The 1,153,433-nt window shown below is 43.1% G+C and overlaps 1 protein-coding gene, 4 non-coding genes and 1 pseudogene across 5 annotated transcripts; 3 read left to right on the top strand and 3 right to left on the bottom strand.

The window, feature by feature from the left end:
• Nucleotides 1–64,440: 64,440 nt before the first annotated feature.
• On the bottom strand, nucleotides 64,441–64,512 carry TRNAW-CCA (transfer RNA tryptophan (anticodon CCA)). Its single transcript has one exon. It is a non-coding gene; the product is annotated as a tRNA-Trp (tRNA).
• A 220,501-nt stretch (nucleotides 64,513–285,013) lies between these two features.
• Nucleotides 285,014–963,538, top strand: DSCAM (DS cell adhesion molecule). Its single transcript, XM_052645681.1, has 33 exons — nucleotides 285,014–285,026; nucleotides 285,964–286,281; nucleotides 306,671–306,817; nucleotides 626,056–626,202; nucleotides 637,762–638,040; nucleotides 643,426–643,701; nucleotides 654,279–654,575; nucleotides 655,312–655,587; nucleotides 684,818–685,096; nucleotides 704,732–704,851; nucleotides 733,461–733,634; nucleotides 804,644–804,840; nucleotides 806,614–806,710; nucleotides 807,500–807,628; nucleotides 816,540–816,707; nucleotides 826,799–826,869; nucleotides 846,127–846,367; nucleotides 848,006–848,152; nucleotides 856,268–856,423; nucleotides 866,295–866,428; nucleotides 891,604–891,757; nucleotides 895,231–895,348; nucleotides 897,532–897,695; nucleotides 899,370–899,468; nucleotides 903,567–903,755; nucleotides 905,380–905,670; nucleotides 909,007–909,183; nucleotides 922,034–922,064; nucleotides 928,747–928,862; nucleotides 933,683–933,832; nucleotides 944,668–944,865; nucleotides 946,374–946,676; nucleotides 963,186–963,538. Exons 1-33 carry the CDS (start codon nucleotides 285,014–285,016, stop codon nucleotides 963,536–963,538), a joined length of 6,009 nt encoding a protein of 2,002 aa, XP_052501641.1.
• Nucleotides 373,507–374,295, bottom strand: LOC128044080 (40S ribosomal protein S3a-like; annotated as a pseudogene).
• TRNAC-ACA (transfer RNA cysteine (anticodon ACA)) lies at nucleotides 419,515–419,587 on the top strand. The gene has a single exon. It is a non-coding gene; the product is annotated as a tRNA-Cys (tRNA).
• LOC128057981 (U6 spliceosomal RNA) lies at nucleotides 436,770–436,872 on the top strand. Its single transcript, XR_008200381.1, has one exon. It is a non-coding gene; the product is annotated as a U6 spliceosomal RNA (small nuclear RNA).
• Nucleotides 804,206–804,278, bottom strand: TRNAC-ACA (transfer RNA cysteine (anticodon ACA)). The gene has a single exon. It is a non-coding gene; the product is annotated as a tRNA-Cys (tRNA).
• Nucleotides 963,539–1,153,433: the final 189,895 nt, after the last annotated feature.

Raw genomic sequence — 1,153,433 nt, 5'->3', positions numbered from 1 at the left:
CATGCGTGCTAAGTCGCTTCAGTCATGTCTGACTCAGTTAGACCCTATGGACCATAGCCCACCAGGCTCCTCTGTACCTGGGATTCTCTGGGCAAGAACACTGGAGTGAGTTGCCATACCCTCCTTCAGGATACCTTATCAACCCAGGGATCAAACCCAGGTCTACTATGTCTCCTGCACTGGCAGGCAGGTTATCACCAAGGCCACCTGGGAAGCCCAAATATATGTAAACATAAAACTAATTCACTTTGCTGTACAGCAGAAACTGTCACAACAGCGTAAATCAACTGTTCTGTTCAGTTCAGTTCAGTTGCTCGGTCGTGTCTGACTCTTTGTGACCCCATGAATCACAGCACGCCAGGCCTCCCTGTCCATCCCCATCTCCCAGAGTTCACTCAGACTCGTGTCCATCGAGTCAGTGATGCCATCCAGCCATCTCATCCTCGGTCATCCCCTTCTCCTCCTGTCCCCAATCCCTCCAAGCATCAGGGTCTTTTCCAATGAGTCAGCTCTTCGCATGAGGTGGCCAAAGTATTGGACTTTCAGCCTCAGCATCAGTCCTTCCAATGAACACCCAGGACTGACTTCCTTTAGAACGGACTGGTTGGATCTCCTTGCAGTCCAAGGGACTCTCAAGAGTCTTCTCCAACACCACAGTTCAAAAGCATCAATTCTTCAGTGCTCAGCTTTCTTCACAGTCCAACTCTCACATCCATACATGACCACAGGAAAAACCATAGCCTTGACTAGACAGACCTTTGTTGGCAAAGTAATGTCTCTGCTTTTGAATACACTATCTAGGTTGGTCATAACTTTCCTTCCAAGGAGCAAGCGTCTTTTAATTTCATGGCTGCAGTCACCATCTGCAGTGATTTTGGAGCCCTAAAAAATAAAGTCTGACACTGTTTCCACTGTTTCCCCATCTATTTGCCATGAAGTGATTGGACTAGCATGCCATGATCGAATGTTGAGCTTTAAGCCAACTTTCTCACTCTCCTCTTTCACTTTCATCAAGAGGCTTTTTAGCTCCTCTTCACTTTCTGCCATAAGGGTGGTGTCATCTGCATATCTGAGGTTATTGATATTTCTCCCGGCGATCTTGATTCCAGCTTGTGCTTCTTCCAGCCCAGCGTTTCTCATAATGTTCTCTGCATAGACGTTAAATAAGCAGGGTGACAATGTACAGCCTTGATGTACTCCTTTTTCTATTTGGAACCAGTCTGTTGTTCCATGTCCAGTTCTAACTGTTGCTTCCTGACCTGCAACTGTACTCCAATAAAAATTAATTCAAACAAACAGAAAACAACCTTAACTCTTACCTCCTATAACAACCTAGTATGAAAATTATTCTGAAATACAACTAAATGAAAAAAAGAAACTTATTAAATTTGTATAAAATAAGACCAGAGGATATCTTCTTGACCTTTGCATAATATCTTCTTGACCTTTAAATGTGACTGAAAATACTAACCATAAAGAGATTTTGATCCATTGGATTAATTAAGTTGTGCCAATCAAAAGATACCATAAAAAAGAGTGAAAGGACAAATGGATTAGAAGAAAATATTTTCAGTACTTACATTTGACTAATGCCTCATATTCCAAATATTTAAAGCAATTCTAAAACTATAAGACAAGAAAAGGACAACCCATTTCTTCATGGGCAAAAGAACAGAGTAGCCACTTGTCAAAAGAGTATATTCAAAAGTCTATTAGACATATTGAAACATGCCTAATGTCATTGTTTATCAAGCAAATACAAAGTAAGAACACAATGAGACACCATTACATGCCCACCAGAATGGAATAAATTTGTGGAAGTTTTTTTAACGAATCTTGGTCCTTAGTTCAATTTCTTGTAGCATCCCAGAAAACCCTAAGTAAGATGTATATGCATGTGTGTTGGCAGGCGTGGGAGTGGAGGTGCAATTAATCTCCACAACTGCAAAATTAATTTTGGCATTTGGAAATTAATCATACAAACTGAAAAATATAAATACAAGAAATTTCTTTGAACTTAAAATTTCATTTCCCTAAAGGAATATAGGAGCAACATTTCTTACCTTTTAAAGCAGCAAATTTGAGTTTTCTACTAAGGTTCACATTGGGTAAGAATGTGTTTCCAGAACTCAAATTTTAGCCCTGAAGTTCTCAATAATATTTGGCTGGTCTTCCTGAGATTTTTTTATTCCCCAGTCTTTCTTACTGTAATTATTTCCAAATGGAGTTTATTACTGCCACGTTAGATACTGGTCTTGTGGAACTTAAGCAAACTTCAAAGCTCAACATTCAGAAAACGAAGATCATGGCATCTGGTCCCATCATTTCATGGGAAATGGATGGGGAAACAGTGGAAACAGTGTCAGACTTTATTTTTTGGGCTCCAAAATCACTGCAGATGATGATTTCAGCCATGAAATTAAAAGACGCTTACTCCTTGGAAGCAAAGTTATGAGCAGCCTACATAGCATATTCAAAAGCAGACATTACTCTGCTGACTAAGGTCCATCTAGTCAAGGCTATGGTTTTTCCTGTGGTCATGTATGGATGTGAGAGTTGGATTGTGAAGAAGGCTGAGCACCGAAGAATTGATGCTTTTGAACTGTGGTGTTGGAGAAGACTCTTGAGAGTCCCTTGGACTGCAAGGAGAGCCAACCAGTCCATTCTGAAGGAGATCAACCCTGGGATTTCTTTGGAAGGACTGATGCTAACGCTGAAACTCCAGTACTTTGGCCACCTCATGCAAAGAGCTGACTCATTGGAAAAAACCCTGATGCTGGGAGGGATTGGGGGCAGGAGGATAAGGGGATGACAGAGGATGATGGCATCACCGGCTTGATGAACGTGAGTCTGAGTGAACTCCGGGAGTTGGTGATGGACAGGGAGGCCTGGTGTGCTGCGATTCATGGGGTCTCAGAGAGTTGGACACGACTGAGTGACTGAACAGAACTGAACTGAATATAAATTTCCATTTTGGTCTCTCCATACATCTCACCCTCTCCTCCCCTCTCCCCATGTCCATAAGTCTATTCTCTGTGTCTGTTTCTCCACTGCTGCTCTGTAAATAAATTCTTCAGTACCATTTTTCTAGATTCCATGTATATGCATTAGAATACGATACTTATCTTTCTCTTTCTGACTCACTTCACTCTGTATAATAGGTTCTAGGTTCATCCACCTCATTAGAACTGACTCAAACATGTTCCTGTTAACAGCTGAGTAATATTCCATTGTGTGTATGTACCACAACTTCTTTATCCATTCATCTAGGTTGCTTCCATGCTCTAGCTATTGTAAATAGTGCTTCAATTAACAATGGACACGTGTCTTTTTCAGTTTTGGTTTCCTCAGGGTATATGCCTAGGAGTGGGATTGCTGGGTCATATGGTGGTTTTATTCCTAGTTTTTAAAGGAATCTCCATACCATCTTCCACAGTGGCAGTATCAATTTACATTTCCATCAACAGTGAAAGAGCATTCCCTTTTTCCACACCCTCTCCAGTATTTGTTGTTTGTAGATTTTTTCATGATTGCCATTCTGACCGGTATGATGTGATATCTCATGGTAGTTTTGATCTGCATTTCTCTAATAATGAGTGATGTTGAGCATCTTTTCAGTGTGTTTGTTAGCCATCTGTATGTCTTCTTTGGAGAAATGTCTGTTTAGGTCTTTTCCCCACTTTTTGATTGGATTGCTTGTTTTTCTTGCATTGAGTTGTATGTGCTTCTTGATATTTTGGAAATTAAACCTTTGTCAATTGTATCATTTACTATTACTTTCTCCCATTCTGAGGGTTGTCTTTTCACCTTGCTTATAGTTTCCTTTGTTGTGTGAAAGCTTTTAAATTTAATCAGGTCCAACTTGTTTACTTTTGTTATTATTTCTGTTACTCTAGGAGGTTGGTCATAAGAGGATCTTGCTTTGATTTATGCCATCGAGTGTTCTGCCTATGTTTTCCTCTAAGAGTTTTATGGTTTCTGGCTTTACATTTAGGTCTTTAATCCATTTTGAGTTTATCTTTGTATATGGTGTTAGGAAGTGTTATAATTTCATTCTTTTATGTGGAGCTGTCCAGTTTTCCCAGCACCATTTATTGAAGAGGCTGTCTTTGCCCCATTGTATATTCTTGCCTCCTTTCTCAAAAATAAGGTACTCATAGGTGAATGGGTTTATTTCTGGGCTTTCTATCTTGTTCCAATTGTCTATAGTTCTGTTTTTGTGGCAGTACCATACTGTCTTGAAGACTGTAGCTTTGTAGTATAATCTGAAGTTAGGAAGGTTGATTTCTCCAGGTCCATTCTTCCTTCTCAAGACTATTTTGGCTATTCAGGGTCTATTGTGTTTCCGTATGAATTGTGAAATTTTTCGTTTTGTTCTGTGAAAAGTGCCATTGGTAATTTGACAGGGATCACATTGAATCTGTAGATAGTGTTTCATAGTATAGTCATTTTCATAATATTGATTCTTTCTAACCAAGAACATGAAATATCGCTCCATCTGTTTATGTTATCTTTGATTTCTTTCACTAGTGGCATAATTTTCTGTGTATAGCTCTTTTGTCTCCTTAGGTATGTTTATCTTAGACATTTAATTCTTTTTGTTGAGATGGTTAATGGGATTGATTCCTTAATTTCTCTTTCTGATTTTTCATTGTTGGTATATAGAAGTGCAAGTGATTTCTGTGTATTGATTTTGTATCCTGCAACTTTGCTAAATTCACAGATTAGCTCTAGTAATTTTCTGATGCAATCTTTAGGGTTTTCTATGTACAGTGTCATGTTATTTGCAAGCAGTGATGCACATTTCTTGTTTTCTTTTTCTGGTGTATCAACTGAACATATGCTACACCTTTCAAATTGTCTCACCATTTGGGAATGTTCTGCTTCTTCCTCCCACCCCCCCACCCCGAATATTTTTTTCTCTGTATTTCAGTTTAAGAAGCTTTTATTTACCTGTCTTCAAGTTCACTAGTACCTTTGCTATGTAGCACCAATGGATGAACCCATCAAAATGGCCTTAATATCTCTTATGGTATTCTGAATTTCTAACATTCTTCTTTTGATTCTTTCTTAGGGTTTCCAACTCTGCTCACATTACTAATCCTTTCTTACTTGCCTGCCGTTTCTCTCAGAGACATTAACATAGGAGTCATAGTTATTTTAAATTTGTGGTCTGACAATTCCAACATTTATATCATATATAGTTATTCTTTGGTACCCATTGTGTACCAAAGTTGTTCTTTGGTATCCAAAAGGCTCCACAGATACCAAAATCTCTGGGTGCTCAGTTCCTTATATGTTGGGCTGGCCAAAAAGTTCATTTGGGTTGTTAGTAAGATGTTACGGAAAAAATCCAAACGGAATTTTTGGCCAACCCTAGAAAGTGGCATAATACAGTAAATACAGTTGGTCCTTTGTATTCATGGGTTTGACATCCATAGACACAGAGGGCCAACTATACACCTCTGGTTCTGATGCTTGCTTTGTCTTTTCAGGGTTTGCTTTTTCATGTTTTTTTGCATGTTTTGCAGTTTTTTGTTGAAGGCTGGTTGTCCCCAGTTAACAGGAACTATAGTAAATAGGACTATGATGGTGGGTTTTGTGTTCATCTGGCCAGAAGTTATATGATATTTGCTCTTGCTGTCAGGGCCAGAGGCTTCCTATTCCTTCTGCATCATTTGTTTTCTTTTCCCCTGTTGACTTCAGATACCTGTACCCCCACCACACACATAAAATCTGCATTCTGCACCTCTGTTAGCTGTAATCCAGTGTTTTTCATACTAGATCACTGATGGTAATGAGGGGGAAAACTGTAAGTCATTCAGTCATGTCCAACTCTTTGCAACTGCTTAGACTGTAGCCTGCCAGGCTCCTCTGTCCATGGATTTCTCCAGGCAAGAATCAACTGGACTGGCTTACCATTCCCTTCTCCAGGGGATCTTCCCAACCCAGGGATCAAACCTGGGTCTCCTGTACTGCAGGTGGATTCTTACCATCTGAGCCAGCAGGAAAGGCCAGTGAAGAGGAAGGGGAAGCATTTTATAACATTGTGATTAAATCTCAGTGTTTTAGTGAGTCATGTCTCTGGGCTGTGACTTTCACAAAAGCTTTTGCATTCGCTTAGCTTTTTTTGTTGTTAGCTTAGTTGTTGTTCTTGCTTCCCACTCTCTTCCTTGGATGAAGCATTTCTAACCTACTTCTTTGAAGCTTTGACCCCTGATGAGAGCATCGTTTTCCCCATAGATGAGATTGGAAGTCTCATCTAAGTCTCATACGCATGAGACTTGATTGGATGGATTGGACTTTCTGCTGCTGGGATAAGGTTCTGGGAAGTTCTTCTGTACTGGAGAGTAGCCCTCTGCTGTGGAGAAGTAACTTACTGTATTTCACAATGACTGATGCTGACGCTGAAGCTCCGGTACTTTGGCCACCTGCTGTGAAGAACTGACTCCTTAGAGAAGACCCTGATGCTGGGAAAAATTGAAGGCAGGAAGAGAAGGGGATATCAGAAGACAAGATGACTGGATGGCATCACCAACTCAATGGACATGAATTTGAGCAAACTCCAAGAGATGGTGAAGGACCGGGAGCCTGGTGTGCTGCAGTCCATGGGGTCACAAAGAGTCAGGCATGACTGAATGACTGAACAACAGCAACCTTTCCCCTGCCAGAGCTGGGAACACTTTCCGCAAATCCTCACCACAAAAACGACTTGTGATTTCTAGAAGCAAAGCCTATGAGTATTTGGGGCCTCCTTCTGGAGTTTCTCATTCTTGTGCTGGCTTACACTGAAGCCTCTAGCAGTTTATTAAAATTCACATTTAAACTTCTTACCAGTTTAGGGCTCTGGTGGCTTCTGCCCCAGATAAGCAGATATTAACAATGATTCACTGTATTTGGCTGTGTCTCTAAAAATCTGTGGTGATGTTTTATCCTGTGACCTCAATTTTCTGAGGCATTCAAGTAAAGTTATTAATTTTTACTATGTTCAGATTTTTCTCAGACTTCCAAGCTCTTTACATGTGAGAGCTGAAATCAAACACCTCTAATTTTTAAATAACCTCTTTTTGGCTATTGGTCAAAATAGATGTTTAATGGTATTTTTATATATCCCGGGCTTTGCATATAAATAAATCAAAAGGTCTAGATAAAATTTTTCATCAGTGAGGTCTCCTCTCTCTTGTGGTCATATAGGATGAGGGGCTGATCACCTCCATCCAACCAAGATTATCTTGGTCTGAATGGGTGCTCAGTTATGTCTGACTCTTTGTGACCCCAGGGGCTGTTGCCCACCGGGCTTTTCTGTCCATGGTGTTTCTGAGGAAAGAATCCTGGAGAGGGCTGCTGTTTCCTCCTCAGGAGAGCTTCCCAGCCCAGGAATCAACCTGAGTCTCTTTTGTCTCCTGCACTGGGAGGTGGGTTCTTTCCCACTAGCCACCAAGGAAGCCTATTTTGGTCTCTGAATTTCAATTTTAGCAAGATTTGCTTTGCATCTGGTAAGTCCCTGTTTTTTAGTGTGAATCTCCTAGATTTTTGCTTTGTCTCCTCATGCTGGACTGTTCTGTTCTTCAGAGAGTGAGTTTACCTCTTGAGTATTTTACTTTAAAGTTGTGTCCGACTCTTTGCAACCCCATGGACTGTAGCCCACCAGGCTCCTCTGTCCATGGGATTTTCTAGGCAAGAGTACTGGAGTGGGTTGCCATTTCCTTCTCCAGGGGATCTTCTGGACCCAGGGATCGAACCCAGGTCTCCCACACTGCAGGCAAACGCTTTACCATCTGAGCCACCAGGGAAGCCCTATTTCACTTTATACAAGGTCAAAACTCTACCTATTGTTTTGACCTATCATTGGGGCCTAACAGGTGGTGCTGGCAGCAAAGAACCCAACTGCCAATGCAAGAGGTTTAAGAGATGTCTGTTCAACCCCTGGGTTGGGAATATCCCCTAGAGGAGGGCATGGCAACCCACTCCAGTATTCTTGCCTGGAGAATTTCATGAACAGAGGAGCCTGTCAGGCTGCATTCATGGAGCCACAGAGAGTCAGACACGACTGAAGCAACTTAGCATGCACACACATCTTTCTTCAGGCCTCCTCCTTCTCATGGGATGTTGTCTCCTAAGGGAGCCTCAGGGAGAATTCACTCTGCTTCAATGCCAAGCTCCCTCAGCAGGTATGCCTTTCCTAGGTGTGTAACTGGAAACTCTCTGTTTTCTCAGCTCTGGATGCTTTGCCCTCCAGAGTTTTTGAGCATAACCCTCCCCTTGCCCAGGTTGAAACATGGTTAATGCTTTGAGAGAGCTACTAGATTTGTGTTAGTTTCAAAGCTTCCCTTCCTTGGACTGCTCTGGGGATTCATTGGTTAAGAATCTGCCTGCCAATGAAGAGAATGGATTTGATCCCTGATCCAGGAAGATCCCACAGGAGCAACTAAGCTTGTGTGGCACAACTACTGAGCCTGAGCTTTAGAGCCTGGGAGCTACAACTACTGAAGCCTGTGTGCCTAGAGTCCATATCCTGCAACAAGAGAAGCCACTGCCAAGAGAAGCCTGATCACAGCAACTAGAGAATAGCCCCTGCTTGCTGCAACTAGAGAAAGCCCGAGGGCAACAACCAAGACCCAGCACAGCCAGAAATAGATAAATACAAGAATTTTTTTTTTTAAGCTTCTCCTTCTGATGGGACTTGGGTCTCTTGAGCATATACACAACTTATATGAAGTTGAAGTCTGTCTTTGCGTCTAGGTTCCCCAGTTTCCAGCAGAGTTCGGCAAATATCTTATGGGGAAGATGTTCTTGTTTGAAATTTCTGCTATATTCGAATGCATCATTCATCCCAGAGTGACTGCTTAAAGTCTACCAGTAACATCCATCAATTTGGGCCAAGCCTGATCCTCAACTCATGTCTAGAACTGGCAAATATGCCAAGAGATGCTAGAGTCAGTAATAACCATCTTATCAAGGAAGAACTATGCCTCTGGTGGGAATTTACTTCTTCTAGTCTTCAGTACTTCCTTAGCTCCGTTCAGTTCACTTCAGTTTCTCAGTCATGTCCAACTCTTTGCAACCCCATGGACTGCAGCACACCAGGCCTCCCTGTCCATCACCAACTCCGAGTCTACCCAAACTCATGTTCATTGAGTCAGTGATGCCATCCGATCATCTCATCCTCTGTTGTCCCCTTCTCCTCCCGCCCTCAATCTTTCCCAGCATCAGGGTCTTTTCAAATGAGTCATCTCTTCAAATCAGGTGGCCAAAGTATTGGGGTTTCAGCTTCAGCATCAGTCCTTCCAATGAATAGTCAGGACTGATCTCATTTAGGATGGACTGGTTGGATCTCCTTGCAGTCCAAGGGACTCTCAAGAGTCTTCTCCAACATCACAGTTCAAAAGCATCAGTTCTTCGGTGCTCAGCTTTCTTTATGGTTCAACTGTCACATCCATACATGACTACTGGAAAAACCATAGCCTTGACTAGATGGATCTTTGTTGGCAAAGTAATGTCTCTGCTTTTTAATATGCTGTCTAGGTTGGTCATAACTTTACTTCCAAAGAGCAAGTATCTTTTAATTTCATGGCTGCAGTCACCATCTGCAGTGATTTTGGAGCCCCCAAAAATAAAGTCTGACACTGTTTCCACTGTTTCTCCATCTATTTGCCATGAAGTGACAGGATAAGATGCCATGATCTTAGTTTCCTGAATGTTGAGCTTTAAGCCAACTTTCTCACTCTCCTCTTTCACTTTCATCAAGAGGCTCTTTAGTTCTTCTTCACTTTCTGCCTTAAGGGTGGTGTCATCTGCATATCTGAGGTTATTGATATTTCTCCCAGCAATCTTGATTCCATCTTGTGCTTCATCCAGTGCAGTATTTCTCATGATGTACTCTGCATAGAAGTTAAATAAGCAGGGTGACAATATACAGCCTTGACGTGCTCCTTTCCCAATTTGGTCCCAAGTTGGAACCATGTCTGGTTCTAACTGTTGTTTCTTGACTTGCATACAGATTTCTCAGGAGCCAGGTCAGATTGTTTGGTATTCCCATCTCTTGAAGAATTTTCCACCGTTTCTTGTGATCCACACAGTCAAAGACATTGGCATAGTCAATAAAGCAGAAATAGATGTTTTTTTCTGGAACTCTCTTACTTTTTTGATGATCCAGTGAATGTTGGCAATTTGATCTCTGGTTCCTCTGCCTTCTCTAAAACCAGCTTGAACATCTGGAAGTTCATGGTTCATGTATTGTTGAAGCCTGGCTTGGAGAATTTTGAGCATTACTTTTCTAGCGTGTGAGATGAGTGCAATTGTGCAGTAGCGTGAGCATTCTTTGGCATTGCCTTTCTTTGGGATTGGAATGAAAACTGACCTTTTCCAGTCCTGCGGCCACTGCTGAGTTTTGAAAATTTGCTGGCATATTGAGTGCAGCACTTTCACAGCATCATCTTTCAGAATTTGAAATAGCTCAACTGGAATTCCATCACCTCCACTAGCTTTGTTCATAGTGATGCTTCCTAAGGCCCACTTGACTTCACATTCCAAGATGTCTGGCTCTAGGTGAGTGACCACACCTTTGTGATTATCTGGGTTGTGAAGATCGTTTTTGTACAGTTCTGTGTATTCTTGCCATCTCTGCTTAATATCTTCTGCTTTTGTTAGGTCCATACCATCTCTGTCCTTTATTGCTTAGCTCACTGACCCCTTAAAAATATGAGCTGAATAACTTATCTAGCTTTAAAAAATTGTTGTATTGTTAGTATAGTTCCATCGTGTCTTACTATATTTACCTAGAATCAGAAGCCATAGAATGTCACTTTTAACAAGAATAATTAGAGTTATTTTATTTTGCCTTTGCCTGCAATGTATCATCTCTAGTAGCAGATCTCAGAAAAGCTAACGAATCCTCAGCTATTGGCTCATCAAGTTAGCAGGGGATATGCAATCATCCCACATTTTGGTGTTGGATTGTAAAGAAAAGAGGAATGCAACATTTGTGTTTCAAACTTTGAAAAGTTTAATAAACATCCACATGGCTATGGTTCTTATGGGCATTAAAGGAGACACAGTAGAGGGGAATTTAGCATCCATAAAGAAGAGAAGGAAACACGACAGAAAAAAATTGCACAATATAACATGGAGCAGAAGAAAACTGGGGTATCCTGTGGGGTGCTTTAATTAGAGCCCAGAAAATTGCAATTTCTTTAGAAACAACACAGAGAACAGAAAGCATCCAGGGTAGATTCATGAAGGACCACTTAGAGGTATGCCAAAAATATTATACTGGAAATGGTAAACTCGGGAGAGAAACTCAAAAAATAAAAGGAAAAAGAAAAATTCACTTCAACGAAAAAATCCTCAAAATAGTTCAACATTCTATAATGCCAATTAGGTCATCATGCTGCAGAAGACCCAAAAGACCATCACATTAATTTCTCAACATCTTTGGCAAGGATGTGAATTGTTAGGTACTTGTAAAAGCAGAAACAATCTGTGTGGATTCAGCTTGGTTGGATGACAAGATAGATAGTGAGAGAGGGGATGGGGAAGGATGGTAGGAGTCTTTGACTGCAAATAGATCATTGTGCATTTTGGGTTGAAATGACTGCCTCTTCAAAATATGGAGGTGTGTTATACACATGCATTTGTGGTGTGTGTGTGTGTGTGTGTGTGTGTGCACTAAGGCAAAGGCTAAAGAATTGTATGCCATGGAGAAGGCAATGGCACCCCACTCCAGTACTCTTGCCTGGAAAATCCCATGGATGGAGGAGCCTGGTAGGCTGCAGTCCATGGGGTTGCTAAAAGTTGGACACAACTGACTTCACTTTCACTTTCCACTTTCATGCATTGGAGAAGGAAATGGCAACCCACTCCAGTGTTCTTGCCTGGAGAATCTCAGGGATGGGGCAGCCTGGTGGGCTGCCATCTATGGGGTCGCACAGAGTCGGACACGACTGAAGCGACTTAGCAGCAGCAGCAGCAGCAGCAAGTGTTACTTGTAGATACAGAAACTGTCTTTCCAAACACAAATGAGAACAGATCATCTGACATACGTGTTTGTATATTAAGGGGTCCCAAGGGACAGAGCATCTGAAGTCTGTAACAATGTCCTGGAAAAGTCAAAGCATGGGGGCTGCCATGTTGAAACAGTACAGAGAAAGTGGATTCTGATATCAGAAGTGAAAGTGTTAGTCGCTCAGTTGTGTCTGACTCTTTGCAACCTCATGGACTGTAGCCTGCCCCCGCCCCCACCCCCCCCCCCCACATGACACCCTCACCCAGGGTCCTCTATCCATGGGATTCTCCAGGCAAGAATGCTGGAGTGGGTAAACATTCCCTTCTTCAGGGGATCTTCTTGACCCAGAGATTGAACCTGGGTCTCCTGCATTGACAGGTAGATTCTTTACCATCTGAGCCACCAGAGAAGGCCTTGGGGGTTTATATTCAGACACCTCACTTAACAGACGGGTAAACATGAGGAAGTACTTAACCTTTCTGAGATGCAGCATCCTTGTGCGTAGAGTGAAGATAACATCCACCTCATTTGTCTGAAAAACAGAAATAGGCTCATAGGCATAGAGAATAGACCTGTGGCCAACAGGGAGTGCATCGGGGAGGAAAGGATGGGAGAAAGGAATTAGCTGATGTAAACCATTTTATATAGGATGGATAAACAGCAAGCTCCTACTGCATAGCCCAAGGAAATGTATTCAATATCCTGTGATAAACTGTAATGGAAAATAATATAAAAAAGAATGTATATATGTGTATAACTGAGTTACTTTGCTGTACAGCAGAGATTGGCACAACCTTGTAAATCAACTATACTTCAGTGAAAAAAATTATATAAAAAAAAGAATTTATGATGTCTTGGTGCAGTGGCAAATAATCTACCTGCAGGAGATACAGAAGCTGCAGGTTCAAATTCCTAGGACAGGAAGATCCCCTGGAATAGAAAAGGACAACTCACTCCAGTACTCTGGCCTGGAACATTCCATGGACAGAGGAGCCTGGCGAGCTACAGTCCATCGGGTCATAAAGAGTCGGACATGACTGAGTAACTGAACACACACACACACACACACACACACACACACACACACACACACACACACATAAGTTAAAGAAATACCTAATAATTTTTTTAATTAAAAATGTAAGGGGAAAAGTGTAAAAATGTAACATGCAAAGAGGAGGCAAAACAAATAACAAATGACTCCAGTGAGAATAAGAAGAAAACAAAGGAAAGAAAGAAAACAAAGAAAGCAAAGGTCATAGTGGGCCACCAGCTAGACACGCATCATCATTCAAGGGCTTGCTAAGGAACAGACAGTAATGGGGGATGGGGGATGGGGAGATGCAGCAATTTCAATTTGTGCAATAAGGTTAAATAACTCTCTTGGCAGAGTGGAATGGGGGTGGGCAGTGAAAGTCAGGAGGAAGAGACATTATTAGCTCAGAACCCAGTGCTTCCAGGAAGTGAGAAAGGTGGCTACTTCCTCCTTGACAAGGGTCACTGTGCAGAGAAGTTTAGAATGTAACTCACATTTGCTTCTATGGTTGGAAGGCTTCTTCCTCGTTCATTGTTTAGCCTTTGGCCCTGGCATGATTTGGCTTGCTGAGTATCTAACCTCTTAATTCAATTTACCTGATGAAGGAGACCTTTTGTGGTTAGTCAAACAGTGGATGAGGACAGAATTGGGAAGCACATAGGTGAGATGGAACAAACCTACTTTTCCTGAGAAGAATTCTAAGGAGAATCCAAAAGAAATTAGTGTGGGTGAAGGAAGGGCTGATCTTCAGACTGTCTGGAACAGAAGGTTCTGGGTGTGATGTGCACAAATACTAAGTTAAGGCTTTAGGTTCTGCCCAGGGATGGAAAAATGAGGAGTCAGTGTGATCCTGGGTTTCCTGCCACCGAAATTTATTGTGCAACAAAAGGTTATAATGCAGCATTTTAATTTATGGTTTCTGCAGTGGTTGGACTCTATTCCCCTCATCCCAGTATCATGCTGTAAGTCAAAGTGATGGTTTTGTTGTTGTTTAGTCACTCAGTCTTGTCTGACTGTTTTGCAACCCCATGGACGGTAGCCAGCCAGGTTCCTCTGTTCATAGAATTTCCTAGGCAAGAGTACTGGAGTGGGCTGTAATTTCCCTCTCCAGAGGATCTTCCTGACATGCGTCTCCTGAACTGACAGACAGATTCTTTACCACTGAGTCTCCAGAAAAGCCCTATAGGTCTGTATGGTCAAAGTCATGGTTTTTCCAGTAATCATGTATAGATGTGAGAGTTGGTCCATAAAGAAGGCTGAGCACCAAAGAACTCATGCTTTTGAACTGCGGTGCTAGAGAAGACTCTTAAGAGTCCCTTTGACTTCAAGGAGATCAAACTAGTTAATCCTAAAGGAAATCAACCCTAAATATTCATTTGTAGGACTGATGCTGAAGCTAAAGCTCTGATATTTTGGCGACCTGATGCAAAGAGTCGACTCATTGGAAAAGACTCTAACACTGGGAAATACTGAAGGCAGGAGGAGAAGGGGGTGACAAGGGATGAGATGATTAGAAAGCATCACCAAGTAACTCACTGGACAAGAATTTGAGCAACCTCAGGGAAACAGTGGACGACAGAGGAGCCTGGCATGGCTACAGTCCATGGTTTCTCAAAGAGCTGGACATGAGTTAGCAACTCAGCAACGATGAGATGCTATTCCCTCCCATGAGAGCACTAATGCAGGGTAACCTGCTACATAGAAAAGCAGAGGGCTATCCTGCAGTTCACTTTTTTCTCCTTAGCATTTCCTTCAATGGTGGATAATCAGAATTGCTACAAGGTGATGGTAACAGCCTCTCCTTTGAACAGTTGCAGGGGAGCCATGCAGGGGAGAAACACTGAGTCTTCTCTATCTTATTCTCTCCTGCAGTGGACAGATCCTAAGGTGATTCCCTGTGATCCCTGTCTCATGCCTTTGTGAAATTCGCTTCTGTTGAGTTTGGTCAGGATCTTGCTCTTCACCAGAAGTACATGGTTTCTATGGCTGATTCATGTTAAGGTTTGACAGAAAACAGCAAAATTCTATAAAGCAATTCTCCTTCAATAAAAAAATTAATTTTTTAAAAAAACTACATGAAATGCTAAAAAAAAAAAAAAGTACACGGTAAAGGTGTTAAGATATCTCTCATGTGATTACATTGTATCAGACTTTATTTTTCTAGTGACTGACCCTCATTCTTCTGCAGGTCATATTGGAGAAACAATATGCCATGTTGTGCACAGGTTAGGAGAAGGGCTCCTTGGTGGGAATCTGTGATCACCTGTAGGAGCTGTGGACAGCATTTAGCCTATAGCCATCAGGAATTCTGTGGAAGCTTCAAAGTGAATTCCTCCTCAGTCTAGCTTCCAGATGAGAACATAGCCCAGCTGACAGCTTGATGTCAGCTTTGTGGGATCCCTGAGCAAGGAACTCAGGTAAGTTGTGCTTGGAAATCCTGAACAACAGAAACTGAGATAATGAATGGGTATTGTTTTAAGCCACTAAGTTGTTAACTTGTTTTGCAACCTAGAAAACCATCGCACCTCCCCAGGCCATATTCTGCTTGGGGATTTTGACAGCTTTGTGGTGAGAACCCTTGAAACCTTGGATGATGGTATCCAGCTCAGCATCTTTCAGGCTGTCTACAGTGGCAGGGATGAGCCACTACCCGTGATGGTATGACCTTCTGAAACACATCTTTAATCTTGAAACACAGCTACAATCAGTGCATATACAGTAGGCAAAGCTTAGTGAACAGAGGATGAGATAGTGGATGGTATCACTGACTCAGTGGACATGAGTTTGAGCAAACTCTTGGAGATACTGAATAACAGGGAAGCCTGGGATGCTGCAGTCTTTGGGGTCACAAAGAGTCGGACATGACTGAGTGACTGAACAATGAACACAATGCTTCCTTTCTGCATGGATTCACCTGTTTTCTGATCCTCCTGTTCTTTTCAGATCCTGGTTTAGGAAACTCAGCAAAAATATTAATGGTGAAGACAAGAAACTGCCCAAACTCTGGAATCCAGTGGAGGAGAGGAGTGTTTAGATAAATAACCTCAATTTAAGGCACATCTGTGGGGTAAGAATGAAACAAATTGAAGAAAATATAAGATGCTTTTGTATTCATTCCTCTCTCAGCATCTTCTCGATGGTTTTAACCTCACTTTCTAAGGGACTAGGCTTCTGGCCCTTCTATACTCAGTTGCCCTCTCTTGAGCTGACTTCTCTAACCATTCCCCGATGTTCTAAAACAGGAGTCATAAATGGACCTCATTTCCGATGCCAAAGCTGGCTGGCTTTTATGGCATTCTCAAATGCTATGCATTCTGCTTTCTAAATGTTTTGATACCCAGGGGTGCTCATTCTGCAAAATTTTGTGTTCAACTAATCTAGGTGTCTGTGGCATCTGTATCCTTTTCCTGTCACAGTGGTCTTCCTTTTCCATCCAGGAATCTGATGTCTTCTTCTCTGTCAAATGCCAAACTCAAGGAAAGCATCTGCATGCCAGCCATTTGTCTCATGTGCTATTTCAGGTCGACCTACATGTCTGTGATAATCTTCCCAGGGGTATTGGTAGATGAAGTTTCATCACTGTAGGTTGAAAGACTTGGTTACCATTTACATGCATAACATATGGGAATGTCTAGGAAGACCTCTTCAGACTAGAAAGAAATACTCCAATTTGCTGATTGCCTAGTCACTCAGTCGACTTTTTGCAACCCCATGGACTGTAGCCCATGAGGCTCCTCAGTCCATGGGATTCTCCAGGCAAGAACAATGGATTGCCATTTCCTTCTCCATCAATTTGCTGATTGCGTAAGAACAACTCCTCCAGTTTCACCCATGACTACCATGTGAAAACACACTTACCCTGTCACTTGTGCATGAGTGGTTCTCAACCAGAGCAATTTTGCCCCCTCCTGGGAATTTGACAAAGTTTTTTGTTGTCACAACTTAGGAGTGGGATTCTTTCTATTGGCATCTGTCCTACAATAAACAAAACACCCCCCACACAAAGAATTATCCAGCCCCAATTGTTAGCCATGGAATTAAAAGACATTTGCTCCTTGGAAGGAAAATTGACAAATCTAGACAGCATATTAAAAAGCAGAGACCTCACTTTGCTAACAAAAGCCTGCATAGTCAAAGCAATGGTTTTTCCGGTAGTCATGTAGGGATGTGAGAGCTGAAATATAAAGTTGGCTGGGCACTGAAGAATTGGTGCTTTTGAATTGTTGTGTTGAAGAAGACTCTTGAGAGTACCTGGGACAGCAAAGAGATCAAGCCAGTCAGTCCTAAAGGAAAACAGTTCCGAAGATTCATTGAAAAGACTGATGCTGGAGCTGAAGCTCCAATGCTTCGTCCACCTGATTCAAAGAGTCAATTCAATGGAAAAGACCCTGATGCTGGGAAAGATTGAAGGCAAAAGTAGAAAGGGGCAGCAGAGGATGAGATGGTTAGATAGCATCACCTACTCAATGGACATGAATTTGAGCAAACTACGGGACACATGGAGGACAGGGCCTGGGCTGGTGCGCTATAGTCCATAGGGTTGCAAAGAGTTAGATATGACTGAGTGACTGAACAACAACAGCAGCAACAACAATTATTAGCTGTGCTGAGGTTGAGAATCTCTTATCTAACAGACTCACATTCGACTCCATATATTTGGCAAAGAAAACAACAATGATAACAAAAATTGATAAAGTGAGAATTCCCTCCATATATCCCATTCTTTTCCTTCAAGCCAGTGAAGCTCAAAGAGAAAGAAAGTATGCTGTTTTTCCTTTTGAGTTGCTGTTAGGTTTTAATATTCATTTTTATTAACTTTATCCTGAATATCCACACGAGGTTCTCTGGATAAGTGACAGATGATCATTATTTCTGAAAGCAAAAAAATGACCTCACCTCAATTCTTATCCCTGGGGTGTTGTGATGACAACCAGGCCAAATGTCCTCCACACACACATTTCTAAGTCTCTATCTAAGTGAAGAGTGAATTTTCTCTCCTCCTGTACAGGAGAAAGAGGCAGTTGCCTCCCCTTCTCTCCTAAAGGAGGAAGGGGAAAATCTTTGCTGCTTGAAGATGGGAGAGAAAGGGCCTTTGGTTCTCATTCTAACCTTTTGGAGTGTAAATGCATCCCTTCCAGGGTCAGGTGAGCCCTGGTGTCCAGCTTTTATGACCTGGAGATGTTTCCAAGTTCCAAGGCTTCATTTCTTCCTTGAAAGGTTCTCCCAAGTCTCTCTTGAGCTGTGAATTAACTTCCCAAGGCTTACTCTAAACCCAGGGCCCCCAACTTGCAGACAAATTTATCCAAAAAAGCCCCAAAACCGCATGTGCATGCTCAGTTATGTCTGACTCTATGTGCAAACCCATGCACTGTAGCTCACCAGAGTCCTCTGTCTGGAATCTTCCAGGCAAGAATACTAGAGTGGTTGCCATTTCCACCTTCAAGGCATCTTCCTGATTCAGGGATGGGACCCGCATTTCCTGCATTGCAGGCAGATTCTTTACCACTGAGCCACCTTGGAAGCGCTCCTACCATCATACAGATGGTATATTTACAGTCTAGAAGGAGGCTGGTAGAGTTCAATATCTACACCCAAAAGATTATGTCGGGGTAGAAATCTGTTCCTACAGGTAGCTAGTGGTAGGTACACTTGTAAGTGCCCCTGGAATCAGTCTCAAGGGAGCTACCACTTGCACCCGAGAGACTAGCATCTGTGTGTTCCCATCAAGACAGCCCCGACCAGGGAGGATATCTCCTTTTCCTGGATGCGCTGTGCCTTTGCTGTACACACAGCCAGCTGCTCTGTTCTTCCTGGCAGTCAAGGACAGTTGTAGTATGCTCTTTGCATTCAGAGATTACAAACGCAGTGTTAAAATTAAGGCAAGGTTTTTCTATGATTCCTTCCAACTGCACAATACGGGGGGTCAATGTGTTCTAAATTATTTCCCAGGGGTGGGGGAAATAGAGCTGTAAGTCACTAGTAAATCCATAGAATAGAAGAGACTGAATAGCAGATACCAAGAAGCAGGTGTTTATTAAATAAAGCTTGAAGGTGAAACATACTAAATGTATGACTCACACCCTGTTTCAGGCGTTTAAGTATTCACTGGCGAGAACTGATGATAAGAAATCAGAAGCTGAGCTTGGATTCTCATCCACACTGAGCCTCCCCAGTGAGAAGGGCCATTCAGTCTGAGACCATTTTTCAGGAGGTTGGTGACAAGCAGGTTGTCAGAGTCTAACCTTAATGCCAAGTCCCCTAATGGCAGTAAATTGTAAAGATTAGCTACCAACCACTCTATCCTGTGATTTTATCATGCAACAAGAAACACATTCTGGATGTTTTAAAGCAATTGTTGCTGTTGTTCAGTTGCTAAGTCATGTCTGACTCTTTGCAGCCCCATGGACTTCACAGCACACCAGGCTCCTCTGTCCTCCACTTTCTCCCAAAGTTTGCTTAAATTAATGTCCATTGAGTAGGCTATAGTATCTAATCATCTCATCCTCTGCTACCTCCTTCTTCTCCTGTCTTCAATCTTTCCCAGCATCAGAGTGTTTTCCAATGAGTTGGCTCTTTGCATCATGTGGCCAAAGTATTGGAGCTTCAGCTTCAGCATCAGTCCTTCCAATGAAAATTCAGGGTTGATTTCCTTTAGGATTGACTGTTTTGATCTCTTTCCCATCCAAAGGACTCTCAAGTCTTCTCCAACACCACAGTTTGAAAGCATCAATTTTTCTGCACTCAACCTTCTTTATGGTCCAACTCTCACTTCTGTACATGACTACTAGAAAAACCATGGTTTGACTATGTGGACTTTTGTTGACAAAGTAATGTCTCTGCTTTATAATATAGTGTCTATTTTTGTCATAGCTTTCCTTCCAAGGAGCAATTTAATTTAAAGCAATAAGTAGATATTTTCTGAGTGGGTTCCATTTACCCTGAAGCACAGCTGTCATCCAAAGGTGCCCATTGAGTGTGTAATTGTCCTCTGACTACATGAGTTAATACAACCCTGTCCTGCCTCCTGGGAGCTTCCAATCTGTAACAGGCAGGAAAACTACTGAAAAAAAAAAAAAGATGCATCTGCCCTGGGATTTATTTTCAACCAGAAAACTTTGTTTTAGGATGGAGGGTGAGATGTATCTCTGAAAACATGTAGTAGACTAATGTTTCTCTTTCTCTAAGAGCAGCTCAGACATGGCCTAATCTGACATCACTATTGGGTGAGACGCCCTCAAGATTCTTAGATTTCACCCAAGATAAACTAACTGCACTTGGGACTCAGGCTGAGAAGATTGTCAAGGCAGCCAAGGAAGCTCCTCTGTGGTATGGTCACTGGTCTTCTCTCAAAGTCCCCAGGGTAAAACCAAGCCATGTTTGCAACAGTTGAGTATATGGTAAACTTGGGAAAAGTCTACAAAAGGGTACACTATCCTCTTTGATCTCAGGAGAGATCAACCACCTGCATGTAAATAAGCATAAATGTCTTCAGTGACATCCTCTGAGCTCATTGATTGAGTAATTGTCAGGGAGGGTTGACCAGATGGCTCCGGGAATGAGCCTATGTATAAGACAGATACAGTGTCTCTCTCACAGAGTTTATAATTCAACGGAGAAAAAAGAACCTGAAAGATGATGGCAGCCACAGTGAGTCATGTGCATGTAAGGGAAGGGCTCAGCTAGCTTCAGGGTTCATGGACAGTCTTCCCAAGCAAGCACTGTCAGGATGGAAATAGCAGAGTGGAGCAAGCTGGTCAAGCAGACAGCCTTCAGGGCAGCTGCTGCTCAGGGACCCGTTCGGCACAGTGAGGGACACAGAGCGATGAGGGGCTTTTCAGGTAAAATAGCTGAGGATTTATTCTTTTGTTCCCTACAGTCAGGGAAATCATGATACCCCTCCCACTGCAACCATGGAGACCGGTTTATGGGAGGCAGTGTTTGTTGTTGTTTTTTAATTTCTCCTCCTTCCCTCCCTTCCTCCTCTCCTTCCCGCCTTCTTTCTTCTCTCCCTTCTTCTCTTACTTCCTTCCTCCCTCTCCATCTTTCTCTTCCTCCCTCCCTCCTTCTTTCTTCCTTCCTCCTTTTCTTCCTTCCTTCCCTCCCTCCCTTCTTTCATCTTTTTTTTTTGTAGAAAACATCAGCGTAACCCACTCCCACCTGTCAGAAATCATCCCTCTGGCCTTTCAGTTCCTGCCCAGAACTGTTTGGCAACTGGACATCCTGCAGGAGAATCAGAGGTGGGAAAGCAAAGAGACTGAACATTTGTTACCTAAGGAAGAAGCCAGCACTCAGGTGAGAGATTGATAGCTCCCACCAGAAACACCCTCCAGTTGTATATGTATTTTTTATCTGCTCTCAGAAAACTATATTTATTATTGATCCTTGAGGTTTATTTGGCCCTGGTCTACTAATTCTTGTGCACTCTGTAAAGCCTGATGACTCAGCCCTTTATGGCTCATAAAGGATGAAATCTGGGACTGCTGAGCTGGTGTGGGAGCCACTGAGCTGGTGTCTAGGGAGGCAAAGCTGTCCTTGATACAAAATGGTACCTGGATGGGAGAGTACAGTCTGGTTCTTCTTCCATTGCATGCCACCAACGCAGGTTTACTGGGAAGAGAACATGAGGTGAGATGGCTTCGCTCCTCCTCTTTCTCTGAGATGTTTTGGTTTGTGAACATGGAGCCTGGCCAGGCTCGGTGCCCACCTGCAGATAAGGGAGGAAGACCTGCAGCCCTGGTAAGGAGAGCAGGACATCTCTGGAGGCACTCAGTGCAGAGGGTCAGGTGAAACTACCTACCACCCCACTTCACAATGACTCATTAATTAAGGGGTGAAAAATAGGTCAGTTTCCATTTTTGAGCGTCGTGCAGAAATTCAATACTATGCAAATCAGAATTTTGTACGACAAAACAGTATTTTTCCATGTAAGTTTGGTTGGACAGTCGTGGTAATATAAATGCTATTAGCGAGTACACGCTCTTAGCCCTGGGGTATGACTTAATGGTCCCAGGTACACAAAATTTCAATCATTTAGTGAGCTTTTTTTTTTTTTTTTTTTTTAAGAAAAGCGAATGTGGGCCATTACTGCTATGGCCCTACATTCATGCTGGCATGCTTTGCAAGAAATCTCATTGCATTATTTATTTCAGAGTCAAAGTGCTTACTTTATAGAGAAGGTAAAATTTCACCTGTAGGAAAATTGGCACAATTTCTTATTTTAACATCCTCAGTGCCAAGCATTAAAAAAGGCCCTTTCTGTTTGGGTAATTTTCCACAACAGGAGCTTTAAATTATTTACAGCTTCTCTTATCTGAAACCAGAGGAAACACGCCGTTTTCCATGCCACGATTTATACTGTGAACTGTTTGTAGGAAAAAAAAAGGTGGGGGGGGGATGGGCAGTAAATTACAGATGTGAGCAAGAATCAGAGAAAGAACAAAGGATTTTCACAAAACCATGGTATCTTTCTCTTGTGGAAGCCGAGGTGGGTCTAAGGGACCCTGGGAGGGCAGGGAACAGCAAGATAGATAGAAATTGCCTTGTTTTCGGGAGCTTCTGCAGTGGTTCCCAAATAAGCAGCAGTGAATGACCAAAAGCTGGAATGAAATGAGCAAAACCTGGGTGGGTAATTGGAGGGAGTGCTAGACAGTGACCTTGATCCCTGGGTCAGGAAGATCCCCTGGAGTAGGAAATGTCAACAGTTCCATGAGCAGAGAAGCCTAGTGGGCTACAGTCATTCACAAAGTCTCACATGACCAGGCACGAGTTCTAGCTAGCTAGACCAGGGCTCAGGTTGTAGCAATAAGGCTTGGCTGTGACTTATGGGAAATGCCAGAAAAGTATACTGGTGGACAGAGCATCTGTGTTTCTGCAGAGGCCAGAGGCATTTTCCCTTCCTCCCTTCTCAGCCTTCAGCCTTCCTCAGCCTTCTTACCACACTCCCTTCCTACTGAATTGCGCTGTCCTGAAGGCATCCTCTGAATAGTGTTGCCAGATGTTCCGGGTCTTGGTCCCCTCCTCTGATTAAGTCACATCTTGGTTTTGAACTGATCTCCTGTAAGTTTAATTAGTGAGGGTGAGTCCATTGAGCCTGATTTTCTGGACCTGTATGTTCAGAATCACACCTTACAACTGAGAGAGGAGACTCTCTGCAGTTCTCCTGTGCCCTCCTTCTGCTTCTATTAATTGACCCAGTTCAACTAAACACAACAGTAACAACAGGGGTTTATACCGATTAAGCTGCATTATGATGAGTATCAAAAGGGTTGTCTCCCTTGATTCTTAGCCCAATGAAATACATAGACTAATACACATTTTGCAGCTAGAGAAATTGAAGTTCCCACAGGTAGGGAGAGGTGTTAGCAGGATTCACATGAGACACCTGCCTGCAGAAAACAACTTCCCCACCTCAGAAACCACCTGTGATGCCGAGGAGCAAGTGAGCCTTCCTCACTGGACATCATCATGTGTTTGATGTCATTCAGGAGGCTTTGCTCACCCTCCATTTAACCCATTATTACCAACTGTGATACTATTGTTAATAACAGAACATGTATTGCTGTGCTGTGCTACGTCACGTCTGACTCTGTGATCCCATGGACTGAAGCCTGCCAGGCTCCTCTGTCCATGGAATTTCCCAGGAAAGAATACTGGAGTAGGTGTCCATTTCCCCCTCCAGGGGATTTCTTGATTAGGGATCAAATCCACGTCTCCTGCATCTCCTGCTTTGGCAGGTGGATTCTTTACCACTGAGCCACTTGGGAAACCTGAACATTTATTGAGTATGTTATAATTTTCAGAATGTTTCCTTATCATGCTCTCTTTTGAACCTCACAACAGGAGCAGGACAAATGTTTTCACCTTCTTTTATGGGAGAATAGCATAACTCATGGAGAAGGCAATGGCAACCCACTCCAGTACTCTTGTCTGGAAAATCCCGTGGATGGAGGAGCCTGGTAGGCTGCAGTCCATGGGGTTGCGAAGAGCCGGACACGACTGAGCGACTTCACTTTCACTTTTCACTTTCATGCATTGGAGAAGGAAATGGCAACGCACTCCAGTGTTCTTACTTGGAGAATCCCAGGGATGGGGGAGCCTGGTGGGCTGCTGTCTATGGGGTCACACAGAGTCGGACACGACTGAAGCAACTTAGCAGCAGCAGCAGCAGCAGAATAACTCAGGAGTGTATGCCTAATGTTACCTGCCAAATGAGCAAAGGATGAAACAGAGCCCTCTGATCATGAGGCCTAAGCATTTTGCCCTCTCTCATAAGCCCACTATACCTCTCCTGTTCCAAGACTTCTGTTTCCAATCACAACAGTCATTCATTAAATTTTGGCAACAATGAGTGTCAGGGTGTCAGGGCTTCAGGTGAGGGGACCACAGTGATGGGCAGCCAGGGAGCGGAAGGGCTCATATTATCTTTTCATTTCTGTGACAGTCTACACCCCAACCAGGAGACATGCTAGGGCTCAGGGCAAGGAAGACTTGAGTCTTGAAAAAAAGTTGCCCCTAAGAAGGCTGGGCACAATCTCCTAGTGACTGTGCTTGGGGGAGAGCAGAGCAATTCTTTAATCAGAGAAGGACTGATACAGAAGACCCATCCCATTAAGTCAAAGGCAGTGTACAGACTGGCAAATGGTGAGGAGATGCAAAAAGCAAAGGGGAGATAAGTGCCACGTGCTTGAGCAACAGGAGCTTCATTGTGATTGCTGTTGTGATAAGAGAATCTTTGTCTAAATAACAGCTGTTTAGACATAGGGTGGAATGAAGAAACAGCTTGGGAGGCCTTGGAGGTCCTGCCAATAGTGAACTTTGGAGTCATCAGAATTCTACTGCATTACATTCTGGATCTGCAATCTGGACCAAGGAGCTTATTCCTCTTTGCTCCAAGTTGTCCAACTGAAAAACAGGAATAATACTTCATTCATGACAATGTTCTGAGAATTAAATGTGATGCCATACACAGACAGCCTCACAGAGGATCTGGCACACGCTGGAGCATCAGTCCATGCGATTGCCTGTCTTTCTTGTCTCTTCTTCCACACCGTGAATGAGGACCATGGCTCCATCTCATGGGATAAATGACTTAGTCCAAACCAAACAGTTGGCATGTCCAGAAATCTGCCTAGTAGTGTTCCAGTCCAGGCAAGGAGAAATATATCTTTCCTTTGAGAAGCTTCTGATCTTCATTGGATGGGGAGAAGCATATGCTAAAATAACTAAACCACATTCAGTCCACAGGGTCACAAAGAGTCAGACACGACTGAGCGATTCACACGTTCGTATATAAACTGAATCACTTTGTTGTACACCTGAAACTAACACAATTTATAAATTAACTATACTTCAATAAACAAATGGTTTTAAAAAAGAACTCACCTTGTTCTAGATAACTAATCAATAATAAACTACCATAAAAGCATTTTAAGAGAAAAGCAAGAAAAAACGTCAGGTCAAGAGCACTCAGCAGAAGAAAGCTGTCATAGAACAAATCAAAATTGAGGCTGAGCCCATTTTCAGCAAGTTGAAGATACTGATAATATTAATTTAGTTATGAAATGTTGATATTAATTTAGTTATCAGTATCTAGCAATGTAGGGCTTCCCAGGTGGTGCTAGTGGTAAAGAACCCAACTGCCAATGCAGGTAGTTCTAAGAGACATGGGTTTGATCCCTGAGTTGGGAAGATCCTCTAGAGGAGGGCACAGCAACCCACTCTAGTATTCTTGCCTGGAGAATCCCATGGACAGAAGAGCCTGATGGGCTACAGTCCATGGGGTCACAAAGAGTCAGACATGAATGAAGCAACTTAGCAGGCACACATGCACATTAAGCCGTGTAAAGTAAAATAAACAAACAAACAGAAAAATGAGAGATATAAGAGCTCAGGGAAAGATAGCAAGGGAGAGAAGGTGAGACATGAAAGTGAAACAGTGCAGAGTGTAAACCGAACTTATGCCATTTCCAGGGTTTACAGGTGTTACCAGCGGGAGGACTGGCTTGCTGGGGGAATGCATCACCACAATGGAGGCAGAACTGCCTCCAACTGATATTTAAATTACACCGGAGCATAGATAGACAAGAAAATCTTACTTTTTAAAACACTGAAACAAACATAACTTTGTCATCAAAGGTAAAAAAAAAAAAAGAAATAGTATGCAAAACAGAAACCATAGGCAAATCTCACTGAGTGACATTAAACAACACATTGGAAAAAAGAATACCATGAGAGTTCTATTTGCATAATGTAAAATTCCTTCAATATTAGGAAATCTTTCAGTAATAATTTACCACATTAATAGAGCAAAAGAGAAAAGGTTTATAACCCTCTTCTTGGATGCTGAAAAAACAGTAAATTCAACATCTAAATTATTAACAAGAAAAAATACACCTCCTCATCAGTCTGAAGTATATCCAACTTAAGACATAGCAGCCAAATGCAATTTGTGATCTCTGATTATTTCTTGCCACAAAAGCAATTTGGGGATCAACTGGACATATTTGAAAATGAACTAGCTATTATAATGATTACTTTTATTTTGGATAATGATTTGTGTCTATGTAGAGAAATCTTAATTTTTTGACAATCCATGATTTCTGTAATTTATTTTTTTAATAAAAAAATTGAAAATATATCTTTATTTTTCTGGTCACACCACACGGCATGTGGGATCTTGGTTCCCAGACCAGAGATCAAACCCATATCCCCAACAGTGGAAGCATGGAGTCTTAACCACTGGACTGCCAGGAAAGTTCCTATAATTTACTTTAAATCATTCAGATACAGATAGATATAGATAATGTGTGTGTATGTGTGTGAGGCAATTCAGATAGAATTCTAACAACTGTTGAATCTAGGTTCTTGCATTTATGTTTATTGTACCATACTTTCTAAATTTCTGTATGTTTTAAAATTTTTTATGGTAAAATATTTTTAAAATATTCATCTCAATCCAAAAGATATTCAGTGCTTTACAGGAAAATGTTGACAGTATTCCCATATAATCAGGAATAAGACAAAAGAATATTAAATATTACCACTCATTTATTTTAATCTGGAGCTAATGGTCAATGAAATTAGAGGGGAAAAAGAAATAAGGATGGATCAAGTAACACTTTTTACTATGGAAAAAATTGGAAAGCCAAAGGGAAACAGTTGAAAAGCAATAAGTAAAATAAGAGAACCCAGAAAATGTCAGAATAGAGCTGTTAATATTCAAGTATCAATTGCCATCTTATAAACAGCATAGAGAGGTTACAGTGGAAGAGAAAGACCATTTATGACATTAACATGACATAATTGGGGATAAGCTTACCAAGAAATGGTTATCATCATGATGAAGAAAATGTTAAAACACTCTGAAAGAACAAGAGAGACAACAGAAAAATATACTCCATGATGAAACAGAACTCAGCTTTATAGAGTTGTCTATTTTCCCTTAGTTAATCTATACATTTATTATCACCAGAAAAAAAAAAACTTAGTAGCAATTTTTAGAAGGGAGGAATAAACAATCTTTCTTAAAAAAACTTTCAAATAAAATTGCAATATTAAATCAATGTGATGCTCATATTAAAAAAGATAGATAATTGGAAAAGAACCTCATGCATGCTTACATGCTCAGTCCTGTCCAACTGTCTGCAACCCTCTGAACTGTAGCCCACCAGGCTCCTCTATCCATGGGATTTCCCAGGCAAGAATACTGGACTGGGTTGCCATTTCCTCTTCCATGGGATCGTTCTGACCCAGGGATTGAACCTGTCTCCTGCCGTCTCCTGCACTGGCAGGCAGATTCTTCACCACTGAGCCACCTGGGAAGCACAAAGAACCTCATGTTCAGTGGCTCAGTCACTTCCGACTCTTTGCAACCCCATGCACTGCAGTACGCCGGGCCTCCCTGTCTTTCACCATCTCCCAGTGTTTGCTCAAACTCATGTCCATTGAGTTGGTGATATCATCCAACCATCTCGTCCTCTGCCATCCGCTTCTCCTGCCTTCAATCTTTCCCATCATCAGAGTCTTTTCCAATAAGTCCACCCTACACATCAGGTGGCTGAAATATTAGACATTAAGCTTCAGCATCAGCCTTTCCAATTAATATTCAGGATTGATTTCTTTTAGGATTGACCTGCTTGATCTCCTTTCAGTTCAAGGGACACTCAAGAGTCTTCTCCAACACCACAGCTCAAAGGCATCAGTTCTGCAGAGCTCAGCCTTCTTTATGGTCCAACTCTCATATCCATACATGGCTACTGGAAAAACCATTTCTTTGACTATATGCACCTTTGTCAGTAAAGTAATGTCTCTGCTTTTAAACATGCTGTCTAGGTTTGTCATCGCTTTCCTTCCAAAGAGCAAGTGTCTTTTTATTTCATGGCTGCAGTCATCATTTGCAGTGATTTTGGAGCCCAAGAAAATAAAATCTGCTACTGTTTCCATTGTTTCCCCATCTACTTGCTATGAAGTGATGGGACTGGATGCTATGATCTTCGTTTTCTGAATGTTGAGTTCTATGCCAGCTTTTTCACTCTTTCACTTTCATAAAGGAACTCTTCAGTTCCTCTTGGCTTTCTGCCATAAGGGTGGTGTCATCTGTGTACCTGAGGTTATTGATATTTCTCCCGGCAATCTTGATTCCAGCTTGTGCTTCATCCAACCTGGCATTTTGCATGATGTACTCTGCATATAAGTTAAATAAGCAGGTTGGCAATATACAGCCTTGATGTACTCCTTCCCCAATTTGGAACCAGTCTTTTGTTCCATGTCCAGTTCTCACTATTGCTTCTTGAGCTGCATACAGGTTTCTCAGGAGGTAGGTCAGGTGGTGTGGTACTCCCATCTCTTGAAGAATTTTCTACAGTTTGTTCTGATCCACACAGTCGAAGCATAGTCAATGAAGTCGAAGCAGATGTTTTTCTGGGATTCTCTTGCTTTTTCTATGATCCAACAGATGTTGGCAGTTTGATCTCTGGTTCCTCTGCCTTTTCTAAATCCAGCTTGAACTTCTGGAAGTTCTTGGTTCATACTCACACCAAACTAGATATAAGAATTTAAAGATGATGTTTTAAGTTAGAGAGAAAAATGTTAATTAATAAGTAAGGACTATGGAAATAACTATACAGTTTTCAGAAAAATAATTTGTAGAAAGAAAATGTTAAATAGCTTAACTATAAACATACAAAATAGAAACAATGAAAACACTGAAAGAAAATGAAAATGAGGACCTTCTCTATAAGTATTACACATGAGTTCGGTAAATTTGACTACATAAAGCCCTGAATTGGGAAGCATTTAACAAACAAATTCAAAAATCAAATGGCAATCTTGAAAAATTTTTGCAATTTTTATCATGATCAAAGTGTTACTTATTCTAACAAACCAATGAAAAAATGCCTACCACAAAATAGACACTGCATAAGGGATATATACAGAGTTTCCACCCTTCCTCCCAACACAAATAGAAACTTCTGGACATGTGGAAATGTATTCCTTCTCACTTAATTTAAGAATGTTGCAAAGTGAAACTATATCACAATTCTGTTGTTCATCAACCAAACTGACATGGATCTTCCAACTGTGGTTCTAGAGAAGACTCTTGAGAGTCCCTTGGACAGCACAGAGATCAAACCAGTCAATGATACGGGAAGTCAACCCTGAATACTCAGTTTTTCTAATGAACTGAGGCTGAAGCTGAAGTTCCAATACTTTGGTCACCTGATGTGAAGAGCCGACTCACTGGAAAAGACCCTGATGCAGGGTAAGGTTGAGGGCAAGAGGAGAAGGAGGGCAAAAGAGGATGAGATAGTTGGAGGTCATCACAGACTCGATGGACATGAGTTTGAGCAAACTCTGGGAGAGGGTGACAGATGTGGAAGCTTGGTGTGCTGCAATCCATGGGGTCGCAAAGAGCTGGACATGACTTAGCAATTGAAAAAGAACAATAAAAGCAATACCACTTGTTGGGGGAAAATAGGAGGAAAGACACAGGCTCTCTTTTCTCTGGGAATTATCACTTGGCACATCTTCTGAAGCAAATTTGGTAATATTGATGACAAATTTTAACTGTGTTTAATTATGTTTACTATATATCAATAATATTACTAATAATATATTATTGTTACATATTTATAATATTTACTTATAAAATAGAAGTACAGCTTTCCTTTGACTTGGAAATTTCCTCTTCTAGTCATTCATCACATACATAAATTCCTTGTAAGGCCTAGTAAGATTTTTTTATAGAAAGCTGGTAAGAAAAATAAGAAACAAACAAACCCTAAATATCTTATTCAGGAAACAGGTAAATTAGGTGACACATTCATTTAGTGCCAGCAGTTAAAAAGGATGAGGTAAGTCTTTGATACTGACATTGAAACATCTCCAAAATAAATATAACGTGGAAAAAAATCAAGAATGCCGTGTTCAGGAGGCTCTTCTGTGTAGAATTTTCTTTCCCACGATTTTTTTTTTTTTTTTTTTGCATAAAAGCACAGATAAATTCCATTTCTGTGAGGATGAGCCTATAGCTGGTAATGATGCTTGCCTCTGGAGTAATGCTGTGAAAAGGTGATTGGGGAGAAACTTACATCCTCCTGTATAATGTTTTTATATGAAGTTGTTTTTAATCATTTGCATATATTTTTTTTATCCCTGGTGGCTCAGTGGGTAAAGAATCGGCCTGCAATGCAGGACACCTGGGTTTGATCCGTAGGTCAGGAAGATCCCCTGGAGAAGGCAATGACAACCCATTCCAGTATTCCTACCTGGAGAATTGCATGGATAGAGGAGCCTGGTGGGCTACAGTTCATGGGGTCGCAAAGAGTCAGACATGACTGAACGACTAACACTGTCACTTTCGTTTTTTATCCAAATTGTGAACGTCATGTTGAAAATAGTAACTAAGAGAGCAGACACAAGCGTTTACTGTGTGCTGGGCGTGGCTCTAATTGCTTCAGAGACGTCAGCTCATGCCATCCTCACCAGAGCCTCAGGAGATAGGAACGTTATAGATGCTGAAACACACTGCAAGGAGCACAGCTTGGTAAGTGAGCAGCCGCACTGGATACCTTCCAGCCATTTGCCTCCGAGTTTCCATCCTATCGATGTTTCTGGAGGAAACCCTTGCAGAATAGGAGTTCTTCTATGGTTGCTGATACAGATAAGAAAGAGGGTACAGATTATGGAATGGAAGTGTCCAAGAGGTGTGAGGAGATGGGGTCCAGGACCAAGACAGAGATCGATCTGATTCAGGAGGAAGGACCCCTCTCTTTGGAGAAGGATCTGGTAGAGACTGGGGCTGTCAGCGCAGGATTTAATGCTGACGTCAGATGTTTTAATGTCAGTACCAGAGACTTACCTCATCCTTTACACTGCTCCCACCAGATGAATGTGTCCTAATGGATTTACAGGTTTCTTAATGTAAGTATTTAGGGTTTGCTTATTTTTCTATTTTGTTATATTTTTACTACATTTTATGTATTATACATCACAATCCTAAAGGAAATCAGTCCTGAATATTAATTGGAAGGACTGATGTTGAAACTGAAGCTCCAATACTTTAGCCACCTGATGTGAAGATTCAATTCATTGGAAAAGACCCTCATGCTGCGAAAGATTGAGGGCAGAGGAAGAAGGGGGTGACAGAGGATGAGATGGTTGGTTGGCATCACCAACTCAATGGATATGAATTTGAGCAAACTCCAGGAGATAGTGAAGGACAGGGGAGCGTGGCATGCTGTAATCCATGGGGTCACAAAGAGTTGGACATGACTTAGCAACTGAACAACAACAACAAATATTTTTATTTATATTTTGCATAATATATAATCACATAATTCATATTGATGTGATTGCATGGAATCAGTAGTGAAAAAGGGGGTTCAAAACTTGAAGACTTGCCCTGCAAATCAAAATCACATGAGATAATCAATCAGGATGGCTAGAATCCAAAAGACAGACAGTAACAGGTATTGGTTAGGATGTAGAAAAATTGTAGCCCTCTTTCACTGCAGGTGGGAATGTAACTGCAGGCACTTTGAAAACAATCTGTCAACGCTTTAAGTGCCTAAATGAAGTTACCATGTGCATGCTTGGTGACTAAGTGCTAAGTGACTTCAGTGGTATCCACTCTTTGCAATCTTATGGACTATAGCCTTTCAGGCTCCTCTGTCCATGAGACTCTCTAGGCAAGAATACTGGAGTGGGTGGCCATGCCTTCCTCCAGGAGATCTTCCCAACCCAGGGATCAAACCCGAGTCTTTGACATCTCCTGTGCTGACAGGTGGGTTCTTTACCACTAGCACCACCTGGGAAGCCCCACAGTTATCATGTGACCCAGCAATTCCATTCCTAGGTGTATATCCAAGACAAATAAAAATATATGTCCACATGAAACTTTGTGCAAGAATATTTATAGCACCTTCCCCTCCCCCCATAATAGCCAAAAAAGTAAAAACAAGGCAAATATCCATCATTAATACATGGATGAATAAAGTGTGGTTTATTCATACCATGGAATATTATTCTGTCTTTAAAAGGAAAGACACTGACACATGGTACAAAACGGATGAATCTTGAAAGCATTCTGCCGAGTGAAGAGAGTCACAAATGCTGCATATTATATGATCTCACTATTATGAAGTGTCCAGAATAGGCAAATATTTAAATACATACTATAGATTCTTGGTGGCCTAGGCTGTGGATGGGATAAGGGGTAAATGGGGAGTGGGTGCTTAATGGGTTCAAGGTTTCTTTTCAGGGAGATGAAAATGTTCTATGATGGACTGAGGTGATGATTGCCCATGCCCAACTCTGTGAATATACTAAAACCATTGAACTGTATACTTCCAAGGACAAATTGTATGGCATGTGAACTGCATTTCCGTAAGTAACTCTGGTTTCTTTGTGAAACGGACAAAAGAGGTTGTCTCCTAGAACCCAGGGTAGGCAGTGGGGAGCTGTTTCAAGTGAAAAGTGAAAGTGAATTTGCTTCAGTCATGTTTGACTCTTTGCGACACCATGAACTGTAGCCCACCAGGCTCCTCTGTTTATGAGATTTTCCAGGTAAGAATACTGGAGTGGGTTGCCATTTCCTTCTCCAAGGGATCTTCCCGACCCAGAGATAGAACCTGGTTCTCCCGCATTGCAGCCAGAATCTTGACGATCTGAGCCATCAGGAGCAGCCTTAAGGAGACAGGCAAAGGTGTGAAACAGCTGCTATGGGGCTAAGCAATGCCTGAGAAGGACCCCAGGGCTGCTGGCTCAGATGACATTAGCATCCCAGAGCTCGTGGCCACAGCAATCATTGCAGGTATGCTGTTTCTCCAGCATTCAAGGTACAGGTGCGCCCTCCTAGATGAAACTCCAACAATGCAGATTTCCTCTTCACTTGCTGAACATTGGGTGTCCCCTCAACTGGGTGGAGCCTGGCCTGGGGTACCACACCCTGAGGACACAGTCATCGCCATTCCCAGTGTCCCCTAGGGTGGCACACCCCCGAATCTGCCCATCAGCTCAGTCTTTCCCAGTGGAAATCACCATAGTTTAAAAAAATACGCTGTGCCCTGATTTTGCTCCTGGAACTGTGCAGCCAGTGTGCATAGATCTCTTTAAATTTCCACAGCGTGGAAAGAGGCGTGTTGTTACCGTCACTATGTGGATGATGGACCAAGACTCAGGCATGGGTGACCTGCTCAGACCCCTGCACCTGCAGTCTGGGGTGGAGGGTGAGTTTGGTCTTGCTCCTGGTTGGTAGGGTTTCCATGGTTCCGTGCCCCCGCTTCATGATTTCAGTGGGTACTTACTGATCACCCCCCCACCATGTGCCACACTCCTGGCTGGGAGGTGAGTATGTAGAGATGACTTCAAGGAGTTTGCAAAGCAGACAGGAGACCTGGTCCTCCCACGTGGCACCCATCATGACAGACTGTCTGCACAGGAAGCAAGACAATTTCCTGTGGCTGTTTGACTTGGAGAATGTTTTGACACATGCGTTTTGATGTCATGGTTTGACATGAGTTGGGTCACAATGCCCCTGTCAACGTGTAAAAACTGCTTGCAACAGGTGTTCCTGGACCTGACCATATCCCTGACTCATGTCCTTGCCAAAAGGTTTTTCCACTTTCTATAGCAGCATTTCTATAGCCTGCCATTCTTTTTTCCCTGGAAGGTATTGCTTTTATGATCAAAAGAGTAATAAGGATTTTTAAAAACTTTATTAGAACTAGACTCACTTCCAAGGAATGTCAGCCTAGTCGCCCCAAATCATCCTTTTTAAAGGAATTTATGATATTAAATTCATTACCAAGAGTATAGAAAGGACATTTGATTGTTTTTGAGGATTTCTTGCCACATCTAGACTCAGTAAAGAATAATTTTGTGGCACAAATTTTCTTTCCTTCTTATTCTCCAGGCTCAGTGGCTAATGTGTCAGCATTTAGTCAGTTTAAAAAAAAAAAAAGTGAGCACAGTTGTGAAGCCAAGGCAAAGCAACGTTTACAGTTCTGCTTTTAATAACGTTTGTTTTTAGATGCTACATTTTTACAGGTTTTAGATGATTCATTTTACAATGTCTGTAAAATTCAGAAGAGAATGCGAGATTTCCTCCAAATCTGTCCTCCAGCTCACTTCCCTTGAGGCAGCTGTGCTGTGCTCAGCCGTTCAGTCGTGTCTGACTCCTTATGACCCCATGGACTGTAGCCTGCCAGTCTCTTCTGTCCATGGGATTCTCTGGGCAAGAATACTGGAGTGGGTTGCCATTTCTTCCACCAGGGGTTAGGCAGCTGAGGTTACCAGAATCCTGCCAGAGCTGTTATACACATGTACAAACAAGAGATTAGATGTGAATACATATACATATACACATATATATATACACACATACATATACATATATTATGTATATACATATATATTGCAAAGTTTCATGCTTTGCTTTCATTTTTTATCCTGACTCCTGTTATAATAAATGATCTTCCTACAAACTGACATAAACTAATCTAACATGCTTTGATAATAAGACACCCTATTATTTTATGTGCCATTTTATGTGTTTTTAACAAAGAAAAGATACAGAAGCATTGATTATAAAACTCATTTCAATTTCCAAGATGCATCTTCAAAAATTGATAAAATACATCATATTGTCACTCAAGGCTGTAGGGTAAACTCCCAGGAGTAGGACTGCAAGTTTAAAGTGTAGACTTATTTGTAACTTTTAAAAACCTAATTGTGTCCACCAAGGCACTCCCTGTCCATTTACAACTGAACAACCCAGTAAATGAAAATGCACCATTTCCTCAAATTCAGTGTTGTAAACAAAGGCAAAAAATCATTTTTCAGCTTAATAGAGCAAAAAATGGTATATAAGTACAGTTTCATTTTGTCCTTTTTTTTTTTTTTAGTAAGTGGTGACGTATTTCACTGAAAAGCTAACGCTGGAGATTTTGTTTTATTTTGTTTTCTGAGAACTTTTTTATAATCTTTGCTCATTTTCTCATTGATTTGTGGCTTTTCATTTGGCTTTATAGTGCTTTTTCTATTTTCAGGAATTTGGTCCTTTGTGATATGAGCTGCAAACTTTAAGAATTTTCCATTTTGATTATGGTGTTTTGTTCACAGATAAAAAAATCTTTATCTTCTCTCATGACTTCTAGATTTATTATCTTACAGACGCCTTTGAACTTTAAGATAATTCAATTCATCCATACTTATGATACTTTTATCATTTCTATTTTTTTAAATATAGAATTTGTTTTGATTTATGGTTTTAACTATAGATTCATATTTTTTTTTCCCTGAATGGCTGTAAGTTTTCCCCTGTGATATGAAATGTCCACTCTAAACATATAATAAAGTCCCACATGTGTCTGGATCTATTCTTGGAATCCTCTCAGGTTCTTACTTGCATTCTCCCTGAAATCTTATATCTTTCTACTGGATTCTATCCACTGGATTTTGGAATTGAACAGTGGTTTTGTTTTGTTTTTGTTTTTGTTTTTGTTTTTCCTGGAAAATAATACCCTTCCTCAACCCTACACTGAGCCACATCTGAGACTACCCTTTTTCACCTTTGTATTACCAAACTTCTAGAAAGAAGAAAATTACACTTTCTGTTTCTTTTTCCTGACTTTTGGTTGGCTCTTCAGTTCTCTGCAACCTGGATCCCACCCAACATTGCAATGAAATAGTTATTAAAGCCAGCAATGGGGTTTCCAGGTGGCTCTAGTGGTAAAGAACCCGCAGGAGACATAAGAACCATGGGTTTGATCCCTGGTTCATGAAGATCCCCTGGAGGAGGGCATGGCAACCCACTCCAGTATTCTTGCCTGGAGAATCCCATGGACAGAGGAGCCTGGGGGCTACAATCCATAGCGTCAGGCAGAGTCAGACTCGACTGAAGCAGCACACACACACAAAGCCATCAAAAACCTCAGGTTCTCATCTTCTATCTCTTGGGAGCTTTCAATGCTGCTGACTTTCTGCCGCAGCATCTGTTCTCAGCCTCTTTAGCACCATATCTGGGTTTCCTCTCATCCCTTGGGAGAACCACCTTCCATTTAATTTGTAGGCGTGTCCTTATCTGGCCATTGAAGGTAGCATTTCAAGGTTGGGACCTAGCTTTTCTTTTTTCACTGTATACTCTCTCCCTAGGGAAGCTCTCCTACATCCACAGCTGCTTTTCATCTAGAAGCCGATGACTCATACCTTTATTTCTCCATCCCTGCCTTTCCTCTGTGCGCCAGATGCATGTATCCAATTATTGACTGGGCATCTCCACTTGGATGTTTGTTGACATGTCTGATACTAATTTCATGAGCCCAACCCTTACCTCCCTGTCCAAGCTGGAGTGATTCTCTGCTGTGCTTCTTTTCTCAGTCGCAGACCATCTACCTATGCAACCCAAGCTTCTAGCATCATTGCTGTAAGCATTCTTTCTATGCTATTTGTGTGACAGTGTTGACTCGTATTGACTTGTGACAGCTGATGGCTAAATTTTCGAGAATCTTGTGAGCTGATTTTTAAGTATCAAATTATAAAAACTTAATGATTAAAAATTAAATGATATTAATGTACAAGTAAATAAATAAAACTAAGCAAAGGTAATAAATAGTCAAAACCATCATTTCCGATTTTCTTATACTTTACTATTACCTGTGTCCTTGAGATTATTGCGGTTCACCTATTGTGCCTGCATGGAAAGCCTATCCAACCTGTATCCCTTCCCCACACTGCCTACAGTGATGTCACATTGGATCTTGAAATCCGCCATGGTGAGGATAGCTTAGCCATGGAAATTGGCAAATGTTACCAAATGGAGCTTGATTAAGCTTGACTCCTCCTCCTCTCCATGCTGGAGTGATTCTCTAAGATTAAGAGAGAACTGGGGGAAATGTATTAACATTTAAACTTGATAGTATGTCGTGTCTTTAGCCATGATGGTGAGAATAACTTCAAATTTTGAAAAAGTAGCCTCTGTTCAAAATTATTAACCCATTCAGCAAAGAAATAGGTCAGGTCATTGACCAATGAGTGAATTCTTACACACATCTTCATTATCTCACTTTGTTTCTCTTATAAACCAATATTCAGGTCAGAAATTTCATCAGTTAGAACACAGTGTCTCTCTATATATAAGAGTTCTACCAAAATAGATAAAAACATATTGTAAGAATCAACTTGCTATGTGGAATGTAGAACCCATTTGCTATGTGGAATTAACAATAAAGAATATTATATATGTTATAATTATTTGTAAATTGTGTTCTTTTGTCCTTTATGAGAGGAAAATTCACTACTTTAATCATTACCATTCTCAAACAGTTTACTGTGTTAAGCCAATCTCCACTCTTACTACCCCCCCACCCAATCTTTCTAAAGTCCAAATGTGATCACCAATTAATACTTCATACAGGAATTCATGGGCTTTCCTGGTGGCTCAGACAGTAAAGAATCTGCCTGCAATGCAAGAGACCCAGGTTTGATCCCTGGGTCAGGAAGATCCCCTGGAGGAGGAAATGGAAACTCACTCCAGTATTCTTGCCTGGGAAATCCTGTGGACAGAGGAGCCTGGTGGGCTCCAGTCCATGGGGTCGGAAAGAGTTGTACACAACTTAGCAACAAGGCATGCATACACACACGTGTATAGTTACATACCATTTCTCCAGGAACCTGCTCTAGCTCTGTCCTGCTGTCACCTCTGAAGCCAGCTGCTCCATCCAACTTGACCTTGGCCACAGGTCTCCCCAACTCCAGCTTTCCCCGTTCTCTCTTCGCAGTTCCCACTGAGACATTGAGAACCCAGCCCGGGTGAAAGCTTCGGGCTTATTGTTGGCTTGGGAAAAGAATTTTAATAAAATGCTGGCGCCTTATTCTTGTTTCAAATAAAATGTGTTACCCAACAGTGATTGCTAGAGGGGAAATGTCTTGCGTGAACAAAAATGTCCTTGAAAGTGCACGTATTTTAAACTAAGGAGGTGGCATTATCTTGTGCTGTATGATGACTGTGTCATAAGTTGTGTCTTATGCAAGTGAGCTTCTCTTTCAGGCTGTTCCTCTTGCTGCTGGAGGAGGAACCAAGGCCGGCAAACTGGGGATTGTCTTGCCTGGTGTGAGGTGGGGCCTTCTCTCCACAGTGGCTGAGAAGGTATCTTCTTTTTCTATGGCTGCTGTAACAAATTACCATACACTCAGCAGCTTATGACACAAATCTATTTTACAGTAAGTCCCCTACATATGAGTGAGTTCCATGGCAAGAGCATATTGGTAAGTCCAGTTTGTTCATAAGTCCAACAAACTTCGCCTAGTTACCCAACTAACACATCAGCTATATAGTACTGTACTGTAATAGGTTTATAAAACTTTTCATACAAATAAAAACAAACACAAAAAATAAAGAAAACTTTTTTTAATCTTACAATACAGTACCTTGAAAAGTCCAGTCTAGTACAACAGCTGGCATACAGGGGTTGGCATCGAATGAACAAGCAAGAAGAGGTACTGATTGGAGGAGGGAGAAGTGGGAGATGGTAGAGCTGAAGGGTCATCAGCAATAGGAGATGGAGGGCAAGATGCAGTTTTACTCATGCTTGACATTGATGGAACGCAAGTTCAAATTTTTGAAAGTTCGCAACTTGAAGGCTTGTGTATAGGGGACTTACTGTAATTCACATTTCTATGGATCAGAAGTCCATAGCATGGCTGGATTCTCTTTTTCAGGCTCCACAAAGCCAAAATCAGGATGTTGGCCAGACTGTGTTTATATCTGGAGTCTGTGTGGAAGAGGGAAAGGAGTGCTACAAGGCTGTATATTGTCATCCTGCTTATTTAACTTTTATGCCGAGCACATCATATGAAATGCCAAGCTGGATGAATCGCAAGCTGGAATCAAGATTGCTGGGAGAAATATCAATAACCTCAGATATGCAGATAATACCACTGTAATGTAGCAAGTGAAGAAAAACTAAAGAACTTCTTGATCAGGGTGAAAGACAAGAGTGATAAAGCCGGCTTAAAACTCAGCATTAAAAAAACTAAGATCATGGCATCTGGTCCCATCACTTCATGGCAAATAGAAGGGGGAAAAGTGAAAGCAGTTACAGATTTTATTTTCTTGGGCTCCTAAATCACTGAGGATGGTGAATGCATTCATGAAATTAAAAGGCACTTGCTCCTTGGAAGAAAAGCTATGACAAACCCAGACAGTGTGTTAAAATGCAGAGACATCACTTTGCCAACAAAGGTCTGTATAGTCAAAACAATGGTTTTTCCAGTAGTCATATGAATGTGAGGCTGAGTGAGTGTGAAGAACTGATGCTTTCAAATGTAGTGCTGGAGAAGACTCTTGAGAGTCCCTTGACTGCAAGGAGATCAAACTAGTCAGTCCTAAAGGAAATTAACCCTGAATATTCATTGGAAGGACTGATGCTGAACCTGAAGCTCCAATATTTTGGCCACCTGATGTGAAGAGTTGATTCAATGGAAGAGATCCTGATGTTGGGAAAGATTGAAGACAAAAGGAGAAAGGAGTGGCAGGGAATGAGATGCTTGGATAATATCACTGACTCAATGGACATTAATTTGAGCAAACTCCAGGAGAAAGTGAAAACAGAGGAATGTGGTGTGCTGAAGTCCATGGGGTTGCAAAGAGTTGGACATGACTGAGTGACTGAACAACAACAACTGTGAGAGAATCCTCTTCCAGGTTTACTCAAATAGGAGAATTCTATTTCATGCATTTCTAGGCCAGAAGTCCCCATTTCCTCACTGGCTGGTGGTCAGTCTTAATTTCTAGAGGCTTTTCTAGAGGCTCATGTCTCCTACCTGCTCAAAGCCAGCAGTGGCCTATTGAATACTTCTCATGTTTCAAGTCTCTCCACCTTCCCCTTCTGCCTTTTTAAAGAGCTCATGTATTACCCAGATAGCCCAGCATAATCTTTCTATCTTAAGGGCACTTTATTAGTAGCCTTAATTCCATCTGAGAAGTATGTAACATATTCAGTCATAACACCAGGGGTCAAAGTCATGGGGACCAAAATTCTGCCTATCACCGTCTGCCCTCTGGTTTCCAAGATCCATGCCCATCCCTCATGCTTCCAAAAGACCCCAAGGCTCATCTGGTCACAGCATCAACTCAAAGTCCCCAAATCTCATCTAAATCTCATCCTTTCTAAAGTACCAGAGCTCACCGTCTGAAGCAAGTGCAGATGAGTAACCCATTAAGGGCACAATTCCTCCCAACTTACAGATATGTGTGTCTTGCCCCCAAGATACAGCCAAGGGACAGGTGTAGGTTACCAGTTGTTCTAAGACATCTAAGACATCAGTTGTTCTAAGTGGTGGGAAATGGAGGGTTAGAAGAAGACATCAATCCAAAGCAGTTCTAAAATTCAGCCAGGCAAACTCAATTAGATTTCAAGGACTTGGAATAATTTTCCATGACTTTCAGTTCTGCCTCTGGACTCTCAGTTTTATTCTGAGCCATCTCTCTTTTCTCAAGAAAGGTAGCATCACTTTCAGCTGAATTGTTTTATTAACCTGCTTCCTGCCAGTAAGATTGGGGGTGGAGGGTGGGGATGAGGATGAGAGTGGGCAGAACAGGAAGGCTGCCCAATAGCCTCCTTTTATTTCATCCTCTATCCCTTTTGTTCCAAACTGGTAGTGCTTCCACTCATGATATTATTCAGAACATTGTGGGCCTCCTGGGAATGTCACGGGGGTTCACGCCACTGGACAAAAGACCAGTTCACGAATCCCTCATCCTAAAAATGCTATTATCATCATAAAATTATTACCATTGAATTTGCTATTTAGGGTGTTTTCCTTTCTTTAGAAAAATTTTAGTCCTTAAGTCACGAAGTGAGATGAGAGCACAGGTGTTCATTTGTCATAAGCAAACTTGATCTCCGGAAATCTGATTTAAGGAGAATAATAGAAGAGAAGTAATGTGATTCCCTTTACTCTTGTGGCTTACAGAATCTGGATACTATTGAAGCCTCAGCCTCTGCAGAAGATTTGCTGTTTGTTTTCTACAACCAGGAGTCATTTCATGTTATGAAAAACAATTTTATAAAATATCACTCACAATTCTATTTTGAGAGCCACTGGTTGAAGATAAATAATAAAATATTACATATGTAAATGAGATAGACAGGAAGTATACGCATTCCTGGTTGGCTCTTGAATGGATATTCTGGAATTTAAATTGAGTAACCACTGAGACATTCGTTCAAACACAGAAGATCATAAATGACAGACAGCAAACTGAAAGTGACTTAATGTCAAAGAAATACACAGCTTTTATTAAACATGCAGTGTCGTTGGAAAAGCCCCTGATGCTGGGAAAGATTGAGGGCAGAAGGAGAAGGGGGCAACAGAGGATGAGATGGTTGGTTGGATGGCATCACTGACTCAGTGGACATGAGTTTGAGCAAGCTCTGGGAGACAGTGAAGGACAGAGAAGCCTGGCGTGCTGCTCTTCATGGGGTCACAAAGAGTCAGACACGACTTAGTGACTGAACAACAACAGCAAAAATTTAACAGAGGAATTAATAGAAAATCAAGACGTTTAAGAGGAAAACAGAAAAAGATTATAGAAACATTTTGTTTGGGGGTACCAAACATAGGGGCCACTGTTAAAAGCAATGTTTTAGAGAGAGTCTAACTTTCTGTCTGTGATCTTTAATCAGAATTTTTGAGGGTGAAGAAGATTTGAGAAGAAAATGATTGGAAGATTAATAAAATATAAGCCAAAAATAGGAAAACTACAGGAATAAGCAGAGAAGGCAATGGCACCCCACTCCAATACTCTTGCCTGGAAAATCCCATGGGCGGAGGAGCCTGGTGGGCTGCAGTCCATGGGGTCGCTAAGAGTCAGACACGACTGAGCGACTTCACTTTCACCTTTCACTTTCATGCATTAGACAAGGAAATGGCAACCCACTCCAGTGTTCTTGCCTGGAGAATTCCAGGGATAGTGGGGCCTGGTGGGCTGCCGTCTATGGGGTCGCACAGAGTCGGACACAACTGAAGCGACTTAGCAGCAGCAGCAAGAATAAGTTTTAGGATAACAAACTAGTAACTGTATATATGTGTGTGCAAGCACATGTGTGCATAGAAATATACATGTGCGAAATGAAATGTTTTCTGTTTTATGCTCTACCAGTATACAAGCCTTTTCCAAATGCAAATTTCTCAGCTGAGGTGAAACAAAGTCAGCTATTTAGAAGCTGTCAGCTATTTCTTCCCCTGTAAGCTCCAAGGAGGGCTTCTCTGGTGGCTCAAGTGGTAAAGAATCCACCTGCAATATGGCTTGGGAGACTTGGGTTTGATCCCTGGCTTGGGAAGATCCCCTGGACAAGGGCATGGCAACCCATTCCAGTATTTTCACCTGGACAATACCCATGGACAGGGGAGCCTGGCGGGCTACAGTCCATGGGGTTGCAAAGACTTGGACATAACTGAGCAACTAAGCACAGCACACATGCACACACACATATGTAGGCACACATACATGCAACCTCCACACGTTTGATTCTGCCATTGTTCTCATGTACTTGAACTGAAATCTGAGTGCAGCCACAAAATAATAGGAAAAGTCCATCATTTATCAAGTTGGATATTTATCATTACATTTCAAGAATCAGGGAAGGCTTTGAATTAAAGCCCAAGGACCAAAGGGTGAGATGAATGGGGAGAGTACCATGGAAGCGTATACACTGACATAAGTAACTAGATAGCCAATGGGAATTTGCTGTATGACTCAGGAAACTCAAAGGGGCGCTCTGTAATAACCCAGAGGGGTGGGGATGGGTAGGAGGTGGGAGGGAGGTTCAAGAAGGAGGGGCCATATGTACACCTATGGTTAATTCACATTGGTGTATGACAGAAATCAAACCACTATTGTAAAACCATCATCAATCTCCTAAAAATAAATAAATATTTTTTAAAAAGAAAATAAGGATGATACACTTGAGGATCTCACTCACATCATTTAACCCTAAAATCCATAGCTATTTTCATAAAGAACTAACGACCCAATTTTCAGAGTGCAATGCCAAATTAAAATGCAAGGCTTCTTATTCAAATTGTTAAGAATTTCAAAATGGCATTAATCTAATTTCAGGGTCCTTCTAACCTTGGAACCCTTTGTAGCCTCACAGATCACACACACTATTTGTATAATAATAGAACTTTATGGAGTGTGTATTTTACAACCCTCAATTCACAAATAGGAAGTATAAATCCAGAAAGCTTAAGTGGTTCACCAATGATCACAGAAGGTTTGGAGATGGGACATCCTAGGTTTCAAACTTCAAAATAAAATTTGTGTTGCTTTTTAAAAGATTTGTGATGACATCCTATAACTAAATAAAATTTGTAACTAAAAACAGAAATGGAAACATAACTGAAAGGTTTTCAAAAATTGTTGATAATATCTAAAATATGGAACAGAGTTATTAATTATCCAATGAATAGTGTAATGTTTACATAACCTTGCGAATGTACTTAATGCCACTCAGTTGTACACTTAAAATGTAGATTTTATGCTATGTATGTTTTAACATAATAAATTTCTCTCAGTGTATGTAACTGAATGAACATTTTGCCCAACGCTCTGTGTGTGTGTGTGTGTGTGTGTGTGTGTGTGTGTGTGTGTGTGTGTGTGTGTGTAATCTACACATAGCCTAGTTATGTTTCTCTGGAGAACTTCAACTATAACACCCCAGGATCTCTATATTTAAAATAACAATAATAAAATCAACTTTCAAGACCCCCCCCCAAAAAAAAATAAAGCCCCCAGGACCATCCCAAAGGTGAGAATTCCTGAGATCCTGATATTCACAGAGGTTCCCAGCCTTGGTGACAGATGACCTTGGAAAGTCCTGTGTCAATTGGACTGGGGCATGAATATTTCTTGTCAGCATAAGAAAAGATAACTTTTCTGAATTACTTATGTATCAGTTTATGTGGGGAAAAAAAATGCTGTTGACAGAGTGAAATGGGTCTCCAGCACCTTTCCTTCCCCCAGCCCACTGGGGAGATTTCTTTTTAAGTGTACTGGGAGGAGGGCCAGTCGTCAGGGGTCCAGATGCTCCGCGTCACTTCACACAGGACAGAGAAAGGAATTAGCTGGCACAGAGGGCAAGGAGAAAGAGAAAAGGGGCAAGTGGGCAGTGCTAAGAGGATTGAGGGGAGGTGGTGGAGACAAATCAGAGACGTTGTACTGCTGAACATCTGAGAGATACCGTGCATGGGGGGCACATGGTGACCCCCAAAAGATAGGTCGAACAGAAACCTGGAGATGCGAACTTTTTGGAAAAAAGTATCTTTGAGCATGTAATTAAGAGTCTCAGATGAGATCATGCTGGTTTGGAGTGGACCTAAATGAATGGCAAGGGTCATTACCAGAGAAGAGAAGGGAAGAAAAGAGATGAGGAGATGACGATGATGAACATGGTATGAAGAAGGGGTGGAAATCAGGGTGATTTGACTATAAATAAAAGAACACCAAGGATTAGCACAGCCACGAGAAACTAGGAGATGGGTAAGGAATGACTTCTCCCTCAGAACCCAGAAGGAACCAACTCTGGGATACCCTGATTTCAGACCTCTGGCCTGGAGACTTGTGAGAAAATATGTTCCTCTTATTGTAAGCCACCAGGTTTGTGGGAAATTATCACTGTGGCTGCAGGAACCTCATAAATCATGAAGCATGGGGTCAGGGGGAGGGGAGAGTGAGAGAGAAAGACAAAGGAGGGAGGGAGAAGAAACAAAGAATTGAAAAAGACGTTTCCCCCTTTAAAGGGTTTTAGTAAATACATTTCCCTTCAATATTTTTAATTCATTTAATACAAATTTCTTAAGTTCCTACTCTGCGCTTGGGATCACTCCAGACTCTTAGGATTCCAGAATCGATCAAAGAGTTACCAAAACCCTTGGTCCCATTGAAGTTACACTTTATTTGAATATCACATTGTCCTAAAGTGAGGACCAAAACATACATCTCTGTAGGGGTTAGACATGTTCCTGCCCCGCTGTCCTCTGACTCGCCATCAGCCTCGATTCTGGCAGTGTTCAAAGTCTTCCTTAGAGATGTCAACTGCATATGGTAACTGTTTTTAGTGTCTTAAGGAGCCTCCATCTTATTCTCTTTAAAAAGTTAAAAGTAGAGTCACCATATTATCCACCAATCCTACTCCTTGGTATATATTTTAAAAAGATGAAATACAGGCACCTCAGTGTTCATAGCAGCACTGTTTGCAATAGCCAAGTGGAAGCAATCTAAGTTTCCATCAACAGATGAATGGATAAAGATGTTGTAATATATACAATGGAATGCTACTCAGGCATACATAAGAATGACATTTTGCCATTTTCAGAATCATGGATGGAACTAGAGATTATACTGAGTAAAATAAGTCAATAAACATTGTGTGATATTACTTATATGTGGGTCTAAAAATGATACAAATGAACATATTTACAAAACAGAAATAGACTCACAGACATAGAATACAAACTTATGGTTACTAAAGGTGAAAAGTGGGGAGGGATGAATTGGGAGTTTGGGATTAGTAAATACAAACTACTATATATAAAATAGATAAACAACAGGGACTCACTGTATAGCACAGGGAACTATATTCAATATCTTGTAATAACCAGAAAAGAATCTGAAAAAGTATATATATATATACCTGAATCACTTTGTTGTACACCTGAAACATTGTAAATCAAGTATACTTCAATTAGAATTTTTTCAAAGATGTAAATTGCCTTCCAATAATTTTCTGGATGGTAGGGTGGCATCACTGACTCAATGAACATGAGTTTGAACAAACTCTGGGAGATAGTGAAGGACAAGGAAGCCTGGCATGCTGCAGTCCATGAGGTCGCAAAGAATTTCACACAACTTAGCAACCAAACAACAATTTTTCTGGTAACAAGCCTGGGGAGTCTTTGATGTTGTCACCATGTACAGATGGTCCTTCAGGCAAAAACAAGAGGGTCTGGTTTTATATGCTATATATCCAGCTACTTTTGGAGCAGACTTGCAACAACTTGCCCTCCACAAAGGCTACTATTCAATAAACCCTGTATTGTTTTGTATGTATACCCCATAAGGCAGAAAGGGTTCAAAGGAACCAATAGGCATTGCCCCATCACCTGGGGAATCTGAATCATAACAACTGAGATAATACAATAAGATTCTGATGCTGAGTCATGTATCTCTCTACATCTCATGCTACAACTACTAGTCTCTCTTCATCTGTAGAAACAGATTTTCTGTAAGAATCAAGCTTACAGTCCTCTACTTTCCCCTGGTGGACATCCATGTTTAGAGGATTCTGATTCTCTTTTAGAAATGCTCTTCAGTAAATCTGATTCACCCTAGAGCAGAGAGCACCTGCCTGCCCTAGGAAGCCTTACCTCTCCTGGCAAAGAGGAAAGCACATCTTAGAGAGTTTCAGCTACAGCACAGATGATACACTCAGGGTAAGGCCATCAAAGCATCATCACATGTGGTATGAAACTGGAGTATTACATAATTTATTGGGCAGTCTTATTTTATATTTTTTCTCTGTAACAGCAGATACTGCATGCAAGAATATTAATTAAAATTTTATCCCATGGATAAATGATTCTTGATATCTTCCAGTTTTAACTGAATTTATTTTCATTCATCCAGCAATTATTTCTTAAATTCCTACTCTGCACCAAACTTGTCTGAGCTGGTGGATCAGATCTTCCCTGTAGTTCATATGGTAAAGAAACTGCCTACAATGCAAGAGACCTAGGTTCGACCCCTGGGTCAGGAAGAACCTCTGGAGAAGGGAATGGCAATCCACTCCAGTATTTTCGCCTGGAGAATCCCGTGGACAGAGGAGGTTCGTGGGGTGGCAAAGAGTAGGACATGACAGCGACTAGCACTACAATTACTGCTTTTCCTGGCTTGATTTGTATGTCAGAACTCATTGTTTCTCTTTTTCTGTTTTGGTAGATGGCCTCATTTGGTTTTCTGTTTATTGAGAAGTGTATTGTTAACATCTGAATTCACCTCTTCCACTTTGCTAGAGCAACATCAGTAATGATTGTGATTCTAAGAGGTCAAGCTGATTCAATCTATTAAAATGTTAACCTGCTTGCCAATTTCAGTGCCAACAGATTTTAAATCACTCATATAAAAAGGGTTAAATGTGACAAGAAAAATAGAAAACCCAGGTACACTGTGCCCATCAGTGACCTTGGGAACCTGTTATGAAATCTTTTCAATTTTGAAAAGATAAAATAAATGGCTGGAAAGAGACATTTAAAAATCATATGCAGTTCTAACAATACAGTCAGCCAACTAATTGGGGCCTGTTTGCAGTAATGATCTAAACTGACATCCATCTCCAAGGCACCCATCAGCATTAACAATGGTGACATTGTGTGCTCACGGGACCCACAAGGTTGCGATGTGAAAATTGTCCTTCATTTGGCTCCTTCAGCCCTGATTCCAAAATGAACCCTTCAAGAAATATTTCCTTAAGACTGAGCTTTCAAAATAAAGCAAATGTGCTTTAAAAAAAATCAAAAGAAGTTAGAGATGATGGTTTTACCAGAGCAAATGAGTTAGGTAGGGTTAAGTATAATTTTAGACAAAACAAGGTTAGTTTCAGGAGAGTCACCAACAGGAGTTTTAAAAAGTTAAACAAAGCACACTAATGCCTTGGAATTCCACACTGGCTGCCCGGGGATGAAATGAAGGTACAGGCTCAGAGAGGACCAGCTCAGAACAGTAATAAATGACTTATTAAGACCAAGGGAAATGAAAAGATTCAGAATACACTTACAGTTTTTAAAGGAATTCCATGGGTTTTGACCAAAATTGCTTAATATCACTAGAAAAAGCTAAATTCTCATAAGATCTTCTAAAGGAAGATGAAATCAAGAACTGGACAATACAGGTCAAGGGGAGCAACTCTCTGAAGTAAAAACAAAAGTTGTACCTGTGGAGAAATGTCTATTTGGATCTTCTGCCCATTTTTTGATCCCTGGTGGCTCAGATGGTAAATAATCTGCCTGCAATACAAGAGACCAGGTTCAATCCCTGGGTGGGGAATATCCTCTGGAGAAGGGAATGGCAACCCACTCCAGTATTCTGGCCTGGAGAATTCCATGGACAGAGGAGCCTGGTGGGCTATAGTTTGTGGGGACACAAAGAGTTGGAGTCCACTGAGTGACTAACACTTTCACTTTAATATTGAGTCTTATAAATTATTTGTATATTTTGGAGATTAATCCATTGTTGGTCCTGTCATTTGCAAGTATTTTCTCCCATTCCATAGGTTAACTTCTCATTTTGATTATAGTTTCCTTTCCTGTGCAAAAACTTTAAGATGAATTAAGTCCTATTTGTTTATTTTTGTTTTTATTTCTCTTACTCCAAAAGATGGATCTAAAAAGTTTGCTGTAATTTATGTCAAAGAGTGTTCTGCCTGTGTGTTCCCCTAGAAATTTTAGAGTGTTTGGTCTTACATTTAGGTCTTTAATCCATTTTGAGTTTATTTTTGTGTATGATGTTAGAGTGTTCTAATTTCATTCTTTTACACACAGCTATCCAGTTTTCCCAGCACCAATTATTGAAGAGACTGTCTTTTCTCCATTGTATGTTCTTACCTCTTTTGTCATAGATTTATTGACCATAGGTTTATTTCTGGGCTTTCCAACCTGTTCCATTGATCTATATTTTTGTTTTTGTGCCAGTATTATTTTGATTTCTGTAACTTTGATATCAAAGCAAAAACAGAAATCGGTTTGCCCAAGGTATCGGGATTAACCAGTATCACTGGGTGATGGCCTCATCACACACAACAGCTGGCTGGATCTTCGTGGCAGTACTATTATTGCAAGTTCAGTCTGAGCATGTAGTATTTTCTTAATAGCCACACAAAAGCCATGCTCTTCAACCAGGAATTCAAAGACTCCTCAGTCTAGCCTCGTGTCACCTGTGATCTTGGATTCTTCTAGCATGTACACTACTGATTGATGAGTCCTTTCCTCTTTCCTTTCCTTGCTTTTTGCTGTCCTGTCTTTTCTCACCACTCCCCACGCCCCCAAAAGTTATTAAGACCATGAGCCCTTGGCTTATATTAAGCCTGGAATCCCCTCTAGCTTCCCTTTTGTTAAAGGCCTCTACTGGTTTCCCCATGGCTTAAATTCATGGCTTAAAACAGCAAAAATTAGGAACATATATACAATGGAATATTACTAAGTCATTAATAAGAATGAAATAATGCCATCTGCAGGAACATGGATGGATCTAGAGATTGTCATAATGAGTGAAGTAAGTCAGACAGAAAAGGAGAAATATCATATGACACTCCTTATATCTAAAAGGGAATCTAAAAAGAAATTATGCAAATGAACTTATTTAGAGAACATAAACAGACTCACAGACTTAGAGAAAAACTTATGGTTGCCAGGTTGGGGGGCTGAGAAGAAATAGGGAGTTTGGGATGGACATGTACACACCGCTACATTTAAGCAACATAACCAACAAGGACCTCCTGTATAGCACAGGCAAGTCTGCTCAATGTTATGTGGCAGTCTGAAAGAAAGGCTGGAGAAGGCAATGGCACCCCACTCCAGTACTCTTGCCTGGAAAATCCCATGGATGGAGGAACCTGGTAGGCTACAGTCCATGGGGTCGCTAAGAGTCGGACATGACTGAGTGACTTCCCTTTCACTTTTCACTTTCATGCATTGGAGAAGGAAATGGCAACACACTCCAGTGTTCTTGCCTGGAGAATCCCAGGGATGGGGGAGCCTGGTGGGCCACTATCTATGGGGTCGCACAGAGAAAGAAAGGCTAGTTTGAGGGAGAATGGATACATGTATATGTTTGGCTGAGTCCCTTTACTGTTCACCTGAAACCATCACAACATTGCTAATCGTTTATCCCCCATTGCAAAATAAAAAGCTAAAAATAAATTTCAAAAATATAAAATATATCCAGATCTTAAAAAAAAAAAAAAGCACAAAATACATTCTCCTGTGACTCTGGAGGTCAGAAGTCCAAAGTGGGTCTCACAGAGCTAAAATCAAGGGCTGATTCATTTTGGAGATGCCTGGGAAGAATCTGTTCATTTGCTATTATGGATTGAATGTTTGTGTCCCCCCAAAATTCATATGCTGAAATCAGTCCCCACTGTGACAGTTGTTTGGAGGTAGGGCTTTGGAGGTAATTAGTTTATGAAGATGGAGCCCTCATGACTGGGATCAATGGCCTTACAAAAGGGACCACAGAAAGCTCTCTAGTTCTTTCTGCCAGGTGACAACTCCTAGAAGTCCACCATCTGCAGCTTGAAACTGACCAAACTGGCAGACTGGTTTCAAACTTCCTGCCTCCGGGACTGTGAGAAATAAATGCCTGTTGTTTAAGCCACTGGGTCTGTGGTATCTTGTTATAGAAGCTCAGACTAAGTCACTTGCCTTTCTCAGCATCTAGAAGTTGCCCACAGTCTTTGGCTTGTGGTCCCTTCTTGGAACACCCTGACCTCTGCTTGTCATCACGCCTTCAACTGTCCCCCTGGTGTCCTTCCTCTAACTTTCCTAGAGACCCTCATGTTTACACTGGACTCATCCAGATAATCCAGGTGGTCTCCCCATTACAAGATCTTGAACTTATCCAACCTGTGCATTCTTTCACCATGAAAGGAAACATATGGACCAGCTCTGGGGATAGGGTGTTCCATTCAGCCCATGGCAGGGCTCACTAAATTCTCCATCAAGAGGTCTGTCCTATCTCCTGCAACCCAGCAGTATCCCCCTCACTGCTCGGCTCCTCCAGCTGTCGTGATCAGATGGTTTTAGTCATTGACTTGTTTGAGGTTTGCAGCACTCACGATGTGCTGGAGGCCCCCCAACCCCCCACACCACTCTGCTGTCAGGTTCCCTCCTTTGACTTTCTGATCTCTGCTCCCTAACATAATGATGCTGACCTCATCACCAGGCTTCCAGGACTGTCAGCTGGCTTCAGGATAAGTTCCTGCAGTGGAAGGAAAGGGGAAGCCAGGGCGATTCCCACCTCCTCTCTGGGTTGGAGTAACTCCAGGCATCATCTGCTCAACCTCCGTGGTTTCCCTCCTGCTACTGGCCCCACTTCCTCTTCTCTTTCCCCTCCTAGTCCCTCCAGGCCCTCTGGTGACTGGGGTTTCCTTGTATTGCTCATTCCTGAGTTGCCTTAATTCTCTTCCCTTCTTTCAATTTTTCCAAACATCTCTGTGTTTAATTCAATGAATTATATCCCCTCTATTTAATCAGCTGATAGGGATATTGCTTTCCCAGTGAGTCCCTAACAGATAAGCCATTTTAGCAGGATGAGAGAGGTGGAGATGAGACATCACTGCATCTGTGCTCTCAGAGGTTGATGACACAGCTGATGATGCATGGGAACAAGCGGCGTCCTGTGATACTGGATGATGCATTCACAAGATCCTGGGGACACAGAGATGGGTTCCTCTAGAGACATTAAGCTTAATGTCAAATTGGTGTGGAAGGATGGGGAGAATGCAGAACAATAAGGAGGGGAAAGGACATTTCAGGAGGGGCAGAGGAATTTGCAGAAGAGACTTTAAAAGTACAGAGCCTAAAAGATGAGAGTTATGTGCTATTCACAGGAATGTTTAGGACTTTAAGCCTGGCAGACAGCATCTCAAATGACCCTGAGAGAACTGCTCCAAGGAGGCAAGGGGAGGAGCCAGGTCATATAGATGTTTTGCAACAAAGGGCAAGCAATCTGAACATCAAAAATTATTGTTAATGAAAGAAAACCAGATAAGCCAAGTTAAGGGATTTAGTGCTTTTCCATGTACGGGAAGATGCGAGAGTCTGGGCTCACTGAAATCGTTCCTTTGATATGTATCTCAGCTATCTTGGAGAAGGAAATGGCAGCCCATTCCGGTATCCTTGCCTGGAAATTCTCATGGACAGAGGATCCTGGTGGACTGCAGTCCATGGAGTCACAAAGAGTTGGTCACAACTGAGCGACTAACACACTTCAGCTATCTGGGGCCAATATTCTGTGTTTTCACTTTCTGAGCTTTTTCAGGGCTCACCATAGGGAGTGGCTGCAGTCTTATGACTGCTAGATTATAGCTCCTTTCCTTCCTGAGTTCCCTTAGGACACACAGGCTCGCCTTAGGGGCTGTGGTTGCTGATGACTATGACATGCTTGTTTACTGGTATGACAGGAAATATTCCATTTCCCGTGGGGTAAGGGGCAGCTGGAGGTGGAGAGTAGCCCAGTGTGGCTTGGGGTTGAGGGGCGGAGGGTACACACAAACTCCCTAGTGAGGGAGAGAAATGGAAAGGACAGAGAAAGGTGGGTGGGACTGGGTACCAGTTTCCACTAACCAGATTGTTTAAGACAACAGAAGTGTATTGTGTCTCATCCCTGAATGCTGGAGGAACCCTATCAAGGTGTCAGCAGTGCTGTGCGGCCTGAAAGCTCTTTCATCTTCTGATGTTTTCCCCAACCATCCTTACTTCATTGCCTGTACATGCATCACTCCAGTCTCTGCCTCTATTGGCTCATAGCATCCCCCAGTGTGTATCTCTGTCTTTGCCCAAATTTTCCTCTTTTTATAAGGATTTTTTGTTGTTGTTCAGTTGCTAAGTCATGTCTGGCTCTTTGTGATCCCATGGATGGCATCATACCAGTCTTCCCTGTCCTTCACCGTCTCCCAAAGTTTGCTCAAACTCATGTCCATTGAGTCAGTGATGCTATCCAAATATCTCAACCTCTGTCATCCCCTTCTTCATTCCCTTCTCCTGCCTTCAGTACTTTCCAGCATCAGGGTCTTTTCCAGTGAGTCAGCTCTTTGTATCAGGTGGCCAAAGCACTGGATCTTCAGCTTCAACATCAGTCATTCCAATGAATATTGAGGGTTTATTTCTTTTAGGATTGACTGGTTTGATCTCCCTGCTGTCCATGGGACTCTCTAGAGTCTTCTCCAGCACCACAGTTCAAAGACATCAATTCCTGGTGCTCAGCATTTTTTATTGTCCAGCTCTCACATCTACACATGACTAGTGGGAAAACCACAGCTATGACTATGCAGACCTTTGTTGGCAAAGTAACGTCTCTGCTTTTTAATATTCTGTCTAGATTTGTCATAGCTTTTCTTCCAAGGATTAAGAGTCTTTTAATTTCATGGCTGCAGGCACCACCTGCAGTGATTTTGGAGCCCAAGATAAGGATTTAGGGTCCACCCTAATCCAGTCTGATGTGAATAGATGACTTATCAGAAAAGTCCCTGAAGCTGGAAAAGATTGAGGGCAGAAGGAAGAGAGGGAATCAGAGGATGAGGTGGCTGGACAGCATCACTGATGCAATGAACATGAACTTGGGCAAATTCTGGGAGATGGTGAGGGACAGGGAGGCCTGGTGTGCTGCAGTCCATGGGGTCACAAAGAGCTGGGTACTACTGGAAAGCTGAAAAACAACGAAAACTAATCCAGTCCAACCTCATCTTAATTTGATGACGTCTTCAAAGACCCTATTTCCAATAACACTTTCAAGTATGAGGGTTAGGGCTTTATGTATTTGGGAGGAGCTTGACAGCCCATCACAGGCTGGTTAATGGAGAGCCCTCAGTGCCATGATGAGGTGTGTATGTTTGATGACCTGCTGAGATTTCAGCTGGAGAGTGATACAAGGGGACTCCTGTAACTAGTACATTTTCATGAGCATTTACAGCAAACCCATGCTCCTCTTTATTAACAAAAGCAGAAGAAAAACAGCAATGTGCCCAAACCCACATTTCCATGTGTTTCTTTTCCCCTTAGGAGAGAAGTGACCCACACCTGCTATCCTCCTTTCCCCACCCCATCCTCTCTCCAACCTGCTGAAATATAGATTCTGTTCCCACCTCTCCCACTAGCTCTCTGTGCCACCCTCATCATTTTCGCGTCTCTTTACTGATGGCACTGGGTGCTGAGGGCTTCCCAGGTGGCACTAGTGGTAAAGAACCTGCCTGTCAATGCAGGAGAAATAAGATGTGAGTTTAATCCCATGGGTTGGGAAGATCCCATGGAGAAGGGCCTGGCAACCCATGCCTGTGTTGTATCCTGAGAATCCCATGGATAGAGGAGCCTGGCAGGCTATGGTCCATAGGGTCATAAGGAATCAGACACACTGAAGTGACTTAACATGTCCTGGGAAATGGCACTGCTCACCTGTCCTGCAACTCAATGTCTCCAAAACAGACTATTTGCCTCTCCAGCCTGTTGCTCATCTCCAGTCCCCTTGGGCAATGACCCCTCAAGGCCTCCAGCTTTCACACCAGCTTGAGAGTTACCTTTTTGCCTTCTTCTCACTCATGCAACATCGCCACCATTCCAAAATACCCTCTGGATTGTAGCAATTGTTCCTAAATGATTCCCAGACCCTAAAATGCTCATAGCAGCCACAGCAGTCATCGGAATGTGAATCTGTCATGTGATTCTTCTATTTGAACCTCTGCTTGCCTCCAGTTGCCTACAAGATACACACTGACTCCTAGTGCTGTGAGCAGAGCCCATGGGCCTGGACCTGGCTGTTTTTATTTCTCACCAGGTAGGAAGTATGTCTCCAAGTGTCGGCTCACATAAATACTATGCTATGCACACTGTTGTTGTTGTTATTATTCTTTAGTTGCCTCAGTCACATCTGACTCTTTGTAACTCTATGAACTGTAACCCCGCCAGGCTCCTCTGTCCATGGAATTTTCCAGGCAAGAATACTGGACTGGGTTGCCATTTCCTTCTTCAGGAGGAAAATTGAACCCATGTCTCCTGAATTGGCGGGTGGATTCTTTACCACTGAGCAATCTGGGAAGCCCCACCATACTCACATTTCTGTCCCATAAAATATGTTGCTTTCTTCTCTTCCTACAAGATCGTTGTGCAACAGAGAAATTCTTCTTCCCTGTTCGCCTAGCCAGTGCCTGCACATTCCATTTTAATAAGGCCTTAAGCAGAGAGAGCGTGTGAACAGCAGAATACTATAATTATCTTTCCATAACTGCCTACTCTCCCTCCCTCCAATTCTCTTCACTTAGGACAAAACCCAGGTGGCTCCTCTCCCAACATCACAGGACCAAGCAGACATGAATGCAGAACCAGCAGTTAGTTTACGTCCATCATGCACCCTGAGAGGCCTTTTCCTCAGTGACGGGAGCATTTCAGACACTTGTCAGACCCCAAATGTAGGGGGCAGAATTGGCAGTTCAAATAACTCTTTGATTTCCAAGCCAAGAAGATATAATTTACATAAATGACAGAAAACACAGATTCCTTTACATCAAAGTCCTGTGCCATTCAGCATGGATCTGACCATCTATGGAGGGTTTGTTTAAACAGAATCCACTCCTAAGAGCACATCCCACTGAAATTCATTAATTTATATTGGGGGAGACCAATAGTATCAGTGGGCTTCCCAGGTGGTGCAGTGGTAAAGAATATGCTTGCTGATGCAGGAGATCCAGGAGACACTGGTTTGATCCTTGGGTTGGGAAGATCCTCTGGAGGAGGAAATGGCAACCCACTCCAGTATTCTTGCCTGGGAAATCCCATGGACACAGGAACTTGGTGTGATACATTCCATGGGATCACAAAGAGTCAAATATGACTGAACATGCATGCACATAAATGCATAACAGCATCAATGCTGAGAAGGGCCATCACCTGATGCAACCACTTCACTCTCTGCAGACAAGAACAGATGGGAGCAGAGAAAGGAGATGCCTCACCCAAGGTGGTCTGGCTCCACAAAGGACTGGAGACACAGCCCTGCTGGTCTCAAGCCCCATCCTGGCATTTCTTCCACAGGCACCTCGTCTCTCTGATGACACTCCCCACTCTCAGCATAGTCTAGGGAAGAAAAAGTCAAAGGAGATTGAGATGTGGACCTGATGAGCTGCTCACCAGCTCTGAGATCCTGGGGAAGATACTTGTCTAAGACGCAAGGTTTCCCTTCTGTATCATGTATAGGTGTCTCTTTCCCAACCATCTCAAGTGGTCTGTGCATTCGTCTGTCCTGATATTTATGCATCATCTTGCCAAGCCTTGGGCTTTGTGCTGTGTGCAGTAATACTGGGCCAAAAAAGAGTGTGATCTCAACCTGAGCCCCAAGCATAGCGTTTCTCTAGCTTTGCCCCTCACGGCTTCATGATAACTCAGAATCTCTTGACACCCACAGAAGTGCTGTGGGCAAGGGTTCCTGTCACTGCTGCTGGTAGGGAGAGGCCAGGCTGGGCTCTGACGTCAGGTCCTGCTGCATGGGCTTCCGGGTGCCTCTGGCCCCTGCTGCTGTGATACTAGGTATCTTGGTCTGTTGCTGTTCAGTGTCCCAGTTGTGTTCGACTCTTTGTGAACCCACGGTCTACTGGGGCTTAAAAAGCAGACATTCATTTTATCAGAGGGCTGAAGGCTGGAAATCCAAGATCAAAATGCATGCAGACTAGGCTTCTGGTGAGGCCTCTCTTCCTGCTTTACTGACAGCTACCCTCTCCCCGTGTCCTCATCTGGCCTTTCCTCCATTCATGTGAGCACCTGGCGTCTCTTCTTATATGGACATATGTCCTATTTGTATGGGCTTTCCCGGTGGTTCAGCGGTAAAGAACCTGACTGCAATATAGGAGATGTGCAGACATGGGCTCCCTGGTTAGGAAGATCTGCTGGAGAAGGGAATGGCTACCCAGTCCAGTATTCTTGCCTGGAGAATTCCATGGGCAGAGGAGTCTGGCAGGCTACAGTCATGGAGTTGAAAAGAGTCAGACACGACTGAAGACACGACTCAGTAACTAAACAACAACTACTTAGGAACTAAACAACAACAACAAATCTTAGATCATCAAAGTCACTCCGTGACCTTGTTTATATTTAATTACTTTCTCTGAGGCCCCACCTGAAAATACAGCCACACTGGGGGTTAGGACTTCAATGTATGAATTTTGGAAGCACTTCACAAACCAAAGGTCAGTGGTGGACTCTATTTGATGTTGTTAATGTTCCTCTGCTGACCAGTTTGCTCGGTAATGCACATCCTGTATTTTTGACATTCTCAGAAAAATAAACGGCTCTTTTAGGCTTTATTTTTTATTTGTTCAGATGAGTGGGAAATCAATCTTTGACACATTGAGCTTTTCTTTTTGAAATGAATGTTACTGCCAGAATACAAGAGTGAGGAGCCTTTCCCTTCTCCAGGGGATCTTCCCAACACAGGATTCGAACTGGGGTTTCCTGCATTGAAGGTGATTCTTTACCAACTGAGCTATCAGGGAAAGCCATTCAGTTCAGTTCAGTTCAGTCACTCAGTGGTGCCCAACTCTTTGAGACCCCATGAATTGCAGCACGCCAGGCCTCCCTGTCCATCACCAACTCCCAGAGTTCACTCATACTCACGTCTGTTGATTCAGTGATGCCATTCAGCCATCTCATCTTCTGTTGTCCCCTTCTCCTCCTGCCCCCAATCCCTCCCAGCTACAGAGTCTTTTCCAATGACTCAACTCTTCGCATGAGGTGTCCAGAGTATTGGAATTTCAGCTTTAGCATCAGTCCTTCCAATGAACACCCAGGACCGATCTCCTTCAGAATGGACTGGTTGGATCTCCTTGCAGTCCAAGGGACTCTCAAGAGTCTCCTCCAACACCACAGTTCAAAAGCATCAATTCTTTGGTGCTCAGCTTTCTTCACAGTCCAACTCTCACATCCATACATAACTACTGGAAAAACCATAGCCTTGACTAGATGGACCTTTGTTGGCAAAGTAATGTCTCTGCTTTTGAATATGCTATCTAGGTTGCTCATAACTTTCCTTCCAAGGAGTAAGCGTCTTTTAATTTCATGGCTGCAATCACCATCTGCAGTGATTTTGAAGCCCCCAGAAATAAAGTCTGACACTGTTTCCACTGTTTCTCCATCTATTTCCCATGAAGTGATGAGACCAGATGCCATGATCTTCGTTTTCTGAATGTTGAGCTTTAATCCAACTTTTTCACTCTCTTCTTTCACCTTCATCAAGAGACTTTTTAGTTCCTCTTCACTTTCTGCTATAAGGGTGGTGACATCTGCATATCTGAGATGATTGATATTTCTCCCAGCATTCTTGATTCCAGTTTGTGCTTCTTCCAGTCCAGTGTTTCTCATGATGTACTCTGCATATAAATTAAATAAGCAGGGTGACAATATAGCCTTGACCCCAACCAGTAATGCTGAAGAAGCTGAAGTTGAACAGTTCTATGAAGACCTACAAGACCTTTTAGAACTAACACCCCAAAAAGATGTCCTTTTCATTTTAGGGGACTGGAATGCAAAAGTAGGAAGGCAAGAAACACTAGTGAGAAATAGGTTTAAGGGTCTAGATCTGATAGATAGAGTGCCTGATGAAATATGGATGGAGGTTCGTGACATTGTACAGGAGACAGAGATCAAGACCATCCCCATGGAAAAGAAATGCAAAAGAGCAAAATGGCTGTCTGGGGAGGCCTTACAAATAGCTGTGAAAAGGGAAGCCCATTACTACCCTTCAGTTCACTAAATCAACATGGGTCAGGGTTGTGACAACATGGCTGGTTACCTACTGACATCCTCCTTTTCTTCTGAGCTGTAGGAACTTCAGGTTAGTTGGGCCCATCCTGTCCTGATGAAAGTCTCCATTTTTCAGTTTGCCTTGCAGAATGGAAGTGCTGACTCCCACTGCAGATCCTGGCTGAAAGTTCAACTACAAAACATACTTTGGCAAGTCAAAAGTGGACCAGGAGGGAGAGAATGAAAAATAATGGTGATCACAGATAGGGATAAAACACGCTTATAAAGTGAAATTCACAATGAACTATAACTAGTTTTTAATGTCCATTCATGTGGATTTAAAACTAGACAACAATGGTAAGCCAAAATCACTGTGAATGGTGACTGCAGGGTACCAGAGAAGACTCTTAAGGGTCCTTTGGACTGCAAGGAGCTCAAACCAGTCAATCCTAAGGAAAATCAACTCAGAATATTCACTGAAGGGACTGTTGCTGAAGCTGAACCTCCAATCCCTTGGCCACCTGATGGGAAGAGCTGACTCACTGGAAAAGACCCAGATGCTGGGAAAAAATTGAGGTCAGGAGGAGAAGGGAGTGACAGAGGATGAGATGGTTGGATGGCATCATTGACTCAATGGACATGAGTTTGAGCAAACTCTAGGAGATGGTGAAGGAGAGGGAGGCCTGGCCTGCTGCTGTTCATGGGGTCGCAAAGAGTCGAACACGACTTAGAGACTGAACAGCAACAACAATGGTCAGAAAAAAGGATCTTCATCTCATTGAGGGATTTGCTAGATCTACTGAGAAAGGAAAAGCTTTATATTCTGCTAGAGTTATAATCAAGTTTGTACATTAACAATTTAGGATTAAAAACCAAAGCACAGAAAATAATATATAATTTCCTAACCAACGGAACTAAGTGCTGGTGAAAAAAAATAAAGAAATAAATTCAACTGAAAGCAGGAATGGAGAAAAAGTAAAGCAAAGGAAAAGTGCAAGATCACAGAAAATAAGATGGAAGTAATAAATCAAAATATGTCACAGTAAATGTTAGGTTGAAAGTGATGGGATTGCTAGTGTTTAGGTAAGAATATTTGCATATTGGTAATTACATGTGGTTTAAAGACTAACAGAGTTTTGCCAAGAAGATGCACTGGTAATAGAAGTTCTTCCAACAACACAAGAGAAGACTCAACACATGGACAGCACCAGATGGTCAACACCGAAAGCAGATTGATTATATTCTTTGCAGCCAAAGATGGAGAAGCTCTATACAGTCAACAAAAACAAGACCAGGAGCTGACTGTGGCTCAGATCATGAACTCCTTATTGCCAAATTCAGACTGAAATTGAAGAAAGTAGGGAAAACTGCTAGACCATTCAGGTATGACCTAAATCAAATCCCTTATGATTATACAGTGGAAGTGAGAAACAGATTTAAGGGCCTAGATCTGATAGATAGAGTGCCTGATGAACTATGGAATGAGGTTCGTGACATTGTACAGGAGACAGGGATCAAGACCATCCCCATGGAAAAGAAAGGCAAAAAAGCAAAATGGCTGCCTGGGGAGGCCTTGCATATAGCTGTGAAAAGAAGAGAGGCAAAAAGCAAAGGAGAAAAGGAAAGATATAAGCATCTGAATGCAGAGATCCAAAAAATAGCAAGAAGAGATAAGAAAGCCTTCTTCAGCCATCAATGCAAAGAAATAGAGGAAAACAACAGAATGGGAAAGACTAGAGATCTCTTCAAGAAAATTAGAGATACCAAGGGAACATTTCATGCAAAGATGGGCTCAATAAAGGACAGAAATGGTATGGACCTAACAGAAGCAGAAGATATTAAGAAGAGGTGGCAAGAATACACAGAAGAACTGTACAAAAAAGATCTCCACGACCCAGATAATCATGATGATGTGATCACTCATCTAGAGCCAGACATCTTGGAATGTGAAGTCAAGTGGGCCTTAGAAAGCATCACTATGAACAAAGCTAGTGGAAGTGATGGAATTCCAGCTGAGCTGTTTCAAATCCTGAAAGATGATGCTGGGAAAGTGCTGCACTCAATATGCCAGCAAATTTGGAAAACTCAGCAGTGGCCACAGGAGTGGAAAAGGTCAGTTTTCATTCCAATCCCAAAGAAAGGCAATGCCAAAGAATGCTCAAACTACTGCACAATTGCACTCATCTCACATGCTAGTAAAGTAATGCTCAAAATTCTCCAAGCCAGACTTCAGCAATACATGAACCATGAACTCCCTGATGTTCAAGCTGGTTTTAGTAAAGGCAGAGGAACCAGAGATCAAATTGCCAACATCCTCTGGATCATGGGAAAAGCAAGAGACTTCCAGAAAAACATCTATTTCTGCTTTATTGACTATGCCAAAGCCTTTGACTGTGTGGATCACAAGAAACTGTGGAATATTCTGAAAGAGATGGGAATACCAGACCACCTAACCTGCCTCTTGAGAAATCTGTATGCAGGTCAGGAAGCAACAGTTAGAACTGGACATGGAACAACGGACTGGTTCCAAATAGGAAAAGGAGTATGTCAAGGCTGTATATTGTCACCCTGCTTACTTAACTTCTATGCAGAGTACATCATGAGAAACGCTGGACTGGAAGAAACACAAGCTGAAATCAAGATTGCCAGGAGAAATATCAATAACCTCCGATATGCAGATGACAATACCCTTATGGCAGAAAGTGAAGAGGAGCTAAAAAGCCTCTTGATGAAAGTGAAAGGGGAGAGTGAAAAAGTTGGCTTAAAGCTCAACATTCAGAAAATGGAGATCATGGCACCCGGTCCCACCACTTCATGGGAAATAGATGGGGAAACAGGGGAAACAGTGTCAGACTTTATATTTAGGGGCTCCAAAATCACTGCAGATGGTGACTACAGCCATGAAATTAAAAGACACTTAGTCCTTGGAAGGAAAGTTATGACCAACCTAGATAGCATATTCAAAAGCAGAGACATTACTTTGCTGACTAAGGTCCGTCTAGTCAAGGCTATTGTTTTTCCTGTGGTCATGTATGGATGTGAGAGTTGGACTGTGAAGAAGGCTGAGCACCGAAGAATTGATGCTTTTGAACTGTGGTGTTGGAGAAGACTCTTGAGTCCCTTGGACTGCAAGGAGATCCAACCAGTCTATTCTGAAGGATATCAACCCTGGGATTTCTTTGGAAGGAATGATGCTAAAGCTGAAGCTCCAGTACTTTGGCTACCTCATGCAAAGAGTTGACTCATTGGAAAAGACTCTGATGCTGAGAGGGATTGGGCGCAGGAGGAGAAGGGGATGACAGAGTATGAGATGGCTGGATGGCATCACGGATTCGATGGACGTGAGTCTGAGTGAACTCTGGGAAATGGTGATGGACATGGAGTCCTGGTGTGCTGCGATTCATGGGGTCGCAAAGAGTCAGACACAACTGAGCAACTGAACTGAACTAACTTTTTATAAGCAGGATTGTATTTCCTTATTAAATGACAACAAATAAGGGGATGGACTTTTGAAAAATCAACTACATGAACGGTGAAAAGGGGCAGACTTAGAATGTGGGAGAAAGACCGAAAGAAATGCTGAATAAAATATACAACAGTAAAGAGGATTCTTTACTGACTGAGCCACCAGGGTAGCCATGATAGAATAGTTAATATGAACCAAAAGAAGCTGATGCAGCTGGAGTTACATCCCCAAAATAGAATTTAAGGTGAAAAGCACCAGTAGGGGTGAAGAGAGATGCACTAAGGCTAAACCAAACATTTTCCTCCAGAGAACATGCAATGATTACAAACCTGTACATGTCTGACAAAGATCTGGCTTCCAATGTATGAAAAGGACAAACTATAAAACTGATTCACTCAATCATCTGTCTCAAAAATTACAAAAGCAAGTTGACATATGAGCAATCTTAGGAAATTTAACGCAACTCTATCAGAAACCAGTAGAATAAACAGAAACAATTGCAATATTATTAAATATAAAAATATCATTTACACAGTGGCTGAATATTTGCTAAAGCTGAAGCTCCAATACTTTGGCCACCCTGGTGGGAAGAGCTGACTCTTTGGAAAAGAATCTGATCTGGGAAAATTTGAAGGCAAAAGGGGAAGGGGTTGGCAGAGGATGAGATGGTTAGGTAGTATCACTGACTCGATGGACATGAATTTGAGCAAACTTTGGGAGATAGTGAAGGACAGAGGAGATGAGCGTGCTGCAGTCCATGGGGTCATAGAGTCAGACATGACTTAGCAACTGAACAGCGACAGCGACAAATAATCCTGCACTTAAAAACTGGAGAATATACATTCTTTTCAAGTTCATGTTGAACATTGACAAAAATAGTGATGTGTTAGATCATAAAGAAAAGTCTTCAACAAATAACAAATAATTAATTGCATTTAGGTTATGATGGAATAAAATTAAATTAGTGGAATAGAAACTTTTTACAAAACTGTATAGATACTTGATGCAACAATAGCTCCCAAGTACACTAACTGGCAGTGCATTAGGAGGGAACATAGACCATTTTAAGATGCTTGAACCTCACAGTTCATTAAATCAACCTGAATCACACAGAGGCACCAGGTGGAAAAAGGGTTAGCTAACACAGTTCTCAGCAGATATGAGCAGTGAGCTTCCTGACCCCTGGACTCCTCAGTGTCCTGAGTCCTGTCTCTCTTCTGCTACATCGGCCTTCCCCAAGGGCATGACCATGAGAGCTAAAATTGAGGTCTGAGCATGAGGCTCACTCAGTAGAAGGTTGCCTTTGTCACTGTCCCATCCCTGCTCCATTGGCAGGAGTAAGGAGGCCTGGCTTAGCTGTGGCTCACTAGTAGTCTGCTGAGAAGCTGTGATTTTCATGTGTTTCTTTGGCAGAGCAGAGGAACCATGAAGAGGCCATAATGGGTGTCTCTGATGACTGGCTAGGTCTGGGGGAGACACAGTCACCAGTCCAGAGGTTAATGCCCATGACCTGTTTTCCATCCCTCTCCTTCTGTTAACTATGATCTTCTTTATTACTGTATATTTTAAGAATTTGTCCTACCTAACCATGACATGTCTTATACACTACTAATGTACTTTATATATTTAAGGTATCTTATCAACTTTCCCTATTTCACAAGCTTCTTCATTATCTACATGTAATCCACTCTGGTTTCACTCTATCTCATAAATAGCTTACTTGAGATCTACGCTTAAGGGTAAGGTAAGGTAAGGTGAAGCTCAGTCGTGTCCGACTCTTTGCGACCCCGTGGACTGTAACCTACTAGGCTTCTCCATCCATGGGATTCTCCAGGCAAGAATACTGGAGTGGATTTCCATTTCCTTCTCCAGGGGATCTTCCCGACCCAGGGATCGAACCTGGGTCTCCCGCATTGGAGGCAGACGCTTTAACCTCTGAGCCACCAGGGAAGTATATCTCATAAAAAGTTCTGTATGATCTCCAGGGCACCTGAATTACCTTCTTTGCATGAAATGTTCCCTTTGTAGCTCTAATTTTCTTGAAGAGATCTCTAGTCTTCCCCATTCTATTGTTTTCCTCTATTTCTTTACATTGATCACTGAGGAGGGCTTTCTTATCTCTCCTTGCTATTCTTTGGAACTCTGTATTCAAATGGGCATATCTTTCCTTTTCTCCTTTGCTTAACTTCTCTTCTATTCACAGCTATTTGTAAAGCCTCCTCAGACAACCATTTTGTCTTTTTGCATTTCATTTTCTTGGGGATGGTTTTGATCCCTGCCTCCTGTACAGTGTCACAAACCTCCGTCCATAGTTCTTCAGGCACTGTGTCTATCATATCTAATCCCTTGAATATATTTCTCACTTCCACTGTATAATCGTAAGGGATGTGATTTAGGTGAGACCTGAATGGTCTAGTGGTTTTCCCTACTTTCTTCAATTTCAGTCTGAATTTGTCAGTAAGGAGTTCACGATCTGAGCCACATTCAGCTCCTGGTCTTGTTTTTGCTGACTGTATAGAGTTTCTCCATCTTTGGCTGCAAAGAATATAATGAATCTGATTTCGGTACTGACCATCTGGTGATGTCCATGTGTAGAGTTGTCTTCTCTTGTGTTGTTGGAAGAGGTGTTTGCTATGACCAGTGTGTTCACTTGGCAAAACTCTGTTAGCCTTTGACCTGCTTCGTTTTGTACTCCAAGGCCAAATTTGCCTGTTACTCCAGGTATTTCTTGACATTCTACTTTGCATTCCAGTCCCCCATAATGAAAAAGACATCTTTTTTGAGTTTTAGTTCTAGAAGGTCATGTAGGTCTTGATAGAACCGTTCAGCTTCTTCAGCGTTAATGGTCAGGGCATAGACTTGGATTACTGTGATATTGAATGATTTGCCTTGGAAACGAACAGAGATCATTCTGTCATTTTTGAGATTGCATCCAAGTACTGCATTTTGGACTCTTTTGTTGACTACGATGGCCACTCCATTTCTTCTAAGGGATTCTTGCCCACACTAGTAAATATAATGGTCATCTGAGTTAAATTCACCATCACCAGTCACATCCACAACTGGGTGCTGTTTTTGCTTTGGCTCCATCTCTTCATTCTTTCTGGAGTTATTTCTCCACAGATCTCCAGGAGCATATTGGGCACCTACCGACCTGAAGAGTTCATCTTTCACTGTCATATCTCACCTTTTCATACTGTTCATGGGGTTCTCAAGGCAAGAATACTTATGGTTTACCATTCCCTTCTCCAGTGGACCACATTTTGTCAGAACACTCCACCTATCTTCTATTCCTAAGTAGGCATAATTAATTATTACTCATCATTCAATCTCGAAGTGCTCTTTTCATTTTGTTCTTCGAGCCAAGCTAGGAAATTGGCTAAGAGTGCCTTTTTTATTTGGAGGGCAGAGGTCCAGTGTGGGGAGGGGATGTTGGGCAAAAAACATAGCTACTACTGCCAACTTCAGGAGGTAATTTTTAACTGGTTAGAAGAACAAAATCTGTTTAAATCAAGAACTCAGACCATGCACTGGAGAGAGATTGCATTTTCATAAGCCTTGTCCCCCGAAGCGTATGTTAATCTTTTCGTATGTGGAGCATTTAGGATTTTCAGTAATTAAAAGAAAGCTCAGAGCCAGACATCTACTTGAGGAGCCCCGAGAGATTTTGGCTCCAGGTTCCATGTAAGCCCTGTGGCACTTGGTAAAACTTCCAATATACTGGTTTAAACTGGGCATTTTGGATGCATTTGGTGGTAAGCACTGGTAGCTTCATGCTGGGAGCCAGCGTGAGGCATTCCACCCGTGACAAGGTCATGTGGCAGAGCTCTGACGGGAAGGCTAATCAGACCTCAGGTTTTCCCCCTGGAATTTCCTAAGCATCCACCCTCCAAAAATAAGAATCTGCCTGCTTTGCCACTCTTCTGACATTCTCTGGAAAAAAGTCAATTCAGGGCTTTAGTCTTCTGCATTTGAAAGAGTGTTTCAATTCAAAAACCCCTTTGATGGCTTTCTAGCCTGCCTGCAGGACTCGAACAGCTGCGTATGTGATTGTTTGAGGCCTCCTGACCGCCGGAGGCACAGGAAGCTTAAAACATCCTAGGAATGTAGGGGCTTCCGAGGAGTCAAAATCATTAGAATAGGACTGATTAAAAGTTTCATTTGTTGAGTCCATACTTGCTGCCAAATTTTCATATCCTTTATTTTTAGATATAGTTGGTATATAGAAGAACAAGTAGTAGACCTGGTATTAGCAACATTAGATCTTTGAGTTAAGTACCTTCTTTGTTATAACCCACTGCACCTTTGTTCTATAGAGATGTAACTTTAGTGCTTTAAGGAGATGCAGATTAAAGAAAAACACTTCAGGGGAAACGAAATTAACATCCATTAAGGAAGAGAGCCAAAAAGTGTTAACAAGCCTTCTGGCCAGAAGATAATGTAAATCACCTGAGACCTTTTGTATACTAAAACGATATACAGAAAGGGTCAGGACTGCTGCCCCCACGTGACTCTGTATCTTCCATTATGTAAAATTTAGGGTATATAAACACCATTTAAATAATAAATTTGGAAGGGGTTTTTGCACAAGCCTGGCCTCCCCCCTGTCGATTTTTTCTCTTGCTTCCTCCCTCTCCTTTTCAAGCTGATCCCTTGGAACGTGGAGGCTCACTGTGTCTACTTACTTGTCCCGGCTTCTAAGATCCGTAAGAGAGAGAGCCCAAGGCGGGGCACTCTCCGATATTCAAACGGGCGCCGGCGGCCTAACGTAGACGGTGCAAGCTGCTTGTCTGGAGCTTTATTGGTTTTCCACGTAACCCAAGTTAATCAGCCTCTTCTCTCCACTTAATCTTCCTACTACACTATTTCTTCCTAATCCAATCTTATATTAATAAATAAATAAGTCCTCGCCGACTCCGTCCACCCTTCGAATTCCCTGGATCCACCAGGGCTGGACCCCGGCAGCTTCAGTGCAGTTGGAATGAATAAATAAAGACCAATGACAGGTGGGAAGAAAGAGGGATGGGCTGGCCTCAGGTACACCCCCTCAGAGGAACATGTTTCTCTAGGTTGTTTACTTGAGCAGCCGGTGGTCCTGGCAGGTCAAAGTCCAGCAGCATCTCTGCTCTGGTCTGTCAGCCCGCTGCTGCTGCCCCATTTCTCCACTCCAGCCTGTGTCATTCCCAGTGAGATCTGGAAGGCACTCCCTGGTCCCACACAGGATGCCAGCACTCAGTGCCTTCTGCCTCTCCTCCCAGCGTTTGTGGCCAAACAGCCTCTGTATCTTGCCGCCTGTCTGTATTTCTCCTCCCGGGTTTGCTTTTTCCGAATGTTTCTAATCAGTGAAAGTTATGGGGTCACAATTCTCCAGGCTAAGTGGGAATTTCCTCCCCCAAACCCAACACCACATTTGAAAGGGGGACATTTCCCCCAACTGCAGTTCACAGAACGTTTGCATTTGGCCTTGACTTTCCTGGCTCATCTGTCTTTCAAAGCCTTCTAGTGTGAAAGTGTGAAAGAGCATACACGGTTGGTTGTCAGCTTTAAAAATGCACAACATGAGAGTTGCAAGTTAAATTTTGTTGTTATTTCAGTCTTTCAGTCACTAAGTCATGTCTGACTCTTTGCAACCCCATGAAGTGCAGCATTCCAGGCTTCCCTGTCCTTTACCATCTCCCAGAGCTTCCTCAAACTCATGTCATCAAGTTGGTGATGCCATCCAGTCATCTCATCCTCTTTTGGGGCAAAATGATGACTATAGCATGTCAGATAGTGCCAAGAAACCACTCCAAATTGGAAGTGGGGAGTACATGCAATCAAGCATATATTTTTTCAGAGTTTCTGCTGGTCTCCTGAAGCTTTCTGCTAGTCACGAGGAACAGCCATCATCAAGAATTTTGGTGCTTTTCTAGGTTGGAGGAGATACAAGAACTGTGCTCATAAAATCGGCTTATGAAAATATCTGTCTAAAGACCTGTTCTGACAATTTCCCCCAGAGAACAGAGGGCCTTTTTTTTGGTCTCCATCCTGAACTCCTTTCAGGGGATATTGAAGGTCAGCAGCTGCAGCAGCTCATGAATTAATCTTTGTAGAGTTAGATGGCAAGCACCCATGGCAAGTGCCAATTTGCAGCTGTCTGGTAGTCACCCAGATACTCTCTGAAGCTAAAGGACTGAGTATGAATTGAAGTGCACTATGCATCACTGCAAATAGGCGCCTCTCGTGGGCAGGGCAGTCCCAAGGTGACTGTACCACTGGTAATGAACCAAGCTCCCCACTAGCAGCTGCACCTTGAGTTCATGCTCACCCCTGGAGTCTCCTTGGATTCATAACAGGCTGCGTATTTATGCAGAAAGGATTGGGTGACAAGCAAGTGTGCTCCCTTCAAAGCTAACACTGTGCATGTCAATTATACCTCTTCTCTCAGGAAATCGACAAGGTGAGCCATCATCAGTCGCTGGTAAGAACTCACAGACTGAGTGTCAGGCCATGGCAGCCACAGATCTCCTCCTTGGGTCCTCCTGACTGTGTAAACCTTTTCTTCCCAATGAACATAAGTGAGTCGCCCTCCTTACAGCAAAATGAAGCAATTGGTCTCTTTACCTGATACCAAAGGAAAATTGAGGCAAAGAGGGAAAAATTTAGAATGGCAAACACTCTTCAGAGCCCCAGAGCAAGAAACATATATACTTTTTGCATTTTCTAGAGACATGCAAAACCATTTCTGAACTTTAAAAATTGTGCATCCATTTGGAATAATTGAAACTGAAATGTGAGGGTCATTACATTCACTGATACAGTTACAATGGGATGAACTGCTTCTCAGAGGAACTGCCAATCTAACTGCTGTATTTAATAACTTGAATACTGAAGTTTCCCCAGGCGAGGAGACAGTTTTGCCACCAACTAGGGGATTTTTTCCCCTCCTCTTACTCCTTTCTCCTATGGTGGCCTGGCTGTGGTCCAAGCCCTCTGGAGATCTCAGCCAACAGGAGGAACCCCTGCTCAGCTGTTTCCCAGGAGAGCCAGTCACTGAGTGTGGAGGAGACAAAAAGGATAGGAAGCCCTAGTCCCATTTTGTTCCCAAGCAGTGACGGCTCAATTTCTCATAATCCATGGGAATGAAATGTGCATGGCTGCCACACATGGAGAGCAGGATGAGGAATCGTTAGGTCTTGGTCTACAAATAAAATCATCAGGAAAAGCTCTGAACCCAGTTTCCCTGGGGGTCATAGAAAGGTCACCATGATGACATATTTGGACCCACTTGGTTAACATGAAAAATTTCATTGAAGAGGGGAGGCGGATGAGAATGAGTCTGGAAATTAGGGCAAAACTGCTAATTCCAGGCTTCTCTGGTGGCTCAGTGGTAAAGAATCCACCTGCCAATGCAGAAAACACGGGTTCAATTCCTGATCCAAGAAGATCCCACATGCCAAGAGCAACTAAGCCCTTGCACCTCAACTATGAAGCCTGCTCGCTAGAGCCTGGGAGCTGCAGCAAGAGAAGCTGCTGCAGTGAGAAGCCTGTACGCTGCAACTAGAGCGTAGCCCCCACTCTCTGCAACTAGAGAAAAGCCACCTGACAACAAAGACCCAGTACAGTCAAAAATAAATAAAATTATTCTTAAAAACTACTAATTCCAACATGAGCAATGGGGTCTCCTCCTTGCTGTAGTCTGCTGGCTTTAGTAAGGATGATGGCCAGCCTACCCAAAGCCCAGGACCCATTAGCACCCCTGCCATAGTTTTATTTACGGATTTGCAATCCAACATGCCTGCTGATCCATTAATCGGGGGTGACAGTGACCCAGGGCTTCAGCCACACATGAGGGGTGGTGCCTAATGGGAAAAGACATGCCTCTAGGGCAGTGTGAGTAGGACCCTCAGGGTCTGAAATGCTGAGCAAATGGCTGAGCTTGAGCTTCCATTTCATAAAAATCTTCTTAAAGTCTGTGTCTTAACCCCTTTGGGCAGCTGTAATAAAATACCATAGACTGGGTATACACAGTGCTTATACACACAGACATTTAATGTTCATGGTTCCAGAGACTTGAAGCCAGAGAACAAGGTGACAACAGGGTTGAGGGGGCCTCATCTGGGTCCCAGACATCTCACTGTGTCCTCACATAGTGGAATGGATGAGGGTGCCCTCGGGTCTCTTTTACAAGAGATCTGAGCCCATTTGTGAGGGCTCCACCCTCACAACCTCCTACCTGTATGCGTGGTCAGTTGTTCAGTCGTGTCCAACTCATTTTGATGCTATGGAACGATTCTACGGACGTGCCAGGCTCCTCTGTCCATGGGATTCGCCAGGCAAGAATACTGGAGTGTATTGCCATTTCCTTCTCCATGGGATCTTCCCAATTCAGGGACTGAACTCAAGTCTCTTATGTCTCCTGCATTGGCAGGTGGGTTCTTTACCACTAGCACCACCTGAGTATCACCTCCCAAAGGCCCCACCTCCTAAGACCATCACATTGGGTGTACAGTTCAGTCGCTCAGTCATGTCCGACTCTTTGCGACCCCATGATTTGCAGCACACCAGGCCTCCCTGTCCATCACCATCTCCTAGAGTTCACTCAAACACATCCATCGAGTCAGTGATGCCATCCAGCCATCTAATCCTCTGTCGTCCCCTTCTCCCCCTTCCCCCAATCCCTCCCAGCATCAGAGTCTTTTCCAATGAGTCAACTCTTTGCATGAAGTGGCCAAAGTACTGGAGTTTCAGCTTTAGCATCAGTCCTTCCAAAGAACACCCAGGACCGATTTCCCTTAGAATAGACAGGTTGGATCTCCTTGGAGTCCAAGGGACTCTCAAGAGTCTTCTCCAACACCACAGTTCAAAACCATCAATTCTTCGGTGCTTAGCATTCTTCACAGTCCAACTCTCACATCCATACATGACCACAGGAAAAACCATAGCCTTGACTAGACGGATCTTTGTTGGCAAAGTAATGTCTCTGTTTTTCAATATGCTATCTAGGTTGGTCATAACTTTTCTTCCAAGGAGTAAGTGTCTTTTAATTTCATGGCTGCAATCACCATCTGCAGTGATTTTGAAGCCCCCAGAAATAAAGTCTGACACTGTTTCCACTGTTTCTCCATCTATTTCCCATGAAGTGATGAGACCAGAAGCCATGATCTTCGTTTTCTGAATGTTGAGCTTTAAGCCAACTTTTTCACTCTCTTCTTTCACCTTCATCAAGAGACTTTTTAGTTCCTCTTCACTTTCTGCTATAAGGGTGGTGACATCTGCATATCTGAGATTATTGATATTTCTCCCGGCAATCTTGATTCCAGCTTGTGCTTCATCCAGCCCAGCGTTTCTCATGATGTACTCTGCGTATAAGTTAAATAAGCAGGTGACAGTATACAGCCTTGATGTACTCCTTTTCCTATTTGGAACCAGTCTGTTGTTCCATGCCCAGTTCTAACTGTTGCTTCCTGACCTGCATATAGGTTTCTCAAGAGGCAGGTCAGATGGTCTGGTATTCTCATCTCTCAGAATTTTCCACAGTTTATTGTGAACATTGGGTGTTAGGAGTTCAACAGATGGATTGTGCTGGGACACATTCCGGCTATCTCAGTCTGAGTTTACTATTATGACCAAAAACTCATGTTATTTTCCTACCAAATGTTAAAACTATTTCCTTTTCTTAATCCTACATCCACTTTCTCTTATTTTCATCTTTGACCACATCAGAGTGAAAACTGATGGCTGGAAAAACCATTTCATTTGGTAAGACAGTTTAATAGTTTTATTTCTGCAGTACCTTACTTCGTAACAAGTCAATGAAGAAATAAGAATAACTTATTGCTATAAGAATAACTTGTTAGTATAACTTGTTAGAAGCTCAGGTGTGGAGTTTGCTAGTATAAACAATCTTGCTGGTGAGAATAGGAAAGACACAGGTGTCTTCTGAGCTGGTTGCTCTTGGCCTATCTATCCATCCCATGGGGGCATTCTCTGCTAAACGTGTCTGACCTCAGTGGCTGAATACACCCAGTTCCCTTACCCTCTGGCTTCTGATGGGGTCAGCAAGGGGAAGCCGGGGCAGAAGACCTGCCGGTGCAAGGGGAGAGAGATTTGGATATCGTTTCCCATGTTAGTCTCTGGGCACGTGGTATCCTTCTCATCTGCTGCATCTCAGGAAATGGTCCTCTCATTGCACTTTCTCCCCAGAGACCTCTGGGAAGTAGCTGAAGCCATTTCAACCTCTCACCTTTTTTAAGAATTAATTTTATTGGAGCATAGTTGATTTACAATGTTGTGTCAGTTTCAGGTGTACGGCATAGTAAATCACATATATCCACTCTTTTTTTAGATTTTATTTTCATATACATCATTATAAATTATTGAGTAGAATCCCTTGTTCATGCAGTAGGTTCTTATTAGGTTTCTATTGATATTTTCTATATAATAGTTTGTATAGGTCTTGATGGGAGAAGGACGTCCAGTTGTTGTTGTAGAGTCTCTCAGTCATGTCTCCTTGTGACACCATGGATGGCAGCACGCCAGGCTTCCTGGTCCATCACCATCTCCCAGAGTTTGCTCAAACTCATGTTCATTGAGCTGGTGATGTCATCCAACCTTCTCATCCTCTGTCACCCCTTTCTCTTCCTGCCCTCAACCTTTCCCAGCCTCAGGGTCTTTTCCAATGAGTTGGTGCTTCACATCACACGGCCAAAGTATTGTTTGTAGCTTCTGCTTCAGCATCAGTCCTTCCAATGAGTATTCAGGACTGATTTCCTTTAGGATTGACTGGTTTGATCTTCTTGCTGTCCAAGGGACTCTCAAGACTCTTCTCTGGCATCACAGCTCAAAAGCATCAGTTCTTTGGCGCTCAGCTTTCTTTATGGTCTAGCTCTCCCATCTGTACATGGCTACTGGAAAAACCATAGCTTGACTATGTGGGCCTCTGTCAGCAAAGTGATGTCTCTTTTTTTAATATGCTGTTGAGATTTGTCATAGCTTTCTTTCCAAGGAGCAAGTGTCTTAATTTCATGGCTGTGGTCACCACCTGCAATGAATTTGGGGCCCAAGAAAATAAAGTCTGTCACCGTTTCCATTTTCCCCAATCTATTTGCCATGAAGTGATGGGACTGGATGTCCATCCCTATAATAGTGTGTACAGGTCTTGGTGGTGGAGGGATTTTCAGTAAAAGAGCTAATCCCTTCTGCAAAGTCTGCATCAGGTGCTAAGCAGAGAGTGCATTAGTATTGCATGCCTCCATTTGTTTCTTACTCACAACAATCCTTTTTGGATCCAGGCCGTTTAACAGAGGGGAAAGTTGAGGCACAAACCCAAGGTCTCCAAATCCACAGCCCACATCTAACTATATCTAAATTTCCCCTATTTAGAGTTTTATCACTTCCTGATTTTTTTCAGTAAAAATTTTCCTTTTTTTTTGGTATCCGTTAATAGCTAAATGAGCACCATTTGAAATATTGAGTACGGTAAATTACTTAACTCATATCATTAAAATAAAAATACTAGTCATTTACTTAATTTCACAATTGTATTAATATTTAGTCACTTAATTTGGTCATTTACTTAATTTCACAATATTAATATTTTTTGAATTAAATTTGCCAAATGACTCCACTTCATTTTTGACAGCACAACTAGTAAATACTGAATATTATAAACAAATAATATGGTACCATTTCTACATTTCATGGAGATGGGTGATTAGAAAGTAGTTATACAAAGTTCAAATGAAGCAGATTCAAAATATTACATGAAAACTCTTTTGGATATGCCATGTATATGTCAAACTTTCTCATATGTTTTGTTAGTATAATTTGTTACAATTATTTTTTACATGTAAATTGATCAATCACAATTGTTTTCAATTCTGGATTCTTATTTGAATTTGTTAGTTATATTAAAATGATGGCTTTAAGTTGCTTTTACATAAGTAGTCTTCACTGAACCTCGAACATCGTGTATCCAAAACCAACACAAACAGGAAGTGAAAACTCCCCAATCCTGTCTATAAATATGTTCTTGCTTTTAAACTCATCTGAACTGAGAACTTATCACCAAAATATGCCACAGCAGAGCCAGAAATGAGACATGTGTACTTGAGCTTTTAGACCTTCCATTAAACAGAATTTATATAATAGGTTTATTTCTCTCAACTGTAACATTTTGTAACTTTTTTATTATAGTAAAACATATGTGATAAAAACACCATTTAAACCACTTTTAGGTGATAAGTTCATTGACATTAAGTGCATGCACCATCCATCCCAGAACGTTTTCATTTCTCCCACTGAAATTACGTACCCCGTGTAGCAGTCTTTGTGACGCTGATTCTGCCCTCAGTGTGGTGCCTCCTATAAGAGCCAGTGTCGTGAAAGAAGCTCCACCAACTACTCAACCACCTTGTTGACAACACATCAACACCAGCAGCCAAGATCATGGCTCTTTAATGAGCCGATAGAGAACCCATGATGCTGGGAAAAGACCCTGATGCAGGGAAGGATTGAAGGCAAAAGGAGAAGAGGGATGCAGAGGATGAGATTGTTAGATAGCATCATAGACTCAATGGACACGAACTTGAGCAAACTCTGGGAGATGGTGGAGAATAGGGAAGCCTGGCATGCTTCAGTCCATGGGGTTGCAGAGTCAGACATGACTTCGTAGCTGAACAACAACAACAAAAGAACCCATGATCTCCATAATGCCCTGTCAATCAGCACTCTGGATGCAGTTGTCCAACCAGCTACAAGCCCTCTAATTATCTCCAGCTTCTCCTCACAGCTCTCTGCTATAGTCATAAGAACAGCACATCTTTGTCAAAAGGATCTGCTGGAGATCCCCCTAACATCCAACCTAACGTCCCCCTGTGATCTTGGTCCCTGAGACCTGACAGAAGTTACCCTGATCTAACAGTCTTGCTTTTTTTTTTTTTTTAAAGGATGCTTTTGGCAGGACTTTCTCTTCATTATCCTCTGCTGGCTCTTAATGACCATCTTTTGCTGGTAAACACACCTGAAATACTTGTGTGTGTGTCCAGCATGTTCCTTTGGTTCGTCAAGGGAATCAGTCTAAGTCCATATAGTAAAACAGCAGGTGTGGTTCAGCCTCATCTATCGAGTCAAGTTCCCAGCACCTGCCACCTCCTCCAGCACTGGCTGCCCACTGCCTGGCATGGCCTGCCCATCAATACCCTTCATCACCTGATACCCTCTGTGAGGGCTGCCCATCAGACCCTTAGAGACCTCCAGATCCTCCCAGGTGCCACCTCCTCTACAATTATTCTGTGACAGCATTCCTTTATTTTTTAGATTTTTTTTTATGCATCATATGGCATGTGGGATCTTAGTTTCCAGACCAGGGATCAGACCCATGCCCCTGCAATGGAAGCATTGAGCCTTAACCATTGGGCAACCAGGGAACTCCCTGTGACAGTATTCGTCCTGAATTTTCCTATCAACTCCGATTCATCTTTTCTAAACCAAATACATCTGACTTATCTTCATAAAACCCACAGCTTGCCAGACATTGTTCTAGGCTCTTTAAACCCTCGTACCAATCTTTTGAGCGAACTACTATTTATTTCCTACATTTTCAGATGTGGAATTGATGAAGAAAAGGGGAAGTAACTTGCCCAGGAACTGGGAGGCTGTCACGCTCTTAGCCCAGTGCTCTGCTGAGGCTCCTGAACAAACCCGTTCTTTCTTGGCATCTGTATGAAAAGCCCCTCTTCTTTTCTTACAGCTTCTGAGACATAATTGTTAGCATCACTGATAAGCCAGTGATGTATTGGATGTTCTTGTTTAGATGAGTGGGACTTCCATCAAATGCTCACACATCGGAAACCCCCAAGACCATCGCTATACAAAGATACAGATGGTGTTTCCCAGAGACCGGTTACAGGAGAGTCCCTTTTCATTCTCATTCACATGATATTCAGGGAAGTTCCTGCCATTATAATTTTAGATCAAAGACATGAGTACTCTTTTTTTGAAAGATGTGAATACTTTCTTTTAAAGTCTGCAAATCAAAAGTACAATGAAGTATCACCTCACACAAGTCAGAATGGTTTCATCAAATATTCCATAAACAATAAATATTGGAGAGGATGAGGAGAGAATGGAATCCTCCTACATTGTTGATGAGAATATAAATTGGTGCAGCCACTTTGGAGAACAGTATGGAGGTTCCTTGAAAAACTAAAACCAGAGCTAACATATGACTCTACCAGAAGGCAGAATGCCAAAGAACTGAAGCCTTCCAACTGTGGTGCTGGAGAAGACTCCTGAAAGTCCCCTGGATTGCAAGGAGATCAAACCAGTCAATCTTAAGGGAGATCAACCCTGAATATCCACTGGAAGGACTGAAGCTGAAGCTGAAGCTCCAGTATTTTGGTCATCTGATACAAACAGATGACTCATTGGAAAAGTTCCTGATGCTGGGAAAGATTGAGAGCAGAAGGAGAAGAAGGCATCAGAGGACGAGATGGCTGGACAGCATCACTGATGCAATGAACATGAACTTGGGAAAACTCTGAGAGATGGTGATGGACAGGGAGGCCTCGAATGCTGCAGTCCATGGAGTTGCAAAGAGTTGGACATGACTGGGTGACTGAACAACAATGACCCTACAATCCCACTTCCGGGCATATACCCGGAGAAAAACACGGTCCGAAAGGATACATGCACCCCAATATTCATTGCAGTGCTGTTTACAATAGCCAAGAAATGGGAGCAACCTAAATGTCCATCAACAGAGGAATGGATAAAGAAAATGTGTGCATATATACAACGGAATATTAGGCATCAAATGGAATGAAATTGTGCCATTTACGGAGACACAGATGGACCTAGAGACTGTCAGACAGAGTGAAGTGAGTCAGAAAGAGGAAAATGAATATTGTGCATTAACACATATAGGTGGAATCTAGAAAAATGGTATAGACCATCTTATTTGCAAAGCAGAGGTAGACACACAGACATGGAGAACAAATACCAAGGGGGAAGGGTGGGAGGAGCTGAGAGATTGGATTAACATATATACACTACTGATACTATGTCTAAAATAGATAACTAATGAGAACCTACTGTACAGCTCAGGGCACTCAGTGCTCTGTGGTGACTTAAATGAGAAGGAAATCCACAAAAGAGGGAATCCATGTATATAAATGGGCTCCCCGGGTAGCTCAGCTGGTAAAGAATCTGCCTTCAATGCAGGAGACCCCAATTTGATTCCTGGGTCTGTAAGATATGCTGGAGAAGGGATAGGCTACCCACTCCTGGCTGATTCACTTTGCTATACAGCAGAAACTAACACAACCTTAAAAGATAAATGCAGAATATTGATTCCAGGGATAATAGGTCACATAAAAATAAAAGCGTTTATTTTGCTTTTAGAGGTGGGGAAGGAATACTACCTCAACAAGATATAGAAATCATTAGAGAGATTAGGCATGAATGACACATGCTTTAGGGCTCAAAAACAAAGCTATGATATGTCATTGGGATAAAAATTTTGAGGATGTATCTTAGATGAGCTTTACTGAAAAAAGCACCTTCTCTGCAAACAAAAATCAAGAAGTCACAAAAAGCTTGGCTTTCTTGTTTGTTCTCCCTTATATTCTATGCCTTTGCGTGGGTTTGTCCGCTTAGAGGTACAAATACATGATCACCGCAATACTCAAATACTCAAAACTCTCCTTCAATGAGTCCCTGGGGAGCAGAACTAAGTGCAACTGGCTCATCAGCACCCTCGAAGCAGGTCCTGGCTACAGAGCATTGCTCACCTCGAAGTTGTTGATTATAGTATCTCTCCACCTTGGTTCTGCTCGGCTTGGTGGCAACTCACTGATCTACTTTCCAGGTCCCTGATTCCTTTTGGCTAATATAAGGTGGTGTTGTTGCTGTTGTTCCGTCATTAAGTCCTGTCTGACTCTTTGTGACCCCATGAACTGCAGCACGCCAGGCCTCCCTGTCCGGCCCTACCTCCCAAAGTTTGCCCAAGTTCATGTCCATTGCGTTGGTGGTGCCATCCAATCATCTCATCCTCTGTCACCCTCTTCTCCTTTGTCTTCAGTCTTTCCCAGCATCAAGATCTTTTCCAATGAGTCCATTGCTGGCTTCAAGTTAAATCTAATGAAAGGTTCAACAGCAAAGTTAATGTGTGAGATTGCCCTCCATGTGTATGGCCCATATGGGTACCAAATAGGGAGAGGTTAGCATGGATATTGAACTGCTCTCTGGGGCAGCTGAAGAGACAGTTGGACAGGTCAGATCTCAGCTGACTTTTCTATGATGTCATCTGTCAATAGCAGGTATATTCCCAACATATTCTGAACACACTCTCTTTCTCTATTCATTCTGTTCCCTCTGCCCAGGCCTTTGGGACAGAACCAAGCTGCCCTCCACTTCCTTCCTCCTATAGGCATGAAGTTTCACATGGATTGATCAGTATTATTGAGAATCATAGAGAATACATTATAGCTTCTGATGTTCACCAAGCACTCACCACGCCCCAAGCTGTTCTGAACACTCTCAGGGAACAGACTCACTTCATGCTCTCAGCAAGTCTGTGAGGCCAGGCATCAATCAGGCTTGCTTGGGATGGCGGTGATGGCGAGGTTGGTGTTCTCATGCGCCCACAGCAACCGAGCACTTGATTCTTCAGAGGCAGCTTGGAAGCCCTGGCCCATTTCCAGACCTGTCCTGAGCTAATGCCCACACAGCTAGCTGCCTTCGCTGATGCCTAGCCTGATGCTGAACAGCTCGTGGCCCCATCAGGGACAGAATCTAACTGGATCCCTCAGGCAGAAAGGTGGACAGTGGATCTTGGGGCTCTGCCCCTATGGAGTAGGGGAGAACTTAGGGGGCAATGAGCTGCTGAATGTCAACACACGGGGTCCAGAATTCTGAGGTCCTGCTGTCATCTCCACTGTACAGTGAGGAAACTGAGGCACCAGAGGTCAACTCACTTGTGTTTTGTGCAGCATTGTTCGGCTCATGAGGGTCATTCAAGATGCTCCCAACCACCACAGGTATGCAACCTATCTGCCAATTGGCACCTGAGCCAGCTGTGCGGCAAGGGCATCAGCGGGCCACCTTGATTGATCCTCAGGGCAGCTGACGAGGGAGACAGCAGAGACCAGAGGCTGTGGTTGTCCCCCTGGGAAGGGCCAGGAGTGGTGCTTGGAGTGACACAGAGGGAGGAGCTGGACCACATCCTTCTTCACTCGGGGCTGACTCTACAGAAGGAGGCTGGACCAAGATCATCAAGAAGGTGCATCTGGGTCAGAAGGGTGCTTGGCATGAGCCCCAGCAGCAGCTGAGGTGAGTCACAAGGCGTGTCCAGCAGAGATCTCCTGGCTGTGGGCGGCGGGGGGGGGTAGGTGGCAGATGTGTGGTGAAGTTTCCAGAGAAAACTATGAAAGCGGCCAAAAGAAAGCTGGTCTTTGAGCATCTGCCGCGATGAAGGCCCATGGACAGCACCGGCTGACTCAGGAGACAGCCTCGGGTCTCCAGCTAACCGTCTTCCTTCCTTCTCAGTCCTGGGGGTCTCAGCGAGGAGGCAATGAGAGGGTGGTCAAAACATGAAGAGACACCTTATGTTTCCCTTGTGGATTTTCAAACCTAAGTCATAGCTGAACTGTGGGAAAATCAAGGAGATACTGAAATTTAGAATTAGACTAGATTGAGTTTTTAATATCCAAGATGGAGGCCTCACAAATACCTGACATTGATGAGAAAAGCTGTGGGTCTGTCTGAGACATTATCCAACTCTGGTACAGAGACTTAAAAGTAGGAGATCACAGTGGGTTAAAAATAAGACTATTTCCTGACTATGTCTTTTCCACATTCAGCCCCTTCCAGAAACTGGCATCATCACACAGACATCATCAACCTTGATCCTCATTTTACAGGCAAGAAAACTGAGGATTAAAAGCATCAGCTGATTTACTTGAAATGGGGTCATGAACCTCAAAGAAAAACCTAGGCAAGCAAACACATGTCACTGGGTTAACACAGTTAGGTTTGATGGAGAAAGGCCACCTGAGATTGTATGTACTGTTGATTTCTCCTGAGAGAGTCTGTTCCTGTCTACATGTTAGACACGTGGCTATGATATTGCCATAAAATTCTAAGGAAGCAATTATATCAGCATGTAATAAAAAACTGGTGTGTAACAGATGAATCATTAATATTCTAGCAAGGCAGCCACTAAGAGGGATATTTGGTAAAGAATCCAAGTTTAAGGTATGATTAATGCTTGAATCTGACACTGATCTATTCAGAAAGGCATGAAAAGTAGTATTTTATTACTTGGCATGAGAAGGGACTCGACTGAAATGACAGAACTGGGAGATCAATAGTCCCTTGGGGATCAATGAGCAGTTAGGGAATAAAAAGAAAAATGGTGAAAATGACAAGAATGGGAAGACCATTGTCCCAGACTCCGTTCCACCCAGGATGATGGCTCAAGTCAACAGCCAGTGCACCTGGCATTTTGATGCTTAGAATCCAGAAAACAATGTTATAGTAAGTAAAGTTCTTTCATTCGCTGAGAATAAAAACATATCCTTAGATTGATAGCATCTGAAGGTTAACTAACTTTTACTTTTATACAACCTTTTTATTCAAAGAATAATAAGCATTTATTTTTATTTTAGAGGTGGGAAAGGAATGCCACCTTAACAATACATAGAAATTATTAGAGAGATTAGGCATAAATAACACATAATTTAGGGTTCAAAAATAAAGCTATGACATGTCGTTGGGATAAAAAGTTTTGAGGATGTATCTTAGATGAACTTTATTGAAAAAAGTAGATTTTTTTATCTACAAGTAAAAAAATCAAGGAATCACAAAAAGCTTGTTTGTTTTCCCTTACTTTCTAGGCCCTTATATAGGTTTGTCCATCTTAGAGCCAGACCCAGCTGCAGCAATAATTCGGTTCTGATTCAATTGAAATGTTTGCCTCCAGCTCCTGGGTGTTTATGCCTGCAGGGCCCTTGTATCTGCATATGTATTTGGCTTTAAAGTTCATATACGCACAATTACTATTATTGTCTTGATTGTTGCCACCATGACCACCATCATCTTCACTACACCGTAACTTACCCCTTTCTCCCAGAATATTTACAGTTCTTTCATAATCAAATTAAGTTAATTCTGGAAGTCCTATAATTTTACCCCATGGAACATCCTGAATCATTGGGAAAAAACACTGATGGTGGGAAAGATTGAGAGCAAGAGGAGAAGGGGGCAACAGAGGATGAGATGGTTGGATGGCATCACTGACTCAATGGGCATGAATTGTTTGAGCAAACTCAGGAAGATAGTGAAGGACAGGGAAGCCTGGCATGCTGCAGTTCATGGGTCATAAAGAGTCAGACATGACTTAGTAACTGAACAATGAACAATAACATGCTTACAATCTCTAAGCAGAGCCACCCCAAAAAGTTCTATAATGCCCACAGATTAAATTTACAAGAAAATACAATGTGGTATAATAAAATTGCATGGATTGGGACTCTTTTATAAATGAAATATAGGAAGGATAGTGTGGAATAGTCGAGTGAAAAACTGCATATTAGCTTCAAGATACCATTATGTTCCTTTTTAAAATCTAGCTTTGTATATTTGAATCCATCTGCCTACTAAAAAGATAAAAGATAAATTTTGCCCATGTCTTTGGGCAAAAATTTCTAAATTGGAGTAAAATTTAACTAATTACTATTAAATAAATGTGTACCAATGATTCACAGTTCTGCACCTCAGGCCATTAAGAAAGATTTAAGGCAGGTCAAAATGGCACTTTCCTTGCCTCTAACCCACAGCATTACACAGTGATTGTAAAACATTGGTTGTACCGTCAGCGGGGATATGGCCCCTTCTGGCCTGAGACCCCAGAGAGCTCTGGCAAGTGATGCTAGTGAAAGATCGAGGCTGATTCAATTTTCTTTACCCTTTGACATAAGATCCCAAGCAAAAATGGCGGCACAGAAGTTATTTTCCAAGGTAAAACATAAAGATTTGTTAGAATATCCAAAGTGCCTATGACTTGCTCCAGTACAGTAATGACATAGATGTAAAAAACACAAGGGAAGGAACAGAATAGAACAGGGTGAACTTGTCATTCAATGTTTACTATTTGATAGAACAGTTATTTTGTGGCTTATGGGTTTTAGTGCATTTTGCTTACAAATCAAATAGAAGCTGTTTTCAATTCTTCACACAATCCTTTTCTCCTTTACGGAGACAGACCTCTTAAAGATAGAGTGGGTGGCTGACCTGAAATGAATGGGGTCACAAGTAAGGTATATGGTGATGATTCTGGAGTCATTATCTGGCCAATAAAATGCTAATGCACATTACTTTCAAGACATATTTAAGGATGTAATTACTTGGCAGTGGTGAATTATAAGATAATCGTTGTGATCAGTTTAGATAGGAACAGGGTAAAAATCTTTGATGTTAATATTACATCATTCAGGAGCCTAAAATATCTTCTTGAATTATTTAAAATAAAACTAAATAACCTTAATTACATGTCCACATATTAATACTTTGAACTAAATATTTTTAAGTGTGAGAATCATTAATAATGAATACATCTCTTCAAATAAATTTTATTTGTATTATTTTAAAATATTTAATTAATAAATTTGGCTTCACCGGGTCTTCATTGTGGCATGTAGGATCTTTAGTTGCTGCATGTGGGATCTAGTTCCCTTGAAGGAGGAAACAGACAGAACAGGCTCCATCTTGAAAGTGGACTCCATCTTGGGCTGGACTGTGGACTTTGAGCTATATGCCCAGTATCTATGGAAACAACCTACCAACTGGAAAACCAGGCACTGGAAGGAAGAGCCCCAGGGCTTGTACCTAGACACTCTGGGGCCTAAAAGAATACCCTAATTATCTGTGTAACCAAATATAATCATACATTCTATTATGCTTATTGGGGAACTTATATGCAGAGTACATCATGAGAAACGTTCGGCTGGAAGAAGCACAAGCTGGAATCAAGATTGCTGGGAGAAATAGAAATAACCTCACATATGCAGATGTCACCACCCTTATGGCAGAAAGTGAAGAGGAGCTAAAAAGCTTCTTGATGAAAGTGAAAGGGGAGAGTGAAAAAGTTGGCTTAAAGCTCAACATTCAGAAAACAAAGATCATGGCATCCGGTCCCATCACTTCATGGGAAATAGATAGGGAAACGGTGGAAACAGTCTCAGACTTTATTTTTTGGGCTCCAGAATCACTGCAGATGGTGACTGCAGCCATGAAATTAAAAGGTGCTTACTTCTTGGAAGAAAAGTTATGACCAACCTAGATAGTATATTCAAAAGCAGAGACATTACTTTGCCAACAAAGGTCCATCTAGTCAAGGCTGTGGTTTTTCCTGTGGTCATGTATGGATGTGAGAGTTGGACTGGGAAGAAAGCTGATTGCTGAAGAATTAATGCTTTTGAACTGTGGTGTTGGAGAAGACTCTTGAGAGTCTCTTGGACTACAAGGAGATCCAACCAGTCCATTCTGAAGGAGATCAGCCTTGGGATAATTCTTTGGAGGGAATGATGCTGAAGCTGAAACTCCAGTACTTTGGCCACCTCATGTGAAGAGTTGACTCATTGGAAAAGACTCTGATGCTGGAAGGGATTGGGGGCAGAAGGAGAAGGGGACAACAGAGGATGAGATGGCTGGATGGCATCACTGACTCGATGGACATGAGTCTGAGTGAACTCCAGGAGTTGGTGATGGACAGGGAGGCCTGGAGTGCTGCGATTCATGGGGTTGCAAAGAGTCGGACACGACTGACTGACTGAACTGAACTGAACTTGTTGTAGCCACGCGTTCTGGGAAACAAACTCACTCCAAAGGACAATGCAGATAGTGGAGTGCAGTTTATTACACCGGCGGGCCCAAGGCAGAGTCTGCTCTTAGCCAAGGACCCCAACCAGCATTTGTGAAAATCTTTTATACCCCATGTGTACGTGTCTGAACCCACCCTCCAAATTCCTTGAGACTTACTTACATAAACCAAGGAAAATACAATCCCCAAAACCCCATCATTCACATGCTATGTGCTCATGTGCTCAAACAGTCAAACAATTAGCCAATAATCAATAAACCCGAGGTTACACTCCGACTGATACAGAAACATTTATGGCCTGTCTGGAGGAAGGGGTGATTAGTGTATGTTTTCTCTTAGGCAATGAGTAACCTAGATACGATCTTCAAGGTTCCCCTGTCTGGAGAGGGTCTTTTCCTTCTGTTGTTTTCACAGGCACTAAACACAGAGTTCAGAGTCCATTGCGAAGGTGCCCGAGCATGACTAGCATGAACAGGCCTAAGATGGAATCCAGGCCCTATGAATTCCTTCTTCAAACTGACAGGCCTATTGATAATTGTCCATTGTTAATGACCTAGGCTTAAGGCATATGAATCACGGGTTAACTTTGATTGTATCTTTCTTTTCCTTTGTTTAGACTAGTTTCAGGGAATTTGGGTTTGGGCACAGACACTTAGGGTATATAAGGTCTTCACAAAAACTGCTCGGGGTCCTCTGCCTTGAGCCCGCCAGTCTAATAAACTACACTCCACTATCTGCATTATCCTTCTGAATAAGTTTGTTTTCCAGAACGTGTGGCTAGAACACCCTGACCAGTGATCGAACCCCAGGTCTCATGCATTAGGAGCATGGAGTCTAAGCCACTAGACCATCAGGGAAGGCCCACAGGTAGGAATTTAAACTTCCATTATGACACATCAAAATCTTCAACCTTGAAGAGCACCAATATTTTAAACATAACAAGCATACTATCCAACTTCCTTTAAACATGAACTCTCTGTCTGTTGGCCATTAAAAAAAAAAAAAAAATCTCTTCACTATGAAAACTGATGTCCAGAGTAATGACCATGAAGCTGAATAACCAGAGAAAACTGGTTCAGTTTGACTTTGAGGGCTTTGACCTGATTTCTGGATTCTTCTCCCAGGATGGTTAGTGTCTGTGAGTGTGTGTGTGTCTGTGTGTCTGTGTGTTTCCTTCACTCAGAGCTTAAGTGCCTTTTCCTTTCCCCCCAAAGTTCTGCTTTTAAACCAATAAGTGCATATGCTTAAGGAGGTATGCAGGTGTAGCTGAGATCTATTAATACTTGCAGGCAGAAGTTCAAATCCCAGAAATGAAATACCACTGAAGAAATTCTAGGCACCACTGAATTATTGGGAAAACATTTGTTCTTGCATCTCTAAAGCCATGTTACAGAAACTGCTGTCCCAAGTTGGAAGTGTCCTTGGAATCATACAGACCAAACTGTATTCAAATGGTTCAGACTTAAGGTGTTTTGGTGCAGTTTCTTGCATTTAAAGGGCTTCCTGCATAGCTCAGTCAGTAAAGCATCTTGCATGTAAAAGGCAGTGATCTTCTCCTATAGGATAATATTTTTTAAAAAATCTGCAGCGGGGAATCACCAAGCATCATGATAAATCTTGTTGCATCTGTTCTGTCACTTAAGCAAACTCTTGAATACATCTGGATACTGTTGCCCCCTCCTGCCCCCGAACCCCCTACTCTTTTTGGATCCACTCAAGTCCTTAACCTTCAGTAGCTCTTTTTTTTTTTTTTTTTACCCTGCCATGTAGCATACAAGGTCTTAGTTCCCTGACCAGGGATTGAATTCACACCCCTGCAGTGGAAGCACAGAGTCTGAACCTCTGGACCATCAGGGAAGTACCTCCAATGACATTTCAGAACCTTTCCTGCCGCAGTGATACTTAACTCTTTATCTCCATGATGTTGTGGTCCATGCTAGAGTTGGAAAAGAATTTCCAGATGTAAGGCAGAATGAGAGGAGAATACTTTTAGAGTGAAAGACTTACACCAGCTAGTAGCTAATTTTTACAGCCTCAAGACAGAGAAAATTCTTACTGGAAGGGTGGCATTAGGTGATTGGTTAGGATGCTATAGGGTGAGTATTCTACATAATACAGAGGTCAGGGAACTGGCTGGTTTACATCTGGAGGTTCATGGCAACAGTTGCAAAGGAGTTTGGGTCAGTTCAAAGATTTTAGCCCTGTGACCTTGGAAAGGGCTCCACACCAGTGACCTTTGTAGGGCTCCACATTTGAGAGCATTAATTTTTTGGTTAATACAATAGTTCAGGGGTCTGCAAACTACAACCCAGCCACAAATTGGTTTAAACATTAAGTGGTTGGGAAAATACAGAAGAGGGATATTTGTGACATGAGAAAGTTATGTGAAATTTAGATTGGAACACAGTTATGCCTGTTCCTTTCCATGTTACCTTTGGTTGCCTTTGTGTTACTTATGCAGAGCTGAGTAGTTGAGACTGTGGTCACAAGATCTAAAATAGTTACCATGTGGTCCTTTCAGACAAAGTTTGCCAACCTTGTCCTCTGTCATCACTCGCAGCCCACGGCTTCACCATCTCAGTTCATGCCTCGAACTGTAACTGAGCTTCTCCCATACTGAAAAGCATCAACAGAGTATCGGCTTTAGTCTAGGTTGATATGAAGCCTAAGAAGGGATTCCCAAGAGAAAATAGGGGATGATTCATTAGCGGATAACATAGATTCGAGTAAATATTGGAAATTTTAGTTAAAGCAGTAAATAATACCAGACTGCAACTGTCGGTAAGGAATCTGCCTGCAATGCAGGAGACCCGGGTTCAATCTCTGGGTTGGGGAGATCCCCTGGAGAGGGAAACAGCAACCCACTCCAGTATTCTTGCCTGGAGATCCTTGGACAGAAGAGCCTGGCAGGCTACAGTCCATGGGGTCGCAAGAGTCAGAAACGACTTAGCAACTAAACCACCACATGATATAAACTCTACAAGTATCTCATTTAATCATCACTGTGTTATAGGAAAAAATGAATTCTTGTTCCATCTTAGATCTGTTTCTTTTACCTTAACCTTTGCTTCCCATTGTTTTGTTCACTAAAAGAATGCTGTCCATACATAATGGTCTGCCTCAGGGAACCCTGCCCCTCTGCCTGAATGTTAAACCAAATTGCCTTTGTTCAGGACTATGTCCATCTGTGGATGGCTAAAGGAAGGAAGAAATTAACATATCCCCACCCTGAGGCTTACTGATTCTAGGAGATATTTGTAAGATTAATAGCCTTTTTTTACTTTATTTCTTCACACCCTCCCTTCTATAAAAGAACCTGGAATCCAGACCCAAATAAAGTGGTTATTTTGAGACATTGGCACTCCCTGGTGGTTCAGACAGTAAAGAATCTGCCTGCAATACAGAAGATCCAGGTACAGTCCCTAAGTCAAAAAGATCCCCTGGAGAAGGGAATGGCAACTCACTGGAATATTCTTACCCGGAGAATTCCATGGACAGAGGATCTTGGTGGGCTACAGTCCATGGGGTCGCAAGAGTCTGACACAACTAAGCAGCTAACACTTTCACTTTCTCTCAAGACATGAGTCAGCCATTTTCAGGGTCAGCCAGCTTTCCATATTCCTTGCCTCAACACCTTGCCTCTCAGCCTGTGGCATGGAGAGCAGAGTGAGCTTGGACTCAGTAACAACTTCAGTCCAATTGATGGGACATATTTTAATACCCATTTTACAGTTAAGAAAACTCAGACACGTATTGGTTAAGGGATTTCTAAGGGTCAGCTAGTTAAGGAAACAGCCTTTGAAAGAAATCCATCAGACACTATAGACCATGGTCTTAGCCATGTTGCAGTGAAAAGGAAAAAAGAGGAATGAGTTTTCTCTTTCCCTTTCCTGAGAACAAAGATAAGAGAACAGAGCAGTCGTGAACATTCCTGGATTTTTTCCTTTGACTGCTCTTAACTCGGAATATTTATAACTAGGTTTGCTTTCCTGCCCCCCTAACTCTGCAGGAGCTACACTTCACACCTATTTTCCTTTGACACTATGCTAGATACATCCTGTATCTGGTATTTACTCTTACAACACCCTTCCCCTTGTAGTTACATATCAGAAAGAAGGCTGCCGAACCGCTGAACTGCCAGACTCAATCAGTGGGTTACTGACTCCAGTTTATGACTGTCTTTGAAAAATTGCAAGACGAAGAAATCAAAATCTTACCACCTTTGTTCCTCATTGCTGACTCCTGACTGCAAGCCCTTGCCTTATTAAGCCCTAGACTGCTCATGGCCCCCCACTCCAGTACTCTTGCCAGGAAAATCCCATGGACGGAGGAGCCTGGTGGGCTGCAGTCCATGGGGTCGCTGAGTCGGACACGACTGAGCGACTTCGCTTTCACTTTTCACTTTCATGCATTGTAGAAGGAAATGGCAACCCACTCCAGTGTTCTTGCCTGGAGAATCCCAGGGACGGGGGAGCCTGGTAGGCTACCGTCTATGGGGTCACACAGAGTCAGACAAGACTGAAGCGACTTAGCAGCAGCAGCAGCAGACTGCTCATGGAGGGAGGAGTCTTCAGGCATGAGCCTACCAAGTTCCCCTCTCTGATGGCTGAGAATATAAAAATATAAATTTTTTAAGCTGTTACATATCAAATGCTTTACATATTAAATAAGATCTTAAATGGAAGAAGTGTTACAGATCTATCTGAAAAAAAAAAAATAGGAAAATTCTAAGTTCAGAATGCTTATTTTTACCGACAATGAAACAAAACACTCTACGGTTATTGCATCTGTCCATACACAATAATCTGATTGGATTAAGAAAAAGGTTAAATTTGGTGACATTGCCTGACACCCAGTTCTGATCTTTTGTCCTTTGATGATATTGATATTGGAGATGCAACATGTGGGAGGTCAAGCATGAGAGAACGGTGTCCAGGAGGGTTCTGACCACTGTTTCTACCTGAGCTTGCAAAGAGGCTGATTTCTGCTCATGGTTGGGGAGGGGGGTGGCGTGCTCCAGCTGCTATGAGTCATGCCATCCTTTTCAATGGTAGGGAAGTATTTGAGGGGACAAAAGAATATGATCTTGTACCTCTAAAGCTGTGTTACAGAACTTGCTGACCCATGCTGAAAATGTCCTTGAAATCATAAAGACTGAATTGGATTCGAATGATTTAGATGTCAGGTGTCTTAGCGTAGTCTCTTGTATTTAGAAAACAGCAATTTCCTCATACAGGAAGATAATGCTTTATTGACGGATGTTTATGGAAATGCTTCCCAGGCCAACCTGAGATTTGCAGCCCAAAAGAACAAGGGAGAACTTGGAGAGAAGTCAACCAAATATCTAAAATCTGAGAGGAAAGACAAGTGAAGGGCCACTCAGGAGGCGACCTTAAGATTGTCCCCAAGGTTACCAAGGTCCTCTTATGGACAATAATGCCTGTTCCAGAATTTCACTGAATATATGGGTGCAAATTGTTACAATGAGCTGGGGGAGGAATGAAAGGCTTGAACATTTATTTTTTTTTCTATAAGAAAAGGTTTGTTAAAGACTGAACGGATCACACACAAAAGGTCATGTAATTTGCCTTGAGCAACCCACTCCAGTACTCTTGCCTGGAAAATCCCATGGACGGAGGAGCCTGGTAGGCTGCAGTCCATGGGGTCGCTAAGGGTCGGACACGACTGAGCGAATTCACTTTCACTTTTCACTTGCACGCTTTGGAGAAGGAAATGGCAACCCACTCCAGTGTTCTCGCCTAGAGAATCCCAAGGATAGGGGAGCCTGGTGGGCTGCTGTCTATGGGGTCACACAGAGTCGGACACGACTGAAGTGACTTAGCAGCAGCAGTTAAAGAAATATATTGTCATCTTTTTAAGAACTGAGACAATATATTTAAAATCTGCTAAAAAGTGTGAAAAGGAACAAGCAGAGGATTCATGAAATGGAAATGTAACACCTTTGAAGTCTTCTGTTTATTCTACCCTTGCACGTGAGTTTGATGGTTGGGACTGGTTAGTTAGACTGGTGGTTCTTTTTCTTCAAATATTTGATCATTTTTCCTGGCTTATGACACTTTTGTCCCTTAAATATTTTATTATTTTTATTATTTAAAAAAGTAATATAGGTACTTGGAGTAGGTTAAAGTTAAAAACAATAATCAACAATATGTGTTAGCAATAACAAATAATTTTTAAAAAATTCGGATGTAACACAAATGGTCTTCAGCCCAGATTCTCTCCCAGGGGAGGAAAGACTTAGAAAAATGGTTAAAACCAAGAGGGGAAATGGCAGGAGACCCCAGTTTGATAAATGGGAAGACAAAGAATAAATTTCCATGTCCCCAGTACCTCCCAGTTCACCCTCCTTAGATCACAAGAAACACCATCAAACTGGTGCCCAATCCCCAGGAGAATTCAGGAACTACAGACACTTTCCTGGGTATCCAGGTAACCATACAACCCAGTCCATCCCAGGTCAACAGGTCATGTCTGTGGCATCTGGGCCACCAGGTGGTGCTCGACTGCACAAAGGACCCACGTGGATTGGGCCAAGTACCCTCACCTCCAGTAAGGGCAGGCTCACCCTGGCCATTCATATATATATACATATATATATATATGTATATATGCAATTTTCTCAGTCGTGTCCAACTCTCTGCAACCCCATGGACTGTAGCCCTCCAGGCTCCTCTGTTCATGGGCTTCTCCATGCAAGAACACTGGAGTGGGTTGCCATTTCCTTCTCCAGGGGATCTTCCGGACCCAGGGATAGAACCCAGGTCTCCCACATTGCAGGTGGATTTTTTACCAGCTGAGCTACCAGGGGAATCTGTCACCCTGCATGACATGACTTATTTTAAATAGCACTTTTTTTTTCAGTGCCATTTTACTCTAGCATTTCTAGCTTTAATAAATAAATAAATAAATAACATATCTTTACCCCTTCCTGTCCCCAACTTGCACTACTGAGAAACTATTTTCAATTTTTAAAAGGTTTTTTTTCCCTTTTCTGGTGTTTATCTCCATTTTTTGAACTCAGTAAACTTGATTTCATTGTGATTTCTTCATTTCATTCTTGAAGAAGTTATCTACTGGCTTCACACTATGGATGATGGAGTTACAGAATGATGAAACTCATCCATTACACTTCTTTCTTCTACCAAGTAAGAAGGCACTTCTCCTCCCTGCCCTTCTAATATACTAGTGTGCTGACTTTACTCCAGTACTCTTGCCTGGAAAATCCCATGGACGGAGGAGCCTGGTATGCTGCGGTCCATGGGGTCACAAAGAGTAGGACAGGACTGAGCAACTTCCCTTTCACTTTTCACTTTCATGCATTGGAGAAGGAAATGGCAACCTACTCCACTTCTTGCCTGGAGAATCCCAGGGATGGGGGAGCCTGGTGGGCTGCTGTCTATGGGGTCACACAGAGTGGGACATGACTGAAATGACTTAGCAGCAGCAGCTGACTTTAGGTCAATTCATTTTCAGCATTTTCGCGATCACTGAGCACAGTTGGCCAGTAGAGTCCTGCAATTTTATTTCCTTTCTTGTACAAATTTTGCTATTCCTGAGGGTATCAAGTGCTTCCTTTCTTCCTCTGGCTTTGTATTCTACGTAACTATCATTTTTGGTCCTACACATGCAAAGAGAGCTATCAGTCTTTCCATTCATTCAGACACATCACGTAGTCTGTTATCATCTACAAATTTTTTTCTTAGAATCCTCATTCTTGCTCTCTGTGCCCTGCCCCAATGTGGACTGGTTGCACTTGATAATGATCGACACCTCTCCTTCTGGGACCCTGCTTCTCAGTCCTCCTGCCTCTGCTTGTCTCTCTTAGGGATCCCTGCCTTCTTAGGGAGCATGTGGGGGAATGTCTTTCTCTTCCATGCTTCATGACTTAGTTTTGGTGAAGTAAGTCTTCAAGTAGTTTTATGAGAAAGGATTCATGGAAGGTGACATTTTAGAGATGTTTATCTTTTTTCTACCCTACACGTAGAAGGTTGATGGATAGGCCAGGGTAAACTAGCCATTCCTCTTCTTCAGGGTTTTTAGACTTTGCTTCTCTGTGTCCTAGCATTATTATTGAGAAATATGATGTCCTTCTCAACCATGATCTTTAATGGGAAAGATTTTAGGAAACTTTTAGGATATTTTCCTTCTTCCTAGGGGTCAGAAATTTCATAATGAAGTGTTTTGGCATCCTTTATTTATTTTGATTTAAAGGTCTACTCCAGGTTTATCTTTTTTTTTTTATACATATACATCTATCTGTTTTTTTTTTCAAATTCTTTTCCCATTTAGGTTATTTCAGAGCATTGAGCAGAGCTTCCTGTGCTATATAGTAGGTCTTTGTTGGTTATCTGTTTTAAATATAGCAGTATGTACATTTTTGTTATGGGTATTCAAAGTACCTTTGTGTTCCCAAAGCACATGTCCTTCAGTTCTCGGAAATTTTCTTGAATAATTTTATTGCTAATATTTTTTCTCTCCACAGACTTGATTCTCTTTTTCAGAAGCTCTTATAATTCAGCCATTGGCTCCCTTTGATTCATGTTCTAGCTTTTTTTTTTTTCTGCATTCCATCCTTTTTCTTTGGGGGAAACTACCTGACAACTTTATTTTCCAATAATTTTATTGATTTTTTTTTAAAATTTCTGCTCTCATATTTTCACTTTTCCAGAGCTCATTTTTATGTAAGTAATTATTTTCATATCATGACATGTCTGTTTCATGGTTGAAAATGGTTTGGTTATTTCTCAAGGGCCATTAATTATAAGACTATCCTTATACTTAGTCTGGGCTTTTCTTAAAATGTATGTCACTCCTTGAATGTACATTTATATTTCAGAAAGTGAACCAAAGTTGTTAATAGGAAACCTACATATCATGTGCATAAGTTGGGAGGAAGAGCTTGTTAATTAGCAGGCTTCTCTCTAGGCTTTTCCACTGGGGAGCCCTGCCCCCACCCCCCACCAAATGCCAGCATCTGTGGGTCTTTTCTCCTATGAAAATCATTTCCCCAAAGAGCAATCTGTGGTTTCATGGAGGGAGTGGAGGTTGCAGGCACAGGTGGCGGAAGCTTGGCTGCCTGCATTCTGTAGTCTGAGCAAGGAGAAGGGAGGCACTCCACGCTCAACTGAATTCCTTTTTGTTCCCTGACAACCTAACCCCATCCAGTTTTCCAGGGTTTCTAATACTGCTTCCAGATGCTCTCTGGAGGTCTGTCCAAGTCTCCTGCCAGGATCTTCTGGGAGAGGACTGTGGAGGGAGTCACCTGGGTTACCACCTCTCCTTGAAGACTCCCCTTCAGAGCACCTGGTACCTCCAGGTCCCTCAGTCTTTCCAGGTTCCTAAAGCCCAACCTGGAAAAAACCCTGATGCTGGGAAAGATTGAGGGCAAGAGGAAAAGAGGGCGACAGACGATGAGATGGTTGGACGGCATCACTGACTCAATGGATATGAGTTTGAGCAACCTCCGGGAGATGGTGAAAAATAGGAAAGCCTGGTGTGCTGCAAAGGTTCAGACGAGCAACTGAAAAACGAAACCCAACCTCTTTGCCACTCCTGGATCCCTCCCCACAGACAAAGCTTTCAGCCTCTTCTCCAGTCAAGTTAACACACAAACTCCCCTCTCAAGGCTTTTCAAGCTAAATTGGCATTTTCTACCCATGGTCATCTCCCCTCCCATCCTCTCTGTCTTTTGGGGCTCAATGAAGATCCCCTGGAGGAGGGCATGGCAACCCACTCCAGTATTCTTGCCTGGTGAATCCCATGGACAGAGGAGCCTGGCAGGCTACAGTCCACGGGGTTGCACAGAGTCAGACACGACGGAGCGCCAACATGTAGACAGTTCTGTCACTGGAGTCGGCTTCCTAGGGGAAGCTTGTGTCTGGCTCTCCATGGCTAACTGGAAACCCTCTAGCTTCTAGGAAGCATTGTCTATTATTAGACCATTAGGGGATGACCCACAAAGGATTTAGAAAGTGTTTCCTACACATTTTAGGGAATGTGAGGACAATAAGGGCAGCCACCGAGGGTAACAGCGGCCTTATCTATACCTACCTGCAGCTGGAAAGACATGAGCGAGCCTCGTTCCTCAAGCGCTTGCTTATTAGCCTACAAATCAGTTCTCCAAGCCTGTTTCCTCTGAGGGAGAATGAGCCCAGTCTACTAATATAACACCTCCCTCACACAGCTATCCCAGGAGGAGGAGCAGCTCTCTGAAAAGCAGGAAGTGTCACAGGTAATTTGGTCACCTGTTGGCACGTTTATGAGTGCAATATAATATCTCTTTAGTTTTATTAAAAAAAAAAAAAAAACAGACGCCATCAACAATGACGTAAGACTAGATTTCCACGAAGGACGGGGAATATAGGGAGGCAGGCCAGTGCACTGTTTCGTTTTCCGGGTTGAACGGACTCCATCCCCGGGGTTCCTGCCTCCCTCCCTCTCCGGAGGCTGGGCTGAGCCTTAAGGCTGTAGAGCGCCCCAGCGGCCAGAGGCAGGGGAGCGGGGTGGGCGGGGGGGCGGGAGGGGGGTCCCCGCTCGCCTCCGCTCCGCTCGCTCCTCGCCCGCCCGCCCGCCTCCCAGCCAGGGAAGGTTAGCAAGGGATCAGTGTGATTCGGGCCGCAGGAGAGGAAAAGATGAGCCTGCCCGCCCGCCTGCTGCCTGGATGCGGAGGCCGAGGGCCGGCGCACGGGAGGCCGCTTGCAGCGCAGTCGGGGCGCCGGGCGCCCGGGATGAGCTCACGCCCGCGTGTGCGGCTCGGTCCACCTGCCGACCTGCCGGCGGCCCCCTGAGCTGACGGCGCACCTGGGCTGCAGCCCCGCCGGCCGCTTTGGCCGCATCGTTGGGCGCGGCGCCCGGGAGCAGGTGTGCAGGAGCGCGGCGCGCGGCGAGCGCAGCCCTCGCCCCGGAGCCCGGCCGCGCCGCGTGCCCGGGCGGCTCGCCAGCAGCGGTGGCGACGGGCGGGCGGCGGCCCCCGGGCGGGTGGCGAGCGAGCGGAGCCGGGCGGAGCGCGGGGGGCGAGGCCGGCGCGGCCCTAGCGGGCGGAGCTTCACCCAGGTGAGCGGCTGGTGCCCTGCGGCTGTTGCTCCTTTTCGGTCTCTGCTAATTAAAAGGATCCACAAACAGACCCCCGAGCATCTAAGCAGGATTTCAGCGATGAACCCCTCTTTTGTGTTGGCAGGTGATAAACTGCAAACAGCTATGCCATTTTCAAGCTGGTTGCACCAGTAAAGCCGCAGCTTCGTCGGACTTTCACTAAGTGGGCCTTTATGTCCTCAACACTCTGGTCCTCCACTGTCCTCTCTCAGAACGTTTCAGCAGAGTCTCCACCTGCTGCCAAGTTCCTTCTCCCTGCGGTTCCTAGTGATGGATGGATTCCGGGGCTGTGCTAAGAAGTTGCTCAGTCCTGTCCGACTCTGCGACCTCATGGACTGTAGCCCACCAGGCTCCTCTCTCTGTCCATGGAATTCTCCTGGCCATAATACTGGAGTGGGTTGCCATGCCCTCCTCCAGGGGATCTCCCCGAACCAGGGATCGAACCACCGTCTCCTGCATTGCAGGCAGATTCTTTACCACTGAGCCATCAGGGAAGCCCCCGAAATGTAATTGCCGTGCTCAACTGTGTTTTGTCGAAAAAGCTTAGGGTAGTCTGTCAGGGGCCATATAGCGAGGTCTGTGCCCCACCCAGCTTAAATTAGGGCTGACCACCACCCATTGCTGTTTTAACCACCTTCTGGTTTTACCTTTGCAGTTGATTTGGGAGTTTCCTGGATGAGTTTTCTCCTGACAGAACAGGAAGTGAAATGGACTCTTACTCATCGTTCTCACCTAACGTTGATCTTTCATGGAACCCAGGATGCTGTAGGCTTGAGTTCTTCTGCATCTGTTCTTCTGTTGGGGAAAGGGATCCAGGTGAACCTGTTGTATAAAGGGTTGGGCAGGACACGACCACTTCGCTCTGCTGGCTGGCTTGGGTCTTCTCCTTGCACAGTCCCCATGCTCTTTCCCTACTAATATCTGGGCACAATCCTGCTGTTTCCTGCCTGTGCCCGGGTCAGAGAAGAGGTAGGGGTTCATCCTCATTCAAAAGCTGGCTCCTGTACCTGAGACCTGTCTGCCCTAAATTACTTGTCCTCTCTCCTGGAGATGCATAATGATGTTGCTCTTCAGCTGCTCTGTTGTGTCTGACTCTTTGCGACCCCGTGGACTGCCACACACGAGGCTTCCCTGTCCATCACCATCTCCTAGAGTTTGCTCAAACTCATGTCCATTGTGTCAGTGATGCTATCTCATCCTCTGACTCCCCTTCTCCACTTGACTTCGATCTTTCCCAGCATCAGGTTCTTCTTCCCATCAGGAGGCCAGAATATTGGAGCTTCAGCTTTAGCATCAGTCCTTCCAATGCATATTTCAGGGCTGATTTCCTTTAGGTTTGACTGGTTTCATCTCCTTACAGTCCAAGGGACTCTCAAGAGGATAGTGATAATCGTTCTGTAACTCATATGTCTTTATTACCTATGTTTTTCCTACTAAGGACCAGCAATGGCAGACCTCCAACCCTGCCTGAAGATCTACCCTGGGCTGCTGCCCTGTGACTGATTTGATCCACACACAGGCCTTCAGAGACAGATAATATTCTCACAAGATACAGGTCCACTAGCGTTTTTGGTACCCAACACACTCAAGGTCACACAGCAGTGGATCTGAGCACATGTCATGTAAGAAAGGAGCTTACAGATTAAGCTTCCAAAATCATCCCTGACCCTCATCCATTGCTCATGTGTATGTAAAATTGTGCAACCACCTTGGACAGTGTTAAAATGCCTCAAAAATTTTAAAATGGAATTACCGTATGACCTAGCCGTTCCGTGCCTAGGTATTAAAGTGAAATGCAAAGAATCTCCACTCAAACAAACGTGTACATGAATATTCATAGCAGCATTATTCATAATGTCCATCAACTGATGATTGGATAAGTAAAATATGGAACATTAACACAATGAAATATTATTCAGCCATAGAAAGGAATGACTTATAACACACACTACAACTTGAACAGACCTTGAAAATGCTGTGCTAAGTGAAAGAAACCAATCATAAATAACACTATACTGTAAGATTTTATTTATATGAAATGTCCAGAATTGGCATATCCATAGAGAAGGTGGGTAGAAAGGTACTTGTCCAGGGCTGGGGGGTCAGGGGCAGTGGTAGTGGATGAATGGGCATGAGGTTTCTTTCTGGGGTGACCAACATCTTATAAAATTAGATTTGGTGGTGGTTGCACAACTCTGTGAATAATAACAAGCTACTGAAATGCATGATTTAAACGGGTTGAATGTGGGATATGTGAATTCTCTCTATTGTATTGGATCTGTGGGTGATCTGGCTGCGACATCTGTCATCCCATGATCGCCAGGGTTGATTGAACTGATCTTCCTCCCTCACCACTCCTGAAGCTGTGTGCTCCATCCAAGAGGACGACCTTCCCAGATAGAGGAGGACAATTCCCTGGTCAAGGTTATACACGTGGCTGCACTTCCCTGGTAGAACCTCCAAACAAGCTTTTGGGATTCATTTGTAGGAGGACATTGGATGGTCAAGCTTCCAAGACTCCAGCTTACATCCAAATAAGGTGTTGCATGTGGCACTCTGCCTTTCTTTAAATCTTTTAAAAATTAATTTATTTATTTTAATTGGAAGCTAATTACTTTACAATATTGTGGTGGTTTTTGCCATACATTGACATGAATCAGCCACAGGTGTACATGTGTCCCCCATCCCAAACCCCCTCCCACCTCTCTCCCCATCCAACCCCTCTGGGTTGTCCTAGTCCACTGGCTTTGAGTGCCCTGTTTCATGCATTGAACTTGGACTGGGGATCTATTTCATATATGGTAATATACATGTTTCAATGTTTTTCTCTCAAATCATCTCACCCTCACCTTCTCCCACAGAGTCCAAAGTCTGTTCTTTATATCTGTGTTCTCTTTTGCTGTCTTGCAAATAGGGTCATTATTACCATCTTTCTAAATTCCATGAAAAGTGAAAAGTGAAAGTGAAGTCACTCAGTTGTAACCGACACTTTTCCACCCCATGGACTATAGACTGCTAGGCTCCTCCATCTGTCGAATTTTCCAGGCAAGAATACTGGAGTGGGTTGCCATTGCCTTCTCCAGGGGATCTTCCCAACACAGGATCTTACTGGGTCTTCCCGAACCAGAAATCAAACCAGGGTCTCCCTTAATGCAGGCAGACTCTTTACCGTCTGAGCCACTAGGGGCTCCATGTGTTAATATACTGTATTGGTGTTTTTCTTTCTTTCTTTTTCTTAATTTTTACTTTTTAAAATTTATTTAATAGGAGGCTAATTACTTTACAATATTGTAGTGGTTTTGCCATACATTGACATGAATCAGCCATGGGTGTACATGCGTTCCCCATTCTGAACCCGCCTCCCACCTCCCTCCTCATCCCATCCCTCTGGGTCATCCCAGTGCACCAGCCCTGAGCACCCTGCCTCATGCATTGAACCTGGACTGGTGACTTGTTTCATATATGGTAATATACACGTTTCAATACTTTTCTCTCAAATCATCCCACCCTCGCCTTCTCCCACAGAGTTCAAAAGACTGTTCTATACATATGTGTCTCTTATGCTGCCTCGCATATAGGGTTATTGTTACCATTTTTCTAAATTCTATATATATGCATTAGTATATTGTATTGGTGTTTTTCTTTCTGGTTTATTTCACTCTGTATAATAGGCTCCAGTTTCATCCACCTCATTAGAACTGATTCAAATGTATTCTTTTAATGGCTGAGTAATACTCCATTGTGTATATGTAAAAGGAGTATGTCAAGGCTGTATATTGTCACCCTGCTTATTTAACTTATATGCTGAGTACATCATGAGAAACCCTGGACTGGAAGAAACACAAGCTGGAATCAAGATTGCCAGGAGAAATATCAATAACCTCAGATATGCAGATGACACCACCCTTATGGCAGAAAGTGAAGAGGAACTAAAAAGCCGCTTGATGAAAGTGAAAGAGGAGAGTGAAAAAGTTGTCTTAAAGCTCAACATTCAGAAAACGAAGATCATGGCATCCAGTCCCATCACTTCATGGGAAATAGATGGGGAAACAGTGGAAACAGTGTCAGACTTTACTTTTTTGGGCTCCAAAATCACTGCAGATGGTGACTGTAGCCATGAAATTAAAAGACGCTTACTCCTTGGAAGAAAATTTATGACCAACCTAGATAGCATATTCAAGAGCAGAGACATTACTCTGCCGACTAAGGTCCGTCTAGTCAAGGCTATGGTTTTTCCAGTGGTCATGTATGGATGTGAGAGTTGGACTGTGAAGAAGGCTGAGCGCCGAAGAATTGATGCTTTTGGACTGTGGTGTTGGAGAAAACTCTTGAGAGTCCCTTGGACTGCAAGGAGATCCAACCAGTCCATTCTGAAGGAGATCAGCCCTGGGATTTTTTTGAAAAGAATGATGCTAAAGCTGAAACTCCAGTACTTTGGCCACATCATTCGAAGAGTTGACTCATTGGAAAAGACTCTGATGCTGGGAGGGATTGGGGTCAGGAGGAGAAGGGGACGACAGAGGATGAGATGGCTGGATGGCATCACCGACTTGATGGATGTGAGTGTGAGTGAACTCTGGGAGCTGGTGATGGACAGGGAGGCCTGGCGTGCTGCGATTCATGGGGTTGCAAAGAGTCAGACATGACTGAGCAAGTAAACTGAACTGAACTGAACCACAGCTTTTTTATCCATTGTCTGCCAATGGACATCTAGCTTGCTTCCATGTCCTAGCTATTGCAAACAGTGCTGTGATGAACATTGGGGTCCACGTGTTTCTTTCAATTCTGGTTTCCTCAGTGTGTATGCCCAGCAGTGGGATTGCTGGGTCATATGGCAGATTTATTTCCAGTTTTTCAAGGAATCTCCACGCTGTTCTCCATAATGGCTGTACTAGTTTGCATTCCCACCAACAGTGTCAGAGGGTTCCCTTTTCTCTGCACCTTCTCCAGCATTTATTGTTTGTAGATTTTTTGATAACAGCCATTCTGACTGGCATGAGATGGTACCTCATTGTGGTTTTGATTTGCTGGATGGCTCAGATGGTAAGTGACTAACACTTTCTGTTGATAACAAAAGCTATATCTATAATTTCATAAGGGATTAGGTGGGGCCCTGCCCAGAAGTAATACAGTCTTAATAGTGAGAAGTTAAAAGGAATCAAATCTTAACTTTATTTGTTCAAGGATCAGTTATTAAATATTCATCAAGTGCAGGCCTTCCAGCTCCTATGGGGAGATGAAGATAAGAGGCTTATACTGGTATCCTTGCTAGGAGCTAGTGGTTCAAGCTCACACCCCCAGGTTGAGTTTGGGTGTCCAAACCTGGTCAGTGGGGTTACGGGCTGGGCATCTTGTCTACACACCAGTGTCGGTAGCTGTGCGACTTTGGGCAAGTTCTGTAACTTTTCCAGATTTGGGATTCCTAACTGATAAAAATGGGGACAGACTCCTCACCGCCTCCTAGGCATTAGGGAGGACCCTTGTAAAGAGCTTCATGTGGGAGGGGCAAGAGGTGCTCAGGAAAGACTTGCTATTCTTGAGTGTGATTCAGGCATGTAAACCCTCCATGGATCCCAGAACATGAGGTGGGTCAAAGGAAAGCAGGTGGGATGTGTGGGCACACTGAGAAGGCTCCAGGTCTCAGCCTGGGTATGGGGAGGTGACATCTGAATTGGCTCCAGTGTGTGGAAGGTGAGCTCTCCCCAGGTAAGGGGTCCAGCATGATGTGCTCAGTTTTAAATAAATGTAACAAGATGTAATTCATATATCATGCAATTCACGCATCTAAAGTGTATAATTCAAAGGTTTTTAGCTTATTCACAGAAATAGACAGATATCAGCACATCTAATTTTAGGACATTTTTGTCACACACCCTCCCCCCCCCCCCCCCCCCGCCCCCCGCCCCCTGCAAAAGAAACTTAAATTCCCTTTATTGCACCTCCCCCAGCCATAGGCAACCACTAATATATCCTTTATCTCTATGAGGGGCTTCACTGGTGGCTCAGATGGTAAAGAATCTGCCTGTAACATAGGAGACGTGGGTTTGATCCCTGGATCTGGAAGATCCCCTGGAGAAGGGCATGGCAATCCACTCTAGTATTCTTGCCTGGAGAATTGCATGGAAAGAGAAGCCTGGAGGGCTATGGTCCCTGGAGTCACAGAGGGTCAGAGACTTGCCTAGTCTGGTTATTTCAAATAAATGGAGTTGCGCGATATGTGGTTCTTTATAACCAGCTTCTTTCACTTAACATAGTATTTTTAAGATTCATTTATATTGATCATCAATACTTCCTTCCTTTTTATTTCAGAATAACATTTCATTGTATCAACATACCATATTTTCTTTACTCATCAGTTGATATACATTAGAATTGTTTCATTTTTTGGCTATTATGACTAATACTTCTGAAATATTCATATACAAATTTTTTATGTGGAAGTAAGTTTTAATTTCTCTTGAGTAGGTTCCTAGGAGTGAAATCGCTAGATCATATGGTTAACATCTTAATTCTATGCTTAACATCTTAAAAAAAATGACAAGTTGTTTTACAAAATGACTGTACTGTTTCACATTTCTAGCAACAGTGAATGAGAGTTTCAGTTTCTTCAAATCCTTTCAGGCATTTGTTATCTGATACTTTGTGAAGCAGCTTCTCGTTGAGGTTTTGATTTCTGTTTCCCCGATGACTAATGACACTGAGTGGTTTTCATGTGTTATTGGCCAACTGCATATCTTCTTTGGAGGAATGTGTAATTAGATCCCATTATTTTAATTGAAATATTTGTTTTTTAGTCTTTGTGCTATAAGAGTTTTCATCTGTCCCGGATATAAGTGGTTTATCCAATATATGATTTGGAAATGGGTTGCGTTTTCACTTTCTTGATGTATCATTTGCAGCCAAAAAAAAAAAAAGTGCTTTTAATTTTGATACATTTTTCTTTTGTCACTTGTGCTTTTGATTTTGTGTATAATAAGACTTGCAAATTTACAAAGATTTACTCCCATCTTTTTTTCTAGGAGTTTTATAGATGTGCTTTCACATTTACGTCTGTGGTTCATTTGAGTTAGTTTTCATGCGTGGTGTGAGGAAGGAGCCCAATTTCAATCTTTTGCATGTGGGCATCCAGTTATCTCAACACTGTTTGTTGAAAAGATGGGGGTATTCTTTCCTCCTTGAATTGTCTTAGCACTCTTGTTGAAATTAACTCACTCAAAATTAAAAGGTTTACTTCTGGACTCTCATTTCTGTTCCGTTTATTTCCAGACTACACTATCTTGATAACTGTAGCTTTCTAGTAAGTTTTCCCCTCCTGGTTTTATTGAGATATAATTGGCATATAACATTATGCCCAGTATTCTTGCTTGAAAAATTCCATGGACAGAGGAACCTGGCAGGCTACAGTCCATGGGGTTGCACAGAGTCAGATACAAGTGAGCACACGTGAACGCATTGTACAAGTTTAAGTGTACAACATGATGACTTGATATATGTATGTGCTGTGAAATGATTACCATAGTAAGTTTAGTTAAGATCTATCAACCACACATAGTCGTATATATATTTTTTCCTTTCAGTGAGGACTTTTAAAATCTATCCTTATCATAGTCAGTTATGGAATTAGAAAGTGTGAGTCCTCCAACTTTATTCTTCCTTTTCAATATTGTTTTGACCATTTTCCTTTCTATTTGTTTTGAATTTTAGGACTAACTTAGTAATTTCTATAGAAAACCATCTAGTATTTGCAAAGGGATTACACTGAATCTGTAGATCAATCTAGGAAGTATTGTCATCTTAATAATATACTTTGGGGAACAGGCAGCATCTTCAATAAATGGTGTTAGGAAAAGTGATAGTCACATGAAAAATAATTAAACTGGATTACTTTCTCACACCTTATACAAAAATAAACTCATAAGGGAGTTATGGAATTATGACTTTAACTCATATAAAGACAAATGTAAGACCCAAAACAATGAAACTTCCAGAAGAAACTAGTGGCAGTATGCACTTTGACATTGGTCTCAGCAATATTTTTTTAATGTCTCCTCAGGCAAAGGAAACAAAAGTAAAAATAAACAAATGAGACAACATCAAACTAAAAAGCATTTTTACAGCAAAGGAAGCTATCAATGAGGAAAAAATTTTGCCTACTGAATAGGAAAGGACATTTGCAAATGACATAGCCAATAAGGGATTTACATCCAAAATATACAAAGGACTTACAAAATATACAAAGGACTTACAAAATATACAAAGAACTCAACATAAAAAAATTTAAAAACAGGAAGAGAAACTGAATAGTTTTCTAAATACATCTCAACAGGCACATGAAAAGATGCTCAATCATCTGGGAAATGCAAATTAAATCAATAAAGAGATATCACTTCACACATGTCAGAATTGCTGTTATCAAAAAGATGGCAAACAACTAATGTTGGTGAGAATATGGAAAAAAGGGAACCCTTGTATACTGTTCGTGTAAAAATAAACAGATGAGGCTATTATGGAAACTGTAGGAAAATTCTTCAAAATATTCAAAATAGAACTACCGTACAATCCAGCAATTCCTCTTTTGGGTATTTATCTGAAGCAAACAAAAACACTAATTGGGGAAGATATATATATACCCCTAAGTTCATTACAGTATTATTTACAGTTGCCAAGATATGGACACCATTTAAGTACCCAACAATAGTTGAATGAATAATAAAATGTGGCGGAGTGTGTGTGTTTGTGTATAGCATATTAACCATAAAAAAGAATGAAATTTTGCCATTTGCAACAATATGGATGGACCTAGAGGATATTATGCTAAGTGGGAAAAGTCAGAAAAAGACAAATACTGTATGATTTCACTTATATGTGGAATCTAAAAAATACAACAAATAAACAAACATAATAAGATGAAATAATTATAGATACAGAGATCAAGATACAAGATCCCTTCCTTACGGGGAAGGTAAGGAGGGGAGTTAAGAGAAACAGGTGAAGTTAAGAGGTACCAACGTCTACTTACAAAATAATTGAGTCAATGGTATCAAATGTACAGCATGCAGAATATAGTTAATAAGATGTTTATATGATGACAGATGGTAACTAGAGCTATCATCACGTGTGTGCTGAGTCACTCAGTTGCGGCCGACACTTTGCAACCTCATGGACTGTAGCCCAGTGTCCTCTGTCCATGGGATTTTCCAGGCAAGGATACTAGAGTGGGTTGTCATGCCCTCCTCCAGGGGATCCTCTCAACCCACCAGTTGAACCCAGGTCTCCCGCATTGCAGGCAGATTCTTTACTGTCTGAGCTACAGGAAGTCCATAAAAACTGTATTCCATGCTGTGCTAAAAGGTTTCAGCCATATCCGACTCTGCAACCCAGTGGACTGTTGCCTGCCAGGCTCCTCTGTCCATGGGATTCTCCAGGCAAGAATACTGGAGTGGTTTGCCACGCCCTCCTCTTGGGGATCTTCCTGACCCAGGGATGGAACCCCTGTGTCTCTTACTTTTCCTGCATAGGCAGGAGGGCTCTTAACCACTAGCACCACCTGGGAAGCCCAGAAACTAACATGCTATGCACCAGGAACTAATGTCAATTATACTTCAAAAACAAACATACTCATAGAAAAACGGATCAGATATGCTGTGAGCGGGGTACAGGGAGGGAGAATTGCCTGAAGGTGTTCAAAAGGTACAAAATTTCATACCGATGAATAAACACCGATAAGAAGAATCAGTGTTAGAAATGTAATGTACATGATAAATATAAGTAACACTAGTAACACTGCTGTATGTTATATATGAAAGTTGTTAAGAAGTATATCCTTGGAGTTTTCACCACAAGGAAAATGGTTTTCTTTTCTTTTATTTTGTTTAATATGTGACATGATGGATATTCACTTGACTTATTGTGTAAGCAAGTCATGATGTAGGTAAATCAAATCATTTTGCTTAAAATTCTACAAAGCTTTATGTCAATCATATCTCAATAAAACTAAACCTGGAAGGGAAACAATAAAACTATTGAATACAGTGTTTAAAAATGTCTTCATCTTGTGTCATTCATAAAAATATGTCATCAAAGAAATATCCCATAGTTTTTCTCCAAAAAAAATCAATATTGTCTTCTAATCTATAAACTTGAGATTTCATTTAATTTTCTCAACTTTTTTTAGCAATGTTTCATAGTTTCTAGAATGCATATTTTTAATTTCTTTCATTAAATATATTTCCAAATATTGTTATTCATGCTTCTTGATGCTATTATACATAGAATTCCTTTCTTAAGTTTGTGTTCAAGTTGTTTACTGAAATTGTATAGAGCGACAATTGAGTTTTATATATTTACCTTTATCTTGCATCCTTCCTCAAATTGTTTACTTGTTCTAATAATTTTATGGTGACTGTCTCAGGATTTTCTATATACAAGATTGTCTCATTTGCAAAGAGAGATAGTTTTGTGTCTTCCTTTCCGGTCTGGATGTGTTTTATTTCCTTTCCTGCCCAATTTCCTGGATAAGAGCTTCCATTCAACATTGAATAGAAGTGGTGAGAACAAACTTCCTTTCCACTTTCTTGATCTTGGGGAGGAAGCTATTCAGTCTTCCACCATTAAGTCTGGTGTCAGCTGTGGGTTTTCTGTAGATGCCCTTTATCTTACTGAGAAAGTTTCCTTCTGTTCCTAGTTTGGTGAGTGCTTTTATTACAAAAGAGTTCTGAATTCTGTGAAGTACTGTCTCTGCATGTTTTAAGATGATCCTGTGGTTTTTTGGTCCTTTATTCTATTGACATGTGTTACATTAATTGATTTTCAGATGTTAAACCATCTCGCCTCTTAGTCCAAACGCTGTTTGTTCATGATGTACACTTTCTTGTTGTCTTTAGCTTGCCAGATTCATTTTTCAGCATGTGGGTGAAGATTTTTGCATCTGTATTCATAAGCGATATTGGTCTATAGTTTTCTCATGATACCTTTGGCTGATTTTAGTACATTGGCCTAACGTAATGAAATGTAAGATGTTCTCTTTACTTCCAAGCTTTGGAAGTTTATGCAAAACTGGTATTAGTTATTTTCTAAATGTTTGGTAGAATTCACTAGGGAAGTCATCTGGGCCTAAATATTTTTTGTGGGTTTTAATTGCTAATTCAGATTTTCTGTTTCTTTTTGAGTCAGTTTCAGGAGTTTGTGTTCTAGGAATTTACCCTTTTCAGGTAAGTTATATATACAATTTACCAGCACATATTTTTTTCATAGTGTGTCTGTGGTGTCACTCCTAGCTATTAGCCTCCAGTAATTGCAAGCTGATTGCTCTATTGTTTTAACAACACTCTAGGGCATAACTTACTCCATGGGCATGCTAATTTGCTTCAGTCCTGTCTGACTCTGTGACGCTATGTACTGTACCCAACCAGGCTCCTCTGTCCATGGGATTCACCAGGCAAGAATACTGGAGTGGGTCACCATTTCCTCCTCCAGGAGATCTTCTTGACGCACAGATCGAACCACCTTTATCTTAAGTCTGCATTGGCAGGCAGGTCCTTTACTACCAACACCACCTGGAAACCCCAAATTACTCCACAGTCTGAGCCAATTAAAGTCAGACCCCTTTGCAGGGGTGTTATTTGAAGCCGGTCTTTGAGGCTCCTTCTGACCGTAGAATGACTCATGCTAGACTGTTCCATATTTTCTCTCTGTTAAACTTCCAGTTTGTCTTCTGTTTCAATCGCTGCTATCTTGAAGCTGTTAGTTCCATGCTCTTCTTAATTGTTTGCTAACACAATCTCTCTTGTTTTAGACACTTTACCCTGTGGGTTGAAGTTTCCTATACCCCATTCCAAATGAAGCAAGTGCCCTTAGGGATACCTGTGGAGCTCTCTGTTTTTACAACCTGTCTCTACCCCTGGGAAGAGCTTCTGTGATACTGCTCTGGAGCTGGGAGTGGGAATGGTGGCCTGCTCATCCTGGAGTCACTCCAAGGTTTCAAACTCCTTAATTATGAGAGTTCCTTGGACTGCAAGCGATCAAAGGAGTCAATCCTAAAGGAAATCAGTCCTGAATATTCTTTGGAAGGACTGATGCTGTAGCTGAAACTCCAGTACTTTGGCCATCTGATGCAAAGAACTGACTCCTTGGGAAAGACCCTGGTGCTGGGAAAGACTGAAGGCGGGAGGAGAAGGGGATGACAGAAGATGAGATGGTTGGATGGCATCACTGACTCAATGGACATGAGTTTGAGGAAGCTCCAGGAGTTGGTGATGGACAGGGAAGCCTGGCGTGCTGCAGTCCATGGGGTCCTTACTGAGAGACTGAACTGAATTATGAGTAGGGTGTGGGGCAGGAGTATTAGCTTCTGGTATTCTTGTTACTGAGTCCAAGCTCACTCTGCCTGCCACACGATAGGCCAATAAATCTGAGAGATGAGGGCATGAGACAAGGAAGGGGGTTTATTCAGAGAGTTGGCTGACCAAGAAGATGGCAACCTCAAAATAGTGCCTCAAAATAACCATCTGGTCAGGGCCTGGTTGCCAAGTTCTTCTATGGATCAGAGATGGGGGAGGAGAGGAAACAGAGTAAAAATACTATTCAGTCCTTGCAAATATACCCTAGAGTCTCGGGCAGGAATGTGTTACTTTCACTTCCTTACAGTCCTTCACAGGTGGGCTCAGGTTATCTTCCTGAGGCAGCCCATCATATGCGCTTACAGGAACAAGAAGAGAAGGGGGAGACAAAGGATGAGATGGTTGGATGGCACTACTGACTCAATGGACTGGAGTTTGAGCAAACTCAGGGCGACAGGGAAGGACAGAAGCCTGGCGTGCTGCAGTCCATGGATTTGCAAAGAGTCGGACAAAACTTAGCGAATGAACAGCAACAATAACGAAAGTGGTAAGATGAGAGAGTTACAGAAGCAGATCAGCATGAATTCAGAGTTAACCCTTCCAGGTCACATTCTCAGCTTGCTTCTCCTAGTGTGGAATCTTCCTCCAACAAGAGAGGTGGGTGAAGGTAGTCAGGACCCAGTATTCTCAGCCTGCTGTGCCAGCAAGGGGTAGTAGCACTTCCAGCCTATGAGTTGGGGCTCAGTGGAGGAGGGAGCCCCAGACAACTTGGCAACACTTGTCTGGAAGAGAACTGTGGAGCCCTACACCAAGGTCACAGACGTGGGCCCTGTACAGAATAAAAGTCTCTGGAACTGACTGACCCTCATAGCAACTGCTGCCATGAGCCTCTGGATCTAAACATGCCAGTTCCCTGACCCAATATTAGGTAAAAGGCCTACTCTATTATACACCCTATAGCATCCTAAGTGAAAGTAAAGTTGAAAGTGAAGTCACTCAGTCGTGTCGGACTCTTTGCGACCCCGTGGACTGTAGCTCTCCAGGCTCCTTCATCCATGGGATTCTCCAGGCAAGAATACTGGAGTGGGTTGCATCCTAACCAATCACTTAATGCCACCATTCCAGTAGGAATTTTCTCTGTCTTGAGCCTATAAAAGTTGACCACTAGCCTATGAAAGGGTTTAGTTCTCCCACGAGCCAGCCTGCTGTTCTAATAGCAGTTTGCACACTAATGAATTCTCTTCTCTTCTCATTCTGCCTCATTTCTGGAAATTCTTTCCCAACCTACATGTGGACCACAACAAGAACTTCTGCTACATAGACCTGGGGGGAAGGGAATGAGAAATGTCTGTGATTTCCTTGTCCTGGGGAGGAATTGTAGCTTTGGGATGAGAATTGAGGGAAGTGGGAGCCTTGTGTCTTTATTTATTTATTTTTTTTGCTTTAATTGATTTAGTTTTTAAGTGCTTGAAGGATAACTGCTTTACAGAATTTTGTTGTTTTCTGTCAGATCTCAACACGAATCAGCCATAGGTATGATTATATAGGTATACATATATCCCCTCCCTTTTGAACCTCCCTGCCATCTCCCTCCCATCCCACCCCTCTAGGTTGATACAGAGCCCCTGTTTGAGTTTCCTGAGCCACACAGCAAATTCCCGTTGGCTGCCTATTTTACTCAAGGTAATGTAAGTTTCCATGTTACTCTTTCCATACATCTCACCCTCTCCTCCCCTCTCCCCATGTCCATAAGTCTATTTTCTGTGTCTGTTTCTCCACTGCTGCCCTGTAACTAAATTCTTCAGTACCATTTTTCTAGATTCTGTCTATATGCGTTAAAATATGATATTTATCTTTCTCTTTCTGACTTACTTCACTCTGTATAATAGATTCCAGGTTCATCCATCTCATTAGAACTGACTCAAATGCATTCCTTTTTATGGCTGAGTAATACTCCATTGTGTATATGTACCAGAATTTCTTTATCCATTCATCTGTCGATGGACATCTAGGTTGCTTCCATGTTCTAGCTATTATAAATAGTGCTGCAATGAACAATGGGATACATGTATCTTTTCCAATTTTGGTTTTCTCAGAGCCTTGTGTTTTTGGTTGTATTTGCCTGGAGTAGAGCTTCTGTCACACTGAGGTGGGAGTTGGGTGGAGAGGGAGCAAGTTATGGCTCAGATGTTTCAAAAACACTCACTGTTCTTACTGAGATTTAGTACGTTTTCTGAAATAAATGTTGCTCTCTTTGCTGTATGCCTTTAGAATGATTTCTAGAGAGTCAATTTCTTAAAATATAACTTTCATTAATTATGATTATCTCTTTGGGGAGAAGGTCCATGTAGCTCAACATGCCACCCTTCCAGAAATGTTTCTTTATATGCTACTATTCATGTTTCATTATATTTTAGACATCTCTGTTTAAAAATTTTTTCTCAGAGTCCTACATGTACTTAATTTGAAGTTACATAGTTTACTTGGGGCTTCCCAGCTGGCTCAGTGATGAAGAACCTGCCTGACAACGCAACAGACATGAGCTGCAAGAGACATGGGTTTGATCCCTGAGGAAGGAAATGGCAACCCACTCCTGTATTCTTCCCTGGGAAATCCCATGGACAGAGGAGGCTGGCGGGCTACAGTCTGCAGGGTCTCAGAGTCACACTCGACTGAGCACATACAGTTTGTTAGGTTTGCTACAGAATCAGCATCCCATTGTCTCTTTCCTAAGCACTGGAAAAAACAATCACTTTCAATTCTTTAATTGACTTAAAAATGATCTCTTTGTTTAGGAATAACAGGTTTGCATAATAACATTTTTTTTCCATTCCGGTTTGGGCCATGATTTATTAACTTCCCATGATTGGGGCTTCCCTGGTGGCTCAGATGGTAAAGAATCTGCCTGCAGGAGACCTGGGTTCGATCTCTGGGTTGGGAAGATCTGCTGGAGAAGGGAAAGGCAGTGCACTCCAGTATTCTTGCCTAGAGAATCCCATGGACAGAGGAGCCTGGTGGGCTATAGTCCATGAAGTTTCAAAGATGCGAACACCACTGAGCAACTAACACGTTCACTTTACTTTCATGATAGATGATGCTTGGTCTCCATTTAATTCTAACACTCCTGCATACACGTGCTTCTGTCTGGCCCCTTTCAAGACAGTTGTCTTGTTGATTAGACCGATATCCCATGTTTTATTTACTGTACCCTGGCCTTCTTCTCACCTCTCTGTGCAGGCAGTGGCTTGGGGCCATGTCTGTCTGATTCACCAACACATTCCATGTGTCTAGCATCAGGCCCAGAATGCAGCAACCTCAGTTTACACTGATTGAAGGAATGAGTTTTCCTTGATGCCTCTTCACTGCCTTCCCTGGAGGGCTGGAGTTGTCTTTGGGTTTGTAAAGCATCCTGTGACCTTAGGTCTACGTGGACAGGATGTCCTGAACCTCCCCTTCCACCACACTTGCTGCAACTTGGTTCTCACTCTGCCTCCTGGACCACCAACAGTGGATGAGGGAACTGCCCTTGACTGCAGTTGTTACCACCCACCTGCCTATTGGAATCATCTGGAGAACTTAGGAAATGCCAGAGCCTTGACCCACTCCAGTCCAATCTCCCAAGGGAATTCTAATGTGAAAATCACTGACTTTAACCTACTTATACTTGTCTTAAGTAGAAAAGTAACTTATCTGGATTCCTGACTCCTGCAGGTAGATATACATGAATATGGTGGGGAGTGGATGTGGCAGCAGCTGGTCCCAGACACCAAACAGTAGAGTTCTCCCAAATGCAGCTAAGTACAGGGACAAGTGTACAAGTGCACTAAGTACACTGTGGTGTTCATAATGATGGGCTTTGATCCTTAGGAAGATTCGTTTATGCTCCATATGGGTTCCTTAAGGACATAGGGACTTCCCTGGTGGTCCAGTGGCTAACATTCCATGCTCCCAATGCAGGGGGCCCGGGTTCCATCCCTGGTCAGGGAACTAGCCCCCACGTTTTGCAATTAAGAGTTCACATGCCACAAGGAAGCTCAAAGATCCCACATGCTACAACTAAGACCCAGTGCAGCCAAAGAAATTAGTTTAAATAAAACTTTAATAAATAAATAATTTAAATTATTAGCACCAAGCATTTCTGACGTACCAGATGCAGTTCTGAGCAGAGATGGTGCTTTATTTAATCCTCACAAGAACCTTACCAGTGATAATCTGTTGATATTCCCATTTTGCAGATGAGGAAACTGAGGCCTTGAGAGAAAGAGTGAGTTGCTAAAGATCCCAATACTAGTAAGTGGAGGGATGAGTTGTGGCCCTGATTGTCCAACTCTAAAGTGAAAATGTCCATCTTTATCTGAGCAAGTTCCTTTTGTTCACAAAAAAAGACAACTTTGTTGGAAAAATGAAGAACATTATTGTATATTAGTGTTACCATGTTCAGTTCAGTTCAGTCGCTCAGTGGTGCCCGACTCTTTGCGACCTCATGAATCACAGCACACCAGGCCTCCCTGGCCAGGCCTCCCTGTCCATCACCAACTCCCAGAGTTAATCCAAACTCACATCCATTGAGTCCATGATGCCATCCAGCATCTCATCCTCTGTTGTCCCCTTCTCCTCCTGCCCCCAATCCCTCTCAGCATCAGGGTCTTTTCCAGTGAGTCAACTCTTCGCATCGGGTGGCCAAAGTATTGGAGTTTCAGCTTTAACATCAGTCTTTCCAATGAACACCCAGGACTGATCTCCTTTAGGATGGACTGGTTGGATCTCCTTGCAGTCCAAAGGACTCTCAGGAGTCTTCTTCAAGACCACAGTTCAAAAGCATCAATTCTTCAGTGCTCAGCTTTCTTCACAGTTCAACTCTCACATCCATACATGACCACTGGAAAAACCATAGCCTTAACTAGACAGACCTTTGTTGGCAAAGAAATGTCTTTGCTTTTCAATATGCTATCTAGATTGGTCATAACTTTCCTTCCAAGGAGTAAACATCTTTTAATTTCATGGCTGCAATCACCATCTGAAGTGATTTTTGAGTCCCCCAAAATAAAGTCTGACACTGTTTCCACTGTTTCCCCATCTATTTCCCATGAAGTGATGGGATCAGATGCCATTATCTTCATTTTCTGAATGTTGAGCTTTAAGCCAACTTTTTGACTCTCCTCTTTCACTTTCATCAAGAAGCTTTTGAGTTCCTCTTCACTTTCTGCCGTAACGGTGGTGTCATCTGCATACCTGAAGTTATTGATGTTTCTCCCAGCAATCTTGATTCCAGCTTGTGCTCCTTCCAGTCCAGCATTTCTCATGATGTACTCTGCATAGAAGTTAAATAAGCAGGGTGACAATATGCAGCCTTGACATACTCCTTTTCCTATTTGGAACCAGTCTGTTGTTCCATGCCCAGTTCTAACTGTTGCTTCCTGACCTGCATATAGGTTTCTCAAGAGGCAGGTCAGGTGGTCTGGTATTCCCATCTCTTTCAGAATTTTCCACAGTTGATTGTGATCCACACAGTCAAAGGCTTTGGCATAGTCAATAAAGCAGAAATAGATGTTTTTTTGGAACTCTCTTGCTTTTTCCATGATCCAGCGGATGTTGGCAATTTGATCTCTGGTTATCATGTTAATGAACCTTAAATGTTTCCTTAAATATTGCCCATAGAGGGACTTCCCTGGTGGTCCAGTGGTTGAGACTCTGTGCTTCAACTGCAGGGACCAAGGGTTTGATACCTGGATGGGGAATGAAAACCTCACATGCTGTGGCCAAAAAAATAAATAAAATTAAATTAAAATACTATACAAGTTTCCCACAGGAATGAACTGGATTGTGGTTGACAAGTATAACATTTTCAATACTTTTAAAAATTGCATTCAAAGCACTTGAGTGGATAAAGAAAAATAAACTGATTCTAATGTGTCTTACTGTTTTGCACCTTGTAAACTGAGGTAGATCCATACAAGGACTGTATTTGCTGGATTTTTGCAGCCTGATTAACAGTGAACAACAGGAATGTGCTGTTTTACCCATCTCCCCGCTGTGCCTATTCTGAAGCTGCCCCGCTGAGTGCCTGTCCTGAGACAAGATATTCTTTGCGAGCTGGGCTGGTCCCCATTTTGGCCTCCCTTTCCTCCATGGTGAGTTCAGATCAATCACTTTTATAAGCCAATTCTCATAAAAGTCTGTGAATAAGAAAAGGGAGAACCTGTAGTGTTAGATTAATATTTCTCTTGTGGTACCAAGAAGGTCATTCTGAATAACTGCTTGCAGGTAAATACAAAGCTTTGCACATTCTCTGCAGGCTCTGTTTTCTCCTCTAAGATGGGTCATTGCAGTGTCTTCTGGGAAGCCGAAAGATAGAAAAGAAAAATTGAGTAGAAGAGCATTTTATATTCATCCACACTTCTTCAAGTAGTTGATTAGGGAAACCCCAGCTAAGGGCTGACTGGGTGTGGGGCTTAGTGTGGAAAGATACTGTATTCAACAAAGTGTCCTCCACAGGGGGTTCTCAGGAGGTCAGATCTTCAGCCAGATGATGCTCTGAGGTCCTATTAGTTGGGAGTATGGTGGCTCCCTGCATGGAGCAAAGAATTTTACAATCAGCCATCTTCACTCTAAAAGGCAAGGATAAGAACTAATTTTGCATTTTATCTTTCACTGATTGAAAGAAGACTTACTGAGTCTTAAAGTTGACTTCCTTGGCATTTGATTGACCAAGATTACAGTTCGAGTGCAATTTGGGTGCTGGAGAAGGTTTAAATTGATACTGGGCTGATTAAGACACACAAATGAAAATTTGAGAGTACAAATTGATGAGGAATCACTAACTGATTCACTGGTTCATTGTTTATTGAATCAAATATACTGCTCACAACCCTTGTATGCTATGCTATGCTAAGTCGCTTCAGTTTTGTCCGACATTGCAACCCCATGAGCTGCAGTCCACCAGGCTCCCCTGTCCATTGGATTCTCCAGGCAAGAATACTGGAGTGTGTTGCCATGTTACTCAAGCTTCACTCTCAGTCAGGGCTCCTTGGAGTGGAGAGGGACCTCAGAAACCTGAACAAATTAGAGGATGAGGGATCTGAAAAGGTGAGGAGGTACCAGTATTTTCACAGTAATAAAAAGATCAGATGATTTTTGACTTGTTAGTTATGTTTTATTATATGCTTTCAAATAGCATCCATAAACATTAATTTAGATTTCCATGGTGCAAAAGTACACAGACATTCAAATAATACTTAAAATTTATGCAAAATAACAAAGAGTCTTAAGACACTGTAGATGGTTGAAGGAATGAGTTTTTCACTTTTCTGCTGATTAATGAATGGGGAGAGAGGAAGAAATGTATGTTGCACTTAAGAAAAACGCCTGTCCTGTTCAGTAATGCAAAATCTGTGTCAGTTTGTTGTTTGTTTGTTTTGCATTGAGTCTACTATGAAGAATGAAAGCTTAGATGTTTCAAGAAAAGCTCTCCAGCTCTAGGTTCATCAAGCACTGTCCAGTGTAACTTCTGCAATAATGGAAACCCTTTCAACTCACCTCTAAATATAAACAGCCATGCATGGCCAGTGGTAGAGGTACTGGTTGTGACATACTGGACAGAAATATAGATAATGATTTCTTAAAGCTCATTGATATCTTTTTATGATAATAACTTTAAATCGAAAAAGTGCATGTATGCATAATAAAATGAAATAAAAGTATCAAAACCCATCTATTTGAGGGAAAATACTATTTCATGGGGGCTTCCCTGGTGGCTCAGACAGTAAAGTGTCTGCCTGCAATGCGGGAGAGCTGGGTTCGATCCCTGGATCGGGAAGATCCCTTGGAGAAGGAAATGGCAACCCACTCCAGTATTCTTGCCTGGAAAATCTCATGGATGGAGCCTGGTAGGCTACAATCCATGGGGTCGCAAAGAGTTGGACATGACTGAACGACTTCACTTCACTTCACTATTTCATGAAATTATGCACCCATCCCATGTTTTGGTAGCTCAAATGGTAAAGAATCTGCCTGCAATGTGGGAGTCCTGGATTCAATCCCTGGGTCAGGAAGATTCCATGGAAAAAGAAATTTCAACCCACTCTAGTATTTTTTCATGCAGAATTCCAAGGACACAGGAGCCTGGCAGGCTATAGTCCATGGGGTTACAAAGAGTTGGACATAACTGAGGGACTCACACTTTCTTCTTTTTTTTTTTTTTTTTACTTTATTTTACTTTACAATACTGTATTGGTTTTGCCATACATTGACATGAATCCACCACGGGTGTACATGCATTCCCAAACATGAACCCCCCTCCCACCTGCCTCCCCATAACATTTCTCTGGGTCATCCCCGTGCACCAGCCCCAAGCATGCTGTATCCTGCATCAGACATAGACTGGCGATTCGATTCTTACATGATAGTATACATGTTTCAATGCCATTCTCCCAAATCATCCCACCTTCTCCCTCTCCCTCTGAGTCCAAAAGTCCGCTATACACATCTGTGTCTTTTTTGCTGTCTTGCAACAGGGTCATCATTACCATCTTTCTAAATTCCATATATATGTGTTAGCATCCTGTATTGGTGTTTTTCTTTCTGGCTTACTTCACTCTGTATAATCGGCTCCAGTTTCATCCATCTCATCAGAACTGATTCAAATGTATTCTTTTTAATGGCTGAGTAATACTCCATTGTGTATATGTACCACAGTTTTCTTATATGATCCACCTCCCAGAATTCTGGAAATAAAAGCAAAAACAAACAAATGGGATCTAATTAAAATTAAAAGCTTCTGCACAACAAAGGAAAATATAAGCAAGGTGAAAAGACAGCCTTCTGAATGGGAGAAAATAATAGCAAATGAAGCAACTGACAAACAACTAATCTCAAAAATATACAAGCAACTGATGCAGCTCAATTCCAGAAAAATAAAGGACCCAATCAAAAAATGGGCCAAAGAACTAAATAGACATTTCTCCAAAGAAGACATACGGATGGCTAACAAACACATGAAAAGATGCTCAACATCACTCATTATTAGAGAAATGCAAATCAAAACCACAATGAGGTACCACTTCACACCAGTCAGAATGGCTGCGATCCAAAAATCTGCAAGCAATAAGTGCTGGAGAGGGTGTGAAGAAAAGGGAACCCTCCTACACTGTTGGTGGGAATGCAGACTAGTACGGCCACTATGGAGAACAGTGTGGAGATTCCTTAAAAAATTGCAAATAGAACTGCCTTATGACCCAGCAATCCCACTGCTGGGCATACACACTGAGGAAACCAGAATAGAAAGGGACACATGTACCCCAATGTTCATCGCAGCACTGTTTATAATAGCCAGGACATGGAAACAACCTAGATGTCCATCAGCAGATGAATGGATAAGAAAGCTGTGGTACATATACACAAGGGACTAACACTTTCATTTTTTCACTTTTCATGTCCTACTCCACTCCCCCTTCTGAGATACAACATTGGTTAATAGCTTCTCTCCTCTCCCCATGAGTTGTCTAGCCATGTATAATTGAGTAAACATATATGCATTTCACTATGTAAGTGGGCACATCAAATACCCACCACTTCCCCTACCCTACTTTTTTCATTTCAAAACATCCAGGAATCTTGAACTCTAAAGCCTCTTCATATTTTTAAATGACTACATAATACTCCATTATCTCGATGCACCATTACTTATTTGACCAGTCCCCAATAATGGATAATTTGGTTTTTTACTTCCACTTCTATATAGCAAACATAACTTGAATGATCATCCATTCACCTACATCTTTGCATACTATGTTCTTGTGGCTGGTATTTTTCCAGGAGAGCATAATAAATTGCATGAGAAGATGACTCTCAAAGACAAGACCAGGATACAGATCAGTTAGGACTGAATGTTCTCCTCCTTGATTTGCTCTCAGAAACAAACCAGTGAGCAGTTTGCCTCTGAAGGGTGGGATGCTGGCTGTCAGCACCACAAGAGAAGTTGTTCCATTTTGTTCACTAATGTATCCCATGTGCCCTTATTCCTAGCCAGTATCAGGGATTTAATAAATATTTGTGAAATGAATGGGTAAATGTCCTAGCTTTAGATCGCATTTTGAGGTTTCTCACCTACTTTGGAAAGGATCTGATGAAGATTGAATGGGTAACCTTCCTCATAGATAGCAAAAACTATTGTAACTCATTGTTGTTCAATCACTCAGTTATGTCTGACTCTTTGCCACCCCAAAGGCTTCCCTGTCCTTCACTATCTTCTGAAGATTGGTCAAACTCATGTCCACAGAGTCAGTGATGCCATCCAACCATCTCATCCTCTGCCATCCCCTTCTCCTCCTGCCTTCATTCTTTCCCAACATCCCAGTCTTTTCCAGTGAGTCGGCTCTTCAAATCAGGTTGCCAAAGTATTAGAGCTTCGCTTCAGCATCAGTCCTGAATATTCAGGACTGATTTCCTTCAGGATTAGCTGATTTGATCTCCTTGCTATCCAAAGGACTCTCAAGAGTCTTCTCCAGCATCAGTTTGAAAGCATTAACATCAAATATTATTTATTTTTAATTGATTCATATTCAACCCTGGAATAACGTCCAACACTGTGCTTAGAGTAGTGGCACTGAAGAAGTTAAAATGTTGTGACCTGTTCTTCAGAACTTTCCTTCAAATTTGATAGAACTACAAAGAAATTGGTATAGATATAGGTGTCACTGCCCATTTGTGAGCTGAGTTTTTGCAGGTTGCTCCTTTGGGCTCTTGGCACAGAGGACTAGTCTTCGGCCACCCGTGATGCTTCTGCAAGCTGAAGCACTGCACTGTGGCATAGAAGGGGAGGCCGAGGTTGTGTGGCTGGTCTTGGGCAAGGTCTCCAGGTGGATTTGAACTTGGCCTTCTCTTTCTCTCATTCCAATGTCTTCACCCACTGCAGATCTTCACAAACACTCTCTGCCCTTTCTTCTATGGACATGCAATCTCTCTCCCACTCCCCTAAACCAAAACTTGCACCTTGAAGCCCTGGACACAGCACCCTCCCCTCTTTTTTCTGTCACCTCTTCTGGGTTTGCCTTCTGATCCCTCTCTACCCCATGGCTCAGCCTTCTTCAGGAGAGTGGGGGGAGTGAACAGGATAAGACTTGCTACTTTTTAGGGGCCTTTATGATATGAAAAGGTCAAAATGGAGTCTGATTCAATACGTTTTCTGAGCAATGGGAGCATTGCCCATAGACAAAGTTTAAGTCTCAGGTCCAGAAGGGTTTCCAGAGAAAGTGGACAAGCAGGAGAAGTAACCAACAGTGTGGGAGAACAGGCCCTTGAGCCCACAGGTGTGGAGGAAACTGGGCTCCCATCTGATCTCCATGAGGTAGGTCCTTCAGAAACCATCACAACAGTGTAAAGATATTACCCTCCAATTTGAAAAACAAACAAACAAACAAACAATTTTTTTAAAGTCAGGAGAGAAAGAGATGAGAAAATACTATCCCCCAATTAAAATATATATATATATATATATATATATATATATATATTTTTTTTTTTTTTAATCAGGAGAAAAGGAGATGAGAAAACACTGCCCTCTAGGCCAGCATATGCCCTCTATGGTATCATGGTATGGTACATCCCCCACATACAAAAGATTCTGTTTTGAGAGCACGTTCATGAGTTCAACTTTGTTCATAAGTTGAAGAAAGTTAGTTAGCCTAGACACCCAACTAACACAACTGGCTATGTAGTACTGTAATAGGTAGAGTACTTTTCACACAAATAATATGCTATAAAACACAAAATAAAACATCTTTTATCTTATAGTATAGTACCTTGAAGAGTACGGTAGCCCAGGACACCAGCTGGCATGCAGGGGCTGGCAAGGGGTGAAGAGTCAAGAAGAGTTACCGACTGGAGCAGGGAGAGGATGAGGGAGATGCTAGAGCTGCAGGGTCATCAGCTGCATCTGACAGAGGGCAAGAGATGGAGGAGATGGACGAGGGCCAGCTGTAATGCCACTCACACCTGATACTGATGTCACAGGTTCTGGTTCCTTCCTGGAACTAGATGCATGTTTGCATCTTCGAAAGTTCTCAACTTGAAGGTTTGTGTAGCAGACTTGTATGTACGTGGACTTCCTAGCTGGTTCAGTGGTAAAGAATCTGCCTGTCCATGCAGGAGACCCAGTTTCCATCACTGAGTTGGGGAGAACCCCTGCAGGAGGAAATGGCACCCTACAACAGTACTTTTGCTGGAAAATTCCTCTGGTAAAGCAGCCTGCTGGGCTCCAGTCCATGGGGTCACAAAGAGTTGGACACAATGGAGTGACTGAGCAGAGCAGCATGAATGTAGGAGGCTAACTGTACTCAGACCTTGTCAGGCTTCCAAATGTCCTTCATTTTATGGTGAGTGAGTGAGTGAGTGAAGTCGCTCAGCGTATCCAACTCTTTGCGACCCCATGGACTATAGCCTACCAGGCTCTTCCATCCATAGGATTCTCCACGCAAGAATACTGGAGTGGGTTGCAATTTCCTTCTCCAGGGGAACTTCCCGACCCAGGGATCAAACCCGGATCTCCGGCATTGGAGGCAGATGCTTTAACTCTGAGCCACCAGTTTCATCTTCAGTTCAGTTCAGTTCAATTCAGTCGCTCAGTTGTGTCCAACTCTTTGCGACCCCATGAATTGCAGCACGCCAGGCCTCCCTGTCCATCACCATCTCCCGGAGTTCACTCAGACTCACGTTCATCGAGTCCGTGATGCCATCCAGCCATCTCATCCTCGGTCGTCCCCTTCTCCTCCTGCCCCCAATCCTTCCCAGCATCAGAGTCTTTTCCAATGACTCAACTCTTCACATGAGGTGGCCAAAGTACTGGAGTTTCAGCTTTAGCATCATTCTTTCCAACGAAATCCCAGGGCTGATCTCCTTCAGAATGGACTGGCTGGATCTCCTTGCAGTCCAAGGTACTCAAGAGTCTTCTCCAACACCACAGTTCAAAAGCATCAATTCTTCAGTGCTCAGCCTTCTTCACAGTCCAACTCTCACATCCACACATGACCGCTGTAAAAACCATAGCCCTGACTAGATGGACCTTAGTCGGCAGAGTAATGTCTCTGCTTTTGAATATGCTATCTATGTTGGTCATAACTTTTCTTCCAAGGAGTAAGCGTCTTTTAATTTCATGGCTGTAGTCACCATCTGCAGTGATTTTGGAGCCCCCCAAAATAAAGTCTGACACTGTTTCCACTGTTTCCCCATCTATTTCCCATGAAGTGATGGGACCAGATGCCATTATCTTCGTTTTCTGAATGTTGAGCTTTAAGCCAACTTTTTCACTCTCCTCTTTAACTTTCATCAAGAGGCTTTTGAGTTCCTCTTCACTTTCTGCCATAAGGGTGGTGTCATCTGCATATCGGAGGTTATTGGTATTTCTCCCAGCAATCTTGATTTCAGCTTGTGTTTCTTCCAGTCCAGCGTTTCTCATGATGTACTCTGCATAGAAGTTAAATAAGCAGGGTGACAATATACAGCCTTGACGCACTCCTTTTCCAATTTGGAACCAGTCTGTTGTTCCATGCCCAGTTCTAGCTGTTGCTTCATGACCTGCATACAGATTTCTCAAGAGGCAGGTTAGGTGGTCTGGTATTCCCATCTCTTTCAGAATTTTCCACAGTTGATTGTGATCCACACAATCAAAGGCTTTGGCATAGTCAATAAAGCAGAAATAGATGTTTTTCTGAAAGTCTCTTGCTTTTTCCATGATCCAGCGGATGTGGCAATTTGATCTCTGGTTCCTCTGCCTTTTCTAAAACCAGCTTGAACATCAAGGAGTTCACGGTTAATGTATTGCTGAAGCCTGGCTTGGAGAATTTTGAGCATTACTTTACTAGCGTGTGAAATGAGTGCAGTTGTGTAGTAGTTTGAGCATTCTTTGGCATTGCTTTTCTTTGGATTTGGAATGAAAACTGACCTTTTCCAGTCCTGTGGCCACTGCTGAGTTTTCCAAATTTGCTGGCATATTGAGTGCAGCACTTTCCCAGCATCATCTTTCAGGATTTGAAACAGCTCAACTGGAATTCCATCACCTCCACTAGCTTTGTTCATAGTGATGCTTTCTAAGGCCCACTTGACTTCACATTCCAGGATGTCTGGCTCTAGATGAGTGATCACACCATCGTGATTATCTTGGTTGTGAAGATTTTTTCTGTACAGTTCTTCCGTGCATTCTTGCCACCTCTTCTTAATATCTTCTGCTTCTGTTAGGTCCAGACCATTTCTGTCCTGTATCAAGCCCATCTTTGCATGAAATGTTCCCTTGGTATCTCTAATTTTCTTGAAGAGATCTCTAGTCTTTCCCATTCTCTTGTTTTCCTCTATTTCTTTGCACTGATCACTGAAGAAGGCTTTCTTATCTCTTCTTGCTATTCTTTGGAACTCTGCATTCAGATGCTTATATCTTTCCTTTTCTCCTTTGCTTTTTGCCTCTCTTCTTTTCACAGCTATTTGTAAGGCCTCCTCAGACAGCCATTTTACTTTTTTGCATTTCTTTTCCATGGGGATGGTCTTGATCCCTGTCTCCTGTACAATGTCACGAACCTCATTCCATAGTTCATCAGGCACTCTATCTATCAGATCTAGGCTCTTAAATCTGTTTCTCACTTCCACTGTATAATCATAAGGGATTTGATTTAGGTCATACCTGAATGGTCTAGCGGTTTTCCCTACTTTCTTCAATTTCAGTCTGAATTTGGCAATAAGGGGTTCATGATCTGAGCCACAGTCAGCTCCTGGTCTTGTTTTTGTTGACTGTATAGAGCTTTTCCATCTTTGGCTGCAAAGAATATAATCAATCTGATTTCGGTGTTGACTATCTGGTGATGTCCATGTGTAGAGTCTTCTCTTGTGTTGTTGGAAGAGGGTGTTTGCTATGACCAGTGCATTTTGTTGGCAAAACTCTATTAGTCTTTGCCCTGCTTCATTCTGCATTCCAAGGCCAAATTTTCCTGTTACTCCAGGTGTTTCTTGGTTTCCTACTTTAGCTTTCCAGTCCCCTATAATGAAAAGGACATCTTTTTTTGGTGTTAGTTCTAAAAGGTCTTTTAGTCTTCATAAAACCGTTCAACTTCAGCTTCTTCAGCGTTACTGGTTGGGGCATAGAGTTGGATAACTGTGATATTGAGTGGTTTGCCTTGGAGACGAACAGAGATCCTTCTGTCGTTTTTGAGATTTCCTCCAAGTACTGCTTTTCGGACTCTTTTGTTGACCATGATGGCTACTCCATTTCTTCTGAGGGATTCCTGCCTGCAGTAGTAGATACAATGGTCATCTGAGTTAAATTCACCCATTCCAGTCCATTTCAGTTCGCTGATTCCTAGAATGTCGACGTTCACCCTTGCCATCTCTTGTTTGACCACTTTCAATTTGCCTTGATTTATGGACCTGACATTCCAGGGTCCTATGCAATATTGCTCTTTACAGCATCGGATTTTGCTTCTATCACCAGTCACATCCACAACTGGGTATTGCTTTTGCTTTGGCTCCATCCCTTCATTCTTTCTGGAGTTATTTCTCCACTGATCTCCAGTAGCATATTGGGCACCTAATGACCTGGGGAATTCCTCTTTTGGTATCCTATCATTTTGCCTTTTCCTACTGTTCATGGGGTTCTCAAGGCAAGAATACTGAAGTGGCTTGCCATTCCCTTCTCCAGTGGACCACATTCTGTCAGACCTCTTCACCATGACCCGCCTGTCTTGGGTTGCCCCGCAGGCATGGCTTGGTTTCATTGAGTTAGACAAGGGTGTGGTCCTAGTGTGATTAGATTGACTAGTTTTCTGTGAGTATGGTTTCAGTGTGTCTGCCCTCTGATGCCCTATTGCAACACCTACCATCTTACTTGGGTTTCTCTTACTTTGGGCGTGGGGTATCTCTTCACGGCTATCTTACATAGTTTTATTTAAAAAAAAAAAAAGGATTAAAAGAATACAGAAAAGGATATAAACAAACAAGTAAAAGCAAATGTTCTACTACATCAGTTCAGTTCAGTTCAGTTCAGTTCAGTCGCTCAGTCGTGTCCAACTCTTTGCGACCCCATGAATCACAGCACGCCAGGCCTCCCTGTCCATCACCGTCTCCCGGAGTTCACTCAGACTCACGTCCATTGAGTCAGTGATGCCATCCAGCCATCTCATCCTCGGTCATCCCCTTCTCCTCCTGCCCCCAATCCCTCCTAGCATCAGAGTCTTTTCCAATGAGTCAACTCTTCGCATGAGGTGGCCAAAGTACTGGAGTTTCAGCTTTAGCATCATTCCTTCCAAAGAAATCCCAGGGCTGATCTCCTTCAGAATGGACTGGTTGGATCTCCTTGTAGTCCAAGGGACTCTCAAGAGTCTTCTCCAACACCAAAAGCATCAATTCTTCAGTGCTCAGCCTTCTTCACAGTCCAACTCTCACATCCATACATGACCACAGGAAAAGCCATAGCCTTGACTAGATGGACCTTCGTTGGCAAAGTCACGTCTTTGCTTTTGAATATGCTATCTAGGTTGGTCATAACTTTCCTTCCAAGGAGTAAGCGTCTTTTAATTTCATGGCTGCAGTCACCATCTGTAGTGATTCTGTTGCAATATTTTTGCATTCTAAATTTCATTCAATATCCCTCATTGATGGGCAATTAAGTACTGGTTCTTTCTACCTCAGTAGGAGAGATTCCCAAGAGCAGAATTGGTAAGTGGAAGGAGAAGTATATTTTTTTCATTTTTTAAAAATACATAGTGTCAGAATCTATTAAAAATAAAGAAAGCTACAGAAGCATCACAAAAGTGCCCCTTTTCCCTGCATCCTGCCAACGTTAGAATCTCCATTTCCTTTTATCCTTTTGATCTGATGGTGATAAGCACTCTCTTGTTGGTATTTAAACTTACATTCTGTTGCCTACTAATGGTGGTTAAGCAACCACTCAGGTTAACTGGCGATGTTCTTGTCTTCTGTGAAGTGTCAAATTGAAATCCTGAGCCCATTGTCCTATTGGATTGATTGACTTTTTGTTATCCATTGTAAATGTTCAGACATTAGGCCTTTACCTGTCCTGCCTGTGTGCCCAGACCAACCCCCATTTGTCCTCCACCCTTTTCTTGATATTTTGCAGTTCAAAGCATGCACTTTTCTAGGTGCTTTACAAGATCGCCTCATCTAATCATCTCTGTGGCTCTGTGGCATGTGCTGTGTGTCCTCTCACTTCAGTTGTGTCCAACTCTTTGCAACCCTATAGACTGTAGTCCTCCAGGGTCCTCTGTACATGGGATTCTCCAGGCAAGAATACTGTGTCCTCCTCCAGGGGATCTTCCCAACCAGGGGACTGAACTCACAAATCATTGTGTCTTGTGCATTGGCAGGCTGGTTCTTTACCACTAGTGCCCCCTGGGAAGACTGACCCTGTGGCACTGGCAGAATTAATAGAGCATTCTTTGAGGCCAGAAGCTAAGCCACCCCCAGGACCATGAAGCTCATTGCTGGTGCCAGGGCCTGAGTCCACAGTCCCCATCTGTATCACATCCACCTGGGCACTCAAGGGGTCCCCTCAGCCTTTCCCACTGGTGTTTGGTCCCTTGTCCTCCCTGTCCACTATTCCCCCAGTAATGATGGGACCCTCTTGGCCATTCCATCTCTCTCCAGTGGTGTCTGGTGTGCAGCCCATGGGGCCCCAGGGCTGAGCTGTGGCTGGAGACTCAGGGCTCACTCGTGACCCGAGCTTCTTTCCCTATGGCTGCTCTCAAGGCTGAATTGGTTAAAGGTTCCATGACATCAAAGATTTATGCTAGACCCAGAAGGGTTCCTTCCCCTCAGTCAGAGCTGAAGCACCTTCTACAATGAGGTGTAAATCACAGCAGCCTGTACTTCTCACCTAGTCAGGAATTCTGTGTGAACACTAGTCTTTCAAAAGGGGGCTGTTTGTCTCCCCTGGTTTCAGGCCCCCGGGCAGACCTACAAGGGATGTTCCTGGATCCCAGAGGATCCACAGTTCTGCTCACGCATCTCCCCTCTCCTGCCAGTCCCTCCCTGGCCTCCCTCTTCCCTCGGCTTGAATCCCAGTGGGCTGCCGTGATCAGCACTCTCCACACAGGCCTATGTTTCCCTTTGAAGTGTTCTCTGCTTCTAAAATGTATTTGATGTGAACCCCGCCTTGCCCTTCTCTTACAATCCAAATCCCCAGACTCAGTAACTGTCTTCATTTGAAAATAATGGTTAGTGTGCTATTAGCAAGCCGCCTACCCAGTGGGGAGTCAGAGAATATTTATTTTGATGAATTGTTTATGCACATTGAGACTTTTTGACAGGTAGGAAGTTCGTTTTTCCCTGATCGGCTGGGTGTCCTTTGGCTATTCTGGTGTTTTAGTCTCCCGGAAAGTGAAACAGAGGAGCTGGAGATGAGGGTCCATGAAGTTTTGCCTTCTCTGAAGTTTCTCTTGAACATCTAGTCTTTCTTTTTCATCACTCAGCAGCTGGTCATTGAGCACTTACTATGTGCTATTAAGCATTGCTGTGGGTGTGGTGGGCATCATAGTCACAGCTTTCACAGAGCTAGGGGGCCTGTGAATAACAAATGTATTTATGTGGAGAAATAAAGCTCAGGGGACAAATAGTGACCGGGGAGAAATGTTATGTGTGTGGAAAGTTGTTAGGAAAAGCCTCTCTGAGGAGAAGACTTTGAAGTTGGGAGTGATGGCAGTAGGAGGGAGCCGTGGGGGCATCCAAGGGAAATGTGTTTTATGTGCAGGATGGCAATGCGCTGGTTGTGTTTAAGGAAAATCAAGGATGCCAGTGCTGTGTGTGCAACTGAGAAAGAAGCAGGAACCCAATGGACAGAGTGGTGGTGAGGGTGATGGCGGTGGTGGGGGTGGGGTGGTGATGAGCCTTCAGACCAAGGGCCATGGTGGGAGGGCAGTGGGAGGACTTTAGATTCTATGCTGTGAAAGATCAGAAGGCAGTGGAGAATTTTGAATGGGGCTTCCTATAATCTGTGTGCATCTGTGTCTATGTGTGTGTGTGTGTGTGTGTGTGTGTGTGTGTGTGTGTGTGTGTGTATTAAAAGATCATGCTGGCTGCATATTGAGAACAGACTATGGATATGAGAGTAGAAATGGAAGCAACACGAAAGCCTCGGAGAGATGATGGTTAGTGGTGTCTTTGTAAACACAGGCATCCCGATGGACCCCTAGGAGTGGTCTTGGAGTTCTCAGTACCTCTCACTACCTCCTTCCTACCTGTCACCGCTTCCTTCCTATTTCTCATCACTTCCTTCCTACTTCTCCCCACTTCCTGCCTGTCTCTCGCCATTTTCTGCATTTCTCTCACCACCTCCTGCCTCTCACCACTTCCAACCTGTCTCTCATCATTTCCTGCCTGTCTTTAACCACTTCCTGTCTGTCTCTCACTATTTCCTGCTTGTCTCTCACAACTTCCTGCCTGTCTCTCACCACCACCCCCCCGCCCCCGTTTCCTGTCTCTTACCTGTCTCTTCCTGTCTCTTACCTGTCTCTTCCTGTCTCTTACCTGTCTCTTCCTGTCTCTTACCGCTTCCCATCTGTCTCTCATCACTTCCTGCTTATCTCTCACCACCTCCTGCCTCTGACCGCTTCCTGCCTCTCTCACCCTTTCCTGCCTGTCTTTAACCACTTCCTACCACTGTCTCTCATTGTTTTCTGCTTACCTCTTCCTGATTATCTCTCCGTACCTCCTGCCTGTCTCTCACCAACCCCCTCCCTATCTCACCCCATGATGTTTAGAGGAGACCCACCTATATAGGCCTGGGAGAGCTGTGCTTGGACTCAGGCTAAGCTCTCTGACTGGTTAGGCTATAGTGCAAGCTTCTGGGCCTCTCTGATCTGAGGCTTCCCTGTTTGAAGAATGGGAAAGACAGTAACAGCCCTTGTCTCACAGACAAGAATTTTAACTGAATATAGAACTGGATGCACCAGTGCTGAGGAGATAAAGAACCACTAAGCTGATAGCGACAGCAACTATCATCACCATTAGTAGGATTTCTGACTGATCATCTCACCTTTTAAATATCTCCTTATATTGTACCATACAAATGTCTTCATCCCAAGGCCATGGCCTTCACCAGGTCTTACTCATTTCCCCTCTGTATTCAGGGTAGTTCCCTAAGTGTCTTCCTGTGTCCTTCTTGAGACCCTCAGACCATTTTCCAATGTACCTCTAAAGGAATGTTTGCAAAACAAATCTAATTTGTCTTACTTCCTGCTTAGTACCATCAAAGCTTCCTCTTGCCTTCAGTATGAAGTCCAAAACCTCATCTTACCAATTCTTCCATTCCTGTCCCATTTCCTATTACACCTAATCCACCCACCCCCAATCTCCCTCTCTCTCTCTCTCTCTCTCACGCACACACAAACACACACACACATATCAGCTGGCTGAGTTAGATGTGCTGATTATAAAGTCCCCATTACAGTTTTTCTGATCAATTGGTTTTAACTTATCTGAATCCTCCACTAAATTGTGAGATCAGTAGGAACTGTGTTACAGTCTCTATGCAGTCCAGTGTATAAAGGGCACTAATCTTAAGTGTACAACTTGATGAATGTTTATATATGTATGTATTCTTGTAACTTCCAACCAGACATTGCCAGACACAGAACATTTCAAGCAGCCCAGAGGCTCCCTACTGCCCTTCCCCAACCAGACTTATTCATTGTTAAGCTCCCAGGAATTGTTAGAACAGCTTGGAGGTGGCAGGCATCTCCAGACATTTGTTGAGGGTCTCCATCAGTTTACTGGAGGAAGAAATGGATTGGCCATTGCTGACAGTCTGATCATCTCTGCCCTTTGTAGTTCTGAGGCCAAAGGTGTAATAGTACCTGATTTCAACTTAATCAAAGCACTAGCAGCCAAAATGAAGCTTTATCAAGTAGTAAGTTTACTCAAAATGCTTCTGCAGGTCCACTTGTACACAGTAATGATTCTGTGTAGCTGTTCTCTGTGTAATATTTATCTCAGCAAATTCTCATATCTTAATCATCTCAATAATCAAGATAAGAAGAACAGACATAATTATCTCAGTTTCCAAGGGGGGAAACTGAGACTTCAGGGTGAAGTTTGAACTTCTGCTTTGGTCACATGCTCCACAAATGGACCTCAGGTCCACAAGGTGAAACTGAGAGGTGGGGTGTAAGAGAGGTCCCCATCCAACTCCTGTTCTTTTCTCTGGGAAACCCTTCTCATGCCTTTTGCCTTTTGATTTTGGGACCTGCTACAGCTTGAAATGTGTCTTTTCCAAAGGTATTGAAAGCCTAAGCCCCAGTATCTTGATGTGACCTTGTTTGGAAATAGGCTCACTGCAGGATGGTGAGGGACAGGGAGGCCTGGGATGCTGAAGTCCATGGGGTCACAAAGAGCTACTACTTGGCAACTGAACAACAACTCACACATGTAATCAGTTAAGATGAGGTCACACCAGAGTTCAGTGAGTCCCTCTTGAATATTACTGCTGTCCCTCTAAGAAGAAGGGAAGAGACACAGATGTGCAGAGGGAGTTTAAGCAAAGGCAGAGCCTGGAGCGAGGCATGTACAAGCCGGGGAATGCTAAGGACTTCTGGCCACCATCAGAATCTAGGAGAGGCCTGGAAGGATTCAGCCTTGCAGGTTTCAGAAGTGTAGCCCTGCCCACCCCTTGATTTTGGACTTCTGTCCTCCAGAACTAACAGTGCACATCTGTTCTGTCACGTCATCTAGTATGTGGGGCTCATTTCAGTAGCTCGAGGACACTATCACAGCTTCCATTTGGGCAACTGTGTATCCTTTTGGTCAGAATGACCTCCATGCACCAGAAAGGGGGGGAACCACCTCTCTTTGACTGCTCTCTTTACTCATCCCCGTCTCCTCCTTTAGAACTCAGCTCAATGCTACTATTTCCGAAAGGCTCTTCTTGATCCAACAGAAAACAGAGGAGCCTCAGACCATGTAATTAGAATGATTATGCTCCCCAAATGAGTATTATTTCTTATTTAATATCATTCAAGTGGACACAAAAGCACCTTCTTTGACTTTCTCTCTTTTCTGCTGAGAAGGCTGACCCAGAGCAGTAGGAGGACAGAGTGTGTATGTGTAGGGGCTTGTATGTTAAGTCATTTTAGTTCTGACTCTTTGTGACTCCATGGACTGTAGTCCGCCAAGCTCCTCTGTCCATGAGATTCTTCAGGCAAGAATACTGGAGTAGGTTGCCATGCCCTCCTCCAAAGTATCTTCCCCGACCCAAGGATTGAACCCATATACCTTATGTCTCTTGCACTGGCAGGCAAGAGACATTTACCACCTGACCTGAGAAGTCCATGTGTAGGGTCAAGGTTAAGTCCATGGGGTATGGTTTCAGGCCAAAAGTTGGTCTTCAGGAGGCCAGAAATTACATTAATTGGGAATACTGAGAAGAATCACATTGTTGGAAAAGGGCATCCAGAGGACCCCACAGTTCGTTTACCTCTAAGCTGGACCCAGGCAATCAGATGCTCCTTCTCTCCAGACCCTCATCTCATCCCCTTTTTGTGCTAAGAGATGCTTCAAGGATGTAACCTTGAGAAAGAAAGGTGTTGAGACCATCAGGATAGGATATGTGATTGAACCCCATCAAAGCCTCTGTTGTTATAAACTCAAGATTCTGGGGGTGGGTGCAAAGATGTATCCAAGACAAGCCTCCTATGTAAGTTCCTTTGCTTATTACACCTGCCACCTACATTCTGATGTGGCTGACTTTGCCTTCTGTTTCTCTTGTCCTCCATTTACTGGCATGCATGCTCAGTTGCTTCAGTGGTGTCCAACTCTTTGTGACCCCATGGACTGTAGCCCACCAGGATCCTCTGTCCATCGGATTTCCCAGGCAAGAATACTGGAGTGGGTTGCTCTTTCCTTTCTCCAGGGGATCTTTCCTGCCCAGGGATTGAACTGGTATCTCCTGTGTCTCCTGCATTGGCAGGCAGATTCTTTACCGCTGAGCCACTGGAGAAGCATGTTTGGAGTCAGTGTCAAATCTCACCCAGGGAACTCCTAAGGAGATTCCAGCCAACACACATTAAGTGTATTTGATGAAATTGGCTTCTCCTGATGGCTGTTTTATCAGGGTAGAATGCCTCCTTCCCTTGACTCAGTTTTACCTGTTGACATCTTAACATGCTCAGCTATATTGCCCTTTCCTCCAAAAGACTTCCCCAAGGGTGAGCATGAGGCATTTATGCGTATGTATCGGAGAGCAGGCTCCACCTTCTACCTGCATCAGAGCTCTGCCTTCCATTCCATGTGTACTCACTGAGTGTGTGCATGTGACAGGCACTGTGCTGGCCTAGGGGACAGCTTCTGGAACAGAAGAAATGTAGTGTCTAAGCCTATGGAGCTCACAGTTTTGTGGGATGTAAGCTTTTTTTTTTTTATTTTTTTATTTTTTTTTTTTTTGGCTGTGCTGGGTCTTGCCACATGGGCTTTTCTGCAGTTGTGGCGAGTGGGGGCTATTTATTTTAGTTGTGGTGCACCGGCTTCTCATTGCAGTGGCTTCTCCCTAGAGCTCAAGGCTCTAGGGTGCTTAAGCTTCGGAAGTCCTAGCTTGTGGTCTCGGTAGCTGTGGCTTCTGGGCTCTAAAGCACTGACTTCATAGTTGTGGTGCATGGGCTTAGTTGCTGTGCAGCATGTGGGATGGAAACCTGTGTCTCCTGCACTGGGAGGCAGATTCTTTACCACTGAGTCATCAGGGAATCCCTGAAGTGTGTTATGGAAACACTTGTGGAAAGGGAGCTTGGTGCTCTGTCAGGCTCATTCTGCACTGTTAACTCACTCAGTCTGCTGCAGATGCATTAGCTGGACAACCACAGAGGGTTGACTTCATGGAGTTTAGACCAATGTGTTATAAACCCTTTTGAGTTGGCGTCTTCTGTGTGGTGTCACTTATCAATAAAAGGAGACCAAGTTGTGTTCCAAAGCAAAGGATAGTAATATTCTTTGGTCAAAGAATGGAGAGACGGAAGCAAGCTCTAGAACACGCACTTTCCCAGACAGGCTGGGGATGGGGCGTCTTTGCGGAGTTCCGGTCTGTGGAGGGAGGGGCGGAGGCATCTCTGGTCCTGCACATGCCTGTTGCCCACAGCCCGATGCGGGTGCAGCATCTCTGCACACGGCCGTTTCTGCCATTTTGAATCGAGGTGCCATGTGCAGTGCTCCTCCACAGGGCGCCTGGCCAACCCAGCGGATGGCGGCAGTTCCCTGCTGGGAACTCTAACCTGATGTGTTATTCACAAGGCCTCTGCACTGGGCACTCTGTCGGCCAGTTAAAACTAGACTGAACACAGAGGAAGTTTGGACTTATCTCCTACATGCCATCTTATTTTCCTCACAGGACTCCAATGGGATTTGCTGGTGACAGATACTCTTGCCCTGGGATCCCCCTTCCCAGAGAGGTCTGTTCTTGGGGTTAAATGCTCTGTGGTTGCCATCTTAAACATCTTTATCAATTTTAAAAAGCAATTTTATTCCTGAGCTTATAGCTCTCCCACCGTTCTGTGTCCTGTCATTTCCTGGAAAGGTTCTAGGCTGCGCATCAACCCCCCACCCCCCACCCCGTGATGCTCCTGGCCTTGATCAACCTCCACCTCCCCATCTGGCAATCATTCCTACTTTCTGATCAGGAGACACTGGGTCATGTTGGAAGAGCAGGCTTGGGTCATGCATGCTGACGCCCTTAGTCTACTGGTGGGGACTGGGTACCACACAGGGGGTGCTGAGGTTGGGCATTTGAATCAGCATAGTGTTTTAGGGTGCTCCTCCCATAGACTACCCTTGCTATGGCATATTCCACATCGAACTTGACCAGGCCCACCCCCCCCCCCCCACCCCCGGCATGTAGATCTGTCATCAGACCTGCACAACAATAGGAGGTTTGAGTGCTGCCCAGCATGGAGATTGCAGTCCCTTGGGGATCTCCTGTCTACCCCACACTGGGGCAACAACCTGCAGGAAAGGGAGGTGGACTTCCCCCTCTCTGCTCTGATGGGAGCACAGCCATGTGTCCAGTGAAGGGTGGCAGATATGGGCCACTGGAACTTCTCTGAGTCACATGCACTCAGCGGGGACTATTCCTGTGCCCAAGGGGATGTGGCATTAAATAGCAAATAAAAAGCTTTATATTTATCTCTTTAAATAGCACCTTTTTCCTTTTGGTAAAAGAAGCCCTCTCCCCCCACTAATGCCACCATTTTTATTTGGCACTAAACCTTGCAAATTATGTAGCCCGTCTTGCTCCCAAACTCAGTAATAACCATGGTTATCATTTATCACAGTGACCATGTGCTAGGAATATGTCATCAGATCTGCACAACTGTAGGAGCCAGGAACCTTGATAATTTCCATTCTGTATGAGGATGAGGCCCAAGTAATGTGCACAAGCCCCACCCAAGTCAGGCAAGTGGCCAAGCTGGGCTCTGACCCCCAGTGTGTCTAACCCCAGTGCTGGAGTGCCTGACTGCTAAGGCTGAGTGGAGCCTCACAGATGGCTGGGATGCAGTTGAGAATCTGTGAACTGAATGAATGGATAGAGGAGGTGGATGCAGGAATAGAAATCACCCCAGTACCTGCCTTCTTGGGCTGTGTTTAGGAGAGCCCAGAGTCTGAGCACCCTTTGAAGCCGGAGGACATTGGGGAGCATGGCAGGGCGCAGGGCTGGGCTGGCAGTCCTGAGTGGGCAGCAGCATGTGACCACCTGCAGCTGCAGAGCGATGGCGAGTGAGCAGCATCACTGGCTCTGCTGGCCCTTCCTCATACACAGGGCCTGGCCATCTTGTGCCCAACTCTGGTAAAACACCATTTTGTTTCTGCCTCACCATCTGCTTCTCCTGTTATTTTGTGAGCTCTTCTAGGTGTGCTGAATTCCTGTTTGTGTTTGGAGGGAGGAGAGCATGGAGCTTAGGCAAAAGGTACACAGTGTCCAGGAAACCCAATTCATTTGCCACGGGACTGCCCTCCCCACCTCAAAGGCTCCTCCTCAGTCTTTCTTGCCTAGCCCCTGAAACTCTACCTTGGATCCTAAATTGAGTGCGTTCAAACCCTGTTGGTTGTTATTTTCCCAAGTGATGGAATATGGAAGCATGTCCTTTCTCAAGGTTTTATTTAAATATTATTATGACTTCAACCACCATACAGAACATTCAGGAAATGTTGCCCTATTGGCTATTCACACTAAAGTAGAAGGGATTATATGTTTGGAATTACTCAGATTATCAGCAATTTTAATCAGATTTTTTTTTTTTTGGCACCATTCGGAGAGCAAAATTAGAATTGCCTGTGTTTGTAGTCTACTATGTATTTGAGATAATTAAAAATTAGCCCGTGAAACCATAGAGATCTTTATAGTAGCAGCAGGATTGGAAAGCTGCATTCCCCTTTAGGCAAATGAACTGGACTTTCATGACAGTAAATACGAAAGCGAAATCCAGCTGCACATTTTATTAAAATTGCCACCGTTTCCTGGTCACCTCTGCTTATCTGGCAACCTTCTGGAAGAGTCACCTCTGGTCATATCTTATTAGCAACCGGCAAGAAAATAACTAAAAATAATCGGCTGTTGAAACGAGTATTTAAGCCTCGAAGACATGCATCCTGATGACTGTGCGTGACTGTGCGGTGGCTGCGCTCTCGCCGGTCCTGCCTCCAGTTCGGTTCCACTTCTCCGCTGCTGCTTTAAGACTGCAGAGCGCCCCAGCGGCCAGAGGCAGGGGAGGGGGGTCCCCGCTCGCCTCCGCTCCGCTCGCTCCTCGCCCGCCCGCCCGCCTCCCAGCCAGGGAAGGTTAGCGAGGGATCAATGTGATTCGGGCCGCAGGAGAGGAAAAGATGAGCCTGCCCGCCCGCCTGCTGCCTGGATGCGGAGGCTGAGGGCCGGCGCACGGGAGGCCGCTTGCTGCGCAGTCGGGGCGCCGGGCGCCCGGGATGAGCTCACGCCCGCGTGTGCGGCTCGGTCCACCTGCCGACCTGCCGGCGGCCCCCTGAGCTGACGGCGCACCTGGGCTGCAGCCCCGCCGGCCCGCTCTGGCCGCAGCGTTGGGCGCGGCGCCCGGGAGCAGGTGTGCAGGAGCGCTGCGCGCGGCGAGCGCAGCCCTCGCCCCGGAGCCCGGCCGCGCCGCGTGCCCGGGCGGCTAGGCAGCAGCGGCGGCGGCGGCGGGCGGGCGGCGGCCCCCGGGCGGGTGGCGAGCGAGCGGAGCCGGGCGGAGCGCGGGGGGCGAGGCCGGCGCGGCGCTCGCGGGAGGCCGGGGAGCAGCAGGGGCATGTGGATACTGGCCCTCTCCTTGTTCCAGAGCTTCGCGAATGGTGAGCCTTTCGGTTTGTGATGAATTTCATTTCTTGGATGGACCGGGACGTGGGGGGAGTGGATGCATGGAACAAGTCTCTCCTTTTTCCTCCCCCACCAGGGTTGACATTTTCAGGCTCTTATTTTTAAGAAATATTATTTATATTTCTTGAGGGGAGGAGAGGAAGCAATGAAGAGAGACCGGGGGAAAAATTGCTCTGTAATCATTTAAAGGAGCTTACCTAGCAAAGTGACAGCTCGAGCTAACTCCTGTACTAGCTAGCTGCTTCATTCAGAATAAACCAGGTTTGGTAATAAGAGAGACAGCAGGATGGCCACTTGGACACCTCACAGCCTCCAAGGGACATGGCATTCCAAGTGCAGGCAGGTGGAAGGGTCATTTCAGAGCGTCTGCCTTGAGAGTCTAAGCTTTTTGAGCTTTTAAAACATGTGCTTTAATTCTGCTGCAATTCATCTCCAGCAGCAAGAGAAGCCTTTAAGAAAGATCTGTCCTTCTACCCGCCCCCGCGCCCTCCCCCCACCCCCCAACCTTCTTGGTACTACAGAGTCCCCACCATCATTTATGTAAAAATATGCACTGATAAGCATTACATCATCTGAAATGTTGACAAATTCTGCAAAACACCTGTATAGTTGTAAAAATGAAATCCGTGAATATTGCAAACAGCATTCCTTTTCTTATACCGACCTGATATTTTATCTTGAAATGCTTTCTTCCTGGATATTTGAAAAGCTATTGCTCTTGACTGAGTCAGATCCAATTAGCAAGTGTGACTGCACCTTCAGTTGCCTGTCACCGCGTAAATATGAACTCGCATGTATGAATGGCTTCCTCTCATTTGGGAACGAGAGGAAATTGTCATCATTTGGCATTGCCTGGGAGTAGCTACAGCTGAAATTCCCATTTCAAATTTCAGAACACAAATCTGCATAAAATGTATGACTTGCTGACAGTTAAAATTAAACCATTAAGCAGAATCCCCTACCCAGAAGGGAGGAAGTGGGAGGGAGGAGATAGAAGGAAAGAAAATCTCGCCCTTGTGAGAAAATACCAGAAGCCAAAGGGAGGCTGGAAGATTCTCCTGAAAGATGCACAGGGCAGCTCTGAGTGTCAGCTGCATTGAGGTGCATTTTCTTTGCCTACCAAGATAGTACTTAAAAAATCAACACACTGACAGGCCAGGGGAAATGCATAAACTTTGTAAAATTAAGGGGGAAAAAAGATGACTAAGAAAAGGTAAGACTGTGAGAAGGGAAGCCTGAAATTAACGTTAAGATGACACTTCACTCTCTAATATCACCTAAAGCAACGTGTTCAAAACTTTCATGTTGAGATTTCCTAGCAGGAAAGAATTGCAACAAGTTCTGACATGACACCCATCTTTCCCAGAGGGCACTGTGCCTCCTCTGCAGCCTCGCGGGAATTTACCTAGGGGGATAGATCTGCCGGAGCTAATGTGTGGTGATGCATGAGGAAAGGCGGCCCTTTCTGCTGCTCTGCCAACATGAACTCAGGGAACACAGAGAAATGCTCACATACATGTTTCAGAGCCACAGAGCCCTGATGGCCTGTCTCACCTATCAGGGCGTACACCCCTGGGGTTCCCTAGAAAGGCCTGGGCTCTGGGATGAAACATCATTTCTACCCTATTGGGAAGAATGTATTCCAGGAGGAGCAAAGAGGTTGTGCTTCTGATTGTCAGTCAATTGGTATCTGTTCTACAGTTTCATACTTATATATGACAGAAATAGGTCTGGTACTGTTTCTGAGACAGAGATGCTGAGATGTGTGACTTTTTTTTGGAACCAGTTTTACTAAAATAATGAGCAAATTGTATAAAATCTCAAATAATCTACTTGGTGGACAATATGTACAAAGGCTATGTAAGTGCATTTATATTGAGTCTTATGAGCCTTGTCTTACACTTTTTTCAGGACCCTTAAAATTGATTAATAATCACCATTATTGATACTATAATGAATACATGTAGATTTCACAATATAAGACATGGACTGCACGTGCAAATGAAAATTTTACTTTGCTGTATTACATGTTGTGATCCAGAAGGATATGGAATCTTCTATATAAAAATGGCCCTCTTTATAAGATGAGGCATTAAAAAAAAAAAAAGGCCTGACTGTAGAGCTTTAGACTCTTTCATTTGTGGGGGGAACTAACTTTAAGGAGTTTCAAGGAATGATGTTCAATGCATACTGTAGAAAGGATCATAAAAATATATAGGCATGTCAAAATGAAATAAGAGTCCAGTTTGGAATGATGTTTGTTCATAGGACCATATTTCAAAATGTGAAATTAAATGGTTCTTACCTAACTGAATGAGACTTGAAAAACATTGATTTTTTTTTTTAATGACTGTCATTTTTTGGCCTACCTTAATTTAAAAAAATTCCTAAATGTATGTGGTAAAAGATCTATGAATTCTAATAACCAGGACCGATTACTACTAGGCCTCAGACATCAAAATGTCTGACATGATAAAAAAAAAAAACCTAGTTGTGAAAGATTATGCAGTTTGATATTTTGGGGTACTCATAAAATAAGCCCACAGTGTGTCTGCATGTTAACTATAGACAACAACATTTTTCCTACAGATGTAATGGAATGTACTTTTTTTTTTTCTTAATGAAAGCATCATTGCTGAACAGGCTGCAGACAGTATTGGGGGTAAAACAGAGAACAGTCCCTTCATGGGTTAAACCCTTGAATGAATTACCTCACCTGATCAGGTGCAGTCATCATGCTTTAAAGCAGACAACTTGTCCCGAAATGTTCTGGAAATACTCGGAGGGAGCTTCAGCTACAGAGCTGCGGAAGGGGGAGTCCCTATATGTACAGATCCATCTCTCAACCTTTCCTTGGAATGGGATCACACTGCATTGTTTTATCACAGTTTCTCTGGGCTTTAACCCTGGTGAGAACATTCTAGTTTACGGTTCTTGTTAAAAGCATAGGTGGGCCTGCAGACAAGCAGAATAATGACTAATAAGCAGATTTATTAGTATAATACATTTTTGTGAGTACCCTTGTGCCTCTGTTGTTAGGGACACATATGTCCCTGACAGTATCTTTTTTCCTGAGCCATGCGGTACTGGCCTTTGCCATTTTCAGGGAGCTCGTGGAGCTTAGAGAGGGTGGGTGCTGGGGAGAGAAGAGTGTTTGTCAAAGGGCAAGTGGGCTATGCAGAGCCTTTCAGCAGCCTCTGTCATCTCCACAGGGAATTATGGACCCAAAACTTGTATTTTATTTAAATTTAGGAGCAGGCATTTATGAGTGCAAATTCACCTTCAGGGTTTTAAGGTGATTTTTATTTATGTAAATATGTGGAAGAAAAAAAAAATGTTATCAGGTGAATAATTCCAGGGCTTCCTCCTCATTTCTCCCTCTTCTATTTTTATTAAGCAGATTTAAATTCTACCCCAGAATTATACAGTCCATAAAAAATTTCTAGGTCTCTTAAGCTTGTGTGCCCCTACAAGATGCCCTATGCAGGAAAACAAAATCCCATGCAGACCTTTATTAAATGCCAGCCAATCCTTCTCCACTTCTTACTCTCTCCTGGATGTCACTTTGGTGTGACTGCAGTTTGGTGCTTTCTCGGAGACTCAGTGACTTACTGGGCAGAATTGGTAGGCTGATCCAGGAAATAATGGTGACCGAGGGGGGAGGGGAAACCTATCTAAATCCCTAATTCCTGGACCTCCAGGTAACTGTCAGAGTGCTTTATCATTGATGTGTCTGAATGAGATGCGAGGAATATTTCCTAAGGAGACTCAGTGCAATGGGCCTTGAACCTTCATGTAAAGCAGAGAGGTTGTGCACGCGCGAGAAAAATAAATAGGGAAGGTCATTTTATAGAGAGAAACCTAAGACTACAGCAGGAAACTGGAAATTGATGTTGGAAAAAGAAAACGGTGGATCGTCCCAGTGGATGCATTTATAAAATCAACGGCATCCAGATTTCACAAAATGAGCTGAATTCTACGGCTGAGATTATGAATGTGCCTCATAAATAATGAATAGCCAGTGGAAATAATACAGTTAGCATTAGGTAGGGCAGAGCAGTCGGCACGCCCCCGTGCCGGGTCTCAGGGGGTGTCTCGGCGGGGCAGCGGGGAGGCCCCCGGCGCTCGCTGGTGGACGCGGCGTCTGGGCATCTTCGCGGCGCCGCGCTGCGCTCCTGCGGGCTCCGGGGACTGGCTGCACCGGCGGCCGGGGAAATGGGGAGATGGCGAGGTGGTGCTACCTGCATGTCAACTGTGTCCCTGCCACAGGACACTAGTGGGCGGCAAACCTCACAAGACTGGTGCGGCCGCCTTCAGCCGAGCAGACGCAGGCTCCTCGCCGCCCCCGAGGCGCAGGGCTGAGCGCCGGGGCCCGAGCCTCTCCTCCCTGCGGCATCTTAAGTTCGCCTGGTCCAGCCTCAGCGGTCCGGAGTTCAGCCCAACGGGGATCAACCCATGCGCGGGCTACGTCCGCGGCCGGCGAGGCAGGGTCCGCAGTCTTTGTTCCCAACGTTCCCCAGGAGGCCCGTAGCAATCTACTGAAACCCAGGAGGTGCAGAGAAGCGGGGAGGCGGTGTCCGGGGCTGGGAGGGGGCCCCGCGGAGGGCGCGCTCACTTCCCCCTCCCCTCCAGCTTGGCGGGGGAGCCCGGCCCGCGAGCGCCTCCTGTCGGCGGTGGTGGCCGCTCGGGCGCAGCCGCGCGCCTGATTGGCTGACCTTGCAATGTCATTCCGGAGGCGTCTCCACCGCCTCTTCCCCCCTCCCCCCACACCCCCCACCTCCACCCCAGCTCGGGGTGCTGGGGACAGGGGTGAGCCCGGCCCGCCGCTCCTCTGCAGTCCGGCCATCCCTGCTGACCAGGGCTCCGAGCCCAGCGGCCGCCCCCTACCCCCCACCCCTTGCTCCACCAGGCACACTGGGCATCACCTGTTCGCCTGGAACTGGGCATCACCTGTTAACTCTTCACAGTCCAGGGTACCCAGCACAGAAATTCTCATCTTAAATTCTCATCTCTCCTACCCCTCCCACATACTTATGTTCTGTTCCTTAATGTTTGCAAAATATGAAAACATTCAGATTTGCACCCCCTTGCTGAATTTACGGGTTAAGTAAGATAAGACATGGATGGAAGGTTCTAGCAACCCGACTTGTACCCACTGTGCAGTTCTGAGTTCCTTCCGTCGGTGGCTCACGGTCCACCCTCGCGGTGCGAAGGCAGCGCCACAGGGCTGGTGCTGATAACCGGTTTTGGGTTCAGAGGTTAGATAGCATCTGGTCAGGAGGTTCAGAAAGACTGAATTCAGAGACCTGCTCCCCCTCCCCCTCAAAATTAGATTCCTGCATTATCCTGTTTCCTGAAACCTTGGGCATTTCTTTGATAGTGTCTAGGGTAATCTGTAACTCTTGTCTATTAGGTGCTTGGTTGGCTAGTGTCTGCCTCCCTCACTGGAATGCGAGATCCACAAACGAGGCTCCTACCATGTCAGCGTGTGTCCTTAGCACAGAGCAAAGTGCTTGCAGGGTGGCTGCAAACAGATGTCCACCGACCAACAGAAAGAAGGGAGAGAGTGGTGGGCAGAGCTTCTCCCCTCCTCCAATCTCTCTTCCCTCCCGTCTGCCTCCCTCTAATGCCTCTGTCTGTCCTTCCTTGCTGTCCTTGTTTGCTTCGTCTCTCTCCGCCTCTCTAATTCTACTGTATAAGCCACGATGAGAAATGCGCTAAAGCAACAGTGTGGATTCCTTGGCTTCTGCCATCTTGTCTTATGTACTGACTCCCTGGCTTTAGAAATGTTTATTTTCTAAAACTGCTTCTGGGGCATTTTCTTCTCTTTTCCAAACTGGATTCACATTCGGAATATGGGATAGGGCCTCATCACAGTTACATACCAACGATGTAATTACGTTAGGTGCTCTTTGTGACCTGGATTGGGTCAAGTGTCACAGAAAATAAGTCAATAAATGCATCGGACCCCTTGTTCTCAAGTGTACACGGCTAAGTGGCACGATTCAAACATCCTATTCGAGGTTTAAAGCCCTGTCGCATTCTGAAAGCCAGTCAGAAACATCAAACCGACACATAAGTTTCCCTAGGGGTTCCTGGGAATTCATTTCTCCATCAAAGAGCCACCCAGGACATCAAAACGAAGCTCAGCTTCTTAGGCCATAATCGTCTTTAAAAAAAAATCACATTACTGTTTTCTTAAGCATTCTATTGATGTATGGGTGTCTGTCTCATCACACTCTTTTTTTCTTATTTTGGAGCAGAACCAAATGTAAAAGTTGGTTCCTTTGTCAAAGTAACATGAAAGGAATATGATTTAACATTAAAATTGTAATTTGTATTCCAATACAAGAATCAAATTAGCTGTCCTGGAGATTACAGTATTTATCATTGTTTGACTTCTTTGGAGATCTGTCTTTATCCTATATTGATCAATACTTACAATTTAAAAAATCATTCATTTGGATTAATTTTTGGTCTTTAAGCCCCCTGTGTTATATAAATACATATCTTGATGTAATGGAGAGGGATAAATGGGGCTGACAAGAAAGATGATGAGATAAGAAGAGAGAAGAGGCTACTACATAGAGAGAAAGGATGACAGGGATTAATGAATCTTGCCTGCATCCCTATTTAAGTTATTTTTACGCAGAAGACAGTGAGTAAGATTTAAGAGTGAGCAAGCAGTCCTATTTATAGAAAGCTGTTTTAAAATGCAGCAGCTGGAAAAGCGAAAGAATTGAAAACGTGAGATCACCTCCATAGGAAATGTGGGCTTCCCTTACCTTGCCAGCACCTTAGAGACTTTTTTTTTCTTTTGGAGGGGAAAATGAAGCACACCAACCCTTGCAGAAATATTGAGAAATTGCTTTGAACTCTGCAGAGTTCAAAGCATTTCTTGAAATGCTCTGAGGGCTTAAGTCCATGTCGGACTTGGGAGGTGGGGGTGGGGAGCCAGTATCTGTATTATTTGGAAACTGAGCTTGGGTAGGTCTGAACAGAGGAATGAAGAGAAGGGAGCATGCTGAACTTGCAAGGCTGCTACAGGTGCTTACTTCACAGTGAGCATCGCCTTTCTTGAAGATGCTCAGCAGCAGAGGATAGGAGAGTAAATCCGCATGCATGTTTAAAGGAGAGCGATTAAGAGAAGAGTTCACGTTTAGGATCTTGTGATTATTGCAGGCTCCTCTGTTAATCAGATATTACATTTTGGAGATTTAAAAAATTGCGGTATACACTCTTCTAATTGGCCAGTCCAGATGGGGTCGGCAGTGTCACACAGGCTGACTTGATTGACATTAACGTTCCCAGACAAAGACAAATGAACACACTTGCTCTTAGGAATGAGATAGTCTTCCTTACTCAGACTGCATTTATTCCAGATAATATTTTGGTTTTACTAGCCCCAAGTATACATTGTTTTCTATTAATGATAGAATCCTTGAATTTGTGTTGAAATACTGCTGGTTTATAGATAGGTTGAACATCTGAACAAAAGCCACCCCAGATTATGATACGTGAAAGGCATTATTTTTTTTTTTTTTAATTTTGTGAAGAAATGTCTATGCAGTGGGTTGTTTTGTAGCCCATCTTCCCAGACTGTGGAACCTTCCCAGGCAGGTTTGATGAGGTGATAGAAAGAGGCTTGAATGAATTCATTGCAGATTTTGGTTCATATGAGCCTTGCCTCTTTTAATATTAAAATAGTGAACCAGGGAACAGTTTTAAGCTTGGCTTTACAGAAAACTTAAGGAAGTCTTTTTGTTGTCCACTGTGCATTAATATTAATACTAAACACAGTGAAGTTAGTTTATAGTTTTTTTCCTAGATACCTGAATCTCAAATTATTGGATGCTTCTGGAAAACAACACTAGTGGTAAATAACACTCTTAGTGAAGAACCCGATGACCTCAGGGTCCCCAGGTGTCTTCTGCATCCTCATAGACTAAGTGATGAAGCAGCCTCTGTGTGTGGCTGCTGGTTCATTGGATGCTGACCGAGATGGCCTATGTCAAATGCTGCGGAGCTATGTCACTTGAAATGGCTGAAGGCAGTGGAGATTCTTGCCATTGATTCCTTTTCCTAATATTGAAGAAAGCATTGATTTTTCTCATGAGACCTGTTTTATCACTCATCACAGGGACTTCAGGGCGATGGGAAATTTTTTACAATTATGTTGTAAGAGAAAGGCAAAGCATGAAGATAATTAGAAGCACAGCAATTTGCTGTGTTTTTAAATTTTACTTTTTTTTTTTTTTTTTTAATGTAGACCTGAGCTCTATTGTGGAAGCCTTTGAGTAAACACAATTCTCATTAGGGAAACTTGAGACTCATTTCTTCTCTCCACTCTAGCCCCACTGTGGCATGATTTGATCTTGAGTTCCCATAAGACACCCTAAACCCCAAGTCCCAGTCTGCCTAATTACCATGTTTATTTCTTAATATCAGCTGTAGAGCATTTTTAATAACTGATTTGTAGCTGCCAGGATAGAAATAACAATGCCTTGTAATATTACATGGGAGACTTCAGGGATGAACTGAAGACCCCAACAATAACAACCACAACTGACATTACTAGTGAAATGAGCAACTTGACTCCATAGACAGGGCACAGTAGTGTTTTTATCACCCTTCCTGGACCTTGTCACAGCTGGTTCCTGCAAAGGGTAGCCGTTTGTCTAGTTCTTTGGCCAGTGAAAGGAAATGTGTAAAACATATGAAATGCTCTCTCATGTACAGAATTATTCTTTCATAAATGATTTAAGTTGGTAAATCCAAAGGTAGCAGGTGCCTCTCTGGTACCTTGACATGGGGGCAGAAGGTGAGGAGGGTGGTGAATTACCAGTCATGTACATGCATATGTTATGACTCACCAAGATCAATAGCTATCAAATCTTTGGTGGCTACTGTTTTACAGTAGGTTTGGTGGATACTTTTATGTAGAAACGAGGGTAGAAAATTTTGACCTAGAAGTGATCTTGGTATTTGTTTGGGGTAATTACTTTGATCAGTAGGTGGTGGTTCATCTATGTCCGATGAGATCTCATATCACCGACCACCACCCGCTCTAACTTGGAATCACAAGAGACCCTTTCTCCTTCTCCCACCCACACTGCCACATCACTCTGCCACCCCATCACTGGCGATGGGAAGGTGAGAATATGCTGTAGACCTCTGTCTGGGATATCAGGTGCCTGGAGGCCATGCAAGTTAAGGTTTATGGGAAGACCGAGCATATGGAGGAAGGGACTCCCATATCCAGACAGCAGTTTTGTGAGTGGGGAGGAGAGAGCCACGCTGACCGGAAGCCAGTCTGTGGATGCCTTGAACCATGTTCCAGTTTATGGTGCCTCCAGGCCAGGATCAGGGCTGCTGGTTCTCAAAGTGCAAGTGGGCTGGGTCAGGGAGGAAGTTTGGGCATTTCCTAGATGGTTTTTCTCCCATGAGCCTCTCAGAGGAGACTGGTTTGTTGTTATCACGGCTGTTCACACAGTCAGTCGCGTCCGACTCTTTGTGACCCCAGGCACTGCAGCACTCCAGGCTTCCCTGTCCTTCACTGTCTTCCAGAGTTTGCTCAGATTCATGTCCTTTGAGTCGGTGATGCTATCCAACCATCTCATCCTCTGCCACCCCCTTCTCATCCTGCCCTCAGTCTTTCCCAGCATCAGGGTCTTTTACAATGAGATGGCTTTTCAAATCATGTGGCCAACATATTGGAGCTTCAACTTCAGCATCAGCCCTTCCAGTACTCAAGGTTGATTTCCTTTAGGGTTGACTGATTTGATCTCCTTGCAGTCTGCAGTTTGAAAAGCTCCTGAGGTCTAACTCTGATATGTGTTTTTGCCATTTTTCCCCCTCCCCCAGGGGACCTTCAACTTAACTATGTGTAGGGCTCATGTGATGATCTTTTGTGTAGCTGGTTGTATAGTTTCCAGCTCTGATCACTGGAGGGTCTGGTTCAATAGTTCTGGGGTGTGCAGGGTGAAGTCTCTGTGCTATTATTATCCGGGTGGTGAAACCCAGTTCCAGAAAAGCATGCTTGGGAAGAGACTGCCCAACCCCTGATGGAGCTAGAAGGTCAGTCAGACAATAGCTAGAATGTTGACCTGATAAAGCTTCATGGCCCCCAGTGCACTGTTGGGGAGCTTTGTTTGTGAAGTGATTTACTGAGAGGGCATGAGTATGTGGGGCTGGGCTTCATTGACTCCTACAAAGATTTGGACAGCTTTGGGAAGAGTTACTCATGGGGGCTGGCAACAGGGAAGACCCTGAGTAGGGGGACTTGTAATCCCAACCAGGGACTTCTAATTTAGATGCTAGTAGCTTGAGAATGCAGGTGGCAGTAGTGGTAAAGAACCCACCTGGCAGTGCAGGAGATGTAAGAGACGTAGGTTTGATCCCAGGGTCAGGAAAATCCCCTGGAGGAGGAAATGGCAACCCACTCCAGTATTTTTACCTGGAGAATCCCATGGACAGAGGCACCTTGCAGGCTACAGTCCATGGGGGTTACAGAGTCAAACACAGCTTAGCATACAGGCAGCTTGAGAATCATCTGTATATATATCTACTGTCTGTGCTTATTTGTATCCAAATGTGTATATGTGTGCATACGCATGTACATAATTTTTTCCTTATGGTTTTAGCATAGTTGATATCCAGGTTTATTGCTAGCATGTGCTATGCTGATGGACTTGGTTCTGTTTGTGTTTTCTCATACTGACCCTTCTTTGCTAGCAGCTGGAGTCCTGGCAGCTGGATTCCCACCTTTTGAGCCTAAATGTAACCGCATTCAATGATCTCCCAGCAAGAGATCAATGGTGGGAAACCATTTGGGTTATCATATTGAGAAAGCTTAAGAGATGCACCAGGGCCAGACAGATTTGGGTCTGTTTGCAGCTTGAGGTTCTGCCTGCACCAACCTGGGAATATCACACAGGCCTTCCCATATCAGGGCACAGAAACTCCTTCCAAAGCCAGGAATAAGGGACTTGGGGATCATTTGCTCATTGGGGTTTTCTTGACCTCTGCTCCCTTCTTTTAGGTAAATGACCCCACGTGGACTGTGTTTGTCATATGAAGTATTGTCGATAATGCTGGGTTGTCATAAAAAGAGAAAATGGCACATGAGGACATATATTCATTTTAGACCTTGTCATGTGCATGATAAAATTGAGGACAGTTATTAGTGGCAGAATAATCTTTTCAAAACTCCATGTCCTTGATTTTTTAACTAAAATAGACATGAACGTGTGCTGGAGAGAGGCCTCAATTCAGAACCTTTAAAAATAAATTTTTGTGTCCTGAGATCTTATTTTAGATAATATTAAAAATAACTTTCCCTCCTAGGCATCTGAAACAAGTTGGATGTTATAAACCTTGGGCGATTTTATTGTGATTCATGATAGAAATTATTCTTTCAGAGCGGCTGTTTTGATTTTTAGCTTTAGAAGAAAAGCAGTATGAAAGACATTGTGGGCTGGAGAAAGTGTAATTTCTGCTTACTCATAAGTCCCTGAATTAGGGTAGACACTGCTTCTGTGCAACAAAGGGCTCCCGCACCTCTGTTCCTCTAAAAAGGAGGGAGGGCTTTAGGTTCAGAAGTCACAAGCTCTGCCAAGGGAGTTCATAGAAGAAGATATCTGTTTAAAATAGCTCACAATTCCTCTCTGATTTGGAGTTTTCGCAGCCTCCACAGCTTGGACAGACTGCTCTCTTTTAAATTTTGTGCAGATGAGGTCAACCTTTTTCCATGTCTCCTTCATGGGAAAGGTCATAAATAAGTCTATCAGCAACTTTAATAACTTTCAAGAGATTTCTCGAGTAATTGTAAATGGTTAAATCCTTTCTTTAGAAAAATTTAAATGACAGATGGTGTGACTCAGATTTATTATTAGAACAAATCACCTTAACCCATAGGAAGTATTTATTACAGGCTTTAATAAGCGTTGGGTGTTTCTCCCTTAGGCTTCCAACATCTCTCCATAAGAATAAACATGATTAGGTACCATCCGACTAATGGCCAAGGAAGTGCAATGAATCTATAGTAAGTGGAGATGCATTTGCAAGAACTGGAGGGGCCTTTTGTATTTATTCACTCATAATCATTTTCACCTCTCTCTCGCCCTCCTTAGATACTGGGAGCAAATAATCAGGGCTTTCATGCATACAGTGAGAGTGTAGGAAGAAAGTGATATTTCCCTGGGGTCTAGGGGCCTTCCCTGCCTCTGCTTATTAACTAAGTCACAGGTGGTTTGCCCTGACATTGATGAGTGGGGTACACTGCTCTGGTCCCCCAGCTGCTCAGGACACACTGAAGTCCGAAAGCAAGGAATGGTGTTCTTTCAGCCTGGGAGGGTCCCCCACCAGGGTTGCCTGTAGAAGCCTGCTGTGTCTTTCTAGAGATCCCTGGATGGGGAGAGGCTGGTATTTATAATTATTTTTTCCAAATTGCACAAGCATAGGTGTTATGAGTTATTATAAAACTCTAACCAGAGACAGCAGATATCAACTGCATGGAATTCTGTGGAATTTTTATTTTAGGCTCATTATTTTGGGCAGATGGGAATAAAAGACTCCTTCCCTCCTTTTATGATTTGATCATTTTTAATGCTCCTGACAAATTGTGTTCTTGAGTTAAATCAGCATTTTAACCAGCGCAGTGTCACTCCCTCAGGGATATTGGGCAAAATCTGGAAACACTTTGAGTTGTCACAGCTCTGGGGAGAAGGGGATGCCCCTGGCATCTGGAGGGTAGGCAGTGTCCTACAGTGGACAGGACCGCTTGCCCCCACCCCCATGACAAATAATTTTCCGGCCCAAGATGTCAACATGCAGAGGTTGAGGGATACTAAGTTAAATAGTCTGGAGCCTCGCCTACAATGTAATATTGGTTTTGTGCTTTTCTATGGATGCTATGGCTTCCTGGGTGGCTCAGTGGTTATGAACCCCCCTGTTGATGCAGGAGGCCCTGGTGTGATCCCTGGGTTGGGAAAATCCCCTGGAGGAGGGCATTCTAACCCAGTCCAGTATTCTTCCCTGGGGAATCCCATGGTCAGAAGAGCCTGGCAGGCTACAGTGCATAGGGTCAGAGAGTCATACGTGACTAGTGACTAACCAACAGCATGAGTGCTAGCACCATGCTGCAGAGAAAGAAAGATACTTCTTCTGCATCTCAGTTGTAATTCCTTTGGCTGCAAAAACCATAGCTGGTAATGCTTGCCATTGATTAAGCTTTATTTACTATTTTTTTAATGAGCAAAAGAGAAAAAAACCCCAAATCTCTGTGTCCCCTTCTTTTGTCAGTCACTAAGAATATGGGATGCCAAGGTGTTCCTGGCTTCCTCCAGCCATTTTCCTTTCACATGATTATGCTAATTAGTATTTGATCAGATGATTATATTATAATTCGATTAATCCTGTGTGCTAACCGCTCCAAATGCATTTTCTCTCTCGCCTGATTACTTCATGTCCGGAGAGCCCTAAGCCGCAGGCCGTGGAGCTCTGCTCTTCCTGGAGATGTGATCCTCTTTGTTGCCTGATGAAGGGAGCGGGGAAATTTTGTCACCTGCTCTCCCAGGCGGAGGCTGGACTGCAGAAGCATCTGAGAAGTAGAAGCCCTGGTTAGAAAGCGCCTGTTATGTGAGGACATTAGATGCAGAGAAACACGGAGGAGGAGGAGGAAGCTGTGTGGCTTCAAAGGCCGCCAGCCATTTTTTGGGGGGAGAGGGACTTCCCTGTTTGCATCTCTCTCTTTTTCACGTGTCCTGTGCACACAAGCTTTTGCTGTCTGTGGTGGTCCAGGAGGGGTGTCTCTGTGTTTATTTCAAGTGTGTATTTGCTTAAAGAAGGAGCCCACCATTTTGTTTTTCTCTGCTTTGTGTTTTAACAACATGGCTCAGGGTGTTGGTGAACTCATGAAGCCTGAGCTCACTTAGTTTGCTTTTCCAAGTGGGGTATTTTAGGTTGGGTGACTTTGAGGTCTGTTGAGTTAAATGCCTATGAAATGCTTTTTGACATAAGGAAGTTTCAAATGTATGGGAAAGAATGTGAGTGAAAAGTATGGATGATGGTGTTGTTACTAGTGGATTTCTACTCTATGGTGAGAGGTTAGCAGGGCTCATTTTTGCAGTTCAGTGGGCTTAGTAAGTTTCCCAGGTGGTACTAGTGATAAAGAACCTGCCTGGCAATGAATTCAGGAGATGTAAGAGGTGTGGGTTCAATCCCTCGGTTGGGACGATCCCCTGGAAAAGGAAATGGCAAACCTTCTCCAATATTCTTGCCTGGAAAATCCTATGGACAGAGGAACTAGGTGGGCTACAGTCCATGGGGCTAGAAAGAGTCAGACACAAATAAGCACTGAGCTTAGTAATAATTGGATTTTTTCTTTATACTCTGTCACTTTTTTGCCCTTTCAGATCATTTCAGTTGCTCCGTCGTGTCTGACTCTGTGATCCCATGGACTGTAGCACACCAGGCTTCCCTGTCCATCACCGACCCCTGAAGCATGCTCAAACTCATGTCCATAGAGTCGGTGATGCCATCTAACCATCTCATCCTCTGTCATCCCCTTCTCCTCCTGCCTTCAATCTTTCCCAGCATCAGTCTTTTCCAGTGAGTCAGTTATTCACATCAGGTGGCCAAAGTATTGGAGTTTCAGCTTCAGCATCAGTCCTTCCACTGAATATTCAGGACTGATTTCCTTTAGGATAGACTGGTTGGATCTCCTTACAGTCCAAGGGACTTTCAAGAGTCTTCTCCAACACCACAGTTCAAAAGCATCAATTCTTCAGCACTCAGCTTTCTTTATAGTCCAAATCTCACGTCCATACATGACTACTGGAAAAACCATAGCTTTGGCTAGCTGGATCTTTGTTGGCAAAGTAATGTCTCTGCTTTTTAATAGCTGTCTAGGTTTGTCTTCCAAGGATCAAGAGTCTTTTAATTTCATGGCTGCTGTTACCATCTGCAGGGATTTTGGAGCCCCCCAAAATAAAGTGTCACTGTTTCCATTGTTTCCCCATCTATTTGCCATGAAGTGATGGGACCAGATGCCATGATCTTCATTTTTTGAATGTTGAGTTTCAAGCCAACTTTTTCACTCTCCTCTTTCGTGTTCATCAAGAGGCTCATAGTTCTTCACTTTCTGCCATAAGGGTGGTGTCAACTGTGTATCTGAGGTTATTGATATTTCTCCCAGCAATCTTGGTTCCAACTTGTGCTTCATCCAGCCTGGCATTTTGCATGGTATACTCAACATATAAGTTAAATAAGCAAGATGACAATATACAGCCTTGACCTACTGATTTCCCGATTTGGAACCAGTCTGTTGTTCCATGTCCAGTTCTAACTGTTGCTTCTTTACCTGCATACAGATTTCTCAAGAGGCAGGTCAGCTGGTCTGGTATTCCCATATCTTTAAGAATTTTCCACAGTTTGTTGTGATCTACACAGTCAAAGGCTTTGGTGTAGTCAATAAAGCAGAAATAGGTGGTTTGTCCTTTGCATTAACATAATGGGATAGTCTGGTTACAAGAAAGGTGACTAGACTATGTATAGTTGTTTTTCCTATCAAATGTGTATGTGTTTTGGTCTCGCTGGAACTTATGACATCTTTAAGAAGGGGCCACTTGGTGATACTATACATCATTGGTTCCCTATACCTCCTCCTAAGAATTCTGGGCCATAAGAATTAATGACAATATAGGTAGCCAATACCTGCTTAAATTTTTACATCCTGCTACTCCAAAAATTGTGCCCATGTCATTTGAGAAATTAAAATCTCATGGTTTTCTTTGAAGAGAGAAATTCTGCTTGTGACTTCTGAACCCAAAGCCCTCCCTCCTTTTTAAAGGAACAGAAGTGCGGGAGGAAATTCACATTTATTGTTAAAAGGCAGAACAAAGACTAAGCCTGTGTCTGTTTACGAACTCACTCTGCCAAATGACCATCATTCATTCCAAACAGTCTAATGACTAAGTACTTTGAATCTCAGTTTTACAGAATTGGAGGCGAGAGTTTGGAGATACTGATCATTGGCCCGGGGTCAATGGGATCTGGTGTTTAAGGGCAGAATTTTGAGCTCCTGTCATCTGAAGTCATAGATTTGTTTACTCCACATCATAAGCATTCCCAAATCTTCCAAATAAATCCATACTACTCGACTGTTTTTATTTTATTATTATTATTTTTTACTTTACAATATTATATTGATTTTGCCATACGTCAACATGAATCAGCCACGAGTGTACACGTGTTCTGCATCCTGAACCCCCCTCCCACCTCCCTCCCCATACCATCCCTCTGGGTCATCCCAGTGCACCAGCCCCAAGCATCCTGTATCATGCATCAAACCTAGACTGGCGATTCGTTTCACATATGATATTATACATGTTTCAATGCCATGCTCCCAAATCATCCCACCCTCTCCCTCTCCCATAGAGTCCAAAAGACTGTTCTATACATCTGTGTCTCTTTTGCTGTCTCACATACAGGATTATCATTACCATATTTCTAAATTCCATATATATGCGTTAGTATACTGTATTGGTGTTTTTCTTTCTGGCTTACTTCACTCTGTATGATAGGCTCCAGTTTCAGCCTCCTCATTAGAACTGATTCAAATGTGTTCTTTTTAATGGCTGAGTATCGACTGTTTTTCAACTTTGAAGATGATGATGTTACATTTGCTTTAAAGTTGAATGATAGTTGTTTTGAGAATGTGCATTTCAACCTTTAAGAATCAGTGTGTAAATGAGGAAAACTCATTTAATTTTCCCTGTCAATCCCCATTCACTTATTTAAGTTAAGTAAGTAAGAGACAGGTTAATTAACATTTATCCACTTTGGTGGTAGAATTATGTCCTGGTATTATGTTCTATTGTTGGTGTGCTTAAGAGTGAAATTGGAGGAAGGTGACATTTATATTACATTCATTATATGGAGGGTCCTCCCCCGCCCTCTAAGTTAAATCAGGTGTCTGTCTTTAAGTATATTATATTTCATTTGTCCTCAACTGACCACAGTTTTCTCAATGTCAAAATTTTAGAATAAAAAGGATCTTGAAATTAGTAATTGGAGACTGAAATTGGTTGCGAGTTTTGTATCAGTTGAGGCTCTTATGAGGACACAAATCAATTTTGTGCCTACATGTCTGAGTCTTATTGTTTGTGGCTGAATTATTTCACTGAAGTATCCATGGGGCACATATCTTGAAGAATTCAGAAAGCACTACTTAGTCTTACTTCTTGAGCTTAAATGGAAGTTCTTCTAATAAGAGTAATACCTATGTGTGCCTGTGTGTATGTGTGTGTGTGCGCACACGCACATGTGCTGTGTGGTGGAGACAGTCTTCTTGTTCTCTGACATTTAGATAATGTACAGACTAATTATGCGTACATGACGTGTTTACCCTCTATGGAGTGCACATGTGATGAAAATTGTCCAGCTCTCTGAGTTCTCAGAGCTTGGACGGCCCAAACTTTCCTTAGTTGGTGGCTTTAAGGCCATGAAGCTCTGCTTATTGTCTGGATGACCTCCTCACATGACAAACACTGCCTGGGGTTCATTAGTATGAGGTTCTAGCAGAGTCATGGCCTGGATCCCCAATTAGACCTCTGTTTTGGAGTTGGCCTTCAATCCTGTCTGCTAGCCATATCTTAAACCTTGGGTCATGGTCCCAAGGAGGACCTGACTGAAAAGAGATGAAAAGATATTTGGTTATTGACTAAGTAACCTAAAGTTTATAATTTATGATGAAGTCTACAGAGTCACTTTTTTATCGAGTGCTGGATGAACCTATCTATAATATCTAGTTATACTTACCAAGCTCTTACTATATGCCACGAACTGGGCTAAATGCTTTATTGTATAGTGCAGTTCAGTTCTGTCGCTCGGTTGTGTCCGACTCTTTGTGACCCCATAGACCACAGCACACCAGGACTCCCTGTCCATTACCAACTCCCAGAGCTTGCTCAAACTCATGTCCATCGAGTCGGTGATGCCATCCCACCATCTCATCCTCTGTCATCCCATTCTCCTGTCTTCAGTCTTTCTCAGCCTCAAAGTCTTCTCCAATGAGTCAATTCTTTGCATCAGGTGGCTAAAGTATTGGTTCAGCATCAGTCCTTCCAATGAATATTCAGGTCTGATCTTTAGGATTGCCTGGTTGGATCTTCTTGCAGTCCAAGGAACTCTAAAGTGTCTTCTCCAACACCACAGTTCAAAAGCATCAATTTTTCAGCACTCAGCTTTCTCTATGGTCCAGTTCTAACATCCATACATGACTACTGTGAAAACCATAGCTTTGACTAGACAGATCTTTGTAGGCAAAGTAATGTCTCTGCTTTTTAATATGCTGTCTAGGTTTGTCATAGCTTTTCTTCCAAGGAGCAAGCATCTTTCAGTTTCAGGGCTGCAGTCACCATCTGCAGTGATTTTGGAGCCCAAGAAGTCTCTCACTGTTTCCGTTGTTTCCATCTATTTGCCATGAAGTGATGGGGCTGGATGCCATGATCTTAGTTTTTTGAATGTTGAGTTTTAAGCCAGCTTTTTCACTCTCCTCTTTCATATTCACCAAGAGGCTCTTCAGTTCCTCTTGACTTTCTGCCATAAGGGTGGCGTCTTCTGCATATCTGAGGTTATTGATATTTCTCCCAGCAATCTCGATTCCAGCTTGTGTTTCTTCCAGCTTTATTGTATAATCTCATTTAATCTTCAGGTGAGTCTTTGAAATAATTATTTACATTATCCTCATTTTATCCTTGGGGGAAATCAAGTCTTACAAAGGTAAAGTGACTCCTCTAAAGCCATCATCATCGTCATCCCAGTCGCTCAGTTGTGTCCCACCCTTTGCGACCTCATGGACTGTAGACAGCAGGCTCCTCTGTTCATGGAATTTTCTAGGCAAGCATACTGGAGCAGGTTGCCATTTCCTTCTCTAGGGGGTCTTCTTGACTCAGGGGTCAACCCTACATCTCTTTTGTCTCCTGCATTGGCAGTTGGGTTCTTTACCACTGCAGCACCTCCAAAGCCCTCTAAAGTCAGAGATTCAGCTAGTGGTAAAGGCAGGATTTGAACCTGTGCAGTTCCAGAACTTGGATGCTATACTGTCCTCATCAACTAATGAGCTCCTGATACCTGGGCTGGCTCCTGAGCCCACACACTCCTTAAAGAAGCTTTCTGGAGAGCTGGAAATACGAGTTATCCCAGAGAGTGGGGATGGGCCAGAGAGCAAACAATGCTTTCTTCAGTTTTGTTTTTGTTTTTTTTTTCTGAAGAAACACAGAAGAATGTGGCAATGCAAGCACCGTTTTGGAAGTTTCAGGGCTGGTTTGTTCTAATCACAGCGTTTCTAGAATCTCAACTCATTCTGAGAAAGGACGCTCAGTCAGCAAAATGTGACCAAGCACCTACTACCCCCACTTTGTTGCGAAGCACAGATTACCCCACTTCCCAAGGTGCAGCCTGTGTCCCATGTCATGTGTCTATTTCTATGGTGCCTGGATTAGACGTGAAGCACTCCAGATTTCCGTGGACAGAACAAGGTGGCTATGCCCTGTAGTGACCTCAGAACCTGTCCATGCATCACCTGACTGCTGCTATTGCTGTGTGTCTTCTCTCCAAAGTGTCCCCTCTACCCATTTCATATAAGTGCCCATGTCGGCCCCATCTCTCCTTGTGTTGGAGGTGTTAAACTTCAGGAAGCCCCTGATGAAACCCAAGCCAGCCTATACGCTGCCACGTCAGAGCAGCAGAGATCTCTGCTCAGCAGAAGCTCTGCACACTGCCTTTCTGATTGATCTCATTGTACGTTGTGACCACAAACCTCCAGTGAGCCCTTGGCTCTGCTCTCAGTCCCACTTGACCACCCTGTTGCTTCCTGTTCCTGTGGGAAGAAGATTTCACACCTTCTCCCTCATCTGGAAGCCTCAGACCCCCCTTCCCTTTCCAGACTCTCAGTCGATGACCTCTTGTCTCTTACCAAGATATCAGGAGACCCGAGTCAGTTCCTTAGCATATGTCTTTCTTACCCCACACACTCAGGTGTCTGCACCTATACTGATAGCTCACCATCATTTTCACCCCATTGGAGAGGGAGAGATTCAGTTATGGGGATGACCCAACATTGACTCCTGGCCTGGACAGGTGAGATCAACAGCATTACTTTAGTCAGGGATAATCCGTACAGGGCCACATAGGGGTTGGACTTGGAAACAGAATGAACAGCAGCAGCTGTGGGAGAAGCTGTGTAGTATCACGAGGGTGGGGTGCCCTTGGTTCCTGTAGGGGGATGTGATTGGCTTGTTTGAATAGTTCTTGCAGGCTGGCAGGAAACTAAGCCTGATAGGAAAACGCAGACGCTGTGCCCGATCCCTTGACAAGGAAGGTCATTTAGAGAGGAGTTTGTGAGAGCAGAGGGAAAGGGGGAGCTCGTGGGTGAGTCATTTGAGGCCCTCCCCATTTTGCCAGATGGCAGCACTGGGCTGTCTCAATATAAGGCTGAGACCTCTCCCCATGCCCAGAATCCCACCATCTCTCATCCATAGAAGGACTTTGCCTTCATGTTTGTGATCTCATTCTCAAGTATCTCCCCATTTTCCTCTCTTCCAGGTAACATACCACTGCCAGATGACCTCTCCTGTAAACATACTAGCATGTAAAATATACTAACATACAAACCCCCTACTCTTGTCACAGTTTCTTCACCTTCCTCACTCTCTTACACTCTTTGTAGCAAAATCACTGGCGAGAGCTGCACGAGTTAACTGAGATCTGGGATTCTGTTTTCCACTTCCAGTCTGTGGCGGATGGATGTGAAGTCCTAGAGGACACGCTGGGGACACAGGCTGCTCCCCATGCTGCTCCCCGTGGGGGTTCAGCAGTCAGTGGAGTTGTCTGCACCCCAAGCACCGAGAACAGAGGGTACAGATCACACGCTTGGAAGCTGCGGCGGCATGTCAGTTTCTATACTTGTCTGATTGCAGACAGGAGACGAGCAGCTGGCCTGTGCACAACTGGACTAGGGCTGTCTGAGTCCACTTTGTGTCTTCATCTCTCAGTGTCTCTTAAATACACCTGATCAGTGTCCTCTCTATGACTTGTTGAATCTGCCTTTGACAAGGTCACCTATGACCTCTGTATTTCTAGTCTTCATCTTGTTCAACTACTGAGCAGCTTGCGACACCGCAGACTCTTTCCTTGAATCCTGGATATCGCGCTCTTTAGCTTTCCCTTCTGCCTCGCTAGTTTCTCCTCCTTGTTGTCTTTTCTAAATTCTCCTCTCTAGCTGAATGGTAAATGATTCAATACCCCAGGTCTCTGTCCTCAGCCCTCTCCTCTCCCCATCTCTCCCATCCACATTGCTTTCCTATCTACACTTCCTCTCCATATGATTCAATTTAGGCTAAGACATTAAATATGACGTATATGCTGATGACATCCATATTCATATCTTTATCAAAGACTTCCCTTCTGAGCTCTTCGAGGGCTTCAGCACTTCAAATCCAACTGCATACTCATCATTTCCTCTTACAGATTTTTGGGGTCTTTCAGACCCTAACCTGTCAAAACAGAACTCCTTGATCCTTCTGCCCATACCTGCTCCTGTCTCAGTATTTGTCATCCAAGTTGAGCATCACTAGAGAACCACTGTTCAGGATGAAAACCTTGGAGCCATCCTTGATTACTTTGCTTCCTTTATATCTCACATCCAATCCCTCAGTATGTCCTAGTGACTCGACACTCAGAATAGGACCATTTCGTCCACCTCCATTTCAATTCAAGCTAGTCTTCTTCTTGCTTGCCTGGTCTGGCCTCTGCAACAACCTGCCAACTGTTCTCTCTGCTTCTACCCCTGCTTTCAACAGTTGGGGGTCCATGAACTAGCCAGAGGGACCTCTTTGAATTTTAAATCAGGTCTTGTCACTCCTCTGCTCAAAGCCTGTAGGGATGCCCCATCACCCCTAAAATAAACTCAGCGTCCAGTTGTATCTGACTCTTTCCAACCCCATGGACTGCAGCACTCCAGGCTTCCCCTGTCCTTCACCATCTCCTGGAGCTTGCTCCAACTCCTGTCAATTGAGTCAGTGATGCCATCCAACCGTCTCATCCTCTGTCAACCCCTTTTCCTCTTGCTTTCAGTCTTTCCCAGCAGCAGTGTCTTTTATAATGAGTTGGCTCTTTGCATCAGATGGCTAAAGTATTGGAGCTTCAGCTTCAGCTTCAGTCCTTCAGTGAATAGTCAGGATTCATCCTTACTATCCTCTAAAAGGCCCTGTGTAGTTTGACTCTGGCTGGCCACACCACAACCCACCCCATTTCAGACACACTGGCCTTCTGGGTGTTTCTCCAGTATTATGAGCTTATCCTATATAAACAAGTTTCACTACTGCCTTTTTTTTTTTGGTTTTTAATTGGGGTATAGGTGTTTTACAGTGTTGTAGAGCAAAGTGAATCAGCTATATGTATACATATATCCTTTCCCTCCTGGATCTCTCTCACCCCTTCCCCGTCACACCCATCCAGGTCATCACATAACACCAAACTATGCAGCAGCTTCCTTCTAGCTATCTGTCTTATACACAGTAGTGTATACATATCAATCCGAATTGCCTAATTTATCCTACCTTCCCCTTGCCCCTCTGTGTCTACATATCCATTCTCTGTATCTGTGTCACTATTCCTACACTGCAGACAGGTTAATCTGTACCATTTTTCTAGAGTCCACATACATGAATTAATATACTATATCTGTTTTTCTCTTTCTGACTTGCTTCACTCTGTATGATAGACTCTAGGTCCATCCACATCTCTGCAAATGACCCAGTTCTGTTCCTTTTTATGGCTAAGTAATATTCCATTGCATGTGTGCACCACATCTTTATCCACTCCTCTGTCGATGGACGTTTAGGTTGCTTCCATGTCCTGGCTGTTATAAATTCACTCACTGCTCTTTCTTCCTGGAAGGTTCTACCCTAGGCCTTTTATGCTCTGTTTTCTTATTTCACTCAGGTTTCTGCCCAAATATCACCTGCTAAGAGAGGCCTCCCATTTAGTCTAAAATAAGGTGGCCTCCTTGTTAATTCTATTTCTCCTTGTTGTGCTTTGTATTTCTTCATAGTGGCTATAAGTATTGGAATAACATGGTGATTTGTTTATCATCTTATGGGTTGTGGTCACTTGGAAGAGTTACTAAAAAATTCAGGTGCCCAGTGTGTATTTACTGAATAAATAATTAAGTATTGAAATGCTGTCTGGAGGGGTGTGACTCTTATGGGCCTGAAGTCATTGCTCTTTCCGTAATTCTGCTTTTATTTTTCTCCTGATGGACTCACAGTTCATCTTGGTATGCCAGGTTTTCTTCATGTGGAAGATCTGGACCTGTGTATTGACTGAAGGGTCAACCAGCCTATGGCCTAGAATTTTCAACTCTGACCCATTCCTAGAGGTATATCAAAAAGAATACCTTGATTTAAAAAAATCTAAAAAATCTTCATCAAATAGCTATGTAATTGTAGAAATATGTGTATTTTGAGAACTATGAAATATCTGGTTCAGCAATTTTCTAGGTATTTATTGAACACCTATTATGTGCACTAAATTCTAAGCTCCATAAAATCAGAGATTCTGTGTCATTCATCACAGTATCTCCAGATTCTCGAATAGGGCTTGGCATGTAAGTTACTCCATAAACATTTGCTGAATGAATACATGATGAAACAGCATTAAACTGAGGACCATGCAAGAAATGGGCCATTTCCTGTTTCATAGGCCATGGCAAAGTCCCAAGGAAGATAGGACAAACTCACAACTATAAGTCACAGCTGGATTTGACAGTGATTGCCATGCAGGACACACAGATAAATTTCTAGAGCATGTATGGAAGCAGATACAACTTCTGATTTTTTGTAAAAGGCCTCAAAGAGAAGGTTTTGAAACTGTACTTTTAAGGATGTGTATGTATTTGATTGGACAAGTGGACAGCAAAGAGACTAGCCAGAGTCAAAGTGAGGAGCAGGGAGATTCCTGAATGTGGTTTGGTGGGGCAGGGGAGGGGGTCGCTCTTCTAGAATTGTTATCTTATAGTGGCAGATACATCTAAGAATGGGGTAGGGAGCAGAATATGAATGCATTTGAATTCAAGTTAATTTAATATACTTTTTTTAAAATGTTATTGGGAGATAGTTATTTTACAATATTGTGTCAGTTTCAGCTATTACAGCAAAGTGAATCATCAATACACACACACACACACACACACACACATATATATTTGGATTTCTTTCCCATTCAGGTCACCTCATGTAAGGTTTCAGAGAAGGCAATGGCACCCCAGTCCAGTACTCTTGCCTGGAAAATCCCATGGACGGAGGAGCCTGGTAGGCTGCAGTCCATGGGGTCGCTAAGAGTTGGACGCGACCGAGCGACTTCACTTTCACGTTTCACTTTCATGCATTGGAGAAGGCAATGGCAACCCACTCCAGTGTTCTTGCCTGGAGAATCCCAGGGACGGGGGAGCCTGGTGGGCTGCCATCTCCGGGGTCGCACAGAGTCGGACACGACTGAAGCGCTCAGCAGCAGCAGCAGCAGCAGCACATAAGGTTTATGTGTTGAATCCATGATCCCCTTATTGATCTCCATATCATGTGAGCAACTGATGCTGAATTTCAGTTGTAGCACCTGGGGAGGTTTGTGGAGTAGACAGACGGGGTGGACATGTGACCAAACATAGCCTATTTCAGTGCTGCAGGAAGGAGTCTCTCTGCCAGGACAGTGGTGGATGACCGGGTGCCAGTAGAGGGGGGAGGTAAGAGGGAGATGGATGGGGAGAAACTAGCCTCAACTACAAGTAAAGTCAGGGCTAGATCATCCCCACGGGAGCATCTCACTACATGAACTTACTAAACTAAAGGCATGAATAGCTTCATAGCCATGAGGACCCTGGTGGGGCTACAGTCCATGGGATCACAAAGAGTTGGATATAACTGAGCAACTGAGCACAATACAGCCTTAATTACCTTCTATACTACTCCCTTTCAGTCCTTTTCTTCTTGAGACCCTGTGAAATCTGCCTGTCTGCAAACTGTGTGTCAGAATGGAATCATTGACAGGGAATTTTATTGTCATTGATAAGAGCCATTCTGTAGCTTAGATATCACAGTATAACCTCAGAGATGCTGAAAACTGGATCACAATCAGAGGGCATACCCCCAAGAGATTAACTAATCAGCTTAAATCAACAAATAACTATTAATAAAAAACCTTAATTTCTTCTAATTTTTATATATCTTTGCAAAGTAAGCATACAAAAATTTAAAATTGATGGTAAATTTGGGTTAAGTTTCCATTGTAGCAATCACAATCTATTATTTTATAGATAACTGAGCTAAATTTGGTTCCCTTTAGTGAGAACCTGTTTGGGTTCTAAAATCACCAGAAAAGGCAGAATGAAGATTTTTAATTTCTGTTGACAATATAATTAAATTAACCTTAGCATGCAACAGTTGAAAATGTCATTGCATGAAGATCCATTTTCTCTTATTTATACACCATGCTCCATAGAACTATAGGGTGGGGTGAAAAAACGTAAATTAAAAACTATTCCATGCTGTGAGTTTCTAAAATCTCACCCTTCTTAAACTAGTCAAATTTAGATTTAGCAGAATCTAAATTAGTAGCCCAGGTAGCGTTAGTGGTATAAAACCTGCCTGCCAGTGCAGGAGATGTAAGAGACACAGGTTCGATCCCTTGGTTGGGAAGACGCTCCTCCAGGCAAGATGCTCTAGTGGCAACCCACTCCAGTATTGTTGCCTGGAGAATCCCATGGACAGAACAGCCAGGCTGGCTATAGTCCATAGGGTCGCAAAGACTCAGATAGAACTGAAGTGGCTTAGAACAGCGCGAGTTAGTATAACTTCAACCTCAAAATATCCTATGACTCAGTTCTTATTAATATTCTCGGTCTCACTTTAAAGTGTGTGTGCAACTTATAGGGTTTCTTTTATGATTTACTTCTTATTCTCATCTCCTTTTATTTCTTCCTTTCTGTCCTCACCCTCCACACTGGCTCATATACATACTCAATCTATGTGTCTTTACATAAGCATTATTTTTTATGTTTATTAAAATATCCTTGCTCTTGTATTTTCTGATGAAGAGTTGTGTTTCAAAACTGAAGACTGAGATGAGGAGTAAGAAGTAAAGGGTTGTGATCATGACTGGTTGGTATTATCTACAGTGGCTGATCATTAGTGACTGTTAGCAGCATCACTAAGGACTGATTATAAAACCAGCGGAAACTCACCAAGGAGCTTTCTGAGAAGGAGAATGTTTCTTAATTAACCTGAAAATATTTACTGTGCTTATTTTATGCCCTTTGGGGAATATGGAATAAGAATAAAGATTTATGTCCTTAAAGTATTGGCTATTTAATTGGGAAATAATGACATATACAAGTACAAGGAAATAAGATCTTTTAAAATTTAAGGTATTATGAACTAACAAAATAAAGAGATAAACTAGGTAATCTAATTTAGTTAAATTAAAAGGTGGGTTACTCATGGTTCACAAAAGGCATTTAATTTAAAAAGAGAAGGAGCAAGCTTTGTTAGCTGACACCAAGGAAGACTTCCTGGAAGAGGAGCAGCTTCAGCAGACTCCTAGAGGTCATAAATCACTGTTGGACAGCAATTTGAGGAATAGAGGTAGGTGCTGTGTGTGTGTGTGTGTGTGTGTGTGTGTGTGTGTGTGTGTGTGAATGTGTTTGTGTGTACACATGTGTGCAACTTGCGAGTTTGGAAACAGAGGTCAGTACTATAAATTTGGAGACTGATCCATGGGTCTATAGGAGGCTGAGGAGCTAATTTCAGGCTGTAGAAAGAAGCTTTCAGACTCTCAGAGCAAGGCTTAGTGGGAAAAATTCACTTTCTAACTTTATGGTGAGGTGTTTAGAAATAGTGTTTAGAAATAGTCCGAGGCACTTCTACAGAAGTCATGCTTGTGGCAAACAGCTGTGGTCTGGAGGCTGCAGTGACTGTTGCTATTTTAAGCCCCAGAATTGGCACTAAATTTCAAAAACATGGGCTTCCCTGATAGTTCAGTTGGTAAAGAATCTGCCTGCCATTCAGGAGAGCCCAGTTGATTCCTAGATTGGGAAGATCCACTGGAGAAGGGATAGGCTACCCACTCCAGTATTCTTGGGCTTCCCTGGTGGCTCAGCTGGTAAAGAATCTGCCTGCAATGTGGGAGACCTGGTTCAGTCCCTGGGTTTGGAAGATCCCCTGGAGAAGGGAAAGGCTATCTACTCCAGTATTCTGGCCTAGAGAATTCCGTGGACTATATAGTCCATGGGGTCACAAAGAGTCGGACACAGCTGAGTGACTTTCACTTTCAAAAACATGTAAAGAGTTTTAGTTCAGGCAGGAAAAGATGACAGTGAGTTCCTCGTCAGTTACAAATGAATGAAATGAAGACATTTACAAGAGGTAACTTTTATGACCTCTTAGTATTCTAACACTAGCCATGTTTTATGATTTCCATAATTATCTTAAATATGTCTCATAGACCTTGATGTCTATGTACACATAGAGTTCACGATGCAGATACAGTAAGTAAAGGCAAAATCTGTGCTAAGATCATTTAACCAGAAGAGGACCCTATCCACCTATGTGAGGAGTGTCAGGGAAAAAATGATCTTTATTAAGCTAAATTAAAACTTAGTCAGGTGGCTCAGGCAGTAAAGAATCTGTCTGCAATGTAGAAGACCCAGGTTTGATCCCTGGGTCAGGAAGATCCCCTTGAGAAGTGACTGGCTACCCACTCTAGTATTCTTGACAGTAAAGTTCCATGGACAGAGGAGCCTGGCTGGCTACAATCCATGGGGTCGCAGAAGAGTCAGACATGACTTAGCGACTAACACTCACCACTTTCATAACCTAGTCAAGTTTAGTGTTACCTGAGATCTTCACAGCAATTCTTTTAGTGAGCAAATAGGATTTACAGTTTAGGCCTCTGTCTTCTAAAGACTCAACATCTTTTAGCTTTCCTAGCCACACATCTGCATGTCTGGGAGATTTGCTGCTGTTTCCCTTCAATTAAACTAGACTCGTTTCCTAAACAGCAACCTCCATTTCTTACTCCATATTTTCACTTTTTAAAAAGAATGATTCTCCTACAGAGTGAAGTCAGTCAGAAAGAGAAAGATAAATATTGTGTATTGACACATATATGTGGAGTCTAGACATGGTACAGATGATCTTATTTACAAAGCAGAAATAGAGACACAAATGTACACACACCAGGAGGGAAGAGGGGATGGAATGAATTGGGAGATTGGGATTGGCATATATGTACTACTATGTGTTAATTAGGTAACTAATGAGAATCTACTGTATAGCCCAGGAAACGCTACTTATTGCTCTGTGGTGACCTACATGGGGGAGGAAATGCAAGAAAGAGGGATATATATGTAAACATATAAATGATTCACTTTGCTGTATGGCAGAAACTAACACAACATTATAAAGCAACTGTATTCCAGTAAAAAATTAATTTAAAAAAGAATGATTCTACTTTTTAAATTTCTGCTGTATGACTCACTGAATGGTGTTTTAGAAAGATACTCTGAAAGTGAAATAAAAGAATGATTGCGAAGTGGGGAGGTGAATATTTAGAGGGGCTATTGATGTAGTAACCACTGCCATGAGAAGATGAACACTTCGACTGAGTAGGGCTCATTTAAGGGAGAAACAAGGATAAAAGTGAAAATGTCCCAATTGATAGGGCATAAAAATAAGAAATGGTGACTTGACAAATCCACAGAGTAAAGACGATTTAAGAAATTGGAGTATGCTATTATGCCACATTGGGCTAAAGATATTTGCTAATGAAATTATTGATAGATTTGAAGCAATTTACTAAGTTAAAGGCATAATGAAACGTACGTAATCTGCAGAGAAGTTAGATCCCTTGGAGAAGGGAATGGCCTCCCCTGGAGAAGGAAACACTCCAATATTCTTGCATGGAGAATTCCATGGACAGAGGAGCCTGGCGGGCTACAGTCCATGGGGTTGTAAAGAGTCATATGTGGCTTAGCGACTAAACAACAAGAACAGCAACAACAACGGAAAAGTCACTGTTTAATCAAGAGATTAACTCAGACCTCTGAGGTCACTGATATTTACAATGGGAAGAACATGGGCTCCAGCCATATTGTGCCGCTTACTCTGGTTTTTTCCTTTCTTTATCTTTGCTCATGGTTCTGTGGCTTAACTTTAAGGTGATGTTTTGCTTTTTCTTGATACGCCTTATGACTCTCATATTTTATCCAAGTTCCCTTATATTTCTAGTCACATGCAGGGAGCTTCATTTATCCGTCCTAATGCACGTTATCTTCCTTCACAAATTTCACCTTCCACAAATATGCACCTCAGCACATTTCTGACAATGACACCCTATTTTGGGGGGATTAAGGCTTCAGAGCCTTTGAACCATGGACTGTTAGTAACAGAAAGGACTTTGACAACCACCTGTCAAACTATAGTGTGAGAGATGAGAGGGGAGAGAGATGTAAACTGACCGCTTTCAAAAAAAATGCAATAGGATTCGGCCAGAGCTAGGCTTCAAACCAAGCTGATCTGCCTCCAAACTCTAGGTAGTTTCCATTGTGCCAGATGCATGAACAGGGAGGAGAGGAGAAGACACTGGGAAGAAACAGTTAGGTCATAGCACCTCCGTCTACACATGCGATCTTGTGTGATCTTTCCTGACAGAGTGGCTCGCTAGGATCTCCTTGGTCAACTGCAATGGATTTGGTATAATAGAAGATTGTGAGACTTAGCAATTATGTAGCATTGGCTCCGTGTTTTATTTATTTATTTTTAGAGAATTTTGCTACCTTTTGTTTTGTTGATGTTAGTTTCTTAACTGATTTTCATACTTAATGCATTGCTTGAGTTTTCACAAGTAAAATATTTTTTTAATTCATGTTTTGTTGGAGTAAGAGTCAGACATGCCTGAGCGACTGAACAACATCAAAATAGTTGCTTTACAAAGTTATGTTCACTTCTGCTGTAAAGTGAAAGCAAAGTGAAGCAGTTATATGCATACAAATATCCCCTCTTTTTTTGGATTTCCTTTCCTTTTAGGTCACCAGAGCATCAAGTAGAGTTCCCTTTGTTATAATGTAGGTTCCCACTAGCTATCTATTTTATAGTAACAATGGTAATAGTCATGTCTGACTCTGCAACCCCACAGACTGTAGCCCACCAGGCTCCTCTGTCCATGGAATTTCCCAGGCAAGAATATTGGAGTGGGTTGCCATTTTTTCTCCAGGGGAATCTTCCTGATCCAGGGATCGAACTTGCGTCTATTGGGCCTCCTGCATTGGCAGGCAGATTCTTTACCACTAGTGCCACCTGGGAAGCTCCAGTAGGTTATCATTAGCTATCTATTTTATACATAGTATCAATAGCATATATAAATTCTTGGCTTAATGAATGCTAAATAAGACTGCTAACTGGATACACGTACACAGTTATTACCTTGTTTGGTCCTCGCATTTTTCTCCTGGGTTTTGTGAAGGTCCAAGAAGATGTCCCGGTGACCAGATTTTACTTCCCTGTTTGGGAGGGATTAGCACAGAGCTGGAAATTGCTCGTCCCTGGGTGCAGCCAACACACAGTCCTGGCTCCAGGCGATCTGTGTTCAATTATGATAAAATGTTAAATTAGCTGAAAGACAATTTTTCTGGTTACTTGAGCCTGCCTTTTGGACTCCATTAATTGTTCACTCATTAAATTGTTTACATTGGCCCTTTTCAACTAGTCCTAATCATCAGCTTTCAGACACCTATCTGCTATTCCTCATTTAGGTTTTCTTGGATAGGTAGCCCTGGTTGCTGGTAAAGAATCCACACACAGAAGGTGCTCAGTGTTAAATGAAGTGGGGATGGAAGGAGAAGGATGGTGCATATTCAATTGCAAGCCCCTGATTTCCTTTCCTGCTTCAATGGGAAAAGTTGCATTTGTACTTCAGTTCTAAATTTTATTCTACATCCAGAAAAAAAGCATTTTCTTTTAAAATAATTGGTCATTTAAAAATAACAATGTCTCATTCCAAAGAAGGTCTATTTTCATTTTTGGTTCAGCTGTGGGGTTTTTTTTGTTGTTGTTGTTACATAAATTTAGTGCTATCTGAGACTTTATCATTTCTTCTAAAAGTGATGTTTTAGAATGAAGAATGTTTCCAATGCTTTGCCACAGTTAACTCACTGCAGTCCTGGTGAATTGGAGAAGCATGTATGAAGCTGGAAATTTGTTTCTAGATCTTCAGTTAACCTGGGCTATTCTCAGAGTAAATCATTCTGCTCCTTTTGGAGCATGGAACGGACATGTTACTTGGCTTTCTATCTTGCTTTCTTTCTTTTAAAGGAAAATCAGTGCTTGGCTTGGGGAGGGTTTGCATGCATGCAGCTGCCCCCCACCCCTACCCGCACCCCCACCGCCACCCCGCTTGCAGGGACTGACTGCTGCTTTATTGCAGTGTAGGCCTGGGAGCATTCGTCACCAGGAGGTTTGTGAAGTGATGAACTGTGCGGCATTATACTCCTTTTACCTTCTCTCTCATATAAATGATGACAAATTGCCTGGCTGTAAATTTGAAAGTCCCTAAATGGCATTTTTGTCAAAGCCTTTAGAACAAAATGCTTACTCGCAGAGATTTTTAAGTCTTGGGAGACAGGGTGGCAGGGAGCAGGCCTAATTATTATGCATCATGACACAATGCATTATGCATCATGCTTGCTTTTCTGCTCTTTAAACACTTGTTATGGATGATGAAACTAATTTAAATGGACAAACAGGGCGCGCTCCTGCACATTTTCCCTGTGATGTCATATTTTTCTTCCAGGGGGTTTTCATCTCCAACTCCCATAGAAACCCCTCAAACATGCACATTTTAATAAGACACTTTAATAATTAGCTTCGAGATAATTGTCAGTCGAGGGAAAATAACCTTTTATCAAAGGTGCCTTGAAAGTGGCGTGTTCACAGACGAAACAAGTGATCTCATTTGCATCTATGCTCGCTTCCCTTTCCTCCTGGCATTTATATGGAATAAGATACTGCAAGTGGGGAAGAGAGTAAAGGAGGAAAAGTGTGGGTGTGGAAGGGGAAGCCAGAGCTGTCAAATTGTTAAGACAAATGGGGCTTAGAGAATCCTAATTAAACCTGAAATTGCTGAGAAATAGGAAGTATGTATTCCTAATTGTTGGCACCAAGAAAAAAAAATTAATTTACTGCATATCTTTAAATAAAGATAACCCATTATTTGGCTTATGAGATTTCAATCCTTAACTCTTGCAGAAGTGAGTGTAGTGACTTTCAGTGCTGTGAAATTCACCTTCAGTGTTCAGCGTGAGATATAATAGAGAACCTCAGAAAGCAGTCGTGCCGGAAAATATTTATAGATTTTGGGGTTTGTATTTCCTTCTCCTGGATGTATTCTCATTATATCTTGGGAAAGTTTTGGTATGTTTGAGCCCTTGAAAGTATAGCATTGGAAAAGTAAAATGAATGCAAGTGTATATTCTCAAGACTCAAGGTATCTATTCTTAAGAAAGAAGTTTGCTCTGCAGGCAACCCTGTCATGCTGCTTTCAGAGAAACGCAGTGCTATCTGCTGGCTTAGCACTTTCGTATCCAGGATGGTGCTGAGGGTCTCTGATGTAGATGATTCTGTCACCTCTGCCTGGTTCTCCTGTCATGATGATCGACACCCCCTCTTTACAAAAAAATTTTTTTTTTAATTTCAGAGCCAGTAAAAACTTCCAACATCTTGATATCCTGAATTCATCATCACACAATTTGGGTGCAGAGTTAAGGGCAAACCATAGTCATTTTTTTTTTTTTTTTTTTTCACTTCAAGCCACACTACCACTCTCTCTGTAGGCTTTTGGCTTCCATTTATTTATTTATTTATTATTATTATTATTTTTATTTATTTAAAAATACACATTTATAACTAATGAGAACCTACTGTATAACCCAGGGAACTCTACTCAATGCTTGACCTAAATGGGGAGGAAATCTAAAAAAGAGAGGATAGCAGTTCAGTTCAGTCTCTCAGTTGTGTCTGACTCTTTGTGGCCCCATGGACTATAGCGCACCAGGCTCTCATCTTCTCAGGTAAAGAACCCACCTGCCAATGTAGGAAATGCAGAAGATGTGGTTTTGATCCCTGGGTTGGGAAGATCCCCTGCAGAAGAACATGGCAACTCTAGTATTCTTGCCTGGAGAATGCCATGGACAGGGGAGCCCGGCGGGCTACAGTCCAGGGTCACAAAGAGTTGGACACGACTGAAGCAACTTAGCATGCATGCAGGCAAAAGTGTTCAGTGCATTTGTAAACCCTGACAACTCTGTTTCTATAAATCAGCAAACACTGTGGAAATGGGGAAAATCCTTCTGTGGCATTAAGTTTGCTGTGCAGCTCTTGGGTCAATTTTAATGTAGTCACTCAACAAATAGTTCTTGAGCTCCTGTAGTGAATCAGGCTCTGTTCCAGGTATAGGGAGTAAATGGGGAAAAAAGGCCTGGCATGTGTCTGTGTGGACATAATCCTAATGAAGGAATCAGACAATAGACAAATAAATAAATTTGAGTCAGAGTTTACAATGAAAGTGGGCCTCTGTTCCAGGCACTATGAAATTTGCTGAGTACCTGTAAAAAACTGAGGAGAGAAAAAATATCAGCCAAGAATCGGTGAAAACCTTTTCATCAGTTCAGTGTGATACTGATGGCTGCTTTGAGATGTCAGAGCATCCTTTTAAGATTTTGGAGTGCCTATGAATCACCGCAGATGGTGATTGCAGCCATGAAATTAAAAGATGCTTACTCCTTGGAAGAAAAGTTATGATCAACCTAGATAGCATATTGAAAAGCAGAGACATTACTTTGCCAACAAAGGTCCGTCTAGTCAAGGCTATGATTTTTCCAGTGGTCATGTATGGATGTGAGAGTTGGACTGTGAAGAAAGCTGAGCACCAAAGAATTGATGCTTTTGAACTGTGGTATTGGAGAAGACTCTTGAGAGTCCCTTGGACTGCAAGGAGATCCAACCAATCCATTCTGAAGGAGATCAGCCCTGGGTGTTCTTTGGAAGGGCTGATGCTAAAGCTGAAACTCCAGTATTTTGGCCACCTCATGCGAAGAGCTGCCTCATTGGAAAAGACCCTGATGCTGGGAGGGATTGAGGGCAGGAGGAGAAGGGGACAACTGAGGATGAGATGGCTGGATGGCATCATGGCCTCAATGGACGTGAGTTTGAGTGAACTCCAGGAGTTGGTGATGGACAGCGAGGCCTGGCGTGCTGCAGTTCATGGGGTGGCAAAGAGTCGGACACGACTGAACGACTGAACTGAACTGAACTGAAAGATTTGATGAATCAGGCCTGCCCCGCCACCCTGTCTTCATGTGCCATTTATTTAGATTGATGCCCATATGTTCAATCTACTGGACTTCCGTTCTCTTGACCAACCATAGTCTTTAGGTCAAAGAGATTTGGCTTCAGATTCGATTATTTCATTGTCTAGTGTTCTATGGAACGAAATAGTATTTCATTTCTGCTGGTTTGACCATCATCTTTATTATACTTTTTAGTGTATATTTGGCTACATTTTCATACAGATTTGCTCTTTGTTTATTACTTCACTTTCTGTTATCCTCTTTTCTCTATTTTTGTACTTCAAAGTCGGATTCCTCTAAAAATATGTCAACATTAATTGGCCCCATATTCTTACCTTGTATTCACTCAACACCCAATCCGACTACACCAATCAGCCCTTTCCCTTCAGTCAATTGCAAAGTCACCAGTGGCTTCCTGCTACATGTAGTGGGCCGTTCTCCATCCTCACAGTCATGTTCAACACCAGTGGCCTCTCTTTCCTCATTGCAACAGTCTCTTCCTTTGGCTTCCAGCTTCTCTTACTCTTCTGCTTTCTCATGTTTTTTTCTGGTCTCTATCTCATTCCTCTTTGCCAGCTGATGTACAGCCTTTCAGTGTTAGAATTTCTTAATGGTCAGGCCCAGCCTCTCACCTGTGTTTATTCTCTGCTCTTTTCGTGGATAGTAACATGCATGCCCATTGCTTACTGCATCTAGCTCTGAGTTTCAGTTGACTAGATGTATCCACTTGGAACTCTCAAAGTCACTTCTCAAGCTAATTATTGTTCAGTCACTCAAGTAGTGTCCAACTGTTTGCAACCCCATGGACTGCAGCACACTAGGCCTCCCTGTCCTTCACTATCTCCTCGAGTTTGCTCAAATTCATGTCCATTGAGTCAGTGATGCTGCAGTTAAATAAAATAAATAAATAAATAAAGCTTCACTCCCTATTTAGTCAATGACATTTTCCATAGACACCGTAAAGCCTTTTCTTGATCTATGGTTCTTCTCCCTGTAAGCCGTCTCTTCTATTCTCCAGTACTAGGAAAGTGGGGGACAGAGAAGGAATGCTCTGTTTTCACTGGAGTGCTGATGCTTCAAGTGGAGAACATAGTGAGTCATATCCAAGACCAAGTGGACTTGTAGGGACCCAGAGGCCTCTCCTGTGTGAGACACTATATGAGTGATCAGGAAGCCTACTCTGTGTGGCTCAGCATGAAGAGCTAGGTGGCAGACACAGATTTCTCAAGATGAGAAAGTAAGGCAGGCTTGAGAGTGACCCACAGCTGAGCTGGTTGCCCTCTGGTCCGCAGGCTCTCTGTCTCTCTCAGGTGCACTGACTTTATCCTCCCTGTCTACTCTTGACCTCCCTTCTTCTCTTCTCTTTCCTGGACCCTCCTCCCTCTTCTTGACCCACCAGCTCTGCTGCAATTTCAAGCCCCCTTCCCAGTTCCTATAGAAAAGATTCTGTCCTTGTTAAGGCTCATTTTGCGGTGAAATTGAAGTTTTGTTATGTTTTTTTCTTCATGATTCATGTTGGTGAATTTGTGGCAACAACTAAGTGAATTAAAACTCAACAAGCATTATTAAGCTCTTGGTAGGTATCAGATACTTTAGTGCATGAAGCCAGGATTTATTTATGAAGAGTAAAAGTTTTAAAAAGAAATGCTCACTTAAAGTGATGGCTCTCTAAAATGCAGAGCTGCTGATTTTGGGGTTCTGGCTGATATATAATGTTATGGAACCGACCTTGAGTCCACTTGTGCAAATTACAATAAAATCAGTCTACTAACATGGTGTTTATTACAGGGTCAAGCAAGAAGAATGGGCAGTTTATGCTCAGAAGAACTCAGCTCCCTGCTGGCTTTCAGGGAAGAGTTTTTTTTAAGTCAATATAGGGGTGAGCATTGTACGGGGCCTGGTCAGCTCTTGGACATTCTTCTGATGGATTGCTGGTGAGGTAATAGGGTGGTACTTAGGAGTCAAGATGATCAACCTTGGGCTTCCCTGTGGCTCAGCTTACAGCATCTGCCTGCAATACAGGAGACCATCCAGAATGCAAGAGACACAGGTTCAGTAAAGTCCCCTGGAGAAGGAAATGGCAGCCCACTCCAGTATTCTCTAGAATCCATGGACAGAGGGACCTGGTAGGCTACAATCCATGGGGTCGCAAATAGTCAGACATGACTTAGTGACTGAACAACAGCAAGCCCTCCTGAGTGCAGTCCAGAGGGTGTGCGATCCCAGAGGGTGTGCGATCCCACTCAGGGACTTGTGATGGGTCCATTCCCAGCTTCATCAGGACCCATCACAAATTCGTGAGTGGGATTCTCTGTTCTTCCGTGTCCCACGAGCAGAAGCATGGTAACACTTAGACTAAACTTAAAAGCAGCTTCAGCTGTCTTCTTTGTCCACATGCTCAGCCATGTGGGGTGTAATCTGACAGTTTTAGCAGAGGAGCCAGCAGCCTCTGGCGTTGTGGAGTGGGGACGGATGGCTGCCCCTTCTGGAGCGCCACCATCATCTGGCTCGAAATTAGGAAGTGGCACACATTCACTGCTGCTGTATTTTTTCCCCCAAAGACAGACTTGCTGGGTCTTTTAGCTAAATGTCATATCTGCTTCTCACACCCACGTCATCACACTTTCCTGCATCACCTACATGGGGGTGCTGAGGGGAAGCATTTTGTGAAAACTTTTTTTTTTTAAAGCATTCTTTTGATGTCCAGAAAAATGCCTTTTTAAACTTTCACTGGAGTTCAATTCAACAAATAATTATTGCGTGCTCACTGTAGTCAAGAGACTCTGCTCTGGATATAACAAAAATGAAAATGCCAGATGGCAAGAAGAACTAGTCTCAATGGGGACACAGACACGCATCAGTTGACTATAGTCCAAGGCAAGGTGGGGTCTGTACTGGGTAATCACAAGGCTCATTTTATTGGCCGTTTATCTACTTTTTAATTGTATTTTAATTTAATTATATTGTTAGCATCTTTTTCTGAGGCATAATTTACATAGCACATGACTCTCTTGTTTTAAGTACAATTCACTGATTTTTAGTAAGTTTATAGAGTTGAACCTACCCTGGTGGCTCAGAGGTTAAAGCGTCTGCCTGCAATGTGGGAGACCTGGGTTCCATCCTTGGGTTGGGAAGATCCCCTGGAGAAGGAAATGGCAACCCACTCCAGTATTCTTGCCTGGAGAATCCCATGGACGGAGGAGCCTGGAGGGCTAGAGTCCATGGGGTCGCAAAGAGTCGGACACGACTTCACTTTCACTTTCACAAATACCACCACAGTCCAACTTTAGGAATATTTTAGTAAAACATTTCTCCACCACCCAAAAGTATTTCTCATGTTTATTTGCATTCACTCCACATCCCCACCCTCAGCCCCCAGGCTTGGGCAACAGCCTCTACTTAACTTTTTTTTTTTTTTAATTGAAAACATTCTTTATTGAAGTATAGTTGATTTACAATGTTGTGTTAGTTTCAGGTGTTGTGTTTCAAAGTGTTTCACTTATTTATATGTGTATCACACGTATATAATAAATATATATATTCTTTTCATTATAGGTTGTTGTTGTTCAGTTGCTAAATCATATCTGACTCTGCCACCCCCATGAACTTCAGCAGCCCAGGCTTCCATGTCCTTCACTATCTCCTGCAACTTGCTCAAACTCAGATCCACTCAGTTGGTGATGCCATCCAACCGTCTCATCCTCTGTTGCCTCTTTCATTACAGGTTGTTACAGGATATTGAATACAGTTCCCTGGGCTATACAGTGGGTCCTTGTTGTTAATCTGTTTTATATATCATCGTGTGTATATGTTAATCCTCAACTCCTAGTTTATCCCTCTCCTCCTTCCCTTTGGTAACCATAAGTTTGTTTTCTATGTTTGTGAATTCTACTCTACTGCTTTTATAGAGAGGTCTTTTCTGTGTATTTCACACAATGTATGGTCTACTGACTGGTTTCTCTCACAAACGATAGTGTTTCTAAAGTTCCTCCATGCTGTAGCACACATCAACCCTTCATTCCTTTCTATTGCCAAATATATTTTATCATACGGACGAACCACACGTTGTTTACTCACTCTCCAGTTGATGGACATTTGGATGGTTTCCGCTTTTGGCTATGAATAATACTGCTATGAAAATCTGTGTACAAGTTTTTGTATGGAGATGTATTTTCATTTCTCTTGGGTCTGTACCCAGGAGCAGACATGCTGTGTCATGTGGTAAGCTTATGTGCACCTTTTTAAGAAGCCATCAAACTGTTTCCAAAATAGATGCACCACGTTACATTCCCACCAGCTGTGTTGTAAGGGTTTTAGTGTCTCCACATCCTTGTCAACACTGATACTGTTTATCTTATCTATTACAGCTATTCTGCTAACTGATACTGCTAAGTCACTTCAGTCCTGTCCGACTCTGTGCAACCCCATAGATGGCAGCCCACCTGGCTCCGCCATCCTTGGGATTCTCCAGGCAAGAACACTGGAGTGGGTTGCCATTTCCTTCTCCAGTGCATGAAAGTGAAACGTGAAAGTCAAGTCACTCAGTTGTGTCTGAATCTTAGCGACCCCATGGACTGTAGCCCACCAGGCTCCTCCATCCATGGGATTTTCTAGGCAAGAGTACTGGAGTGGGGTGCCATTCTACTGGGTGTGAAATGGTATCTCAGGATGGTTTTAATTTGCATTTCCCTAAAGACATACTGTTGAATATCTTTTCATGTGCTTACTAGCTATTTTTATATATATTTTAGGTAGATGTCCCTTCAAATCTTTTGCTTATTTTTTTCTATTTTTAAAAATCAGGATAGAGTTGCTTTACAATGTTGTGTTCCTTTCTGCTGTACAATGAAGTGAATAGCTATATGTATACATATCTCCCTCCTTCTTGAGTTCTCCCTCCCAACTCCTCCATCCCACTCCTCTGGTCTAGGGAGAGGACTGAAACTTTCCAAGGGGTGTTCACAGGAGAACTGTCCCCCAGAGAGTGTAAGGGTGGGAGGACCAAGAACCTGTGATTAGGTTGACAGTAGTTAAGGGTAATCAAAAAACCAAGGACATAGCACAGCACTGTAAGTAAACTATATCCCAATAAAAATGAAAAAAAAAATTGGAAAAAGAAAAAAGATCAAGGACAAGAACCAGTTCCCTAGTAGCCATCAAAAGGCTCAGGAGGCCGACCTGGAAGGAGGCAGGTATGAGAACCTGTGTTTGGACTACAGGCTTGTAGGACATAGACATTTTCATATATAAAGGAATTTGGACTCCATAGGGTTATGTGGTCAACAGAGTTCAATAATAATAAACCACTAATAAAATATTTATAATGCTTTTCATTATATATTACTTTGGGTCTGCTATGCAAGACTAATTTCTTATGAAGATGAAACTAATTGGAATCTAGCCCTCAAATCTATTTATACATATCCTAGCACTCATGAATTTTTTGGACTTTATGACTGTCAAAATGAAGGATGAGTTTTGACTACCTCTGGAATTTGGAAATGAATGATGTCACTTTTTACGCAAGGTCATCCAAAGCTATTTGTGTAGCAATTCTACATGTGTAATATGTAAGCTAGAATGCAACCTTCAATATCAATCAGGTTATCCACCAGGTAAACCTGGAGAAATGAGTATGTTGTTGTTTAGTTGCTAAGTTGTGTCCAGCTCTTTGCAACCCATGGACTGAAGCACACCAGGCTTCCCTGTCCTCCACCATCTCCCAAGTTTGCTCAAACTCTTGTCCATTGAGTTGGTGGTGCCAACCAACCATCTCATCCTTTGTTACCCCCTTGTCCTCCTGCCCTCAATCTTTCACAGTATCCAGCATCAGGGTCTTTTCCAATGAGTCAGCTGTTCATATCAGGTGGCCAAAGTATTGGAGCTTTAGCTATAGCATCAGTCCTTCCAATGAATATTCAGGATTGATTTTCTTTGGGATTGACTGAGTTTGATCTCAAACTTGGAGAAATGAGTGTGTGTTGGTTAATGCGTACTGATTGAGCATCTGCTGGGTGCCAGGCACTGGAGGAATCGGGTGCCACCGACATGGTCCCTGTCTTTGTGGAGCTAATTAAAGAGATACATCAGTAATGCCAGCGATGTGGAGTGTGTCATTGGCAGAGGAGATTGCATACTGGGAGTGCACAGTGGAGCATTTAGTCAAGCCTGTGGGTCAGGTGGAGCACAAGGACCAGCCTCAGTTGTGGCGAGGCTGAATGTTTGGAGAAAAGGTCAGAGGGCAGGAGTACTGAGGATGAAGATACACCAGGCAGAATCCTTACAGGAAGTAGATGGTGTTCATGGATGAGAAAATTCCAGGAGTGTGTAATAAAGGCACTGCTTTTGAAGGTGTGGGCTGGATGTCAGGAGAGCACAAAGGCTGGGCAGTGCCCCGAGTCCTGTGATGATTGCCTTGTCACTGTCCATAAGCCTGGTGGGCTCAGGCGAGGATGTAGTGGGTCCCAGCACCTGGAAGGAGAGGCCCACTTCCCAGGAGGAGTGATCTTTGGTTGGAAAATGCAGCAAGCTAAGGAAACCCATCAGGAAGTGAGCCGGGGGTTAGTGACTGCCTCGACTCTCCTACCTTCCTCTGATCTTCTGCGGGGGCTCCCACTGCCCTGAGCCTGCAGAAGTCAGAGGGTGTGGGCAGCTTGGTGATGTCCTCAGGACTGGTCAGCCTCACGGGCCAGGAAACAGGGTGAACAGGGGAGGTGGACGAGCAAACAGAAGGGATCATCCCAGAGAAAGAAGAATGACACAGACTGGACTGGAGAAGTAGATGGGGGCCTGTTAGAAAGAGATGGCTGGCTCAAATTAAGGTTAAGTTTTGTTCAAAAGCCTTTGGGCAGTTATTAAAGTATTTAAGCAAAGGAGTTATGTGATCATGTTATTTTCAGAAGATAAGGAGGTATCAGAGTAGAAGATGGATTTGAGGGGAGCAAGATGGGGTTCTCGGAGGCCATTAGGAGGTCGTTACCACTCCCAGGAGAAAGGATGGGAGCTTGGACTGCCAAGCAGTGCAGCTGGGGAAAAGGAGCCAATTCGAGGTGTGTTTGAGGGAGTCTAGTGTGGAAGGCTGGGTGGATGTGCTTTTCCCTGATGCAGGGGCCACTGGAGTTGGAGCAGTTTAGGGGTGAGCGAGGAGAAAGCATAGGCTCAGGTGTGGCCCTGGTCAGTGTGAGATGCTGTGAATGCATCTGAGTGGGAGAGTAGATGTGGAGCTCAGAGCACAGGCTTGGGTCAAGCTGGTGGAGAGCTGGTTGATATACCTGATATACCGTCATCTGGGCCAGGGTGTGGCCAGCACCTCTAAGAGCAAGTGTACAGTAAGATGGGAGAAGAGCCTGAGTGAGAATCCTGGGGAACACCAACATTTTGGGATCCAGCCCAGAAATATGACTCAGAAAAGGAAAATGAGAAGCAGTGGCCATCAATGGCAAAATGTCAAGAGGATGCGGGCAGGAAGTACCTTGGGGTGAGAGGTGGAGCGACTGGGGAAGAAGAGACCAGCCTGGATGCTGGCATCTCCTCAGTGCAGGTTTACTGGGAATGGGGAGAAATGGGTCAGTAGCGGGAGGTGATGGGATCCAGGGGGAACCCTGCTCAGTGAGGGGCCAGAGCTTATGGAAATGGTGAGAATTGGTGACCACTGAGTAGATGGGGACCCAGGAGGGATCAGGTAGCAGGAGAAAGGCTGGACTGGAAGAAGCCTCACTCCCCTGCAGAAAGCCTCCTCCCCAGGCTTTCTCACCCTCGGGAAGAAGAGCCTCTGTGCTTCCGTTTCAAGGAGGTTGGCAGACTTTGGGTTTTTCGGACTCTGAACCAGACTCAGCATCAGCAAGGCCACCTCCGCACTCTGATCTTCTCACCCCGTCTCGCTGTGGACAGAACCGGAGGAGGGCCTAGTGTAACACATCATTGTCTCCATCCCGACCCAAGTGAGGGAAGGAGGGGCCTGATCCTGGGGTGTTTGGAGACTTGGTGATGGTGGTGAGATGAGTAAAGGCATTTTTTCACTCTTTTCTCCTCCTTTTTCTGAAGAGGGAGGGCAGATCGGCTCCTGAGAGTGAGGGGCCTGAGGCTTGGGATGTTAGAAAAGGTGAAAAGACCATGACCTTTACTGGGATGGAGCCTGGTAGGTAAGTGCCTGTGTGTTTGTGGTGGTGGTTTAGTCACTAAGTTGTGTCTGACTCTTGTGATCCCATGGACTGTAGCCCACCAGGCTTCTCTGTCCCTGGCATTTCCCAGGCATGAATATTGGAGTGGGGTGCCATTTCCTTCTCCAGGGAATTTTCCCAACCCAGGGATTGAACCTGGGTCTCCTGCATTTCAGGCAGCTTCTTTACCACTGAGTCACAGGGAAGCCCGGACCCCGTGTTTACTGTGACACAGATCCTCCCAGCTGTGTGATTTTCTCCAGTGAAACTGAAGGGTCCAGATACGGGCTTCCATTCTCCCCTTCCTCTCTCCCTTCCTTCCCAATCTCTCCAAGTCGGAGTTCAGTGCTTTTGTCTTATTTTTCATTTCAGTAAGTGGTTACACTAGTAATTACCAACTCCCCAAACAACTCAGTGGTTTCATGATCGCAGACACACAAATGTGTCACCTTTCCAGATGATGAGGAGAAAGAGAAGGGGCAGCCTGGAGGCCCGCCATGGGTCACTTGTGAGTGTGGCAGTGGTAGGACATTTCCATCTTGGGGGTGATCAGCCTTGTTGCATGACCCTGCTGCATTAAGGAACCTGAAGGCCCCATGTTTGCCTTTACAGATTTTCAGTCACCTCCACTGACGGCTGTAGTCAGCCTCTGTTGTTTTCTCGGGCCTTGTGTGGGCGATCGGAGTGGCACGCTTGACAGAGGGGCGTTCTCTTCCTTTCACTGCCTTCTTGGCAGACACAGGCCACACGGAGGCAAAGGCATCATTTGCATTTTTTAAGCAGGAGCCACTGATCACATCTGTATCTGCCAGATGGCAGTTGTGCTGTAATTGTTCTTAAAAACATACGTGTTTTCAGCTGTGCATCCCTTCTTGGAGACTTGGGGAAACAACAGGAAGTTCAAGAATGAATATTTCTTTTCCTCTCGGAAGCCCACTTATCTGACTTACTTTCAATTTAGTGCTTCTGAAGATAATCATAGTGTGTCAGGACTTTGAAACATCAATAAAAATGTACTGAGTTGCTGCTCTAAGAAGAGGAATTCTGTGGGCTGGGACTTCTTCACGCCCAGAACCTCTGAATATTTTCTTCTGTGGCCAAAGAGATTTTACAAATGTATATATTTATTTTTTATTCATTTTTAATTGGGGGATGATTGCTTTACAATATTGTGATGGTTTCTGCCATACATCAACATGAATCAACCATAGGCATACATATGTCCCCTCCCTCCTGAACCTTCTTCCCATGCCCCACCCCATCCTATCCCTCTAGGATGTCACAGAGCACCAGGTTTGAGCTCTCTGCATCATACAGCAAATTCCCACTGGTTACCTATTTTACATATGATGATATATTTATTTCCATGTCACTCTCTCAATTCATCCCAACCTCTCCTTCCTCCACTATGTCCACTAGTCTGTATCTCTATTCAGTTCAGTTCAGTTCAGTTCAGTCGCTCAGTCGTATCCGACTCTGCGACCCCATGCATCGCAGCACGCCAGGCCTCCCTGTCCATCACCAACTCCCGGAGTTCACCCAAACTCATGTCCATTGAGTCCGTGATGCCATCCAGCCATCTCATCCCCTGTCGTCCCCTTCTCCTCCTGCCCCCAATCCCTCCCAGCATCAGGGTCTTTTCCCATGAGTCAACTCTTCGCATGAGGTGGCCAAAGTACTGGAGTTTCAGCTTCAGCATCAGTCCTTCCAATGAACACCCAGGACTGATCTCCTTTAGGATGGACTGGTTGGATCTCCTTGCAGTCCAAGGGACTCTCAGGAGTCTTCTCCAACACCACAGTTCAAAAGCATCAATTCTTCAGCTCTCAGCTTTCTTCACAGTCCAACTCTCACATCCATACTACCCTGCAAATACTTTCATCCATCCTTCTAGATTCCACACATATATATATATATGCATTAATATACACTATTTGTTTTTCTCTTTCTGACTTACTTCACTCTTTACAATAGGTGCTAGGTTCATCCAGCTAATTAGAATTTACTCAAATCTGCTCTCTTTTATGGCTAATATTCCATTATGTGTACATACCACACCTTTATCAGTTCATCTCTCGATGGATACTTAGGTTGCTTCCATGTTCTAGATGTTATAAATAGTGCTGTAATGAACATTGGGGTGCATGTGTCTTTTTCAATTATGGTTTCCTCAAGGTACAGATGGCTAATAAACACATGAAAAGATGCTCAACATGGCTCATTATTAGAGAAATGCAAATCTAAACTGCAATGAGGAGTCACCTTACACCGGTCAGAATGGCCATCATGAAAAAGTCTATGAACAATAAATGCTGGAGAGGATGTGCAGAAAAGGGAACCTTTTGCACTGTTGATGGGAATGTAAATTGATACAGCTGCTATGAAGAACAGTATGCTGCTGCTGCTGCTAAGTCGCTTCAGTTGTGTCCGACTCTGTGCGACCCCATAGACGGCAGCCCACCAGGCTCCCCCATCCCTGGGATTCTCCAGGCAAGAACACTGGAGTGGGTTGCCATTTCCTTCTCCAATGCATGAAAGTGAAAAGTAAAAGTGAAGTCGCTCAGTCGTGTCTGACTCTTAGCGACCCCATGGACTGCAGCCTACCAGGCTCCTCTGTCCATGGGATTTTCAGTATAGAGATTCCTTTAAAAACTAGGAATAGAACTGCTAAGTCACTTGAGTCATGTCTGACTCTTTGCGACACTATGGACTGTAGTCCGCCAGGCTTCTGTGTCCATGGGATTCTCCAGGCAAGAATACTGGAGTGGGTTGCCATGCCCTCCTCCAGGGGATTTGTCTAACCTAGGGAATCTAAGCTGAGTCTCCTGTGGCTCCTGCAGGCAGATTCTTTACTGCTGAGCCATGGAGGAAGCCCAGGAGTAGAACTATCCTTTGATACAACAAACCTAATAGATCCTTCTGAGAGGAAGTGGGGAGACCAGTGGGGCAGTAGGAGATGTGAAGACAAAGCAAAAGATTAGAGTGATGCAAGGAAGGGATCACAAGCCAAGGAATGTTAGCAGCCCCAAGAAGCTGAAAAGTTCAAGGAGATAGATTGCCGCCTGCCCCCCACCCCAACGCCGTGCAGCCTCCAGAGAAAGCTCGGGTCTGCTGACACCTTGACCTTAGTCCTGTGAAACATTAGTCTTAGACTTCTGGTCTCTACAACTATAAGAGAATACATTTGAGTTGTTTTAAGTCACCAAATTTGTGTTAGGTCATGACAGTAATAAGACACTGATATTGTAGGGTAGTTTATTTTGAGACTGTTTTCCTTGTGTTTTACTGATCAGTTACCCTGATGGCGTCCCTGGTGGCTCAGAGGTGAAAGTGTCTGCCTGCAATGCAGGAGACATGGGTTCGATCCCTGGGTCGGGAAGATCCCTTGGAGAAGGAAATGGCAACCCACTCCAGTATTCTTGCCTGGAGAATCCCGTGGACTGGGGTCTGGTGGGCTACAGTCCGTGGGGTCGCAAAGAGTCGGACACGACTGAGCGACTTCACTTCTTCACCCTGATGGTTGGCTTTCATGTGAGAGGATCGGGGGATGATGCGTGCAGTAAACTTGAGTTGATGTGTTAGCTCTCATCTCAACCTACTGACAGTGTGGAATCAGTTGGTGAGGAGGTACCACCCAATGTAAAACCCAGCAGTCTGGTCCTGTCAAGCAGCTCAGTCCAGAACAGAGCAGGTGTTCTGGCAAGACTGTCACTGATGTGGTAAACACAGACTCTGAATGAAGCACAAGGAACCTCCTACTGGTCCAGCTTTCTCCTTATATTTATGAATCAACATTGTCCTCTGCCTACAAACACAGCTCCTGACGAATGTCAGCCTAGGGTAAAGACACTCTTCTAAGATACTATCTCACTTTACTCTTGAAAGCAACATACCTCAATGGCTTAGGCTATAACTTTATAAGATTGAGAAGAGTATCTCTCACACTTAGCTAAAATCTTTTCTCTAAATGGTTCTAGTTTTAAACCCTTTAAAATTTTTCACAATGTTTGTTACCATTTTTCAAATTGAAAAACAACATAAAATGAATGTAAATTTTGTTAAATATTTGTGCACAAGTCAAAAAGACAAGAAAACACTTCTAGTTCTACAATGTAGAGATATATACTGTTAATATTTTGGGATATCTCTTTTAAATATTCATCTTATCTGATTTTTTTTTTTTTTTTACTGTTTTCTGAACATTTTCCGACATCAATATGTATTCTTCTAAAATTTTTTAATGGTTCAGTTCAGTTCAGTCGCTCAGTTGTGTCTGACTCTTTGCGACTCCATGGACTGCAGCACGCCAGGCCTCCCGGGCCATCACCACCTCCCAGAGTGTGCTCAAATTCATGTCCACTGAGTCGGTGATGCCATCCAACCATCTTATCCTCTGTCATTCCCTTCTCCTCCCACCTTCAATCTTTCTCAGCATCAGAGTCTTTTCAAATGAGTCAATTCTTCACATCAGGTGGCCCAAGTATTGGAGTTTCAGCTTCAGCATCAGTCCTTCCAATGAATATTCAGAACTGATTTCCTTTAGGATGGACTGGTTGGATCTCCTTGCAGTCCAAGGGACTCTCAAGAGCCTTCTCCAACACCACAGTTCAAAAGCATCAATTCTTTGGTGCTCAGCTTTCTTTATAGTCCAACACTCACATAGCATTCTGTTCTATTATATGTAAATATATGTCCACAATTTATTAGCCAACTCCCCTGTTGTGCATTTAGGTTGTTTTTGGAATTTTATTGCTGCCTATTCATGTGCTTTGCCCATTTCTTTTTTTTTTTTGCTGTTTTATTTGAAAAATAAGTTTACTATCTTTCTGTTGTTGTGTATTAGGATTATTAATTTTTTAACAGGATGTAAATTTTTGAAACTCATTGCATTCTAATTTTGTTTATGGGACACCTCTTTGGAATGTAAATATTACTAAATTTTATGTACTCTAAAGTATTTGCCTTTCCTTTTTGGGTGCATCTATGGTGATTTCTATTCTCTATTATTTACGAATTGATTTTCTTCAATTCTGACGTTATACTAGTTTTTTTGAAAAATATAAATTTATTTAGATTTTAATCAGCTTCTCCTTTTAGATCAAATACAGCATTTCTTCTTTGTGGTGCAGCCATAGTATTTCTAATCCTTAACCAGCCACTCAGTTCATTCCTATGTTAAGAATAGTTTCTTTTCCCCCTTAGCATATTTTTGACCTAAAACTCCTCAGTTGGCTAATTTGATTGTTTGACCATATAATCTCATCCTTTAGCAGCTCCAGGCTGATAAATATAATAAGGATCAGTATAATGTGAGTTTGTGAATGTGCACATATTTATAAGTGAATTAGATACCTATGAAGAGTCATTTGCATATAATAAAGGGTCTTTTTTTTCCCCTGCACGATAATGAGAGAGAAAATCTCAGTGTATGACTCTCATTTCCCACATTAAAGTGATGTTCTGTACTCTCAAGAACATAAACTGATAAATTAGAAAAAAATCAGATTCTTCCAATTGCACTAAAATTTGAAGAAAGAGAAATGATTTCTTTCTAACAAGGCAGGAAAGAAAAACAAGTTGAACAAGCTCTGGGCTTCCGGAATTTCCCATTCAGCTCTTTCTCTGCTTATGTTCCAAACAATTGCATAAAAGCAATCCTAAACAAATGTTTATAGAGGCTGCACTCTGAAATACTGTTAATGAATTCTACATAACAAGCACACTCTTTCCCCCGGCTGTTTGAATTTAAAGTATACATTTTGCAGTAATTTTGATGACTTCATTTTGAAACGGTTCTTAACAGACATTTTGGAAATGTCTCATGTCATGAATTTATTCATAAACCAGCCTGTCAAAAACCTTAGCTTTCACAGGGGACCAACTGTCTCAGATGTGTGGGTAGTTGTTCCACCTGAATTATCCACCATCTTGAAAGGTCACTACTCATTTCCATGTCTACTTGGTTACTCTTGCTCACCGTGACTGGTTTTAGGGCCATGTGGAGAGGAGACCGTGATACTGAGTTCTGCAGCACTGGATATGGGCTATGCTGTTGCTGCTGCTAAGTTGCTTCAGTCGTGTCCGACTCTGTGCGACCCCATAGACGGCAGCCCACCAGGCTCCGCTGTCCCTGGGATTCTCCAGGCAAGAACACTGGAGTGGGTTGCCATTTCCTTCTTCAATGCATGAAAGTGAAAAGTGAAAGTGAAGTCACTCAGTCGTGTTGGACTCTTAGCGACCCCATGGACTGCAGCCTACCAGGCTCCTCCGTCCATGGGATTTCCCAGGCAAGAGTACTGAAGTGGGGTGCCATTGCCTTCTCTGGGGTATGGGCTATATTCCTCTACTAATTATGATGATAGCTTTGTGTTTGGGAAGCTATGGTGTTTACTGTTGTGGTAATGATCACTGTCATTCATCAAAAGGGTGATAAACCAATTATGGGATCTTGGAATGGGAGAGAAAAGAAAAGTGTGATATGTCATTTTTTCACATGCTGACAGCCACTAATGAGGACTGATAGGATCTAATGTTTATTTGTTCAATAAACAAGCCACTGGGTTGTGAACAACAGGTCAGTATAGCCAGCAGTGAGTGTGAGCTGCTCCATCAAAGGGCATTGTTTAGTGTCTAGAGCAAGTCCTAGAAAGTCTTACAATAATGATAGTACAGAACATAGGTCCTCCCCCTCTAATTCCTAGAAAAACAAGTAGATGCTTGTGCATTTCCAGTTCATGGCCCTGGACCTTGTCCTGTCCTGAAGCTAGATAGTCATGCGGATGGGTTAAACCAGCACATCTCATATGTAGTGATTCTGTTAAAATACAGATCCTGGAGTGGTGGGCTGAGATTCTGCACATCTAACCAACTTCCAGAACTTGCAGGACCGAACTTGCAGGAAGGAGGGGACAAAGCCCAACAGAAGTAGACTTGGGGTATCTTCTAATAATAGGGCATGAACTTAAGAGGACAGAAGATTGTGATGGATGAACATGTAGGCTCTGGCTGTGAATCTTGGCTCGGCCATTGCTAAGTTCTGAGTAGTAACCATGAACCCCAAAGTCTTGCATGGTGTGTCGGGTTGAATGTTGGCTACAGCTCTGCTCCCCTAGGGCCCACCTAGAGGCAGTGTTACTTGGGGCAGGCCATTTCCCCCAGACCTTTTGGGAACCTTCTGAAACTTCTGCTTGGATTTGCATACTTCATGCCTGCTCACTTGCCATTATCGGCCATAGCGTGTCACCTCTCCAAGCCTGATGTCAGTAGACAGGGCAGCTGACTCCTCCCGCAGGGTGGCAGACGGGGAAGTATCATCCCCTACAGGAGAGGAGCTGAAGTGTTAGGATAAGAACAGTCTCTTAGAAGCTGCTCAGCTGCTGTGTACTCTTGTTACCTTCAGAGGGTTGTTTTTACGATTGAATAAGCTGAGGTGGATAGGACATGGCACCTCTCATAAGAGAAGCTCAGTAAATGTTTGTAATTGTACTTGATATTGCTTTTGTTCTTATACCCGACCCTGATCCTCATGGTCAAGTTACTGTTATCTTCCAGGCCAAGGAAAGTCCCTATCCTTTCCTGCTGGGACACCTGGAACTTGTGGAGGCCCACTGTGGACCAAGCAATCAGATCACTTGAAGTGTTGTCAGTTAGGCACTTGCTTGTATGCAGTTCTAGGTTATTGACACAGTCAGTTATTTCTGAATCATTCTAGGCAGTGGCTGAATCTTCCTGTCCGTCATACTGTCTGTGTTTTTGGCTTGAGTTTCACATTACTTGATTATTCTATTCTCTGTATTTTGTTTTTGACCCATTCTTTGATCGTGTATTCTACAGATATTTGTTGAGTATCCAAGTATATCAGACATTGTGTGAGCAGCAAAGACATACTTGTTGTATATCAAGGGGCCTACTGTTGAATAAGGTCTTACATGTAAGCCCTGGTTTGTCACTATCCAGTTGCCAAGTACTAGTGGATGAAGCTTGGAGAAGGCAATGGCAACCCACTCCAGTACTCTTGCCTGGAAAATCCCATGGGTGGAGGAGCCTGGTAGGCTGCAGTCCATGGGGTTGCTAAGAGTTGGACACGACTGAGCGACTTCACTTTTACTTTTCACTTTCATGCATTGAAGAAGGAAATGGCAACCCACTCCAGTGTTCTTGCCTGGAGAATCCCAGAGACGGTGGAGCCTGGTGGGCTGCCATTTATGGGGTCGCACAGAGTCAGACACGACTGAAGCGACTTAGCAGCAGCAGCAGCAGTGGATGAAGCTGCAGAGATAGGACTCAGTCTGAATAAATGGGAATCTGGGAAGCTTGAGCATATCCATTGAGTCAAATGGTAACTTTATAGGTTTGTGAGCAGAGCAGGTGCATTACTTGGGCATTAGGGGGAAAGAGTGGGTAGTATGTACATGTATTGGCTGTAGGGTTTTCCAGTGGCTGGGAACTTGGTGGAGGAAGAGATTATCAGGGTGTTATATGGAGCAATGGTGGAATGAACAAGGCTGGGACAGTATGTGTATCCAGGAGCAGATGCCATAATCAGAAAGAGGAAACATGAGCAGGCAGATGGTTAGGTGGGAGGAAATGATGCATTCAGTTTGGTCCTGAGTTTGTGCTGCAAGAGAGATATCCAGATAGAGATGCTGGAAAAAAAGTTTTAGATAATATTTAGACCGGTTAACCAGATCAATTAGTTACATGTTCAGTCACTTCAGTCATGTCCTACTCTGTGTGACCCTATGGACTGTAGCCCACCAGGCTCCTTTGTCCATGGGATCTCTCAGGCAAGAAGAGTAGAGTGGGTTGCCATTTACTTTTCCAGGGGATCTTCCCAACACAGGGACTGAACCCGCGTCTCTTAGGTCTCCTGCGTTGGCAGGCGGGCTCTTTACCACTAGTGCCACCTGCTAGTGGTGTCAGCTAGTTGAGGATCTACTCTGTAATACATGTGAAAGGTATGTTAATCTTATCAGTCTTAACTCAAGTAAGAATGCAGACCAAAGCATACACAGTCCTTAAATGATGAAGAATGAGATCTTTGTTAATACAATAATTCATCTTACCAGGTGGGTAATTTTTTTTTTAATTTGACTAAAAATAGGCATGATCTATTTATGAATCTCTTTTTGGAGCACTGTGTTATAAAACAAAGTAAATGTGTTAAATTTAACTGTGATTTAAATTCATGTAGCCTCAGTCCCCTGGGACCAATGAAACACAAGAAGGGCAGAAAAAAAAACAGCCATTTCTGTTGTTGCCTAATGATAGGAAAGATTTGAAAATCAAACACATTGAGTTAGCCTCACTGTGCAGCAAGGAACAAAACCGAATTAATTATAAATAAGATGAATAAATAATTTAAATCTATCACTTATTGCCTTTTTATTGCTCAACACTTGAAAAATTATTTCAATTAGAAACTTAAATTCAGTTTGATAGACGATGAAGAGTATGCAGTCCAAGATAAATGTAAATCCCTTTGTGATATAAAAATTTGATTTTGCAGTATGAGGTCTATTAAAAAGAAATTAATAATCTCCAGAAGAAAGAGGTAGTGCCAAGAAAGGTTGGCCTTTTCCCACAGAATATTGCTTATTTTAAGAGGAGGAAATCAGTAAGATTATTACAGAGATTTTCTTTTTAAATCAAAACCATAAAACTAACAACCAACTTCCTGAACAAACCAAAAAAAAAAAACAAACAACACTCGATACACATTTGTTTCTTTGGATTTCATATTAAAATCATAGAGTATGTATGCTACTTTTATTTCACATGATCTTGATTTGTCTTCCAATCCCAAAGAAATAATTTGGATTTTTTTTTCTGTGTCTCTGTGTGCTTATTGGCCCCATAAAGCACCGCAGAGCACTCACCCCTTTGTTGCACCTAAAAAGTGAGGGATTTGTTTGTCTGGCTGGTGCCACGCTGGATCTTATCCAAGACAAGAGTGTCCTAGACAAGCTGCTAATTCTCTAGGCTTTCATATTCTGGTTCCTCAAAGCCCTCCTTCTCTCTGTCATCCCTGATAGATGCAGTTGATTGATGAGAGCACTGTATTTATTAGTTTGATCTGAAACTTCAGAGTCCTTCTCAGCACAGGACCCCAGGCAGTCATGGCTAGTGGACCAGAACAGGCATGTGGCATGAAACCTACTTGTCATCTGACTGGGGATCTGAAGCATTAAGAATTTGGTAACATCTATCTGGCATATTGGGGCTTCCCAGGTGGCTCATTGGTAAAGAATCCACCTGCAAATGCAGGAGACAAGGGTTCGATCCCTGGGTCAGGAGGAAATGGCAACCCACTTCAGTATTCTTCCTGGGAAATCCCATGGACAGAGGACCCTGGTGGGCTACAATCCATGGGGTCACAAAGAGTCGAGCACAACTTAGCTACTAAACAGCAACAACAACAAATCTGGCATATTAGCCGTGTGTCTGATTTCTTATAGATGCAAACATCTATTAACTGAGCTTTCAGTTCAGGCTGTAGAAATGAGTTCTTTCTACTCTTTATGTGGAAATTAAAGGCCAGAAGTAAATGTTGAAGGAAATTGACACACATACCTTACCTTTTGAAACTCTGTGTCCATCTGAAGGAACTAAAGGTGTGCAGCTCTCTCTCTGCCCCTCATCCCAAAGCTAACAGAATTCTCATCACCCAACAGAAAGCAAAGGCAGAACAAGTGAACACTAGCTGGGCCACTGATGCTTGCCCAAGCAGTTTTCAATTAATGTCGAAAGTTTCCAGAAATTCTATAGCAGAGATTGAAAACAGTTGTGTTATGTTTGGCCGGTGGGGGGTTTATTTCTTTAATTTGCCCATTTGTGGGGCCTCTACTCCAGATGTCACAGGCTCCACCACTGCCCTGCCTTGATCCTGGAAATGTCTGAAGACAACTGACTCTGACACACTTACTCCTTCATCCTTCCCACTTTGGACTGGAAGTCCCAAAATTCATAAGGTGAAGCTCTAAGCCCACAATGTGACTATATTCAAGAGAAGGGCTTTAGGTGGGTGTGCCAGACTAAGCCGCTCGTTCACATGTGACTCTTTGCAACCCCGTGGACTGTAGCCCACCAGGCTCCTCTGTCCACGGGATTCTCCAGGCAAGAATACTGGAGTGGGTTAGGGAGGTTATTAAGGTCAAGTGAAGTCGTAAGGGTGGGGCCCTAATCCTAAAGAACTGGTGTCCTTATAAGAAGAGGGAGAGACACCAGGAATGCTCATGCTCAGTGAAGAGGCCCTGTGAGGACGGTGAGAAGGTGGCCACCCACGAGCCATGGGGAGAGGTCTCCAGAGAAACCAGACCTGATGGTGCTTTGATCTTGAACTTCCTGCCTCCAGAACTGTGAGAAGTAAATATCTGTGTTCAAGCCTCCCTTGACTGCTTCGTCACTCAGTCATGTCTCTTTGCGACCTCATGGACTGTAGCCCACCAAGCTCCTCTGCCCATCGAATTTTCCAGGCAAGAGTACTGGATTGGGTTGCCATTTTCTTCTCCAGGGGGTCTTCCTGGCCCAGGGGTCAAACCCATGTCTTTTACATAAGCCACTCAGTCTATGGTGTTTATTCAGACACCTCCCCTACTCCTAAAAATGTGGATGAAACAGCAGAAATCTCTGATCAGAGCTGTGGGGTGGAGTCGGGGGAGACCCACACCAGGGTGCTCTGCCTCTGAGGGACTCCTTAGACTTCTTGTTTCTCTTCTTTTCTGAGAGTCCAATGAACCAGCTTGATACCCGAGCAGGCAGAGTCATACCTGAAAGTCTGAAGGACCTGGGGCTTCTTGCAAGACATTTGATTTTATTTTTTTGAAAGGGTGACAGCAGTTTTTACTTTGAACATTTGGCAAGGGAAATGGAAAAGATAAAGCATTAAAAGTAATTGCTGCCCACTTCCCCTTGCCTCCCCCTGCTGAGGAGTCTCCTGTGTTGGACAGGAATTTACTGACTTGAGGCTTCCTGGGGAGGCATAGGCCAAAATGAACTCAAAGTTAGGGAACCCAGAAAAGAAAGCTGAGAGCTGCTGAGAGCTCTGGTAGAGGGGAGCTGCTGATAGAGAAGATGGATCCTTCTTGAAAAGGAGATAGTAGAACTCAGGTGGCTACTGGAGATGGAGTGTCTAGAGGACTTGGAATATGATGGAAGAGTGTTTGTCTGGTCAGCAGCTATGTGTGTGTGTGTTGGGGGTTGTAATGGAGAATGAGGACTCTACATTTTTTGGACTTTATAAAACAGGCCTAATTGTCTTCTGGCATACTCCCAGAGACATCCATAAAGCCTCAATCTTATCCTTTCATGCTATTTAAAAAATGTACTGTGCTCTGCCTAATATCATGGATGAGACCATATTAGAGGCTTTGCACAATACACATGTGTATGTATATATTTGTATTAATGTAAACATAACACACATACAAACATATGTGGATATATATATGTATATATCAGCCATTTCATTCATTCAGTCAGGTCCCACGGGGTCTATTTGTGGCCCCATGGACTCCAGCACTGCAGGCTTCCCTGTCCATCACCAACTCTGTGGACTTGCTCAAACTCATATCCATCAAGTCAGTGATGCTATGCAACCATTTCATCCTCTGTCATCCCCTTCTCCTCCTGCCTTCAGTCTTTCCCAGCACCAGGGTCTTTTCCAATGAGTCAGTTCTTTGCATCAGGTGGCCAAAGCAAAGCCGAGGGGTCCCGAAGAGAGGTGAGCCTGCTGTCTGCCAACCCAGCCCCTCAGCGAGCGAGAGACAATCAGACACGACAGGAGTTCCGTCTAAGCAGTTCTGCTTTATTGCCACAAACTCTTGGTTTATATAGGCAAGCAGGTGGGTTTTGCGAAGGACTTTCTACAGTTGCACCAATCACGTTAAAGGTCAAATCGTAATATGCCATAGTTGTACCAATCACGTTAAAAGTCAAATCATAATATGCCATAGTTGCACCAATCATGTTAAAGGTCAAATCATAATACGCCATAGTTGCACCAATCATGTTAAAGGTCAAATCTTCATGCGCCTTCATTGTAACAGGAGTCTATGGTGATCAGGTGCTGTCCACGTGCACGGAAATCAAGAGAGCCAATCAAAAGTTTTGACAAACAACTTAGGCCACGCCCTCATCTCCTCGGCCAGGCGCCATCTTAGCTCTAAACTGCAAAGCTAGCCCTTCTATTTTAAGGTTTCCCATTTAGGGCCCCACAGAGCTTCAGCTTCAGCATCAGTCATTCCAATCAATATTCAGGACTGATTTCCTTTAGGATTGACTGTTTGGATCTCCTTGCAGTCCAAGGGACTCTCAAGCATCTTCTCCAACACCAGAGTTCAAAAGCATCAAATCTTTGGTGCTCAGCTTTCTCTATAGTCCAACTCTCACATCCATACATGACTACTGGAAAAGCCATAGCTTTGACTAGATGGATTTTTGTCGGCAAAGTCATGTCTCTGCTTTTTAATATGCTGTCTAAGTTTGTCATAGCCTTTCTTCCAAGGAGCAAGCGTCTTTTAATTTCATGGCTTCAGTCACCATCTGCAGTGATTTTGGAGCCCAATAAAAGTCTCTCACTGTTTCCATTATTTCCCCATCTATTTTCCATGAAGTGATGGGACCAGATGCCATGATCTTAGTTGTTTGAATGTTGAGTTTTAAGTCAGCTTTTTCACTCTCTTCTTTCACTTATATCAGGAAGCTCATTAGTGCCTCTTCACTTTCTGCCATAAGGGTGGTGTCATCTGCATGTCTGAGGTTATTGATATTTCTCCTGGCAATCATACTCCTTTCCCAATTTGGAACCAGTCCATTGTTCCATGTGCAGTTCTAATTGTTGCTTCTTGACTTTCATACAGCTTTCTCAGGAGGCAGGTAAGGTGGTCTGGTATTTCCAAGTCGCTAAGAATTTTCCACAGTTTGTTGTGATTCACACAGTCAAAGGCTTTGACATAGTCAATAAAGCAAAAGTAGATGTTTTTCTGGAATTCTCTTGCTTTTTCTATGATCCAACAGGTGTTGGCCATTTGATCTCTGGTTCCCCTGCCTTTTCTAAATCCAGCTTGAACATCTGAAAGTTATCTGTTCACATACTGTTGAAGCCTCACTTGAAGAATTTTGAGCATTACTTTGCTAGCATGTGAGATGAGTGCAACTGTGCGGTAGTTTGAATATTCTTTAGCATTGCCTTTCTTTGGGATTGAAATGAAAATTGATCTTTCCCAGTCCTGTGGCCACAGCTGACTTCCAAATTTGCTGGCATATATATATATTGGCTTTCCAGGTAGCACTAGTTTTAAAGAACTGGCCTACCAATGCAGGAGACATAAGAGACGTGGATTTGATCCCTGGGTTGTGAATATTCCCTGGAAAAGGGCATGGCAACCCATTCCTGTATGCTTGCCTGGAGAATCCCATGGACAGAGGAGCCTGGCAGGCTACATACAACTTAGGAACTAAACAACAATTGTATAAAATGCTTTTGGTTTAGAACAGGCTTAATAATGAATAAGATTTGACCAATATTCTTTTAGGCAAGACCTAAAGAAGTGACTTCCACATTTTTAATTGCAGACAACTTCTTCCTTCATTCACAGTTTTTGTCATCAAGTAACTTTGACTCCATGCAAACACTGGTCTTTTGTTAGCAGATTGTCATCACTTTTCAGGAGGAAATACTTGTCTTTGCCAGGTCAATGTATTTCACTAACTTCGTTTATGTGAAGAACCTATTTTTATCCACAGAGATACTGTTGCTCTGAAACTTATAAGGAAGGAGAGAGGACAAAGCCATAAGGGGTCAGCCTAATAAAGACAATTATTATATTACAGGGCTTCCCAGGTGGCTCAGTGGTAAAGAATCCGCCTGCCATTGCAGGAGACATAAGAGACATGGGTTCAATCCCTGAATCGGGGAGATCCCCTGAAAGAGGGCATGGCAACCCACTCCAATATTCTTGCCTGGGGAATCCCATGGACAGAGGGTCCTGGTGGGCTACAGTCCATGGAGTTTCAAAGAGTCGGATAGGACTGAGCATGCACGTGATATTACAATCAAATCAACTGAGAGCACATATGCTGTGTACGTGTCCTAGGGCGGCCACAGCAAAGCACCAGAGACTGGGAGCTGAGAACACAAAACTCACTCACTCACTGTCTGGAGGCCAGAACTCTGAGGTCAAGGTGTGGGCAGGGCTGACTCCTTCTGAGGCTTCGAGGAAGACTGTCCCCGCTCTGCCTCAGCCTCTGGGCTCTGCTGATGACTTTAGTGACCCGCACCCCCACAGCCTAATATAGATTCTGCCTTCATCATTACAATGAGCACTTCCTGTGTGCATGTTTCTGTGTCCACATGTCCAGTTCGTATAAGGACACCAGTCATGTTGGAATAGGGGCCCCCTAATGCAGACCCCACTTTAGTCTGACCTTGTCTTAACTAATTACTTCTGCCACAATTCTGCTTCCAAACAAGGTCACGTTCTGAGTTTCTGAGGGTTAGGACTACAGCACAGGATTTTGGGGGGACGCAGTCCAGCCCACAGCACAGGCTGATCTACATGCTTTTGTTTATTCACCCAGTTGTGTCTGGCTCTTTGTGAGCCCTTGGACTGTAGCCCACCAGACTCCTCTGTCCAAGGGATTTCCCAATTAAGAATACTGGAGTGGGTTTCCATTTCCTTCTCCAGGAGATCTTTCCAGCTCAGGGACTGAACCTGCATCTCTTGCATTGGCAGGTGGAGTCTTTACCACTGAGCCACCTGGGAAACTCGATCCAGGTACCTCAGTTCAGTTCAGTTGCTCAGTTGTGTCCGACTTTTTGCGACCCCGTGAATCACAGCATGCCAGGCCTCCCTGTCAATCACCAACTCCCAGAATTCACTCAAACTCATGTCCATCGAGTCGGAGATGCCATCCAGCCATCTCATCCTCTGTCATCCCCTTCTCCTCCTGCCCCCAATCCCTCCCAGCATCAGGGTCTTTTCCAATGAGTCAACTCTTCGCATGAGGTGGCCAACGTATTGGAGTTTCAGCTTCAGCATCAGTCCTTCCAATGAACACCTAGGACTGATCTCCTTTAGGATGGATTGGTTGAATCTCCTTGCAGTCCAAGGGACTCTTAAGAGTCTTATCTAACACCACAGTTTAAAAGCATCAATTATTCAGCACTCAGCTTTCTTCACAGTCCAACTTTCACATCCATACACGACCACTGGAAAAACCATAGCTTTGACTAGATGGATCTTTGTTGGCAAAGTAATATCACTGCTTTTCAATATGTTGTCTAGGTTGGTCATAATTGTACTCATCTCACACACTAGTAAAGTAATGTTCAAAATTCTCCAAGCCAGGCTTCAGCAATATGTGAACCGTGAACTTCCAGATGTTCAAGATGGATTTAGAAAAGGCAGAGGAACCAGAGATCAAATTGCCAACATTCGCTGTATCATCCAAAAAGCAAGAGAGTTCCAGAAAAACATCTATTTCTGCTTTACTGACTATGCCAAAGCCTTGTGTGGGTCACAATAAACTGTGGAAAATTCTGAAAGAGATGGGAATACCAGACGACCTGACCTGCCTCTTGAGAAACCTATATGCAGGTCAGGATGCAACAGTTAGAACTGGACATGGAGCAACAGACTGGTTCCAAATAGGAAAAGCAGGATGTCAAGGCTGTATATTGTCACCCTGCTTATTTAACTTCTCTGCAGAGTACATCATGAGAAATGCTGGGCTGGAAGAAACACAAGCTGGAATCAAGATTGCCGGGAGAAATATCAATAACCTCAGATATGCAGATGACACCACCCTTATGGCAGAAAGTGAAGAGGAACTCAAAAGCCTCTTGAGGAAAGTGAAAGAGGAGAGTGAAAAAGTTGGCTTAAAGCTCAACATTCAGAAAACGAAGATCATGGCATCTGGTCCCATCACTTCATGGGAAATAGATGGGGAAACAGTCGAAACTGTCAGACTATGTTTTTGGGCTCCAAAATCACTGCAGATGGTGATTGCAGCCATGAAATTAAAAGACACTTACTCCTTGGAAGGAAAGTTATGACCAAACTAGATAGCATATTCAAAAGCAGAGATATTACTTTGCCTAACAGCTAGTAAATAAGAATCTAAATATCTAACAGCTATTAAATAAGAATCCTCTAGAAATCTAAGGAAAATCCAGTGGGCCTCAAATGAAATGAGCACCTATGTTCCCTTTTTGAGTGGTGGTGTTGAAGGAGGTGCTTTTCAGTCCCCTCAACTTGAGCGCTGTGAAGATGGAGGGGCAGAATGGGCTTGGGAAGCATGATCGAGGGTCAAGTCAGTCCATGCCTACAGTTCTGTGCTTCACATCCCTGGTGCCTGGGGTTGGGAGTAAGACAGTGTGAAGGGAAGCACATTCATTCATAGCCTCTTAGGAGTAGGACAAGAACCATTTCACCGTATCCTGACTGTAAGAACAAAAATGATATATTTTGATGTTTCATTATCCTATTTATTATGCAAATAACTCTTGACAATGTGAAATGTGACTACTTAAGAGGATGTTGTCACAGGATTGCAGGTTATCTATTTTCCTCTTCAATTTATTAGAACCTCTTGGGAGATAGATACAAACCAGCCTGCCCTCCATGCATCTGAGTGAGTGCTCGTAAAGGCCTTTGCTTCCATCATCAGGGAGTCACTGCGGAGTGTATTTCCATAGAGATATTTTCCTCATTACATGAAGCGTGAAGTGCGTGTTCTGAGCAAATAACAAATATGAATAGAATAGTCACTAGAAATTTTTATAAATTCTTAAGTTTTTTGTTATAGTATATCCTATAGCATCACAGACATCTTCAGTGCTTTATTGCACAAGAGACCACATACTCACGTGCGTACATGTAAACATACATATACCCATGCATGATTATTCTCTTCAAAAGTCAACCAACCCCAATTTCCTATTCCAGTGATCAAAATAACAGGGTGATACATATATAAGCATCAGAAAGCCTCAGTGGAAATCATTTAAGCAAATTTATTCCATAGCATTTTGTTTAAATGTCAAGCACATAGAAGGATGATGAATTCTGAAGGTAATTCTCTTGTAGAGAGCAAGTAAGTCATCAAGGCTAGTATTGGTTCCATTGTGTAAGAAAAACTGGAGTTCTCATTCGAGTCTATGAGAAAAGTCACCTATGATAAGCTCACTAAAGGTAAACATGTACATACTGGGCCGGGGGGGTGGGGGAGGTTTAAATAAGAAGTTTGAGGTTTCTCTGAGTTCTGGGTGCTCAGTCATGTCTGACTCTTTCTGGCACCGTGGCCCGCCAGCCTCCAATGCCTATGGAATTTTCCAGGCAAGAATACTGGAGTGGGGTGCCATTTCCTACTCCAGTGAGTTCAGGATAGTGGTTTATGAATCTTTTAAATTAGGAGCTTGGGATTAACATATACATATGACTACTGTATATAAAATAGATAACCAACAAGACCTACTGCTTAGCACAGGGAGTTGTCGTCAACATTGTGTAATAACGTAATAACTTATAATAGAAAATAACCTGGAAAAGAAAAAAATATGTAATATGTGTGGGTGTGCATGCTCAGCACTCAGACATGTCCGATTCTTTGTGACCCCATGGACTGCAGCCTGTTAGGCTCCTTTGTCCATGGGATTCTCCAGGTAAGAATAATGGAGTGGGTTGTCATTTCCTCCTCCAGGGGATCTTCCCAACCTAGGGAACGACCCATGTCTCTTGCATCTCCTGTGTTAGCAGGCAGATTCTTTACCACTGCGCCACCTGGGAAGCATATATGATATATATATATGTATGCTGAATATGTATATATTATATATAAACTGAATCACTTTGCTGTACTCACCTGTAACTAACACAGCATTGTAAATCAACTATACTCGAATAAAAATAAATCAAATAAAAAAAAAGACATTGGGAAGTAATAAGGATTGTCCATTCCTGTACTGAACTTTAAAAGCAAAGGCTCAGCCTTCCTTGGTATGTACACACAAGACCTACTCATGCTGAACTGGCAGAGGCACCAATTGGAACCATGCAAACTGTGTGCTGGGTCAGGCTCCCAGCACCAAGGCTGAGAATGAACATCTGACTTTAAGAAATGGAGCAGAAACATTAATCTACTCTTCTGCATCATGTGTGACATTGTAATTACCTAGGCAGCTTATCAGGACATAATGAAGCAGCTGCTATGATTATGGAATTTTGTCCCACTTATTTACAAAGCTGCACAGATACTTAAATACTATCTTTGTTGCATCTAGCATGCTTAGATTCTAGAGCAGGTGTTAACCTTGATTTATTGTCCAACTCAGACAATCACTCCATCAATGTCAGTTTTTGTTTGGAGCCAAAGAAAACTTTGAGTTTTCCTCTAAAGTGTGATTCATTTTTCTCTCAGTCTGTCTTTTGTCTTTAGCTGTTAGTTATCTTTCCTCATCTTCCTGATCATTTTAATGATTCTCTGGTTTCATTTTATCTTCTCAATATATCATCAAAATATCTCTTCTGCCAGCAGCCTTCCAACAGATGAGTGTATAGTATTCTCTAATTATCCCAAAGGATAGGATGAAGTATTTATAGCAAAATACATTTCCCAAGTCCTTAGCAATATTTTATCATTATTTCAACTTTCATGAGTGCCAACTATGTATGAAGCAATGACATTAAAATATTAATATTTTTCTAGTAGAAATTCTTGACTTGGACTATGATTGCTAAGTAGGAAACCATTCATTTAGTGTTAAATATAAAACTATGGCACTATTTAATTGTTGTTGTTTAGTCAATAAGTCATGTCTGATTCTTTTGCAATCCCATGGACTGTAGTCCCCCAGCCTCCTCTGACTGTGGGATTTCCCAGGAAAGAATACTGGAGTAGGTTCCAGGAAGGAAATGGAAACCTTCCTTCGATTCCCACCCCAGGGATCGAATTCATATCTCCTGCCTTGGAGGGCAGATTCTTTACTAATAAGCCACCAGGGAAGCCCTCTTAATTATTACATTATACCATAAATAGTGTAAAATAGGTAAATTGCTAAATTAATTTTTGATTGAATACATGTACTTCTATTAATCTGGGTTAAATTAAAAGTTGGATTGTGGCTGTAGATTTATATCAGCATAAACACCTCTATACGTTTTTACAGTAGAAGAGTTATTATATTAAAGCACAGCCCACACATGGTATTCTCTGAAAAGTTAAGATATTGTGGATCCAAACCACTCAAAATTGGTAGAACACTGAAGTTTGGAGAAAGGGGTTAAAATAGCTATTGTCAGAAATTTACTTAATGTTCCTAGCTCTAGGGCAAGTTGAGACAGTAACCAGTGATTCAAGCTCAAAATGAATTAGAAGAGATGGAGCAATCTGGTAAAAGGTGTCTTAGGTTCTGGGGGCCTGTAATTGTGCTTCCATTTTTCCTGGGATTAGGGAGATTCAGTACCTCCTGTAGTGAAGCTGTAAGTTCTTTGTGTCAAAAATCAAAGTTACACTTTTATCTAAATAAAGAACCAAATTTATTTACAAACAAAGTAAATTAGGATAAGCAGGGTCATGTCCCTAATTGAATTCTCCTAATGTCCTTCTAGAAGAAAAAGTAATCCGTGTAGATTGGACATTTATTTATTTATTATTTAAAAACGTTAATTGGAGGATAATTACTTTACAATATTGCGTTAGTTTCTGCTGTGCAACGACATGAGTCAGCTGTCTGTGCACACGTATTCCCTCCCTCTCAAGCTTCCCCCGCCACTCCCGCATCCCACCCCTCCAGGCCATCACCGAGCACTGAGCTGAGCTCCCTGCGCCCTACAGCGGCTTCCCCGCTGGCTGGCTATTTCACACGTGGTAGTGTGTATATTTCAATGTTACTCTCTCATTTGTCCCATCCTCTCCTTCTCCCGCTGTATCCCCAAGACCATGCTGTATGTTTACAGTTCTCTTCCTGCCCTGGGAATCTGTTCATCAGTACCATTTCTCTAGATTCTCTATATATGCATCAATATATACTTATTTTTCTCTTTCTGACTTACTTCACTCAGAACACAGAAATACGGATCTGGAAAAATTTGAGAGGCGTTTGTGTACCAATGTTTTCTCAGTGAAGAGCATGTACTCATTTCAGAACTAAACACATTTCGGTAATTGTGAACATTTAAGGAATTCTTGGAAGGGAGGTGAAGAAAGTGAAAGGCATTTTTGATTCTGGTGTTAATTTGCTTGGGTGTTATACACAGAGATAGAGTTTCCTGGAGGGCAAGACAAATCCTTACCTCGGGGTCACCTTTGTCAGTCAGCAGAGGGCTCTTCTCGCCTGCTTCCATGCCATAATGTCTATTTTTCTGTGATTTCTTCTCCTACTTCAGGTTTGCTGTCAAAGATCATTTTAAACACATCCCTTCAGCATAAACTTGTGGAGGGAGTGGAGAAAATGAATATTATAGAGTTATTTTCCCTCACATATTCTGGACTTGACCTTGAATTCTGATCTTTCCATTCTTCCAAGTCTCTCCGTGGATATCGTATCCTATCATACTATGCTTGAAAGGCATCATTGAGTGTTAAGTGATTTTAGGTTATCTGGGCTTCCTTGGTGGCTTAGCTGGTAAAGAATCCACCTGCAATATGGGAGAGCCCAGTTCAATTCCTGGGTCAGGGAGATCCACTGGAGAAGGGATAGGCTACCTACTCCAATATTCTTGGGCTTCCCTGGTGGCTCAGCTGGTGAAGAATCTGCCTGCAATATGGAAGGCCTGGGTTGAGTAGATCACAATTTTAGGTTGAGTAGATCATAACTGTAAATGTGAAGTGCCTCATGTTACATTGAACTGCTTCTTGGCAGATAGTAGGAACTCAAACAGGTGTGGAGGGGTGAATAAGATGAATGCATGTGCATAAACCATGAATGGATGAATCCTGTGAGGGGGCCACCATATAATTTTAAATAATACAAGCATTTTGACACTATAAGGTGCTTGACTCTTCACTTGAGAAATGGTATAAAGTATAAGTTGCAAGCCTGATATGAGCAAAAAGTTCAGAAGTCCACTGTGTGTTTGGACGAGGCCACATGTGATTATTATGTTATATATGGTAGTGGCATGTCAGTATAGAGAAAGATACTTTGAACGGGTATAACTGATGTTCTGGGCTGCCCAGGTGGTTCAGTGGCTCAGAATCTGCCAGTGCAGGAGACCCTGGTTCAGTCCTTGGGTTGGGAAGATCCCCTGGAGGAGGAAATGGCAACCAACTCCAGTATTCTTGCCTGAGAACTCCTATGGAGAGAGGAGCCTGGCTGGCTACAGTCCATGGGGTCATAAAAGAGTTGGATACGACTTAGATACTAAACAACCACCACCACTGATGTCCCAGGTCTGAAGGAAACACTTAAACTGTTTTGTGACCCCCTGAGTTGCTGAAATGCAAGGCACCCATTTACAGTGTGTTTTTCTTTCTTTGGCTGCATTGGGTAGCCTGTGGGATCTTTCTTTAACGAGGAATCCAAACCTGTCCCCCCTGCATTGGGAGCGTGGGGTCTTAAACACTGGACTGCTGGGAAAGTCCCACCCATTTAAAATAGGACATCACATTTGATGGTACACTGACCTCACCCCACTGGGGGCTTCTTTGCCTGGAGTAGGGGTAACCAGTCAATCTGAAAGGAAGTCAACCCTGAGTACACATTGGAAGGACTGATGCTGAAGCTGGAGCTCTAATATTTTGGTCACTTGATGCAAAGAACTGACTCATTAGAAAACACCCTGATGCTGGGAAAGATTGAAGGCAAAATGAGAAGAGAGTGACCAGAGATTGAGAAGGTTGGATGGCATCACTGATGCAATGGACACGAACTTGGGCAAACTCTGGGAGATGGTGAGGGACAGGGAAGCCTGGCATGCTGCAGTCATGGGGTACACAGCAGCATGTACCCTATGGGGTTGGGAAGAGTCAGACACAACTGGAAACTGAACAACAACAAGGGGGTTGACACACTTTGGGAAGTATTGGGTTTTTATCAAAGACTTTCCCAATCATTTAATGGACTAGTCCTATATGACCTTTACAAAATAGAAAGATGCTTTGCCTATGTTGGGGGAAGGTCAGTGATCACATATGTTTAAAAAACTGGTGCAAGTTTCTAACTGAGTCAGTGGGCTGTGGAATCAAAACTGGCAGCATCGGAGTCACTTGGGAACTTTCTAGAAACACAGAGTCTGCTTGATTAGAACTCCAGGTTCTAATCCCAGTTGGTAAGTTTTTTGGTGTGACATCTTGGAAAAATCACATAGCTTCAGATTCTAGGACTTCCCTGGTGGCTCAGTGGTAAAGTATTTGCCTGCAGTGCAGGAGATCCGGGTTCAATCCCTGAGTCAGGAAGATTCCCTAGAGAAGGGAATGGCAACCCACTCCGGTATTCTTGCCTGGAGAATCCGAGGACAGAGGAGCCTGGTGGGCTGCAGTTCATGGGGTGGCAGAGTCAGACATGATGAGTGACTTTTACTTCATTTCAGATTCCCAGTTTGAAAACTGAGAAGAATAATTTCTAATTTTTCATTTTTTCTGAGGGTTAAATATGCACTGTTGTCTGGAAGCACTTTAGGAAAAGCATCTTAGAGTAGTTCTTCCCTAAATTTGATGTGCATACAGATCGCCTGGGGCTTATGTTGAAGTGCAGGTCCTGAATTCATTTGGTTCAGGGTTGACTCAAGACCCTATGTTTCTAGGGAGCTCCCAAGTGACTCTGATGCCACCAGCTCATGGACCTCCTTATAGGGAGTAAGGACTCAGAGCATGTAGATATTGTAACTTTACATGTGAAATTTTTATCTAAGTGATTTTCTTAGATGAAATAATCCTATATCAGCCATAAGGACAGAATGTCAGCTCCATGGAAGACCTATGGGGAATGGGGGAGAGAAGAGACACACTGGGAGCAGTGTTTTGTGTGAGGCTTTGGTGAGATGACTGTCTCCGCCTTTCTAGGTGATGCCCTCTGAGAAGAGAGACATGTTACTTTTCTCACCGTTGTGTCCCTGATACTCAGAGCTGCTCCTGGCGTCACATAGGCATGTCAATGCATAGCTAATGACTGAATAAGTGAGTGAATGAATGAATGTAAGGACTCCAAGTCTGTTGTTCTTTTTCTGGGTGTCTCAGATGCCATGCCCCAGAGGTTGGGGAAAACTAGATGATGTTGTTCAGTTACTCAGTCGTGTCTGACTCTTTGCAACACCATGGATTGCAACATGCCAGGCTTCCTTCTCTTTCACCATCTCCTGGAACTTGCTCAAACTCATGTCCATTGAGACGGTGATGCCATCCAGCCATCTTATATCCTGCCATCCCCTTCTCCTGCCTTCAATCTTTCCCAGCATCAGGGTCTTTTCCAATGAGTCAGCTCTTCACATCAGGTGGCCAAATACTGGAGCTTCAGTTTCAGCATCAGTCCTTCCAAAGACTATTCAGGGTTGATCTCCTTTAGGATGGACTAGTTTGACCTCCTTGCAGTCCAAGGGACTCTCAAGAGTCTTCTCCAGCACCACAGTTCAAAAGCATAAATTCTTCAGCATAATTCTTCAGCTTTCTTTATGGTCCAACTCTTACATCCACACGTGACTATAGTCAAACCATAGATTTGACTGTAGGTACCTTTGTTGGCAAGGTAATGTCTCTGCTTTTTAATACACTGTCTAGGTTTGTCATAGCTTTTCTTCCAAGGGGCAAGCGTCTTTCAATTTCGTGGCTGCAGTCACCTCTGCAGTGATTTTGGAGCCCAAGAAAATAAAGTCTGTCATTGTTTCCATTGTTTCCCCATCTATTTGCTGTGAAGTGACGGGATTGGATGCTGTGATCATAGTTTTTTGAATGTTGAGTTTTAAGCCAACTTAGCCTCTTTAGCTCTTTGCTTTCTGCCCTAAATGTGGTATCAAACGTACAAAAACATTACTTCTCTATATCATTTCCCCAGTGACTCAGCAGTTCGAAGAGTCATACACAACGGAGCACGCACGCTCCACCGTAAATCATTTACTTACAGTATTTTTTGTTTTCTGTCAGTAAAGTCTTTTCTATTAGTAATATTCTTCTAATTAGAGTGCTGCCCTGCAGAAGTCATACCTGCATCTTCTTTCAGACATCTTTATGAACCCCAGAAACAGGTTGGACAAGGAAAGCAGTTTTCTATGAGAGAGATTCCAGTGAGCTCAGGGGAGGCTCAGGGGTGGGTCCAGCTATTTCTTCACTCACAGCCCCTCAAGATTTCTGCACGAGAGCATTCTCTTATTGGCAGGTGATCTCAGCTTCTGGGGGACAGGACACAATCAGCTGGGCAGGTCCTCAAATGCAGATTTCCTGCAGACTTCTCCAAAGTGTGAGGTGGGCTCCTATTTACAGCTTTGCACTTCTCCAAAAATAGTTGATGTTTGTGGCTCAAAGCAAATTGCGTTGCCCTGATGTAGCACAAAGGCTTCCCTAGTGGCTCAGATGGTAAAGAATCTGCCTGCGGTGTAGGAGACCCAGGTGTGATCACTGGTTGGGAAGATTCCCTGGTGTAGGAAATGGCAACCCACTTCAGTAGTCTTGCCTGGGAAATCCCATGGACAGAGGAGCCTGGTGAGTTATAGTCCATGGGGTTGCAAAGAGTTGCACACAACTGAGTGACTAACACAATGTAGCCCACACACAATGTAACTGTATTTCTGCTGTAATTGTATCACCCTCTACTCCCCTTAAAATTTTTAGTGCAGAATCATTCCATTTGGTTGGAAACTATCTTTCTGTGTATTGAGACTTCATGAACCAGAGGACTAAATGGTGTACTTTTAGTAACCAAATCATTGAATTAATAAAATATGCCATGACATGCACTCGTCTAGAAGGACTGGTGGTTAGGTCACTAAGTCATCTCCGCCTCTTGCGACCCCATGGACTGTAACTCACCAGGCTCCTCTGTCCGTGGGATTTCTTAGACAAGAATACTGGAGTGGTTGCCATTTCCTTCTCCAGGAAATCTTCCTGACCCAGGGATCAAACCTGCTTCTCCTGCTTTGGCAGGTCAATTCTTTACCACGCAGCCATCAGGGAAGCCTTAGATTGCTGCATGCATTATTACAATTGCATATGCTGTTCCTGGTCAGAATTGGAGAAGGCAGTGACCTTCTCTTATGTGGTGAGTTAACCCCAGACTTCGGGTAGATTAGCTCCCTGACTGAGATGGGGAGCAGTGTAGGAGTCTCAGCAGTCTCTGATCCCTTCACTACTGTTACTGATTTGGGCTTTCTCTGAGGCCCATTTTCATTCCTTCTTTTTTCTTACCCTAATTTGGTTGCACTGTTTTTCTGGAGGATGGGGAACAATCCCAATAAAACCACCAACTGGCTACCTCCCTTAGGGGTTTAGATCATGAGCTCTGTGGTCTGAACTTTGTCTGTGCATTCCATGAAGGAAGATGGCTGCAGTGGTCGGGCTTGGGGTCATAACCTTAATGCATGACCTACCTGGATTATCAACCAGAATGTACTGTACAAAATATGTGAAAAGTGCCTCTACTGAGTTATTTTTAAACCCTGATAATAACTCAAGGCATAAGTGTTTAACAACCTATTTTGTTTTTTGCAGAATTTAACTAAATGGATCATTTAAATGTGACCTTAGAAATATACCAATATTGTATAGCACCTTTAGTATATATTGTTGTTGTTGCTCAATATTGTATATTGTTTAGTATATGTTGCTGTTACTCAGTCACTAAGTCATGTCTAGCTCTGTAACCTCATGGACTGCAGCACGCCAGGCTTCCCTGTACTTCACTATCTCCTGGAGTTGCTCAGATCCAGGTCCATTGAGTTGGTGATGTTATCTAACCATCTCATCCTCTGCCACCCCCTTGTCCTTTTGCCTTAAGTCTTTCCCAGCATCAGGGTCTTTTCCAATGAGTCAGCTCTTCACATCAGGTGGCCAAAGTATTGGAGTTTCAACTTCTGCATCAGTCCTTCCAACGAATAGACAGGGTTGATTTCCTTTAGGCTTGACTGGTTTGATCTCCTTGTATTCCAGGGGACTCTCAAGATTCTTCTCCAGCACCACAGTTCAATTTGATTCATATAAATTCCATGTATTAGTTTGCTAGGGCTGCCATAACAGAGTGCCACAGACTCGGTGACATAAATGACAGAAACCTATTAATTCACATTTCTGGAGGCTGGGAGACTGAGATCAAAACATTGGCAAAGGTGGTTTCTCCTGAGGCCCCCATCTTGGTCTTACAGGTGGCCGTCTTCCCCGTGTCCTCACCTGGTCGTCTCTCTTGTGTGTTTGGGTCCTAATCTCTTTTTGTAAGGACACCAGTCATATTGGATTAGGGCCCAGCCAGTGAGCTCATTTTAATTGCCTCTTTAAAGGCTGTGTCTTCAAAAAGTTACATTCTAAGGCAGTAGGTGGGGGGTAGGAGGGGGCAAGGGCAGGGGTCAGGACTTCAACACATAAATTTGAAGGAAGGACACAAATCAGCGGATCATTTCCCACATATTTGGCTTTTTAGTGCCTGAAATGTTAAGACAGAAAAATGAATTGTTGCTACAAAGAAGCAGTTAGATTAGTGGACCTAAACAATGTTCCTTTGGACTGTTCCTATTTGTCAAATTCAACACAATCGTTTTGGGGAAAAGTCTTCACTGTGTAGGTCAGAACCTGAATACAGGCTCCTGGAACTCACTCCTTACGGTAGGAGATTTTCTCCTTCTTTGGGATCATGAAAGTAATCCCTTCACCAGTTGATTGTTATTGCGTCCTCTGGGTGAAACTACTAAAGGGCCACAAGGTGCTGGAAACAGGTTACCTGGCTTGCTGTTCCAATTAGCATTCCCAGCCCTTAGTCATCTCCAAATTTCTTTCAACATAGCAGTTGAAAGATGACTGATAGTCTCCTCCTGGTTACCTTGGGAAGGTGGTTCCATACTGAAGGGCTTCTTGTGAATACACAGGAAAACCAAGTTGTTATAAACTCAAGTCATGCGCTTGGGTTTTTCTTTGTTCTCCTTTTCTTCGCTGCCCTCGGCTCTTTAATCTCCCTTCAAAGAGAAAAAGAAATCTACTGTGTGTCTCTTGTTTCAGCCAGTGACATTAACGTTTGAAGATGGAAGCCAGTGTTTCATTTTTGCAAATCTAAAGAACATTTTCTAAGCTCAGTCTTTCCAAGTAAGACAGGCAATCCATCCAAAAGATGATAAAACAGAGCCCTCTGTTCTTCAGTGCCCTTTTCCTCCAAGCAGCCCAAATGGTGGCAGGGGAAAGATAAATCCTTCCCATACCACACTCACACAGGTAGGTGGTAGCGAATTTGTAGTTTGATCTTCTATTTTGCCATTTTTCCAACTCTGTTGGATTAATGCAGGTATTTGGTATAAATGGTACATGATGCAGATTTAAGCTGAGACCTCTGGTTTCTTACCTAAGAAATGCAGATGGATGGCAGAAGTCACTTGGAAGTCTTCCTAGGCTGATTTTTTTGGTGTGTTGGACAGAGTTCCATAATTATCCACTGAATGGGCCCAAGTCCCACTTGAGGTGGATGAGTGGCAGCTGTGATCAGAGACACTTAGGTCATTTTGTGTACAGATGTAAGACCCCAAATTACTCAGGAGACATCCTGAGTTAGGGAGCTGGGATCCTGGAGTCCCTGCCGTGCTTGACTTCAAATCCTGGTACATTACTAAGGAACAATTTAATGGAAGTTACTGAATCTCTGTCTCAAGCCTCCCATCTGTAAAAGAAGGTTAATAATAATGTTACTTTGTAGGACTGTTATGATGATTAAAAGAATAAATGTAGGGCTTTCCTGGTGGCTCAGTAGTAAAGAATCTGCCTGCCAATGCAGGGGACATGGGTTCGATCTCTGATCCGGGAAGATCCCACACGCTACTGAGCAGCTACGCCCGTGCACCATAGCTACTAAGCCTGTGCTCTGGAGCCCGGGAGCCACAACTGCTGAGCCCACATTCTACAGCTACTAAAGCCTGTGGGCCCTAGATCCCATGTTCCACAACTAGGGAAGCCACAGCAATGAGAAGTCTGTGTACTGCAACTAGAGAGAAGCCCTGCTCACTGCAACTTGAGAAAGCCCACGTGCAGCAATGAAGACCCAGCACAGCAAAGAATAAGTAAATTATAAAAAAAAGAAAGTAAATGTATAAGACACTTAGCATAGTACTTGGCACATGGAAGGGCTACATAAGTGTTGGCCTCTGCTACCCTTTCCTGTTGGCATAGTGCCTCACCTTGAAGCTCCAGACTGTCCAGAGCATTCTGGTGCTCATATAAGGGGTGTGTGGCAAGTCCTGTAAGAAAGGATGGTTCTTATCAATGTTTCTTGACATGTGATGATCCCCATCCGCTACCTGGATAAACATGGCTGGTGGCATTAAAAAAAAACACACACACACATTAAAATAATGAAACCAGAGCTCAGCTCTAACTTTGCCTGAGTACACAGATGCTTCTTAAATTTTACTAACACTGCAGTGAAATTAGGGCTTCCCTGGTGGCCCAGATGGTAAAGAATCTACCTGCAACTCAGGAGACTCGGGTTCGATTCCTGGGTCAGGAAGGTCCCCGGGGCGAATGTAATGACTACCCACTCTAGTATTCTTGCCTGGAGAATTCCATGGACAGAGTTACAGTCCATGGGATCACAAAGAGTCAGACATGACTGAGCGACTAACACTATCAGTACAGAGAAGAGCTGGGGTTAGATGGCTCAGTGGGGCTGGGTCCAAAACCTCTTTCCTCCAAGCATTAATGCACTAAGTGAAGCTCAGCGATGTTACAGGGCCAGAAACTAACAATGAGGCAGGAGGGGATGGATGCCTTCATCAACCTGGGTCCTCTTCAGGTGAGGGGAGAAAATCAGTATCAGGGAGTATCCTGACCCCAGCTTTCACTCCTGCCCCAAGCAGAAGGGTCAGGGGTGTTGAGTGGGCAGAGTTTTGAAAAATCTCCAGGATATCGACATCGCCATCACCATTCCTACTATATCTGGGGAGAAGGAGATCAGTTTTGGGTTGAGAGGCCACATGAAGCTGATACAAATGCAGGCTGCATTTGTTAAAGATGCCTGTTAAATGTGAATTACAGATAAACAATGGATTCTCTTTCAATCTAAGTATTTCCCCAGTGATCCCCAGTGATGCATGGGATATCACATTGGTTTCCAAGGCTGCCCTAACAAAGCATCCTAGTCTGTGTTGTCTAAGCAACAGAGATTTATCCTCTGACTCCAGAGTTCCAGGAGTCAGAGGTCAAAGTGTCATCTGTCTGGGTTCCTTAAGAGGGTTTTGTGCTTCTTCCCTGGCTTTTAAGAGCCCCAGTTCAGTTCAGTTCAGTTCAATCGCTCAGTCGTGTCCGACTCTTTGCGACCCCATGAATTGCGACACTCCAGGCCTCCCTGTCCATCACCAACTCCCGGAGTTCACTTAGACTCACGTCCATTGAGTCCGTGATGCCATCCAGCCATCTCATCCTCTGTTGTCCCATTCTCCTCCTGCCCCCAATCCCTTGCAGCATTAGAGTCTTTTCCAATGAGTCAGCTCTTCGAATGAGGTGGCCAAAGTACTGGAGTTTCAGCTTTAGCATCATTCCTTCCAAAGAAATCCCAGGGCTGATCTCCTTCAGAATGGACTGGTTGGATCTCCTTGCAGTCCAAGGGACTCTCAAGAGTCTTCTCCAACACCACAGTTCAAAAGCATCAATTCTTCGGCGCTCAGCCTTCTTCACAGTCCAACTGTCACATCCATACATGACCATTGGGAAAACCATAGCCTTGACTAGACGGACCTTAGTCGGCAAAGCCCCAGATGTTCCTTATCTTGTCGCTGCATCCCCCCAGACTTCCATGCTGTTCTCCCCCTGTGTGTGGCTGTATCCACATTCCCTCTTGCATCAGGACCCCAGTCATAAAGGATTGGGGCTTCCCAGGTGGCGCAGTGGTAAAGATTACACCTACCAATGGAGGAGACACAAGAGATGCAGGTTCGATCCCTGTGTCAGAAAGATCCCCTGGAGAGGGAAATGGCAACCCACTCCAGTATTCTTGCCTGGAGAATCCCATGGACAGAGCAGCCTGGCAGGTTGCAGTCCATGGGATCACAAATAACTGGACATGACTGAGTGACTGAACACCATCCTATAGGATTAGGGGCTACCCTCCTTCAGTCTGGCCTCATCTTAACCAATTGCATCTGCAGTGACCCTGTTTCCAAACAAGGTCCCATTCTGAGGTGAGGACTCAACATGGTAGCTCTGACGGTAAAGCATCTGCCTGCAGTGTGGGAACCCCAGGTTCTATCCCTGGTTTGGGAAGATCCCCTGGAGGAGAGAATGGCTACCCATTCCAGTATTCTTGCTTGGAGAATTCCACGGACAGAGGAGCCTGGTGGGCTACAGTCCGTGGGGTCGCAGAGTCGCACATGACTGAGCAAATAACACTTTCCCTTTCTGTGAATTTAGGGTGATGCAATTCAGTCTGTAACAAGCATTCTTATATTTGAAACATATTTATTATTTACCCAAAATTCAAATTTAACTGGGTCACGTATTTTTATTTGCTAAATCTGGGAACCCTTGGGGGAGATTTGATTACTAACTGACGCTTGGAGAATCTGAAACCTTTTTACCACCTCAAAGCCCTGAGGGAAAAACCACTACAGACTTTTTTTTTTAAAATAGGCTTGTGGGAAAGAGAAGAAGGGATGTGGATCACTGTAATTGACCATTATTAATTGCATCCAGTGATAAAGAAGCACTCAGCAGAAGGTGTTGGCAGGAGGCCTGTGGCTCAGGGGCAAAGGGCCACAAAACATCTTCCTGAAACCCTTTCTCTTCACTGCAAGATAACTGGGCCTAAGTGAAAAGTGTGCTCAGTTGTTCAGTCTTTGTGACCCCATGGACTATAGCCCTCCAGGCTCCTCTGTCCAAGGAATTCTCCAGGCAAAAGTACTGGAGTGGGTAGCCATTCCCTTCTGCAGGGCATCTTCCCAATCCAGGGATTCTTTACTGTCTGAGTCACCAGGGTAGTCCAACTGTACCCAAACCTGTGACTTTCTCTTTCCTTTTTCCACTCAGAGAAGTAAAGATGAGGAGGCATTGGGGATCAATAAGGGGCTTGTCATTTTTGGCACAAAGTTTCCAGTCACATGTTGGGGAAAATTATATGAATTTGGTACTCACCCCTCTCCCACACAAGAGGGCTATGCCCTTGAGTAGGTGGAGTGAACCTGGGGCCAGGTTACAAGAGAAAAGCAGAAACTGGGACTTTGGGTCCTAGGTTCTTATGACCACTTCTGGAGACCAGCACACAAAACAACCTCCCTCCTACAGGTAGAAAATGACCTCAGCTACAGACAAATATATGGAAGGCAAACCACTTGAATTCAAATCAGGTTTTCTGAAAGGAAGATGGATATGTTTCAGTTAAAGCTGGAGAAGACTCAGGAGAAATTTATCTACATCACACAAAGAGTGAACAGAAAGTTGTACTTGAGATGCCCTAGTTAAATGTGATGCGTATAAAAAGCAATTGCATAGGAGGTATGCACAAACAATTACAGAAAGAAAAGCAAAGAAACATAACATGCATATGAAAAATAGATATATGAGAAATCCATTTTGGAATAAAAATTTTCTGAAAGAGAAGAAAAGACAATATTTTGTTTGTAATAGAAGTTTTAGTCATATGAAGTCAAATGAAAGAAAAATTAAAAAATTTTTTATTTGATAAAAGAAGAAATTAATTTAAAAAATGTAATTGTGATGGTTGTGGTTTAGTCGCTAAGTCGTGTCCTACTTTTGCGACTCCATGGACTGTAGCTTACAAGGCTCCTCTGTCCATGGGATTCTCCAGGCAAGAGTACTGGAGTGGTTTGCCATTTCCTTCTCCAGGGGATCTTCCTGACCCAGGAATCGAACCTGGGTCTCCTGCATTGCAGGCAGATTCTTTACCGACGGAGCTATGAGGGAAGCAAAAAACTAATTATGACTATTAAAAACAGGATAAAAACTAAACTAACCGTCTTTCCAAACTAATAATTAAGACTTAGGAAGAAAAACAGATACTTATGAAAACTAAGTCATTTGGATGACACATGATAGGTATAGTATTTGTTGTGTGAATAGAACAAATACCTAAGATAATCACACAAATAAATCAACTACAGATAAGTATAAGCACAGAGGGGACAGGAAGGCCTGGCGTGCTTCTGTCCACGGGGTCACAAAGAGTCAGGCATGACTGGGCAAATGAACAACAACAATAACTAAAGACATAGGGGCTTTCCTATTGGCTCAGATGGCGAAGACTCTGCCTGCACTGAGAGACCTGGGTTTAATTCCTGGGTCGGGAAGATCCCCTGGAGAAGGGAGTGGCTACCCACTCCATTATTCTTGCCTGGAGAATCCCACAGACAGAGGAGCCTGACAGGCTACTGTCCATTTGGTAACAAAGAGTCGGACAGGACTGAACTACTAACACGCACCCACACACGTAAAGACAGAGGGCATACAACAACCGTAGGAAGTTGATACCACTGGGAAAATAGCAAATGGTCAAAGCTAGATAAAGTATGCACACAAAGGAAAAAGAAATCCTAAAAAGAAGGAAGATTTGGATGTAGCCTAGACCAGCACTCACTCATCGTCGCTACTCAATAAACATATGACCAGTTAAGAGAGAACTAATGGATACTGCTTGAAATCACTAATGAAGTAATAAAATGTTAACATTAACACAATTATAAATGTAACCAGTAGAACTAAAACTAAATATAAAGCTTCAAAATTAATACAAAATGCACACAACCAAACAGCATCAATCACAGGCAAAAGAATAATGATGACAATGGTGGACACACTGGCTGCTTATTTAACCTGCTGTATTCTAGCTGCTTATAGCGCAGTGTATTCTATTCATACCAATATTTTCTATAAAAGAATACCCAGGTAGAGAGGCATGTAGCTTATGCTTAAGTGGAAGCTTCCCAGGTGGTGCTAGTGGTAAAAAACTCACCTGCCAATGCAGGAGACTCAAGGGACATGGGTTCCAACCCTGGGCCTGGAAGATGCCCTAGAGAAGGAAATGGTATTCCTCAGTATTGGTATGATATTCAGTATGATATTCAATATTCTGGCCTGAAAAATCACATGGGCAGAGGACCCTGGAGGGCTACAGTCCATGGGGTCACAAAGAGTCGGACACAACTGAGCACACACTGAGCTTGGAATCACACCCAGTAAACGGAAGCAGTATGATTTGATCAGAGTCTAGTCTTTTTAGGAGAAAACAGAAACGTTTCTAAAAGAGGAACTATGAAGTGGGAATTGAATGATTTGTATCTGTTATTCAGCTTGTCGTAGATGTGGACCAGTTAAATGGAATAGAAGTATGTTTAGAAATAGGTCCAAACACATGTGGGGATTTCTTATACAGGCTGCTCAAATTGGCAAGGGAAGGAAGAATCTTCAGTGAATGAAGTTGGTTCAACAATGTGATTACGATTTAGGAAAAAATATATATATAGCTGAGTCTGTACCTTGCTTCTCAAACAAAAATGAATTGTAAATGAAATAAATATTTCTATCTAAAATGTGAACCAAAAAAGTGCTAGAAAAATGTTTGTGTTAAAAAATATATTGTAGTGGGGAAAAACTCACTAGTCAGAGCAAAACACTACAAGACTACCTACAATTTAATAAGTATTATGAAATCCTACGTGGCACTAGTGGTAACGCATCTGCCTGTCAATTCAGGAGATGTAGGAGAAGGCAACGGCACCCCACTCCAGTACTCTTGCCTGGAAAATCCCATGGAAGGGGGAGCCTGGAAGGCTGCAGTCCATGGGGTCACTGAGGGTCAGACACAACTGAGCAACTTCACTTTCACTTTTCACCTTCATTCGTTGGAGAAGGAAATGGCAACCCACTCCAGTGTTCTTGCCTGGAGAATCTCAGGGACGGGGGAGCCTGGTGGGTTACTGTTGATGGGGTCGCACAGTCGGACACGACTGAAGCGACTTAGCAGCAGCAGCAGCAAGAGATGTGAGTTTGATCCCTGGTTACAAAGATCCCTTGGAGGAGGGCATGGCAACCACTCCAGTATTCTTTCCTGGAGAATCCTATGGACAGAGGAGGCTGGCAGGCCACAGTTTATAGGGATGCGCAGAGTCGGACACAACCGAAGTGACTTAGCACACACACATGCATAAGATCACTGTGCACATGGAATTCTGGGAAAATATTCCTAATAATAACATGGAAGACATATAACAAAGGGATAATTGTATTCTTTTATAAGGAATGCTTAGAATGAATAAGACCAAGATGAATAACCCCCTAGAAAAATGAGCAAAGCACATGGACATGCAGATACCCAAGACACAATCTGAATGTCCAGTAAGGACATGAAAAGTGGACTCAGCTCCTCTTGCAGTTAAAGCATCTGAAATCAAAACAATAATATCATACCCTGTTTTATCTTCCAAATGGGCAAATATGGAAATGTACCACTGCAGTAATCTAGGTATGGGAACCAGTGTTCCACGCTGCCCACTTCTGGTGGGAGTTTTGTCGGCGCAACCTTGCAGGAGGCAGTATCTCTCAAAATTCAAAATGGAAACACACAATAAATTGTCTACTTGGAATTTACTCTATGATATTCTCATACAAGAAACATAAATAACAATATTCATGCAGCAAATATTGGTAATACAAAATAGGATACAACCATATCATATTCATGTAGCAAATATTGGTAATACAAAATAGGAAACAATCATATCATATCATATCATAAAATAAAATGTCATATTTGCCACTAAAAAGATCTGTGCACATTTTCCATTCTCCCCCAAACTCCCCTCCCATCCAGGCTGCCACATATCATTGAGCAGAATTCCATGTGCTATACAGTAGGCCCTTGTTGTTTATCCATTTTAAATATAGCAATGTGTGCATGTCCATCCCAAACTCTCTAACTATCCCTTCCCCCACTTTATCCCCCTGGCGAACATAAGTTCATTCTCTAAGTCTGTGAGCCTCTTTCTGTTTTGTACAGAAGTTCATTTGTATCGTTTCCTTTTAGATTCCACATAGAAGGGATGCCATATGATATTTCTCCTCCTCTGTCTGACTGACTTCACTCAATACGATAATCTCTAGGTCCACCAATGTTGCTGCAAATGGTGTCATTGCTTATTTTTAATGGCTGAGTAATATTCCATTGTATATATGTACCATATCTTCTTTATCCATTCCTCTGTGGATGGACATCTGGGTGGCTTCCATGTCTTGGCTGTTGTAAACAGGGCTGCAGTGAACACTGGGATGCGTGTATCCTTTTGGATCATGTTTTTCTCTGGATATATACTCAGGACTGTGATTGTAGGTTGGGTGTGTAAAGGCACATTTTTGCTCTTAATTTATACCTTTCTGAACTTTAAAAAAGTTTTGCTATAACATTAGAAAAAAATAAGCTATGAATTAAAAAAAATTGAATGAATGGGTTTTACTGGAGAAGCCGGGGGAGGGTTACAGTCCATAGGGTTGCAAAGAGTTGGACACAAATGAAGTGACTTAGCATGAGTTAAGAGGTTTGGGGTTCATCTGTGCTTGCTGAAGATGATATTGTCTCTAGTGGTGACCAAGAAAGGTAGTTTGTGCCCCATCAAGGCTCTGCCTCTCTGTTCAGTCCTGAGTCCTCTCCAGCAGTGTGATTCGATGATCATGCTGTAGAGCCTAAAAATCAAATCCATCTCCTCCAGCCACAGACAAGGATTCAGGAGATTTCTTTTCACTAGCATCTGCTACATCTGCTCCTGGATGATGGGTCCAGATCTTTGTTGAACTCTTTCCTCTGTTTAATTATGCAAGCATCCTTTCTTTAGTGTGATCTCACAGTGTAGTCAGCCCTGTGTTCAAAATAGAAACCCTGGAGTTTCCTGATACCACACACTCATAAATTAGATGGGTTTTCCTCTCAAATGTTTTCTCAGGTTTTCTTTACTAGTCATTGTGGTGCCTGTCTTGGGGGATGCTATCACTGACTCGATGGACGTGAGTCTGAGTGAACTCCGGGAGTTGGTGATGGACAGGGAGGCCTGGCGTGCTGCAGTTCATGGGGTGGCAAAGAGCCGGACACGACTGAGCGACTGAACTGAACTGAACTGATATATAAAGTGGATAACTAAGAAGGACATACTGTATAGCACAAAGAACTCTATTCATTACTCTGCAGTGACTTATATGAGAAAATAATCTAAAAGAGTGGATATATGTGTATGTATAACTGATTCACTTTGTTGTACACTTGAAACTAGTACATTGTAAATCAACTATACTCCAATACAAATTGTTTTTAAAAGATGAGTTAGTAATGAATACAACCAGTATTTATTATTATATGAAGTAACAAGACTATCAGACACAGCAATTTTTAGCTGGAGCCTAAATGTAGCAATGACTAACTGGAGATAAATTTAATTCCTACTTGTAATGCCGATTCACCCTAGGAGGTGTGCATGCTCAGTCGTCCAGTCATGTCCAGTTGTTTTCAACCCCATAGACTGCAGCGCCCCCCACCCCCCAGGCTCCTCTGTCTATGGAGTTTTCCAGGCAAGAATACTGGAGTGGGTTGCCATTTCCTACTCCAGGGGATCTTCCCGACCCAGGGATCGGATCTGTGTCTCTTGCACTGGCAGGTAAATTCTTTACCACTGAGCCACCAGGGAAGTCCACCCCAGGATGATGCCATACTTATTCTGTCTGCTCTCTATTTCCCCTAATAATTATCTTTAGGTTATCTGTAGGATATATATTAAATACTATATACAATAGTTGGTATGTATAACTTGGAAATAGGTGGTTCCTAAAATTATAAATGGCAAATAAAATCATGAAAACCACCTTACCTTTACAAGTTTTTGTGGTCAAGATGTTGCATGGCAGTTTCTAAAGCTCATCACAAGGTCAGAGTCCACGTGGGTCATCCCTCTGCTGATGATGGGAAAACCCTACAGACTCTGGAGTCAGAACAACTTGGGTGTAAAGCCAGATTCCACTACTTACAAGCTGTGTGAAATGTCCCCCTCTGACTGTTTCCTCAACATTAAAATGGAGGTAATGGTGTCTGTCTGCGATTCTGTTATAATTGAAGAAAAGTGAAAGTGAAAGTGTTAGTTGCTCAGTCCGGTGCAACTCTCTGTGACTCCATGGACTGTAGCCTGCTGGGCTCCTCTGTCCATGGAATTCTCCTGGAGAGAATACTGGAGTGGTTGCCATGACCTTCCCCAGGGGATCTTCCTGACCCAGGGATTGAACCCGGGTCTCCTGCATTGCAGGCAGATTCTTTACTGTCTGAGCCACCAGGGAAGCCTGTAATTGAAGAGATGGTGTATATAAAGTCCCAAGCACATAAGAATGCTCACTAAAGGTGAGATCCCAATGTTGTGTGAATGAAGGCACACTTACAGGTTTGATCTGACCATCAGTTATCTTTGTCTTCTGCCTCCCTTTCTTATGGACATGGGTGTATATGTAAATCTTAGTCATCTATTTGAAAGAAAAGCCAAGCCCCCTCTCCTTCACTGCACACTGGCCACAGGGGCATTTTTCTCTTCCTGGCCATGTCCATTGAGTTCCACTGGACAGCCTTCACTGCTGTCTCTCTGGTGCTCCTCCTCCAGGTCAATCAATTCCTGGCTCAAAGAGACCTTCACTGACTACACACTGTGAAGTCACTGCCATTAACTCATCTACCTTACTTTCCTCAGGATATTTTATCTGAAATTATGATTTCTTGATTTACTTTTTAGTCCCCTCCACACATGGAATAGTAGATGCATGAGGGGATTTTTCTGTTTCGTTCCCTCTAGAGAAAGGACTGATGGTGAAGCTCCAATACTTTGGCCACCTGATGCAAAGACTCAACTCATTGGAAAAGACCCTACTGCTGGGAAAGATAGAGGGCAAAAGGAGAAGGGGACAGCAGAAGAAGAGATGATTGGATGGCATCACTGACTCAATGGACATGAGTTTAAGCAAACTCCAGGAGACAGTGGAGGACAGGGAAGCCTGGTGTGCTGCAGTTCATGGGGTCACAGAGTCAGACACTACTTAACGACTGAACCAACAACCCTCTATGAATGAGAGCAGTGCCTGTCCTTGGTAAATTGCAACAGGAACTTTAACAAAATATTGATAAATATGTAGCAGTATTCAAGTATGCAAACTTCCTGCAGGGAAACTTGACAATGCATATTAAATATTACTAATATTGGCATCTGTTGGACCTCAAAATTTTTCTTCCTTAGAATTTATTCCATGGACATAATTTAAGATATCCTCGAAAAGTTAAATTTAATATGCTTATCATCACTCACTCAGGTTACTGCGATAACAGCCTGGCATGTAGTCTTTCATCTCTCCGTTCTCTTTTTGCATATTTCAACCAAGAATATCTTTTCCTCCTTTAAAAAAAAAATCTTATGAAAACGATCACGCTCAGAAGTTAGTCTTCATACCTGAAAATAATAGTTTGGTCTCTTAAACTAGGGCTGTGATTATTCAGTTGCTAAGTCGTGTCCAGTTGGTTTTGACCCCATGGATTACAGCACACCAGGCTGCCTGTCCTTCATCGTCTCCTGGAATTTGCTCAAACTCATGTCCATCGAGTTGGTGTTGCATCATCCAACCATCTCATCTTCTGCTGTCCCTTCTCCTTTTGCCCTCTATCTTTCCCAGCATTGGAGTCTTTTCCAGTGAATCAAGCTCTTCGCATCAGGTGGTCGAAGTACTGGAGCTTCGCTTTCCAGCATCAGTCCTTTCAATGAATATTCGGGGTTGATTAAGCTAGGTCAGGATTATCCAAACTCAGGTTTAGTCTGCTTGCATTCATTGTGATGACTGATTATTGGATTTCTTTCTCTTGTCTGGCATTTTGACTTTATTGTATTTATACTTTCACCTTTATTTCTTTGTTGAATGAATTTTTCTTTTTTTGTCCTACGTATTTAGGACTTGTGTTTTCTATTTTTACCATGTGCGTTTAAATTAGCAAAAATTTACAGTCAAGTAATAACCTAGCCACCTTCCCCCATGGGAAAAACAAAAAACAGAACAAAACACGTGTGAACTGTTGGTGAACTGTTTCCATCCACCCAGTATTCCTCTCTTGAAGCCTGATGCCTGATGTGATGGTGTAAGGAGGCAGGGCCTTTGGGAGGTGATGCGGTCATGAGGGTGGAGCCCTCACAAATGGGATTAATGCCCTTATAAAGGAATGCCAGAGAGCTCCCTCACCTCTTCCACCAAGTGAGGGTACAGGGAGAAGGTGCCTTCCATAAACCAGAAGGAGAGCCCTCACCAGACACTGAGTGCTGGTTTCTTGCCCTTCCAACCTCCAGGACTATGGGAAACAAAGTTTCTGTGGTTCGTAAGCCACCTGGTCTGTGGTCTGCTGGAGCCAGGTTTGGAGCCACATTGATTCTGATTACCCATCTCAAGATGTGCGTGCCGTTGTTTTGTTTTTTAATCCAGAAATTAGGCATTATCTTATTAGGACCTGACTCAGATGATATTTATTTGGACTTGCCTATAGTTTTGTTTCATTTGTTCATTCCTGCTTGGATCTCAGACCATCCTTGTGGGATCATTGTTCCTTTTTCTTGAAGTATGTTCTTCAGAGTTTCCTTTATATCTGGTCTCTTTGGAGTATACTCTCTAAGTTTCTCTTATCTTTAACTGTTCTTATTTCATCCTTTTCATGAAAGAGTCTTTTGCCGGCTACATATTTCTACATGGACTGTTATTTCCTTTGAAGGTAATACATCCCTGTCTCTGGATTTGATGGGAATAGTTGGGATGTCAGCTCTCATTTAAATTGTTTCCTTTTTATAGATCATTTGCCCTTTTTTTCTCTAGCTGCAGTTAATATCTTCTCCTTGTATTTGAGTTCTGCAATTTTTTTATCCAAGTGTGCTTAAACATGATTTTTAAAATCTAACCTTTGCCTTTTATGTAACTTAGTATATTCAGCTTTGTGGGGGCGGGGGAAGGTTGGTCCATGTTTACGTCAGTCCAAAAATTTTTACTGTTACTTTATTTCTTCTCTTTCATTTTTTACATTCCTGAGGTTCCAGTTAGATGTACATCTGATCTTTTCATTCAGTTCTTCATTTCTGTTACTATCTCTCATAGTTTCCATTGTTTTCCTATTTCTTACAAATAAATTTTCTTCTAGAATTCCCTGCTGAGTATTTATTAAAGATGATGATGGCGATAATTTGCTTTCTTCCATTTTCTGAATTATGTCTCATTCAGGGTTTGCATTTTCGTGTGTATTTCCCTCGGTCTTTCTCTTTTACCATGAGAGCATGCCTTGACTATCTGGTGGACATTGACTGTCTATTCATATTGAAGGTTGAGCACGTGCAAAGGGGAAGTGGGAGCTGTGAGTAAGTGGTCAGGGCTCATGGAACAAGCATCTCTGCTCTCTGCTCAGAGGGATCTGCTCTTCTGAATCTGTTGACATCTCCTGATTGTTAATCACTCCATTTTGTTTGCCATAATGGTCTATTTTTCCTTTTTCTTAGCCTATTTGCTCTTATTTGAAGGAAGCTTTGGCAGAGAAGAGGGAATGTGAATTGACTTATTCTGACATCTTGAATTAAAACCCCAGTGTGATTTTTTTTTAAAAAAAGAATACTCGTCTCATCATATTAACCTCTTGCTTAAAGCATGCGGATTGCCCGTAGAACAAAGACCAGGATCCTTACCTCAGTTCCATAAGCCTCCGGATAGCTTTCTCCCCAGATGGACTTTCAGCCTGGTTTTAAATTAAGCTCCACCCTGATTCCAGTACACTTTCTGCTTCCTTTAGTGTTTCAGGAATTTGCATGCATCTTATTCTCTCTGTCCAAAAGACCTTTTTCTCCTTATGGTCCTCTCAACCCCTGAGTCCAGAATAGATAAAATTACCCTCATAAATGGCCTCATAACATCATATATCCTTTATAGCATATTATCAGAGATGTACTTTTACTTTTGTTTCCATGATCATGTGATTAAATCTACCTCATCCATAAATATAAGCACCATAATAATTATATATGACTTTGCTCACTGCTTTACTCCCTGGTCTCCACTAAGTGAGCAAATGCATAAAGAATATAGGTGGATAGTAGTAACAAAGGACCTTGGGAGGGCTACCTCAGCCTGATTTTTTTGAGGCCATTTAGAAGATGTGAGCTTACTGAGTGATCATGGCAAAATGTTCTACTAAACTGAGTCTCAGACTTCATCTGAGACAGGGCTTCCCAGGTGGCACAATGGTAAAGGGCACCTGCCCATGCAGGAGATGCCAGACACACAGATTAGATCCCTGGGTCAGGAAGATCCCCTGGAGGAGGTATTCTTGCCTGGGAAAATTCCATGGACAGAGGAGCCCGGCGGGCTCATAGAGTCCTACATGACTGAATACACACATACATGTTAAAAGACACAAAAATATTAAGTAATGGTTAATGTGGCTTGCAGCGTAAAGATGCTTTATGTGTAAGGTTTTGGGACTTATTTGGACTCATTTTATCGCCCTAACTTGATGGGATATTCTGTTGGCTCATTTCAGTGCACTGGAATAAGACTGACTCACGTCACTGCAAAGGACGAGAGTTTATTGTAGAATACCCATTGGAAGTGAACATGTGAAGATCCTCAGCTACACGACCATGTATCAGGGAAGAAAAGGAATTGTTGCGCAAGTGGACCATCCGTGAGCTAGAAGGCTGCTGAGGCTCCTGGCGGTCCTAGAGCCCACGTCGTCTCCCTGGCCCCTTGTGCGCATGCGCAGGGCTGCACTCGGTGCTCTGTGCAGGCTGTGCTCTGGTTCCCACTGTTCACTCAGAGGTTATGGGCATGGCTGCTTTTACCTGCACGCCTCCGACTTCACTGCCCATTGTGAAGTATGCCTGTTCTTTCTCTTTATCACTTTGATGCTCTTTGACTCTCTATTTTTTATTAGAGTCTCAGAGAGAAAGAATAGAACATGACAGGGCTCTCGCCATCAGCAAGTCCCGGGCTGACGTCTTCGTAGGGTGTGTTGTAAAAGCACAGTTGCCTGAAGGGGCTCTGGGAGTCTCTCCTGCCTGCCGGACAGAGTCTCAGTTGGCACTTCTCCCAGTGTGTGTATGGGGGGCCGGGCCATGCTAAAACCAATTTTAGCCTGCTATGGGACCAATGGCTTCCTTCCTATTGGGGGTGCACCTGATCCCAGCTTCCAGTGCATCCCCAAGGCTCCGAGGTGCTGGCATCCAGCCTCCCCAAACAACTGCTGCAAACAGCTGGCAGCCAACAGGCCCACCCTTGGGCCCCTCTTACCTGCTTCTCCCCTTGCATGCATGATTGCTCTTATACTTGCGTTAATAGAAGAACAGCAGCATGGAGGGGACCTCCCTGGAATTCACAGCCTCACTGCATGTCCATCAGAGCATGCTAGCTCAACATACCTTTCTGTGGAGTCAGAGTAAAGGTGGGGGACCCATGCCTTCTCTTGCTAACCCTGGGTTGGAGGTACTTTGCTCCATTGTCTTAGTTTTGGTGTAGTGGGTTGAAGTGCCCCCAGAATTTGTGTTTGCCTAGAACCACAGGACATGGGACCTTGTTTGAAAATAGGATCTCTAGACCTAGGAAAAATCTAGAGATGCAGCCATCATGGACTTAGGGTGGAGTCTAAATCTGATAGCTTATGTAGAGGGAAAGCAGAGGGAGTTTTGGACCCAGAGACACAGAGAGAGGAAGCTGTGTGAAAAGGGTGGTAGATATTGGGAGAATGCAGCCGCATGCCAGGGGCTTCCAAGGATGGCTGGGAAACACCAGGAGCCAGGAAAGGCATGGAAATTCCTTCCTCAAGCCTCCAGAAAATACCCACCCTGCCTGCACCCTAATTCCAGACTTCTACTCTCCAGGCTGTGAGAGAGTTACTTCCTATTGTTTTAACCTTCTCTCCCACCTCCTAGTTTGTGGTCACTTGTCACAGCAGCCTGGGGAACCTACTGCAGTTGGTTCTAGCAGCAGAATGGGAGAAGGGGATTCTTGGGCAAAGGCTTGCAAGGCTATGAGAGGGGCCAGGTGAGTCAGGGATGGTTTCAGCTGGAGACTGGACTCAACTTGACCTCACAGGAGAGCTCTGGAGCACAGTGTCCTCCTGCAGGACTCGTGTCCCCTGTAGCAGGGGCAGCACTCTTTGAAGCCTAGGTTCACCAGTTACTGACTGGGCTGCCGGGAGGAGTGGGGTGAGCTGGTTCTCCTTTGCAAAGGATTTCCTGGGGCAGGGGGAGGAGTGAGGTGCCTGTGAGAGGCATGAGGTGCTGACACTTGGAGCCGCTAGGAGACAGGTGAACCAGCTTGGGAAAGGGGCCCGGGTGCTGGGTAGCACAGCTTCTTGTATGCCAGTTGTTGTTCAGTCCCCAAGTCATGTCTGACTCCTTACTGCACCATGGACTGCAGCACACCAGGCTTCCCTGTCCTCCACCATTCCTGGAGCTTGCTCAAACTCATGTCCATTAAGTCAGTGATGCCATCCAGCCATCTCATCCTCTGTCACCCGCTTCTCCTTCTTCCCTCAATCTTCCCCAGCATCGGGGTCATTTCTGATGAGTCAGCTCTTCTCTTCAGATGGCCAAAGTATTGGCGTTTCAGCTTCAGCATCCGTCTTTCCAATGAATAGTCAGGGTTGATTTTTCTTTAGGATTGACTGGTTTGGTCTCCGTTGATCTCCCACAGACTCTCAGGAGTCTTCTCCAGCATCACAATTAGAAAGCATCAATTCTTTGGCACTTAGCCTTCTTTATGATCCAACTCCCACATCCTTACACGACTCCTGGAAAAACCATAGCTTTGAGTAGATGGACCTTTGTTGACGAAGTGATGTGTCTGCTTTTTAATATGCTGTCTAGGCTTGTCATGGTTTTCCTTCCATGGATGAAGCATGTTTTAATTTTCTGGCTGCAGTCACCGTCCATCCAAGAAAATAAAACTTTGGAGCCCAAGAAAATAAAATCTGACACTGTTTTCCACTTTTTCCCCATCTATTTGCCAAGAAGAGATGAGACTATGCCAGTGCTTCTTGATCCCAATCAGGTGAGTCTGTGGAACTCCTTGTTGGTCCTGTTGCGTGATGAGTGGTGACCACTTGGCATGACAGGAGACACCCACATGAGAACTATGTTGTGCAGCTCCTCAGATGCCCACCACTCCTCCAGTTCTCTGCAACTGGGATGAGGGAGGGGAGTCACATGATGCAGAGAAGTGCAGGGGACTTGGCTGGAGATGCCGTGGGGGAGGGGCAGAGCTGTGGCAAGGGAGCACTGAGGCAGTCTCAGGAACTGGGGGAGCTCCATACGTAAGCAGGACCAGCTGATGGTGTGGGATGTGGATCGGAAGCACATTTACCTTAGAAGAAGGAGACAGGCGATAAGCACTGCGTATTTTCTCATCCATCACTCACAAAACATTTCATAACAAAAAATGAGGAATGGAGTTTGTGTTGACACAACAGGACATAGTATCTTCCATCTTATTTTGCGGTTACCAGCTCGGGTGGCAAGAATGAATACTTTTTTCATGGCCTCTTTCCCATTAACATGGTCACATTTTATTAAATAATAAGGAACATGCACGTAAAGATGACAACATAAGCTCCAGTCTCTGATATTTCTTCCTCTTCATTGGGTGCAACATATGCGTTTTCTGTGGAAATAAAATGGGCATGTAAAATGAAGTCACCTGGCCATCTTAGGCTGTGTTTTCCCTGTACCTCCTTGGAAATGCCTTTCCAAATCAAAACTAGTTTTTGACGCAGTAATGATGGCATCAGAAATCAAATTGGCATTAGAATTTTACCCAAGTAACTGATAACAAAAATGTATTGTTCTGGCTTCCCCATCATATCTTCATGCTTTCTTTAGCTTGTGCTTGATTCACTTAGAGGCGCCGTTTGGATAGAAAAGAACCAGGCACTGAGGGACAGCGGTGGCAGGCATAGCAAGTGCTGGTGTAGCTTCCATCAGCCGTAGGGGGAGGGGATCTGGCAGAACAAGGGTTAAGGAGGCTCCCCGTCTCAGCCAGTATTGGTGTGGAGAGGTAACTTATTCATGGTCCCAGGGAGCAGCACGGCACACATCTTCAAGGAGCTCTGCTTTCAGAACTCCAGCTTTCAGAAAAATTGCAAAAGGCACGCTGTTCTTTGAGATGCCCTTCAGTCCTTCCAGTTCCCGGTACTGCCTGCACCCCCATCTAGTCGTCTCTGTCTCAGTTCATAACGGCATCATGACAGCAGCTGAGCGGGCATGGAGGTCCTTGAAGGACACACAGCCCAGCATGTGCTCAAAGAGCTCCTGGAAAATGAGCCACGTGGTTCTCCTACTGATGAAAGCTCCTTTCTCGTCACAGCCCCTCTGTCCCTGCTGTACTCCGTACACCTCGCCAGCCAGTTTCCTCTTGCATCAGGCCTAAAGTCTCCATCCACCCACCTGCCCACCCTGTTTCCCTGGCGACTCTGCAGCCACACAGCCAAGAAGAGATGTCGCCCTCACCCCATCCCAGGCAGCCTTGTGTGTATTCCATTCCCCTCCCTTCAGAGGCTGCTTTTCCCTGCTAAATCTTCCTGAGAGTTTCCAGAAGAAAAGGCTTCCCAGGTCCTCGTGTGCACCTCAGTTTGGCTGCTTTTTCCTCTTCTTTTATTTTTTACACTGAAACTATGCCTCCAACATGTTTATTGAGCTTTATCAGCTTTTAGTAACTCTGAAAAAGGTTTCCTAATTTGATGTTCAATCACTAAGTCATGTCCGACTCTTTGCAACCCCATGGACTGCAGCACTCCAGGCTTCCCTGTCCTTCACTGTCTCCTGGGCTTTGCTCAAACTCTTGTCCATTGAGTCAGTGATGCTATCTAACCATCTCATCCTCTGTTACTCCCTTCTTCTTTTGCCTTCAGTCTTTCCCAGCATCAGGATCTTTCCAGTGAGGTGGCTCTTTGCATCTGGTGGCCAAAGTATTGGGGCTTCAGCTTCAGTGTCAGTCCTTCCAATGAATATTCAGGACTGATTTCCTTTAGGATTGACTGTTTTGATCTCCTTGCAGTTCAAGGGACTCTCAAGAGTCTTCTTCAACACCACAGCTCAGAAGCATCAATTCTTTGGTGCTCAGGCTTACATATTTCAGGGGTTGAAGCTGTGTTCCATTTCTTATCAGCTCTATGGCCTGGGCAGCTTACCTAACAGTTCTGTGCCTCAGTTTTCCCATCCAGAGAATGGGGAAAAGGATAAATACACCACCTCCTATAGGGCTGTTGTGAGAATTTGTGAGTTTGTGAGTACAAAAGGTTCAGAGCAGCATCTGGCCAGTTGCAGGTATTGAGTGTTAGCTATTATTTCTTCTCCTGAATACCCAACCATGCTACCCAACCCAGAAGATGCATAGGGCTTCATGGCCTAATTGGCCAGACCAGTGACTGACAACACCATATGCTGATTTCATGCATGGAGAAAACGCAAATAATGAGTTTTTTTTTTAAATATTTATTTATTTGGCTGTATCAGGTGTTAGTTGCAGCATGCAGGATCTCTGACCTTTGTTGTGGCTTGTGGAATTTAGCTCCCTGACCAGGGGTCAAGCCTGGGCCCCCTGCATTGGGAATGAGGAGTCTTAGCCACTGGACTACTAGAGAAATCCCAGTAACAAATTCTTATGGGCAAATTCTGAAGTTGGTGCAGGGTCATTCCAGGAAGAGGTACTTACATGTAAATTAACAGTCTCATCGGACTGGAGCTGTGAGCCTCAATGCAATGCCTTACACTGTGACCCTAATCTGCCAGCAGAGAAAAGAGATGGTGAAAAGGTGTGGAAAGCCAATGCAAACTTTGGTTCTCACCTTTCAGCAAATATGAGGAAAAACTGAAAAATTGGAAGGAATAGAGTGTTTTTGTTTTGTGATAAAGAGACCAGTAAGTAACCATTCACTATTATATTAGGAAGGTGATGGGTATAATTTAGATGGAGTTTCTTGGTTTGACTTGGGGAAGAGCTCTGGGTTCCACTCAGCTAAACACAAGGCTGTGAGACCATGTTTCTAGGGGTGAGTGAAGGGGGCTCACCTAGGACTTGGGGGTCTTTGCAGGGGTGTTATTCAGTCTCTCAGTTGTGTTCCACTTTTTTTGACCCCATGGACTGCAGCACGCCAGGCTTCCCTGTCCTTCACCATCTCCCAGAGATTGCTCAGATGCATGTCTATTGAGTTGGTGATGCCATCCAACCATATCATCCTCTGTTGTCCCCTTCTCCTCCTTCTTTCAATCCTTCTCAGCATCAAGGTCTTTTCTAAGGAGTTGGCTCTTTGCATCAGGTAGCCAAAGTTGGAGCTTCAGCTTCAGCATCAGTCCTTCCAATGAATAGTCAGGACTGATTTCCTTTAGGATTGGCTAGTTTGATCTTCTCGCAGTCCAAGGGACTCTCAAGAGTCTTCTCCAACACCACAGTTCAAAAGCATCAATTCTTCAGTGCTCAGCATTCTTTATAGTCCACCTGTCACATCCATACATGACCACTGGAAAAACCATAGCTTTGACTAGATGGACCTTGGTTGGCAAAGTAACGTCTCTGCTTTTTAACATGCTATCTAGGTTGGTCATAGCTTTTCTTCCAAGGAGCAAGTGTCTTTTAATTTCATGGCTGCAGTCACCATCTGGAGTGATTTTGGAGCTGAAGAAAATAGAGTCTGTCATTATTTCCATTGTTTCCAATCTATTTGCCATAAAGTGATGGGACAGGATCCCATGATCTTCAATTTTTGAATGTTGAGTTTTAAGCCAGTTCTTTCACCTTCATCGAAAGATTCTTTAGTTCCTCTTTGATTCCTCCCATAAGGGTGGTGCCATCGACATATCCGAGGTTATTGATAGTTCTCCTAGCAATCTTGATTCCATTGAAGAGAAAGACAAAGGAGAAAAGGAACAGTATACCCATATGAATGCAGAATTCCAAAGAATAGCAAGAAGAGATAAGAAAGCCTTCCTCAGTGATCAATGCGAAGAAAGAGGAAAACAACAGAATGGGAAAGTCTAGATATCCCTTCAAGAAAATTAGAGACACCAAGGGAGCATTTCATGCAAAGATGGGCTCAATAAAGGAGAGAAATGTTATGGACCTAACAGAAGCAGAAGATATTAAGAAGAGGTGGCAAGAATACACAGAAGAACTATACAAAACAGATCTTCATGAGCTAGATACCCACCATGGTGTGATCACTCACCTGGAGCCAGACATCCTGGAAAGTGAAGTCAAGTGGGCCTTAGGAAGCATCACTACAAACAAAGCTAGTGGAGGTGATGGAATTCCAGATGAGCTCTTTCAAATCCTAAAAGATGATGCTTTGAAAGTGCTGCGCTCAATATAGCAGCAAATTTGGAAAACTCGGCAGTGGCCACAGGACTGGAAAAGGTCAGTTTTCATTCTCAAAGAAAGACAATGCCAAAGAATGCTCAAACTACCACACAGTTGCACTCATCTCACACGCTAGCAAAGTAATGCTCAAAATTCTCCAAGCCAGGCTTCAGCAATACGTGAACCGTGAACTTCCGTATGTTCAAGCTGGATTTAGAAAAGGCAGAGGAACCAGAGATCAAATTGCCAACATCCCTGGGATCATTAAAAAAGCAAGAGAGTTCCAGAAAAATGTCTACTTCTGCTTCATGACTACACCAAAGCCTTTGCCTGTGTGGATCACAACAAACTGTGGAAAATTCTTCAAGAGATGGGAATACTAGACCACCTGACCTGCCTCCTGAGAAATCTGTATGCAGGTCAGGAAGCAACAGTTAGAACTGGACATGGAACAACAGACTGGTTCCAAATAGGAAAAGGAGTACGTCAAGGCTGTATATTGTCACCCTGATTATTTAACTTCTCTGCAGGGTACATCATGAGAAATGCTAGGCTGGATGAAGCACAAGCTAGAATCAAGATTGTCTGGAGAAATATCAGTAACCTCAGATATGCAGATGGCACCACCCTTATGGCAGAAAGTGAAGAGGAACTAAAGAGACTCTTGATGAAAGTGAAAGAGGAGAGTGAAAAAGTTGGCTTAAAGCTCAGCATTCAGAAAACTGAGATCATGGGATCTGGTCCCATCACTTCATGGCAATTAGATGGGGAAACAATGGAAACAGTGACAGACTATTTTGGGGGGCTCCAAAATCACTGCAGATGGTGACTGTAGCCTTGAAATTAAAAGACGCTTGCTCCTTGGAAGAAAAGCTATGACCTAGGCAGCATATTAAAAAGCAGAGATGCTGCTTTGCCAACCAAGGTCCATCTAGTCAAAGATATGGTCTTTCCAGTGGTCATGAATGGATGTGAGAGTTGGACTATAAAGAAAGCTGCATGCTGAAGAATTGATGCTTTTGAACTGTGGTGTTGGAGAAGACTCTTGAGAGTCCCTTGGACTGCAAGGAGATCCAGCCAGTCCATCCTAAAGGAAATCAGTCCTGACTATTCATTGGAAGGACTGATGCTGAAGCTGAAACTCCAATATTTTGGCCACCTGATACGAAGAACTGACTCATTTGAAAAGACCCTGATGCTGGGAGAGATTGCAGTATAAGAAGGGGACGGCAGAGGCTGAGATGGTTGGATGGCATTACTATTCAATGTACATGAGTTTGAGTAAGCTCCAGGATTTGGTTCTGTACAGGGAAGCCTGGCGTGCTGTGGTTCATGGAGTCGCAAAGAGTTGGACACAACTGAGCGACTGAACTGAACTGAATCTTGACTTCAGCTTATTCTTCATCCAACCCTTTCTTTCCCACATCTGTAGCATTTTCACTGCCTGACATGTGCTGCTTACACTCATCTTCTGTACTCTGGGGATACAGGACTCACCCTCTTCTGCTCCATTGAGGCAGCACAATTGGCCAGTTTTCATAACTGATGTCCCTGATCCTGTCGCCAGAGTGTTCACATTCCCTAAGAAAAGAATGGAGTTGGAGTACTTAAGATGCTACACCACCTTCTCTAGAATATTCTGCTCTGAAAGTTCAAATCATGAAGAATATTTATAGAGAAGCAAGCAGTTTATCACAGAGATGTAAATGTCACTCTGTTCTGGAATGTTGTGGGTTTGGGGGAGGTTGCATCTGACACTCACTTTCACTCAAAGCCTTAGATGAGGCTACAGAGGGCAGGGGCAGGATCCCTGAGTGTCTAACATGGACATTCAGGTGAGTTAACATGACCAAGTATCCCCAACTACCCTGGAGAGATGGGTCTAATTTTATAGCCCCCAAACACTTCACCTTGACATTGAAGGAGGTCTTTAACTGCTATGTTTAATGCCAGTCTCTCTGATAATGTCTCCCTAAAGATAACTTCAGCTGTATCACTCATAGACTTCCACTTCCTTTTCCAAAGAAAAAAAAGCAGTTTTCTTCACTGTCCATGCGTGTGTGTGTTCTCAGTCACTCGGTTATGTCCAACTCTTTGCAACCCTATGTATGCTAGCACACCAGGCTTCTCTGTCTATGGGATTTTCCAGGCAAGAACAATGATGTGGGTTGCCATTTCCTCCTCCAGGGGATCTTTCTGACCCATGTCTCCTGCATCTCTTACATTGGCAGGCAGATTCTTTACCACTGAGCTACCTGGGAAGCCCCTATTCACCATAAGCTCCTCCATACTCCCAGGTCATGCTCAGCGTTCAGTGCTCTCAACTTCTGTCCCTGGTGAGCTGTGGCTTCATTGATTATAAGCAACAAGTTCCTTGGGAAGCCTGCTTTTATTGTGAAACACTTAGAATCTGGTGATCAAAGTGTATCAGGGCTTCTAGCAGCAGATGAGTTTCTAAATTTACCAGGGAAAGACCTTCGTGTGATGTTTGATGAAACTTCTAAACATCTGGATGTGGGAATTGTGTTCGATGAGAATAAATTCAGGTCAAGTTCATTCATTAAGCCTAGATGCTGGCTGGTCACTAGTTTTGTCCTTACTGGTTATGCCCTGTGAGAACTGTTAGTAGAGATGGAGAACAATCATTTCTGTTGGTGGAAGAAAAGATGATGTAATTGTGGCAAGCATTAGATTAGATGATGCCCATGAAATTTGGATGTTTGCATAAACATACAGGACAAATGTAAGTTATGATATGCTCAGAAAGATCACACTGCAGCCCCCTAGGGAGTGTCACCATAAAACAATGGGGCAGGTGAGTGGGCCCCCCTTAGTGGCCCCGATCTGTAATCTGGTTGCAGAGTGGCTTGGGGTGACCTGTTTTCTTTAGTGAAGTCAAAGCCTATGTGTTAAAAGCCTGGATGAATCTGTAGAATAACTTTTACATTGTTTACTGTTATTAGTCAACATTGGAATATATTATGAATACCTTTCCACTTAATCATGCTTTATTTTTCTTGATTTTTTTTCTTTTTGCCCATGTTACCAAGCCTCTGCATGTGTAGAAAAAATAAATATGTGATCAATTTTTTTTGTAAAACCACACACACATACACACAAGGAGAGAGAGAAGGAGAGAGGGAGGGGGAAAGAAGAGGGGGATGGGGAGGGAGGGGGAGGCAAGTGAGGTACCAAGGATCTTAATTGGCATACTGGCACCATCCAGTGACTGTGGGTTCTGGCACTCAGACAACCCCAAATGTCAGTCGGGGCCGCCGTCAGCAGAACTGGCAGTTCATCCCGCCAATTAGCCGTGATGGACCAAACATGAGCAAGGCTGAAATTAATACCAAGTGGTCATTTGCATCTGAAATTTGCCAGGAGCCCTTGTCAGATTTCCAGTCCTGAGGTCGCTGTTCTGAATGTCAGCTAGCCGATACTTTAAGGACTGTTTATTTTGCCTTGTGCACATTCCTTGCATTTTCCCTCCCATCCTAGCTGCAGAAGCTTCTTTATATATGTCATCCTAAAGGTCACCCTTCTCTGGCTGAGAAAGAAAACAGGCATCAGGTGAAACAGGCCTGTGCCAGGGGCGTCAGGCGTGCAGTGGGTGGGGGCAGAGAGCACGGATCATCCCCGCACAGCAGCCGCTCCTTGTCCAGGACCTGCGTTGTGCTTGGCCGTGCGCTTGGCTCAAAGGGATCTGCACCCCGAGTTACTGGCAGGCTTCTCAGTGCCCTAGTTTTTGCCCTATTCTATCCGCATATAGAACTCCATCCCCTGTATCTCATACTGAAGAGTTATTATGGAAGTACACCTACAGTCTGAAGGCAGTTGCAGTTACTCACGTATGATAATAGAAATAGGAATGCATACTGCTTTTCTCAGAGTAGAATTCTTTAAAATTTTATGTTTTATTTTTCTGGACTCACCCCTCCCACCAAGCACCTAACATATTTTTTAGTTGATAATGAAATATCTTTGAGAATTATTTTCCTTTCCCTCTACAGTGCCCCCCCCCCCCCATCAGTTTTGCATATCCCTCAGTTGAGTATCTTAAAATAGAGAGTGAAAGAATTGAGGGTTTTATTACTGTTTTTGTTTTAAAAAATTCGCAATGGTGATCAAAACTTGGAAACTGTTGTTTCAGGAGGGTTTTCAAGGCTGTTTTTCTATTTGATGCCTCACCTGTGATAACTTTTCTGGCAATAAAAATCATACGGAAAAAGAATTTGCAGTGACCCACTTTATAAACGATATCAAGCCTTAATGTTCATATCGAAGTATTGTTACACAGTCTCTCACTGGTCACTTTATCATGTGTTACCTTCCATTAGGTTTAGGAATGCCATGGATCAGATATGCTGTTCTGATATGTGTTTAATTCTTTGATATATATGAAAATGTATCTACATCGAGTATACAGCCACATATACTCAATGCATATACTATTAGAGGGATATATTGTGTTATTTTTATGTATGGGGGAAATTGGGAGAATTTCACATGACTTTGCAAACTCATCCTAACAGTTCATTATTTTTAACAAGTAGCAATCTTACCAGTAGCGTTTTCTCACTGTAGATTTAATTAGTCTTTTTCCCCCTCCCTTTCGCTCCTTGACAGAGCCGAGCGGAGGGAAACGGCGGCAATTTGAAACCTTGTTAGAAATTTATGAAGTGCTAAAATGTTTCATTCCCAGAGGCTGCCTTGCAGCTGTCACTGGATCGCGCTCACTGCCTGCCTCCCCGCGGTCTGGGGAAGGCGGGCTGGAGATGGGCTGCGCATGCGTGCACGCAGTTGCCTAAATGATGCGCTGGGTAATGAGCTCTGTGGGGAGGGAAGGTAATTATATTATTTCCCCCATAATTGACCAGTAAGTAATTCCCCATAATTGGTATGTAAGATGAGAAATGAGAGGCCATTTGAAGTTTAAGACCCTTCACTGGCTTTAAAAAACACACTGGCGGCACAGTGAGAGGGGTCAGCTTTGGGCGTGGGCATCAAAATTTTCAACACCCATAGTATTGGTGGCCTCCAGCAGATACTTAGCCTATTTCTAGTAAAATGACCCTGAACTAATTTCTTCTGAAGCAAATCCTTTCCAGAACATCCCACGTGCATGCTCAGTTGCTTCAATTGTGTCTGACTCTTTGTGACCCCATGGACTGTAGCCCACCAGGCTCCTTTGTCCTGGGAATTCTCCAGTCAAGGATACTGGAGTGGGTTGCAATTTTTAGTGTGAAATATTTCTGGTGGCACAGAACTTTCTGGAAGATTTTTTTTTCCTTTCTTTTAAATCTTACTTTCAGCATACTAGTTCAGTTCAGTTCAGTTGCTCAATCATGTCAGACTCTTTGTGACCCCATGGACTGCAGCACACCAGGCTTCCCTGGACAGCAGCAAATCCCAAAGCTTACCAAGACTCATGTCCAATGAGTCAGTGATGCCAACCAATCATCTCATCCTCTGTCATCCCCTTCTCCTCCTGCCTTCAATCTTTCCTAGCATCAGGGTTTTTTTTCAAATGAGTCAGTTCTTCAAATCAGGTGGCCAGCTTGGGGCTTCAGCCAGCGTCAGTCCTTTCAATGAATATTCAGGACTGATTTCCTTTAGGATGGACTGGTTGTATCTTCTTGCAGTCCAAGGGACTCTCAAGAGTCTTCTCCAACACCACAGTTCAAAAGCATCAATTCTTCAGTGCTCAGCTTTCTTTATAGTCCAACTCTCACATCCATACATGACCACTGGAAAAACCATAGCTTTGTCTAGATCGACTTTGGTTGACAAAGTAATGTCTCTGCTTTTTAATATGCTGTCTAGGTTTGTCATAGCTTTTCTTCCAAGGAGCAAGCGTCTTTTAATTTCAAGGCTACAGTCACCATCTGCAGTGGTTTTGGAGCCCAAGGAAGTAAAGTCTGTCACTGTTTCCACTGTTTCCCCATCTATTTCACATGAAGTCATGGGACCAGATGCCATGATCTCAGTTTTCTGAATGTTGAAGTTTAAGCCAACTTTTTCACTCTCCTCTTTCACTTTCATCAAGAGGCTCTTTATTCTTCTTCACTTTCTACCATAAGGGAGGTGTCATCTGCATATCTGAGGTTATTGATATTTATCCCGGCAGTCGTGATTCCAGCTTGTGCTTCATCTAGCCTGGCATTTCACATGACATACTCTGCATATAAATTAGATAATCAGGGTGACAATATACACCCCTGACACACTCCTTTCCTGATTCAGAAGCAGTCTGTTATTCCATGTCCAGTTCTAACTGTTGCTTCTTGACCTGCATACAGATTTCTCAGGAGGCAGGTCAGCTGGTCTGGTATTATCATATCTTTAAGAATTTTCCACAGTTTGTTGTGCTCCACATAAAGACTTTGGCATAGTCAATGAAGCAGAAGTAGATGTTTTTCTAATGTTGGCAATTTGATCTCTTGTTCCTCTGCCTTTTCTAAATCCAGCTTGAACATACGGAAGTTCATGGTTCACATACTGTTTAAGCCTGGCTTGGAGAATTTTGAGCGTTACTTTGCTAGCGTGTGAGATGAGTGCAACTGTATGGTAGTTTGAGCATTCTTTGGCATTGTCTTTCTTTGAGGTTGGGATGAAAACTGACCTTTTCCAGTCCTGTGGCCACTGCCGAGTTTTCCAAATTTGCTGGCATATTGAGTGCAACAGTTTCACAGCATCATCTTTTAGGATTTGAAATAGCTCAACTGGAATTCCATCACCTCCTCTAGCTTTGTAATGATGCTTCCTAAGGCCCAGTTGGTTTCACTTTCCAGGATGTCTGGCTCTAGGTGAGTGATCACACCATCGTGATTATCTGGGTCATGAAGCTATTTTTTGTACAATTCTTCTGTGTATTCTTGCCACCTCTTCTTAATATCTTCTGCTTCTGTTAGGTCCATACTATTTCTTTCCTTTATTGTGCCCATCTTTGTATGAAATGTTCCCTTGGTATCTCTAATTTTCTTGAAGTGATCTCTAGCCTTTCCCAATCTATTGTTTTCTATTTCTTCACATTGATCACTGAGGAAGGCTTTCTTATCTCTCCTTGCTATTCTTTGGAACTCTGCATTCAAATGGGTATATCTTTTCCTTTTCTCCTTTGCCTGTAGCTTCTCTTCCTTTCTCAGCTATTTGTAAGGCCTCCCCAGACAGCCATTTTGCCTTTTTGCATTTTTTTTTCTTGGGGATAGTCTTGATCTCTGCCTCTTTACAATGTCACGAACCTTCATCCATAGTTCTTCAGGCACTGTATCTATCAGATCTAATCCCTTGAATCTATTTCTCACTTCCACTGTATAATTGTAAGGGATTTGATTTAGGTCATACCTGAATGGTCTAGTGGTTTTCCCTACTTTCTTCAATTTCAGTCTGAATTTGGCAATAAGGAGCTCATGATCTGAGCCACAGTCAGCTCCTGGTCTTGTTTTTGCTGACTGTATAGAGCTTCTTCATCTTTGGCTGCAAAGAATATAATCAGTCTGATATCGGTGTTGACCATCTGGTGATGTCCATGTGTAGAGTCCTCTCTTGTGTTGTTGGAAGAGGGCATTTGCTACGACCAGTGTGTTCTCTTGGCAGAACTATATTAGCCTTTCTCCTGCTTCATTTTGTACTCCATGGCCAAATGTGCCTGTTACTCCAAGTATCTCTTGACTTCCTACTTTTGCTTTCCCATCCCCTATAATGAAAAGGATATCTTTTTGGGGGGTGTTAGTTCTAGAAGATATTGTAGGACTTCATAGAACTGTTCAACTTCAGCTTCTTCAGCATTACGGGTTGGGGCATAGACTTGGATTACCGTGAGATTGAAATGTTTGCCTTGGAAGTGAACAGAGATCATTCTGTTGTTTTTGAGGTTGCTTCCAAGTATTGCATTTCAGACTCTTCTGTTGACTATGATGGCCACTCCATTTCCTTTGAGGGATTCTTGCCCACAGTGGTAAATATAATGGTCATCTGAGTTAACTCACCCATTCCAGTTCACTGATTTCTAAAATGTTGATATTTACTCTGGTCATTTTTTGTTTGATCACTTCCAGTTTTCCTTGTTCATAGACCTAAGATTCCAGGTTCTTTGGACTGCAAGGAGATCCAACCAGTCCATTCTGAAGGAGATCAACCCTGGGATTTCTTTGGAAGGAATGATGCTAAAGCTGAAGCTCCAATACTTTGGCCACCTCATGCGAAGAGTTGACTCATTGGAAAAGACTCTGATTCTGGGAGGGATTGAGGGCAGGAGGAGAAGGGGACGACCAAGGATGAGATGGCTGGATGGCATCACGGACTCAATGGATGTGAGTCTGAGTGAACTCCGGGAGATGGTGATGGACAGGGAGGCCTGGTGTGCTATGATTCATGGGGTCGCAAAAAGTCGGACACAACTGAGCGACTGAACTGAACTGAACTGAACTGAAGCAATATTGTTCTTTACAGCATTGGACTTTACTTGCATCACCAGTCCCATCCACAGCTGGGGGTTGTTTTTGCTTTGGCTCCGTCTCTTCATTCTTTCTGGAGTTATTTCTCCACTGATCTCCAGTAGCATGTTGGGAACCTACCCACCTGGGGAGTTCATCTTTCAGTGTCTTATCTTTTTGCCTTTTCATACTGTTCATGGGGTTTTCAAGGCAAGAATACTAAGTGGTTTGCCATTCCCTTCTCCAGTGGACCACATTCTGTCAGACCTCTCCACCATGACCCATCCATCTTGGGTGGCCCTACACGGCATGGCTCATAGTTTCACTGAGTTAGACAAGGCTGTGGTCCATGTGACCAGTTTGGTTAGCTTTCTATGATTGTGCTTTTCATTCTGTCTGCCCTCTGATGGTTAAGGATAAGAAGCTTCCTGATGGAAGAGACTGACTGAGGAGGAAATTGGGTCTTGTTCTGATGGAAGGAGCCATGCTCAGTAAAGCTTTAATCCAATTTTCTGTTGATGGGTGTGGCTGTGTTCCCTCCCTGTTGTTTGACTTGAGGCCAAACTGTGGCGGGGGTAAGGAGCATAATGGGGACCTCCTTCAAAAGGTCCTGTGCGTGCACTGTTGCACTCAGTACCCCCGACCCTGAAGCAGGACGCTAGGCAGCAGTGTACCAGGACACTAGCAAATTAGTTTTACCATCTGCATTCATGTGCTGCTGCTGCTGCTAAGTCACTTCAGTCGTGTCCGACTCTGTGCGACCCCATAGACGGCAGCCCACCAGGCTCCCCTGTCCCTGGGATTCTCCAGGCAAGAACACTGGAGTGGGTTGCCATTTCCTTCTCCAATGCATGAAAGTGAAAAGTGAAAGTGAAGTCGCTCAGTCGTGTCCGACTCTTAGTGACCCCATAGACGGCAGCCCACCAGGCTCCTCCGTCCAAGGGATTTGCTAGGGCTGTAGTAACAAGCACTGCAAGCTGGGTGACTTTAGCAGTAGACATTCCAGGTGTTGGATTTTTATGAGGACTGAGGAAGCAGAATATGTTTCATGCCTCCTTGACTTGTAGATATAGAGGAGACCTGTGTGTGTCTATGTCCTTTTTTATAAGATAAAATCTTATTGGATTAGAGTCCACCCGATGAGCTCATTTTACCTTGATAACTTCTGAAAAAATCCTGTGTTTAAGTAAGGTCACTTTCTGACCTTATAGGGGTTATGAAAGTGAAGCCTCTCAGTCATGTCAGACTCTTTGGGACCCCGTGGACTGTAGTCTACCAAGCTCCTTGGTCCATGGGATTTTCCAGGCAAGAGTACTGAAGTGGGTTGCCATTTCCTTATCTACGGGATCTTCCTGACCCAGGGATCGAACCCACGTCTCCTGCATTGCAGGCCGATGCTTTGCTGTCTGAGCCACCAGGGAAGCTAGGGGATATGAAAGGACACAGTTTAGTTCACACACTATCCATTGGTTTATCCAATAACTACATGTCAAATAACCATCAAGGACAAAGTCCTGTGAGATACACAACTTTAGAAGATACAGTTCCTGCCCTGTGGGTCCACAGGGCCTTCTGTGGGCCATGGCACTTAGGCTATTGTATGTGTGTGTGTACATGCTAAGTTGCTTCAGCTGTGTCCTACTGTTTTCAACCCTATGGAATATAGCCCACCACATTTCTCCACCTTGGGATTCTCCAGGCAAGAATACTGGAGTGGATTGCCATGCTCTCCTCCAGTGGATATTCCCAAGCCAGAGATCAAACCTGTATCTCATGTCTCCTACATGACAGGAAGATTCTGTACCACTAAGTCACTAGGGAAGCCCCCCTGTGGGTATTGTGCTGGACCCCAAATGCCCATGTTTTAATCCTGGAACCTGTGAATATGTTACCTTACAAGACAATGAGGCCTTTGCACGTGGAGGTCAGTTAAGAAACTTGCATGAGGAGATTATCTAGGTGAGCCCAATGTAACCACACAGGAAAGTAGGAGGGAGGAAGAGAATGAGAGAAGAAGAGAGAGGGAAGAGATTGAAGAGGGGGCCACAAGCCAAGGACAGTGGAAGCAATTCTCCTTCAAATCTTAGGAAGGAGCATAGCTCTGCCCACTCATGTGATCTTCTAACCTCTAGAACTGTAAGATAATAAGTCTGTGTAATTTAAAGCCATTAAATATGTGATGGGCTTCCCTGGTGACACCAGTGGTAAAGAACCCATTTCCCAGTACAGGAGACGTAAGAGACACAGGTTTGATCCTGGGTCAGGAAGATCCCCTGGAGAAGGGCATGGCAACCCATTCCAGGAATTCCAGAGAATTCCTGTGGGCAGAAGAGCCTGATAGGCTACAGTCCGTAAGGTCGCAAAGAGCTGAACACGACTGAGTGACTTAGCATGCATACAAATAGGTGGTGAATTGTTACAACAGCAAATAGGAAACTAATGCAGGTACCAAGCTGATAGGCTTGGAGCCAGAGCTGTACTTGGGTTTAACAAAGTTGCACGGAGTAACGAATGATAAAGCCCACTACCTGGAAGAAGGATGGAAAAAGCCTAATGCTTGACTTAGAGTTGCTCACTAACAATTTTCAAGTCCACACCCCCACCTAGGTTCTACTCAATTCAGATCCTATACCAGCTTGTTCCATAGGGAGTTGGCAGGTTACAGATAGAATGAAGTGAAGTGAAGTGAAGTCACCCAGTCGTGTCCAGTTCTTTGAGACCCCATGGACTGTAGCCCACCAGGCTTCTCTGTCGGTCCATGGGATATTCCAGGCAAGGGTACTGGGGTGGGTTGCCATTTCCTTCTCCATAGAATCTCCACAGATAGAATGGAGACATTGAAACCAGGAAGGTAGACATTCACGAGAGGGAAAGAAGTACCAAGTGCCAAGTACCTGAGTACCAAGCTGTGATCTAGGAATCTCGAGATTTAAAATTAGTCCTTCCATCTGTTTTGAAGCCCAGCCCAGAGCCCCCTAGTTGGTCTGTCTGTCTGTCTGTCTATCTTTCTCTTTCTCTGTCTCCACACACACTCACTGGGGAGGTGGTGATGATTGACTTGACTGTGTCTTGGGGAACCCTGTTGTAACTAAGCTGTGGCTCCAGTGGGAGGATGAAGGGGTGGACGGGATAGGCAGTTGGGGGGTCAGGCACAGCAGGTGGAGGTGCAGGAGGGCTGGGGTACCAGCATAGGCAGTTGGTGCAGGTCCCCTGAGACCCTGTGTGGAAGTCACATGCAGCTGCAGGAAGTGGAGCCAGGCAAGGCACCAGGCAAGGCAGCCAGGCCAAGCACTGGCCAGTGGGGATGGAGTGGGTCACAGGGAACCTCTGCAGCCAAATGTCAGCTGTGGTAACTTCCCAGGCGCTGGCCTGTGGCAAAGCAGTGATCCTGCTGATGGCTTTGAGTGTCTGTAAGTGACAATTTTTAACTCCACGAATGGCCTGCAGCTGAGGCCTCCATGGTCTGGTGGAAAGAGCCTTGTCTCTGGGCAGGACTGACTAGGAAGCAAATCTCAATTCCGCTCCATATGATCCATGGATTTCTGTGTAGGTTACAGGCCTCTTCAGCCTCAGTTTCCTTATCTTTAAAATGTGGATGGCCTTGTAATATTTGGAGCAGTACTGAGGCAAGGATCAGTGGAATAGATGAATGTGGAAGGATCAGACGTGGTGCCTGATTCTCAGTGGGGTTCAGAAAAGTGAGTGCTGCCTCTCACTTCCTCCTTTCTATGGGCTGTGGAGGGGGATGGCTGGATTCCTTTCTCGGACAGTGATGCTGAGATGCAGCGAGGGCAGGAGAAGGTGGTGCTAAAAGCAAATACCCCACGCTGTGCTGTGTATTGGCCGCCCCCAGCGAGCATCTCAGAGATGGGAGAGGGGGATTGTGGGCACACTTTGACCACTTGCATTTGAATCTGAATTAACTGGCTCGCATGCTCTTATGGGCTTCCCAGGTGGTGCGAGAGGTAAAGAACCCAGCTGCCAGTGCAGGAGGCATAAGAGACGTGGGTTCGATCCCTGGGTCAGAAAGATCCGCTGGAGGAGGGCATGGCAATCCACTCCAGTATTCTTGCCTGGGAAATCCCATGGACAGAGGAGCCTGGTGGGCTACAGTCCATAGGGTCGCAAAGAATCGGACACGACTGAAGGGACTCGGCACGCGTGCACACATGCTCTCACAGCAAAAGCTCTGGGATCCACTGACAACCAACCCCGCAGTCTGAGAACAGGACCAGATCTGTGTCGAAGAAGGCATAGAAGTGTCTTCTCAGCTCAACTCCCCATTGACAGGAGTGTTAACCTACAGCGCATTCCCATGGTGGCCTCACTTATAAGAGAAAGAGCCTGAGACAGATGGGTCAGCATGTACTATCATTATCATGGTTATTTATCAGTGATTGAAAGGGCATGGAGGAGACACATACTTTAAATGTTGTTCAGCTGATTCTTTTCTTCAGGTGTCAAAAAGACATAAACCAATCCATAGAGACTCCTAAGTACCACGAGAAACCCAGAGTAGTGTTGGCCACAAGGCTGCCATGATGTTGGAAGAATCAGGGGATGCTGAGGGGTCTTGACTGATGGGGTTTTGAGGAGTGGTGGGAGGTGAGATGGGACACACAGGATCAAATTAGAATAAGAGACAATTTGAAAGGCTCTGAGGAGTGTGGAATTGAGCCTGGGCAATTAATTCTCCTTCCAGGGAAGACTCAGCACCCAGGAGATGGGACGGGTCAAAGGCAGAGAGCTGGGCTTGGAGGAGCTGCGGTGATTTCTCCTGCCTCCCCTACTCTCCTCACCTTTCTCTGCCCCTTCTCTCTTGCACGTGATTCTGTCCCCCATCCCACACCTCATACCCCACACGCTTTCAGGCAAGGGAACACCACAAGTGCATCAGAGTTCTTGGTTTAGGGGTAAGTTAGTAACTAGGACAAGTGTTTGGTGGGTGCAGGCCAGATGAAGAGCTGCAGATCAGATGCCTGCCTTCACATCACTCACTAGGGTAGGACAGAGTCTTAACCTCTAAAGAAGCCCATTTCTCCTGAATTTCTGCCAGGTGTGTCTTGGTTGGAAGAGAGACAAGACCACTTGAGATATAAAGGTTCTTTTAGGAGCTGAGATAGCACTTCTTTCCCAAGGTAACCAAGGTGGCTTTCCTAGTTCTCAACCAGGCAAGCAGCTGACTGCAAAGCCAGTTGTTATTGTTCAGTTGCTCATTCCTGTCCCATGGACTGCAGCACTCCAGGCTTCCCTGTCCTTCATCAGCTCCTGGAGTTTGCTCAAACTCATGTCCATTGAGTCAGTGATGCCATCCAATCATCTCATCCTCTGTTGTTTCTTCTCCTTCTGGGACCTTTGACCAACGTTTCTGTGCCTTAGTTTTCTTGTGTATAAAATGGGGATAAAAATACCCTCTTTTAAGGGATATGGGTGGTAAGCAATGAGTTAAAATAGGAAAGTGTGTCTTGAGTGCAGTACTTAGCACATTTCAGCTGCTAAAATAAATGGCATCTGTTTTAATTAACATCTTGGTTTGTTCTTGAACTCACCTGTCTGCTAATGTCTATATGGTCTGTGTGAGTGTGTGTGTGGGATGGGGGTGGTCACCTCCACACCATATCTAGGACACAGGGGACCCTGTGGGACCCCAGCCCTCCTCTGCCACATCCTCTCATCCCACCATGTCCATCCTCTCCTCCGTGGTCTCTCAGGGGAGTCTTTCCAGTAACCTGTACAGTGGTGGTTTAGTCACTCAGTCATGTCCAACTCTTGTGACCCCATGGACTGTGACCTGCCAGGCGCCTCTGTCCAAGGGATTGTCCAGGCAAGAATATTGGAGTGGGTTGCCACTTCTTTCTCCTGGGGATCTTCCCGACCCAGGAATCGAACCCGGGTCTCCTGCATGGCAGGGGTACTTTTTACTGACTCAGCTCTGTCATTTCCAATCAGCGCCCCACACCACACCTCAGGAACCTGGGCAGCAGCTCCCCTCAGTCTTATCCCCAGCAAGTCTCCCTGTGGGGTCCTGCCTGCTGTGTCATCCTGGCCTCTCTTCCACGTGGCAGGAACTCTGAGGTCATGTTCTTACTGCCCCCAAAACCATGTCCTATGACTACACTCCATTCTCACATCTCCAAACTCCTTTGTCCTTCGTACTGGACAAGGATTTGGGGAATTTAGAAAATCCTTTTCCCTCTCAATCACTCCCTCATAAAGCCACAGACTCAAGAAACCAAGCCAGAAACTCAAAGCTGAGCCATGACCCCTCATTCTCGAAGAATCTGGGTTCACTGATGCATCTGAGTGCACAGATGTCATCTGCTCAGTGTGAAAAGAAGCCACAGGATCATTAGGAAATGGAGATGCCTGCTTTTGTAGCAGGCACTGTGGGGACCAGCCCAGGCCCCCTCAGTCCCGAGCATCCCCGTGGCCAGCAGGGGCCAGACTTTGCCTGAGATTCTCCTTGATCAACTGTAGAGCCTGGGGACTGACTCCTGGCAGCAGCCCCCTGCCGATGACTGCCAGGGGTTGGGGATGAGTACCTGGACCTCTCAAGTGGACTGATGTGCTGTGGTTCTATGCTGACTCTCAGGATGCCCGAAAGATTAAACTGTGGTTGCTTGTAGTGGTGACTGGCTTGATAACTCAGCCTTTCCTGGCCATCTTCCCCCTCCTGTCTCATTTGCTCCATTTCCTGCCTTTATTTCCTGAAAGCACTTCCCAAATAAACTGCTTTCCTTGCATCCCTGTCTCGGGGTCTTCTAGGGCAATCCAGAGGGAGGACTGCCTCCATTGCAAGTGTTTGGGGAAGTGCTTGTTGACACAGTGGAGGGTGGCTTGGAGAAGTGACAGAGAGGAGGCTCCTGCGGTCCTGGAGGAGGGCCCTGCTTGGTCAGTGGGTGGTGATGCAGTCAGGAGAATGGGTAGTGGCAAGGCCAGAGGAAGGACAGAGCCTCAGTCCAAGGTGTCTGAGAAGACACTGGTGCTTCCACCTGGGCAGAGCACAGGAGGAGCTGGTCTGATGGGGAGGAAGATTTGGCCACTCTCCCTTCCAATCTCTGTTGCTGCCACGGCTGCAGACTCACTGCCCGCAGGAACAGGAAGAAATGTCAAACACTCACTCAGATGGCCTCTTTCACTTTGCAGATGGAAATTTGAAGTGCAGGGAGTCTCAGTAGCAAACTCAAGGTCACAAAGCTCACAGGTGTAGAACCATGAGTGTGAAGGTTGACCAGCCCGACTCGGCTGCAAGGACAGTGTAGATTGTTGGCTGTCTTAATTCACTCTACAAAGACTCATTAAAATTTTTGTTTTTCTTTTTACTTCTTGGCTCTTCAGTTGTCTTCCGTTAGGTATGTTAGGTATGTGTCACCATTAGGCTGATCTATAGCCTTATTTCTGTAGTAGAAAAGGGATTTAAATAGGGCATTTGAGATGACTGTACTCATCTTAAGGTTATTTAAAAACAGTTATTACCCTTAGTTGGAAGTGTTACCTCAGGCTGTGGATAGTAATGTGCACCTCGCAATCCAATTAGTTTATAAATGGATTAATATATTTCTTGACCAATTTCTTTGCTTTAAATTCAGTGTAACAGGACAGAGGGACCTGACAGGCTATAGTCCATGGGGTCACAAGAGTTGTGTCCATGGACACGGCCTAAGGACTCAACAACAACATACGACAGGTCTAAAGAGTGTCAGTTGTATCTGTTTGTACTTTGTATAAATGTGTTGCCCCATCTTTAAGTAGATTTATTCATCTTCTTCCCTCATTGGGCTTCCTGGAGGGTGCTAGTGGTAAAGATCCCATCTGCCAACGCAGGAGACATCAGGGACACAATCCCTGGGTTGGGGAGATCCTCTGGAGTAGGGCATGGCTGTCCACTCCAGTATTCTTGCCTGGAGAATCCCATGAACAGAGGAGCCTGGTGGGCTACAGTCCCTAGGGGTTGCACAGAGTCAGACTCGACTGAAGCAATTTATAATGCCCGCACTTCCCTCACTAAATGTCACTTCATTTATTTTTGCTTCCTAAACTTCGCTTCTTCATTTACTTAATTACTTACCATCTACCTATCTATCATATCTATCATCTATCAATCATCTATCACTTATGTACCAAACTATCATTTCTATCTGTCATCTAATTTATTTCCTTGAACTTATTCACAGGGCTTCATATGAACATTTGTGTCCTTATCTAGTGTTATAGGGCTTCTGGGTAGCTCAAACGGTAAAGAAACTGCCTGCAGTGCGCAAGACCTGGGTTCCATCCCTGGGTCAGAAAGATCCCCTGGAGAAGGTCATGACAACCCACTCCAGTATTCTTGCCTGGAGAATCAGATGGACAGAAGAGCCTGGTGGGCTACAGTCCATGGGCTTGCAATGCATCAGACACGACTGAACGACTAACACTTTCACTTTCTTCCAGTGTGGCAACAATATTTTTAAAATAACCACATGCTTTCTCACAGTTCAGTGCAGTTGCTCAGTTGTGGCTGACTCTTTGTGACCCCATGGACTGCAGCACGCCCGGCTTCCAACTCCCAGAACTTGCTCAAACTCATGTCCATCGAGTCAGTGATGCCAACCAACCATCTCATCCTATGTCCTCCCCTTCTCCTTCCCCCTTGAATCTTTGCCAGCACCAGGGTCTTTTCAAATTAATCAGTTCCTCACATCAGGTGACCAAAGTATTGGAGTTTAAGCTTCAGCATCAGTCCTTCCAATGAGAATTCAGGACTGACTTCCTTTAGAATGGACTGGATGGATCTCCTTGCAGTCCAAGGGACACTCAAGAGTCTTCCCCAACACTACAGTTCAAAAGCATCAATACTTCCACTCTCAGCTTTCTCTGTAGTCCAAATCTCACATCCATACATGACTACTGGAAAAACCATAGCTTTGACTAGATGAAGCTTTGTCAGCAAAGTAATGTCTCTACTTTTTAATATGCTATCTAGGTTTGTCATAGCTTTCCTTCCAAGGAGCAAGCATCTTTTAATTTCATGGCTGCAATCACCATCTGCAGTGATTTTGGAGCCCCCCCAAATAAAGTCTGTCACTGTTTCCATTGTTTCTCCATCTGTTTGCCATGAAATGATGGGACTGGATGCCATGATCTTAGTTTTCTGAATGTTGAGTTTTAAGCCAACTTTTTCACTCTCCTCTTTCACGTTCATCAAGAGTCTCTTTAGTTCTTCACTTTCTGCCATAAGGGTGGTGTCATCTGAGGTTATTAATATTTCTCCCGACCATCTTGATTCCAGCTTGTGCTTCATCCAGCCTGGCATTTCACATGATGTACCCTGCATGGAAGTTAAATAAGCAGGGTGACACTATGCAGCCTTGATGTACTCCTTTCCCAATTTGGAACCAGGCTGTTGTTCTGTATCCAGTTCTAACTGTTGCTTCTTGATGTGCATACAGAGTTCTCAGGAGGCAGATCAGGTGGTCTGGTATTCCCATATCTTAAAGTATTTTCCACAGTTTGTTGTATCCACATAAAGATTTTGGCATAGTCACCGAAATAGAAGTAGATGTTGTTCTGGAACTCTCTTGCTTTTTTGATGATCCAACAGATGTTGACAACTTGATCTCTGGTTCCTCTGCCTTTTCTAAATACAGCTTGAACATCTGGAAGTTCACGATTCATGTATTGTTTAAGCCTGGCTTGGAGAATTTTGAGCATTACTTTGCTAGCATGTGAGATGAGTGCAACTGTGCAGTATAGTGAGCATTCTTTGGCATTGTCTTTCTTTGGGATTGGAATGAAAACTGACCTTTTCCAGTCCTGTGGCCACTGCTGAGTTTTCCAAATTTGCTGGCATACTGAGTGCAGCCCTTTAACAGCATCATCTTTTAGGATTTGAAATAACTCAACTGGAATTCCATCACCTCCACTAGCTTTGTTTGTAGTAATGTTTCCTAAGGCCCACTTGACTTCACATTCCAGGATGTCTGGCTCTAGGTGAGTGATCACACCATCGTGATTATCTGGGTCATGAAGATCTTTTTTGTATAGTTCTTCTGTGTATTTCTGCCACCTCTTCTTAATATCTTCTGCTTCTGTTAGGTCCATACCATTTCTTTCCTTTATTGTGACCATCTTTGCATGAAATGTTCCCTTGGTACCTCTAATTTTCTTAATGAGATCTCTAGTCTTTCCCAATCTGTTGTTTTCTTCTATTTCTTCGCATTGATCACTGAGGAAGGCTTTAGTATATCTCCTCGCTCTGCCTTGGAACTCTGATTTCAAACTCTGCTTTCTCACCTAGTGTTGCAAATGTTTTTGGTTTTCATGCCAAGTTGTTAGATGTCAGTGGAGCCACAGGTAATTTTCCCGAGGAAGAACACTTGGTAGAATCTTTGCCTCACATGCAGTTTTCAGCTGTGAAAGGCTGTGAGAACCCTTGTGTGTGTGTGTGTGTGTGTGTGTGTGTGTGTGTGTAGGGGGGTGCTGGTGGTTGGGGGTGGCTGCTCTCAGGCAGGAGGGAGAGCTGAGCTGGCAGTTGAGAGCAGGAGTGGGTGCAGCAGGGAGGAAGCATCCTCTCTTGAGAAAGTCTTGGGGAATCCAGTCTCCTTTATTGATATAAATCCTCATGTAAAGTCAAAGGGAAAGTGTTAGTTGCTTAATCATGTTCAATTCTTTGAGCTCTTATGGGAATACTGTTGAATACTGTTGTGGGTTGGCAGTCCCTTCTCCAGGGGGTCTTCCCCCACCCAGGGATTGAACCTGGTGTCCTGCATTGCAGGCAGATTCTTTACCATCTAAGCCACCAGCGAAGCTCTGAAATGATGTATGCACATGCATTTGCTAAGTTGCTTCAGTTGTGTCCAACTATTTGTGACCCTATGGACTGCAGCCTGCCAGGCTCCTCTGTCCATTGGATTCTCCAGGCAAAAATACTGGAGTAGACTGCCATTTCCTTCTCCAGATAAACCTTCATACCACTAAGTAAAACTCTGTGGTTTGCGTAATATGTCAGTAGTTTGTTTTATTTTTTCCCCCATTACCATGTACACAGTGCTGTCAGGGGATACAAAATCAGAAATAACCTTTACCTTCTTTTTGCCTTGATTTTTCCTAGAAGTCAGTCTCTTGGGGTAAGTTTTGCCATCCAGCTGGGCTGTGGAACAAGAATAAGTAGATTGATTTTGCTGCACAGTGAGTTTGTAATATGGCAGCAGAAGAGAGCATTGTATCCACGACGGGACCATATTTGTAATCCCATATTATGAATATTGGCTCCCCAAAAGGCAATGTGGTCTGGTGTGCTCTAAATGGTTTTTCTTGCTTTTTTTTTTTTCTTTTTAGACATTTGGTACATTAACAAAATAAAAGCACATAGGGAACCCTTGCCAAAGTTAAGAAGCTGAAGAGCGTCCTTGAAAATTCCCCCATGTGCTCCTTCCCAGTCACATGCCCTCCCCCAGAGGGAACCTCACTCTTGAATTTGATGTTAGTTAATCCTTGATTTTCTTTGTAGTTGTGCCAACCTATGTTTGTAGCCCTAAGTAATATTGTGCTAAGATGTGCATGCTCTTGAACTTTGTGTAATTAGAATCACAGAGGAGGTGTTCTTCTGGGACTGGCTTTGTTCTCAACATTATTGCTTTGAGATTTATCCACGATGATGAGTGTACTTTGTTCATCCAGTCAACAAATAATTGCTTGTGCAGTTGCTGTGCACATTGATTCTAGGTCTGGAGATAGGCGGCAAGCAAAACAGGCAAGTCCACGTCCCAAGGTAGCTTCTTTCTGGTGCCTGAAGGGATGAGGGCAGTAAAAATGGAATATGTAGCCTATTAGATTATAGTTAGTATAAGGGGAAAACTAAACAAGTGAAGAATAATTTTATAGGGGACATGAGTTTCAGATGAGGGGACATTTGCGTGGAAACCCTTACCCCAGGGATGGTAAGGAAGAAGGTCAAGGTGTTGCTGATGAACATGAGGTTCTTTTTTTGTGGGAAAGAATTTGGAGATGAAGCAGAGATGTTAAGAAAGTAAAGTGACACATTTGAGTCTGTTCTAAGGAGGTGGATGAACAGAGTGAAGTAAGTCAGAAAGAGAAAAACAAATTTTGTGTATTAAATATATATATATATGGAATCTAGAAAGATGTTACTGATAAACCTATTTGCAAGGCAGCAGTGGAGACACAGACATAGAGAGCAGACTTGTGGACCTGGGGGGCTGGGTAGGGGAGGGAAGGAGAGAGGAGCATGAAAACTACACACTACCAAATGTAAAATAGATAGCCACTGGGAATTTGCTGTTTGACTCAGGGAGCTCAGGTCTTTCCAGGTGGCACTAGTGATAAAGAAACTGCCTGACAATGCAGGAGACAAAGAGATTCAGGTTTGATTCCTGGGTGGGAAAGATCCCCTAGAGGAGGACACGCAACCCACTCCAGTATTCTTGCCTGGAGAATCCCATGGATAGAGGAGCCTGGTGGGCTACAGTCTGTAGGGTCACAGAGTCAGACATGACTGAAGCAACTTAGCACTCAGACTTGTAGGGAGCTCAACCTGGTGCTCTGTGACAACTTGAGGGGTGGGATGGAGTTGGGGGTGGAAGGAAAGAAGGAGGTTCAGCGGGGACATAGTATACCTATGGCTGATTCATATTGATGTATGGCAGAAACCAACTCAACATTGTAAACCAATTATCCTTCATTAAAAATAAAGAATGAAAAATACATTTATGCACATTAAAATAAAGTGAGAGTTTACTTAAGTAGAGATACACTCTCAGAAGGACAGCAGGCAGACAGGTTGCTTTAAAGAAGTGTCATGGGTCAGCACTTGATGAATGCTTCTTATCTATTCAGTTCAGTTCAGTTCAGTTCAGTCGCTCAGTCGAGTCCGACTCTTTGCAACCCCATGAATCGCACCACGCCAGGCCTCCCTGTCCATCACCATCTCCCGGAGTTCACCCAGACCCACGTCCATCGAGTCCGTGATGCCATCCAGCCATCTCATTCTTGGTTGTCCCCTTCTCCTCCTGCCCCCAATCTCTCCTAGCATCAGAGTCTTTTCCAATGAGTCAACTCTTCTCATGAGGTGGCCAAAGTACTGGAGTTTCAGCTTTAGCATCGTTCCCTCCAAAGAAATTCCAGGGTTGATCTCCTTCAGAATGGACTATTTGGATCTCCTTGCAGTCCAAGGGACTCTCAAGAGTCTTCTCCAACACCACAGTTCAAAAGCATCAATTCTTTGGTGCTCCGCCTTCTTCACAGTCCAACTCTCGCATCCATACATGACCACAGGAAAAACCATAGCCTTGACTAGACGGACCTTAGTCGGCAAAATAATGTCTCTGCTTTTGAATATGCTATCTAGGTTGATCATAACTTTTCTTCCAAGGAGTAAGCGTCTTTTAATTTCATGGCTGTAATCACCATCTGCAGTGATTCTGGAGCCCAAGAAAATAAAGTCTGACACTGTTTCCACTGTTTCCCCATCTATTTCCCATTAAGTGGTGGGACTGGATGCCATGATCTTCGTTTTCTGAATGCTGAGCTTTAGGCCAACTTTTTCGCTCTCCTCTTTCAATTTCATCAAGAGGCTTTTTAGCTCCTCTTCACTTTCTGCCAAAAGGGTGGTGTCATCTGCATATCTGAGGTTATTGGTATTTCTCCTGGCAATCTTGATTCCAGCTTGTGTTTCTTCCAGTCCAGCGTTTCTCATGATGTACTCTCACAGAAGTTAAATAAGCAGGGTGACAATATACAGCCTTGACGGACTCCTTTTCCTATTTGGAACCAGTCTGTTGTTCCGTTTCCAGTTCTAACTGTTGCTTCCTGTCCTGCCTTAGGCTAATCTTATTACAGTGAGGGAACAGTGCTGAGAAGGTTACATTTGGACTTAGGAGATTCCTGCCTCGCCCCACCTTTCTTTGTCTGTTACTTGGACTCTTATCACCCAAAATGTGTAGTTTCTGGTCAGTCTGGAGGTCCCTGCCTTCCTCTCTCTGTCTGTGGACCCCCCGTGTCTACAAGATGCATGATTTCCTTTCACCTGGCCCCTGCCCCCATTTCTCTGCGTAGACCTAGCTGCCTGGCTGCTGTAACAATACGGACATCCGTGCAACTGACTTCATGCTGGATCTGGTTCTTTAACCTTTGCTTCCCACTGCTTTGGTTCACTAAAAGCCTACTGTCTTTAGTAATGGCTCGCCTTGGGGAACCCTGCCCCTCTATCTGAATATTAAACCAAAGTGCCTTTGTTCAGGGACCTGCCCTGTCCACCTGTGGAGGACGGGAAGGAAGAAATGAAAAATCCCCTCTGAGGCTTGCCATTCTAGGAGATATTTGCAAGATTAATGGCCTTTTTACTGTATTTCCTTTCCCCCACCCCCACCTCATGCTCAGTCACATCTGACTGTGACCCTATCGACTGTAGCCCACCAGGCTTCTCTGTCCCTGAAATTTTCCAGGCAGGAATACTGGAGTGAGTTGCCATTTCCTGCTCCAGGGGATCTTCTGGATCCAGGGAGTCTCTTGCATATCCTGCATTGACAGGCAGGTTCTTTACCATTGTGTCACCTGGGAAGTCCCACCACTCCCCATCTCTGTTCTGTAAAACAAACTGGTGTCCAGATCCCCTTAAGATGGTTATTTTGAGACATTAGTCTGCCATCTTCTCCATCAGCTGGCATTCTGAATATAGTCAGATTCCTTGTCTCAACCCCTGTTCTCGGATTTAACGACCTGTCCTGCAGTAAAGAAGAGTGAGCTTGGACTTGGTAATAGAACTTCCTAGGTACAGAAAACAGGAAGCACCAAAGCCCTGCAGCAGTGTTGCCTCTGACGTGTTTCAAGTACCGCCTACGGAGGCCACTGTGGAGACAGCAAGTGAGCAAAGCAGGTGCAGGAGGAGAGGAGGATGGAAAGAGACTGGGAGGTGTTGGAGGAGAGTGGCATTCATTCTGTGACCAGAGCTGTGACCAGATTCCTCCGTCCGTTGCCTGGCACCCACGGGCCAAGCAGGAGTCACTGCAGTGATGCTCAGGAGGGATGATGCAGCTGTGGTTTTGGTTGAGCGTTAAGGTTGAGCGTTAAGGTTTTCTGATGAATTGGATTTGCAGCTTCTGATCAGAGGGAAACCAGGCATAATCGATAATGTCAAACATTCCTGCCGGGGTGACATGCAGGCCACAGTGATGTCTACAAGAGCAGTGGGGACAGAAACTAGCTTAGGACGTGAGAACAGGAAGCTGCAGGGGAAAGTAAAACCAAGGAAGAATTTGAGATGTGAAGGTAAGAGGGGAGCGGGAACCTCACAGGGCTTAATATGCCATCAGGAATGATCTAGTAGAGAAAGGGAATTTGATGATTTGGAAAAGAAAAGGAAAGTTTTGTTTCTGTGAGATGCCTACTAATGCCTTTATCCCATTCATTATTGGGTCATTTACCTTCTTCCCCTCTCCTTGTAGTTTATTATAGATTCTTTATTCAAATTCTTTGTTAGGAACATGGTTATGGATGCTGTAAATATCTTCCTGTTTGTGCTTTATATTTCACCTTTTTGTTGTTTTTCTTGATGAATAGGTGATCATAGATTTAAAAGTTTTAATTAGTGTTTTATGTTTTAAAAAAAATGTGTTCCTACTACACATTTTCTATTTTTTTTTCTAGAATAGTTTGTATTGACTTGCATTTTATTAAGTCCTTAATTCATCTGGAACTGATTTCTGTAGGGTGAGAGATAAGGATTGAGTTTCATTTGCTTCCATATGGTACCATATAGTCCTGCCATCATTTACTGAATGTTTCCTCTTTTCCTTTCTTCTCTCCTGCACAGAGCAGGTCTCTTCTGCTCCCTCATTATTCTAGAGACCCACTGGCCCATTCCCACCCCAGCACCACACTGGTTTAATGACCATGGTTTATCTTTAAGTCTTGCTATCAGTTAGAGTGAGTCCTTGCTGTTCTTAGCTCTTCAGACTTTTGTGTAAATTTCGGAGTAAGATCAAGTTTCTCAGACACAGATGAGGATAAGCATGTGTAAAGTGTCAAATTATTGTTAATTTCTTATTTTATATTGGACTTTCTTTTAAACTATCGATTAGACTTAGGGAATGTTGCCCTCTCTAAGGGACTTCCCCAGTGGCTCAGTGATAAAGAATCCACTTGCAATGCCAGAGACGCAGGAGACCAGGTTTGATCCCTGGATCAGGAAGATCTCCTGGGGAAGGAAATGGCAACCCACTCCAGTATTCCTGCTTGGAAAATCCATGGACAGAGAAGGCCAGCAGGCTACAGTCTGTGGGGCCGCAAGGAGTCAAACACGACTGAAGCGACTTAGCACCTAGCACATAGCCCTCTTTATATTGCAAAGACAAAGTTTGAGGGATTTTTAGTGAAAGTTCCTCAGAGTCAGGACTTCTGAGAGATGCTGAAACATTCTAACCACATAGAAACATGGTATCTGAGAAAGTCTCTGTGCCATGAAAAAAATGTTACCTATATAATTATAAATTATAAATTTTATAAAATTTTAGTTATAACAAGTGAAATTTATTTATTTGTTATTTTTAGAATAAGTTTTCTGTATCTCAGATTTTACTTTTGATATAAATTGGATTTTTCCCTTATATGAGCAGTCCTCACTGCATTTTTATGGGGGTTGCTCATATTTTTGGGGAATGGGAATGCAACCTTCCCAGCAGGTTAACCCCTCATATTATGTCAGGGTAGGGAATAAGTAAAAAATAATATAGTTTGTGGAGAAAATTCTCTCATTTTCTGGGACTTGTAAAGACCTTATTTGTTCCAGGTGACAGGTTTCAAGTGGGATAAAAGGCCATTATTTGTGAGAAATGGCAGTTTAAATACAGCAAAGTTGCTGCCAGGAGTTGATGATGCAGAAACAATTTCTTTGGGTCATGACGGTACTGAATGGGGAATTATTAATGGCATTTAACCCTGTTCATTGCTGTATGAACAGTGGCTGTGGGACCACCCACCACATTCATCTCTGGGGTGGGCTGCCCTTTGCAGGTTGCTGTAAAAGCAGTCTGCTCTATGGCTCTTCAGAAGTGGTTGCTTTTGACACTCTTCTTTCAGGCCATGAAGACCATTAGTTGGTCACTTGCAATGCTCCAATCAGAGCAGAATTTTAAATTTCAAACAAAAACCTTCCTGCAGGGTTGATGATGGTTTAGTCATTGTGTCTGACTCTATGCAATCCCATGACTGTAGCCTGGCAGGCTCCTCTGTCCATGGGGTTCTCCAGGCAAGAATACTGGAGTGGGTTGTCATTTCCTCCTTCAGGGGGTCTTCTGACCCAGAGATCAAACCCATAGCTCCTGAGTAGCAGGTAGATACTTTACCACTGAGCCACCAGGGAAACCTTTGGTGATATTAAGTGTTAATTTTTCAGTGGAAGGTGCCTTTTGGAAATGTAGTTATGAGTCAAACAGGAGTGGGTTCAAACTCTGACCATGGGTGATTTAGAGGACATTACTTAACCTTTTGTATATTTGATTTTCTTCATATTGAAAACTGAAATTTGGTGGTCCAGTGGTTAGGACTTGGGGCTCTCACTGCCGAGGGCCTGCGTTCAATCCCTGGTCGGGGAACTGTGTGGAATTGCCGAAAATAAATAGATAGATAAATGAATAAGAAAAGAAAAAGAAAAGAGGTGATGGTGATGGTAAGTGATTTTGATGATGAAGACAGTGATAACGATGGTGATGGTGATGGTGATGATGAGAGCCCCTTTCTTCTGTGACTGCAGTGGGGTTGAGACCCAGTCCATGTAAAGTAACAAGCAGAGAGCCTGGACTGTTTTGGGGGGTGCCTTTAACTTCTCTCCCAAACCTTCCGCTCTATTCTCCCGGGTTTTGTTTATTTGGGTATATTAGCAGCTCTATGGGCTTCCTTGGAGGCTCAGTGGTAAAGGATCCACCTGCCAATTCAGGGGACACAGGAGATGCATGTTCGATCCCTGGGTCAGGAAGACACCCTGGAGGAGGACATGGCAACCCACCCCAGTATTCTTGCTGAGAAAATCCCATGGGTAGAGGAGGCTGGTGGACTATGGTCCATGCATCTCTAAGAGTCACATATGACAAGTGACTGAGCATGCACGCATACTAGTTTTATATTGCCACTGCATCAAATATTAATAACTATAGTCTTTGTGGTTGAAAACACCTTTATTCTCATATAGTGTCTGAAATCAGGTTCACGGAGTGAAAAGCATGTCAGAAGGACTGCGTTCCCTCTAGAAGCTACAGGAGAATATTCATCCTCTTGTCTTTACTTTCCCTAGAGCTGCATTCCTTGGCTCCTAGCTCCTTCCCCAGCCTTTAAAGGCCCCAGGATAGCCTCATTTTTCACTGGTCTCCTTGTTTTCTGTATTGTATCTCTGCACCTCTCTGTGAAGACACCTGTGATTACGTCTATGCCCACCTGGATTATTTAGGATAATCTCACCATCTCAGTGTAATCACATCTGCAAAGTTCTTGTTGCTACATAAGAAAAGGTTTGCTTAAGACCTTTATATCTTTTGGGAACATTATTCAGCCTACCACAGTAAGAATGGCTTCCCAGGTGGCGCTAGTGTGAAAGAACCTGCCTGCTGTGCAGGAGACGGAAGAGACGCGGGTTTGATCCCTGGGTCAGGAAGATTCCCTGGAGGAGAGCATGGCAACCCATTTCAGTATTCTTGCCTGGGAAATCCCATGGAGAGAAGCGCTTGGTGAGCTAGAGTCTGTGGGGTCTCACAGAGTTGGACATGACTGAAGTGACTTAGCACACGTGCACAGTTCTTACTGTAAGTACTTACTAAAGTAAGTTCAAAATGCAAACACTCTATAATGGCCCCAGTTCATTATAAAACCATGCTTAGCAAAGTCGTATTTGACATCATGTCCCTTGTCAATTAAAAAATGTGGTGATTATTCCTAACAGAGTGCTAAGAAATCAATTTGCCGGCCCGGATCCTGCTGGGACTTTCTGGGAAGCTGGTCACAGTGCCAAGAGTAGAGGCTAAAGCTGCTTGGAAATTATTATCTGGTCTACATCTTTTGGTGCCAAGATTACCTTGGGCTGTGACCTCAGATGCTGTGTGTGTTTACCGGTTGTATATAAAGGTATGAGGCATATTCTCAGACAGTAAAGAATCTGCCTGTAATTCAGGAGACGTGGGTTCAATCCCTGGGTTGGGAAGATCCCCTGGAGAAGGGAATGGCTACCCACTCCAGTATTCTTACCTGAAGAATTCCATGGACAGAGGAGCCTGGTGGACTACAGTCCATAGAATTGCAAAGAGTTGGACATGACTGAGTGACTAACTTTCATGAAGTTATGCAGTGCACAAATTGTGTGGCTGCAAATGGTGGACCCTTTGATGTCAGCTAGACTGTAAACTCTAGAAATGCATGGCCCAGAACTTGGTACAGAACACTTTTTCAGGGAAACAAAAACATGAAAGGTGGATATATTCAACCCAAGAACCACCAAATAAATCCATATCTGTTGCCCAAAAGGGTCATTTCTCAGCATTGGCCACACATCAGAATCACCTGAGAAAGATCTTTAAGAAGAAGGTTCTAAGGGGATTCCCTGGTGGCTCAGTGGATAAGTATCTGTTTGATAATGCAGGGGACATGGGCTTGATCCCTGATCTGGGAAGATCCCACATACCATGGAACAACTAAGCCTGTGTACCACAATTACTGAGCCCCTATTCTAGAGCTCGTGCCCCACAAAGAGAAGCCACTGCAAAGAGAAGTCTGCCTGCTGCAATGAAGAGTAGCCCCTGCTTGCCACAACTAGAGAAAGCCCAGGTAAGGAACAAAGACCCAGCATAGCCAAAAATAAAAGTTGGCTTAAACCTCAACATTCAGAAAACAAAGATAATGGCATCCGGTCCCATCACTTCATGGGAAGTAGATGGGGAAACAGTAGAAACAGTGTCAGACTTTATTTTTTGGGGCTCCAAAATCACTACAGATGGTGATTGCAGCCATGAAATTAAAAGACGCTTACTCCTTGGAAGAAAAGTTATGACCAACCTAGAGAGCATATTCAAAAGCAGAGACATTACTTTGCCAAAAAAGGTCCATCTAGTCAAGGCTATGGTTTCTCCAGTGGTCATGTATGGATGTGAGAGTTGGACTGTGAAGAAAGCTGAGCGCCGAAGAATTGATGCTTTTGAACTGTGGTGTTGGAGAAGACTCTTGAGAGTCCCTTGGACTGCAAGGAGATCCAAATAGTCCATTCTGAAGGAGATCAGCCCTGGGATTTCTTTGGAAGGACTGATGCTAAAGCTGAAACTCCAGTACTTTAGCCACCTCATGCGAAGAGTTGACTCATTGGAAAAGACTCTGATGCTGGGAGGGATTGGGGGCAGGAGGAGAAGGGGACGACAGAGGATGAGATGGCTGGATGGCATCACTGACTCGATGGACGTGAGTCTGAGTGAACTCTGGGAGATGGTGATGGACAGGGAGGCCTGGAGTGCTGCGATTCATGGGGTTGCAAAGAGTCGGACACGACTGAGCGACTGAACTGAACTGATATTTAAAAGAAGGCTCTGGGGCTGGAATCTGGCTTTCCTCCACTGGCATTTTCCACCATGATCTCCTTCCTTATACCCTCTAAAGCTGCCTCTCCGCAGTCATCAGCAGCCCTTGCCCTGTGATTGCTCCACAATCCCTAAGCTCCAGCTCCCAGCCACTGCGCCTTCTAGGGGAACCGCGTTCCTGTCCGGGGTATGTATGGCTGCGGCAGGGAGTGTCTGATTCTCATTCCATTTAGGCTGCCACAGATCAGCTGTTTCGCTCTTAACCTTGAATGTTTCTTCTCTGACTCAGACAGGTGCCCCAAAGTGAGGATCAGACCCCTGCTTCAGTTCCCTCTGCGGGTCCAGTCCGACTAACACTCCTGTTTCTCCCCCTAGTTCCTTTGTCCTACCGAGTTGTGCGTGGTTCTCTATATTCTTTTCGTCTGGTCAGGTACTCCTGTCGACTCTCATCTGGTGTTCCGCATGCACTTCTGTGTCTGAAGGTGTATTCCTGATGTATCTGTGGAGGGAGATGTACTCCATGCCCACCTACTCCTCTGCCAGCTTGTTCTCTCTGGGGCTGGACTCTGTTCACAGTGCTTTAGACTTATTTGGTCTGCGTGGAGCCATGGTGTTACTGTTTTAAAGAAGTATCCCAGGTGACTTCTCTGCAGGTAGGCAGCTAATCATTGGTCTAGCGTAGTGGTTTTCAAACATCAGTATCTATTAAAATCACCTGGAGGGCCCATGGAACCAGGTTTTCTGATTCCACTGGGCTGGGATTGAGGACTGAGACACACATTCTAAGAAGCTCCCAGGTCAGACTGATGCTATTAGTGCGGGGAGAACCACTTTGAGAACCACTGCTCTGGAGGATAGTAGGTAAGTCTGTTTGATGTGCATTAGGGCAAATAGCTCAGGCACCATTCTGGAAGTGTGTGTGTGTGTGTGTGTGTGTGTGTGTGTGTGTGTGCGTGCACGTGCGCACGTGTGCATGCATGCCGATACAAAAGATATTATGCACCCATTTTAAATATCTAATTTTATTCTTTCTATCCAACATCCTTTCAAGGTAGGCATGTTTAACCTTCAGTTTTTAGCTGACAAACTAGAAAAGCAGGGAGGTGAGTTTTGTTTGAGTCATGCTTTTCAGTATGTCACAAGGTCACAGCCTCCAGGAGATGAGCGACATTTTCAGTATTTTGCACTCGTCTTCATTCCCCATTTCTGATCATGGTGCATGCCCTGACCTTGGTGACCACTCAGAGAGTCCTGAGAGCTTATCCTAGGCCCCCTCCCTGTAGGGCACAGGTAGCTGCTTAGTCAAACTGTGTTGAATCCACTTGGATAGAGACACTGCACACTGACTAACCTAGATTTGGGAACTGACACCAATTTGAGATTTGATGAGCTTAGCGTAGTTCTCAGCTTCTGATAACTTTGACTTGGACCTTGTAAAACAAAAGAGACTTTTTTTCTTCAGGACCATATGGCTGTCTCAAGGCCTCTGGGCAAAATTACAAAGGGGTCATTCCTTGCTGGCCATGCTTGCTGTTCTTGTGAGCCACCCACCCATTTCCAGTGTTCCTACCACCCCCAAAATCTGTGGTGTCCAGTCTCCCTTGCTTGGGTCAAAAACCAGGACTCCATCCAGGTGGATCCCGATATACCTTTCTTCCAACCACTTTATCCAAACTATCTACTCTTGAAACACACATCATGTGTGCATGCTGAATCGTGTCCGACTCTTTGTGACCCCATGGACTGTAGCCCACCAGGCTCCTCTGTCCATGGGATTTTCTAGGCAAGAATACTGGAGTGGGTTGCCATTTCATACTCCAGCAGCAGCTCTCAGAAACACAGAGCAGCACTCAGTTAATGCAGAGGATTCTATGATTAAAGTGATTTACACTCAGATGCAAATAACGGAAGTATTTCTGTGCATTCCATGGATTCTCCATGGAGGTCTTGAATTTTAAAGAGGAGCTTGTAATGACTCTCACATATAGGACTGTATTGCTTTAGGGAACACCCATGGACAGCAAAACTCTGTGGACAGTTTCCTGACCTCCTCACCTGAACTGCCCTTAGTTTGGTGAGGATTAAATACAGTATTTTGTCTTTCTGACTGCCTATCCTCTCCACTCCTTTGAAAGGCAGTTGCATTGAGGCATATCATACTTTGGTTGGTGAGGCTTAAAGCCAACTGTGAATATTTGAAACCTTACATCTCAAATCTGGTAGAAGGTAGAAACTCCTTCTGCATCAGTTTTTTTTCCCTCCTTACAAGGACTTGACAGAGCACCAATTTAGGTCTTCCAAGTAGTTGCTTTGAAGGGTTGTTGACTATGGGGGTTTCCTCTGCTCACAGGCCAGTGTTCCCACAGTTCTTGGGCAAGAGACTAGTCAGTGCTTGCTCTTGGTTGAAACGTTGGCAGGAGGAAGCCTCACTCGCATCTTTCTTGAGGAACATTTCCACCTGTGACATCAGGCTTGTTGAAAATCACATCTGAAAACTGTAGGGTAAAGTGTAAAAAAAGCAACCAAGACTAAACTGCCTGCCAGAGTTAGGTTTGCTTTGCTGGAGAAAGCTGTAATTTACAGATTTTAAGTGACGCGGTGACTGTGGGAAATAAAAGCTACATTTTGTCCTCCACGTTTCAGACTGAGTCATGTCCGTCACCCCAAATTCTTACATAGAAGCTCTAACTCCCAGAATCTCAGAGTGTGACTGGACTTGGAGATGGGGCCTTTAAAGAGATGATTAAGCTGCAATGAGGTCCTTAGTGCGTGCATGTATGCGGGCTAATTCACTTCAGCTGTGCCCGACTCTTTGCGACCTTATGGGCTTGTAGCCCACCAGGCTCTGATTCAATATCATGGTGTCCTTATACAATGAAGAGTTTAGGGTGCAGGCACTCACAAAAGGAAGACCCTCTGTGGACACAGGCAGGAGGCAGCCAACTACAGTCCCAGGAGAGAGGCTTCAGAAGAAATGAGCCCTGGTGACCCCTAAACGTGTAGGTTATTACAAGATATTAAATAGAGTTTCCTGTGCTGTATATCCTTGTTGTTTATTTTATACACAGTAGTGTGTCTCTCTTAATCTTAACCTCCTAATTTATCTACCCCCCGACCCCACTATCTCCTTTGCTAACTGTAAGTTTGTTTTCTATGTCTGGTGGTGCTATCTCTGTTTTGTAAATAAGTTCATTTGTATCTTTTCTTTTTTCTTTTTAGATTCCACATACGAGTGATATCATATGATATTTGTCTTTCTCTGTTTGACTTACTTCACTGAGTATGATACTCTCCAGGTCTATAGATGTTGCTGCCAATGGCATTATTTCATTCTTTCTATGGCTGAGTAGTATTGCTTTGGATACATGTACCGCATCTTCTTTAGCCATCCATCTGTGGATTAGGCTGTTTTCATGTCTTGGCTGTTGTGAATAGCGCTGCTGTGAACAGAGGGGTGTGTGCATCTTTGACGATCCACATCCTGATGAAGATACAAAACTGTGGTGACTGACCACGTGCTACTTGCCCACGCCGTTCTGAGTGCTCCTCCGTGCTGGCCACTTAGTGATCATAATAACCCCGTGAAATCAGTTCTGTAATCTTAAAGTTGTAGAAAGAGAGACACCCAGAAGGCCATTACCTTTCCCATAATCATATTGTTAGAGTGTGGTGGGGCCAAGATGGAAACCTGGGTAGTCTAGTCTAGTTCTAGAGTGTTCTTCACCATCACTGTTTGAGGTCTTGTAGGAGGAATCAGGGTGTGTGTGTGTGTGTTTGGGTGGCAGAAGATATGAGAAGATGGGTAGAAAGATTGCCAGTTCTTCAAACATGGGGAGGGAAGGAAAGAGGGAGAGAGAAAGATATAGAAATAAACACCTGCTGGTAAAAGCCATTCATCAATACTATTGGATTCATTAAAACATAGCAATTTTTAGTCAGGTGGCTATATTAGTATAAGAATTGATGGCTCAGACAGTAAAGAATCCACCTGCAATGCAGGAGTTGCAAGAAATGTGAGTTCAATCCCTGGGTTGGGAAGATCCCCTGGAGGAGGAAATGACAGCCCACTCCAGTATTCTTGCTTGGGAAATTCCATGGACAGAGGAGCCTGCCAGGCTATAGTCCATAGGATTGCAGAGATTGGACATGACTGAGCACATTTTCTCTATTATTGCTACTGTTTTTATACTAATAGTAGTATTTATCCTTAATAAAACATTTTATTGGCCAGAAAAAAAAACACTAAAATGCATATTTATTTATATAATTGTGTCAGTTATATTCAGTCCCATTTTAATTATAACTTAATTGAGGCTTGGCTAAGTTCTTTTCTCCTGAGTCCCATTGCTGTTAGGCTACACAGAGACCCAGCAGAGCAGAACAGCAATAGAATTGTCCCAGAAAATGTCAGCAAGAGGTTGGTGAGTCCAGTACTGTCAGGGGAAGCAAACAGACAATCACACAGTCACACAGTTGGGAGAAGGCTGCTGCAGGCTCTCTGGTCCCGATGAGTCCAGACTTTCAGGTCATTGGAAGGGGACCTAGACTCACTCCTCCTCATGACTTAGCACCACCAGACCTCTTAATAGCTGTTGACCCAAGATGTGGAGCTTGCTGAGCTTTCAAATGCAAACTTCTCCTGTGGCTGGGTAAAGTGTTGATTTAATAAGCATGTGATCCTATGATATATTAACACATCATTTCTGCTTTAAAGTGAAATAAAAACCTGTCTTTATAAATAATAGATAGAATTCAAGAAATCTTTTAATGAAATCCTCTGTTGGTAAGATGAAACTTTAGAATAACAGAAAATATCTTTTATAGTCTTAACTCTAATAGTGCTAAACTATTTGTTATAGCTTTCTTTTTCTACATTTAAGCTTGTTTTTCTACTTGAAACCACAGTGAAATCACAGTTGTGCTTTCTGCTTAATACTATATCTTAAATCTATAGTATTTCATATCTAATTTTAAGTATGTTTTATAAACTATATATATGTATATATATTTACATATAAACTTTGTTGCTAAGCTGCATCTGACTCTTTGTGACCCTATGGATTGTGGTCCCCCAAGACTCCTCTGTCCTTGGGATTTCCCAGGCAAGAATACTGGAGTGGGTTGCCATTTTTTTCTCCAGTGGACCTTCCCCATCCAGGGACAGAACCCATGTCTCCTGCATTAGCAAGTGGATTCTTTACCATCTGAGCCACCAGGGAAGAAGGAGGGTAGAGGGTGCATCTATTCATTACCTGTACAGTTTACATTTTCATATGGCATTCTTGAAGAAATAAGATATTAAATGAAAAGATGGCCCTGGAAAATCAAATGGGAACCAACTGTATTCCAAAAGTGGAAGGAACGGCTTAATTGAATTCTTAGAGAAACTTCTGGTGGTACTTTGTGTGCAGATTTTGCAAACTCTTCTATTTACATTCAAAGAGACAGAGCTGGCTCACACTGAAATAAGGTGAAAAGAAAGTGCAATGATTTACATATTGCTCAGACCTTGGAAGGAAGGAAGGACATTTGTTCTCAGGAGTCTGGTCTCTGGCACTGTGTATTAAAAAGACCTTTTGCCATAGTGGTTATTGAACATTTAAAAAACATCATTTTTTGAAATTTAAGTTTTTATTAAGATTAGTTTCAGATTCATTACTTAATGATTTTATGTATATATATGAAATGATATATTTGAAATGATCACCGCAATAAATCTAGTTAACATCCATTACCATATAGAGTTACACCTTTTTTTTTAATTGAAAAATACTTTAAAGGTTCTTCTAGAGTATGCCTACAGTCTGGTCTCCTCAGAAGCTATCGAAACCAAGAGCCTCTAATGAGGGTTGCCTTGGATTGCAGATCCTCGGTTTCATCTTCAGATCACTTTCAGAATCACTTGGGGCTACACGGGTCTCCATGACCTCAAGTCAATGCACATCTAATTCAATTCTCCCCAAGTTTAATCTCCTCATCACTTATTAAGTGCTCACATTTGGAGAATTTAAGGCCTGTCATATATTTCAGGTTCGAGGGTAATGGATGTTGGTATTCAAAGGAAGCCAATGAAACATCAGAGTTGGTTGGTGGTGCCAATGCCAAAGAATGCTCAAACTACCGCAAAATTGCACTCCTCTCACACGCTAGCAAAGTAATGCTCAAAATTCTCCAAGCCAGGCTTCAAGAATACATGAACTATGAACTTCCAGATGTTCAAGCTGGATTTAGAAAAGGCAGAGGAACCAGAGATCAAATTGCCAACATCCGCTGGATCCTCAAAAAAGCAAGAGAGTTCCAGAAAAACATCTATTTCTGCTTTATTGACTATGCCACAGCCTTTGACTGTGTGGATCACAGTAAACTGTGGAAAATTCTTAAAGAGGTGGGAATACCAGGTTACCTGACCTGCCACTTGAGAAACCTGTATGCAGGTCAGGAAGCAACAGTTAGAACTGGACATGGAACAGCAGACAGGTTCCAAATAGGAAAAGGAGTACGTCAAGGCTGTATATTGTCACCCTGCTTATTTAACTTATATGCAGAGTACATCATGAGAAACACTGGGCTGGATGAAGCACAAGATGGAATCAAGATTGCTGGGAGAGAGATATCAGTAACCTCAGATATGCAGATGACATCACCCTTATGGCAGAAAGTGAAGAAGAACTAAAGAACCTCTTGACGAAAGTGAAAGAAGAGAGTGGAAAACAAAGATCATGGCATCCAGTCCCATCACTGCATGGCAAATAGATGGGGAAACAATGGAAACAGTGAAAGACTATTTTGGGGGGCTCCAAAATCACCGCAGATGGTGACTGCAGCCATGAAATTAAAAGATGGTTACTCCTTGGAAGAAAAGTTATGACCAACCTAGATAGCATATTCCAAAGCAGAGACATTACTTTGCCGACTAAGGTCCGTCTAGTCAAGGCTATGGTTTTCCAGTGGTCATGTATGGATGTGAGAGTTGGACTGTGAAGAAGGCGGAGCGCCGAAGAATTGATGCTTTTGAACTGTGGTGTTGGAGAAGACTCTTGAGAGTCCCTTGGACTGCAAGGAGATCCAACCAGTCCATTCTGAAGGAGATCAACCCTGGGATTTCTTTGGAGGGAATGATGCTGAAGCTGAAACTCCAGTACTTTGGCCACCTCATGGAAAGAGTTGACTCACTGGAAAAGACTCTGATGCTGGGAGGGATTGGGGGCAGTAGGAGAAGGGGACGACCAGGGATGGGATGGCTGGATGGCATCACGGACTCGATGGACATGAGTCTGAGTGAACTCCGGGAGATGGTGATGGACAGGGAGGCCTGGCGTGCTGCGATTCATGGGGTCGCAAAGAGTCAGACATGACTGAGCGACTGAACTGAACTAAACTGAAAATCACTGCAGATGGTGATGGCAGCCATGAAATTAAAAGACGCTTACTCCTTGGGAGAAAAGTTATGGCCAACCTAGATAGCATATTCAAAAGCAGAGACATTACTTTGCCAACTAAGGTCCATCTAGTCAAGTCTATGGTTTTTCCTGTGGTCATGTATGGATGTGAGAGTTGGACTATAAATAAAGCTGCATGCTGAAGAATTGATGCTTTTGAACTGTGGTGTTGGAGAAGACTCTTGAGGATCCCTTGCACTGCAAGGAAATTCAGCCAGTCCATCCTAAAGGAAATCAGTCCTGGGTGTTCCTTGGAGGGGCTGATGTTGAAGCTGAAACTCCAAATCTTTGGCCACCTGATGTGAAGAGCTGACTCATTTGAAAAGACCCTGATGCTGGGAAAGATTGAAGGCAGGAGAAGAAGGGGATGACAGAGGATGAGATGGTTGGATGGCATCACTGACTCAATGGACATGAGTTTGAGTGAACTCCAGGAGTTGGTGATGGACAGGGAGGCCTGGCATGATGCAGTCCATGGGGTCGCAAAGAGTCCAACATGACTGAGTGACTAAACTGAATGAAACATCCTGGTTTTCTTTCCACACTTGGAACCAGTTAGGAGAGAGAACCAAATAGAGAGATGGCAGGTCAAAATACCATCTTTTTATGACGGAGTCTCAGCTTGAACTCCAGAAACAGGCCAAGCTGCCCCCTGCTCCATTCACCACACAGAGGGCAGCAGACCTAAAGGACGTGTTCCCTGCAGGCAGGCAGACAGACGCCAGAAGGAGGAAGGAAAAAAAGAAGGTATGCTACTTTCTTCTCCCAGACTCACCTCTTGTCTGTGGTGAAGGAGGGAAGGACAGATAGTCTGTGGGTCTTATACTCCAGAGCACAGTTTCTCAACTGTGGGACTACTGATATTTGGGGCAGAGGGTTGTTCCTTACAGGGGCTTCTGCTGGGCACCCTAGGATGTTCAGCAGTACCTCTGGCCTCTACTCGCTGGATACCATCCCACCGCCTCCTAGTTGGCATAATCAGCAGTCTCTTGTTTTTGTTTAGTCACTCAGTCCTGTCTGACTCTTTGCGACCCCATGGACTGCAACAGGCCAGACTCCTCTGTCCTCTGCTGTCTCCAGGAATTTGCTCAAACTCATGTCCATCAAGTGGTTGATACCATCCAACCGTTTCATCCTCTGTCACCCTCTTCTCCTGCCTTCAATCTTTCCCAGCACCGAGGTCTTTTCTAGTGAATCGGCTTTTTGCAGGAGGTGGCCAAGTATTGGAGCTTCAGCATCAGTCCTTCCAAAGAATATTCAGGGTTGATTTCTTTTAGGATTGACTGGTTTGATCTCCTTGCTGTCCAAGGGAATCTCAAGAGTCTTTCTCTTGCACCACAATTTGAAATCAGCAATTCTTCAGCTCTCAGACTTCTTTATGGTCCAACTCTCATAAACATACATGACTACTGGAGAAACTATAGCTTTGACTCTGTGGACCCTTGTTGGCAAAGTGATATCTCTGCTTTTTAATATGTTGTCTAGATTTATTATAGCAACAGTCTCTAAGCATTGCCAAATGTTCCATGAAGAGCAAAATTGCCTCCAGTAGAGAACAATTTCTTCAATACAAGAACCCTGCAGATGAAAGAAGAGCCCTTGAGTGGGGAGCAAACCTGCCAGATATACTCCCAGCAGCATCTTCCCCAGTCCTCCTCCTGATCCCAGCAGGCAGGACCCACTGCCGCCCTCTGCTCCATCCCATGTTCTCCAGCTTCCCTTCTTACAATTACTGTGACCTGAGGATGGTTGCGAATACAGCAGCTACCTGTCTTTGTACTTCCTGAGCACCTACCTGTGTCCTTTACTCCTCCCAATGTCTGCATGGCCCTTGGCGTAGAAGAGTCTTGTGTGCGTGTGGTGGTACTGGTTTTAGAGAATTTTTTTCTGATATTGGAAGAAAAATGGATGTGACCATTTTCCAAGAGATACATTTAGCTATCAGTGTATTTCCCCCAAATTGTTTTATGCATTAATCCAAGCCACCAAATGCATAGATCTTACCCAGCACAAGAAAGCAGGGACTCTTTAAAAGGTGGAAGGAGTAGCAAGTGGTTGTCATGGCTTAGGTCCTAGCTCCAATCACAATCCTAGTACAAAGTATAATTAAATAATGATAATTGCCATACAGATTGCCTTCTTAATTTTTGCATGCATCCTAAGTCATTTCAGTCGTGTCCAACTCTTGATGATTCTATGGACTATAGCCCACCAGGCTCCTCTGTCCAAGGGCTTCTCCAGGCAAGAATACTGGAGTGGGTTGTCATGCTGTCCTCCAGGGGATCTTCCCAACCCAGAGACCAAACCTGCATCTCTTGTGTCTCCTGCACTGGCAGGTGGATCCCTGGTAGCTTATGTGGTAAAGAATCCGCCTACAATGCAGGAGACCCTGGTTCAATTCCTGGGTTAGGAAGATCTGCTGGAGAAGGCATAGGCTACCCACCCCAGTATTCCTGGGCTTCCATGGTGTCTTAGCTGGTAAAGAATCTGCCTGCAATGCGGGAGACCTGGGTTTGATCTCTGGTTTGGGAAGATCCCCTGGAGATGGAAATGGCTACTTATTCTAGTATTCTGGCCTGGAGAATTCCATGAACTGTATAGTGATGGGGTTGCAAAGAATTGGACACGACTGAGCAACATTCACTATTCACTTTTCTTTATAATTAGCGCCACATGGAAGCCTCTCAAAAAGTGTTTTTAATATATCATTCATATGCCTTTTCTTGGATTCAGGCTATGAACTTCCAGTTATATGAAACACGTAGGTAATTAGTACCAGTTTATGGGTAAATGCTAACTTATTTTGTACAGCATGCTCACTTGAAATTCTATCAATAGTTGTGTAAATTTTTTCAGAAATCATGGCTAATGTTTAATTAATTCAGTTCAATTCAGTTCAGTCGCTCAGTTGTGACCGACTCTTTGCGACCCCATGAATCACAGCATGCCAGGCCTCCCTATCCAGCACCAACTCCTGGAGTTCACCCAAACTCATGTCCATCGAGTCGGTGATGCCATCCAGCTATCTCATCCTCTGTCATCCCCTTCTCCTCCTCCCCCCAATCCCTCCCAGCATCAGGGTCTTTTCCAGTGAGTCACCTCTTCTCATGAGGTGGCCAAAGTACTGGAGTTTCAGTTTTAGCATCAGTCCTTCAAAAGAACACCCAGGACTGATCTCCTTTAGAATGGACTGGTTGGCTCTCCTTGCAGTCCAAGGGACTCTCAAGAGTCTTCTTCAACACCACAGTTCAAAAGCATCAATTCTTCAGTGCTCAGCTTTCTTCACAGTCCAACTTTCACATCCATACATGACCATAGGAAAAACCATAGCCGTGACTAGACAGACCTTTGTTGGCAAAGTAATGTCTCTGCTTTTTAATACGCTATCTAGGTTGGTCATAACTTTCCTTCCAAGGAGTAAGCGTCTTTTAATTTCATGGCTGCAATCACCATCTGCAGTGATTTTGGAGCCCCCAAAAATAAAGTCTGACACTGTTTCCACTGTTTCCCCATCTATTTCCCATGAAGTGATGGGACCAGATGCCATGATCTTAGTTTTCTGAATGTTGAGGTTTAAGCCAACTTTTTCACTCTCTACTTTCATTTTCATCAAGAGGCTTTTTAGTTCCTCTGCACTTTCTGCCATAAGGCTGGTGTCATCTGCATATCTGACATTGTTGATATTTCTCCTGGCAATCTTGATTCCAGCTTGTGCTTCTTCCAGCCTAGCGTTTCTCATGATGTACTCTGCATATAAGTTAAATAAGCAGGGTGACAATATACAGCCTTGCCATACTCTTTTCCTATTTGGAACCAGTCTGTTGTTCCATGTCCAGTTCTAACTGTTGCTTCCTGACCTGCATATAGGTTTCTCCAGAGGCAGGTCAGGTGGTCTGGTATTCCTATCTCTTACAGAATTTTGCACAGTTGATTGTGATCCACACAGTCAAAGTCTTTGGCATAGTCAGTAAAGCAGAAATAGATGTTTTTCTGGAACTCTCTTGCTTTTTTGAGGACCCAGCGGATGTTGGCAATTTGATCTCTGGTTCCTCTGCCTTTTCTAAAACCAGGTTGAACATCTGGAAGTTCACGGTACATGTATTGCTGACAAGACCTTTATTCACATTACTCAGAAAAGGAGCTTCCAAGGGAATCAGGTTATAAAATCAGTGTGTCTATTTCCAAGGCTGAGAAATATGCATGACTTTTGTTATTTCATGCTTCTTAGTAAGAAGGTGTTTTGTCATCCAGACATCATCCAATCAACCCTCATGGCCCTCAGCTGCATCAATGTAACATTCCCCTCTGAAACATTGCGGCCTCAAAGTTAGGCAGTTCTATTTGTCAGAATATTCTACCACTTATGGAGGCAAACATCTGCCTGCTTTTAACTTTGCTCTTGAGGGTTTGGACTCCTAGAGTACATTTCATCTTTTCACTCATAGCAGTCATTGCAGAATCCTCAGCATCCTTTTATCACAGTGGTTTCAAGTTTTCATTTTCTCATGCCTCCATCATCTTTGTTTCCTTCTGATATTGGCCAAAGTGTGTCTTCGCCAAAACCCCATGTTGAAGCCTTAACCTTCAGATTTTCAGCATTTGACTGTATTGGAGATGGATCCTTTAAAGGGCCAGTTAAGTTAAAATGAGGTCTTAGTTTGAGGCTCTAATCTAATGTGACTGGTGTCCTTTTAAGAAGAGGAAATTTGGACACAGAGAGCGCAGGGGTGCACACGCACAGTGGGATGGCCACATGAGGACACAGTGAGAAGACCGTCATCCACAAACCAAAGAGGGAGACCTCGGGAGAAAACAACCCTGCCGTCAACTTAATTTTGGACTTCAACCTCCAGAAATGTCGGAAAATAAAATTCTGTTGCTTAAGCTATCCGGTCTGTGATATTTTGTTATAGCAGCCTGAGCAGACTGATACATCCTGTCCCCACCAGCCCCCTGCATCCCCCATGAGTGTAGCTTGTCATGTCCTGGCTCATGTTCTCTCTGTGTAATAAGGGCACCTGCCACATGAGCTGATGGGGTTGCAGGAAACAATGGACGGGCTAGGCATGGTACTAAATGAATGCTCCTCTTATTAATATGATTCTCTTGATCATTCCTATCCTTATATGATCTTTGGTTAAGTAAGTAAGGAATTGTCATGTAAGACAAGTTTTGTGCCGGTCTAATTCCACTTCAACATTTCTGTAAAATTGACTTTGACCTTTTCCCAAATACCTCTTATAAGATTCTTGCTTGGAGCTCCATCAGTGTGTTCTTACAGTCTTTACTGAAATTTAGTTTGTTGCCTTTGGCATTCTTCTAATTTACTGGCCTCTTATATTGCAAAGAAATGATTCAAAAACAGTTAAATTATTTTAAGTGCATAGACATTCTTGTGATGATCACTTGGGATCATGGTGTTACTTTCTATTGGCTAAAACTTGCCTAATAGTAATAGAATTTGCTTTATACCATTTCCTCATGGTGTCTGTGTTGGGGTTCAGTAATCATGTGTGAGTTTCATGCACTGTGTTTTCAGTATGATACTGTAGTCATCCCACAAAGTGCAAATGAAGGCATCACTGATTTAGAAGCTGGTGTTGAGTCTGATCTTAGCCTCCAGTCTCCTCTCCTGAACCTTCTTTCCAGTAGCTCACACCAGGTTATTCTGTCTGTAGAGACAGTCGTAATGTGATGAAGAGTATGCCAGGCTTGTGGTCCTGGGACATCCTGGATAAGTTGTGTGATCATTATTTCCTCCTTATGAACCATTTGTTGTGGTTTAGTCACTAAGCCGTGTCTGATTCTTTGCAACCCCATGGACTATATAGCTCACCAGTCTCCTCTGTCCATGAAGACTTTCCCAGGCAAATTTTTCTAGGGTTGCCATTTCCTTCTCCAGGTAGTGTCCTGACTCAGGGATTGAACCCACATCTCTTGCATTGGCAGGCAGATTCTTTATCACTGAACCACCTGGGAAGCACTGTGATCCATTTAGGTTAGAGCTATTTTGTCTTTACAAATATGATTTGGATTTTTTTTTTTTTTTTTTTTTTTTTTGGCAAACACTGGAAAATGCTATGACTGGCACTGTGTCATACTCCCTCTTGGGAATGAGTGGTGCCATGCCACACTGGTTTAATTTAAAACGTTCCAGTAATCACTTTCAGACATTACAACTCAATTTGACTTTCAGAAGTTATCATGAAGGGAATATTTTAAAAGTCTTACTCCTTTCCATTTAAAAGTGCTCTGCAGAGTTAATTTGGCAACCGTCTGCCACCCATTCCAACCCCAGCCTCCTAGAAAGGATATGCCTCTAGGACATTTCTGCAAATGAAGTGTCAAATCCAAATCTAGTCAAATTTCCAATGTGGAATAATGGACTCTATTTTGTGACCTTCTTCTGTGCCCCAGGGGGTATGTGGGCCCATTACACAGCTGGCGGGTGTATATTAGCTTTATTAGGAAAGGGACTTTGAGTGCAGTGAAGCCCAAGCTGAGTTTCATAGGTTCTGGGGTTATTAATGGTGCAGTCTGGTTGCCTTGAGAATGTCCAAACCCCACCATGTTATGAATATTTACAAGTAAGGAGAATGTGATTCTCCTCTTTTTAGAAAAGTTTCTGTGACTCAGTGAATCCATTCTACTGTGATAGGCAAACTGTCAAAATAAATGGGTTCCAACTGAAATTCGGTCCCTTAAGGGCAAAATTTCTTGCAATTGTACATGAGCATTAATGCTACCATGTATTTTGAACAGGCTACATTTTTACCATGGATTTGGACCTAAAGGATGTCTTTAGAAAAAAAACAAACAAACCACTCTGAAAATTGTGTTTTCTGGTTTGGTTGTTCCAATCCTTAATCATAGTTTTAATTTTCAGAAGAAGGACTCTATGGTCAATTATCAGGATTTTCTAGGAAAAAACAAAAGAAAAGAAAAAGAAAAAAGAAATAAGAGCTGTAATCAAAGACATTTCAGTCACAGAGTTTTCTTTTTTTCATGTTTTGTTCAGTTCTGGTCTAAGGATACCATTCCTGATCCTCTATTTAAAGGTAAAAGATTAGAAAGATGAAAGATGACAAAGACTTTGAAATGAAGCCCAAGAAATGCAGTGTACCTAGCCAAGCACAGCTTATTATGAGCATCATCAACCGTTATTTTGCAGGGATGTCTAGACCAAGGTGGCTAACTTGGGAATCTTGACCCTTAAGGAATTGAACTCAGAATTGTAGACACCCTTACCTCCCTTCAGAGGAGAAAGCCCAGACAAGCCTCTTGTTCTCAGAGGGGTCTGAGCTCAAACACAATCCTTGTTTCAGTGACTCCTGAATCATACCCTGTGTCTCTCCCTGACTACACGGTTCAAAGTTCACGTGGTTTCTCATCCCTAATGTGAACATAGCAATAACAGCCACCTATGAGCTTTGTTTTGAGGATTTGTGAAATTTTGTATTAAACAACTTAGCATAGTCTCAGCACATAATACATATTCAGTAAGTGTTAGTTCTTCAATTATATCCCAAATGAAAGCAAGAATAATAGCACTTGGTGACGCGGTTTTGCTTGAAATGAGACTAGCCAGCTGCTGGAGAGATTACGGTAGTGTCATGCATAGATGCAGTGGGCACGCAGTCATCTTTGTATGCACAACGTGAGATCCTGGGTAACCAGCCTCCTTCCCCTCTCTGTGCCTCTGTCTTCTCAAAGCAACAAACACTCTGGTGACTTACTGAAACAGTGGTGGGAGAGAATGCTTTGGACTTAAATCCATCCACTGTCTACCCTTCAGGAACTAAAATGTTAAAGGGAAGGAGAGAGAGACAGACAATAAAAAGTATTGTAAATAAGTACATGATGCAGGATACCAGGTGACATGCTGCAGAGAAAAAGAGCAAATAAGGACCGCCGGAGTGCTCACTCTGGTGGCGGCAGGGCCACTTAAATAAGACAGTGGGCGCAAACCTCGTGGCCTGGGAGACGGCTCAGCAAAGCCTTGCAAAGGGAGTGGGTGAGCCAGGTGGAGTTTGTGGGAAGAGCCATCCTGGGAAGAGGGAGAGGGATGCTTAAAGGCCCAGAGGTCAGAGCTTATGGAGATGCTGTTGATGACACAAAGGTCGTGTGGCTAGAGTGGAGTGAGCAAGGGAGAGGAGCAGGGATTCACATCAGGGGAAGTGTGCTCATGGGTCATAGAGCAAGATTGGCTTTCATGTGAGAGACTGGGGGCCCTGGATGATTCTCCGCAAAGGAGAGAGAGGACCTGATGTGTTTCCCTGGATCACTCTGGCTGATGGATAGAGCGTATGGGGAGGGGCGATGGTGGAGGTGGAGAGCTCCTTGGGGAAGCATCACGGTAATCCAGGGGAGAGAGGATGGTGACTCGGACCAGGGAGGTGGCAGAAGAGATGACAAATAGGTGACTCTGAGTCTGTTTTGAAGGTGCATCTAAAGGACTTTCTGATACAGTGAATAAAAAACACAAGAGAAAAGGGGGTATTGGGGAGGAGGCTGAGTATTTGCTCTGAGCAACTAAGAATGGATCGCCATTAGCTCCTTTATTTAAAAACTATTATTTTATGGATACATATTTTTGTATGTACCTTGGGTAGTTCTGATATCTCTTTCTGAAATCTTCAGGCTTAGATAGCTATTTAACTTATTGTTTGGACTATGAATACCATCCCTTCCTACCTTCTACTATTTTTTCCATATAATGGTATTACTCTTTGGGGTTAAATCAATACTTGGGGTTTGCACTATTGTAACTTTGTAAATATTTATGCATAGCTCAGCTATGGCTGAGCCACACAGCATATTATGAACGCTTTCTGTTGTAGCTTTGAGTGTTTCCTGGGATTAATAATTGCTTACTTTTTTGTTTACTTAGTTTTCACAGTTTGTATAACTAGTTTATCCCCCTAAATTCTCCAACAGGACAGAGTACTGCTTTAAATACATTCAGATACATCAGGGTCTTTTTTTTTCTTTAATTGATTTTTATTGGAGTACAGTTGCTTTACAACGTAGTGTTAGTTTATACTGCACAGCAAAATGAATCAGCACACATATACCCACCCCCTTTTGGTCTTCCTTCCCCTCAAGTCTCCACAGTTAGATGATTTTTTTTTTCTTCAAAGCATATTTCTGGGAGCCTCCTTTCTTCATTAATCTGATCTACTTTCCGCTATACAGTTGCTATCTTGGTATCTTTCAGAGTTACTCTGGAAATTCCTTTTTGTTTCTCATCACCTGTGTTTGAGCCCCCATTTCCTCTATGTCATATGTTCCTCTTTCCTGGTTTGCTGCCTTTTTTATTCATCTCCCAGAAGCTTTTTGAATAGGGTACACGAGAGGTAGAAGTTTTGACTTTGCATTGTCTAAAAAGGTCTTCATTCACTTGCTTAATACTCTGGTGTAGTATTCTAGGTCAGTCCCCCTTCTTTTGCTATAAATGGTCACACTGAGGAGAAGGGCTGGCCCTTGGCCTCCATACTGATCAGTCTTAGAGCATGACAGCAGGTTCCAACTGTGGAGAAGCCCCAGGAGGAAGGCACTTTTTGTCCCAAAGAAATGCCCTTTTTACCTCAAGGGAGACTGACCTGAGTTGTATTTAAGTGTCCATTGCATTGTCTATGTACTCAGTGCTGTGTAAGCCGATGGAGTACAGGGATGACAGTGTCCCTCTGCTGCATTTGAGGAACTAGTATTTAGCAATGAGCAAAGTCACACTGGTGAGCAATATCTTGATGAAGTGAAGGCAGAAAGTGCAAGAATGGATTAGCTGGTATGAAAGAAGAACAGGAACTATGAAGTCAGGGGGACTCTATGTAATGTTCCGCAAAATTCTATGGGAAGACAGAGGAGTGTATGCTACCTGAAACCCAGACGCAGGTTTGTTTTTTTTTTTTTTTCCCATCGCTTCTCTGGAGAGAGCAGGCATTGATGGCAGGACAAAATAACTGACTGTCTATGCTCTATCACTGTTCACCCACCCTGCCTCTGAAGCTCCATCAGAATGATAGTGAGCGAATATTAACATAATCCTCAGGATAAAGAGGAAGAGAGCTAAAGTGATGGCAGTCACAAGATGCCGATGGTGGTAGATGACTGGTCCTTAATACCCTAGAGAGAACTCAAGGAATCACCTCGTCAAGGGAGAAAATGACTCAGGCTGATGAGTTGGAGGGATGAGACTAGACTAGAATCAATCCTCTAACAGCCTTTCTAATTCCAAAGATTGTTGCCACTTACAACTTAGGGTACATTTGCCATTGTGAGACTATGCATTTTAGTACTGAAACACAGAGTAAAACCCATACACTATCTGAAAAAAAAAATTACCTTAAAAATTAGACTTATACAAGTCCTTAGACCAGAGCAAGATGGAAAGTTGAGTGCCCCTGAGCATGGTGAAATTCTAGCAAAAGAAAATGATTCTGAATATGGCCATAGCCAAGAGATTAACTAGGAAGAACATGTATATTTTTATCATTTCACTTCATTGCTTTCACTCAACACTGAGGCTTGAAGTTTCTTGCAGGACTTAGACTTCACATTTTTCTGTTGAGGTACCATTGCTGTCTCTGATTTTAATTCACTTTGCTCTTTGAAAGTTCTTTTAAAATTTTTCCTATTTTTATTTTTTAATTTTTCTTTTACATTGAGGTATAGCTGATTAACAATGTTGTGTTAGTTTTAGGTGTATAGCAAAGTGACTCAGTTATACCCATTTAGGTTGGTACAGAATATTGAGCAGTGTTCCTGTGCTATACAATAGGTCCTTGTTGGTTGTCTATTTTAAATATAGTAGTGTGTGTTAATTCCATATTCCCAATTTATTTTGTTCTTTATTCATAGCAAAGGTGACTCATTAGGCTTCAGTGAATTTCAGTCTTTCCTTCCCATAAATAGTCTGATCTTATTATTGCTTTGCTGTTTTGTTTCTAGTTCATATTACTATATTTTTGGACATTCTCCTTTTGTAATTTTTCCCCTCTCTCCAAGCCTTTTAATCTGCAGGAAGCAAGTCTGTTATTATTATGATATCAGCTCCATTTCCCACTCTCTTTTTCTGATGGTTTTCTTAATTTATAATTCCCTATGGGACTCTGCACTTAACGTTCACTTTTCGTTAATTGGCTCTATTTTTGTTCCCATTTTTTTTTTGTGTACCCTGATCCTAAGGAATTATTTACATCATTTTGGTTTATCCATGTGCTGCTTCTGATCATGAATCCAAGAAAGCATTCTGCTTCTTTCAAATAATTCACCTCGTTCATGCCTCTTGAAAGCTTTGAGCTTAAAATGTAAATGTTGGAGAATAGCAAACTACATACATATTATTCATTACAGAGTCTGTATTCTTCTCTGAAACTGTGCACTTAACTGCCAGCAATGTTACTCAGGATGACTTTCATCCATCTGAAGGGACAGAGAGACTTCATCTCTGAAATGAATTCCCTAGACACACATGGAAATAATTCTCTAGAAGGATATTGCAAACAATACATAGACATTTTATTGGTAAAATGCTAACATTTTTTCTTATTTCTTTTCTCTAGAGATTTGTAAAACATATAGCAAAATTGAGCTTGTTTTCTTCCTTACTGCAAAATCAGCACACATATTGGATAAAAAGAACATTCTTAGAGTGGCTAACATCTCATAAATGTGTTCTTTTTATAATATCTGAGAGATTCTTTTTTATCAGTCACTAATTCTTATTGTCTCTAGGCATCTTTATAATGGAATTTAGATTATAATAGATGATGCATATGAAATAAAAATGTTTTTTCTAAAAGGAATCTTTTAGCTATATGTGATATCAAAACCATAATATTTTAGCATTTATTTATTTAGTCAGTAAAAATATGAGGGCTTCTATTATGTACTAGTCAGCACATTAAGTACTAAGGAACAAGGCTGCATACGCGGTATGCAGTGCCTGTCTTGTAGATTTCGATAGAGTTGGGGACATACATCGAACACTGAAATGAGACTGTGAAATGAAGCAGGAAGCTGAGAGGTAGAGCATGGGGTCTAGTACAGGAGGCAGAAGACCAGGAGTAAATCCTGAGGGACTGATGTTTAAGCTGAGAGTCAAAGAAGAGGTGGTAGTGAATTGGGTGAAGGATGGTGAAGTATTCCAGCAAGGCATTCAATATTCGTGTTGGTCCTGAGGTGGGAATGGACTTGGGGACTCAAGACACTGAGGAGACTGGCATGGCAGGACCCTAGGAAGCCATCAGCGTTACTAAGTTTGGATTTTTTCTATGCACCATTTGTTAATACCAAAATATACAAGAAGGCAGATACAATCTCAACTGAAAAGCATAAATACATCAACCCAGTGGCCATCAGCACTAAAAAGAAAGAAACCTAGTCCTTAGTTCTCCTTTTAGATTTGATATTCCTCTCCCTGATTCTAGTGAAATTGCTCTATGTACCATGAAGTTTTTATAGATACATAAACATTTCAGATTGTTAATGTATTCTTGATCAGCTGATCGCTTTACCATTAGAAAATAGCTATCCTAATAATATCTCTTTTCCTACAATCTATTTTGATACTACTGTAGTTACTCAGCTTTCTTTTGAGTGGTATTATTATGGTATATTTTTTTATCCTTTTACTTGTAATCCACTTGTTTCCTTGTATTTAAAAAGGGTTTCTCTTGGATTAAATATAGTTAAGTCTTAAATTTTTCGTCCAATCTGACAATTTCTGCCTTTTAATTGGAGTGTTTAGGTCATTTATATTTAATGCAAACAGCAATTTGGTTACATTTAAGTATACCACCTTGATAATTACTTCCTATTTATTTCATCTATTCTCTCTTCTTTTTTTTCCTTTTTTTCTTGTTTCCTTTAGGATTAATAAAACTATTTTGATGATCAATTTATCTACATTAATGGTTTAATATCTAATTTTTTTTAGTTTTGAAGTATTTGCTTTAGGGTTTACAAGATAAATCTTTACACTGACATGGTCTATTTTCAAATAATAATACAAAGCAATGTGTAGTAGAAGAAACTGAAACAGTAGATTTTCATTTTCCTCCTCCCACCTGCTTTGAGCCAATATTGTCATTCATTTTATTTCTCCATATAAGTTGTAATCCCAAAATGCATTATCATCAGTTTTGCTTTAAACAGTAAATTGTCTTTTGATCATTTTTTTAAGTGAAGATTTTTTAAAAAATATTTACCCATATGTTTATCATTTTTGGCACTCTTCATTTTTTTGAGAAGTCAAAAATGTCTGTTTGGTATTGTTTTACTTTTGTCTGAAAGACTTCCTTTAACTTTCCTTGTACTGCTGACCTACTGTATGCTGTCCCTTAATATTTGGATGTTTGAAAAACTCTATTATTTTGTCTTCATTTATGATTTTTTTATTGGGAATATAATTTTAGATTGTAAGGTATTTTCCATTTTAAATAATACTTTTTTTCTCTATTTCCTCTGGCTTGCATTGTTTCTGAAAAGTCTGACATATTCTTCCCTTTGTTTCTCCACATTATATATATTTTTCAAAATGCCTGCCTTTAATATTTTTCTCTTTATTAATAGCTTTCAGCAATATAATTTTTATGTGTTGTGGTATGATTTTCTTTGTGTTTCTTCTGTTTGATATTCATTGAGCTTTTGGGATATTTGGCGTTCTGGAATTATTAAATTTTGAAATAATAATTATTAAATTTTTTGGTGATTTCCTCCTTCTGGAACTCCAATTATGCATATATTAGGTCACAAGATATTGTCCCATATCTCACTAATTTTATGTTTATTGTTTTAAACGTTTTTTTCTCTGTTTTTCCATTTGTATAGTTTCTATTAGTTTGCCTTCTGATTTGTTGACATTTTCTTCTGCAAGGTCTAATCTGCTATTAATTACGTTTGCTCGTATTTCATTTTATGTACTATATTTATCATCTCAAGAGGTTTCATTTTGGCTAGTTTTATGTTGTCCATTTCTCTCATCAGTATGCTTTCCTTTATTATCTTGATGATGCTGGGGGAACAGCCATTTGAGCCATTTCAATGCCCATACATGCTGATACCATCACCTGCCATCTCTGTGTCTGCTTCTAGTGAATAATTTTACTTCTGATAATAGGTCATATTCTCCTGCTTGTTTCCAATTTTTACCAGATGTCAGATATTGTAAATATTGCATTTACACATTAGACGTTAAACGTTACAGATATTGTAAACATTACATCAAAACAGTTGGGTTTGGTTTCTTTTCATTAACCAGTGTTGAAATTTGTTCATTGTGAAGTTAAGTTCCTTGGGTTCAACTTAATTCCTTCTGGAATCCATCCCTTTTAAACATTTTTTGTGATTAATTTGGCTCCTAGTAGTGATGAAATATACTTTTGAGTGCTCTGTCTGATACCTCGTATACTAGTTCTTTCCTCTCTGGCTGGAACATGAACTAACCCCTCCTCTATGCTGGAATTCCCTTTCCATGTAACTTTCTTCTCTTTGCTTTCTTTTAAAAAATTTATTTTCTGATTAGAGTATAATTGCTTTACAATGTTGTGCAGTTTCTGCTCTACAATAATGTGACTCAGCTATGTTGCTGTTGTTCAGTCTCTGAGTAATGTCCGACTCTTTGTGGCCTCATGGACTGCAGCATATCAGGCTCCTCTGTCCTCCACTGTCTCCTGGATTTGTCAAATTCTTGTCCATTGAGTCAGCAATGCTATCTAACCGTCTCACCTTCTGCTGCCCCCTTCTCCTTTTACCTTCAATCTTTCCCAGCATCAGTGTCTCTTCCAATGAGTTGGCTCTTTGAATCAGGTGGCAAAGTACTGGAGCTTCAGCTTCAGCATCAGTCCTTCTAATGAATATTCAGAGTTGATTTCTTTTAGGATTGACTGGTTAGATCTCTTAGCATCAATTCTTTGACGCTCAGGCTTCTTTATGGTCCAGCTGTCACATCTGTACATGACTACTGGAAAAACCATAGCTTTGACTATATTGACTATATCGGCAAAGTGGTATCTCTGCTTTTTAATAAGCTGTCTATTAGATGAATTAGCCCCTCCCCTATGTGAGGTTCAGGGGTTTTCCACCTGCTCCTTTCTAGTGTTTCTTAACCAGCATCAGTAGTTTAATCATACACATGTAAGTGTCAATCCAAACGTAAGACTCATCAGAGGGAACTTTCTCCAGTTCTCTGGGATTCCCTCTCGATGCAACTTCCCTCTCTTTGCTTTTCAAATCCAGTGTGTTTGTCCTCCTCAGGCCCAGCTCAGAAATTCTACCAAGTTCTATTTAGATTTCCTTCCTTTTGGGATGACTTGGGAACTTTCTCCAGGCTTTACCCTGGAGAAGGAAATGGCAACCCACTCCAGTATAATTGCCTGGAGAATTCCATGGACAGAGGAGCCCAGTGGGCTCCAGTCCATGGGGTCACACAGAGTCAGACATGACTGAGTGACTAACACTTTGATTTCCAGGCTTTAAGCTGACTGCTAGTGGGACATAGCTCATTTCTTTCCTTCTTTTAGAACTTACTGTTTTGTATTGCCTGAATGTTTACTTACAAGAGGGTAAATCTAGTTCCTGTTTTGCTTTGTTTTTTCATGGACAGAGACAGAATTTTATATTTTTAAGTTCTATGTCACTGTGAAGTTTTATCCAGTTCTTATTCATGAGGGCAGTGACATTGTATCTTCAGTGATGGGGAACAGATAGAATGATTGAAATCTATTAGAGTTAAATGAAGAATTGCTCTGACATATGAGTGTATTTTATAACCTAACTTGGAGTTATTTCGTAGACCTTTGGAATGCTTTCCCAGTCACTCTGAGACCATCTATTTATCTGCTTTCAGGTTGTCTGATCAAGATGACACTAAATTTCAAAGCACTTGTGCTATTGTGAAAACAGTCTAGAGTCCAGGAATCAGCTAAGGGTGATGCTTTCTATGTAATATTTACTGAAGGCTTAGGTAGCTTCCTTTTCATTTTGGAAGACCTTTATCAAAGCAGTTCATTCTACTAAGCACATCCAATCACATCTTCCTGTGAAAACAATAGAAGCATTTTGGTCCTAAATGGCATTTCTATTCAAAATAAATATACCCAGTTTGCTAATCTAATGGTCTGTTTTGGTTTTCATGTTTTCCGATCTCTGTGAAGCAGTTGACACTGTTGAAAACTGCTGGTTGACTTTTCAAAATGTTGTCTTTTGTTTGTAGGGCATCATTCTCACTAGGATTTGGGCCACTAAGCTCGTACTTTATTCTTTATCTTCATGATGGTTCTTTCTTTCCCCATTTGTTTGAAATATTGTTTTAATTGAAGTACAGAGTACATACGGAGAAGTGTGCATATTCACAGAGTACAGCTTAATGAAATTTTCATGAGCTAAATTCATCAGTGTTCCCAGCAGCCAGGTCAAGAAAATGAAGAGAGCCAGCAGTCTGGATAGACCCTCATCTCATTTCTATTCTCTATGTCCACCCTACCCCATGAATCATCACTATCTTGAGTCTTAACATCATGGATTATTTTTTTTTCTATTTTATGCTTGATATGAATAGAATAATAAGTTATGCACTCTCATTGTATCTGCTTTCCTTCAACATTATGGTTGTGAGATTCACAACCATTTTGTTTGTAATGGTTCATTCTTATTTTTATTTAGTTATTTGATGTCCAAATGTGGAACAATACACTCATCCAGTTTTTATTATTGATTAGGCTTTCCAGATTGTGCTAGTGGTAAAGATCTGCCTGCCGATGCAGGAGATGCAAGAGATGGCAGGTTCCATTCCTGGGTCAGAAGAAACCTGGAGTAAGAAGTGGCAACCCACTCCAGTATTCTTGCCTGGAAAATTCCAGAGACAGAGAAGCCTGGTGGGTTACAGTCCTCGGGGCCACAAAGAGTTGGACATGACTGAGTGTCCAACTGCAGGTGGATCGTATCTGAGTGGTTTCCAGTTTGGGACTCACAAATAGTACTGCTGTGAATGCAATGCTTATTTTTTATGAGTGTATGTGTAGGTTTCTGTTGGATAATTACCTATGAACTGAATTGTTGAGTCATGGGGTATGCATAGGTTTAGCTATAGCAGTTACTGATGAATAGTTTCCACAGTAATTTTATCAGTTTACATTTCCACCTGCAGTGCCTGTGTTTCATGTTGCCTCATACCTTTGAGACACTCGTTATAGTCTGTCTTTTCTGTTTTAGTCATTCAGTTATATGTGTATTGGTAAGCCCTATGCTTTTAATTTTCATTTCCATGATGACTATTGCCATTGAGTATTTTTTCATGTGTTTATTGGCCGTTTATATATTGGCCTTTGTGAAGTGAGCATCCAAGTCTTTTGCCCATTTTTTATTTAGATTGTTTTTTTATTGTTGACTTGCAGGAGTTCATTATGTATTTTGGTGCAAGTCCATGGTCAGATATCCATTGCTCACTTTTTATATATTAACTATCCCTGAGAATCCATCTCTGGTTTTTGTCTCTTCTTGTTCTTCACCTTGGTATACAGTGGTAGCTGGCATCTTCTCACTTCCCTCCTGCCTTTGATAACTCAGTGTCCTGCTGTGTCTATGCCTTCTGCCTAGAATCTTCTTTCCCTTCCCCTTGAAGAAACTACCTTCATCTTTCCCACATTGGGTTAGTTTCTCTATCATTTATGAGTCTGTAGCACATTGTTGATAATCCCTGATGGTTCAGTGACAAAGAACTTGCCTGCTAACGCGGGAGACTCAGGTTCAATCCCTAGGTCAAGGAGATGCCTTGGAGAAGGAAATGGCAACCCACTCTAGTATTCTTGCCTGGGAAATCCTGTGGACGGAGGAACCTGGTGGGCTACACTGTCTATGGGGTCACAAAAGAGTTGGACAAGACTTAGCAACTAAACAACAAGAAAAATAATTATCACTGATCTTGTTTAATGACCTTGCAGCCCTCTAGACCAGAAATGCCTAGAGAACAGTGGCATGACTCCTGCAAATGTGTGTGACTGTGACCTTGCATGAGGCCTGGCAAGAGCAGATGCTCAGTAAATACTGTTGCATGCGTGGATGGTTGTGTCATTGCACCCTGTAAAGTTTCTTCCATGTTACTTCTTTCACTTTGCCATATTTGAATTTTAAAGAGAGCAATATTGACTTAATTTTCTTTTAAGTGTAACATTCTCCTTTATGTTTGTCATTGGAGTCTTGATTATACCATCTGTTATAACGGTATAAAATATGGGAAATCTGCAAATGAAAAAACAGTTCTCCAAAGCTCCTTCCTTTACTACCCTTAGAGTTTACACCCCACGATTTTATACCTTGAATCTCACAACAAGATTCTGCCAAGTGTTTTGCTGAGTGCTAATAAACTGCAATTATTTTCAAAGAACTTTTTTTCTTTCTCTCTCTCTCTCACACACACGCACACACACAGACACACACACAGACACCACATTAAGATTGCCTGTGTCCTTATTGGAGGGAGCAAACATTACTGTGTATAAAGTGCATACTGCTGCTGCTAAGTCGCTTCAGTCATGTCCGACTCTGTGCGACCCCATAGATGGCAGCCCACCAGGCTCCCCCGTCCCTGGGATTCTCCAGGCAAGAACACTGGAGTGGGTTGCCATTTCCTTCTCCAATGCATGAAAGTGAAAAGTGAAGGTGAAGTTGCTCAGTTGTGTCCAGCTCTTAGCGACCTCATGTACTACAGCCCTCCAGGCTCCTCCATCCATGGGATTTTCCAGGCAAGAGTACTGGAGTAGGTTGCTATTGCCTTCTCCATAAAGCAGCACTCCATAAATAAAGTACAACTATTTAAGCAGATGGATGGGCCCTTGGATGAAAGAAATAAAAGCTGTTGGAATGTAGTTTGGATTTTCTTTTGCCTGTGGCCATACGATGTGTATCTTAGAAAGCAAGTTTGTGTTACATTATTAAACCCAGTGGTGTGAAATAGAAAGACTCAAGTGGAATATCTAAAAAATGTAAGGAGAAGTGACAGTAATCCCCCAGAGGTCACTTATCTCTTTAACTGTGAGGATTAAACATTTAATTTGCATTTTCTCAAAGCCATTTAAATAATTTCATAAGCTGCCTCTTGGAATGTGGCTTATAGTGGAAAATATACTTTAATTATGAAATATTTCTTACATGCACTCACATTTTCAAAGACTGCTATTCTTTACAAGGCAACTTTTATGACACAAAAGAGTAAATTCAAATATGACTAAATTTTACTTGGTTTGAATCACCTACAATTCAGTTGACAGAAGAGTAATGTGGGTAGTGAAAGAAAGAATTGGGGTGGAATTAATTAGCCTCAAGAGTGACAGTTACCTCGTTCCTAACAATATGTTTGGGGTGATGTCAGTTTCCTAAAAAGCTCAAACTCACAGTGCTACTATCAGCATTTTCATTTGAGTTGGAAGCTGCAATGTTTAGCTACTAACTGTGCTTCTGGTCTGAGCCAATTTCTTAGTTAGCAATAGCTTCCATATTCTGCTTTACCGAGTATTGTTAAGACTTTAGGTATGGGTGGGAGAGAAAACCATCAAATGGTTACTACTTGCTGAACACCTCTTCCTTCCTCTCTTTGGGTAAATCTGTCCCTTTATACTGTATTTTTCTCTGCCATCTCTTGATGAATGGTGTTCACGCTGCTGCCTGCTCAGAGACAGCCAGCACTGACTATGGTGAGACTTCTGGTTACTGCTGGTGACAGTGACCTAGAGAAAGCAGGTGGGTCTCAAGGAACACATGTGGAGGATGGCAAATCTCAGGAACAGAGCTTTCCCAAGATTTGCCTTTGAACAATAAGGGCAGCTGAGTAATGAAATAAAATCTTCATCACGGAGCCTGAGTTCTGGTTCTGCAATCTCCTACCCTGAGTCCTTGCTCCAGGGACAACCTCTCTGAGTCTCCACCTCATCTTCTGTGGAGCAGAGCCTGGTCTAACCTGGCAGGGTTATTGTACACAGGAGTAAATGAAATAACACCTCAGTCTCATAATATTGCCTGATATGGCAGGGGCACTCAGCAAATATTATTCTCATCTCTGCCCAGTGAGGTTAATTCTCAGTATATAACCTCATGCGAAGAGTTGACTCATTGGAAAAGACTCTGATGCTGGGAGGGATTGGAGGCACGAGGAGAAGGGGACAACAGAGGATGAGATGGCTGGATGGTATCACTGACTCGATGGACGTGAGTCTGAGTGAACTCCAGGAGTTGGTGATGGACAGGGAGGCCTGGCGTGCTGCAATTCATGGGGTCACAAAGAGTTGGATACGACTGAATGACTGAACTGAACTGAACTGAGGGCTTCTTTGGGCTTCCCTGGTAGCTCAGCTAGCAAAGAATCTGCCTACAATGCAGGAAACCCTGGTTTGATTCCTGTGTCAGAAAGATCCCCTGGAGAAAGGATAGGCTACCCACTCTAATATTCTTGGGCTTCCCTGGCGGCTCAAATGTTAAAGGCTCTGCCTGCAATGTGGGAGACCTAGGTTCAATCCCTGGATTGGGAAGATCCCCTGGAGAAGGGCATGGCAACCCACTTCAATAGTCTTGCCTGGAGAATCCCTAGGGACAGAGGAGCTTGGCAGGCTGTAGTCCCTGGGGTCACAAAGAGTCGGACATGACTGAGTGACTAAGCATAGCACAGGGCTCCTTTACTCTCTTGTGAACTGGTGACAGAGTATGCATTTGTTTTTAGAAAGCCACACAGAAACATAAATGTCTGAGAAGTGGGTCTTCATTGCACTTGTACATCTTTTGTTTAATTTTTGGATTCTAGAAGCTGGATTTTTTTGCTTCATGGAGAGAACACTCCACAGCTGTCAATGAGTACAATGTAGTCTCTCAATAAATTCCTGGAAACCTTTGCAGACATTTTATTTGCAGTAATTAAAACAGAAACAACTGAAGCAGCCCGAGTCAGGGAACTAGTTTAGAAAATCATCTTATATTAAATGTGCATACACCTATAACTTACAGTCTGCTCTCTCTGTCCACAGTTCATCTATATCCAAAGATCCAACCAACCAAGGATGGTATAACACTGTAGTATTTCCTATTGAAAAGTGCCTGTGTATAAGCGGACTCACCCAGTTCATATTAGTGTTGTTCAGAGTCATCTGTACTTATGAAGCCTGAAACATGACATTATGTGTATGAAACAGTGTTAAGAGTATGAAGCAGAGTCTGTAACAACTGCCTGTTTCATGTGTGCATATTATGACATAGTTTAACCCTATAGGCTGTAGGTGGATGGACCAGAAGAGTAAGTGAAACAGAATCTGCCATAGGCTGGTGGAATTGAATGATGCTTTTGTCAAAGTTCTCTTTACTACTGCACCATATTTTCAACAAAAACAAAAAATCACATTGTTGATTGGGTTGGATTTTCAGAAAACAAACTGGCCTTTCCAAAATGCTTTACATCCAGATCTTCAATTTTAATTTTAAAAATTTGTGACTAATTTCCTTCAAAATTAGTTCTCAATGTACACTTTCAACCAGAGCAATTTGATTCTAGCAACCGGATCTAGTGATTCACTCACGTAGCTTCTCCTTATAAAACCCCCATGGCTTGTTTTGTTCTGTGCCCTAGGCAATAGTGTGAGCAAATTATGGCTTTCTTTCATGAGCTTTACATTCTAGACAGGTCAACAAACAACAAATGAATACAAAACCCAAAATAAATTCCAATAGTGGTTAGTACCATGGAGACAGAATAGGGCTCTGGACGCGGGGCTGAAAAGTCACCTATATCAGAGTTTAAGTTCCAGGTTAACTTGTGTTGTGCTTCCCACGTGGCAAAGTGGTAAAGAACCCACCTGCCAATGCAGGAGATGCAGGAGACACGGGTTGGATCCCTGGGTCTGGAGTCAGAAATGGCAACCCACTCCAGTATTCTTGGCTGAAAAATTCCATGGACAGAGGAAACTGGTGGGCTATAGTCCGTGGGGTTGCAGAGTTGGACACCACTGAGCACATCCACAACTTAATTTGTGAACAAACTGTGAAATGAAGCTGGTACCTCTCTGTCTGTGGTAGGTTGAGCAATTTTGAACGATTAAGTTTCGAGTCTTGTGACTATATTTCTCCAAATAACCTCTTGCGGCCAGGTTGACACGTCAATATGTTGATGTTCTATGTTGAAAGATATGTGCACAAGGTGTACTTTTCTGACACACTCTTGTGTTGTCTCCTTGCAGTTTTCAGTGAGGACCTTCACTCCAGCCTCTACTTTGTCAATGCATCTCTGCAAGAGGTAGTGTTTGCGAGCGCCACGGGGACCCTGGTGCCCTGCCCCGCAGCAGGGATCCCTCCTGTGTCTCTCAGATGGTACCTAGCGACGGGCGAGGAGATCTATGATGTCCCCGGGATCCGCCACGTCCACCCCAACGGCACTCTCCAGATTTTCCCCTTCCCTCCTTCAAGCTTTAGTACCTTAATCCATGATAATACTTACTATTGCACAGCTGAAAATCCTTCAGGGAAAATTAGAAGTCAGGATGTCCACATCAAGGCTGGTGAGTACAGCTCCTCCAACTTTATCTCTTCTCTGCCTGCTGGGGGTCTGGGTGGGCAATGATAAGTACTAGGATGCCATCAGCTGGGAACTGGTGAAAATCCTGTCATTAGTTCATTATTTTGATGGATGCTTTGAGATGTCAAAGTGCCTTAAATGAAAACGCTGGAATTAATCGTTTTAGTTTTAATTAATTGCTAGAAAAATTAATGGTTCTTTCTCCCAGTGAAACAAACACATGAATACTGTAAATATCACCTTTAGCTTCTTGTTTTTATGAGATAGTTTTCTTATGATTCAACATTTTGCTGTTTGAATAACATGTATATCAAAAGTGTTTGGGATTCTCAGGTAAAGAACCCACCTGCCAATGTAGGAAATGCAGAAGATGTGGTTTTGATCCCTGGGTTGGGAAGATTCCCTGGAGAAGAACATGGCAACTGTAGTATTCTTGCCTGGAGAATTCCATGGACAGGGGAGCCCAGCGGGCTACAGTCCAGAGTCACAAAGAGTTGGACACAACTGAAGCAACTTAGCATGCATGCAGGCAAAAGTGTTCAATGCATTTGTAAACCGTGACAATTCTGTTTCTATAAATCAGCAAACACTGTGGAAGTGGGAAAATCCTTCTGTGGCATTATGTTTGCTGTGCAGCTCTTGGGTCAATTTTAATGTAGTCACTCAACAAATAGTCCTTGAGCTCCTGTAGTGAATCAGGCTCTGTTTCAGGTACAGGGAGTAGATGGGGAAAAAAGGCCTGGCGTGTGTTTGTGTGGACATAATCCTAATGAAAGAGTCAGACAATGGACAAATAAATAAATTTGAGTCAGAATTTACAACGAAAGTTGGCCTCTGTTCCAGGCACTATGAAATTTGCTGAGTACGTGTAAAAAACTAAGGAGAGAAAAAATGCCAGCCAAGAATCGATGAAAACCTTTTCATCAGTTCAATGTGATACTGATGGCTGCTTTGAGATGTCAGAGCATCTTTTTCAGAGTTTGGAGTGCCTATGTTGCTGGAACTAAAACTTGAATTAGTGATATCAAGTTGCAAAAGTCAAAATGATAACCTAGACTTGTATTTTGACCAACTGATACAGTAACTGAAACTTGAGTGTCTCCAAGTCATAGTTCCCCATTCCCCTTTCTGCTCCTTCCCCCACACTCTCTCTCAGAGTGAAAGGTTGTTGTTGAATCACAACGCCAGGATTCTTGGCCCCCGAAGGAGAAGAATTCAATCCGGGGCCAGAGACGAGGCTTGATCGCTCAGAGCTTTTGTGTAATAAAGTTTTATTAAAGTATAAAGGAGATAGAGAAAGCTTCTGACAGGCATCAGAAGGGGGTAGAAAGAGTACCCGCTTGTTAGTGTTAGCAATGAAGTTATATACTCTCCAGTAAATCCAAAGAATGTCTGGATGTTGTAAAGACCTCACCAGACCTACTCCCATAATTTACATTTTAAGATAACGGCATTAGCCAGAAGGTTTAATCCAGAGACTGTCCTCAGACAGAATACATTGTTGTTATATAATCCTTGTAAAGAGCAGGTCTCCTCCCATAATTTACAGAATTAGCCAGAAGGTTTAATCCAGAGACTGTCCTTAGGCAGAATACATTATTGCCATATAACCCTAAGGAATGCAGAGAAGGAAAAAGTTTGTCCTTTCTCCCCCCTTGAGAATTCCAGACCCCTCTCTCCTTGGGGACCCCTAGCCATCTTATCAACCTGCCTAGGAAATGACTCTCTCAAGAGGCAGAGGGTGGAGGTGGAGGATAGCAAGACAAGAGGACAAGGAACTTAACTGGAATGAAGCCATAGCATCAATGTTTATTGTCAGTGAAACAGCATTAGTCTAATATTCTTATATTCCGTGTGAAATACAAAAGGCTCTTTAAACAGTTGTGACTGCATCATATGTTGCTGGAATGTTGTCAGTAAATAAACCCTGAATTGATAATGTTCCTTTCAACATCATACTATATATATTTTTTAATTGTCATAGCTACCAGCCAAACCAGGAATATAGCCTGAGGTTCACAGACATCAGAAGTTGTACAGACAGGACATATTGTGTCATTCTATAGGTATAATCAAGCCCGGAAAAACACACGCACAGCTAGACTCCCGTTACCAAGCAGTGTTTTCTTTTTGTTTTTGAAGCCTAGCCTTTCAAATACTATGGCATCCTGGCACAGCATAATGACGAATAGATGAGAGTGTGACTTTGATGATTGTCTTATACACCAGATAGCTGGGAGAACTTTGTAATAATTTCTGCAGCAAGTGTGAAGGTGAGATTTGAAGACATCATAACATGAGCACAATGTGAAATGTTTCTGAATTTCTGCGTATGATCTCTTTGATGTGAGCACTCAGACATTAGACTGTGACTCATCCTGCTAGCTACTCATTTCCCAGCTATATTTTGATCTCCATGACACGCTTGTGAATTCCAAGATGTGCACAAAAATGCACTTCAGAAAAGGAAGAAAAATTGGCTTTCATCAAAAGATATGAAAAATTGATATCCCAAATAATGAAAATGAAGCAAATGAAATTTGTATAGCAACTTCTAAACCTGACAAACAGGGAGACATAGCGAAGGCCTTTTACCTGGCAGGCTAACAAGTTTAATGATGTGTCATAAAAATGTATTTATAAACTACAAAGTACCACTTAGAGTAAAATCTGGAACTTCAAACAGCTATACTTGTCTGTGTTAATCTAATTCTGTCTTGGGTTTCCTGTCAGATAAAAGAATTAAATGCTTACTTCTGTTTTAACTGCTATTCTCTACATTTGTCATAGGACTGATTGTTTTTGCACTACCATGTAGGTTTTACAGGGATGGAAATTCCATCATCTTATCCGGCATCTAAGCTATGTTCCCACTTCCAGGGAGTTACATGATGGCTGTTTGTACACTGGTATTCTTGACATCTAAAGCCACAGAAGCACATGATGTCTGTGTCAGTTGGAACTTACAAGATGGGCGTTTTGTTGTCCAAATGAGATTTCCTTTCTCACTTATTACGAACACATTATGGTACAGAAGGTGATACAGTGGTGAAGGATGCACTTGCTAATTCAGGAGATGCAGGAGACATGGGTTTGATTACTGAGTTAGCAGTATCCCCTGGAGGAGGAAGTGGAAACCCACTAAAATGTTCTTGCCTGGGAAATCCCAAGGACAGAGGAGTCTGGCAGGCTATAGTCCATGGGGTTGCAAAGAGGCGGACATGACTGAATGACTGACCGTGGATGCACAATGGTTGCAATAGTCTGTTAGGTTGTTTACTGGCTGTTGGACAGTCTGGTGTCACCATTTTTATGTCGATGCTGTTCAGAAGGGCAGGGGAGGGATACATACGTTCCACAGAGATGCCTGTGTAGCAGATCTGAGCAGGATGAGCTCTGATTCAGGGGGACCTGCCTGCGAATCAGTTCAGTTCAGTTCAGTTGCTCAGTCATGTCCGACTCTTTGGGACCCTGTGGACCCCAGCACACCGGGCTTCCCTGTCCATCACCAACTCCCGGAGCTTGCTCAAATTCATGTCCATCGAGTCAGTGATGCCTCCAACCATCTCATCCTCTGTCGTCCCCTTTTCCTCCTGCCTTTAATCTTTCCCAGCATCGGGCTCTCTTCTAATGAATCAGTTCTTCACATCAGGTGGCCAAAATATTGGAGTTTCAGCTTCAGCATCAGTCCTTCCAATGAATATTCAGGACTGATTTCCTGTGTATCAGGTCATCCTAAATGTCTGAGTGTCCCTCTAGATTGACACTGGGATTTTTCTGGAATAATCCATTAGGTAAATGGTCTCATAATCTCTCCTTTGTAAGTACAAGGAATTCTTATTCTTAACAGTTTTCACTGACTTTGACTTAGGTTTGACTGTCAGCAAAACAAGGAAGTTTCATCCATCATGTCTTCTTAATCAGCTGTCCTAGTTCTCCTTCACATAAAACACTTTCTTGTCCCTTTGTCCTAGGGACTGAAATGCAGATGGGTTATGTGAAGCACTGCTTCTCTGCCCATGCTGTATTTCTACTTAGCAAATAGTTATCAGCTATATGACCTTGGGCAAGTCAAAAAATTTCTAGTGACTATTTTCTCCTTAGTAGACTGTGGTTAATAACATTTGACTGGGGCTTCTGCTTATAGCTGAAATGGAATAGCAGAGACCAAATTTACACTTTTATCTGAAACAACAACAGCACACAGACAAAAATCAAATCATCAAACATATCAATCTAATTAAAAGAAAATATCAAAAGAAAGCTGGAGTAACTATGTTAATATCAAAGTATATTTCAGAGCAAAGAATATTACCAAGGCTAAAGAGGGTCATTATGTAAAAAAGGTCAGTTAGTTGAGTATGACTATTATGAATTTTATTTACCTATAAGAGAACTTCAAAATACATGAAGTAAAAATTGTTAGACCTGCCAGAGGAAATAGGCAAATCAATATTTATAGCTGGAGATTTTAATAACCCTCTGTTAATAACTGGCAGAAAAAGACAGAAAATGAGCAAGAACAAAGAATACTTATATGACACTGCTAATCAACTTGACCCAATTGACATTTAAATATAGAACATTCCATCTAAGGATAGCACAATACACATTCTCTTTAAGAACACACAGATATTTACTAAAATCATATTATGAATGAAACAAATTTCAGATGAATTTCTAAAAATATTAGTCATATGAAGTATGTTCTTTGACTACAATGGAAGTAAATTAGAATCACTAAGATCTCTGGGAAGTCTCCAAATATTTGGATACTAAAATAACACACTTCTAAATGGTGTCAAATAAAAAAACAAATGGTAAATGAGAAAGTATTTTGAACTGAATAAAAATGAAAGTACAGTATCTAATAATTTGAGGAATGCCACTAAAACAATGTTTAGGGGGAAAAATAAGTTCTAAAAACTTACATTAGCAATGAAAAATGATCTCAAATAGCAATCACTAAAAAATGATCTTAACTTCAGAAAAATGAATACATTAAAACCAATATAAACAAAAAAAATAATAAAGATCAGAGTGGAAAATAATGTATTATAAAATGGGGGAAATCTATGAAGCAAAAAGTTGTTTCTTTGAGAAAGATCAATAAAATCAATACATTGATAAGCTGACTAGACTGAAGAGCAAATGAGAGCAAAGACAAATTATCAGGAATGAGAGAGATTACTTTTATATATATATATATATATGTATGTATATATATATTCGTCTAGCCAAGGCTATGGTTTTTCCAGTGGTCATGTATGGATGTGAGAGTTGGACTGTGAAGAAAGCTGAGTGCCCAAGAATTGAAGTTTTTGAACTGTGGTGTTGGATAAGACTCTTGAGAGTCCCTTGGACTGCAAGGAGATCCAACCAGTCCATCCTAAAGTAGATCAGTCCTGGGTGTTCTTTGGAAAGACTGATGCTGAAGCTGAAACTCCAATACTTTGGCCACTTTATGTGAAGAGTTGACTCATTGGAAAAGATCTTGATGCTGGGAGGGATTGGGGGGCAGGAGGAGAAGGGGACGACAGAGGATGAGATGGCTGGATGGCATCACTGACTCGATGGACGTAAGTTTGGGTAAACTTCGGGAGTTGGTGATGGACAGGGAGGCCTGGCGTGCTGCAATTCATGGGATCTCAAAGAGTCAGACACGACCGAGAGACTGAACTGAACTGAACTGAATCAGTATTCTCTAATAGTTATCATTCTATACATTTAAATTATAATAAGCAAATATTAAGATATGGGGATGTCAATAAATCAAACAACTTCAATAAAAAAAGAAACAATTTGAAAGAAACAAAATGCCAAAACTCATTCAGGAAGAAATAAACTGAACAGTCCTATTCCTATTAAAGAATTTGAATTCATTATAGAAAGATACCCTGCAATGAAAATGGATTCACTCTTTATTCCACCAAATATTTGAGGAAGAAATAATGAAAATTATACGCAAATGCTTCCAGAAATTTGAAGAGGAAAGAATACTTCCCAAATTATTTTCTGAGATCACCATTACCCTGATACTAAAACAAGACAAAGATATTATAAGAGAAACAAAGGTAAATATTTGTCATGAATATGTGTGTAAAAATGCTAAACAAAATTTCAGCAAATTGAATCCAACCACATTTAAAAAGGGCTCATCTCCAGAATGCAAGGTTTTCACATTTGAATATTAAGCAAGGCGATTCACCATACTGACATATTAAAAATAAAGCTATGTGAACATTTCAATAGGTACAGAAAATCATTGACAAAATACAGCATCCTCTTATGATAAAAACTCCCAAAAATCTAGCAGTAGAAGGGAAATTTGAATTAAAAAAGGTAAAAAGTTCCTGCCACAGCCAATATCATACTTAGTGGTGAATGATAAAGTGCTTTCCTTGAAGGATGAGGATGTGTGCTTTCACCAATTCTATTCAACAGTGTACTGAAGTTTGCAGCCAGTGCAAAAAGGCAAGAAAAATAAGTTAAAGGCAATCCAGTTGTAAAGAAAAAAGTTCATCTGTTTTTATTTATAGATGCTAACAATCAATTTTAAAAATTAGATGACCTTTACCAAAAAAGGCTCAGTTCAGTTCAGTCACTCAGTCGTGCCCAACTCTTTGGTACCCTCACTGCAGCACACCAAGCTTCTTTGTCCATCACCAATTCCTGGAGCTTGCTCAAGCTCATGTCCATCAAGTTGGTGATACCATCCAACCATCTCATCCTCTGCAGTCCCCTTCTCCTCTTGCCTTCAATCTTTCAAGCATCAGGGACTTTTCTAATTAGTCAGTTATTTGCATCTGGTGGCCAAAGTATTGGAGATTTAGATTTAGCATCAGTCCTTCCAATTAATATTCAGGGTTGATTTCCTTTAGGATTGACAGGTTTGATCTCCTTGTAGTTCAAGGGACTCTCAAGAGTCTTCTCCAACACCACAGTTCAAAAGCATCAATTCTTTGGCACTCAGCATTCTTTATGGTTCAGTTCTCATATCCATACATGACTAATGGAAAAACTGTAGCTTTAACTAGATGGACATATGCTGGCAAAGTAATGTCTCTGCTTTTTAATATGCTATCTAGGTTGGTCATAGCTTTTCTTCCAAGGAGCAAGCGTCTTTTAATTTCATGACTGCAGTCACCATTTGCAATGATTTTGGAGCCCAATAAAATAGTCTCTCACTGTTTCCATTATGTCCCTATCTATTTGCCATGAAGTGACGGGACCAGACTGGTTCCAAATAGGAAAAGGAGTATGTCAAGGCTGTATATTGTCACCCTGCTTATTTAACTTATATGCAGAGTACATCATGAGAAACACTGGGCTGGAAGAAACACAAGCTGGAATCAAGATTGCTGGGAGAAACATCAATAACCTCAGATATGCAGATGACACCACCCTTATGGCAGAAAGTGAAGAGGAACTAAAGAGCCTCTTGATGAAAGTGAAAGAGGAGAGTGAAAAAGTTGGCTTAAAGCTCAACATTCAGAAAACGAAGATCATGGCATCTGGTCCCACCACTTCATGGCAAATAGATGGGGAAACAGTGGAAACAGTGTCAGACTTTTTTTGGGGGGGGGCTCCAAAATCACTGCAGATGGTGATTGCAGCCATGAAATTAAAAGACGCTTACTCCTTGGAAGGAAAGTTATGACCAACCTAGATAGCATATTCAAAAGCAGAGACATTACTTTGCCAACAAAGGTCCGTCTAGTCAAGGCTATCATTTTTCCAGTGGTCTTGTATGGATGTGAGAGTTGGAGTGTGAAGAAAGCTGAGCGCCGGATAATTGATGCTTTTGAACTGTGGTGTTGGAGAAGACTCTTGAGAGTCCCTTGGACTGCAAGGAGATCCAACCAGTTCATTCTAAAGGAGATCAGTCCTGGGTGTTCTTTGGAAGGACTGATGCTAAAGCTGAAACTCCAGGACTTTGGCCACTTCATGCCAAGAGTTGACTCATTGGAAAAGACTCTGATGCTGGGAGGGATTGGGGGCAGGAGGAGAAGGGGACGACAGAGGATGATATGGCTGCATGGCATCACTGACTCGATGGACGTGAGTTTGAGTGAACTCCAGGAGTTGGTGATGGACAGGGAGGCCTGGCTTGCTGCAATTCATGGGGTCACAAAAACTTGGACATGACTGAGCGATTGAACTAAACTGATGGGACCAGATGCCATAATCTTTGTTTTTGAATGTTGAGTTTTAAGCCAGCTTTTTCGCTCTCTTCTTTCACTTTACTCAAGAGGCTCTCTAGTTCCTATTTGTTCTCTTCCATTAGGGTGGTGTCATCTGCATATCTGAGGTTATTGATATTTCTCATGAGTATCTTGATTCCAGCTTGAACCTTATCCAGCCCGGCATTTCACATGGTGTACTCTGCCGCCGCTGCTGCTGCTAAGTCGCTTCAGTCATGTCCAACTCTGTGTGACCACATGGACAGCAGCCCACCAAGCTCCCCTGTCCCTGGGATTCTCCAGCCAAGAACACTGGAGTGGGTTGCCATTTCCTTCTCCAATGCATGAAAGTGAAAAGGGAAAGTGAAGTCACTCAGTCGTGTCCGACTCTTAGCGACCTCATGGACTGCAGCCTACCAGACTCCTCCATCCATGGGATTTTCCAGGCAAGAGTACTGGAGTGGGGTGCCATTGCCTTCTCCAATGTACTCTGCGTAGAAGTTAAATAAGCAGCATGACAATATACAGCTTTGACGTACTCCCTTCCTAATTTAGAACCAGTCCGTTTTTCCATGTCCACTTTTCACTGTTGCTTCTTGACCTGCATACAGATGTCTCAGGAGGCAGGTAAAGTGGTCTGGTATTCCCATCTCTTTAAGAATTTTCCTGCTTGTTGTGATCCACACAGTCAAAGGCTTTAGCATTGTCAATGAAGCAGAAGTATATATTTTTCTGGAACTCTCTTGCTTTTTCCATGATCCAACAGATGTTGGAAATTGGATCTCTGGTTCCTCTGCCTTTTCTAAATCCAGCTTGAACATCTGGAAGCTCATGGTTCACATTCTGTTGAAGCTTGGCTCGGAGAATTTTGAGCATTACTTTACTAGCATGTGAGATGAGTGCAATTTTGCTGTAGTTTGAACATTCCTTGGCATTGCTTTTCTTTGGGATTGGAATGAAAACTGACTTTTTCTAGTCCTGTGGCCTCTGCTGAGTTTTCCAAATTTGCTGGCATGTTTAGTACAACATCTTATTGGAACCAGTAAGTGAGTTAGTTTATCAATATGGTGGTATATAAGACCAACACACAAACAAACACACAAAACACACACAGTCAGATTGCAAATAGAAAAAAATATGCTCTGTATAATAGCATCCAAAACCTAGGAATACTTAGGAATAAGCATAATGTTAAGTGCGAAAGACACACTAAAAATTACAAAATAGTTCTGAGAAAAGTGAAAGGAGAGAAAAAGCTGTTTTTTTCTTTCTTGAGTTAGAGAATGTGGTATTGTTCAATGTCCTTTCTCTCCAAAATGATCTATAGAGTCAATACAACCCAATTGAAAACCCAGTGGCCTTTCTTTATAACAAATATAAACTAATGAGTTGATTCTAAAATTTTTGTTGAAATTTCAAAGGACCTAGGAGAGGTAGTTGAGATGACTCAAGCACATTACATTTATTGTGCACTTTATGTCTAATCTAATGACATGGCTCACCTGATAGGAGGCAGTGGTCTGTGTTCCAGATGTTGGGGACCCCCCATATAGATACCTCTGTATATTTAAAATTAAAAACAATGACCAGACCAAGTGTTAGTGAGAATACACAGCACCTAGCTCTATCAGAAATTCATGGTGGGAGTATAAATAATACAGGCTCTTTGGAATAACAATTTGATAGTTTCTTCAAAGCTGTTATATATATCCCATCCATTTGATACTTAGGTGTTTACACAAAGCATATGTTCACACAAAGAGTTTTAAAAGAATGTTCACAGCAGCCTTATTTGATAAATGAGTAACCAAATTGTTATTTATCCACACAAGGGAATGCAAAATAATGAATTATTCATAAGACAATAGCAGGGAGGAATCTCAAAATAGTTATACTGAATAGAAGAAGCCAGGTGAGAATATATGTCCCATATGATTCCACTTACATAAAATTCTGAAAACATGCAGACTAATCTTTAATAATGGTTGCCTGTAAAGAGGATGGGAAGGAGGGATTACATGGGAAAATAAGTCAACTTTTGAGTAACGGATTTGTTTTTATCTTGGTTATGGTGGTGACTTTGTAGGTGTATACATATGGTAAAACATCAACAAACATGTGCAGCCTGTGTGTGTGCTCAGCTGCTTCAGTCCTGTCTGACTCTTTGCCACCCTATGGACTGAAGCCCACCAGGCTTCTCAGTCTGTGGGATTCTCCAGACAAGAGTACTACAGTGGGATGCCATGTCCTCCTCCCGGGGATCTTCCCAACCCAGGGGTTGAACCTGAGTCTCCTACATTACAGGCAGATTCTTTACCACTGAGCCACCAGGGAAGCCCCATGCAGCTTGCAGAAAGTCAATTATCTCATACAAAGTTGTTTTAAGAAAAAGCCAGTGATAGCACATTTCCGACGTATTAGAGTTGTCTTGATGTTCACATAACAGTAGCTAGTAATAACTGCTCTTATGGTGGGCATCTCTATACCTCTCTTCCCAGCCCACTATAACCCCCTTAATTGTTTCTTGCATCATCATTATAGAAAATGGTCCTGAATCCCTGGTAACAGATGATTGTACTAAGCGAGGGCGGTTAACCAAGTTAGTCTATTAGTTCCTGTGTCCTCTGAAATTGAAACTGAAATCTTGAGAGAGAGATTTCGAGAATGTGGGGTAGATAACGTTTCATCATGCATGTGACCCAGAAAAGGAGAGGAAGACTATTTGTGGGAATAGAGAAGGATGAAGTCTGGATCAAAGCAATACAGGCTGTGGTACTCTTCCTAAGGCCCACTTGCAGGTACCAGAGCTCTTACTCTCTTCAGAAAATGTTTTCTGTTTCAACTCAAGGCAGCTCAAACAGGCTTCTCCCACCAGCAGTCAGAGAGACCCAATAAATGGATTGTGTGCTAGACATTGTGCCGAGTCCTCTAAGCTGCACAACCATGTGGAGTAGATGCTTTTTCCATCTTCAGATGAAGGAAATAGAAGCCTCTGTGAATCTGTTGTTGGCTGTTCGCAGGGGTTGTGGTTGGGAGGGCAGTTTAGCTTAACAGCGCTGGGCTGGTATCTCACAGTCTCCAGAACATTTTGTGCTGATTCTCACCATTTCTTTGCTCCCTGTTTCCTCTCTGCCTCCTAAGTCCCTCTGGTCCTTCAGGGCCAACTCAAGGCTCAGGTTCCCTGATTCCCTAGACTCCTGTTACCGTTAGTCATTTTCAGACCCATGCACAGTCTGACTGTTTTCTTCTAGTTGTTCTGTCATGTGAATTTTCTTCTTTTCTTCAGCTAATTATTCTATACAGTGTGGGGATTTCCTTACTCCCTGAGCACTGCTTGACATGAGGGTGTGTACTATATGTAACTGATAATTTGAGGCATCTCCCAATTTAGGTAATCAGCTACAAAATAGAAGAAAAAAACCCAATTTTCATAAAAGTGGTACAGTGCCTTAGGGTTACATTGTTCCTCTGATAACCATTTCCCCAACAGGAAAGACATCAGGCACAACCCCTTCTACCTCCCAAAGTCCTCTGGTGTTCCCAAGAAATCCAACACAGGGGCATTTGTTTATGTTTTGCCTCTTCAGACCCAGGGATCAAAGGGGTTAGGAATAGTCTGAATCCAGCCTTCAGGAAAGGACCTGCCTTCCTTGGCAACGTCCAGTTCTCCAAACTTTCTCCTTAATCCCCTCTATCCCATCTTCCACCATCCTCTGATTCTTTCATAGACATACTGGGATCAGGGCTGACTTCATGGGATGGGGCCAGCCACACAGGGCCCAGTTCTGAGGGCCTTGTCCTCAAGCTTAAAGCTCTGCTGTTGCTGTCTTGAAATATAAATGTTTTTCTCTTTCCATTTCTGGGGGAAGTGTTTTGGGGCCATGGGACATGCTCCTGAGGCATGTAGGGAGTTTAAGCTATGTTTCAGCTTTCGTAGGGTCCCACCCCTTGCCACCCTCTGGGATGGGTTCTCAGCCACCTCTCCTGAAGTTCTTGGTGCCCCAATCCCCATTTTGCCTCCACCTCCCTAGCCACATCCAATGACCCCTGCTGCCCCTGTGATCCCTGGTACGCTGAGCCTTTCCCAGCCTCTTCCTCATTGCCCTGTCGAGCAAACACTGGAATCCTGCCTCCTTGTGGAGGCCTGGACAAGTGTGGGTGGAGTGAGTGTATGATCTGAAGTGTGATGGAGCCTGTCTCTGCCCCAGCAGCAGCACCACAGTGCATTAGCAAGTAACTCGCTGACGGTGAGCCTCTTGTCGACCTCCCATCCAGAAACCAAGAGTGTCCAGACACTGAGATTGCAGTCCCTTAGGCATCATTTTTCCACTACGGGTTGGGGCACCATGGGTATGGGAAGGGGAGATTAACTTTCTCATCCCTGGCTGTGACATGGTGCCTCAACCCAACAACTGGCAGGAAGCGGCCCTGCAGCTGGTGGGCTGTGTGTGCTGAGTCATGGAGTGGGTTCTGGGAGCCTATAAGCATCTTAACTTGACCATCAATGATCCCTGCATCCCAGGGAGTGCAAAGAAAGTAGAAAAAAAGTTGACAGCAAGACCATAGAAGAAAGAAAGCATTTTATATTTTATTAATGTTGTTCAGTCACTAAGTCATATCCAGCTCCTTGTGAACCCATTGACTATAGCCTGCCGGGCTCCTCTGTCCATGGAATTTTCCAGGCAAGAATACTGGAATAGGTTGCCATTTCCTTCTCCAGAGAATCTTCCTGATCCAGGGATTGAACCTACATCTGCTGCATTGGCAGGTGGATTATTTACTACAAAGCCACCTGGGAAGCTCTTATTTTATTCATATGTTTAACTTTTCCCTTCTTTCTAAATAAGGGCCTTGGATTTTCATCTTGCTCTAGGCCCCACAAATTATGTAGTTGGCCCCCTGTGGTTAAATTAATCTTCATAGATTAATGAAGGGTATGGGGTTCTTCCTTATTTACTAATCATTTGCATTTAAAGGGTTTTTCCACTTTAAAGAATGAAGTCTAACATTGAGGGTTGGATTAATGCACATTAGCTGTGTGGTCCCTTGCTCCGTGTATGTGCCTGGTTTTGCCCCAAAGTCATATCACTATAGATCCTCTCTCTCTGACCCTGCTATGATATTACATCTTAGGGAAGGATTTTACAGCTTGTAGAGTGATCAAGGGACACTGAACTGACTGTAGTGGATGCTGTTGAGAGTCAGATCCCCCAGGTCTGCAGGCTTGTGGCTGAGAACTTGGATTTATAGTTTTCAGAGGATTGCATATGCCCTGGCAATCCTGAACACAGAGAGTGGAAAGGGCCTGGTAATGCAATGCTCTTGGGCCCTTGGAACCAGCCCCAAGCTGTCAGAATACAAAGTCCTAGCTCCTGGCATGAGGTGCAGTGGCTCTGAGGTATAAGTTATGTTCAGAGTTTCCCTCTTCTCAGGGTCTGCTCCTGGGAAGATCCCAACCTAGGACACAAAGCACAATACTTGAGTAACACCACCTTGTAAAGGACACACCAATCATGTTTAAAGCAATAGTTACTTTTTGCCAGTTTTGGGTTTCTTGCCTAGTTTCTGTTATACAGTCAACCCTCAGTATACTTGGGTCCCAGATCTTCAGATGGGGAGGGCTGAGTGTACTATGTCATAGTATCAATATATAAGAGATTTGAGCATCCATGGCATGTGGTATCTGCAGAGGTTGGGGTCCAAGAACCAATCTGGTGCAGATATTTAAGAATGACCATGGTTAGTGGTAGTTGGATGTAGATTGAAGACTGCTGCTGATGCTGCTAAGTTGCGACAGTCGTGTCCGACTCTGTGCGACCCCAGAGACGGCAGCCCACCAGGCTCCCCCGTCCCTGGGATTCTCCGGGCAAGAACACTGGAGTGGGTTGCCATTTCCTTCTCCAACGCATGAAAGTGAAAAGTGAAAGTGAAGTCGCTCAGTCGTGTCCGACTCTACACAATTCTCTTGGGAGGGTTATGATGTCCTCAGAAGAATTTTATTTTACCATAAGAGGTATGTCCCAATAGATAAGCATGACCTTGTAAATTATGGTCTCCCCAGAAACAAACATATTTCCATTAATATGACAGAGCTCTCTAATGAAAACCCAAGACACTTTTTTTAAAACAATAGATAATGGCTATACATTCAAATGTTGATGCATGTATTATCTACAGTAAGGTTAGAAAGACTTTCAAAAGGGAAGCTCTGTTTTTTTCTATATCAATTTATCAAGTAGTTAGTAGAAATGCCTTAGTGTATGCCAAGCATTGTTAAATGTTCTAAGATAGTTTTGTAAAATACTGGATGCATGGTCTGTGCTTGTGGAGTGACTAATCTAGTGAGGGGAGTGGAGAATTTCCTTCCATGTCCCATTCTCTCTGAGCTGGATGGGGTTCAATGCACCATAGTTATATCCCTGCTTTGAAAAGATACATCCCTGGGTCTGGCCTGGGATATGGGGAGGAGGCAGCATCACAGAAATTGTAAACTCTGAAGGCTGCAGTGGTCCTGATGCTAGTGAGGCCTCTGGGGAGCTCAGAGAAGAGGGTGCTCCATGGTACTATGTGGGTTCCATGAACGAGGGGATCCAGGAGATGACTGTGGGTAATAACAGAGAAGGTGCCCAGCTGGTCACTCTAAGTTGTGGTTCCAGGAATGCAGCTTCATGCATAAGTGCATGCCTGGAGGGAAGACCCTTCCATCTCTCCCTGGGCATGTTCCTTGTCCCTGCCCTTTCCTGTCTGAGACTCCTTTCCTTGATTCCCATTAGAAATTCCCCCACCATTTGTTCACCACTTGTTGCCATTTGTTTATTGAAGCTTTGGGGAGATGGAGTGATTTTGCAGCTTAGAAATAGACATCAGCAGACACCCAAACTTAAATTTGACTCTTACACATTCTTAGGTGACCCCATCCTTGGGATAATGGGTTCTTTCTGTGGGCTTTTTGCCACCCTGTCCAGTCCCCCGTTCTCTTCTGTTCTCTGCTCATTTTCCTATTTTCTGTCTTGTACTCTCCCACTGAGACCAGATTCTCATTCATTGATGAGTTTGATGAATTCATCTGTTGTCTCTTTCCAATTTATGATTTTAGACTTCCTCTCTTCCAAGAGGGCTATTTATCAAGGCGTTTTTCTGTACAAAGTCAGTTTCCTACCCTGTGTATAGCAGTGACATTTCTGAGGTCAGGCCCTCGGGTACTCTGAATGATTGCCCAGTGAACCCCCTGCAGGTGTGGCACTACCACCTGGACCATCACATCACACCACACAAAGAGTGCAGAAGATGCCTAAGCTTCTGACAATCTCTCTGGTTTGGGATAGGAATGAAAAAATTCTCAAGTTAGGAAAATATTAAATGTTAATACTAAAAAGCAAGACTGGGAGCTATCCTCTTCTGAATTCTCTTAATAATGACTTTTATTGTTGTTGTCACTAAGCCACGTCTGACTCTTGGGACCCCATGGACTAGAGCCCTCCAGGCTCCTCTGTCCATGAGATTTCCCAGGCAAGAATACTGGAGTGGGTTGCCATTTCCTTCTGCAGGACATCTTCCCGACCCAGGGATCAAACCCTCATCTCTGGCTTGGAGGTGGATTCTCTACCACTGAGCCACCAGAGAAGCCCTGATAATGACACTCTAATACTAAAATCCTTTGCATATCGCAGAGCTAGCACTAATCTTAAAAGCGCTTTTTCTAGAGCATTGCTTACAACTGCCTATTAGGAGATTTCCTTTCACACTCATTCTTAAAGCAGTCAGTATATTTATTTCTTTTGAAGTTAATTTCCTGGCCAGTTTTCTTGACTCAGACTTGTCCAATAAATGACTAAAACTTTAAGAGAGCTCATTGAAGGGTAAGATAAGTTGTCTCCATGGATATCTTAGAAAAATCATAGACTTCACAGAATTCAGAATTTGAATCTTGCTATCCCAACCCCCTCATTTTAAATGTGAGGAAATAAAACTCTGGAGAAGTAAGGCTTTCACCCAGGTTTACAGACGTGGAAGGAGGCATAACCTGGATTAGACACACTGAAGTCTCCTTATCCTGGAGGCAGGGGTCTTCTGGACAGATGGGAGATGGTGTGGATCCAAGTAGCTTTATCCAAACTCTTCACAGCAGGCATGGTTCTGGGAGCTTTATCAACATTAACTGTTTGAGTCATCACCATTGACTTACTTGGTAGTTATTTTTTTTTAATCAAAATTGTCATTAAATAGATATGAAGAAAACTTGCTCACTGTAAAGTGGTAGGGCCTGGATTTGAACCTGGGCGGTTGGGCTTGCGGGGTGGGCACTGGCCCCCAGCACCCCTTCTTCTGGCCTAGACAGCTAGCTTGTGGAAGTCCCCTGAGCTTTCGCTGGGCCATGTCTGTTGTTGGGAGTGCCTGGTCAGGCTCCATTATCAGCATCATTGCCTAAGTGACAGGAAGCAGAACCATCATTTCCCAAACTGCTTCGCCACTGTCAGAAATTCACTTGCAAAGAGTTATTATAATTATCACATAGTTTTAAGGATTCCCAGGAGAGGCTGCCTTTTTTGATTTTTTAAAAAATCCTTTCTGTTCATAGTCTGAAATTTTTTTCCTTGTTCCTCACAGGACATGGAAGTTTCCTATCATTATAACTCCAGTTTAAGAAACTACTTCCCTTTTTTTAAAAAAAATGTAGTGGTGTGGCTGCATTCCAGGTGGCTTAGTAAGAATCTGCCTACCAATGCAGGAGAAGTGAGTTCCATCCCTGTGTGAGGAAGATCCCCTAGGGAAGGGAATGGCAACCCACTCTAGTATTCTTGCCTGGAGAATTCCATGGATAGAGGAGACTGCGAGGCTACAGTCCATGGAGTTGCAAAGAGTCAGACATGAAACTGAGCAACTAACATTTTCACTTTCACTTGTATCATTTTCTTAGTTAGATTCCACTATAAGCATCATCATATGATATTTCCCTTTCTCTCTGACTTACTCAGTATGACAGTCTTTAGGTCTATCCATGGATAACCAACAAGGACCTACTGTATAGCAAAAGGAACTCTCCTCAATATTCTATAACAGCATAACTGGGAAAAGAATTTGAAAAAAATAGATCCATGCATATTTTTGGCTGAGCCTCTTTGTTGTACACTTGAAAGTAATAAAAGATTGTTAATCAACTATACTCCAATGTTAAGAAAACAAAGCAAAATGAACAAAAACTACTCACATCTGGGTACATTTAGAGGTTAGATAAACTGGTTTTTTTTTCATGTACAGTAATGAGAAAATTTATTAAATGCTTTATAGATTATAACATTTAAAAGTTCAGCAAAGCTCTAAACATTTAGAGTTTTTAAGACTTATAACCTTTTAGTTTTGAAGCTTTAAAAAAAATCATTTGAAGAATCAGCAAGTAAACACTCTGAAAAAGGAAGAAAACAGTATCAAGATTCAATTACAGATATTCACAGATTTTGTTCTTTTGCCTTCAAGAGCCAGCAAATAATAATTTCTCATAAATAAGGTTATGCCTTTAAATGTCTTTGGTCCTATTCATTTCTTCACACCATATATATATATATATATACCTACCCACACATATCACTTAAACCTTCTTCTAATCTGCCTTAACTAGAAGATAACTGAATGAACAGACTGCTTGAAATAAAGACACACGGGAAGTGCTACAACTAAGTTAACACAATAAGAAGGAATCCAGGAAACTAAATGAACAGCATCTCCTCCTGGCACTACCATTATCCAGTGAAAGATCGTGAACACTTGAACTAGGGGAGCAGCAGGAGTGTGGGAGACAATCCACAGGCCATGCAACTGATTGCATTTGAGGGAACAAGGAGAAGGACAGAGCACAAGAAAAGATCCAGGTGTTGTTTGTTTGTTGAAGAAAAATTGCCGTGGAAAGGAGAAAATGCTAGCTTAATTGGCTCAACATCACTTATAATTAACAACAAATGAGCAATGCCATAATTAATAATTGATAAATACACATCTAAACAAGATACTTTTTCTTAACAAACTAACAAGTTGGTTAACACCCATTATTGGTGAGCATGTGCTGAACCCCTGCTCACACTGTTGAAAGGAAGGTAAATGACAGAACCTTTTAAGAGGAAAATTTTCAAAATTAAAAATACACTCTTTGGCCCAGCAATTCTAATTCTAGGAATTGTTGATAATAATATGCTCCAAAACCAACCAACCAAGATGAATGCATACTAATGTTCATGATCAGTTATTCATAACAGTAAATAACTAAAAACAACTTTACATATTCATTCAGGAGGCATTATTTAAAGCCATTATGATATACCTTGTCAATGGACTCTTAGGCAGATGTTTAACAGAACGTAGGAAGATTGGATTAAGGGGGAAAAAAGCAAGGCTCCTATTTTTATATATTACCATTTGTGTGAATTTTTGAAAGTCCACATGTACACACATGTGTGTACACACAGATATTATTCTGGCATTGTCATAAATATTTTTCTGGTAGACAACGTGAGAAACTTAACAATGGCTATCTCGGAGGAAGACAATATGGCGGAGGAGCAGGTGGAGGGGGCGTACTCCTCTCTCCACGCATGCGTCAGGAATACCTCTTCAGATGCAGGGGATCTCACAGAGCACCCGCTGAGAGTGGGCAGGAGTCCCTGACCGCCCAAAAGGAATATACAGATCCACACAGAACTCGGTCTTCCCTGTGGATGTGGAAGCATGAGATGACGTGGGACTTGCTCAGTAACACATGTGTACAGCCTGGAAGTTTAGGGGAATTTCCCCTATGTTGGGTAACCCTTTGACCCTTGAGAGAAGCGGCAGGTAAATGCTCTTAAGATCCTTCTGTCTTGAAGGCCAATCCCGAGATATAAATGTGTCTGTAACCTCTTGGTGGGTCAAGTGTACGAAAAAGTCAAGCGATCAGTGACGCTTGATACCAAGCAAAAGTCAGCTTGATAATTGACGCTTCCTCCGTTGCTGCCTCGGAGAAGGCAATGGCACCCCACTCCAGTACTCTTGCCTGGAAAATCCCATGGACGGAGGAGCCTGGTAGGCTGCAGTCCATGGGGTCGCTGAGTCAGACATGACTGAGCGACTTCCCTTTCCCTTTTCACTTTCATGCATTGGAGAAGGAAATGGCAACCCACTCCAGTGTTCTTGCCCGGAGAATCCCAGGGACGGGGGAGCCTGGTGGGCTGCCCTCTATGGGGTCGCACAGAGTCGGACACGACTGACGCAACTTAGCAGCAGCAGCCGTTGCTGCCTCACTCTCATTTTCCCTCACTCCTGCTTCTCCTCGGTTATGTTTTCTGATATAATGGTAGCACACAGCCTTTGCTTTCTGGGGGTTAAAGATAAGAGGGTTTGCAGCTATGAAACCTTGACCTACTATATTCATCTTCCCAACACCAGAGGAATTTGTTGACAGATGAAGCCAACATAGGTGGGTGAGGATATACTAATCACAAAGAAAAGGAGCTGGGCTCACTGGATTATGTCAATGCTTGGCAATTCCAGACTCCAGTTTCATGAAACAATACAATTTCTTACTGTCTCAGTCAAGTAAGTAATTGTATATGCTGTTAATTTCAACTGAAAGGATACTACCTATATCTTGTTTAATATTTCAATCATTATTTGTGATTTCTTCCGTTACTTTTAATTCCATTTAATTCCACAATGGGAAATAATTGTGAGATTAAACAAATATCTACCTTTTTTTCTTGGCTTCAAAAAAAAAAAAAAAAAAAAGGCAACATCTTTCCATAAGAGGCCAGGGAAGGATACTTTCAATAATGGTTTTATTTTGTGTGTGACAGTAATATATATTTAAGAATATAATTCTTACAGAGCATTTATTTAAGAAGTCTTTACACTATGGGTGTATCTTTAATAATTTCTAGGGATCAACCACCCTTCTTGAAAAGACTCCCTTGACGTGTTTAACAATCGGTGTGGCAAACAACTCAATTAAGATAAACTGTTCTTAGATATACACATGCCCTTTAGTTCTTAATGTAGTTTATTATTAAGAGACTGAAAGTCTTTTAAGACATGAGATACAGGTTTCTTAATTTTTTTCCAGTAAATATTATACTTGATGCAGTTGATATGTGAAAGATACAGTGTGTATAGATCGTCTGAGAATGAGCCTGTGTGTGTGACCAGGGTCCTCTTCTTACCTTCCAGTTTTACGGGAGCCCTATACAGTCCGTGTGGAGGACCAGAAAACCATGAGAGGCAATGTCGCGGTCTTCAAGTGCATTATCCCCTCCTCGGTGGAGGCCTACATCGCCGTGGTCTCATGGGAGAAAGACACCGTGTCACTCATCTCAGGTAGGGTGTGGGCTTCCTCGGGCCAGGCGGGGCGCCAGGCTGTCCTGCGCACAGCTCCTTCTGGATAACGAATCGGGTCTCCATGTATTCGCGCACTGTAATGAAGAATGTGTGTGCTTCAAGTTGACGCTGTTTTCGATTAAACGTGGTATCAGTGTTTTCTTTCGGTTTGTATGGCTGGATTCATAGGCTCCAGTGAATTGACTGATGGATAGAAACTTGTTCCTTGCATTATGTGTATAGTCATTGAGTTACTTTTGGTTTCCAAGTTACCAAGGAAACATTTTGGTTTTATTTCTGCTGCTGGGAATAGAAATAGAGGATTGTTGTTATCTGTGAGAAACCTCAGAACTGATATCCTTATATTCTCTGTAATCTGGAAAATGGAAATCCTGATTTTACGCTATGCTCAGCCTTTCAAGTGTCTTCAGAGTCATGTGATATCTCTGGCCTCTTTAAGATTTTATTTGGGATATGTAGTCAGTGGCTGAAATACATACAGATAGATAGGTAGATAGATAGATATGTACATAAATAGCTTACTGGTTTACTTTTGGTATTTAGAAAAGATACCGCTGAAGTCTAACCTCGAAGACATTGTGGTTCTACTTTTCTCATGGTTTTTAAGCTGAGTTCTTGCTCCTTGCAACTTAATTGAAAAGCCATGCAGAACTTGGCTCAGTTTTCCTGTGTTGCACATCTTTGGATAATGCCTATTAGATGCTTTTGGAAAATTGTCGTGATGAGCACTGAATGTGACATAATGGGTTATAAATGATTGGTTTTCTTTACATGTCCTTGTGCACACGTGTGTGAGTGAGTGTATGCCCGTGCACACATTCTAATGTCACTATTGAATGCCACCAACTTTGTGTCAGTTTATAGAGATAGGAAACTGGAGCTAAACCCCCATGGTGAAAGAGCGTTTGTGTTACTTGTCAATAATATTGATTTGCTAGGTAGCATAGGTCACTATTACCACTAGGACCGTTAACAAATCATTAAACTAGTACAAACTCCAAATCAAAAATTTAATTTTTCATTTTTATCGTGCATTACAGTGAACTCTAGGGGATAATTGATGTTTTTGGCTTTCTTTAATATTATCTTATAGTGAATTTAAAGTCCCTCACACTTCACTGAACAATAAATTCCTTGCTAGTATGTTTATTAATCATAGTAATTTGTTAACTTACAGTATTGAAAAAAAATACTGAGCTTAAGACTTAAATGTGATTGCAATAATCAGAATAGAGACTCACCTGTACTGTTTTATTTGCTAATTTTGATTGTTTAATGATCTTAACTGCTTTACTTTAGAGGTCATTTTAGTTTCTTGACCACAGATGGAGAAGCTTGATGACAAGTTAGTCTGGCTGAGCCCCAAATTGGAGTCAGGAACATTCAGATGTGCATGGCAAGGGTTTGTGGGTTCAGGGAAGGGGAGAAATTGGTGTGATGTGTGAAACCTCCCACACTCGAGGGCCTAAGCTCAGGGATCCCCTACCACCTTATAGCCACCATCAAATGTGCAACCTCAGCGTCTGCCCTAGAAGAGGAAGAGAGCCAGGGAGAGTGACAAGCTGCCTCTAAGCACTTCTCCTTGGAGGTGACAGATGTCGCTTCTGTTACATTTATTTGATGAAGCAAGTCACATGGCCATGTCTGAATTTAATGGGGCATGTGGCTGAAAGGAGAGAACTGGAAATCTGGGTGAGAAATAGAAATACCTACCATGAGGTTATATATCTACATCTATGCTCAGTCACTAAGTTATGTCCAACTCTTTGTGACCCCATGGACTATAGCCCGCCAGGCTCCTCTGTCCATTGAATTTTCCAAGCAAGCATGCTACAATGGGTTGCCATTTCCTCCTCAAATCTGTATCTATATCTGTGTCTATATAAACATGTATATCTATTCTTGTGTTTCCCAGATACCTTTAATTAATGGTATGCTTTCATTCATGTTTCACCTTTTTGTAATCTATGTGAAGAGACTTTTTTCTTCTGCCAACATGTGCCTAATGAAACTAAAATGAGAGGAGTTTTATATCTGGTGAGTGGAGGGGATGCTGGCACGCATATAACTCCTAGTGCAGTGAGGTCAGGGGTGGGTCAGAGGGGGCTGGTGGGGCTGCCTTCAGAGCTGAGAGCAATCAGGAGAGAGTGAAGCAGCTGTGCAGGTGAGCCCTGTCCATCCACCATGGTGATGTTTGGGAGCCACTGCTCAGCCCCATGGGGCCAGAGTACCCCTAGGGGAAGCAGAGTAGCAAAGGTCTGCTGTTAACAGGTGAGTCTTGGGGCTCAAGGCTGGGTCTCTTGGGAAATCTTGGCTAATTTAAATGGGTATCTATTGTCCAGGCATTTCTTTGAAATGAAAAAGAAATTTAAGATGGGTATATTCCTATAAAAATAAACAAAATGGCTTCTATTGGCACAACATACTAATCTTGCCCTTCATCTTGGGTAAATAAGGCTGAAAGAATAAGGCTGGGTTACATCCTTTTAGGGGTGAGTATACCACCCAAGGTCTATCAGCATTTCCACAGGAGCGGCATGGTGTCATTGGCCATTTCTACCATGGTGTCACTCCTGGAGTGGGGCTTAGGAACCCACTCCAGTATTCTTGCCTGAAGAATCCCATAGACCGAGGAGCCTGGTGTGCTATGGTCCATGGGGTTGCAAAGAGTTGAACATGATGGAAGCAACTTAGCACGTGCACATGTACCATGGTGTCACTAGCTTCATGCACGTGAGGTCATACACCAATTTCTTCCCAGGGGAGGTCAGAGTTGGCCCAAATGTGGACTCAGGGATCAAGTTGCACCTTTTTGTTGTGTGAGTTCATTATGTCACTGATGTTAAGAATGTAAATGAGTTCATTAATATTTTGATCAGTCTTTGAAAGGAATTCAGTTATAAGCTGAATGTTTGCATCCTGCCCCCCACTCCAAATCCACGTTGAAGTCCTCACCTGCTGAGATGGTGTTGGGAGGGGAGGCCTTTGGAAGGTGATTAGGGTTAGGTGAGGTCCTGAGGGATTGGGTCCCCCCCATGGTGGGATTAATGACCTTGTAAGAGGAGAATGGAACTCTTTTGCAACACGTGAACACAGGGTGTGAAGGTGGCTGTCTGCATCCCAGAAACCAAGAGGGCCCTCACCACCCCCCAACCATGCCAGCACTCTAACCTCCAACTTCCCGTGTCCAGAACTGTCAAGAGTAAATGTCTGTTTTTGACATTTTGTGTACTTTGTTATAGCAGCAGAGCTGAAACAGGTGGCAAGAAGGAATCTCAGTCTCCCTGGGGAGGAAGGGCGCCTTGTGTCCGATGTTGCTTTATCCTCTGCTCTGTGGTCTACCTGGGCTCCTCACCTGAGCCACAGGACACCCCATGGTTGACCTTGACCCTCAGACTCTGGCACAGTGAAAGATGAAAGTGAAAGCGTTAGTCACTCATTTGTGTCCGATCCTGTGGACTGTAACCCACCAGGTTCCTCTGTCCATAGGATTCTCCAGGCAAGAATACTGACTGCAGCCCGTTGCATTGCCCTTCTCCAGGGGATCTTCCTGACCCAGGGTTGGAACCTGGGTCTCCCGCATTGCAGGTAGATTCTTTACCATCTGAGCTACCAGAGAAGACCCCAAAAGCATGCACCCAACATGGGGCTTGAACCCAGGACCCTGATGAGAGGCTAGCAATTGTGTGGAGAGAAAAAAATCTCAGCCACATACCTGGCATGTAGTGTCCTCTTTTAATATGATGGTTCTTGTCTTACTGCCTTTCTGAAATAAGCCAGGAAAAGCAAGCGTGATGAGGTCTGAAGGCATTTTTAAAGCACCCTTATCACTTCTCATCCTCTAAGCAAAAATGAGAACCTTTGACTATCAGATATGAATGTAGCCCAATAAAAATGTACTCTGAGGAGGGATGGGCTTCAGGGGGTATTGTTGATATGAAGATGGATATGTAGGACCCCGCTGGAGAAGGACAATATCCGCAACTCTGTGTCCAGGTTTCACTCAATAGTCTGTTGTGAATTTCTTCCTGACTAGGGAGGCTGGCAGTCAGAGAGCCCAGCACTCTACGTCTGTTTCCTCTGATAAAATTTTGAAAATCTCACTGGGGGTTTAGCCACATTAACATCAAAGACACAGCCCAAGGGTAACCGGATTTGGAAAATTGAAAGAGCAAACATGTTACTGTTCCCCCATTCCTGGAGAATCTGCCTCCCTCTTTCGCATTGGCCCGATATTTCCCATCTGAACACCTCTGTTAGTGATGGCTCAAGGAGAATTTCATCTCTGAGGATCAATGAGTTTAAGTCCAAGGATGATTATCTTCTTCCTGTATTTAGAGTAAAAGTGAACAATTTTCTGCCCACATTAAATATCAAAGGATGTCAGCCTAGCACTTCGCATGAAAAACGTGTGTTGTGAGTTTTGGCTGCTGTCTTTGGGTCTGGTCGTCACAGATAAGGCAGGGCTGTGCTTTAAGGAGCATCGCCCGCCCGAGTTTCCCCCCAACCCCCCCGCAGAGATGGCTTCGTCTTGTGGGAAGCTCAGGGGAGAGATTACTGTTCCGTGTGGCAGGTGAGAGCTGTGGCCCCTATATGGGCAACCATTACATGAACAGACACTTTTGAATCATTTTGCCTGGGGAGACATGGAAGGTTTCACAAAAGAAGTGATCGTTTAAGACAGTCTTTGCATTTTAGTATGCGGAAAATAATTATATTGTATATATGAGGCCTGAAGGTTGTCTTAAGAACACTTCAGCAAGCTTAAAACTAGAAGCAGATTTGATGTGATATGTTTTCATTTAGACTTTCTTTTAGGCTTCCCTCCTGGCTCAGCTGGTAAAGAATCTGCTTGCAATGCAGGAGACCTGGGTTTGATCTCTGGGTTGGGAAGATCCCCTGGAGAAGGGAAAGGCTACCCACTCCAGTATTCTAGCCTGGAGAATTCCATGGACTGTTTAGTCCAAGGAGTCACAAAGAGTTGGACACGACTGAGCAACTTTCACTTTCTTTTAGATGGAGAGAGGCACACAGCTGTTGGGGGCAGCAATAGTGATGCTGCAGTGGGTGGTGTGTTTGCCTGCTCTGTTCTGCTCCTGTCACACAGAGCTCTGCGAGCCTGTGGCCCCTCTTTCTAAGGTGCTTACATTTTAATTTGACTTCTAGTCACTGGGCATTTTCAAGGCATTCTCTTAGATAGCTCTTCGTGTTGCCATGGCAATGAGACTCAGTTCTGCCCTCAAGGTGCTTATGAGCAAAAGGAATCAGATCAACATCAAAATGATATAAGGAGTAGACCTATAGTCATTTGAAAGCTTCGTCTTTGATTTTTAAGGTACCAGAGAGTTGCAGAATTAAGAAGCATTTCTTTAACACTCATTAAAAGTAAATTTATAGGGCCAAATGGAAACTATAAGAGAAATATCTTTATATCTATCTATCCACTCATCCATCCAACTACCTATCTATTATCTATATTGATTTTCAGCACATAGGAGCCTTATTTCAAACACTGGAAATTATTCTTAGCACAAGAAGTATGCAGCAAACTGGAATTGAAAGGGTGGCTGTTTTTGTTCAGTCACTAAGTTGTGTCTGACTCGGCGACTCCATGGACTACAGCTGCCAGACTTCCCTGTTCTTCACTATCTCCCAGAGTTTGCTCAGATTCAGGTCCATTGAGTGGGTGATGCTATCTAGCCATCTCATCCTCTGCCACTCCCTTCTCTTTTTACCTTCAATCTTTCCCAGCATCAAGGTCTTTTAGAATGAATTGGTGCTTTGCATCAGGTGGCCAAAGTATTGGAGCTTCAGCTTCAGCATCAGTCCTTCCAGTGAATATTTAGGAATATTCAAACAGTGGGGAGATGTAATATTTTCACTGTGCTGTATTTTGGGGATCAGGCTAACTGAAAAATATATTCCACGTGAAAGTTGACCAGAAGGGAAGGTCCTGTTCTCTTGCTTTTTAAAAGCCATCAATTGATTATAACTTTACCTTTTAAGTCAGTTGCTCACTAAATTAGTTTTTACATATTATTCTACTGCCACCTGGAAGTAATTAAAACCCAGGTTGTTTACAGATCTGGAGAAAGCTCATATAACGTGAGGCTGGAGGTCGTACTGATGATGGACACAAGCCTGGCTTTCTAAAAATGACGCAGTAATCAGACCCTAAAAGACTCAGAATAAACAGAGAGCCTTCTGATAGTCATCATGAAGAAGACAGATTCCCACACTCAGAATTAGAAACTGTACTTTGTAGATCGTATCCTGAAACAAATAAAAAATATGTTTCTGACTTCTGAACTACTGAGAGAGAGAGTGTCTCATGGCAATAGGCATGTTAACATAATATTTAAACAAACAAAAAGAGAAACAAGAAAGTTTGGTACCAAATTTAGCCCATAGCGTCTGTGGAGTATGTGTGTGTGAGGGTGTGTGTGTGTGTGAGGGGGTGTGTGTGTGTGAGGGTGTGTGTGTGTGTGTGTGAGGGTGTGTGTGTGTGTGAGGGTGTGTGTGTGTGAGGGTGTGTGTGAGGGGGTGTGTGTGTGTGTAAGATCCCTGGTCTGCTATGATGGCATGAGTCATTAGGTCAGCCAACAGTACCCCTTGCTTTCCTACTCCTAGTGTTACCAGGAGAATATGGCTTCCAATTACAACTCTGACAGTGATTCTCTGGGCAACACTGGGCCACTGCCTCTTTCTCTTGCTGCAGCTTTCTCATGGGATAAAGGTTGGTTTCAGTGGTTCCCCTTACAATACAATAGCAGAATACTAAAATTGCAAATTAAATAATCTCCTTCTAAGCCAACTACTGTCCAAGTTATTTTTCTTCATCTTAGATTTAATCTCATAGAATTTTAATTTGATGTGTGTGTCAAGGGTTCAGTTATTTACTGGGAAGACTCCCAAGACCCTGCAGCCTGGCCTTCTGTTCTCACTGCTGAGGTTTTTCCCACCATGAAAAGGTGCAGAGCACAATCAGCATAGGGAAAAGGCACCCGGGGAGGAATCAGAAGGAAACCAGGTATGAGCTTCCTAGAGTTCATTCTCCCTGGAGTCATAGGGTGTGCGCTTATTCCCCCAGCAAAGAGCAGTGATGGATATGAAATGCTGTCTATCAGGAAGCTCATTAAAGACTTGCTATCCACAGTTTTTACTGGGGGGGCTCGTCACATAGGCGTGTCCCTGGCATGTCCCCAGATTCCACACTCCTAGAAGGAAAGCAGGTGTTCAGCATAAGCAGTATTTTTACATTTTAGGCACAGTGAGCCACTCTTATCCACTGTGGGAGTAGTAACCCTTCTGGAATTCTCCAAGGGTAGCAGCCTCAGACCAACTGTGTTAACTCTTCTCTTACAAGGCAGCTTCTTCAATGGTGGTGCCTTGACATTTTCACTTGTTTTCTAATTCAACCATCACTTTTCATATATGCCCAGTACCAAAGGCTGGAAAAACCACATGAATAAGACATACTTTGAGGACTTTATCACCTCCTACCCATATTTCACAGCCTATAGATAGATCTCACCCCAAATTCTTTAATATCTCCAAGCACATTGACCCAGTTTCTTTCCTGGCTCCACTTGAATGTCAATATAGTTTCATTTTATGCTCAGCTATTAGCGATTGCCTGCCTGTTCTCCTCTCTATCTGTTATTTTGGTTCTTTCTAGACTTCAGAAACAGATGGTAAACCTAGTCATTCAGATGTCATTTGGACCCAAGTGCATTTTCTGGTCTCTTGCTCATTTGTGAAGTTTCATTTCAGCAAAATTGAAGAGACTAACAGGATCATTCATGAAATATTATCAGCAGTGATGACAATAAATAATATTGTTTTTATTATCACTATCATCAAGTTAAACCAGATGTCATTAATCGAAATTTGCTGGGCAATGTGCCATAGTATAAGAAAGTAGGATTCAAGATTTCCAAACATAGTTTTTGACTCAGAATAAGAAAAATAAAAGTGAGGTCACTTCAGTCGTGTCCAACTCTTTGCGACCCCATGGACTGTAGCCTGCCAGTCTCCTCCATCCATGGGATTTTCCAGGCAAGAATACTGGAGTGGGGTGCCATTTCCTTCTCCAGGGGATCTTCCCAACCCAGGGATTGAACCTGGTTCTCCTTCATTGCAGGCAGATTCTTTACTGTCTGAGCCACCAGGGAATTCCTTCAGAATAAAAGATCAGTGTGAAATCAAGACCGAGACCTGAGATAAACATGAATAATGCTGGACTCTTCATGCTGCGTCCTCTTATGTACTGGGCAAGTCCAAGTGGATGAAGGTCCCTCACTTGGTATGTTTGTGACAGGAGCTCCAAGCAGAGGCACCATGCTTGTCTGCCCTTTCTGGTTTAACTTCTGGGAAGATGGGACAGGACAGTAAAACTTCCAGCATCCCAGACTTCTTCCCTTCTCAGCATCCCCATCAGCAGCAGAATCCCCCAGTCCAGAGAGTTGCATCATGGTCTTCTCCCTCCCCGAGCCTGCTGAGCCTGGCTGACCATTCACACCAATTAATTTTGACTACCCTTCACTGTCTCTCCAGATCTTTGGATATTTCTGTCATTCTTTTCCGTGTTGTTGAAAGGGGCTTCCGAGCTTTTCCTAGTTCTTAGGCTGCCCACTCCCAGCCCCTTGTGGATCTACTCTCTAATGTTCAGAAAATAATATCTTTTACTACATTGTGTCTGAAACCAGCTCTCTCCCGTGACCTCTCCTACCTCAAACATTGGATTCATTGTGGGTTTTTTTTTTCTGTTTGTTTCCAGTCTACTCCCAACCAGTGCTGTGGTCACGACCCCCCTGACTTTTCTAGGACCTGTTTCCATCTGTTTTCTCCACTGTGGCCTCTGCCATCACCTCTTCAGTGATTACTGTATGTCTTATAACACAGGTGCTCAGCTCCCCCAATTTTTTTTTCGTTTATTTTTTAAATTTTTATTTTTTCATTTTTAAAATTTTTATTTTTACTTTATTTTACTTTACAATACTGTATTGGTTTTGCCATACATTGACATGAATCTGCCACGGGTGTACATGAGTTCCCAATCCTGAACCCCCCTCCCACCTCCCACCCCATAGCATCTCTGGATCATCCCCGGGCACCAGCCCCAAGCATCCTGTATCCTGTATCGAACATAGACTGGCGATTCATTTCTTACATGATAGTATACATGTTTCAGTGCCATTCTCCCAAATCCTCCCACCCTCTCCCTCTCCCTCAGAGTCTAAAAGTCCATTCTATACATCTGTGTCTCTTTTGCTGTCTTGCATACAGGGTTATCATTACCATCTTTCTAAATTCCATATATATGTGTTAGTATACTGTATTGGTGTTTTTCTTTCTGGCTTACTTCACTCTGTATAATAGGCTCCAGTTTCATCCATCTCATTAGAACTGATTCAAATGTATTCTTTTTAATGGCCGAGTAATACTCCATTGTGTATATGTACCACAGCTTTCTTTTCCATTCATCTGCTGATGGACATCTAGATTGTTTCCATGTCCTGGCTATTATAAACAGTGCTGCAATGAACATTGGGGTACATGTGTCTCTTTCAACTCTGGTTTCCTTGGTGTGTATGCCCAGCAGTGGGATTGCTCCTTTGCTAGCTTCCATATCATAATGAAGGATAGGGAAACCTGGTGTGCTACAGTCCACGGGGTCGCAAAGTGTTGGACACAACCTGGCCACTGAACAACAACAACAATGCTTTCATTTATTCATTTTTCCCTGGAAAATTTGCTAAAAGAATAGTCTATACTCATCATTATTCTTAATCTGTAGTGATTTGGTCTATGCCCCTTACGTTCTACTGAAGCTTACCTTGTCAAGGTTCCTCAAGGCTTCCTAATATGTGTCTCTTGTTGAGACATTCTCTCTGACATCCTCCTCCACTGGCCGCCCCTCTACACAGCCATGGGGAACTTTCTCCTGTCTGTTTCTTCACTTTCTCTTTCCTTGAGTTCACATCTTTTCTTCCCTGCTCAGAAATGTGAATAGACCCCCAAACTCAGGCCTCACCACTTCCCTTTCTCAGTCTTCACTTTCTCCATTTTTCATTTCATCCCTTTGCCAGACGTCATCCATCGCTTCTGCAGATCCTGACTTTGGATCTGTCTTCTCTTCTGGGATTGATCAATTCCAATCTCTGCCTGCTCCCTTCCTGCCACTTCCAGCAGAATATAACTAACGTAGAACTAATCTTTCCCCCCAATCATGAGTGAATTTGCCTTTACATTACTCTTTTATTTTGATAAGAACTATTAGTTTCCAAACAGTCACTGCCTTGGTGGCTTAAAATAACAGGAATTTGCTCTGTCACAGTTGAGGAATCCAGAAGTCCAAGGTCAAGGTGTCAGGAAGTCCGTGCTCTCTGAGACATCTAAGGGAGCGGTTGTTCCATGGGTCTCCCCCAGGTTTTGTGCTTCCTGCTGTCCTTGGTGTTCCTTAGCTTGTGGATGCACACTCCACTCTCTGTCTGTCATCACTTGGCTTCCTATGTGTGTGACTCTGTGTCTCTTCTCTGTTTATAAGGACACCAGTTATGTTGAATTAAGGGCCCACCTACTCCAGTATGACTGCTTTTTGAAAAATTCCATCTGCAATGACCCTATTTCCAAATAAGGTTACATTCTGAGCTCCCAAGAAGGGTATGAATTTGGGGAGAACATTGTTCGACCCAAAACATTAACAAATCATTTTAATTTTTTTTGACTCTCTCTCTCCTATTCTGCATCTTTCTATTTCCTGCTTGACCCATAATAGACAGCTGATAAATACTTATTAAAGAGGATCCTTAAACACATTTTTTTTTTAAAGGAAGGAAACAAAAATCAGAAAGTCTCAGGGTATGGCAAGAGGTGCCAGCACCCAGCAGTTCCTGGGCTGCCCCAGCCCCGCTCCAGCTGAGTCAGAATGCCAGCTGGCAGCTGCCCACTTCCCCCCGGCTGCCTCTCCTTCAGCTTTGAGGAGCTCACACTCACGATCACGCTGGGCTGGGGGCCAGGATGGGACAGAATCAAGGTGGTCCTGGGCCAAGACACCAGGCCTCTAGGGAAACTGCTTGACTTGCATTTTCAGATCACGCTATGGACAGAATTGTGCCCTTCACACCCAAATGCAAAAGTTCTAATCCCCATGTATCTGTATCTGGAAATGGGGTCTATAGATGGTAAAGTAAGGTTGGATGAGGTGGTAAGCGTTGAGCCCTTATCCCTTAGGACTGTGGCTGTGTAAGAGAAGAGACCTGGTGTCCACGGTGAGAAAGGAAAAGATCTCACCAGACCTTGATCTTGCTGGGATCCTCGTCTTGGATGTCCAGCCTCCAGAATTATGAGAAATAGACATGTGCTGGTTAAGCCACTGAGTCTGTGGTGTTGTGTTAGGGCAGCCCAATCTAACGCAGATAATATACACATGAACTCAGTTTCTGAATTTAATTCTGCAATTCTTGAGCTCCAAGTGTTACTGTACTTCCCTACTCAACTTTTTGGGTTGTGTGGTACTGCATAGGGCTTTCCCCGTGGCTCAGTGGTAAAAAAAATCTGCCTGCCAGGGCAGGAGACACAAGAGACATGGATTCAATTCCTGGGTGGGGAAGATTCCCTGTAATAGGAAATGGCAACCCACTTCAGTATTCTTGCCTGAGAATTCCGTGGACCGAGGAGTCTGGCAGCCTACAGTCTATGGGCTTGCAGTGAGTTGGACACGAGTGAGCATTCTTAGGATACTATATCAGTTCAGTTCAGTTCAGCTGCTCAGTCGTGTCCGACTCTTTGCAACCCCATGAATCGCAGCACGCCAGACCTCCCTGTCCATCACCAACTCCCAGAGTTCACTCAGACTCGTGTCCATCGAGTCAGTGATGCCATCCAGCCATCTCATCCTCTACTGGTCACCATGTTATACAGGATACTGTATAACATGTATATAATACCATATTACACATATGAAGCAATCTGATGATTCAGTGAGCACTCCTATTTTCAATGGATGATACAATTTTCATGTGCAGTGGATTATTTGACATCTCAGAGTCCCGTGTTTCCCTTCTCTTAAAGAAATTGAGTCCTTTATTAATAGAAAAATGAAGAATACAATGCCCCCTTATCCACAGGGGATACAATCCAAGACCTCCAGTGGATGCCTGAAACTGTGGAGTGTACCAAGCCCTATATATGCTGTATTTTTCCTATTCATAGCTACTTTTGATACAGTTTAACTGATAAATTGGCACAGTAAGAGAATATCTGAATTGCCAGTATCACTATTCTTGCTTTGGGGCCTTTATTAAGCAAAATAAAGTTTCCCAGAACCAAGAGGGTTCCTAAGTGACAGAGCAGTGTGTAGCTTGTTCCATGTAGGTACGCCAGACAAAGGGATGAGTCACATCCCATATGGGGTGGAGCAGGTGGGGCGGAATTTCACCATGCTACTGACAACAGTGCACAGTTGAAAAGTTATGAATTATTTATTTCTGAAATTTTCCACTTAATGTTTTTGGACTGCAGTTGATAGCGGGTAACTGAAACCTTAGAGAGCCAAACCATGGATAAGTGGGGTTGATTCTAAACCTCCCGAACGACTAGCAGTCTGAAAATTTACACACAATACAATCTTTTTTCCGTAAATACCCCAAGTTCCAAAGTCAGTTCCAAGGGAACTGTAGTTTCATTGGATGAACTTAGTAGTGAAACATCTACAACTAAGCTGTATTTGGACAATTGCATTGACTGTGCTGTGTCCATGTGTCAGGAAGTAGAAAGAATATTCACAAAATATTTCAGGCTGTTTAGTTTCTGGAATATTGTGAGGATGCCTAGTATTGCCCATTCAGAACTGGGCTGTATAAAGATGGTGGCGCAGTTGGTAAAGAATCTGCCTGCCGTTGCAGGAGATGTAGGTTCCATCTCTGGGTCAGGAAGATCCCCTGGAGGAGGAAATGACAGTATTCTTGCCTGGGAAATCCCATGGACAGAGGAGCCTGGCAGGCTAGAGAGTCAGACAGAACTGAGCATGTGTGTGTGCGCGCGTGTGCACACACACACACACACACACAGTCAGACAGGACTGAGCAACTGAGCATGTGCGTGCGCACGCGTGCACACACACACACATACCCTCACACACACACACACACACACACACACACACACAGATTGAAAATCTCAGCATGCATTGCTGTGCAGGAGGGCATAGCTGTGATGTTCTTTTCAGAGAAGCTGATAAGCATACATAGTAATTAAGGAAATATGAACTTCCTAACATCTCTCAATAGGGCCACATGCTCTTCCAGAGAAAGTTTCAGGCTTCTGTTCACCTTCCATTTTGCAGTCCGCATGAGGGCTTGAGTTTAAACTCAGAGAGACCAGGCTTTGAATCTCAGTTTCACAGCTGTGAGAGCTTCATTAATTAATTGCCTCTCTGTGGGATTGAACACAGTGTTTTTATAAAGACTGGAAATGCCAGGAAGGGTGTTCCATGAATTATACATTTTTAGCCAGTTCTCACTCTCTGGTTGTACACTCGGCTCTCTCATCAGAGGTTGCAAGGATGGAGTCTGAAGCCATCAGCCGCTTTCAGGTTCCAGATCCATCCTGGACCAAGCTGTGTGACCTTGGGTTTATCACACTGTCTTTCTATATCTCAACTTCCTCAATGATAACATGGGAACAACAATAAAATGTTGTAACATTTCAATGATTTAATACATGTAATGTACTTAGAACAGTGGTTGACATAAAATTTGGCATTATTACTGTTGTCATTATTATCTCTTCTCTGTCTAAAGTGTTCCTGCTGCAGAAATTGGGTGGTCAGAACCCATGCCATAGTCCAAGGCAAATAAGACATTCCTTACATGGAGCTTGTTAGGGATGGGAACAGAAGTAATTCTATTTAAGAACAGTTGTTAAAATACAAGGCATCCTGAAGAAAAAGAAAAGTGAAAATGTTAGCTGCTCAGTGAACTATAGCCCTCCAGGCTCCGCTCTCCATGGGGTTTCCCAGGCAAGAATACTGGAGTGGGGTGTCATTCCCTTCCCAACCCACGGATCAAATCCAGATCTCCTGCATTGCAGGCAGATTCTTCACCATCTGAGCCACCAGGGAATCCTGAAGAAGTTGTGGGTGAATGATCTGAAATCTTCCAAATTCAAAGCATTAGAGTGCTACCGAGTAGTCACATTGGATTTTATCAAAATAAACAACTCTTTATTAAATGTTTTCTTAAACAAAAATTTGGTGGCATAAAGTAAGCAACAAATTAGAATGTAATGATCCTATTTTTTGCCTTAACCATCAAAGATAAACCAGAATATATGCTTATAGGAAGGGTTTGGACTTAGATTAAAACATTTGGGTTATTAAATAGCTAACAGTGTAACTCAGGTTCTATCTGGTGACTTCACCTCATAGGTCAGTATTCTCATCAGCCCCTTTTACAGGTGAAGAAACTGAGGCACAAGGATTTCTGTAATCTGTACAAGATCCTACCTTGCAATTCTCTTTCTCTAAAAGATAGAGGTTTTGCATTAAAAGAAACCTTCTTTCACTCCATAGTCCATAAATGCATAATAGTCAAGACAAGTTGTCAACTGCCTGACACACAACTTTAGCAGCCTTAACTTGAGAGCAGGAACTTGTGTAAGCAAATAAAACATGTCCAGATATGGCATGATCCAAACCAGGCTTAGCTTTCTGGACATTTAATCTATTTAAAGCATTTTATTGCAGTTTGAGGACAATAAACCTAGTGTTCTTTGAAATAGTATTACACATCTAAAGAAAAATCAAAATAGATGAAATTGACTAGGATAAAAAACAATTTTCATAATTTCAATTTTATTTAGAACTGGCCTGGGACTTCCTTGATGGTCCAGTGGTTAAGAACTGCACCTTCCAATATGGGGGTGTGGGTTTGATCCCTGGTGGGACAGCTGAGATGCCACATGCCTCCTGGCCAAAAAAAAAAAAGAAAAAAAAACAAAGCATAAAAGCAGAAACAATATTGTAACAAATTCAATAAAGACTTTAAAATGGTCCACATCATAAAAAGGAAATCATTTGAGTCAGTTTTAATGAGGTGGATGAACCTAGAACCTATTATACAGAGAGAAGTAAGTCAGAAAGAGAAAGATAAACATCATATTCTAACACATATATATGGAATCTAGAAAACTGGTACTGAAGAATTTATTTACAGGGCAACAGTGGAGAAACAGACATAGAGAATAGACTTACGGACGTGGGGAGACGGGAGGAGAGGGTGAAATGTATCATGGAAACTTACATTATCATATGTAAAGTAGATAGCCAATGGGAATATGCTGTATGGCTCAGGAAACTCAAACAGGGGCTCTGTATCAACCTAGAGGGGTGGGATGGGAGGGAGATGGGAAGCAGGTTCAAAAAGGAGGGGATACATGTATACCTATAGCTGATTCATGTTGAGGTTTGACAGAAAACAACAAAATTCTGTAAAGCAGTTACCCTTCAGTAAAAGATAAATTAATTTAAATAAGTAAATAAATAGGCCCTTCCCATTGACTTCCGGTGTGGTTTACAATGCCTGATACATGTTGTTATTTAGTCTCTAAGTCACGTGTGCCTCTTTGGGACCGAATGGACTGTAGCCTGCCGGGTTCCCCTGTCCATGGGATTTCCCAGGTAAGAATACTAGAGTGCGTAGCCATTTCCTTCTCCAGGGGATCTTCCTGACCCAGGGATCTAATATGCATCTCGTGCATCGGCCGAAACATTCTTTGCCACTGAGCCACCAGGGAAGCCTGCCTGTTAAACAGTAGGAGTTTAATAAATATTTGTTGAATGAGTATCAGATGAGCCACTTTTCCATCAAAGTGGTGGTGCTATTCCCTTTTGAATTATTCTTAATGCTTTATGGAGAGATCTTACTTTTCCTATACATTATTTTCTTCTTCTGCTAAGAACAACCTTATATCAACCTCTTCACCCTAGGCAGAGTGTCTGGGCAGGCACATCACAGGTAACCCTGGAGTTCTCAGCTCACTTCTACACATAGATATCCAAGTTCCCAATATTTAGTAGTCTCAAAGCAAAAGCTGTCTCCTTTTATTTTCATGAAATGATTTTATTTTTGTAACAGCCTTACAATTTTATATTGCAATATCTCCTGAAGAAGGGCATGGCAACCCACTCCAGTATTCTTGCCTGGAAAATCCCATGGACAGCGGAGCCTGGCAGGCTATAGTCCATAGGGTTGCAAAGAGTTGGACATGACTGAAATGACTTCAGTTGTTTCTGTTAGCATGCATCTGTTAAAATATAGCACAGTATAAGTCAATAAAAATCCTTATTTCAAGATATTTAGAGGCGTTTTATAGCATTTGTTGATGCACTGGGTCCACAGTCAAGTCATTGTTCCTGAGACATCACCTTTTTTTTGTTCATCTGAAGTGGGCACACACCCTGGTGTGCACAGAGTGTCAGCTCTTTATGACTGTTGTGCGTGGGTGTGCGTGGGTGTGCCTGTTTCAAATAGGTATCAGTGTGCTCCACGAATTTATGATGCTGCCCCCAAAACTGTAGAATTTCTGAGTGGAAGAGTTTCGGTATCTTTCTGACCTTGACAGTGGAGCCCTGGAAAGGTCACATGGTGAACAGCAGGAACAGTGGTCCTTAGTCAGGGGGCCGCCTACATGAGCCAGGATGAGGATGTGAATGCTGCCTGGACCATTCTTCCAGATCCATCACGGGATCAGGTTTCTCATCTGAAAATGGTGTATTGGAAGAGGAAAGAGTCATCTGGGCAGCTAGTGGCAAAGAGGGCTCAAACATGGGATTTTGGGTGGCTGTTTTGGCACAAGTGATTTTAAATTCCTTCATTGCTGTCATTTAAGCATTGCATAAGCATATGCATAAGATATTGCTTTTAAAGTTGCTATTAAAAAAATTATATGACCCATTTAAAAAGATGAGATAGAGGCACAAGGAAATAACTTTCTTAAAGTGAATAGATTTACCTTGTTGAAGAACAAGCAAAGACTAATGGGGCACTTTTAATGATTGATTTAAAAGAAATTCATTGAAAACTGTATAACTTGAATCATTTTGAAACAGACCTAAAATTCTGAGTTCCTAAGTTTTGTTTCAGTATCAAATATTTAAAATGCATTTTGCATTTTGATGCAAATAATATGTTGTATATCTGGGAATGTTTAGTGGTGGTTTCAGAAAAGAAAAACCATATAGATATATACATACACATATATATGTGTATGTACATATATGTATTCTATTAAGGAATATACACGTATATTCCTTAATATAAATGTCCTTAGATCAATGTTTCTTGACCTTTTTTTGGATCAGGGATGTGCTGAGGAGATAATGAAGACTACAGCACAGTGGATCCACAGGAAAACACGTTAGCACCCAAACCTGCATTAATTCCAGGCCTTTTCCCTTCCCTTCAACCTCACCACCCGTTTGCACCCTCTCAACCCCATCCTCCTCCCCGTGACCTAGATTAACTAGGCATTCATGCCACCTGCAGTAGAGATGTTGGGTAGCCTCTTTTTCTGTCTCTCTGCTCACTCCTCTCTTTTTGAATTCAGTTTTATATGGAAAACTGCAGCCTTCCTCTTTGTCTGATGTCTTATTTGTCCTTGCTCCTTCGGTCCCATCTGTTCCGTGTACATTTTCCCCCTTCTGTGCCCTGTGCATTGTACCAGTAACTTTCACTGCAATTGTTCTTGTACCCGGAAAAGCAAGGGGTTTTTATAAGAAGCCTTCATCAAGTCATTTTCAAACTGCAGATGATATTAAGAGAGAAAGGCCATACTGAGTACCCCCCTCCATAATTAGATGGTGAAATTTTTAGTTCTTGGCACTGTTATCTGTTCAAATTGAAACCCTATCATTGAAAAAGCCAAATGAACTTGAAACTGCAGAGGGCCATTTCCCAAAAGGGAAGGCAGCCAGACGCTAGCCCTCCGTGGGGAGCCAGAGCGCACGCTGTCTGCACGCACGTGACATGATTCCACAGCTCCCATCTCTGAGTTAAGTCATTTGCTGGAAGGGAAAATTATCCTAGGATTCAGGATCTTTAAAAAATGGTCTGTATGACAGGTTACTCCATGAATCACCAGATGCTGAAGGAAAGTATATTTCAGGCTCCCTTCCTCCCCGTGTGTTCAGTCGTGCTGACTCTTTGTGATGCCATGGGCTATAGCCCGCCACGTATCTCTGTCCATGGAATTCGCCAGGCAAGAATACTGGAGTGGGTTGTCATTTCCTCCTCCCTATGATAAGTTACTCCATGAACAACCAAATATTGAAGAAAAGCGTATTTCAGGCTTGCAGGTAATTTTTAAATGATTCGCAGAGTTCGTTCAGGGCTCATAAACTGCGCATTATTTTCTGTGAGTCTGTCCCGGTCATTCCCTCTTCTGTTGAATTCTACTGGATCTATTGTCATTAAATGAAAAGACATACGAATGTATGTTTCAATCACTTCCTCTTCTGCTGAATTCTAACCTTCCCATCATTCAGTGAGGGACATATAAGCATCCTGTTATGGTCAAGCAAGCCTTCAGTGATTCTGCGGTGAGCGGTTTCCATGGAACTCTGAATCAGTTTTAGATGTGAGACATAGAACCTCTGGTTTCTTTGAGGTCTGATGCGACTCTTCACTGGACTCCTTACATGATTTATTCATGTCTTGAACATGTGAATCCAGATTTATTTCTGCGAATTGCTTGCTCTTGTTTACTGGGTTTGATTTGTTAGAAAAAAAAAAAGATGAATACGTATACTTTGGCTTCTCTGCAAATCGTATAAATCTTTCACATTTTACAAAAGATAAATATATATGTGTTCCTCTCTTCCTATGAAAATTACCACATGTTTATGAATACCTTTGACTTTTATTGAAATTTTAAAAAGTTGTAGATAGTAAGTTCAGGCATCATTATTAATCTTCTATGCAAGACAGCACAAGAGACATGAATGTATAGAACAGTCTTTTGGACTCTGTGGGAGAGAGCGAGGGTGGGATGATTTGGGAGAATGGCATTGAAACATGTATAATATCATATATGAAACAAATCGCCAGTCCAGGTTCTATGCATGATACTGGATGCTTGGGGCTGGTGCACTGAGATGACCCAGAGGGATGGTATGGAGAGGGAGGAGGGAAGGGGGTTCAGGATGGGGAACACATGTATACCTGTGGTGGATTCATGTTGATGTATGGCAAAACCAATACAATATTGTAAAGTAATTAACCTCCAATTAAAATAAATAGATTTATATTAAAATCCCCCCAAAAAATAAAAATAAAAAACCAAAGGAAACCATAAAGAAAAATCTTCTAAAGAAAAATAATGAAGCTGAAAAACTAATTTCATGTATTTAAAACCTACACTGATTGCACATTCATCACTAATCTCAAATCTTTTTATCTATTTTCTGTACATGGGGAAAAATATATCCAAAGTTGCTTTTGTTTTAGGATCTTTTAATAACATTAAGCTGGAATTCCCAGGTGGTTCAGTGGTCAAGAATCCACCTGCCAATGCAGGAGACACAGGAGATTTGATCCCTGGGTTTGATCCCTGGGTAAAGAAGATCACTTGGAGGAGGAAATGGCCACCCACTCCAGTATTCTTGCCTGGAGAACCCCATGGACAGAGGGGCTACAGTCCATGGGGCTGCAAACAGTCGGATATGACTTAGCAACTAAACATGAGCACAAGCACACCACGAGGATTAAGCTACATTTTATTAATAGTGGCTATTGATTTATAGATCTTTTATGTATGCCCTTTGGAAATAGTTATCCAGGAGGAGAACAGGAAGGCCTATAGACATGGGGTTTAGGATATTTCTGTTTTGAATGGTCTACTACACTGAGATAGAATGAATGTCTGGTGTTTTAAACCCCATGAGTAACAGCAGAGGTATTAAAGGTGATGAGATTCAGAGCCTACACAAAGCTTCAGTAAAATTTTTTGTATATATCAGGTTATTACATAGGATCCCAAATCCAGTTTTGCAGAGAAATTTATTAATAACTACTCTATGAAACACGAATTTAAAGAATAATGGGAAAAAAGAGCAATTTAGAGTGGACTTTTCCCTTTAATTTAAATTTGGGGTATTTACCTTTAGTCTCAAGTCCTTTTTAAAAAGAATTAGGTGGGACAGAAACTATAAATTAGGGACAGTTATCTGAACTTGGTTGTAGAAGTGAAGTCGTTGAAGTTGAGGTCCTGTAAGAGGAACTGCATGCGCGTTGGACAGAAATGAAGGAAAACTAGAGGGAGAAAGGGAAAGCAAGTCGGCCACATGTGTACACTTCATCCTCTGCACCCGTATTCGCTCTGACGACTGCATGATGTATTCAAAGATTTATTGATTTTCTTCTCTGCTCTAGCCTGCTGACCTGCTTTTGCTGACAGGTCTGTGTGCCCCAAACCAATCTGACAGTCATGAGTATAAGTCCCCGTGGTCTGCAGCAAATATTTTACATCTAGTCCTTATCAACAAGAAGTGAACACAAGAAGAGAGCCATTGGCACACCTTCCTTTAATGTGCCGTGAAAGGAATTCAGAGATGCCAACCTGGAACAGATGTGAATGTGTGTGTGTGTGTGTGTATTTATGTATGTATAAATATTAGAGTGGAAGTTGTGGCTGTTTTTACTCTTAGTACCAGACGTTAAGTGATACTTAGTTCTGTAAAAATGCCCTATGAGATCTGTGATTTGCTTCAGGTTAATTCAGTGATCTCCTAAAAGAGATCAGTCCTGGGTGTTCCTTGGAGGGACTGATGCTGAAGCTGAAACTCCAATACTTTGGCCACCTCATGCGAAGAGTTGACTCATTGGAAAAGACTCTGATGCTGGGAGGGATTGGGGACAGGAGAAAAAGGGAACGACAGAGGATGAGATGGCTGGATGGCATCACCAACTCGATGGACATGAGTTTGGGTAAACTCCAGGAGTTGGTGATGGACAGGGAGGCCTGGCGTGCTGCAATTCATGGGGTCGCAAAAAGTCGCACAGTTCAGTTGACTGAGCGACTGAACTGAACTGAACTGAATTGAATTCAGTGCATGGGGATGGGGTTCAGCAGGACTTGACCACTGTTGACATAGATGATGGATACAGGAGGTTCCTTATTCTTATTTTTGTATTTTGTGTATGTTTAAAATATTCTATAAGGAAACACTGAAGAATACACACCTGCATAACACACCATGATCATTTTTTATTTGAACCTTCAGAGCACATGGTTCAACACAAGCAATTGGCACATCAAGCCAGGAGTAGGCAGATTATGAATGTCATACATTAAAAATTAATGCTATATTAAGTGAAGTGTTGTTTTCCTGCTGGTTATGAGCTCAGAAATTCTGGTACAAGACTAGAGCCATAAAAATGTCCTTTAAATCAGTGCTGCTTCTCCAAGTTGAGGGTATTCCCTCTCAGTTAATAAAATGGAATATTTTTAACCAGGATTTTTTCAAGCTGAGTCCATAGGAGGGGCTAAGAGAATAGGGAAAAGGTCATCTTGGTTCTGGGTTCAGAATTTTTAGAAAGTAATGTGTTAAACAGTAGCAACACAGTTCCATACTTTGGAACCAGTGCAATACAATGAATGGATGCTCAGTTGTGTCTGACTCTTTGCGAGTCTGTGGACTGTAGCCTGCCAGGATTCTCTGTCCATGGGATTTCCCAGGCAAGAACACTGGAGTGGGTTGCCATTTCCTCCTCCAGGGGAGCTTCCCTACTCAGGGATTAAAGCCACATCTCTTGTGTCTCCTGCACTGCATGTGGATTCTTTACCATTGAACCACCTGGGATGCCCATTTTGGAACCATGTACCATAAATTCTAAGAGATCATGTCAATTGTTATTTTTATTAACTTTTAATTTTCTTAGATAGCCCATGATACTTCTTTGGATACAACTTGGGAAACAATGCTTTAGAATTTTAGGCAACTAAGTTCAGTTCAGTCACTCAGTTGTGTCCAACTCTTTTCAACCCCATGGACTACAGCACGCCAGGCTTCTCTGTCCATCATCAACTCCCTGAGCTTGCTCAGACTCATGTCCATTGAGTGCGTGATGCCATCTAATCATCTCATTCTCTGTCAACCCCTTCTTCTCCTGCCTTCAATCTTTCCCAGCATCAGTCTTTTCCAGTGATTCAGTTCTTTGCATCAGGTAGCCAAAGTATTGGAGCTTCAGCTTCAGCATCAGTCCTTCCAATGAATATTCAGGACTAATTTCCTTTAGTATTGACTGGTTTGATCTCCTTGCAGTCCATGGGACTCTCAAGAGTTTTTTCCAACACCACAGTTCAAAAGTATCAATTCTTTGGTGGTGCTCAGCTTTTTTTGTGGTCTGCGTCTCACATCCATACATGACCACTGGAAAAACCATAGCTTTGACTAGATGGACCTTTGTTGGGAAAGTAATCTCTGCTTTTTAATATGCTGTCTAGATTTGTCATAGCTTTTCTTCCAAGGAGCAAGTGTTTTTCAATTTCATGGCTGCAGTCACCATCTGCAGTGATTTTGGAGCTCAGAAAATAAAGTCTATCAGTGTTTCCATTGATTCCCCATCTATTTGCCATGAAGTGATGGGACCAAATGCCATGATCTTCGTTTTTTGAATGTTGAGTTTTAAGCCAGTTTTTTCACCCTCCTCTTTCACTTTCATCAAGATGCTGTTCAGTTCCTCTTCACTTTCTGCCCTAAGAGTGGTGTCATCTGCATATCTGAAGTTATTGATATTTCTCCCAGCAATCTTGATTCCAGCTTGTGCTTCTTCCTGCCCGGCATTTCGCATGATGTACTCTGCATAGACGTTAAATAAGCAGGGTCACAATATACAGCCTTGACATACTTCTTTCTCAATTTGGAACCTGTTCATTGTTCCATGCCCAGTTCTAACTGTTGCTTCTTGACCTGCATACAGATTTCTCAGGAGGCAGGTAAGGGGGTCTGGCATTCCCCATTCTTTTAGAGTTTTCCACGGTTTGTTGTGATCCACACAGTCGAAGGCTTTGGCATAGTCAATAAAGCAGAATTAGATGTTTTTGTGGAACTCTCTTGCTTTTCCTATGATCCAAGATTTTTGCAATTTGATCTCTGCTTCCTCTGCCTTTTCTAAATCCAAGCTGAACATCTAGAAGTTCTAGTTCATGTACTGTTGAAGCCTCGCTTGGAGAATTTTGAGCATTACTTTGCTAGCATGTGAGATGAGTGCAGTTGTGCACTAGTTTGAAAATTCATAGGCAACTAAAGGTTATTTATATAACAGTAGCATTTTTAAGCCTTATTTTATGTTCAGTGACTGAAGATTAAGCATGAACTCAATGTTTTCATAGGAACAAACATCACTTACGGGTAGAACAAATCTGAAAATTCTACTTTTCTAAAATCTAATTTATAGGTCTTTGGGGAATATTTGGGATCTGATGGACTATAGACTGCCAGGCTCCTCTGTCCAGGCAAGAATACTGGAGTGGGTTGCCATTCTCTCCTCCAGGGGATCTTCCCGACCCGGGGATTGAACCTGTGTCTTCTGCATTGACAGGTGGATTCTTTACCACTCAGCTACCAGGGAAGCCCAGACACTAAATTAGGCAGTACTTATTTAGTGAGCACCTACTCTGCACAAACCCTGTCTGCAACATTGCCTCATGTTAGCCCCAAATTTCATCCTGTAATTTTACTTTTTTCTCATCACCGCCTTTTGGTAGGATTATCCTAGAAAAAGGAAGTAGGGTCCTTTGGTCTCTCTGAGTGGTTTGGAGGAAGCTATATCTTACATTCAATTTGCTATGCAGATGCTAATTTCTGAAAGTGATGTGACAGGCAGCCGTCTGTAACACAGCCTACTAATTCAACCGATGAAATTTTATCTTCTAATTTCCCATAACAGTGTTCCTTAAACCAGGTGAGCATGAATCACCCAGGGAGGGTCCAGGTAAAACAGATTCTAATTCGGGAGTTCAGGATGGGGTCTGAGACTCAGCATTTCTCATAGGCTCGCAGGTGCTACCAGATCTGCTGGTCCAAGGGCTGCACTGTGGCTGGACGACTGTAGGTTCTAGGCCCTGGTGTGCACAGCTGTAGGTTCTCAGCCCTGGCTGTACCAGTAAACACCTGGGTAGATTTTTGTAAACACTGATGCCTTGTTCTTTGAAGTTCACTTTAGTTGATCTGGGCATTCATGTTTTTAAAAGTTCTCAAATTAGTTTAGTGTGCTTCAGGTACTGAAGACCACTGCCCTGGACAAACATGACTGGCTATTGTCTATAGCCATGACACTGAATCCACTGGTGGGATTTAGGCAATGGTGCCCCACTCCAGTACTCTTGCTGGAAAATCCCATGGATGGAGGAGCCTGGTAGGCTGCAGTCCATGGGGTCACTGAGAGTCAGACATGACTGAGCGACTTCACTTTCACTTTTCACTTTCATGCATTGGAGAAGGAAATGGCAACCCACTCCAGTGTTCTTGCCTGGAGAATCCCAGGGATGGGGGAGCTTGGTGGGCTGCCATCTATGGGGTTGCACAGAGTCGGACACAACTGAAGCGACTTAGCAGCAGCAGCAGCAGTGTCTTATAGAGAGGCTTTCCTGGTGGCTCTGCAGTAAAGAATCCGCCTGCCAATGCCGGAGCCGCAGGAGACGTGAGTTTGACTCCTGGGTGGGGAAGATCCCCTGGAGGAGGAAATGGCAACCCACTCCAGTATTCTTGCTTGGAGAATCCCATGGACAGAGGAGCCTGGTGGGCTATAGTCCATGGGGTCTCAAAGAGTCAGCACAACTTAATAACTAAGCATGCAATGTCTTTTAGGGATTCAAAGAAAGCTAGAGGAATTGTCCTAAGACAGCACTCAGCACAGGCACTGATGCTAAGAAATGTGTTGGCTGGGCAAGTGAGTGATTATTTGCAGACATTATAGCTTATGGTCAGTGACTTGATCCCAGGGCAGTGGTCTAGTGCTACAGCCCTAGTCCATCAGTATCCCCAAACATGCGAGTCAATGGACGGTGCTGTTGTTGGGAGAGGAGGAGAAAGAGGCCTTGTACACCCGGATAAAAACTGGGAGAGGCATGGGAAAGAAGGCGGTGGAAAAATGTTTACATCTATGATACATAGATGATAGATGGATGGATGATGGACATGATACTGACCCAGGGTTCTTGGCCTCCTAAACAATGGAAATTGACTAGAGGCCAGACCAGAAATTCAGGCGAGGCTTCACTGGGGCCCCTGCTGCAAAATGGGGAGCAAGAACAAACAACAGGTTCCCTTGTTTGCTCACCAGGTAGGGGATACGCTTGTTCCTTATGTGGGATAAAGGGAGTAGTGTGTCTGGGGGTCAAGCTGGAGGGGGGCTTGGGTGGTTTGCCCACCCCTCAGGTGGTGTTGAGTGCAAGAGACATGCACAGTGCCTGCTTTCTCTCCCAAGACACTGTTTTTCCTCCTTGCTCCTCAGAAGTGGAAGCTGAGTGTTTGGTATAGTTTCTTTGTATTTTGTTACTCAAGGAGAGGTATGTCCAGGTGCAAGCATCACAGCACCACAGCAAAGGGCCCCAGGTTGCAGCCTGTCTCGGAGGGATAGATAAATGGATAGAAAGATAGAAGGCAGGAAGGAGACACACCAAAGATGTACCACTCAGAATGGAGAAGCATAGATCACGAGTAGCTTTTGAGGGACTGAAGTTGGAGAGGCATAGTAGGGCACTGTGGATACAAAGTTGCAATGAACATTCAGCTAAGTAATCAAGCCTTTTTGTATAATGATGTGTTTAAGTAGTGCAAAGAGACGCAAAGGCTTACCCAACTCCTCCTGGATAGAAATCTCTTTCTCTGCTAAAGACTGCTTTTCAGACACTGTCCCATTGCTCCTGAGCCATGATGGATGCTCAGAGAAGCCTGACCTCACTGTATAGGTGGGGAGGGGAGCACACATTTTTCCAGCTGAGCAGAAAGCACTGTTTGACTTTCTTCTAAGGCAGTATTTTTACTGCAGTGTGAGATCTGCGCAAGAAGTAACTTTCATGGGGCTTGATCTTCTCAATCATGTTCCTGATGTCTCTGTTGGGAATGTCTTCTAGGGCAGGCCTGCTTCTTTGGACTTCCCAGGTAAGCTCAGATGGTAAAGAATCCGCCTGCCAATGTAGGAGCTGCCTGAGACAAGAGTTCAATCCCTGGGTCGGGAAGATCCCATGGAGGAGGGTATGGCAACCCACTCCAGTATTCTTGCCTGGAGAATCCCATTCACAGAGGGGTCTGGTGGGCTACACTCCATGGGGTTGCAAAGAGCTGGACACAGCTGGAGTGACTTAGCCCATGCCTTGGTGCACATCACTATCAAGTAGCCTGCGAGGTCCTGGCTTCTGATTTTTGGGCTCTTTGGTTAGTTTTGTGTCTCTGTGTTTAATCCTAGTGACATCTGGCCCCTTGCAGCAGACTGTGAGAGTAGAGGGATAGAGAGGTGCCCGGGGCAGGAGTGCTGATGGCCTCTGTGACTCAAGGACAGAGGAACAGTCAAACACCCACCACGGACTTCCCCATTTTTGTAAAATGAACCATTCCTCATGAAGGCATGTGTGTCCTGACTGTGTGCAGAGGGAGCAATGGCTTTGCAGAGGGAGGAAGTGTGGGTAAGGTCAGATGGGAGAGGGTCTGGGTCATAGCAGGGCAGTGTCACACAGGGGTTGAGCACAGACACGTCTGCAACTCTGCCTCCAGGGATCCAGGCTCTGCAGCAGCCCTGCTCTGTGATCCTGGCCCAGTGTCTTGGCCTCTCTGGCCCTCAGTTTTCTCTGGAATGTAAGGATGATAACCACCCTTTGGTGTGCGCATGCTAAGTCACTCAGTCATGTGTCTGACTCTTTACGACTCCCTGGATGGTAGCACGCCAGGCTCCTCTGTGGGATTCTCCAGGCAAGAATACTGGGTTGCCACTTCTCCTCCAGGGGATCTTCCCGACCTAGGGACTGAACCCTCGTCTCTTACGTCTCCTGTTTTGGCAGTGGTTTCTTTACCATTAGCACCACCTGGGAAGCCCACCACCCCTTTGTTTCAAGGATTAGATAATCTTTTGCACAGAAAGTACTCATGTCCTGTTGTATCACGCATGGTGTATGAACAGCACCTTCCTCATGATCTGTGTGCTTTACTGTGGCCATCCACAGTCAGTCTGGTGTGAGGATCAGGGGCGGGAGAAAAGCATCTTCCTCTCTTACCTGGCCGTTTCCAGGTGGGACTGGTCCTGCCAAGTCACCACGAGATGACTAGAGGTCCCCACCAAGGAGAGGCAGCCAGCTGCATAAGTGTGTGCCATCCTGGGTTGGTCCTCAGGCAGGTGTGAACTAGGGGGAAGCAGGGGCTGACCCTGCTTCTCATCACCTGTGGGCCAAAAGAACAGGTGTCGTAAGACTATCACACAAGGCCCTGGCAGGGATCTAACCATCCTTCTGCGAGCTCCCATCTGAGGCTCCACAACCAGCATCATGGCCAACAAAGCGTGCCGTCTTTTGGAGAGGACAGGCTGCAGATGGTAGTCAGCACTTACTCACGGGTTCTTTCAGCGGGATGTAGTCATGAGCTGGGCAGCACGTGGATGCAGGATGAGGTTCAGCGTGGCAAGGGCCAGGGGGTCAGCAGTGGTGTCCAGGCTTCTGCACTCATCAGCCTGTGGTCCCAGGAAGGCCTCAGATAGTCATGCAGATAACTCTGGTCATGATATTCAGACATGCTGGCAGTGAGAAGAGGGTGGGACTTGTAAGAGGGATTCTTGGGGACCGGCCTCAGGGAGTCCAGGGACATGTCTGTGACAGACAGTCCTTTAGATCAGTGAGAGATGAGGTGGAGAAGGGACATACTGGGCAAAGGAGCAGGGGAGAGGCTGAGGCCCGCGCTGACAGTGGCCAGGAGCCTGCCCTGGCCTGAGAAGGAGGGGACGGCCCATTCTTGTCCCCTGAGTCAGTCCTGTCGCCTTGTTTCTGCTTAGGTACTTCGCATCAGTCTTTCTCCCCCCAGGATATTCTGTCCCCAGGGATTCACGGGACCTTGCTGGTCACGTCTTCCCACTCATGTGATGACTCAGACACACTTACCTAGGAGGCTCCTCTGGCACCCTCTCTGCACCCACCCCCTCCTCGCACCCAGCTGCACTCCCAGTTTCTTCACAGCGGTTGCCACCAGCTGAGGTTCTGGGGTTCTGTTGTGCCTTTGGTTGCTCAGAACAACAGCATCTGAAAGTAGGTCCTTTGTTGAGTCTGGCGCTGCTCCCTGCGTTTAGAACAGTGCCTGGCACGTAGTGCTGTTGTTGAGTTGCTAAGTCATGTCTGACTCCTTGCGACCCCATGGACTGCAGTACACTAGGCTTCCCTGTCCTTCACTTTCTCCAGGAGTTTGCTCAAATTCATGTCCATTGAGTCATGTCCATGCCATCCAACCCTCTCATCCTCTGTCCTCCCCTTCTCCTCTTGCCTTCGGTCTTGCCCAGCATTAGGGCCTTTTCCAATGAGTTGGCTCTTCACATCAGGTGGCCAAGCTATTGGAGCTTCAATGTCAGCATCAGTCCTGCCAATGAATATTCAGGGTTGATTTACTTTAGGATTCACAGGTTTGGTCTCCTTGTGGTCCAAGGGACTTTCAAGAGTCATCTTCAGCACCACAATTGGAAAGTTCTTGGGAGCTCAGCCTTCTTTGTGGTCCAACTCTCACCTCTATAACTGACTACTGGAGAAAACATAGCTTTGACTATGTGGACCTTTGTCAGAAAGGTGATGTTTCTGCTTTTTAATATGCTCTCTAGGTTTGTCTTTACTACCAAAGAGCCAGCGTCTTTTGAGTTCATGACTGCAGTCACCATCTGCAGTGATTTTCAAGCACAGGAAAATAAAATACGTTGCTGCTTCCCCTTTTTGCCTATCTTTCATGAAGTGATGGGACCGGATGGCATGATCTTTGTTTTTTGAATGATGAATTTTAAGCCAGCTTTTTCAGTCTTCTCTTTTACCCTCATTAAGAGGCTGTTCAGTACCTCTTCCCTTTCTACCATCAGAGTGGTATCATCGGCATATCTGAAGTTGATATTTCTCCTGCAATCTTGATTCCAGCTTATGCTTCATCCAGCCTGGCATTTAGAATGATGTATTCTGTATATAAGTTAAATAAGTCGGGTGACAATATGAAGCCTCGACATACTCCTTTCCCAATTTGGAACCAGTCCATTGTTCCATGTCCAGGTCCAACTGTTGCTTCTTGACCTGCATACAGGTTTCTCAGGGGATAGGTAAGGTGGTCTGGTATTCCCATCTCCTTAAGAATTTTCCACAGTTAGTTGTGATTCATGCAGTCAAAGGCTTTAGCATAGTCAATAAAGTAGAAGTGGATGTTTTTCTGGAATTCCCTTGTTTTCTGGGAGGAAGGAATGGCAAACAACTCCAGTATTCTTACCGAGAGAATCCCATGAATAGTATGAAAAGGCACATAGTGGGAATACACTATTTATCAAACAAGAGACATTGGTTTCTTTTCCATTATGGCCAAAGTTTCACTAATAAAACAACCTAAAAGACTCCGTCACTCACAGGTCAAATACACAGTACAAGTTTGCAACTCGATTCTGGGCACAGATGACTCACTCTGCCTATATTGATAGTTGACAGAGATCACCTGTTTGGGGTCCTTGAGCTTGGGAAGCAGCTGGAATGGATGGGCAGGAACTGAGAGGGAGAACTTTGCTCTCTTACCCTGCTCGCTGTCTCAGTGTTTTTCTCAACATACCTTTGCACCCCAGGATGTTTCATGGGCATTCACTGGCTGCTCTCCTAGCAAATATGCAAACACCTTCTCTCCAGAGGGTGAGTGTTGTCAGGAATGGGGCATCCTCTCTCAAGACCGCCACTGTGCTGGTCCCTGTCAGTTCAGTTCAGTTCCGTTCAGTGGATCAGTCATGTCCAACTCTTCGCAACCCAATGGACTGCAGCATGCCAGGCTTCGCTGTCCATCACCAACTTCCAGAGTTTACTCAAACTCATGTCCATTGAGTCGGTGATACCATCCAAACGTCTCATCCTCTGTCATCCCCTTCTCAAGCCTTCAATCTTTCCCAGCATCAGGATCCTGTCAAATGAGTCAGTTCTTTGCATCAGGTGGCCAAAGTATTGGAGTTTCAGCTTCAGCATCAGTCCTTCCAATGAATATTCAGGACTGATTTCCTTCAGGATGGACTGGTTGGATCTCCTTGGAGTCCAAGGGACTTCTCCAACACCACAGTTCAAAAACATCAATTGTTCAGCACTCAGCTTCCTTTATAGTCCAAATCTCAGATCCATACATGACTACTGGAAAAACCATAGCTTTGACTAGAAGAACCTTTGTTGGCAAACTAATGTCTCTATTTTTAATATGCTGTCTAGGTTGGTCATAGCTTTTCTTCCAAGGAGTAAGCGTCCTTTAATTTCATGGGTGCAGTCACAATCTGCAATGATTTTGGAGCTCAAAAATATAAAGTCTGTTACTGTTTCCACTGTTTCCCCCATCTATTTGCCATGAAGTGATGGTACCAGATACTATGATCTTAGTTTTCTGAATGTTGAGTTTTAAGCCAACTTTTTCACTCTCCTCTTTCACTTTCATCAAGAGGCTCTTTAGTTCTTCTTTGGTTTCTGCCATAAGGGTGGTGTCATCTGCATATCTGAGGTTATTGATATTTCTCCCAGCAATCTTGATTCCAGCTGTGCTTCAGCCCAACATTTCTCATGATGTACTCTGCACATGAGTTAAATAAGCGGTGTGACAATATACAGCCTTGACATACTCCTTTTCCTATTTGGAACCAGTCTGTTGTTCCATGTCTTGTTCTAACTGTTGTTTTCTGATCTGCATACAGATTTCTCAAGAACGTGGTAAGGTGGATTGGTATTCCCACCCCTTTCAGAATTTTCTATAGTTTGTTGTGATCCACACAGTCATAGGGTTTGGCATACTCAATAAAACAGAAGTAGATGTTTTTCTGGAACTCTCTTTGCCCAGGGATGTTGACAATTTGATCTCTGGTTCCTCTGACTTTTCTAAATCTAGCTTGAACATATGGAAGTTCACTGTTCACGTACTATTTAAGCCTGGCTTGGAGAATTTTGAGCATTACTTTGCTATCATGTGAGATGAGTGCAATTGTGCAGTAGTTTGAGCACTTTTTGGCATTGCCTTTCTTTGGAACTGGAATGAAAACTGACCTATGCCCGTCCTGTGGCCACTGCTGAGTTTTCCAAATTTGTTGGCATATTGAGTGCAGCACTTTCACAGCATCATCTTTTAGGATTTGAAATAGCTCAACTGGAATTCCATCACCTCCACTAGCTTTGATCATAATGATGCTTCCTAAGGCCCACCTGACTTTGCATTCCAGGATGTCTGGCTCTAGGTAAGTGATCACACCATGGTGGTTATCTGGATCATGAAGATTTTTTTGTATAATTCTTCGGTGTATTCTTGCCATCTCTTCTGCTTCTGTTAGGTCCATACCATTTCTGTCCTTTATTGTGCCTATCTTTGCATGGAATGTTCCCTCCGTATCTCTAATTTTCTTGAAGAGATCTCTAGTCTTTCCCATTGTATTGTTTTCCTCTATTTCTTGGCATTGATCACTGAGGAAGACTTTCTTATCTCTCCTTGCTATTCTTTGGAACCCTGCATTCAGATGCTTATATCTTTCCTTTTCTCCTTTGCTTTTCACTTCTCTTCTTTTCACAGCTATTTGTAAGGCCTCCTTAGACAACCATTTTGCCTTTTTGTATTTCTTTTTCTTGGGGATGGTCTTGATCCCTGTTTCCTGTACAATGTACAAACCTCCATCCATAGTTCATCAGGCAATCTGTCTATCAAATCTAATCCCTTGAATTTATTTGTCACTTCCACTGTATAATTGTAAGGGATTTGATTTATGTCATACCTGAATGGTCTAGTGGTTTTCCCTACTTTCTTCAATTTAAATCTGAATTTGGCAGTAAGGAATCAGCAAACTAAAATGGACTGGGATGGGTGAATGTAAGTCAGATGACCCTTATATCTACTACTGTGGGCAAGAATCCCTTAGAAGAAATGGAGTAGCCATCATTGTCAACAAAAGCATCAGAACTGCAGTACTTGGATGCAGTCTCAAAAACGACAGAATGATCTCTGGTCATTTCCAAGGAAAACCATTCAATATCACAGTAATCCAAGTCTATGCTTCGACCAGTAATTCTGAAGAAGTTGAAGTTGAATGGTTCTATCAAGACCTTCTAGAACTAACACCCAAAAAAGATGTCCTCTTCTTTCTAAGGGACTGGAATGCAAAAGTAGGAGGTCAAGAAATGCCTGAAGTAACAGGCAAATTTGACCTTGGAGTACAGAATGAAGCAGGACAAAGGCTAACAGAGTTCTACCAAGAGAATCTTCCAACAACACAAGAGAATACTCAACACATGGACATCACCAGATGGTCAATACCAAAATCAGATTGATTATATTCTTTGCAACCAAAAATGGAGAAGCTCTACACAGTCAGCAAAATCAAGACTGGGAGCTGACTGTGGCTCAGATCATAAACTCCTTATTGCCAAATTCAGACTAAAATTAAAGAAAATAGGTCCCTGCCAGACTGAGCCCAATGATTTCTACCAGTTTCTCTGGAAGCAGAATTGCAGTCCAAGTAATCAGCACCTTCATATGTAGGGAAACAGGCAGGAACCTGCTTCCTCAATGACTGACAATGTAGAAAAGCAAACCCACGAGGAAAAAACGCACACTGGGATGGCAATGACTGCACATGGAGGGCACCTAGACCTTTGTAAATATGGCACAAAACCTCAGAGTCATCACTGAAGGGCCGCCCTTATCCCTCCCTCGAAAGCACAGATTTCCCAGACCTCACAGCTGGCTCTGTGTTAATGTGCTGGATACAGAGGTGTGTCTCAGCCTGTAAAAAGGACCCACTCTGTCATCTCAGTCTGTGGACAAGCAGGCACTTGCAGGTGAGGACAGACAGTTAAGAAGGGGAAGGCAGGATATGTGTATATGAATATATCATTTGTGCTTCACTGCAGCCTGCCAGTGTTTGGGCAGATGGGCATCTGAATACATATTTAACAGCATGTTGTAAACTTATACTTCAGAAGCAATGTACTTTACTTATCTTGCTAACAATAAGGTGAGTTTAGGATTTGGACATTCATTTGCATTGGTTGGGACTCTTTGATGATGAGTGACAAGTAAGAACCAGAAAAAAAAATGTTACTGGATCACATAATTAAAAATTACAGGAGTCATCACCTTCAGGTCTGACTGGATCAAGGTGTACAAGTAATCTCTACCAGGGGCGCATCTCAGTTTTGCTCAGTCTTGCTGTGTTGGGGTTTCCTCCAGGTTAGACTTGCCCCTCTGCAGGCCAGGAATTGCACATTGTTCACCACCAGGAGCAGCTTGGCAACGGGGGGGCAGAGTTCTCTTTCTCCATGCTAGCTGAGGTGGGCTCATGTCACATACCCATCTATGAAGCAGTCACTCTGTATAGGGATGTGGTGGTTGTAAACTTTGTCTCACACCAGAGATGGATGGCTCCTCCCAGGAAGGCCCAGGGGCTCTTACCTTAAGGGGGATGTGGATGCCTTGAGTCAAAAATGACAGATTTGTCCATCAACCAGCCTTTAAGGTGGCAGATGAGTGTCAGCCATATAGATTCCATGTTTTGTGGGACTGACCTGTGCATGGTGGGGTGGCCCTGGAACACTCATGCCAGTGGTACACACACACACACACACACACACACACACACACACAGACACACACACAGACATACACCGACACGCACACACACAGACACACATACAGACACAGACACAGACACAGACACGCACAGACACACAGACACACACAGACACACACACACAGACACACACACAGAGACACACAGACACACACACACACAGACAGACAGACACACACACACCGTTGACACCCAAAGGAAGCCCTTGCAGCTCGTCCAGAGCCTCTGTAAAGCTGGACTTCTGATGAGCATCTGAGCACTCACCCCTGTCTATTGTTTCTAAATTTACTTCCATTTTTGGAAGGGAGGATTGGAAGGGAGGTAACCAATCCCAGTGGTATATTTTGAGGGAAAGCAGAGCCTGGTGAAGCCTGTGCCTGACACCCACTCTCCAAAGGTGCACTTGGAGGTCAGACTGGGAGCTGGAATTGACTTCAGGCCACAGTACAGTACTCTCATGTCTGCTCTCAGAGGCAAATACACCACGGTCTACATAAATCAGGGAACTCAGTACGGTTAAAGAAAGCACATATTTAGATCGTGATATCTGTCAGGATAATAATTTCGATAGGAAAAAGATCTATAAAGAAGGAAAATTTTTATAGAATTGAAGGATACAAGGTAGCCAGGATTATACCTTTTATGGAAGAAATATTAGCAGCAAACTTCCTTTAGACATTTATTTCTCATATAGTTGCTAACGTTCATAGATTCTAATGCTTTCTCTCTAATTCTAATGTTTCTATTCACAAAATTTTCTAACCACTTAGCACCCCCAGTCTTGTTACTTTCAGGGCATCTTTGTAACCCTTATCATGCACTAATCCCCATGGTTATATGATTTTTTATGCTCTAATCCTATGGGCACAATAAGTGCCTTGAAAAAAACCCTTGATAGGAATATCCTAAGTCATGAAAAATCTCAATTTTATAGTTTTATTACTTCAAATGCTTATTTACTATCTTGTTTACATTGACATATCAAGGAAGGACTCTTGTTTAAAGAAATAGGCCTAGTTTTGGAAAAGAAAATCAAACATCTCTGTTTTTTGTTGCCTAATCTCTTTGCACTTGATAATACTCTGATATTTTTGCATAATTTGAGGGTTTATCCTTTTGTTAGGGAAATTATGTTATCAATGTAAATGCCATTTAAAAGCAAATAAATAGATCAAATGCCATTCTCATCTGTACTAAGAAAACTTAAGTTTGTTTTATAGTCCTGTTGCTGCTGCTGCTAAGTCGCTTCAGTTGTGTCCGACTTTGTGTGACCCCATGGACTGCAGCCCACCAGGCTCCTCCGTTGATGGGATTCTCCAGGCAAGAACACTGGAGTGGGTTGCCATTTCCCTCTCCAATGCATGAAAGTGAAAAGTGAAAGTGAAGTCACTTCAGTTGTGTCTGACTTTGTGTGACCCCATGGACTGCAGCCCACCAGGCTCCTCCATCCATGGAATTCTCCAGGCAAGAATACTGGAGTGGGTTGCCATTCCCCTCTCCAATGCATGAAAGTGAAAAGTGAAAGTGAAGTCGCTCAGTCGTGTCCGACTCTTACCGACCCCGTGGACTGCAGCCCACCAGGCTCCTCCGTCCATGGGACTTTCCAGGCAAGAGTACTGGAGTGGGGTGCCATTGCCTTCTTCATTTATAGTCCTAATAAGACACAAAAATAATGTATCTTAAGTTTTTAATTATGAAAACTTTAGAACAGGCATTTCTCTCAGTATTTGCCCTCATCTTGTTCTATGTCTGGCAAAATTTTTTTTATGAGAATTATTTTTTTGAAGTGAATGTTGAAAGAATAAGTGTATTTTAAGTGAAAAGGACAGAGAATAATAAGACAAGCCCTTAAAGCTAACAGAGACATTTATACTTTGGCAAATTTCATTCACTTTTTTCATAAATAATGTTAGAAAAAACCAAAGTCCCACCTACATTTTCTGTGCATATTTTTGATGCCTTTACTATCTATTTGTGTGTCCACAAAGCAGAGAAGCTGTTGCTTGGTGAATATAAGTGATATCATATATATAAGTGATGTCATGTATGTTATGGTTAATCTTTAGGTGTCTTTTAAATCATTTCTCCAGATTTTCCCTTTTTGTCTACAGAACCTGTGCACCAAAATATCCTGCTTCCTAAAACCTCAGGGTCAAGGGTGGGTGAGGCTGGGGCGTACAGATGTAATCAGGGTTGAGAAGTGGCTGTCCTTGGACTCAACTAAACTGGGCTATGACATTAACCTGAAGGAGAGAGAGGATGATGCCAGATCTTACTGTGGTAATTCTGCCCTGGTTTCTCCTTGCAGTAGAGCAAGCTGCTTTTTTAAAAGTTAGGTATTGAGTGGTACATTCCTTTCCTCATAAAGGTTCTCTCATTGCTGGTTTGGCTTTGACCCCAAGTCTTTTTCTGGTCACTTTGACCATTAAGGACATTTCATGTCAGGAGGTGTTTCCCAGGTCAGTGGACACTACATACTCTCAGCTCTTATCCAGACCTTGGAAGCCAAATGTGTTTTAGGATTCCTCACATTTTAGACAGACAATGCTATGCATGTTCTGAATGCTTCCTATACCCCTGGTGGACCATGGAAAAGTATTGCTTCAATATTTCTGCAGCAGGACTTTGGAATTTTCATTCTGAGTGGGGGGTAAACAAGGTCTAAATAGAGTACTCTGTCCATTTTGGGTGAACCATGAAAATCGTTGTTCTATTTTCAGAGAAGTTTGAATTTTGAAATTGCAGATAAGGGGCTGTAGATGATGATGACAATGATGATTTAAATGCATACAGTGTCTGGACAGTTGATGGCATCACCTCCTGCTTTTCAGCACTGACTCAGATCCTTCCCTCCCTCTCTCCCTCCCTCTCTTTCCTTCCTTCTTCTTTCCTCTCTTCCTTCCCTTTTTTTTCCTCTCTTCCTCTCTTTGCTTACTTCATTAAGATTGGGAGAGAGGTGACCTTGTACTAAGGACTCAGATTTCCAAGTCACTCAGACCTTTGGACAGATTCTGCTTCTGCTCCTCACTGCCTGCCTGGCCATTGTTCCATATCACTCTCAGTGCTATTTTCCTGAGATGATCGTCATATCCACTTATTCCTCAAGTGTGATATTTTGTGAAGACACAAGAAGGTGATGGGTGTGATGTCTCCCAGGGCATAGCTAGTGCTCAGTGAATGACACTGGCGATTACCGCTGCTGATGTTATCACTCCTTACAACATCACTCCACATTTGCTCTTCCTTTTTAAACAGTAGATTTATTCACATGAATTTGTGTGTCTGTTTGTGTGTGAAATACATTTGGTCTTTGCTTACATGCAAATTATTTGACCATACCTGCTTGCAAATAGCATCCATTGTAGTTTAAATGTTATCTGAGGGGTGTTGCACACAGCCATGCTTGCCCACCTATAGACTGCTGTTTCCTGTGAGTTGTAGTTGGATAGATAGTTAAACAGATAGACATGGATGATAGATAAATAAATAGATAGATGTGGATGATAGGAAGATGGACAGATAGAGATGGATGATGGATGGGTGGATAGATAGATAGAGACACATAGACAGAGATTTTCATCAGAACCCCAAATTGTAGACATGAACCAACAAGAGATTCTGAATTTACTATGGACCAGAGCACACCAGAGAATCTTCCCAATAGAGTGAATGGAAGAATTCATCTTATTCATGTTATTTCCTTACTTGGAAACCATAGCCTTGCCAGTGTAATTGGCTCAGTTTTTTATCAACTATTAGACATGTGGAGCTTCCCAGGTGGCGCTAATGGTAAAGAACCTGACTGCCAATACAGGAGATAAAAGAAACACAGGTTAGATCCCTGGGTCAGGAAGATCCCCTGGAGGAGAGCATAGCAACCCACTCCAGTATTCTTGCCTGGAGAGTCCCCTGGATCGAGGAGCCTGGCGGGCTACAGTCCATAGGCTCTCACAGAGTTGGGCACGCCTGAAGTGACTTATCATGCATGTACATAGACATATATTTTTGATCCCAAAATATATGGCAGATCTCTGTAGGCAAATCGATTCTTATCATTTATTACTGAAGGCCCTCAATCCTGGTTATTTCAAGATGCTTCACCTTCTCTCCAAAGGAGCTCTTAGGATTTCAAGCTGATTATTGCAGATGCTTAAAGACAAAGCCTCATTTGGCCTATTATTGAGCAGGTGGGATATGCATGTAGTTTTTGCAACTTTCTATTTGTCTCAGTAACTAAAATTTGTATTGTCTTTAGGACTAATATCTTAAATTCATGATTTTATTCGATTCTTTATTCACCAGTTTGAATATTATGGTTAATCATGAGTACATAATGACACCCTTTCTGTGACTGGCACTTCGATTTTTCTGGGTAAATAGAGTTCCTCTTGATCTGATTTTAGTTCTCTTACGCCCTCCCCCAACCTCCCCCCTGTCCCCCGCCCAGTTCCCTTTCACTTGTGTTTCTCTGCACACACTGCAGGGGTGTCTCCAGGGGACCTAATCTCCTTGTTCATGTTTCAGACTTGAAAGTGGTATTCAAATGCAGCCATATTTTACAGATTGGCAATTTTGATGTAATTAAGCTTCATGAATATGAAGATTTTTGTCGAATTCCCCCATGCCCCATGCTAAGAATTCGCAATGAAACTCCTTCTCAGCTCACTGTGACCGGTACATGTCCATTGGGTTCAAGGGCAGCCTTGTGTTTACTCATACGAAGTGCAAACCATGTATTAGTTCATTTTTAACCTTGTCAGAAGCAGCCTGAGAAGCACATTTGTCCAGAGGGCTCAACAAAAAACAATGAGAAGGTCAGCGTCTTCCTGGATCCAGGGTCTTTCGGGAATGAAATGCTACACTGTGAACTTGAGCAGGGGTGACATTTGTGGAATTGCCTTTGTTATGTTTTCTTCTGCTGTGATTGGCTTTGTCCCGCGAAATCTCAGAAGGAGCCAAGTTCTCTGTAACTGGATTGGGCTTCTTCCTCCCTTCAGGGCTCTGGTGCAGCTCCTGGTAGGAAAGCTTTGCCTGACCAATCTGACCCACCCAGCAGCATCTTCTGTGCTGGAGATTACTGCTGGTTTGTCCTTGATATTTTATTTTATTTTGTAAATAGATAATCATTCAAAACTCAAAATTATTTTTAAAAGTACGCAGAGGACATTCTAGTCCCAACCCAAGCCCTTCACCCCTCGATTCCCAGGTCTGCATACCCCCTTTCAAATCCACACCTGATGTTATTCATTTGTTGTTCTTCCAGAAATTCTCTGTGTGTAAGCAAATGAGTAAAAATGGATCACTTTTTTTTATTGGAGTCTAATCACTTTATGATGTTGTGTTAGTTTCTGCTGTAAATCAAGGTGCATCAGCCATATGTATACATATATCCCCTCCTTCTTGAACTCCCTCCCCTCGCCCCCGTCCCCCTCCTCTCGGCCATCACAGAGTGCTGCGCTGGGCTCCCCGTGTTGCACAGCAGCCTCCCACTAGCCATCTGGCTTACACAGAGCAGTGCTGCCCTCCATTCGTCCCACCTCCTCCTTCCCCCAGTGTGTCCACAGGTTTTTTTTCTACAACTGCGTCTCTATTCCTGCCCTGAAATCGGTCCATCTGTACCATTGTTCTAGATTCTATATATATGCCCTGGCATATGATATTTGTTTTTCTCTTTCTGACTTACTTCACTCTCTGTGACAGACACAGGGAGCACTCTAATCCAACCCTCACATTCTAGCAGATCCGTTTCTGCCTGTCAGTGTGGAACTAGTGGCTGTGTAGCTTCAGGATAAGCCTTCTGAGTAGGAATGTGGTTACTCCTATTTTATGCAGCTTTCTGGCTCTCAGCTGAAAAGAAAACCTTGGATTGGCTCCATTTGACTGTCTTTTTATTTTTCAATTTGAAAGTCACTGGAACTAGCCCTCCGATGTTGCCATTAACTCCTTTCACAATTGTCAGTGAAAATGGCCCGAATAATTAGGCCAAGGAAGAATCGCATCTTAAGGGCTAATTATTGATGCATTCTTCCTGTCAGCCTGAAAGTTACCTCTGGGGATGGAGATTAGGCCCCTGAGTGAACACAGCTCATCACTAAGCTTCAGTCTACCCAAGGTCACCAGAAGGTGATTTTATATACTCCTCTATGACCCAGAAAGAGAGCAAATCTTGCACAGAACTTTCTAATAATAATGATTTAGCTAAAATAGGCATTTGAAAAAATTTTTTCTAAATATAATCAAGCAAATATTTTAATTTTTTAAATAGTTGCTTTTGTGTTTCTTGTAAGTTGCTCTATGTCTAACTCTCTGTGACCCCGGGGACTGCAGCCCGCCAGGCTCCTCTGTCCATGGAATTCTCCAGGCAAGAATACTGGAGTGGGCTGCCATATCCTCCTCCAGGGCATCTTCCCAACCCAGGAATCAAACTTGGGTCTCCTGCATTGCGGGCAGATTCTTTACCATCTGAGGCAACAGGGAAGCCCCTGCTTTTTATATAGATAGGCACAAAATGACCAGCATGCCATACTTGCATCAAAAAGCTAATATAGATACAGTTGACCTTATTAGTCTTTGTTTAATGAACAAATTGATATGTTCCCCGTTTTGATCCACATTAGTTAAGATACGCTACAAGAGGACACATCTGCCATCACACCCGTACTTAAGCTGACCTGATAGAATTCTGTTGGTTTCTATTTCTTGCTTTCCTTGCTATAGGCCTGAAATCAGTAGACATGACCATTTCTGTCCGCATGCCATATGTAATTAAACTCCAGCCTTTAAACTGCCAACATCAAAGATGGTTAGGAAGAAAAATTGTATTATTGCAATTCATTGTCTTGAGGTAGCGGCCACAACAAAAGTGAGGCAGACATGTGGCAGAGATCGCACAAAAATTATCCATCTTGTTCTTTAAAAAAGAAAAACATAGCAGGCTTGTACCCACATACACTTATATTGAAGCATCTAATTGCGCATCCTGGCTTCTCCCTGTCAGCTTGGGGTCGGAGTAAGTAACTAACACAGTGCTCCTTTGACAGTGCAGCCACTAGCAGAGCAAGTGACAATAGCGCTGGCTGTTGTGCAACAGGGCGGGGCTACAATGTTTGCAAAAATAGATTCTACATTAGGATTTTGAAGGAACTCGTGAGGAACCTGAAGTCATTAGCATTTGTGTATGAACATAATGTAGAAATTTCAAGACAGACAGAATGTGGGCTCTAAAAGGGTGTAGAGGAGGGGACAAAAAGAAATGAGAGTGCCGATTTAGCTTCCTGAAGCTGGGACCAAGAGATATGCCTGATTCTTGAACATCTCATTTCTGGAAGAATGTCTGCCAGTGTGCTGTCTGCCTTGGTGCCCAACGCATGCAGAAGGACACAGGCTTGGGCTTCTGAGGCTCCAAGCCTGACTGTAATGACTCAAAGTAATTTGACTCTATTATTCTTCCATAATTGGTTGCAGTTTTTACCCAGAAGAAAGAACACGTGTGTGCATGCTCAGTTGCACCTGACCCTTTGTGACATCATGGACTGTAGCCGGCCAGGCTCCTCTTTCTCCCCAGGCGAACTCTTTACCATCTGAGCCACAAGTGCCTCGTGTGGCACTAATGGTAAAGAAACTGCTTGCCAATGCAGGAGACCAGGGTTCAATCCCTGTGTTGGGAAGATGTCCTGGAAAAGGGCATGGCAGCCCTCTCCAGGATTCTTGCCTGGAGAATCCCATGGACAGAGGAGCCTGGCGGGCTACAGTCTATGGGGTCACAAAGAGTCAGACACGACTGAAGTCACTTATCATGGACTCTACCTTTATTCCTCTTAAAAAGGAAAACATTTCCCCAGTGCCCTCAGAAGATTTCCCCTTTTTATCTCCTTGGTAGAGTTGAGTCACATGCCCACCTCCAGACCAACCACTGGCAGAGGGAATTAGTTTTAGTGTGTTTGACTTAAACATAATTCACCCACTAAAAAAAATATAGTGATATTTGCTTCAGAACTGAATCAAAATATCTCTTGGGTAATCAACCAACTATTCCTGCTGTAGAAAAGATGTGGAGTATAAGACACTGCAGCCCTGGTTACGCTGAGGTAGAAGTGGGTTCCCAGTGATAAGAGGATTTATGTCTTTAAATGAATGAGTAACTTTATTTTAACTTCATAACAGCCTTCAGGTTGGAAGAAGCAAGGGAGTTGCTCTTACAAGTGTGTAAATCAGAGGAGTGGGAAATCACTGATGAGATGATACAGACAAGACATGAGCAGATATTTAGGATTTATCTGCTTTTCAAATGATAACCAGGACTTGTCAGTTCTTAGAGCCGTTCACTGGGCTTCCCAGGTGGTGCTAACAGTAGAGAACCTGTCTCCCAACGCAGATGTGAGAGACGTAGATTCGAAAGTCTGTATAATCAAAGCTGTGATTTTTCCAATAACCACGTACGGATGTTGGACCCTAAGTGTGGACGAACTGATGCTTTCGAACTGTGGTGCTAGAGAAGACTCTTGAGAGTCCCTTGGACAGCAAGGAGATCCAACTAGTCAATCCTAAGGGAAATCAACCCTGACTATTTATTGGCAGGACTGATGCTGAAGCTGAAACTCCGAGACTTTGGCCACCTGATGCGAAGAGCCGCCTCATTGGAAAAGACCCTGATGCTGGGATAGATTGAGGGCAGGAGAAGCGGGCAGAATGAGATGATTAGATAGCATCACTGATTCAATGATAACAATTTGAGCAAACTCCAGGAGATAGTGAAGAACGGGTAAGCCTGGCGTGCTGCAGGCTGTGGGGTCACAAAGAGTCGGACATGACTTCCTGACTGAAAACAATAATAGCACAGTTCAAGGCCAGGTGTCAAAATCGTCAAGGGACTGGACAAAGAGGTGTGAAACTGTGAACCATTTAGGAGGCTCAAAATAAATGTATTTCATAGACTTCTGCACCCCTACGGCTGCCCCACAGCCAGCCTTGCTGCCCAGGAGAGTCTGGGCTCTTCCTCCAGGCCAGGCTTGTGCTCTGGCTCCTGAGCTGGACAGTCAGTTTTGGGAACTGCCTACCTCAGCCTAGGAAAGCTCCTGAACCAAGCCCCTGCCTGACCCACTCCCCTTTGAATGATGTTCTGGCACATTCAAGGCTGTCTCCTTGGGGCTGGAATGATGATGCAGGTGAGAAGGGCCTAAACACCTCCATCCCCGGGAAGTTGATGAACATCCTCACTTATGTCTGAGCCAAAGCGCTTAGAGAGTGATAAGTGGAAATGTTGCCTCAAGCGTTGGGCGAAATGTGAGGAGTAGATGGGAACTGATTAGAGATGCTTGGGAGAAAATAAAGCCTTCCCCAAAGAGAAGGGTGTTGTTTTTGATATTTGACCTCTGGAAGCGGTTCAGTTCAATAGGAGACAGAGGAAGTCATCACTCATGGTTCCATGGCACCCATAACGTGGTCAGTGATGGCTCCCCATTCCTCTCCTCCTCCATCCCCCCACCAAGAAGCTGGATCCTATCCTGCTAGAGCCCCACTTTCTCCATCAAAGCGGCTGCCTCTCCAGATAGGTACCTGGGGGGGACCCCGCTTCCCTTTCCACATCTCTTTCCAGAAGCTGATACGCACAGGTAGAACTACAGGGGAGGCAAAGTGAAGTGCAAAGAGAACTGGTGCCAATCAACCCAGAGAGGGGCCAGCCTCACCTGCAGTGATTTTGGGTCCGCCATTCCTGCACAGCTTCTCAGTCTGGTGCCTTCACAGGGACTTGTTACCCCTCAAACTTCTTCCTTGACCATCTCTAACATGGAACCCCCAGGTCACATGGTTTTTAACCACTGCTTACCACTGTCCTCATTCCCAGATTATCACATTGAGGTTTCATTGCCAGGGCTAAAAGGATCATCTATTCAGAGCAAGTATTTTGCTGATCCACAACAGTGTAACATTATCTGTGGTTAAATATTCTTTTAAAATTCTTTTAAAAATTCTTAAAAATTCTTCTTTTAAATTTCTGTTTACAAAAATAGTCTAAACAGAAAACAGAAATAGTAAACAGCAATAGTCTACTTATTGAGACTACAAAGAGTCTAATGGCATTGCCAGCAGAGGATGCGAAAGTGGTGAGGAAGTAGGAATGGGGCTGTCTTGGATGGGGATGGATATGGAGGTGAGGAGCAGGGCATGTAGGATGCCCCTGCTGTTAGGGGGCAGGGTGTCCAGAGGTGGGAGAGGCAGGTGAGCTGGGGTTGGAGCAGAGATACCAGTCTTTAAGTCCTGGTAATGTGGAGTGTGGCTGGCATCTGGGGGCATATCTAGGCCGACTCCTCCTCTGCAGCTAGGTGCAGGGGCTGAATTACTGTTGACTTAGGGGTGATGAGTGACTTGGGGCGATGAAAGCATGTGATGCCCAGTCATAGCTCAGCGAGGGGTACCATTCGGCTCAGGACAGCCTGGGCAAAGGAACCATCATACCGGCAGTTTCTAAAATCAGACGTATAGGGATTATTTGGTAAGCAATGTGTTCTATGACTCTGGTCACCTGATGAAAACTTTTAGTGTACATTTGTGTTTGTGTGTGCAGACATATATGTGTGTGTGTGTGTGTGTGTGTGTGTGTTGTATGTTCTGTCACTCAGGGTGACCCCGTGGACTGTAGCCCACCAGGTTTCTCTGTCCATGGGATTTCCCAGGCAAGAATACTGGAATGGGTTGCTATTTTTCCTCTCTGTGTCTCCTGCATTGGCAGGCAGATTCTTTACCACTAGCACCACCTGGAAAGCCTGTGTGTACTCTGGGAGTTGGTGATGGACAGGGAGGCCTGGCATGCTGTGATTCATGGGGTCGCAAAGAGTCAGACACGACTGAACGACTGAACTGAACTGGTGTATATATATATATATACATACATATATACACACATACATACACACACACACACACACACACAGTTGGAGAAAGCTTTTAAATTTTTGCCTTAATTAATGATCAAGATAATCATGCAAGTTGTTGAGTATTTTTAATGTTGTGCCTAGAAGTATGTGCAGTGTGGTAGTTACCGAATCTGTCGTACTACTTTTTCAAAATCCTAATTTTTAACTGTTACAAGAATGTGCAGTATACCAGTTTGCCATCTTTGTTTTTCCATATATTTTTCTTGTCAATCTGCACATGTTCCCTTGCATGCACGAACTTAACTCTCTTTATTTCTCCAGCTTGCATCAGTGCCTTCCCCTCCCCCATGTAGTACATTACTGCCCAGCCCACATTGTGTGGGCACTTTCAATGTGCAGGATGCTTGAGTGGGTCATTCCAGGACCTCTGGACATTTGGAAGCAGCTGGATGGTGTTCAGTGTCTTGTTTTTCATGCAAATGAATGCAATCATATAAATCAGCCACATTTGGTTAGTGTTGAAAGCCTTTTCTGAGTCTCTGAGTCATAAAATGACAGATGTCGCTTACTATAATCTGATGAATTTTGAAGGTAAACAGTGATAGAAGGAGTGTTTTGAATGGACATAGTTTCTCAAGCAATTTGTAGTTTATATTCTAGCTATACTAAAGTTTCTGTCTTATATGCTGTTAAATCTACATCCTGTCTCTAGAAATGTTGCCATTTTAGATTTGAAAGAAAGAAAAGTGAAGTCACTCAGTCATGTCCAACTCTTTGTGACCCCATGAATTGTAGCCTATCAAGCTCCTCCATCCATGGGATTTTCAAGGCAAGAATACTGGAGTGGGTTACCATACCCTCCTCCAGGGAATCATCCTAACCCAGGGGAAGATCCACTTTAGATAGCAGAACCAGATCTTGAACTGTGGTTTAGGTAATGGAATTTCTTGGACAGCAGTAAAATTTATTTAATAATAATTGAAACATAAAATTCACCATATTACATCAATTGTTACTTTGTGTCATTAATCTAAGACCAATGTTTAATCAGATATTTTGAACTATTCAATTTAGAACATTTAATAGGCTATTTTTATAATTATTTTCTTAAATATACCTGATGGAGAAACACTAGAGAAGATTCAAAACCACTTTGCATAAATAGGATATAAATAAAATGCTTCCCTAATAGCTCAGTTGGTAAAGAATCCTCCTGCAATGCAGGCGACCTCTGTTTGATTCCTGGGTCAGGAAGATGTGCTGAAGAAGGGATAGGCTACTCACTCCAGGACTCTTGGGCTTCCACTGTGGTTCAGCTGGTAAAGAATCTACCTGCAATGTGGGAGATCTGGGTTCGATGCCTGGGTTGAGAAGATTCCCTGGAGAAGGGAAAGGCTACCCACTTCAGTATTCTGGCCTGGACAATTCCAGGGACTGTAAAGTCCATGCGGTCGCAAAGAGTCAGACAGGACTGAGCAACTTTCACTTCGACTTTCACTATGGACTGTAGCCCGGCAGGCTCCTCTGTCCATGGAGTTTTCCTGGCAAGAATACTGGAGAGGGTTGCCATTCCCTTCTCCAGGGGATCTTCCTGATGCAAGGATTGACCCAGGATCTCCTGAGGCTTCTGCATCGCAGGCGGGTTCTTTACTGCTGAGCCACTATGCTTAGGTAGCACATTAAATCATCAAAATCGTGAGAAATGATGCTGATTGTTATTCCCGTGCCTGGAAACATTTTCCTTAATTGCCCTAACTTCCAGGACATCAAACAACTACCACAGAGGGAAGAAAAGAGAAATATTAGGGAGAAAAGGTGCAGGAAGAGAGCATAAATTCTTCATGAAAGAGTCCATTAGACTGTAATCCTAGGAAAATGTCATCGATTTGACAGCTCCCAGTGTGCGCATCTGTGGCCAAACCTGAAGCTGGAACAAAATGAGTCTTTTCTTTTATCTTTCATTTCCTGTGTCTGTATTTGTACAATGGAATAAGAGTATGAGGGTGTGATTTCTGGTACTTCAAAAATAATTTTTAAACCTTGCAGCTTTATCTTTTAATCCATTTTTAAGAGAAAAAAATATTGTAAATTCCCTTAGATTTTAAATTATGCATCTCATTTTTTCATGTTCCAAGCTTTTCATGTTTGTGTATATGCTAATGAGAGGCCTAATTGCAGATAATTTGCCTCGATCTTTCCCCAGATGCTACTTGCTGAAGTGAGAAACATTGTAAATTCTGAGTTTGGCTTTACACTCTTATTAGAAAGGGTTAGTTCATTCATCCATTTAGAAAGCATTTGTTGAGCACGTACTACATACTGGCTTTTCTCACTCTGTCAAACTGGAACCTCCAATTGGATTTCTCCAACCACATTCATTTTGAATCTCTGTCTTGGCCCAGTGAGATCAGAATCTCAGACCTGGATTTTGGAAACCCAGGAGTTCAACAAAGTCCACATGATTCTTAATTTTCTCACTTTATTCTTTTTTTTTAGTTTTATTAAAAAATAAGTTTATATAGGTTTAAGGTACACAGCGTGATGGTTTGAATTATATATATTGTGAAATGATTACCACAATAGGTTTAGATAATATTCACCATCTTTGTTGTTGTTCAGTTGTGTCCAACTCTGTGTGATGTCATGGACTGCAGCACACCAGGCTTCCCTGTCCTTCTATAACACTAGGAGCTTGCACAAACTGACATCCATCGAGTCACATATGCCATCCAACCATCTCATCTTCTGTCATCCCCTTCTCCTTCCGCCTTCAATCTTTCCCAACATCAGTATGTTTTCTGTTGAGTCGGCACTTTGCATCAGGTGGCCAAAGTGTTGCAGCTTCAGCTTCAGCATAAGTCCTTCCAATAAATATTCAGGGTCGATTTCCTTTAGGATTGACTGGTTTGATCTCCTTGCTAACTAGGGACTCTCAAGAATCTTCTCCAACACCACAGTTCAAAAGCATCAACTCTTCAGTCTTCAGCTTTCTTTATGGCCCAGTTCTCACATCTGTGTATGATTACTAGAAAAGCCATAGCTTTGACTAGATGGAACTTTGTCAGAAAAGTGAATTCTCTACTTTTTAATACGATGCCTAGGCTTGTCATTCAATTCAGACTTAAACTGAAGAAAGTAGGGAAAACCACTAGACCATTCAGGTATGACCTAAATCAAATCCCTTATGATTATACAGTGAAAGTGAGAAATAGATTTAAGGGACTAGATCTAATAGATACAGTGCCTGATGAAATATGGATGGAGGTTCATGACATTGTACAGGAGACAGGGATCAAGACCATCCCCATGGAAAAAAATGCAAAAAAGCAAAACGGCTGTCTGGGGAGGCCTTACAAATAGCTGTGAAAGGAAGAGAAGTGAAAAGCAAAGGAGAAAAGGAAAGATATAAGCATCTGAATGCAGAGTTCCAAAGAATAGCAAAGAGAGAAAAGAAAGCCTTCCTCAGCGATCAATGCAAAGAAATAGAGGAAAACAACAGAACGGGAAAGACTATAGATCTCTTCAAGAAAATTAAGACACCAAGGGAACATTTCATGCAAAGATGGGCTCTATAAAGGATAGAAATGGTATGGACCTAACAGAAGCAGAAGATACTAAGAAGAGGTGGCAAGAATACACAGAAGAACTGTACAAAAAAGATGTTCACGACCAAGATAATGACGATGGTGTGATCACTCACCTAGAGCCAAACATCCTGGAATGTGAAGTCAAGTGGGTCTTAGAAAGCATCACTATGAACAAAGCTAGTGGAAGTGATGGAATTCCAGTTGACCTATTTCAAATCCTGAAAGTTGATGCTGTGAAAGTGCTGCACTCAACATGCCAGCAAATTTGGAAAAGTCAGCAGTGGCCACAGGACTGGAAAAGGTCAGTTTACATTCCAATCCCAAAGAAAGGCAATGCCAAAGAATGCTCAAACTACTGCATAATTGCACTCATCTCACATGCTAGTAAAGTAATGCTCAAAATTCTCTAAGCCAGGCTTCAACAATACGTGAACTGTGAACTCCCAGATCTTCAAGCTGGTTTTAGAAAAGGCAGAGGAACCAGAGATCAAATTGCCAACATCCGCTGGATCATGAAAAAAGCAAGAGAGTTCCAGAAAAACATCTATGTCTGCTTTATTGACTATGCCAAAGCCTTTGACTGTGTGCATCACAAGAAACTGTGGAAAATTCTGAAAGAGATGGGAATACCAGACCACCTGACCTGCCTCTTGAGAAACGTATATGCAGGTCAGGAAGCACCAGTTAGAACTGGACATGGAACAGCAGACAGGTTCCAAATAGGAAAAGGAGTACGTCAAGGCTGTATATTGTCCCCCTGCTTATTTAACTTCTATGTAGAGTACATCATAAGAAACGCTGGACTGGAAGAAGCACAAGTTGGAATCAAGATTGCCGGGAGAAATATCAATAACCTCAGATATGCAGATGACACCAGCCTTATGGCAGAAAGTGCAGAGGAACTAAAAAGCCTCTTGATGAAAGTGAAAGAGGAGAGCGAAAAAGTTGGCTTAAAGCTCAACATTCAGAAAATGAAGATCATGGCATCTGGTCCCATCACTTCATGGGAAATAGATGGGGAAACAGTGGAAACAGTGTCAGACTTTATTTTTTTGGGCTCCAAAATCACTGCAGATGGTGATTGCAGCCATGAAATTAAAAGACGCTTAGTCCTTGGAAGGAAAGTTATGACCAACGTAGATAGCATATTCAAAAGCAGAGACATTACTTTGCCAACAAAGGTCCGTCTAGTCAAGGCTCTGGTTTTTCCAGTAGTCATGTATGGACGTGAGAGTTGGACTGTGAAGAAAGCTGAGCACCAAAGAATTGATGGTTTTGAACTGTGGTGTTGGAGAAGACTCTTGAGAGTCCCTTGGACTGCAAGGAGATCCAACCAATCCATTCTGAAGGATATCAGTCCTGGGTGTTCTTTGGAAGGAATGATGCTAAAGCTGAAACTCCAATACTTTGGCCACCTCGTGCAAAGAGCTGACTCATTGGAAAAGACTCTGATGCTGGGAGGGATTGGGGGCAGGAGGAGAAGGGGACGACAGAGGATGAGATGGCTGGATGGCATCACTGACTCTATGGACGTGAGTCTGAGTGAACTCTGGGAGATGGTGATGGACAGGGAGGCCTGGCGTGCTGCGATTCATGGGGTCGCCAAGAGTTGGACACGACTGAGCAACTGAACTGAACTGAACTGAGGCTTGTCATAGCTTTTCTTCCAAGGAGCAATCATCTTTTAATTTCAAGGCTGTAGTGACCATCTGCAGTGATCTTGGAGCCCCCCAAAATAAAGTTTGTCACTGTTTCCATTGGTTCCTCATCTATTTGCCATGAAGTGATGAGAACAGATGACATGATCTTCTTTTTCTGAATGTTGAGTTTTAAGCCAGCTTTTCCACTCTCCTCTTTCACTTTTATGAAGAGACTCTTTAGTTCCTCTTTCCTTCTGCCATAAAGATGGTAATATCTGCATTTCTGAGTATTGATATTTCTCCTGGCAATCTTGATTCCAGCTTGTGCCTCATCCAGCCCAGCTATTTGCATGATGTACTCTGTTTATAAGTTAAATAAGCAGGCTGGCAATATACAACCTTGAAGTAGTCCTTTCCCAATTTAGAACCAGTGTGTTGTTCCCATGTCCACTTCTGTTGCTTCTTGACCTGCATAAAGGTTTCTCAGGAGGCAGGTCAAGTGGTCTGGTATGCCCATCTGTTGAAGAATTTTCCAGTTTTGATGCATACAGTCAAAGCTTTGGTGTAGTCCATGAATCAGAAGTAGATGTTTTATCTGGAACTCTCTTGCTACTTTTATGATCCAACAGATGTTGGCAATATGATCTCTGATTCTTCTGCCTTTTCTAAATCCAGCTTTTACATCTGGCAGTTCTTGATTCATATGCTGCTTGAAGCCTAATTGGAAGGATTTTGAGCATTACCTTGCTGGCATGTGAAATGAGTGCAATTGTGTGGTCGTTTGAGCATTCTTTGAAATTGCCCTCCTTTGGGATTGGAGTGAAAACTGAACTTTTCTAGTCCTGTGGCCACTGTTGAGTTTTCCAAATTTCCAGCAGGCATATTGAGTGCAGCACTTTCACAGCATCCTCTTTTAGGATTTGAAATAGCTCAGCTGGAACAATCAGTTCCACTAGCTTTTTTTGTAGTGATGCTTCCTAAGGCCAACTTGACTTCACACCACAGGGTGTCTGGCTCTAGGTGAGTGATCACACCTTCATGGTTCAGTTCAGTTCAGCTGCTCAGTCGTGTCCAACTCTTTGCGACCTCATGGACTGCAGCACACCAGGCCTCCCTGTCCATCACCAATCCCCGGAGTTTACTCAACTCATATCCATTGAGTCAGTGATGCCATCCAACCATTTCATTCTCTGTTGTCCCCTTCTCCTCCCATCTTCAATCTTTCCCAACATCAGGGTCTTTTCAAATGAGTCAGTTCTTTGCATCAGGTGGCCAGAGTATTGGAGTTTCAGCTTCAGCATCAGTCCTTCCAAGGAATATTCAGGACTGATTTCCTCTATGATGGACTGGTTGGATCTCCTTGCAGTCCAAGGGACTCTCAAGAGTCTTCTCCAACACCACAATTCAAAAGCATCAATTCTTCAGCTCTCAACTTCCTTCATAGTCCTAATCTCACATCCATATATGACTACTGGAAAAACCATAGCCTTGATTAGATGGACATTTGTTGGCAAAGTAATGTCTCTGCTTTTTAATATGCTGTCTACGTTGATCATAGAAGGCATCTTTCAATTTCATGACTGCAGTCACGATCTGCAGTGATTCTCGAGCCCAAAATAATACAGTCTGTCACTGCTTCCACTGTTTCCCTATCTGTTAGCCATGAAGTGATGGGAACAGATGCCATGATCTTAGTTTCTGAATGTTGAGTTTTAAGCCAACATTTTCACTCTCCTCTTTCACTTTCATCAAGATTCTCTTTAGTTTTTTCTTCGCTTTCTGCCGTAGGGGTGGTGTCGTCTGCATATCTGAGGTTATTGATATATGATTCCAGCTTATGCTTCATCCAGCCCAGGGTTTCTCATGATGCACTCTGCGTATAAGTTAAATAAGCAGGGTGACAGTATACAGCCTTGACATACTCTTTTCCTGATTTGGAACCAGTCTGTTGTTCCATGTCCAGTTCTAACTGTTGCTTCCTGATCTACATACACATTTCTCAAGAGGCAGGTCAGGTGGTCTGGTATTCCCATCTCTTTCAGAATTTTCCACAGTTTCTTGTGATCCACACAGTCAAAGACTTTGGCATAGTCAATAAAGCAGAAATAGATGTTTTTCTGGAAGTCTCTTGCTTTTTGATAATCCAGCGGATGTTGGCAATTTGATCTCTGGTTCCTCTGCCTTATCTAAAACTAGCATGAACATTTGGAGTCTCACGGTTCATGTACTGTTGAAGTCTGGCTTGGAGAATTTTGAGCATTACTTTACTAGCATGTGAGATAAGTGCAAATGTGCGGTAGTTTGAGCATTCTTTGGCATTGCCTTTCTTTGGGATTGGAATGTAAACTGACCTTTTCCAGTCCTGTGGCCACTGCTGAGTTTTCCAAATTTGCTGGCATATTGAATGCAGCACTTTCACAGCATCAACTTTTAGAATTTGAAATAGATCAACTGAAATTCCATCACCTCCACTAGCTTTGTTCATAGTGATGATTCCTAAGGCCCACTTGACTTCACATTCCAGGATGTCTGGCTCTAGGTGAGTGATCACACCATTGTGATTTTCTGAGTCATGAAGATCTTTTTTGTGTAGTTCTTCTATGTATTCTTGCCACCTCTTCTTAATATTTTCTGCTTCTTTTTGTTAGGTCCATACGATTTCTATCCTTTATTGAGCCCATCTTTGCATGAAATGTTCCCTTGGTATCTTTAATTTTCATGAAGAGATCTCTAGACTTTCTCATTCTATTGTTTTCCTCTAATTCTTTGCACTGATCTCTGAGGAGGGCTTTCTTATCTCTCCTTGCTATTCTTTGGAACTCTGCATTCAGATGGGTACATCTTTTCTTTTCTCCTTTGCTTTTTGCTTCTCTTCTTCTCACAGTTATTTTTAAGGCCTCCTCAGACAGCCATTTTGCTTTTTTGCATTTCTTTTTCTTGGAGATGGTCTTGATCTCTGCCTCTTGAACAGTGCCATGAACCTCTGTCCATAGTTCATCAGGCACTCTGTCTATCAGATCTAATCCTTTGAATCTATTTCTCACTTCCACTGTATAATCATAAGGGATTTGATTGAGGTCATACCAGAATGGTCTAGTGGTTTTCCCTGCTTTCTTCAATTTAAGTCTGAACTGCTTAATAAGGAGTTCATGATCTGAGCCACAGTCAGCTCCTGGTCTTGTTTTTGCTGACTGTATAGAGCTTCTCCATCTTTGTCTGCAAAGAATATAATCAATCTGATTTCGGTGTTGACCATCTGGTGATGTCCATGTGTAGAGTCTTCTCTTGTGTTGTTGCAAGAGGGCATTTGCTATGACCAGTGCTTTCTCTTGGCAAAACTTTATTGCCTTTGCCCTGCTTCATTCCGTATTCCAAGGCCAAATTTGCCTTTTACTCCAGGTATCTCTTGACTTCCTACTTTTGCATTCCAGTCCCCTATAATGAAAATGACATACTTTTGGGGTGTTAGTTTAAGAAGGTCTTGTAGATCTTCATAGAACCATTCAACTTCAGCTTCTTCAGCATTAGTAGTTGGGGCATAGACTTGGATTACTGTGATATTGAATGGTTTGTCTTGGAAACGAACAGAGATCATTCTGTTGTTTTTGAGACTGCATCCAAGTACTGCATTTCGGACTCTTTTGTCGACTATGATGGCTACTCATTTCTTCTAAGGGATTCTTGCCCACAGTGGTACATATAATGGTCATCTGAGTTAAACTAACCCATTCCAGTGCATTTTAGTTCGCTGATTCCTAAAATGTTGACATTCACTCTTGCCATCACCTGTTTGACCACTTCCAATTTGCCTTGATTCATGGACATAACATTCCAGGTTCCTATGCAATATTGCTCTTTGCAGCATTGGACTTTTTCCATCACTAGTCACATCCAGAACTGGGTGTTGTTTTTGCTTTGGCCCCATCTTTTCATTCTTTCTAGAGTTCTTTCTCCACTGATCCCCAGGAGCATATTGGGCACCTACTCACCTGGAGAGTTTATTTTCACTGTTGTATCTTTTTGCCTTTTCATACTGTTCATGGGGTTCTCAAGGCAAGAATACTGAAGTGGTTTGCCATTCCCTTCTCCAGCGGACCGCATTTTGTCAGAACTCTCCACCATGACCTGTCCATCTTGTGTGGCCCTACACGGAATGGCTCATAGTTTCATTGAGTTAGACAAGGCTGTGGTCCATGTAATCAGATTGGTTAGTTTTCTGTGATTGTGGTTTTCAGTCTGTCTGCCCTCTGATAGAGAAGGATAAGATACTTATGAAAGCTTCCTGATGGGATAGACTGACCAATAGGAATACTTGGTCTTGTTCTAATGGGCAGGGCCATTCTCAGCAATCTTTAATCCAATTTTCTGTTGATGGGTGGAGCTGTGTTCCCTCTCTATTTACCTGGGACCAAACTATGATGGAGGTAATGAAGATAATGGTGACATCTTTCAAAAGGTTCCATGCAGGTACTGCTACACTCATTGCCCCCAGCCCTGCAGCAGGCCACCACTGACCCACGCTTCTGCTGGAGACTTCTGGACACTCCCAGGCAAGTCTGCGTCAGTCTCTTGCTGGGTCACTGCTCCTTTCTCCTGGGTCCTGGTGCATACACGGTTTTGTTGTGCCCTCCAAGAGTCTATTTCGCAGTCCTGTGGACTTCTGGCAGCTCTATGGTGGGGATAATGGCGACCTCCTCCAAGAGGACTTGTGCCATACCCAAGTCTGCTGCACCCTGTGCCTCTGTCCCTGTCACAGTCCACTGCTGACCCATCCCTCCACAGGAGATGCTCAAACACTGTTCTGTCTCGGTCTCTGTGGGGTCCCTGCATCCTGGTGCACACAAGGTTTGTTTGAGCCCTCTGAGCATCTCTGGCGGAAATGGGGTTTGATTCTAAATGTGAATTCACCCCTCCTACTGTCTTGCTGGAGCTTCTCCTTTGCCCTTGGGTGTGGGATCATTAAGATCTTTTTTGTATAGTTCTGTGTATTCTTGCCATCCATCTTCTTATATGGATACAATTGTGAAATGAAATATTTTCTGTTTTATGCTTTACCAGTAAACAGTTCTTTTCCCAGTGCAAGTTTCTGAGCCCTGGTAAAGCAAAGATAGCTGTCTGGAAGCCATTAGCTCTTTCCTTCCAGGTAAGCACTCAGGAGCTCGGGGGGTTGGGAAGGATGTGAGAGGAACAGTAATCTTTTAACATTCAGATTACCTGAGCCTTCCTACAAACTAGTATATAGCCTGACTCCTCCCCTGCCTCCTTTGAGTCAGCTCTCTTGTGGTCACCTGAGATACTGTCTCCCAGGCTGCAGTCCTAAGATTCCCAACAGTTCTCCTTGGGATGAGCAGTCGTAGGATCTACTTTCTCAACATGTTTCCTATACATCACACAGCAGTTGTAAGTATTTAGTCATCAGGTTGTGTTTACACCCCTAGGACTTATTTATCTTCCAACTGGAAGTTTGTACCTTTTGACCACCTTCCTCTGACCCCCCTCCCCACAATGAGCCTCATGTTCACTGTTGAGCAGATGTGGATGAACTGGACCATATGTCAGGTCAGCTCATGCTGTAGCAACAAAATAGGACAGAGTAGGTGGCTTAAACAGCAGAAATTTATTTTCTCACTGTCATGGAGGCTGGAAGTCCAAGATCAAGGTGTGGGCTGGGTTGGTTTCTCCTGAGACCTTCTCCTTGGCTTCTCACTTCACCATCACATGGTCTTTCATCTGTGAGTGCACCACTGGCATCTTTCCATATGTCTGTATTTCCTCTTATTAGGACAGAAGTCGGAATGTGTTGGGACCCACTCTAACAGCCCTATTTTAACTCAATTACCTCTTTGAATATCCCAGCTGCAGTCACATTCTGAAGTACTGAGAGGGGATAGAAATGGAGGGGAGTGAAAAAATTCAGCCCGTAACCAGGCATAAGAGCCCACCTTTGACTGCAATAGGCCAGTTAGCTGAGTCTCAGCCATTCCGAGCCAGTGTTTCCCAGTCTGCTCTGTTAAAGCTTCAGGTGTTCTGTGAGTATAATTTTCTCGCTTTAAATCATCACAGCTCAGTTAAGGCTCTGAGGAGTCCTCCAAAGGGGACTAGTGTAACTGAATCTAACCCAGGGTATCCCAAGATTATTGAATCATGGTGCTCCAATGTTTGCAAAATTCCTAGACAAAGTGAAACAAGAGGTCAGTGTCGTGAAGAAAGGCCACCCAAGTGTGAGTTACAAGTGGGACTAACAACTTGCTTTACTAAGTTCAAGATATTGGAACATATTTAGTGTCTACTACTTGCCTACTAGTTTCAGGCAGTAGCCATCATGCAAATCCAACTCACACCAACATGGCCTGCATTCAGGAACAGCTATATTCTATTACACGCCATAGTTTCTCCCTCCATCCACCCATCTATCCATCCACTTGTTGTTCAGTGGCTAAATCATGTCCAACTCTTGGATACCCCAAGGACTTCAACAGGCCAGGCTCCCCTGTCCTTCACTATGTCCTGGAGTGAGCTGAAATTCATGTCCTTTGAGTCAGTGGTGCTATCTAAACATCTCATCCTCTGTCACACCCTTCACCTTTTCCCCTCAGTCTTGCCCAGCATCAGGGTCTTTACCAATAAGTCAGCCCTTCATATCAGGTGGCAAAAGTATTGGAGCTTCAGCATCAGTCCTTCAGTGAATATTCAGGGTTGATTTCCTTTAGGAAGGGGCTTCCCTTGTAGCTCAGCTGGTTAAGAACCCTCCTGCAAAGCGGGGGACCTGGGTTCAATCCCTGAGTTGGGAAGGTCCCCTGGAGAAGGGAAAGGCTACCCACTTCAGTATTCTGACCTGGAGAATTCCATGGACTAGGCTTGATCTCCTTGCAGTCCAAGGGACACTCAAGAGTCTACTGCGGTACCACAGTTCAAAAGCATCAATTCTTCAGTACGCAGCTTTCTTTATAGTCCAACTCTGACGTCCATACATGACCACTGGAAAACCTATAGCTTTGACTATATAGACTGTTGGCAAAGTGATGTCTATGCTTTTTAATATGCTGTCTAGGTTTGTCATAGCTTTCCTTCCAAAGAACAAGTGTCTTTTAATTTCATGCCTGCAGTCATCATCCACAGGGGTTTTGGGGCCCAAGGAAACAATATCTGTCACTGCTTCCTCATTTCCCCCTTCCTATTTGCTTCCAAATGATGAGACTAGATCCCATGATCTTAGTTTTTTGAATGTTGAGTTTTAAGCCAACTTATCCACTCTTGTCTTTCACTCTCATAAAGAGGCTCTTTAGTTCCTCTTCACTTTCTGCCATTAGAGTGTTGTCATCTGCCTATCTGTTCAGTTCAGTTCAGTCTCTCAGTTGTGTCTGACTCTTTGCAACCCTATGAACTGCAGCACGCCAGGCTTCCCTGTCCATCACCAACTCCCAGAGCCTGCTCAAACTCATGTCCATCGAGTCAGTGATGCCATCTAACTATCTTCTCTGTTGTCCCCTTCTCTCCTGCCTTTAACCTTTCCCAGCATCATAGTCTTTTCCAATGAGTTGGCTCTTTGCATCAGGTGGCCAAAGTTTTGGAGCTTCAGCTTGAAGTATCAGTCCTTCCAATGAATATTCTGGACTGATTTCATTTAGGATTGACTGATTTGATCTCCTTGCTGTCCAAGGGGTTGTTGATATTTCTTCTGGCAATTTTGATTCCAGCTTGTGATTCATTCAACCTGGCATTTCACATGATGTACTCTGCATAGAATTTAAATAAGCAGGATGACAAAGTATAGCCTTGATGTACTCCTTTCCCAATTTAGGAGTTCCATGTCCAGTTCTAACTGTTCCTTCTTGATCTGCCCACAGATTTCTCAGGAGGCAGGTCAGGTGGCCTGGTATTGCCAATCTCTTTAAGAATTTTCCAGTTTTGGTACACACAAAGGCTTTAGTTTAGTCAATGAAGCAGAATTAGATGTTTTTCTGGACCTCTCTTGCTTTTTTTATGGTCCAACAGATGTTGGCAATTTGGTCTCTGGTTCCTTTGCCTTTTCTAAATCCAGCTTATACACCCAGCAATTCATGTTCCCCGTACTGTTGAAGTCTAGCTTGAAAGATTTTAAGCATTACCTTACTAGCATGTGAAATGAGTGAAACTGTTTGGTAGTCTGAACATTCTTTGCCATTGCTCTTCTTTGGGATTGGAGTGAAAACTGACCTTTTCCAGTCCTGTGGCCACTGCTGAGTTTTCCAAATTTGCTGGCATATTGAGTGCAGCACTTTAACACCATCATCTTTTAGAATCTGAAACAGCTCAGCTGAAATTCCATCACCTCCTTCTGTATCCATCCAGTGGAATGCACTTTATTGTACTCCTGAATCTGTGCTCTGTGCTAGAACACAACGCAGCCTAATCTCTGCAGTCTCGGAGTCCCAATTCTGTTCTTTCCCCCACACTCGGGATATCTCATCAGGTAATGAAGGAAAGAGAGAAAGTGCACACTGACTGAAACACATGGAGTTTCATGCAGCGCCTTCCCTCGTTTGTTGTTAAGAGTGGATACCTCACGTGAGGACAGGCTTTCTCCTCCCCAAGTTGTGGGGTTTCTTGTCCCTGTTTTCTCCTTACATGAGTGCAATGAAACAGTCAGGATTGTCTGATTATATTTCTTTGTGAAAGTAGAAATGCTTTCCTAAATTTCCTTTTACATACTATTAAAAAATGTAAAAGTTCTTAGTGGCTTATCTAGTATTTGCATCACTCTCTGGTGTGTGTGTGTGTGTCTGGTGTGGGGGGAACATGTATTTTGTGGTGGGGGGTGTATTTGTGTGTTTGTATGTTTCGGAGTATATATGTGTTTGTATATGTAGGGAGTATATTTGTGTGTTTGTATGTGTGTGGTGTGTGTGTGTCTGCATATGCTTTGTGTGGTGTGTGTATATGGTGTGTGTGTGCATGTGGTGTGTGTGGTACATATGTGGGGTGTATTTTGTGCAGTGTGTATGGCGTGTCTATGGTGTGTGTGGTGTGTGGTATATGGTGTGTTGCATATGTGTGTGTATGTGTATGTATATATGTGTGGTAAGTGTGTGGTGTTTGTGTGGTATGTGTATATGACATATGGTATATGTGTGATGTGTATATGTGTGTGTGTGGTGCGTGTATATCTGATGTGTGTGTGTGCTATGTTTGGATGTGCAGATGTGTATATGGTGGATGTGTGTGTGTGGTGTGTGGTATGTGTGTATGGTGTGTTTGCATGTCTGCTGTGTATATGTGTGGTGTGTGGAGTCAGTATATGGTATGTGTTATGTGTGTGGTGTGTATATGGTGTGTGTGTCTGCATATGGTGTGTATATGGTATGTGATGTGTGTGTGGTGAGTGTGTGGTGTGTGTATATGGTATATGTGTGGTATGCAGACGGTGTGTGTGTCTGTGTATGGTATATGTATTTGTATATGGTCTGTGGTATATGTGTGGGTATGTGTATGGTATATATGTCTGTGTGTGGTGTGTGTATATGTGTCGTGTGTTTATATGCTGCATGTGTGTCTGGTATTGTGTGTATATGGTGTATACATGGCTGCACGTGTTGCGTGTATATGATTTGTGTGTGGTGTGTGCATATGGTGTGTGTGTGTCTGCCTGTGGTGTGTGTGTATATAGTGTGTGGTATATGTGTGTGGTGTGTGTGTGTCAGGGGCGTGGTGAGGACTGAGAAAGGAGAGCTCTCTGATTCTGCTCTTTCCCTCCTTCCTTTCTCTGTGCTTTCTGAGGTTTTGACACCACCCTTGGCAGTCGGCCCAGGGCATGGAGCATGTGAGCTGGCCTCCTGCTCACAGCCTGTGATTCCTGGGCTCTCTTGGCCTCCATAGCCAGCTTCCTGGGGTCACCCACCGCCCCCGAAGGTTCCCACTCACACACACCACCCTGGCTGTCCAATACTCACCTGACTTTCTTACCAGCTTCCTATTACTTCCTCTCTCAGTATGTTTATGGATACAATTTTGTGACACAGTTTATACTTATACGCAGGTAAGGTGGCAACACCATTGCCCTCTTGCCTGGATCACAGGAAGCTGTGGATCAGGGGGCAGAGGGCTAGGGCTCTACCACAGTAAGGGGCAGAGGCGAGGGTCACCCCTGGCTGTTCTCAGGGCTGCATGTGGTCACTGCAGCATCACCACTGGGTTCTGAGCATCACCTGCTTTGTCCGGGAGGAAGCCAGACACACAGACACTGCGGCATCGCCTACGGGAGAAAGGCCCTCTTGCCTCCCTAGCTCCCCTCCAGCTCCGCCCCGCCCACGTTTTCTGCTCCTGTGCTTCCCTCTCCAGGGCTGCTCCGAGGTGAGGTGGTTTTCTCCAGCTGCACACTCACCCTGCTTTGCATTCTGCACCCCAGTCCAGCACCATCTGAGGCTCATTAAGGAAACTAATCAATTCCATGCATCGCACCAGCACAGCAGATTACCGCACAGGCAGGGCCATTAGCGAGTCCGTGCATTAACACTTGGCATTTCCATGAATCAATATGCGGCCCTTGTAGAACAGAGCCTGTTTTTTTTGTTTTCTTCCATTAAGAAAAACAGGCCAAACATCACTTCTCAGATATTTCCAAGTGTGTCTTTTAGGAAGGAGGAACAGCATTTTTTTTTTTTTTTTTTCCCTGCAAAATCATGCGTTTGTATGGGCCAATTGTAGACCGTAATGGCTTTTATTAATATTTCTCCTGGGACTGACTGTGTCATCCATGGGTAGAATTTGGACTCCATCCTCAGTAATCATGGTTCACAATTTTTTTTGAAGCATCAGAGGGAATCATAGGAGTGGCGCACATGTCATTTTACTCACAGGGACCTACTTTAAAATGGATTCTATGTTTAATATTGGCTGAAATCTATGTGCAGGGAATGAAATTTCTATATGCGCTCTTTTCTCATTAATATTTCTTTAAAACTAGTGCAAGTTTCTAGCCTACATAAATTAATGAATAACGCCAGTTAGGAAACATGGTGGCTGAAAATGATTTCAAGTATATTCCCCCCACTGGTATTATCAATACTGCTTATGCCTTGTCAGCAAGTAAAATGTAAATGTTATGTGATCTTAGAATTGGTGAGATTTATTTACAGGGCTTCAGAGGGAAGTTTTAGTAGGCAGCTCTTACTCTCATTGTTTCCTACACAATGTATATGAAATTATTTTACAAGGTTGGGAGGGGAAATAAACTTCTCTTCCTAAAAACCAGGAAAACGATAGCAATGATCTGTTTCTACAGTAATTCCTTTATTCTGGGCAAAGGTGAATTTCTGCTCTACTTGGTCACTGGCACGAAAGGAATACAGATGAGGGAAAAGGAGGCTTTTGTAAGAGAACAAGTCAGTATTTGTGGCCTGTGATGATCCAAATAATCAGTAAGCTTGGAAATTCCCTGCTGAAGAGCTATCACAGAACCGAAGGCTGACTCAAGATTTCTTGAGAACGCTGGTATCCTTTCAACAGAATCTAAAATGAGAGCTCCGGCAAGACAGATCGAGGAAAAGGGCCTCTTTCTATTTTTTAAAAATACCCAACGTTCATGGTTTTCATATTTTCCTAGCCTGTAATTACTCTTAATCAAAGTACAACAAATAGTAAACAGTAAAAATGAAATAAATGTGGTGACAGTTTGCCAATAACGAGAAGAAAATGTTCCATCTGTCTAGCCGCGAGTAAAATGGGTGTAATTACTGCTCATTTTTCTCGTAATTGCTGAGTTATTAGTTTAAAGCTTACACCCAACTGGTGAACAGTGAGTACTGCCCGTTCCCTAATTATAGCTCTACTTTGCCGAGCTTGAATCAGAGAAGGCGCGAGTGGGGAAAGCGATCTGAATTAACCCTGACAGCATGCAGAGAATGGTGACTGGCTATTTAATTTGAATTTTATAAACTCCGGGTGCCTGTGCCACCCAAATATTAAACTACAGAGCTTGTCATTCTGTTTCAGATTATGTTTTATTTTTTAATGAATCATCTTGAATCCATTTCCAGTGATGAACTTGGGAGGCGGTTTTTGCTGGAAACCATCCAAGCCGACCACCACCCTTTAAATCATATTTGTTAAAGTGACACACAGTTTATTTGTACCCAGGGCTCTAGGAGTGGTTATGTTCCTATCTTTTGATCAAGGAGCTTCCTTTAGGAAGTTTAGGATTACATACAGGTAGTCTGACCTGACAGTACAGAGGACACAGCAGGGAAAGTATAAAAAAGAAGCATCTTCTTTAATCATTTCTGTCTGGGGCATATTAAAGCATTCAGGCAAATATAGCTGCAATTTATTTATTTCCCTAATACATGATCTTATCTCTAAGGTTCACTTAAGAAAGACCGTTCTTATCAGAATGAAGACTATAGATGCCTTTGCCCATGACTGTTTTAGCAAGAGTAGACATTTCTGGGGTAATTTTATTTGGATCTTTTTCTTTGGGCTACATGCAGGGCTGTAGCTCCCTTCAGACCAAGACAGTGTTTGCAAAATGAAGGTGGGCTCTATTATGCACTGAACTGTAACTCTGGGGGTATTCCTAACAAAACCTGGGTTTGCAGCACACCTGGACCTAAGAACTCTGGTGGCAGGAACGCCTGTAGAAAGGCATAGTCACTAGCCACAGGGTATTTGTCGAATGAGACAGTGTAAAATGAAGTTGTGGAATCCTAGGTTAAAACAGGTGGATTGGAGTGATTTTTTTTCCCCCTGGCAAATCAAGTCATTTGAGGTACAGAAGAGGAGACAATGAAAATATAGCATTTTATTTATCTGAGCCTAAATGATGCAAGACATTTTTCTATGCTAGAGAGGTTATTATAAAAATAATAATTATGGCAAAACTTAGTGTGGGATATTCGCTGGTGTAAACCTTACACTTTCAAAACGAGGGGAGATGAAGGGAGGTCTTAGTCGTTATTGGATAACCTAGAATCAGAGTCAAAGTCATTACCATTCCTAGCTGCAGAAGCAGCAAATTCCTCCCTGCTTCCTTCTCTCTCTGAAAGAGCAAGGTGCAGAAGAGAGAGCATATTTAACCTCCTGGTTGAGATAAGCTCGTGAAAATCATGGAACTGTATTTAAAAAATCTTCCTTCTAAGCCCCTGAGAACTGCAGCATCCCAGAGTTTTTTGAGCTGCGCATAAATGTCTTTGCTGCCAGGGATCACGGACGCATTATGCATAATCCTTTGGTTGTGCTCACCAGCTGGGGAACAGAGATAGTGAGTGCTGGGGGTTTTCAGCTTTAAAAACGGTGCCCATGCTTCACCCAAAAGCAGAGAAATGGAATGAGTATTTGCATAATCTATCCAGAGTTCCCTCGGTTTCTTTCAATCTTCTTATCATGTGTTTTAAAAAATCTATTAAGAGAATATTAGAACAAAATGCATTTTCCTGTTCAGAGAATTTATTTCGCCTCTATTTTCAGGTCCTATAGGGCTTTTATTTGCTTTATTTATTTATTTTATGCAAGGCTTTGTCTTTTTTTTTTTTTTTTTTAATTTGTTCCCACCATTTTCTATTTGCATCAACAGCACATGTATAGGTCAGTTCTTTTGACGTGGAAACTTAGTTCTGAGCTGCCATAAAATTATTGTCTAAAAAGACCCCCAATAAATTGAAGTGTGAACATTGTGGTGCCTTAAATCCTGGGAGGGACACAGAAAAATGAAAATTCACAGTGTCAATGGCTTCTTAATTCTATGTTGATTTCTGTCATTTACTCATAAAAGAAAATTTGGTGAAGTGGGTTCTTGTGTACTTGAAAGGACTACTCCTGGGTCATCCTATACTCACACACACACAGACACACACACAGACAACATACACAATTGCACATACACAGACACACAGACACATAGATACATACATGATCACATACACACTCACTCACAGATACACTCAGATACACAAACTGAGACACACACACACTGGTACACAGCCTCTAATGTATCAATAATAAGCCTTCTTTCCAGAGTCTGTGCTGCTAAGACCAGCTGCCCAATCTGCCTCCCTGCCTCCCTCTTTCTTTCTCAGTTGGATTATTTTCGTTAGCTCTACTTTTTAAATCTTCCCTTTGTGCTAGGCTCTGCTAAGTCGCTTCAGTCATGTCTGACTCGTTGCGACCCCATGGACTGTAGCCCTCTAGGCTCCTCTGTCCATGGGGATTCTCTCGGCAAGGATACTGGAGTGGGTTGCCATGCCCTCCCCCAGGGAATATTCCAGACCCAGGGATCGAACCCACGTTTCTTACGTCTCCTGCATTGGTAGGTGGGTTCTGTACCACCAGCTCCACCTTTAACTCCTGGCAATTGTCAGCCTGGATCATCTACTGAAACCATGTTGTTGAGAGTCACCCACAACCATTTCGTTCTGAAAGGCCACAGTCGTTCCCTCTGGACCCCACCTGGCATCTGGTGCTGCTGTCCTGGCCTCTCCTCCTAAGAGCCCTGTGCCTCTCTCTTCTGTTTTTCTCCCTTTTCTTTATTCACCCCTTTCTCTCCTGTGGATGGAATTCCTCTTGGTTTTCCTGCCCTGGCTGCCCCCTTTATCTGTTCCCCTTCTTCCTTAAACTATGACCTCCATACAAGCTATCCCCAAATCCATTCATTCTTTCATTCCACAGATGCATTCTGAGACCCTCCTGTGTGCTGGGTGCTGTCTCAGGGACTGGGGATATGATATATATTGTGGTCAGTCACTCAGTCGTATCCCTGACTCTTTGTGAACTCATGGACTGTAGCCTGCCCCACCCCCCCAGCCTCCTCTCTCCATGGGATTTTTCAGGCAAGAATTCTGGAGAGGGTTGCCATTTCCTACTCCAGGATCTCTTCCCAACCCAGGGATCGAACCCACATCTCCTGTGTCTTCTGCACTGGCAGATAGATTATTTTACCACTGAACCACTTGTGAATTGGGGATAAGATAGGACAATTTTAAAAAGGTAAAAATTCCTGTTTTAATGAAGCCTGAATTCCAATGGGAGAAGAAAACAGAAGTATTGAGATAAACATGTAAAATATGATACATTTGCTAATAATAAAGCAAGAAAGGGTAAGAATTTGGGGCTGTTAAACACTATCTCAGGGAGATAGTGAAGGGCAGGGAAGCCTGGCATGCTGCAGACCATGGGGTCACAAAGAGTCGGGCATGACTGAGCAACTGAACAACAAAGCACTTTAAATTGGGTGGTTGGTGAGGATGTTTTGGAGAGGTGATAGCAGAGCAGCAGCCTGACAGGGAAGATGCGAATACATTTGGAGGACGAGCCATCCAGGCAGACAGAACCTTGTGTGCAAAAGTGGAAAATCAGTGCCATTGCCTTCCTTGATTGCTCAGTTGCTAAAGAATCCACCTGCAATGCAGGAGACCCAGGTTCAATTCCTGGGTTGGGAAGATCTCCTGGAGAAGGGGATAGGCTACCCACTCCACTATTCTAGGGCTTCCCTAGTGGCTCAGCTGGTAAAGAATCCACCTGCAACGTGGGAGAGCTGGATTCAATCCCTGAGTTGGGAAGATCCCCTGGAGAACGGAGCGGCTACCCACTCTAGTATTCTGGCCTAGAGAATTCCATGGACTGTATAGTCCATGGGATCACAAAGAGTTGGACACAACTGAGAGACTTTCATTTTCAAAAGAAGCCACAGTACGCCCTGAGCTGGAAGTGAAGACCCCAAGAGCCAAAGTTCATGCTGCTGTCAGGAAGTGCCCCTGTCCATGGGGCAATGCCATCTGTGTGCACGTGGAGAGCGGACGCCACGGTCATGGGCAGACAAGCATGCTGGCCATTCTCTAGTAAACTTTAAAGAGACATGCTTACATGATGTATCTTTGAGATTATTTTTAAGGACTATATCCCAATGTACTGCAACAAAAATAGCTACAAAGGTATTTTAATTTTTAAAAATTGGTGTATGTTCCTGGATCAAGAAAGTGAGTGAGTGAAGTCACTCAGTCATGTCCAACTCTTTGTGACCCCATGGACTGTAGCCTACCACGCTCCTCTGTCCATGGGATTTTCCAAGCAACACTACTGGAGTAGGTTGCCATTTCCTTCTCCAGGGGATCTTCCTGACCCAAGAATCGAACCCAGGTCTCCCTCACTGTAGGCAGATGCTTTACCATCTGAGCCACCAGGAAAGAAAAAGAAATGGCAAATCCATCATGTCCGTCCTTTGATGGAAAACATGCTTGTTTCCTGTCTCTTTGAGTCCCACACACCCGAACGTCTTATTCTGTTCAACACTTGCTTCCACAACTCACCTAGCCCCTCATGGCCTTGCTCTATTTCTCAAATTATCCCCACATTGCCCTCATGTCACTCTTCTAACCAATGCCCTTTATGTTGTTGTTGTTTAGTTGCTAAGTTGTGTCCAACTCTTTGTGACTCCATGGACTGCAGCATGCCAGGTTTCTCTGTCCTCCAGTATCTTCCAGAGTTTGCTCACACTCATGTCCGTTGAGTCAGTGATGCTATCTAACCATCTCATCTTCTGCTGCCCCTTTGCCTTTTGCCTTCAGTCTTTCCCAGCATCAGGGTCTTTTCCAGTGAGTCGGCTCCTCCCATCAGGTGGCCAGAGTATTGGAGCTTCAGCTCAGCATCAGTCCTTCCAATGAATATTCAGGGTTGATTTCCTTTAGGATTGACTAACTTTTTTTTAAAACCACAAATAAGATCTTTTATTTGTCACCATTAAGAGTCAGCGTTTTAAACTGATTCTTGGACTGGTGGCTTGTATCCATCAGCTCGTTCAACTTTAGCACCTGTCTCATCCCCAGTAGCTTTTCTAGAACTACTTCCTTCACCATGGAGCTCCACGAATTTTCCCAATTCAAACTTGGGCTTCTTCGCATTTTTACTTTTCTAACAAAGACATCATGGAGTGGATAAACCGATTGGCAAGCCTTTTCTATGTCTTTTCCGGTGCTATCTGGAATCAATTCATTGACCACCTCTCTCAAGTCATTCGTCTGCACCTCTCAGGTCATGATTTCCGTCATCTTGTGGATCTGGTACCCCTGCTGGTGCTGGGCGTAAGAGGTCTTCCGAATCTGATTGTTGCGCTTTTTAGTAAAACCCACACAGAAGAGACAAAGCAAGTAACCATCTGTGGTCTTGACATCAACGTGAGCTTCGATCATGGTCTGCCATGTTTTGACCATGGAGCACATTTTGTCAAGGATAAGATCCATACCATGAAAATTAGTCAGGCAGTTTTTCCCTTAACATCCTCAGTAATTAGCTTGAATTTTCTAAATGCTACTTCATCATTCTGCAGATCAGCAAGACTCACTTCCAAAACACGACCTTTGAGACCATCAGACGTGATTTTGGTTCCTTGAGTTCTCGTGACCAATGTTTTCCTAATATTCCTTACATTGAACATAGCTGGTGCTTTCACATCATACCAATCTTTTTAAGAAAATGGGTCAACCACTTTCTTCTTGGCTCCCTTTATGCCTCTTCCGTAAGGTGCTTGTTCTTGCCGACCACCATGGTGCCGCTCAGAGAGCCAAAAGGGCTAGGATTGACTACTTTAATCTTGTTGTCCAAGGGATTCTCAAGACTCTTCAACACCACTGTTTGAAAGCCCTTTATAGGTTGTGATCTTATCCCCAGTTTCTAGCCACCCCCTCCTTTCTTCCCTGTATATGCACTGCCCAGATAGAAAAATCTGCATGTGTGTTTCCTGAGGAAGTAGTGTTGGATGCACAGGCTTTAAACTAATACATTAACATTCACATGTTTCTTTCTCTTGGCATTTGCCATGTAATTGTTTGAGATTTTTACATATCTTATCTTGTTGTTGTTATTTTACTGATTGCTAATTTGATTTATTCAGAAGCTATCTGCCCAACTTAGGAATTTCCAGGACATTTTGAGAGTGAAGAGTGAGGGAAGATATTTGGAACTCTAATTGCACTGTTGCATCTGAGCTGTGGGGAGAGTGTGAATAATATCCATGTGTCAAGTACCACACACTCAGACGTGACCTGAAATGGGTATTGCTGTCTGACTGGGTGGTCACCCCCTGCCTCCTAGGACTACCAGGATTTGATTGGGTGGGATATGGTTCCTCTGTTACCATATGCGATGCTATAGAAAAAAATCAGTTCAGACTGCCACTCCCCTCTTCTGAAACCCAAGCATCACATTCAGAGTTGGAATCTATTAAAGTAACTGTGATTCAGCATTTATTTTTATTCTCTGGTGTTGCATCCGTTGTGTTGTGCTCAGTCATGTCCTACTCTTTGTGACCCAATGGGGTGCAGCCTGCCAGGCTTCTCTGTCCTTGGAATTTTCCAAGCAAGAATACTGGAGTGGGTTGCCATTCCCTTCTCCAGGAGATCTTCTTGACCCAGGGATTGAACCTTGGCCTCCTGCATTGGCAGGCAAACTCCTTACCATCTGAGCCACCTACCTGTGAACATATACGGGCTTCCCCAGTGGCTCAGCAGTAAAGAATCTGCTTTCAATGCAGGAGATGTGGGTTTGATCCCTGGGTTAGGAAAATCTCTTAGAGAAGGAAATGGCAACCCACTCCAGTATTCTTTCCTGGAAAATTCGATGGTCAGCCTGGCAGGCTGCAATCCACTGAGTCACAAGAGTTGGATATGCCTGAGCACACACCAAGAATATATATATTATTTGTTTTATATATATGTACGTATATAACACAATTATTTAATATATACACACACATGTACATGTCCATATACATGTCTTGCATGTACATGTGTGTCTACATGTATAAGACAGCCCTTTTGCACAAGTATATATGTGTTAAAGATCCGGCAGTGTAGGGACTGTTATTCTAACCATTTTACAGACAGAAACTCTGCTTGCTGAGGGGCCCTGTCCACTCAGTGGGGACCCCCAGCCCACAGAGATCAGATTTCACCTCACTTCATCAGAGTGGACAGTTCTGATGGATCAGTACATAAGCAGGTAGTTTTTTTTTCTCTCCAGTTATGCTTGTGGACTCTTAATTGACTGCGGCCATAGGGAAACATGTCTTTCTAATCAACGCTTGCACATATTCCTGAGGTGGTTCCTGGTGAAGAGATAGAAGGGAAGGCGTAGTGCTGCCCGCTCTGGGCGCTCAGTCCCCTCCCCAGACTCCATGCCCTCTGCTCTCACATGCCAGGTCAGGGCCTTGAGGGTCTCTTCACTTGCTGAAAGAGCTCCATGGCCTTTCCCTGGTTAATAGTTACAGTCTTACATGTACCCCAGGGTTTACTGCAGCACTGCTTACAATAGCTAGGGCATGGAAGTAAACTAGGTGTCCATCAACAGATGAGTGGGTAAGGAAGTTGTGGTACATATACACAATGGAATATTACTCAGCCATAAAAAAGAATGCATGTGAGTCAGTTCTAATGAGGTGGATGATCCCAGAGCCTATTATATAGAGTGAAGTAAATCAGAAAGAGAGAAATAAAGAGCATGTATTAACACATATATATGAAATCTAGAAAGATGGCACTGATGAGCCTATTTGCAGGGCAGCAGTCGAGACACAGACATAAGGAAAGGACTTGACACAGTGGGGCGAGGAGAGGGCGGGGTGAATGGCGAGAGCAGGATGGAGACTTATACACCACCATACGTAAAACAGAGAGCCAGTGCAACTATGCTGCATGACTCAAGGAACTCAAACCCGGGTTCTGTGACAACCTAGAAGGATGGCATGTTGTGAGAGGCAGGAGGAAGGACCAAGAGGAAGGGGACATGTGTATGTCTATGGCTGATTCATGTTGATGTATGGCAGAAACCAGCACAGTGTTGTAAATCAACTATCCTTCAATTAAAAATTAATTTTAAAGAAACAAGAAAAGCTACAGTCTTATACTGTCATTCATCATGTTTTTGTGTTATAGTCAGTACACCATGTAAGACTTAAAAGAAATGATATTTAATATGCTTTTTCTGATTAAACCAAAAATAACTTTAAGCTTTTCTGCCCTTACTTACATATTCCACTCCACTTATCTGGGTAAATACTTACTGAGTGCCTAATATATGACAGTATATGCTAGGGTCCAGAGATGCTCATGGTTTTTACAGTCCAAGAGATACTTAAATTAAGGCTACTAGCCCCATGATGATGGATATCACAGTTCTGTGAACATCACCATTTGTGACTTTGAGCCCAGCACTGACAGATGAAAAGGTGCCAAGCAGGGAGGACAGAAAAGGAAGGACATGGGAATGTCAGGGCTATGCCTTATGCAGACTCATGGGACCAGAAGAGCGCACGCGCGCGCGCGCGCGCGTGTGTGTGTGTGTGTGTGTGTGTGCGCGCGCGCGTGTGCAGTATATGCACAGTGACATATTTATTCACTCTTTGCTTCAAAGCTATTTTTGAGCACTCACTTTATACAGCACGGCCTCATGTTAAACTTAGTTTGGCAACACAGTTGAGTGCAACTTAGTCCCTCTCTTCAAGGGGATCAGAATTAAGTAGGTGGAAAAATAGATATGGTCACAAACTATAAAATAAAATTCTGAGGCAACAGTATGGGAGAGGAGAGTAATAAAACCACTCGAGAAGTTCGTATGCCCTCACTGTCAGGCAGCAGGGATGTGTCAGAAAACGCTGCGGTGAGCTGGGCCTTCATCTCTGCCCGAATCCTACAGCCCTGCTCCTAGACGCTGACTTTCCCTTCCTTGCCATACTTCCTAACAGCCTCACTCTGGCTCATTTTCTGGGTTATAGTCTCATTGCTACTCTTGACTCTCTCAGTATAAATTAATTTCATTAGAATGTTGCCTTATTAATTTACTTCTAGCCTCTGGCATCACTTGTCTATGGAGTGAACTGTTGGGTCACATCAGAATCTGCTTTAACGAATGTGTTTCTAAAAGGGATTTTATCTCAGTATCGAATCTCAGACTTTATAGGAGCTACATCCCTTTCTGTACATTTCTTATGGTTTCTATATAAACCACTAATTTAATATTTACGACATTCTACAGATTACATCCAAGTTAGGGCTGTACTATTTAGGAATCTCCAAAGTGTATGAAAGCCTGGTGTTTTAGAAAAGAACACCAATTCCAGTTTTTTTGTTCAGACTGGCAGCAGCGCGTGGTTGCATACTGCGTTCATTCTCCTTTCTTTGCTCTAAGGTGAGAGTGGTGTGGATGCAGACTCCTCTTATTTTAAAACCTGGAAGACGAAACATGACTGAAAGAGTTACTTGCATTTTCAAGCCCCTGGAAAGAGAAACAGAAAACATGAAAAGCAGTGATCTTTCTATGCACTGAAGACCACTTTGTCATTTTACTTCTCAATAGATACAACTTTCCTTTCAACATGTAATAAATAACAAGATAGCCAGGAGTCTTGCAATAAAGTATTGATACATACTATTTTCCTGGAGGGGTTTCCCAGGTGGCAGAACCTGTCTGCCAGTGTAGGAGATGTGGGTTTGATCCCTGGGTCAGGAAGATTCCCTGGAGCAGGAAATGGCACATGCTCCAGTATTCTTGCCTGGGAAATCCCACAGCCACAGGAGCCTCGTGGGCTACAATCCAAGGGGTTGCAAAGAGTCAGACATGACCGAGCACAAGCTTGGGAGAGGGTGAGGGTGGCGCTTGGCAGAGACCTCGTTACTCAGGACTGTTTGGAAGGCAGGCGGGGCCCTGGTTTCATTGTTGAGAGTCCGAGCAGGGCTAAGATGCTGCCGTGCCTGTGATGGGAGAAGAGGGGATGGATAAAGGCTTGGGGTAGATATTGTGCCTGAGATATGTTACTAAAGGAACGATGAAGCCACTGCGATGCTTCTTGCTTTTGAGGCTGAGTGGCCAAGTCTCAAAGCCAGGGATGCATTGAGGAGAGAGGATTGGTGAAAGAGCCATGGGTGTGTCCAGGCCATCTCGGCTCTCAGGCGGCCTGGATGGAGCAGCTGTAGTGAGGAAAGCACCCTCCATCCCACCTCCTCACTTGGGCTTATGGGCTGCTTGTGAGGTGAGGGGGTGCCCACAGGGGATGCTTCAGTGGGTCCCAGCTCAGCGGGTGGCACGGAGTATCCCTCCTCGCCAGTGGATGACTGCTGTGAGTGCTGCTGCTGATGGAGCTCCCTTGACCACTGGAGGCTCAGCTGGCTCCTACGCTGGCCTTGGGCATGGGCAGTGGAGGTCTCCCAGACATTTGGACCATGCCCGTCCAGGCACCGTTCACTCGGTCTGCCCTTCAGCTGCTCCTGGCTTTCTCGCTTCTTGAACAGGCTCCCTAAGGAGGTTGTTCACAGCATCTGGAGCCACATTCCCCTCTATGATAACCCCTCTATCTCCCTTTCCTTGCTCCTTTCCTCTCTCTCTCTCCTGCTCTCAACCTCCTTTGAATCTTGTGAACTGCTTTCTCTACATCTTCATTTATTTACAGAATGATAAATATAACTGTAGCCAGCCATAGGCAAATTCTTATCAGTGGGCTACAATAGCTGACTTGTTTGGGGGTGATTTTATCTATAATTTCTGCCCTCTTATGTCCAAAAGGCCTGCAAAGCCCAGCTATTGCAGCCACGGGGTCTTGCCCAGAGCCCTTCCATCAGCACCAGCGTCAGCAGTTCGGGAAGCCAGCACAGCTCCTTGGAGGCTCCAGGCATGGCCAGGGAGATGCCCTTGCAAATTCAGACCTATAAAGGGAGCCCACTTCCACTGCATGAACGTGCTTCCAAAGGCGTGCTCTTGTAGAACCTTCCAGCACACAGGGAAGCAAGCTGGGCTAGCGTCCCTGTTTTATGAGCAAAATATCAAGGTGCAGGGAGTTTGAAGACCTGCCCATGGCTGCTACGAGAGTGTTAGAGCCAGAGCACCGCCAACCCTTTATTTTCCCTTCTGCACCAGAAGCCAGCATGTCACATTAGACTGGGGGCCTTCTGGAGGGTGAGGTGCCCACAGAGGCTGGAGGATCACAGGCTGTTACTGCATCCATTTCTGGTTTGGACTGGGAGGATAACTGATAGCTTCCCTGGTATTCTCAGTTCTGAAATTCTAGTATCCAGATGCATTCAGCTAAACATGGAAAACTGCCTAAACTGTGTCCAAGTGAAGAGAGCAGTTATCTGTTCAAATGACAGATTCTCATGTGTTAACTCCTTCTTATCAACCCCATCCCTATTGGGCAGGAGAGAAGGCAAAGGAAGAAACAGTCCTGGGACGTAATATCGGGGTCGCAAAGGTACTGAATACCTTGGAGGAAAACAGCAAGTCCTCCATGTGAGTCATCTGAGTACCACCGTGGGCTCAAAAGTCATGCCCAGCAAAGATGATGTTTTATTTTGAAGAAATAAAAATGTTGATGAGCGAGGCATGGAAATAATTTACTAGAGGGAATCTGAAAGTTGGAAAAGGGAATACGAGCAAGTAGAGCAGGTAAGTAATGGGTTTAATTATCCAGTGTGGTAATTGGGCAGGAGGAGTCACACAGGATGGAGCAGACAGAGGAGGTGGTGAGGGGAGCTCAAGGGATGGTGTTGACCCACAGGCTGATGGAGGAAGGGCAGAGGCTTTGGAGTCATATGGAGGGGATGTGGGGGATGTCCAGAGATGTACCTACAAAATAATTCCAAGTGGCTTGGCGGAAACTTGTGAGTCCAGAAAGCTCAATGCTGGCATACAAACTTTCTACTTAATAGTTTGGTATATTTAATGGCTATAACTACTAAAGAGTTTGGGGTGAAAGTTATGGTATCTGATTTTGGAAAATGACAATACTTTTACTCTCCAGATTTACGACAAAGATGCTGTAACTCTCAGAGTCTTTCTTTTGTCAGCCCCTTGACCTGGGTTCTCTGCAGGGTCTTCTCTCCCTGGTCAGCCTTTAAAGCCCATTCTTTTTATCTGACTTCCTGGACATGCTGCCTCCCCAGGACTCATTAGATCTGAAAGCTGTTTTTGATCCCACAGATGATCAGAGACCAAGGTGTCCTCCACATTTCTCAACTGAATGTGTTCCAAGAGCCCTAGTTCAAGATCAAGTTATATTGTAATAATCTGTCCACTTTGGGGTAATATTCCACCATGTGCATGCATACTCAGTCACTTCAGTTATGCCTGACTCTGTGACCCCATGGACTGTAACCCACCAGGCTCCTCTGTCCATGGGATTCTCCAGGCAAGAATACTGGAGTGGGTTGCCATGCCCTCCTTCAGGGGATCTTCCCACTCCAGGGATCTAACCCGCATCTCCTGCAGTGCGGGTGGATTGTTTACTCACTGAGCCACTTGGGAAGCCCAACGCTCCACCACATCAGTGACCAAAACAAGTCACATGGACAGTACTGATATCACTAGACTATAGCTGTGCAATCTTCCCCAGAGGAGTTCTGACTGGCTGCATTGCCGGGATATACAGTCTGCCCACGAGATACACAGTTACTCATTTTCATTAGACACAGCCCCTTCTGAAACAATAAATTCTGTTAATTTTATTTCAACTTGATTTTGACTTTTCCAGAATCAAAGGACTCTGGAGATTTATATGGGTAATCTCATTTCATTCCAGGAATGTTTGGCCCATGGTTCTCAACCTCTGGACCTTCGTGTGGAGGTAGAGACTGAATTATTTCAAAGAGAAAGCAGTGCCATATATATGCTAGTACTTCCCACAGACTAAGTCATATGATATAGACACAGATGGATAGATGGATGGATGCTGGGAAATAATGAGGGCAGGAGGAGAAGGGGTGACAGAAGATGAGATGATTGGATGGCATCACGACTCAATGGACATGAGTCTGAGCAAACTCTGGGAGATGGTGATGGACAGGGCCTGGTGTGCTGCAGCCCATGGGGTCACAGAGTAGGACGTGGCTTAGCAACTGAATGACAACAACAGATAGACAGGCAGATAAAGTACTTAATAAATGTCAATGACTGTTCTAAGTGTTTTATACATGTTTACTCAAGAATCAGCAAATTTTTTCTATAGTGGGAAAGATCCTAAGCATTTTTTGCTTTGTGGGCCATGAAATCCTTGTCATAACTGCATAACACTCTGCCATCCCTGTGTAAAAAGCAGCTGCATACAATAAATTCTTATGAGCATGTCTATGTCCTAATACGGATTTGTTTATAAAAATGACCTGGCTTTACTCATGGGCTGCAGTTCGTTGACCCCTGTATTAACTTATTTTTTCTTCTGATAATCCTAATATTACCTTCATTTTATAGTTAAAGGAGATGAAGCTCACAGAGGTGCCCTTATAAGAGGTGATCTCATTAGAGGTCACCTAGCTGCAAAGTGGGAGAGTCACACTGGGAACAGGGCAGCCTGTTCAGGGTCCACGTTCCTCACAATGAGGATACACTGCTTCTCTGGTGGTGATGTCCTGGTGTATTCAGATTGACTGCTGAAACATAGATCAGAAAAAGAGGGATTGGCTCCCCAGATATTTAATAGCTTGGCCATTTTATGGTTGATCTCTCTCACCATCCAAGACACACATTATTCAGCTTTCATCATGCTGAGGTTCTATGCCGTGTTTAACCACACCGGATATAAAATTAGATAATACACTAATACAAAGTGGTAAAAATGTACCATCTCATGATTTCTGGCATTCACTTACATACAACTCGGGGTATGGTCAAGTTTCTTACTGGTGCCCACCCCCAACCAGGGGTGGGGGCTCAGTTCCTCAGTTGTGTCTGACTCTTTGCAACCCCATAGACTGTAGCCCACCAGGCTCCTCTGTTCATGGAATTCTCCAGGCAAGAGTTCTGGAGTTGGAGTCCATTCCGTTCTCCAGGGGATCTTCCCCACCCAGAGATCGAAACCGGGTCTCCTGCATTGCAGGTAGATGCTTTACCATCTGAGTCACTAGGAAAGCCCTCCACCCGGGTAGAATAAAAGGTAAAAAGCATAGCAGAGAGACTCTGTCCCAGGATGAGGAAAGTCACTGTGGTCACAGGGTGGGAAACAGCTGACTTTACGTTCAAAGGGCTGAATCCCAGTGATGGTCACTCTCTCACCCTGTGACCATGCGCACGTCACCCTGCTTCTTTCTCCATATCTGAGTGTTCTCTGAAAGGTGGAGGTAAGATATCCACTTACAGATTTGCTGTGAAAAATGTTGTTCAGTCGCGCCGTCGTGTCTGACTCTTTGTGACCCCATGGACTACAGCATGCCAGGCTTCCCTTTCCTTTACTATCTAGTAAAGACAAGTGTTGGGAGAGTTATAACACCCTATAGCTATAGGGCAAAGAACTACTGCCAGCCCTAATGGTCAGAGTAGGGTTTTTGCTGTAATTTTAGGTGACTGGAGTGTGGTTGATGGCCTTTGGAGAAAGAAGGTTCTAAACATATGCAAACTGCGGTTGAGAGTCTTTTAGCCAAGAGAGTTGGTCCAGACTAGAGCAATAGAAAGAGGTTTTATTTTATTCCAAATTCAGTGGAAAGTCAATGAAGGATTTTAACCTATCAGATCATGGCATGATATTGGATAAAAGAGGTCACTCACTCCAATGGTTTTTTTCATTGAAGGAATAAATTGTGTGGGAGGAAACGTGGATGCAGAGAGGCAAGCTTGGGGGCTCTTTTAAATCTCCCATAGTCATGTGGACTGGAGATGGAAGTAAATAGACAGGCCTGAGACACATGTTGGAGGCAGAAGGAATGACGTCTGCAGAAGGCAATGTTGAGGCGGGCTGAGAGCGAGGAAGGAGCATGGAGGCAGGAGGATGGGCAAATCAAGAATGAGTCCTGTGTTGAGGAAATGAATGAGTGGAGCTCCCAATTTCTGAGAGGAAGAATGATCTCTGGGCAGGTTGAGTTTCAAATATAATAGACCTTCACAATGAAGAGCCAGAGGGGCAGGTGGGTATGTGAGTTTCATCTTGCTACATAAAGCTGTGAGTTGTCAGCCATGTAGTTGTATCTAAAGTAATTGCTTGAATGAGATACTCTAAGGAGAAAGGACATGAGAACTCTGGGAGGATTCATGATAACGCTCACAGCTGGAGATCAGGTAAAGGAGGAGGAGAGCTCACTGAAGTGCCTGATAGATTAGGAGGAAGGGTAGGAATGTAGGGGAGTCTTGGACATCAAGAGAAGAATGGTTGGGTGGCATTCACTGTATCAGATGCTTCTGAGATGGGAAGATGGGATCCATGAAGTGTTCGCAGGGTTTGGCACCATCAAAATGGTCAGAGATCTGGACAAGGGCCATCTCTGCAGAGTTGTGGACAGAAACCTTCTTGCAGAGGTTGAAGGTGAGTGGCTGGTGACACTGTGCAGATGAGTATGTGATTTACTCCTTTGAAAAAGTCTGCTTGTGCAGGAGAAGCAACAAGTGGGGCCACAGTAAAGGAGAACGTTTAGTAAAGGAAATTGCGGTTTCTTGTTATGTGTTTATGTGTTTTTTGTAAAGATGAGATATATAGCAAGCATGTTTCATGATGGGCACAGTGATCCAATAGAGGGTGGGATACTGATGAGAAAGAAAAAAACAGACACCAGGGAGAGAAAAAAACACAAGGAATGCGATCTTCAAGAAAGCCAGGTGGTGAGGCCACAGAGCTCCAGCGCAGGATCAGCTTGGAGAACGTCATGGGTTGGGTGCAGAGCTGAGTGTGATTCTAACTGAGGAAGTTCAGGTGAAGTTTCTGCTTAGACAAAGAGTGGAGAGGGGAGGATTATGAGAGCTTTTAGGAGAGAAGACAGAGATGAGAAACTTAAAATCACACCTCAGGGAGATGGAAAGAAGCCTGCTAGACAGAGAGTTGTGTTGAGTGCCTGTTCCCTGTGAGGAAGGCTCATGGAGACCTGGATTCTGGAGAACTTAAGTTAATTGTGCTGTGTATTACAGTGCATCTTTCTGTAACATCTTGCTCTTATTCCCCAAAATTTTTCTATTTTCCTTTGAGAACCTGGATAAAGTGGGACTCCATGAATTTCTCTGTGGTTTTTTACTCCTATGTTAATTTTATTGAGGGTCTTATATCTATTGAATTTCATAAACATCTCTCATTTTTCCAGGTCACACATTCCTCTTTCAGAAATTATGTAAATGTTCATTTGTCAAATTGGGACACTTAAAAAATAATGACTTCAAATTTTACTTAACTTCAAGATTTATATGGTATTTGCATATTTTATAATAAGACTATATTTAATATATATCCAAACAACAGCAACTAACATAAATATACTTTTAGATTATAAAACTTATATAACATATAATAAAAAATTATTTTTTCTACTTTACTTATAAAATCATTGGTATAAATAAATTGGGAAAATTGATTTATTCTACCTTCTCATCTTTTCCAAAATACGTTTGAGATATTTCACAATTTGCACTTGGCTGAACATTTGGCACACATGAATGTGTGTGTATACAAAGATTTCTTCTTTTCTAAACTGAGAGTATCTTAACTAATTTTCTAATTTCCTGGGAATATCTGTTAGAGTCAATAATGTCAGTGAACCAGACTTGGGTCCTCTTGCTCACATGCAGTAAAGCTAATCTACTGATACCAGGACATGGCGAAGGAACATGCAGCTTTATTGTAAAGGCCAGTACAAGGAGAAGGGATGGCTTGTGCTCAGACCTCTCAAACTGCCCAAAGGGTTTCAGCAAAGCATTTTTAAAGGTCAGGTGAGGGAGGGGTGGCCCAGGGTATATGGAATCAGTCCGTGCACAAGTCTCTGATTGGCTGATGGTGAGGTAACAGGGCAGGGTCACAAGGGTCCTGGCTCATGATCACCAAGTCATTAATTTCTTCCATTTGGTGGTAGTTTTAGCATCTGTAACACAATTCAGGAAGTGTACCTCAGGATATTATTATCTAGGAACTTCAGAGAGGAGCTACAGCAGAGGATATGGGGGAGGGGTCTGTCCTGGGAAGGGAAGGTTCCATACTGCCCTGCTCAGTTACAATAAGAAACAATGGAGAATGTTTAAGATCTGGTTTCTTAGCAACTTTGAAGTATGTAGTACGGTAATGTCAATATAAAAACACAGGTAGTACTATAACCATTCTTCTGGCTAATGTTATGGTGGACAGCATATTACAGTTATAAATGTATGAAAACAATATATGGTACACATTAAACTTACACATTCTAAAGGAGATCAGTCCTGGGTGTTCTTTGGAAGGACTGATGCTAAAGCTGAAACTCCAATACTTTGGCTACCTCATGCGAAGAGTTGACTCATTGGAAAAGACTCTGATGCTGGAAGGGATTGGGGGCAGGAGGAGAAGGGGACGACAGAGGATGAGATGGCTGGATGGTGTCACTGACTCGATGGACGTATGGCGTCACTGACTCGATGGACGTGAGTTTGAGTGAACTCCGGGAGTTGGTGATGGACAGGGAGGCCTGGTGTGCTACAATTCATGGGGTTGCAAAGAGTCGGACCCAAATGAGTGACTGAACTGAACTAAACTGAAGCTTATACAGTGTTGTTGTTTAATTGCTAAGTCCTGTTTTACTCTTTGTGATCCCAAGGACTGTAACCTGCCAGACTTCTCTGTCTGTGGGATTTCCCAGGCAAGAATACTAGAGTGGATTGACATTCCCTCCTCCAAGGGATCTGCCTGACCCAGGGATGGAATCCCAATCTCTCCGCATTCTCAGACTGGTTAGGTGTGTTCTTTACCACTGACCTACCAGGGAAGCCCAAACTTATACAATTTTATGTCAGTTATATCTCAATAAAAATAAGCTGGTAAATTAATATAGTTCTGATCACAAAGTAAACAATAAATATTAGCAATTAAAAAAAAAGAAAAAGAGCTAATGAAGGTAAATTATAGCCCCCCCCCCCCAAAAAAAAAAGCAAACTAGTAACTTCTTCAGGTACCCTGGCCCTTCCGGCCCTCACACATGCACAAGCACCTTAACCCTCCTGGTGAGCCAGTATTTAAGGACGCAAAAACACTGGTACTGACTTTCACCTTCTCTAGGCTTCCTTCTTTTCTTGGGAAGAACGTTCTGTCCTCCAGGAGACCTTGCTTCAAAACATCATTAGTGCATCACGTGGCTCAGGTGACCACCACTGCATCTGGAGATGAGGCTGTTTATTTCTATACTTTATGAAATCCTGTGCCTCCATTCTAAGGATCTGAGGAGTCGGGGGAAAGGAAAAAAAAAGCAAACTTTTTTTTTTCCCTTCAATCTGGCTATCTTACAGCCCTGCTGAGGACATACTACTTAAGGTAGATATTCAGATAAGACAGGTCTGAAGAAAGATTTTATATCTCTGAGCCTTATTCATCCTTTTCCTGCATGTGTTGTTTTGCCAGAAGCTAGTTGAGAGTCAATCCTGTTTTTTTTTTCACTGTAGCCCAATGATACAGGCAAGGACAATTTTCTATGTTAGCAAAGTGGGAAGTGAGCGGCTAAGGGGTGATATGAGGTCCCGGCAGGGAGGTGATGAACCCAGGGTCCCAGCAGAATGCTAATGTATGTTGTGGTCCTAGGCAGGCAGCCCTGGTGAGATAAGTCGGAATGTGTATGTATGTTCAGAATTTGGGGGCCCCAGGTCACGCTTGAGGCCTAGCTCCACTTACTGGAAAATAAGCAAGTCTTCCAAGAGTGAGCTCATTTGAAAAATCTTGTGCTTTAAAAGATTCTTCCTGGAGACCACCCCTTGGATTGTGGCATGAACGGTAAGCATTACTATCTAATCAGATCTGAGTGAGCTTCTGGTGGCCTACAATATCTAGTGCTGATGTCTTCAGCAACAAAAAAACAAAAACAAAACTACCCACTCTCCCCAGGCAAGTGTTTTCTCATGACCACATATTTACATACTAAAGTGTATTCTGGAGGAGGAGGAAGATGAAAAAATGATGGCAGAGTTCACCCTTTGAATCTGCAGCTGCTTTCAAAAGGCCCCTGTTTCAAAGGTGGGTCCTCTACGTCCTTCTGTTTGCAAAACCACACGTAGACACTCTATTTATTTAGTTTCTTATTTGAAAAGAAGCTTTCCTTCTGCCTTAGAAGAAGCTCATTACAGGCAGATTTCACCTTTCTGTTGGAAAAGATGTCTTCTTGAAATGAAAATGCATGAATGTCAGATCCACAGCGTGTAGCTTCCGGGCTATCCTTTTGATCCAGTTCTGAATGCATTTGTTAAAAAGCCACTTTATTGATTTTTTTAAGCTGCTTTTTGCCCTGTTTGGAGCATTTTTACATATGCACATCACAATTTTTGCTACATCAAAATGCTTAATAAGTTCAATGCACTCACGAAATAGCATACAAAACAAAGAGACTTTTCTCTCTAAAGATTTCTGCCACTTAACCTCCAGAACGAAAGTTGTTTTTAATGTGCTTCCTCTGAATAGCTTCAGAATATTTTATGCAGTCTTCAGTGAGAGAGCCAGCCCAGGTCCATCTTCAGATCTCCTTTTCAGAAAGCAGTGTGCTGTGGATAAAGGGGAATTTGACAGAGCAAGCATAGGCATCTGATATCCATTCTGTTGGATAAAAGTCAGTTTACTTCAATTATTCATTTAATTGGTTACATTTGTGGGTGGCAGTTCATTGCTGTTCACTCACTAAGTTGTGTTTGACTCTTTACAACCCCATGGATTACAGCCTGCCAGGCTCCTCTGTTCTCCACTGTCTCCCACAGTCTGCTCAAATTCATGTCCATTGAGTCTGTGAAGCTAGCTAACCATCATATGCTCTGCTGCCCCGTTCTCCTTCTGCTTTCAATCTTTCCCAGCATCAGGGTCTTTTCCAGTGAGTTGGCTCCTCAAATTAGGTGGCCCAAGTACTGGAGCTTCAGCATCAGTCCTTTTAATGAATATTCAGGGTTGATTTCCTTTAGGATTGACTGGTTTGATCTCCTTGCTGTCCAAGGGAGTCTCAAGAATCTTCTCCAGCACCACAATTCAAAAGCATCAGTGCTTCAGCTCCCAGCCTTCTTTATGGTCCAACTCTCACATCCATATGAAAAACTATAGCTTTGACTATGCAGACCTTTTTTGGCAATGTGATGTCTCTGCTTTTTAATACACTGTCTAAGTTTCTCACAGCTTTCCTTCCAAGGAGCAAGCATCTTTTAATTTCATAAAAGTCATTTTATTTCAATTATTCATTTAATTGGTTACATTTGTGTGTGGCACTAGCTTCCAGAAAAGTATTGACAGTATTTAATGTACATGAAGAGAGCTATTAATTTAATAATAAATGGAAATTTAGCCAGGTAACTAAGGTGATAGTTCTTTATTAGGTCCAGTTATAATACAAGGAGTTAAGCACATTGTAACCTTTAATGTTGGCTTTTTTTTCCTTTTCTTTTCCTTTTTTGGTATTGGATACATACAAGTCAGTGTTAAGTGCTTTTAATTCTAACAGATATTTCCCGAGGACAGGTGTTGAGCCAGCTCAATCAAAAGCACTGCCTGAAAGGCAAAGCGGGGTCTGTTCTAGTCCTGACTTCAAGTCACAGGAAGCCAAAAGGCACCCAGTGTGGGCTGTTCCAGGAACCTTCAAATACCCTTAGGGTTAGGGACTTTTCTGTTAGAAGACCCCTCATGCAGATATAAAAATGAACATATGCTGAAGATTTCATGTAGCTTATTCAATGAGGGAGCTGAAAAGATGTTGTGACCATTTTAAAAGAGAAACATTTGAAACAGAAACATTTATCCATCAGCAATATTGAAATACATATGTGGATGGGGGCAGAACTGGCTTTTCCTTGGAGAGTGGGGAGTGGGGAGAGGCATCATTAAACGCCTACCAAATGGGGCAGAATTTGTGTGAATATCAGTTACCTGCAAACTACAGGATTGTAGAGTAGCTCAAAGACAATGACGTCCAGAATCAGATCATCTCTGCAGGTCTCTACAGTTTTCTACTGAAGTACACATGTTTTTCCACACCTCCAGCAGAGTGGCTGACACACAAATGCCATTATTTTATTTTTTTTTACTTTAAAGGTGGGAAATCATCCTCACGTAGGGGACCAAGTGAAGGTCAAAGGGTAAGAAGTGAGAAGGAAGGTGATGACTGTGGGTTCCCAGTGGTGTTTGTGAGAACATACATGAACTTTAGGCTATATTAAGCTATTGAGTATTTAAAAATCCTAGTCCTGTTTAGAGATCTTTTTCATGGTGGTAGTAAGTGATGTATGAAGTGACTTTCCAGTTTCTTACACTTTCCCCTTCCTGTCCTATTTCTACGGCTGATCCGTGGCTCCACTCAGTGCCAGCCCTGACTCCCTTCCCAGTTCTCCTCTCTGTGCATCAGACTCTGCATTAAAGCAGTTCTTTAAAGCATTTGGAGCCATCTCTGTGTCCTGTGTGTGTTAGTTGCTCAGTCGTGTCTGATTCTTTGCAACTCCATGGACTGTAGACCTCCAGGCTTCTCTGTCCATAAGATTCTCCAGGCAAGAATACTAGAGTGGGCAGCCATTCCCTTCTCCAGGGATCTTCCTGACCCAGGGATCTAACCAAGGTCTCCTGCATCTCAGGCAGATTCTTTACCAGCTGAGCCACCAGGGAAGCCCCTCTATGTACTACCTCCAAATAAATTTACCAAATACACTTAATGCAAAAGCAAGATGGAGACAGATACTTGGTAAGGGAGGAGTCTGAAAAGTTGAGCTCTGGTGGAAACCGTAACTCCCCTCTCCCCCAGCCCATGACTGGACTCGTTCCAGCGAACACCTGCCCCTCCTGGTCAGCAAAAACCAGCATGCAGGAAACAGAGGGCTCGGCAGCCAGGGCCCCATTAATATGTTCTGTAAATCAGAGCTTCTGACCACAAGATCCTCTGTTCTGTCATGGGGAAGTTACGGTTCTCTAAGGTGTCCATTTTCTTGCTGTTTTCCTCAGTTGCCACAAAGAATTGAGCCCCCTTCTGGTAGCAGGTTGACATGTCGCCTGGAACAAATTTTATGAAAGGATCTTCGTAGCTGCATCTTGAACAGGGAAGGCTGAAATGAGGGAGAAAAGATCCAGAGAATGTTGGGTATGAGGCAACATACACTATTTGTTACTGATTGTAAGCTCACCTCAACATCTCTGGCTCCATTATTGTAGTCAAGCTGTTTTTTTCTTTTTAAAATTTATGCAAGTATAATGAGCATAGAATAAAATTCATTGTTTTTAAGTTTACTTCTGCAAATTTTGACAAATGCATAGAGTCAAATAACCTTTGCCATGATCAGATGTAGTTCAGTTCAGTTCAGTTCAGTTGTGTCCGAATCTTTGCGACCCCATGAACCGCAGCATGCCAGGCCTCCCTGTCCATCTCCAACTCCCGGAGTTCACCCAAACCCATGCCCATCCAGTCAGTGATGCCATCCAGACATCTCATCCTCTGTCGTCCCCTTCTCCTCCTGCCCTCAATCTTTCCCAGCATCAGCGTCTTTTCAAATGAGTCAGCTCTTCGCATCAGGTGGCCAAAGTATTGAAGTGTCAGCTTCAACATCACAGTCCTTCCAATGAATACCGATGACTGATTGACATCAACTCCCCCAAACACCCAGACATCCTTCTGTAGTCAGCTTCCTCTCAGCTTCTTCCCATCCCCTGTCCCTCCAAAAAACCCAACTCTGGTAGCCTTTTGAGTCTGACTTCTCTCACTTACCATGATGCACTTGAGGTTATCAATATAGCCATTATAAACATTCACTGACAGAGTTTATGTGAACATTGTTTTTATTTCAGGTGAGTGAATACCTCAGAGCAGCACTTCAGAGTTGCATGGTATTAATAAGTAAATATGTAACTTTATTAAGACCTGTCAAATTGTTTCCAAAACGGCTAATTCATTTTGAGTCCCCCCAGCAGTGTCTGAGAAACCTAGTTCCTCTGTATTGTCAGATCCTCACCAGCACTTGGTATTGTTGAATTTCTTCCTTCCTCCCTCCCTCTCCCTTTTTCCCTTCTCTCCTCCGTCCCTCCCCTTTCTCTCTGTCATTCTAAAAGGTGTCATAGTGTTGTCAGATGTGATTTAAATTGACTAATTTAAATGACTTAATGCCTAATATGTTGGACCTTCCCCCATGTACTTATTCGCTATCTGTGTCTTTATCAAGGTGTCTGTTTGAATATTTTGACTGGGGTTACTTTACACCAGTTTTCTGTTTCAGATTTTATCTTTCACACACACACAAATACATTATGTCTTGAAACTGTGGACTAGCATATTTATGATGCTTGTGGATGTGATAGGGAAACAAGCTTCTGGAATAAATTATTTCGTAGATCATGTAGGGGTAGACATTAAGGTGATAATCAGCAGAAGCTGTCACTAGGAATAAGTTATGCTAAGGGGACCTGGTTTCCTTTGGGTCTGATGAGTTAAATTGTATATTAGAATAATTTAATAGGTGCGATATTTTATATCATACTTGCAAGCAAAATGGAGAACTGTGAACTGCATAATAATAAAACTAGAGTGAATTCTATTTTTTTTTTGAAAAACATTACCCCTAAAACATTGATTCTTTTTAAGTCTGTCTACCTGGAGGGATGTTCTTAACCTGATGTAATTTACTAACCTATAATGTTCAAATTAGGTAATTCAGAATGTATTAAGGGCTCTGTAGATTGCATCTGGCAGAGCACAAACGTGCAGGAAAGACTGGGGCAGAGTAAACCCGGATGGGCGGCTGTCAGTTTCTAGTCCTCTCTCCCACAGCGCCTTCGCGCCTCACGCATGCAGGGTGGAGCATGCTCAGGACGTACCCCTCCCAGCTCATCCCACCCCCTGCATCACCCCTTCCAGCCTCCTCCCCTCCTTTGTCAGGCCAAGCCCAGTGCATGCTCCATAAGGCCAAAGACCACAGAGGGTTCATAGTTGGAGTTCATCAGGTAACTAAAAACACAGTTTCCTCTTCCTTTAGATTCATGAACATGAAGCCCACATTCTGAGACACCAAGAAGCCCATTGCTCTTATGAGCACTGACTAGCAGGTTTCTTCTTACCAGAGATGTTTCTTGAAACACGGTACTTTCCTTTCTTAAGGCAGTGTCATATTTCAATCAGTCTTAATTAAGCTCTTATTTCAGGAGAAAGAACTGTGAGTAAAGAAAATTTCCTTACAACAATTCCACATTAGCTATCTATTTTACACATGGTAATGCAAATATTTCAAAGCTGCTCTCTCAGTTTGCCCTGCCATCTCCTTCCCCCACTGTGTCCATAAGTCTGTTCTCTGCGTCTGAGTCTCTATTCCTGTGCTGAAAATAGGTTCATCAGTGCCATTTTTTTTTCTAGATTCCGTATATTTGCATGAATACATGATATTTGTTTTACTCTTTCTGACTTACTTCACTCTGTATAACAGGCCCTAGGTTCATCCACCTCATTAGAACTGACTCAAATTCATTGCTTTTTATGGCTGAGTAATATTCCATTGTATATATATGTACCACGGCTTCTTTATCCATTAATCTGTCGATGGATATCTAGATTTGTTGCTATATAGCTCAGGAGTTCAGCTTGGTCCTCTGTGACAATCTAGAGGGTTGGGATGGAGTGGGAGGGAGGTTCATGAAGGAGGGGATATGTGTATGCCTATGGCCGATTCATGTTGATAATTAGCAGAAACCAACACAAAATTCGAAAGCAATCATCCTTCAAATAAAAACGAGTAACTTTTAAAAAGAAAAGAAAATTTCCTTGAGAAAGCAGAGGTATACTTCCGTTGCCCTTGACTCTTCACTTTAATGCAGGCAGCTACACTGATGAAAGCTCTGATGGTGAGGAGTGCCCGGGGACTTTGCATCTGAATGCCCTTCCTCTTTCTGAAAACTTGTCTGTCCTGTGAGTGCAGGTGGGAGGAGACACAGCAGATGCTGAGTCAGCGGACTCTCAGTTTTTCAGATGAGCTTGTAGCGGCCATGGTGACCCTCAGGCAGGGGTGGTTTTACCCCAGGACTCCTGTGACAATGTCAGCAGTCATTTTTGATGGTCCTAACTGAGAGGCAGCTAGTGACACCCAGAGCACAGAGGACAGATTCTACTAAATATCCCATAATGAGCAGAACGTCCCACAACAAAGAGTCACCGGGGCCAAAGGGTCTACGCTGCAGAGACTAGGAAGCTGCTCAAGTTGCAATACCCGGGAGCCCGTGAGGTCAAGTAGAGACCTGGTCCAGTGACATCCAGGACATTGGATATCCAGGGCAGACATAGCATCAGGGCCTGGGCATCTCCAGTGTCCAGCGCTGCTATTCGTGGGGGCTGGGAGGGGGCAGGCTGTAACCTCTGGTGTTCAAGGATGTGAGCAGTAGCAGCAGGCCACTCTGCAGCTTTCTTTTGTCCTGGGCCTTGACCTGTCTTTGGGCTTTGTCTGTTTTTGGTATCCTATGACCACGGTCAAGGTCAGTAACTCCGGACTCAGGGGCAGGTTATTATAGTAGAAGAATATACTGCAGACTCACTACAGGGAAAGGATGCATTGGACAGAGTGTGGAGAAGGCCAGCACTGGCTTCCATAGTCCTCCTGTGTGATCGCCCAGGACGCACTGTCCCTGTAGCCGTGTACTGTGTGCCTCGTGCCAAGTGTCCCAGGTCAGGGAAGCCCTCTTGCGTCTTGGGGTCCATAGCTTTTGAGGGTCTGCTCACATGGGAAAGTACCACCAGAAAGAAACATTGGTGACCACCTTGAATCATAATGTTGGTGCTGCTGCTAAGTCGCTTCAGTCGTGTCCGACTCTGTGCGACCCCAGAGACGGCAGCCCACCAGGCTCCCCTGTCCCTGGGATTCTCCAGGCAAGAACACTGGAGTGGGTTGCCATTCCTTCTCCAGTGAATGAAAGTGAAAAGTGAAAGTGACGTCGTTCAGTTGTGTCTGACCCTCAGCGACCCCAGGGACTACAGCCGTCCAGGCTCCTCTGTCCATGGGATTTTCCAGGCAAGAGTACTGGAGTGGGGTGCCATTGCCTTCTCCGAATATTGGTGCAAAACCACTCAGATAAACTGGCAGTGAGGCTGGAGTCTGGGCAGTGGATGTTGCTCAAGTTCTCTGTGAATCTCAGCGGGGCAGATGCCCATCCACGTGGTAGTCTTTTCTCCTTGGGCAAGACCAAGCTTGACAGCTTAGGAAGACCTTTTCTTCATATGCGGGAGGAGTAATTTGTTCCCCAGATTTTGATTATGTCACACTTATTCCTTTTCTAATTATCCCTTATTTGTTCAATATAAGATAATAAATTCTGACAAACAATCAGTGAAAGGGCATTGTGATGTGCTTCATTTTAATTGGCTTGGCTCTTTTTTTTTCTTCTCTGCTAAATTATAGCCCATCAACATGAGGTTCCCTGTAGTGAGCAGCTAATAATGTGCCCAGGTGCAGTCAATTTTACTTCCTAAATAAGAAATAATAGCTACAAATCCCCTGAATGTGAAATGCAAGAGTGGGCCACAACGTCTCTTCTCAGTGGTGCCAGACGCTAGGGCGAGTTTCACATCCTGATCTCCATTCTAACAATTTTCCTTTAAAAATGTGATTGTATTTAATTACACTGATGAATTAGAAACTATGACCTTCACTGACACACTGAAACTTTTACAAACTTTTGAGAACTCTCATTTCATTTGGCATTACATTTAACACACACACAAAGCTTTAAAAAATTAGTAGATGTGGGTGGACCTATAGTCTATCATACAGAGTGAAGTAAGTCAGAAAGAGAAAAACACATATTGTTTATTAATACATATATGTAGAATCCAGAAAAATGCTATAGATGAACCTCTTTGCAGGGTAGGAATAGTGACACAGACAGAGAATGGATGTGTGGACATGGGACGAAGGGGAGGGTGGGACAAATTGGGAGTCAGGGGTTAAGATATATACACTACCATCTTTCAAAATAGATAGCTAGTGGAAACCTGCTGTATAGCACAGAGAGCTCAGCTCAGTGTGCTGTGATGACCTAGAGGGGTGGGATGGGGGTAGATAAGAGGGAGATAGGTTCAAGAGGGAGGGGAGATATATATATATATATATCAGTTCAGTTCAGTCACTCAATCATGTCTGACTCTTTGCAACCCCATGGACTGCAGCATGCCAGGCTTCCCTGTCCATCACCAACTCCTGGAGCTTGCTCAAACTCATGTTATCGAGTCAGTGATGCCATCCAACCATCTCATCCTCTGCCGTTGCCTTCTCCTCTTGCCTTCAATCTTTCTCAGCATCAGAGTCTTTTCAAATGAGTCAGTTCTTTGCATCAGGTGGCCAAAGTTTTAGAGTTTCAGCAGCAGTCCTTCCAATGAATATTCAGAACTGATTTCCTTTAGGATTGACTGGTTTGATCTCCTTGCAGTCCAAGGGACTCTAAAGAGTCTTCTCTAACACCACAGTTCAAAAGCATCAATTCTTTGGTGCTCAGCTTTCTTTATGGTCCAACTTTCACATCATACATGACTACTGGAAAAACCATAGCTTTGACCAGACAGACCTTTGAGGACAAAGTAATGTCTCTGGTTTTTAATACGCTGTCTAGGTTTGTCATAGCTTTTCTTCCAAGGAGCAAGTGTCTTTTGAGTTCATGGCTGCATATATATACATATAGTTGATTCACTTCATTGTACAGCAGAAACTAATAGATCATTGTAAAGCAATTATATTCCAGTAAAATATTGGAATGTAAAACTACTATGGATAGATACAAATTAAAGTGTCACTGTTAAATGACCCAATGAACCAATATTCTATTACATTTATTTTCCAAAATGGTGCTAGGAGTTGTCTTTGCCTTCGTGTACCAGTTTCAGACACACGGACCCAATGGAAGGTCAGTTGTTGGGAACTCTTTCCTCTTTTCCCGCATCACTGTTAATAATACTCGTTTCTGCCTAAAGCATTTCTAGTGGTTTGTAATTGACTATGAGGTGAAGGTAAATGTTTTGGATTACTAGATTACTAGTAATCTGGATTTTTTCTAGATTACTTTTGTTATTTCTTGAGTGACAGATTTTATTTTCTTGGGCTCCAAAATCACTGAGGACAGTGACTGCAGCCATGAAATTAAAAGACACTTGCTCCTTGGAAGAAAAGCTATGACAAATGTAGACAGCATATTAAAGAACAGAAACATCATTCTGCTGACAAAAGTTCGTATAGTTAAAGTTATGGTTTTTCCAGTACTCATGTATCATAAAAAAGTCTGAGCATTGAAGAACTGGGTGCTTTCAAATTGTGATGCTGGAGAAGACTCTTGAGTCTCTTGGATTCCAGGGGATCAAACCAGTCAATCCTAAAGCGAATCAACCCTGAATATTCATTGCGAGGACTGATGATGAAGCTGAAGCTCCAATTCTCTGGGCATCAAATGTGATGAAAAGACCCTGATGCTGGGAAAGATTGAGGGCAGGGGGAGAAGGGGGCAACAGAGGATGAGATGGTTACATGGCAGCACCAACACGATGGACATGAATCTGAGCAACCTCCAGGAGGTAGTGAAAGGCAGAAGAGCCTGACATGCTGTAGTCCATGGGGTCACAAAGAGTTGGACACAACTTAGTGACTGAAAAACAACAGGCCAGTCCAACTCTGGGTGTATAGTTTCCAATAAACCCAAATCTCCTATTTCTAAGGATGTATTGACAGGCATCTTTAGCTTCATCTACGACCATCTGCCAGGGCTTGCCTGATGGCGGCTGTAAATACAGGAGCCACAGTAGACGTGGGCTCAATCCCTGGGTTGGGAAGATCCCCTGGAGGAGGGCATGGCAACCCACTCCAGTATTCTTGCCTGGAGAATCCCATGGACAGAGGAGCCTGGCAGGCTACAGTCCATAGGGTCGCAAAGAGTCAGACACAATTGAAGTGACTTAGCATGGCAAGGCATGACCATCTGCCACACAATTTCTGTGTTATTTTCATGACCAAGTAGCCAATGGCACTCCTGAGATCCCTGAAAACATGGAGAAAGTAGCAAAGGAAAGAGAGTTAGACCTCTTAGAGGAAAGCAAATGTGAAGAAAATGATACATGTTGCTGCATCTCCCCTGCTCACCAAGGCAGACAGGCTTTCCAGTTCTACCTCCTCAGTTCAGTTCAGTTCAGTAGCTCAGTAGTGGCCTATTCTTTGCAACCCCATGGACTGCAGCATGTCAGGCCTCCCTGTCCATCACCAGCTCCTAGAGTTTACTCAAACTCATGTCCATTGAGTCGGTGATGCCATCCAACCATCCTATCCTCTGTCATCCCCTTCTCCTCCTGCCTTCAATCTTTCCCAGCCATCAGGGTCTTTTCAAATGAGTCAGTTCTTCACATGAGGTGGCCAAAGTATTGTAGTTTCAGCTTTAGCACCAGTACTTCCAGTGAATATTCAGGACTGATTTCCTTTAGGATGGACTGATTGGATCTCCTTACAGTTCAAGGGATTCTCAAGAGTCTTCTCCAACACCACAGTTTAAAAGCATCAGTTATCTGGTGCTTCTCAGTGGGACTTATTCCAACCAGTTCCCTCCATATCCATGGCCACATTCTGACTCAGCTACCAGTGTCCTTGTTCCCTTGTAGAACACACCTTACTGCAAGCCAAAGGAATATCAGAAACCACCTAGTCATCCACTGCTGTGTAACAAACAACTCCAAAGTAGGTGGTTTAAAATAACTACCATTCACTTTGCTCATGATCATGAGACTTGCTTGGAACTCAGTTGCTCAACTCACTTCTGTTCTGAGAAGTGTGGGCCTCAGCTGTGATCGCATGAATGGCCAGTAGAATGGGAATCTGTCCTCTCCTTGGGGCAAGGCTGATTTGGGGGCTCTTAGAGAAGGCTTCCTAGATGGCACTAGTGATTAAAGAATCCACCTGCTAATGCAGAAGCAGGTTTGATCCCTGGGTGGGGAAGACCCCCTGGAGGAGGGAATGGCACCCCACGCCAGTATCCTTGCCTGAAAAATTCCATGGACAGAGGAACCTGACCTGCTATAGTCCATGTGGTCACAAAGAGTCAGACACGACTGAGCGCCTGAGTGCACGCACAGAGAAAATTCTTATTCATGGGCCGACCTGTCTCTTACTTTCTCTAAAGCTTATTTCCTTGTGTCCTCTGCACATGGTACCTGCGTATGGCTTCCTCACAGTGGTTACAGTGTTCCCCAAGACCAGGGGGACTGAAAGGCTTCTTAAGACCTGAAGTTGGGAATCCTAGAATGTCACGGCCACCTAATTTTCTTGGTCAAGCAGGTCAGTAAGGCCGACTTGGATTCAAAGAGAGAGGAATCAGATCCCAACTCTCAATGAGCCGTGCAGCAAAGAATGTGAGCTGTCTTTAATTTCTCACAGAACACCTCGGCTCATGTCACTCTCTGACTTACACCCTTCCCAGTCTTCCCATTGTCTTTCAGATAAAACCTAACACCGTCCAGCAGTACAGTGCCCGTTCCTGCTGATCAGCATCTTCTCGGGGTGGGTTCTCCTCAACTCTGCTCTCTAAGCTTCAACATCCCACCCTCCATCGCCTCAAACTAGAATGGTTCTTCCTACTCCATCATCTCCTCTCTGTGCCCAAGCCCCTTCCAGGTCAACACTGAAATGCCACTCGTAGGGGACGCCTTCACTGGCCTTGGGTGCAGTCACACCCCTCTGTCACACCCTTTCCCAGCACTCAATGTTATTAAACAATTAGTCACGTGGTTTAGTGCTTGTATTTCTCGCTAGACTGAAAGCCTCATGAAGGCAGTGTTGTTAATGCTGTTCAGTACTGTATATTTCTACAGCATCCAGCACAAAATAACCGTTTATCAAATCAGTTAGCATCACATTAGCGGAAATCCAGAAACAGCTCTTATACGTGCATCTTCAGTTACACCAGTTTTGTGAAACGGTCGTCTCCTTGCACCATTCAGTGGGGTGTCTGTGGGCACATGTGCTGCTGCCCGGAACACTTCATGTGTCTGAAGAGGAGGGCGGTGTGAACCACATGCTGTACATCAAAGACGCAGCACAACAAAAGTGAGTTTATCTCATTTATAACATGTGTTACATGCTGAAATGATAACAGTTTTGGTATCCTGGGTTAATGAACTATATTATTAAAATGAAATTCATCTGTCTCTTTTTCCATTTTTAATGTAACTGTCTTAAAGATCTAAAATCACGTACATGGTTCTCCTTTGTGGCTCACATCGTATTTCTGTTGAGCTCTGCCGCTCTAGACAGAGGCTTAGTGGTGATGTATGCCTGAAGAAATGCTGCAAACTGTCATGCTTTGGAATGTTTGTAATGAACATATCAAGGGCACTGAGAAGTCTTGCGAGAGACACCTGTTAACTCTATGCTAGTGCTTCCTGAAGTGCTTTGTCCTTCCACGGGATCCTTTTTCTTTTCAGCACCTTGTGTGTTCATCTTCCATGAAACGTACATAGGCGAACATTGTTAGGTACCTTCCTCCAAGATGCCTGCAGTTGAAGTCACAGGCAAGGTGCATTCAGTAGTGAATCTCACTATGGAAATTAGGAGCAAAGCCTTCTTGTTGGGAGCTTGTTGTTGTTGTTCAGCTGCCCAGTCTTGTCCATCTCTGCAGCCCCGTGGACTGCAGCATGCCAGGCCTCCCGGTCCCTGACCAACTCCTGGAGTTTGTCCAGGTTCATGTTCATTGCATTTGTGATGCCGTCCAGCCATCTCATCCTCTGATGCCCTCTTCTCCTTCTGCCCTTGATCTTTCCCAGCATTGGGGACTTTTCCAGTGAGTTGTCTGTTCACATCAGATGAACAAAATACTAGAGCTTCAGCTTCAGCATCAGTCCTTTCAGTGAATATTTAGGGATTATCTCTCTTAATATTGACTGGTTTGATATCCTTACTGTCCAAGGGACTTTTAGGAGACCTCTCCAGCACCACAATTCAAAGGCGTCAATTCTTTGGCGTTCCTCTTTCTTTTCGGTCCAGCTCTCACAACTGTACGTGACTTCTGGGAAGACCATAGCCTTGACTATACGGATCTTGGTCAGCAGAGTAATGTCTCTGCTTTTCTACACACTGTCTAAGTTTGTCATCGCTTTCCTGCCAAGAAGCAATCATCTTCTGATTTCATGGCTGCAGTCACCATTTGCAGTGGTTTTGGAGCCCAAGAAGAGGAAAACTGTCATTACTTCCACTTTTCACCTTCTATTTGCTGTGCAGTAATGGAACCTGACGGAGAAGGCAATGGCACCCCACTCCAGTACTCTTGCCTGGAAAATCCCATGGACAGAGGAGCCTGGAAGGCTGCAGTCCATGGGGTCGCTGAGGGTCGGACACGACTGAGCGACTTCACTTTCACGTTTCACTTTCATGCATTGGAGAAGGCAATGGCAACCCACTCCAGTGCTCTTGCCTGGAGAATCCCAGGGACTGGGGAGCCTGGTAGGCTGCCGTCTATGGGGTCGCACAGAGTTGGACATGACTGAAGTGACTTAGCAATGGAACCTGATGCCATAGTCTTAGTTGTTTTTTTTTTTTAATATTTAGTCTTAAGCTGGCTCTTTCACTCTCTTCCTTCACCCTCATCAAGAGGCCCTTTAGTTGCTCTTCACTTTCTGCCATTAGAGTGATATCGCCCATTTCTGTGAGATTGTTGATGTTTCTCCCACCTGTCTTGATTCTGACTTGTAACTCATCCAGCCCGGCATTTCTCATGATGTTCTCATCGTATAGATTAAACAAGCAGGGTGAGGGGGAAACATATAGGAGAGATTCGAGGACTCTCCCAGAGTTGTACAGTCCCTTACATAAGGTAAACACACATGCTTCCCTGGGTGCTGGAAGTCACATCTGTCTGAGATGGTCAGAGCCTTGCCAGGGCTTTGGATTACCTACACTGGGCCCGTCACAGGAGTCTGGACTCTTTCTTAGTTTGCTTCATTTCTCTGGTTTGCTGAAGAGGCATATCAAGGTAGGATGCAACTTCAGGTGTACATTGTGTGTGGAGAGATGTGTGTCCAAGAGGTGGGCTGAGGAGGGAAGAATGTATAGACTGTGTCACAGTCAAAGCACCATGTCATCCTGCAGGTCCCTGCCAAAATGTGAGTCTTTTATTCTTTCTGCCAGAAATGGTGGGTCTTTCCTTACCAGGCATTCCAGATTTTGCTCTTGATTGAAAGACAAGAGATATAAACGTGCCATTTCTCAACACAGAATCCTCAGGATTGCCCTGTGGACTGGGTCCTGAGCCTTGTTTTCGTTTTAAAGGTGATTAGTCCTCATGAAAGATTTCTGGTGCCTCTTGATCCTGGGAAATGGTCCATCTACCATAAGGAAGGATTGTAGCTTCTTATAAATTAATTCCATTTTCACCATGACCCTCTTTGATAGACCATTACCAGACTCATCTTGATATAGGAGCCCTGAGAGAGGCTTCCTATCGCCTTCCACACATCCTGGGACTAACTTTCCCAGGTAAGTTCTGCCCATCTTCGTTGTCAAAGACAGTGCTGGGCTCTGTAATTAGCTTGTAATTCCAATAAAATCTTTCCATTTTAGAGCTCTCTATCCTTCCATTCAACACTTCCAATGTCATTTTATGTCGCCTTCTTCAACAAAGCTCTCTACTTTCCAAATCATCTTCCTTTTCTCCAAGGTCAGGCTCTCCTCCCCACTGGGTGATTAGAAATAATGTTGCATTGTGTTATTCTACACAGAGCAGAGATGCAAACCATTTTCTTTGAGCATAAATCTTATTTGTCATCCTTACTACAAATCATAGATAACCCTAGGCCAAGTGTCATCACATATAAGAAGGAAGAAATCTAGGCAGAATACAACCAAAAGGTATGAACTGATAAAACTAGCCAGGTGTTATATCTTCTGTATGCTTAGTCACGCAGTCATGCCTGATTCTTTGCAATCTTTTGAACTGTAGCCTGCCAGGCTCCTCTGTCCATGGGATTTTTCAGGCAAGAAGACTGGAGTGGGTTGCCATTTCCTCCTCCAGGGGATCTTCCCAACCTAGGGATCAAACCCACATCTCCTGTGTCTCCTGCATTGGCAGGTGGATTCTTTTCCACTGAGCCATTGGGGAAGCCTGTTTTATCTTGCTTCAGTATCAATTTTATGAGAACAGTTTTGCTTCTTCTGGTATTGAAAATTCCATATGATATACACATTTTAACTCTTTCTAGACCCAGTTGGGAAGGAAATTCTGATATAGAAAACTGAAGCAGTTCATTACATTTAAAATATTTTACACAAAAAGAACATGAGGATTACAGTGCGTGCATAAAAACAATGGGGGAAAAGAGGTGGGGGAAAAGGTGCCCTTATAACCAAAAAATGCTGTATTATTCAATAAAATTCCAAACTTAACTTATTTTTAAATTAAGTCAATGTATAGTTGATTTACAGTGTCATGTTATTTTCAGGTGTACAGCAAAATGATTCAGATATGTGTATATATATATATATATATATATATACACACACATATATAAATATAAACAGCACCTTTTCAAGTCCTTTTCCATTTTAGGTTATTATAAGGTATTGAATATAGTTCCTTATATCATATAGTAGGATCTTGTTGTTTAACAAATTTAACTTCTTAATATATGAATTTATTGTTTAACTTTGCCAACAAGTAAAGTAAATCAATATTTCCCAGATTACGTTCCACTAAACATTTCTCTGGCAGAATTTGGAATTTGTGTATTTGAGTATGGACTTTGATGGTCAGCAGACTTAAAATTTCTTCAAAGGAGAGATGTCTCATTGAAAAAGAGGGCCAGGCAGAAATCTCTCAGTAAAAGTGCTGAGAGTTTTTGTAGTTGAAGACCCTGTTTTATTTTTTCTAACCTTCTTTTCTAAAACAATTAATTTGGAGCTACATCTCTTACTTTTCCTCCAAGTACTAGTTTAGGAAAGGCTAATTACTAAGATCATGGCATCTGGTCCCATCACTTCATGGGAAATAGATGGGGAAACAGTGTCAGACTTTATTTTGGGGGCTCCAAAATCACTGCAGATGGTGATTGCAGCCATGAAATTAAAAGACATTTACTCTTTGGAAGGAAAGTTATGACCAACCTAGATAGCATATTCAAAAGCAGAGACATTACTTTGCCAACAAATGTCCGTCTAGTCAAGGCTATGGTTTTTCCAGTGGTCATGTATGGATGTGAGAGTTGGTCTATAAAGAAAGCTGAGCCCAAAGAATTGATGCTTTTGAACTATGGTGTTGGAGAAGACTCTTGAGAGTCCCTTGGACTGCAAGGAGATCCAACCAGTCCATTCTAAAGGAGATCAGTCCTGGGTGTTCATTGGAAGGAAAGATGCTGAAGCTGAAACTCCAATACTTTGGCCACCTCATGCAAACAGTTGACTCATTGGAAAAGACCCTGGTGCTGGGAGGGATTGGGGGCAGGAGGAGAAGGGGATGACAGGGGATGAGATGGCTGGATGGCATCACTGATTCAATGGACGTGAGTCTGAGTGAACTCTGGGAGTTGGTGATGGACAGGGAGGCCTGGCGTGCTGTGATTCATGGGGTCGCAAAGAGTTGGACACGACTGAGCGACTGAACTGAACTGAACTGAATTTATATACTGATACCTGATTTGGAATAGCATGATTCTTTTTTGTTACTTTGCTTAGCAGACCCCATCATTCCTCCTTCATTTTATCGAATGCATTTAATCACAGAATATTTTGTTGTCCATTGCACCTTTGAAGATATTTTTGAAAACTAGTCTTCATATGTAAGTCCGTTAAAAAATAGTTCCATGAAATTCCCAAATTATAGCAGTGATATATAAAGTAGCTTCACCAGGTTTTTAGGACCATTCATGTTCTGCTGTCAATATGAACATATTTCAGTGGGGTTCACCACTGATGATATGTAGTTTTTATTCAGTCTTTTCAGACTCTTAGAGTTGTCAACTCTCTCTTTTGAAGACTCAAGGAATCCATCTATCTCCTGCACCCTCCGCCACCCCCACGTTGAAAGCTCCATGTTTCTCACTGCCTCTTCACCGTCAGCTCCATTAGGTTCCCCCCATCCCTTTGCATCACTTCCTGCTGCCTCTGGGACAGAGAGCAGACCCACAGACCTGCCAGAGTCCTACTGTTGTAACCCTTCACTTGCTTTCATTTTGACCCTAAACAATTTCACGTTGCTTTCTAGTAAGCTGAAATCCCTGGAAAGATGAAACATTTTCTAGACCAATTAGGAATTAAGCACAATTAAGTTGCACAGGGAAGTCAGAGTCAAATAACTTGAATCACATCTTTTTTTTTTTGAAGATGTTCTTTGCAGACTTCCTATAACTAACTGGAACCATTGATCTTGCTGTGATTTTGCAGCACAAACATAACTGTGGTTGTTTTATTATGTCTTCACTAATTAAGTGAAATATAATTGTGCTTTTAGGGAAAATTTTTTTTTAAATTATGGAATTTGTTGATTTTAAAAGGCTACGAATGTAAGCCTGGGGATTATTGATATCAGTGGAAGAAAATGACACAGTGCCCAGGACTAAATTCAGAGCAGGGAGATTTTAATTCCATGGAGGCTAAAGGGTACATCTGATGGAAGCTGTGAACTGACCCAGAGAAGTGACCTACTTGGCAGCTCTAACTTGTATCACACGCGGCCATCCCTGGCTAAGTGATCTTTGCCAAGTTCTTTAATTCCCAGGCATTCTTGCAGTAAAACTGTGGGTAGGCCTAGAATGGAGGACAAGTTCAGCCAAGATCCAGGTTCAGCAGCTAGAATACTTGTGCTCGATCTACACAGTGTTGCCTTGTGTGATCATAAGGGTACCAGTGTACAATCTAGACTTTCAGCTCCTCTTGGGAAACTGTGGATCTGGCTAGGCAGGCTCTGACTCCCAGCTGGCCAGGCTCTCGTGCGCTCCCCTGGAGTTCATCAATGTCCCGACCATCCCTGGGTGAACCTCATACTCAGACAAAGAGGCATTCAGTCACCATTTATATTTATGATGTGCTGCTGATTCCCTATAGTAATTAGGAAGGATTAGGTGATGTGTAGCACGCACATTTCTATGCAAAGTTAAATATTTGTTTCAAGGACATGAGATACAGCATATTTTTTCAACATAAATAAGATTTATACAGTTTTCACACAACAGTAGGATACAAATTCTCTTCAAGTGCCCATAGACTATAAACTAGAAGACAATGAAACATCCAGGGACAAATAGCAAGGTGTAAAAATGTCATGGTCTAAAGGTATTGAAATCATACAGAGTTTGTTCTTTTGGCACTGTGGATTTATGTTCGAAATCAATATCAAAAGATATTTGAAAATAACTCACATCGTTTCAAGTGCAGTGTGACATTTACCAGGACAGACTTAGCCACTGAAAGCCTCAATAAAGTTAGAAGGCTGAAAAACCGCAGAGAGTGATTGCAGAAAAGAAAGAATTTAAATGAGAAACTAATATCAAAATAAGAAATTAATATCAAAGACACTTTAAAAACTCCATGTATTTGGAAATTACAACCTAGATGTCCATCAGCAGATGAATGGATAAGAAAGCTGTGGTACATATACACAATGGAGTATTACTCAGCCGTTAAAAAGAATTCATTTGAATCAGTTCTGATGAGATGGACGAAACTGGAGCCGATTATACAGAGTGAAGTAAGCCAGAAAGAAAAACACCAATACAGTATACTAACACATATATATGGAATTTAGAAAGATGGCAATGACGACCCTGTATGCAAGACAGGAAAAAAGACGCAGCTGTCTATAACGGACTTTTGGACTCAGAGGGAGAGGGAGAGGGTGGGATGATATGGGAGAATGGCATTCTATCATGTATACTATCATGTAAGAATTGAATCGCTAGTCTATGTCTGACGCAGGATACAGCATGCTTGGGGCTGGTGCATGGGGATGACCCACAGAGATGTTATGGGGAGGGAGGTGGGAGGGGGGTTCATGTTTGGGAACACATGTAAGAATTAAAGATTTTAAAATTTAAAAAAATAAATAAATAAATAAAGAACAGGAACCAAAAAAAAAAAAAAAAAAATCCACTTTTAAATGATGGGAGTATCTAAGGAGCCATAACAAGGAAAATTAGAAATATTGTACCAGAATAAAAATGAAAAGAGAACTTTTCAGAGAATTTACCAGGATTTGTTGCATGCAACTGAAGCTGCTCAATGCAAGTAAATACAATGTGGAATCTTGAATAGGATATGAAAACAAATAATGGCCACTAGCATAACATTTTGTGAAATTTGAATAAAGTCTGCACTTCAGTAATAATACTGGGAACATAAAGAATAAGTGTTTAATATATAACTCAAGAGTCTTCTTTTTTTTTTCACTTAAAATCTTTCCAATTTTGCTCATGTTTGCATCATCTTGTCCCTTGGCGGCATTTCAATTTGTGGTCCTTAGTCTAAAGCAGGGGCTACAAACCATAGCCCAGAGGTCAAAATTCAGCTCACCACTGGTTGTTGTAAATAAATGTTTATTGGGTGCGGTCATGCTCATTTATTTGCATATTGTCTATAGATGCTTTCACATTCCAGCTTCGGATTTGAGTAGCAGCAATGCCGTATATTGCAAAGCCAAAGCTCTGCTACTGGACCCTTTACAGGAAAAGTGTGCTGACTTTGACTTTCACCCCTGACATGTATCAAGCTTGGAAGTTACTATTTATGCCCTCACAACAAGAAAAAAGCTGACCAAACTGAAAGTCAATGACTTTTCTTAGATTCTTCAGAGAATTGAGGTCACAGGGCAAACCACTGCTCTGAAATCTGGAGAGGTGGCCCAAACAGGGAATGACAGCCAAGTCCAGCTTCCTGAAAACAGAACAGGCCGGAATATTTAAATGGTAAGTTCGGCAAATTGCTGGGGACTAAGGGTGGGTGACTTGAGAGTTAAAATTTCCTGGGAGCTGCCCCCAGACTTTCCTGGGCTTTACCTTTAGCAACTTCATCATGTTCACAAATGAAGACCGAAGAAAATCCCCTTCTATTTTGAGCAAATAGAGAGTAACCACCTGAAATAAATCCAGTGCATTCTCCATCACCAAACTACCTTCCAAGGGGAATTACTTCACCAGAGACTTTTCTGACCTAGGAAAGAGCAGTTAGACACAGCAGTTCCTTCTAGCTCTCCTCTCTCTTTTTTTTAAATTGCATTTATTTATTTGTCTTTGGCTGTGCTTCATTGCTGCTTAGGTTTTTCTCTAGCTGTAGGGACTGGGGGCTCCTCTCTGGTTGTGGTATATGGGCTTCTCATTGTGGTGGCTTCGCGTGTTGTGCGTCACTGGCTCTAGGGCGTGCAGGCGTCAATAGCTGCAGTTCCCAGGCTCTAGAGCGTAGGATCAACAGCCGTGGCACACAGGCTGAGTAGCGCTGTGGCACGTGGGATCTTCCCACATGAGGGACTGAACCTGTGTCTCCTGCATTGGCAGACGGATTCCTTACCATTGAGTCATGAGGGAAGTCATAACTTTGCTCTTCATTCACATAAAAGAGGTAAAATGTTTTTAAAAGGCAAAAAAAAAAAAGCTTCTGAAGGTCATAACCTGAGGACTCAGAGACACTAAAATTATGAGATTTAATCCTGTGTGCTGTGCTTAGTTGCTCAGTCATGTCTGACTCTCTGCGACACTATGGACTATGGTCCACCAGGCTTCTCTGTCCAGGCAATAATACATGCCTTCCTCCAGGGGATCTTCCCAACCCAGGGACCGAACCCAGGTCTCCTGCATTGCAGGTGGATTCTTTACTGTCTGAGGCACCAGGGAAGCCCATATGAGATTTAATCATAAGATTATAGAAATCTTCCCTTTCCTAACAGCTTCACATCACATCCACAGAACTCCAAAATAGTATCAGTGTAACTGAGAGAGCAGTGGGACACAGTCTGTGTCCAAGAAGGAATTTCTAAGGCAATACAAAAAATAGAAGAAAGATATTAGAGGAAACGGATACAGCTGGCATCTACAGCTATACCAAACATTAAGTACAACCTGGATCCTCACCAGACTCATAAAAATTCACACTAAAAGACTAATTAGCCCAGCTTCTATCACTCTATGTAACATGTCTGTCTGTCAATACAAAGAGTAAAAGACAAGTAAAAACACATATGAAGAGACAAAACAAAAGTCAACACTAGACTCAAGTATGACATAGAGATTAAAAATAACAGAATGGAATTTAAAATAACTATGACTAGTATGTTGATAATGGAAAGGGTAGATGACATTTAAGAACAGATGGGCAATGTAAGCAGAGAGAAGAATAGTCTAAGGAAGAATTAAAAGGGCCATATTAGAAATAAAACCAATGTAATAAAATTGAAGAATGCTTTTGGTGAGCTCATTAGTAGACCGAATACAATCAAGAAAGAATCAGTGAGCTTCAGGTTATGTCAATAGAAACTTCACAAACTTAAAGGCAAAGTGAAAAAGCAAGAATATCTATGAAATGTGGGAAACTTGCAAAAGGTATAACATCGGCACAATGTGAATACCAGAAAGAGAGCAAAGAGAAATAAAAGCAGAAGATATATTTAAAGAAATGATAGCTGAGAATTTTCCAAAATTAATGGCAGACACCAAGTCACAGATGCAAACGTCTCAGAGAAAGCCATGCAAGATACTCAAAAATTCTATACCTAATCATGTCATATTTAAACTTCAGGAAATGAAAGAAAATGAGGAAACACTGCAAGAAGCCGTAGGGGAAGAAAATCTTACCTGTAAAGGAACTAGGATAATGATTATAATGGACTTTCTGCCACAAATTGTATAAGCAAAAACATGCAGTGAAATAAAAAGTGTATTGAAACAAACAAACCAAAAATACCAATATAGAATTCGACATCTATTGTAATGATTTTTCAAACATGGAGCAGAAATATGTTCTTAGATAAAAATGGAGTGACTTTATCCCCAGTAATCCTGCCTTATAGAAAATACTAAAATAGGTTATTTGGCAAGAGGGAAAATGACATATATCAGAAACTTGGATCCACTTTAAGAAAGGAGAAGCAGTATGGAATAAAGATATACTTCTACACAGCACACGAATCACAGAAAAAGTATTAAAATAATTTTAAAAATATTTTGAACTCAATTAGAATGAAGCTAAAACATAAGAAGCTGTGGGATGCAACGAAAGCATTGCTTTAACATAAACTAATAGCATCAAATGCATGTATTAGAGGAGAAAAAAAATTTAGAATCAGTCATATAAGCTTCCACCTTAGGAAAATAGAGAAAGAAGTGACATGTAAGCCTAAGACAAGAAAAAAATAAATAAATAAATAGAGAGCAAGAAGCCAAAAGAAATAAGATCAACCAAGCTAAAACCTAGTTATTTGAAGAGATCAATAAAATTAGTATACATCTATCTAGGTTAACAAGAAAAAAGAAAACACAAATTACTAATAATAGAAATAAAAGAGGGCCATCACTAATGATCCTATGATCACTGAAATGATGATAAAGGAATATTATGAAAAGACATATGTCCACAAATTTGATAACTTGGATTAAATGAACTGATTCTTGGAGACAAACTCCCAAAATTCTGCAAGCAAAAATTGATAATCTGAATAGGGTTGTATCTATTAGAGAAACTGAGTCAATAATTAATAGCCTTCCAAAAAAGATGACACGAGATCCAGATGGTTTCTCTTGTGAATTTTACCAGTTCTCTACAGTTTCTTCCTATAAATAGAAATAGAAGATACGTTGTTTTTTTTTCCTTCCCTCTTATGACAGCAGTTCAGTTCAGTTCAGTCACTCAGTCGTGTCCGACTCTTTGCAACCCCATGAATCGCAGCACGCCAGGCCCCCATGTCCATCACCGACTCCCGGAGTTCACTCAGGTTCACCTCCGTCAAGTCAGTGATGCCATCCACCCATCTCATCCTCTGTCGACCCCTTCTCCTCCCGCCCCCAATCCCTCCCAGCATCAGAGTCTTTTCCAATGAGTCAACTCTTCGCATGAGGTGGCCAAAGTACTGGAGTTTCAGCTTTAGCATCATTCCTTCCAAATAAATTCCAGGGCTGATCTCCTTCAGAATGGATTGGTTGGATCTCCTTGCAGTCCAAGGGACTCTCAAGAGTCTTCTCCAACACCACAGTTCAAAAGCATCAATTCTTCGGCGCTCAGCTTTCTTCACAGTCCAACTCTCACATCCATACATGACCACTGGAAAAATGATAGCCTTGACTAGACGGACCTTAGTTGGCAAAGTAATGTCTCTGCTTTTGAATATGCTATCTAGGTTGCTCATAACTTTTCTTCCAAGGAGTAAGCGTCTTGTAATCTCATGGCTGCAATCACTATCTGCAGTGATTTTGGAGCCCCCAAAAATAAACTCTGACTCTGTTTCCACTGTTTCCCCGTCTATTTCCCATGAAGTGATGGGACCAGATGCCATGATCTTCGTTTTCTGAATGTTGAGCTTTAAGCCAACTTTTTTGCTCTCCTCTTTCACTTTCATCAAGAGGCTTTTTAGCTCCTCTTCACTTTCTGCCATAAGGGTGGTGTCATCTGCATATCTGAGGTTATTGATATTTCTCCCGGCAATCTTGATTCCAGCTTATGTTTCTTGCAGTCCAGCGTTTCTCATGATGTACTCTGCATAGAAGTTAAATAAGCAGGGTGCAGTATTACCCTAATATCAATACCAGATAAAGACATTACAAGAAAACTACAGAACCACTCCCCTGAACATAGATGCAAAGCTTCGCAGTGAAATACTAGTAGGTCTAATCAAACAATGTACACAGTGGCCGAGTGGGCTTAATGGAGAAAGGTTCATGGCTGCCAACCAAGATTGGCAAATCTTTTTTTAAAACTTACCTTTTACAAATTAGTAGAATTTGTTTATACAACAGTTGTAGATTCATAGTAAAGCAGAGTCAATAACACAGATTCCCCATGCACTGCTCATTACCTTTTCCTACAATTTCCCTATTAACATCTTGCCTCAATGAGGTTAATTTTCATTTGCTTGTAGAGGATGTTTTTACAAGAAGTCAAGCTTCCATGTAAAAAACACAAGGCCATTGTATATTGAACATTGACATTGGAAAGTACATTATTTTGATTTGCCTTGTCTAGCATTTACACTTGAGACATGACAGTGACATCTGATCAGGCAGAAGGTAGTTTAAGCCAGCAAAAGACAAACTAGTTTAGAAATGACTGCCTATATACCTTCCATTTGTTGTCAGTGCTTATTATTTATTAAAGGAGCATTGTATGACATGGAGGAAGATTCTTCAAATATGTCAGATTATTGGTATTGGTAAAAAAAAAAGAAATTATATATAATCTGGAAGAGCTTTCATTACAAAGAGAATGACAAGGTGTTTTGTTTTAAGGGCAAGACGAATACAGAAGGCAATGTTATTTATTTTAACTAGAGCCTCACATGGACTCACCTACTATCTTGGGATGGATTCTGGAACACTAAGGGACCTGAGCCACTATGTATATATTTGTATGAAAAATTCAAGAAATGAGGCATGCATTTTATTTTTTGAGCTCTTTTATTTTATCCTAAAGAGTGATCTTTAGCTATGAAACTAATACAAGCTGGGCCTTAAATCACAGGAAAAGCATTCTATTTCCCTTAAAATGTGTCTGAATAGAGTTCAGTAGTTTTTCTTAATATGTAAATTTACTATCATCTGGATTGTTTTGAAGGATTAATGTTCAAGAATGCTTTCTTGCTGCAAGGAATTGCCACAATTCTGTATTCTGTTTTCTTCCATTGTTGTTGCTTTTTTTTTCTAAGATATTTACTTGTAAAGCATACAACGTATTTACTTTTTCCAACCTTTCAAGGAAAGACATTGGCTCCTCATGCTATAGAACTCTGAACAGTCAAAAGTTTCCTTCTTTTTATCCGAACAGAATAAATGAATAACTGAAAAACACAATAAACTCTTTGACCAAGATTGAGCATCAGAGGCTTATAAGTGGCCTCAGATTTATCAACTTCCACCCAACAGTGAAATCAGAATATTGGTTATAATATGCTTTAAAATCAGTACTTTCTAAAAGGTTGTCATTTAGGGGAAGAAATTTTGTATTTGCAAGTATGTATCAGGGTTTCCCAGGTGACTCAGTTATAAAGAATCTGCCTGCCAATGCAGGAGACACGGGTTCTCTCCCTGGGCCAGGAAGATCCCCTGGAGAAGGAAATGGCAACCCATTCCAGTATTCTTTCCTGGGAAGTCCTATGGACAGAGGAGCCTGCTGGGTTACAGTCCATGGGATTGCAAAAGAGTTGGACATAACTTAGTAACTAAACAACAGCAAGAAAATTATGTGTCAGGAAGTTTGATAGTATTACCAATTCTGTGGATATAAAATTGTTTTTCTAGAACACCCCCTTTATAGGTGGTAGTACATATTCTTATGGAGCAAGCAAGTTTGCTGTGTTGATTTATCAATATTCTTGCTCACACTCACACACTATTTCAAGCCTTTCCATCCTACAGGGCTAGAAAACTACTTCAGGGGCTGCAGTTTCCTCAGAGTGCTCCCCCTCTTTGGACTTTGTCCAAGGTAAAGCCAGAAGCCAGCTGGGAAATAAGAAAAAGGCCACACACACAACACAGAACAAAGAGGCCACATTTTACTGCAGCAATCAGGGTGACACTAGACACCAGGAAACTCCATCCGGACCACAGCATCAATTAACTTTGGCGAAAGACTTTATCATCAGTCACACTTGTGTCCTAGGACTGTTGTGATGTTGCAATATGCTTGCTTCCTCTTTTTTTCCTCCTCTCCTTTATTTTGAAAAAATGTGTTGTCAGAACTTTCCTTTCACTATAACATTAAGCAGAATTTGCATCTGGTCCCCTTGTGAACCAGAATGAACATGGTTGACTTGTGCCTCCTCTTTTTGGTTGATAATTGTCCTTTCTTTAAAGAGTTGGCAGGAGAAGCAATGAATTAAACACGAGCTGTTCTGATAAGCAAAATATTAAATCTTTCCTCTCAAAGGAAGAAACCTTTTCACTTAAGAAGTACCTATCATTTTACAGATTGTATGGATTAAATGGAAGTAAACTAGAAAGTAACAAATGTTAGTTTCTTCTGGATCAAAAAGGTTTTCTAGTGACTATCCCTATATAAATATTTACACATATGTGGGTGTGTGCATCTGAGTAATTTTGATGTTGTCAACAGCTCAGTCTATTTTGAATAACCTCATTACAAATAGATCAAAACAACACCATGTTGTTATGCTGAAATCATATTTAATCAAAGTCAGGGGTCTTTTAACAGCAAGGAGGAAATTTCACATATGTTCAACAGTGTATTCAGACCACCTCCAGGAGAGAGTTTATACCAAATTCCAAGGGAGAAAAAACAAAAAGTATGGCTCTAGTTGTTTATAGTGAAAATAAGTTATCAGGAAGGATAAATTGTGTGTGTTGGGGGAGAGTGGTTCTGAAGAACATATTGACTTTCTGTGCGGTTTTGATCTTTTCAACAGTTCATTCATATTCCTAGCCACACAGCACCTGCATGCAGGGGCAGTCTGGCTGTGCCTTCAGCAGCCTGAGCCAGCAGCATGCCTTTCAGGGGAGATGAATCTTTAAAACCCCAATATGTGCCTTTCCTTAGAAACTTCTTAATGCAAAGAAGGCAAACATAATTATCCACTTCTCTGTTCATCTATTGTGATGAAACTACCATGAGCCCTGTGCTGTCCCAGATTACCTTTTTATTGTTTATTTTTATTTGTCTTTTAAATTTAATTTTTTACTGGAGTGCAGTTACTTTGCAATGTTGTGTTAGTTTCTGCTGTGTAGCTAAGTGAATCAGCTTTATTTTGTTTTTGTTGTTCAGTCACTAAGTCAAGTCCAACTCTGTGGGACCCCGTGGACTGCAGCACGCCAGGCTTCCCTGTCCTTCACCATCTCCCGGAGCTTGCTCAAACTCATGTCCATTGAGTTGGTGATGCCGTCCAACCATCTCAACCATCCCAACCCTCCACTGGATCTCTGCTTACAGAAAGGAAAGACTGACGATGGAAAGCGTGGTCTATACAGTTAGAACGGGCTCCTGATCCTGGTTCTGCCTTTCACTAACCAGTGATCTTGGACAAAACACAACCCTTTACGTTTCTCTCCCCAGAGCCATGACACTGAATGATGCTTTCAGGTCTTTGCACACAGTTTCATAATATTGAAGTACCTCACGTGAAGGTGGGGATTGGAAGGCTGGTAGGTGAGGCTACCACATCAGGATGACATAAGTCTAGGAATTTATGCTTCATCCCATGGGCCAATGATTTTTAAAAGTATTAATAGCAGCGATCTAAAGTAATATAGCTAAAAGCTTTTTTTGTGAAATTCCAATATAAGTACCTTCCCTGGTGGCTCAGATGGTAAAGCATCTGTCTACAATGCGGGAGACCCGGGTTCGATCCCTGGGTTGGAAAGATCCTCTGGAGAAGGAAATGGCAATCCATTCCAGTACTATTGCCTGGAAAATCCCATGGACAGAGGAGGCTGGTAGGCTACAGTCCATGGGGTCGCAAAGAGTCGGACACGACTGAGCAACGTCACTTACTCACTCAAAGTAATATAGCTAAAAGCTTTTTTTGTGAAATTCCAATGTAAATACATATATATATATATATATATACACACACACACACACACTCTCTAACACATATTCAGTATGGTGTAAATTAATAAAAAAGTTTTTAAGGCAGTTCCAAACTTCATTTTTGAGAGGAAAATATTTTTTTGTCCTAATTTTGCACAATTCAGGACCTTTTTTGCTTCTTCAAACATTTAAATTAGACAGATGTATTTTGCATGTTCCCAAACCCTATTTCAATTCAGTCACTAATACATTGTCTGCTGTTCATTGACTCAACAAATATTTACCAAGTGCCTCTGGGGCATTCCTATGAAGGCTCACAAGGATTGGGACAGAAATATACATACTGAGATTTGTGCTTTTGTAGGAGCCACAATCTGTGAGAAAGACAACAAATGTATATGTAATCTAGGAGGATACTGACAAATGTGCTGAAGGAAATGACCCAGGGGACTGGTAGGACATGATAGAAGAGATGGTAAGAGTTCTCTAAGGGTTCTTTGGGCAAGCGAGACTTTAGTCAAGACCTGAATGAGAAGGCAGAAGCCAGGCAGAGGGAACCGCATCAGGAACACCCCCCATAAGAAACAGAGGGAACCTCTGAAGCCAGCAGAGACACAGAGGCAGGAAGGAGCCCAATCCACTTGAAGAACAGAGAGAATGGTTGTTTCAGAGAGTACAGGTGAGGAGGAGGTCGGCTGTAGGTGAAGTGAGAGAGACCAGAGGGGAGAAATGAAGCCAAGCCCTGCAGGCTAAAGGGAGCAATGCCCATTTTATTTTAATTGCAGAAGGAAGCCATTGCCCCAAACCAAGTCAGTTTTCTCCTTTTTTCTTTTTCTTTTGCCAATTTGAGTCTCTTCAGCTTAGTAAAAATGTCATTAAGATGCACAAGCCTGTGCAACCGTGTGACTTTGATAGATAAGTAGCTAATGGGGTTTCTTTGTCCATCACCTATAAAGATGGTGATTTCTAGCTTTTTGGAATAACTCTATCTTGACTTGGGAAAAGTATCAGAACACCTTGGGGAACCAGCGTATTCTAAGGCTAATTTCTTGCCTGAAAAAAGTATACTATTTACATATATGAAGGTCAGATTAAAAATACAAAATTATGTTTGGTGCTAAAACTCTATTGGGATATTATCCCTTTCCTGGAAGATGTGGGCCGCCTTTTTAAATGGAGCATATGTAGCAATTCTGAATGCCACTGGGTACTGGGCTGTGGGAAAGGGTCCTAGTAGAGTAAGGTAGGAGTCAGGCCCTGCCACTTCTTTGCTATGCTTTCTTGGGCAAACTATGCAATTCATATGGCATGCAATTATCTCATTTGTAAAATGGGGCTGATATCTGTTTCACAGATATATTAGAAGGATTCAATAAGCTGACCAATAGGGAAATGATTGGTAAGCTGTTTAAATGGCATAGAAATTCAAGGCATCTTCTCCAAATTCCCTGGACCATTCATACTGTCAACACATACTTGGCATATGATTAAGGGATTGCAATGGAAATCATTAAATTAAATTCAGTATGTCCCCACCACAGCTATGTACACATCCCTGGAAGGACTTGGGGGTCCATGACTCAGAGGTGATGACTCACTGGGTTCTTTCTGAACTCATCTGGAATAGAATTCCTCCAGGGTTCTCAATCCTGCTCACACTTTCCTTCTCACAGCGTAATTTATACTCTCAGGTCAGACCTTCTGTGTGTTTCAAATGTTTATAATACTGCAGTGAAATACAAGTTAAATGATATTTTCCAACTTCAATCAAATGAATATGTGGGCCCTCATGGTAAGGAGGCTTGTAACAAACCAGCATTGTGTGTTGAGGTAGCATGTGGTTGCTAAGTTCATTGTTGCTGTGGCAGTTATGTTGTTGTTATTGTTGTTCAGTTGCTAAGTTGTGTTCGACTCTTTGGACCCCATGGACCGAAGCATGCCAGGCTCCTCTGTCCTCTACTATCTCCCAGAGTTTGCTGTCCATGATTTGTTTCATGTCCATTGAGTTGGTGATACTATCTATCCATCCCATCCTCTGCTGCCCTCTTCTCCTTTTTCCTTCAATCATTCCCAGCTTCAGGGTCTTTTCCAATGAATTGGCTTTTTGTACCAGGGGCCAGAGTATTGGAGCTTCAGCTTCAGCCTCAGTCCTTCCATTGAATATTCAGGATTGATTTCCTTTAGGATTGACCGGTTTGATCTTCTTGTTGTCCAAGGGACTCTCAAGAGTCTTCCCCAGCACCACACTTCAAAAGCATCAGTTCTTCAATGCTCAGCCTTCTTTATGATATAACACACATCTGTACATGACTACTGGAAAAACCGTAGCTTTGACTTATATGGACCTTTGTCAACAAAATGATGTCTTTGCTTTTAAATATGCTGTCTACTTTTGTCATAACTTTCCTTCCAGAGAGCAAGCGTCTTCTAATTTTGTGGCTGCAGTCACCACCCGCAGTGATTTTGGTGGTTATAGCTATTGCTTATTTTTGGTGTCATGGAAACAGATTTACTGTGCTTCCAAATCCTTTCCTCACCAGAAGGAAGATTTGTGTTTTGTTTTATTCCATCCTTTATCCCGTCTCCCTGATAGGAGGTTTTAGATGATTATTAAAGTTAGTAATCATGGTGAACCTCGAGAGGGTTGTCTTTTGTTTCTGCATGTGAATTTAGTCAGCTGAAATCCTGATCCTGTCTACATTTGCTTTCCTTAATATGTTGCAGTTGTGTTTTTTTCTCCCTGCAAACATAATTGGTTGGAATCAGGCTTTCAGCTAATTCCCTAACAGGGGTGTGAGGAGGAATCTTTGTATCACAGACTTTTCCTTTTGCTACCTATGTGAGATGTCAGTCATCAGGAGAAGCTTTGTCACCATAGACTGGGTGTAGAATGAACCAGACAGAAAGTGGAAGTCCAAAGCCGAGCATTTTATCGCCTCCTCCAGCCCCAGGTGTATGTGAGGAACCTTTGCCTCCCTGGGCACTGTCCCCTTATCAGGACCAGAGGGTCACTGGACTGGAAGATGGTCACGCCTTTTTTCCAGTTATTGTACTGCTTGTCAAAACCCTGGAATTCTATTTATTCATATCACACTTGTGAAATTGAGGGTAGTGTCAAAGAATTTACAAAGTCAGAGAACTCTTTATGTGGGACACCCCTGGCAGTCCACTGATTAAGAATCTGCCTCACAATGCAGGAGGCATGGGTTTGATCCCTTGTCAGGGATCTAAAATCCCACATGAAGCAGAGCAACTAAGCCCATGAGCCACAACTAGAGAGAAGCCCACGTGGGACGAAAGATCTGGCATGCCGCAATTAAGACTTGATGCAAATAAATAAATATTTTCAGAAAATCTTCCTCTAAAAGATAATTCTTTATGTGAAAGGGGGCATTGAAAAAAATGGAAGATGGGCCCCAAACTTTTCTCTGAGCCTGAGAAAATCCAGGGCTCAACTCTCACTCCGCCCTTGGTTGTCTCCTCCTGAAAGCCCCTCAGGGCCCTGGCTCTAGCACCCAGCCCCATCTCTCCCACCGTGCTTCCTTTCTGAGCACGATCATACCTGGGGGCCAGGATGTGTCTCTGTGTTTATCCTCTCTGGAGGGGAAAAAGCTCCTGGAGGACAGAGATCTGCCTGGCTTCGCTCTCTGCTGCTGCGTCCCCAGCACCCCGACGGTGACTGCACAAAGCAAGCACTCAGATTAAATAAGAAGAATGATGACTTCTTATTGATCATATTCCCCATACTGTACATTTGATACCATTAATTTACTTGTTTAGTAACTGAAAGTTTGCACCTCTTAATCTCTCTCCCCTCTACTCTCTTTTAAGATAACTTTCTGAACTGATTCAGATTCATTTCCACCTCCTCTTGACAAGCTGTGTAGAATACATCTTTCAGAGGCAGAAATGAGGAAAGAGAAGGACCCTGGCCCCGACCCAGGGTAACTGGATGGCTTGGATAAGAAATGGACGCTCCAAGTTGTTTGCTTATCTAAGAAATGAGACTTACAGTGTTTGTGCAGAACTCTTGATTGTAGCACAACGTTCAAAAAAGAGAGAAGTAGGGGGGATTAGAGAAGTAGGTAAGGGAGATTAAGAGGCACAGACTTTCAGTTACTAAATAAGTAAAACAATGGTATGAAATGTACAGTATGGGGAATATGATAAAAAGTCATGTAATACCTTTGTATGGTAACTTCCCTGGTGGCTCAGATGGTAAAAGCATCTGCCTACAATGCGGGAGACCCAGGTTCGATCCCTGGGTTGGGAAGATTCCCCTGGAGAAGGAAATGGCAACCCACTCCAGTACTCTTGCCTGGAAAATCCCATGGATGGAGGAGCCTGGTGGGCTGCAGTTCATGGGGTCACAAAGAGTGGGACACGACTGAGTGACTTCACTTCACCTTTGTATGGTGACGTATGATAGCTAGACTTATCATGGTGATTTCTTTGAAATGTAAGAGAAGCATTGTCCATGTATTGTGCATCAGGAGCTAACAGGGTTCAATTAAAAGCCAGCAAACAAACAAACTCATAGAAAAAGAGATCAGATTTGTGGTTCCCATAGGCAGAAGTTGGGAGAGGAGTGGGAGGTAGATGAAGATGGTCAAAGTTATAAACTCCAATTATAGAATAATAAACCATTTGTTCTTGTTTAGTCACTAAAGTCATGTGTGACTCTTTTGAGATCCTGTGGACTGCAGTCCACCAGGCTTCTCTGTCCATGGGATTTCCCAGGCAAGAATACTGGAATGGGTTGCCATTTCCTTCTTCAGGGGATCTTCCCAACCCAGGGATCCTACCCACATCTCCTGCATTGGCAGGTGGAATCTTTATGACTGAGCCAGATGTTAAGCCAGAATCCTAAATACTAGGAATGCAATGTACAGCATGATTAATATAAGTAACTCTGCTCTATGTTATATCTGAAAGTTGTTAAGAGAGTAAATCAGAGTTCTTATCACAAATTTCTTTTTCTCTTTCTTTTACTTTGTACTTATATGAAATGATGGATATTCTGTAAACTTAATTATTCATGATGCATGTGAGTCAAATCATTATGCTGTATACCTTAAACATAATAAATTGTATCTCAATAAAAAAGGGAGGGAAAAGTTAATAACTATAAGAATTTTTGTTTTAAAAAAGGTAAGACACAAGGTATGGTCTCTTGCTAGTTTTGCCATAGTTTTGACTTTGAGACATGTTATTCAGAATAATGGCAAGTGATACATTACGGCCCCAGCACTGTGTTAAGCCTTTAAATCTGTCATCTCATTTACTTTTCTCGGTGATTCTGTGATAACAGGGCTGTTCTTCCCACCACTTTATGTATGAGAAATCTGAGAGTGTGGTTAACTTCCTTGGTGCTCACAGAGGCTTCAGATTTATCAGCAAGGATCGAATCCCCTCCTCAGTGCCCTGGGTGGAAGTCCTGCAGACATCTGTGAATGCTGAATGTGCCCAAGTCTGGGTAGAGAGGGGTTCCAACGGTGGAGCATCACTGAGGGGATTTTGGAAACTCACCTTCTCCAAAGTGTCATTGTCCAACATTCTGTTAATATTCTTTGTATATACATCTCCTGGAGAAGGGAAATGGCAACCCACTCCAATGTTCTAGCGTGAAGAATTCCATGGACAGAGGAGCCTGGTGGGCTCCAGTCCATAGGGTCACGACGAGTCAGACATGACTGAGTGACTAACTTTCACTTTCTTTTCATATTCCTGAGTAAACTGCAGACACAGTATAAAAATCCAGGCATTTGACCCCAGGTATGACCTTTCCATTAGGCATGGAAACTGTTTCATCTTGAGTCTACTTCTTAGGTGCCCTGGGGCTTCAGATCACTCTTGTGGCTGCCTTAAAAAAACAGCAGAAACTGCTTACCAGTCCCCATGCATTCAACTCTGGGAAAGAAGAATTCATGTTTAAATTTATTTTTGAATCCTGAAATAGGCTGGTGGATAGAGGGAAAGGGGTGTGTTAATTTATAGTGGTGGATTAAAAATAGGCACAGTCCACTGGTACAGACATTTTGCCACTATTATCCAGACATAGGCCACCAGAGGACAAAAGAATATAATGTATCCATTATTTTTAAAATAGTGATGAAAATGGTTTAGAGATGATTATAGGTGCTAGGTTCCAAGCTCTGTACATCATCATTTTCACACATTTGATAACATCATATTCATTTTTAAAGATGATTTCAAAAATTATAAGCTTGCGTTTTTTAAAAAAAATTTTCTTAGATGAGATACCTTATGGCTGAAAAGGATGGTAATCCATTATTGTTTACTTTTTCATTTTGTTTGGTGAGAAGCATGAATAAAACATTCATTGTACTGGGTTGATTGCCAAAATATCAAAATCATATTTTTGGAGATGAGAGCTTCAGGTTAGATTGCTGTTTCTTCATTGATTATTCCCATGGAAAAAGTGAATTGTTGATAGATTACAATTCCATTGTGAATAATCATTATTTTCATAGTCTTTGAAAAATGGTTCAGAGAAGTGGAGAGGGCTACAACAGCAGGGCTGTGATGTGTTGCATGAGATAACTTGCCAGAGTCTTTTTGTTTCTCCATGTAAATAGCCTTGAGTTTCTATTTATTAAGATGGAAAATCTGACTCTTGAAAGTAAGACTACAGAATCATAATAATTGACTGTGATTTCTTTTCCTTCACGTAAATGGTTTCACTTTCTTATTTATGAGAATAAAGTTTTTCTTCTTCATCCTTGGTCAAAATAATTTCCTTTGTTCTGATGCAGTTATTTTTCTTTTCAAGTATTTTCCACATGTAGAATAGAACAAATTTGAATAGCACTCCTGGAAAAAAATTATTATTGTTTTGTTTAGATTATGGGAGAATGAAAGATTAGACTATGAGCATTCTATACTGTAATTGCATATATTAAATTATTATTTTTTACTTTTCTAGTCAAATATTTTATCAATCATTTTTTATGAACCTGTAGTAAAACAAAAGTAAGGAGTCTCCATGATTCCAACAGGGAGAAGTCTATTGTTCTAAAAATGGCAATTTCACTACAATTTTGCTTTATCACCACTAGCTGAAATTTATGACATCCATCAATGCTTATAAAAACTTTTCCCATCCTGATCCATATGTGGGATTAATTACAAACATATTCCTTCTTTTAAAGATTTTGTGACCAATGTAGATATTGACCAGGTAATATTCATAAAGTAATTTTTCCTGAACATGTGACGATGTATAATGTCATGAGGTTATGTGGTGCACTTGAAGGAGGGGAGACAGAGGTGAAATGGCCCCTGCCTCTCCCCAGGGTGGTCAAGCGGTCCCCAGAGTCCCTGGTGTGGATCTGAGGTGTAGAGATCAGGGATGATGTGAGTCCTGGCCCGACAGCCAGACACAGTGTCACTTGCTCACCGGGCAAGAGGAGAAGGGAAAGGCTTGTCAGTGTTTTCTGAGCAGGAGTTTGTGTTTTCATTTCTCCTTGTATCAGTTTTGCAAAGGCTCTGAGTACCTGGACCCCTAGCATCCCAGTAAATGGAAGCAGGTGAAAACAAGGATTTGTGAAATCGTAGCTGTGTGGGCAGTGCTGCACCAGGATCAGCTCTTTGTGCTCCAGAATCAAATGATTGACTGTTGGCAGGGATTAAAATGCGCTCACTGAGCTTGGGGGCTTTGAACTTTGCCAAATCCACTGAGACAGCTGAAATTTCATGGAAAGGTGACAAGGATTTCCTAAACCAAATGCAAATAGATGTTTAACTTTCAACTCCAGCTCAGGCCCCAAAATCTTTGCAAAATGCATGAAAGAAACCCTGGTTTGTAAATCAGAGAATGTTGTTTTTTTTTTTTTTTTTTTTTTTTTTTTTAACAGAACATTGCTATTTGAATGGTCTTAAATTCCAGCCTCTTAAAAAATTTTTAGTCATTATATCACTGATGAGTCTTATGAGATTTCAATAATACATGTGTGTTATGTAGAGATAATGTTATTTGGTGGCCTTATTAGAATTGGGGAAAGACATACCAAACGGCAAATTTAGTTTTCTGTGATAAAGACTGTGGACTTTCATTCTTTTGGTAATCCAGCCAGTTATGGATTATACATTCTCTTTTTTCTTTAATTAACTGATGCAAATAAAATATTGTATGAAACAATAAACACAGAAAACATTTTCCAACATGAATACATAATGTAATTAACCTATACTTATGAACATCTCATTTAAAAAATCTGTGTGTTGATTAGCATTTATGTTAGGAAAAATGTGTAGTGTTAAGAGTTACAGCCCAGATTTTGTCATGAAAATTACGTGCTTTTGACTCAGACATGGCCCTCACTTTCTGATCAGAAAAGAATGTGTGGGTAAAAATAAGATGATTTCAAGGTAATTTCCAGTTAAAAGTCTATGATCTGTGACCTTTTTTGTACTCTTTCCACTGGATCCTTGTTTCATTGATGAGGTTATTACAGGTTTTGTTATTATTAATTTCCTCCCAGAGATATTATTCTCTTTGTATATGTTGTTAGTCACTCAGCTATGTCTGACTCTTTGCAACCCAATGAACTGAAGCCTGCCAGGCTCCTCTGTCAACGGAATTCTCCAGGCAAAAATACTGGAGTGAGTTGCCATTTCTTCCTCAAGGGGATCTTCCTAACCCTGGGACTGAATCTGGGTCTCCTCCACTGCAGACAGATTCTTTACCATCTAAGCCACCAGGGAAGCTTATTATTTAGGTTTTTTTTTTTTAATTAAGTAAAATGATTTTATTAGATTTGTTTTTTTATTTTGGCAAAGGTGTGTCCCTTAATGAACCCCTGAACCACTCATCTGCTCTTTTAAATTTTGTGCGGTGGAACCAGTGCCTGGTTTCTCTTTGCATTATAATAGATATCATGTGATGTGGACGCTGCCCTGATGGAGTCTTTTCTGTCATTTAGTGCCCAGCCTTCCCCTGTAGTTTAATTTTATGATTGGAATCTGGGATTGTCAGTTACAGAAATTTGTGTCAGAAACAAATTGAGGACTGTGTCGATACTGAGAGACCAGGCTCCTTCTGCAGTGGTCAGTGGATCCCCATGAAAGCCGGGCTCCAAGCCTGGGTCTTTGCACGCTGTCTGCCTTCCTAGTAGGTATCTACTGCTGTGCTGCTGGGAATGCCTGACTACACCCGCCATGTGTGCTGGGTCTTTCTGCATCAGCTAGAAGCTGGTGGCAGATGCAGGCTCTCAGGCCTTGCCCCAGACCTCTTGCATCAGAGCCCACCCTCTAACAACCTCAGGTGATTCTGACACTCACTCATGTTAGAGAATCTGGTCTAAAGCCTCCTTGTCCTTTGATGGACCTTTTGCCAGGAGTTTCTGAGTGTTTCCTCCTAGATGCACCTTTGTTACTCTCCTTAGCCAGCTTTGCCTCTGGGATGTTGAACAGCCAGACACGACCTTCTCATTTCATCCATCACTACTGATGATAAGTGCGTGGGGTTGTTTTCCTTTTGTAACCAAGTCCAGGCCTGCTCTGAACATCGCATGACAGGCCAATGAATCCAAGAAATGAGGCGTTGAGGAAAGGAAGAGACTTTATTTGAGGAGCCAGGAGACTGAGAAGACAGGCTAGCCCCTCAAAATAACCATCTTATCAGGGTCTGGATGCCAGGAGGTTTTATAGATCAGAGATGGGGGGAGGTGAGGAAGCAAAGTGAAAAGGCTGTTACTCTTGCAAACATCTCCCAGAATGGCAAACCTCAGGCAGGGGATGTATTACTTTCTTCCTTCCTGACATCCACAAGCTACGGGGCTCTGAACAAAGGCAGCTTTAGCTTAACAGTCAGGCAGAGGGGCAGAATTCTCTGAGGCAGGCCATTCATATGATTATAATAACTAAAGCAATGTAAAGCACATCAAAGAAACAGTTCCAACATGGAGTCAGAATTGGCTTCCTCCCTTCAACACTTTTCCTATTAGACAAGGAAAAACAAACCCTCTCTGACATCATCCATGTTCCTTGCCACTGTAATGACATACTGAAAAAGAAACGTATTATTACTCATAATTTTTTGAACATAGGTCTTGGTGAGCATTTTTCTTTAACATGTAATAGAATTTCCTCATTGATCTAATGGGTTCTGGTACACCCCATTTCTCTGTTCCTTTTTGTCTTCTTAAACCTATGAATCATCAGAGTCATCAAAATGGATTTTGACCATTCAGATTCACAGTTCCCACCTCTAGAGTATCACTTGGACCACAGGACCCCAGAGATGGTTACCTGTGAAAACATTCTCCAGGGTTTCTGATGATGTGTGCATAGTCTAGTGATGGGGCCTGTTGACCTGGCTCTGCAGAGCCCCTTTATCTTCTTTGAGTGATAGGTATGGAGTGAGAGCTAGTTATGCTGATGGATGTAGAAATGCTTTACAAACTGCCCAGATTCCTCACATCACCGTGGCACCCTTTGCTTTTTCCTTATATCCAGCAATTCTTGCTAATTACTCAGTTCCATGCTTTTCCCAAGCATCTCCCAGCACTTCTGTGATGGGAGTTGATTTCAGGCCTTGTCATTTTACACTCCAGTTTCATGTCTGAAGCAAAATCCAAACTGTCTTCCATCTGACCTGCAGACAGATTTGCAAATATTTGTCATTTGTTTATTTCCCAGGCCTGACCAGTGACCTGTAACTCACATGTAGTTCTTTGAGTTGAGGCTGCTGAGGCTGCCATCCTGCTCTGTCTTAAACTAAACCCTCACATCATATCCAGGAAAGGAACCAACAGGAGGGTTCATGGGAATATGATCAGATTTCCTGGGCTCCTTGTCTTACAGATTTCAACATGACACTCATAGGCCATGGGGATCAAGTTATAGGTCTTTCTCTGCCTGATATAGAATTGCTTTTCCATTCAGTTTTCTTGAGGCGTAATTCCATCCACACCAGCAATTTTGCCCCATTCCTTAACATGGATTAATCTTGCCTTTCAAAACACAGAAACTCTTTGATCACTAAGTGTACCCCCTTTGATCTTTTACTATTCTTTTCTTGCCAAATTCAGAGTGATACTTAATGGTCAAACTCTGAAATGCTAAGCACTCAGTTTGAACATGAGTGCACAAATGTGATGACTTTGTTGATGTGGGCCCCAAACGTTGCTGCACTATAGACAATCCCTTGTCACCATATTATGTGGGTCTGTGGTTTTCCCAGTGGTCATGTATGGATGTGAGAGTTGGACTGTGAAGAAGGCTGAGTGCCGAAGAATTGATGCTTTTGAGCTGTGGTGTTGGAGAAGACTCTTGAGAGTCCCTTGGACTGCAAGGAGATCCAACCAGTCCATTCTGAAGGAGATCAGCCCTGGGATTTCTTTGGAAGGAATGATGCTAAAGCTGAAACTCCAGTACTTTGGCCACCTCGTGTGAAGAGTTGACTCATTGGAAAAGATTCTGATGCTGGGAGGGATTGGGGGCAGGAGGAGAAGGGGACGACCGAGGATGAGATGGCTGGATGGCCTCACTGACTCGATGGACGTGAGTCTGAGTGACCTCCGGGAGTTGGTGATGGACAGGGAGGGCTGGCGTGCTGCAATTCATAGGGTCGCAAAGAGTCAGACACGACTCAGCGACTGAACTGAACTGATGGGCATCTTTAAGAATGAAATAGAGGTGGAACTATGAGGTGATGAGAACATTGGGGATTTTTCTTTTTTTTTAAGTTGATGATATTCTTTCACAAATGGAATGATTTGTTTGTTTCAAGAAGACTTTTGTGCTGATGGACCATAACCAGGTTCATGGGTTACACAGCATCACACCGAGTAAGAAGACAAGGGCCACGTCAGCCAACATTTCTAGAATTTGGCTTCATCATCTGTAAAACAAGGTGACACACACAGGTTACTCGATATCCTGCCTTCTCCCTATATGAGGACTCATTACACAGGCACATGAACACAGTTCTTCTGAGATTATTCAGTTGGTATGTTGGTTTCCTTAAAAATTTAGGAAAGACTCAAGGAATTTCCTTAGAGCCAGTGGGCTGATCAAAAGAAAGTTCACGTTTTTGAAAACACAGGATGTGATACTGACTTAGCCATTGAAAGGAATGAAATCATGTCATTTGCCCTCTGTAATACAGAGTGAAGTAAGTCAGAAAGAGACAAATATTGTCTATTAACATATATATGGGGAGTCTTGAAAGAAGGTACAGGTGAAACTATTTGCAGATTGGAAATAGAAACACAGACATGGAAAATAGACATATAAACACTAACAGAAGAAGGGAGAGGTGGGATAAATTGGGAGATTGGGATTCATATATCTACAGTATTGATACTATGTATAAAATAGATAACTGAGAATCTACTGTAGAGCACAGGGAACTTTACTCAGTGCTCTTGGTGACCTAAATGGGAAGGAAATCCAAAAAAGAGGGGATATATGTACACATGTAGCTGTTTCACTGCTGTACAGCAGAAACTAACACAGCATTTTAAAGCATATATACCGCAATTTTAAAAAAGAGACACTGTGAGACTGTGTACTGTAATGTTCTTCAGCTACACATTTTTTAATGGCTGTGACTGTATTTTGTTTTGATGATTGTATAGCCAGAAGGTAAGTTAAGAATCCAAAACCCTAATACTGAAAAATATGTTTTCTAACCAATCTATGAAATGTCATTTTTTGAAACACCTGTATGAGAGTGGTAGTGGGAATAGTAAGTTACAAACAGCAATATGGTTGGGAGAAGTTTTTAAAAATTAAAGAGGTATTCGCTCCCTCTTTGCTCTTTTCTGTTTGCTGCTGCCTGTTCCTCTGGCTGGTCTCAGGGTCCTCAGCGTTGCAGTGATGTTGGGAGCTGACCACCGGGGACTGCTGAGCTAGGTGTCATGTGTCAGGAGGAAAGGAGGACAAGAGGTGCCTACTTCCTCCACTGGCCCTGCCCAGAAGAATTTTCCTGTCTGAGGGTTCGTTTGTGGCCTTTAGTTCCAAAAGTTGATATGCCACAAATGGGAGTCAAATTGCCAAACAGGAAATCAATGGAAATCAAACCCACTCTGGAATTGTTAATATAATCTGTTCTCAACCTAGAAACCAGTGAGGACTGTGCAGGGCACAGTATGTGCTTGCCCTAAATAGCCTTTTATTTCACTGGCTGGACCCATTACATACCATCACTTTCCATGTATAAAACAGGTCCCTTGGAAAATACAGTACTGGTTTCACAGGCATCCTTTTATGATTCCATCTTCTACTTTCCTGAATTCTTAAGTGGACTTTTTGCAATAGTTCACCTACAGTCAGTTGTCCTTGGTCTTTTCTTTTTCTATTGCCTTCTAAAATTTTGTAGTAAATTTAAATTCTCCCTTCTATTCATGAATTTAATAGTCTGCTCCACTGTTCAGATATCAGTGTACCATCTATATTAAGGTCACCTCTAAGTTTACTTAAGGACAATCACTCTGATATACCTATTACTCTGTCTCACCCAAGGCTCTGCTCTCTTGTGTGTTTTTCCAAATCTAGAGTACTTCGTTTTAAATGCCGACATTTTGCTTTCAGGCAGGCAAGGCTCAAACACCATCTCAACTTCTAGTAAGTGTTAATGAATAAGGCCTCATGTTATCTAACCAGAGTTTCATTTTCTGCGGATCTTATCTTTAGGTACAGGAGACGTGTGCAGAATCCCAGTGACTGGAAATCTCTGAAATATTCATTATGTGTTCCATGTCTGTTTTCCACATTGCTCTCTCTCCTGTGCTTAGTGGTGCGTTTTAACACTGTCTGGGTATTGTTACTGAGGTTATATGTGTACTACAGGTATGTTTATGACATATAACCTAGCAGTGTTTTGTTCTTGCTCCTTCTTGCTGGAAATATTAGCTTGGTTTCTGAATCTGAAGTGTGCATGCAACAGAGAGAGTATATGTTTCTTTGTGTCTTTTATACTTTGTGTGTTCTATATTTTGGCTCTAAAAAATACCTATAAGCTGAAAGTCATGTGAACACATTTGATTTAAGTGCATTTTGATGTCTGCTTTTTGAATAACATTCTCATTATTTAAGCTCAATTTTGCATGCTGGTTCTTCTCTTTTCACTGATATTTGATATAAAGATTTTGATTTAGATATGAACTCAGCCATAGGGATATACACATCGGAACTGGCTTTTGAATGAGTTACTTTGTGAGTTTTTATTACATATAATCCCCAAGACTATCAAGCCAATCCAAGGAGGGCTTAAACAGGTACCATTAAAAACAGGACTTATGACCATAATCCTAAGCCACAGAATGACATTTATCTAAAGTAATTACCTTGTGATCCAAACACATTTCAGTAGTATTTGTTAATCATGCAAGCATATGGGATCAGGGAATTAAAAATAAGAAGCAAATCAAATAAATGTGACTTTGAAAGTGAAATATATACTTGAGTTACTAGTTTATATTTTTAAAGGAAAAATTAAAAGAAATACATTTTACTAATATGAAAAAGGTCATTGTTAAGCTTTAACAGAGAATGAAACTAATTTAGTATTAGCTATGAATTACCAATTTGAATATCTTTCCATCTGTTTCAAGGTGAAATCTATGTGTGAAACCTGAATGCTCCAGTGCTAAGGGGGCCCATTTAATAGCAGGAAAATATCCCATGCCAGGTGGACAAAGCTAGAAATTCACCTTTTGGAAAGAGTGAAGGGAAGCTTAAATGGTGATCTGCCACTTCTTCATGTCTCTCTCCTCATTCCAGCTCCCCCGCACACACATGTGGGGGAAACCACGAAAGTAGCTGCAGTTTTAGGAGAAGTTTTGAACTGATACCTGAGTTTGAGACACAGTTTCCCCACTAATTAGGTGGACAATCGTGACTGTGCTATTTGAGGTCCTCGAGCATCTGTTTCCACACCTGTAATACAGGGATGACAGCCTCCCTGCTGGAAGAGGAAAGATATAAACAGCTGCTATGTAGGCGCTTCTGGCTCAGAGCTTGACACGAAGTCCCATAACCTAGTTGGCTTTGAGCAGTAGCAGTGCCCGTATCTAGCAGAAAGTGCCCTCTGGGTGTTGAGGAACACTAGACTTTCTGTCCTCACCCCAGTACGCTGCAGGGCCCACCTTGAGCTTTAAGAGAAGACCAAAGTGTTGCCTTCTTCATTTAAAGGATTCTTTTATGATTTAAAAGGACTAGAACTTTGGGATTAGCAGATGCAAACTATTATATATAGGGTGGATAAGCAATGAGGTCACAAGCAACTATATTCAATATCCTGTGATAAAGCATAATGGAGAAGAATATGAAAAAGAGCGTTTCTGTATAGCTTAGTCACTTTGCTATACAGCAGAAATTAAACACAACATTGTAAATCAACTATACTGCAATAAAATTTAAAAAATTAAATGAAAACTAAAAAAATAAAGTTGTTAAAAAAGTACATCAAAGAAAATACCAAAATTCTGAGTAAACACTGGAGAAGAGATATGTTCAGGGACATCAGGGACAAGAGCATGTACTCAGTATTATTAATATTAGAAACACTGTAATTTAAACCACTATAGAATACAATATGGGGCTTCCCAGGTGGTGCTAGTGGTAAAGAACCTGCCTGCCAATGCAGAAGACTCGAGTTTGATCCCTGGGTTGGGAAGATCCCCTGGAGAAGGGCATGAGAACCCACTCCAGTATTCTTCCCTGGAGAATCCCATGGATGAGGAGCCTGGTAGGCTACAGTCCATAGGGTCACAAAGAGTCGGACACGACTGAAGCAACTTAGCACTCACACGCAAGCAGAATGTAATAAAATATTTCACAGACCATCAGAATTAAAAATAAAAAGACTATCAATAAAAAAGAACTCAGTTTAGCCATAGTCATGTCTTCTTCCTCATTCCTGTTTATTATTTGTACTTGTTGAGATTTTTTTTCCCTATAGCATTGGTCTTTTTAGTAATATAACTTCCGTTTCATTTTAATTTTTTGTTTTGTATTTCATGTCTTCTTTCTAATTTCTTTAAGTTTACTTTATTCTTCTAGTTTATGGAATTGATTTTTGGCTGACTTGTTTCCAGTCCTTCTCTCTTTTAAAAGGAAATGCATTTCAAGCATAAACTTCTCTCGAATGAGCACTGTAGCTACATTCCACAAGACATTTTTAAAAGATACACCATTGTTTATTTTTAGTAGGTCATTTAAGCACATTTATATTTCCTTGAATTTCTGGCTTATTTGGTATTTTCCATTTATCAGTGTTGTTGATTCATCTTCTGTCCTATCGAGCTTTCCTGCTGTTTGTTTGATTGCTAGTGCTGTCTCCATTTCTTCTATTGGTGTGGAAGTTACAGCTTCTACTACTTCTCTGTGTTACATTTTGGGTGATTCATCATCTCAACTTTTTCTTCACTCTTCCTCTTTCTTCTATGTCTAGTCTGAGGTTTGTTTGTTGTTTGTTTGGGGTCAGTCTTAGAGGATTCTTTGTTCTCAGTTTTTAGAGGATTCTGGGACTCTTATTTGGTACAAGAGAGAAAATACGGTGATCAGGGTGGTGAGGGAGCTCCAAGTTGTAGAGAGAACAGAGAAGTTAAAAGAAATAGAGAAAAGAAAAAAGAAAGGCATTTTAAATCGGCATTCTGGAAGAAGACAGTTGGAGAGGCAATATTTGAAGAGATAAAGTGAAGGAGAACTTCCCTGGGAGCCCAGTGCTTAAGAACCCACCTGCAAATGCAGGGCTTCAGTTCAGTCTGTCAGTCGTGTCTGACTTTTTGTCACCCCATGGGCTGCAGCACGCCAGGCTTCTCTGTCCATCACCAACTCCTAGAGCTTGCTCAAATTCATGTCCATCAGGTTGGTAATGTCATCCAACCATCTTGTCCTCTGTCATCTCCTTCTCCTTCTGCCTTCAACCTTTTCCAGCATCAGGATCTTTTCCAATGAGTCAGTTCTTCCTATCACGTGGCCAAAGTATTGGAGCTTCAGCTTCAGCATTAGTCCTTCCAATGAATATTCAGGACTGATTTCCTTTAGGATTGAATGGTCTGATCTCCTTGCAGTGTAAGGGACTCCCAAGAGTCTTCTCCAACAAACGCAAGGGACACGGGTTCAAAACATGTGCCATAGAATTCTCTAGGCAAGAATACTAGAGTGGGTAGCCATTCCCATCTCAGGGGATCTTCCTGACTTAGGGGTTGAACCCATGTCTCCTTCATTGCAGGCTGATTCTTTACTGTCTGAGCCACCAGGGAAGCCCTTATTTATCTATTCTTTAAGTGGTATTTAGTCTATTCATATTTAATGTCATCATCAACATAGCTTGTATTTAGATCTTTCATCTTGATATATGTTTCTCTTTTTAATATCCTGCCTTATTTTACGTGACCAAGTAATTATTTAATTTCTATTAACTCTTTAAGTATACATTTTTGTATTGAGTGTCACTAGAAATTACAATATGTATCTTTAACTTGCCACAGTTCAATTTCCAATTATGCCATCAAACTCTTTGCAAGATGTAGGGATGCCGTGATTATATATATAATTCTACTTATTCCGCTCCCACTCCTGTGCTCTTTATTCCTCTGCTTTGAATGAATGTAGCCTAAATCTGTATTTGTTATATATATGTTACACAAGCATAGATATGTGTCTGTACACAAAAATATGCACATATTAAAAATAAATAAATCTCTTATTTTTACCCATATATTTCACTTTCTATGGTTTTTTTTTCCTTCTGCAGACTTGAACTTTTTTCTGAAATTGTATATTGTTCCCTGAAGAAGTTCTTTTAGCATTTCTTTTTTTTTTTCTATTTTAAGTTTTATTTTATTTATTTTTAAAATTTAAATTTAGTTATTTTAATTGGAGGCTAATTACTTTACAATATTGTATTGGGTTTGCCATACATCAACATGAATCTACCGTGGGTGTACACGTGTTCCCAGTCCTGAACCGCCCTCCCCCCTCCCTCCCCATACCATCCCTCTGGGTCATTCCAGTGCACCAGCCCCAAGCATCCTGTATCCTGCATCGAACCTAGACTGGCAATTCGTTTCTTATATGGTATTATACATGTTTCAATGCCATTCTCGCAAATCATCCCACCCTCTCCCTCTCGCACAGAGTCCAAAAGACTGTTTTATGCATCTATGTCTCTTTTGCTGTCTCACATACAGGGTTATTGTTACCATCTTTCTAAATTCCATATATATGCATTAGTATACTGTATTGGTGTTTTTCTTTCTGGCTTACTTCATTCTGTATAATCGGCTCCAGTTTCATCCACCTCGTTAGAACTGATTCAAATGTATTCTTTTTAATGGCTGAGTAATACTCCATTGTGTATATGTACCACAGCTTTCTTATCCATTCATCTGCTGATGGACAGCTAGGTTGCTTCCATGTCCTGGCTATTATAAACAGTGCTGTGATGAACATTGGGGTACATGTGTCTCTTTCAATTCTGGTTTCCTCGGTGTGAATGCCCAGAAGTGGGACTGCTGGGTCATAAGGTAGTTCTATTTTCAGTTTTTTAAGGAATCTCCACATTGTTCTCCATACTGGCTGTACTAGTTTGCATTCCCACCAAAAATATAAGAGGGTTCCCTTTTCTCCACACCTTCTCCAGCATTTATTGCTTGTGGGCTTTTGGATCACAGCCATTCTGACTGGCATGAAATAGTACCTCATTGTGGTTTTAATTTGCATTTCTCTGATAATGAGTGATGTTGAGCATCTTTTCATGTGTTTGTTAGCCATCTGTATGTCTTCTTTAGAGAAATGTCTATTTAGTTCTTTGGCCCATTTTTTGATCGGGTCATTTATTTTTCTGGAATTGAGCTGCAGGAGTTGCTTGTATATATTTGAGATTAGTTGTTTGTCAGTTGCTTCATTTGCTATTATTTTCTCCCAAACCAAACCCTATAGACTCCACCAGAAAATTACTAGAGCTAATAAATGAATATAGTAAAGTTGCAGGATATAAAATCAACACACAGAAATCCCTTGCATTCCTATACACTAGTAATGAGAAAGTAGAAAAAGGAATTAAGGGAACAATTCCATTCACCATTGCAACAAAAAGAATAAAATACTTAGGAATATATCTACCTAAAGAAACTAAAGACCTATATTTAGAAAACTATAAAACACTGGTGAAAGAAATCAAAGAGGACACTAATAGATGGAAAAATATACCATGTTCATGGATTAGAAGAATCAATATAGTGAAAATGAGTATACTACCCAAAGCAATCTATAGATTCAATACAATCCCTATCAAGCTACCAGTGGTATTTTTCACAGAGCTAGAATAAATAATTTCATAATTTGTATGGAAATACAAAAAACCTCGAATAGCCAAAGCAATCTTGACAAAGAAGAATGGAACTGGAGGAATCAACCTGCCTGACTTCAGGCTCTACTACAAAGCCACAGTCATCAAGACAGAAATATAGATCAATGGAACAAAATAGGAAGCCCAGAAATAAATTCACACACCTATGGACACCTTATCTTCAACAAAGGAGGCAAGAATATACAATGGATTAAAGACAATCTCTTTAACAAGTGGTGCTTGGAAAACTGGCAAACCACTTGTAAAAGAATGAAACTAGATCACTTTCTAACACCATACAGAAAAATAAACTCAAATGGATTAAAGATCTAAACATAAGACCAGAAACTATAAAACTCCTAGAGGAGAACATAGGCAAAACACTCTATGACATAAATCACAGCAGGATCCTCTATAACCCACCTCCCAGAATACTGGAAATAAAAGCAAAAATAAACAAATGGGACCTAATTAAAGTTAAAAGCTTCTGCACAACAAAGGAGACTATAAGCAAGGTCAAAAGACAGCCTTCGGAATGGGAGAAAATAATAGCAAATGAAGCATTTCTTATACTACAGATTTTCTGGTTACAAAATCTGAAGTTTCCTTTGACTGAAATTGTCTTAATCTAGCTTCCATTTTTGATGTAAACTTTGGTAAGATATAAAATTTTATATAAACAGCTTTTTAAAATTGTATTTATTTCACTCTGAGGAATTCAGTCTTCACTCTTTTCATGCTTTCCTTACATATGACCTGGCTGGGTTTTTTGTTGTTGTTTTGTTTATTTTTGGCTATTTAAGGTTTTCTTTCCAGTTTTGGTTTTCAGCAGTTTGCCTCTGATGCTATAGGTGTGACTTTTAAATTACTTTTTAAAGGCTTATCATGTCGTTTGCTGAGCTTCTTGGATATGTAAATTGACATATTTCATCAATTTCAAATTTAGTAACTTGTGTCTTAAAATAATTTTTATCCTATATCTTTCTTCTCCCCTTTGGGGATTTCAATTATTTATATGTTTTGATCACATATTATATGTTTTGGGTATTTTGTTTTATTTTTTTACTTTTTTATTTGCTATTCTATTATCAATATAGTGTCTATTGACTTGCCTTTGATTTCTCTGATTCTTTTCTCTGTCCAGTCTGCTAATAAGCTCATCAGCTGCATCTTCCCCTCTGACATCACATAATTCCATCATGATAGTTCCATTTCATTTTCCTTTTTACTGTTTCCACTTATGTGGAAAGCCTTTATCTGCTTATAGTTGTCATCCACATCTTCCTCTAGATCTTTCATCATAAATTCTTTGGAATCCCTGAGTGATAATTCTAACATCTGAGTCATTGCCATATTTGTTTCTATGAACTGTTTCCTCTTTTAAATGTAGTCCTCTTTTCTCACTTCTTTGTGTATCTTGTGTGTTTTTTTTTTTTTTTACACTGAACATTGTAATGGGATAAGGCATGTCCACCTCCTGAGAGGGATATGCCCCATGAATTTGATGGTTTGAGACTGAGTTAATCTAATGGGTAGCTGAGCTGTCCCTGGACTCTGTTGTGAAGTTAGAATTTTAAGTTAGACTCAGTTCACCACTGAATTTTACACATTGTGGAGGTGGGGTTGGGACTTTGCCTTCAGAAGGCTTGGGGTCTGAGCACCAGTCAGACTCTTTAGATCTCTTTGTGCATCACAAGGCCAGCTACGAGCTTTCCAAACCGTGGCAATGCTGTTTCTGCTTTGCAGCTTGGCTGCAAGCATTTTGAGTTTCTGGCACATTCTCTTTGCTCTCTAGACCCATTCGTAGCTGTATGCACCTAGGGCATCTCTTCTGCCTTAGGGTATGGCCCTCTCAGCCTTTGTACTTGGTGAATGTCCACGGATTTTGTAGGGATTCATCTCAGTCCTCCTGTTCTTCTCCCAGCTTTCAGCATTTACTATGTTGCTAAATATATTCTTGCCTTCTTAATTTCCTACCATAAATTTCCCTTTTTCTTTTTATGAATTACATATTAATAAATATTCTATATTATTAGTATTATATTTACATTTATGACATCTTCCTATATTGACATCTTAAATGCAATTTGGGGGTAAAAAAGGAGGCATAAAAAACAAAGAAGCATGCTTGCTTTGGCAGCACATATACTAAAATTGGAACAATACAGAGAATATTTGCACAGCTCCTGCACAAGGATGACACACAAGTTTGTGAGGTGTTCCATATTTTTAATTGACCCACAGATACAGAAAACAAACTTATGGTTACCAAAGGGGAAAGTGGGGGAGGGATAAATAAGAGGTCTGGGATTAACATATACACACTGCTGCTGCTGCTGCTGCTGCTAAGTCACTTCAGTCGTGTCCGACTCTGTGCGACCCCATAGACGGCATCCCAATCAAATAGAAAACCAGCAAGTACCTACTGTATAGCATCAGAGCTATATAATTGAACTGTATTTGATATTTTGTAGTAATCTATAAGGGAAAATAATCTGAAAAAGATTTATATACATATATATACACACACACACACGTATATACATTTGACTCTCTTTGCTGTACTCCTGAAACTAACATAATATTGTAAATCAACTATACTTCAATAAGAAAAACAAAAGAAAAGAAGATGCAAATAAATATTGGAGGAAAAATCCCCCAACTCTATAAACCTTACCTAAATAGATAATTTCTCATACTTAAGTTTGGAAATGAAATTATATAGCTCTGGTTCAAGGTGAATTATCAGTGAGGGCCCACTAGAGAAACAGAACCAGTCAGAGACAGATGGATAGATGACAGAGATGGATTTCAAGGGATTAGCTCACACGATTATGCAGTTGTGGTGAGACTGAAATCCATAAGACAAGCCACCAGGACAGGGTGGATGCTCTGGGACAGGGTGGATGCTCTGGGGCAGGGTCTGATCCTGTAGTCCACAGGCAGGATTTCATTTTCAGCTGTAAGTTCTTTCATCTGTCTAGATGGTGCTTACCCAGATTATCTGGGGTAATCTCTTTTACTTAAAGTCAATTGGTTGTGGGTGTTCATCACATGTATAAAATGACCTTCACAGCAACAGCTGCAGTGGTGTTTGACTGAGTGTCTGGGTGCTACACCTAGCTCTAGGTTGACACGTAAAACTGACTATCACAGTAGGTAAGGGCATATCCTGAGGCTGAAGCTGAAGCTCCAGTACTTCGGTCACCTGATGCAAAGAGCTGATTCATGGAAATGACCCTGATGCTGGGCAAGATTGAGGGCAGAAGAAGGAGGGGGCAACAGAGGATGAGATGGCTGGAGGGCATCACTGACTCAATGGACATGAGTTTCAGCAAACTCCAGGTGATAGTGAAGGACAGAGAAGCCTGGCGTGCCGCAGTCCATGGGGTCACAAAGGGTTGGGCATATTCTACAAGGCAGTACAGTATGTAGTAAGGAGTAAATATTAAGGAAGAAAATAGATGCAAGTGAGAAAATGAAAGGGTTCCTAACTGTTAATCATCCCACAGAAATGCAGGCTGGGTGTCCTCGACAGTACCCGGGTCTGTCATTCAAGCAACCTTTCCGTGTATCACAATGTTCCTTTCTTATAAGTCTGAGAGGAAACCTACTAAACAGGGGACTAAATATTCAGTCTGGGTTCAGGTGTCAGCTGCTTCTGGGATTTTCTGAGAGACCCAGCTCCCCAGCACCTGGAGACTCCTAGGCCCATGGGAAGCCCCTTCTGTCAGGGCAAGAAGCCTCCCTCAAATGCAGCCATTATGCTCACAGAAAGGGGGCTGCTTCCAGCTGGCCCACTGCCCAGGTTGCCCTGAGTGAACTGGGGCCCCTCTCAGATCATTCTGCTCATTGCACCCCAACAGTCTTCAGGGGATACATCAAAATTTTCACAGAAGACATTTTGTTTTGGCAAGATATGGTTATTTGGTCACAGTCCTTTTCCCCCTACTGCCTTTCTGTATTTACGAAAGTTTTTACAATGCAAATATGTTCATTTTATAATAAAAAACAATACAATAGCATTTTTCATTTTTAAATTTTATTTATTTTATTATTGGTGTCTAATTGCTTTACAATGTTGTGTTAGTGTCTGCTGTACAAGAAAGTGAATCAGCTAAACGTGTACATATATTCAGGTTTCCCAGGTGGTGCTAGTGGTAAATAACCTACCTGCCAATGCAGGAGACATGGGTTTGATCCCTGGATAGGGACAGTCCCCTGGAGGAGGGCATGGCAACCCACTCCAGTATTCTTTCCTGGAGAATCCCATGGACAGAGGAGCCTGGTGGGCTACAGTCCACGAGGTCACAAAGAGCTGGGCCTGACTGAGGTGACTTAGCATTCACATACATACATCTCCCCCCTCTTGAACCTGCCTCCCACCTCCTACCCCTCCATCCCACCCCTGTAGGTCATCACAGAGCCTGGAGCTGAGCTCTCTGTGCTATACAGCAGCTTCCCACTAGCTCTGTGTTTTACAAATGGTAGTGTAATATATGTCAATGCTTCTCTCTCAGTTTGTCCCACCCTCTCCTTCCCTTCCTGTGGAAATTAGTTTATATTCTGTAAGGAAGAAACTAGGATTGCTATCGCTGTTTTCCTTTTCCATGTCTTCACCTATAATTACCATAAGCATCTTTCTAATATAGCCCGGAGGATCTGTATGGTAGAGTGGTCTATGAGGACAAAAAAGGATTCCCTAAAACCTGGGATAAGCCCCCATTTTTAGGAAATGGGAGAGTTTGTACATTCAGAATGTTGGGAATGGTGACTCTAAATTCATTGGCTTTTTTTCAAGTAGACCAGCCAATCTTTAAAAAGAAAATGTGAATCATATCCTAAAACACTTTGTGTCTTAATAAAATTAGCTCAGTAACTTTGCTAATATGGTCTCTCTGCTCATATTACTTTATGAGAAAGTGTCTGATTGGAATAAAATTTAGATAAAACATTCTGGCCCATAAAGAATAATTGGAAAGGGAAAGAAGCAGGTGGTACACATACATTCTATATCCATTGCTGAATGCTTTAGCCAAAAATAGTTTATACGTGAGAAGTGGAAGAGATGACCAAACAGAAAAAAAATATTAGGCAGCACTACCAGGAATATGGAAACAGAGCAGGACCTTGTGGGGCATTCAGGACAGAAGCCTCGCTCCCTGCCATGTCCTCTGCTTGCCTTTTATCTGTAGAAAGACTTTATCCAAAAGGTAAGGTTAATCAGAGATATAAGAAGATGCAGAAACAAAGGAAAAGCGAACAGTACAGAATAATAATAGTTCAGTCATTAAGCCAGGTCAGGGACCTTTAGTTGCTCCTCAAGAGCTACAGATAATTTCCTGAGCCATGGCCTCTGAGCTGTCTTATAGATACTGAAACCCCCACCAGGTGGAAAAAGTTAACTGCATGATGGCCAGATGGTGGCCATGATACAAGCTGCCACAATTCCAAGAAATGGCCTCGAAGAAATGGGAACAAACCGACCCTGGAACTAACTGTACTGAAAACAATCAAGGTGATGCTGGTCAGACCACTGATGACCAATTTCAAGATGACTGTCAGAGATGACTGTGCTGTTTCTGCATGTAGCCCACCTCTCTCTGCCTATATCCCCCGAAACACTCCTTGAAAAGCTCTTGCCCACTGATGGCAGAGGGAAAGTGGACTTTGGACATGAGTCCACCTTCTCTCCCAGTGGCCAGCCTCCAGAGTAAAGCTACTTTTCCTTTCTACCAACACTTGCCTCTCAAGTATCAGCTTTTTGAGCCATAAGCAGCCAGACCAGAGTTCAGGAACAATACTAGATCAAGAGGTGTAGTCTTGAAGAGAAAAAAAAATTCTCTTAGAAAGTAACCAAAAATAGCCCAAAGGCTGAATTTTAATGTTTTTCATACCAGTGTTTCTGATCATTTTCAAGTCAATTCAACAAGTAATATTCATACCTGACCCTAATGTGTCCAGGAATAGTGATACAGTAGTAATCAGAACATACTAACGCTTGCCCTTGTAGAGCTAATGTTCCAGTGAGAAGAGAGATGATGGACATAAAAAGTCAGTTACAAAGTATGCTAAAGTGATAATTAAGATAGGGCTGGGGAGTTGTGGAATGTGATGTAAAGTGAAAGTTAGAGACAAAAAATATCCTGCTTGATCCATTCCTTAAAGTGGGTCCTGTTTGGTTGTAGCCTAGTTCATGACGGGTAACTGGTGAAACTGGCTCCGATTTCTTGAGACTTAGTCTGAGTTCTCTGGTTCAGTGTTAAGAGCAACTGAGGAGAGAATTCTGTGGACTTGTCGCTCCACAGCAGACTCTGTTTTTCTTGTAATTTGATGTGAGTAGGAAGAGTAGAAACAAGAGTCCTAGTTATGTCTTAGCAATGAACACGTGGCCATTAAGAAGTGAGCTGGCATGTGCAAAGTGAGTGTAGTCAATGGGTGCTGAAATATCAGGATCCTCGCATGAGTGACCCCAAAGCCAGGGCCAATTTACCCCTAGTATAACAGGCACAGTATCTAGGGCCACAATCATTTTAAAAGCCCGTGAAGATGTTTTAATGTCTTTTCAAATCAGAAGAAAAAAATGAAAACAATCCGGGCCAGATTTCATTTATCTTTATATTTCTAGTCATAAAACATAATTTTAAGCAATTTTTATGGAGGAAAGACCTATGAATGTCTTAATGTGGCCCTTCCCATAGCCCTGTGCCCTTCAGAGTAACAGCCCTCCCTCTGTTTTATTCGTATTGAGAGAATTTCTCATCACGGAAGGAAAGATGCTTATTCATTTGGAATGGGGACATCAACCCACACCTGAGCCCATCCTCCCTCTGTGCCATAAAGAGATGCTCAGCAAAGACTTCAGAAGTGAACATCTTTCAGTATTATCTCGTAAATATAGGGTCCCAGCTTTGCAAAGCTTCTAGAGAAATAACAATATCTAGGGAGGAACATGAGTTTTCTATTGTAATTGCAATTTTATTTTATTTTTATTTTTTAAGTTATCTTTTTTTTTTTTTTTGACCTTACAAGACATAATTTTTTTTTGTTTGTTTTTAATTTATTTTTAAATTGGTTTCGACATACATTGACCTGAATCCACCACGGGTGTACATGCGATCCCAACATGAACCCCCCTCCCACCTCCCTCCCCACAACATCCCTCTGGGTCATCCCCATGCACCAGCCCCAAGCATGCTGTATCCTGCATCAGACATAGACTGCTGATTCGATTCTTACATGATAATATACATGTTTCAATGCCATTCTCCCAAATCATCCCACCCTCTCCCTCTCCCTCTGAGTCCCAAAGTCCGCAATACACATCTGTGTCTTTTTTGCTGTCTTGCATACAGGGTCATCATTGCCATCTTTCTAAATTCCATATATATGTGTTAGTATACGGTATTGATGTTTTTCTTGCTGGCTTACTTCACTCTGTATAATCGGCTCCAGTTTCATCCATCTCAACAGAACTGATTCAAATGTATTCTTTTTAATGGCTGAGTAATATTCCATTGTGTATATGTACCACAGCTTTCTTATCCATTCATCTGCTGATGGACATCTAGGTTGTTTCCATGTCCTGGCTATTATAAACAGTGCTGCAATGAACATTGGGGTACACGTGTCTCTTTCAATTCTGGTTTCCTCGGTGTGTATGCCCAGCAGTGGGATTGCTGGGTCATATGGCAGTTCTATTTGCAATTTTTTAAGGAATCTAATTAACAATATTAAATTACAAACAGCATTTCATTTAAACAAAATGTATATTCAGAATTTCCCAGACACATTAATTATGCAAAATTAATTTTAATATGAATTGGAAAAACTATTGTGAGTTCAATCTTCATGATGGAGAGTGTGTTTTCAGAGGTTGTTTTGGGGAGGAAACTTCTGTTCCATTAAGAATTTGTTCCATCAAAAATGTGTAAGCTTTTCAGAAGGGTGGGCAGAAATGTAGCATTTAGATAAACCAACTGTCATTTTGGATCAGTGTTTTTAAATATTCTTCATAGTGTGATTTTACATTAGAGAGAAATGCATTTAAAAGGACAGAGAGAGATGCCTATAGAGATGCAAGGAGAGCATCACTGTGCTCATTTCCCCACTAGGTAACACTGTGATATTATCGTTGTACAGTTGCTAAGCTGCCTCTGACTCTTATTGACTCCATGGACTGCAGCATGCAAGGCTTCCCTGTCCTTCACTATCTTCTGGAGTTTGCTCAAATTCATGTCCATTGAGTCAGTGATGCCATTTAACCATCTCATCCTCTGTGCTTTCTCTTCTCCTTTTGCTTTCAAAATCTTTCCCAGCATCAGGGACTTTTCCAATGAGTTGGCTCTTCACATCGGGTGGCCAAAGTATTGGAGCTTCAGCTTCAGCAACAGTCCAGAGCTGTGATGCATATCACTTAAATGAATGAGTAAACAAGTAAATTAACTAATACATGAAGGGATGACTGAGTTAATAAATGAGTGAATACTCCCATGAAAGACGTAATGAGTAAATAAATGGATGAAAGCTTGAGTGAGTGACAGAATTCTTGATGAATGAATGGATAAACAAATGAGTAGATGTCTGTGTTAGTGGTGATGTGATTTTCTTTTCTCTTTAGCTAACTTTTTTTCCAGAGAAATGTGGCATCAACCTCACTGAATGTTTCAAACAGTGATTTTGTTTTAAAAGCATTCTGTGCCACATGATGCATAGGCCTTGGACTAAAGAGAGAACAGCAAATAATTTGGAACTCAGCTGAAGATAAATTTGCTAAATCCAGTCCATGGTAAATTCAAATCACTCTAGAGCAGTGAAGAATGTGTTGGACGGGGGGCAGTTTGGTGGAAAGCCAATCTGTGACGAACTCAGGCCTGAGAACCAGCACTTCCCTAGAGAGCCTTCTGCTGTTCAAGTGTAGCAGAGGCTCACAGGCCCAGCTATTGCTGTCTTTTAATGCAGAGCAGCTTACGTGGGATTCCCTCAATTACGTTATTAAGATTCCATCCTGTTACTTCTCATCTCTCCCCTTCTCTGTGTGATGAAGTGTGAAACGTATGCTGGGCTGTGGCACCCTGCCACCTTCTCAGGAAACGTTCCCAGACAGGACTGGCTCTTCCTGAGCCGCCGTTTCCCAGAGTCGACGGTGCCAAATGCAACTGCGCTGTCTCCTGAAGCACATGCTTACGGCAGGCTAATTGGAAAACCCTGAACCATGAAATTTAGGACAATAGTAACATATGTGGAAGTGAGAAAGGGATGAAAGCTAAATGATCCATTTAGCAGAGGGGAAATAGAACTCGGTTTCAGTTGGGACTTCAGTGTCTACACTTTCAGCTTGAGAACTCACATTTTAGTTTTATCTATGTGCCTCTTTTCATGAAGCTCCTGTTGGCTGGTGTGTCAAGTTTACATGGTGGTGCTAGTGTTAAAGAATCCACCTGCCAATTCAGGAGACACAAGAGACTTGGGTTCCATCCCTGGTTTGGGAGGATCTCCTGGAGGAGGGCGTGGTGACCCACTCCAATATTCTCGCTTGGAGAATCCCCCCGGACAGAGGAGCCAGGTATGCTGCAGACCACAGGGTTGCAAAGAGTCGGAATCGACTTAGTGACTGAAAAACAATAAAACTTACAGATCTACATGAAAGGATGTAGGTGTGTGTGTCAGGGGGGACAAGCATGTGTGGAACTGGCAGGAGGTGGAATGTTTTCCATCTCTTAACATTGAATCTTGCCTTTTAATGTAATGGTAACAAAAAATGTAAAGTGGAGCCAGGAGCCTGTCCACAATGCAGAAATCAGGCTGCTGATTTTATACATGTTGAAGACATCTTCAAAAGACTGATGGCAAACATATGGTTGTGGATAATTCAGAAGTCATTCACATGTAGGGACAGTGATTGAGCTTTGTGGAAATAATTCCCAATTCAAATCTGATATGTTATTTATCCTACTGTTACTTATGCTGTCCCATAAGTCATATGGGACTTATCTCTATGGCAACAGTGCCCTAAGACTTCTCCATAACACACCAACATCTCAGCATTGTTTTTTTGGGATTGATGTCCATCGAATGGCTGAAAACCTGAGTGATCTGGAGCCAGATCCAAGGCCCAGGACCCTGCTCTGACCACTGAGAGTGTTTATCATGTACCTACAGACCATTTCTTTTTCTCTTCAGAAGGATAGAACCTTCTCTTTGTTCTGTTCTTCAGTTTCAGTGCCTTCTCATCTAATGGCCCAAGATTCTAGGAAACTCTCAGGTGATACACGCCTCACTTGCCACGTGGCTCATCCATACACAGATACCCAGAATCCCTGGGGACGAGAACATGTGTGGCCGGGAGGAGAAGCTGTGCCTTGGCTGGCAGAGGAGAGTACAGTCCTTGGACACAGTACCTGTGTCTTTACTTGTAGTTTTGGCAACATTATTACCTTCAAGTATTATTGAAAAGGACCCCCCCCCCCCTTGGAGTAATGTGCTCAGAGAAAGTAACGTCCTCCCTTGCTCTGTGCCCCTGCCTCTCTCCCCTCCAGCTTCCAGATACCCACGCAGGAAGCACAGAAAGGAACCAGGTCAATATGGTACACCATGTAGGCACACTGATTTCCTTGTTGTTGCTGTTCAGTCACTAAGTCGTGTCCAATTCTTTGCAACCCCATGGCCTGAAGTACATCAGGCTTCCCTGTCCTTCATTATCTCCTTGAATTTGCTCAAACTCATGTCCATTGAGTTGGTGACGCTATCCAACCACCTCATCCTCTGCCACCCCCTTCTTCTCCTGCCCACAATTTTTCCCAGCATCAGGATGTTTTCCAGTGAGTCAGTTCTTCCCATCAGGTGGCCAAATTATTGGAGCTTCAGCTTCAGCATCAGTCCTTCCAATGAATATTCCTTTAGGATGACTGGTTTGATCTCCTTGCAATCCAAGGGACTCTCAAGAGTCTTCTCCAGCACCACAGGTCAAAAGCATCAATTCTTCAGCACTCAGACTTCTTTATGGTCCAACTCTCACATCCATACATGACTACTGGAAAAACCATAGCTTTGACTAGATGCACTTTTGTTGGCAAAGTCATAGCTCTGCTTTTTAATACATCTCTGATTTCCTTAAGGTCAAGTAAATTCTCATGCTAATTCTGTAGTGGAATAAGCTTGTATCTATTATGGATACAGTGTTGTTTCATACATTTTAAAGTCAGGCACAAAACTTCAAGAAGTGTGGGGCCCATGGCAGCACTGTTGGCTCCCCACTTGTCCAGTTCCTGGCATATTTCAGAGCTGCAAGTCTCCTATGGTGCCTCAACCTTTTATGTCTCTCTCTCTCTCTCTCTCTCTCTCTCTCTCTCTCTCTCTCCCCCTCTCCCCACTTCCTGCCAAAGCCAGCCATCTTCTTTTCCCTCTGTATTAGGGCATCTTCTTCTTCAGCCCTCCATCCCCCTGCTTTTCAGCTTCCACCTGCCCCAGGTCTGCTGAGAGTCTTCAGAAGTCATTCATCCATGAGTCTTCTATTCACAGGCCATCCAGAGCACAGCCCTCCCCTCAGGCCAGGCTCAGGCCCAAACAGATGTGGCCAAGGAGGTGAGTCACGTAGGACAAAGCATGGTCCTTCATAAGGAAGACCTGGAGTGGGGAGGTGCGTTTCTGAGCTTCTCATACACAGAGAGGCTATGGGCAGTTTCCCCTTTTCCCTCTTGCGGGACCATTTCTCTCTCTGGGTCCTAGGAAGGTTTTAATATCACCCCTCCTTTCACTGCCAACAGAAAGGCTCTAGGTCCTACCCTCAAAGAAGCCCTGAGGGCCAAGTGCACACAGCCAGACATGCACTGACTGTTGATGCATGCCCATCAAGCTCCTGATGGGCAGGTCCCCTCCAAGTCGTCTACACAGCAGTCCCTGTAATTAGGACAGGCCTACAGAAGGGAGGAAAGTGGTTCAAAGTGCCCTGTTCTGTAGGAGGTGGAGCTGGGTGTGGTGTGGGGAGGTACCCAGTGCCATCCCCAAGGATCCCCAAAATAGGACAAAGCAAAGCCTGAAATGCTGATAGAAAACCATCAGGAGGAAGAGGGTAGTGGGAGATGCACTGAATAAATAAAGCAGCTTTGCTCTTCAGTCTAGCTTATTTCCATGTGAAATCGGAACTGTTTCCTCAAACTTACTTACTCAGCATCCTTGAAGAACATAGGTGAGACAAATTTACCATCATTTACATTTCTGTTCCTCTTGGGAAAAGTCATGCTTTATACACACACACACACACACACACACACACACACACATATACATATATATATATATATATATTTTTTTTTTTTTTTTCCTGCAGATGGTCTGTTTTACCCTAAAGCCCTTTGTTTCTAATGTGTGCTTCCCTCTAACACAGGGTTTCAGCAGGGGAAAAAATGCCAAAAATATTTTATGGTGATTTCTTTGTTCATGTTTGGGAAGTCTGTCCAAATGCATATATTATGGTCATCGTTAACATTTAAAAAGCAGGGCAGAGAGGAGGTGTCACATTGAGGGATGGGAAGGCTGAGGCTTGGGGGGAGTTCTGGTCCTCCTCTCATGCAGTGACCCAGCCTTAAAGCCACAGCTTCAGCTCCTCCTCCTACCTCCCAACTTCTCCATTAAGAAACTCTTTTTGCTTTGGTTTTCCTGCTTTTGTACCTCTGCTTCTAAACATGCCACTGAAAACTGCAAGTTACTATATCAGTTATAGGTATCCATCCACTAAGAAATTTTATGCTGTGTACGTTACATACTCTTTTTCAAAATCAAGGTAATGTCATTGATCTTGTAGAAGTTTGCCAGTTTTTAGATCGGTCTTTCATTGCTTCTCTTTCATGTGTTAAGATCACATGGTCTCCAGTGACTTACTGTCCTAGTCACCCAGGGACAGAAAAGTAATCGGGATGCCTCACTTTCAGTGTGAAAACCTGGACAGTCCTGGGCAAACCCAGGTGGTTCATCACCCTCTAAGTGGTCCTGGTTTGCAAGAATACCCTGGCAAAATACCTTTGGAGATGCAATAGCTGTCCCTGATAGTGGGTTCTTCTGCTCTGTGGGAGCTTTGTGTGGGGAGAAGTCAGCCAGCCTTACTGTCTGTCAGCCCCTGCCTCCATCAACCAGACTTTGAACATGCTTTCTCATAGCATCTCTCTTTTCTGCATGTAGTCTGCAGACATCCCACTGCTGTCACTTACATGGTCATCTTTCTAGGGCAGTGTGCTATAAAGAATGAGGTTCTGAGTTTATCTCAATGAGGGGTCACTTCCCTTCACCCTTTTCAGGCTGTGGAGGTGACCTCAGCAGTCCTGAGTATAAGACAGAGGCTTCAGCTTCACACACTCAGACACACAGTGTAGTGTTGTGTTTCAGATCTATGTAATTTTGTGTAATTATGTTCAATTGCTCACTCAATCTCTGATGACTTTCTAATGAGCTGTTATTTTCAGAGGTGGTGGAAAAATCAGTTCAGGAAGAGATGATGATGTGAGGGAAATAAATAGGGAAGTGACTGGTGAGGCAGGATGAGAGGTAAACACCGCACTCAGCTTCCTCTGAGCAAGTGCTGTGTCAGGGGAGGGGGAAGTACACGATGGTGAGAGGACCTGGAGAAGAAAAAGATGGTGAAAAGAAGTAGAACATACCCCTCATAAAGAGAGGCCAGCATGTGGGGAACTTCAGTAAATAGACAGATGGCTAGGTTGAAGAAGTCAAAAAAGTCTTTTTTTATTTATACTTTAGAGCAGTTTTAGGTTCACTATAAGTTGAGACAAAGGTACAGAGAGTTCCCATATGTTCTCTGCTCCTATATTTACACAGTTTCTCACCCCTCCCACCATCAGTGGGACTTTCTTGGTGGCTCAGATGGTGAAGAATCCGCCCACAATGTGGGAGACCCAGGTTTGATCCCTGGGTTGGGAAGTTTCCTTGGAGAAGGGAATGGTGATCCACCTCAGTATTCTTGCCTGGAAAATTCCATGGACAGAGGAGCCTGGCGGGCTACAGCCCATGGGGTCGCAAAGAGTCGGACACTACTGAGCAACTTTCACTCACTCACTTACTCACTCACACTCCTGCCATCAAGATCCCCACCAGAGTGGTGCATTCACTACAATCAATGAACCTCATCAGCTCATCACCATCATCCAGAGCACATAGTTTACACTGGGGTTCACTCTTGGTGTTGTACATTCTATGGATCTGAAAGATTGTACAATAACATGTTTATATCACTATAGTACCATAAGAATAGTTTCAGTGCCCTAAAATTCTATAATTTCCCCCATTTCAGCCCTCTCTTCCTTCACCCCTCAAAGCTGACAAGCATCAGACTTTTTGCCGTCTCCATAATTTGGCCTTTTCCAGAGTGTCATATAGTTGAAATCATACAGCATAGAGTCTCTTAAGATTGTTTTCTTTCACTTAATAATATGCATTTAAATTCCTTCTGTGTCTTTCCATGACTTGATAGTTTCCTTTTCATCACTAAATAATATCCCATTGCTTGGATGTACCATAGTTCATTTATCCCTTCCCTGAAGGATATCTTGATTGCTTCTAAGTTTGGCACTTATGATTGAAGTCACTTTAAAATACTGAAAAATACTTAAACAGTTTAGAAAGTGAAATATTCTAGACATTGTTTAAAATTTTGAAACATACACAAAGCACCCCCCACTGCACCCAATCTAGGCTCCCTTAGTACTTTTGCTACCAGTTCCGTTATTTCTTGAAGCAATTTTAGTAACTACCTGTACGTGCATTCTCATCTTCAAAAATGGAAACAACTACTTTGTCCATTTGCTTTTGTCATTATTATATTTCATGAAAGTCCTTGTGAGATCTGGGATTGAACCAAGTTTTGAAAAAGAGAGAGAAAAGAAAACCATCTCCCTGTGAAAAACCTGTGCAAATCCCACATTTTATTAAGTTGTAAACCATTTGAAGAAAAGTCAGAGGAAATAGATGAAATGACGTGTTATTTCACCAAACGAAAGTAGAAGGGTAACCATATACATTGTCTACAGTGGGAGTTCTGAAAGCAGTGATCTGTCACTGTGTAAACAGAGTTAGCTGAAAGACTCGAACATGGCTTATGTTCTTCCTAAGAACTTTCTACCCATGAGAAAATGATGGAATGGCATGTATTCAACATACGCATGTGAACACACACTTTGAAGGTTATACTTTCTAGGGATTTTCGTACCCTGAAAAGAACTGTTGCATGTGGGATACATTGCCCCCAGGGGCTGCTGGGTGCTTGCATATTTAGTCTGAACCACTGGCTTGCCATCATCAGGTCAGTAGATGCATGGGGAAATGAGAGTCACACCACCTAGGCTTTAGCCCAGTCCCTTATTAACTCAATATCTGTATCCTGAACTATTATACTATTATACAGTTCAATTTACAGCTGGCAATATCAGAGTTGACAATTTCAGGTTTTTCTTTCCTCACATTAACAAACAAGCATTTATCAATATTTGGTAACCCATGACCTCTAGTGTGATCTCCACAAACAGTGAACACTTATTATAATATTAACAATGGGTAGACTGAAAACCACCATGTCTTCACCTGGTTCAACCTGGGGTGGATGTCAGTCTCAGGATGCTTGTGGATGTTCACAGGAATGCAGGGTCATGGGATCTAGGCAGGAATTCTTGGACCACACTCTCCAGCTCCCCATCTGGTGCAGGAGTTCCTAAAGAGCCACTTTGCCTACTTGACTGCTTATCTTCAGTCCTGCTATGGGGTTTTCTAGACATCTCCTACTTCACAGGCAACTTATTCTATCCATGCATGCAACATCCTTCCTTATGTTGAGGCGGTGTATGTGGACTGCCTGTGATTTTTACCACTTAATTTTTACATATTCTCATCCTACTATCCTAAGGGCAATACTGAATGAAAATTTGGCAAAAGTGTTGCATTAAAAAAGAAAAAAAACAGAAAATTTTGAGAGCACAAAGACAACCTTCATAAGGAATCAAAATGCTGAACTATCTTCGTGCTGTTTCATTTCAATAGACATAGTAATAAGATGAGCTTTGTATGGCTTGTGTGTCCTGGATCATTGATATTTTATGCTTGCAAATTTTTGTCTGTTGTGTGAATGACACCATCAGGCTCCAGAACTACAGTGTGAACTTCTAGTGAGTACTGTCTCTGCACCCTCAAGGTGGGTGTTTTCATCATCTTTTATGTGCACTTCCTACTGATAACCTGCAATATGAACTCGCGATGCCATCTATATTTTACATAGTATATAAATGAGAAGAACAAGAACCAAGAATTTGAGGTGAATTCTTGAACATTTGACCCTTGAACAACACAGGTTTGAATTGTGTGGATCCATGTAAACATGGATGTTTCCAATAGTAAATACTACAGTCCTGGGCTTTCCTGGTGGCTCAGATAATAAAAAATCTTCCTGCAATGTGGAAGACCTGGGTTTGATCCCTGGATCCAGAAGATCCCCTGGAGAAGGGGATGGCTACCCACTCCAGTATTCTTGCCTGGAGAATCCCATAGACAGAGGAGCCTGTTGGGCTACACTCTCTATTAGTTGAATCTGAAGATATGGACACGCAGATCCAGAGGGCCAATTATAAATTACACTCGAGTTTTGGATCACACAAATGGTCAGGATTCCTAAAGTCACATTGTTCAAGGATCAACTGTATGTCTTTCTTATTCTCTTAGCTATGAACTGATTTGTCAAGTGGGCCACAGGAGAAAAAAAGGGGGAAATAATAGTAATTAAGAATTTTTCAGTAGGGTTTCCAAAAACTGTTAGTTCAAACGAATATATCTATATTTGTTTTGATGGTGTGAGGTTGAAGACAAATTTATTTCTTGACTAAATACTTATGCTCAAGAGACAAGGGAAACATATTGTCAGTTGTTGTGTTTATGAAAATAAAATGATGGATGGACCTAGGGATTATCATACTAAGTCAGACATAGAAAGACAAATATTATATGATATCACTTATGTGTGGAATCAAAAAATGTTACGAATAAACATATTTGCAAAAGAGGAACAGACAGACATAGGAAACATGGTCACAAAAGGAGACTTGGTGGGGATAAATTAGGAGTTTGGAATTAACAGATATATTCTATTCTATGTAAAATAAACAACAAGGATTTACTTTATAGCACAGGAAACAATCTCAATATCTTGTAATATGGAAAAGAATCTAAAAAAGAATACATGTACATATGTATATATTACTGAATTACTCGACTGCACACCTGTAATTAACACAATATTGTAAATCAACTGTAGTTCAATTTAAAAACAAAGAGAAAATGACACCACTTCTGAAAGTAATATTTGAGTTAGCTTAATTGACAGAAAGAGCAGTAGAGAGGGCTGCTTCCCTATAACATCTGGTTTATAATCCCATAGGGAAAAACTCCTCCAGAGAAAGGATGGCAGTGGGAATCCTCAAAATTAGCCAGTGGGGCAGCCAGAAACCAGGTCATTTTTTATTCAGTGCTGCAGAAATGCTGCAGAGGAAACTGGGGATTCCTGGGGCAGCAGCTGAGCCTTGAACTCCACAGACCCCAGCTCAACCACCGAGCTGGCAGTACTTAGTAGCTGTCATCTCAGGCTCACATCTACTCAGAGGACAGCCAGTATTTATTTCTGGATACAACAAACCCTCCCCAACATCACTGCAGGATTTACCTTGCCAGTAAGTCATGGTCAGGCTGCACATTATTTCTTAGGGAAAGCAGGAGAAGGTGGGGAGGGGGCTACCTGGAGGAGAGCTTCGCTCACCTTGAGGTGATCTGGTCTGCCTTGAGCAGCGTTAGGGAAGTGTGCGTCTCAAGGGCTTCCCAGGGGGCGCTAGTGGTAAAGAACCCGCCTGCGGATGCAGGAGACCTAAGAGACGCAGGTTTGATTCCTGATTGGGAAGATCCCCTGGAGGAGGGCGTGGCAACCCACTCCAGTATTCTTGCCTGGAGGATCCCCATGGACAGAGGAGCCTGGTGGGCTACAGTCCATAGGGTCACAAAGAGCTGGACAGGACTGAGAGACTGAGCGCGCACGCATGTGCTTCTCAGAGTGAAAGTGCTGGGTGCACAGGTTTCAGCAAAATTAAGATTGAACTTTTAACATCTTTGAAACGTTGATTTTTCAAAGTGTTAATAATCACCCAGTGAAGTCTAAAAATGCAAACCCGAGCATCTGCTTAACTTCCAACATGTGCGCGTGCACGCACACACACACACATGCAGAGAATCTTAGAAAAAGACTAGGAAGGTGGAACCAAGTTTCCCATTTGAAATTTTGAGACCCTTGCCCTTCATCCTTTCTGCTGTTTAGTATTGATTTCTTTTTTCAGAAACAATTGCATCTTATTGACCATTATACACACACACGCACACACCTGTATGTCAGTGTGTACTCAGTCACGTCTGACTCTGTCGCCGCATGGACTATGCTGCTACTGCTAAGTTGCATCGTCGTGTCCGACTCTGTGTGACCCCAGAGACAGCAGCCCACCAGGCTCCCCCGTCCCTGGGATTCTCCAGGCAAGAACACTGGAGTGGGTTGCCATTTCCTTCTCCAATGCATGCAAGTGAAAAGTGAAAGTGAAGTCACTCAGTCATGTCTGACTCTTCGCGACCCCATGGACTGCAGCCTACCAGCCTCCTCCATCCATGGGATTTTCCAGGCAAGAGTACTGGAGTAGGGTGCCATTGTCTTCTCCCCATGGACTGTAGCCCGCCAGGTTCCTCTGACTATGGAATGTATGTTGGTACACACATATATATTTATATCTTTTCTGAAAGATGTATAAATGGTATCTTTTGATAGATCAGCAGTGTGTACTGCTTTAAAAATTCTATTACAAAATCTGCAATGCATATGTTCAATTAGTTGTCATTATTTTTTATTTTTAACTGGAGGAAAATGGCTTTGCAATGTTGTGTTGGTTTCTGCTGTGTGAACCAGCCGTAAGTATACATGTGTCCCCTCCGCCTTGAGCCTCCCTCCCACCCGTCCCCCATCCCGCCTCTCCAGGCGATCGCAGAGCACTGAGCCCAGCTCCCTGTGCTGCGCAGCAGCTTCCCACCAGCGATTATTTACACGTGGTAGTGTGTGGATGTCAGTTCTGATCTCTCAGTTCATCCCACCCTCTCTTTCTCCCACTGTGTCCACAAGTTTGTTCCCTACATCTGCATCTCTGTTCCTTCCCGACGAATGTATTCATCAGTACCATTCTTCTGGACTTGGTATATGTGTTAATATACAATATTTGTTTCCTCTGTTTTTATCATTTTAATAAATCTTTTCTTCTCATTCATTTTCTTCTGACATGTCATTTAAAGACTATAGAGTTTTTTTTCTTTATCTTACAAATTTCTTGTTTTAAAATGGCTTTTTCTATTGATAGATTTTCTTGGTTCTTACAAGAAATGAAACACACTGTAACATTTACCTCATTTTTCTTCCCCTGACCTGCCCCAGTAAAGAATACTGACCAGACACTCACTTTGCCATCTCCAGCAAAGCATGGTGTTACTTATTTAGTTATTTGTTTATAATTATGATGAGCCTCAGATTCTAAATATCATTTTGGAATCCAGATCTACTAAGGTTCTGTTTCACTTAAGAAGAGATGAATTTGCTCTTAGAGATTGACAAAACTGGGTCCTGTGAGGTGCTCAAAATATGAAGGCATTTCTCCTAGCTTCTTATTCTGCTTATAGTCACTTACTGTCACGTGTATTGTCCTCAACTATCAGAATTTATTCTCCCAATATTTGTGACTTTTTTGCTTTGCTTAATCACATCTCTTACCTTTATGTTTTAAAGTTTTCCACTTTAAATGAGGTTTCTTATAAGGTTTATTGGAGTGACATAGATTGAATGCAGGTGTCCCTTAATCAGGGACTGCTTTATGTACATAATAAAAGTGATTTCTGCCTGCTTATCAGACCTATGAATGGGCTCATAAATTCACTTTATCCTGGCTTCCCTAGTGAAGGACATTTCTCCACAGGCTGCCAAAAAACAATCAAGGTTCACTTTTCCAAAGCCTATAAAATAACCAGGCTGGTTTTTGAAAAAGAGTGAAAACTTTGTAGAAATAGCATCAAAATTGTCTATTGTCTCACAGTTTAGAGAGAGATAAAGGACCATTTCTTTAAAATTAAATGTAAAGAAGAAACCTGCCAGTATTTGTTTTATTGCTGCTTAAGCTGTGACGAAAACCTTCAATGTTTCTGTCTTGCTATAAATGAGACACACCTGGTGAGACCCAGACAACTTGGGGGTCAGTTTATAGGCTAGCTCTTCTTTACTGGCAAACACAGGGTCCACCTCATGCTTCCAACTGACCTTCTGGGTAGGACTCTGTACTTGATAAACATAATTAACTTAGATTATTTTAGTGATAACTAATAAAGGAACAGTTAAGCAATAATATCTTTTCCTAAGTGATAGAAATACGTGATGGAAAGTTTCTGAGATGGAGGAAGGAAGGGGCATTTATTTGTCTAATGATCCTCAGATACTAGTCATTTAGGTCGACTTAAATCATCTGTACAAAGACACAAGGTCTTTTATATATATATATATATAAGTAATTATATAACATAGCTCTATATATGGGGCTTCCCCAGTAGCTCAGCTTATAAAAGATCCACCTGGTTTGCAGGAGACCCCGGTTTGATTCCTGGGTCAGGAAGATCCCCTGAAGAAGGCATAGGCTACTCACTCCAGCATTCTTGTGCTTCCCTGATAAGCACTCACTCATCAGTTGATTGATTCCCGCACTTACCAACCATTTATTGATGGCTTTCTTGTTCTAGGATGTATGTTTAGTGTTAGATATGGGCCTCCCCAATGGCTCAGCCCGTGAAAGAGCCTGCTTTTAACAGGCTGCAATGCAGGAGACACAGGAGCCATGGGTTTGATTCGTGGGTCAGGAAGATCCCCTGGAAGAGGAAACGGCAACCCACTCCAGCATTCTTGCTTGAAAAATCCCATGACAGAGAAGCCTGGAAATCTATTTCCAAAAAATTGCAAAGAGTCAGATGTGACTGAGCAACTAAACACATGTGCACACACGTGGAAAAATAGTTGATATTGTCCTTAAGATACAGTGTGAATAGAGGGAACTGAAAAGTAAGTACACATTTCAATGCAATGTGTTAAGTGATCAGTTTCAATATGATATGGTAATTGTTACAAAAGCTATGAGCCATCTATGGGAGCTGAGAGATGACAGTATCCTACAGAAAGTTACCAAAATACATATTACATTTCACATATAGTTTGGTCTGCCATCTTCCAAGTACACCTAAAGCTAGAAATATTGTAATTTTTAAAACCACGATTCGGTGGAACATTATGAGGCGAGTATGTGTCTCCATACGGGAGTGGAGTAACCATTTTTTTATACTTTTCTATTTATCTTTTTCATTTGACACCATATACTATTGACCAGATGACTGTCAAAACTGGTGTGATTTCCCCAGGATTGTCCACATAATGAGAGATCTGAGGGGTCCTGAGGGGCTGGGTTCACATAGGGGCATCATCCTACATGGAACTGACCAGGAGCAGAGGTGCCCACAGTCAGAGACAGACTCCAAGGCACATTAAATCATGCCATTTTCTCACGTTTATAAGAATGAAAGCTACCCTTTCCTGTGGATCTTCTACCTAAATAAGACTTCACCACAAAATGGACCAGTTCAGCTTGCAGTTATGTCCTAGAACTTTGAAAATTCGTTCAAAAATAACAATTTGTCACCACAAAAAACACTCTAACACTCAAAGTTTGAGAATGAAAAAACACACTTCTACAGATGACAAGATGACAGGCACCCCTCCTGAGGGATGTTGGAATTTTCTTGGTTTCCTCTTAGGTTAGTTCTGCCACTTGCTGTGGCCCACACAAGTCAGGTGACCTGCTGGGTCTCAGTTGTGTCAAGTGTTAAATGAGGAAATTGAGCTGAGATCTCTCAGGAACATTTCATATCTAATAGTCTTGTCTCAGTGGCACTACAACTGTGCCTTAGAATGTTAAAAAAGAATTCAGAAGAAAAAACAAAAATACAGGTTGAACTGGATTTGAAAATTGAAATAGACATTGCTGGCAACTGTTTGCAATATACTCTTGGGTGAAAACCAGTGTCTTGAGAACGAAGGAGAGATGTTTCCATGTCTTACTGCAGAACTTGGTTGGAAGAGGAAAGATTGATTAGAGAAGAACTGACTATGGGTTTGGTTTAACAATGGGCTTCCCTGGTGGCTCAGGCAGTAAAGTGTCTGCCTGTAATGCGGGAGACCCAGGTTCGATTCCTGGGTTGGGAAGATCCCCTGGAGAAGGAGATGGCAATCCACTCCAGCACTCTTGCCTGGAAAATCCCATGGATGGAGGAGCCTGATAGGCTACAGTCCATGGGGTCCCAAAGAGTGGGACACGACTGAGTGACTTCACTTTCACTTGATTTAATAATATAAAAGTGAAAGTGAAAGTGTTAGTCATTCACTGGTGTCCCACTCTTTTGACCCTCTGGCTGTAGCATGCCAGGCTCTTCTGTCCATGGAATTCTCCAGGCAAGCATACTGAGTGGGTAGCCATTTCCTTCTCCAGGAGATCTTCCCAACCCAGGGATTGAACCTGGGTCACCTGCGTGGCAGGTGGACTCTCTGTCATTTGAGCCACCAGGGAAGCCCCTATTTTATTTGTTTGCAGAGAGTTAAGCAAAATGTGTATTTTCTTAGGTTGCAAGTTATAAAGAAGGGGACGCCCCACCACACACAGCTCCCAAATCTTGTACATCAAATGTGTCTTTCACACAATAATCTAACAGAAGCCACAACAGACTTCTATAATGTCAACATCAGCTTTTCCATATGAAATGCATCTTTGAATAAGATACTGCTATTGTCTGGGTCTCTAGAATCCCCTGGAAATTCTCAGAAGCACAACAGTGCATATGCCCTTTCTGAGGTCATAAAGATAAGCCCTCTAGTACTTTCATAACAGCATCACTCAGATTATATCAACAAAAACTCTTGATGGAGTTTTAAAAAAAGAAATGTTGGGATGTGTGCTGTTTCTTCTTTTATTTTTAAGCTCCACCAATAGAGACCGTTGTAAGAGGCTTTGTTCTTTAATCCCAGCTGGTTGTTAAAAGATTTGTTGTTTTACAATTAAGTGCAGATGGTTTTGAGCAGTAATCAGATAAACAATGATGCAATTTAGGGATGGTTCAATTTCCGGGTTGGATTTGCATCCTAATCCTAGACTTAAAAAAAAATTAGAAAACATTTCCAGATGATCTTAATGTTCTTTTATGACCGTCATCCCTGCAGTACCTTAAGCAAAGGAAAGAATGCCCATTATTAAGTTGGATGAAGAGAAAACTTTTTAAGAACACTGCATATCATTGTATTCTCTAGACTAACGTGGCACAAATCATAGTGAAATTAGTTCACAAAGTTAGGCAAAAGGTGAAAATGCATCAAGATTGTGTACGTGCTGATTTCTCTAGATTAAAAAAGAATAAAAGAATTTTCCCACAGTAAATAGGGCTGACATGATTTAAATATATTTTGAGATCTGGTTCCAATGGAAAGTAGATGAACCTTTGGCAGTGGCACACAGGTGGAGTCACTGAGATGGAATATTAGATTGTGGAAGAAGAAATATTTCTAACACAGAGGATTTCAAGCAAAGGGGTGGATTTGCTGAAGGGGAGTCATAGGGTGATGTACCTGGGGTACTCGGTGAACCTCTCTTTCTCAGAAAGGTGAGTTTCCAGATGCATTAGGGTTGAGAAATGTCCTATGCTAAAGCCCACACATCCCCAGCTCAAACAGTAAAGATTCTGCCTGCAATGCAGGAGACCTGGGTTCAGTCCCTGGGTTGGGAAGATCCCCTGGAGAAGGGAATGGCTCCTCACTCCAGTATTCTTGCTTGGAGAATTCCATGGACTGAGGAGCCTGGTGGGCTACAGTCTGTGGGGTCACAAAGGGTCAGATGCTACTGAGTGACTAACACTTTCACTTTCTTTCACACATCCCAACCCTTAATGTACATTTGAGGATTCATCTCCCACAATGGGTGGGTCTGAAATGTGATTCTTCTGTATTTCTTTTTTAAAGGTTTATTTATTTATTTATTTTTGGCCATGCTGAGTTTTCACTGCTGTCTGAAGGCTTTTCTCTAGTTATGGTGAGCAGGGACTACTCTGAGTTGTGGTTCATGGGCTTCTCATTGCAGTCGCTTCTCTTGTTGCAGCTCATGGATTCCGTAGTTGTGGCACATGACCTTATTTGCCCTGTGGCACATGGCATCTTCCCAGAGCAGGGATTGAACCCATGTCCCCTGCTTTGGCAGGTGGATTCTTTACCACTGGACCACCAGGGCAGCCCTCTTCTGTCTTTCTCTGGGGAAGTTTTGCTTCCTATTTGGTTAGTTCTCTTTCCACATTTGGAGCCTCGAGGTTCCTCCAAGGACAAGAGGGTGACATCAGGTTACTGGAGCTGTGTAGCTCTAGTACATTTCTTGTCAGCTTTGCCTCTCAGTCTCACAGGACAGCTAAATAAGAATCGTCCTTTCAAAGCTGATGTGAAACGCTCTTGCACAATGCAACTTTCACATGCAGAGAAAATACAGGTGGAGCCAGCTCAGCCCTTGTTCACACATGTCCCCCCATGGACTGTGGCCTCTGGTGGAGTCAGAGTGTGTGTGCATGCTCAGTCTCTCAGTCGGGTCTGACTCTTCGTGACCCCATGGACTGTAGCCCGCCAGGCTCCTCTGTCCGTGGGATTCTCCAGGCAAGAATACTGGAGTGAGTTGCCATTTCCTTCTCCAGGGGTTCTTCCTGACCCAGGGATCAAACCTGCGTCTCCTGCATCTCCTGCATTAGCAGGTGGATTCTTTACCGCTGAGCCACCTGGGAATACCTGGGATCATTGGCAGGCTGCAAATATGGATGTAGAACTTCCTTGCCCCCACGATTTCATTTCTTATTCAAAATATTCCAAGTGGTCAAAGTTTTGGTCTGAGTGCATTTTGTACATAAAAATTTAACTTTACCTTTTACCAGAGCTTAGCTTGGACCTACCTGGAAGTCCTGGTAAATTTCCTTGTGAAGTCTCACTCTTTAAAGAGTTTCAAATTAAATGAAACAGAAGGGATCTCCTACACACTGGTGTGACTGACATAATTCTAAGGTGACCTTCAAAGACCCGAGTCTGAGCATGATTTCCTCCCACCCAGTGCGGGAGGAACGTCCAAGGGTCATAAGATCCTGCTCCTGTGATTATGTTACATTCTGTGGCTAAAGGGATTTCATAACTGTGATTGAGGTCACAAATAAGCTGACCTTAGGTAGGGAGATTACCAGGGTGAGCCTGACCTTTAAATTTGCATGAGAGGTCAGAGCATGAGAAGAAATTGAGGGGAGGGGCCACACGGCAAGGAATATGGGTGACCTCTAGGAGCTGAGACGGGTCTCTAGTTGACAGCCAGCAAGAAAATAGAGGCCTCCAAACCTCTAGAGACTGAATTCGGCCAATAAGAGTGAGCTTGGGAGTGGTTTTCCCCAGAACCTCCCCATGAGAGACCAGCTTGGCTGACCCCTTGATTTCAGCCTGTGACCTCCTGAGCAACAGGAAACTCATATAGCAGTAGGTAACTGAACTGTTTTATTTCTCTGATGAGGTATTTCATCTCCACCCTCTCCACACTGATATGTGATGCGAAGGCTGGGGTTCTGCAAACCCCCTTCTCTTTTACCAGCTGCTCTGTTGGACTCTGACATTCGGGGCCACTTGGGTTGCCTGGAAGGCTGGCAGAGAGGTAAGAGGCAAATTCTCACCCATCCTCTCCTCTTTCTGCCAGTAGAACCCAAATGTTGCCCAGCAGTGGAGGATGGGTCTGATTATAGGAAGAGGGACCCCTTCCAGAGCCTGAGAGTGAGCTCCTGTCTAACACTCAGAAATGAATTGTCTGAGGAGACACATGTGCTGACAAAGCAAGTGACTTTTTTGGCAAGGAGCACCGAGGCAGAGATCCGGAGGGTAAGGGAGCCCAGGAGAACTGCTCTGCCATGTGGCTTGCAGTCATGGGATTTATGGAGATGAGGTTAGTTTCTGGGTTGTCTTTGACCGATCATTCTGACCCAGGGTCCTTCCTGGTGGTGCATGTATTACTCAGCCAAGATGGATGCCAGCGAAGAGGATTCTGGGAGTTTGGTAGGATACACAGAATGGAGTCTCCTTTTGACCTTTCCTGAACTCTTCCAGTTGGTGGTGACTTGTTACTTCCATGTTCCTTAGCAGGACCTCCTGTAGTAAATTATGCAAATAGCTACTATCGTGCCTGGCCAGGGTGGGGGGTTTCAATCAGTGTTTCCTCTAACAGGTTGGCTACAGAAATGATGGGAGACTGTCACTTAAGACCTCCACTTACCCTACGTAGCTGTTCTCTGCTCTCTTCATCAGCATAGCTGCACAACCTTTTTTTTTTTTTTAATCTCAAAGTAGATGATCAAAGAAGATTCTGGAATCTTCTGGAATGAAAACTTAATACCTTAGCCTGCATGGAGCTCAGTCAACACCTTAGGAGCATTCTGCCGCTTGGTTTAGTTAAAAATGAAACTGATGCCTCTTTCATCTTTTTTTTTTTTTTTTTTTTTGTATTTTTGAAAAACAAGACAATAAAAGCGGTTTTCATGTTTTACCCCATTTCAACCTTGAATGGCTTTTACTGGATTTTTAACTCTCTGGACTACTTTTGGATAAAATTTCAATGTGTACTACTATTAACCTGTCAATCTGTCCTCCACATCCCAAATCCCTGTCTACTTAAGGGTTGTTGTTGTTGTCGTTTTTCAGTCTGAGTCCTGTCTGACTCTTTGCAACTCCATGGATTGCAGCAAGCCAGGCTCCTCTGTCCTTCACTATCTCCCAGAGTTTGTTCAAACTCATGTCCACGGAGTCGATTATACCATCCAACCATCTCATCCCCCTTCTCCTTCTGTCCTCAATCTTTCCTAGTATAGGAGTCTTTTCCATATGCTCTTTGCATCAAATGGCCAAAGTATTGGCACTTCAGCTTCAGCAACAGTCCTTCCAATGAGTATTCAGGGTAGATTTCCTTTAGGACTGACTGGTTTGATATCGTTGCTGTGCAAAGGACTCGCAAGAGTCTTCTCCAACACCACAGTTCAAAAGCACTGTGGTTTGGAAGAAAGAGCAAGTAATAGTTTAATGATCATTATGCAGGAAGCAAAGAAGCTGGGACACATCCTTTCAATTCCACTTCATTCAACTCAGAACATTGAGAAAGGATTTTAAGAGGAGAAGGCCCTCTTTTGGTGTTAGAGTTAAATGACTGCTTTAATAAAGTTGGAAGTGGTTTCACGCGCTTGCTTCTACTATTGAGTTCTTTCTCAGAACTCAAATTCAGAAAAGGAGATACAAATTTAATATATATTTTAAGATATATTATCTGTAACATATATACATACATCTGTAATGTATATATATTGCCTGAAACATATATTATATGCTACTGGATTATTATATGTGCATTTCAATAGATTTTTGTTTTTTGTTTCCGATGGGAAATTAATTGCCCCAGGAGCCTGAATTGCACACGCCTCATTACCAGTCATCCACAGTCTCAAAGCAGAGCAGAAAATCAGATGCGTGCTCTTTAAACCCAGCCCGTTTGGAATTTACTTACTTAGTTAAAGATCATCACCAAGCAGAAGCCCCTTGGGAGGAGTCGCTGGCTCATTGGGCCCCATGGGGAGGGCGGTAATTAAACTCTGAAGGCAGCACTGATGTTCGGCTAAAAGCTTGTCTTTAAATAGTAATACACTCGCGTTGTAAAGTGGTAGGCCCTCGGGTGGCTGTTGACACAGTGTGAGGAGCTGGCACTTTTTTCTATAAAAGCCAAATTGAAGAAACTGTTATGAGCTCATCTGCATAAAGCAATAGGATTCCGCCCGAGGGTGCAAGAGACGGGGAGTGATTAGCCAACCGACTCTCCGTGCTCCTCCGCGGCTCCGCTAACACGCCCGCCACTTATCACTAAAAAAATTGCAGACACCATATGGCAGGCTGCCTGTGCCTGGCGCCCTTGGCTGATGACACGCAGAGGAATTCCTCCTGACTCGGGGGGCTTGGGCACCCTGCGTGTCTTCAGAGGAGATGTGGGGGGGGGGGGGGTCTTCCCCCTGCCCTGCCTGCCTTCCCATGGAGGATTTTCAGGGTTCCCAGACTGACACTGAGTCTGCTCCCAGGATTTAATGACCAGTTGAAGGAGACTGCCCTGGGCCCACTGCTGGCAGAACAGAGGGAGGGGGCAGCCTTTAGAAAGGGACCCCGTGGTAAGGTGACCATCCTTTAGAAATGGGAGAGGGACCTGCCCTCTACTTGGATGGGTTTCTTCTCACTTGTGCCCCAGGAGTCGGGAGGGTCTGCCTTCCTCCTGCTCAGCTCCCACCCCCTTTCTTTCCCTTTAAAACATACTTTGTGCTCTGTCTCTCAATTTTCTGTGCTCCATTAATTATGCAAACCTCTTTTGCTTCAATGTGTAAACAGTGCATTAAAGTTTTAACCTTGAGGAGAATGGTTTTCATGTGGTCTGACAGCTGTATCCGAGGGCTATGAAGAGGAGATGGCTGTGCTGGACTTCTAGGGAACTCACTTTCAGGTACCTCCAGGTGCTGGGTGTGGGCTCAGAGTAGCTTCTGGGCTGATAGGATTTGGAGCCACCATTTCCTGTTAACCTCAGTTGTCTGGATTAAGACCTTTCTAACATTAGGGGCTTGAGAAGGAAGAGCAGCACGGGGAGGTGGGTGGGGGGAGGGGGGGCGGGGCCGGCGGCAGGGAGGGAATGTGCAGCCAAAGGGATTACAGAGATGGCCAGAGGGTGGCTGCTGCTTCCTTCTGAGCTGGATCTTCGCCCCAAGGACAGTGAGGCCACCTCCTCCCTGCGATGGGTGGGGTGGGGACAGAGGATGGTAGAGAACACTTCCGATTATTATTATTATTATTTTTAATTAACATTTGGCTGTGCTGCTCAGCATGTAGGATCCTAGTTCCCCAACCAGGGATCGAACTCATGCTCCCTGCAGTGGACGCTTGGAGTCCTAACCACTGAACTGCCAGGGCAATCCCACACACTGCTATATTTAAAATGGATAACCAACAAGGACCTACGTGTATAGCACAGGAAACTCTGTTCAGTACTCTGTAATCACCTAAATGGGAAAAGAATTTGAGAAAGAATAGATACAAGCATACGTTTAACTGAATCACTTTGTTCTACACGTGAAACTATCCCAAAATTGTTAATCAACTATTTTGTTATCGTTCACTCCCTAAGTCATGTCTCTTTGTCATCCCATGAACTACATGGGCTTCCGTGGTAGCTCAGCTGGTAAAAAATCCACTTGCAATGCAGGAGATACGGGTTCAATTCCTGGGTTAGGAAGATCCCCTGGAGAAGGGATAGGCTACCCACTCCAGCATTCTTGGGCTACCCTGGTAGCTCAGCTGGTAAAGAATCTGCCTGCAATGGGGGAGACCTGGGTTCAGTCCCTGGGTTGGGAAGATCCCCAGGAGAAGGGAAAGGTTATCCACTCCAGTATTCTGACCTGGAGAATTCCATGGACTGTATAGTCCATGGGGTCACAGAGTCAGACACTTTACCACTGAGCCACTGGGGAAGCCCATAATAAACTGTACTCCAACCCAAAATAAAAAGTTAAATACCCACACACACGTATATTTAAGAGAAAAGGAAAAAGATCCCTACCTGATCAAGAGTTGACCTGTTTGGGGCACCATTTTGGTTGCTTTGCATGGTCTTAAACAGCGAAGTTTGGATGGGGGTGACTAGGGTCTCAAGAAATGCTGTCCAGTCAACCCCAGAACTAGATGTCAGCCTTCTTAATGTGTCCCCCCGACCTCACCACAGCCCTGACCATTGGAACAGAGCCCCCTTTTCACTGGTCCTGTCCCAGAAAGGCGCTGTGGTGAGGGCAGGGACGGGACTTCCCGTCCAAGTTCTGCACTTCTATTTGACTAGATAGGTTTTAGGGTGAGCCCAGCAGTAACTTGATCCCCATAAACATTAACTAAGTCACAGATCCAGCTTTAGGAAATGTCATCTATAGACTTTTCAAGAAGTAGTCCAAGTTATCACTTTTTAAATGAATGGACTGCATCTCAAAGTAATAAAAGCAATGTAAAAACCAAAGGTCACTTGAGGCCTGAGGGTGGACTGGAGAGACTTCTATTTGGTTTCATCCCTGTGCTCAGGGGGACTAGATCCTGTGTTCTGTATGCATGTCCCATCATCCATGGGTGGAAATTGAGGCTCATCGTAGCCACTTGTCCAGGGTCTAAAGGCCTGACCGGTGGTGACATTAAACCCAGAACTATCTCAGACAAAGCTCATAGTCTGTTGTCCACTTTGGTTTTGCTCTGGCCTGAGTTTGCCCAGGGAACTGGTGAAGCCCCCAACCTGAAAGGGGCCCTTTCGCAGACACCTCCCCTGACCCAGCAAAGGGCTACCTCCAACTGTACTGAGTTCACTGCTCTCAGAAGCCGCTCCCTGCTGCCTCCATGGTTTCCCACCAAGTGTCTCCTCTGTAGATCCTTGAAGTTTCTTTTCCCCAGGACATGGACTTTCCTTACCCACTGTGAAAGTGAAAGTGTTAGTCACTCAGTTGTGTCCAACTCTTTCTGGCCCTGTGGACTGTAGTACACCAGGCTCCTCTCTATGGAATTCTCCAGGCAAGAATACTAGAGTGGATTGCCATTTCCTTCTCCAGGGGGTCTTCCTGACTCAGGGATCGTATACACATCTCCTGCATTGCAGGATGGTTCTTCACTGTCTGAGCCACCAGGGCAGCCCTTACACACTGGCCCTCCTCAAATGCCTGTGTCATGAAAGAGGCAGGGTTCTTCATATGAGGTTTATGCAGGGAGTCTTGTGAAGGAAGATGGAAGCCCATACTAGGCTGGGCCATAGGCACTGCATCACATGATTTCAGATTCATGACCATCTCATTACTGATATTCTGTTCTTAGTCACTCAGTTATGTCCGACTATTTGTGACCCTGAGGACCATGGCCCACCAGACTCCTCTGTCCGTGAATTTCCCAAGCAAGAATACTGGAGTGGGTTGCCGTTTCCCTCTTTCCCACCCAGGGATCAAACCCAGGTCTTCTACTTGACAGCCAGATTCTTTTCTCCAGGGGATCTTCCCAACCCAGGGATCGAACCCAGGTCTCCCGCATTGCAGGCTGATTCTTTACCAGCTGAACCACCAGGGAAGCCCATTACTGATATTAGGATCTTCATTTATGGAAGAGGGAGTAAAGGCTTAGCAAGGGTGGGAAATCTTCCAAGGTCATGTACCAGTAGGAGAGACTGAGGCTGGAGCCAACTCTCTGCCCCAAACCCCTTGGCTTGCCACCCAGGTCATTGTTCTCCTTTACCTGGCTGTGTGGGGGTGGCAGGGGTAGGTGGAGGGGCTGAGCCTATTGCAGTAGACAAATAGGAACAAACGTCCTGAAACACCATTAATTGCTCGAAGTACATGTGTTGGTTCCAAAGTGTTTCTAGTGTCATTGGGAAGTTCCAGAAGCCATCTGCTCCCTGCCATGGCCCTTCACTCCCTCATGCAGTGAACACACAAAGCTGATGTCTGATGCTGCTCAGGGCAACTCTGCAGCCCAGCTTGCAGAAGGACGAGCCCTTCACGCATCATCTCACACAGTTCCCACAGCCCCTGGTGTCACAGTCAGAGCCATTCTGCAGCTCAGGGAATGCAGGCTCCCCGGGTGTAAATGGCAGGTGCCAAGGCCATGCTTCTGGTTACTGCTCTCAGCCTCTTTGGCTTTTCACGTGCTTTTGGCTTTTATAAAATATTGAAACAGCAACTTGGGAATAATCGGTGGAATTTAGAAGTGAGGCTTTTCCATTTGCTAGGGCACCCATACAGGTGAAGTTCCAGAAATCACTGGGCTTAATCATCTCACTGAAGGATCTCAGAGAAGAAATGTTACCCCAGATTCGTGAAGATTAGCAAATACATAGTGGGTTCCTGGAGTAGGAAGTGGCAACACACTCCAGTGTTCTTGCCTGAAAAACTTGATGGACAAAGCAGCCTGATGGGCTACAGTCCATGGGGTCACAAAGGATCAGAAACACCTGAGTAAATGAGCATGCATGCATTTAACCTGCCCCACATTGTGCCTTGTTTTACATCTTTTTAGTTAAATGATAATGCATACATGGCTTAGTTCCCTTATTTAGAAAAAAATTGATACTTGCCTCTCAAGTTCAATTTGACTATCAAACACAAACTGAAAGATATTTTTCATTTGGAAAAGCTTGCCTGATGGATTAACCACAACAATGATAATAATGGCTACCATATTATTTTCCTGGGGTTGCCCTAACATATTAGCACAAACTGGGAGGCTTGAAGCAGCAGAAACATATGCTGTCATAGATGTAAAGCCTAGGAATCCGAGATCAAGGTGCCACAGGGCTGTGCTCCCTCTGAAAGCTCTCAGAAGGAGTACTTCCTCACTCTTGCCTCATGTTCCTTGATTTGTACACACATTATCTCATCTCTGCTCCATCATCTCATGGTCTTCTGATTAAATTAATCCTTAAAAAAATGCATGATGTCTGTCTCAAAACAATAAAAACAACCTATAAGCCAAAAGACATTGGAGGCCTCCTCATCTTTTTGTTGTGAAAGTGTTGGTTGCTCAGTTGTGTCTGACGTTTTTCAGCTTCATAGATGCCAAGCTCCTCTGTCCATGGAATACTCCAGGCAAGAATAGTGGAGGGGGTTGCCATTTCCTTCTCCGGGGGATCTTCCTGACCCAGAGATCGAACCCGGGTCTCCTTCACTGCAGGCAGACTCTTTACCGTCTGGTCAGCACTGCACACAGCGAATGTGTGTGGTAGTGGCTCAGCCATCTCCAGCTCTTTGCAATCCAGGGACTGGAGCCCATCAGGCTTCTCTGTCCAGGGAATTCTTTAGTCAAGAATATTGGAGTGTGTTGCCATTTCCTTCTCCAGCACACAATATATAGAAGATGTATAAATAGGAGACATTCTGGCTGGACTGAAACACATTTTTCCTGCCATAGTCCCACTTCTAGAGAACTCTCATCACCCTGACTGCATCCATCCAGCTTCCACATTATGTGGGAGAAGACTCCTGGCCAACACCTGTTCCTTGTGACATTCTTAACTCTACAGATTTTCTTTTATTACAGCTTCAAGTTCGCATTAGTAGGCCATTTCCAATGGTGTTTATAAGTGGCATTTTAACTTTTCTGTTTTGAGATTAAATATTTATTTTTGAAACATTCTATAGATGTTGAATAATCAAGTCGTTCTTTGAAAATCAAAGAACATGAGACAAATGGTCTCAAAAAGTAAGAAAGGAAGCAAAAGTGCTGTGTGTTTTTAGAAAAGTGGCTTCCTTTGTTAAATCTTTGAGCTTCTGAGCCTTATTTCCACCTTCTTTTGTGGGTTCTGCTTGTCTTTGTCTTTGTTTCCAGTTGCTGAGCTCTGCAGGTGGCATTCTTCTTGAGTATCTTGGATACAGCCTGACTCTAAACAGGTTCCTCCCTCTTTAAGAGGCTTGCTTAGGGCTTCCCAGGTGGCTCAGCTGTAAAGAATCTGCCTGCAATGCAGAGATGTAGGAGACCCAGGTTCGATCCCTGGGTGGGGTGGGAAAGATCCCCTGGAGAAAGAAAGGGCAACCCACTGCAGTATTCTTCCTGGGAAAATTCCCTGGACAGAGGAGTCTCATGGGCTAAAGTCCAAGGGGCTGCAAAGAGTCAGACATGACTGAGCACTTCAGGACCACAGCTATACACTGACTCTGTCTGTTGTGACATCTACCAGGTCCGAATTTGGACTTACCTTTGATTACTCACTTTCTATGATTTTCAGAGCAGTAAATATTGCTGAATTTGAGTACATTTCTTCAGTCTGTCTGGACATCAGTACATTAGAAAAATAATTCTTCCTTGAGGGTGGTCTTACTGTTTCATTTGTTAAGGTTCATTTAAGTAGATTTAATGGCACCCACTCCAGTACTCTTGCCTGGAAAATCCCATGGAGGGAGGAGCCTAGTGGGCTGCAGTCCATGGGGTCTCGAAGAGTCAGACATGACTGAGCGACTTCACTTTCACTTTTCACTTTCATGCATTGGAGAAGGAAATGGCGACCCACTCCAGTGTTCTTGCCTGGAGAATCCCAGGGACGGGAGAGCCTGGTGGGCTGCCATCTATGGGGTTGCACAGAGTTGGACACAACTGAAGCGACTCAGCAGCAGCAGCAGCAGCAGCAATATGCTTCAAGTTGCAAAACATTGGCCTCAACTCTTATAATACATGTATATCTATATCTGAAAACTCACAGGTTTGCAGATGTTAGCCCAAAATACCTTTCCTCGTTACTATGTCTTGATTTTTAAAAATTTCTAGCTCTCAGTACTCTCTTACTTCTCAATAGATTGAAAAATTCATATAGGGTCTGCCTCAGATAGAGACCCTGTAAGAAAGGAATGTCCATTCCTATAAATCATAGAAACCCACTGTCTCAGAGTGATGAGCACGTGTCAGTGTTTCCTAACAGATATGTTTAAAATTGTAGCTCTGGAAAAGACTTCTATTCATTTAATTGGCAAGAAACTAACTTTCAATTAATTAAATAAACTAGACCAAAATAAATGGTATGAACATAATGTATTGATGATGACAGCTTTTGAGGAGGGTCATTTTTACAATTCTTTTCTTTAAAAACTTGAATTTGAGCTTTTCAGTGCATTTTGGCATATTTAGAACATTACCTGATACTTATGAGAATGGGCCTTATTCTGTTTGTAAATTCACCTTCCACATAGAGTCCCTTTGAAAGATATGCTTAAAAGCATCTGTTACTACAGCATGGTGTGGAGTAAATATTGAAACAGGCTCCACTGTGGACACGTCTGGGTTGGTTAGTCTGCAGCAATGTGAATTGCCTTTTCCTTCTTAAAAATGTACACATATTCGTTTTGTAAAATGTGAAAACATAGATCAACAAAAATAAAAATAAGGATGAGCAGTACAAATGACATTCATGATATTTTAATGTACAGAGACTTCAGCTGTATCAAGGCTACGCTGATAGGCAGCTTCATTTTCTTCTCTCATTTGCAACATACAGTGCATATGTTAATACGATGTTTTCTCTCTGTGGTTAGGTGGCTGGCTCAGTATTATTTGTTGGTGGAATGATGTGGATAAAACTAGACTGGAATGCATCCAAGAAGGAACAGGATGGAAAAACGATGGACGTTTTAGGGCATTTTGACATAAAGCAATGGAGAAAAAGTAGGACTGAAGGGCAGATGACTTCTTTTTGTCACTGTTTATTATCAATCTTTATCCTGATTTATGTTTTTTAAGTTTTTGTGTCCTATCTAGAAAATTTTATTTGTGGCTTCTCTACTAAGCTTCGGACAACTGGGGAGGATATAAGTCATATTTGATGAGAGTAGAACACACAAAGAAGGCAAAACATGGTTGTGGTACCCCCAGAAGCTCACTCTGTCGTATGAGGGGGATGAAGGAACGGACTCTAATTCAGGTCGACGGGAAGGAGATTGTGTGCATGTGAAAGGGAGTCTGTTAGTCCCACGGGAGGAGGAGAGAGAAATTGGTTCGCTCTGGAAAAATCAATGGAAACTTCTTAAGGAATTGTGGTTTGATCTATATTCTACTTTCTCGAGAATCTAAATGAGCCCTAATTAATGTTTAGTGAATGAATTAGTGGGTAAAGGGAGTTTCGCTTTTCTGTTTTCAGTTGTGCATGTAAAGAGGAAGTGAGCAGGCATCAGATGTAGAAGGAACAGCCCATGAGCTTGACAGCTGATGGTTAGTCAATATTTGTTAAGGATTCGTGAATTCCAATGAGGATATCGAGGATGGAGCATATCTGAAAGTAAAGCATCTTTAAATATATAATGCATCGCAATATAAAAACATTTAGCTATTTCAACTGAAACTGTAGGTGATAGGGGCATAAGCAGGATGTCTTTTTATCATGTTTTTTCCATAGTAGCTAAGAAAAAACGGGACTATTAAAATATTTGTAAAAAATGTTTTTTTAGTAATAGAGTCATTAGACAAAAATGAGACACACAAGGACTGCTCTGGATTATGTCCAGATACAGAGAATATGCCTTAATCTCAATATAGATACCTATACTGTGTTTTTCCTTTCTCAAAAACATTCAGGAATGTTTTTAAAATTTTATCATGACCTCTCTCGTCACTCTGTGGAAAGCAGAGACGAAGAAAAGAAACAGCAGCTTGTGTTCCCATCGTGATACTAATGTTTGGTGATTTTCCCATATTCCACTTCACTGTGATTCTGTTTTATTTGCAAATGCTCATAGGCTGGCAAACCTTTCTTTTTTTTTTTTAATTTTCTATTTTTTTAATTGAAGTTCAGTAATGTGTTTCTTGGAGCAATAAAGTCCGTTCTTCTTTGAAATCTCATTATTTCTAAGAGTTAATCTCAGAGAAACTCTGGTTGATCCCAAGGACATCTGCTGTCCAGCCTGCCTGGCACTCTCACCCCAGGCTCTTCCCTGGAGACCCCTAAGGCTTCTCTGAAAGACCTTGGGCTCCTGGTGTTGGCTCTGGGGCTCTGAAACCCACCACTGGCTCCCTCCTAGTCCCCAGTCCTGGTCTATAAAGTGTCTGGATTTCTTTTCATCCTATAAAGTGCTAGTCTTTCTCTTTAGCATATAAACTAATTTGTGTTAATGCCATCTTCATCCTCCACTACTTTATTTTGTGTCAGAGAAATGGAACCCAGAGAAACAGATCTCAGCCTTGCTTGGGTATGAACTAGCTGAACAGTTCATTAGGATGCAGGGTGCTGTCCTGTGTCTCTCTCGGGGGCTATGCCCTGCCCCGCTTTCTACCTTAGCAAGTCTGTGTGAGGGGCCATCAGGTCCGAATTGAAAACAACATCTCTGATGATTTAATAGCAGGTGATCCAAAGAGCAAACTTGCAGGGGATAAAAAGCAGAAAAATAAAATGAAATCCTTACTCTAGAATTTACAGAATGGCAAACACAGAAAGGAAGCTGTGTCAAAGCAAAGTTCAGTTCATGCTTATGAACTGTCCCATTTTAGGTTTGGGCCTGATTTTAAAGAATCTGCCTGCAATCCAGGAGACATAGGAGACACATGTTTGATACCTGGCTCAGGAAAATCCCCTGGAGGAGGAAATGGCAACCCACTCCTGTGTTCTTGTCTGGAGAATCCCATGGACAGAGGAGCCTGGTGGGCTACAGTCTGTGGGGTGGTGAAGAGTCAGACATCACTAAGAGACCTGGCATGCATGCACTTAGCGCCAAAACGGAGAAATGAGAATTCTTCATTAAGATGGAACCTTTCCCAAGGGTGATTTAAAGCTTGGACATTTTATAGTTCGGGGTTGTTCTAACAACTATTGTGATTGGGGAGGCGGCACACTTTGGGGTGGCCAACAGCTCATGCTTCTGTAAGATAGCACTGGATTGATGAAGCTGACCTGGCTGCATTTCGTGTCCCACTGTGTCACCGTTCTTTGGCATTTGTTTGGGGTTAAGTAGGGATCCCATCATCTCTCTAAACTGAAAGTGAAGGGGCACTAAAACCTGGTCTCCTTATGAACCTATGGTCACTCAGAGGAGAAAACAAGGGGCTCTGAGGGGAGGGTGGCCCAAGGATGGAGGCTTACCCCCACATTATTTGTTAAGCAGACCGTTTTTAACCTGAGGGGCAGCTCCTGTTCTGCCTTAGTGGTAGCCAAGCCTTCCATCTGTCCCTTCTTTTCATTCCCTTGCTCACCAACTCATTCAACCAAATTGGCGTTTATTGAACACTCTGTCTGAGGTCCAAATATGAATACCCCTCTGGGCCCCACTTCAAGGAGTTCTGAAGCCACATGGAAGACAGAGGAGAAATGTGTTTAATGCAACATGTGCTAGGGGAGTGCATTGGTTAGCTCCAGCTGCTGTTACCAAATACCATAACCTAGATGATTTAAACTATAGAAGCGTGTTCTCTCACAGGGCTGGATGTGCAAGACCAAGGTGTGGACTGGGTTGGTTCCTTCTGAGGCTGAGGGAGACCCTGCCCCCTGTCCCTTTGTTAGCTTCTGGTGGTTTTCTGGTAATCTTTGGTGGTCCTTGGCTTGTAGAAACATCACTCCAAACTCTGCCTTCATCCTCACATGGAGTATGCCCACCCCACTTTCTCTGATCACATTTTCAACCATCTTATTTCCTAATCAGGGTCTGAGATACTGGGGATTAGAAATACCACCTTTACTCAACATGACTTGGTCAATATGTGTATAAAATGGAACAGAGGTCGGGAGAAAGGGAGGGAGAGGGAAGGGAGCAGGGAGTGAGAAAGTCAGAACAGACAGATTTGTGTGTGGATTATTATTGCATCTATCCTTGCAAACACTTCCAGAAATCGTCAGAGCTTTTGAAAAACTGTGCGAAACCTAAAACTTTTCGTTCACTGGGGGCAGATCTAATGTCACAAGGAAAAATTAACAGAAGAGAAAACTCCTTGTTAAAGATTGCATTGCCCTGCCTCTCATTCCCATGTTGAAAATAATTCCTCTCTGCCTCCCTTCCTCGCTCTAAGCACTTTGTGCATTGAGAGGTGGATGAAGTGACTTAAATATATATGTACATAAGATTATGCTGTCTGCTTACAACCATCTAATGGCTTTCATTAGAGGAAAAGCCAAAGTTCCCAACAGTTCTGTCTTCAGTGCCTGGGATTAAACTGAGATGTGCTTCCTCTCTTCGGACTTGCTGGTAGCCTTTAGCACCATCGGCCTCGTCATCCATTTCTGTTGTTTGTTCTCTGCCTCCCCTCACTGGAAGGGCCCCTTTTCTAGGGGCTGTTTGGGTGGCTGCTCAGAACCCAACCCGTGGAGCAGCTTTTTCACAGAGTGCTTTTGCAAAAGCAGTTGTGTATGTTGTGTGAGTGAGTGAACAAAGATGTTAGAAACGGAGGAATGTGTGTCAACAGGTGGCCTGTGACCTCCCGGGATGGAGGTTGTATGGAAAGTGTTCGTAGTTCATTTATTAATTGCAGAGCACATTTCTGGCCTGTGTAGTGGGCACATGAATTCATTTCTCAGGGCTTCGGTTTCTTCATCTGAAAAATGGGGAGAGTAATTGTCCTAGCCTCACAGGATAATTGCAAGGCTTCAATAGTTAATACTGCAAAGCTGTAAGTCACTAGGTTCAGTGAGAAGAGCCAACTTAATGGATCTTAACATCTTTATTCCTTTTCTATTTATTTTGAGGTTTTCTGTCAAGGACATGCATTCCCTTTATGATCAGAAAAATCATATGCTGTTATATTTAAAGGATGTTGCCTAAGAGACTGGTTCTGGGACCCATTTGCACCAGGGAACTTTGTCACCAAAGATACAACAAGATATGGATGGACCAGAGCTCCTGAGTCCCCTGCTGCTCCCCTCATGACAAGATGGCAGATGTATCAGAGCTATAGTCGGCATTTCCTGCACCATGACATTCACCTTATCATTCTGTTTCCCCATGCATAAGCTTCTTAATTTAATTTATTTTTAATTGGAGGATAATTATGTTGTTATAATAATGTTGTTTACGTTGCTATGTTGGTTTCTGCTATATATCAGCATGAATCAGCCTTAGGTGTATATATGGCTCCTCCCTCTTGACCCTCCCTCCCACCTCCCACCCCATCCCACCCCTTCAGGTTGTCACTGAGCACAGGTTTGCGCTCCCTGCTTCGTGCAGCACATTTATACTGGCTATCTGATGTTACATGTGGTGAGGTTTCCAAGCTACTCTCTCGATTTGCCCCTCTCTCCTCCCCTCAGTGTCTACACATCTGTTCTCTATGTGTCTGTCCCTATTGCTGCCCTACATATAGGTTCAACTTTCTAGATTCCATAAATATGCCTTAATATATGATATTTGTTTTTCTCTTCCTTACTTACTTCACTCTGTCTAATAGGCTCTGAGTTAATCCTCCTTATTAGAACTGAGTCAAACGTGTTCCTTAGTATGGCTGAGTAATATTCTATTTGGATATTTGCCACAACTTTTTTACCCATTCATCTGTCAGTCAACATCTAGGTTGCTTCCATGTCCTGGCTATTGTAAATACTGCTGTGATGAGCACTGGGGTATGTGTGTCTTTTTCCATTATGGTTTCCTCAGGGTATATGCTGGAGAAGGAAATAGCAACCCACTCCAGTACTCTTGCCTGGAAAATCCCATGGATGGAGGTGGAGGAGCCTGGTAGGCTATAGTCCATGTGGTCGTGAAGAGTCAGACATGACTGAGCGATTTCGCTTTCACTTTTCACTTTCATGCACTGGAGAAGGAAATGGCAACCCACTCCAGTGTTCTTGCCTAGAAAAATCCCAGAGACGGGGGAACCTGGTGGGCTGCCATCTATGAGGTCGCACAGAGTCGGACATGACTGAAGCAACTTAGCAGCAGCAGAAGCAGCAGCCAGTACTCTTGCGTGGAAAATCCCATGGATGGAGGAGCCTGGTAGGCTACAGTCCATGAGGTCACGAAGAGTCAGACAGGACTGAGTGACATCACTTTGACTTTTCACTTTCATGCATTGGAGAAGGAAATGGCAACCCACTCCAGTGTTCTTGCCTGGAGAATCCCAGGGATGGCGGAGCCTTGTGGGCTGCCATCTATGGGGTCACACAGAGTCAGTCACGACTGAAGTGACTTAGCAGCAGCAGCAGCAGGGTATATGCCCAGTAGTGGGGTTGTTGGGTCATATGGTAGTTTTCTTCCTAGATTTCAAGAGGTCTCCATACTGTTCTCCATAGTGGGTATATCAACTTTCATTCCCACCAACAGTGTAAAAGTTTTCAAAAAACATTTATTATCCCTTTTAACCATCAAAACAATCCTGGTGGAACACTATGCCTTTTTGGGGGGTAAGGTAAGGTAAGGTAAGGTAAGGTAAGTCGCTCAGTCGTGTCTGACTCTTTGCAACCCCATGGACTGTAGCCTACCAGGTTCCTCTGTCCGTGTGATTTTCCAGGCAAGAATACTGGAGTGGGTTGCCATTTCCTTCTCCAGGAGATCTTCCCAACCCAGGGATTGAACCCAGGTCTCCAGCGTTGTAGGCAGACGCTTTACCATCTGAGCCACCAGGGAAGTCAAGTTAATGTGAAATCTTGAGTTTCGTATTATTGCCCCATATCAATCATATCACTAGAAGTGGCTGAAATAAATGCCAAGGGATCCAAGTTCAGTTTCAGTATTCCTGCGTGAGACTGCCTCCTTTCAGCCACAACTTTTTCTGATAAATCTCCCCAGAGCTGTATCCAGACCATGAAAAGTGGGATTCTGCTACAGACCAGTCCTGCAACAAATCTCTGGAGCAGAGAACTCATTTGCTGCTGACACTGAGGTTTCCTGTTGATCACTTGAGTCTGGTGGCATCTCTATGTGGCTCCTTGGTGCCTTACACATGTATCTCCAGCCAGTCCCACTAGACCTCAAGCTCCTCAAGGTCAGCAACTGGCTTCTACACATCCCTATGTCCTACATACCCACTACCATGCCTAGTACATAGTAGATTCTCAACTGAAGTGTGTTAAGGACTGAAATCAATGCATTTTTGAAAAATACATTCTCATACCTAAAGTTAACTGAATTTCCACAGAATTATGATGCTAATATGTTGTCCTATGACCCGCCCCCCGCCCCCCACGCCCATCAAACGTCATAAATCTTAAGTCCTGATGAACAAAATGCAGAAGGAAAGTGGTAAGGAGACTAATGATTATTAAACTGTAACCAGCACTGGCAGGTGCTTGCCAGGAACTCAGCACATGTCACCACCGCTGATCCTCACCCTGATTCTGTTCATGTTTTTGCCTGACTGCATGGATGAGAACATAAGTCTAGAGAAATTATTTTCTCAGGTTCCTACATGTTATAATGAGAAGAGTAAACATTGTCTCAGCATTTACTCTGTGAGAAGTACTGTTCTGAGTCTTAGAATATGGATTCTCTTGTTTAATTCTGTCATTAAACTTTAGGATAGGTAGTATCATTATATCCATTCCACAAACAAGAATGATTAGGCACAGAGAATGTCAGTAAATAGGCAGATTAGATGGGAATAAATGGTAGACCAGTGTTAAAACCCAGTGACTTGATGTTAGGGCTTCTCAGGTGTTTCAGTGGTAAAGAACCCACCTGCCGGTGCAGGAGATGCGGGAGACATGGGTTTGATCCTTGGATTGGGAAGATCCCCTGGAGAAGGAAATGACAACCCACCCTGGTATTCATGGGCTTCCCTGGTGGCTCGGTAGTCAAGAATTCACGAGCCAGTGCAGGAGACTCAGATTCTATCTCTGGGTCAGGAAGATTCCCTGGAGGAGGAAATGGCAATCACTCCAGTATTCCTGACTTAAAAATTCCATGCACAGAAGAACCTGGTGGGCTATAGTCCATGGGGTCACAAAGATTTGGACACAACTAAGCAACTGAGAATGCATCATTTTGTATCAAAAAGAAAGCTGTGGCACATATACACAATGGAGTATCACTGAGCCATTAAAAAGAATACATTTGAATCAGTTCGAATGAGGTGGATGAAACTGGAGCCCGTTATACACAGTGAAGTAAGCCAGAAAGAAAAACACCAATACAGTATACTAACGCATATATATGGAATTTAGAAAGATGGTAATGATAACGCTGTATGCGAGATAGCAAAAAAGACACAGATGTATAAAACAGTCTTTTGGACTCTGTGAGAGAGGGAGAGGGTGGGATGATTTGGGAGAATGGCATTGAAACTTGTATACTATCATATAAGAAACAAATTGTCAGTCCAGTTTCGATGCAGGATACAGGATGCTTGGGGCTGGTGCACTGGGATGACCCAAAGGGATGGTATGGGGAGGGAGGAGGGAGGGGGGTTCAGGATGGGGAACATGTGTATACCTGTGGCAGATTCATGTTGATGTATGTCGAAACCAATACATGTTGTAAAGTAATTAGCCTCCAATTAAAATAAATAAATTAAAAATAAATAAATAATAAATAAAAAAAATTGAAAAAAAAAGGTATACTTTTAACGCTGACCCCCGACTTGGGAAGCTGGGCCAAACCCTGGTATATCAAACACGAAAGTCCATCCTCTGCCTCCAAAGTAGAGCTCCCTTTTTCTTATCCTTTATCCCCACGTAAGTTCAGAGACTCAGTTAAAATGCTGTGATGGCTCCAAAGGTGACTCTGGGAGATCATTACATCCATACATTATGTGATAACATGCTCAACGTTACTTCCAAATCAAAGGATGACAAATGATAAATAAAATTAAAATAATCTAGAAAATGATATGGGCCAATTACCTTGTACAGAAGTATTGAGTAACATGATGAATAAATTAAAAATGCAAATCACATCTAAATAATTGTCCTGGATAATAAACAAGATTAATGCTTTAAAATGTAAAGAGGATTGGTCAAGGCAGTAACTCATGAAAGATGTTCATAAAAATGAACACCTGATGATACATGGCATCACGCTGTGAAGGAAATTAGAAGGCTGGGGACGTCTGCAGGAGTTCAGGTTACCTGTGCATTTGATCACCTTGAATACTCTCATGATGCTGGAGGCCCCTTCAGCTATATTTGAGATGCATGCCTTTTCTAGTTGATCTTCCTATTTTTTCCTTTTTCTTATAAACTAGGGAAGGTAAAACCTTGACTTTCTTCTGAACTGTCACAAATGACATTTACATTTTTCCCTGTGGAAACTACTCGAAATAATTAATATCCAAGAATATAATCTTTATACAACTACTTTGCTCCTAGAGAAATTCGAAGGTTAGAAAATGTCAAAAGGAATCTGAATTGATTTTGCCACCTGGGGTCAAATTTTCTATTCTCGTTATAAAAGTCAATTTTCATAAAAAAATCACCTACCATAACTTGGGAATATCCTAATTTCAATGGATAAAAAAAGCATATGGTTGTCTGTTTAAATTTTTATTTTAATATGGAGGGTCGACATTAAAAATTTATCCACTATTTTTATAAACTTCCGATCTTTCATAGGAATAAGGTAAAAGCGAAGTCACTCAAGTGTATTTTAAAATACTGAGCCACTTTAAATTCGAGTCATACCTAAAATGCACCAAGTATGGGTAACAGAAGATTTATCAAAAACAATCAGAAGGACTCTTTTTAGGAAACATGTTTCAAGAATTTAACTTCTATGAAGTCACCTAAAAATAGATACTTAGGGGCTGTTTTCATACTGTGGTGGAGGAAGGGAGAGATAGATAGTTAGATGGGTGAATGGGTGAGAGGGTGGGTAGATAGATAAATGGGCAGGTGGGTGGATGGATGGGGAGGTGGGCGGGGAAGTGGTTAGGGGGATAAATAGATGAATGGATGGATATGAAAATGAGTATCAGTTCAGTTCAGTTCAGTTCAGTCGTTCAGTCGTGTCCGACTCTTTGTGACCCCATGCATTGCAGCACGCCAGGCCTCCCTGTCCATCACCAACTTCCGGAGTTCACTCAAACTCATGTCCATCGAATCGGTGATACCATCCAGCCATCTCATCCTCTGTCGTCCTTTTCTCCTCCAGTCCCCAATCCCTCCCAGCATCAGGGTCTTTTCCAATGAGTTAACTCTTCCAATGAGGTGGCCAAAGTAGAAAATGATTCATTTCTTTGAGCAATACTTGTATTAATACATTGGTTAATTTTCATACTTCAGATCTTTAATTAGGAAAATGGAGAAAGAGAACCAATTTTTAAATAGAAGTAGAATATATAAAGTATTATATGTCTGTATGTTTATAGGACAGCTCAACAAAAGTGATTTTTTCATGCATTCACACATGTGTGGATCTAACCACACACCCAGGCAAAAGATGAGGGTAGTTTTGATCATTATAAAGGGATGATAATGAGGTACCGTTGTTTACCACATCTGGAAACAATCTTAACTTCTTCAAAGTTCCTGCTTACTCAGCTTCCCCACCCTTGCCATCCAGCTTTAAGTGCTCTTTTCCTGTCCCCCTAATAAAGTCAATCAAATCAAACGGCATCTTTGTTTTAATACATGAGCACACCCAGACTTAGATCTGACACCATCATTGACTGAAGCTTTCAGGATGGTCCTTAGGGCGCTGTGAGATATCCACCTGCCCTTGGACTTTGCCTCTGGTCACTCTCTCCTTGGCTTACCACGCGGTTCCAGTTGTAGTTGTCTCAAAAGGTGTTTCCTTGGTGGCTCACATGGTAAAGAATCCACCTGCCAATGTAGGAGACTCAAGTTTGATCCCTGGGTTGGAAAGATCCCCTGGAGGGGGAAATGGCAATCCAATCCAGTATGCTTGCCTGGAGAATCCCTTGGACAGAGGAGCCTAGGGGGCTTCAGTCAATGGGGTCTCCAAGAGTTGGACATGACTGAGTGACTTGCACTTTCTTTCTGGCTGAGAAAACTCTCCTCTAGGTAACCACAAGTGCTTGGGGCCGTTTTCCTCTGGGTCTCTGCTCCCGTGTCCTCTTATCTAGACGGCCAGATCTTCCATCCATAACGACATGTCTTGCATCCATCACCCTTATCCTCCTTTCAAGGTGACGACCTTGATTTTTTTTATGAAAAGTATTGGCCACTGAATTTAAAATCAGGATTGGATGGACGTTTCTTATGACTCTTCATTTTCCTCTGTGACAGTTAGTGCAGCCCCACCTACTCCGTGCATGCTAATTTTTGTCAGTGACCCGTGTCTCCATGTCTAGGGAGTACTCTCTACTCATTCAGTGATGTGTCCCTGGACCCTGGAATGGACCCAGAGTGATTTCTGCCTCAAAAGAATTGAGAGAATTTACTTTGGGAGGAGGGGTGAGACTAACCATTCGTTCTACTAGAAATCAGCAGCTATCTACCCTGAAATTTGCTAGTGTTTCAGCTTCACAGATGAGTCTTGGTTTTTTTTCATAAATCATCCCACCAGTATGAATTTTAAAGGAATTTGTTTATGTTAAATATTTAAAACAACCTCCTATAAATAAAGCTAAAAACAGACATTGATTTGAAACTAATTTATATGAATTTTTCCTTAAGCAGTGATAAGAGTGTTAAAACGTTTATTAAAACTTAAGGCAAAAATTCTTAAGTTTTTGAAAATGTTTGCCTTGGACAGATGGCAGCTGTTTAAATTCCAGGGCTCTGGAGTCCAAAAGTGTGGTCGGCCCCCAGCTCTGCCTCCTTGTGGCATGGAATGATGGCCACAATAAGTTTAGTGAATATTGTCTCAAATAGATTAAAAAAAAAATAGTGTTTTCATTTTTGTGATGAGGACACTTAGGATTTACTCTCTTAACAGTTTTTATATATAATATACAGCAGCATTAATTCTATTAATCACGTACATTATATCTCTGTCTGTATTGATCTTATAACTGGAAGTTTGTACCTTTTGACTGCCTTCATCCACCCTCCACCTCTGGCAACCAGTCTGATCTTTTTTTTAATGAGTTTGTTTGCTTTTCACATATTATTGACCTACAACACCATGTTAGTTCCTGTTAACAACCTAGTGATTTGATGCTTCTATATATTTCAAAATGGTGACCACAATATATCTAGTTATAATCTGTCACCATACGAAGACATTCTATAGATATTGACTATGGTCCCCACACTGTATAATTCATATCTGTGGCTCACTTATTTTGCAGCTGTAACTTTGTACCTCTTAATATCCCTCACCTGTTTCTGTTTTTCCCCAAATGTTCTCTGGGAACACTTTAATATCAAAAAGAAATTATATATATATATATGTAAAAATAAAAGATCACCATATAGTCCAGTTGTTTTTAAACTTGGCTGCTCATTAAAAACATATCTGGAGCTTTTGGAGACAAAAATAGCAATACCTAGTTATTTGCATTTTTTAAAAAATAATTTTGATATGCATCTGGATTTTAAAAAATGATGACAAGTTTTTCTATTAAATGGTAGTATCTAGTTTGTTTCACTTCTTCTGTTTCATATTCAGTGCTCCCATTTCATTTAGTTTGTTTTCCAATTTTTCCATCTCTTCTTCTTTTTTGATCTTCTTTCTCAAGCTTTTATAAAGCATAGTAGAAAAGCTTTTGTATACATATAGATAAATAATATGTATTATATATATATATTTTAGGCAACTTATGAATTTTTGCCTACTAAAACATTTATGACATTTTGATTCCACTTGTTTGACTTAGTATGAATAGAATGCTAGGTTTCTAATTATAAGATAGAAATGCCGCAGTTAGCAAAGGTTTACTGTATAGCACAGGGACCTGTAGTCAATATCTTGTAATAACCTATAATGGAAAATAATTTCAAAAATTATATATGTATATATGTACAACTGAATCACTTTTATCTGCACCTGAAATATTGTGTCAACCATAGTTCAGTAAAATGTATATATTAAGAAAAAAAATTTTTTTAAGAAACTATTTTAGGTTATTTGCTGTTTTATTGATAGTTAGGCACTTTTAAAGGAAGGATGTGGGATAATTCAGAATTTTCTTACCATGACATGCAAAGGGAAAGAGGGCTTACGTTCAATGTAAAAGCAATCAGAGGAACCACCTAAAATCAGAGCTGCCTATAGATAAATTGCAGACAACTGGCCAACTCAAGCAGTAAAGATTCTTGATGATAGAAAGCATTTCTTGCTTACAAACAAAAGTCAGATGAAGAACAGAGAGCTTAAATATGTACATGACTCAGAAAGAAGAACGGGAGGGTCAATTCCAGAAAAAGAACAATTATTTTGTAAAGATCTTTGTCAGGAAGAATCAGGGACTGTGTGTCTGGTCAGGCCTCTCTGGGGGGCAGTGTGGAGCTGGACCAGAGAGTGATTGAGAAGTGGCCTGAGGCCTTTGGAAGGAACGTTCAAGTCTTATTTCATCCTCGTTGTGAGGCATCTTTTGAAAATAAACAGCACCCTCAGAGTTAAAACAATATACCTGTAATATAGAAAATGTTTCTTCAAAGAATTACGGGGGCCACTGGGGAATAAGAAATGGCAAGTCTGTTTCCATAATCTTTATTGCCTCTTAGAACTACGTTTCTAGGTGCATAAAGGGTCTTAGCTTTGTTCTCCCATCATAAAGGGGAGAATGAGGGGTACCAGAGGAATAGGTGGCCAAGGGCCATCCTAATACTCTGATGTTTTATAGTAAAATAAAGATTTTCTTGAAGAAGAAAGGGAAGTTATGAAGGTTGCTGTGAACTGTCTTTCCACACTTAAAAAAACATGCATACAACACTCTTAAAGCTCTTTTGTGTCTAAAGGGCTAAAAAGCTCAGAAATTTACCTTGAACATTTCTTGTCCAATCAGATTATGGTTTAAGTAGGAGCCGCTGTAAAATAACCGTTGATGGAAGTGGCCACCAGTCTCTGAGGATCAAGATGGAGACTTCGACGAACTCAGTAACCAAGTAGTAAGAAGATCCCTGTACCTTCAAAAGGCTTTGAAAGGATTCAAAACTTCTGACTCAGTGTCCTTCCTAATCCACACAAGCAGATATTAGCACTTGGAGCGAAATTTTTCCCAGCGTAATTCGTATTCCATAGCAAAAGCTATTCGCAGCCACCAAGAACCCCCACTGTGTTCTGTAATCCACACAGCAATCCATTGATAAATGACAAACTCCAGCATGCAGTCCCTTGGAGGCTTTCCTGGTGGTCTAGTGGTTAAGAATCTGCCTGCCAATGCAGGGACATGGGTGTGATCCCTGATCCGGGAAGATCCCACATACCTGGGGGCTACTAAGCCTGTGCACCACAACTCCTGAAGCCCACGAGACCTAGAGCCCATCAGCAAAAAGAGAGGCCGTTGCACTGAGTGCGCTGCAACCCCTGCTCGCCACAGCTAGAGAAAGCCCGCTTAGCAGTGAAGACCCAGCACGGCAAAAAGGAAATACCTAAATAAAATAAAATACAGTGTCTTAAAACGATTGCTACTGGTTTGGCTTGTGCTCCTCCTGTGGGCTGGCAGTTTAGTTGGGCTTAGCTGGGCTCAGTGATGAGTCTGGGATCAGTGCTGGTCAGGAAGGTGGCCCTGCTTTTGAGGTTGGCCAGTTGTATGTTGGGGTGATAGAGGGACCTGGGCCCACTGTCTTGTCATCCAGGCAACCATCCTGGGTTGTGCACTGGCCTCTTGGCAGAGCTCAGACATGTGCTCAGGACCTGACTCCCTGCTGTGACATGGTGACCTCTACCAAGTTCCATAGGTCAGTGTAGATGCACGGTCACCTCTGTGGTTCTCTCCAGACTGCCCCCAAGTCAGGTCAGCTGGGTTCCTGCCACTGCTCAACTTGTCCTCGTTGTCTCCGATGCTCTAGATCCCACTTGCCTGCCATACTGACTCTTAACCTGAGCCTCTCTTGGAAGATGTCTCATCTCCTCCTTGGCTGGCAAAGGGAGGGCAATGGAAGGATCCTGTTAATGTTCTCATCAGGTCATCACAAGAACAGAGTTCCTAGTGCTGGGATTCCCATCAGCCTGAATTAGCCAAGCTGGAGTGGGTGAGATTGTTTTGGGGCAGTTGTGCTTCCCTGGAAGGTGTGTCGTTTGCTGAGGCACACACACACCCTCCCCTCTGCACTTAAGTCTCTCCTGAAAAAGCCTGGCCCCTGCCAACTGCCCAGAGGGCTGTGGGTGAGCAGCACCTGACCCTCAGGGAATGGCAACTCTGCACTGGGGGATCCTTTTCCAGCTTAGGTGTTGATGGGGTCCCTTTAAGGCTGGGATCCCCCAGAAACAGACCCCATGACAAGGAATTGTGGACAAACAGTTGATTTCAGAGGCGGTGTCGGAAAATAGCCTATGGAATTGGGGAAGGGAGACAGGCAATGGGAGCCGTCAATAAATCAGTGCTGTCCAACAGGACTGCCCTTTGTAGAAGGGCTCAGACCCACCTGGGAACCCTAAGAGACCTGGCTGAGCATACTTCCAAGTGATCGGACCTGAGGCATGAGAAGCCTGGTGTCTAGACTGAGGACTGCTCTTGGGGACTCTGAGCCCTAGTGCTCCCCGTCCTGTTTGCTGGCTGGAGAAGGCTGCAGCTGAGGGTGCAGGTGTTTCTTGCAGGCGCGCTCTTGGGTGGAGTTAGAAAAGGGGGGGTCTTAAGGCCTCAGGTGAACTTCGTGAGGCCACACACCCAGAAACAGAATCTGTCTGACTTTAGAGTCCTTGTGCGTTTTCACTGGACGAGGCACCATTCCATCCAGAGAACATGTAATTTTCAGAAAGGGAAAGAGGACCAGAGTAGCAGAGAGAGCTGGGGAAGGGCAGTGAGCACGAAGGGCTGAGGGCTGGGGAGTGGACTAGTGGACACCGCAGAAATGGAGAGCAAGGTGACAACAGGAGTGAAGAGGAAATGGTGATCAATGAGTAGTTGGGCTGCTGAAGCCAAGACACTGGCATTTCCTCTGTGCACAGAAGGCCTGCTGATGAAAGCCAAACTCACTCTGAAAAGTTATTGGTTTAATATCGTAGCAAAGCACCAGTAACATCCAGAGAGGACTTATCAGCAATGGATAATTGTGCTTCTTACCCAGATAATGTTTTTTTCATGTTGGTTTGGGGCCTGTAACACAAAGCTGTGCATTCTGTGATGTATGGTGATGGTGGTATGTGCATGGCCCCCCAGCCCCTACACTGCCGGTCTCTGTCGACATCTGTTTTCATCTGGTCCTAATCGCACCCCTGCCCACTGCTGGACAGAAAAGAGGGAGCTGTGCTCTGGGCGCCGAACCCTGGAGACACCGCATCCCTCTTCGTTCAGTTTCTTGTTCCCAGGTTTATTTATTTGATACTCTGTTTTATTTTATGTATGCTAAGTTGTGTCCAAATCTATTGCAAACCCATGGACTGTACTCTATGAAATAAATATATCACAAATAAAGATCTGCTTTAAAAAACAGTATTTAAAAATACAAGTAAGTGTGTGTGTGTGTGTGTGTGCGCGCGTGCGTGCGTGTGTGTGTGCACTCAGTTGCTCAGTCGTGTCTGAATCTTTGTGACCCTTTGGACCGTAGCCGTTAGGCTCCTCTATCCATGGGATTTTTCAGGCAAGAATACTGGAACAGGCTGCTATTTCCTCCTCCAGAGGATCTTCCCAACCCAGGCATCAAACCCTCTTATGTCTTATGTCCCCTACATTGGCAGGTGGATTCCTTACCACCGTGACACCTGGGAAACCCCCAAACACAAGTAGTGCATAAATATTTATTTGTACATTTATGATGAACTTTTCAGAGCCCTCTCTAGCATATAATTGGTATCGACGTCATGTGAATCAAACAGAATGTATTTAAATTTCACAGGCATGTGCATTTTAACATAATGAATTTATTTCAAAAATTACCTTTCCACTTCTCTATCCAATTGTATAAAAAGCATCCCCTGAGCCTGTATCACCTTTCACCAGAAAACTCAACCAAAAAAATGAATGAATTTGTTTGCTAGTTCAGATTCTTTGCTTAGCTGACATCATATACCAAGAGTTTGTACTGATTGTTAGTCACACACAGAGACACATAGAGATGAAAAATCTTAACTCTAGGTAAAAATGCTTGTATATGCGTAGAAACACTTAAAGTTATATGTAATATTACTTTTCCCTTTATGCAAGCTTGAGTTCTTTATGAATCAAACCAGAAAAAGGATTGCTCTGTGCAGACTAAACATAAACTGACTTGCGCTTCAGTGTTCATTGTTCATTGAGTGTTATCTTTTTGTTGATTTACCGACTTCATGCTCATGTGACAATTACACTTGGATTCTTCCCTCCCAACCCTGGTTACCAGGCTGTCCCTAACTTGGGTGGCTGAGTGGCAATATGTATGGAGAACAGATGAAAGAAAACAAGGACATTTCTCCACTGCCAGCTACTGGCATCTGAGCCCTTGACAAACACACTCTTCAGATACAGAGTATTATGCTATCCTAAAGCAAAATGCGTTTACTCATGACCAACACTAGAAGTCAGCTCTTTCCTTTTCAAGAAAAAATGACTGTCATGCACCAGCAAGGGTTCCTGAACTGCAGTTTGAAAAGACTTACCATGTAGGACTCTCCACTTTCTAAACGGAGGCACTGGAACCCAAAGTGATAACGTGACTTAGATTTAGTTATCGATATTTATTGTTTTCAAAGGGGAAAATCAAATTAATGAAAGCATTGAAAATGACATCGAGTTCTTATGAAATACATTTTGTAGGATTGGCGCTTGATGATAGCGAACATCAAATCTGACTTCCCTGTCCAGCAAAATGAACTGTAATCAAGTGGAACAGATTGCATCTCTCTCCTCTCTTCTCATTGATTTAGGTTAGCATGTGGTCACGGGGCTGTGATAGGCTTTGTTCGCCCAGCTCTGATCTGCACTCCGGCTCGACACCAGCTTTCTCTCTGCTGACTGACGAGCATTGTGCGTGTGTGCTAAGTCACTTCAGTCGTGTCCGACTCTTTGTGACCCCACGGACTGTAGCCCGCCAGGCTCCTCTGCCCATGGGATTCTCCAGGCGAGAATACCGGAGTGAGTTGCTGTTTCCTCCTCCAGGGGACCTTCCTGATCAGAAGATTGAGCCTGCATCTCCCATGGCTCCTGCATTGCTGGCGGGTTCGTGACCACTGAGCCACCAGGGAAATATTGCCTTGCTTTAATCCAGAGTTCCAGCTCCCTCTTCACTTCAATAAACACATTCCCGTGGAGAGGACACACTGTGTGCCTACTTTTGTTCTAGAAGAGGGAAGGGTTTCTCAGCCTCAGCACTAGAGGTTTTGGGCTGGATGATCCTTTGTTCTGGGGGGAGAGGAGGGCTGTCCTCTGATTTTAGGACACCACGCAGCACCCCTGGCCTCTACCCACTAGATGTCAGTATCATCCAGTCTCCCACTTCCAGTCGTGACTAAAAGTAGCCCCAAATATTTACCAAATATCCTCTGAAGGGCAAAATCGCCCCCAGTCGAAAACCGCTGTTCTAGATGCAGTCGGGATTGTGGGGTCTACACAGAGAGAAGCTGATTCTGGAGTCTCTTGAAATCTGATTTTATTAGAGTCTGTTAGAAGCTAACAAACAGAGCCCATTTCAGCTTGGTTAGCATGTGGTAACGCAAATGTCATTATGTGCCATGCTTTATATACACACGATATACTCTTTCATCCATTTTCAGTTCAGTGTTGGTGTTCCCCACCTCCTCAGAAACCTGTAAAAGTATAAACATAAGGCTTTTAAATTTTTGTCAGCAGTGTTAGATATTGAAACACTTTCAGAGAAAATGTATTTGCTGGAACCTAGTGACATCCATTTAGCTTTACACACACACACACACACACACACACACACACACACACACACACACACACACGGTTACAGCATGTTCATGCTCAGTAGCATCTAACTCTTTGTGATCCCATGGGCTGTAGCCTACCAGGTTCCTCTGTCCATGAAAATTCTTCAGACAAGAAGACTGGAGTAGGCTGCCATTTCCTTCTCCAGGGGATCTTTCTGACCCAGGTATCCTGACCCACGTGAATCCTTTACTACCGTGCCACCAGGGAAACATATATATATATATATATATATATAGAGAGAGAGAGAGAGAGAGAGAGAGAGAGAGAGTTGACTCATTGGAAAAGACTCTGATGCTGGGAGGGATTGAGGGCAGGAGGAGAAGGGGACGACAGAGGATGAGATGGCTGGATGGCATCACGGACTCGATGGACGTGAGTCTGAGTGACCTCCGGGAGTTGGTGATGGACAGGGAGGCCTGGCGTGCTGCGATGCATGGGGTTACAAGGAGTCGGACACGACTGAGCGACTGAACTGAACTGAACTGATATATGTATACATACGCACAGTTGCTTCAATCGTGTCTGACTCTTTGTGACACTATGACTGTAACCTGCCAAGGTCCTCTGTCATGGGATTCTCGAGTCGAGAATATTGGAGTGAGTTGCCATGCCCTCCTCTGAGGGGTCTTCTCAACCCAGAGATCGAATCCAATCTCCTGCATTGGAGGTGGATTCTTTTCCATTGAGCCACTGGAGAAGCCCATATAGAAAGAGAGGAGAAGAAAGAAAGATTTTAAGAATTGGCTCATGTGATCATGGGACTGACAACTCAAGCAGGATTTGTAATTACAGTCTTTAAAATAAAATTTTAGGTGCATTTATTCTTTTTTTAAACATTTATGTATTTGGCTTCACTGGGTCTTAGTTATAGCATGTGAACTCTTTAGTTGCAGCATGTGGGATCTTGTTCTCCACCAGGGATTGAACCCGGGCCCCCTGCACTGGGAGCATGGAGTCTTAGCCACTGGACCAGGAGGGAAGTCCCTGTGCTACAGTCTTAAGAAAGAATTTCTTCTCTGGATAACTCAGTGTTTTCTCTAAAAGCCTTCAACTGACCAGATAAAATCCACCTATTGCATCAAGGATGCTCTCCTTACAATAAAGTCAACTGTAAATGTTCATCACATCTATAAAATACCTTCACAGCAACCTCTGGATTTGCATTTGATGAAGTAACTGGGTACTGGAGTCTGGGCACACTGGCATAAAACTAACCACCACATATAGACACTTATCTAGGAGGGATAAAATGAGAAGCAACCAGAACATAGTCTTGAATTATCAGATTCATAAATAGCATGATGCATGGGTTTTCTTCCTAAAATTCGATGATGTATCCTCTCATAGACATTTTAGGAGGTGATGGTATGTAGTTAAGGGCGCAGCTTCAGTGTCAACACACATGAAACGCTCTGCAAGGCTGTGTAACCAACTGGCTGCCCCAGGTCAGCTGATGACTGAGCTTGCGCCTCATTCATGACTTGGGCCTCTGGTGTGTCTTACATATGGTCGGACACCAGGGTGATGTCCTTCCGTGCTGTGGGTTCGCTAGAATGCACACACAGAGATTCCTACTGAATTGGAGAGCCTGTTGTTCACACCATATCCAGCAACACCACTGCTGTGGTTCTACACCCTTCCCTGGGTCTTTGCATGATGGGTGTGCCCTCTGTCTGCATGAAGTACTAGAATCTTTGGGAACCACGCAGAGTTCATCAGCCCAGGGCTGGGCCAGCAGAGCGTGGGTCCCAGAGGCCAGGCCTGAAGGCTGAGGCTGGGACCATGTGATGTACATGACCAAGCAGGTGGTAATTTAAGGTGAGGCCAGTGGGCTGGACCGAGGCCAAAAGCAGGATCAGGCTGGTAGCTACAACTCCCCAGTGACAGGGGCTGGAGGCCAGGTCCCGTGGCAGGGATAGCAGGCCTCAGACCAGCCTCCTCCTGTCTCAGAACTAAACTTGGGCCAGCGCAGGCCTGCAGGCCCAGAGAGGCACCAGGGAACCGCAACCCAGGGCACACGAAGGTCACCTTGGTTCCTTTCTAGGCCCTTAGTTATGTGCTATTCTTACGCTCTAGGCCCTATTTTCTTGTGTTTAAATTGTGATATTTTTGTTCAGGTACCCTGCAGAATGGGCTCATAATTAGGGCCCATTAAGACTGAGAACAGAACATTAGCCTCGTGGGTTCAGCGATCATCTGAGTGGCATGACAGTGGAGGGACCAGACCCCTAAGGAGGCTATGTGGCAGCCCTGCAAACACTGGTTTGAGGCTGGAAGAAAAAACCAGGCACTTTGATTAGCTACTGTCTAATGAAACAAAGAAAGGGGGAGATTTGGACTCTAAAGGCAGTAGTGTGTGTGAACGTGGAAAAGCCGACTGGACTTCGGCGCTGTAGGGCGCTGCCTGCCGAGCCCCCCATCTCTGTTTTCTTCCTGGGGCGAGTGTTTCTTTCCTTTCTGACCCCTGCCTGATCGCAGATGGAGATGCATTTTGACAGAACCAGGAAGAGTTGTCCTATTTCCATGGTAACGTCAATTCCCATTCTGCAGGTATATCGGCGGCCACTTAGGCCACTGACTAAATGAAGGCTCCTGAAGGTTCTGTGCGTTTCCGTGCCTGGCCAAAAATAACTTGGCGTCCACCGTTTCTTCCAGCTCCACGGAGAGAGGCATTAACCTAGGATGCCAACTGTCAGCTCCGTTCCTGTCTTCCTGGTAAAGAGGAAGAACCAGGCACTGGGAGCGTGGGGGGAGGGGCGCCAGCCAGGGGGCTGCCACACTGTCTCCATGGTCTCCGGAATTGCTGAATGGAACATGAAATATATTCTAAATTGTTCACCCCAGGGGCACCAGATAATTTGTATTTCAGCACAAGTATTATAATTACGTAGTTTAGAGTTAGAATTAATTAGCATTTGGGAAAGTAGTGATAAAACCAAGCAGTTATTAAAAAATTAATTTTAATAGATGTCAGTTTGGAGAGTCTTGCTTTTCTTTTGTAAGTTTTTTTTTTCTTTTTGACAGTGAGGGGAGATGAAAGGATAACACAATTCAGTGATCCTGTAATCAGCCTAAAAAGGATAACCAGCTTTATCACTGGGTGTTTCCACTGGGTGTTAAAAAATCCAAGTCAACAGTGTACATGCCAAGCACTTTTCAAAATAAACCCAGGATTAGGGCAGTGCTTGAGGGTCTTCTGTGGTGGAAAAAAATGTTAATGTTCAAAAAAATGACCTTGTTGCCAAATATATGGGTCTTGTCAACCTTATTGATGTTAAACATAGTCAACAATAGCTTCATCTATTTCTCTAGACCTATGGGGTACTTAAGAGTCATTAGACATGACTTGAAGCATAATTTCTTTTTTGTTTGTTTACATACACTTTTTTGGGGCTGGGGGCTACACCATGTGACATGAAGGATCTTAGCTCCCTGACCAGGGATTGAACCTGTGCCCCCCTCTTTCAAAGCATGGGGTCTTAACCAATGGACCGCCAGAGAAGTTCCTGAAGCATAATTTTTAAAGTCAGCAAACACTTTGTATGTGTGTCCTAGTTGTGAGGAGCACCTTGGAATAAGCAAAACACTGTTTGCCCTCCTGAAGCTCTTTCTCTGTTTAGTTCCTTGCAGTGACAAGTCGGAAAAGACTATACAATTAAGGAAAAGTATTTTAACCTGTGATTGGAGTTTTATGACATTACCATTTATAAGTTATTAAATTCAAAGGCATTTACAGTTGAATCTGAATTTTCTAAAATTGGCCATTGTCCTGTAATACGTAAAAGTCTGTCTTTATTCTTAGAAGATAATGTTAAATGTTTAGAGGCAAAGTCACATCATCTATGTGACTTACTTTTAAATTGTAGAACAGCAGCAAAAACAGTAATGTTTGTTATTAGAGATAGAAAAAGAGGAAGTGTTGCTGACCAAGTGGCACCCTGTTATCAAGTGGCAGGGCTCAGTGTGTTTCTTTCTGTTTTTTCAAAATTATAAGTTAAAAAGTAATGGAGTATATAGCTAATGAAATAAATGATCATTTAAAAAATAACAGACATAGAGAATAGACTTATGGACATGAGGAGAGGGGAGGCGAAGCTGAGATGTACGGAAAGAGTAACATGGAAACTTACATTACCAGGAAACTCACACAGGGGCTCTGTATCAATCTAGAGGGGTAGGATGGGGAGGGAGATGGGAGGGAGGTTTAAAAGGGAGGGGATATATGTATACCTATGGCTGATTCATATTGAGGTTTGACAGAAAACAGCATAAGTCTGTAAAGCAATTATCCTTCAATTAAAAAATTAATTTAAAAAATTTGAAATACCATTAAAAACTGTTGCTTTAGAAATGGTACTACTTGCAATCATGTGATATTTTCAGAGAAGGTTATTTCCTATTTCAGAATGGTAGAACAGTTTCTGCTATATTATATGAGAACTAGGGGAGGGATGCAGTTGTTAAGTATTGAAATTCTAGATTTTAATAAAGTCTGAAAACTCACTCTTTAAGGAAAAAATACCAATAAATTCAGCACATGGCCTCTTCTTAAAAACACTATTTCATCCTTCTTCCCCTGTCCCTTCACAAACCATGTACCACTGTTCTGGAATCAGATGACCAAGTGACCCACTGGACATCTTTTCACTGAAATCATAGCTATTCCTCCTCAGAGGGCTCATGGAGAAGGACACCTGGGGTTTGATAAGCTCTATCCGTCAACCCATTTAGGGATGGTTTAATAACCACTGGTATTAAACACACATCACATGTTTACAGCACATTTCCGAGTACAAGAGAGAAAAAAAGAATGAAAGCAAATTGCTCTCAAGCCCCTTGGTGCCTTATAAAGAAAAAAAAAAAACTGCTTTCATATTCAACTGAATGTTGGTAATTTTTAATCTTCTTTACAGTGTTAGAAAGTGCCACAGAGTATTAGAATATGCACTGATGCAACCTGGGCTGTCTTGACTGTTGTTTATTGAAATCTCTACCAGTTTTATGCGATGTCAAGAGGAGAAAACAAACATACAGAAATGCCGCGCTGTTTTAAGCTCTGATTTTTCTGATTAGGTTGGAGCCTGTGGCATTTTCTTAACAAATCCAGAGTTCTATCAACGAGCTATGGTTTAAGAGGAGTAAGTGTGAGGTGGTCAAATTAATGAGACAACCGTGTTCACTTTGCTTGAGATGGTGAAGCCCTGCACTGCTGCCCGAGTCTGTGACGCCATAGGTGGGAGGAAGGCGATTTGGGAATTGTAAATAGAGCAGGCAGGATAGCGGTGAAGGCAGGGAGCTCTGCAGTGAAGGCAGAGAGCTCTCAGATGGCCCTCCAGGAGTGAGGAGTTAGGTTGACCATATTTGTTGGATTTTCTTTGTGCTTGCCACTGTTTCTGAGATCATTTCAGAAGGGTTGCTTTTATTTTTGCAAAACCTTTTTTAAAAAAAAATTTTTTTTTTTTTTTTTAAGAAAAATGCGCGCCTGCTGGCTCGTGCCCAGCTGACGCCTGTCTTTGCTTACACACTTGTTCCCGGCTTGCCATATGGATTCTGTACACAGGCTCTTACGGCTTGGTTACCTCACAGTTTTGAGACTAAAGCCTCCAGAATTTACGGACTGTCTTTCTGTTTCCTCTTCCAATCTGTGATCTGGTTCCTGGAGAACAGTAGGAATATTTTTGACTGCACTTATGTTTTCTTCATTGTTACACACATTTTATGATTTTTAAATTCTACTTTTAAATATGCTATTTCTCTTGTATTATCTCTATTTTTTTTACACACACATATGCCTGGTTTTGGTCCTTAGATTGTTATTTGTTTCTGAGATGGGTTTAATTCCCCTAACCACAGTGGATCCTGCACTCTGATGTCAGTAGCCTGCATATATGTTTGGGGGCAGCAATTTGACTCCTGTCTCGACAAGGTGTCCTGAGGCACCCACCTCTTTTCATCCTGGGGCAAACTGCATCTTAGAGAGGGTGTGTTGTCTGAGTGAGAAGTCCTTACTCTTTCCTCCAATGCTCCATGTTCTTTGTTGTTGAGAACTACACCTCTCTGCACAGGATGGATTTTAGTAGTATTAATGGCAGACAGAAGAACAGACAAAGAGAGAAAATGAGCTGGGTAAAGTAGAGAAGGATGCCAGGAAGACAGACAGGAGTGAGAGATAAAAGGAAGAGGTGGTGAGGCAAATGTAGAAGAGAGGGACGTGGGAACAATTCTTGCTTGTTAGAAGTTTTGGAGGAAATGGACAAGCACTGGGGAGGCTGGAAGCTCTCGGGTCCCTTCCCTGCTGGTCTGAGAGCTGCCATCAGGACTGTGGTTGTGCTGTGAATGGGTGTAATGGACAGATGCTACCCAAGCATGAACAGGGAGGTTAGGGCACTATTTCTCCTAAAGTGTGTAGCTGTAAAATAGTATAAATTCACTTGACAAAGATAAAATATGGGAGCTTCCCTGGTGGTCCAGGGGCTAGGACTCTTGCTCCAAATACAGGGGTCCTGGATTCTATACCCTGGTCAGGGAACTAGATCCCACACTTGGTGCTGTTCAGTCACTTAGTCGCGTCCAACTCTTTGTGACCCCCATGGACTGCAACATGCCAGGCTTCCCTGTCCTTCACCATTTCCCGGAGTTTGCTCAAACTCATGTCCATTGAATCAATGCTACTTGCTGCAACTAAAAGATCTTATGTGCTGAAGCTAAGATCTGGTACAGCCAAATAAATATATATTGTTTTTAAGTTTAAAAAAAGATGAAATAGGCAGTGAGATTTAAGGATGATATGCAAAAGTACAGGTTAACAAATGGATGACTATTTCTGTTTCTGATTAACCAAGTAGCCAGTAGCTGATGCTTCCCTAAAAATGTGCCATTATAGGAAACCTGAGATCTACTTGCCCTTGGTGGAGTAAGATCACCATGGAATTATGCAATTTGAAGTACATTCTCCTCTCTCCATTGTCCTACAGCTCTTGAAGGTCATTAGACTTCACCATCTCTGACAGCTGGGGCTCCGGAACAGCACACCATGCCCACATTTGCAACAGCCTGCAGTAATAGACATAAGACATAGAGTGACCGGTCTGTCTGCTTGCGTGGTGTCTGCCATGCATAGCAGGTAGCCACACTGAGCAGGTGGCCGGTTTGTGAAATGATAGAAATGAAGAGAAATAGACTCAGTCGTTTTTGTAAGATAGAGCAGAATTCATTCAAGATAGAGTGGATGCATGAATCTCTTCTCATCTGCAGTCACTGGATCAAGTTTCATTGGAAGGAAAACTGTTAGGTTGATGCTCTTGTCCAAACACATAGTCTCTTATAGCAAAACTTTCTGACCTGCTTGTCTCCCTCTTCTCATTGCAGAGAACACCTTTCCATGTGCAAGTGTTTTCTTCAGAAACTAGACTTCAAATCGGGTACCTTTTATTTATTTAAAAATAATTTATGGAGATAGAGTTGATTTCCAGTGTGTTAGTTTCAGGCGTACAGCAAAGTGATTCAGTTTATATATATATATATATATATATATATATATATATATATATATATAATATTCTTTCCCCTTTTAGGCTACTATAAATCTCAAACTTCTAATCTTCTAATTCATCCCTCTTCCCCTTTCCCCTTTGGAAGCCAAGTGTTTCTTTTCTTTGTCTGTGGGTCTATTTCTGTTATGAATATAAGTTCAGCTGTACCATTTTTTAAAATTCCACATGTAAGTGATATCATATGATATTTGTATTTCTCTCTCTGACTTTCTTTACTTAGTATGATAATCTCCAGGTTCATTCATATTGCTGCAAATGGTATTACTTCATTTTTTATAGCTGAGTAGTAGTCCATTATTATATATAGACCACATCTTCTTTACCCATTCATCTGTCCGTCAGCGTCTTGGCTCCTGCAAATAATGCTGCTATGAACACTGGAGTGTATGTTTCTTTTCAAATTATGATTTTCTTCAGATTTATGCCCAAATCTGGTGCCTTGAAGTTGGTGATGGGGCTGCTGATGGTTGGTGGTGAAGTGTGGCTTATTTTGTGGAAGTACAAGATCATAATTTTATCCAGTGAAGAATTATAAAATTCATAGACTCACAGAAATGTTTGTTAGCAACATTATGAAATTTTCCATTCTAGTTTTGTTTTGCTTCACAATGTACATACGAAAGTTTTAGAACCTCACAAAGTGTGAAGATACTGTGCTTGGTCCTTAGCCTTGCTTTTTAATGTGATTTGATGTGATCCTTTCATGGACTCCTCACTAACCAACTGCCGTATTGCTGCCTATTGCCCGGGTCCACTCTGGGTCAGGTCCTCCCTGTCAAGCTGAACCCTCTGAGTTACTAGAATCTGTCACGAGGGTGTCCCAGGGCCCCTGGGAAACAAGGGGCGGGTCCCCACCTCTGAAGCGGGTGAAGTGAGATGCTGTTGCTGTATCAGTCACTCAGTTGTATCTGACTCTTTGTGACCCCATGACTGCAGCACACCAGGTTTCCCCATCCTTCACTATCTCCTGGAGTTTGCTCAAACTCACATCCATTGAGTTGGTGATGCCGTCCAACCATCTCTTCTTCTTGTGCCACCACCTTCTTCTTGTGCCTTCAACTTGCCTAGCATCAGCATCTTTTCCAATGAGTCAGCTCTTCCCATCAGGTGGTCAAAGGACTGGAGCTTCAGCATCAGCATCAGTCCTTCCAATTAATATTCAGGATTGATTTCCTTCAGAATTGACTGGTTTGATCTCCTTGCAGCCCAGGGGACTCTCAAGAGTCTTCTCCAGCAGCACAGCTCAAAAACATTCATCCCCTCAGAGTGAAAAATAAAAAACCTAATGTGCTTAGTAGGCCTCAGCCTGCTAGCGAGGTTCTGCCTGTTATTTCTCCTCTTTAATGTCAGAGAGAGGCAGTTTTGGTAGAAGACCGTTTGATTATCAGGAGAGTACTAGGAAATGGTGGAGAGATGTGACGTGGGCATCAGGGGCTTGACCATGCATTCTCCTTTTAAACTCTGCTTGGTGCGGTTTTTTCTTGGAATCTATGGTTGCAAATGACTATACTCTAGAAAACTGAGTCCAGAGAAAGCTTTTCCCTTCCCTGTGTAGCACATACCTCCAGGAGAGCCACAGCAACTTCCAAAAACAGGCTGGATTTCGGGGCCGCGGGCAGAAATGACTCTCAATAAGGACAAATCACAGTTCCTAGAGGCAGTCATCAGGCAGCTCACTCCTGTCAGGTCCTGACTTAGAGTTGTTTTTACTGCATTCTTAAGAGTCAGTAAACAAACTGTTCTTCAGAAGTGCTTTGTTTTCCCATCATTCTTCCTATCAAAATGTTTTTCTGCCCATCTAAATGTCACGCTATTTGGTTAGCATATTTTAATTTGATTTAAATCAACCTAATGTTTTGGATCTTTTTACCATTACTAGTTTGAATTTAGCTATTATAGAGTTTATTCTAATCATAGAAAGTCAACTTTGGGGGTGTTTTACCTTTCCTCTTGGGTTATAAGTAGCATGTTCAGCAGGTAAAGAATCTTCCTGCCATGCAGGAGACCTAGAAGATGTGGGTTTGATCCCTGGTTGGAAAGATCCCCTGGAGGAGGAAATGGCAACCCATTCCAGTATTCTTGCCTGGGCAATCCCATAGGCAGAGGAACCTGGCAGGGTCTGTGGGGTCTCATAGAGTTGGGCATGACTGAGGATGCATGCAAATTTCCATTTAAAGTGTGGATGAAGTGTAAAGCTCAACATATTCCATTTGATCAGTTTCATTATTTTCCCAAAGTTACACAAGCAATGCTTCTGTGGTTTCACAAATTGAATAATTTAATCAATTGTATAGTAAGTACCCAAAGCTACCAGTCTCCTTCCCTTCCTGATCCTCTGATCTGTGTCCCATCACACTTCTCTCTACATCCACACTGAATATCATCTCTCAACTTGGAATTGTTTCACTTTAGCAAACAAAACAAAACAAAATGTCAAGTTTACTAATTTTTTCAAAACTGCATTTAGCAAATATCTGTTTCTGATCATAAAGTTCCAGGGACTGGTGCTTTTGTAGAGCAGCTATGTAAGCAGGCATCATCAACACTAAACAAGAGGTACTTCCCTAGTGGGCCAGTGTTTAAGACAGCCTTCTAATGCAGGGATGTGGGTTCGATCCCTGGTTGTGGGGGCTAAGATCCCACATGCCTTGCGGCCAAAACACCAAAACATAAAACATTAAAAAAAAAAAAATATTGTGACAAATTCAATAAAGACCTTAGAAAATGGCCCACATCAAGAAAAAAAATATCTGAAAAAACTCTGAAAGTGTGAGGAAGAAAGGAAAGTGTTGAGGGATACAGAGAAAGTTGCTACCTAAAGCTGTGCTTTGCACAGCTCTAACCATCTGTAAATGCAAGTTATTTTAAAAAATGGGAAAATGCACATCAGAGGTACATGAGTTAGCCTCTATATAAAGACAGCAGCATATATGTAAATATGTGATTATTGTTTGCCATCCTTGATCATATAGAAGAGCTGCCCGTTTTAATTGTGAAGAAGACTATTTTCTGAAATCATTACCTACTATTAATAATGGTTGCTGTTATTTAAAAAAAAAACAGCAGTGTAACACCTTTGATATAAATTATTTACATTTGTGGTTAATGTTTTAGTAACAGTAGGGTAAAATATATGTTTTGCTTCTTTGATTACTACAAGATCAACATTTTCCATATTATATTTGGGTTAATATTTTATCAGTAATACATATTTTCCCTCTTGGACAGTTACCACTTCCTTAAGCCGTATCAACAGACTCAACAGTTCGATGAGCATACATGGTATCAGGAATATGGAAAGGCAGTCTTTGATTCTCGAACCCTGCTTACCACATCTTATTTGAATGAAGCAGACTTTGTTTGAACCGCTTCGTTTTCCCAGTTAAGTGAGAGGGAGCAAATAAATGACCAAATAACCTGATTCTCTCAACTTTCCTTTAGAAAGTCCATGAGTCACGAGTTTCCATGGCACTTTTCATGTTTATCAGGGAAGCCCAGGGCAGTCGTGGGTTCTAGAACATGGTGTCAAACCTTCCAACCAAGAATCTCATTAGCTGGTGTGCTCATTCTTTATTGCTTGTCTGAAAAATCAGATGCCGTAGGTGTTGCCACTGCCCAGTACACAGGAGCCTGGCTGTTGAAAATCACAGTGGATGAGAAGCCTTGACTGTGTTCATTTGTCTAGGAGATTAACAGTGTAGTTTATAAAATTGGTTACATATTTTTGAAATGCAAGCATGCAGTGCTTGAGTTACAAAGCTTTCCCAGTAAACCTTTAAAGAATCTTAAAAGAAGCACAAGCTAGTTAAGAGTATTCTATTAAATTGATACTTAACAGTGGATAATTTTGTTTCTTATTTTTTAATGGTTCTTTATATCATTTTAAACATTTTTCTGAATGAAAATGAGCCAGATATAGCTACTTTGCTCATTTCATAGACACACTTTGATGAAAGAGTGTTTGATAACAGACATAGAGTTATTGGTGAAGTGTTAGAAGCCGAGAATGCTGTTATCACCACACACAGAAGCACTGGCTATGGGATTTTAAGTGAGGGGCACCGCATGTCACCATCATTAACAACTCCCTGAGTGATCCTATGTGATGAGCTAAGATTCCCCAAAGAGCAATTTCATCAGCAGGTTTGAAGCTCCGAGTTTCTGACAGCCACCTCGTTCCTTAGCAACAGCCTGTTCTCTCGGTAACGTGAGGCTTCCTGTAAACAGGTGGGGAAATTAAAGAGAAAACTAATCATAGCATTAGCCATTTAGAGGTGTTCTCTGGAACTCCATGAGACAGAGTTTACAGAAGCAACAAGTGGTGGCAAAGGGACTGAGTAAGGTCTGAGAGAGAGAATTTTTTCTTAGAATTTACCAGACTTTTTTCTCAGAATATTATGACTGAATTCTGAGCATCTCTAGACTTTCCTAGTTGAATAGTAAATAAACCAGTTAAAAATAACTGGAAGGAAGAGTCAGCCTGTGAGCATCCTACGGGAAAAGATAATAGTTCTTTCCCTCTGTTACCTTCGCAGTCAAATGACGTAACATTATGATTTGAAAACTGAGATGATTTTCTGACAATTTCTGGACTCAGTTGCCCCTAACGGTTTGGGTCTAGATGTTCTCTGTGATTGTGCATGCTTGCAAGTCACGTTAGTTGTGTCACGATTCTTTGCGACCTCATAGACTCCCCAGGAGACCGCCCCCAGGCTCCTCTGTCCACGGGATTCGCCAGACAAGAATAATGGAGTGGGTTGCCATTTCCTTTTCCAGGGGATCTTCCTGACCCAGGGATTGAACCCACATATCTCACATCTGTCTCCTGTGTGGAGTGATAGATTCTTGGCAAGTGGGTTCTTTATGACTAGCACCACCTGGGATGCCCGTGATTGATATTGGGCTAAATCCATTTCCACGGGTTCCTCTAAGGCATTTCTTTTTTAAATTGGAGTTATAATTCCTTTGCAATGTTGTGTTAGTTTCTGCTGTACAACAAAGTGAATCGGCTATACATATATCCCTAACTCTGTCAATTCACTCCACCCTCCCCTTCCCCCAGCCCGTGTCCACATTCCACTCTCTATGTTTGCATTTCTGTTCCCACCTGCAAATAGGTTCATCTGTACCATTTGTCTAGATTCCATATATATGCATTAATACACAGTATCTATTTTTCTCTTTCTAACTTACTTTACTCTATATGACAGACTCAGGGTCCATCCATGTCCCTACCAATGATCCAAGTTCATTCTTTTTTATGGCTGAGTAATGTTCTTGACAAGGTTGTCGCAAAGCTTTCCTGGTATGTCAACTACCTGTGAAATGAGTAAACAGGGTTTGAGAGGCAGTTGCAACCACAAAACCAAATCTTGAACTGGGTCTTAACTTCCAGCTGGCACAAGCCTCAGTGTTAACTGGAATCTTCTGAGTCACATGGCATCAGAAAACCACATAAACACTCTTGGGTGTCTCCTTCAGAGGAAGCCTTGAAAGCCAGTATGACATATATTGATAACTTCTACTGGATTTTATATTTAAATAATGTCATTTTTCTAACCATAAAATAATACATGTTTCCTTTTAGAGAGTTTAAAAACTATAGAGCAATATTTCAGTTCAGTTCAGGCGCTCAGTCTTGTCAAACTCTGTGAGACCCCATGGAGTGCAGCACGCCAGTCCCCCCTGTCCATCACCAACTCCTGGAGTTTAATCAAACTCACGTCTGTTGAGTCAGTGATGCCATCCAACCATCTCATCCTCTGTCATCCCCTTCTCCTCCTGCCTTGAATCTTTCCCAGCATCAGGGTCTTTTCAAATGAGTCATTTCTTTTCATCAGGTGGCCAAAGTATTGGAGTTTCAGCTTCAATATCAGTCCTTTCAATGAACATTCAGGACTGATTTCCTTTAGGACGGACTGGTTGGATCTCCTTGCAGTCCAAGGGACTCTCAAGAGTCTTCTCCAACACCACAGTTCAAAAGCATTAATTCTTCAGCTCTCAGATTTCTTTATGGTCCAACTCTCATATCCATACGTGACTACTGGAAAAACCATAGCCTTGACTAGGTGGAATATTTACAGAAATATTGAGAGGAAAATAAAAAGCACTTTTAGGAAGTCCTAATTCCAAGAGGGGATTCAGATTCATGTAGAACGCAGTGTGGAGGATGGCCTTGAACCTGGGCAGCTCAGGGATCTGAATCTCCACTACCAATGATGGGCTGTACTCTGTGAGTTTTTCCATAGCCTTTCTGTAGTTTTTCTTTTTTCTTTACAAAATTAGCATTCAGTGGTATTGCCAGTGTAAAGCTTACTTTTTTTCCATCTTTTTAAAAAATTTTTAGGAGAGGTTTATTTGAAGAAATATTACAACATATAAAAGCTCCATAAAGCCTTAACTTCCACTCATATAGTGGTATATTTGTTATGGGCTTCTCTGGTGGCTCAGTTGGTAAAGAGTCCTCCTGCAATGCAGGAGGCCCAGGTTCAGTCCCTGGGTCAGGAAGATCCCCTGGAGAAGGAAATGGCAACCCACTCCAGTATTCTTGTCTGCTAAGTCTCTTGGATGGAGGAGCCTGGTGGGCTATAGTCTATGGGTTAAAAGAGTAAAAACTTTCAGATCCAGAATGGACAAAGTACTAGACAAGGAATGGACAAAGCCTTCGCTGATATGAAGCTCTTCTCTGAAATTTGCCTGTCAACTAATTTGACTCAATGAGCAAACGGTACAATACTTTTTTTTTTTTTAATCTCTGAATGTAATGCCTATTGGCATTTCACATCAAGAATTCTGTTTGCTTTGAGAGGTAAACTGTTCACATGAGGAAGGGCCAAGAACAAGAAAGGTGTTGGGACTTGAGAGGAAGCAGTGAAGGTTGCAAGCAGGGCTGGAGGCCTCCTGTCCAGCTCTGAGTCCTTATAGCCATCACCATGGCTATGACCTAAGTCCTGGTGTCCACCTGGCCTAGGGGTCAGCCTGCTTCCCCTCTCCACCCTCTCTTCTTCTCTTTCCTTTCCTCCTTATTCCATTCCTGGGACACATGAGCTTCTGAAGCTGACCAGACCCCACAGGGAGGGGAGAAGTCTGGGTCCTGTGGGTTTATTACAAGATGCACTGAAGAGCTCCTGATGAGACACTCAGCAGCTGTTATGAAATACCCAATAGCAGTTTTCCTTTCGAAGCATGAAAGAGAAGTCCTACTAGTCAGTGAGCCAATGGCAGTGTTAAACTGCAGTTATAACCAATGATAACCAGTCCACAGTAGCAATGAATCAATGTGCAGTTCTAAGCTGAATTTTGGTGTGTCAACTTGGGTTCCTAGTTAGACAGGGAAGATATACTCTGGTTTTTACCACAAAGCAAGCAGAACTAGACCTTGATCTTTGTGCTCTGAAAAATCCAGAGAAGATGGTGCATGGTAAGTTGCTTCAGTCATGTCTGACTCTTTGAGACCCTATGGACCATAGCCCACCAGGTTCCTCTGTCCATGGGATTCTCCAGAAGAATACTGGAGTGGGTGGCCGTATCCTCTTCCAGGGGAATTTCCTGACCCAGGGATTGAGCCCTCTTCTCTTTTGTCTCCTGCATTGGCAGGCGGGTTCTTTACCACCAGCACCACCTGGGAAACCCCAGAGGAAATAGAATCCGGATTAAATCATTCAGTTAAAGAGATCCATTATCAATGACTTCAAGATTCAGATTCCAGCTCTTCCGTGTATTTTAATCTCAGGGAGTTCTTGTAGCAACCTGCGGAAGGTAACGGAGCAGAAAAGCAATGAGTGTGGATAGAGTACAGTAAGTCCAATGCATATGAACCTTCAAGTTGCAAGCTTTCAAAGATGCACAGTTGGCCCTGTATGCTACCTGTTGAAATGTACTACTGTACTTGCCAAGGTACTGTACTGTAAGATTAAAAGCATTCTTTATTTTGTGTATTTGATTGTTTTATGTAATATGTGTGTGAAAAGTATGATAAACCAATTATAGTACAGCATATATAGCCATTTGTGTTAGTGGGGTGCCTAGGCTAACCTTATCGGATTTAGGAACCTTCTTAGAACAGAGCTCCTCTATATGCAGGGGACTTACTATTGTCGGCTTGCTCACTGCCTTATTCTGGCTATAGCAGGGGAAACATGTCACTCTCGTCATACATGTATGTTAATAATTAGGTCTTGCTTTTAAGACTTTTTTTTTTGATGTGGGCCATTTTTAAGGGTTTATTGAATTTGCTACAATATCTGGGCTTCCCAGGTGATTCCAGTGGTAAAGAATCTGTCTGTCAATGCAGCAAATGCAAGAGGTACAGATTTGACCTGGGTCAAGAAAGATCCCCTGTGGAAAGAAATGGCAACCCACTCCAGTATTCTTGCATGGAAAACTCTCACTGCAACTAGAGTAAAGCCCACGCAGCAATGAATACCCAGCAAAGCCAAAAATAAAATCATTTTGGGGATATGTGTTTACCTATGGCTGATTCATGTTTAGGTTTGACAGAAAACAGCAAAATTCTGTAAAGCAATTATCCTTCAATAAAAATAAATTAATTTAAAAAGGCACCTATAAAAAAAATGCCTATGAGTATATGTAGTAGAAAAATGACTTCCAAAGATGCTCCTGTTCTAATCTCCAGGACCCGTGTATATTTTATGTGACGTGACAAGAGGAATTAAGATTGCTCATCAGCTGTGCTTGACAGAAGGAGATTACCCTGGATTTCTGTGAATACTGTATTTCAACTTTGATGAATCAAAGCATCACTTTTACTTTGAATGATGGTCATTGCTGAGTCTTTGTTAATTTAAATACTTTAGTGTGACATGAAAATATATCTTGAGAGATGATTCTTCAGAGTCTCGTTTCCTAGAACCATAAAAACATAACTGAGCCGACATCTAATTGGTATAAGTAAGTGCTTTGGAATTACAACTCTTATTTCTTGGTGGCATGTTTATCGTGAATGGAAATGCCCTAATTGTGCTCAGAAGTAGAAGTAGCATTTTTCACATTCTGCTTGTGGTAGAGCCCGACTTTCAATAAAAGGAGAAATATTTCATGAAAGATACAAAAGTAGCCGTCACTAGCTAACCCTCATGACTCCAGTGCCAGAGAATAGGTCATGGAGAAAAGTCATATCATCTGCACAGGTGAAGATGAGCAAAAGCAGAAATATTACTGAAGCCAGAACATGGAGAACAGTCTCTAAACTCTTCTTCTGCACCAGGTCTTGAGTATTTAGAGACTGTGTTCCATTTTCTGGAGTGAGTTACCTAGCCTCTTCAATAAAAACACAGAAATACATAGTCAATGAGAATGAATTTAAGTCTTGACCCCCTAAAATAAAAGACGAGTTAGCTCAAGAGTGACTGAGATTTTTCCCATTGCTTGTTTATCATTTCACAATGATTCAAGGATCTCAACGAAGCCTTCTTTGATAATACCGTGCCAGCAAATGGATGTCTGCTCTCTTATGGAGGAGAAGGGGATGACAGAGGATGAGATGGTTGGATGGAATCACCGACTCGACGGACGTGAGTTTGAGCAAGTTCCAGGAGTTGGTGATGGACAGGGAAGCCTGGCGTTCTGCAGTCCATGGGGTTGCAAAGACATGACTGACTGAACTGATGGGCAGCTAGCTCAAACCTCCACTGCTTTCTTCTCCCACACCTCTTAACTTAACACCACAAAACTCAACAATTATAAACTCTTTAGGATTTCAGAGAAAAGATATCAAATTGAAAATCTGTGCAGTTGCAGTGAATTTTGAATTTTCTTTAATCTTGAACTTAAGGAAGCCTAGTGATAGGCAGAGAGATTTTGAGCCTTCCTACCATTTCTCAGAACAACCTGGCTAATTCAGTCTGGACCACAAGGGACTTAACCTGTGTAAAGGGTTGAATTATATCCCCTCACCAATGCACATGTGAAGTCCTAACCCCCAGAACCTCAGGATGGGAACTTACTTGGATACACGGTCAATGCAGATATAATTAGTTACATTAAAATGCAGTCCTACTGGGGTAGGCTGGAGCCCTAATCCAAATGACTGTTGTCCTTGTACAAAGGAGAAATTTGGGCCCATGCACACATACATGGGTTTCCAAGGTGGCTCTAGTGGTAAGGAACCTCCTACCAAAGCAGAGACATAAAAGACCTGGGTTCAAACCCTGGGTTGGGATGATCCCTTGGAGGAGGGATGGCAACCAAGTCCAATCCCAGTGGACAGAGGTGCAAAGAGGTGGACACAACTGAAGTGGATTACCATGCACGCACACACCTACACACAACCAGGGAGAGCATCATGTGAAGACTGGAGTTACACTGCCTCAAGGCATAGAACTACCAGAATTCAGTGGAGAAGTCTAGACCGAATCCTTTCTACAGCCTTCAAAGAAAGCAAAGCCCCACTGACATCTTGACCTCTGACTTCTGGCCTTGAGAACTGCTGCTCAAGCCTCGCAGTTTGCAGTTCATCATTAAGGCATTCCCAGCAAACCAACATCATCCCTTTAACATGCTCCAGACAAATTCAACCCTCAAGTGCTCAACCAGTTCAGACATGAGTCATCTCATCCTATAAAAAAGGAGGAGAGGCATGGCATCTTGTGCAGTAGTGAATTCTAACATCTCTGTGAGTCATTTCAGTTGTCTGGATCTCAAGTTTTACTCAGCTGCTTTTTGAAAAGGTTTAGCTTTGAAATCTTTCCATTTATCTTCCCCTAAGGGCAACATAACATAAATTTCCAGAGGGCTTGAGATTTGCCCAAAGCAGCCTGCCATTAGCTTAAACTTGTATTAAATCTTGAAAATTCATGTGGATTTTTATTCTTCATCACATTACATGTGTTTGGTTCAATAATAAGTAATATTTGAAAGCATTGATTATTAGGTGACATTGAAGAATTAATGTTATGGACTCTGCTCTCCCCTAGATTCATATTCCTTGATCCACACGCACATTTTCTAATGACTGGGCTTCTGCAAGAGAACTTGGGGCTGCATTGTCTATGGTCCCTTCCAGCCCTCAAGCCCTAGACTCCCAGGTCTGTTCATGTCCGTGTCTCCCTGCATGAATGCCCCGTCTAACTTGGTCTTTGTGGCTGTCAAATTTTACACTACCAGAATAAGTTAATAGAACAGTCTTTTGGACTCTGTTGGAGAGGGAGAGGGTGGGATGATTTGGGAGAATAACATTGAAACATGTATAATATCATAAGTGAAATGAATTGCCAGCCTAGGTTCGGTGCATGGTACTGGATGCTTGGGGCTGGTGCACTGAGACGACCCAGAGGGATGGTACGGGGAGGGAGGAGGGAGGGGGGTTCAGGATGGGGAACACATGTATACCTGTGGTGGATTCATGTTGATGTATGGAAAACCAATACAATATTGTAAAGTAATTAACCTCCAATTAAAATAAATAAATTTATATTTTTTAAAATATATAAATTTAAAATACCACTTGTATTTTAAAACACCACTATTTCACTGGATTGTATGAAAAATAAGTGCCTAAGTGATATATGTATCTGCGGGCCAGCTCCCTACTAGGGCACTTTCATAATGACCTGTTGCTTCACAGATCCCTTTGTTGTGTGTGTAAGAAATGATGGCAATCAGGAAAAAAAAAAGCCTCAGGTTGGACCCTGTGATCATATACCACTGACTTCCTGCATGAGGAAACTTGTGACCGAGTCACTGACAACCAGAGCCCCGCTGCCCAGCCTCACATCACCGTGAGGGAAGAGCTCCCCTTCGCGTCAGGCATCACCACTGACCCTGCTTATCGCTTGCACTTGGCCTCCCAACATGGCCCGTCTTCTGCTCCGTAAAATTGCGCACAGAGTCCCTCACAGGTCTACTCTGAAGAGTTAATGCGATAACACATGTCAAATATTTTTTTATGAATTCCAAAAGGCTTGTGTGGCTGTCATGAATTATTATTTGGTGCATTTATCAGCCAAAAAAAAAAAAAAAAAAGCAAGGAAAGAAAGATAGAAAGTGACCTCTGAATAAATAAACAATAGAATGCCCATGTTCCTGCAAGAAACAAGATCACAAGTCCTGTATTTATAGAATATTTAAGGAGATTTCTTCAGAAAATATAGAAATCAGAATATTTGGTACAAGAGAAGAAAAAACTAACAAGCTGTGTCTTGTCTTGAGACTTTCTTTCCTGCCGTCTCTTCTTCTTCCTGCTCCTCCTCAGCGCTGCTGCAGTCCTTTTGTCAAAAATTGTGCTCAGCACTTCACCTCCAGCTCAGAAACTTGGGTGACTCCTTTCTATGCATCCAGTTGGTTTTCAAGAAATATTGCTCTATTTAATTGAATTCCTGCTCCTTTGACCCAATTGTCTTAGATGTGATTGGGAGAAAGGCAACAGAGGAATAAAGTTAAATTCCCTAATTATTTCTCCGCAGTTTCCCAGAGATTGGCAGGCATATTGCCTAAGGCCTGTCCCACACAGTAAAGAAGACAAATACCTTGCCAGTCGGTGGAGTCTAAATCAAGAGCTGGGGTGTTTTGTCTAGAGTTGGCCTGGGTTGAAAGGTTCTAGCTACTATCATCCTATTGGCAGTGGAGCTGTAGATTCTTTGTTTTAATTTGAGAGTCTGAGCAAGGCGGTAAAGAGATTACTTGGTCTTATCAAAATTTTTCAACCCTAATCAACTATTGTATTTGGAATTACTTATGTGACTGAATTAGGATTTCTTAGCAGCTTCCTCTGCATCTTACATACTGTGTTTTAAGCCACTGCGCTATTCATATGACCACATAGATGGATATATTCATTTCTTCTCAACCTTTTTATAGTTTGTAAATATCCAAATGTTTATTTCAGTGTGGTCTGTTTTCTAGTTTAGGACAATTTGGGTGAGTTCATTTAATGCTGAGTTAGTTGCTGTTGTTGCTCAGTCATGTGCAACTCTTTGTGACTTGATGGATTGTGGCTTGCCAGGCCCCTCTGTTCATGGGATTCTCCAGGCAAGTATACTGGAGTGGGTTGCCATTTCCTTCTCCAGGGGACCTTCCCAAGCCAGGGATCAAACCCATGTCTCCTACAACTCTCCTGCGCTGCAGGCAGATTCTTTACTGTTGAACCACTTATTCCCACTTGATTTTTGGAGGAATTGTTACCCATCCTGCATGATGTTATGTGTAGCTTCAGCCCTTTCACTTTTAAGGAATGAGGTGCTTACCACGTTGTTAAAATGAGAAACTCTCTTGTATTCTAATTCCTCTCTCCTCTAAGATATCTTAGGACAGGGGTCCCCAAACTCTGGAATCTAATGCCTGATGATCTGAAGTGGAACTGATGTAATAATCATAGAAATAAACTGCACAATAAATGTAATGTGCTTAAACCATGCCAAAACCATCACCCAACTGGTCCACGGAAAAATCGTTTCCCATGAAGCGGGTCTCTTGTGCCAAAAGAATTGGGGACTCCAGCTTAGGGCATCCTGTGGATTCTAAAATTCTATTGGAGAATTATAATACTGTATATTCTCCTTTTAATTTTGATAAATTTCTCATATACTGGTGCTGGATACATATAAAATATCATGTATTATATGTATGCATAATCTTAAGGTATAATTTCCTGCAGATCGGCTAATAAATTCTGAACGATAGTAGATACCATTGCGTATTGATTATCTCACTGACTTATGTAACAGTGTCTGCCCAGTCTTACCAAAACATGTGCTCAAAACACCTTCCTGTAAAGGAGAGGGAGTCTGGGCCTATATCTCTGGTCACTCTACCAGGAGCCGATCACTATGCCTAGTTCTTTACATGCGTCACTTTGTTTAGTCTTCGCAGGAGTCTTGCAGAGCAGGTGATGCTATCCCCAGTTTTTTCATTGCAAGTTTTCATCAAACTAAGGTTCACTAAAGTAATCTTTCCTAAATCACTGAGGTAGGTATGGTGTGGTCAGAACATTCATAGAAAACTGATATTAGTGGTCCATGTGATGATAATATTTGGTATTTCCTGAACACCCCACTGTGAAGTAGGCATTGTGCTAAGCATTTAGACAACTGATATTAATTCAATGTTGTTATTAGTCTCACTTTACAAATGAAAAAACTGAGGCTATGCAAGATTAAGTCTCATGCAGAATTTAAGCCCCAATCTAAGGCAAAAACCCATGTTTTTTATATTATGTGATCTGCCATATGTCCAACTATTATGAGCTTATTGAGTGACACAACAAGGATACTCTCCCTTAGAAATCTAATGCTTCATATTTTATGATTGCAGTGGTTTGAAAACTCAGGGCACTTTGATAGATCACGTCAGCCTTTCTCAGTGTTAGCTGGAAATGTAAGTTAGAGATGAGCTTCTGTTTGGTGACACAAATGTGTGCAAAGGCAAATGTACACAACTTCTATGGAAAGCAAATATCCTAATTATCTTGAAATATGAGTTTCTTCGAGCAAGTGTTTAATGTTGAATTTTTGTTGAGAGAAAACATACATACGTACATATATATACATATAAAATAATGCTAATTGTGGTAAAGTTTGAAAGCATGGCTTGAATCATTTAACCATGTTCAGTCACTGACCATAAATTAGTGACATGCTCACTGGAGAATGGCCCATTGAAACAATTTCAGGTGTGTCCCAGATCGTGGGAATGATAGCTTTCTAATTAAAACGTGCACGGTTCTCTTCTGACCATGTGAGGCTGCACAGCTGAGGGTTTGCTGTTGCGGTTCTGTCTTCTGTGTTCCTGTGACATTTCCCTGTGCATTTGAGAGGTCTCTGTTAAGCAATGTTAAACCATCTGGCTTGGGAGCCTCATCCTGTGCCTGTCTGAGTCTCCCCGCCCTGTGTGGGTGGTGAAGGTGACCCTCTCTGGTCTCCGATGGTAAGCACTTGAAGGAAATTTACAGCCTGCTATGAAAAGACACATAATCAAAGGCCAGGGATCAGAAGATGCAGAGGCCGTCTGCTCTGAGGGTGGAAGGTGAGCCTTGTGCTCAATTATTCCTTTTAGTTTATTTTTATATAATTGGCTCTCACCGACCTATATTACTCTGCAAAGCAATACAAAGCAAAGCAAACCAATTTCTTAACTTACTCTGACCTCCGTCACGTGTAGTATGCACCTACTCATATAAGTGAAATTTACCAACAACCCTGAAGCACTAGAATAACACGTTTTCCCTAAACAATGAAAAAAAAAACTTGCTTTTTGTCAAAAGACATTTACTGAGTGCCTGTTGTATACCAAGTCCGTTCCCAGGTGGTGTTAGTGGTAAAGAATCCACCTGCCAATTCAGGAGACACAAGAGACTCAGGTTCGATCCCTGATTCGGGAATATCCCCTGGAAGAGGGTAGAGTAACCCACTCCAGTATTCTTGTCTGGGAAATCCCATGGTCAGAGGAGCCTGGTGGGCTAGAGTCCACACACAGGGTTGCAAAAGAGCCGAACATGACTGAGCAATGGAACACGTATTATAGACCAGTCACTGGGCTAACATCTGGGATGGTTTCTTCCTTTCTCGTTTTCCTTCTTGGGCTGCGTTCCATCTTAGTTGTAGCACTGGGCTTCTCTACTTGGACCACAAGGGCTTTGTTGCCCTGTGGCCTGTGGGATCTTAGTTTCCCCTCCAGAGACTGAACCTGCTTTCCTTGCACTGGAAGGCAGATTCTTAACCACTGGACCACCAGGGAAGTCTTATGGGATACTTGAGTGAACAAGATGGACAAAAAAGAAATCTCCCTTAATGGGATGTCTGTTTCAGGGAGGGGCTCCTACTTAAACATCATAAATACACAAATTCTGTCCTGGGTTAGATGGTGACAAGAGCCATGGATGAAGGAAACATGGAGAGCAGAGGAAGAACCATAGTGTCAGGGTAGCAGTACTGAATGGGAGCTGGTGGCTGAACAGGCCTCACTGAGAAAGTTGCAGATGAGGAAATTCATAAAGGGAAGAGGTCGCTGTTGAAATGTGCTTGGGCCAAGATCTGAACAGAGCGAAGAGCAAAGGTCTTAGGGCACGGGTGTGACTGGGGTGTTGAAACAGCAGAGCTCATGTGGAGGCAGGGTGACATGAACAGGGGAGAGGTCACAGGGCTGGGGCATCTCAAAGAGGAAATGATGAGTCGAGTCTCATGGGCACCACAGCCCTGTAGGGTCTTCAAGGCTTGGGAGCCACTGCAGGAATTCTAGCAGAGGATGTGACTTCTGCTTTAGGAGCGTCAGTGGCTACTGAGTTGAGAAAAGACAGTGGGGGCAGAGAGGGCACAGACTAAAATCAGGAGACCCATGCACAAGCTTGGCAGGAGACCCTGGCAGTGAAAGACTGTGACTGAGAGCAGCGGAGGTGGGCAGAGGGATCACATTCTGGATGGGTTTTGCAGGTGGAGTGAATAGGATTTGTTGATGACCTGGATGTGAGCTGTGAGAAAAAGATCAATCTGCAGTAACTCTCCAATGTTTTAGATCATGAACTATCCGGGTGCAAAATAGATTTTAACTGGAAAATACAGGTCCTTGTAAAGAGAATTACATTCTAAATGTGCATAATCCCAGGATTATGGCAAACAGTATGGAGTCAAGAGGAAAACAAAGAAAGGAAATGACAGGTGTACCAGGTAAAGAAGGCTGAGTGCTGAAGAGTAGCTTTTGAATTGTGGTACTGGAGAGGACTCTTAGAAGTCTGTTAGACAGCAAGGAGATCAAACCACTCAATCCTAAAGAAAATCAATCCTGAATATTCATTGGAAACACAGATGTTAAAGCTGAAACCCCAGTATTTTGGTCACCTGATGTGAAGAACTGATTCATTGGAAAAGACACTGATGCTGGAAAAGATTGAAGGCAGAAGGAGAAGGGGGAGACAGAGGATGAGATGGTTAGATAGCATCACTGACTCAATGGACGTGAATTTGAGCAAACTCAAGGAGATAGTTGAGGACAGAGGAGTGTGGCCTGCCTTGCAAGTCCATGGGGTTGCAAAGAGTTGGACATAACTTAGTCACTGAACAACAATAGGTGCATCACTAGTAAGAGTTCATTTACTCTGTGTGACCTCACTGTGGTGTTCAGGGGGGATGGGTTACTTCCAGTTTGTATGTGAAGAATTTGAGGCAGAGATCTCTAGCCCTTTTCTCAAGAATGAGGTGTGAGGGACTTCCTCGGTGGTCCAGTGGCCAAGACTCCACCTTCCAGTGTGGTGGAGTACAGGTCTGATCCCCGATCGGGGAGTAAAATTCAAAAGGACTTTAAAAGTGATCCAAAGGAAAAAAAAAATCTTGAAACAGAATGAGGTGGAGGTAAAGCAAGGGCAGGCAGAGGGAAGTGGGGTCCTAGGACATCCATGCCCCTCCCCTCTTCCCTTCTCTCGTCTCTACCTGGCTTCTCAGACCAGGAGCACAGCAGTAAATTATGGACCTCGAAATGGGAAGAACCTAAGTGTATAAAGATCCAGGTAACACTGTTACATTGTGTGACCATGGGAAGTGAAAACTAAAAATGTCCAGATGCTAATTATAGATTCAGATTTTTCTAATAAGCTGCATTTATGGTGAGCAATATGATATTTAGCAAATTGGACAGACCTACACAATCTCACATTGTATCCTGGCTAAAAATAGTTCATCTTTCCTTCCATTTCCAAAATTTAGGAGATGAACCTTTTTTTCCCTTTCCACGTCTTTCTTGGCATTACTTTTTTAGAAGCACAGATCAAGAGTGGTGCCCTGTGATTTTTATCAGTTACAGACGAGGATAGCATAGTGTGCTGGATCGCATGTGATATTCCTCACACACAGCCAGTGAAGCTCTCAACTTTGTTTCTAGTTTCTGTGAGTTCTCCTGAAGTAGCTCTGTTGCCTTTTGGTGGAGAAATATCTAGAATTTAAGTTGTATCTGCTAGGATGCTTCTGGAAATGAAGCCAAGGGAAAATAAACCATTTTATTTATCTTTGGAGGAGCATCGGAGTTGGAGCAGAGAATCATAAAATTAAGGTTTTCCTTTTCACTTTTCAGGATTCAGTTAGGATAATTCTCCCTCCCCTACCCCCAGGTTAGAGGTTTCCAGCTGTCATCCTTGAACATGTTACCTACCAGGTAAGATAACCTTGTCCTCCTTAATCAATAGAAAGTGATCAGTGGCCAGACAAGAAATTCAGGCAAAGGCTTTATTGGGGCCCAGGGGAGTGAGAACAAGGTTTTCTGAGAGGGCGCTAAGCTTGTTCCTTCTATGGTTTTATGGGCTGAGGGTAGGGGTGTGTCCAGGGTCAGGCCAGAGGGGTGCCTTAGGGATTTTGCCCACAGCTTTGGGGGTGTTGTGTGCAGGGGGCATGCTCAGTACCCTGCTTTGCTTTTGCCCCCTACACTCTTGTTTTTGCTCCAAGCACCTCCAAAGTGACAGTTGGGTTTTTTGGTCTCTTGTTTCTTTTGGGTCCAAAATTTGTCCCAGCTGCACATGCGTGCATTTTTAGTCCCATACAGTTTCTTTGAATTTTGTTGCTGGAAGAGAGGGTCCCAGGTCCCAGGTCCCAGGTCTCAGCCTGTCTCAAATGGGGCTCTCACCAGGCGGCGTCCTGAGTGGGGTCATTCACCTTTACCCCCTTCTCCTCTGCAGGGGAGGTTTCTCCTCTTTCCCGACTGGTGCCTGTGTTGTTCAGTGTTCAACACACACACTGAAAAGGTGTTGAACACTGAACAGAGTGTTCAGAAAGTTGAACAAAGAAGCCAGAAAAGGATAAAAAGCTCATGTGCATGCCTACATGCGTGGGAAATGACTACAGTCCTGTCTGACTCTGTAGCCCATTAAGCTCCTCTGTCCATGAAATTTCCCAGGCAAGAATTCTGGTGTGGGTTGCCATGCCCTCCTCCAGGGAATCTTCCGGACCCAGGTATTGGACCTGAGTCTTGTGTCTCCTGCCTAGGAAGGTGGTTCTTTATCCCTAGCACCACCTGGGAAGCAAAAAAAAAAAAAAAACAAAAAAAACAAGCTCATTCCTCCTCTCACTTTAGAGCTGAAGATTTTTTCATTAAAACTATCAGACGATTGGGTGCTAAAAGGGAACCCTGGACTTGATTGAGTCTTCCAATAGAAGTTCACAGAAACCCAGCACCGTCTTCCTGTGTCCTCCAGTGTGGGGAGGAGCCCTGACCTCCTCCACGGAGACTTCTCAGTCTCTCTGGCTCCATTCCAGCCATATCACCCCTCCGTGTGGACATAAGAGTATCTGCAGTGGTGGGGAGAGAGCTCTGCCATGGGTGCTGGAAATTCCAATGCATTTGAGTGTTTCTGACTCAGGTCAGCCAGCCACTGCTACTGTTCTGGGTGCAGAGAATGAAAAGGCTTTGATTAATTTAATCTTAACTCAAAGTCAGCTACTTGGACCAGGAGCATCAGCATCAGTGGAGAGCTTATTAGAAAAGGTCATAACCTCTGCGCCATCCCAGACTTGCTGAATCCATCTGAAAAGGTGCCCAGGGGGCTCAAATGGGATGTGCTTTAGCATTTGAGAAGTGTGGATCCAGACTGTACGTGAACAAAAAGGTACATGAACTCCACTGAGATATGTGAGAGCAGCCCCTCTGCTCACTACAATTCTCCTGTCTCCCCATCTCCATGCTCCTCATCTCAGAAAACAGGAAACCAGCCATTAATCCCAGGGCTGAAAGCCTAGATAGCCTCTCCGGAAAGCCCCTCGCAACAGCTCTGCAGTTTCTCTAGAGTATTCCAGCTGCTCATGCTCACAGCACCTAGCTCCCTACCAGATCACTCACCTTCTCTCCAGCTTCTTTGCCTCCCCTCTTGCTCCTGTGCAGTGGATTTCCCTGCCCCACAGTCATGCCGATTTTGCCAAAATCCTAATCTGTGCATGTCATCTCTGCTGAGAAGCCTTGAGTGACTCTCCGCTGCTCCTGGGGTAAATCCACACTGCTGGGTTTGGTTTCCCAGTCCCTCCGGTAGATCCCTCCAGCCTCACTTCCTGTGACACCCATGGTTCCTTACCTTGGTGAGGTCTCCCAACTGCTAGCATGCTTACCTTCCACCTGTGAACAAGAGAGAAAGAGGGAAGGAAGGAGGGCAAGGGGAGCGAGAGGTGGAGAGATACCTCCACGTCCCAGAGGTCATACAGCTAGCCCACACAAAATTGAGAACCAGAAATTAAACAGAAGACCCATGAAAGGCTAAATTTGAAAGAACTGAGCCTTTGTGCTGAAGATGCTGCACTTCTAGCTCGTGGGAGTTCCTCACGGTCTTACCTCTTCTGTTTCACATATCTCTCACCTCCTGCCTACCTGCTGTTCGTGCCTGCTAGGAAGAGAAAGCAGTTGCTATAGGCCAGCACTGAGGCCATGACACCAGGGGCCAAGGGGCAGGCGCTGAGGAAGGAGAGAAATACTTGAGGAGCTAAGCAGGCGCTCAGAGAAGCCCCCAGGGGGGCCACTGCCCCCTCAGACATCCTCTGATGCCAGCTCATCTCAAGCATCTATGATGGTTGGTGCGGGTCACAGGACTGCAAGCTTGTGCCAGTTAGGGGATGCGGCAGCAGGAGAGGGGTACTGCCCAGCTTCCTAGAACATCACTCGTACTCCATGGAAGTTCCAAGTGTTCGTTTTTCAAAAAAAATTTATTGGAATAGAGTTGATTTACAATGTTGTGTTATACTCTGCTATACGGCCAAGTGAATCAGTTATATTCCACTGATCATTTATATTCCACATATATATTACATACATCCACATAGATATCACATATGTATCCACATGGATATATTCCACATATATGTCCACTGATCAGTTATACTCCACATATTCACGCTTTTTTAGATTTTTTTCCCAAAGAAGTCTTAATACCAAGTGTTAGTTTTAATGCTAAAATACTGTTAGGGGATTTTCCTAGTGGTTCAGTGGCTAAGACTCTGTGTTCCCAATGCAGGGGCCCTGGGTTTGATCCCTGGTCAGGGAACTAGACCCTGAATGCTGGAACTAAGACATGGCTTGGTCAGATAAATAAATAAATATTAAAATGCTGCTATATTATAAAATACAATGTGTGTGTGTGTGTGTGTATGTGTGTGTTAAGTTGCTTCAGTCATGGCCAACTCTGTAATGATATGGACCAGAGCCCACCAGGCTCCTCTGTCCATGGGATTCTCCAGGCAAGAATACTGGAGTGGGTTGCTATGCTCTCTTCCAGGGGATCTCCCTGACCCAGGGAACAAACCCTTATCACTTATGTCTCCCGCACTGGCAGGCAGGTTCTTTACCACTAGCGCCAACTGGGAAGCCCATAGGATACAATATCTGTGTACATTTCAAGGTTAAAGCCTCAAGTTTAAAGTATCATGTTTCAAAGTTGTGAGTCCCTGTACGTTACCATCCCAGAACCCAAAGTAAAGCCAGGAAACGATGGGAACCTTATGTCAGTAGCGTTCTGGGGAAATTGTGTGTCATGCTTGATATCACACCAGATAGAGGAAGGACAATAGCTTCAAGAAGTGACAAAGCCAGCAGGAAGAGCAAAAAGCTGCTAACAAGCACTATTAAAGGATTTTTTTTTTTTTAGGAAGTCAAATCCTAATTCTCATGCAAACATAAAAGGAAGCTAAATCAAAAATTTTATAACTTATTGATGAGGAGATGGGTAATATATTGCAGCTGGTTCAGTTGAACATTTGACTTACAGGGTTTGTATTCTCTACAGGACATAAGGTGTTTGCCTTGCCATGAACGGAAATCCTTTGCATTGTTACAGATAGGAAATGTTTGCCTTGCTCTGTGTTTTCTATTATTAAATAGTTAACTTCTATGTCTATGGAATTATAAACAGCCTAGTTAAAGAAAAGCAAAAGTGAAGATTAATGAACTTGGTAAGGACACTCAATGCCCACGTAATGATTTTTTGCCCATTTCATTTTCCCACAATTTTTCCTGACAACTTGCTTTGGACTTTGCAGGTTGGAAGACTGTTGGGGATTAGAAAACCTGGAGTGGAGTTGGGATTTTCTTTTTACTTTTTTTGGTTATATTTTTGACTGTGCTTCATGAAGACTGGGTCTTCATTGCTGGGTGCCGGCTTTCTCCAGTTCCAGTGAGTGGGGGCTGTTCTGTAGTTGAGCTGTGCAGGTATCTCATTGTTGCAGAGCATGGGTTCTAGGCACTTGGGATTCAGTAATTGTGAAGCTTCATTGCCCTGTGGTGTGTGGGCTCTTCCTGGACCAGGGATTGAACCTGTGTCTCCTGTACTGGCAGGTGGATTTTTAACCACTGGACCATCAGGAAAGTCTAGTTGGGATATGAATCAAAAGCAAGAACAACACCTAATCTTTCATCCACTTAGAGCCCACCTACACCATCGATTTAACAATTCATACATATTAGCCAGTAGCACAGCTGTTGAGATTAAAATAGCTTTGTTGTTGTTATTCAGTCCCTGGGGCGTGTCTGACCCTTTGATACCGTGTGGACTGCAGACTTCCCCATTTTTCACTATCACCCAGTTTTCTCAAACTCATGTCCATTGAATCGACGACACCATCCAACCATCTCATTTTCTGTCTCCCCTTTTTCCTCATGCCCTCAATCTTTCTCAGCATCAGGGTCTTTTCCAATCAGGTGGCCAAAATATTGGAGCTTCAGCTTCAGCATCAGTCCTTCCAATGAATATTCAGGGTTGATTTCCTTTAGGATTGACTGGTTTGATCTCCTTGCTGTCCAAGGGACTCTCAAGAGTCTTGTCCAACACCATAATTCAAAAACAGCATTTGGTTGCTCAGCTTTCTTTATGGGCCAACTCTTATATCCATACATGACTACTGGAAAAACCATAGCTTTGACTATATAGGCCTTTGTCAGCAAAGTGATATCTCTACTTTTTAATACACTGTCTAGGTTTATCAAAGCTTTCCTTCCAAAGAGCAAGTGTCTTAACTTCATGGCTGTATCCACAGTCCACAGTGATTTTGAAGCCTAAGAGAAGAAAATCTATTACTGTTTCCACTTTTTACCCTTCTATTTGCCATGAAGTGATGGGTCTGGGTGCCATGATCTTAGGTTTTTGAATGTTGACTTTCAAGCCAGCTTTTTCACCTTCCTCTTTCACCCTCATCAAGAGGCTCTTTAGTTCCTCTTCACCTTCTGCCATTAAGAGTGGTCTCATCTGCCTGTCTGAGGTTATTGATGTTTCTACTGGCAATCTTGATTCCAGTTTGTGAGGCATCCAGCTTAACATTTCACATGATGTACTCTGCATAGAAGTTAAATACCCAGAGTGACAATATACAGCCTTGGTGGTTGGTGGTTTAGTCACTAAATCGTGTCTGACTCTTGCGACCCCATGACTGTAGCTACCAGGCTCCTCTGTCCATGGAATTCTCCAGGCAAGAATACTGTAGTGGGTTGCCGTTTCCTTCTCTGATACAGCCTTGACATAGCTTAACTCCTGAAAAAATTGAAAGTGCTCACTCAGTGCCTTGATTGGGAATGAAATGATAGATATTTGATGCTTAAACTTTCCATTTAAACTTTAATAAAAGAAGTAGAGTCATGGGAATTCTTTCCACAGCAAGTGTTACCAGTTATCAAGACTTATCTTTGTACTGGGGCATCCAAGGCCCAATTAAGAGTTTCCACTTAGCAACCCACTCCAGTTTTCTTGCCTGGAGAATCCCATGGACAGAGGAGCCTGGCGGGCTACAATTCATAGCGTTGAATAGAGTTGGATACAAATGAAGGGACTAAGCACTCTACTGTTAACATGATGAGGAAACCATGGACACATCCCTACCCAACCCAGAGATGAGACTCTGTCAGTGGAAAAGTAGTCATCTAGGTTTATTCATGGATATTTGTAATTGCTAAGTGAATTTAATAAAACTGTGTCTGATTAACAGCTTAAGCAGTTTTATTGTATATGTTTATAATATGCCTCTATCATATAGAAAATAACAGGTGTTATTAAAGAGAAAATTGTTATAGTTATTTAAATGAAGGAAAACATCATAGCTTGCCACGCCATACCCTGCCCCCGCCCGCCAAAAAAACAAAAAAAACTGCTTTGAAAAATAGCTAGTAAGCGAATTTCCATTGTAATTTCTTGTCAAAGTGTTCGGGCCAATAACATTAAAAGCAAGACCAGCTTAACCCTTAAATCAACTCATTGCCCATTTAGCTTGATTTTCTCTTCAAATGAAAAAAGAAAACCCTATAATGATATTTTAAATGACTAAAACTACATTTATCCACAACTGGTTCCTAATAAATGTTTAATCTTCCATTTCGACTTTGCGAATAGAATCAAAATAAAATCTCAGACTGGTGAAATGCTTTTCAAAAATTTTAAATAGAGATTTTCTATTTTCTAAGTAACACAAAATCAGTGGGAGCTGCGCTTTTGTGTGCCTATATGCACATGCTTGCTTACTTACCCACTAACCGTATTTCATTAATGTTTCTCATTTTCTAGAAATTAAGGAAAATCATTTGTGTTTTTTTTTTAATTAGTCACAACTAATTGGTTGTCAGATTTTATGAGAGGTTTTTCACTGACACAGCCAATCAGTATATAAAAAGCAAGTCAGATATATTTTTGAAAATAATTAAATCTGCCGTACAGCCACTCTGCCTTAATTACATGTTCACAATCAGGCAGGCCTTGTGTCAGGAGCCTCCCTGATTGCATTCTGTGTATTATCACCTCATTTTCAAGCACATCTGTTGGAAGCAAGCCACCCTGTGCCTCACTTCTCCCCTATTTTACACCTAGGAAAGTGCTGAGGCAGAGTGCTAAGTATTATAAATTGTCTTGCTAAAATTCCTTGGGAAAAATCACAGGGACTTCACATATAATATAGTAAGTCCCCTATATACAAACATGTTTGGTTTTAAGACCGTGACCCTACGTCTAACGAAGTTAGCTGAGGCGTTCAACTAACACAATCGGATATATAATACTGTATTGTAATAGGTTTACAATACTTTTCACACTAATAATACATAAAAAACAAAAACAGAAAATAAAGACAACACTTTTAATCTTACAGTAGAGACTTGAAAAGTACAGTAGTACCAACTATATCCCCACTGCTTTTGCTCTTGCTTCCAGACATCCTGGACTTGAAATAAAGATACTGCAGTCTTATACTCTATAAATTCCTGTTCAGTTAAAGTACAGCCACTTGCAGAGGATGAACACATCTGATAATGTACACCAGGCATGAGAACTAACACGTCATTCATGATGTAAATACATGTTCATATCTTTGAAAGTTTGCACCTTGAAGATTCATACATAGAGGATTTACAGTATAAACAAAGGGAATCAAAATTTCTAGAATTAAAGTATTTATTGCACTCCTCTGTGAGGGCCCCATCTCTGGGAATATGTTACCTTTAGGTCTAATTCCTTTTTTATAATTTTAATTTTGATTTTTATCATTTTTAATATAAATTTATTTTAATTGTAGGCTAATTACTTTACAATATTGTATTGGTTTTGCTATACGCCAGTATGAATCTGCCACAGGTGTACACGCATTCCCCATCCTGAATCTCCCTCTCACCTCCCTCCCCGTACCATCCCTCTGGGTCATCCTTCTAATCTGGTCTTGATTCTCAAAGCCAATGAAGTTTTCTTTTAGTTCAGTTTTAAAAACATGAAATTGTTTCAAGTGATGCTTATGTCGTAGAGAGGAAAAATTCTGAAAAACTCTCTACTTCACCTTTTTTTAAAAAAAATTGACCCTAGAGAAGACAAAGGAGATAAGTCAGGTGTGAAATATTAACATCTGTTGTTGTTCAGTCCCTAAGTTGAGTCCGACTCTTTGTGACCCCATGGACTGTAGCCCGTCAGGCTCCTCTGTCCACAGAATTCTCCAAGTAAGAGTACTAGAATAGGTTGCCATTTCCTTCTCCAGGGGATCTCCCCAATCCAGGGATTGAACCAGGGTCTGCTTCATTGCAGGTAGATTCTTTACTGTCTGAGCCACCAGGGAGGTCCTGGAATTTGCTCAAATTCATGTCCATCGAGTCGGTGATGCCATCCAGCCATCTCATCCTCTGCTGCCCTCTCTTCCTTCTGCCTTCCATCTTTCCCAGTATCAGGGTCTTTTCCAATGAGTCAGCTCTTTGCATCAGGTGGCCAAAGTATTGGAGCTTCAGCTTCAGCATCAGTTCTTCCAATGAACATTCAGGACTGCTTTCCTCTAGGATTGACTAGTTTGATCTCTTTGCAGTCCAAGGGACTCTCTAGAGTCTTCTCCAACACTAGAGTTCAAAAGCATCAATTCTTCGATGTTCAGTCTTTTTATGGTCCAATGCTCATGTCCATACATGACTACTGGAAAAACTGTAGCTTTGACTAGATGGACCTTTGTCAGCGAAGTAATGTCTCTGCTTTCTAATAAGTTGTCTAGGTTTGTTCTTTTGTTTTAACGTTTCTTCCAAGAAGGAAGCATCTTTTAATTTCATTAATATCTGCACATGCAATAAAAGAATTAGTTTTATTAGTTTGGGAGTTAATAAGTCTGTGTTTTAAATGTGTTCAAAGAAAACACGTCTGATTTAGTTGTTTTTCTGTAGATATAAGGGCATAAAAGTAGATGTCTAGTAGAGAAGGTGGTGCAGCGGTCGAGAATCTGCCTGCCAAGCAGGAGATACAAGAGATTGATTTGATCCATGGATCAGGAAGATCCCCTGGAGGAAGAAAGGGCAACCCAATCCAGTAATCTTGCCTGGAAAATTCCATGTACAGAAGAGCCTGGTGGTCTACAATCTATGAGGTCACAAAGAGTCGAACATGACTGAGCACACACACACACACACACGTGTGCAAACACACACACGTGTGCAAACACACACACACAGAAGGAACTTCATGGAGTAGATTAAGTATACAGTCATTATATTTGGAATGCTGGTTAGCATGGCTGCATTGTAGAATCATGAAATGTAAGGAAGAAATTCACTTAGGTGAATTAAGAGGTGAGGAATGATTTTCATTTCTATGCAACAGTATGCACGGAAGGGTGGCGTTGTACCATTTTCATGTATAAGTAAATGAGACACAATCTCATAAGAAGGAGAGAGACCCAGAGGGGTGGTGTTGCCCTCACAGTAATGATAGTGACTTCAGCAGGTTTCCAGATTGCTTGTGTTTTGCTCAGCTGGAGACTGTATGGACTATGTGGGCTGAGGGGGAACAGCCTTGTGTCAGTAGCCAGCTCAGTGGCTTGTGTTCCTGCCCTGCCCTTCACTTGCCTGTGGCCTCATAAGTTGTCTGCCCCCCATCAGCTGCCTCCTTCCTTCCAGGATGCCCGATATGTGTCCTGTGCCTCCTCTGGGAGGGAGTAGCTCGTCATGATGACCCCCGCCCTCCTCCGCAACCCAAATTCTAACCAAGCTCCAAGTCTCTGCTATAGGTGAATTAGGACAATGCTTATATTGTCATAATTTACTGTTTGTACCAGTGAATGTGGTTCTGGCTTTATTGTGCATTTCAAAAAACAGAAGGAAATTTTAGTTTTGTAGCATTGTTTGAATTATTTTTTGGCCCTTCCACCGGGTACTGAAGAATGTTGGTCTTAGGTACATTTCATGTTTCTGAGCAAGGCTTTCCTTTGCTCCCATGGACTTTCTTTCTGTTTTATTCAATGAATCTATTTTATTTATTTTTTCCCCATGAACTTTCTACCGTAAGTGGCTTCTGTCACAGAAGCTTCTGTGAGAAGAGCTAAAATTGAATGTAACAGCTTTAAGATCATTTTTTTTCTAGATGAATAGACATTGTTAATTCTTTTCTGAAACAATATATTTGGTAGATTGACCAAAAAAGATTTCCTGTTGCATCAAAGAGAAAATATATAAATATTAATATTCTGAGAGTGTTCTGTCTTTGACCCAATAGTATCTTTCGGGGCTAGTTATCCAAAGTCTTAATGGGGTTTAGTCATGGTCTTCCTGGTGTACATACTTGTATATATTGTTGCTTTAAAATTCTGCACTCAATATAAGGAACATAATTCTGTAATATTAATGCATGCTAGCACTGGGTCCTACATTAATAGCCTTCAGCAACAACAGAACCAAGTTGCTGCCATCAAAATGATATGCATTACATATTTAGACATTTTTTAATTGAGCTATGCTTGATTCACAATAGTGTGTTAGCTTCACGTGTACTCTTTGCTGTACACAAGTTGTACACAACTTTGTTGATTACACCCATACACAAATTATTTTTCAGATTCTTTTCCAGTGTAGGTTATTGTGATATATTGAGTATAGTTTCATGTGCTATACAGTAGGTCTTTGCTGTTTATCTATTTTATAAACAGTAGTGTATATACACTAATTCCATACTTCTAAGTTATTCTTCCCCCAACCCTTCCTCTTTGGTAAGTTCATTTTCTATATCTCTAAGTCTGTTTCTGTTTTGTAAATAATTTCATTTATATTATTTTTTAGATTCCACATATAAGTGATACCAGATAATAATTGTTTTTCTATGTCTGATTTACTTCACTTAGCAAGATAATCACTAGGTCCATCCACGTTGCTACAAATGGCATTATTGTGTTCTTTTTGTGGTTGAGTAATATTCCATTGTGTGTATGTACCATATCTGTTTTATCTAGTCATCTGTCGTGGACACTTAGTTTGCCCCATTTCTTGGTTGTTGTAAATAGCGCTGCAATGAACACTGCTGCGGCTGCTAAGTCGCTTCAGTCATGTCCGACTCTGGGCGACCCCATAGACGGCAGCCCACCAGGCTCCCCCATCCCTGCGATTCTCCAGGCAAGGACGCTGGAGTGGGTTGCCATTTCCTTCTTCAGTGCATGAAAGTGAAAAGTGAAAGTGAAGTCGCTCAGTTGTATCCAACTCCTAGCGACCCCATGGACTGCAGCGCACCAGGCTCCTCCATCCATGGGATTTTCCAGGCAAGAGTACTGGAGTGGGGTGCCATTGCCTTCTCCAATAACACTGGAGACATGTTTTAATATGGAATGTATGTGAGAAATAATTTCTACAATGGTTTAAAATTCATCTTAACCATGCCTCCAGTGTTTAGAAAACAAAGTATGTGATATTTCTAAACATAGTCTCTATTTGTTATGCATAGAATTTAACTTAATGTAGGTGAGCCTGTGGGCTGACTCCATCAATCTCTAACATGTTATTTGCTCACACAGAATTTAGATTTTTAAAGGGAGGGACTCTGGGAGAAGAGGATCAATAACCCCAAAAGGATTTTGGAAATGCTCTGTCTTCTCCTTCCATATTATTTTTCCTCCTATGGGTGAAGTTCCACCTAGATAAAAATAATATCCCCTTTTCTAAACAGGAACATAAACCTAGGCATGAGAAAATGCACTCCCTCTGAACGTCCCTCAAGTTTGCTTCCCAGTGGTTACTTGCATCTATCATATTTATTTGACCTTCATAAACACACTTAAAATCTTTTTTGGTTGGTTAGATAAGAACACAAACACTTTAGTTTGATGAAGTTATTAATAAGCTATTCTCAGTCAACATTTTGTAAATATTTGTGACTATCATCACCATCAATATGATCATTATAAATTGATTACTATGCCAGGCTCTTTGTGCACTTTGCACACATTATCTCAATATTAATATTTAACCCTCATAACCACCCAAGGAAATTTCATGTTGAGAAATGGTCCTAGTCCACATCAGGAATGGATGACTGAGCTGGAGTTCCAGCTCAGAGCTGACTGGCCTTTCTCACACTACATTCTTCCTTAAAATTATCAGTACATCTTGACTTTGTTGTTGTTTAGTTGCTAAGTTGTGTCCAACTCTTTTTTGACCCTATGGACTAGTCTTCTCTGTCTGTGGGATTTCCCAGACATGAATACTGGAGTGGGTTGGCATTTCCTTTTCCAGGGGATCATCCCAACCCAGAGGTTGAACCCAGCTCTCTTCCTTAGCAGGTGAATACTTTGAAAGTGAAAGTTGCTCAATCGTGTCCAACTCTTTGCAACTCCATGGACTATACAATCCATGGAATTCTCCAGGCCAGAATACCAGAGTGGGTAGCTGTTCCCTTCTCCAGGGGATCTTCCCAACCCAGAGACTGAATCCAGCTCTCTTCCTTGGCAGGTGAATACTTTGAAAGTGAAAGTGAAAGTTGCTCGATTGTGTCCAGCTCTTTGCAACCCCATAGACAAGACAATCCTTGGAATTCTCCAGGCCAGAATACCAGAGTGGGTAGCTGTTCCCTTCTCCAGGGGATCTTCTCAACCCAGGGACTGAACCCAGGTCTTCTGCACTGCGGGCAGATGCTTTACCAGCTGAGCCACCAGGGAAGCCCACCACTGATCATATCTTGACTAGGGCTTCCCAAGTGGCACTAGTGGTAAAGAACCCACCTGCCAATGCAGGAGATGCAAGAGACATGGATTTGATTCCTGGATCGGGAAGATCCCCTGGAGAAGGGAACAACAAGTTACCCCAGTATTCTTGTCTGGAGAATCCCATGGACAGAGGAGTCTGGTGGGCCGTGGTCCATAGGGTCACAAAGAGTCAGACTTGGCAGAAGTGACTTCTCTTGCGCGCACATGTCTTTACTAAGTGCCTTCAAATGGAGAGGCTCCCATAGAAACACAGGGATGTTTTCAATAATGTTCCTTCTCCTGTGAGGTTTCTAGTCTAGCTGGTGAGTGAAGCAGAATTTACACAAAGATGAACCATGACGGGAGAATAAAGTAGCCTAGAGTATTAAATAATTAATAACATACAAGCAGTTTGCATCCCTTACACAATGAGGAATGGAATGAAAGGCCAAGGAAACTTGAAACTACCCAAACTGCATAGGTGGACAGTTTTGCTTGCAAAGGTAAGCACATTTATTAAGGTACATGTTGGTAATTTGACTGAAGACAATGTAATTCAAATAATAACTAGACTAAGATGAAGGTGACAGAAAGTGCCTGACTTTGGTCTACAGTCATTGGCAAGGGGTAGGGGCCAGTCCCATTCCAGGAGAAGCCTCCCTGCTACGTCTAATTAGAGTTTTACCATAGAAAGCATCTCACTGGCCCAGTTAACCTTGAGAGATGGGATGTACCACCCTCGCGGCCTTCTGCAGGGCACTGATCTGAATGTTAAGACGCAAGTCTAGGCAGAGTTTGAAGGGTTAAACACAAAAACTCAGGAGAGCACCAGAAGGACAGACTGAAGTGCTCCCGCCCCAGGAAAGGAAAATGTGGCTTCATTGCTCACAGCCACCTGGATGAGAGTGTACGCCTCGCTGCTAGACAAGCTTCTGAGAGTCTCAGATGCTCTGCACAATCCAGGATGGAGGACAGGAACTGTCTGTTTGGGATGATGGGTGATATTGTTTTTTGCAGAACTGCCTATGTTCAACTGATCTTGAGAGCCTGCAGAATGTCTTTGCAGGTTGTTGGGCCACTTACTCTTGACTCACCTGCTCTGGGGTCTGCAGGAGCCAGGCTTCCCGGGGGTCTCCTCGCAGGGACTCTCAGAGGACATGTCATGACTGATGTTTCCCTTTGTCTCTGACGGACTTGGACCCCCCTCCTCACGCACAGGCACACATGTATGCAAACTCACACACTGTCCCCCACTCCGTCCCTGCCTGCACAAGCTTTAAGGTCATCATTATTTATTATGTCTGGGGGAATGCTGCCATCGCCCGTGACAACCATGATTAATGATAATGTGCAAACCTGAGGTAATTTGCTGACATATTAGATCTTTGTGAGGCACCAGAATGGAAGCAGCATTTTTCAAACTCTGCTCTGCCGGAGCCCCAGGGGCTGTGCTGGCTGCCGGTGGGAGGGGAGGGCAGCAGCTCCCGAAGCTGCTGCTCCGTTTTTAGTTATGTGTTTATTTGTTTATCATTATTGTTAATTTTTTAGATGAAGAACAGTAAGTGTGTTCTACTAAAAAAAAAAATGTTAGAAAACAGTGAGATAGAAGAGTCTGTGCTGAAAGGGGCATACCAAGGGTATTCTTGGACCATTTTCTGGAACCTTCTAGATCTGTCTTTATGTGTTTTCAATTTGATAATTATCTATATTTGTTTGCATGTAGTTTGTTATTTAGTTGCTCAGTTGTGTCCAATGCTTTGCAACTCCATGGGTTGTAGCCCACCAGGCTCCTCTGCCCATGGGATTTCCTAGGTGAGAATGCTAGAGTGGGTTGCTATTTCCTCCTTCAGGGAATATTCTGCACCAGGGATAAAACCCACTTCTCTTGCACTGACAGGTAGATTCTTTACCACCAAGCCACCTTGAATCTACCCTTTCATTTATAGTTACTGATTATTTTCAGGGGTAGATACCCAGTAAGCTTCATAAGGAATTCCAACATTTATCACCTTCACATTGCACATTTGATATAACCTTAGTCATCATCCAAAAGGAATATGTCCCTCTTGGGCCTCCCTTGTAGCTCAGTTGATAAAGAATCCACCTGCAACGCAGGAGACCCCGGTTCAATTCCTGGGTTGGGAAAATCCGCTGGAGAAGGGATAGGCTACCCATTTCAGTGTTCTTGGGTTTTCCTTGTGGCTCAGCTGGTAAAGAAGCCACCTGCAATGTGGGAGACATTGGTTCGATCCCTGGGTTGGGAAGATCCCCTGGAGAAGGGAAAGGCTACCCATTCCAGTATTCTGGTCTGGAGAATTTCATTGACTATGTAGTCAATGGGGTCGCAAAGAGTCAGACACAGCTGAGCAACTTTCACTTTCCCTTCCTTGCATGCAGATCAAGAGGTCTTTCTATTTCAGTCTGGCCAATAAGTTCATAGTCATTAACTGAGAGGGCCTTGCCGTTCTTGCCAGAATATAAACTGAGTGACGATGCCTGCTTTTTAGCAAGGTCCCTGCCAGTTTGGTGAATTGCCTCTTGATTCCTCCCAAATGGCACTGATGTTTCTGATCAAATAAATTTGTGCTGCATGTGAACTGTCTTGTTTGCTGGGAAGTAAGTTCACCCACCAACAGGGCTGACCTGGACGACCTTTGCAACTAAAATATCAAGGCTCTTCTGTGTATGTGCTAATGAGCCCGGGAAACCGTGCTTTCTCTTCTCCTTTCCTGCTTCAGGGAGGTGCACGCTGCTCTGCAGCAAGCTTCTGCATTGCGTACACAGACCCAGGGAGAGGTAGCATTCCCAAACTCTTGAAGGAGACGGACTAGGAGACACACAGAGTAACTGTTTTGAGAAATGAGTACCAGTTACTCTTTTTTTTTTTTTTTAACAAAAAAACACTTTAACACAACTTTAGAAATAAACCACCTCCTCTGAAAGAAACTCACACATGAAACAGACCAAATCAACTATTCTTGTGTTTGATTTTGAACTCTGCAGTATCAATTTTGACTCTCTAAGTTCCCACGTGTGTGTGTTTGGCGGGGGGATGCACATTCACTTCAGTCGTATCTGACTCTGTGACCTCATGAGCTGTAGCCCGCCAGGCTCCTCTGTCCATCGGAATCCTTCTGGCAAAAATACTGGAGTGGGTTGCCATGCCCTCCTCCAGGGGATCTTCATGGCCCAGGGGTCGAACCTGTGTCTCTTAAGTCTCCTGCGTTGGCAGGCAAGTTCTTTACCACTAGCACCACCTAGTAACAATCCAAGATAAAATTATTTCAAAATGAAGTTTTATCCCTCTCTCTCTCTTTTTCCTTTTAGGAAACAATATGGCCAGTACAACAAGATGCGTGTGTATCTCTATTTAACTGAGACAAATTTATGACAATTAGAACTGGTAGATTGAAAGATGATTATTTCCCCAAAGTTTTCTTCAGTTTTAAAAAGTGATTTATTCAGGATAACTTTAAATAACTCTTCCTGAATTTAAAATATGATTCAATATGAAAAAAATAACTTCACAGCCATCTCCTCAGGAACATGTGTTTTGAGATGTGATGTAATCTTATGTTCTAAATTTAAGAATTGAAGGGTGAAGTGTCCCCATTCTCCATATTTATGCACAGACACACCATTTCTTTGACACGTCTAAGTGACAAATAGATGTCACTTTGTCTAAGTGACATCACAGAACTAAAAGCTGCCACAGTGAGACCAGGGTCAGAGCGTGAGTTCCAGGCCAGCTTCATCACTGGACAGTCTCTTCACTGCTCTGATGTTTCCCTCCTGGTAGAATGATGGAGCAGGACTTCTGTCTCTCAGCAAAAGTCTGACGTGGTCACAGCTTCATGGAGAGTGGAGCTGGGTTACTCAGAGTAAAGGCTGACTCCACAGCTACTCAGCCCTGTGCCCTTGGGCAGGTGGTCTACAGTGTAGACTCAGTGCCAGGGTTCCCAGCCTCCAGGATCTAATGCCTGATGATCTGAGATTGAAATGATATAATAATAGAAATAAAGTGCACACTAAATGGAATGCTCTTCAATCATCCTGAAAACATACACCTCCCATCCCACCATCAGTGAAAAAATTGTCTTCCATAAAACCAGTCCCCAGTGCCAAAAGAGGTGGGTGTTGCTGGCATGGTTCATCTCCATTGTCCATTTCCCCATCAATGAAGCAAGGGAAAAACAGAGCCCTGCTGATCAGGTCGCTGTGGGGGATTCAGTGATTTCATCCCAGCCAGTCCCTTAGAGTTAGGACCTTAGTACCACTCCATGCATACTTAGTTGCTATATTTTCTTTTCTTTTCTTTCTTTCTTTCTCTTTTTTTTTTTTTTTTTAAGCCCTGGGGAAAGAATCACTGTAAATCTAATGTCTTTTCTGTCCCTAACCAGTTGGTACCCAAAGAGGTAGATTCTCCTCAACTGTGAAATGAGGGAAGATCCAAAACCATCCTGACCTTATTAATCAGCTTGCCTCTGCCTAATGGGAGCTCCTTTCTCTGGTTTGTAAACTGACTATTTTCTCTGCCTATGAAGTCAGAACTTAAGGAGTAAAGTGCTGCCCAGTAGTAAATAATTAAGCAAATATATTTGTGCTAAAATATACAACAAAAATTTCAAATAGTAACCTAAATTGATATATTTTAAAATTCTATAGACATTCAGTTAACCTAAAAAAAAAAAAACTGAACTTTAAATAATTATAAAGAGAAAGTAAAGCATTTCCTTAGATAGGATAACTTGCTACTAAGTGATCAGAATTTGTGTTGATGACAGTGAACCTCTGAAAAGAAAGTTGCCAGGGGTGGATGTTTCCCAGTTACACCTTACCCTCTATGATGCATTAAGGGGCGAAAACACCAGAAAAGAATTGGCTAGAGAAAACCGAATATGATGACTAGAGTCTAGGTATGAAAACCCATAAAATATCCATAGTGAAAATAAAGTTGCTAAACAAAACCAAAATGACCCAATACTTATTTTTTTTGTATATAGCATTCCAAGCCTGCCAGTTTAAGACTCTGATTTCTTTGTTGCTGCTGTTGCTGCTGCTAAGTCACTTCCGTCGTGTCCGACTCTGTGCGACCCCATAGACGGTAGCCCACCAGGCTCCTCCGTCCCTGGGATTCTCCAGGCAAGAACACTGGAGTGGGTTGCCATTTCCTTCTCTGGATTTCTTTGTTAGCCTTGAATTAATTACATTGATTTAAAAAACACAACACTGATCAAACTTCATGACTCCGAGTAACCTTAGTACTGTGTTTGGAACGTGAACAACACCTCCTCACCAAAAAAAAGAAAAAGAAAGAAGCACATGAATGGGAGACTGAGCTTCAGTGTTACTTTGGAGTTGACCCAGTGGAGATGGGGTGGTATAAAGCTCTCAAACCAACGTCAACAGGCCAATCTTGCCCAGGTGAGGAAGCCACTAAATAGCATAGGTGGCTCTGAGGTGATACTATTGTAAGCCTACCCCTGTCACCCACTGCAGGATTCAAGGCTCCTGGATATTCTTGCATTACTTTTTCCTGTAAAGCAAACTGTAGGAAAAGAGTGATTGGCCAGGTGGCAGTGGTCAGGCTCTCTTGCCCCACATTTTGTGAGTGATGACTGTGTAACACTGAGATCACTTACAGCACTGAGCATGCGTGTCACGAGGTACTCACTTGGCCATGGGCTACTTTTGTTCTGTAAGCATTATGGGGTCCACCTGGAAAGCCCTTGCGGGTGTGTTGGGGTGGGTAATGGTATGTCTGTTGCTGCCACGGCCACCACCAGAGAACAAACATGTCTGCAGCTCCTACAACTCCTCACATTTTCTTCCAGCCTCTAAGCGCATGCCTTGCCTACCCTGGGTTTCGCCAACAGTGTCATACAGCAAGACGGTTGGCATTGTCAGCAGGATTCCCAGCAGGTGGATGAGCCTGAGGCTCCAATGGATGGAAGAAGCCAGTGGCCACCGCATAGCATGTGGAACCCAGTGACGGAGGTTCTCTCTACATGGGCCCCTGTGGAAGACTGGAGGCAGTGGATGGGTCCCAGGATAGCACTGAAAAGGTGTTAGACGCAGTGAGCTCCCCTTTGCCAAACAAGGCAGCCCTGACTGCTGCTGGCAGCGTGGGCTGGATTTTCCTGACTGCCCTGAAGGTGAATATGGATCAAGCCCTACACGATGCAGAGCAAGTGTGCAATGTGCAGAGATGCTTGGAAGAACTAGCTCAGTGTATAGTGGTATTAGAGCAAGAACCGCGTGACCCTGAAGTACCCAGCATCTCTGATAGCGAGGTGGTGAGGGAACGTTATGAGACTAACAAACGATATAAGACTGTGGGTCCCCGCTTGTTAGCAAGGCCCGTTGTGCAGCAGAAGGACAGGGCCGAGGAGGCGTGGATGCTCTGGGAGGCCAAAGAGAAGACGAACGGGACAGACTCTGCTGTCAGGATGAAGTGCACGAAGGCTGGCATAGTGCAAGGACTAAGCCTAGTGGAGAGAGAGAAGAAAGGGAAAGGGAAACCATAGATCTGGGTCAGGGCCTGCCAAACCCATCCCTGTGGAGCCCTGAGGAGTCCACTGAGACTGCAGAGAGCCAGAAATGTCGCTCAGGATGGCAAGTGAAGTGCAGAAAATACAAGGACCTGGGCTTCAGAGTGGTGGACAATGAGAGGGAAACCATCACTGTGCTTGGAGCCAGTCAGACATCCATCCTTTGAGCTTCTACTTTGGCCTGATGAGTGGAGGGGAGAAGGCAGTGGCACCCCACTCCAGTACTCTTGCCTGGAAAATCCCATGGACGGAGGAGCCTGGTGCGCGGCAGTCCATGGGGTCGCTAGGAGTCAGACACGACTGAGTGACTTCACTTTCACCTTTCACTTTCATGCATTGGAGAAGGAAATGGCAACCCACTCTAGGGTTCTTGCCTGGAGAATCCCATGGACGGGGGAGCCTGGTGAGCTGCCATCTATGGGGTCGTAAAGTCGGACACGACTGAAGCGGCTTCACAGCAGCAGCAGCAATGAGTGGAGGATCCTCCAGAAGATGCCGCATGCTTTACAGGTGGCATGTGGGACACCATTTTGAACAATTCCCCGTCCACCTCTTTTGATTCCTTAACTGCTACCTCGATGTTGGCAAGCTTGGGAGAAGTAGAGGGATGGCAGCCAGCAGAGGGTATTCGAAGTGTGAAGATCCCAAAGCAGGGCCAAGCTGGTGAAGGCTCCTACTGGGTAAGGAGAATGCAAATGCGGGCTGATGTGCTGACAGTGGGAGTTGACAGAAGTAAAACTGATAAAACAGCCCAATGCTCTGCTCCTGGAGCAGTGGAGGCAAGAGCAGCAGTTTACCAGGTGTGGGAAGCACCCACAGCAAGAGAAACAGGCAGTCCAGTTAGAAGATTACATGGCGCTCACGATGTTCCTTCGGATGCCCTTTCATGCTTTGAAATACTGTAAAGGCTGTGTCCTTACCCTTGGAAATTGTATGGCTCTCTGTGTGGAGGTAAACTGTAAAGTCTGTGTCTCATGCTGTGCTACTAACCTTGTTCTCTTGCAGATTTAGAACAATGTGAACCAGAGCTTATAAAGCATTTGGAATCACGTGGGTGGGCTGTGAACGCCTCAAAAATCCCCCCTTTCAAGGGGTGGGCCTGGCACCTGTGGAGGGTTTAAATCCCACAGGGGTGGAGTTGCCTGTGTGGAGGCCCTCCTGCAATCTCACAAGGACAGACTGTGGACTGGACGTGGCCTTGGGAGATAAAGGCACTCCACATGTGTTGGGTGGCTGTTCTTTTCCCATGAGGGCAAGGACTGCAACATGAGTTCCAGGTGATACCTGGCACTGGGTTTTGCTACGTGTTGGGGATGTAACTATTTGTTTTTGTAGCATCTACTGCCGTTGCAAGATGTAAATCCAAGGGTCAGTGTTACTCGCCAAGGAAATGTCACAGAAGATGGACTACACATAGCTTGTGAGGCGAGAGACCCTGAAGGGGATGGAACATAGGGAAAAAGCAATTGGCCAGCTGGTGTTGCTTCAGTAGTGTGTATATGAAGCGACTTAGCACGCGCGCACCCGTCAATGGTGCGTATATGTTAATCTCAGCCCCCTTCCTCTTCTTTGTGTCCATATGTTTGTTGCCCCATCTGTGTGTCTGTTTTGAAGATAAGGTCACTGATACCTTGTTTCTAGATTCCACATTCTCACCCCACGTTTTGTAAAGAATGATTATGTAACAGATCACTTAGAGAACTGAGCATGCGCGTCATGAGGCCCTCGCTTGGCCACCGGCTACTTTTGTTCAGTAAGCATAAATAAGCTCCACCTAGAAAGCCCTTGCCAGTGTGTTGGGCTGTGTTACCTTAGGTCTGCTGCGGCCACCGCCCCCGCCCCCACCATTAGGGAATAAACGCATCTGTAGCGCCTATGGCTGCTCACATTTTCTTCCAGCCTCTTAGCGGGCACCTTGCCTCCCCTGGGCTCAGTGAACAGTGAGCTACAGCAAGACAGACACATGAAGCTTATGGCCTAATAGAGTTCCTGGTTAATCATATTTACTAAATTTTTATTGTTTGAGCAGCTCTCTGTACTGTATAAGGTTACAGAACTTTTCCTTTTGTAGCCAAACCTGAAATAAACAAAATATATAACTTCATTATGTTATGAATTGTAACATTTATAGTAAGTATGTCATTGTTAGGTAAAAGACAAAAGATAGATATCCTATAAAATATTCAGGAAACAGGAATGATTATTAAAAAGTGAGAAACCCCTATAAGCCTATGCCCCAGAGATGAACAATTTTAAACTTGTTGGAGTAGATTTAGCTAAATTTTTCTCCTATGGTAGTATAAGATTATGCTTTTTTCCCCATACTGAACCTCTTTTTAAAAAATATTTATGTCTTATTTGTTTGGCTGGGCTGGGTCTTAGTTGCAGCATGTGGGATCTAGCTCCCTGACCAGGGATCAAACCCAGGCCCCCTGAATTGGGACTGTGGAGTCTTAGCTACGGGACCACCAGGGAACTCCTTGAACCTATTGAAACACTTTTGCATAGCATATAATTGCTTCATTCGCACTTTTAATCAAACATTATATGTAAATAATTTTAATCCCTCCATTTCCCTCCACAAAGGCCATCCCTTGCATCAGTTTTTACTGGTCCTTTTGCTGTTCACTTTACCAAAGTTCTTTAATTTTAAATTTACTTTAAAATTATTGCCTCCTTTAAATTTCGTCCTACTTTAATAAGTTTCTAGGTCCTATTCATGTATCTACTGATTTCCTGTTACAATAGATCAGAAACTTAGTCAGATATCCTGTATTCCCATGTACTTGTCTCGGTTTTTAGTCAAATCCGTTATAACCATATAAATACCATGAACCACTGAGGCAGGTAGTGTACCATAATCACATTTTCCCTTTTTGCCATTTTTTAAAATTATTAGTTTTTGGAGTAGAGTTGCTTGCAATGTTGTGTTTAGTTTCGACTGTACAGCAAAGTGATTCAGCTATACATAAAAAGATACTCCCTCTTTCTTTGATTTCCTTCCCTTTTAGGTGTCAGCATTGATGAGAGTTCCCTGTGCTATACAGGAGATTCTCATTCGTTAGTTATTTCTTTCTTTTAGTTAGTTATTTCTTATAGCATCAATCGTATGGGTTTCCCAGGTGGCACTAGTGGTAAAGAACCCACCTACCAGTGAAGGAGACACACGGAACACAGTTCAGTCCCTGGGTTGGGAAGATCCCCTGGAGAAGGGCATGGCAACCCACTCCAGTGTTCTTGCCTGGAGAATCCCATGGACAGAGGTCCTGGGAGCCTGCTGGTCTGTGATCCATAGGGTGGCAAAGAGCTGGACACGACTGAAGCGACTTAGCACGCGCGCACCCTTCAGTAATGTGTATATGAAGCGACTTAGCAGTGCGCACCCGTCAATGGTGCGTATATGTTAATCTCAGCCCCCTTCCTCTTCTTTGTGTCCATATGTTTGTTGCCCCATCTGTGTGTCTGTTTTGCAGATAAGGTCACTGATACCTTGTTTCTAGATTCCACATTCATGGGTTATTTTATGATAGTTGTTTTTCTCCATCTGCCTTACTTCGTTTTGTATGACAGTCTGGGTCCATCCACCATTTTTGCTTGAAACAGCTAAGACTTCCACACTTCGCAGCTCAGAACAGTGTTCTACACAGCCATGTGCGCCAGGTAACTCGTCAGTTCTAGAGCTCCCCCAGCCCCCGCCCCCACCCCCGGCTGCCAGTCTGAAGTGGCCGCCCCCTGCATAGCCCCAGCCCCTCTGTGTGACTCTCACTATTCCTTACATTTCTCCCTGGTGTTGGGTTTCCCAAGTCCTATATCTTCCTCTCAGTTCTCCTTCTTCCTCTTCCATCCAGTCACTTCTGAGAAAGGGTGCCTGAGATCTACATTCACAGGGCGGGAAGGAGAGGGTGGGACAAACTGAGAGTATCATTGATGTATATGTATATAGTACCATGTGTAAAATAGACAGCTAGTGGGAAGCTGCTGTAGCGAGCAGGGATCTCAGCTCAGTGCTCTGTGATAACCTAGAGGGGTGGGGTGGGGGTGCGGTAGGCGGGAGGTCCAAGAGGGAGGGGATACATGTATATATACAGCTGATTTTGGAGAAAATGGTATTTGTTTTCTTGTTTCTCTTCTCTCTTCCTCTTCATTCTTTCTTTCTCAGTCTCTTTCTGTGTCTCTGATACGTAATTGTATTTTTAACTAGCTTCCTACTCTTGGGGCTTTCATCTTATCCCTTCATTTTCATTATTATAAACATTGTTGGTAAAAAAAAAAAAAGTCCAATATTTGAGCATATCTCTTTGTACACACATTTTACAATATGCCATCATTTTCCAAATTGCCCTCCAAAATATAAGTTTCATGTCTAACAAGTTTGTGTAAGAGTAATGGCTCTTCTCTTACCCTTTTCAACATTAAGCACTATCTCTTATATCGTTTTCAGTTTGACAGGCAAATTAATTTCATGCCATCTTTCATTCTTCTGAATATATGCCTTTGGAAAGCAATATATTTCTGAAAGTAGAACATTCATTCTTTCATGTAAATGGTCATATGACAATTCCTACTGATAAAGACAAATGGTAAAAAATTTAAATAAATTTGTGGATAAAGATCAATTAAATATTTAAGTAATTATGAATTCCCTGTGGCTCAGCAGGAAAGAATCTGCCTGCAATGCAAGAGATTCAGGAGACATGAGTTCGATCCCTGGGTCAGGAAGATCCACTGGAGGATTAAATGGTGACCCACTCCAGTATCTTCCTGGGAAATCCCATGGACAGAGGAGCCCGGCAGGCTACACTCCATGGGGTTACAGTGTCAGACACAACAGAGCGACTAAACATAGCGCAGCACAATTATGAATTAAATGTGCGTGTATGTGTGTGAAGAGATAGTATGTTAGGTTAGAAACATATCGAAAAATTCTGCTGTATCTTTGTGTCAATAACATCTTTCATTTAAACTTGAATGTTGTTTTCTATCCCCTTTATTAATTTTTTAAATGCAGGTAAAGTACCAATGACCAAAATGTGAGAGCCCCCTGGTGGTGAAAGTGGTGAAAGTGCCTTTAGACACAGAGACTAGTATATTTATCCTTGGCTTAAATTCTAAATCCATGAGATCCAGGTATTTTAAAGTTCCTGGAAATATAGGGGCCAAAGTTAATAAAAAGATTAACGACATTAACTTAAAATTTTAAAGTTTTCAAATGTAACTTCATTAGGGAAAATTATGATTTTTGGAGGTGATAAAGAGCTAAGTTCAATCGAGTTCTTATGAGTGTCCCTGGAAACCGTAGAAATCAAACCTATATGTCAGGTCACAGAGGAGTTATGATGTGCTTGGAGCCTTGATGACCACTCTCAGCAATTTTAAAACCCTTTGAGAAGGTCTCCAAGAAATTGCTGTCATTTTGCCTTGAAGAAAGTGAGAATATGCAAGCTGGAGAAGATAGGAAGTGTGTCAGTTATTTGCAAGGGTCAGAAGGGCTTTGTAATAGTGATATTTGTAATAGTGTAGTATTTGAAATAGTATAATATTTGTGCAAGTATTTGTACAAAAAATTGTACAAATAGTATAATATTTATAATAGTGGTTCCCTTCCACACCTGGACAGCAAAGGCATAAATGGAAGCTGAGAGTAGGAAGAGCAGTTTCAGGTCCATATAAGGAGGAACTTACAATTTTTTATTAGTTTTTATTGGAGTGTAGTTGCTTTACAATGTTCTGTTAGTTTCCGCTGTACAGAAGTCAATGAGCTCTATGTATGCTTATGGCCTCTCTTTTTCGGATTTCCTTCCCATTTAGGTCGTCACAGAGCACTGAGCAGAGTTCCCTGTGCTATGAAGTAGGTTTTCATTAGTTAGCTATTTTATACATAGTATCAGTAGTATATAGATGTCAATCCCAATCGCCAGTTCATCTCCCTCTTTTCCCCATACTTTTGTTCTCTGTATCTCTATTTCTGTTTTGCAAAACACATCATGTATCCCATTTTTCTAAATTCCACATATATGCATTGATATATTAAATTTGTTTTTCTCTTTCTGGCTTACTTCACGCTGTATGACAGTCTCCAGGTCCATTCATGTCTCCTCACGTAACCCCATTTCATTCCTTTTTAATGGTTGACTAATATTCCATAGAACTTACTATTAAAAACATTATTTTAAAAATGGAGAGGGCTGCCCTGTGAGGTAGTGAGTCCCCCATCTCTGTGAGCATTCAAGCATAAGATGGAGACCTGCTGGTCAGAATCGCCACAGAGGGGATTCAGGTTTTCAGGGAATGGCATGAACTATAGTATACCCTTCTCACCCTCCAGCCCTGAAATTGTGTGTGTTTCTAATCAATAGTCATGTGGGTGATGGTGAGGACATTAGAGGCTGTTGCTTAAATCAAAGAGTTTCAAGAATGAAAGGTGGTGTCAGGGCAGAGGTGGTCCTAGGTTGGGGTGAGTGAATGTTATTTGTTTCAAGTCCCAGGAGGGTTTTGCCTTATTTCCAAAAGGACGAACGCACACTTGTGATTCCCAGCAACCCTCCAGTCGTGAGCAGTGAATTTGGGCTCACAGATGGGGTGCTGCATATGTCTGTGGGATGCTGGCGTTTCTTTTTGAGTAACAGTGCCATTTATGTTGCACCCTTGTGACCACATCTGCATATTTCAGGCTTTTTGAGATTTTTGCTGGCATGATTCTGCCACTCAAAACAGCAAGGACATGTTCATCTTCTATTTCTATGCTTTAAAAAACAAACAGACCTTGGAATTTGACAGTCTTGCAGAAAATATTGTGTTTTTTTTTAACACACATGCTTATAATCAGACAAGCTGTCAGAAGAAAGGGTCATTTCCTTACTATTCAAGGCTCCTCTGTTATGCTCTTGGAAGACAGAATATAAGGCACAGTTTCTAGGATTGATTTATATTGATTTGAATGGGTTATTTTCCTGATACCTCCTACACTGGAGCATTCTGATTCAACTGGCCTAGGGTGCATTGGGATTTTTTATAAAAACCCTGGTGATTTCAACATTCTGTACGTTGGGGGCCCCTGACCAGCCTCAACCAACAGCCACATGAGGATAATAGTTCTCAGACAAGCACTACCTCAGAATTACTTAGAAGGCTTATTAAACCAGACTGTGGGCCACCATTCTCAGAGGAGCTGATTCCAGGTGTCTGAAAAGGAGTCCAAGAATTTGCTTTTGTAACCGGTTCTCAGATGACCCTACTGCTGGTGTGGGGATGACACGTGAGAAGCACTGGACTCAGCTGAGAGAAGCTCTGGGTACAGTCGCAGGTGGTGTGGCTGGAATCCCATTCAGTCCCTGTGTGACGTCTTACAGAAACATGCGGGAAGGGAATTCCAAGAGCAGTGAAGAGGTTTTAAATCCCACCCTGCTCCCTCCTGCCTTCTTCTCTGCCTCTGGTCCTTCTCCTCTTACTCACTGTACTAACTTCCTGTTGCTGCTTTAACAACTTCGTACAACCTAAGTGACTTAAGACAACACAAAGTAACTGACTTACGGTTGTGGGTGCCAGAAGTCCAGTGGGCTAAGTGGGTCTCACTGGGCTAAAATCAAGGAGTCGGCAGGGATGTGTCTCTTTCTGGAGGCTCCAGAGGAGAAACAGATTTCTTGCCTTTTATAGCTTCTGTGGACTACTTGCTCAGGGCCCCTTGTGTCTTCAAAGCTGAAAATGGCTGGTCAAGTTTTTCTGACATCATTTCATGCAGACATTGACTCTCCCAACTCTCACTGTCAATTTCAAGGATGCTTGTCGTTACGTTGGGCCTATCTGAATCATGCAAGGTAATCTTCCTACTTTAAGATCAGCTGATTTATCCACAGATTCTGCAGCTACAGATGTGAACATCTTTGGGAATGATGTTCGACTATCACATCTTCCTAACTAGAGGGGCAGAATGCTTGAGTGTGAAGCCAGCGCTACAACTGCAGAGCTGGGTGGGTTGACCTGGGGCAGATTATTGAACTTCTCTAAACTGCTGAAAGTCCAGGACTTAATGTAATTACTCACAGTGTTAAGACGGGCTTACATATTTCAGTATTTAATTAGATAGATGAATAGATGGATAGATAGATAAATAATGTCAGATCCTGGGAAGGGGATTTTAGAAAATCTCAGCTATTATGATTGCTGTGTGGTTGTCAATGTTTTTATTAAGAGTTATACTGCTTTGCCTGCAGTCACCCAGTTCCTCACTTCATAGGCAAACACTGTTACCAGTTCATTGGATGGTCTTTCAAAGATGTTCTATGCATTTTCAAACATATGCAAATATATAATTTATTTGCACAAGCAAGAAACTATAACTTATGTTTTCCTGAGTAATACTTTAATTCACGCCGGATTCCTTTTTCTTTTAATTGGCTGTATGGTTTTTGTTTCATCAGTATACTTCAATTTACTTAGCCAGGCCTTTATTGATGAGCATTACGTGTTGTTCAGTTCTTTTATAATTATGAACAGGGCTAAACTAATATTCTTAAAAGTTAATAAGCTTGAAGGTACCCTATATATCTGTTACATAAATGCCAAGAAGTGAAACTTCCAAATCAAAGGTTAAAATTGTGTTGTATATTGTTAAATTATGTCTTGAGATCTTTTATCCACTTAATTTCCATCCATGCTGTATGGTTATGTCCACACATTCCTGGCTGACTCATGTCCTCAGCATTTTTGTTTCTGCCACTCTGATAGGTGAAAACAGTATCTCAAGAATTTCATAAACATCTCTCATGAGTGAATAAAGCATCATTTCATATAGTCCTTCACACTCATATTTCCTTTTCAGTTAACCACCGATTTATATTCCTCATCCATTATTCTTTTGGGTGGTTGATTTTTTCTTTAATAGTTGATTTATAGGATCTCATCACAGTTTGACAAACTTTTTTCCGTATTATGAACTATGGATTTTTTTTACTTTCTTTGCTTTTGCCTTACAAAAATATTTAGTTTATGTGGCTGAATCCATGAACTGTTTTATGACATCACACTGTTGTATCGTACTTAGAAAGACATCCCTCATTTTAGGTTATATGAAACCTTTTATCCATTTTTCTTCTAACTACATTATTTTGTGTTGTTTAAATCCCTGGAACTTGTTTTAATTGGTGAGTTGGGTAGTATGCACTTTCATTTTTTTCCCCCAGAAGTTCTAGTTATCTTAACACCATTTATTGAAGAATTGATTTTCTTTCTGTTGATCTCCAATGCTATTTTTGTCACACACTGAATTTTTTTAAATTTATTTGTCTTCTGGTCTCTCTTTTCTGTTCTGTTCTTCTGTCTATTCATGCACCCTGCTACATTCTTGAAATACGTTTCAATATCTGGTACATCTATTTCTGCCTTATCTACTAATTTTTTGAAGATTTTTTTTCTGGATGATTTTGCATGTTTGCCTTAAAATCAGATTATCTAAGAAAATATCCGTTTGGTATTTCATTGTTGTGGTCTGAATGTATAGATTAATTCAAGACGTGCCCTTCTTAGGGTATTAATAGTTCTTATATTAAATAGGATCTGCCATTCCACTTATTGAGATGTCCTTTTGTATATCTGAGAAGCATTTCAGAATGTTGTCATATGGCTGTGCGTGTGTGTTTGCTTTGCTATGTCCTACTGCTTGCGACCCTATGGATGAAGCCTGCCAGGCTCCTCTGTCCATGGATTTCCCAGGCAAGAGTGCTGGAGTGGGGTGCCATTGCCTTCTCCAGGGGATCTTCCCGACCCAGGGATCTTCCCGACCTGGGGATCAAACCTGAGTCTACTGCACTGGCAGGCAGGTCCTTTACCACAGAACCACCTAGAAAGCCCACTTCTGTTGCATTTAATCTTTTTTCTTCTTATGAGTAGGATCTTGGTTACAAAAGGGTGGTTGTTTGCATATCCTTAGGCAGTCTATTTTTACCCTTTACCCAGTCACTTCACAGAATTATCTTTACCATTTGTAATGCTTTTTCAATTGAGACTCGTGAATTTTTTAGTTTTGCAGTTATATTGTGTGCAAATAGTATTTCCATCTTCACTTTCAGTGTGCATGGTTCTAATTTCCTTCTTTTAAGGATTTGTGTTATGGCGTTTAATTTTATCACTATTTTGGATTCAGCCCCCATTTTCATTTCTAATTTTGTAAGTTTGTTCTCTTGCTTATTTTAACCAACCATTTATGTATTTTGTTAGTTATTTTAAAATGTTAGATCTGTCTCATAGTTCTAGTATCAATTTGCCTTCTAATACATTGATCCTTGTATTTGTTTTTATTAATTGGATACTTATTTATTTAGCTCCTTTATTTTTTTTCAAGCTTTAAACTTTTCATTTTGTATTGAGATACAGCCGATTAACAATGGTGTGATAGTTTCAGGTGAACAGTGAAGAGACTCAGCCATACATATACATGGGTCCATTCTCCCCCAGACTCCCCTCCCATCCAGGCTGGCACATAACACTGAAGCAGAGTTCCCTGTGCTATACAGTAGGCCCTTGTTGGCTATCCATTTTAAATATATCAGTGTGTACAAGACTTTTCCAAGCACCATGCCAGTCTCTTCCCCTGGCAACCATAAGTTGGTTTTCTAAGTCTGAGAGTCTCTTTCTGTTTTGCAAGTAAGTTCATTTGAATATTTTGATCCTTTATTTTTACTTATATGGGTGTGCAAAGCTATCCATTTTCTTCCAAGTGTTGTTTCTGGAATATTATATGGGTTCCAACATTAACTATATTTGTTAACATTGTTTCTAGATCATCTCTGATCTCCGTTTTGGTTCCTTTTGTGACTCTCAAGAGCAAATTCGACTTGAGAATTCTTGTTTAATTGTAGTTTTGTCATATTGATTTCAGAGAAAGTTCTGATTTGCATCATTTCCACTTTGAAAAATTTAAAGAACTTTTCTTTGTGGCCTAATATTAGAATGTCCTCAAGATTGGAAATTTTTTCCCTTGGATACAGAAAGTCAGTAAATTACATATATGTTGTTGTCATTGCTGTTTAGTCTCTTGAGTCATGTCCGACTCTTTTGCAGACCTCCTGGACTGTAGCCTGCTAGGCTTCTCCGATCATGGGATTTCCCAGGCAAGAACACGAATGGGTTGTCGTTTCCTTCTCCAGGGGAATTTTCAGACCCAGAGATCGAACCCGCATCTCCTGCATTGGCACTGAGCCACCAGGGAAACCCTACATTACATCTATAGTTGTAGCTGTAGTGAAGTCAGTAAGTCATGTCCTACCCTTTGCGACCCCGTGGACTGTAGACCACCAGGGTCGTCTTTAACTACGTGGTTTAAATCTTTATTTTCTTCATTGTTTTTGTATTGATATGTTTGATCAGTCATGGCCTGGTAGAGGTAAAATCTACTGCTACTAGTGTATTTTTGCCTATTTGTCTTTTATTTCTTACTTTGTGAATTTTGATGTGATATTTTCATTATGTGTGTGTGTGTGTGTGTGTGTATATACACCTCATATCTTTATCACAGATTATACCTTTTGCTATTATAAAGGGCCATTCTTTCTCCCTCTTGTCTACTAAAGAGCATGACTGATGCCATCTCTTTGTTTGCGTTTGCCTGATACGCCCTCCACATCTTTAATCATCAGTATCTCGAATCACCTTAAAAAAATCATCAAAAGGGTATATAATTAAATTTTTAATCCATTCTGAGAGTGAGTTGAGCATATTTCTGTTGTGTGATGTCGTACTCTCTGTTGTGCTTTCTCTTTTCATGGCTTCTTTAGTTCATCCCTCTCCCCCCTTGGGCATCCCCAGGGCCTCAGCAGTAAAGAACCCACCTGCAATGTAGGAGACTTGCAGGAGACACAGGTTCAATCCCTGGGTCAGGAAGATCCCCTGGAGTAGGAACTGTATTTCCAGTATTCTTGCCTGGAAAATCCCAGGGACAGAGGAGCCTGGTTACAGTACATGGGGTTGAAAAGAGTTGGATGTGGCTGAGCATGCAGGCAGAATCCCGTCCTGGCTGTCTGTTATTTCTTTTTATGTCATGGAATGTTGATGGGCTGTTTTTCATTCTTGTAATGGCTTACATGTAATGACAAATGTTTCTGAGATTCTCGATCTTCTTTTTCTAAAGAAATAATCAAGCCTTCCACAAAGACATATGATGAAAGTATGAAGTATCCTGAGAATGCCACCCTTCAGTTTTACTTGATTGTATTTACATGAGTTCCTCTGGTATTTACATTTATATCTTAATTAATTGCTGTATCACCATGAAAGGATCTGTATCTTATCCTTGATTATAAACATTACCTACTCTCTTCCTTCTCCTATGAATTTTATTATAGTAATTCTAAATTGCCATCCTTTTATAACAATTGATTTCTGTCCTATGATTTTGACAGTTGCTTTGCTCCACCATGTCCAGAGAGATGGGGATATAAATGAACATGGTGCCAGACCAGCTCTGGAGACATTCTCCCCACCAGCACACCATCACATTAGCAAAGTTTGTGATGAATTAAGCCATAGGTAGTTCTTCCTCTAAGCATAATTCCCCTCTTTTGAGAAGGATGCTTTGTTGGTTGTGACTAAGTTGCTACAAATATCTTTTCACGGTCACTTCCACATTTCCATTTGTTTTGCTCTGCCTTTGAAAGATGTTTCCCAGGTGGCGCTAATGATAAAGAACCTGCAAACCAATGCATAAGACTTAAGAGATGCAGGTTCAATCCCTGGGTTGGGAAGATCCACTGGAGAAGGAAATGGCAACCCGCTCCAATATTCTTGCCTGCAGAATTCCAGGGACAGAGGAGCCTGGCAGACTACAGCCCATGGAGTCACAGAATTACACATGACTGAGAGATTAACACTCTTATTTTTAGGAGAGCTTTATTCTCCTCTGTGTAATGTCTTTATCATTGCTTATTGCTCTTTTTTTCAGTTTTATTCCTACCTTTCTAAAGGTGAGAAGTTTGGACAATTGGAAATTGCGTGCTTTATTCAGAGCATCTTGACAGAAAACTTGAGCATACATATTTGCCTTTCATCCTTCTGACAGTCCTTCAAAGTGGGCATTGGTGTCCTCATTTTACAGATAAACAAAGGAAACTCAGGGAGATCACATACCATGGCCAAGGTTACACAGCAAATACACAGCAGAGGTGAATTCCTTGCACCCTCCACCACTTCCATCTGCACCTCTCATAACTGGGAACAGAACCCAAACGCAGAAGGGAAACAGCCCTCAGAACACAGTGAGAGCTTTGACATTTGAAACAGATTAGAGAAAACAGAAAATTGCCCTTATTTATCATGAGCAGGCTTCTCCATGGTGACTGTCTAATTGGCTCATATGTATCTTTCCATTTCAGGATATGATCATGCTTTGCTGCTGCTAAGTCGCTTCAGTCATGCCCGACTCTGTGCGACCGCATAGATGGCAGCCCACCAGGCTCCCCGTCCCTGGGATTCTCCAGGCAAGAACACTGAAGTGGGTTGCCATTTCCTTCTCCAATGATCATGCTCAGTAGTACACAATTATCTTGATCCCAACTGGGCAGGGATTTGGGGCCACTTACATACCGTGTTGCTACATTGGGTCCCTGCAGGAGAATGGAGTGGCTTTTTGTGTGACATGAAGAGTCTCAAGGGCCGCCTCCCTATTTACTGTACTTACGTACAAGGAATGTCTTTGCTTGCCTGGAAAACCCTACGGACAGAGGACCCTGTCTGGCTAGAGTCCATGGGATGGCAAAGAGTTGGATACAACGTAATGACTGAGCAGGCAGCTCTCACCTCTTTGCAAATTCAAACAACGGTTTTACTTCTTAAGTCTTACTAGTAAGTAATCACTTCATCTCCTGATCTTTCCCATTAGGATAATTTTACAAAGCTGTTTTCTCTTCATACAGCCTCAGTGCTTCAAGTGTTTTAAATTATAGTAAAAATGTTTCTTAATCAGATGTGATCCTTTCTTAAAGAGTTGTAGCATTTTTTGATGTTCTGCATTTACTTGTTTCTCATTATCATCAACAATAGTAAATGTTTATTGACATCCTATCAAGCTATGCACAGATGAATGGCATATTTCTCCTTCTGATGTCCTGGATCAGGGGATGGGCAGTGGTCCCCAAAGATGGCTGAAAGATGATTGGGTCCAATGCAGCTTTCTGAAGTAACTGTGAAAATGCGAAGGAAAACGCACATTTTGTTGTTGCAGGCATTTTTGTTCAGTGAGGGCGTAAAGTCATTTGCCAGTCAAACTACAAAATCCGCCAGAATTGCAGCCGTCAGCTGTCAGCGTGACCTTTTCTAGTGTAACGTGCCGTGGCCTTTTATGTCACACGAAGACAATATGACAGAACCGTGCGATGCTTTCCCAGGAAGTCTCCCACCCTCCTTATCTTCCCAAGAAAGAATATATTCTGAAAGAGCATGTTTATCGCACGTCAGTCCCAGGAGCTCAGAAAACAGCTAGAAGTCCTATACACTGAGATTTATTTTATGCAGTTTTATTCATCACTGGGTGACAGTTGCATGAGTATGGATACACCATACATCCACACACTCACACAGTCCACAATGTGCAGAAGCGGAGGTAGCGTCTTTCCGTCTCCTGGTAGCAAAAGAAACATCAGAACTCATTTTACATGTCATTCTGAATTCAGTAGGAATTATCTAATTGTTTGTAGTTGAACAACTGAGACCTAAACTACTAATTTCAGCCCCTGCCAGAATCTTGCAGATTTATTCCTTTTTCCTGTATAGAATGTAATGTTTGGCACAAATCCTAGTTCAGAGATCCCTTGCTGTTGCTTTGCTATTAGCCTGAATAGAGAACAGTTTGCATCATCTATCAAAAAAAAATTCTGAAGATCCAGTTTCTTCTTTTCTGCTGAGAGAACTCTCACCTGTCTCAATATCCCACCTAACCTGGAAACATCCCCCTCTTTACCTGCACATGAATGTCACATTGTGTGCTTCATGGAAACAAAATATGAAATCTTGCTCTATACCAATAACCAGATAAGGTCTGTACTCTGTATAGTACTAGTCGGTTATTAGAATAACATTGAAACTCATTTAAAAAATAAAAATATGTTAACATGGTAAAACAAAAATTGCACATAGTAACTGCATGTGTCTGGCTCTTGGAGACCCCATGAATTGTAGCCTCTGCCCATGGAATTCTGCAGGCAAAAATACTGGAGTGGGTAGCCATTCTGTTCTCCAGATTTACCACCCTATTGGCTTATTATTCTGTAGAGCTCAGTCATAACATGCTTAAAAATACAAACAAGCAGAAATCAAACAGTATATTTAATTTTATTTCTATCTTTCAAGGATGGGTGTAATTGCTTTAGATATTATAGATATAGCCATTTTATCTAAAACTATGGTGATTTAGAGCATTAAAAAAAGTAGACAAGTTAAATATATAATTGTGAGCATTCCTATGAGGAGAGAAATGGCAGGAGAGAAAAATGTACATTTTGTTGTTGCAGGCATTTTGTAGCAGAAATAGCTTCAGTGAGGTCTGCAGAGGGGCAAATATTCCAGGAGTCGGTGATGGCAGCAATCTGGACAGAAGGGAGGTTTCCCACAACAGCTGCTGGTGTTCCTTCTCTTCATGGAGTCTGACCTACTGGCATGGTCTCTAGATCACTCTGTTACTCGTTTCTCCAGCACCAAGAGCAGTTTGTACTGGGCACCTTTTCTGTTTAAGAATGAGGCAGGAGTCTAACTGAAGCCACTGGGCCCCCTGCTCTGACCCTGGCTGTGTCTGCAGCTTCCCCTCTGGGTACCCCAGCTCTAACTCTGTCAGTTCCACCCCCAGTCACTACTTTCAAGGTCCCCAGATCACCAATCTCTTCTTTGACTCAGGGTCTTCACAAGTGTTGCTCCGTCTCTTCCCCTCCAAGCCCTTCTTGGTCTAACCAAACCTCTTCCACTCAGCTTTTAGGTTTCAAAGAGAAAGAGTTGGTAGTCTGCTCCAGCCCATCACTTTCCTGCTTGCCAGGACTGTGACCTTTAATTTTGCAATAATCTACTTGGGTACACCATTACTCCCTGACTGGAGGCTAAGCTCCATGAGGGCTGCTGCAGGTCTATTCCGTTCGCCAAGAGCCCGCAATGTGCCTGAGTGGGTTTGCCAACCTTACCTGCCAGGGGCTCTGCCCTGTGTCCCACTCCCCCTGGTCTCCAATCATGTCCCTCAAAGCCATCTCCAGCCAGCCAGTCTTGGCCTGCTCAATTGTTGATTTATCCTACCCATCTGACCAAGGGTCATCAAACATACACAGGGAAGGGTGTGCTGAGATGTGCTCTTGGCCACGGTAAGCTTTATGTGACTTCCCAGTAAACTAATATGATGTTAACAGGATACTCAGTGTTTCTCTAAAGATGAAAGGCAAAGTCAAAGAGATATGTATAAAATTGAAGAAAATTGTACTTGATGTTATTTGCAAGGTGTTTGAAACATGTAAGCTATGGAGTGAAATCAGCTGTCAACCCACACTTGGGACCCCTCACAGAGGTACCTGAATTTGTGAGAAAACCGCTTTGGTCTAAGCTTGCAGCCAGGAGAGCAGATGGGCACCTTGGCTCCTTGGCTATTTTAACCTCTTTGGCCTTTAAGTAAAATGGAGATGTCTGAGTTCCTTATTTCCCACAAAGAATAACACCGTAAAAATTTTCTTGAGAGAAATTCACATAAAACAAATACATGAAGCTTTTTAAAATCCTGTTTAATCCTGTCATAATCATTATCAGTTAAGGAATCTAAAGGGTTGAGCCTCAAGATAGTCAGCTAGATAATACCAGTGACCTTGATAAGCAGTCTTTGTTGAATGTCAGTACCCATTATTTGAGATATTAAATAATCTTTCAGGAGTATTACAAAAAGCTGTATTTAGCTGGGAGGTAATCTTGGTGCCATTTCTCAGTGCCTCTTGGGTAATAGGGTCCCAAGCAGAAATACAAAACTGTGTCCTATTTAACCTTTGTTCCCAGACCTAAAGATGTTTTGCTATGACAGTAATACCCAGGCAAGTTGATTTTTCACTAAAAAATGTATAAGCAATTTCAATACATTTATGTATTCTCCAATAGGAAAACCAGTTCCTAGACTAATGGGAGATCTTTGCACTGAAAGTAAGAGTCCAGTGCTGTGCATTCTGTATGAACTGCACAGTCTGAATCATTTGAGAAAATGAGAATATGCTTCTCATGCCAGGAAAAATCAGGCATGTTTTATCCAGTCATAGTCACAAAGTATTGGGTAGGCCAAACAGTTCATTTAGAGTTTCCCATACTATCTCACTGAAACACTCAAACTTTGGGGCCACCATAGTTACTATGTAATGAGGGTTACCTGAAGGAGATGGCAGTCCTTCCAAGCAAGGGTTAACTAACATCCAGAGCAGCCGACACAATGCTCAAGCCTAACTGGATTTTTACAGGATATTCTGAGGGAATTGGTGGTTGCCAGATTTATACATAACCTCATGTGCCAGAAATTTAGTTTTGTGTCTCCTTTGTTGTTGTTCAGTTGCTGTTGTGTCCAACTCTTTGTGACCTGAGAGACTGCAGCACACCAGGCTCCCCTGTCCTTTACTATCTCCCAGAGTTTGCTCAAATTCATGTCCATTGACTCATTGATGCCATCCAACCATCTTATCCTCTGTCATCCCCTTCTCCTCCTGCCCTCAATCTTTCCCAGCATCAGGGTCTTTTCCAGTGAGCTGGTTCTTCACATCAGGTGGCCAAAGTGTTGGAGCTTCAGCATCAGTCCTTCTGATGAATATCAGTGTTGATTTCCTTTAGGATTGACTGGCTTGGTCTCCTTGCTGTCCAAGGGGCTCTCAAAATAGGTAAGGAGAAACAACGATAAGAAAGGATTTTGCACTGAACTGTGGGCTCTTTCCAAGTATTTTATTATCTGTCTTATATTCCTGTACACATGACTAGCTACAGACCCCATAGCTAAGATACCTTTATGCAACACTATTAACTACTTATCAAAAGAGGGGTTCCATTTTGCCTTTGAAATAACATGGAAGACCAGTGGCAAATTGAATAACTTGCCTGAAAGATGGAAGGAATTTTGCATTTAAATACTCAAAGATGGGAAATTGGACAAACTTGTTTAACTGTTATGGCATTTCAAAGAAGTGAGCCAAAGTGGGGTGACCCAGGGCCCTTGGTAGACCCAGGCATGGGGACAAAGGGAAGAAACCAGGTGCTGAGAATTTCAATATGGGGTATCAGGTTTGGCTGCCAGCTTTCAAGCAAGAAAAGTGTGCACAGTAGAGAGTGGCCTCTCGAGGAAGCTGCCTGTTCTGGATGCTTTCTGAGACAGACAGCTCCAAAGTAGACAGGTGGGGAGATGGTGCAAGAGAGATATATTCATAATAAGCAAACATAAGAAAGTCTTGCATCATGATCACTTATCAAACATACAGCATTATTTAAGGACTCTCTTGCATTCTGTTGTTTCTAATAATTTTCCAAGGATGCTGTGATATGTGTGATGGAAAAGTGTGAGTTGCTCAGTTGTGTCTGACTCTTTAGGACCCCATGCCTCTGTCCATAGAATTCTTCAGAATACTGGAGTGGGTGGTCCTTCCCTTCTCCAGAGATCTTCCCGACCCAGCGATTGAACCTGGGTCTCCTGTGTTGCAGGCAGATTCTTTATCATCTGAGCCACCAGGAAAGCCATGTGAATGCCCACTTAGTGGGAGGAAACTGATGTGAAGTAAATTTCTCATGGGCCCCTTGCTATTACAGAAAAGAGAAAGATCTAGACTTTCTGCCCTGAGGAAGGATTCTGCCCTCCCCTTGGGCTGCTTCTCACACTTGCAAACCAATAATATTTTAATCCTGCAGGCTGGTGATGGAAAACTAAACGCCTGGTGAAATAAATGTTTAGTGCAGTGTATGTGATTAGTTCTCTTTTTCTTGGAGACCATTTCAGGTTGTAAGTGCGATCTGAGATGCTCATCAAACCATAAAAGAACAAGAATCCATTCACAGAACAGAGGTAGAGAGAGGGACTGGAGGCAGACATGGAATCCTGAGCTGATGAGATCATTAGATACATCTGCTATGGGTTAGCACACCTGGGTTGGTCAACTCAAGGGTCATGAGCTGGTCTAGGGGAGCAATGGCAATATGGCTTTGGTCACAAGATACCTTATGGGATATTTTATGAGTTGGAGTACCATGTGTAGAGTAAAACTATGGCTACACCAAGCACATTTTTAAGAGAAGTGGTGCTTATTTTGGGGGAATCCACAAGGAGTGTCGTAAAGATCTGAACTGTAACCTTCAGCCCTATGGAGAGAAATGACACAATCAAATAGACTCTGTGTAGGGGTTAGAAAAATATTCAAGGATTGAGGTTTCAAAGCAACAGAGAGAGAGGTAATCGTAGCACCAAATTATATCACTGCCATGATACTTTTCTGTGGTTCAGTCACTAAGTCGTGTCTGACTCTGCAACTCCATGGGCTATAAGACGCCAGTCTTCCCTGTCCTTCACCACCTCCTGGAGTTTGCTCAAAACTCATGTCCATTGAGTCAGTGATGCCATCCAACCATCTCATCAGGTACACAAAGTATTGGAGTTTCAGCTTCAGCATCGGTCCTTCCAATGTATATTCAGGGTTGATTTCCTTTAGGATTGACTGGTTTGATCTCCTTGCTATCCAGGGGATTCTCAAGAGTCTTCTCCAGCACCACTGTTTGAAAGAAAAACTATTTGTGTTGGACTTTTATCAACTTCTAGGCATTTTGAGTCAGGCTTTAGGTGTGTTAAGAGTTCTCCCTCTTTCTCTCCTGTAGAATCTCCTTAGGATTGAGTGGGATGAGGTATCCTTGATTCCTCCATGAAGCTATGAGAGTATATGATTCTAAGAATTAAGTGTGAGACTTGGAAAGTGATTTGGGATGACAAATTAAGCAATGAAAACAGAACCTGATTCACATAAGTCATCAGTCTTGGAACAGATCGATCTTTGTGTTATATTTGTGTATGAGCTGAGCTGCTCATAGCATAGCCCAGAGGCCAGCACACAATAAGGACTGTGGGCTTTCCAAGTGGAAATCAGAGGAAACTCTGAGAACAACTATAGAGCTTTGATGGAGAAACATGGGGGAGAGAAAGGGAGAGGAGAAAAGGGCAGAGTGAGGCACACGTACGTAAGGGATATGGACAGTACTGTCCAAGGCTTGGAGCAAAGATCCATGCTAATCCAGAATCTTCCATCACACAGGAAAGGCACCATGAATCAGGAGACCTACTTTCCTCTCTTCTGTACTTTGGAGCAAGTTACAGTACTTTGAGCCCCAGCGTTTTCATCTCCAGATGAGAAGATCAGGTCCAGATGATTATTTCCTATTTAGTTGTTGAACATATTATGCTAAAACTCAACATTTTTTTTAAGAGATTGTGTATTAGTCAGCTCTGTTTGCAATAATGTAGTGTAACAAATAGCCTCTAATTTGAAAAACATTAATCTTTCTTGATTTTGAGTTTCCTGGCTGGCTGAATGTTGGCTGACCTCAGAAGGTTAGGCTGCACTGGGCTTGCCTCTGCTTATCAGATTGGGCCACATTGGTCCCACTCATCCATACATTTCTCAGGAAGGGAATAATGATGGATTGTCCACAATTTAGTATCCTGAGTCTCCAAATTTAATAATTGATCCTCCCATAAGCATATTTTAATATATTTTAAAGTTAAGAAAGGAAAGAATAGTTTGTGTAGATATTGCAAAGACATTAGGAGAAATAAAAGAAAAGGCAGTAGTTTTTCTCTAATAGAATATAATACATGGTTTCTTATCTTAAGGAAACCTCAATCTATGCAAAGTCAAAGTATTTTATTCCTTTATTCAGTTCATCTAAATTCTCAATGAAAATATTAGGTAAGCTTAACACAAAAACCTATGTATCAACTCTGTAAAGTGAATAGGAATATAAGCATGATACAGAGCCACTGTAAATCTGGTAAAATAATTAAAACATTAAGGTGTTTCATGCTGTCCTCACCTGTAATCAAGAGAATGCGACTGATGTCAAGACAGAGAAATGGTGCCCATCTTCCATCTGCTGGTATTTGTTATTAAGACATTACATTTCCTACTTCTTGATTTTGCCAGCAAAACTAGGATGGCTCAAATGAAAAGTCATCAATGGATAATGTTATTTTACTTTTTAAAAAGAATGGACATTTTGGTGAAGATATAAACCTGGACTTTATTGTGATGTGTAGTGGAAACCTGGGCAGCTGGCTTCCTGAGTGGGACACAAACGCAAACACAGACCCCTCCCAGGAGTGGAACCTGTTATCCAACTGTGTTCCAACACTCTAACTTACAATGAGGCCATATGAACATTTTCTTTAATCAGAGCTGTTACAATATTGCCAGAAATGAAATGTTGCCAAAATAAAGAATCTTCAATAGCTTACTGATCTTTCATTATACTGTAAATCCATACACCAAGCGAGGAACATTCTGTGGATTTATGCCGATAGCAATATAAATTTTAATTAAAACCATGTTCAAAATTTTTATTCTGGAACAAGTTATCAGTTTATATTGGTATAATAAGTTGATCGAGGGAAGTGGGTAAATTAGCCAATACTCAGAATATCTATACAGTTTTCCAGTTGTTAATATAGATTTCCATCATTAACAGCACCAGGCAACCTATAGATGTGTGAACAGACATGAAGAAAGAAAAACAGCAGCGCTGATTATGCATCTCGGCATTTCACCACCTATTAGATACACAACTAGAAATTGTGCTCCGGCTGCTATTTTTATGTACTTTTGTTTCATGCATGCACTCACACGTGAACCAGTCAGAAAAGTGGGAGTTCGTAGTTGTATTTTGTATGTTTTCTTACATCAAAGAGTATGTATGCCATTGGGGGAGTCTAGATGTTAATCAAAATTAACTCAAGGATTTTAATGTATTTTATTCATTTAAAAATGTAATATATACACAGTACATGACAATTTTTGAAAACCTGGGAGATAGAAATTAGTAAAGTAAATAATAAAACAGAATAGAATTGTTGTAATGCCACCAAGCTAAGGTGGAAACTATTACCATAATGGTCTTTTGCATTTTTTTCATGTATGCATATACATGCATATAAAAATTCTACACAAGCATATTTTACATATATATTTTGAATAGAGTCATACATTATCTAAAATTTTATAATGCACTGTTTTATTACTCAATAATGTGTTATGAATCATGTCTCTCTATTAATAAATACAGCTGTATCATAATTCACTTTTTCTGCAAAATATTTTTGGTCTCTTTAGAAGTGTCTTCTCTGTGGTAGGAGGCTAAACATTTCATGCTGTGACATTCCCCAGATTTATCTTCATGTGCTTCTGAGTTATAAGGCTATTTTTAGATCCATTACCTATAATTGATACAGAAGCACTTTGAATTGGCACAAAAGTGAACTTAAAAATTCTACAGTATTGGTGGTGGGACAAAATAGGGAACCCAGAAATAGGCCCCATACACATATGCCCAGTTGATTTTTGACAAAGATGCAGAAGAAGTTCAATGGAAGTAAGATCATCTTTTGTTTTGTTTTCAGTAAATTGTACTAGAACAATCGGACATCCATAGGCAAAAAATAATGAACCTCCTATCTCATACAAAAGCTAACTCAAAATGGATCACAGGCATTTTTTTTAACACATAATCCCAACTAAACCAAACAAAAAAGTATAGGAAATGAAAGCCTGAAAGGAATTTACAAATCACCTAGCAGCTAGCTTGTGCTCCAAACCCAACAATTATGAACAGGAAAATGATGGCTCATGGGGCATCCTTCCAGCCGAGTTGCTCTCCTTCAGATCAGCAGCTATACAGCAAGGTCACCAGAACACCATAGCACCTTGTGCCTCAGCCGCTAAATCTAAGAACTGGAGTAATCTCACCTAATCGCCTGCATAATGAAAAGATCTCCTCTGTGCCCTTGACATTCTATTATATCTGATCCATCCCATTACTGGAGAGCTTTTGAGAGCATCATCAGGGAACATGTGGGTCTTTAGAGATAGATAACCCCAAGGTCAGGGCTTCCCAGGTGGCTCAGTGGTAAAAAATCTCCCTGCTAATACAGGAGATGTGGGTTTGATCCCTGGGTTGGGAAGATCTCCTGAAGGAAATGGCAACCCACTCCAGTGTTCTTGCCTGGGAAAACCGATGGACAGAGGAGCCTGGCGGGCGACAGTCCATGCAAAAAATAGGACATGACTGGGAAATTGAACAACGGCAACACCAGGGGCAAAGTCTCTTTCTTCCTCTTCTACTAACCCGTTTACACACGAGCATGATTTTCACATGAAAATTGTGAAAACACATTGCTGATTTTCAGCATTATGAGAAAATAAGCTGATAATCTGTAACTGGAATAGGTCTCGTAGAAACTCTTGGTACTGGTACGATCTCCAGAAAATCCTGGTGTGATACCACATCAAGTATTTCTTGTGACATCTAGCATGTTGCTGGTAATCAATATAAGTTTATTGAGAATAATAAATAATTATGCAAATCCAAAGTGTTTGCACTTCTTCATGCACAGGGCATATTGGAATCACTTTTGTAATTATAATTAAGGTGTTATTCTGTTTAATTATTTCCACTCAATGGCCTGATTAGGAAAATTGCTCACATTTGTTTTCCTTGCATAATGTGCCATTAGGGGGACGATTACTGAAGAGTCTGTGCCCCCAACCTTCAGCTGAGCTTCCATCCAGAAGTGAGCATGAGCTCACCAGCGTCCAGAAGATTGAATTCAGCTGCAGATTCAAATAATCTTTCTTTTTGTTTTGTTTTTCAAAAACACTTTGGTCAACCCAAGACACTATTTCACACATGTGGATGTTTTCCTATTTATTTTAATCCCAGTTTTCAGCATGTTGACTTTCTCTCTCCGCCTACCTGTTGTCTATTCACACGTGCTCTGGCTATGTTGGCCAACCAGATGGAGATTTCTTCCTCCATGTGTCCATCAGCATGACTGTAAATATATCCTCTCCTGGTAGACTTGGCGAGGCAGTAACATTTGAGAATATGTGTGCCCTGCCACAAAATTCCAACATGTGGGCAAATAGTCTTGACAAGGGAAGTAGTGATGAAGTGGTTGGTAAGGAAAGGAATAGAATTCCGTGGACTGAGTAACATAGTAGTTAGGACCAGAATCCAAGGGGAGGCTGGAATGAGAGACCCAGTTAGGAAGCAGCAGGGGCAGGGGGCCAGTATGCCCTGAATGTCACTGACTTCTCCCTAGGGAAGCCTTGTGGCCTTGACCCAGATGACATCATCCAGCCCTTTGTCCAGTTCAGTGCCTGGAGCAAAGGAGGGGAAGGAAAGATGAATCTTGGTTCTGCCACCAGTCCACAGTGTGAGTGAGCAAGCTTCTCAACGTTTCCGTTCTTTGATTGATCATTGGACTTTAGGAAAATAGTCTTCCAAGAAAAATGAAAGCATGGACAGGAGCTGGAGACGGGGGTGGTCACAGCAGGAGCAGCATCCGGCGGGGCAGGCGCCAGGCTAGCTCCGTTGGTCCACATAGCACCTTGAGCAGCCAGCGCCTCCCACACCACCTGCGCTCATCTTATTCTTGATGGGTGCTCTCAGAAAGGAGCAGTGTGATTGATTTTTTCTTATATTTGCAACATGCTGATGCTCATACTGCCATGTCCGACTCTTGGCGACCCCGTGGACTGTAGCTCACCAGGCTCCTCTGTCCACGGGGTTCTCCAGGCAAGAATATTGAGGTTTCCATTTCCTCCTCCAGGGGATCTTCTCAACCCAGGGACTGAACCAGCATCTCCTGCATTACAGGCAGATTCTTTACTGCTGAACCAGCGGGGAAGCCCGTAAGGTGTTGGTAATTAGAGGCAAATAGAAACATGTAGCAGCCTAGCAGACACTTTGCCTCGCATAACTGGGAAAGAAGCGTGAACAAGTAGGGCACACGTGGCTGGGTTAGGCGAGCAGGCTTTGTGTTCTGACAGTTGGGTGCAAATCCCAGTCAGCAGCTTTGGAACTCAGAGTTCCAGTTAAGCAACTTCACCCTCAGAGCCTCAGTTTCCTCATCCACATAACAGAGATGATCAAACCTCAACCACAGTGTTGCTGTAAGATTTAGTAAGTCTATGGGTATTACAATGAATCCTGTCATTATTTATCTTTGCCATACCTACCTGTGAGAAGGGCGTGGCAACCCTTTCCAGTATTCTTGCCTGGAGAATCTCATGGACGGAGGAGCCTGGTAGGTTACAGTCCATGGGGTTGCAAAGAGTTGGACACAACTGAAGCAACCGAGCACTCACGCACGCATGCACATACTACCCATAGCTCCTTTTCTAGCTTCGCTAATGGAAAAGGGCTTTCTGCATTAAGGTTAAATAACTAACTTTGCCTGGATCCTCATAAGCTGAGTAATTCCTCCCCCCCAAAGTATCGACATCCTAAATTGCAGGAACCTGTGGACGTCACATTATATGGGAAGAGAGACTTTGCAGATGTGATTAGGTTAATGGTTTTGAGATGTGGAAGATTCTCCTGGATTATGAGGGCCCCTGAATATAATCACAGGGGTCCCTATATGAGGGAGACAAGAGACTCTACGAGTGAGGCAGTGGCGTGAGGATGTGAGCAGGCAGGAGTGATGGTCCGGGAGCCAGGGAGGGTCACAGCGTCTGGAGTGTGGAGAGACAAGGAGCGGTGTCTCCCTGGGAACTTCCAGGGAAGAACAACTTGATTCTAGACGTCTGGTCTTCAGAGCTATAAGAGAACAAATGTGTGTTGTTTTAAACCAGGAGAAGAGAATGGTAACTCACTCCAGTGGTTTCAGTGGTCATGGAACACAGTCTCAGTCGCTTTATGGCATGTAGGATCTTCCCAGACCAGGAATCGAACTGGTCTCTCCTGCAAGGACAGGTGGATTCCTTACCACTGAGCCACCAGAGAAACCCAAGAAATATGTTTTAAGGGCTATCTCATGCTGCAAAGGTATCTGCACATGAGCAATGTTCCAGATGTACTAAAGCATGCATACACATTTTTAAAGTAGAATAGTTACATTTTAACTTCACAATTTTTGCAACACACTATTATTTTTTAATATTAGTGTATTTATTAAAGTGGAAAACTGTCCTTTGCTCTTTATGAAAGCAGTGGGAAACAAGTGAAATATAAGATTTTGTTTGCAATATTTCTCTACATTTGTATTAAAGTATTTCCTCTCCACCTGCCCCTACAACTCTCCACTCTTGGATCCTTGCCCAATAATATTAATAGTAGATAGTGCCATTGTTAATTTTATTTTGTCACTGACTATGGGCCAGATGGAGGTCTTTGAATTGTGCATACATCTTTTCAGGTATGACTCTGGCTGGGAGCTGAGCCACCGCTGATTCTGAGGCTGACGAGGCTCCTCTGTAACACCCGAGTGCCTTTGTAGCGCTGGGTCTCTTGGTGTGCAAGCTCAGTTGTGTCAGACTCTTTGCTGCCCACCAGGCTCCTCTGTCCATGGGGATTCTTCAGGCAAGAATATTAGAGTGGGTTTCCATCCCCTCCTCCAGGGGATCTTCCCAACCCAGAAATCAAACCCAAATTTCCTTCGTCTCCTGCATTGCATGTGGATTCTTTACCCACTGAGCTACCTGGAAAGCCCCATTTCAAGCTTAGTTGCTAATGTTCCCCATGGAGTGGTCTCCTGCACAAACGTCCTTATTCAAAACACGGGCTGTAGCTAGCACTTCATTAAAATTTCTTGTGCTCCATGTCGCATGGCTCAGGGATATTTATTCGTGTACATTTCTGAAATGGAGAAATGTGTATTCTGTTTACATATGTTCTCTCTCTCTTGTCTTAAGGGTAATAAATCAATTAAACTTTAGTGATTTTCCTTTAATAAGAATGTGTGCACAATATATCTATTTAAAACTTTGTTCATCAGCAGAGACAAAATTGGGAGCAGATACCCAGTTTGATAGATAATGCCTTCTGAAATTGACACATGATTCTGCCTGGCAAAGTCAGAAAAGGGTAAATTAATTACCCGGGCAATACCTGCTATGCCCTCTGGACTTTTATGCCTTGTTACTGTCTAAGGTTACAGAAAAAAGAAATGGAACACTGGGGTTACCACGGAGACACCCAAGCCCTGTCAACACCTCTCACTCTAATAGTGACAAATAGTACTTATTACATCAGGACTAATTTCATCAGATTCTGATCAGATGAAGATGCTTAACCTTTCCTGATAAAATTGTGTCAGTATGACTACTTAGTTAAAGACCTTATTAGACATCAGTATTCTGTGTTTATAGATGCACATTTTATTGAGGTTTATTATACATTATATTGATGGGCTATATTGGAAAAACCTGCAGTGAGGTTATGGCTACCTTATTTGGGAAAAAAATAATGAGATTTTTGCAAATTGTAAGTAAAAATCCTAAATAAAATATATAAAGTTTAAAAAATAAGGCTTTGCATTAAGCCTTTTAAAATAAGGCTTTCTATCAATGCACATGAAATTAAAATAGCCAGATACATCAAGTACCTTATGGGCTTTTAGGTCCTGTGCCCTCTAAGCTAGTCATCTTGGATTAAAGCCCACCTTACTGACCCCATCTCAATTTAATTAATTGTATCTGTAAAAATCTCATCTCTAGATAAGGTCACATTTTTGGACACTGTGTATTAGGTCTTTTTTAATTTATTTTTTAATTAGAGGAAAATGAGTTTACAATATTGTGTTGATTTCTTCTGTACAACACTGCGAATCAGCCATATGAGATAATAAATGATATTTGTTTTTCTCTTTACTTCACTCTGTATAGTAGGCCCTAGATTCATCCACCTCACTATCACTGACTTAAGGTCATTTCTTTTTATGGCTGAGTAATGTTCCATTGTATACATGTACCACGTCTTCTTTATCCATTGATCTGTCAGTGAACATTTAGGTTTCTTCTGTGTCCTCGCTATTGTCAATACCGCTGCAGTGAACATTGGGGTACATGGGTTTCATAGAATTGTGATTTTTTTCAGGGTATATGCCTGGAACTCGGGTTTCTCGATCATATGGTAGATTTATTACTAGTTTTCTAAGGAATCTCCATACTGTTCTCCATAATGGCTATAGCTGGATTAAGATTTCAACATTAGAATGTTGAGGGAAAAATTCAACCTCTAACAATATTTACACTAAGGTTCAAACCTATGATGTTCTCTGTTGTCTCAGTTCTACAGATTTCTGATCCTCCCTGCAGCAAGCAGTTCCGTGAAGTTCAATTTCATTGCTTCAGTCCGTCAGGATGTCAGTTTTTTGCATCTGTTTTAAAACTGAAGTATAGCTGCTTTACAATACTCTCTTAGTTTTGGGTGTACAGCATAGAGATTCCATATTTTTATAGATTCAGTTCAGTTCAGTCACTCAGTCGTGTCCGACCCTTTGCGACCCCATGAACTGCAGCATGCCAGGCCTCCCTGTCCAACACCAACTCCTGGAGTCCACCCAAACCCATGTCCCTTGAGTTGGTGATGCCATCCAGCCATCTCATCCTTTGTCATCTTCTTTTCCTCCTGCCCTCAATCTTTCCCAGCATCAGAGTCTTTGCCAATGAGTCAGCTCTTCACATCAGGTGGCCAAAGTATTAGAGTTTCAGCTTCAACATCAGTCCTTCCAATGAACACCCAGAACTGATTTCCTTTAGGATGGACTGGTTGGATCTCCTTGCAGTCCAAGGGACTCTCAAGAGTCTTCTCCAACACCACAGTTCAAAAGCATCAATTCTTCTGCATTCAACTTTCTTTATACTCCAACTCTCACATCCATACATGACCACAGGAGAAACCATAGCCTTGACTAGACAGACCTTTGTTGACAAAGTAATGTCTCTGCTTCTTAATATGCTGCCTAAGTTGGTCATAACTTTCCTTCCAAGGAGTAAGCGTCTTTTAATTTCATGGCTGCAATCACCATCTGCAGTGATTTTGGAGCCCAAAAAAATAAAGTCTGACAATGTTTCCCCATCTATTTGCCATGAAATAATGGGACCGGATGCCATGATCTGAGTTTTCTGAATGTTGAGCTTTAAGCCAACTTTTTCACTCTTCTCTTTCACTTTCATCAAGAGGCTCTTTAGTTCCTCTTCACTTTCTGCCATAAGGGTCGTGTCATCTGCATATCTGAGGTTATTGATATTTCTCCCGGCAATCTTGATTCCAGCCTGTGCTTCTTCCAGCCCAGTGTTTCTCATGATGTACTCTGCATATGAGTTAAATAAGCAGGGTGACAATATACAGCCTTGACGTACTCCTTTCCTGATTTGCAACCAGTCTGTTGTTCCATGTCCAGTTCTAATTGTTGCTTCCTGACCTGCAGATAGGTTTCTCAAGAGGCAGGTCAGGTGGTCTGATATTCCCATCTCTTTCAGAATTATCCACAGTTTACTGTGATCCATACAGGCAAAGGCTTTGGCATAGTCAATAAAGCAGAAATAAATATTTTTTTGGAACTCTATTGCTTTTACGATGATCCAGCGGATGTTGGCAATTTGATCTCTTGGTTCCTCTGCCTTTTCTAAAACCCGCTTGAACATCTGGAAGTTCACGGTTCATGTATTGCTGAAGCCTGGCTTAGAGAATTTTAAGCATCACTTTACTAGCGTGTGAGATGAGTGCAGTTGTGCAGTAGTTTGAGCATTCTTTGGCATTGCCTTTCTTTGGGATTGGAATGAAAACTGACCTTTTCCAGTCCTGTGGCCACTGCTGAGTTTTCCAAATTTGCTGACATATTGAGTGCAGCCCTTTCACAGGATCATCTTTTAGGATTTGAAATAGCTCAACTGGAATTCCATCACCTCCACTAACTTTGTTCATAGTGATGCTTCCTGAGGCCCACTTGACTTCACATTCCAGGATGTCTGGCTATAGGTGAGTGATCACACCATCGTGATTATCTGGGTTGTGAAGCTCTTTTTTGTACAATTCTTCTGTGAATTCTTGCCACCTCTTCTTAATATCTTCTGCTCCTTTTAGGTCCCTACCATTTCTGTGCTTTATTGAGTCCATCTTTGCATGAAATGTTCCCTTGGTATCTCTAATTTTCTTGAAGAGATTCTAGTCTTTCGCATTCTGTTCTTTTCCTCTATTTCTTTGCATTAATCGCTGAGGAAGGCTTTCTTATCTCTCTTTGCTATTCTTTGGAACTCTGCATTCAGATGCTTATATCTTTCCTTTTCTCCATTGCTTTTTGCTTCTCTTCTTCTCACAGCCATTTGTAAGGCCTCCTCAGAGAGCCATTTTGCTTTTTTGCATTTCTTTTTCTTGGGGATGGTCTTGACCCCTGTCTCCTGTACAATGTCTTGAACCTCATTCCATAGTTCATCAGGCACTCTATCTATCAGATCTAGTCCCTTAAATCTATTTCTCACTTCCTCTGTATAGTCATAAGGGATTTGATTTAGGTCATACCTGAATGGTCTAGTGCCCCCACTTTCTTCAATTTCAGTCTGAATTTGGCAATAAGGAGTTCATGATCTGAGCCACAGTCAGCTCCCGGTCTTATTTTTGCTGACTGTATAGAGCTTCTCCATCTTTGGCTGCAAAGAATATAATCAATCTGATTTCGGTGTTGACCATCTGGTGATGTCCATGTGTAGAGTCTTCTCTTGTGTTGTTGGAAGAGGGTGTTTGCTATGACCAGTGCGTTCTCTTGGCAGAACTCTAATAGCCTTTGCCCTGCTTCATTCTGTACTCCAAGGCTAAATTTGCCTGTACTCCAGGTGTTTCTTGACTTCCTACTGTTGCATTCCAGTCCCCTATAATGAAAAGGACATCTTTTTTGGGTGTTAGTTCTTGAAGATCTTTTAGGTCTTCACAGAACTGTTCAACTTCAGCTTCTTCAGCATTACTGGTCGCGGCATAGACTTGGATTACCGTGATATTGAATAGTTTGCCTTGGAAGTGAACAGAGATCATCATTTTATAGATTATGCTCTCTTTAAAGTTATTAGAAAATAATGCCTTATTTCTCTGTGCTGTACCCTATATCCTTTATATCTGTGTTGCTTTCCATCTTAAAAAACCCACAAAACCCATAAATGTAATACTTCCCATTTTAGCAAATTTAAAAGCATTTGAAAAGGACAAAGTAAACCAAGTCACAGACCCTCAATCACAGTTCTTGAGACAGTCAAGTCCATACACACGATTGCCAGTTTCTTTCCAGTTCTTCTTATACATACAGAATTATTCTAAAATGAGAACTGGAATTTTTACATATGATTGGTTAACCAGCTTACTCTACTGATTCCTATACTGTGATTAATTCATTGAATTATTCAATATTCTTGAAAACATGAGTTTCATTGAGTTATGAAGTCATTATAATTGGTCTCCTATTGTTTAGTTGTTGCTGTTCAGTCGCTAAGCCATGTATGACTCTTTGCAACCCTTTGGACTCAGCACACCAGGCTTCCCTGTCCTTCACTGTCTCCTGGAGTTTGCTCAAACTCATGTCCATTCTGTCGATGATGCCATCCAACCATGTTGTCCTCTATCATCTGCTTCTCCTGCTTTCAATCTTTCCCAGCATCAGGGTCTTTTCCATCGAGTTAGCTCTTAGCATCAGGTGGCCAAAGTATTAGAGCTTCAGCTTCAGCATCAGTCCTTCCAATGAATATTTAGGGTTGATTTCCTTTAGGATTGTTTAGTGCTTAATGGTTTTGCTGTGTTCAGTTTCATTCTTTAAGATGTCCTTCTTTTGCATCTGAACTTTTGTACGTGACTTTGTTTTCATGCCCACTTTTATTCTAGGGATTTGAAAGGCATGCATTTAACACGTATTCTAATAATGCTTTCAAATTTTATATAGCTATATACAAATGTATTTTCCTCATAATAAATACCAATAATAAAAAGGATCTATGTGTTTTTGGGTGTGAAGTGAATGATCTAGTGTGCTTTTAATTTTGTTATTCTCTTCTTGCCAGTGCCTTCTTTGGATAGCACCAATCTTAGACTTAACATGTTGATGATGGTAACAAAATTGTTTAGTCATTTTAATTTTTTAGGTTTTATCATAGTATAGTTGCTGGCGGGTTATAGTCCATGGGGTCGCAAAAGTTCGACACTGAGTGACTAAACCACCAGACAGTTGCTTTACAATGTTGTGTTAATTTCTGTTGTACAACAAACTGAAAAAGCTTTACATTTACATATATCCTCTCTTTGTATATTTCCTTCCCTTTTAGGTAAGCATACCTACAATAACATATATTTTGACCTAATTTATATTTAACAGGGAAAGATTGAGGGCAAGAGAAGAAGAGGGCAACAGAGGATGAGATGGCTGGATAGCATCACAGGCTCAGTGGACATGAATTTCATCAAACTCCAGGAGACAGTGAAGGACAGAGGAACGTGGTGTGCCTCAGTCCATGGGGTTGCAGAGTCTGACACAACTTAGTCACTGAAAAAAATAGCAATAGAGAACTTGTTTTTAATCAACCTGTATAATTAGAAAACAATTCAAAATATCTTTAATATGTGTTGCTGCTGCTGCTGCTGCTGCTGCTAAGTCGCTTCCATTGTGTCTGACTCTGTGCGACCCCATAGATGGCAGCCCACCAAGCTCCCTCATCCCTGGGATTCTCCAGGCAAGAACACCGGAGTGGGTTGCCATTTCCTTCTCCAATGCATGAAAGTGAAAAGTGAAAGTGAAGTTGCTCAGTCGTGTCTGACTCGTAGCTACCCCATGGACTGCAGCCTACAAGTGGCTCCTCCATCCATGGGATAATAATTTTTTTTTTTTCAGTAGCCTCACCTGATACCTGAAACTTCATGAGCTCTGTCTGAAAGCCCTGGATTTGTGATCTCCTGTATATTTTTTTATTTTTATTTTTTTTTAGTTTTTAAAAAATAAATGTTTATTTCAAGTATGAAAAGTAATGTTTAAACATTATTCCAAAAACTGTATTCAGTTTAACAAGTATAAAACAAGACTTCCGACAAAAAGTTAACAATTCAGTATAAAATACTAAAGAATATACTTCGACATTCACAGTGAGCATTTCTGAAAAAATAAGTTTTGCTAGAAAGTTTTAAAAACAAAAATACAGTCCCAGAGGAAATAAACTAGTCCTTAAATAAGGAACAAATCTCCCTTAGGATGGATAGTTAGCATTTCAAAACAAGATTTGTATAAAATAATGGTACACTTGGTTCAATAATGTCAGAATTCAATAGCTTATGGTTTCCTTGACAAATACCACCTATCTTATGTCTGCTACCCACAAAATAAGGTTCTCAAGCCAATTTAATTAATTTCAATGATATGTATAACCTAAGGGGTAACCAGACTCAGAAATTTTATCATGGCAATCTTGAGTATTTCCAGAAAAATATTTAACAGAATTTTTCTGGTGGTAATTACAGAACCACCAGAAGAATTAAAGTCTCAGAATTATTCTAAAGGACTGCTACCAAGACTTCTGCTTCTCTTCTCCATATACAGCTTTTTGTAGGTTTCAAACATTGCTTTTGAATCTTTTACTGGGTTTTGTAGTATCTCAAATCCATCTGCACTGCAGTTTCTCTTGGAGAGCCTTGAATTAGCCAAAACATTATCATCTATTTCTTGGTTGGCTTCCGGCATCCTTTTCTCCTCAGTCACACATTTTAACCAGTCTTCTTTTGTACTTTTTATTCCTGAAACTTAAAATTCTCAGTTACTGAGATTTACGACCAAACTAGGTTAGATATTCATGCCTATGTCTATCAATCTTCCAACTTTCACTCTTGTCAGTGAAATTTTTAAACTTTTTTTTATCCCACTTAGTTGTATGTGATGTTTTATCTTCTATTCACAATTTTTAGTTCAATAATTGTGTTTTTGGCTCCCCTCAATCCATTTATCTCCCAGCTTGTCCCTTCATTTCAGCAGGTTGTTCTTATTTCATGTATTCAATGCCTTCTCTGTCTACGTTGGTTAATTAATTAGACGTTTTCTAAAACCCTCTATTTTCCTACTGTTTGATGAAACTTTCATGTTCTTGAACTCCAGACCTGAAAGTCCTTAGCAAGAGAAGGCTTGTCTTCACTGAAAATAAATCTCATATTCTTGTGACTACAGTCACACACCGACTTCCTTGGAATGTTACAACATTCTAGACCTGGCTGTAGAAGTACTATGAGAACTGAATTCACAGACTGTAGTTTATCTGAGCAGTTTCATCTTTAATTGGAGCTTCTGTCAAAAGTGACAGGTTGATTCAAACATGATCCCTTTTAACAGAATGTTTTCCTCATTGTTTGATAGTTTGGAGTCATTTCACGGATTCCTTTCCTCTGTTCAACTCTATTTTTTCTACCTTCCCAACTGGACAATCTGCCAAAATCTGAGATGGATAGCACTGAAATCTGCCCAACACTCTTGATTGGTATCATTTGACCACTTCATGTTCACGGAGATGCTTTACTCTCTTCTAAACCCCTGTACTATATCAGCAGTTACTCCCAAGGAAGTTCCCCACATTTCATTGAGAAGCCTTTGTATGGAGGAAAGACAACAGGTGACCAAGCCGAAGATGTAGGTGTGAGTCTGCAGGGGACATCGACTCACTGAATAATTCTGGACAAAAATGTAATCATTGAAATCCTCACATTTCCCATTCATACATGAAAATCATGATAAAATGAAGTCGCTCAGTCATATCTGACTCTTTGTGACCCCATGGACTGTAGCCTGCTGGTCTCCTCTGTCCATGGAATTTTCCAGGCAAGGATACTGGAGTGGGTTGGCCATTTCCTTCTGCAGAGGGTCTTTCCAACCCAGGTATCAAACCTGGGTCTCCTGCACTGCAGGGAGACTCTACCATCTGAGCCACCAAGGAAGACCATCGTGGTAAAGGGTAGACAAATTTTTAAGAATAAACAGAATATGGTGTATGACAAGTATGTTATGTTTCATTAGCATGACCATCCATGTCCATTATGTAGGTTGACTTAATTGACAGGGACTTTTCTTCAAAAATATTTGTAGTCTTTCTGTGGTTAATATTTATTAAGCACAATGATTGTTTTTTGCTAAGTTAAATTGAAGTAAATACATCTTTTATGCCTAAAACCACAACAGAAGTATTTGGGTGGGTATTGTAGCTAAATTTCATCATCTGACAGTACGAAGAAACTTGTTTTTATTTACTAAAATTATTTAGCTTAATTTGGACATATATATATATAGTTTTGTATATCTTTCTATTTGTTTTCTTCATCAAATATCATATCCAATATTATGTCAGACACTGTGGTTAACCTGTGATCATGTTTCTGAGATGAATTCTAATGTGTTTTCTGTTACTCCTAAAAATTCACTGTTTTTTTTTTTTTTTCAAAATCTTTATGGTTATTAAACATCACTTCTGTCTTCTGTCTTAATGTCTTGAAAATGGCTTTTAATAAAAAGACAAAGTCTGTGAAATATATTGGTAGAGAAAAATAAAAGCAAGCATAAAAACATAGATATCAATTCTTACAACTTTACAGTGCTGTTGAAAGAGAAATTTTAGGATGTTTCCTACCCAGTTAGGAATGTTTGTATAGGAATTGAAAATATGGACAGCAGTTAGGTGTGTAATCAGGGACCTGTACCACATCAAACCCACGACACCTTTACAGATGACAGACTCTTAGGTTGAAAAATCCTGAAGGAGCTTTATGCATTCAGAGTCCTTCACTTAGCACATAGAGTAGTAGCTAATTCCATGAGACATTCTTGAATTTTAAAATCACACAGCATTTTTTCACAAAGTGTTCATTGAATAACAATATCTTAAATAGTATGTACATGACTCTTTCTAAAAACATTTTAAATTGAATCTGAAAGCATCTTGCTCTATAATCCGGCCACTAGAGAGTACTATAATACTGTACCTAGACGTGAAAAATTATTGTAATTTTTCAATATAGCATCTTTATCACTTTCTTTCATTTTACTAATTCAATCAATCCAGTTGACATTAAGATTCAATCCCTATAATTTTCTTTGCAAAGAGCTGAATGTGATTTTCCTCTCAAGTCCTAAAAGAGCTTGCAAAGCTATAATTTTTCATTGTGATCTTACTTAGTCTTGAAATAGAAAGAGTATGTTTCAGTCCTATCTTCGTACTATATATGTCAACTTATTTTAGCACAACAGCATTTAAGCAAGAGATAATCAGAGGAATATGTTTTGTTTTTGAGATGTAAATTCAACAAACATTTATGAAACCCCAAGAAGCAGCAGGCACAAGGGTGTATCTGTGTGTCTCTACAAATAATTGCAATGCTTTTCCTTCCTTTGTTGATAAAGCACATGCGGACAAAACATGACCTAGGACTGAACATGGTGGTCAAGAGATTGATGTAGACCAGGAATTTGGGATGAGGAAGAAACCTGCTCAGAGTAGGATCATTAGAAAGGCTCTGACATGGAACAGAGAAGTGGAAGGGAACCCATCCCTGAAGGACAGATAGGAATTAAAGAGCTATATCAAAGATGCAAGTGCAGAAACATGTCTAGCCAAAGCCAGACCTTTCAGGTTATATGTGAACTAGATTATATGTGCAGGTTGTCTTGTCACAAGAATATAGTTTGTGTGTCAGAGAAACTGGTGGCTTCTGGAGTGTGAATGGCCTCTCATGCCCAGTTTTAGAAGTTTGAATGTATTCTTTGTGAAGAAGTTCTCATACTTTTTTTTTCCACCTGAGAAAGAATCCAAGTTATGAAACACACACATGTCCTTAGTAAAAGTGGGCAGTATTTTATAACTTAAATGTATATATGCAGTCCTGTGCTGTGTGCTTAGTCACTCGGTCATGTCCAGCCCTTTGTGAATGCTTTGACTGTAGCCACCAGGCTCCTCTGTCCATGGGGGCTCACCAGGCAAGAATCCTGGAGTCCATTGCCATGCCTTCCTCCTGAGGATCTTCCCAACCTGCGGATCTAACCCAGGTCTCCCACACCGCAGGCAGATTCTCGAGCCACCAGGGAAGCCCAAATGTGTATGTGCACACACATAATTTTGTCAATTATACCTCTGTAAAGCTGTGAGGAAAGTGACACGGCTTTGTGGCATGGCTGTGCTCTTCTGGAGGTGGGGATGGGTGGAGGTGTGCATAGGAGTTGTGCTGGGGTGAGAATTAGAGAGAGGACGTGGCTTTGAGAGTGTGAGCAGGCCCCCCAGGTGCGTGTCACCTGTTCACAAGGGAGCATCTGTGAAGGGTGCCCTGTGGAGATTTATTTGCAACCACAGGGATGTGGGATGTGTGCAAATCAGAGCTCATCTCTTTCTCTGGGTTCTGGAGTACTCCCTGTCCAGGCCTGGGCCAGTTCCCTTAGTCCTTTCGGGACTCTGCACCTCTGTTCTGGTGGTCATCACAGCCTCTCAGTCGGAACACCCCACTAAACTGAGCTCTTTGCAACCTCTGGTCTGTCTCCCCAGCATCCTACACTGTGACCATCCAATCCTGGGACATTCTTTCATTTCTCTAGCATTTACCCACTCCAGTATTCTTGCCTGGAGAAGCCTATGGACAGAGGAGCCTGATGGGCTACAGTCTATGGGGTTGCAAAGAGTCGGACACGACTGAAGTGACTGAACACAGCATTTATTCATTTCCTCCTCATGAAACGTATTTTATGAACCACATTTGCAGCATCAACCGTCTAACTGATGCTGCCACTTCCTGCAGAGTTCTGTTAAGGAGACCATAGATGACAATACCTTTTATATTCAGGCATGTTACACTGCTATTTTACACTTGATTTTGAGTTAAAAATCCATTTATCTTTTCTCTTTTATAATAACTATTATAAAATCATGTCTACTTCCTTAAATTATAAATGCAAAGCCTTTGGTTAAAATTATTTCTGATGATAATGTTTAGTATTAATATTAATAAGTTTCATTGAGTGTCTAAACACATGCATAACACATCCAAATCAGATTGTAGGTGGTTCCTTTTCTCCTGAATAGTTCTTTCCTTTGCCTGACTATTGCCTTGTGTCTGTTGACTCGATTCTGGAAAGAGTATCAGGTATATAACACAAATCCTGCTAGTCTGTAACTGTGGAGATATTTTTATTAAGAGTAAGAAAATATCTAGTCAGATACTCATGAATAGCTATATGCTGAATAAAGCTGCTGCTGCTGCTAAGTCGCGTCAGTCGTGTCCGACTCTGTGCGACCCCATAGATGGCAGCCAACCAGGCTCCCCCATCCCTGGGATTCTCCAGGCAAGAACACTGGAGTGGGTTGCCATTTCCTTCTCCAATGCATGAAAGTGAAAAGTGAAAGGGAAGTCGCTCAGTCATGTCTGACTCAGCGACCCCACGGACTGCAGCCTACCAGGCTCCTCCGTCCATGGGATTTTCCAGGCGAGAGTACTGGAGTGGGGTGCCATTGCCTTCTCCGGCTGAATAAAGCTAGAACCATTAAATATCTCTTCCTTCTTTTGTCTCGTCTCAACAAATCTCTTTAGCTGTTAGGCCTGGTGATTTTCCAGTGCTTTATCAGAACACTTTGGAGCCTTAGGCAGGTTTCTGTTGGCAAGTGCACACCTTCTTCAAGATCTTCTCTGCCCTATGAGGATGATAATCTCTGATTTTCAAGACATGCTTATGTTGCTAACTGGGCCAGTACATTTCAGTCTGCAGGTTGCAACCCACTGTTGAGTGTGAAACACATATATTATGTCAAGACAGGCATGAAATAAAAAGATATAGAAAAGGATGGGCTAGATACCTCGGAGTGCATCTCATGTACAAAAAGTATGAAAAGTTTGCAGGCCCACAAGAGTTCTGGATATCTCACCTCCTCGCCAATGCATTTTAATTTTTGCTCTTCCGGAAGTACGTAGTATATCTAATTATGATTTCACTTTGTAGTTCCTGACTATAACACGAATTACCCTTTAATATACTACTGGCCATTCATCTATCTTCTTTGATGAAGTATCTTTTTAGGTATTTTGGATAGGAACTTCCATGGGGGTCCAGCAGTTAAGACTACCCTTTCACTGCAGGGAAGTGTAAATTCAGTCCCTAATCAGGGAAGTAAGATCCCACAGGCTATGTGGTATGGCCAAAAAATACATATATATATATATATATATATTTTTTTTTCCCCATTGGGAACGATATTTGTCTTCTTACTATTGATTCTAATAGTTCTTTATATATTCTAGATATCAACCTTTACCAGAAACATGCTTTGTAAATATTTCTCTTAAGGCACAATTAACTTTGTGTATTTAATCGTGACTTTGGAAAAGAAGAGGTATTTAATTGTGATGAAATTTGTTTTACCATTTTTTAAAATTTTATAGATTATTTTCCATTCTTAATAAAATATCTTCACCTAAGTTGCTGTAATTATCTTTGGTGTTCTCTTCCAGAAGTTTCTTAGTTTCAACCTTCCATTTAGGCCTGCATTAAATTCTCTGTATGGTCTGAGGTCATAGAGAAGGCCAAGTTTTGGCGTCTGTGTATCTCAGTTATCCTGCATACGGGTAGTCACATCTTTCCGCACTATTTTCTTAATTTTTTTTTTCTTTCCCATTAAATTTCCTAGGTACACTTGTACTTAGTTATTCTGTTGTATACAATTCTTTGCGACCTCTGGACTATAGCCCTCCAGGCTTCTTTGTCCTTGAGATTCTCCAGGCAAGAATACTGGAGTGGGTTGCCATTTCCTTCTCCAGGGAATCTTCCGCACCCAGGGATTGAACCCCTGTCTCCTGCATTGGAGGTGGATTCTTTAACATCTGGGCTACCAGGGAAGCCCCCTAGGTCCACTGGTAAAAGTCAATTGATCGTGTATGTCATTTGTTTGGGACTCTAGTTCCACTGACCTGTATTTTTTTTTTTTTTACACTGAGAATATATTATCTTGATCACACAACTCTATGATTAGTCTATATCCTGCAACTTTGTTCTTATTAAAAGTTGTTTCAGGGGATCTCCATCTTTTGAATTTCTTTGCACGTTTTAAAATTAGTTTGTCACCAGTCTTCTGGGACTATGATTAGAATTGTGTTAAGTTTAAGAATAAAGGAAGAATTAACATCTAAAATATCGAATCCTCTAACCCATGATAATGATTAAATCCTCCATTTATTTTAATCTACTTTCATTTCTCTCATATATATTTTACAGATATTTCTTGTATAGGTCTTGTGTATTTAAAATATTTTGCTTAAATGTGTCCTGTCATTTGTTCTAAGTGGTCTTGTTTTCACATTTCAACTTGTAATTGTTGGTAGTATATATAGAAATACAATTTTTTGGTGCATTAGTTTTGTAAGCTTGTTAAACTTTTTTTTTTTGGTTCTGGTGTCTCCTCTTGTAAGTTACTTGAATTTTTTTTTTTTTTAGGTAGACAGTCATGTTGCCTATGCATATAGCTTTGTTTCTTGCTTTCCAATCTGCATGCATTGTATTTGCTTGTCTTTATTTCATCCTCTTTTCTGGGAATTTGTTCACTGTGTAGAAAATTCTATATTGACATTTTTCTTTCAGAACTTTACAGATGTTACTCAATTGTCCGTGGCTTGTATAGGAAATCCATTGTCATTTTCATATTCCTTCCTATATTATGTTAACTCTGGCTCTTTTAAATATTTTTTATTGCTGGATTTCAGCATTTAAGTAACTGGTGTGTCTTGGTGTTATTTTCTTCATGCGTCCTTAAGATTCATTGAACTTAGATCTATGATTTCATCACCTCATGAAAACTTGAATTGTTTATTTTAATATTGCCTTCAAGTATTCTTTCTTCAAATTATTTTCCTGCTTTATCTCTGCTCTTCCCTGTCTGGGTCTCTAATCACATATATTCTGTAGTGTCAATGTTGTCCCACAGACCATTAATGCTTTTTTTCACTTTTTCTCTCCATATGTATGCAAGTTTGAAGAGTCTTACTATGGTTTCAAGTTCACTGATGGGTTATTCTGCATTGTCCAATGTGCTATTAATTCCCATCTAGTGATAATTTTTCATTTCAGATATTCTGTTTCTCATCCCATTAAGTTTCAGTTCCATGTATATGATATAGTTTATTTCTCTCCTTGTTTTTTCTTCTGTCTTTTTGAACAAATAGAATGCATTGATAATCATTTTAATGTCTTTAGCTGTGAATTTCTTCAGGGAAGCCACTTCTTGGACTCTTACTATTCCTGCTTTTGACATGTTTAGTAATTTTTTTATTGGATGCCAGACACTAGGAATTTGATGCTGTTGAGTGCTGGATTCTTTGGTTTTCTTTAAATATCATTGAAATTGTTTTCTGATATGCCATTGAGTTACTTGGCATTACTATGCTTTTATTAAGCCTTGGTCTACATAATTACAGGTGACAGTTGATTTGGCCCCCTTACTAAGGAGATACAAATGCATTTCTGTGGTTGGCTTGCTCGCCTCTGTGGTCAGGTGTCAGCTCCCTCTGGATAGTGAAGACACAGGCTGTTCCCAGCTCCATGTGAGCTCCAGTGACCTTTCCACTTATTCCATCTCATGGTTCTTTCCCAGCCTTGGGTCATTTTCTCACTCACAGTCACAGCAAAATTGTGAACAGTAGACTAGGGGGAACCTCTCTGCAGAACTGGGAATCTGATGCCTTCTCATTCATTTTGTGTTGGTCTCCGAGTACTGATCATGATGCTCTGAGCTGGGAACACCTGGGGCACTCATTTTGGTCTGTGTTGCTTGAGGCATTGCCCTGACCAGTGCCAGTGTTGTAGCTGGACCATTCCTTGTGAGTCTTATTATGATTGCAAGATGCCCTCAGCAACAACTATCAGGGAACTCTATTAAAAACGAAGTTTATTACTCAAGGGTTCTGGGGGCGTTCATGCCATGTCCAGGGCCACATAGAGAGGTTGCAGGTAGAGAGAGTGAGAGCATGGAGCTGGGATTTAGCCTTCATTAGGGTCTAAAGTGGGGTGCTTAGAGTTTTGTGGTTCACTATTGATTAATTTAAAGCATGAGAGTGGGAACTGGACACAACAGGTCATTCAAGTGGTCCACTGTCTAGGTCACTCAGGACCCCCTTAAAGAGGAACTTTGTGGGTGGGGTGGCTGGGCTTTTAATCTAGTTGTATAGCTGATAATATGTGTATCGGAGATGGATGTCTTCAAATTGGATACAGGTTAATGTTAGGCACTTATGTTACAGAAAAAAAGAATTGTCAAACAGTTGTACTCATTACTACAGCATCCTCCTCTTGTAGATTCTAGATGTCTGGGCCACCTCAAGATTATGTGCTCTTCATGCAGAGGGGAGACCATCAGGTTGTTGGTTCCTGCCTTGCGGCCTGGAACCTCTGTCCAGGCAGCAGGCTCAGAAAGTCACGCGATCCCTGCATTTGGTTTCTTCCTCTCAGGGTCATTCTGTTATGCTCCCTGACTTCCCAGTCCTTTATTTATCTTGTCCATTTCTCAAGTATTTAAGTTGAAAGGGTAAATATGGACTCTCTTGCTCCATCACAGCAGAATGTGAAAGTGATTATTATATAATTTAGCATTTTAAAAGTCGAGCTCACTTTCTAAAGAAAAGTTTTAATGCTAACGCTCTCAATATCCTGGAGCTAAAAGTAGCAACAGTATTTTCTATAGAATTGTTTATATGAATGGACATTTGGAAGTAGCATTTAAGTCCATGCTGTCTTCTTTAGTGGCTCAGTGGTAAAGAATCTGCCTGCAATGCAGGAAATGCGCTAGACTCAGGTTTGATCCCTGGGTTGCGAAGATCCCCTGGAGGAGGAAATGGCAACCAACTTCAGTATTGTTGCCTGGAAATTCTTATGGACAGAGGAGCCTGGCAGACTACCGTCCACTGTGTTGCAGAGTCAGACACAACTGAGCAACAGAGCACACATACACATTTAAATCCATACTAAAGCATTTCAATGACTCTTCATGTTGCCATGTTTTTTCCTCCATGAGCATTAATATTGGGCCATACACTGTTACTAAAGAAATACTAAGTGATTTCTCAAAGAAAAATGTAACTGCAAATCACCTAAAGAGTCAGATAGAGCAGATGATAATATTCAAATCCTACTCACAAATCACCAAAAATGGGCTATTTTAAAGTGCTCTCTGGTAGAGAACAAATGCCTCATTAATGAAAACCCACATCAGCTAAGAACACTAGTCATGTCATTTAAAATCATGATTGACATCGCAGGGCACTAGGCATGCCGTGTTGCATGCATGAGTGAACACCTCGATGTGCCATCATTCTGCTGTGTTACAGGGAGAGACCCTATACACATTCTCCTGGATGAATAAATAGGCTCAAGGAGGGAAATGCAGAGCAAGCTGATGTGCAGAAACAAAGCCTACTGCAAACTCATCTTCTTAAACCCTAGGACAAAAGACACCTTCCGGAAGAACTAGCTCCAATTTAATAATGTTATGTCAGAACTAGAAGATATTTAATTTTCAGTTCATCACTGTTGCTCATTACATGGGTCCCCAAAACTGAGCCTTATACTCAGAGATGGCCTCTTATCATCTTTCACTCTGAGACCTAGGGCTTTTTCTGCCAAATATCCCATAACCAGCATTTTCCTTCATGATAGTAGTACGTAGATTTTAGTAATTGTTAATATAGTCCCTGAAAGCACACAGTTCACATCGTTTTACTTGTTTTTAACTCTGACTTGAATCCTTCTAAGTTTCCTGTCCACTTAGCCTATCATATACCTTCAAACTTAATACCCTTTCTTTCTCACCACTCACACCACTGATGAAAATTGCCAGGGCTAGCTGAGTCTTTTATTATTTATCTTATTTAATATATTCTTTATTAACATTTCTTGACTTTTTATCATTTATTCTCATGTCAGGCAATTGAATGTTACAGGCCACAGACTGCCCTGCGTCCCAGACAAAGGTGGACCAGTGTTTTCTGGTATCATTGTTGTTCTTAACAACTCATTGGGCACAAAGCCATCAAGCAGCCAGAGAGTCTTGTAAAGAACAGGGCTCCTTTAATGGGATCCTTGAAAGATACTGTGGCGACTTCGTGTGGTTCGTGTGGGTCTGCTTCGCAGCTAGAAAGGTCGAGTCAGTTATTAAAGATGCTTAGAATGTTCTGTGTGCTCAGTTGCTCAGTTGTGCTTGACTCTGCGACCCCATGGACTGCAGCCTGCCAGGCTCCTCTGTCCATGGAATTTTCCAGGCAAACATACTGGAGTGGGTTGCTCTTTCCTCCTCCAGGGGATCTTCCCAACCCAGGGATTGAACCCACATCCTCTGAGTCTCCCGCATTGGCAGGTGGATTCTTTACCATTGTGCCACCTGGAAAGTCCAAGCTTAGGAAATGACCCTGAAACTTAGTGCCTGAGATAAACATCGTTTCCTATCTCACATTTCTTTGGGACAGGTTAGCAGAGGTAGGGAGGGCAGCTCGGCCCTGGTCCACGTGTTTCTAGCTGGACTCCAGCTGTAGCATCAGAGCTGATCTTCCCCTGTTTAGAGCCTCAGAAAGGGCAACCCAGCTGGCCAGGCTTGCTGATATGTGGGGCCTTTCTCATCCTCCCTATGACCTTTGTGTTTATACAGAATGTTTCATGCTCTGGAATCACCCCTCTGTATGGCCTCTTTCCATTAGGGTGGCTGAGACACCTTCCTGTGGTTGCTGGATTCTACCTGAGCCAGATGAAGGCCATAAGAGCTCTCATAAACTCCCACAACATCACCTATGTGTCATTTGGTTGGCCAAACAAGTCACAGGGTCATCCAGACTTATGGGGTGGAATCATAGTCCCTACCCCTTGAATCTCGGATTCGAGGCAGAGTCATATCACAAAAGAGTGCTGACACAGACAGGACGAATTTACTGGGGACCATTTTGAACAAAGATGGCTAAGCCATAGCCCAAGGCTGCACCAGTGATTATAATTCCTCCTCCAGGGATCTTCCCTACCCGGGATCAAGCCCATATCTCCTTGTATCTCCTGCAATGGCAGGCAGGTTCTTTACCACTTGAGCCAGCTGGGAAGGCCAGTAACCTAATATATAAATAAAAACAATGTTTCAAAGGCAGTGAAGATTTTTGGGGGGCCACACAGTGAGGCATATGGGAATCTTACACCAGGGATCAAACCTGTGCCCCCAGCAGTGGAAGCTCAAAGCCTTAACCGCTGGACCGCCAGGGAAGTCCCAAAGGCAGTGAAGATTCTGTTCTGTTTCCCACGTGTCACATACAGGCGCTTGTCTCCTACAACTCGGAAGGTTTTTCCCAGGCTCCTCTTGATCTTAGAGAAGGCAGGGGCACCCCACTCCAGTACTCTTGCCTGGAAAATCCCATGGATGGAGGAGCCTGGTAGGCTACAGTCCATGGGGTGGCTAAGACTCGGACACGACTGAGCAACTCCACTTCCACTTTTCACTTTCATGCATTAGAGAAGGAAATGGCAACCCACTCCAGTGTTCTTGCCTGGAGAGTCCCAGGGATGGAGGAGCCTGGTGGGCAGCCGTCTATGGGATCGCACAGAATCGGTCACGACTGAAGTGACTTAGCAGCAGCAGCAGCAGCCTCTTGATCTAAATTACAGTCAGGGCTAAAATAACATTCCATTCAACCAGTGTGGTTGTGTGTACTGGGTATACCTGCAGACCTCACCAGTATTAGTCATTCTAGGAAAGGGGACCCATTCATTGAATAATAGTGGAAATTAACATGAAGGAAACTTCATCAGGAAAACACACTGAAGAGCCTTTCTTAAACAGTGACAAAATGATAAGCTCCAGTCAAGGAGAGACCGCATCTTCCTCTGTTCATCCTTCTGCTCCCAATCTCTGGCACAGAACCTGGTGCATACACTCAGTTGCATTTGACACTTCGCAACTTCATGGACTGTAGCCCACCAGGCTTATGGAAATTTCTATGGCAAGAGTACTGGATTGGGCTGCCATTTCCTTCTTTGGGGAACCTTCTTGACCCAGGGATCAAAACCTTGTTTCCTGAGTTTCCTGCATTGGCAGATTCCTTACCACTAGCACCACCTGGGAAGCCCAGAGCCTGCATAAGGGACCCTATTTGTTGAATGGAGTTTAAGGAACAGTAGGACTTTCTAAAGAGGATATCTAAATGTTGGTTTAAATGAAGTACAATTCATGGAGCAGATGTCTAGACACACAACAGACGTATGGAAAATCCACACTGGCTGAAAGGACCTGTGCCAAATTGAAGAAGCACCCTGTTTCCCAGGAAACAGTCTCAGCCTTGTGCTCAACCTCCTGTCTCCAGTCCTCAAGAGGCCACGTGAGCGCACAAGTGTCCCTAAGTAGTCGAGAGTCCCTGTCCTAGAAACTCATTTGAAAATTTTCATCCATTGTCATGGACTTCTTCTAAAATCTTTGATTTAACAGGTCTTCAACCAGAAAATCTGAAAGATTATGCTAAATTTGATGTCTAAATCCTTTCCATTTTGCTAGTCGTGCATTTTCAGAACATTTTGCCAGTGACAGTGTTTAGCAGTAGCATTTGTTTATGGAAGAGATGAATCCCTTGAAGTGAACCCTCAGTGAAATAGCTGTCAAGCGATATGTTGTAAACTTGTGCTCACGGAAATAGGAAAAGCGTCAGATAGAAGTCTGAGATGAGAGGAAATTGCATGACAAAGTGAAGTCCATCTCAGAGCTTTTTCACTTTTGTTTGTATGGTACTGTAGACTAAAGGTTTATGCCACCTTCTCCCCACAATCCGTATGTTGAAACCCGATGCCCAATGTGATGATATTGGGAGGCAGGGCCTTTGGGAGGTGATAAGGTCACGAGGATGGAGCTCTCACAAATGGGATCAGTGCCCTTATAAAAGAGACCCCAGGGAGCTCCCTGCCTCTACCTCCACATGAGGACTCAGCAAGCTGAGTGTGAATCAAGGGTCAGACTTTCACCAGGCACCAAATCTGTATGTGCCTTGATCTTGGCTATCTACCCCTAGAACCGTGAGAAATAATTAATGTTGTTCACAAGGCACTCAGTCTGTGATATTTTTGTTATTTTGTGTTGTTTTGTTGTTGGATCACTCAGTCCTATCTGACATTTAGTGACCCCATGGACTGCAGCACAGCAGGCCCTTCTGTCCTCCATTATTTACCACAGTTGCTCAAATTCTTGTCCATTGAGTTGGTGATGCCATCCAACCATCTCATCTTCTGTGGCCCCTTTATTCTCCTGCCCTCAATCTTTCCCAGCATCAGAACTTTTTCCAATGAGTTAGCTCTTCAAATCAAGTAGCCAAAGTGTTGGAGCTTCAGCGTTAGCATCAGTCCTTCCAATGAATATTCAGAGTTGGTTTCCTAAAGGACTGACTAGTTTTATCTCCTTGCTGTCCAAGGGACTCTCAAGAGTATTCTCCAGCACCACAGTTTGAAAGCATTAATTCTTTGGCACTCAGCCTTCTTTGTGGTTCAACTCTCACATGTCCATACGTGACTATTGGAAAATCCATGGTTTTGACTATATGGACCTTGGTTGTCAAAGTGATGTCCCTGCTTTTTAATACGCTGTCTAGGTTTGCAATAGCTTTTCTTCCAAGGAGCAAGCGTCTTTGAGTTTGATGGCTGCAGTCCCTGTTCACAGTGATTTTGGAGCCCAAGAAAATAAAATCTGTCATTGTTTCCACTTTTCCCCCTTGTATTTGCCATGAAATGATGGGCCTGGATGCTGTGATCTTAATTTTTGAAAGTTGAGTTTCAAGCCAGCGTTGTCACTCTCCTCTTTCACCCTCATCAAGAGGGTCTTTAGTTCCTCGTCATTTTCTGCCATTAGAGTAGTATCATCTGCATGTGTGAGACTTTTTTTTTTTTTTTTTTGCTTTGTTATAACAATCTGAAAGAACTGGGGGCCTTAGGGAACTAAATTAGACAACTATGGCACAACTTGGCACAATGCTTACCAGGTGAGTCAGTACATTGTAACCCTGTTGATGATGTTGAAGTTAATATTATGAAAATAGAAATGCCTGAAAATAAAATTCATATTATTTTCTAAAATATTTTATTAGTCATATTTTCTGAGCACTTAAAACTGTAACTGCTATAACCTTGAAAGATGTTCAAGAAAACATCCAGTACTCAAGCTTATTAAAGACCATAATGTCCTCATTAGCCTTCCAGTCCAGGACCCCTCATCATCATTATAGGTGCCAGTAGATTTTGCTGGAGTTTGCGATTGGTATTTTTGTGACAAAATTTAGTATCCTGATAAGTTTAGGGGGGCATGCATGCATGTATGTGTGTATGTGTGTGTGTGCACGCCTGCTGATGATAATGCTGATCAGGGTCACAGCATGAAGCTAATGTCACTGTGGAAGGCAGACGGTACCTGGGGTGACCCCCTGTTGGCTGGCAAGCCATCTTCTCTACAGCTCTCAGTGTATTCACTACAACAGACCAGCATCTCTCATGGAAGGACCAGGTTGCATAGGGCACAGTTTGGTGAACTCCAAATCTGATTTTTTAGATACCTAATTTCAGTGAGAATTGTAATGAGCTTGCCTTTAATTTATTCTTTGGAAATTATGTAGATTTACTAATCACTTAGACTTTAAAATTTTCATAACCTTACGTTACTGTATAAATGCACCTTCTCTGTTAGTGGATGCTAGTTCTTTGATACAATTTTCTTTTTGTTAAAGCATGGATTATATCTAACCGTAACATTTTTATTTTTCATTACGGCTTTTTTAATGGGTCTCAAATTCTGTGATAGAATTTGTCAAGTTGTTTCCAGTAAAAATTACTAATTTTAAAAATTGATAACTTAAAACTACCACACCACAGAACAAATGGTTCACAAAACATTCTCCTTTCTTTCTGAAGGGTTTTTTTTTTTTTTTTTTTTAATGCACTATTACCATTAACCAGTCTTTTACCATTAAACTTAAATGGCCAGTTGAGACAAGTTGTTCTGAGGCCTTTCTTCCACCACTGATTAAGACTGGAGTGGCAGGTGTTCAGGATAATATTCATTTAGCCTTCAGAGTTTTCTGAGTAGACTTGGTGACCTTGCCAGCTCCAGCTGCCTTCTTGTCCACTGCTTTAATGACACCCTAGAGTTACTTCCATTCTGATCACTTGGTTGTTGATCCACATTATGCATCAATGTGTGCTTGACTGGTTCAGCTCAGTCACTCAGTCATGTCCGACTCTTTGCAAGCCCATGGGCTGCAGCATGCCCGGCTTCCCTGTCCATCGCCAACTCTCGGAGCTTGCTTAACCTCATGTCTGTCAAGTTGGTGATGCCATCCAACCATCTCATCCTCTGTTGGCCCCTTCTCCTCCTGCCTCCAATCTTTTCCAGCATCAGGGTCTTTTCCAGTGAGTCAGTTCTTCACATCAGGTGGCCAAAGTACTGGAGTTTCAGCTTTAGCATCAGTCCTTCCAATGAATATTCAGGACTGATTTCCTTCAGGATTGACTGGTTTGATCTTCTTGCAGTCCAAGGGATTTTCAAGAGTCTTCTCCAACACCACAGTTCAAAAGCATCAATTCTTCAGCACTCAGCTTTCATTATGTTCCATTTCTCATATCCATACGTGACCACTGGAAAAATATAACATTGACTAAATGGACCACAAGTGGATCTTCATGGGCAAAATAATGTCTCTGTTTTCTAATATGCTATCTAGATCGGTCATAGCTTTTCTTCCAGGGAGCAAGCATCTTTTAATTTCATGGCTGCAGTCACCATTTGCAGTGATTTTGGAGCCCAAGAAAATAAAGTCTCTCACGGTTTCCAGTATTTCCCAATTGATTTGCCATGAAGTGATGGGACCAGGTGCCATGGTCTTAGTTTTCTGAATGTTGAGTTGTAAGCCAGCTTTTTCACTTTCCTTTTTCACTTTCATCAAGAGGCTCTTTAGTTCCTCTTCGCTTTCTGCCATAAGGGTGGTGTCATCTGCATATCTGAGGTTATTGATATTTCTCCTGGCAATCTTGATTCCAGCTTGTGCTTCTTCCAGCCCAGCATTTCACGTGATGTGCTCTGCATATGTTATATAGGCAGGGTGACAACATACAGCCTTGACGTACTCCTTTCCCAATTTGGAACCAGTCCGTTGTTCCATGTGTGCTTGATGGAAATAACAAAATGGTGGGCACATTATGAGAACTTCCTGTTTTCCCAGGCAATTGGAGGAGATGGGCAGATGGTTAATGGGCCATGATAGGGTAGTACTATGATATCGTAGGACTTCCCTGGTGGCTCACTGGTGAAGAATCTGCCTGCCAATGTAGAAAACCCTGGTTGGCTCCCTGGGTTGGGAAGATCCCCTGGAAGTGAAATAGCAACCCACTTTAGTATTCTTGCCTGGACAGTCCCATGGACAGAGGAACCTGGTGGGCTATAGTTGATGGAGTTGCAAAGAGTTGGACATGACTAAAGCAGCTTAGCATGTACCCCTGCACTGTACATTGACCTTAGAACTTTCCCCTTAAATAGTTATACAAACAAATGGACAAAGACAATGTCAATATTGAGGTAATTCCATTAAAAAAAAAAAAAGGAATTTTTGAGGTAATTCCTTTTTTTACCTACAGGAGCCACAGTCTGTCTAACCTCAGGTAAAGAAAAACAGTATCGTTTAGAAATACACAAACATTTTACTGTCTTTGGAAAATAGTCTTTCCTGTATTTAAAATTATTTCATATTTAAGCCGCTTAGAGGTTTTCTTCCTCTCAAAGCTCAGATACTTTTTATGATCATCTGAATCACCTAAAACCGCTTCTTAGGAATCAAGTATCATCTGTTTCATTGTTCAGTTGCTCAGTCATGTCCAACTCTTTGCAGTCTCATGGACTGCAGTATGCCAGGCTTCCCTGTCCTTCACTATCTCCTGGAGTTTGCTGAAACTCATGTCCATTGAGTTGGTGATGCCATCCAACCATCTCATCCTCTGTCATCCCCTTCTCCTCCTGCCTTCAATCTTTCCCAGCATCAGGGTCTTTTCCAGTGAGTCGGCTCTTTGCATCAGGTGGCCAAAAGATTGGAGCTTCAGCTTCAACATTAGTCCTTCCAATGACTGATCCAAAATCATCTGTTCTAGAAAGAATAAAATGTACATGGCCATTAATAAATCTAATGGTTCCCTGCCAACAATACAGGGAGTTTAATGATGTGGGCTATTGGGCTGTTCTCTAGCACTGCTCTGTTCTGGCTGTGGAACATACTGCCAGCGAGGCTGGATGGCCTCATTAGAAAGAACCAGGAAAGCTAGTGGAAGGGGCTCTCGTAGACCATCAGGTCAGCATTCTCCAGATGGAGACTGGGCAGGCTTGGGAGGCATAGCCTTAGAAAGTGCTGGGCTTCATCCTCCACAACATAACCCTGAGGGAGTGTGGCCAGGAATATACCATCTTGGCTACTCTTGTATCTTCTAAACGTGATACAATCCTGTTGTTGTTGTTTAGTCGCTAAGTCGTGTCTGACTCTTTGCTACCTCATGACTGCAGCAGGCCAGGCTTCCCCGTCCTTCACTATCTCTAAGAGTTTGCGAAAGTTCATGTCCATTGAGTTGGTGATGCTATCTGACCATCTCATCCTATAGCACTGTTTAAATAGTTATGCCAGAAAGCAACAGTTTTCAATATGTGGCCCTTGGAGGCCTGAGTTTCTCCAAGATACTTGTCTGATTCTGAAAAATAATGCCAACACATTATTTCCCTTCTTCACTATTTTGATATCTGCTGTGATGGGTGTTTGATGCCTCAGTACAAATCAAGACCTGGAAAATAGTTGCACTCAAATTGTATAAGTATGTACAATATTCTCACCTTCACACACTCACAGGAAAAAAAAAAAGAATGCCCTTTCTGTAGCCATAAAAATATTAATTTTTTATATCTCAGTCCTTGAATACATGACTTCTTAATAACCTGTGAATACCTGCGAAATACACATAAAGTACTTTGACAGTGTACATCAGTAAGATGGTTATCTCAAAAAGAAGCTGTCTGAATTATCTTTTCTTTTGTGAAACACCACTTTTGCTTAAAAGGAAAATGGCTGGGAAAACTGTGATCAACCAGATTATAGATATTTAGAAGACATTTTCTTTAAAAAGAACCAAGGTGAGTCTGTCGCTTCAAGGGAAACAACTGACAGTATTTGTTCAATGGTAGATTTGAATGTTTGAGCAAAAATTAAAATTCTGGAAAACTTCTATTCAACATCCTGTGCTCAAAACCTTCCCAATAATTTAAAGCTTTTTCTAATGAGATCAATGATGATATTCACAATGATTATTTTTTGATATTTTATATTGAGATGTATCAGCATTGAAAAGATCTGCATAATTCAGTGAACTAATACTCCAAAAACGACTGATGCATGATCTTACAAAAGCCATGCTTCAGAAAGAGATCTGTCGAAAGTTTAAGCAGGACTTTGAACAAAGGATTTTCATGTAGTAGGGTAAGAAAAGATCATTGCAGCTAGTCTTTGTAAAATTACCAAAGAAGAATATCCACAATTACCAAAACTTTTTAAGTCTTCCTTCCTGTTCTCTCTACATACGTGTGGAGCCCAATTTTCTTGAAATATTTGACATACTTCCATCAAAACCACACATCACAAGAGCCTGAATGTAGCAGCCAACAAGAGACCAGGCAGCTTCCTATTAAGGCAGAGATGACAAAGATTTATAAACATGGAGACAGTGTCACTCCCCTCCCCATTTTTTTTAATTATAGTTATTTTTCACTAAGTATGTTTATTTATATTAACATATAATGGGTCACTATTTTATCTTTATTTTGTCGTTGTTTAGTTGGTAAGTCATGTCTGAATCTTTGTAATCCTATGGACTGTAAGCCTGCCAGGCCCCTCTGTTATTGGGATTCTCCAGGCAAGAATACTAGAGTGGTTGACATTCCCTTCTCCAGGGGATCTTCCCAACCCAGGGGTGGATCCCAAGTCTCCTGGCAGATTGTTCACTGCTGAACCATGGGGAAAGCCTTCATCTTTATAAGTATTAATAAATATTTCAAAATCTTTTAAAATTTAAGCCACACTAAATATTAATACCTAAATAAATCACATAACCAAAGGCCTTTTGAGGTCCTCAGTCATTTATGAGAGTCTGGTGCTCTATGACAGCCTAGAAGGGTGTGTGTGGGAGGGGGGATGGAAGGGAGGTTCCAGAGGGAGGAGATCTCAGTTTGATCCTTGGCTCAGGAAGATCCCCTGGAGACAGGAATGGCAGCCCATTCCAGTATTCTTGCCTAGAGAATGCCATGGACAGGGAACCTGGCGGGCTACAGTTCATGGGGTCACAAAGACCCCGTGAGTGACTTAAAAAATAGCTCATTCACATTGTTGTATGGCAGAAACCAACACAACTTTGTAAAGCCATTGTCCTCCAGTTAAAAATAAATTACAAAATAATTTGTGAAATGTGAGACCTCTTACAGTAAGGTATTGGAGGCAGGTCACTCTGGAGTAGAGGGAGAATGATGAAATTGGGGGGCATTCAGTCTACAGTGCCTTGTTCCATCACAGCAGATTGACTGGTGCCTGTTTTTCATCTGAAATTCTATATAAAATTCCAATGGAAGACTCCATTCCACATCAATACGTCATTTAGAAATACATTCTTTGGACCAGAGAAATTCAGAGGTAGAAAAAAACGAAATCATTTCTTCCTTTCACTTGTCATGTCAAGCGAAAAACATGAGTCTCATTATTTTACCTGCTTCTTAAGGGTTCAGTTCAGTTCAGTCGCTCAGTCGTGTCCGACTCTTTGCGACCCCATGAATCGCATGATGCTAGGCCTCCCTGTTCATCACCGTCTCCCGGAGTTCACTCAGACTCATGTCCATCGAGTCCGTGATGCCATCCAGCCATCTCATCCTAGGTCGTCCCTTTCTCCTACTGCCCCCAATCCCTCCCAGCATCAGAGTCTTTTCCTATGAGTCAAATCTTCGCACGAGGTGGCCAAAGTACTGGAGTTTCAGCTTCAGCATCATTCCCTCCAAAGAAATCCCAGGGTTGATCTCCTTCAGAATGGACTGGTTGGATCTCCTTGCAGTCCAAGGGACTCTCAAGAGTCTTCTCCAACACCACAGTTCAAAAGCATCAATTCTTTGGCACTCAGCTTTCTTCACAGTCCAACTCTCACATCCACACATGACCACTGGAAAAACCATAGCCTTGACTAGACGGACCTTAGTCGGCAAAGTAATGTCTCTGCTTTTGAATATGCTATCTAGGTTGGTCATAACGTAGTGTGAGCTTTATGTGAGTCAATGTTTGTAACAACTTCAAACATTCTTGTCACTACCAAGCTTATGTAGGTGCCTCTTAAATAAAAAGAAATGAATAAATAGCCAGAAGTGACGACACATTTGCAGATCACATTGCAAGCAAAAAACTAGGTTGAAGTGACCCTTGACACCAGAGATTCAGGAAGTTTGTCCAACTCAGGTTCAGGGAGGACACCTTTAGATTTCTGGGTTCCAGTGGACACTCTGTTTAAGTGTCCCACTTCTGAAACACAGTGAAATATGAAGATTATAAAAATACAAGCTGATCAACTAGCAAATACATAAGAAATAAATGGCCCAAACTCTCCAGTTTACATGGATAGGTTCACTCAAGAGCTGTACACCATTTAGAAACTAAAAGTGACTGAGAAACCCCTTTCCACCCATACCTCCAAAGTCATGAAAATACCTACTTGTCGGTAGGTTTTTTGGACTCCCATTTGGCTGCATCATTCCTACCTCAAGCCCTGAGTGTTTACTGTGGAGATAGGGAAAAAAAAAAAAGAAAAAAGCAGCACTGCTTTTCCTGATAAGAAACTCCTGAGCTCACAGAGCAGATCTCAATATGCTGTATGTTATGTTAGTCACTCAGTTGTGTCTGACTCTTGTCCATGGGATTCTCCAGGGAAGAATGCCAGAGTGGATTGCCATTCCCTTCTCCAGGAGATCTTCCCGATGCAGGGATCAAACCTGGGTCTTTTGCATTGCAGGCAGATAGTTTACCATCTGGGCCACCAGGGAAATCACATATGTTCTGTATGCCCAATTCCAAAATGGGGGGAAGGAGAAAGTGGAATGAATTGAGAAAGTAGCCTTGATGTTTATAAACCACCATGTGTAAAACAGGTAACTAGCAAGAAGCTGATACATAACACCGGCAGCTCAGCTTGGTGTTCTGTGATTACCTTAAGGGATTGGATCTGGAGGTGGAAGGGAGGCTCCACAGGGAGAGGATATATGTCTACTTATGGCTGATCCACACTGTTGTACAGCAGAAGCGAACACAGTATCTTAAAGCAGTTATCCTCCACTTAAAAAAAAAAAAAATGAACATAGGAGGCAGAGCACGGATGTTAGAGTCCTAAAGATGTACCTTAAATCCAGCTCTAACAATTTTTTAGCTCTGTGACCAAGACAAGTTATTTACCATTTTAAACGTGGGATGGACAGTTAATAGTGTTCTGACATTTTAGGAAGAGGAAATAGATGATGAGCTCTAGAGCTTAAGAGAGAAATGTGTGTTGGGAATCATTTGGAGTCAACTGCGAAAGAGGTGTAGGTTGTAGGTTAGGATTGGGGGTAAGATCAAGTTTTAGGGTAACCCTGAACTTTGCTAAGAAGCACTGAGGGACCATTAAAATTGAGTCACTTTTTAAAATCTCTGAATGAAAGTGACACGTCACCTATAAGTGTGATTCTCTAGACTGCTCGTGGCCCCCATACAAGGGAATTCAGACAAGTATTTTCAGCAACAGCTAGCTGAATGCAAACATCCTCAGTGAGGCATTGCATGTGACACCTTGTAAACTGACCTTGTTACAAAACTATTAAGTTGCTGCTCTCCCGGTAGTCGAATAACTAGTGCTGGTCACAGTAGAGATAGGAGAGGCAGGATATGCAGCGCTCATGCACCAGTATTCGCCTCGTGAGACCTAAGACCACTGCAAGCTAAGTGTTTTACACATGATGAGCAGCATGTTCTGGAACACTCCAAAGAACACAGAAGGCAAGTTCCTTCTAGCCACTGAATTCTCTATTCTTCCTCACCCAATGGAAACCACCACAACAAATCCACGCCTTTCTTATTTTGGAATTTACTCTTACTATAGCGAATTAATTCAGTCGCTCAGTTGTGTCCAACTCTTTGTGACCCCATGGACTCCAGCACGCCAAGCCTCCCTGTCCATCACCAGCTCCCAGAGTTTATCCAAACTCGTCTCCACTGAGTCGGTGATGCCATGCAACCATCTCATCCTCTGTTGTCCCCTTCCCCTCCTGCCTTCAATCTTTGCCAGCATTAGGGTCTTTTCAAATGAGTCAGCTTTTGGCATCAAAGTATTGGAGTTTCACCTTCAATATCAGTCCTTCCAGTGAACACCCAGGACTGATCTCCTTTAGAATGGAGAGGTTGGATCTCCTTGCAGTTCAAGAGACTCTCAAGAGTCTTCTCCAACACCACAGTTCAAAAGCATCATTTCTTTTGTGCTCAACTTTCTTTATACTCCAACTCTCATATCCATACCTGATCACTGGTAAAAACAAACCCTGATTAGATGGACCTTTGTTGACAAAGTAATGTCTCTGCTTTTTAATATGCTATCTAAGTTGGTCATAACTTTCCTTCCAAGGAATAAGCGTCTTTTAATTTCATGGCTGCAGTCACCATCTGCAGTGATTTTGGAACCCAAAAAAATAAAGTCTGAAACCGTTTCCACTGTTTCCCCATCTATTTCCCATGAAGTGATGGGACCAGATGCCATGATCTTATTTAAGCCAACTTTTTCACTCTCCTCTTTCACTTTCATCAACAGGCTCTTTAGTTCCTCTTCACTTTCTGCCATAAGGCTGGTGTCATCTGCATATCTGAGGTTATTGATATTTCTCCCAACAATCTTGATTCCAGCTTGTGCTTCTTCCAGCCCAGCATTTCTCATGATGATACTCTGCATATAAGTTAAATAAGCAGGGTGACAATATACAGCTTGATGAACTCCTTTTCCTATTTGGAACCAGTCTTTTGTTCCATGTCCAGTTCTAACTGTTGCTTCCTGACCTGCATACAGATTTCTCAAGAGGCAGGTCAGGTGGTCTGGTATTCCCATCTCTTTCAGAATTTTCCACAGTTTATTGTGATCCACACAGGCAAAGACTTTGGCATAGTCAATAAAGCAGAAATAGATGTTTTTCTGAAACTCTCTTGCTTTTTCCATGATCCAGAGGATGTTGGCAATTTGATCCCTGGTTCCTCTGCCTTTTCTAAAACCAGCTTGAACATCTGGAAGTTCACGGTTCACATATTGCTGAAGCCTGGCTTGGAGAATTTTGAGCATTACTTTACTAGCATGTGAGATGAGTGTAATTATGTGGTAGTTTGAGCATTCTTTGGCATTGCCTTTCTTTGGGATTGGAATGAAAACTGACCTTTTCCAGTCCAGGTCTTCAGTAGGCCACTGCTGAGTTTTCCAAATTTGCTGGCATATTGAGTGCAGCCCTTTCACAGCATCATCTTTTAGGATTTGAAATAACTTACTGGAATTCCATCACCTCCACTAGCTTTGTTGGTAGTGATGCTTTCTAAGGCCCACTTGACTTCACATTGCAGGATGTCTGGCTCTAGGTGAGTGATCACACCATCGCGATTATCTTGGTCATGAAGATCTTTTTTGTACAGTTCTTCTGTGTATTCTTGCCGCCTCTTCTTAATATCTTCTGCTTCTGTTAGGTCCATACCATTTCTGTCCTTTATTGAGCCCATCTTTGCATGAAATGTTCCCTTGGTATCTCTAATATTCTTGAAGTGATCTCTAGTCTTCCCCATTCTATTATTGTCCTCTATTTCTTTACACTGATCACTGAAGAAGGCTTTCTTATCTCTCCTTGCTATTCTTTGGAACTCTGCATTCAGATGCTTATATCTTTCCTTTTCTCCTTTGCTGTTTGCTTCTCTTCTTTTCACAGCTATTTGTGAAACTCTGCATTCAGATGCTTATATCTTTCCTTTTCTCCTTTGCTGTTTGCTTCTCTTCTTTTCACAGCTATTTGTGAAACTCTGCATTCAGATGCTTATATCTTTCCTTTTCTCCTTTGCTGTTTGCTTCTCTTCTTTTCACAGCTCCTCAGACAGCCATTTTGCTTTTTTGCATTTCTTTTTCTTGGGGATGGTCTTGATCCCTGTCTCCTGTACAATGTCACGAACCTCCGTCCATAGTTCATCAGGCACTCTATCTATCAGATCTAGTCCCTTAAATCTATTTCTCACTTCCTCTGTATAGTCATAAGGGATTTGATTTAGGTCATACCTGAATGGTCTAGTGGTTTTCTCCACTTTCTTCAGTTTCAGTCTGAATTTGGCAATAAGGAGTTCATGATCTGAGCCGCAGTCAGCTCCCGGTCTTATTTTTGCTGACTGTATAGAGCTTCTCCATCTTTGGCTGCAAAGAATATAGTCAACCTGGTTTCAGTGCTGACCATCTGGTGATGTTCATATGTAGTGTAGTCTTCTCTTGTGTTGTTGGAAGAGGGTGTTTGCTATGACCAGTGTGTTCTCTTGGCAAAACTCTGTTAGCCTTTGCCCTACTTCATTCTGTACTCCAAGGCCAAATTTGCCTGTTACTTCAGGTGTTTCTTGACTTCCTACTTTTGCATTCCAGTCCCCTATAATGAAAAGGACATCTTTTTTGGTTGTTAGTTCTAAAAGGTCCTGTAGGTCTTCACAGAACCGTTCAACTTCAGCTTCTTCAGCATTACTGATTGGGGCATAGACTTGGATAACTGTGATAGTGAATGGTTTGCCTTGGAGACGAACAGAGATCATTCTGTCGTTTTTGAGATTGCATCCAAGTACTGCATTTCAGAGGCTTCCCTGGTGGCTCAGATAGTAAAGCGTCTGCCTGCAGTGTGGGAGACCCGGGTTCGATCCCTGGGTTAGGAAGATCCCCTGGAGAAGGAAATGGCAACCCACTCCAGTACTCTTGCCTGGAAAATTCCATGGACTGAGAGGCTCCTCAGAGCCTGGTAGGCTACAGCCCATGGGGTCGCAAAGAGTCGGACATGACTGAGCAATTTCACTTTCACTTCACTGCATTTCAGACCCTTTTGTTGACTGTGATGGCTACCCCACTTATTCTAAGGGATTCCTGCCCACAGTAGTAGATATAATGGTTATCTGCATTAAATTCACCCATTCTAGTCCATTTTAGTATGCTGATTTCTAGAATGTCGACGTTCACTCTTGCCATCTCCTGTTTGACCACTTCCAATTTGCCTTGATTCATGGATCTAACATTCCAGGTTCCTATGCAATATTGCTCTTTACAGCATCAGACCTTGCTTCTATCACCAGTCACATCCACAACTGGGTGTTGTTTTTGCTTTGGCTCCATCCCTTCATTCTTTCTGGAGTTATTTCTCCACTGATCTCCAGGAGCATATTGGGCACCTACTGACCTGGGGAGTTCCTCGTTCAGTGCCATTTTTGCCTTTTCATACTGTTCATGGGGTTCTCAAGGCAAGAATACTGAAGTGGTTTGCCATTCCCTCCTCCATTGGACCACATTTTGTCAGAACTCTCCACCATGACCCGTCCGTCTTGGGTGGCCCTACCCGGCATGGCTCAGTTTCATGGAGTTAGACAAGGCTGTGGTCCATGTGATCAGATGGCTAGTTTTCTGTGATTGTGGTTTCAGTCTGTCTGCCCTTTGATGCCCTCTCTCAGCGCCTACTGTCTTACTTGGGTTTCTCTTACCTTGGACGTGGGGTATCTCTTCATGGCTGCTCCAGCAAAGTGCAGCCACTGCTCCTTGCCTTGGACATGGGGTATCTTCTCTCAGCTGCTCACTGCTCCAGCACCGCCCTAACTAAATTCAGCTAGAGAGGTGGCAAAATTACCAAAAAAAAAAAAGAAAAAGAAAGGCAACCCCCCCCCCCCTTTATCTGTCATTTGTTCTGGGTGATATTCAATGAAATTTTGTACACTGTTGTTTGCAGTAGACATTCTTTTCACATATTTATGTGAACTAAAGTATTTTCAATTTGAATTAAATTTGATTCTTTTATGATGCAGTAGCAATGAAGATTAAAATAAACAGAAGCCCTCCAGTAAGCTGAAATATAACATTTTTAGATGCAGGAAGTTAATGCCATCAATGCTATTCTGAGTCATAAGGAGTTACCCTGGAATTGAAGCCTTGATGAGGTTCATTTACATACACACAGGCTGCAAGACACAACTTTCTCTCCACTAATGGCTTTGAAAGGGCTTCAGAGAGTCTCTTGGTAATCAGGATTGACATCCTGAATTGATGGCTGATGGAGAGTAAGGACCAAGACACAGAGTGATCTCAGGGACTTTTAATAAGACTTGGCAAGTGATCAGGACACACAGTCAATCACAGGGTAATGCCAATACCCTCCTTCCCATCTATCCTCTAAAAGGGGCCTTGAGAAAAATTGATAAATAAAATGAAACCACATACATAAAGAATCCTTAATAGAATTTTCTGTATGGAGAGTGGGACTTTTGTAAAATTGCTTTATTTTCTGTTTTGTGTGTGTGTTCATCCATACAAAGAGAAACTAATAGCAAGATCTTGATATTTCTGAGGTTTTTTTTTTTCTTTTTTTCCCCTTAGTTTTGTGATTTAAGGATAAGAAAGCAAAGAGAAATGCCTTGCAAAGGCAACTTTGCACAGATATCTCTAAACTGTATTCTTGTACCAGTCTAACTTCAGTGGTCCTCAAATATGAGCTTACATACTGCTCTCAACCTTTCCAGTTTAAAGTAGAGGAGAATGTCACAATCTTCAGGTAGAAAAACTTGCTTCATTTTAAAGCCAGGTACCAAAAAGGCTGAATTTTTGATCCAAAAGAAAAAAATTCTGGAATAAAAATAGACCTGATCTTTGAAGAGAAAAATTTCTTGTCTTCAAATCTGACTTTCATTTTCTTTCATTAAAATAAAAATATAATAAAAAATAATATTCCAGAATAGCCTTTTTTCATGTTAGGAATACAGAACCATATCAAATAATTCCTGAAACCATCCAAGAAAGGAAAAGGAGAATGAAGTTCAAATATAATATATGGCTATTTATTATTAGAGTTAGAGTTCTCATAAAAATCTTACAAGTCTTTCGGCAAATTAACTAACTGGACTCAGTAACTCATGTCAACTATAATAATAAACATTCTTTGTCTCTTTCTGCCAATTCAATCATGTAAAATTTATCTTAAGGACTTCCCATTTGGCTCAATGGTAAAGAATCCTCCTGCAGTGTAGGAAACCTAGGAGACACAGGTTCGATCCCTGGGTTGGGAAAATCCCTGGAGAAGGAAATGGGCAACCCACTCCAGTATTTTGCTTGGGAAATCCCATGGACAGAGGAGCCTCGTGGGCTAAGAGTCGGATACAACTGAGCGACTAAACACACACAAAAATTCTTATTCTACCTTTCTTTTAAATTTGCACTAGAGTCCTTTTTGGAAATAAGTCATACAGATATTAAAGGTTCTAGAATTCACCAAATTTTAAAGTCCTTCCCGTCTAGGATAGCTTATCAATCCTAGTCTCCCCCTGGTTCTTCCCAATTACACACACACACACACAAACCCAACTGTGAACTGCTGCAACTTTGGCCCTACAGTTCTGTGTTGAAAATCCCTTCTCCCCCTTCTTTCGGGTAAAATTTGTCTATTTTTCAAACATTCGGCATAAGGTAGAGAATTCTGTCCTCTCTCCTGTAGTGAAGAGGTGGCTTTGGGTCCTTCTGTGCTCTCTCTCCTGGAAATACTTCTCCGTGAGCAAGGGGTTTGGATTACTTCACATGTATCCCCACCTCCTCCTGGCTTCCTGCTGGGCTGACTCTGAAGCAAAGCTCCCTTCTCAGAAGCGTGGAAGTGGTCAGGATGCTATCAGATGCAGTGGCATGGTACGGGTCCATGTTCTATCATATTTTCATCTTATAACCTTATAAAATCTTATCACTTTATAAAAGCCATCTTCATATTTTTCTGGCATAGTGAAAAGAGAGTGGCATGAGGGTTGGGCAAACCAGGGTCTTATGACTTTAATTCTCAAGTCATATGACCTCCTGGATCTTGAGACTCCTCATTCAACTCCAGAGAGGGTTGGAGGGACTAGCTTAGATGACATGCAAAATGCCTGTAGGTAGTAATCAGGAATGATCACTGCTTTATCTTTGTCTCCTCTTGTGTGCATAAGCATTCTTAGTGAGGCAGACAGCATGGATTTTCGGCAGTATATAAACTCTAAGATTGCCATTGTGTTAAACCACTCAACAACTGTATTGTAGAATTTATGTCTTAACTATTCTGAAGAGACATCAATTTAATGTCTTTTGAAAAACATTATAGGTTTTGCCTCAGAAACTTTAGGGAACTAATCAAGGAAATAATTAGAAATACAGATAAAAATCTATGAAAGCGTTTTATTTTATTTTAATTATAGTAGTGAAATACTAGAAGCACCCAGGATAGGTTAATTAAATTATTGTATATCCATTCAATGGATTGTTGCACAGTATTAAAAAGATGTATTGAAACACTTTGATGACAGGAAATCATTCATGATTTAGTAACATTCATACAATATGTATTGATTCCACACATAATAAAAATATCATGTAAAATAAACTGAATGAAAATCTATTTAAAGAGCAATTTAATATTGATTATCTGAATATACATACATAGAAAAACATATAGAAGTAAACACAAAGCATGTTAATAGAGGTCAGTTTTTGGTCAGCTGTAGTAACTACCCCTTCTACCTTGAAAACAGAATTATGAGGGGTTTATATATATTTTATTCTTTTAATTTGTCTTTTTTCAGAATTTTCACACTGTGCCAAATTATATTTGTAACAAAAATCATTTTTAAAAACCTTATAAAAGTGAAAATATGGACTTCTGTATACTGAGATATTTAAATATATACTTATAAACATATACATTTAATAGTGTTTCTCACTAGCTAGAGGTGTTTTGTTTTTGTTTTTGTTTTTTTTTTTTATTTTCTCCTCCTATAAAATAAAAGCTCCTGAGGGCCTGGAATATGTCTTTTCATGTTTAAATTCCAGCTCAGTTCTTGGTAGAAATTCATTCACTTTTCACCTTTCCTACTAATGTTTATTGAGTGGTGCTTTATGCAAGATGCCACATGCTTGGTTCTCAGAAGATCCTGCGTCAGTGGGGAGTAGACACCAGGTTCTTAAGGTGTGGCTTTGAGAAGTGGGCAACGCTGGGAAATCAGTGCCTTCTCTCAGCTGTGTTTCTCTGACTTTGAACTCTTCAGATTTGAGGGTGTTTTAAACTTTTCATCCAAGAAGACTCTACGGGTCTCGTGAAGTCAGCATAGACAACCACCCATCAGTGTGCACACAGTGTGCATTAAAAGCAGGCTTGCCTTGAACTCAAGGAGGCAGAGTTTGAGTGATGCTTAACCAATACACTGATGTCCATTCTGTACATATTTTTCATCGCATCTCTCTTTTTAATGCTCATTTTGGAGTAGGAGATTTTATTATCATTTGAATGTTTGTATTTTCAAATATTTTTTCTTTATTAAGAATCGAATTGCTTCTGACAGAGCTATGTGCTTCTGGCAGTGCTAACTTTGCTTTTTCACCTGTGTCTCCTTTGAAAGAATCTTTCTGAGTTATAACCATTGCTTCTGAGGCTGTAGTCACTCTACTGCTGCTCTTCAGGCCTTTGTGGAAAGCATCTTTCAGCTGCATCTCATAGAGCCTGGCAGGAGCCCAGGGAAGAAACTCAGTGCTCAGAGTAGACCCAGAGGTTTCTCTGCCTCACACACGGTTGTTCTTTCCCAGCTGAATGATAGGTGCATAGCATTATTCTCCACCCTGGAATTTAGGATGGTATAAGAATTTGAGATGTTATAAGAATTGGTGTTTTATCCTTCATGTGACTCTGAGGAATACTTAAATTCACATAATCTTTATTTTTTAAGTTTTATTGGAGTAATTTCTAAGAAAATAGTTGCCAGTTTATGTTGTATAGGAGTATTACTTCTTTTTTTTTAATTAATTAATTTATTTTTTTAGGAGTATTACTTCTTAATCCACTTTTTCTGTAACTGTTTAAAAATACATTTCATTTTAAGAAGGTATGAATTATAGATGAACCTCTGATCTGATTATCTTAGGCTTTTTTGTAGGTGTTAGCATTTCCCAAATATTTATCAAATGCTGTTCCTTTTTAACACACACTAGGAGAGTCAATGATTTTTAAAGACTTGATAAATGTTATAATTATTTATTGCTTACTTTTTTTTTTTTAATATTAGTGCTAATAGGATTACATGGTCAAGAACCATAGAGGATTATTCAACTGGGAAGTCCTCTCCTTTATTCAGTGTTAAAGTAAGAGATTTGAGAATGTATTAAGTGTTTGAGGAAGATATATATTGAGTAGAATAATCATGGAGATAATGAGTGGAATGAAACAGTACTTCTTAAAAGACTGATAAGGAAGTACAAACTCAACCTCAGATGGTTGTTTAATATGTGTTGGTTCCCACAGCTCAAACCCCTTCTACACCCGCTATGCCCCTGGAATGGAAGGAGGAAGGGACCAGTCAAACTCCTTTTCTTTATGGATAAAGAAACTGTGGTACATATACACCATGGAACATTACTCAGCCATAAAAAGGGACAAATTTGAGTCTGTTCTATTGAGATGGATGAATTGAGAGCCTGTTACAGAGTGAAATAAGTTAAAAAGAGAAAAACAAATATTGTATATTAACACATATATACGGAATCTAGAAAAATGATCCTGATGAACCTATTTGCAAGGACAGGAATGGAGATGCAGACATAGAGAACAGACTTATGGATTCAGCAGGGGAAGGAGAGGGTGGGACGAACGGAGAGTATCATAGCATGGAGATATATACATTACCATATGGAAGCCTGGCGTGCTTCAGCCCATGGGGTCACAAAGAGTCAGACACGACTGACTGAGCTGACTGATGTAAAAATACATAGCCAGGGGGAATTTGCTGTATGATGCAGTGAGCTCAACCCGGGGCTCTGTGACAACCTAGAGGGATGGGATGGGGTGGGAGGTGGGAGGGAGGCTCAAGAGGGAGGGGACATATGTAAACCTATGGCTGATTCATGTTGATGTGTGGCAGAAAACAACACAACATTGTACAGCAATCATCCTCCAATTAAAAATAAATTTAACAATTCCTTTCATCTGTCCGTGTGATCCAGCATCTCATCCCAATGCCTAGTATATGGAAATCGCATTAACATACTAGACTCAGAGTGACATTATGGAGCTAGCCACTCTTCCCATTTTTATGATAAGGAAGTTCAGTACAAGCAGTGGAATGATATACTCCTCGCTACATTGTCAGATAGACACGACTGAGCTACTGAACAACAACATATTGTCAGAAGGAAGCATTTCTTGAATGAACATGACTGATGTTACATGGGCTGCAGTGGGAGATGCCCACACGCACCAGTTCATAAGGCACGTGCAGTCTGGAGATGTCCTGCCCTTGACATTGTATTTATTCTCATTCTTGTCCAGAGGAAGCTGCAAGTGGGACGCAAACACTGGACAGAGCCATACATTTTAGCAGGAGCTGACAAAATTAAAAATGTTTCCCCTGAAAGGAAGGAAAATTAGAATGCTTTGTAGTTGTACTTTTAAATCACTTGCAGGCCTGTACATTATCTCATTTGATTAGACTGAGTCTAAGGTTCTTTCATGTTCTCACTGATCTGTGCTTTTTTTTTTTTATAATTTGGATTAATAACTGTGACATTCTAATCTCCAAGAGGAGAGGGGCACATTGCCTAAAATTAAGCTTCTTTCAAGGTTTCTGTGTTTTGTGTTTATGTTCCCAAAGACTTTTCTCAAACTTTTAAATTTTCTACTGGAGTATAGCCAATTAACAATGTTATGATAGCATCTTATGAACAGTAAAGGGACCCAGCCATACACATATATGTATCTATTTTCCCCCAAACTCTCCTCCCATCCAGGCTGCCACACAACATTGAACAGACTTCATTGTACAGGTCATTGTTGGTTATCCATTTTAAATATAGCTGTGTGTATATGTCCATCCCCAACTCCCCAACTATCCCTCCCCCTATTCTTCCCCCTGGCCACCATAAGTTTGTTCTCTGAGTCTGTGAGACTGTTTTGAAAACAAGTTCATTTGTATCATTTCTTTTTAGATTCTGCATATAAGGGATATCATACAATATTTCTCCTTGTCTGTCTGACTTGCTTCACACAGCATGGCAAGCTCTAGGTCCATCCACATTGCTGAAAATGGCCTTATTTAGTTCTTTTTAATGGTCAAGTGACATTCCATTGTATCTATGCGTGCCACGTCTTCTTTTTCCGTTCCTCTGGTGATGGAGGTTTATATTGCTTCCATGTCTTGGCTATTGTGAATAGTGCTGCAATGAACACTTGGATGCACCCATACACTTTTAAATACGGAATTGGCTTTCTACTTAAAGCTCATCTGGAGGGAGAAAATGAACATTACTACCCATTCTATTAGCCACGATATGTCCCCAGAGTGACAGCCTCTGCTCGTGCACGAACACAGCTTACGTGACAGCGGCTGCAGAGGCAACTGGAGCTTCATGGATCGTGCCCCAGACTCTAGTGATTCCACGCACCTAACTCATCACATTTGAAACATATATCTTATCATCTTTTTGAGTAATAAAGCTATTTTCTTAGGAGAAGCTCTCTCCCTAGCTCTCCTCTCTTGCAAACAACTGTAGATAACAGTTTGCTCACTTTGATGTTAGCATTTTTCTGCATGAGGTAGGCAGATGATGAGCAGCTTTGAGATGCTATTATAAGTTCAATTGTGTCCCCCACATGATATATGAAAGCCCACACCCCTAGTAATTCAGAATGTGACCTTATTTGAAAACAGCTGTAATTAGTTAAATTAATATGAGGTAAGACTGGAGTACAGTGGCTCCTTTATTCAATATGACCCGTATCCTTATAAGAAGAGAGGAATTTGGATACAGACACAGAGGGAACATGGCCAAATGAAGACAGAGATAGAGGCTTGAGAAATGTGAACATGAGGCAAGGATGCACAGGGCTACCGGAGCCTAAGGTATGCAAGAAAGGACCCCTGCCTGTCTAGAGTCCTTCAAGGGAGTATGGCCTGCCAACAAGCTGGCTTCACACTACTGGTCTCCAGAAATGTGAGAGAAGACATTTCTGTGTTTTAAGTCAGTTTCTGTGGTTTAAAGCAGTTTGGGGTTTTTTTTAAAATGTATTCTTTATGGCATCCCTAAGAAATTAATTCAGATGCCATAATGAAAGACAAAGCCAAAGGCAAAACACGAAAAAGGTTTCACTGGCAGCCAGCTCTTCAAAGACCTTCCATCTCCTAATCGTGAATTATTCAAGTCTTTTTTTTTTTTTTTTTTGGTACCTGTCAGTTTGAAACCCAAGATTGTCATCTGTCTCTTGGTTGGCTATTGCAGATCCTTCTCAAACTGTTTCTGTCTAGCCGATGACTGATCTATTGCACATTCTCTGTGTGCACTGGAGAAAAACAGCAAGGAAAATTGAACGTTCCCTGAGTATTGCGATTAGGCTCACACACCTGGGGAGAGGATATGAATGTGCAACTGGGCAAGAGAAGTAACAGGAAACTGGACTATGCAAAGTTAAACTGAACCAGCATCAGTCTCTGCCTCTCATGTCCAGACAACTTCCTGTCCAAGAGGTTTCACAGGGCCAGGAGAAAGAGTCACATGGTGACAAGCTGGCAGGTGGGGTTTACTGTCATCAGTGATGTGCAATGATGATCTTCCAGATAGCGGTCACACAGTCTGTCCTTCTCCAAGGATTCATTCCCTCTTACTTACTTTCCTCAGCTGCACACAGCATGTGCTGTCTTCAACGTTCTTGGAAAATCTCTGTCCTCAAGTTTTCTCTCACACGTTGAGTGAGCATTGTGATAATGTGTGTGGTGACCGTTGAATAGGAAACAGTGCAGGCAACAAAGCGGTGTGTACATAAAGAAGATATTTTACTGTTCAGCTGCTAACTTACGTCTGACTCTTTGCAACCCCATGGTCTGCAGCACCCCAGGCCTCCCCATCCTTCACTATTTCTCGGAGCTTGCTCAAACTCATGTCCATTGAGTCAAGGTGCCCACCAACCAGCTCATCCTCTGTTGCCCCCTCCTCCTCCAGCCTTCAGTCCTTTCCAGTATCAGGGTCTTTTCCAAAGAGTTGGCTCCTCAAATCAGGTGGCCAAAATACTGGAGCTCCCACTTCAGCATCAGTCCTTCCCATGAATATTAAGGGTTGATTTCCTTTAGGATTGACTGGTTTGATCTTGCTGTCCAAGGGACTCTCAAGAGTCTTCTCCGGACATAAAATTTGAAAGCATCAATTTTTTGGCATTCAACCTTTTTTATGGTCCAGCTTTCACATCCATACATGGCTACTGGAAAAAACATAGCTGTGACTGTGTGGACCTTTGTTGGCAAAGTGATGTCTCTGCTTTTTAATACACTGTGTAGGTTTATCATAGTTTTTCTTGCAAGGAGTCTTTTAATTTCATGGCTACGGTCATTGTCCACAGTGATTTTGGAGCCCAAGACAATAAAATCTGCCAATGTTTCCATTTTTCCTTATCTATTTGCCATGAAGTGATGGGGCTGGATGCCATGATCTTAGTTTTGTGAATGTTGAGTTTTAAGCCAGCTTTTCACTCTCCTCTTTCACTTTCATCAAGAGGATCTTCAGTTCTTTTGAGTGCTTATCCCAGGAATTACAACAGGACGTATTTTCTTTTTAGAACAAGAATTATAGTTCCTTTCATTAACCTAAGTTGCTTGAGTCTATAACTCTTTAGCTATGCTTTTCATGATCAGATCCTTGTCAGCTTGGTTCATATGGTTACAATGATTGGGAGAATTTAACAAAGAATCTTGAAAATATATCTGGAATGTATCAGTGCTAAAAATATAGGATGAATTGATTTGTATAATCTTTTATAAAATTTGTTATATTCAATGAAAATTTCTGAAATGGGCAGAAAAAAATGGTGGACACTAATCAGATGTCTTTTTTATGACTTTAGCTTTTTCCTTATGGCCCTCATTTATGCCATTTCTCTTCATAAAATACTGGTTATTATAAAAGGATATTCTCTAATTAAAATTTAATATCAAGAAATGAAAGAAAGATGGCTTCAGTGTAGACATTTATAATGACTTTATTACATCCTTGCTCAAATGACAAGTTGAAGTTTTCCCAGCATGATATGAGAGTAATTTATCAGAAGATATCAAAATGAATAAAATGTTAGTTAAAACCCTTTCATCCTCTGTATCAAGAAGAGAGCAAATTGTCTTAAAACAAATGATTTTTTATTCATGCTATTTAAAGGAATATCCTGCTTTTGCTACATATGTGTTGAATTAGATGGTGCCTCAGACGATAAAGAAGCTGCCTGCCATGTGGAAGACCTGGGTTTGATTCCTGACTCGGGAAGATCCCCTGGAGAAGGAAATGGCAACCCACTCCAGTATTCTTGCCTGGAGAATTCCATGGACAGAGGAGCCTGGTGGGCTACAGTCCATGAGGTTGCAAAGTGTTAGACATGACTTAGTTACTAAACCACTACCACCGTCAACTTTCCTTCGGGTGCACATATAATGTACACATATGATAGACCCACCTCATACAGAATGGCACGTCACGTCAGAATACCCCACCTCGTAGGACACACCTCCCACATTAAAGGCTCTTCTTGTCCAGTGTTCTGCTGCTGCTGCTAAGTCACTTCAGTCGTGTCCGACTCTGTGCAACCCCATAGACGGCAGCCCACCAGGCTCATCTTTCCATGGGATTTTCCAGCCAAGAATACTGGGGTGTGTTACCATTCCCTTCTCCAGGGAGATTTTATTTTACTATATTAATCTCCCCAACTGTGTCTAATATAAACATGTCTATCAAGGGTTTTGCCTTTCTGGTCATTCTATTTCTTTTTCTTTTCCTCTAATTTATCTGTCTTTTTTTGACACCAGTCTGTTCCTCTATCTCTTTCCTAATTCAGTTGTTTTTCTTTTTTAAAAGTTTTACTTAATTTCTCTAAACAAAAGCAAAACAAAAAAACCCTACAGAAGCAGCTCACCTATTTCTCCCATCGCTGCCCCTTCCTCTTGCAATCAACAATCTGTTCTCTGAATCTATGAAGTTGGTTTTGGTTTTGTTATGTTTTCTTTCTAGATTTCACATATAAGAGAGATTATACAGTATTTGTCTTTGTCTGACTTATTTCAGTGAGCGTAATGCCACTGAGATCTACCCATGTTGTTGCCAATGGTAAGATTTCCTTCTTTGTGTTCAATGGGTAAGCAGTAGATTTAAATTTCTGGAAACATTTCAAAAACACTTACTGAATAATCTATATTCAGATACTCCATTATCTGAGGTCTGAGTGTTTCTTCTGACTTTTAGGGTAAATTGTTCCCCAATATGTTAGAAAGTGGGCTTCCCATGTGGTGCTAGTGGTAAAGAATCCACTTGCCAATGCAGGAGATATGAGAGATGCAGGTTAGATCCTAGATTGGGAAGATCCCCTGGAGAAGGGCATGACAGCCCACTCCAGTATTCTTGCCTGCAGAATCCCATGGACAAAGGAGACTGGGGGGCTACAGTCCACAGGGTCGCACAGAGTCGGACACGACTGAAGTGACTTAGCACACACCCATGCATGTTCAGTGGTTCTGGATTGGGGGCTCGGGACTGGAAAGAAGGGATTGGGCTTCATCTGTAAACATACTGGTGGCTCAGTTCTCCAGGGAACCTCTACCTTTGTTCTGTCAGAAGCTTTCAGGGTCACTATATGTTCATTTCTGGGCATGAGATTTCTTAGACCCTGCAGAATGTAAATCAAAAGGCAAAACCTGAGGAAGAGTGGTACTATGGCTATATATATATATAGTTTGTTTCGTTTTGTTTTCCACCCAGAGCTGGGGCAGAAAGAAGCACGAGTGTTTGCTGAGAATTATTTTTCCAGCACTTCAGTGACTTTACAGTTTTCTGCAGGGGTTTTCTCAGCTTATGTAGAACTAAAGTCTTCTTTTTTTCCCCTCATTTCTCCCTTGAAGAGATGTGTCCCCCAGCTCCCACAACATCTTGGGCTCTTTCCTCTAAGTGTCCACTTCCTTCTCCATTTTGAGAACCCTAAGGATTTTCCTCACTCGAGAACTCTACCCTCATTTAAAGTATGTTTGTTATCTTCATATCCAGAATTTAAGTTTTTTATACCCGCAAGGATTTCTTAATAATTAATATTTTATATCATCAGAAATGAAAGTTGCTATAGTACAAGTTTGACTTAAAATCGTATTAAACTATTTGGGGGAAAAATGGGGAAATGAGAGGCCAAATAACAGAAATCCATGACAGAAATGCCCAAAACCAATCCAAGGCAGAGTTTTACCTCACTGTTCTAAAAGAAAATACATAGATAGCTGAGATCAAATCAGTCAGTCCTAAAGAAAATCAACCCTGAATATTCACTGGAAGGACTGATGCTAAAGCTGAATCTCCTTTACTTTGGCCACCTGATGTGAAGAGCCAACTCATTGGAAAATACCTTGATGCTGGGAAAGATTAAGGGCGGAAAGTGAAGGGGGCAGCAAAGGATGAGATGTTTGGATGGTATCACTGACCCAAAAGACAGGAGTTTGAGCAAACTCTTGGAGATGGTAAAGGACGGGAAGCCTGGCGTGCTGCAGTCCACGGGGTCGCAAAGAGTCTGACACGGCTTAGCAACTGAAGAACAACAGCAGCGTAACAAAAATAAGATTAAAAACCACGAAGCATAAGAAATATGTGTGGAATTGAGAAAAATAATGGCTCACACTATAAATGGGAAAGGAATTTTGACAGGACACCATTGAAAAATAGAATTCTTCTGCTCCACGGTCTCTGTCAGAGCCTAAGCTGAGTAAACACAGAAATTGATTATAGATTAACAAAGCAAAAACTGTGTATCATTAATGAGGAAGTTTTGAAATGGCAAAAATTGCACAAGAATTCGCTGTTTCATTTCCAAGAGGATTTTTTACACCACATGTGTGTTCAAGTCCTGTCCGGCAGGTCACGCTGTGGGGCTTCAGACGGACCAGCAGGGGTTCTGAGCCTCTCCCCGCAGTGGCCAGATGCAGGCAGCAGCTCGAAAGCCTGGCCCAGGAGTCCTCGGCACCATGCCAGTCTTTCTGCAGTGAATCATTCTCATTTATGTTCACAGTAAGCCTCAGGAACAGCCTTTAAAATTTCCTTCAGCCAAAGTCTCTGAATCTTAAAATCTGGAGCAGTTTATGTTCCTGAATGTGTTTTCCCTTTAATTTTCCCGAGGAGGTTGCAAGACCCATTGAGTTGATTTGCAATGAAAAGTACATATATTTTATTCAAGTGTTTATTCCTTTTCAGGGGCCTTATTTCATTTATATTTGCCTGGGCAGTGGCTTGAGGCAAAATAAAATAAAAGCGCTGCGGTAAGTTCCACAAAACTGACTCTGCGGTAGGTGCATTAATAGTGTGTGGAATGGCTTTTACATAGCCATGTGCATTAACGCTTATCCAGACACTTGTGATGTGGTGGTGAGAGCTGAATACACTCCAAACTTCTTGTTACCCCTGACAGCCCTGCCGGGAAAGGGACTCTGCTCTGCAAAGCTCTGCTGTCTGATATTGACAGCAATACCCTGTCAGTCCAAAGAAGCCCCCTACCCAGGCTATGAATCATTTTACCGTCTTTTTTTTAACACTTGGAATTATTTTATTACTTGAAATATTCAAGTTCATTTTTCTGATGAAGATGTATCAATCTTATAAATGTATGCAGGCGGCGCTAGTGGTAATGAATCTGCCTGCCAGTGCAGGAGACAGAGAGATGTGGGTTCAATCAGCATTAGAGAAGATCCCCTGGAGGAGGGCATAGCAACCTACTCTAGCATTTTTGCCTGGAGAACCCCATGGACAGAGGAGCATGGCGGGCTACAGTCCATAGCGTCACAAGGAGCTGGACATGACTGAAGTGACTTAGAATGCACACGCCATGCTTTTGAAGGAAAAACAAAGCTACTGTTAGGAGGAAGAGGCATTGCAAAAGTAGCAAGCTTTGCTCTGAAGCTTTGCTTCAGTGGTCCTGTGAGTGCAAATCGCCCAGCCAGAGCAGTGACTCACGGTGTGCCAAGCCAGGTCATCAGAAGCGCATAGGAATCCAGAGGATCCAGGAAAACAAAACCCAAAACCTCTTACTCCAATAAATATATATCAAGGCAGGCTTCCCTGATAGCTCAGGTAGTAACGAATCTGCCTGCAATGCAGGAGACTCCATTTCGATTCCTATGTTGGGAAGATCCACTGGAGAAGGGATAGACTACCCTCTCCAGTATTCTTGGGCTTCCCTTGTGGGTCAGCTGGTAAAGAATCCGCCAGTAATGTGGGAGATTTGGGTTCGATCCCTGGGTTGGGAGGATCTCCTGGAGACGGGAAAGGCTACCCACTCCAGTATCCTGGCCTGGAGAATTCCATGGACTATACAGTCACAAAGAGTCAGATATGACTGAGCGAGTTTCATTTCCACTTTCAGGTCGACCTGTTAGTGAGACTCATACACGTGCACCAAGGAAAACTTGTCAAAGTTTGGGGAACCTTTTTGGATAATAGTGAATTGTTGACATCAGCTTTAAAGTCCATCAGTGTTAAATGAATGGACTGATGTTCATTTGACTGGTATTTAATGAGTAACTGTTATGTTTGTGTCTTGCACCGTTCTGACTGCTGGGGCTACAGTGAAAGTCTCTCAATCGTGTCTGACTCTTTGCAACCCCATGAACTATACAGTTCATGGAATTCTTTCCTATAATCTATGTTTTCTGTATCAGGCAGACTAACTTTATGATTAATATTCACTTGTGTTTCACCAACAAACCCAGGGTTTTCAGTTTCACTAGGGTCCATAAGATAAGAAACAGAAAAAGTGTAATCATTTGGAGTTGATGTGCTTTGCTTTGCTCCTTCTTCACTGACTTTTCTTTTTTTTTTTTTTTCTGTTTGAACATGTTGCCTTTTCTCATTCTAATATTTTTAAATTAATTAATTTATTTTAATCGGAGGCTAATTACTTTACAATATTGTGGTGGCTTTTTCCATATATCAACATGAATCAGCCATGGGTGTACTTGTGTCCAACATGGAGAACAGCGTGGAGATTCCTTAAAAAACTGGAGACAGAACTGCCATACAATCCAGCAATCCCACTGCTGGGCATACACACTGAGGAAACCAGAATTGAGACACATGAAGCTCATTCTTATATTTTTATTGGAGTATAATTCTTTCCAACGTTGCATTCATTTCTGCTGTACAGTGAAGTGAATCAGCCATATGTCTACACACACCCACTCCCTCTTCGACTTCCCGCCACACCCTGCTGTCCTACCCCTCTCTGTTATCACAGAACACCGAGCTGAGCTCTCTGTGCTATACGTAGCTTCCCACTAGTTGGCTGTTTTACACACGGTAGCGACTTAGCAGCAGCAGCAGCAGTGTATATTTGTCAATTCTAATCAGTCGATCCCACCCTCCCCTTCCTCCCCACCCTGGCTGTGTCCATTTTCTACGTCTCTATTCTAGCCCTGAAAACAGGTTACCTGTACCATGTTTCTAGATTCCACATATATGTGCTTACACACGATCTTTATTTTTCTCTTTTTGACTTTGTCATTTGTAGAGATGTGGATGGACCTAGAGTCTGTCATATGGAGTGGACATGTTGCTTTTTAATCAGCACACAGCCTCTACTAGGACAGATGACCAACATGAAATATGCAGTCCCTTGCAGCCTCAGCATTGGGAATCCTGGGACAGGAAATGATGTGGATTCACCTCTTCTGAATATGAGTTAACCTGATACAACAAGCAGACCGGGTGATGCTGTTTTCTGTATCTTTCCTACCATTTCTAAGGGGCCATTTTTATTCCCAGAAGTCCAAAATGTGTCACCCAGGACCCTGGTGTCACACCCCCCAGGCTCCTCCTTCCTAGCCAAGGTTTCCTTCTTCAGCCATTCGGTGCCTCCCCAAAGCACGGGAGTCACCTTTGACCCCATCCCTTTGCCTCCTCCTAGCATCCAGGCCAATTCTATATCCTGTTAACTCTATTTTCAAAATGCATCTTATTTCAGTTACTTCCACGTGATCCGATAGTTTTTTTTTGAACGTTTTCTTTTTGGTCTTCAGCACCCCACCTTCCATCCACCATATCTCATCTGAAATGCACCCTCCACTGAAACCCCGCCTCTCAGACCCCCTTGTCTAGACAGCAGTTCTCTATCTAGACTCAACCTTATTGTCTTAATTCTCCCAAGGACGCTTTTCACATTTTTTCTTTTTTGTCCATTTACTCATTTTGTCTCTCTCTCCATCTAAAATACTTGCTCCTTGAGGTTAGGAGCCCAAACTGTTGTGTTCATCATGTAAATGAATAAGTGTAAATTTTAAAAGATTCATTGGCTCTTTAAAAATTTTTCTTCAAAAATAAAATTCTGTTCTTTCCAAGGATTTATCTTTTAAAGAGCTAGAAATCTAACTAGAGGAAAGATTAATGGCAGACTCCAATATCTGCTCAAGAGCGCGGATCTGATCATTAACAGCCTAAATGGGGTAATTAGGTATACAGTCGGAATGCAGCACACAGGCTTAAATTAGCAGTGTGTAATTGAACTTCATTTAACTGCAGGAGAATCTCACTGACAGAATTTTATTTACATAAGAAAAATGTCTTCATGAGATTGCTTTGGGAGAATTTAGACATGTATCTGCCAAATCACTCCTTGCTTACCCAGTCCAGCCCAGGGCTGCTGGTTTACTCCTGATGCCTGTGTACGGAGGGATCATCACTCTTTATGGCCAAGTTGGCTTCCAGGCAGCTCAAAGTCCAAGCTGGGGCTTCACAATTTTCTTTTCTTTTTAAACTTTTTATTTTATATTGGCATATAATGGATCAGCACTGTTGTGTTAGTTTCCGGTGTATAGTACAATGATTAAATTATACATATCCATGGAGCCATTCTTTTTCAAATTCCTCCCCCAGTTAGGTTGTTACAGAATATTGAACAGAGTTCCCTGTGCTATACAGTAGGTCCTTGCTGGATCAGTTCAGTTCAGTCGCTCACTCGTGTCCGACTCTTTGCAGTCCCATGAATCACAGCACGGCAGGCTTCCCTGTTCATCACCAACTCCCAGAGTTCACTCAGACTCATCTCCATCGAATTGGTGATGCCATCCAGCCATCCTCTGTCATCCCCTTCTCCTCCTGCCCCAAACCCCTCCCAGCATCAGGGTCTTTTCCAATGAGTCAACTCTTCGCATGATGTGGCCAAAGTATTGGAGTTTCAGCTTCAGCATCAGTCCTTCCAATGAACACCCAGGACTGACCTCCTTTAGGATGGACTGGTTGGACCTCCTTGCAGTCCAAGGGACTCTCAAGAGTCTTCTCCAACACCACAGTTCAAAACCATCAATTCTTCGGCACTCAGCTTTCTTCACAGTCCAGCTCTCACATCCATACATCTACTTTAAATATAGCAGTGTGTACATGTCCATCCTAAACTCCCTAACTATCCCTTCTGTGCCACCCTTCCACCTTGGTAACCATGTTTCTTCTCCAAGAAAATGTTTCTGTTTTGTAAATCAGTTCATTTCTTTTTTTTTTTTTTTCTGCTTCTGCATATAAGCAATATCACAGTATTTCTCTTTCTCTTAATACTTTTGTATCTAGATATGTTGATACTTTCCTAAACATAGCAGGCTCCAACAATATGATGCCTTATTGTACTGAGCTTATTTTGAGGGAAAAAATCAAAATATGAATGTTATCAAGCTTGACATTCAGTGTTGTGAAAGGTAGGGAGACAGGAAGTAAGTCAGGCAGACCTGGAGATCACCTTGTCTTTGGAGAGGCTGAGGGTGTTTGGGGGAAGCACGGCGAGCACATAGATAACCAGTTAGATCGAATGCAGTTAGGTGTGAAGTCGTGTGTTACAAAGTAGCTCAGGAAGATGAGGAGAGCCTCAATATAGTGGAGTGAACTGTGGGGTTAGTGCTCTAGAGTAGGAGGATTTCAAAGACCAGGGTGAATATTGAGAGCCTCTCTTTCTGCTTTTAAGCATGCACACATGTGATCATTGCCTTAGGACACCTGCATTACCATTTGACAGATGTACTGCCCCAGTCAAACTTCCCATCTGGCACTGTCCCCAGAGTGGGCCAGGATGTGGCTGGGCACTTGGCACCAGAAGCAAAGTGAGAGCCCCTTGGGGCTCGCCACACTCCCCCCACCCACCTCACTGGGTCAGTGAGAAAACACAATCAGAATAGCGATATTTCACACATGTGATCAGGTGAAAAGCCAAACAAAACAGGTCATCTTTTGACATATTTGTTGTGGTAGTCTCTCTGCTGCGGCTGCTGCTGAGTCGCTTCAGTCGTGTCCGACTCTGTGCGACCCCATAGACGGCAGCCCACCAGGCTCCCCCATCCCTGGGATTCCCCAGGCAAGAACACTGGAGTGGGGTGCCATTTCCTTCTTCAATGCATGAAAGTGAAAAGTGAAAGTGAAGTCGCTCAGTCTTATCCAACTCTTAGCGACCCCATGGACTGCAGCCTACCAGGCTCCTCTGTCCATGGGATTTTCCAGGCAAGAGTACTGGAGTGGGTTGCCATTGCTTTCTCCACTTCCTTATTCTCCTGCCCTTAATTTTTCCCAGCATCAGGATCTTTTCCAGTGAGTTGGCTCTTCCCATCAGGTGGCCAGAGTATTGAAGCTTAAGCTTCAGCATCAGTCCTTACAATGAATACTCAGAGTTGATTTCAATTAGGATTGATTGGTTTGATCTTCTCACTGTCCAAGGGACTCTCAAGAGTCTTCTCCAGCACCACAGTCTGAAAGCATCAATTTTTTTGGCACTCAGCCTTCTTTATGGTCCAACTCTCACATCTATACATGGCTGCTGGAAAAACAATAGTTTTGGCTCTATGGATATTTGTCAGCAAAATTATGTCTCTGCTTTTTAATATGCTCTCTAGATTTGTCATAGCTTTTCTTCCAAGGAGCAAGTGTCTTTTAATTTCATGGGTGCAGTCACTGTCCACAGAGATTTTGGAGCCAAGAAAAAAAATCCATCACTGTGTCCACTTTTTCCCTATCCATTTCCCCCTCTGAGTAATGGGACCAGATGCCATGATCTTAGTTTTTTGAATGTTGAGTTTTCAGCCAGCTGTTTCACTCTCTTCTTTCATGCTCATCAAGAGGCCCTTTAGTTCCTCTTTGCTTTCTGCCTCTAGAGTGGTATCATCTGCATATCTGAGATTGTTGATATTTCTCCTGGCAATCTTGATTCCAGCTTGTGCTTCATCCAGCCTGGCATTTCACATGATGTACTCAACTGCAGGAGATGGTGATGGACAGGGAGGCCTGGCGTGCTGCAATTCATGGGGTCGCAAAGAGTCAGACATGACTGAGCGACTGAACTGAACTCTGTATATAACATTATATAATGTTCTGTAATTGCTTTATGTTATGTGCTAGAGATCTTTCCAGTTATTATACATAGATTCTATATTGGCCATACTCTCTTTAATGGCTGAGCAGTAAAGAAGCACTCTAGTGCATTGATCCATTTGTCCTTGATTGAACTTTAGGCTTTTTTCAATTCTTTATTTTTTAAACAATGCTTCAGTATGCTTTTCGTGCAAATGTTGACGTGTGCACATAGATGTGTACACGATGTGTGTATGAGTGTCCCCATAGGATAGAGTCTTTGATGGGGAGAAGCTGGATCAGAATGTATGCAAGTCTTACATTTTAAGTATGCCAGTATATTGCCAAGAAAGTGAAAAGGCTTCACCAATTTATATACTTACCAATGGGTGTTCATTTCCCTACACACTTGCTAAGACTGCTGCTGCTGCTACTAAGTCGCTTCAGTCGTGTCCGACTCTGTGCGACCCCAGAGATGGCAGCCCACCAGGCTCCCCCGTCCCTGGGATTCTCCAGGCAAGAACACTGGAATGAGTTGCCATTTCCTTCTCCAATGCATGAAAGTGAAAAGTGAAAGTGAAGTCGCTCAGTTGTGTCAGACTCCTAGCGACCCCATGGACTGCAGCCTACCAGGCTCCTCTGTCCATGGGATTTTCCAGGCAAGAGTACTGGAGTGACTACATATTATCAAACACTTTATTTATTTCTCTAATTTCCTGGGTGAAAAATAGCATCTTGTTTGAATCTTCATTGACTTGGTAATGTTTTACCTAAATTCTGATCATAAATTATTTAAAATACAATTTAATTTGTAAAAAATTGACACTTTTGCGATTTGAGTTACTTAATCCTGGAATTTGATATGCTTCCACATTTATCCAGGTCTTCCCTTATCCCCTTTGGTGATGACTTGTTCTTTAAATTCATTTTATAAATTACTAGCTGTTTATAATATTTACTAGCTAAATATTTAATATTTTTATTGATCTAGGAGGTTGGATGATTTATCATTATAGTTTATTGCCAGGTACAACTGTTCTAGAGCACTTTTCTCAAGCAGGAATTTCCATAGACATTCTTATTTAATATCACAATATTCCCAAGAAGGAAATAGTGCCTCATTGCATAGATAAGGGGCTTCCCAGGTGGCCAGACACTAAAGAACCTGCCAGTAATGCAGGAGACACAGGTCATATGGGTTTGGTCCTTGGGTCGGGAAGATCCCCTGGAGGAGGATATGACAACCCACTCCAGTATTCTTGTCTGGAGAATCTCTTGGACAGAGGAGCCTGGTGAGTTACAGTCCATAGAGTCCCAAAGAGTCAGACGTAACTGAGCAACTAAGGAAACTGAGGCTCTGTTGGGCTCTTCTTGTACCCTATGTTACACTGATAGGAAGTCGCAGTACTGAGATGTGTGTATTATCCTTCTGGAAGTCCTCTCCCATCCCTGCCCACCACCAGTTTTTATCACTATACGCCTTCCTGGGTCTCACTCTTCTTTCTCTTGCTGTGTCTTTTGCTGGCCCTCTTCCCTTACTTCCCTGCTGGAGGGTAATAGAGCATCAGTTCCCATGAAGGATCCCTCGACATGCAGAGCTTGGTCCCCAGAGCTCTGCCTCCAGCTCCACTGGTGTTATCCATGCTGTCACCCAGCATGCTCAGGACTGAACTCCTGTCTTCCCTGAAGAAACGAAACCCTTGCTGAACTTCTGCTGCGTCACTGCTACCACACTTCCATCGGACCCTTAGATCCAGTGCTCGGCAGGCTCCTCTCTCTCCAAGTTCTGTGGATCCTTTAGTTTGCATGTATTTCTCTGTGTGTCACGCATTTCCTCCCACAGCTGTCCCCGTGTTTGGCCCAGGCCTTCCTGCTCATGCTCTGGAGTAGGGAGCGTGGTTGGTGAGGGCGTGCGTTCCCATCCCCATCACCAGGGTATCATGCTGCCTGGGGTGGTGCTTCCAGTGCTGTGCATACAAGCGGTCACCTCCACTTGGTCCCCACTGTTTTTGTCTGTAAACATGGGAATAATAAGAGACCCTGCATTGTGCAGTCTTTGTATGAAGTAAATAATCAAAACGTATGATGTTTGAGCCTCGGTGGCTCACTGAACTATGAGGACCTTGAGGCTCTGATTAGAATTAGGACTCGTAATCAGCCATGTCTGCAGCCACATTTCTCCTGTTTATAAAGACAACCATTCCACTGGGTTGAGAGCTTCCCTGGTGGGTCAGGTGGTAAAGAATCTGCCTGCAATGAAGGAGACTAGGGTTCAATCCCTGGGTTGGAAGATCTCCTGGAGAAGGGAATGGCAACCCACTTCAGTATTCTTGCCTGGAGAATTCAATGGACAGGGAAGCCTGGCAGGCTACAGTCCTTGAAGTTGCAAAGAGTTGGACACGGTGAGAAAGTAACGCCTTTAACGTCACTTCATTCCACCGTTAGAGCCCACCCTGCTGCAGAATGACCCCATCTTAACTAGTGACATCTGCAGTGATCCAGTTTCCAAATAAGGTCACCTTCTGAGATCCTAGGGGTTACGACTTAACTCATGAATTTTGGCCTTGGGGCTTCCCAGGTGGCTCAGTTGGTAAACAGTCTGCCTGCAATGAAGAAGACCCGGGTTCAATCCCTGGGTCAGGAAGATCACCTGGAGAAAGAAATAGCAACTTACTCCACCCTCCTTGCCTGGGAAATCCTATGGACAGAGGAGCCTGGTGGACTACAGTCCATGGCATCTCAAGAGTTGGACAAGACCTAGCAACCAAAGCACCACCATGAATTTTGGAAGGAACACCAAAACTACTGGTTGGATATCTTCTCATAAAGGGCAGTTACTCTCTCTGTCATGTGTGTTAGTAGCTCAGTCATGCCCAACTCTTTGCCACCCTATGGACTGTAGCCCACCAGGCCCCTCTGTCCATGTAATTTTCCAGGCAAGAATACTGCAGTGGGTTGCCATGCCCTCTTCTAGGAGATCTTTCCAACCCAGGGATCAAACCCATGTCTCCCACATTGCAGGCAGATTCTTTACTGTCTGAGCCACTGGTGAAGCTTCTCTCTTGTATGTGAAGCTTTTAACATAATTTTGTTAAACAGTAGTTTTTATCAGGCCACTCAATTGCTCTCCAGGCAAGAATACTGGAGTGGGTCGCCATGCCCTCCTCCAGGGGGTTTTCCTGACCCAGGGATCGAACCCACATCTCTTTTGTCTCCTGCATTGGCAGGCAGGTCCTTTACCACAAGGGCCACTTGGAAAGCCCAACTTCTGTTTCAGTTAATGCTAATTTATCCTCCAAAATTAAGAAATACAAGATATTCACTCAGAAGCTCATCTCATTTCTAGCACTATATATTCTTAGAACTTGGATTTTAATCTTGTGTTCCTTTCATTTTTCAGAAACTGTTGTAAATACTGTTTAGGAGAAAGCTCCATTTCATTACACAGCATGGATGTCAATTGGAGGTGACAGGCACAGCTGATAAAAGTTTCATTGTGTTGTGCTACCAGTTGGCGTCTTATTAGAAAAACCATCTGTTCTTTTAATTACTATTAACTCAGTTGAGATTGCAATAGCAAAAAAAAAAAAAAAAAAAAAACCCTGAAGATATATTTCCAACTAAGTGAAAAATCAAACATACTTTTAAAATCTTCCTGAAAATAATATTGTCTCTATTGAAGATCTAACACCCTGACTGTATGGGAAAAAGCCAGAGAATGTTATAAAAGAATAATTAACATAAAAATCTTAAAATATGCTCATTTTCATGTAAGAATACATTATGGTCATTCCTAGAGGGGAAAATACTCTTTTATGTATTATACATAAGGAAGTTTCTTGTTGAAAGCTAAAGAGAAGAATTTTAGCTTTCTTTCTTTTTACCCAGACTTAAGAAGAGATGTTTTGTATGCAACTCATGGTGGATGTGGAGAAGGCAATGGCACCCCACTCCAGTGCTCTTGCCTGGAAGATACCATGGATGGAGGAGCCTGGTGGGCTGCAGTCCATAGGGTCGTGAAGAGTCAGACACGACTGAGTGACTTCATTTTCACTTTTTACTTTCATGCATTGGAGAAGGAAATGGCAACCCGCTCCAGTGTTCTCGCCTGGAGAATCCCAGGGACAGGGGAGCCTGGTGGGCTGCCATCTCTGGGGTCGCACAGAGTCGGACACGACTGAAGCGACTTAGCAGCAGCAGCAGCATGGTGGATGGGTTTCATCCATTCATCTCATGAACAAATATTTTCAGGCAGCACAGCCAAGGACTCCTGTGTGTTATAGAGATGAAAAGTTGATGAAAACAATTCAAGTTCCTGCTGTTCTAGTTAGAGAAGTGTTAAAGCAATCTCAAACACATTCAAGATGACTTCATGTAGATATAATACAGTCAAGTGCTCGGAGCATGAGTGACCATGTATCATGGATGTGGTTCACCTGGGATGACACTGCTGCAAAGATACCTTGGGAACTGAGGCCAGACTGATGGGAAGGAACCAGGCAGATGGAGCTCTGGGCCCAGGCGTCCTTGAGGGGGAGTGGTTAGAAGAAGAACATTTCAGAGCAGAGCATAGGAGAGAGAGAGAGAGTGCATGAATAACATGGCCACACCTAAACCCTTGTGTAACCATGAGTAACTGGGTCTAGTGGGACCACATCAGGACACAGAATGGTCTGATGGCGAATGTACTGTTGGGAGCAGGGGTGGAGACAGAGCATTAGGAGGCTGGGATCTTTCTAACTGATGGTGCCCAGAGAGGCAAGTGGATGATTCAGAATGTAGTTTAAAACAAGGAACAGAAGGAAATCCTGGTGGAAGATATATGCAGGGTGAAGAATGATTAATTTGGACAACTTCGGAATGTGTCTCTTATGTTCAGATACTGGCAAACATGCTAGGGAATTGTTACTGTTGTTGTTCAGTTGCTAGGTTGTATCTGACTCCTTGCAATCCCGTGGACTGAAGCACCCCAAGCTCCTCTGTCCACTATTTCTCAGAGTTCACTCAAATTCATGTCATTTAAGTCTGTGATGCCATCCAACCATCTCATCCTCTGTCACCCCTTTCTGTTTCCTGCCCTCAGTCTTTCCCAGCATCAGGGTCTTTTCTAATGAGTTGGTTCTTCACATCAGGTGGCCAAAATATTGGAGTTTCAGCTTCAGCATCAGTCCTTCCAATGAATATTCAGGGTTGATTTCCTGTAGGATTGACTGGTTTGATCTTGCTGTCCAAGGGACTTTCAAGAGTCTTCTCCAGCACCACAGTTTGAAAACATCAATTCTTTGGTGCTCAGCCTTCTTTATGGTCTGACTCTCACATCTGTGCATGACTATTGGAAAAACGATAGCTTTGACTATATGGACCTTTGTTCATAAAATGATGTCTCTGCCTTTTAATATGCTGTCTCAGTTTGTCATAACTTTCCTTCCAAGGAGCAAACATGACAGCAGATATTATTATTCAAATAACATCACCATGATGTTAGAGCAGGTCTCTGAGTTTCCATCTACTCTGGGTCTGTACATGTCTCTACTCTTTTCTTTCCCATCTTTTCATCACTTAGTGTGCTGACATGAGAACTCTTCTACACGGGCAGTAAGTCCTGACCTTTTTCATTTTTGTTTTGGTTGTGCTGCACAGCACTTGGGATCTCAGGTCCTGGACCAGGGATAGAACACCCCCCCTCCCGCCCCCTTGCAATGGTAGTGCAGAGTCTTAACCACTGGACCACCAGGGAGTCTGTGTCTGTCTACTCTCTCTCTCTGGTTTCTCTCTAATCCTTTCTACTGCAGAAAGGACTTCTGAAGGCAGTATCCTCACAGCCTCTTCCCCCCCAGAGCCCCTTCCTCACTCAGGCATGTAAAGGCCCTTTCTGGGTCTTGTTTATATTTTTCTACCCCTGTTAGTTTTATTGAGATAGACAAGGCTGTGGTCCTAGTGTGATTAGATTGGCTAGTTTTCTGTGATTATGGCTTCAGTGTGTCTGCCCTCTGATGCCCTCTTGCAACACCTACCGTCTTACTTGGGTTTCTCTTACCTTGGATGTGGGGTATCTCTTCACGGCTGTTCCAGCAAACCGCAGCTGCTGCTCCTTACGTTGGATGAGGGGTATCTCCTCACTGCCGCCCCTCCTGACCTTGAACGTGGAGTAGCTCCTCTAGGCCCTCCTGCACCCGCGCAGCCACCTCTCCTTGGACGTGGTGTGGCTCCTCCTGGCCACCGCCCCTGACCTCAGTGCTCTGTTGTGTGACGCTGGCTCACATAGTGTCGGGAAACATTTTGTCTGGCTCACCTAGTGTTGGGAAACACTTGGGGCTGTGGTGACCCAGCTCCAAATAGCAGAATTCTGATGTCAGATGCGCCATGGTCATTTTCACTTGTGTGTTTTTTCTAACACATGAGGATTCCTCGCATGAAGAGTCAGGAGTGAGCCCTACTGTGTGAGTGGACATGGACTCTTTCTTCACTGTTTCTTTAGGCAGGCCTGATGGCCTTGGGCAGCACTGGGTTCACCTGATGACTGGCCTCTCCTGGAAGATCAGCTGAGTAAAACACATGACATTTACTTTTGTAGTGACCACCTTTAAAATTTTTTTAATTGGAGGATAATTACTGTACAACGGAGGGCTGGTTTCTGCTATATAACAACACGAATCAGCCATAATTGTGTATGTGTATGTACATATATATGTATGTTTATATATATACACATATATATCCCCTCTCCAATATCTCAACTGGATATATATACCCCCTTTCTCTTGAGCCTCTACTTATATGTGTATGTACATATGTGTGTGTATTACATATATATCCCCTCTCCAGTATCTCAATTGGATATATATATCCGCTCTCTCTTGGGCCTCCCTTCCCATCCCATCCTACCCCTCTAGGTCATCACAGAGCACTGAGCTGAGCTCCCTGTGGTATACAGCTGCTTCCCACTAGCTGTCTATTTTACACATGGTAGCATATATATTTTTTATTAGTCCATGGAATTCTCTAGGCCAGAATACTGGAGTGGGTAGCCTTTCCCTTCTCCAGGGGATCTTCCCAACCCAGGGATCGAACCCAGGTCTCCCGCATTGCAGGCAGATTCTTTACCAGCTGAGCCACAAGGGAAGCAAAATGGGCTCGATAAAGGACAGAAATGGTATGGACCTAACAGAAGCAGAAGATATTAAGAAGAGGTGGCAAGAATACATGGAAGAACTGTACAAAAAAGATCTTCATGACCCAGATAATCATGATGATGTGATCACTAATCTAGAGCCAGACATCTTGGAATGTGAAGTCAAGTGGGCCTTAGAAAGCATCACTACGAACAAAGCTAGTGGAGGTGATGGAATTCCAGTTGAGCTGTTTCAAATCCTGACAGATGATGCTGTGAAAGTGCCACACTCAATATGCCAGCAAATTTGGAAAACTCAGCAGTGGCCACAGGACTGGAAAAGGTCAGTTTTCATTCCAATTCCAAAGAAAAGAAATGCCAAAGAATGCTCAAAGTACCACTCAATTGCATTCATCTCACATGCTAGTAAAGTAATGCTCAAAATTCTCCAAGCCAGGCTTCAGCAATACGTGAACCGTGAACTCCCTGATGTTCAAGCTGGTTTTAGAAAAGGCAGAGGAACCAGAGATCAAATTGCCAACATCCGCTGGATCATGGAAAGAGCAAGAGAGTTCCAGAAAAACATCTATTTCTGCTTTATTGACTATGCCAAAGCCTTTGACTGTGTGGATCACAATCAACTGTGGAAAATTCTGAAAGAGATGGGAATACCAGAGCACCTGACCTGCCTCTTGAGAAATCTGTATGCAGGTCAGGAAGCAACACTTAGAACTGGACATGGAACAACAGACTGGTTCCAGATAGGAAAAGGAGTACATCAAGGCTGTATATTGTCACCCTGCTTATTTAACTTAAATGCAGAGTACATCATGAGAAACGCTGGGTTGGAAGAAACAGAAGCTGGAATCAAGATTGCCAGGAGAAATATCAATAACCTCAGATATGCAGATGACACCACCCTTATGGCAGAAAGTGAAGAGGAACTAAAAAGCCTCTTGATGAAAGTGAAAGAGGAGAGTGAAAAAGTTGGCTTAAAGCTCAACATTCAGAAAACAAAGATCATGGCATCTGGGCCCATCACTTCATGGGAAATAGATGGGGAAACAGGGGAAACAGTGTCAGACTTTATTTTTTGGGGCTCCAAAATCACTGCAGATGGTGACTGCAGCCATGAAATTAAAAGACGCTTACTCCTTGGAAGAAAAGTTATGACCAACCTAGATAGCATATTCAAAAGCAGAGACATTGCTTAGCCGACTAAGGTCCGTCTAGTCAAGGCTATGGTTTTTCCAGTGGTCATGTATGGATGTGAGAGTTGGACTGTGAGGAAGGCTGAGCACCAAAGAATTGATGCTTTTGAACTGTGGTGTTGGAGAAGACTCTTGAGAGTCCCTTGGACTGCAAGAAGATCCAACCAGTCCGTTCTGAAGGAGATAAACCCTGGGATTTCTTTGGAAGGAATGATGCTAAAGCTGAAACTCTAGTACTTTGGCCACCTCATGTGAAGAGTTGACTCATTGGGAAAGACTCTGATGCTGGGAGGGATTGGGGGCAGGAGGAGAAGGGGACGACAGAGGATGAGATGGCTGGATGGCATCACAGACTCGATGGACGTGAGTCTGAGTGAACTCCGGGAGATGGTGATGAACAGGGAGGCCTGGCGTGCTGCGATTCATGGGGTCGCAAGGAGTTGGACACGACTGAGCGACTGAACTGAACTGAACTGAGCATATATATGTGGAGAAGGCAATGGCACCCCACTCCAGTACTCTTGCCTGGGAAATCCCATGGATGGAGGCGCCTGGTGGGCTGCAGTCCATGGGGTCGCTAAGAGTCGGACATGATTGAGTGACTTCACTTTCACTTTTCACTTTCCTGCATTGAAGAAGGAAATGGCAATCTACTCCAGTGTTCTTGCCTGGAGAATCCCAGGGACAGGGGAGCCTGGTGGGCTGCTGTCTCTGGGGTTGCACAGAGTCGGACACGACTGAAGCGACTTAGCAGCAGCAGCAGCAGCAGCAGCAGCAGCATATATATGGGCTTCCCCAGTGGCTCAGATGGTAAAGAATCCACTTGCCAGTGTAGGAGACCCCAGTTCAATCATCCCTGGGTCTGGAAGATCCTTTGGAAAAGGGAATGGCTACGTGCTCCAGTATTCTTGCCTGGAGAATCGCATGGAGAGAGGAGCCTGGTGAGCTACAGTCCATGAGGCTGCACAGAGCTGGACACGACTGAGTGACTAACAGTCAGTGCTACTCTCGGTTCTTGCCACTGTCTCTTCTGTAGCTATCATTTTAGTGCATGGCTATCTTTGGATGGAATCTATGTGTTAACCTCATCTTCAACAGTAGAACAAAGAGTGATTCACCATCTCTGTTTTATAGATGAACTATCCAAAGCTTAAAAAGTAGGCTGGATTATCAAAGGTCACACAGAGTGATATTGTCAGATTTAGAATTCAGATCCATTGGATTCCCACTCTCAGAATTTTTTTTCCTCCACAATGAGGAATCTCTCCAGGTGTTTGAACTTGTTACTCTTAGTACCAGGGAAAGACCTTTTAACTTTGTAACAACAGGGGGACAAAATTAGCTAAGTAGATTGAGCAAGCAATAATAAAGGGTGTATGGGTGTTTGTTAGTCATTCAGTTACGTCCAACTCTTTGTGACCCCGTGGACTGTAGCCCGCCAGACTCCTCTGTCCATGGTATTCTCCAGACAAGAATACTGGAATGGGTTGCTATTCCCTTCTCCATGGGATCTTCCTGACCCAGGGATTGAATCTGGGTCTCCCATATCACAGGTAGATTTTTTACCACCTGAGCCACCAGGCAAGTCCTTGATAAAGGGTACTAGAACATATGCAGTTATTTGTGACTAAATTCCCCAAGGAGGAAAGCCAGCATTTATCACCAAACTTGAATTTATCCTTGTGTGTTCAGTTTGGTGATACATACTGACTCTCCCCCTTTGGTAACTGATAGTTTCTTTCATCCCAGTGAGATGATGATTATAATCCAGTCTCTTCCCTCCAATCCTGTTATCGCATCAGATGCCATGACTCTGCCCCTTAGACTCAGATCTGTTTAGACTGTAAGCTCCCTGAAGGAGGAGGCTGTGTCCCATTTCTTTTTGTGTTCTCAGAACCTGGGCAGTGTTGTCCCAGGGAATGGATGCACGTCTCAGCTCTGGTTTCTACTCACCCAGAATACATGGCCCACCATAGAATCAGCTCCCATTTGCTCCCTTCAGGACGACATGCATGCTGGCTGGCTGCAGCTCACAGTTTGGCAAACTGGATTCCTAGGAACTGTGGCTATTTCTCTGCCTCTGATACTGCCAGAAACCCAAAAGGCATGGTGCTGAGCCTCAGAATGTGCCATCTGCTGGGAGTTCACCACTCAGCACTGTGACAGGAAGGTGTGGCTGTAGGTCTACTACCCTGAGAATTCCTACGGCATTCCCAATCATGCCACTGCCCCATTTTCTTTGATAGTTTTGATCTTGGCTGGCCTCAGCCTGCAGCAGCTTGGAGTGGGGCTTCAGTTTCCCCGCCAAAGAGATTGAGTTCAGGTCCTGGTGACGAGATCACCAATCCTAGCCACTGGACCAGTGGGCAGTGACCAGGCCCTCACCCTTTGGCTTTGCAGAAGAAGTATTCCCACAAAGACGGAAAGTAGTGAAACAAGTAAAGTATTTATTGGGAGGAAAAAGAGTATAGTATATGTGGATAGATAGATGGGCTGACCCAGAAAAAGAGAGACACTGAGTTGCACCCTTGTAGCAGTTTGTATTTCTTTCATGGGGCATTTCTTCTGGGTTTCCTCTGATTGGTCATTTCAGTTTACCTGGTTCACAGTCCATATTTGGTGCATCTCAGAGCCCTCCCATGTGTGCACACGCATCTCTCAGCCAAGAGGGATTGAAAAGGCTTACGGGTAGTTAGGATTACTTAGTACCATTCCCCTTTGACCCCCAGGAGCCTTTCTGCACTCGTGTAGTCAGGGAAATAAGAAGAGAAATAAGTGGTCTGGGCAAGGCCCAGTTGCCTCTCCTTACTGTGCTGTGTTCTTATTCTGGGGTTTCAGTCCACAGGAAATAAATCTCCTATCACTATACCCTGGGGCCCTTTATCTACCTCCCGCCTCAGTTTTACATTTCTGGATAGAACTAGTCCACTAGCCCCTGTGCTGAGCATAATAGCAAGGCTTGTACTAAGCTGTGAGTTTTCTTCACTGGCATTAACACACCAGCTCATGCCAATAAATACTGGAGACCTGTGCCAGCACTCAATTGAAACCCATTTCTTCTGGGTGTATGCAGAATTCTAAGAGCTTTGGTATGTCTGGTTTCTCCCTCTCAGCACACATCCTGAGTGTGTCCACAGTGATTCTGTCAGCAGAGAGAGGTGACAGCTCAGAGCCTGGTAGTAAACAAGTGTGTGTTTGTGCATGCTAAGTCACTTCAGTCTTGTCCAACTCTTTGTGATCCTATGGACCCTAGCCCACCAGGCTCCTCTGTCCAAGGGATTCTCCAGGCAAGAATACTGGAGTGTCTTGCTGTGCCCTTCTCCAGGGCATCTTCCTGATCCAGGGATTGAACCCTCATCTCCTTTATGTCTCCTGCCTTGGAGGTGAATTCTTTATCACCAGTGCTACCTGGGAAACCCAGAGAGAACAGATGAACTATTAAAGACAGCACTGGGGACTTGAACTCCTGGACCATTCAGTGAATGTTGAGAAGCCAAGATAACTTCTCATATATCCCTTTAATAACTGAGCAGTGTGGCTCAATAATCTCCAACTGCAATCATGACCCTAAATCCAAAAATCATTCACGATTGTTCAGTTGACTGCTTCGCAGTATGTTTAACATGACAAAAAGTGTGGACTATATTTTAGCAGTGTTTATATGTAAAGTGCTAATAATTTTCCAAGGAAAATAAAATTACCTTCAAAAGTTTGGCTTTGCACAGTTGTATGTTACCAGACAGTTCTGAGTAGTAAAGGTGTGTGTGTGTGTGTGTGTGTGTGTGTGTGTGTGGAGAGAGAGAGAGAGACCGTGTGTGTAGTTTATTGCTGTTAATATTTTGTGTTTTAATATTTGCCTATTTTAACAGAAGCACATTCTTCCATCTCATTTAAGGCTGTGAACAATTTCATTTATTCCATATGATACAAAATCCTCTGCTGATGTAAAGCAGAAAGTGGGGTGCATTGAAAAGCAAGGGGATGGTTGAGAAGATTCCTTGTCACCATGAAACCAAGACACCTGGTGTCCTAGTGACATACCTATGCCTCATTGTCCCATAGCTATGTCCTCATTATCCCAAGATATCCCCGTATCTTGGGAGTTTAGGCTGAACCCCAGGACTCTGGGTCTTTGTGGTCCTCTCCTAATCAGATTCTTCTATTCTTCATTTTTATTTTAGGCTTTAAAATATTGATCAGTTTGGTGATGGGTTTCAATGAGAAATAAAGGGTTCGACAGAGATGGTTCAAATTAGCATGGGAATTCAGCCAACTCCTTCTTCCTTCCCTGTGAATATCTCAGAAAATGTTTCACACCAACAAGGTTCCCAATTCTCTGAAACACCATGTCTTTAGAGAGTCTATTTAGCATGCTAAGTGGATAAAAAGGAGTCAGCTATTCCAGGAGCAAAATGAGTGATTAAATTAAATGTACCTGGAGAGTAGAGCCCTCTTAGGAATCAGCGGAGTAATGAGTGCAGGCTGCTGCTTCTGTATCCCTGAGCATCACATGATACTCAGAGGAGCCGTGCACACGAGGCTCCCCTTACATGTCACCACTGCTGATGGCCTGTCAATTCTAGTGGAAAGACTCCGTCTTAGAGTGGTGACAGGAGTTAATATAGTAGCTTTTTGTCCCTTGTTTCTGTCTTTCACTTTGTACTTTAACTGGTTATTAAAGCATTATGTAAGTATGCAAAATATATTGACAGGAAAAAAAAATGTTTCAATTATGCACAATATATACTGGTAAGACCTCTTTGGCATGTGATGACAGATGACAAGTGGTAATTTTAGTTGCTGTTTTCAGCGGGAGTGTAAAGCAAAAGTATCTAGAATATACATCATTCCCTTTTTCAGCTATTTAATGTTTAGCATATTTATAGCATATTTTAAAATAAGTAACTAATACAACTGTTAAAAAATAAATTTATCACTTAAAGGTATTTTATCCTTGAGTAGTTAATTGGTGTTCTTCTGGAAAGCTTATGCTGGATCAGTGTTTGTTTTAGGATTTTTTAAATTCATGTCCATTGAATTGCTTTCATATTGTGTAAGAAGCAATAAGCTGTTTTTACTTTATCTGACAGTTGATCTATGAATAATTTATAGTTCTTATAAGAAGTAACCATGGGATGGCTGTGAGAATTGTGTTCACAGCTTAAATATTTGAGACCTAAAAGTAATGAAGTCAGGACTTCTGGCAAGTTCTGATTAAACCAAAGGCAGTTTCAAATGAACCTAAGGAAAACAAACAGTTGGAAAGAATGTGAATTTTGGTCATTTTGGTCTTTTCCCAAAGAAGCAAAATCACATTACCTTTCAAGTAGAATTGCATCAGATGCAGAACTTTTCCATAGGAAAGACTAACAGTGGTATACAAGCAGTTGAGTCTCCCACCATACAAGTGCTGGAGCTCACCTAGGAATGTACTCCTTTGCTTTTATTTGGTGTACACAAAAATTATCACTGAACACTGAAAACTTATCTTTAGATATTTATATATCTTTAGATGTTTTAACATTAATTAGATATTAATTAGTTAAAGACATTACATATCTTTAGATATTTTTGAAGGAAAGAATCATCTTTATTCTCCTTCAAGCAACAATGATGCTTGATCCCTTAATGCTGGCCATTTCTGTTCAAATTGAGTTACAGAGGCAAAACCCACAGGTCGCGGAGAGCACATTGTGTCCAGTGTTGATATACAGGAGGAAGAGGTGGGTATCACGTTTCTCTCCCTGAGGTGAAAATGCTATCATCAATAATTTCAGTAGTAATCAGAAAATAGCAGAGCTCTCTAAAACACTGCATATAGGTAGAATTGATCTTTATCCTAGAATATAGATGGAAGTGTTGGTTATCACTGAGGAAATAAGAAGTCTTTCCTGGGAAGGTTGTGGAATATATCATTGTTCTGTAGTCTAACATGTTTATGTATTTATTGAAACACTTGAAATACTTACATGATGTAGAAATTTATAAAAGAAAATGAATACTCCTTTAATTTGTCATATTCTGAGAGAAAAGTGATGGCAAAGAAAATCTGCTAAATTAGCAACATACCAATTATATGCCAACTTTCTTGCTCCTAAATAAATACATGACCTAAAAAATTAATTCATGAGGCTAAGCTTTTCAAGTAAGTATTTATTCTGTAGTATACCCACTAAAACCCCTTAATTTAGGATAAAGAATTAATATAGCTTGAACCCTTAAAGTAACACACACACAAACACTAACACACACACACACACATCTATTATTTGCCTTCATATGAGTTTCCTTCAGGTGAAGAAAATCTATTCAGTGACTTTGTATGACTGGGTTGCTTCTGTTCTGTTTTAATGGGGTCATCGTTTTCTTCTATTTTAGGATCTAGGTTTCTCATCACATCCACGGGCGCCTTGTATATTAAAGATGTACAAAATGAAGATGGATTGTATAACTACCGCTGTGTCACGCGGCACAGATACACCGGGGAGACCAGACAAAGTAACAGCGCTAGACTTTTTGTATCAGGTAAAAACTCATTGGCACTGAGATTTCCGTTTCTGTTTTCTTTTGTTAGCGCTCTGGGATGACTCCACTAAAACCTTGGAACTCACAAGTAAAATGAAGTCTGTATTTCTGTCCCAAAATATTCCAGCAACTTGAGGGTTTTTTAAATTAAAAAAAAAAAAAAAGAAAGAAAGAAAAACTTTACCCAATACAGTACAATGCAAATATGGATATCTCACCTACTGTAAAATTCCAAATTTCTTTGACCCTATATTATTGCTACTTTGTTGACAATGCCTCCCCTCGCTGTTGTTGTATGTTATGACATTGGTGATACTAATTAGCGCCACAGTGCTTTCTACCCTGCAGAGCTCTCAGGGAGCAGGATGTGGTCCTAGGAACACACCTCTTGTCCCCCATCTAGCAGTAATGGAGAAATTATCCACATTGGCCTAGAAGGGTGGGTTTGGTAGGGGGTAGGGGGAGACACAAGAGGGAGGGAACATATGTATACTTATGGAAAATTCATGGTGTTGTATGGTGGAAGCCAACACAAAAATGTAAATCAATTATCCTCCAATAAAAATTTTAAAATGTAATATTCTATGCCCATTAGTTTAATACAGCTCCTTTTTTAACACTATCTTACACATTTTTAAATATAGCATATACATTATAAAGTGAGTATAATGATAATAATCATTATTAGTGAGTATAATAATAATGAGATTTTGAAATGTATATTGATTTGCAAATAAGCACTCAATTGAATGACTAAGAACTTTCTACATTATATATATATATTTTTTACCAATTGGTCAAAATAAAACAAAATCATGGAAATGAAAAAAAAATAATAAAGTTAAAGAAATAGACATGGCCTTCCAGGATCATTCTCAAGTGAAGGAAACCCCAAAACAGTTTATTCCACTTTAATAAATATGTCAGTTTTGTGCCTCTTTTAATGGGAGTTATACTTTGAGAAGATATTGACCTTTTGCAGAATCTTTACAGTTGGCTTTCTGTTGATCCATCAGTCAAATCAGCAATACATTTACACGGGATTGCATTAGTGCTCCATGCAGAGGTTTAGAAGTATGAAATGACCATCTCAGTATTAGAAATCAAATGTAAAATATATGACTTTTGCTCTTATAGTTTTAGAATGTAAAATTGATCCATGCAGTGAATAGTAATTTTATTTGTTGTGATGTTTTGTGTGGGAGACATGATAACAAGTTTTCAAGTGCTGGAGTAATTAGAATAATGTCACCTAACACCCGCATATTGCCCTTGATAATGCTTTATCTGAATTCCTCTTCCCCATTTACATCCTTAAAATAGCCAATGCTCACCTGTCTTTTAAGGTTTAAGACAAACATAAGTCATAATTAACTGATTTTTCCCCCCTCTGCACTTGAAAATAGTTTATCTTTACCTGTTCTTTTTCATATCAGTTGTTACTTTATCTCTTGTGTTATTAGTTATGACTTGTTGCCTCTGTTAATGGCAAGAATAATCAGCACAATAAAAAAAAAATATGCTCGTTTGTACGCCCGTGGCGGATTCATGTTGATGTGTGGCAGAACCAATACAATATTGTAAAGTAATTAGCCTCCAATTAAAATAAATAAATTTAAATTAAAAAAAGAAAGAAAAGTGAGAACCCAGCTCTATGGCCCTTAAAACATCTTAAAATCATGGAGGTGGAGGGACTTTGTAAGTTACCCAGTCGAAGAGTCGGAATTTGTTTTAAAATAAATAAATAAAATGCCTAGCAAATAAACCTAAAAATACGTGCTAGAAATTCTTGCAAAAATATCCTAACATATTTGCTTGTTGCTTTAAACCTAGCTCATGACAGCTGTCCGAAAACTCCTGGACAGGGCATGCACAGTACACACGTCAGAGAACATAACAGAGCAGGAAAGTGAAAGAGCACCTTCTGGTGTGAAATAAGCAGGGTCTTTGATAAGAAGACCAGCCAGCCCTCAAAGTTTCCCTCTGCTTCAGAAGCCCTATCCTCCAACCAACCAGACTTGTATTATTGAAAAATAAAACTTCAAAAATTAAAAAAAATTAAAATTAAAATGTTGAGAAAATAAATTATAAAATGAGTAGCCTCTATTATCTGTTCCATGGTGTTGTTAATAATAGGCTTTCCTGATAGCTCAGTTGGTAAAGAATCTGCCTGGAATGCAGGAGACCCCTTTCAATTCCTGGGTCAGGAAGATCCCGTGGAGAAGGGATAGGCCACCCACTCCTGTATTCTTAAGCTTCCCTCTGGCTCAGCTGGTAAAGAGTCAGCATGCAATGCGGGAGTCCTGGGTTTTATCCCTGGGTTGGGAAGATTCCTTGGAGAAGGGAAAGGCTATCCATTCCAGTATTCTGCCCTGGAGAATTCCATGGACTGTATAGTCCATGGGGTCACCAAGCCTCAGACATGAGCAACTTTCACTTTCACAGTGCCTTTAATAAGAGCACAATGGTATATTTCTTCAGAATATCCCTGGAAAGGTCTTTCACGATTGAAGAGGAACTTTTTCACGACAATACTGAAGTAAGAAAGGTAACAGTCTCGGAGGAATGGCGGCATGGATCTGGGTATAAGATGAAACTGAGCTTAGCAAAAAGAAGCAGATATGTATTTCTCCATTGAGATAGTGTGAATCAAGTGATGCTAATCTCAGGAGCCGATTTTTTCTCTGAAGTGAAACCTGGAAAAATAAAATAAAACCTTAAAAAAACAAAGGTGAGAAAACAGAAAAAATAGCCTTGTTTATCTCGAGATCATTAAGTACTGATTTCTCAGAGTTGAAAAGGCAAATTTGCTTTTCTTAATCACAAGCCTAATTATTATTTTTTAAATAATGTTTCACTGATGTTTCAAAAATAGGCAGCAGGACTCATGAGCATTGATCGGGCCGCCGCAGAAGCGGTGAGAGTCCATACGATTGCCTCATGAGCATTTGTGCAGATCGGTAAGAAGCGTCAGAGCAGAAACTAGTGAAGGAACATCATGCACTTGAATACCAGCAAGGAAGAAGAGAGGGGATAAGACTGAACATTTGGGGTTAAAGGTGGTAGTTGTAAGAAGGGAGAAGTCAGCAGAGTCACACAGACTCAAAAGGCTCGTAAGAGAGTCTACTGCTTATGGCAAATAGCTCATGACATTTTGGTCAGAGAAATTTCAGTACAGTAGTTGAGGGAGGAAATAGTTGATGCTAGAACTTGGGAACATAGACACTGAGTGCAAATTATCTAGAGTTTAAGCTTTGAAGGATAACAGAAAATTATTTAATTTTAAATTAGATCTAAATTTTTAATAAATGTAAACATGGGGTTTGCTAGCGGGGTTATGCTAGTAACGAGGTTTTTAATGATTCCAATTTCTTCCTGGAGTGGAAACAGACTCAATAGGATAACAAAAGAAAAAGAATGTGGATGACATTTTCAACAAAAGTAGGTGACAGGGATCCTCAGAAACTCTTAAACATGTGGGGCTGTAGATAAACCACTGGCAACAGCAGGTCCAATGAAAGAGAAGCTGCAGTGTAAGAGAAGCAGTGGATGGTGGAGGGGGAAGGCCTATTGAGATTACTGTATAGTCACAGAAATGCAAAATAGCCAACAAATTGTGGTTTTTGTTCTGTTGCTAAGTCATGTCAGATTCTTTACAACCCTGTAGACTGCAGCATGCTGGTCTTCCTGTCCTTTACTATCTCCCAGATTGTGCTCAAACTTATGTCCATTGTGTCAGTGATGCCATCCAACCATCTCATCCTCTGTTGCCCTCTTCTCCTCTGGCCCGCAGTCTTTCCCAACATCAGGGTCTTTCCCAGTGAGCTGGTTCTTCATATCACGTGGCCAAGGTATTGGAGCTTCAGCTTCAGCATGATTTCTTCCAATGAATAGTCGAGGTTGATTTCCTTTAGGATTGACTGGTTTGATCCCCTTGCTGTCCAAGGGGCTGTCAAGAGTCTTCTCCAGTACAATTCAAAAGCATCAATTCTTCACCACTTGGCCTTCTTTATGATCCAATTCTCACATCTGCACATGACTACTGGAAAAACCATACTGTTGAACATAGGAACCTTTGTCAGCATATGCTCATCTCCAAAAAGCACCGGTGGACTATTTCTTTATGGAAACCTGAGAAAATGTGTTTGAGGGTATTCACAAAACTTTGATAGCCCTGTGCAAGCTCTGAGTTGAAGATGAGTATAAAAGGCTGTGACATCACATAGTTAAGTGGTAGTCTAACTCCTTGTGTATCTCAGAAGTATTCAGCAATTACTACTTTCAGAAGAAGAGAGATTCACCCTGAGGGAAACTGCTGGATTTAGGAATCAAATTGAGCCAGAGTGAAAAACTAAATGGAAAGAGAGAAGGTGTTTCCATTGAAAAGGTCCAGAAGCAATGGGCAACCAATAACAACTAGCAATTCTACTACCTTTTAAATATTATGCCATAATAACAGGGACCATGGTTCCTTGAAATAATGATCACTTATTGGTTTGGGACAGGAAACATGTAAGATGAGGCTGAAATATAAATAGGGTCTTGCCAAAATTATATATAAATATATATATGTATTAATATTAAGGCATACATAGGTGTGTATATGTGTGCATACATATATACTTACATAATGTACATGTACAAATATATAATTGTTTTCATATATATTTACAGGTACACATGTCCATATACATTAAATAATAACAAAAGCAATGATAATAATAATAATCATATTGATCTGCTAAGTTGCTTCAGTCGTGTCTGGCTCTGTGCAACCCCATAGACAGCTGCCCACCAGGCTCCCCCGTCCCTGGGAGTCTCCAGGCAAGAACACTGGAGTGGGTTGCCATTTCCTTCTCCAATGCATGAAAGTGAAAAGTGAAAGTGAAGTCACTCAGTCGTGTCCGACTCTTAGCAACTTCATGGACTGCAGCCTACTAGGCTCCTCTGTCCAGGGGATTTTCCAGGCAAGAGTACTGGAGTGGGGTGCCATTGCCTTCTCCAAATAGTATTGGTCTACTTAGTGGTAACTAGGGCAGACACCAACTCTTGACTTTGATAACTAGTCATTATAGAGAACAATGACAATTCTCCCTGTCTTTCCTACAAGTACTATATATTTTACGATAACCAAACAACCCTAGTTCAGGAAGAAAAGTTCTTATTTACAGAATAATCATATCTGTTGAATGTGAAAATAATAAGAAAATATTAAAATTGTAATTTTCAACCCTTAGTAAAATAATTCAGACAAACATCATCTGAATTTGCTTATCAATTTTAGCCTCATTGAGTTTGGCATGCAATGCATATAGCCTCATTATATAGATGCAAAGGGAATGACAAAAGGCTGAGCTTGATCTAACCAATCCATCAGAACTAAATTCCAGTCATAAGAAAAAAATGGCAATAGAGGAACAGGCTAAATGACAGCATTAAGAAAGATATTCAAAATGTGGGATTTCCTATGCAATAACTTCTCTGTTTCTTCAATAAACCAGAGACATGAGAGGGAATAGAAGAGAGGCTGCTCTGAATTAAAAAAGAGTCAAGAACCATAACAATTAAGATCACTGGTAAGGGGGTGTGGCAAAGATAATGGAGGAGGAAGATCCTAAGCTACTCCTTCCCATGGACACACCAAAAATACTACTATTTATAGAGGAAATATCAATTATAATCACTTGAAGACATGCAGAAAATTTTTCCACAATTAAAAATATAAAGAAGGAACCACAAAAACATGGGTAGGAGGTGCAGGGACATGACAAACTCCCAGAGAGGCAACCCTCAAAGGAAAAAATCAAAATTGCGGAAGTTCTCCCCAAGGAGCAAGGGGTCTGAGCCCAACATCAAGTTGTTAGTCTTGGAGTTCTTCACCAGGAAGATGAAACCTCCAGAATGCCTGGCTTTGAAAGCCAGTGGGGCTTATGTATGGGAGAGTTGGAGGGCTATAAAATAGATACTTCACTCTTAAAGACTCATCAAAATGTCACATGCTCCAACACCCAGTGCAGAGGCAATCGTTTGAAAGTAGCCTGGATCAGACCCACTTGCTAATTTTGGAAAGCCTCCTGGAGAGGCAGTAACTAACTGGAACTGCCCCAGGATATAGACAACAGTTTAGTCGCTAAGTTGTGTCCAGCATTTTGCAACCCCATCGACAGCAGCATGCCAGGCTTCTCTGTCCTTTACCATCTCCCATAGTCTGCTCAAATTCATGTCCATTGAGTCGGTGATGCTATCTAACCATCTCATCCTCTGCCTCCCCTTTCTCCTTTTGCTTCAACCTTTCTCATCATTAGGGTCTTTTCCAATGAGTTGGTTCTTCACATCAGATAGCCAAAGTATTGGAACTTCAGGTTCTTCATCAGCCCTTCCAATAAATATTCAGGGTTTATTTCCTTTAGGATTGACTGGTTTGATTTTCTTTCAGCCTAAGGAACTCTCAAAGAGTCTTCTCAAGCACCATTGTTCTTTATGGTCCAACCCTCACATCCATACTGGAAAAGCTATTGCTTTGACTATGCAGACTTTGTTAGCAAAGTGATGTCTCTGCTTTTTAATACTTTGTCTAGGTCTGTCGTAGCTTTCTTTCCAAAGAACAAGCATCTTTTTAATTTTGTGTCTGCAGGCACTATCCACAGTAATTTTGGAAGCCAACAAAATAAAATCTGTCACTACTTTTACATTTTCCCTTTCTGTCTGTCATGAAGTAATGGGATTGGATGCCATAATCTTGATTTTTTAAAATCTTATTAAATTTTAAATTTATTTATTTTAATTGGAGGCTAATTACTTTACAATATTGTATTGGTTTTGCCATACATCACCGTGAATCCGCCACGGGTGTACACGTGTTCCCAATCCTGAACCCCCCTCCCACCTCCCTCCCCATACCATCCCCCTGGGTCATCCCAGTGCACCAGCCTCAGGCATCCTGTATCCTGCATAGAACCTGGACTAGCGATTCAAGCCAGGTTTTTCACCAATGATATAGACATTGGTGGAAGCAATTTTGGAGAGCTCATTCTATCATGAGGCCACTAGTCCTGGCAAGTGCCATTTTGGAGTCTCCCCTCTTGCTTATTAGTGCTGGTAGTTTACCTGTCTATTAGACAATTTGACAGCAACCCCTGGACCAGCACCATCCCAGGGCTAGCAGCCCATTGCATGGAAAACCAGCTCCCCAGCCCCAACCCCGCCACTAGTAGGGCAGCAGCCTCTACATGAAGCCGGGCCTGCCAGCCAACCAGGCTGGGGTCCATCTCTGCCAACCAGCCACTCTCAGTAGTCAGCCCCACCACAACTGATGGGTCCCTGCAGTCCATTTAAGGGGTTCCTCTAGAGCACTTGGCTCTGGTAACCAGAGGAGAGTGTGCTGCTGGGCCCCATAACACATTTCCAATATAAGGCCACTTCCTCAAAATTGGGATATGTAAATGATATATATGTGTATATATATATATATAATACAGAGATGTAAAAACAGAATTCAGCAAAATGAGGCAACTGAGGAATATTTTGCAAATAAAAGAACAAGATAAAATTCCAGAAGAAGAATTAAGGAGATAAAAATCTCCCTAACAAAAATATACAAGGTTAAGATCACAAAGGTGCTCAATGAACTTGGGAGAAGAATGGATGAACATGATGAGAAGTCTAATAGCAAGTTAGAAAACACAAGAACCAAACAGAGCTGAAGACTATGGTTACTAAACAGAAGAATACACTAGAAGGAATCAACAGTAGATTAGATTAAGCAGAGGAACAGATCAGTGAACTGGAAGACAGTGTAGTGGAAAACTCCTAAGTGGAACTGAAAACAGAAAAAGAAATTAAAATGAAGACAGTTTAAGAGACCTCAGGATAATCACACTTACTATCTTATACACTGTAGGGGTCTCAGAATGAAAAGAGAGGGAGAAAGGGGCAGAAAAATTATTGGAAGAAATAATAGCTCAACACTTCCCTAACCAGGGAATGTAAACAAGTATTCAGGTCCAGGAAGCAGAGGATCACTCTCACACACACACACAAAGATGAACCAAAGAGATCCACACCAAGACACATTGTAACTAAAATGGCAAAAATTAAAGATATAGAGAGAATGTTAAACATAGCAAGGAAAAAGGAACTACTTAAGTACGAAAGAACTCCCATGAGACTATCATCAATTGACTTTTCAGTAGAAACTTTGCAGGCCAAAAAGAAGAGTCATAATATATTTAAAGTGATGAAATAAAAATAAACAAAATAAGATTATTCCACAAAAGAGAGTTAAGAGTTTTACAGACAAGCAAAAGTTAAAAGATTTCACCACCACTAAAACTGTTCCATCACTTCATGGGAAACAGGTAGGGAAACAGTGGAAACAGTGTCAGACTTTATTTTTTTCGGCTCCAAAATCACTGCAGATGGTGACTGCAGCCATGAAATTAAAAGATGCTTACTCCTTGGAAGGAAAGTTATGACCAACCTAGATAGCATATTCAAAAGCAGAGACATTACTTTGCCAACAAAAGTCTGTCTAGTCAAGGCCTTGGTATTTCCTGTGGTCATGTATGGATGTGAGAGTTGGACTGTGAAGAAGGCTGAGCACCAAAGAATTGATGCTTTTGAATTGTGGTGTTGGAGAAGACTCTTGAGAGTCCCTTGGACTGCAAGGAGATCCAACCAGTCCATTCTGAAGGAGATCAGCCCTGGGATTTCTTTGGAAGGAATGATGCTAAAGCTGAAACTCCAGTACTTTGGCTACCTCATGTGAAGAGCTGACTCATTGGAAAAGATTCTGATGCTGGGAGGGATTTGGGGCAGGAGGAGAAGGGGACGACAGAGGATGATATGGCTGGATGGCATCACTGACTCGATGGACGTGAGTCTGAGGGAACTCCAGGAGTTGATGATGGACAGGGAGGCCTGGCGTGCTGCGATTCATGGGGTTGCAGAGTCGCACGTGACTGAGCAACTGAACTGAACTGAACTGATATATGTATGTGTATATATATAGGTATATACCTATATAGGTACCTGTATATACCTATATAAATCTATATACAAGCCAAAAGGTATTTATTTACAAGCCAGAAATCTATACTGGGTACACGAGAAAAGAAAAATGAATCCAACCATAATGTTAAAGATAGTCATCAAATCACAAGGGAAGAGAGCAGAAAAAGCAAAAAGAAAACTATGAAAACAAGAAAACAATGAACAAAATAGCAGTAAGTACATATCTGCCAATAATTACTTTAAATGTAAATGGACTAATGCTCTAATAAAAAGGTATACAGTGGCTGGTTGGATTAAAAACACACACATATATGTTGCCAACAAGAAATTCACTTCAAATCTAAAGACACACACAGACTGAAAGTTAGGGGATGAAAGCAGGTATTTGGTCAAATGGAAACAGAAGGTTGGTGTAGCAATACTTGTAGAGAAACGTAGACTTTGAAACAAAGACTTTTGTGTTTTGTTAAAATACAGGAAAGAATATTACATGATGATAAAGGGATCAATCTGAAAGGAAAATATAGCAGTGGTAATTTCTATGCATTCAACATAGAAGTACGTAAGAGAATACTAGCAGACGTAATGGGAAATATTGACAGCAACACAATTATAGAAGCAGGTTTTAATGTCGCATCTACATCAATGAACAGATCATTCAAAAAGAAAATCAATAAGGAAGCATTCACTGAATGAAACTTTAGACAAAATGGACTAGAGAGATAGATAAATCAATTCCTGATGCCCATTTCCAGTCAAATTCAATGCCAGCTGCAGGCAACTACTAATCTATTGCCTGTCTCTATAGATTTGTGTTTTCTGTGTTTTGTATAAATCAAGTTTGGTGATATGTGGCTTTGTATCTGGCTTCTTTCATTTAGCCTAATCTTTTGAGGTCCATCCCTATTGTAACATGTCCATTCATATAGTAACACGTATCTTTTGTATTGCTGATTACTATGTATGTATGTTCACATTTTGCTTATCCAGCTACTAAACAGTGGTCCTATTGTTTAGTATGAACTATTTCAACTTTTTAGCTCTTATGAATAATCCTGCTATGAACATTTGTGAAAAAGTGTTTGAGTGAACATGGGTTTTCCTTTGTCTAGGGTGGGTTCTTTCAATGGAGCTCTGAACCTTGTGATGAACTGACATTTAACATTTTACAAAACTGCCAAAGTGGTTGCCCCATTTTACTTTCAAGTCAACAATGCATGAAAGTTTTACTTTCTTCTCCACATCCTCACAAGTACTTGCTGCTATGACGGTCTTTATTATAGACATCCTAGTAAGTGTGATGGAGAAGGCGATGACACCCCACTCCAGTACTCTTGCCTGGAAAATCCCATGGACGGAGGAGCCTGGTAGGCTGTAGTCCATGGGGTTGCGAAGGGTCGGACACGACTGAGCGACTTCACTTTCGCTTTTCACTTTCATGCATTGGAGAAGGAAATGGCAGCCCACTCCAGTGTTCTTGCCTGGAGAATCCCAGGGGTGGGGGAGCCTGGTGGGCTGCCATCTCTGGGGTCGCACAGAGTCGGACACGACTGAAGCGACTTAGCAGCAGCAGCAGTAGTAAGTGTGAAGTGGTGTCTCACTGTGATTTTAGTTTGCATTACCCTAGTGGCTGGGCTTCCCAGGTGGCCCTGTGGCAAAGAATCCACATGCCAATGCAGGAGACACGTGTTTGATCCCTGGGTGGAGAAGAACCCCTGGAGAAGAAAACAGCAATCCACTCTAGTATTCTTGCTTGGGAAATCCCATGGACAGAGGAAACTGGTGGAGTACAAACTATGGGATCCCCAAAGAATCAGATACAACTTAGAAACTAAAAAACAACAGCAACCATAGTGGCTAATAATACTGAACATCTTTCCATGTGCTTATCAATCATTTTTACATCTTCTTTGGTGATGTATCAGCTTCAACCTTTTGAAAATTTTGAGAGAGAGGAATGTATATGAGTAGGGCTTTCTTTCTGTTCATATTTATGCATATATGTGTGTGTGTGTTTATGTGTGTGTGTGTGTACATACATGTGCTTCCCTGGTGGTTCAGTTCAGTTCAGTCACTCAGTTGTGTCAGACTCTTTGCAACCCCATGGACTGCAGCATGCCAGGCTTCCCTGTCCATTACCAACTCCTGAAGTTTACTCAAACTCATATCCATCACGTAGGGGATGCCATCCAACCATCTCATCCTCTGTCATCCCCTTCTCCTCCCACCTTCAGTCTTTCCAGCATCAGGGTCTTTTCCAATGAGTCAGTTCTTTGCATCAGGTGGCTAGTGGTTCAGATGGTAAAGAAGCTACCTGCAATGCAAGAGACCCGGGTTTGATCCCTGGATTGAAAGATCCCCTGTAGAAGGGAATGGCACTTCACTCCAGTATTATTGCCTGGAGAATTCAATGAACAGAGGAATCTTAAAAGTGTATTAATAATTGAAATCATACATAAAATTTTAATTATATATGAGGTCCTATGATTCTGAATGACACATTAACTCCTTCACTGCATCTAAGAGTTTTTTCCTTTCCTTCTGCAGACCCAGCGAACTCAGCCCCGTCCATACTGGATGGGTTTGATCATCGCAAAGCCATGGCAGGGCAGCGTGTGGAGCTACCTTGCAAAGCGCTTGGGCACCCTGAGCCAGATTACCGCTGGCTGAAGGACAACATGCCCCTGGAACTTTCTGGAAGGTTCCAGAAGACCATGACAGGGCTGCTTATTGAGAACACACGTCCCTCAGACTCAGGCAGCTATGTTTGTGAAGTGTCCAACAGATATGGAACTGCTAAGGTGATAGGCCGCCTGTACGTGAAACGTAAGTTGGATGGTAACTGGCAGTGGTGATGCTAGCTGCCAATGCTGGAGCTCCTGTTACAAGTGACCCCCTGGCTTTCTCTGTAGCTCCCATGAATCCTCACTCCATTTCAGCCCCATTTCACAGATGAGGAAATCAAGTCTTCAAATGCTGGAGGTTACTCCTTGGAAGGAAAGTTATGACCAACCTAGACAGCATATTGAAAAGCAGAGACATTACTTTGTGAACAAAGCTCTGTCTAGTCAAGGCTATGGTTTTTCCATTGGTCATGTATGGATGTGAGAGTTGAACTATAAAGAAAACTGATCACTGAAGAATTGATGCTTTTGAACTGTGGTGTCAGAGAAGACTCTTGAGAGTCCCTTGGACTGCAAGGAGATCCAACCAGTCCATCCTAAAGGAGATCAGTCCTGGGTATTCATTGGAAGGACTGATGTTGAAGCTGAAACTCCAGTACTTTGGCCACCTGATGCGAAGAGCTGACTCATTGGATAAGACTCTGATGCTGGGAAAGATTGAGGACAGGAGGAGAAGGGGATGACAGAGGATGAGATGGTTGGATGGCATCACCGACTCAATGGACATGGGTTTGAGTGAACTTCGGGAGTTGGTGATAGACAGGGAGGCCTGGCATGCTGCGGTTCATGAGGTCACAAAGAGTTGGACACGACTGAGCAACTGAACTGAACTGAAATGAACATAGCTGGAGAGTCTGGGGCCACAGTATCCAGCTCCAAGATAGCGTTACCTAGTTGTTGAATCCAGAATGGCCCACCTGTCTGCAAATCAATGGAGGGAGATAAGCAGGGTGGTGCTGTCAGCACAGGCAATGGTGATCAGATCAAAGGAGTTCCCTTGGCCAGTTGCCAGATTCTGCTTCAGGTTTCTAAATGGGGCTGTTATCACCTCTCTACAGGGCTGAATCTAGAGCTGTAATTATATGAAAATTGGACTTGGACTCAATATTAGAGATAATTTAGTCCAAGTATGGTGACTATAGCTTCCCTAGGGGTCAGTGGTAAAAAAAGTGAAGTGGAAGTTGCTCAGTCATATCTTGACTGTTTGCGATCTCATGGACTATACAGTCCATGGACTTCTCCAGGCCAGAATACTGAAGTGGGTAGCTTTTCCCTTCTCCAGGGGATCTTCCCAACCCAGGGATTAAACTCAGGTCTCCCACATTGCAAGTGGATTCTTTACCAGCTGAGCCACCAGGTAAGTCCCGGTAGTAAAAGAACCTGCCTTCAATGCAAGAGAAGGCATTCTATCCTTGGGTTGGGAATATCCCTTGGAGAAGGAAATGGCAACCCACTCCAGTATTCCTGGCTGGGAAATCCCGTGGACAGAGAAGTCTGGTGGACTACAGTCCATGCAGTCACAAAGAATCAGACACAACTGAGGCACTAAATAACAATAACATGATGGATACATCTCATCTCTAACTGATCTGGAATGACCAATGTGAGGAAGATGATGAGAAGGAGGGTGAAGGCAGACACAGAGGAAGAAGGGATGTGATTGCAGGGGCAAGCTCTCTAATCTAGTTATAAAGCCTTAATTTTATTCATGCAGAAACAAAATCAAACTGATTTTACTCAAGGTCACAGGACCAGAAATGAGTGGTAGAACTTTGGTCAAAATATATGGCTCTTAGTTGCCAGTAGGATAATATATAAATTTGTATATATACAAATTTGATGAACTGAACAAACTGAATATGAGTCTGGCATTTAAAAGGAAGGCATTTTCTTATCCTGGCTTTTTTTCTAGCCTTATGCCTGTTTATGGAACCACCTCTTCAGTGTCACCATGGATGTAGACAGCTTTAGCACAATACCAGCCCAAGAGAGTCCATTTGAAACAAATATCCCAAAGACTGCCTGGAACCAGCTGTCCAGACTGAGTCCTGCAAATGTTATTCGAATGTGCTTTGGGTGATTTTCACTAGAAATGGAGGATAATGTCTGCACAATTATATTTCTATGACTGAAGTGCCTTGTCGATGAAACAATGAAACATTGGACAGTTAGTGAGAATGACTCCAATGGGAGGTTCAAAATCACTTTTTGTGGCTCCTCAGTTTCTGCTGAATGAAATTTATATATTAAGATAGTGCGGAAAGCATGTCAAGAAAACCTGTAAGGTCACATTTCCCATTGTTTTGCTTCAAAACAACCTACTTCCTGTGAAATCTAACTTCCTTCCTCCTACAAGCAGTTCCTTCCCTGCTGCTCCCTCCATATGGAAGATGATTTTCAGATACTTGAATGTCTAAAACTCCCCATCTTTCTAAGTCTAATGCAATGCCTCATTCCCCAGGCATTCCCCATTCCCCTCCTGTTTTCTGCTCAAAGCTCAGAATAGTTTATTGCTTTCTCTGTAAAGACATTTATCCTTGTCTACATTGTAAATTACCCTGATGCTGGGAAACATTGAGGGTAGTGGGAGAAGGGGGCAACAGAAGATGAGATGGTTGGATGGCATCACGGACTCAATGCACATGAATTTGAGCACACTCTGGGAGATAGCGAAGCTCAGGGAAACATGGTGTGTTGCATTTCATGGCGTTGCAAAGTGTTGGACACGACTGAGCAACTGAACAACAGTAACACATTGCAAAAGTTATCTGTAGGAAAGTCTTAACTCTGAATATGTTTTCCTGTTTGTATTTGTCAGCCTTGTCTGGAAAAGTTCCAGGTATGCCTCTGACACTCCCATCCTCCCTTCTGACTGGTCCTTACTTTGGTCTCTCTTTTCCAGGTGGAAATGATGCTCTTGGAAATTCAGAACATTCTCCTCTTTTATTTTTCTCTTTTGTTTTCTAGTTTCAATTCCTCCCCTCTGAAAACAGCCCTGAATTTGCAGGCTCAGCCTCAGTCCCCTTGGGTGTCAGATGAGAATATTTCCCAATTTTACATCAGATGCTTAGCAGGAGTATCCCAAACTGCTCTCTACCATCTCTGGCATGTAAATGGCTCCTGTTATCCTAGACTCCTTCTACCCTCAAACCCTCCAAATGCAAGCTTTAAGCCCCAGATCCTCTTTGAGACTTCCCTTTCTAGGTCTAATTCCTGCCAAGAGATTGTATCTCAAGGTCTTTCTCAACTGTGCTCCCCAACCTCCACCCTGTCCTAAATTGAATTTTAATTGAGGCATAGCTAGACATCTGCAATGCCTCCTTGCTGACCAATTTTCCCACTATCATTTGTGTAACACAATATGATCAATCGATTCTCCTAAAAATGTGTTTATTGCTCACTGGCTAAAAATTCTAGAAAGCTTTCTTTAGTTCCCACTGCTGTTATTGTTCAGTTGCCAAGTCTTGTCTGACTCTCCATGACTCCACAGGCTACATACAGCGTGCCAGGTTGCCCTATCCCCACCATCTCCAGGAGTTTGCCGAAGTTCACGTCCACTGAATTGGTGAGGTCATCCAACCATCTCATCCTTTGTTGCCCTCTTCCCCTACTACCTTCAGTTCCCTCTGATTTGATGCAAAATCTTGAAGTCTTCTATTGGACCCTTTGGGTTCGTATCTTCATTCCTGTATTTTTCTTATGCATCTGAAAGACCGAACTCTTTAAAGACTTCACAATGTGGTGACTAGGAAGTGAGTAATAACTGAGGCAAACAACTGGTATCTGCCATTTACCTGTTGTGTGGACTTGGCTAAATTCATATCTCTGAATAACCCTTTCTTCTTCTGTAAAGTGGAGATAATATGAGACTGGCAGGACTGTGGGGAGACCGACTTAACTAAGGTGACTGTGGAACATGCTAGTTGTACCACAAGTGTCTTTCATTTTCATCTTCACTTATGAGTTTAATGCTATTCTTGGCATATAAATGTTCAACAAATGCTTATGGCATGAACTGGGTTCATTCATTGTTGAATGAAAACACAGAAAGTCATGGATGAGAGTTACCACCTTGTCCAAAGCAGTTTGCCTCACTTTAAAGAAATAAAAAAACCCTTTCTCATGGTCACACATTCTACAGCAACCTGCTTCCTTGCAGCCCTGTGCTATTGGCCATGGTTAAGCCACATAGAGAATATGAGTGAGTCTGTGTGTGTGAGACTGGCCTAAAGGAAACCCATCTGTTCCAAGTTAGGATGAGGCAGATAGATTTGAATATTCAAATATATCAGTCCTTGTTGGCTCAGCACATTGCAGATCTTACTGTCAGTGGGTTAATACTCACATTTACTGAGAAAGGAATTTAACCAACACCAGTCTATCTGCCATACAGTGAAAGAAAGCAAGAGAAAAAAAAAAAAGCCAACAGCAATGAGGGTGTTCCCAAACAAAATGAAATAGCACTGAGATAAGAACATGCAGAGTGTGGCCTTTTGTTTTTAAGGTTGCTTTTTAAAAATTGTTGCAACATCATTTTACACAAAAGCATTAGAAACATAACATTCTTAACACGAAGCTAAACAATTGAATATTTCAATAGAAAATCTGTATACATTGTCATTTGCATGGTAAAGTAGCTAACTGTTAAAAAGATGTTCTTTCTCAATCCCTCTGCTGCCTTAACTCTGGGAGTATTACAGGTAGAAGGCCTATGTAGTGCTATTTACAAGTACCAAATTAAGACCATATTGCTGTTCCGTTGCTCAGTTGTGTCCAACTCTTTGCAACCTCCTATACTGTAGCATGCCAGGCTTCCTTGTCCTTCACTATCTCCCAGAGTTTGCTCAGACTCTTGTCCATTGAGTCAATGATGCCATCCAGCCATCTCATCCTCTGTTGCCCCCTTCTGCTGCTGCTTTCAGTCTTTCCCAGCATCAGGATCTTTCCTAATAAATTGGCTGTTCACATCAGGTGGCCAAAGTATTGGAGCTTCAACTTCAGCATCAGTTCCTCCAGTGAATAGTCAGTGTTGATTTCCTTGCAGTCCAAGGGACTCTCCAGAGTCTTCTCCAGCACCACAGTTTGAAAGCATTGATTCTTTGGTGCTCAGCCTTCTTTATGGTCCAACTCTCACACTGGTAAATGACTGCTGGAAAAACCATAGCTTTGACTCTATGGACTTTTGTTGACAAAGTGATGTCTCTGCTTTTTAATCTGCTGTCTAGGTTTGTCAAAGCTTTTCTTCCAAGAAGCAACTCTCTTTTGCTTTCATGTCTGCAGTCACCATCCAAGCTAGTACAAAATTAAGACTGTATAACTTACATAAATCCTATTAACTTAACAGCTCAATTTAATATCTTTCACTATTCAGTGCTCTGTATGAGGGAAAAACCTACCTTGACATATTGTCAAATGGCCAAAAATGCTTGTGAAGATACATTTGCCTTTTCAAAAGTCCATCATGTTGAAATATTCTCTACATGTGTGATGATTTTACCTTCTTTTTTTCTCTTCCCTGAAACTCCAGAGCCATTGAAAGCTACCATCAGCCCCAGGAAAGTTAAAAGCAGTGTGGGCAGCCAGGTTTCCTTGTCCTGCAGCGTGACCGGAAGTGAGGACCAGGAGCTCTCCTGGTACCGAAATGGTGAAATACTCAACCCTGGAAAAAATGTGAGGATCACAGGGATCAACCACGAAAACCTTATTATGGATCACATGGTCCGAAGTGACGGGGGAGCCTACCAGTGTTTTGTGCGCAAGGACAGGCTGTCCGCTCAAGACTTTGTGCAGGTGGTCCTTGAAGGTCAGTGGGCCTTGTTACAGGGTTCAGCTGAAAAAAAGAACCCAAACCCAGAGCACTCAAAAGCAAGAGCAAAGGGTGAAGCGGAGCTCATAACTCAGTTTTAAGATTTCTGTCTGCTCAGCTAGTAACTCTCCTCTAGTTTTCTAGCTCATTTGGCAAATGAAAGATTAATTTCTGATGAAGTGATCACTGTTTCTAGTAGAAGTAACATAAATAATATGATTTAACCTAAAGTCAAGTAACATAAATGCTGCTCACTTAGTGTTTCAAGTTACTTGGCAAGATATGGACCAAAGAGACTTGAGACTGATGGATGGGTGGCGAATCCATTGTCCTCTTGACCAGGCTTTCTCAGGGCTGCTAGGCTGGGTGGGCTGCTGTATGCTGAGTGGAGTCTCACCTCTATCTGCTAAATGCTCACAGTGCCTCCTTCCAGTTATGACGAACAAGTGTCCTTTGGGGCAGCAAAATAGCCCCCCTTCAAAGTTCATAAGCACAACCTTGGATGCAACACTTAGAGCAACATTTCAACATAGTGTTTTGTGGACTGTAAAAATGGCATCTGGGTTGTAGAGTTGTCCCAGTTTGGGTCCCGAGAGTCACAGATTTAGGTGAATGGAATTTTTGAAGAATTGCCTTGTGTTATCATAATGAGTTTTAGGCTTTTTTTTAACTGCCTACTGCTTACTTACATCTTCAAGCTTATCAATCAGCCAGGGAAAGACACTGTCCAGGTAACATTCAAGCAAGAGACATGTTTATCACTAGATAATTTTTGAACTAGTTTTTATTTGTAAATTTGCATGTCTTGTTCGAAATTGTGCCGTCATATATAATTTAAAATTCATCTGTTATCAACTGATTAAAATAACTACATGACTTTCATATAGCCTAAAGCAGGGGAAAAGAAAATCCATTTAATATGAAAATAAGTTTAAATATCTCCTGATGCTAAGAGTCTATTTCTCGTATTACTGTTTTAACCTCAGCTAATTTTTAAGAAGAAACGGGCTTAGGATAACATTCTTATTTTGATTCAAGCAGTTTCTTGCAGACAGTGAGCATTTTAAAGCACAGGTGAAGGTAGCTGAAAGCACGGTACTCATATTAAAAGCCTGACGCTGTGTTTCCATAATTAAGTGCAGAAAGTAATCAATTTGCACAGAGCCGGTTTGCTAATGGTGATGCCCTGCAGTCCTCACATAGTCACTATTTTTAGATTCTTTGTAGAGAAGGGAGAGATTACCTGTCTAGGCCTTGTTACCTTGGAAACCACCTCGTGTGACCAAGAAAACCTAAGGAGCATATTGATAATCCATAATAATGTCAAAAGAGGTGAGGTTATCAGAGAGTGAGAGCAAGAAAGATTTCAAAGACACTCCAGTCTCACTGGGAAAATAATGTCTGCTTTAATCTCCAAAAAAGCCTGTCGCTTGAATAAAAAGAGGGGTGAGAGGAGCCCACTGTGCCCACTCACAGATTTATTTGTTGCCTGTCAGTTTCTGTTCAGGACAAGAAGCTTCACTTTTTTTTTTTTCCTCATCTGAGAAATGGCAGTGCTAATGTCGCCAAAGAGAGCAGAAATGGAATTACAAACACATACCCAGTAACTGCCTTAAGATGGTGTCTAACTAGACTCTTGTTATGATGTAACATCCTGTAACCGCTATGAATTAACTGATTATAAAAACTCACAATACTATCAACTAAGAATGGCCACTGATATAATGTAGAGTTTTGGAATATTTCCTGTGAGGACAAAGAAACTGGAAAGGAAGTTTAAAGAAACTGGAACTAATAATTACAGGTTCAAGATCAGACCAGAACACCTAGAAAGTGGAATCATAAAAAAGAAGAACAGGTCTTATTTCTGGAAATTATGGAGTAGTGTGTATCACACTAACCTGCGAGAAGATGAAAATAATGAACTTTGGGAAAAGCAAAATAATTTACAGACCCTATGGAAATACCCAAAAGCAGGCAGAAAGAATTTGACCTTTGAAAGAAGGGGGAAATATCGGTAATTTTCTACACAAATATCACATTTCCCCTGAGGATATTTTCCAGTGCTAGTGGGGTGGAGCTTCGCAGCTGGTGCTAGTGGTAAAGAATCTTCCTGCCAACGTAGGAGACATAAGAGATAAGGGTTCGATCCTTGGGCCATGAAGATCCCCTGGAGAAGGAAATGGCAACCACTTCAGTATTCTTGCCTGAAGAATCCCATGGACAGAGGAGCCTGGCAGGTCCATAGAGTTGCAAAGAATTACACATGACTGAGCACACACACACAGTCTTAATGAGATTGAAATGAATTTTTTTTAATTTATTGTTTTCAACATTCAAAAACCCCATCAATATGCATGACTACATCTATCAAACATAATTTTTAAAAGTTAAAACCAAATAAAGATATTTTCAATAAACAAAAGCTTGTGAAGAGCATGATGCCAGAAGTCCTGCATGCTAAGAAACAGTAAATGAAACCATTCATGATGAAGAAAATGACATGAATCTGGAAATTCAGGTAGAAATAAAGTACATGAAAAATGACAAATGTGTTGGTAACCATTTAGCAAAATTGTTTTCTCATTTAATTTTTCTAAATCAGTTCAGTTCAGTTGCTCAGTCATGTCCAACTCTCTGTGACAATATGAACCACAGCACACCAGGCCTCCCTGTCCATCACCAGCTCCTGGAGTCCACCCAAACCCATGTCCATTGAGTCAGTGATGCCATGCAACCATCTCATCCTCTGTTGTCCCATTCTCCTCTGGCCCTCAATATTTGCCAGCATCAGGGTCTTTTCCAATGAGTCAGCTCTTCGCATCAGGTGGCCAATTACTGGAGTTTCAGCTTCAACATCAGTCCTTCCAATGAACACCCAGGACTGATCTCCTTTAGAATGAACTGGTTGGATCTCCTTGCAGTCTAAGGGACTCTCAAGAGTCTTCTCCAACACCACAGTTCAAAAGCATCAATTCTTTGGTGCTCAGTTTTCTTTACAGTCCAACTCTCATCCATACATGACCAATGGAAAAATCATAGCCTTGACTAGACAGACGTGTGTTGGCAATGTCTCTGCTTTTCAATATGCTATCTAGGTTCATCATAACTTTCCTTCCAAGGAGTAAGCATCTTTTAATTTCATGGCTGCACTCACCATCTGCAGTGATTTTGGAGCCCCCCAAAATAAAGTCAGCCACTGTTTCCACTGTTTCCCCATCTATTTCCCATGAAGTGATGGGACCAGATGCCATGATCTTAGTTTGCCAAATGTTGAAATTTAAGCCAACTTTTTCACTCTCCTCTTTCACTTTCATCAGGAGGCTTTTTAGCTCCTCTTCACTTTCTGCCATAAGGGTGGTGTCATCTGCATATCTGAGGTTATTGATATTTCTCCTGGCAATCTTGATTCCAGCATGTGCTTCTTCCAGCCCAGCATTTCTCATGATGTACTCTGCATATAAGTTAAATAAGCAGAGTGACAATATACAGCCTTGACGTACTCCTTTTCCTATCTGGAATCAGTCTGTTGTTCCATGTCCAGTTCTAACTGGTGCTTCCTGACCTGCATATACGTTTCTCAAGAGGCAGGTCAGGTGGTCTGGTATTCCCATCTCTTTCAGAATTTTCCACAGTTTATTGTGATCCACACAGTCAAAGGCTTTGGCATAGTCAATAAAGCAGAAATAGATGTTTTTCTGGGACTCTCTTGCTTTTTTGATGATCCAGCAGATGTTGGCAATTTGATCTCTGGTTCCTCTGCCATTTCTAAATTCAGCTTATCTGGAAGTTCACGGTTCACGTATTGCTGAAGCCTGGCTTGGAGAATTTTGAGCATTACTTTACTAGTGTGTGAGATGAGTGCAATTGTGCGGTAGTTTGAGCATTCTTTGGCATTACCTTTCTTTGGGGTTGGAATGAAAACTGACTTTTTCCAGTCTTGTGGCTACTGCTGAGTTTTCCAAATTTGTTGGCATATTGAGTGCAGCCTTTTCTCAGCATCATCTTCCAGGATTTGAGATAGCTCAGCTGGAATTCCATCTAGCTTTGTTCGTACTGATCCTTCCTAAGGCCCACTTGGCTTCACATTCCAGGATGTCTGGCTACAGGTGAGTGATCACACCATCATGATTATGTGAGTTATTAAGATCTTTGTTGTACAGTTCTGCTGTGTATTCTTGCCACATCTTCTTAATATCTTCTGCTTCTGTTAGATCCCCACCATTTCTTTTCTTTAATGAGCCCATGTTTGCCTGAAATGTTCCCTTGGTATCTCTAATTTTCTTGAAGAGATCTCTAGTCTTTCCCATTCTATTGTTTCCCTCTATTTCTTTGCACTGATCACTGAAAAAGGCTTTCTTATATCTCCCTGCTGTTCTTTGGAACTCTGCATTCAGATGCTTATATCTTTCCTTTTCTCCTTTGTTTTTCGCTTCTCTTATTTTTACAGCTATTTGTAAGGCCTCCTCAGACAGCCATTGTGCTTTTTCTCATTTCTTTTCCTTAGGGATGGTCTTGATTCCTGTCCTCTGTACAGTCTCATGAACCTCCATCCATAGTTCATCAGGCACTCTGTCTATCAGATCTAGTCCCTTAAATCTATTTCTCACTTCCACTGTATAGTCATAAGGGATTTGATTTAGGTCATACCTGAATGGTCTAGTGGTTTTCCCCACTTTCTTCAACTTCAGTCTTTGGCAATAAGGAGTTCATGATCTGAGCCACAGTCAGCTCCCAGTCTTGTTTTTGCTGATTGTATAGAGCTTCTCCATCTTTGGCTGCAAAGAATATAATCAATCTGATTTCAGTGTTGACCATCTGGTGATGTCCATGTGAAGAGTCTTCTCTTGTGTTGTTGGAAGAGGGTGTTTGCTATGAACAGTGCGTTCTCTTGGCATAACTCTATTAGCCTTTGTCCTGCTTCATTCTGTACTTCAAGGCCAAATTTGCCTGTTACTCCAGGTGTTTCTTGACTTCCTATTTTTGCATTTTTCTAAATAGCAACTGACAAATTATAACATTACATCATTTTATTATAGTTTTTAGCATACATAAAATTACACAAAGGACAGAATATAAATTAAATTTTTGAGATTATCTGTTGCAAGATTCCTCCATTTTATCTGAATAACTGTAATTGTAACTTCTCATAGGTGATTAAAACTATAAAATTTGCATATACACACTCATTAATATACATATAATGAAAATGAAAAGGCAAATATGAAATGAGAGAAAATATTTAGTACATACATTTATATATAATGTATAGTATATATATACATATGTCTGACAAACATTATGTGTAATTTAATCTGATCTGAAAGTGTTTGTTGCTCGGTTGTGTCCAACTCTTTGCGACCCTGCGGACTGTAGCCTGTCAGGCTCCTCTGTCTGTAGGATTTTCCAGGCAAGAATACTGGAATGGGTTCCCATTTCCTTCTCCAAGGGATCTTCCCAACCCAGGGATTGAATTCGAGTCTCCTTCATCACAGGGTGACTCTTTACTGTCTGAGCCACCAGGGATGTAATCTGGTCTATATACATGTAAAAGTAAATTTGTACTGACTTGTGTATATGTGTGTATATTCATCATATTCAGTTTGTATGTGTATATTATACATATACATGTACTCAGTAGACATAAAGAACTGCTACCAATCAATACCAAAGAAAAATAGTGTAACATAAAAATGGAAAAAAAGATTTGAACAGACATTTCATGAAAGGAAATACACAAATGGCCAATAAACACACAAAAAAACCAATAGTACTTCCATAGCATTTGTCATGGAGAAGGCAATGGCACCCCACTCCAGTACTCTTGCCTGGAAAATCCCATGGACGGAGGAGCCTGGTGGGCTGCAGTCCATGGGGTCGCTGGGAGTCGGACACGACTGAGTGACTTCACTTTCACTTTTCACTTTCATGCATTGGAGAAGGAAATGGCAACCCACTCCAGTGTTCTTGCCTGGAGAATCCCAGGGGTGGGGGAGCCTGGCGGGCTGCCATCTCTGGGGTCACACAGAGTCGGACACAACTGAAGTGACTTGGCAGCAGCAGCAGCAGCATTTGTCCAATAATGCAAAATCTGTGTCTAATCACAAGGAAATAGCAAACTGGATTTGAACAACTGGCTACAAAGTAATTCTTCAAAAATGTCAAAGTCAAGAATTGAGTAGAAATTGAAAAATGTTACAGATTAAAAGAGACTAATGAGACACTGCAAATAAATGTAAGGTATGATAATGGTTGGACTGGGAAAAACAACTATAAGGGACATAACTGGTCAATGGACAGACTCTGCATTAGATAACACCACGGTTCCAAAGTTGCAACTCCTAATTTTACTAACTGTACTCTGGTTGTGACAGAGTACATGTAGGGCACACACAAACATGATTGGAAGCCAAGAACAGGCTGAAGTCATGCATGGTGATAGAAATCTGAAGAGTGCACGTGATACGTAGAGACTGCTGGAAAGAACCCCTGGCAACATGCTGGGAGGCGGTAGAAATGACTCTTATCCCCTTCATTTTGTGCTTCAGTTCAGTTCAGTCACTCAATCATGTCTGACTCTTTGCGACCCCATGAACTGCAGCACGCCAGGCTTCCCTGTCCAACACCAACTCCCAGAGTTCACCCAAACTCATGTCCATTGAGTCGGTGATGCCATCCAGCCATCTCATCCTCTGTTGACCCCTTCTCCTCCTACCCCCAATCCCTCCCAGCATCAGAGAGTCTTTTCCCATGAGTCAACTCTTCGCATGAGGTGGCCAAAGTACTGGAGTTTCAGCTTTAGCATCATTCCTTCCAATGAACACCCAGGACTGATCTCCTTTAGAATGGACTGGTTGGATCTCCTTGCAGTCCAAGGGACTCTCAAGAGTCTTCTCCAACACCACAGTTCAAAAGCATTAATTCTTTGGCACTCAGATTTCTTCAAAGTCCAACTTTCACATCCATACATGACTACTAGAAAAACCATAGCCTTGACTAGATGGATCTTTGTTGGCAAAGTAATGTCTCTGCTTTTGAAAAACCATAGCCTTGACTAGATGGACCTTTGTTGGCAAAGTAATGTCTCTGCTTTTGAATATGCTATCTAGGTTGGTCATAACTTTCCTTCCAAGGAGTAAGCATCTTTTAATTTCATGGCTGCACTCACCATCTGCAGTGATATTGGAGCCCAGAAAAATAAAGTCTGACACTGTTTCCACTGTTTCCCCATCTATTTCCCGTGACATGATGGGACCAGATGCCATGATCTTAGTTTTCTGAATGTTGAGCTTTAAGCCAACTTTTTCACTCTCCCCTTTCACTTTCATCAAGAAGCTTTTTAGTTCCTCTTCACTTTCTGCCATAAGGCTGGTGTCATCTGCATATCTGAGGTTATTGATATTTCTCCCGGCAATCTTGATTCCAGCTTGTGCTTCTTCTAGCCCAGAGTTTCTCATGATGTACTCTGCATAGAAGTTAAATAAGCAGGGTGACTATATACAGCCTTGTGCTTACATAGGTGTATTTATTTAACAAAACTCATTCTGTTGGTACTCTTAAGATACATTTAGCTGTGGGTAAACTTTATCTACAAAAATAAAGGCATAAGTGAAGAAAACTTTCCCAAATAGATTTTAAAATAAAACTTGACAGTTCAATGCTTAGTGTAAAAATCAGTTGAAAGAAATTTATAGCTAAACACCTCCTGACAAAATATGTTGAGTTGTAAGGTCAAATAAAATAACTTCAACATTTTCAAGCATCAACAATTGGTCATATACACAGAATTATGATCAGAATGACATCTAACTTCTCTGTAAATTAAACGTAGAGCACATTGAAGTCATGTCTGCAGGGTTCTCAGGGCTAAAGTGCAGATTTTCTATGTTAATATTATGAAGTTATTTATGTCATCTTTGATAGTAAAAGAAAGATGTTTGTAACCTAAGAATCTGACCCTGAAAAAAATATACTTGAAAGCCTTCTTCAGCCTCCCAAAATGTGAGCTGGAATGAAGTTAAGATTCAGCAATTTGCAAATGAAAAGATGGTGCAACAGTTACCTTCAGTAATGGAATTGCAAGAGAGCTTTGGAATTTTTTTTCTGTTTTTTTAAAATAATTTATTTTTTACTGAAGGATAATTGCTTTACAGAATTTTGCTGTTTTCTGTCAAACCTCAACATGAATCAGCCATAGGTATATATAAATCCCCTCCCTTTTGTTTCTAACTTTTCTTTTGCTTATCTATGCTTTCAAATTTTCAGCAGTGAATACATGTAATTGTTATAATTTAAGTTAAAACATTAAAAAATATCTGTTAATCATTAACGTTCAATTTGCACCAATTAAAAAAAATATATCTCCACCATCAAGGTTTATTACTAGACACAGAAATCCAGTTACATGTGATCATAGTTCTGTCAAAATGATGTATTTATGCCTGGAAAAAAAAAGTGTCACAATGTTGATTTATATGCCTAAAGCTGGGAGATCCATTGGTAACTTTCCATTCTTTTGACTTTCATACATTCTCTCTAATATGTGTGTATCACTCTAATGTGTATGTGCTCAGTTGTATAGTCGTGTCGACTCTTTTTGACCCCATAGACTATAGCCGCCAGGCTTCTCTGGCCATGGGATTATCCAGGCAAGAATCCTGGAGTGTGTTGCCATTTCCTCCTCCAGGGGATCTTCCCGACCCAGGGATTGTACCTGTGTCTCTTGCATCTCCTGCATTAGCAGCAGATTATTTACCACTAGTGCCACCTGGGAGGCCCTGTATCTCTCTAATGGAGGCCTAATATACATTTAAAAAATGCATTTGTTGTTACTAGCATATAACTTTGGGCTTCTCTGGTAGCTCAGCTGGTAAAAAAGCTGCCTGCAATGCAGGAGACCTGGGTTCAATACCTGGGCTGGGAAGATCCCCTGGAGGAGGGCATGACATCCCACTCCAGTATTCTTGTTTGGAGAATCCCCATGGACAGAGGAGCTTGGCAGGCTACAGTCCATGAGCTCACAAAGGTCGTACATGACTGAGTGACTAAGCACAGGACCCCACATAGAATATAACCTTAAGGAGGTATTTTAATACATGATTTAAAAAAATAATGGAATATGAAAATTTGGTCTTTGTCAAAAACATTGGAAATTTCTGTGGAAACATTCCTAAGATTAATCTCCTTGTTTTCCTGGGACAGTCATGAGTTGTGTCTGTTCTCCTAGTATCAGTTTTATTCTCAGAAGTATCCCAGATAAATTAATGACCACCTTACTTACAATGAGCTTCCCTGGTGGCTCAGATGGTAAAGCGTCTGCCTGCAATGCGGGAGACCCTGGTTCAATCCCTGGGTGGGGAAGATCTCCTGGAGAAAGAAATGCAACCCATTCCAGTACTCTTGCCTGGAGAATCCCATGGACAGGGGGCCTGGTAGGCTACAGTCCATGGGGTTGCAAAGATTCAGGCATGACTGAGTGACTTCACTTTTCACTTTACTTATAATACTTACAGAATGTAAAGTATGACATAAATAAACTTATCCATGAATCAGGAACAGACTCACAGGCATAGAGAACAGACTGGTGGTTGCCACAGGGAAGGAGAGTCGAAGAGGGATGGATTGGGAGTTCAGGATTAGCAGATACAAACTATTTGTCAGTACATAAAGGGTGGATTCAATCGGCATGAGTTTGAGGAAACTCTGGGAGACAGTGAAAGACAGGGCAGCCTGGTGTGCTGCAGTCCCCGTGGTCGCAAAGAGTGGATATGACTGAGCGCCTGAACAACAACAAATAGGATGGATAAACAGTGAAGTCCTACTGTATAGCCCCGGGAACTATACTCAGTATCCTGTGATAAGCAACAATGGAAAAGAATCTGAAAAATAACATATGTATGTATAACTGAATCACTTTGCTGTAGAGCAGAAACTAATAAATCAACTATGCTTCAGTAAAATAACATTTTTACAAAAGAAAGAAAAGATACTTATGGAGACATTTAATAATACTGAAAGGGTCCAACTTGATATAGCTTTTACACAGGGCCTTCATGAAAATTCACATTCAGTTATCATTATTTATCATTAAAACTATAAAAGATGATTCCTTATGAGAAAATGACAGAGAAATAATCAATGTCTTAGTTCTTTCTTCTTCTAAACCATTCCCCATTGAGCAATCCCTAATTAACTGGGAGTGGGAGGAAGTAGAAAGCTAAAGTAGCCATGGAGGTGGGTGAATTTCCTCTGTTTACAACTTTGGGTGGGGACCTAACAGTTCTGAATTATAAACTTCTTGGGAGATGACATTCTCTATCATGAACATCTGAGTTGCATGATTATGACAATCAAGAAATAGAGGAGAGAGAGATTAAAGCTAGCTAAAGTCTCCATTTACTTATTTTGAAACTGAAGTGTTGTCCTACGTGGAACTTAGCTTTATCAATAAAACCAGTCTTTTGAGGGGCGTTTGATAGCCACTCCACCCACCCTCTAATCATCCAATAGACATACTCGGAAGTCCTTTAATTATGCATATGTGCCACTTCCGTGCGTGGTTTGTCTTCCTGCAGATGGAACTCCCAAAATCATTTCCGCCTTTAGTGAGAAGGTGGTGAGTCCGGCCGAGGCCGTGTCCCTGATGTGCAACGTGAAGGGAACGCCACTGCCCACGATCACGTGGACCCTGGACGACGACCCCATCCTCAAGGGCGGCAGCCACCGCATCAGCCAGATGATCACGTCGGAGGGCAACGTGGTCAGCTACCTGAACATCTCCAGCTCTCAGGTCCGCGACGGGGGTGTCTATCGCTGCACGGCCAACAACTCGGCGGGCGTCGTCCTCTACCAGGCTCGAATAAACGTAAGAGGTGCTTGTCGAATCAACTCCTCAAAAAACACACATGACTCATTGTAGCGGAGAAGGAGGTTTCTGCATGCACCGAGCCCAGTCTTGGAATGCCAGACCGGATTAATGTCGCTTCCTTGTCTCCTGCCCTCTTGCTTCCCACTGAGGAATGGCAGTGACCGGATCACTGTTGGAAATGGCATTTTGGTTTCCTTAGTCAGCTTGTTCTCTTGTTTTACTCTTAAACTCGTCCTCTGGAGCTTTCTTTTCCTGGTTTATGCTCTGCATGCTCTCTCCTTCCTCCTCTTCTGTTCTACGACATTCTTCATGTACGTGGTACTTAACTTACATTCATAGTGCAACATGGCATAACCTCCATCCTCACAATCTATTTTACAGAGAGAGAGTTAAACAGCTGAATTGCTAACAGTGTCTCACCAGCTGAATATGATTGTTCAGTGCAGCTTTTTACTTTTTATTGATTAAATTGCCTTTTAGCCTATAATTCAAAATGTTTTAAATAGAAGTAGTTGATAATTAGCACTCGTTCAATTCATTGGAAGGCAATGAAATGAAAAGGAAAAGAAAAAAAAACCTTCTTCGTGGAAAATGCCAAATGCAGAAAAAAATTGCTGAATTGAAAAAGATGTCCTTACATGAAAACAAATACATTTTTAAACTCAAGGAAAAGTGTACTCATTTCCACACATAAAATGTACCCTTAAATTATTTTCAAGAGTTTCTCTGTGTCTCTCCAGGGCCTGCAAGCATTCGACCAATGAAAAATATCACAGCAATAGCGGGACGGGACACATACATTCACTGTCGTGTGATTGGCTATCCGTATTACTCCATCAAATGGTACAAGAACTCAAATCTGCTTCCTTTCAACCACCGCCAAGTGGCATTTGAGAATAATGGAACCCTAAAACTCTCTGATGTGCAGAAGGAAGTTGATGAAGGGGAGTACACCTGCAACGTGCTAGTCCAGCCCCAACTCTCCACCAGCCAGAGTGTCCACGTGACAGTCAAAGGTAAGGCTGTGCCCTCTGTCCCCACCCAAGTCACCATTGCTAAGTTTGTCCACTAAGAGTGAAATAATCTGAAAACCTGCATGTTCAGAATGAAGAATGATAAAGTGTATTAGACGTTCTGTTCTCTTCGCCAGTGCATCCTCACCGGACTGATGGTTAAGATAGTCTTCTTTCCACATGAATTTTTGGCTTGGTTTTCCAGAGGATGTGTGTTTTTATAATATCATAGAAAAAAACACATCATATCTAGTTGTCTGACAAATCATTATAAAACACTTAGCTTTGTTTTTCTACAGTCTCCTAAAAGTAAGTTCTTTTAGAATCCACCTGGAAGAGATTTTGTGCAATGCGTAAAGACTTCACACAAAATAAATGAGCAGATCAAAGCAAAAACATAGGAATGAAATGAATGGACAACCCCACAGAAAATTTTCTAGACTTTTATATTTTTCTTTACATCATGACATCATGATGTGGACAGTCATGAAATCTAACCATCAGGATGAATTTTGGTGATCATGCAACTCAACACCAACCTCCTTGTCATGCGGTTAAGGTGCATGTCTGAGCTGCCCAGTTACCTCCCTAGGTACCAACAACTGTCTTTTAGTGTCTTGGCTGCAAAACTTCATAGGTTTTTTATGGTCCTCCCCAGCCATCTTTTTTCACAAATCCTGTTAGTTTATCTATTTAGGGACACCTATAAATTCTCATACACACACGCAGTCTCACATATGTAATGTATTATTTGGTGTATGTTGTGCAACATATGGTTTCCCTTGTGTCTCCGTGGTAAAGAATCTACCTGCCAATGCAGGAGACATGGGTTTGATCCCTGGTCCAGGAAGATCCCTTGGAGAAGGAAATGACAACCCACTCCAGTATTCTTGCCTGGAGAATCCCATGGACAGAGGAACCTGGTGAATTACAGTCCATGGAGTTCACAAACATTCAAATGTGACTTGGCGACTGAACAAAAACAACAGTGTAATGTATTTATATTAATACATGTACATACACCTGCACATGAATAATTTTGAATTTTTAAACAACTGCATATCTTAAGAGTTTTCTCAAATCATTAGAAATTCTTGGCAAGCCAGATTGGTCATAGCTGCAGGAAACTTCGTTTTGTGATTTATTTCTTGACCCATGATGAATGGAATATCTACTCTATATCCAGCAGGTCAATACCTTAGAAAATAAGTCCTATTTGATAGCTAAGAATTTTCCCCAGAAGAAACCAACCCCAGGGATAAAAAGAAACGAAACAAAGAATGTTGATAGGGAGGATGCAGGGGCGGGCCAGATGGAAGGAGGCTGTGAGCTGTGACAATCAGATCAGGGAGACAAGAAGCAGAATGCCCTCCCAATAAAGATGATGTAAAACCAAAGACAACTATCAAACTTTGTTGGTGTTTAGTCACTCAGTCTTGTTTGACTCTTTGCAACCCCACGGACTACAGCACTCCAGGTCTCCCTGCCTTCACCCTCTCCTAGAGTTTGCTCAGACTCAACGTCCATTGAGTCGGTGATGCCATGCAACTGTTTCATTCTCTGTCATCCTTCTCCTCCTGTCTTCCGTCTTTCAGAGCATGAGGGTCTTTTCCAATGAGTTGGCTGTTCACACCAGGTGGCCAAATTATTGGAGCTTCGACTTCAGCATCAGTCCTTTCAATGGGTATTCAGAGTTGATTTCCTTTAGGATTGACTGGTTTGATCTCCTTGCACTTCAGGGGACTCTATGAAACTTTACCACAGCCAAATGATCAAAGCCAGAGTCATTTCTGGCTGTCTCTAATGACAGCAGAGTAGATGACAAAGTAGATGTGCCCATGGACCCTGCCATAGGAAAATATCACACACTAACAAAAATTTTATTAGAAAGACTTTAAACAATGGGCTTACCGAGAAGCTGGGAATGTAAAACTTGCTAAAGAAATCTGTGTCCCACTGGTATTCATTCATCATAAGTTAACATTTTGTGCACATGTCTGGGCAGAGGGGTATTCCCAGGTGGCTCAGTGGTAAAGAACCTGCCTGCCAGTGCAGGAGACTCAGGAGATGCAGGTTCAGTCCCTGGATCAGGAAGATCCCCTCTAGGAGGAAATGGCAACTCACTCCAGTATTCTTGCCTGGAGAATCTGACGGACAGAGGAACCTGGAGGGCTATAGTCTATAGGGTTGCAAAGAGTCGGCTACGGCTGAGTGATGGAACATGTGGCCGAGGAGAGAGTATATGTTCTTGTTGTCCAATCACTAAGCCACATCTGACTTGGGACCTCTTGGACTGCAGCATCCCAGGCTTCCCTGTATTTCACTCTCTTCCTGAGTTTGGTCAAATTCATGTTCATTGAGCAGGTGATGCTATCTAACCATCTCATTCTCTGCTACCTCTTTCTCCTCTTGCCTTTATACTTTTTGTTTATTGTTGCTTCAAAACATGCTTTCTTATATTTCAGGGAGCAATGTCTAAACTAAATACAATTCTGTCTATTAATACTACAGTATATCCCACTTTTATTGAATTTTATTTTTGTGTAGACAAATAAAATGATGAAGCCTGCTTATACCTCTTAGGGCTTCCCAGGGAAAAAATAATAAATTCTGGTTTCCTTTATGTCAACCTAGGGCTTACTTCTTAGAAGTAGTCATATTCACGTTCATTGCCCTCTCACAAAGATATTTAAAATAATTCAAGATACCACTTGCTTTTCTTGCTTAAGATGATATCTGACTTTCAGCATTTGGTTACAGTTAGTAAATTAATGATTTTAGCCTTTCTTCAGATGTCAGTGGAAAGGTTGTAACCAAATTAACTTCTGAGCATTTAAATAGGAATTTTAAAATGTTTTGAGATGAAATATGTAAATTAAATCACACTCCAGTGGTCAGGTTTGTAGTCCATCAAAGCTTTTAAAAACTAGTAGCCTTTGCTCTTTTCAATTATGATGAGTTATGATAAGAGAGAGATAAGGAATCAACTGAATTACAGGAAAAGACTGAGGTTTCTGACTTTCCCTGTAGATCAGGACTGGAAGAGTCTTTCTCATTTTATTCATGTATATACAGCTCCATTACCTTTGCAGTTAAACTGCACGGTGAATATTATTGTATTCAGATAATTTTAGAGGAGCAAATATGATACCTAAAAATTTGGCTTCATTTGGAAATGGGCCCCGTTGTTTCCACTAATAATGCTGAAAAGTGTAAACCAAACCATTTTTATCTTACGTCCCAGAGGTTCTCCTCTAACACTGAATAGAGTAGTGTGTGTGTGAGTCAGTATGTGGCTGTGAATGTGTGTGTGTGTTTAGATGACACTGGAAGCAATACTGTTTTTCAATCATATCTTTTTTTTTGCTTTTTTCCTTCCTTCATTTAAATTGTATCATATGATTGGAAAAACAATTTTAAAAACCTCAAAAACCAATATAAATAGCATTAATCATTAATAATGCCTGAGACTTAAGTTCTAAAATACATTAACAAGAAGCTTGGGGCTTCACTGCTGGCTCAGTGATAAAGAATCCACCTGCCAGTGTAGGTGACCCAGGTTCAATCCCTGGTTTGGGAGGATCTCCTGGAGAAGGAAATGGCAACCCACTCCAGTATTCTTGCCTAGAGAATCCTGTGGACAAAGGAGCCTGGTGGGCAACAGTCCATGGTCCACAGAGTTGGACACGACTAAGCGGCTAAACCTCCACAATTTTGCTGCCTTCAAACATGCAGGGAGAAATTTAAGTCAGAATCCCTTCTTTCACTCCATTTCAATTTAACAAGTAGTGTTATATTTAACACATTTCAAAGCTTTTCTTGCCCCATTTTAGGTGCCATATTGAACTTGAACAGTGCCTAATTGAGTGTTCTAATTGCTAGGGACCAACACTGCCAGAAAGTTAATTGGCTGCTAGGTAAAAATGTCACCTTCTATTTGTATTTATGTAAAACTTTGTCATTTACAAAACACTTTTATAATTGTAACCTTAATTAATACTCACAGTGACTCTGTAATGTAGATAAAACATCAGCAGAGAAAGAGAATAGGAGAGAGCAGGGAACTTGCTCAGAGTTGCCTGGTAATGTATTCAAGACTCGAATACACATCTCTACTTTCCAGTTAGCACTCCACAGTGTGTTACCGAAAAGTAATTCACATTGCAGTGGGAAGCTAGGATTAATGTGAGGAGACATTAAGTCAAAAAACCTAGAAAGAAACCTATTTTAAAAGCTGAGAAAGAATATTATTTTAGAAGTAAGGGGCATGTGATATGGGGCACCTAATTTAAGAGAGAAAGATAATTAATTAAATTGAAGTGATGAAAGAGAAGAAATGGATTTGGTGAGGGAGGGTGAGTAAGAACCAGAAATGACTCCAGAAGTTCTAGCCTGGATGATGGAAAAGTGAAGAGAGGGAGTCTGAAATGGTCATGGCTTGGGAAAGTCTTATGAAGAGAAAGGTGTAGGGTCACATGTCTGTGGACCATGATTTTGAATTCTGACTGGGGGGACTTTGAAATATGGGTTTGGTGAGTGGGCTGATATGAGTACATCTTTTCTTTTCTCCTTTGCCTTTTACTTCTCTTCTTTTCACGCTATTTGAAAGGCCTCCTCAGACAACCATTTTGCTTTTTGTATTTCTTTTTCTTGGGGATGGTCTTGATCCCTGCCTCCTGTACAGTGTTACGAACCTCCATCCATAGTTCATCAGGCACTCTGCCTATCAGACCTAATCCCTTAAATCTATTTCTCACTACCACCGTACAGTCATAAGGGATTTGATTTAGGTCATACCTGAATGGTCTAGCGGTTTTCTCCACTTTCTTCAATTTCAGCCTGAATTTGGCAATAAGGGCTTCATGATGTGAGCCACAGTCAGCTCCCAGTCATGTTTTTGCTGGCTGTATAGAACTTCTCCATCTTTGGCTGCAAAGAATATAATAGAGTTAATACAGTTTTGCTAAGAGAATGCACTGGTCATAGCAAATACCCTCTTCCAACAACACAAGAGAAGACTCTACACATGGACATCACCAGATGGTCAACACCGAAATCAGATTGATTGTATTCTTTGCAGCAAAAGATGGAAAAGCTCTAAACAGTCAGCAAAAACAAGACTGGGAGCTGACTGTGGCTCAGATCATGAACTCCTTATTTCCAATGTCAGACTTAAATTGAAGAAAGTAAGGGAAACCACTAGACCATTCTGTTCAGTTCAATTCAGTTTGGTTGCACAGTCGTGTGCTACTCTTTGCCACCCCATGAATCGCAGCACGCCAGGCCTCCCTGTCCATCACCAACCCCCGGAGTTCCCTCAGACTCACGTCCATTGAGTCAGTGATGCCACCCAGCCATCTCATCCTCAGTTGTCCTGTTCTCCTCCTGCCCCCAATCCCTCCCAGCATCAGAGTCTTTTCCAATGAGTCAACTCTTCGCATGAGGTGGCCAAAGTACTGGAGTTTCAGCTTTAGCATCATACCTTCCAAAGAAATTCCAGGGTTGAGCTCCTTCAGAATGGACTGGTTGGATCTCCTTGCAGTCCAAGGGACTCTCAAGAGTCTTCTCCAACACCACAGTTCAAAAGCATCAATTCTTTGGCACTCAGCTTTTTTCACAGTCCAACTCTCACATCCATACATGACCACTGGAAAAACCATAGCCTTGACTAGACGGACCTTAGTCGGCAAAGTAATGTCTCTGCTTTTGAATATGCTATCTAGGTTGGTCATAACCTTCCTTCCAAGGAGTAAGCGTCTTTTAATTTCATGGCTGCAGTCACCATCTGTAGTGATTTTGGAGCCCAGAAAAATAAAGTCTGACACTGTTTCCACTGTTTCCCCATCTATTTCCCATGGAGTGATGGGACCGGATGCCATGATATTTGTTTTCTGAATGTTGAGCTTTAAGCCAACTTTTTCACTCTCCTCTTTCACTCTCTTCAAGAGGCTTTTTAGTTCCTCTTCACATCTGCTTATCTGAGGTTATTGATATTTCTCCTGGCAGTCTTGATTCCAGCTTGTGCTTCTTCCAGCCCAGTGTTTCTCATGATGTACTCTTCACAGAAGTTAAATAAGCAGGGTGACAATATACAGCCTTGATGGACTCCTTGTCCTATTTGGAACCAGTCTGTTGTTCCATGTCCAGTTCTAACTATTGCTTCCTGACCTACATACAGGTTTCTCAAGGCATGACCTACATCAAATCCCTTATGATTTTACAGTCAAAGGGAGAACTAGATTTAAGGGACTAGATCTGATAGACAGAGTGCCTGATGAACTATGGACAGAGGTTCGTGACATTGTACAGGAGACAGGGATCAAGGTGATCCCATGGAAAAGAAATGCAAAAAGGCAAAATGGCTGTCTGGGGAGGCCTTACAAATAGCTGTGAAAAGAAGAGAAGTGAAAAGCAAAGGAGAAAAGGAAAGATATAAGCATCTGAATGCAGAGTTCCAAAGAATAGCAAGAAGAGATAAGAAAGCCTTCAGTGATCAATGCAAAGAAATAGAGGAAAAGAACAGAATAGGAAAGACTAGAGATCTCTTCAAGAAAATCAGAGATACCAAGGGAACATTTCATACAAACATGGGCTCAACAAAGGACAGAAAAGGCAGGGACCCAACAGAAGCAGAAGATATTAAGAAGAGGTGGCAAGAATACACAGAAAAACTGTACAAAAAAGATCTTCATGACCCAGATAATCATGATGGTTTGATCACTCACCTAGAGCCAGACATCCTGGAATGTGAAGTCAAGTGGGCCTTAGAAAGCATCACTAACAACAAAGCTAGTGGAGGTGATGGAATTCCAGTTGAGCTATTTCAAATCCTAAAAGATGATGCTGTGAAAGTGCTGCACTCAATATGTCAGCAAATTTGGAAAACTCAGCAGTGGCCACAGGACTGGAAAAGGTCAGTTTTCATTCCAATCCCAAAGAGAGGCAATGCCAAAGAATACTCAAACTACCGCACAATTACACTCATCTCACACGCTAGTAAAGTAATGCTCAAAATTCTTCAAGGTAAGCTTCAGCAATATGTGAACTGTGAACTTCCAGATGTTCAAGCTGGTATTAGAAAAGGCAGAGGAACCAGAGATCAAAATGCCAATATCCACTGGATCATGGAAAAAGCAAGAAAGTTCCAGAAAAACATCTATTTCTGCTTTATTGACTGTGCCAAAGCCTTTGACTGTGTGGATCACAATAAACTCTGGAAAGTTCTTCAAGATATGGGAATACCAGACCACCTGACCTACCTCTTGAGAAACCTATATGCAGGTCAGGAAGCAACACTTAGAACTGGACATGGAACAACAGACTGGTTCCAAATAGGAAAAAGAGTATGTTGAGGCTGTATATTATCACCCTGCTTATTTAACTTATATGCAGAGTACATCATGAGAAACACTGGGCTGGAAGAAGCACAAGCTGGAATCAAGATTGCTGGGAGAAAAATCAATAATCTCAGATATGCAGATGACACCAGCCTTATGGCAGAAAATGAAGAGGAACTAAAAAGCCTCTTGATGAAAGTGAAAGAGGAGAGCTTAATGCTCAACATTCAGAAAATGAAGATCATGGCATCCGGTCCCATCACTTCATGGGAAATAGATGGGGAAACAGTGGAAACAGTGTCAGACTTTATTTTTGGGGGTCCAAAATCACTGCAGATGGTGACTGCAGCCTTGAAATAAAAGACGCTTGCTCCTTAGGAAAAACTTTATAACCAACCTAGACAGCATATTAATAAGCAGAGGCATTACTTTGCCAACAGAGGTCCATCTAGTCAAAGCTGTGATTTTTTCCAGTGGTCACGTATGGATGTCAGAGTTGGAATATAAATAAAGCTGAGTGCCAAAGAATTGATCCTTTTGAAGTGGTGTTGGAGAAGGCTCTTGAGATTCCTTTGGACTACCAGGAGATCCAACCAGTCCATTTTAAAGGAAATCAGTCCTGAATATTGGTTGGAAGAACTGATGCTGAAGCTGAAACTCCAATACTTTGGCCACTTGATGCAAAGAACTGACTCATTTGAAAAGATCCTGATGCTAGGAAAGACTGAAGGTTGGAGAAGGGGACGACAGAGGATGAGATGGCTGGATGGCATCGCTGACTCAATGGACATGAGTTTGAGTAAACTCTGGGAGTTGGTGATGGACAGGGAGGCCTGGTATGCCTCCCTGTTGGACATGACTGAGTGAATAAACTATAATGAGGTAAAATGGAGATGGCAGAAATGCAGCAAAAGCAGTCACAGTATTTAATCCTTGATATTTTATTTTATTTATAGTTGTAGCATTTTCCAGTTGTTATTTGAGACAGATTTTTGTCGTGCCCTGCTTCATTCACATTGATGGAAGAAGCTGGTGTCACTTGCAGCCTTTCCAACTCATGGTAGCGACCTCTTTGTTCTGTTGCCTACCAGACACACTCTTCTATAGGATCTGGCCTGAAGATCTGATCTGATTTCACTGCAGGTTTTGGTCATAGGCTGTGTCTTCTCTGCTTTGTGACTCTAGTCATCTCACACAGCTGCTGTTGGTGCAGTTGGGGAAATGAATGCCCCATTAAAAATGGTGCTGAGAATGGGTCTGCCCTCCCCCATCTCTCAGTGAACAGCCAGGAGCATAGTCTAAGGACAGCATTATTCAAAGCCTCCTGACAGCTACTGTCACTTGGCCCAGGCAGAGCTGCTGCTGTGTCCGCAGAAATAGCCTTGGATGGCACACTTTGTGACTGACGTTTGCTCATTTGCCATTCCAGCCAGAGAACCATCAAGCTCCAGCAGCTTCCAAACCCAACCCTCTCAGGGAAGAAAAGCCTCTCCCTCTTTGTCACTTATGCTTTCTTCCATTCTTCTCTCTCTGGCTACTGCAGTCATTTATAATGTTATTCATAGAAAACAACAACGTTTCGGGGTCATTTTTCTCTTTTCGATTCCTCATTTACCATTGGCCAATGTTTCATTTAAGGGCTTATTTGCTAGGGTCTTGTGTGACCATAAATTTTAGTCATTTGCAAAACTCTTATATTGATTTTCAGCAACTACTTAGAGAGTGTGTAGTTTCTATTGTGAATAATACAAGAGAGAATAGATCTGATGTGGAAACATAGGGAAAATATAGTGAGTATGTAACACTGTTGTGGTAATTTATGATTTCAAATGGAAACTTAAGTTCTCTTTGTTAATGTAACATCTTAGTGTGGCAAAAGAAGCCCGATTAAGTGGGAATTTTCACCATCCCCCTTTTTAAACTACCAAAGAAGCACTCAATTTTTAATGTGCTTAAAAGTGAAAAGTGAAAGTCGCTCAGTTATGTCCGACTCTTTGCTACCTCGTGGACAGTACATGGGATTCTCCAGGCCAGAATACTGGAGTGGGTAGTCGTTCCCTTCTCCAGGGGATCATCCCAACCCAGAGATCGAATCCAGGCCCTTATTGCAGGTGGATTCTTTACCAACTCAGCTACCAAGGAAGCCCTTAACTTAAGTGGCTGTGTTTATTCATCTAACTTGAGGATTCATGCTCTCAAGCTTCCACAGAAGAGAAGTTCTTTACTTTGGTTGGGATGTCAAAATTGAGCTCCACACTTATCCGGAGTGCTTGATTCAAACAGGTTTGTCCTGGAGGTAGTTTGCTCTGAAATTTTTTTCTTCCATTCTGGAAAATGAAGCTGGGTACTTCTCTTTATTTAGGGAAACACTTCTTCTTTTTTTTTTTTTTTAACAAATAATATCTCAAATTGCTTTCCTCTAAGTAAAGGAAAAGAAAAAGAACACATTTTTAATTTTCTATGAAGTCAAAGAATGCAAATTTTTACCCAGTTGAAGTTAAAATTGTAGGAGAAATAATGTTTTGCAACACTTGCTATGCCAGTTAGATGTGAGAACTTCAAGGGGAGACTTAAGTAGAGATAAAAGGAAAAAAAATGACAAGAAAATTACTTATACTTTCTTTGCTTTACACATAGTCTCTCTGTAAGTTTATACATATGTATGTGCACACATACACACACTCAGAAAAAAGACTTTGAGAGTGTTTAAGTGATAATGCTTTGATAACATTTTAAATCAGAAAGAACAACTCTCAATTATTCAAAGTCATTCAATATGGACTTCCACAGACACAAGTAATTGTCAAAATATTCAAGTTTAACAGAATTTTGTAGTTTATTTACATGTAATATGTGACATAAATATTTGTGTGTATTACATTTATTTATAAATGTAAAGATATTATAAAGTATTTGTATGTGCTAAAATCTTGTATAAGCTTTTTTATATTATTTTCATTTTGTATTATAAGCATTTTGGATATTCATTTGTAGATGGACATAAATAAGTATATAAAATGTATGCCTGCTGCTGCTGCTGCTGCTAAGTCGCTTCAGTTGTGTCCGACTCTGTGCGACCCCATAGACGGCAGCTCACCAGGCTCCCCTGTCCCTGAGATTCTCCAGGCAAGAACACTGGAGTGGGTTGCCATTTCCTTCTCCAATACATGAAAGTGAAAAGTGAAAGTGAAGTCACTCAGTCGTGTCCGACTCTTCACGACTCCATGGACTGCAGCCTTCCAGGCTCCTCTGTCCATGGGATTTTCCAGGCAAGAGCACTGGAGTGGGATGCCATTGCCTTCTCCAAAATGTATGCCTACATATATATGAAAAGATGATACAAGGATAGAACCTTAGGAATATAAATAACTTAAGGTTCATGTACACCAGCATCCCATGTGATACTCAACCTGGCCTTCAACTGTACTCAAATTTTTCCAGATTGTCTGCACAAGATCCCTGCAGTGCCCCCAGTGAACTCTTAGTCCATTCTGATTCTGCTTGGCCTTGATGATCAGACATTTTTTCCTCCTGTTGAATGCAAATCTGTCTTCTCTAGTTTTTCCCTTTCTTTCTAGTTCCATTGTTTTGCTCTGGGACAGCTTGGAAAACTTTCCCCTTCCCTGTAGAAACTACGAAAAGCGGGGAAGTAGGGAGCCACTGCCCTGCTATCTCTAACATCCTTGTTGGTTCAACAAGCCCAAGAAACGAGTTTCCTCTGCAAGTACACGCAAAAGTGTCAATATGCTTTCACAGAAACACAGCTCTCTTGGAATGGTCTGATGTCTGAAAGAGGGAAAGGAGAGGACCACCTCTACCCTGAAGACAACACTTTGTTGAAACCCAAGTCCCCACTGTTGAGACATGCCTTTGGGCTCACAAACAGACACTCAGGTGCCAACTGGCCAGATGGGAACTTCATTCTGTTTTGTCAGTTTTTGGTTTATTCCACACCTTTCTCATCAGTTCATACAGATTCCCTATTTTGTTGTACCTTTTAAAAAAAGAACTGTTCATGAGTTCTGGTGTTATTCTTCCCTGTTTCATGTGCAGAGTCTGTCCATTGACCAGTTATGTCCCTTACAGCTGTTTTTCCCAGTCCAACCATTATCATACCTTACATTTATTTGTGGTGTCTCATTAGTCTCTTTTAATCTGTAACATTCTTCAGTTTCTACTCAGTTCTTGACTTTGACAGTTTTGAAGAATTACTTTGTAGCCAGTTGTTCAAATCCAGTTTGCTATTTCCTTGTGATTAGATACAGATTTTGCATTATTAGACAAATGCTATGGAAGTACTATTGTTTTGTGTGTGTGTTTATAGGCCATTTGTGTATTTCCTTTCATGATATGTCTGTTCAAATCTTTTTTTGCATTTTTATGTTACACTATTTTTCTTTGGTATTGATTGGTAGCAGTTCTTTACGTCTACTGAATACATGTGTATGTATAATGTATACATACAAACCAAATATAATGAATATACACACATATACACAAGTCGGTAAAAATTTACTTTTACATGTATATGGACCAGATTACATCCCTGGTGGCTCAGACAGTAAAGAGTCTGCCTGCGATGAAGGAGACCCGAGTTCAATCCCTGGGTTGGGAAGATCCCTTGGAGAAGGAAATGGGAACCCATTCCCTCTGTGTGTGTGTGTGTGTGTGTGTGTGTGTGTGTGTGTGTGTGTGTGTGTGTAATATAGATAGGCTTTTAATGCATGTTTAATACAAAAATGTTTATTTGAAATAATTTTACGTCAATAGTTGTTTTAGTCAGGTCATTTTATATTTTCCATTTAGTCCCTATTTCCTGTTATCTCTCTTGACTTTGCACCGAAGGGGATCGCTCAAGTACAGATAATGGTCATAAATATGCTGCAGTCATATCTCCGAGCACATGAATGTCCTTGTACTCACTATTCAATTCAGTGAGAGAATTTATTGATTTCTTAAAGAAAGAGGCAGTTGCTCAGAATATGTATTGATCTGGAAAATAAAAACCTTGTTTCTGTAGAACTGAATCTTCCAAGTTGTCTACAAGTGAAAAAAAGAAAAACTTGGATGATTTCACTCTGTCTTTCATTCAGAGAAGCAGAACTTGTCAATTCAGGAAACCATCTTGTCTGAGCCACATCAGCAAGGACATAGAGACTCAGAGAATGGCCCTGGTGCAGGGACATGCAGTTGGCTGGAAGTATGGACGGGGATGGTCTATATAATTAGCCTTGCATACATTATGCTGATGTGAATACTGAGTGGATGGAATATAGACAGATCTTTCATTGGTCTATTTTCAGGCATTTCACAATATTCTTTCTTCATTAAATCACTAATTAAATGCCCTGGAATTTGCCAAAATAATTTCATTGACTTAGAGCTTTGTTGAAATACCTTAATTACCTTTATTATATCCTGGTCTTCTCGATGACATGTTTCATACAAATACAGCCAGTTGAAGTCAGGTATGATTAATATCCAGGCTTCTAAAGAAGGATGACATTTCCTAAGTCAAGGTCATGAAAAATACTTCTCATGTAAACACATTGTAATTACTAGCAATTCTTGTAAAAAAGCTAATTGGGAAAAGAAGATAAGCTTTAAAAATGAATGCTAGTGATTTTGTGAATCTTGGCCATCCCTGTCATTGAGCCTGACTGTCATCACTTCTAGTTGGAGTCTTTGGCTTGGCCTGCCTTAATAGTCTATATGAATAAAAATAAAATAAGTACAATCCATCTGGATATGTCTTTTCCACTTGGGTTCGTAGAACATGAGATATGTTTCATCTTATTGATGCCATTGTGATTCAAATGGTTTTTCTTTAAATGTTAGAGATGCAAGTTAACTTGGGTTAATCAGAAAACTACTTAGTTTTATTACCAAGTCTCTATATAAACATGTTATTGCCTCCAACCAGGGGAAAAGTAATCTGCTTATAGCCTTAGTTCAAGGTGACTCTAATTCTTGAATATGGAAATCCTCATGAATTCTGAAGTTGTACATCATTTAAAAATGTTAAAGATAGTGTTTCAACAGAATCTTTGTGTGAGTGCTGAGTCACTCAGTCATGTCAGACTCTTTGTGACCCCATGGACTGTAGCCTGAGAGGCTTCTCTGTCCCTGGGATTCCCCAGGCAAGAATACTGGCGTGGGTTGCCATTTCCTCCTCCAGGAGATCTTCCCAATCCAAGGACTGAGCCCACATCTTCTGTGTCTTCTGCACTGATAGGTAGATTCTTTATCACTGGGCCCCTGGGAAGTCCTTCAACATAACGTAATTATGGGTATAAAACACCTTCTATGAAAATCCTTGAAGAAATGTCTCATATGGTTGACAAGAGTACAGGTGATCCATTTTTCTTGAAAGTGCTTTGCAAGGAGATGCTATCTTGTTTCCCATAGCTCATGTTAGTGTTTTATTCCCCCACATTTCAAGTCATTTGTCTTTTCTCTTTGTATCTAATATGTATCTTTCCAGCGCATGGAAACAATAGTTCTTGTTTCTCATCATTTTATTTCTACATTATGCCTTAAGGATTTTTCCTCTAAAATATTTTAAGTATGTTTTCCACCATGGACTTATTCAGTAATTTTAAACATTTTCTTAGTTCCTCTTACCTTTCTAGTTATGTTATCATATTTATGCCTCTATAGTTCTCACAATCTGGTAGTCCAAAATAGACATGCTACATAAGAATGACCTTGTTTAAACAGTGTAGTACAAGAGTGTGATACTCTTATCACTGATTTATTCCAAAGTTACACGAATCTTATATTAACTGTGCTATTTGACTGGGTTGTATTTATGAACCCTACCTTTGCTACAGCTTCATCTACTGGAAACCCATTATCCAGTGTATGCAGTATGTGTATGTGCTTGTGTGTGTGTGTGTGTGTGTGTGTGTGTGTGTGTGTGTGTGATTTATTTTAATATTGGCCAAGTTTTCTTGTATTTTTGCGGCACAGTGGTAAGGAATCTGCCGGCCAATGCAGGATATGCAAGAAACATAGGTTTAATCTCTAGTGGGTCAGGAAGATCCTCTGGAGTAGGAAATGGCAACCCACTGCAGTATTCTTGCCTGGAAAGTTCCATGGACAGAGGAGTCTGGCAGGCTGCAGTCCAAAGGGTCACAAACAGTTGAACGTGACTGAGCACACACACAGAGTCTTGTATTTTTTTAAATATAAATTTATTTATTTTAATTGGAGGCTAATTACTTTACAATATTGTATTGGTTTTGCCATACATCAGCATGAATCCGCCACGGGTATACATGTGTTCCCCATCCTGAACCCCCCTCCCTCCTCCCTCCCAGTACCGTCCCTCTGGGTCATCTCAGTGCACCAGCCCCAAGCATCCTGTATCATGCATCGAACCTGGACTGGCGATTCATTTCATATATGATATTATACATGTTTCAATGCCATTCTCCCAAATCATACCACCCTCTCCCTCTCCTACAGAGTCCAAAAGACTGTTCTATACATCTGTGTCTCTTTTGCTGTCTTGCATACAGAGTTATCGTTACCATCTTTCTAAATTCCATATATATGTGTTCAGTTCAGTTCAGTCACTCAGTCGTGTCCGATTCTTGCGACCCCATGAATCGCAGCACGCCAGGCCTCCCTGTCCGTCACCAACTCCCGGAGTTCACTCAGACTCACGTTCATCGAGTCTGTGATGCTATCCAGCCATCTCATCCTCTGTCGTCCCTTTCTCCTCCTGCCCCCAATCCCTTCCAGCATCAAAGTCTTTTCCAATGAGTCAACTCTTCACATGAGGTGGCCAAAGTACTGGCGCTTCAGCTTTAGAATCATTCCTTCCAAAGAAATCCCAGGGTTAATCTCCTTCAGAATGGACTGGTTGGATCTCCTTGCAGTCCAAGGGACTCTCAAGAGTCTTCTCCAATACCAGGGTTCAAAAGCATCAATTCTTCGGCACTCAGCCTTCTTCACAGTCCAACTCTCACATCCATACATGACTACTAGAAAAACCATAGCCTTGACTAGACAGACCTTAGTCAGCAAAGTAGTGTCTCTGCTTTTGAATATGCTATCTAGGTTGGTCATAACTTTCCTTCCAAGGAGTAAGCATCTTTTAATTTCATGGCTGCAGTCACCATCTGCAGTGATTTTGGAGCCCAAAAAAATAAAGTCTGACAGTGTTTCCACTGTTTCCCCATCTATTTCCCATGGAGTGATGGGACCGGATGCCATGATGTTCGTTTTCTAAATGTTGCGTTAGTATACTGTATTGGTTTTTTTGTTTCTGGTTTACTTCACTCTGTATAATAGGCTCCAGTTTCATCCACCTCATTAGAACTGATTCAAATGTATTCTTTTTAATGGCTGAGTAATACTCCATTGTGTATATGTACCACAGCTTTCTTTTCCATTCATCTGCTGATGGACATCTAGGTTGCTTCCATGTCCTGGCTGTTATAAACAGTGCTACGATGAACATTGGGGTACAGGTGTCTCTTTCAATTCTGGTTTCCTTGGTGTGTATGCCCAGTAGTGGGATTGCTGGGTCATAAGGCAGTTCTATTTCCAGTTTTTTAAGGAATCTCCACACTGTTCGCCATAGTGGCTGTACTGGTTTGCATTCCCACCAACAGTGTAAGAGAGTTCCCTTTTCTCCACACCCTCTCCAGCATTTATTGGTTGTAGACTTTTGGATCACAAGCCGTTCTGACTGGCATGAAATGGTACCTCATTGTGGTTTTGATTTGCATTTCTCTGATAATGAATGATGTTGAGCATCTTTTCGTGTGTTAGCCATCTGTATGCTTCTTTGGAGAAATGTCTGTTTAGTTATTTGGCTCATTTTTTGATTGGGTCATTTATTTTTCTGGATTTGAGATGCAGGGGTTGCTTGTCTATTTTTGAGATTAGTTCTTTGTCAGTTGCTTCATTTGCTATTACTTTCTCCCATTCTGAAGGCTGTGTTTTCACCTTGCTTATAGTTTTCTTTGTTGTGCAGAAGCTTTTAATTTTAATTAGGTGACATTTGTTTATTTTTGCTTTTATTTCCCATATTCTGGGAGATGGGTCACAAAGGATGCTGCTGTGATTTATGTTGGAGAGTGTTTTGCCTGTTTTCCTCTAGGAGTTTTATAGTTTCTGGTCTTACGTTTAGATCTTTAATCCATTTTGAGTTTATTTTTGTGTATGGTGTTAGAAAGTGTTCTAGTTTCATTCTTTTACAAGTGGTTGACCAGTTTTCCCAGCACCACTTGTTAAAGAGATTGTCTTTTCTCCATTGTATATTCTAGCCTCCTTTGTCAAAGATAAGGTGTCCATAGGTGCGTGGATTTATCTCTGGGCTTTGTATTTTGTTCCATTGATCTATATTTCTGTCTTTGTGCCAGTACCGTACTGTCTTGATGACTGTGGCTCTGTAGTAGAGCCTGGAGTCAGGCAGGTTGATTCTTCCAGTTCCATTCTTTCTCAAGATTGCATGGGCTTCCCACACGGCTCTGTGGTAAAGAATCTGCCTGCCAATGCAAGAGTCTTGTATTTTTAAGTTAAGTCTTCCGGGATTTCTGGAGTTCTAATTCAGCTGTTGGCATTGAGTTCTTCCTCATTTCTTGCTATTTGATATATATATTTACTGAGCACATGAATATGCATAACCCCAAAGACAAAGTTCAGTTTGGAACACTGTCTGAACTTGGGACAGGCAAATGAGCAAGACAAATAAGTGAATAAGCAGGCTTTTTTTAAGGTAATGAGCAGCAAAAGATGTCAGCTATCTTTCCCCTGCTTTTGTCATCCCTTTTCTGTTCTGCAGAATAAGAGGAAAATACTGATAATCACATACAGCTGGGTCTTATTAAAAGAGAACCCAGCACACATGATTCCCCCAATGACAGTCTAAAATGAATAAAAGTGATTTGGATGGATGGATGGATGGACAGATGGATTGATGACTAAATGAATGGACGGATAGATAGATGGATGGCTGGATAGATGGATGGATGAAGTATACAGAGACAAGATTACAAACAGACCTGATTTTATTATGAAAAATAGATCAAATTTTCATTTCAGATGAAGCTTACTGTTACAGGTTGTGTTCTTCAGGGAACAGTCTCTAAGGTGGAGTTTAGTGTGCAGGATGTTTACCAGGGAGTGTCCTTATCATTGATGCCTGGGAAGGATAGGCAAGGAGAAGGACTGGGCACAGGGAGAAGATGAGTTGTAATGCAGGCATGTGGCAGCCTCATCTGATTAAGCAGGAGTCTCTGGAGAAAGTGTTTCTTCAAAGTCATCCTGGGTTTGGGCAAAATGGCCGTCTTCGGTCACTCATTGAATACAGGCCACCAAGGATCTCTGTAGCTGGGACATTTTTGAAGTGGCTGATGGCTGCTGGGTACCCCCTGAGGTCACTTGCAGAATCTGGGGCCCATGTCCTTAAAGGAACCTGGGCCACATGCCTTCATGTACTTCTCATCCTACCACTTATACAAATGTTAAACAGCTATAGATATGCATGATAAACACTTTTAGCTAAAGATGTTTTCATTAAATTGCTCCCCCTTTCTCTAATAACATCATCTAATACTTCAAATAAGCACTAAAGATTGTCACAGTGCATGACAGGATTGTAATTAGACTAGATCTCTGTCATCAAAATGTTTGATTCAAAGCATGTCTTTGACTTCTATTACTTCTTTAACGTGTTTATTATTCAGGTAATATCCGTGCATCTGCTGTTAATGAGATCAGGTAGTAATAAGATGGTCACTGCTGACACAGGATTGGCGTCAGTGGGAGGACCGATAAGCCTAATGCTGGGGGAGGGAGCAACTGCCTTGAGAAAGGGAGCGCAAGATGAGAAAGAGCATGTTTCAGCTAGCTGAGTAGAGAAATAAGAAAGTCACTGATTTCAGAACAGTGTCATCATTGAAATATATGGAAGCTATTTGGACAGCAGAGGAGATGGATATTTAGCTAGGTCTGGACAGAAAGTCTAGAATCAGAAGACAGTTTCCAAGAGAAATGGAGCTGAGTATCAGAGGGATGCACAGGTTGAAACAAAATCTCCAAGGAAGTACCAATGCAGTTGAGTTATAACACTTCAAGCTGGTTGGGGTGAAGTGGGGCCTTGTGGGATTGGGGGGGACAGAAAGAGGGGCAGGGTGCAGCCTTCACATTCACAGTCAATATCCCTGAACCAGAGTGTACTTGCTCTAGGCAAACCTTGAGAGACAGTATCCAGTCTTAGAGCGTTCAGTGTCTCCTGCAGGATTCTGAAGGCAGTAACATGATTGAGGGAGAGATTTGCAGGAGTGTCTTAGAAAAAGTAATCTGATTGAGGTATGTGAGATGGATTACAGGGCAGAAGGAAAAGAATGAGCAAGACCAATTAGGACAGGATTGAAAGGTTTTCATAAAAGATGATGATAGTGTGCTCAGGAACAAAAGAGCCAGGTGCAAGAGATACTGAGATATGGAATAACTAGACATCACAGCCCAGGGAGAGAGAGATGAAGGCAGAGAGATGAATAGCTAGAAATATCATATTCCATTCCATTCTATTCTATTCTATATAACATTTATTTAATAACTTTTATTATTCTGAACTTCTTGCAGCTGGGAGATTTTGCTAGAGAATTGAAGGGCAGGCTTGAATGAAAGGGGAACAGGACACATTTGGGCTGGGGTCTGAAATCCTCTGAGACATCCAGGTGAAGATCATAGCAGACAACTGAACATGCAGTCAGGAAGCTTGAGAAGGAGTTTTGGGTGAAGAGGTAGATGAGGCAGTCCATCGTGTGGAGCTGACACCTGGGAGGGAGGGTGTAGGTGGGACCATCAGAGAAATAGAGGGAGAGGAAGCGAGGCTGGGTCACCAAGGGATAGTGTCTCCATTAGGGAGGGGCACAACCCCCTCCAGTGTTCTTGCCTGGAAAATCCCATGGGCAGAGGGGCCTAGCGGGGGAGAGTCTATGGGTTGCAGAGAGTTGGATACAACTTAGAAACTAAGCAACTGAGTAAAATAAGGACCAAAATTCCACACAGAAAAAAGTAACACGCATTAGGAGATAACACCAGAAATTGAAAGAGTTCCAACTCATTGGAAAAATTACAATATAACCTGAGAAAAGATGCGTTTTATCATAGCAACATCTACAGCAGATGACGTTCTAACGACGTAGGACAAGTTCACGGAGACCGGGGACAGTAGGGGTTCCTCTCATGTGAGAATTATGAAGTTCATGTTTGTGGTTTTGCATGTTTATTTCAATTGCAAATAGGCAATTTCAAGTTAAGGCAGGTTTCTTGAATCTAGGACTTTCTGAAATTGGGATAAATGTGTATGATTTGGTCCCATTATTGTTTTCTGTCCATGAAGGAGAAGGTTTATCATTTAAAATGAAGCCAGAGCTAGTAACCTCTGAGATATCAGTTTACTGTTCTTGCTGTGACGCCTGTCTTAGACAGTTCTAAGCCTGACAGAGATTTGTGTCCTCCTTTGAGCATGCCTACAATAATTCATGGGTGTGAACGTCTCTACATGCACCCAAGCCTCCTATTTAACTCGGCCACAGAAATTAAAATGTGATCATTTCAATTTCTGGCTAAACAATTAGCCTGTTTAATTAACCTGTTTAATTTTGTATGTTTTGTGTGGTTTGGGCTGTTGCAAATATGCCCAAGACACAGCTCCCTAAAGGAAATTTAGAGATGGACCCTGAAGGCCATTCTGCCCCCCAGATGGACATGCCTCTCTCCTTCTTTGCCCTTCCCACCCAGCAGTAGCCTCAGAGGACACCCTGCTGGCTCACTCCTGCTTTTTATTTCTAGGTCAGTGTTTGGGTGTCAGTTAATATCAGCACATGTTTATGTGCACATCCAGAAGCTTCTGTTTACTTAGCACCTGCTGGCCCCGAGCAATGCCCTGCTCACTCCTGCATCAGACCCTCCCAAAGTTCTCTGCCCTGTGCCCTTCTCCTCTGGCAGGCATGAGCCAAGGACCTGGAGCCTAATTCGTGGTGAGCCAGAAACAGCTCTGGCAGCTGCTGACCCAGAAGTTGCCTGATTCAGTGTTTCCGATGGCTGTACCTGAGTAAGCAAGGCTAGGTCTTGACTTTATCTCCCAAGGCCAGGTCTTGGCTTTACCAGCAGGGGGAGAAATGGCTCAGTGGATCCTCAAGTTAAAAGTCTGGGGACCCTAGGACATGCAGCACGTAATATGTGTGCATGGAAAGTATTCGTTGTTGGGAGAACATGAATGCAAAGAGTAAAGTGATGGGTATAGTAATGGATATATTAGACAATCTCAGAGGGTTTTGTAGACTGGATGAAAGGTCTTGGAAATTATACTCTAGGACTCCTCAGAGGTTTTCAACAGGGCTTCGCATTTCTAAACATTTTGCTGATGGATATGTGAGAAATGCTTTTCCGAGAGAATAAAATAATTGTTACTTTAGTACAGGTGGGAGATAAGAGAACTCTGGCAGCTGAGGTAACAATGTATAGAAAGATTCTGATTCAAAAGAGATTTGGACACAGAGCATCAAGCTGAGCTGAGCTCCCTGCACTGTGCGTCAAGTCCCCACCATCTTTGTTTCACACACGGCAGTGCACACACGTCCATTCCCACCTCCCAGTTCATCCCGCTCCCCCGACCCTCCCGTGTCCACCTGTGTTCTCTACATCTGCATCCCTGTTCCTGCCCTACAGATAGGTTCATCTGTACTATTTTTCTCGATTCCACATCTATGGTTGTTAATATAGGCTTGGATGAGGAGGAGGGTGGTCCAAGAGGGAGGGGATATATGTATACATACGTTGATTCACTTCATTGTACAACAGAGACTACCGCAACAGTGTAAGACAGTTATACCCCAATAAACAAAGAGATTTAGACAAGAAAATCTTGAGGGATTTAGTGATTTGTTAGCTGAGAAGATTGAGAACAAGTCAGAAGTATGTGTGACTCTCACTGTCCAGATGTAGTGGCCAGCCAGTTGTGTACGCTTAGTCTGTTCATTCTATTAGGTTATGAACTTCCTGGCCACTAGGCTAATCAGGCTGCATAGGGCCTCACCTTTATCCTTCCTGTCTCACCATCTTGTCATTGTTATGTCTTGAACTTATTTATCTCCCTTTTTATTCATCACTTTGGGATTGTCTTATGTGCAAAGTGTAAACACATCCAGGGTGCATCATCACCCCTTAAAGGTATTTTCAAAAACTTTTGTGCAGTCAAGATATATCAATATAAGGCCCTATTTATTCCACTAGTTGAGAAATAATAAAAAGATAAAAATCGATGTCTCCTGCCTCCTGGGTCATTCTGCTTAGGAAACAGCCCTGTACATAGATCTTTCTATTCACACGAGTCATACATTTCATTATAGAATCTTGAACACCAGGCTGTTGGGGTGGATGGAGAAAGACATTAATGGTGTTGTGTGAACAGAGTGGAGGATTGTGTCACACAGAGTCAGTGATCTAATTTTCTAGACTTGAGAGCACACTGTAAATTTGCAGAATTGGACAATAACCAGTCTTATAGGTAGACAGTCCATTAAGCAATGTGGTCAACCCACAAGTCACGCGTGTTCATCATCCTCACGGTTTTCAGGCCACAGCTTGTACCTGGACCGATGGTTTCTGGATGGTGTCAGAGCCCTGAGTCTACTTAGGTTCCAGGCATCCCTGGTGGGCATACAGACCCTGAAATGGGTGTGTAATTGGGACTGGACTCTCAGGGACCAGCCATGGGATTTGCATGCCCATAATGGGCAGTGTTAGGAGATGCGATTTTTGGAGATTTTATGAAACACATAAAATGTTATAAAAATAAAAATAAAACCTTCTTAACAGTTTGGAAGAACGGACTTGTTAAACAGAATAGAAAAAAGAGATGGGAAAATTAAAGTATCTGCAGCCATGACTCAGAAGACTTTGGCTTGAGGCAGTCTCTTTGAACAGTCTGCTACTGAGAGCTGTCAACCTGAGACTTTTGTATGGAGACTCATGGAGTTCAATTACCACCAGAAATGGAATGACAAAATGTGGATTTGATGGAATTATATATGGCAAAGGAAAAAGAGCCTTACATATCTCAGCGTGCATGTAATGCATTTGATTTTCCCAATGAATTATTGGCCTTGGGAAAAAAAGAGGGAAAAAAAAAGAAAAGAGGAAGAGGAAAGGAGGAAAGATGCTAAAGTGAGCTCCCTCTGTGTACCATCTGGGCTCTGGGGCTGCATGTTACATAAAGCCCACTGCTGACACTCTTATGAATTATTGCACCCTCAGTGTTTTACATGTGAAGAAATGGAATCAGAGAGTTAAAAAACGAAAATCTGGGTCAAGGACTTCTCTGGTGGTCTAGTGGTTAAGAACCCACCTCCCAGTGCAGGGGACACAAGTTCAGTCCCTAGTCCAGGAAGATTCCACTTGCCTTGAGACAGTGAAGCCCGCCCACCACAATTACTGAATCCCATGAGCCTAGAGCCTGTGCTCAGCAACAAGAGAAGCCCCCACAGTAAGAAGCCCATGCACCGTACCTGGAGAGTAGGGGGCCTACTCTCACACAGCTGGAGGAAGCCTGTGCCCAGCAAGGAAGGGCCAGTGCAGCCAGAAATAAAATAAAGGAAAGAATGAATGAAAAAAAAAAAAAAACTGTATCAAGATAACACTGCTAAAACTACCCAAGATTGGCCAACACCCAGCTATGTTTCTTGTAATATCCTGTACTCTCCTCCAGATGGGGTTGGGGGAGCGAAGTAAAAATGGTTTTGTGTCCTCTGAAAAAGAATATACAGTTAATTTTTGAGGGGCAAGACACAGAAATATGTTAGCCTGATTTCATGTTCTTGCTATGCGTTTAGAAAGAACAAGAGTCTAGATTAACATTTAGTCTAAATTAACAGGGCATTCAACAGCTCTGCCTTAGAGAATGGAACCCACACCATTATGTAGAATGAAATCCACAAACCTGGTAAGAAGTGACCTTGAACAGATATTTACAAACTTTACGTAGGAAGGATATGTGAAAACCTGCTGCAGGTTACATTCATAATTTCTGCTCCTATAATGTGACAGTGTTTCGTTATCAATAAGATTCAGAGAATTTACCTTAGAAAATGATGCAATGAATCTGATAAAGTAAGTGATGTGCCGAAAGCAGGTGATTTGACTTCACCAAAATAATTACAAGAGATTTAGAACCACTTGGTTTACTTTTTGCCTCCAATTTTATATCTTATAAATGAAAAATATAAAATATTGGACCCTTTCAAATATTTCTGAGCATTTTCTACAGCAGCCTTGCATTCATGGCTGAGGCAAAGGAGACAACATACGTAGTAAGAAGTGACATGTTTGACACACAGGTTTTTAAAATTTAATTTGCATTAAAAAAGTGCATCCCAATGTAATGTGGCAAGCGAAACAAGAAGTCACAAAGCTAATATTAACATTATTCTGGGAAAATGACTTTTCTCTCTAACTAAATGTTTCCTTTCATCATGTAAAATTTTAACTGTCTTGGATAGCTTTTTAAAAAATAAATATGTTCCGAAATATTTTAGATATTACCTTTTCCCCATTTAATATATTAACAATAGCTTATGAGTCAAGAGTCTTAATTATGCACTACGGTATTGTATTAACTGCAGAAATGATGGCTGTTAAGAGCAGGGTGCCCCAGCATAGACTCTGCACCAGCTGCTCTGTGTGTTGGTTGCACCTGCTCTTTATATTTATGCTTCCTTTCTGCCTCACATTTACCTTACCTATTGTGTCTTCTTACTGAGCCCTTGTCAATATGCCAATTCTCAGCATCCAGTTTAGACCAAGAAATGAGATAATAAGAGTGCTACAAAAGTTTAAAATACAATGTTCAGAGTGAGGGATTGTCCTCCGAGTGACGTGAGTGAGGGTTAGTGCCTAGGCTTTCTTTTTTATTATTATTGACACGAAGAGCCAACTCATTGGAAAAGACCCTGATGCTGGGAAAGGCTGAGGGCAGGAGGGGAAGGGGATGACAGAGGACGAGATGGTTGGATGGCATCACTGATATAATGGACATGAGTTTGAGCAAGCTCCGGGAGATGGTGAAGGACAGGGAAGCCTAGTGTGCTGCAGTCCATGGGATTGCAAAAAGTGGAACAGGACTGAACGACTGAACAACAACAATTGGAGTATAATTGCTTTACAATGTTGTGTTACTTTCTGCTGAACAATAGCATGAATCAGCCATATGTATGCATATGTGCTTTCTCTCTTGGACCAGCCTCCTGCCCCTGCACCCCAGCCGTCACAGAGTACCGAGCAGAGCTCCCGGTGCTATATAGCAGCTTCCTACTGGCTATGTATTCTACACAGTGTGTGTGTGTGTGTGTGTATCCCACCTTACCCTCCTCTGCCCGAGTCACAAGTCCATCTTCTACATCAGTCTCTATTCCTGCCCTGCAAATTGGCTCATCTGTGCCATTTTTCTAGATTCCACAAATATGCATTGCTATATGATACTTGTTTTTTCTCTCTCTGACCTCACTCTGTATGGAAGATTCTTGTTCCATCTGCATCTCTACAAATGACAAAATCCCGCTCCTTGCTTATGGCTGAGTAATATTCCTGGGCTTTCTGACATTTGCTTTCACTGCTTTGGAGTCTTTGTTTCCAGTAGTGTCACTTTATGGATAAACATTCTGAAATTTATTTCTGAAATTATAACTATATGTCCTAGAGTTCTATAAACCAATGAATTACAGATATTCTAGAATTATGGAAAGCATGAATTTTAAAAAATGGATTCTCCTGTAGCTACTTCTCTTTTTTTATAGCCAGTTGATTTTTGTATGTATCATGGTTTTTAATTCCTCAGAGAACTCATTACTATACATTTGTTCCTGTTTTTATTTATTTACTTTTAAATTAATTAATTTATTTTAATCAGAGGCTAGTTACTTTATAATATTGTAGTGGTTTTTGCCATACATTGACATGAATCAGTCATGGGTATAGCTTCTTGCCTCCATTTTTTGAAAGTAATATTCACATGCCATTTTTCTATGCTGTGCGTTTCTTTTGCTATGAAGAAGACACTCCTCTATTTAATAAATATTGACAGCCTACAGCCCATATTGTTTTCTTATTAAATAGATAGGTTGAAAGGTATCTATCTTATCTTTCTTCCTTGATCTGGGGTTAGCAAGTAAGTCCTTATCTATTTCCTTCCTCTCCCTATTATAACTGGTAAGAAAGGTGGGGTCCTTTACCTTGTCCACGTGTTTCACTTAGGTGTTCCTTTCTTGTTGTTTTTGTTTTTTGTTTTGTTTTGTTTTTCTCTTCAGGAAAGGCCTGGTGCAAGGCAACCAATTCAGGTGCATGTGAAGTTCTGTTAACCCCTATGTTAACTCATTCACTGCTCATAGAAGCCCCCCCCCCCGCCACTCCACCTTGTTTTACAGATCAGGAAGCTGAGGCACAGAGAGAGTGCTAATTGCTAAGTCATGCAGGACTCATTGCCACTCCATGAATGGTAGCCTGCCAGGCTCCTCTGTCCATGGGATTTCCCAGGGTAGTGGAGTGGGTTGCCATTTCCTTCTCCAGACTAAAATGACACAGCTGGAATTAAACTCAGGGAGTCTGGCTCCAAAGTTCATTTACCTTAGAAAAATGATCTCCAGTTCAGATAAGAAGCACCCAGCCAACAATGGGTGCCTAGGTTTGTCTGAGAAGACTCACGACTAGGTTTCTGTGTGTAAGAAACCAACGAATTGTCTTGGAAAATTACTGGCAAGCTAGTCTTCCCTAACAGCTTACACCTGGAGAGTCCCTATGCTCACAGGATGTTTGGGAATAAATAAACTGTAGTCTTTGTTGAGAAACATGGACTTCGGGTGGGAAGGGAGAAGAAGAATACTCTAGGAGACTTAGGCAATGTCTGGGAAGATTGTAACCCCACAGTATTCAGCCGATGAGGAACTGGGGAGGGATCTGTGCTCCAGAGGGTAAAAGTGCTTGCTGGAATGTCCCAGGGGTGCCTGCCCACCAGACACCACATCTTTCAAGACCATCGTTAAAAGTCTTGCTTTCATTGTGTAAAAACAAACAAAAAGAAACCAAAGAAGAGGAAATGTAGTTACTTTTTATTTTAAAGATGCCAGTTTATTACATGTTAATATTTACACATGGAATAGACATTTGTGACACTTGGGTCAAGATTTAGAGAAATACAAACACTCCTGGTACAGCTTGGCACTTTCCCCACCTCATGACGACCACGAACAAACGGCTGTAATTCAGCTTGATCTAAACAGGTTGTAGGCTGTTAGTGCTTATTGAATATGAGAATGTCTTCTTACAGCAGGAAAAATTTACAAGATAGAGAGTGTTAGTCATTCAGTCATGTCTGACTGTTTGCGACTTCATGGACTGTAGCCCGCCAGGGTCCTCTGTCCATGGAATTATTCAGGCAAGAATACTGGAGTGGGTGACCATTCCCTTCTCCAGGGGATCTTCCCAACCCAGGGATCAAAACTGGATACCTTGCACTGCAGGCAGATTCTTTACCATCTGAGCGACCAGGGAAGCCTGTACAGGATAAAGGGCTCCGTTTTTCAAGAACAGAGGCAAGGCTTAGCTACAGAGGAATCAGACTGTAAAGAGAAAACAGAAACTAAATCCATACTACCTACATTTCTGAAATAGCACTAACTCAATGGTTTGTAATCACCAGGTAGAACCCATCCTGAGACCTTTGTCTCTTAGTATCAGACCAACTTGTTGCAGACCCAAAGTTCTATTAATAACTTTACATTGAGTATCCACAGCAGTTTTGACACTGAAATGGCAACCCACTCCAGTGTTCTTGCCTGGAGAATCCCAGGGACGGGGGAGCCTGGTGGGCTGCCACCTATGGGGTCGCACAGAGTCGGACACGACTGAAGTGACTTAGCAGCAGCAGCAACAGCATGCTTATCTGTACCTTTGGCTGTTTGTTTGTTTACTTGCTTGTTTCTCTGGTAAGGTCTAACTTGAGCCACCTGCTTACTGATTCTGGCTGTATTTGCAGTTCTAACTTCCCACCTCCTCTAGAAGCATGTGTGTGTGTGTGTGTGTGTGTGTGTGTGTGTGTGTGTGTGTGTCCTTAGTCATGTCCAGCTCTGCAGTCCTGTGGACTGTAACCCACCAGGCTCCTCTGTCTGTAGGGATTCTCCTGGAAAGAATACTGGTGTGGGTTGCCATGCCTCCTCCAGAGGATCTTCCCAACCCAGGGATCAAGCCCATACAGTAGTAGTAATAATAATATTAAATAACAGAAAAGCCACTGCTATACTTTGTTAACATCAGCAGCCTATGACGATGCATGCCTGACAGCTGTACCGGGTAGAGATGGTATATCATGTTCATTGCTGTCTGACATACTGACATACAGTGCAATATTGAGCACATACTAGCTGCTCAAAACCCACTCCAGTGTTCTTGCCTGGAGAATCCCAGGGACAGGGGAGCCTGGTGGGCTGCCGTCTATGGGGTCGCACAGAGTTGGACACGACTGAAGTGACTTAGCAGCAGCAGCAGCAGATGCTCAAAAAACACTTCTTCAGTGAATGAATGAATGACTGGTTTCCATTCAGTTGTTTCTTAGCTGGATTCCTTACATCTCCCCTGAGTTGATAATGAAATGGAACTATGACTGATTTAATGAATAAATTCTGCAGACATCCTGCTATTTAATAATTTCATTTTGTGAAATCACCTAGCATAATAAGTGGCTTACATTAAGTTATTATGGGCTTAAAATAATAATCTATGAATAACTACCCCACAAGACTGATAGGAAGAGCACATTGTCAGCTTGCTCATGACCTCATGACCAATAAGTGATCAAAGTAGAATCCAAAATTGGCTCCTCTGGTGCCATTTTGACCATTTTATGATGCTGATACCCTGTGAGGCCATCTAGGAAGCTGCCAAGAAGAATGATCCTAAGTCAAGAGGGAAAAATAAGAATGTATTAGGGAAATTAAATGAAAACAGAGCATTCCAGATGGAGTGTGGCTATGTCCATGGCTGGCTGAGCTGAAGGTTATAACCTTATCTTCAGTAGCAGCACATCTCCTCAACTCAGAAAACTGACCACGGACCAGTTCATAATATAAGATCATGGGCAAGGAATGTGCAAAATTAAGGGGGTACAGAGTAAACTTAATGGACATGAATCTGAGCAAACTCCAGGAAGTAGAGAAGGACAGGGAACCCTGGCATGCTATAGTCCATGGGGTCACAAAGAGTCAGACACAACTTACTGACTGACAGTAACAAGAACTGAGTAACTGTGCAATTATCCTAACATAAACATTTTAAATTAACCTTTGCTATTGGCTGGATATTGGATATTTTAAAAGTATTTAATAATAAAACTGAAATCTCTTTCTTCAGTAGACCTAAAGTATGTTTACTAAAAAGGCATGGACGGATTGAAGGGAAAACAGTAATTGTAAAGTTAGTATTAGCAAGGCAGGAAAGAAATCTCCTGAACACATCATTTTTAAAAGCTTCCAAGAGAAAGCCAATCCCAAAGCCCTCTTTCAAGGCATTTACACTGAAAAATGCAGAACCTGAAGTAGTTCCTTTTAAAAATGATTATTGAATTTAAAACATTTTTATCAAAATAATGAGATTAAGTATATTTTCTGAAGTATTAATACAAATTAATCCATGCTTATCATTTAGAACAATAAGAAAATTCAAAGAACAAGAGAGCCCTATTTCAAATCTGCTAGTTGATATATTTGTATGCTGTAGCAGTGATTTGTATTGCTCTTTCGATGTCATGCAAGAGGGTTAAAGAGAATGTAGAGTAATAACAGTTCATTATCATCTTTCCTTTATTACTTTTTCTTTTCTTTCAGTTCCACCTTTTATACAGCCTTTTGAGTTTCCAAGATTCTCCATTGGACAGCGGGTCTTCATCCCGTGCGTTGTGGTCTCAGGGGACTTACCCATCACCATCACCTGGCAGAAAGATGGCCGGCCAATCCCAGCAAGCCTCGGGGTGACCATTGACAACATTGACTTCACAAGCTCCTTAAGGATTTCCAATCTTTCCCTGATGCACAATGGGAATTATACCTGCATAGCCCGCAATGAGGCAGCAGCTGTGGAGCACCAAAGCCAGCTAATTGTGAGAGGTAAGGAGGGACTGAGCATGCATGCCATCTGTGCAGTCAAATTCTATGCTTGTCAATGGTGTTTCCTTGAAATACTAAAAGTAACTAGGATTCCCATTCAAACACACACACACAAAAACACACGCACACACAGCTGTAGGAACCAACTATGAACTCCCCTAAACTCCAAACCAAGATTTAATTGATATTTACCTAAAATATGAAGTTTCAAAAATTAACCAAGAAGAAATGTGTGGATGAAGATGTGGGGTCCATGGGATATATTTCTTGAAATAGAGCTTCTGTACATTAACCCAGTAATGTAGGGATATTTGAGGCCCAAAGATCATGAGCACATGTTGTGTTGAATTTACCTTATAGCACTTTTTGTATTATCATTTAGACTGATGGTTTTAAAAATAATATTTGTCAAAGCCATATATTACAGGTTTTCTAAAGTCAAAACGTATACGGTAGCTTTTGTATGTTTTTGCTTTCTAGTTTCTAAAATGTAGTTTTCTTTTCTTTCTCATTTCTGTTGAGCATTAAATCTCTCATTATTTGGGGAGGGTATTGCAACATCTATTAAATTAGTGAAGTATGGCAAAAATTTATGAAAAAATTGAAAGAACGTAATTTAATTTGCAGGAAGTTTTTCTAGGGCTCTCAGGGAACCTGAAATGTAAGCTAAAGTCTCATTTCACACCTCTGCCCAAATCTCCCAGTTCTCATTAAGGTTCACCTGCAAAATGAGAATCTAGTCTTCCCCCATGTCTGTGGAGCATGGTTGTTCTGTGATTTCATGATTCTTCTAGAGGTGTATGTGTTCATCTACCCATACAATACTCACCCACATTGCAGAAGTAATTGTATGAAATTAAAGATTTATATTAATGTTGACTATTTGCATTTTGGGGCTTCACAGGTGACACTAGTGTTAAAGAAAGTGAGTGAAAGTCTCTTAGTCGTGTCTGACTCTTTGTGACCCCATGGACGGTAGCCCACCAGGTTCCTCTGTCCATTGGATACTCCAGGCAAGAATACTGGAGAGGGTTACCATTCCCTTCTCCGGGGGATCTTTCTGACCCAGGGATTGAACTGAGGTCTCCTGCACTGCAGGCAGATTTTTTACCATCTAAGCCAAGAACCTGCCTGCCAATGCAGGATTTTAAAGTTCTCTAACACAGGGCTCTCATCATAGTTATCAAAAGGGATGGATTCCATTACCTTCAGGACAGTCAGTAGATCTGAGCAAACTCTTTCTCAGGCTGTAGATTCCCAAGTCCTTTCTCAGACCTTGCACCTGGTCTCCATGACAATTCTTCCTTTCTACTGAAAAGTAATGCCCATTCTGGCTACTTGGCAACAGAATAAAGTGAAGCATACTTAGAACTCATATGAAGAAACCAACTTTGTATTTGTGAAAAAGAGCTTCCTTGAGTAAATCAGAACATCTACCTTCAGTTAGATACAAACCAAAGGCACAAATGGCCTTATACTAATAAAATTAGGAGCAATGACTTTTTCCCCAGTTTTGAAGATACATAAACATGGGAGCTGCTCCAATACTGCTTCCCAAATGCTTTCTTATGAGAAGAACTGACTCTCACTATCATTTGAAAGGTCAAAACAGGGAGTACATCAGCCTGACTCTGATATAATCTACTCTGAAGGATCCAGGTCAGAGAAGAGAAATGCTAGATGAACATGTACACGAGTGGTCTGTGAATCACTTGGCTTTGCAGGAAAGGCAAGTGATCTTTTTGACCAAGGCAAAAGTCAAGTGACCTGGAATTGAGCTCAGCCAATCAGGATAATGCAGTTGATTACAATCTGATTAGTGTTTCTCTGTGGCTGTTTTAAAAAATATGTTAAATAAGTTTCTGTGAAAATAACATTGAATCACTAGTTGGATAATATAGCCTTGAGAAAGAAGATGTGCTTCATAAGTAGGTCAGTAGCTGGAGAAATAGTCAAGAAAGAAATGATGTGGGGCACTGGTTTTCAATCTGGACTTCACTATGAAATCTCCTGAGAGATTTAAGAAAACACTAGTGACTATTTTCTAGTCCTAACTAAACACATGACCCCATGGACTGTAGCCTACCAGGCTCCTCTGTCCATGGGATTTTCCAGGCAAGAGTACTGGAGTGGGTTGCCATTTCCTTCTCCAAACTAAACACAAGTAAATCACCATCTCTGGGAGCAGATCCATCTCCCAAATCTCTGGGGCATTTTTCTTTCTTTCTTTTTTTTTAATTCAATACACAATGGAGTATTACTCAGCCATTAAAAAGAATACATTTGAATCAGTTCTAATGAGATGGATGAAACTCGAGCCGATTATACAGAGTGATGTAAGCCAGAAAGAAAAACACCAATGCAGTATACTGACACATATATGCGGAATTTAGAAAGATGGTAATGATGACCCTGTATGCGAGACAGCAAAAGAGACACAGATGTATAGAATGGACTTTTGGACTCTGAGGGAGAGGGAGAGGGTGGGATGATTTGGGAGAATGGCATTGAAACATGTATACTATCATGTAAGAAACAAAGTGCCAGTCTATGTTCGATACAGGATACAGGATGCTTGGGGCTGGTGCATGGGGATGATCCAGAGAGATGATATGGGGTGGGAGGTGGGAGGGGGATTCAGGATTGGGAGCTCGTATACACCCGTGGTGGATTCATGTGAATGTATGGCTAATCAATACAGTATTGTAAAGTAAAATAAAGTAAAAACAAAAAAAAAACACACACAAAAAAGAAAAATCATCTGTTAATGATTCTTGAATTTTGTCATATGTTTAAATTACCTAGGGAGCTTTAAAAAATGCCTGATGTCCAGGCTGAAGTCCAGATAAATCAACATCACTGGCAGGGTGGTGGGGGTGCCCCAAGCACCAGGAATTTGTAAAATTCCTAAGCCGGTTCTAAAATGCAGGGAAGTTTAAGTCCACGTACCCTAGGTGATTTGAATATACAACTACTTTAGAAGTCTATTTTGTTCTGTACATGCAATGAGAGGCCATTGGTGACTTTAACTAAGCCAGCAGCATGACTTGATTTATGTTTTTTATCATCACACTAGCAGCTGTGTAAAGAATGGACTAGTCCAGAAAACAAAGATAGTAGGTAAGGAGCCGTTTCAGAAGTTGAGGCAAGATAGAAAGTGACTTGAGTGAAAGTAGTGGGTCAAGAAAATGAGAAGCAGTTTTAATTTGCAATATGTTTTGGAAGCAGAGCAAACAAAACATGTGTATAAAGTGACTATAGCAAGTGAGAGAGAAGATTCCTTAACTGGAGTACATATTTTGCCTAGTCAGGTAGATGAAAGTGTCTGCAGCAAAAGTTGAAAAGATCTAAGGAGTAGCAGTTGTCACAGGGAAATAACGATATGAGAACAACAAGAGTGTCTAGACCCAAGGCATTCCAAAATTTAAGATTTCAGAATAAGAGGAGAAATCCACAAAGAAGACAGGAAGAAAAAGCAGTCACTGAAACAAGAGGAAATCTAGTGGATTGTGGGGCCCTGAAAGCAAAATAGCAAATAATCAGGAAAGATATGTAATAAAGAATATCATGTCCCACCAAAAGTAGAAAAAAAGGAAAACCAAGACTGGTTCATTGGGTTTGGGGGAAGGTGAACACTGGTTTGACCTTGCACAACAGGGTGGCTACAGTGAATGACTGATTAGTGGGGCTTGAAAAAAGAAAGGGAGGTAACTGAATGTGTGGGAACTCGAGAAAATACACTTATTTTTATATTTTCAAGAATGTTGCCGGGGCAGGAGGCAGAGAAAATGGAAAGGAAGTTAGATATGGACATGGGACAAGGGAAGCTTACATACTAATGGGAATGAGCCAGTAGAGAGGAAAAACTGTATGTGGCAGGGCAAAGAAATTATTAGAGGATTCAGGTCCTTGACTTAGTTAATTGGGCTCTTTCACCAATGGAATATGTCCAAACTAATATAATAATAATCCTAGTAGGGCCCCATAAGGTAGAACCAACAGAAATGGTTGGAAACTTCAGACAGCCAGGTTTGGGGTCAAGTAACTTAAAAGATTTTTCCAGTGGTCATGTATGGATGTGAGAGTTGGACTGTGAAGAAAGCTGAGCACCGAAGAATTGATGCTTTTGAACTGTGGTGTTGGAGAAGACTCTTGAGAGTCCCTTGGACTGTAAGGAGATCCAACCAGTCCATTCTGAAGGAGATCAGCCCTGGGATTTCTTTGGAAGAAATGATGCTAAAGCTGAAACTCCAGTACTTTGGCCACCTCATGTGAAGAGTTGACTTGTTGGAAAAGACTCTGATGCTGGGAGGGATTGGGGGCAGGAGGAGAAGGGGATGACCGAGGATGAGATGGCTGGATGGCATCACTGACTTGATGGACGTGAGTCTGAGGGAACTCCGGGAGATGGTGATGGACAGGGAGGCCTGGTGTGCTGCGATTCATGAGGTCGCAAAGAGTCGGACACGACTGAGTGACTGAACTGAACTGAACTGAACATAAGATATAAATTTAAAAAGTCATCAGAGAGTAACACAATGGATTTATCCTCCTACCATGAACAATTATGAAAAGTGAAAGTGTTACTCACTCAGTCGCGTCCAGCTCTTTGCAACCCCGTGAACAGTAGCCCCACAGGCTCCTCTGTCCCTGGGATTTCCCAGGCAGAAATATTGGAGTGGTTAGCCATTCCCTTCTCCAGGGAATCTTCTCAACGTAGGGATCAAACCCAGGTTTCCTGCATTGCAGGCAGATTCTTTACCATCTGAGTCACCAGGAAAGCCCATCAACAATTATAAAACTAGACGAAAATTTGTAAAGTAATCATTTTTCAGGCAGTGAAACACACAGTAGAGGGCTGTGTGGTCCTTGAAATAAATATGACATATTCCCCAAACGCACCCCAGATTTTTGCTTGGTGCACTTTCCAAACCATGATAGCAGGATGAAGAGCCTAAATAGATGATAGTGACTTTTCAGGTGATCATAAACAAAGATTAACATTTAGAATTATTGAGGTGCTAGGTATTTCAGGGCAGAGTACTAGGGAGTGGGGACCAGGTCAAAGAAAGATTTACTAATATCTGTATAGGGTTTCCTTTGAGTCTTTAGCTAGGTACTATGCTTCACATGCTTAGGGTGAGACTTTATGAGATCTAGTAGAGAACAGCTACCAGGAAAATGTGACATGATTAAAGATTCCAAGAGTTATACAGTGCTGAGAAGTGTTGAATTTCTGACTAATCAGAGTAGAGAATACACAGGGAATTCAGTTGAAATCTCAAGAGAAGCCACAACTAAAAGAGACCTAATCTAGTCCTGGAATAAGGGTTCTTCTAAACCCTCAAGGCTATTAGTTTTCTTGACAGGATAAACTTCTTCACCAGTAAATTAACTGTCTGCAATCATAACATTTAACACTCTTAAAAGGAAGACAACAAAATCCAGACTATTGATACATAGCATATCCACAATGCCTTACATATATTTACTGGGTATGGGAAAAAATAGGAAAATGTGAGCCATAAATAAAAGAAAAAAGAAAGGAAACAACCTAATGAACATACAGAAGTTGGGATTAGAAGCAGGGTTTTAAAGTAGCTGTCATAATCATTTTGAAACATTCAAATGAAAATATGTGTGCCATGAGTGAATACATAAGAGTCCCTTGGCCTACAAGATCAAACCATTCAATTCTAAATGAAATCAACCATACGTATTCATTGGAAAGACGGATGCTGAAGCTGAAGCTCCAATACTTTGGCCACCTGCTGTGAAGAGTTGAAAAGACTCTGATGCTGGGAAAGATTGAAGGCAAAAGGAGAAAGGGGCAGCAGAGGATGAGATGGTTGGATAGCATCACAGACTCAATGGACATGAATTTGAGCAAACTCCAGGGGACATTTAAGGACAGAAAAGCCTAAAGTGCTACAGTCCATAGGGTCACAAAGAGTCAGACATGACTTAGAAACTGAACAACAATCATAAACATTTTGAAAATTTCAAATGAAAAGATGTGTGCAATGAGTGAATACATAGGGAACACAGAAGAGAAGTGTAAAACATTTAAAAAAAAAATGAACCAAAGGAAATTCTAGATCTGAAAAACACAGTATCTCATCCATTTCTGCTCTGCCCCTAGCACACAATAGTTGGGGCAGAGAACTTTCTACCTGAATGACTAATTGCTGCCGTGAGTGACAGCCTTTCTTCTTGGATACCTAGATCAGGCAGCTGCTCTCAGAATTTCAAATTTTAGTTTGAATTGTCAAGTAGTTGAATTTCGTCACCACTTCAGCTTGATCACATTCCAGATGAGCTAAATAGATCTTTAGGTAAAATAAAGAATCTTATCACTTATTGTTGCCATTTAGAATAATGAAAGTTCCATATTGCAAACTGCAGACTTGCTAACTTTGGAGCATAATCTGTGCTTTGATTCGTGAAAAATATGCAAAAATAAGTTGGAGAAACAACACCCACATGACAACAGCAAACAGTATTAGAGAATACTTATATGCATTTTTATTTCAATCTGTAACATCAGTTGGGGAATGTTTTTCTCTAAGAGGCTTTAAAGTTTTTGGTCTTCTGAGATATAACTTGGGAAAAGTAGAACTAGAACAAGGACCTTGAAGACTTTGAAGTTGCCTTCTTGCAGCCAGGGTGGTTGCAAAGTCTCCAAGTGACAATGTCAAAGAGCAAAGCGAGCTATGATAAGGGAGAGCTCTGTGGCTTTGATAGAGACTTCATGGAAGAAGCAGGAACTATCAACTCTGATGTGTAAGTTGAGTTAGAAAGAAACTGAAAAATACAGTAACCCTGGAACTTTTAATAAGTAAACTAAAGTCCACTTTTCCGCTTGTTTATCTTCTATATGGCTTAGAAAAGGCAACTGAATTTCTGAGTCACAGTTTCCTCATCTGTACAATAGAAATTATGAGACATACTTCTTGGAGTTGCTGAGAGAATGGAATCAGATAACATCTGTAAATGTCCTTACCACCCAGCTAGTTGCAGGGCTTTCCAGTTCCTCTTCCTTTAATGAATGAGTAGGAAGGAGGACAGAGGTGTTGAGGCATGTGTTTTGAGACCAGTAAGGGATAAACAGGACTAGCTAAGACACAGGTGGTGCCATGATTAGAGTCAGCCCACCTGCTTGTTGCCATGACCAAGTACATGCTTGACGTGGGAAGTGATGGGGAACCTCAGAAGTCCTAGCACTGATTGCCCTTGGAAGTAGAAGATACATATGGTATCAGTCAGTGGGCTGTGGCTCTGCAGATAAGAGAACCCAGCAAAGACCCCATGGCCTGTCAATCTGACTCCCCAAACCCCCTCCCTGCTTCTCTGCCCTCTGTTTCCTTTCATCTCTATCAGAATCTGGAAACCCATTGGCTGTGCTATCTTAACTATATTCCTTAACCTATTTCTACTTATATTTTACTTCAATTTTCTTATTTGTAAAATGGGATAAGGGCTTCCTGGGTAGTGCTAGCGGTAAAGAATCTGCCTGCCAGTGCAGGAGATGCAAGAGACACAGGTTTGATCCCTTGGTTGAGACGATCCTCTGGAATGGGAAATGGCAACCCACTGCAGTATTTTTGCCTGGAGAATCCCATGGACAAAGGAGCCTGGCGGGCTACAGTCCATGGGGTCACAAATAGTCAGACATGCCTGAGCAAAGCCAACAGGTGGTAACTCCCATTCCTGCTCTTCTCCTGTTTCTCCTTTCCTTCCACTGATGTGTATGTGACTTTGGTACTGACTGAGGACATGTTACATGGAGGAGGCCAGGTGGTAATCCCAAGCATCACGCAATTAGTTAGAATAGTGGCCTACGGAATACAGTCAAAAAGGTAATAGTGCACTATACTTGTGAAGAAACTGCAGCAGTTGGGGATAAATTATGTGTGGGAGGTGAGGTGATAACTGAGGCTGTAAAGCTGAGGTGTAGGATAAAAAGAAATGAGAGAAATGGAATTTGGGGACTCAGTTCCTGCTTATTCCTCATACCAGAGTCTTTTGGCTTTGGACCATTGTACAGCTTAGCACGTTTTTGATAGGTTGGGTCACAGGGAAGATTTATGAAAGCTTAATTTAAAATAAATTAGCTGTTATCACAAGGGAAGTTAGAGGAAAAAACCCTTAGCACTTAGACATGTGCCCCATGGCTTACACTAGCAGTGGATAGATGATGACCCTAATGTCACACTCAGTTGGGTGACCTTGGTATTGGTGAAACCATTTTGAGGGAAAGGACTGGAATTAATGGCAAAACACACCCGCCCTTTGGTTCCTGTTATTGGCTCTGCATTACTGCAGGGCAAGCTGCCAATATTATGATTTCCTGTCTGTGACTCCAAAGGTCAGTCTTCTTACACTTCTTTATATCTTGTGATGAGTCTGTGTTTCTGCCTTTGAATAATGAGCCACCACATAGTGAATCAAACACATTATCTAAAAAGCCCCTACTTGACCTTCATTTGGCAGAAAAAATAAAACTTGTAAAGGCCACTCTCTTGCTGCTATTTGTTAACCCAATTTTGGATGCCATATTCATGCTCTCATGTTGCTTCATTCATCCATTCATTTTTTTCCAAAACATACTTATTAAGCATCTATTTTATAAAATGTTTAATAAGACATACTCTGAGTGTGCTGAAGAATTGATGCTTTTGAACTGTGGTGTTGGAGAAGACTCTTGACTTAACTTCACGGAGATCAAACCAGTCAATCCTTTAGGAAATCAATCCTGAATATTCATTGGAAGGACTGATGCTGAAGCTGAAGCTCCAATACTTTGGCCACCTGATGTGAAGAACTGAATCATTGGAAAAGACCCTGATGCTGGGAAAGATTGAAGACAGGAGAAGAAGGGGACAATGGAGAACTAGATGGTTGGATGGCATCACTGACTCAATGGACCTGAATTTCAGATGGTGAAGGACAGGGTTCCCTGGCGTGCTGCAGTCCTTTGGGTTGCAAAGAGTCAGACACGACTGAGTGATTGAACAGCAACTGAGTGCTGGTTGTACAGCCTGATCAATATGGGGAGATCCAATCCCTGCCTCATAGAGCTTAGTAACAACCTAAATGGGAAAATAATCTGAACAAGAATAGGTATGTGGATATGCATAACTGAATCACTGTGCTGTACACCGGAATCTGACACAGTGTTGTTCAACAACTGTGTGTGTATGCTTCATCATTCAGTTATGCCCACCTCTTTGCAGCCCCATGGACTGGAGCCTGCCAGGCTCCTCTCTCCATGGGACTGTTCAAGCATGAATACTTGATTGGGTTGCCGGTTCCTTCTCCAAGACAACTATACTACAATATAATATTAAGAAGTTAAAAAAACACACTTACGTTCCAGTGCAGGAGAGAGGCAGTGAACATACAGATGATGGCAGACATCTACCTGTGCTATGAAAAGCAAATCTTGGCAGGAGGGATGAGAGTGATAAGAGAATGGAGTTTCAGGATGAACAGGGTAAGCCTTTTTTTTTTTCATTTTTAAATTTTATATCAGAGTAGGGCCAATTAACAATGTTGTGATAGTTTCAGGTGGACAGCAAAGCAACTCAGTCATGCACATACATGTTTCCATTTTCCCCCAAATTCCCCTCACATCCAGGCTGCCACATAACATTGAGCAGAGTTCCCTGTGCTATATGGTGGACCTTGTTGGTTATCCATTTCAAATATAGCAGTGGATACATGTAGATTCCAAGCTCCCTAACTAACTCTTAACCCCCAAAGAATGGACAGGGTAAGCCTTTCTGAAGAGACTTTTGAAAAGAGACTTGACACAAGGGAGTGTTGCGTCACAGATCTTTCTGTAGGAATCCAGTTATAAGCAGAGAGGCAAACAAGTACCAAGACCCTGAGTCAGGAGTGGGTTTTGTGTTTGTAGAGGACAGCCAGAGACCAGTGTGCTCACCATTCAGTAGGAGAGGAGGGAGGAGCCAGGTCATCTATTCTGGGTGTTACAGGAAGCCATTGGAGTCTAGTTTCCAGTGTCATAAATCTAACCTAGAGTTTTGATCAACTACTATCTTGATTAAATACCATCCAGCAGAGAATGGCAATCTTTATTTGTACAGCACTGCCACCCTCCACTGCCACCACAAGAGTAGCTTCCAGTTTTACCTTCAATAAAAAGAAATTCCCATCCCTGTTGACAGCTAGGGAAACCTACAACCATTCTTTGGAGATATACAGCTACTTTGTTATTGTTGTTGTTTAGTTGTCAAGTCATGTCCATCTGTTTTGCAACCCCTTGGACGGTAGCCCACCAGGCACCTTTGTTCATGGGATTTTGCAGGCAAGTTTACTAAAGTGGGTTGCCAGTTCCTTCTCCAGGGGATTTTCCGGATCCAAGGATTGAACCTGTGTCTCCTCTATTGGCAGGCAGATTCTTCACCGCTAAGCCACCTGGGAAACCCATATGGCTATGGGTTGTCGTTATTCAGTCCCTCAGTCATGTCCACCTCTTCGTGACCCCATGGACTGCAGCACACCAGGTTTCCCTGTCCTTCACCATCTCCTGGAGCTTGCTCAAACTCATTTCCATTGAGTCAGTGATGCCATCCAACCATCTCATCCTCTGTTGTCCCCTTCTCCTCCTACCTTCAATCTTTCCCAGCATCAGGGTCTTTTCTAATGAGTTGGCTCTTCCAATCAGGTGGCCAAAGTATTGGAGTTTCAGCTTCAGCATCAGTCCTTCCAATGAATATTCAAGATTGATTTCCTTTATGATTGACTGGTTGGATTTCCTTGCAGTCTAAGGGACTCTCAGGAGTCTTTCCAGCACCACAGTTCAAAAACATCAATTCTTTGGCACTCAGCCTTCATTATAGTCCAACTCTCACATCCATACATGACTACTGGAAAAACTGTAACTTTGACTATATGGACCTTTACTGGCAAAGTCATGTCTCTGCTTTTTAATATACTGTGTAAGTTTGTCATAGCTTTTCTTCCAAGGAGCAAACAACTTTTAATTTCATGGCTGCAGTCACCATCTGCAGTGAGTTTGGAGCCCAAGAAAATAAAGTCTATCACCGTTTCCACTGTTTGCCTATACATAGCTATTTAGAAGCCATGAATTCCAGACATAAAACACTGGACTGTATCTAACACTGAGAAATACCTGTTCAATTACAAACAAGCTATCCAGCCTTTTAAAACAGAAAAATCATACTTTCCCTTAATAAATAGACCAAAGCCAGTGATCGTGTAAACAACCATCATTTTAAGCACCATGGGGAATCCTTTCCAAACTTCGGATACTGTCAGGCTACATGACAGGACGGGGTATTTTAGAAAGTATACATCTAAAATTACTCCTTCTAGGAGGACAGGAGTAATGTGCTTGCAATTATTGTTTCTTTTATTTATTTAAATTAATTGTTATTAGAGTATAGTTGCTTCAAATGTTCTGTTAGTTTCTACTGTAAAGCAAAGTGATCCAGTTATCAGTTCAGTTCAGTCGCTCAGTCATGTCCAACTCTTTGCGACCCCATGAATCGCAGCACGCCAGGCCTCCCTGTCCATCACCATCTCCTGGAGTTCACTCAGACTCACGTTCATTGAGTCCGTGATGCCATCCAGCCATCTCATCCTCTGTCGTCCCCTTCTCCTCCTGCCCCCAATCCCTCCCAGCATCAGAGTCTTTTCCAGTGAGTAAACCTTTTGCATGAGGTGGCCAAAGTACTGGAGCTTCAGCTTTAGCATCATTCCTTCCAAAGAAATCCCAGGGCTGATCTCCTTCAGAATGGACTGGTTGGATCTCCTTACAGTCCAAGGGACTCTCAAGAGTCTTCTCCAAGACCACAGTTCAAAAGCATCAATTCTTCGGCACTCAGCCTTCTTCACAGTACAACTCTCACATCCATACATGAGCACAGGAGAAACCATAGCCTTGACTAGACGGACATTAGTCGGCAAAGTAATGTCTCTGCTTTTGAATATGCTGTCTAGGTTGGTCATAACTTTTCTTCCAAGGAGTAAGCGTCTTTTAATTTCATGGCTGCAGTCACTATCTGCAGTGATTTTGGAGCCCCCCAAAAAAAAGTCTGACAGTGTTTCCACTGTTTCCCCATCTATTTCCCATGAAGTGATGGGACCGGATGCCATGATCTTCGTTTTCTGAATGTTGAGCTTTAAGTCAACTTTTTTGCTCTCCTCTTTCACTTTCATCAAGAGGCTTTTGAGTTCCTCTTCACTTTCTGCCGTAAGGGTGGTGTCATCTGCATATCTGAGGTTATTGATATTTCTCCCAGAAATCTTGATTCCAGCTTGTGTTTCTTCCAACCCAGCGTTTCTCATGATATACCCTGCATAGAAGTTAAATAAGCAGGGTGACAATATACAGCCTTGACAAAATCCTTTCCTGATTTGGAACCAGTCTGTTGTTCCATGTCCAGTGCTAACTGTTGCTTCCTGACCTGCATACAGATTTCTCAAGAGGGAGGTCAGGTGGTCTGGTATTCCCATCTCTTGAAGAATGTTCCACAGTTTCTTGTGATCCACACAGTCAAAGGCTTTGGGATAGTCAATAAAGCAGAAATAGATGTTTTTCTGGAACTCTCTTGCTTTTTCCATGATCCAGCGGATGTTGGCAATTTGATCTCTGGTTCCTCTGCCTTTTCTAAAACCAGCTTGAACATCAGGGAGTTCACGGTTCATGTATTGCTGAAGCCTGGCTTGGAGAATTTTGAGCATTCCTTTACTAACATGTGAGATGAGTGCAATTGTGCGGTAGTTTGAGCTATCTTTTGCATTGCCTTTCTTTGGAATTGGAATGAAAACTGACCTTTTCCAGTCCTGTGGCCACTGCTGAGTTTTCCAAATTTGCTGGCATATTGAGTGCAGCACTTTCAAAGCATCATCTTTCAGGATTTGAAACAGCTCAACTGGGATTCCATCACCTCCACTAGCTTTGTTGGTTGTGATGCTTTCTAAGGCCCACTTGACTTCACATTCCAAGATGTCTGGCTCTCGATGTGTGATCACATCATCATGATTATCTGGGTCGTGAAGATCTTTTTTGTACAGTTCTTCCGTGTATTCTTGCCACCTCTTCTTAATATCTTCTGCTTCTGTTAGGTCCATACCATTTCTGTCCTTTATCGAGCCCATCTTTGCATGAAATGTTCCCTTGGTATCTCTAATTTTCTTGAAGAGATCTCTAGTCTTTCCCATTCTGTTGTTTTCCTCTATTTCTTTGCAATGGTCGCTGAAGAAGGCTTTCTTATCTCTTCTTGCTGTTCTTTGGAACTCTGCATTCAGATGCTTGTATCTTTCCTTTTCTCCTTTGCTTTTCGCCTCTCTTCTTTTGACAGCTATTTGTAAGACTTCCCCAGACAGCCATTTTGCTTTTTTGCATTTCTTTTCCCCTCCCCTTTGGACTTCCTTCCCATTTAGGTCACCACAGAGCACTGGGTGGAATTCCCTGTGCTCTATAAAATATTCTCATTACTTATCTATTTTATGCACAATATTAATAGTGTATATAGTTCAATCCCAATCTCACAGTTCCTCCTACCCCTGTGCCTTTTCCCCTTGGTATCCATACATCTGTTCTCTACATCTGTGTCACACAGAGTTGGACACAACTGAAGTGCCTTAGCATGCATGTATGCATTGGAGAAGGACATGGCAACCCACTCCAGTACTCTTGCCTGGAGATTCCTAGGGATAGATAAGCCTGGTGGGTTGCCATCTATGGGGTTGCACAGAGTCAGACACAGCTGAAGCTACTTAGCAGCAGCAGCAGCATACCATTTTTCTAGATTCCACACACATGTATTAATATCCAGCGTTTGTTTTTCTCTTTCTGACTTACTTAACCTAAACATCCATCAACAGAAGAATGGAAAAATAAGATGTAGTACATATACACAAATGAATATTACTCAACCATTTAAAATGGAATAAAATTGGGTCATTTATAAGATGTTGATGGGCCTAGAGAGTGCCATACAGAGTGTGCGTGCAATTATGACTCATAGAAATATATGGCAACAGTGGCCTGCATTGCCTTTTGAAGATGCAACATAATTATTTGCTTAAACCCATCCCTTCTACCTCTTTAATTACCCTCATCCCCACTGGAAAAGTCTCACTATTGGAAAGCCAACTATGTTGGCAGAAATGTTCATCACAAATAAAGCATTACGCAAATAAAAGGAAACCTATGTATGTATGTATGTATGTATGAGTGTATGTGTATACACACACACACACACACACACACACACACACACACACACACACACACACACATATATATGTATGGACAGAGGAGCCTGGCGGGCTATACAGTCCATGGGGGTCACAAAAAATCAGACACAACTGAGGGACTAGGACTTTTCTTCCTTTATGATATATACATATCATATATATATATATGGGCTTCCCTGGTAGCTCAGACGGTGAAGCGTCTGCCTACAATGCAGGAGACCTGGATTCGATCCCTGGATCGGGAAGATCCCCTGGAGAAGGAAATGGCAACCCACTCCAGTACTCTTGCCACTAGGGGATCTTCCCGACCCAGGGATCAAACCCAGGTCTCCCGTATTGTAGGCAGACGCTTTACCATCTGAGCTACCACAGAAGCCCATATATATATGATATGTATATATCATAAAGGCAGAAAAGTCGTGGTCCCTCAGTCATGTCTGACTTTTAGTGACCCCCATGGACTGTATAGCCCACCAGGCTCCTCTGTCCATAAACATTTATTCATATATATATGGCTTCCCAGATGGCACTAGTGGTAAAGAACCCACCTGCCAGTGCAGGAGACATAAGAGACTGGGTTTGATTCCTGAGTCAGGAAGATGCCCTAGAGGAGAAAATGGCAACCCACTCCAGTATTCTTGCCTGGAAAATCCCATGGACAGAGAAGCCTGGCAGGTTACAGTCCATAGTGTCACAAAGGGTCAGGCAAAACTAAACAATTTAGCATGCATAAACATATATATGTATATAAGGAAAACAGCTACTTAGGAGAATTATAATGTAGAAAATATAGAATCTTCAGTCTTTGTGTCCTAGCACTAGTTTAGGCCCAAAATCACAACAGTCTCAACAGCTCTGTAATTGTTCCACCTCCAGTTTTGTATCTCCTTGGCCAAAATCTTCCTACAGTGCCCTGTGCCTTCTTCCATCAGATGGTGCTTCCAGACCCATCCTACTCAGAGACCTTGTGCATCAAGGGTCTCTCTGATCTGAGTTGTTAACTGAGCCATGGTACTTTGGATAAGGTCTGTTTTCTAGTCTTTAAAACTGGAATCATAATTTCCATTCATTGCTTTGTCCATTCAGCAAACATTTGCAGAATATTTTCTGCCTTCCCACACTTGACTGTGTGCTGGGGTGTGACGGTCTGCAAGAAAAGGATGGTTCTTGTTTTCCCAAGGATACAGCCAGATGTGGGAGGCAGGAATTTAACCAAGCAACACCAAACTTCCGTGCCTATGACAGGGTAATGCAGGATGATTCTGGGGAGGCCCCCAGGCTAAGTGAAATGAGCTGAGATGTAAATAATAATTATTGATAATTTGTTAAAGAAATACAGAAGTCTATGTGAAAGACCCTGAAGAAGAGAATGGCAACCCACTCCAGTATTCTGTCCTGGAGAATCCCATGGACAGAGGAACCTAGCAGGTTACCATCTATGGGGTCACAAAGAGTTGGACATGACTGAAGCGACTTAGCATGCATGTGAAGAACCAGGGGGACCCAGAGGATAGGTAGAATAGGGTAAACCCTGCAAGAGAAGACTATCAAGAGATGCAGCTGGAGACTGAGGACCCAAGTCATAAGGAGCCTTCAAAATATTCTAAGAGTTTGGATTATGTCCAGAAACAATGTGATGGAGTGATAATGTTAATCATAGAAGTCCCATCACGTGATTAGTGTCTTTGAAGGATTTTTCACCTGACTGTGTGCTGATTGCCTTCAAGTGAGCCAGAAGGTAGCAATATACCAGTTAGGAGTTGTTTCAGAAATCCAGAGAAGAGCCAATTTTCACCTTGTGTCAGCTTAAATTCCTACTGAAAGCAGTGTTAGTCGCAGGTTTGGCTGTAGATCCTTTATTCAACGTGTAATTCCTGAAACCCAGAGTGAAAGAATGAAGGGAAATGAGATCAAGAAAGGAGGGGAAAAATCCATAAAAGTTGCTTTAATGAGCTAGTTGCTGTTGTGGTCAACTGGGGCTCATTCCTTCTGGAACCTTCCAAGGCATCACACAGAACACATCACAGAAGGGTGATCTCTAGACCCACAGCATTATCTGAAACTCTTTCAGTCAGTTTAGTTCAGTTGCTCAGTCACATCTGACTCTTTGTGACCCCATGGATTGCAGCACGCCAGGCTTCCCTGTCTATCACCAACTCCCAAAACTTGCTCAAACCCATGTCCATTGAGTCGGTGATGCCATCCAACCATCTCATCCTCTGTCATCCCCATCTCCTCCTGCCTTCAACCTTTCCCAGCATCAAGGTCTTTTCTAATGAGTCAGCTCTTTGCATCAGGTGGCCAAAGTATTGGAGCTTCAGCTTCAGCATCAGTCCTTCCAGTGAATATTCAAGGATGATTTCCTTAAGAATCGACTGGTTTGCTTTCCTTGCAGTCCAAGGGACTCTCAAGAGTCTTCTCCAACACCACAGGTCAAAAACATCAATTCATTGAGAACTCTTCGTTAGCATGAGAACTCATTAGAAAAGGCAGAATCTTGGATCCTGCCTCAGACCTACTGAGTCAAAACTTCTAGGGACATGGCTCAGCAACTTGGATTTTAATCAATGCTTTGAGTGATTCTGATGCCTTCTGGTGTGAGAAGCACAGGTTAGAGTACAGCTCACGGTTGTCCCATAAGTTTGGAGGATGGAAAAACAGGACATTTATCCTGACGCCCATATGTCATTGGTGGGTGATCGTCTCCCACTTTTCTGGGTTGCACCCATGAAAGTGAGTGAGTGTTACATTAGAGGAGGCCCTGAGACAGCAGAGACTCCTTTCTTGGTGTGTTTCCATGGCAAAATGCATAGAGCTGTCCAGCCTGGGGTACTGAAACCAGATGGATGGAGACACTTCACTGCACATCCTGTCTATCTATCATGACTAGGCCATGGCAGTGAAGAGGAAGAGAATCTGAGGATAGGTGACACATTTGCAGAGAAGGTCATTAGTACCTGATGTTGTTGCTGTTCTTTCACTTGGTCGTGTCTGACTGTTTGTGACATCATGAACTGCAGTACGCCAGTCTTCTCTGCCCTGTACCTGATTCCAGGAGGTTAAAGAGAGCATATGAAAGAATTCTCAATTTTTGAGCCATTTCCATCTGTAATTGCCTTATACTTACAAGATGTCAGTGGCTATTTTCCATGTAAACCTCTTTGATAAGTTTTTAAATAACATTTTTTTGGGTTAGATCCAAATTGAGGGGGGCAGGGGTCATGGATCAGTGATAATTAAACATTCTTCCAGAGGAATTCCTCTGTCCATTTGATGAGGGATTCAGTGCTCTTAGCAAAATTTCAACCAAATAGACATAGAATGTAGATGATCATTTTTTTGCCTACCACTCTGGACAGAATGATTCTGACATGATGTCTTAAACTTTGCAGTCTGCCCTTGTGATTGTTAGGCTAATTTTGCTAAAAATAAATTTGCTTTATAAAATCTCCAGCCTTTTGTTTTCCCAGAAAATCTTCTCACCATGAGACAGACATCCCTTATCACCTTATTTTAAATATATTTAGATTTTATTGAGTACAATTGTCTCAGAATACCATCTAGTGAAGTAAAATTGCTCACTATGAAAAGACCTGTTGGCTGTGCAAATATTTAATTTGCAGATTGGAAACTGTTAATGATATGTTAAAGCTGGACATACCTGTGTATACTAAATTAACCAACACTCCTACAACACTTTATATCTTCCAGGCACTAAGAATTATTATAATCTTAACTCCTGTTATCCTTGTACCAATTCTATAAAATGAATCCCCAGTTTACAGATGAGGAAGCAAAAGCTAAGAAACATTTGATGACTTACACAAGATGACCCACCTAGAAGCAGCAAAGTTGGAGAGCAAACCCAGGTGTTTAGCCTTTGGCTCTGTGCTCTTAGCCGTCACCCTCTGCTGTTTCTCTGAGAAACAGCAATGAGTTCCATCTCTAGCTACTTCCTGTCTTGATGTCAGTTCCACCTTCTTGGCTGTTTTATGGGTAAAGTAATGTTCACTATGGCTCATGCCATTGCAGTGTGCTTCTAAAATCCTAACCAACATAGACTCTAACCTTCTCCCTGGGCTTCCCAGTTACCACTAGTGGTAAAGAATCTGCCTGCCAATGCAGGAGAAAACAAGAGAAGTGGGTTCAATCCATGGGTCAGGAAGATCCCCTGGAGTAGGAAATGGCAACACACTCCAGTATTCTTGACAGGGAAATCCCATGGACAGAGGAGCCTGGCAGGCTACAGTCCGCGGGACCACAGAGAGTAGGACGTGACTGGAGGGACGAGGCACAAGCACAACCTTCTCCTCAGTCCATTTCTCGTGGTGGGTGGAATTCCTATATAACACATAAGCCCTCATTTCTGTCTCTAAATGAAGAACTCTGGAAATTGCAAAGCAGAGATTAACCTTATGAGGAATTGTGGAAAGAAGAGGAAGAATATGCACATTTGTTAAGTATCTAGTCAATGGTTGACATGATCCATGTCCTTTCATATAACCTTGTGACTGCCACATTAAAAATCCATCCTACGATTAGCCACTAATCTGCTGAAAAAGATTTCTGGGTTCTAATACCTTTAGATGCTACCTCTCCTAGGAAAAATCTGTTTCTTCTCTTTAAAAGAAGACTGGAGTAATCTAAAATCACAGTAACTTAACTCAAAACATTTGCTTTCTCTTGGCAGGTATGTTTTAAGCAGAGTACATGTGTATATTTTGCATAGGGATGGTGTTTTTTTTTTTTTTTTCAGCATCTCACAAAACTCATCAAATAAGCAGTTACTTAATCTATATATTTTTTAAAATAGGTACTCTATAAAGTCATCTTGGCACCTCGATTCAACTGGCTTCCATAATCCTTGTTTGGCACAGAAGGCACATTGGTGTCAGGAATAATGGCCCATGTGTTTTCATCAGACTTTCAGAAAAAGTTCAATACCATGTTGTGTTCTTTATTGCCTTTAGGAAGAGCCTATTAATTCTCCCTTCATCTCCTGTTAGAGGCAGAATAGATACTCGATGCTTTAAACCTTTCACACCCAAGAGTGGATCCCTGAAGATTTGCCATAACACAAATCAAAAACAAAATGTCACATTCGCTTGGTTTAGTCAAACTGCCACACTCCAGAATCCAGTGTCCCCCAGTGCAAGTCAACTTCCATCTGCATCAGGTCACTGATATAATAAGACAAATCACCTGCACTGGGATTACTTCCTCAGATGGTTCCTAATTGCAAACCCTGTGCTTTATTTCCCCACATATGTAAAGCGTTCTTTGTACTTTCCCGTATGTTAAAATTCTTGAATTTCTTTAAATCACACCTTTGATAAGTTGCAGTGTTGTCTGAATTACTGCTGGCATTTCTCTCTTTTTCAGTTCCTCCCAAGTTTGTGGTTCAACCACGGGACCAGGACGGGATTTATGGCAAAGCTGTCATCCTCAATTGCTCAGCTGAGGGTTACCCTGTACCCACCATCGTGTGGAAATTCTCTAAAGGTATGAAGTCACTTGGTTTGCTTCTTATCTACAAAACATATGGTATATTCTATAGCAGCGGTCCCAGCTTTTTTGGCAGGAAGAACTGGTTTCATAGAAGACAGTGTTTCCATGGACCAGGGAAGTGGTACTGATGGTTTGGGATGACTCTAACTTGTTACATTTACTGTGCATTTGATTTCTACTACTGTTCCACCAGCTCCACCTTAGGTCACCAGGACCCCTGTTTTAAAAGGCCCAAAGTGAGCATTTTTTCCAAAGATGTTTCTCACAAATATATCAATGCTCACCTCTATCAAGTATGTCTATCCTTCATGTACACCCCTGGTAAACCACCTGAGTGTTTTCATTTGGGCCATGAAGTATTGTTGTATCACAGGGCCATGGAAAGACCCTGTTGGGGAGGCAGGTTATTCCTGCACACTGTTTCAGCACCTGTGGAAGCTCTCTGTTGACCACATATACTGGACAACAGTGATCTGCTTGGAGACCCCATACACATGGAGAAACAAATATAAACTGTCAGAACTACTCATTGTTGGAAATTGCTGCTGCTGCTAAGTTGCTTCAGTCATGTCTGACTCTGTGCAACCCCATAGACGGCAGCCCACGAGGCTCCCTTGTCCCTGGGATTCTCTAGGCAAGAACGCTGGAGTGGGTTGCCATTTTCTTCTCCAGTGCATGAAAGTGAAAACTGAAAGTGAAGACGTTCAGTCATGTCCGACTCTTAGCCATCCTATGGACTGCAGCCTACCAGGCTCCTCAGTCCATGGGATTTTCCAGGTAAGAGTACTGGTGTGGGTTGTCATTGCCTTCTCCGAAATTATTTCCCCAGTATTTAGATAAGTAAAGTTAGGTGGCTTTAGAAAGCTAAATAGAACTACAGTTTGTTTTATTTACCTAGATAACATAGATATAAAGCATCACCTGGGTATTATCTTCTTAAAAACAAACTTTCACCCTTAATCATGCTTTCTCTTCAAAGGCACAGCATAATTTCCCCATATTAAGGTAACATTGTAAACACCACATAAATAAAAATGGGCAGTGTGGGAACTAATGGGGGAACCATTCTAGATGTGGTAAAAATCATTTTTGTCTATTTTATCACCTTCTCCAGGAAAGTTTCCTTAACAGTTTGCTGCTGCTGCTAAGTCACTTCAGTTGTTTCTAACTCTTTTAGACCCTATGGACTGTAGCCCGCCAGGCTCCTCATCCATGGGATTCTCCAGGCAAGGATACTGGAGTGGGTTGCTGTTTCCTTCTCCAGAGAATCTTCCTGGCCCAGGGATTGAACCTGATCTCCAGCATTGCAGCATTGCAGGCAGATGCTTTATCATCTGTGCCACCAGGGAAGCCCTTTTCCAGGAAGGTTTCCTTAACTATGCTTACAAATGTATTGGAAATTCCCTTTCCTTTCTCATTCACATGTCTTGATTCAGTAACTTATTTATTAAGCAGTTGAAGGCCAATATGTATCAATAAGATAAATAAGAAAACAACAACTAAATAAGTAAATAATGTCATTCTTTCCTAACAATCTAAGACTTAACATATGTAGCATGTTGCGCTTTCTTATGGAAGTAACAATTGAAGAAAAGCAAATGGCATTTTTGCCACATAGTCGGCTTAAATGTATTTCCTTTAGGGAGAAGGAGAAGTAGGAGGAAAGAGAGGGATAGGCACCATTTGGCTGGGGGTAGAATCAATTAAATTTGTTTAAATCCCTTAGGTTACTGCCCTGTAGCATGCCACATACATTGTCCATATGAAAAACAGTTTATCCCAGAATAAAATCCTGTTATTCAGAATATCTGCCCACATCCCTTTTTATTTGGGGCCATGCTTATAGCTGAATGTTGCATTACATGGAAACAAACAGCATATATTTGATTCAATGTAGTTTATGTAGATGTGCAGGGAGCTTCCCAGGTGGCACAATGGTAAAGAATCCACCTGGCAATGCAGGAGGCACAGGAGACTCGAGTGCTTTCCCTTAGGAAGATCCCCTGGAGAAGGAAATGGCAACACATCCCAGTATTCTTGCCTTACCTGAAACATCCCATGGACAGAGGAACCTGGTGCGCTACAGTCCATGGGGTAACAGAGAGTCGGACACGACTGCGCAACTGACCACACAGCGCAAGATACCACGACCACACTGGAGGCTCTTGGTCTGAACTGGACCAGGACACACTGGAAGGCATCAGGGCAGTGTACACACTGCCCAGCAGGATGAGGCTGTGTGTGTCTTGCACCCTTGCCAGCTCGACAATATCCTTTTCTCCCTAAACTTTACTTTGTGAAGGGTGAATGTTTTAATTTACAAATGTACATTCCTAATGATGTTTGCAACATTTTATCCTTTGTTTACAGATCATTTCTGTTTCCCCTTTGGGGAATTTCTTATTCATGTTACTTGCATACTTATCTCCATATCTCATTTATTTATAAGAAGGTTTCTCATAGATTAAATAACCCTGTGTCAGTTATGAGTGTTACAGCCGTCATATGCCCTCCCATCACTGGTGTGCAAATTAAATTATAAAAGCCTTATCTTTGAACTTCATATACAATTTAAAATCATTGAAGAAAAATCAACAATTGCAGCAAACAATTTTTTTTAAAGTTAAAACTCCCCTTTAAATACATCAATCAAAGATAATCAAAGATAAATACTATAAATGCTTTTACTTAGTTTTTCAGACCTGTCCCCTGGCAAATATACATATATAGATCTGTAGATAAACATATAATTTGGGGTCTTTAAAAAATTGCAAGCATATTCTTCTTTCTGACCCGTAATCTTTCTTCAGTTCACAATAGGCAATGAATGTCTTTCCAGGGCAGCAAATATGGGTTCAAATGTGACTTTTTAATGTCTCTGTTGAGTTTACAGTCATACATCAATAAGTACATCTAAGTTCTCTTGCCTTTATTAGGACTAAATTCAGTGACTTAATGCCACATGGGTTTACTCCTTTCTCCAGCGGATCTTCCCGACCAAGGAATCGAACTGGGGTCTCCTGCATCACAGGCAGATTCTGAGCCGCCAGGAGAGCTGTATCATAAGAGGAGCCGGGTACAGCTAGGTCAGGAGTAGTTTTTCTCCCGTCAGTCATCAGGGACCCACGCTGTTAACATTTGTCTCTTCTGCCGTTCTTCCAAAGCATTGGCCACCAGTAAGCAATGGCCGTTGAGGTCTGGTGGTCACTTCCGCATTTCCATGGAGAAGCAAGAGTACAGAGAGAGGCTGTCACAGCCACCTGAGTCAGTTCCCTCTAAGGACCTCTCCAGAATGTGTCATAAATTGCTTCTGCTCACATCTCACTGGTCTGTTTGCCCCTCACCAGTGGGTGTCTGCAGGCTGTGTTACAGCTACATATGGCCATCGTGACTGCAACCCTAGCTATTTCACGAAGTAAGAAGAGAAGGTAGAGGCTTGGCAACCAGGTGTGTCCAACACTACTGTTGGATATTGTGTTTGTTTTTTCCAGTTGTTCACTATTATTAAAATGTCACAGTGACTTCCATCTCACTGATCTCTGTATATGTGTTTATTTTTTTCTCTGTGGATAAACTTCTATAAGTAGAATTACTGGTTCAAAGAGTAAGTAATTTCTATAGATTTCCATACGTACTGGCCACTGGTCATCATTTTGTTCATTTATACTCCTTCCTGCAGTTTATAGTACTGCCTGTTTCTTATGATGAAAATATTGCTACATATTATTATGTTTTTTAAAAATATTTTCAATATAATGGGGAAGTTGCATGTTATTATTATAGTTATGCAAATGATAAAGAGGTATCTTAAGGAAAATTTAGTCTTGCTTATGGAATGTGTTTCCCATAATCAAATAGTCACTAAGATCAGAAGTGCAGTTCCCCTATATGTGACCAACAAAAAAAAGAAATGCAAAAAATGCAAAAAAAAAAAAAAAAGATCCAAGGTGTTTCTCTGAGAGTTTCAACAGTTTAATCCTGAGGCTGCAGAATTCCAGTGTAAATTGCAGTGGTTTAAGGGCAGCTATTACAGAAATGAAACAGTCTTTGCTGAAAAATAATGTTATTACATTTTTGACCTTGGGTCTGGATACACAACATCTAAGATATTCACTTCTGTCTCCCCATTTTTTTTATTTTTTATTTTATGTGAACAAACAAAACCTCTTGTCTAAAGGAGATTTGGGGGGGGCGGAATCACGGTTCAATACTGTGGTGGGCCTCACCTGTGTGTCCAGAAATCCGTAGCTAAGCAAATGTATGTCATTTATTGTGGAGGAAATGGGTTTCAGTTGCTGTCCTGGGGACTGGGACATCCTCTTTTTAGCTGCTGAGGGGCTGGTGATGCAAGAAATAACTGATACTCCTGCCCGTGGTCTGCCTGGACATCTTTGCTCTGTAGTGTTAGTCACTCGGTCATATCCGACTCTTTGAGACTTCAAGGACCACAGCCTGCCAGGTTCCTCTGTCCATGGGATTCTCCAGCAAGAATAATGGATTGGGTAGCCATGCCCTTCTCCAGGGGATCTTCTTGACCCAGGGATTAAATCCACGTCTCCTGTATTGCAGGCGGATTCTTTACTGTCCAGGCTCTCTGGCTGCCCACAAATAGGGTTGTGCTGACCTCCAGGGAAGCTTGGATTGTAGGAGGTTCCAAGGACAAGAGTCAGAACACATCTGGTGTAGGGGGAGAAAGAGCTATTGGGAGTAATTTACATTAAAAATAGGGTTATCAGAGAAGGCCCCATAGGAAGGTAATATTTGAGCAGAAACTTAGAACAAACTGCAGACAAACCACATGCACATCTGCAGGGGGAGCTCTGAAGGTCAAGGGACCAAAACCAACAACAGAAATGGGTTTGTACCTGGAATGTTCCAGAAGAATCAAGGAGGATACTGAAGCTGGGTCCTGTTGCTCACTGTGGGATGAGTGCAAAGAGGTTCTGGAGATTGCACAGGTCAGATGGGTGGTTTCAAAAGTGTGGTTTCACCTAGGGGCAGTGGGATCAGCATCAGCATCAGCGCTCTCCTTTCTTCTGCCACCTTGTGGACTCCAGAGCTATTGGAGTAATTAGGAGATGCCGCGTGCTCTGCCTAACATTTTCAAAGGACCCCGCTAGGTCTGCTGTTGAGAGCAGCCTGTGTGGGGAGCTGGAACTGTAGCTGGAGATCCAATAGGAGGCCTTTGCTGTCATGTGGCATGGATGAGCTGTCAAGGAGGGACAGGTAGTTGATTTCTGAATCGATCTGGCTGGTGGACCAGATGTCGGAGAGAAAGGGAGTCGAACAGGATGCCTGGGTCTTTCAGAGTAGCGGAGGTGCCACTTCCTGAGACAGAGAATTGCTTGGGATCAATATTAGGAGTTCAATCTCACTCTCAGTAGAGATGACCCAATTCCCAGTAGTATTAATATAAGCAATGATTCATTTTCCAAGTATGCTAATTAGTTTAATCGATGAATGCTTTCTCCAGGTCAGGTCTCATTCCTTCCACGTTCTGCTCAGCCTCTGCTTGCCCCACTCTGGCATCACCTCAGTTCTATGTGAAATCGAGCCCCTGTTCGTCGCTGGTCCATTAGCTATACACAGTTTTTCCAGTGAGGAATATTCCAAATTCTTTCTTTATAATGGCTTGTGTCTCACCTTTTTGAACATTAAGTGAGTTTATAGCTGGTGGAAGGTGGGAGCTTGTAGTATTTCCTGAAAGGGAACAGAAGTTGCTTGATTTCCCCTAAGAAAGGACTTTTGAAGTCCAGGGCTTCCCTTACAGCTCTGTTGGTAAAGAATCTGCCTGCAATGCAGGAGACCCAGGTTCGATTCCTGGGTTGGGAAGATTCCCTGGAGAAGGAAATGACAACCCACTCCAGTATTCTTGCCTGGAGAATCCCATGGACAGAGGAGCCTGGTGGGCTACAGTCCATAGAGTTGCAAAGAGATGGATGGACATGACTGAAGCGACTAAGCACACCAATATATAGTCTATGCCCTGATGTTATCCATGTGGGGCCGTAATCCCCCAGATGGGGCGTGCCTGTTAAATATGTAGATTCAAATTGTCTTTTATGTAAGAAAATTCATCTTGAATCATGTCTGTAATTATTTGTTTTCCTTTATGCTTTGCATGTGTGTGTGTATGTGTAACTTCAGAATTTATTTCCAGTTACAGAAAGTATACCAACTAAGATAATGGAATGAACAGATTTCACTCTCAGAGAAGATGATGAGAGTTACCTGACACCCATTTGAGTTGTTTAAGGATTAGTTAGGGTGCAGAAGTCATCTTTTTTGCAACATTTCAACAAAGTTATGGAATTATTTTCCAGATTTGTTGCCAGGTGTTTTTGGAAACCTTTTATGGTGTTTAGTAGATTTCTGTCCTTGGTCCTTTGAGATCAGGAAGTCCTGTCTGTTTAGGAGGCAGCACAGCAACCCGGGTCTCCACTATGATGTCACTGGATCCCTTCCACCTGTCGTTCAGAGGCTGTCCCTTTCTCTCTGATTCTTTTATTTTTTTTTATTTTTATTTTTTTACTTTATTTTACTTTACAATACTATATTGGTTTTGCCATACATTGACATGAATCCGCCACGGGTGTACATGAGTTTTTTTTTTTTTTTTTTTAACTTATTGGGCTTCCCATTTTGGGCTTCCCTTGTGGCTTAACTGCTAAGAAATCCACCTGCATTGCGGGAGACCTGGGTTTGATCCCTGGGTTGGGAAGATCCCCTGGAGGAGGGAAAGGCTCCCCACTCCAGTATTCTGGCCAGGAGAATTCCATGGTCACACAACTGAGTGACTTTCACTTCACTTCACTCCCATTTTAATTTGCTTGATATTTTTTTCATGTCTATTCTCTTGTCTTTCCCCCCACAAAATCTGTTCTCCTCTGTGCTCTCTCCAAATTTGCCTGTATTTTTGTGATTTTACTTTTTCCTTTCTTTCTCCAGTTCTCCTAGCTCATTTCCTTCTCTCTTGAGCTGCTTCACAGACACGTAGCTATTGTATTCACAGATTTCATCTCTATCATGGCATTTTTCTGAGGAGATTTCTTTGTCTAATTTCTCCTTCTATTTTATTCTTCCATCTCCCTCATAGTATCTTTGCCAGATGCTAGCTTTCTAGCATCAGTTGTGAAATGATTGCAATTGTACGGTAGCTTGAGCATTCTTTGGCAGTACCTTTCTTCAGGATTGCAATGAACACTGACCTTTTCCAGTCCTACGGCCATTTCTGAGTTTTCCAAACTTACTTTTACAACATTATCTTTTAGGATTTTAAGTAGCTCAGCTGGAATTCCACCACCCCCACTAGCTTTGTTTGTAGTAATATTTCCTAAGGCCCACTTTTAGGCAGTCTGGCTCTAGGTAAGTGACCACACGATCATGGTTATGTGAGTGATTCAAACTTTTTCTATATAGATCTTCTGTATTCTTGCCAACTCTTCTTAATCTCCTCTGCTTCTGTTAGGTCCTTGCTGTTTCTGTCCTTTATTGTGCCCATCTGTGCATGGAATGTTCCCTTGGTATCTCAGATTCTCTTGAAGAAACCTCTGTTGTCATCATTATCATCATTGTTGTCATGGCTTCAGCTCACACGGTGAGCCAATTGTCCTAAAATCGTTTATTAAGTAGCCCACCTTTTATCACTATCTTGAATTCCTTTATAGTCTATGGAAAAAATATGTCTGCTGAAGTCTGTTTTATCCTTCCCTGCTTCCACTGTTGGTCTGGCATCAGAACCATGCATACTAGATGTCTGTCACTTCCTACTACATGTTAATATCTCATATAAGACTCCTCCCCTCACGAATTTTCTTTTATCAAAAATGTCCTAGATTTATCATATGGATTTATATACGCATGTTTCTTCTAGTTGAATGTTAGGCTAATTTTATCTAGTTTAAAAAAATATTCTGAAAAATCTGGGAGAATGTAAGCAATTTAAAAGTTAGCATGGAGACTTTCAAGATCATTAAACTATTGAAACTTCCCAGACCATATCATGGATAGTCTTTGCATGTATTTAAATCTTTTTATGTCCATTATTATTTTATTGCTCTCTTACTATGGTGTGTGGCAGTGAGTATTTATAAGCTTCTGCTTACTGTTCACTTTGATCCTCTTTGGTTTTCTGGGTGGAACAGAATTACATCTAGAGCCATTGCTTCCTGACTCTCTGCAACTGTCCTTGTCTTTTTTCTCTAAGCAAGGGAAAAGCGGTCCTTAATTTGGGGGAATTCCTATTTCCCTCCACTCTCTAGCACATACAGAGGCTGCTATGCAATGGAACGCCCCCTCTTTCCTGCCTGTTTCTTTTGTCCCCTCGCTGTGCCCTTCCTTAGCTGTAGCATATCTGTTGTTCAGTCACTAAGTCATGTCCGACTCTTTGTGGCCTCATGGACTGCAGCATGCCAGGCTTCACTGTCCTTCACTATCTCCTAAACTCATGCCCATTGAGTCAGTGATGCCATCCAGCCATCTCATCCCCTGTCGCCCCCTTCTCCTCCTGCCCTCAGTCTTTCCCAGTATCAGGGTCTTTTCCAGTGAGTCAGCTCTTCGCATCAGGTGGCCCAAGTATTGGAGCTTCAGCATCAGCCCTTCCAGTTTCCTTAAGGATTGTCTTGTTTGATCTCCTTGCTGTCCAAGGAACTTTCAAGAGTCTTCTCTAGAACCACAATTTGAAAACATCAATTCTTTGGCACTCAGCCTTCTTTATGGTCCAACTCTCCCATTCGTACATGACTACTGGAAAACCCGTAACTCTGACTATACAGACCTTTGTCAACAAAGTGATGTCTCTGCTTTTTAATATGCTGTCTAGGGTTGTCATAGCTTTTCTTCCAGGGAACTTGAGACCAAAGTTTCCTTGACTCTAATTTTCCCTGGAGACACCTAAGAACTCACTGCTATTTGGTGCACGGTAATCTTGCTTTTGCTCAGGCATCTCCCTCTGTCCCCAAACACTGTTGGAGGTTGCTCTTCTCTACTCACATGGTGCATTCTACCATGTGAATAAGGGACATCTTGGCTGTCCCTTACCTTCAGGTCCCAGAATTGTCCTCTTCTGCTTGGTATCAACCCACCTGCCAAAACCCTCCCATCTGGCCTCAGACTCTTTTATTTTCTCTTTATTTTTAGAAATGTAAAAGCACAGCTTTATTATCTCATGGTTTCTGTGAGTTAGGAGTCTGGGCACATCTTAGCTGGGTACACTCTTTTCGAATCTGTCACAGAGTTACAGTTGTTGGCCAGAGCTGTGTCTCATCTGAAGGTTCAACTGGGGGAGGATCTACTTGCAGGTTCAGATGGTGGTCAGCAGAAGCTATAGACTCTTTGTCAGGGCCCACAGGGACTTGAATCTTTTGTTTAGAAATCCACAGAAAAAACATCTGACACTGGTAACAGTTCTCTGGATATTTCTATGCAGTGTGTTCAATTACTTGAAAGTGAAAATGTTAGTCATTCAGTCACGTCTGACTTTTTGCAACCCCATGGACTGTAGCCTGCCAGGCTCCTCTGTCCATGGAATTCTCCAAGCAAGAATACTGGGGTGGGTAAGCCATTCCCTTCTCCAGGGGATCTTTCCAACCCAGGGATGGAAACTGGGTCTCTCACATTGCAGGCAGACTCTAACATCTGAGCCACAAGTGAGGCTCAGCTCCTTACTGAGAAAACATATGTACTCAATACACTTGGTTAGACTGCTCAGGTGAGCTCTCTGGAGCCTCCCCCTACCCCAGGGCTTGCTCTGGAATGTCTCACCTTGCTCTTGCTCACACCTTCTCTCCCAAGGTCAAGGTGACATCAGGGGACCCTCCACAGTCCCCAAGGCCTCTGTCTCCAAATGCCCTGAAGAACCGGTAACATGAGACAAAGTCAAGTTCTCAAGCATCTTGATTTTAGGACATGTTTGCTAGCAATGCATGTTCCAGACTTCCCTGATGAGTTGACCAAGGCCACCCCTTCCTCAGCAGTGGAGAGATCTAACCCCTCGCCCCAGAGATCCCCTGCTTTCCATTCAAAATATATGTCTTGATGGGGGCAAATAATGAAGAGACCCCTCACCACAAAAAAACTCCCTTAAACAAGATGTTCCTCATTTCCCTTTTAGGAAAGCAGGAAATTTCCTACTGGAATAACTCAGTGTGGGGGTAGGTTCTTATAGCCCAGCCAGGATTGTCCTCAGTTCTCTGGTTCCCGAAAGTTCCTTCCAAACTCTGTTCCCTTAATCCTGTTCGCTGTACCCTTGGAGGTTTGACTCTGCTCCTGACCTCGGGCTTGAGCCTTCTTCTTATTTTAGCCTCCAAGCATTTAGCTTCATTTCTTTACTCCCGTGGCCATGTACACTGTGTCTTGAATGCCAGCTCACAGCCTTTGCTCAGAACAAGTGTCACTATACCCCTGTCCTGGAAATTGGATCTCTGCCTTGATCATCTGCTTGGCCCTTGGACTTCTCATCCTGTCTCACCTCCCTGCCTGTCTGTCTGTCTAGCTGTCTGATTATTACCTAGAGCTTTAACCCTGCCTGCTCCCAGACTCACCACCTCAGGTTAGGATGTGCCAAGTCTCCATTTCCATGCGTCCAACCTCTTTGGTCCATTGATTTCCTGGACCTGCAGGCATCCTGCTGGATTTTTCTAGCAGCACCTGCTCCAAACCCCTGCACCAGACTCATCAAGGCTATGTAATCACATTTGTCATCCAGTACTCCTTGTATGCACTAACATGCAAATATGACAAGCTATATATCTTGAATGAATACAGAGAAAGAGCTCAAAGAATCTAAGAAGAAGGTGACACCTCCCTGGGAAAAATAGTGGTGAAAATAAACCCAACTTTAGGGTCAAGTGTGGTTCCTTCAAGTACAATAAATGCAGCTCTGCTTGTCTGTTCCAGGTAGAATCAATGGGTCTTATTGAACAATAATGAGTTCTTGGAAAAGGACGGTGCATGTTACTGAAAGGTAGGAGTCCAGCTGCTTGCCACTCAAAAGCCAATAAACAGGCCAGGTTGGTAGAAAGGAAAATTTTCTTTATTTCAGATGCTACCAGCTGGGGTGGGAAGAAGGCAGACATCTGTCCAAAGGTCAACTTCCCCCAAACCCCCACCATTGACAATCAGTGGGCAAGAGATTTACAGAATTTATAGACAGAAAAAGGGGGCTCCAGGCAGAAACAGCACAGTCAGCTCTGACAGTCATCTTGAAATTGGTCATCAGTGGTCTGACCAGCATCATCTTGATTGTTTTAGGTACAATTAATCTTCAGTTTCAAAGGTGATGTGTTTTCAGTTCTTTGAAGTCAATTCTTGGAATTGTGGCAGCTTACGTCACGGCTACAGTCTGGTCATCATGCAGTTAACTTCTTCTACCTGGTGGAGTATTCAGTATCTATAAGATAGCTCATAGGAGATGGCTCAGAAAATTATCTATAGCCCTTGAAGAAGGAAGTAAAGGTGCTTGACTTTGCTTAATGACTACATTATTATTATTTGGCCTCCTTTGATGACTGCTTTCCTTTGTTTCTTCGTGTTCTCATTTCTCTCATTAAACTTATTCTTTGGCTGAAGTTTTTTCAGACAAAATGCAGACTGAGGACTTGTGTGGAAGAGGACCATAGGGTCCTGGTCTGTTTCAAGCAGAACAGAGAGGATGAGTGGTCATTGTGTTGTTTTACTTTCTTCCTTTGTTGGTAGAGTAAAACAACCAGGGATGGATAACTTCTGCCTTCCTCTATGCTAAAGTAAGTGGAGTCTCTGCCTCTAGGACCTGCATCGAGACCACCATAGACCATTCTCCCTGAATCCCACACCCAAGGAAGCTGCAATTACCCTGAGCCTTGGTAGAGTCACCAGGAAATTGGACTCTTGGTCGATTCTGTGCCTGCTTCTTTTTCTCTACTCCTCTGTCTTCCTTCTTTTTTATTGACTTTCCCCAGGAACTTTCTAACTTGTCCTATTGTGAATAGGAATAGCCACACTGAGGACAAATGTTTGGGGATCTCTTTCTCCAGGGAGATGGTAACTGAAAACCTCATACAATCAACACAGCTGCAGGGGTGCCTCACAGCCCACCATCCCAATACAAAGCTGTGATGGCATCAGCAAAATTCAGCCACTCAAACTTTATCCAGTGTCGCATATCCCTTCAGCTAGTACTGAGTCATGCAGTTCATGGTTCCATTTTCTGATAAGTGAGTGAGAGAACTATGTTCCATATTGAAGAAAAAAAAAAGACACTTGCAGTTTAAATACAGGGTAAAAGTTATGAAATCAGCATGATAAACTAGTGGACCACCAAGTTCTAACAACCCCTGGGCAGGTACTAGTCACTGAAGTTCACTTGTTTTCATAGGAGAAGATTCTTTAGGATAGACATAACAAGATTGCCAGGAGAAATATCAATAACCTCAAATATGCAGATGACACCACCCTTATGGCAGAAAGTGAAGAGGAACTAAAAAGCCTCTTGATGAAAGTGAAAGAGGAGAGTGAAAATGTAGGTTTCAAGCTCAACATTCAGGAAACTATGATCACGGTATCTGGTCCCATCACTTCATGGGAAATAAATGGGGAAACAGTGGAAACAGTGGCTGACTTTATTTTTCTGGGCTCCAAAATCACTGCAGATAGTGATTGCAGCCTTGAAATTACAAGATGCTTACTCCTTGGAAGGAAAGTTACGACCAACCTAGACAGCATATTGAAAAGCAGAGACATTACTTTGTCAAAGTAATGTCTAGTCAAGGCTATGGTTTTTCCAGTGGTCACGTATGGATGTGAGAGTTGAACTGTGAAGAAAACTGAGTGCCAAAGAATTGATGCTTTTGAACTGTGGTACTGGAGAAGACTCTTGAGAGTCCCTTGGACTGCAAGGAGATCCAACCAGTCCATCCTAAAGGAAATCAGTCCTGGGTGTTCATTGGAAGGACTGATGCTGAAGCTGAAATTCTAATACTTTGGCCACCTGATGCAAAGAGCTGACTCATTTGAAAAGACCCTGATGGATGACAGAGGATGAGATGGTTGGATGGCATCACTGACTCGATGGACATAGGTTTGGGTGGACTTTGGGAGTTGGTGATGAACAGGGAGGCCTGGCATGCTGTGATTCATGGGGTCACAAAGAGTCGGACATGACTGAGTGACTGAAATGAACTGAACAAGATTAAGGTTTACAAAAGAAATGACCTTGACACTTTTGAATTATGATGCTGCAGAAGACTCTTGAGAGTCCCTAGGACAGCACAGAGATCAAACTAGTCAATCTTAAAGGAAATAAACTCTGAAAATTCATTGGAAGGATTGATACTAAAGCTGAAGCTCCAGTACTTTGGCCACCTGATGCGAAGAGCCGACCCATTGGAAAGGACCCTGATGCTGGGAAAGATTGAAGGCAGGAGGAGAAGGGGGAGATGGAGGATGAGATGGTGAGATAGCATCACTGACTCAATAGACATGAATTTGAGCGAACTCTGGGAGACAGTGGAAGACAGAAGAGCCTGCCATGCTGCAGTCCATGGGGCCGCAAATAGTCAGACAGGACTTAGTAACTTAACAACAGCAACAGCAGCCTTGATGCGGTCCTAGTAAGGGTGTGATGTATCAGGAAGGAATTCAGTACAGTACATTAGATGCATGCAGATTTTTAGAAGGAGGGCAGCAAGTCAGCTGCCTTTCAGGAACTTAACAAACGTGGGAACCTTTTGCGGTCCCCACTACCCTAGAATGAAGTGGTCATTTGTTCTGGGTTTGGATGTCTGGTGTCTACACATGCAGGGACCGGCTGCTTCTAAAGGAGAATTGTGATTTCTCCTTCCTTCCACTTGCCAAGGCATATTCAGGTGCCTCACACTGGTGAAATATAAACCAGAATCATGACAAGTAAGCCAAGAAAATTTTCTTCTCAGGCTTCCCATCCCTGGAATTTAGAGGAGAGTTTAGAAGTACAACAGTAGCACTGAGATAGACAGGCACTCTCTGATGCAAGCGTAGAGACAAAGCGTGATGGGAGCATTGTGTACCATATGGAAGCTTCTTTCTTTGGGTTTGGGAATAGTCCCCCAGCCTGAAATTGGACCCGTGTCTCAGAACTGTGCCTCTGTCCACTTTGGAGTTCTTCTCTGGAACAAGACTCCTAGAACCCAGCCCTCTGTCTCCGATCAAGGGTTCCCTTCTCACAACCACACCTGAAACAGGTCCACCTGCTGTTCTTTGGGCACTTATTCTATTTATCCCATCCTCACCCCATCTTTGTGTCTACTCACTCCCTTCAACCCATCAACTCTTCTCAGAGCAGGAAAGCCCTCTCCCTGAGAAAGGAAAATAGGTCCTTTCCTCAGGAGAACACTGCTTTCTCCATAAGGTCAAAAGGGACTATGCTCATTTTCACTATATTGATTCTTCCAATCCATAAACACGGTATATTTCTCCATATATCAGTGTCCTCTTTGATTTCTTTCACCAGTGTTTTATAGTTTTCTATATATAGGTCTTTTGTTTCTTTAGGTTTTCCTAAGTATTTTATTCTTTTCTTTGCAAAGGTGAATGGAATTGTTTCCTTAATTTCTCTTTCTATTTTCTCATTATTGGTGTATAGGAATGCAAGGGATTTCTGTGTGTTGATTTTATATCCTGCAACTTTACTATACTAATTGATTAGCTCTAGTAATTTTCTAGTGGAGTTTTTAGGGTTTTCTATGTAGAGGATCATGTCATCTGCAAACAGTGAGAGTTTTACTTCTTCTTTTCCAATTTAGATTCCTTTTATTTCTTTTTCTGCTCTGATTACTATGGTCAAAACTTCCAAAACTATGTTGAATAGTAGTGGTGAAAGTGGGCACCCTTGTCTTGTTCCTGACTTTAGGGGAAATGCTTTCAGTTTTTCACCACTGAGGATAATGTTTGCTGTGGGTTTGTCATATATAGCTTTTATTATGTTGAGGTATGTTCCTTCTATTCCTGCTTTCTCGAGGATTTTTATCATAAATGGACGTTGAATTTTGTCAAAGGCTTTATCTGTATCTATTGAGATAATCATATGTTTTTTTATTTTTCAATTTATTAATGTAGCATATTTCATTGATTGATTTGTGGATATTGAAGAATCCTTGCATCCCTGGGATAAAGCCCACTTGGTCATGATGTATGATCTTTTTAATATGTTGTTGGATTCTGTTTGCTAGAATTTTGTTAAGGACTTTTGCATCTATGTTCATCAGTGATATTGGCCTGTAGTTTTCTTTCTTTTATTTTATTTATTTTTTTTTTTTTTTGTGGCATCTTTGTCAGGATTTAGAATCAATATAGTGAAAATGAGTATACTACCCAAAGCAATCTATAGATTCAATGCAATCCATGTCAAGCTACCAACGGTATTTTTCACAGAGTTAGAACAAATAATCTCACAATTTGTATGAAAATACAAAAAACCTCAAATAGCCAAAGCAATCTTGAGAAAGAAGAATGGAACTGGAAGAATCAACCTGCCTGACTTCAGGCTCTACTACAAAGCCACAGTCATCAAGACAGTATGGTACTGGCACAAAGACGGAAATATAGATCAATGGAACAAAATACAAAGCCCAGAGATAAATCCATGAAACTATAGACACCGTATCTCTGACAAAGGAGGCAAGAATATACAATGGATTAAAGACAATCTCTTTAACAAGTGGTGCTGGGAAAACTGGTCAACCACTTGTAAAAGAATGAAACTAGAACACTTTCTAACACCATACACAAAAACAAGCTCAAAATGGATTAAAGATCTAAACATAAGACCAGAAATTATAAAACTCTTAGAGGAGAACATAGGCAAAACACTCTCAGACACAAATCACAGCAGCATCCTCTATGACCCACCTTTCAGTATATTGGAAATAAAAGCAAAAATAAACAAATGTGACCTAATTAAAACTAAACACTTCTGCACAACAAAGGAAACTATAAGCAAGGTGAAAAGACAGCCTTCAGAATGGGAGAAAATAATACCAAATGAAGCAACTGACAAAGAATTAATCTCAAAAATATACAAGCAACTCCTACAGCTCAATTCCAGAAAAATAAATGACCCAATCAAAAAATGGGCCAAAGAACTAAATAGACATTTCTCTAAAGAAGACATACAGATGGCTAACAAACACATGAAAAGATGCTCAACATCACTCATTATCAGAGAAATGCAAATCAAAATCACAATGAGGTACCATTTCACACCAGTCAGAATGGCTATGATCCAAAAGTCTACAAGCAATAAATGCTGGAGAGTGTGTGGAGATAAGGGAACTCTCTTATACTGTTGATGGAAATGCAAACTAGTACAGCCACTATGGAGAACAGTGTGGAGATTCCTTAAAAAACTGGAATTAGAACTGCCTTATGACCCAGCAATCCCACTACTGGGCATACACATCAAGGAAACCAGAATTGAAAGAGACACCTGTACCCCAATGTTCATTGTAGCAGTGTTTATAATAGCCAGGACATGGAAGCAATCTAGATGTCCATCAGCAGATGAATGGATAAGAAAGCTGTGGTACATAAACACGATGGAATGTTACTCAACCATTAAAAAGAATACATTTGAATGAGTTCTAATGAAGTGGGTGAAACTGGAGCCTATTGTACAGAGTGAAGTAAGCCAGAAAGAAAAACACCAATACAGTATACAAATGCATATATATGGATTTTAAAAAGAAAGTAATGATAACCCTGTATGCGAGACATCAAAAGAGGCACAGTATAGAACAGTCTTTTGGACTCTGTAGGAGAGGAGAGGGTGGGATGATTTGGGAGAATGGCGTTGAAACATGTATATTATCACAAGTGAAACGAATTGGCAGTCCAGGTTCGATGCATGATACAGGATGCTCGGGGCTGGTGCACTGTGATGACCAAGAGGGATGGGATGGGGAGGGAGGTTGGAGGGGGGTTCAGGATGGGGAACACATGTACACCCGTGGCAGATTCATGTCAATGTATGGCAAAACCAATACAATATTGTAAAGTAATTAGCCTCCAATTAAAATAAATAAATATATATTTAAAAAAAGAAAGGGACTATGCTTTGATTCTTTGGTGCAAGAGAGAAATAACGTACAGCCCGGTCATCTAGTGTGCAGCCTAGGGAGGAGAAAGCCATATCCTTCCTATTTTCTCCTACACAAAAATCATCTTTCACCTTCCAGGAAACTCTCTGAGTGTTCTCATTGACCAGCATCTTCTGGTTCCAGCATATGGGCACTGATGCCTACTTGCATTCATGCAGTCTTGTTCCCTTTTGTGTGAACAATCTATATGGCTTAGAAATGGGTTCTTCTTCCCATTTCATATATGATGATATCAAAGATGCAGACAGAATAAGCTAATACTTGCTCAAGGGCCCAGTTCCTAAGGATTCAGAGATACCATTAGAACTCAGTTCTGATTCTTGGTCAAATCGTCTCCCTATAGACCCACAAAGACCTCAAAGGGAAGCAGAGATGAAACAAAGATGGTGTTTACTGCTGCCTTCAAAGCAGGATTACTTGGCAATACTTGGTTTCTCTTTTTCCTGTTTCCATCTCCTCAGTTCTTGAAAGTTCTGCTAGGCATAGCTTTTCAATAAATAAGAAGGGACACGCAGTAGGAACAGACCCAGTCATTCAGTGTGTGCCTTACATAATATGTGAACACTTTCTTTTCATGTAATGGAGCACTAAAATGGTCCCCACTTGACCTCAACTAGCCACAGAAAACTGACCAAGTTTTAATTAATGGTTTCTGGTTTCTGTAAGTGTTATCTTCTAGCTCATTACCCAAAGTGCTTATGTTATGCTAACAGGATTGCAGATTTTTGAAATAGAGTGTGCACTGTGTTAAATTTTGTTCTTTACAATAATGATGCATCTAAAGTCGATGAACTGTAATTCTGTCAAGTCGTGGCCCAAGTCCACTTTTCCTCTAATTGAACATGTGCTCACCGTTGAAACTGTTGTTCATATGGTGGATGAATGGCTCTGTTTAGCATGATCACATTTGTAAATGCTATATCCCATCAAGTTTGGTTCATTTTCTGATGAAAAAATGGTATTCAACTGCACTTATACGTTGTCTCTGTCTCCACTAGGATCTTTTAGTAGTGAAGAGACTGCTCTCAGTCCACATAGGAATTAATAGATAATCTTTTTCAGCTACTCAACTGAGAAAGCTTAGCAATGAAGCTGAATTTTATTGTAACTCTTTACTATGAATGGGTCAAATATTGTAAGTATTTCTCTGGTGAAAATTATTCAAGGAAAAGAAAACATTTGTGTTTTTGACATGAACAGTCCTAAAAATTTCTCACATTCTATCAGCATTTTGATGTTTCAGGGCTTTGTAACACATTTTTATATAATTTATAAATTTCATAGCATTTTCAGATTTCCTGGTTTGCTGCCTTATGGATATATTTTAAAAATCCTACATTTGACTGAATTTTCAGCTTGTGTGTATTAGTCTAGATCTGGCTCCTAATTTGCACTTAACTTTGAGAAAGGCAATGACAGCCTTTATAGATTTTTCAAACAGTTTACCAAAATTAAGCACATAAATAAAAATCAAAGGCTTTTTCCTCTGATTTTTAAGTTTCAATAGTATTTATCCTTACCATAATGAACACATGATCCATAAGAAGGAGTTTTATAATTTATGAATTTATAATTTTTGCACCTTAAAAGATGCAATAAACTTTTATAAGAAAAAGAAGGATGATCATTTCAATAAATGATGAAAAGGTAGCTGATAATATCCAAAATGCAATCCTGATTGAAACAACATGAAGAAAAATAAAGTTTTCTAAAAATAGGAATATAGAATCATTTTTAGGACTCAAAATGCTTTGGCAAAAGAAGAAAAAGACAAAATCCAACAGTTCAGTTCACTCCACTGAACTCTTTGCGACCACATGGACTGCAGCACGCCAGGCTTCCCTGCACAGCACCAACTCCCAGAGCTTTCTCAAACTCATGTCCATCAAGTCGATCATGTCATCCAACCATCTCATCCTCTGTCGTCCCCTTCTCCTCCTACCTTCAATCTTTCCCACCATCAGGGTCTTTTCCAATGAATCAGTTCTTCACATCAGGTGGCCAAAGTATTGAAGTTTCAGTTTCAGTATCTGTTCTTCCAGTGAATATTCAGGACTGATTTCCTTTAGGATGGACTGGTTTGATCTCCTTGCCATCCAAGGAACTCTCAAGCATCTTCTTCAACACCCCGGTTCAAAAGCATCAATTCTTCAGCACTCAGCTTTCTTTATACTCCAACTCTCACATCCGTACATGACTACTGGAAAAACCATAGCCTTGACTAGATAGACTTTAGTTGGCAAAACAATGTCTCTGCTTTTTAATATGCTGTCTAGGTTGGTCAAGCTTTTCTTCCAAGGAGCAATCATCTTTTAATTTTATGGCTGCAGTCACCATCTGCAGTAATTTTGGAGCCCCCAAAAGTAGTCTCTCACTGTTTCCATTGTTTCCCCATCTACTTGCCATGAAGTGATGGGATCTTCATTTTTTGAATGTTGAGTTTTAAGCCAGCTTTTTCACTCTATCTTTCACGTTCATCAAAAGGTTCTTTAGTTCTTCACTTTCTGCCATAAATGTGGTATTATCTGCATATCTGAGGTTACTGATGTATCCAGTAGGTATATGAATATAGCAAAGAATATAGACATAATGTTCACCAAAAAACAAGTACAAATTACTGATGCATTCATTAAAAGATGCTCACTTATCTATAAGCATCCCTTCATAGATCATAGCCTTGTGGTAAAAGGGCTTGTGTAAGTCAATGAAGCTATGACATGCAGGGCCTCCCAAGATGGTTGGGTCAGAGTGAAGAGTTCTGACAAAATGTAATCTACTGGTGGAGTGAAGGGCAAACCACTCCAGCATTCTTGCTACAATAACCCTGAATAATGTGAAAAAGCAAAAAGATATGATGCCAGAAGATGAGTTCCCCAGGTCAGAAGGTGTGAAATTAAAAGATGCTTTCTCCTTGGAATGAAGGCTATGGCAAACCTAGACAGCATAATAAGAAACAGAGATGTCGCTTTGCAACAAGGGTCTGTATAGTCAAAGCTATGGTTTTTTCAGTAGTGTATGGATGTGAGAGTTGGACCATAAAGAAGGCTGAGCACCAAAGAACTGATGCTTTCAAATTGTAGTTCTGAGAAGATTCTTAAGAGTCCCTTGGACAGCCAGGAAATCAAACCAGTCTATCCTAAAGGAAATCAGTCCTGGATATTCATTACAAGGACTGATGCTGACGCTGAAATTCCAATCAGGTCACTTGATGCAAAGAACTGACACCTTGGAAAAGACCCTGATGCTGGGAATGATTGAAGATAAAAGGAGAAGGGGGTGGCAGAGGATGAGATGGTTATACAGCATCATTGACTTGATGGACACGAATTTGAGTAAATTCTGGGAGACACTGAAGGACAAGGGAGCCTGGTGTGCTGCAGTTCATAGAGTCTCAAAGAGTCAGACATGACTTAGTGACTGAATATCTATAAGCAAAGCAAAAAATAATACAAAAATTAGTAAAATCATGTAAATTAAAATAATGAGATATATATCATATTGATAAGATCAAAAAGAGTAATAGTGCACATGTTTGAGGAAAAAAATGAACCCCAGCCAGTGGAGATAAAATAGCTCCATCTTTTACTAAGCAACTTAACAGTACAATTTAACAGTTTAATATACAGAATTCCACTCCAGGGATTTACCAAAAAGCCTCCTTTTCACTATATCTTTCTATTGATGAGCTGATGGATAAGCAGAGAGGTCCACTGAAACAAGGTCCTTGGTCTTGTGGAATAGGAAAGATGTAAAGTCAACTAGCATTAAATGATTAAATAATTAGAACAGAAATTAGGAAAAACAAGCAGCAATAGTGTGTACGTGCTCTATGCCCTACCGTAGGTTAAGAACTTAAATGTCTCTACCACCTTATGAAGGAGGATCTATGATTAATCCATTTCACAGGTAAGGAAACTGAGGAACTGAATGCCTTCCTGATTGCCTAGTTTCTCACAGTGTACTGGAGATTGCTTGCTGTGTAACAGGTTACCCCTAAGCTTAGTGACTTAACAATGATAATGCATGCTTACGATCTTCCGATTTCTCTGGGGCAGGAATCTGAGTACGGCTTAGTCGAGTCCTTAGACGAAGGTCTCTCAGTGCTGCGGTCAGGTTTCCGCCCAGGGATGCAGTCATCTCAGAGTTCAAGCCCACTTGCGTGGTTGCTGGCAGGATCCAGCTTCTCACAGAACTTTGTTTGAAGAAAACCCTCAAGGAAATCTTTCTACAGGGAAGCTTACAATATAACAGCTCACATTTCCCCAGAGTGAGGATTCTGACCTGAGAGAGAGAAACTGACAAAGAGGACACCACCTTTTGTAACCATAGGAAATTGCCCTGAATCCACCACATAGTGGATGCTTAGTAATTGGACAGTAAACACTATTTTGTAAAGACAAAGCACAATTTTACATGTGCTTAAAGGAGAAAAGGTCAGTTTTCATTCCAATCCCAAAGAAAGGCTATGCCAAAGAATCTTCAAACTACTGCACAGTTGCACCCATTTCACATGCTAGCAAAGTAATGCTTAAAATCCTCCAAGCTAGGCTTCAACAGTACATGAACCAAGAACTTCCAGATGTGCAAGCTGGACTTAGCAAAGGAAGAGGAACCAGAGATCACATTGCCAGCATCCATTGGATCATAGAAAAAGGAAGATAATTCCAGAAAAATAACTAATTCTGCTTCACTGACTATGCTAAAGCCTTTGACTGTGGATCACAACAAACTGGAAAATTCTTTAACAGATAGAAATACCAGACCACCTTACCTGTCTCCTGCAAAACCTTTATGCATGTCAAGAAGAAACAGTTAGAACTGGACATGAAACAAAGGACTGGTTCCAAATTGGGAAAGGAGTACGCCAAGGCAGTATATTGTCACCCTGCTTAATTAACTTATATGCAGTGTATGTCATGCAAAATTCTGGTCTAGATGAAGTACAAACTGGAATCAAGATTGCCGGGAGAAATATCAATAACTTCAGATACGTAGATGACACCACCCTTATGGCAGATATGTTCATTAATCATCAGACATCTGTTTAAATATTCTGTGAATATTCATATGAATTAAGTTTTAATTAATATTGTATGTGTTTCTGTTGTAATTTTGCATGTTATGCATTTTGATAATTTTTTGGTCTATTCCCAAGTAGTAAAAGGTGTAGGAATAAGAATAATTTTGTTAATTTCATCTTACTTTATGAAACAATCAGTAGCTGATACTGAAGAAAGTAACACTGAAAGTATTGGGTCGGCCAAAACATTTGTTTGCATTTTTCCATGACTATTGTATGACATCTTTCCAAACAAATTTTTTGGCAAACTCAACATTAAAAACTACTATAATGTTTTTTTTACCCCTGATTTATTTATAAATAAGATGAATTAAAACCATTTATCTATTAGAATGATGTTATGAAATGCTGTCAAATCCACCACAGAAATTATTCACCACCACAGAAATTATCATACATTATATATGAGATAAAGAACTAAAGCAGATGTGTGAGTATTGTTAGTATATACCACTCCTCTAACTTTACATCCTTCCATATGGGCTTCCCTGATAGCTCAGTTGGTGAAGACTCTGCCTGCAAAGCAGGAGACCCCAGTTCGGTCCCTGGGTTGGAAAGATCCGCTGGAGAAGGGATAGGCTACCCACACCAGTATTCTTGGCTTCCCTTGTGGCTCAGCTGGTAAAGAATCCACCTGCAATAAGGGAGACCTGGGTTTGAACCTGAGGTTGGGAAGATCCCCTGACAAAGGGAAAGGCTACCCACTCTAGTATTCTGGCCTGGAGAATTCCAAAGAGTCGGATATGACTGAGTCACTTTCACTTACATCCATATACTTTTTTTTTTTAATCAGTAATACCTTTAAATCAGATGTCAGCAAACTGAACCACAAGTCAAATCCTGCTCAAAACCTGCTTTTGTAAATAAATGTTATTGAAACATGATTGTGCTGATTTATGTATTTGGCTTCCCCCGTAGCTCAATGAGTAAAGAGTATGCCTCCAGTGCAGAAGACCTGGGTTCAATCCCTGGGTCGGGCAGATCCCCTGGAGAAGGAAATGGCAACCCACTCCAGTATGCTTGCCTGGAGAATCCCATGGACAGAGGAGCCTAGCAGGCTACAGTCTATGGGGTCACAAGAGTCGGACGTGACTGATCAACTAAGTACCCACACACACGTGTATTTTCTATCACTGCTTTCATGCTTCAGTGACAGAAATAAGGAATGTCACAGACTTGCAAACATAAAATATTTGTGACAGATTGCAAACCATAAAATATTTGTTATTTGGCCTTTTATAGAAAAATATTTCCAATCACTGAAAATATTGAAAATTTCTATCCATGAATATTGTATAATGAATGCTCCATCTCCGTTTATTTAGGTCTTATATAATTGTTAGCAACAACTTTTGCAGTTTTCAGTAGGCCAATCTTGCACTTATCTTGTTAAAATATATCTCTAAATATTTCATGCTTTAATTCAACATTTTTGCTTTTTAAAAATTTCAGTTTCCAATCGCCTGTTACATATATAGATACAATTAGCTTTAAATTTTATATTTTGATGTGTCCATGTGTTCTATGACTTTGCTAAAGTCACTTATTTTTCTAGCAACTTTTTTATAGGCACTTTTGATCATCTATAAATGTCATCCATGAGGGAAGGCAGTTCCATTCTTCTTTTCTAATATATGTGCACTTTATTTCTTTTACTTTTTCTATTGCTCTTGCTAGAATCTTCAGAATGATCTTGAATAAAAAGGTCAAGACCAGAACTCCTTGTCTCTTTCTTGATCTTTGGTGGAAAATAATTTAGTTTTTACAATTGAGTAAAAAAAATGATGCTAGCTGTGACTTTTTGCAAATCTTTTCTCAAGTTATTCCATTTTACAACTAGTTTACTATGAGATTTTTATCAGGGTCTTATCAGATTGCTGAATTCTAGAAAATATTTTTTATTCTTTCCTTGTATCCATTCAAATAATCATATTGTGCTTCTTTGTTGGTCTGTTAATATGAAGAATTTCATTAACTAATCTTTGAATTTAAACCAACCTTGCATTCCTAGATTAAATTTCACTTGGTCATGACATATTTTTTTTTTATGTTGATAAACCTAACTTGCTAATGTTGGGTTAAGGATTTTTATGTCTGAGTTTGTTGTGGATTTTGATCAGTAATTCTAAGGTATTTATTTGATTTTGGTATCGAGATGATGTTGGCCTCATAAAATCAATGATTAAGTACACCTTCCTCTTGTATTTTCTGAAAGACTTCATGTAAAATTGGTATTTTTTTTCTTTAAATGTTAGCTAACCTCACTACTGAAGCTGTCTCAGCTTTAAATATTCTTGTGGGAGATTTTTAACAATAAATTAAATGTATTTATAGCTATGGGACTATTAAGGTTATCTAATTTTTCCAGACTGTTCTTTGAGAGTTTGTTTTCTCCCAGAAATTTATTATTTAATATAACTTTTCAAATTTATTGGCACAAAATTATTCCCAATGTTCTATTATCCTCTTAATTCAAGTAAGGGCTGCAGTGATAGCCTCTTTCATGGTAGTTATTTGTAGCTTATATCTCTCCTTTCTTCTTGATCAGTCCTGACCGAGGTTTATCTATCATATTTTTTTTGAAGAACTATATTTTTGTTTTATTGATTTTTTTCTTTAGTTTTTTTTCTATTTTTTTATTTCATTGATTTCAGTTTTCCTCTCTATTAATTTCGTTATTTCTCCTAACTTTGGATTTTATTTGCTCTTTTTGAAGAGCTTCTGAAGGAGGATCACTGGTGTGTGATCTTTTTCCTTTTCCAATACAAACATTAATGCTACAAACTTCCATCTAAGTGTTGCTTTTAACTGCATTTCATGCATTTTGATATATTGTATTTACATTCTTATTCAACTCAAGAATATATGTATATTTATATATATATGTATCTTCTAATTATTTTGGTGATTTCTTTTTCGACTCATGAGTTATTTAGAATTGCATTGTTTAATTTTCAAATATTTGAGGTTTTTCCCAGATACATTTCTGTTATTGATCTCAATGTTAGCTTTTCTGTGGAACTAGAACATCAGTTCAGTTCAGTTCAGTCACTCAGTTGTGTCCAACTCTTTGCAACCCCATGAACCACAGCACACCAGGCCTCCCTGTCCATCACCAACTCCAAGAGTTCATCCAAACCCATGTCCATTGAATTGGTGATGCCATCCAACTATCTCATCCTCTGTCATCAACCTTCTCCTTCTGCCCTCAATCTTTCCTAGCAACAGGGTCTTTTCAAATGAGTCAACTCTCCACATCAGGTGGCCGAAGTATTGGAGTTTCAGCTTCAACATCAGTCCTACCAATGAACACCCAGGACTGATCTCTTTGAGGATAGACTGGTTGGATCTCCTTGCAGTCCAAGGGACTCTCAAGAGTCTTCTCCAACACCATAGGTCAAAAGCATCAATTCTTCAGGGCTCAGTTTTCTTTATAGTCCAACACTCACATCCATACATGACCACTGGAAAAACCATGACTAGATGGACCTTTGTTGGCAAAGTAATGTCTCTGCTTTTCAATATGCTGTCTAGGTTGGTCATAACTTTCCTTCCAAGGAGTAAGCGTCTTTTAATTTCATGGCTGCAATCACCATCTGCAGTGATTTTGGAGCCCCCAAAAATAAAGTCAGCCACTGTTTCCACTGTTTCCCCATCTATTTGCCATGATATGATGGGACCGGATGCCATGCTCATAGTTTTCTGAATGTTGAAATTTAAGCCAACTTTTTCACTCTTCTCTTTCACTTTCATCAAGAGGCTCTTTAGTTCCTCTTCATTTTCTGCCATAAGGGTGGTATCATCTGCATATCTGAGGTTATTGATATTTCTCCTATCAATCTTGATTCCAGCGTGTGCTTCCTCCAGCCCAGGATTTCTCATGATGTACTCTGCATATGTTAAATAAGCAGGGTGACAGTATATAGCCTTGACATACTCCTTTTCCTATTTGTTGTTCCATGTCCAGTTCTAACTGTTGCTTCCTGACCTGCATACAGGTTTCTGAAAAGGCAGGTCAGGTGGTCTGGTATGCCCATCTCTTTCAGAATTTTCCACAGTTTATTGTGATCCACACAGTCAAAGGCTTTGGCGTAGTCAATAAAGCAGAAATAGATGTTTTCTCTGGAACTAGAACATAATCTGTATTAATTTATCTGATAACATCCATTGAACTTTTTATTATGGCCCAAAATACTATCTCTCTGGGTAACTGTTCCATATGCACTCAAAACCAGCATGGAATCTGCTGTTCTAGGATGTAGAGTTCTATAAATCTCAGTTCAGTCAAAATGATTGATAGTGATATTAAAGTCATCTGTATTTCAAATATTATTTCTTCTGCCCCTATCTTCTCTCTTTGAGACTGTCACTACCCAATGTTAGAATATTTGATATTGTTCTACAGCTCTAGGACATCCTATTCTGTCTTTTTCACTCTTTTGCGCTTTTTGTTTTAATTTGGATAATTTCTGTTGGGCTAGCTTCAGGTTCATTAATTATTTTCTCTACCGTATTCAATCTGTTGATTAGATTAAGGAATTCCTTACATCTAATATTGTAGAAATGTTGTTTCTAACATTTTATTTATCTATCTTTTTCTTTTGTATGGTTTTAATGTTCTTTTTGAATCCCTTACCTGTCTGTGGTTATTAGTCATAGTTGTCATAAAGTTCTTATTCGATAGCTTCATACTAAGCTTTCAAGACTGTTGATGATTTCCTCTCTGGTCCTTTTGGCTTGCTTATTTCTCTTTTTTTGTATCTTACAACATTTTATTATCTTATAATACTCTGATGCATAAAAGAGTAGAAATTGAATTGGGCTATACTTATTTCCAGTTCTTTACTTCTTCCGGCTTGTATGTCCAGGATCTTGTCCTCTCATTCTCTACCAAACATGAGATTGTTTACATATGCCATAGCTCCTTATAGGATATTTTAAATTCTTTGCGACTGACTTTACCCAGTTGCCTGTGACTTCTGCTCTGTGATTCATTCCAAGAAAAGTATGATTTTGTAGATTAACAATCTCCCTTTGGTGGTTAGAATGGAAGTGATATTCTTTTGTGTCTTTCTTCATCCTTTTCAGAAATGGAATTCTGTTTTTTAAATTTGATCTCATTCATGTATCTTCTCTAGAAGTTCTCTTTTGGTAGAACCTACCTGCTTTGATGCTGCTTGCCTTTCAGATTCATTGTGGAGGTCCCCTTAGATACATAGTTAACTTCCTTTGTTTCTTTGGTGGAGCTGAAACAGGGAAGAGAAGGCACAACAGGAGTCTCTGCTACTGTGACCTGAAGGACACCAATAAGTAAATGATGAGTTACAGGGGAAACTACAGGAAGAAGTGTATCCCCTCTCGTTTCATTTCCCCATATACAAAGTCTGAAGTTTCCCACATGAGTGTGTGACCTCCCACCTGTTCAGGTCCCACGTAGGTTCTGGGCACACAGAAACCAGCAGCTCTTCTCTAGAGCACATATTTGGCCCATGCTTCGGGCTTTCTCTAGAAAGATGGAGTTGTCTTCACCTGTGGATATTCTCCCCAAATCTTCAGATTCAGATCAGAATATAAGAGAAACCCTATTAGCCTTTCAAGGCCTAGACCACAACCTCCTAAGTCCCAGAATGGGAAAAAGCAACATAGTAGTATCATCTGATTCATCCAACTACTGTTTTCCCAGAAACCTCCCTTATCTTCTGTCTTATTATTTCTAAGTTTATTTTTCAAAATAGTTTCATATGGACCTTTTATCTGGATCACATTTATGATCATAGCATAGACATCTGGGCTATATCTCCTTGAATGCAAGCACTTTAAGGTGTTTTAATTGTGCTCTGTCTTAGTGCAATGATCTAACATTTATTTAATAACATTAAATGGTATTAATAGTACATTGTATTTCTAGACCACACTTAGAAGGGAAGTCTGTGATATTGGTATTCACCTTGTAGTCTCAGATGTGTGCATCATGGGAAGTCTTCAAATGTCCTCCCCCTGAAGCACTCTTGTTTACATTCATTTTAAGTCCCTGGGAACACAACAAATTAAGTTAGTTACACACAAGATGTCTACTTCTGTAGTCATTCTACTGTGATTCCTGTGAATAATTTATCAACCAGTTAAGGCTCATCAAATCTGGCTTTTTATGTGGAAACTATCTGTAAGGTCTCTTACTGTTCATCTCAACGTTTGAAATGCTATCATTTTAAATAAACATGTCTCTCCCTAAACAAGAATTTCATTATCAGAAGAAAGAAAAAAAAAAAATTTTGGCCCGTCAGGTGCCTGTCTGCTAGGATGTCTGTTCAGCATCTGTCACCTCCCCTTTGTGGTCTGATGACCTTGAGTTTATTGTCTCCCTGTATTTACTTCTGTTGGCATCACCATTCCTCTTTATTTTATTTTATTCCAGGTGCTGGGGTTCCCCAGTTCCAACCGATTGCCCTGAATGGCCGAATTCAGGTCCTCAGCAATGGGTCTCTGTTGATCAAGCACGTGGTGGAAGAAGACAGTGGCTACTACCTGTGCAAGGTCAGCAACGATGTGGGCGCGGACGTCAGCAAGTCCATGTACCTCACGGTGAAAAGTAAGGAAGACGAGCTCTTCATTTTACCTAAATAGGGCTCTGGGGCTTCCATTTTCAATGGTCTCCATGCACACTGTTTAAAAACAGAGCAAAATGTGGTTTGTTGCAGCTGGGGGGGGGGGGGGGGTTGATGCTTTCCTGTCTTAAACATACAGTTGAAGAGGATAGTAGAAGTCCAGTGACTGTCAGAATATGCAGAGTGTGCATCAGAATATGTGTCCAGGGCAAGGAACCCTGGGCTTCCCTCCCTCCTCTCCCCTGGCCATGGGTCCAGGCTCTAAGCAGCCCAGCAGATGAGTGGGTTGCTGCCTTTGGCACCCAGATTTCGCTCCTGTTGATTTTATCACGGAAAAGCCTAGTGCATGGTCTCAGAGGTGTTCTTTTCAGAGGTCCCTTCATGCTTTTTGTCATTTGCAAGCTTATCCATTGATTTCCTTCTTTAAGATCACTGTAAAATCAAGAAACTGGAAACCTCTTTATCAACATACATCCCTACAAGAAGATAAAGCATGTAGGACTATACTTAGGGTCCATGTTGCTGACAGATCTTATAGGAAAGGGTGAAATTATTTTTATACTTCAGTCGCTAAACCACCAAAGAAAGGACATAAAGTAGACCAGCTTCTACTGAGCATTGCTCACTGGCAAATGGTTGTACATTCAGTTTATAGTGAGTGGCTTACGTCTTTCTTCATTTATATGCTTTTCTACTGGATAGATTGAGATTTCTTCCTGACCACAAGCTTTAATCAGACTTCCTCTTGTTTATTTTAACTATGCTGTGTACAGGTTTTCAAGGATCTCTACCATATTATTTATTAGGAGATTGGACTTCACAGTGAATTTCAGTGCTATGTGTGAGAGAGACAGAGACTTAAAGACTAGCTACACAAAGTCTAGTATCCAGTCTATTTTACTAAGAATTTATTCCAGTTAATCTATTTTTTCTAATGCGACAATGAAAATATCAAGCTATCTATTGCTATACTTTTGTATCATGGACAGATTATAGTTCTGAAATAAGGTTGTTTTGAAATATTAATACATTGTGAACATATCAATACATAATTTTGACTGCTAAATGTCGTATTCTAGAGAAACTGATTTGCAATAATTAGAGGACAAAAAGTCACTTAAATCCAAAGTTGAAGTGATAATTTTTAAAAATAATAAATTGATGAAATATGAAGGAAACTCAAGATTTGAGGACCAACATTGACCAATATTGATCCATCTTTCCCCAACAAAAAGAATGTGTTTTGCATTGCTTAAACATTTTAAAAAATTTTGCATGCAAAAAATAGCATATTTTAATGAAAAATGATTCTGTTTTCCAAAATAATAAGTGAGAACAGGAGCATCATTTTACATTTTTACAAATGCTTTTAAAATATGGTTTTAGAAGACTGTTCAGTTCTGATATGTCTTTCTACATTTAGACTGTTAAAATATATTGTTCTGGTTGAATGAATAAAGAAAATTTAGCTTTGTACAGACATATTGTCAGCAAAGGAAAGACTATTTTAGTAGCTTTCTCAGATAATTGTGGATATTCTTCAGTGATTCTATACCAGAACTCAACCAGTCATTGTTTTCCAGAAAATAGTTGCCATGTGGAATCTGAAATAACATTAATGGATTTTCATAGTTGGTTACACTATTCCATTGGTCTTTCTTGCCCTTTGAATAGAAACTTTACACAATCACGATTTTGTAACACATGATGAAAGTGACAGTGAAAGTCACTTAGTTGTGTCCCGCTCTTTGTGACCCCATGGCCTATACAGCATATGTGCAGTACAGTACATTTCTCCAGGCCAGAATACTGGAGTGGGTAGCCATTCCCTTCTCCAGGGGATCTCCCCAACCCAGAGATTGACCCCAGGTCTCCCGCATTACAGGTGCATTCTTTACCAGCTGAGCCACAAGGGAAGCCTGTAACACACTATATCGGTCATTTTAAAACCATTGGCTCACTGAGTTACACCAGTCTAACAAATGTTTGACTGAGGCATTTCACTGGTGGTGGTGGTCATTCAGTGGCTAAGTTGCGTCGCACGCTTTTCGACCCCTTAGACTATAGCCCACCAGGCTCCTCTGTCCATGGGATTTCCCAGGCAAGAATACTGGAGTAGGTTACCATTTCCTTCTCTAGGGGATCTTCCTGAAAAAATCACATTCATTAATATTACCACTCATCTCCCGAGCAAGGTGTTTAAGAATAACATATTTAAAAAAAAATTTTTTTTCTGTCCCACTCATACATATCTAGACTCTAATAGATACAGAACCCTCTGAAGGACATAAATACACTCAACCATGGACCTTGCCCTTAATGAATGAAAGAATTTATGTTTTGAGAAAGGAGACAGCAAGGCAGGAGTAGAGCCTGCTAATCACAGTGCAAGGAAAAGAGTGAGGTGCACAGAGATGCCTAGGAGGACAGCACCATCATTTTGAGGAGATTAAGGAAAGTGTCAGGGTGAAAAAATCTTTAAAAATGGGTAGAATTTGAAAATGCAGAAATTGAAGGTTTCCCCACATCTCTCTCCATACTTTTGATGCTGGTATTATAGTAGACATGTGACCACAAAGATGTCCACTTCCTCTTAATGGGCTTTCCCTCCTTGGGACCATCAGGCCTGGGTGTGGACAGCTCTGGTCCAGCAGAGGGCACCCCTGTCAGGACAGAAGGTGGGACACCTGGAACACACAGGTTCCCATCCCCTGTAGAATCAGTGACTACAGAACAGTACCCAGGGCGCCAGAGTTTAGTCCTGAAGGATGCAGTTCGAAAAATAGAGTTGTTGAGGGTAAACAGAGGCACGGGAGGGAGAGAGAGAAGATTTAAGAGATCAGAAGACTCAAAGTGAGAGGTGACTGTGTTTGAATGTTGTACCAGGGGTGGAGGGGACCAGAGAAAAAAATTCACAGTAAGTGTTTGTTCATCAAAGACAGATGTTCTTACAGCCGGCCAATCTTAGTTTCTGTCTCTCAAACCATACAGACTATTAGCAGAGAGGTGCATTTATGAAATAATTCATTTTACCAGTTCTTGATAACCCTCGGGTAGCTTTGTACAAGATTGAAGTCGGGAGGACAAGGGGATGACAGAGAATGAGATAATTGGATGGCATCACCAACTCAATGGACATGAGTCTGAGCAAACCCCAAGAGACAGTAAAGGACACGGAAGCTTAGCATGCTGCAGTCCACGAGGTCGCAACGAGTCAGACATGACTGAGTGACTGAACAACAAGCTTTGTACATAATTTCAACTTCAGGCATCTGGTATCTTTAACCCTCTAAAAGCATAATGTTTAAACTCTGAAAAACAAAAACATAATTTCACAAAGAGATGTAAAAGCACAGAGACAGAGGATATACAGTGACTCTGTTGCTCCAGTGATATCATTTAAACAAAGACAACAGCTAACAGAGGGATGGCTTGTACTTGTTCTTTATGTACTTGCTTAACAACACTATTAAGTCTGTAAACACTGACAGGTTTAGGCTCAGCACATGGTCATGGGAGACCTGCCAGTTGGTGTGTAGATAGTTTTTACCAGGAAAACAGGAGGCAGTGGGAACGGAGGGCCTCCACTCTGGCCTGGCACAGTCAGAGTTGGTACCCAGCTGCCAAGCAAGAGGATGGTACGTCCCTGCAGCCATGGCGGGATTATACCTGACACTGCAGCAGAGAGGTTCTGGGCTCTTCTTATCTGATGCTACCCAGGCTTGCATCAGGCACGATTTCTTTAATGTTTCAAAAGAAACTGCACTGCCTTCAGTAAAAATATCAAGTATTCTCTCTTTTCTGTAAGTCATTAAAAAAAAAAAAAAAAAAAACTGGTCTGCAAATATTTTTAAATGCAATAGGACAGGGCTTTCTACCCAATCGGATTTGTCAGGAAACTAAGGCAGCTTCTCAGATGAACACTCTGGATGCCCAGGGAGGCTGGCGCTGGATTTTACATACACTTTAAAGACATGAACACTACTGCTAGAGCCTGGTGTGGAGGAGGATGCAGAGGATGCTGGGAACCAAGTCCTGGCGCAGATTGGGTTTCCTGTCTGGGAAGTTTTCTTACCACCGCTCCAATGATTTCAAAACCCACCAGTCTAATAATAAAGCAATTTTATGAGTGCCTCCCTGCTGTCTCCCGTTTTGGAGTCAGACATAAAGAGGCCATGGGAAGGGAAGAGAGCGGGCAACCATGTTTGGAATCAAAGGTCATGAGATAGAAAGCCATCGTGAGATAAAAAAATAATCAGTGCATATCCTTCCAGCTTTGTTGGTATTCCGGCTTCTGGTTCAACATTATCATCTCAATGCTGATTTATCATTTATGAAATATCATCCCAGGGATAGGGACCCAAAACACCAGATAATGTTCAGGACTTTCGGCAAAAAGGACAGGGGAACTAGGCTTGACTTTGAATCAAATGTGGCCTCTGGTGACCATGCTACACCCCTCACCCCAGGACCATCAGGGGCTGCAGAAGTCTCTCCCACCCCCACATCAGGGACCACTTGGGATCTGGGGAATGTGGTCTTTCATGCTAAGATAACAATTCCTGAAGCTGTGGAATCTTTCAAGTGGAAGAGCTATCTTCTCAGGTGCCAAAATTGCAGCCTCCACTGTCCCAGGTTTCTGCCCCGGCCAATCTGAGCCTGTGTGCCTCCGGAACACTGCTTTCCATGTGGATCTCTAGCCCACGATACCAGGCAGCTCTTTTTTCATCCACCACTCTCACAGGTCCCTCTAATCCCCACATGCTGTGCAGTAGAGCATCCCTCATCAAACAGGAGCAGGCACTTCCCTGGAGAGTCTGTTACTTGTGGAATCCACCCTCCCCCATCTCTGGATCCCAGAATCCACCCATAGGTTCCAGTTCCAAGCAGGTGCCTGGGTCCCATGCCATCTGATCTCCATGTTCCCAGAATGTAGGGACGCTTGAGTGTGCCTGCACCAACTCCGGTCAGACAGTCCCCAGGTCCTGGCTGTTTCTGGACAGTAACATGATTTGACCTCAGGCTACTTCTTGTCCTGTTATTGCCAGAGTGGGTGTTGGGGTGGAATACAATATTTCATCACTCTACACCACCGCCCCAAATAGAATCTGTTCATATCCACCCTTGGACAGTCCATTCAACCCTGCAACTTCCTGCACTCATGCGCCACCTCAGGACCCACAGGTTCACCCACGAACACCTGCAGCCTTGCCCTGTGATGCTCTGGGGGGAGGAAGGCGCACTACCCCAGGCTGACCCCCAGAAAGGTCATGTTGGCCTGAGGCCATCCCACAGGGTGCTCCCAGGTTCCCCTGGTCACTCTGAAAGGCCACTCTGTACTCCAAGCATAAGAGATGCAGGTTTGCGTTTTCTCTTTGTTTGGGGCTCACAGAAGTAGCAAACTCACATTTGAATACTCTGCTGTTGTTCAGTCGATCAGTCGTGTTTGACTCTTTGTGAACCCATGAACTGCAGCAGCCCAGGCTTGCTGTCGTTCACCATCTTCTGGACCATGCTCACATTCCTGTTGATGATTCTGTCCAACCATCTCATCCTCTGTCACCTCCTTCTCCTCCTGCGTTCAATCTTTCCCAGCATCAGGATCTTTTCCATTGAGTCAGCTCTTTGCATCAGGTGGCCAAAGTATTAGAGCTTCAGCATCAGTTCTTCCAATGAATATTCAGAGTTGATTTCCTTTAGAGTTGACTGGTTTAATCTCCTTACTGTCCAAGGGCCTATTTAAAATTTTGTGTCCCTTAAACTGTCAAGATAGCTTATGTGTGTCTTAGTCTAATGCTGCTGCTGCTGCTGCTAAGTTGCTTCAGTCGCGTCCGACTCTGTGCGACCCCACAGACGGCAGCCCACCAGGCTCCCCCGTCCCTGGGATTCTCCAGGCAAGAACACTGGAGTGGGTTGCCACTTCCTTCTCCAATGCAAGAAAGTGAAAAGTGAAAATGAAGTTGCTCAGTCATGTCTGAGTCTTAGCGACCCCATGGACTGTAGCCTACCAGGCTCCTCCATCCATGGGATTTTCCAGGCAAGAGTACTGGAATGGGGTGCCATCGCCTTCTCCAAGGCTAATGCTAATGCTACTTTCCCTCTATTATTTTAATTCAGAGAGCTTCTAAATCAAACCTTCTGAACCTGGATTCCTGAGCCCTGGAGGACTGTGAATGAGGCCATGGGGTTATGCAGTCCCTTGAAACCATATGTAAAAATGTATGTGTTTATCTGGGGTAGGGGGGGAGTGGAGCATGTAGCCTTCATGATATCCTCAAAGGGATTTGTGATGCAAAAAAGGTCAGCATGACTTTTCTAGAAAATCAAAGCCCAGATGGCCTCAAATGAAGACTGTGTGTTGTACTTTTCAGGCAAATATCTCAGAACATCGGGCTGGAAGCTACAAGCCCACAACGATCGGGTCATGCAGGTGGAAGACGAATAAACAACCATGAACCCATGGCAAACTAGCTATTACGGAAAACTAGGTTTTGGTATTTCTTTATCCCATGAAAGAGCACATCCACATTCGTAGTGCAGCCTTGGGGCTGGTGAAACATAAATGGATCAAAGGCATGTATAAACACCCTGCGATCAGCCGTCAGGCTCCAGACCCACTGCCTGGGTTCCGTCTGGTCCAGCCCAGCGCGCTATGCAGGTGACTCACCCTCTCTCCAGGACTGTGAAACACGGAGACAGTACACACATCTCTCTCTGTGGCTGCAGTGAACCATCAAGTGTGAGGGCTCAGCCAGACACGTGGTTGGTGCAGGGTGAGGGCAGCTGTCGTTGAGCTGGAGGCTGTGACTACTGGTGTCATCATCATCATTCCTAAATTACACCCCCCAAGATGGATCAGTGCCTCCAACAGACTACAAGATGTCCTGATTCAAAATCACCCAGTTTACACACTTTCCTAACTGTGGGGCCCATCTCCACAGTATCCAACACATACATGTATGTGCAGGCTCATAGCCCTTGCCCTTCCCATCTAAAGTCCAGTTGACAAAAGCAACTTTGCAGCTTTCGTGATGATGTCTGTGTCAGAAGCAGAGGATGGAGCAGAGCCTGAAAAAGGAAGCATGGAGAAGTGGAGGGACCTGTTAGCTGGCAGGACCCCCCCGCCAAGTGGCTGTATTGCCGATGGTGGGTGCTGGCTCCTGCCAGGGAGAGCAGCTGAACGTTTGCATCTCACATCTTCACTGAGCCTGGAGTCCCACCAGCTGAAGGTTCTTGGTGTTAAGAGGGGATCTGTGAGATGGGAAGGCTACTAGAGCAACTACGATTTGTCGCCAGCCTCAATTTCAGTTCCCCTCCTCTCTAAATATAAAGTGTTAAATTGTGTCCTCCTAAAATTCATAGGTTGATGTCCTAACCCCAGTACCCTCAATTATAACCTTGTTTGGAAATAGGATTTTTAATAGATAAACTATGTAGAAGGACGTATTACTGGAGTCCTGTGGACCTCAGTCTAGTAGAACTGGTGTCATACAAAAAGGGGAAATTTGGACACAGACATGGAGGGAATCAGCCATCTGAAGACAAGACATTGGATTTGGGCTTCCTCAGCCAAGGGAAGCCAGCAGAGGCAGGAAGGATTCTTCCCTCAGTCCTTCAGAGAGAACACTGCCTTGCCCACACCTTGGTTTCAGACTCCTGGCTCCAAAACTGTAGCAGAATAGATTTCTGTTATTTAAGCCTCCAGTTTGTGGCACTTTTTAATGATATCCCTGCATGCACTGAGCGACAGTAGAGATGTTTGGCTAAGTCTTGTGTTTGACTCAGAGCAAACACAGCAGCTAGGTCACCTGCCCCAGCAGGCAAATCCCAACCTGTCTGAACAGGTGGATGTGAACTCTAGTCTGAACCAACCAAGGGCAGCCTATTCCCTTTGAGCACGATTGGTTTAAGGATGGGCATGTGACCAGTTTTGGTCAATGAAATGTAGAAAAGTTGTGTGATCATTCTGAAAAGGTTTCCCTAGTCTTCATAGTAGACTCTGCAAGAGATACACATCTTTTAATTCTTGACCCTATCTGGAGGTGACACCTTGATTCGTGGCGACACTGGCATTTTCTTGAGGATAAAACCAATACATAAAGGAAGGTAGAATAAAAACAAAAAAAAGTCCTTGTTTTCCATTAGTAACCCCGTATATTTCCTAGCCACTTCCCCATAATTCATCGACCCTTTAGGCCCAACCCCTCTTTTTTTGTTAAAAGGATACATAAGCCCCTGAGTCTAGCCATTTCTTTGAGCTTCATTTTTTTTTCCTGTGAACTCCTTTGCATGTAAAATTGAATAAAGTTGTGTGCTTTTTCTACTGTTAAAAAGAAAAGCAGAAAAGTAGAGATTTGTCCCTAATCTGCATTTGCAATCTCCCCACCTTCGGTTTCATCATTGTCTGAGAGGACCAGTTATTTGATGGCTTTGCTGTCTCAGCCAGTATGGGTCAGGGTATTCTCATTTACAGCTGGAAGCGTCCAAACTAAATAGGAAGCAGACAGCAGGTCACGGGACTCAATTCCACCATCGCTGCTCCTCTCCCAGCAAGTCAGGCTGAGCACAACACCCCTGAGGGATGGAGGGGTCCTATTTGGGTTGAGCAACCCAGTCTAAACCGGAATTCATCCAGCACGCTGCTCTGGGTTAGGGGAGCGGGGGTCTGCAAAGGACTGACAGCTGAGGGTCAGTGGCAAGCTGAGGACCTCGGGCACATCCCAGAGCGGGGGTCAGTCCCTGGTGGATGGAGAGTGAAGGACACCAACAGCATCTTTTCAGTGTCACCAGACTAGTATTCCTCTGTGGGAAAGAACATGTGTTTTCCCTCCTTACTTCTTTTTCCTCCTCCTTCTGTTTAGGGGCACCCTTCCACTCAGCAGCTGAAGTTATTTTTGCCAGTTCGGGGTAGTCTGCTGTTCCAAGGTTTCTGGGGGTGGTGGTACCAGCACTCTGGGTCCTCAGTTATCTGTTGCCCTCCATACTGGCATCCACTGAGATGCCTGCAGACCCACCTGGTCACTGCCTAGCTGCCCACAGGAGCCCCCTCTTGGTCACCCTTTGGCCTTTTGCATTGTTTAGTAGTCATCCAAGATTTGGGCAGATAATATATGCAAATATTGGGACTTTCACTCTCTGTAACTCCCTTCTTTCTAGAATTTCCCTCTAATTTTCTAACTGCCTTGGCAGTCCTTAACTCTGCTCTCTGTAGATGAAGCTAATAGGCTTTTACTACTAATTCATACCCCAATTTAAATAGTTCCCTGGTAAATAAATAAAACCAGACCAGTTTTATCACAAGCTCCACCAATTCATCTGGTCTGCCATTCACCTTGTGGAACAGGTGCATGGAAAAAGCTTATGGCAAGGGGAGGCTTGGAGGTTCCCCTGTGACAGTTAATGCCACGTTGCATGCAGGTATCTGGGCTATAAGCTCACTTTTCTCCTGGGGACTCCCAGGTTTGACCTTCCTCAGGGACAATCTGAACAACTCATGTTAGGACATGTCCAAAGACAGTGCATGAAAACACTGATGAACATTTGCAATGCAACGGTGGGTCATGGAGGGGTGCCCGTGGCCACCAGGGCAGGGACCAGCCATCTGTTCTTTGCAGCTCCAGATGTGGCTGCATCAGAGAGACAGAGAGGGTGTGAGCAGTGGGCCTTTAAATATATATTTATTTCCACTTATTTATGTAAATCCCCACATGCTTAGCCAAGTGATTCCAGCACCCAGGTGTTAGGTGTTCACATGTGTGCATCTGTCCATTTAGCTGCTGATTTTAGGGACTGTTATGGGGGAGCACAGGGGCTTCCCAGGTAGATTGGTGGTAAAGAGTCTGCATACTAATGCAGGAGATGGAGGAGACGTGGATTCAATCCCTGGTTTGGGAAGACAGATCCCCTGGAGAAGGAAATGGCAACCCGCTCCTGTACTCTTGCCTGGGAAATCCCACGGACAAGGAGCCTGGAGGGCTACAGTCCATGGGGTCGCAAAGAGCAGGACAGGACTGAGTAGGCACACATACATGCCTACTTCCATAAGATAGTCACATCATGTTAAGTGGAAGTATGGCCCTGCTATATTGTATTTTTCAGAGAATAAACATGGTGTAAAGAAGTGTGTGTGGTGCCAGGTTGGCCAGTGGTGAGTTTGTGACAGTTAATGTTGTATGTCTACTTGGTTAGGCTATGGTGCCCAGTTTTGGTCAAACACTTGTCTAGATGATTCTAGGAAAGTATTCTTTGGATGAGTTGTTGTTCAGTTGCTAAGTCGTGACCAACTCTTTTCAACCCCATGGACTGTAGCACACCAGGTTTCCCTGTACTTCACTATCTCCTGGAGTTTGCTCAGATTCAAGTCCATTAAGTCAGTGATGCTATTGAACCACCTCATCCTCTGCTGCCCCCTTCTCCTCCTTCCCTCAGTCTTTCCCAGCATCAGGGTCTTTCCAGGCTCTTCACATTAGGTGGCCAAACTATTGGAGGTTCAGCTTCAGCATCAGTCCTCCCAGTGAATATTTCAGGGTTGATTTCCTTTAAGATTGACTGGTTTGATATCCTTGCTGTCCAAGGGACTCTAAAGTCTTCCCCAGCATCACAATGAGATTAACATATGAATCAATAGACTCTGAGGAAAGCAGATTACCCTCTATAGCAGTGATCCCCAACCTTTTCGGCACCAGGGACCAGTTTCATAGAAGACAACTTTTCTCCTCAGACTAGGGAGGGAGTAAGGGGCTGGTTTGGGGATGATTCTGGTATGTTACATTCATTGTGCATTTCATTTCTACCATTATTACACTGTAATATGTAATGAAATAAATATACAGTTCACCATAATGAAGACTCAGTGGGAGCCCTGAGCTTGTTCACCTGAGCTCAGGTGGTAACGTGAGCCATGGAGAGTGGCTATAAATACAGGCGAAGGTTCAGTCACTAGCTTGCTGCTCGCCTCCTGCTGTGTGGCCTGGTTCCTAACAGGCCACCGGCCAGTACCAGTCTGTGGCCTGGAGGTTAGGGACCCTTGCTCTATAACGTGAGTGGGCCTCATCCAATCAGTTGAAACTCCTTCACGAAAACAGATGGAGCTGCCCAGAGGGAGAAGTACTTCTTCCTCCAGGCTACCTTCTCACTAGAGCTGCAAAGGTGACCCTTCCCTGAGTCTCCAGCCTGCCCACTTCCAGCCTGCCCCCAGCCTTCATTATGATGACCCTGCTCCTCAAGACGAATTTACCTATACCTCCATCTGATCGGGAGAAGGCAGTGGCAACCCACTCCAGTACTCTTGCCTGGAAAATCCCATGGATGGAGGAGCCTGGTAGGCTACAGTCCATGAGGTCACGAAGAGTCGGACACAACTGAGTGACTTCACTTTCACTTTTCCCTTTCATGCATTGAAGGAAATGGCACCCCACTCCAGTATTCTTGCCTGGGGAATTCCAGGGACAGCCTGGTGGGCTTCTGTCTATGGGGTCGCAGAGTCAGACATGACTGAAGCAACTTAGCAGCAGCAGCCATCTGATCGGCTCCCTTTCCCAGAGGACCCTGACGAACAGACTTTGATGCTAGTGGCCGGCAGCCCAGGAAGGACTGGGTTTCCCCATCTGCCTGCAGCTCCACAACCACAATGCCTGCCTCCAGGAAGTCATCCATCCTGACAGGCTGTAAGTCTGACATCATTTATACAGAGTTAGAACCAAGGATGTTCTCAACAGGTCCTCGGGGTTTGCTGCCTTTTCATTTAGGACCCCATTTTAAGGGTAGAAATATGCATTAATACCTCCTGTATTTGGGTGCAGGAAGCTGGCTGCAGAGCACTTGGAATTAGCACCTATGTGCTCAGTCTTTCGGTGGTGTCTGACTCTTTGCGACCCCACGGACTGTAGCCCGCCAGTCTCCTCTGTCCGTGGGACTATTCAGGCAAGAATACTAGAGTGGGTTGCCATTTCCTCCTCCAGAGGATCTTCCCAACCCAGGGATGGAACCTGTATCTCTTGTGTCTCCTGCATTGGCAGGTGGGTTCTTTACCACTGAGGCACCTGGGAAGCCCCCACACTACACTTGGTCTTAGCGAGAAGGCTGAGGGAGGCCAGAAAGTAAGGACAGATGTAGAATTGGGGTGCAGCTGCAGGGGGCCCTCTGCTGACCCTAGGCGAGCTCTGAGGCTCATCCGGCCCTTCCGAGCTGTCTGGTGCTGAGAGGCTGGAGGCCTCGCCTCGGAGATGCCAGGGCCAGTACGCATGCTCACAACCCAGCCTCTCATTCGTTTACCACCCGAGTCTTGAACGTGCGGCCGTAGCCCTCCATGGAAGTGGTGCTTAATGACTTCCAGCAGCCTCCATGGCCATCACCTGTCAGGAATCTTTCACATGTTCTCATTAGCTGTGAGGTTGGGAGCGCCAGCCCGACCCCGCGCAGCCCAGCGGCCAGTGGCCGAGCCATCACGGGCGCTGCAGCGGTGCCTGCCTGTGAGCGTCGCCCTCTCCCTGATCAGCAGCAGAGATAAAAGGAGGCCACGGTGAGGCTGGCTGGGGACTCAGCCCCTCTGGCTTGGCTCTTCTCAAGGAAATGTGACATGCTGGCATTGGGCACTGTGTTAGCGAGCCGTTCATCACACATGTCCACTCTGAGTATGGAGGTTTAAAACTGTTATAAAGCAAACCACAGATGATGCACCGAGATAATGGAAATCTTGTCTCCAGCTCACCCTACAGTGCAATACACCTTCTCGTCTCTCTTTACACCTGCCATCCCCGCTTCCACCTGTCCTTCCTTAGCCTTGATAGTCTTCATCTCCTTTTTCACAGGCACGCGTGTTTGTTATCATCCCTCAGTCGTTCAGTTGTGTCTGACTCTGCAACCCCATGGACTGCCCCATGCCAGGCCTCCCTGTCCCTCACTGTTTGCTGGAGTTTGCCCCCAACTTTTCCTTAAAACACCAAAACCTTTCACCTCTGTAGAAGTGTTTCAGAGATATAGACACAGGAATACTGCTGAGGTTCCCAGACGCTGACTGGATGAAGCTCAGAACAGAGACAGTGAAATCCTAGCCTTCCCTAGGTCATTCTGGCTGCCTGGCCCCTGGAATTGAAGAATCCTGCAGGTACATGCAGTCTCAGACTTAAATGCAAAGGTCAAGATGTCAAGGTCACTGTGAGTTAGAGACTGCAAAATCAAGAGGTGACATTGTGCTTGGGCTTAAAAATCAACAAGGAGACCACAGCCTTCACCTGGATCAGCTCTGCCACAACTGAGACTTCCAACCCTTTGTTGCATGGAAGCCTCCTGACCCCAAGGCACAGTGCCAGTGGTCTGGCTCTGAGGGCCAACCTTGATACAGTCTTTGGAGGGATTGGGGTCTCCTGCCTGGGAGCTAGCACCACCTCTGGGTTCTGGCCCTGCAGACAGGCACTGTGGCCTTTCCCCACCTGGGGCTCCCATCTCCATCTCCATCACGCCAGTGGCTGCACAGTCAACATCAGCTACTTCAAGCGTGGGTGCCCTGAAGCTGCAAAGCCAGCCTCCCAAGCTGCAAAGAGAGGGGCTATTGCACCCCTGCCCCTGGAGACCTGGCCCACTCCACCTTTCAGAGCGACAGCGAAATTCATGCACAGCCTATAGGAACCTCCTGCAGTATTGGTTCCTCCTTGTTCACAAAGCTGCAGACCCTCCATCCAGGAAGTCTGAAGTCGCCAGCAGTGAGGGACCCCACCTAGTCCCCTGGTCCTGCTTGAGGCTTCAACTCCCTCCAACAACCCAGGGAGAAGCTCATGTAGCTTTGATTTGAATGCCTCTATTGATGGAAAACTCACTACTTCTACAGGCTTCTTATTCCAATTGAAATATCATGAATATTTTTTATAATCCTATGGTAGAATTCCTACATTGTTCTACAAAACATACTTAGATACTTTCAATATATGCTAATTTCCAACAGGGCTGCAGTTTGGGTCACTCACTCTGTTTGCAGTGTTTCAGATGACAAAACTGATATCCTGAAAGTTAAGAGGAACTCAAGCTCATATATGTAGACTGATCAACTGGTCCCGGTTTGCCTGAGAATTCCGGTGTTAGCCTTCAAAATTCAGTGTCCAGAGGACTCCTCCCACAGCAGGAAGTGAAGAGCTGAGGTTTACATCTTTGCCCTCCCAGACCACACGCACTCCTTGTGCCTGCTTTTCTGGTTCTGCTCTTCAGAGTCTGAGTCACTGCTCCGTGCTTTCTCTCCACCTTAGGTTTTCCCAGCCCCCACATTCTGAGCAGGGCACACCTGGCCCAGAGTCACTAGGGCTGAACCCTCCTCCTAGTCAGACATCCAAAAGGTGGGTATGGAAGTCTTGCCCATGTTCAGTCACTCCCCCTGGACATTCTTCTTTTTTATATAATTTTTATTGATTGATTGATTGATTTTTGGTTGTGTTGGGTGTTGGGTCTTGAGAACAGGCTTCTTGCCCCCAGTCTCCCCCGCCTCCTTGGTCTCAGTGCAGGCACCCGTGCCACCCTCCAGGCCACCAAACAGCGCTCTGCCGGGTGGGGGCACCCGTTCCATCGGGCAGCAGTCTACTCAGTCCAGCCCCCTTGTGCTCCATCCATCCCACCCTCTCCAGCTAAGAAAGCATTCTAGCCCTTTCTAAGCCTTTTCCCTCCTGGATAAGCCCAGAGGATGGATACCTAGGATGGAGCCAGATCAGCCATAGAATTAACATCAGGACAACCCTGAATGTCAGCCCTGCACTCAGGCCCCACACCAGGGGCCCCTGCTCCTTAGTGAGAGGAAGTGCTGGCATCTAGATGAGGTCACGTGTTGGCACCCCACTCCAGTGCTCTTGCCTGGAGAATCCCATGGACCGAGGAGCCTGGGGGATTGCAGTCCATGGGGTCGCTAAGAGTCCGACAAGACTTGAGCAGTCACTCACTTTCACTTTCAGTTTTCACTTTCCATGCACTGGAGAAGGAAATGGCAACCCACTCCAGTGTTCTTGCCTGGAGAATCCCAGGGACGGGGAGCCTTGTGGGCTGTCGGCTATGGGGTCACACTGAGTCGGACATGACAGCAGCAGCAGCAGCAGCAGAATCTCACCCAAGGTGTCAGAAGACCAACATGCTGTCTGTCGCCCAGAAACACTGCTCTGGCTTGCCAGCCAGCAGGGCTTCCCTGAACCCATGTGGGCAGCGAGGGAACCCCTTCCCTTCCGGCAGGGGAGCCAGGCGGGTGGGAGATTTGGGACATCCAGACAGCATGGTGCAGGTTCACCTGCTCTTGTCCTTACCCACGCATCTTGGCCAGACGAAGGTACTTAACAGATCCCCATGTTCAGCTACTTGGTCTTTTTATCATCTGCTCTGGAGAAGGCAATGGCAACCCACTCCAGTATTCTTGCCTGGAAAATCCCATGGACGGAGGAACCTGGTAGGCTACCGTCCACAGGGTCGCAAAGAGTCAGACACGACTGAGTGACTTCACTTTCTTTCTTTTGGGTCTTCATCGCTACATGGGCTTTTCTTTAGTTGCAGAAAGTGGGGACTACTCTGTAGCTGACATGCACAGGCTTCTCAAAGCAGTGACTTCTCTTGTTGCAGAGCGTGGGCTCTAGGGCATGAGAGCTTCAGTAGTTGTGGCTCGTGGACTCAGAAGTTGCGGTTTACAGGTTCTAAAGCACACGCACAGTAATTGTGGTGCACAGGCTTAGTTGCCCCAAGGAATGTGTTATCTTCCCGGATCAGGGATCAAACCTGTGTCTCCTGAAGTGGCAAGTGGATCTTTACCACTGAGCCACCAGGGAAGCCCTAGACATTCTTCTTGAATCTTTAAGGGAATAGGAACCTGGATCTCACGGGAGCTCGAAGACTGTTCTCCCTCCACCACCCGCATCCGACTCATGACTAGGTCATGTGACAGCAGAAAGCATCATGGGTCCGCCCAGTTTCAGAAGAATGAGGGGCTTGGAACCCATAGCAAACCCGAGGTGTACTTTCCCTGCTCAGTGAGGCTCACATACAGTGTCTTCTTTACCCTTGACTCCTGGGATCAAGAGAAGGAAAATTTATGAGCTCTGACTGCCCTGGCCATCCTTCCTGCCAGCACCAACATGGAGAGAGACACAGGAAGAGGCAGACCGTGCTCAGGGCGCCTGGCAAAGTTTCCCTGCCTGTTCCTCTCCCCACGGGTCTCCCTGCGGGAAGGGTGGAGGCGGGGGTCCACAGAGGCCACACAGATGCCCAGCAAACTAGGATGAATGGGGCTACATTCTCAGCCATCCATAAAGAGCTCGGGTAAATCCTGCAAACATAAGGTTCCGGGATACAAGGCTTCCTCTTATTAGGATAATAGCCTCCCTATTGTCCTAATAAGGTCCTGTCATTGGATGGATAAGCAAGCTCCCAGGGCTGTTTACTGCCTGCTCCAACCATCAGCTCAGCTTTGATTTAAAGACATGCACTTTAATCACCCATCATGTGTCATCATCCTAACAGGCAGCTGCAGCCGCAAGACACAAACACCAATAAATCATGCTGAAAGTCGGGGCGGGGGGGTGCGATCCTTTGTTGATTTTCCCTCCCAGCTATTCGGAAGCAGCTGGGCATCCTCAGGACAATGGGGCAGAAGGGAGTGGGCTGGAGGTAGCTGTGGAGGGCAGGAGCACCCCTCTTTCCCTCTCTTGGTTTCCCTCCTGTGGATTCCTGGTGCCTTGCCAGACTGTGAGGCTGAGCCCTTGGCCATCAGTGGATTGGACACTGCCTTGTGAAATAATTGCTAGGACGTGAGCTCTTCTGCATGCAAATCACAACAGCACTGAGCTTTCTTGCTTTTTTAAAACAGTGCTTCCGTCCACTCCTCTACTGGCTGCTGGTGAAAAGTGAGCCTGTTATAAAAGGCACATCTTATCACCCCCATGGCCTTTCTGCCTGCCTGACATCACCCCCACACGCCCCGCCCACCCCCACCGAAGCAGGTTCCCACCAGCGGGAGCTGTTCCTTCATACCTGAAGCTTCAACATACAGACCTTTGATGGAGAACACTGTCAGTGGCTCTCATTCTTTCGGAGTTTATCTCTGAGACCCCACAGGACTGCATTCTGTAAAAGGAAATGCAAAATGGGAAAAGAAGGTTAAGAGAGTGACTAAACAGGAAATAGCTGATGGCAGCGCAGTTGTGAATTTTAATAACTTCTGCTGGAGCCATATGAGAGGAGACATAGGCTTCTGGGCCCTGAGGAGAAAACAGTCAATTTGCACCTGACTATCTGTGAAGACATGGTCTCCCCATGCATTGTCTACAGTGAAATGCAGAATCCATGTGGACATGGAGGTGCCTTTGTTTTCTGTTTCCCTTTGGCTGGCATCCTGGGGATAACAGGCCTAAAGGACCATCATAGATAGGAAAGGCACCCAGACCCCTGAGAGGTCCCTCCCTCGGCCCCTAGCACAGGTCACTGTCGCAGCCCTTCCTAGGACACGGGGGTGAGGGGCTGCCAGACAGGGAGTTCACCCTGCACTCTCCAAAGTCATGGACTGTGATACAGGAGCACAGGTGCAGGAGTGAAACATGTTCTAGAATCTTGAGAGGTACCATGTGCTGGGCAGGGCAGCCCATGCATCTTTCAGGTCCCAGCACTCAGAAAAGCCCGTGCTCGAATCAGTGCGGTGTTGTCCTGGTCTGGAAATTCTGAACAGTTTTTACACAAGGGCCTCTGCATGCTCATTTTGCATTGATCCCTGCAAATGACATCTCCTGCTTACCGGTAACCCATGTGAAACCTGCCTGGTAAAAATGCTCATTTCTTTTCTTCCCCACTGCCTTTCACTAGGTTAAAAAAGAAAACAAAGTGCATAAGAAAGTAGATTCTGTGCATTTTTAAAACTTGAAGTATAGTGAAGTTTCAGATGTACAGCAGAGTGATTCCGTTTTATACACACACACACACACACACACACTCTCATATCCAACTCTTTGTGACCTCATGGACTGTACAGTCCTTGGAATTCTCCAGGCCAGAATACTGGAGTGGGTAGCCGTTCCCTTCTCCAAGGGATCTTCCCAACCCATGATCCAGGTCTCCCACATTGCAGATGAATTCTTTACCAGCTGAGCCACAGGGGAAGCCCAAACACACACACACACACACACACACACACACACACACACACACACACCCCACCCACCCTACTGGGTTACTTGCTTAGTTGTGTCTGACTCTTTGCAACCCTATGGACTAACAGGCTCCTCTGTCCAAGGGATTTCCAGGCAAGAATACTGGAGTGGGTTGCTATGCCCTTCTCCAGGGGATCTTCCTAACCCAGGGATCAAACCTACATTTCCTGCATTGCTGGCATATTCTTTACCACTGACCCAGCAGGGAAGCCCCATTTAACTTAATGACTTCATAAAAGCCTTATCTTCAAATACACTCACATGGAGGGTTAAGGTTTCAATTTCAGCAGGACACAAACTTTCAACCCACAGCATACAGTGTAGGCGGTAGCAGCCGTGTTACCTTCTTGTCCAGTGTTCTTTTGAGGACCAGGTGGCCCTGTAACTGGTGTCTCAGATGGAGAGGCCTCTGCAGATGAATGCCTGAAGTTGAAAGGTGATGATTCAGATGGTAAAGAATCTTGTCTTCAATGTGGGAGATCGGGGTTCGATCCCTGGGACAGGAAGATCTCTTGGAGAAACGAATGGCCACCCACTCCAGTATTCTTGCCTGGAGAATTCCATGGACAGAGGAGCCTGGTGGGCTATAGTCCATGGTGCCGCAAAGAGTCAGACACGACTTAGCAACTAACACTTAGGCGAATACCAAACATGTTCAAAAGTGGCCAGCAAAAGAGCATTTAAGATCACAGTAAAGATGTCTCAAACATATATGTTTTCCTCCATTTGCAATTAGCAATTTTGGGGTGCTTAGTGGACTCTTTCAGAGCTGGATTAGGTGATGACCCTGCTACCTACACCACCTTCAGAGGAAAACTGTGATAGTAAATCTCATCCATCCTTCTAAATCAAACACCTTTCCAGGTTTCTTATAGGAATCTAGGCACTTATGCTCAGTTAAATAACTTGCTCCCAGTGTAATACAGCTACTTAATCTATTTCATTTAAAAAATCTTATTATAGTAAAAAATTACATAATATAAAGCTTACTATTTTAACCATATCTAACTGTACTAATCAATGACACTAAGTACTTTCACATTGTTTATAGTTTTTACCATCATTCTTCCCCCCAACCTTTCACCTTCCTAAACTGAAAGCCTGTCGCTATTAAACACTAACTCCCACCCCCCAACCCCGCAGCCCTAGGCATCCACCACTGTACTTTCTGACTGTATGAATTTGGCTATTCTAGGTCTCTCATATAAAAGTGAAAAGAGAAAGTGAATTTGCTCAGTCATGTTTCATGTCTGAATCTTTGCAACCCCATGGACTATAGCCTGCCAGGCTCCTCTGTCCATGGAATTTTCCAGGCAAGAGTACTGGAGTGGGTTGCCATTTTCTTCTGCAGGTGATCTTCCCAACCCAGGGATCCAACCTGGGTCTCCACATTGCAGGCATACGTTTTACTGTCTGAAACACTAGGGGGCCAGGTCTCTCATATAAGTGGAATCAAACAGTACTGTCTGCCTAATCTATATTGAAATGCATTTTAAGGTTAACTTAATATGTCCTACAGACTGACTGACTATACCTTTTTTTTTCCCCTGGGCTATACCTTCAGTTCAACTCAGTTCAGTCACTCAGTTGTGTCCGACTCTTTCCGACCCCATGGATTGCAGCACATCAGGCCTCCCTGTCCATCACCAACTGCTGGAGTTCACCCAAACTCATGTCCATTGAGTCGGTGATGCCATCCAACCATCTCATCCTCTGTCATCCCCTTCTCCTCCTGCCTTCAATCTTTCCAAGCATCAGGGTCTTTTCCAATGAGTCAGCTCTTCGCATGAGGTGGCCAAAGTCTTGGAGTTTCAGCTTCAACATCAGTCCTTCCAGTGAACACTCAGGACTGATCTCCTTTAGGATGGACTGGTGGGATCTCCTTGCAGTCGAAGGGACTCTCAAGAGTCTTCTCCAACACCACAGTTCAAAAGCATCAATTCTTCTGTGCTCAGCTTTCTTTATAGGCCAACTCTCACATCCATACATGACTACTGGAAAAACCATACCTTTGACGAGATGGACCTTTGTTGGCAAAGTAATGTCTCTGCTTTTTAATATGCTATACATTAGGTTCTCATTATTTATCTATCTTATACACAGTGGTGTATACATGTCAATCCCAATCTCCCAATTCACCCCAACCCCCTTACCCCCTTGGACTCCATATGTTTGTTCTGTACGTCTGTGTCTCTATTTCTTTTGTGCTAATAGATCCTATGTACTGTTCTAGATTCCACATAATCTGAATAGTATAATTCACCATAGGCTGGAAAAGGCATTGCATGCTTTTTTCCTTCAATAAATTATTTTTATTAAAAATTTAGAAGGTGCCTCTTAGTTTAGTGTTGTTGTTTGATGATATTCAATATCCTGCACACAAAGTGACTCACTCACACCTCATAAGAAGGTATGTTTCCAAAACAGATCTACCTTTTCTCAATCTTGTGATCTAAAGCAGCATTGCTGCAGTCTTGAGTGTTCTTTATTATTATCTTCTCTTCCTGAGAAGTTCCAGCGTCAAAGATTCACTTCCCTGGTAGCTCAGTTGGTAAAGAATCTGCCTGCAATGCAGGAGTCCCCAGTTGACCCAGTTCCTGGGTCAGGAAGATCCACTGGAGAAGGGATAGGCTATCCAATCCAATATTCTTGGGCTTCCCTGGTGGCTCAGCTGGTAAAGAATCTGCCTGCAATGCAGGAGACCTGGGTTTGATCCCTGAGCTGGGAAGATCCCCTGCAGAAGGGAAAGACTACCTACTCCAGTATTCTGGCCTAGAGAATTCCAAGAACTATGTAGTCCATGGGGTCACAAAGAGTCGGACACAAACTGAGCAACTTGCACTCTCTTCCTGAGAAGTTCCAAAGTCAAAGATTCTGTTGTCAATATGTGTTGTTGTTATTTCTTCTCGCTTAGAAAAAAAATCCCAAATTCTGTCTCCTTTCCTAGGTCCAAAATTACCTTCCAGTATCTTAAGGTATTTAGGGTTTTGACATCCTGAAATGTTGCTTATTCTTCTCCACAGAAAAGGCCTTTGAAACGAACCTTCCAGAGGTGAGGGTAGTCCGTGAAAACCCACCATAATTGCCTGATTCTGCTCAGGACAAGTAACTGTTCCCCATCTCTGAAGTCATTCATGGGGAGAATTTAAGAGGTTACAAATTAGACAGTGGATGGCACATGCGATGAGTATATTAGAATCCACTCTTTTCAGAGTGGGACGGCTGCTGCCTCTCATGTCAAGGGAAGCAGGAAAGTCACCCGGCATGGGGGCTCACATCACTGTCGGGGAGTCAGGTGAGAAGGGCACAGTCATTGTCTCACTTGAAAGTAGTAAGGTTCTAGAAAATCATGGAAAGGCTTTTGATTCCTCCCAGGTACTGTGCAGTCACCTCTGGTGGCTGTCACCCAAAAGAATAGTGGCACTCATTTAAAGCCGTGTAAAGCCAGCACAGTCGTCCCTGTGTATCTGTGGGGGGTTGGTTCCAGGACGCCCCACAGATACCAAACTCTATGGATGCTCAAGTCACTTATATAAAAAGATGTCGTTTGTACCTATATAACCTACTATAACCCCCATATACTTTAAATCAGCTCTGGATTATATATAGTATGTAATACTATGTAAATACTCTCTAATTGTAATGTAAATGTAAATAATTACCTTGTGTCTTTGCATGCATTCTCAGTCATGTCAGACTCTTTGCAACCCTATGGACTGTAACCCTCCAGGCTCCTCTGTCCATGGGACTTCCCAGTCAAGAATACTGGAGTGGGTTGCCATTCCCTTCTCTGGGCAAGGCTTGGGTTGGCGGGGGAGTGGTATTCCCAACCCAGGGATAGAAGATGTGACTCTTGCATCTCCTGCATTGCAGGCAGATTCTTTGCAGTCTGAGCCACCAGTGAAGCCTTATTCCTAGGGTGTGCTAAGTCGCTTCAGTTGTGTCCGACTCTTTGTGACCCTATGGACTGTATCCTGCCAGGCTCCTCTGTCCATGGGATTCTCCAGGCAAGAATCCTGGAGTGGATTGCCGTGTCCTCCCCAAGGGGATCTTCTCAACCAGGGATTGAACTTGCATCTCTTCTATCTCCTGCATTGGCAGGTGGGTTCTTTACCACAAGCACCACCTTATTCCCAGGATCCCATCCAAACCTTCTCTATGCTGTGTCCCTGTGACTGGGGCATTCCCTTCTTTAGTCATGGGCAACAGAGACCTAGGTTCTTATTCCATACGCTTCTTCCACTGAAGTAAAACCCTACAGACTAGGAAGTTCTATAAAAGCATGAAACACGATAAACTAGCCGACACCCAGGAGACTCATCAGAATATGAAAGAACCAGAAAACCATGGGCTAAGGGCACCTAATAATAGCTCAGTGAGAAGCAAACAGAGGTTCCGCCATGTGGGCACTTTGGGAAGCACATTTGACTCATCAGATGTTGAGTCTTCACTTTGGGCCAGACCCTGGTCTCCCTGCTTGGAACACCACACAGGAAAAGGCAGCCTGCTGTCTGTCCTTGGGAAGCTGTTTTCAGAATGTGGGCAGGAAATGGGCAGCCAAGTGCCAGGTTTAGAGTCATTCTGTAATATATGCTGCTGTGCAGGAAGAATCTAGTTGTTTTATATTTAGATGTGCAGATTAGAGCACACGTATGGAAGAGTGTTATTTTTAGCTGTGATGTTTCCACCCTTGATGTACCACTTGATAATGGAGCCGCATTGGACTTCCTCACTTACACTTTGGTCATTTTTATTTTAGCAAAGCAACCTTCCTTTTGAATAATGGAAAAATTACTCACTCATTAGCGAGCTTTTTCCTTACTCTTGTGGATGATACAAACATATGTTTACCACATTTAATGGGAGAGAGCTCTCTATGAAATGATGATGGCCTCTAGAGGGTGTAAATGGATCTGATTTTGTTCTTTTTTTCAAATACAAGCTAAATGCATCATCATGAACTTTTCTCTGCACTGTTGGGTGCTTACTTGCTCAGTCGTGTCCGACTCTTTGTGAACCCATGGACTGTAGTCCGCCAGGCTCTTCTGTCCATGGAATTCTCCAGGCAAAAAAACTGGAGTATCGTTGCCATGCCTTTCTCCAGGGAATCTTCCCAACCCAGGGATTGAACCGAGCTCTCCTGCATTGCAGGCAGATTCTTTACTGTCTGAGCCACCAGAGCTAAATTTGTTTGCAGATGAATGCATGTGAAGAAGTGACAAACGAAGGGGTTTTAGCTGGGAATGAGAAGTTGAGAGTTGCATGAAAGGTGGTATTTCACCCTCATAGTTAGGGGGCCACTTTCTTCCCTTCAAATGGTTCCTCCAAATGGGCTTAAGTCTATTCCCACCTCATTGACTGGCCTTTCTTGCTGAAGAGAGACAGGGTGGTTCAAGAGGTCAGAAAGAGTCCTACACAGACCTAAGTAGCAGCAATTTTTGTCTTAATGATTGGAATTTATGTAACATTCTTTTAAAAAGAATTTCATTTATCTATTTATTTTTGGCTGTGCTGGGTATCCTTGCTGTGTGAGCTTTTCTCTAGTTGCCGCGAGTGGAGGCTCCTCTCTGGTGTTGACGCACGGGCCTCTTATTGCAGAGGCTTCTCTTGTCGCACAGCGTGCGTTCTAGGGTGCTTAGGCTTCCGTAGCTGGGGCATGTGGCTCAGTAGCTGCAGCTCCCAGGCTCTAAAGCACAGGCTCAGTAGTTGTGGTGCAAGGGCTTAGTTGCTCTGCTGCATGTGGGATCTTCCTGAGCCAGGGATCAAACCCAGGTCTCCTGCACTGGCAGGTGGATTCTTTACCACTGAGCCGCCAAGGAAGCCCTATGAAACACTCTTTAAATTAAATATGAGAGAAGACAAATAGCTCCATATTTTTGCAAGCTTAACAGTTTTCAGTCTTGTGTTTTCCTACTTTGTAGGTAAAATCTGTTTCTTTGTAACTGCTCTTCCAGATGGTTACTGTGCAACATAGGCAAACGGGAGGCTGCAGAGTCTCTGGGTTCAAACAATGTGCCCAACATCCCACTGCCTCAGTGCGCTGATGGTGGCTGGCTCTGTAGAAAAAGACCTCCTGTGGCACAGTGATGGGACAACGTACATTCTGCTGACCATCGTCTCTCTTGCATGCAGTCTGTAGTGGATTCTTTAGCTACAGAGCCAGTAAATTATCCCTAACACTGTTGCATTGCTGAAAAGACTTGTTTCACATAAAAACAAACAGAACTGGCACTGATTTCCGGCTTTGGAAACCTTAGTCATGATAGCTCGGTTGTTGTTCAGTCACTCAGTCATGGCCCACGCTTTGAGACCCCTTGGGCGGTCTCATGCCAGACTTCCCTGGCCTTCACCATCTCCTGAAGGTTGCTCAAACTCAAGTCCGTTGAGTCGGTGATGCCATGAAACCATCTTGTCCTCTGTCGTCCCCTACTCCTTCTGCCTTCAATCTTTCCCAGCATCAGAGTCTCTTCCCATGAGTCGACTCTTCACATCAGGTGGCCAAAATATTGGAGTTTTAGTTTCAGCATCAGTCCTTCCAATAAATATTCAAAGTTGATTTCCTTCAGGATTGGCTGGTTTGAGCTCCTTGCAGTCCAAGAGACTCTCAAGAGACTTCTCTAACACCTCAGTTCAAAAGCATCAATTCTTTGGCAATCAGCCTTCTTTATGGTCCAACTCTCACATCCATACATGACTACTGGAAAAACCATAGCTTTGACTAGATGGACCTTTGTTGGCAAAGTAATGTCTCTGCTTTTTAATAAGCTATCTAGGTTGGTCATAGCTTTTCTTCCAAGGAACAAGTGTCTTTTAATTTCAGGTCTTCAGTCACCATCTGCAGTGATTTTGGAGCCCCTCAAAATAAAGTCTGTCACTGTTTCCACTGTTTCCCCATCTATTTGCCATGAACTGATAGGAGCAAATGGCATTATCTTAGTTTTCTGAATGTTGAGTTTTAAGCCCGCTTTTTCACTCTCTTTTTTCACTTTCATCAAGAGGCTCTTTAGTTCTTCTTCACTTTCTGCCATAAGGTTGTTATCATCTGCATATCTGAGGTTATTGATATTTCTCCCAGCAATCTTGATTCCAGCCTGTACTTCATCCAGTCCAGCATTTCTCGTGATGTACTCTGTATAGAAGTTAAGTAAGAAAGGTGACAATATACAGCCTTGACATACTCCTTTCCTTTCCTGATTTGGAACCAGTCTGATTCATTTGAAAAGACCCTGATGCTGGGAAAGGTTGAGGGCAGGAGGAGAAGGGGACAACAGAGGATGAGATGGTTGGAAGGCATCACGGATTCAATGGACATAGGTTTGGGTGGACTCCAGGAGTTGGTGATGGACAGGGAGACCGGGCATGCCGTGCTTCAAGGGGTCGCAAAGAGTCGGACATGACTGAGCGATTGAACTGAACTGAACTAAGCTAAACTGTTGTTCCGTGTCCAGTCCTAACTGTTGCTTCTTGAACTGCATACAGATTTCTCGGGGGGCAGGTCAGGTGGTCTGGTAGTCCCATTTCTTTCAGAATTTTCCACAGTTTGTTGTGATCCACACAGTCAAATGCTTTGGCATAGTCAATAAAGCAGAAGTGAAGTGAAGTGAAGTGGCTCAGTCATGTCCTACTCTTTGCAACCCCATGGACTGTAGCCTACCAGGCTCCTCTGTCCATGGGATTTTCCAGGCAATAGTACTGGAGTAGATTGCCATTTCCTTCTCCAGGGGATCTTCCCCACCCAGGAATCGAACCCAGGTCTCCCGCATTGCAGACAGATGCTTTACCATCTGAGCCACCAGGGAAGTCCCAACAAAGCAGAAGTAGATGTTTTTTTTTTTCTGGAACTCTTGCTTTTTTGATGATCCAGTGGACATTGGCTATTTGATCTCTGGGGTTCCTCTGCCTTTTTTAAAACCAGCTTGAACAACTGAAAGTTCACAGTTCATGTACTGTTGAAGCCTGGCTTGGAGAATTTTAAGCATTACTTTACTAGTATGTGAGATGAATGCAATTGTGCAGTAGTTTGAGCATTATTTGGCATTGCCTTTTTTTGATATTGGAATGAAAACTGACTTTTCCAGTCCCGTGGCCCCTGCTGAGTTTTCCAAGTTTGCTGGCATATTGAGTGCAGCACTTTCACAGCATCATCTTTCAGGATTTGAAACAGCTCAACTGGAATTCCATCACCTCCACTAGCTTTGTTCATAGTGATGCTTTCTAAGGCCCACTTGACTTCACATTCCAGGATGTCTGGCTCTAGGTGAGTGATCACACCATCATGATTATCTGTGTTATGAAGATCTTTTTTGTATAGTTCTTCTGTGTATTCTTGCCACCTCCTGTTAATATCTTCTGCTTCTGTTAGGTCCATACCATTTCTGTCCTTTATCGAGCCCATCTTTGCATGAAATGTTCCCTTGGTATCTCTAATTTTCTTGAAGAGATCTCTAGTCTTTCCCATTCTATTGTTGTCTTCTATTTCTTTGTATTGCTGAGGAAGGCTTTCTTATCTCTTGTTGCTATTCTTTGGAACTCTGCATCCAAACGGGTATATCTTTCTACTTCTCCTTTGCCTTTCACTTCTTTTCTTTTCATAGATGTTTGTAAGGCCTCCTCAGACAACCATTTTGCCTTTTTGCATTTCTTTTTCTTGGGGATGGTCTTGATCCCTGCCTCCTGTACGATGTCACAAACTTCCATCTATAGGTCTTCAGGCACTCTATCAGATCTAATCTCTTAAATCTATTTGTCACTTCCACTGTATAATCATAAGGGATTTGATTTAGGTCATACCTGAATGGTCTAGTGATTTTCCCTACTTTCTTCAGTTTAAGTCTGAATTTGGCAATAAGGCATTCATGATCTGAGCCACAGTCAGCTCCCAGTCTTGCTTTTGCTGACTGTATAGAGCTTCTCCATCTTCGACTGCAAAGAATATAATCAATCTGATTTCAGTACTGACCATCTGGTGATGTCCATATGTAGAGTATTCTCTTGCATAGTTGGAAGAGGATGTTTGCTATGACCAGTGTGTTCTCTTGGCAAAACTCTGTTAGTCTTTGCCCTGTTCATTCTGAACTCCAAGGCCAAATTTGCCCATTACTCCATGAATTTCTTGACTTGCTACTTTTGCATTCCAGTCCCCTAAAATGACAAGGACATCTTTTTTGGGTGTTAGTTCTAGAAGGTCTTGTAGGTCTTCACAGAACTATTCAGCGTCAGCTTCTTCAGCATTATTGGTCAGCGCATAGACTTGGATTACTGTGATATTGAATGGTGTATCTAATAGCGGGCACTGGGTATGCAGTGCATGAGGAGTCCTCCATGTTTTCTTCACAATGTACATTCTAAAGTGTAATGTTCATTTCTCCAAAACCTGCAAAAGGAGGAGACACCTCCCCTGGTTGGTGAGTCGGGGGGCCGTTGGGGCAAGAGGTGATGCTTTATAGCTACCAACTTCAGAATACCTATGTGATCTCAGGGTAGAATTGAAGCATTTCCCATTTTGGGAAACACAATGGGATGAACTCAAGATAACCACCAGACATTTAGAAAACAATTTACCCTAAATGTTGTATAATATTATTCAAGTTGTTATTGTTTATCAGTCGCTAAGTCATGTCTGACTCTTTGTGACCCCATGGACTACAGCACACTAGGCTTCCCTGTTCTTCACTGTCTCCTGGGGTTTGCTCAAACTCATGTCCATTGAGTTGGTGATGCCATCCAACCATCTCAACCTCCATTGCCCCCTTCTCCTCTTGTCCTCAGTCTTTTCCAGTATCAGGTTTTTCCCCAAAGTGTCGGCTCTTCACATCAGGTGGCCAAAATATTGGAGTTTGAACCTCAGCATCAACCCTTCCACTGAATAATCCTTCCACTGAATAACCCTTCCACTGAATAATCCTTTGGGATTGACCGGTTTGATCTCCTTGCTATCCCAGGGCCTCTCAGGAGTCTTCTCCAGCACCACAATTCGAAAGCATCAATTCTTCAGTGCTCAGCCTTCTTTCACTTCCCTGGTGGCTCAGTGGTAAAGAATCCACCTGCAGTGCAAGAGACCCAGGTTTGATCCCTGGGTCTGGAAGATCCCCTAGAGAAGGAAATGGCAATGCACTCCAGTATTCTTGCCTGGAGAATCCCATAGACATAGGAGCCTGTTGGGCTGTAGTCCATGGGATCACAAAGAGTTGGGGACAACTGAGCGACTAAGCACACACACATTATTGATGTTGTAGATACTCTTGGTGTATGTAGTGGAAACCTGGGGACTGTAAATCATCTTTCTTCAACAGATATCAGGGGCTCTGTCTTGATTCCTTGTATTTCTGATGAAATGTGGGTATAAAAGATAAATATATTGCAAAGTACCTGTGACTGTTTCCACAGAGGATCAAGTCTGTTTCCTATCTTCTTATTCACTTAAACCATTGGCTAAATCCAAAATGTAGGAGACTTTAAAATATGTATCTGTGTCTTACCAGATATACTCTCAGATGTCATTCAACCAAATCTTTTTTGAATCTGTGTTGCTGTTAAATAATGTATCAGCAATTAGTTAATGAAAGATTATATGCCTCAATTTCTTGGAGAGGAAGATAGACTGGATTATAGGATATTTAAAGAGATTTTCTTTTTCAATTAGAAAATATCCCTGTCATATTTATATTTAGCCAAATGTTCTTTCATTACCTACAACAGATGTTGTTATGATGCTGTAGGTTATTTTGAGAAATTCACTTTGCTTCCTCACAATGCCTTCATTCTTTATTTATCTGAAATTTGGTTAAAGTATCAGCACAGCTCCCAAGACCCTGCAGCATGCAGGTTGGGGGTGTCCTGAACTTCCCATCTTTCATGCCTGGTCTGTCTGAGCAGGTGGAAGTGGAAATAAGAATTATCGGAGCATCATTTGCCTTAAGGAGGACTTTAAACATGTTCCCATAGTTGATGTCGTCTTCGCATCCAAAACCCCTCTCATCATATGTAAGAGTAACCATTCCCTAATGCTGTGACTTTTAAAAATTTGACATTGAAAAGTTGCTTAGGCCTTTTGTTAGTCCACACTGATAATCACTCCTGATGCCTTAGAAAATAGGGGGAAAATCCATTTTGATAGCTACATGGTGTCTCTGCATGTGTGTCTACCTCTAGTTGGCCCTTGAACAACAAGTTTAAACTGCGCTGGTCCACTTACATGCAAATTTTTTTCAATAGTATATACTACGGTGTTCCACAACCTATGGCTGTAGAGTTCCAGGTCTCGGAACCTCTGATATGGAGAGCAGACTGCAAAATTAAACATGGACGTTTACCTATGTGGGGGGTGGGCACCCCAACCCCCATGTAGTTCAAGTGTCAACTCTGCAACAGGTTAAGTGTGATAAGTTTCTGGTTGAGGATTTTTGAAAATACTTTGATGATTATAAGGTGACCATCCGTATCTCTTTGAGCCATTTTACCTGTTTTGATATGAAACTTACATATCATGAAGCAAAAGAGCTGGAAAAGTTTCTAAGAGCTGAAAATGGCATTTCTGTTAGGATGGAGCAGCTGGTATGAAAGTGGTGACAGTGACCCATGAGGTGAAGCTGAGTCTGAATTGGGCTCTGAGTACCAAGAGGAAGACAATACCCAGGTGTTACCCAGCATCCATCAGTAACACTGTCCTGGGCTCTGGGTACCAGGAGGAAGATGATATACCCAGGTGTTACCAGGTGTCCAGGGATGTACAGCCCAGGGCTCTCAGAAAGGCTGCCCAACTCTCTGCCTTGCTCTCAGCAAGGGCTTCCATTGTAGGGAGGGAAGGGGAGGACATGAAGACACTACCAGAAAGGCAGCAGCTTACCCAGGTAAGAAGGAGAACGTGATGACTAAGCAAGGCTGGGATATGGTGATGACTAAAGGGAGTACTGGAGGGCCAAGTGCTGAGGTGGGGATGAAAGGCTATCAAAGAATGATCTCAGGGGTTAAAATTTAGTTGAAGGTTTGACCCTTGTTCTAAGAAAATTCTATTAGACTCTAAGCCTTGAAAGCACATCAAAATAGATTTAAAACTTTTAAACATTTTTGATTATACAGGACTCATCTCAAAATTTTGGGTCTTGGGATGGCTCTTAAAAATTTGTCCATCCAGGTTTGGTAGCAACATGGATGGACCTAGACATGATCATAGTCAGATGGAGAAAGGCAAATATCGTGTGATAGCAGATATGTAGGATCTAAAAACTGACACAAGTGAACTCCTTTACATAACAGAAATAGACTCACCAACATAGAAAAAAATAGTCATGTGTGGGTGTGAGAGTTGGACTATAAAGAAAGCTGAGTGCTGAAGAATTGATGCTTTTGAACTATGGTGCTGGAGAAGACTCTTGAGAGTCCCTTGGACCACAAGGAGATCCAACCAGTCAATCCTAAAGGAAATCCTGAATATTCCTTGGAAGGACTGATGCTAAAACTCTAATATTTTGGCCACGTGATGCAAAGAATCGACTGATCGGAAAAGACCCTGATGCTGGGAAAGATTGAAGATGGGAGGAGAAGGAGATGACAGAGGACAAGATCATTGGATGGCATCACTGACGCAATGGACATGAGTTTGAGTAGACTCTGGGAGTTGGTGATGGGCAGGGAAGCCTGGTGTCCTGCAGTCCATGGGGTCACAAAGTGTGGGACATGACTGAGCAACTGAACTGAACTGAAAGGGGAAAGGAAAGAGATAAATTAGGAGTTTGGGATTAATAGCTACAAACTATTATATATAAAATAGATAGCCAACAAGGCCCTACTGTATAGCATAGGGAACTATAGTCAATATCCTTCAAAAGTATAATGGAAAGAATCTGAAAAGGAAAAAGAAAAAAATATATGTATAGAAAATAAAAATCACCATGAAGCACACTTGAAACTGTAAGTCAGCTATACCTAAGTACAAAATTAAAATTGAAAAGTTAAAGTTAAAAAAATTATTGAGATCTCTGAAGAGTATTTGTTTATGTGAGTTAGACTTGTCAGTATTTATTGTACTAGAAAGTCATCTGAGAAAACTTTTTAAAAATGAAGTGACAATAATAAACCCACAACATCGTATCATAAATAGGACTTTTAAATGAAAACTGCATTTTCCAAAATAAGCAAAAGAATTTCGTGAGAAGGAAGGCATTGTTTTACATTTTGGAAAATCTCTTTAAACATGTGGCTTACAATGGGGCAGAGTAGCTGCTTCTGCCTTCAGTCTGCTGAAGTTTTGGTTCGAGAATGTGAAGAAAATACAGCTGCATACAGACAAGTGGAAAAGGGGAGCCTACTAACCTTTTAAGATAAACGTGGCTTTTCTTCTGTTATGTCCCCAAAAGTCAACAAAAGGTAGTGTTTAAAGGTTAGTTGACATACAGAGTCAGAAACCACATCAACAGCCTTTTCATACATTAAAATCTATCATTGCATTTTGCACTTTGAATGGATCATTTGTATATGTGTGAATTTTTAATGTAAAAAACCCCTCTATCCATGGATAGTTTATTGGAAAATATTGATTTTCTTAGTCAGATGAATATTTTTAATGTTGAAACATTTCATTATACAATATGTTCTTTCATTGAAGTGTAGTTGATTCACAATGTTGTGTTAGTTTTAGGTGTATAGCAAAATGGTTCAGTTATATATACATATACACACATATGTATGTGCACACATGTACACATACATATGCACATATATGTGCATGTGTGTACATATACATATATGTGCACATACAAGTGTGTGTGTGTGCATATGGCTTCTGGTGGCTCAAATGGGAAAGAATCTGCCTGCAGTACAGGAGACCTGGGTTTTCTTTCCCACTGTGGTTCAGTCATGTCCAACTCTTTGTGACCCCACGGACTCAACAGTCAAGGGAATTCTCTAGGCCAGAATACTGGAGTGGGTAGCCATTCCCTTCTCCAGGGGATCTTCCCAACCCAGGGACTGAACCCAGGTCTACCCACATTGCAAGTGGATTCTTTACCATTTGAGCCACAAGGGAAGCCCATGAATACTGGAGTGGGTAGCCTGTCCCTTCTCCAGGGGATCTTCCCAACCCAGGAATTGAACTGGAGTCTCCTGCATTACAGACGGATTCTTTACCAACTGAGCTATCAGCAAAGCCCATTGTGGTTTATAACAGGATATTGAATATTGTTCCTTGTGCTATACAATTGCTATTTATCTATTTTATATACAATAGTTTATATTTGCTAATCCCAAACTGCCTAATTCATCCCTTCCCCACCCCTTTTTCCTTTTGTTAAACATACATTTGTTTTCTATGTCTGTGAATTTGTCTCTGTTTCATAAATAAATTCATTTGTGTCATATTTTAGATTCTACATATAAGTGATCTCAAATGGTATTTATCTTTCTCTTTCTGATTTATTTCGCTTAGTATGAATAATCTCTAAGTCCATCCAGGTTGCTGCCAATGTCATTATCTCATTCTCTTAATGGTTGAGTAATATTTCACTGTATATATGTACCACATCTTCTTTTTTAATATATTTTTTAGCTGGAGGATAATTTCTTTACAGTGTTGCATTGATTTCTGCCATACAACAGTGCAAATCAGTCACATATGTGTGTGTATATATATATATATATATCTCCTCTCCCTTTTGAGTCTCCCTCCCTCCCCACTCTCATCCCTCCCCTCTAGGTCATCACAAAGAACCAGGCTGGGCTTCCTGCGCTATCGAGCAGCTTCCCACCAGCTGTCCATTTTATGCATTATAGTGTGTATATATATATGCGTCAGTGCTACTCTCTCAATTCGTCTTACTCTCTCATTCCCTTGCTGTGTCCACAAGTCTTTTCTCTACATCTGTATCTCCATTCCTTCCCAGAGAATAGGTTCATTAGTACTATTTATCTAGATTCCATATATATGTGTTAATATACAATATTTGTTTTTCTCTTTCTGACTTGCTTTGCTCTGTACAACAGGCTCTAGCTTCATTCACTTTACTAGAACTGACTCAAGTTCTCTCTTTTTATGGCTGAGTAACATTCCATTGTGTATATGTACCACACCTTCTTTATCCATCCATCTGCCAATGACCATTTAGATTGTTTCTGTGTTTGGCTATTGTGAATGTTGCTGCTATGAACATAGGGGTACATGCATCTTTTTGAATTATAATTTTGTCCAGATATGTGCCCGGCATGGGATTGCTGGATCATATGGTAGCTCCATTTTTAGTTTTTGAGGAACCTGCACACTGTTCTCCAAAGCATTGTATCAATTCACATTCCCATTAAAAGGAGAGTTCCCTTTTCTCCACATCCTCTCCAGAATTTGCTATTTGTAGACTTTTTAATGACGGCCATTTGACTTGTGTAAAGTGGCACCTCATTGTAGTTTTGCTTTGCATTTCTCTAACAATTAGTGATGTTGAGCATCTTTTCATGACCCTATTGCCATCTGTGTTTTTTGGAGAGTTGTCTATTTAAGTCTTCTATCCATTTTTTTTTATTGTTGCTTGTTTTTGTTACTGAGTTGTATGAGTTGTTTCCATTCTATAGTACTTTTTAAAAGCATAGCTTCTAAGATCACCACTGTTATCACCATAAAAGTATTTAGATATTAGGAAGATACATTAAGAATGTGGTGGAGAATATACACTTTCAAAAATATGATTTTGATTTGAAAGCTCAGTTTTTATCATTGGCAACAGACACTCTCAGTGGTTTTCCTGGAAGTGATAGTACTCACTTTTCATTTCAAGAAAGTCAAATACCCAAACTGTTGGTTTCTCCTTCAAGTGAGCATGGTTTTCCATGACAAAGGCAGCTGATGAGCTGACAGCCAGCCCAGCACATAACCATCTTCCTTTTGAGCCCCAGCACACGTGTGCACTGTGCATTCTTGCTGTTCCACCTCACAGACTATGGAAAAGATGAGTCCTCCAGGCACGAGATGGGCAGAAGTGAAGTGTATCCTTTGCTTTCTCAAGGACATGCTCAAGCAAAGCTGGCAGTTGATGCGTTTGTTTTTGTCACGAGTATGTGAAGGTGAAGAACAGGGACAGTGTGTCTGAGACTCCCACAGCCTTGAGTCCAACTAACGCCCCAGGAGGCTGTCCTGTGACCACTTTGGATCTGTCAGTCTTAAAGGCAAATACTGTCTAGTGTTATTTTGAAAATAGTTTTTAATTTTACAGATCCCTGAGATATTCTCAGGGACTCTAGGTGCCTGCCAACCATATCTGGGGTCATCTGAGAACAGTGGATATAGAATAAATCTGATTATCTATGTGTGATTTATACATATATATATGCAAATATATACCTAGCTTACATACATATATATTTTTTTTCCTATATATATATGGCTTCCCTGTAGCTCAGCAGTGAAGAATCTAGCTGCAGTACAGGAGCCGCAGAAGATGGGGGTTCGACCCCTGGGCTGGGAAGATTCCCTGTAGGAGGAAATGGCAACCCACTCCAATATTCTTGCCTGGAGAATCCCATGGATAGAGGAGACTGGCAGGCTAATCTATAGGGTCGCTAAGAGTTGGACACAACTGAAGTGATTTAGCACTCGTACATATATACACACATACAGAGCTACGATGATATGAATACAAATATATACATTTTTTTTTCAGGTTATACAAATCTCAAATCTGAGCTCCAGGCTGGATTTCAGTCTTCTGTGCAGGTTATAGTGGGGGAGGGGCCTGTTTACTACTCTCATGATATTAATGAGCCTGCCAACCTTTTGCAAAATAATGAACAGAGATATTTGAGTCAGACAAAAATGTAATGAAATACTGACATTCCTTCTCACCAGCTGTGTGAGTTGTATGTAGCATGTGTCTGAATGTCTCTGAACCTCTGATTCTGCATCTGTGAAATGGGGTAGGACAAAGTTAACTTTAGGATTGTTCGAAGACTAATGAGATTTTTAAAATTCATTATGATAGGACTTCAGAGGATGGGTTGTAAAAGAGGGCTGGTCCAGTCCAGGGTCCAGTGATGCAGAGACAAGCATGAACAAGGCAATGGCCATCTTTCAGCTGGTTGGTGAGCAGGCCTGTGGTCAAAGGCTGCTCCTTTTCCTCTAGCTTTCTCTCTGCTTGCAAATAATCCTATCACATTGGGGTGCAGGGAAGAACTGGGTCCTCCACCTATTTTATTGGTCACAGAACAGTGAGCTCTCTTAGGGGAAGTCCCATATAACTCATGTCATTATTCCAGTCCTTCCTCATAACTGTGTTGCTGTTGTTCAGCCACTAAGTTGTGTCTGACTCTTTGCGACCTCATGGCCTGTAACTGACAGTTAGACCATAAAGAAGGCTGAGTGCCAAAGAATTGATGCTCTTGAACTGTGGTGTTGGAGAAGACTCTTGAAAGTCCTTCAGACTGTAAGAAGATCAAACTAGTCAATCCTAAAGGAAATCAGTCCTGAATATTCATTGAAAGGACCAATGCTGAAGCTGAAGCTCCAATACTTTGGCCCCCTGATGTGACGAACTGACTCTTTGAAAAAGACCCTGATGCTGGTAAAGTGTGAAGGCAGGAGGAGAAGGGGACAACGGAGGATGAGACAGTTGATGGCATCACCGACTCAATGGACATGAGTTTGAGCAAGCTCTAAGAGTTGGTGGTGGACAGGGAAGCCTGGCTTGCTGCAGTCCATGGGGTGGCAGAATTGGACACAACTGAGCAACTGAACTGGCTTCCTTGACTCTCACTCATCACTGTGTGTCAACAAAATTACAGAGATTTTTAATTGAATTAAGAAGCATAGCTGGGGAGGTGGAGGGAGGTTCAAGAGGGAGGGGACATATGTATACTTATGGCTGATTCGTATTGATGTATAGCAGAAACCAACACAATACTGTAAAGCAATCATCCTCCAATTAAAAATGAATAAGTTTATTTAAAAAGAAGAATGCTACTAAAAAAAAGCATAAGAGTTTATCATAGCAGAGTTTGCATACCATCCAACTCCTTTATGATAAATGTGTGTACCATGGAGAAAAGTAATTTTAATTAAAAGACAGAATTAGCTAATTTCCCTCTTGACTACCAAATGCCTTCACCTCAAACTCAGGCAGAGTGCACTCACCAATCTATTACAATATTTTTTGACCTGACAAAAGTGTCAATTCAATTAATATTTTATTGTATCTTTCTTTTATATTTTCTTATTAAATCCAGTGGTGTATAGAAAAAGCTGGCTTAAAATTCCACATTCAAAAACTAAGATCATGGCATCCAGTCCCATTGCTTCATAAAAAATACATGGCGGCGGTGGGGGGGAGTGGAAACAGTGGCAGATTTTATTTTCTTGGATTCCAAAATCACTGTGGATGGTGAGTGTGGCCATGAAATTAAAGATGCTTGCTCCAAAGCTAGACAGCGTATGAAAAAGCAGAGACGTTATTTTGCCCACAAAGGTCCATTTGTGGTCCATCTAGTCAAAGCTATGGTTTTTCCAGTAGTCATGTATGGATGTGAGAGTTGGACCATAAAGAAGGCTGAGCACTGAAGATTGGATACTTTTGAACTGTGGTGTTTGAGAATATTCTTGAGAGTCCTTTGGACTGTAACGAGATCACACCAGTCAATCCTAAAGAAAAATCAACCCTGAGTATTCACTGGAAGGGCTAATGTTGAAGCTGAAGCTCCGATACTTTGGTCACCTGATGTAAAGAGCTGACTCACTAGAAGAGACCCTGATGCTGGGAAAGATTGAAGGCACAAGGAGAAGGGGGTGATAGAGGATGAGATTGTTGGGTGGTATCACCAAGTCAATGGACATGAGTTTGAGCAAGCTGGAGGAGATAGTGAAGCTCGCCATGCTGCAGTCCACGGGGTCACAAGGATTCATACACGATTTAGTGACTGAACAATAACACATAGTCAGCTTATGTGAAACTTTTCTGATTCTTGACTTTACTGTTTTAGCAAATAGCCCCTGAGAGCAGCAGATGGACGAGGAAGGGATCTAGCTACACACAAGTATCAGCTCCATCTTGCCTGAGCACCTGGTACCCAACACCTACCTCCAGAATTCCAGGAGATGAGAGTGAAACACCAAGGGGATGCTGAAAGACAAATAAATGTCACTCAGTCTCCCATGTCATAGATAAAAAAAGGATGAAAACTAAATCAGTCAAACTTTGTAAAGAGTTTATAACTCTTAGAAAAAATTTTAGTCATTAACTTTTAACTAAAATTAAAATTTTAGTCATTAACCAAGTGATTCCAGTTTTCTGTGTCTCATTATTAAATGTGACTAGGAGACTATAAAGAAAGCTGAGTACTGAAGAACTGATGTTTCTGAGCTATGGTATTGGAGAAGACACTTGAGAGTCCCTTGGACTGCAAGGAGATCAAAACAGTCAATCCTAAAGGAAATCAGACCTGAATACTCATTGGAAAGACTGATGCTGAAGCTGAAGCTTGAATGCTTTGGCCACCTGATGTGAAGAACTGACACCTTGGAAGAGACCCTGACGGTGGGAAAGATTGTTGGCAGGAGGAGAAGGGAACGACAGAGGATGAGATGATTGGATGGCATTACCGACTCGATGGACATGAGTTTGAGCAAGCTCTGGGGGTTGCTGATGGACAGGGAAGCCTGGCGTGCTGCAGTCCATGGCGTTGCAAAGAGTCGGACACGACTGGCTGCTGAACTGAACTGAGGAGACCAGGATGCAGCAACATGATGGTGATTCCCAGGAGTTTTAGTTCCATAGATGCGTCAAGCTGGACTTCCCCAGAACTATAAAGTATCTTTTACAGAGGGAATGAAAATTTATGTCTGATCTGCACCAAGCACATCCAAAAAATATGATTTGATTTATATAACTAAATAAAACAAAATTCAACATACTGACATTAGTATTTATTCACAAAAGATATGCTGTATATGAGGTAGAATATGACCCAGAAAGAATTTCACTTAATTTCTCAATGTACTGAGCATTGACTTTTTTGCTTTTCTTTTTAAAAATTTTATTGAAATACAATTGATCTACAATGTTGTGTTAATTTCAGGTGTACTGTAAAGTGATTCAGTTATACATATATATACATATTCATTTTTAGATTCTTTGCTATTATGTTATTATGAAATATGAGTATAGTTCCCTGTGCTATACAGCAGGTTCTTTTGGGTTATCTATTTTACATATAGTAGTGTGTATATTCTAATCCCAAACTCTTATTTAATCCTCTCCCCTCCAAGTATTGCCTTTCTTAATAAACATGAGGGGAAACAAAAAATTGATAATATGGAATGCTAGCGGAGATGCACAAAGATATGCATTCTAATATACTTTTTGGCAGGAAAATGTCTTTAAGGCAGTTTGACATCATATAACAAAAGCCATAAATTTTTCATCTCTTTTGATCCACAATTTTCATCCTTAGTTATCCATAGCAAAGAAATTAAAAAGTGTTGACAAAGATTTATGTTAAAAAGTCCACATGCTCTTTATAATAATAAAAATTTATCTCTAAATAACCAAATTAAAGGGATGCTTTTTCAAAGTATTGTATCCACCTACATCATTATTATTTAATAATTGTAAATGTGCCTGTGTGCTGTGCTCAGTCATGTCTGACTGTTTTCAACCCCATGGGCTGTAGCCTGCCAGGCTCCTCTGTCCATGAAATTTTCCAGGCAAGAATACTGAAGTGAGTTGCCATTTCTTCTTCCAGGCGATCTTCTGACCCAAGGATCAGACCCACCTCTCCTGCTTGGAAGGTGGATTCTTTACAACTGTGCCACCTGGGAAGCCCTCTGTGTTTAGATAAGTTTTCTTAATGTAGATGAAAGTCATTTGTTATAGTTATTATTATATTTAATATAAATTTATTTATTTTAATTGGAGGTTAATTACTTTACAATATTGTATTGGTTATAGTTGGACTTTTAAGAAGCAGAATTTGAAATGTGCATATGGTATGATCTTGCCAATGTGCAGAAAAGCATAGCAAAGATGAGGAGGAAATGTCAATGTTAAAAATGGTCAGATCTCTATGAATCACAGTTATAGGTTATATTTTGTGCTTTGCGGTAGACTGAATGTTTATGTCACACCAAAATTGATATTTTGGTGCCCTAATCCCTATGTGATGGTATTTGGAGGTAGGAACTTTAGAAGATAATTGCTTTTAGGTGAGGTCCCAAGAGTGAGGCCCCTGTAGTGGAGTCAGTGTCCTTGTATGAAGAGGAGGAGGTCAGAGTTCAACCTCTCTCTGCCGTGAGAGGATGTAATGAGAATCTCAAGAAGAGAGACCTCACAGAACTTGCCGCTGCTGGCATCCTGATTTCAGGCTTCTAGGAAAAGTGGGAGAAACAATTTCCTCTTGTTTAAGTCACCCAGTCTGCCGCATTTTGTTATGGCAGCCCATGCCGAACAAGACACCTTGACATTTCTCTGCATTTTCCAAATTTTCTACCTCAAGACTCTGTGAGTTTGCCATCAGGAAAAATTAATCAAGAGATATAATAAAATATTTATAAAATATATGTTCTGAGTTGTTGAATAGGGAGTAAACATGAAATGATGAAAATCTTCACAACATTTTCACAAAATGGCTAAGTGATGTCTTCTTTTAGAAAGTCAGGATGCATGAGAGAAATTTATCCATGGGTCCCTTGCCCAATGTAGAGGCGCATCATTGGTTATGGTCCACCTTTCAGACCCATGGGTCTTTGTTTTCCACTCCAGGAAACTGACTCTGAAAAATAAAGCAAAGGACATTCATTCTCGGCTGGGAAGAGACATTTGCCATTTACTTCTGCCAAGGTGTCTCATCTCTGCCACCATATTCTAGCAGGATGGCAGTTCCAGGCGAGAGTCCCTACCCCCATGCTGCTTCCTCATTCACAGGTCTCTCTGGGTGTTGGTGCTGGGGGCCCCTCATCACCCCGCTGGGGACCCTCCGGGATGTCTATAAGCAAAGGGCCATCTGACAGGCATGAAATTGTACTCTTCTATGACTAACTATTCAAGTGACTTCACTCATAGTCCCTTACCTCTAACTCTGTGTGTGGGCTTTTTTCTACATCACAGCTCACAATTCAGTGTTGGTAACTGGTTACAGACTAATAGGAAGTGTTGACCATCAGTAGCTTCTGTGATTTCAAGCAAGATTCTCAAATTAGCAAACAGACTTTGCCTTCAGACATTTTTAAGATTTTTTCAGGAAGCAACTGATTTCATTAAAAAAAAATGGAATGGTTTTGATAGGAGACTAAAAGAAATCATGGCTTTCCTTGACTTGCTTATGCTTATCACTTATTCTATGGAAGGAATATTGGGATGAAACGCTTGTTAATGGCTGAGTCCTTCTCTTGAGAGTCTAGACTACAAACATCCAAGTTAAAAAAGAAAAAGGAGAAGAAAGGGGATGGCTTTACCCTTTTGTAAAGCATATAGACAAATAATAGTAATTCATTATTTATTAGGTGTTTTTGTTTAGCCAGTTCTTAATCATCTGTGTGTTTGCATGCTCAGACGTGTCTGGCTCTTTGAGACCCCCTGGACTGTAGTCCACCAGGCTCTTCTGTTCATGGAGTTTCCCAGACAAGAATACTGGAGTGGGTTGCCATTTCCTGCTCCAGGGGATCTTCCCAACCCAGAGGTCAAACACACGTCTCTTTTGTCTTCTGCATTTCCAAGCATATTCTTTACCACTGAGCCACCTGGAAAGACCTAAATATTCAATAAACTGCTGTGGCTCAAATATAAGATGAGGTGGACCCCATGTCATTTTTTATAAAGAGGTTTGAAATCTTTACTCTGAGAATAAAATAAACAATATTAAACTAACTTTGTATTATATAGAGATTAGCTCGGGAGTTCATACCACTCGAGGTGAAATGAGCACAAATCTCTGTTTTGTTTTTATAGCTCAAGGTCTGACCTGTTCCTGCAAGTGTGAACCAGCTCTGTGCCCATGTAGTGCTGGGCAGTCACCCTCCCCTTTGTTGAGGTGGATGCCTTACTTATCCATATATGGAACAGCTACTCCTTGAACCCCCCGTTTGGTAGAAGGCTGTAAGGGCCAAGTGGAGTCAGAGCATCTCCTGGTTGGAAAGACCTTACAGCTCATCAGCTTGTGCAGATGAGCACACAAACACTAGGAAGTGAGGCATCCCCACACGTTTCCCCACTGCTGTATCCAAACAATAAAACCTGCTAGAATAAAGCAGGAAGTAAAAGAAACAGAATGCTGAGGGATTTCAGCATGTGGCTTTCAACCTTGGATGCATCAGATGGAACTACAAATAAGGAAGGATAATGATAAATTTCTGTGCTTTTCCCTCCATTTTTCTATGAACTTTAAAGTACACTTAAAAATAAAGTCAAGAATGAAAAGGAAGGAAGGGAGGAAGGAAGTAGAGAGGTTATGGAAATCTTAAATAATGAAATCAGCAAGCTTAACAGAAGAATATCAGAGACTAAGGAGAAAGTCCGTTTCAAACAAAAATAATCAAATCAAATGCATTACATGGGCTATGATGACGATGATGTGGAAAAAATTGGATGCTTGATTCCAGCTTAAAATTTGTAAACAGACTGTCACTTCCTTTATGTTAAATCTGCACACCTTGATCTGGCCCAGAAGGCCCTTCATGGCTGCCCCCAGGCCTCAGTCTTAACCCTTCTTGGCATTTTCTCTGCAGTCCAGTACAGGGAGACACCTTTCGTGGCTCACAGGATCCACACTTTGCTCCTCTGTGCCTTTGAATGCCCTGTTCTCTCTGCCTTGGACACTTTACTCCCTCAGATAAAAGTTCCAGAATTTCAGTCTCATACAACAGTAGCTGCAGACATGTAAACTGCAGGTAAAATGCAGTTTATATGATGTTATAAGATGCTCAGTGAGCACTAAAGCTTACAAGGGGCATGTAACTTTGGAAATGTTCAAACCATTGCCTGATTTATGAGCAGACAGGTGTGCCTGTCGGGGCTTCCTAGGTGGCGCTAGTGGTAAAGAACCCGCCTGCCAGTGCAGGAGACAGACGGTTTGATCCCTGGGTCGGGAAGATCCCCCGAAGCAGGAAATGGCAACCCACTCCAGTAGTCTTGCCTGGAGAATCCTATGGACAGAGGAGCCTGGCAGGCTACAGTCCATGGGGTCGCGAAGTGTCAGACATGACTGAAGTGACTTAACACAGACACATATATGTTTGCATGTTAAAAATGTGATGTCTTGCTGCACACTTATTATCAACAAGAGCAGCAAAAAAATTTCTTTAAATCAGTTATAATTCCGCATGATGGGAAAAAAGTAGAGAGACTGGATCTCTCATGCAATGCTGGTAGAGATGTAAAATGATACAACCACTCAGGCAAATAGTTGGCAGTTTCTCATAAAACTAAGCAGGTACTTGCCACATGAGTGAGTAGTCACACTCTTGCATCTTCATCCCAGAGACATGAGAACTTATGTTCCAAAAAAGACCTGTATTTGAGTGTTCATAGCAGCTCCATTTATCACAAGCCAAATTCTACAGAAAAGCCAAATGCCCTTCAAGAGATGAATGGTTGAGAAGTCTTGTTCATCCACACAATGGAATACTATGACTCAACAATAAAAAGAAATGAACTGTGGATACACGTAAAAACCTGGATGGAGCTTAAAGAGGTGCTTAGTGAAAATAGTTAATTTCAAAAAGTTACATTTATTCTCAAAATGATAAACCTGCAGCAGTGAAGAGCAATGTAATGGCTCAGTAAGAAGCTGCTGTGGCACCAGGTGCAAATCCTAAGAGGTAACAACAGATATATTTTGTGGTGATGGAGTGACTCTCTGTGTTGACTATGTGTGCGTGTGTGCATACTAACTCGCTTCACTCGTGTCTGACTCGTTGTGGCCCTATGGACTGTAGCCCATCAGGCTCCTTTGTCTGTGAAATTCTCCAGGCAAGAACGCTGGAGTGGGTTGCCATGGTCCTTAGAGAAACCCAATTATTTTTGCAACTCTCTGTGAGTCTATATTTGTTTCAGACTCCCTTTAATTATATACAGATTAAGTGTGTGCATGCATATATGTCAGAGAAGGCAATGGCACCCTACTCTGGTACTCTTGTCTGGAAAATCCCATGGACAGAGAAGCCTGGTAGGCTGCAGTCCATGGGGTCGCTAAGAGTTGGACATGACTGAGCGACTTCACTTTCACTTTTCATTTTCATGCATTGGAGAAGGAAATGGCAACCCACTCCAGTGTTCTTGCCTGGAGAATCCCAGGGACAGCGGAGCCTGGTGGGCTGCTGTCTATGGGGTCGCACAGCGTTGGACACGACTGAAGCAACTTAGCAGCAGCAACAGCAGTAGCATGCATATATGTGCTGAGTTGTGTCCAATTCTTTGTGACCCTATGGACCACAGCCCGCCAGGCTCCTCTGTCCATGGGATACTCCAGTCAAGAATACTGGAGTGGGTTGCCATGCCCTCCTCTGGGGGACGCTCTGACCCAGGGATCAAACCCCTGGCTCCTGCATTGGCAGGCTGGTTCTTTACCACTAGCGTCACCTGGGAAGCCCTAAAAATTAAATACTTGCTAGTAAATAATGCCCCAAAAGGTAGATCCAAAAGACAAAAAGACAGCAGATGGATATGTAAACTATATGTGAACAGACTTTACAATGTGGTGGAAGTTCAGAGAAGAGACGTCCTCGCCTTGGAGAGGTGAGGTCAGGGAAAGCTTTGTGCGGGGAAAAGGAATTATGCTTAATGTGGAAGGACGAGTGGAAGTCAGATTGGAGAACCAGAGATAGCTTCCAGCAAGACAAGGCAACTTCCTGCCCCTGCCTGGGGAAGGAAGACTGAGTTCCCAGACCACACGTGGGATGGAGCACTGGAGAAGCACACGCAGTGGGCTGCAGCGGCCTGTTTGGCTACCAGAAGAGTTTGTTGGTTACTGAAGCATAGGCCGCAGCAAGCATATGAAGCATCTGTGCAAATAAAGAGTAGATAGAAGCCATTGTAAACTGCAGGTGAGAAACCGTCATACTGAATTTTCAGCGGCATGTTTCTCAGTGCTGCTTCAGTGGCATTTTCGGAAGCTGAAGCTGGCAGGAACTTAGAACAGACTGGAGTGGGGAAGGGAAGGAAAGGAAGGGGCAGACACAGCGATGAAAACACTACTGCAACGGCCCAGTACGGCATCCTCATTAAGGCTTGAAGTAAGGTGCCGGTCGTGAGAGGGGAAAACACACATCTGATTTGATATGAGCACGGACCGAAAGGAACCAGGTCACTGATTGGCTGTGGGGATCTGGAATCCATCCGCGGTGGAGCCTCGGTTGTGAGGCTCGGGTCGGAGCTTTTAGAGGAGGGGGTGTCACATTTCATTTTGCCCACATTGACAGGACGGAGTACCATCACATCGGACATACCTAGCTGACTTCCAGAGATGTGAGACTGTTCTGAAATTAGGCTTTATACTAAATCATCAAAACAGCCCAGGCAGATGAGATCTGCAAGGGAAAGGTGGACAGAGAGCGGAGGATGAAAGAAGTGTGGAAGCTGTGCAGACGCACCTGATACAGTGTCTAGAAAGTAAGAAACATTTCTTCACCTAGCCCTTCTACTTATTTTTTTTTCAAATCCGGCCATCATCCTCGACAGGTCCAGCCTTGGCTGCACACCTTGCATAACCCTCTCGCTCACCCTCCCCACGATTCCATAACAAGCTCCTGCCAGGCTGTTGTCAAGGCAGAAGCAGGTACATTTCATCAGCCATAGCAACCAGCTCAGAGCATCCCAGATGCGGGAAGAGGAGGAGAAAATAATTCATTGTCCAAGTGGCTACAGGCAGCCTCTCAGAGCCCACAGAACCTCATCTCTACAATTAATCCTGATTGCAGCTTCTCAAAACTATTCCCTTCATTTGGCTGTCAGCATCCTTGTACTTAGAGCTCCCAGAAAGAGATCACAATCACTCAGACCTTGTCTTTGGGGCTGTTTGTTTTGAAGGCTTTTTCCTTATTTGGAGGTAGAGGGGTGCATCCCATCACCAGCACACAGTTCTTAGGTCTCCCTGGAGATCAGCACTGTCTGTTTCATGTTGCTACTTGTTTTTTAGTAAGAGGGTGAGAAGAGCAGGGAGGAGTGGGTGGATGGGATATTGTCCAGGCCGGAGGCTGCAGCTGCCTCTCCATCCCTGTGCCATGAGCCCCAAGGGAATTTTGCTGGGTGCTAAATCAGACCTGCTCAGGGGAGCTTACCATGTGGTCTTACCATAATCAAGAGCTTCCCAGTGGTAAGGAAGAGCTTCTCAATGGTAAAGAACCCACCTGCCAATGCAGGAGAGACATGGGTTCGATCCCTGGTCTGGGAAGATCACCTGGAAAAGGAAATAGCAACCCATTCCAGTATTCTTGCCTGGAAAATACCATGGATAGAGGAGCCTGGCGGGCTAGTCTACGGGGTCACAAAGAGTCAGACACGACTGAGCGAGCGCGACTACCACTAAATCAAAAGCCCCTTCACGTGAAAGGTGGAGAGAAAATGTTTCTTTTTTTCCCAGTTTCTCCCCACTGTTTGAGAATCCCTGGCCATTTGCCAGTATGAAAGTACGCAGCAGTTTGAGCCTCTGAAAAAAGTGAGCTCCATGTCTGAAGCGCCAGTTCAACAAGGGGGACTGTGCCCCTAACCAGAAACCTTAGGGATGTGCCTCCAGTTTGCCTGGATGGTGCAGCTGTGGCCTGGTTTAGCCCAGCTGTGCAGCCCCTGGTCAAGTCCTCAGCCAGAGCTTAAAAATTTTGATTCACCTTTCTTCATGGGGTCACTGTGCTGCTCAACCTGGGCTACTTTAATAGACCCTTAAACGCAAGCCACTAAAATAATATTATTATATTAAAAAGTACTTTGAAATTTTTGTTTATAAAAGTAAATGTGTTTATTAAAAGATTCAGACAAAACTGAAAGAAATAAAGTAGAATGTGACTTCTTGCCCCAGTTAACATATTTACTATATTGTTAGATGTATATATATATACAGAGCAGAGGGGTGAAGGGGGAGAGAAAGAGTATTTCATATATACAGTTTTTAAGAACAAAAAATGGTTGTGCGTTATAGGCCGTTTTGTCAGATTGATAATGTATTATTGATATTGGTACGGACTGAATTGAGAGAGGGTTGGATGGTATATCAACTCAATGGACAGGAGCTTGAGCAAACTCTGGGAGATGGTGAAGGACAGAGAAGCCTGATGTGCTGCAGTCCATGGGGTCACAGAGAGTTGGACAGAACTTAGCAACTGAACAACAACATTCATATGTTCAAGTTCTAACCCACCATGTTTCTGTGTTACTTTAATGAAGTGTATGTGTGTGTGCTAAGTTGCTTCAACCCTCTCCGGCTCTTTGCAACCCCATGGACTGTAGCCCATCAGGCTCCTCTGTTCATGATTCTCCAGGCAAGAATACTGGGGTGGGTTGTCATGCCCTCCTCCAGGGGATCTTCCAGACCCAGGGATCAAACCCACGTCTCCCATGTCTGCTTCATTGGCAGCCAGGTTCTTTACCACTAACGCTATCTGGTAAGCCAACTTTAATGAAGTAATTGAGATTAAATAATATCATAAGAGTGGGATCTCGATCCAATCCAACTGGTGTTCTACAAGCAGAAAAGGCAAGAGGGATGTGTGTGCTCAGAGACAAGACCCTGGGAGGGCAGTGAGAAGGTGGCCAAATGCAGGCCACGGGGAAATCAAACCTATGGACACCTTGATCTCTGAATTCCAGCCTCCACAACTGTGAGAAGAAAAAATGTGTGATAGCCCCAACAAACTAATACAGCTACTGTTCTGGGATTTTATAATTTTCAGTGTTCTAAAGGCTGAACAACATTTCAGTCTGTGGTTATGCAATTACTTATTTAAATTATCATGAACATTTATGTTGTGCCTAAAGGTTTTTACTATAAATAAGGTTGCAAGGAGCATCCTTGCACATAAGCTGTGCACATACATCAAATCAATTATTAGGATAAAGTACAAGAAGGGAACTGCAGGGTAGAAGAGGTGCTGGTGCCAAATGGTGTCACAGGTGGCCAGACCAGCTTCCTCAAGAGGCTGTGCCAGCTGGCATTTCCATGGGCAGGATTTGAGAGCCTGGCCCCCATCTCCTCCCAAACTGGATATGTTCAGTCTATAACCTGCTTTGTGTTCACATAGGAAAAAATGATCACTTAATTTTATAACAGAAGAAGCTGAGTATCTTGATATTTGTTTATTAAAATTCCCAATTCTCCTTTTTAAATAACCTCTCTGTATCCTTTTTCATTTTTTCAAGATGCTTTGTTTTTCTTAATATGTAGAATTCCTGTTATCACATGATAATCCTTCCTCTATAATATGTCACAATATATTTTCCAATTTGGCGTTTTCCTTTTCATTGTGTCTTGCTTAGCTGTTTGCTTGTTTATGGCCATATAGAATTCTTAAATTGTTATTTACAGATTTCTTAACTTTTCTTTCATTGTTTCTGGCTTACACACTTTGCACATTTTTTCTCCTTTCTCCAAGGTATTCACCTAAATTTGTTTTGCAAATGTTATAACTATCAGGGGGAAAGCAAGGGGAAAGAATGTGTGTGACCCACAATATATGGGGTAGCAAGATATTGGTTTAACAATAGGAAATTGTGTTTTTACTTTTTTGATATAACACACCCAGATAGCTGCATGAGAGGGGTCAGCAGATGTTGTTTGGTGCTTGGGTCACCCATTCCTCTGGCCAGTGGGGTCGCCAGGCAGTAGCACCTCTGTCTCATGGGTGCTGATGCTGGAGTCCCTCCCTGGAACTGCTGAGTCAGACACCCAGCTGAGCCCACGCATCTCTGCTTTCACATGGCCTCTGCCTTGTACCGGAACAGCTCAAGTCTGATGAGCTGCTGCAGTCAGAGCTGCTCCACTGCACACGGGTTTCCCCAGAGCAGCTTCAAGGGGTTTAAATCTCACATCCTGTTGCTATCACTAAGGATACACCAACTCAGAAGAGGGCGTTTTAGTTCTCACCCCTACACACACACACACACACACGCACACACGCACGCACACGCACACACGCACGCACGCTCACACACATGCACGCACGCATGCACACACGCACGCACGCGTACACACATGCACACACACACACACGCACACACATGCACACACACACGCTTAAAGCCCTAGTTATATGTATGTGTGGACATACTCAGAACTCAGAGTAGATTTTACGAGGAGCATCACTGTTAAAGCACATTTGAAAGTTGACTCAGAGGTCACAGTCCTAGCCTCCTGGCCCCCAGAGCTCTCGGAGAAGGAAGCAGGCGCTGCTGCCAGCACCCAGAAGCTTCCATAGGTCTGCAGGTGAGATGCTTCCATGTTAAATCCACAAGGTCAGATGAGGTAAAACCTGCAGCCCCTGTTGCATGCACTGGGGATGTAGAGGATAATACCACCCTCCTTTCATCACAGGAAGCTGAATAAGATGCTGTTAAGTATTCTGGAATATGCCTGGCTGAGAAATATTTACAGATTTCCTATACCTGTTTGGGACATTGTCCAGGTGGCTCAGTGGTAAAGAATCCGCCTGCCAAAGCAGGAGACACGGGTTCGATCCCTGGGTTGAGAAGATACCCTGGAGGAGGAAATGGCATCCCGCTCCAGTGTTCTTGCCTGGAAAATCCCACAGACAGAGGAACCTGGTGCGCTACAGTCCATGGGGTTGCAAAGAGCTGGACACGACTGAGCAACTAAGCAATAGCATACCTGTTTTGCCTGTGGGAAAGGAGAAATAGATGATAAAAATATCCACTTAGGGAGACAATGATTGGAGGATTCATAAGGGAGATTTTTAAATATTTTAACATTATTTTTGTGGCTGCTTTGCTCAGACCCTGTGCTGTAAGAGACCCAGTCGGGGTGCCTAAGTGTGCGCTTACTTGCCTGGGTACACGGTGAATGAAACCTGCTGATGCTCCGGCATGCCTTGCTTGGCAGCACTCGTTTCCGCGGGAGCTGAGCCTTCCTAGTGGGTTCCTGCTTCATTTAGAGCCGTCAGTGCCTCAATTAGCACCTGCTCGCCTGCTCTGGGAGGCACAGTTACATGTGTTGCTTCACAAGCCTCTGAAATCTAAAAACCCTCAGGGAGCTGCTGGGTCGTAAAGTATCTTCTGATTAACAAGGAAGGCTATGTTCCAAGAACCCCTTGCGCCTTTCTGTTTCTTCCTTTGTAAGATTTATCAACTGCTATAAACAGGGGACACCAAATGATGCCACCTGGCACAGTGACAATGAAGATACCCATGCAAAGGTGCCAGGTGGCGGCTTCCTGACTTTATGCTTGGATCTGACGTTCCTAAGCTCAGGACACAAAGCCGGGGAAAGCGCTGATTTGAGGTATCTGAGGTGAGGGTGGGCAGTGGTGTGCACAGGCGTATGTGGGCCTGTGAGCACGTGTGCCTGGACCTATCCTGGCATTTGCTCACAAGCTAGGATTCAGTCTCCATTCCCTGGCGTCATTAATCCTACAGCTCAGTACGTGAGGAGAATTCCCTCCTCTTCAAATTAGAAAGGCAAGGCAGGCTGTTTGGGCCCTGGCAAGGCTGGGGGAACTGTGTTGCTTGTTCCTTCAGAAAACACGCTTTTCTGTCTGCAGAATTGCTGGTGCCATCTTGCACGTCCATCACCTCCCTATCGGTCACTGCTCCAGCACACCTAAAAAAATAGGACAGGAGACCATCTGAGTACTTTGAATATTTTCCTTTTTAACAGAGAAAGCTCTTTAAAAAGAAAGATATATAATGTGTGTTTATTTTCTAACAGACGTTATTAAAAATGTACACCACCTTGGCTTTCACATAAAATTCTGGAGAGAAAATTCAGGATCATTTTAAGGCTCCAAGGGCTCAGGAATTGTCTCTGCCTCTAAGATACACGTGTACAGGCATGCTCATGTACACACAGCCATGCACATGTGTGTGATGCCTGCTTGATTATACACACGTGCACTCTGGCACTTACAGAAGAATGCACACACGTGCACATGATCTCAGGCACGCATGCACACACATACACACCTTTCTATCAACCTGTGGTGATGGTCCCCTTGAAAACCCCACCCGAAACCCTGATCTTGGAGAGTAAGCAGACTGTCACCCTATTCCTTTCATATTGAGTTAATGGAATTTAGCTCTTTTAAAAAAGCCTTTCTTTTTCTTTTCATCTATGATGTCAGCTTTCTAGATGATATGATGATACATATTATTTACCATTGGATAAATGGAAAAATCCATTATTTATCATTGGAAAAGACCCTGATGCTGGGAAAGATGGAGGGCAGGAGAAGAAGGGAGTGACAGAGGAGGGGAGGATTGGATGGCATCACCAACTCAATGGGCGAGAGTTGAAGTAAGCTCCAGGAGATGGTGAAGGACAGGGAAGCCTGGCGTGCTGTAGTCCATGGGGTTTTAAAGAGTCAGACATGACTTAGAAACTGAACAATTATTTACCAAATTTATTAATACTTCATTTAGAACCTACAAAGTGGAATTTACTTTGAAATGTGATTTTTTTAACCTGATTAACTTTTTATTTATTTATTTTATTTTACTTTACAATACTGTATTGGTTTTGCCATACATCAACATGAATCCGCCACGGGTGTACATGAGTTCCCAATCCTGAACCCTCCTCCCTCCTCCTTCCCCATACCATCTCTCTGGGTCATCCCAGTGCACCAGCCCCAAGTGTCCTGTATCCTGCATCGAACCTAGACTGGCGATTCATTTCTTACATGATATTATACATGTTTCAATGCCATTCTCCCAAATCATCCCACCCTCTCCCTCTCCCACAGAGTCCAAAAGTCTGTTCTATACATCTGTGTCTCTTTTACTGTCTTGCATACAGGGTTATCGTTACCATCTTTATGTGTTAGTATCCTGTATTGGTGTTTTTCTTTCTGGCTTACTTCACTCTGTATAATAGGCTCCAGTTTCATCCACCTCATTAGAATTGATTCAAGTGTATTCTTTTTAATGGCTGAGTAATACTCCATTGTGTATATGTACCACAGCCTTCTTATCCGTTCATCTGCTGATGGACATTTAGGTTGCGTCCATGTCCTGGCTATTATAAACAGTACTACAATGAACATTGGGGGTACACACGTCTCTTTCAATTCTGGTTTCCTCAGTGTGTATGCCTAGTAGTGGGATTGCTGGGTCATAAGGCAGTTCTATTTCCAGTTTTTAAAGGAGTCTCCACACTGTTCTCCATAGTGGCTGTATTAGTTTGCATTCCCACCAACAGTGTAAGAGGGTTCCCTTTTCTCCACACCCTCTCCAGCATTTATTGGTTGTAGACTTTTGGATCACAAGCCGTTCTGACTGGCATGAAATGGTACCTCATTGTGGTCTTGATTTGCATTTCTCTGATAATGAGTGATGTTGAGCATCTTTTCATGTGTTTGTTAGCCATCTGTATGTCTTCTTTGGAGAAATGTCTGTTTAGTTCTTTGGCCCATTTTTTGATTGGGTCGTTTATTTTTCTGGAATTGAGTTGTAGGAGTTGCTTGTATATTTTTGAGATTAGTTGTTTGTCAGTTGCTTCATTTGGTATTATTTTCTCCCATTCCGGAGGCTGTCTTTTCACCTTGCTTATAGTTTCCTTTGTTGTTGCAGAAGCTTTTAATTTTAATTAGACCCCATTTGTTTATTTTTGCTTTTATTTCCAGCATTCTGGGAGGTGGGTCATAGAGGATTCTGCTGTGGTTTATGTCGGAGAGTGTTTTGCCTATGTTTTCCCTACAATGTGTTTAAATCTTTAAAATCTCTAAGATACCCTCATCCTAACAAACTGTTTTTGTTTTTCCCTTCTGGTCCTGGCCTATATATACATACATAGAAAAGCCCTTTAGCCTTGGTAGAATGTAAATCTAGTTGGGAAAACAAGTTCACGGATGCAAATATTAGCTGGAGGAAGATAACTGACATTCTACACCTGGCACAGTCTACAAAGGGCTTTTCATGTGTTTGATCTTTGCTGTGGGTCTGTGCTGAGGCAGCCATCACCATGGCACCCACTGAGGAATGGGCTTAGCGGGTAAACGTTCACCTCGGTGCACAGCCTGAGTATCGACAGAGCCAAAACTCAGAGGCTGCTCTTTTGATTTCAAATCCTGTACTTTCCCACAACACCTAGAAAAAGACTGAGTGGTTTTGGGGAGGAGTGAGGGATGAGGCCAAGAAGAGCTCTAAAGCAGTGGTTCTCAGCTGTGTACATTCCCCAGAGTCATGTGGAGCACTTGCTAGGACCACAAGCCCCAGAACTGGCATTTCTAGCAAGTTGCCAGGTCATGCTTCTGCTGCGAGTTCAGGGACCACCCTGTGTGTGTGTGTGTGTGTGTGTGTGTGTGTGCACATGTGTACATGCACTAAGGCATTTTAGTCATGTCTTACTATAAGTCTATGAACTGTAGCCCACTAGGCTCCTGTCCATGGGATTCTCCAGGCAAGAATACTGGAGTGGGTTGCCATGCCCTCCTCCAGGGGGTCTTCCCAACCCGTGTCTTTTGCATCTCCTGCACTGGCAGGCAGGCTCTTGACCACCAGTGCCACCTGGGGAGATATATGTAATGTATTAGTTTGACTGTGCCACATCTTCATTGCTGAGCGGGCTTTTCTCCAGTGAGAGAAAAGCGGGCTTTTTCTCTTGCAGTGAGAAGAGGCCACCCTTTGTCGCCTTGTGCACGCTTCTCATTGCAGTGGCTTCTCTTGCTGCAGAGCACAGACTTCAGAGCGTGGAGTCTTCAGTAGTTGCAGCTCCCAGGGCCTAGCGCACAGGCTCAGTAGTTGTGGTGCACAGCCTTACGTGCTCCTTGGCATGTGGGATCTTCCCGGATCAGGGATCAAACCTGTGTCCCCTGCATTGGCAGGTGGATTCTTTAACACTGAGTCACCAGGGAAGCCCAGGGGCCACTCTTGAAGAGCCACTGTTGTCATCAAATGAATAACAAAAATTGACGGTTGGACTGTAAATGTGCACATCTATTTTTGAAAGCTGCTTGGCATTGTCTCATAAATTTAAAGATACACATGTATATTGACTAGAAATTGTATTCCTCTAAATGTTCCCTAGAGAATTTCATGGATAAATGACTGTTATTCATATACTAAAATTTTGATGCTCACATTGTGATGTCCAAATTCTGAACCCTCTCAAGTAAGTAAGCCATAAATATTCATGCAAAGAAATATTATACAGCAATGAGAATACCTGAAGCCTCCATATATATTATATACACATATATATATGAGATGGTTGTGACGTCACCAACTCAGTGGACATGAGTCTGAGCAAACTCCAGGAGACACTGAAGGACAGAGAAGCTTGGCGTGCTGCAGTCCACGGCGTCGCAGAGTCGGACATGACTTGGTGATAAAAGTATAATACGTATAGCAGATATCATGTAATCATAACAAAGAATGAAAGATGGAAGAGGGAAAATAACAGCGCATGACCTAGTATATGAACAATTCAAAACCAGGCAAGACTTAACTTGGGCACTTATAGATGTATACCCAAGGGGTATGACTATGTTAAAATTCAGGCTCCATCTCTATTGTGTGACTTGGAATGAGCCATTCTATGCCTCAATTTCTGTGCTCACAAAATCAGGGTAATGATAGCATTTACCTCTTAGGGCTGCCGTAAAGATGTGATCAGTTGTTCAGTCATGTCCGACTCTTTGCAACCCCATGGACTGTAGCCCGCTAGGCTCCTCTGTCCATGGGATTTTACAGGCAAGAATCCTGGAGTGGATTGCCATTTTCTTTTCAAGCTGTAAAGATTAAAAGCTAAAAAAATGATTAACATAGGGCTTAATACATGTTAGCTATACTTAGCATCATTATTACATCAGGTGTCTCTGAAAGAACTTTTTGTGTCCCTGAAACTAGCATAGTCAAATGACAAAGACATGCAAGGAAAAAAATGATAATCAAATTAAATAAACCAAATATTATAACCAAATCCAGCTAACCAGCTTAATAAAAGCAAGTGTGCGTTGTATGCAAGCAAATGGGAACGTCTCATTAGCAGCCAAATGAAGAAGTCCTGGGGGAAATGAATATGGACACAGGATGATGGCCAACTGGTTAAATGGCTTCAGGGAAAAGGCAAAATGAGAGAAATTTTAAAATACGGTGAAGATTTCAGAGTCCATGGCAGGATCAAAGTCGTGGTCACTGACCTGTCTTGAACAAGATTCTTCAAGAGGAGGAAGACCCTGGGAACCTCTGAAGAAGGAGATGGCCTCAGCACAGCTGCCAGAAGACCCTGCCCTGGATTCCAGGGAGCCCCAGGGTGGTAGACATGGCCACTGGTATCAACAGAGTGAGGCTCAGGTCACCCCAGGAGTGTGAAAGTGGGAAATGGTTTTTGTTTGTTCTCTTTGCTTCTCCATGAAAAACAGCTGTATGGGAAGGAAGCCTCTGCTTAAAAGTTAGAACGTGGCTTTAGACAGAACTGTACTGTGTTTCCATCCCTAAGCCAGGAAAACACTCTGATCTGGTTTCCATGGAAACCACTCGCCTCTCAAGAACCATATGTGAATATTTTAGAAGGAAGAAGTCTTGGCTGGGAGGGAACCCGCCTCAATGCCCCCGCACAGGGCCGCTGGCAGCCTGAAATCCTCGCATGCAGTTGGTTAGACATTTGTATCACTTGTGGTCCTTTCCGTGGGCCCTTGTTTTTCTGATCAATATTCTGGACATCACCTAATTTTTCATGATGACAGGGTCTGTTTTCTAACAATTTTTAATTTATGTTTTATTATCACTGTTGGCAAAAAGTCTACTTAATATTTTTTTCTACTTAATTATTAGGAAGTTTTCTTATTTGACAGAGTGTAGAGTCTATATACGTGACCAGAAAGGCTTAAAAAAAAAAAAAAAAAAAGGGAAATGACTGCCTATCTCTATGCGAATTTGAGGGAAATACTATTTTTAATCTTTTGTTTAATATTTATACTTGTCTTGCAAAATAACCCAACTTTAGGGACCTTGCTGGTGGTCCAGTGCTTAGGAATCTGCCTTGCAGTGCAGGGGATGTGGGTTCAATCCCTGGTCAGGGAACTAAGATCCCACTTGCCTAAAAGTAACTAAGCCCGAGTGCTGGACCTACTGAGCGCATGTGCCCTGGAGCCCACACACCACAACGAAGATCCTGCGTGCTACAACCAAGACCCATCAAAGCTAAATAAATAAATATTTTTAAACAAAAATTTTAAAAAAACAACATTGTTTCAATAAGGTAACTTGAAAACACATACAGAGTGAATGTAATACGAACCCTAAATGTCCTCTGTCTTTACCCTGACACATTTAATCAAGTCATGGGGCCCTGGCAAAGCTGCCAAGAAGTGGAGATGTTGTTACCCTTGTTAAAATTTAACATCAAACACAGCCCACTGTAGCTTGGAAACACGTATTTGATTAATGGTTATAATCAAAGTAACTTCATTATGTAAGCATAATAACCCAGCTGAGGAGATATTTTAGTATGTGCTAAGAACTTATTAATTCCTGGCTGGAGAAATCACTTTCTTGATGAGGATTAGCGCTGCCCGGTAGGCAGTCTTCCTTGTTGAAACTTTTATGAACAATATGTATTTGGACAGGAGGCATTTCTGATTCTGCAGCAGAGATAATAGCACTCTGTGTTTCTTCAGGGCCTTTCTGAGGACACACTCAGTGGGTTCCACACACATAATCTCATTAATCCCCATCACAGCCTCGGGAGGCTGGAGGCCCCATTGTTCTTACAGATGAGGAAATGGAGATGCAGCTGAGAGGCAGGGACCCCAAACTGGGAGAAAGCCGCTCGGTCTTTGAACGTTGAAAAGAAGCAGAAAAAGAAGCAGGCACAGAATTGCAAACAATTTTCTCTAGCAAAGGGCAACGGACACTTTCAAGAATAATGCTCCGTGTACCGGTGATCATAGCAGCCTTCTTCACAGGAGCCAAAAGGCAGAAACAACTTCATCGATGGATGAATGGATAAGCAAAATATTGTATCTACACACAACAGAATATCATCCAGGCTCAAAAAGGAAGGAGAGTGTGACGCATGTTACAACTCGGGTGAACCTCGAACACATTTTCACTGTTGCTTAATTGCTCAGTCATGCCCAGCTCTTTTGCAACCCCATGGACTGTGGCCCACCAGGCTCCTCTATCCATGGGACTTCCCAAGCAGGAATACTGGAGTGAATTGCCCTCCAGGGGATTTTCCCGACTCAGGGATCGAACTGATGTCTCCTGCATTGGCAGGTGGGTTCTTTACCACTGAGCCACCTGGGAAGCCCTTGAATACATTAAGCTAAGGGAAAGAAACCCATCACAGAAGGACAAACATACTGTGTGATTCCACCTAGAGGATGTACTTGAAACAGTCAAAGTCACAAAGACAGAAAGTAGAATGGTGGGTGCCAGGGGCTGGGGAGCAGAGAATGGGGAGTTACTACTTCATGAGGACAGAGTTCAAGCTGAAGAAGATGGGAACGTTCTGGAGATGGACGATGGCAAGGTTTGTACAATGGGGTGAATGCACTTAATGCTATTGGACTTATGGTTAAAATGATCAGTTTTATATGTTGTATTCTTTGCTCCAGTTTTTTGAAAAGGAGAAGGATGGGGTGGAAGGGATAAATTGGGGGATTGGAATTGATGCATACACACTACTGTGTATAAATAAAAGCTAATAAGGACCTCCTGTATAGCACAGGGAACTCTACTCAATACTCTGTAATGACCTGTATGGGAAAAGCATCTTAAAAGAGGGGGTGTATGCATGTATGTGTGTGTGTGTGCGTGTGCATGTGTGTGTGTGCGTGTGTGTGTGTGTGATTCACTTTGCTGTACAGCAGAAACTAACACAGCATTGTAAATCAGTTGTACTCCAAGAAAAAATTTTTAAAAAAAGAAAAAGAGAAGAATCCTGAGGAGAACATGTGACCACGGGTTCCTCAGTCGCCCCAGGTAATGTAAGGATCAGAACCACAGTGACAGAGAAATATGACATCAGAGGTCCCCCTCTGTTGCCTTGGTGATGAGAAAAGTGGAGGCTGCTGGCTCCTGGTCCTGCTTCAAGGCTGCAGTTAGTGTGCCCCAACCTTGCCCCAGAGATTCAAAAGACCCCTCCCAGCTTCCTTACCGCTGAAGGTAACCAGGATACTCTTGTCTACCTGTCACAGCTGTGTCTTCCTAGGAGGCTGGGTGCTTACAGCATGGAGGGTTGGTGTCTGGAGTATGTGGTCAATCCCATGGCATGGGGTCACCAGCTCCCAAGGGACCCTGCACTTAGGTTTAAGCTTCGTCAGCCACCGTATTGAAGTTCTTAATAATTTTATCTTTATTTTTTCAATATTCGTTCATTTACTTTTGGCTGTGCTGGGTCCTCATTGCGGCACTGACTTTCTCTGTTTGTGGCGAGCGAGGGCCGCTCTTCCTTGCGGTGCACGGGCTTCTCATTGCAGTGGCTTCTCTTGTTGTGGAGCACAGGCCCTAGGGTGAGCGGGCTCAGTAGTTGCGGTACACAGGCTGAGTCTCTGAACGCTGCCTGGTGCAGCTGCCTGTGGAATGTGGAATCATGGCATGTGGAATCTTCCTGGATCAGGGATAGAACTCTTGTCCCCTGCCTTGCATGTGGATTCTTAACCACTGAACCACTAGGGGATTCGATAATTTCATCTGTAAATGTGTGTTTTGTGATAAAGTTGGATGGAATAATGCAGCATGAACTGGGCACTTGAAATCTCCGCTCCTGAGTTCTCCTATCTGCCGCCGCCTCCCTGCCTCTCCAGGACGGAGGGTTGTCTCTAGTTGCGGCGAGCGAGGACTACTCTTCCTTGAGATGCACGGGCTTTTCATTGCAGTGGCCTCTCTTGTGGAGCTCAACTATCTTCCTCTCAAGTCCTTGGCCCCAGGCCTCCCCTTTATTGCATCCACCCATTCATCGCTGCCGTCCTCCGCCCCGTGAGGATCTGGGTGTGGGCTGGCATCTCCATGGAGAATATAAGTGTAGCCTCTCTGCTAGAGGCAGCTGCACCAGGCAGCTTTCAGAGAGCAATTTAGGGTACCTGGGGGTCACCCACCCAAGACGTGGGTGCAGTGGTCATTCTGATGGGAAGGGCACCTTGAGTTCATAGGGTGCACACATGTGTTTGCAAGTCGCAAAGTGTGCCCTGGGGGCCTGGGAGGGCTGGCACAACAGTGAATATAAACCATCATGGCACATGGAGAAAATGAGACTACAGAAGAAGGGAAAAGGGCTTCATAGTTGATCAGTTTACTGGCACCTTACTCCTGCTTTGTTAACAAAGGTCTACACATTTTCATTTTGCTTGGGAACCTACAATTGTGGAGCCTGTTCTGCTGGCCTCAATGATCAGATAGACAGTAGGCTTGCAGGAGAGATGTTAGGGTCCTTATCTGTAGTTGGAGGAAGGGAACCACCAAGGACATCAGGGAAGTCTCCCCTGAACAGGCCCAGCCCCAGGTAGAGGGGCTTCCAAGGATGCTCTGATGCCCCTCCACCCAGCAGGTGGCATTCTGTGCCCTGTGGACCAGCTTCGGGGCCTCCACTGTAGTTGGACAAAGAGCTTCGCGCTTGGGTCCAGAAGGCCTGGGTTCTCCTTCTGGGGCTTTCATTGACTTGTTGATGGCTTCAGACTCCAATTCTGTTTACCTGCTCTGATTCTGTTTCAGTGTGGGTACATGGAATTAAGCACTCTTCTCTACTGGGAACATGTGTATCACTGTAAGATCAGGGGTGTAAAAGTGATGTGAAACTTGAGAGGATATACAGGTTCAGGCATATGATTTTTTAAATTTTTTTTTAAATTTCACTGGGTCTTTGTCACTGTGTGAGCTTTCTCTAGTTGCAGTGAACGGGGGTTACTCTTCATTGAGGTGTGTGGTCTTATTGCAATGATTTCTTTTGTCACAGAGCACAGGTTCTAGGGCATGTGGGCATCTGTAGTTGTGATGCATGGACTCAGTTGCCTCACAGCATGTGAAATCTTCCCAGACCAGGAATAGAACCCATGTCCCCCACATTGGCAGGTGGATTCCTATCCACTGCACCACCAGAGAAGTCCCAGATATATGATTCACTTCATGAGACTTAGTTTAGACCTGCTTAGCTTCTCCAGACCCTAGAGAAAAAAAGGGAAGAAGGGAAAGAAAAGGAAGGGCAAGATTCATCATCTTTGGAAGTAAAGATAATTTTACTGTATGACTTTTATGGTGATACTGATTTTTTTTTATTCTTTTGTTTAAAAATTATTTATTTGGCTATGCCAGACCTCAGTTGTGGCATGGTGGGATCTTTAGCTTCAGCATGTGAGATCTTTTAGTTACAGTGGTCCAGGGGCTAAGACTCCAGCTTCCCAATGCTGAGAGCCTGGGTTCAATCCCTGGTCAAGGAACTAGATCCCACATGCCACGACTAAGGTGATACTGATTGTTTTCATCTTACTAGATGAAATAGAGTTTTGGAATAGGAGTAGAAGAGGGTCAGAAAAGAGAAGGTTCTCATCTAGCCAGGCTTAACCCTCCAGTTCTATTTCCTTACTTATAAATAAAAAGGAAAGGACAAGATGTCAGAGATGAAATAAATACTGAAATTCTCTTATATGTTAATCTTAATTCACTTCCCTTCAAAGTAGGTGTTTGGTGTCTGGTTCTCTTTGATCATCTGCATAGACATATGTTCGTATAAATTTAAATCCAATGAATCTGCTAGAAATGTTATTTCTATATCATTCACACGTATTTGTAGTATAAATTGGAGCCTACAAAAAATGGCACTTACAAATAAGTCTCAGGTCATTTCTACAGCCTGAGTTTCTATCCAGTGAGGTTGCTGTGTGCAGTGAATACATACAGACACAGTATACAGAAAATATCTCTGCACCGAGTCGGAATTCAGGAAAGTTAACTCTTGTTATTATGGGATGGTGACACAGAGAGAGAGAAGGAGAAAGAGGAAGAAAGAGGGATCAGATGAAAGGAAGGAAGCTAGATAGGCAGGAGAGAAGGAAGAAGGGAAGAGAAAAGGGACAGAGTGAAGGGGAGATTAGAAATAAAAAGGAGAGTGGGGAGGGAAGTGGGAGGAGTGTTCAGAATGGAGGGGACATATGTATACCTATGGCTGATTCATATTGATGTATGGTAAAAACATCACAATATTGTAAAGTAATTATCCTCTGCTTAAAATAAATTTAAAAATATTTTAAGGAAGTGAAAAGGGAAAGGGGAGGACAGTCAGAGCTGGAAAGGCCTTGGAGATCATCCGTTGAGCTTTTTCATTCAAGGCTGTATATGAGGACCACTTGAAGAACTTTGAATAAACCCATTCCTGTGCACAGCCCCCCAGAGTCTCTGGTTCAGCTGGTCTAGGGTAGGGTCTGGGAGGCTTCCTCCATGGCTCAGCTATAAGTGCAGAAGACATGTGTTCAGTCTCCAGGCCAGGAAGAGCACCTGGAGGAGGGCATGGCAATCCACTCCCGGATTTTTGCCTATAGAATCCCCATGGACAGAGGAGCCTGATCAGCTACAGTCTGTGGGGTCCCAAAGAGTTGAACATGACTGAAGCAACTGAGTACACACAGGGCCTGGGCACTGGTTTATTTTAAAAACCAGATGATTCCACTTCTAAGATGTACCCAGGATGAGAGCACCTTGTCCCATGCAGCTCACCCATAAATCAGGTGAGAACACCAAGGCCCAGGGCAGCCACCGTGTTGCCCACTCACAGCAGCGTGTACATAGATGGCACAAGGTTGGAGCCCAGCCTCCGGGCTTCTGGTCCCCTTTCTCCCCTCCTCCTCTGAGAGGACCAGTGCTCTAACCCAAGGCAGCCAGACCCCAAGCCACAGCAGCAGGGTCCAGACTAAAGCACCTCCCGGGGGCTTCACCCTGAGCGACAGAATTCCAGAAGGCAGCTGCCATCTTAACGCCTGATCTTTGCAACACGCACAGATTCATGTTTTCACTCAAGTCTATTTTATGTGTTCAAAGTAGTAAAAATCATGTGTTCAGTAAATTTTGATTGACTGGTGAAATAACAGTGAAAATAAATTTTGATTCAAATCTCTGAATGAAATGTTCATTGCAAAACACAGGCAGCGGGTATATGGCTGTTCAACTTTCTGTGTGTTTAAAAATGTTTATAGCCAAGTGGTAGGAAGATGTAAATATATAGTTGAAGAAGTAGCTAAAGAAACAAAAAGAAGAAGTGGCTCATAGAATGTGTTCATGTCTCAGAGTATCTCCCTCCCTAGAACTCCCACCTGGAGACCCTAGTGTTCCTGCCTCAGGTAGGAGATGCCTTGCTGCCTTGTTCTTGACCCCACACCCTCCTCTGCCACCTCTATTCAGACCATGTGGAGGGACTGAGGGATTTCCCAGGTTGCAGGTCAAATATGGGAGGTCATGGGTGTCCAGGAAGATTGGCCACCTCTATGGGAGTCATTATCTGTGATAATGATGGTTTTAGATAGAACAGGACTCCTGAAAGTCAGAAGCTTCCCAGGTGGCTCAGAGGTAAATATCTCCCTGCCAGTGCAGGAGATGCAGGAAATTTGGGTTTGATCCCTCAGTGGGGAAGATTGCCTGAAGGAGGTCATGACAACCCACTCCAGTAGTCTTGCCTGGGAAATCCCATGGACAGAGGAGACTGGTGCGCTACAGTCCATGGGATTGTAAAAGAGTCAGACATAACTTGGTGACTCAACAGCAACAACATGAAAGTCAGATTCTGGTTGACTCTTGCATCTGGGCCTTTGACTCCCATTCTGCTTCTCTGGTTTTCTCTTTCTCTATGAAATGAAGGGACTGAACCGGATGATCTTAACAGTCGTGTTGTCTACTTGGGGCTTATCCAGGACACTTGGTATTTCCTTTTGTTTCTTTTTCAGTGCTTTCAGCAGAGCTAAAGAAGGAAAAAAGAAATAAAATTGTATTAGGACCAGTTTTATATTACTGATAGAGTCATGAAAACAGAAGAGTAAAGTTTGAGAAATAACCTTTCATATCAGTGATGTATTAATATAATTTTTATTTTTATATATATCCTTGTGTTGAAAAATCAATGTGTATGTCAATTTATTATTGAATTCCTGTCGAAACATGCAGTGATATGCTGTTCATATTTGAGTAGTCATGTATGGATGTGAGAGTTGGACCATAAAGAAGGCTAAACACTGAAGAACTGATGCTTTCAAGCTGTGGTGCTGGAGAAGACTCTTGAGAGTCCCTTGGACAGCAAGGAGATCAAACTAGTCAATCCTAAAGGAAATCAACCTTGAATATTCATTGGAAAGACTGATGCTGAAGTTGAAGCTCCAATACTTTGGCCACATGATAGGAAGAGTCAGCTCATTGGAAAAGACCCTGATGCTGGGAAAGATTGAAGGCAGGAGGAGAAGGGTGCAACAGAGGATGAGATGGTTGGATGGCATCATTGACTCAATGGACCTGATTTTGAGCAAACTCCGGGAGTTAGTGAAGGACAGGGAAGCCTGGTATGCTGCAATCCATGGGGTCACAAAGGGTCAGACACAACTGAGTGACTGAACATCAACAACAACTGTTACAAATAAGGTTGGTTATTGTGCTCAGTCACCCAGTCATGTCTGACTGTTTGCAACCCCCTGGACTGAAGACCACCATGCTCCTCAGTCCATGGGATTCTCCAGGCAAGAATACTGGAGTGGATTGCCATGCCCTCCTCCAGGGGATCTTCCCAACCCAGGGATCAAACTGCGTCTCTTGCATTTCCTGCCTTGGCAGGTGGATTCTTTACCACTAGCACCACCTGGTAAGCCCAAGTTTGATTTTTGCTCTGAGGTAAATTCACACCTTCTCAGTGCTTCTGGAAAGATGGGAACACCCTTTGAAATCATTCACATAGTGGCACACCCTCCTATGTTGTGTTCTGGTAAATTCTTAATTTTCAAACAACTAGCCGTTGGGAGAGGAGGAAGAGAAGAAAGCACCAGTTTCTAGCATTTGTGAGTTTGTCAGTTTCACTGGTATAAATCTTCCCACTTGGCCAATTTCAGACTAAGTAGACGGCATCCCTGGACCACAGAATTGATCTCTATGCACAGGCTCAGCCCTCCCTGGCTGTAGCAGCAGCTCCGCTGTACCACTGTCTGTTTGCATGGCAAGGAAGTAGGTCAGATGAGCCTCCCTTAAACAGGAAGAATGCAGATCTGCTGAACATTAAGGTGCTGGTAGGCGATATCGTGGTTAATGAAGGAAATTTATAAACCAGTATATAATGAAGTACAACAGCTGTCTCTTTAATGGGTAATTTTGCAGGAGAAGCACAGGGCAGGCAATCTTTGAACAAAGCCCTCTTGGTCTTGGTTTCATTCTCTCCCACTAGCAAGGCAGCCTGGCCTCCCTTGGTTCTCAGCCCTGTTACCCCATCCATTCGTTATGCTTCAGAGACCCTTGCAGAGAGCCCTGCTCCACTGACATGCTGTCATCTCTCAGCACTGGTGACTGTGATGAGCGAAAAGGTCGTGGCTTCAAACATTAGCATTGCAAAGAGATGTGAAAATGATCAGTCTCTTTAAAGGGCTGAGAATACTTGGGTGAGACAGAACAAGGGCTCGTCAGACCATTTCTGACCATGAACCAGAACTAAAATACCCATTTTGGTGGGGGCATTCCTCTGAAGGAGAAATATGAGTAAAAAGAGAAGATTTTTCGTGCAGGGTAAGATGGACAAATCGTACACCGGAGGGTCAGGGTTTAGTTGAGGTACTTCTCCTATGTAGAAAGCAATAAAGCTTTTCATTAGTAGGAAAAGGAAAGGGCAGACAACAAGCAAGCCCTCTGAGCACAGCTGCATTTTCTTGGAGACCACTAATGTGTTCCTCTAGTTGGTACTTTCAAAGGGATAGGAAATTACATTCCAAGCAGACTCCAGCCTTCTGAATGCATTTGCTCCCTGTGTAGCAGCTCATGAGGTTGGACAGAAACCCTTATTCGGCATCTGTCTTCTGGTTCCTGTGGCTGGGGGTGGGGTTCCTTTGGTTTTGACCAGAACACTTCTCTGCTGAGGGGGGCCAGGCTCGGCATGGCTTGTCAGAAGCTCAGTTACTATACAGGAGACTGAACTTCACAGAGGTGCTCAGGTGGGTCACGCTCACGTCACTGAGGACTCCGGAGTTTACATCCGAGATCCTCTGTCCTGAAGAACTTTCACCTTCTCACTCGGTTGGATGACAATGCCGTTTGTCGAATTATTTAGTTCTCTGGAGATAACACAGAGGAATTCTGCCTGATCCTCGTTCCCATAAGGCAATGGCACCCCACTCCAGTACTCTTGCCTGGAAACTCCCACGGGCAGAGGAGCCTGGTAGGCTGCAGTCCATGGGGTTGTGAAGAGTCCAACATGACTGAGTGACTTCACTTTCACTTTTCACTTTCATGGCATTGGAGAAGGAAATAGCAACCCACTCCAGCGTTCTTGCCTGGAGAATCCCAGGGACGGGGGAGCCTGGTGGGCTGCCGTCTATGGGGTCACACAGAGTCGGACACGACTGAAGCGACTTAGCAGTACCAGCCTTGAAATATAAAGTACTTAGAGCGGTAAGATAACCCAGACTTGAGAAGTGATCACACTCAATGTGTCTTCACAACAAATCTGTATTTTTTCATACCCTGCCATGTGACACGTTTCTTTGCCTTTTTTTCCCCCCTTATTTAGCAAATAGCATGCACTGAGAAATCCTCTGTGTGGCCTTTAGCAGCTCACCACACTGGGAGGCATTAGTGTGGATTAATTTCCAGAACACAGCTCTGCCACTGGATTCTCTCTACTCTGTGCTCAACAAAGATGACTGTAGGAACTGGTTCTGTACAGGAGGGGCCAGGGGGCATATTCCAGTTGTTAAATTGTTTGTGGGCTTCCCTGATGGCTCAGACAGGAAAGAATCTGCCTGCAATGCAGGAGACCCAGGTTTGATCCCTGGGTCAGAAAGATTCTCTGGAGAAGGGAATAGCAACCTATTCCAATATACTTGCCTAGACAATTCCAAGGACAGAGGAGACTGGTGGGGCTATAGTCCATGGGGTTGCAAAGAGCTGGACTTGACTGAGAAACTAACACTTTCACTTTTCATACTATTAATAGAAGAATTATTTCTCATTATTTAGGACGCTGTACAATGCAATGGCCAGCCTCAGACATCTAGTCCTCGCTATCAATGTTTTCTCTTCTTCTGTTTTGAATCCAGGAAGCCAATAAAACAGTAAACCAAACCCTGATGTGTAACCTCTACAGACATGGATATGAGCTGACTCATTAACTTCTAAGTCCCACAGTGCCCCTGTAAGCCCATTCCACATTAACCCATTGTCTGCCTGAGACCCCAGACAAGCCCGCCCAGGACTCCAAATGCCTACAGCCCTGGGCGTTTCTGTTGGTCCCTACCCTCCATTGCATTTAAGATGCAGAAGCCCCAGCCGGCATTCCACATCTCCCCACCTTAGCCCATCCCCTCACCCCCAGACATGCCCACATCTCAGCATCAGTCAGGATGAGGCCCACAATCATCACTGCAGCCCCCACGAGGGGAAAGCAGAAGAGCCAGTCCCTGCTTTAAAGTCACCCAGCAATTCCACTCTTGGGTATAGATCTGAGAAAAAAGCACTAATTCAAAAAGATACATGCACCCAATCTTCATAGCAGTGCTATTCACAACAGGGTATGGAAGCAACCTAAATGTCCACCAACAGATGGGTAGATAAAGAAGACGTGGCACATATATATACAATGGAATCCAACTGAGCCATAAAAATAATGAAAATTTGCCATTTGTAGCAATATGGATGGACTTGGATGGCATTCTGCTAAGTGAAATAAGTCAGACAGAGAAGAACAAATACTCGATGATGTCACTTCTATGTGGAATCTAAAAAATACAACAAACTAGTGAACAAAACAAAAGAGAAACAGACTCACAGATACAGAGAACAAATTAGTGGGGAGAGGAAAGGGAGAGGGGCAAGACGGGGGTAGGGGGTTAATAAGAGTTATTATGGGATTATATGAAATCATGTGCGTGAAACTTTTGAAAATTGTAAAGTGCTATAGAATTTAAAGAATCTTTCACTCAATAAAATGTCTTGCCCCTCCCCCTTGACCCTAGAAAGCGAAGGCAATACTAAAATCCACTGAATTATACACTTGAAGCAAGTGAGTTTTGTGGTATGTTTATTGTACCTCATATATAGGTACAATATAATATAGTATACTGAGGTACAATAAACATACCACAAAGAAATAGAGGAAAACAACAGAATGTGAAAGACTAGAGATCTCTTCAAGAAAATTAGAGATACCAAGGGAACATTCCATGCAAAGATGGGCTTGATAAAGGACAGAAAAGGTATGGACCTCACAGAAGCAGAAGATATTAAGAATAGGTGGCAAGAATACACAGAAGAACTATACAAAAAAGATCTTCACAGCCAAGATGATCACGATGGTGTGATCATTCACCTAGAGTGAGACATCCTGGAATGTGAAGTCAAGTGGGCCTTAGAAGGCATCACTATGAACAAAGCTAGTGGAGGTGATGAAATTTCAGTTGAGCTATTTCAAATCCTGAAAGATGATGCTGTGGAAGTGCTGCACTCAATATGCCGGCAAATTTGGAAAACTCAGCAGTGGCCACAGGACTGGAAAAGGCCAGTTTTCATCCCAATCCCAAAGAAAGGCAATGCCAAAAAATGTTCAAACTACCGCACAATTGCACTCATCTCATACACTAGCAAAGTCATGCTCAAAATTCTCCAAGCCAGGCTTCAGCAATATGTGACCCTTGAACTGCCTGATGTTCAAGCTGGTTTTAGAAAAGGCAGAGGAACCAGAGATCAAATTGCCAACATCTGCTGGATCATGGAAAAAGCAAGAGAGTTCCAGAAAAACATCTATTTCTGCTTTATTGACTATGCCAAAGCCTTTGACTGTGTGGATCACAAGAAACTGTGGAACATTCTCAGAGAGATGGGAATACCAGACCACCTGACCTGCCTCTTGAGAAATATGTATGCAGGTCAGGAAACAACAGTTAGAATTGGACATGGAACAACAGACTGGTTCCAAATAGGAAAATGAGTACGTCAAGGCTGTATATTCTCACCCTGCTTATTTAACTTATATGCAGAGTACATCATGAGAAATGCTGGACTGGAAGAAACACAAGCTGGAATCAAGATTGCTGGGAGAAATATCAATAACCTCAGATATGCAGATGATACCACCCTTATGGCAGAAAGTGAAGAGGAGCTAAAAAGCCTCTTGATGCAAGTGAAAGAGGAGAGTGAAAAAGTTGGCTTAAAGCTCAGCATTCAGAAAACAAAGATCATGGCATCTGGTCCCATCACTTCATAGGAAATAGATGGGGAAACAGTGTCAGACTTTATTTTTCTGGGCTCCAAAGTCACTGCAGATGGTGACTGCAGCCATGAAATTAAAAGACGCTTACTCCTTGGAAGAAAATTTATGACCAACCTAGAGAGCATATTCAAAAGCAGACACATTACTTTGCCAACAAAGGTCCGTCTAGTCAAGGCTGTGGTTTTTCCTGTGGTCATGTATGGATGTGAGAGTTGGACTGTGAAGAAAGCTGAGTGCTGAAGAATTGATGCTTTTGAACTGTGGTGTTGGAGAAGACTCTTGAGAGACCCCTGGACTGCAAGGAGATCCAACCCATCCATTCTGAAGGAGATCAGCCCTGGGATTTCTTTGGAGGGAATGATGCTGAAGGTGAAACTCCAGTACTTTGGCCACCTCATGTGAAGAGTTGACTCATTGGAAAAGACTCTGATGCTGGGAGGGATTGGAGGCAGGAGGAGAAGGGGACGACAGAGAATGAGATGGCTGGATGGCATCACCAACTTGATGGACATGAGTCTGAATGAACTCTGGGAGTTGGTGATGGACAGGGAGGCCTGGCGTGCTGCGATTCATGGGGTCACAAAGAGTTGGACCCAACTGAGCAACTGATCTGAACTGATACTGGTTAATAAAATTTAAAATTATCTTAAAATGGTGAGAGGGAAGGAGGGATCAGGACCAAAGTTTGGGGATGGTGGAGCAGTTCTGCTGCCTCTCAGATGCTCAGGAAGAGGAATCTCACCATGGTTGTGGGCAACTTTCTTTAAAATGTGGGCCTCATGGTGCTTCTTTTGCTCCATTCCCAGCCTGCCCACTCTACATTGTGTTATCTCTGCCATATGCCTCCTGACTAATGAGAAACTCCACAGTGTAGGGTCTTCCATGGGGTCCAGGCTACAAAACTGGGAGATCGCCTTGTTGTGTGTCTCAAACCACTCTAGCCGGCTACAGGGAGGACATACCCTGGCATGTGCCAGTCTCAGGAGAAGGCACAGCGTGTCTATGGTCAAGTGGCCAGGAGAGGCGCTGGAGGGGCCCTGAGGTGGGCGGCAAAGAATAGAGCACGAGCTTGACCTTATGAATGAGGGAGAGCCCTTACTCCCATGACTGGGAAAATTAGGTAAGAAGTAGATAAAAAATACAAGTTTGTTTTAGTTCTTTTTCAAATCTTCCTGTTTTTTTTTCATATCTTCTTGTTCCTTTCTCATGTTTTGAAAATATCTTTAAACATTTTGTGTGTTATAATTTCAAGGCCTGTATCTCGTCATGCTGGCATCTGAAGCCCTTGGGGGCCTGATTCTCCATGAGTGTAGATTGTTTTCTCATACATTTTACTATTTTTTTCTGTGAGCTCATGTTAGCAGAGATTCATCTGGGAGAATCCCAATGGGCCTGGGTGGAGGTACCTCCTTCTAGAGTGTGTTTGTGTTTGCTTTTGCTGGATTCCTCAAGGCCATTTCCACACTAATTGTTCAGTGACTAAGTCATGTCCGACTCTGCCCCCACCATGGACTGCAGCACAACCAGGATTCCCTGTCTTCACTATCTCCTGGAGCTTGCACAAACTCATGTCCTTTGAGTCAGTGATGCTATCAACATCTCATGCTCTACTTCCCCCTTCTCATTTTGCCTTCAATCTCCCCACAGTTGAAGGCTTTTCCAGTGAGTCTGCTCTTCCAACTAGGTGGCCAAAGTATTGGAGCTTCAGCTTCAGCATCAATTCTCCCAATGAATATTCTGGGTTGAGTTCCTTTAGGGTTGACTGGTTTAATCTCCTTGCTATCCAAGAGACTCTCAGGAGTCTTCTCCAACACACTAGTTCAGTCACTCAGTGTCTGATTCTTTGTGACCCCAAGGACTGCAGCACACCAGGCTTCCCTGTCCATCACCAACTCCCGAAGCTTGCTCAAACTCATGTCCATCAAGCAGGTGATGCCATCCAACCATCTCATCCTCTGTCATCCCCTTCTCCTCCTGCCTTCAATCTTTCCAGCATCAGGATATTTTCCAGTGAGTCAGTTCTTCCCGTCAGGTGGCCAAAGTATTGGAGCCTCAGCTTCAGCATCAGTCCTTCCAATGAATATTCAGGAATGATTTCCATTAAGATTGACTGGTTTGATCTTGCAGTTCAAAGGATTCTCACGAGTCTTTTCCAACACCACAGTTCAAAAGCATCATTTCCTCAGTGCTCAGCTTTCTTTATAGTCCAATTCTCATATCCATACATAACTACTGGAAAAACCATAGCTTTGACTAGATGGACTATGTTGGCAAAGTAATGTCTCTAATTTTTAATACGCTGTCTAGTTTAGTCATAGCTTTTCTTCCAAGGAGCAAGTGTCTTTTAATTTCATGGCTGCAGTCACCATCTGCAGTAATTTTGGCTCCCAAGAAAGTAAAGTCTGTCACTGTTTCCATTGTTTCCCCATCTATTTACCATGAAGTGATGGGACCAGATGCCATGATCTTAGTTTTTTGAATGTTGAGTTTTAAGCCAGCTTTTTCACTCTCCTCTTTCACTTTCGTCAAGAGGAATTTTGATATAGAGGGAGGGAACTTGACAAGTTTCACAAATAAAGTTTCCCGTTCTCTCAATACATTGAGATGAGATTCCCTGCTATAAACTTTGGGAGAAGTCTGGTTTTGAGGTCTGAAGAACTGTGGGTTAGGGATGCCAAGAGGTGACTTCAAGGATTGGTTAGCCAATCGGTGGACTAACAAGGTTTCAGAAATTCCCATAGTTGACAACGATAGTTGGAAATGTAGGTGATTATGGAAGTGAAAGTGAAGTCGCTCAGTCGTGTCCGACTCTTTGCAACCCCATGGACTGTAGCCCACCAGACTCCTCCGTCCTTGGGATTTTCCAGGCAAGATACTGGAGTGGGTTGCCATTTCCTTCTCCAGGAGACCTTCCTGACCCAGGGATTGAACCTGGGTCTTCTGCATTGTAGGCAGACGCTTTACCATCTGAGCCACCAGGGAAGTCGATTATGGAAGAAGGAGTGTAATTCTCAACGAAAGCCCCTTTTCCTGTCTAATAAGCAAGTCACATCATTTTCTTGTGTGTTTTAGGGAACATAAGTTTACTTTCCATAGGGATTGGAAGAGAGTAAGACCCGTGCACCACACACTCCCCCCCCCAATAGGAAACCACACAGCAATTTCTGCTTGGGGCTCATTGAGTCCAGTTTCATCTTTCTGCCACCCTTCCAACTCTTTTGATCATGATTCTTGCTGAACCAATACATTTCAAAGAAACAGCTCAAATGCAATTGAGCCATGTGTTATGGTGGGGAAACCGTGAACCCTGCTTTGCCGAATAAGTTGTGTCATTTTTGGATTTTCAGTTCCTGCGATGATTACATCCTACCCAAACACCACCCTGGCCACTCAGGGTCAAAAGAAGGAAATGAGCTGCACGGCCCATGGTGAGAAGCCCATCATAGTCCGCTGGGAGAAAGAGGACCGGATCATCAACCCCGAAATGGCCCGTTATCTCGTGTCCACCAAGGAGGTGGGGGAGGAGGTGATTTCTACTCTGCAGGTAAGAGCATGGCAAATAGGACAGATGAGCACCTACCTTCACAGGCAGAATAATCCTGTCCTTTCACAAAAGTGAGTGCATGTGGGGGAAAGCCACAAATCATCTTTTGAAATAGTTACAACGGGACTTCCCTTGGTGTTCCAGTGGCTGAGACTTCATCTTGCAATGCAGGGGGTGCTGGTTCAATCCCTGGTTGGAGACCTAAGATCCCACATGCCTCACAGCCAAGAAACCAAACAACTTCTTAATAAAAAGAACAAAACAAAAAACAAATTCAATAAAGGCTTTAAAAATGGTCCATGTCAAAAAAAATCTTAAAAGAAACATTTATGAAACACTATCTCTCTACGTTTATATATAAAGGGATTCCAGAGTAGCCTGCAAAAAAATAATACTTTATCCTACATATGGTTAAGAGTGAAATTATTGCCAACATGGCAGGGAAACAAACTGTAATAATAATAATAAGAGAGAAATGGCATATTTTTTTAATTTATTTTTTTTATTGAAGGATAATTGCTTTATAGAATTTTGTTGTTTTCTGTCAAACCTCAGTGTGAATCAGCCATAGGTATACATATACCCCTCCCTTTTGAACCTCCCTCCCGTCTCCTGCCCCATCCCACCCCTCTAGGTTGATACAGAGCCCCTGTTTGAGTTTCCTGAGCCATAAAGCAAATTCCCATTGGTGATCTATTTTACATATGGTAATGTAAGTTCCTGTGTTACTCTTTCCATACATCTCACCCTTTCCTCCCCTCTCCCCAAGTCCATAAATCTACTCTCTATGTCTGGAGAAATAGCATCTTTTAATGACAGGTAATTCTGGAGAAATGACAGCCTACACTGTGCACTTTTTTTTAACTTCCTGAAAAAAGAGTCAGGAGGATTCTGCCACAAAAATATTATAAGGAAAATATTTTGCTTCTTGGGGGAAAACCCAGAGTAAAAAAGTGTTGCAGTCTCTTAGAATTTTTAGCACTGCTGCTAGTTAGCTGAGTGATTCTTTTAATATGGGGGAGAAATGATGCTGTAAAACACACTTGAGAAAAAAAAAAGAAAAGCCTCGTGTTTGAAACATGCATATTGATTCACTCTCAGGTCCAATCTTGGAGTCCTGGGAGACCAAAACTTTATTGCAATGTTTATAGATCTGTTTTGTTTAGGCAGGATTGCTCTGGCTGTTTTAAAAATCCACTGTGAGATTTAACCAAAACTCCGCCCAATGACACTGGTTAAATATTTACAAATATAGTACATGATGGTCTGATGGACACTCTGCCAGTGACGTAGAGAAACTTCATCAGCACGGGCTCTACTGGCTCATGAGAAATATTTTGGAAATTGTTTGCTAAGGCCCATCATTGTCTTTTAGAGACAAACATACATATATCAATAATATACAGAAGACATTTAATAAAACATTTCTCTCGACTTAAAAAATAATCCACTATGAGATTTTTTTTTTTAAAGTGGGAGTATGTGGAATATATGTCAACCTGAACGTGACATCCTACATAAATTTCACATCCAGTTTAATGAGCTGGCAGCTGACATGGATCATGTACACTGAATCTGTCCATCCGCACATTTACAATCGTGCTGAAATAATTTGTTCTCAGCTTTCTGTGTCCCTGTGTGTGAGTGTTTACGTGTGTGCTTGGGGCTGGGAGAAGAGTGAGAGTGGAGAGACTTTGTAGCCAAGAGCCCTTTGAGTTGTCCTCTCTCTGCATTCCTCTGGGTAAGATGGATTTCTCTCTGCTTTACACATAGATTTTGCCAACAGTAAGAGAAGATTCTGGCTTCTTCTCCTGTCACGCCATCAATTCTTATGGAGAGGACCGTGGAATAATTCAGCTCACGGTGCAAGGTAGGACGGACAGAACCTAGGGGGAGAAACTTGGCGGTGTCAGGACAGTAAGTGTGTGCCCAGGCTTGGATGTCCGAGTGGCCTCAGCTTGATACGTCACACTTCCAAGTCCTAAGAAGATGTTGAATCTGAACAAAGTTGGTGCTAAAGCTTCATTTTGCAGATCTCATGATTATACCAAGGTGCAGCCCCCAAACAGAGGGAGCAAAGTCCATAAAGGAACTGGGTCAGCTGACTGGGCAGCCCGGACAGTGTGCCTTTCTTGTTCAAATTTAGGAATCCTTATTAGATGTTCTGCCCCTGGAGGAGGGAAATGGCAACTCACTCCAGTATTCTTGCCTGGGAAATCCAATGGACAGAGGAGCCTGGCGGGCTACAGTCCATGAGGTCGTGAAGAGTCAGACACGACTGGGTAGCTAAACAACAACTAGATGATCTGAATGAAAGTTTCATATTTAGGGCCAAACTAGTTTCTGAGTTAATAGATCCCAAGCCAGACCGGAAGAGTGACATGTAAATCTTCAGCTTTATAAGTGACATGTAAATCTTCAACTTTATAAGTGACATGTAAATCTTTAGCTTTATAAGTGCTGTGAAGATTGGCAAATTTAGAAAAATAAAATTGTTCCATCCTAAAATGTGATTAGGAAAAAAATACTTCCAGGTTAAAAAAAAAAAGTCTGCCGTGTTGAATGCTGACAAAGCTTTTGTGAGTCACTTGGGATTTTCACTAGCATCTTATGCCTGAACGATGTTCAAACTAACCCAGGTTTTCTGTTGACCATACAGAGCCCCCAGATCCTCCTGAAATTGAGATCAAAGACGTGAAGGCACGCACCATCACCCTCAGGTGGACCATGGGCTTTGACGGGAACAGCCCCATCACAGGCTATGACATTGAATGCAAAAATAAATCAGGTAAGTCCTTCATTTCCTCCAGCTGTACTTCCACTTCCAAAAGCTGTTTTATTGGTTGCCTTTTAATGTACGCACAACCTGGACTCCGGGAAATTCAGAGAGAGCTCTTTTCGCCAGTCTATCTCTTTCCTTGCGTGAAGCACACCCACCCCCATTTCCTTTGGTGGGAGTGATTTTGTGTTGAGATCTCTGTTGGGTCAGCCCTGCCTCTTTCCTCCTTAAACAAGCAGGGCGTCAATCCTGCTCCCTCCCCGTGCTGCTGCCAACCCAACCTGGCCACTGGCATTATTTTTCCCACCTTCCCATCTTCCCTCTGCTTCCCTTGCGTCCACATCCCTGAGCACTGGCTGCGTTCAGCGTCCGTGGGCTGAGCTGAGCCATGGTGGTTTGTGCAGAGGGCCACATGTTGCTGAGACAGCACTGACCCGGCAGGGACCTCCTGGATGTGCAGGCACAGGCCGGTGGCACAGATGCAGCCAGGCACTCCTGTGCTTCCTCTGGGCGAGTGGCCAGCTCACCAAGAGCCCAGAAATAAAACAAACCAGCTGTCAGGACCACATCAGGCACGCCTGTTGATCATCTTGAAGTGACGATGACAGGGCCGCTTTGGCCAAGGGGAGAGTACCACCGCTGTGGCTCCAGGTCTGGACTTGGACACGAAAGGCATGAGGAATTCGAGCAGCATCAGCTCATGAGGGCTTGATAGTCTCACAGTCCAGGAAAGTGGCCTCGTTCCTCACTTTCTAGGCACCATGCATCACTTCACAGCACACTGTCATGACACATTTATCCTGTGAGCTGAAGCTGGAGCAAAACATTAAGCTGGTGACATGTGGAAAGGCAGGTCAGGTGGGCAGAAACGTTTCTGTAGGAGCAGGCAAGGGGCAGGGTGGGGCAAAGCACGAGACTGGATGAAGAAGTAAGTCCAGAAAAAGGTTAAGGGTGGGGGTTAAGGAAAAGAATGACTGAGGATGAAAAGAGCTTGCATCAAACTGAGAACAGAGGTTGTAGCAATAGTGCTTGAGGATGGCTAGAAGTCGTAGGTTAGAGATGCATAAGAAAAGATGTCAGAAGAGCCGCGGTGACCAGCTTGGTTCCCTGAGCCACAACCAGAGACCTGGAAGTGAGCTGATGCTTCCATGGACCCTGAGAAAGCCTCCTGAGAGGAGCATGGTGGCTGTGGTCACACAGCCCCCTGGAAACCAGATCCCGTGCAGGGGATGGATGTAGAGGGCAGCCAGGGAGCAAGCTATGGGCAGTGCTGAACCAGCAGGGATCTTTCAGAAATCAGTACCCACGGGCTTGCCCAGGGCCAAGGGCAGAGAGGAGGCCCTGCCTTCGTTCTAAAGAAACACGAGCAGGGAGGAACCAAAGATTGAGAAGTTCTGAGATCTGGGTCTTGAAGTCTCTTAGGTGAGGCAGGCATGTTCTTGCAGAGAACAAGCTGGAAACTGAGGGCAAGAATGAAAACTCGGCAGGAACACAGACACACACAGTGGGGATACTCTGTAGAGTCTACAGAGAGAGGGACAGACACCCCACCCCAAGCCTCGCAGATCGGCGCTAATAGAAGGACTGCAGGTCTGGGAGCTAGTGCCCACAAAGCCAGTCAGGGGAGCAGCTGCGTGCCTCTCTGTCTTCAGGGGATCGGTCATTTCCAGGTGCTCGTGATGACCCAGTGGTTCCTCAAGGGAGTTTGGGTTCAGCGTGTCCCTGGCCCTCTTACCAGCTGTAAGCACCCCCGCCACCATCTTCCTCTGTGAAACGGGCAACCACAGCATCACCTGTGACAAGGGTTCCTCAAAGGCTGCCCTCCCATCCCTGGACCACACAGTTACCATGGTTACTCCCACCTGCTGCTCAGACCCGACTCCTCATTTGACCTCCACAGGGATGCACCCCAGGTCCACATTCAAGCCCATGCCTCCCTCGCATGTGCTGCTGCAGTCTCTCTCCTTTCCTTGCCTGGCAGATATGTGAACTCATATTTAACTGTGTGTCTTTTTTAATTTTTTCAATATTTTCTTTTATTGAATCTGGGTTTTGACTCAAGTTAGAAAAATCGTTCTCTGCACTGTGGTCATAAAATAAATCAGCCTGTTTTCTTCTATCATTTTGTGTTTCTTTCCTTCCCTTTTCTAAATTGAGATCTCCAATCCATTTGGAGTCTACTCTTGTGTACATTGGGAGAGATGGATCTGATTTTATCTTCTCCAGAAATGGGTCTTCTGTTGCCCCAACATCATTTATTAAAAATCCACCTTCGTCCAGTGATTTCAGATGCCACCTTTATCACATACTAAGTTTTCATATGTTGTTGTTCAGTCACAGTCGTGTCCACCTCTTTGTGACCCATGGCCTGCAGCACGCCAGTCTATCCTGTCTCTCACCATCTTCTCAGAGTTTGTTCAAACTCAAGTCCATTGAGTCGGTGATGCCATCCAACATCTCATCCTCTGCTGTCCCCCTTCCATATGTAATTGAGTCTATTTCTGGACTTTCCTATTCCATTGGTTTACCTATATACTAATGCAGCAGTACCAGACTGTTTTAATCATAGAGGCTTTATGTCTTAATATTTGGTAAGGCTAGTCTACCCTTGCAACTTTTCCCTCCCAGTGTTTTCTTAGCTTTCCATATATAATTTCAGGATCAACTCATTTAGCTCCATAAACACATGTTTTTGTTATTGTTAATGGTATCCCATTAAATTTATTAGTTAGACCTTATGACATTTTTATGATGTTGCTGTGGATTGAATTCCCACCCCTAAACTCTGATCAAATGACCTCCCTTGCATGGTTTGAAAACAGATGACACTCCTTAGTTTTCCATTTGCCAAGAAAAATAAAATATCCCAAGTTCCTTTGCGTGTTCCTCCTTGGACCATCACCTGGCCCTTCAGCTCCACTTGCCCCGTGGCAGCACCCCAGGGGTCATCTGACTGAGCACAGGCACAAAGGAGCCATCACCTCTCTCGTTTGGAACCTTTGACTTTCTTCATGTGGCCTGCGTCCTGCTGGTTTCTATGGCTGCCACATACTGGGTTCCTAGTGGCCACTGCTTTCCTCCAGGTGGACACCAAGATCTGCCTTCCATCCCCTTCCAGCATCTTGCCCCGTGTGCAAGGCCAGCCCATCGGCCTGCAGCCTGCTGCATCTACTCCAGCCTGCCATGTTCCCCACACCCCTTCTTGGATGCCTTCTCCCCGAGGCCTCACAAATCACTGCCTGGGCTTGGTGCCTTAGTTCCCCCGACCCCCGACCCCTGCCACCTTTCAGATAAGGGCTCTCCTGCAAGGCTAAGACAGAGCAAAAGTGGCTTCCCCAGGTGCTGATCCTCCCTTCTCTCACCCAACACCATAGATCTCATCCTTCTCCGAGCCAATTCTTCATTTTCTACCTTTTGCGTAATTTTGCCTCTCAGACTTTGGGTCACCCTCACTTACTCAAGCCTCTAACAACTCTTCTCCAAATGAAGTTCGCTGCCTTAAATTTGTCCTTGATGATCTGCTGTCCTCCTGACTCAGGCCATATCCCCTTCAAGCTGGGCTCATCAACAAGCACCCAGTTCAACCACACTGCTCCTGGGGGCTCTCCCCAGTCTTCACTCAGGTGATAATTGGACTTTTAGAGGCAGAGACTCGACTCTGAGCCTCTGCATCCTCTTCACCCCTGATCTCTCTGGACCATGTCATAGAATCCTACCTCCTTTCTCAACAGATGCTTCTCACTTATTTTTTCTAAACCAAGGGACAAATCTGAGCCTGCACAGCTCTCTCACCTTTCGCTCCTACAAACCAGAGGACTTACAACAACTCTTAGCCAAGTTCCACCCCCACCCCGCCCCCCTGCACTTAGCCAAGCTCTCTGCACTGCTCCTCCTCATCAGGAAGTCAAGTCAGAAGCTCGTCAGAAGTCTTTCTCTAAGCACGTGAGACTTCCATCAGATTCCTAGAAAATTGAAATTGAGTCTCCAGCAGAGACCTTGTGAAGGTCCCATGCTGCAGGAAGCTGTCCTAGAACTTGGGGATAACACAAGAGGGGTCAAATCCCAGCCTCACTTCTCAGCACCTCAACAACAGGGTCTGAGGTTCTTGACCTTCACAATGAAAATAAAAATCCCTGCTTCATGAGGATATTGTCAGAATCCAACCGAAAATACATTCTGTCCAGATTCTAGCTGTGCAGCCGAATGACCCAGAGAGTTATTGTTCAGTCGCTCAGTGGTGTCCAACTCTTTCTGATCCCATGGGCTACAGCATACCAGGCCTCCTTCCCTCACCATCTCCTGGAGTTTGCCCAGGTTCACGTTTATTGCATCAGTGATGCCATCCAGCCATTTCATACTCCGATGCCCTCTTCTACTTCTGCCCTCAATTTTTTCCAGCATCAGGGTCTTTTCCAATGAGTTGGCTGTTCACATCATGTAACCAAACTATTGAAGCTTCAGCATCAGTCCTTCCAATGAGTATCCAGCGTTGATTTCCTTTAAGATTGACTGGTTGTATCTCCTTGCAGTTCAAGGGACTCTCAAGAGTCTTCTCCAGCACCACAGTTTAAAGGCATCAATTCCATGGCCCTCTGCCTTTTTTACCATCCAGTTCTCACAATTGTACATGACCACTAGAAAGACCATAGTCTTGACTACACAGACCTTTGTTGGCAAGGTGATATCTTTGCTTTTCAACACACTGTCTAGGTTTGTTATAGCTTTCATGCCAAGAAGCAATTACTAACTCTTTAAACAATTAAATGCCTGATGCTAAGTCATGGATGGAGCCTCATGTGGTTCTAACCACATGAGGTTCTATAAGGATGCCAGTTTTAATGTCAGATGGTTCATTACCCAGTTTCATCACTTATTAGCTCTCTTAACCAGATCAGGTGGCTTACCCTCTCTGAGGCTTGTTTTTTTCCTGGGTAGGAATAGCACCATGAATCTCAGAGATGCCCCTGTGGCTCTCACATGCTACAACCTCCCAGAGAGAGAGAGGCATTTTTTAAAGTACCACCCCCAGAGATTCTGACTGCATGGATGTGAAAGTGCAGTTGTCAGAAAGCTTTGAGTTGTTTCCGATGTGCCCACAAATATGGGGACTGCAGAAATCATCCTTGTAAAATGCCTAGCAGGGCACCCAATGAGCAGATGCCACTCTGAAACCTGAGTTCACCTTGCTTCTGGCTTTTCTTCACCCACCACCTTGACTTCTGCCCAAACTCAGCATCTGCTCTTCTCCCCGAAGCTGAGCCCCATGGTCCGCACCATGGAGATTTCCCTTCCCTCTGAGTTCAGGGCTGTTGGCTTGTTGTTCAGTCGTTAAGTTGTGTCGTCACTCTTTGTGACCCCAAGGACTGCAATATGGCAGGCTTCCCTGTCCTTCCCCATCTCCCAGTTTGCTCAGACTCATGTCCATTGAGTTGGTGATGCCATCCAACCGTCTCATCCTCTGCTGCCCCCTTCTCCTCCTGGCCAGTGGCAGACCCAGAGAGCAATGCAGAAGGATCCCACAGAGACTGTTCTCTGTGTACAGCTTCCATCAGGGGCCCTATTCTGAGTTTTCAGTCCTGTCTACACCCCAGAAATACAGTTCCTCCCCTTTGGCCCCCTTGGACCCCAGAGGCAGCAACTCCCCACTCTTACAGGTGCTGGGAACCTCAGCATCTCCTACAGGTCCCTTTAGCCAAGCCCACATCTCAGTAAACAGACACCTTACAAACCATCTTTGTATGACTTATACAATCTCCTCGATGCTACTTGGGAGTCTAGAAACCACCCTCCGCTTCCTCCATTCGTCGAGACCTGTAATCAATACTCACAAGCATTTCATTCTTCAGCCTGCTCTTCCTGCTCATGTCCTTACCCCAAATCTCCCATCCATACTTGCATCCTCCAGCTCCGTCTCTAGGCATGCCTTTCTGCTCATGACATATTCCTCCTAAGAAGTATCTTTATTTTGTCTATCCCGTATTCTTGCTAGTTTTATTTGTATTTCAATTTGCAGTTCCATCCTCAAGTGTCAGGATTTCCCTGGGGTCTGTTTTTAGTGCTCAGTGTGGTATTCTCAAGCACACTTTGTTTATAACCCACAACCAGTCCATGTGCACTTTGGCATCTGAGATCAGAAGTGGCATTTTTGGCCCCTTTCTCAGCTCTTCTCCTGGGTAGCCATACCCTGGTTGTGTTCTTCTTTTGATTTCATATCACTTGCTAGAGTGTGTTTGGGAATTTCACTAGACTTTCCTCTTCCTTCAGTTACTTTAAAATCCTTCAGGATAACACATGTGTTTCTCTTTCTCATCCTCTTGATCTTTACCTGAAAAGCCCACCCTGTAGTGTTTTGAACCATAGTCTAAGAGTTATGATCACTGACATCACCTTTTTCTTTTAAAGTCCAATCATTGCAAGAAAGAAGCTAAAAATACAGTCCCTTCTCCAAGGACCATGCACTTCCTGCCTGAGACCCCCACATTGGTGACTCCCCAGTGGCTATACACATGACTTCCCTGGCAGGAGAAGGAGACGGGCACTCACTATATCCCTGCAAGCTCTCAGCCATCTCCTAGACACACCTCAGGGAGTATGGCATGTTTCCATGGCTATGTCAGTTCCAGAAGGCTCCATAATAGCCTAGGAAGAACCATCAAACCCTACAGGTGTCAGCTTCCTTCTGGGGCTGGTTAGCAACTGACTCTGCATCATACAGGGCCTGGAGTTTCTCCCTGTCATCCTAATTATCTTCTTCAGAAGACCTGACTTTCTTTTTGTGGCACAAGGCTCCTACTTATACATCATTCTGTTGGCATGAACTTCCTTCCCACCACTTGTCCTCTATTGAATCTGATTCTTCTGTTCTTCTATAATTTGTTATTTTGCAGAATCTTCTCTTCTTAAATTAATTTTTATTGGAGTATAGTTGCTTTACAATGTTGTGTTAGTTTCTGCTATACAGCAAAGTGAATCAGCTATATGTGTACATATTGTTGTTGAGTCCCCAAGCCATGTCTGACTCTTCACAACCCCATGGACTGCAGCACACCAGGCTTCCCTATTTCTCACATTCTCCCAGAGTTTACTCAAGTTCATGTCCATTGAGTTGGTAGTGCCATCCAACCATCGTATCCTCAGTCACCCTCTTCTTCTGCCTTTAATCTTACCCATCTTCGGGGTCTTCAATGAGCCAGCTCTTCTCATCAGAGTATTGGAGCTTCAGCTTCAGCATCAGTTCTTCCAAAGGGTATTGAGGGTCGATTTCCTTTAGGATTGACTGGTTGGATCCCCTTGCAGTCCAAGGGACTCTCAAGAGTCTTCTCCAGCACCACAGTTTGAAAGCATCAATTCTTCAGCATTCTGCCTTCCTTACTGTCCAGCTCTCACACGTGTACATGTCTACTGGGAGCCTTGACTATGTGGACCTCTGTTGGCAAAGTGATTGCTTTTTAAAACACTGTCTAGGTTTGTCATTGGATTTCTTTACATATAGGTCACCATAGAGCATTGAGTTACTTGTGCCATACAGTAGGTTCTCATTAGTTATCTATTTTATACAAGGCATCAATAGTGTGTCTTCTTTTTCTCTGTCATGCCCTTCTGCCTTCAATCATTTGGACTCAAAAGGTACTGTTGCTTTCAGGAAATACCAGTAGCTAATCTCTATACACTCCATACCCTGTAAGAGCCCTCAGAGGAAGACTTGAAGCCACATATTCCCCCTACAAGTCCAGGAAATCTCCTGCACTTGCAGTGATCTTTGGTCAGAGCAGCCCTTGGGACTTCCATGGCCATCATTAATGTGGAAAGGGGCATGGGGTCATTCCCAGGACCTGGAGGTCTATTTGCCATGTATTTATTCCTCTAGGAAATATGCATTTATTATTTGCCAGGCTCTGTGCAAGCACTGGGCCTACAGCATTGAACATGGCCAGCATGGTCCGTGCCCTCACGGGGCTTAGAATTCAGCAGGAAACTCAGACTCTAGGTGCAGTTCTTAAAAGTCTAATGAGCTCAGCAGAGCAAATGCAAGAGGATCCTGGGATGGCCAGGGGGGCATGAGAGTATGCTTGCATTCTCTCTGCCACCATCTCAGGGGGATCTTGGTATTTCCACAACCACAATCATCTCCTGACCCCTCCCAATCCCGATCAGCACCTGCTCAAACTCTTTCTGAAATAAGAACTGTTCATCTATGTGTTCATCATCGGTTGAAGCCCAAAAGCCAGCAGGTGCACACCATCGTGGATTCAATGGCAACTCTTTGCAGAAGGCGTGCCCTGTCTTTAAAATTAGCTGTGGTTGAAAATAATTCCTACAGTAAAGGATTGGAGACAAAAATGATTTCAAACCTTAGAACTGAAAAGTACACTGAATAACCAGTGCTTATGGGGGAGACAGATTAGTTTTTATGTATTTCATTTTTACCACCCTCCTTTTGGAGAACAAGGGGTCTGACACGGCTAAAGGCTTTGCTGGTTTTCATATACCTTTAAGAACTAGGGATTTTTTTTCTTTTGGGTGGAGGGCTGCTCAAACCATACTTATTTTTTTTTAATCATCTTGTACTATGAGTGCTTGGAAGTACTTTCACTTCATTGGAATAAGCTTCCCCCGCTTCTATTTTCCTCTGTGATGTCTGCCAAGGAGTCTGTTGTGTTGCCTCGGACAAAACTCCCTGAAACCAGCTGCCTGCAGCCTTGTACCCCACAATGTGGGTGTTGAATGTTTAGTTTTGCATCCCCTCTGATGGCTAGCCCACCAGAATACTGGCAGCATTGCATGGAGAATTCACTTTGAGTTGTAACTTTTTTTCTTTCCTTCTTTCTTTTTTAAAAAATTCCTACTTGTGAACTTTCAAAAGCAGAGGGAAAAAACTCATGTCTCTATCTCTTCTTTTTTGAAAAACAAAACCCAAAAGACTCCTGGGATTCTGCTCAGAGAACCAAAGACGTTTCCCCTCAGCTGAACTCGGCCACCATCATTGACATCCACCCTTCCTCCACCTACAGCATCCGCATGTACGCCAAGAACCGGATTGGCAAGAGTGAGCCTAGCAACGAGCTGTCCATCACCGCGGACGAGGCAGGTACGTCTGATGGGCAGGGGACCTCTGGGAGCGGGCTGGTGGGGCTCAGATCGTTAATGCAAAGTCACAGCCATGATGAACGCTCTCTGTAGCTCCACGCCCATCAAAAACACAGACAGCACTCTCTGCCTACTTTGAAGGCACTGTTCTTCAAACAGGACTCAGGTCAAGGTTCTCACACCCAAGACTTAAGAGAAAGACACATGAGGCTAATGATCTGGTGAGATTTAAAGAACCCACACTATTCTTACAGCCCTTTTGTCTGGATGCGTGGAATCCAGGTTGACAGGAGAGCTGAGAGCCTGTCTTGCCCAAGTGCCTATGCAGTCAGGGGAGGAAGGATCACTTAACTAGAAAATAGCTAGAATATTCTCTGTTTGGGGACTGGGGGAAGGTGGTACAGATAATTTTATTGACTGGAAACAACAATATTCCCATCATCAATGGTATTGCTGATTTTTCCTATGACAAAGTATTTCACGTTATGTTGAAAATGTCGAAGATTGAGATAGGCATTTTGAAGACAAAACAGACTCTACCACCTAGAGTTATTGATGGATACGTGGATATCACACACTAAATTATCCATCACACATGCATGCGTGCACGCTCACCCACACAGACAGAGACACATACAGACACACAGCCTTCGATAGAGAAGCTTGCTCGTGGTCACCTGGGGTGGCAATAACCTGGTTGCAGAGGACTAAGCAGTTGGGTAGTGGACACCACCTGCCAGCCTGCCTCCTACAGAAGAGAAGGAAGCGAGCTGCCCTAGGGCTTCTCTGCAGAAGGAAAGGGAAAGGACCACAGCCTGGCTCATCTTTAGGGGGAGAAAGAGTATCCAGCCCCAAACCTAGATTTTCTTTTCCTGCCTGCACTCAGAACTGATCAGCCACCCTCAACTGCTGCAGGGAAGGTGGAAGCTTGGGCTCAGAGCTTTGTTCTCGTCTCCAAGATTAAGGGGATCATCACCAAATGATGGACCTTCCACAAGAGGTCGCTGCATCTTTCAACTGCAGTTGTTCTTGACTCTCTTCCTTCTCTGTTTTGTTGTTGTTCAGTCGCTAAGTACTGTGTGACTCTTTGAGACCCCATGGACTATAGCCTGCCAGCCTCCTCTGTCTATGGGGTTTCCCAGGCAAGAATACTGGAGTGGGTTGCCATTTCTTTCTCTAAGGGATCTTCCCCACCCAGGGATCAAAGCAGTGTCTCCTGCATTGCAGACGGGTTCTTTACCACTGAGCCACCAGTGAAGGCTCACTTCTCTGTTACCCTCCCTAATTGCACTTTGAACAGACATCATTCATCTATATCTCTTAAAGACTTCCTAAAATTTGGAATCATGCCTTCCACCATTTATTTAATAAACCCCATATTGTTAGGTATGTTCGTTACTTTCTTTAATTGAAGTATAGTTGATTTACAATGTTGTGCTGATTTCAAGTGAACAGCAAATCGATTCAGTTATATATAGGCAGGCATATATACATATATATTCTTTTCCATTATAACTTATGACAAGATATTGAGAATAGTTTCCTGTGCTATATAGTAGGTCTTTACTGTTTGGCTCTTTTACACATAGTAGTAAGTATCTGTGAACCCCAAACTCATAATTTACCTCCCCTCCTCTCTTCCTTTTTGTAACTGTAAGTCTTTTTTCTATGTCTGTGAGCCTGTTTCTGCTTGGTGAATAAATTTGTCTGTATCATTTTTTGATTCCACATATAAGCAATATCTATCTCTCTCTGACTTACTTCTCTTGGTACCATAATCTCCAGGTCCGTCCATGGTGCTGTAAATGGCATTGTCTTGTTCCTTCTTATGGCTGAGTAATATCCCATTTGCATATGCACCACGTCTTCTATATCCATTCCTCTGGTGATGGACAGTTAGGTTGCTTCCATGTCTTGGCTATTGTAAATAGTGCTGCTATGGTCACTGGGGTGTGTGTATCTTTTCAAATTAGAGTTTTAATCTTTTCCAGATATATTTCCAGGAGTGAGGATTCTGGATCATATGGCAACTCTATTCTTTAGTTTTGTAAGAGACAACCCTACCGCTTTCCACAGTGTCTGCATCAACTTACGTTCCCACCAACAGTGTAGGAGGGTTCTCTTTATTCCACACCCTCTCCAACATTTATTATTTGTAGACATCTTGAGGCCATTCTGACTGGTATGAAGTGACATCTCATTGTAGTTTTGATTTGCATTTCTCTTCAAGTTTTCATTATCATAAACACTACTATAATGAGCATCATTTGATATATCCTGTGATATATCTTTTGCCATTTCCAACAATATGTTTTATGTTAAATTCCAAGAAGGATGAAAGCAAATGCCAAAATCTCACTCCTTTCTTATGCACAGTCAACATTGTCCTCAAGGAAATAGGTTAACATTTATTGTTTTTCCTGAACTGCACCTATGTATTCATTTTTCAACTCTGGAATACATCAGTTCTTGAAAAATCATTTTTAAGGGTGGGAGATAGGATAGCTTTCTGCTTCAGTCTGAGGGCGAGCCACTTCTAATGCTTGGAAATTCTCTCTGTGTGATTTCTCATCTGCAAGATTCACTTAATGATGTCTTTCTACTCCTCACCACCAACATGTTGGGTAATTGGAAAAAACCCTAATTTCTGAAAGTACTTTGCACGGTTCTGAAATAAGTAGGAAATGAGTGTTAATAAGCTCTTACAAAAATAGAGTCTTATTTAAATATTGATGTAAACAACACACTCACTTCCTGGAATTTCATCATGCTGGGGATTTAGGGAGAATAAGTCACCCCCAAAATGAAAGCTCTGGGTCACGGCTGAGCCTTCTCCTTCTTCTGAGCCACTTTTCTGACTCTGCCCACCTCCATGGCCTTCTCAAGGCAGGGATGGTTTCCAGTGGTGCATTTTGCACCGTTTTCCCCATCACCATGACCGATGCAGGTGCTGTGGGTTTTTTTCTGCCATTTCCTCTGTGATCTCCCTGTAGCTGGCCGTTGCCATGGCAGTGCTTCTCTCTCCAGCTCAGGATGTCAGATGAACAGCTACTCCTGGTCACCGGTCACCTTTGTGCAGCCCACTCTCAGGTATCTCTGCAGACAGATGAACACAGAGCACCCCACCCCCTGGCTCCTGGGCTGACAGTTGGGGTTTCACCAGCCACCCCACAACTCATCATTCACGCTTCAAACTAGCTAAGGGAGGATGCGAGGGGAGGTCAGGCATGAGCAAAGAAAAGCTGCAAACCAGAACTTGCCTTGTCTTGCTGCATAGGTTTGTATGACTGAAATCAGAAAGCCATTTTCTTACGTGTGACTCATGTAGAAAGGAGGGCAGCTCTCCTAACCAAAGCCTCCCTCTCCAGCTCTGCTTGGGGTGACAGGGCTTGTCCCTGCCACCTCCTGGAGGATCCCCAAAGGCACCTCTTTCAGGAGCTGCAGCCATCTCGAGAGAATCTTTTCCAGCCCTATGGCCATCTTTCCCTAAAGAAATGAGATCATCACTTAAGCAGTGAGAATCCCCAGATGGAAGCTTCTAGAAGCCATAGACCCGCTCATTTTTTTTATGGTGATGCAGTGCCCAAGGGCTTCCCAGGTGGCGCTAGTGGTAAAGAATCTGCCTGCCAGTCCAAGAGACACAGGTTAGACACAAGAGATGCAGGTTCGATCCTTGCATGGGGAAGATCCCTTGGAGGAGGGCATGGCAACCCACTCCAGTTTCCTTGCCTGGAGAATCCCATGGACAGAGGAGCTTGGCGGGCTTCAGTTCATAGGGTCACAAAGTGTCAGACATGACTGAATCAACTTAGCACGCATGCAAGTGCCCAAGTCTAGGGCACCCAAGCATGCCTCTCACCACCCACTTGCTGAGGAAAGGAGCCCATAAGGTGTAGGCCCAGGTCTCCCCTACCCCCTTACTACCTTGAAGCTACACCAGGCTCCTCGTGGCCCGAGCAGTGATGACCCTCCCTTCCTGCCGCCTCCTCGTCATGTAAGCTGCTCCTGCCCGCGTCTGGAGCCTGCCGAGGTCGTGCCTCCTATTCTGTACAGTGCCTCCCCTCTGCTGTCAAATTACTTTCTTCTCCACATAGCAGTCTCCTGGCTTCATCCAGAGGCTTGGGTCTTATTTGCTTATGGGGCTGGGCTGAGTCACCCAGTGAGAGGCATTCCTGAACTTCTATCTCTGGTTCCTCATTGGAGAATTTACTAAGGGTCTACCATGTGCTGGGTCCAAAATTGGGCAGAGACCGGGGTGTAAAAATGGGCAAAGAAGGACTGAGGCACAACGACAGAGTCTACAACACCATGCTCACCTCTGACAGAAGCGGCCTGGGGAATTCCCTGGCATCAGGAGGTTAGGAAAGGACACTCTCATTTCCAGGGGCACAGGTTCAATCCCTGGCAGGGGAACTAAGATCCCTCAAGCTGCCTGGTATGGCCAAAAAAAGAGAAGTAGCCTGGGTGAGCAGAACATTCTTTGCTGGGCATAGGAGACCAAGACAGAATTTAGTAAGAACCAAATAAATTGAAGAACAGTTGATACCTAAATGGGGAGAGGATGAATTCATTTAGTGACTATTTATCAAATAAATAGCTTATTCCTTTAAATTATTATTCATTCAGCATATATTATGTGCCACGTGCTGTTCTGGGCACCCGAGACACAACAATGAACAAATCAGCTTGTCCTGCCTTTGTGGGAAGGACCAAAAACAGACGTCCAGACCGGAGGCTACCGGGGACCACCATGGGTTTGACAGTTAGGAAGGGCCTGCCCACCTTGTATTTTCAGCCTAACAGAATTAGTGGGCTTCCTAGGTGGCGCTAGTGGTAAAGAATTATCATTTTTCACAGAAATTTGCACTTGTCATGAGGCTTTACCTGGGGCCCAGCAGTAAAGAATCCTCCTGCAATGCAGGAGATGTCAGCAGCGCAGGTTTGATCCCTGGGTTGGGAAGACCCCTTGGAAAAGGGATTGGCAATCCGCTCTAGTATTTTTGCCTGAGAAATCCCATGGACAAAGGAGCCTGGAGGGCTACAGTCCATGGAGTCACAAGTCAGACAGGACTAAGCATGCAGGCAGGACATAGCCTTGCCTAGAATAAACATTAGGAACTGTAAATATACTCTTCATTCATTACTCTTTTACAAATTGAATAGTTTCAGTTTCTATAAAAAAAATGCAGCAACTGTATATTTTGGAAAGTCACATTCATCAGTAATTCTTACCTCTAGCCTGCTCTTCCTGTAGGAATAAGGTAAATATTCTGGTTTAAAAAAACAGAAGAAAAAATTATTCTTTCTAGTTTTAGTTCAATTTCAATTCAAGACTGTTAAATAAATTCTTAAATGTTAAACGTCAACACAATTTTCAAATATAGTTAAATCAGTGGATACCTAATGGTTAGTCTTCAATCATGTCAGCACTGGGAATTCAGTCTGCCTTGGATTCTAATTTTATGAAATTGTCCTTTTGCCATGAGATGAGGATCCATGAAAAAAAATTACAGCCTAGGCATTGTAAGGAAAGCACTAAAATTCTGGAAGCAGACTAATGTTTTATATCATTTTTAAAAATTGTATTTTATTGAAGCATAGTTGATTTATTTGTTGTTTAGTTACTCAGTCTTGTCTGACTCTTTTGTGACCCCATGGACTGTAGGCCACCACCTCCTCTGTCTGTGGGATTTCCCAGGCAAGAATACTGGAGTGGGTTGCCATTTTCTTCTCCAGCATCATTTTTTATATCATTTTTAAAAGGCTTGTCTTAGATGTTTTAGAAACTTAAAGTGGAAAATTCAGCACCCAAACAAAAGCTCTTCCTAATTATATTGGGCAAAGCTCTAATGTGTGTAAAATTCTTTCAGTCTCTGCCTTTAATATAGATCCTGCTAAGTTGCTTCAGTCGTGTCCGACTCTGTGTGACCCCATAGACGGCAGCCCACCAGGCTCCCCCGTCCCTGGGATTCTCCAGGCAAGAACACTGGAGTGGGTTGCCATTTCCTTCTCCAATGCATGAAAGAGAAAAGTGAAAGTGAAGTCGCTCAGTCGTGTCCAACTCTTCACGACCCCATGGACTGCAGCCTACCAGGGTCCTCTGTCCATGGGATTTTCCAGGCAAGAGTACTGGAGTGGGATGATTGTATTTTAAGAGAGGAGAGATCTGAATCCTTTCACGTCAGAGACTAAGCAGACTAATAAATAAATTACTAACAAACCACAGAAGTCTTGATAGACTAAGCCAAAAAGGCTGTGTGTTCTGTATAAACTGTCAGGTCTCTGGGGCTTCAGGCTTCCCAGCTGATGCAAGTGGTAAAGAACCTGCCTGACAATAGGAGACGGAAAAGAGATGCAGGTTTGATCCCTGGGTCAGGAAGACCCCATGGAGGAGGAAATGGCCACCCACTCCAGTATTCCTTCCTGGAGAATCCCATGGACAGAGGAGCCTGGCAAAAGACCAAGCATACATACACACACACACACACACACACACACACACACACGAAACCTCCCTGGTGGTCCAGTGGTTAAGACTCCATGCTTCCAAAGCAGGGGATGTGGGTTCCATCCCTGGCCGGGGAAGTAAGATCCCACATGCTATGCCATGGGATGAAAAAAAACACACAAAAATGTCGGGTCTGTCCTGGATACAGGGATTATCCCATGTCCCCAGACCACTTCACAGGGAACTTCTTAAAATGCAAGACCAGACTGAAAACACAAAATGCCCCAAGTTCACACTTAATGTTTTCTGATAGAATCAAGGGCATTTTTGAACACTCTCCTAGTGACTTGTTTTTGATTATGAATATATCTCAACAAGAAAATAACAGCTGACTATTGCCAGCCAACCCGTTGAAAAGGCTACAACAAAGGACAAAGAATCCAGAATGGGAGGTACTCTGCACTGCCTCTGATTCTTAACCAGCAGTCTCCATGTTCAGTCTGACTTTGCACAATTAAATTAAAATAATCAAGCCTCAGTGTAGCCGTCAGACCTCAAAATAATTTTTTTCAAGGATTTTTATGCATGCACCACGTGCTTCTTGCTGACCACAGAACTTCTCTGTGTTAAAGAGAAATCTCTTCCACATGCTTTCATTGCATCTGATATGGAAATATTCCTGCAGAAAGGGCTGGTTTTCCTTATTACTAGTGCAACATGGGAAGCCCCTCACCCTGGGTATAGAAATTAACTTCAGCATTAGCACTGTCTTTGCACTAAAGAATCAATAAATCCGAGAGGCTGCAGGACCCCGAGAAAACTCACTGTCCCTGTGACCTACTAGGGAGAGAGAAGAGTGCCCTGGGTTTCAGCATCCACACAGCGCTGCACTGATCAAAGCAAGGACTCACTCTAGACTTGGTTCCTAAGACCACACAGCTTTGATTGAGTCTGTTAGGAAAAGAGGGAAAGACTGATATGCAGATGTACGCCCGAGCCTGCTGTGACAGGTTCCCAAGCTGAAGCAGGGGCTCCTGGGCCCAGGCAGGAAACTGGTGGAGGGAAAAGGTGGGCTCCAACCTGCCTGGGGGGGCAGTCCTGTATAGGTTTCCCCTGAGAAGGTGGACGTGGCTGGGACGCGGGGTGCAGGGAGGTTGGGGCGCACGGGAGAGGAAGGCAGGACAAGGATGTGCAAAGTTATTGTGAGGAACGAGAAGTCTGAAGCTCTGAAGCGTGCCACGTCCCCTTTAAAGAGGTAAAGTGAAGACCAGAACTAATGTTTAGGAACAGAATTGAAAGCTGGTGCCAGGCATCGTTGCTGGGCTGGAGGGGGTGATTCAAGGACAGAGGCTGTGTCCCCTGCCAGGATGGAGACCTGGTGAGTAGATTTCTGGGAGAGCTTCCGTTCGGAAGGGAGCAGCCTGCGGGCCCAACTGTCTACCGGCTTCTGGTAAATGCTTCCAGCTGCTGAGCAGACACCTCCATACAATAGCTCCTCTTCTCTTCACATATATATTCCTAACATGCAATAAAGCATCTTTCCTAGAAAACTGGCTTCCTTTCTTCGCCCCTTTGGGTTAGCATTCTCCCCGAGTCCTGCCATCCCCGACTGTGGAATAAAAGTGAAAAAGAAAGTGTTAGTCGTTCAGGCGTGTCCGACTCTTTGCAACTCCATGGATTGTAGCCCATCAGGTTCCTCTGTCCATGGGATTTCCCAGGCAAGAACACTGGATTGGGTTGCTATTTCCTTCTCCCAGTGATTGAACCTGCATTCAGTTGAATTGAACTCCTGAGCCTCCTGCATTGCGGGCAGATTCTTTACTGTCTGAACCACCAGGGAACTTAGTAACAATCCCAGCACCCACTTCTTCCCACCTGTTGCCACTGTTTATCCCCAGTTCTCCCAGTGGCATTTCTCCTGCAAGCATCAGTGGTCTCATAAAGCCTCAATTGAGATAGGGTGTGACGGTTCCATTGCACATTATCCTCATAAGTGAAACTACCCCCACTGGTGGGTCAGTGCTCTCATGCACCGGGTACACCCTTTTCCACAGGCTAGTGCAACAGTCCAAGCCTCTATTGTGTTCCTGGCACCCACCAGTCTTCCCCTGACTTTGTCCCTTATGATTTTGGTGAAAAGAGAGACAATCAGATTTGAACCTGCTTTCTTTAAGGAGCAAATACACCTGGGTGTTCACTACTCACCCTGCTTCCCTGCCCACTGGGTTCTCTTCCTCTCATCCCAGAGGTGCTTGCCTTATGCCCCCCTCTCTCCAACACCTCCCCTCTTGCTCTGTCCTCTTGCTAATCTCCTGGGACCTTGTTCTTTCAAGTATACCTTTCCTTTTGCAATTTGAATTTCTCCTTTGATGTGCTCCATAAAAACACCCAGTGAGAATAATCATCATTATTGCTTATATGTTCTAAGCATCATAACCCAGACATGCATTCTATCATCCCATTATACAGAGAAGGAAAAATTGTCAGAAAAACTGTCACCTGCAAAGGTGCAGAAAAATTGTCACCTGCAAAACACCTCGAAGTTACTAAGCAAGGGAGCCAGAATTTGAACTCAGGCAGAAAGATTCAAGTGCCCATCAACTTAGCAGCTGCACTGTGGAATCACTCAAAACTTCTTTCTCGGTTAAATGGAAAATACGTTTCTGCTAAAATGACCTTATTCTTTCCCCTTCCTCTTCTTTCCAAACCTTCAGTCTTGTTTCTGTTCCCTATTTTTGATTTCTCATCTCCCAGTGCTCCTCACTTTTCTGCAGACTGGCATCTCCACATCCACAGAAATGGCCCGTTCACAGCTCAGCAGTGATTGTAAACCTATCTTCCCAACAATATGTGGTCACCCAGTGGGGTCTCTCCCTGCTGACCCCTGGGTTCCCTTTTGCCTCCACTTCTCTGAAGACACCTGAGTGTGTGCTGTGTTATAACCTCAGCTTCCGTGTGCTCAGCCCATTGTTCTGATCAGACTGCAAACTCCTGCTGACAAGGCCGTCTCCTCTAAGCTTTACACTGTGTATGTAATACAGGGTAGATTCCTAGTACAGAGAGATCGACTGTGCATGGCAGGCGATTGGCACCCCTATCACCACTGGATATAGGTTGGTGTGAATTGCGTGTGTTTTTTTTCTCTTCCACTCCAATCTGCCCTCTGTGGCTAGTGCCCCAGGTTAGTAAGTTTTCTCTTGGAAAGAGTGGAGAATTAAAACCATCAAAGAGAATCAGAGGCAGAAGAATCCTTTTTTTCCCTCCCCAAGTAGTTTGAGTCTCCTGAGGTGCTCCAATGCATATCACTAAACAGCGTCTCCAAAAGAACCAGAGGGATCTTTGTAGCCACTATAGACTTTGATCAAAGAGATGTTTCACCACTTTCTGTTTTACTAGTGTATTAGCTTATGGTTTATTCATCAAGTTGTCAAAGACAAGGTGAGGAAGAATACAAAGATGTGTGTCGAAGTTCACTCTCTAGAAGCGAGTGAGCACCGGGTGACTGTTGTGCACAGTGATTCAGCAAAATTGATTTTCCCACGAAAGCTGCTGTGGCCCTTCTTCTGGCCCTGAGTCCTGTTATGCAAGTTTCAGTCCACGCTGGAACCCATCTCTAACTGACCTGTGGGTTTTGGTCTTTCCAGCTCCTGATGGCCCACCTCAGGAAGTCCACCTGGAGCCCATCTCTTCCCAGAGCATCAGGGTCACCTGGAAGGTAAACCCAGCAAGCACACATCCTCCTGGCACTTTCTCTGTGGGGGTGGCGGGGGGAGCCTTCATTCACATTAAGTATTATGGTGCCAAGGCATGCACACTTTTTTAACTTTTATTTTATATTGGAGTATGGTTGATTTCCTGGGCTTCCCCGGTGGCTGGGCAGTAAAGAATCCACTTGCGATGTAGAAGACATGGGTTCGATCGCTGGGTTGGAAAGATCCCCTGGAGGAGGGTATGGCAATCCGCTCCAGTATTCTTGTCTGGAGAATCCCATGGACAGAGGAATCTGGTGGGCTAGAGTCCATGGTGTCACAAAGAGTCAGACACGCCTGACCCAACGAGCACGCATGCATAGTTGATTTATAATGTTGTGTTCATTTCCGGTGTACAGCAAGTGATTCACTCACATGTAGGAAACTTTTGTTTTGCAAAGTTAGATTAAATACCTTTTTTACTAAAATCCAGTCTTTGGATTTATGGCAGATTCTGTGTTTACAGATTGTAGTTCTTGAACCATATTTTCAGTCTCTGAATCGTGATTGGATCCTGAGTGCTGGTCTTCATGCAAATCGAAAACAGATAGGCGTGACCACACTCATGAATTTCATCCCAGTGGAAACATACCCTAATTCCTCTTCCTAAATGCCAAATCACGGGCTGTGTGGTAGACAGTTTGCCAAGTGGCAAAGAGAAGAGCGGTCCTGGTCATGCCCCTAGCTGGCGGTGGCCTCGAGCATGCCCAGGGAGGGGAGCGCTGGGCCAGCTGCCGGCTGAGGCAGTGGTCCCCCGGCATGGCCAGCAGATATTGACTGCCTGCCAGTGAGCTCATTGCCAGCTGCTGGGACGGAAAGTCTGGGCCACAGTGCAAACAACCATACCACTCGGCATGCTGCTTCCTCCGGCATACATGGTTTTCACAGCCAAACTCTCACTGAAGGAAGCAGCATTGACCAATGTTCTGGCCTGAACTCATCACAAACTAGCATGCTGGGCAGCGCTGCCCCTGGGAGCCTGCAGTCACTGAGGGGCTGGGTGAATTGGCTTGGTTAATAAGTCACGCCCTCCGTGTGACTCGGAGCTGACCACCTTCCTTCCAATTCCACTTTATCTAGAATGCCGTGGCTGGGTCAAAAAGTCTGCAAAGCCGCACTTCCTTTTCCACTTCTGGATTCTGATGTTGCGCTTTGCACTTTTCTCATTTGCTTCTTCCCGCTTTCCTCACCCTCTTTCCTGTGCTCTCCCTTAGAGAAAGTAACAGCCGCAGTGAGGTCTTTAACCCACACACCTCTCGTCCCCCTCATCCATTGCACCTCTTGCTGTGTCTTCTTTTCTTTTCTTCTAGCATCAGCCGTTTCATAAAATGACTAGCCTCTATAATACTACTACTAACAAAGGATTTTCATGGCTGGAATGGACGCCACCTTGGATGTAAACACACATCAGTGTGGCCAGCCCCTTTGTGTTGGCTTTTTACAGGCTTGGCCACTGAGCTGTCATCCCTGTGGGCAGCACACTGTCTGTTCAACTGCTCAGACAGGGCAGGCCGAGCCGGGTGGGAGGGGGCCGAGGGTCTTTGTGAGGACATCCGCCAGCTGTGAGCATCACTCGCCTTGTGATGAAAGGCACTCAGCAGGCCCCAGCCCCCCACACAGCCCGGCCTTGCTGCAAAGCGAATGCTGACTCACTCTGTCTTGCGTTCAAGCCTGGGAACTTTCCCTCACCAGTCCTCCGCATTCTCTTGCATTTTGCCACTGAAAAGATGAGCTATTACAGCGGGCCCTAGAGCTTTCTCTGTCCTGCCGGAGAGAAGTGTCTGTCCCCAGAGCCCTTATAACTAAAAATAGAAACTTCAGAGGCTTGAAAAGGTATTGTATCCCTTCTGTCTCTATAGAGAAGCAGCAGGAAGTCAGTAGATTGCAGTTAAATGTCTTCTGAATGTCAAAAGGATGAACGAGTTGTGGGCTATTGAAAGGAGGCCTTGCCTGCCTTAGACTGAACCAGCTGCACTGTCCTGTTCATGGAACCTTGATTTATTCCAGGGTGGCTGGCTGCAGACAGAGATGTGGTGATTGAACCACTGAGTGGAGGAGGGGCTGCCCGCCGAGCTGTCATTTCACACTGGCCTGATTGTGTCATGCAAGTGCGTCACCAATTCAGTCTAACTGTAGGCAATACTAAGTGATCCAAAGTACTATGTGTTGCATAAAATAAGCCTTGATTTTATGGTATCAAAGCTCCAGATTTACATTTTGTGTAAAGAGGCTGATAGGAGGGACTTCCCCTGGCAGTCCTGTGGTTAAGACTTCACTTTCCAATGCAGGGGGTACCGGTTTGATTGCTGGTCAGGGAGCTGAGATCCCATATGCTGCACAGCCAAAAAACCAAAGCTTAAAAAACAGAAACAATATTGTAAGAAGTTTTAAAAAGACTTTAAAAATGGTCCACATCAAAAAAGCAAAAAAAATCTTAAAAAAGAGGCTAAGAGAAAAGGAGGAGGAAGAAGGAAGGAGAGAAAAAGAGAGACATTGTATTAACTGAAGGTGTGTTAGTTGCTCAGAGGAAAAAACAGCTCCAGGCTTTAGGGAGGAATATAGCCAGTTTAGACATTAAACCTCCTGAAGGTCAATGGTAAGCACACAGGAAGATGCCCAAGAACTTGCCTGTGTAATGGAAGATGAAGAAAATCCCATGGACAGAGGAGCCCGCCAGGCTCCAGTCCATGAGGTTGCAAAGAATTGGATACAACTTAGCGACCAAACAACAGCAACAATCTGAAAAATACTTTTAACTCTATAGAGTACCTTATCTCCATAATTCCAACAAATCAAGGCATCATTACAACCTAGTATATATTTCAGAGATGATCTCTTACAGGGGCTTAGTTTGTCATTTAAAAACAAAACTGCCTTATTGCCAATGACCTTCATAGCAACACTATAATAAACAGCAGAGGCCACTTGACTTCTACATCCAGCGCAGCAGTAAAGAATCTGCCTGCCAATGCAGGAGACGCAAGAGACGCCGGTTCGATCCCTGGGTCAGGAAGATCCCCTGGAGAAATAAATGGCAACCCACTCCAGTATTCTTGCCTAGAGAATCCCATGGACAGAGGAGCCTGGTGAGCTACAGTCCATGGGGTCACAAAGAGTCAGATACAACTGAGTGACTGAGCACATACCCAACGTGGCAGGGAACTGCCCAAGATCTGAGGGCTCCTGACTGTCCAGTGGAGGCCCCCCGCCTCTCTTGGCTATCTGACTCTGCTGGCTAGGCTTATAAGCAGTAGATGTGCTAATGTATGGGAAATGCCAAGATTGTGCTTGTGCATGGAAAGGGTCAACAACCCTTTCAGCACCTTCCAGCCTCATGTTATAAATGTAACTAGCCCCACTAAAGTTAAAGGAAATAAAGTAACCTGTCCACTTTTACCTACTACCCCTTCCTTTTCAAATTGTAAAATTAACCTTGACATAACTGGGCATTAAGTTGACCTCCTTGCTTCCGCAGTCAGAGGAAATTCAAGAGCGGCTTTGGAATTAGTTTTACTTAATTTTTAAGCCCTCACTTTAATTTTGAACTCTCTCCTTAAGCTGTGAAAAATTACACAATTTGAATTTCTTTTATGAAGTAATCAATTAGTTCTAGAGTTGGATTTTCAGCATTTTTTTGACCAACATGCCTGACAAATATTTAAGGAATTGTCATCCCTTCTCATATTGATAAGTTTAACCTCTTCCCCTATAATGAGAGAAGAAAAATCCAAACTGATTTCAAAATGTCTTGATCATCCGCATAACATAGGGCTGTTCTCTCAACCTCTTACAATCCCCTTACCTCTCTGAGGGGAGAGGGCATATTTTGTTGTTCTTTATGTTTCCAGTAGCAGCACAGTAAATATTTGTTAAGTAAACACATGGACTTCTCATTGTTCACCTTCACGTTAAAATATGCATGTCAGGAGGGGGTCCCTTTCCTTTGGAAAACTCTGGATGCCCTAAAAAGCCCTACATGACTAAGTTATCATCTTACTTTTTTGCACATGTATAAAATATACAGATGCCCTTCACAAAACCACTCATTGCTTATTTGCTTTATTTGGGGTATACTCTGCCCCTCTACCCACCTCCCCACTGGATCAGCCCTCTTGGTTTAGCCATGTGATTGGTCTTTTCCTAGAAGTTCAATTCTCTACCCCAAAACAGAGCTGCCAACCTGCCTGCCCCAAGGGTCCTGGCTGGCCTCCCAGCCTAAGCAGGCGATCCTCTTAGTGCCCAGCCTCAAAGGGCAGTGAGCAGATGCTGGCCAGCTTCACAAAGGCTGCTGAGCCGCCAAGAGTGTGGGATACCAGCCCACACCTGGGCATGCTGGGAAGACAGGTTGGCTGATTCACAGCCCAGGAGGCTTGTCTCTGTCCAGTCCCAGGGAAAAGGCCAGCCCTCTCGGCTTATTTGCCCTGACAGGACATCAGCTGAACTTGAACCAAGGGCTCAGATCAGGGCCAACTCCATTCATCAGCTGGCAGTCCTTTCAGATGGTGTCTTTTGAAGGTTTCACTTGGAGCCTGGATGAACGTGGCATAGTACAAGAGACCTAAGGACAGACACTTTTCTCGTTCTGTTTCAGAACAGTTAGCTTATAAACAAGTTACTGACTGTTAGGTCACAATAAACTTGGAGGTAAGGGTGATATTTGTGCATTGATTGTTGGAATGTATGATCAGAAATGCAATTAAGAGTAGTAAATAGGAACATCGAGGTTGGAATCAAAAGAGAATTTTGGATATTGACTAGTGACCAGTCATAGGTCTTTATTTATATCAGCATCACATTTTACAAGTGGATTGGCTTCCAAAGTTTGGACATTAAGGTAAAAATTGCTTATGACAGGATAATATTAAAATTTATTTGATTGTGTGTTGAGTACCCTAGGCATGTTACCAGTGAAACCTTGGTGTCATACATGTGTGAATATTTAATATTTGCAGTGAAAATAAGGCTTCCCAGGTGCCGCTGGTGGTAAAGAACCCGCCTGCCAATGCAGGAGACACAGGAGATGTGGGTTCGATTCCTAGGTTGAGAAGATCCCCTGAAGTAGGAAATGGCAACCCATTCCAGTATTCCTACCTGCAGAATCCTGTGGAAAGAGGAGCCTGGCAGGCTACAGTCTATGAATCACGAAGAGTTGACTGAAGCAACTTGCATACATGTGAAAATAAAGAGCATATGTAAAAATATAACTGGACAGGATTTTATTACATTACGTATCAAATATGATTAGCATTAGGTTAAATGTATCTGTGGCAGGTAAATTACAGATAAGAAGAATATTCTGATACAGCATGAAAAGTACTAGATTAGACTTCAAAATAATTAGATATTATTCCCATCTCCACATTTAGGAGAAATGATCTTGAACAAGTAACTTGATTTGTAATTTCTGAAGCTTGAACCCTTCCATTAGGTCCAATCTGTGTCTCCTTTTCATTATGTCATAGACAGATAGACAGCAGCACATTGTAGCCTTATCTGTAATCATCACTGTGTGCTGCCTTGACAGCCAGGAAGGGTGAAGGTCAGAAGAGCATTTTAGGATATGCAGGCTGGTCCTTTGAATAGCAGCCCTGATTTTTGCTCTGCCCTGGATGCTGGCGCCTCTGATGCTCTGGACAGCACAGTCCTTTCTAATAACAATATTTTGGGGTTGTTGTTCAATCACGCAGTCATGTCCAATCTATGCAACCCCATGGAGTACAGCACACCAGGCTTCCCTGTCTTTCACTATCTCCCAGAGTTTGCTCAAACTCATGTCCATTGAGTCAGTGATGCCATCCAACCATCTCATCCTCTGTCACCCTCGTCTCCTCCTGCCCTCAATCTCCCAGCATCAGGGTCTTTTCCAATGAGTCAGCTCTTCACCATCAAGTGGCCAAAGTTTTGGAGTTTCAGCTGCAGCATCAGTCCTTCCAATGAATATTCAGGGTTGATTTCCTTTAGGATTGACTGGTTCGATCTCCTTGCAGTCCAAGGGACTCTCAAGAGTCTTCTCCAGCACCACAGTTTGAAAGTATCAATTCTTTAGTCCTCAGCTTTCTTTATGGTCCAACTTTCGCAGCCATACATTACTACTGGAGAAACCATAGCTTTGACTGTATGAACCTTCATTGGCATTGTGATGTCTCTGCTTTTAAATACACTGTCTAAGTCAGTCACTAAATGGATTCTTTCCTGGCTGGGCTTTGGCTATGCCCTTCATTTCCCCACAGAAACTTCCACATTGCCCTCCTCACTGTCTCCCTGGTCTGAACTCGGGGCATCTCGCCTGTCCCTGCCAGTTCTGTCTGACTGACTCCACTACCAGGCTCTGGGACACTTAGCCATCACCATTCTGGCATAGTTGGTGTCTCAGAAGTCTTCTCTAGCTTTGCTGAGCTTCAGAGGCCACTGCCCCCTCCTCAGCAGCTGCCTGAATTGGACATAGACCCTTAGGAAGGATACAGGGCATCTAGAGACCCTGATGTTCGGTGGAGGTTATTCCTGGACCCCTCAGAGCTGGTAGATACAAACTGATCCTGGTCTGCACATGTGCTGTGAATCCCTCTGTTAGACCATCAGCAGAAACCACTGATAAACTTATACAGCTGGTGAGAAATACTCTCTGTTGCTCCCAGAGAGTGAGATTTGCAAAGGACAGCAGAATTCAAAAGAAGGAGGGGTCTAGCAAAAGCAGCCAGAGAAGGCAATGGCACCCCACTCCAGTACTCTTGCCTGGAAAATCCCATGGACAGAGGAGCCTGGTGGGCTGCAGTCCATGGGGTCACTAAGAGTCGGACACGACTGAAGTGACTTAGCAGCAGCAGCAGCAGCAAGAGTAGCTACTCAACAGTTGTTTGTTGGTGGGATGACTGAATGAATGTGTGAACAAATGAATGAGATGAGAGCCACCCTTAAGTTTAGAAATAGAATAAATAGGTCCTGGTGTGCAGTAGTTAACCTCAAGTTCATCCCACAACATTCTCCAAACCTGTTTCTAAAATTCTGCATTTGTGTTCCAAGCACACCCTTGGTTGCCGTCTCCTCCTGGGCTGCCAAGTCTGACCAGCCTACGGTGACCATCAGCTCCAAGGCCAAGTTCTTGGCCTCTCCAGATGGTACACAGTTCAAACACTTTGTCATTCATGGTTACTTCTTGAGCTCCTTTGTCTGTTGTTTTTGTGGTTCAATTGTTGTTTGCTAAGTTGTGTCTGACTCTGCATCCCCATGGACTGCAGCACCCCAGGCTTCCCTGTACTCCACCAGCTCCTGGAATTTGCTCAGACTCACGTCCATTGTGTCGGTGATGCCATCCAAACATCTCATTCTCTGTCGTCCCTCTCTCCTCCTGCCTTCTATCTTTCCCGGATACAGGGTCTTTTCCAATGAGTCAGTTTTTCACATCAGGTGGCCAAAATATTGGAGCTTAGCTTCAGCATCAGTCCTTCCAGTGAATATTCAGGGTTGATTTCCTTTAGGATTGACTGGTTTGATCTCGCTGTCCAAACAGTGTCTCATTGTCAGATCACATATCCAATTTTTATTTCACACCATGTGGCCCCTTGTTCTTTACCTGTTCCTCAGTGAGCAGTAACACTGAAGGGGGAGCTGCCTGGCCACACACATCCCTTGTAGAAGACAATGAGTGCTCTCTCAGTCGACGGGGCCAGCTGAGCCCCAGCAGGGCTCTGACCGATGACGCCTCTATTCCCCCTCCATCCTGCCCGCCCTGTGAAGCAGTCCCTTTGCTGCCTTCTGACTCCTAAGACCACAAAAGGCTCACAGTCCTAATTCCATTCATTCCCTTCTGTTCTGCAAAGATCAAAAAGAGGGTTCTTGGGGATCTGAAAAACTGGGGAATGCACAGCTGTTGGTTCTTAACTAAATAGTCCATTGCAAGCAAGGCCAGTCCTGAACCATTTCATGATTTTTTAGTGATGACAACAGTGGTTCTCAGATTTGAGCATGCTCAGAACCCTGGGGAGGGCTTGTCAACACACAGACCAGTAGCCACCTCCTTGCAATATGTGTTTCTGACATCAGCAGGTCTGGGTGGGGTCCCAGCTTTTCCCTAGCTCCCCCACATTTCTACCATTCCCCCCAACTCCCCCAAAATTCCTACGGACCCCTCCCTAAAGTTCCCCACCCTCCATCCCTGGGTCATTTCTTGTACCTGCACCAGGCACAGCCAGGTCCACTGCCCCCTTCTTGGGAATCCCCCTGCTCCCATTGGGAAAAGGTATCTCTCACTTTTCCCTTCTGTGCCAACAGCCCCCTGTGCCAACCTTCAATGCAGTGTCACACTCTCTTTTAATCACAATTCACTGTACGTCTCTCCTACTCACGATGCCTTATACAGAAGAGACACCAGCTCCTGGTGGTTACATTTAATGCATCCATTTACTGAGCAAGTTATGGAATTTATGCTGTTTATATTGAGGAGCAATGAGAGGGACTGGAGGAAGCACACGGAGATGAAAGACTGTTTCCACCTCTGTAATAAAAGGGAAATAAGGACAGGTGACATTTTAAGTGAATCTGCAGGAAGCTGAAGGAAATGTTTTCAATCATGTTTCAACTGAGTCACTCGACATGCTGGCTTGATGTAGTGTTCCAAGTGTGGGATTCTGCAGTGGAAGCCTTGGGCTCCCCAGGCCATAAGCTGGATCTTGACATCCAGGATGGTCCACTCACCCACCAGCAGTGAGCAGGTGGAGGGGAGCATGCTGGAAACAGGACCTGCCCAGTGGTTTTCTGAACCTGAGATGCCACTTCTGATCCATCACATCCATGCTGGTGGTGCTGTGAGCATTTGCCCATCCCTGATTTTCCAATCTCTGTAAGGAGCAGAACTCTGCCACAGGCAGTTTTCAGGCTGATTCCGGTGGACACGTAAAATACAGGCACTTGCGAACCACAGGAATAAATTGACACGGGGCTCCTGTTGTCAAGGGGATCAAAAGAGACAGTTCCTTAAAGAAAGTGGGGGTTGGGAGGATTTGGAGACTGGAGAAAGGGCTTCTGGGAAGATGAAAGAAGGGAGACCACAGGAGGAAAAAAACAAACTGTCAAGGCTGGAAGGGGAGAGAGAGTGCCACAGAAGGCAGATAAATGAGACAAATGAAAAGAGGTCTGGATCGTTCCTGATGCAAAGGTGAAGGAAAGGAAGAGGAAAATTCAACACAGGAAAATAATGAGTTCTCACAAGAGAAACAGCAGTGTAGAGGTAAAGACTTCTTTTGGAATTGCAGTGCATTCGAAGGGATTTGAGACACCATAAAGCCAGAACACTCAGACATCAAAGCCATCTGTAAACAGCAGCATCTTCCTGCCTGCAGAGACACTCAGATTCCTGGATTCTTGATTATGGGGTGAAGGAAGCCCTCCTTCGCTTTAGGCTGTTTGTTTGTTTGTTGCAGTCACTTATTTTCTAAAGTCTCCTTTGAGAGGGCTGGTTGCCAGGAGAGGTTTGCTGTAAATCCATTGGCCTGTCTTCGAGGAGCCTTATTATAAACTTGTATAAACCACTGACTGGCTGACAAGTGAATAGCACTTCTGGAATCCTTATTTTAAGCAGGAAACAAAAATTGACAACATTTTCCAGATAAATTAGCTCTTCAGTAGCTATTTTCTTCCCTGATATGGCCTAGGAAGTGACATCACTTCAGTTGAGTCAGTCAGTCATGTCTGACTCTTTGCGACCCCATGAATCGCAGCATGCCAAGCCTCCCTGTCCATCACCAACTCCCGGAGTTCACTCAGATTCGCGTCCATCGAGTCAGTGATGCCATCCAGCCATCTCATCCACTGTAATCCCCTTCTTCTCCTGCCCCTAATCCCTCCCAGCATCAAAGTCTTTTCCAATGAGTCAACTCTTCGCATGAGGTGGCCAAAGTACTGGAGTTTCAGCTTCAGCATCAGTCCTTCCAAAGAAATCCCAGGGTTGATCTCCTTCAGAATGGACTGGTTGGATCTCCTTGCAGTCCAAGAGACTCTCAAGAGTCTTCTCCAACACCACAATTTAAAAGCATCAATTCTTTGGCGCTCATCCTTCTTCACAGTACAACTCTCACATTCATACATGACCACAGGAAAAACCATAGCCTTGACTAGATGGACCTTAGTCGGCAAAGTGATGTCTCTGCTTTTGAATATGCTATCTAGGTTGGTCATAACTTTCCTTCTAAGGAGTAAGCGTCTTTTAATTTCATGGCTGCAGTCACCATCTGCAGTGATTTTGGAGCCCCAAAAAACAAAGTCCGACACTGTTTCCACTGTTTCCCCATCTATTTCTCATGAAGTGATGGGACTGGATGCCATGATCTTTGTTTTCTGAATGTTGAGCTTTAAGCCAACTTTTTCACTCTCCTCTTTCACTTTCATCAAGAGGCTTTTGAGTTCCTCTTCACTTTCTGCCATAAGGGTGGTGTCATCTGCTTATCTGAGGTTATTGATATTTCTCCCAGCAATAAGGAAATAACATGGACCCCTCCAAATCCTGCTCAGATGGTAAAGAATCTGCCTGCAATACGGGAGACCTGGGTTCAATCCCTGGGTTGGGAAGATCCCCTGGAGAAGGAAAAGACAGCCTACTTCAGTATTCTTTCCTGGAGAATTCCATGGACAGAGGAGCCTGGTGGGCTACAGTCCATGGAGTCACAAAGAGTGGGACATGACTGAGCAACTAACACTTTCACGTTCCTTCAAATCTTGTCTGGCTCTCCCATCTTGATGGATTGGCCACCATGTTACATATCAGCATGGAAGCCAGGTCTCAACTTGCACCCATGTGTCCAGACTGGGACACACTGCCTAAGAATTCCCTCTGAACTGGCTGACCCAGGCCTTTGTTAAATAGCTGTGTCATGGGTCTGGTGTCTAGGCACCTCCTCTGCTTTTATACCCTCCTCATTCCCACCACTTACTTATATTCAGTAAGATATCAACCTTCACCTAAGGCCATTTTTACCCATCACTTTTTTAGACCTCATAAATGCTCAGGTGATCAAATCAGTCAATCCTAAAGGAAGTCAACTCTGAATCTTCTTTGGAAGGACTGATGCTGAAGCTGAAGTTTCAATACTTTGGCCACTTGATGGTGAAAAGCTGACTCATTGGAAAAGACCCTAATGCTGGGAAAGATTGGGGGCAGGAAAAGAAGGGGGTTACAGAGGATGAGATGGTTGGATGGCATCAATGACTTGATGGATGGATGTGAGAGCTGGACCATAAAGAAACGAGTGCTGATGAATTGATGCTTTTGAACTGTGGTATTGGAAAAGACTTTGAGAGTCCCTTGGACTGCAAGGAGATCCAACCAGTCCATCCTTGAGGAAATCAGTACTGATAATTCATTGGAAAGACTGATGCTGAAGCTTCAATACTTTGGCTACCAAAGTATTGGTGAAGAGCTGACTCACTGGAAAAGACCCTGATGCTGGGAATGATTGAAGGTAGGAGGAGAAGGGGACAACAAGGATGAGATGGTTAGATGGCATCACCAACTCGATGGACATGAGTCTGAGCAAACTCCAGGAGCTGGTGATGGGCAGGGAGGCGTGGTATGCTGCAGTCCATGGAGTCACAAAAAGTTGGACATGAATGAGTGACTGAACTGAACTGAACTCTGCTTACAAGTTAAATAAGGAGGGTGGCAGTATACACCCTTGACATATATACACCCTTTCCCAATTTGCAACCAGTCTATTGCTCCATGCCTGGTCCTAACTGTTGCTTCTTGACCTGTATGCAGGTTTCACAGGAGGCAGGTAAGATGTCTTATATTCCTATCTCATAAGAATTTTCCACAGCTTGTTGTGATATACACAGTCAAAGGCTTTAGCATAGTCAGTGAAGCAGAAGAAGATGTTTTTCTGGAATTCTCTTGCTTTTTCTACCATCCAGTGGATGTTGGCGATTTGATCTTTGGTTCCTCTGCCTTTTCTAAATCCAACTTGAATATTTGGAAGTTCTCAGTTCACATACTGTTGAAGCCTAGCTTGGCAAATTTTGAGAATTACTTTGAGAGCATATGAAATGAATGCAATTGTGCAGTAGGTTGAACATTCTTTGGCATTGCCCTTCTTTGGGATTGGAATGAACACTGACATTTTCCAGTCCTGTGGCCACCACTGAGTTTTCTAAATTTGCTAGCATATTGAGTGCAGTACTTCAAAAGCATCATCTTTTAGGATTTGAAATAGCTTAGCTGGGATTTCATCTAGCTTTGTTCATAGTGATTTTTCCTAAGGCCCACTTGACTTCTCACTCCAAGATGTCTGGCTCTAGGTGAATGATCACACTATCATGGTTACGAGTTGATGGTGGATGAAGTGAAAAGTGACAGTTGCTTAGTTGTGTCCAACTCTTTGTGACCCCATGGAATGTAGCCCACCAGGCTCCTCTGTCCATGGGATTCTCCAGGCAAGAATAGTAGAGTTGGTTGCCATTTTCTTCTCCAAGAGATCTTCCCAACCCAGGAATCAAACCTGGGTCTCCCACATTGCAAGAGGACTCTTTACCACCTGAGCCACCTTATGCAATATTGATGGTGGGTGGGAGAGTGCCAGTGGAGGACAGAGAATGGAGAGGACTCCTGGGGTGGAGGCAGTCACAGGAGGCTCCCGAAGGAGTTAGAAGTTGAGCTGGCCATGGGATGAGTCAAGTTTGGACAGTAGGAAAAAGGAAGAAATGCGTTCTCTGATGGGGACTTCCATGAGATGGGAAAGTGTAAGAGAGCTGGGATCCCCATGCTTACTCAAGTGCTTGAGGATCCGAGGGGAATGGACATCCGGGGATGTTAGTCTGGAAACACTGCCATGGGGCTCAGAACTTAACAGCAGGCACTGCTGAGATTGAGGGAGAATAAGGGCATGATCAAAGTGGCTTCTTAGAAATCTGTCTTCTCCAGTATCTTGCAACCCAGATTCAAACGTGTTTCAGGACCCCTACCTGATTCTTTTCTTCCATGTTTCTTCCTGTGCTGTGCTTAGTCGCTCAGTGGTATCTGACTCTTTTGTGACCGCATGGACTGTAGCCCACCAGGCTCCTCTGTCCATGGGATTCTCCAGGCAAGAGTACTGGACTGGGTTGCCATGCCTTCCTCCAAGGGATCTTCCCAACCTAGGTATGGAAGCCAGATCTCCCACACTGCAGGCAGATTCTTTACCATCTGACCCACCAGGGAAGCCCTGCTGCTGCTGCTGCTGCTGCTAAGTCGCTTCAGTCGTGTCTGACTCTGTATGATCCCATAGACGGCAGCCCATCAGGCTCCACCGTCCCTGGGATTCTCCAGGCAAGAACACTGGAGTGGGTTGCCATTTCCTTCTCCAATGCAGGAAAGTGAAAAGTGAAAGTGAAGTCACTGAGTCGTGTCCAACTCTCAGCGACCCCATGGACGGTAGCCCACCAGGCTCCTCCGTCCATGGGATTTTCCAGGCAAGCGTACTGGAGTGGGGTGCCATTGCCTTCTCCGAGGGAAGACCTACTGTCTTCCTATTCCACAAACAATTATTTTTGAGCCATTTACTCAACTGTTCTTTGAGGCTATTTAACAACCCTAGAAGGGTATCCTAAAAAGTGTCTTCCCATTTGAATGCCTTCTCTTCACATGCCAGCCAACCATCTCACTTTATTTCAAGTAGACACATGCTCCAGGAAGTCATGTTTCAGTATCATCCAAAATAGTTTTTAAAGTAAGGAATATTACATTATGACCCAACTTGTCTTAGGATGATATGAAACCTACTGCTGCTGCTGCTGCTAAGTCACTTCAGTTGTGTCCGACTCTGTGCAACACCATAGACTGTAGCCCACCAGGCTTCCCCATCCCTGGGATTCTCCAGGCAAGAACACTGGAGTGGGTTGCCATTTCCTTCTCTAATGCATAAAAGTGAAATCGCTCACTCATGTCTGACTCCTCGAGACCCCATGGACTGTAGCCTACCAGGCTCCTCCATCCATGGGATTTTCCAGACAAGAGTACTGGAGTGGGGTGCCATTTCCTTCTCCAGATATGAAACCTACCACCAGACAAATGATTGAAGTTCCTTTTTGGGTTCACGCTCCCTGCCCTCACCCCACCATGGCTTGTTGCCCATACAGCTGAGAGAGTCACTTTCAAAACACTTTGGAACTTGCATCAGAATCCCTAAAATGTACAATTATAGTGTATAAAATTCCTGCATTTATGGACTTTTAAAAGACATCTGGTGTTTCTCAATATGAATATAAACCCTCAAGGATTTCTTAAGGTTAACACATCCCTAAGTTTAAATCTGACTAGTTAGCCTACAAATTAATAATAGAACTTTGACTGTGGTAGTTATAATTTTCACTTATTTTTGCACATGAAAACATAATACTTTCTCTTTGTGTGATTTGTTAAATTTTTCTTTGATTAAATTTTTTTATTTCATGTAACTTTATAAACCTAATTATCAAGCTTTGCAAAACGGAGAGAATTTATTGGGGCTGAGTGGTGGAAATTAAAGACAACTCTTGGGAAAACCTGGGTTAGAATTCCAACTCAGCATTTACCTTGAGGAATATGTTTTTAACCTCTTTGACCTTTAGTTTCTTCCTCTGTAAGAAGAATGATACTTCTTGGGGTGGTTGTGACAATAAGCAGTGATAGATAGATAGATGAATAGATAGATAATCTCACTTATTACACTGATTGGGAAAATCACAGTCTCAATCGGTGAAGATGACAGAGATGATGGAATGGAGGAGATGGTGGAAGGACAGAGGTAACTAGCGGCAGTGATGTTGACTCTGAGTCAGTGACAGGCGATGGTGGTCATAATGATGCTGATGGTGAGGTGGATGTCAGTGGTAATGGCAATGGAAGTTTTGGAGGTACAGCAGTGATTTATGGTGGAGGTAGTGATAAGAATGGTTGTAAACGTGGGAGAGATGGAGGCAGCATTGGGTAATGGTGGTGGAGGTGGTGGTGATGTTGGTACCCATGGTAGCAATGTTGGTAGTGATGGTCTTGATGCTTGTGACGGACGTGGTGGCAGTGATGAAGGTGGTGATTGTGATGGTGCTGGAGGTGATGATGCTGGTGATGAGGTGGTGGCAGTGATGAGTGGTGATGATGGAGCATGGAGTAACAGAGGTGGTTAGAAGTAGTGGTGTTCACGCTGATAGTAGTGATGGTGATGATGACGACTCAGTGGTTCAGGTGGTGATTCTTGATTGGGGTGGTTACTGTGGTCATGGTGAGAGGAAGCTATTGTTGTAATTGAATTAGAAAGAGAAATAACCTAGAGGCAATTTTAGCACACTAGCTTTTATTAAAAATTGCTTTATTGGGATGAAGTTAGCACACCATCACAGTCACTGTTTTAAGGTTACAATTCCATGGTTTTTTAGTATGCTTGCAGAGGCGCACAGCCATTACCAGAATCTAAATTTATTAAAATTTCATTGCCCACCACAAAACCCATACCTGTTAGTAATCACTCCCCATCCCCCCACGCAACCTTCCTAGATGGTTTTCAGAGCCTCTGGAGGCCTGCGAGCTGTGGAATCAGAAGTGTATGATTCATTTGTAAGAAAAATCCATCACTTCTTTCTCAGGTGTGACAGTTCCTTCTGCATGATAACTAGAGATTGTATTAAAGCCCTGAAAGAAAAGACATCAGCTCACTTCAAATATATACCTTCAAATGTATACCCTCAAATAACTCAACTGTACCTGTTCAACATATATCTCTTCAAAATCAGAATATTCAGAAACCTGGAGGAGAATTCTCTCCTTGGTTATTTGTGATAAACACAGTCCCTTAAGTTAGTTACCACATCTGAAAAAATAACAACAAATAATGCTGTCTCATTAACAGTCAGTTGAAACACAACTCCTTGAAATAAGACACCCATCCACTTCTGGGACTTCAGTCCAATAAACAAACTTAAACTGTATCACAGTATGCACTGTATCACAAAGGTTAATTTGTGGTAGGAAATAAGGAACAAGAAACAATATCCCTTGCAATGGGAAAATGGTTCAATAAAATATGGCATATGATTTTTAAAGACCATAAACATGAAATATGATCATAATAGCCTATTAAATGAAAAAAATCAGACACCAAACTCTGCAGAGTATGAAGACGACCATGTGGGAAACAAAAATTTCAATTTTGCTTAGAGAGAGAGGAATGTTATCAAAATTTGAATAGCAATTACATAGGAAGGTTGGCGATACACTTTTAGTATTATAAAAAATATTTTCTACAAGATATTTTGCAGAAGAACCTAATAAGCAAAAATAACCTTCCTGCTGCTGCTGCTGCTGCTAAGTCACTCCAGTCGTGTCCGACTCTGTGCGACCCCAGAGACGGATTCTCCAGGCAAGAACACTGGAGTGGGTTGCCATTTCCTTCACTGCTGCAGAATTAGCAGGACTAAAATGTATTTCTATGAAGAATGTAAAGAATGTTATATTTATTCTATACAAAATATTTAAACTCAACAGGACAAAAACCTCTGTATTGTCTTTCATATACTTAAGCTAGTTAGAGTGTGTTTTCACCCATGGAGAGAGAAAAAAGGAAGATATCTCCACCTATCTGTGCATCCAGATCACAGGTGTGATTAATCCCCTAAATCCAAGGGAAATGTCAGCCAGCAGGGCACTCTGCTTGTAGAAGATTCGGCGAAACTGGGTGCTCTGTGTAAACACTCTCTTGTGGGTATTTACCTCCTACCTGATCAGACTCCACAGCTCCTGTCCTGGGATCCAGACTCAGCATCTTAGGGAGCCTTAAATCATCAAATTGAAAAATTATAATATGTAAAAATTTAAAAAAAAATTCTTCACATTTGGCTAAGTGATATATTTAACATGAAAAAGCTATGTGAAATAGGAGGAATGTCTTTGTTTTATATTTGATTTATCTGTGGCTTTTGGAGGGATATTAATTTTATTAATTGGTTAAATTGTTAATTGGTTAATTGGTTAAGCAATTGAGGTAAAACAAATTCCAGGTAATGGAAGTCTCAAATCGGAAATCTTTAGATGTGATTTTTAGCAAAGCAAAGAGCAAGATGAAAAGCTGTGGTTCATCAATGCAAAACAGGAAAGCACAGACGTCCGCTTCGGATAAAAAAGGTGTGAGCTTTTACATCAAGGTCTGTAAGTTCCAACTTGACTGCAGAAGTGATGGTTTCTAGGGCTGTTTTTTTGATATCTATTTAGACTATGTAAATGCATGAAACCCCATGGGCTGTTGAGAAAAGCAGTGGGATCCAAGAAAACAATAAATGAGGAAATGTGCTTGGAAAAAAGATGGGATTTTACTGCTCTTGTGTAACTCAGACAAATTCCTAAAGACAGCAGAGACATTCATTCCATGAGGAAGCCGGCATGATGAGCAGTCCACAGACGTTTGCTGAATCTGTGCTGCTATCTGCTCATGAACTTCTTCCTGCCAGTTGTCCAGGGCGATCCCCCAGGCCTGCCCCGCCTGACCCCCCCCCCCCCCTCGCCGGGGCAGATCCACCTTGTCTGTTCTCTACCTGCCATTCCTCACCCCGGTGCATTCCTCATCTCTCTCCACCGCCCATCCTTGCTGCTCAGTCTCTCTCTCACCCCACGCCCGCCCCCCATTTCCGGAGCCCTGGTCGTCCTTCCAGGCCCGCCTGCAGTCAGCATCTTCTGACTGCTTCAGACCACTCTCACTTCACCACTGTCTGGACGCCTGCTAGCCTCCTGTCCGCTGCCACACACTTGGGCACTTCAGATTTCTCTACAGCTTCCTAAGTGTTTGTTTCCTCTCTCCATTTTCAGGGCTGAGAAAGCTTTTCAGAGCCCTGAGAGATCCACAGCTTGTACTGAAATACATGCACATGCACAGACACATTCACACGCATACACATATATGCTCATATATATGCACACACAGACATAATACAGATATACACACGCATACTCACACATATACCCATATATCTGTTGATTGTCTGAAAACTTATAATACCTTTGTCACTATAGAGCATCACTTTGATGTTGTTCTTAAAACATACTTGAATATAGTCTGGATTCTTAAAAAAAATAAATAAATTCAACATAGCAGTGAAAACTGTTCTGTCTTCTACTAGACTGACCCCTTTATCCTTTTCAGAGAGAAGCTAGCTCCAGCCTTCCCTTGCCCAGCTTAAATCACCATAAAATGATTCCAGAGTGACTCAGACCTTAATAAAAGAGATTTGCCTTCTTGCCAGGGGTGGACTCCCGTTCACGTTCAGCTTTCAACCTGGAAACACCTTTATTCTGGAATATTCCATTAGAGTGTAAGCTCCATGCAGGCAGGGACCCTTTTTAAAAAATGACTTCCATTCTCCAGTGCCTGGGACCATGTGGCAGAGTGGAGCTCAGTCGGTTTTGCTCGGTGAACACATGAACATCAGTCTCACGAGACGATGGTTGATGGAGGCTGAGGTGCCGCAAACTCAATCTGTGTTTTGAAACTCCACCACCACTTAGAGAAGCCAGCGGCCCAGCGGCTTGACAGAGGGCCTGGGTGCCCAGGTGCTGCAGTGGACTCTTCTCCTATCTCTGCTGTTTGCGTGACCTCCTGTGTCCGTGAGGGTCCCGAGGTGCTGTGTCCCAGGCGGTGGCAAGGGCCGGGTGTATCCATGCAGGTGAAGGCAGAGCGCCTGGCCACAAGCATCCTCTAGGAATGAGTTGGCTGCTATAGCTGCTGTTACTACTGCCATATCTGTATGATTTTCATACTTAGTCAGTTTCATTTTTGTCTCCCTACGATATAGGCAGGCGCTGGTTTATCTCCTGTTCCACCTCAAGTATTCTTTTTTTCTGTATATATTATTTTTTTCAATCAGAATAAAGTTGCTTTATAATGTCATGTTAGTTTCTACTGTACAACAGTGTGAATCAGCTACATGGGTACATATATCCCCTCCCTCTTGAACCTCTCTGCCCCCTTCCCAACCCTCTAGGTTATCACAGGGCATGGAGCTGAGCTCCCTGTGATATACAGCAGCTTCCACTAGCTCTCTATTTTATCTATCTCTATATGTCAATGCTACTCTCTCGATTCATCCTACCCTCTCATTCCGTCCTGTGTCTATACGTCCATTCTCTATGGCAGCATCTCTATTCCTGTCCTGCAAACAGATTCATCTGTACCATTTTTTTTTTAGATTCCATATATATGCGTTAATATATGGTATTTGTTCTTCTCTTTCCTGCTTAGGCTCCCAAGAAGCATTTGCAAAATGGGATTATCCGTGGCTACCAGATTGGTTACCGGGAGTACAGCACCGGCGGCAACTTCCAATTCAACATCATCAGTATCGACACCACGGGGGACAGTGAGATTTACACCCTGGACAACCTCAACAAGTTCACCCAGTATGGCCTGGTGGTGCAGGCCTGCAACCGGGCCGGGACGGGGCCTTCTTCTCAGGAAATCATCACCACCACCCTCGAGGACGGTAGGTGCCTGGCCCCCTGCAGGCTGTTCAGGGGCGATGTCAGCCTGGCGGGCTGGGACCGGGGCTTTCTTCCAGCGGGAAGCGTGTCCTACTTAACTCGCAGGCTGCCTGGATTCGGCGCCCTGGATGCATCTTGATGGAAAAGCCAAATCCACTCCCTTTTCAGCATCTTTCTCCTGCATTTCAAGCCCAAGAGGGGGACTTCTGCCAAGTGAATCCAAGCCTCTCCCTATGACTGCAGCAGTCTGGGCACAATGTAGAAATTCGATTTTCTAAAAATTTCTCATAAGTCAACGTTAAGGAGGGCTTCACCCCCCTCTCTTTCTTTCTTCTTTTTCAATCATTGCTTTTTATTTTCAAGCATTCTAAGACTAGAGAACAGACATGAGCGGGCTTCCGGGAGCAAATTTCACGGTGACCGCACGCCCCCTAGTGGCCACAAGGAATTACTATACACTCCCACGTTGACAGCCTAAAAGCTCACATTCTCCCACAGTGCATGAAAATCAGGGTGTCTACATGGCTGATTCATGTCAATGTATGGCAAAACCCACTACAATATTGAAAAGTAATTAGCCTCCAATTAAAATAAGTAAATTTAAAAAGAGAAAATCAGGGTGTCTAGAAGCATCATCGTTCAAGTGCAGAGGCCAAATACCAAGTTAGCTGTAGCAGAAGGTGGCAGATTTTCCTGAAGAAGGCTGGCATGGCAGTTACCTCTTGTGCTTTGAGAACACGAGTGGTAACTTGCATCTATAATTTCTGACCTAAAGAACAACTGAGAAAAAAAATCCTGACCATTTTTATAGGGAGAGCTAGTAAATGGAAATCCAGAATTTTCTTTCCATCTTCATAGTCCTTGCAGTTGTGGTTAGATAGGCCTCTGGGTTTGCACCTTGATGTTTATTTTTCATTGATGTTTATGATTCAGTCACTATTTTCCCCCCTTTCCCAGTAATGATGTTTAAGGTTTGCATAAACTCAATGTGAAATATCCTTCTAGCCTCTATCCTAGCCCATTTTCTCTTTCCTCTGATGGGTGGTCTAGGATTGAAAGGGGCACTGCTGGGGTTGGAGCAGTAAGTGCAACATGTCTGCTTTTGAGCTTTTAATTCACACTCCAGACATTGCTCAGCACCAGGGGACTTACTGTATTGTTGTTGATGTTCAGTTGCTAAGTCTTGTCTGACTCTTTGCCACCCCATGGACTGCAGCACTTCAGGCTCCTCTGTCCTAAGCTATCTCCTGGAGTTTGCTCAAATTCATGTCTATTGAGTCGGTGATGCCATCTAACCACCTCATCCTCACAGTAGTTTGCAAGAATGTTGGGGAAATAAGCCAGACCAGCAATGGTCTTTAATTCATGCAATAGGGTCAGAAGTGTTCTCAACTCTCTAAGCCAGGGGCGAGCTGCTTGAAAGTGAAGAAGTTATTCTGCAAAGAGAGACACTGGAAGTCTTATGAAGTCATTGTATTTTACCGAGTTATCCTATTTGTACAGGAAAGTGGTACTCATTTTCCCCCTTAATTTGGGGGATTGAGTGCAATTTTTTTTTCTTTTGCTTGCACTTTTGAAATATTAAACTCATGTTGCTTATTCAGTATCAGTTTTTATAGAGTCTGATTATCTCTTTTCAGTGCCCAGTTACCCCCCCGAAAATGTCCAAGCCATAGCAACATCACCAGAAAGCATATCAATATCCTGGTCCACGCTTTCCAAGGAAGCCTTGAATGGAATTCTCCAGGGGTTCAGAGTCATTTACTGGGCCAACCTCATGGATGGAGGTAAGAGGATTAAATGACGGGTGATGGAATTTGTACCTGCCCCCTCCTGCCCTGGGATTCAGTACAGGCTGGGCACTTCTTTATCTTTTGAGTACTTTCCTCCTTCCTCACACTGTTCTGTTCCTGTCTCATATCTGACATTTTAACAGGTGTGGACATCTGCTTAAAACACTGGTGCTGGTGTTTTAGTCCCTAAATCATGTCTGATTCTTTTATGACCTCATGGACTGTAGCATGCCAGGCTCCTCTGTCCATGGGATTTTCCAGGCAAGAATACTGGAGTGGGTAGCCATTCCCTTCTGCAGATGATCTCCTCGACCCAGGTATCAAGCCTGTGTCTCCAGCATTGCAGGCGGATTCGTTACTGCTGAGCCACCCAGGAAGCCCTTTTAAAACATCATATACTTTCCAAATTTGAAGGATAGGAGGGGGTGGCTGGCACTTGGGATATCTAGGAATAGAAGTGTTTTCCTAATTATGAGTATCTATGTCAAGCCTCTGCAGGCAGCACCAAAACCTTGATCTGTATCTAGAAAGTTCTACGTGACGTGTGTCCTAAAAGACTGACCCCTTCCTGTTCCTGACAGGACTCAGCAGGGAAAGTCCGTGAGCTCCTGTAGTTGAACTGGAAGGGGTTCAGGAAGGATACTGGAACCAGAGGGTATTACTATCCCCGCAAGGTTTTGGCTCCTTTTTCTTTTTTTCCCCTCCTCCATCCTCTCTTTCTTCATTCTTCTTGTTTCTTTCTTTCTTTCTTTTCTTTCTTTGCTTTCAAGTTGTAGGACAAAATCCTCCTGATTAGGGGCAGGATGTAGCACAAGAGAGGGTCAGCTTGGAGGATAGCAAGACTGGGGCTCCAAGCGTCTCAGCAGAACATGGCTCTGTTTCTCCGCTTGCAGAGGGTAGGTGCCCCTGAGCCCTTCCCCAGGCCCTATTTACAGCCTCCTTCCATCGCCCCCAGCTCCCAAGGTGCCTCCCCACCCTTGTCTGGGGCTTCTTTCAGCCCTTCTGATGGTCCCGGTCGAGGTCCCTGGAGCACCTCCCACTCCTGCTCAGGACCACCTGGGTCTGCTCTGACGATCCAGGTAAACAACACATTGGGCCTCAGAGGCTGCAGAGATCTGCTCTTGTGCTCAGTAGCTCAGTTGTGTCCGACTCTATGACCCCATGGACTGTAGCCCGCGGGTTTCTCTATCCATAGCATTTCCCAGGCAGGAATACTGGAGCGGGTTGCCATGGTGCTAGAATAAAGGATGGAGGACACCTCAGCAAATGCAGCTTAATAAATGTGCTAAGTACACAGCTGGATCTGAGGCTGACTGAGCTGTTTATGTCTGTAACCAGACTTGCATCTCAGAGCTGAGGATCAACCCCAATTCCTCCTGGAGTCCAGGGTAGCACTTTGCACAGCGCCAGCAGGGGGAGACATTGATTCACCTTCTGAGCATCTTCTCAGTGTGAAGCTCCTGCCGGACGCTGAGGATGCAGCTCCTCTCAGATGGATGCTCTAGTCTAGTGAGACGGGGAGGATGCTCTGAAAAGAGAACCACAAGCCCAGTGGTTCTCTGGGCACAGACAGCCCCACCGAGGGACGGAGTTAAACAGATGACTCACTTCACTTCATCCCCCAAAAAGGGCTTTAACAATCCCATGGACGTCGAGTATGTTGTTTAGTTGCTCAGCTGTGTCCAGCTCATTATGACACCATGGACTGTAGCTCTTCTGTCCATGGGATTCTCCAGACAAGAATCCTGGAGTGGGTTACCATTTCCTTCTTGAGGCTATCTTCCCGACCCAGGGATCAAGCCCATGTCTCCTGCATTGGCAGACGAATTCTTTACCATCTGATCTTCCAGGGAGGCCCAAGATGTAAAGTACAGAGTTAAAAAAAATTGCAAATTATCTATTTTACTGACATAGTACCGTAATATATCATTTCTTGTTCTGATTCTAATCCTCATGTTGAGTCAGATTAAATTAAACACCCTAATGGACATACCTGAAGTTAAATTATACTAAGATTGTTCCTTTTTTGTTCTTTTTGGAAATATTTCCATAATCCAGTGCTGACTATTCATCATATTTTCCCATTTCACTCATATTTGCTAATTGTGCCTATTACCATCTTAGTTCTATGATGGATGATGTGGTTAGTATGGTCTAGTCAACAATATATTTTAAAGCTTTAAAAACTTGAATATTTAAAAATTAAAGACTTTGAATAAAGAATGCTTGGAAATGCATATAGTTTTTAAAAATACTTCTACTCCTTCTATGAAGACCAAGGTGATGTGATTTAGTGCCTAATGTACGAGTTCTACACTTAATCTCCAAAAGAAAAAAACTCTCAGAAATGTAAGCCTGCTATGAGCAGCCACATTTTATCTGATACCCCTGAGAGCTAACATTTGGGAATTAGCAGGGAATATCATGGAATTCATAGATTCTCCTGCACGAACTCCTGAGACTGGCTCCGAGGTACCCACAGACACAGAACACGTAGTGTCTGTGTAAAGGTTACACCTGCTAAGCTTGAGAACACACCACACACACACTCACGCTCAGGCAGGCTGAGAAAGACATTGTTACTACCCCTGTGGTTAGTATTTTCCCCAAATACTTTCAAAAATATGTATAAAAAGCGTTTTCTTCTTGCTAATATGACCAGATAAAACAAAAATGGTTAAGTCACTTGCTAGGACAGTTAAATATACAATATGTCCATGAAATTTCTGAGTGTTTTATTATCTGAAAGTCAAAGAATTTTAAAGACAGAAGCAGCTTCTCTGAGATTTCTGGGAAGCTGGCCCCATTTCATCTGAGTCCAACTGCTTTTCAACCCTCCTCTCTTTCTTCCAGACAAAAAAGACAGATTCTGAATCAGAGCAACACTTAGGGGCCAAACTGGGCTTTTGATGTGATGCTGGCAAGTCAGGGAGATGGGAGGGGGAGTTATTTCCACCTTGTTTTGATTTCTTCCTGAAAACCCTTTAAGAATCAGGGAGGGTATAAATAAACACATAAAAAGTATTTTGCTTTAAAACATAAAGTTTAAAAAAACTTTTGTACTATAAATAGTATGGTTTATAAATTTCTTTTTCTGTATTCATTTTATATTGTTTTACTCATGACTTCAACTGAACACTATTCTTGCCATATATTTTTAAAATTCATTTTATTGAAGTATAGTTGATGTACAATGTTGTGTTAATCACCATTGTACAGTCCCATATACATATTTGTAAATTACTCCACTGGCACTGAAAAGTAATTGATAGAAATTGACGTTTAAGCCATAAAGAAGACCGGGAGCTTAAATGAACAACAGATGAAGCACGCTGTTTGCATTTGGCTTTTTTCATAATTCACCTTTTTACTTCTTCCACATGGGCTGGTCAGGAAAATACCCTTGAAACAGAGGGAATGAGGTGTTTCTGTGGTTGATTCAGGGGCTCTGGGGACTTTTGAAAATGCTTGGGGGTAATTTTAAATAGGGGTTTAGACTGCAGGCCTATTCATGGTTCGTGATAAATTCAGTCACCCAAATAATGTGGACCCCAGTATGAGTCAACATCCAAATGCTAATTCCAATTAGTGTGGTAATTCATGATCTGGTGTATTAAAAAGATCAGGGTACCCCACTTTGCCCTTCTCTTCTCAACTCTTCTCTTCTGCATCACTGTATCTCACCCAGAAACAGCCAGCCCCTTCGGCATGCCTTCCCTGGGCTATAATTAGAGGTCATATTTCCCCTGTGACATAGAGACCCTGGGCCCTTCATAAAGATAAAAACGAAAAACTTAAAACCAGAGATCATATGATGTAGTATGGTTTTCATAACAGGCCCGGCACACAGCCCCCAGGAGCCCCTTTGCTGAGTTGCGTTATGTTTTCCCTGATTGTGTGAGTGTGTGTGTATAACTTTCGCTGTTGTTCAGTCACTTAGTCATATCCACCTCTTTGCAAACCCATGGACTATAGCACGCCAGGCTTTTCTGTCCTTCACCATCTCTTGGAGCTTGCTCAAACTCATGTCCATCGAGTCGGTGATGCCATCCAACCATCTCATGCCCTTCTCCTCCTGCCTTCATCCTTTCCTAGCAGCAGGGTCTTTTCCAGTGAGTTGGCTCTTCTCATCAGGCAGCCAAAGTATTGGAGCTTCAGTTTCAGCATCAGTACTTACAATGAATATTCAGAGTTTATTTCCTTTAGGATTGACTGGTTTGATCTCCTTGCAATCCAAAGGACTCTCAACACCATGGTTCAAAAGCACCAATTCTTTGGCACTCAGCCTTCTTTATGGTCCAACTCTCACATCCATAATGACTACTGGAAAAACCATAGCTTGGACTATACAGACCTTTGTCAGCAAAGTAATGTCTCTGTCTTAATATGCTGCCTAGGTTTGTCACTGGAGAAGGAAATGGAAACCCACTCCAGTACTACTGCTTGGAAAATCCCGTGGACAGAGGAGCCTGGTAGGCTGCAGTCCGTGGGGTCACAAAAGCCAGACATGACTGAGAGACTTCACCCACTTTCAGTTCAGTTCAGTTCAGTTGCTCAGTCATGTCCCAATCTTTGCGACCCCATGAACCACAGCACACCAGGCCTCCCTGTCCATCACCAACTCCCGGCTGCTGCTGCTAAGTCACTTCAGTCATGTCCCACTCTGTGCGACCCTATAGATGGCAGCCCAACAGGCTCCCCAGTCCCTGGGATTCTCCAGGCAAGAACACTGGAGTGGGTTGCCATTTCCTTCTCCAATGCATGAAAGTGAAAAGTGAAAGTGAAGTCGCTCAGTTGGGTCTGACTCCCAGTGACCCCATGGACTGCAGCCCACAGGCTCCTCCATCCATGGGATTTTCCAGGCAAGAGTACTGGAGTGGGGTGCCATCACCTTCTCCGACCAACTCCCAGAGTTCACCCAAACCCATGTCCATTGACTCGGTGATGCCATCTAACCATCTCATCCTCTGTTGTCCCCTTCTTCTCCTGTCCTCAGTCTTTCCCAGCATCAGAGTCTTTTCCAATGAGTTAGCTCTTCGCATCAGGTGGCCAAAGGATTGGAGTTTCAGCTTCAACATCAGTCCTTCCAATGAATACCCAGGACTGATCTCCTTTAGGATGGACTGGTTGGACCTCCTTGCAGTCCAAGGGAGGACTCTCAAGAGTCTTCTCCAACACCACAGTTCAAAAGCATCAATTCTTCGGCGCTCAGCTTTCTTCACAGTACAACTCTTACATCCATACATGACCACTGGAAAAACCATAGCCTTTAGGTTTATCATAGCTTTTCTTCCAAGGAGCAAGAGTCTTTTAATTTTGTGACTGCAGTCACCATCTGCAGTGATTTTGGAGCCCAGGAAAATGAAGTCCATCACTGTTTCCATTGTTTCCCCATTCATTTGCCATCTAGTGGTGGGACTGGATGCCATGTCTTTCGTTTTTTGAATATTGAGTTTTAAGCCAAGTTTTTCACTCTCCTCTTTCACCTTCATCAAGAGGTTCTTTAGTTCCCCTTCACTTTCTGCCATAGGGTGGTGTCATCTCCATATCTGAGGTTACTGATGTTTCTCCTGGCAATCTTGATTCCAACTTGTCCTTCACCCAGCCTGCTGTTTCTCACGATGTACTCTACATATAAGTTGAATAAGCAGGGTGGCAATATTCAGCCTTGATGTACTCCTTTCCCAGTTTGGAGCCAGTCTGTTTTTCCACGTCTGGTTCTAACTGTTGCTTCCTGACCTGCACACTGGTTTCTCAGGACGCAGGTCAGGTGGTCTGGTATTCCCATCTCTTTCAGAATTTTCCACAGTTTGTTGTGATCCACAAAGTCAAAGGCTTTATTTAACATAGTCAGTGAAGCAGATGTAGTTGTTTTTCTGGAATTCTCTTGCTTTTTCTACCATCCAACGGATGTTGGCAATTTGATCTCTGGTTCCTCTGCCTTTTCTCAACCCAGCTTGAACATCTGGAAGTTCTTGGTTCATATACTATTGAAGCCTGGGTTGGAGAATTTTGAACATTACTTTGGCAGCATGTGAAATGAGTGCAATTGTGCAGTAGTTTGAACATTCTTTGGCATTGCCCTTCTTTGGCATAATCTTTGTCACAATAGAAAAGTTCCTAAATCTGGAAAGATCTTGAGGAGAACTATACTTGCATTTTATTTCATAAGCATTTGAGTTATGCTACTCCCACTGACCTATATTATCTATGTTCAGGAAAATGAAAATTATAAATGAATAGTGTACTGGAAAGAGGTCTGATGGCCACCTAGGAAAGACTGTTCTTTCACAGGAAAGCATTTCTAACCCATCTGAGGGTAATGATTGTCAACTTTCCAAGTGCACGGGGACCACACAGGAGCAAACAGTCTTCTCATTTTCACTAGCCATCTGCTGCGACTTCTCAATTGTGGCCCTTGGAAGTCTGCCGCTGGCTGGTAGCCCCCAGGAGACACTGGACCTCAGGCATCTTTTGGGGGCTGCACCCTGGCCCTGCTCTGCCCCCAGCAAAGCATCCTGCCTCCAGAACTTGCCCATAAGCTGTTCGTGATGGAAACAGACCTTGGGCTCCTACTGGGTCCGGGGCCATGCCTGAGACCCATTGTTTCTCCCCTCCCATCCCAACCATCATCAAACACAGGGGTCCCTGGCATGGGAGTGACAAACCTCGACTACCGCCTGCTTTATTTGAAATTCAGCTTTCCTACTGTGTCCAGTTCAGCCCTGATATCACCTTTTGATGACAAAAGGTAAACACAGACATTCATAGTCACCATAACCACAAAATAACTGACCACTAATCTCCGAACGTCCATACAACATGCTAGGAGGATGAGAGAGAAGAACAAAGAGCACGAAGGGAAAACCAGGCTGGCAGAAATCCAGTTCCTCCAGCCAACATGCATCCACCCAGGGTCCTCAGGGGGTAGCTGAGAGTGTGGACTGTGGGCATACGGCCACACCATATGTGGTGCCACAGCCCACACTCTCAGCCTTTATGTTCAGATCCGTGACCTGGCGAAGACATTGAGCCTCTCTCTGCCTCAGTTTCCCCTCCTGTAAAAGGAACAGCCAATGGAAACAAAAGGATATTCGTGTTGAGTGAATGAGTTAGCATGGGAACCTAGCGCAGGGCACCTTAGGAGCAACGTGGCGTGTCAGCTGTGTTTCCTGAGGCCAGAGAAAGCAAGAGACACTGTGGGACAGCTTGTTGTGAGTGTTGCATGCACTGTGGGCACATCATGTGCAGAGATGACCAGACACCAAGGAGGTCTCCTTCCTGGCCCATCTCCCACCCCCGTTCTTAGTAAACCAGCCCACCAGGCACAGGGGTCAGGCTGCACCAAACATTTCACAAATGACCACTTGCCCTAAAGGTGGGCAGCTCTTTGGCCCCTCTCTCCTCCTCCAGCTCCTCTGCCAATGGCTCATTTCTAAATCCAGAGCACCCCTGCCGGTATTTCCCAAGGCCCTGTGAGTTTTCTCAAGCTGCCATGCGTCATGGGCTTCAGGCAGGCCAGCATTAAGTTCCATCTTTGCATGTCATTATCTGATCCCGCTGCAGAACACAAAGCATTTTTAGCTGACGACGCGTTCCTGACACATCAGCCTGTCATGTGGGCAAGGGGTTCACTCCAGGTGATAGGGCCACCGCAGTTTAAGTTAGGTGCTAGAAAACACATATACCTTAAAGGAGTCTGCTTATGTTAACCAGAAAACTAAGCTCGACTTGTAGAAGCTTCTTAATGAGCAGTTAGAAGTATCTCTATGCAGTGAGCCTACATGGTCCTGGCTTCCTGGGGCCAGTGTGCAGGGAACACTGCTGGGTCACTCCTGCTTGGGGACAGTTCCTGAGGGGCCTGTTGGCATTGGGTTTATAACGCTTAACTGGACTGAACTGCTGTTTTCCAGACCTTTTTTCTTCCTGGCACTCGTGGCAATTTGGTGCAGATGTTTTTCAAGAGACCGCATAGGGTCAGTATCTCACGAAGGCTGTGCCCACACCCCTGAGTGATTTCAGGGAGTGATTGATGGGGGCCCAGTACTGGGCAGCAATAAGAACATGCCAACAGCCATGGTAACATGCTTGTGTTTTCTTGTCCTCCAGAGCTGGGCGAGATTAAAAATGTCACCACCACACAGCCCTCCCTAGAGCTGGATGGGCTGGAGAAATACACCAACTACAGCATCCAGGTGCTGGCCTTTACCCGGGCTGGAGACGGCGTCCGGAGCGAGCAGATCTTCACCCGGACCAAAGAGGATGGTGAGCACGGGGGCAGGTTGTGGGGGGCTCAGGTCCCATCTGAACCTCCAGGGGACACACAGGAGGTTCATGCCACGTGGCAACATTCCCAGGAAGGAGCCATTGTCGGAAAGGCTAGGTCAGAGGGTGAATTCACCCACCGATTCCTGACTTGGCTCCTCGAAAACTTTTTGCTGCCCTCCTAAAATATTCCAGCACGATTCAGACCACACTTCCTGTGTCACCTTTGTTTGATTACCCATTGTTTCTCTCTTCCCCTATAACTTTCCATTCTTTTTTGGGGAGCCACGTGGGAAGTTGCTTCAGTTGTGTCCGACTCTGCAACCCCATGGGCTGTAGCCCACCAGGCTCTGCTGTCTGTGAGATTCTCCAGGCGAGAATACTGGAGTGGGTTGCCATGCCCTGCTCCAGGAGATCTTCTCTACCCAGGGATCAAACCCACGTCTCTTACATCTCCTGCATTGGCAGGCAGATTCTTTACCACTAGAGCCACCTGTGATGCCCATTAGAACAATTTCAGTGACTCTCCAGCTATTAGTGTAAGCTCTGACCAATTCCATCTCTCCACTTTAAAATTGTGTGATAATCTACATCATCCTATGCTTCGCCAGCTTTGGAGTAACATTAGAATAAGCCCTCAACTGAGGATTTCATGTTAATTTTTAAAAATTTCTTACAAGGATTTTTGGGGCTTCCTTCATAGCTCAGTTGGTAAAGAATCCGCCTGAAATGCAGGAGACCCCAGGTTGATTCCTAGGCTGGGAAGATCCCCTGGAGAAGGGAAAGGCTACCCACTCCAATATTCTGGCTGGAGAATTCCATGGACTGTATAGTCCATGGGGTCACAAAGAGTTGGACACACCTGAGCGACTTTCACTTTTACAAAGGTTTATGATAATTTAGTAAAATTTTAATTATAGCACATTTCTCAGATCACTAATCTTACCATTCCCTGCAGTTTGGACTTGTTATATGGCTGTTTCCCAATCCTACAAAAACTGTATGGCAAATCATTTTTTATTTTAAGGGAAAGCCTGGGGTGCCTTATCCAAGATGTGCTGAAGAATAATTTGACTTCTGATACATACTATAGCTGAAGAAGGAAATAGCAACCCACTCCAGCATTCTTCCCTAGGAAATCCCATGGACAGAGGAGTCTGGCGGGCTACAGTCCATGGAGGTCACAAAGAGCCAGACATTACTGAGTGATGAAGCATGAGCAAACATATTATAGCAATAGTGAAAAAGCAGTTTCCACCTTAATAAAGGAAGGGGCAACTGATGTAAAATTGATACCTGTGTGGAACTTTCCATATTGGAGTTCAGAATTACACCAGAGCCAGGGTTGAGAGGCAACCACTACACCTAAATTTTATGCTGTTTTGGCTCTACATTTTTTTTTTTTTTTTTTTTTTTTACTTCTTTCAAGCCTAAGTTCCCTAGGAAGCTGGTCAGGGCAGGGGCGGGAGAGCTATTGTTCACTGCTAATGACTGCCTGTGTATGGGCAGAGTAGATGTCCTTTACTGTGTTTGTGTGTGTGTGAGTGAGTGTGTGTGTGTTCAGTCACTCAGTCATGTCCAACTTTCTGTGGCCCTATGGACTATAGCCCACCAGGGTCCTCTGCCCATGGGATTCTCCAGGTAAGAATACTGGAGTGGGTTGCCATGCCCTCCCCGAGGGGATCTTCCCAACCCAAAGACTGAACCCGCATCTCTTGTGTCTCCTGCATTGGCAGGCAGGTTCTTTACCACTAGCACCACCTGGGAAGCCCGATGTCCTTTGCTACCTAGGATATAAGCATGCTGCTGCTTCGCCCCATGACTGTCCTGTGGGAACAGGCTAGGGACATGCACTTGGAGGCCTGGAGACACTCTCCCCTTCAGCTTGTCTGTCTCCTAAGGACACTCTCCTGATGTTCACAGCACCTCTCTCTGCTCTCCCCTCAGGGAACCCAGCCCTGCCCCTGAAGCAGCCTATCTATCCACCCTTCCACCATCATCTTCACTAGCCCTTCTTGCATTCTAGTTCCTGCACACAAATTAAACCTCATTACCCCCAATCTTTCTAGTACACACGAGTAATTATTCCCAGTTATAGGCAGGTCCCAGTCATCTTGCTCAGTTATTGGATTCTTTAGGGAAATCTGAGGCATCACCAACTCGATGGACATGAGTCTGGGTAAACTCCAGGAGCTGGTGATGGACAGGGAGGCCTGGCGTGCTGCGATTCATGGGGTCGCAAAGAGTCGGACATGACTGAGTGACTGAACTGAACTGAAGGTCAAAATACCATGCCATTAGGAAGTCACAGGTTCAAAGAGATGTCTGCAAAGCTATGTCCTGAGTGGATAATTTAATTCTTTAAATTATTATTTAAATAATTTAATTTTAAATACATTTAAATTTAAAATTTAAAACACAATAAATTTAAAAAATTAAAAATAAACTTTAAATTTAAAATAATTTTTAAAATTTTTACTTATTTATTCATTTGGCTGTGCTGGGTTTCAGTTGCAGCACACACTACCTTTTAGCTGAAGCATGTGGGCTTTAGTTCCCTGACCGGAGATCGAACCCAGGCCCTCTGCATTGAAAGTGTGGGATCTCAGCCACCGGACTACCGGGGAAGTCCCTAATTTTTTAAATGCAGTAAACAAAGAGTCTCATCAAGATGTTTGCTATGCCACCTGCTGCCCAGGGGACTTTGGCACCTTATCACACTTTCTCTGAACTGAACCATCTTCATGTAGCAAATTGCCATGTCAATCAGACTGCAGAGAATTAAAATCTAAAAAGTGAATTGCTGTGTGCAAACAGCACCTAGCTTGACACATAGTGGGACAGTTCCTGACACTAGACATTCGATTATTTGATCCCCACTCCTTCAGAGCGAGGGTGGAACTGTCATTTGCATTGCTAAGCAACAACGCAGATGTCACTGGAATTAGTACTTAAAGAACAAATTGATTGGCAACATGAATTTTGACACCTGCATTTTTCAGAAGGAAGTACAGAAATCCAGTGAAAGGGGAACCCTCTCCACTGCTCCCTCATTGGGATCAGGTTTTAATTCCTCCTCCAAATTCAGAAATCATCATGGAGTTCTATCTCAAAGCTTGGCCCTGAGACCCAAAGTCTAATTTTTAAATCAATTATTCCCTTCTTTCATATCCAGTGCTAATAATAAGGGGAGATGCAATTGATTGTGGAAGGTCCTGCCTCAAGTATATCAGTTACCCCAGGAAGGAGTCAGGAATTCCACTTGTGGTAGTGAGTGGATAAAGAGTAGTGCAAAACCGAGGGTCAATATTTACTTGAGATAAACCATTAGCGTGTTCAAAAAGAAGCAGAGTAGAGATTGGGGGAAGGGAGAGAAAAACTGGTATAACAATAAGCCTATCTCCCAGAATCACACAAAAAAACTCACCAATCTAGAAATGGTGAAGAATTGTGCCAGCCATGGATGGGAACTGGAGCAAAAAGAAGGCTGAGTGCTGAACAATGGATGTTTTTGAACTGTGGTGCTGAAGAAGACTCTTGAGAGTCCCTTGGACAGCAAGGAGATCAAACTAGCCAATCCTAAAGGAAATCAACCCTGAATAGTCATTGGAAGGACAGATGCTGAAGCTGAAGCTCCAATACTTTGGCCACCAGATGCAAAGAACTGACTCCTTGAAAAAGACCCTGATGCTGGGAAAGATTGAGAGCAGGAGGAGAAGGGAATGACAGAGGATAAGATGGCATCACCGACTCAAAGGACATGAGTTTGAGCAAGCCCTGGGAGTTGGTGATGGACATGGAAGCCTGGTGTACTGCAGTCCATGGGGTTGCAAGGAGTCGGACATGACTGAGCAACTAAACTGAACTGAACTGAACTGAAGTAGTTTATCAGTGTCTATAAAGATTCTTGGAGAAGGCAATGGTGACCCACTCCAGTACTCTTGCCTGGAAGATCCCATGGGTGGAGGAGCCTGGTAGGCTGCAGTCCATGGGGTCGCTAAGAGTTGGACACGACTGAGCGACTTCACTTTCACTTTTCACTTTCATGCATTGGAGAAGGAAATGGCAACCTACTGCAGTGTTCTTGCCTGGAAAATGCCAGGGATGGGAGAGCCTGGTGGGCCGCCATCTATGGGGTCACACAGAGTCGGACATGACTGAAGCGACTTAGCAGCAGCATAAAGATTCTTGGTCATATTCTCCAAGATTATGGAGATCCTTCATATACATCTGTGATGTAGACTGTTGGACACATTATTGGGCCCATAGACAAGTCTCAGATACACCAGGACCGTAGACATGGTCCATGGATACATTCTTGAGATCTGGAAGAATTGCTTACATTTCAGATTCTCTTCCCAATGTTCAGTGAGAACTGTTCAGTCAATGAGAACTTGCATTTTTATTATTGCTTCAAGACCACAAAAGATTACTTGTGGATCTAGCTTTCTGGTTCTGAACACAAGACAACTAATTCTGAATTCTAAAATGTTTGTGAAATCCTAATAGCATTTTATTTGCTTGAGATTGTAATCTGAGCAAAGCTACGGAGAAACAGAATACACACAAACACAATCTAATAATTTTCCAATTATTTTCATGCTGCATGCATAAGGTAATTCGGCCTTGATCCTTTTCTGCAAAGTAAACATTGCACATGTATAAATAGAGATGGTTTAATATTTACTGAACGCATCACAGTGCACAGAGCTCTGTGAACTGACGTGTGGAAAGGTCAACAGGAGCTGTGATATGTGGTCTTTGGTCCCTCCTGCGTGGTTAACAATCTCCTTGTTAGGACATCTGGAAGTGGACCTAAGAGAAAGAGAAAAAGCAACAGAATCAGGATATTTCTGAGTCCTCTGGCCATTCCTGTCTTGAGCCATGCATCCCCTGGATGGCACAGATGGTGTGTTCTCAGATGATAGAGTAACTGTACCTTGGTTTACCTTAGAAGTGATGGACTCTGTGTGTGTGTGTGTGTGTGTGTGTGTGTGTGTGTGTGTGTGTATTTGTCTAGCCACCAACAGTGCCGCCCTTCAGGAAACAGAAGGCTTTGTATCAGCCCTGCTCCAGAGTCCTGCTGCAGCTGGCAGGATTGGGATTTGCTCTGTGCCATAGTCTCACACACAGCCACACAGTAGACCAGGACATCCCAGGAGGCCTTCCACCCCGTGGGCATCAAAACTCCCTGCACCATGGGGATCCTCACACGGGCTCCTGGGGCCCCCAGAGGTGTCCAGGGTGATCAGGAAGCCCTTGGGGGACTCCCTGCTCTGCTTCAGGAAGAGCCCCTCCACTTCCATCATGTTACACATGGGTCTCCCACATGATACTTTAAAGGCTGTTTGGAAACCACAGCTCTTGTGAGAGCAAAGGCCAGACGTCCTGGAGTGGTGTGAGGATACTCCCATCGTGGATGTGTCCCTGCAGCCCCGCGTCTCCTGCTCATGGCTCAGAGAAGCCACGTGGAGCCGTGGCTCCAGTGGGCCTAGGTGTGCTGGTGGGTCACATGCACACACAGGTGCACACATAACACACATCACACACACACACGACACACATGCACACACACAGTACACACATACCACATGCACAATGCACAGATACTTACACTATACATAACACACCACACATACCACATACACATACACCACACAAATATGCAATATGTACAAACCACACACACCACAATTGTGTACTTACACTATGCATACTACACACACTCCACACACATCACGTACACATACACGACAAGCATGCACATGTACACAATCCACACACACCACAAGCCACACACACCACACACATGCACACATAAACAGTGCATACACACCACAAACCACACATACCAGACACATACATACAGGCACTCACACGACACATACCATCCGCACCACACATACCACATACACACGCATGACACATGTGCACACACACTATAAACACACATTACACATACAGCACACACACCATGTATCGTGTACACCACATACACACACACCGTTTGTACAATACACATGCAGACATACTATACACACACATTTCACACATCACACAAATCGCAAAGCACATCACATACACAAATACTACACACACCAGACAAGCCATAAACCACACACACGCACACATGCACAACCCTGCCTATGGCTGATCATTAAGGCCAGAAAGATGATGATGATAAAAATGAAGTTGATCAAAGTGTCTGTAAGATCCTTAGACTTCTGTCTTACTTCAAATCAAGGCAGTATTTTTACAGAGCAATAACATTGATGTTTCACGTTAAGATACACTGTTAGATGGCTGGACTATATGGATGCATTTTCTATGTTGTACAGCAAATCCTCAAAACCTTAAAATACAAATTCATTATCTGACCATTTCCTGGGGTCTGGAGTCCAGGTACCATTGTCTGAGTACCCCCAACTCAGGACCTCACAGGCTGAAATCACCATGGGTACTGGGCCTGGAGTCTCACCTGAGGTTAGGTCCTCACCAAAGTTCGCTGGTGTGCGTGCTTAGCCGTATCCAACTCTTTGTGACACTATGGACCGTAGCCTGCCAGGCTCCTGTATCCACAGGATTCTCCAGGCAAGAATGAGAGAGAGTGAAAGTCACTCAGTTGTGTCCGACTCTTTGCGACCCCATAGACTATACAGTCCATGGAATTCTCCAGGCCAGAATACGGGAGTGGGTGGCCTTTCCCTTCTCCAGGGGATCTTCCCAATCCAGAGATCAATCCCAGGTCTCCAACATTACAGGTGGATTCTTTACCAGCTTAGTCACAAGGGAAGCCCAAGAATACTAAAGCGGGTAGCTATCCTTTCTCCAGGGGATCTTCCTGACCCAGGAATCAAACCAGGCTCTCCTGCATTCCAGGCAAATTCTTTACCAACTGAGCTATGAGGGAAGCCCCACACAAGAATCCTGGAGTAGATTTCTATCCTCTCCTCCAGGGGATCTTCACAGCCTAGGGATCAAACCCACATCTCCTATGTCTCCTGCTTTGGCAGGCAGGTTCTTTACCTGCTGAGCCACCTAGGAAGCCCAAGCTCACTGGTGTTGAGCAGAATCCATTTCCATGTGACCTCAGGGCTGAGACCATCTTCTTGGCTCCAAGAGACCATGCCCCTATCCTTGTCACGTGGCCCAGCAGGGTCTCATGGACACGTGGTCACAGTGGGGCAGCTTGCCCCTCATCACCTACAGGACCTTGTCTCTACAGTTCCAACCCCTGTCTGACCTCTAGATCCTCTTTTAAGCTGCTCATCTGATTAGGTCTGGCCCACCCAAGGTACTCCCCTTTCAATTAACTTAAAGCCAGCTGTTTGTGTCCTTAATATATCTGCAAAATCCCTTCACCTTTGCAGAGTATGTAACCTGATTTTGAGAATGATCCATCCATCACAGTGACAGGTACCACCCACATGGAGGGGGAAGTAATTACGCAGGTGTGTACATCAGGGGGTGAGAATCTTGGGCACTGTCTTAGAACCCTGCCTGCCACACTGAGCTCATTTAGAAAGTCTGCTTGGAGGACCTCATATGTTCCAGATACTGGCCAGGGCCCTGGAGACAGAGTAGACCACAGGGTGACCTGGTGAGGTTTGCAGGCTGGTGGGGGAGTCAGATATTTACCAGTCACTCCTTAGTGGGTTACGGCCCCAAGTCTCATGAAGAAGAGTCTTCAGAGAACCCCGGAGCCCTAACCTCATCAACGCTGGTGGCAGAGAAGGCTTTCTTGAGAAAGGGAGTTAGCAGAAGATGAGTGATGAGCAAGTGTTGTCAAGGACGAGGTGGAGGGTGGGAAGTGACCCCAGGCAAGAGGAGCCTAAGGCTGTCGGTCATCATGTGTCAATGACCTGACGGGGGAGATGCACCCCACACCTGGGGACCTAAAATAGGGTCCAGTTCTAAGGAATGACATAGAGCCAGGAAGAAAGCCCAGTATCTGACTGGATTTGTCCACATGGAGGTTTAAAGGGCAACTTTACATGTCCACTGACAGGCAGTGAGGAGGGAAGAGAAATTCTAGTTTTGGCTCTTGCAACCAAGAAGATGGCTGTGCCATTCCCTGCACTAGGGGAGGAGGGAGGCATCAGAGAGAAGGTGGGGAACTGTTTGGCAAAGGATAGTTCTAAGGTTTGTGAGTCAAGAGTGGAAATGCCGGGGTGACCGGGTGTTTGTTAGATGTGTGAGCTCTAAGAGCACCTTGCTGCAGAGAGGAGGTCCAGGCGCTTGCTCTGCAACAAGAGAAACTACAGCAATGAGAAACCCGTGCACCACAAGTAGAGAAAGACCACACACAGCAACAAAGATCCGGCACAGCCAAAATAAATAAATAAATAAAATGTTTAACTGACTGAAAGGAAACATCAGGGAGGAAGGGCATTCAGGCTAAGCTGACCTCACTGGAATTTTGCAGAGGGCAAATAAGGATGATCCGATAGTGCCTGGGGGGGGACAGAGAATGGAGACTTAGATCAGATTTCAAAGGTGATCGGACTTTGTGGGACTTTCAAGTGTAGTATGGCAGCTTCCCAGGTGGAGCAGCAGTAAAGAATCCGTCTGCAGTGCAGGAGATGCAGGAGACACGGATTCAATCCCCGAGCCAGGAAAATCCCCTGGAAGAGGAAACGGCAACCCACTCCAGTATTCTTGCCTGGGAAATCCCATGGACACAGGAGCCTGGCAGGCTTCGTACAGTCCATGGGGTCACAAAGAGTCGGACATGACTGAGTGACCAAGCACACTGGCTAAACTGAATGAGCAGGATTCTTGTTGAAGTGAGCTCTCAGGGGACATGGCCAAGAATAGGGCTTATGCAGTTCTCAGATCACTGGTCCGAGAGACATTGTGTCAGCACCCAGGGTGGTTGTAGCAATGTCCCTCAGACTGGGGGACCAACAGCAGGAATGTGTCCTCTCACGGTTCTGGAGGCCAGAAGGTCAAGGTCAAGGTCAAGTTGTAGCCAGGGTCTGTTCCTCCCGAGGGCTGGGAGGGAGCACAGCTCCCCGGCTTGCAGGGCATCTTCTCCCTGTGTCTTTGCATCATTTCCCCCTGCCACGGCCTCTCTGTGTCCGCACCTCCTTTTTACAAAGACACCAGCCTTTGTGTCTTTCACAAAGACACTGGGTCAGGGCTCCCCCAAATGACCCCACTTTAACTTGATTGTCTCTGTAAAGATACCATCTCCAGATAAGGTCACTTTCTGGGGTAGCAGAGTTAGAGCTTCAACATGTGGGTGTCAACTGGGAAAAAAAAAAAAGCACAATGTGAGAATTGTGAATTAAGTTTTATTTGTGGCATAATGAGGACTATATCTCGGGAGACAGGTTTTCAGATAGCTCTGAGAAACCACCCCAAAGAAGTAGGGGGATGGCCAGTGTATATGTGATTTTTGTGAAGGAGTTACTCACAATCAAACATATGTTTTGGCGGAGACTCACTGCTGGTCATAAGGAGCAGATCACCATGAAAGATTTTAGTGCTTTTCTCGATATGAGGAGAGGCAAGAAGTGGGCTCATAAAATCTTCTGCTCCATCTGAAGACTCGTTCTGCCCATTCTTCCCAGAGCACAGAGGGCCGCATTCCTGATTTCCCCATTGAACTCCTTTCCAGGGGTGTTGAAAGTCAGAAGTTGCAGTGGCTGTGATTTAATCCTTGTAGAGGTGGATTGGCAGGTACCAGTTTGTAGTTTGCACAGGTTTGGGGGGACACAATTCAGACTCCAGCACTGACTCCTGAAGAGCACAGCAGAGAGCGTGGCCAGGCCAGTGGGGTCCTGTGGGGTAGGGGGACAGAGTTGGGTGCAGCATTGGCGGAGGGGGAAGGACCCTCATCTTGTGACTAAATATCCTCCTTTTCCAGTTCCAGGCCCCCCTGCCGGGGTCAAGGCGGCAGCGGCCTCCGCCTCCATGGTCTTCGTGTCGTGGCTACCGCCCCTCAAGCTGAACGGCGTCATCCGAAAGTACACGATCTTCTGCTCACACCCCTACCCCACAGTAAGTTTGTAAATCACCCCGTTCCTTTCAAGCACCTTCCAGAAACAAGCCTCAGTCTCCCATCTGGGTCATCCTCCTTTTGTTTCCACCTACTTGGGTCTTCCCAGTGGTTTTATTTTTCTCTCTGCTGTCTCCACATACAAAGCAAGGTTCTCATTACCACCTCATTTGAAAATAGACTTCTGAATCTTTCCAAGGGACACAATTGTTTGGAATTATTGTTTATTGGGTGAGTTCCCACAAAACTGCCAACTGGCTTATCAAAATCAAAACCCAGAAGGCTTAATTGATAGCCAGTGGACAACGCCTATTGATTTCGCTGTTGCACTTGTCTTCAAATGCCTCCCCCGCCTGCTTTCCACTTCCCACCTTGTTTTCCTTCCCTGCCCTTTTCCCACTGAGACTTAGCAGCAGACAAAACCCTGTTGTCCTAGAAATGAGGGACTTTATCAACAATCTGTGACCCTCCCAAGTACAGTGTGTTTCTGTGTGTGTGTGCACCCACACGTGCTCAGTTGCTAGATCACGCCCAACTCTCTGTGACCCCATGGACTGCAGCCCACCAGTCTCCTCTGTCCATGGAATTCTCCAGGCAAGAATGCTGGAGTGAGCTGTCATGCCCTTTCGCAACCCAGCCATCCAACTCTATCACTTGAGTCTCCTGTACTGACAGGCAGGTTCTTTACCACAAGGGCCACCTGGGAAGCCCCCAAGGACAATAGTTAGCTTCATTCATTGTGGAAGAATTGAAAGTTAGAGTACTTAATATTTCAAAGTGCAGTATTTATTTTCATTAATATCATCACTGAATAATACTTACAGAGTTAAACTGTTTCTTAAACAAACAATAAAAAATTGAATATCCAAGAAGGACATCATAAAGAAAACAAAAAAAAAGTGGTTCATCAAATTGATGATGTCTTCATAGAAATGTTTATGGCCTTTCCTGAGGTAGGCACTATATCCAATCCATCCTTCCATCTCCCAGCTCCTGGCATAAAACTTGACCTGCCTAGCCATTCAATAAGTGCTTGTGGAATGAATATGCAGATTAAGTTTGGCTTCATTGTGGTAAAATATTATAACATAAAATGTACCTTTTCTAAGTGTTTGGTTCAGTGGCATTAAGTCCATTCACATTGCTGGGCAACCATCCCCAGCATCCATCTCCAGAATTCTTTTTATCTTCCCAAACTGAAACTCTGTCCCCGTTAAGCACCAGCTCCCCGCTTCTCCTCCCCTGAGCCCTGGCGACCACCCCAAGTCTGTGTGTATTAGTCGCTCAGTCATGTCCTACTCTTTGCAACCCCATGGACTGTAGCCCAGCAGGCTCCTCTGCCCATGGGATTTCCTAGGAAGAATACTGGAGTTGGTTGCCATTCCTTCTTGAGGGGATCTTCCCAACCCAGGAAAGTCTAGGACTCTCATACATATCAGCAGCATCCGATAGTGTTTCTTTCTGTGCCTGGCTTATCTCACTGAGTGTGTTCGAGGTGAATCCACGCTGTAACATGTGTCAGAATTTCCTTCCTTTTAAAGACTAAATAGCATTCCTGAACTAATTTAGTAATTAATTTTTAATTAAAATGGCATGTTTTCCCAAGTCTGGCATCTAAATGGGTCCAGAGGCCTGGTGGCCCCCTAAAAAGTGAGGATGATTAACAGTGGGGAGCCAGGGGGAGAGTGGGGCTGAGGCTCACAGGGGCTCCTCTCTCACTAAAAAGTATCAATTGTACGTTCCGCTGTTTATACATCAGCAGCAGCACCTCTGGAGTTAAAGTGGAGACTTAGAAGTAATATGCTCACAGTTGGGTTTCAGAACTTGTGTGACTTCCTTATTTGGTTTCAAACATGCTGTTAATTCTCACCTGCTGAATCCTGCGTCACATCCTGCCATCAAAGTCTGGAGATACAGAGCAGCGTAGATGACAACCGTGGGTGGCCCCGTTCCTCTGCTCAGAGGCCAAGCACTGAGGTCCCTGTGCAGGTTCATCAGCCCTGACATAGCATCACATTCACCAAAGAGATGCTAACTTATTGCTGAAAGCGTGTCCACACTTCACTAGCATTCGAAGGGCTTTTTTTTTTTTTCATTTATTTTTTTATTGGAGGATAATTGCTTTACAGTATTGTGTTAGTTTCTGCAGTACAACAACATGAATTGGCCATATGTATCCATGTATTCCCTCCCTCTTGAGCCTCCCTCCATCCCACCCCTCTAAGTTATCACAAAGCCCTGAGCTGGGCTCCCCGTGTTATACAGCAGCTTCCCACTGGCTATCTGTTTACACAAGGTAGCATATATGTGTCAAAGCTACTCTCTCAATGTGGGGTTTCTTTATTTTTATGCAGTCATTCCTTTGTCTATTTGCCGTAGGACTCACAATTACTATTTGACTCCAACAAACTAGAGAGAAACCAGAAAGGTATAGGGACAACCAGCAGCTCACTCTCGTCTGTCTTCCCAATTGACTCTTTACGTCTAAACTAAAAGCCCCCAGCTGGCTTATTTGGAATTAGTTCTGAGTGTCTGAGGCTTTGCTGAGCAAGCTCACATCTGTGGACCTAGGGTGCCGTGTTAGTCCTCATCCTCCCAGCCTACAAATTTCATCCTATAAGAAGAGGAGTTACTAGCCTGATCTCATAATGGAAAAGTCTGTAAGATGGAATATAAATGAGTTGCTCAGGGATTTCCAGTCTCTCCCTGCACGGAATAATGGGATTCAACCTCCCAGAACCTTCTCAACAAGAGCCTTCCAAAAATTACAGTAGTGAGATCGCGCCAGTCATAAAAGGTGGGAAATGCAATTAACTTCTCACCCCGCTGACGTCTTCCGACCACTATCGGGCGTCTCTGGCTGTCTTTTGCTCTGCCATGTGCTCAGTCGTATCTGACTCTTTGCGACCTCATGGACTGTAGCCCACCAGTCTCCTCTGTCCATGGGATTCTCCAGGCAAGAGTTCTAGGGTGGGTCGCCATTTCCTCCTCCAGGGAAACTTCCCAGGGATTGAACCCACACCTCTTGCATCTCTTGCACTGGTAGGCTAATTCTTTACCACTTGTGCCACCTAGGAAGCCTGTGCTATCTGCATGCATGTTAAGTCATTTGGGGCTTCCCCTGGGCTCAGGTGGTAAAGAATCTGCCTGCAATGTGGGAGGTCTGGGTTCGATCCCTGGGTTGGGAAGATTTCCTGGAGAAGGGAAAGGCTACCCACTCTAGTATTCTGGCCTGGAGAATTCCATGGACTGTATAGTCCAGGCGGTCACTAAGATTCAGACACAACTGAGTGACTTTCACTAAGTCATTTCAGTCATGTCCAACTCTTTATGACCCCATGGACTGTAGCCCACCAGGTTCCTCTGTCCATGAGATTCTCTAGGCAAGAATGGACCATATTGAAAAAAAAACAAACACTGTTGATCTAGAAGTACAATTATCACCGAGGTGCCTGTGGTCTCCTGGGAAGTGCCACTTATTAAGCTTCTGGGAAAGCCCAGAACCCCAGAGCTGTCCTCAATAATGAAAAGTAATCAGAATCAGTTTTCTTCCATCTCTAGAGCCTCACTGCTACTCGTCTATTTCAAACACCATTTAAGACCATGAGGTCTATTTTTAATAGACTTTATTTTTTAGAGCAGTTTTAGGTTGACAGCAAAATTGAGTGTGAGATGCAGAGATTTCTCATATAAGACCTATTTTTAAAATAATACCATTACAAGGAAAGATCAGAGAGAACTAATGCAAGTCTCTTCAGAGGTGAAGAACTGAAAAATTCCCTCTACTAGTCTGTGCGTTCCCATGGAGTAAATAAGAAACTATAAATTACTAGAAGGGGGGATTTTTTTTCCCTATCTTTAGTTTCTGCAATTTAATTTTAAGTCAGAAAACTGGATGCTATCAATTTTCTGAGGCTTTTGCGTTTCTGCCTATGTAGCCAAAGAAACACAAGAGGGCAGTCCTAGTTCTCTATATTTTCCCTGCTCATGTATCTGATTTTTTTTTCTTTGAAATGACTTCATAGTCAAATGTAGAACATGGGAGGATAAATTAGGACACAGCATACTCTGTAATTTAATCTTCTTTATAAGAGTCCCTCGGCTAACCTCCTTAACAGATGTAGATTTTCTCTGAAGGTCCTCGATTCATCCCCCTTCCTTGTAGAAGGGCTTTGCTAAAAGACACAGGCTCTTTCCCCTAATATGTGAAATGCCTTGTCTGATTATAGGCATTTGTTTCATGGTGTTCTCTCAGGTCAGCTTAGTAAAAAAGCATAATAATATGAAACTCTGTGTGTTGCCAGACAAGACACTGTAAATTTGTCTCAAGACTGATTGCCTAAAAGTGGTGCTTGGTAAACATTAATCTCATTGTAGGGGGCTAGTTGATGCCATGAGACATCCACCTCCCCAGTCAGAGCAAAATCTCAAAGTCTGTTTGATTCAGGAATTCATCCATATCATTTTGGGACCATGGTTATTATTTTAGTATATAATGGTTTGGATGACCAATTCATGCTCTATGAGGACTGATGGAAATCTGAAGACGTGAACTAGCCTTGTAAGGTCCCAGGTAGAAAGGAGCTAACCTGGACTTCCTCTCTAATAACCCTCCCCATTTAAAAGCAGACTGTGAGAAGGGTTATATATTACAGAAGCACGAGGATGTAGAAATTGTCTATTTTGCAGTGCTAAGCTGATGGATGTAGAAATGTGAAATTAGATAGCCCGAACTTTTTGTTGCTCAGTTGCATCTGACTCTTTGCATCCCCATGGGCTGTAGCCTGCCTGGCTCCTGTGTCCATGGTATTTTTCAGGCAAGAATATTGAAGTGGGTTGTCATTTCCTCCTGCAGGGGAAACTTCTCATTAATGAAGAATAAAAATCAGAAAGCCTAAACATTATATCAATGAGCTGTGATCCACCTCAGTTATTCCAGTTTCAGATAATGTTGCTAGCCAGTTCCTGCATGTCAGAAGGCTCAGTAGATATTTCTGGATGAGCCAGTGAGACTTGTAGCAGCTGACTCTCCTCCGTGTACCCCACACCTCAGAATTAAGCAAATCTTCTGGGAAGCAAGAACATAACTTCCAGCAGGTCCAGACAACATTCAAATCAAGGTAGCAGATGTGTGGAGTTTCAGCTTCAACATCAGTCCTTCCAGTGAATAGTTAGGGCTGATCTCCTTTAGGATGGACTGGTTGGATCTCCTTGCAACCAAGGGACTCTCAAGAGTCTTCTCCAACACCACTATATCAAAAAGATAAAAAAGCATCAATTCTTCGGCACTCAGCTTTTTTTATAGTCCAACACTCACATCCATACATAACCACTGGAAAAACCATAGCCTTGACTAGACAGACCTTTGTTGTCAAAGTAATGCCTCTGCTTATTAATATGCTGTCTAGGTTGGTCATAACTTTCCTTCCAAGGAGTAAGCATCTTTTAATTTCATGGCTGCAGTCACCATCTGCAGTGATTTTGGAGCCCCCACAAATAAAGTCAGCCACTGTTTCCACTGTTTCCCCATCTATTTGCCATGAAGTGATGGGACTGGATGTCATGATTTTAGTTTTCTGAATGTTAAGCTTTAAGCCAACTTTTTCACTCTCCTCTTTCACTTGCATCAAGAGGCTCTTTAGTTCTTCTTCACTTTCTGCTGTAAGGGTGGTGTCATCTGCATATCTGAGGTTATTGATATTTCTCCCGGCAATCTTGATTCCAGCTTGTGCTTCTTCCAGCCCAGCATTTCTCATGATGTACTCTGCATATAAGTTAAATAAGCAGGGTGACAATATACAGCCTTGACATACTCCTTTCCCAATTTGGAACCAGTCTGTTGTTCCATGTCCAGTTCTAACTGTTTCTTCCTGACCTGCATACACGTTTCTCAAGAGGCAAGTCAGGGGGTCTGGTATTCCCATCTCTTGAAGAATGTTCCACAGTTTCTTGTGATCCACACAGTCAAAGGCTTTGGCATAGTCAATAAAGCAGAAATAGATGTTTTGCTGGAACTCTCTTGCTTTTTTGATGATCCAGCAGATGGCTGGCAATTTGATCTCTGGTTCCTCTGCCTTTTCTAAAACCAGCTTGAACATCTGGAAGTTCACGGTTCACGTATTGCTGAAGCCTGGCGTAGAGAATTTTAAGCATTACTTTACTACCATGTGAGATGAGTGCAATTGTGCGGTAGTTTGAGCATTCTTTGATGTTGCCTTTCTTTGGGATTGGAATGAAAACTGACCTTTTCCAGTCCTGTGGCCACTGCTGAGTTTTCCAAATTTGCTGGCATATTGAGTGCAGCACTTTCACAGCATTATCTTTCAGGATTTGAAATAGCTCTACTGGAATTCCATCACCTCCGCTAGCTTTGTTCGTAGTGATGCTTCCTAAGGCCCACTTGACTTCACACTCCAGGATGTCTGGCTCTAGGTGAGTGATCACACCATCGTGATAATCCGGATTGTGAGCTATGTGCTAAATGTGTGCTCAGTTGCTCAGTCATGTCTGACTCTTTTGTGAATCCCTGGGCTATAGCCCACCAGGCTCCTCTGTCAATGGGATTCTCCAAGCAAAAATACTGGAGTAGGTTGCTATTCCCTCCTCCAGGGGGATCGTCCCAACCCAGGGATCAAACCCACACCTCTTACGTCTCCTGCATGGGCAAGCAGACTCTTTACCCCTAAGCCACCTGGAAAACGCATTGTGTCAAATGCTCTCTGCCTGAAGTTTTCTAACTTGTTTCCTCATGACTCATAGTCAGAAATACATTTTATGATCACATTCCAGTACACACACAGACACACACACAAAACCAAAGCCTTGTAAACAACACTTCACTTACTACACACAAGGCACTGTGATATTCTCTGGCATTTTCTGTTCTATGGGGTTTTTTCTCTTATTTTTAAAACAGTTGCTAGATCTGCTAAATTGCTTCTATGTCCCACATTTTAAACAATACTGCTTTTCATCAGTTCATTCCTATGATGACCTTATGCAAGAGGGGATGTTATTATTCTCTTCTTTGTACTGGTACTGACATGCAGACTGCGCAGGGCACGGCTTAGCAAGGTTAAGACAGGGGCTGCAGCCTGAGGGAGCAGGACCCAGATTCTCCACCCTGACAGCTTACTGCCTTCCCCAGAGAAGTAGGCTCCATTTCTCTTCAGCATCCCCAGCACTGATTTTTAGCTCCTCTTTGGCATAATCGTAATCTCTTACATCATTTTTAGATGGGCATACCTGGGCTCCCATAGTACTGTGTCAGTTTCTTAAGTACAGGGACCACTGTTAGTCATTGTTATACCCTGGAAAGCCCAATATTATGCTGAAATAGTGGGTATTCAGCAAATGCTATGTTGAATTAAATCTTCTGGATGATGGCTATGAGTCATCCAATAGAGGTTAAATTGAATAATGAAGTTTCTGCTTAATAAGGCAGGGAAAGTGTGTTAAATACTTTGGGATTCTTTCCATCCCAGAAGGATTTAGACAGAACGCCTGCACTTTTGAATCACTGACATGGAAATCATTCTTCCATAGTTCCAGCTACATGACCTGCTGCTGGACATCTTTTTTCTATAATAGCAACACTGAAAATTATGGAGATACCAGAAGTCACTTGGACTTCCTGGTGGCATTGGTGGTAAAGAACTCATCTGCCAATGCAGGAGACATGGGAGATGGGGGTTCGATCCCTGGGTTGGGAAGAACCCCTGGAGTAGGAAATGCAACCCACATATAAGTATTCTTGCCTGGAGAATCCCATGGATGGAGGAGCCTGGTGAGCTATAGTCCACGGGATCACAAAGAGTCAGACAGGACTGAAGTGACTTAGCACTCACAGAAGTCACCCAAAGAGTACACAGTCGTGTTCTTCATTTGTGTGTACACGCTAATTGCATGAAACACCTAAGGGTTTCTAAGGAAGCTCAAGAAAATACTTCCCCAAATTTTTATAAAATTTTTATAAATTGTATAAAAAAGAGCTGATTTTCAAATGCTTAGATGTTGGTATGTCTTAAGGAAACCTTTTCTAGTTTTTTCCCCCGGGCATATGATTGTATTTACGGTACTGATTGCTAGAGTAAAATTTGGTTAGTCACAAGAGCATCAGTTCAGTTCAGTTGCCCAGTCATGTCTGATTCTTTGTGACCCCATGGACTGCGGCACGCCTCCCAGAACTTGCTCAAACTCATGTTCCATTGAGTCGCTGATGCCATCCAACCATCTTATCCTCTCTCGTCCCCTTCTCCTCCTGCCTTCAATCTTTCACAGCATCAGGGTTTTTTCCAGTGAGTTAGTTCTTCACATCAGGTGGCCAAAGTATTGGAGTTTCAGCTTCAGCATAGTGTCTAATCCGTGCCTGCCACACAGAAGTGTGACAGAGACCTGCTGGCACGTGATTAACTGCATATGTATTTGTGAAACACAGGGCTTCTCAGGTGGTGCTACTGGTAAGGAAACCACCTGCCAATGCAAAAGACATAAGAGACGCAGGTTCGATCCCTGGGTTGGGAAGATCCCCTGGAGAAGGGCATGGCAACCCACTCCAGTAGTCTTGCCTGGAGAATCCTGTGGACAGAGCCTGGTGGGATGCCAGTTCAGTATTTCATGGCCAGTTCTGATGAAATATATTCTAAATCTGCTTTAAACTTTTTATGCTTCAATTTACATATATTTATTGGACTCCAAGTCTTTGAAGAGTGAGGGGAAGAATATGTTATGTTTTATAATCTGATTCTTTAAAAAAAGATAAACAATAATCTGGTTCTTTCTATTCTCAATGAACCAGCCAATAACTGCTCAATATTTCTGTTAAGTCCATATAATTAAAAAAAAAAAATCACCATCAGTTGTCCTTCAGTTATATCAGGCATCAATCAGGTGAAGTTGTCCAGTTTCTCTAACTGATCAAAATGAAAGATCTTCCCAGGTCTTCCGCATTGCAGGCAGATTCTTTACCAGCTGTGCCACCAGGTAAGCCCAAGAATACTAGAGTGGGTAGCCTATCCCTTCTCCAGCAGATCTTCCCAACCCAGGAATTGAACCTGGGTCTCCTGCATTGCAGGCAGATTCTTTACCAACTGGTGGTAAAGAAGGTTAAACTGGTGGCTCAGAGGTTAAAGTGTCTGCTTGCAATGCGGGAGACCTGAGTTCGATCCCTGGGTTGGGAAGATCCCCTGGAGAAGGAAATAGCAACCCACTCCAGTATTCTTGCCTGGAGAATCCCATGGACAGAGGAGCCTGGTTGGCTACAGTTCACAGGGTCGCAAAGAGTTGGACACAACTGAGCAACTTCACTTTCTTTACCAACTGAGCTGTGAGGGAAGCCCAACACATATGTTAAGATAGGGCAAAAGCTTGACCTTTAAAATCCTGAACCTGATTTTGTACTTTGTTGAACAAAGGAAAATAGAAGCATATATTCAAATGGAATTTCTGTACAGAAACAAGCCCTGAAATTTGCTTTTCAAGCCCAGTCTCACAAGATTGCCTGCCCAGTTTTGCAGATAAATTGCCAATACACATACTGGCTTTGAGCTGCAATTCATTCAGAGTAGACAGTGGTGTAAGCTTCCTCATTGCTTCTTACCTCTACTTGAGTAGCCGTAGATGAAAATGCCTTTTTGATCAACTAGCTTTTGGAGCTTTCAAAAGATTCCAGCTTTAAAAACAGATCATCTTTTTTACTTGGCCTGATACAGACATGGGTTGCTATTTTAGGAAATAAATGGCTTTAAATCTTCTTCAATTAAGAATGGCTATCCTTTCCCAAAACTGTATTTTATACCTCTATTATGTGTATCCCTGAGAAGAGCACATCTCACAATTTCTTTCTCATATGTGAAAAGTTATATAATCCTAAACCAGTTCTTTTGTGTAAAATTTGTTGAATAGGTGATAGCAATCAAGTTAATAAAGCACTTTTACAGAGAGATAATTTTTATGGCAGATAGTACGACAGTGGGAAAGGAATGAGCCAAAGTTATAGTAAATGGAGGTGATTTTGTTAAAAAGAGAGTGAGGAATACAAGAATCCTGTAATGTCTATCTGGTTATTGAGATGATGCCTGGATTTTAAACAGTAGCATGGAGAGACTACTGTCTTTATTGCTTTTTCTGGGTATCAACTGTAATTCACTTCCAAAACATTGTAACAATAATGTTTATACATGGGAGACCCAACATTAAAATAGTTTATGCTTGGAACTCTTTTTTAAAAGTAGTCCATAACCATTTACATAATAGGCAATCAAGTGATCTTGGTAAAGTACACAGAAAACCACCAAAACCGACTGATATAGAACTAGTAGCTTTAATGTGCTATTATTTCAATGAGAACTGATCATCTTAGTCTGTTTCTTTAGGAAGATCTTTGTGAAATATTATCTTCTTCTAGAGATGAAAATAGTGAAATAAAATGGAAATCAGATCAAAAGGTATTATATATAGAAATTTTAAAAAGAGGCAAATCTTAAATTGATCCAACTAACTATTTATTCTTTATGTAATCCAGGGTATTTCTCTGTCACTAAACAGAAAGATTTATATGCTCTGAAAGAGTCATTGCCCTATAATTAAAAGAGCTATCGTTTTGTTTATTCTGCTTTGAGGGAGGTATTTTTTTTAATCACTTCTGTGAACATTCTATCTACAAAATCAGAGCATTCAATTTTTTAAAATAGGAGGTTAATAATTAGATGTTAAAGCTTTTTAAAGCACCATATTTCTTTGATGGAATTAGTGTTTCAGTAAAAAGTTAATTGAAAATTTTTAAAGTGGAATTCTTTTTATATCCATCAGAATTGCTGACTAATTTGATCTGAACAGTCTGCAACTCTATAGGCATTCTCTACACATTTTTTTCTGTTGTATTCAAATAAATTCTAGGTCATTATTAAAGTCACTAAGACAACAGAAACTTCCTCAGTCGATTCCAATGAGTGCTTAGAAGGTCCCCAAACAGCAGTACTCTGACCTAGGATCCCTGGGAGATAAGTGGAGGGATAGGAAAGACAAGGCCCTTCTCAGAGTGCCTGAAGCATCCATGGCAGAGTGACAATAAGAACATGCAAGACGATAATCCGAAGAGTACTCTAGGATTGGCCACATGCTAGGGCACAGAGCAAGCCTCAGTAAATTTAAGAGTATAGACATTATTTCAAGCATCTTTTCTGACCACACCTACATGAAACTAGAAATAAACCACAGAAAAGAAATGAGAAAAAAAAATGATTACATGGAGACTAATTCAAAGGGCAATAAAGATAAGGACCATAATGGATGTATGTAGGGCTTCCCTGGTGGTTAAGCAGTGAAGAATCTGCCTGCAGTGCAGGAGATATGAGTGTGATCCCTGGGTCAGGAAGATGCCCTGGAGAGGGAAATGGAAATACACTCTAGTATTCTTGCTTGGGGAATCCCATGGACAGAGGAGCCTGGCGGGCTACAGTCCGTGGGCTCACAAAGAGCTGGGCACTACTGAGTGATGAAGCCACCACCACCAAACAAAGAGTGAATATGACACCTGATGGAGGAGATTAAAAAAGGCTTTATGAGGCTTTACAAATTCGTCCATTGAGCTAAATAATGTAAGAGATTTGGAAATGGATTCAGCCATTATTGGGTAAACATCCAGTTTTATAGAAATTACTAAAGAGCATTTAAAGTAGCTCATTATTGCTAATTTTATTTTCCAGTTAAATAGTTTCTTAGACACAAAAGGAAAATTAACACAACAGCATGTGGCTCAGCTGGTAAAGAATCTGCCTGCAATGCGGGAGACCTGGGTTCAATCCCTGGGTTGAGAAGATCCACTGGAGAAGGGAAGGGCTACCCACTCCAGTATCCTGGCCTGGAGAATTCCCTGGACTGTAAAGTCCATGGGGTCGCAAAGAGTCGGACATGACTGAGCGACTTTCACTTTTACTTTCACATGGAGAAGGAAGTAGCAACTCATTCCAGTTTTCTTGCCTGTGAAATCCCATGGACAGAGGAGCCTGGCAGGCTACAGTTCATGGGGATGCAAAGAACTGAACATGAGTAAGTGACTTAGCACATCCCAAGACAAGAATAATTTGGGAGTGAAAATAGGTCTGGAAGACACTGTTCCTAGGCTTTTCATGGGGTAATATTGAAGCACCAGGATAATGGGAACCTTCCAAGCTTCCCATTCTTTTGAGGAGGATACTGTCAGGTTCCTCAGAAATGCATGACTCTACCCACCAGACCTAAAACCATGACACAGGAAGGCTGAACACCGGAAATATGAGCTGTCTGACTTGGGTGTCAAAAAGTGAATTAGCTGCATTTTCCACTCTGGGTACATTGTTGCTGCATTTTCCACCCTGGGTACAAGTTTAGAGATGCAAATATGTCAGAAGCCTTGCTAAAAATTTGCTATAAATATATTTTTTAGTCAAATGCATGAAATTTACATTTATTTTCCAGGGCATTTTATAAATATGAACCCATACCCTTGACTATGACAGGGATGATTTTTGGAAGGAAATTCAAATGATTTTACTTCCAGGTTTTAGTAGGAGTGTGTCGGATCCCTTATTTTAATCAACCCTCCAATTTGCCAAACCATGATTATATCTTGTCCCTTGAGGAGTAAACTTATCCAGTGTGGGTGTGTGCTAAGTTGCTTCAGTTGTTTCCAAATCTTTGTGGCCCTATGGACTACAGCCGCCAGGCTTCTCTGTCCATGGGATTCTCCAAGCGAGAATACAGGAGTGGGTTGCAATGCCGTCCTCCAGGGGATCTTCCCAACCCAGGGATCGAACCTGAGTCTCTTATGTCTATTTTGGCAGGTGAGTTTGTGGCTCAGGTGGTAAAGCATCTGCCTACAATGCAGGAGACCTGGGTTCGATCCCTGGGTCGGGAAGATCCCCTGGAGAAGGAAATGGCAACCCACTCCAGTATTCTTGCCTGGAAAATCCCATGGATGGAGGAGCCCAGGAGGCTACAGTCCATGGGGTGGCAAAGAGTCGGACACGACTGAGCCACTTCACTTCATACTTTCTTTACCGCTAGTGCCACCTAGAAAGCCCCCCTTATACAAAGGAATAAAACTCCATAAATGTCTGTGAATTCAAGCTCAACAGCTATTTATGAGCTTTTATTATCACTAGGCATGATATTAAGAGCATTTGCACAGCCCAAAGAAGAGATCTGTAGTCCAGCAAGCTTATATGACTGACCCCAGGTGTCCTATACCTATTGTCAAGCCTCATCACAGATTCCCGTACATATCAGCCTCTATATGGTCTTCCCTGGCGGCTCAGAGGTAAAGAGTCCACCTACAATGCAGGAGACATGGGTTTGATCCCTGGGCCGGGTAGATCCGCTAGAGAAGGAACGGCAACCCATGCCAGTATTCTTGCCAGAGAAATCCCATGGACAGAGGAGCCTGGTGGGCTAAAGTCCATGGGATCGCAAAAGAGTTGGATATTCAGTTCAGTTCAGTTCAGTCACTCAGTCGTGTCCAACTCTTTGCAACCCCATGAATTACAGCACGCCAGGCCTCCCTGTCCATCAGCATCTCCCGGAGTTCACTCAGACTCATGTCCATCGAGTCAGTGATGCCATCCAGCCATCTCATCCTCGGTCATCCCCTTCTCCTCCTGCCCCCAATCCCTCTCAGCATCAGTCTTTTCCAATGAGTCAATTCTTCGCTTGAGGTGGCCAAAGTACTGGAGTTTCAGCTTCAGCATCATTCCTTCCAAAGAACACCCAGGGCTGATCTCCTTCAGAATGGACTGGTTGGATCTCCTTGCAGTCCAAGGGACTCTCAAGAGTCTTCTCCAACACCACAGTTCAAAAGCATCAATTCTTCAGCACTCAACCTTCTTCACAGTCCAACTCTTACATCCATACATGAGTACTGGAAAAACCATAGCCTTGACTAGATGGACCTTAGTTGGCAAAGTAATATCTCTGCTTTTGAATATGCTATCTAGGTTGGTCATAATTTTTCTTCCAAGAAGTAAGCATCTTTTAATTTCATGGTTGCAGTAACCATCTGCTTAGCGACTAAACAACACCAACAACAGCCTCCATACTGGCAATGCAGTAGTGTTGGCATAAGAGCCCACCTCCCACAGCAAAAACCCATGAACATTCCATTTATAAGCACTATATCTGCAACAGCTCAAAAGACAAAATACTTGTGCGTGTTGTAATTTAAGTGTGGGTCCCAAAATAATATCAAAGTCTTCCCTCAAGAAAGCTATAGATTGCCCTTGCTAGATGACACCAGCTAAAGAGAAGAACCCTGCTCTTCTTATTTAACCATCTCTCATGGACTAAGAAATATATAACTTCACTGTCACTTCAAGGATTTCAATGGAGAGTGATTACCTAATAATCAACATCAGGTTAAATGGTTTCTGATATAATCAGCATGTTTAAATAGTTTTTAGATGAGAAAACAGATTTTTTTTTCTCAATAGCTAATAGGAATTTATGATGGGCTTGGAATAATTGGCCGGCCCAATCTACAGACGCTCTGTCTGCTCCATCATGCTGGCATAGACCACAGTTAAAAATGAGTTGCAGGCTGCTATATTTACAGTGTATAACCAACAAGAACCTGCTGTCTAGCACATGGATCTCTTCTCGGTGTAATATGGCAGCCTGGATGGGAGGGAGTTTGGGGAGAATGGATACATGTATACATTTGGCTCAGTCCCTTTGCTGTTTACCTAAAACCATCACAACATTGTTAATAGGTTATCTCCCAATACAAAATAAAAAAGTTTAAAAACAAAAATGAGCTATGGAACAAAACTTCCTGTGAAGAGCCAAGCCTACACACATCACATACCTGGCATCAGAGCTTTTTAAATGTTGGTTGGCTTTGTATGTCTACAGGTCATAACGTAACACTACTCTTCCCTTAAAACAAATGTTTAGCCCAATTACAGTCATCCACTCAGGATTAATTCATGTTTTATTTTGGGGGGTAATCACATCTTCTAGAATGGCTAATATCTCTGTCCTAACTGAAAATGATGACATTAGAAAGTTAAAGATTTACCAGAAAGAAAATTAAATGGTTAGATATTTAAATATAGAGAAAAGTGTCTTTCTACCCTCCCCACAATTTCTCCTTTTGCCAGATTTGATTCATTCATCCCTAAGAAACTACACTGGGAGTCTGTGTTTCCTTATGGTACAATTTCCTGTCCTGTTGCCCACAGCAGAGTGAAGCTCTACTATGGTCTTTTCTATTCTATTTTTCTGTTCTGTCCCTCTGTGTTCATTTAATGCTTCAAAATTTGTGAAAGATTAGCCTGGTTGAAGTATCAGGAAAAATATGGAAATGAAATAAATCCTTCTCACTGAACATTCCCGGCATTTAGGAGGTAGCATCATATAACAGAATGAAGGTAGAAATTAGCAAGTCAGCTTAAACATGATTTAATCCTCATGTTGGAAAATCTGGCATCCAATAAAAATAAAATTAAGGAAATATTAATAGAATCAACATTATTATACACTATGTAGAATGTTAAGGAAAACTTTTCATAAGGAAGTAATAGTCATCTTCCCTTTTTCTCAGAACAATCATTTTTGGCTGAGCATTAACAGAAAGGATTTAAACAACTAGATTAGCTTCACTACGATGAATGAGTTTCCAATTAATCTTTTTCCCATATAGCTCTTTTTCTCTTACCTGTTGCCACCTCTTGAACATGTTAGCAATGGTTGAATTATGCACCATGTAGTCAGGAAGATCGCTGGAGAAGGGATAGGCTACCCACTCCAGTTTTCTTGAGCTTCCCTTGTGGTTCAGCTGGTAAAGAATCTGCCTGCAATGCAGGAGACCTGGGTTCAAACTTTGGGTTGGGAAGATCCTCTGGAGAAGGGAAAGGCCACCCACTCCAGTACTCTGGTCTGAAGAATTCCAAGGACTACAGTTCATGGGGTCACAAAGAGTTGGACACAACTGAGCAACTTTCGCTTTCATGGACAAGTAATCCTGGAGAAGGAAATGGCAACCCACTCCGATATTTTTGCCTAAAGAATCCATGTACAGAGGAGCCTGGTGGGCTATAGTCCATGGGGTCACAAAGGGTTGGATATGATTGAAAGACTAACAAGAACAAGATGGATAAGTAAAGGGTTTACCCAGTGGCTCAGCAGTAAAGAATCTGCCTGCAATGCGGCAGACTTGCAGGAGATGCAGTTTCAATCCCTGGGTTGGGAAGATCCCCTGGAGATGGAAAATGCAATCCACTCCAGTACTCTTGCCTAGAAATCCCCATGGACAGGAGAGCCTGGAGGGCTACAGTCCATGGAGTTGCAAAGAGTCAGACATGACTGAGAGACTAAAAGACAACAACAATGGATAAATAATGCTGTTTAAGACAAACATCGTATAATTTTCAGTAAACCTCTTTATTGGAGACATCTCACACCTATGAGCATCTCTCTGGAGATGTCCGCCTTGCTTCCCTCTACGGGACCATATGTGAGCATCCTTAACCAACAACCTGCAAATGACAGCTAGTTCCAGCACAGCCTTCTCTCCTCTGTGAGCTGAGGTAGCATTTAATCTTCTCAGGTGTGACTCACCAGTCTCTAAGGTGAGCTCACAGGCCTCTACAATCCATAGGTGGGAATGCACACAGACATCCGTCAGCAAAAATATCCTATTCTTGACTCAGCCTCTTATGAGACTCAGAGGTAAATGGCCATCAAAACATTACAATCAGAAAGCCCTGGGTAGGTGGTCTCACATTTTTGTAAGGCAAGAAAGTACTGGTGTCTTTGGAATTATTCTCACCTCTTAAGGATGTTGCTAAAACTTCATGAAAACAAGAAAAATTACATTTAATATCCAGTTACATATGTGTGTGTGTGTGTGTGTGTGTGTGTGTGTGTGTACAAAGAAAATGAATTGCTTCTTTAATTGTTTAAACTGTTGAGTCAATTTTCTGCTTGCCCTTCTACTGAGACCAAAAAATTGTGCCCAATTATGGAAGTCATCAGGGCAGCATAGTGGCAGTATCTATGTAACCAATTTTCCCAAATAACCAGCAGGAACCCCAAAGTAGCTTGACTCTTGTTTTCTATCCTAATCTATAGAGAAAAATCATTCCAACTGGGGGGAAGTTTTTATGCATAAACCTTTGTTTCAACTTTTAGTTAATCATCTATGTAAATGGTACAACAAATATTGCTACATAAGAAGTCATAATTTTATCATTGAATTTAGCCTCATGTTTAGCTATAGCTCATGTTTCAGGTAAAAATTCAATGAATAAAGACCAATTGTATTTATAGACAGGGGAGTGATTGAGTTTTAACTGAAGACTATGTATTCTTCACAGAAGATTTTGTAAATATATTCTAATGCTCTGTTGATGCTGAGTGTTCAGTAGAAACAATTGTTATAATTTGCACATCATAAGCTTCATATAATTAATTTGGCAACAGCATAGCCTTCAAACATTGCACAACACAAGCGTACACACAGTTTTGGGATCGTCTCTTTGGTTTTCCAGGAAACAAGCCAAATTCCCTCCGAACTTCTAGAGGGATTCATTTTTTCCCATGATTTTCTAAAGAGGAATCAGGCTGGTGTGTAGCGGGGGGGTGGTGGGTGGGCGGGGGGGGGGGTGGATAAAGGGACAAGTGGAGCACAGATGCGCACATGCACCCTCGCGTGCAGGCACCTCTGAGCACTCCGTGCAAGAGACATATGGTCTCCTTTACTCCTCTGACACAAGGTACCTGTACGTCAAATAGGACAAGGGGAAATTCTCTGACACTGCTTTTTATTGAGGGAGCATGGCTTTGATGACAATTAGGAGGTATACTGTTGGCTCAGTAGTAAAGATTCTGCCTGCAACGGAGGAGACTTGGGTTGGATCCCTGGGTTGGGAAGACCCCCTGGAGAAGTAAATGACACCCACTCCAGTATTCTTTCCTGGAGAATCCCATGGACAGATGAGCCCTGTGGGCTACAGTCCATGGGATCACAAAAGTGTCAGACACAACTTAGCGACTAAACAACGAAACCAAAATAGCAAACATCCGTGTCCCCTGTGTGACTGCAGAGCTGGGACTGCAGCTTATGCAGCCTCCTGACCTACATAAGGTTTACTTAACAGCTCACAAAGGTAGAAGTCAACCCTTCCTGGGTTGGCTTGCTTGTAATTGACAGCATGGCGTGGGAAAAACAGCGCTGCACTTGAATCGAAAGTACTGAACTTGAGCCTCTGCTCACCGCTGTCTGGCATTGTGACCTCAGTGAGTCGCTTCCTCTGTACCTCAGTTTCCTTGCAATATGGTTAGGCTAAGAATTTTCCAAATTGTTAAGTCCTAGTTCCTTTTTGCTTCACAATTCTTTCTTCAATTTATGTCTGTTTTCTCCGTTTTCCTACCACTGTCTGTAGGAACTAATACTTCGTTTAGAAATATCTTTGGCTAGACATTCAGTTTCATCATTCGCAGACCACAGTTCAGCCAGCTTCTTTGCCGCTTTGCAACAAGGTTACCTTTTCTCCATTGTCCAGCATGTTCCTGATATCTCTCCACTGAAATGGCCTTTAACATCCCCATTTCTACCAGCCTCCTGTTCGTGATTATTTATGTATTCTCTGAGAAGACTGAGGCTTCCCCCCCCTCCAGGTCTCCTCTTTTCTTTCTGAACTTTCATCAGAATCAGCCTTACCACTTGCTTCATGGCAATCTCAACTTGTTCTAGCATCACCCTCAAAACTCCTCCAGACTCTACCCAGCTCAAAGCCACTTCCACATGTTTCGGTGTTTGTTACAGCAGCACCTCATTTCTCAGTGCTAAGTTCTGTGTTGGTCTTATGTCTGGACTGCTGCTTTGTAATAAAATTCGTAGATGCTTAAGATTTCTATGTTCTTTTGATGAATTGATCCCTTTATCACTATAAAATTACTTTCTTTATCACTGGTAATATTCTCTGCTCATAAATCTACTTCATTTGATGTTAAAAAAAAACACTCCAAATTTCTTTTGATTGATGTTAGCCTGAGACAGAGAAGGAAATGGCAACCTACTCCAGCTTTCTTGCCGGGGTAATCCCATGGACAGAGGAGCCTTGTGAGCTACAGTCCATAGGGTCGCAAAAAGTCAGACGTGACTTAGCAACTAAACAGCAAAAACAAACAAACAAAAAAAAACAGCCTGGGATAGCTTTTCTGTCCTCTTATTTTTAACCTAATTGTATTTTTATGTTTGAAAAACATTTCTTCTTGGCAGCATGTAGTTAGATATTGCTTTCATATCCAGTCTCAAAATCTTTCCCTTTAATTAGGATTTTAGAGCATTAACACTTAATATAAGTATCATTACATGGACACAGGTTTAAACCTACAATCTTGCTACATTTTTAGTTTCCTATTTGTTTCCCTTTTATTCTTTTTTGGCCTTTAGAGCAACTGAATATTTTTTATAATTCCATTTTATTTTTTGTTGACTCATTGCTTTCACTGTACTCTTATTTTGTAACTTCAATGGCTTCTTTGGAATTAATACGCACTCCTTTAACTTTACCTGGTGACCCACCAGGACTTTCCTGGTGGCTCAGAAGGTAAAGAATCCTCCTGCAATGCGGGAAACCTGGGTTCAATCCCTGGGTTGAGGAGATCCCCTGTAGAAGGGAATGGCTACCCACTCTAGTATTCTGGCCTGGAGAAGTCCATGGGGTAGCAAAGAGCTGGACATGACTGAGAGACTGTCACGTTCCTTTAAGTTTCTACATTCTACTTTCAAGTATTAAGCACTTCACTGATAGTTTGAAACCTTACAGTAGTATGCTTCCCTTTTTCTCCCTTCCTAACATTTGAGCAGTTGTTCACATACATTTCACTTTTATATGTTTTATGAACCCCACACTACATTGTTATCTGTTTCATTTTTTTCTTCCAATTTTCTTGAAATATCATGGACATACCACACTGTGTATGTTTAAGGTGTACAGCATACTGATGTGACTTACACACATCATGAGCTACAGTAAGGTTAGTGAACCTCTATCATCTCATATAGATATAAAATTAAAGGAATAGAAAAAAATTTTCCTTGTGATGAGAATTCTTAGGATTTACTCTCTTGATTTTCATAATATAACATACAGCAGTGTTAATTTTACTTATCATGTTGTATATTATATCCCTAGTACTTGTTTATCTTTTTAAAAAAATTATTGGAGTATATCTGGTTTATAATGTGCTGGTTTCAGGTACATGAATCAGAAAAGTGAATCAGTTATACATGTATCAACACATATATCCATTCATTCTTTAGATTTTCCCCAGATAGTCCTACTGCTACTGCTAAGTCACTTCAGTCGTGTCCAACTCTGTGTGATAGTCCAGTGCAAAGTATTAAGTAGAATTCCCTGTGTTCTACAGCAGGTTCTTATTAGTTGTCTATCTTATGTGTAATAGTGTGTATATGTTAGTCCCAATCTCTCAGTTTATTTCCCCCTGTAATCATAAGTTTGTTTTCTACTTTTGTGACTGTACTTCTGTTTTGTAAATAAATTCATTTTTACTCTTTTATAAGATTCTACATATAAGCAATACCATATGATACTTGTCTTTCTGTATCTGACTTACTTCACTCAACATGACAGTCATTAGGTCCATTCATATTGCTGTAAATGGCATTATTTTCTGCTTGTTTATGGCTGAGTAGTATTCCATGATATATATATGTACCACATTTTTTTATCCATTCCTCTGTTGTTAGACGTTAAGGTTGCTTCCATGTCCTGGAAGAGTGTGCTTTCAATATATGACTTAAGGGAAGATATTCAGACTAAAATTATTTTTGACAAGATTGACTGACATCCTTCCTTTTTTCAACTTTTTATTTTATATTGGACTATAGCCAATTACTTCCCTGGTAGCTCAGATGGTAGTGTCTGCCTACAATTCGGAAAACCCGGGTTCAATCCCTGGGTCAGGAAGATTCTCTGAAGAAGGAAATGGCAACACACTCCAGTACTCTTGCCTGGAAAATTCCATGGATGGAGGAGCGTGGTAGGCTACAGTCCATGGGGTCGCAAAGAGTTGGACACGACTGAGTGACGTCACTTTCACTTTCATAGCCAATTAATGCTGTGGTAGTTTCAGGTGCACAGCAGAGCAGCTCAGCCACACATGTACAGTATCCATTCTCCTCCAACTGCCCCCCCCATCCAAGCTGCCACATAGCATCACGCAGAGTTCCCTGTGCTATGCAGTAGGTCCTTGATGGCTGTCCATTTTAAATGCAGCAGTGTGTACATGTGGATCCCAAATTCCCTAACTAGCCCCCCCATTCTCCCTGCCCCCAACAGCCATAAGGTCATTCTCTAAGTCTGTGAGTCTGTTTCTGTTTTATAAATAAGATATATTAATAGATAAAACAGAGACAAAAGTTTATTTGTATCATTCCTCTTCAGATTCCACATATAAGAGATCTGACATCCTTCTTTGTTCTTAATGTATCTAACGTCTTTTCTCTAGCTCCTTTTAAGACTGTCTTCTTAATTAGATTATGATGTGCCTTGGCATGGTTTTATTCATATTTTGTAGCTGGATTTTATTTAGATTTTTGGCTTTCTGGGCTTATAATTTTCATCAAATTGCAAAAAATTTTAACCAGTATTTCTTAAAACACTTTTTTTCTGTCCTACATCCTTTAGTGATTCCGACTACATATATGTTAAGCTGCTTGATGTTGCTCCATGGCTCATTAATGCTGTGTTAAATTTTGTATGCTCTTCTATCTCTGTGCTTCATCTAGTAATATAACTTCAAGTTTGCTAACCCTTTTTTTCCTGCAAGATCTAATCTACTATTAATCTAATCCAGTATATAATTCTTGTCACATATTATAATTTCATCTCAAGTTTGATTTTGGTCTTTTTATATCATTCATGTATATGTTTAGGCTTTTAATATCCATAGTTATAATGCAACTATAATACAATTATAACAGTTTTAATGCCCTTGTCTGTAAAATCTTTGTCAATTATAGGTCAGTTTTGATTGATTAAATTATATTGTCTGTACGAGTCTTGCTTTTTGTTGTTTCTTTGCATTTTTGGAATTTTTTATAAGTTTTTTTATGATTTATTTTATCGAAGTATAATGGTGTGTTAATTTCTGCTGCACAGCATCAATTCAGTCATGAATTTTTTTTCATGTCTTTCCATTGCGACTCATCATGGGGTATTGAATATAGTCCCTGTGTTATCATCACAGGGTATTGGATACAGTCCCCGTGTTATCATCACAGAGTGTTAAATACAGCTCCCCATGTTATCTTCACAGGGTATTGAATACAGTCCCCGTGTTATCATCACAGGTTATCGAATACAGTCCCCGTGTTATCTTCAGAGGGTATCGAATTCAGTCCCCGTGTTATCTTCAGAGGGTATTGAATACAGTCCCCGTGTTATCTTCACAGGGTATCAAATACAGTCCCCGTGTTATCATCACAGGGTGTCGAATACAGTCCCCGTGTTATCATTACAGGGTGTCGAATACAGTCCCCGTGTTATCATTACAGGGTATTGAATACAGTCCCTGTGTTATCTTCACAGGGTGTTGAATACAGTACCCGTGTTATACAGTAGTGCCGTGTTGCTTTCCCATGCTGTGTACACCAGCTTGCCTCTGCTAATCCCCAACTCCCAATCCACCCTCCCCTACCCTCTGTCCCCTGGCAACCCCAAGTCTGTTCTCTATGTCTGTGATTCTGATAGCATATCATATTTGTCTTTCACTTTCTGACTTAGTATGATCATCTCTAGGTCCATCCATTTTAACAGGTTTTTCTGTTTTAGTTATAGTTCACATACCGTGAAATCCATGCTTTTATTGTATACAATTCAGTGACTTTTAGAGTATTTAGAGGGTTGTACAGCCCCTATTTCTATATAATTTTAGAACATTCATCATCCCCCAAATAACCCACCCCCAATATTAATCTATCCTCATTCTTCCCCTCTTCTATCCTGCCCTGGGAAACCATTAATCTACTTTCTGTTGCTATGGATTTGCCTATTCTGAACATTTCATACAAGGTAATCACATTAATCTCATATGACAATCATATTAATCTAATATGACATAGCCTAATATGATAATCTAAGCATAACGATCTGGTAAATAGTTTGTTGTGATTGGCTTCTTTCACTTAGTACAGTGTTTTCATGATTTATGGAAGTTAAGCTGTATCAGTGCTTCATTTCTTTCTATTGTCAAATAATTCTCCATTTTCTTTATCTATTCATTAGTTGCTACATAGTTGGGTTATTCATATCTAGAAAACTTGTATTGGATGCCAAATATTATGTCTTTTACCTTATTGGATTTTTTTATTCCTATAAAAAGTATAGGCCTTTTTGACTTTTGTCCATGGATGCAGTTATTTGGTGATGGTTTGATCTTTATGAATCTTGAGTTTAATAATTGTTAAGCAATAGCTTCCCAGGTGGCACCTAGTGGTAAAGAACCCACCTCCCAATGCAGGAGACATAAGAGACACAGATTCTACCCCTGGATTGGAAGATCCCCTGGAGGAGGGCATGGCAACCCACTCCAGTATTCTTGCCTGGAGAATCCCATGGACAGAGGAGCCTGGCGGGCTACAGTCCATAGGGTCACAGAGTCGGACACGACTGAAGTGACTTAGCATGCATGCCGGTAGGCAACACAAGAACACTGTTCGATCCAGGGCTAATTATCCCCCACCATCAAGACCCTATGCACAATATCCAATGGCCCATCGATCCTGAGGGCTTCCTGTCTGGCTGGTGGGAACAGGCACTATTTCTAGCCTTGTGGGAAAGCTGAGCACTAGAACCTCCTGTCCTTTCCAGTGGTTCTTTCCTTGGCCTCAGAGAGCTTTCTCATATGCACATATCTGCTCAGCTAAGATCCAAGAGCAACCCTCTCAAAATTCCCCACAAAGTTTTCTTCATAGTGTACTACGTTTTCTTAGTGTTTTCGTAGTGTATACAGTTTTCTTCCTGTGTACTCCAGCCCCCTTCTGGGCTCTCAGCTCTGTCTCCTCGACTCAGGGAAGCTGCTGGTCTTCTCCTTGGTTCCCTTCTCAATGTCATGGCCTGAAAATGCTGACAAAACTGTAACAACCCTGCAGCTGTAGGCTTCGCCTCATTTATTTCCCATATCTCAGGGAAGGAATCAATGTCCTTCATCACCTGATGTGCAATGCCTTTGAAACTGTTGTTTCACCTATTTTGTGTGTTCTTTGGTTGTCTCAGGTAGGGTGATCCGTCTTGTTCTTGGTATTCTATCCCAGCTGAAAACAGATGTGTCATGACCCATATTTAAAGGGTTAAATGACCCCTTGTTGTTGTTCAGCTGCTAAGTCGTGGCTCACTCTTTGTGACCCCATGGACTGCAGCATGCCAGGCTGCTCTGTCCTTCACCATCTCCTGGATTTGGCTGAGACTGATGTCCATTGAGTCGATGATGCTGTCTAATCCTCTCATCTTCTGTTGCCCCAATTTCCTTTTGCCTTCAATCCTTCCCAGCATCAGAGTCCTTTCCAATAAGTCAACTCTTCACATCAGATGGCCAAAGTATTGGAGTTCCAGCTTCAGCATCAATCCTTCCAATGAATATTCAGGGTTGATTTCCTTTAAGATTGACAGGCTTGAGCTCCTTGCTGTCCAAGGGAAACACAAGAGGCTTCTCCAGCACCACAGTTTGAAAGCATTAATTCTTTGATGTTCAGCCTTCTTTATGGTCCAACTCACATCTGTACACACCTACTGGAAAAACCATAGCTTTGACTACATGGACCTTTGTTGACAAAGTGATATCTTTGCTTTCTAATATGCTGTCTAGGTTTGTCATAGCTGTCCTTCCAAGGAGCAAGGGTCTTTGAATTTCATGGCTGCATTCACCATTTGAGTGATTTTGGAGCCCAGGAAAATAAAATCTGTCACTGCTTCCACTTTTTAACTCTTGGTGGCTGTCAAAGCTGCAGCGTTGAAACATGCAGACTATGTAGAAATTGTAAGCCCCAGCTTTTAGAGAAGGACGAGGGTGGCTTTTGTTTCTCCTAACAGATAACATGTTGATAACCGTTCCTTTAGGAGATTCACTTGTGCCATTGCCTCCTTGAATGTGGGAACATTTATGTCTCCTCTCACAGGTGATCAGCGAGTTTGAAGCCTCTCCTGACTCATTTTCCTACAGAATTCCTAACCTGAGTCGGAATCGTCAGTATAGCGTCTGGGTGGTGGCTGTGACCTCAGCCGGCAGAGGCAACAGCAGCGAAATCATTACCGTGGAGCCTGTTGCTAAAGGTGGGTGGCATGCTGCAGGAAGGACCTTATTTCCCACTACAGTCATACTGGCTTTACACCTCTGTTCTCTTTGAAATAAAGCTGATAATGCCCTACAAATCAAGTAAACCAGAATACCACGTGTTACCCATTTCAGCCCAAGAAATGGGTCACTGCTAGCTGGCACTGGGCTTTTGTGCCAAACGGAAAACCACCTCCTATGGAAGAGCAGCTTAACAATTGCCAGTGTCTCAGGAGAAATTAGGAAAAGGAGCCCCCATCCATCTCTTAGAGTGAAAATCACTGCATTACTGCTTCCCAAGCAAGTTCTACCATCTTCAAAATCAGGTATCATGCTTCTTAAAGAGAAATGTCTATTTTTTGGTCTATGAAATTTGAAACCTGACAACTGTAAGAAAATCATTAGTTCTTCTTAAATTGATGTTAAAGTGAAAGTTGCTCAGTCGTGTCCAACTCTTTGTGACCCCATGGACTGTAACCTGTCAACATCCTCTTTCCATGGAATTCTCCAGGCCAGAATACTGGAGTGGATTACCATTTCCTTCTCCAGGGGATCTCCTAGATCCAGAGATTGAACCTGGGTTTCCTGCATTGCAGACAGATTCTTTACCACCTGAGCCACCAGGGAAGCTATTGACAGAATGCTATAAAGACCTTAGGTAACAAAATGAAGTTTGTTTTAGGAACAAAAAGTTCCACAAAGTGGATGTAATATCTTCACATTAAGATGTTATACTGGCCCTAAAAAACACATATAGACACAGAATATTCTTATTTGACTTCTGGTAATTGCTGCTGCACAGTGTTTAGAGTCCCCACAAATTAGCCCTCGTCAATGAACACATGTATTTACCTCACAGTTCCAAGCCAACCAGAGATGCTCCTGACTCTAGAATATACCACATTGGAAATTTAGTACTCATAAGGCTTCCAGGTGCCTGAAAGAGAAAACAAACCTTCCACGATTCCAGCTTCTCACTCTTAACCAGGGTTCACCCAGAGCTGGAGATGATGATAGAGCTGGGATTTCCAGAAAGGAGCTGAGCTAGGGATTGCCTCTAGGGTGGTGCAGGCATCCACCCTGGCAAACCGTAAACCATAATGGTCAAAAGGTCCAAGCTGGACAGACGGGGCTGCCCAAAGGTGAAAGAGACAGGTACGGCTTATGTTGTAATTGTTGGGAGGTCAAGGGAGGCTGGCAGATCCGCTCTAAAATCCAGGCTTAGGTTCAGGAAGAGGGCTGAGGCTTTGGTACAAGGAGGAACAGAATGCAACCACAGACCCAGTCCTGGAGAAATGGTGTCCTGGGAGGGAGCCCAGGGTCAGGGGGCAGCACAGAGCTCAGGCCATGTAGCTAGATCACCACAGGAACTGGGAAGGACATCCAGGTTGCTGGGGAGGCACAGTGTCTGATTAGAATCACCTGAGGTCCTCATTCAAAGCCAGCCTCCTGGAGAGCCCCCCTGAGATCCGCTGAATCACAGAGCCAGAGGAGGAATCTGCATTTTTTCACCAAAGATTCTACGTGATTCTCTTGCCTGCTCCAGTTTGCTTAGTCTTAGAATTTCACAGTGGGATCCTATACATGCCAACTGCCACCAACAGGCATTAACTCTAGAAACCGGGGGTGTTGGGCTTGAAGATGAAGTGGTTTTAGCCAGTGCTTTCACAAAATGCTGGTGGAAAAGCACTCCTAAGTCCTGGAATGAATTTTAGGAGTTAGAGTCAACATATTAAAGAACTGAAATGAACAGAATGGAATAAAGTCAAGGAATCTAGACTAGGCTTGAAAAAAAAGTAGAAAATATCAGAATACATGACACAGTGAGCATTCATGTGTAGAACCTTATTTTCATTCACACGCACATAACATATGTGCAGTTTCTGGAATTCAACGTAAAATGTATATTTTTACAGGGGGAGGGGGCTACTGGAAAGCTTAAAAGCCCCACCTCTAGCTGAGTTTCCCTAATCAACCCCCATTTTGCCGCATGAACATTCCTCCTCATATAAAAGGGTGGTCTGAAAGGTATGAAAAGGGCCAGCCTTCCAGTGTCAGAAATCTAATGCCGCCTGCCTAGGATATTTTTGTTACCATGATGGAAAATCAGAAATTTCAATTACTGAAAGAACGTTCCATGGTGACAAGGTCTCCTCGCTGGGCCACCTCTGAAAGCACTCCCCTCAGGAGGAAGAGCCACAGTTTCCTTTGCGGACAGAGCATGTTGCTTCAAGCATGTGGATGGGTTTTGCTGTAATGTTTGCTGCATAAAATAGACTCTGCCTCTGAGCCCACTTCCTTACTCTCTTCTCTGGCCTCCAGTGCTCAAAACAACAAAAGTTGTTGCTCAAAAGTCAGAGTTGTCTGCTAGTTCATAAAGACTTGTGTTCTAGACCAGGGTGACTCCTGTTGAATTGGCTCCAGGAACTTCACCTTTCCTCGAATTCCAGTACTTTCCTGAGGAGCTTGTCCCCCATGTCCATTGGTCAATCTCAACTCTCAAGCCCAAAATGGTGCAAGGGTCCCAACACTGGTCCCATCTTTTTGAGTCCAGAATCAGATTGGAACAGCCTCTGCCTCTAGATGGACTGAGCTTCTGGAGGGAGCATCCCAGAAACCAGGGTCCCAGGGTATAGCAGAGGCCAAGCAGACCATTTTGCCTCTGGAGGACTCATCTCTTGTGCCTCTGCCAGCTTTTGTGTCTCACCCAAGAAGGTGATGCTAGGAACCTGTCAGTACAGGGCCCCTCCGGCATCCAAGGAGGTCCCTGCAAACAGGGCTGCCCTGGGCTTTTCCCTCCCCCCACCCCCATGTTCTTTGGCTGCTTTGGGACTGTCCCAGTGCCCGATGTCCCCAGGAGAAGCTTTTGTTCCAGCATCTGAATCACTGTCCCAAACAAATAGTGATACTTCGAGAGAGGTCACTCTGGAATTTTTCCCTTAATGTTTATTTCCTTTAACGTTCGTGCTGAAGATCAAGCTGATATAAAAAAGCTGGGAAAGTACCACAAAACTGATAAATAGAAGTCGTTTCAGTTTTACCTCTTCCTGTCTTGGGGCTTTATGTTTTGTTTTGTCTCTTCTCTCAGATATTAAAAGTATATTTTAATGTGCAGTTTGGGGTGGTGAGATAAATTGCTTAATAAAGTGCTCTGAAAAATAATTGGGCTCACAGAAAGCACAGCTTGGAGCTGCTAGGCTTATGAAGTCCCACGTATCTAATTTGGGATCACCGTGTCTAATCGATACAAGGGGAGAAAATACTACAGTAGGGATGTTCAGCACTTCATATGTTCGTACAATGAAAATCCCTTAGACACATTCTGATACAAGGACTAGTGTTGAGAAGTGTGACATTGATTGGCAGGGTTGCACTCACCTTTGGGGGGTGTCACTGGTTTAGGGAAGGTCATCTTGGCCTCTGGAGATGAATCCGTAGAGTCACTGTGCTTCTGCTCTGTTTGGTGGTCCAGCTCCTGCACGAATCCTGACCTTCAGTGGCACGGTGACTACTCCCTGGATGAAAGACATTGCCTTGCCTTGTAAAGCTGTTGGGGACCCCTCTCCTGCCGTAAAGTGGATGAAAGACAGGTAACCAGTAACTCAATATATGCCCTCAATAAAACTCTAGGAGAGTGCTTTGGACACACTGTGCTGGGTCTCATGGTATAACGTTGTAGATTTACACTCGTGAAAGCTCCAGGAAAACTACCCAGTCTTCTGCAATAGAGAGGAAGCTGGTTGAGGGTGATGCGGGAGGAATCTCAGCTTTAGTACTAAAAGGATCTGATCTATCATGCCAATTCTCTTAAAACTCTTAGCTTTAAGTTCATGACAATGCTCCCAAGGAAAATAGTTTAGCCAACTGAATAATTTCTGTGTAAATTTTCTGTACCTTATCATGAAAATCCCCTATATATCTGAGATGAACATACCCAGGAGACTGGAGACTTACACTTATCTCTTCTCCTTCCAAGACAATGAGCCAACCAACCCTAATTGAAATGCTCTGAGAAATAGCTTTAAGAAATGGAATACATTGTTGTTATTGTTGTTCAGTTCCTAAGTCATGTCAGACTCTGCGACCTCACAGACTGCAACATGCCACTCTTTCCTGTCCTTCACTATCTCCCAGTTTGCTCAAACTCATGTCCATTGAATTGGTGATGCCATCCAACCATCCCATCCTCTGTCGCCCCCTTCTCCCACTTTCAATCTTTCCCAGCTTCAGGGTCTTTTCAGATGAGTCAGTTCTTCACATCAGGTGGCCAAAGTACTGGAGTTTCAGATTCAGCATCAGTCTTTCCTATGAATATTCAGGCTGATTTCCTTTAGGATTAACTGGTTTGATCTCCTTGCTGTCCAAGGGACTCTCAAGGGTCTTCTCCAGCACCACAATTCAAAAGCATCAGTTCTTCAGCACTCATCCTTCTTTACAGTCCTTTTGATTTCTTTATGGAATACATTAGGACTTTGCTAATGTAAAACCTGGTTTTCTATGCTCGGTAGGAATTATTGAAATAATAACAGCTGAGATGGAAGGGAGAAAGTGGATGAAATAGGTTCCATTCATGTAACTTTTTTAAGTACTTTATTCAGGGAAATAAATTAAGATATAAATAAAGGGCTGAGCATTCACTGATGAACCTAGAGATTTGAGATTTGAGATTGAGAGGAGTCCCTATTTCCAAACAAAGGCACTTCAAAGACATAAACTATTAAAATGATAGTCTTGGTATATGTGTGCTAAGTCACTGAATCATGTCTGACTCTTTGCAGCCCCATGGACTATAGCTTACCAGGCTCCTCAGTCCATGGGATTCCCCAGGCAAGAACACTGGAGTGGGTTGCCATGCCCTCCTCAGTGACTACTTGCTCATCTCTTTTAATGTCAGTTAAGGAAATAAGCCAGCTCCCAAGTTAAGTGGCGTCCACCAGATGTGGGGATGGCCCTAGGTGACTGGGCAATCCCCTCTCCCTGTGGCCAAAGCTAAGAAATCGCCAAGGAGTTCTCTTTATACCAGGGTTGGCTCATCTCCCTCTTGGCACACTGCAGTTCATTTCTGTTGCCACAGTCATTAACAACTGCAATTTTCCATGAATCTACAAGCCACCCCGAAAGTTAATTTGTCCCAATATGATCTGGTCAAAATGGTATCTTCCCACAGAACCAATCTCGTTTGGGATATGGCAAGCATTGACCTATGTCAGGAGCCAGAAGCCACACAGACCTCCACACAGACTTCTCTTCAACACAGCATTTTGTACAAATAATCAAACTCAGCTGTGTGACTGTTTTCATCATATAATCATGGTTTCAGTCAATTCAATTCAGTTCAGTCGCTCAGTCGTGTCCAACTCTTTGCGACCCCATGAATCACAGCACATCAGGCCTCCCTGTCCATCACCAACTCCTGGAGTTCACTCAGACTCACATCCATCGAGTCAGTGATGCCATCCAGCCATCTCATCCTCTGTCGTCCCCTTTTCCTCCTGCCCCCAATCCCTCCCAGCATCAGAGTCTTCTCCAATGAGTCAACTCTTCTCATGAGGTGGCCAAAGTACTGGAGTTTCAGCTTTAGCATCATTCCTTCCAGAGAACACCCAGGGCTGATCTCCTTTAGAATGGACTGGTTGGATCATGGTTTAGTCCTTACTTAATATAATATTCCGAATGGGTTGTCTGTGTCGGAGGGTGTTTATGCTTTTCCCCAACCTCAGCTGACTTAGATTGTAATTTCTTTAATCTGCGCCTTTTTCTTCCTGTGAGGTAGTAACGGGACCCCCAGCCTGGTAACGATTGATGGGCGGAGAAGCGTCTTCAGCAATGGCAGCTTTGTCATCCGCACTGTGAAGGCAGAGGACTCTGGCTATTACAGCTGTATCGCCAATAACAACTGGGGGTCGGATGAAATTATCTTAAATTTACAAGTACAAGGTACCATGTCTGGGGGTTCTTCTTAATGCTACTTTTTGTATGTATGCCTATGTGCAAAGAATGAAAGTGAGCAAATTTAAAAATCAGCCTTTGTAAAGAACTAATTGCTACTTTCATATAACAAAAGCATAGATGTTCATTTTGGAGATTAGATTTAAACAAATCAAAGTAAAAAAAAAAAAGCATTCATAACCTGAGAGCTAACACTGTTTCCATATTTTCATATGAAAACCTAGTCTCATCTGTCTTTATGTGTGCATCGCTGAAAAAGCCCTTCCTAATAACATGCTAATTGCACGATTTATTCCACATGTATATAAGCATCACCCAAAAAACACCAGCAAGAAATAATTCCAAATTGAGATGCTTTATGAATGTTAATTAACTCGCTAGTCATATGCAATGTATATTAAAAGGACACTAGCTGAAACTCTATAGGGCATTCATGTTTAATTATGTATTTAATACAGTGTATGTAATTTTTTTTTACTTCATACTCCAAAAGTACATGACAAATTTAAGACTGTTGGATTAAAAGCATGCATAAAATCCCAAATGGCTGCTGACTGGGTTCAAATTTGGATGCACAGTGATATTTTATTAGTAGAAAAATCAAAGTGTATATGTTTCCAGATGTGTTATTACATCAATAATTAATATAGTGCTAACAATATTGTCACATTAAATTAATCACATTAATTTGTGTTATCATATTAATAAATCACAGAAGGCTTGATAAAGAATAAAATAAATGTTGCCCTTAGTGAGAGGGAAGGGAAGGAGAACTATCTATTTTTTTCAATAATGTAAAATTGACCTGGAGTTTCAAGTAACTTGATGTTGGGATAATTTCAGGGCATTTTTCAGAGATAGACACTGTGTTATAACTGTAAAGAGATGAATCTATTTTTCATGGCTTTGGGTTAATACCAGGCTTCTCAGAGGAAAAGAGAAGGACATTTTATGAGAAGCTTTCTATATAATTTTGATAACCTTACTCCAAATTTCTTCAGTATTTCTGTCCAGAGAGCTAATCCAAGATATTACTAAGGCTCGTTGATAAGAAGTATGTATTCTTCGAACCTTATGTGACAGTTCAATTGTGTGTACTGCCACTCAGTGGTGCACCTATGATTTCAGTGGAGAGTGTGTGTGTGTGTGTGTGTGTGTGTGTGTGTGTGTGTGTGTGTGGCCTCTTGGAAGGGTGGGTCAAATACTGGAAATTTTTGCAGTTTTTTTCTCACTAGCTACACTTACCCTCCCCCTTTCATATAGCTGAGAACAGAAAAGCTAAGTGGGTGACATTTGTCTTCATCATTTGAATCATGGCCGAAATTCAGAGTAAAATAATGCATGTATCTTTAGTAAGTTCACAGAAGGTTTTAATGAGTGATAAGCCACTCAGATACTCAAGGAATTGGCGAGGGAATGAAGAAATAAATCCAAGTAGAAATGGGGTTGAATTTCTTTAAAGAGTAGAATCATTCTGTTCTATCTCTTTAGCCCAAGATATCAACTAAATAGACATTTTGACAGACATGAATTGCATATTTTGTCAACCTGAAACATTTATTTAATAAATGGCTGTTAAAAATCGTTTGGTAAATGACTGTTAAAGAAGGCTGAAGATGTGAACCACTAATTCTTGTTTTCTAAAAACTGCTTCCTCTCTAGTTCCACCAGATCAGCCTCGGCTCACAGTTTCAAAAACCACCTCTTCTTCTATCACCCTGTCGTGGCTCCCTGGGGACAATGGAGGCAGTTCTATCAGAGGTAAGAAGAAAGAGGTTGCCCACAATGATTGATTAATTGACATTATCCACAAGTTGATAAGTGACACGTTTTTATCAAGTAATTATCATGTGTTAGTTTATTTCTCCCCCAAACTCATCATATAATGAATTCTTCCATTACCTACACATCCCCCCCCCAAAAAAAACACACATCTATCTTTATAGTATTTGTTGTCACTCACTCATTCATCCAAGGAAATCCATTCACAGAATCAGTACCATGCATCTAATCTGAGTGAAATATTAACACATGCCAAGAAAGAACATGAGTATGAGCAAACTCCAGGAGAGAGTGAAGGACAGGGAAGCCTGGCGTGCTTCGGTCTATGGGGTCACAGACAGCTGGACATGACTTAGCAATTGAACAAAAGCCATAAATAAAGAAAAAACAAATGCGGTGCCTTTCCCCTAAGAGGCTACATTGCGTTTCTTCCCCTTGTTGTCAACACTGCTTCTTCTGTTCAGATACTCATTCTTTCAGTTGAGTAACCACAGTGACTGTTCTGATTTAGAATGGACTAAAAGATGGGAGTGACCTAGTTCCACAAATCTTTTGCAATCAGGAGTAGAAAAGAATAAGGGTATTTAAATGGAAGGAAGGGGCTTCCCTGGTGGCTCAGAGGGTAAAGAATCTGCCTGCAGTGTGGGAGACCTGGGTTCGATCCCCGGGTTGGGACGATCCCCTGGAGAAGGAAATGGCAACCCACGCCAGTATTCCTGCCTGGAGAATCCCAGGGACAGTGGAGCCTGGCAGGGTACATACAGTCCATGGGGTCACAGAGAGTCAGACATGAATGAGGGAGTAACACGCCCACTTTCACAAGCTGAAGGAATGAGCTCGCCTGACGATGCCAGCCTCAATGGGACTCGGAGAACATTCTGCGCAATATGTGGACCAAGCAGAGAGAAAGAACTCAGAGGAGCAACTGCAGATGCATGAGAGGAAGGAGCAAGTGACAAAGAGAAAAGGGGTCCTAGAGCAGCTGGGAGAGGTTGGAGGATAGATTTCTGCAGGCAGAGGACATCCTTCTTCTGAGAGAGGAGGAAGGTGAAGAGACAACTGGACAAGCAGAGCCATTTTAGAGCAAAGCCAGTGGCATCTGGAGCCAGCTCATTTCAGCACGTGATGGCAAGTTGCCGCTCCTCTTCCCAGCTTTGCCCTCAGTAATCACAGCCAGGTCAGGGATATTTGCACACCACCAGAATCAAAAATGCTACCCATAGGGGCTTTTCTTTTTTCAAGAGCCAATTGTTAAAATTGATTAGTGTTCTACTGGGCGAAGGGGAGGATCTTTCCCTGTTGTAGGGAAGAAAAAGGTGATATTATTTTTTTTTAATGGTTGGATGATTAGGGGAGAGGACGTGTTTGTGGGTTTGAGGAGCGTGGGTAAAACCTGTAACAGATGCCATAGGAAATGCACTAATGGGGAAGCAAAGCCATTGCCGAGAGGAACAAGGCCCCAGCTGCAGGGAAACGGCGCAGATTTCAGGGGTCACAGTCATCACAGGTTAGTGACTTGCTCAAGAGGTGCTGGGCCAGCTGCACAGGGAGGAGAAGCACGGTTACCAAAGCTGGTGACTGGCAGGGTAAGTGTGGCCAGGACTCACCAGAGTGAGTGAAACCAGGCTTTTGGTTAAGGTGGTCTACCAGAGGTTCTAAGCTGGGTGGAGAACCTTTAAAAAATGGGGCACCAATGGAGGAGTCTGAGGAACCCTAGGACTCAAGGCTCAAATGACACAAAGTCTTGGGTCTGGAGGGGCTTCTCTGGTGGCTCAGATGGTAAAGAATCTGCCTGCAATGCAGAAGACCCAGGTTCAATCCCTGGGTTGGGAAGATTCCCCAGAGAAGAGGATGGCTACCCACTCCAGTATGCTTGCCTGGAGAATCGCATGGACAGAGAAGTGTGAATTCATGGGAGAAGAATTACACGAAGGGCATGGAGTGGAAGGTCTTAGAGAATGGAGCCAATTTCAGTAATGAAGAGTTTCCAAGCAAAGATGACCAGAAATCCTTGAAATACAGTGGGGGCCAAAGCCATTGACATGGGGGTTCCCATGGCCAGTGGTTAGAAAAGCTTCCTAGAAGTGGTTTAGATGGAGGGCTGGAGAAGGAAAGCACACACCCCATGATGCATGGGGCACCAAGGAGTGGTGAAGTTAGGATATGACGGTGGAAGCTAGACCCAGATCCATCACTCACCTGTCCAGTGCTGAGTGCAGGTCAGGAACAGGGAGGGGAAAACAAAGCTTAGGAAAGAGGAGGTGCCCCAAGGCTGCCGGGGCCAGAGGGCAGGGAAGGAGGAGGCAGTAGAGATGGTGCTGACGCTGGCCGCAGAAGGAGGAGTCAGAGACAGGTGACCTCATGTGAGACGCATGGAAAACACTGAGTTCTGGCAGCTTGGGGTTCACAGGCTCTGTGGTGCGGAGGTGAGAAGTGCTTTCTTACTGGTGTTAAAATGGAGTTCCGTGGGCAGGAGAGAAGATGCCAGCATGCTGCTATAAGGACACCACGCATCAAGCAGGCTCCTGGGCTGTCTGGGTGTGAAGGCTTAGGAGACAAGGGCAGAGCAGACAGGACATATTTGCCCCAGGAAGGTGGATGGGGTGGCAGGGATGAAGGCTGCAACAGGGGTGGGGGTTGTCTCCATGGTCACAGGGGCCCAGGAGCACAGGCTTCAGAGTCTGACAGTGGGATGTGAATCCTGCTGGTAAGACCCAAGTGTGATCACCTAACCTCTCTGGACCTCAGTGTCTTGGTCAGTGCTCTGGAGATGTTAATTACTAATGTGCAGGGTTATGTGAGGTGGTGTGAGTAACAGGCTGTGGTTAATGCCCGACACAGTGATTGTGGACTGAGCAGAGTTGGCTGAGGAGAGTCCTACCCCTTTTGGTAGCTCACCCCTTCTCCAAAACTCTGGTTCTCTATAAAACCAAATATATATTATATATAATGTGAAAGTGTGACAGTGTTAGTAGCTCAGTCTTGTCTGGCTCTCTGAGTCTCCAGGACAGCAGCCCACCAGGCTCCTCCGTCCCTGGGATTCTCCAGGCAAGAACACTGGAGTGGGCTGCTGCTGCTGCTAAGTCGCTTCAGTCGTGTCCGACTCTGTGCGACCCCATAGATGGCAGCCCACCAGGCTCCTCCGTCCCTGGGATTCTCCAGGCAAGAACACTGGAGTGGGTTGCCATTTCCTTCTCCAATACCTGAAAGTGAAAAGTGAAAGGGAAGTCGCTCAGCCGTGTCCGACTCTTAGTGACCCCATGGACTGCAGCCTACCAGGCTCCTCCGTCCATGGGATTTTCCAGGCAAGAGTGCTGGAGTGGGGTGCCATCGCCTTCTCCATTGAACCACCAGGAGGATATTATAAAAATATTTATATATCAATATATATTTAATAAATAATATATAATATAAATATATTGATATATAATATATTATATATAAATAATATATATTAATATATATTGAATATATAACATATATTTATATATGAGGGCTTCACTGGTGGCTCAGACTATAAAGAATCTGCCTATAATGCAGGAGACCTGGGTTCAATCCCTGGGTTGGAAAATCCCCTGGAGGAGGGCATGGCAACCTACTCCAGTATTCTTGCCTGGAGAATTCCATGGACAGAGGAGCCTGATGAGCTATAGTCCATAGGGTCAGAGAGAATCAGACACAACTGAAGCGGCTTAGCATGCCTGCACGTAATATATATAATATATAAAAATAGCCCAGCTTCAGACTACACCTGTTCCCAAGGATTGGGCTCATGTGCTCTGAAGATCGGATATTTAGAGATCAGGTTTCCAGTTACACCTTTTAAAGAGAATGGGCAGAACGTGGTTTTAACTTCATTACAATCTCCAGCACTCCCACCATTGTAGCATCTGGTGTAGCCTAAATATCTCATAATCAATATGTCATCACAGCACTTCTCCCAGCTGGGATTTAGTGTCCTGGAGCTCAATTATTCTCTTCTGAAGATATACAATTCTGAGAACTCACCCTTCACACAATCCAAACATTCGAGGGAAAGCAAGTAATGTTCCCGTGACTGCCTCTTGTTTTCCGAAGGATATATACTGCAGTACTCCGAGGACAACAGTGAACAGTGGGGGAGTTTTCCCATCAGCCCCAGTGAACGCTCCTACCGCCTGGAAAACCTGAAGTGTGGGACTTGGTACAAGTTCACTCTCACTGCACAGAACGGAGTGGGACCTGGGCGCATAAGTGAGATCATAGAAGCAAAAACACTGGGCAAAGGTATGTAGGACTTCTGTTGTTTCTAGAAATCCTCTGTCTTTCAGATCAAAGTTGGGTGGGGACGCCAGATTGGAGTCACAAAAGACCACATCATGGATCTGTGAGCTTGAATGTTGTTACCCCTGGATGGGTCTGGCAGTGTTTCAGCATACTGAAAGAGATGGCTGGTCTTTATAAAATAGTCTGATTCTCTTTTTTAATTATTTCATTGGCAGTTTAAAAGAAGAGTGTCCGCAGACATAAAAAACAAGCTTGTGGTCACCAAAGGGGAAAGGTGGAAAGGGGACTAAATTGGGAGTTTGGATTTAACAGATACACACTACTGTGCATAAAATAGATCATCAACAAGGACCTACTGTAGAGCACATGGAACTGTACTATTTTGTAATGACCTAAAAGGGAAAAGAATCTTAAAAGAATATATATATATATATCTATATATATAGATATATATATATATACACACAGACACACACATATGTATAACTGAATCACTTTGCTCTATACTTGAAACCAATATAACATTGTATATTAACTATACTTCAATAAAAATGTTTTTTTTTTAATGTCATTTGAAAATCAAGGGCTTTGGTGCCAACAGTGCTACTCCGTTCCCAGGCTGAGTAGCCATGAAGTGTGACCTTTGCCCTCTTATCTTCTCCTAAGGTGACCTCCTCCCTTGTCACCTCCTCTCTCCTATTTATAACCATCATATTGCCTCATAGACTCTGCTTTCCAGGTGAGAAGTCACTGGGGTTGACTGTTAACCTTCAGCGTGTGTTAGTTTTTCCTCTGAAAGGTAGACCTTCAGGGAGGCAAACCCCAGGGCAGTGATGTTCAGAGGTGAAATATGCAGCCTGGAAACAGCAGCGGGAGGGAGGGACAGAGCTGCATGTGAGTGTAGGTGAGGAGGTGAAGAGAGGGTCTTTGCAGGTTTCCTCCCGCTAACTCTCATCCAGTGGCATGGACCACATGACAGGCATGCCAGACATCAGCAGGCGAGGGTGTCGTTTGGATGCAGTGCTGAGTTTTGGATAACACACACCAGGGCTCACATGATGAAGTGCTGACTTCTGCAGAAATATACCCGTTGGGTCCCTTGGTTCCAGTACGAGGCGCTTGGACAGCAAGGGTGCTGTGGGTACTTCCCACATCCGAGTCTGCCTTCTCTTGGGTCAGGTCCATGAATGGACACATAAGCCCAGCACATCACAGTGGTTCCTTCAAAACTACTCAAGGAGGAGGAATCCCTCAAAGCTACCTGAGAGGCTGTGTCCTGGGCTGACATCCTAAGTTTTGTCCACCAATTAAAACAAACAAACAAACAAAAAAACACTCAAGGAAACACATACCTGAGAACAGAATTGTTCTTCAGGGAAATCTAAGATTCACAAAGATAACCGTTACCCACCCAATGTTCCCTTTCATTCCTAGATTATCTTGGCTCGGACAGCCTGTTGGTTCATAAGATCCTGGTAAAGAGTGGACAGATAGCAAGTAGCCTGTGACCCAGACTTGGACTGAGCCCCTCGCCTGTGGGGAAGCAGTCTAAGGGCAGTGCAGGATGATCTTGGTGACCTTCACTCACACACCCCATGGCCTGGCCCCTGTGCCTTTTCTGCAGAGCCCCAGTTCTCGAAGGAGCAGGAGCTCTTCGCTAGCATCAATACCACACGCGTGCGGCTCAACCTCATCGGCTGGAATGACGGTGGCTGCCCCATCACCTCCTTCACACTCGAGTACAGACCCTTCGGGACCACAGTCTGGACCACGGCCCAGCGAACCTCCCTCTCCAAGTCCTACATCCTGTATGACCTGCAGGAGGCCACGTGGTATGAGCTACAGATGAGGGTGTGCAACAGCGCGGGCTGTGCAGAGAAGCAGACCAACTTCGCCACGCTCAACTACGATGGCAGTAAGCTGGCCCTGGTCTCCCGCTTGCATCTCGGGACGCGTGCACAAACTCGCTGTCCCTTTCCCATTCGACATCCATCCTCGGCGCAATGTGACCCGTGCCCGCAGATCCCCTTAAGCTTGGGGGCCGTCCAGTCTGTTCCCCGCAGGGCTCCCTAGACCAGGTACCCGTGTGCCCATGGCTGAGTTCCAGGAAGGAGGGACTGAGGCCCGGGGACCCTCACCAGGCAGTCAGGGTGCAGGAGTGACTTCTCTTCGGGCTGAAGGTTTCTCTGCACGTGGTTGGTGCTTGGTCATGACTGTGAGCTAACACTGCTTTTGTTGTCTTCCTCCCCTCCGCCCACCCCATCCCAAACCACATGACAGCTTTCTTTTTTCTCTCATTTAGCCCTTAAATTGCATGTTCAAAAGCAGTTTTCCATAAGTGAAGGCACTTATGTTAGTCTCTGAGAAGAAACAGAGGCACAGATAGAGATAGAATAATGTCATAGGGTGGTAGTGGGCATGCACACACATGCACTTACATGCACACATTTGTAGGCTCACACACACACAAACATGCAATTGGCAAGGGGTTTCTGAGAACCAGGCAAGGTGTCTCGTGATGATTAGTTGACCGAAAATAAGAAAGAGACATTTTTCTCCTTTTTTTCCTACAACTAGTATTGTGAGCCATTTATTGATGTTGAACAAATGTCAAGCCCAGTGAAGCTAAAGACGGTCTGATGTTGATGGTTCTGCAGTCAGGGAATTTCAGAGAGTCCTAACTAGAAGCAAGTTGAGCTGATTTTTGCAGCTTTGCAGCAATGGTCCACTCTGGGAAAGGCAGTGGCTGAATTAGGTGCTGTGCTTATTTGTAAAAACAGTCTCCACTGGTTAGATAATTTGGAGCTGTGGGCTCAGCTCCCTCAGAGCCCCTGTCCAGCATCTACCCACCAGGCCAGACCATGGTGCTGGGTGACTTACCCAGAAAGTCTGTGCTTGAGCAAACAGCCCCTACTATATTCTTCACTGGAAAGGCTAAGGGGTGTCCTCTCCTGTGCTTGTGTGCATTCAGGATCTTGCCTTAATTATAGCCCAGGCAGGAACTTCCTTGGAGTACTGGTTATCCTGTCCTAAGAAAAGAGAGTCCATAAACCCAAGGAGCCTGGGACATGACCAAAGGATGCTCTGAAGGTGATGTGGACTCCACTCCTCCCTTAGCCATTTTCTTCTGGTCAGTCTTGACCAGCCCTGGGCTTGTTCCTCCCACCCTGGCACACTGTAAACCCACCCTGGAATTTCCTGCACAAATTCCTCCTCAGCCACAGCACAGGCTTGCCCCCAGCATTGCAGGCCTGGGTGGGGTGAAGGCAAGAAGGTGCCTATGTGGGAGTCCTGTGGGTGGTGATACCAGCCTGGGCCCCCACAAGGCCCCTGATCCAGCTCCCAGAAGTGAGGCTTCTCCTCAGAAGCCCTGCTCCTCCTGGGCCACATCACTCTAATCTCCTGGCCTCAATCAGCAATGACTGCACTTCAAGAGGTTCCATCACAGAGCATCAGCCCATAGAGCAGCACATCTGACCTGCTTTCTCCTCCAACTCTGTTTCATTCTTTGATCTGACAAACTAAAGGGCTTTGATGCTGACCAGACATTTTCCCTAGCGTTTAAAGGCTCCCCAAAGTCCTTTGCTAGCAGGGTACACATTTGAGCAGAAAGTATATTTCTTGCTTTAGATGATGGACGTCCACTAATTGCCTTTCGATCATCCCGCTCTGGCACCCAGCCTCACTGTAATCTGTGTGGTCCAGCGTGCACAGCTTCAAGGTGCACGTTGTTGATAGGCTTACAGCTAATCATTTAATTAGCAAACTCTCACATGCAGCATTTGAAACTGTCATTCTTACTTACAAAGTGCTCTGCAGACTTTAAATGGTTATTTTCTAAAAGAAATATCCTCACTTTATCCGAGATCTCAGATTAGAATCATGAAAAACATCCTACATGTAAAATGTTCTGAAATCTGAGATGATTTTATTACACTAGAAAGAAAAATGTTACATATTTCTTTGAACCAAGCTTGTGGATATATAGCTTTAATATCTCTTGTGTCACTTCTGCCTGAAGAATTTTTTTTTCATTTGGGAGAAAACAAACATTGATGATTAGCTTTCTGGCTGTACTAGTCAGATTTCAGATTCTTCTGGTTTTTTTTTTTTTTTTGGACTCTTTCTTCTGCCATTCCCTCAGCCAGGTGTTTGTACTGGTCCTGTGTCATCTTGGTTTTGCAGACACATCCTCTCCTGCCTCCCCTTTTGTGCCTCTTACCTGAGTTCTGAGCATTTGCAGGCCTGGGGCTCCAGCCAAAACTGGAGTTTATAAGTTGGAAGAATGATATTATTGGCCTTAGCAGACAGCAGAGGGGCCTGGTGTTCTGTATCCCTGCTCTACTCACTAAATGCAGGACAAAGACACTTTTTGTTCAAAGGGAAATTATATTATTTTTGCATTATTTTTCCTAAATTACTGACTTCCTGGCCCTTGTTTTACATGGAAAATACAGAAGACTGGAGCATCTTTTCATAGTGGTGGATGCCAAAATGCAAGCTCCATAAAAGGGGATGCCTGTGTTTGAATCTCTGGACCCATTTTGTTCAGCCTCAGCAGAAGGCAGCTTAAAGCAGCTCAGAGTTCAGACTGCTTAAGTGTTTCCTTGTAATTCTAAATAATCTGAATTTCAGGGCATTATAAATAGCCTTGCTTTAGAGACCTGGATGGCTTCTCTTTGAAAAGTTGATTTTGCTCTAATGTCCTGAAACGAGACTTTTAAAAGTAGATTTGGTCTTACATCCATAATAAAAAGCAATGAAATAACCAAAGAAAAGAGATTTTCAGCTCCTTTAAGCGGGTCTATCTGGTACAGTCTCCACAAAGCCTGCCTTCTGTCCACTTGCCAAACCCATTGTTCCTTCTTTGATGTGCAATTTTTCAAACAGCCACTCTCAATTGTGTCCTGGGTGACATTCAACTCCAGGTAAATGCATGTGACTTTTCAAAGTACCCAGCCTGGATATTATGCTTTCAAGTGTCAACACCCAGCATGTTACCAGTGAAGGCCCTTCCAAAGAAATGGGCTTTGTCCTTTGCGCAGACTCTAGTTCCATTTTTGTAGAGTAAGCATAGGAGGGAAGTGAGTGAGTAAAGAAATTAGCAAGGACCTAGATGAAGAGTTCCTTCCATCTTCATCTCTGTGGACGCCCTCGGATCACTCGCGCGGTTCTTATAACCCATCATCCCTAAAAACTCCGCCATACTGTCGTCATTAACAGTCACCTAACATCATGACCCTGTTTTCAGGTACAATCCCCCCACTCATTAAGTCAGTTGTCCAAAGCGATGAAGGGCTGACAACCAACGAGGGGCTCAAGATGCTGGTGACCATCTCCTGTATCCTGGTGGGGGTCCTGATGCTGTTTGTGCTCCTGCTGGTGGTTCGGAGGAGGAGGCGTGAGCAGAGGCTGAAGCGGCTGAGAGGTGAGCGGAGGCTCGGCCGCCCCCCCGAACAGCGGGACCAACAGCTAGCTGAGGGGATCTCACCCCACGAATGCCTTTCCCTCTCTGGGCTAGATCCCCAGGCTGCCTGGTTCTGTGACCCATGATATTCCTTGAGCAGGGTGTCAGGGCCTCGCGGGCAAGTCATACAAAAGTTACTACTCAGAAACTGGGTGAAAGCCAACCTCTTTCAAGTGTCCTAAATCCTAACTTGTCAGTAGGGCAGACCAAGAGAATGACTTTCCTGTGGGTTTGCCAACAACCACTCTTTAATTTTCAGTCCCTGCAGCAATGCCACCAATTACGGCCTCCTTTAAAAAGACCTGTCTGATGGACTCTGGAAATGAGAACTGTTTTATTGCTGGGAAGAGGAAATTGAGGGTTTATGGTCCCGGGAAAGCATTGTGAGGCAGAAAACACACGCTTTCCTGAATTAGAAATTGGAGCAGAATTCTGGTGTAAGAGTTTCACTTTAACTAATAGAAAATAAAATAATAGATGATAATAACTTGCGCCAAATGAGAGCCATTGTCAGCAGCACCATTATTACAATGTCCAGCTCTGTAGATTCTGTGCACCGGAGCTATTTCCAGGTCCTGTGCAACAGCCCTACTGGCTCTGGCTCTGTGCTGTGAGGACAATGAGTTCTTTCAAATACAAAGCCCTGGACAGGACAGAGTTCTCTGTGTCCCTCCTCTTTACCTGTCAGGATATTGAGTAAATCCAAGTTTCGGTAGAATGCATATACAGGCTGCTTGCACTTTAGTGTCACTGCAGTGAGGGGAATGCAGCATCCCCTGTGTTCTCCAAATTTGCATTTGAAAGACAAGCCTGAAAGCTCTGTCCTTAAGATGTCTGAGGATATCCCCAAGCCCTGCTGGTAGATCTGGACGTTGACCTCTTGTGTAATTAACCATAGACCAGTTAGATCAGTGGGACAGGGGATATTTCCACCTGTCTTCTCGTAGCCAGGGCATCCTCTTGATACAGCTCTGTTAGGTAGTTAGTATAGGAAACAGGAGTCCAAAATGGAGGTGGCTAAAAGACAAGGAAGGGAAAAGCCTCAGAAAATAGAACCAAGGAAGGTCAGAGGAAGGTCCGAGGACCTGAGTGAGGACCTCAGGTAGAACAAACAGCACTCCTGGCTAGCCCAATTTACATAGGGCAGGCCCGGGGGAGGGAAAACATATAAAAAGAGGACCCAAAGCACGGTCTCTCTCTCTGTCTCTCTCCTGCACGCTGCCATGCTCCCCCACTCTCTTGTCTTCGCGTCTTTGGGTCAGCATGCCCTCACGCCTCAAGGATGATTCTCTTGCTATTTTCTAAATAAAATAGAGCTGTAACACTGATTTGTCTAAGAGCTATAACATGGTCTGTCCAAGACCCAAGAGCTGGGACGTGCCGAGGGCTTTAATGTGGGTCACTCCAAATCTTTGTTGTGACAAGACAGAACCGAGGAGCACACACTCACCTGACAGTAAGCACAAAACAGGAAGCAATTAATTGCAACTGGGGAGGAAAGGGGGTGCCATTTATGAGAACAGCATCACAAAAACATCGTATTGCCTAATCTATTGAGAAATTCAGTATCAGGTGTGCTGTATTGGATTCTGTTCACAAGTGTTCATCATTAAAATACGAAAAGGACTTTTTTTAAAAAAATAAGTTTTTAGTTATTTATTTTTGGCTGTGCTGGGTGGTCATTGTTGCACGGGCTTTTTTCTAGTTGTGGTGAGTAGAGGCTATTCTCTGGTTGTGGTACAAGGGCTTCTCACTGCAGTGGCTTCTCTTGTTGTGGAACACAGGCTCAATAGTTGCAGCTCCCAGGCCCTAGAGCACAGGCTCAATAGCTGTGGTGCACGGGCTTAGCTGCTCCACAACATGTGGGATCTTCCCAGACCAGGGATCAAACTTGTATCTCCTGTATCAGCAGGTGGATTCTTTACCACTGACCACCAGGAAAGCCTCCAAAAGGACTTTTTAAACCACCCTCACCCTTTTTTTCTTAACCAAAAACAGAAACCCATATCCTGGCCTTAGGGGCATTGTCATTGAGGTACCAAGGCTGTCTGTTCTTGTTGCACCGAGACAGATTGAACTGGTTGCATTTAGAAGACTAGAAATTGCCCATATAACATTCTTAAAAACCAACAGTAACACTTTCTCATCCATCATTCCTCTTTGATCACAAGGGTTTACCTACACATGTGTTAAAGACTAAATCCCTCTCAGCATCTGCCCCCTGCCTCTGCTAAATTCACCTTTTCTTTTTGCCCTGGCCCCCGTTGCTTCCTTTCACCTCCCCAGCTATTGTCTGATTTTCCTCTTCTATTTAACAACTTGAACACCCCAACCTCGCTCTTCTCGGCCAAGAGCAAGAAAAAGATGCTAAAGCTGTTGCATATTCTTCCTGGTGCATTTGAGTCAGACCGGTGGCAGGTGGGATGTCCTTTCTTTTTGTTCTTCACAGTCCCTTGTAATTTTGTTATTGCCTTGCAAGGACTCTGTCTAGAAAATATCCTGGGCTGGCATTTTTATTGTTGGTGCCTCCGCCGTCCCACACCACTGTTTTGTCACTGGTCTCGGTACAGAGAGCGCCTCATCACATCCTCAAGTCCAGCCTTTCATTCCCCGGAAATGAGTTTGTTTTCTTTGTGCCAGAGCAGAGAGAAAGAGCTAACACAAAGGTTTCAGCAGGGGCAGAAAATAAGTGCTGTGGCAAAGATGTATTCATGGGAGATGCTGAGGAGCAAAGAATCCCAGAGAAGTAGCTGGCAGGGCACAAAGGTATCTGCAGTCTTGCATTTTACTTGCCTAATAAAAGCTTCCAAGTCAAGAGTTTGAGAAGAGGGCAGAAAGAAGGGAAAATTATCAGATACCTCATTCCATAGCCTTCCAAATGGCAGGTTTTACTTTGGATACACTAAGATATTCAGTTCAACACATTCTCGCTGATTATCTTCCATGGACCAGATGCAACATTTTTTAAAACCAACTGTAAAATTTTCTTATTAACCATTTCTATTTGATCACAAGAATTTGGCCAGGTCCTGGAGAGAAAAGAAAGGTTACTAAGATTCTGTCCCAGGATAATGGAAGCTGATACCCTAGTGGCAGTCAGCAAAGGCTTACGTGGGATATGCTCGTCTTTCTATACCATTGAAAAATGTGCCATAAAAGGGCAGAGTGAGTGACTAGGGCTATTGGGAGAATCAGTGAAAGGGCAGAAAAGAAAGTGAAAGTGTTAGTTGCTCAGTCATGTCCAACTCTTTGCAACCCCATGGACTATAGCCCACCAGGCTCCTTGGTCCATGCGATTCTCCAGGCAAGAATACTGGATTGGGTTGCCATGCCCTCCCCCAGGGTGTTTTCTTGACTCAGGGATGAAACCCAGGTCTCCTGCATTGCAGTCAGATTCTTCACCAGCTGAGTCACATGGGAAGCCCAAAAGGCCAGACCCTGCCCCTCAAAGATCTGTCTTTTAGGTTTGAAGGGCCCTTGAACTGGTATGTTAATTAATAATACAACATGTTTCCCATTCACTCGTGGGAGGAAACTAGAGCCACAGAGTTTAAGGTAGTAGGTGCCCGTCTATTAAACAGAGTCCATTAGTAGAATCACTCAGTTACTACCTGACCCACATAAGGCACAGATCATGTCCCTGGGTTAGAATGAGTTCAAATATATTTACAGATTGATTGGCTTCATACAATATTTTATTGTGTAAAATAAGGACATTTCTAACAATAGGTCAGTATTTCCTGAGCAACTACTCTTCAGGATCAAAACTGGAAATAGGAAAATTTGGATTATAGGAAAATACTGCAGGGGTTCCTAATGAACACTGTAAGATCAACTCCATGCCATTGACCTTGTTTGATTGCTATATGCTACTCAATGTTTATAAGTAGGTTTGTTTCACTGTATCGACAAGCAACCTAGTTAGATAACGCACCATAACGTGCTTTATGTAAATTTTTTTAAAAAAAGAAAGAAAGAAAATGGGACTCAAGCAGTTTAGCCAACCTATATTCTTCCTTCCTGAGTGAATTACTAATTTTAGAGCCTAACGACCTCCTAAAGTCTAAATTGTCTTCAAGTGCTACCTTTTTTTAAAAATCTATAACCTTATCCACAAGTTCAGAAGCCGCATTTTGCTTTAAATGATGCCCTGATTTTTTCCTATTGCTAGCTCCTTTGAAGTGCAAGGTTATAGAATAAATCACTGGCTGGGCCCATGATCCCAGCAGTGCCAAATTATAAAAATTTGATTCCAATGTCAAGTAATCAAGGCCAGGGTCACTAAAAGCTTCCCCTCTTAGTATGAGTTTACCCAAGAGGGTGCAAAGTACCCAACCAGCATGGGTCAACTGGCAGTGCCAAGCCAAAAAGCTGCTTCCAACGTTTCAAATAAGCTAAAGATAAAAATCAGTGGATGACGTAAAATCTGACCTTCTTCCCTTGAACAGAAGCATATTTATTATTTGAAACATGGTTTCAAATGGATTAATAGTTTAAAGCCGATTAGTTCCGGAAGACCATTCCTAAAGAGAATGTGGCCTTTGGTCATCCACAGGCACGGCTGAAGGGGTGGGCCGTGCCTGTTCTAATATTCCATTTATCTGCTCTGCAAATATCTGAGCTAAATCTCTCCTCTGTAAAACCAACACTTAGCTTGAACTCTGATAATCTAAAGGAAGAAAGATGTGCATCTGGGAGCTCAAAGACACTTGGACTCAAGGTAGACATGTATAAAGGTGGCCAGGATGCATTGAGTCATATGCATGCAAATAGAGTGGTGGGTGGGCCCCCCAGAGACGTCACTGCCGAACTAATAAATGTCCCAGTTAGGGCTGAGATGGGATCAGAAATCTGAAACTGTAGGTCTCAGCTTTGCATTTTCTTCCTTCTTCGTTCCTTTTTGTTTTCTTTCTTTTTGGCCTTTTGACCTTCATTTCTTAAAAGTCATCCTTTCAAAGCTTCAAGTGTGTTATGGCAGAACTAAATTTTTAAAAAGGGTTTCTTTATCTTACAATGGGAAAGCACAGCAATAGAGGGAAGGTAACAGAGCCAGGCCAATGGCAGCCACGGAGCGAGGGATGGGGGCACGGGGGTGGGCAGGGTGCAGGCAGGAGCAGGAGAGAGCCAGGTGGTCTCAACCCAGGGCTTTGCCCTGCCTGTGGGTTCTATTGTGTCCGTTTCTGTATTCCAGTTTTCTGAGATGGCAAGAATATATGGTCGTCTTTTCTGGGTTATGTATTTTGTCATGGCTTTGGAATCAGCTTTCATTTAACTAGATGATTGGGGGTCCTTTTTGCGAGCCTATAAAAATGTAAATGGAGGTTTTAGAGCCCTTGGGAAAATAGCTGCTTTATGAGCTCCCTTTCAATTCCACAGAAAAGCAGGGGTTGTTGTGAGGGAGTTTGCAAGTAAGAGCTTTTGAGAGGTGGTAAAGCAGGCGAAGGGGCTTCCCAAGTGGCACCCACTAGGTAAAGAACACGCCTGCCAATGGAGGAGATGTTAAGTGATGTGGTTCCGCCTCTGGGTTGGGAAGATCCCCTGGAGGAGGACAGGGCAACCCACCCCAGTATTCTTGCCTGGAGAATCCCATGGACAGAGGAGCCTGGTGGATTACTGTCCATAGGGTTGCACAGATTTGGACACGACTGAAGCGGTTTAGCAGGCTCGCAAAGCGGGGGGAAATCTGCTGCTATCAAGTTGGTTTTGTGTTTGGGAGGCGTGTGCATGTGATTGCCCTGGAGAGGTATGAAGCAAAGCAAATTCCATTCACTTAACCAGGACCTTGGAGATGGAAGTGTGAAGATGTGCCTATGAATGAGAGTCCTCTTTTTAAAAGAAACAGAAGGGACTTCCCTGGCAGTCCTGTGCTTAAAGACTTTGACTTTCAATGCAGGGGAGGCAGATTCCATTCCTGATCAGGGAACTAAGACCCCACATGTCTTGTGGCCAAGAAACCAAAACATAAAAAAAGAAGCAATATTTTATTAATAACAAATTCAATAAAGTCTTTAAAAATGGTCCACATCAAAAAAAAGTCCTTAAAAAATAAAATAAACATTAGAGCATGTGCTCAGGACTAGCACAGCTGCAGCACTGGAGGCCTGTGCTGCCTCGTTGATAAGAACGCCTAACCCAAGTGCAGACCCCTCGGGAGGGATGGTTCACAAAGAAGAGGGAACGGAGGAACCACCCTGTGATGCTTTTACCCAGCTGGGATGCCTCTTCCCGAAAACTGACTAAATCACGATTAATTGACAGAGTGCTAGCATTTTCCATGCTTTCTTCTTCCTTTTTCTGTAAGTCTTTATACTGTCCTGCTTTAGTCTCTTAATAGCTGTGCAAATAGGTGTGAATAAACTTGACATCTTGACACTGTTGTGCTCTATTTTGCTGACATGAAAACTGAAGGGAACTTGAAAACCACGCATCAGTTAGGTAGGGACTAGCAGGAGAGCTGAGATCACTTTCTTCTACCCAATCCTTTCTCCATGATACTTCTTCAGTTTTGGAACATTCAGGAGAGAAATAGTCTGTCGAATCCTTATTAAGCTAGCTTAAAAAGATACGTCAAAGAAACATGGAATTAAACACAGAATCAGTGTATTAACCCAGAATCAATAATGACTTTATCATTTTATTTTTCCCCATGAAAGATATTTGGTTTGTTCATTTCTTATCTCTATATTCATTACTACCCAGGCCCCCCTATATTTAAAGAAAAAGGATTCCTTTTTGCTTGCCTGTCCTTAACCTACTGCCCTTCTCTCCACTTCTTTTCCCCTCTGAATTCTTGAAAGACTCTTTAAGAGTCAATTACATCATGTCTCACAAGCTCCTCTGAATCCTGTCTCACTGCTCCCCCAACCCCTCAAATGAAAATGCTCTCCTAAAGGCAGGGGGTCACTTACCTTAAGATCCCCAAATTCTCCTTTCAGCTATCATCATCCGGCCCTCTTTGCACATCCAGAGTGTTACCACATGTAATTTTTTGAAACATTTTTTTTTCATCATTGAGCATCACTAGGAAAGCCTGGTAATGTGTCTCCATCATCTCCTAGACTGAAAGATGAAGGGAAGAGCACAGAGCCAATGACGGATATAGAGAAACAGCCAGGGCTTTAGAAAGGTGTCAAAAAGTCTAAATCTCAGACTGAGCTGAAATTTGTGGGGGAAAAAAGTGGCAGACAACACAAAAGAGCGTGGAGCTGTGCAGGGAAAGAAGAAAAAGAAGGCTTAAGATGATGTTCTCATCTTAACAGATGGCAGGTAGAAGAAGACGGACTCAGCATCTGTTTTACTTTGGTGTGAACCAAGACAAGTGCTATTCAGACCAGAAAATGTGAAAAAAGAATTATAGAAAAAGAAGGAAGGATGAGGGGGATTTTGAGAAAGGAAGGGAGGGAGGGATGGGAGGAAGGAAAAGGAAAAAGGATAACTTGGGTTGTTTGAGAAAATCATCAAAGCCCCTGATTACTTAAATTGATTTACTCTTTCGAAACCTCCTATGTGCTAGTGATTTTGGGAGGACTGGAGAGGATGCTGCCTAAAGTCATCTTCCTAACTCCTTGCTAGTAGATCAGGCAAGCCAGGCTTACAACAAACTATTACACAGGACCCCAGATGAGGAGAACCAGACTGTGGGCACCAGCTGATGCAGTGACAATCCCCAAGAGGGACGTTTTCTCTCACTGGAAAGATTGGCAAAGGTGTTGTGTGGTTCCCCTCCATTGTTGTTATCCAGTCACTCAGTCGTGTCTGACTCTTTGCGACCCCATAGACTGCAGCACGTCAGGCTTCCTGTCCTCCACTCTCTCCCAGAATCTGCTCAAACTCACGTCTATTGAGTCGGTGATGCCATTTCTAACCATTTCATCCTCTGTCGCTGTCTTCTCCTCCTGTCCTCAATCTTTCCCATCTTCAGGGTCTTTTCCAATGAGTCAGCTCTTTGCATCAGGTGGCCAAAGTATTGCAAAACCCTCCTGAAAGTTTTTTTAAGATTCTGAACAAAATGTTTTCAGACATAATCCCAAGGACCTTTGTACATCATCTTTGAACAATCAGATTAGAGGTATTAGGAAGTATACTCCATACCCATTTTCGAAAAACAGTAAGTTCTAGAAACTGTAGATCAAGTAAATTAGTTTAGGTTATAGGATAGTTTGTGAGCATCAGAGGACATGATAGGGATCAGCCACAGCCTGGACAAATCCTATTTGCACTTTGACACGGTTGATAGAGAAGAGAGGACCAGGTTACAGCACTGGGCTGAAATACAGGCGAGCTAAGCTGATTTCTGAGATGGCATAAATCCGGGTGGGAGCTAATGTAGTAAAGGATGAAAGGCTAAAACCAAGAAGATAAAATTTAATAGGGATAATTGGAAAGTATCCAATATAAGTTGTGAAAATTCATTTACATAACATATAATGAGCATTGTGTTCCCAACAGTGGGTAAGAGACTAGCAAAAAAATTACCAGTTTCTGGGCTCAGCCTCATTTAATAAAGGACAACAAGAAATCACAGGTCTTCCACAGAAGAGAGTCTCAAGTGGAAAATTGCCTAGAAATTCTTCCATCTGAGGAGTGATTGAGAAAATTAGAGAATTCAGCCCAAAAAAGAGAACACTGAAGCCAAGCTAACTCAGACATGCCAGCTACCTGGAAATATTCAAATGGCTTCTCAGTGGCACCAGAAGGTGCCTTTCTTATAGCCAAGGAGAAATTACATCAAGGGATTTCAACACAAGAATAGGAAGGTGTTTTTCACAAGGAATTGTATCCTCAGGAAAAGACTGTGTTGCTTTACTATACCAGAGGCTGGAGATAAAGACAAAAGGGCCATTAGACAGACAGCGTGAAACCAGGAAGTCATGATGCAAAGTGCCAAGACTGAGCTGAACAGGTGCAGAGATGCTAGACAGGTGCAAAGGTCCTCAGAAGCCCAGGGAACCAGAACGCCACCGTCACCTGCTGGGTCGGGAGGGTGTATAGAGCAAGTCATGTCTGGGGGGAGGGTAGGGCAAGGGCTTGGAAGAACAAAATCGTGGGTGCTCTCGGCAGAGAATGCAAGAACAGAAAACTCAGAAAGGGTTGGCAGTTCAAAGTAAGGGGGAACCGAGCTAGAAAGACAACTAGGTCCAGCAGGGGAGGCTGGTACCCTGAGCTGAGGGGTCCTATTGGCAAGGAGTCTTCTTTGAGAATTTCAGAGTACAGATGTGACCAAGTGAGGGGTGTGACTCAGAGCCACTTCTGCCCTTTCTGCTGTGGGCAAACTGCTTAGAGGGCTGAGAGTCTGGAGCTGGGCAGACCAAAGAGGGAGATGCTGATGAGGAAATGAGAATTGAACTGGGGAGAGAGAAAAAAGCCAAAGTCCTAGGGAGACTGATGTGTTGAGTGGGGAGCCCTCAACAGACATGGAAGCCAGGTCAGTGATGGAGGAGATGTCGGCACCGTCCGGTCAGCAAAGGTATTGTCTTCCCTGGGGCTGCTGTTGGCCCCGGCTCATTGTAGCATCTGTCCAGGGCACTGTGGAAGGGATTCAGACATTTGTTAGAGGATGATTTGAAAAGTCTGTGATGCTCTTAAGATACCACGACTCCATGATTTTTAAAATATTCTCTTAATTTGTCCCACATCCCCTTCTTGCCCCTAAAGAGGAGAGCATCCAGAGTTCTTCCTTTTCTTCTCCCCACCCCCTGCATGCACAGAAGACCCAGAACCCATAATATCCTTGACATCTCTCCCAACTGGCTTCCAAATCAGCACCCCTCCACGCACAATTTACTTTAATACATTAAAGGACTCGATATGTTTGAAGCCAGGCATCTCAGCCTGCACCCAAATTGCTGTTTCCTTGCTTCCTGAAGGAGCTCAGAATCCACCACTGGCTCCTTCTGTGCCCTGGAGCATTCTCCCTGTTAGTGTGTGCTCTCTTTAAGGTGATATCAGTCTTACTTCCTCTCCAACTGACCCAGCCTGAGAGTGCCCTCCAGGGTGTGTCCCTTGGTCAGCTGTCATGAGGACTGCGCTCCTCTGTGTGACCCTAAGGATATGACTTGTGTCCCCCTCTATGGATAAAGGGCTTCCCTGGGGGCTCAGATGGTAAAGAATCCACCTGCCATGCAGGAGACCGGGTTCAATCCCTGCGTCAGAAAGATCCCCTGGAGAAGGGAATGGCTACCCACTCCAGTATATAAAGCTTTGAGGTTAATGATTTTAAAAGAGTTTGTATTAACAGACACTAGTTATGATTTCCTGCTCAGCTGCTGCAAATGACTGAATGTGTCTGGATCCCAGTTTCCTGATTTCTGAAGGAGGGCTCAGAAATTCCCAGGCAGATGGGTATAAAGGGGACGTGGGCTGGCAGTCCTAAGTAATCCGGGTTCCTAGCACGTGACCCTAGTCCACTTGGTCCCACCCCCCAGGAGACATTCATGCCTGGTCCCTGATGCCAGCTGTGTCATCCAGACATGGGCTGGCAGTCCTAAGTAATCTGGGTTCCTAGCACGTGACCCTAGTCCACTTGGTCCCAGCCCCCAGGACATATTCATGCCTGGTCCCTGATGCCAGCTGTGTTATCCAGACTCTCCACCAGCTTCATACTCCACCAGCTCTCAGCTTCCTCAAGGGGGGCTCAGAGAAGAAGTGAGTTTCCATGAATATAATGTTGCTCACAGTTTCAGATGAGTCAGAAGGAGGAAATAGTAGTCAAGATAGACAGAGAAAGGGATCCACTGTAAGGTGATGAGTGTAGGGAAGGGTAGACCAAAGAGGCTCTGGGTACCAAAGCCTGTGGATGAAGCTGCCTATTAATTGTAGACACAGAAATTTTGCTTTGGAGCTTGTCAGTACCAGAGGGACTTCTATCCCCACTGGTTGGAAGCTGTCTTTCCTTGGCACATTGATAGGGGGAAAAAAAATCGCAGGAGAGAAAGCTGTGGTGATTCGCTTCAGGAATAGAAAAAGAATAATGATGGTGTCAGAACAAGGACCGCAGATCCATCCTGAAGACGTTTGAGTCTGAGTTCCCTTCACATTGTGAGCTGACGTGCAGCATTTTACTCTTTGGAATTCCAGCCTCTTTTTAGAGCATTGAACTAGCCAGTGCTTGGTTGTTCCATCGAGCTAATTAATCCCAAGCTTCTGGCACCTTATATATGTGTATATGTATATTTACTTTGCAAGTGTTAAATCATTCAGGAAGAGAAGAAGCTTATCTTGTCTTTGCAGATAAATGTAAAGCCACAAGATGGGAAATTCAGCGCTGCTTTGCCTTCTTTGCTTTGCCATATGGATGGGGTGAAGGGAGCTGTTTCACTTCCCAGACTGAACCCATCTGTGCACAAGCCCGGGGCCTCCTTGTAGGTGGGACCTGGCATCGCTGACTTGAAGAGCAGTGCTTTGGTGCACAGGATGACTGCCTGTGTATGGTTATTCCTGCGACTGTCCGTCCACACCTCCCAGTCACAGCATCCTGCTCCCTGACACAAAAGCGACTGCATTCAAGGGTCAGCCCCCAAACACCAAAAAGCTCCAACAAATGCATTGCTTCACTCACACTCAGAGTCAGCTGAATCCATTCCCAGAAAGTTCCATTCATTGAACATTTAACATCAAAGCTTTTTAAAGAAAATTGAAAAAAAAAAAATGAAGACCCTTGTGTTCTTAAAAAGGAAGCATTCATTTTTTTGCCAGGACAAAAATGTGTAAAAGGAACAAATTATATTTTAAGGGAAATTAGAATTTCAAAATGAAGCCATCCAAAAAGTTTTTTAAAAAAAATTTACATCATTTTTAAGCAGGATTTCTTTTATCAGGAGTGGTAACTGTAAGGCCGGACCCCGGGGGCCATGATGGGCCGCCCCTCCTCTCCCTCCCGCCTGCGGGGGGAAATCCCTAACGGAAGGCGCCTCCCAGATCCTGGGGACCAATGACAGCACACTTCGCCAGCTAAAGCCGCCCCACCCCAGCCACGTAGAAGGACCTATCAGCCCTCGCCGCCTCGGCATGGCAACCTATCCGAACCCCCGTCCATTAACCTGACCATCCCTCGCAATGAGCGTGTATAAGCCACCTCCAACACGGTCTGGGCGCGGACTTCCTCAACCTGCCTCGTTTGGGTCCGGGAACCCCGCCCGGGAGCGCTTCCCCATTAAAAGCCTGTTTAGACACCGCCTTTACCTAACAGTAACCAGGTCTTGGTAAACAGTGTCCTCAGTGGAAAGAAATTTTTAAAAGTTTTATTTCTGAGTTTGAAATAAACATCTAGGTTTCCAGACATAGTGATATGCAGTGTATATAATTCTTTGATCAACCAAACAGATGCATAGCTCTCTAATAATGACTTGTTTAAGAGATCATAAGCTTTTTCATTTTAATAACAAAAAGAATGGAATTTGTACTATATAATGAATTTTAAGATGTTCGTTTTCTGACTTCTGGAAATAAAGTTAGTTTTTGAAAAGTGACAAATGAATAGTGTGAAGTCGCTCAGTCGTGCCTGACTCTTAGCAACCCGAGGGACTGCAGCCTACCAGGCTCCTCCATCCATGGGTTTTTCCAGGCAAGAGTACTGGAGTGGGTTGCCATTGCCTTTATCACATATCTTAGAATTTTTGTGGCTATTTATATGTGCCTCATTTAGAAGAAATAAGGAATCCATAAAAGTTTCAGGTATGAGTAGTGATCTCAATATACAATTACATTTTTAAATGGCTATTGTTATCTGATTCTGTAGAATATTTGTCAGTAAAGCTTAAGTGAATGTTAGTGAGTTGTTTATCTTGTACTAATATTAGCTTTCTTTCCCCAGATGCAAAGAGTTTAGCTGAAATGCTCATGAGGTAAGAAAAAGACCTAGTATCCTAAATATCATGTTTAAAATAGCAATTTCCAGCTTGTTTTGATGATTTCTTTTTGTTTAATGACAGTCTTGATAATCCATTTTCTATCTGACATATAGTTTTCATTCTAGGAAACTAAATATCCATGTAATGCCTAGTTGGAGTAGATACCAAGTAATGCGCTGTTATGCACACTGTAGGTAGTCGTCTTATTGGCTAGACTCAACCAATAGAATATTTCCCATTAACCTGAGAATAAGGAGACACATTAGAAGTATCAATAAGAAGCTTTGGTTTTGCTTCCACCAAATATGCCACCTTGAGGTCAAGCCTTCCTAACGTTAACCAGGTGAGAAGGAATCCACAAAAGGAAATGGGTTCAAATTGATGGGCTGCTCAATAAAAACCCTCTTTGCCCTCACCTCCCCCGGCTTCTTCAGCACCCCCTCCAGCAGAGCACCCACCAACTTCTGCTGCAAATGTCTGTTTAGTCTGGCCTCAGAGGCCACAACCTGTCTCATCACTGAGTTAGGAGAAACCAGCACTATAATTGTTCCACTCATAGCTGTTGAATAGATGAACAGCTAGGCGTAACTGAATAAGAGCATGTTCATAACTCTACAAGCCACTCCAATATTTGCACTGTCTATAATAAAAATTTAAACCAAAAGTAACAGGAGGATAATCAGTGTCTAGGAACCAGGTAAGAAGAATGTCAGGGGAATTCTCTGACAGTCTGGTGGTTAGGAGTCAGCACTTTCACTGCCTGGGGCCTGGGTTTGATCCCTGATGAAGAAACTAAGATCCTGCAAGGAACAACCAAAATGAAACAAGGAAAAGAAAAACTTCAGGGCCCCGATGGTGGCTCTGATATTGTCATTCTAGGATGACTAATGTAGAAGATAAAAACAATGGGATATAAGATCTCTTCCCAGACCCTACCCCACCACAGTTGGCTTTAACTTCCTCCCTTACCCTTCCATATCAAAGTAGTACTTTTTTATCATTCACAAAGAGACGTGTCCAGAGCAGTATCCTGAAGACCTAAGACAGAGGTTGACTACCATTGGCCCATGGATTACATTTCTCACAGACACCTTTGTTTGCCTATGCTGTGTTTTAAAACAATATGAATTGTTAGTAACAGATAATGAAAGACTCAAGGATGACTCTGGAATCTTTGGTGTGAGCAATTAGATAAACATTGGTGCCATATGCCGAGATTAGGATGATAGATTTGGTGTATGGACCTTTTTAATGTAGGGCAAAGGAAGGGGATATTGATCAGAATGAAAGGACTTGCATGGATCATGTTGAACTGAGGATGCTTTTTAAGCTTCCAGTAAAGCTGGTAGCACCAATCTGGAGCTCAGAGTAGAGCTCAGAGATTCAAATGGCCTATAAAATATCTCCTTCATCTGTCTAATCCCATCACACTAGATCAAACTTGCATGAGAAGATTATGAAAAGCTGTATGAAGTGTCTTGGGCCCAAGCTTTGGTGCAAGCCCGTCCTTGCTGGCTAGTGGTCACAGGGAAGGCTGCCAGACACGTGTGCACTTGTGCTGAGCACATCTGACAGAACATCTGGAGAACAAGCCAGAGTCATTCGGTTTATAATAATTATCTAATACAGTGAGTTATAATGCAGTCTTACAAATATGAAATTGTTGGTGACATTTAAAAATCAAGACATTTCACACAAAACTGTGGCTTTCTGGCTTCTCTTGGAAGTGCTCTGACCACACTTGACATGGCCTCAATGACCACGGCTGTCTGCACCTGCCTTTGATGCCCCTTTAGAGTGGGTGTGATCTGCTCAACCCAGGGGCCCGTCCCTGTCTCCAGCCCAGTCCACCTCACTGATCTGTGCCCTAGCCTGGTGCTTGCAGCTGTGTGTCCTCCCAGATAGCTTCTGGCTGCTTCCCTCACCATCTCCTAGACCATCGACCTTGCCCAAAGCCCAGGTCCCTAGGGGGAGGTCTGCTTTTCCTGACAAGTGCAACATTTGTTCTGTTAGCGTGATGTGGTGGTAGCTTCTCTGCTGTGTTTTCTCCCTCATGAATTCCAGGTAAGACGTCAGAGAACATCTTCTTCCTTCTTTGTTAATAGGGGCAGTTACCATGAAGGAAAGACCACCTGTTGATAAGAACAGGAATCAGTAATGATATTAGCAGGTGACAGTTGCCAACATGAAATTAGGAACATTAAAACTAGTAATTACTCCCACTTAAGATATTTAAGGTAGTTTTCTCCCAAAGGATGAAAGTGATTGAAAAGGAGGAGAATTTCCAAGCTCCTCACATAGGTGGATTTTTATGGGATTAATTTAGAAGTAAAAGCAATGAGGGAGGGGGTAAATATATATATATATATATATATATATATATATATAAAATTATGACTGATTTTTGTAGTCACACAGCAGAAACCAACACAACTAAATCAATTATCACCCAATTAAAAAATTAAAAAAGAAACGTTCAATAATAAATGATTGAACCAGAGGACCAGAATATATTTCATCGTGGCTCATCTTGGGGGAAAAAGAAACAAACAATCAATCATTCTAGGCCAAGTGCCTGTACCCAGAACTTATTTATATTTTACGTAGATGTATCACAGCCTATCTGATTTTTCTCGGACAATAGTTATTGAAACACATGTTTATGAATTAAATGGAAATAATACATTGGTTGATAAATCAAAAAAAGCAATGTTTTATTCTTGAAGGGTCAGTTTAACCTAAGGTTGGCAGGTTAACAGGTCAAGCAACAACAGACCTTGTCCCCTGCCTGGTCAGGTTAGGGCCAACCACATTCCAAACATGGCCCTGGGAGTCTAGGAAGGTCAGATCCATTGGCACAGAGAAGCCTGCAGAATCGCTGTCCCCTGTCTTCACCACTTCTTTCTCTCAGAAGGTGAGGACTGAGCAGCCTGGGACATAGAATCACAGACCTAAGTTCTAGATGCTGCCACTGGCTGGTTTTGTGCCCTGCTTCTCTCATCTGAAAACAACTGTTGGAATCAGTTCCTAGCTGTATCATCCTGTGATCCAGGTGAATGCACATTTACCGTCCATTCACACTCCTTAAGGAAGGATCTACAGATTTCAGTGACGCCGGCTGTCCCAGAGCCAGGCAGGTGCAACTGCACGACAAACACAGACAACCTGGACCCCACTCTGGGGCAACCCCTGCCCCCACATGCTGCCATCTGCCATTGCTGGTTCACATGCCTCTGGACCTTCATCCATGTCGCCCAAGCAAGTCACCTGGTAGAGGAAAGAGAAGGGAGAGGTCACCCACCGTGCAGAGATAGAAAGGGTTTTCCTTTTCTAGGACGAGGCAAGAAAAATGTTTTTCAAGCATACCAGCCTTCTCAAAGGTGAGACTGGCTTGCCCTAAGGCACTAAGTAACACGTAGTTAGTGTCCAGAGACCAATATTAATAAGAAAGCTACTTGTGAGCAGTGAAGGTTTCAGATTGAGAGTTCAAGTTAGTTTAGTTTTTTCATGTTTGTATGTTTATTTGTTGTTCAGTCACTAAGTCATGTCTGACTCTTTGCAACCCCATAAACTGCAGCACGCTAGGCTCCCATGTCCTTCACTGTCTCCTGAAGTTTGCTCAAACTCGTGTCCATTGAGCTGGTGATGCAATGTAACCGTCTTATCCTCTGCTGCCCCCTTCTCCTCCTGCCCTCAATCTTTCCCAGCATCAGGATCTTTTCCAATGAGTTCGCTCTTCACATCAGGTTGCTAAAGTATTGGAGCTTCAGCTTCAGCAACAGTGAAAATGCTCACCCAGCTATTACAATGAGATATATCCTGATATCTTTACAGTTACTTTATACTTACGGAACGCTCCATATCAGATTTTTGGGAGGAAGGGATTTGCTATGCAAACATTGTCATTAGTTTTTTTTTTTTTTCCCAAAGCTTAAGAAAATATTGACTTTATGAAGTTGTAGCAATTGCACATAATTTATTGGCTGAGCCCAGAAATACCATCCACCAGGAACCAGCTTCAGCCCTCTGTCACTTTAATCAGACAGCCAGATGGCAAATGGATGGCAGATGATTATATTTCAATAATAACTAGCTAATATATTTAGCACGATCCCATATCATATAAAAGAGGCAATTTTGCTTCCACCGTAAAAACATTCAGATCTTTTTTCAGATTACAAATGAAATTTCTTTAATTAGCTTTTTAAAAAAAAAGGTTTGCTGCTATTCTAATGACCATTTGTTATAGCTTAGGGAAATCAACCTTCATGTAACAATAGATCCTAGAATATGGCAGCACAGATTAAGATAAAGAAGCAACTTGCTTGAGATCTAATAACCTTTTTAGATTGAGGAGGATGTTATTGGCTGTAAAGTACAGGCTTCTGAAGGTGTGACTCAGCTCCCATTGTGTCCAAGCATTATTCATTCAACAACCTTCAACAAATATTAATTGAGCACCTACTTCAGTCACATACTGTCCCAAGTTTCAGGGCTATACAGGGGACAGAAGAGATGAAAATGCCCTTTAGGAAGCTTATAGTCCATTGGCAGAGACACCTTATAAATAACTCATTCAAACACCTGCTAGGAAGTTGCAAGTGCTGAGGAGACAAAATTAAGTGGAGAATGGGGAGTTCCCACAGCAGGGCCAGCTGGCTCCTCTGAAAAGATGGATGGAGAGGGGCACTGCCCGCCTTTGGGCCAGGGGAATGTGTCCCAGCAAAGGAAACAGCAAGCGCAAAGGGAGGAGGGACAATTAGACTCTGAATCTTAAGGTTTATGGGGCCATTTTCCCATCTTCCTGCCGCAAGTCTTCACAGCTTAGTCTTGCGGTGAAGGGGCATTCACCTCCAGCTTTGATTGTCCATGTTCACAAAGTTCAGTCATATTCTAAGCCCTTGTGCCAATTGCAGTGGACCACAGCAGTGATGTCACTGGCTTCCTGTGTCAAGCAGACCCCTCATTGTTAAGTATAGGTGTGTGGATTCCTAGCTGTTCATTGAGCAGCCGCTGACTGCCTCATCACTATTCATGAGGAGCAGAAGAAACTAGCTCGCACTTCTATTTTTGGTGCAAGGACAAGCTCTGGTCCCTCGTGAAGTTTCAAAACAGATCTCAGATATTCACAGAGGAGGAGTTCCCCATATGTTTTTGTGGAAATAGAGCTTATCTGACGTAACCATAGACCCCCGAGTCACCAATGCTCTTCATTTTGTTACAAGGATCTGAATCTTTGCTTTAAATACACACACAAATAAAGTGAGAACTTGGTTAAGTAAATAATTTAAAACCATTTATAGACCATGCGAAAAATTCAGGCCAAAACGTTTGAATTTGGGCTCTGCGTAATTAGCATGGTCTAGCTACATAACCCAGTTACTCATCTGAAGAGGAAAAAATCTGGTTCAAGATCAAGTCCTAGGAGGGCTGCTGCACCTTTCAAAGTGGCTGTTTTCATGCGCTGTTTTGTTTACACCCAAAGGAAGAAAGAGCCATTGTAAAATATTCAGAATATTAACATGGACCTCTGAATGCAAACATGTAAAGGGCTTCTTGAGTGAATCTGACCTTCGGATTATTAACATTCATCAACCACATGGCTCAAGAGCGAATGAGTCCTCATGGTCGAGGAAGAATCTGGGACTCCTGGTGAATGGTTGGTTGAAGCTAAAAGCATTTGAGATTTCAGTACAGATGCACCTTTATTGTCCCCTATTACGTGTAATTAACAGCGGGTAAACCATCAAGAGTGTGCCAAGCACCACAAATCTCTCAAAACAGAATTTGGCAGTAAATGAGCTAAATTTAGGGACACCATAGATTATCACATTGATTTAATTATCTGACTGGTTGCTGCTTTCTGGAGGGTATTTCAGAATATATTTTTAAATCTACTTGATTCTTATCATTCTGTAAAGATTGACCAACCATTTTTCTAATGTGGATTGCTAATTAAAGCTTTCATTGACTTTTTGTATTTTCGTCCAACATGCAGATTTTTTTTTTTTTTTACTATGAGCTGTAACTGAACTTGATTATACCATGCAGCTTTACTGCCTGTTTTCATTTACTTTTAGAAGACAGCTCACTCTAAGAGCAATTTCCTGGTACACAAATTTTGAGATAAATTCTTATAGTAATTGCTTTTTTTTTTTCTCTTCTAAAATGTAATTGGATTCAGAAAACTAAACTATTGTCAGGAAAGCTAACAAGGTTTATGATTTGTTACTAGAATGAAAAAAAAGTGACTCCAGGTAGAAAACAGATTTACCAATAAAACCCCATCCAGGGAATAACCAGTACATATGTTTTCTCCCTTGCCATCTTTAGAATATTTCATGTCTAACCAATGAAAATGTTGTTGATTTAAGAATGTTTCTGTATGTATATTTTGTTTGGTTTTTACACAAGAAATGGGAAATTCCAAAGTAAGTTTCAACTGATAGTTGTAGAATCAACCTCTACTGACAGTTGATATTTTCTAAACCTCACAACTGACTGCTGAAACTTAATATTAATAAATATCATTTGCGTGAAGGAGAAAAAACCATCATGTGCTCCTTTCCCTCCCCTCCCCACCAGCATTCACATAATTAGATAATAAGTCTAGTTGGTGTACCTAACGTTAACACTGAACAAATTCATTAATGTATCCCCCTTATTTTATTCCCAGTAAAAATACCCGGACTTCAGACACCTTGAGCAAGCAGCAGCAAACCCTGAGGATGCATATTGACATACCAAGGGCTCAGCTCTTGATTGAAGAGAGAGACACAATGGAGACCATTGGTAAGGTGTCCTGTTTGCCGCTTTACACAATGTGGCTGCTACAGCCATGCCCTCTCTGCCTAAACCCTGAGCCACTGAAAATACTAGATATGGGAACATCTTGAATGTTACATGAGCAAACAAGTTAGAAGATAGACAACTGTTATTGAGAATAATAAGTACCAGCAAATATGGGGGAAATGAACTTAGATAAACCACAGAGTTCACCTGAGAGAACCCCAACTCTGACCCAAGTTGGATTTTTCCATGAGAGGCTGTCAGTGCCACTCCAAAGAAACAACATCTGTAATCTAGCAAGCCACGACAGGCTGCACACCAAGACCCCATCTTGGAAACCCACTTTCTGAGCTCCTCCTCAACTCCGCTAAGGACTTTATTAAAGAAAACATTTAAATTCTGCAAATGTCTTCGCACAGGGCGTCTTTCTCCATCCCTTGGCACACCATAGATATACTGTGATGGTCTCTTTCTCATGGATTTGGGAAAGTCCCAGTGCCCCCATTCCATGATCACAAACAGACACCTGCAGAACTTCAGCCCCTGTCTGCCCTGAACCCAGGTGTCTCGACTCCTTCTGGCCTTTTTCTACTCCAAGTCCTCTGTCCACACAGCCTGCTTAGATGGTTCTATTTATTCCAGAATCAGACACCTCATATTTCCATTGCTGCAATGATCAGAAGAATAGCTAACATTTATTAAGAGCTCGCTGGGCTTCCCTGGTGGCTCAGTGGTAAAGAATCCCCAGTTTCAATCCCTGAGTTGGGAAGATACCCTGGAAAAGGAAATGGCAACACACTCCAGTATTCTTGCCTGGAAAATTCCATGACCAGAGGAGCCTGGCAGGCTACAGTCCATGGGGTCACAAAAGAGTTGGACATGACTAAGCATACAGAGGGAACAGGGAAATATGGGCAAACAAGTCGAGCCCCTGATCTTGTCCCTAGAGTCTCCCTAAACACATGAGGCTCCCTTCTGAAGTTTACTGGTTAGGTCCTTGTGTCACTCAGACGTGTCTCACTCTTTGCAACCCTGGAGTGGGTTGCCTTGGTCCTTGCTGCTGCTGCTGCTAAGTCGCTTTAGTCATGTCCGACTCTGTGCGACCCCATAGACAGCAGCCCAGCAGGCTCCCCCGTCCCTGGGATTCTCCAGGCAAGAACGCTGGAGTGGGTTGCCATTTCCTTCTCCAATGCATGAAAGTGAAAAGTGAAAGTGAAGTCGCTCAGCCGTGTCCGACTCTTAGTGACCCCATGGACTGCAGCCTACCAGGCTCCTCCGTCCGTGGGATTTTCCAGGCAAAAGTACTGGAGTGGGGTGCCATTGTCCTTAGAGCATCCCAATTATACTGGGTTGTTTAAATATGGCTATTAAATCCTTGGGCTTCCCAGGTGGTGCTAGTGGTAAAGAATCCGCCTACCAGTGCAGGAGACGCAGGAGATGTGGGTTTGATCCCTGTGCTGGGAAGATCCCCTGGAGAAGGAAATGGCAGCCCACTCCAGTATTCTTGCCTGGGAAATCTCATGGACAGAGGAGCCTGGTGGGCTACAGTCCATGGGGTCACAGAGAGTTGAACATATCTCAGTCACTAAAATACAATAAGAATAACTAAGATCTCTTTAAACATCTCATCCTTTATATGTACTTTATGTGCATTATTTAACTCATTCCTCTCAATGCGCATAGGAAAATTCCTTAGGAACAGGGAGGTTGAGAAGTTCTGTAGCTTGCAGGTCACACAGACAGGAGCAGAACCAGAGCAGAGCCCCCTCCTGGCCCCCTGCCTCACCTTCAATGGGTGTCACCTGCTTCCATATCAACAAGGCTACCTCCCAGAACCCCTCGCCTTAGAAGTATGGCTGGACCCCGCTGGCATCCATGGAAACAGACTCTGTGGCAAGTTTCCTAGGCTGCCCCTTTTCAAACTTCACTCTGTGTTTGTTCTGGAAGATGTTTGTTGGCATTCCATCCCAGGACAACCCTTCTCTGTGGTTTGACTAAAGTGACCTACCTCCTGGCATAGACCCTTGATCCCTCCTGCCAGGAAGACAGTTTTAACAGGCCAGAACCTTCCAGAGCCCCTTGTCCCCACCCTGCCCTGTATTGTCTCGAATAGAAGAGCAGAAATATCTAACCTCGTGGCTCCTAATTCTGAGGCCTGGGCTGCCGTTGCTGGTTTCAAGGTTGCTTCAGGCATAACAGCACTTAGCACAGCTTGGTCAAGTCCAAGGTGGTGGCCCTCAATCAAATACTGCCACGTTGTCTGAGGACCCGTCCTGAAGTACCTGAGATTTCATCCGTTGGCTCAGATCAGGCAAGGCTCTGTGTGTGGCTTCTCATGACCTTTCCTATATGGAATCTCTTTTATCAAACCTAGGGAATTGAGCTCTAAAACTAAGATTTCCTTAAAATAGATAATTAACAAGGGCCTACTATATAGCACAGGCAATTCTCATAACTCTGTAATTACCCTCACAGGAAAAGAATCTGAAAAGGAGTAGATATGTGCATATAAGTGAATCACTTTGCTGTACACCTGAAGCTAGCTATTATAAATCAACTATACTCCAAGGTAAAATAAAAATTAAATTTAAGGCAAATCCCTAAGATTTCCTTTCAAACATCAGTTCAGAAATGAAACTGTAACTCCTTTGACTTTACAATACAATTACGACATTTGCTAACTATTCCTCACTAGACTTAATAATTCTACCTCCGGCTGATAAAATAAGTCACTGGGGGGATCCTCGGAGTGGTGTGTCACCTCCCAGTAGCTGGTCGCTGCCGACCCAACAGCAGAGAAAAGTCTGCCTGTTGCTTCTGTACACAGCAACGACCCTTCGCCCGAGATGCACCATAATTGTGGCAGGATCATCCGTCACCAAGAGTCGTTTACCTCCCAGTGGCACCTGACCGTTGGTCGATGGCATTTTCTAATTATTGGGGATGTAGAGACGTGATGCTTTCAAATGCTCTGGGCTCTGCCTACAAGGATCTGATATGGGAGTGCCATTAATTTCTAGCTGGGATGGATGGCCAACCTCAAAAACAGACAGGCACTTGAAATGCCCCATCAAAACTGCACACCCAGCCCCGCAGGTCCTCTGTGTGATCTAAGCAGGTCTGCGTGCTAGAAGCCACAGCACAGTGTTGGGGATCTAAACAGAGGTAGGTGTGGGGCCTCTGGTGCCGGTCCAGTCGTAAGAACCTGTCTCCGGGGGAAGGCAGCCTGTTAAAGGGTGGAGGGGTGGCTGCTGAGTCCTGGCTCCCGTTGCAGCACCAGCCTGGCTACGCCACATGCTGGGTGCCACCAACCTCCTGGCAGTCCTTCCTATGTTTTTCTGCCAAGAAATCTTATTCTGACTTCAAGAGGTTTTCCTCTCCTGACAGAGCCTGAGTAATTTGATTTTTGTAAGGTTCATTCTGTTCAGAGCCTTTTTTGGACACAGACGTCTAGCTGTGTTGTTTATGACTTTCCCATTACCATTCCATGTCAAGGCTGCTGCGACGTGGTCCTGGCTGACTGATAAATGCATATGAACATCACCCCAGCCCGCGGTACCTGAAAATGTATGAAAAATCCAAATACCCTAGTCAAAGTATCCCTCGAAGTCAAAAAAAACTCTTAGGAAAATGAGAAAATTATTACCACAACAAAGTAATGAAAATCTGAGACAGACCACCAATGACACACATCCTGACCACCTGCCCCTCCTCCCAAAGCATGAAATGCTCTGGGAAGCACAGAATCCATCTGTGTCCGGGCTTCCCTAACCTTCAAGTGTCTGAACCAGTAGGATCTGGGAAGTGAGTCATTTTGAGAAGTCAATTACAGAATGCGTGAGAGTCCCTGGAGCTCGGGAGAAGTGGGAAGGCAAGGCATATTCCCCAGAACAGTTAAAAATCAAGGAATCAGGACACCGAGAAGACTGGCCCTTCTCTTCCCCCTCCCCACACCCATCCTGAACATTCACCATCACCCCAGGACAGAGCACTTTTTCTTGTACCACAAACAGAGCTTATTTACAATAGCAGCCCCATTCCTCTGCAATACTGACAAGGCTGGTGGTGTCTCAGGCGAGCTTTTGACAAACACCTAAACCCCAAACTCTGTTAAGTGGACAGCCACCCAATAGGCATCCCCAGATCAGTGTGTGCTTAATGAGAAGAAACCAGGAGAGAAAGGAAGCCTTTCTCCATGGTCATTCTCTTTAAGACATGCTCCTTAAAGTAGGAAAACCTATTTTTTGCATCCTAAAGTCATTCTAATTCAGTGCTTGAATATTTTTTTGTTTTTGCTGGTTGAGATGAGGTTCTTGTTGGTGTTGCTATTAACAATAAAGTGGAATCTGGGGAGGGGGGTGCAGCGGGGAATGGTACAGATGAGCCTATTTCCAGGGAAGGAGTAGAGAGGCAGGCATAAAGAACAGACATGTAGACACAGAGTCGGGAAGGGGAGGGTGGGACACACTGGGAGAGCAGGATTGACATACACACACTGCCAAGTGTAAAATAGACAGCTAGTAGGAGCCTGCTGTGTAGCACGGGAAGCTCAGCTCACTGCTCTGTGATGACCCAGAGGGGTGGGATGGGGTGATGGGACGGAGGTCCAAGAGGGAAGAGATACATGTATACATGTAGCTGCACTTCACTGTATGCTTCACGGTACAGCAGAAACTAACAACATTGTAAAGAATTTATACTTCCATAAAAATTTTAAAATTAAAAAAAAAAATAATAATGCAAGTACTAAGGAGAGAGGTGGCCAGGAAGTCCCTGACTGGGGATAACCATGTCTGATTTCCTGTATCTCCACTGTTCTGCAGACGATCGCTCCACAGTCCTGTTGACGGATGCTGACTTCGGAGAGGCGGCGAAACAGAAGTCCCTGACAGTGACCCACACGGTCCATTACCAATCGGTGTCGCAGGCCACGGGGCCCTTAGTGGATGTTTCAGACGCTCGGCCAGGAACGAGTGAGTGGGTCAAACATCATTTAAACCGTGTAGGTGTGGTCAGTGCTGAGAAGGCATCCGTGGTCCATCCCTATGCAGTAAAGCGTGGGGCTTCTTAATTCTCTGCCTAACAAACAGATATGTGTAATGATGTCTTTGACTGGGAGACTGAGTTGTATTGTTTGATCTTAGCTGTCATTAAAATTGTGTCAGCTGAGGGACTTCCCTTGTGGTCCAGGGGTTAAGACTATGCATTCCAGCACAGGGGTGCAGATGTGATTCCTGGTCGGGGAGCTAAGATTCTACATGCCTTGTGGCTAAATATCCAAAATATAAAACAGAAACAATAATGTAACAGACTTAACAAAAGCTTTAAAAATGCTCCAAATCAAGGAAATCTTTAAAAAGTTATATCAACTAAAGCCAGCAACTCTTGGTTTACTATGAAAGTGTTAGAAATTTCAGGTCAACTTATTAATTTTTTTTTAATTTAGACAACACAGGGAAAGAAGAAATTGGCTAACCTTAGTGAGCATCTACTCTGTGCTAGGGTTGGGATAAAAAGATTGATGTCATATTTCTATCTTTACAACAACCCTGCAAGGTAGCTACTTACACAGCGGCTCTCAGAGCCCCCATTTTATGAGTGAGCAAACAGCCCCAAATTGTACACATACTGTGTAGCAAAACCCAGATTGAGCTGTGGGTCTGTCTGTCCTCCAAGCGTACGCTTTTCTCCTGAACCACTGTTTGAAAAAAACATAATTCTGTTTAATCTAGAGATTGTGTTTGGTTTAATTATTAATATTTGACTTCATGTTATATGGAAATTAATTACTGCAATGAAATTAAATCCCCTAATATGTATCTAAAGCTTATTAATTAGATATTCTGGTTCCTTCATAATTGAAATTGTTTGGATGCCCCGATTACTATCTTTGCAGAAGGTTTGATGTCTAGCTTTTAAATCATTAATCACTCTCTTTGCAGAAATTTACATTCTCCAAGTAGAGTGCTATAATTAGAAAAATAAATATTACAATGTAAAAAGCTATTTTTTATAATGTCTGACTTGTAAAGCATTTGTGAAATGTACTGAGCTTCATGAAGCAAACTGGTTGATTCCTAAATAACATCACACTATGCAGGAAAACAGTGCTAGCTGTTACTAAAATTCACTTGAAAAAAATCTTTTCAAGAACATTCTAGAAGAGTCTTTGATTCCTCCTCTCTATGTCACCTCACATCCTTCCTTCTCTGATGATATGAGTACTTTCTGAAGACATGAGTGAGGATCAGCTTTGTGAAGAAATATTTCAGACTAAGAGACTTGCTTTTAAAAATTGCTCTTGGGTCCTTGACATTCTCCCCAGCTACAAACTTTTCCATCACAATCCTCCCTAGCCTGCTTCTGGCGACTTCAGGACCCTACAGTACATGGACAGCTTTCTGAACCACTTCAGTCAGTTCAGTTGCTCAGTCATGTACAACTCTTTGTGACTCCATGGACTGTAGCATGCCAGGCCTGCTTGTCCATCACCAACTCCCAGAGTTTATTCAAACTCATGTTCATTGAGTCGGTGATGCCATCCAGCAATCTCATCCTCTGTCTTTCCCTTCTCCTCCTGCCCTCAATCTTTCCCAGCATCAGGGTCTTTTCCAATGGGTCAGTTCTTCACACCAGGTGAAAGTATTGGAGTTTCAGCTCCAAAGTATTGGAGTTTCAGCTTCAGCATTAGTTCTTCCAATGAATATTCAGGACTGATTTTCTTTAGGATGGACTGGTTGGACCTCCTTGCTGTCCAAGGGACTCTCAAGAGCCCTCTCCAACACCACAGTTCAAAAGCATCAATTCTTTGACACTCAGCTTTCTTTATAGTCCAACTCTCATATCCATACATGACTACTAGAAAAACCAGTAGTCTAGCTTTGACTAGAGGGACCTTTGTTGGCAAAGTAATGCCTCTGCTTTTTAATATGCTGTCTAGGTTGGGCATAACTTTTCTTCCAAGGAGCAAGCCTCTTTTAAGTTCATGGCTGCAGTCACCATCTGCAGTGATTCTAGAACCCCCAAAAATAAAGTCTTCCACTATTTCCATTGTTTCTCATCTAGTTGCCACGAATTGATGGGACCAGATGCCATGATCTTAGTTTTCTGAATGTTGAGTTTTAAGCCAGCTTTTTCACTCTCCTCTTTCACTTTCATCAAGAAGCTCTTTAGTTCTTCTATGCTTTCTGCCATAAGGATGGTGTCATCTGCATATCTGATGTTATTGATATTTCTCTGGTGATCTTGATTCCAGCTTGTGTTTCATCCAGCCCAGTATGTCTCATGATGTACTCTGCATGTAAGTTAAATAAGCAGGGTGACAATATACAGCCTTGATGGACTCCTTTCCCAATTTGGAACCAGTCTCTTGTTCCGTGTCCAGGTCTAACTGTTGTTTCTTGGCCTGTGTACAGGTTTCTCAAGAGGCAGGTCAGGTGGTCTGGTATTCCCATCTCTTGAAGAATGTTCCACAGTTTCTTGTGATCCACACAGTCAAAGGCTTTGGCATAGTCAACAAAGCAGAAATAGATGTTTTTCTGGAACTCCCTTGCTTTTTCCATGATCCAGCAGATGTTGGCAATTTGATCTCTGGTTCCTCTGCCTTTTCTAGGGCTTTTCAACTTAGGGCTATTCAGCCCCAGAAAGGTTGTAGACCCCGGGGACTTCCATTCGTGGATCCCTGGCCTCAGCAAGCTCTTGTTAATGGAGACCTGAGGAGGAGGGTAGGAAAGAGGGACGGGACACAGGACGTTGCCCCAGGAAGTGGCTCCCAGTCTTCCATATGCATCAGAATGACCCCGGGTGCCGGTTTAAAATACTCATTCCAGGCCTCCACCCCCAGGGATTCTGAGCTGCTCTGTCTAGGGTGGAGCCAGGGACTCTACATTATAACAACCACTCTGGGTGATTCTGATGCTGATTGTCTGGACTGATTCTTGAGAAATACTTCCCCACGTGTTAGATGTGAACCTGGAGTGCAGAGGAGGTATCTACCACGGCTCTGTGGTGCAGGAGCCCCAAGCCTGCCAGGCTCGTGGCACAGCATCCTCCCTGCTCACCAGGAGAAAAGAACCAGCATTTCCAGCTCCCTGTCAATGCTCAAATGGCAGAGATGCACAAGGGCTGGGCATCAAAGGTTACGACCGAAGAGGAGGACAGTGCAACTAAGGCACAGGGGGCCTGCTAGCTGCTCAGTCAGCCCGAGAGGAGGGAAGGCTGACCTGGCAGCTTTCAGAATATCCACACAGACCTGCATCGGAGGCACTAGCAGAAGCTCTGCCAAGTGAGAGGGCAGTGGCAGGCGAGAGGCTGGTGGAAGGGGTGACGTGGAAGCTGGTGGAAGGGGCGAGATGGAAGCTGGTGGAAGGGGCGAGATGGAAGCTGGTGGAAGGGGCACAGTGGTGTCTCTCATGGCCTCATGGCTTTCACGGTGTAGGCACAGTGAGGGAGCATTAAGGATTCCTTCATTCAACTCAGAAGAATTTATGAAGATGTTAGTTACTTCACATGTGGCCCAGTGCTCAGGGATGGGGGTGCATCGTAAGGTACAGAAAGACTTTCACTTCCTCTGAGTGGAGGAAGTCAATGTGAAACGAGGAATGAAAGCATTTTTCATTTATCAGTAAGTCTTCCTCAGTGATCAATGCAAAGAAACAGAGGAAAACAATAGAATGGGAAAGACTAGAGATCACTTCAAGAAAATCAGAGGTACCAAGGGAACATTTCATGTGAAGATGGGCACAATAAAGGACAGAAATGGTATGGACCTAACAGAAGCAGAAGATATTAAGAAGAGGTGGCAAGAATACACAGAATTATACAAAAAAGATCATCACGACCCAGATAACCCCGATGGTGGGATCATTTACCTAGAGCCAGACATCCTGGAATGTGAAGTGTAGTGGGCCTTAGGAAGCATCACTACGAACAAAGCTAGTGGAGGTAATGGATTTCCAGTTGAGCTACTTCAAATCCTAAAAGATGATGCTGTGAAAGTGCTGCACTCAATATGCCAGAAAATTTGGAAAACTCAGCAGTGGCCACAGGACTGGAATAGGTCAGTTTTCATTCCAATCCCAAAGAAAGGCAACATCAAAGAATGCTCAAACTACCGCACAATTGCACTCATTTCACATGCTAGTAAAGTAATGCTCGAAATTCTCCAAGCCAGGCTTCAGCAATACGTGAGCCGTGAACTTTCAGATGTTCAAGCTGGATTTAGAAAAGGCAGAGAAACCAGAGATCAAATTTCTAACATCTGTTGGATCATTGACAAAGCAAGAGAGTTCCAGAAAAACATCTACTTCTTCTTTGTTGACTATGCCAAAGCCTTTGACTGTGTGGATCACAAGAAACTATGGAAAATTCTGAAAGAGATGGGAATACCAGACCACCTGACCTGCCTCTTGAGAAACCTGTACACAGGCCAAGAAACAACAGTTAGAACTGGACATGGAACAACAGACTGGTTCCAGATTGGGAAAGGAGTCCGTCAAGGCTGTATATTGTCACCCTGCTTATTTAACTTACATGCAGAGTACATCATGAGACATACTGGGCTGGATGAAACACAAGCTGGAATCAAGATCACCAGAGAAATATCAATAACCTCAGATATGGCAGAAAGTAAAGAGGAACTAAAGAGCCTCTTGATGAAAGTGAAAGAGGAGAATGAAAAAGCTGGCTCAAAACTCAACATTCAGAAAACTAAGATCATGGCATCTGGTCCCATCAATTCGTGGCAACTAGATGGGAAACGATGGAAATAGTGGGAGACTTTATTTTTGGGGGTTTTAGAATCACTGCAGATGGTGACTGCAGCCATGAACTTAAAAGAGGCTTGCTCCTTGGAAGAAAAGTTATGCCCAACCTAGACAGCATATTAAAAAGCAGAGGCATTACTTTGCCAACAAAGGTCCCTCTAGTCAAAGCTATGGTTTTTCCAATAGTCATGTATGGATATGAGAGTTGGACTATAAAGAAAGCTGAGTGTCAAAGAATTGATGCTTTTGAACTGTGGTGTTGGAGAAGGCTCTTGAGAGTTTCTTGGACAGCAAGGAGATCCAACCAGTCCATCCTAAAGAAAATCAGTCCTGAATATTCATTGGAAGGACTGATGCTGAAGCTGAAACTCCAATACTTTTCCCTGGTGTGAAGAACTGACTCATGGGAAAAGACCCTGATGCTGGGAAAGATTGAAGACAGGAAGAGAAGGAGAAGACAGAGGATGAGATGGTTGGATGGCATCACCGACTCAATGGACATGAGTTTGAGCAAGCTCCGGGAGTTGGTGATGGACAGGGAGGCCTGGTGTGCTGTAGTCCATCGGGTCACAAAGAGTTAGACACAACTAAGCAACTAAACTGAACTGCACTCAACAAGGAAAAATTAGAACAGCATGATGGGATGATGAGTCAGCAGTGGGATTATGGGGGGCAGGCAGGACTTGCAGTTAGAAGTGTGTCTATGTACACAGTCACATCCTCCCTCCACTCCCAACCCCCAGGGCCAGGACGCTTTGTGGATACTTAATGGTGATTGCAGCCATGAAATTAAAAGATGCTTATTCCTTTGAAGGAAAGTTATGACCAACCTAGGTAGCATATTAAAAAAGCAGAGCTATTACTTTGCCAACAAAGGTCCGTCTAGTCAAGGCTATGGTTTTTCCAGTGGTCATGTATGGATGTGAAAGTTGGACTGTGAAGCAAGCTGACCGCCGAAGAATTGATGCTTTTGAACTGTGGTGTTGGAGAAGACTCTTGAGAGTCCCTTGGACTGCAAGGAGATCCAACCAACCCATTCTGAAGGAGATCAACCCTGGGTGTTCATTGGAAGGACTGATGCTAAAGCTGAAACTCCAATGCTTTGGCCACCTCATGCGAAGAGTTGACTCATTGGAAAAGATTCTGATGCTGGGAGGGATTGGGGACAGGAGTAGAAGGGGATGACAGAGGATGAAATGACTAGATAGCATCACCGACTCGATGGACATGAGTCTGAGTAAACTCCAAGAGTTGGTGATGGACAGGGAGGCCTGGCATGCTGCAATTCATGGGGTCACAAGGAATCAGACACGACTCAGCGACTGAACTGAACTGAACTGAAGATAGCTCGAATGGTAAAGAATCTACCTGCAATGCAGGAGACCTGGGCTCGATCCCTGGGTTGGGAAGATTCCCTGGTGAAGGACATGACATTCCACTCCAGTAGTCTTACCTGGAGAATTCCATGGACAGAGGAGCCTGGGAGGCTACAGTCCCGAGAGTCACAACTGAACAAGTAACACTTTCTTTTTCTCCGGAGTTCTCATTACTTTGGGAAACCTGAATACACTTTTTTACTTACAAGAGTGCAAGGGTACAAAGATGTGTGATCACTGTAAGATATCACCCAGGTTTGTTTTGTCATATTTACCTGGACATCATGCATCCATTGTCACTCATTCTTTCATGCAAAGAGTATTCACCAAGCAGCCCAGGCACATGCAGGGCTGGACTGGTAGTCAAATAAGACATGTCCCCCTGCACCCCTCACCTCTGTCTCCCCTAGTTACTACCAGTCGATGCCTTTCTGCATTCCTGGCATTCTCCAGCATCTTATGCTGTTGTTTTTGTTCCATCACTAAGTTGTGTCACAATTCTTTGTGACCCCACGGACGGCAACAACCTAGGCTCCCCTATCCAACATCTAGTTCTGTGATTTTTCATGGCTATTTCCTGTCAAGTTCTCTAAAGTGAATTTCTAGCCTTCCTGGTCCACCTACCAAATTTCCCACCATCATGTTCATTAGACAGGATGCTCTCCATCCCTGGTCAAGTGTTTGTCACTCAGGAATCATGGGTTCAGTCACAGGTTGGTTGATTCCTCCCACATGCCTGCAGTTCACTAGCTGGTTAATCTCACTCACATCTCTCGACAGTGTTGATGGTGGGTGAGGTCATCACCCCAGTCCCAGAGAGGAAGGCAGTGGGCACTTGATGAGGTCACAGCCCTCAAGGAGTAATGCTGGACCAGTCTCAGAGGAGCTCACCCTCAAACCCCACTCTCAACCCCTCTACACTGCCTCTAAGCAGAGACGATGCTTCCAATAGGACCTCTAGGGAGGAAAGTCACTTCCCATATATATATATAAAATAAGAAGAGTTTACAACATGGATTGAATCTTTCCTGTTGTGACTAAAAAAAAAAAAATGTGCCACACTCCATCACCTATGCTGGTACTCAACATACAGTGGAAAAGTACCTGATGGGGATGAAGAATCTAGTGTGTGAATCATAAATATTTATTCATTAAATGATAGGAATATTCAGCCCCCTCCTCATTCCATCCTCTCTATGAGACAACTGGTAGATTCATCCTACAAAGCCGAGGCCTCAGCATCTGAAAGAGACAAAAACCAGTGGCAGGGAGTAAAAGCCGATTAATCCCACAATTGCGGTCCACATGGCATGTTTTATAACCCTATTATCTGCCAAATCCTCTCTTATCCCAAGCTCAAGATAATTAAAATAATTTGATTCAATGGGCAGAAGCTTAATAATTCCAGTTCAGACTTGATGTTGAAAGGCCAAGAGTTATTTATATCACTTACACCCTATCATTGATTGCTTAGCAAGCATGGTACCTTATCACTGGAATTTATTTATAATGTTGAGGTCCCAGATAAACTACTTTCCATGCAGAGGCAGTAAACCCCAACATTTATTTGGTTAATAGATTAACTAGGAAGATGTACGAAGGAGATTACTGAGTGGAACCCAAGTAAGGTTTTTGTTGCCTTAGAAACTATCTTACAGAAAATTTCAGTTCAGGTCAGAAAACCTGATGATTAAAAAATGTGTCAACCCCTCTGTAGTATTCTACAGAGTAATATTCTCTGTAGTATACGGAGACAATTTTGCCCATAGGATGCTTGCTTAGAGCAGGACAAACTGCAGTTCAAAAAGTAATATGACCTATATTCCCAATATTATCAGGCCACTGGTAAAGCTGTCTTCATCTAGGAAAAAAAAAAAAAGTGATAATGAACAAAATTAACTGGAAAAGACCTGCTTGAATAGTGCAACGTGACCATGGAACTTTCCAGATAGAGTGATCTCACTGGTGAAAGTGGTCTGTGGGAGTGAAGGTTTCTCTCTGGCCCACTGTTGGTGGGTGAGCTTGGCAGGAGGAAGCTCACAGGTGTGGGGTTTGGGGAGTTTGAGGAAATTGTGTCCTGGAAGTGAGACTCTCAGTCTGACCCCTTTTTCCATAAGCATCCACACTAGGAGTAAACCTGATCCGTAGCTGCACCAAGAAGCAGTTTAAAGAATAAAAATAAGAACCGTCAAAACTTATGTAAGGGACTGGGTAATTTTCTGGAAAAGATTCATTAGCATTTAAATAACAAGCTCCACTATTTAAGCTCCACTTATCACGTTGACAGTGCCTAGGAGACATGCAGCCTCCTACCCAGGAGAAGATTTTTCTGTCTCTTTGAGGACCTCTCTCCTAGCATTTAGGCAGAGAAACCCAATTATCATTCATACCTTTCTGTCCAGAGAGCTTGGCGCTCCAGCATAACTCATTTACATTCTAATCAAGGTCCCCCAAAATCCTCCAATAAAGTCGTCCGTGGAATTTTGCAAGTAACGGATGAAATGTGTCTGAAAATCAATGCCCCAGAGAATTATGCACCAAGACGGAGCATTTTGATGATCCAGGAAATCTTAAAATATATCGACCGAGCTGCCATCTTTATGCTTCTCTGCAATGTTGTAGAATGATGGATTAGATTCCAAGTCTGATAACTGGAAACTGGCAAAAAGGAAAATCCCCCACTTTATTTTTTTTTAATTTAAATGTATTTATTTTAATTGGAGGTGAATTACTTTACAGTATCGTATTGGGTTTGCCATACATCACTTTAAAAGAAAGTCATTTCACCGCTCTCAAGTGTCATGGCCCATGACCCAGCATGGAATTATAAATGAGCTGGTGTCATGCAGACACAGTGCCTGACTCTTAGGAGTCCAGCTGAGGACACACTTGGCCAAGTAATGGGCAGTCTTGGACTGGCAGGTGGGGTCTTAAGTTCTGTTCTTATCACTTAATAGCTGTATCACTTCTCTCTGAGCTTCCATCACCTCAAATGTAAAGTGACTCTGGGCTGCATGCATTCATCCTATTCATCCAAGGTCGTCTGTGTCCAGAGATCACGGCGGGCTCTCAGTTAATTTTGGATGATCCCAGGATGTATGCCCTTACTCTGTCCTGCAGAGACTTGGAAGCTCAGGAGCATTATGAGGCCTGTCATCAGGCCACAGTTTGTCCCTCTGTTTTTTGTTCTTTAGAAAGTGCCCCATTAGTAATAAGCAGTCATCACAGATGGCAGTGTAGAGAGGTAGCCAGATCATTTTTGAAATAGAACTGCCTAAAATTCCTCTTTGAAAAGCAGAGAATTCAAAAATGGAGAAGGACCCTATGTTGCCTTCAGGATGGAGCCCCAGAAAAATCATGCCAGTAACTGGGCCTCTCCATTTTCCACAGAATTACAGTGTCCAACACTCTGTGCTGTTGAACCATCTTTGAGCTAAGAGTTGAGTTAACAACTCAGTCTACCTACTTGACCTCTTGCCTCTGTTCCCAGACTTAGAGATGATGAAACCCACCTGGCTTCAGCCTGTGTGTCCATAAATCTCTGTGTTTCTGAAGATGGCAGAGCCGGAACCTCCAAACATGCGTGAACCCTTTGTTCTTTCTGCACATCGAATCACCCAAGTCTTTGTCAGAGTTCAGACAATCACGTTGAAGAGATGCTGCCATATGCAAAGGGATAAGAGAATGTTTGGACAAAAAATGGATCTTCCCTCTTCCCCTGCTCTAGAGCATTGCAATTTAGTTGAGGAACAACAGTCATACTTGAGGCAGTGAGTTAATATTAGACAGCAATCTATACAGGAGACCCCTGCTTCCTTTCCTAGAGCTGCTGTTAAAAACGTGTCACAAACTGCCTGCTTTTTTTTTTTTCTTTTTTTGAGTGGCTTTAAAGAAGCAGAATTTATGTTCTTACAGTCCCACTAGCAACAGGTCCAAAATCAAGATGTCAGCAGGCCACACCCCCTCTGAAGCTGATAGGGGAGGACATTTCCTTACCCCTTCCCAGTGTGTGGTGATGGTCTCCGAGCTCCTCAGTCCAGCTGCGGCCCTTGATCTCTGCCTCCATCACCCTCTCCTCCTTGTCTGTCTCCTTGTCTTGTAAGGACACCAGTTATGTTAGCTCCAGAAGGCACCCTACTCCAGTCTGGCCTCATCTGAACTAATAGCAAAAGCAGTGACCCTACTTCTAAATACGATCACCAGCTGAGGTTCTGGGCTCAGGATGTGGACGTATGAATCTTTTTGAGGGAACAGAGTTCAACCTAAAAGAATACCTGGAGGTAATACTGCAGCAAGGAAGCCCCATTAGAGCATACGTGGTCCAACTCTCTCCTTTTACAGAAGGTGGTGATTTTTAGGAAGTTAAAGTGATATGAGGGGTGTCATGAAACTATTACGAGCCCAGAGCAAGACTTAAATTCATAACTCCTGAGTCCAAATCTGATGTTTTTTCTCGACAGGGATTGTTTAAGTGCTTAAGTATCACACGAGTGCTTCAGACCCTAGGGGAAAGGAAACCAGTGCTCCAGACAGGGCAATCAGGGAGAGCTTCCTGGAGGCAGCATGAGTGGATCATAGAGCTGAATCAGGAGCACCCCACTCCACACCTTGATCACAGCTGACCACCCTCCCAAAGACAAACATAGACTTTGTTCTCATTCTTCCCAGATCCCACCACCAGGAGGAATGCCAAGGCTGGGCCCACTGCAAGGAACCGGTACGCCAGCCAGTGGACCCTCAACAGACCCCACCCCACTGTTTCAACACACACCCTCACCACTGACTGGAGGCTTCCAACGCCCAGGGCCACAGGCTCAATGGACAAGGAGAGTGACAGCTACAGCGTCAGCCCCTCACAAGACACAGGTAGGGCCTGCCTGCCTCCTCCTCCCTGAATGAGCAGGACTACCCTCTGAGTTTCAGGGCCCTACCTGCGCCCTTTCAAGGTCACTTTCAACTTGCTGGACCATTGACCTGACAGATACCGATGAAGCTGTACTTCATTGGCCAAATCTAGGGTCTAGCAAAGTCCGCCAAGCAAAACCAAAGGAATCTATGTTGCAGGCATCTCGAATCTCAGACTCACATTGCTCCCTCTGCCCTTCACTCCTGCCCTGCTGAGAGAAACACAGAAGTTTCTAAGTGTTCTCCCATGATTACAATCACCCCGATTATACCTTGAGGGTATGTGGCCCACTCCCATCTCCAGGATTAAGACTGAACTTGGAGTTGCATGACAAGGTCACAGCACCCTGGATGGGGAACATGGTTAGTCCATTTGACAGTGAAACAGGGCTTGATTATCTGTCTGTGCCATTCACCAAGAACTCACCCTAGAGAGAAGACAGAGCCTAAGAATAGCACTGGGTTGCCCACCCTCCCTCCAATCTAAAATTTTGAAAAGAAATTCTATCTAAACTTAATAGCTGTAGGAAATTTTCATACTCATTTTCTTTTGTTCTGGATGATATACTTCAAAAATAGTCTTCCAGAGGTGGAGCATAACCACGTACATTTATTTTTATGGCAGTTATTTCTCTTACAAGAACCTCAGAGTTCCACTGAGGTGACTTCAGAACTTTTGAGTGGGTTTAAAATGTAGAGCGTCCTCTTACCCAAGATGTACCTTTTAGGGTTCTGGAGGGTCTCTGGTCCCCATAAAGGGTGAGCCTCAAACACAATGGATGTGCCCCAGGGTTCAGCTGCGATTCTGCCTAGTAACCAGTTCCATGCAGTTACATGTTCATTTCTAAGGATCGGCCTGTATTCCTGCCCCACGGAGGCCAGAGGAGCAGAACACAGAGCTCAGATCATTCCCGACAATGAAAGTGTCACTGTGGCCCAGGAAGACTTGCAGAGCAGGAAGGGGTGCTGCTGTTCATGCATATTGCATTCCCAGCTGTCTTGAATCCGCCTGCAATGCAGGAGACATGGGTTTGATCCCTGAGTCGGGAAGATCTGCTGGAGGAGGAAATGGCGACCCACTCCAGTATTCTTGCCTGGAGAATCCCGTGGACAGAGGAGCCTGGTGGGCTACAGTCCATGGAATCCCAAGGAGTCAGACATGATTGAGCAGCAAGCCAGCTGTCTTAACTAAAAGCAGAAGTTTTCAAGGGGAGGTATTACTGATCTATGGCAATGTCCCATACTGGGGACAGGTGCCTCCAGCAAGTCAGTTGAAACCCTGAAGCCACATGGCTGAGGCTCATGAAGGTGGTCTCACAGTCACAAAGGCAGTCCTCAGATAAAGACCCAGGACTCCTGCCCGGCTGCCCAGTGATGGGGAGAACCAGCCACAGGCCCCCGTCACCACCCGATCAGTGCAGACTCCCAGTGACGACTCATCATCTTGTTTTCTCTTTTTCATGGCACAGATCGAGCGCGAAGCAGCATGGTCTCCACAGAAAGTGCCTCCTCCACTTATGAAGAACTGGCCAGGGCCTACGAGCACGCCAAGATGGAAGAGCAGCTGAGGCACGCCAAGTTCACCATCACGGAGTGCTTCATCTCAGACACATCGTCCGAGCAGTTGACGGCAGGGACAAACGAGTACACAGACAGTCTGACCTCCAGCACCCCTTCGGAGTCAGGGATCTGCAGGTTCACCGCCTCTCCCCCCAAACCTCAGGATGGAGGACGAGTGATGAACATGGCAGTTCCAAAGGCACATCGGCCAGGTGAGACGAGACATGCCTGGACCAGTGTCGGGGAAGCACGTCTTCCCAAGACACACTCTTCCCCTGTGAAAGCCTTGTTGGTGTTTACACTAGTCTTCTGTTTATTGATTGCTGAATCATGTACCACCCCAAAGCCTAGAGGCTTACAGCAACCATGATCATTTATTTCATGTATGAATCTGAGACTGAGTCAGAGCTTGGTTGGGACATGCATATCCATTCCAGCCATGTCCATGGGGAAGCCCAGTTAGGATGGAGAAGACATGTTCAGTCACTAACCTGGAGGGAGTTCTGGCCATGTCCTCCCAACATAGGTTTCTCCATGATCTGGCTTGTGCTTCCTCCTGTCTAAGAGCCAGTGTCCCAAGAGATGGACAGTGGAAATAGCCATTTCCTTAAGCCTGGGCCTGGAAACTGATGCAGCACTTCTGCCATATATACTATCAGTCAGTCAAGTGACCACAAAGCTCTGGGAGCCCAGGGTCTAAGAAGGGAGCTCTCCGCTGCTTGAGAATTGAAAATTGGGGGTGAGAGTTTCAGAAGGAGAGCAGTCTTACCAGTGAGCCAGCCTCTGGAACTTGGCTTCACTGAGTTGCCCAAAATGACAGTAAATGGCCGGTATCAGGTTGGCAATACATTGGTGTCTGCCTTGAGCAGTATAGTCAGTAAAAGCTGAAAACCCTGAGGCCTGCAGGGCCTGGCAGATCCTGTGAATGAGTGAAGAGGGTGAGGAGCAGAGCAAAGGGAGGGATAGAGACATGGAGAACTCAAGAGTTCAGTGACTGTAGAGGAAAAGGACTCCAGCAAACTCCTGCCAACTGATCCTGAGTGGAAATGGGGGCCAGTAAGAGGAGATTCTCAAAAGGAGACAGATATTTTGGTTTTATATGGAGACTCACAGTTTTCAAGTGTTTGCTCAGATTTGTGCAAATAATCATACAGAGCAAATAAAACACATCTTTAGACTGCCTCCAAACCACGGCAACCGTTGCAGTTCTCATCTGAAAAATCCTTTTTCCTTTTTCACCCTGAAGTTCCTGCTATAGATTTGACTTTGTGCACTGGCTAATCCATTCTTATTGAACCCAGTTTTATTTTTCATTTTCCTATTTTCTAAGTAACTATATTGGTTCTCTTTCAAAAATGTATATCCATTTTAAATCACCACGATTCCTTTGGGCTTTTCAGCAGAAGGCCAGGCTGAAATAAGCTTTATAAATGCATAAAATATATATGAAATAAAAATTGTCTATCCAGCAACTAATCTCCCAAACCGAGTCAAGATCCACACCAGCTGATTATCAAGAATGATGGCTTCATTTATTTCTGTGCTGTCTACCTCCTCAGGGAGAAGATGTTATCGGTGGGTGATTTTATCCAAAGGACTTTTTGTTGCTGGCATTTATTTGCAAGGCAGATGCAAGTGTAGGATAAATATCATGACTTTTTTGAGGCTGTACAGCTTGAGATTGAGGAAGACAGGAGAGGAGAAAAATGAGCCCCTGGGCTTTTGTTTAGTCTTGCTGAGCTGCCGTTGGCTCACCTGTAAAATGGGAATGACATAGACGCCCACTGTGTGGGCTTTGTGTGAGCTGTGTGTCGCCTGAGGCAGATGTCAGCAGCAGTAGTGGTCACTCGGGTCTTGCCTGGTTGACGTGCCGTTAGGGCTCCCACAGGGACCCCAGTGATGGTCTCAGGATGAGGTGCTACCCCCGACCCCTTCCTTGGTTTATTTTCTCTTCCATGGCCATTGATTCCTGGAGAGCATCCACCTCATTTGTGTGTCACCCAGTTCTACTATACACTGTGACCAAAGTGGGACTTCTCAGGAATTCAAGGATGGTTCAATATAAAATCATTAATATTAACAGAATGGGGGGGGGGAGTGGATACATGATCATTCAAGGCGGAGAAAGCATTTGACAAAACCCAACATTTTTCTCAAAAAATATAAGAACACTCCACAAACTAAGAATAAAGGAGAATTCCTTCAACTTGAGAAAGGGCATCTATGTGAAACAGCTAACATCATACTCAATGGTAAAAAATCGAATACTATTACCTTAAGATCAGGAATAAGATGGAGATGTCTGCTCTCACTGCTTCTGCTTAATATTGCACTGTAATTTCTAGTAAGGCAAATTAAGAAAATGGCATCCGTATTTGGCAGATAAAAGTAAAGCCGTGGCAAAGATTCTGCCTGCCAATACAGGAGATGCAAGAAATGCAGATTCAACCCCTGGGTCGGGAAGATCCCCTGGAGTAGGAAATGGCACCTCACTCCAGTATTTGAGTAGCCTGGCATGCTAAGTCTATGGGGCCGCAAAGAGTCCGGCACAACTTGAGCAGCAGTTAAGTACTACACACTCCCATCTGAGACACACACCACACTTCCCCTTGCATACAGCAAGCCCCCGGAGGAGCACTAAGTATGTGTGCAGGTCTTGAAATAGTTAAAGGTTTGTGTTTTGTTGATGACTTGTTTCAGTGTTTTTTGACTCATATTAAAACATGTTTGAACTGTTTTCATGAAATTGTTCCCTGGATCCATCAGAACAATTGAAAAAAGCTAGAGAAGGTACTATTTTCTTAATATATACACTATTTATATATTGTTTTTTAATCTCACTTTTTAAATTAATTAATCATTTATTTATCTGGCTGTGTTGGGTCTCAGTTGTGGCAAGTGGGTCTTCCTTGCATCAGGTGAGATCTTTTGTTGAGGCTCATGGACTCTCTAGTTGTGGCATTCAGGCTTAGTAGTTAACAGCACTCAGGCTTAGTTGCTCCACTTCATGGGATCTTCATTCCCTGACCAGGAACCCACATTCCCTGCATTACAAGGTGGATTCTTAACCACTGGACCCCCAGGGGAGTCCCTTACTATACTATTTAGGCTAAAATGATTTTATAACTTTAGGTATGAATAAACTTTTAAATTCACCTGAATTCTAACGTCCACAAACTGTGTTATCCACTCTAGATGCCAAAATTATTATTGAACATTTGATATGCTTTTAGAAAAATATGTCATCCTCTGGAAGCCTTCCTGTATCTCCTTTATAATGGAACTAAATTAAACACCGGGCACAAAACCCAAAGTTACAATGTAGTATCCTGCTGACTGGAGACTGTCGAAATTACCAGATCCTTGAGCAAGTCTTTCAAACCAAATTCTTTACCTGTGTTCCCTCATGTTTCTGAATGCTTATCAGTCATCCAAGTCTCTGGATATCTGTTTCCTTGCCATCAGTTCTTTTTTGATGAGCTTTTTTTTTTTCTCTCTCTCTCCATTTATAATCCCAAGCTTTTAAGTTCTTTACAAATCAGGATTAAGTTAAATAAATTTGGCCAGACTGTGGCTACAGGAAAATAGGAAACATGTCTTAGTTACCTTCATTTTCCCCCCAGTGCCTATCAGATATCTGACAGCATAAAGTGTTCAAGAAATATTTTCAATTGACTTAATTAATTGAATATATACTCCTATCACTGTCTGATGTATAGTAGATACTTAATAAATGTTATTGAGTGAATTAATATATGATGATTGTGATGATGAAAAGATTGGCCAATTGGTTCAAATATTACAACTGTTAGAAATTATTAGTAAAATAAAAGAGTACATTTAAGTCTACTCCATCTTCCAGCCTAACTTTAAACAAAGTGATTAATTTTCTAATCTTGTTCTTAAGATTAGAAACTCTCTTCCACCAATGGGGGTAGTTCCCAATGAAATGTGGACAGCTACTACCAAGTCAGTTATCAAAATCTAGTTTTAGATTTTTAACACATCTGAACTTTGAATTTGCTGCCTTTTTAGGACTTGTGTACTTAAAATCAAATGCAAGTTTTGTAACTTTTGTTTTTCTCAATAAGCCATGGCTATTTCCATCTTTGGGGCTGCCCTGGTGGCTCAGATGGTAAAGAATCTGCCTGCAATGCAGGAGACCTGGGTTCAATCCCTGGGTCAGGAAGATTCCCTGGAGGAGGGCATGGCTACCCACTCCAGTATTCTTGCCTGAAAAATTTCGTGGACAGAGGAGCCTGGTGGGCTATAGTCCATGGGGTCGCAAAGAGTCGGACGTGGCTGAGTGACTAACACACATTTACACTTTAAAAACAAAGCCAACAAACCCTCTGTTTCTCCGAGAAGCAGCTGGAAAGTTTAACAGCGTCTTTTCCTCTTGGTCAAGGTGGCTCTCATACTTCGGTTACAGTACCGATTTTTGGTTTCAGGTAGCACCTGGAGCCAGTTTCTGACGTTCTTGGATTCCTGCTGCTGCTTTATTCATGATGCATATCCTGTGCAGTCAAGAGATTCCACTGCAGGAAGCTACTTAAATCAATTTAAAGTTTCAAACTTGCAACCTAATACAACCTGGCCCCGCCAGCAGCAGGGGCAGGACCCCCACACTCCTTCTGATGGACAGGTGGACACCAGGGCTCCAGCCTTGAATGTCTGTATCTCCCTGACTGGCTCCCTGACCCCGCTCCTCCGCCGCAATAAATGCAGTGGAAGTTTACTGACTGGAAATGGCCATTGCCTGCCTCCAACTTGCTGGCTCTTAGAGTAAACAGTTATATGAAGCAGTTTGGGGGTTTTCGTTTTAGGTTCTATTCCTCCCATACCTCATGCTTTCCTGAGTGTGTGTGTGTTTAACAAAAGAGAAGAGTGTGGAGTGAGAGGCAGGGTTCCCACCTAAAAGACCAGCCAGTTTCTGCTCAGGTCACATCCCCTGCAAAGGCTGGCCTTGTTCCCAGCTGTTGTTGTGTGCACCTGTAGCCATGTACCTGCATGTGCATACACACACACGCACACACACACACACATATGAGGCTTGAGGTCCCAGCCTCCATCCTTCTAGAGGTAGCCTTGCTCTTTCCCACCCAACCTCCCCACCACCCTCCTTTCCTCCAGCCTGTGTTTTCTGGCATCCACTCCACAACTGGTCCTGCTTTCAGAGTGAGGGATATACCCCAGTATAGGGGGTCCCTGAGGGTGTCACGTGGGAGCTGGAGCTGCCTTGGACCCTCATGGACCCTTCCCCACTAGGGCCTCTGAATGCCCTTACAGCGAGTTCCCAGCTGACCTATCCTCTAAGCAGATATTCCAATCCTGCTTTTTATCCAGAACTACTCTATTTCAGAAGGACCACGAGCACGGACAAACTTAAAGCTCCACTTCATACCTCAGTGTGGTTTTGAAAAGTTCACCAGCAAGTAGGAGGATCACAATAATGATGAGCCCTTAAAAATGCATGAAGCCTCCTAGGTACAAGCCAAGAATGGTAACAGAATCTGCAGGCGGGACCTCTGGTATCCAGCTCACATTACTTATTTAGAGTTGTTCCTGGTTGCCGTTTGGGTGTGAAGATTCATTTACCAAGAGGGGTTTGTTTACGAGTTTTCATTACCACTGCAACATTAATATTAAACTGGAAAAGCGTTAGATCTGGTCGGGCTTGGATGTGGGCAGACTACATGCTCCCCTTTGTAAGGAGCTCTTTGATGCTGTAGTATCCTTGCAAGTCTGTGTGGTTTTTAAGTGAAATTGCCAGAAGTCAAGGTACGCATCCTTGGCTTCTTACTTTTGCATCAGTCTCCAGCTCCATCCAAGCAGACATCAAACCTTGTTAGAGCTTGATGAAAGTTCCTTTTGATGTGTCCCCAGAGGAGACTGGAGCCCACAGGGACCTTGCTTCACTGTCATTCTGCATGAGTTTTTTGTGAAAGTGTGCACATGTTCTCACACTTGCTGACGAATAAAGAATTGTCCAGCAGGGAGAAGAAAGCTATTGGAACGTGCCTTGGAGTTCCAGGCTCCCCCTAAATGCATTCATTTGTCCCTTTTTTATCCCTAAACTTCTATTTCAAAAGTGCTTGACCAGTTTTCACAGATGAGATAGTTCAGAGCATAAGAAAGACTCTTTTAAGATTCAAGATTTTCATTGGAAACAATCAGATGCATTTCCTTTGTATGCATGTATGCTGAGTTGCTTCAGTTGTGTCCAACCTTTGTGAACCACTGGGCTGTAGCCCGCCAGGCTCCTCTGTTGATGGGATTCTCCAGGTAAGAAGACTGGAGTGGGTTGCCATGCTCTCCTCCAGGGGATCTTCCCAACCCAGGGATTGAACCCGCATCCCTTGTGTCTCCTGCATTGGCAGGTGGGTTCTTTACCATTATCGCCACCTGAGAAGCCCTTCCCTTGTATAAGTAAGAGTTAAAGCTTGCAAGGGTCACAGAACTACTTGAGTAGACGCAGTATTTCAAGGCAGGATTTCAGCCTGCTCTCACTCATACCTGCCCATGGCTCTGAGCTCCCACCTCTTCAGGGCAGGTCTGACATAGACCTTCTGATTGCTGGTCCATCAGGCACATCCCTTACTTTTCTCCATGATAAACTGAGGCTGTAATTCCTTGTGGAGTAGGAGGGACCGAGGAGTACAGTTCCTTATTCTGATTGAATCCAATGCTTTAAAAGTAAAATTAGGGCTTCCCAGGTGGCACAGTGGTAAAGAATCCACCTGCCAGTGCAGACGATGCAGGAGAGGCAGGTTCCGTCCTGCGTTGGGAATATCACCTGGAGGAGGATTGGCAACCCAGTCCAGTATTCTTCCCTGGAGAATTCCATAGACAGAGGAGCTGGTGAGCTACAGTCCATGGGGTCACAGAGTCAGACGCAACTGAGTGACTGAGCACAAACTAAAACTGAAGTGAAGTAAGGACCCCTTGGAATTCAGAGCTTGGACCATTTAAGCTAGGGCTCCTCAACAGCAGTGCCGTTAACATCTGGGGTTGGGTGAAGCTTTGTGGCTGGGACCAGCCTGGCCATGGCAGGATGCTGAGCATCCCTGGCCTTGGGCTAGAAGCCAGTAGCAGCTGCCCTACCAACCAAGACACCTCCAAAAAGCTTCAGGGATTGCTGTGTGTGCCCTGGAGGGCAAAATGACCCTCAGCTGAGAACCACTGCTCTCAACTGTAGACTTTCTTTTCCTGGAGTGTGTGTGGCAAGTGGCCAGAACCCTATCACAGCCAGATTCACAGAGCTCAAGTCCATTACAGAGTTCCTGAGTTGGTCCATTCTCGTTCTGTGCTGGGAATGATTTTGCCATTTTCTTCCAAAGTTAAAGTGCATTCAAACATCGCCTGTGAGTCTAAACAGATAGAGAAGGTTCAGGAGGTTTTGCTTTCCTGATAGGCAGCTGTGGGGTGTGGGGGGTGGGGGAGTGTCCTGGTTTTCAGCTAAAAAGAGGCAAGTTTAACATAGCAGTTTTCGCACAGTGGGGCCAAGCAGGGCTTAAGGCCCCGGGGTGGTGGATGACACTCTCTGAGCTCACATCTGCTGATGGATGTTAGGATGGATCACTGTGCTGGCTTGCAGCCCATGGCCAGGAGTTATCTGCACACCAGTGAGCAGAGTTAACTACCGAGAGAGAAATGGATGCCAACTTATTTAGTCTGAACTTTTGGGGATGTTAGTGGCACCGACCCCTGAGGGCAGTGATGAGAGGATGAGAAATGGCCCATTATGTCAAATAATAAGGCATAACTTGGAAATAATGGCTAAATCACCTCTCATCCTTCAGGGCATGAGTCGGCACAGTGCCTGGGCTGGCGGTGGGGAGGGCAGGGATGAAGGGTGCGGCTCAACGCCCAGGTATCACAGAGGCCCCCATGCAGGTGGACTGTTGAGGGTCGAGGGCCGGCTCACAGCTGCAGTCATAACCCAGACGCCTTTGCCACTGTCCTGTGACTCACTGTGCCTTGTGGGCACTGTCCCCTGACCTTGACCTTTCTCTGTACGTGGCTCTGTGTCTCTCACAGTCATCTCTCCGGGTCCTATATCTCCATGACATCCATCTGCTTCCCTCTGGCCATGTTCCTCTGACCCCCTCCTCCCTGCCTCTCTCCCTTTCTCTGTCTCTGCCCCCATCTCTCTGTCTCTCTCTCCCCATCTCTCTGCTTCTCTCTGTCTCTGTCTGTCTCTCCTCTACCCTGCCCTTCTCGTTCCCACCTCACCCCCGCCCTGCCCCATCCATCTCAGCACCATGTTGACCAGGCTGGCTGGGCAGCTCGGTGTTTCTTCCCACTCATCTCACCTCCTTCCCCACTCTCCCGCCTCCACAACTCTGACACAAGGGCCATCATCCTCCTAAGGAGCAGAGCACAGGGCGTGACCTTCCAGGGAGCACAGACATACAATTAGAACCCATGAAAGCCAGTGGGTGGAGGCAGGCCTCACAGACTCAGACCCTAGGACCATATTTGGGTTCCTACTGGGTTTTGGAGAGTAGCTCACCTGGATCAGATGATTGGGGATATGCTAGAAGAGATGGAATTGCAGGCAGACAGGTGAGCAGGGCAGGGAGGGAAGGAAGAAGGAAGGTGGGCAGGAAGGGAGCTCTGGGGTCCCTGGGTCCTTCCCTCCAGTCTTCACCGGGCTCTCGCCGGACTCTGCCCTTTTCTCCTACAGCCGCAACGTTGCCTTTCAATATGCAGCCTCCGCTCTAATACACTCCCATCTCTGTCCTCTTGTCACACATGCACACACACACAGAGATACACATGCACATACAGACACACATACAGACACACAGACACAAACACACACACACACACACACACACACACACACACACACACTCTCCCTCTCTCCCCCCGGAAGCCGGTCAGCCTGGCTCCTGCTCTGCACTCAGCTACCTCCTAACCCCTTCCCACCTGCGCTCACTGTGCTCTACTCCCCACCCCCATGCCTTTTATTTTCTGGATGAAACTTGCAACATGTGTGCTAAGTCGCTTTAGTCCTGCCCCACTCCCTGCAACCCTATGGTCTGTAGCCCACTGGTAGGCTCCTCTGTCCATGGGATTCTTCACCTGGGAAGCAACGGAAACCAAGCAAGAAAGAGAGAGTGGGAAAGTGGAGAGGTGGCCAGAGGAGAGCCAAGAGGGGAAGTTATAACCAAAGAAGTGAACGTGAACCCCACGCTCCTGGTTTCCCGGAATCTCCCCCCACCCAGGCTGGGCAGCAGGGGTCTTTGGGTGCCCACTGGGCAGACCCTGCTTCCCCAGGGAGCAGGGGACCAGGGACAAGTGACCGGCTTGGCCTCAGCAGAGAAAGATGGATGATAGGACAGCCCACTGAAGGCACACCTTGGGGACAGTGGAAACCACAAGCATATTGGCTGCTGTTACTGACCATTAAAAAGAAAGCCCCTCCTGTCTTTGGTGGAAAGGGCAGAGCCTATCCCACATGGCAGAAATGTTCAGAGAGGCATCCTGTGAGGCTCCCAGCCCATCCCAGCTGGGAATACCCTCTGTGTTTGGACCCTGTGACCTCTAACAAATCGCCACAGGCTGGATGGCTCAGAAGGACAGACGTACTCTCTCACAGTTCTGGAGGCCAGAAAGCTGAGATCAAGGTGTCAGTGGGGTTGTACTCCCTCAGGAATTTCAGGGAATAATCTGTTCCTTGTCTCTTCTGGCTTTCGGAGGCTCAAGGTGTTCCTCTGCTCGTGGTCCTATCAGTCCAATCTCTGCCTTCTCCCTTTTGTGTCCCTCAGATTCTCTATTTTCTTTTTTTTTCCATAGGGACACATGTTTTTGCACTAGGGCTACGCAGGGGGCGCTAGTGGTAAAGAACCCACCTGCCAATGCAGGAGACCAAAGAGATGCAGGTTTGATCCCTAAGTCAGGAAGATCCCCTGGAGGAAGGCATGGCAACCCACTCCAGTATTCTTGCCTGGGAAATCCCATGGACAGAGGAGCCTTGTGGGCTACAGTCCACAGCTGACGCAACTGAGCATGCATGCACAGAGTAGTTGGATTTGGGGCCCACCTTAAATTCAGGTGAGCTCATCTCAAGATCCTTTACTGAATTGCAACAAAATCCTTTCTCCAAATCAGGTCACATTCCTGGACGCTGAGGGTTGGCATATGGACCTGTCTTTGGGGGGACACTAATCAACCCACAAAAGACAGAAACTAAAGTAAAAGAAGAGTTCTCGATTCATTCACCTGGCTGATTTCCAGCCCTGTAACTTCAGACTCTCTGGGAAGGGAGACATCTGACAATAAAACTTTCACCTGTATTATCTCATTAAACCCTCCTTCCAGCACTTTACGGTGGATTCAGCTCTTATTCCTGTTTTATGAATAAGAAAACTGAGCCCGGACTTAAGTCTATCAGATTAAATGCAGACAGTGTCATCCAGGGGCTTTCCAAGTGGCTCTAACAGTAAAGAATCTGCCTGCAATGGGGGAGACCAGGATTCGACCCCTGGGTGGTTGGTAGCTCTAGTGGTACCAATGCAGGAGACATAAGAGATGCAGGTTCAATCTCTGGGTGGGGAAGATCCCCTGGAGAAGGAAATGGCAACCCAATCCAGTATTCTTGCCTGGAGAATCCCATGGACAGAGGAGCCTGGAGGGCTACAGTCCTCACAAAGAGTTGGACATGACTGAGCAACTGAACACCATGTTATCCAGACTTTCACCCTTAATCACCACCATTAGAAACGTCATTTAGTTCCTCCCACATGAAACAGGTGGATGGAGAGTCCAGGATCAAGGAAAGCAGCTGTGTAGGTGTCTAGATTGTCAGGATGGTTTCACATTCTGCTTCTCTCCAAGTGCTTGGTTGTCCATACATCTATAGATATCTGCAGAACCTAAGAGATGGACAGACAGTTAGAGAATCCAGTTTCCTAACTGGTGCTGGGACTAGACCCTGGAGAAGGGAATGGCAACCTACTCCAATATTCTTGCCTGGGAAATCCCATGGTCAGAGGAGCTTGGCAAGCTGCACAGTCCAGGGGGTCACAAAAGAGTCGGACATGGCCTAATGAGTAAACAACAAACAACTGGGACTAGCACAAGCGGCGAGATTTTAGTGGCCATAAAGCATCTTTAATAAACAGCACTCCCCAATGATCACTCTGGTGCTTTCTTCCGCATCAGTGCATGAATTATTAAGAGAGCTCATTTGCAGCATTCACACAGTTGAAAGAGCTACTTTACGTGCTAATCAGAAAACACACACTGCCGAAAGGCGCTAATGAGAGCATCATACAACTTAATCAAGCTTTTGCCTGAAAAACTGGATCTTTCAGAGATATTGACTATTCAGCGACGCTTGGCAGGCCTGCAAGAAGCCAACAAGAACCCCTTGTACATAAAGACATGGTGCTGAGCTGTTTTCATTATGAAGGATTTCCAATTCTCACCATGCTTTTCCAGCTACCTCATTCCTTCCATCTAAAGCAGGAACCCCTGCAGGAAGGGGGCAGGTATCGAGGGCTTTGTCTTTTGATTTCAGACACATTTGTTCCACATAATCAAGCTCGTGAGCATCCCCACAATCCGGCTGGGACTAAGATGCTAATACTTTTTAGGAATTTAATAAGCCCGTTCATTCAGTGGGGAGTTGCTGAGATGGAGACCCATTCCTGAATCTGTGACAACGCACTGCAAATATGCCAAGCACTCGAGATTCAGTTGGGTCACAGAAGCAGCATAAGGCACTCTTGACCTACATTTTAAAAGAAACGTGGAGGTAAATGCCTTCCACAATTTCTCAGCGTTTGAACAAAATGTTTTAAAAATAATATTAGTTATGTAAATAAATGAAAGAGTCAATTAAATCCAATGTGTTTATTGGACTCTTGGAATAAAGACAGATGATCACTTTCAGGAAATTGGGTATATTAAAATTTCAAAATTAGTTCATTAGGGTATGTTGATTCACATGCAAAAAAAATATTTTTCATGCTACAAAGAAATTGTTCCAGTTTTTTCTTTTTTTAATGACATAAAACATAAAAGCTCTGTTAATGCTTTCATGATGGTGTGGTGGTGGTGTGAAGTCGCTCAGTCATGTCTGACTCTTTGCGACCCCATGGACTTTAGCCTACCAAGCTCCTCTGTCCATGGGATTTTCCAGGCAATAGTACTGGAGTGGATTGCCATTTCCTTCTCCATTCTCATTCTTTCTGGAGTTATTTCTCCACTGATCTCCAGTAGCATATTGGGCACCTACTGACCTGGGTAGTTCCGCTTTCAGTATCCTATCATGTTGCCTTTTCATATTGTTCATGGGGTTCTCAAGGCAAGAATACTGAAGTGGTTTGCCATTCCCTTCTCCAGTGGACCACATTGTGTCAGACCTCTCCACCATGCCTGCCCGTCTTGGGTGGCCCCACAGGGCATAGCTTAGTTTCATTGAGTTAGACAAGGCTCTGGTAGTTAGACAAGGCTTTCGTGATATTTGTTTACAATAATTAGCCCACAATAGAAAAGGTTGAATAATACATCCACAACCATAAAAGAAGACAGAGAATTTTCAATACCACCATCAAAAAAGGCACTAGGGACATATGGTTTTATTTTTTTTCTTAATTAAATAGTTTTATTTTTCAGGACTAAAGCTGATACACAGCTAGATATATCTTAAACAGTAGGGTCTATAACAGTAAAATTCATGCCACCATTTTTTCTAAGTCAAAGTCCAGATACATCAAGTCACCAAAACCCATTTCACAAGAATGCCAAATTACATCATTTCTTTCTCTAAGAGTGTCGTGGACAATTTATTGTCAAGAATTTATTATTGGGCTTTCCTTTGATCCAGTTCACTATATGAAGCTACCACTGAATTACAAGTACCTTGACTTCAGTGAGCTAAATCCAAGGTGTCCTGGGGCTGTTTTAGTGGAATACAGGCTAAAAATATTAATGAGATCATATATAATTACTCACTGTCACTTCATGAGATCCTGAAAAAGCCAATGGGAAAATGCTAAGTGGATTCTTGCTTCAAAAATACCAAATAACATGACAGTGTAATGCAAGGACTCAGAAATCAACTCGGTAAATTTCCCAGAAATAAGGTCATCATATCTCTTATCCTGGGGGAACAAAGCTTAAGAAGACCCAAAGCATTTTGAAAATCCTTATGCTCATTTATACTGTGCAAAATGAATTTTCCAGTAATTTTTCAGCCTGTCTTGCTTTTGTTTCTAGTTCTCCTAACCATTGAGCAGTCTCTCCCTGCTGTTTAAATGGTTTTTCTCTTTCAGTGAGTAAACCTCAATTTCAAAGATTCTGGGATTTACGTGTGTGGGGGTGTGTGTGTGTGTGTGTGTGTGTGTGTGTGTGTGGCGGGGGTGGGGGCAGGGGTTGTGAATGTGTTCTCAGTCTTGTTTGACTCTTTGCAACTCTATGGACTGTAGCCCACCAGGCTCCTCTGGGGTTTAAGTCACTGTCTAATTGCACACACTTCACTTCTTTGTCAGCACCACAGCCAGCTCACAGCAGCCCTGCTGGACACAGGAAGCTCCAAACAAGCAGTTGGCTGAGGAAGGCATGGAAAGCTGGGAATATTTTGAAGCAAAAAAAAAAAAAACAAGAATTGCCAATGATTTTCGATTCAGAAAGTTAAGGAATGACTTATGCCTTAGATATGTTACTAAGATCTCCCCTGTGGTGTCCCCAACCACATCAAACTCAGCAAGTCTGAAACAAAACCCACGATCTTTTCCCACCAAAATGTGATTTTTCTCCTAGACAGTTTTTTTGCAATGAATGAATGATCCTGCTGTCTGCCCAGGTTTCCTGATCTTGACACTTGGAAGGGAGTCATCCCTGACTCTTCCTCCTTTTTCACCTCTCCCACCTGTGGTCATTTCCAGAGCCCTCTCCTTGAGCCTCTTCCACATTTCACAATCACATTCACTCTCATTTCCCTTTGGTGCTCAGCCCACCTTCACCTGCACATTCTCCCACCTGGTCTCTCAGCTCCAGGACTGCCTGCCCCCAGGCCATTTTCTAACCAGAGTTCCTCACCAGGTATGCCTTAAAGGAGTTACAGGTGAGCCTCTTACCCCTAGTGTGGCCAGGGAAAGCCCACTGCACTCATCCCAGTGTGTTGTACAAATATCCCTTGTCTGTTTGCTTTTCAAAGTGAGAACAATCGGAAGCACTAGGCTACACAATGAACACTGTTCCTAAACTGCCAACAGATCAGATCCAGGCTTCAGTCCAACTCAGACCCAGAGGATGTAGTTTGCAAAGCATATCTAGTGACTGGGCTGAAACCGTGCTCATGCATTTAGGAAACCTACAAGATACATTAAAGATTTGAACTAGGGTCATGAAGATAGGACCAAAAATGAGTCAACAGATAGAAGTAGAATTAATTTCAAGTAGAATTAACCTGGGTAGGAGGTATCAATATCTGAGGTTTCAAGCATCAATTTCTGGTAAGATGAGGATGACATTTAAAACGACTGAGCACAAAGGAGAAAGTGGCCTTTGGAAATGAGTCTGGGAATAGGGGCTGGCCTTCATAAACTGGGTTTATAGACTGTGGCATTTAAAATTCATAATGGACAGTCATGTGGAAATATTTAGCAGAGCATCTAAAATTCAAGTCTAGGGCTCAAGAGAGAGTGAGCAAAAGGAAAAGATGGATGTGAGAGCTATTCATAATGAGATTAGATGAGGGCTGAGCCCCAAAGAGAGGACTGAGCTCAGGCCACTGAAGAAACCCTGTACTTGAAGATGGATGGAGGATAGGGTCCAGGAAAGGACTGACAAGTGTCAGTCAGAGGTGCAAGAATTGCTCTGGGAAAGCACAGTGACATGGAAGCTGAGAGTTCTGCGAACAGAAAGATCAACTGCATGAGGTGTTGTCGATTCTATAGAAGGAAGAAGTGATAAGAGGTGCTAAGAAGAAGCCATGGAACATGACAATTAGAGGCACAGTCCAACTTTCAAAGAACAATTGCTATAGTTGATGGTGATGGTAGCTGTGCCAGTTCAGATTTTCCAAAAAGCAGATGCCAAGGCAGATTATATATGCAAGGGATTTCAGGAGGCATTCTTGCAAAGAATAAAGAGATGAAGAAGAAGCAGTGTCACCAAGCTCAGGTTCAGCTTCGCACTGCTCAAGAATCCAACATGAAGAGACAGCTGTTGGCCAAAGAAAAGATAGCTTTATTGAGGAAGCTGGCAAACCTGGGGAGAAAGTGGACTCATGTCCCAAAGAACCAAATCCCCAAACCCCAGGTTTTGCTCAGAGATTATACAGAAAAAAAGAGGAAGGGTCTACATGCTGAAGAGAGGATTTGGGATGCATAATCAGCTTAGGGACATTCTTCTGTGGTTGGTGGTGAGGTCACAGGAAATCAACATCATCAACCTTCTAACTGGTCAGGGATTTATGTGCTTGTGGTCAGTGTAAAATTAACCTCTTCTACCTGATGGGGTTTTCAATATCTGCAAAACAGCTCAAAGAATACAGCTGAAAATATTATCTATAGCCCTTGAGGAAGAAGTAAAGGTCCTTTTCTTTGATTGTTGGCTAAACTGTTATTATTTTGTCTTGCTTGAATGTTGTTCTTTGTTTCTGTATTTTATTTCTCTGACTAAATTTATTCTTTGGAATTTGGGCAAGGCCCAAAGCTAAAGTTTTTCTACAAATAAGAGGCAGGCAGAGGACATGGCCAGGGTGTGTTGCAGGAAGGCCTCATAGGGTCCTCTCAGTTACAGCAGAAGCAGGCAAAGAGAGTCCACAGACTAAGATGCAGGCGTGCCACCTGTCAGAGGAGAAGGGGAATGAGGAGGTGGGCATTGAGAGTCTCAGCTGCAGCCCAGCAATGGGGAAGCCCTGAGCAAATCTCTCACTGGGAAACCCCAGATCGACAGGATTAGTCATCAAGAGAACCTGTGGTCTCAGGCAGTGCTGGGAGCAGCCCAGAAGGTGACCTCAGTGTCTAGGGAGAGGGGAGAAGTTGGAATCTTCAGTTGGATTCTCCCTGAAGCAGGTTCTCTTGAAGAGGGTTGTTTCCCTGGCACCATAGAAGTCAAAGTGAGTGGTCCTGAGAAGGAAGTAGTAACCCTGATACTCAGTCTTAGCTGTTCTCCTCTCTCTACGTGGCACTGACTGAAACAGAAAGACACAAGCAGTTTAGCAGGCAGGCAAAGCCCGGTAAGGAGGCCATGTACTCTGGGATTTCCACCAAAAGCAATCATAGAAACCAGTAGCTAAATGACAGCCAAGGTCACATAATTCCATGGAGGTGCTGAGACGCCATCATTCTTTGCTCAGCAGCCCTGCCTCCCTCTTCAAGCCTCGCACTCTCCTAAGCACTGCCCACTGTGTCCAGGGTTTGGTCTGTCACCATTTATACTCAGCGTGCACTGCTACCTTTAACCTAAGTTTTTCTTTCAAAGAACCTTGAGATTTCTGTTTCTCTGGTCAAGTACGACTTTTATGGCTCAAGTCAACAAGTTGTACAAAAGCCAGCTCTCCTTGTGTCTGGTGGAGGGTCGGGGGATGAAAATGATGCCTTTGTAGGAATTCTGACCAAGGGTCTTGGGAAAGGCACTTGGAGGGCGTGGTGACAGTCACCTCTAAACCCTGAGTGGCCCATCACATATGCACAGGGTCACCAGGTATCTATAGACCAAGTTGAAGAGCCCACCTAATCCTCTGCATTTCCTTCCAGGTGACCTCATCCACTTGCCTCCATACCTTCGAATGGACTTCTTGTTGAACCGAAGTGGTGCAGGCACAAGCAGGGACCCGAGCTTAGGGCAGGCGTGCTTGGAGCCCCAGAAAAGTCGGACCCTGAAACGCCCCCCAGTCCTTGAGCCCATCCCCATGGAGGCAGCCTCCTCCACGGCCTCCACGAGGGAGGGACAGCAGTGGCAGCAGGGGGCTGTGGCCACATTACCTCAGCGCGAGGGGGCAGAGCTGGGACAGGCAGCCAAGATGAGCAGCTCCCAGGAATCGCTGCTGGACTCACGGGGCCATTTGAAAGGCAACAATCCCTACGCCAAATCCTACACCCTGGTATAACCAACAGCATGACTGGACAGCGGTTGTAAATACGGTTTAACAAAGTCAATCAAAGCTACCTTTTTTTTACGGAATTCCAATATTTATAATGAAAGAAAATTGCCAAAATATATTAAAAAAAAGAGAGAGAGAGAGAAAATGCTGAAAAAAAAAAAAAAAAACCCACAGACAGTGCAAAGACTCTCCTGCTTTTTTTCTGTCTGAGTGTGAGATCCATCTGTCTGGGCATCTGATTTTTTGGGAAAGAAGTCCAGTTTTATGATCTTCACGGGCTATTGCATTTTTACTGATTTTCTACAAAGTGCATGGGGGACTCATTCAACCTTCTGACCGGAAGTTCTATCACACAAGATTCAAAAGGAAAAAAAAAAAAAAACAGGAAAAAAAAAATTAACCCTCTTTGTGAATTTAAAAGGAACCTTGATTTGGGGGCCGGGGAATTGTTCGTCATGTTTGCACATCTTTCTTTCCCATTAGAAACTGGATCCCCGATTTGACCTCCTTCTGTTGTTACTTAGAATGAGTACCGTCAGTGAAGGGGTGGGGGGAATCAATCTGTTTTGGTTTTCTTTTTGGTTTATTTTTTTTAGTTTAATGAGACACTCTTTGCATTTTGTCTAAGCGAAATAAAAAAGAAAGGTGGTCTGCCTTTATTTTGATGTCTGTTTCTCTTGTCTCCTACTGGTCGCTGGATCCTCCTTCCTAGGGAGGCTTGAGTTTACAAACACCAGGGCTGGACCCAGAACCCAACTGAATAAACTAGAGTGGATTCCAAGACTCTGATCTCTGCAGGACAGTGGGGAAGAACACAGAAGATGCAGTGAGTCTGAGTATTCATGAGGGGCTGGCCAGGAATGCTGAGCTTCCTCACACGCTTTGCTCTCTACCTTCCAACGATACTTGGCCCTTCCAGTTTGGACCAGGGGTCAGCAAACTATGACCTGCAGGACAAATCCAGTGCACTGCTGTTTTTACAAATAGAGTTTTATTGGAAGACAATCATTCACACTGCTTGCATTTTGTCTATGGAGGTTTCATGCCATGATAGCAGAGTTGAGCAGTTACAACAGAGATGGTATGGCCTGCAAAGCTGAAACTGTTCACCATCTGACTGTTCATAGGAAAAGTTTGCAGACCCTCACTCTGGAGTCCCACGGGTGGCCCCAGCTCACTGGAGGAAGGAATATTGGAGCAGGAGGGGGCCAACCCTCAGGGACCTGTGCTGTCACCACCATGACCAGTATCTAATTGTGCAGTAGAACAACTTAGTGTCTGTTCCTCTGACTCTCTCCTCTGCACTCAGAGAAAACAAGTCCAAGAGTAAGTGGTGCTCTGCTGAAATCTAACTCTTTTTCCTTCCTCTCAGTTTAAATTATTTACCAAGTGGTTCATCCCAATAGAACACATACTCTTAAATAGTATGAACCATTTTCTTCTTATAGTACACTTTAGAAAGAACCCCCAACACACACATTTCCCACTCCAGATTCTCTTAGGTCTCATGTCAAAGGGTAGGCATTGACCAGAAAATTTGGTCAAATGCTGGTGACTGCTCAGTTGCCCAGGTAGCAGACTGCACAAATACCTTCCCTCCCTTTATAGTCTCTACAGGCTCCCCTAAAGCCACCACCCTAGGCTGGTGCCAGCCATTGCCATCTGGAAACATGTTCAGGAATTTCTTTCCTGTTATCCCTCCCTCTGTCCTTCCGTTCCTCCCTTCCTTGCTTCACTCCTTCTTTTCCAACATTCCTTCCTTCCACTTATTTTCCAAGCAGGCCCATTTGCCTACGTAGGTTCAGCAACACTGAGCGTCTGCAGAACAGGTCAAGGACATGCCAGGACTGCCTGCTGGTCCTGATATTAGGTGACTCCCTGGATGCGAATTGTTTTATTCTTGCTGTGGCTTCAGACTTTAATCCGTGTTGACAGCTTATTGTTTTCATCCTCACAGGCTCTCACAGACTGCTTTCTTTTATACAAAGAAATGAAATGTTACTTTCTGGGAAGAAAAATTAAAGTTCTATCTTTCATCAACCTAAAACTTACTATATTTCCCCAAACTTAGAAATTTGCCTTTAAAAAAAAATTATCTCAAATTGTGGAAAAATAAAAAATTTCACACCATGTCTGTCTCTGGAATGGATTGTTTTCAATAATACTGCCTTGAAAATGCTCATTAAAATGAGTTCAACACATAAGCACTGTATCAAAAAGTAGCCCACCCTATCCCTCAGGTAGAGGCTTGGTTTTGTGTGTGTTTGTTTTTTTAATGTTTATTAGAGTATAGTTGTTTTACAATGCTCTGGTAGTTTCTGCTCTATAGCAAAGTGAATCAGCTGTATGTATATATACATCCCCTCTTTTTTTAATTTCCTTCCCATTTAGGTCACCACAGGCATTGAATAGAGTGTGCTATACAGTAGGTTCTCATCAGTTATCTATTTTATATGTAGTAGTGTACATGAGGCCTGGTATTAATATCTACAAAGAGATCCAGCTTAAAGGGGTCTCTGTGCATTGTCCATTACTGAGAGTAATGATCATTTTCCTCTGGACCTCTGCCCATCTCTAATCTATAATGCCTTCCTGAGGTCATCTTTATTAGCCTAAAAATCTTAAACGTTAAGTCGTGTCTGACTCTTTATGACTCCATGGACTGTAGCCCACCAGGCTTCCCTGTCCATGGGATTCTCCACGCAAGAATACTGGAGTGGGTTGCCATTTCCTTCTCCAGGGTATCTTCCTGACCCAGGGATTGAACCCAGGTCTCCAGCACTGCAGGCAGATTCTTTACCACTGAGTCACCAGGGAAACCCTCTATCCTCTCTATCCATCTCTTTATCATCTTCACCTGCCTCCATCATTTACTTTATTTGCCATGGTTACTGTTCATTATTCCTGTCTTGTCCCATTGGAGTGTCAGCTCCACAAGGTCAGAACTCTTTCTTCTGTTCATTGCGTCCCGAGTTCTTAAAACAGAAGAAGCTGGCCCATAGTAGGCATCCTATATTTGTTGAAATTGGAAAAAAAAAATGATGGGGGTAAGCTCAGGGTTCCTCAGCTGTGACACAAAACCCTTGGGTGTACAGGGTCCACCCTGCTGCTCTGTGTCACCCCATGGGCCTAGCAGGATGGGGGTAGAGATAGCAGTGGGACTGATGGAGAACATGGCATTCATGCCGACTTCTGGGTCATGAGGAATGTCACGCTCTATCTTCCATAGAACCATGGAGGCCAGCTCATCACTTTTCAAGTATGGGGAAAGCTGAGCCTCTCTAGGATTCTCGACCCCCTCCTCCACTGTCTGGCAGGACCCGTTACAGCTTAGACTTCTGGTTGTGATCCACTCATAAGTTTTTTTTTTTACAGTTTGATGGTACCTTTTTTTCTTTCCTCTTTTCAATCTCTCACTTAAAAAAAAAAAATTTGGGAAAGGTGATTTCAAGCACATGACAAAGAGTGCCTGTTTCATCTCCCTAGACAAGCTTGACAAAGCCAGAGCACTCTTTGTGTCCCCAAAACTTCAAACCAGCTGTAGGGAGAAAAGGCAATGTTTATACCCTCTGGCAACACGCCTCCCCAGAGAGGGCTGTGCTCTGCCTCAAAGAGATAGCCCTTCCTCAAGAAGAAAACAATTGGGACATACATTCATGTGTGTGTCAGAGAAGATGCTCAGAAGGGGCCAGAGCCAGGGCCTGGACCACTGCCTGGGTGGGTACCGGATCTGCCCAGGTATCATGATCAGAGGGGAAGCAGCATTTCCAACCATGCTGTGTGTGGATGCTGGGGTTCTGCTCTCAATTTCTCATCTTCTGAGGTTTCCCTAAGGGCTCAGTGCCTCCCAAAGTAGAGGGGACCTGGTCTTGCCCCTCTATGGAAAAATACTTAATCAGTCTATGAAAAAGATGCTTTCTGTTTCTAGATATGAAATTACAAGTATCACATAAGGTTGTGACTGCTGAGCTGAAGAAGTGATGGCTCTGCGCTGATCCTGCATCCAGCCCCTGGGGAGGTGGAAAATGAGGACCCTTACCCTGAGCAAGAGTACAAGTCCTGTGCTCACACTTGGCACTGCACACATCAAACATACCCTGTATACCACATCAACAACCTCCAGCATCTATCTCCCTTCCAAGGTGAGAGGTTGCTCTGCTACTGTCCAGGAAGGTGACTTGGTGACAATCCCAAGAGATGCTCTCTGCTCTTGCAACGCCAAGGACAAGCCAGGTAAAGATGCATACGTCAGAAATGATTGTATTTCAATGAAGTGTTAGCCCAATACTGTACCTTTTCTTCTGGTGGCTTAGCCGCCTGACAGAACATTCCTGCTGCACAGAAACTACTCTTCTCTTTTAAGCTCTTTCCTGATCTTCACCTTGGTGGATCTTAGAGGAAGATATTCAGCCCACTCATGGGGCAAGAGTTAACCCTCACCATCAGGTTGCTGGCATTTCCTTTAGGAATAAGAATCTTTTATATCAAGCTAAGAGTAATGAAGACGCTTCCAACAAAGTCTCTGATAGCCCCCAGGAAGAGGACTTTCTTATGGCTTGAAGCCAACTGGAAAACCCTCCAGAGTTCATCCATGTCAAAAACTGTGCTCAAGATATACTTGTCTGCCAACCTCATGCACCATTATGCCTGATATGGTAAACTGTGTTTATTTAATTATGTCAAATCATAAGAGAATTTAGGGTCGACAAGTCACGTGATTTAACAGCAAGAACACTGCCTTGACAGGTTTGTCTTTGACACTAACCCTTCTGGGAACTCACTGGGAGATCTCATGCTTGACCATCTGGCGCTTGATCATCTGGTTGACTTGATTGGACCAGAAGATCCCTCAAGCCCTTCTGGTTCAGCAACCAGCTAATCATTTCAATGTCAACCTCATAGCTGAGCTCCTCAGAAGTGTGTGTGAGGGTGAGGGCTGCAGCTCTCGTGCACTTTTTTATACCCCTTTAGAGGTGTCAGAGAAAAACGGTAAATCTTTTTAAATGATGCTTATGAAGTGGATGTGGGTGTGCAGATGTGCCATAGAATGTAAACAACAACAACAAAAATATGATGCTTTAAGTGTCCATTCCCAGGTTGTTGTTGTTCAATCTTGCCCAGCATCAGGGTCTTCACACCAGGTGGCCAAAGTATTGGAGCTTCAGCTTCACCGTCAGTCTTTCCAATGAATATTCAAGATTGATTTCCTTTAGGATTGACTGGTTTGATCTCCTTGCAGTCCAAGGGACTCTCAAGAGTCTTCTCCAGAATAGCAGTTTGAAAGCATTAATTCTTTGGCACTCAGCCTTCTTTATAGTTCAATTCTCACATCCATACATGACCACTGGAAAACCCATACCTTTGACTATATGCGCCTTTGTTGGCCAAGTAATATCTTTGCTTTTTAATATACTGTCTAGTATGGTCGTTGAACCCAGGTATAGGACAGATTTTAAGCTTTTTAAATTCAACTAATTGTGTGTTGGGGCTTTATTTTCAGGGAAGGGGAAAGTGAAAAAAGAATCCAGTTATTTGAAGGTTTCAAAGTCATAGAGACCTCACTGTACGCTACATAAAATCTCATGTTCTGGTGTTGAAAAGACCAACCTTCCCTCAGGCCCTTCTAAATAAAAGCTTCTCTTGAGGTAGGCTCTTTACAAACATCCTGATCAGCAGAGTTCTAAATTTGTGCTGGTGACCCTTGTGAGAGTCAGTAGGAAAGTGATTTTTGTCGTTGTTGCCATCGTGGGGAAAAAGGCTGGTGGTCTGTCTTTGGTGAGCATGGTAGCAGTCACTCCATCCGCCAGGCCACTGCTGCTGCTGCTAAGTCACTTCAGTCATGTCCGACTCTGTGCGACCCCATGGACCGCAGCCTACCAGGTTCCTCCGTCCATGGGATTTTCCAGGCGAGAGTACTGGAGTGGGGTGCCATTGCCTTCTCCACCCCAGGCCGCTGGTCCTCCTTAATACCTAGACTGACAGGTACATCACACCCCATACCTGCAGACACGTGAGCCAAGGTGGAGCAGCTGAGGCTCCCATGAGGCCAGTAGCTCTGACACTGACCCAGCTCTGCATGGAGCAGGTAAACCCTTCAGAATCGCCTCCAGACCCCGACCCATCTCTCACTCGCTCTCAGCAGGCAGACAACTAGGAAGCAGAGGCTGTCGAGGAGCTGTGACTTCCTTTTCCTGTGTGCAGCCCAAACTATTTACAAGAGCCTTACCCCCTCACTCATATTGAGTTGACCAAAAAGTTCATTTTGGTTTTTCTGTAATATCTTAGGAAAACACCCAAATGAACTTTTTTTTGCAAACTCAATATTTCCTTTCATATTCATGTGCAAAAATTTTCAATTCTTTCCCATTGAGGAAAATGAAATCTCTCCTGCTTCCACTCATTGTAGACACCGCCCCCTCCCCCCCACCAAATGCACCTCTTGCAGATGCGTGCTCTTGCTCTCTCACCACCTTTTCCTCCCATCGCCTGAAGCTGCTCTCCTGGAGGACAGAGATGACTTTCTTGTGGCCAGATCCCTTGGACCCTTGCCAGCCCTCATCCAGTCAACCTCTTCTGAAGCCTCGGAGAAATGGTCTTCCTCCCAGTTTCTGTTCTTTGCCTCTTTGGGTGAATTCTTCTCAGTGACATTGGTAAAGTCCTCTTTCTCCAAATCTCCTTTTAAATATGTCTGTTCCTGGAGTTCCACCCTCACTCTTGTGCATTTATTTGTCATCCTGGGCAGTTTCAGTATCTCATCTGCCATCCCAAGCATGAGTTCTTACCTGTGGTCTGCTGATTCCTAGAGGCATGTTTTTTTCCAGCTGCACTTTTGCCCTGAGCATCATCCACATCCACAGCTTCTCTGTTCGGATGTCCCATGTGAACCTCAAGCTCCACCCACACGACACTGATGACCATGTGTGGCCCCACTGCTCCTAGCTCCCCACCTGTCCAGTCCCTACCCTAACCTTAACACATGGCTCTAGCAGCCCACCCACAATGCGTCCTCTCCCCACGCTCACTAAGCCTGTCTCTTATTGGCTCACACTTTCCCCTCAGCTTCCTATTCTCTCTCCTGCTCTAATTCAGAGCTTCCTTCATATAGGTTGCTGCAATGATGCCTGAACTTGGTCTTGGGATCCAGTAGTGAGCATTCTCCAACCTTACCCTCTATGCCAGGGCTAAATGAGTTTTCCTACCATAAAGTTTTCATTGAGTTACTTATTGCTTAACATCTTTCAATGATTTTCATTCCCTTAAGTGAAATATTTGCACTCTTCAATTCGCCATATAAGACTAGTCTTGATCTGGTTCCTGTCTAGACAGATGAGACTACTCTGTCATCTCCATCAACAGCCCTTATTCACATCTCTCTCTCTGTCTTTGTCTCTCTATCTCTCTCACACACACACAGTGTTTTCACCAGTCTTCAAAAGTGAATATTCGCATTCACTTTTTTGCCCTCATGACCTGTTCCTCTATCTAGACCATCAAACCCCCAACTCATAAATCTGAATAATCTTGCTCAGATTTCTAAGCTCAGTTCAGAGGTCACCTCCAATGAGGTAATAGTCCTTCCTCCTTACTCACACGCTTAAGGCCAGGAAGAGACTTGGGCTCCATGACCCTGGAAGTGCCTGTCTTTGCCTCTGTCATGGCACCTCCCACTTTGACCTATAAGAATGTGCTTAGAATCGGCCTCTCCCTGAGGCTGTGAAATGTGAGAGTGCAGGAACCAGGTCTGTAGTACAGACCTGTCTACACTTCACTCAGATATCCTCAGATTCCTTTGACTCAGTCCCCTCTCCATCTTTTGACTTCAAGTGTCCGTGCATGTGACCCTTTTGAGAATTCTCTTTGGCTGCCAAAGCAACTTTGCCCATAAGTAAAGGGAGTTTATGTCCCAGGAGTGAAGCAGCCTTTAGCCAGCCCCTGACTGGTGTGTGCATGCATGCTAAGTTGCTTCAGTCATGTCCAATGCACTGAGATTTATAGACCGTAGCCCACCAGGCTCCTCTGTCCATGGTATTCTCCAGGCTAGAATGCTGGATTGGGTTGCCAAGCCCTCCTCCAAGGGATCTTAAGCTTTCTGACCCAGGGATCAAATCTGCATTTCTCACATCTCGTGCATTAGCAGGTGGGTTCTTTACCACTAGTGCCACCTGGGAGGCCCAGGACTGGTGCCGTAGCATGGAATCCAAGCCCCCTTGCCCAACTGCAGGGCAACCACTCTGCTGAGCTTCACCTTATTGTCCATTTCTCTATGAGAGACAATTCTAAGCCATGAACTTTGCCTGAAGTTGGGTCCTGTTGCCACCTGCCCTCCTTTTCACTGGCCTGGAGAAAGAAGCCGTTGTGAGCAGGATTAGCACACATCACTCTGCCTTTCCTGCTCCAGTGCCGTGGCTCAGACAACCTCTAAGAGCTCACAGAGTAACACATGCAGCAATGCAGGGTCCCACAGAACACAGTGCTGTCTAGACCCAAGAGACCCCCTTACAGCAAAGCCTGTGTGACATGGGGCACCTGCTGATGGGAGCTACAGGTCCTGCTATACCCAGAATCTCCCAGATGCATGACAATGGCATCTTAAAGATACAGCTAAGATGCTGGCTGGGAGGTGACAGCTCATGAGGCTAGGGTTCTGTGCTTCAGGAGACAGCATGTGTTTAAAACCAACAGCCATCATACAGTGCTAAGTCCCCAGTGGTAAGGTATATGGATCCAGAAACAAAAGTGTAGGAGCAAGAGACTTCACTCACCATCCCCTCACCAATGACTCACAAAGAAACCTGTGATTTCATTCCCAGAACTTTGTTGGGTGGGTCTAGCGACCCCAGGGAACAAGGAGGAAATGTTTCCACCAAGAGACACAGTGAAAGTCACATTAAACTGCAAGCAGCAGCTGTTTGTCCATCCATTCTGAATTCTTTCTGACCACAGATCAGGATCACAATGAAAGGGTTGGAAGAGTTGCTGGCAGGAATCAATTCCCTTTGTCATCACCAGGAGGCAGGTGTTCTTCATAACAGGTATAGAAGGGAGCATGTTAGGTACCCACATGATTCCCTGGGGTATCTCTTGGTGTCCTTCACCCATTTTTAACAGTGCCTGAATCTGAGTGGTAAAGAATCCCCCTGTCAGTGCAGGAGACACAAAAGACATGGGTATGATCCCTGAATCATAAAGATCCCCTGGAGGAGGAAATGACAACCCACTCCAGTATTCTTGCCTAGAGAATCCCATGGACAGAGAAGCCTGGAGGGTTATGGTCCATGGGTGGCAAAGAGTCAGATATGATGACTATGCATGCATGCACTGAGCCTACAACAAGCTAGTAATCAAGGGCTCTATCCACTCAGGGATGAGGGTCCTGGTGACCTCATCAAACAAGCAGCCTGGACCGGCAGGAAGGTGAAGGGAATCTAGAATGAATGCCAGAGGAAAGAGATGCTGAACATCAGACGCGGGATCAGCTGGAGCAGAAGGAGCTGCAGTCTGTCCCACTCACTCTCCTTTTAGAGGGTTTCATACAGAAACTGAAATCAACTAAAATCCTGCTTATTTAACTTATATGCAGAGTACATCATGCAAAATGCCAGGATGGATGAAGCACAAGCTGGAATCAAGATTTCTGGGAGAAATATCAATAACCTCAGAAATGCAGATGATACCACCCTTATGGCAGAAGCAAAGAGGAACTAAAGAGCCTCATGATGAAAGTGAAAGAGGAGAATGAAAGATCTTGCTTAAAACTCAACATTCGAAAGAACTAAGATCATGGCATTCCATCCACCCCATCACTTCATGGCAAATAGATGGGGAAACAATGGAAACAGTGACAGACTTTATTTTCTTGGTCTCCAAAATCACTGTGGACAGTGACTGCAGCCATGACATTAAAAGATACCTGCTCCTTGGAAGAAAAGCTATGATAAACCTAGATGGTGTATTAAAAAAGCAGAGACATTACTTTGCCTACAAAGGTCTGTGTAGTCAAACCATAGCTTGTCCAGCAGTCATGTATGGATATGAAACTTGGACCATAAAGAAGGCTGAGCCCTCAAAGAATTGATGCTTATGAACTGTGGTATTGGAAAAGACTCTTGAAATTCCCTTGGACTGCAAGATCAAGCCAGTCAACCCTAAAGGAAATCAATCTTGAATATTCATTGGAGCAACTGATGCTGAGGCTGAAGCTCCAATACTTCGGCCACATGATGGCAAAGAGGTGACTCATTGGAAGAGACCCTAATGCTGGGAAAGATTGAAGGCAGGAGGAGAAGGGGGTTGGCAGAGGATAAGATGGTTGGATGGCATCACCGACTCAGTGCACATGAGTTTGAGCAAATTCCAGGAGATAGTGAAAGACTAGGAAGCCTGGCGTGTTGGAATTCACGGGATTGCCAAGAGTTGGACATGACCAAGTGACTGAACAACAACAACAACAAAACCAGGACAGCACAGAATGATCTCCATGTGAGTAGATCTAAGCAGAGCAATGTTGGCCCATAGTTGGCCCTGATGATGTCCCACCCAACCCCACAAATCCCTTGGTACTCTTTCATGTGCCCCTCCCCCAGTTTCTGGGTGCTTTTCTTTTAATGGCAGCACCTGTAACTTTGGAGGCCCCAATGGTAAAGAGTCTGACTCCCAAGCAGGAGATGCAAGAGATGCAGGTTCAATCCCTGGGTCAGGAAGACCCCCCAGAGGAGGAAATGGCAACCCCTTCCAGTATTTTTGCCTAGAAAATCCCATGGACAGAGGAGCCTGGCAGGCTACAGTCCATGAGGTGGCAAAGAGTCGGACATAACTGAGTGTCTGAGCACAAAGCACACAACTTTCCTGAATGGGCTGCTCTGGAGACACTGGCACTGCATTTCCTACAAGCTCAGAGGTACCTGGAGTGATCATAGCCAGTGGCTGACAAGAGCAGGGGCTCCCCCTCCTCCACATGGAGCAAAACCTGGCCGCCATTTATGTCCTACAGCTAGGACTTTGCAGATACCACATCCTGACTTCTTTCTCTTACCAAACATTTCTCTCCCCTTTCCTTTCTGCTTTCTTCTGAGAGTACTTTGACAAGTTATGAAAGTTATTCTTCATGCTACCACTTTGTTCTACTCCAAGAACCTAGAATGTATTAGACTTTCAATAAATATTTGACAATAAATAATTATTAAGAGTAGCTATCATTACAAATGGTGATACCTCATTTCTTAATTTCCTTATTAAGATGTATCATTATCCTCCTTGTAAATCGTGTTAAGAACTCTCTGGAGAGATGTTTATTGAAAATGGTCTAAATTTCTCAATGGACGGTACAAGTAAATCTCAGCCAAAAGTAAATGAGAAACTGTAAGATTAAATCTTGAAATGCAAAATGCTTTTCTGCACTCTCAGGGGGACATGAGCCAGCCCTGGGGGTTTGCTTTGCAGCTGTTCATGAGCCAAAGAGGAGGTGAATGGAGCCAGCATAAGAGCGCCCTGATACTGAGCCTGACACACAGCCAGTGAAGCTTCCTCTGGATTGAGCCCGCTCTCCCAGACCCTCTTTGAGATGAAAAACTGGCAGGATGCTGCTTGAGAAGGCACCCCAGTGAAGGATCTTTTCATCTAAATTGACAGGCTTGGAAAAGAGGTAAAATAGTCTGTGCTTTGAAGCCAAGAAGAGGAGTCATTTGGTTTCTTCAGTGCGGTTGAACTCAACTAGGAAACATCCAAATTTAGCACTATCTTTGATGACAAAATCCTTTCCAGGTTTCTAACCTAATGAGGATTAACATTTGGACTGGCAGCAAGGGCTTTCAGAGATTGAAGACGAGATATTTATAGGTCTCACAATACAAGTGGAACCTTTGACACCATTTCCTGAAATTTGAGTTTGGCTTCCTTTGAAGTCTCCTTTGTGACATCCCACTCTGTGGCTGATTCATCCTCCTAGCTCCCTGCTAAGAAGAACCCAGTGTTTTTAACACCTGGGGCCAGAGACTGTTGACTTGAGCTGAGCACAGCATTTCAAAAAGAGAGTTGGAAAAAAAAAAAAAAAAAAGGCATTTCACAGAAAGTTAATATGAGTTAGAGTTTGGACCAAAAATAATAAACATGGGGGAAGATGTTTCATTAAAACCCACCTCATTGTATAGATGGAAACCACTGGCTACCCCAAACACACACCACACCTGCATCTTTTCATCAAGTAGATAATCTTGAGACTTAACAGAATGGCTCACAGGGGGATTACTGGCTTTTCTTCATTCATTCCAAAGATTTTTGCAGTGACTCACCCATGTGCATGCATCCTGCAGGAAAATTGAATCAAAGTGGCAAACAGTGTGAAAACTAGGGATTTCCCTGGCAGTCTGGTGGTCAAGACTTTGCCTTCCAGTGTAGGGGACACTGGTTTGATCCCTGGTCAGGGAACTAAGATCCCACATGCTGCAGAGCAACAAAACCTGTGGGTCACAACTATAGTCTGTACAGCACAAAAAAATAGCCACATGATGCAATGAAGATCCTACAATCCACAACAAAACCCAATGCAGCCTAATAAATAACTATTTTTTTGAAATTATTTTTAAAAAAGAGTGTGAAATTTGGAGTCAGATTACTAGCTTCCTATCTAGACTGTTCTGTGGATAAGCTTGTAACGTTGGGCCCCTGTGAACAATGGGCTGACTCCAGGGAACAGTTAGCCCTCCATCTTACAAGAAACAAGACCTGCTGGCAACCTGTGGAAACTTGGAAGTGGTTCTTCTCCAGTGGAGTGTTCAGATGAGACCCCAGCCCTATTCAAGAGCTTTGCTGCAGCCTCGTGAGACCTCAAAGCAGAGAACTCAGCAACGTCATATCCAAACCCCTGACTCACCAAAACTGTGAGGTAATGAACACGTATTGTTCTCAGCAGCTAAGCGTGGGGTCACATGTTATGCAGTATTGGGTAGCTCATACATATTTTAAGAAGCCTCAGATGTGTAAAGATGTGGTTATTCTATTTCTCCATAACTGAACACAGCCTCCATTTCAATTAATGAACAAAAATTAAAACTCAATTCAAAGAAATGGATCCCTTCCATTTCCTGTTGGGTATGTTCAGTTCAGCTCAGTTCAGTTGATCAGTCATTTTTGACTCTTTGTGACCCCATGAACTGCAGCACACCAGGCCTCCTTGTCCATCACCAGCTCCGAGAGCCTACCCAAACTCATGTCCATTGAGTCAGTGATACTATCCAAATATCTATCCTCTGTCATCCCCTTCTCCTCCTGCCCTCAATCTTTCCCAACATCAGGGTCTTTTCAAATGAGTCAGCTCTTCCCATCAGGTAGCCAAAGTATTGGAGTTTCAGCTTGAACATCAGTCCTTCCAATGAACACCCAAGACTGATATCCTTTAGGATGGACTGGTTGGATCTCCTTGCAGTCCAAGGGACTCTCAAGAATCTTCTCCAACACCACAGTTTAAAAGCATCAATTCTTTGACCCTCAGCTTTTTCTAGAGTCCAACTCTCACGTCCATAAATGACAACTGGAAAAACCATAGCCTTGACTAGATGGACCTATGTTGGCAAAGTAATGTCTCTGCTTTTGAATATACTATCTAGGTTGGTGATAACTTTCCTTCCAAGGAGCAAGCGTCTTTTCATTTCATGGCTGCAGTCACCATCTGCAGTGATTTTGGAGCCCAAAAAAATCAGCCACTGTTTCCAATTGTTTCCCCATCTATTTGCCATGAAGTGATGGAGCAGAAGCCATGATCTTAGTTTTCTGAATGTTGAGCTTTAAGCCAGCTTTTCCTCTCTCCTCTTTCACTTTCATCAAGAGGTTCTTTAGTTCTGCTTCACTTTCTGCTGTAAGGGTGGTGTCATCTGCATATGTGAGGTTATTGGTATTTCTCCCGGCATTCTTGACTCCAGCTTGTGCTTCTTCCAGCCCAGCATTTCCCATGATGTACTCTGCATATAAGTTAAATAAGCAGGGTGACAATATACAGACTTGACGTACTCCTTTTCCTATTTGGAACCAGGCTGTTGTTCCATGTCCAGTTCTAACTGTTGCTTCCTCACCTGCATATAGGTTTCTCAGGAGGCAAGTCAGGTGGTCTGGTATTCCCTCCTATTTCAGAATTTTCCACAGTTTCTTTTGATCCACACAGTCAAAGGCTTTGGCATAGTCAATAAAGCAGAAATAGATGTTTTTCTGGAATTCTCTTGTTTTATCCATGATCCAGCGGATGTTGGCAATTTGATCTCTGGTTCCTCTGGCTTTTCTAAAACCAGTTTGAACATCTGGAAGTTCACGGTTCACATATTGCTGAAGCCTGGCTTGGAGAACTTTGAGCATTACTTTACTAGTTTGTGAGATGAGTACAACTGTGTGGTATTTTGAGCATTCTTTGGCATTGCCTTTCTTTGGGATTGGAATGAAAACTGACCTTTTCCAGTCCTGTGGCCACTGCTGAGTTTTCCAAATTTGCTGCCATATTGAGTGCAGCACTTTCACAGCATCATCTTTTAGGATTTGAAATAGCTCAGCTGGAATTCCATCACCTCCACTAGCTTTGTTGATAGTGATGCTTCCTAAGTGTCACTTGACTTCACATTCCAGGATGTCTGGCTCTAGGTGAGTGATCACACCATCGTGGTTATCTGGGTCATGAAGATCTTTTTTGTATAGTTCTTCTGTGTATTCTTGCCACCTCTTCTTAATATCTTCTGCTTCTGTCAGGTCCATAACATTTCTCTCCTTTACTGTGCCCATCTTTGCATGAAATGTTCCCTTGGTATCTCTAATATTCTTGAAGTGATCTCTAGACTTTCCCATTCTATTGTTTTCCTCTATTTCTTTGCATTGATCTCTGAGGAAGGCTTTCTTATCTCTCCTTGTCATTCTTTGGAACTCTGCATTCAAATGGGTATATCTTCCCTTTTCTCCTTTGCTTTTCACTTCCCTTCTTTTTGCAGCTATTTGTAAGGCCTCCTCAGACATCCATTTTGCTCTTTTGCATTTCTTTTTCTTGGGGATGGTCTTGATCCCTGTCTTCTATACAATGTCAGGAAACCTCCATCCATAATTCATCAGGCACTCTATCAGATCTAGTCCCTTAAATCTATTTCTCACTTCCCCTGTATAATCATAAGGGATTTGATTTAGGTCATACCTGAATGGTCTAGTGGTTTTCCCCACTTTCTTCAATTTAAGTCTGAATTTAGCAGTAAGGAGTTCATGATCTGAGCCACAGTCAGCTCCCAGTCTTGTTTTTGTTGACTGTATAGAGCTTCTCCATCTTTGGCTGCAAAGAATATAATCAGTCTGATTTCAGTGTTGACCATCTGGTGATGTCCATGTGTAGAATCTTCCCCTGTGTTGTTTCAAGAGGGTGTTTGCTATGACCAGTGCATTCTCTTGGCAAAACTCTATTAGCCTTTGCCCCGCTTCATTCCGTATTCCAAGGCCACATTTGCCTGTTACTCGACTTCCTACTTTTGCATTCCAGTCCTCTATAATGAAAAGGACATCTGTTTTGGGTGTTAGTTCTAAAAGGTCTTGTAGGTCTTCATAGAACCATTCAACTTCAGCTTCTTCAGTGTTACTCATCAGGGCATAGACTTGGATTACCTTGATATTGAATGGTTTGCCTTGGAAATGAACAGAGGTCATTCTGTCATTTTTGAGATTGCATCCAAGTATGCATTTTGGACTCTTTTGTTGACTATGCTGGCTACTCCATTTCTTCAAAGGGATTCCTGCCCAAAGTAGTAGATATAATGGTCATCTGAGTTAAATTCACCCATCCCAGTCCATTTTAGTTTGCTGATTCCTAGAATGTCAGCGTTCACTCTTGCCATCTCCTGTTTGACCACTTCCTGCATGGCTCAGGGGTGGCAAGCAGTGACTGCAGTGCAGGGGTGGAGCAGGGGCATCAAGCGGCAGAGAGGAGATACCCCACGTCCAAGGTCAGGAGCAGTGGGTGTGAGGAGATACCCCCCTTTAAGGTAAGAGAAAGCCAAGTAGGACGGTAGGTGCCAAGAGAGGGCATCAGAGGGCAGACAGACTGAAACCACAATCACAGAAAACTAGCCAATCTGATCACATGGACCACAGCCTTGTCTAACTCAATGAAACTAGGCCAAGGCATGCGGGGCCACCCAAGATGGATGGGTCATGGTGGAGAGATCTGACAGAATGTGGTCCACTGGAGAAAGGAATGGCAAACCACTTCAGTATTCTTGCCTTGAGAACCCCATGAACAGTTTGAAAAGGCAGAAAGATAGGACACTGAAAGATGAACTCCCCAGGTCAGTAGGTGCCCAATATGCTACTGGAGATCAGTGGAGAAATAACTCTAGAAAGAATGAAGGGATGGAGCCAAAGCAAAAACAACACCCAGCTGTGGATGTGACTGGTGATAGAAGCAAGGTCTGATGCTGTAAAGCGCAATATTGCATAGAAACCTGGAATGTTAGGTCCATGTTGGGTGTGAGTATTTATCTAAATGGAGGCCTCCCTCCTGCCCTTCTCTTCTTCCTGTCTTGATGACAAGTGAAGTTCTGGGGGAGGGTTCTAAGGAACACACACATGGTTCAGGACAACCTGCCTGGGGTGAGGGCCGGCCTCCAGCCACTGCTGCAACCTCCATGGGCTTTGAGTATTCCCTAACAGTCATGACTAAAGTCTGTGGTCCTGCCATGGTGGCTATACTTTCCCCCATCATTACCTCCTGGGCACTCTGGTCCCCCTGTGAGGGACCTGGAGACTACCTTGGAACTGTCTAAACACCTCCATCAACTTTAGGTCATCAGCTACCACAGGGCCATCTGCTCTGGCCCCATCCTAAGAAGCGTGCAGTGTTCCTGGACCATGTTAATGGGGTTCCTCAAACTTCTGCATGCCTCTTGGCTCTTTAGAGTTGAGGATCCAGTCCCCTACCAACACCTCTGTTCTAACCTCATGGCCTCCACAGCACCTTGCTTGTTGAGTCCTTCTTTCCCTTTGTAAGTATTGAAGAGCTGCCCTTATATTATATTCAGTGTCTTCTCCAGAACTGTGGCTTATTTTATACTCTTTGGACTCAGCCCGCTAAGCTTTCTCACCAAAACTCACAAATCCTTTTGTCCCTCAACAAAGCCCAGCTCTTGTATATCAAAAACCCCTTGGTTTTTAGACTGTTATCTTTGCAGAGGCTTTCAAAAGCCTTTGGAACTCAAAGCCAAGAATATGGTCTTTGTTCTAGGCATTATGATCCCTTCCCTTGAGACCTGGGAGACAGAAAGCTGCCTGGGAAGTTGGGAGGCAATGAGGCGAAAATATAAAGATGATCATTTGCTACACTGACCAGAGTAACAGGCTCTCAGGATATAGTGAGTGGATTATGTTCCCTCCAAAAATATGTTGAAATCCAACCCTGGTACCTATTAATGTGACCTTATTTCAAAACAGATTTTTGCAGCTGCAATCAAATTAAGATGAAGTCCTATTCAATTCAGGTGGGCTGTGCTTCCTTACAAGAAAAAAGACATACACATAGGACAAACAGCCATGAAGTGTGGGAAACACAAGCCAAGGAATGCCAAGGATTATCAGCATCATCAGAAACTAGGAAAAGACAAAGAGATTCTCTCCTGGAGCCTTTGGAGGGAGCATGGCCCTACTCTGACACCTTGCTTTCAAACTTCAGAACTATGCAAGGATAAATTTCTGTTGTTTGAAGCCCCTCACTTGATGTAGCTGGTCGTGGAAGCCTTAGGACACTAATATAGACAGCTACTCAGGGACTGGTTTCCACCATGAAATGATGCCCACTCCACCTTTCTTCCAAAATCCATGAGCATATCAGTTATTATCCTTCATAGACAAGTGGGTAAACAGCCATCCAGTCTTGATTTAAGCAAGAAAGAAATTTCGTTGACTCAAGCAGAAATTTGAAGACTCGATCTCTTTAGCTTCAGGAATGGCTGGATCCAGGTGCTCAGTGTTACTGTCACCCTGCAGCTTCGTCTCTTCTCCTCTTGCCCTTCATCCTTCCAAACTCAACCTTCCACCTGGGCTATTTATGCTCCCCTTTGTTACTTCTTTGCTACTGTTTCCCAACAGGTACCCTTCCTCTTTCACTGTTCAGCCAATCAACCACGTAATTTTCATCCTGAAACCTCATTAGATGACCTAGTGTTGCACAGTGGTTAGGAGCACAAATTCTTGACAGTTGTGGCTCTTAGCTCTCTGCTCTTGGGCACGTTATTGATCTCTCTGAACTTTATTTGTAAAACGGAGATAACAAAAGTACCTCATAATGTCACTTTGAAAATCAAGTTGAGAAACATTTAGTAAGCACAGTTCAGTTGGTTAATATGCACTAAAGGTGGTGATCAGGGCCTGACACAGAGGAAGTGCTGTTTTTGCCTCTATCTGTAGAAGAAGTAGCATATTAGGCAAAGTTCCTTTAAATTAATTGTGAAACAATTCAAAGCAAGCCTATGACATAGAGTTGCCATCCCCAGAAATTATACAAAATGAGGAAAGAAAAGCTCAGAGAGGTTTAGTATCTTATCCAAGATCACCAAGTTAGCAATGAGTGTGGCCAAGATTCCAAAAGTAGGTTTCCATTTCCAAGTGTAGAGATTCATCACTACGTGTCCCATCTCTTTCTTTACTTTGGTTTTCCTCCTCCGCAACCAAAATACTCACATCTCCCTTGTCCTAAAAATCTCCCCTCCCCACTGCTGAGAGCTGAATGTCCCCTGCAAGCCCCAAAGTGCCCATCATCTGCCTTCACTTGTCTTTACTAGGATCTCATAGAAGTAAGAGGCTGACACTCAACATTCCCAACCCTCACTTACATCATAACCCTTTACAATCTTGTTCTCTTTCTGGCAACCTCCCCAAAATATTCTCTTGAAAATCAGCCAACTGTCAAATGGAATGGCCTTCTTAAGGTCCAGCCTTCCTGACCACCCTGTAAAAGGGGGCCTGTTATCCATCCATACTCCCTTTGAGTTGTCCTATCCTCCTGGCTCCCCCAGTGTCTAGGTCTATGCAAGCTGCCTAAACAAAACATCGCAGACTGGGGTCTTAAACAACAGATCTCATGGTTCTAGGGTCTCCCCTGGAGGTTCAGTCAGCAAAGAATCTGCCTGCAATACAAGAGACCCAGGTTCCATCCCTGGGTCGAGAAGGTCCCCTGGAGGAGGCATGGCAATCTACTCCAGTATTCTTGCCTGGAAAACCCCATGGACAAAGGCGTCTGGAGGGCTGCAGTCCATGGGGTCACAAAAGTTGGACACAGTGACTAAACCATCACCAGTTCAAGGTTCCATAGCTTCAGTTCTTGATGAGGCCTCTTTTTCCGGGCTTGTGGATGGCAGCTGTCTTGCTGTGCCTCACACGGCCTTTCCTAGTGATTCCACACAGTCTGGAGGCTGGTTTCTCTTTATTCCCTTTCCCAGTTCCCTTTCCCTCCTCCTCCTCCCCCTCTTCTCCTTATCCTTGTCTTTCTTCTTTTTCTTCTTCTTCTCCAACAGTGCTAACCCATCAGGGGGGCTCCCCTCTTATGACTTCATCTAAACCTAATTATCTCCCAAAGGCCCCACCTCCAAATACCATCCTACTGGGAGTAAAGGTTTCTACATATGGCTGTGGGGGGACAGGGACATTTAGTCCATAATGCTAAATTCTGCACTGCTCTCATTTGCCATCTGGGATCCTGAAGGGTTGTGTAACGTGTGTGCCCTCTGTCCCTCACCAGCTCACAGCCTCTCCAGTTAGAAGTAGAGGCTACCATTTCTCCAAAGCCATCAGGTCAATTGGAAAGAAATAAGAAAGATGTCACGTTCTTAATATCCCAGGGTTTTCTTTTTCCTTTTTTAAGCCATAGCCCAAAGGAAAGATAATAAGATTTTTTAAATACTTGTCTCTCCTAAGAGGGAGAAATATTCTTTTTAGACCAGAAAAGAAAGGGATAAAGGAAAAGAATTCAGTGCACACAAGGTCTCTGAGAACAAGCCAGGGATCCAGCCCATTACAAACCCTGGGAGAAGGAGACAAGGAAACCTCTGATAGGTTTGAGGACCCAAGAGTCAAGGAGACCCGGGGCCCCTGGGCATCAGGACAGGTGGGAGTAGGCGTCTGCATGGGATGCTGAAGCCAAGGGCACAAGGCAGGCTCACAGAGAGCCCAACCAGTGATAGCACACAGAGGATCAGATGCAGTGTGGAAGAGGGGTCCTTGTCTGAGGGCTGGGCCCGGGCCCCAACAGCCCATGCAGCTGCAAAGGAGGCCGCCACCTACTGATGCCCAATTTCCCCCACCCCCACTGCCAGATCACCACTACGCTAGTCTCTGGAGTGATGTGTTCCCTTCTGAAGAGGAGGGGAGTAGGAAAGGGACCTGAGTGTTCACTGTGTTTACCTAAGCCCCCCCCGGTGTAAAGGATCCACCTGCCAGTGCAAGAGACTCATGTTCAAACCCTCTGGGTCAGGAAGACACCCTAGAGAATGAAATGGCAATCCACTCCATTCTTGCCAGGAGAATTCTTGCCCTTGGGCTGCATGGAGATCAAACCAGTGAATCCTAAAAGTAATCAAGCCTGAATATTCATTAGAAGGACAGGTATTGAAGCTGAACCTCTAATACTTTAGCTACCTGATGCAAAGAGCTAACTCACTGGAAAAAAACCCTGATACTGGGAAAAGTTGAAGGCAAAAGGAGAAGGGAGTGGCAAAGGATGAGATGGTTGGATGACATCACAGGCTCAATGGACATGGGCTTGAGCAAACTCAGGGAGACAGTGAAGGACAGGTAAACCTGGTGTGCTGCAGTCCATGGGGTTGCCAAGAGTAGCACATGACTTACAGACTGAACAATTCATTGTGTTTGCATTGAATTAAGGGAACCACATTCCTACTTCTTGCAGAAAGGGTCCTCTAAGGAGGACATAAGTTCCAAGACCCATGCTTTGACCCCTGCAGTCCTAGAAGCCAGTTAAATAGTCCCTGCAGGGTGTGGCCCTTGTGTCTGGGGCTGGCGCTGAAGCTCCACAAGGAGGCAGTGGGGAAGGGAAGGTGGGTACCAGACAGAGTCAGGGGAGAGGTGGGAAAGGCCCAGGACAGTGGGTCCACACACAAGCGGGAGCAGACCACAGGACCTGCTAGAACAAGGATGCCTCACTGCCTTGGAAGGGCAGCGTTTCTATGGCGAGCTCAGTCTCTGGGCACCTGACACTGGTCCCGTGGGACGGCAGCAGCATGTCTGTCATACCCACTCCCAGCCCCCGGAGGAGGGGACACACCAGCTAGGCAGGGCCTCATGGGAGTTACGCCTGGGGATAGAGTGAACACCCAGGGCTGTGGGAGGGGGCTTTGGGGTCTCAGGAGAGGGAGTTCCATTGGGAGACTGTGGTCAGCCTGTTTGAATAATTCTGCAGGCTTGTAGAGAACTGAAACCTACAGCCTACAAAAAGTAGGCCCTGGCCTGGTCTTCATAATGGTTCAGTGGTTTGGCCAGGGGACTTAATTAGTAGGAGCAGTATGGGGAGGGGAACTTGCAGGTGGGCCATCAGAGGCCTGCCTGTGTCTCGCAGGTGTGGGGACACATGTCATTTAGGCCTTGCACCAGTCTCTGGCACCTCTGAGCCTCAGACTTCAGTGACAGGCATGGAGGTGTCTTGCCTGAGATGCTGGCATCTTTGTCATGAAGCTAAGCCTGTCCTGCCCAGGTAGAGTCAGAGAGACAGCCTGCCCTCAGGAAGAGACACCCAGCTGTGCCCCTCAGCCCAGCCAATGATGAGAACGATGAACACAGCAGCGCTGATACCTGGACCCTGGGCACTGACCACCTGAGGGCTGAAGGACCGTGATTGCTGCTTCTTAGTCACCTCCAAAGTGTTAGTCACTTGGTTGTGTCCAACTCTTAGCAATCCCATGGACTATAGTCCATGAGGCTCCTCTGTCCTTAGGATTCTTGAAACGAGAATTCTAGAGTGGGTAGCCATTCCCTTCTCCAAGGGATCATCTCAACCCGAAGACTGAACCCAAGTCTCCTGCTCTGCAGGCAGATTCTTTACCATCTGAACCACCAAAACCTTCCACAAATGCCCTGTGGCCCACTGTACCTAACCCTGTGCAGGGAGAGGAATTCTGGGGAATGTAGTTCCAGCTTGGCCAAATCCACTGTTGAAGCCACCACAGGATCCATGATTCCTGCCAGGCCCAGAGCAAGTTCCATATCCTCCTAGGGGGAGGGTTTTCTGACTGTCTCAGCCAAAAATGGCCTGTGTATTATCTGAGTTTCCAAACACCCTCCCCTTCTCTAATATTGCTGCTCATTTTGTGCTAGATAACTAGTCGTGATTACCTACTAGTCCCCTAACAGTGATAATTAAGCCACTGTTTGTCAAGTCTCATCCTCTGTCACTTTTAATCCTCCAAACAGCCCAGAAATCAAGGATGAGTGTCCCCATTTCCAGGTGAAGAACCAGGACTCAAGAAAAGTGAGAAACTCACCAGAGCTGGGATGAGAGGAAGCAGCTGCAATGCTGAGAATCAAATCCAGTCTGATTGGTTCTGCCCCATCTCCTCAACCAGCTCTGTCACCTGAGGGGTGGGACTGTGCTTTATTTAAAAAAAATTTCATGGCAGCTAGCTCTGTAGCTTGGACAGGACAGGAACACCCTTTGGATCCATGCAAACCATTTTCCCAGGTGTGAAACAAAGGACCCATTTTTACAGGGACAAGAACTGCAGTCACCAAATTCTCATATCACCACACAGGTATTGTCACTGGTGGGCCCTCCCTATTTACACAACCTAAGGCTATTCTTAGGGCACTTCCCACAGGTCAGCGTCTGGCCCCCTGACCAAGCCTCAGGCTCCCTGCACCCTGTTTTGTGCACAGGGTGCACATTGGTTATGCTAACATTTTAGGAGGAAATAGGCTGCAGACAGTCACTTGACTAAGGGCAGAGATTATAAGCATTCAGTTCAGTTCAGTTCAGTTGCTCAGTCATGTCTGACTCTTTGTGACCCCATGGACTGTAGTATGACAGGCTTCCCTGTCCTTCACAAACTCCCAAAGCTTGCTCAAACTCATGCCCATAGAGTCGGTGATGCCATCCAGCCATCTCATCCTCTGTCATCCCCTTCTCCTCCTGCCTTCAATCCTTCCCAGCATCAGGGTCTTTTCCAATGAGCCAGTTCTTTGCCCCAGGTAGCCAAAGTATTGGAGTTTCAGCTTCAGCATCAGTTCTTCTAATGAATATTCAGGGTTGATTTCCTTCATGATTATAAGCATAGAAGGTGAGATTTCAGGCAGCTAGAATTCCCCATTTTCTGTTGATGGGTGGGGCTGAGTTCCTTCCCTGTTCTTTGGCCTGAGGCCAAATTATAATAAGGGTAATGAAGACAATGGCAACCTCCTTCAAAAGGATTTGTGCATGCACTGTTGAATTCAGTGCCCCGACTCTGCAGCAGGCCACTGTTGACCCATGCCTCTGCCAGAGGCTCCTGGACACTAACAGGCAAGTCTGGCTCAGTCTTTTATCAGGACACTGTTTCTTTCTCCTGACTCCTGGTGCACACAAGGTTTTGTTTGTGCCCTCCAAGAGTCTGTTTCCCCAGTCCTATGGAAGTTCTGTAATCAAATCCCACTGGCCTCCAAAGTCAAATTCCCTGGGGGGTTCTCAGTCCCTTTGCCAGATCCCCAGGTAGGGAAATCTGTTGTGGGTCCCAGAATTTTCTTAATGGTGAGAGAATTTCTTTTGCTATAATTGTTCTGCAGTTTCTGGGTCATCTACACCAGGGCTCTATGGTGGGGCTAATGGTGGCCTCCTCTGAGAAGACTTATGCCACATGCTGGATGACCCAGGTCTGCTGCAGTCAGAGCTCCTGCCCTCACAGAAGGCCACTGCTGGCCCAAGCCCCTGCAGGAGACACTCAAACACTCAAAAGCAGGTCTTGCTCAGTCTCTGTGGGCTCTCTGGGTGCCGGTGTGCACAAGGTTTTGTTTGAGCCCTTCGAACATCTCTGGCATGTATGGGGTTTAATTCTAAACATGATTTCTCACCTCCTACTGTCTTTCTGGGTCGTCTCCTTTTCTCTTGGATGTGGGGGATCTTTTTTGGTGGGATCCAACATTCTTCTGTCAATTGTCCAGCAGCAAGTTGCAATTTTGGAATTCTCACAGGAGATAATGAGTGCATGTCCTTCTACTCCTCCATCTTGAGTAGCCCCGCCCATCAGAACAAGACCCAGTTTCACCCAAAGTCAGTCTCTCCCATCAGGAAGCTTCCATAAACCTCTTACCCTGATCCATCAGAGGGCAGAGAGAATGAAAACTACAGTCACAGAAAACTAACCAAACTGATCACATGGACCACAACCTTGTCTAATTCAATGAAACCATGAGCCATGCTGTGCAGGGCCACCCAAGATGGATGGGTCATAGTGGAGGGTTCTGACAAAAACATGGTCCACTAGAGAAGGGAATGGCAAACCACTTCAGCATTCTTGCCTTGAGAACCCTATGAACAGTAGGAAAAGGCAAAAAGAGGACACTGAAAGATGAACTCCCCAAGTTGGTAGGTGCCCAATATGCTACTGGAGAAGAATGGAGAAATAACTCCAGGAAGAATGAAGAGACAGAGCCAAAGCAAAAACAATGCCCAGTCATATATGTGACTGATGATGGAAGTCCGATGTTGTAAAGAACAACAGGAACCTGGAATGTTAGGTCCATGAATCAAGGTAGATTGGAAGTGGTCAACAGGAAATGGCAAGAGTAAGCATTGACATTTTAGAAATCAGTGAACTAAAATGGACTGGAATGGGCAAATTTAATTCAGATGACCATTATATCTACTACTGTGGGCAAGAATCCCTGAGAAGAAATTGAGTAGCCCTCATATTTGACAAAAGAGTCTGAAATGCAGTACTTGGGTGCAATCTCAAAAACAACAGAATGATCTCTGTTCATTTCCAAAGCAAACCATGCAATATCAGAGTAATCCAAGTCTATGGCCCAACTCCTAATGCTGAAGAAGCTGAACAGTTCTATGAAGACCTACAAGATCTTCTAGAACTAACATGCAAAAAAAGATGTCCTTTTCATCATATAGGACTGGAATGAAAAAGTAGTAAGTCAAGAGATAGCTGGAGTAACAGGAAAGTTTGGCCTTGTAGTACAAAATGAAGCAGGGCAAAGGCTACCAGAGTTTTGCCAAGAGAACGCACTGGTCATAGCAAATACCTTCCTCCAACAACACAAGAGATGGCTCTACACATGGACATCACCAGATGATCAATACTGAAATCAGATTGTAAACAATCTTTGCAGCCAAAGTTGGAGAAGCTCTATACAGTCATTTTTAAAAAAGACTGGAAGCTGACTATAGCTCAGACCATGAACTCCATATTGCTAAATTCAGACTGAAATTGTAGAAAGTAGGGAAAACCACTAAACCATTCAGGTATGACCTAAATCAAATCCCTTATGATTATACAGTGAAAGTGACAAATAAATATCACACAATTGCACTCATCTCACACATTAGCAAAGTAATGCTCAAAATTCTCCAAACCAAGCTTCAACAGTACATGAACCAAGAACTTCCAGATGTTCAAGCAGGATTTAGAAAAGGCAGAAGAACCAGGGATCAAATTGCCAACATCTGTTGGATCATCAACAAAGCAAGAGAGTTCCAAAAAAATATCTACTTCTGCTTTATTGACTATGCCAAAACCTTTGACTGTGTGGATCACAGCAAACTGTGGAAAATTCTTCAAGAGATGGGAATACCAAACCACTTTATCTACCTCCTGAGAAATCTATATGCAGGTCAAGAAGCAACAGTTAGAACTGGACATGGAACAACAGACTGATTCCAAATTGGGAAAGGAGTACATCAAGGCTGTATATTGTCACCCTACTTATTTAACTTCTATGCAGAGTACATCAGGCAAAATGCTGAGCTGGAAGAAGCACAGGCTGGAATCAAGATTGCCGGGAGAAATATCAGTAACCTCAGATATGCAGATGGCACCACCCTTCTGGCAGAAAGTGAAGAAGAACTAAAGAGTCTCTTGATATAAGTGAAAGAGGAGAGTGAAAAACTTGGCTTAAAACTAAACATTAAAAAATCTAAGATCATGGCATCCAGTCCCATCACTTCATGGCAAATAGATGGGGAAACAATGTAAACAGTGAGAGACTTTATTTTGGGGGGCTCCAAAATCACTACAGTTGATGACTGCAGCCATGAAATTAAAAAATGCTTGCTACTTGGAAGAAAAGCTATGACCAACCTATACAACATGTTAAAAAGAAGAGACTACTTTGCCAACAAAGGTCCATCTAGTCAAAGTTATGGCTTTTCTGATAGTCATGTATGGATGTGAGAGTTGGACTCCAAAGAAAGCTGAGTGCCAAAGAATTGATGCTTTTGAACTGTGGTGTTGGAAAAGACTCTTGAGAGTCCCTTGGGCTGCAAGGAGATCCAACCAGTCAGTCCTAAAGGAAGCCAGTCCTGAATATTCACTGGAGGGACTGAAGCTGAAATTTCAGTACTTTGGCCACCTGGTGCAAAGAACTGATTCTTTGGAAAATCCTATGATGCTGGGAAAGATTGAAGGCAGGAGGAGAAGGGGATGACAAAGGATGAGATGATTGGATAGCATCATCGACTCGATGGACATGAGTTTGAGCAAGCTCCGGGAGTTGGTGATGGACAGGGAAAGCCTGGCATGCTGCAGTCCATGAAGTCACAAAGAGTTGGACAAGACTCAAGGGCTGAACTGAACTGAGAATTCCCCATATCCTTCCCAGGACTGCTCTGGCTCCCAATCTCCTACACAGATCTTAGGAGCAACGTGCTTATTCACTACATCATGTTCTACTCTTTGTGACGCTATGGACTGTAGACCACCAGACTCCTCCATCCATCAATTCTCCAGGCAAGAACACTGAAGTGGGTTGCCATTCCCTTCTCTAGGGGATCTTCCTGACCCAGGGATTGAACCGATGTCTCCTGCATTGCAGGCAGGTTCTTTACCAGTAAGCCACCAGAGAAGCCCAGTAGAAAAGATATCCATGCCAAATTTATTGAAGAAGGAATAGATGATGAAAGGTTTCCCAGAACCTGGGCTGATGAGGTCTGGAAATGCCTACCTTTCTTGCTTTGGAGGGTGTATGGCTGTTTGCAGTACCAGCTCCCTGCCGCAGAAAAGGCTGTACCCAGACACATCCTTGGGAGTCAACAAAGACTTTGTTGTTGTTGTTGTTATCTTCCTGAAAGATTTAAAGGTTTATTATAAGAAGGAAAATAAATCTGATGCTGTAAGCAATTTCAAGACTCTTCTATGAGAAAAATTTTCTCACGGTAGTAAGCAATGGCTGTTTCTAATTAAAGTTTCACTGCTAATGTTTCATGACCTTCAAGTAAGTATTCAAGTTGATACTTTCAGCTGAAGAATCCTCTTGAGTTGAGGCCCAAATAAGAAATTTGTGGAAGGTTAGATTTGTTTTGTCCAAATGTCTCCTGGTTAATGGAGATTTTTTTATGTCTTTAAATTTTTTCCCCTTTTTATCTTTGGTCTGGGTTTGATTAAGCTCTCTCTAAGGCTGGTATGCCCACTGCTACCTCTTCTAACCACTCAAGACTCTTGGTCCTCCATATTCAAGGTTCCACTGTCACTCCCTACACAGGCTCCCCTGCAGAGGTGGAGCTCATGGCATTATGGGTACCATGAGAGGTCACAGGGCTGTTACCATCCCCTTGTTCCTTCCTACAGACTCAAGTGAGGAGTCAGTCTACATCTACAGATATCAACAAGGATAACTTTATGGAAACCTTATGAAATACTCTCATAAAAATGAGTAATAATAAAAAGAATCAAATTAATGTTACATGTGAAAATATTGCATGTACCAATGTCAGGGTTTTCTTTTTAAACCATCATCATCAGTATTTTGAAATGCACATTAATATTGTTGTTCAGTCAGTAAGTCATGCCCAACTCTTTGAAAAACCATAAATTGCAGCATGTCAGGCTTGCCTATCTTTCACTATCTCCCCGAGTTTGATTAAACTCATGTCCATTGAGTCAGTGATGCCATCCAACTGTCTCATCCTCTGTCACCCCTTTCTCCCCCTGCCCGCAATTTTTCCCAGCATCAGGGTCTTTCCTAATGCTTCAGCTTTTCACATCAGGTGGCCAAAGTATTGGAGCCTCAGCATCAATCCTTCCAGTGAGTATTCAGGACTGATTTCCTTTAGGATTGACTGATTTGATCTTCTTGCAGTCCAAGGGACTCTCAAGAGTCTTCTCCAGCACCACAGTTTGAAAACATCAACAAGCCTTCTTCATAGTCCAATTCTCACATCTGTACATGACTACTGGAAAAACCATAGCTTTGACTATACAGACCTTTGTCAGCAAAGTATGTCTCTACTTTTTAATAAGCTGTCTAGGTTTGTCAGTTTTTCATCAAAGGAGCAAGTATCTTTTAATTTCACTGCTACAGTCACCACCCACAATGATTTTGGAGTCCAAGAAAAAAAAATCTGTCACTGTTTCCATTGTTTCCCCATCTACTTGCCATGAAGTGATGGTACCAGATGCCATGATCTTCATTTTTTGAATGTTGAGCTTTAAGCCAGCTTTTTCACTCTCCTCTTTCACCTTCATCAAAAATTCTTTAGTTCCTCTTTGCTTTCTGCCATTAAAGTGGTATCCGCATGACCGAGGTTGTATGACACAGCAACAAAATTTGGACGTTTGTTCTACAAATGAAAGTCACCATAAGTGACTTAATTGCAAAACCATGAAACAGTAACAGTTGACCTTGTCCTCCCTCCAGCTCTGGGCAATGCAGGCTGGAGACTTTTGATAACTTAGGGCCCATATCCCTTCTCTATGGATACCCGGTGATGGGTGGCCTTGTGAAAACACTGAAATCAAATGAGTAGACCAAAGTCACAGCTGCTAATAAGCCGCCCAGTAAAGATTGGAATCCATGTCTGAATGACTCTAACTTTTGTTTTTCTCCATTCAAAAGCCAGAGGGAATTATGGAATCCAGCCAATTAAATGATGAGGGAAAAACCAAAGCCATTCCTGGGAAGACACAGTCAAGAATGCGGCTGTTATGTGGAATTTGCACTGGTTGGGGATGGGGAGTGAGTGGAAGAAGTTGCACTCTTAGTCACTTTAGGGACCTCTGCCTTATCAAGGGTAATAGGTGTCTAATTTGTGAAAACTGTGTTTTAAAGCCAGTATCTGGATCAATAATTTCTGAATGGATGATGGCTTTGCTGCCATTGTTTTCTTTTTTTTTTTTTTTTCAGCCAGAACACAAGTAGTTGCCCATCTGATGGAGTTCAGTGAAGGGCCAGAAAGAGGAGTGGGGACATCACAGAACTAGATTAGGGGAAGGAAAGAGTCACTCAGGTTTCCCAACACTTGCGTGTGTGTGTCTGTGTGTGTGTGTGTGTGTGTGTGTGTGCTCAGTCATGTCTGACTCCTTTTGACCCCATGGACTGTAACCCGCCAGGCTTTTCTGTCCATGGAATTTTCCAGGCAAGAAAATTGGAGCGCATTGCCATTTCCTCCTCCAGGGGATCTTCCCAACCCAGGGATCGAACCCAGGTCTCTTGTGTCTCCTGCACTGTCAGGCAGATTCTTTACCACTGAGTCACCTAGGAAGCAACTTCCCAGTACTTAAGAGAGTGCTGACCTGTGGTCAGTACCAGAACCAGACTGTTTTCATGACCACATGGGAGTTCTGGGTTATATTAACAGGTTCCAGTTAATGTTTCCTGCTTATTAAACTCTAAACACATTTTCTACAGTGTGGTTTTGGTTTTTCTCTGCCATTTCCTTGGACGTCTCCATGAGACACTGTTGAAGACCCTTTCCAGGAAGACTAAGGGAGTTGCAGAACAGGAGACCTTGGCTACCACGTGCAGGTTCTGAATCTCAGAATAGGTAGGTCAGGGACATCTCCCTCACCAGTGCATTTGAAGGGGGCTTACCTTCAGTTGGAACTAACAAAGGTCATACATTTGCCCACAAAATAAAATAGAAGAGATAGAGGTATCTATTAATCATGGATTTCTTCAAATATATTGATGTTTGCCAGATAAAAAAGGATTCAAGGAAATGCCTGAATGATCCAAGCTTCTAAAACTAGTTTGAGCTGCTGTTCTTCCCAATAAATCAAGAACTATTTTTAAATATGTACCAATTTTTTGGCATTTTCTAGTCAATTAAAAGGAGAATATAAATCTTTCAGATGATGTGATTCTCACCTTCAATTATTTTACCATCTGGTTAGAGAAACAAAACCAATACAGTCAACAGATATAAATAAGACAAAACAGATTAAACTTAGTGCCAAATTAAGTATCCAGGGAGAAGGACCTAAACTCAAGAGGCTTCCAGGAGGTGGTTATGTCCATCTTAGAAGGAGGCAGATGGAGAGTGCAAAGAGGGTGTGTGAAAGGAAAGTATTAGAAGAAAGGGGAAGGTGGTACATGGGATGTTTTCTCATTTTTTTTAAAACAAAAGATATGTTCATACTTTGGGCTTTCCAGGTGGCGCTAGTGGTAAAGAGCCCACTTGTCAATGCAGGAGGCATAAGAGACACGGGTTCAGTTCCTGGGTGGGAAAGGTCCCCTGAAGGAGCATGTGGCAACCCACTCCAATATTTTTGCCTGGAGAATCCCATGGACAGAGGAGCCTAGTGGGCTACAGTCCATAGCATCACAAATAAGGTAACAAACGGTCAGACACGACTGAAGCAGCTTAGCATGCACACACACATGTTCATACTGTATCAGTTTTATATAAGTGATAGAAACAACAAAAAATCAGAACAACTGTAGAGCAAATTATTTAAAAGGAATAGCCATCAAGCAACACTACTGACACAAAGCAAATATTATTTTAATTTTCTTCAAATTAATGTCAATAGCTTAGATATGGAACTATTAGCAGAAGAACTAGGATTTCATCTCCTGCATGGTTCTTGAAGTGAAAGTGAAAGTGAGTCGCTCAGTCCTGTCTGACTCTTTGTGATCCCAATACAGTCCATGGAATTCTCTAGGCCAGAATACTGGGGTGGGTAGCCTATCCCTTCTCCAGAGGATCTTCCCAACCCAGGAATCAAACCAGGGTCTCTGGTGTTACAAGTGGCTTCTTTATCAGCTGAGCTATTTCTTATCTCCCCCTACATTTGACAATAATGCCTTACACACTGTGGACTCATAGTGAAAACTGATGGAAAAGAGGCTGCGGTCTAACTTTTAGGCTAAACTGAAATGCTTTTCCAGAAAAATACTCGAGGAGGGAAGACATTTGCATATAAGTTCATCTAATTATCAACTGGCCTCGTGAAGCCTCAAAATTAACCATTTGCCTGGAGAATCCCATGGACAGAGGAGCCTGGTGGGCTACAGTTCATAGCATCACGAATAAGATAACAAAGGGTCAGACACGACAGAAGCAACTTAGCATGCATGCACACATGTTCATATGTATTAGTTCTATAGCAAATATCTAATGGAACTTTAGCAATTTCACTGATTTTTAGAACTTTCACTGGCAGCAAACTCCACTTATTAATTAGACTCACAAACACACTCACATTTCTTTTTCTCCTTTTAGAATCATTTACCTGTTAATGTTATCAAATTCTCTAAACTTTTATTATTTGGGTAAGTAATCAGTGTGACTTGGGACAATAATCTATGTATTTTTCTTGTCCTTAAAATGAGCACATCAGCCTTACAAATTTCTGTGGGAAGCAGGTTTATATTATATAGAGTGTGTTTCCAGTCAAAAGTGATGGTGAAGATTAAAAAATATGGGGTTCACATGAGGGTGACCCTCTGCAACCAGTCAGCAGGTTCAACCGAAAGCTTCCCTCTGCCTCCTGAGGAGTCTGTGGGCTTCACTGCACCAGCTCTGCCCTCGGGTCCCACTGACTTTTTCAGGGTCTGGAGAGGAGCCCATGGGTGCTTCCATGAACACAGCGCCTCCCCCACCCCACACCTCCTGGCAGGATACAGTCCACAGTGTCTCAAAAAGTTGGACAAGACCCTGGAGATCTCTTGAGGGTCTTCCAGATGTCAACTACACATTGACACTTGCCATGGACACTTGCCAGCTACCTCTACAAGTATGAAATCATGGGCTGCTGCAGCTGCTGAACTTTAACACTCCTGAAGAGAGTTCAGGGTGGAAAGGAGAAATGAGACACTCTGTGCTCAGGGAAGAACTGGCAGGACAGGTCTTCAGATAATTAGATATTTTCAGGTGCCAATTTTATGAGCCCAGTTCTTATATCTCTTCATATAGAGAAAAACACTAAAATCTTTCATGATGATGTCTGCTCCTGTGACTGGCAGAAACCTTCTGGAAAAATACATGCTTGATTGCATGTACCCACTTCACCAAAATCTCATATATATACTGACCATCCTGCCTCCTTCTCTGGAGCAGTTTCTCAGAGCTATCTGAAATGCTGTCTCCCAGGATGCTGTCCTTATTTTGTGCCCAAATAAAACTTAACTTGCAATTCTCGCATTGTGTAATTCTTTTAAGTTGACACCGCCTGACAATACACCCCAGGAAGGACCATGTATTGGTATCCTCAGCTTACGGACAGCATGAGTCAGTCATCATCAGCCAGAGAGGCAACAATAACCAACAGAGCCGAACGTAATCTCGCCTAGCCAACCAACCCAGGAAGCACTTGCTCCTTTTGTCAACCTTTTTACCCCATCCTCAGAGGACACAGTGCTGAGAAGAGAAAGGAGGGAGGAGGAAGTTGAGGAGAAGATGTAGCCTGCTCTAAGAGGAGAAGAGAGACTTTAACCAAAGTTGACAGGGATGTTTGCAAAGGAACAACAGGGAATCTCGGGGACCAGAGGGATACAGTTTGAAGACCCAAAGGGACAGAGATTCTGTCCAAGAACCAACTCAGGGAGCTGCTCCTAGGAGGAAGGGAGAGTACACACTAGAAGAGTTGGGAAAAGCAGAGACTGGAAAAAAAATAAAACTACAGACTTCCTGTTCATGGTCCAAGGAGCAGACACTTCGTAAGAAGCCAAGTCCACTGGCATCTGAGTCAATGAATATGTTCCAACTGCCCCAAATTAGAATTTTCAACTTGTACATAAACCTGTGGCTCAAGTTTACAGGTGTTTCTCATCAAGGAATAAGAACAAGTACATAGAAATCATTAACTGAATAGTAGGAGCTGAAGACACATAATTCATGATGCTATTTTTTCCCTACTGTGGCCCTAAGAAGTTCTAAAGGATGTGTTGATCATCAAATCGTGTCCAACTCTTTGCAACCTCATGGACTATAGCCTGCCAGCCTCCTCTGTCCATGGAATTCTCCAGGCAAGAGTACTGGAGTGGATAGCCATTCCCTTCTCCAGGGGAATCTTCCCTACCCAGGGATGGAACCAGGGTCTCCTGCATTGCAAGTGGATTCTTTACCATCTGAGCCACTGCCTGCAAAGCAGGAGACTAGGGTGTGATCCCTGGGTTGGGAAGATCCCTTGGAGAAGGGAGTGGTTACCCACTCCAGTATTCTTGCCTGGGAAATCCCATGGACAGAGGACCCTGGCAGGCTACAGACCATGGTGTCAAGAAGAGTTGGACACTACTGAGTGACAAACACATAGGCAAGAAGTTCTAAAGAGACAACAAAAGCCATTTTCTCTTTTTTACAGCAACCTGCATTTCAGTTGAGTTAAAAAGATAATCATGATGATGTGATCACTCATCTAGAGCCAGACGTCTTGGAATGTGAAGTCAAGTGGGCCTTAGAAAGCATCACTATGAACAAAGCTAGTGGAGGTGATGGAATTCCAGTTGAGCTATTTCAAATCCTGAAAGATGATGCTGTGAAAGTGCTGCACTCAATATGCCAGCAAATTTGGAAAACTCAGCAGTGGCCACAGGACTGGAAAAGGTCAGTTTTCATTCCAATCCCAAAGAAAGGCAATGCCAAAGAATGCTCAAACTACAGCACAATTGCACTCATCTCACATGCTAGTAAAGTAATGCTCAAAATTCTCCAAGCCAGGCTTCAGCAATACGTGAACTGTAAACTCCCTGATGTTCAAGCTCGTTTTAGAAAAGGCAGAGGAACCAGAGATCAAATTGCCAACATCCACTGGATCATGGAAAAAGCAAGAGAGTTCCAGAAAAACATCTATTTCTGCTTTATTGACTATGCCAAAGCCTTTGACTGTGTGGATCACAATAAACTGTGGAACATTCTTCAAGAGATGGGAATACCAGACCACCTGACCTGCCTCTTGCGAAATCTGTATGCAGGTCAGGAAGCAACAGTTAGAACTGGACATGGAACAACAGACTGGTTCCAAATAGGAAAAGGAGTGCATCAAGGCTGTATATTGTCACCCTGCTTATTTAACTTATATGCAGAGAACATTATGGGAAACGCTGGGTTGGAAGAAACACAAGCTGGAATCAAGATTGCCAGGAGAAATATCAATAACCTCAGATATGCAGATGATACCACCCTTATGGCAGAAAGTGAAGAGGAACTAAAAAGCCCCTTGACGAAAGTGAAAGAGGAGAGTGAAAAAGTTGGCTTCAAGCTCAACATTCAGAAAACGAAGATCATGGCATCTGGTCCCATCACTTCATGGGAAATAGATGGGGAAACAGTAGAAACAGTGTCAGACTTTATTTTTGGGGGCTCCAAAATCACTGCAGATGATGACTGCAGCCATGAAATTAAAGGACGCTTACTCCTTGGAAGAAAAGTTATGACCAATCTAGATAGTATATTCAAAAGCAGAGACATTACTTCGTCGACTAAGGTCCGTCTAGTCAAGACTATGGTTTTTCCTGTGGTCATGTATGGTTGTGATTGTTGGACTGTGAAGAAGGCTGAGCGCCAAAGAATTGATGCTTTTGAACTGTGGTGTTGGAGAAGACTCTTGAGAGTCCCTTGGACTCCAAGAAGATCCAACTAGTCCATTCTGAAGGAGATCAACCCTGGGATTTCCTTGGAAGGAATGATGCTAAAGCTGAAACTCCAGTACTTTGGCCACCTCATGCGAAGAGTTCTCATTGGAAAAGACTCTGATGCTGGGAGGGATTGGGGGCAGGAGGAGAAGGGGACGACAGAGGATGAGATGGCTGGATGGCATCACGGACTCGATGGACGTGAGTCTGAGTGAACTCCGGGAGATGGTGATGGACAGGGAGGACTGGCATGCTGCAATTCATGGGGTCGCAAAGAGTTGGACACAACTGAGCGACTGAACTGAACTGAGCTGAACTGAAAAGTCTCTCACAATGGTTGTTTTGGCAAACACTACTTTTACCTAACAAAGACACATGAAATGTATATGCAAAAAGCCATATTTACATAAAGAAGCATCCTTTAAACTCAACTACTTGCTACAAAGTAGGTTTTAAAACCTACCATTTCAGTTATTATGATGGTGGTAGAATTACTTGAATGGAGGCAGAGCCCATGGGGGAATAGTCCAAGTAGTTCAAAAGTCTCAATTATCTATTTAAAAAAAAATTCATATAAAATTGTTAAGCTCTTTAGAATTATTTTTCAGTTTTATTTTATCTTTTATGCCTAAAATTGCCATTCATACAATAATGCCCTGGCACCTTGAAAACCTTAATGAGTGTGTTCAAGGCCCCATTGTGAATGCCATTCACATTAGTCCCCAATAAATTGCTCCAAGGGTATTGCTATTTCGTTTTGGTAAAGAGCAAAGGGGAGCCTTTCTTATGAGAACTATGTCCTCCTGATCTTCCACTTCACCATGCGAGAAGCGAAGTGAAAGGAGTCAAGTTGCTTTGCTCAAGGTCATGAAGCAAGCATATCCAAACATGGTATGGACATCCTATTGGTCTTCTGGTGAGTGCAGCGTCCACACAGATGGCTTCCTAACATGGTGGGCCATGTGAGGGTCCATCTCCATCACCTTTATTCCTCCAATGTCAAGTGTACAGGGAAACCATACAGATGGGGTTTCCTTTTTGGGGGCTGTGTCTCTAGACCATAGATAATCAGGTTCTAAAAGTGAATCAACTGCCTAAAGTTTTCAGTTTTTGTTTTATGAAGCATTTCAACTCCCAGTGAAAGCTAAAGAACACTGTTAACAAGACCTCAGTTCTTTTTGCTTTACTGTTTAATATCAGGGTTAACTCTGCTCATACATGCACAGAAACACAGGTATATCTTTTACCAGCCTTCTGTGTTACAAAGCACAGCTGTGGTCTGAGTGAGTCTGAAGTGGAGGACTTTGATCTTTCCATTTCTGATGGAAACTCTCTGGGGATCAGCCGGCTTGGTAGTTGTCTTTGGGTCATGTAACCTGACCACTACAAACCAAAATCCATTCCAAATTTTATTTATTTATCCCAATCAAGAAAGAAGCAGGACCACTGCAAACTCAACCTCAAAAGCCCCAAGCACAGATAACTTTCAGTTTTTTTGGAAGACTTTACATTCTTGAAACAAAGCTTCTAAAAGCCAAGAAATAAATGTGTACCTGTGAAGGTGATGGAGTGTCCTGAGCTGACTTGTGTCCTTTGAGAAAATGTGTTGAAGTCCCAACCCCAAAACACCTGAACAGGTGATTTTACTTGAAAGTAGGGCTTTTGCAGCTGTCATTAAGTTCGGATACAGTTTCACAGAATCAGAGTAGATCCTAAATTTAGTGACTAGTATCCTTTTAAGGAAAGCAACCTTTGGACACCAAAACATGGGAAGAACACCATGTAATGACAGAGGCAGATATGGGAGAAATGTAGCTACAAAGCAAAGAATGCCAACTATCAACAGCCACCACCAGCAACTGGGAAGAGGTTAAAAAAAAAAAAAGGTTCTACTCAGAATCTCAGAAAGAGCATCAGCTTCCCAATATCTTAATATCAGACTTCCAGCCTCCAGAACTGTGAGTGAGTTAATATCTGTTGTTTAAACCACCCAGTTTGTGACAGCAGCATAAGGAAGTTAACACAAGATGCCATAGGGTCTGAGCTTCCCTTGTGGCTCAGCTGGTAAGGAATTCTCCTGCAATGCAGGAGACCTGGGTTCAGTCCCTGGATTGGGAAGATCCCTGAAGAAGTATTCTGGCCTGGTGAATTCCATGGACTGTATAGTCAATGGGCTCACAAAGAGTCAGACACAATTGGGTGACTTTCATTCATTCATTCATTCCATAGGGTCTAGGTTATTGTATGCTGATTGGTTGAAGTTTTCTCATTAAAAAACACACATTTCAGAGGCTTCAAGGTTTCCTGACGTCTCCATTCTCCCTCTCTGAAACTCAGAAAGGAGGGAAAATATGATCTCATGAACACCTTCCATCTGCGCAGTCATTCAGCCATGTCCAACTCTTTGTGACCCCATGGACTGTAACCCACCAGGCTCCTGCGTCCATGGGATTCTCTAGGCAATAATACTAGAATGGGTTGCCATTTCCTACTCCAGGGGATCTTCCCGACCCAGGGATCAAACCTGTGTCTCTTCACATTTCCTGCTTTGGCAGCAGATTCTTTATCACTGTGCTACCTGGGAAGATACCCTCAAGGCTGCCAATGTCTCATCTAGAAAGAGAAACAACATTTGGACCCACCAAGCCCACTACACATCTGGGTCCTGGACACAGGGCTTCCCTGGCTTCTGCTTGGTCAACAGAAGAACTAGCCGAAGACATGAAGATTTTGAAAACCCATTATATACTTCAGGGCAGCAATGGATAATAAAAAAATCACATCAAACAAAACTCCTTGAAAGCTTTTGCAGGAGAAACACATCAGAGTACAGACACTGAAATTGCATTGACAGACGTCTCCAAATTTGGTCAACCCAGATAGAGCATGGCTAGGAATCAGAACATAGGGCCAAGAGTCAGAAATGTTGGCTGTTCTCTATTTCTGTCTCCTTGCTGCTTCGCAGAGCATCTATCTGTGAGTCATCCTAGGCTATGCGGACTCCAGTATCCCCAGTATAACTACTTCTGAGTCCCCAGTGCATTGTTACCACATTATCATGAAGTGTTTATGGAACCCAAGGAGCACGCTGGACTAAAGCAATGAGAAGTCCAGAGAAACGGGGGTGAAGAAAAGCATGTTCTGAGTATTTGGGTCTTTAAAAATCCCACGCCTGTATTTCAAGTGAGCAGATGCTGAGGGGAATAATGATGGTGAATATGACATTGAGTCTGAGCAGTCACCCTGGAATAATTGTTATTAATAGTCATGCTTGATCTCCAGCCCTGGAACATCCCTCACCTGGGCCAGATTCTGGCTGCTTGCATAGCTCTGAGCATCCCAAAACCTCATCCGAAAAGCCACGCACTTGTAGCAGTCTGGCTCAACTTTGTGGAAAAAATTAACCAATAAAAGCAAAACCACTCTGAGACAACTTCAAAACTGGAAGTAGAGCTCACCTGTTAAAAATCTGGGAGGAAGCAATGATGTCTTTTAGGGTTCCACATTGCCAGGGACCCAATGAGGTCAGAGCAAAGATGGAAATATAAGTTGCCCCTCTTGGAGAAGAAAGAGCTCATAGAAAGGGAGGATCTGCTGGGGCTAATTCATGTCGGCCTGAGATGATAACAGAAACCAAAATAATGGCCAAATGTTGTTATGGGTTAAACTGTGGGCTCCCCCCAAAACGACATGGAGACCCAATTCCCAGGACCTCAGAATGAACTTCATCTGGAGACAGAATCTTTACAGAGATAATCAAAGTGAAAGGAGGTCATTTGTTGTTGTTCAATCACTCAGCCATATCTGACTCTGTGATCCCACAGACTGCAGCATGCCAGGCTTTCCCGTCCTTCACTATCTCCTAGAGTTTGTTCAGGTTCATGTCCATTGAGTTGGTGATGCCATTCAATCATCTCATTTTCTGCCACCCCCTTCTCCTTTTGCCTTCATTCTTTCCCAGCGTTAGGGTCTTTTCCAATGAGTCGGCTCTTCACATCAGGTGGCCAAAATATTGGAGCTTCAGTTTCAGCATCAGTTCTATCAATAAATATTCAGGGTTGATTTCCTATAGGATTGAATTCATACTGGATTCCAGTATGACTTATGTCCTTATAAAAACTGGAAATTTGGGCACAGATAGTCCAGAGTCAGACACCACTGAGCAACTAAGCAAGCATGCAAGCAAGACACATAGGAAGACAGTGGATCTTCAGGCAGAAGACTGGCGTCTATGAGGCAACAAGAGAGACCTGGGATGGATCCTTCCCTCATAGCATTAAAGGAACCAACTCTACCCATACCTTGATATTGGACTTCCCATCTCCTGAACTGAGAGACAATACATTTCTGCTGTCTAAGCTACTGAGTCTGGTACTTTGTTACTAGGATTTTGCTTTGTTATCAAGCTAATACAAATGTCGCCTCCAAAACCCTCAATTAATTCCATTAACCAGAATTATTTTTCTGTTTTCTATTTTTAGGAGGAAAAAGAAACCACAAGAAAACTAGTCAGTATCATTGATTGAGTCTGTTCTATTTTTATACCTAGTGCATATTCTACCATGCATGTTCTGAGCACTGTATAAACATGAAGTCATGGATTCCGCAGGGTACCTCCAGGAGACAGGAGTGATTATCATCATCTCCAGTCTGTGGCGAAGGAAAATGAAGCCTGGAGAGGCCAAGGGACTTGCTCAAGGTCACAAACATAGGATGCAAACCCAGCAGCAGCCCCAACACCATTGATCTTGACCACAGGGCTATACTGCCTATCTTAAACTCCCATCCTCTGGGATGGCAGGAGAGAGAGGAGGTGGGCACAGTGTCACCTCCGCAGCAGCTTGAGGATGCCTGAGAGGGCATGTGAGGCTAGATGTGCAGGTTAGGGATAGAGGCATATGGCCATTCTGACTTCTCAGGTGGCAGCCCTTCTGCCACATGTGAGCCCCATTTTCTTTACACCTCTTTGTGCAGCTGTTCAACTGATACCCAGGGCATTTACTGGCTGTGCACCTTGTTCACAGGTCCTGACCTCTGAGCCTTTGTTTTCACATCTACCGTCAATGAAATAACACATGTGAAATACTCAGCCTAGTGCCTGGCATGTAGGAATTGTTGCTTAATCACTAAGTTGTGTCCAACTCTTTTGCAACCCCATGGATTGTAACCCACCAGGCTCCTCTGTCCATGGGAATTCCCAGGCACATAGGAAACCTTAATCCATTTTAAATTCATTATGATTCTCATCACTAAATACTATTAATGAATGATGACAAGCATACCAGTTGCTACAGATGACCTCAGCCACCACATGCTTTATCTGAAAAGCAGACATGTGTCTAGAGGCCAGTAGATGAACACGACAGCACATCTTTGTCTGCTTCAGAGAGCTCTGTCCTTCAGAGGAATGTCGAGGGACACGTTTTCATCATAAAAGCCAGAGCTCTGTTTTGACCCAAAGATCTTTAGGCCACCACCAAAAGTCTCTACTCTCGGACACCACCCATATCCAGAGCCCACTGAGATTCTAAGACTTACTTAGGCAGGAAATAGAGAAAAGTAAATTATAGGCATTCTCAATGCCCTTTCCCCCTTACTACTTGTTATATGTTGAATTGCAATCCTATATTGAAATCCTAAGCCCCAGTACCTCGCCATAGGACTTTATTTGGAACTAGAGTCACTGCAGATTAAATTAGTTAAGATGAGATCATACTAGAGTAGGGAGGCCTCTGTTCCAGGATAACTGGTGTCCTTACAAAAGGGGGAAATTTGAACACAGACATGTGCACAGTGAAGAAGAAGGTGGAGTCAGAGCTACAGATCACTGCCTTAAACTAGAACACTTACTGAAGGGATGAAAGCTCTACAACAATATTTAAGAGGCAAAATAGGAGGAATTGGGTGAAGAAGAGAGAAGAATCAGAATTACCCACAGGTTTATTGAAAGAACATTGACTCCATAAAATGATATATTGATAGGAGGAGGAAGAGGATTTTTAGCAGCAGAATGTTTGTATTTGGGTATATTAATTTGAGGTGCCAGATGCCTCTAGAGCCAGGAATCATCTGTGTTTCAGAGTTTGAAGCCAGAGAAATCCAGGCTGCAAATGGAATTTGAGCATCAACATCTTATAGTCCAACCTCATTTGAAAATTTGGAATGGGAAGATCATCCAGAGAAATACATAAAGTGAAAACAGAAGAGGCAATGCTTTCATGGAAAGATTGGAGAAGAAGGATCAAAGGACAAAAGAGAGAACAGTAAATGAGATACTAGGGGATTTAGGACAGGGATTCTAGGGGATGGACAGGGAGGCCTGGTGTGCTGCAGTCCACAGGGTCACAAACAGCTGGACACAAGCAGCTGAACTGAACCGAGGGGATCCAGGAGAACAAATGACCCAATAGCCAAGGGATAGAGTTTCTGAGAGAAAGAACAACAAGAGGGTGAAAGCCAACAAATAGGCTGAGAGAGGAACTGGAGGAACATAGCAGCATATGGACCACCAGAAAGCCTGCCTTCAGACAAGGGTCACGTACTGAGACCCAGGTATGGTGTGACTACAATATTTGGAGGGGCCCAAGTATTACAGGAGAGCTAGGCTTTTATTTCCCATCTAAATGAAAGTGTGCCAATCAGTTTAGATGCTGATTCATGTTTCAAAATCTCCATAGAGGATTTAAGGAATAGTTTGTTTTTCAGTCGCTCAGTCATGTCCAACTCCTTATGACCCCTTGGACTGTATGTAGTACGCCAGGCTTCTCTGTCCTTCACCGTCTCCTCAGTTCAGTTCAGTTCAGTCGCTCAGTCATGTCCGACTCTTTGTGACCCCATGAATTGCAGCACGCCAGGCCTCCTTGTCCATCACCATCTCCCGGAGTTCACTCAGACTCACGTCCATCGAGTCTGTCATGCCACCCAGCCATCTCATCCTCTGTCATCCCCTTCTCCTCCTGCCCCCAATCCCTCCCAGCATCAGAGTCTTTTCCAGTGAGTCAACTCTTCGTATGAGGTGACCAAAGTACTGGAGTTTCAGCTTTAGCATCATTCCTTCCAAAGAAATCCCAGGGCTAATCTCCTTCAGAATGGGCTGGTTGGATCTTCTTGGAGTCCAAGGGACTCTCAAGTGTCTTCTCCAACACCACAGTTCAAAAGCATCAATTCTTCGGTGCTCAGCTTGCTTCACAGTCCAACTCTCACATCCATACATGACCACAGGAAAAACCATAGCCTTGACTAGATGGACCTTAGTCGGCAAAGTAATGTCTCTGCTTTAGAATATGCTATCTAGGTTGGTCATAACTTTTCTTCCAAGGAGTAAGCATCTTTTAATTGCACCGTCTCCTAGACTTGCTCAAATTCACGTCCATTGAGTCAGTGATGCCGTCCAACCATCTCATCTTCTGTCGTCCTCTTCTCCTCCTGCCTTCAATCTTTCCCAGCATCAGGGTCTATTCTGATGAGTTCGTTTTTCCCATCAGGTGGCCAAAGTATTGGAACTTCAGCTTCAGAATCAGTTCTTCCAATGAGTATTCAGGACTGATTTACTTTAGGACTGACTGGTTTGATCTCCTTGCAGTCCAAGGGATTCTCAAGAGTCTTCTCCAACATCACAGCTGAAAAGCATCAATCTTCAGTATTCAGCCTTCTTTATGGTCCAACTCTCACATCCTTACTTGACTACTAGAAAAGCCATAGCTTTAACTAGTCAGACCTTTGTTGGCAAAGTAATGTCTCTGCTTTTGAATATGCTGTCTAGGTTAGTCATAGCTTTTCTTCCAAGGAGCAAGTGTCTTTTAATTTCATGGCTGCAGTCATCATCTGCAGTGATTTTGGAGCCAAAGAAAATAAAGTCTCTCACTGTTTCTATTGTTTCCCCATCTATTTGCCACGAAGTGATGGGACCAGATGCCATGATCTTAGTTTTCTGAATTAAGTTTTAAGCCAGATTTTGCACTCTCCTCTTCCACTTTCAATAGTCTCTTTAACCCCTCTTCACTTTCTGCCATAAGGGTAGTGTCATCTTCATATCTGAGGTTATTGATATTTCTTCTGGCAATTTTTGTTCCAGTTTGTGCTTCATCCAACCTGGCATTCCACATGATGTACTCTGCATAGAAGTTAAATAAGCAGGGTAAAAATATACAACCTTGACATACTCCTTTCCCAGTTTTGAACAAGATCATTGTTCCCATTAAGGTTCTTCAATGTTTCCATCTGTGACTTGTCTTTGTTAGGGGACTAGACACTGACCAGTTCTTTTTTTGCTATAGCTTTTCTTATGATTAAGGGGATGGTCGGTGTGAAAGTGAGGTCAGGAAACACACAGTAATCTTGAGGAAAAATTTGATAAGGGAGGAATAGAAATAGGACCCAGAAGAATGACAACAAGGAACCATGTTTTTAAACTTGCTTGCAAACAGACCCTTGTAACTCGGGAATGGGGGAAAGACTGAGGGTGAACTGAGTTGAGAGCAGAGACAGCACTAAATGCCCACATAGTAGGTTATACTGTGACTCCCAACACTTGCTGGGAATAACAGTCTTTTGTTTGATGGCTGCTGGACCACAATGGGTCAATCTGAAATATCTAAGTAAATTAACAATCACCGATTGCACAGGATGCTCTGTTTAAGACAAAAGCCATGGCTCACAGCTGAGAAGATCTCCGGGACTGGCCCTGGTTGTGGAGGGAGAAGCCCCACCCATGGTGATGCTCCCTTCCTGGGTCAGGTGGCCTCCAAGGGCTGGCCTCTACAGGGCGCAGGGGCCTACCCTTAACCTTGACTTCAGAGGACTCTGAGGGCTCAGATCATGAACTCTTTGTTGCCAAATTCAGACTTAAATTGAAGAAAGTAGAGAAAACCACTAGACCATTCAGGTATGACCTAAATCAAATCCCTTCTGACTATACAGTGGAAGTGAGAAATAGATTTAAGGGCCTAGATCTGATAGATAGAGTGCCTGACAAACTATGGACAGAGATTCGTGACATTGTACAAGAGACAGAGATCAAGACCATCCTCATGGAAAAGAAATGCAAAAAAAGCAAAATGGCTGTCTGAGGAGGCCTTACAAATAGCTGTGAAAAGAAGAGAAGAGAAAAGCAGAGGAGAAAAGGAAAAATATAAGCATCTGAATGTAGAGTTCCAAAGAATAGCAAGGAGGGATAAGAAAGCCTTCCTCAGAGATCAATGCAAAGAAATAGAGGAAAACAACAGAATGAGAAAGACTAGAGATCTCTTCAAGAAGATACCAAGGGAACATTTCATGCAAAGATCGGCTCAATAAAAGACAGAAATGGTATGGACCTAACAGAAGCAGAAGATATTAAGAACAGGTGGCAAGAATACACAGAACTGTACAAAAAAGATCTTCATGACCAAGATAATCACAACGGTGTGATCACTCACCTAGAGCCAGACATCCTGGAGTGTGAAGTCAAGTGGGCCTTAGAAAGCATCACTATGAACAAAGCTAGTGGAGGTGATGGAATTCCAGTTGAGCTATTTCAAATCCTGAAAGATGATGCTGTGAAAGTGCTGCACTCAATATGCCAGCAAATTTGGAAAACTCAGTAGTGGCCACAGGACTGGAAAAGGTCAGTTTTCATTCCAATCCCAAAGAAAGGCAATGCCAAAGAATGCTCAAACTACCGCACAATTGCACTCATCTCACACGCTAGTAAAGTAATGCTCAAAATTCTCCAAGCCAGGCTTCATCAATAAGTGAACCATGAACTTCCTGATGTTCAAGCTGGTTTTAGAAGAGGCAGAGGAACCAGAGATCAAATTGCCAACATCCGCTGGATCATGGAAAAAGCAAGAGAGTTCCAGAAAAACATCTATTTCTGCTTTATTGACTATGCCAAAGCCTTTGACTGTGTGGAAAATTCCGAAAGAGATGGACATACCAGACCACCTGACCTGCCTCTTGAGAAACCTATATGCAGGGTCAGGAAGCAACAGTTAGAACTGGACATGGAACAAGAGACTGGTTCCAAATAGGAAAAGGAGTGCGTCAAGGCTGTATATTGTCAGCCTGGTTATTTAACTTCTATGCAGAGTACATCATGAGAAACGCTGGGCTGGAGGAAGCACAAGCTGGAATCAAGATTGCTGGGAGAAATATCAATAACCTCAGATATGCAGATGACACCACCCTTATGGCAGAAAGTGAAGAGGAACTAAAAAGCCCCTTGATGAAAGTGAAAGAGGAGAGTGAAAAAGTTGGCTTAAAGCTCAACATTCAGAAAACTAAGATCATGGCATCTGGTCCCATCACTTCATGGGAAATAGATGTGGAAACTGTCAGATTTTATTTTGGGGGGGCTCCAAAATCACTGCAGATGGTGATTGCAGCCATGAAATTAAAAGACGCTTACTCCTTGGGAGGAAAGTTATGACCCAACTTAGAAAGCATATTCAAAAGCAGAGACATTACTTTGCCAAGAGAAGTCCGTCTAGTCAAGGCTATTGTTTTTCCTATGGTCATGTATGGATATGAGAGTTGGACTGTGAAGAAAGCTGAGTACTAAAGAATTGATGCTTTTGAACTGTGGTGTTGGAGAAGACTCTTGAGAGTCCCTTGGACTGCAAGGAGATCCAACCAGTCCATCCTAAAGGAGATCAGTCCTGGGCGTTCATTGGAAGGACTGATGTTCAAGCTGAAACTCCAATACTTTGGCCACCTCATGTGAAGAGTTGACTCATTGGAAAAGACTCTGATGCTGAGAGGGATTGGGGGCAGGAGGAGAAGGGGAGGACAGAGGATGAGATGGCTGAATGACATCACCGACTCGATGGACATGAGTTTGAGTAAACTCTGGGGGTTGGTGATGGACAGGGAGGCCTGGTGTGCTGCGATTCATGGGGTCGCAAAGAGTTGGACACAACTGAGCAACTGAAATGAACTGAACTGAACTGAACTGAGGGCACCCCAGTTCCAGAGCTCCCCACCTTGACTAAGGCCTTTTTTGCAACTTCAGCTCAGCTCAGCATCTCCCTATGCCCAGGTCTGCCCCCTTCTCCCTTACAGGGGCTGTTCCCCAGAACTGTTCCCCAGTGAGCCTCCTGCCCTGCATCTTACCATCAGATCTGCTGCTGGGTGATTCCTCAGAGGCTGAAGTGTAATATTCTCAATGGGAGGACAGCAAGTTGGTGAAGTGGAATAGAATGAGATTATGACATTTATTTTAGAGCTTTGTTTTAGTTCTGATATGGATAAGAATGGAGAAGATACTGTTAATTTCTGAGGGAGCTTTTGAAGAAGGAAAGCCTGTATTATCCATTTGGATGAGCAAGTTATCAGTTATGAAATAGCTTGTCAGCTCAGGAGGTCTTTGGTGCATCCCACCACATGCCAGCTCTGGGAACGACCATCACTAGGTCAGGCGTCTGAGTTCACTTTGGGCATCACTGTCAGAGAAATTTGGAGGTCAGTTCAGAATTCCAGTGCCTTCTGCCTATCCTGCAGACACTTCCATCCTGTCTCAAAGCTTCTGTGGAGGGATCCTCCGTAGACATTCCTATGACTTCCTTTGCAGAGACTTAGCAATGAACTTGTAAGTTGGCCACCCATGGTTTTGTTATCAATCCAGGTTCTTAGACTCCTTAATCAATAGAAATTGATAAGAGGCCAGATGAGAAATTCAGGCAAGACTTTCTTAGGATTTGTGTTTAGCACATAGGAGCAAAAACAAGTAAGAGGTGCCCTCACTGGCTCCCTGAAGTAGAGGTGAGCTGGTCCCTTAAATGAGGAGAGTATGGGGGCGGGGCGAGGGGTCTGGCAGGAGGCGTGGCCTAAGGGGGTCTGCCCACCCTCTTGGTGGTGCTGTGTGCAGGGATCACTCCGAGTTCTCAACACCTCAGAAGTGGCAGTTACGTTTTTGGTCTTTTTGAATCTTCTTGTTCATTATTTTCCCCAACTACACATGCATACAGTTTTTTTCAGTCCTTCATGGTTTCTTTGTATTTTGCTGCTTGAGGTGACATTTGTCTCGATGTGAGCTCTGCAACAAAGGATCCCAGGTCCCAGCCTGTCTCAGTTTGTCAACACTGGAAGACCCTAAGCAGAAGTCCACCAGAGGCAATCTAAGTGTGCACTCTGGGGTGGGGTGCAGTGGGTGTTTATTGTACTCGTGGAAAACGCGATGGATCAGGAAGCAGGTGAGGTTCATTCTCGTTCTGGCACAACCACTGAGGAGCTGTGTCACTGCCAGCTGGAACAGACATTTAACCAACTCATTTGGACCTCATTTTTCTGACTTGTAATGTGAGTTTTGGGGGACTAGAGATCCCCTACTTTCCTTACCAGTTCTACGAGACTCTTATATTTGGAGTTTCAACTGTGAAGGTTGGTGGATACCCCAGTGAGTCCCCAGAGTCTCCTTTTCCCCGCAGCTGCTGAGGCTGTTGGTGGCTGCAGGGTCCCAGAGTGTCCAGCTGATGAGTGTTCCTTCCCTGTGGTCCCCATGACAGGTCAGTACTGGGCTGTGTGAGCATAGTCCCTCCCTAGGGCTGCTGGGATCATGGAGCCTCACCCTCTACCTCTGCCCACCCATGGAAAAGTATCTCAAAAGCTAGCCACAGAGTTATAGTGGCTGGCAGTCAAGGGATGCGCCAAGCTGGTTACTGCCTGAACTTGGAGCAGGGAAGACTGGCTGCCACATTTCAGGGGTGTGTGGTCTGCCTGCAGGAGGCCCAGCCCTTCTCCACCCCTTTCTGCTCCTTCTTCTTCCTCAGAGGCAATCACTTCCTCCCTCAGTGGGGTGAGGATCTAAGGCTCAGAGACTTGGAGAGTTTCAGCTCTCACAGGAGTTCCCAGACTTTCCGTGGATGTAGACTTCCCTGAGGGTTTCTTTCCCACCCCTACCCACTCCACCCAATCACATGGTCATCACTTGAAAGATGTATCAGCTGAAAAAGAGATCATATTCCAAGCAGAGATGCCTCAAATGTCCCAGGTTGGGCACCCGTGGGAATGGGGAGACCCTCAAAGATCTCAGGGACAAGCATATCTTCCATCACGGGTACCAGAGGAGAAAAGCTGGGTGGGACCCAGTGTGTATGTTGGATGAGACAGAATGATACACCCCTAATTACAATGAGGGGGACCAGGCACCTGCTGCGAGGCCCTGGGGACAGATGGGAGAATACTCTGAGTCGGGGGATTCAAGGGGCTTCCTTTGGTGGGGGATGGGGTTGCAGAAAGAGGAACTAGGTGGGGCAACTCAGATTAGGAACCAATGTGGATGAGGGTCAGAGGGGGAAAGTGCAGTATGTGTGTCTGGGCAGTGTGTGGTGTGTCTGTGTGTGTGTGGTATGTGTGTGCATACGTTGATGTGTGACATGAAGTGTGTGTGCACAATGTACATATATTATGTGTATAGGAGCCGGTCAGAGCTACGGCTGGCAAGGTCAGAGTGAACTTGATCATGGAGGAACAGGGCTTTTCGCTGAAAGACAGGATTGCAACTTATGGGACCACAGACATTTCTGAGCAGAGGAATGAGGTCCCATCGATTCAATCGATGCTTCTGAGAGACAGAGTGGCACCAGGCGGATGAATGAATGGCGGGGCAGGAAGCCAGTGGGGTGATACTCCAGGCTGTAGTGGGGAGAGCCTAATCCGGACGTGGTATCTGGGGGTCAATTGGAGGAGAGGCGATGAGAGAAACCAGACAGACAAGGGCACTCCAAAATCCAGAAAAACAAAGTCTGTGACCGGTAAAGGAGGGACAGATTGAGTCTGGAGAACTGGGTGTGTTACAGCAATATGATGCCAGCGTCCAGTGGAGAAGATGGCAGAGGAAAGCAGGGAGTCTTAACTTTAAGGGGTGACAGAGACAGAGGAGCCCTGGCATTTAAAGCCTGCGTTAACATCTGAAGGACTAGAGTTGAACCTAAACTCTATGAGTTCAGTTCAGTCGCTCTGTCGTGTCCAACTCTTTGCGACCCCATGAACCACAGCATGCCAGGCCTCCCTGTCCATCACCAACTGCCAGAGTCTACTCAAATCCATGTCCATTGAGTCGGTGATGCCATCCAACCATCTCATCCTCTGTCTTCCCCTTCTCCTCCTGCCCTCAATCTTTCCCAGCATCAGGGTCTTTCCACTAACTTCTATATCCATTAGCTATAACCTTGGCTACTTACAGTCTCACTTTTCTCCCAGCTCTTCACATGCAAAATGGGAGATGTTCAAAGATGTACCTCAAGACCACTCGCACATCATTCAAATCAGCCCTTGAACAATGGCTGATCCAGGTACACACTCACTGTCATTCCTGCTTTGGGAAGAGCCTCAGGGACCACTTTAAAATCTGATGAAATCTGTGTATTCCCCCCCACCCTTCGCCCACTGCAAAAATGCACATGGACCTCCTGTAGCCATGTCTGGATTCCAAAAGCACTCATGGATCCAGGTTACAAAGGTCCACTGTCCGTGGGGATGTCCTGTCCTCCAAGCATTTAGAACCAGAGGTCTGGAACTCCAGAGACTAGTCCAGTCCAGAGCAGAATGCTTGGGAGTCAACAGCACATTTTTGTACACACTTGAGAGCATAAGAGATGACCCCAGGGAACAGGAAGTGTCCCAAGCTGGGCAGGAGATCAGAAGAAGAATTCACTCCATGGACAATGCAAGGGGCCAGCAAAGTGAAGAAGACAGAACCCCCAAAAGCAAAGAACTTCACACAGCCCTGGACCACCCAAATTTTAGTCCTTGCTAGGTCATGTTGGGGCTTCCCTGGTGGCTCAGTGGTAAAGAATCTGCTTGCCAATGCAGGAGGCATGGGTTGGATCCCTGGATCATGAAGATCCCCTAGAGAAGGAAATAGCAACCCACTCCAGTGTTCTTGCCTGGAGAATCCCAGGGATGGGGGAACCTGGTGGGCTGCTGTCTATGGGGTCACACAGAGTCAGACACGACTGAAGCGACTTAGCAGCAGCAGCAGCAGGTCATGTTGGGGATTTCCTGGTGGTGCAGTGGTAAAGAATCCACTTGCCAATGCAGGAGGCTTGGGTTGGATCCCTGGGTCATGAAGATCCCCTAGAGAAGGAAATGGCAACCCACTCCAGTATTCTTGCCTGGGAAATCCTGTGGACAAAGGAGCTTGGCAGGCTACAGTCCATGGAGTCCAAACAGAGTCAGACACAACTTAGGGACTAAACCACCACCACCACCAGATCACGTCAGGAATGCAAACCAACACGATGAAAGCTTGCAAGCAATCATTTCAACTTTTCACTGAACTACACTGTACCATCAGATCCTTCTGTCTTATTTAAAGGCTGAATTTTTTCTAGCTTGTTTCTCCAGCTGTTCAATTTAAATTTGTTCCTTTGTGTCCTCTCTAGAAATTATGTTTCCCAAACTATGGTTCATATTTAGAAATAAGATTATTTTTATGATTTATGAATTTATTTATGAGATGTTTTACAAGCATAGGAAAATAGCATGCAGTTATATACTTTTAGCAAATTGACTTTATATTGAAAAGAACAAAAATGACAGGAAACTGTGGGGAGTCTGGAAAATCCCATGCATGTGATCCTCAGATTTGGGGAGATTCCAGTGGGTGTGGTTGGTGGACAGAGAGAAATGGTCCTATGCATTAGTCCTTCTGCTCCACTTTGGGTCTCAGTTTCAGAGAACAAACTGGGAAGGAGGGAAAGACAGAGGACGAGATGAAGGAAGAAAGTAAGGAAGGAAAGAAGGAAGCAAAAGGAAGGAAGGATGGATGGAAGGAAGGGAAAGATGAGGCAGGAAGTAGAGATGATACAGAGAAGCAGGGGATGAAGACATCTGTTTACAAGCCTTGGACTCAGTTCGATATTGAGATTTGTGGGGTTACCTCAGCACCAAATTTCAAGTTGGTGTCCATGCGGGTTTTTAAAAAATAATTTATTTATTTTTGGTTGAACTTTTCACTGCTGCAAGGTCTTTTTCTAGCTGTGGCAAGTGGGGGCTACTCTTGGTTGCCATGCGCAGGCTTCTCATTGCGGTGGCTTCTGTTGTGTACACAGGCTCTAAAGCATAGGTTCAATAGTTTGGGCACACCAGCTTAGTTGCTCCATGGCATGTGGGATCTTCCAGGACCAGGTTTTGAACCTATGTTCCCTACATTGGCAGGCAGATTCTTCTCCACTGTACCACTAGGGAAGACTTCCATGAGTTTTTAGTTTTGCTGTTCTAGTTGCTCTGTGTGTTCTTAGTGAATTTAGGGAGTTTCCAAAACCATGCTATCCCTCCTCCATCCTTTTCTTTGTGTCTTCTTCGACAAACATTTTCAGGATGGTTTGGTGATAGAAGTAAGTGCCACTGTTAATTAGACATCCTTGCTGGACACATCCTGGTAAACTCTTCATTAAAACCTACAGAAAATCTAGGGACCACTGTTTATTACTCTATGCATCTCCAGTGGCACAGAAGGGGATGCAGCATTGAAAATCAAAGACACTGATGAGTGAATAAAAAGGTATTTTGGCCCTGAATTTCAGTCTGAAGTTTAAGATAAACGCCCACAGTACAACCTGTAGCTCTGTGTCTTGACACTTCAAACAAGGGTGAGTAATGACTGCCTTATCCACCTTGAGAACAAGAACCCAATCTTAACCATATTTTCATCCCTGACACAAAGACATAATTTTTTAATCTATTAATTAAGTGGAAGAAAAATGCTTAAGTTCTGAGGCTCATCAACTAAAAGTCCTATGAAATACTTTTCTTTGTAGCACAAAATCCAGGCAGCCTATATTGAGTTCAATTGAGTTCAATCATCAACAGCCAATGATTGAATCAATCATGCCTATGTAATCAAACCTCCATAAAAAACAGCTAGACAATGAGGTTCAGAGAACTTCAAGGTTGAGGGACACATCAAGATGCTGGAGAGGCAATGAGCCTGGAGAGGACATGGAAGCTCCATGTATCCCTCACCTCCCTACCACAACACACCCTGTTCTGTGCCACTCTTCCAGGGGGATGTCTCTGACTCCTTTATAATAAAACAGTAACAGTAAGCAAGGCATACCCGGTGGCACTTGTGGTAAAGAACCCTCCTGCCAACACAGGAGACATGAGAGATGCGGGTTCAATCCCTGGGTCAGGAAGATCCCCTGGGGAAGGAAATGACTATCCACTCTAGTATTCTTGCCTGGACAATCCCATGGACAGAGGAGCCTGGTGAGCTATAGTCCACGGGGTCACAAAGAGTCGAACATGACTGAAGTGATTTAGTGCACACAGAATAGTAAGCGAAGTGGTTTTCTGACACCCATGATTCATTCTTGAAAATGAATGAGATGGAAAGGGAAAGGAATCTGTGGGAACCCCAGCTTCATAGACAAGGGCTGTGAGCATGGCTTAATAAATATATTTGGTCTTTATCCTTTCTTGGCACAGAGATCCTAAAACCCTTGGAATGTCCTGAATGATGGGAGTGTATTTTGTTGTTCATAAGAAGCCCCTGCTTTTTAATATGCTGTTTGGGTTTGTCATAGCTTTTCTTCCAAGGAGCAAGCATCTTTTAATTTCATGGCTGCAGTCACCATCTGCAGTGATTTTGGAATCCAAAAAAATACAGTCTCCCACTATTTCCATTGTTTCCCCATCTATTTGCCATGAAGTGATGGGACTGGATGCCATGATCTTGTTTTCTGAACGCTGAGTTTTAAGCCAACTTTTTCACTCTCCTGTTTCACTTGCATCAAGAGGCTCTTTAGTTCTTCTTTACTTTCGGCCATGAGGGTGGTATCATCTGCATATATGAGGTTATTGATATTTCTCCTGGCAATCTTGATTCCAGCTTGTGCTTCATCCAGTCCAGCATTTCACATGATGTTCTCTGCATATAAGTTAAATAAGTAGAGTGACAATATACAGCCTTGATGTACTCCTTTTCCAATATGGAGCCAGTCTGTTGTTCCATGTCCAGTTCTAACTTGATTCTTGACCTGCATACAGATTTCTCAGGAGGCAGGTCAGGTGGTCTGGTATGCCCATCTCGAAGAATTTTCCACAGTTTGTTGTGATCCACACAGTCAAAGGCTTTGGCATAGTCAATAAAGCAGAAATAGATGTTTTTCTGTAACTCTCACTTTTTCAATGATTCAGTAGATGTTGGCAATTTGATCTCTGGTTCCTCTACCTTTTCTAAATCCAGCTTGAACACCTGGAATTTCACAGTTCATGTACTGTTGAAGTCTGCTTGGAGAATTTTGAGTATTACTTTGCTAGCGTGTGAGATGCATTGCCTTTCTTTGGGATTGGAATAAAAATTGACATTTTCAAGTCCTGTGGCCTCTGCTGAGTTTTCCAAATTTGCTGGCATATTGAGTGCAGCACTTTCACAGCATCATCTTTCAGGATTTGAAATAGCTGAGCTGGAATTTCATCACCTCCACTAGCTTTGTTCATAGTGATGTTCCCTCAGGCCCACTTGACTTCACAGTCTAAGATGTCTGGCTCCAGGTGAGTTATCACACGACTGTGGTTAAAAGATGCTTGCTCCTTGGAAGAAAAGTTATGACTAACCTAGACAGCATATTAAAAATCAGAGACATTACTTTGCCAGTAAAAGTCTGTCTAGTAAAAGCTATGGTTTTTCCAGTAGTCATGTATGGATGTGAGAGTTGGACTATAAAGAAAGCTGAACATCAAAGAATTGATACTTTTGAACTGTGGTGTTAGAGAAGACTCTTGAGAGTCCCTTGGGCTGCAAGGAGATCCAACCAGTCAGTCCTAAAGGAAATCAGTCCTGAATTTTTTTTTTAAATTTTAAAATCTTTAATTCTTACATGTGTTAGTCCTGAATATTTATTGGAAGGACTGATGCTGAAGCTGAAACTCCAATACTTTGGCCACCTGATGGGAAAAGCTGACTCATCTGAAAAGACCCTGATGCTGGGAAAGATTGAAGGTAGGAGGAGACGGGGCTGACAGAGGATGAGATGGTTGGATGGCATCACTGACTCGATGGACATGAGTTTGAGTAAGCTCCAGGAGTTGGTGATGTACAGGGAAGCCTAGCATGCTGCAGTCCATGGGGTTGCACAGAGTCAGACACAACTGAGCGACTGAACCGAACTGAAGAAGCCCCTTTTGATCAAACGGAGTTTATGCTAACAAGGTGACTTAGGGTGGAGGCGCTAGGTGGCCTCTGATGGGGCTAGTCACCAGAAAGACCAAGGGATGAGAGTGTTGGAACTGAGCCCCCTACATAGACTTCCAGAAAAGGGGAAGTGTGGCTGGAGACTGGGCTCTAAAAACTCTTGTTGAACAGTAAGATTTGATGAGCTTCTGGGTGAGGAGAACATCCATATGGAGATGCTGCAAAAGTGGCAAAACCAGAGACATCAGGGAAGCTCAGCACAAACCTCCAGTACCAAGCCCTGTGCTTCTCCTCCACTCAGCTGTTCTTAAGTTGAATACTCTATAATAAGTCAAGAAACAAGTGAATCTCTTAGCCCTTTGAGCCTTCTAGCAAATTACAGACCTATGGAAGGAGTCTTAGGAACCCTCAATGGACAGCTAGTCAGTCCAAGGACAGGAAATCTGGGCTTCAGATTGGCATCTGAAGTGGAGGGAGTCTTGGGGGCTGACCCCTGTGGGGTCTCTGCTAATTCTAAGTATCAGTGACAAAATTCAATTGGACTATAGGACATTCCACTGGTTTCCTCAGAAAACTGAGGGATTGCTTGGTGTGAAACCCTACATGACTGGCATCAGAAGTGTTGTGAATAAAAACAGTTCAAGCATCCTGGAGAGATCTGTGTGTACACAGGAGGAGAAGGGGATGACAGAGGATGGGACGGTTGGATGACATCACCAACTCAATGGCCGTGAGTTTGAGAAACCTCCAAGAGATAGTGAAGGACAGGGAAGCCTGGGTTGCTTCAGTCCATGGTGTGGACATGACTGAGCAAGTGGCAACAACAAACCCCAAAGTTTTGCATTTGTAGGCAAAATATGAAGGGGTCAGTCTCCATGTGACTGAGTTTTTTATGATGAAAACTCCTGGGGGAATCACTGTGCTCAATTATGTGAAATGTATTTTCACATCTAGGATGTTTCAGTTCCCCACTGAGTGAGTGAGGTCGCTCAGTTGTGTCCGATTCTTTGTGACCCCAAGGACTGTAGCCTATCAGGCTCCTCTGTCCATGGGATTTTCCAGGCAAGAGTACTGGAGTAGGTTGCCATTTCCTTCTCCAGGGGATCTTCCCAACACAGTTCTCCATTAAGATCCTAGAATTCTGCTCTTTTTTTTTTTTTTTTTTTTTTCATTTTTTCGTTAGGATTTTTGAAGCGGTTTTTGTTTTTTGTTTTTTTTTGAAGTGGTTTTTTGAGTGTTGCACTGAGACAGATTTTTACTGAAGGGCATTATCATGGTCTAAGTAAGAATTAGACAAAAATTGACTCTGAAACTGATCTGGTCCAACGTCTATACTTCAGATACAAAGACTTTGAGGCTCATAATTGGAGGCCTTTCAACAATTCAGCAAACTGAAACCATACACATGGGGCTGGGGTTTAAGCCCCCATATTTCACTGAGATTGCACACCTGGTCTCAGGACCTGCTGAAGTTCTTTATGTCGTAGTGCAGAACGAATTCAGCAAGAGGCAAAGTGATGGGTTAAAAGTGCATTTACTGAGAGAGATACACACTCCCCAGATAGAGTGTGGGCCATCTCAGAAGGCCAGAAGCCCCCGCATAAGGATTGTTAGTTTTTACAAAGCTCAGTTACTTCATAGGCTAATGAGTGGGAGGATTGTTCCAACTGTTTGGGGGAAGGGGAGGGGATTTCCAGGAATTGGGTCACTACCCTCTTCTTGGCCTTTTACGGTTGGCCTCTAAACTGTCCTGGCTCCTGTGAGTGTGTCACTTATATGATAAGGTATCACAATGAGCACATAATGAGGTTCAAGGTCCACTAGAAGTTGAATCCTTCACCATTTTGGACCTAGTTGGTTATAACCAGTTTATGTCCCAATCTCAACAGCCATGTCATTCTTTTAAAGGTTGTGCCATGCCCCCTTCCCTCCTATTTCAAAACTAGTTTATGGCAGAACCAGACTTAAGACTCAGGCAGCCTGACTCGCAGTCCAGGTAATCTTATTTAAGACTGTGAGTACGTGAGTGATAGTCTCTCAGTCAGGTCCGACTCCCTGCAACCCCATGGACTGTAGCCTGCCAGGCTCCTCTGTCCGTGGAATTCTCCAGGCAAGAATACTGAAGTGGGTTGCCATTTTCTTCTCCAGGGGATCTTTCTGACCCAGGGATTGAATACAGATCTGCTGCACTGCGTGCAGATTCTTTACCCTCTAAGCCGTCAGGGAAACCTATTTAAGACTGTAAATCTCAAGTTAAAAAGAAAAACAGAAAACAGTGTAATTCTTAAGGAATTGCTGTGATTGAAAAAAAAAAAAAGAAAGAAAAGCACTTTTTTCAGACAAGCTCAGTAAGCAGAGACTATGAGATTTAACGTGTTGATTTCAAGGGAAGGCTGGTAGGTCAAGACATATTTCTTAAAATCCTCATTGAAAACTGGAAAATTAACAAGTTATTGCTTTTTTCTTCAGAGTTCTTTCCTTCTGCTTTATCTGATTATGAAAAACAGACAGCTTTCACTTCTATACATTTTGATATCTACATACTTAATTAGGCTCAATGACAATAGTTCTGATCTATACTATTTCAGTTCAGTTCAGTTCAGTTCAGTCACTCAGTCATGTCCGACTCTTTGCGACCCCCTGGACTGCAGCATGCCAGGCCTCCCTGTCCATCACCAACTCCTGGAGTTAACCCAAACTCATGCCCATTGAGTCGATGATGCCATCCAGCCATCTCATTCTCTGTTGTCCCCTTCTCCTCTTTCCCTCAATCTTCCCCAGCATCAGGGTCTTTTCCAATGAGTCAGCTCTTCGAATCAGGTGGCCAAAGTATTGGAGTTTCAGCTTGAACATCAGTCCTTCCAATGAACACCCAGGACTGATCTCCTTTAGAATGGACTGGTCCATACAACAGGGACCTCCAAGATTTTCTGCAAAGTGTCTCTCTTATTTGAAGGACCTAGTTAATGTGTTGTAAGTATTCAATTCTTTATACTGAAGCTTTTCAGATTGGGTTCCTATATTGTTAACTGAATAACAGTAAACAAAAACCAGAGCATTTAATGGTCGGAATAAAACTGGTAAACACATCTAGATGTTTGAAAGCTCAGCAGATGTGGTGTAGGGGGCAGTGCAGGTGAAGGAGAAAAGATGGCTTTCTTTAACTCCCTTAATGGATGTGGCAATTTGTTTCTTCTAGTCAAGAATCAGCATAAATTAGTTGCCTATAACAATGGCCAGCCATCAGAATTAATTCTTGGTTACCATGTACTTATTTCCTAAATGGAAAATATCTATTAGCATGAATATTCAAGTGGCACTGCAGGCCATTAAAACTCCATTTGTTCTACAAATAGAGCACTCGATAATTTTGGACCCAGCCTCTTTTAAGTAGCATCAACAGAAACTTCTAGATCTTCAAAATCAGTCTTTTAGTTCACAATAAGAGACAGGATTGTATCCATTTGCTGGAAGACTTAGCCTGTAGAGCTGAGAATTTCATCTCAATTTCTTCCTTACTTCTCAGGATCATTAGACTCTGCACTGTATCATAAATTCCAATTTTATGTTAGCAGTCAGTGGAGCCTGGACCAAATTGGTTGTTTCCTGGGACTTAGTGGAGAGGCCATTTGGAAATGGTCAGTGTGTTTCTCTAACTCTGCCAAAAATTTTATAGCTTCAAAAAATTGCTTCTGCCAACAGAAGCTTTGTGCTGCAATAGACGAAGGAAATTCACCGCCAGCCATAGAGTTCAGAATGTAAAAAGATTGAACCCCTGGAGAAAGGGCACAGATTTTCCAAGTGGGCTATAAAGCCATTACAATGGATTTCCTTTTGTGAAATTTTCCTCTATTGTGATATGGTTACCATTTTCTAAGAGGAGTTTGCCTAGGAGAGGTGGGGAAGAAGAAGGAAAAATGGATCTCTCTGATAGCTAGAGGAAAAGCATGGGTTAATCACAGTGCACTCCTCCCCTGGGACTCAGAAAGAAGGATATTCCCCACCCTTTACAGTCAGTATGGGAATTAATAAAATGTATGGATCTTCAGTCTTCAGCATCAGGCAAGCATGAAGGTGTGCTTGATTATGAAGGACGGAGTAGTGCTTAGAAGTTTGTCAAAGGAGCACCCCATTACAATTTGGAATATGGCTGTGACGTCTGTACTCCCACCCCAGTGGCCTTTCTCATCTCATCTTCTAAAACACCTGCCAATAAAGTGGGATTTTTCTCAAGAAGAGCCATAGATATTTTATGCTAAAACATCTACCTGAAAGGAACCAGCCACACAAACACAACAGTGATGATCATGATCACGGAGTGCCTTGTACACCCCGGGCACTGTGCTAGGAGTTTATGCATGGTATTGCTTTACATTTAATCTGCATAAATGATGCTACTCTCCATACTTAGATGAAGAACTGAGGCTAAGATCAGTCAAGAGACTTCTTCCAAGTCAGGCATAACCAGAAAATGACTTAGCTTGTATTTGCACTTCCCTCAGTACTCTTGCCTGGCAAATCCCATGGACGGAGGAGCCTGGTAGGCTGCAGTCCATGGGGTCGCTAGGAGTCAGACGTGACTGAGCAACTTCACTATCACTTTTCACTTTCATGCATTGGAGAAGGAAATGGCAACCCACTCCAGTGTTCTTGCCTGGAGAATCCCAGGGATGGGGTAGCCTGGTGGGCTGCCATCTCTGGAGTCGCACAGAGTCGACACGACTGAAGCGACTTAGCAGCAGCAGCAGTCTCACTCCAAAGACAAGAGTCTCTTTTTTAAAAAAAATATGTGATACTGTCCTGAAAAAAAGGAAGCCCGGTGTGCTGCAGTCTATGGGGTCACAGAGAGTCAGACACGACTGAGCAACTGAACTGAACTGTCCTGAAGAAAATGAAAATAATGATGGCATCACTTTGCTGTTTCTCACTAAGGAAGATAACACTCATGTGAGTAAATATCCAACAGGTGAGCTCCACGGATAATACGAGCAGAGATTTAAATCTGAACAAAATACAGACAAAGCCTAATGGCCACCACTCATTTCTTCATTTATCATGCCTTTATTGAGTGCCTGTTACCTGTCAGACACTGAGGATAGGAACTGGATATTCCATCCCCAACAATGAACATGAAAGACAAGGCCCCATCCCCATGAAAGCTTCGTTCTTGAAAGGAATGTGGAAGCAAAAAAAAAACAAATAAATATACATCCTGATTTCAGGTCAGGATGGATCTTTATGGCTTTACTTTGCATCAGCTCTGAGACAAGTCCACTGTAAGTGAGGATCCCCAAGGCCAGGATGATAGACCCATAGAAGACTGCTAGGTCTCTGACTGGGCCAGTCATATTCATTGACATCCAGGAATAGAAAAGCTCCAGAATGTATCAAAAGTTCATCTTACAAGAGGAGTTGCATCCTCACAGTGTCTTGTTGCAAAGCCTCCCTTTGATTCTAAGCACCCTTTTCCCCTCGGTTGGGCTCTTTCCCTGTGTTCTGTGCTATTGTGGTTGCTACACTTTTCCATCAGCTTCTCTCAACCTTCCCCTTAGTCTTCCTGTCCTCACCCCTCCCCATCTTCTCATTAGTCCCTGCTGACCCTGACCCTCTTAATAGGGGAGTGTGGGCTGCTCTGCCAGCCCCTCCCATCCCATCAGAATTAACAGCAGTAGCAAGTCCACATCCTGGGGTTTGAAGGACAAGGAGCAGTCACCTCTGATCTCGAAGGCCTCGCTCATTCATTCTCAAGGAAGCTAAAATGCCATTATTTGAGTCTAATTCTTAGGGATTTTTACCTCACCAAAACCCTTTTGTAAAGTGAAAAATTGTCTGAGTGGTACCACCTAATTCAAGCTTTGCTCCCAAGTCCCAATTTTTATGTGCAAATACAAAAATGCCTTTTTATTCAGTTCATGGGATTCTCATGGCAAGTATACTGGAACAGTTTGCCATTCCCTCCTCCAGTGGATCATGTTTTTTCAAAACTCTCCACTATGACCCATTCATCTTGGGTAGCCCTGCCTGCAGGGCATGGCTTATAGCTTCATTGGGTTATGCAATCCCCTTTGCCACCACAAGGGAGTGATCCATGAAGGGGACAATAAAGAAGGCAGAACACCCAAAAACTGATATTTTCAAACTGTGGTGCTGGAGAAGACTTTTGAGAGTCCCTTGGACAGCAAGGAAATCAACCATAAATACTGATTGGAAGGACTTGTGCTGAAGCTAAATCTCCAATACTTTGGCCACTTGATATGAAGAACCTACTTACTGGAAAAGACCCTGATGCTGGGAAACATTGAGGGCAAGAGGAGAAGTGGGAAACAGAGGAAGAGATGGTTGAATGGCATCACTGACTCAATGGACATGAGTTTGAGCAAACTCCGGGAGAGAGTGGAAGTCAGGGGAGCCTGGCGTGCTGCAGTCTATGGGGTAGCAAAGAGTCAGACATGAGTTAGCAATTGAACAACAATAAAGAAACTAAGGTATTGGGTGGGGCTAAGACAACTCTGGAGCCTGGTGGGCTGCTGTCTCTGGGGTCGCACAGAGTCGGACATGACTGAAGCGACTTAGCAGCAGCAGCAGCAAGACAATTCTGACCCCAGCCGTCTTTCTGTCAGTTCTTCAGGAAACCCACATGCCATTGACTGACATGAACCTTGTGGGTCTGTAAAGCTTCCCACTTTTCAGAAATTCTGTATTAAAATGTTGCTTACTTAACATGGTAAAAGGTTTAGTAGATATTAGTATTCCAAACATAACATTCAGCAAAATACCAAGAACCTATAGGCATGAAATTCCATGTAGGTCCCTCAAAGCAAGATGCAGAATATAGGGTGGGGGCCAAGGCAGGAGGTATGTAAAACAAAGGTCTCCTATGAATGTTTTTTGTCACACACTCATGCACACACATACACACATAGCAAAAGGCTTTTAAACCCAAAACCATGCCTTCCATTCTCTCCAAGAGCTGAACGTGCCTTTGTGATGGTTGCATAGTTTTTAATGACTCACAAAAACCTATGAATCTTTAATAAGCAATTGATGCACTGAGCCAAGATGCAAGCTCCCTGGGAGATATTTACCAAGGCTGTCGTTAGGTTTTCCTAATTAGATGCTCTGGAGTACAGACCTCCCGCTTGTGCCATGCCTCTTTTATGTGAAATCACCCCACAAATTCAGTTCAACTGGCACTTCTGTTTATCCACAGACCATCAGCAGAAGTTAGCTGAAATAATTTAAAAAGGCAGCTATGTGCTCCTGGCAAAAAAATGAAAAATTAAAAAAAAAATCAGCATTTCATGGCTTTCAGCTAGACTAAGCTAAAAATATATGGGGATGCAGCAATTTCCTTCAGTTTGAAGTTGACTGTACATGTTATCTCAAGGCAGCAAGATCCTGGGGAAGGGTCTCCAGAGTCAGGAGCACTTTGGGTGGAAGGATAGAGACACCAAGAGCAGTTGTGTGGTTTGACTCCATGGACATCCCAGGGGCTGTACATACAGGGCTGAAAAGAAGGGGACCCTCTCCTGGGAGAGGAAGTACATTCTTTGGGGTGTATTAAAGGAGATGCTCCAGGCTAGATGTGGCCCGAATGGCAGATGTTCTGGGTTCATGCCTTCAGACAGACATAGGATGCTGGCCAAACCCTGGGCCATCTGTACTCACCACCACAGTGTATTTGAGAAAAAAACAGGATTCTTGAATGTTGGGATAACAAACTCATCAGTAAATGGAACATTCTAGAAACCCACTCAGTCATGCATTCTATTGGATTTTTTTTTAAAGCACACACACTAAATAACAAATCTGAATAATTATATAGATAATGGTCACCAAAAGAATAGAAAATTTCGTATCGAAAGACATACTTAGAAATAAGGTCACAAGCAAGGCTGCAGAAAAGCCTAGGTCCCTCAGGGAGGTCCAGAAGCTAAAGGGTAGTTGTAAAATAAAAGGATGTCAAGTTGACATGTGCAGCTGGGGACTTTCCAGTGGTTAAGACTGCACCTTCCAATGCAGGGGGTATGGGTTTGATTCCCGGTCTGGGAGTTAAGATCTCACAGGCCTGGCAGCCAAAACATAAAACAGAATTGATATTGTAATGAATTCAATAAATATTTTTTAAATGGTCCATCAAAAAAAAAAAAAAAGAAAGAAAAAGAAAGAAAGAAATGTGTGGCTTGACCAAAAAATGTAAGGAAGTTAAAGTCTATTTCAAGTGACCCAAAAAACTGAGGGGCAAGCGTTCCCACTGATGACCAGAATTGACCATTGTTTTCCATGCAGGTTCAGCCAGGGAATTCAGCAGGAAGTCTCAGTGGTACAGTTAATCCACAAATGGATTTTCAGTGGCCTATGATATCAGACCCAACATTTACCCTTTCACTTCTTCAGGAACTCTTAGTACGTCTTTGTGAGTCTTGGAGGCTAATCTCTTTCTCTGAGTTATCTCAGCAGAGGCCCTGACCCACAGTGAAATAGCTTCTATATCAAAGTCCCAGAAATGCTTGGAAGAATGGGAATGTGAAAGTGAAAGTCTCTCAGTCGTCTCCGACTCTTTGTGATCCCATGGACTGTAGCCTATCAGGCTCCTCCATCCATGGAATTGTCCTAGCAAGAGCACTGGAGTGGGTTACCATTTCCTTCTCCAGGGGATCTCCCTGACACAGGGATTAAACCCAAGTCTCCCGCATTGTGGGCAGATGCTTTACCATCTGAGCCACCAAGAATGAGAGACAGTCTTAAAAGAGGGAACAAATACTTTGCAAAAAAAGTATACCCCAAATCAATCAATCCTAAAGGAAATAAACCCTAAATATTCATTGGAAGGACTGATGCTGAAGCTGAAACTCCAATACTTTGGCCACCTGATGCGAAGAGCCAGCTCATTGGAAAAGACCCTAATGCTGGGAAAGATTGAGAGCAGGAGGAAAAGGAGGCAACAGAAGATGAGATGATTAGATAGTATTACGGACTCAATGGACATGAGTCTGAGCAAACTCTGGGTGACAGTGCTTCCCTGGTGGTTCAGATGGTAAAGAATCCACCTGCAATATGGGAGACCTGAGTTTGATCCCTGGGTTGGGAAGATCCCCTGGAGAAGGAAATGGCAACCCACTCCAGTATTTTTGCCTGGAGAATCCCATGGATAGAGGAGCCTGGAGGGCTATAGCCCACGGGATCACAAAGCCTTGGACATGACTGAATAACTAAGCACAGCACAGCTGGGAGACAGTGAAGGACAGGGAAGCCTGATGTGCTGCAGTTCATGGGACTGCGAAGAGCCGGACCCGGCACAACTTAGCCACTGAACAACAATAATATTGTTATTAGAAATAAAGAGACCATGACTTCCAACTCTTTGATAGCTCAGTCACTAAGTCATGTCCAACTCCTTTCCACCCTATGGACTGTAGCCCGCAAGGCTCCTCTGCCCATGGAATTTTCCAGGTAAGAATACTGGAGTGGGTTGCCATCTCCTCCATTTCATCTTTCTAAGGAACATTACTTGACAAATTAACTTTCAACTTGATTTTTGAGAGCCTGGTATACCGTCAATTAAAAGGTCATCTACCCTGGCTATTGGAGAAGGAAATGCCAGCCCACTCCACTATTCTTGCCTGGAGAATCTCACAGACAGAAGAGCCTGGAGGGCTACAGTCTATGGGGTCTCAAACAGTCAGACATGTCTGAGTAACTAAACAGCAACCCTGCCTATGCCAGTCTGTAGCAAATGTCTCCACATAAAAGGCTTTCTCAGCATTTCCAATATTTTGTTTGCACAGATAAAAGCTGTTTTAGAACACAAAGGTCATATTTTTAGCAATTTATCTTTTAAAAGGAGGCATGCTGAGTGTCTTTTTTTTTTTTTTTTTTAATGAAACCATCCAGAATAGATTGAGAAAAACCTTTAAATGGGCAGTAGATGGATGACAACTTGGGAAAGCCCCTTTCCTTGAACCTCTTTGGCACAAGTAAAAAGCTGCCATCTTTGACCATTGCCTGGAAAGTTGATTTGGGTTTTCTCTTCTCTTAAGTGTGACAGCACCCACTTATGGTGGACCTACTGTGTGCCTGGCACTTTCCCTTGCTCAGTTCCTAACTTTCATAGCAAGCCTGGGAAATAGATCCTCCATTCCACAGAGGAAACAATGAAGCTTGCAGATATTGAATCACTTGCTGGGTTGCAGACACAAAAGATGACACCAGACTCTTCTGGCTCCTACACCCCTGGCTCAGAATTCCCCACTAGAGCCACTAGAGTTGGTCCATTGCATGAACTAAGTCTGGTGAGGATTTATTCCACCCAACTAGCTGAGTACTGAATATTAACAAATAACAAAAAATTTTCAAAAAAGAGGAAAAATGAGAACTTGGCCACTAGGAACTATTGATCTATAGTTCCCCTGTATGAGCTGCAGATTGACCAAAACCAGGTTCAAGCCTTAACTCTAAGCCTCATTTTTTCTATCTGAAAATCAGGGTGGTAATAATAACAGTAATTGCCTCAAAGAGTTGTGAGGATCAGATGCATCTGTGCCTAGGAGGGTAATGCATACACAGCATTCAGCTCAGTGCCAACAAGTAAGAGCTTACTTAATGAATGCTAGTTATTCCTGCAGCAGTAAATGTCACAAGTAAAGATTCATTCATTTGGTCCTACAAACTTTAACATCTTTGCAAGCTCACGGTAATAAATACAAATAGCTCTGCAGAGCTTGCATTCAAGCCATTCTCAGCCTTAATGACCCTGACAAACCTTAGTTGACCACCAACAAGAATAAGACTAAATGGCTCTGGGAGAGAGGAAGAGGCAATGTGGGACTGAAAGTAGGGGAGGGGAGGAGGCAGATGGGAGTGTTGGAAAGGCAGGGAGGTGAATGCCTAAGGCTAATCTCCCATTTCACAATTTTACCAGGAAATGTTACCAGTTCCTGGCCAGCCTAGGAACTACCTACTATTTTTAAAATCTGGACAATTCCATGCTGTTGATAATGAAGATAATAAAATAACAATAAAAGACAATGTTTGTCAAGTGTTTATTACAAGACCACTTCAGTGCTAAGAGTGTGTGTGTGTGTGTGTGTGTGTGTGTGCTCAGTTGTGGCTGACTCTTTGTGATTCCATGGACTATAGCCTGCCAGTTTCCTCTGTCCATCGAATTTTCCAGACAAGAATACTGGAGTGGGTCCCCATTTCCTATTCCAAGGGATCTTCCCGACTCAGGAATCAAGCCCGAATCTCCTCCATTGGTAAGGGGATTATTTTCCAGTGCGGCCCCTGGGAATCCCCCAGTGCTAAGTGGCTCCATAATAAATACAATGTTCCTGTCATTGGTATTAATGCTGATTCCATTCTTTTCAAATTACATTTGTTCATGACTCAGTTGCAGCACAGCAGTGAATAGCATTGGGGGTTTTGCTTACCAGGATTCTGAATACAACTCCTCTGGAGTGGAAATCCCCAAATTGTGTGACTCTTGGTGGACAGCCAGACTTGGGGTGCCACCCTGACTGCTGCTGAGTGGGCGTATAACCTCTACCCAGCCAATAAGAACCTCCTGGCCAAGTCTCTGCAACCAGGAGGGTAACCCAAAAATGCCAGGATGGTAGGGAAAATTGCTCGCAGTGGCTGCCACACAAAGTCAGATATCAGGATGGTCTCTGCCTCCAAGGCATGTCAGTACTGGCATTTGGTGTCCAGGAGGGGCCACAGTGCCAGCAACAATGACCATCCTGGAGGACCCTTGGCTCCAGCCTTGCTGCTCAGTCTTCCTGGGTCATTGTTCTTTCTCTGAGTCAAATTCTGCAGCCTTTCTTTCAGTTCTGGGAGCTTCCTAGAGATTTTGAAAATTCCTCTCTGCTTCCTAGAGATTTTGAAAATTCATTCACTGAGTAAATGGCCCTCAAGGTTGGGAAATGAATATGGTACAATGTGGGCCAACAATGCCTCGTGATGTAAGTCACACAGATGTTTGTTTCCCCATCCAATGGCTCCCTGACTATTTACATTTTACGTGAGCATCTGTATTATTAACATATATTCCTTCATTCAACAAAAATACCACGGAGAGCCTCCTCTGTGCTAGTTCTAGATGATGGCATGTCTTTGAACAAAGAACTGAAGCCTGAGATTTATGTAAGTCTCCATCAGCAATTAAAGGATCCGCTGTATTTCACAGAGCCAGCTTTTGGTGAGACAAATTAGAAACTCATTCAAGGACACAGAGGACTAACTATAAGTGAGACAGTTAAATCTCCATTCCATGTCTGTGATTCAAAAGTCCTATTTTTTGAAACTTCATTATAATAATTGATTCGAGTGACAAAATAGATGGATTTTGGCTGTATATCGAACCGTCAGCAAGGGCTTTATGAAGAGAGAAGTGCAAATTCATTCAGTCTTTGGTCTCCATGATCAAGAAAACATTCAGCTACTGTAGAGAACAGTGCCAGCCACAGATGAGCAAGAAATTTAGGTTTTCATTTAAGGAAATATATACTTGCTTTGGGCTTCCCTGCTGGCTCAGTGGTAAAGGATCTACCTGCAAATGCGGGAGCCACAGGTTTGATCCCCAGGTTGGGAGGATCCCCTGGAGAAGGAAATGGCAACCCATTCCAATATTCTAGCCTGGGAAATCCCATGGACAGAGGAGACTGGTAGGTTACAGTCCATGGGGTCACAAATAGTCGAGCAAGACTTAGCAACTAAAAAACAGCATACTATATCTCTTAGCCTGATTCAGTCATCAGGTGTGAGGAAAAAGTGGAAACTTCCTTCCATTCCATTCAGCTTCTTTTCAGTCCAATATAACTGTGCTTGATGAAGATGAATGAGATGCAGAAGTGACCACAGAGGAGGTTCTTGCCCAGAAGAACATAACACACCAGCAGTCAGTCTGCTGTCTTAGAAATGCAGCTGTTGACGTGACGATGGGCTGACTTTGGTGTTCTCCCTCCCACGGCCCTTTCTTGTGCCCTCTGCTGCTCCCTTGGGTCAGGAGGCAGCTTAGACATCACAGGATTGTTCCCTATAGGATCCCTTTCTGCTGGGATGATGCAGCAGAACTAGGCCATCAACCCTCAGCTTTTGAGTTCAAAGATACTCTTTGCAGCTCACTAGAGAAAGCATAGCTGACAATAAAAGCTTTTTGAGTCACAGAAGCTACAGTCCTGAAGGATCCAGGGATACACATTCTATACCATAAACAACAGATTTGGAAAAAATTTAGAATAAAGTGGGAGCCAATTTTTGCTGCCCCATAGAAGAATGTTTGATCACCCACAGGCTGGGATGAAAGAGAACAGAAAAGGATGTCTGGCAGGAGTCAGTGGGTATCCTGAAAAAAGGATCCAGGCTCATCTGTCCTCTGGATTCAAGTCAAGCGGGGAGGGGTGTGACAGTTAACATTACATGTCAACTTGGCTAGGTCAGGGTGTCTAGTCAGGTGATTAAACACCAGCCTAGATGATGCTCTGAAGGCATTTTGTAGCTGTAAATAAGATTTAAACTAGTAGACTTTGAGTAAAGCAGATTATCCTCCATAATGTGGGTGGGTCTTGCCCAATCAGTTGAAGACCTTAAGAACAAAGACTGAGCTTTGCCACAAGGGAAGGAATTCAGCTGGAGACTGAAACATAGAATTCCTGCCTAAGATTCCTGCCTTCTGCCTTGTGCAGCTTGAACTTAGGACTGAGACATCACTGGTTAAAAGAATTTCTAGCCTGTTGGCCTGACCTATAGATTTCACACATATCAGTCCTCACAATGAAACAATTCCTTAGAATAAATCTCTCTCACTCTCCCCTCTCTCAATAGAAAGGCAGATAGATGAGAGGGAAAAGGAAATGGCAACCCACTCCAGTATTCTTGCCTGGAAAATTCCATGGACGGAGGAGCCTGGCGTGCTACAGTGCACGGGGTCCCAAAGAGTCAGACTAGTCACTAATAACTGAGTCACTAACACTTTCACATTCAAGGCCTTGAAGCTTCCAACACCCCACCCGCCACCCCCAATTAACCTCAGAATTCTTAGCCCTGGATAACTGGCAGCTCCATGTTAGTCTTAACCTTCACTGAAAAGCGAAAGACTGGTTGGAAGACTGACAAGCTAACCAAACGTTTAATACATACCAGTATGAGATGACCAGAGCCTCATGACAAAAGGGCTAATGAGACTGGGGATGTGTCTTTTTAAATGTTATCTGCTGAAGCTTCTGAAATTGATGCTTTTATAGAGAAATATAAACTGTAGAGTTGAATCGTGGTTTATGAAAAGGAACAAAATGGACCAAGATTGGCAGTCTTTGCTGATCTCTTCAGTTCAGTTCAGTTCAGTTCAGTCACTCAGTCATGTCCGACTCTTTGCGACCCCATGAATTGCAGCACACCAGGTCTCGCTGTCCATCACCAACTCCCAGAGTTCACTCAAACTCACTTCCATCGAGTTGGTGATGCCATCTAGTCATCTCATCCTCTGTCGTCCCCTTCTCCTCCTGCCCCCAATCCCTCCCAGCATCAGAGTCTTTTCCAATGAGTCAACTCTTCGCATGAGGTGGCCAAAATACTAGAGTTTCTGCTTTAGCATCATTCCTTCCAAAGAACACCCAGGACTGATCTTTAGAATGGACTGGTTGGATCTCCTTGCAGTCCAAGGGACTCTCAAGAGTCTTCCCCAACACCACAGTTCAAAAGCATCAATTCTTCGGCGCTCAGCCTTCTTCACAGTCCAACTCTCACATCCATACATGACTACTGGAAAAACCATAGCCTTGACTAAACCGACCTTAGTCGGCAAAGTAATGTCTCTGCTTTTGAATATGCTATCTAGGTTGGTCATAACTTTTCTTCCAAGGAGTAAGCATCTTTTAATTTCATGGCTGCAGTCACCATCTGCAGTGATTTTGGAGCCTCCCAAAATAAAGTCTGACACTGTTTCCACTGTTTCCCCATCTATTTCCCATGAAGTGATGGGACCGGATGCCATGACCTTCGTTTTCTGAATGTTGAGCTTTAAGCCAACATTTTCGCTCTCCTCTTTCACTTTCATCAAGAGGCTTTTTAGTTCCTCTTCACTTTCTGCCATAAGGGTGGTGTCATCTGCATATCTGAGGTTATTGATATTTCTCCCAGCAATCTTGACTCCAGCTTGTGCTTCCTCCAGCCCAGCATTTCTCATGATGTACTCTGCATAGAGATTAAATAAGCAGGATGACAATATACAGCCTTGACATACACCTTTTCCTATTTGGAACCAGTCTGTCGTTCCATGTCCAGTTCTAACTGTTGCTTCCTGACCTGCATATAGGTTTCTCAAGAGGCAGATCAGGTGGTCTGGTATTCCCATCTCTCTCAGAATTTTCCACAGTTTCTTGTGATCCACACAGTCAAAGGCTTTGGCATAGTCAATAAAGCAGAAATAGATGTTTTTCTGGAACTCTCTTGCTTTTTCCATGATCCAGTGGATGTTGGCAATTTGATCTCTGGTTCCTCTGCCTTTTCTAAAACCAACTTGAACATCTGGAAGTTCATGGTTCACGTATTGCTGAAGCCTGTCTTGGAGAATTTTGAGCATTACTTTACTAGCATGTGAGATGAGTGCAATTGTGCAATAGTTTGAGCATTCTTTGGCATTGCCTTTCTTTGGGATTGGAATGAAAACTGACCTTTTCCAGTCCTGTGGCCACTGCTGAGTTTTCCAAATTTGCTGGCATATTGAGTGCAGCACTTTGACAGCATCATCTTTCAGGATTTGAAACAGCTCAACTGGAATTCCATCACCTCCACGAGCTTTGTTTGCAGTGATGCTTCCTAAGTCCCACTTGACTTCACATTCCAGGATGCTTGGCTCTAGGTGAGTGATCACACCCTCGTGATTATCTTGGTTGTGAAAATCTTTTTTGTACAGTTCTTCCGTGTATTCTTGCCACCTCTTCTTAATATCTTCTGTTTCTTTTAGGTCCATACCATTCCTGTCCTTTATCAAGCCCATCTTTGCATGAAATGTTCCCTTGGTATCTCTAATTTTCTTGAAGAGATCTCTAGTCTTTCCCATTCTGTTGTTTTCCTCTATTTCTTTGCATTGATCGCTAAGGAAGGCTTTCTTATCTCTTCTTGGTATTCTTTGGATATACCTGATCTCTTAGGAATACCTTCTCTGGAGAAAATTTCACATGAAGTGCAATAAGCTTGTAAAGGTAAATAGTTATTAATATTGGGGGTAACATAAAGAATTATGATTATAAGTATAAGCTGACTGGCAGCTTTTATTTCAGTATTAGCACAGTGTCTAGCCAGTGTTGGAGTCCATATATTATTTCATTTCAACTGGATGAAATGTTAAATAAACTCAGAATGAAAATTTAAAAGAAAAGAGAGAGAGAGAGAGACCTTATTAATTCTATTTCTTTGAAAAACCATGACCAATATAAGGACAGTGGTGACAGATGCCCCCTTCCCACCTGGAAGTTTGGGGACTCAAGAACAGAGGCAATTTGTGTCTTAATTCTTACCTGAGGACCAACATCTGCAGCATTCCACCCACCCCAGGGGAGTGTGATGCAAAGAATTGACAGCTGGGGCAGCCCCACAGAGTTCTTCACAAGAAAGAGTGTCTGTCTGTCATAGTCAGATTTCTCTTGAGAAACAGAATCAGTAGACCAATAGGAAGAAGAAGGGTGAGAGAGAGAGAAGTTTGAAATTATAAGATTTGGTTCATGTGGTTATGGAGGTTAAATTTCCATCATCTAATGTCTGTGAGCTGGGAGACCAGGAAATCTGATGGTGTAAGTCAGTTTCAGGCTAAATAATTCAGGAAGGAGGCCACTGGTGTAAGTCCTGGCATCCAAAGGCCAGAGAAAGGGGGGAGCTGATGTCATGGGCAGAAGACATTTGTCTCTGCTCAAGAAGAGAGAGAACTTGCCCTTCCTCCATCTTTGTTCTATCTGAGCCCTCAATTGGAGTGGAAGAGGCCCACCCACACTGGGGAGATGGATGAGTCTTCTAATTCAAATGCTAATCCTTTCCAGAAACACCCTCACAAACACACCCTGAAATAATGTTTCAGCTGTCTGGGCATCCCTGAGCCCCGTCAATCAATACATAAAATTAACTATTGCATCCTTCTTGCTAGAATCACTCAGTAGATGCTGAAGGGGAGGTCAATGACACCTGCCAGGTAGAAAAATCTGGGTAGACCCGTGACTCTTCATGAAATGGGAGTGTGGATATCTCAGGGGCTCACAAGAACAGACAATGGCATCCAAGGACAAGACTTCCTCCTGTCAAGACTGTGGTACTTTCTAAACTCATAGCCCTTGAGTGAACTTGCCTTTCTGTGGGGAAGAAGAGGAACCCCTGGATTGCCAGAGGAACCCCTGAACTGGCTGTGCTTGTGTTAAATGAACCAGGACTCATTCATTTCCACCATTTAGTGGGAACTTAAGATAAACACATTGGAGAAGGAAATGGCAACCCACTCCAGTGTTCTTGCCTGGAGAATCCCAGGGATGGGGGAGCCTGGTGGGCTGCCATCTATGGGGTCGCACAGAGTCGGACACAACTGAAGCAACTTAGCAACAGCAGCAGTAGCAGCAGCAGCAGGGTAAACACATATGAAATAAGGTTGCATTTTGGATGCCTGAATTTGAGGACTGAGACATGATTTCTGCAGAAGCTTGAATACTAACATGGTAAATTCTACATCTTCATTCAGGAAAGTTAGAAAATATTCTTTGTAATAAGTCATGGTGTTTTTAAGCCTAGAGTCAATATACTCATGCAAAGCACTCAAGTCCAATAATGATAGGGATATATTCTATTGTGTGTTTTCACTTTGATGCTAACTCTTAAAAGCATTAAATATAAACTGAGATTTTAGATATGCAGGTTTGGCTCTTGATCTGCAATATTATTAGACCAGGCTGCAATCAGATAAGGCAGGAGGTTCCTGAAGAAAGAGAACCAAATGTGGCTTTGTTGACATTAGAGAAGTCATTTCTGGTCTAAGCTATTTTTTGATCTAAGCCTGGTCACAGTGCTTGCCCTTGAACAAGTCTCAGTAATTCATGAACAACAAAATGGAGGAATAAACTACTATTATAAGGCATGAAAAGTAACAATAGCAAAGATAATATATCAGTTGTAAAGACTCCCAGTTCTGTTTCAATGGTAAAGATGAGCCTGGAGCTCAACCACAAGATCAAGTGGAAACAAAACAAACATGGTGTTGACCTCATCTGACACTCCTAACTTCAGTCAACTAAGGCTTGGACTCTGTTGACTGCTAAAATTCCCTCCTGAGTATGCACATACCCTTAGCTTAAAACTTCCCCAATTTTGTTGTTCTGGGAGGCACAGCTTTGGGGAAGATTCCCCTTATTCTCCTTATTTGTTGCAAGTAATAAATCCTTCCTTCTCCCACCTTTGGCTTGGTTGTGTCTTTGGCTTGACCCTACTGAGAAAGGAACCAGTTTTCAGGTGTCAACTACAAATTGACACTTGCCAAGAGCATTGCCAACGACTGAACAACGAAGGCATTTGCCATCTGCCTGTGTGGAGACTGAACCCTGTGGTGCTGCAGCTGTTGACCTTCTGCACCTCCCCAGGTACTGCAGGGTGGAAAGAGGTACTCTATAATGCCTCCTCAGACAACCATTCGCCTTTTTGAATTTCTTTTTCTTGGGGATGGTTTTGATCAGCACCTCCTGTACAATGTCACAAACCTCCATTCATAGTTCTTCAGGCACTCTGGCTATCAGATCTAATCCCTTGAATCTCTTTGCCACTTCTACTGTATAATTGTAAGGGATTTGATTTAGGTCATACCTGAAAGGTCTAGTGATTTTCCCTATTTTCTTCAATTTAAGTCTGAATTTAGCAATGAGTTCATGATCTGAGCCACAGTCAGCTCCCAGTCTTGTTTTTGCTGACTGTATAAACTTTTCCATCTTCAGCTGCAGAGAATATAATCAATATGATTTCAGTATCGACCATCTAGTGATGTCCATGTGTAGAGTTGTCTTTTGTGTTGTTGGAAGAGGGTGTTTGCTATGACCAGTGTATTCTCTCGGCAAAACTCTGTTAGCCTTTACCCTGCTTCACTTTGTACTCCAAAACCAAATTTGCCTGTTACTTCAGGTATCTCTTGACTTCCTATTTTTGCATTCCAGTCCCCTATGATGAAAAGGACATCTTTTTTGGGTGTTAGTTCTAGAAGGTCTTGTAGCTCTTCATAGAACCATTCAACTTCAGCTTCTTCGGCATTATTGGTTGGGGCATAGACTTGGATTACTGTAATATTGAATGGTTTGCCTTGGAAACGAACAGAGATCATTCTGTCATTTTTTTTTTTTTTTAGATTACATCCAAGTACTGCATTTTGTACTCTTTTGTTGACTATGAGGGCTACTCCAATTTTTCTAAGGGATTCTTGCCCACAGTAGTAGATATAATGGTCATCTGAACTAAATTCATCCATTCCAGTCCACTTTACTTCAGTGATTTCTAAAATGTCAGTGCTCACTCTTGCCATCTCCCATTGACCACTTCCAATTTAACTTGCTTCATGGACCAAATTTCCCAGGTTCCTATGCAATATTGTTCTTTACAGCATCAATCTTTACTTCCATCATCAGTCACATCCGCAACTGGGCATTGTTTTCGCTTTGGCTCTATCTCTTCATTCTTTCTGGAATTATTTCTCCACTTTTCTCCAATAGTATATTGGGCACCTACTGACCTGGGGAGTTCATCTTTCAGTGTCATATCTTTTTGCATTTTCATACTGTTCATGGGGTTCTCAAAGCAAGAATACTGAAGCTGTTTGCCATTCCCTTCTCCAGTGGACCACATTTTGTCCAAACTCTCCATCATGATCCAGCCATCTTGGATAGCCCTACATGGTATGTCTCATAGTTTCATTGAGTTAGACAAGGCTGTGATCCATGTGATAAGTTTGGTTAGTTTCTGTGATTGTGGTTTTCATTCAGTCTACCCTCTGATGGATAAGGATAAGAGGCTTGTGGAAGCTTTTTGAGGGAAGGGACTGGCTGTGGGGGAATCTGGGTCTTATTCTGATGGGTGGGGCCATGCTCAATAAATCTTTAATCCAATTTTATGTTGATGGGTGGAGCTGTGTTCCCTTCCTGTTGTTTGGCCTGAAGCCAAACTACGGTAGGGGTAATGGAAGTAACCACCTTCAAAAGAACTTATGCCAGCGCTGTTGTGTTCAGTGCCCCTGACCTGCGGCAGGCCACTGTAGACTCACACCTCCACCAGAGACTCCTGGACACTCACAGGCAAGTCTGGGTCAATCTCTTGTGTGGTCATTGCTCCTTTCTCCTGGGTCCTTGTGCCCAAAAGGTTTTGTTTGTGCCCTCCAAGAGTCTGTTTCCCCAGTCCTGTGGAAGTTCTGTAATCAAACCTCACTGACTTCTAAAGTCAAATTTTCTGGTGGTACTCAGTCCCTTTTCCAGACCTCCAGGTTGGGAAATCTGTTGTGGGTCCTAGAATTCTCATAACAATATGAGAATTTCTTTGGTATAATTGTTCTCCAGTTTGTGGGTTATCTGCTCAGGAGCTCTATGGTGGGGCTAATAGTGACCTCCTCCAAGAGGACTTACACCACACATCATGCTTCCCAGGTCTGCTGCAGCCAGAGCCCCTGCCCCTGCAGCAGGTCACTGCTGACCCGTGTCTTGGCAGGAGACACTCAAACACTCAAAGGCAGGTCTGGCTCAGTCTCTGTGGGGTTTCTGGGTCCTGGTCCACACAAGGTTCTTCTTGAGGCCTCCAAGCATCTTTAGAGGGTATGGGGTTTGATTCTAAATGTGATTTTACCCCTCCAACCATCTTGTTGGGGCTTCTCCTTTGCCCTTGGATGTGGGGTATCTTTTCTTGGTGGGATCCAACATTTTCCTGTCAATGGCTGTTCAGCAGTAGATTACAATTTTGGAGTTCTCACAGGAAAAGAGATGAGTTCACATCCTTCTACTCAACCATCTTAGTCAATGTACAAATGCAAAAAGGCAAAATGGTTGTCTGAGGAGGCCTCACAAATAGCTAAAAAAAGAGAGAAGCAAAAGGTAAAGGAGAAAGGAAAGATATATCCATCCGAATGCAGAGTTCCAAACAATACCAAGGAGAGATAAGAAACACTTCCAAAATGATCGATACAAAGAAATAGAGGAAAGCAATAGAATGGGAAAGACTAGAGATCTTTTCAAGAAAATTAGAGATACCAATGGAACATTTCTTGCAAAGATGGGCACAATAAAGGATAGAAATTGTATGGACCTAACAGAAGCAGAAGATATTAAGAAGAGGTAGCAAGAATACACAGAAGAATTATGCAAAAAAGATCTTTATGAACCAGATAACCACAATGGTATGATCACTCATCTAGAGCCAGATATCTTAGAGTGCAAAGTCAAGCAGGCCTTAGGAAACATCACTACAAATAAAGTTAGTGGAGGTGATGGAAATCCAGCTGAACTGTTTCAAATCCTAAAAGATGATGCTGTTAAAGTGCTGCACTCAATATACCAGCAAATTTGGAAAACTCAACAGTGGCCACAGGACAGGAAAAGATCAGTTTTCATTCCAATCCCAATGAAAGGCAACATCAAAGAATGTTCAAACTACCACACAATTGCACTCATCTCACATGCTAGTAAAGTAATGCTCAAAATTCACCAAGCCAGCCTTCAACAGTATGTGAACCATGAACTTCCAGATGTTCAAACTGGATTTAGAAAAGCCAGAAGAACCAGAGAGATCAAATTGCCAACATCTGTCAGATCATTGGAAAAGCAAGAGAGTTGCAGAAAAACATCTACTTCTGGTATAAGGCCTTTCTCACACCAAGGCCTCTGACAGTGTTCAGTTCAGTCACTCAGTTGTGTCTGACTCTTTGTGACCTCATCAATCGCAGCACACCAGGCCTCCCTGTCCATCACCAACTCCCGGAGTTCACTCAGACTCACGTCCATTGAGTCGGTGATGCCATGCAGCCATCTCATCCTCTGTCATCCCCTTCTTCTCCTGCCCCCAATCCCTCCCAGCATCAAAGTCTTTTCCAATGAGTCAACTCTTCACATGAGGTGGCCAAAGTACTGGAGTTTCAGCTTTAGCATCAGTCCTTCCAAAGAAATCCCAGGGTTGATCTCCTTTAGAATGGACTGGTTGGATCTCCTTGCAGTCCAAAGGACTCTCAAGAGTCTTCTCCAACACCACAGTTCAAAAGCATCAATTCTTTGGTGCTCAGCTTTCTTCACAGTCCAACTCTCATATCCATTCTGACTGTGTAGATCACAACAAAATGTGGAAAATTCTTCAAGAGATGGGAATATCAGACCACCTTACCTGTCTCCTGAGAAATCTGTATGCAGGTCAAGAAGCAACAGTTAGAACTGGACATGGAACAACAGATTGGTTCCAAATAGGGAAAGGGGTACATCAAGGCTATATATTGTCACTCTGCTTATTTAACTTACATGCAGAGTACATCATGAGAAATGCTGGGCTGGATGAAGCACAAGCTGGAATCAAGTTTGCTGGGAGAAATATCAATAACCTAAGATACGCAGATGATACCACACTTATGGCAGAAAATGAAGAGGAACTAAAGAACCTCTTGATGAAAGTGAAAGAAGAGAGTGAAAAAGCTGCCTTAAAGCTCAACATTCAAAAAATTAAGATCATGGCATCTGGGCCCATCACATCATGGCAAATATATGGGGGAAATAATGGAAACAGTGAGAGACTTTATTTTGGGGTGCTCCGAAATCACTGCACTTGGTGATTGCAGCCATGAAATTTAAAGATGCTTACTCCTTGGAAGAAAAGTTATAACCAACCTAGACAGCACAATGAAAAGCAGAGACATTACTTCACCGACAAAGGTCACCATAGTCAAAGCTGTGGTTTTTCCAGTGGTCATGTATAGATGTGAGAGTTGGACTATAAAGAAAGTTGAGCACCGAAGAATTGATGCTTTTGAACTGTGGTGTTAGAGAAGACTCTTTAGAGTCCCTTGAACTGCAAGGAGATCAAACCAGTCCATCCTAAAGGAAATCAGTCCTGAATATTCATTGGAAGGACTGATGCTGAAACTGAAGCTCCAGTACTTTGTCCACCTGATGTGAAGAATTGACCCATTAGAAAAGACCCTGATGTTGGGAAAGACTGAAGAGAGGAAGAGAAGGGGACAACAGAGGATGAGATAGTTGAATGGCATCATCAACTCAATGAACATGAGTTTGAGCAAGCTCTGGGAGATGGTCAAGGACAGGGAAGCCTGGCATGCTTCAGTCCATGAAATCACAAAGAGTTGGATGTGACTAAGCAACTGAACTGAACTGAGGCACTTTGTGCTCCAGAGAAACTGGTGGAACAAGTCTTTAGATAGTTGGGTGTTTTTAGGAACAGAATATATGATCCCAATCCTTGCATCTTCTCATATCTAGAAAAGCACTAAATCCCCTTCAGGGTGACATCAGATCCTCATTCAGCAGAAAATCTTTTGTAAAGTGAGTGCTTAATGTTATTATAGTCCACCTTCACCAAAACCTTATATTTTGACCTTCTTCCCACTGCCTCTTTGGAGCAGTCTGTTAGAGCTATCTGAGGTGCTGCCTCCCAGGATGCAGTCCTCATTTTGCCCCAAATAAAACGTAACTCACAACTCTCAAGTTGTGCATCTTTCTTAGTCAATACAGGTAACCACAGGAAAGTCAAACTGACAGCATTTCACTTTTGAGTTTCTCTCAGGAATCCATACAAAGACTTTATCCCTTTCAAAGGGGTCTATACAATACTTAAGTTTGAAACAGTCTTATAAAGGAGAAGGTGGAGGAATTGGGTTGGAAGTCTTGTTCTCAAGTCCTAGGTCCTTCATTCTCTTCCCTGACCAGTTTCCTCATCTCTGGCGATGGTTTTGAATATTATATCAACTAAAACACAAAATGTTATTGTTGCTCAGTTACTCAGTCATGTCCAGGTCTTTGTGACCCCATAGACTGCAGCACGCCAGGCTTCCCTGTCTTTCATTGTCTCCTGGAGTTTTCTGAAACTCATGTCCATTGAGTCAGTGATGCCATCCAACCATCTTATCCTCTGTTGTCCCCTTCTCCTCCTGCCTTCAATCCTTCCCATGATCAGGAAATTTTCCAATGAGTTGGCTCTTTGCATCAAGTGGCCAACTGTAAATTATAAGGCCCTGTAGAATTGCAATGTCCATTGAATTAATAATTCAGTGCCAGCACAGTAGAATTAAATGTTACAGAAGTTTTCATTTCAATTAGCTATGTAGGTGAGTGTATATATGTGTGCCATTTGAAAAGGAAAAATAGAACTAAATGTTTAACATTAAAACTATAACCGTGGATGCCCTTTCATTTCTTATTGCAAAACAAACCAATGCCTATTTTGTCTATTGAAGACATGGTAGTTTGTATAAATTGGTACTGGTATTGAAACTGAGCAGGACCCTGTGAGGCTCCTGGGCACAGAAACCTTTCAAACAGTTGCTAATCAGGGAATCAACCCTGAATGCAACCTGATGCAAAGAGCCAACTCATTGGAAAAGACCCTGATGCTGGGAAAGATTGAAGGCAGGAGGAGAAGGGTAGGCAGAGGATGAGATGATTGGATGGTATTACCGATTCAATGAACATGAATTTGAGCAAACACCAGGAGATTGTGAAGGACAGGGAAGCCTGGCACGCTGCAGTCCAAGGGGTCACAAAGTGTCGGACAGGACTGGCTGACTGAACAACAATGTTGGGCGGGGGGGGGGGGGGGGGGGGGGGGGGTGGCGATGCAGAGACAAGGGAGGAACAACCAAGAAACAATAGTGCAACATTGGGATACGATCCTGGTTCTGCCTCAAAAGATACACATACCAATATCTCTGAGCTCTTTCCAGAACTACAACCCTCAAGAAATGGAAGTTGTCAGCATTCTTGGTTTCAGAGTTCATCAAGAGGCACCTGAGGCCAGATTAAAGGAGTGCTCTGCATACCTTGATGCTTATCAGCAACCCCACTCTTAAACCGTTGCTGCAAAACTCCTCACCAAGTCCTCCCGAGCAGAGGGGACAGTTTTTCGGGGCATGAGTCCACTATGTCCCCCTTTGCCTGGCAGAGCAATAAGTTTATTCTTTTCTACTCTACCCAAAACTCCATCTCTTAGATTTGATTCAGCACTGGTGCACAGAGGCCAAGTTTTGGCATCACTATTTTGGAAAAGACCATTTATTAATTTTGGAATCCAAATGAAAATGAGTTAAAAACAGCTGGCGGGGCTGGAGGGTGTGGATCAGGGCATCTATTTTTTTTCTCTTTTTTAAAGAGCTTGATGACTTTCTTACACCAGATCTTGATTCTGGATCATGGCCAAGGGCACTGAGTATGTCAGAGCCACTTGGGAGCAAGATGATTACTCTAGTAGTTGAGTACAAAGTCAATCAACAATCCACCATCAAAATATAGATGTAGCTTCTAAACATAATTTGGCTTCCCAATGATATGCTTGTGCTGGAAGTACAGAAAACCTAATCTAAAATGCCTAGATGTTTCCTACCCAGAGGCAGAAAAGAGACACCATGATTTGAAGCAATAGAAAAACTTTAAGGGGTCCGTCACAAGAAGGATGTTGAATGTTCTTCTTTTTCCTCAATCTTCTGAATATTCTAATCTTTCCTAATAGAGTAGAAATCATTGCCTCTTCACAAAGTATTTAAACACATTTTCAAAACAGGGTATGAATAAGAGATAATGTGACTATTGAAACTAAGCAGGACCCTGTGGGGCTCCTGGACATGAGAGCTTTTCTGTCCCTGGTTTCTTGTTTGTAGGGAACAGACTCCAGCCTTGATGACTTCCCCTGAGTCCCAAAGGGCAGATTTGAACAGTTGCTCATCAGGGAAGGGAGAGGATGCAGAAGCAAGGAAGGGACAACCAGAAAACAATAGTGCAGCCTTGGGACAGGTCCTGGTCCCACCTCCAAGGACACACATGACAACATCGTTAAGTTCTTCTGCAAAACTAAAACCCCCAACAAATGGAAGACATCTTTTCCATCTACCATCTTGGGCTTTTTGGATGGAACCCTGAAAATTAGACTCATAAAAGATTAACAAGAGAAAAACAGAAGTTTATTGGTGCATGCAGCCTCCATATACAAGAGTGGGCGCTTAGTCGCTCACTCATGTCCAACTCTTTGTGACCCCATGGACTGCAGCCTGCCAGGCTCCTTTGTCCATGGAGATTCTCCAGGCAAGAACACTGGAATGGTTTGCCATGCCCTCCTCACCAAATACAAGAGGTTGGTTAGAATTTGGGTGCGTATAGCATCTTAATGAAAAACCACACATTTTTATAGAAGTGATGAGACATAGAAAAATGACTTTGAGCTTGTAGGGAAGGCAAATTCTGGGCAGGTGAATATACAGGGGCAATAACAGAAGAAAAGGGCTACCTTGTAAAGTGAGTCACTTGTAGATTCCCCTAAGGCTAAATCTGGTCTGTTAAGCATCTGGAATTGTCTTTAAGGATTAACTTCATGCTAGCAGTGAGGGAAGGTGAGGGAGGGGCACCTTTACAAACTTATGTCCTGCTTTTAGGCAAATGGGGGAGGACAAAGAACTTTTCTTGTATCTATTTTATCTTCAGCTCAAAACACAGCTTGTGCCAAAGCAGTGGATGGCATATTTTGCTGCCCTTCAGTGCAATAAGCCAAGTGTAACTATGCAGTGATATGCTTGATTTCTTTTTTATTTCAATATGTAAAAACAGAGGTGGCAGAGGATGAGATCATTAGCATCACTGACGCAATGGACATGAATTTGAGCAAACTCTGGGATATAGTGGAGGACAAAGGAGCCTGACATGCTGCAGTCCATGGGGTCACAAAGAGTCAAACACATATAAAAATAACATATATATAAACAAAAATATATAGATATAAAATTATGTCATTATGGAAAAATATACATTAATTCCATTGGTGCTGTGGTTGAGCAGGAAGATTTTAGAAGTATTTTTGTTGGAACTTATTTAGCAAATACTATAGGGCATCACCAGTCCACCAGAGGTTCTCAATTAAGTATCTATCATCAGATAACAAATGACACCAAACAGGAAGTTCAAATAATCCATTGGTTTCTGCATCCTTCTAGAATGATGGGAAACAGCCTGGTACACACACACACACACACACACACACACAAATTTTTCTGGATCAGAAGCCACTGAGAACCCAATTCATTAGCCATGAGAAACATACCTGCTATCCTGAGGCACCTTTCTGGTCCCTGAGGAATGTCCCAAAAAGAGCAGTTAGCCAACAAGGCTCTCACGGGACTTCTGAGTCACTTAGAGAGGTCACCATGGAAACAAATAAATATACTTCTCCAGAAAAAGGGATAAATGCTCAGAGCAAATTGCTGTGGGAACCCCTAGGAGAGAGGGACTCAGGAGGAATCATATGAGAGTTCTTGAAATGCTGCTAGTATTTGAGCTGAACCATAGGAATGCATAAGCTTTTAGTAAAAAAAAGAGGAAATAAAGTATTACAGAATCTAGAAAATAAGCAAGGCAAGTGAGTGTATTTCATGAATTTCTTTTCTTTCTTTCATTTAACAGTCTTTTTATGAAGTCTGAGTTGATTTTTTTTCTCTTTTTTCTTCTTTATTTTTTAAACGGAGCAGAGTTGATTTACAATGTGGTGTTAGTTTCAGATGTACAGCGAAATGATTCAGTTATACACACACATATAAATCTATTCTTCTTCAGATTCTTTTCCCTGATATGCATGTGCTTAGTTATTCAGTCATATCCAACTCTTTTCGACCCCATGGGGAGCCCACCAGGCTCCTCTGTCCATGAGGCTTCTCCAGGCAAGAATACTGGAGTGGGTTGCCATGCCCTCCGCTAGGGGATCTTCCCAACCCAGGGATCGAACCCAGGTCTCCAGCATTGCAGGTGTATACTTTACTATCTGAGCCTCCAGGGAATAGCTTATTACAAGATATTAAATAAGTTCAATCTACTATACAGTAGGCACTTTTTAGTTGTTAATAGATATTTACTGAGTCAAGCACTACAGGCCCACAGATCAGGAAAACACACCACTACTTCCTGAAAGGTTCACCATTTAGTACAGTTTCTCAGCACTAGAAACTGGCTTTGGGGCTGGAGAATTCTTTGCTGAGGGGGGCCATCCTGTGTATTATAAAATATTTAGCAGCATCCATGGTCTGTACTCACTAGATGCCATAAGCAGGGCCCTCAGAGTGAGCACATAAAATGTTTCCAGACATTGTCAAATTCCCTTGGCTTCAGGGACTGGTGCAACACCCCCCCCCTCCCCAAGCCCCCACCCCAGTTGAGAACTACTGCTCTAGGTAAAAAAATAAAATAAAAAGAGAGACAGCAGAGAATGCAATGGTGGTGGTGATGCCTGATGGAGACTCGCAGACAAGCCCTGCCCCCACCTTGCCCCCTGCAGCCTGAGGGACCAGAGGTGGACACCACGTGGAAGGGTAGCAGGACCCGAGTCTTAATAAATGTCTATCATGAAAATAAAATTTCCGAGAAGAATGTTGTTTTTAGAGTAGTAATGGCCCAGTCATACGGAGATGCCTGGTAGGATCCTGAAAATTCAGGGGTCACATGAATAGAAGTGAATGTTGAAGCCCAAGGTTTTAGTGAAATTAGGAGAGAGCATCCAGAAACAGGAGGAAAAAGCACAGCAAGTGGGGAAAGACGTGCCAGGAAAACGATCCCTCAAGAGAAACAGCAAAAAAGAGAAAAAAGGGGGAGAGTTTGTAGCATTGAACGTGGCTGGATGTTTGGGTGTGGGGAAAACTAAGAAGAAGCCTCTGGGTTTTGTCAAGAGGTCACTTGAGGACCTTACAGGGAGCTTTCAGAAACCAGAATGTAAAGGACAAACATAGGAAAGAGGATGGCGTGAAAGGGGATGGAGAGGGTGATTTTAAAAGGTTGTCAGATTTGAAAGAAAAAAATGGATTTGTTTAGAATAGTGAATACATAGAGCTGTTTGGAAACCAAAGAAACAGAACAGGAGCTAAGGGAGATTCCAAGGGAAGGGCACGCACTTCACGAGCAGGGCGTCCAAGGCCTCAGAAACAAGAGATCAAACAGAACGTTTCCTTTAAAAGGAAGAGTGTCTGCTTGTGCCTCAGGGTAGGATGTAGTCAGGCCAGTGCTCCTGAGGCAACAGCCACAAAAAAAGTGGATAAATTACAGAGTTATCTTTGCCAGGCATCACAAAACTGTGCTAGCGATAAGGACTAGAGAAATTGAGATTCCATGTACGGGAAAACAACCATTCTGAGGTGAAATGATGGTGGCCATCTATTTTCCCTTGGGCATGTTCTGTTCCTGGTGGGTGCTGAGGATAAGACAAGCAGAGGGCTTCTGCTGAAACAAAGAGAAACAGCAAGGCATCCAAGGGCAAAAGAAGCTGCTGTGACAAACTGGAAATGAGAGGGGCAGTGGAGAGAGGTCAAGATCTATAAACAATGAAGTGGCTTCACTTGTATTCTCTTGGGGCTTAAAAGACAAGGTCTTTCAGAGAGTCTGCCTCAAACACAAAGCTGATCTTTCTGGAAGATGTTGCCAGATTTTGAAAACTGTGCATGGAGGTGCGGCAGTTAAAAACATGTTCAGAGATGCCCTGATATTCTTCCCTTCAATGGAGCAAATTCCCCTCAGTGACTTACTTCCAGGGAAGAGAAAGTTGCAGACACGATGGAGTGTGACTTTTGAGACCAGGTCATAAAGACACAGTGATTTCCATCTTGCTTTCTCTCTTGAGTCACTCCTTCTGGGGAAAACCACCTGCCATGTCAGAAGGATACACAAATGCCCTATAAAGAGGCTATATGGTGAGGAAATGAAAAACAGTCAGAGGAAAAAGAAGAGCCCAAGTCAACAGCCAAGTAACTAAATTTGTGAGGAACTCTTCCAGCTCCAGTCCAGTCTTCATCTTGAAGGAAGCTGAAGCCAGTGCTTTTACTACGAATCTGTGAGACCCTCAGTCAAATGACTAAGCTAAACTGCTCCCAAATTCGTGACATATAAACTGAGATAATAACTCTGATTGTTTTAAGCTTTTAAGTTTGGAATAATTAGTTATGCAGAAATAGATAACTAATACATAAGTAAACTTGTTCAGTCACTAGGTCGTATCTGACTTTTTGCAGCTCCATGGACTGCAGCACAACAGGCTTGTCTGTCCTCCACCATCTCCCCGAGTTTGCTCAAATTCATGTCCATTGAGTCAGTGATGCTATCTAACTATCTCATCCTGTCACCCCCTTTTCCTTTTGCCTTCAATCTTTTCCAGCATCAGGGACTGCAAGGAGATCAAACCAGTTAATGTTAAAGGAAATCAACCCTGAATATTCATTGGAAGGACTGATGCTGAAACTGAAGCTCCTGATTCGAAGAGCCGACTCATTGGAAAAGACCCTGAATCTGGGAAAGGAAAGAGCTAAATTGAAAGCCTCTGAAGGGAAGAACTGAACTTTCTAGTCTTTCAGGGCTGAGATGAAGATTTGCTGGGCTCTTGATCAGAAGCCTGAAATAGTGGTGAAGCAGATCTAAGCTGAGTCTCACTAAAATTGCAGCTCAGCAGCTAACTCAACTCACTCTCAATTAAGCTAAGGTGATCAGTCTCTTCTCTGCCTAACAAAAAAGAAAAGCAAATCATTTTTGTGAAAGACAACATCACCTAAATCTCTACTGTTCTGTAATATGTAATACGCATTTAAAAAATTAGGTGTGCAAAGAGGGAAGGTCATATTGAGAGAAGAGGGAAGGGGCAGGGCACAATCTTAAAAAAAAAAAATGACATACCAATGAGGATAAAACATAAACAGGCTAGAACCAGCTAGATCAAAGATGGTGGAAAAATTGACTTCCAGTAGACTTTCAGCCTCATTATGTGCTCATTGTAAAACATAGGGCTTCCTAGGTGGTTCAAGTGATAAAGAATCTGCTTGCCAATGCAGGAAACATGAGCTCAATCCCTGGGTTGGGAAGATCCCCTGGAGAAGGGAACAGCAACCCACTCCAGTATTCTGGCCTGGAGAATTCCATGGATAGAGGAGCCTGGCAGGCTACAGTCCATGGGACTGCAAAAAGTCAGAGATGACTTAGTGGTTGAGCAGGTAATACATTAGCTAAATGACATACCCACCAGCACCTCAGTACCAAGGCTGACCATACAAGGCCAAAATGTAGGCAATGACCTCATTCCTGAAAATTGACACCCCCTTCCTCAAAATAGTGGAATGTTCCTCCCTCTCATTAACCTATGAAATCACATGGGAGCTCCATGGCGGTCCAGTGGCAGGATTCAGTGCTTTCACTGCCATGGCCCTGGCTTTAATCCCTAGTCAGGGAACCAGGGTTCTCACAAGCTACACGGTGTGGCCAAAAAAAGAACAATTACCCAGCCCATAAAAACCAACCACCCCATATTTCAAGGGCACTCTCCCTTCTGAGACAGACTGCATTTTGTCTATGGGGTGTGTATCACTGTGAATAATCCTTCTTTCACTTTCCTGTGGCTTGATTTTGATTTCTTTCCTGTGTGAAGCCAAGGACCCTCACTCGGCAGCCCATCCCAGGGACTCACCCAGGACCTGGGACATGACCATGTTCTGGGCCCCATTTTCCTGCAACAATAGGACTAATAATCAGTAGAAAAAAATCACTGAATGTAGAAACACAGATAAGCTGGATATTGGACATTGCAAACAAGGATTTTAAAGTAATCGATATGTTTCTTTTGCTTTCCAATCCCCTATGATGAAAAGGACATCTTTTTTTGTTGTTCGTTCTAGAAGTTCTCATGGGTTTTCATAGAAATGTTCAACTTCAGCTTCTTTGGCGTTAGAGGTTGGGACATAGACTTGGATTAGTGTGATATTGAATAGTTTGCCTTGGAAGCGAACAGAGATCATTCTGTCTTTTTGAGATTGCAACCAAGTACTGCCTTTTGGACTCTTGTTGACTATGAGGGCTACTCCATTTCTTCTAAAGGACTCTTGCCCACAGTAGTAGATATAATGGTCATCTGAGTTAAATTCACCCATCCCAGTCCATTTTAGTTCACTGATTCCTAAAATGTTGATGTTCACTCTTGCCATCTCACGTTTGACCACTTCCAGTTTACCTGGACTCTTGGACCTAACGTTCCAGGTTCCTATGCAATATTGTTCTTTACAGCATCAGACTTTTCTTTCATCGCCACACACATCCAAAATTGGGTGTTGTTTCCACTTTGGCTCAGCCTCTTCATTTCTTCTGGAGCTATTCCTTCACTCTTCTCCAGTAATATATTGGGCACCTACCGACCTGGGGAGTTCATCTTTCAGTGTCATATCTTTTTGCCTTTTCATACCATTCATGGGGTTCTCAAGGCAACAATGCTGAAGTGGTTTGCCATCCCCTTTTCCAGTGGGCCACATTTTGTCAGGACTCTCCACTATGACCTGTCCATCTTGGGTGGCCCTACACAACATGGCTCATAGTTTCATTGAGTTAGACAAGGCTGTGGTCTGTGTGATCAGTTTGGTTAGTTTTCTGTGACTGAACTGTGCTTTTGAGCTTTTGAACTGTGGTTTTGGAGAAGACTCTTGAGAGTCCCTTGGATTGCAAGGAGATCAAACCAGTGAATCCTAAAGGAAATCAATCCTGAATATTCACTGGAAGGACTGATGCTGAAGCTGAAACTCCAATACTTTGGCCACCTGATACAAAGAGCTGACTCATTGGAAAAGACCCTGATTCCGGGGAAGATTGAAGGCAGGAGGAGAAAGGGATGACAGAGGATGAGACGGCTGGATGGCATCACTGACTCAATGCACATGGGTTTGAGCAAACTCCAGAAGATGGTTTAAACAGGGAAACCTGGCATGCTGCCATCCATGGGCTCACAAAGAGTCAGATACTACTGTGCAACTGAACAAGATGTGTTTCTTTAAATGAAGGAAAAGACTCATAATACAGGTCAAAAGGTGAAGAATTTTTCCAAGGAATTTAAATTCATAAAAAATCAAATGAACATCTAAAATTGAAAAAAAAAGGTGTAATAACTCAAGTTGAGAATAGGTTTAACAGTGGATTGTACACACAGAACCCAGTATTTGTAAGTTGGAGGAAAAGCCAATGGTAATCATATGCATTACAAGAAGAAAAACAAATAAGAGTATAAATTACATACAGGATACTCTCAGAAGGTCCAACATATGTATGTTGTAAAAAGGAGAAAGAAAGAGGGAAATTGGGCAAAAGTAACAGAAATAATGGCTGAGAATTTTCCAGCAATGAAAAAGGAAGAGTGATATTTTATCTTCTGAAGTATTGGTCAACAAAAGAGAAGAGAAGAGGAAGAGGAATTCTCATGTTGCAGTGTAAGAAGCTGTATCTTCTCAGTGAAGCAGGACACAGGTTCACCTTCAGAGAGTGAGGCAGTTTAAGGGAGTAAGTGTAAAACCTGGGAAGAACAGAAAATGGTACATCAGCCACTGGAGACAATTCAGTAAGGAATTAACTAGAATAAACTACAAGGAATGTCAATTTGCAAGAAGATTATATAAAATAATTTTGTGATGAGAGCAATGAATATGACTGAGTGTCTTTTTCTAATAGCATCTAAAGACTCCACATCAAGACCATAAAAACATGTGCATGCTCACAGGCATACACACACACACACATATTTAATCAATGTTAGGCAGAAACAAAATTGGAGGTGAAGAAATGAAACAGGAATTGAAACTGAACCCTAGTAAGAGAAGAGTGGCAGTGGACGCGGTTGATCATCTAACCCATCCCAAGTGGGGAAACTAAGATAAAGAAAAGATTGATAAACTGGGAGAGCCAGGGCAGGTTGCAGGACTGCTGGTTTGATGGAGAAAAACAGGGACATTCAGAGTGAGACAGTGGAAGAGAACAAAGGTTGTAGCCATGGTGAGGAATTTTCCTTCTTTGAAGGCAGAGTAAATCTTGGTGGTTATAAGACCCAGAAAACAGCCATAAATAACATTTTTTGAAATGAAATGGATGTGAAGATTGTTAATGTCAAAACAATTGAAAAACTATGAAGCTGAAAGTTGCTTCATTTCCCTAGACCTGAGGAAAGAGCCCAGGTGAGACTCCTGCACTCCGTGCATTTTATCGCACCCTGCAGTTTCTTACCTTGAGCTAAAACGTAGTGTTTTTACTGGAATTCTCAGCTACGTTTCAATTGTAAAGGAAAGTTTCATTCTGCAGGCTTCCTTGCTGACATGAAGCAGTCTTTTAAAATGTCTGCTCAAACTGTTAAAAATAGAGAAATAGCATTCTTTTAAAAGTCACCCTTTTATAAATGCTTGCCTATTTTCCTTCTGAGCCCCAGCTTAAGATAACATGCAAACTTACAGAATTTGAACTTCCAAAAAAAATCCACCTGGCTCTTGAAATTCGAGGTGGCAAACATCAGGTCAGCACGTTTCAAAAAAAGGAAGCAGGTAAGACCATCCTGCTCAACCTAACAGCTCAGCTTATATATTAAACATCAGCACTGACAGAAGCAAATGGGCTTCTCGGGTGGTGCTAGTGGTAAAGAACCTGCCTGCCAATGCAGGAGGCCAGGATTAGATCCCTGGGTCAGGAAGATTCCCTGGAGGAGGGCATGGCAACCCACTCCAGTATTCTTACCTGGAGAATTCCTTGCACAGAGGAGCCTGGTGGGCTACAGTCCACGGGGTCTCAAAGATTCGGACATGACTAAAGCAACTTAGCACACACGCACAGAAGCAAATAGTTGGAAAACATAGAGAAAAGGTGACTTGGAAAATGCAACAATGATATCTGTGTCCACCACCCCACAGACTCCCCTTTACTCTGACTTGACAGTTAATGCTCCCTCTCTCCTATGCCTTGTGGAGTTACCGTAGGTTAGGGTTAGATATTCTATGGACGTGTGGTGATTGTAAGTCACTTGGAGCATCAGTTAACTCTCCAAGGCATGTTAGATGCCTCTCAAAAGGGATTTAATCACACATCTATAGAGATGTCTTAATCCTCCTATGCTCAGTCGTTCAGTCGTGTCTGACTCTACACAACCCCATGGATTGTAGCCCTCCAGCCAGCGGATCTTCCTGACCCAGGGATCAAACCCGTGTCTCCTGCATCTCGTGCCTTGGCAGGGGATTCGTTACCGCTGAGCTCCTCAGACGAACCCAACTCTGGGACCCTCAGAAGTGTCACTTCTTTTCATGGAACTTAGTTTCTTACCCTTGTTTCTTTAAATTGAGTGCTTATAGGCAAAATTGACCTTTCTCTCCCTCTTTTTATTGAATTATAGTTGATTTAAAATGTGTTAATTTCTGCTGTACATCAAAGTGATACAGTTATACATATATGTATGTGTTCTTTTCTCTTGCATTCTTTTCCATTATGGTTTCTCACAGTATATTGAAAATAGTTCTCTGTGCTACACAGTAGGACCTCGTTTTTTATCTATTCTATATATAAAAGCTTATTTAGTCTCCTAACCCTAACCTCCCACTCCATTCTGCTCCACCCACGTCCCCCTTGGCAACCACCAGACTATTCTTTCTGTCCATGAAAATCCACCTTTAGAGCCAAGGACAGAGTCCATGGATGCACATAATTTTTTTTAAATATTACGGCTAACTTGTTTTATTCTTTCAGGTACCATAACTCCCCAAGGTCAGAACTGACTTTAAAAATCAAAGCAGTGTTTATTGAGAGTGCTAAAACTAGAAAGAAACTAATTTTTCATAGGCTTCATTGCATTTCCATGACATCGGCCTGCACTTCTAAGTTTTAAAGACATTAGTAAGCTGCCAGAAATAGTTCCTTGAACAATAGCTGAGAGAACATGACCACCTTTTATCAGCAGGAAACCTGCCTATCCTTGCATACATTTTTCCTTTTGTACCATAATAAATTCATTTTACAAAATTCACCTTGGATTTAGGACTTTGGAACAGTGCTAAAGCAAAGCCAATGGAAATTTATAAGGGCCTAGGTAAATATTTTCCTAACTTTGCACCAAAGTGGCTAATACACAACCTTTAGTTTTCTTAAATCACTGTCTCCTCGTTGATAGGAGATAGATTGTTCTAGGCTCCCTTTAAGCTTTTCTTCCTCTAACTTAGAGCCTTTGTGTGGCATAACTTCAACAATATTTAAAATCAGTCTCTCTTCTGCCCACTGCAAAGTCGCAATAAAGTCAGTGAGTAATTCCCTAAGAAACTACCTCCTACATTATTGATGGCTTTGCAAGCAAAGCTTTTCTTATGTGCCCTTCCCACATTAAAGGTTTCAACGGTAAGCCTGTGAGTTAAAATCTCACAGCGTGTTAGCTTACTAACAATTCTGCTTTTTTGAGAAAATGTTGCGGGGTCTGTTACACTAGCCCATTGCGTCTTGACAGCTTGCTTCTATTTTTAGCAATAAGAACTTTAATTTTCTCTAAGATCATCCTCCATAGCTAAAGCGAGGAGAACTAAGCATTGACGCTTATATCTTTACGTCGTTTAAACGCCATGTTCATCACTTCCTCTGGATTTTATTTCTTTTTGGCTGTGCTGGGTCTTCCTTGCTGCAAGCAGACTTTTCTTTAGTTTTCCTTAGTTTTTCTAGTTGCAGTGTGTGGCCTTCTGTTTGTGGTGACTTCTCTTATTCTGGAGCTCATGTTCTAGGGCGTGCAGGCCTCAGCAGTTGCGGCTCCCAGGCGCTAGAGCGCAGGCTCAGTAGCTGTGGTACATGAGCTTTGTTGCGGCACGTGAGATCTTCCTGGGTCAGCGATCAAACCCGTGTCTCCTGCATGGACAGGCAGATTCTTCACCACTGAGCCATCAGGGAAGCCCCTGAAAATCACAGTTTTAACACAGTTCCTTAGAGCTGTAGTCTGAGCCAAGCATGTTTAAGAGTTATGGATGCGAACCCTGAACTCAAGCTTCAGAGGGAGTGGAAAATAAAGGAATAAAGCACCACATTCGTCTTCTCTAAAGATTGATTATAGTCCCTGAGGGACAATTTACAGTGTAACACTGGAGTAGAATAAACATTCATGTGAGTTTGGGGGCCAGAACACCAGCTTTCAAACACATCTGGGCCTTTGGGCCGGTTGTGTTTTAGGCTGGACATGACATTAAATTTAACTTAGAGTTTTCTATGATCTCAGAAACTAAGTCTAATCAGAACAGCCACTGAAGGACTTGAGTTTCAAAACAGGTTTTCTCTATGATGCAAAACACCCCAAATTGATACCTATGTAAAGTTCCAGAAAAGATAGATTGCCCTGCAGTGGTCTTTGAATTCCATGCTTGGGGCTGCTTCTGTCCTATTACAAGAGGTTGGACACAGCTAATCCTCTCAGGCAGCATTCATTCAGCAAAAACTCACTAGAGGCTTGCAAAGAGACAGGTATTAAGCTGTGCCCACAGTTCCACCACCTTCTCCCAGGTCTTCGGTGTTGGCCCTCTGTCTTCAAATTCTGGAACATTTAGCTCCCTTTTGAGGCCCATTTGGGGATGCCCCATTCAATTCACATCTGAACCAAAAGGGTTGTTTTTTATTAACATTTAGGTCTAGTAATAATAGAAACAGTAGAGGGGAACTGTAAATACATCTGTACCAGATAAGATCCTACTGTGGGCCAGTGCCAGACCTGGTGTCTTGGAGGAAAGGCAGATGCCTAGTTCTGGTCTTCAAATAATTAGTTGTCTCAGCATCCAGAAGTGTGTACCTGAGACAATAAATGAACAATATGAAAAAAATAAACAGAAAAAAGTTAAATATGTCACAGTCTCTGCTGGATATGTACTAAGTATGGGCAAATTAGACAAGGTAACTCACACAGTGGTTATTGCTATTGTTCAGTCGCTAAGTTGTGTCCAACTCTTTGCAACCCTATGGGCTGCAGCACACCAGGCTTCCCTGTTCTAAATCATCTCCCAGAGTTTGCTCAAATTCATTGAGTCGGTGATGCCATCCAACCGTCTCATCCTCTGTCACCCCCTTCTTCTCCTACCTTCAATCTTTCCCAGCATCAGGTTCTTTTCCAATGAGTCAGCTCTTCACATCAGGTGGCCAAAGTATTGGAGCTTTAGTTTCAGTATCAGTCCCTCCAGTGAATATTCAGGGTTGATTTCCTTTAGGATTGACTGGTTGGATCACCTTGCAGGCCAAGGGACTCTCAAGAGTCTTCTCCAGCCCCACATCCAAAAGCATCGATTCCTCGGTGCTCAGCCTGCTTTATGATCCAACTCTTACAGAGCCGTACATTCATAGAATAGTCCAGACATTGACTATCAGGAGAAAACCATGACTCAGATCTCAACAAGGACATAGGATCCCAAGGTCCATGAGGAACAGCCAGTAGAAAGCCCAGAATAGATGGAGAAGACAGAGGACACCAGTCAGGATGCCCAAGTAGACCCACATCTGATTTTTTAGAGCAGAACCAGCCCAAGGCATAAAATTCAAAGATTTTTGCAGTGTAAACTGCCATTTCTGGAGCTTTTCATATGTATCTTATCCTTCCTTTTCCACCAGTTTTGGCCCCAGAAGTGACCTAGACTTGACAGGGTGTACCTCCCTTGGGATGGCCCAGCTTTACTTCTTTGTGGCCCAATAATGTGAAGGTAATAGTAGTTTCCCAAAACACAGAAAATTCTTCAAACCCTGACCCTGGGATTTAAGTGCATTCCCAGGGATCAAAAGGAGAAGGAAATGGCAAGCCACTCCAGTATTCTTGCCTGGGAAATTCCATGGATGGTGGAGCCTGACAGTCTGTAGTCCAGGGGGTGACAGAGTCAGACACGACCAAACACACACACAGCACACAGCAGCAGCCAGGGGTGAAGAGCACTAACAAGCCCCAAAAGTCTCTCTACATGGTCTCTGTTTGGTACCCAGAGCACCATTGCTCTGGGACATTTCTGACCGGACACCCACCCTTGTTGGACTGTCATATCCTGCATAACAAAGTGGCACATTTAATATGAATAGATTTTCTAGTTACCTCATTTGCTGCTTAATGACCTACTGCAGATAATCTTCAGAACTTTTAATGTATCAGATTAGCTGTACTCCATTGATTTCTAGCCTGTTCTTTCTGAGAAGCATTTTTACAGACTCATTAGTCAACCACCCAGTCTTTGTGGAGGAAATGTATTATCAGAATCTCTCTCCTTTTTTCAAATTGGAGTATAGTTGATTTCCAATGTTGTGCTAAGTTTCTGGTATACAGCAAAGTGATTCAGTTATCTAGAGAGAGAGAGATATTATTGTTGTTGTTGCTTAGGCACCAAGTCATGTCCAACTCTTTTGCGACCCCATGGACTGTAGCCTGTTAGGTTCCTCTGTCCATGGGATTCTCTAGGCAAGAATACTGGAGTGGGTTTCCATCTTCTGCTCCAGGATATCTTCCTGACCCAGGGATTAAATGTGAATCTCCTGTTTGGCAAGTGGATTCTTTACTGTTGAGCCACCTGGGAAGCCCAGATATAAAGATAAATAGATACTCTTTTTCCATTGTGGTTTATTACAGGAGACTAAGCAAAGATCATGGCATCTGGTCCCATCACTTCATAGCAAATAGATGGAGAAACAGTGGAAACAGTGGCAGACTTTATTTTTTTAGGCTCCAAAATCACTGCAGATGGTGACTGCAGCCATGGAATTAAAAGATGCTTGCTCCTTGGAAGAAAAGTTATGACCAGCCTAGACTGCTGTCTAGGTTAAAAAGCAGAGATGTTACTTTGCCAACACAGGTCTGTCTACTCAAGACTATGGTTTTTCCAGTGGTCATGTATGGCTGTGAGAGTTGGACTTTAGTGAAAGCTGAGCACCAAAGAACTGATGCTTTTGAACTATGGTATTGGAGAAGACTCTTGAGAGTCCCTTGGACTGTAAGGAGATCCCACCAGTCCATCCTAAAGGAAATCAGCCCTGAATATTGGTTGGATGGACTGATTTCGAAGCTAAAACTCCAATACTTTGGCAACCTGATTCAAAGAACTGACTTATTTGAAAAGACCCTGATGCTGGGAAAGATTGAAGGTAGGAGGAGAAGGGAACAACAAAGGATGAGATGGTTGGATGGCATCACTGACTCAGTGGACATGAGTTTGAGTAAACTCTGGGAGTTGGTGATGGACAGGAAGGCCTGGCATGCTGCAGTCCATGGGGTCACAAAGAGCTGGACACAACTGAGCAACTGAACTGAACTGAATTTCCCTTTTGATAGGTATAAGAGACAAGAAGCCCCCACAACAGAAGAGCAGTGTTGGGGCAACTGTGTAAAATTCCAGTGGCTGCTGTAATCAATTTTTCTCTCACAATTCTGGAAAAGTAAGAAAATCAAGGTGTCGATAGGACCACATTCCCACTAGAAGCTCTAGTAGAATCCACTCCTTGCATCTTCTAGCTTCTGGTGGCTCCCAGAGCTCCCTGGTTTATGACAGGATAAATCCACATTCTGTCCCTATGACCACACGGCCTTCTCCTCTTCTATCTGTATAATCTCACTCAGCCTCATTCTCTTAAGGACAATCAATTTCCTTCGTTATTCAAGCTATCTTCTGAAGTAGGGTTAGGGTTAGCTGGCTCAGTGTTAAAGAGCCCACCTGCCAATGCAGGAGATGCAGGTTTGATCCCTAGGTTGGAAAGATCCCCTAGAGAAGAAAATGGCAACTCACTCCAGTATTCTTGCCTGGGAAATCCCATGGACAGAGGAGCCTGGCAGGCTGCAGTCCATGGGGTTGCAAAGAGTCAGACACAACCGAACAGCTGAGAAGACATACACACATGTGAAACAGGGCACACTATTCTTATGATTCACTATGACTCATGCTAGATAGACCTACTTACATGTACCAAAGCAATTTTATCACAAAATTGAATTAAAAACTTTTGACATGTGGTGTGTGAAACATCTGGACTTCTCCCTTAAAATACAAGATTTTACTGATTTTCTATCATATAAATGCAGTTGTATTCTGACTCTGAATTGTAATATTACCAAATTGTCAGTTCTTTTCTGGGTGGTTATGCTGTACTTTTATTTTCTTGACACTATCTGGTCATTTTATCCTGTTTATATTATTTTTATGTCCTTAGAGAATGTAAAAATGGTGTCTTCATGTAAAAAAATTAATAAATAAAGACCCTTATCACTGGCTTTGGGCCCCCCCCCCACTCAGATAATCCATCATGATCACCTTATCTCAGCACCTTTTACTTAATTATATCTACAAAGACCCCTGACCAAAATAAGATCATTCACAGGTTCTAAGGATTAGGATGTGATATACCTTTATAGTGACCATCTGTCCCCATTTTCCTGAATTGGAAGGATTTTCCAAGACTTGGGACTTTCAGCACCAACATGGAGATTGGCCACTTACCCCACTCTGAGAGGCAGACTTCAGAAGATGAAAATCCTCAGGCAGAATGAGGCAGTGATTCTGCAAGTGTGGCCCCCAGACCAACATCATCATCATCATTCCTGGACTCCACCCCAGACCTATGGAATCAGAAACTTTGAGGGTGAGGCTCAGAAATCTGTCTTAATAAGGCTTGAGGTTGATTTTAAGATACACTAATGTGGAAGAATCACTAGAGTAAGATTTGAGTCTTGGCCAAAAGTTGGGCAAAGGAAAAAGCTAACCAGAACTGTGGCTGTCAGCTCTGGCAGCACCTTTGAATCACATGAAAAGTACTGATATAAAAACACTGATGCCCAAGCCCCATAATTGGTCCAGAGTGAAGCCTGAACAATGGTGTTTTTCAGCAACTCCCCAGCTGATTACAGTGTGAGCAGGGGCCAAGAACCTCAGCCACATGACTTCATCCAGAGGCAGCAATAATGAGTGTGTTGAGTGTGGGCTTCAGAGCAGGTTTGCCTGTAGCCTCTTTGTGCTCCAAGTCACAGAATAAACAAAACCCTGTTTTCCTTTTGAACATAAAAAGACTGAAAGACCATATTTCTTTGGTCTAGCTACAGATGGATGAAAAATGTAATTTCAGGGTAATTCGACATAAACGGGAGTATGTGAATAGTTTAGGCAGGAAGAGGGTCCCAGGTTAAGACAGAGTAAGGTAAGGATTTAAAGTGCAAGAAGAGCAGAAATTCTGAATCTTTGGCCAGTACATGTGTGTCATGTCCAACTCTATGTGACCCCGTGGACTGTAGCCCGCCAGTGTCCTCTGCCCATGGGATTCTCCAGGCAAGAATACTGGAGTGGGTTGCCATGCCCTTCACCAGGGGATCTTCCCAACCCGGGGACTGAACCTGAGTCTCTTATGTCTCTTGCACGGACAGGCAGGTTCTTTATGACTAGCGTCACCTGGGAAGCCCAGGAATGAATCTATAGCAAGGGTGGAGACTATTTCCCACACCTGGTGATGTGAGCTCACTAGAGAGTCACAGCCAGTGGACAGATGCTGTCCTCTGCCCATGTGTCTCCAGCCAGTGTAGCAGTATGTTGACAGCCACCTTTCCCCTCCCGCCCCCCCATAATCTAAAATCAAAGGATCATTTCCCTCAGGTGTACCTTATATGAATGGATCCTGAGCATTCAAAACCAGGAAGCTGGTGGTGAAGATTTGGGAGCCAACTGAGAGATGCCCTGGATATAAAAAAGATTATCCTGAAGCGATTCCTCCATTTTTTAGTGTGTGGGAGGAAAAGGAAGACTCGGGGGAGAAAGAGAAGAAATCAGCAGAAAGGAGGAGCCAGGGACAAGGTGACAGAGGAGCATGTATCTCCTCTGGGAATATCTTGGAGAGGCCCCAAGCCAAGATCCTCATCAGTGACAGGAGGAGGGATGGGAGTGAGGGCTGGTCCACAAAGGTCAGGTGAGTAAGTGCTTTCAAAAAGTTTAGACAATTTTTACAAAGAAATATGACTGTGAAGGGACAGGTCTTAGGAAATACCAAGGTCATGATATTTTTAAAGACAGGGCAGACCTCATCATATTTTATACAGGAAAAGGGGGCTATGACGAGGGAGAGACTGAGGATTCAAAAAAGATCAAGACATGAAAGCAATAAAAATGTCCATTGGCAGACGGATGAATAAAGAAGATGTGGTTCATATATACAGTGGAACACTACTCAGCCATAAAAAAGAATGAAGTCACGCCATTTGCCGCAACAGGGATAGACCTAGAGATAATCATGGTCCAACTCTCACCTCTGTACACGACTATTGGAAAGACCATAGCTTTGACTATATGGACCTTTGTTGGCAAAGGGATGTCTCAGCTTTTTAATATGCTGTCTAGGTTTGTCATAGCTCTCCTTCCAAGGAGCAAGTGTCTTTGAATTTCATGGTTGTGGTCATCATCTGCAGTGATTTAGGAGCCCAAGAAAATAAAACCAATCAGCGCTTCCACTTTTTCCCCTTTGTTTGCCATGAAGCTTATTCTATGGAGAGACTGAAACAGAGAGTATATGGAGCTGAGGTCATAGTACAGAATGAATTACAGAAATTAAATCAAAGTTGACACACTGGCTGCTAAGACTCTGGCCTCCTTTCCCACCTTAGTTTTGAGAACATGGGCTGCCATGCTTAGACTCATCCTCACATTAAGGGGAATTTGAGGATTTCTCATCAGCTCTGACAAAGACCTACACATAGCAATGAAAAGAACCTCCCAAGTTTCTCTTAGTTGAATCCCCCAGTCAATGAGCTCTGGATACTCTATTTATTTATTTATTTATTTTTATTGAAGTATAGTTCAATTCCCTGGTGGCTCAGATGGTAAAGAATCTGCCTGCAGTGCAGGAGACCTGTGTTCAGTCCCTGGGTTGGGAAGATCCTCTGGAGAAGGAAATGGCAACCCACTGCAGTATTTCTGCCTGGAGAATTCCATGGACAGAGGAGCCTGGTAGGCTATAGTCCATGGGGTCACAAAGAGTCAGACACAACTGAGTGACTATCACTCACTCACATAGTTGAATTACAATGCTGTGTTAATTTCTGCTATACAGAAAAATGACTCATTATACATACATATATGTGTGTGTGTGTGTGTGTGTGTGTGTGTGTATATACATTTGTTTTCATATTCATTTCCATTATGGTTTATCACAGGATATTGAATGTAGTTCTCCATGCTTTACAGAAGGACCTTATTGTTTATCCATTGCATATACACTAGTTTGCATCTGCTAATCCCAAACTCCCAATCTATCCCCCTCTCCTTCATGACCACATATCTGTTCTCTATGTCTCTGAGACTGTTTCTGTTCTATGGATAGGTTCATTTGTGCCATACAAGTGATATCATGTGGTATTTCTCTCTGTCTGACTTACTTCACTTAGTAAGATCATCTTGAAGGCTCTCCATGTTGCTGCAATTGACATTACTTGGTTCTTTGTTATGGTTGAGCAGCATACCATCGTGTATATGGACCATATAAAGATACTTTTTAATGAACTGCACATCAAGTATGAACTGACAGCCAAAGATCAGGAGACATTTGACAGAAGCATCTAGCATCCAGGGTTTCTCACCCTCCACGCTGCTGACATTTGAGGCCAGATAAGTTTTTGTTGTGGGGAAGGGTGTGGGCAGCCTATACATTGTAGAATACTTGGCAACTTCCCTGACCTCTACCCACTAGAAAGGGTAGCACCCCTACTCCAGTGGGAGCAACAAGAATATCTCCAGATGTTGCCAAATATCCCCTGAGGGTGAGGTCTTCCTCCTTCCAGCCCATCGGCTCAGTGGAGAGTCATTGACATAGTCCAATAGGAAAGGCAAATCCTAAAACAAACAGGAAAAAGCAACTAGGGTGAGGCAAGGAGGAAAATACATCTTTGGAAAGAAAAAAACTGCAATTACATCCTGATAAAAACAGGTATGCACTGTTTCAAAAAAACAAGAATAAAGTGTGATTAAAAGCAAGTACAGAGAGGCAACAAAATGCCAGGTCTCATAAATTAAAGATATGAGATCAAAATGGAAAAGACAATAAAACTATTGAAAGACAAAGCGAAAAAAATCAGTATAAAAAGGAACGAATTTGAGTCAGTTCTTAATGAGGCAGATGAACCTGTTACACAGAATGAAGTAAGTCAAAAAGAGAAAAACAAATATTGTATATTAATGGATATACATGAAATCTAAAACATGGTACTGAAACTATTTGAAGGGAAGGATGGAGACACGGATATAGAGAATGAAAGTGAAGAAAGTGAAAGTCTCTTGGTCATGTCCTACTCTTTGTGACCCCATGGACTGTACAGTCCACGGAATTCTCCAGGCCAGAATACTGGAGTGGGTAGCTTTTCCCTACTCCAGGGGATCTTTCCAACCCAGGGATCGAAACCAGGTCTCCTGCATCGCAGATAGATTCTTTACCAGCTGAGCCACAAGGGAAGCTCGATATAGAGAATGAACTTGTGGAATTGAAGGACATAAGACTCCAGTTGGGAACTTAGCCATAAATATTCGGCCAAAACACCTCAAAGCATATCACTGCCAATTGTCAGAAAACTGCAATAAAGAGAGGCTCAAGAACAAAAATTGAAGAACAGACAAAAGTTTGGATATCATAATGGTATTTGGTTTATTTTCAGCAACAATGGAGCCAATAAAATAATAACAATTTTGAAAATTTTAAGAGACTACCAAATGTTAACAAAGATCTGGAATTACGAGAACTCGCATACATCGCTGATGGGAGCTTGAAATATTACAGCCACTGTAGAGAGAAGGTTGGGGACTTCCCTGGTGACTCAGTGGCAAGGAATCTGCCTGCCAAGGCAGGAAACCTGGGTCTGATCCCTGATCCTAGGGGATCCCACCTGCTGAGGAGCAGCTAAGCCCATGTGCCACAGCTACAGAGCCTGCACTCCAGAGCCTGGGATCCGCAACTCCGTGCCACTCGGAGCTCCCTTTGCAGATCCTAAGCTGAAAGAACCGTTATTCCCGAACGTGTCTTCCTGCCTCTGTGACTGCCCCCTTGGACTATCCTACTCCCTGTCTTCACATGTTCAGTTTCTGTGCTCTCTTCAAGACTTGTACTTCTCCATGAAGCTTTCTTTAGGTTGAAATGTATCTCAGTCCCTCGCTAATCCTCATCTGTGTGTCTGCCACAGAACATGCCACATTTACCTTCTTTGTGGGTATGTCCGTATATCCATTAAAAAATCCAGCTCCTTGCAGACAGGTGGTCATGTCTTCATATTGTGTTTTATCAAAGCAGACCTGAAAGATTCATACCTAATTACATCATTCTCTCTGTGCCTGGAGAATTGATACAATGCCTCCGGTGTAGCAGGTGCAAAGTAAACTGGTGCCACCTCAGGCCCTCGGGTGTCCCCTTTCTCCATCCATGGATGGACCATGCACTCCAGCATCAAGGATGAGATCTACTGCATCTTCAGTAACTGAGGACGGATTTGCCAGAACTTTTAGCAAGAATACCCCCTAACAATACCCTTGTCAGTGCTTCCCAGGTGGCTCAGTGGTAAAGAATCCTCCTGGTCAATGCATGAGACATTAGTTCGATCCCTGGGTCAGGAAGATCCACTGGAGATGGAAATGGCAACCCACTCCAGTACTCTTGCCTGAAAAATTCCACGGACAGAGAAGTCTGAAGAGCTACAGTCCAGGAAGTCACTGAGCGCACACACATACACACATACATGCTCTTGTCAAGGGCGTGGGGAGAAATATTATCTCTTACATCAAAACCAAGCTAGAGGGAAGTTGTTTTCTTTCCTACTTTTTTTTTTTTTCCTCTCAACTTCCTGCCTCTCACCATGTTTTCTCAGGTTCCTTTCCGCACCCCCCCCCCCACCCCCCGCCCCATCTTACCCTTCCTCCAATATCATTCTCTTCTGGACTTTATTTCCTTAAAAAACATTAATTTATTTGTCTCAATGTGTACAAGACAGATCTGGATCAATAATCATAATGAAGTACAAAATTACACAAGCGTGTTTTTCCTTCCTTGGACTTCTGCAAGCCAGCAGAAAATTTTCCAGGACAGAAGGGGCAGCGGGGAGAGAGAAAGCAACCCCAGTCCCCTTCTCCCCACAGGCTGTGAATCCAAGGCTTTCCTGCTTACAAACACTCTGTGTTGCTCTATTCAGACAAGGTAGTTTGGATCCACTTCAAACAAGCTGCCAGTTGACGTTTTGTAGCTTGATGTAGATGATGCTAGAGCTGCTAAAATGTAGTTCTGTGAGTGGTCAAAATGGAAATAAACTCACAGTGTCCTCTCACCCAAAGTCAATCATTGTGCTTGGGGGACGCATCACACTCCACATGCCAGCCTGTCTTCTTCGGCAGATGAACATAACATTTACTTCAATCAACTTGGGGTATCTGCACTGTCATCCCTGTTGATTGGTGTCCTCTGATTACAGGCCTGGGAGGTAAGAATGCTGGCTGCTTCATCATTGTCCACTGAGTTGTCCTTGAACAAGTCATTTCAGGGAGAGGAAAGATGAAACCCTTTCCAGATTGAAGGAAAGTCACCGTGTAAGCACTTTGCTCCAGCCAGGTCAATGCCCAGGGATGAGTAAATTTCTGAGAATAGACTTGGGAACGTCTTGGGGAGGGTAACAATTGTCCCCACAAAGACCAGTAGCCAGGCATCAGGACAGTTAGAGATTACATCACACAGGAGCTAAAGACACAGGTCCTGAAAACAGTCTGCTCAGATGCAAACAGTGGCTCCCCCATTTACAAATGATGTGGGTCATTGTTCAGAGGACTCTGTGCTTCTATTTACTTACCTGGAACTTGGATAACAAAGAGCATTGACCTCATAAGTCCCTTGTGAGTATTAAAATGATCAAAATAAGGTTATCCTTGCAAGGTCCTTAGCAAGACATCTGGCACAGAGGATACATTCCTTGAGTATTACCTGATGTCAGAGACTGGCCAGATGCCCACCACCTCTGTCTCCTCCCTCTGGGCAAACAGAATGATTGTATTTCCCAGGTTCCCTTGTAATCAGCGCTGTGCATACGATTAGTTCTGGGCAGTGAATGTGAGCGGATTCATGAGCCACTTCTAGGCCTGATAATAAAACAAACCGTGTGTAGCGTGTTGAAAAGTGACTCCCAAAAAGACCAAAGTCCCAACCCCCAGAACCTGTGATGGTGACCTTATCTGGGAAAAGTTGGTCTTTGCAGATGTAATGAAGTCAAAAATCTTAAGAAGAGATAATCTGGAGTTTAGGGTAAGCTCTGAGTCAAATGACAGGTATTTCTAGAAGTAGAGAGAGAGAGAGGAACACAGATACACAGAGAAAAGGCCCAAGCAAAGATGCTGGCAGGGATTAGAGTTATGTGTGTACAAGCCAAGGAAACTCAAGAATTGTCAGAAGCATGGAATGCTAGGGGAGAAGCATGGAATGGATTCTCCTTCAGTTTCATAAAGAACCAACCCTGCCAACACCTTGATCTTGGAGCCTGGCCTTCAGAACCACGAGACAATAAAATTCTGTTGTTTTAAGCCCCCAGTTTGTGTCAAATATTTTTTGTGGAAGCCCTAGAATCCACCTGCAATGCAGGAGGCCCCGGTTTGATTCCTGGGTTGGGAAGATCCACTGGCGAAGGGAAAGGCTTCCCACTCCAATATCCCTGGTGGTTCAGATGGTAAAGAATCTGCCTGCAATGTGGGAGACCAGGGTTCGATCCCAGAGTTAGGAAGGTTCCCTGGAGAAGGGAACAGCTACCCACTCCAGTATTCTGGCCTGGAGAATTACATGGACTGTATAGTCCATGGAGTTGCAGAGTCGAACATGACTGAGCAACTTTCACTAGGAAGCTAAGACATCAGGGAATCACTCAGGTTCTTTCTCTCACAAGCAAATGACCCAAGGAGAGCAGAGTTACCCATGACATGGAGCCAGAATCCTTGAGTCACCTGGTGGAGAACTTCCAAAGAGAGCTGAAAATGCCTGTTAGACTGTACAGGAGTGGGAAACATGCTTCTTGTGTACTGAACTGCTATGAATGTGGGGCTGCTTGTTATAGCAGCTAGCATTAACTACGCTGACTAATACAACCATTATGATGACAAGACCAACAGTAGCAATCCAGGTGAGAGAGAAAGAAATCCTGAGAGCAGAGAAAAAAAAAAAAAGGAAATAAAAAAAGGCAGTCAGTTCCTCCCTTTCACTTTCAATGGTGTATCAAGTCCAGGGTCTTAGAAACTTCATGGTGGTCCAGTGGTCAGGACTCTGCATTTTCACTGACCAAAAAAAAAATGGTTCTCAGTCTTTCTCATCCAGACACAAACAAAACCCTGCTGGTCCCTCCTTATCCTCAAAACCTGCTGGAGCTACTGTTGGCTCAGAGACACAGTCAGACCACTTATTACACACCAGGGCTGTAAAATTCAAGACTCCCATGGAGAAGCACGGACATGATGCCCTGGGCAGACCTCACATGGAGAAGGAGTGTGGTCTCAGGCCAGAATCAACCCAGGGGCACACCCAGGACTGAGCTAACCTAGCTCAGGAGTCCAGGTTAAAGTGAGAGAAAGATGGTACAGTATAATCTGTCTGGAAAACAACTCAGCTTGCCAGATATCTTATTAAGAAAACTGAGGAGTCATAGCCTGGGCTTAGAAACTACAGGGGAGTAAAACAGAGATGGAGTTCAGGAAATTCTGAGAAGTCACAGTGCAATCTGTATCATCCCAATAGAACAGATTTGAACTGGAATAGGTTCTCAAGGTCCTAGGACAGCATATATTCAAGACTGGCTGTGCTCTGGGCATCCCGGATGCCTAGAGTTTTTGTCCATCAGAGAAGTATCACTATAGGTATCAAGGACCCTCCTGGGAAGCAGCTACTCTCTGGAAGAGACCCTTAAGTGTGCAATACTGGACCAAACATGAGGGAGCAAGGACCATTTGGAGAACAGTCTGCCTTGAGGGTAAGAAAGCTGAGAGAGCCTCCACAAAAAAAGCAAAGAAGCAAACATCTGGAAGGAACAGGGAAAGGGAGACCTGGGGAGCATCCCTGGAGGGAAGGATGAATTCTCCTGTGCAGAGAGCACCATCCCTGCTCATCCTGAGATCCAGAAGCCAGCCCTAGACATCAGTGCATCCCAGAGACCTGAGCATCAAGTCACAGCTAACCAATAAAGAAAGCAGTGTCCCTGAAACAACCTGAAATTCCTGCTCTCTGACCTGAAAAAGCTGAGGCGTGTTCACAGGCAATTCCCAAGGACCAGAAGGAGGCTTTTTGGCTCAAGTTCTGGAGATGAAGTGGGTGAGGTTGCTCCAGAAACAAAAGTCAATTCTCCCCTCTTTTTAAATCTTAAGAAGCTGATTTCTTCAAGCAAGGAGGTTGTGACAAATATGATATAAACAAAACATATCATCCATATGGTCCAGCATTCTTGAAACCTGGAGTTTTGGCTAAAAATGCCCACGTCTCCATTGCCATATGTCTTGGATTGGATTCACCCAGAAGCAAACTCTGAGACAAAGATTTGGATGAAAATGGTTTGTTGGGAAGGTTATCCAAGGGAGCGTGGGCAGGAAAGTGAGGACGTGGGGCAGGAAAGTGAGGACGTGAGGCAGGAAGGAAACAAAGCCGATAAAGAGGGTGTCGTTGAGCAGGTCACTACCTGCTACTTGGGATTCATCCCCACCAGGATCTCCAAAAAGCAGGATGGCACATGCTCCTAGTGATCCCACCTGAGGAGCAAGGAAATAGGCATAGTTGTCCCCCAAGCTCCATTGGGCATTGGCTGGGGACTGCCTTGGGCAGAAGTGACACCCCAGGGGCTACGTGTAGGCTGGGAGAAGCCCCTGGGGAGTCGCAGAGGCTTGTGGGAGGCCATCAGCATTAACTGGAGTGACCTGTGCGGGGAGACACAGGCAAGCACAGAGAGCATCGGTCTGGTCACATCAATCCCACCTCCCCAGGCCACACACGCCAAGGGAAGTGGACAAATGCCAACTGTCGGGGGAACTTGAGCCATAGACTTGCCCGTCTCTGTAGTTAGGTGATCCCTGTGGCAAGGACTGTGCATCCTACATCTATCCTCCCAGGTATCCTTCCTGGAACTGGAACACCATGGTGATCCATCTTAATCAGGAAGGAAAAATGGCAGAACCTCAGGGTGGAGGCAAATGAGACAGAAGGAACATGTTTCTGACGGCAGGAGCTGTTCTCCCAGCCCCGTAGGAGACTTCACCCAGATTGTCATGGTGAGACAAGCCTCTGGTTGGAGCCACTTTTACTGGGGGTCTTGTTAAAGCAGCTGAGCTGAAATCCTGATTGCCACCCATCCTCCCTTCTGCTCTTCTGAGACCTAGACTAAAATAACAGTGGAGTGCCCCATAGTTGTTTGTTTCTGAGCTTTTGTCCACTTCCACCCCCAGGGAATTTTAGCAAAAGGTTGTGCAACCTGGCCAGCAAGGGGCCTCCTGAGGCCTGGCTAGTGAAAAGCACAGCCTCGTGTCTCTGATGAGGAGTTGAGCATGGGTTACATCATCCGTGTCTGGGGTGAAGCTTCATCAGGGGAAGCACTGGCCCTGAAGGACTCTGGGCCTGGCCATGGGATCACAGATCAAAAACTCCGTGTCTTGGAATCTACTTTATTTGTTTATAAAATGCAGGGATGGTTGAGATCCCTGTGGAGGCTTGAAACATTGAATGCTCTCTGATTTACAAGCAGGAAGCCGTAGCTGGGCGTGGGAGGGCCAAGTAAGCAAGTGCTCGATTGAGAACCAGAGAGTTCATTTAGACTCAGCCAGTCACAAAAACCGCTCCACAAACAGCTCCTTGGAGTCACCATCACACACCCACCTCGGAGGTTAGCAGATTCACAAAGGGTCCTGATTCCTGCTGTCCCATCCACCATTCATCTCCACCAGGAGGATCCACTCAGAACTGACTGCAGTAGAGGTCAGCGATGCTGAGGAAATAACAAATGCTGCAGAGTCTGCACTGACCCCGTCCCACCTGCAGCTCTGCAGCCGCAAAGCCATTCCCTCGGCTGCTGTGTTCATTGACTTGGCTTGGTGCCCTCGTACAGCAGAGGATGCTGACTGGCTGGCAAACAGATCACACACAAAAGAGCCTGGGTAACCCCTGAACCACCAGAAGATCCAGGTGACACCAGAGCTGGCGCCGGGCCAGCCTCTGCAGCAGGACATGGTTGGGTGTGGAGTATGTGCATAGCTGTGCGGGCATGCCAATGCCATGACACTCTCAGCTCACTTCAGCCAACACCTGCCGCCTGGAGGGGAGCCCAGGTGGATGCGGATGTGACGCTGCCCTGCAGCTTCCGTTCCAGAGACTTCCCTGGTGACGTAATGGTCTGCCAGTTGGCTCAATGGCCTCACCACTGGGTCACAGTCTTGGACCTCAACAGATTTCTACTCGATGCTTTTATGAGTCTGCCCTGTCTTTCTGGTGAGTGTAGGCTCTGGTCACCCTCTCCCTCTACCAAGAGATTCTCCACTAGCTGTTGCTGTGTTGTTCAGTCCCTAAGCTCTGTCCAACTCTCTGTGGCCCTGTGGACAGCACACCACACTCCTCTGTCCTCCACTGTCTCCCAGAGTTGGCTCAAATTCATGTCCACTGAGTCAGTGATGCTATCTTACCATCTCATCCTCTGTCACCCCCTTCTCCTCTTGCCCTCAATTTTTCCCAGCATCAGGGTCTTTCCCAATGGGTTGGTTCTTTGCATCAGGCGGCCAAAGTATTGTTTGAGCTTCAGCAACAGTCCTTCCAATGAATATTCAGGGTTGATTATCTTTAGGACTGACTACTTTGATCTCCTTGAAGTCCAAGGGACTCTCAAGAATCTTCTCCAACACCGCAGTTCAAAAGCATCAGTTCTTCAGTTCTCAGTCATCTCCATTAGCTAGGGTGACAATAATTAACACATGCATAGTAGGTAAATTACAAGACCACACCAAGTGCTAAGGGTTGTAAGAAACAGCACAGAAAGCATCACTCTATGAGTTTCCTATGCTATTGTAACAAGATACCACAAACCAATACCTTGAAATAACAAAAATTTACTATTGCAGTTGTGGAGGTGAGGATTGCATAATGCATTTTATGGACTGAAAAATCAAGATTTGGGAAGGCTAAGTTCCTTTTCGGGGCCCTGGGGGAAGAGCTGTTTTCTTGACTTTTCCAGCTTCTAGACACCACCTCCATTCCTTGGCTCACAGCCACTTCTTCCATCTTCAAAAGACATCACTCTAACCTCTCCACCATCTAAATTATGTCTTTTTCTGATGTGATCCTCCTGCCTCCCTCTAATAAGGACCCTGTGATTATGCTGGGTTCACCCAGACAAACAGTATGATCTCCCTGAAAAGGCTTTTTTGCCATGTCAGGAAACATATTTATATTTTCTGGGACAAGAACACGGACATCTTTGGGAACAATTTTACTGACCATCCCTGTTGGAATTCAGAAGCAAAAGAGCCTCCTAAGGGATTGAATGAATAAGGGAGGCATCATGGGGACCCTTGAAGATTGTAGAACCCTAAGGCACACTATCCGGATAAGAAATTGGTGTTCAATGCCTAGGGAATGCAGGTGTCAAAGACTGCAGGCTCTCAAGTCAGACCCAGATGAGAAGCTCCACTTCACTCCTCACTAGCTGCATGACTCTAAGCATTTCCTTACCTCTTTGAGCCTTAGTTTTCTCATCTGTAAAATGGAGATAGAGCACTTATTTTATATTATTACGATTAAATGAGATTATCTATATTATATTAATATATATGATCTATGAATTATATATAGTGAAATTATATATAAGTGAAAGTGAAAGTCACTCAGTCTTGTCTGAAGTCACTACAGTCCCTGGGGACTGTAGTCTGCCAAACTCTTCTGCCCATGGAATTCTCCAGGGCAGAATACTGGAGTGGGTAGCCATTCCCTTCTCCAGGGGATCTTTCCAACCCAGGGATCGAACCCATGGTCTCCCATATTGCAGGGAGCCTTTACCAGCTGAGCCACCAGGGAAGCCCAAGAATACTGGAGTGGGCAGCCTATGCCTTCTCCAGGGAATCTTCCCAACCCAGGGATGGAACCAGGGTCTCCTTCATTGAAGGCAGATTCTTTATCAGCTGAGCTACCAGCAAGATATAATCTATATTATAGATTAAGTGAAATTATATTATATATATATGTTAATCTGTATAACCTATGGTATATAGATCAGTCAGTTCAGTTCAGTCACTCAGTCATGTCTGACACTGTGTTACCCCATGGACGACAGCACACCAGGCTTCCCTGTCCATCACCAACTCCCGCAGCTTGCTCAAACTCAATTCCATCAAGTCGGTGATACTATCCAGCCATCTCATCCTCTGTCATCCCCTTCTCCTCCTGCCTTCAATCTTGCCCAGCACCAGGGTCTTTTCCATTGAGTCAGTTCTTCACATCAGGTGGCCAAAATATTGGATCTTCAGCTTCAGCATCAGTCCTTCCAGTAAATACCCAAGACTGATTTCCTTTGGGATTGACTGGTTTGATCTCCTTGCAGTCCAAGGGACTCTCAAGAGTCTTTTCCAACACTACAGCTCAAAATCATCAATCCTTCAGCACTTAGCTTTCTTTATGGTCCAACTCTCACATCTATGTATGACTACTGGAAAAACCATGGCTTTGACTTGACAGACCTTCATCTGCAAAGTAATGTCTCTGCTTTTTAATATGCTGTCTAGGTTTGTCATAGCTTTTCGTCCAAGGAGCAAGTGTCTTTTAATTTCATGGCTGCATTCATCATCTGCAGTTATATGAATCTATATTATATAAATTTTTATATAATATATAATAATATAATCTCATTTAACTAATAAATTAATATATAATATAGATTACATAGGTTGATGTATAAAATATATGAAAGTGAAAGTATTAGTCACTCAGTCATGTCTGACTCTTTGCAACACCATGGACTGTAGCCCACAAGGTTCCTCTCTGTTCATGTGATTTGCCAAGCAAGAATACTGGAGTAGGTTGCCATTTCTTTTTCCAGGGGATCTTTCTGACCCGTAGACTGAAACCACATCTCCTGTGTCTCCTGCATTGCAGGCAGATTCTTTACCTGCTGAGTCATCAGGTAACAGCAGAAACATTACTTTGCCAAGAAAGTTCTGTCTAGTCAAGACAATGGTTTTTCCAGTGGTCATGTATGGATGTGAGAGTTGGACTGGGAAGAAGGCTGAGTGCCGAAGAATTGATGCTTTTGAACTGTGGTGTTGGAGAAGACTCTTGAGAGTCCCCTGGACTGCAAGGAGATCCAACCAGTCCATTCTGAAGGAGATCAGACCTGGGTGTCCTTTGGAAGGAATGATGCTAAAGCTGAAACTCCAGTACTTTGGCCATCTCATAAGAAGAGTTGACTCATTGGAAAAGACTCTGATGCTGAGAGGGATTGGGGGCAGGAGGAGAAGGGGACGACAGAGGACGAGATGGCTGGATGGCATCACCAACTCGATGGACGTGAGTTTGAGTGAACTCCGGGAGTTGGTGATGGACAGGGAGGCCTGGAGTGCTGCAATTCATGGGGTCGCAAAGAGTCAGACACAACTGAGCAACTGAACTGAACTGAACTGATAATATATAGACTATATGTACTATATGTGTATAATCTCATTTAATGACAATCTTATATAAAGTGCTCAGTGGCTTGCTTCAGCCTGACACACAGAAAGGTCTCTGTTCCCTCTCTACCACTCTGGGGAGCTTATTAGACCCGTTTTGCGGAGGAGGAGATTGAGGTCAATGGAAGTTATGGTTCTTGCCCAGGATGGCATCAGTGGTAGTAACTGAGTCAGAGCCCAAGCCTGGCTCTCCTGATGACAGGTGCTCCTGGGAGGTTAAGTTGAAAGAAGGAACTTTGTTTCACATGAAAGAAAGGGCAAAAATAGATGCTAAGCAGAATCCTGGATTTGCAGTGCTCAGACACCTGCTGTTCTTGTGCCCATCATAGGCTTGGGGGTTTGTTTGCTGTTTTTTTTTTTTTTAAAGAGGTGGCCTACAAATGTACGTGTCTTGATGCCCATCTGTCCTGATTCAACTGTATATCTACTCATTGTCAGCTGAAATGATTTAAAAAATCCACCAAACATCTTTCTAAAACCCTCTTTAAAAAGAAAAATGGGCTGATTTTGAACTCTGACCAAATCAGGATCAGTCTTTCTTGGCTGTTGACTGAATGGGAACAGAAGATTTATTTATGTCTCTCCAATGTGGATGTCCATGTCCTCAGATACAATAGAAGCTGATTTCTTCAGAGTGCTCACAACTTGAATATGTATGTATTTATTCACTCTCCTGACAAATATTTACTGAGCAACTGACCTGCCATCAAAGGGATGTCCCCGACCTCACGGAGCTGAGTGAAGACACCAATCACAGAAGCACATAAATGCATGTGAAATTGAAGCTGTACCAAGAACCTCCAAGAGTAGGACCTTACAGAGCGGGTGGGGGTGCCGGGGTGGGGCTTGCAGCAGAAAGGGAGGTGTGTGTCCTACACCTCCTAAGCACATGGGTGGACACATTTCCCGCTTCCCTGGAAAATAGGTGTGGCCACTTGCCTGTGTTCAGAGCAGAGGAACTTCTGTGAGTCACTTCTTGACCTGGCCCATTACACACCTTTGATGCCATCTTCCACGTGAAGAACACTGGCCCAGAACACCTGCATTAGGCTCTACAGTGAGTGAAAAATGATCTTCGCTCAAGTGCAGCCTCCACAATTGGAGGCTGAGCTCTTCCAGCAGTTAATTTTATCTCAATTGCTCCAGAAGGGAATGTGCCAGCTCAGAACTAAGGCATGATGGGAGGTGTGTGTGTGTGTGTGTGTGTGTGTGTGTGTGTTAGTCACTAAGTCATGCTGACTTTTTGTGACCCCACTGACTGTAGCCCACAAGGCTCCGCTGTCCATGGGATTTCCCAGGCAAGAATACTGGAGTGGGTTGCCATTCCCTTCTCCAGGAGATCTTCCTGACCTAGGGATGAAACGCAGGTCTCCTGCATTGCAGGCAGATTCTTTACCATCTGAGCCAACAGGGAAGCCCATGCTAGGAGGTAACCAGATGCAAAGACTAAGGGGCACTGACATGGAAGGTGGGAAAGTATGTTTGAAGAACTGAAACATCCAGAAAACAAAGGGAGAGAGGGCAGGTCTCCCCAAGACACATCAAGGAGATTGCCTTTCTCCTAAGAACACAATGAAGCCAGTGTAAGGTTTCAAGTGTGGGGGCAGGAAGACAAGGTGACATGGTCAGATCCACATTTGTAAAAGAATACGCTGGCTGCTACAGGGGAACATTCTCAAGAGAGGACTGTGGACACAAAGTGGAGGAATTGGAGGAACAAATAGCTGATCCCAGCGCAGAGTGGCGTGGCTCCCTCCCAGTTAGCGGCTCGATCTAGCCCTTTGGACCAGCAGATCACTAGAGAGTGCGACACAAGTCTCCTGTCTCAAGCTGGCTATGCTCTGTGTGTGGCTTCCAGGGCACAGCGGATGGACAGAGGACTGGGACGTGGGTGGCCATGGCAGCAGAAGAGGGAAACCCGTGGTCAGGGTGACGTTTCCGGCATCAGTGAAGTTCACATGGGAACACAGCAATGGAGACGCCGCTCAGTCTAACTCAGCAATGTGTTTTCATCTCCATTCAGGCCTGTCCATGCAGCAGTCCATCACACACGTCAATGAAAACCTGGTTTGGGACAAGCCGTCATCTTGTCGGAGCTCTGTAGTTCATCCCAGAGGTGGGCTAAGGAAAGATTCCTTAGTTGTTGTTCAGTCTCTCAGTCATGTCCAACTCTTTGCAACCCCGTGGACTGTAGCCCGCCAGGTTCCTCTGTCCATGGGATTTCCCAGGCAAGAATACTGGAGTGGGTTGCCATTCCCTTCTCCAGGGAATCTTCCTGACCCAGGGATCGAACCCTCGTCTTTTATGTCTCCTGCATTGGCAGGTGGATTCTTTACCAGTAGTGCCACCTGGGAAGCTCTCTTTAGTTGAGGGGCTATGAGAAAAAAAACCTCACCTGAAGCCCTGAAAGCACTAACAGAGAAACCTTCTCCATCCGCTCACCCTTTGTGAGCGATCACAAGTCATGTGATGACATCTTTCTGAACTCTTAGTCAGCAAGCCCCTGCAGCACTGGCTCATGGAAATAAGGAGAGAAATCTCCATAGTCAGGTCTTATTTCACAGGGCAAGGAGCAGAAAGTGGACAAGTTCAGTATCGTGCTCTTGACTAGCCTCTGGTTGTTTTATCCATAAATCCTGATTAAGTCCTGTCATTATCCCTGCCCTGTGGACCCCTGCCTCTCAGGAGGTCACATCAAGTAGAGCAGCCTTCATTTGTATTCAGTCAAGCATCTGTTAGCAAAAGGACAGACTATTTGGAAAAGGGCAACGTGACAGCCTGTAGAGTCCAGTGCCACAGCCACGAGGAAAACATCAGAGCAGCAGCCGAGAAAAAACAGAGGTGATAAGGACACCTTAGAGCCCTGCAGTCCATCAGCGGGGTTGGGGAGCCGGTCCAGTGAGTTCTTCAGTCTGTTTACATTACAGTGAAGGGCTTTCAAAACTGGTGAGCTCTGCTCCTGAGAAGGTGAAAGCTGTAGACTGGATGTTTGTGTCCCACCAAAAATTCATAGGGTGAAACCCTAACTCCTAACGTAATGGGGCCTTTGGGAAGTAACTGTGTTTAGAGCAGGTCATGAGGGTGGACCCCATGATGGGATCTGTGCTGTTTTTTAAAAAAATAATTTTTTTTATTTATTTAATGTTTGGTTGTCCTGTGTCTTTGTTGCTGCACATGGGCTTTTCTCTAGTTGTGGCAAGCAGGGGCTACCCTCTCATTGTGGTGTGCAGTCTTCTCACTGCAGTGGTTTCTCAGTTGGGGAGCACAAGCTTTAGAGCACACAGGTCTCAGTAGCTGTGGCACGTGGGCTCAGCAGTTGCAGTTCCCAGGCTCTCTAGAGCACATGCTCAATAGTCACGGTACATGGACTTAGTTACTCAGCAGCGTGTGGGATCTTCCCAGATCAGACATCGAACCCGTGTCTACTGCATTGGTGGGCAGTTTCCTTACCACTGAGCCACCAGGGAAGTCTGGGATCCATGCTCTTACAAAAAGAAGAAGAGACACTAGAACTTTCTTTCCACCATGTGAGGACACAGCAAGGAGGAGGGGGCCCGCTTAGAGAACAGACTTGCAGTTGCCAAGGCAGGGGTGGGGGGTGGAGTGAGAGTTTGGGGTAGCAGATGCACGCTATTATATAGCGAATGAATAACAGCACGGTGCTACTATATATCCCAGGAATTCTATTCAATACCTTGTGATAAACCACAACGGAAAAGAATATATGTTGCTGTGTTGTTCAGTCACTCAGTCCTGTCTGACTCTTTGTGACCCCATGGATTGCAGCACACCAGGCTTCCCTGTCCTTCACTGTCTCCCAGAGTTTGCTCAAATTCATGTCCATTGAGTTGATGATGCCATCCAACCATCTCATCCTCTGTCATCCCCTTCTCCTCCTGCCTTCAATCTTTCCCAGCATTGAGGTCTTTTCCAATCAGTCAGCTCTTTGCACCAGGTGGCCAAAGTATTGGAGCTTCAGCATCAGTCCTCCAATGAATATTCAGGGCTCATTTCCTCTAGGATTGACTGGTTTGATCTCCTTGCTGTCCAAGTGACTCTCAAGAATATGTAAAAGAAAAATATACATGTGTATTAATATGTACATACATGACTACATGTGTATTAATATGTACATACATGACTACATGTGTATTAATATGTACATACATGACCTATGAGATGCTCACCTCGTGCATGAGGCGGTCTTTTGCTGTCACTTGAGATGGGAAAAACCCCTACACCTCCCTCAAAATGCAAGGATGGAGCATAAAGAAGACAAGACAAGAATAAAGAAAGGAGCTCAAAACACAGAATAGAAAGTTACTGTTATTTACAGATGATAGACAGGTCTGTCTACTTGGAAATCTTAACAAATCCACTGAAAAATGATCAGATATTACATATGATTTGACAGACTTTTTTGGGGGGAGGGACCTCCAAAATCACTGCAGATGGTGACTGCAGCCATAAAATTAAAAGATGCTTGCTCCTTGGAAGAAAAGCTATGACCAACCTAGACAGCACATTAAAAAGTGGAGACATTACTTGGCCAACAAAGGTCCATCTAGTCAAAGCTATGGTTTTTACAGTAATCATGTATGGATGTGAGAGTTGGACTATAAAGAAAGCTGAACACCAAAGAATGGATGCTTTTGAACTGTGGTGTTGGAGAAGACTCTTGAGAGTCCCTTGGACTGCAAGAAGATCCAACCAGTCCATCCTAAAGGAAATCAGTCCTGAATATTCATTGGAAGGACTGATGCTGAAGCTGAAACTCCAATACTTTGGCCACCTGATGCAAAAAACTGACTCAATGGAAAAGACCCCGATGATTGGAAACATTGAAGGTGGGAGGAGAAGGGGGCGAGAGAGGATGAAATGGTTGGATGACATCACTGACTCTATGGACGTGAGTTTGAGTAAACTTCGGGAGCTGGTGATAGCTGGTGAAAGCCTGGCGTGCTTCAGTCTGTGGGGTCATAAAGAGTCAAACACAGCTGAGTGACTGAACTGAACTGAACAAGTTGAATATGTAGAAATCAGTAGTTATCCTAGAAAAAAAGCAAACCCAACTAGAGACCGCTGTGGGAAAAGACTGTATTTGGATGAACAACAAATACTATGAGATACCTAGAAATTGAAAAGAAATGTGCAAGACCTATGTGAAGAAAACTGTAAAACTTGACTGAAAGTCATAAAATGCTATAAAGACAATAATATAAAGAAATCCATTCTTCCCTAACTATGCCCCAGTCTGGTCATAAATTCAATGTAATTTTACCTGTCCATGGCATCTGAGATGTCTTAGATGTTCCACTCTAGGATGTCTGTGAGACCTGAATAACTCTCTCTTTTAGAGAGAACTATGATGCTGGAGATGGAGAAGGCAATGGCACCCCACTCCAGCATCCTTGCCTGGAAAATCCCATGGACGGAGGAGCCTGGTAGGCTGCAGTCCACGGGGTCGCTGAGGGTCAGACAAGACTGAGCGACTTCACTTTCACTTTTCACTTTCATGCATTGCAGAAGGAAATGGCAACCCACTCCGGTGTTCTTGCCTGGAGAATCGCAGGGACGGCAGAGCCTGGTGGGTTGCCATCTATGGGGTTGCACGGAGCTGGACATGACTGAAGTGACTTAGCTGCAGCAGCAGCATGATGCTGGAGAAGACTCTTAGAGCCCCTTGGACAGAAGATGAGATGGTTGGATGGCATCACCAACTCAATGCACATGAGTCTGAGCAAGCTCTGGGAGTTGATGATGGACAGGGAGGCCTGGCATACTGCAGTCCGTGGGGTCACAAAGAGTTGGACATGAATAAGCAGCTGAACTGAACTGAACCTCTTGGGTCAAGCACACACCACCTATCCAAATGGCTACAACCCAGAGAAGCAGAGTCCCATGAACTAGGTTGAGTCAGGAAAAAGGGTGTTGGTGATGGAGGCAATGATTGACCCTTTACCTCATGGTCTGCCATTAGCTCCCCAGGTCGTTCTAGTGATAAACAACCCACCTGCCAATATAGGAGGCAAAAGAGATATGGGTTCAATCCCCAGATCATGAAGATCTCCTGGAGGAGGGCATGGCAACCCACTCCAGTATTCTTGCCTGGAGAATCCCACGGACAGAGTAGCCTGGTAGGCTACAGTCCATAAGGTCAGGTCGTACAGAGTCAGACACAACTGAAATGACTTAGCATGCACATGTGCACTACCATTAATAATCTTCCACTTAGCAGACACCCACATGGAGACATTTTAAATTCCTAACATTTTCCCATACACCTTGCCAAGTAGACTTTTATCATCACCTGAATGGTATGGAAACAAGCTGCTCGAGGTAGATAGCTTCTTTGTGGTTGCTGACGGTCCTGCACCCGCCTACCACCCACACTATTATATGGTAAATAGAGTAGCTCCCACTATCTTTTGGATGACCGCTGTGGGTAGCAATTCCTTAGGAAGACTTCAGTAATTCTCCAAGTTCAGATGAGCTGTCTCTCCTCTGGTCCACTGGAGCACAAATCTCTCCATTTTACTATCTACTTATTGGTGCCTCTTGCCCACCAGTCTGCCACCACCGTGACAGTGCCAAGTACATACATGTACTAGGAGTTCAATATACATGTGTGAAATGAAATTGACACCATGTGTTGCCCCACTCAGACACACTCTGGGAAGGAAAGTCCCCCTCCTCTCTGCAGTGAACACTGCAGCCTCGGGAGCAGAAAGGTCCCCCGAGGCTGGAGCCACGAGCCTCTGCTCCTTCCTCTGGCTCTACGAAGTCATAGACCTAGCGCACCCAATTCCCGTGCAGAATGGGGCACTTTGGAGTCTCCCCATTGCTGTTGACTGGCATTTCAGACTCTCCTGAATCCACCTGGGAAGTAAATTAAATTCATTCCTGTGACTCATAGGAAGTCAGATACACCCTTGTTCTGTGATTGAACCAAGAAGGTGAATCAGAATGCTTGAGGGACCTCTGCAGCCATCACAGCCCTCACCCCAGCCTCCTCCTTTTGCCTCCAGGGGCTTTGTCAGTGTGAAAAGAGTGTTTCTGGTCCAGGAGTCCCTCCCTAGGACTCCCCACTGTGCATGGAGAATCCCCTCTAGGGGGAGCAGCCTCACGATAAAACCAGTTGTTTCTAGATTTCTTTTTTTAATTGCATTTTATTTATCTATTTTTGGCCATGCTGGGTCTTCACTGCCACACCAGCTTTTCTCCAGTTGCTGCCAGTGAAAGCTACTCTCTAGTTGTGCTGCTTGGGCTTCTCGTCACTGTGGCTTCTCTTATTGCACAGCGTGGCCTCTAGATGGGCAGGCTTCAGTAGTTGCAGGCTGTGGGCTCTGTAGTTGTGGCTCCTGGGCTCTAGGGCCTGCAGGATTCAGTAGTTATGGGCGCAACGGGCTTAGTAACTCTGTGGCATGTGGGGTCTTCCCAGACCAGGGAGGGAACCCGTGTCTCCTGCACTGGTAGCAGGTTCCTATCCCGTGCGCCACCAGGGAAGTCCTGTTTCTAGATTTCTCAGAGCCAGAGAGAGTGTTGGCCATCAAGTGCAGACTCATCTAGTAAGGGGGAACCCCACTTCCTTTATGTGAAACATTCAGAGAATGAGGGCCAGTGGGATTTCTGGGAGGACTGGATGTAGAGGGAATTCATGTGAATGACTTAAACACTTCTATTTGCTCCCAACTTTCTTCATGTTGGTGCTCCAGGTGACTCCAGAGAAGACAGGGTCCCATTCACAACCCACTGTCTTCATGACGCTTTCTATGGAGGGTCCGCTCAATCCACTGTCCTCCGCCCAGTGGGGACCACAGGTTGTCAGGAGCCCCCGAGGAGCCCTGGCTGGTTGCTGGGTGATCCACAATGATCCCAACTTGTGCTTCTCTAGTTGGAAACTCATCAGAGGAGCCCAAGTCTCCTGGACCATAACAGCCCCAGAGGGTATCCAGTAAAAGGGATTTGTGTACACAAGAGAATGAATACATTTGCAGCTGGATTTTTCAGACAGTCTTTCTCAGTCTGTACCTTGGAGACAGTGAATGGGGCCTTGACAGAAGAGCTATGAGTCATGGCCCTGCCCACTGCTCGCTCCCACCATGCTTTATACACACGCACACACACACACACACACACACACACACACACACTCCCAGGTGCACATATGTGAGAGGGCACATACACACACTACACACACAGACACACACACACCACGGTCCCTCCTCTCTCCACTATTCGCCACTCTCTGCCTCCATCCTTGGTTAATTGCTGGCAAAGGAAAGAAGCTGACTGGCCTACAGCGGTACCCTGTCCCAAGCATCTCGGGATGAAGACAAGATACAGCTTCCACATCAGGGTCTCACATGGCAAAGCCCAAACCACACCAGACTTGGGGGCTGGAGGTGCCTGCCTCCTGGGGCCCCAAGGCAAATACACACCTGGCTCTCAACTCAGAGGAGTGTCCTCTGCACATGACAGACCTCTCATTCCTGCCTACCCTTTGGGTGTGGGAAGCAATTTATCTGTGAGGTTTGCAGGGGAAGAGATGAGGCGTGAGAGAACCCACAGCTTCTCCCATTTGCAGGATGTGCTAAGTAGTCTTAACAGGTGGCAAATCACTACCTGAGGAGTGTAAGGAGTTGGGGGGCAGGGGACCACCTCGCCATAGAGCCCCACATGAGTGGGGAGAGGCAGGTGAGTGGTGGAATGGCTCTCAGTAGTGGGGACATTCAGTGCCTCCAGGGCACTGAAACGTGCCTGCTGCCTAAACCTGGGTGACACGCCCAAATAGACCCATTGCCCTCCGTTGAAGTTCTTCTGCATGAGCCACAATTCCCCAGGAGCCCTCTGATTCTTTGACTCTCCAGGATCCAGGGCTCTAACCCCATGGTAAGAAGAAAATACATTGCCCATTACCAGTCAGCGGTAAGAACTCTCCAAACTAGACAGGCACAGCTGAGCACAGATCTCCCATTCTCAGCAGGAAAACTGCTCACAGAAGCCACCGTGTTTCAGCTCTAACTCTTGGAGGGAGAGGAAAATAGGCATCTAGCCTGCAGTCACTTCTAACAGCAGTAACTTTCCAAGTTAATGTAAAAGGGGAGACAGAGGCAGACACTTTAATCACGCATCTTAACTCCATTTTATTACAACATCAAGGAAAATAATTAGTTGCAGGAGGAATGGTCCTAGAGATAAACAGAGATTAAGCTGCTCACAACTGCATTGTCTACACCTTCCTACAAGGGTATAAATATCACGGGTCTCTGTGCATGCACTGAGGGACTGCGGTGCACATGGGTATCATGTGATGAGGACTTCTCTTGAGGATGCTGTTCCTTTTTAATTTCTTGGTGGATGATGGCTGAAGTCTCCTGGCAGACTAGGAAGGGACTCTCCCGCTAGGACTGGGACCCAGCCTTTTTCTTCTGGAATTTTCTGAACTGAGACTGGATGGCCACTGCCGCGCGTTCTGTCTCTGGCGCGTCCATGTCGATGTCGAATTCCTCTTGAACCTTCTTCTGCCCATCTGGAGCAAGAAAAACACAAACAGAAGGTGATCACTGAGCAGTGAGCAGGAAGACAGTGGCTCTGGATCAAGCCAGTCTCCAGGCGCCACGTGGCACCTCCCCCAGCACAAGACCTAATTTGCAAAGTACAAGCCAGTGGAGCATGTCCTGGGCTTCCTCGGAGCTCAGAAGCAGCCGTCTTCTGACTGCCTAGTCGCTACCCCTGCCAGGGAGGGATGAGGAAAGTCAGAAACACAGTCTCAGCATCATGGATACTTTCTGTACCAGTCTCTGTTCCTTGGGGCCCCATTTAACATTGGGATTAACATATACAGAATACTATATATAAAATAGGGTCTCCCTGGTAGCTCAGTTGGTAAAGACTTCACCAGCAATACAGGAGATCCAAGTTCAATCCCTGGGCCTGGAAGACTCCCTGGAGAAGGAAATGGCAACCCACTCCAGTATTCTTGCCTGGAAAATCCCATGAACAGAGAAGCCTGGCGGGCTACAGTCCATGGGGTCTCAAGAGTCAAACACAACTTAGTGCGGAACCACCATATATAAAGTAAGTGACAAGGACCTACTATATAGCACAGGGAACTCCACTCAACATCTTGCAATAACCTATAATGGAAAAGAATCTGAAAAGAATATACATACATGTGTATGTGTTTGCACTTTGCTGTACACTGAAACAAGCATAGTATTGTAAATTAACCGTACTTCAATTTAAAAAAGCTTAAAACACCAACAGTGCTATTATTTTCCTCTGCTTTCTCCTGTAGATACAATTTTTTTAATATTTTTACTGATTTGTATTAATTTTTTTACCTTTGGTAATATTTATTTTTAATTGATTGCTGATTGCTTTACAATATTGGTTTGATTTCTGTCATATATCAACATGAATTCTCCATAGGTGTACATATGTTCCCCTCCTTCTTGAACCTCCCGAGATACAATTTAAATAGTGCTACAGCTAATGGACCCAGTGGTAGCTTTTGCTCAGAACAGTTCCAATTAACAGAGGCACTGAGCTTCTACGTACACACACGAGAGATTTTCTGATTGAATGAGGGCTTCTGTTTCTACCATTGTCACAGATGGATGATACCATCCGACCTTCACAATCAAGCTGGACTTGCACATCTTAACAAACTGTTTCAACGACGTAGGCTTCACATTTGTTTGCTGTTAAGATCCTTGAAAATAGGATCGGTGCCATGGTGAAGTGATCACCTGTGTTGAGGCTCCCTTTGTGCTGTGTATATTTCTAGCCAAATATAAGAAAAATAAATAAACAAACCCTCTAGTCACAGAAGGGAAGAATCATTAATACTCCGGTTTAGTGACAGCTGATCATCAGAATCATCAAAGACACTATTTTTTAATGGAGTCATGAGGACCCACCCCAGACTCAGGCTGCCTCTTCACAGCCACAGCGGAAGCATTCCTTCAAACAAGACCAAGTTAGAGTAATCAGCATCCCTGGGCAGAGGGTCAGACAGCCCTACTTTCTAAAAAACACTCTTGGGTGATTTCCAGATGCAGCCAGGGTTGAGATCCAGCTACTCGGCTTAAGATGAAGTAACAAATAAGGCCCTGGGGTTAACTCCTGAGGGAACTGGAGGCAGAACCCCCCACTCAGCACGTGGGCTGAGAACATCCCTGCCATCCTGGGTTCGCACCTGGAGCAGAGGTCAGGACAGTGTGTGGAGCACATCCAACTTGGGGATGGAGAACGGGGAGCACTGGAGGCAGGACAGGAAGCCCACTGAGGGAGCACTGCCAGGGCTTTACTCCTTGACCTTATCACCAGCATCCTGAGTTCATCACTTAACCTGAGTGTGGTCCAGCCCTTCTCCATCTGTCTTACTTTGTGCCCTTGGATGACAGTATTCAGTCAGCATCCCCAGCACAGAGGGTCAAGGACGCTGGTGTTATGTACAAGTGACACAGGTTCCTTCTCTCTTGCTCACTCTGTTCTGTTTTCTCTCTCTCATAGATAGACAGATAGATGATGTTAGATGATAGTTTAGATTGATGGATAGATAGATAGATAGATATGATAGATTAAATAGACGTCTGTGTTCAGTCGCTCAGTCATGTCCAACTCTTTGTGACCCCATGGACTGTAGCCCACCAGCCTCCTCTATCCATGGAATTCTCCAGGCAAGAATACTGGAGTGGGGTGCCATTTCCTCCTCCTGGGGATCTTCCCAAACCAGGGATCAAACCTTTGTCTCCTGCATTGGCAGGAATATTCTTTACCACGGAGCCACCTAGGAAGCCCATAGATTAGATAGATAGATAGCAATAGATAGAAAAAAATAGGTAGATAGATGAAAGAGAGAGAGAGATGTGTCTGGTTGCATAACTTTTCCTTTGCAGATCCTTAAGCAGGCTCCCCTCAGTTTTCTCGGAGACCAAGCAGGTTGTGCCCGGAGCCCTCCAATCCCATCTCCATCTGGGAGGAGAAGATGCTGGCTTTGTAAGCCTTACTGGACTGATTGGTCCATGACCTAAATCAGTAAAATTGTTTCCCTCTGTCTCAGATTGACCACCGAGATTTTGAGCAGCCTGCTGTCCATGGATTATTTGGGAGTGATATTCTTTAACCCATGGGACCCCAGATGATACAGAGAATCGTAGGATTGTCTCTTACTGCATTGGGTAGCCATCCGCATTTTAATCCCCACTCCAAGTCCCTTTCTTCAGAGATTCTCTAAGGAGCAGAAACATCAGGAAGGACAGGAGTTCCCTGAGGCTCAAATTCACCCTTTAAAAACATTTCACCTAGGTTATCACAGGCTTCCCAGGTGGCTCAGTGGGAAGAGGCTGCCTCCCAACGTAGGCAATGTGGATTCCATCCCTGGGTTGGGGAGATCCCCTGGAGAAGGGAATGGCTATCTACTCCAGCATTCTTGCCTGGGAAATCCCATGGACAGAGGAGCCTAGTGGGCTACAGTCCTCGGGATTGCAAAAGAGTTGGACATGACTTAGAAACTAAACAAAAACAAAAATGATTATCACAAGAGTGTGTGACTGGAGTGCAAGCATCTATCAAACCAGCGCATGATGGCTCCAGCTCATCTGTCCTCAGGAGAGAGCAGAAGCAGTATTTTGTGCACTGAGAATCGTCACCGGATGGTCTGGAGTCCCAGGTGCTTCTCCTCCCAGAGGATCCCTTGTATCTACTGTACCCTGATTGCAGAGGGGGAGAATGAGATCTGACTCAAAAGAAGATGGGAGATTTTCTCTTTCAGAGTTAAAATGCTGCAGCAGCCTGAAGCTTTTGAGCAGCCTGGTTCGTCTTTTACCTCTTACAATAATGGAAGAAAACAGCAATATTATTTTTTGACACATGATGAATGAAGATGTGGAAAATTATGTATATTTAGGGAATATGTAATGAGACAGTAAGGATGGGTCATAAAAATGGATTTTGCAATTATATCTTCAACTAATATCTTCAGCCAAAGTGATTTATAGATTCCTCCCTCTGAAAAATATTTCAGTGTTTAAAAAAGAAAACCACTGATGTGTCAGGAGTCTTTACTTTGTAGAGTCCAGCATTTCTTGGAGGTCTGCCATGGTTAGTGCTTCCGCTGAGCTGCCCAGGAATGTTCAAAGCAGGAGGAGGACTCAGATTGTGGTGAAAAAGAAACAATTAGAACTGTTGACATTGACACAGGGTTCAATGCAAATGATGTGAGGGCCTGGCAATGGGTCCATGTCATCCTGGGAGTTAGAAAAAAAAGGAGCTCTAAGCACCCCACGCTCAGCAGGAGTGAGGGAATGATGGAGAAGGGCAACTGAGGGACCACAGCCAGCGCCCAGTGCCCCCGGCCCTGTGGACATCCCCTCACTGATGCCAAGGCTCCCTCCCATGACCTGGGTGATGGTGACAGTGGAGGGGTGCAGGAGGGCTATATGAAACCTCCCTTTGCCATCACTCCAGGGCAGAAGAGAGATGCTGACCAGCAGCATCAGCTGAAACCCAGAGGTAGGACCTTGGCCTTGCCTGCGGGGGACAGGAAGGGCCCTGGGGAGGGTGGGTTCCCTCCAGGGCACACCCTATCCACTCCCCCCGCATTGCTACTCTTCATGGGGCTACTTCTGTCTTATTTTACTCCCTGCTCTACTTCCCGTTTGGGGGTCCATCAGCCCATCTGAGCTCCATAAGGGTGGGGACTTCATCCGTCTGGCTCCAGCGGTTCACACAGGACCCAGCACATAGCAAGCATTCCACAAGTGACCAATGGTTGATTGCAAGTGAGTCCATTGATAAACCAGGCAGCTGTCCAGTGCAGGCCTTTCATTTCCATGCGGCAGGGAGTCCTCAGCCGCCTCTTCCACTCCAGTGCTCTTAAGGAAGGGTCTGGGCAGCGGGGCACAACAAAACCTCTGTGGGGCACTGACCCACCCAGCAGCACGGTGAAAAAGAGGCAAGGTTTCTCTCCTGAATGGAAAATGTGCCAGAACAGTGCCTGTTCCTAGCAGCAGTCCAGAGGAATAACGAAAGGAGGTCTCAGGCAGGCAGACAGCACCTCCAGCTTGCTGTGGGGTTGGGCTGACCCTCTCCCAGCCTTCAGACCCTCCCACCTCTGATAAGGCTGCCAGCAGAAGCAGGGGTCTAGGTCCAGACAAGGGTGGATTGGGGTGTCTCTGCCTGCTCTGGGACCCTCAGACTAGCTTCTCTGGGTCTCAGTTTGCTCATCTCAAAACTGGAGAGGTAGAACTGCTTTGTAAAGAGCCTGCCCTGGGAGTTCAGCGTGGCCTAGCGCTTAGGATTCCCAGCCTTCACTGCCGTGGCCCGGGTTCCATCCCTGGTCCGGGGACCAATATCCTGCAACCCGTGTGGCATGGCCAAAAAAAATAAAAATAAATAAAAACTCCAAGCCTGCTCCGCCTAGTCACAAATGGCATGAGTAGATTCAAGGCTGTGGTGTAAATTAAAGCGAGACCCACTGGTGTGGGGCAGAACTTGCTAAGTCAGCAGAGGATGTGGGCAGTCATGCGTTCTTGGCCTGGCCATCTGCTCAGTGGTGAGACTCACGGATGTTTGGGCCCCAACGCAAAGAGGGAGGGACTGCCTTCTAGCAGGGCCAGCCACACGACCACCAAACACAGCCAGGCCGGAGCCCCAGGGCATCAGACCCCACCCAGTCTTTGGGGTGGCAGGTGGCGTTTGCTGGGCTTGTGTTGGGATGGTCCTCACTCAGCAGGGCAAGGCACGGAGAGTCCTCCACCTAAAGATGACTTCTGGGTCCTGCGAATACACAGCCAGAATAGTACAAGAGAAAGGTGCCACTAGGCCCCACAGCTGGGAGGCCCTGAGGGCATCAGGCTCTGCACACTTCTCCACCAGAAGGGCCAGTAGATTCTGGCAAGCCACGCAGGGGACCGATGCCACCCTCATTTCCAGACCTCCCTGCAGCCACCCTTCCTCCAGTGTCCTCCGCCCACTGCCACTCCCTGAAGAGCATCTGCTGCTCACATCTGCACCGGGTGGGCTGCACCTGGCATTTTTATGTAGAGTCCTGCTACCTGGAGTGGGTAGCACACATCCCACCCGGCTCCTGACAGTAGCTTTTGAGCCTGGGCAGGCAGTATTTCACCAGAGCACCGAGTAAACTGCCCAGGACCGTACAGTTCTTATCATTTGTTTCTCTCCGGGGTCCTAGAACTTTAGCATTTTTGTGTGTCCTCCAGGAAGGATTTCTGAGGCTGAATAGGAGAATGGTCGACAGATGATTCATTCAAATCCACTGGTTTGATAGAAAAAGATATTGATTGCCAACTCCCCTGGAGCATGAGAGAAAAACCACCTTCCTGACCGTGGAGCTCCAGAGGTGTGAGCAGGACTCCCCACGAGCCCTTCAGACTTCACCCAAATGCTGTCGGGTCCATTACCTGGAGCACCGGGTCTCAGAGACACGAGCAAGTCTGAGGAGGTGAGGCTCACAGTCTATCAGGCAAGGCAGCGGCAGTCTCAACCACAGTATCTAACTATCTGCGTCATCCATCTGTCTGTGTTCCCATCCATCTTCTTTCTCAGAACGAAAAGCACAGCTGTAAAACCATCCCAAACAATTATACTCTTTTCCCCAGGCAGAAACATCATCAACCAACCAAGGCGCAACGCCAGGCACTGTTGATGGCCCGGCCTGATGAAGAACCAATGCTCCCTGCGGCTCAGACTTCCGTGACCTCCCCACTAGGAATGAACCTCATTCTATTCAGACTTACACTTTGCATGGCTCTAGACCTTCCCTGGTGGCTCAGTAGTAAAGAATCCGCCTGCCATTGCAGGAGACATGGGTTTGATCCTTGGGTCAGGAAGATCTCCTAGAGGAGGAAATGGCAACCCACTCCAGTATTTTTGCCTGAAAAATGCCATGGACAGAAAAGCCTGGCAACATACAGACCATGGGGTCGCAGAGTAGGACATGACTTAGCGACTGAAACAAATAACAAGGTGTTTGTTACACTCTTTTCCTGAAATACAGCCTTCTCCTTGCAGAAACTGAGACAGGGAATGGCCCTGCTGTTTTGCATTTTATTACACCATCAGAGAATTGTTAAGGGAGCCCTTCTTGAAGATGCCATTGTAATAAGAACCAGTCTTCACCAAGCATTACATGGATTCTCCCTCATAGACATAAGCAGATTTTCTTTTATAGATCATTTGACAGCAAATGGAAAATCGAGAATCATAAATATAAAAGGAAGGAACTGTTACCAGGTGAAGACAATCCCAAATAGATACTACAAGCCTCTGACATGGCCATGAAAATCCAGCAAATTGGAAAACTGTTTGAGAGACAAAAATTCCCTTTGTGTGAATTCATCCGGATAAAACACAGATCAGCCCTACAGCCCATTGAAGTTTCTTGGTGAGCAGCCGTATCAATCTGTAGTAGTGTGTTAGTCGCTCAGTCATGTCTGACTTTGCAACTCCACGGACTGTAGCCGGCCAGGCTCCTCTGTCCATGGGATTCTCCAGGCAAGAATACTGGACTGGGTTGGCATTTCCTCTTCCAGGGGATCTTCCCAACCCAGGGATGGAACCCGAGGTTCCCATGTCTCCTGTATTGCAAGTGGATTCTTTACCTGCTGAGCCATTTTAGCTGCATCACCTCTATAAAGGGCCTGTATCCAAATACAGCCACATTCTGAGGGACGGTGTGGTGGGAGGCTAGGGGTGCAGGGCTTCAGCATCTGAATTTGGGGTCAGACACAATTCAACACATAACAGCACCTGATCTAACTTTGGGGCTCTCTAGGCTTTATTATTTCTTCTGTTACCTATCAATGGGTTTCCTAGGTGATGCTAGGGCTAAAGAATCCACCTGCCAATGCAAGAGACATAAGAGATGTGGGTTTGACCTCTGGGTTGGGAAGATCCCCCAGAGGAGGGCATGGCAACCCACTCCAGTATTCTTGTCTGGAAAATCCCATGGACAGAGAAGCCTGGTGGTCTACAGTGCATGGATCAAACAGAGTTGGACATGACTGAAGCGACTTAGCACGTACCTGTCAATAACTACTTAATTTTTTAATGAAACTATTTATTTTGCATTGGGGTATAACCAGTTAACAAACAAATGTTGAGACAGTTTCAGCAAAGGGACCCAGCTATACATACACGTGTCCTTTCTCCCCCAGACGCCTCTCCCATCCAGTGCTAGGTTTTAAAGTAGCTTCATGTTGTATGCATTGCCTGGCTCCTTTGGCCAGTTATGAGAGCTGCAGGAAACGTCCATGGTCCTCACTTTACAAAGGCTCAGAGACCATAACCTGCCTCACTGGAGAGCACCCGGTGAGTGCTGGCCATGGGCTGATTCAGAATCCAGGTCTTGCTCCAAATCTTTTTATTCCCCCGTGTCTTGTTACCTTGAGTTCCCTAGACTGAGATCAAGATGACAGCCTGCTGTATGGACCAGTTACTATTGCCCAGGGAGAAAAAAAGAAGTCTCAAATAGTCCAAGTCTAAACACATGGCTGGGTCTACCAGTTCAGAAAATCTGTCTGTTTACCAGGCAGTCCGGGAGAATTCATATACCAAATTCAGTCATTTGATAAATGACCCAGAAGGCCTCCTGCAGGCCTGTCACTGTTCTAGGGGCTGGGAGAGAACAGAGGACAAAACCCTGCTCTTCTGGAGAAACAGAAAATAAAAAGGTAAGTGTATAGAGAAGCAATAGAGTTTCAGAAATTCCTCAAATAAAACAGGGTGCTGAGTGGGAGAGGGAATGTAAATGCTTTAATGTGCCTAGTGGGCCTCCCAGGTGGCTCAGTGGTAAAGAACCTGCCTGCCAGTGCAGGAGACATGAGAGACTCAGGTTCGATCCCTGGGTCAGGAAGATCCCCTAGAGTAAGAGCAGCCCACTCCAGTGATCTTGCCTGGGAAATCCCGTGTACAGAGCAGCCTGGTGCACTACAGAGCATGGGGTGAAAAAGAGTCAGACACAATTGAAACAACTCAACAACAAAGGCCTTTGGGAAGGGGACAGGAGAGGTCGTCCCCAAAGCTAGCCTCACACTCACTTGCCCAGACTAAAGGGGTGACTAATACCACACTTCTTGAAAAACTATTCTCCACTGCCTGAAAAAGTATTCTTCATCTTCCCAGTCCCCATCCAAGTGGCAGACTTCTCTCATTTAGCATGAGTTCTTTCAAAATTAAAAGACATGCAGTCTTCCAGGGCAAAACAGAGCTATTCAGGGATCCTGCAACAGCTCTGGGTGTGATTTTAAAAGTTTGAAATTCAGCCTCATTCCAAAATATATGAACCCCCATGCTTGATCAGAAGAGCTCTTATATTTGTTTCTGAGTTTATGATGATGCAAAGTCATTGCCTAGAGATACTGGCAGTAATTCATGAGCACAGGGGCTGTGTATACACACACACATACACACACACACAGATGTAAAGCCTTTCGTTTACACATTTATAACCCTCCATATTTTTGGATTTATTTTATAGAAACAAATTACCTCCTAAGGCCTAATCCCCTAGATCAGAAATTTGCACATAAGCAGTAAATTGGGATATAATTGTCCTGAGTGGGAGTTTGCCTTGATTAGGAGGCAAAGCACAGAGCGTACTATAAAAGAACCTAAATTTTAGTATGCCATCAAGAAATAACAGTCATTTAACTTAAGTATGCCTTGCAAATGGGATATTTTAATGCCAAGTTTCTTAGAATGTCCTGCCTTCTTTCAAAGTGTAATGTTAACTGGGAAAGAATTAACATCTGTCAGTTGGGCTGCCCTTGGTACACAGAGACTGTACTTGGGCTCCGGAGGCCTCTGAACTGGCCACTGACCCTCTCCAGCACCAGGGCTACAGAGTGACCCAGGACAGCTAAGGTGCCTTCCTTCATCAGGACCAAAACCCAGCCCTCCAGGCAGGGAAAACAGAGCCACAAATAAGAAAAACAAGAATTGGGATTTTTATCCCTTAAGCCTCAAATTGGATCAAAATACACCCAGAGAACAAGGCAGCTAGTGTTAGAGAAAAGGTCAGCTCCTCCCAAGGAAAAAAAAATAGTAATAAAAATAAATTAGTATACCTAGTTCATCACAATGCTGGCACAGAGCATCCTCTGAAACGCTAATGAAAACAAAGACAACACGTTCTTTTAAAAGCTGGAAATGAACACGAAGAGGCCCCAGCTCCCTCAGCCAGTTTTTCCTGAGTTGGAGTCTCCCTTGCTGGGCAGCAGCACGGAATGCAGCAAGCCAGCTCCAAGCTTCGGGCCATTTCTTGCTTCTGCCTGCTGGCTCGGGATTTATTGAACAGGGGCTGCTGGCGCGGAGAATTGCAATTTTCCAGGTCTCTGCTAAGCGGCAGAGATTAATGAGCAGGGTCAGGCATTAGTGGCAGCAGGCAAGGGGGGTGCTTTCTGCATTCACCATATTCCCTCTCGCATCAAATGAAAACACGGTTCTCATTTCTCCTAACTTTCCCGTTACCAAGTCAGCACCCTTCTGGTCCTTACAGCTTTTTGCAAGAGAAATTCTCTTTTGCCCTAAAATAGAGGCATTTTGGATCCCACAGTCTCCAACGCTCACCTCAGGCTTTGGTGGATACAAAGCTCCCCCCACTCCCTCCTTTCTCTCGACCTCATTATCTTATTTCTCTGACCCCTACCTGGATGCACCTTGCTCAGATAAGATTACTCCTAAGCTGTGGCATTTCGGTAATCAAATAAGTGCACATCTGTGGGACTCAATGGAAAAGAATAAGCACTGGTGTGATCAAAAATTTCCCCAAACTCACTAAGTCTAGGAAGAGAAAAACAAAACCAAAAAAATATAAATATTGTTGAAATCAGTTTTTCTATTGGAAAGGCAAACTCAGTTCCTATTTGCATTAGTCTGCTTAGGGCTGCCATAACAAACTACCACAGTCAGTGCGGCTTAAATGGCAGACATTTATTTGTTCCCACTCCTGGAGGCTGGAAGTCCAAGGTCAAGGTGTCCACAGGCTTGGGTCCTCCGAGCTCTCTGCCTGGCACACAGATGGCCGTCTTCTTCCCAGGTCTTCACACGCTCATCCCTCTGTGTATCTGTGTCCTGATTTCTTCTTATAAGGACAGCAGACATCTTGGATGAAGGCCCACCCTAATGACCTCATTTTACCTTAATTACCTCTTTAAAGGCCATATTTCTAAATATAGTCACATACTGAAGCACCAGGGCTTACGGCTTCAACAGAGGCATTTGAGGAGGACACATAATTCAGCCCGTGACACTGGCCAGAACGCCTACATTTCCTAGCATAAAAATAAAGAAAGGCTGATGAGTTACAGTGAGAAACAGCTTCACTAAAGAAGCCTCAGATTCAAATCCCAGCTGACTCTGTGTGGTCAGATTTGCCTTTCTGGGATTCGCATCCTCCCCTGTGTTTGAAATGGGGATAATGATAAATGGGGGCTGTTTCTCTCGCAAGATATTTATCAGCGTGTACCTGGTTGCTTCATAATTTGCAAAGACAAAGGCAGGGTTATTCCCTGGTGGTAATAGATGGGGGCCTGCAGACTGGCTCACCCAGCACCCCTCCTGCCACCTCCCCCCTCCACCTCAGGTGTCCTGGGAGTAGAATTCTGCTGCCCAGGTGTTGGTGTTGTTGTTGTTTAGTCCAGGTGTGCAGGCGTGCATGCCTGTGTGTTCAGTCATGTCCAACTCTTTGCGACCCCATAGACTGTAGCCCATCAGGCTTCTCTGTCCATGGAATTTTCCAGGCAAGTATACTGGAGTGGGTTGCCATTTCCTACTCCAGGGAATCTTCCCGAGCCAGGGATCGAACCCATGTCTTCTGCATTGACACGCAGATTCTTACCACTGTACCAGGTGGAAAGCCCTAAGTCCAGGTGTAAGGCCAGTCAAACAGGTGCAGTGTGGCAAGATCTGAGAAAACAGAAGTGAGCACCAGGGGAAGTAACCAAATACAGCAAGAGCCCCGTTGGCAGGCACAGAAGCAGAAACACCTAATGGGGCTTCCCGGGGCAGCCAGCAGACACCCCCTGTCCTGTGCCTGGACCCACAGACCAGGCAACAGCAACAGTTCTTGGAAGATCATCTGCTGGAAGAACATGCCGTGTGGCTGCGTGTTTCCGTGTGCGTTATCCCCGGCTATGAATGGCCAGGACTGGTTTCCCTGCCTCCCAGAAATTCTGTAATACATGGATAACCTATAATAAACCCGTTTTGGCTAAATCTTGGTGTCTGTGGTCCATGCTGCTATCTCCTGCAGGCATGCCTAGCTTACGTGGGGCTATAGGGGGAGAGGAGTGTTAGGTAATGAAAGAGATGATCCTGTGTGTCTAGGGATCAGATAGCAGACTTCCATTTCATTTGCATAGAAGATTCTTTAGTATGCACTGGAGAACAACTTGAATGAAAGTAGGTAAGTAAGAAACCTCTGGGAGATGTGGATAACACAGCAAATGTTCCTTTCCTCTTAAGAGCATATGGAAAGAATGAAAATTCCTTCCCAGGGATTAACACCTAACTTTCTTAACAGTGAACCACTCAGAAAAGCCACCGTTTGCCTTCCTTCACACTCTGAGACTTTGAACTGACTGGGAAGACGGAGAACAAGAGTCATCTGACACCTTAGACCTGCTCTCCATGCAAGCCAGCCACATAGGCAAGGGCTCAAGAAACTCCATCAGCAGAAATGTGTTGTGGCCAAGTCCATTTCTTGCCTCTATTTACCCCCATTTTCTCGGTTATAAAACCCCTGACTTGGGGCTGAGCACATGGCTACTCAGAACAAGTTTTCCATGCTCCTTGAAACTGGGTGACCTAGGTTCTGGTCAATACAATATGTGAGAAAGAAATCTCATTTAAAGAAAGCTAACCTGGGAATTCCATAGCAATCCAGTTGTTAGGGCTCAGCACTTTCACTGCTAGGCCCAGGTTTGACCCTTGCTGAGGGAACTAAAATCCTAAGTAGCAAGGCCAAAAAAAGAGAAAGAAAGAAAGGCTAACCCTTGGCCCTTTTTACTTACTGCTATCTGCTTTCTACTAGCTGGAATGCAGATGCTATGGCTGGTGCTCAGGCAGCCATTCTGGAGCATAAGTCTTATGCTAAGGATGACAAAGCAGTAATACAGATGCTTAATGCACCTTGAAATCATCTTGATTGTTGTCAACTACCTATCTTCAGACTCCCTTTATACAAGTGAAGAATAGACATTATAGTTTAAGTTGTTGCTATTTTAAGGGTTTCAGCTTCTTACAGATAAACCTTATCTACTTACATATAACATAATAATGTGTATAGCTCATTTGAAAACATTTTGTTTCAAGCTGATAATAAAAATTCAAATATACATCCCTGTGCATAGTTTGGCTTCTCTTAACTATATGCTTGTTTTTTTGATATACACATCTGTTCAATTTCTGATATGGATGGCCATTTCTTTATAGCACTCAATACTTTTAAAACCTCAGGTTTTATTTCTACAGAAATATTGCCTGCATATGTGGTAACCTTTGCCAACCATCACTCTCAGGTGTACCGGATTCATTTATTATTTTTCTCCTCCTGGGGCATCAGCTTCTTCCCCCCACTCCCTAAAATTTAAGAAATGAACCTGAGTGAGGTGCAGCTTCTAGGCATGTATTTTCCCACCAGAGTTTAGCTCACTCCTTCCATTCTCTCCAGGCTCATTTTTTTTTCTTCTTTTCAGAGTTTTGGAAAAATCTGAGTGCTTTCCTTTCTTTTATGTTACCTCGTTTTACCATTTCAGAAGGGAGGAATTTCCTCAGGCTCTTTTCCCCCAGCTTTTAAACTTCAAAATATTAGTTTTAAAGGATTAAACTGAAAATTTCACCACGATGGAGAATTCTCTAAAGTTCCCCAGTTTGAAATAGAAAGAAAAGTCAAATACAATCATAATCACAGTACATGTTCAAGTAGCCTCAAATATTAGTTCATCTAATATTTAAAAGCAGAGACATCACTTTGCTGACAAAGGTCCATATAGTGAGAGCTACGGTTTTCCCAGTATTCATGTATGGATGTGTGAGTTGGACCATAAAGAAGGCTAAGCACCAAAGAATTAATGCTTCGGAGTTGCGTTGCTGGAGAAGACTCTTGAGAGTCCCCTGGACAGCAAGGAAATCAAGCCAGTCAATCCTAAAGGAAATCAACCCTGAATACTCATTGGAAGGACTGATGCTGATGCTGAAGCTCCAATACTTTGGTGACATGATGTGAACAGCCAACTTACTGGAAAAGACCCTGATGCTGGGAAAGATTGAGGGCGAAAGGAGAAGGGGGCAACAGAGGGTGAGATGGTTAGAAGGCATCACCAACTCAAAGGACATGAGTTGGAGCAAACTCTGGGAGATGACGTGGGACAAGGACGCCTGGTGTGCTGCAGCTCATGGGGTCACCAAGATTCGGACATGTCTTAGCGACTGAAAAACAGCAATATGAAAAACCTCATTTGAGCCCATTGAGTATCTAACTTCCATTGCCCCATCATCCTAGACAGTTCGACTTTAAAAGAGAAAGGAAGGCGTTAAGGCAGATGGAAAGCATTCCACTCTGTGCAGGAGGAAGAAGATTGAATAGGAGAAAGGCCAAGACAAGCCTTAGGGCTCTCATGGAATTAGGCAAGCTTTATGAAAAATGTGGAGAGCAAACAGCAACCTCGGTGGAAAAGTCATCATGCAGATGCCAGAAAGGACCGAAGCTGTTTCCAGCCTTTAGGACCGTGGTTCTCCTCCCCTCCCCTTTGCCCTCTGCACCAGGCGCTGGCTGATTAGAGATGCCTTTCTCCAGCAGCGTGGCAGGCGTGTCTGCATCCTTCCTGGAGCTCCACCAGCAGCTGAGCAAGGGGCTGTGTTGTCTCCCCAGGAGCATCCCACTTGGGCTCTTCAGCCCTGCACCTCTAATCCAGGTGGACAGCTGTTTTCCCAGGTGGATTTTCAGGGATTACAAGCTTTCTTAGATGCACAAGAGTATTGGACAGATGCGTCCACTGTGTATGCAGAATTTGGGTGCAAAGTTTTGAAAGGGGGGTCTGTGAAGCCAAACCAGAGCCTGGATCCTAATGGGTCTAGCTGCAGCCGGACAGACATGTGCCCGTTTCTGCTCACCATCTCAAACCTGAGGTACGATCAGCCTTGATTTCCCCATCTGGCCATGCTTCTTGTGCTTCCTGAGTGTCATAATGACAGGGACCAGCTCTTCACAGAGGTGTGTGTGTCTGTTCATAACTGTCTATTTCTGTGTCATCAAAGACATGCATTTAGCTCCAGGAACTGCTGGCCTGAGGGTTTAAACTCCATGCACTCTGTCTCCTGATCCCACAGCCTCAGTTTCCCTTCCTTTCTTTCTTCCTTTCTTCCTTCTGTAGGTTTTAGGCAAAACTATATCCCTTCTATTTGCTTTTATAAAGTGACACTATCTTGAGAGCTCACGGCCAGGGACTTGCTGATTTGTTGGATAGAGTGGTTTTAGAGGCATGCCATTTTAAGCTTTGGGCTTTGTTATCCTCCCTACCAGGAAGATGGATTCACATATTTGTAAAAAGAGAACAAAATTGAACACCCAAGGAAGGATAAAGTGATGTGGTTTCTGGGTGAAGTAACTCAACCACACAGAGTCTGTCAGATTCTCAAGGACTAGCTCTGGGTAGAGTCTGGGTTTAACTTTTAAGCATTATTTAGTAGCGATGTTCTGACAAGTAATCCCAAGAAGAAATAGAATAAGAAGGGCTTCCCAAGTAGGAGGGAAAGCCGTTAAAGCTCCAGGCTCCTCTCCTCCTGGTTGAGGTGAAGAGCATCTGGGATGAATCCAGACGTGGGCTGTGCTTGGTCCCACGAGCCACCGTGAGTGTTTAAGCAGGACCTTTATGCAGCACCGCGACAGGAAAGCAAAGCCTTGCACTTCCCACAGACCACCTAGCCCCTCTCCCCATCCAGAAGCAGAATATTTTTATTTCAAGAATTCCAAACTAGGCCTTCCCTGGTGGCTCAGTGAGAAAGAATCTGCCTGCCAGTGCAGGAGACATCACTGATCTGGGAAGATCCCCCATGCCCCAGAGTAACAGCCTGTGCACCACAGCTCTCAAACCTATGCCCTAGGGCCCGGGAGCTGCAACTACTGAGCGCATGCGCCCCAGCTACTGAAGCCCGTGAGATCTACAGCCCTTGCTCCACAACACTGAGAGGCCCTCGTGCCACAGCTAGAGAGTAGCCCCTCTCTCTGCAGCTGGAGAAAAGCCTGCATAGGACTGAAGATCCAGCACAGCTAAAAATTAATTAATTAATTAATTTAAAAAAGAATTCCAAAAAGGAAATAATTTCCCATGTCAGGCCACATGATCAGAAAATATGCAATTTTGAAATAAAAGTTTTAACAAAACGTATTTCAAAGGCTCAGCGCTGACGGATCATCACTTGAAGCATTCTAATCATCAACAGAGGCGGTAGAAGCATTACTGTCCAGATCACACATGGAAGCAGGGATAAAATATCCATTTTTGGTGGCAGCAGCTCAAGGGAACATTAACTAGAGGGCGATGACAAGAAACTGAGGAAGGAAACCAATTTAGATAGAATGTTAGCGGGGGAAAAAAAGGTCTAATGTCAGTCTGTTGGAGAACGGAAGTCGTCCCCAGAGCCACAGCATCTGACCTTTCGCTAAAGTCATTTCAAGCTGAACTGAGGACTGACACAGCAGGGACTTCTATTTTGCCAGCTATAAATGGCTAGGGAGACCCAGCAGGCGGCTTACAGCCCAGATACCTAATTGGAAAGATTTGTTTTGTTTTGTTCACCTCTGAGATGTGTGAACAGGAAAAGACTGAACATTTTATCTGCGACTTGCTCAAAATGTCTTCAAAGATCCTATGCTAGCCTTCCTGACACTAATCTGGCTCATAATTTCAAAATTTGTTGCTGTTCAGACACTAAATCATGCCTGATACTTTGCTATCCCATGGACTACAGCACACCAGGCTCCCCTGTCCTTTATTATCTCCTAAAGTTTGCTCAGATTTATGTCTGTTGAGTCAGTGATGCTATCTAACCATCTCATCCTCTGCCACTTCCTTCTCCTTTTACCTTCAATCTTTCCCAGCAAGAACTGGAATTGTTATTAAATGATGCCTTGCTGTCATTTAAGATGTCAAGGCCTGGATGGATAGAAAATGCAAGTGAGGGACTTCCCTGTTGGTTTAGTGGTTAAGATGTCCACCTCAGGTTCGATCCCTGGTTGGGGAAGTAAGATCCCACCTGCCATGTAACGTGGCCAAAAGAAAAAGATATTTAAAACAAGAATGAAAATGTGAATGAGACATTTTTCCAGAAGTAGCTGCAACTCAATATTCAATTGCCATGGCACCAGAGAGGATACCAGCTGACAACCTCAGGTTCCATCATCCCAAATGTGCAGGGCACCAGAAGGGAAAGGGTTACAAAGTTTCAAAAGAAAATCAGAATACTTCCTGGCTGCAACAGCACAGTAACAATTTAATTTTAGGGGGTAAAGGGGGTGCTGACAGCCGCCTCTTTATGTGCACAGGTGTGCCCATTTCAACCTTAGGAGGCCACCTACCTGTCACGCATGGACTCGTTGTCTACACCTGTCCTCGCCTGGAGGCCGGTCCCCAGTCAGGCAGCCTCACCATCAGCCTGAATGCATACCACAGAAACATCCAGGGAAATAAGCCCTTTCTTCATGTTTGGCAGTCAGCTAGTTAGAAGTGCAGTTTGTCCAGATAAAAGGCCGAATTTTTCCGTTTTCACCCAGTTTTTGGAAATAGTTACATTATTTGTTATCACAGGTTCACAGCCTGTGAGAATCCAATTCTGATTCTGTCCATTGTACCTACGTTCCCCTCTACTGCCTCCACCAAGAAATAGCATCCTTTTCTCCTTTGAACTTACAGGCAGCATTCCCTTGATATGAACAGAAAGTAAAATCAAGAGAAACCAAGCATTCTGCAGTGTTCAGGGAGAGAGAGAGGATCAGAGAGTGTCCAGATTAGAGGAAGAGTCTGAAGACACCGTTGTCCCACAAAGAAGACACTGGAACCGCAGGAGTGAAATGATTCACCACGAGTGACCCGACAGCAAATGGCCAAACCACAGGACAGGGACCAGAAACTTTGGGGGTTCATCCTTCCCTCCACCCCTTGATGAAAAAGCTGAGACTCAGAGGGGTTTTCTGGGCAGACCAGACAGGCGAGGAGGCCCAGAGGCCCTGCAGTAAGAGGAATGGCTAAAATGTAAAGAACCTTCAAAGCAATCAACTAAGATGGAAAAGGGCTTCCCTTGTGGCTCAGATGATAAAGAATCTGCCTGCAATGCGGGAGACCCACCTTTGATCCCTGGGTGGGGAAGATCCCCTGGAGAAGGGAATGGTGTACCCACTCCAGTATTCTTGCCTAAAGAATCCTATGGACATGGGGTTGCAAAGAGTCAGACATGACAAAGCTCTCCAGAGGAGGCAGTGAGGTGTCAGCTCTTCCAAGGGTAGACCCAGTGAAAATTGGATGCTAAAAATTTCTCTATTCCTTTCAGAATTCCTAGGAAACAATTATGAAGTGTGACTACCTGGGAGGAACATTTAGAGCGCTTTTCGTGGCCAGGAAATGTATTATCATCTACAGTAGGCATCTTCATGAGCTGTTTCTGACGACCCAGCCCATTTTTAAAGCTCACTATAAAAACAAGGTCTTTATGGACTGGTGGGAAATGGAATTTTGGTGAGCACACATCAATTCAAGCTGTCAAAATGTTAATGTTTGCCTTGAAACCCTGAAACCCTGAAGCCTAAGAAAGATTGGATGCAAGAAGCCTCATCTCACTGCAATGAACACAATTAGCAATCACTGTGCTGTGGGAAGTAGGTCCTGCATGTAGGATGCTTGGGTCTGAGCTGATTGTGATTGGGTGAGTCCAGAGGGAGAATGACTTCCCTCACATCAGCACCAAAGCCATGAAAGCATCTCTCTGACATCCAAGGAGACTCTGCTCTCTAAATGAATGCTAGACTGCAGTTTAATTTTCAGTTATCTTCAGGGTCTGGGATGGGGGGAGAGTAGAGAGAGGAAAAGGTGCTTTGGAAATATTGAAGAAGCCAAGCACAAAAATAGCAGCAAGCTTTCATTTCACATAACCACAAATTACTGGAAGGAGTGTTCCCATAAACACTGTGACTGAGCCCATCTCGTCCATTGTCTGTCCATTTCCCATCCTTCCCCTGCCCACCCCTCCCCCCGCCCCAACTGTCTGGCTCTATGGAATCAATACATATTTCAGCTGATTGTTGGTTGACTCAATTTCAGATCCCAACAGGCAAAAGGAACGTGGCAGCTGGGACAGCACAGCTGTGGTAAGAACCCAAAAGAACACCTGAGGATTGACAAGAAGCATCTACTCCTCGGTTCACTTTTTGAGAGAAAGGGGTAGTTTTCAAGACAAACATAATTTTTTCATGTCTTATTGAATGAAGTCTAGTAATCTGCAAGTAATTAGGCTTCTCACTCATAGGTAGCAAGTCCTGTGAAGGATAATAGTAAATACTCTATGACATTAATGCTGGAAAAAGCCAAGTCTGTAAATGAAAGTGAAAGTGATAATGCTCAGTCTTGTCCAACTCTTTGTGACCCCGTGGACTATATCCCACCAGTCTCCTCTATCCGTGGGATTTTCCAGGCAAGAACACTGGAGTGGGTTGTCATTTCCTCCTCCAGGGGATCTTCTGACCCAGGGATCAAACCCAGATCTCCTGCCCTGCAGGCGGATTCTTTACCATCTGAGCCACAAAGGAAGCCCAGTCTATAAATAATTGCCCTTTAAATTCAATGATCCTACAGCATGGGTTAATCTTCTTCCCTCTTGAACTTTCAAAGCCTGGCTTATGTTAAGGGGCTCAAATTCTCTTCTTTTGGGGACTATCTTCACTGTGGTCCCCAAAGAACCTTTCCCCGGGTTGTGTGAAGAAGCAGAGATATGAAGATTTCGATTCCTGGTTCGTATGTCATCAAAGGAAAGAAATGGTCATTTCTCATAGTTTTTAAGCAGCTGATCTCACAGTCACGAGTCCAAAGTTGAATTCAAAGCTCTGGGGCCCAGAAATCCAAGAGCAGATCTGCTCCTTGACGTCTCCCCAAGACAGGGACAGCAAAGTTAGCATCTCTACCCTGCATCACTGGCTGGGAGAGAGTACATGCCAGACCAAGAGCCCTGGCCCCAGGCCAGGTGGCAGCTTGTCCAGGCCTCCCTTGGGGGACACCTGGAGTCCTGGCAGCCCCCCATCCCCCACCTTTCTGGGCCAGGGTGGCTGGGTGAGTTATCCAGAGACACAGTGGACTCCATACATAGAAAGCAACATTTCTAGAAACCCGTGTGGCTTCCAGCACCAGCTCATTGAAGGGAGACTGCCCCGCCCCATCCATGTTTGGATGCTGGTGGCCCCAAATCCCAGGAGGCAGAAGCTGCCACCTTCTCTCCTTCCTGCTCCAATAATCCGGACTTCTGGGGGCAACCGACCTGCTTTGCCTCCACCCCCGTTTCCGGCTGGCCTGCATCCACCAGGGTTTCCCTTCAGATGGGGTTGAGATGCTCACAGCCTGCGTCCACCCTCACCGTCGCCCTGGCCACATCCCCAGTTAAGTACCCCGCATCTCTGGCCACCTCCTGAATGACACCCAAGTTGGGCTTTGGGGCTAAAATTGACTTCACGAACATGTGTTAACCTTTACAAGGAGAGCCTAATTGCTCCAAGAATGTCAAATATGTCATCCTTCCTGAAAGGGGCTTCCATTGTGACTGGGCTGGCAATCAATCTGCCTGCTATGTGGGAGACCTGGGTTCAATCCCTGGGTTGGGAAGATCCCGTGGAAAAGGGAAAGACTACCCACTCTATTATTCTGGCCCGGAGAATTCCATGAACTGTATAGTCCATAGGGTCACAAAGAGTCAGACTGAGTGACTTTCACTTTCACTTTTCCCAAAAGGTCTGACAGTTTCCCCTTTTTAAAAAATATGAAGCCAACCAATGACACGGCAGTTAAAATAAAAGGATGATACTGATACACTGCTTTTCTTTCTTTTTTTTTTTTTTTCCTGAAACCAATCCAGTATCAGGGTTCAAAAATCACACCTTCACCATCTTTGTAAAGCTACCACCACTTACAGTCTAACAGTTGATATTTTTAATTAGGGAGGCTGAGAGGAACACTCAGGGCCTGGCCAAGAGCCCAGGGGGAGACATGCAAGGGTAAAAAGCAAGACAGTCCTCCCCTCTCACCCCTCCTGACTCACCACCCACCCTTTCCCTCAACATCATGCTGTGGCTTTAATGGATTCATCCCATAGATGGTACCAGAGGTGATCAGAAGACAGAAGAAACAAGATCTGGGTATTTATTTGCCTCCTTCTCTGCTCAGATTGTCAGGTAAAACACAGACTGTTCAGTTCAATTTGAATTTCAAATAAACAACAAGAAAAAGTTTAGTATAACTATGCCCCCAGATATTCCATGGGATATACTTACACCTTTTTTTTTTTTTGCTTATCTGACATTGAAATTTAACTGAGCATTCTGAATTTTTATTTGCTGAAACGTGGCAACCATAAAAGTCTGTAAAACAGCCTGAGGCTGGGACTTCACTGGTGGTCCAGTGGCTAAGACTTCGTGTTCCCAGTGCAGGGGACCCAGGTTTGATCCCTGGTTGGGGAACTTGATCCCACATGCTGCAACTAAAGATCCCGCGTGTCAACACTAAGACCCGGTACAGCCAAATAAAAAATAAATAGCCTGAAGCATAGCTGTGCCCTTCAACAGAAGACCACAGACCTTGTCAGGCTGCTCCCCACATAGCACCCTCTCCAGTTTCTGGTGCTTCCCTGCAGGTTCTGCTATTCCTAGTGTGAGATGCTACATTGTTCTTTGTGGATTTCCCTAAACTGCATGAAAGTGGAAGTTGATCAGTCAGGTCTGACTCTTTTGGACCCCACGGACTACACAGTCCATGAAATTCTCCAGGCCAGAATACTGGAGTGGGTAACCTTTCCCTTCTCCAGGGGATCTTCCCACCCCAGGGGTCAAACCCAGGTCTCTGGCATTGCAAGTGGATTATTTACCAGCTGAGCCACAAGGGAAGCCCAAGAATACTGGAGTGGGTAGCCTATCCCTTCTCCAGAAGATCTTCCTGACCCAGGAATCAAACTGGGGTCTCTGGCATTTGCAGGCACCTTTGCAAATGGTCTTTTGGAGCTGACCTTCTTCAAATTACTCCTGTGGAAGTTGTCCTCTGGTTCCCCTTGGAATCATGACTGATACATTCATCACTAAGGACATCCTGCTTCACTCTCCCAGCATCACTTTTTAAAAATTCCCCATCCCCAGATCTGAGTACCACCTGTAGCATATACTGCGTGTGTGCATGCTAAGTTGCTTCAGTCATGTCTGACTCTTTGCAACCCCAAGGACTATAGCCTGCCAGGCTTCTCTGTCCATGGGATTTTCCCAGACAAGAATACTGGAGTGGGTTGCCATGCCCTCCTCCAGGGGATCTTCCCACCCCAGGGGTAGCACATACTAGGTGCTCAGCAAATATTTCCTGAGTGAATGGATAAACGAATGAGCACAACCAGGCTTGAGTCCAGAGTGCTTTGCAGCATCCCATTTCTGGTAGTTAAGGACCCAAAAGTCTGCATGCTGAAGCGATCCTACTCTAGCCAGCAAAGAATAGAAAGCGATCCAGGATGTTCTTGGAGAATGGTGGAGTGAGAGGAGAAGGAACCAAGGGGTTAGCAAAGAGGAGAAATTTACCTGTGTCCCAGATAACTATTCCTGCAGAACCGATCACCCTGAATTAATAGCTTCAGCACAAGAACTAAGTGTCCTCTCCCCCCAGTGCTGTAGTGTAGCAGGCTTGGCTGAGCTTCTCTTCTCTTGGATGGAGCCTCCCACACGACTGCAGCTGGATGGTCCCAGGGCTGGGGTCACCCAAGAACCTTCACCCACATTCTTGCCATCTGGGAGGGGAGAGCCGGCAGAGTCTGACTGTGTGGGCACCTCTCCAGGCCGTTGCCCATGGACTAGCTGGACTTCCTTACAGCTTGCAGTTTAAGGTAGTGGCTCTTCTTTTTTAATTTATTTTTAAATTTTTTATTGCAACACAGTTCTTTTATAACATTGTATTAGTTTCTTGTTATTGCTATCGTTCAGTGGCTCAGTCATGTCTGACACTTTGCGACCCCATGGACTTCAGCACGCCAGGCTTCCCTGTCCATCAGCAACTCCTGGAGCTTGCTCAAACTCATATCCATTGAGTTAGTGATGCCATTAAACCATCTCATTCTCTGCCACCCCCTTCTCCGCCTGCCCTCAATCTTTCCCAGCATCAGGGTCTTTTCCAGTGAGTCAGTTCTTCACATCAGGTGGCCAAAGTATTGGAGCGTCAGCTTCAGTATCAGTCCTCCAATGAATATCCAGGTTTGATTTCCTTTAGGATTGACTGGTTTGAGTTCCTTGCAGTCCAAGGGACTCTCAAGAGTCTTCTCCAGCACCACAGTTCAAAAGCATCCATTCTTTGGCTCTCAACCTTCCTCATGGTTCAACTCTCACATCAGTACATGACTAATGGAAAAACCATAGCTTCGACCATACGGTCCTTTGTCGGCAAAGTGATGTTTCTGCCATTCAGACAAGCGAATCAGCCATACGCGTACATGCATCTCTTCTTTTTTGGATTTCCTTCCCATCTACTGGAACCTCTTAAGTGGTAACTGGCTTCTCCCACAGCAAACATTCCCAGAGGGAAAAAGCAGAAGCTTCCAGTTTCCTAAGGTCCAAGCCAGGAAATTCATAGCCCCCCCTCTCTGCTGCATACTGTTGGCCTGAGGAGCCTCAGCTGCCCTGAAGCAAGAGGAGCGACTTAGAACTTCCCCTCCACGGGCCAGGGAGTCTGCAGCAATCTTTCATCCTCTTCAAGTCTGACCCCAAACCAGGAATCACACAAAATCACAACCAACACACAAAGTGATCCAGGAATATGTGCCAAGGCCATTAAAAAAGTAAAGAAAACTTTAAAGAAAGGGAAGTTTTACCCCCCTAACTTGGAAAAGTTCTTAGATGTAAATTTTCATACCTAAAAAATTCCCAATAATCTATCTGCTTGCTTAAACCAGGGTAGCAGTTTAGAACGTGCTGGGGTGGGGGGTCGGGGGTGAAAACATATTGATATTGTGAAATGAATAATACATAATGAACTGACTTTCTTGAGGGGTTGTGCAGTGCATGGTACGTGGGATCTTAGTTCCCTGACTCATGAGCCCTGTAGTGGAAGTGCAGAATCTTAACCACTGGACTGTCAGGGAAGTTAATATTGAATTGTTTTTAAATAGGAGTTTGTATGTGATATCACTCAGGCCAGTTACATGGCAGGCAAAAGGTGCAGGGACCCTAGGGAAGTGACCAGGCTTGACTGAATGATCAGCTTAATAAGTTTTACCAAGGAGCCCAGGTTTTCTTTCTTTCTTTTTTGGGTGTGCTGGGTCTTCGTTGCTACACGTGGGCTTTCTCTAGTTGTGATGCAACTAGCAAGGCCTTATTGCGATGGCTTCTCTTGTTGCAGAGCAAAGGCTCTAGGCACACAAACCTCAGTAGTTGTGGCTCCAGGGATCCAGAGCGCAGGCTCAGTAGGTGAGGCTCACGGGCTTAGTTGCTTTGAGGCATATGGAACCTTCCTGAACCAGGGACCAAACCCATGCCCCCGCATTGGCAGTCGAATTCCTATCCGCAGCACCACCAGGCAAATCCAAGGAGCCCGGGTCCTCAGTTTTTCCCTGGACCCTACAACTGATACAGCTGGCCCTGCCTTTGGTCCTTAATAGAGAGAAAGTGAGGTAGGAGGCAGCAACTGAAGAAGAGCTAAGGCGGAGCTTGTAGGGGCTTGCCTTCCAGAGCCTGGGCTGGGTGATACCGTGCCAACCTTGAGACAAACTCAGCTGCGTGGTGACCCACCGCCTTTGCTGCCCTGTCTGCCTCTAAAGTGGAAGGCATCTGCCCTCAATAAGGCAAAATCACACTGATGCAGCCTGTTTGCTAGACGACGTTTTAGCACAGGGCCAACAAAATCCACTATCACATTCTGAAGTCACTCTTAAAGAAAGGATTCCAGATAAAGAAGATGTGAGACACACACACACAGAGGAATACTACTCAGCCGTATAAAGGAGTGACATTGTGCCACTTGCAGCAACATGGATGGACTGGGAGGGCTTCCAGGGGGTGCAGTGGTAAAGAGTCTACCCACCAACGCAGGAGACGCAGGAGATTCAGGCTCAAACCCTGGGTAGGGAAGATCCCCTGGAGAAGGAAATGGCAACTCACTCCAGTATTCTTGACTGGAAAATTCCGTGGACAAAGGAGCCTGCTGGGCTACAGTCCATGGGGTTGAAAAGAGTCAGACATGACTGAGCATGCACTCATGCACACACGGATGGACATGGAAGGCATTATGATAAGTGAAATTAAGTCAGAAAGAGAAACACAACTACTGTATAATATCTCTTATATGTAGAAGCTAAAAAAATATGACAAACTAGTACCTGTGACAAAAAAGAAGCAGACTCACAAATATAGAGAACAAACTAGTGGTTACTGGTGGGGCAAGGGAAGGGGGAGGAGCAACATGGGGTAGGGGATGAGCAGGTACAAACTATTAGGTATAAATAAGCTACAGAATATACTTTACAGCACAGAGAATACAGGCAATATTTTATAATAACTTTAAATCGAGCATAACCTTTAAAATGTGAATTGCTATTTTGTACACCTGTAACTTACATAACATTATACACTATTTACTTCAATTAAAAAAATTTAAAGAGGATTCAGAACTAATTTGTTCCCAGCTTGTCAGAGTGAATAAAAAGTGGTCACTTCCTGAGTATAAGGGACCCATTTGGGAAAGAATAAAAATTGTACTTGGAGTGAAATAGCACCGTTTCCTGGCTGAATTGTGTAAATTGAGCCAAATCTTGGCAGTTAATTATTATTGATTGGAAATGCCAACCCATTACTGATTAAGAATGTTGGAAGAAACCAAACAGAAACTCACAACAACCCTCTGGGACTCTCCCCAAAGCCACGTTCTAGGATCGCTGATGAGAGCTTTCAGGTAAGACCAGGGAGATGTCTGCCTGCGGGTCTGCGTGAGTCTGTGGTTGCTCTGAGGATGCCTGCAGACCTTCACAGGCACAGGAGACTTCCTTGTTCTGCACAGCTTGGACAGGAGAGCAGGTCCCACCTAAGAGGAAGTCCAGTGCCTGAAGGCAACTCAGCCCACTCTCTTGCCTAAACACACTGACTTCCAAGAAGGAACATGACCTGTGAGCTTCTCTAACGCTTTGTAATCACAGATGCGCCCCTCTGATAGGAACCCTACAAATCTCAACATCTTATCATGGAGCGCAGGCTGCAGGTGTAGTGGATTCTCTCTTCTGAAAAGCTGCTTGTTGGGCAAATTAACTTTATACGTAAAATTATGAATGTATCACCTGCTGCTTAAAAAAGCAAAACATATTCAAGTACCTGAGAAGTATTATGTCCATACAAATAATTGATAAGCAGAATAAGAAACATTCCTGTCTCCTGATGAGGGCAAAGGATAGATCATCACTCTCCAGGTACAAGCTCATAATTCACAGGCTTCAAAAGATCTTCAGTGGGAATTCTTTCAGCGTAATTTATAAATTCACATGGGCCTTCTCCGTACAATACAAAAACTCTTATCTGCAGTTGGTCTAAAGCTATCTAAAATTTAATCTCAAAAAAAAAAAGAAAGGAAGCAGGAGGGAAGGAGAAAGGAAATACAGATAAGCCCACAAATCAGAATATTGCTTCAATGTTTTACTTTCGAAAATTAACGGGCTGTCCCTATAATAGTCTGTGACCACATATGTGCCAGAAGCTAATTAACTAAATTGATGAGATGATACTGCTGTTGAGACCATGGTTTCCAGCTTGGCTAAAACGTAAGTCTATTAACCTCCTTCAGTGCTATGGACTCTGACCACAGCCCAACCTAGTTGCCCATTTACACCCCAGACCCCTGGTCAAGAGAGAACTCAGGACAGCATGAACATGGGGATGAGCTGGTGTGTTTGGACCACAGGCCAGATGACCCGCCATCTTTCTTGTGATTTATGCAATCTTGGGGCCTATCTCCTGACTCCCCAAGGAACTTGGGCTGATATAGCCTCCCCCACTCCCCTCCCAAGTCTGCCACAGAATCGGTTGTGCGTGAGAACATTTTAGGCTATGCAAACACCCACAGACATAGAGAACTTGAACCAGGAGCAGGTAAAAAGCTCCACATCTATTAACAATGCTTCAAGCACGTTTACTCCAAAGACAATGGATTAGAAGCATTGTGTTTATCCACGGTATTTACTAGCACACTGAAATTATCATAAGGCTCAACCTGAAGTGGGGGTGCGGGGGGATATTAATCAATCAGTCACTCAGTTGAGATTGGCAGTAATAAATTCCCTCTCAGCCCTAATCCCTAAAATAACCTTTGCAAAGAATCAGTTCACTTGTTGAACAATATTACTCATTGATCAGGTCTGTGTGGATACCCTGATGGTTTAAAGACCTGGCCTTCTAAGCAATTCCAGTTTCATTCTTTCCTCATCTGGATCAATATCAGAAGCTATCCATCCATAGCTTCCTTCTGGAATAGAGAAGCTTCGGAGCATTCCAAGCTCATAACAAAAAGGGCACGTCCTGTGAATAGTATTTGAGAGCCATGTTAGTACAATATTTCATCCATTCTTGTTTTGAAGTTTTTTCTGGTTACTTCAAATACAGAAAAAGAAGAAGGAAAGGGCCAAGTGACCCCTGACGGAGACCAGAGTGATTTGATGTTTCACACTGAGAGCTCTGTGGCGTTCAGGGCAGCACGCACGATGCATCAGTCCAGGTGAACTCAGGCCTTCCTGCAGGTTTTACTGCTTTACCAGGAAGCAGATTTAGAACTTTCTGTTCTGGGAATCGTTGCACACCTCAGTGATTGATTATTTAGAGACATGTTTTTCCCATAGCCAGATGCAGTTTAACCAGCACGTCTCTGAGACCCGTGGCAGCTCAGCATTCCAGGTTACCATTTTCCCTGTTTCAAGGGGCTGAGAGGCTCTGCATGCTGAGCTTCCACCTAAACTCATATTGAGATTCATGCAGAATTAACATATTACATCCTCAGAGTAGAGGGGAACTGCACAGTGCCCTGGCTTCCAGATGCCCGCTCACAGCAGCCTACCGAAACATCCAAACCCGCCTCCCCCCCCACACCCAGCCTCAGGCACCATCGTCCCGTATTTGAAGCAGAACCAAGTCACATCTCTGCCATAGACAGTAACAAGGCATGATCCCTCCGTAGCCTTTGTGGAAATTGCATTTTCTCCTCTTGCCTTCCAGCCTAACCTCCCCAGACCAAAGAATCAGACCAGCCCTGCAGCATCTGCTGCCAGAACTGACCTTCTCTCTTAAGCATGGTAGTGAGCATTCAGTCAGCTCCTTTCTGTCCCCAGTTCCAAAGGTGTCTCTCCCTACTCCAGGCTGATCTTCCATCCTGTGTACAAGACCTTGCCCCACGCACCTCCACAAACCAAGGAAAGGGGCCAGAGGAAATGTAGCCCAGGCAAAATCTGCCCATGTCGATTTGTGGTCATGGAAAGCTCAACAAGATGCCAAAGGAAAAAAGGGGGTATCTGCTGGGTGCCCTGGAGCCAAGGGGGTGGGTGCGGGCAGCGTGGAACGTGTTTTGGGAATAAATATTTGAACTTTAGTTCATATTTGAAAAATCAGACTCAAATTAATGCTGCTGTATCTGTCTCTGTGTCTATGAATGCAAGTCCTTTTCAATCAGTTTCTCCACATACTTGATAGCAGAAAAATTAAGTTGCAGCATGTGTGTCTCTGTTCCCTCAAAATCAAAGGTGAGATAAACTTAAATGTGATTTTTGACTTTATTCAAAACAAGGAGAGGATAGTACCTATCTTTGACCTTATTCGTTGTTAGTAACTATAATCTCATCAAAGAGAGATTAAATCTTGGATGCTCGTAGTACAATCCCACACCTACTAGAACCTTCTCAAACCATGACCTCTTTTCCAAAGAAGAAGTACCTATCCAAGTATGGTGCTATATTTTTGCTCAGATACTCAAGAATCCGCCTGCCGATGCAGGAAACGTGAGTTCAATCCCAGGTTCAGGAAGATCCCCTGGAGAAGGAAATAGCAACCCACACCAGTATTCTTGCCTGGAGAATCCCATGGGCAGAGGAGCCTGGTGGGTTACAGTCCGTGGTCTCACAAAGAGTCGGACACAACTGAGCACGCACACAACACAACTCACATCTCAAAGAGACGACAACTGGGGTAAGCCCCACAGGTATTTCAGAAAAATACCTTCCTTCTGGGTATTTACCTACAGCCAGGACTGGGTGAGGAGATTCTCTTATCAAACTCAGGTATGCCCATATGCCTTTCACCTCCAAATGAAGACTTTTGGAAACAAATATATCACAGCTCACTAAGTCGAGAAATCCATTCCAGTTTTAGAAATTCAATCTAGCTTGGGTAAGCCTCCAAGCACTAAAAGTAAGCTCCATCAGATGTTTATTACTCATAAATCTTTCCTTGAGATTGGAAGTCACCCAGCAGCCACTCTCCTTCCAGTATTTTCCCACTTTTGTTCATCAATAAAGAAATTTAACTCTTACAGTCTCTCTGAACAATGAACATCAAGATATAAGTCTAGAGACACAGCCAAATTATTGTCTTACAAAATGAAACCTTTTGGTTGTGCCCAACCCCGAATATTCGTTGGAAGGACTGATGCTGATCCTGAAGCTGAAGCTCTAATACTTTGGCCACCTGATGCAAACACTCAACTCACTGGAAAAGACCCTGATGCTGGGAAAGATTGAAGGTAAAAGGAGAAGAGGGTGGCAGAGGATGAGATGGTTGAATGGTATCACCAACTCAATGAACATGATTTTGAGCAAACTCTGGGAGATAGCAGAGGACAGGGAAGCCTGGTGTACCGCAGCTCATGGGGTCACAAAGAATCAGACACAACTGAGTGACTGAACAACAACAAACTGGTGACTAGTGGGGAATAATCTGATTCAGATGATTGTGCCATGTTTGAATTGAATGTAGCAGATGAACTGTAACCGGAGCTCTGAAGTGGCGTTTCACTGAAGTGGAGAGTTATATGGGTTTCCCTGGTGGCTCAGACAGTAAAGAATCTGCGTGCAATGCAGGAGACCCACGTTCGACTCCTGGGTCAGGAAGATCCCCTGGAGAAGGAAATGGCTCCAGTATTTTTGCCTGGAAAAATCCCATGGACAATGGAGACCGGCAGGCTATAATCCATGGGGGTCACAAAGTGTCAGACATGACTGAACAACTAACACACGCACATGGGGAAGTCCTATGTGCAAAAAAAATGAAGTTCTTGGCCAAAACTACTCAATCACAAAGGCACTTTGTTCAGATAAGAATGAAAATCTCTGAATTATCAAGATACTAATGAATTAATTTTTTAATTAAAAAATAATACAACTCCAGTATTTCTGTGGGAAAAATATGTCTTCACGCTGCAGGTAAGATGAGGACTATCTGGGTTGTGTATCCAGAGGCTGATGTACTGGAGAATAAGGACAAGTTCAAGGTTGTTCTGTATAGTATGGGGTGGATATATGTTAAATTTCACATCAATAAATACCACGGCAACAACAATGACACAAAAATAAATCTTACAAGAATCCAGATTCCTAGCCAATGACCCTTTCGAGATAATATTTAACAGTATTTCAGCAGAGCTCAAGAGTTTAGATCCCACTGGAGTTTAATGCATCTGACTTGTGTCTTCTGTAATCCAGATTAGAATTTCAAGGCACCCTAAATTCACTCCCATGGTCCTCACTATGTGTATGTTTGCGCTCAGTTGTTAAGTTGTGTCCAGTTCTTTGCACTCCATGGACTGTAGCTCATCAGGATCCTCTGCCCACAGAATTTTCCAGGCAAGAATACTGGAGTCGGGTGTCAGTTCCTGCTGCCAGAGACCTTTTCGATCCAGGGATCAAATTTACATCCCTTATGTCTTCCAAACTGGCAGACAGATTCTTTACCATTAGCACCATGTGGGAAGCCCATAGCCCCATAGTCTTCATTGGTGGTGGTGGTCTAGTTGCTAAGTCATGTCCAAGTCTTGTGACACCATGAACTCTGGCCTGCCAGGCTCCTCTGTCCAAGGGACTTCCCAGGCCAGAATCCGGGAGTGAGTTGCCATTTCCTTCTCCAGGGGATCTTCCCAACCTAAGGATCGAACCCATGTCTCCTTCATTGCAGGCAGTCTCCTGCATTGCAAGCAGATTCTTTATCAACTGAGCCACCAGGGAGCCCCCTATAGTCTTCATTGCTTTGTGCTAAATGGAGAGCTCAAGTCAATTTATAATATTCAAATTGTAGTCAACTAATGACATTTTGGGATGCTCATTTTACAATTAATTGACTACTATTCTGATCTCATAACATTATGATAATCTGTGCTTTGTATTTCTACTCTCATGGGTCCCTGTTTCTTCAAAACATGTAGATAGCTTCATTTGTATTAATAGGAAATATATATTAAGATAAAAGATCTCTTGAGACACCCATAATGACAGAATAAAATGAATTCAATTTCAATGGGATGTAATATTAGGTTAAAACAGAAATTCCAAGATGATCTTCTCATATTGCATATTTAAGAATAAGGAACTAGGCAGCTTAGATTTTTAGGAAAACATTTAGACCACTTCTAGAAAACTTTACCCCCAATTTAATGTTTTAATGAAATACCACATATGTATATCACACATGAGCAGTTATATCTGAAATTAAGATAGAACATGTTAATAACAATTTGAACGTATACAGAGCCATGAGTCTTTATCAAATAATCTTTAACCATCAAATAGTCTTTATCAAAAGAATAGCTTCTAATATCTAGAATTATATAAAGAAACACTTTATTTGTAGCATCTTGAATTTTTCCTTTCTGTTTACTTTTAGACTTCCAGAAAAGACATATGCATTTTTCACTAGAGTAAATCCATTTTTATTGGAAATGAATTTCATGCTTTATAATATGAGAAAGCAGTGTCTTCTGTAACAGCTGATAATCCCCTCGGCGCAAAGCACTGAGCACACAGACTTGCTTTGAAGGACCTGTGGATGCCAAGGGAAAGCCAGGCTGCAGAGCTATTGAGCACAAGGGACCTAGTTCGGCCTTGACCTCCACTCTGCCAGACCGCAGACTCCAGGCTCCTCCCACATAAGCCGTGAGTTCCTAAAGCAGCAGTTCTCAAAGCGCGGACTGGTTACCCTGAGGGGACTTCCTTCCTTTCAGGGAGCCCACAAAACCAAAATCACTTTTATGATACTAAGGTATTATATTATCTGATACTTTCAAATTATGGTGCTGGAGAAAACTCTTGAGAGTCCCTTGGCCAGAAATGAAATCAGACCAGTCAATCTTAAAGGAAATCAACCCTGAATATTCATTGGAAGGACGGATGCTGAAGCTCCAATCCTTTGGCCACCTGATATGAACAGCTGACTCACTGGAAAAGACCCTGATGCTGGGAAAGATTGAAGGTAAAAGAAAATGGCACCAGAGGATGAGATGGTTAAATAGCATCACTGCCTCAATGAACATGAATTTGAGCAAACTCCAAGAGATAGTAGAGGACAGGGAAGGCTGGCATGCTGCAGTCCACGGGGTCACAAAGATTCAGACATGACTGAGGGACTGAACAACAACAACGTGTGTGCATGCGAAGTTGCTTTGGTTGTGTCTGACTCTTTGCCACCCTATGGACTGTAACCCACCAGGCTTTTCTGTCCATAGGATTCTCCAGGCAGGAAACTGGAGAGGGTTGCCTTTTCCTTCTACAGGGGATCTTCCTAACCCAGGGATCGAACCCACGTCTCGTGTCTCCAGCACTGGCAGGCAGGTTCTTTACCACTAGTACCACCAAACAACAACAACAAGGTATTATTTGCTTTTTAAAATCTTGTCCTCTCATAAGTGCACAGTGGAATTTTCTAGAGGCTACACAACACATATTACAACAGACTGAATGTAGAAGCAGCTGTCTTCTATGCAGCCAGACATTACAGCTATTTGCAAAAATACAGAACTCTTCCACTGTCTTGCAAAAGTATTTTTTTCTGTCTTGGAAAATATTATTACTTTTTATTTTTAAAATGTTGTCTATGTTAACATAGGTTTGTCACTTTGTTTTTAATGACCAAACAAATAAACCCTTTAACAATTTCTCCATTTTAATTTCTAATATGAGAATCATCAGTAGATATAGCCAACAAATCAGAAGTTCTTTGGGGTCTTTGAGAATTTTTAAGAATGGAAAGAAGTTGTGAGAGCCAAAAGGTTGAAAACTGCTTCATGAGGGCACATCTGAGAAGACTTTTGACCCTAAATCCCGTGATACCAAGGTTGGTAGGTTCCATGGATGTTAACTCCATTGACAAGATGGACATGAATCTATGAACCCAGAAAATCAAGAAACTCCTGTGTGACAGTCCATCCTTCTCTGTGTGAGCAGCTCTCATTTTGCTCCTCTCTGCTCTCTGAACTCCTTGCTAATAAACCCACCAACCTGCACCCACACAAAGAAAATGGGAAAAGCCGTGGGCATCAGAAAAGGCTTGCGAAAGAGCGCATTTCCTCCCCCACCCTCCCTAAGCCCCCAGGTCTGATCAAGACATTCTTGGGTACCAGTCCCTCTTTTTATTAATACAATGAACTTTTCACCCTCCAGGACAAAAGCCCAAAACAGGTGAGTGAGTCAGCAGCCACAGATGAGTGACCCACCACGAAACGTTCTAGAACTTTAGACTTGCTCAGGCCCCATTCAGATTCGAAACGGAGGGTCCTACGTGGTTTTCAGGGCCCTAAGGAGTTTTTACAGCTGGGATCTGAGATTGACATAATCTACAACTGGATGAGCAGCATCAGCTTAAATTCCATCCAGCAGGAAGCAAGGAGTAGTTTTCCATGAAAGGTGAGTTCATTTTGTAATAAACAAAAAGTTGGAACACCCAGGGCAGGGGACGATCCCCTGGAGAAGGGAATGGCAACTCACTCCAGTATTCTTACCTGGAAGATCCCATGGATTCCGCCACCAGAGGAGCCTGGTGGGCTATAGTCCATGGGGTCACAAAGAGTCAGACACAGCTGAGTGACAGCACACACATACAGAAACAGCAAGAGCTCAGCCTCACCAGGACCACAATCCCAGCCCTGGGTGCTTACTGGGTCTGGTGACCAGTCATCCTCCACTACAACCACTAAAGGTGGGGAGCTGGGCTTTTCAGCTCTGTCGCCTTCAGAGTCCATGCTCTTCCCTTTCCCGGCCACACCCAGCTCCTCCACTGCCATTCTGTTTCAACGATAAAATTTAATGATCCTTCCTACAATTTAAGGCTGAGGTGGAGACTGGAATGGAGAATGTAAATGCTCTGGTCTCTGCTATTACTTTTATCTTCTGTGAATCCGTGCAGTGACACTGATCCAGGACCTCCCCCAACCAGCACCCTGCTCTACGTACGAGGGAGAGCAAAGCAAGTTTTAAACCTCCTTTCCTGTGAAGTTGAGCGCTTCACAGTTTTCAAAGCACTTCTCTCATTTGATCTCATTTTATCCTCACAACAACTCGGGTGATTCTCACCACCCCTAATGAAGAAAGCAGAGAACTATATTTGCATCGTAATTATCACGTTGCCCAGAATGGGTGTCCTCCTTTGGGAAGCAAACTGATCTTATCCGCTGCGTTTAGCTCAGTTTTTGTTTTTTTCTTTTAAACCAGACCATGGTGCCCACTTTGAATTGCTAAAATCCACTCTACACCAAAGTGCAGGCGTAGATAGTGGCCGATTTGGCTGAAAGTTATGATCCACACCTGCCATGAGCCCAAAGCTACAGACAGGAAATAAGTAAGTAGTTAGACTATTCATGGGGTCTTACCATTTTCACCAGATGGCTTGTCTTTTCCATTGGTTGTCCCAGCTCCTTGTCGCTAAAGGTGTTAAAAAAGAAAGAAATTGTTATCAGTCACTTTCAGGATTATTTTTGTCTCTTTCATTGTTTCCAATACTTCTTGCATCATATCAATTTCTATGTCACTTTAGCTTAAGATGGTTGAGGCATGATGTTTGTGAGACCAAGAAAAGATCAGTCCAAGACAGGATGTTTTGAAATGTCACAGACTGCCTCCCTGGACCAAAGCCACTGTTCTATGAATTCAGTTCACTAGTCACAAGGGATAGCAGACAGGATACTGTTGATGGAACATAGCATCAACAGAAACATGAGGGAAGCAGCAAAGAGTCTGCGCCAACTGTGACAAGATCAGAGCTATCACTTTTGTCAGTGATTACACTGCCACATTTTTATTCCAATCACTATGTTCAATGTCTCATCTTCAGATATATGGTAATCAATTTTAAAAAGTCCCATGTCAATGGCCAGAATCTCCTCTAGCGTTAGGTTACTTTTCTGTCCATGTTTATGCCTATCTTGTGTATTTTCAATTTACTAGGTTGGCCATAAGGAATGTTTTATGGTTAGTCTTGAATCTTTGGGCAAGATTCTCTGGATATGTGGTCTGGGGAGCTATGTGCAATGTATTGAAAATGCAGGCATATAAGCATGTTTCCTCAAAGCTTATCCAGAGACTACTTTTAAATAACATGCTGTTCAGAATCGTTCTAGTCCGTGGAGAGAGAAGTATTTTGTCAGTCCCGTTTTCTGGTCATCATTGGAAAACATACTATAAGTTGAGAAAAATAAAGTGATTGTAAACTCTCTAGCTTTCAGGTGCAGAAAAAGAGGCCAGGCAGGGAGCTGATTTGTCCAAGTTCACGAAGCTGACTGGTGGTGCATTCAAGGCTGGAGACTGGACTTCCTGCCAAGCTTAGTACCTTGCAGGAATAGTCATCATTATGTAACTCTCTGATGGGATCCTGGAAAGAGAAGCAAGGCACTGACCAAGGAGAAAATTGATATAGGTGACTCCCATCAAGGATCAGAATGAACTTAAAATTTATATTTGAGTCCAAGACTTCAGCCTAAAGCAATATTAAAAAAAATTATTAGTTCCTATTATTGTCCAATGTTGTCATGAGAAATTCCTAGGTCCTTGGCCAACCCTTGATTAATAGAAGCTGGATCATCTGGAAAAATCTTGCTTGCATGTTCTGATTACTGTAAATAAATATGGCGAATGAATGATAGAGACTTATGTGAACAAACTTAACCATCCCTGTGTACACTTACTATCTGGTGCAGATGATAACTCAAGAGAGAGGAAAAGTCAAGCCTTCCATTTATTACAAATCCCACCATACACATGCCACACACACACACACACACACACACACACACACACACACTCTATGTACACACAGACTCTATCTCAGTCAATGAGAAGTACAAATGCCCACCCAGGTCAGGAGAGTACTCTGCTTCATTCCAAGAAGAAAAACCACCTCTCTCTGGCAGAAAGTGGAAGGAAAGCCTAGATAAATGTGGGTTCCTTCTTCTTATTTAATTTTAAACATTTTCTCAGAATCCAGACCTGCCCATGTTCCCATGGAAGAAGAAGGTTGCAGTACTGGCCAAACATCCATTGATCTTCAATAAATTTCTTCCATTTCGTTCCCTGTATCATAGCATCTTTATCTAAAGCACTCAACTTGTAACACATCATCATCTTGATTTAAACCAGATTACACATTTCTGAAGTATAGTAGATTTGTAAGTGAAAATGCCACTTTATTCTTGCCTGTGTTTACTCAGTTTCATTTTTTTAAAACAGGAAGCTGGTAAATTTGCTGTACAGGATGGAAAGCTGATCACCATTGTGAAGGATCAAAAGTGACACAGCAGCCAGTTACGGGTTGAACCGCTCCAAGGTTTAAACTCTCCATCTTTCCCCACATAGTTCATAGAAGACTCAGAAGACATGGCAAATTCCACAGAATAAAAGGACAGGGTTTTAGAGCTGAATAAAGCAAATGCAATGGCATACAAGTGCAAAATAGGTGCACATCCAGCTCCATTATCTTTAAATGCCTTAAACACTGACAGCTTTCAAATGTCCTGAATACTTCATTCCATAAAAGATCATCTCTAAGGAACCTGAAGAAAACCAAAATGAAACGTGCACTGGGAAAGAAAAGGGGTTCATTTTCTAAGAATTTCTAAGATAGGAGTTTTGTGTCAGGTCTTATTTGATGGAGGCAAAATGAAGCTGATAGATGTCATAAGGAGCTTGTGTCTCGCATCAGAAAATGATCCCTACAAAAAAGAACTAGTCATCCAAAACATCTTGTTTCACAATTCTTTCAGACCTGGCGACATTTTTAAGGCAAGGCTTAGAACAGTGAGGGGAGCAGTCAAGAGGGCTCTTGTTCCTGTTCCAGGGGTCTCCAGGGTCATCACTGGTGATTGTTTTATCACTAGGGAAGAAGCTGAAACTCCCCTGAACCAAGTATCTGGAGGGGGCCTGAGTCAAGCTGGGGCTCAGTGTGCCGAGGCCCGACAAGCTGCAGGTGGTCCTGGGCATTATGGGCTTAGTAAATTACGACAGCATCCTTAACCAGGTAGATACCACCGTGGTCCTCATCAGCATCACTCTACACACTGTATCCCCAGGCACAGAGGACTTGCTCAAGGTCACACAGCTGGGAAGTGGCAGAGCCTGAGCTCCAACCTAGAGGCTCTGGCTCCTTAGTTGACCTTTTAACCACTGAGCCTGCATATGCTCTAGTATCCTTCTGAGCCCACCCCACCTCCACCCAACACACCAGCAGGTGGGGAGATTGCTACATGGAGGGCAGACAGCACCGCAGAGAAAAATAGCTTAAGAAAAAATGTATCACCATCCAACAGGCTGCTTCTATCACCAACAGGAAGTGTGGGCTTCCCTGATGGCACTAATGGTAAAGAATTCTCCTGCCAATGCGGTGTACACAAGAGACCCAGGTTCAGTCCCAGGGTCGGGAAGATCCCCTGGAGGAGGGCATGGCAACCTACTCCAGGATTCTTACCTGGAAAATTCCATTGACAGAGGAGTCTGGTGGGCTACAGTCCAGGGGTCGCAGAGAGTCAGACACCGCTGAGCACACACACACTGATGGCCTCTGCAGAATTTCTCAGGAAGTGTAAGAGCCCTGTCTAAGGACGCAGCCTAAAATGTTAACATGGCAGCATTGGAGGCTCCTTCTTCTGCAGCACAAGCAGGAAGCTTGAGGATGCTGGGGGACTCTGCGGAGCAGCCAGGAGGGAAGGGGATGTGAGCCAACAAGGCAGAACCATGGCCAGGAGAGGTGTTCTCTGGGTCCTCAGTCCTTAAATCCTCACCCAGCAACTCCCACGGGTCTTGGGAGGGAGGTTTCCTTCCTCAATGATGTTAACTAATACAAAGATAGCATTTCAGATTTTGATAAATCCCAATCAAGTAAACAGACTTGTAGACACAATGGGGGAAGGAGAGAGTGGGACAAATTGAGAGAGTAGCATTGAAACATATACGTTGCCATATGCAAAATAGATAGCCAGTGGGAGTTTGCTATACGACACAGGGAGCTCAACGCCATGCTCTTTGACAACATCGAGGGGTGGGATGGGGTGGGAGGTGGGAGGTTCAAGAGGAGGGGACATATGTATGCCTCTGGCTGATTCATGTTGACGTATGGCAGAAGCCAACACAACATTATAGTGTAATTATCCTCCAATTAAAAATAAATGAATTTTTTTAAAGGAGCCTAAACGAAGAATAAGCGTATATAGCTTCTTCTTACAATCCAACATAATACTAAGTACTCATAAAAAGGCAGGACTGGTTTTCAAAAGTATGATTCTTAAAGTGATTTTCCCTGTCAGTCCCCTAACACCAAGGGCTACAGGGAAATGACAAGGAACATGTCTTAGCTTGGCTTCCCAGAAAGAAAAGTGCAAGGCAAGAGCTATTTGTGCTACAATTTAACTGGGGAGGGAGGTTCCAGGAAAGGGTGGAGAGGAAGGGCAGTGGGGCCCAGATAGCTATGCAAGGAAATGGCATCAGGTAGGCACTGCCAGGGGCACCCAGACCCCAAGACTGTGCCCTCCAGCGATGCTCGAACTGTGTTCAAGGACAGACTCCCAAGATCCATCAGCTCCCATCTCTCACTGGCCCAAGACATGCACCATGGAGCTTAATTCCCAGTGCTTCTAGTCTGGGCCATGTCTCCAAAATGGTGTCTGCCGAAGGACAAGGAGGACACCCCTGGGAAGGAGATGGAGACACAGGGCATGGGCAGGAGGTGACATACTGTCACTTAAACCTGCCTGAAGCCTGCAGAGCCCACGCTGGCTGCCCACCCACAGGGCCCTCCCTAATGGGACCTGAAGTGACACAGGAGAGGTGTCTAACTCAGCACATCAACTTGGCTGGTTGTCTTTTCAACCAAGTTGCAAACTCACAGACAGTCCTTTCATATTAGAAACTTCAGTAGTGGAACAAGCCACTCCAATTTTCTGGTAAATAACCAGCTTTGGCACCACTTCTTGTATTTTGAGCTCAGAGTGTGTGCAGTCACTTTTTGCTACATCTAGGGGCCGGGACTCATTGGAAAAGACTCTGATGCTGGGAAAGACTGAGGGCAGGAGGAAAAGGGGGCGACAGAAGATGAGATGGTTAGAAAGCATCACAAATTCAATGGACATGAATCTGAGCAGGCTCCAGGAGATAGTGAAGGACAGGAAAGCCTGGCGTGCTGCAGTCCATGGGGTTGCAAAGAGTCAGACAGGATTCAGTGACTGAAAAACAGGGGCCATGCCCACATCAGGAAGTCCCGTCTCAACAGTGTTGGTTGGAAGAGAGTGTGAGGTCATCCTACCCATCACCAACAGACTGAAGCCCAATCCTACTGCGTGACCATCACAAGCCCCCACGTCCTCTGTTCTTCCTTGTGAGATCTATCACAAAACCTTTATGTTCTTGGAGTAATTATCAAGTCACTGGCTAAGGAGAGTGAAGTGTTCAACAGCCTTGGGCACAGAATTTAAGATGGCATCAAGAAACTCGTTAATCAGAACAAATGCTGCCTGGGATCATGTTTGCATGGAATCTGAAGGAGGAAAAAAAAGGCAAGGTCATAGGAGCAGAGAGTGAAATGGTGGTTGCCAGGAGCTGGGGTAGGGGAAAGGGGAGAAGCTGGTAAAAGGGTACAAATCTAGTTATGAGCAAGGTTAGCGGATCAAATGTGTCACATGGTGACTATGGTTAATAACACTCTGCTGTAAAATTGAAATTTGCTAAGAGAATGAAACTTAAGAGCTCTCACCAAAAAAAAAAAAGAAAAGGTAAAAATTTTAGGAGATGGATGTTGAAATTAAACCGATATTGGGACTCCTTTCACAGTGCACAGATATGTCAAATTTTCTAGTTGTACACTTTAATCATGTTACAATTTTATTTGTCAAGTATACATCAAAAAGGGCTTCCCAGGTTCTCAGTGGTAAAGAATCTGCCTGCCACTGCAGGAGACGTGGGTTTGATTGCTAGGTCTTTCCACCTACAGAAGGAAATGGCAACTCACTCTAGTATCCTTGCCTGGAGAATCCTGTGGACAGAGGAGCCTGGCAGGCTATAATCCATTAGGTCACAAGGGGTTAGACATGACTTAGCAACTAAACAACATACTTCAACAAAACTGGAAAAAAGGCAAATATTAATATAATATTTTAGAAAATCAAAACTACTGCAAAAAGTCATGATAAACAAAATACCCACATTTTGCATTACCCGCAAGACAAGACAGATGTGAACCACTGACATTTCCTTTTGCCACACTCTTGTGTGGCTCGCCCAGGTGCTGGCCATGTTTCCCTAAAGCAAATGAAAGACTCAGGAAGTTGAGTAATTTCATGGATTTATACAATTATTCTAATACAGTCTTTGAAAGCTTTCTTCTGCAGCTCTCTCAAGGGCCAAGACTGTGGGTTATGATTCATGCTGTCATTTTTCAAGTTTTTATTCTACGATTTCTAGAATACTGCAGTGGAGTGTCTTGCCTTTTATATTTTGCTGTTGATACCCTTAAAATCGGTCATGCCAGTCGTATGTCTTATAGGACCCAGAATCACTAAAACCTGCTTCCTCATTAAAGCAGACCCAGAACCCTGGACAGATTATGTCCGCTTGGAAAATCCATTCAGCTGGTACATACTGTTTTCATCTTTAGGATAAAACACAAGTTCCCATGAAGACATTTGCTTTTCATTTCAGAAGGTTGGACAGAATGAAATGTGAAATGAATTCCAGAGGGGCACAAATGATAGTTCAAGAATATTTTCTGAATCTGCACCCACTAAGTGGATAAATCTGTCTTCAAGAACTTGGCTTGTTTCTTAATTTGATGAGATATGACTGCAATACTTTGGCCACCTGATGTAAAGAGCCAACTCATCAGAAAAGACCCTGATGATGGGAAAGATTGAAGGCAGAAGGAGAAGGGGATGACAGAGAATGGGATGGTTGGATGGCATCACCCACTCAATAGACATGAGTTTGAGCAAACTCTGGGAGATGGTGGAGGACAGGGAAGCCTGGCCTGCTGCAGTCCATGGGGTCACAAAGAGTCAGACACAACTGAGCGACTGGACAACAACAAAAGACTCAAACAGAGGGTGACTAACCTCAAAGGCCCCTTACGGTTGGGGAACAAATTGCCTTCTGCAGCAGGAAGGGTCCCAGGGCATCCCCAGGGTCCCCAGCATTCCCAGAGTCCCACAGCTCTCCATCCCTTCTTCTTCCATCTTCCCAAGCAACTCACCCGTTGTGCCACAAAATTCTGGAAAGAGCTCCATGCATGAATTTGCTTTGGCAACACTGGAGAAAAGACTACCTTCATGGCACCAGATCCACGGGACAAAGGACAGAAGGGCCCATAAAAGTCTTTGGCTCCCGAAGGCATTTTTTCTCATCCTCCTTATCAAGCCATCAGGGTAGGAGAGGATGTGAAAGAGCTCCTCACAGCCCTGGGGTCAGCCTGTCAGTGTTGCTGCATTAGGAAAGTTCCCATTAGAGGACTTTGGTCTCGCCCAAGTTAAGAAATAAAAGATTTCATGCGGAAGGAAGATGGTACCACACAGAAACTCAGATCCACAATAAGAAAATAAGAAACTCCAGAGAGCTTCCAAAGGAAGCTAAAGTAACACTTCCTAATTGCTCTAAAAATCACTTCCTTAAGAAAGAGCCAGCCAAAATTTTGTTAAAGGGCTGGATAGTAAATATTTTAGGGTCACAGGCCAAGTGGTCTCTGTTGTGACTACTCAAGTCTGCAGTTGTAATGTGGAAGTAGCCGTAGACAATATGCAAACACTAGCTGTGTTCCAATAAAACATTATTTATTTAACAAAAAAAAAGGGTATATTTACCACTGTGCAAAACCATTAGCAGTGAAGTCATGGATTCAGTGTCAGACAGAGGCTGCGAGCAACCCAGGGGGTGACTGGCTCCTGGACTCACAATTTACTCCTCTTTCCTTGGGCCAGGCACTGCGCCAGGCCCTGAGGGTCCCCAGGAGAAGAGGGATATGCTCTGACTTTGGTTGGTCACAGCCTGGAGGGAGAGAGACTAAACCAATCACCTCAGATGGCGGGTAAGATCAGACCCAAGTTCAGGACCATTGGTTAGGGTCCCCCAGCTCACACTGGAGTGAGTAGGGGGGTCAAGGACAGTTCCACATTTTGAGGGAAGGGAATGAGTCACAGCGACCCCACAAGCTGGGCAGAGCTGGGGAAACTCCTTACCAAGATCCTTCCTGAGAAGGAAAGATGGTGACCTCCGGCTCCTGCTGTCACGTGTAAGGACCTGTCATGCAGCAAGTCCACTCTCCCATCCACCCATCAGTGACAGCGTTTTCCAAAAGAGACACTACTTGGCATTATCAAGTAGATGGCATAACTGTCTCAAGGGAAAGGAAAGTATGTGTTTCCAGGCATTTTTTAACATTTTCCTCTCTGTCCCCAATGTCTGACCTCTGTTGGATTTTGTCTGAAGTTCCAGTATTTGACCATCTGATGAAAAGAGGCGACTCATTGGATAAGACCCTGATGCTAGGAAAGTTTGAGGGCAGAGAATGAGATGGTTGGATGGCATCACCAACTCAATGGACATGAGCCTGAGCAAACTCTGGGAGATGGTGAAGGACAGGGAAGCCTGATGTGCTGCAGTCCATGGGGTCTCCAAGAGTTGGACACGACTGAGTAACTGAACAATAACAATCAAAAAGTTATGGAAATTTGGCAAAAGAATGAAAGAAACATCCACCCCACCCCCAGAGTTGCTTAGAAGCTCATGTCAGCAACTGCTCCTTCACACAGGCCCTCCCCTGGTGATTGACTTTGCTCTGAAGTGGTTTCTTCTCCATGACTCTGCCTTCCTTTGGTGTGGCTGCAACCTGATATTCAGATTGCTGATGGCTCAGGGATTCTGGCGCCCCTTAAATGCTAGCATCGTGACAAGCGGATCCTCAAATGGGTCATAAATAAGGGGGAAAATGCCAATCTGTGTGTTTGGGGGCTAGAAGACTCTCAGGAAACATGAAGGCTCAGATAATTGCAATATTCTTTGCAGAATCAATATCCTGCTCACAGCTGCTAAGTCGCTTCAGTCGTGTCCAACTCTGTGCGACCCCGTAGATGGCAGCCCACCAGGCTCCTCCGACCCTGGGATTCTCCAGGCAAGAATACTGGAGTGGGTTGCCATTTCCTGCACACAGGAGAGAGGGCAAAATGGAGAAAGGGCCCCAGAGTTCTCAAATCATCCTTCGAAGCTGTCTTTTGAGGACCATGTGTATAAAGAATGAAACAGAAGTGTTTCTGTGGTATTATATTAAGGCATCTTTCTATGGTGTTATGTTTAATTTTTATTGATGAAAGATTGTGAGTCTTTTAGATGAAATCCAGATTTTAAATGGACAGTGCTGGGGAACCATGGCAATCACACAGTGAAGTAAGATTAGCAGCTGGGTTGGCCAGCACAGGCAGCTGATGTGTGCTCGGTGCCGCCGCCGTCATGAAATCAGTGTTTTCTCAGCGACATGAGAGGCACACCATGAAAGGCCTCTTCTAAAGCAAAGGGCCCCAAATTTGTCTGAAGAGAAGAAGAGACTTTGCTGCCAACATTGTGTGATCAGAACACAGCTGATGTATTTTCTTAGCACTGATCATTTTAAAATCATCTATGATTCTCCTGGTAATACTCCAAACACTGAACATTTTAAAAATCCACCAATTTAATCCCTAAAGATCAGAAGAGGACTTCCGCTGGAAGGATTTCAAAAAATGTCAAAAAGTTGGCTAAAAAGAAAATGATGGGATCTTCATGACAAAGGCATTAACCTTTATAATTCTTCCTAATTCTTCCACCTTCTGATGCTACATTCAGCTCGGAGAATTTTTATCCTGACCTTTATGTTAATAGAAGCAATTAGCATGGCTGTGGTGAGGCAGGCCATTTATCCCTCATTTTTCTTTTTTTTTTAATTTTTATTTTTACTTTATTTTACTTTACAATACTGTATTGGTTTTGCCATACATTGACATGAATCCACCATGGGTGTACATGAGCTCCCAATCATGAACCCCCCTCCCACCTCCCACCCCATATCATCTCTCTGGGTCATCCCCGTGCACCAGCCCCAAGCATCCTGTATCCTATATCGAACATAGACTGGCGATTCGTTTCTTACATGATAGTATACATGTTTCAATGACATTCTCCCAAATCATCCCACCCTCTCCCTCTCCCTCAGAGTCCAAAAGTCCGCTCTACACATCTGTGTCTCCTTTGCTGTCTCGCATACAGGGTCATCATTACCATCTTTCTAAATTCCATATATATGTATTAGTATACTGTATTGGTGTTTTTCTTTCTGGCTTACTTCACTCTGTGTAATCGGCTCCAGTTTCACCCATCTCATTAGAACGGATTCAAATGTACTCTTTTTAATGGCTGAGTAATACTCCATTGTGTATATGTACCACAGCTTTCTTATCCATTCATCTGCTGATGGACATCTAGGTTGTTTCCATGTCCTGGCTATTATAAACAGTGCTGCTATGAACAATGGGGGTACATGTGTCTCTTTCAATTCTGGTTTCCTTGGTGTGTATGCCCAGCAGTGGGATTGCTGGGTCATAAGGCAGTTCTATTTGTAATTTTTTAAGGAATCTCCATGCTATTCTCCATAGTGGCTGTACTAGTTTGCATTCCCACCAACAGTGTAAGAGGGTTCCCTTTACTCCACACCCTCTCCAGCATTTATGGCTTGCAGACTTTTGGATCGCAGCCATTCTGACTGGTGTGAAGTGGTACTTCTTTGTGGTCTTGATTTGCATTTCTCTAATAATGAGTGATGTTGAGCATCTTTTCATGTGTTTGTTAGCCATCCGTATGTCTTCTTTGGAGAAATGTCCATTTAGTTCTCCAGGGATTGGCGGTTTGTCTTACTGAAATTCACTTTATACTTTATCCTATACCTATATATTTTAAATGAGTATTTTCTACCCTTAAAAACTTTCTCCATGCCCATTTTCTTTTTCAGTAATACTATTTTCTATTTATAAAAGTGAGATAGGGCCATAATGAAAATCTTAGAAAATAAATACATGAGGAGGAAAGCAAAACACTTATAACCCAACTATTCAGAGCTAATCTATGTTAACTATCCTATCACCCTCAGAAGTTCTTTTTTAGGATAATCTAAACTTCAATTCGGAGAAGGCAATGGCACCCCACTCCAGTACTCTTGCCAGGAAAATCCCCTGGGCGGAGGAGCCTGGTAGGCTGCAGTCCATGCGGTCACTAAGAGTCGAACATGACTGAGTGACTTCACTTTCACTTTTCACTTTCATGCATTGGAGAAGGAAATGGCAACCCACTCCAGTATTCTTGCCTGGAGAAACCCAGGGACAGAGGAGCCTGGTGGGCTGCTGTCTATGGGGTCGCACAGAGTCAGACACGACTGAAACAACTTAGCAGCAGCAACAGCAGCAAACCTCAATTATAAGATTATAAACATGTCAAAGCTCATCAACTATATAACTAAAAAGGATAATTTTTACTGTATACAAAATATACCTTAATAAAATTGATTTTTAAAAAAGAAAGAAAAGAATGTCCTGTTATCAGGCTGGCCAGGCTCTCCAGCCCTTTCACTTAGCAGCTGTGTGACCCTGTGCATGACACATGACATCTCTAAGCCTCAGTTTCTGCTTCTATAAACCAAAGATAACAATACACCCACATCATCAAGTTGTGAGAATTCAATGAGATTAAAACATTCACACTGCCTGGAGGAGATCCCTGAAAAAGTCAGCCTGCAAAGTAATGCAAAAGAGGCTTGGAAAGACAACTGACTCTTTGTCCCCATTGTATTTTTCTTGCAGTACATTAACAGTGGCCCAAGGAGCTCAGCAAAACTTGAGGAAGGAGGAAGCCCAGCCCTCATGTGCAGCCAGATGAACCCTGAAAAAGGGATTCCCTCGGCTTCTTCTGCACCTGCTCAGTTTCTTCTTCGTGGAGAAGTCAAATAAATATGATTAAATTAAGCAAGTATTTCACATGTCTATGTGAGAATCCAACGACAGAAATATTGGTATTTATGATCTTTTTTTTTTTTCATAAAGTATGCAGCCTTCATCTGCTAGTTGTTAGGTTATGAATTTCAGTTGAATTTTCCTCTGCTTCCGCTGCACGTGTGTTTGTGTGTTTGGTATAAATCACTGCTTTTATTTTTTTCTAGAAAGAGAAGATGCAAGAAGCGAGTAGATATGATCAAAGAAGGAAGGTGGAAGGAAGCTGGAAAGACCTAGTGACCCCTTTACGTGTGTGCCTCTTACCTGATCAGCAGACTCCCTGAGCCTGAGGTTGAATAAAAGGACATGTGGGTTGACTCAACCTGCCTCAGCCGCCTTTGGAAACCCCACAGATGTGTAGGATGCTAGAATGGGGCTCTGGGACACTTCAGACAGCGCTCTCTCCATAATTCACTCTGTCCGGGTGTCCTGACTTATTTTATGTGTCTAACTAACTTCACAGACTCTTGCCTGGACACTTGGTAAGAAAGGCAACGCTTAGTCTCCATGCACTGACTGCTTGTGAGGAAGCACAGATGCTGACTCAGCCCTATCCGTGACTCCGCGTGCCTCTCCGGGAGGGGCTGTTCCAGGCTTTAAGAGCTAGAGTCTTTCTTTTCTGGTAATAAAGAAGCAGCCAGGTTTTTGTTTTTTTCCAAAATCAACTAAAACCTAAATAGCTTCAGAACATGGTACAAGTCTGAGGTTGTGTACTTTGGGAAGACAGGGCAAGGCTTTGTCCTAAATCAGCTGTCATGGCTCAAGAAGTGAACTGAATCCTAGCCCACTTCAGTGAGTCTGGATGAATATTTGCACACCTATAGTAAGGAAATCTGGGCCTTCTTAGGTGGTGCTTGTGGTAAAGAACCTGCCTGCCAATACAGGAGACATTAGAGATGAAGGTTTGATCCCTGGTTCAGGAAGCTTCCCTGGAGGAGGGCATGGCAACCCACTCCAGTACTCTTGCCTGGAGAGTCCCATGGACAGAGGAGCCTGGTGGGCTACAGTCCATAGGGTCTCAAACAGTCAGACACGACTGAAGAGACTTAGCACAGCACAGTAAGAAAATCTATGCAGCAGGCAAAAATAGAGTATACAATATAATTACAAATAATAAACTTTTTACATATGCATGTGTGAGTATATATTGCTGGTGCTGTTTAGTAGCTTCAGTCATGTCTGACTCTTTGCGACCCTATGGACTATAACCCACCAGGCTCCTCTGTCCATGGGATTCTCTGGGCAAGAATACTGGAGTGGGTTGCCATTTCTTCCTCCAGGGGGTCTTCCCAACCCCACTTCTCTTGAAATAGCAGGCAAATGTTTTACCGTTGAGCCACCAGGGAAGTCTGTGAGTATATATACATAGATACAAAATACAAGTAGAAAATGAACCAAAAAAAGTGAATCGAGAGAGATCAGAAAATGCTAGAAAAGCTATACTATATATAAAATAGATAACCAGGAAGAACTGACTGTATAGTACAGCAAACTCTATATTTTGTAATATAAGGGAAAAGAATCTGAAAAAGACATATTTAACTGAATCACTTTGTTGTATACCTGAAACTAATATAACATTGTAAATCAATTTATGCTTCAATACAAAATGAATACATAAAATGACTAAAAAAAAAAAAGCTATATAAACCATTGGATCAGTTGCCCTATGGAAAGCTGAAAATTCTAGCTCACTCTCCACTTAAAACAAAAACACCGCCCCACCATCCAGCAGCACCAACCAACTCAGTCTAACGCCTCCACTTCCTTCACATCTGATATTGCTGCAAATTTTATTTTCAAATCCCTCAAAAATCCAGAACAACTTAATTTGCTGGAAAACCAGCCCAGGTGTAACTGAGTTGAAAGTTGCCTTCCAGGGGGCTGTTACAAATGAAGGAAATGGATGCTGTCAAACTGTTTCATGCCTGCACAGACCAACCCTGGATCCTACTATGGTGAGAACTTTTACTTCCCAAGTGCAAACATCATCCTTTAATTGACCCTTGACACATCTGCCCTGTATATCCTCTGACATCACACAGGCAAGGAGAGAAGGGTGAGGACATAGGGCTTTAGTGTAGGAAAAGTCTCTGGAAAAAATGGGCAGCTCAGAGTATTGATCAGAGTCAACATTCGCGCTCAGTAAAGATATTTGAAATTGCAATTGGGGGAATTTTCCACATTGAGGTTATAGCTTAGCACTGATATGGTCTTTTAAAAATGTACGCTTTCCAAATGTTTTGAACCAGCTTTATGACTCCATCCTCAGAACAGTCCTGTGGAGTCAGTCAGCATCATTGATTTCTTGTTCAAGAGTGTCCTTGAGTGGGCTTCTTCTGAGTTGGCCTGAAAACTCCATCTGATTCCTGGCTAATACCCTCAAGCCACCTGCTTCCACGGTCAGGCATGGGCTATTCCTAAAGCTCTGCTTGGATGGAGAGAAATTATATGTAAAAGGCTCCAGACATGACAAAGGACTAATGGAATTATGTTTCATCGCTCTGTCTCTCAGTTTGGTTTGCTTTTTTTTTGCTAAAAAGCAATCAGGCAGCCCCCATGTCTGCACCTCCCTGCCCCCACATTACAGGGCTAGCCTGTGGCTGAACAACCGACCCAGGGTCCCTCCCTTAGTAGGGCCTGAACTTGGTGTCATGCTCTCAAAACTCTTCACCACATTCAACATGAAACACCACATTTCTGCTTTTCACTCTCCCCCAAATTGTGTCAATAGTCCTGTCCCTACCGCCCCATTTCAGGCTCACCTGGACCTCCCAACTCTGAGCTTCAGTCACCTTGAAAGAGGTTCATGGCAGAGGCGGATGGGAGCAAACGATGACAGGGCTGTGGCTTGTTTTTAAAAGTGAAAGTGTTAGTCACTCAGTCATGTCCCGCTCTTTGTCACCCCATGGACTGTAGCCAGCCAAGCTCTTCTGTCCATGGAATTCTCCAGGAAAGAATACTGGAGTCCTGCTGCTGCTGCTAAGTTGCTTCAGTCATGTCCGACTCTGTGAGACCCCATAGATGGCAGCCCGCCAGGCTCCCCTGTCCAGCCAAGAACACTGGAGTGGAGTGCCATTTCCTTCTCCAATGTATGAAAGTAAAAAGTGAAAGTGAAGTCATTCAGTCATGTTCGACTCTTAGCGACCCCATGGACTGCAGCCTACCAGGCTCCTCCGTACATGGGATTTTCCAGGCAAGAGTATTGGAGTGGGGTGTCATTAAATTTTTTCATTTCTGACGGGGATCTGCTCCACTCCTCTGCTCTCGTCCTGTCTCCTTGTCATAACACTGAAGGGACACAGGAGCAGAGTGGGATCCCCTTGGGGGGCTGCTCATAATCCTACAGCTACTTTACACTGCATTAATTTTTTTTCAGGTGAGAATCCCAAATCATCATCCAAAATTCAACTGTGAGGGGGCTCTCAAATGTAGATCAGCCAAATCTGGTTCTCAGCAAGAACACAGCAGAAAAAGGATGACATGGAAATTCACAAAATAGTGCCCCCAGAATGAACCAAATCCGCTTTGAAGCTGGGAAAGATTAAATCTAGATGGAAAAAAACAACAGTGAACTTGCAGGAAGGATTTGGTGGAAATACAAATTGACAAATTGCTCTATCTATTTTAAGAGGATATCTCAAAGAAGAAGTAAAATAGCTTTCTGAAGTATAGAACATTGCCAGAAATAATATTTGTGATGTGCCACTGTATTATCTTGATATTTTGACAAGATTTGTGCATATGTGAGAACTGAGCTATAAATACAGGCATGAGCCTTGCCCTGAACAAACTCCAAAGACAAGAAAATAATAATGGTTAAAGTTACCAGGTGGGACTTCCCTGGTGGTCTAGTGGTTAAAACTCCATGCTTCCTCCACAAGGGGCACATGTTCTATCCCTGATCAGGGAACTAAGACCACACAAGCCGCATCACATGGCAAAAAAAAAAAAAAAGTCACCAGAAGCTCAGATACAAAGTGTGTAATGATATTCTGCCATGCACAAACTCTAATACCCTCACGGAAGGTAGATAACAGGAATATCTAAATTCACACGGGCATTTCTAACAATTAGAACACAGAACTTAAAAAAAACACAATAGGCACAATTGCAAAAATCTTATCAACTGTTCTCATGTAGTCTGCTTCTAAATTACTGAATAGATTTATTTTCTCTTCACAATTTTAAAGGAGATGCGAAAAGTCAATAGAACCTAACTCGTTATTGATAAGGATGGGGAAAATTCTAACATGTTTGAAGCAATTTATATCACTAAGCAGGAGTTAGAAATCAACTACTATCAGCTCTCCATATCCAACAGTTCCAAATCTGGGATTCATCCAACCGCAGGTTTTAAATATTTTTTTAAAATTCCAGAAAGTTCCCAAAAGCAAAACTTGAATTTGCTATATGCCAGCAACTATTTACTTCGCATTTATATTGTATTTATAACTATTGACATGGCATTTACATTGTATTAGGTGTCATAAGTAATCTAGAGATGATTTAAAGTACATGGGAGGATATGTGTAGCTTATATACAAATAGTGTGCCATTTTATACAAGGAACTTTATATAAGGAGCATCTTTGGATTGGTAACCATCCATGGACAGGGTGGTGCTGGCAACAATCCTCCTTGGATACCTAGGGATAACTGAACAATATCCTAATAGATGGGTATCTATTCATTGGACTTCATGACTCATAAACATGTGGCTCTAACATATATGACTTTTAAGATGAACCATTAATTAGGTAGTTATTCAACCAATATGTATTGAGCCCCTGCTTTTGTCAGCAGTGACTCTTTGGGGAAGTTTTCCTGATCATGTCCTTCTTCCCTTTCCCTGGCCAGCACGATGACCTCAACCAATGCTTCCCTTGCACTTGGTTTATACAGTGAGTAGACCTCTACTCTGTATGGCCCCTCTCATCCAGTTAACTTTATGTGATCCTATCTCCCCCTCTAGCCTATAAGCTCTTTGAGGGGTGGGGGTCCATTCACCCGCATAATGTACAACGTATATGGATTCTTCATCAATGTGGTTGAATGGTATGTGCTGGGGAGAAGAAAGAGTGTAGAAGACACAATATCTGTCTTTTAAAGGTTTATAATCTCAAAAGCAGACAGAAATTTGACAAGATAAGTGATTACTGATTACAGGCATACCTCATTTTATTATACTTTGCTAATATCGTACTTTTTACAAATGGAATGTTGGTGGCAATCTTGCGTAAAACAAGTCTATTGGCATTATTTTTTCCAACAGCATTTGCTCACTTTGTGTCTCTGTGTCACATTTTAGTAATTCTCACAATGTTTCAAACTTTTTATTATTATTATATTGTCATGGTGATCAGTCATCTTTGATGTAAGTATGGCAAAATGATTACAACTCTCAGAAGGCTCCGGTGATGGTTACCCTCTTTTTACCAATACCTTTTTAATTAAGGTATGCAATTTTTCCTCATCATAATGCTATTGCACACTTAACAGACCACAGTACAGTGTAAACATCACTTCTATATGCACTGGGAAACAAAAATGTTTCTGTGAGTTGCTTTATTGAGATTTTTGCTTTATCATGATGGTCTGGAACTGAACCCAAAACACCTCCAAGGATTGCTTGTATGGGCAGTAGTTTTGACCATAGAAAGGGACTCTGTTCCCTGAGCAAACATTTTCTAAGAGTTTTTATTGAGAGTTCAGAATGGTCTTACACATTCAAACAGAGCCAGGGAGGTAAGGCAAGGAATGAAGGCCACTTGTATAAACTCTAAGTCAGGGAAACTCTGCCAGGTGACGCAGAAGAAAACTTTGTGGACAGAGACCACCATGGTATTGCACAAGAGTAGCAATACTGACATTTACCAACTTCATGTGTGACGGGGGTGGGAGGATTGAGGGGGTTGGAGTGGAAAGTTGAATCTCTACAAGCAAAGTAGAAGCACCAGTGAAGGAGAGAATGACTTTGTTAAGATTTCTGTGGTGGTTCTTTTTTAATTCAAGACTGGAAAAGAAAAAAAAGGACAATATTATTTTTAATGTATTTCATGCCCAAGTCCTAAATGGAACTGGGACAGGTATAAAAGAAATTGGGCTATATCTAGGATATGTCAGAAAAGGAGCAATTTAATAGGATAGGAAAGGTATAAGTGAAACCTAGCCTGACTTTTCCTTAAGAAGCTCTGTGATTTTGAATAAAATTAGCCTAGGAGCACTCAGTTCCCTATTTTAAATGACTATTTGGAATGAAATGAATATAGGGCCTCCTTTAATTCTCTGAATTCTAAGCAAGGCCATAAGAAATGATCATCTTTCTCCAGGTCAAGAGTCTTTAAGCAAGCTGGTCGCACCCCAGAAGGGCAGAGCCGCCCTGTTCAGCCACACAGGTTGTGCACTGTGCAAATCCAGGGAATGCCATTGACGTGAACTGTGGTGTGGATGGCCCCTCGGCACTTACAACCATGCCTGGTGAAGAGAATTCTAGAATGTCTAGTTATATCACTTTAGGACCTAAGATCAGTAAGAAGGAAATCAGATTTTATCAATAACTAATATCTGGATTGATACCAACATCATCATTTGTATGTGGGAAAGAGTGGGAATCCCACAACTGAGGATTGTTCAGAACTACCTCACTCTCCCCAACCCTATTTTTTTAATTGAAGTATAGTTAAAGCGTCTGTCTACAATACAGGAGACCTGGGTTCGATCCCTGGGTCGGGAAGATCCCCTGGAGAAGGAAATGGCAATCCACTCCAGTACTATTGCCTGGAAAATCCCATGGACAGAGGAGCTTGGTAGCTACAGTCCATGGGGTCACAAAAAGTCGGGCACAACTGAGCGACTTCACTATCACTCTTACTTTCACTTTTTAAATTTTAGTTGGATAATTGCTTTATAATGTTGCATTGGTTTCACCCATTCATCCATCTCACTTCAACTGACTCAAATTTGTTCCTTTTATTGGCTGAGTGATATTTCATTATATATATATATATTATATATATGTTATATAATATTATATATATTATATATTATACACCACATCTTCTGTATCCATTCATCTGTCAGTGGACATCTAGGTTGCTTCTATATCCTGGCTATTGTAAACTGTGTTGCAATGAACAGCGGGGTACATAAATTGAAGTGTGAAAGTGAAAGTCGCTCCGTTGTGTCTGACTCTTTGCGACTTCATAGACTACACAGTCCATGGAATTCTCCAGGCCAGAATACTGAAGTGGATAGCCTTTCCCTTCTCCAGGGGATCTTCCCAACCCAGGGATCAAACCCAGGTCTCCCCCATTGCAGGGATATTCTTTACCAGCTGAGCCACAAGGAGAGCCCAAATTGAAGCATAGTTGATTTACAATATTATGTTAGTTTCATGTGTACAGCAAAGCGATTCAGACATAAGGTGCTTCAGTCATGTTCGACTCTTTGCAACCCTGTGGACAGTAGCCTGCCAGGCTCCTCTGTGCATGAGATTCTCCAAGCAAGAGTACTGGAGTGGCAACACTACTGAAGTGGAGCAGGTTCCTTACCACTACTATATATATATGTGTGTGTGTGTGTTTGGGTGGATGTGTGTGGGGGTGTGTGTGTTGGGGGGGTGTGTGTCGGGGGGTGTATGTGTGTTATATTGTTTCAGAATCTTTCCTTTATTATGAGATATTGAATGTAGTTTCCTGTGCTATACAATTTGACCTTGTTGTTTATCTCTTTTGTATACAGTAGTGTGTATCTGTTAACCCTGCTGCTGCTGCTGCTGCTAAGTCGCTTCAGTCCTGTCCGACTCTGTGCGACCCCAGAGACAGCAGCCCACCAGGCTCCCCCATCCCTGGGATTCTAAGCTCCTAATGTATCACTCTCACCCCACCTTCCCCTTTGGTAACCATGAGTTTGCTTTCTACAACATCCTTACTCTTGAATTGCTCTCTGAATAGCCCTTTGTGCTGCACTGCAGTGCCTTGTGCTCTGGTAAGAGGATTTATATTTATACAGTTTACCTTTAACCAGCCTAATCTCCCCATAGTGGGTAAGTGTCTTTAAAAATTCCTGCATAGTCACGATACAACATAGAGGAACTTGAGGACATGATGATAAGTAAAGCAAGCCTGTCACAAAAAGACAAACATTGTATAATTACACTTCTGTGTGGTGCTTAAAGTAGTCAAATTCATTGAGACAGAAAGCAGAAAGCTGGTTAACAGGGGAGAGAGGGAAGGGAAAGGGGAGATGTTTAAAGGATAGAATTTCAATTTTGCAAGGTGAGAAATTTGGAGATCTGCTTCACAATAACGTAAATAGACAACTCTGCAGAATTATACACTTGAAAATGAGTAAGATGGTAAATTTTATGGTATGTATTCTCTACAAGAATAAAAAAAATTCCTACATAAAATCTTCACAGATTGAAGATAATGTTGATACTGCCAGCAAAAGGAAACAGTGAAATTGCTACCTAACCATTCTCCTATCAGAATGTCTTCACAAGGGCCAACATGAGCTTAAAAACACAATCAACAAAATCAGCTCAAAAGAAGTACAGTTAACAACACTATTTGAGTTAAAGATTTTTATACCTTCCACCAGCAATTACCTCTCACAAGTATATATGGTGCCTGGAAATCTTGATTACGGTTAATAAAGCCATCCATCACAATTAACAAAATATCTAGCCTATCTCATCATATTCTTGTTCATTTTAAGGTATATTTTTGCATGTTTTATAGCTGCACTTACTATATGAGCACATAAGCAAGCAGTAAGTGAAGTGAAAGTCACTCAGCCATGTCTGACTCTTGTGACCCCAAGGACTGTAGCCCACCAGGCTCCTCTGTCCATGGAATTTTTCAGGCAAGAATACTGGGTAAATTATTATAAAATAAGTAAATAAAAAATTATTGTGAATGCATGCTCTAACTTTTTCTGAGAGGATACACTGTCAAAATCTTTGAAGACTACTCTCCTTGAGGATGGATACCCACAGTCACCACGGACACCATTCTGTTGGTCTGTCATGGATCCACAGGAGGACTGCAGAGATGGTTTCCCAGAAGCTGATCAGCTTTGAATGTTACTTTAAACACTTGTGGATGGTTATTATTAGAATACCAACAGCTAATGGAAAAGTCAAAGACAAGAAAGGGCAGGATAGCAATAGTTTCACTAGGAAGAGAACAGACTCATTTCAAAACCACCTTGAATTGTTTCAGGAAGGGGTTCCTGTAGCATAATGGTTTGAAGTTTTGCGTGTTGCATTTCCATCTACAGCTCTTTGAAACACATGAAATAAGAGGATTCTCAAAGAGGGCTCAACTTGCTCCTCCATCTTGGATGTAGGCAGGTTTGCATCAACACCTGTCCACTTGATGTCTCACCCCTCCCAGATGAGGAGACCACCATTTTGGATGTTCTTGGACTCACAGTTTGACCAGTTTATGGCCTCAGGGATTCTTTTGCTCCTCAAACATGTGTGGGGAAATGTGAAAAAGAAAAGCCTAGGTACAGTTAGCCATCTTGCCATGCTCAAGAAAATAAAGTGATAGTTTCCTAACAACTTATAATTAAACAGTGCATGCTAAGTCTCTTCAGTCATATCCAACTTTTTGCAATCCTATAGACTGTAGCCCACCAGGCTCCCCTGTCCATGGGATTCTCTAGGCAAGAATACTGGAGTGGGTTGCCCACTTCCTTCTCCAGAGGATCTTCCCAACCCACGGACTGAACCCATGTCTCTTATGTCTCCTGCACTGGCAGTGGGTTCTTTACCACTAGTGCCACCTGGGAAGCCCAGGAAGAAAGTTTTCCTTCACCAGGAATCAAACCCTGGCCACAGCAGTGGGAGAGCCGAATCCTAACCACTAGACCATGAGGGAGCATCAAGAAAACAGTGAATACTACTTAATAAGGAAATGATAGGTTAGGAAACAACAGTTAGAACTGGACATGGAACAACAGACTGGTTCCAAATCGGGAAAGGAGTACATCAAGCCTGTATACTGTCACCCTGCTTATTTAACTTATATGCAGAGTACATCATGAGAAATGCTGGGCTGGAAGAAGCACAAGCTGGAATCAAGATTGCCGGGAGAAATATCAATAGCCTCAGATATGCAGATGACACCACTCTTCTGGCAGAAAGTGAAGAAGAACTAAAAAGCCTCTTCATGAAAGTGAAAGAAGAGAATGAAAAAGTTGGCTTAAAGCTCAGCATTCAGAAAACTAAGATCATAGCATCCAGTCCCATCACTTCATGGCGAATAGATGGAGAAACAGTGGAAACAGTGAAAGATTTTAATTTTGGGGGCTCCCAAATCACTGCAGATGGTGACTGCAGCCATGAAATTAAAAGATGCTTGCTCCTTGGAAGAAAAGCTATGACTAACCTAGATAGCATATTCAAAAGCAGAGACATTACTTTGCCACTGAAGGTCTGTCTAGTTAAAGCTATGGTTTTTCCAGTAGTCATATATGGATGTGAGAGTTGGACTATAAAGAAGCTGAGCACAGAAGAATTGATGCTTTTGAACTGTGGTGTTGGAGAAGACTCTTGAGAGTCCCTTGGACTGCGAGGAGATCCAACCAGTCCATCCTAAAGGAGATCAGTCCTGGGTATTCATTGGAGGGATGGATATTGAAGCTGAAGCTCCAATACTTTGGCCACCTGATGCGAAGAGCTGACTCATTGGAAAAGACCCTGATGCTCAGAAAGATTGAGGGCAGGAGGAGAAGGGGAAGACAGAGGATGAGACAGTTGGATGGCATCACTGACTCCATGGATATGAGTCTGAATAAACTCCGGGAGTTGGTGATGGACAGGGAGGCCTGGTATGCTGCAGTCCATGGGGTCACAAAGAGTTGGACACAACTGAACGACTGAAGTGAACTGATACCTAAGAATCTTAAATTAAAATAACTGTTATTTATAAATTAGTTTTTAAACATTGGAACTTAGCCACATGGTGTACAGAAAAGTGATTGGCTAAAAAAAATTTCAAAAAAGATCTTGAGAATAAGAAAAACTTATTTCTTTATCTTTACTCCCTGTTTGGTTAAGATCAATGTTAATGCGTAGTCTATTGTCAATCTCTGGTGTCCTTTTCTCAGGCATTGCATAAAATTAAAATATAATATGAACTTATGGTTACTGAGAAGACTCTTGAGAGTCTCTTGGACTGCAAGGAGATCAAACCAGTCAATCCTAAAGGAAATCCGTCTTGAATATTCATTGGAAGGACTCATGTTGAAGCTGAAGCTCCAATACTTTGGCCAACTGATGCAAAGAACTGATTCATTGGAAAAGACTCTGATGCTAAGAAAGATTGAAGGCAGGAGAAGAGGATGACAGAAGATGAGATGGTTGGATGGCATCACTGACTCAATGGACATGAATTTGAGCAAGCTCCAGGAGTCGCAAAGAGTCAGACATGACTGAGCAACTGAACTGAACTGAATGGTTACCAAGAGGATAGGGTTGGGGGAAGAATAAATTGGGAGTTTGGGATTGACATCTACACACTTCTGTATTTAAAGTAGATAACAAAAAACAACAACAAAGTAACTAGTCACTCCATTAGAATTTTGGATGACCATTTCTTTGCTGAGTCATTCCACAGCAGCTTTGGACTATAATAGCTGGAAAAGCGTGGTCTCTGGGAAACCCAGATACAAACTCACCTGTCAGATCATCATAAACAATTATTTAAAATTCCAGGCCACTGGGTGAAAGATTGCACTATGGATGACTTTCATGCAAAGATGGGCTCGATAAATGACAGAAATGGTATGAACCTAACAGAAGCAGAAGATATTAAGAATAGGTGGCAAGAATACATGGAAGAACTGTACAAAAAAGATCTTCACGACCCAGATAATCATGATGATGTGATCACTAATCTAGACCCAGACACCTTGGAATGTGAAGTCAAGTGGGCCTTAGAAAGCATCACTACGAACAAAGCTAGTGGAGGTGATGGAATTCCAGTTGAGCTGTTTCAAATCCTGAAAGATGATGCTGTGAAAGTGCTGCACTCAATATGCCAGTAAATTTGGAAAACTCAGCAGTGGCCACAGCACTGGAAAAGTTCAGTTTTCATTCCGATTCCAAAGAAAGGCAACGCCAAAGAATGCTCAAACTACCTCACAATTGCACTCATCTCACATGCTAGTAAAGTCATGTTCAAAATTCTCCAAGCCAGGCTTCAGCAATACGTGTACCGTGAACTCCCTGATGTTCAAGCTGGTTTTAGAAAAGGCAGAGAAACCAGAGATCAAATTGCCAACATCCGCTGGATCATCGAAAAAGCAAGAGAATTCCAGAAAAACATCTATTTCTGCTTTATTGACTATGCCAAAGCCTTTGACTGTGTGGATCACAATAAACTGTGGAAAATTCTGAAAGAGATGGGAATACCAGAGCACCTAATCTGCCTCTTGAGAAATCTGTATGCAGGTCAGGAAGCATCAGTTAGAAGTGGACATGGAACAACAGACTGGTTCCAAATAGGAAAAGGAGTACGTCAAGGCTGTATATTGTCACCCTGCTTATTTAATATGCAGAGTACATCATGAGAAACGCTGGACTGGAAGAAACACAAGCTGGACTCAAGATTGCTGGGAGAAATATCAATAACCTCACATATGCAGATGACACCACCCTTATGGCAGAAAATGAAGAGGAGCTAAAAAGCCTCTTGATGACAGTGAAAGAGGAGAGTGAAAAAGTTGGCTTAAAGCTCAACATTCAGAAAACGAAGATCATGGCATCCGGTCCCATCACTTCATGGGAAATAGATGGAGAAACAGTAGAAACAGTGTCAGACTTTATATTTTTGGGGGCTCCAAAATCACTGCAGATTGTGACTGCAGCCATGAAATTAAAAGACGCTTACTCCTTGGAAGAAAAGTTATGACCAACCTAGAGAGTATATTCAAAAGCAGAGACATTACTTTACCGACTAAGGTCCGTGTAGTCAAGGCTATGGTTTTTCCAGTGGTCATGTATGGATGTGAGAACTGGACTGTGAAGAAGGCTGAGCGCTTTTGAACTGTGGTGTTGGAGAAGACTCTTGAGAGTCCCTTGGACTGCAAGGAGATCCAACCAGCCCATTCTGAAGGAGATCAACCCTGGGATTTCTTTGGAAGGAATGATGCTAAAGCTGAAGCTCCAATACTTTGGCCACCTCATGCGAAGAGTTGACTCATTGGAAAAGACTCTGATGCTGGGAGGGATTGGGGGCAGGAGGAGAAGGGGACAACAGAGGATGAGATGGCTGGATGGCATCACGGACTCGATGGACGTGAGTCTGAGTGAACTCCGGGAGATGGTGATGGACAGGGAGGCCTGGCATGCTGCGTTTCATGGCGTCGCAAAGAGTTGGACATGACTGAGTGACTGAACTGAACTGAACTGATGGATGAGTTGACATATTTCAATCTTGGAAAACCCATCATTGTCCTCAAACTGGAGAGGGAAAACCACTCAGAACAAAGGACCCCCTGTTCTCCATTATAGCTCCATTATGGTATGAAAATGGCCCCATTTGAAAGCTCCATCATTTCGAACTTCTTGGCTTCTTCCCCTTAGATGTCCTGCAAGGCCATTTTCAATCTGTGGATGATTACCTTCTTGTTTTATGATTCTAATTTGTCTTCCTTTTATTTATAAAGTGGCAGCTTGAGAGCAAAATATAAAATAATGGCATTTAGTTGGTGATTGATTTTTCCATGGACAATGTTATAAATATGGCCATGCATTTCCCTTTCAGAAATGAATGAGAAGTATTTCAGTGAGATTCTGAAGCATAAATTTAGGGCTATTTGCAAGGCACAAATGACATTCAAGCATATTGATGCCTGTAATGGGTAACTCATTGTTCACGTGAAAGAGCCCTGAAAGAGATGCTGGTTTATAGGTCTGGACCTTCGATGGGTGTGGCAAGCTCGTTTGGCTTATGTCACAGAACCATGAGCTATACAACATTCTCGTGTGTGTGCTCATTTGTGTCTGACTCCTTGTGACTCCATGGACTGTAGCCCTCAAGGCTCCTCTGTCTGTGGGCTTTTCCAGACTAGAATACTGGAGTGGAGTGTCATTTCCTATTCCAGGGGATCTTCCCAACCCAGGACTGAACCCATGTCTTTTGCATCCCCTGCACTGGCAGGTGGATTCTTTATCACAGTGCCACCTGATACATTCAGGTATCCATACCCCAAAAGGCACCTATATTAAATCACATGAACAGCACTTTGCCACTAATTGTTTATACCTCACTTCATTCCAAAGACTGGAGGAATGGTAAGTAGTTTATGAGTAGGGAATATAGGAGAATGGATGCAGACCCCATAGACTGCAGTGTTCCGGATTCGCAGTTCAATGTTCGGCTTCCAGGAGAACAAATATGAATTGACGTCTTTTGCATATGAATTGTCCTATATTCTTATTTCAAATATAAAGTAACCTGAAAAATTTAAACACACAACTATAATTAAAATATTTGTTTTAATGAATATTAACATTGGTACTCCGTTAACTATTACGGTATGAATATGCAACTATAATTGAACTATTTGTTTTATTTAGTATTAACATTTGGGGCTTCATTTTAAGTATTAATTATAATATTTAAATACACAGCTTGCTTTCTGTATTCTGTATTGTGCCTTCAACAATATTCCAGAATTTATGATTTGACTATGATTGGGCGTATGGAGCTAACTTACTAAAGATCAGTTTGGACTATTTCTTATTCACCCTTAACCCCTAACTGTCTAATTGATTTTATATTTCAATACAATGGGCCTTTTTCAAGGTAGAAGTGAGCTCTGCCACATTGGGCTATCATCGCTTTTGTCTAAATTTCACAGTACTTATCTGAAGCAAAATAGTCTCAATGGAGAAAAGCCCCAAACTGAAGGATATTAGAATTCTCCATTCTTCCCTCAGCTCCCTATTTTCCTTGACATTTTCCCAAATGTCAAGAGTTCTTTCTATTGAGATTCTTCTGATTTTTTCTCATTTTCTTTGCCAGCCATGAAAGTGTTTATTTGACATGAGTAACAATGCACCCATTTCCAATTTAAAAGAATTTAAATGGCAAACACAAGTTTCAAACCTGGAGGTAAAGAACAAAAGAGAGAAATTTTTCTCTCCAAATCTACCCGGACCACAAATCTCAACAGTTAGAAAAGAGGGGGCTGGTCTGTTGGTTACAATAACTGATAAATCCAGACCCTCAAAAGCCATTTGATCTGATTCATCCAGTAACTGAACATCCCCAAGTGCCAAACCAGGAGCTGGGTCTGTGGATGACCTCAGAAAGTTTACAGTCCAGGTAGGATAATTCTAATATATAAAATGCAGCCCATACTAGCTATGGTCTGGATGTTTGTGTTCCACCAAAATTCAAATCTTGAAATCATAACACCCAAAGGTGATGGCATTAGGAGGTGATTAGGTTGTGAGGCTGGAGCCCTCATGAATGAGATTTTGAGATTTTGTCATTGTTGTTTAGTTGCTAAGCTGTGTCTGATTCTTTGCAACCCCATGGACTATAGCCTGCCAGGTTCCTCTGTCCATGGGATTTTCCAGACAAGAATACTGGAATGGGTTGCCATTTCCTTCTCCAAAGGATCATCCCAACACAGGGATCGAACCCACATCTCCTGTGTCTCCTGCATTGGCAGGCAGATTCTTTACCTCTAGTGCCACCTGGGAAGCCCAAGGATTTAACAGCCATATTTAAACAGCCCAGTATAACAGGGATGCTCTAAGGACCATGGCGACCCACTCCAGTATTCTTGCCTGCTTTGCAAGTGGATTCTTTAACTGCTGAGCCACCTGGGAAGCCCATAAATGGAATTAGTGCCTTTATCAAAAAGACCCCAGAGGACTCTCTTGCCCCTTCCAACAGGTGAGGATACAGCGGGAAATCTGCAACCCAGAAGAGACCCATCACCTGAGGCTGCCAACACCCTGATCTCAGACTGCCAGCCTCCAGCACTGTGAGCAATAAATTTCTATTTTTTATAAGCCACAGTCTGTGGTATTTTATTGCAGCAGCCTAGACAGATTAAGATAACACTTTAACAACATGATCTTTAATGCAGTTTTATAAAAATATTAATCAAATACAATATAAACCTGTGCATACGCATCCCCTAAAATCTTTCTATTCCCCACTCTGAGGCCTTTTCTAGAAAGTCATTCCTAATTAATGGAAAGCCCCAAGCTTGGGTTCATGATGTTATTCAGATGTTCAAATAGTTCAGTGTGCCCAGTGAACCAAGAACAGAAAGACCCCAAACAAACTGTGAATGCCTTCCACCTCTGAAAACACTTCTGACAGAGCTCTGAGAGCAGAAATTAGAATTTTTAAAAATAATGCAGAGAACGTGTTCATCATAAATTCAAGGCACTTTCCATTACAAAAGCCCATGTTTCCTCTTCATCTTGATCACATTATTCCATTAAACCTCTAATTGTGAGTCATTTATTCAATTTTTCTTTCTAAAAAATATCATACATCTTGCATTCTGTCATTCTTAGAATTCAAGAGAGAAAAACAATGAAACTTCTTAATCCCACAGCGTCTGTTAATGAAATGCAGGATTGGGGAAATCAATCTTAGAGCAATCCATTACCATCATCAGCCGAACAAACACACTTTCTTGCTTCACTGGCCTCTTCCTACTTAGGTAATGTTGAACCTCAGACCCAAGTTGTAATTGGAGTCTTTCTAGACCTAATGTCCCCAGTTAGAACATCTATCATTCTATGATCCAGCGAAACCATATGCATCTTGCTGGGTCTTCCTGTATCTCAGCTGCAGGGCCATCCCCAAATGAGGTTAAAATTGCCTAAGAAGTTGAATTTTCATTTGACCTTTTCTTGCTAAGCCTTTTAGGCCAATGCTGCAAAATCCACATTTTATGCAGGTATCCTCAGGATCTGTGCTTAACTGGTCTAAGTTATACAGTTCCTTGCAAACCTATTACTCACGCATTGGCATCTGTTTCAGCTTACTATTACATCATAGGAAACACAGAACTATGCTAATTTTCACTTTAGACCTGTTTCATCTTACTATTTCTCTCTCCAAAGGATTACCCTGAATGCTGGTTAGGTAAACCCTAAACCACTGTCATATGCAAATTTTAAACAAATGGCTACCTTTGAAAAATAAAGTCGTGTCTTGTCCATCCCCTCTACCCCTGATATAAGTGGCATAGCTTCCCCCTTGCAGTCTCTTTCCAAAACAATGAGGTTCACTGCTTGCTTCTTGCTTCAGAGATTTAGTGTATCAGGCAAGTAGCTTCTGATTCAGTGCTAAGGATACACTGTGTGTGTCTGTGCTCAGTCATGTCCAACTCTTTGTGACCCCAAGGACTGTAGCCTTCCAGGCTCTTCTGTCCATGGAATTTTCCAGGCAAGAATACTGGAGCAGTTTACCATTTCCTTCTCCAGGGGATCTTCCCAACTAAGGGCTCGAACCTGCTTCTTTTACATCTCTTGCATTGACAGGAAGGTTCTTTGCCACCAGTGCCACCTGGGATACACATGAGGGTCTAAAGATTTGCCCTTTAATTCCTCATTGTGTTCAAACCAGCCCTGGACAGGAGCAGTCCTTTTGTCACTGCCAATGTCTGGATGAGAGAAAGGCCCAGAAACCTGGCACCAAATTGCAACATCCCACTGAAGCCGATGCTAGAAAAGAGACCGTGAACAGCAACAAGGAAGGGTCAGGAGAACACTTTCCCAAAGGGGTTTCAAGTCTAATTCACAGCGGTCAAGGGTGTATTATGCAACAGGGAACACCCCACCGCCTCACAAAAAGTACGTGTCATTTTGCAAAGCCACTCTCCAAACGTGCCGTTATGCATTACATTCTTGCTCCTGGCTCTACTAAAATCAGTTCTTTTGAAAAGCAACTTAAAAAGACACCTGAATGAGAAAATGGGACTGACTGTCATTATTGGGGGAACTTATTTCAAATGGTATTATTAGGTCACTAAACAAAGGGAGCCTTTTTCGTCTCCCTGTGTGGGAAATCCAGTGGGAAAAGATGAGAATGCATTTTGTAAACTTCAGCCGTGGTGGTTAGGATTTCTAATCCAGCAAATGTACCTAAGCCTGCATCTTAATCCCTGCTAAGTGATCTTGCAGCTCATCTCGTAGATTGCTCCAGGCACCTTGACACACTTTAATACCGAAATGCAAATGAGACACCCCCATCAACCACCTCCACTCTGTCACGTTGCCCTAAATTTGGACTTTACTTGCCTTGCTACATGTGAGCTTCTCTTTTCAATCACATGCCATTTTCCCCATAAAGCATTGTCAAAAGGGAAAAAGAAGATGTTGTGTTGTCCTAAAGTCACCCAATTTGAAGCAAGCTGCAGGCTCAATCCCCTCATGAAAGGCTGCAAGAACTCAGAGAGCCCACTCCGGGGAGCATTTAGCCATTGGGGAGCCTCTCCTCCCAGCCCAGCTGTGAACCTCAGAATTTCTAGAGCAGGAGATGAACCCGAACATCTGGAGCAGGAATGAGGTGCCCATCAGAATCAAATAAAACCCAAAGTCATAGGAAAGTCTGAAAAAATCTGCTGCTTTGACTCTCTGGGGTAATTAGTTACATGGGTAAGTAAATGATCATCTGAAATCCACACCCACCTGAGAGTTATTAAAACCAGAAGCCATGTGGAATTCATCTAACTAAAGAAAAGCTTGAGGAGAAGGGAGGGGAGATCCAGTCCTCTACCCAGAAAGGAGCTTCTGTTCAACTTTATTAAATGTTTTAAGTAGATTTAAGTTTGAGTCAAAGGACCAATTCCCACTCTCCAATGAGAACACTCCCAAAAGTGGGAGATGAGCCAGGGAGCTGGTCACTCAGAGGATGGGACTGCACGTGACCTGAGCAGGGAACCCATGTCGGAGGAAGAGAGGGGGGCTGGATTGAGGTGGGTGGTAGCAAAGGGAGGTCAAGGTGTGAGACACTGTGGGAGTTTATCAATATTAAAGGAAAGAGGCAGAGTTCTTGGAAGAGCCCGGCAAGGCATCTGAGAGATGCTGGGGGGCAGGGCTGTGGTTGCAGAACTGCCCTAATTACAGGTTCAGCAGAAATGAGGTTGTGATCCTAATGATGGGTGAGCTCTGGGATACTTGCTGTCTCCCTGAGGACCCACAGTTAAGTGAACACTGCCAAGCTGAGGCGTTCTAGAAAGCTCTAGATGCTGAGCAAGGAGACTCTGCTGAAGATGGGGGTGACAGCCAGAGGGGAGAACCAGCAGGAAGTTCCCCACTCCGGAAGAGTCCCCTTTAGCCAACCTAATCGAACACAGGGAGGCCCCTGGGCTGCACAGGTTTCTAAGCCCTTCTACATGGACCTATTAAGTTGTATAAAAACCCCCACTCCACAGTTGTTCATGCTACTTGCAAGCAAGGTGAGCTGGTGCAGAGAAGCTTCTAGAATCTCCGTTGAGTCTGTAGAAAGCCCCTCAAGTGAGCATTCAGGACCAGGAGGCCCAGCTTCCTGGCCTCGCCCCCCACCCTCACCCCCTCCCTCCACCTCTTTCTCCTTCTCTGGCAACCATCGTTCACATGGACCAGGAAATTCCATGTGCCATTTGGACATCAAGACCCACCCAAGTCCTGACTCTACTCTTCACGAGCTGGTGGCTTTGAGCCAACTGACCTTAACCTGTGCCTCAGTTTCCTCATCCGTCAGTTGGGAATCATAACAGCACCCACTTATTCCCAGATGACGCTAGTGGTGAAGGACCCCCCTGCCAATGCAAGAGACATAAGACCTTTGGTCGGGAAGATCCCCTGGAGGAGAGCACAGCAATCCACTCCAGTATTCTTGCCTGGAGAATCTCATGGACAGAGGAGCCTGAAAGGCTGAAGTCCATAGTGTCACAGAGTCAGACACAACTGAAGCAACTTAGCATGCACGTGGTAATTCTATTCTAATTCACGGGGTTGTAAGGAAGTTCAAATAAGACAATTTGATACCCCGCTTGGTTCTAAGGATGCTGGGCAAACAGGAGCTGCCATGGCGGTCACCTTGTTGCTGCTGGAATAACCCTGCCTTCCCTTCTTCCATCCATACTTGCCCTCCTCCTTCCCCTTGGCTCCATCCCAAACCCAATTTCTAACTCTCATAACACTTTGCCTGCTCCATCTACCTGTCATGCTTGTATCAAAAGTCACCCATCAGACAAACGAAAGCAGGAAAGAGGCATTTTATTGCTGAAGTTGTTAATTTTACTGTATATATATGTATATATATGTAAGTCATTCAGTCATGTCCGACTCTTTGTGACCCCATAGATTGTAGCCCACCAGGCTCCTCTGTCCATGGGATTTTCCAGGCAAGAAATACTGGAGTGTGTTGCCATTCCCTTCTCCAGGGGATCTTCCCAACCCAGGGATCGAACCTGGGTCTCCTGCATTGCAGGCAATCTTTTATATCAAAAGTCACCCATTAGACATATGAAAGCAGGAAAGAGGCACTTTATTTTTAAAGTTGTTAATTTTACTGTAGATTTCCAAAAAAGGTTCACCCGTCTGTTAAAAAAAAGAAGACAGACAAAATAAAAGATCTAAAAAGTAATGATTTAAGTGCCAACCAAAAGGAAATGAAAGTGGGTTTGTCTTGGTTACCAAGTGCAAATTAGAGGGTGATGCTATACAACCCCAAATCTGCCTTTTCATAAAGACAGAGAATACGATCTTTTTAAAAATACAGTGAGCATTCAGTTTGCCCCCCAACAAACTCTCTTCTGCGTAAACAGATGCAGCTCAGTGACTTTCAGTTGAAAACTGTAGCCCCTCTTCTCCCAGGGTCTCTCCCATCTTAGACCCACACAACCATACACACAGATTTTTCGTGGTTCATTGGACTTGCATTTCTCTCCTGGTTTTACTGTGATTAACTGCAGATGTAGTTTGTACAGGCAAGGTTTCCACAGGATCATGCAGTGCAATCCTTCCCTTGCTTCTCTTCAGAGGCTGACTTTCACCAGATGGCCAGCCTGCTCACATTCTGAAAGGTACCCACCAAGGAAGACATGTGAAGACCCACACACCTCAAGAGGACAAATCTTTGCAAGAGACTAAAAACACTCACTCAGCCTTCTCTCCTGAGGTCTAAATCCCAAAGCATTTTCCAACTCACAGTTCAATCAGAAGCAAACAATGAAGCCCTTTCATTTTGAATTTGTAAAAGTTGCAACTTAACCAATTTTTGCACTTGCCACGCAAACCCAGATAGGAACAGAGTCAGGCTTCCAGGTAAATAGCTCCAGGGTCGACATGCCCTCACCACTCGGAAGCCCTTCACATTTTCTGAGGGTAACTTTGCCCCGTCTCACCCCCAGGTTTCCCTCCCAGAGTGGAAGCCCCACTCACCTCACTCATGATGCTGTAACAACGGGCAGCTCTGTATCCCCACCGGCCACACGGAGAGCACTGCTCAGGGGTCGCTGCTCCCGGTTCTGGCTTTTCTCTTAAAAAGGGCTGCCCGGTGGCATCATGCTTCCTCTGAGCCAATGAGATTCATTCACCTGTCTGAACGCCTGGCAGATATCTGAGAGCTCCCAGGGCCACCTAGTGGAGCAAAGGAGAAAGGCAGGCTGGGTTAGGGCTCCTAGCCCCGCCAGGGAGGGAAAGGACAGATGACAAGATAGTCTAAGTAGAAAGCACAGAGATCATCACAGACTTGTCACTCTTCATAATTCCAATGGGTACGGGGTTGAGATACGTGGAAAATGCACTCTCAATGTCGGCAAGCAGAAGGTTTTTTTTTGGAAGGAAGAGCAGTTCTGAAAATCCTGATGCTAGCCACCCAGCAACCCCCTGGTTTACTCAGGAGGCGCCTGCCCTTCATAGCACAATCTCAGCTTTCAGAGTTGAACATTTTCTGCTCCTCCTTCTCCAACCCCAAATCTGCCAGCCTGCCTGTGCCCGAGGTACTCATCTCCAGCGGGAGGAACTGAGCAGCTGGGGTCATGGACTTGGAGAGTCACACTGTGACTCCTCAGAGGAGAGCATCCCCCCTCTCCCCAGCTATTCCTATGGGTGTGATAGCCTCACCAGTGCTGGAGAAGACTTGGCTTTGACCCTGGAATCTGCCCATCCAGCCTGGCAGTGAAGATCCTTTTGCCCAGGTCTGGACTGCTAAGCTGAATCTCCAATACTTTGGCCACCTGATGCAAAGAACTGACTCCTTGGAAAAGATCCTGATGCTGGAAAAGACTGAAGGCAGGAGGAGAAGGGGACGATAGAAGATGAGATGATTGGGTGGCATCATCGACTCAATGGACATGAGTTTGCACAAACTCCAGGAGTTGATGATGGACAGGAAAGCCTGGTGTGCTGCAGGCCATGGGGTCACAAAGAGTCAGACACGACTGAGCAACTGAACTGAACTGGACTGCTAAGACCCTGAGCAGCATCTGCGTAGGCCCTTGATTTTGACAAGGCAGATGTTACAGAAGGGAATGCAGCCAATCCTCAGACCTGAGATACATGTGGCTGCCCGTCTCCTTGGTCCATCACTAGTCAGGACACCTGCCTGCAACTTGCTGGCTTCAACTGGGTCCAGATTCAAGTAGGAGCCTCAGCATGCTAACAAGAATGCCTTCTCATGGCAAATACTTCAAAGAATAAGAGTATCACCTCACATGTAAAGGACCCACCAGAGATGCAAGCATATTCAAGTGATGGCTTCCAAACAGCTGGTGTAGACAAATAAATGAGGACCTGGGTCCCACAGTATGATCCTCAGATGCTCTATGGGCTTCACCTGTCACCTGGAGCACAGACACTCTATCCACAGTCACTCGTGGAATTGATGTTAATCAGAGCCCTGTCTCTGACTCTCTCCATTTCCATCCAGCCATCACCCCAGCGGCCTCTCCCTCCAACATCCTCCTCCACAGCCCCTCCCTCTCTCATCTGACACCCCAGAGGGCTTTCATGCCACCTGTATGCCTTCCTTCTCCAGGCTTTCTGTTCCCAGCAGGCACCCCCTCCTCTCCACCCCAACAATCATGTGAATCCTAATCCTCTCCAAGTTCTTTCCTGATCATCCTTACTCACTGCCTGGGGATGACCCACATGACTGCTTGGGGGTGAGGTCCCACCAACTCTGCCTCACAGCCACCCTGAAATGCAGATACCCTAGGGGGACCTGGGAATAGTTGGGTGACCTACTGTTTGAATCCCCACCAGCTGGATCCACCGAAGCCACTTGCTGAGTTTGGAGAAGGAAGTAAGAAGTGGCAACTGCAGGGCAGGTGCAAGATTTAAGGAGGCACTCACTCCCAGGCTCCTGCAAATGCCAGAGCTGCGCTTGCTCAAACCTGGAGGCTGGTGCCTCTTTAAACTGTGTGCCCGCTTTGGTCCTGGCCCTGCTGGCAGGTCCCCAGTTCCCAAGGGGAGGGTGGATGAGCTTCATATCAAAGAATAAAAGTGAGGTAAAATGAGAGAACAGAACCCCTCTGGGCACCATCTAAGAAGAGGCTTCTACATGGTTTTTGCAGAGTGTTGGAGCCAGAGATCAAATTGCCAACATCCGCTGGATCGTCGAAAAAGCAAGAGAGTTCCAGAAAACATCTATTTCTGCTTTATTGTCTATGCCAAAGCCTTTGACTGTGTGGATCACAATAAACTGTGGAAAATTCTGAAAGAGATGGGAATACCAGACCACCTGACCTGCCTCTTGAGAAACCTGTATGTAGGTCAGGAAGCAACAGTTTGAACTGGACATGAAACAACAGACTGGTTCCAAATAGGAAAAGGAGTACATTAAGGCTGTATATTGTCACCCTGCTTATTTAACTTTATGCAGAGTACATCATGAGAAACGCTGGGCTGGAAGAAGCACAAACTTGAATCAAGATTGCCGGGAGAAATATCAGTAACCTCAGATACGCAGATGACACCACCTTTATGGCAGAAAGTGAAGGACAACTAAAGAGCCTCTTGATGCAAATGAAAAAGGAGAGTGAAAAAGTTGGCGTAAAGCTCAACATTCAGAAAACTAAGATCATGGCATCTGGTCTCATCATGTCATGGCAAATAGACGGGGAAACAGTGGAAACAGTGGCTGACTTTATTTTGGGGGGCTCCAAAATCATTATAGATGGTGACTGCAGCCATGAAATTAAAATATGCTTACTTCTTGGAAGAAAAGTTATGACCAACCTAGACAGCATATTAAAAAGCAGAGACATTACTTTGCCAACAAAGGTCTGCCTAGTCAAGGCTATGGTTTTTCCTGTGGTCATGTATGGATGT

Source organism: Budorcas taxicolor, chromosome 1 (genome assembly GCF_023091745.1).
Source record: "Budorcas taxicolor isolate Tak-1 chromosome 1, Takin1.1, whole genome shotgun sequence".
Lineage (NCBI taxonomy): Eukaryota > Metazoa > Chordata > Mammalia > Artiodactyla > Bovidae > Budorcas > Budorcas taxicolor.
Note: the sequence above shows the minus strand (reverse complement) of the source record. Positions and strands in the feature narration are given on the sequence as shown.

What these genes read in the sequence shown, in the direction of transcription:
- DSCAM (XM_052645681.1), top strand. An exon ending in AAGCCAGCTAATTGTGAGAG is followed by an intron (nt 685,097 to 704,731) that starts GTAAGGAGGGAC and finishes TCTCTTTTTCAG; the next exon opens with TTCCTCCCAAGTTTGTGGTT. An exon ending in AGACACAATGGAGACCATTG is followed by an intron (nt 928,863 to 933,682) that starts GTAAGGTGTCCT and finishes ACTGTTCTGCAG; the next exon opens with ACGATCGCTCCACAGTCCTG.